General features: G+C 35.1%; 4 protein-coding genes across 15 annotated transcripts; 2 read left to right on the top strand and 2 right to left on the bottom strand.

The window, feature by feature from the left end:
* Window positions 1-279,688: 279,688 nt before the first annotated feature.
* LOC145693424 (uncharacterized) lies at window positions 279,689-815,180 on the top strand. Of its 5 annotated transcripts, XM_081769406.1 has the most exons (3): window positions 279,731-280,255; window positions 607,843-607,925; window positions 811,081-815,180. In XM_081769406.1, exon 3 carries the CDS (start codon window positions 811,331-811,333, stop codon window positions 813,077-813,079), a length of 1,749 nt encoding a protein of 582 aa, XP_081625532.1. In that variant the 5' UTR covers window positions 279,731-280,255; window positions 607,843-607,925; window positions 811,081-811,330; the 3' UTR covers window positions 813,080-815,180. The 5 variants fall into 5 exon arrangements, 3 of the variants coding, with proteins under 3 accessions (XP_081625532.1, XP_081625531.1, XP_081625533.1); XR_014132768.1 differs by lacking the exons at window positions 607,843-607,925; window positions 811,081-815,180 and adding an exon at window positions 434,833-434,950 and having other exon boundaries at window positions 279,689-280,255; XR_014132769.1 differs by lacking the exons at window positions 607,843-607,925; window positions 811,081-815,180 and adding an exon at window positions 365,537-365,683 and having other exon boundaries at window positions 279,689-280,255.
* A 38,208-nt stretch (window positions 815,181-853,388) lies between these two features.
* Window positions 853,389-903,357, bottom strand: IntS4 (integrator complex subunit 4). The gene is made up of 17 exons (XM_081769404.1): window positions 903,199-903,357; window positions 898,412-898,561; window positions 895,731-895,859; window positions 890,677-890,823; window positions 884,002-884,169; window positions 879,946-880,085; window positions 876,777-876,969; window positions 873,755-873,929; window positions 872,854-873,059; window positions 871,049-871,171; window positions 870,350-870,485; window positions 867,470-867,603; window positions 864,532-864,762; window positions 863,865-863,965; window positions 860,594-860,758; window positions 856,342-856,498; window positions 853,389-853,902 (listed from the first exon to the last, which is right to left on the bottom strand). The coding sequence occupies exons 1-17, from the start codon at window positions 903,250-903,252 to the stop codon at window positions 853,465-853,467; spliced, it is 2,847 nt and encodes a 948-aa protein (XP_081625530.1). The 5' UTR covers window positions 903,253-903,357; the 3' UTR covers window positions 853,389-853,464.
* A 72,426-nt stretch (window positions 903,358-975,783) lies between these two features.
* LOC145692435 (zinc finger MYM-type protein 1-like) lies at window positions 975,784-976,650 on the bottom strand. The gene has a single exon (XM_081767744.1). It carries the CDS (start codon window positions 976,648-976,650, stop codon window positions 975,784-975,786), a length of 867 nt encoding a protein of 288 aa, XP_081623870.1.
* A 39,882-nt stretch (window positions 976,651-1,016,532) lies between these two features.
* LOC145693422 (uncharacterized) lies at window positions 1,016,533-1,146,308 on the top strand. 8 transcript variants are annotated; one of them, XM_081769398.1, is made up of 17 exons: window positions 1,016,533-1,016,889; window positions 1,025,615-1,025,893; window positions 1,047,215-1,047,536; window positions 1,048,658-1,048,795; window positions 1,050,132-1,050,244; window positions 1,057,824-1,057,915; window positions 1,063,002-1,064,169; window positions 1,083,986-1,084,077; window positions 1,088,323-1,089,040; window positions 1,090,426-1,090,620; window positions 1,105,478-1,105,534; window positions 1,117,074-1,117,219; window positions 1,120,401-1,120,567; window positions 1,122,846-1,122,983; window positions 1,132,350-1,133,305; window positions 1,140,731-1,140,865; window positions 1,143,844-1,146,308. In XM_081769398.1, exons 2-17 carry the CDS (start codon window positions 1,025,695-1,025,697, stop codon window positions 1,143,969-1,143,971), a joined length of 4,764 nt encoding a protein of 1,587 aa, XP_081625524.1. In that variant the 5' UTR covers window positions 1,016,533-1,016,889; window positions 1,025,615-1,025,694; the 3' UTR covers window positions 1,143,972-1,146,308. The 8 variants fall into 8 exon arrangements, with proteins under 8 accessions (XP_081625524.1, XP_081625526.1, XP_081625521.1 ...); XM_081769395.1 differs by having other exon boundaries at window positions 1,016,534-1,016,889; window positions 1,117,071-1,117,219; XM_081769397.1 differs by lacking the exon at window positions 1,016,533-1,016,889 and adding an exon at window positions 1,016,965-1,017,301 and having other exon boundaries at window positions 1,117,071-1,117,219.
* The last annotated feature ends 7,125 nt before the right edge of the window (window positions 1,146,309-1,153,433 follow it).

Genomic DNA, 1,153,433 nt, shown 5'->3' with positions numbered 1-1,153,433 from the left:
TGTATGGCTAAATGTCTCTCAAAATAGGCTAGACTTAGCCAAAAAAAATGCTAAATTGCCATCACTGGACAGAAGAGACATTTTATGAATATACCTAGGTAACTAATGTGTTTCAACCATGGTTTAGAAAGTCAAATATCAAAATTCCTGTGTTGGTTTTCCTTTATGGTCATGCATCGCATCTCACTGAGCTTCTAAGCACTTTTTGTAATAACAATGGCATTGTGCTTGTAGCTTTGTATCCGAATTCCACTCATGTTCTTCAACCGATGGATGTTTCAGTTTTCCATTCACTCAAGAGCGCTTGGAAATGCGGTGTGCATCAGTGGAGCATCGAACATGACGGTAGAAATCTAAGAAATGAAGACTTTGCTCCTCTTTTAGAAAAAAAAAAAACAATGAAAATGTTAATAACTTCAATTACAATGCAAAGTAGATTCAGAGTATGTGGTCTCTACCCATTCAACGTTGATAATGTAGACTATCAAAAGTTCATGAAAGGAGCAACTTAAGAAATATTTTCCGGAAATCTCTCCAAGAAAACTCATCATGGCCAAATAAATGAATTCTTGTGTTTCCCAGAAGAAAAAAATGATACTGAGATTTAAAAAAAAAAAATCCGATTGTGATAGCGCGTGGTTAGGCAACATACAAGATAAAAATCTTCTCCTTCTCTGGAAATCTATAAAACTGGATGCAGAGAAGTGTAACAGATGTGATCCTCCACCCAGAATAGACAACGAACAAGTCACGGGAGAAATATATACTCATCAAAATACAGATGAAACTACTAATATATCAATTCCAAGCACTTCGGAAACTACAGGAACTGGTGTTTCTACGCAAGGAAAAGTTACAGAAATAACTAAAATTTCTACTCATCAAAAATCGTTTCTATGTTTTCGATTCCAAGGACTTCGAAAACTACACAAATTGACGTTCCTACGTAAGAACAGGAAGCAAAGGAAAATACTGATACTCTAATTCCCGCATCATTTAAAAGAGCTTTATTTTGGTCGCATCATACAAGCACGCCTACCTTAAAGAGGAGGAGAGAGAAAATACCTTCAGTCGCAACATCGGCAGAGTGGAAGAAATATGATGAAAATGAGCGAAAGGAAAAGGAACGCATGCAGAGAGAATGGGAAAAAAGGAGAAAGCAAAGAAAATTAGCTAAGAAGGTAAAAGGAGAGAAGAAACTAAAGTTCTACGAAGGAGAAAATGTGACATTTCCTTCGAAGAATCAATCGACTTTTCCATTGAGCTTCAACTTGAATCTGGCGAAGATAGCAGCGATTGGTAACAAGGAAAGCTGTCAAATAGTGGAAGTTAGTCCGAGGGTAATTTTCACGTCAATGATTATGTAATTGTTTGATATGAAAGTGAATATTTTCCAAGTAAGTTTTGAAAACCACGAAGCTTTCGTCAATGTTATACTAAAAGACTAGATATGGCTGGTATTGGCCGAAAGTTGAGACATTTTGGAAAAAAATCCAAACACCTAAATATGATTCCGATGTGGGTATATATCTGATAGAAGAAATCGAGAAATATCGCGTTAACTAACGGTAAGAAATGGTTTGAAATTTTAAATGGATATATTCAATAAGTACCCAAACAAAGAGCAGATTGCACCTATTACAAGTACTGTTACTTCTGGTTAACCTATATGTTAAAAGAATGCTTGATGTTATTCTTACTAACAAATTATTTCATTGTACATTTTTAAAGTAAAACTGTCAACTTGCAGCACATTACTCTGTCAGGTATTGAATCATTGGTACCTAGGTATTTTCTGTGTGTCAGCAACTGCGACAAGTGAGATATGTTCCACATAAATTTCAGTAACTCATGTATGTTTACCTGAAGGTCTCATATCAATTGAAAACCTTTCCTTAAACCTTTCAATATTAAAACCATAATCCTTCTATATTGTTTTATTTAAAAATCTAAGCATTAGATTTAGAAATGACCGTAAAATGTCAGCAATTGGTGCACTTACCATATATATATATATAGGTAGATAGATAGAGAGAGAGAGAGAGAGGGAGAGAGAGAGAGAAATGAAAGTGAATATGTTTGTGACTTAATAACTCTTCAACCACCCGACGGATTTCGATCAAATTTTCAACATAGATGAGGTTCGGACCTGGGGTGGTTTTTATTAATTCAATTCGATAGTGGGTCATTCCATGTCAAATCACCTAATTTTAAAACATGACCGTGCTTCAATGTCTCAGATTCTCTTCAAATTTTTTTTCATACATTAAAACCAATGAAATTATTCTAAATTATTTTTTTAATTCTAAATTTAAAATATAGGAGACAAGGAAAAAAAAAAGAATTGATGCGACTATGCAATGAAATATATGAAACAGGAGAATGGCCAAAAGACTTTCTGAAAACGATCATGATACCGATGACTAAGAAATCGAACCCAAAGAGATGTGAGGATTATAGAACTATTAGTCTCATATCTCATGCAGCTAAAATTATGCTCCGAATACTGAACAGAAGGTTATATGAAAGAACAAATAAAGATGTTAAGGAGGAGCAGTTCGGGTTCAGAAGAGGCAAGGGCACAAGAGATGCTATTGGACTATTAAGGGCGATCGGTGAAAGATTTATAAAAAAACGGAAAGAAGTGTATGTTGTATTTATTGATCTAGAAAAGGCTTTTGACCGCGTGAATTGGGAATTGTTGTTGGGAATTCTAACAAAGATAGGGTTGGAATGGAAAGATAGAAGACTCATAAGAAACTTATACATGAACCAACAAGTAAGTGTTAGGATAGGGGAAGAACTGACGGAAGAGAGTGCAATTGGAAGGGGAGTTCGACAAGGATGCTGCCTCTCGCCAACACTATTTAATGTCTATCTAGAAGAGATAGTGAAAAAGAGTCTACATGATGATGATGGCATTTCGGTAGGAGGTAGAATGATTAGATGCATAAGATTTGCAGACGATATGGCGCTTCTTGCAGAATCTGAAAAGAAAATCAATAAAATGTTAGAAAAAATTAGAAAGGGCTTTGAAGAATATGGGATGAAAATAAATGTTAGAAAGACAAAAGCCATGGTGATTGGAACGAAGGGTGTCAAATATAAAAGTAGGAGGGGAGAAAATAGAACAAGTGAATAGTTTTCGATACCTGGGTAGTATTCTTAGTAATGACATGAAATGCGAACGTGAAATAAAAGCAAGGATAGGAATGGCGAAAGAAGCCTTTAGGAGGAAGAAAAGTCTGTTTTGTGGGACCTTGAATAAAGAGTTGAGAAAAAGACTCATAAAATGCTTCGTGTGGAGTGTTGTACTGTATGGAGCGGAAACGTGGACACTACGTAAAGGTGACGAAAATCGACTGGAAGCCTTCGAAATGTGGGTGTGGAGAAGAATGGAAAGAATTAGTTGGGTCGAGCGGAAAACGAATGAGAGAGTATTAGAAATGGTGGGTGAGAAAAGAACACTTTTAGACATTATTAGGAAGCGGAAGAGAAATTGGTTGGGACATTGCCTAAGAAGAGATTGTATCATGAGGGACGTCCTAGAGGGTATGGTGGCGGGAAAGAGAGGGAGGGGGCGAAGGAGACTACAATTAATGGATGATATTAAAACAGAAAGATCGTACGCGAAGACGAAAAGGTTAGCGGAGGGCCGTGGAGCATGGAAGCTTCTCAGCTGCGGCAAGTGACCTGCCAATAAAGGCAGAATACCTATGATGATGATGATGATTTTTTTTTCGATTTTTGGATGAGAAATGGGTCGGGAAGAAATTTTTCAAAAATGTGAATTTTGCTTCAATTTCACTTTCCGGCACTCAGCATCATTGAACTAAAATTACCATAAGTTCCTCATTTTTGAAGTTATTGGGCTCATCCAGGTATCAAATGAAAGCTCAATTTCTGCTCTTTCAGAAAACCCTAAGCAACATTGTAAAAAGTTACACTGTCAAATATTAATGGGCAAAAAAAACTAATTTTAGTTTTTCTTTTTAGAAATTGTGCCATTGCTCAGAAGTTACAACTATGAAACTTTTGAAACTATTTTTGTACATTCATCTTAACACGTACATGGCATGGTTAAAAAATAAAGAGGGTGTTTTGTATTTTTGTAATTATTATTTTTTATGTACGGATACACACAGTTTTAAGTTCTGTTAGAAATTGTGTCATTGCTCGTAAGTTACAACTATGAAACTTTTGAAACTTTTTAAATAGAATCATCTTAGTACATACATGATATGGTTGAAAAATAAAAAATGTACTTTTGGTATTTTTGTAATTATTATTATTATTATTATTATTATTATTATTATTATTATTATTATTATTATTATTATTATTATTATTATTTTGATATTTTACATGTATGGAAATATACAGTTTTAAGTTTTGTTACAAATTGTGTCATTGCTCGTAAGTTAAAAGTATGAAACTTTTTAAACTTTTTAAATAGAATTATCTTAGCACATACATGGTTAAAAAATAAAAGTGGTGCTTATTGTTCTATAAACGATGTTATGTGCAGGTAGTGTCTATTTGGGACATTTTTTGATGTAGACGTAAGGATCAATCTATGCCAACTGATCGAGAGAAAAGAAAAATTGCCGCTCGACCTTTTCAAAAAAATCTATTTTTTTTTCATGAATGCTTATACTATATCAGGGTACTTCAAAACCACAATTAATTATTTTTTAAAACATCTCGTAGCGACGCAGCTTGTGCCGCCATTTTGCGTTTTCTCGATTTCAGGCGTTTACTTTGTTTTGAATATCTCAACATGTATTTGTCCTAGCTAATTGAAACTTGCTGGGCGTGTCCAACTTGTGAAGAGCTAAAACTTTGTTCTCTTAACATTTTTGCTTAAGACCAGTTGAAAAGGGTGAAATCAGAGCCTACAGTAGCAACATTTTTTGACATTGAAGACATCTTTGGGAATAAGAAGAAACTGATGTAGAGGTCTGAATTTTTGTGTGCATATAGCTCAGGGTAATAAGTTTATACTCAAAAATTTGCAGACCTGTAGCTGCTCCCAAAGGCCTGAAAAGATATCGTAAAGTTGGGGAGTTGTGCAAATTGGACATATTTCACTGTCCAATATCTCCAATGGGCCTGGATAAAAAAAAAAATCTGAAATTTTGGGAATAGTTACTCCTTTAGCATGACATAACATACAACAAAGTGCTTTTTGTGTTTTTTTAGCAGAAGGGGATCAAAGTATTAAGGAATGGCGTTATACTCTAGGAGTGTTTTGTTCACAAATTCAACTGGAAATTCGTTGTTGTGAAGTAAAATAAAGTAGGATGAATGGCTATTCCAGTTAAGGCTCTCAACTTCGTTTCTTTCTTCTAGTTGTAACTTACTGTCTTATCACCGACAGCAGCACTGGTGAAGAATGCCGCTATCAGCAGAAGGCGAGAAAAGTCAAAATGCATGCTTGGCAAAAAAAAAAAAAAAAGTATGTAAGTATTCATTTCTCTTGCTGCTTACTATTTCAATGATATTCAATTCTGTTTCTTGTTGGTTTAACTGTCAACTCATGCAATAGACTGTTGTCTTTTCGTTTGATCTACATTTCCCAGTCAGTGAACACTTACTCATTGTAAACACTGACTGGGTAATGTAGATCAAACTACCCCGTGTGTGTTTTAAAGTAATACGAGAATTACCTGGTTCACCCCAAGTTAGTCGAATTAAATGGACCCAAGAGGGGAAGTGGGTATACTATAATAACATTAAAATTACAAATTCTATTACTGCTACATGTGTATCTACTGTATCCTAGGTGAACTGAGAACTCTGGAAACACTTTTTCAGGCTCCAAGTATAGAGTCCATTTTGTAGAACTTGCAATTTGTAAGAGAAAGTGATATTTGTGCATGAAAATGTAAAGAAAAGAAAAACCCCAGAAATGATCCATTTTTAAAATACATGATTTCATAAATGATACGGTATATGCATTATGATAGATTGAAGAGTAATAAACACTCTTTTGTCTGGAAAGTAGATAAATTGAACTTTTTTTTAGGAAGTTTTTATTTATAGTAGGCACTTCTTGTAATGACAACTATAAGATAAAAATTGACTACATAGGTAAGCCCACTCGCAACACTTTCTACAAAAAAATCATCATCACTTTCTACATATATTCATGATACCGAGGTTCTATTTTATTCTTTGTGTGTTCTTAGTATGTTGGTTCATGTTCATCAGGTATGAAAGACTTTAGAAGATTTTATCGGGGACAAGACTCAATACACGGGAGGAATGGATGAAAAAGGTGTTGTTAAAATACTGGTAAGTCGCATGAGCATGATTGGAGATATGTCCGGAAGAATTTCTCCCTCCCCCGCGGCCACCGTCTTACATCATCATAGACCATAACAAATTCGCCCTGCCCCGGGTTACCCGCTTTGCACCACATTTCAAATTTTTCCTCTTGGAATTGTTTCTAAGACACAAACTATCAGCGACAGTCGCTATAGCACATACAGTATATGTAGTGTCTTGTAATATTTGACTCCCCTCCTTCCAACAAAAATTTCTGGTGCACACGTGTTTTCAGCTATGGATTTTAGATTTTCAATTCGTATAATGTTGCTTTCTAAATCATCTGGAAAGGAAAGAAGTTTTCAAAGTGTTATTCAAAGAATTCTTCAGTCTTCGGATTAAAATAAAAACACAGGTTAAAGAAAAGATTGGCTTCCTACAGGGTGTAAACACATAAATATCTGATTGATAGACTATTTACCCAAACCGCTCGACCATTTCCTATGTAATCACAGATCTTCACTTGTGTATAAAGAGTTTTGTTCGATACTCACTTTTGTTTAGTTCGGTACGACCACGAGTTTGGGGTGAGTATTTGGATGTTACAGCTTTTGCAATGTATAAAGGTATTTTTTTTTAATAAATCACATTCGATTTTAAATCCTAATAACTTATATAAAACAGGTTGAATCCGTTGATTGAGGTTTGAATGATCGTAAACGTTTTCATAGTTAGGAGTTTTAATATACAAACCCGCTTAACGTGGAGATTAACTTTATTGAATTGTGGTGCATACATCGTGTTGCTGGTCACATTGCTACCCCCCTAGCTTTGTTCTCAGGTTTCCTCACATTTTGAAGGCTTTGTACAATAATGTGGAAACTAAATTCCTTTAATAATAATAATAATAATAATAATAATAATAATAATAATAATAATAATAATAATAATAATAATAATAATAATAATAATAATAATAATAATAATAATAATAATAACCAACTTCATCAATAAACATGATAATCGAAACATTTTAACGACCCGACCGTGCCACGTCGGGACGCGAGACATTTTCTCCCAAATTGGAACGTCCTCAACAACATCTGATCGGGTGGTAACCCTATTATACACACGAAACCCCCAAAAGATTAGATATAGAAATAAGGTTCAAACGTCTTAATGCATATTTATAAATAATAACCCCAATAAAAAATGGCATTGAGGAGAAAAGTAATGGAAACAAATACTACCATAAGAAAAAAAAAAGTGACTTTGATCTTCTTGCTCCATCGTGACTCATGCAGCAACAATCGTGCATTGTTGTGGAATTAGATATTGATCGAACAGTGTGGCCAAAGTCACGCTTGTCAAGTAAATCATGCTCTCACAAAAAGTTTTTTAAAAACCACTCTGAACTTGCTTACGTAATATGCATTCAAAGCCATTACCAAAACCTTATGACCAATATAAAAGGAAACAAGGTATTGAGTGGGCGTATTGTGTGCGAATTGTAGGCCAACACGATTTGAATGTTACAAAATGGATTTTAGCGGAAAAACAAGAAAATTCCATTGAGAAAGCATACTATGGGTATAATGTGCTTTTCTGAGATTAAGAAAAAGTCTTGGAGGAAATTATAGTCGATTACGATAGGTAGTAATCGCTTCCGTAGACTGTATATTTACCCCCAAAATAATTGCTTCATTACCAAAGTATATGTATTGTATGTAAGACGACATTGTGAAGTTTCGTGCTGTGTTGCTTTTCGATACAGTCATTGTTTCATTGTTCCATTACAAAACCTAGTTATTTTAGTTATCAACGTTTTAACTGCATGAATGTAATTCTTAAAAATGATGCTTATATGCAAAGTACAAGTAAAGAACAAAAAACATTACTTACCAAAATATGAAATAAACTCTTTTTCTCTGAAAAGCAATTTCGTCACTTATTTTTGGAAAGGTTATCAGTATGTTGAGTTATGAATAGAGTTGCATTATAAAAATTTAGTTCCAGTTTTGTAAATAATAATAATAATAATAATAATAATAATAATAATAATAATAATAATAATAATAATAAATAAAAATAGAATATTCATAAACGCAGCGTACATGTAAAACCATTTCTTTTGAGAAAGGCATCAGTCTATTTTACAAGAAGTTTCTTCCTGGATTTTCGAACACTAGCTTTCATAAACTAATGTGTTTGCAAAGTTATTAATTCAATTCTTATTCAGATTCTTCACTCCTCACCTCACCACTCCTCACTATCTTTTAGAAGTGATTTCAGCAATATGTATGGCCTACGGTTGCCACCTGTCCAGTTTCGTCGGGACAATCCCGATTTCGAAGAAAATGCCCTTCCTTTCCGAATGTCCTGGTCCTGTTCTTCCTTCAGAATGTCCCGAATATTGTATTTACTGATGAAGCTGATAACTGCTGCTGCTGCTACTACTACTATTACTACTGCTATTATGATTATTATTATTATTATTATTATTATTATTATTATTATTATTATTATTATTATTATTATTATTGGAATTTAGTTTTAACATTATTATACAGAGCCTTCAATACAAGAGGAAACCTAAATAGCGGAGGGCAGGAAGCAACGTGCCTGGTAACAGAAAGCCTAAACTAACTTGAAGATGGACTTCTCAAAGCAGCAAGTAGTAACAAGATTACTGTATACATTTAAATGTGAGTAGGAGCAGCAGAAACAGTAGACTTTGGCAGAAGTGTAGGAACTGTGGACAGTTGCAGACTTGATGGCAGTGGCGGATCCAGGATATTATAAGGGAGAGGCTAAACCATAGTTTGCCGCTTTATCCAGTGTAAATCAGGATTGAAGCCCATTTTATCCAGTGTATACCTGAGCTTCAAGGGGGGGCTATAGCCCCTATAGCCCCCCTTGGATCCGCCCCTGCTTGATGGGATTCAGGGCAATGTTTTGCCCCCTGAGTTTCTATCGAAACATTCTCCTCCTTCAAGATCATTGAGATTAATTTAAGCCTAATCGTGTCTGGAATTATGTAGTATTTATGTAGTAATACTTGAAGAAATATAACTTATATATACATATTTGGCACCAGCGACCGTTTTATAAATTTAACCTTTTATGTACACAGTGCGTCAATTTGAAATAGTGACTGATTTTTTTTGTCAACATGTGGTGCAGCTGTACAAATGAGATGTAGTGTAAGTAAAATAGAAATGTTTCGTGAGTAACTGGTACCAAGTGCATTGATCTTGACTGATAGTTACGTGCGTACGTAGGGTGAATGTAGACAGGTGTTGCTAAGCTGCGTCGTGAGTTTAACATGGAACAAAGAACGAATATCAAATCTTCTACTCGCCTGGCTAAGACTGCTACAGAACCTTATCAAATGTTGCAACAAGTATATGGAGCCACTTACTTATCTTGTGGGCATGTTTTTGCAATTCTACGGCTAATCAGAGAGGGAAGGGTGTCAATTGAAGACGACGAACTGCCGAATGCAGCAACGACAGTGAGAACACAGGAATTGGTGGAGAAAGTGAGGACACTGATCACGAAGACCAAAATACAACTCTGCGAATCAGGGGCGTCATTTAGGGGGGCAGGAGGGAGCAATTGCTCCCCTCCCCCAGAGATTGAGGAATACATATACTTCAATCGATTGTCTACTAATATTCTAATACAAAACGTTAAAGTCTTATGTCGGTGGTGCTCTTAATTCCTCAAGCGAACTCTGAAATGACAGGCCTCTGCGAATCATTGCTGAGGAGTTTCTCGTGAATAGAAAAACTGTGAGGCAAACAATAACCCACGATATGAACGAGAAAAAGGCCTGTACCCGCTTCGTACCTCATTTCTTAAGAGTGCAGAGATGAAATCTTCTAACACTCCACAAACGAAAAAATTGCGCCACCAAAAATACAAAATCAAGCTATTGCTCATTGTTTTTTATGATAATAAAGGCATTGCGCATAAAGAATTTATCTCTACAGGACGGATAGTTAATGCTTTATTTTATCTTGAGGTATTGAAACGGCAAATTATCACAGTGTCAGGCTTTAGTATCGGGGTGATGTTCAGTGCTATCTGCTCCATACAAATGCATCAAGCACAATACAGATATTGTGCAAGACTTTCTGTCCCAAAAGTGGATCTGTGTGTTGCCCCGCTCTCCCTATTCATCAGATCTGGCCCCATGCAATGATTCCCTATTTCGTAAACTAAAGCTGCATTCAAAGATTCGTAATTTGAGGACGTTACTATCGTCAAGAGGGCTACGACAAGGGTTGTCAACAGCATTTCACAAAAGACCTTCCAGCAACCCTATATAGGAAGGCGTATAAGTCTAGTGTTTCCTAATGTGTGGTCCGGACCCCTGGAGTCTGCAGGACGTTTTATTCTTATTATGTTGCTCATACCTGGGTTATTTATAGTGTGCATTCTAGGTTTCAACCAATACCGAAAGAAGAAAGAAGAAATAACACAATTATCAACCTAGGCTGAAAGATGCACAACTCATCACATTAGGTGAATGTTAAATTCATAATATTTGGCCTAACTGGTGTAATACACTGTGTAGTATTATTTTAATATCTCCATTTACAGCAGTATTACGTTGTCATGGCACATTTACTGTTGATATTGTAATATATTATTTCAATTTTATGACATTAAAATATATATTTCTTAATAATTTTTGACTTCCTTGACGACCACGGAGAATTAACAATCTCTACAAGGAGACCGCAACATCAGAACGGTTGGGAAACGCTGGTCTAAACTCTACCAAGCCTTTAATAATCATTGCCAAACAGACTTTACTTGTCGAAACCATCAACAAGAGCATCGATACTCAATTGGTCTTAGCCTACCTAAGACTGTCACAATGTTCAGCCATTTAGTAAAGTGTGTAGGCCTTTTAAAAAAGATTGGGAAACACTAACGTCTAGCCTCCGTACTATTTCCCCTTTGTTGTGATATTTTTCATGGACAGTTCAACAAAGCCCTCATAAATTTGAAAAACAAGAAAAACAGGACCTTAATATGAACTTCGCTTGTTTGTATATACTCATGTTTTGTTTATGCGTAAGGTAAGGTTTCTCAACCATTCTTACTTATGTTACCAAATATGATTTGTTTTAAATCCCGCGAAGGATGTCTCATTTTTTTGCTTGAAATACACCCATGCACATGAATATGGAACTTTGGCTCTTTAGAAATCTCGTAACGTTGAAAAGTGGTTTGATAGTACTAAATAAAATTCATAGATTCATACATAATAAGTATCCACCGGACAAAGCGGCCAGAAATTCTGGAAGTTCTTTCATATATTTTAAATAAATAAATTTTTCTGCACTCGAATCAGTATTGAATTAATGTGATATACACAGTTCGAATTCAAGTGAGAATTGTCTCAGAGACCGAAGGCTTAGTGACGAAAAACGGGACTAAGAAATAAGAAAAATGCTCTAATAAAGAAAATCGAAGTAAACAAAAATGAGAAAAAATAATGAGAAAATGTCCCACTTACAAGAAACAACAATTATATATTTATTTATTTCATATTTATTTATTGAACAAGTTCCCAGATACAGCATAATTGTGTCATTTTACACAGGGAAATGTTAACAAGCAGGAAAAAAAAGAAAAGGATAAAAACAATAAAAATAAATAACAAAAACAGTAACATCAATAATATCAGCAGAGTGCACAAGCAGGGACGTCATTTAGGGGGGCAGGATGGGGCAATTGCCCGCCCCCCAAGACTTTGAGGAATACATATACTTTAATCCATTGTCTACTAATATACTAGTACAAAACGTGGAAGTCTTATATCGGTGGTGCTCTTGTCCCCCTCAAGCGAAGTCTGAAATGACGCCCCTGTGCAGAAGTAATATTATTTGGCCAGCATGCGTTTTATTGCTCTTTCAAACATCGGGTAGCTAAAAAAAAATGTTACGTAAGTTATAAAAGAACTGGACTAAACTTCAATTAGAAGCCGAGGAAGGGCACAAGAATATCTATTTTTGGGCATTATATTCCTTCAAAGAACCACTTGTTCTCTAATGTACTCATTATTTTCCTTACGGTCTGTAGGAAAACCCCTATTGCGTACATCCTTTACACTGAAAACATGTGATTAATGTGACTTCTCATTCCTCTCAACATGACGCTTAGCCACATGTGACCAATTTTCCACGAGAGGATCTTACTTACTCCAACACCTACTGTTTGACTGATTACGGCTTAAGCAAAATAATGACATAATCAAAGCTTAATAGTCTTGAATACTAATAGTGTTTAATGATAGTACACATAATTAGAGAAATTCAGATACATCTGACAGTTAAAATTTTAAACAGAAACTAAATACAACTTTCTTACAAGGCTGTCTATAATCTTTATTATAAATTAACTAGAAATGTTACAGTTTATGTGTTTTTTTAATATTCAGGTAGTTAATTAGTATTCAATATTCAGGTAGAAAATTTCAATATTTAGGTAGTTAATTAGTATTTATTTTAGTTAATATATTTTAAAGGAAATATAAAGATTTGTTAACAATGTATTACGTCTGTTAAGAATTTAACATTGTCACAACAATGGACAAAAGTTCATAATTTCTGGTTAATTTCAAATAAAAAATTTCTTCCATTTTAGAAGAAGGGAAGGAACTTAAAATGCTAACTGCATTACCTCGCTGAATTGCTAGACTAATGCGTTGAAATAAAAATTGTACACTTCTTGGATCTCCTGTCTTGAGATTTAATTTCAATCCGATTTCCTTTAGCAATTCCCTAGCTTCCTGGCTGAAATCTCCCATGGTTTCCGTAGCAAAGGCAATAAACATATGGTCTTTTAATTTGGAATATTTCGTGTGTTTCCGCTTACAGGCAGTCTCAGCAGCATTTTCGGCCTCTTTACATGATGAAGCTAAATGGAAAGGTGCAAATGTATCTACACAGGTGACGTCCCATACCAGTCGTTGCCCCATTTTCCAAGGGATTAATGTCACTCCATCTGGTCGTTTCCCATCATCTCTGGACATTCCAGATGGTTCTAAAATATTTGGGACATCAATGCTGGCAAGAGCTCGTCTTATTATATTATTCAGCTCTCCATGACGATAAATTCGACCTCCACTCCTAGAACAGCTTAGTGCATGTAAGCCTTTTTCATCAACCTGTTCTTGACATGTACATTTGAAACTATGACAGATATTTAAGTCGAGACGTAGAGCGAAACAAATTTGAAACGTGTTGTTGTCTAAGATAGTTCCAATATTTCTTGACGGCGTAGCCTGTAGCCATGCACCAGATTCTTTCCTTTGTAAGATTTTAAAACGGGCAATATCAGATGCATTTTCAGGAACCAATTCTTTATCAATTATTGTTGTTAATATAATTTTATCCCAATTCTGTTGTAAATCCAATACAGCGGGAGTCTCATTATTGTAGATACCATTCCATATCTCCAATCCCTCCGCCAGGTGATGAATTTCCACTTTGTCAACTGGAATGCACAATATGTTGGAGACAAGTGGCTTCACTCGAAAACATGAGGACTGGAAAGCTGGAAGGCTTAGATCTGAGACTTTTCTTACACTTAAACCTCCTAAGCGAATTGATAAGCTTGCTTGAGTCCATTGATTTTAGTTTAGTGCATGTAAGCCTTTTTCATCAACCTGTTCTTGACATGTATATTTGAAACTGTGACAGATATTTAAGCCCAGACGATATACAATGGACATATACATTGAATTTAAATGAAAAGTGATTCCTGATTGGTAGAGATAACAAATGATGTAATGTTATTTATGATTTCAGTTGGAGTAGTAGTCTGAAGAAGGAAGTGATATACTTCCAAAACTGTAACATTTCTAGTTAATTTATAATGAAGATTATAGACAGCCTTGTAAGAAAGTTGTATTTAGTTTGTGTTTAAGATGGACACAAGGCCTTTTTATCATAACTAAAATTTTTATGAAACATTCGGTTTGTGAATTATCAATGTTATTTTCCTAATTCATTGATTTTTAATATTATTTTTTTTCCCTGTGTATCCTTCTCTTTTTTCTAAATATTTGTTAATAACACAATACCAATTAATAAAGAGGCCAGCTGGTTCAGTGTTAAAATAATCACCACTTATGCGAGGATCTCTGGTTCGACCTAAGGGAAGTAAGTTTGTAGTGGATAACACCATACGTTTTCTCGAATTTCGTCTCTTTACTCCGTATTCCCATTCCACCATTCTTTCGTAACAATTCACTTTCATCAATTATGTCTCTTTGAAGCCTACAGGAGATAACCTTGGGAAGTAAAGCTAAAATAATATAAATTCAAAGTATACTACCTAGAAAGTATAAAATACTATTAGGTAAACTAATATTTATTTCACGATCCTTCATAATGTATGCAAATTTCAATCATACAGTCTACATAAATTATGAAGCCATAAACTGTGTACACTGAGAAAAAAATGTATGTGACGTACCTAAAATCGTATGTTACACTTGTAAATCCTGTAATTTTTAGACTTAACATACAGCAAAAGTATAACTGAAAACGCATGTTTTATAATACTTTCTGTGTAAGTGTTAAATCTGTACGTACTTTCCGTATGAAACAATATAGGCGATCAGGATCTTACATACAAATAGACGTAAATAACATATAGCTGACGAAGGTAACATACATATATGTATGTAATATAAGGAAGATAGTTAGATAACATTCTGCAACGGCATGATGTAACATCTAAGGGCAGTGCCTATGTAGCATACGGATTCGTACAATATACTGCTGTCCGGAGAATGGATTTTTCACAGTGTATGTACTCAGATATTTAGGCTGTGAGGAAAACACTTGGAACTCTTTTTTATTGCTATGCTTTAACCCTGAGCTTTTCCCACAAAACAAACTTTATCTCTAGCTCTTCCGCAGTCAGTGAATCTATAGAATCTCAGATTTGTCAATGACCAGATCTTTTGTTATCCTCTTCGTCCATTTTGTCTTCTCCATCTTTCTTCAACACCACATAGTGGCGGATCTAGCCTGGGGCCGAGGGGCCTAGGCCCCCCAGTTTTTCAGGGAAAAAAATAATTGAAGCCATTACTTATATATTCTAGAAAGTTTATAGTAAACTTATGATATAGTATCATAGTCTGGGGCCGGCTTCAAGCCTACTAGTTAATAGTGATTTTTTTTTTTTTTTTTTGTTGAATCCCTCCTTGGCTAGGGCAATTCTTGAGCGTCTCTCATCAAAATACTTCCTCCAAGTTCTCTTTGATCTATTCTGACCAATAAGGGCACGTTCCCACCTGATATTTAGGGATGCGCACGAGACAAGATTTGTGGCTGTCTCAACTCGAAAATGTGCCGTAAAAGTAATGTCTGGACTAGAAAAATGTATATTTCTCTATTGGAAGAGCCGTGTCTCGACTCGAATTTTGTCAGGAAAATCCTGTCTCGACTCATCTCGTGCGCAACCCTACTCTCATGACTTTCAATTATTCGTTATTGATTTCCATTCCATATTGTTTCCCAGTGTCAACTATTTTGTCTATTACAACCTGTATTTAACTTCTACCTAAAGACATGAAGATTTCCCGTCAATAATCAATTTACCAAATTAACTTGATAATCATGATTTAAAAAATCTAGGCTTCTTCTTTTTTCCTCTTTTAAGGCATGTGCACGGAAATCTAACCATTTCCGCCCTCAACATCCTCCTCCCCTTCAACTATTGTTCATATCCCCATCTATCCGGTGGCTTACGTATTCTTTCTGATCTTCTCATGTATTCTGTACTACTAGCCTCTGTTTGCTGTGGTATACAGCTCCTTGTTTCACTTTCACCATTGGTCCCATTCAAATAACTGTTTTCCAACCGACGGTCTGCTCCTAACTTCCCAGTAACTTTATACTCTGGACTTTTTAACTTCATCTCACTCTTATTCTCTGAGACTGTTTCCTTATTCTCCACACTGTCATTTAAATAACTAATTCTAACTAATTCTATGACACGGATGGTACCTTTCACTAGCACTTCTAAAATGTTATTACCCAAGTGCCGTACAAAACGTCCTTTAATAAATTTAGGCACGTCTCCTCTATAATTCTTTACCCATACAGACATGTCCTCCTTCCAATTTAGCTCCACTCGTCTCGAACCAATCTTTGTTTCAGCCTGACTATTGAATACTTCCGGAGTAACATTATACCATGAGCGTGGTTTAAAAGAGAACACCAAGGAAGCTGGTGAAGCATTGATAATTTTCAACGGTGTGTGTAAAAGAGCATAATTAATCTCCTTTAACCATCTAACTACGCATTGAACACTAATATGATACCCATTCTGAACATATATTTTCTTTATTAACTTTTTAAAAGTTTGCACCGCTCTCTCAGCGCTATCATTACTCTCTGGAGAATATGGTGGTGTAGATACTAATCTTATACCTCTCTTCCTGCAATACTCTTGAAACCCATAACTTCTAAAAGGCGGTTCATTGTCAGTAACTATCGTTCCAGGAAATCCTACTAATTCAAATAACTCTTCTAAACAATTTAATGTTGTATAAGTGTTCGTAGAATCTACCTTCCAAACTTTGACCCAGTGTGAGGAGGTATCCACCATTATTAGAAAAAGGAACCCAAACAACTGACAATGATCTATATGTATTCTACTAAAAGGTTTTTCCGCATTTGGTCAAGAACAATAATTATTTCTAGGTGAACTATTAGCCATAGCTGCACAAATTTCACAACTTTTAACATAATTGTGCAATTCATTGTTCATATCAGGCCACCATACTTCATCATTCACCAGTTTCACTGTGGCATACTCTCCCAGATGATCTCTATGTAATCTTTCCTTATAGAGTGCTCTCAACTTTCGAGGAATCACTATTTTTCTCTTCCAAAATAAACAGTTTCCATGTTATTCCAATTGAAATCTTCTGTACATCTCCTGATATTCCTTATAATCAAAACAAGGTGGCAATCTCTTGGGCCATCCCTGTAACATCCACACTTTAATCTTCAGTATCATATGATCTTTTTGAGACTTTTCTTCTATCTCTGTTTTATCTAAAATTGTAGATGAAATTTCACTGATGTAATCCGGAGCTATTCGATCTTCCTCTGTAGGAACATCCAAGGGAAATCTTGACAAAAAAAAAAAAAAAAAAATCAGCCACCTTGACTGACTTACTATACACAATATCGTAATCGTAATTAGCTAATAGTAAGAACCATCTTTGCATTCTTGAAGAAGCTCCATCAGGCGGGGCTTTCAATCCGAAAATCCACTTCACTGGTTGAGAGTCCGCGATAATCTTGAAGATTCTACCAAACAAAAACTTATGGAATTTACGCACTGCAAATACCACTGCTAACGCCTCTCTTTCGAACTGCGAATATTTTTTCTCTGCTTCCGATAGAGTTGCTAAGGCACAAGCTACTGTTTTAAACTGACCGTCTACTTCATTGTACAGCACTGCTCCTACTCCATCTGGGAAGGCATCTGTCATCAATACCACTTTTGCCGTTTCGTCAAAAGGATGTAAAATTCTGGCCTTTTGCAGCATGTGTTTTGCTAAAAGAAACTCTGTCTTCTGCTTGCTAGTCCATTCCCAGTTAACACCTTTTTTTAATAACTTGTATAATTCCGGAATACATGATGGTAATGAAGGTAGGTGTCGATGATAGAAGTTTAGCATACCTAGGAAGGAATGTAACTGAGTTATATTTTTAGGAGATGGCGTATCCAGTATAGGTTGTAACTTGTCTTTTGCAGGCAGAATACCTTTCTGAGAAATATCTTATCCTAAATATGTTATGGAATCAACGAAGAAAATACTTTTCTCTTTGTTTACCTGTATGTTGTAATTCCTGAATTTATTTAAGACCTGTACTGTTCTTTGATAACATTGTTCTACTGTAACTCCCCAGATAAGTACATCATCAAGATAACAAGCTACTCCATCCATACCTTGTATGACATTATCCATAAACTTTTGGAAAATTTGTGCTGAACAATTCAACCCAAAAGGTAGCCTATGTTGCAAGTATAAACCCCATGGTGTGTTAATTACCAAATATTTCTGTGAATCTTCCTGTACTTCCAGTTGTAAGTAAGCTTGCTTCAGATCTAACAATACAAAGCACTTTGCATATGACGTTATTGAGCAAGTCTTGTATTTTAGGAGGAGGATAACTAACCTTTTCTGTCACTAAATTTAGTGTACGTTTAAAATCTAAACATAACCTTACAGCTCCATTTTTTTTTTTTTTTTTTTTTTTTTTTTTAACGATTACCATTGGAGTAGCCCAATCAGCTTGTGAAATCTTCTTTAAAACTCCAGCATTACATAAATTGTCTAATTCCTTTTTAACTTGTTCCTGCAGTGAATACGGTATGTCATACGCTTTCCTAAATATAGGCGTGACACCTTGTCGCAACGGAATAGACACTTTAAAATCTTTAATTGGGACATTAATAGAACCATTAAAAACTTCACCGAACTGTTGCATAATCTGATTCTGTAAAACATTTACCGACTGACTATCAGCAACTTCCATCTGTTGCAATTCTTCAGTACTATATAACATTAATGCCAACTGATTTCTCCACTGTGCAACCAAAGCATCCAACCAACTTCTCCCTAAAATAGGATGGAACTCTTCTTGCTTAACGACTATTAAGGATAAGCTTTCATTGTGTTCTAGATGATGTGCCTTGACAGTACATCTACCTAATGTGTTAATAGGAGAGCCATCAGCATTATTAAGTCGTCCTTGAAACGGCTCTATCAGTACTCCTTTTAGTAACGGTGAAGTATTCCCAACAGCTGAAACGGCTGCCCCTGTATCCAGCAGAAATTTTATCATGTGATCGTTGCATTTTAAATTAACATATAATGGTTCTTTGAGCATTGTCATTATTAGTACTTAGGCCTATATAAAAAAAAATACTGCACGTAGTTTTGAAATACCGACTGCGCCATTTGTTATTCTTTCACCTTATATTACTCTGTCTTAATTATTAAAATAATTAAACCGTTTCCACTATTACAACCTGTATTTAACTTCTACCTAAAGACATGAAGATTTCCCATCAATAATCAATTTACCAAATTAACTTGATAATCACGATAAAAAATCTAGGCTTCTTCTTTTTTCCTCTTGTAAGGCATGTGCACGGAAATCTAACCATTTCCGCCCTCAACAATCATCTGCATAAATGACCTTGTTAATGATCTTCCCTCCAATATTGAAATCTCCAATTCCCATTAATGCTTCCATCATTAAATTTATTCATTAGTGAATTCCTAAGCTTCTTTCATTAGCGAAAATACAGTGAGTATATAAAACCAATGTATTGTGTTTACTTAGAACCCCGGCTTATAATGGTATTTATTAGCATTATTTTGATTTGAAGTTACGTGAGTTTTGTGTGATTTTGTATAAATATGGAAGAGAAATGAACGATAAATACCAGAATGTTTAAAGAACAATGGGGATATCCATATTTCATAATTGTGTCAAGTAATAAGAAAAAGGCAATGTGTCTAATATGCAATGAAACAACATTAGTACTCAAAGAATTCAGGATAAAACGTTACTATGAGACTCAATATTCTCAGAATTAGCCCCTACTTCAAATTTACAGGGAGCCTATAATTAGAAAAATATGAATCTTTCAAAACTAGGTTGAAGTATCAGCAATTGTTGTTTTAAGAAGAATACTGAACAAGAAGTAGCAACTCGTGCTAGATTCTGCGTGGCTCATGCAATAGCGAAGCATGGGGACCCATTTACTGACGGCCAATTAATCAGGAATTGCATGATTGAAACAGCACATGAAATATGTTCAGAAAAAGACTAATTTATTTGAAAATATCAGTTTTCAGCAAATATTGTTTCTCGAAGAGTAGATGATATTACAGAAAATATATATATTAACTCAATTGGCTGACAAAAATGCACTCTTAGAGTGGTTCTCTTCGGACCTGGATGCGTCAACAGGTGTTTCAGATACTACTCAGGTTATTTTTTTATGCGAAGGATAGATAGAAAATTATGATGTGTATGAAGAGCTTCTTGACATTCATAGCATTCACGGTACGACCACTGGAGAAGATATTTTAAAGGAATTGAAAATGCTATTCAGGAAAGATCAGTCTTCACTGGAAAAATTAAAATGTATATCAGTACTGATAGTGAGAAAAACAAGTGGGGAAAAAAATGAAAAGGTGTCGTTGCTTTCGTATCAAAGGCCGTAGAAAATTACCCTTAATCGTACATTGTCATTCATCAACAGTATTTCTATGGAAAATGTTTGGATATGTCAGAAGTTTTAAAGCAAGTCATGCCAATCACCATCAATTCTGCGAGTTTATTAGGGGGATTGAAGAAAATGTCTTGCCATTTTATATGCTGTGTATTTTATATGCCTTAGGTGCAGAAAAGTTCTAACGCGATTTTTTGAGCTCTGAACAATTGTCTCAATTTTCTTGAATGAAAAGAATTTTCGTCTGGATGATTTATACAGAAATAAGTAATTATGAGAGTTAACATTTCATACAGATTTTACTAAACAAATGAATGACCTTAATTTCAAATTACAAGGAGGAAACCAGCTTCTGCCTGATTCATACACATTCACATTAACTCTTAACTGGTATGGAATGGGTCAGATTGCTGTAGGACATAGTTCTTGGTCATCTAAAAATATTTTGTGTAATAATACTTTTTCATGTTTAGTAGATAATGAATAATGAGAAAATGTACTGTAGGTTTCATTTGTTACTCAGGGATTATAGAAAATTAATAAAAATGTTTTTTTTTTTTACCCATACCACACCAGTTACGTGACACAAAATCACCATACAAAGTTAAGGGTTAAATCATTTCGACAAAAATTTGTTTTGTTTCAATCCAAACTCAAAACAAAATATTTTAAGCATTTTAATACATGCCAAACATTCAGTCAGCAAACTGAGAGTTAATTTTCCGATAGAGTTTGCAACTGAAGTTTTGGGTGATTTAAAAATAATTTTGAGTCTTCTTTTACTGATGTTAGGGCAATTGTAAACGACTTCAAGATTTTTCCAAATTCCTTTGACGCCGACGTAGAAGCTCTTGCCCCAGAACTCCAAATGGAAATGATTGATCTGCAGTGATAGTCAAGAAAGATATTTAAATTCATCATTGCTGGAATTCCATAATAAAAGTTTTCCACTTGCACAGTTCGATTAGTTGCATAAACTTGCTCCTTGCGGTTATTTCCACTTTCGGAACTACTGTGTGAAAAGACAAATGCCAATGTATCTAATTCGATGTGTATTATTGTGGCTCTTGTCCTTTAGACTTTGTGCTAGATCAGAAGAAATATTTCGAATTTTGCTTATATTTATTCCCGTTGGCAGAAATTATTAGTGAATCATTCTGTCATTATATTCTATTTTTAGTATTGTTTTATTATTACGTGTGGATATTCAGATGAGATTTGATGGCTGGAAATTACACTTTATACATGACATTTCTTAAAATATCACGTGCAAGGACCTAATTGGGTAACGAAAAGATGACATTCCTGCATGGACTTGAAGAACTTGGCTGTTAGGCACAGTACTTAAGATTCAGACTTACTAGTATACACGTATTCCTTTTCCCCTCTCTCTTCCCCCTTTCTCTCGTCTTTTTTCTGATACTGGTCAAATATCTAATAAATATACGTATATAATTAGTTGCTCAGAGGAGCTTGTTATCCAGTTACGGGAACTAATATTACTGCTAGGTATAATCTTTATGGTAATATTACTAAGTCCGCTTTTGCCTACTAGTAAGCTATAGGAAATTTTAAATACATTGTGTAGATGTGGTCATTGCCTTCCGAAAGATATGTAAATCTATACAGCACTGAAGGATTACACAAATCTAATTTAATTTACGAACGGAAAGTAACAGACGTGTTTAAATGATAAAAAAAAAAAAAAAAAAAAAAAAGTAGCAGAATGAACAAACAAAATTGCATTATATACATTTGCAGTGGCGGATCCAGGATATGATCAAGGGAGGGGCTAAACCATATTTTGCCGCTTTATCCAGTGTAAAACAGGATTGAAGTCCATTTTATCCAGTGTATACCTCAGGTACAAGGGGAGGCTATAGCTCCTATAGCACACCCCTTGGATCCGCCCTTGTACATTTGAAAGGTACACTCCTAAGCTACTTTTGAAAAAAAATGCCATGCAAATTAAGGCACTTATCATACTGTGGCCCAAGTTTTTGAATACCGTCGCGGTAGAAATCTGCCACCTGGCTTACACCGGCATACAGTTCGGTGTCAGTATCAAAGCGTTGTGTATCGAGCCATGTCTTCATCGCAGGGAAGAGGTGGTAGTCGCTCAGCACCAAATCCGGGCTATATGGTGGGTGATCGAATACTTCCCATCCAAAGCTATTCAAGAGCTCTCGCGTACGCTTGGCCGTGTGGGGACATGCGTTGTCTTGAAGAAACAACACCTTCACGCTATGTTTTCCCCGACGTACACTTTACACAGTTGGCGATGAATTTCAATTGGCTTGTGTTTATTTGCCAACAAAAACCTAATCACAGAACGAACCTTACGAGATTTTCTATTGCAGAACACGTTGTAAAACGTCACAGAAAGCACAATAAGAGCGTCACAGTCACCACAATTTGATGTGTACTGACAAGGAAGGGTCACGAACTTGCTCCGCTGAGATCCGAACGAGACAATTGTGTTTGCATTTGATGTGTTATAACAAGACGAATACCAAAGTTATGCGTGCCACTGCTTAAATCATGTAATTGCGAGGACTTGTTGTAATTATATCTACTAAAAGTTATTCCTCCAATGCTATTAAAGAGTAGGAAAACAACAATTTGTTTAAATATCGTCCAGAAATACACCATTTTCAGCAGGGTTGCGAATTTTATCAATGTTTATCATATCTCCGAAACGGTTTAAGATATCGAAGGGTTGTAAACGGCAAAATGATTTGTTTGCCAATTGCAAACCAAACAAGTAATTAGATATAATACTTACCTAAGCACGTTCTCGAAATAAAACTTTTAAAAAAATTCAAATTTTCATGCCCTTGTAACTTCGTTGCTATACATTCAAAACAAGTTATACCACGACCATATTATCCAACGCTAAGGTACTTCCGATATTCATTGTCTCGTCCATCTCCGTTGTGTTGTATGTGTGATAGAGGCTTCCAAATTTTGGATGTTTGTGGTACTATAACATCCTTAAATTGCAACACTGAATAATAACTGTGGTATTTTAAGTTTTCGCTTAACCTGTTGATTTGAAATATGTAATAATCTGACGAATGCCATTTGAAAAATATAAATTTATACTGGGATGGCAACACTGTTCACTGGGTGGTGCTGTTTAATACGTAAAACGATGTCCCCCTCCTTATAGTTGCTTCATGCAAAGTTTCGCTTTTCTCCCTATTTTGGTTTCTCCGTTATTACGGATGTTCCAGATAAATTGTCCAACCTGTATATGTTCTGTTCCTAATGCATGTTCGTCACGGTTCTGTTAATGTCATTTACGTGAATATAACGAATATGCGATGAACACACAACTCTGACTGCCTATGCTAAACAAAAGTTGAATATCTTCGGATACTTCTTTAATTTTGTCATGCGTAGTTTTGTTTATGCTTAACCCTTTCACTACCATTTTTTTTTCGGAGTGAGAAACATTAATATATGATTACTTTAAGTTGTTTTCAAACGTGTATATATATAACATTTTTCGCCGTTTCGTTTTTCGAAGTGGGAAGGGTGGGACATATGTATCCCACTGATCTTTTTACTTTGGACCTATATGTCCCAGTTGGTAGTGAAATGAATGATCATTTTGTATTTTCAATTATGATACGTATATTGTCAGAAAAACAATTGGTCGTATTTATGACTACAAATATTTTACATTTCGGCAGCCTTTTCCAAATGGCAGTACATGCAACCACTGCTTTATCGCTAACACGTTGTTCTTCTCTTCCATCTGGTCCATTATCACCACATTCATTTCCACTACTATTTGATAATGTTAATAAGAATTCTGTAAACCATTAGCAGACTTCCCTTTACCAGTGGAATATCGATTCATAGCAATAACATGCGGTAAATTACCATGGGTTCTCTGAGAATGTATCGTGGGACACATATGTCCCATTGTTAGTGAAATACATCAGTGAGGTTGGGTAGTCTATTGTAACGTATTCGTGATGGTTACATGAGTATGCCATTTGTTGATTTGATAGCAATATTTCAAGAAATAGCATATTTATATACAAACTCATTTTTCACACTGGCAGCCATATTACAGATAATACTCTTTGATATTTGTAGATATCTACACTGAGAAAAAAAGGACTAGGATTTCATTGTGGATACATCGTATTTACGCGGGTGCACTCCTTAAGTAATGTAATTTCATGTATAAAAGTACAGCAGGTGGGAACACCATGCCAAGTCTGGAGTTCGGTGTCGAACTAGACTCGCTGTGATTGGATAATTTTATTCACATGATTGATTTCGCGTTAAAAACTATTACTCTCGTAAGGTAGGGAGTCACAGATTTAGAAGGAACCAAGAGGGGACAGTCGTAGGAAGGTGGTAACAACATTATATACGTAAGTTAGCACCGTCGGAATGGGTATGGCGTTAATTCTAGATTTGACATGGTGGTCCCACAATACAAAATTTTCGCTGGACAGTGGTGTAGATCGTACTACTACTGATGAAACAGCATTACTTAATGTGGTGACGCGCGTAACCTGGTAAAAACAGCATTTACATGCCGACTGGTTTATGCATTTTTCTCAGTGTACTATTGACCATAAACGTAAATACCATATTTCGCTTCTCCAACACCAGCGGTTTGAGCTGGGCATGGGTTCGATACATAGTGCGGCATTTTGAATTGAAGATGTAGCGTTTTTGAACATTTCGTATCTTTTCGTCACCTACTAATCAACATTCATGCCAAATTTGATTGTTTTAGCTTCAGCAGTTTGGTATGCCTATCCTTTCGAGATAGGTTTTAAGCGGCCACCTTGGATTCAAGATGGCCATAGATTTTCAATTAAACTTTTGTTTAGATTTTGACTCGCCGCCATTTTGCACAAGGTTGTCGTAGAGAGTCGAGACTTGCTCCATTTTCTTTCATTTTATAACGGCTTTCAAACAATGTGCTACTTTACCCCCCTTGCCATTTGAAGCTTTTGAGTTGGAACCCGTCTGGAATCCTGCGGGGGACCCTGGGGCAAAGTTTTTTTTTTATCCCATAAAGTGTGTCCTTGAAAATGATGAGATACATGTTCGCCGAACTTTTGATTTATTCAACCGTTGTCGAAAAAATAACCCGGTTCAAACTATTCAGCCAGCTTTGTAGCTTCTACATTAAAAAATATGTTGTAATTCACGATATCCTACTCGGTGACACGTATAGCTTTGGGATTCGTCTAGTTTTAACATATCAAATGGAAACACAATTGTATCGTTCAGATCTCAGCGGAGCTACTTCGTGACCCTCCCTTGTGAGTTTTGCGGTATCTCCAATTCTAGCAGTCAACTAACGCTTCTCATTCTGTAATACAAATATCTAGGCTAACTCATCATTCTTGGAAAGAAGCTTTCTACCTATTACAGTTTTTTATTCTACTCTCAAAAGTATTAGTGTCGTATATAAATCTAGTAAAAATGCAATTCCAGTTCCCTTTGATTTTTTTTTAGCATCAGCATAGAGTTGTTACCGTATTTAAGATTAAAATTAGAATTTAGATTTCTGGGATTTCGGCATCTATGGTATTTAGCACTTCCCGTATGAGGGATGACGTCCCTTGACAAGCACAATCCGGGGAAAGAGAAGGAAGAAATGATTGGGGAAGGAGGAAGCTCCCTAAGATCCATCCCGGCATTTGCCTGGTGACAATGAGGAAAACCTCACTCAGGATGGCTGGCATAAAAAAGTTTCTACACTTTTTCGATCGAGTGTCCCCACCAGGAATCTGTTATCGTATTCCTGTTTAATAAATCATTAATGCTTTTGGATAGAATACGCATATGCAATGATTTAAATTATACATTTTAGTAATGAACAGTATACAATGTGTAAGAAAAATAACTTTGATTAGAAAATAAAATGAATGATTGTGGAAGAAAAAATAAGGACATTTTCACTTCCTGACTTCAGTTGGAAAAAAGTAGGAACTAGGACCGAAAAGAAAGAAGTATGCCGGCTTAATCAAGACGTCTTGTAGCCTTATGTATAAACATAATAATTAAACTCTACATGAGTTATATATATATATATATATATATATATATATATATATATATATATATATATATATATATATAAAGGTGTTTACAGAAACGAAGTTCTCTTGAGAAAAATGGTAATTCCAAACAAAATAATTTTACTCTCACAATAAGTTATTTTAGACAGAATTTAACAAAATTTGAAGAAAATAGATTAGAATAAAGTTGGAAATAACTGACATGATTTTGTTCTTGAAAATTATGGAAAATGGCTTTTCCTTATAAACTTAGATGATTTGGGGTGTGTATCAGAGATTTAATGGAGAGCTAATTTCTCGTTATTAAATTTTATTAAGTAACATTCATACAATGAAACCTATCTATGTTGGCCATCATCCGTTCCATTGAAAAGTGGCGAACTTAGACAGGTGACCAACTTAAAGAAAATAAGTGTGATTGATGTATTTTTAGAATAGAATTTCTAGTATTACTTGATTGTAAAATTTAAATAACCAATGGCATGACAGCTACTTTTAAATAATGTATATAATCATAACAATATACAGTACTAAAAATATTACTACTGTGTTTTTAATATATGTACATACCCTTCTCTTCATGGAAACTAGTCTAGTACACTGAATTATTCGGATTGAAAACGCATTAGCCTTGAGAATTTCCGGAATTCCTAAAGCTCCTCACTGATGAAAGGAGCCGATAGAGCTAGTTTTTTTTCTTTGGAATCGTGGGAATCGTAGGAACAAATTGTGGGAATCCATGGTTTTTTGTTTCCAGTCACAAATACAGAACATCTGCCTCTCATATGGGAACACGAAAGAGTTAAGAAAAATAACAAAACGGTATTTTGCGTGGCCAAGATACGCAGGTAAATTTATCATTATCATCATAGGATAAACATTTCTCCAATGCGCCTAACTTCCAAGATAGACAGGTGGCCAACTTAAAGAATAAGTAACGAATGTCTTATGGGAAAATGCAGGTTCAAGACGAATCAGGCCAAGATGAGCAGGTGGCCAAGTTGGCAGGTCTTATTGTACATAAATTTCTCAAATTTGTAAACATGTTGGAACAACTAAGAATTCTTGATCAACAATCCTAATAATCTTGATGTAATGAAAACAATGTTAACTCGGTATCGGCACTGTGAATGGTTTTAACTAATGATCTCTCTCTCTCTCTCTCTCTCTCTCTATATATATATATATATATATATATATATATATATATATATATGTGTGTGTGTGTGTGTGTGTGTGTGTGTGTGTGTGTGTGTGTCTGTGTCTGTGTGTGTGTGTAATGTATGGATTTTTGACTTCCCATTTCGTTCTATGTAGGATGTAGGCCAAAAGCAATTGAATGTATACCAAATGTTAGAAGTTAATTTGAGTTGCGACGTTAGTTTGAGCAAATAGATTAAATGTTGAAAGTAGAATAACGTCGGATGTTTCATATTTGGACTGTGTGTTGATTAGTTTATGCAGTTAATTAGTTTATTCTTTATTGATCAGAAAAAAATTATAAAGTCATTGTACGTAATGAGAAGGTCCGTCCTAATAGAATTATAAAACTCTGCGCAAACTGGGTCTCCTACGACTAAATTTTACACTTAGATGTTAAAGAAGTAATTCTACTCGTAGGGCCCCCGAGCAAGTAACCATCGTACCCATGTGTTAAGACGCTCCTAGGACTAGGAATCCATTTGAGAATTATCGGTTATAAGATTGTGATACTGTCAGTTGAGCTCATTTCTGTATAAATGAGGGGGGGTGCATTCAAGTATGTGTGTTTGTCAGATATCTAAACAAACTTAACCCGATCTTGGGAAGCCATGCCGAGTGGTACCCCAGGATAGGCGCCCATGGGTAGCAGTGTTTCCATAAGTTTTGAAAGTCAATAAAGATTGAACATAAGTCAAGTCTATATAAACCTATGCTACTACAATATAAAGATACATTAGAATCCTTATACAAAATAAAATCTAAAACTAAAACCAACTTGTGATTAAAAATCTATCCGAACAGTTTCTACAAAACTCAAAAACAAAGCAACATCCCCGAAGAGGTTAGTAGTAGCGTGAACACCCACTCATTGAATGGCTGAGCCATGAAGCAGATAAAATTTACAGAAATTGCTGTTGAGAAACACAAATTAACATTTTAACGCATGGAACACTAACACTTAGTACTGAGATTAATGATCACGGGTGCAAATAAATAATGTAAGCATGACACAATGCATTCTGCAATATAGATGTACATTGCGTACATGTGGGAAAAATTACTAGTTAGTCTATGTTAAGTTCTGATTTATATTCGCGTAATTTCAACACTACCTGGTTTTAAAGGATATCATGTTTCACGGATTCTCATTTGTCAACGTATTTTCCAGAATACATAATGTAATCTTGTTTTGAAGCTTTTTTTAAAACATCAGATACATTACTAAAACCACACATTTCAGTAAAACAAACTCTCTGAAACCGCATAATAAACCTCTATATCAAACTCTCTCTCTCTCTGTGTGTGTATGTATGTGTGTGTGTGTGTGTCTGAAGTAACTTTGCATGAAACTACATACATTCTATTAGGAGATTGGATCCAGACTCTTCCCGAAACTTCCTAACTCAACTTAAGTTTGTACACTTTGTCAATAAAATTATACTTGTTTAACATTGCAATCGTTCATGTAGCATGAAAATTTGATCTTACGCTTCATCTGTACTCTCTTTCTCTTATAAAAAATAATCTAATTCTATAATTTTTTTTCTGAAAATGTAGGTGAAAGTATTTTACAATTACTTCGTCTTGTTGGGTGCACAGCAATACCCGTTCAATACTACATAAACGTAGTAGCTTGTAGTACTAGAACCCTCCTAAAGCTTAAACCATTCCCAACAAAACATTCTGGGTGTGCGCCTGCATTCTACAATTTTATTAGCCTTTAACGGGATAAACTTGTGTAAACATGAGATACATAAGTAACAATCGAGAGATCTCATTGAAACAAATAAAATATGGGTCAGTGTAAATCCTCATCCGTAGTTTTCGAGAAAATCGAAGAAAAAAAAAACTATAATTTTTGTAAATCTGAAAATTGATACTGCACGATAACCACGCCATCTATTAAGATGAAACTCATATTGAAGTATATCATCATTAACCTTTTCTTATGAGACAAGGAAAGCGACTGAATACTATCTGGCTAATGACGTATTTTTTTTTCTGTAGCACAAAATTATGATTAAATATTAAACTTTAGTTTATATATATATATATATATATATATATATATATATATATATATATATATATATAATATTATATTGTACGAGGAGCAGTCAAAACGTTCCCGAAATTCTTTTCTAGTTCTTTATGACCACAATATAAGTACACATTCTCTTAATCGTTTTCAACGTTGGCACCTTCGGAACACCACACACACTTGTTCCACCACTCATGCGATTGGTGGAGACACCGACGAAAGTCCTCTTGTGGTATCTTACGAAGTTCAGGCGTCGCGTTGGCGAAACGGAAAAGGCTCATTTTTAGCTTTGAGGTGAGCCAAACAATCCCATGATGCTAAACTGCTTTTAAGTCTATTAAAGTCTCTGAAACAGATTTTACCCCATTTTCACATGAACTTGATGTTTTGCATTGCTCAATCTGTGAAATTCCACCAACTGATCACCACACACACTCCTTCGTTCAGCTACATTATTCGTACACTGCATGTTGTACCATGTTAGTACTTGTCAAATTCATAATTAGACAACCTAATTACTGTATTGTACAAGATTCATTGTGATTGCATCGCAACGTTCCGGGAACTCTGTCACTGAAAGAAATAAGACAAACTAATTTTTAAGACATTAAGAAGTATGTCGTTAGTTTCCCAATCTACTACAGTTGGTTATTTTTATTCTTCTGGAATAGATTACGTATTTTTGTTCTTGTTTCATTTCTTATGATTAAACAAAAATTCCTTAGAAAAAAATAATCAATTTAACTCACTTTTATACTACAAGGGCTGTCCAGAAAATCCCAGACGTTTTGGTCTATCATGGCAGTGGGTGGTGCTAGATTTACCATCTTGGTGTCAGAACGTTATCACACTCACAAGGGAGGGTCAATCAGTGGCTCCGCTGAGATCAGAACGAGACAACTGTATTTGCATTTGATATGTTATAACTACGCGAATCCCAAAGTTATATGTGCCACCGGGCGGAATGTCGTGAGTTACAACATATTTTGTAATGTAAAAGCTACAAAGCTGGCAAAATGGTTTGAACCGAGTCACTTGTTCGGAAACGGTTGGGTGTGTGGAAAACTCGGCCAACACGTATCCCATCATTTTCAAGGATAAACTTTCTCGGGTAAAAAAGTTTGCCCCAGTGTACCCCGCAGAGTCCCAGATGGGGTCCAAGTCAAAATTTTCAAATGACAAGGGGGTTTAAGTAGCACATCGTTTGAAACCTGTTGTAAAATGAAAGAAAATGCTGCAAATCTCGACTCTCAACAACACCCCTGTGCAAAATGGCGACGGGTCAAAATGTAAACAAAAACTTAATTGAGAAGTCCATGGTCACCCCTATAAACCGGAAACAGTGAGACGAATTTGAAAATAGGAAAGGAAGTGTGGCATTATTTTGAAAGTAAAACAATTTAAGTTAAATCGTCTTGTCCCAGGGAACAAACAGTGACCCAGGTGGGGTCCAACTAAAAAGTTTCAAATGGCAAGAGGAGTTAAGTAACTCATCGTTTGAAAGCTCTTGTTAAATGAAAGTAGATGAAGCATGTTTCGACTTCCTACGACAACCCTGTCCAAAATTGCGGCGGGTCAAAATGTAAACAAAAGCTTAATTCAAAATCTATGGCTACTTTGAATCCAAGATGGCCGCTTAAAACCTATGTCATTCATAACAGTACAAATCTAAATCTCTATTTTTTCTCTATAATGTACTTAGAAACAATAAAAAGACTAAAGAACAATTTAATTTCGATTCATTTTAACTATTATTTCATTCGGTAACAACACATATATGTTTTGTTCTTAATGCACGTTCGTCACGGTTCTTTCGGCATTATTTACTTGGATATAACGAATATGCGATGAACACACAACTCTGAGACTTCCTACTCATACTGCTAAACAAAAGTTGAATACCTTCGGGATTTTTCTAATTTGTCATACGTAATTCATGCATAAAGGACTTGCTGCACCAGTAAGGTTGGAGGCTCTAATGTAATGTATTCGTGATGGTTACATTTGTATGATATTCGTTGGTTTGATCGCAATATTTCAAGCAATACCAAATATACAAAAAAAAAAAAAAAAAATCCATTTGCAAGATTGACGAGTAGTACCAAACCACGTGTAAGTCATTTCAGTACATCGAGCTGCGTCAAACTTTGTTGGTTTGGTCACAGTATTCCAAGAAAATATATTTATATACAAACACATTTTTCACGCTGGAAGCCATATTGGATTACAGATTATACTCTTTGATATTTGTGGATATCTACTATTAATCATAAACGTAAATACTACATTTCGCTTCTCAAACACCAGTGTTTTGAGGTGGGCAGGCGTTCGATACATAGTGCGGCATTTTGAACTCAAAATGTCGCGTTTTTGAACGTTTCGCATATTTTTGTCACCTACTAATCAACATTACCATATTTGGTTTTCTTAGCTTCAGCAGTTTGGTATGCTACCCTTTCGATATAGGTTTTGAGCGGCCAGCTTAGATATAAGGTGGCCATTGATTTTCAATTAAATTTTGTTTACATTTTGACCCGCCGCGATTTTGGACAGGGTGGTCATAGAGAGTCGAGACGTGCTCCATCTTCTTTCATATAACAAGGTCTTTCAAACGATGTGCTACTCAACCCCTCTTGCCATTTGAATCATTTTAGTTGGACCCAACCTGGGACACTGTTTGCACCCTGGGACAAGACGTTTTAACTTAAATCGTTGTACTTTCAAAATAATGCCACACTTCCTTTCCTGTTTTCACATTTGTCTCGCCATTTCCGATTTATAGGGGTGGCCATGGACTTTTCAATTTTAAGTTTTTGTTTACATTTTGACCCGTCGCCATTTTGCACAGGGGTGTTGTAGAGAGTCGAGACTTGCAGCATTTTCTTTCATTTTACAACAGGTTTCAAACGATGTACCACTTAACCCCCTTGTCATTTGAAAATTTTGAGTTGGACCCCGTCTTTGATCCTGCGGGGGACACTGGGGCAAACTTTTTACTCCAAAAAGTTTATCCTTGATAATGATGGGATAGGTGTTGGCCGAGTTTTCCACTTACCCAACCGTTTCCGAACAAATGACTCGGTTCAAACTATTCTGCCAGGTAATTTTTTGTAGTTTTTACATTACAAAATATGTTGTAACTCACGATATTCCGCCCGGTGGCACATATAACTTTGGGATTCATCTAGTTATAACATTTCAAATGTAAACACAATTGTCTCGTTCTGATCTCAGTGGAGTCACTGCGTGACCTTTCCTTGTCAGTGTCATGGCATCGTAGCAACCATCACAAATTCTAGCAGTCTGAAAATGTATTCCCTCTTGTACAGTGCTTAAAGTTACTTCAGAAAATAATTGGAACGCTTATCTTACTAGTTCCTCTGAAAGTAATCAATGATGGGAGTCAATAAAGAGTGGAAGTTACAGAAATATTCAAATATTTTTGGGAGACAAATGTTGCATAGGAACTCAGTTCCGACAGAATACTGGTGTGAGAGAATGAACTTCAAAGCTTTGCTCTTGTAGTCCTAGTTTCACGCCAAGCTAAACTGCCAGTAATGGACATGTGTTCCTAAGTTCTTATGAATCAGTCAGATAGTTTCAGAAAAATGTCCCGATTTCATGATCTGAAATTTCGTAGCCTTATCCTTGTTCCATACTTCAGACAAGATTCTCTCAGTCTCCACTATCTTGTCTTAAAGGTACATACAAAAGACTCTTCCTTTTGGGTTTAGATACATTTTTGCACGTCTCTCAAGAGGAAAAAACTTTCTCAGGGAAAAAGATGTCTAAGTTTGAAACACCGCTTCCTATGCATTCACATGTAGTAATTTCTTACCCCACTTGTTCACGCTTAACTACACGTTTGGTCAAACGTATTATCGGGCTAATGGAATTTACACTTTGTTGGGTGATATTGTACACCAAGTTGGGTTAAAAGTATTAACCGATTATGCGATTTTACACAATTGGGTCGTTGGGTTGGACCCCTACATTTAATTACACGTTGAGTTGAATTTATTTCAGCCCAATTTAACTAAACGCTTTGACCCTATTTGGGTCGGAGCAGTTTTAGCACCTGGTTGGATTAAAATATGCACCAACAGGGTCAATTTCAACCCAATCATTTTTCTCAGTGTAGGTCCAGGACTCATATTGCCTCCATGTTGAAAAGAAACGCTAAATTCTAGGGCAATCAACAAATTAAACTTAGATTTAGGAAATGTGAAATTCAAATCTCTGATTTAAAAACTATAAATTTCGAATGAAGAAATAAAACTGGAATAAGAAAGTTTATATTTTGAATGGAGAAATGGGAAATTCGGAATATGAGCTTGAGACATTGAGCAAATAAGTATAAATTTGAACATATCCTTCAAATCTTAGTTTTTATAATCATTCTTTACCAGCTTGCTAAGCCATTTGACCTTACCCCCCCTACTCTCAAATCAAAAAGATTCCAGTATTGATGTAGAAGACATGTCATTGTTTACAAGAAAGACGTTAGTTATTATTCATTCAAGCCAGCAATATATAAGTAATAATTATTTGTAAATCCTGCTTCCGTGATAAATTACGTACAACCAACTAAAGAAAAAAGAAATAAGTAAGTACGCTCTTCTTTCTTTCGGTATGTCTTGCGATTTATATACGTTGTCAAACAAATCTATTAAAAGCAGAATCCAATTTTCCTAATATATACTAAATTGTAAACCAACTTAATATATATATATATATATATACAAACGCTCGAATCATATGATTATACTACCCCCTTCTTCGTCGAATTTTCAAAACATTCTTCTTTAGTGGTACCTTACGTCGCAAATTCTATGCGCTAACAAAATTTTGAATTTCTAAGTTAAGCAGTTTGGCCTGGACGTTAGTCAGTCAGTCAGTCAGGACTTCTTTTATATAGAGATATATATTTATGTTCCAAGTTTCAGTGATATTCAAATCGTTATGTAACAATTAAAACCTGGAATTCTAGCTAAAGACAAGAGACATTACATCTTAAATCTCTTAAGTCTTAACGATTTATCGAAATTTCTTGGAAAGAAACGAGAGGAATGATAGTATATAAAGAGAGTAATATTATCTTTGAGAAAATAACAGGCTTTTAACACAATCACTGTACAAGATACGGGAACATACATTCTATTTAATTCACTGGGAAGGTCAGCTTATGTGAATTATATATATATCCGAGTAAATGTCCGCTAAGGAAGTGGTTATTAGCTAGTGTGTGTCCAGCCCATAAAGTATGTCGCGAAATTTTAGAATGTATATAGTACGAAACATTAATAATTAGTTAAAATCAATTTTGAGACAGACTGTACCAGTTAAAGACTCCACCGACACCAACAATGCTTAATACTATATAGTGACTATTTTATAGAAACTTACAGGCTTACACTATTAAATTTATTATTAATTAGAAATCAAAGAATTGCGTTACAATATGGCGAACATTCAGTGAAATGTGTCGTCAATAAAAAAAATGCCATCCACTGCCCTAAGTATCTTTAGGTCATTTGATGTAATCGCACAAAAGTAAAACATATCAATCGTCCCATTTTCAGTGGACTATCGATAACTCATTTCAAACTGGATCAGCTGAGAGTCAGTTCGTCTTAAGAGGGTCAAAAATTGAATATATTTTGGAAAAGGATAGTAAAGTCTAGGAGGGTACACACCATCAAAAGTGAATGTAGGAAACTTTGTGTACTCCGTCAAAACTCGATCACTTGAATATCAGTTTAAACAAAGTTGGACAAAAAGTAAAAATTTTGGAATAAAAGATTCATTTGGAGTTTGGGATACTCACCCCTACTGTAAATGTAAAGAATTTTGAGTACTACTCAATAATGAAAGTTTTATCCCGACACTCCTAATGGTTTGGGAGTTACAATAACAAAAAATATTAAATTATTCCCCCTATAGTGAGGCAAAAGTTTTTAAAAAAAAACACGTCCCTGTACGTTTTAATGGGCTATCAAAACTAAATTACCAAAACCTGATGGTCGGCCTCCAAAATGAAATCTAATGTCTATTGACATGAATTTGTACAGTACATATAATAGAATATGGATATTATTACTGAAACGTATTCATATTTACTGTAACATAGATGTACTATACGCTCAACCATACGATTAAATAGAAGATCTGTGCTCCAAGGCTCAATGACATACAAATCACGCTGTCAAAGAAGTGCACCTGAAGTTCTAGCTAAAGGCAAGACATTACATTTGTTCATTGAGCTTGTAGCACGTTTGATTCCAGGATTATCGTAGCATGTTACTACGTAAAGATATTATAACTCATGTCCTTGCATTAATAACCAATAAAACAGACAATTACCAGATCCTGTTTTCTGTTTTGACCATGGTTATATATTTTCAAGAACTTACATCTCCTTCAAGAGAATACAGCAGCCTAGATTAACAAATCCCTAAGGGGTCACACCTGGCTATTTCTCTATATAATACTCGCTGCTGGTACGAACTTTAAAAAAATTAAGAGCACATCTCTAAATAAACATGTTTGATTACTTGTTCGTTGTTCATTTACTGCAATTACCGATGTTCGTGATCATAGAGTTAATGATGGAATTAGATTTTTCCTTTCTTTTTAACTTTGATATTAACACCGAATGGACAAGCAATAAGCCTCTATAAAGATTCTCTGATGAAGAAGTAGGCCCTACATGTTGGATTAATCGCCCTATCGTCTACAGCAATCAGTTGTATTACAGCTACTGTTATTGCTTCCTGAGATTGCAAAGACGGCAATCAGACTATTGAATCAGAACAGGCTAGCATTATCCTAGAATTTGTATTTTAAACACATATTGCCATAGCATAACAAACAGTGTGAGTCTTGTCAAAAAAAAAAAAAAAAAAAAAAAAAAGTTTAAACTTAAAATAATTATTTCAACGTTGTGGAAATCAATAATGATATTTTTAAAGCGCATTTTATTATCATTGTTTTCGTATTCACCCTCAAATTATCGAATAAATTGGTGTCATGTAACATCTCTTATCTTTTTAAGTACTAGAAAATCAGTGACATTATTTACAGTCATTAGATAAAATATATTTTCCTTTAAACAAAAAGAAAAATGGTAAAAGGGAGAAAATATTCAATCCTTTCTCAAAAATTGTTTCAAAACCCTTTATTTTTTATGTTTATTTTTTAATACTAAAGCAAAGAACGCGAACACTTTACATGTTTACTTCTTTGATGTAAATCACAGAAAAGTGAAGGTGACTATTTACAGTACAATTGAAAATACACTTCGATAAAGTGAATATTTTTCTGTCTGCTCAATTTATCCGGATGATCAGAATGGGGACAAAGAAATAACCATACGTTGTTAGAGTTGCATAGTTAGAACGTCTTAGACTCGAAATAATATTCGCAATACCTGCGCATCCTAAGAACTCGAACAACCAATGAGAATCAATTCGTAGACTGGGCTAAAGTTACGCAAATTCAAGTACGCAAAGGATGTCGCAAGAGATATGTATATAAAACATCGCATAACCTAAACAGATACTCACATTTATCACTGTCTCACCCACGCATTGTTAAAGAGGATATCTTACCACCAGGAGCTTTTACTTCAAAACCGAAACTGCCTACAAGAAGGTACCAAGACTTGATGTAATTATGTCAACGATCCTAAATATCGTATCCTAAATAATTAAAGAGGGTTTTATTTCAGATTACCTCACTAATTGCACAACTATTTTGTGCTTTCTTCACTGTTGATAGCTATTTACTGTTAGACGTTATAGTAGCATTTAGTTGCTTACATTTTATTCCTTAAGTGCGTTAGTCTTGAAATTTAATTGCGGGGTGCGTCTATTGTGTGAATTTCAAATGGTTGTTTCATTGTTTCTGGAATGCGCCTTTTTAGTTTTTAATACATTCTTAATACACTAATCATTCTTTCTTCAAAGAATGATTAGTGTATTAAGAACTAAAAAGGGAACAATCTACTGTATTGACCTAATATTTAACTCTGTGTATCAATAGTCAATAAATAAGTCGAACGTTGTAGCATTCCAGTGTACAGTTCGCAATTTGGAGATTAAGGAATAATGAAAGGTATAATGGCGAATTAAGTCAAACAAACCTAAAAACTAATTTTCTGCTTTAACAAATTGACAAGTAGATTTAATAATCCCCTTTAGTTTATCAAAATTGTTTCTACGTTGTCCTTTTTCATGTGAACTACTTTATGGACTGTTATATCAAAATACAGTTTGACTCGAATATTTTTTCCAATGATTCACAACTACGCAAAATTTCCTAGTTCCATCTTCATTTTTCTCAAAATGAAGATTTCGCACATTCGCTGGTTCGTGATGCTTGTGGATAGAGATATTCACCAGCTCGTGAAAACATCGACGATATATTGGAAGAGCTCTGTCTCGTGTTATATGTTGCCACGAAAATTCTGTGTCGTTTCGTTTCGTGGACAACTCTATATAGTCCGATGAAGTACAGAGCTACCATAAATCTTGATTCGTTTTCATAAGGCTATATTTTCAAAAGTACTACGTGTGCAAATATAAAAGATATATATATATATATAAACGCAAACTCGCCAAATTTGTATTGTGTATTCCAGATGGCACCAGGTGGCAGCAAGTACTGTCCAAAACGGAGGTAAACCAAGAAAAGACTTTGTGTGTTAGAGTATACGAGAACCGTTTGAATGCTCTGAGAAAACTACGTCTGGCTGCTGATTCCAAAGATTTTGTCTTCCAACTAGACGGGTCACCTCATCGGAAGTTCGTAAATATCTGAACGATGAACTTCCGCACCGCTGGCTTGGTGGTTTTGATGATGTTGATGACTTAGTTTTATTCTCTTGGCCCCCAGATCATCTGATTGAACGCTCCGTGACTTCTTCCTTTGGGAGTACATTATGAATCTTGTTTACGTATCCCTACAGCCACAATCAGTAAAGCCAGGGCAGTCGCGTGGGTTGGGCGACCGGGGCGATTGCCCTCGGGACGACAAATCAATAAAATTGAAGGAATTCAGTTTATGTTAATAAATGATTTTTAAAAAAAAATCATGTTAATTTAGATATTTTAATAATGATCATGCCACGGCTAAGTAAAATTTATTTATTTATTTATTTATTTATTTCATAATTACAACACAACAGGCTTAATGCCCAGTTATAGTGTCATGTACATAATTATCTAACATACCTATTATGTATACATTATTATATATACACAAACTAGCAGCGTTCACCCCGCTTCGCTGCGGTCACCCCGGAACGCAATAAACTTTGTTACTTAGATAATTTTTACTTTTTCGCTTTCAAGTGATATGATAAAAACCATAGAAGATTGCATTAAATGTTAACATTATATCGCCTGTCATTTATGTTAACCCGCCCCGCTTCGCTGCGGTCACCCCGGAAGTTTTCGCTTTCAAGTGATATGATAAAAACCATAGTAGATTGCAGTAAATGTTAACATTATATCGCCTGTCATTTATGTTAACCCGCCGAGTGACACGGTCATGCGGGTTGCATATAAATACGTTTATTTTTACCTATGATGAACTAATAACAAAGGATTTGTACGTTATGGACACTTGAATGGTCAATTATCTCAAGACACTGGTAATTAAAAATTAAAGTGATATGATAAAAACCATCTAGGGTCCAAATCCTAATAACCCCCCAAAAATAAAAGAAATTGGTTCAGCCGTATTAGCGTGATGAGGGAACAAAGGATTTTGTACGTTCTCTTTTATATATAAGATATACGTCTATTAATTATGCAGAAGCTATTGCCTGACAATTGTTTTGAACTTGTTTTCAAATATACTAAATACATCTACTACATCAAATCGAATCATTTCGTTATATGAAGCACACATTCTCCACAGAGGAGACTTATGAAATATGTTAGTTCTTGCTTTTCTACAATAGAATATCCCAGTGTTTGCTGTTGTAGCCCTACTTATTGGGACACATAATAATACTTTTGAAACTAATTTTGGACTAACATTCAGGACTAATTTATTATGATCAGACCATATTTGAACTCTTTGTAGATCCTATTGAAGTTTCATGCAGTCGTCAGTTGAACTTACTTTGGAGTATAATTTGAGATTTCTGCAAAATGAAAAACTCGAGAAGTTTTGACGTACAGAGAAATATCATTAATAACAAGAAGAAACAACAGAGGACCTAAATTAGATCCTTGAGGGACTCCTGATAGAGTATTGAACTCGAAAATTACTGGCAAGGGCGCCGATCCTGGTGGAACCGAGGACCCCTTCCCCCAAAGCTCATGTAGGCCCCGCATTTTATTTATGAATATACAATATTTGGCGTAATTTGAATTCAATTTGTCTTAAAATCCTCATATATGCCTTCTGCATCTGAATGCACCCCCCCCCCATTTACAGAGAAATCGGCGCCCTTGATTACTAGTAGAGATGCAAAAAAGCCGGCTTTTTTGAATCGATGGTTTCTTTCACATAAAAAGCCAGCTTTTTTTGGGGAAAAAACGAGAATTTTGGAAATTTTGGCTTTTTTCATTTTCATGATTTTTCTATTTAAGTAGCTTTCTTATAGTATATTCTATAGTTAGATAAGAATTCCATGACCTAAATGCCATATTTCGCTCTAAAATTCAGCATCAAGATGGATGGAGCACATGTTTTACCAATTAAAGCTAACATGAAGAATGTAGTATTTGAGGGATATTTTAGAGGTTATTTAACTTTATTTTAACTTTGAGTTATCGACATTTTTTTCTTCTCTAGATCATTTTAGTTTGTCATCCGTGTTTCATTTCTAAGAGCTTAGTACTCTAGTTTCTAGCGCAAAAGTTAAACTTCCGTCAAAGCGTACGTTTTTCAATATATCCATCAAACCGTACTTCCTCATTTCTGTTATACTGTAGCTGTGCAACGATTTAGCAATAGTTTTCCGGATACAACCTTAAATATTAATTTTACAAATAATCAGTAGCGGATTTAGAAAAGTACTTTCGGAGGGGTTTCTCTGATTGTTTCGTTTTCTAAAATGTCCTAATTTTATTTGGGAGGAGCTTGAAGTTTATGAGTACAGGCATAGCTAATATTTCGTTTCGTTTATATATTCAGCGATAATCTTCCGGATACAGCCTTGAAGATCGTTTTATATTGAGAATCAGTGGCTGATTTAGAAAAGTGTTTTGGGAGGGGTTTTCCTTACTAATGTTTAATTTTTCTAATCATTCGTAATTTTTTTATTTGACGGGAGCTTAAAGTTTATGAGTAAAGTCATAACTAATAGATATTTCCTTTGTTTTAGACATTCCGTAATTTTGGGGAACAGGTTTCAGTCCGAAAGACCGCCCCCCTAACCTTCGCAAAACCCTCACTGCTGATAATTAGTAAGAATAACGATTTAAAAGCAATAAGAAAGGAAGTCGGCTAACTCACAGTACACGCACTATTTTTTACTTCACAGATGTAATGAAGAAAAGCTTTGTCAGAATGGTCGAATGCTGAGTTGAATCCCGGACTTCCCGATAGAAGCGCAAAAGTTCCACTCAGTCATGTTTGTTGTGCAGTTGTATTTATCTTAAATATATTCCGTAGCCTTTTTTTTTTTTTTTTTTTTTTGGAGGTGGTGGTGGGGTGGGGAGAGTTCCGTAATGATATGAAGGGTGTGAGCCAAGAACATGGTAACTAACAAATTTTCAATTATGAGTTATGCAGCACCAGATAGACAGCAACGCATACCGCTTCGTTTAATCCTTCATGTATAGTCTTATATGAAAAATCAGCTTTCCGACTTTCAAAATGGATTTGCAGCAGAAAATCTCTAATTTCTTAAAATAGTAAAATTTTGCGTTACCACGTTCTTGCCTCACACCCTTCATATATTGAATCCCTCTTGTTAAAAATTCAGAAAACTTGAGGACTGAATAAACCGTGACGGTGGTTATATAAAACTGTAGAAAAATGAAAATGAAACGAAATCTTTGAGTTTTATGTCCCACGATTATGCCGGTTATGCTAAAGGAGACGGTGATGATGAGTAATGAATGAAATGGTGGAATGAAAAAAGTGGGAGAAAACGGGAGAACCCCGAACAAACCCACGCACACGGCATTTGTCCACCCCAGAGGTGAATGCTCTACCACTGAGCCACCGCGGGAACTCTCTACCACTGTAGAATTTCAAGAATATACAAAACCAAAAGTTCTGGATGTGCTGCCTTTAAGTGTATCATATAAATCTATGTATTTTTCTTATGTTTTATTTTAATTGTATTTTGTTCCAAAAAGAGGATGTGGAATATTTTGAAGTAAAAATACTACATAGAATTTTGCTAGTTATTTGTGTATATTTTTAAAGAAGTATTTACTTTTAGGGTTGGCTGGTTTACACCAGCTTTTTTTTAAATAAACAACTGGTTTAAACCAAAAAAAAAAATAATAATAATAATAATAAAAAGAACGAAAAAAGCGAATCGTGTGAACTTCATGGTGACGTTTCCACACATCAAACCATCTGCATTAGTTTTATTTCCTTTTCACCTTTTAATCAAGGTGTCCCATGTTCAATTCTCGGTCGAACTACAACCCTTCTTTCATGCGTAAACAAAGTAGCGGTTCGGATGTAACTTTAAGCGAAAGTCTCCTTGATAACCTCGGTATTTCGTAAGGATGTTAAGCCTGAACATACGAAACGAAACCAAATTGTTTATTTCTGCATGCCTGAATCCCTGTTGTTTTATAAAGAAGCCAAAGCTGCTTAAATATATTGATAGAAATTGGCAAAATTTATCGATTGCCTACGTAGCTTCCAACATTAACTTGGATTGGACTTTCAATTACATGTACGAACTAAATTTGTAATTTAATACCTCAGTTTTAGCGTACTGATTATGATATGTTGACCTTTAAATTTTACATGCAAAGCAATGACAGGTTATTTCCGTTACTGTTTTACATTTAGAGTAATGATGGGATTTTCCCGATGGCTAGGGCGGGAGTTTCCCAATTTAAGAAATTTACTGACCGGACTTCTTTAAGACTATGTGGCCTCTTCCAGCATAACCCCGTTGTTGCATAATAATAACAAGGCGAAACAAACTTATTTCTGTCAATATGTAATATAAATACATAAAGCAAAATATCTAAACCCAAAAAACCTGGTTTAAACCAAAAAAGCCTAGTTTAAACTCCCCCCAGAAAGCGGGGTTTTGGCATTTTCAAAAACAACCATGGTTCTTGCCAATCCTGCTTACTTTTGTATCTAGGAGGTTAAAAAAAATCTTATTATATACATTGGTTAATCCTTTGGAATTCATAATGTGAATATGTTGAGAAGTAAAACTGTTTTGAATATCTTTTCGAAATTCATGGTTTATTTTCGAGGTTTTATATTATTATCGGCATCAACCACTAATTAAATAGCTTTTTGTGTTATAGAGAAGCGAAACAAAATCTGGTTTATCAATTTAGACCAGAATTTTGAAAAAAGCCCAAAATTTCCCAAGCAAAGAAGCGAAGCAGAAAAAACCGAGTTTTTTTTCGAGCCTTTGCATCTCTAATTACTAGTAATGTAAAACATCGTCTAGGCCTAGGATTATTCAACTGACTCTCTCCAGCCTTCTGTAAGAAGAGTTTTTTAATCTTGGAATGTAATATTTGTATCGTTGTTTGTATATTCTATGCTATTACTATGTTGATGTATATCAAGTTCTAAATAAACAAGAATAGCACTCGATTTCAATAATTCAAAAGCAGTTTTATTAACTTTTATGTTTTAACTACAAAAGCCATTCATTTTTAAAAATTGACATAGTACCAACTTATTTTGTCTTACATTATGATCTTACATTCCATATTTAAATCTAGGAGTACAGAATACTCTCTGGTTGTTTCTCATAATACACTTAGGGGCGCCTGGTAATTCTCGCCCCGGACGCTTACAACCCACGCGACGGCCCTAAGTAAAGCTCAGGGAGCGTATCGATGCTGCAGTGCAGACCATTGACAGGATGACGCTACAAAATGTGTGAAACGAGGTCTTCTATCAGTACTAGATCTAGCAATTTTGGACCTTCCGCAAGAAAATTTGAAAGGATCCCCTCTATATTTAATACTTTTTTTTAATAGTACATTTTAATGAAATATTCCTAGTGTTCTATTTGCTATGGGATAGAGATTCAAATACTTACGTTTTAGAAGAAATCCTTCCTCCTCGACTTCATCTCCGCAAATTTCCGTATAAGATTTCTCTTTTCAACGGTCGAAGCCCTTTCATGGCTGACTGCAAACATTCCGAAGTCCCTGATTCTCTCCTGTGTCACTGAACACCTTAAATAGCTATTGATCTTCTTTAAGACTTGAGAATGACCTTTCAGCGGAAGCCACAGTCATGGGTAAAGTGAGGAATACAGCAAGAATAGTCAAAACTTCAGGATAACTTGGAGCAATAGTATTAAACTGGACGTATACCGCCAATTTAAGAACAGTGTAATCTTTGAAATATGTTTTTTTAAGTATAGTGCGAAGGGCAGTTAATTCCAATGGAAGCGATATGCCATTGTCTTGCTGGTACTTCTTTTGCAGTTTTCCAGCCTTAACTATAATTTCTTCGTCTGAAAGGTTCACAAGTACTTTCCGGAATATGATTGAAAATTCATCAAGAATTGTCTGTAACGATGCAAAACGGTTCTCTATTTCATTGTGCGCTATATCTAGAAGTCTATTGTAAACATTAACCCTGAAGCAAGCCTCTATGTCCGAAAAAGCGTCATCGAAGTGTTTTTACACTTTGGGTTGCCTCTTTTCTATGAACACAGGGTTTACTTTCCACTTCGAAGCAACAGCTGTGGCCTCTTGTTTTATTTTATGGAATTTGTCTCTCATTTTCCTAAATTCTTCTCGGCTCTCTTCAAGAGTGCGTAAAGCTTTCTCAAGGTCAATTTGTTTAGTTTGGGAATATCATTCTTTTTCAAGTGTTTTAAAAAATTATTATTAACAGGCAAGGTACAGGGAGACCTCTAAAGTCCTTGAGCCCTTAGGTTCCGGTCCCCCCGCACCACGGTGTCTTGCGATTTATAGATCCGGTACTGTCTACTATCGTCTGGACATCTGTCGTGTGACAAAAGGGGCACATTTATAGTAGACCTGTATACCTATAGATATGAGATTTTTACAGCTAATAGATTTTCAGAATATAGTACGGTAGCAATGGATTATTATTAATGTTGGTACTAATGTTAGGAAAGTTTAAGGCTCGGTTCAGACGTGCAGAAAAATCTGCTGCGGGCCCGCAGCAGACTCGTGCGGGCGTCTCAGCCCAATCACTTCACATAGACATAGAAAACAGCTCATTTTATTTTCAGCTGCAGTTAAATGAAGATAGAAATTGAAAGAAGAAAACGTGCTGTTTTTGTACACTTAGCCAGGAAAATCCTATGGAAGAAACAGAGACGATACTGGGTTCATCCGTACGTAAGCTCACGACTGCTTAAAGGTGAATTTTCTTCCATGTTTATTGACTTGAGCAATGACGAAGAAAAGTTCTTTAATTATTTTCGCATGAGCATCACTTCATTTCATGAACTCTTATCGAAAATAAGTGATAAAATTAAAGCAGAAGATACTTTCATGAGACTAGTGATACCACCAATTGAAATGTTGGCTGTTACATTAATGAGTTGATTTTGAGTTTAACGTTCCGTTCAGCAGCGAGGCTATATGAGACGTGGTCCTACTGATTAACGTGGAATCCGAACCATATGAGGTCTCAACGGGAATTGAACCCGCGCCTCCCACGCCAAAGGCGTGTACGCTAACCGCTTAGCCACGGAAGAGCTCTGGCTGTTACATTAAGGTAAGTTAATTATGTTAACTAATTATCATTTGTAAGAGCACAGAAAGTTAAACATTCGGAGATCTATTCATAGACATTTTCAAATGTAATTAGCGGCCACTGGCATAGTTTAACAATTGCGTGACTAATTTCGATTTTTTGACATAGTTGGTGGCTTTAAATTTAAAATTAGACATTTATTTGAGACTTCCCGAATATCCCGCTCAAGAGGGGGCGTTTCAATAATAGTAAAATTTCCCTTTATTTATTTACAAATTACCGAATGTGAGGATTCGCTTCAGTTAGAGATGTAAAATTCGCCATGTAAACTCATAATAAAAATAATAGAGCACAGGTTTCAGCGTCTTTGAAAATTTTCTCTTGAAGGGAAGATGGGGGATTTCTATAGTAGTGGGGTCCGGTGGCTCAGTGTCCACCTCTGGTTCGATCCCAGCTTGCGTCAAGTGGGCTTTGTGGTGCGAGAAGCACCGTGTGCGAGAGTTTTCTCGGGGTTCTCCCGTTTCCTTCCACTTTATTCATTGCACCATTTCATTCATTTGTCATCATCATTTCCTTTAGCCTACCCGGTATAACCGTGCGACGTAAAACTCAAGGATTTCATTTCATTCCTATAGTAGTGACATTTCCCGTTATATATTGAGAAAGCGTTCAATATGAGAACTCGCTTAGATTGGAGATGTGAAATTCTTAATGTAAACTCTTAAATAAAAATAATGGATTTAGTGTTTCCGAATAATCCATTTCTAAGGTGAGAAAAAGAAAACATTTTTATAATTGTGACATTTAACGATAGAAGGTTTTGAGGAAATCCCCAATACGTGTAGCACACCACAAGGAGGCAATGCAGCAAACGGAAGCAGAAACAGATGGGCTGATTATTTTGTAAGCGACATAGGTAGAGTTCTATGGCAAGGTAACTTTGTTTAAGTTGTTCTTTATGTAAGAAAACATTCAGTTGTTATCTCCAGAATAGCAACGACGTGCAAAATATTATGAATTGTACGAGAAACACAAATATTTCTGTTACATATCGAGCATGCTTTTTATTTTTTAACCACATGAGTGCCCTGATGTTCAACAATTTTCGTGTTAACTCTATTTAAAAAAAAAAAAAAGTACATTAACAAATAAAGACAACAATTGTCAGCCGAAAAACAATGTTTTTTTCTTTCTTTTCTGTTCTGCTATTATGTTGATGGTTGTTTTGGACTTCAGCGTCCTTTTTGAGCACAGAGGCTATATAATACGTGACCTTGACCTAAAGTATAATGCAACGTACGTTATAAACAGTCGGTTCATTCCGGAGTGAGTGACAAGAAATATTATCAAAGAAACTGTATTAACAATAAAGGCTTGTTCTCCAAGCGTATTTGTTTATTGTTATCACAAAAAAGTATTCATAGCCTCGCTGCTGGAAAGGAACGCTCGACGAAAATCAAGTGGAAATACTACATGAATATTAGATTTTTACATTGAAAAGTAATAATAATACATACCAATGCTGTTTTTTTCTTCTTCTGTTTTTACATTAAATTTTTTCACATAAGGTTTCACACACCTTATTCCATGCATCTCGTTTTTTCTTTATTTCTATCTCTATACATTTCGCACTTTAAATTCCATATCACCTGATATTTTTGTATTTCGTTAATGAATAGTTCTTCATGCAGTTCTTCGTTTTCCATTTCTGCGGGCGCGGGAAAGTCTGCACGTGTGGCTTGCCTCATTGCCAGCAATGGTTTTCCGACCCGCAACATCTGTGCGGACTCGCTGCGAGCCAGCAGTCCCCGCAACTCAATTTTCGCCCGCTGCGGGCCCGCAGCAGAGTCGTGCGGGAAAGTCTGCACGTGTGGCATGAATGATAAGAACCAATGTATTTCCGGCTCGCGCGGGTCCGCAACAGAGTTCTCTGTTGCGGGCCCGCAACAGACTTTTCTGCACTTCTGAACCGAGACTAATACGTTTCGAATCTAATTTCTTTACGTAGACTCTGCTTTCCACTAAAAAAGGGCATCTATTGGAAGTCTGACATAGACGTACTAGACGTTGCTTGGATGTCTGCGTTATTGTATTTGATGAAAATGGATTAAATTTCCTAGTTTTACGTCCATTCTAAATCTCAAACATCCATGGACATGAAATGGGTGCCCAGTAGATGTGTGCTGCTGTGTGGAGGCAAGAAAAGAATGTGTCACTTTCAACCTTAAGTGTGTTACTTTAATCATTTCTAGTTTATTCTTCTCCATTAAAAAAAAAATAAATAAATAAAAATAAAAGAAATGTAGACAAAACCCGCCCCTAAGATTACATCATACATTATTTACTACATGCGACAAAGTCAGAGCAGCCACGCCGACCCCACTACTAAAAGATAAATTATCAATTTGTGTGATACACAACAAAAAGAACCCGCCCAAAAATAAGTAGGATCACAGGAGAAGTCACTCAGTTTCCTTGGCCCACCACCAGCGCTGTTTTCTATACGTATAATTGAATTAAGTCTCAAGCCTCTCAGAAGGAAATAGGAAAGAAAAGGAAAATCAAATCAACTCCATTTTTCGTCGCCGATCTTATTGTTTTCGCTTTCTCCTTAATATATGCGCAATGAGACCATATATATAGTTCATAGATAATCGTTTGTTAAATGTTTTTCGTTCGTTTTTCTGCCGTAGCGCGACGTGACGGGTGTGATCACAGCGACGCCCTACTGTCGTGACGTGAACTAAAGAGGAATGTGCCACAATATTATTTTGTCGTGGATTTGTCTCCTACATCGAAGCGGAGTAGCACACCCTCCCAGTATTGGCAACACCTAGCGTTTCTTTCATTATTATATCTTTCCTTCGTCAAGTGTCTTCATGTTCACATCACGCACGTGTGTAAGGCTTTTTTTTTTTTCTTTTCTTTTCTTTTCTTTTTTTTTTTTTTTTTTGTAGTGAACTGGAACAGATTCGTCATAAACCTAGTTCCTCATTTTGTTTTCGGCACTAAACAACGCACCAGCCATAAAAAGAAAATTCATGTGTTAACTTCTGACAAAACAATTGACGCACGAATATATATCGTCTTTTATTTTATGACGAAACACCGTCAGAATTTAAATGTTTTCTTTTTTGACTGATAGCTGCCGATAGGAGCATTGTTTATACGTATAGGATGTGTGTTAGTAATCCTTTGGCAATATTGTATCTTGTGCTTGGAATCTTCAGACAGAAGGAAACATTTTAATAGACAATGATAACAATCGCCACATTCTTTCTTGTTTTGAGTCTACGCTTTGTAGCCTATAGAACGAAAAAAAAAAAAAGAAAAAGAAAAAAAGAAAAGAAAAGAAAAGAAAATGTAGATTAGTTACTATACGTACATTTCATGTTACAGTAGGGCCTTAATCAAGGACAGATCCAAGGAGGGGCTATCCCCCCCCCTTGGCGCTCAGGTATACACCGGATAAAATGGATTTCAATCCATTTTTACATTGGATAAAGCGGCAAACTATGGTTTAGCCCAGTGGCGTATTTAGGAGAGGGGGCTTCCGGGCTTAAGCCCCCAGAAATCTTACTATTATAAAATATATGAAATATCTTGCAGAATTTTCACATTTTCAGGCAAAGCCCCCCCCCAAAACAAAATCAATATACACCACTGGTTTAGCCTCTCCCTTGATCATATCCTGCATCCGCCATTGGTCTTAATTACCCGAGCTAATGTTGACCGCATCTAACTCGAATAAGCAAAAACTCGGTTATAATTTAAAGGACCATAGCTCCAATACTATGAGACCTCCGGTAGTCGGATCAAGCCTTCGCATAAGAACTAATATATCCCCTATCAGGCACGTAGCCAAGGGGGAAGGTCCGGACCCCCCTTTGAAACCAGAAATGAAAAATTAAGCAAGGATGAAACAAAATGAAAAGAGAAAAAGAAGAATCAGAGTTAAAAGTTAAAAATAAAAAGCTACAGCAAGCTTTTCGTTACTCTTTCTTATAAGGAGATTTTTATTACTTGCAATACATGGTGGTGAATGAAGGGGATATCCTGGAAAAGTCAGGGAATTTGAAATTTCTAGAAAACTTACGGAATTCTCAGAATTTCTGCTACAAGTCAGGGAATTTTCAAGCTTTCGAAAGCATAGTGCTGTGTGTCACAGCGTGAACATTTTTTAATCATAATTTTTCGTAATGCTTTTCTGCAGTATCAAACATGTTATTTCAGAAACAGTTTTCTACTGCTCCTTTAACCTGTCATTTGGAACAGACAGTAGTTGATGGAATAATGAAAACCAAAAAGTTATGTGGAAAGAAAGTTCTGTTTGTTATTAAAATAATTACTAACATATCCTCATTTTATTGCCCCAACAAACCAATATAAGTTGCCAGTAAAGCAGTTTGGATTGATCGAGCTCCTGGGCCTTCAGTATTTCACGTCATATCCCTTCCCCCAGCATTACGAAACCCTGGCTAAACGAACCAACATATTTTCCAATAAAATAGTTAAGAATGATCGAACCTCTGGTATGGTGACCATAGTATTTCATGTCACGGACATCCCCCTTTACGAAATCCTGGCTACATGCCTGCCGTCCGTGTCTCAGAATCCTAAGGTACTTCCGCAATAATTTTTATTAAGGTATTTGGTGAGTACTTCAAATTATATGCCAGTAGCCAAACTACCCTCTATAGGGGAGCCAGCAAGAAATTTCTGACTGCTCGTAGCGGCGTTACTACTAGTCACATGTCAGGGCTATTTTCGGTGCATCTCTAATGGCAATTTAATTAATGATGTAAGACAGAGTACCCGTGGTTGGTAACACTAGCACCAAAGTAGGGGCTGCATTTCCACTTCGCATGCGGTAAGAACCTTCACAGACTATCTCTTGTTAGCCCTGGTATAGTACGTCCCTCATGATACAGTTTCTTCTTATCAATGTCCCAACCACTTTCCCTTCCTCTTCTCAATAACATCGAAAGTTGCTTCTTCTTCCCCACCAATTCTACTACCCTCTTATTCGTTTTCCGTATGATACAGTTTCTTCTTAGTGAATGTCCAACCACTTTCCTTCCTTTTTTCAATAATATCTAAATTGTTTTTTTTTTCTTCCCCACCAATTCTATCACCCTCTTATTCGTTTTCCGTATGATACAGTTTCTTTTTAGTGAATGTCCAACCACTTTCCCTTCCTCTTTTCAATAATATCGAAAATTGTTATTTCTTCCCCACCAATTCTACCGCCTTCTTATTTGTTTTCCGTATGATACAGTTTCTTTTTAGTGAATGTCCAACCACTTTCCCTTCCTCTTTTCAATGAATATAATATCTAAAATTGTTTTTAGGTCCTCAGCATTTCTACCACCCTCTTATTTGTTTCCCGCTTAACCAAGCTAATCCTCTCCATTTTTTCTCCACACCCACATTTTAAAAGCTTCCAGTCCTTTCTCATCACTTTTGCGTAGTGTTCATTTTTCTGCCCCGTACAATATAATATTCCACACAAAGAATTTTATGAGCCTCTTCTCAATTCTTTATTCAAGGATCAATAAAAAGACTTCTTGTCCCTAAAGACTACTTTCGTCATTCCTATCCTCGCTTTTATTTCAAGTTAGCATTTCATATCACAACTACTTATATTACCAAGGTATCGGAAATCAGTCACTAGTCAGACCAATAAATACAACATACCCATCTTTCGTTTTTTAAATTAACTTTTCACCATGGGCACCCGAAGAAAATTTTCTAGGGGGGCATCTCTCTGGTTGCTATATTGCGTTTCGTATTTTTTTATTTGTATTAAGAAAATCTTATTAGAAAGAAATTTAATACATCTTCGTGAGCTAGGAGGGCCTGAGACCCCCTCTGCCCCTATTAGAACGTCCATGCCTTTCACTGATTAACCTTAATAATCCAATCGCATCTCTTGTGTCTTTACATCTTTTGAACACCCAACTGTTCCTCCTCAACTGTATAGTTTGTTCCTCTATACAACCTTCCGTTCAGTATTCGCAGAAAAATTCAATACTCCTCACATCAATCTGGGTTCGATTTCTTGACATCGGTATTATGATCGTCTTCAACAAATCATTGATCCCTCTCCTATTCCATATATTATCCATCTTGGTTGTTGCCTTCCATTTCTAATTTTGAATACAGATTTTTCACACTCATCCCACAGAACCTTTATCATTCTCGTGTATTTCATTTTCTACATCACATCTAGATCACATGGTCTATCCCTACCCTCATGTAAGTCCTCAACATATTTTTTCCATCTTCCTAAAACTTCACTTCTCTCGCTGACAACCTTTCCATTCTTGTTTTCTACTACCATGGTAATACCTCCTTCTTTCCTCCGCAGTTCCATAGATTTCACCTCCTTGTATATACATTTCCTCATATTTCCCAACTCTTTGTAATTCTTCTATGTTCTCCTATTTTCTTTTGTTGAACACTTCCCTTGCTCTTTTGTTTTTTTCGTAACTCGTTTAACTTCCTGTATATCTTTCTGTCCTTTTCTGTATCAACCTGTTTCTATGGCTTTTCCCCCTCATTTTCTTAAACATCTGTTGTGTAACCAATGGTTTCTTAGCCTTTTTTGTGCTCACGGTAACCTACTACTTCTCTTCAACCTGTTGTATGCAAGTTAAATATTAAGCATTAATAAATAATCTCACCACTTTAACACAGAATTAAACTGATTTCAAGACTCAGCTCTTTTCATATAAAGTAAACATTTTATAATTTAATACAAAGGTAATTAATTATATTTATTGTTAAATGAACAGACATGGAAGACTTTTCGAGAAAATTCGACTCTGATAAACTTTATTGGTCATCTCATTACTTTGTTCTTTTATTTTTCAAAATTAAGATAAACAAAATTCTGTTTAAACTAAAGTACATTCTACAATGCTCTTCCATCTTTCTGGTAGACTTTCAAGGCCCCTCTTCGAAAATTAACTTGTTCGTGATGGAAAATACTCCTTTAGTACTGTTCTGTCCTCGTCCATAGTATTTATATTTTGTCTGCTTGACCGAATGAATTTGGAGATCGTGGGATAAATTATGCCCGGGTGGAGCAATGTCCGCTATCTCTGCAATGTCGTTCCCACTGAGTATGGGCGAGCTCTTTACTGAAAGAGCACCGCTCGTCTTGAAACCAAAGAATGACCATTTTTCTTCTAGCACTGACTTAAGCTGCCAGTAGCTTTCCTTTCATATCGTTTGGTTTTATTAAAGTTCAAAGTAAACCTTTCATATTCCACGTAATAGACAACAACACTGAAGACCTTCTTTAGCGTGGGATCCTTTACTCACTGTTTTCCGTAGAGAACCCATTTTTCATCACCACCCATATTTGGCCAATAAAGCTTTATTCCTGAAACGTGACAGCATATACGCAGTCTCAGAACATGATTAGACCCGAAAAGTTCTTGAAGAACCCATCGACCTAATTTGTTGACTTTCCCGATAGCATTCAGGAGTCAATGAATGATTGAACGACCAAATCCAAGCTTCTTGTTTATTTCATCAATAGTTACAATGGAATGTTGTTCCACCAGAGTTTTCAGGACCTACATGTGGAGCTCTACAGATCTTTCAGGGTGAGGCAGATTTTGTCTGCACCTAAAAGTATAAAACCTCAGTTGAGTTATCTATATTTCTAATCTAATATTGTTCTTTAGTAGGCTTACATTTTCCTCTTGCAAGAACATATTTTTATTTTGTGTGTCCATTAAAGTCACTACTTGATCTTCCAAGCCTTCTCTCCAAATTATCCTGGACCTGTATAAGAAATATACAATTAATAAATTGTTGTTTTCTTTATGCTGTATTACTCTTTAAGAACTCTGGAATTAGTTCAACAATTTTAGTCAATAAATATACTATGATGTTACATTTAATGATCTTTAAAATACAAAACCACAATATTATCATGAAAAGTTTAAAGGTGTGGTCAATTTGACTGACAAATCAGGTTTATTTATCACACTTATTAACATCAGAGTGTGTTTTAACGTGACAATTTTTAATCCTCTGTTTTCGTTTATAGTTAGCAAATTTACCCTGAAAGCATGCCAGAAGGAAAGTGGGGAAATTATAATTATCCTTTTTTTCTTTCTTCCTTCATGTGCCTTAATTGGTTGTTTTCCTTTTTGCACGACAGATGGCGGGGTATGTGGCGTGAATGATGGATGAATTAATGTCAGTCATGGGCTGTTGCAATGTATATCACGTTCTCAACATTAATATCTGCCAACAAACATGGAGAAAACAATAATCAGCAACATTATTTCGCACACTCACATGTATTATGACAGGAAACAAATTGAAATTCTGCGTGATCTGGTGTTTGGAACCAAAAACAGATAAGAAACAACGCTTCTCGCCTATCTTGTAAACGCAAAGGGAGGCGTATTATTATTTCTTTTTTATTTTTGTCTTGCTCAAATACAAAAGCATTTTCTTTTATAATAATTGTTTCACTACAAGTTACAATATATCGGGTTCAAAGACCATGAGTGTGAAAGCAATAATAATGCTATCAGTTAACATAATTGTCTTCCCTTTAGTTGGTTACGCTTTCGATCTCCGGCCTTGGTGTAACTTGAACTACAAGTCCTTGTTACGGGAGGTATATGCCTTTATACCAATCTAATATGTTTATAGCTTCACTTGTACTCTCCTTTAAAAAAATTAAATTTAAAAAATTACAAATCATATACTAATCTAGGTCCGTTATTGTTCCTTTTATTCATTAACGATCTCCCTGATCATATATTATTAAGTAACAAATTGCTTTCTGCTGATGACCTCAAAATATACGGTAGGATAAAGACCATCCATGACTGTCTCAATTTACAACGTGAAATGGAAAATATTGCTAATTGGTGTTCTCTTAACAAATTTAATGTAAACACAAACAAATGTAACATTTTATCGTTTACCAGAAACAAAAGTCAAATAGAGTTTGATTACTCAACGAATCAGATCTTACTAAATAGATTAAATTCAGTCAAAGATCTTGGAGTTATATTTGATACGAAACTGACATTTAATAACCATATAGAAAACATAGTTAATGAATCTCTCAAGATGTTAGGGTTTATAATTAGAACTGAAAAGGAATTTAACAATAGTACCACACTAACAAAAATGTATTATGCCTATGTTCGATCAAAACTGGAATATGCTGCTGTGATCTCGAACCCATCACAACAGCAATACAGACATCAGCTGGAGAAAGTCCAATCTAAATTTATCAAATACTTGACGTACAAGACAACTGGAATCTATCCATATTATGAAAATTATCTAACATTAATAGACAACTTCTGTATCCCTACACTTGAACAAAGGCGAAATGTGACAGACAGTGGCGTATTTAGGGGGGGCTTCCGGGCTTAAGCCCTCCCCGAAATCTTACTTACTATAGTAAAATATATGAAATATCTTGCAGAATTTTCACATTTTCAGGCAAAGCCCCCCCGAAACAAAATCGTAAATACGCCACTGGTGACAGATATGATTTTTCTCCATAAAATAGTACAAAACGAATTTAATTGTACTGATCTCATATCAACATTAAATTTTCATGTCCCGACACTTAAAACTCGTGCTAATAACTCTGGTCTGTTTTATTGCAAAAAAGCAAGAACCAACATATTATTGAAATCACCAATTTGGAGAGTGTGTTCTACTTATAACAAAATATGTATCAAACACAAAGAAATTGACATCTGCAATATGAACTCTATGTTTAAGAAAACTATTGTAAATGTATTATGTAATACACCAACACTATAATTGGGCTTATGCCTGTTGTGTTAATGGCAAATAAATAAATAAACATATACCGTCGTAAAATTACCGCTGTTCTTCAATTGAGGCATGCTCACCTCTGGCACGATAGGTCTCTGATTCGATTCCAGTCTATTCGAGTTTATGGTAGGTATTATCATGGATATTCTCGAGGTCATCCGTTTTCTTCCAAATTCTCATTCCTGGTAATTCTTTCATAGTCGTTTGCCTTCGTTAATAACCCATACCATTTAGCTTAAAGAGCACATCAGCTGTCAGACGTTAAAATTTAATTGTCTTCTTATAAAAATGTCTTATATCTGTTCAACCAAAGTGTAGATGCTTGATAGCTTTAATACGGGTAAATGAGCTACTACTCAGCCATTTTAAGAGTAAATGTTATTCCTAAAACTGTTACGTATACAACTTGTAATTAATTATATTGTATGTATTTAAAAAGAATAAAGATTTAGAGCATATACATGTAACATTTTTATCTACGAGATTGAATTATTAACTCAATCGTGAAGGATTTTTAGTGATTAAATGTAAAAATTGAGCTGTATCCTCCCTGTATCCTCCCTTTGTTCTTCATATTGTATTCTGCCTGCACATTAAACAACAATGTTTACACATTGATGCATTAAATTCTATAACATTATATACTCAATCTTTGATAAATGTGTTCCATCAAAAAGATATTCTCGTAACTATCCCATATGGTTCACTAGAAATATAATTAAACTTGTGAAAAGTAAGAAATACCACCATAAAAAATTGAAACGTGGAGGAGTTTTTTCAGAATATCATCACGAAAAATTTTGTAGTATTAGAGCTTGCCTTAATAGAGAAATCAACGAAGCTTATAAAAACTATGTACACGACTGTGAACAAAATATACTAGAAAATCCAAAAGCTTTCTGGTCGTATGTAAAAAACAAAACTAGAAAATCAGATCATAATACTCTTCGGTTTGAAAACAATATTTTAAAAGATAACTTAGAAATTGCAAATGCTTTTAAACAGCACTTTCAAAAACTCGTCAGCAACTCATCACCTACTTACGACATACAAAACACTTCAAATCGTGAAACTTCTGAAATAATTGACAACCTAAATTTTCACCCCATACATCTGACCTAAGTAGAAAATGCAATTAAAAATCTCAAGCCTAGAAGCTCCCCTGGCCCGGACGATGTACCTCCATATGTAATAAAAGGATGCGCTGAAATTTTAAAATATCCACTGCTAACCATATTTAATAAATCGCTATCGTCATCCCTGTTCCCATCTAAGTGGAAAATTTCGAATATTTTACCAATACCAAAAAGCAACTGCGACAACCATGACGTTCAAAATTATCGGCCCATTGCCTTAATATCTGCCCCAGCTAAGATATTTGAATCTATCATTTATCAAAGAATTTTTAATCATATTCGACCATTAATATCCTCATATCAGCATGGTTTTCTGCCGAAGAGATCTACAACAACTAATCTCGCTGAATTCATACACTTCATTGCGGGGCAAATTGACAATAGAAATCAAGTTGATGCAATATATACGGATTTCAGTAAAGCTTTTGATACACTGGATCATGATATATTATTGAACAAGATTATTTCATTCAACTTCACTCTTGAAGCGAGACAATTCCTAATGTCATACCTCTTTCATCGCAGACAACATATAATTTATAAAAATATAACAACTTCAAGTTTCATTGTAACGTCAGGGGTCCCTCAGGGCTCAAACCTTGGTCCATTATTATTCTTAATCTTTATAAATGATCTCCCAAATGTGCGACCAAATTGTACTAAATTATTATTTGCTGATGATGTAAAACTATCAAAGAATTTCCCAGCCCTCCGATGCTCTCGCACTACAAGAAGATCTAAGCGCACTACACACTTGGTGTATATCGAACAAACTTAATCTTAACATTAAAAAATGTAACGTTATTACATTCACTAAGAAAACTAATAATCTCAAATTTAATTACAGTATAAACAACACTCCTGTACAAAGAGTGGACACTGTAACTGATTTAGGGGTCACTATTAGCTCCAACTTTTCCTTCAACAAGCATATCAATCGCATTGTTAGTGAAGCCTACAGAAACCTCGGCTTCGTAATCAGACTTGGCTTTGACTTTTCAAATACTAATGTTCTTAAAACCCTGTTCAATAGTTACGTTAGATCCAAACTTGAGTACTCTTCAATCATATGGCATCCCAACAGTCAGAAAAACAAAACACGTCTTGAAGCGATTCAATCTCGTTTTGTGAGGTACTTAACTTATAAAGAAACCGGACTATATCCTAAATTCGAAAAATATACCGACCTCCTTCGTAAGCACAATATACCCTATCTCATCTCTCGAAGACAGACGTACCGCCCAACTTTTGATTTTCTTAATGAAATTATTGCAAAATAATATAGACTCTGAGTATTTACTATCCCAGTTAGAATTACATGTTCCATGTAAACGCACGCGTCCTAGAAATATTACTTTTCATTTACCTACTGCTAGAACAAATACGCTATACATGTCACCTATTAGGAGAATGTGTTATATTTTTAACTCCTATGCTGAAAATAACCCTGAACTTGATATATTTACCATAAATGACCGTTCTCTAAGAACTATTGTGCAATCCTATTGAAGATTCATTAATTAAAATGGCCATATCTATAAATGTGTATTTGTAATTATGTATGTGAATTCATGCATGCTGTAACTATATACAAACTGACTAGGTCACTATCATTAGGTATATACCTGTTGTGATCTATATGTAACCATAAATAAATAAAGAAAGAAAGAAAGCAATTTATTAAAGTTAAAAGCAAGTTAACCAGACGTCATCTTTACCCCAATAAGTCCCATTTTTCCTGCCGTAAAAGTAGGCCGGGTGGGTTTTTAAGGAAATGGAGAGATGTTCTCTTTTTACTCAGGAACATAGTGACTAGTTCAACTTCATGATTTGTAATATATTTACAAATATAACAAAAATATACTTTATTATTATTATTATTATTATTATTATTATTGTTATTAACATATAAAATGTTTGAATGATAGGTGAAATTTTGCCGGATTAGTGTCTCCAACTCAGACCACAGATGTTCAATTGAGTTCAGGTCTGGGGATTGGGCAGATCAAGGTCGGATCTCGTCCCGTTGTTGCACAAACCAAGCCGAAATAGCTCTAGCTGTGTGAATAGGCGGTAATATCATGCTGAATTATGAGTCATTGCCCAGAGACAACATTTGGACCATACGATGCAAAAGATCCTCTAAAATAGTTACAAAATCACGGGCAGTGACGCGACCGGTAAGCGTCAGCACAGAACTAACAGAAAACCGGTAAATTGAGGCACACATCATCACAGAGTAGCCGCCATGTTTCATATTTACGCGGACACAGTGTGGATTATACGTTTCTTTGACGTCTGAGACACACACAAACACGGCTAGTGAGTGAAATGAGGTAAACGATGATTCATACGACTATATTACACGTTTTCAGTCATCAGAGGTCCATGTTGCACGTTCATGGCATCATCATCATCATGCCAAAGCATGATGGTCCCTTATCTGCAGTTCGTTCGTGTAACGCGACCTCATATTTCCATGTCATGTAACTCGCGATAGAATGTCATTATCGACAAGCTGCATTAGCTGGTAGTTGAGTTCCTCGATTCCTTGTAATGAAATCACATGACGGATCTGAGTGACAATCTGCTTTAATACTCGGCTGGATCGCACTTAGGGTTTTCATTCGATCACTGTTCCTCTTCGCCGATGTGGTTCCGCCGTGGTTGTTGTGGGCCGAATTCTTGACACCTTGACACTGTTCCTTACCCAACAACATTTGCCAATTTCTTCAAATTCACACTACACAATCGAGCGCCAATATTTTGTTTCTTCGGAAATCAGAGATATCGCCTATTTTACATTGCCACACTCTGTTCAGTTCACTGTACACTTCTGTTCTGTACACCGCTGCTCCTCAAGTAATACAGGATTTGCTCTAACGCACCACCACCAACAAACTGGGCGCTGCGGTCGCCGCCAGACTGTTGATAATCCAGACATCTGATGTGTTTCTAACCCAGGAAGCACATTCCTTATCGTTCTTCTCAAAACTTGCAGATCGCAAAACAAAAAATTCCAGAAAGAACTCTATTATTACCCCTATGACTATTATCGCAAACTAAAATGCAAATTGTGTGTTGCCTTGAGCTACGAAATGAGGCCATTGGAGTTTTCCAATAAATTACTAAATATCTGGAAACCAATGGATTAAATAAACAAAGGTGGCGCAGGTGTTGAACACCACTTAAAATTTGTTGAGTAAAATAAATCTTTATACGTAAAATCTAAATGTGTCTTTTTTAAAAGCCTATGATGGTAACGCTAACTAAAGTAATATTTCTACTCGTAAGATATATTTAATTTTCTATGGTGTGAAGTGTATATTTTAGTTCTGTATCTCAGAGATTTAAAGTCTGTTATATTTGGTACGTTAAAAATACATGGGTATCAAGTGCAATTACCGAAGCTGTGAGAGAAAAAAATGTTATGTTTGAACGGTAAGCACTGGCGGATCCACGAGGATGGTGGTAGGACCAATTGCCCTGCGCCAAAGGCTACCTTTTTATGGGTCTATCGTGTATATAAAATATTGATATAATTTATTCAAATTTGATTAAATATAAACTAATTATTTGTTGAGCAAAACTATATATTTTCGTTAAAATTCAACACGTGTTACAGTTTCGCCAACTAACTCTTTGGCTTCATCAGACACTATGTGATACCGTATAACTGAACAATCGTATATACATACAACAGTTATCCTGTATCACTTAGTGTCTTATGGAGCCAAAGAGTTAGTTGGCGAAACTGTAACACGTATTGAATTTTAATGAAAATATATAGTTTTGCTCAGCAAATAATTAGTTGATATTTAATTATAACAAAGCAAAGCTTCTGCTTATGGAAAATATCAAATTTGATGTAAATCTCCGTATTTCAAGCCTACATTAATCGTCTAAGAGGTGATCTGCCCTCTCCAAACGAATCTTCTGGATCTGCTAGTGGTGGTACCTCTAAATACATGGAAAAGTTAAAACTGTTTTTTTACATTGTAAGGGTTAATTACGAGTAAAAAGCTTCAGATAGAGATGTTAAAGATTAAATATGTCCCAAATGACCAAAAAGTGAGATTGGTTCCCTTGTGCACTGAACGAACAATTCATAAAACTTTACAAAAAAAAAAAAAAAAAAAAACACGAATTTTTCCATAAGATTAGCATGGCTATAAAAGCATGCGACATTTTATCACTCGTTGTCTACATAGTTATGATGTTGAGGTGCGTTTTTATTATTATTATTATTATTATTATTATTATTATTATTATTATTATTATTATTATTATTATTATTATTATTATTATTATTATTATTATTATTGTTGTTTAAACCATGCACTTTACACTCATACACGTTAGGTCTTATTTTCGAAAATTGATTGAGCGCCATATACAACGGTATGTTGTATTCTTTATCGTATATTTGTATTCTCTTCGAGCAATAGTTGGTTTATAAATAGGTACAAGCCAGTTTATTTTTATAGAGGAAGAAAAGCAAGAAAATAATATAAGATTAATATATATATATATTTAATATAAATAATGGAATGTCGATACGTAACTAAGAACGACGAACAGAAGGTTGTCATAGAAACAAACAAACAACATATAATGTTATGTAATGTCATAGTCTCGCTGTTATGTTGTATGTGAGTTAATGTTTTACGAAGTCTCAAAAAGATAATAAAAGATTTAATTAGGTAATTTAGAATCGGTCATTTTTTTACTATTATTTACGAACCACTGTGTTGTTATAACGTCACTCAAGATGGCGATCTTGTACAATAACAATAAGAAATGATATAAAAAGCAATGAGTTGATCAGTATGGGACTGTATACCTACTTTTCGGCCACTCTGTATTTTAACTTCAAATATGAATCCTCCAAGCAAACAATTTTGAACTTGGTGGAGAAGTGAAATATGGAAGTGATAATTCAAATATCTAGGAAGCGTAGGCGTGGCTTCCTAGCATAATCATTTCACTCGTCGTCTAATTCAGCATAAGGGAGGGAGGTATCCTGTGGCTATCAAGGTCACTTAACATTAAACTCATGATTTTTATTTGTGGGGTTTTCTCAGGGAGAAAATAGGTCCAGCAACTATGTATCTCAAAACTGAAGACAATCATTTATTCTAGTTAAGTACTTTTATTTACAATATCTACTGTTTGTTTACAGAGTTTATTAAGTGTATTATCTTCTTCACAATTATAATATTTACTGTAAAGGTAACCAAGAATGTTCTGTCGCTTTTTCACACGCCACCTTCGAACATCGATATGTCATCTAAGACGTATCTGAAAGATCAAAAATAGTCCCCATCAGCATCCACGACCTTCTGCCAACGTACTGGAAGGACATGGATTACATCACGGCAGAACTTGGTGGGCCGTGAAGCGAAGAAGGTATCAAGTGCATTTTGCACCTCTACTAGGGATTTCAACTGGCGTCCTCTAAGGTGATTGTCCAAGGAACGGAACAGGTGATAATCGGACGGTAGAATGTCCGGGGAGTATAGAGGACGCCAGTGTACTGTTTCCCATCCAAAGCGTAGAATGGTGTCCCGGGTCATCCTAGCCATGTGGGGCTTAACGTTGTCCTTGTAACAGGAGGACCCCTTTGTAATTCAGAAGTGCTGGCTCCAGAGTTCTGAGTTTTTCCTGAACACGGCTCAACTGCTGACAGTACACAATTGCATTGATGCTCTGTGCAGCTGGTAGCAGTTCCCGATGCACGATGCTGCGAGCAGTCCACCAAACCTTCTGGGTTAATTGGGAAAGCCTTCTTCTGGTGCAGTACGGGTTTCGGCTATTTTGGAACCGGTTCATGGGATACTAACCAATGATAACACACCGTGGAGCTACGTACAGAACGCACTTCTCTTCAAATGTCAACAACCTGTCCACAAATGGCTCCTTCCTCAGACGAGACAATAAAAAACACAGGTGTCTGCTCGCGTTGCCTTCTGGTTAGGAGTCAAATCATGTGGGACCCACCAATCCAATTTTGAGCTCCTCCGTGGCTAAGCGGTTAGCGTACGCGCCTTTGGCGTGGGAGGCCCGGGTTCGATTCCCGGCCGGAGCTCATGTGGTTCGGATTCCACGTTAGTCAGTAGGTCCACGTCTCAAATAGCCTCGCTGCTGAACGGGACGTAAAACTCAAAATCAATCAATCAATCAATCAATCAATCCAATTTGTAGTGCTTCCCAAGTTGATGGAGGTGCTGCCGAATTGTTTCTCCACTCACACTGAATTGTAGTCCTGTTTCTTATATGTATGGCCATTATTCGCCTCAATTGCTGCCTGAAGATCTTCATTTTGTACGTGTGTTGGTCTTCCGGCACATGGTGTGTCTTCGAGTGTTTCGTCACTTACAACGGTATGTTGTATTCTTTATCGTATACTTGTATTCTCTTCGAGCAATAGTTGGTTTATAAATAGGTAGAAGCCAGTTTATTTTTAAAGATGAAGAAAAAGAAGAAAATAATATAAGATTAATATATATTTTTAATATAAATAATGGAATGTTGATACGTAACTAAGAACGACGAACAGAAGGTTGTCATAGAAACAAACAAACAAGATATAATGTTATGTAATGTCATAGTCTCGCTGTTATGTTGTATGTGAGTTAATGTTTTACGAAGCTTCAAAAGATAATAAAAGATTTAATAAGGTAATTTAGAATCGCTCAATTTTTACTATTATTTAGGAACCATTGTGTTGTTATATATTAAATGCTGCCGAAACCCGGGAAACTGTGATTTAGATTAGAAGAATAGTAAATCTTTATCAACATTGACCGAGACGTAAATTTCACTTTGCTTCGTAGTGGAACGAAAATATATAGGAGCGTAAAAATGACTGTCCCGAGAAATGACTCTATTGTGAATATAGATAGGGAAGATGAAACGAATACTTCTGTGAGTGTGATTAATAGAAGGCCACAAGAAACAACTCAAACGAACGTTACCTTGGAAGTAATCCTTCAACGATTGGACCAAATGCAAGAACAAAACAATCACATGAACCAACGATTGGAACAAATGCAACAACGAGGTGATGAACAAAATAATCACATGAACCAACGATTGGACCAGATACAACAACGAGATGATGAACGGTGGGAACGAATGCAACAACAAAACAATCACCTGAACCAACGATTGGACCAGATGCAACAGCGAATTGAGGAACGGTAGGAACAAATACAAATACAAAATAAAGACGATTTTAAGCAATTATCTGAACAAATTGAACGTAAACTAGAATCTATGAATCAACAATTTAGTGCGAAAATGGAGTTGAATGAAAGGAAGGTAGAACAATTATCACGTAAGTTACGGTAGTGCAAAACTCAGTAGAAGTTATGGAAACAGTCGTTAACGAGCATTCTATTCAAATCAGAGAGCTACAGGAGGAAGTTAATACATTGAAGGAAAAATGCATCCCAACTCTCATGGAACATAATATTCAATCCAGCAAAGGTAGTACTTCTTCTAATGGAGAACAGTTACCATTCACGGTAAGGACGGCAGAGGAAAATACCAACTTGTCAGGATATAGTGAAGCCAGCTCTGACGGTGAAGAAAATATGGTCCGTACTTCACGACATCAAAAGGTGATACGTATGGAATGTCAAAATCGGAAAGCTACGAGTAAAGGTAAGCCTTTGCGGGTAAGTGAGATTCGTTCTCTTACAAAATTTAGTGGAATGTCCGAAGATATTTCTGCGAGTGTATTTTTTGGAAAAAAAAATTGAGGATGGGTGTGCTTTGATGGCACGAATTACAATAGCTTCAGAAATAAAAATAGAAATACTATGGTTAGAGATAGTATGGTTTTTCAGAATCGCTGTGTAGATAACAGGAATTATAGTAGTAGAAATCACAACATGATAACATCACATGGCAGACATGAATGTATACAAGATTGCACTACGCTAACTCAATCCTGCGTTAGATTGCTAACTCAATCCTATGGTAATATAACGTAACCTAATGTTGTGGCGTCCGAAAGAATATTCAACTTATTTTGCTTTAAATATCGTTATGATTTTGTTATTCATACCTTATTTGAATTCTATAAAGTTAATGTAAATGATATATAACAGATGGCATTCAGTTTCCAAAGGGGGAAACTAAGAGTTATGGAGATATATAACGCATAATGTTATATTTTAATTCATGTTAATGTATGTTTTGATGTTATGTCTTGTTTTCGATATTATCAGTGTTTCGTCTTCGTTCTGAATTTGTTTTGTATATTTATGCTATGATTATTCCTTGCTGTTTAAAATAATGAAATGCAACAATAAAATAATCACTTATTGTAATTTAAAAGAACAAATAGGTTAATATAATGTTTTAAGTATCAAACCAAAATATAACTGGAATAATTTATAAATAATATATTTGTCACCTTTTTTTTTTGTGATTTTGCTCGAACAACTTTGAATTGTCAATTAAGATCTTTATGGCTTAAAAATGGACCTAAAATGATTTACAAACTGGACTTCTGACGTGCCCTATCGACGATATAAAATGTAAGAATATAATTATTTATGAAATTGATATAAATACAATATTAATATTGATATAAAATAAATATAATGAATAATAATTATGATACAAAATATAATTTGTATATATACAACGGTCGTCTAAAATGTGTAAAAGTTAACTGTCCAGCCAGCGTTCTTTTTCTTTTATTAGTTTACCAATTAAAAGAAAAAAGAACTCTGGACCATTAACTTAACTTTATTAGTTTACACATTTTAGACGACCCTTGTATATATACAAATTATATTTTGTATCATAATTTGTTATATACACCAACAACTGGCCCACACCAACAATTGACCTTCACCTTATCTCCATTCGCATTCAATTCACGGTGTGAGGGCCACTTGTGGTACTAGAACTGTTTCAGCACGCATCACAAAAATGTCCAAGTCAAGGGTCACGTTAGGGTGGTGTAAGCTATGAGTTAGTAGTATGCTGAGCATACTGAAGAAAGCTCAGTTTCCTCGGTACATTCCAAGGTTGGTGCAACAGTTCAGTGACGATGCAGAATTCAATTTTGAGAATTGATTTAGGAAATTGTAACGCGTGAACCGAGATTTATGGCTAGCATTATTTGGTCAGGTGAAGCACAATTCAAACTTAATGAAATTAACATTAGGCGTGATTGTATGTACTGTGCTGAAAATAATCTCCACATTATTGCTGAAAAGCTTGTTACTTTGCCTGGTGTAAATATGTAGTGTGATTTGTCTGCTATGGGAATCATTTAGCCTTTCCGTTTTAATGGTGCTGTACCTAGAGAAAAATGCCTAACAATGCTTGCTGATGCCATTTTCATTTCCATTCGTGCAATGTACGATATGACAAGTTTTATTACCAACAAAGTTGTGACCCACCACATTTTCATAGTGATATGGGAGCATACCTAGTTAAAAATTTACCAAGCCAGTGTGGGTAGAATGCGGGAATTAATTGAGTTTCCTGCACGCTTTCCAGGCCTTATGCTCGAGTTTCCAGCGCGCTTGATTTTTTATGGTGTAATAAAAGATGAGGTACCGTCCTAAACTATGTAAACTGGATACCCTTTGGGATGAAATTTAAATGGTAGGCGCAGAAATTCCATTGGACACTTTGGTGAGAAGTATAAAAGCAATCGTGAATCGTACTCAGAAATGTATTCATGCCGAAAGTCACAAGTTGAAGAATTTAGTTTATCCACCATTTAGAACATTCAGTTTGGCCAGAATGTTGACTTATTTTATTAGATTGGACTGTAGCCTTTCTTATCCCAGAAATTTAGCTTTATAGGTAGGAAAATAGATTTTCTATGACAGTTCAAAGTGTGAATATATTATTTGGACCCACTCGGTTTATAATATGATATTTGTGAACAAATTTGTTACATATATTTTACTAAAAATGGGTCCAAAATATAGCCTTATATGAAGAAACAGAGTAGAGACAGCCAAATACAATAATCCTATTAAACAATTTAGGATTTTAAAAAGCTTTAATAATTTGTTATCAGGTATAAACTCTGCTTAAGATGGCCACTTGAAACGTATATTTATGGATGAATGGACTTGCATTTACTTGTGATAAGAATTAAAATATCTAAATATTTTCACAGTTTTTACTCAAGCTGTTACTCTTACCTGTTTTGAGGGTTGCATCGTTAAGGAAAGCGTACTCTTATGAATGAGTGAGATGTAGATAACAGCCGTTAATGTCACCGTTACCCGTGAAGATATTAATGGATTAAATTAACGACCTCGGACAAAATAATCTTGCTCTAGCTATCTATTGCAGAAAACAGAAATCAAATATCCACTAACGCGGCAACGGCCATAGTATTACAATCTTACAGGACCCACTACCGTGATCCTAATAGGATAGTTATAATTGCTGACTTTTTCCTATTCTTGAATTTATTCATTCTAATGGTGTTTAAATTAGTTCATCGTAACAGAGGTTATTAACTTTTCTTGAATAATAATAATAATAATAATAATAATAATAATAATAATAATAATAATAATAATAATAATAATAATTATTATTATTATTATTATTATTATTATTATTATTATTATTATTATTATTATTATTATTATTATTATTATTATTATTATTAAATATTCTGCCTTTCGGTAGGTATTGGGACCAGTTGCGGAGTACACGTTATTTTCACACAGTACTATTCTATTTATTATTGTATTATAGGCATATTATTTTGGTCTCCTCCGGAGGGCACTCTCAGAGGGATCTCCTCCGGGGGGCACTCGGAGAGGGCACTGCCCTCCAAAAACATGTCTGGAAGAAACACTGCCTGGGACTAAAAAGTTTTTTTCTTTTTCTTAATTTTCAGTTTGGATCTGGAAATGTTTCTTCCATTAGTCTCGATTTCCAGCTTCCTCTTCTAACTCCCAATATATTCTTCTATTTTCCAAATCATTGATCACTTGTGCTCTTCTTCCTTATCCTCGTTTTCCTCCCATCTTTCCTTCGATGGCGGTATGAAAATGACAGTTTCTTTCCAAGATGTGTACAATGCAATTGGCTTTTTTACGAAGGATGGTGGCTAGAAGCATCGTCTTCTGTCCTATTTGTTTTAAAACAGTTACTTCATTTGTTACTCTTCCTATCCATTTTATCTTCACCTTCCTCCAACACCACACTTCGAAGCTCTCTAAATATTTCTTCTCTAACTTTAGTATTGTCCAAGTCTCTGAATCATACAGTCCAATACTCCATATGTAGGACTTGACTAATTTCTTCCTCAGTCCGCTATTAATACTGCTAGTTAAAAGTGGTCTTTTCTTGTTGAATGCTTCTTTGGCTATGGCGATTCTCGACCTGATCTCTTTGGTGCAGTACGCGTCTTTCGTCAAAATACTTCCCAGATATTTGAAATGATCAACCACTTCAAGTTCTCTTTGTTCTCCTCTGACCCGTAAGGGCGCATTTCCACAGGATATTCTCATGACTTTCGATTTTGCAATCTTGATTTCCATTCCGTATAGTTTCCCAGTCAACTCTTTTGTCAATCATCTTCGGTTCTAGCTATAATAACCGTATCATCTGCATACCTGATCTTTTAATGATCTGCCCTCCAATCTTGAAATCGCCAATTCCCATTAATGCTGCCTTCATTAAATATTAAACTTGCCAGTGTGGGAAATAAGGCTAATGGTTCTGTGATCGCTGCACTTCTTTGCTTAATTTTTCTTGAGTAATGTAATCATTGCAACATAAAGAAAATCCTTTGGCCATTCTCCACTCAGGTAGATCTTGGGGTTAATAAGTAAAGTCAGTACATTAATTACAATGTCTCCTCATCCCTTAAGCAAATCTGCTGGTATGAGTAGTCTCCAGTGACCTTCCTACTTCACATGTCCTTGATGGCTTGTACTACTTCACTTTTCAATATACTGGGTCCTTTTTCATCATCTGCCTCTTTCTCTGTTTCGATCGCAATATCTTTGGGGCGGTTCTTCTAGTCATATATATCTTTTATGTATTCATTCTAAACTCTAAGAATTCTTTGATAGTCAGTGACTACATGACCTTTGGTTCCAAACGTGCGTATACACTCGTTAGCTTTCCCTCCTAATGCTTGTGCCTTCTGATACATCGTATCTGCCGCGCCGTTGAAGTTCCATTATTTCGTCATATATCTGTTCCATGTACTTTTCTTTGCCTATGTTCGTCTCTTCTCTCAATTCATTATTCAGCCTTCTGTACTCTTTGATGTCCGTGTTTGTCGCCCTTCTGCGTTCCTCCATCTTCTTAAGCATCGCTTCAGTTATCCACGGTTTTCTTGGTGCTCTTTCCATCTTGCCAATGTTATTGTGGAGTGTATCAAGTAGAATCTATTTAACTTTTTCCCGAATTATTTTCTACATTGTCTGCCATATCGCCAATTACACATAATTTTTCTTCAATCTCTTCTTTCACATCACTGTCCATACTTCTTGGTCTCTCTAAGTTCCATTTTTGATTTCTTCTCCCATTTTTCTTGATTGTCTTTAACAAGGTTTGTACTTCCGCCACGAGAAGGTTGTGATCCGAGTCGACATTCGCTTGCGGTAGTGTCTTCGCGTCAGATACACTATTCCTGAAACGTTGCTTCACAAGAATGTAATCGATTTGATAGCGTTTTTTATCTCCTGGACTTTTATCTCCTGCAGCGTACCACTTTGGTTATATTTCTTGATACTTCCTTCTTCATTGCTATAGTGACACCATTTTCAGCCTTAACGCTACCCGAATAGAATATTGTCTAATTTCCCGATACCATCTCACTTTACTTAAGCCCGCTATGTTCACTTTACATTTGTTCGTTTTCACTTTTAAATTTTCAAGTTTACTTACACGTCGTGAAGTCCATACTTTCTAGGACGTTTCAAATATAAATGTAGTAAAGTCAAGATTAAGATTTCTTGTAATAATTTATATATATTTCCATATAGGTGAATGTTACCTTTGAAGTGCGTGTTGTAGGTTCGATTTTCATAAAGTAATCAAACAAATAATTGAATTAGGAGATAGTAGATTCAAGTCTAAATTTAATTTACTTTAGAAACTGATTCACAACCCACTACAATCTCACTAAACGTATGCCATTTGTCTTTTAATTAGTTATATGTCAAAAAATAATTTGCAAGATAATTGTGACATAATATTCGAATCTTGTTATTAGGAATTTCTCATTAGTTACAGAACTATGTCTTCTTGCTCTTATCACTATGCCGTGGAGCAAGTTTTCAATACGACATATCTGTTTAAAGTCGAACCTGTTTAATTTTTCATTCTTCACCAGACTACAAATACGGAATTGGTGGTTTTCACTCTTATTCGGAGGAAGGGGAAAAATAAAAGAAGATCCATGAAAACAGGAAGAGGTGAGGAGAAAAAACGTCTACTTCAGTTCACTCATTTGTTGATGTCTCACAAACAAGTTTCTCCCAGACTGGCTTTCAGACAAAAATAAATGAACATAATCTCCTTAACAGAAGATTAATAGCTTAGAGAGACACTTCCTTTAAACTTCATTACTGATACTGAATACTGTACAGGGTGGTCCAAATGTGTGGAAACCCAAATAAAAGGCAGGATTTAAAAATAATTGCAAAAGTAACACTGTAGATTATAGTAGAGGTGGGGGAAAACTTTTAGGATATATGATATTGGTAGCCATATTGGTAGCCTCTATCTTGAAATCCGTCATTTTGAATTCACTTATTTTCTTAAATAGAAACCGTGAGTTGTGATGTCTTGTTCCCATCTGAAATTTTCTCATAAATTTAATACTGTGTTTGTTTTTGCTTCATCACTTGCCATAACGAAGTTATGATGTTTTCTGTTTCCTTAGTATCGTTTCAGGTGACTAAGATAGCATGGCTGTGATGCAGGTAGAGCGCATTGAGATCTTTTTGATGTCAAGGGAGCGAAGAATAAGGATGGTTGCTGATGATTTTAACAACCGTCACCCATATAGAGCACTCATTAGCAATACAAGAGTAAGCAAGTTGATAAAGAAATTCATTGTAACAGGGGCCGTGGACAAGAGACGAAAATCAGGCAGGTCAGGTCATGCACGGCGACTGACGAAAGAACGTCAACTCCAGTGTAGCCATTTAGCAAGAGTCCAAAGGGAAACACTCGTCGTTTGTCGCAGGAAAGTAGTGTTAGTCGCACATCCATCATGTGTGTTTTGTCTCTGCATAAGGGGCATCCCTACAAACTTCAAGTGTATCAGCAGCTCTTAGAGGATGACCCCGACCGACATTTGAAATTCGTGGAATGGGCAACACAGCAAATACAGTGAAATCCCCGTTTCGCCTACAACGTCTTATTTACATATGAGGTCAACTTTTACGTTTCCGGTGAGGTGCTCAAACAGAATGTTCGCTACTTGTCGGATACCATTCCCCAAATTTGTGAAGTATCTGCTGGCATTTCTGGAAAAGTTATAGTGTTGTGTGGTGTGTGGGGAACCCGTGTTGTGGTGCTCCTTTATATATCAATAGTACCTTAACAGCAATTAAATATCATCGAATATTGTAAGAATATACCTTGCCATCTCTCTTATCTAAAGATGGGATACTCCTTGTTTTCTACCAACACGATGGTGCTCTCTGTAGTATGGAAATTGTGTTCGTGAATACTTGGATGTGCAGTTTCCCAACCCGTGTATCAGTAGACGTGGTGCTCTGAAGTGGTCACCACGTTTCACTAACCTCATCCCTAGTTTTTACCTTTGAGAACATCTTAAGTCCATTGTGCATTCATTGAAAATTCGGGATATTGACCTCCTAAAAGAACACGTAACAAACGCTTGTGCAAGCATACCTGAAAGCACTTTGAGCAAAGTTTTGAATGAATTGAATAAAGAATGACTCTGACAATTCAATAGGATACACAACACATTGAACATATCCTTCAATTGTGAGAAATGTGTGATATGTGACTTGACGTTCTGCAAACCGATAAAGGGTCACAACCAACTGCGCCGACTTTCCAAACTTTATCTGGGTTCGTATGTCAGGACGTCAGGATGTCAGGACGTGGATGCTCAATGTCAGGACCAGGGAAGTTTCATTATTTGATTGAATTATTTTTAGGTAAAATCTTTTATGAACACTGTCATGAAGGCTGTGCTGTCATAAAGTAAAATATGCTGGTACTATAAGGATAAGTTGGGGCTGCCTTAGCTCAGTCTGGAACACGGCTGACTTAAACTCAAGAGAAACGGGTTGAAACCCGGTTTCAAACGAAAAATCTTGTGGGTACACCCACGTAGTCGGCGCGCATGGTCACAACTTTATTATGGTATTTGATAAACCGAAAACAAACACAACACTGAATTTCTGAGAAAATTCAGATGAGAATAAGGTACCATAAAGTTTCCATTTAAGAAAATAGAAGCAAATTCAAAATGGCGGATATCAATATGGCGGCAATAAATATCACACACCCTAATAGTTTTGCAATTCTTCTAAAATCCTGCCTTTTATTTTTGGGTTTCCATACTTTTGGACTACTCTATTATTATTTAGTGTTACCATACGTCAGCTTTAGTGTGCGGACATTAAAGAATTTTGCAAGTCAAAATTTCTTTCCGCATACAGTTTCCTAACATTTACTCACATTAATTGAAAAGGTTCAATTTTTGGTATTCCACCCGTATTTTATTATTTTTATTTCTACTTATGTTTCAAGCGTACTGACTGCGTTCATCATCACAGTTCAACTAATTTGAGAAATATTGTGCAATTCTTATGTTATTCTTACATTTGTATTGTAACAATATTTGATTGTTTCATTTTGAAATATAAAAATATAAATTAAATAATTCTCATATATATATATATATGTCTTTTTTAAGCACTGACATTAATAAACAGATTATCAGCAACATATTTTAAAAACATTAAATTTATGTTCTTAGAGAAGTAACATTTCATCAAGTTCCTTTTCAGGTTATAAGTGACAAGGGCCGATGACACGTTGCCACGCTGGGTGGAGATAGCTATTAGCTTTATTAGGAAAGATGTAGAACAGACTTCGCCGGTAACGCAAGAAATGCGTCTTTCTATCTCTCTAATCAAATGAAGGCTTAGTGATCCCCAAGTGCTACCAGTCTCGATAGCAATTAGAGTGAAAAAAATCTTCATGAAGGTTGTATTTTCTTTGTTTACCGACCTCTATGCAATTACACTGGTCGGCAAAATGAAACTTCTTTTCGTTCCCAGGAACGAAAATAGGTGATTCCTAAAGGTTTCGAGCTCCTGAGTTCGAATCCGTAACCCGTTTTTCTCCAGGACGTACCAGTGTTCAGGGAGGAGGGGGGTGTTTCAATATCCGCCTAAAGATGCTATTCTCCACCCCTAATAATTTGCACGTTATAATTTAAATATCAATATAAATTATGCAGATAAAATTGCATAAAAAGTTAAACACTTACGTGTCACTTGTTTTCCTACTCCTCTTGTAATTACTACAGGGTGTCTCGCGTGTCACATTCCAACAGAAGTCTGCCAACATATTCACACTACATTTACCACTGTAGCGCCTCTCCATTGTAGTTATTTGCTGGTGAAACCTTTCTCTGTGTTCGTCAGAGACCTCCCCCAAGCTGAACATTTCAGGGAAGAAGTCCAAGTGGCAATGCAGGAAGTGTACCTTTAGGGACATATTACATCCTATGTTACGAAATGAAGTAATTAACCTGCCCACAATGTCTTTGTAATCAGGTGACTTATGATTCCCTAGAAAGTTACTGCACACTTCTCGAAAGGTCTCCCAAGCCTCACTTTCCATTTCATTAAGCTTAGAAGAAATTGTAGTATTCTTAAAAACGTCTCTGATTTGAGGTCCCATAAAAGCACCTTCTTTCACGTTGGCCTCGCTGAGTCTTCGGAATAGTTTTCTGAGATGATTAAATGCTTCACCATCCCGGTTCAGGGCCTTCACGAAGACCTTCATGAGCCCTAATTTGATATGAAGGGGTGGTAAGAATATTTCTCCGGATCCACAAGACGTTCATTAGCCACGTTCATCTTCCCTGGGACCAGTTGCTTCCTTGGCGGCCATTTTGTGATGGTGTACTGACCTTTGGCTTGACTATCCCAATGACACAAGAATCAGCAGTGCTTTGTGTAACCTCCTTGTAAACCGGTGAGGATGAGGAGTTAAGGTACAGACCACTAGAACTGTTCGTACTTTATTTTCTGCAATAGGTTTCGCATGTTCTCGTATGTTTTTTTCATATGTACAGCATGAGCAATAGGGATGGCTGGCTTTTCATTGCCATTGTGTAGTAACACTGCCTTGAGACTTATCGTAGAGGAATCTACGAATAGCCTCCAATCTTCAGTGTGGTAGTTCAACTTCAGTTGTCCCATAAGCGATGGAATGTTATTGCAATACACCAAACCACCATCCTTTGTAAAATTAGAAACTAGGCTCACCTCTCTTTTCCTATACATCGATATATTCACATCTTGGTTTAGTAGATTCCATTGTTGAAGTCGTGATGCAAGCAACAGGGCCTTAGACTTAGGAAGGTTTAAGTCTCTGATCAGATCATTCAGCTCTTCCTGACTTACCACATGTGGTTCATTAGTGTCAGGCACTGGAGCGTAATTGGGATCTGACTGTGTACTCGAAGATTGTGCAACATCCTCACAAGCAGCAGGTTCTTCATCGGATGAAACACTGCACAGGGTGTATGAGTCTGGTGGTACGGGTACAGGCAGTCAAACATCATGTTTCACAGATCTCCTCGCGGAATCCAAGTTAGGATACTGTATTTTATGTTTCATGTTTTTTGAGAAACCTTTTATATTAGTCAGGCAGAAGTAACAGTCTGAAACATGATCACGGGGCTCGCGCCAAACCATAGGTACGGCGAACGGCATCGATTTATGTGTGCCTTTCAACCATCCTGGGAGAATTTTCACGCCGACCAGTGTTACCAACAGTTCCAGCGTTTGTTACAAACAGGAGGCTTGAATGAGCGTATGTGCACGTAGTCTCATGCATGGTATCTAATCGGTTGCTTGATTCTATTTCTTATTATTGAACGAGTTAAATTAATGTAATTTTTTATCTGCTGCTAAACTAATCTATAACATTTAAATAAATAAATAAAAGAAGGTAAATAAACTACTTATCCTATGCTTTCAGCATATCAGCCAGGTAAGGAGAATAGTTCATATCTGAATCAGGGATAAAAGTGAAGGGGAACGCGAGTGACTGCCCTTCACCCACTTTGAGGAAATATCTGTGGTGTCCCCCCACTTTCTAAAAAAAATACAATGAGCAAAGATAAGAGGTATTTAGAAAGCATCCTAGTTGACTGTATAGCTATTTACTGTTAACGCCACATCATTCAGATAAAAAGTAGTATATAACGCTTTGAGTTCGAAACGAGCCGTGTAGGCGATAAGGAGTCTATCAACCAGTCAGGCTCGTGTATGACTCCTCAATGGGAAGCCCAGATATGCACCCAAAAATTGGTGTTAGGGAATCCGGGCTCGGCAGAAGCCCATTGACACCTCGTCATTACCATAAATATCTACAACACCATTCATTCAATCGACGCCCCTGCTAAATATTTGATCAGCATAATTCAGTAAAAGTCATAGCCACAAAAATCAAACGCTACAACGCTTTACGCTGCTAAATCTTCACTCACATCTAAAGGTTCCATTTTCATCTTCATCATCCATAATAAACATCACTTCAAAATATTAACCACTTCAACTATAACTGCATTTAAATCTTCATCTTATAAATAGCGTTTTAAATCTTCAAAATCTTCCTTTCTATATTAATACAAACAATTTTATTAATTTATATACTAATATATTAACACAACATAATATATAGCTCACCATTTTAATTTCACTTAAACATTCAATTTTACATAAATATTTTCATTTATATTTACTTTTCATTATTTCACTTATATATACAGGGGTTGACAAAAAAATCTAAAAACACTTCATACAGGACACGTAAGTTTGGCCCTCCACTGTACAACACGTGTTGCGGTTGCCGATCGTTTTTTTTTTTTCAATGTGTCATGTAGATAAGAATGGGAAGAAAATACGTATATTATTGACGGAAAATTCGCTAATACTGTAAGAGAAGAAATACACTTCCGAGACTTTAGATTCTAGTGTCAGATATTACATGAAGTAAAAACGTAATGCACCTTCCTGTAAAATCTAAATATCATGTATTAGGGGCACAATGCCTCAGTGGTAGAATCCTCACCTCTGGGGAGAGGGTTCGAGACCAGGTCATGTGAATTTATGGTAGATAACATCATGTCCGTGGGTTTTCTCGAATTTCTCCTATTTGGTTGATTGAATTGATTGATGGAACTACATAAAACAGACAATCACTACATCAAGGCGAAGATGTTAGTTGAGATTATACTTGAGTGCTTCTCAATTGAGCATGTGACCTGCCAATGATGGTAGAACATTTACTATGATCATGTCCCTTTCTGAAGTTATACAGATTATTCCAAAGTATATTGTCGAACAGCTCCGCTTGCATTTGATAAAATACATGTGTAACCTGAACGAAAATCAGATCTCCTTTGACAATTGGTTTTCCCAATAAGTAATCATTTACAAGTTTCTTTACCTAAATACACCGTCCGACAATTGAATAATGAGACTGATTTTATTGTGACGAAACACTGAGTGCAATCTGTAAGCCATATGTGCGTTCAAACGAGTAGTCCCCCCTCTACAATCTGGCAACACCGTACCATGACAGGAAACATGACTCCATTACCAGCAGTCACTGAGAGGCCCTCATCACGCTAGCAGCATGCAGCAGAGAGCGAATATGAAATTCTGTGATAAACTGGGTAAAAGTGCCAGAGAGACTATTGATTTAATGCAGAGAGTGTATGGGGATGTGGGGATACGGAGTCAAAAGTGAAGACAGTTCTCCTGTATTTCTATGACAGTAAGGGTATCATTCATCATGAATTTGTACCAGAAGATTACACAGTGAATGCCCAGGTTTATTTAAGTGTTTCGGAGTGTTTTATGAAGAGAATTCGTCGTGTTCAGCCTGAATATTCAGCCTCAGATAGCTGGGTTCTTATCCATGAAAATCCACCCGCTTACTGGGCAGTACTTGTTCAGGAATATTTTGGCCAAGAAGCAAGTGTGTGTGCTACAACACCCTCTTATTCTCCAGATATGTCCCAGTGCCCTGTTCCCTAAATTGAAGTTCCCATTAAAAGGACAACTTTTTGACAACGTTGAAGACATCCAAGCAGCTGTGACAACAGCGTTACGGAGCATACTACAAAATGAGCCGCAGAGATCGTAATACTTCTTGCATAATCGTGCCACTCGCTGTATTAATGCAGGAGGAATGTACTATGAATATTACACATGTATTGTTACATTATCTTTGTTTACTTGGTCAAAATAAAATCAGTCTCATTACTTAATTGTCGGATGGTGTATTTTTTAAAAAGTCGCTTATAAGGAAAGAAATGTTTAGTAGAAACGAAATGTTTATTCCTGCAAAATCTGAATATTATATGAGAGGAGGCGCGGTGGGTCAGGGTAGATCTCTCACTTCTAAGGACTCGATCCCAGGTATATGGGTTTGTGGTGGACTACATCGTGTCCATAATCTTCCCGAAGTATTCTGCTTTCATCCCAAATTTTTATTCTACCAATTATTTCATAGTCATTCAATATCTAATCATCCACCTTCTTTAGCCTACACGAAATATCAACAGTTGATAAAACTAGAAATACCGTTTCATCTTTTACTATCAGTGACTGATTGGTTTCTTCTCAATTACTGTAGTATTCAATATTAGGAAGAATCCAATGTTATTTCTATTGCTATTCTGTAAATCAGCGTTTCCCAACCTTTTTCAACTTGCAGCACACTACAGGTGTAATTTGAATTCTCGCGGCACACCAGTATTATATATAAAGCTCGATCACTGTTTTTCCCCCGTGGTAAATCATTATGCTTATTTTTCAATTTAATTTTAAAATAGAAAAAAATGCAATGAAATATAGGACTCAGGTTTTTAAAAATCCACTTTCTGTTTCGAAAACTGTATCTAATCTTTCACCAAATAACGAACAAATAAGCAAATATCCTGTACCTTTAAAACACAAATGTAGGTAATTTGTCTGCATGTTTGCTTTGTTGAATTTACTGAATGATATGTTAAAATTTCAAGTTACGAAATAGCCTCCAATAATAAAGAAGCAATAATGGTCATGACAATGCTAAATACGTTTTTCAACATTAAAAATGTACAGAAAAGTGACACAGTATGAAACTTAAAATTGAAGATTTATAGTAGAGGTTCATAGTAATGTGAAATACAAATATACATTTTCCCCTATGTCTTGCAACTTGGTTCCTATAGAATTAATAATTTGTTTCCATTTCCTCGCGGCACACCAGCGGCCCGTTCGCGGCACACCGGTTGGGAAACGCTGCTGTAAATGTTAGCTTGGCACAACCCTGCCCTGCAGCCTTTTCATAAACATTGAATTTAATTTTAACATGTTAAGTTGCAATATAATATATGTGTGGTGCATTTCCCAACGTTTTTCACTCAGCACAATATTTTAATGCAATAAAACAAATATATCATTAAGTTGTTTGTTGATAATAAAAACTTGTTTCTATTCTGCAGAACTTTGCTGCGGCTGTAAATGGTAAAGTGTTAATAACAAGGATATGGTGATTTTGTAAAATAATTACATGTTTTTACTTCCTGAAATAGGAAGGAATGGTTTCTTTTATTGTCTTTTACACTCTCTATTTAACCTTATTTATTTGACATCGCTTTGCATGCAGTCTAAGGTCATTGCAGCACAGAGAAAAGTGAATGGTTTAGACCATGATAGGTCAAAGAGCGAGGGAATACAAACAATATAACCTCCTCACGGTCGACCGCCTTGACATTTGCTTAAGTCAATACCTAACATTAAAGATTATGTATTGTTATTGCTATTAATATAATTTCAATTTCTTGTTCTCTTCTGTCTCAAAGGTATATTTTCTCACAAAACTCCACTAGATAATAATCCTACTATAAAAATGCATGTGCTTAAGAACAGATTAACGACAAATCGAATCGTCTTAAAACAATTTATTTATTTGTTTATTTATTTACCTGTCATCTATAATAAAAATAAAGTTAATTTACAATATTCATTACAATATATTAGGTTGAAATGAATACCACTGCATAATGCAAAAAAGACAAATAATAATAATTCAAAATAAAAAACATAGTAAGGAAATATGGAAAATGAAAAAACAAGAATAGTAAAATAACAACGTAACAATATATATGCATACGAGGGAGAATCAGAAACTAAGGCTACAGGGCCGATATTTCTGGAATTCCGTTTATTATAGGGGAATGAGGAGTGTGCTGTAATTGTAATATATGGAGTTGGCAACTATGCAGTGTTCCAGCCACCTACGATGCTAGTAAACACAAATGGCGACTCATTTGGAAAACTGGTCTCGCGAAGAAGTCCGTTCAGTTATTCGATTTATGTGGGCGAAACAGGTAACCGCGAAGCAATCAGGAGGAAACAGCCAGACTTCTCATCGATGGAGCCGATCTTCCTTCATGACAACGCGTGCCAGCATACAGTCCAGAAGACCACCATGCTGTTGAAGCAGTTTCGCTGGAACATCATCGACTATTCTGCCTACAACCCGGACCTCGCTCGAAGCGACTTTCACCAGTTCCTGCACTTGAAGGAGCACCTAAGAGACCATCGCTTTGCTTCAAACGAGGAGGTAAAATACTTCATGTCAATGTAGCTGAACACGCAAGGATAGGATTTTTACCAGGAGGGAATCTTGAAACTCATGCCACGATACGGCAAGTGCTGAGTAGAAAAATAAACTAATGTATGTACTATCTCTTGGCTGTATTGGTTGTATGAAATAATATCTACATATTCCACTACTTTTTGATCATCCTTGTAGTTGAAACATATATCAGTAGATAAGGAAACAAAATACAAAATGTGTAAAGTACGTTTTCGTGTTCATTAATTGCCTTTAAGTAAAATTTTTATTTGAATTATACATAACGCACTACATAACATTGAGAAATCAATATTATATTATGTCTATTTAAAGTGTTGTATTGTCTTAGGATGAGTTTTGATGTAATTTCGCATTTTGTATTTTACAACTGAATGTTTGAGTAATTCGTAAATTATATTTATTATTATTGAAGTACTACAATTGTAAAAGTTGTTCATTGTCAAATATACCAATTACTAATTTATATAGAAACATACCGTCTGCAATTGCCTTTTTATATTTAAAGTATTACATTTAAATTCTTGTATTAGTCTTATAGCAGAATATTTTTCTCCAATGAGCAGAGGGTAAAAGTGAGGGGGAGCGCGGGGAGACGCCGTACTCCCTCCTCCAAAAAATATGTACGGCGTCCCACAGTTCCTAAAAAAAAAATACAATGGGCAAAGATAGGCAGGGGGACGGCCTGGCGTCAAGCCGCTATCTACCGTCCCCCTGTCTATAAGTACATTTATATTTCTTGTATTTAGAGATAAAGTAGAAAAGTATTGAGAGAGAAAGAGAGAGTATTAGAGAATTGAGAGAGAGTATTTTGTTTCTCTCAATTTTCTAAGTGTATCATTCATATAAAAAGATTCCACACTACCAAAAGATACTCAAGCTCACTTCTAATAAAAATATTGAATAAACTAAGCTATTTACAAGTTCTTTAGAACTCTGCAAGAAAAACCAAGAGTCTTATATGCTTCATTAACATATTTTTAAATATTTAGTTGATAAGTAATTTTCTGTCTAATATTGTACCTAGGTCTTTTATACTAGTTGTTCTCTTAATTAACCTCTTATTCATTTTATGTTAAAAGTTAAGAGAACTATATTGCCTAAAAGGTGTAATTGCAAAAACATTTGCTTACAATAAAGATAAGTTCGTTGCATAAAATTATTCATAACATTTTTCTAAATCGTTCTGTAGCTCGAAACAATGTAGAGCAGTGTTATTCAACCTCTTTCTCTTGCGTACCCCTAGACACCGTTCTTTATCCAATTGTGTATCCATGAAGCTGTTTGAAAGAAATTGAATCGAAATGAACTTATTAAACTTAATATACATGTTCTGTTGATTAAAAAGGAGGAGAAATAGAGACATAACAAAATGACAATCAGTGTACCAATCGAAAAACTCTTTACAGGGAGATAAAGTGCATCCGAAAAAAAATAACATGGAAAATTTGAAAACATATGGAAGACATTCAGTTTTATTAAGGGGGATTTTCCCCTCATCCTCCCTGATAATTCGCAATTCTGAGAACAATGTTAACAATTCAAAAAACTAAAGGTAACTTTAGAACTAACCTAAGATGACAGCTTTTATTCGGGACGCCAACTTCTCGATTCTTGGTCGAATCTTCGAGCGTGCGAGAATCAGAGCTGATTCTGGATTCAAGGAATTTCTGTGCTTCACTTTTTATTGATGTTATTGCAGAGAAATTAATCTCCAACTATAATTCAATAAATATTTTAAATATGCTTATTTTAAGATTATGTACCCCAGAAACATCTCCGCGTACCCCCAGGGTTGAATAGCACTGATCTGGAGAATAAATTATTTTCTTTCATAGTTTAACATCATCAGGAAATAAAAGACACTTTGAACATTTGTTAACACATGGAAAATTATTTATGAATAACATAAAAAGAGGTCCCAAATTTGAAATCTGTGGTATGCCAGATCTCACTTCAAAAGTGAATGCCTTTTAAAGTGAATATTATATCTCTGTATGTCACAAACTGTTTACGACCATTAAGGTAAGCAGATATTAGCCTTGGTAAGCCATAGGATAAGCGAATATTTTAGAACTTTTGAAGTAAAAGTTCATGCTCTGTTTTATCAAAACCTTTGAAAAATCATATAAATATCATCTACAGAATGACGGTCATTCAAAGAATCATATAGATATTGATAAAAGTGGCTTAACTTCTAGCCGTACTCCTGTTACGGCAAACTCCATGCTGATAAATAGAAATAAATATTCGCTTGTATATAATCTGTTCAAATATTTTTAAGTGTAGATATAACAGATATCGGTTGATAGTTTTAACTTCACTGGAATTTCTAGATTTGAATATTTGTCTAAGTTTACTGATGTTCCAAATGTCTGTATACATTTGAGTTTTTAATATAAGATTATGTATGTAACAGATCCATACAAAGTAATTTTACACATCCTTTAAATACGTACGTTGGAATATCATCACAAACCGTAGATTTATTCGATTTTGTTATTGATTCCTCATACTCATTTTCAGTCACTATGCTAGTGATCCCTGATACGTCTGTTCAGACTTTTCATAACAAAATGGATGTGAGGGATATACATTTTTTTTTTTAAATATTGTGCAAAAATATCAGCAATTTCTTTATTTAATTATAAGCTTTTCCCTTCATATATCATTTGATTTACGTTTGTATTGTTTATTTTCTTGCTATTAATAAGCTCCAGAAAAGGTATGGGTTTCACTATATTCTCTTCTACTTTACGTATAAACGATTTGTATAACTGATTAATTATTCTTTTCAATTTCAATTTCAACAAACTTAATATAATTATAATGTGAAATGTTCCTTCTTTATCTGTAAAAATGTTTCGCCCTTAAGAGGCATATTATTTCTGGAGCAAACCAATATAGCTATAACTTGTTGTTTTCCTTTAGGGGACATTTTTATCAATAGCCATATTAAATAAAGCGGACAAATAACTTTGGACATCATTCGAACTTTGATGAATATGTATTAATTCCCAATGTGCATTCTGTATGTCCTGATGATAGAAATCAGCTTACATTAATTGTAAACAGTAGTAGGCCTACTATTAAACTTAACACTTGCTATATTCACACCAATAAGAGACTCGAACAATGATGAAGGATAATGTATATTTTTTGTAACTTACGAATAGTCACTTTGATACATATTAAAGTATTGCAAATGGGTCAATCCTTCTGAACTGGTCCAAAGATCGTGAAAATGGTTGCTCAGCCATCTCCGAAAATTATAAAAATTTGAGTGTAACGAATGAGAAGGTCAATAACATCATTCACGTTGTCGTACGTACAAGTGTTCCTCTGAATGTTGGAAATCTTTGTTGTCGGTGGAGTGCCAATTTTTGCATATGCAAGCGTTTACGAAAACAACAGTTGCTCAGGACGTCCGAATCAGACGAACACACACACACACACAAATCCGAATGTTTACAGGAGAGACTAAGATACACGGAGGATATAAACTTTTGCTTCTAAATAAATATGCAGGGTTGCAAACCAATTCATGAAATCACCAGAAAAGTACAGAAAATTACACTTTTGAAGGGGATGTATTTTGGAATGGCATAAAGTGGAGGATTCATAAGTTTTGTGCTGAATACTATTGCATGTAAAGAGTCTGCAGAAATATCCACAGCTATGATACAACTTACACCGGGGATTTATGGGGGTCCGAAAGTTGAAGTTTGTGATTTTGATGCCACTTTTTGGGCGTAATATCTCGGGAAGCCAAGGTGCTAAATATTGCTGCTTAGGCCACAAAGTAATTCTGTATGTGAATAAGCTATTGCAAAAAATGGCTGATATTACATGGAGAAAAAAGTGAGAGCATGGTAAAAACGCGAAGAAAGCACGTGCGTGACGATGGTCGTAGACCGGAGAAATTTTAATATTTGGATATGCTCAATTTCAAAAAGTACGCATGGTGCAGTAATTAGGCTCGCTTTTGTTTGTGTTCAGTTGGGCAAACGATTGCGAGTGGAGTTTGTTCCATCTTTCTAGCTCCATGATCATTGCCACGTTTATATAGTAAGGGGTTTAGCTCCCCCTTGCACCCACGACACTCATCGTTGAACTGGACCGCGGTATTAAGGCACTTATCAGCCTGTATCAGCAAAGTGTCATTGAAATTCAATCACAGTTACTGAAGCTAATGTGTTCACAAGGTTACGTTACATCTATCTATCCTATATATATATATATATATATATATATATATATATATATATATATATATATATATATATATATATATATATATATCCTAGAAAACAGAAACTTTATTTCTCTTCAGACTGACAGTCTCCATAAACAATACAATATTTTTTGTATATAATATCAAGCTTCCCCAAATTGATTTACTTGATATCAGGCATCCCAGTCAAAAAGCCGAAATTGATTTACATTTATAATTAATTTCCACAGTATTATTGAGAGATAAACTTCTTCAAAGAATAAGTTTAGTCAGGCAGTCGAATGCAGTGAATATTTCACTGAAGATCCTAAGGGGATTTCTTCTCCCCAGAGCATCAAACTTGTCCTCCGTCTCCATCCAGAGTCCCTATCTCCCTCTGTAGTCAATGTGGAATACCGTACCAGCATATTCAGAGTATTATTTTTAATATTTCTTCAATAGTAAATTCATTCTCCTTTCCCGTTGGAAATCTGAAATCATCACTGGTTCAATATTAATCCAGGTATAGCTGTGAAGAGTTTTCTTGAGTTAAATCCCGGACGCCAAAAAAGCTGCAATCTCTGTGAAAAATAAAAATCTATATATTTGAAAGTCCATTTGACAACATAAATTTTGATGTGGCGTGATATTAGTTCCGTCCAGCAAACTAATTACAAAATAAGTCCATCTCGTCATATTGTGATGCAACAGTAAGTTACAAATGCAATAGAAAAGAGTATATTTCACATCTGGACCTTGCCTTGTCAGATTCCTCTGCTAGTAAATATAAATCACAGTCTTGTTGGTCCTTGAACTGGGATGCAGAATATATTTACAGTTAATTGCTTGAGGTAAGGTATAATTAAATAAATAAATAAATAAAATCCAGTTAAGATATTTTATATAGGGACACGTTTAATATGTAATCGTAAACTATAAATATGATGTTAACTTGTTTTCAGATTTTGGATCAGATTGTCGATTGTATTATTTTTTATTCATTTTTGTATTCCTGTATTTATGTATTCATTTTTTAATATTTATTTATTGAATGCTTCTGAAGTGAATGGTTAGTTCTGAATTACAGCATAAGCGCCTTTTGAATGGCAGACCCGGGATCGATTCTCGGCTGCAGCTTATGTGGTTCGGATCCCACGTTAAGCTGTAGGTCCACGTCTCATACTTCCTCGCTGCTGAAAGAAGCGCTAAACCCAAATTTTTAAAATGTTCTGAAATAGGTGTGAAAAAAATAAGACGTGTTACAGTTACCGACAGAAGTAATATACTTTAAAAATATACTAAATTATTAAGCTAATTACTTTTATTGCAAACGTACAAAGGATATTAAAAATTCACTATCAAACAATAGACTCATTATCAGCTTACAAGGAATACTTATCAACTATAAAACGGTTTGAAAACTGAGAAAATGGATTCAATAGATATCCTGATTGTAATGCTTCTTGAAAACATTCGAAACAATTTCAAACCGTTATGTCTATTTTTGTGTTAGTAGTTGGTTATGGTCAAAGTGATTTAATTGAAAATATCAAATGAAGAGAGCATCCATACTCGTGTTTCTACGAACTGTGCGTAATATGTACTGTTCAACGTATTATACAAATTTGTGCGCATATCAAGGTAGAGGAAAAGGTGGTATTATGAACCCTTCATGTATTATGAGGTCTGGAATACCACCTAACATATAAGCCCAAGTCCTCTTCCTTCTTTCCCTTTCCACGAATAGCGTGATCGCCGCAGGAGTCATCAATCATACGTGACGGCCTAACATGTTTTTTCAATATCAATTGTAGCTTTTCAATGCCCATTATATTGTTTTAACTTCAACCGTAGTACGTAACATTAATCGTAGCCAGTGGTGTATTTAAGGGAGGGGCTTGCAGGATTAAGCCACCCCGAAATCTTACTTACTATAGTAAAGTAAATGAAATATCTTGCAGAATTTTCACAGGCAAAGTCCACCCTCCCCCCCGAAAGTTAGCAAAGCCCCCCAAAACAAAATCGTAAATACGCCACAGACCGTAGCTAATATCAATCGCATAGTTAATATCATCGATCATAGTTATTTTAATATGTATAGAGGGTGCCTCATGTAGCATGGGAGAGATGGCAGACATATCCTGTATTGGACCTCGAATTACTACATTGTTTAATTGTGCTCTCCTCTTCACTAGTATTTCCCACGAGACAACAAATAGGCAAAGGTTTTATAGACTCGTACCGTAAATTTTGTAGACGTCATGGTTCTAAAAAATATTTTCTCGTCTCATGTCGAACTTTTTCCTTGTCTCGTTTTGTAAATTTATACTCAAAATTTATGCCTTGATTTTTTTCTTAATTTCACCTAGAAGTTACCAGAATCCTTAACGTCACGAGGGGTCCACGAAAGGTGTGATATTACATTTAACTGTTTTTATTTTTGGAATACATTATGTAATGACTTCTGTAACTTTAAACGTTGACAAATCATCATTGTGTTCACTGAGAAAAATCAGTTATCCGGACATCGGTATATTGAACAAATATACGGAATCCTTATGTTTACTACGGAGATCAGTACGGAGTATATGTTAGACATATGCTACATACTTTTCCCGCGTAGATGTTACATAATGCCGTTGCATTATGTATGACATGTAACAGTGTTCCGTATTTACATACATATATGTATGTTACATACGTCAGCTATATGTTACATACGTCCATCTGTATGTGAGATCCTAACCGCGTATATACAGTTCTTTAGTTCGTACGGAAAGTACGTTTATTCGGAAAGTACTATAAAATATAGTTTTTCAGTTATAAGTTTGCTGTACGTTAATTCCAAAACCCACAGGGCTTACACATGTAACTTATAGTACGTAAAAACGTAGGTTACATGTGTAAATCCTGTGGGTTTTGAAATTAATGTACCTATCATACGTTTTTTTTGGGGGGGTCAATGTTCGTACAATTATTTTATCAATTTATAGTTTTTGTACTATGAATCATGTAACACTAAAAGTGTGTTTGATATCTAAGATTTAAGAGTCTGTATCACTGCGAAATTAAAATACCGCTAATTTTACAGTAATTATGTAATATCTTCAAATAGATAAAAGATAATCGAAAAGTGGAACAAGACCTCCCTAGACGATGTTATTTTGCATGAGGTACCGTTATCACGAGTCACCTAGTAGCTTTTCGCTTGCTGTTATTTAGAAACGCGAAAATAAATGCCGATTTTCTAAATGTCTGGAAATCGAAAGCAGATAAATGAGTCGTGATAACGGTATTTCACGCAAAATAATACTGTCTAGGGAGGTCTTGTTCCACTTTTCGATTATCTTTTATCTATTTGAAGATATTACATAATTACTGTAAAATTAGCGGTATTTTAATTTCGCAGTGATGAGGCCTCTTAAGTGAACTAGTGTTGCCCACGAGAGACGAAATTTCTCGTCTTATCTAGAATTAAAAAAGACCTCTTGTCTCTTGGACAATACTACTCCTCACCGTCAACAATATGAATTTGTCATAACTTTGGGGAGTGACTGGAGTGAAAATTTGTAGATTTAATTTTTTAAAAAAACGATCAAACCACGCATCTACTGACGTTGAGAACCATTCTGTTGCAGACATAAGCTGTAATGGATTCATGAACTTATTTAAGACGAAAAAAGAAAAAACGTTATTAGTGTTGTTGTTCTTGGTTCTATAGATGGGGAAACAAATTAAACAATGTAATTTTAAAGAGAAAACACACTGCTGAAAACCAATTAATAAAGTTAGACGTGTGGAAAGAGACTTAATAAATGAGTCCATTCATTAACAGGAATTTGCGACATCTCACCAATGGGAACGCAATGGCTGCCTGTGGCCTATTGACGAATAAGGTGAGAGAAGAAAGCGGAGAAAAGGCGTGTCGCTAATGACGTGGATTTTCCAGTCGTTCGGTGAGAAAGTCTGCAATAACGAGTGGTGATTTGTTAGCGTCAGTGGTGTGGAATATTTGCAAAGCTTCGTTGCGTTCGTTTACATCGACAGCAAAATAATAATGGAAGCGAGTGTGTGTGATAGAGAAGACGGTGGGAGCCAGACATGTTGAAAAGTATCTTCGCTACATACGTAAATGGATTAATAGTTATACGAGAGAAAATATTTTCCTTTGCTGCAGTGTTTATAGGCAAATGAATTGCCCTGTTTTCGATAATATTTCTTCCACAATTAAAATGTCTGAGAAAGGTTTTACTTTGCAGGATGACAGTGATGTTCCAATAACTGTCATGTCTCATGCGTTCAAATATTTTATATCGTTTCAAACTAGAAGGTGTAGTACTTTAATACAAGCAGATGCATTATTTTATATGAATAACTTCATAAACATTACTCGTTAAGTAGCGAAGATAGAAATTCTTGTGTTCCCTCCCACAACTTCAGTTTTTCACTCATCAGTAATTCGAGTATTGTTCACAGGTTTCTCTGAATTCAGCTGCCTCAGGTTCTGAGAACACTTAGTAGTGTGGGAACGATGTATCTATAACTTCAACAACGCTATTATGTTTCAGTTCTTATTCCTTATTGAAATTAAATACAGCAGATGTTACTGAATTACTTAATTTCAGTGTCCATACTTCGTTGCCTAACATGCAGTACCACGACAGCGACACAAACATAGTAATGCACAATACTGCGATGATAGTCTATTAGAACACTGACGGTATATGTTAGTTTGTTATTATAGGACGTTGGTGTAATGTTCTGCCGTTCTTATTGGCCGCCACTGTTTTTGTATCCTATTTCTCGTTGTTGTTTTGACGTGTAACCACTTAACTTTTCGAATTTAGGTGGTTAGTATGTATTGTAGAATGTACTCATCTTTCACATTGGTGACTTAATATACTCATTCAAGTATGTAAAAACTAGCCTTCGGCTAGCTGGGACTTACCCACCAAACTCTCTCATTTGATCGGGCTATGGCCTTGCATTTGTCATATCCCTAACATGTCCCTAATCCTAAGAGATTTCGAGATATGGCACTGTTATTTTAATAATTACAACCTCACCCTTTTTATTCCCGCCTTTTTCTTTCCTTCTAAGAGAAACAGCAAAAAGATATGAAATGTGTCTTTAATTATCTTAAATTAAAAGCCTAAATAACCAATTTTCATGCATCTAACCTTAAGGAGTTTTGAGTTGTTCATTTTATTTTAAAAACTGCAGCTTCCACCGTTTCTTCTTCCCGCATTTTTTTTTTTTTTTCCTTTTGTAAGAGAAATATCAAAACATGTTGAAAAAAGTCTTTAATTATTTCAAATGAGAAAAGTCTAAATACCAAAACGCATGTCTCCAAGCTTAAAGGATTTCGAGATATGGTCATCCCGTTGTAACAATTGAAACACCAAGTTTTATTATTTTTCGTCCTCCCTTTTTTACTTCCTTTCTATGAAAAATATCGAAAAAACGATGAAACACTGTCTAATTATTTTAACCCTTTGGGAACGCAAAGAAATCGACTTCCTAAAAGTCACTCAAGCTTATGATTAGGTATTGATTTATTTGAGGATTCACTTAACAAATTAACCTCCTGAGACCCGAGCATCTATTTGTCAAGAACTTTTGATAAAATTATGTATATTGGGTAACAATAAACCCAATAGTACATATTTGGAAACCATTTGTCATACTGCTTTCCTGTTGATCGGTAATGGAACGTATTTTATGCAGTACTTTGGGTCTCAAATAGCTATGTATTGCATACAATACACAAGGAAAATTGTATATTTCCCTTCGTAATATAAGCATAAAATATGTAAATCATTAAACTTGAAATTTACTGCACTATGTTTTATTTTCTGAGAAATTATTCAATCAATATACCTGAATCAGATGTGTTCATAACCCCAATTGTCTTCTTCCCGCCTTCAGCAGACAATAGAGCCACCTATAGGTAAAAACAAAAACCAGCCGCCTTTTGTGCAGTAATTACGACATTTCCCAAACACAATAACTGAAATTCGGGCATGTTCTTAAATATTCGTAGCCATGATGGGCGTTCGAAAAATGTATTGTATTCAATACGCAGGGTCTCAGGAGGTAAAACAAGTGAGACTTATACACCACACCTGTCCTCTCTGTCCAGTGTTGCATTTATATACCATATCTGTCATCAACGGGACTATCAGCTTTGTGTTTATATGCCATGCTCGTCTTTAAAGGGTTAAATTTAAAGTTTATATATTATATTTCATATCTCTAGCTTTCACAGATTAGGAGATACTAATAGTTTATTACAGTAACTGCCACTCGAAATATCCTCTTCATGTTGAACTTTAGAAAATACTTCCTTAGCGTTACCTTATCGCACAAATCCTATACTTTTAATGTATCTAACATATCTCTAATGTTAAGGGATTTCAAGATACAGCCATCTTATAACAATTGCAACCCTTTTCTTTTTTTCTTCTCGTCTTTTTTCTTTCCCTTGTAATGAAATCGTCAAAAAATGTGAAATACATCTTTAACTAACATGTTTCTACTTTTAAGGGTTTCGAGATATGGCCATGTTATTTTAACAATTACAATTCCCATCTTTTCTCTTCCCGCCTTTTTCTTCCCTTCTAAGGGAAACGTAAAAAAAAAATGCTGAAATTATCTTTACTTATTTTCTATTAAAAACGTAAACACCAATTTTGATGCATCTAACCTTGAGAGATTTCGAGATATGGGCATCTTATTTTAACAATTAAACCCACACTGTTTTTTTCTTCCTCTTTTTTGTTCCATTGAAGGAACATTATAAAAAAAACTGAGAAACATCTTTAATTATTTTTAAATGAAAAGTTTAAATACCAACTTTCATCTCTCTAACCTTAACGAATTTCGAGATAGAGTCATCTTATTTTAACACTTGTACCCCCATTCTTTTTTTTCCTACCCACCTTTTTTCTTTTCTCTTAGGGGAAATATCAAAAAACGCTGAAACATGTTCTTAATTATTTTAAATGAAAAATCTAAATATCAAATTTCAAGTCTCTAATCAATAGGGATGCGCACGAGACAAGATTTCTGGCTGTCTCGTCTTGCAAATGTGCTGTAAAAGCGATGTCTCGACTCGAAAAATGTATATTTCTCTATTGGAAGAGCTGTGTCTAGACTCGAATTTTGTCAGAAAAATTCTGTCTCGACTCGTCTCGTGCGCATCCCTACTAATCAAGAGGTTTCCAAATATAGACATCTTATTATATAACTGTAATTCCCACTCCTTTTGTTTCCCATCTCTTTTTCTTCCCTTCTAGGTCAAATATTAAAAAAAAAAAAAAAAAAAACGCCGAGTCTTGCTTCATTAGTTTAAATGAGAAGTCCATATATCAAATTTCATGTCTCAATCATTCAGAGATTCCGAGACATGAACACTGTAAGATAATAACTGCCAGTCCTCTTTGTTCCTTTACTCCGGTGAATTTTCCGAAATCTCTTACATCATAAATTCTATGCTCAGTCCAAATTTCAAATTTCTAACATAAAGTCTGGCCTGCACTTTGATCAATCAGAGGACTTATTTTATATAGAAAGATTAATTGTTAAATCACTTTTCATAGGAATATCAGTTCATCCTATTAACTGGTTACGTTTTCAGTTCTAAAGGAAATTGTATGTTTGTGTATGAAACATTGTAGGAAGACCGTAAACGGATAAGAAAAAGAGAAGTAAAGTGCTATTGCATTGATATTACTTTATTTTTTCTCAACAATTTGTTTGTAACATAAGCTATAGGCTATATTAGTTTTTAAAAGTTCATACGAGGGTCATCAAGAAAATAAAGACCGTTCAACTAAAAAGAATGAAATAATAAACAATATTTACTGGAAAAAATATCCTGTTACATACCTGAAGCTTCCCTCACTTCTCTGCTTACAAGTTTCAGAATTCCCATGTTATATACTCTCCTGTGGTCAGTTTATTACGCCAGGTGGTCAATGCATTAAAAAACAAAAAAAAAAAAACCGCTCGCGCATTCCCACGACCCTATAGTCCGGACGTTGCTAATAGCGACTTCCACCTTTTTCCTAAACTGAAAGAGTTTCTGGGCGGTAAACATTTTAGAAAGATCTTGCATCGTTTGGCCTAATCCTCGTTTCGCCTAACCAATTATCTGACACTTTTATGACACATAAAAGATAAGCTTTATGTGCGCCATTTTAGGCGAAATAAGGATACTCGTTTGGCCTAATCCTCGTTTTGCCTAAAATGGCGGACTATAAAAAAATCGTGGAGATAAAACTGGAGGGAACTTTTTCGAAAAAAAAAAAAAATATTCCCTACTATGTGAAGAACTGAGAAATACAGATGCAAAACCAGTTAAATCCCTCTTCCATATTCAGTTTCGTAAACTGTTAAATCCCAAACCTGCAAATAACCTAATGAGAAAAGTAGAATCAAACCCGGTTAATTCCATATTTCAAACAATTTGAGGTTTCGTACTGTATAGGATTAATTTAGTAATTTGAATATTTACTGCAACTCTTCGTAAATCATTCGAAATTTTATTTGGCAGAATTTGAAGTGTGCGCTTTCATTTTTTTATTTTTTTATTTTTGGACTGAAAATTAAAAAAAAAAGAAATGAAATCTTTAGTTTTACGTCCCACAGCTATGCCGGTTAGGCTAAAGAAGACGGTGATGATGAGAAATGAGTGAAATGGTGGAATGAATAAAGTGGAAGGAAACGGGAGAACCCCTAGAAAACCCACGAGCACGGTGTTTGTCCACCACAAAGTCCACATGGCGCGAGCTGGGATCGAACCAGGGACTCCAAGCACCGGAGGTGAACGCTCTACTAGTGAGCCACCGCGCACCCTGGACTGAAAATGGAGACACTATACGTCTTAACCTAACTGTTCGTGAAACTTACTAGACAAATGCACGCAAAATCGAAAGAAAACGATACGGTACTCTAAGCAGCGATTATCATAATTTTGTTATCAGACAACACCAAAATTGTCTAGAAAACGTACAAGATACATGAAAAACTGGAAACGAAATGTAGCCAAAAAGACAAGGTGAGTGGACTATCTATGGTTAAAAGTCGTTTGTTTAGTATTTCAGGGTAATTCTTTACTTTGAACAGAACATTGTTGGATTAGGTTCTTCTCTAAACGGTCTCTTCAGCTTCAGCAGAACCTCTTTCTTAAAAACGTCTATTGTCAATTATCATTCAAAATTATAACATGCTTCTGGTACAACATCTTAAAAAATTTTGCCACTTATTTACCATTTCTGATTCTCTTTCTGCCACTGTTTTGCTCAAACTCAACATTTGCACATTTTGTTTTGCTATATTTCAAATTCATATATTGGGATAATTGGCAAATTAATATTCACCCTATGTTAGTCCATAAAAGTTACAAACTCTTCCAAAATATAGTCATTCAGTTTAGAAATGTATACGGATAGGTATAATTAACTCCGTTTGTAGTTAAGAAGGGTTTGACGATTGAAAGCAGTTCGAAGCTCACGTTTTACAAACAGGTTTTTGAGGAATAGAAAACCGAGGAAATGGTGATGCGCCAGAGGACGACGACGATATGGATTTCCATTTAGTAGATGATGATGGAGAGGAGGTAACATAATTCAATTTTTTGCACATTTGGATCCATTGTTTTCAATTTAGAACAAATTTAATGTAGCATTTATGTATCCATATTCATTTGTGCCAATCTTGTGCAATGTATAGTTGATAATACATTCCCCCCTCCAGTATTTTAGTAGGCATAATACTGATTTTTGACCCTGACTCCCTTCCTTTTTGATAGGTTTTGTATCTTGAGCCTCAACAAAAATGGCCGCTCGTCCAGATGCAAAAGCTGTTATTTCCATTTACATACGAAAAATCTGTTAAATCCAAACTATTTTCTTCAATAACGCAATTCACAGACTAGTGTGATTATACAGCTTTCGACAGACCAACACTCACATTATTCTTAATTTTTTAATGTTCTCTAGTTTCTAATGTTATTTTACAATTATGACGTGTTTAAACAGTTTTTCTCGATTTGTCACAAATTTTAAAATGTTAATTTAGCGGGTTTTGCTATTCACTTACTCATATATATTCGTATATATCCATGGTCCTAGTAAATACATAAAGGAGTTTTGGTAGTCCTAACTCCTCGAAAATAGTTAATATAATATTAATCTATATATTTTGCATTTCTTAATTCTTTATATACTAGGGAATTTTCTCTTATATAATTTCCCTCTAGTTGAATTTCCACGATTTTTTCTTATTGTCCGCCATTTTAGGCGTAACGAGGATTAGGCCAAATGAGGATCCTTTTTCGCCTAAATTTGGGGGACACAAATCTTATCATTTATCTATCATAAAAGTGTCAGATAATTGGTTAGGCGAAACGAGGATTAGGCCAAACGTGGCGACACGTTTTAGAAATGCAGAAGAGTTGGAAAATCCAGAATATTTTGTCGTAGCTTCAGATATATATATGTAGCTTGTTTTATTCAATAAATATTGTATGTGATATAATAAATATTGTGTTTTTCATTTTGTATAACTAAACGGTGTTTATTTTTTGAATAACCCTGGTACTTTCCGAGAAAGAAAGAAATAATAAATTTTTAAAAAATTCTCAATGTTATTAGCGTTTAACGGGGGAAAATGGTCCAAAATCGGTCGATAGATGTCGCTGAGCTTACCAAAAGCTATTCTACATAAGTAAGTGTAAATCCCCATGAATTGTTTTCGACAAAATCGAGATAAACGATTCTGATTTTGTAAACCTGAAAATTGATGCAGTAGAATAATTACACCGCCCATTATGATGAAACTGATAAAGAAGTATAGATAGCCTCATTGACATTTCCATTTTGGAATATGCAAGACGCCAGTATACCGTATACTTAATAATATAGAAGGTGTCCGAAAAATAATGTACTTTTTTTTAGAAAAAACATTCTCTTGCTGCTTAATGTGATATTAGAATCCTTTATATACTAAAAACAAGGTAATATCAAAGTTTGTTTACCTAGATTACAAAGACTTTATATAAGCGCCCTTCGTAACACGGCAGACATCTTGTGAATAGTCCATTTCCTCCCATACTCGAAACAACATGTCTCTTCTAACGGCAACAAAAGCTTCTATGATCCACCCTCACAGCTCAGTTACATCTCGAGGCAATGGTGAGACAAAAACGCAGTCTTTGACAAAGTCCCATAAAAAAGGTTGTATGGTGGGTCATGTCTGGAGATCTCAGGGACCATCTCAACAACGTTTCATCATCAGGACCAGTGTGACCTATCCAACACTGTGGGAGATGTTCATTCAGATACCTTCTTCCATCACTATGGAAGTGGGTGGAACTCCATTCTGTTGGAAAATGAAATCTTGGGAGTCCCCATCAAAGTATGGTATCAACCATATCTGGAGCATGTCACGATACGGGTGTGCCATTACAGTTTTTTCTGTAAAGAAAAATGGTCCATAAAGCTTCGTTCTGCACATGAAAGCAAAGAAGTTAACTTTGACGAACTCTATTCACTGTCTCCTCTGAATGTGAAGGATGGTGATGATGTTGCCTTAGCATAAGCAACCTGTCTTCATGAGTAGTGTATGTCAACCTGTAATGGAGTTCTTGTCAAATGGATCGACCCCAAACTGTAGCCGGAAGTTGCGTTGAACTGTGATAACGGACGTTATTTCACATCATAAAATTCCTGCTGTTGTTGTGTGGGCGCCATCTTGAATAAAATATAATCTTTGGAACGGAGGGCATTTCAACCAAAACTTGGAGTATCTGTTAGCAATTCTTGTGACTGACACCTCTCTCCACTCACTGGGCACCTAGAAAAAATAAAGCAAAAGAAAAGAATTAACCTTTTTCAGACACCCGGTATAATCTAAATTTATCGTTAACTATTAAACTTTAATTTTTGTTTAATTATAATATTGCCCAAAAATAGGGACGTATATGAATCTATAGATCAAATCAAATCACTGGCGGATTCACGGGCAGTGTGATGCAGACAACTAGTCTCCCAGCTAAAGGGTACTCTTTTATTGGTCTATATAGAAAATATTGTATTACTTTATTCTGATTTATTGTAAAACTAGTTACCTCATTCCTATATCAATGTCCGGAAGGCAATCCAACTGAAGCTAAACAAAATAAGAAGCTTTGAGGATAAATTTCATGCATAGTTTTGTAGAAAATCGAGAAAATCATTTTTTTTTTAGGGGGGGGGGTAGAGGTATGTTATTCAATACCAATAATAATATCTGAAAGATTTTATTAAGCTGAAAGAGAATGTATCTCTCAGTTGTACTCATATCAACTGTATATGTAAGAACAATACATTGCCATGAGCACTGATCACCTCTTATACATATGATTACTGTATAACTAAGAGCATTTTCTATCTATTGTAATTGTACTGACCAGTCGTTCTTTCAGAAAAAATGTTCCAGGGAGGCACATGTTATATTCCGAGGGGCATTGCTGGTACTATTTTATGTATTGTTATATTATAGACGTATTATTTTGGTCTCGTCCGGGGGGGCACTCTCAGAGATCCGGGGGGAAGTGCCCCCCAAAAAACACGTCTGGAAGAAACACTGGTACTGACACACATATTCCTAACAGTGAATTATACAGGGTGCTCAAGAAGTCCCCAGCGGTTTCTTGGAAGGAGCACTTGAATTCAAATGAAGTGTTTATAATGTCAAAGAAGACACTGTAAGTCAACGAAATTACAACAGTTCTACGTGACCACCCTCCATATCCAAGCAGAAGCTGCCATCTCTCCGCGCTACACCTGAACACACGCTGCAACTTTGCTGGGATAATTGTATGTACCGATGCCGAAATGCGACTTCTTTGTATAGGGTCACAAGAAACAGGAGTACAAGATGAAGGTAAGGGATTTAGGGCACTTGTGTGAACGCATTTCGGCACTGGTGCGTGCAATTACCCCGGCAATGTTGCAGCTTATGTTCAGGTATACCGTGGAGAGATGGCTTGGATATGGAGGGTGGTCATATCAAGCTGGTGTGATTTCGTTGACTTACGGTGTTTTTTTTTTTTTTTTTTTTTTACCTCGATATATATGGTTAGGGAATTCTTGGGCACCCTGTATAGTCCTAACAGTGATGCATGTAGTATTTCTAGTGTTTGCTCAGATATAACACTGTTCAGAATGTAATAAAATATCTGTATTACGAAATCCTAAATGTTACAATAGTGATAACTTTTGATGATGCAAAGCAAATGAGTGAAAAATATAGGGGAAAAAAGTAGTTTTCAAATTAGGTTATTGATATTGGAAAGGGCAATGGAAAGAGGTGAACAGGATACTGAGATCTGAAGATACAATAACTTAAAATAAGGCAATGATGCATCTACTTCTCCCTCCAACAAACACTCACACAAATGTGACTATCTGACAACAGTAATAAATCAATAAGCTTATGACTAAATTAACTACATATTGACTGACACACCCATTCCTAACTATTCCGAATGTCTTTGAGTATAGGAGTGAAAAGATTTTACATTATAGCCTGTAGACCCCTATGTGCAATGCAAAATTTTTGCAAATCTTGACTTAACTTTGTATACGTAATTAATAATATGTCATCCAACGACCTTACAGGCGACGACGAACTGAAAGGTTTGAGGATATGATGGCAAGTGGCAACTATAGAATAGTTACTCAATAGTTACAATGGCTCAATAGAATAGTTACAATGGCAGACAATGACAACAACGGAAAAGAATCTTTGTGTATATTGTGGCAGCTGTGAGTTTAAAATTAGAAGAAGCAAAAGTGGATACTTTATATTTTTCGTTTTGAAACACATGAAAAGACAGAAAAAAATCGAATTAACATATACTCAACATGGTTTGGAGAAATAAGCATCCCAGGAAAGTATGCTTCAGTTGCTATTCTTTGTGAGAGATCAAAATTTGATTCAGGAAAAATTCCCTTCATCAACCCCACGCACCCCGCTCCAGTAATTCACATCTTCGAAAAACATTTTAAACAAGACACTATTATCGACGGAGTCAAAACCTTTATTTCGCGAGTCGTTTCTTTGCATATATGACAATAAGTATAAATCTCAAATTTACTCAAAGATTATAACTTGTTCGCACTGACAGTCTGATATAGAAGCCAAGGAGTTCATATCAACATTTACCTTCCTTCTACACACTGTTGTTTCAGGTAAAGAGCAGATCATGTTTAAGTTTTAAGAGCAAGACAATACATTCGAAAGTTGAAGTGTTTGAACTAATAATGCAACCAGCAATGCAAACTTCGTTGCAAGTTTCGTACATCTACGATAATTAATGGACTTGCTGCCCACATCACTCTCATGTTTAGCGATGTAGTTTCGATGACTGTATTTATATAATACCATGTTTCATGTTGTGTGAGACTATTTCCAATTTACAAAATTATCGTTCAAAATTGAACTAGTGTGTGTGTGTATAATTTACATGTGTTTAAATGGTCCATAAATTTGAGATTTATAAATATTGTAGGTATATATATATATATATATATACACAAAAATTTGGTTAACGTTATGGATCCACCATTGTAACGTCTTTCCTTGTTTAAATATTATCCTAATTCTCTTGTAAGAAAATAAAATAAAATACCGCTATTGAATGTGTACAAATTCAATTTATAGGATATCCACTTTATTAAATCTACACATCTTTCAGGTCGATAGAAATATCGACATCATCAGCTGTGACGTACCAAACGTCAGCACGGCTGTTTTTTGTACTCCTGTCCTCGATCCTGGGACTTGCTCGTCAGATATTCGCTGAGCAACAGCTATCAGACTGATCTCAGCCAAGGGTAGCTTGTTGCGACACGTTTAGACTGGGGCATTTCCTCACCTAGACCACTATCCGAATGGTTGGTATTCAACCTAGAACCTGATACCAATATTCGTTGTATCATCTTTGTGTTTTCACTAGCACTCGCTATGTCTTCCACAGGACGAACCTCTGCTGATGCAGACACTTCTGTTGTATCCACTAAGGTGGATAAAAGAAAAGAACGTCGTTCTAAACCAAGTCCTGAACGTTCACGATCGCCTCACTCTAAAGAGGACCCCCAATCTCATTCACCACGAGCTAAACGACATCACACACTCAGTGAATCATCATCATCAACCACTTCTGGTCACTTCAACATGGATACAGACTTCCCATCATTACCTACTCCGCAAAATCGACCTCCAGTCACAAATCTACAGGCTCCAGCAACTACTTCATTCTTACTCACAAATTACGACCCGAAATATCAAGATCTTAAGCAGCTCTACCTTCGTCTTACCAAGTACGTTCCTCGCTCACAGATCACCCAAATCGTCTCGACCCGTCAGCGTATCATCATTAAGTCTCCTGATTCCAATCTGGCTTCTTCACTTCTTAACACCCACTCATATGAGGTCTTTGGCAGAAACGCAAATCTTTCTAAGCTGGCTCCCTCTCGCACCAAACAACCACCACCACCTCGACGTTCACCAGCACTCTCTGTCGTTATTAGAGGAGTTCCTCCTGACTACACAGATGACGAGATTACAGAGGAACTCAAACTCGACGGGCACTCTATTCTTAAATGCATCCGCATCAAAAACGCTTCTGGTAACACCTACATGGTCCGTGTGCTTACTAACTCCTCAACAACTATCGACAATCTTCTCTCGCACGGAGCCTATATTTATCGCAAAAGACACAGGGTTGAACCATCTAAATCTCCGGCACCACTCCCTGTCAGATGCGAAACCTGTCAAACGTACAACTCGCACCATACTTCTCAATGCCCGAACACACCTAAGTGCGGTTTCTGCTCCGGACCTCATAATACCAAAACCTGCACGAATCTTCAGCAACCTCCGCTCTGTAGTACCTGTGGTTCTCATGAACATCCCACATACAGCTACAAATGCAAAGCCAGACCCACAGCCGAACCTTTCAAGCCAGAACTCGTTGTCCCTCTGCGTCCTCACGGGACTCAAGATACTACTGTTTCTCCGCCATCATCTGTATACCAACCGATCACTATTAATCAATTCCTGTCTTTCATTACTGTTACTCTTCAGAATATCCACCCTTTCCTTCGACATCACATCTTACACCAGGTTCAACAAACAGCTAAAGCCATCCTTAACGTCGACTTCCAAGCAACCTATTCTGGCCCAACTGTATATTTTCACTCTGATGTGCTCCAGACAGCAGTGTAACCATTTTAGGTATCCCCACCAGAAACTCAAATTTTTCATTGTCTTCATCATGGAATTGAATTTTCTATTTTTGAATATTCGTTCCTTGTGCCAACACCAACCTCTCTTTGAACAACTGCTCAGAGAAGAACATGTTAGTACGTTTCTCCTCAACGAAACTTATCTGACTCCACGTCTCCATCCCCGCATCTCTGGCTATCAGATAGTTCGCCATGATAATGCACTCCCGGCACGCCGTGCAAATGGTGGGGTTGCCATTGGCTTTCCTCCCAGCATTCCTTTCCGACAACATATTTCTGCTGTTCCCAATCTCCCTGAGCATCTCATTCTCACTCTCTATTTCAGACATATATCTGTCACTCGCTACTCTCTATGTTCGCCCTGGCCATCCCATTCCGCACGACTTTTTTCACTTCATCTCTGCAAACTTCCGCTCTTTCATTATTATGGCCGATATCAACTTTCATAGCCGCTCAGCCCAACAACAGCAGGATTTTCGAACTTATATTACCACTCATACTACTGGGTTTATTCATACTCTCCCGAAACCAACTCGCCCTGTCAGTAATACCACACCTGACGTGGTGATCACATCATCCAATCTCTCTCACCGTTGCACGATTTCGGTCTTAGATCCGCTTGGAAGCGATCATCTTCCCATTAAACTGTCGCTGCTCCTGCAACGATCTCCTGTAAATTATCAATCTCTTCCCGCTCGCACCTCCCCTCGTTTCGACAAGGCCGATTGGGCTAGTTACCGCTCCCACATTGATACGGCTCTTGAACCTGTTCCGCCCCCAACAACCAAAACCGAACTTTATACAACTCTTGACACTGTCACCGACACCATTCATCTTGCATCTACGAAATACATACCTCAGTCTACCATTCATCCACACAAACCGCCCTTGCCACCTCAATACCTTCCTTTAATCAGGCGTTCTAGACAACTCTATCGTGATTTCACCCGTACCGGCAATCCTGAATCCCTTAGGCTCCATCGTCAATACCAACGTACTGTCCATAATTACCTAGTAGCTTACAAACGCCGAAATTGGATCAAAACTTGCAATTCTCTCTCTGATAACTCCCACCCCACCAAATTCTGGAAGCGTTTCCATCAACACACGTACTACCTATCCACTTCTAGATGATGCACTACCTCTTCCCGACGATACTGCTAAAGCCAACGCGTTTGCCACCTACCTTCAGGATATATTCACTCCTTCTGCACCAGATCCAGTCTTTCGCCGACATCCCACTGACACTTTAGATCTTTCGTCACCCGACCTTCAACCTCACCCCGATCATCCATTACCTCTCTACAATCCACTTACAGCTCCTATCACTGTTTCTGATATACAGCATACCATCTCCCGAAAGAAGAACACTGCTCCTGGCATAGACAAAATCACCTACCGCCACATCAAGGAAGGTCCCTATGTCTTGCTTTACCTTCTCTCTACCATTTTTACTTTCATTCTTCGCACTGGCTTCTATCCTCTACCCTGGAAAACTTCTACTACCTTAATGTTTCTCAAACCTGGCAAACCCCCACAATCTGTCTCTTCATACCGCCCTATCCAACTCACCCTTGTGTTTAGCAAGATTCTCGAACGTATCCTCGTCACTCGCCTTCACACCCATCTTTCAGCATATAATTTACTCCCTCTCCATCAAGCAGGTTTTCGTCCTTCCTTTAGCATCTCCGATCAATTCCTCCGCCTCACTACTTTTATCACTAATCAGTTTAACACATCCAAACCTTCCTGCCTCATCTTATTTGACCTCGAGAAAGCTTTTGATAAAGTCTGGCATCTTGGCCTCCTCTATAAACTTTTCTCCTTTCACCTGCCCTACTGTTATACTCGCCTCATCTATCAATTTCTCTCTTGCAGACTTAGCTATATATCAATTAATAATCACCTTTCCTATCCTATCTTCCTTCATTCCGGAGTCCCCCAAGGATCAGCCCTATCCCCTCTGCTCTATCTTTTATATGTCGCAGACTTTCCCACACTTCCCCCGAACGTTACCCTCTTTCAATATGCCGACGACACTGCCTTTTTAGCCACAGGAAATACGATGCAACGCATTAATTCTTCTCTACAACCTGCCATAGATTCCTTTCTTTCTTGGTGTTACAAGTGGCGTCTTACCATCAATGCCGCTAAAACGCAAGCAATTATCTTCTTACCACCTGGAAAGTGCTCCCGTGTTCATCGCAATCCTACCAATCTCCATCTCCGTATATCCCATACTCCTGTCACCATCAGCAAAACAGTCACTTATTTAGGCATTACTTTCGACCAACATCTTAAATGGACTCCATACCTCAAGTACATCTGTACCAAGGCTTACTCACGCCTTAACCTTCTTCGCCGCCTTACAGGCACTACTTGGGGTCTTTCTGCTGTCACACTTCTTAATACATACAAATCCTTCCTCCGACCAGTCCTTACATACGGCTTTACAGCTTGGATCGATGCTCCGTCTTCTTTCTATAAACGCCTCCAAATTCTAGAACGCCACGCACTCCGACTTGCCTTTCGTATCCGTCTTCCCAGCCCTACTCGAGATCTGTATGACCGTACTCCATTTCCACATATTCTCTACCACCTTGAAACACTCCGCCTACGCTATATTTCTCAACGCTTCCAGAACCACCACCCCTTACTTTTTGACACCATGCACGCCGACGCCACTTTCCCAAAACGAGAACTCCTTCGCCATACACCGTTGCCTCTGCTTTTCTCACTGTATCGTTATTCACTGCCACCTGACAGCATTGATCTTCCTCTCGTTGCCGATTTCATCACTCATCTCGATTCACCTTACATTTTCCCATCTACTGCACAGTAGTCCTACTGTCTCAACAGGCCTCCCACTGTCTTCATCACGATCCAGAGTAGCCCTGGATCAGAAGATAATCAGCATTTGTCGAACTAACCAAATACCTTGTGTTGTGACGTCTTCTGCACTTCATCCTCATCTCATCATCACCTAATAGTATGATCATGGTTAAAGGCCATGATGTCCGCCAGCTCCAACAAACAGTCAATATCAGAGCTGAAAATTGATGCTTCCCCCCTAATGTTATTATGATTTTGAAATAAAATAAAGATTTAATAAATAAATTAAACCTCACTTAACCCATCTATCTTTCTCCTCGCCCGAGATTTCCTTAATTCCTCATCCCCTAATAAAGGGTATGACCCTTTGGGCGGGGCTAGTCGTGCGCGAGTAGCAAAAAAAAAAAAAATTAAATCTAGAACATTGGTGTGTAAAACTGATTTTTTAATTTTAATTTTATTTTTCGAAACTTTTGAAAAGTTACATTTTTTGCTAGATTCGAGGATACACAGCAAAATATCACGGAAAGAAAAAAAAACAAAGAAAACTAAAGATATTGTGCTCCAACTTATTTGTCTACAAAAAAAAGGGGGGGGGGCGTTAACTACACATTCATTTAAAATCTTATAATTATGAAGCCAAGAAGAAGAAAAACACTTAATATTGGCACTATCTAAAAATTTCTACTGTGTACAAGCATGTTTGAAAAACGTTGAACTAAAATACCTTATACAGGTAAGTAGCCTCTGTTAAATGTAAGTCTTACAATGACACATTCATGAAGATTTTATAGTGTTTTCTTAACTTTTAAAATGATAGCTCCCATATCAACAAAAGAATACCAGAAAGGTTAATAATAAAATATGATGCGGATTGCTGGGGAAAGATTGTACACTGAGGAAAAAATATATGTGACGTACGTAAAGTCGTATGCTGCATTTGTAAATCCTGTAGTTTTTGGACTTAGCATGCAGCAAACGTATAACTGAAAACGTACGTTTTATAATACTTTCTGTTTAAATGTTCCATCTATACATACTTTCCTTATGAAACAGTATAGGTTGTCAGGATCTCATATACAAATGGACGTATATAACATATAGCTGACCAGTAATATAAGGAAGACTGTTAGATATCAAACATCCTGTAACGGCATGATGTAACATCTAAGGGTAGTGCCTATGTAGCATATGAATAACGTATGCTTCGTACTGATTTCTGTAGTAAGCAAGAGAATTCCGTATATTTTTACAATATACCGTTGTCCGGAGAACGGATTTTTCTCAGTGCACGGTAGCTTGGTAGTACAGCGCTAAGCTTTAGTGAGAAGGTCCTCTGATTCGATCCTCTGTAGCGCGAGTTTGTGGCAAACAACATCGTAATCGTGTTTTTCAGTGTTCTCCCGTTTTCTCCCACATGTTCGTTCCACAAATTTTTTCATAATCATTTATTTTGGGTAATCATCAGTCTCTTTTAGTTTAAATGTTATAATTGAGGGATGTATGACTATAAATTTCATTTAACGGTTATTGTTCTCCGAGTAGCGACATATCGTAGTAGTAAACTTACCCTATTTTATCTTACGTTCTTTTATCTAATTTGGGTGTTTAATAATGTAATTTCCTTCCATCTGTTTTTGAAGTTGAAAAAGTTGCCAACGTACTCACCATTTTGTTCGGAAACGGTATGCAACACAGATTAAACAGCAGTACCACCCATTGTCTTGCGTTGGAACACCTTTGCATGTTCCACGCGACTTGCCTCATAAGATAGAACTAATGTATGTCACTTGTGGAGTCGACCGTGAAAAATTTTACACGTGATAAAACTACCTGTCACTTCCAAAAATGTATTCATTCATCTGTTCAGTTGCTTCCATTGTTCCCCTTCTTCACAATCCAATCTTATGATCTTATTCTTACGTTGTTGTATACTGTGGTCAGACTGTGCATATTGCATTATGTTCTGTTGTATGTCCTATTATGCTGCAGCGTTTTCCCTTTCCTTTTTTTTTTTCTATTTTGTAAGCTGACACACGGATATATATGAATTGAATATTGTGCATATATCGTTTTGTTTTGTTAAATGTAAATAGCATTTCTTTGTACTGTAATGCAGATAAATAATAACAGAGAAGCAGAAGATGACACGGGCATTCTTGATGATTTCAACAGATAATTTAATTGAAGAGCCATCACGATTCTTTCCTAGAGAATTTAAGAACATAAGTTCCAACTTCAAGAATAGATTATTATTTCGTACCAAGTGAAAGAGTGCAAAATACAATGATTCAACAAAACAAAAAGGTCCATATAAGATATTGTTGAATTAAAATTCTACATCCTTGTCTAGAAGAAAACTTGTTTGACTCTGCATAGGCTAATTGGAGCGTTCAGTGCACAAGGGAATCAAAGTCCACTTTTGGTTATCTTGGATATATTTCAATTTTTTAAAGACTTCTATCTATAGCGTCTTTCAGACCTTAAAAGGTTCATGTCTAATTTAACTTCTATATTGTAAAAAAAAGTATTAGCTTTACCGGTACCTTTCTGTTCGGCGTAATGACCCTCTAGTACCTAGTACCTTGTAACACAATTTTTATCTAATCTTATCTTTAGGAAAAACAGGAATTTCTGTTCTGCCTAATTCTCGCAAAAGGGATATTTAAATTTGAGGGAAATTTATTAGTACCCATTTTCCCTTAATTTTCAAATACCATTCCAGGAATCCTTTAAATTAAATTCTCTGAAATGGGAATATTTATATCTATATCTATCTATCTATCTATCTATCTATCTATCTATCTATCTATCTATATATATATATATATATATATATATATATATATATATATATATATATATATATACACTAATTCATTACGAAGAAACAAGTCATACTTTCATACTCAAAAAATTTACTTCCTGTAAGCTCTATCTTTAGCATAAACCTCCCGTGGAATATTACCCTCAAAACTGTTCATTGTAACATAAGTTTTGCAGTAACACAATCCTAATGAGACGTACACTCTGGCGCAGTACCTACAGTGTGCTATGAGTATATAATCTAAAATCTAAGACTTTGATTTATTTCAAATGCTACTATATAATTTTATACCAACCTATATTCGGTAAGATTTTTTCTCATGGCTTATTTCTCTCATTTTATCCATTTTATGGCCATTAGATAGAAAACTGTAGCATAATAAAGCTTTTTCTTATATATGGCTGTACCAACAAGAAGGTAAATTCTACTTGAAACTAAAACTACTTTATTTGTGGAAAGACATTTAAAAAGTAATGTTTAATCATATTTATAAAACAGTTCCGATTAAATAATATAGTATAAACAAATATAGTATAAATAGTTCAATTTACGTAGCTTTTGGCAGGTAGTAAACGACATAAAAATGGCAAACTGAAAAAGTAAACTGATTATCAAAATAGACATTGAACATAAATTTCAAATACTGAAATCGACTCTGAAGAAATTATGTCATCCAACACGCAGTCATGTCAATCATACTCAATAATTTGGTGTGGGATACGGCTGTTTCGGAGTAGGACTCTTCGCTATAAGGACGTTTAGGTGTGAGGCTGATTTGGTGTAAAGTTTCCGATCTTTACATCGAAACGTCCAGTCTTTCTAACAAAAGTTTTTTAATAGGAAGAAATAAACATAATGCACGCTCTTCATTAGGAAGAAATAAATTCATGAAAAAAATAAAATATTTAAAATAAAAATTAAATGTTGCCATAAAATTTTACTACTCTGCGTGAAATAATTCTGTTTTTTATTCATTTTACAATATGAATAAGATGCACATGGTTAATACTTTCTTAATGTTGATACCAGTAAAAGCTGGAAATTTTACTAGAAAGTTAATACAAGTATCCTTATGTATAACATATATTAGTGGAAGTGTCAAATCAGAAGCCAGAAGGAAGACTTTGTTGACGTTTAGGAGGGAGGACGATGAAATCCAAGATACGTGCATCGCGAATTCGAGTCGAATGTAGATGCTTCGCGCCTCTCATAATGGAAGTTGTCAAATACTCTTTTAAGAGATGAATCTCTACGGTACGTGCGATTCAAATGGAACGAATTATTGGCGGACATGAAGTCAGAACAAACAAAAAAAGAGAGAAAAGAAAGAAAGAAAGAAACAGAAAAAAGAAAAGAAAAAGAAAATATACGCCGGCGTTACAGAGGCTGAGCGACATTTGTACAAATGTAAAATTAATAATATAATTATTTTGTTAATGGGAGTAGCATACAATTTTAAATTCTAAATTTGGTGATTCTGAGGAAACTGATGTTGCTCAAATTTTCTTGAACAGAATTCCTATGAGGCAGGCACATACACAGGAATTTATTTTGGAAGGGCACAAATTCAATATGAGCTCAAATTATTTTAAAAATTTTTTGAATCGACCCTAAAATTAGCCTAAATTTACACAAAAGTTAGGTTTTCTGGGGACACTCTTAAGACTCTCCTCCTGTGATTCAGTTTGTAAGTGGATTTCTCAGGAACGTTGTGCAATAAGACTTATTTGTTGACACTGAATACTTTGAAAAAAAATTGAGTATTATTGTTCATATTTTTATTGTTATTCCGTTGTAAGTTAAATATATTATCATGAACACATTTCATTCTATCACGAACGCACCCCAATATTATTCTGTAATTGCCTCAGTAATAATTTAACCAGTTTACGCTATGGACGGTAACTACCATAAGGCACTTCGAATGTAAAATCACTCAATTCAAAGCCCTATGTGCACAAATGCTTCCTTTCTGAGTTATAGGCTGCCAAAAACGTGAAAAAATTAACTTTTTAGGTCTATAGCTCCAAAACTATGGGAGCTACAGTAGTCGGGTCAAGACTTCACTTAGGAACTAATATGTGCGCTATCCAAATATCCAAGTTTTAGAATTCTGTAGTACTTCAGCAACATTTTTATAGAGGTAGTTGGTGAGTGCCTCAGATTATATGCTGGTAGCTAAACTCCCTCTATAAAAATTGTTGCGGAAGTACCTTAAGGTTCTGAAACATGGATATTTGGATAGGTCACATACTTGTTTCTAAGTGAAATCTTTATCCGACTACGGTAGGTCCCATAGTTCTGAAGCTATGGATCTTTCAAGTTCATTTTTTCATGTTTTCTGCAACCTATAACTTCGGAAGGAAGCATTTGTGCACCAAGGTTGGTCTATACTTTTTGTCTTATCTTGGTGTCAGAAATCACCTCCTAAACGTTGTCGGTGTTGTTTTGAAACACCCTCTATAATATGCAACCTAAACTGTTTTATTGTCATATTGTTCCAATTTATATATTTATGTTACCATTATTCTTAATATTTCAACTTCTGTACGAGGAAATGTTGACCGAATTACTTTAATATCAAAAGTTACTTTTTTTAAATAAAAATTTTCCTATAATTACTTTTAAGTGTTTTCTATGTTATGACAGAGAATTGCTTCACGTTTTTTCAAGAGCAGTTGTATGTCTTTAACTATCGTACTGTTCAGTTAGTTGCACGTTCGCAACCAGAAGGATAAGATCTCCTGGATGAAGTTGTAGACGGTCAACACACACACACACACACACACACACACACACACAAACACACACACACACACATATATATATATATAGTGTGGATATACTCGTAGTAAAATAATGGTGATCTATGATTGCTAATTTAAATTGATAGAAGTTGAAATGATATAGGAAAATCAAGAAGTCCTGACAGAAACTGCAATTCACGGGAAAATGCTTAATATTAAATTTCTCTTAAATCTAAATATTCCTTTTTACGAAGATGAGACGTAAAGGGAATTAGGCAGAGCAGGAATTCCTGTTCTGCCTAAAGATAGGATTGGATAAAAATGTGTTACAAAGTGCTGGACGGTCATTACGCAGAACAGGAAGATACCAGCTTTACAATGTACTTAAGCGTACGATAAAAGCCTTATCTGTCTTTTACTGACCACTTTGATAATTGAACTGTATTCCCTTCTGCACTGAACGACCCAATTCTCAGCACGGTTAGGATTTGGTGATCGTAAAAATAATGTTGAAAAATTCGTTGGCTCAAGATATTTTTTTAAAGAGTGACTTGGCTAACTAACAATTTGCCAACGTTTATTCAATAATTTTGATCCCATACTCCCAGCTGTAGTTTCCCAAATAATAAAATACGTTGTTGCAACGTAGGTGCAAGGTTATGAAAACGGAGTTAAATGCGCGAAATGTTTGTTGCATACTGTACATTTAGAAAACGAATTGATTTGTTCATGCTCGACAAAGCTGATAATTACATTGTAAGGTCAACATTGGCAGTTGGGTAACCTATTTTTTCCCAGCATTGGCCCTATTTTCTGTGCTACTTGAGTACGAAGTATAACGAGGTATGCACTGTAAGCATGAATTAGTTGAAGTTTGGATTATAAACCAAAAAGATAGGGTTGACCGTCATGTGCCGTGATTTTAGAGGTGGGCCGTCGGTCAATCCTTCCCCGAATATGCAAATTTTACCTTCAGCGCCATATATTCATTCATGTTCAATGTAAATTAGCAGTATTTTCTCCATAGTATTCTACAATCTCCTAGTATTGAGAGTTTCTCGAATCAGCATTATTCATGTGGGAGTTCTCAAATTATTGATACAGAAACTGTAACCGGAAAGTTTACTAAGTCAATTCGGAACACATTTTGAATTTGTCACAGAACGTTAATCTCTGTCACCACTCTCCCAGACATTTCATCCACGAAACCAGTATTCTTCAATTTATCCGTGATTGCTAGAGTATACAGCTTTACCTGTTCGTTTTTTCTCCCATGTTTCTCATATAACTTGAATAGCCTCAACAGAAGATAGCTCATAATAATCTCCCTCTCTGGTAGTTCTATGCTTGACGTAGAAGTCTTTGGTATGGCTGACCTGGATTCGATTTCCGGTAGATGTTTATGTGGTTCGGATCTCATTTTTAAAGCTGTAAGCTCACGTGTCATATGGCCTATATATTGACATGATATTAAAGTTAAAACCAAGGAAAAATATAATTTCAGGTCATGACGAAATAAGCGGCCAAAAATAATTATAAAAACATTTGAAGCTTTAAAAAAAGAAATGAAGAATATTTCTGTTGAGGCATATATTCCATGTTTAAGTACTTCTGAAGTGTACCCACCAATTTTATTGATAGCATATATGCAATTCTTACCCAACCCATGTACATAGTTTCTTAAACATTTTTAGAGTTAGTTTACCAACCAAAACTCATACGAGGGATGATCAACAAACCTAATAATACAGGGTACTCAATACTTTTTTTTTTGTTCAACCACTTGTCAAATAAGTGATCAGTCATGTTCTGATTTTTAGAGCGAGGAAAAGATGAAAGTCACTGGGGACTAAGTGAGGACTATAGGGGGCGCTCTAGTTATTCCCAACGTAAATGTTGGTTACCCATAGGAGATTTTTATTGTGCTGAATGTTGTCTCGCATTATAATTCTGAAGAATCACACCACAGAGGAGGAGAACAGAATGTTTTTGTCTGATGACATCCTGCAACTTCAGAAATGTAATGCTATACACCTTCCAGGATTCATGGTTTCTGTCTTCAAATAATCGATTAGTAGCACATTTGATACGTTCCAGAATATAGTGCATAAATGTTTCCTGTACGAAGCAACCACTTTGAACTTCTTCTGTGAAGAAGATGCATGCTTCCAATCCACGGATGTCTGCTTCTTTGATGAGGTGAACAGATGCAATATTGTTTCATCACTAGTCATTACCCGGTGAAGAAAATCGTTCCCCTCTGCTACGTAATGCTACAGAATATTCAGCGACGTCGTCATTTTGGTTGTCTTATGGTTCTCGGGTAGTGCCCTTTCACTCACTTTGCGCACACTTTCCAATATTTAAGGACATTAACAACAATGTTCTACACAAGACAATATGGTAGTCACAGCTCAGTTGATATTGGGTGTAAGCTTCTTCTGTCGACACAAACTCGCTCATCCGCACGAGCGCAATCCACGTCAATAATTGAAATGCTGAGCCTACCAGTGTCTAGAGTTGTAATTAAGACTAGTCCACTCTTTTTTCAAGGCACGACATAACTTAGTTACACATTTGCTTGAAATTGAAACCTTCATATACACTTCCACAATCTACCTACTGCATGAATGTTAGAAGGTGTAGTGTTTTTGGCCTACAGAAATCATATCACTGACCACACTTCTACTCTTGCCCAATTTTCCACTCGAGTCACTGTTTTAAATATCCGCTTCTTGAACATACATGGTCAGCATCCGAAATCCTCAAACCTGCAAGAAGTCAAACATGTTATTAATTTACAAATAAATTTTCGTTGTTACAGTGATTAACACAAACATTATATACTTTGAAACTTTTTCTGATTATCTCTGGTATTTACCTTGTCTGCTAGTGTGTCCGTCTGTCCAAAGGATAAAAAATTTCAAGAACTACTTGATGGATTACCTTAAATTTTTAACAGGGTTTACAGGGTCAGAAGTTAGGCACAGATTTCGTTGATGGAGGTAATACATCCACTGGATCCCAAGATATGAAAATGGAAACTCGGTTTCCAATGTGTTGTATACCCAAATATATTTTTCGTAGTATACAACTCAATTGTACCGTACATACACACAAGAACCCCCGCAGGATTTTTTCCAATGGAAACAAAACACCGACATACAAGAAAAGAGCGAATAGCCTATACACACCTTGATGCACATAATACATCATAGAAAATAATTGAATCGGTGAATGTGAAAAGGAGAACATTCCACAATACTTTACTTCTGGAAATTAAAAAAAAAATAAAATAAAATAACCAATTTCCGAAAATAACCGTTGCTGATTCAAAAATATTTGTATGGGACATTTGTAGCGTATGTTAGGACCTTTCATTTTGTAAATATCACAAATATAATGAAATTAAATATTTTAGTTACACAAAAATTTCTATCTTAGAATGATCTCATTTAATTTTTGCAATACTTTCCTTTTCCACTTACTAATTCAATTACTATTGACGTACATCGGATAACTTGATTAATTACAGTAAATATATTAAATACCGGAGTAGGTGAGTAAGCAATCTAATATATTTTATCATGTAATAAGAGAACTCCTTTTAAGAAAGGAGGGCGCAGTTGCCATCACTTGCAGCCACTCCAGGCGCTCATGTACGTCAGGTTAGTTGCATACTATTCAAATCAAACTCCTTCGCAAACAATTGTGGCATTGCTACTTGTTAATTTTAATCTTTAATAAGTTTTCTCACTTTTCTTTTTCTTTTTCTCGTTTTTTGTAAAATTCGTTTTTTGTACTCCCGTACTGGTTTACTTGATTGATGGATTACTTGAAATTTTTCCATGGGCATCTCTCTATATTAGTATTCATCATTCTTTATGTTTATTTCTGTTTACATCTTCCTATCAAAGTTAATGCATAAAGAAAATCCCGGGAACCATCCAAAAATTACAAAAGACAAGATATATCTTGATATTGGGCGTCAAAGTCAGTAAATAGAAAATATATATATGAATGAAATAAGTGCATGAATAATTATCTTATTGATTCTACTTTGTCTAAGGGCCAATCTTCAACGTTCACTTTTTGAATTCTATCGTAAGTATTGTTGTATCGTAAGTATCGTAAGTATCGAAATAAATTAATTATAGGAAGAACTTAGAGAAGTGCCCTCAGTTTGAAACTAGGTGTGCCTTAACATGCAGTTGAATACTTTTCTTAGTGTATTAGAAGAAAATGCTGATTAAACTACCGGCAAGAAACAGTATGTTGAGAAATGTGATGAAGACATGCTAGAAGAATAACAAGGAAGGGGAAGGGGAAGAAGAAAAATACTGTAATTAATGAATATTATTGAAGCAGATAACTTCTGTTAAAGGTTAAGAATTTATCAGAAATCCTCAAAGTAGTTTTCGTTTTCAATTTATGGCACTTGGTCGGGGAGTGATACCAGAATGTTTATCGTGATGGCTAAGATTATAATACAAATTGATCGTGGATTGATTTAAGTTTAACGTGCCTTTTCAGCACCAAGACTATATCAGACTGGACCTATTCCTTCAGGCTGAATCTGAATCCTACTTTTTTAAATCTGTAGCAAGCAGTCTCATAGGTATCTAAATGAAACCACACTCTCAGAAAGCATTAGACCCTAAACGAGAAAATGATAATACAACATAAAACCCGTATTACACTGAGAAAAATCGGTTCTCCGGACAGCGGTATATGGTACAATTATACGGAATCCTCTTGGTCACTACAGAAATTAGTACAGAGCATTCGTTATCCGTATGCTACATAGGCACTGCCCTTAGATGTTATATCATGCCGTTGCAAGATCTGTGATATCTAACAGTCTTTCTTCTATTACATACATATATGTATGTTACCTTCGTCAGCTATATGTTATATACGTCCATTTGTGTGTGAGATCCTGACCGCCTATATTGTTTCATCCGGAATGTACGTACAGGTGGAACACTTCTACAGAAAGTATTATGAAACATGCGTTTTCTGTTATACGTTTGCTGTTACGTTAAGTCCAAAAACTACAAGAATTACGCACGTAACCTACCTTTTTCAGTACGCCACACACATTTTTTTCTCAGTGTAATTAAAACAATTTGTCAGATGTTAATTTGAATGAGCTACTTCTTAGTTTTTACTATTATCTAAGATCTTATCCACCTTACGTGTTCCTTCTAGATTTTAAAATTTGAAAGTCGCAGCACTAAGACCTAGTCGACTATATCACTGAGTTTGTTGTATGTAGAAATTGTTTTAATTATTAAATAGTTACATTAATTACAGTATATATTGTAACTAAGATGGCACGGCTATTGCCGAGTTTCTTGTTGTAAGTTCATACTTTTAAAGTATACAATTGTTTTACATAAATATTGATACTGACCCAAGATATGTTCACTACATGTTCTAAGTAAACATAAAAATCATAACTAAACACAAATTGTTGAGCATATGAATTGTTTCAAAGTATATACATTGTAATAAACGTGAATTTAAAACTCTTAACACTTAACCAGACGACACCTTGAGAGAAACTTCACCACGTGTGTTTTTCTTATTCATTAGTTACATCACAAGCTGAATCATAATGGCATGGGGTCTCTGGTTCGATTTCCTGCCAAGTAAGTTTGCGATAGACAACGTCGTGTCCGTGGATTCTCTCGGAGTAGTACCGTTTCCTCCCACATTCTCATTCTACCAATGATTACATCATCATTCACTTGCCTTAATCATCCGCCTCCCCTTAACCTATAAGGCATAATCGTGGGATCTTAAACAAAAAGATTTCATTTCACTTCTTTCTGAATCATAATAGCACGAATATTAATCAAAATTGCTGGTGTTAAAGTCCAAATTGGATCAAATTAAAATATACTAAAGTAGTCGTTATTCTAGGTGATGGATATGTTCCATTTGATCTACATATTATGAGCATTCCTTAAGATAACAGATTGCACATAACGAAAAATGTATCAAAGAGTAAAAATGTATTAAAGGTGAGCTCAAAACTCTTGTACTTATCCGGTCGTTACTTTCTCTTAGATTTGTACTCATTCGGGTGCTTAAATATATAAATTAGCAAGGGGTAATCGCAGTAGGGGACTAGAGGACAATCGTCCCTACTGAATTTTTATTTCGGAATGCATATCAAAACATATTAAATTTGCTTATTTTCTCACTACAGTGTTTAATACTATATATTTATTGTAGTCAATTCAATGTAGTTATGCAATATCTATCAACAATAGTTTTACATGAAGTATTGTGTCCATCGAAGTGTGTATATTGGCGACTTCGCTCATGTATTGGTCCTACCCAACTCTCACCTTACAAAAAATCCTGAGGGGTTCCTGTATATATGAATAAGTATTTTGTTTTCTTCTTTTGTACAAGTGCAAAATATAAAAGCATTTTTTTTTTTTTGCCAAATGAGATAACGTTATCGTTGTAACAACCCTCACATTGGTCATCATGTAAAATTGGCTTTCTTAAAAAAAAAATAAAAAAAAAAAAAAAAAGGATGGCTCACTTTTTCATGTTTCACTAAATATGAAATCGTTAATCATTAGTTTCCTTATGTCTTGTAAGTAATGGACTGTTCTTTTTTATTTTATTTATTTAAAAAAAATAAGTATGTCATACTTTTAAAAATTCTGCAATATATCATTCAATGTTACTATTAATTACAGTGAAACCTGTGTTCAGCGGAATCGAGCGGGACTCACCAAAATTTCCGTTAAAGCCAGGTTTCCGCTTAATAGAGGTAGACCTTTCCTTTTAAAAAATACATGCTTACAGGGGACAAAGCATGCAAAATATATTGCAGTACGTACCGTGTTCAATTACAGTACTTCTTTGTTCTACGAGATAATACACAGAAGAAATAAAATAAAATTAATACAAAATATGATATGCACACGTTTTCTTTATTTTTCCCCAGTAGTCAAGCAGGGTTTTCTGTATATATTACTGCTTGGCTGCTGGACTTTCCGCACATCCTTTAACCTGAGAAACTATACTAAGTAAATGAAAATCATTTTTTCGTAAGGCAAATTGTTGCAGTTCCTTTAAACTTCTGACGTTCGGAGAGCATCTTGATACGTCTTTATTCTACACTGTTCTTCGAACTGTATTCCACCAACTCGTCTTCCCCTTTCCGACTTTCCGTATGATTCTTGATTAAGTTGCGGAGATTAAGGACAGATTGTGCAGGGGTGAATATGAATAGTGGTTGGGGAAGCTCAACACTGTCCGGAAAGACTTAAGAGAACGAACACTTTATTGCAGACAGTGTAATGTATATGTTTACAATCTCTCAGAATGTCTAAACATTTTCTGAACGCTGTAGTTCTGAACTCAGAATTTTCCGTTAAAGGTTTATTTTGCTTTCCGTTGTCCGCATAACACAGTTTCCGCTTAATGAAGGGACTTTTACATGTTTTGTAAGCCAAAATTCAAGAGACCGTGAAATATTTCCGTTTAAGACAGTTTTCCGTTTAATAAAGGGTCCGTTAAAGACAGGTTTCACTGTATAAGATTATGGTTGTTGATCTCATGGTATTACTTATAATTGTTATCTGTGTTTAGCTTTTTATTTTACTTATTTTTTTTTACAATCTGTACATCAGAAGGAAGCACCGATGCTTCTTCTTATGTCTCTATGGCTACAGAGATAAATCAGTTAGTAATGGTAGTTTAGAAAAACTCTGACTCTCTTTGAAAACTCAATTTTTTTTGTTATGTTTAGTCTCATGGGAGGTAAAGTTGTACAATAGATGTACTAGTAGGAAAGGTTTTGTGAAGAAGCTGTTAGGAAAAACCGTAACCACCTGTTCCCATGACTAAAACGTGTTGATGGGTGCTAAGAGACCGACACCCACAAGTACAAAAGACCGAGAAATTGCGTCTTTTTCATGGTTACCGTTTGTTTCGACTCGTCGGCTTTCAGGGTCACCAGTCAGCTACTGCCTACAATGATTAATGTTAACTATACTACGTGCGAAACGAAGTAAGTTGTGCATCTTACTGCAGATGCTGATTTTTCGTATGTATATGTATATGCAATAGGAGTGGAGAATTTGATGAGGTTGATTTAAGCTTCACACACCCTCCTAGTTATTTGTGTGAATTTCGGGTTGAAATTGAGGCGTTACAAATGTTTTAAAGCTTGTATTGAATCAAAATTAAATCAATTGTTTTCCTCCAACATGTAGGTTTTTTTTTTTTGACTGATTAGGTAGTAACCAAGACGTTACTATCATGTTTCTTTTCGTAATATCAACATAATCTATATGTACCACTTGCACGTAACAGCATTCAAAATTATTTTGCTTATTCCATATCTACATGCACGAAGAAAAACCAATATTATCTTACAAACACCATAACTGAACAGCTGAATAATTCTGTTCTACAACCTTCCTTACGAGGGATAATTTCAATGGTGGCAATGGTTATTAAGATTCGCCGATTCATGGTAATTTAATGTCACTGGGTCTTTGTGCGCCAAGAAATTAGTTAATATTACAATGTTATTTTCGAATTTGTGAGTGTTGAAAGTGGGTATTTACATTTTAATTTGTCCACCCTTCTTGGCCAAATGGCTAACGCACATGGTTTTTGTGGACGTAGCCAAGGATTCAACTCATACCTGGGCGCGTTTGTCTCACGCAAAAATCAGTTATAATTCAGAACCTACTCTAAGCAGTAGTTCTCATTTCATATAGACTCAGTTCTGGAAGAGATATTAAACACCAATCAATATAGTTTTAATATAGTTTTTTTTTTTACTCTAATTATCTGGCCCACTACCTTATTTTGTTTTCATTATAACGATTACCATCTGGTATATGCATGTAAACAAATACAAATTGACTGCCTCTTTCTTGCCAAATGATAAAAGCGCGTGCTTACTGTGGTTGTGATCATGGATTCGATCTCCAGAAGGAGAAAGGGCAAGTCCCAGATTAAAACTGGAGTATTGGTTCGAATCACACTTTATATAGTATATATTCCGCCTTATACAGCCTCGACGCTCAAAATAGGTGTTAACACTTCAGCAAATAAATCAATTATCAATAATTTATCTCCGCCTCCTTCACACCCTCAACAACTTCTAGATTTTAAAAATAACTAGCTTTATGGTCTTTGATAACATAAGGTTGAACACTGCGTTCACAAAAGCTCCTTATCGACTTCTGTCCTTAGCTAACTGGAATCAACTTCTATTTTGTATCTACGAAATCCATCTGAATATTGTCCTCCAACCTCGGTCTAGACCTTCCTAATGGCCGTTTCCGGATTGGATTTCCAGTTAAAACCTTGAAAGCGTTCCTACTTTCTTCTGTTCTGGTTACATGACATGCTCATCTGAGCCTCCTAAAATTGATGACCCTAACAATGTTTGGTAAATTATGCAGTTCCTCGTTATGAAGTTCACTCCATTCCCCATTCCCGTTCCTCTTGGGTCCGAATTTTCGCCTCAGGATTTTATTCTCAAATACCTCCAGTCAGAGTTCTTTCATCAGAGTAAGCAATTAGTCTTCACAACCATGCTGCACAACAGACATGATTATCGTTTTATATATCTTGAGCTTCAAATTCGTCGACAGAATTTGTGAAGACAAAAAATTTTAAACTCAATAATAATACAAATTTCCTGTTTTCAGTCGATATTTAATTTTTTCGTAAATATGATTTTCGTCTCTTAATATTGGTCCTAGATATTTGAAAGTATCCACTTTCTTGAAAGCATTATTTGATATTTTGAGGTATCCATAATTTGCAGTACTACGATCCCGGTGAATATCAATATATTCAGGTTTCTCTGCATTTGCTTCTAAATCCATGTCCCTGCAAGCGTTAACTAAGACCTCTGCATTCATTTCTATTGTTGTCCTATCATCCTTTATTACATTTACATCATCAGTATACGTCATAACCTGGTGAATGCTATTCAGTTCCAGGACAAAGTTGAACAGTAATGGCGACAACAGATCTCCTTGTTTCAGGCAATTCACGACGTTAAAGCTCGTGAACAAGAGCTTTCCTACTCGGACTTTACTTTGGGATTCATTTAAAAACATCTTAATTAATCTAACTAGCTTTTTCGATATTCCAAATTCTGTAAAAATGTTGTACTATGTTTCCCTTCTAACCGAGTAGGAGGCCTTCCTAAAATCAATAAATAAATGATGTACCGGGGTATTATATTTTCATTCCTTTTCGAGTATTTTTGAATGGTAAATATATGGTCGATAGTTGATCAACTTCGCCTAAATCTGCACTGATAATCTACAATAATTTCACTTGTGCATGGGATCAATCTTGCTAATAGAACGTTTGTGAGATGTTAACAGAAGAGAAATGCCTCGATAACTATTACGATCAGACTTGTCGCCTTTCTTGTGAATTGGAACAATGATAGATTCTTTTCACTCTTGTGGCAATTCCTCCTTGTTCCAGATAAGGAGAGTCAGCGTATCTTGTTCCACAATTTTGCCCCTCCAGCTAAAATTAACTTAGCCGGAATTGCATATGTCCCAGTAGATTTATGTTTCTTTAATTTCTTTGTAGCAATTTCTACTTCTGTTCGGTTAGACTTTCGTTCTGCTGTGTGTACTTCATTTTCTCCACGAACATTAGTTTTTGGCTGCGTGTTAAGTAAATAACCAAAAAATCTTTCCATCTATTCAAAATGCTATCCGTATCAGTGAGAATTGTTCCGTCGGCTTTCTTTAATATATAAGCGTGAGGTTAATAGCGTTTCTTAAATTCATTGATGTCATTATACATATCCCGAATGCTTTTGTTTTTAGTATTATCTTCAAGTTCATTAATTTTAGCTTTCAAAAATAGCATTATTTTGCTCTAAAAGTTTTGGAAGTTTCTCGTCTGATGTCAGCAAAATGTTGTGTAGTTATTTCGTTCGGACTTTGTAGCCACTGCAATTTTTCCTGTCTTCTCTTCTCTGCTAGTTTAGTGCATATCTGTTCGAACCATAGTTTGGTCAAACCTATGTGTTTCCACATGCCGAAATTTTTATTTTGCTGAAATTTTGGTGCTGTCCCTAATTTCAATCCAAGTATCCTCAATACTAGTGCACTCCGAACCTTCTAAAACCGAGAATGTATTTTGCACTTCAATCCAGTATTTCCCTCTTGCCTGTCTCTCCTCTAATTTCTTTGAACTGAACATCCGTTTTCAGATGTTGAATAGTTCCTTTATTCAACGATTACATTTCTGTTATTTTCGCTACTATTAGGTAGGGATCAGTGTCAAAGTCAGCTTCTCTGAACGACCGAACATCAATTATGCTAGAGTGTCTTTTTCTATCTATTAAAACATGATCAATTTGATTATGTGTATTTCCATCCGATGAAATCCAAGTATATTTATGAACGTTGCGATGTGGGAACCTTGTACTCTTCACTATAAGGTGTTGCAAAGTTCACGAGTCTAACGCCGTTGTCGTTATTTTCCTTATGCAGACTTTCATTCCCTATAATCGGTTTGAAAATGTACTCTCGTCCTACCTTCGCATTGAAATCCCCTAACAGAATTTTCATATGGTATCGCGGGAGTTGTCCAAATATTAGTTCTACTTCTTAGTAAAAACTGTCTTTTGTATTGTCGTCCTTATCTTCTGTTGGGGCATGTATATTTAGAACAATAATATCACACCACCAACCCTTAAGAGTAATAAAAGAAAGTCTGACATTCACAAATTTAACCCGTTTAATTGCTTATATTATTCGTTTGTGAACGGAAAACCCTGTTCTTAGTTAGTGATTTATTTCCATCCCCGTTAAAGAACATAACATTTTCGGACTTCTTCACTGTTCCCTTTCTTTCCCATCTAACTTTCTGACCTCCTACTAGGTTTATCTTATATTTCTTTAACTCACTAGTTATAGATTTTAACGCCCCTACTCTATAGACTTATTATATACCGTGTTCCAAATCTCATATCCATTTTACTTTGCTGAGGTCGTGGCAAGTTATATCAATCCTGGTCCGAGGCGTCTATGAATGTTTCTGAACAAAACACCCTCAACTAGACACCAGGATCATCATTCCCTGCAGAGTATTGTAATATAATCTAGACGTGACTTGCGAATTTTGCACCCTGTAACTACGGTTCATGCCTGTTTCGCGAACCCTTGTTTCACCTCGACTCCCGGTGGGAATTTATATAATTATCTTTGTCTCATCTTTAAACGCAGGCAAAACTGAAAATCCTGTTTGGTCTATTTCTGATTTGGATAGTATCCTGGGACTTCTTGTAATATATATTTTTGCCAACTTCTATCTCTCAATTTCCAAGTGAAAAGAAAACGATAGCACAAACTAAAGCAGCAGAATTTTAGGTGAGTCAACAGTACAAATGCCAATAGAACATACAAACCAAAAGGAAGGTCCACTTCCCCTAAAAAAAAAACTATCATCTACCAACTGTAATTATGTCACCGTCTAATATAAAATACATATGATTGTAAAATATTTAACACATTGATTACATTTGTATATTAATCATCACATTTACATGTTCATGTTCACATTGTTGAATCTTCCAAATACAGCAGTAGTTTATAGCGTCTGTATCTGTACTACTTCAAGTCTATATGATGGGTCTCTAACCTGAATTTCACTGTTTTGGTACGTTCATCGAATCACCTATTTCAATTTTCTTCCTTTAGACTTTTGATCAACTTCCAGCATCAACATTGCCCTTTCGCTTCTACTTTGATTTTGCGTAAGTACAGAAGACTCAGACTATACAGCCTACGTACTATTTATTGTCGTACCCCAAAGGGGAAAAAAAAGAAAGAAAGAAAGAAAGAAAGAAAATCCTCCGTAATAAAGCAAGGAATACATTTTTAAACGATCTTATGTTATAACCCTTCATCGAAACAACTCTGAGCTCCATTGTTGCCCTCCCCACTGGTCTTGTATCTAGCACGTCCGCCTTTGGTGTACAGGGTCCCGGGTTCGATTCCTGGTGGGACAGCCTTTGGAATCTTAACTGTCGTGGATATGTATGTGTTCGTGCCCCTGTCGAATTTAGTAAAGGTTGAAGGAGCCTTGTATACGAGAAAACTCGGTTGCTCAGGAAACTGATGTATAATCAGTTAATCTTTTTAGAAAAGATCGTGGCTGAGCGGTTAGCGTACGCACCTTTGACGTGGGAGACCCGGGTTTGATTCCCGGCGGGAGCTCATGTGGTTCGGCTTCAACGTTAATCTGTAGGTCAACGTCTCATACAGCCTCACTACTGAACCGGACATTAAACTCAAAATCAAATTAAATTAAATTAAATTTTATGAGTTTTACGTCCCACGATTATGCCCGTTAGGCTAAAGGAGACGGTGATGATGAGTAATGAATGAAATGGTGGAATGAAGAAAGTGGGAGGAAACGGGAGAACCCCCAGAAAACCCACGCGCACGGTGTTTGTCCACCACAAAGTGTACTTGGCGGGGGCTGGGATCGAACCCAGGACCCCAAGCACCAGAGGTGAACGCTCTACCACTGAGCCACCGCGGCCCCAAACTCAAAATCAACTCGACTCATAAAGACTGCTTAGGAAAAAGAAATCGCCTATCAACGACTTTTTCACAAACTAAAAAATGCAAGTTTTGACTTTTTTAGTTCTACCTTTTCACATTTATGTAATTATTTATTAACTGTATAACAAGTTTAAATCATTTACTTAAGAATTGGACCTAGATTTTATGATAATGTTTTTGTTTATTATAAAATTGTATGCACGTATAGTGTACATTATTTTATGTTTTCTGCAATTAGGTTAGAAATCATAATTTTTTCTCGAAATGTGTACAATGCTTTTATTCTGTGATATATATTTTTTTTAAAAACGTACAGTAGCACATAACAAATATTTATAAAGTACTAGCCTGTACTAAAAGGTCAGAAAATATGAATAACAGCGGGTTTTGTCATAAAAGGTGTGTTTTCAATTATGTGGATGGGGCAAGAAGTTAGTAATCGTAAAACTCCAGCTTAAATGCAAAGAAAATTAAATGTATACAGGTTCGTCGGGATCGTACTACTACAAATTATGGATGTGTCAAAATATCAAATATTTTCGACCTTTAGATATCTAGAATCAATGTTAACAAACTAAAACCGTATCTACGAAGAAATTTAATGTCGACTAAAAGCAGGGAATTCGTGTTATTTTTTTAGTTCTAAATCTTTCGTCATCGCCAATTCTGCCGACGAATTTGAAGCTTAAAATATGTGAAACGATAATCATGCCTGATGTGCGGTATGGTTATGAAACATGGTCGCTTAGCCTGAGGGAAGAACGCAGACTGAAAATATTTTAGAATAAAATCCAAAGACGAATATTCGGACCCAAGAGGAATGGGAATGTTGAATGGCGGAAACTTCACAACGACGAACTGCATAATTTATACCGTTTACCAAACATTGTTAGGGTCATCAAGTCCAGGGGACTCAGATGGACAGGTTATATAGCCAGAATAGAAGAAGGTAGGAAAGCTTTCAAGATTTTGAGTTGAAAAACGACCATTAGGAAGACCTGGTCGCAAGTGGGATGACAATATTAAGATGGATCTCCCAGAAATAAAAATATAAAGTAAAAACTGTTTTCAAGTTGCTAAGGACATAAGCCAATGAAAAGCTTTTGTGAACGCGTCATTGAACCTCCGGATTACATAGGCCTATAGAGTTAATTAGTAAAATTCCAGTATCTCCAGCTTTTTGTTATACGACTCACCCTTCCACCACATTACATCAGGTAGTCGGGAGCCTATTGTAGCTGCGAAACAGAAAACATTATATTCTTTGCTAAGTTTTCGACTGAACTTCGAATCATATTCTTTTATAATATTATTGTTTCTATCTCCAGTTGTAACATCATGATTGCATAGGACGCTGGAAATTCAAGCGGAAACAATATGTGAAACAATGTAGGGGGCCATGGTGGTTCAGTTGTAAAGCGCTTACTTTTGGTGTGTGGAGTCCTTGGTTCGATTCCTGGGCAAGTGAGTTTATGGTGGAAAAAATCATGTCCGTGGGTTTTCTCGGAGTACTCCTGTTTCCTCCCACATGCTCATTCCACCAATTCTTCCATAATCACTCTCTTGCCTTAAACATCCGTTCAGCTTAGCCAGAAGCACATAATCGTGGGATACTAAATTGAAAGATTTCCTTTGGTATATACTGCAATATTTTTCTCAAGTATAACTCATGCCTCTATAAAAAAAAAAAAAAAAAAAAGTTTACTGACTGTTAAAATAGAAGTAACTGAATAAGAACATACAATATTAATATTAAATACTATAACCGAAACCAATCATAATAGTTTTTCAATTTCTTTGCGGGTAATTCTGCAATAGTTGTCTGGCCTGTAGTCCTGTGGATACTGATTTCTGATCAAAATTTGCTTGTTAAGTGCTGGATCAGTGGAAAGGATCAATGGAAAATTTATTTTAAAATTGTAGAAAGTATTTTCTGGCTAGTACGTATGAGCTGAGAATAATTCGTGTCCGTTACGAATACGTTACTTAAGCGTTGGAAATATAAAAGGACTGCCCGTGCCCATATCTGAGAATGTGCGTAGAAAGGAGGATTCTCACTTATAATAAAACATCTGTTTTTATCGGAAAAAATGATACGTATTATAGACTTGTTTGGTATTAAGAGTACGTTAAGGAAGGTTTCACTGTATATCACTACTACCAAACGACGTGATATAAGCCATTTCTTTCTCATAAAGAAAGAAAGTGTGGATTATTGATGTAAGTTTCCTTCTGATGAAATTTTGCTATAATATGCAGTATATAACAAGTTTGTTCGTAGTTTATCAATAGATATTTCAGGTTGAGAATAATTCATGATACAGGTTAATGCGGCGTCTTGAACCTTCAGTTATTATGGCTTTTACTGAATATTGGTTTTACGAGACTGTACAAGAAGCCACGTCTCGAAAACAAAACGAGACGAGACGGACTTAAGTTTTGCTCTTCACTGAAACTTAAGTGAGATGATACAGCCTTAAGTCTTAAGTCTATCCTAATCTAGCATTGTTTCTGTAAAACGAACCTTCGTGTTATTTAAACCATAAAGATATATCTTCAAGTTAATAGATCACATAATTTTAATGGACCATAAAGTTATTAATATATGACCTCTTTGCAGAGCATCTGGAATCAATGTTTCACGTAAAACACTTCGGAAACACTTAATCATTGAATCAAATGAAGCGTTGATTTTACTGCATAAAGTGGTATAGACTAACAAGTAAAAAAAAAAAAAAAAAAAAAAGAACCAAAGAGCACTTTTTTTTTTTATACATACACTGGAGTCTCGTTAATTCGAACTTGGATAATTCGAAATATTGGATAATTCGAACAGAAGTCCATTCCCCTTGAAAACTGTATTGAAAACAATAGTAAAAAATCGTGGATAAATCGAACTTTTGAACCTATGTTTTGGATAATTCGAAGTAAATACAGTTGAAAATTTTTAATGTTGGACAGATGTAAACAGAGAAATACAGTTTTAACATGTTTTCAGTTATCCAGATGCAACCATAGGGAAGAGTAATACAAAAGATAAATAGAAAATCTATGTAATGATAAAGATGAAGGTGGGTTGGGGAAGAAGTAAAGATAGAGAACGTGTGCCAATCTCATCTTGTTTCAGAATTGGTTGAAAATTTAAGATGAATTATTGATAAAGTCAACCAAATGTTATTAATATCGTATTCCACGCATTACATGAAATTCAAGATTTATTGGCCGTACAAAAACAATCAAATTTAAGCAAATGAGGTTTACGACTTCTTAAAAGTGGGATCAGAATATTCAAATTGTTACTGGTATTTAATTGTTTGGGCTATTCAATGTATGTTGTAGTGTTGTACGTAAATATATTTTCCATTGTACACGTAGTTTGAATTATGTGGAGTCAATATTGTTTCTTAGTTTGCTGTATTCGATCACGCAAATAATAAGCTGCTTTAAAGATAAAGTCTACGCCATATGAATGTTTTATATGCACAGTACTTTGGTTTGTTTGTTGTTATATATGTGAAAATGAATGTTGTTGGATAATTCGAATTTTGGATAATTCGAAGTTTTTTCGTGTCCCCTTGGACTTCGAATTAAAAAGATTCCACTGTATTTCCAATTATCAATGATAGTTTTTAAGGAATCATATATCTTATGAAGCGTTCGCAATAATAACAAATTTGCATAAACTTACGTACCACTGAAGTAAAAAAAAAAAAAAAAAAATGTGCCACTGCCTGAAAAATTATAAGAAAAACGTATCTGCAAAAAAGAAGAAAAAACTTGAAAGTTATTTTTTAATCTATCTAAAATTGGCATTCCTTGTTAAAATATTAACATTAAGAAAGAAATAACAGAAATCACACTAACCAATTCATCAAAACTTCTATTCATAAACTTTTTTTCTTTCTGATATTCAAGTATCCAAATATGTTTGAATACTCTACATACTTCTGAGCAGACAAAGTGAAAAACAAACACTTAAAACGTTATGTTTGAAGAATAGAATGTTACGTACTTTGATTTTTATTTTTTTTTTCTCCCTAAATTCCTTAAGATGAATTAATGGCCTGTTAATGCTTTTCTTTTAACAACTGTAAGAAATCAGTTTTCTGGGGCAAGAGCAAAAATATTCAAGCTCGTTTTTGCATCAATCAACGTCTTTTGTTTTTATACTATTATCTTTTTGTTATTACTTTTTGTATGGCCAATGGTTTGACGACAAATAGTAGAGTATCCTGATGAGATTGTCCATCGATCTGCAACATTTCATTCTTCGCTTCAATGAATTTTACGTTTAAAAACTCATTAGTTGCGTCTCCAATTTCATTAGTGCTAGTACTCTTGTTTAAAAATATTATTAAGAGGGATTTTGTAGAAATGTTGTGAACGGAAAGTCTCCAGAGATGAACTAATTCCATCCACTTCCCAAAGTAATGTTCTTGAAATGAAATATAAATGAAAATCGAATTTTAAATATTGTTTGTCTTTATAGTTATTTGTAATGTTGCTTAGTAATTCTTCACAAAAGTCAAAAGATTACATGATTTTTTTCCCTTTATACGTTTAACGTTCCATGATAGTGCTCTGAGGCTAAGGAAGGCGGTAGTGATGATGATATGAAAGAAATGGAGGAATAAAGCAAGTGAGAAGAGATGTGAGAACTCCGAGAAAACCCCTACATAGGTGTTTTTCCACCATAAAGCCTACTTGGCGCAACCTGGGATCGAACCAAGCACTCCTCACGCCAGAGGTGAATATTCCACAACTAAGCTACAAGGATCCCGATGAATTATGAGGATATACCTTTACAGAGGGTAATAGGGATACGCAAGAAACCACTCAAGGAATTATTTTCAGCCCTTTTCATACCTTGTGTCTACTGTTCGGCACATGGTATTCATAGTGTTCCTCCCAAGATGAAACAGAATCTTAGTGACGAGATAAGAAACAAGATAGAGTTCTTTCAATAGAAACAGCTACAGTTTTCGAGATGACTTCACTTTCACAACACGTTTTCGAGACAAGACAGTGTCAACTCTTTTTCGTCCGCAGCTGTAGGTATACATTATGCTTGAGGTCTACGGGAGTACAAGATGTTGCATCCATACATCTACAACATCGCCATCTGTGTCTGCAAATAGAGAAATAACTGATTTGTTATATAACAATTACCATTTCAAAAATAGCTTCTATAATATATGTATGTGAATAGATAATTCGTAGTTTTAAGTCTTTGTATGTTAGCAGTCAACTATAAGTTAATATTTAATGTAGTTCATTCCAGTTGTAATTACGCTAACTAAAATCCAATAAAATCCATGCAGACAGTAATTACTAAGTTAACGAAAAGTACATACTCACTTAAGGTACATTCAAATATAGATTTCTGACAAGACAATCGTCAATTTTATAATAGTGTATTCGTCAGATAATTTCAGACAGCATCGCCCCTTTTTATATATATACATATTGAACTACTTCAAATCATCTCCCTGATTTCGTTTCTATCTTGTGCTAAAAGTATAAAACTTAGAATGTTGAAATATACAGCATGAAAAGAAAAGCACACAAAGTTTCGTTTCAGTTATTGTGAGAGGCCTTAGTATACTAGTTCGACTCCTAAGCGCAAGTAAGTGTTGAGCGACAGTAAACTGCCAGAAACTCATGAGCGAAGCCCCAGCAAATCGACTGCAAACGCAGGCAGAGAACTTGGTATACCACAGCGGACAGTGGGAAAGTTCTGGAGAAATCACTCTCACCTGCTAATTTTGATGATGTGAAGAATCAGATCAGAAAGGCTGTAGGTAGGTTTGACCAGATATGTTGTTATGTGTGTGGAAGGTCTTGAATGAAACTACTGTGTGGGCGTGTACCTTGTGACTAAAGGAGAGCATATAGAGCACTTGTAACATGTATAGCTAAAATTTGGTGAGTTTTTCTTTTCATGAAATATGTTTCAATATTATACAACTTACACCTTCAACACAACTTGCTAACAAAATCAGGGTGATAGTCCTGTATATTTATTGCGTAATATACAAGGTAGAGCATCTTTGCTCATAGCTCAAAGCTAAATACAGGGTGGCCCAAAAATAGGTATACAGACCTGCATCTATCAAGTATGGCATTTTAATTTATTAAGATAATGAATTTATTTGCTTTGGCTTGTTCCGAGCTTAAGGCTAAACACACTAATACAAGAAATCAATAAATAGAAATGCTTTACTAAATAACCTTTTCAAGAGCATCTGCAATTTTATCTACCATCTGCAAAGAAACAAAAAAGTATCTGCGAAAAATATATCCATAAAAGGACATCCGCAACCGCGTACCCTCCCCCCTACACTAATAGTCCAATTCTCGGCATATCAGAATCACAGGATCAAGGGTGTGACTTGCGGCGATGAGAGTTTGAGATGCGATTAGGATGCTATGTGAACTTATTCTTCTCATTACCTCAGAAGGAAATATCACAATTTGTAAGGCTGGTAATTTTGTTACAAAGCGTATAAATCTGGTCATGTGTAAGGCTACCAGACGTTCCGCTTTAGCTGAGGCAGTCCTGGTTTTACAACATCTGTTTCCCCGAAAATTGTTTAAAACTCCAAATGTCCCGCTTTTTCTCCGAAACATAAGATAAGTTTAATATCATTCGTGCGATGCTTAAATATGTTGCTTTTATTAGTCACTTTTGGTGAGTGTTAAACTGTTAGTTAAATAATTATGATATTTCAGCTAAAGACAATTGTACAACTATGACTAAACTATAAATTTTCATAGGCGATCCCAGTAATTTAGTCTGAAAATCCGGTGTTTTATTCGTGTCAAGACAAACTCCACAAATTCTTCCATTATCATTCACTTTCTTTAAACATCGTCTCCCTTAGCCTAAAGGGTATAATCGAGGGACGTAAAACTGAAAGATGTTGTTTCTTTTTCATTTCATTTATAAGTCATCAATCCCGAGCTCATTCAACCCCTCTTTGGAGGATTTTTATTTTTTCGTAGAAGACAGATATAGTACTAGATTTTTAATATTTCGAAACACATTAAGGAGTCGCTCAAAGAAGTTTAACGTGGATCATTATTCAACTTGTCAATTGAGTATAAGTTTGAAGGAGGATGAGACCCTAAGTTGTTCTAGAAATTTTAAAAAAGGAGTTAATAAATGTAACTGTTATTATTATTATTATTATTATCAATTTTAACTTTTGTTTTTAAAATTCTCCTGATAGTTGAAGGACATAGGCATTAACATCATAATGCCTTACACAATTTTCAAATTTGCTTTCCATGTATGGATGTGTTTCTCGAAAAGTATACCACAGTGTAGTTCACTGGTGATCCACAGTGTAGTTCCTGGTGGGCAATACGGAACATTATAATTTCCCAGCCACATCCAGAAAATGAATAAAATATATGCACTAGTAATTTAATTTTGTTTTGCTTGAAATAGTGTTTGAATGAGTACTATGTTAGAAATGATTTTTTGGGAGTAAATACTTTATTTGAAACAGAAAATAAAATAATAATAATTTACAGAATTTGATTAATTTACGTTTGTCAAACAATTTCTGATAAATTATTATTGAAAAATGAAATGAAATCTTTAAGATTTACGTCCCACAGTCATGCCGGTGAGGCTAAAGGAGACGGTGATGATGAGAGATGAGTGAAATGAAGAAAGTGGGAGAAAACGGGAGAACCCCGAGAAAACCCACGAGCACGGTGTTTGTCCACCACAAAATCCACACGGCGCGAGCTGGGACCAAACCAGGGACCCCAAACACCGGAGGTGAACGCTCTACCACTGAGCCACCGCGCCTCCTAAATTATTATTGAATCTACATACAAACTCTACTCGTAGGACATGCTACCTATTGAAAAACAACGTGACCACTGCGACCCATCACCCACCGTGACCCATTCAGAACCACTGACCCACGACCCACTGTGCTCAGTGCATTGTAGACAGCGGTGAACACTGGTGAATTTGTCTATTTTACTTTCAAGGTCTCCAGTTTTCTTTTTTCATTTGTTGCTATTTACTTACCTGAGATGAGTATATCAAAGTAAAAAAATAACTTTAGACACTTTCGGATATTGATATTTGTAATTGTAATAATAGCAATGGCATCTACTACTTGGCTTTCGAGACACAGCCTGTGAGGTTTTAGAGCAGCTAATTATTGGAAAAATATATATGTTTTAATCGCCTGTAATATAGGAGTTATTGTATAAAAGTAAAACGTTGAATGTAACTATGTAAGCGTGATCATCACAGCCAAATGCAAAGTCAAATGAAATGACTTTTGGCATATAGTTAGGCTCCAATTGCAACTGGTATTCATTATGATACATCCTTTACCATCACATCCTTTTCATTATGATACATGTCTTAAGGGAAGAGTGTAAATCTTGCAAAAAATTGAGTATCTCACGAGCCGTTTAACTTATGGAGCTCAAATTCAGATTATTAGCTATATTAGAATAAAGAAAACGTCTCCTAGTATTTTTTAAAAATTTTCTATTATAAGGGGGCACTTTCTATACAAGGGAAATTGTTAGTGGATTGATTTGAAAAAAAAAATATTGAAAACGATCGATATTAGTTGAGAAACAAATTGAAGAACAATTATTGAGACACCGAAACTACAATGCTTCGCATTCTATATCCACTGCTTTCTATTATACTAATTGCTGAAGCTTGTGTCTATTATATGGAGCGTTCAGAACACAAGGCCATAAAGTTGTGAGAAAAATAGACATAAAATTTGTAATGTACGTTTAATTTCATGGAATTTTCAAGTTTGTACGATGTGCTTAATTATATGGAAAATTTTACACCTTTTTCTCCTTTACGTTGGTCTACTTTACTTTGATTTCAAGAGTGTTAACTCTCATCTTATTTACCACTGAAAACTATCTGTAATTCAACAAGGAAATAATTACATATGATAATAAAATTGAAATTCATCGTAATTTGGCCCATGATAAATACTTTACTATTTTATATCGTAAAGGTCAGATCCACCGGTATTCCAACAGAGCTGTACTTGAGCGATTAACCGTAGAAATTCAAACTCCTATTACTGATAATGTAACAGCCTTGTTTTATTACAAGTGTAATTATAATTCAGTCAGTGAACAGGAGGGCGTGAATCGTGTGTTAGAGTTGGTGACCATCGGTTTTGGTGGGTCGGCGTGGGTCACAGTGATCAGAGTGGTTCCTGAGGCTTTGTGAGTCCGAGTGAGTAACGTGGTCAGTTGATCGTGGGCCACAATGGGTAGTGGATCAGTGGGATATGGGTAGAGTTTTCATTGACCCGCTCCATCTCTTCCTACAACTATAACTTTCGATCTTGAGAATACAATTCTTCAACAAACACAAAGCTACAACTGTGACTTTGACCTTGAGAATCGACTTCTTCAACAAATAGAGAGCTGCAATCAGAACATTTGACCTTGAGAATCCAATTCTTCAACAAATTTAAAGCTACAACCCTCATGTTTGACCTTGAGAATTCAATTCTTCAACAAATGCAAAGCTGCAACCATAACTTTTCACCTTGAGAATCCAATTCTTTAACAAATGCAAAGCTACAAGCGTAACTTTTAACCTTCAGAATCCAATTCTTCAACAAATTCAAAGCTAGAACAGTAACATTGACCTTGAGAATCCAATTCTTCAACAAATGCAAACGTACAACCGTCACGTTTGACCTTGAGAATCCAATTCTTTAACAAATGGAAAGCCACAACCCTCACGTTTGACCTTGAGAATACAATTCTTCAACAAATTCAATGCTACAACTGTAACTTTTGACCTTGAAAATCCAACTCTTCAACGAATGCAAAGCTGCAATCATAACTTTGACCTTGAGAATCCGATTCTTCAGCGAATGCAAAGCTTTAACATTAAGTCTCACCTTGAGAATACAATTTTTCAACAAATGCAAAGGTACAATAGTAACGTTTAACCTTGAGAATCCAAGTCTTCAACAAATGCAAACCTACAACAGTCAAGTTTGACCTTGAGAATCCAATTCTTCAACGAATGCAAAGCTACAACCGACACGTTTCACCTTGACAATCTAATTCTTCAAGAAATGCAAAGCTACAAGATTAACATTTGACCTTGAGAATCAAATTCTTCAACAAATTCAAAGCTACAACCAAGGATCTTATAAAGTATAGGATCTGCCCTTACAACAAAATCTTGAAGCTATACGTCACAGTTTCGCCACCCCTACTCTGCCCACTCTGCCCAATAGGATCGCAATGTTTTGAGCCAACAATCATGACGGAAACGAAAGTAGCCAATCAGACTAAGCAAGAAACGAGAGTAGCCAATCAGATTTCGCGATGCTTGGTTGTTTTTTGGCTTCGTTGATTTAATAGGATGAAGATACATATGGGCAGATCCTCTATTTTATAACATCCTTGGCTACAACCGTAACTTTGACCTTGAGAATCTAATTCTTCAACGGATGCAAAGCTACATGGATCTTGATACACACTAGTAAAAAATTTGCTTTTACCTTAATTAATAGCTACATACTCACTCCTTAGTACTTTTAAATAATGACCTTTGTGTCTGAAAAATGCATCAGGACTACTGAGGGCGGTATCAGAAATGTAGTAGATCAGTGGGCCGAGAGTTATGAGTGGACCAGGGATCGTGGGTTAACAGGACGTAACCCACTACTTCCCATCAACCCACCCTGCTCAGTGCATAGTAGACAGCATCTTCTGAACACTGGTGAATTTCTCTACGTTTTTCAGTTTTCTTCCTTTTTCATTTAGCACACCTGGTAGGAAAGTGTTGCAACTCAAAAAATGGCAATTTTGAATTATCATTGCTCAAAAAAGAATAGAAAAAGGGAAGCGAGCTCTACCTGGTGGTACACAGTTAAAAATCCTTTCTTAAATCTGAGAAACCGTTTCTTATCTGTATACCGAGGATATCTTTTCTTAGAAACAAGAGTTTGAAACTCTTGTTAATGAGAAATGAAGACAAGTAGATGAGGTTGTATACGGCGAAAAGAGAAAATATACTGTTCCTTTCCTTATGAATACGAATTGACAAATCTCATGTCTAAGAAAATACTGTCTCGGTGCACAGAAAAGAAACGGTTTCTCAAGTTTAAGAAATCGTTTTTGACAGTGTATTTTCACGTAAACGTAACTAAACAACCTACCAACCACCCTGACAAAATCTGATCTACCATGACCCATTCCAACCCACTACATACCATGAAGTACTCTGACCCATCACCCACTATGATCCACTATAACCCACTGTGATCCACTCCTACCTCCCAAAGCCATCGTCATCAACTCTGACCCATGAATCACGCCCTCCTCTCCACTGACTAAAGGGTGTTACACTTGTAATGATAAAAGGCTGTGAAATCGGAGTTTGAATTTGTACTGTCAATCGATCAAACACCACTCTGTTACAACACCGGAAGATCTGACCTTTACGCTATAAAATACTAAAGTGTTTGTCATGCGCCAAATTACGATGAATTTTAATTTTATTTTCATGTATAATTATTTCCTTGTTGAATTACAGATACTTTTCATTGGAAAATAGGATGAAATTTCCTAGGATAGGATTGGAAAATAGGATAGGATTGGAAGTCTCAAATCAAGGTAGAGTAGATTAATGAAAAGGGAAAAAGTATAACGTTTTCTATATAATTAAGCATACCGTACAAACTTAAAATTTCCTGAAATTATGCTGACTGTAAATTTTATGGTCATTTTCCCCATAACTTTATAGCTTAATTGCCTTGTGCTCTGAACGCTCCATATAATAAACACAAGCATAAGCAATTATTATAATAGAAAGTAATGTATTTAAAATGCCAAGGACTGTAGCTTTTGTTTCTCAATTAATAATTGTTTCTCGGTTTGTTTCTCAATTAATAATTGCTTCTCAACTAATATCCATCGTTTTTATTTTATTTATTTTTTAACAAATCAACTCACTACCAATTTCTTTTATGTAGAAAGTGTTCCCCCATAAAAGAAAATTTATAAAAACGCTAGGACACGTTCTGTTTATTTTTAATAAAGAGTTAATTTACTGAATTTCAACTCCGTAAGTTAAACGGCAGTTGAGGTACTCAATTTTTCGGATAGTAGTGGTGTATTATAATGAAAATGATAACACACTAGTTGGGAATAATCACGATGGGTCGTGGGTCGAGTTTTCATTGACCTACGCTATCTCTGACCGAGGCAACCTGAGTAAGTAAAGGCTGACTGAGCATGTTTCCGATTATATCATCTCCATTATGTGCCGAAAGTATGAAAATGTGTGAGGAGTGGATTCCGTATGAACCTCCACCCCACCCCCGCTTTATTTTTTTACGAGTCAATTGAAAATAGTCAACCAAGGAAAAGCTTGTACACTGGTAGAGCTTCCAGACAACTTTTCACGATAAAATGGAATGGTTGTAATAGGTGTTCCGTCTCGTGGAACATTTCTTCCTGGGAAGGAGAATACAAACTCCAGAAATGACATCTATGGGTATAAATTATACGCATTGTTTGGTCGCTTTAGAATTTAATGTTTTTCAGCTCCAAGGCTATACGAGACAAGGTAGAAGCCGGACCATCGTAAAGCATTGAACTTCTCAAGGCTTTCCTACCGGGAATCGAACACAGAACTTCGTGTATCAAAAGCACGTATACTAGCTACTGAACCAGAGGAAAGGGCTGAATAATAATAATAATAATAATAATAATAATAATAATAATAATAATAATAATAATAATAATAATAATAATAATAATAATAGGAATAGTAGTACTAATAATAGTAGGAGGAGTAGTCAAAACTATGCAATTTTCTTGTATACCTTACAAAGGTTTAGCAATATAGTGTGCCTGCTACATAATATTAGGATTTATCGTATATCCTTTCATCCATAAGGAAAATACAAGAAATTATGTATATATTTAATAATTAAAAAAGTTAAAGTATATCCCAATCCTTTAAAAGGTTCGTTTCCATTATTACATTTTGCAGGAAAATGTGATTTATTTAATTTTATTTTCCTCTTACAAGTTTTATATAATACATTTTTAGCCAAAAGAGAGTTTAAAAAGTAACTCCATTAAGTAAATATAATTGTAAACTTAACATTATAAAGTAAAATTATCATTAAACATGTTTTTCCGTACGTTGTGCAGACACGCCTTGTGATTTAGCAGGTTTCTCGTTCGATAGTCAGCAATTCCTTGGTACTTGATGGAACTATCTTACACTTGTTTCATTTCATCATTCGAGGCACCCGTGAAACAATGAATAACAGCTCAAACAGACGAAACTGCTCCAACTCTAAAATTATCTATGATTTCTCTATGAGGAACAAACATCGAAATTATGCAAAATCGATGGAAAAAGACAGTAGGCTTTCGAAATGTGGGCGTGGAGAAGAGAAAAAATCAACTGGGTAAAATGGAAAACCAATGAAGAAGTATTTAGGGGAGAAAATTACAATTTTAAATGTAACTGAAAAGACGAGAAAAAGCTTAAAAACTAATTGGGATATAGGTAGAGAAAGAGGTGATCATACCAATAATAACAGAATACTTGAGATGACGATGTTATTTTAATGAGAGCACTTTGAAAATCCCCAAAAAATAAGGACAATATACCTAGGTGAAAATGTACGTAAACACACGAAGTAGAAATTCATACCCCCCCCCCCCAAAAAAAAAATGCCATAACCGCCTCGGAAAACGAAGGAGGAAAGTGGTTCAAGAAAGATCTTATTTCATCATCTACAGCAGTTAGGGAGCCAGAATTCTACTTGGCGTTATAATTCTTAGTAACATTTTACATTCTTAGTAACAGTTTGCGATCTCACACATGACTGTCCACTTGAACATTATATCTTCAGACTTATACCCCATACAACCTTCAGAGTCCTACTTATCCATCAATCGTACACTGAATAAATACAGCATTTTGATCTCTACACTGATTCACAAATAGTATTGGATTGTCACAACAGAAAGTAACTTGGTGTCCCTTGGTCCCAGTAGCGTACGCAGACTTTCATCAAGGAGAGAGATTTAAGGTCCTAAATTCATATTATATCAGGGATTTGTGAACATTTCTTAACATAGTAAAGTTCATTTTTGCATAATATCTTGCTCAAGAATGGCTAAAACCCGAAAATTCCCCTTTATTAACGTCACTGCTTGGTCCTATAAAGCTATGACCAGAAATTCCATTTTTCTCATCCTCATAATTCAACCGTTCACTAAATAAGAAGATTAAATATTAACAAATACTATGGAAAAAATCGTAATGCAAATATTAAAAAGAAAAAAGTATACTGCTATTTACATTTAATTATACGTATCTACATTGCACATACCAGTTTGATCGATAGCATAAACTGACTCTTATACATCCGTTACCGGTATTAACTGTTGTACAGCTCTCTTGTGTCTTATGTAATTTTCTCAAGTTTTCTGAATTCCATTCCTTTATATGCTATTCGGCTCTTCAAATGTTTTGTGCTAGTTCATATTCTATCAAGAGGAGCCAACAAAAATACAAAAAATTAACCAAAATACAGGAAAATATTTTAAAAATTCACTATCAAGTAGTGAGCATAACTATCTGCGGAAAATTTAAATAAAATAGTTAACCCTTCACGCAGATTGGGTTAACTGACCATATAATGATCTATTAAATTTCCTAATGTCTATATAGTATATCTCTGGCTATGAAGAAAACTTAATCTTCAAACATAAGTTTCTTTAGTGAGAAGGAAAGTCTCTAATTTCAAAAGATCTACGGAAGAAAGATTTCCAACTCGTTACCCACACTATCAAGACAATTTCACAAATATTGACAAGCATTTTGAAGTCGATACATAAAGATAGTAACATTTTTTTTAGAACATGCAAGTACTATTCAAAGCATTTATATCTAAACCAAATTCTCGATCAACTACATTTATCAATGGTATCTGTTTGAGGAAAATTCACACACAAAGGCAGTGCGAAGTCTCCTTCACTACTGCCGTTTGAGGTTTCTAACGATTTCCCTCTGTGCATAGATACCAGAGATGATGTGTCCTACACGTAGGCCTACATGGATAGTATCTCCAAGTGGAGCAAAACCTTATGAACAACGAACATAGATCTGAAGAAAAAAAAACATGCAATGCATAAAAAGTAGAACGCAACTCAAGCAAATTATGTCAAATAGTTGATCTACTATTTGTAACGTTGGAAGTATATCATACATGAAGAAGATAGTGATGACTCAAAATGTATTTGCGACATAAATTACCATTCGTTTGTTGGAGTTTAGCATCCTTTTTTAGCACCGAGGCTAAATGAGACTAGAACCTACAGTTTAACGTGGAATCCAACCCACCATAATGCTTTGAAATTTCAAGGTTCTCCCATCGGGAATCGATCGCAGGACCTCTGCATCAAATTCTCGAGTGTTTGTAACTATAGTGCTGCCAAAATACCTTGAACCGTGGTAAAAATGCGAACTAAAGCTCACACCCTCGACACATCCATTCGTTGAGCTAATAAAGGTTCAGCTGTTGCTAAGCGAGATAGCCTTATCGCATGGGAATGGAATTCCTTCAGCCGATAGTAACACTTGGAACGGAAGATTAGGTATCAAGTCAATGTGGTATATCTATAGAATAGCGGGGAGAATAAATTGCCTGGTATTCAATGAAGCATTGTAGAGGAAATGAATAAATTTAAATTCTTAGACATAGTTGCAAGATAACAAAAAAGATTAACAAAGAAAAAATCCATAATTCAAAATCTGTGCTGTACTCCTTCCAGAACGGTTTGTCATGAATACTTAAAAATGTAGGGTGACCAGATTCTGACAACCAAAAAGTGGGATACAAGTATAATAGTATAAGTTAATCTGCTGTGTCGGCAATACGCATATCCTTATTCCATTTAACGTTAACCTAATCATTTATTTCACTATATATATATACTAGCTGAAATACCCATTCTTCGCACGGGGGCTGTATTTATAAAAGTCAACGCCTGTAAGAGTGTCACCATTCATCTCAGCGACCGCGAAAACTATGGATTTGAAACTTATATCTACCACTTAGGATTATTTTTATATGTCTTAATACTCGGACTTTTACATATCCCGGTAAACGCGCCACCTGAGACCCGCTGGTTCGAATTTTGAAAAGAACGATTCGTCTTGGTCTGGGCCTGGACCAAGGTACCCGTGACCAAGATTTGGTAACTTTCGGTCCATTCATCTGCTCCCTAGGCCGGTCTCGGTAAACACCCTCCTGAGATCCCGTGTTTCATTTCGTGAATAACGAATATAAGATTGATAAGACAATTTAAAACAGTATGATGGAGTAACATAAAAGAGTCAGTTTAATAATAATAATAAAGAAAAATTAAGTATGATGAAGAATAAAATTTTAATGAAATATTAAAATGCAGTTCGTTTTAATGGTTTATTATCCATCATTTTGGAAACTTTCTCCAAAAATGTTAAAAAATTATTTTCACTAATGTGTGACATCTGTTTACCAACTAAATGTCAATACAATGATTGGTGACATATTTTTCGTTTGAATTTATAGCGTGCAGTAGCTTTTTTTGTTTTTGTTGTTGTTTTGCAAAATCATGTCATGAAATGCACTACAAGTGCACTTATTGTTACATTTGATTATTATTATTAGGTATTTAAGAATCTCAGTTTTGAACTGAGATTTATCGATTGTTCACAGATTATTCATTGTAGAAAATACTCTCTCGGCCGGAGCATTTGTGGCAGGGAGGCACATACTGAACTCCATAATTTCACATACTTGGGAATATGGAATGAAATTTTCTTCAAAAGCTTGATTCACTCCATCCTAAATATACCCTCATTTGAGCAGTATTCCATTCTTTAATTTCTTCAGAAGTAGCGTACTACGTTACGTTTGTAATCTCGTCATCTAAGCAGGAATTGTTTGTTTCTTCTCCGGCAGTTTAATAATGTACTTCAAGCTGGACATTATCTAATTCAATTACTGAGTTAAGTTTTATCCAATTCAAAATGTTAATATGTGCGAAAGGTGTGAACCACTGCTCAATACAATCAATACAAATTTGAATAAAATGAACACACACATTTCTTAAAATTCAGTACACATACTACTCTATTTTCTAAGAAGTCTTTTACACAGAGTAAAAATCCGCTCTCCGGACAGCAGTATATTATACAAGTATACGGTATCCTCTTGGTTACTATAGAAATCAGTACGGAGCATACGTTATCCGTATGCTACATAGGCACTGCCCTTAGATGTTATTATCATGCAGTTGCAGGATGCACATCTAACAGTTTTCCGTATATCACATGCATATACAGGGTATGATTGAAAAGTACCGGAACTTTTCCCGCCGCGCGGCTCCTTGGCGTTCGAAAAATGTGAGGGCTGAGGGGAAATGTGCGTGGGACCTTCCTCTTTCAAGCGGAACTTGGCCCAGTGCGCTGCAAGCAGCGGTTGAGAAAGCATCGCTGTCCGCGCGAACGTCGTTTTGGTCGTCGGTCACGTTTTTTGAGCGCCGAAAATGGAGTCAAAGATTGACCAACGCTACGCCATCAAGTTCACCGAGGGGTCGTACTCGTAGCACCATGTTTCACCACCACTGATCACACTGTCTAATAACTCTTCGTCGGCTTCCACACAATCCAACACTTCACGACTCATTTTCACTCGCAGTTCTTTTTGCTCCTCGGTCAACACCTTGGGGACCAGTTTGGCGCACACCTTCCCCATGTTCAATTCTTCAGTCACAATTTTTTGCACGGTCCAGGTTCAGGAATTCTCAAACTCGGTCGACGTTTTCATCGGTTTTCGACGTCGACGGTCTCCCAGAGCGTGGTTCGTCATCGGCGTCCTCCCGGCCTTCCCTGAAGGCCTTGTGCCACTCAAAGATTCGAGTACGGGACATCACATCTTCCCCAAAGGCTTCCTTGAGCAGGTCCTGGGTCTTCCTTGAACGTCTTTTTTAGTTTGACACAAAACTTGATGGCGTAGCGTTGGTCAATCTTTGACTCCATTTTCGGCGCTCAAAAAACGTGACCGACGACCAAAACGACGTTCGCGCGGACAGCGATGCTTTCTCAACCGCTGCTCGCAGCGCACTGGGCCAAGTTCCGCTTGAAAGAGGAAGGTCCCGCACACATTTTCCCCCACCCCTCACATTTTTCGAACGCCAGGGAGCCGCGCGGCGGGAAAAGTTCCGGTACTTTTTAATCACGCCCTTTACTTATGTCACCTTCGTCAGCTATGTGTCATATACGTCCATTTGTATGTGAGATCCTGACCGCCTACATTGCTTCATACGGAAAGTACTTATAGATGGAACACTTATACAGAAAGTATTATAAAACATGCGTTTTCAGTTATACGTCTGCTGTATGTTAAGTCCAAAATCTACAGGAATTACGCATGTAACCTATCTTTTCAAGTACGCAATCTACATTCTTTTATCAATGTATTTTTGACTGAACTACAAGAAGGAGAAAAGCACAGTTATATATGTCAATCAATTTTGCTTTGAGTTCACCGACCAATGCAGAACCTTCAACCATCGAAACATACTGACCAAGAACAAAATCACTTAAAACTGATGTCAGGCTGTCGATAAAATAGAGCCATATTTCAGACAAAGAACCATTGAAATGAATGGTTGTGGGACACTTATCCTGTGATAGAAAATACGATTTTCTGAACCACACTATCTATCCAAACAAGTAAACAGTCTAGAGTAGTTTGTATACAATTATTCACCACATGTGCAGCACAAATAAACCCACAATTAGTTTGTTTAATGAATTTTGTGGAATACTCTAAACATTCTTCTTACCTTTCCTTGTTGCACCTTGAAAGTTGCAGTTGGTATTATCAGCAACCCTACAACTTTTCTATCAATTTGTACTTCTGTAATGACTGAAGAATTATGTGAACACAATGTCAGATGTTTCGCCACACTAATCTTGAAAATTGAGAAATTTAACTTCCACTCCACTTGTAATTAAAAAAAAAAGCGAACCAACAATAAAGACACACACACACACACACACACACACACATATATATATATATATATATATATATATATATATATATATATATATATATATATATATATATATATATATATATATATGCAGGGTGTTAATGAACTATACCGACAAACTTTAAGAGGTGATTCCTCACATCAAAATAAGAAAAAAAGTTCAAAGGGACCTATGACGAAAAGTGCATAGTTACAGAGCTAGGGCTGTCCAAAATCGCGAAAAAGCCCAATTTCAACAGCCCCTATTTCGAATTCGAGAGACTGTAGATAGTGGTCCTTATCGGCGTAAAGGAAGCCAGGCATACACAACCCAAAAGTGTATATTTCATCAAGTGTCAATAGGTGTAAAGTGTATTCCCTACAGGGTGTAATTTTCACATATGTTTTCAATAGAGTTTTCAGATATACCCTGATTTCAAGAAGGATCCAAAGTAGGCAGGAGGTAAACCTTGACAACAATGGACATCCAATGCTTCGGAGGGAAGGTGTAAGTGTTAGAAACCGGCAGCTCCATGTTTCTTTGTGTTCGCAATAACGTGTGATGATATGTATTTCGTCACGGTATATTTCACGTTTTCTTCACTTATAAGAAAGAAAACATCGCACCGTGCATTTTTCCGAGTACGAGAAACCATCTTGCTGACGATGCATAACACTTCTGATATCGCGCCAAAGGATTTCGTGTTCACTGCTATCAAGGCTTATCGGTTGCCTACTCTGGACCAATCATAAAGTCAGAGCATATCTCAAAATTTAGTTGATGATATGTCTGGGAATTTCACCCTGCAGGGAATAATCCGTACAAACATTAAACATTAATGAAATATGCATTTTTGGATTGTGTATGCGTGACTTCCTTTATACTGATAAGGACCACTATCCACAGTCTCTCGAATTCGAAATAGAGCTTCTTGAAATTTGGCTTTTTCGCGATTTTGGACAGCCCTAGCTCTGAAACTATACACTTTTCGCCATAGGTCCATATATCTTAATAGCGGTGTCTGTGAACAAAAAACTTCAGATCCAAATTGAAAGTGACTAAGTTTGCAACTTGTGCAGACCTAACACCTGGAATAACTTCAAAATCCTGGGGTGGTTAAGGCTACATCACCTCTAGGTATCCCCAAGAGTTGAGGCTGTCTCGTTTCGAAAAGACGTAAAAGTAGTGTCTCATCTCGGAAAGTGTATTGGCTTCTTTTGGAAGAGCTTTGTCTTTTATCGTATCTCGTCTCTAAACTTCTACCTCGTCTCATTTTGTGGTCAACCTAGAAAGCATAGTATTATTCCCACTTAGTCCTTGAACATCGAATGGCCTGTGACGAATGGGGAGGAGGAAGATTTCATTTGTTACATGTAAATTTCATTCGCCATAAATTGCAATCAATGTTCAGTTATTGCTTTACTGCTTCATTAAGTCCATTCTTATGCACTTCACAACTAGTTCGTCCCTTGAAACCTGTTATCTCAGTGTCTCAATTATTGTAAATATATGTTTAATTATATTTGTTGTTATAGCTAGTAATTGCTAAGTATAAAGAAAATGCTTTCAAAGTTAACATCCAATGAATTATTCATTGCGAAGTTTTGGCATTGTATATTAAGCCTCGTAGAACATTACTGTCTTGTAGAAAGTCTATTGTCTTTTTTATTATATATAGTTCTAACGATTTGTAGGGTCTTCTTGCTAGTGGCTAAACTAGTTCCCTCACACATTTTTCGCTACTGTAGGAAGTGAGATGAGACAAGGTGACCCAAAGTTGATCTTAAACTTTTATTTTCCATTGTCGTTTGAATCAGAAACGAATTACAAATAACAGAAATCTTCTGTAAATTTTCTCGTGACTGAAATATTGTAAACTTATGGATATTTTTGATTTGATTTGATTTTGGGTTTAACGTCCCGTTCAGCAGCGAGGCTATATGAGACGTGGACCTACTGATTAACGTGGAATCCGAACCACATGAGCTCCCGCCGGGAATCGAACCCGGGTCTCCCACGCCAAAGGCGCGTACGCTAACCGCTTAGCCACGAGGGTGCTCAACTTAGGGATCAATATACATAGAACGAAAGAAGTTATTGCGAACTAGTATGAGATGATAATGTTGTAATTTCTCCTCAAGCGGTATATTTTCCCTGACTTTGGAAAGTGTTTTTGACATATCATATATATATGGGGTTATACACTTCTACTCTCTGTATTTTTTTAAAAAGGACAGAGATTTCACTGAGAAATAGGTTTTCCTTTGTTTCATTCGTGAACGTTTCCTTCCCTGAGTGTACTTTTTTTTTTTTAGTTACCTTCGCATTTCACAGATTAGTTTGGACCTTTCTTGCGCAACATGAAATCTTTTGGCAATTTTTGGAGTAATTTCAGGAAGTTGTGAAACTTTTTCCACCGTATCGGAGAGGAGATGTAATCAAATGTCTAAGGAGATGTTCTTTGAATTTTGTTATAATTATAAAATGTATGAATGTAAAATATAATATAGTGTCCAGAAAAATAGTACTTGTACGTAACTAACTAACCGTGTTAGAAAAGTGAATAAATTCTAGGAATGCATAATTAAACCGTATATGGTAATGGTTATCACTAGGACAACCATATAGGATAAAAAGCAGTAAAAGCATAATGGAATTTTTCACCTACGGTTGGTACCATATCTGTAATTTTGACTACTTTAAATATCCAAATTTGCTAATCTTACAAGCATAATAAAGCATAATTTACAGAAATAAAGCATAAAGCATAATGCTTAGTTCTTTTTTATTCCAGAACCCTGTGTATGTGTACAATAAAGAAAAATATGCTGATATACTGTATTTTGTGCCGAAGAAAAAAAATATCAACAAAGGCTGTTATCGATGCTGCAAAGGGTGGAAATCAACTGCCAATTACCTTTACACGTAACAATTGAAATCCTCCTTTCTCAATACCTTCCACTCAAAAGGAATTTTCCCCATTCACTTTGTGTTAAAAGGCAGGTAAGATTGATTGTGCTTATTCCAAGATGCCAAAATCAAAAGTATATGCAATCTCAGAGAGTAAGAGAATTCCCAACTTACTATTTCAAAGCAGAAGGCGGTAATCTATTTTGTACTCTTTTGTACTAAATTCATTAAATATGAGTGGGGCCGCGGTGGCTCAATGGAGAGAGTTCACTTCTGGTGCATGGGGTCCCTGGGTCGATCCCAGCTCTCGTCAAGTGAACCTTGTGGTCCACAAATACCGTGTGCGTGGGTTTCCTCGGAGTTCTCCCGTTTCTTTCCACTTTCTTTATTCCATCATTTCATTTATTTCTCATTATCACCGTCTCCTTTAGCCTACCCGACATAATCGTGGGATGTAAAACTCAAAGATTCCATTTCATTTCTCATTAAATATGAGAAGTCTACTGTGCAACTAAATGTTTGTTCTTCGAATCAACGCTTAAGGAAACTGTACAAAATTAGGTAGTGTGTGGTATTGTAATTTTTAGAGGGAAAATTAATGGTTTCAAGTACTTTTTTAATGCTTGTGTAATAAAAACGAATAAAATAAAATAAATATGTAATACAAATGGATAAAAATTAAGTACTGTGTAATTTAAGGAACAGCATATTAAGACATAATTTAGGAAAAGGCATAATAAAGCATAATGTAAGGAAAAATAAAGCATAATCTTCAGCTGTATAAAACATAAAGTTGGTTGCCCTAGTTATCACATAGACCATCCTTTTTTCTTAAGTACCAATGTGTCTCATTGATGGTTTACTGATGTGGATGATTACTGTCACTTTTCTTCTTTTGTTCAACTTTAAATGATGTTCTAGAATCTAATGTATAGCTACGAATTGTCAATTTATTCAAATTGCTATTTTTTATTTCTATATTACCGTATGAAAGAGTAAACGTGATTCACATATCAACTGTGTACTACAGCTAAAAAATTAAATTTGAAAACTTTTTTGTTTGAAAGCAAATTACAACAAAGTTTTTCTTTTTTAAAAAAATACCAATTCTAAGGGGCAAAAGGGAGCTCAATTATATTTGACAAAAATAAAGTTTTAGGAACCCAAAGTTTCATAAAGGAAGTTTGTTGTAGATATAAACTTTTCGTTAAAAATAAACCACGTATTACAACGTTTTTGAAAATTTCGAATAATATTAAAATTTATGTCTTTGTTCGAGAAGAGTTTCATGTGACAATTCGCTTAAGTTAGTGGTTTGAAATTCGATATATAAATTCTTAATTAAAAATAATGGAATTCGTGTTTCAGTTTTTTCGAAAATTTGTCTTCTAAAGTAGGAAAAGGAATAAATTCTTTAATATTCTAATGTATATACATTGTGGGTATGAATCGGTATAGTCTGCCTCTCATCAGGTCCTGAAACTAATGAGAGTTCTTTTCTTCTTCGGTGTATAAACTGTCAAACCGAATAATTGTTTCGACGTTATCTAAAATTACACTCTTGTAAAGGGAAGGGGATCCATTTATATTGAAATGTTTTGTAGGTAGAGACAAAACGTCTTGTGGTTCAGATGGCATACCACCTTATATACTAAAAGGTTGTATGGACATTCTTAAATATCCCATACATATTATAGCGAATATCTCAGTAAAGACAAGAATTTTTCCAGAAAAGTGGAAAGAAACCATAATCTGTCCGATACCGAAGGCCAACGGAACTAGAGATATAGATAAATTTAGACCCATATCAGTATTGTCACCATTTTCAAAGGTATTTGAACAGATTATTTATCAACGTGTTCTAAATCATGTGAAACCCGTGCTATCGACCTATCAACACGGCTTTGTACGAGATAAATCAACATCCACGAACCTGACCATCATTACTAACTACATCTCAACGGAGATAGATAAAGGTAATCAGGTGGATGTAATCTATACTGACTTTTCTAAAGCCTTCGACCTAGTGGATCATGACATTTTACTAGCCAAACTAAACTCTTTCCACTTTTCTCAAGAGTACAAACAGTTAATATCTTCCTACTTAAGTAACCGTAGGCAATCAGTTGTTTATAAAGGGTGCATCTCTGAAAAGTTCAATGCTTTGTCAGTTCCCCAGAGCTCAAATCTCGGACCGCTTTTGTTTCTCTTAGCAATGAATGATTTGCCGACTAGAATTAAACATGCTAACTGTCTTTTATTTGCAGACGACCTCAAAATATATATTAAGGTAGATTCAATTGATGATTGCGAGAAAGTACAACAAGACTTAACTAACATTATGGAATGGTGTAATAAAAATAAATTTAAAATGAATGTAAATAAATGTAACTTCCTACGTTTTACACGTAAAAATAGTTATGTAGACTATACGTATTCGATTGATGGGACAAAAGTAAGCTCTCCCAAATATATCAAAGATCTTGAAATTTTCTTTGATCAAAATTTAACGTTTAAGCATCATATGGAAACAGTAACGAGCGAGGCTTATAGAAACCTTGGTTTTATCATGAGGCTAGGTAAAGAGTTTCGTAATGATTTAACTTTAATGAAATTGTACTTCACTTACGTTCGGTCAAAGTTAGAATATGCTACTGTTGTGTGGACACCAAATATGCAAAAATACTGTGATATGATTGAGGGAATACAGAAAAAATTCCTAAGACTTCTAACGTACAGGAAAACTGGGCTTTACCCGAAATATGAATCTTACAGAGAGTTACTGGAAAATTATCAACTACCCACTTTATACGAAAAAAGAAAATATAATGATCTAATATTTTTATATAAATTAATACGTGATAAGATTGACTCTATTGAGCTGCGTCCGTTGCTTTGTTTTCAAGTCCCATCAACCAGAACGAGGATAGGAAAAACATTACGTTTTATCAAAGAAAGGCAAGAACAAATATCCTTTGGAAATCTCCTATATGGAGGATAAGCACTTTCCACAATGAGGTCGAAAAAGACTTCAATATTGATATATTTAGCATGTCGGAAAGTGTGTACAAAAGAACAATTAAACAGGCATGTTTTGAAAACGGCATATAAGGAGCTCATATGCTAAAGACAATATGAATGTGTTTTTTTTTAATCGTCTATTTTGTAATGTGTATTTCTTTTAATTATTTGTATATCTCATTGTTTTGTATTAATATGTATTTCGTTGTCAAAGACAACACAATAATTGGGCCTAGAGCCTGTTGTGTTGTGCTTGAACTAAAATAAAATAAAAAATAAATAACGGTCCGGGTGTCTTTTCCTCTTCACCAATTTTATTACAAAATTTTAAATAGAAAATGTTTTGAATTACAAAGATTACTCTACTAATGTCTTCCTTCTAAGTGACCTGGATGAAGGAGAAGGGTGTTTTGTAAGGTGCCCTTTCACTCAAGGCAGTCTCCAAAGCACCTGCAGGGTTTCGGTGAATCTTGCAGGTAAACACCCTTAGCCCAAAGCAGCTTTGCGAGGTTTGGTTGTGATAAGGATCCCTTAGTCCAAAGCGACCTCGGGTTAAGGCAAAGGTGTACCCCTAGTCCAAAGTGACCTCGGAGCAAGTGTTGGTTATGTGATCAGCGGTCAGACTGATGACTGGTACCTCCGTGATCCCTCTTTTATGTGTCCTCTTTAGGTGGCTCGTCTTTCGGTTTCCTTCGTGTGGTCCGTCTCCTTTCGATTTTCTTCGTGTCTTCCTCTTTAGTGTATCGTCTGCTTATTTGCAAATATTAGCACGTGTCGCCTGTGAGCATGTGTTTGTGTTATTATGTAGGAATCCTTACAATATAGTCCCATTCTTTATTTGGGAAATATCCAATATAAGGATTTGTTCATGCTGGAGGATTATGAATTTGATATATAAACTTTTCATTAAAAATGAGCGAACACATGTTGCAGCGTTTTCGATAATACCGCTTAAAAAAAGAGGGGAAATGGAATGGCATTTCTATAATAGTTCAATGTACGGTTTTATATTTATTAACCTGTATTTTCTCTGTGCGAGGAATGGGCACATCTACTAGTTTTACTTAAACAATTCTAATTGATTTTCATTGCCTGCATTACCAAGAAAACATGACATTCCAATATGTTATAGTTATTTCCAAAAATAGTTATTTCTTGTGTGAAGAAAATTTTATGTAATGTGAAGTGTAGGACTACATGAATAATACAAAACAATCTGAAATGCTCGTTATTTGCACAGGACGAATAGCTCTAGGATGCCTTAGGATGCCATTTCAATGAGAGTGTAATCTAATCTAATCTAATATAAATAAAATAAAGAGTTTGTTTGTGTGTTTGTCTGTCTGTCTGTGTGCGGCCTGAAGACCAGACGAGTGGACCGAGAGTTACCAAATTTTGGTCAGGGGTACCTTGTTCAAAGCCCCAGATCAAGACAAACCGTTGTTTTCAAAATTTCGAACCAGGAGGGTCTCAGGGGGGCGTTTACCGGGACCGGCCTGGAGTCTGGGATGGCAGTTACCAAATTTTGATCACGAGTACCTTGGTCCAGGCCCCAGGCCAAGACGAAGCGTTTTTTCAAAATTCGAACCAGGGGAGTCTCAGGGGGCGTTTACCGGGACATGTAAAAGTAGTAGAAAATGACCGATATTAGTGTCGAATTCATAGTTTTTGCGGTCACTGAAATCAATGGTGAAACTCTGATCGCATTAATTCCCAAATTCACCCTATTCGGGCCGGGGACAACCGGTAAGGACGGACACCGAGACATGTAAAATTAATCTAAAATGACTGATATTAATGTCAAATCCATAGTTTTCGCGGTTGCTGAGATAAATGGTGACAATTCCATTAGCGATGATTTGCAAATTCAGCTACAATTGTATGCGGGCCTGGAGTGAGCGGGGGGGGGATACTGAGACATTTTGGATTTTGTGAAAGTAATCCAAAATGACCGATATTAGTGTGAAATCCACAGTTTTCGCCGTCACCGAGATCAATAGTGACACTTTTATTAGCAATGACATGCAAATTCAGCTGCAATTGTATGCGGGCCGGAAGTTAGTGGGGGGGGGATACCGAGACATGTAAAAGTAATCCAAAATGACCGATATTAGTGTCAAATCGATAGTTTTCGCGGTCGCTGAGACCAATGGTGACACTTTCATTAGTGATGATTTGCAAATTCAGCTACCATTGCATGCGGGCCGGAAGTCAGCGGTGGGATACCGAGCAGTGGCGAAGGGTGATAACAGGCCCTGAGGCCCGGCCTACCCATTTACTTTCAGAAATTATAATTTATAATTAATTTATTTTCCTTGCACAGAATGCATGATATTTTCTAAGTTGAAAAAAATGTTCGATAAAGAAATCGTGGTTGGCACCACTGCTGGGAGGCTCACCGAGCAGTGTCTCAGGCGGCAGTAGAACTATTGTCAAGCTACTCAGAAAATCCCGCGAGAGAATCTGCGAAAGAGATCGGCCTCAACACTTACCGACTTTCGTTTCTACCTACTAGTTCGAGTTCCTCTCGAGACCTTCGATTTCGATTCGATATATCAAACAAATAAAGAGCAAGATAATGTGGGCTCCATTCCGTTCTAACTTTGTTTAATTTTGCCGACTCTAACGCAACGCAAAAACTGGAACAAGCAATTCTAAAGGCGCTACGCGTATTATCGCAAACTAATGTCCCTTTATTCCGTTCCGTTGGCACAAATCTGTACGAAATCAGACTCGTTGAGTTCATTAGAAAGAGTATGTGTTTTTGAGATATTGTGAGTGATATTTTTTTCTTACATTTGCAAAAGTGAATGAGAGAAAATGTCAGTAAGTGGAGAATATGAATATACGTAATATAATTCCTATTAAAGAATTTTCTATGTCAGTGATCTTTAGAAACTTAGTGGTCTGTCTGAAACTTTTGAAACTTGAAGTGGTCTTATGTGTTATTAAGGAACGAAAGACCAACGCCTGTGTTGAAAATAGAACAGAGGGCAAGATAATTCTTCATTGATTGGTACCAAAAAAAAATGTAGTTGTTGAAATAAAGAGCAGCGTATAAAAATATTTAAGTATGATTCTGTTTTTAAAGGGGAATTAAGTGACACACAAAATATCTTGATAGAATGTCTGTCTTGTGTTTTGAACAATATAATTAAAGACAAAATTTTACAAGCAGAGTTTGTTTCAGTACATGTAGACTAACCAACATAATGTTTCTTGTGAAGCGCAGATAACATGATAGTCCATCTTCCCTACCCGATCACGCCAATTAAAACAATTAAATTGCATTATGGCGAATTAAGAACATCTATGAGTCACATATACGTAAATTTCATAATGAAAATTGAGATCCGGGTCGAATAAGTGCTGTCAATGGACAACGATTGCATTAAATGTATGTGAATTTGTCTTCTTGTATTTCTATAGTAAAATATTTGTCTAATCTGTTTCATTATTATTATTATTAGTAGTAGTAGTAGTAGGAGGAGGAGGAGGAGGAGGAGGAGAACATTGAGCCTACCCTCTTGAAACTATCACCCTTCGCCACTGATAGCGAGACATGTAAAAGTAATCCAAAATGATCAATATTAGTGACAGATCCGTAGTCTTCGCGGTCGCCGAAATGAATGGTAATACTTCCACAGGCGTTGACTTCCAAATACTGCCCCCATGCGGAGAATGGGTATATTCAGCTAGTTATATAATAAATACCCATAAAATTTTTGGCATAAATTTTGAATTCCTCTACCCCCTTAATTAATATGACGTGATAAATAACCTTAACCTGAAACTAAATAGTAATTACGTGTAAAAAAATGGGTTCGTCCATTTGCGAGTTTTCAGTTTGGAACTCAAGTGTCTATAACATTAAATAATACAATCTACAAGTATCAGATATCTAAAAAAAATCGATGGAGATAGCTTTAGTAAATCAAATCTCAGGGTATGAGTCGTAGCGGTTCAGGCCTAGCTCCATTTCAGAGCTGGGAGTTGAAGCTAGTAGGTATGTAAAACGTATTGGAATTCTTACAATTAGACGTACGGTATTGCACCGTGAAGATTGTGAATATTCCGAAAATTACAGTATACAATTTCATTCTAGTAAAAATGCAATTGCTGCTCAGATCCGGGAACAAGTTTGTGCTGGTTATGAAAAAGATCATTATGAAAAAGTAACAACTAAACAATGGTTTAGTTTCTCTTGTTTTGGAAATTTCTATGTCTAAAATGTTCGTCGAAGTGGGAGGCCAATCACCGATAGAGTTCATGACATTCTAGGTAAAGTCGACCAATACTGGCGTGTAGGCTGTCATGATATAGCGAATGACCTAAATATCCATCACCAAGCAGTGCTAAGCCATTTGGAGAAAACTATAAAAGAAGCTAGACGCTTGGGTACCACAATATCAAATTCAAAAACATTTACTACATCGAATTTCTATAATCACAAATCTCTAGTAATAAGCTAGAGCCATTTCTCGAGCGTTTGTTCACGAGTGATCAGAAGTGGAAAACTGACGACAACAATGTACGAAAGATATTGTGGTCGAAGGAAGGATAAGCCATAAGCCCACAGTGACGCCCAAAAAGGTTATGCTGTGCGTTTGATTGGATTGGAAGGTAAATCGAACATCACGAGCTGCTGATGCCGAACAGAACGATAGACTCGGACCTATACTGCGGACAAATACCACTTGTATACTTAGCAATTCAGAAGGAACGAACGGAACTGGTCAGCAGAAAGCATATCGTATAGTCTAGTCTAACATCGTAATACTACATACATCTTTACTTACCTGCCAGAAGTTAAGAGAACTTATTGGCTGGAAAGTTTCAATTGATCCATCGATTACCCCTGACCTGGCAGGGTCAGACTATAATTTGTTTAAGTTTTTTACAGAATTCTTTGAATGGTGTTAAGTTACTTTCAAACGAAGCAAGTAAACACAACGTGTAACCTTTATTACTAGAAAAAACGTAGGTTCTATAGCGACGGAATTATGGTATTGCAGAAACAGGAGCAGGTCGTCGAATAAAATGGTACATGTACCCTTTAAAACGCTAGCTTTAAATGATAATAAATGTCTTTTCAATTTTGATCTCAAAATGCTCAATACTTCTAGACAACTGATATTACCAAATAATAACTTATTTGTACCCGATATTTTTATTTTTCTATTACGCGCTTTACCATATTAGTTACTATATTAAGTTGATAGATAGATGAATAAATTGGTATTAATGTTTCTTTTCAGCATTATTTTTATATGAGAGTTGATTTCAAGGTGCAATACGAAACAGTGCTAGAGTTTTAATTCGAGATAAGCACATTTCCTGCCTGGAAATCGGTATTATACACAATAATTATAATAAAAACAACGTAAACATTCCTTCATTCATTTTTACAAAAGTTATGATTTTATAATTTCAAAATGTATGACAAGAAATAATTGAACCACTCTATTTGTTAAGAAAACATTGCGAAATGATTTTATGATACGATTCAAATGATAATAGTTGGTTAATTACAGTTCACCTTTAGTTCAGCAGCGAGCCTATTCAACACGCAAGCACACAACTCAGCGTGAGATCTGAACCACATGAACTTGCACCGATAATTAAACCCTGGTCCCTCTCACTCGAGAAAATAATAACACAGGTAGAATAGTGAAGATACTTAATATCGTATTTTCAGCTAAGACATTTTGCTTTTAAAATCCGTATAATATTTTCCCAACCGAATTTAAATGGAAGACAATTATTATTCAAAGATATGTTCTCAGTTTCCGTGTTAGGTCAGGAGCACACGAAGTAACTTGATCTAATTCAGGATTTGAACACATGAATACAGTGGCGGGTAATGTTAGTGTTGTAGCGTTGCACAACGACCAAAGTATTTCAAGAAAAAAAATATAATTAGCAGTAGTAGTAAGGAACAGGAAAATATCACTTTCTAATACTCCCATATACTCCATCATACTTTAAATAACATATTTTTTACTTCTATAACTGTAAAATTCATTAATCCGTTTTAAAAAGCGAAAAACAAGCCGTCACAGAGTCTCTAATATATATTACGTTGCAGCGAGCATACAACGACCAGCGCGGCAATTGGAGCGAATGTTAAGTCTCCTTTGCCCTATCTCACAAGTTAAAGGCTCTGTTCGTTGCAGTGCTTCTGCAACACGGCACGGTTTCAGTGAACGAGAAGGTTTTTCGCGCTAAATAAGATTTCTGAACTTTATTTCACTACGAATTAACAAGTAGAATTTATTTTTATGCATTCATATTTTTAAATTATGGGAATATAATGAAGCAAACCAAGGTAATGACAATTAAGAAAAGTTACTGCAGAATTACAAAATAAGAAAGAAAATATGTAATAGAGCCAAGGGCGTCATTTAGGGGGGGCAGGGAGGGGCAATTGCCTCCCTGAGTTTGAGATTTCCATACATTTTATCAATAAAATAGTAGTAAATCAATGAAATACGCGAAATGTTACTTATACCAAGCAAAATCCGAAATGACACTCCTGAATAGAGCAGAAAACAAATGAAAGTAAACACGCATTTACAAGCTAATTCTTAGGTTATATAGATAATGAAGGCTTTTTGTACAGTAATTTGTGAACCAAATATTAATATGTTAATATATAGAAGCCCCTCTCTGGGTAGTATATAATATTTGTTTTATAAAACCAATGCATTTTATACTCTTGATAACTTTCCACATAAAACTGTATGATGGGAAATGCCACATTGAATTTGGGACTAGTTAGCAATGTTCAGGGGCGCAGCCACGAGGGCGATCTACTGGGTCCGGACCTCCCCAAAATTTCGAAACTCTACTAACATATGTAGACTTTCTTAACGAACTATATTTGTTTAACAGAGAAATGATTAATGTAGGGAAAATATTTTATCGTGTACACTTTCTTTTCTTATAAAAATAATCGTTCTATCTAGTGATGTGCAAATGCAAGACCAAGACTAAGACCCGGGTGGTCTTGGTCTTGCACACCCATTCTTGGTCTTGGTCTTGCTTGCAAGAGTCTTGCTAGTCTTGCTTTTAAGAAATCTTATGATTTTCATAGGTAAATTTTACTCTGGATATCAGAGATAATAAATTCTACAATGCGCCAATAGTAACGTAAATACAGTGTATGTTTCTGAAGATAGTGTACAACATAGGCGATGCTTTCTTTTTTAATGGTTACCTCCGCTCACTACTTATAAGATAAATCACAAGATTTCATAATCTTTTTATATTTTTTTAACAGATACAATACTCCACTGGTTCCCAAACTGGGGACCCTACCCCTGAAACGCATGAAAGAAAATCAAATCGGTACAGATTACTGAAATACTATGAATTGCAAACTACATTTTACACTCTAAAGGCGTCAGATTTTTTTCAAACTGGATTAGCTAATCTTTGTATTGAACAAAACTTCCAATCAAATATAAGGATTTTGTTTTAGTGATTCCAAATTTGTACTCTATGGGGCAGAAACATGAATATTATGCAAAAGCGATGAAAAAATTGGAGGTTTTCGAAACGTGGGCATGGAGAAAAAAGGAGAGAATTAGCTGGGTTGAACAGAAAAGGAAGAGAAGGTGTTAGAAATAGTAGCAATAGGGTAGAATAAAATAATTTTGGATGTATTAAGATATGTATTGGGACATTGGCTGAGGAGGAACTGTACTATGAGGGACGTGCTAGAGGGTATAGTGGAAGGGAAGAGAGGGAGAGGCGAAAGGCGAAAGTTGGAGAAAGGTATAAAAACAGAAAATTGCTACTTCAAGACGAAGAGATTAGCTGAGGCCCACCGTACTTCGAAACTTCTCAGTTGCAGCAAGTGACCTTCCAATAATGACAGAATAGCTATGATGATGATGGTGATATGTTTAGCAATATCGGCCGAAAAGGAGAGAAAAAATAAAAATAATATTGATTATAATCAAACCAGATTTAAAGAAATCTGCAATATTTTGAGCTTGTAGATGCTTTAATGGAAATAGTACCTGCGCTTTGTTCTTATGCACTGATGAAATTTTTTTTTTCAGTCCTGAAGTGTTACTGTTTTTCATTTTTATTGTCACTTTATTCTTAGATTTTTTTCATAGTTTGCATAACCATTGGGATGTTCCCCACTTCCCGCCACAACCTCAAAGTACGCATGAAATTTAGCTTTTGGGCTCGCCACTTGCTTTTTTTATCTTCCAAATTTCTTCTTGCTGGACGTTTGTAGCGTTTTGTCAGCAGATTGAGGCAAATCAACTGAAGGGTAAAAGACAAATCTATCTTTTGCAACATTTATCCCAGCACGAGACTACGAACTTTATCAGCTCGAAGGCTAAAGGTTTAAGTTTACTCCAGATAACACACACCTGTAGAATAGTGTGTGATTTCACGATAAGTAATCCTCATTCTTTAAAATCGCAGGAATACATCTTCATCCAGCACCAATGGCTCATTTCTCTGTATGCAACAAGCTTTGATTAGAATGGCACCTGTGTGGCTTGAGAACGAGGAATAACTACAGAAAACGCGAACCGATTCGGAAAACGACATACTGTAGTTATATGCTACAGGGGCAGATCGACTCACAACACCGATTGCATAAACTACTGGGAACACATTCACTCCAGTGGTATTTTTACTGAAGGCAAGAAATTCAAGTGAAAGAAGCAATGATTTTTCTCATTTTTACATTCTATAAAACAGATTCAAGTAGTACCAGTAATTGTGCAAAACTCTTGCGCAAGAGTCTTGGTCTTGGTCTTGGTCTTTGTCTTGTACCCCTTGGTCTTGGTCTTGGTCTTGGTCTTGCATCAGGATTCCTAGTCTTGGTCTTGGTCTTGCATGCAAGATTCTTGCAAAAACTCAAGACCAAGACTCTTGCGCTCATCAATAGTTCTATAATTTTTTCTAAAAATATAGGTGACAGTAATTAATTACTTATTGTCTTTTCGGGTGTAGAATAAGATCCCATCAAATACTTTGTACTCCTACCTGTAAACATAACTGGGTGTAGAACTAGCAATGCTGTTTGTTTTGACGTTCTTTGACTTTTGGCTTCTGTTACATGCTGATCCTACATCTGGCGGGCTTCAAAGTTCTACGTATCATTAATAAGTATTGTTTTCTCACGTGTGGAATTACATTGTGTTCATAGTGCATTACTTAAAACCAAGACAGATGATTTGGAATGTAATTTTTCTTTTACGCATACGTGTGGGTTGGTGACGCACGCGTATGACATTCGCGATTCATATAGCTCTTTTGTACCAGCTGTTTTTTTCTGAATCAGTTTTGGTTTTTCGTTATTACATTTACCAGTTTTGGTTTTTAGTTATTACATTTACTTGAGTTGTGTGTGTTCTAATTCTGTAACCAACAAATTCTGAATGAATTTTATACCATGACTTCTCTATATAACTTGCACCCCCCCCACACACACACACACATACATACATACATACATACGTACATTCATACATACACACGCGCTCGCGCGCACAAACAAACAATTTGCCCAACTCTCCACTGACGAAAAACTTGCAATTAAGGCTTAGACAAAACGAGCAAAGCGCAATTCAGAAGAGTGATCGAAAAAAATCCTGTTTAAATTCACAGGGCATCTTATGCCAGCAATGTTGTTTGCCTTAAATATATTTCCACAATTTGTTTTAAATTTTCCTAGATAAACTGTGAATAAAGTATATTCATTTTACATTTTGTTATAACACTAATCTCTGCCACGAACTGTCTTTGGGTTTGCTAGAATGAATTATTCGCAATAATCTAGAAAAAATATTTAGTGTATCTACAAAGCTTCTGAAATTAATATGAACTTTATCGATGACATCAGCAAAAGTAGGAAGGCGTTTTTCTATATCGAAACGAATTGACACTTTCAAGAAATTGAATATTCCAAGAGAGGTTATCATCATTGGTTATACTTTCCATGGAAAAAAACTGATAATGAGAACACCAGAATTCAACCACCATGTATTAGACAAATTTATTTCAATCAAAGAGAGGGGAATGGACTTACTAATTAAATAAAGTGACTAAACGGATAAAATGTTCTCCATAATTCTTTATTTTCTTAAAACAGAATTTTATTTAATTTCACATGTAACATAGCATTTGCATCTAAAGTTATGCTGATTAGTCAATGAGTCCAGTTCATATGTTCTGATCATTAATACTGCAACACCCGAAACCACAATTCACCGACTGCCACTGTATGAATACATTATTAGCAAACTACTCACTGAAACTTGTTGATTATTTTGTATGATACTCAATTTAGTTTTGTGTAAAGTAGTTTTCTGTTTCACACTAGGGTTTGTTTACAGTCAGATAGAACTGAGTTTGTTAATAACTAGAAGTTACTTCTCTTGTAATATATAAACGTATTTTTCGAATAAGTCACATTTTCCTTTACTAAGAATAACTTAGGTAAAGTAGGTTGAATCCGTGAAAGGATCGAGGTTAAAATAATCGTTAATAATAATAATAATGCAATAATACTGTAGAATAATAATGTAGCAATAATACTGTAGAATTCCATGACAATAACCTAGACAAAATTTGATGAACAAAAATTAAATAACTCAGCTAATGATCGTATCTTCATGAGGTCTTATTGGCCCGTCGAGACACAAATGAATGGATTTTAATTAGCTAACAGTTTTTGTGAAAATTCAAGAAAGTGCAGTGGCGTATTTAGGGGGTAGCTTCCAGGCTTACCCCCCCCCCCCCGAAATCTTATTTAGTATAGTAAAGTACGTTAAATATCTTGCAGAATTTTTACATTTCCAGGCAAAGCCCCCCCTAAAGTTAGCAAAGCCCCTCCCGAAACAAAATCGTAAATACGCCACTGGATAAGTGGTTATCATATTGGATTTCCAATCAAAGACCCAGGTGTGTATCCCAGCAGGTTTGAATATTTTTCCTTGCTTCAATTTCAATTGCAATCCATACGCACTATGATAAGTAAAATTTCCTCCTATTGAGAGGGAAAGAGATGTTGCAAGGACAAGGATGACAGGAATTCGAGTAGGAACAGAAGCAGATAGTGAAGAAAGTCACATTAATAATAAAAAACAATAATCTATCATTTCCTTTCGAAAGGATTTCATTTCCTTTCGTGTACAAGTATAATGTAAAACGTTTCTTTCGTGATACAGGGGAACGAAATGTTTCAAACCGAGGTGAAAAAATAAACACTGGCTTACATTGACTTGTATATGTAGAAATAATCTTACAATAAAACAATGAACATTTGTACGTAGAATTATGTTTTTCTCTCCTAATTACTTAGAAACGATTTTCCTTTTTCCTAAACGTACACTAACATTCTATTAAGAAATAGATTTTTGAGTGCAAATAATATTTCTCCCAAGAGTCGAGTATTAGACAACTTTGTCTAACTTTCATTGTAAAGAACAAGGCACGTCTTAAACTTCAAGAAGTTTGCGCCAGACAGTATGTAACTGACTATACGTACAAAGAAAGTGTACAGAAGAACGAAACTGAAAGGTGCCAGATTTTATAGAAGAACATCATTCCAGAGGCTACGTCAAATTTATCATGGCATTAATTATCAATAATTTTATCATTACTAAAATAAAAATTATAAAAGATAAACATAAGGAAAAAGTAAATTCTTCTTAAAATGTCGCACGTCGTACACTGTCGAAGTCGGCACAACAGGATAGGGTGCACTCTGAGACGTAATTAACAACAAACTTCAGTAACGAACAAAGCACGAGTGTGTATCAGCACACCATTCATCATGCACTGTTAAATATGTGTAGGGATGCGCACGAGACAAGATTTGTGGCTGTCTCGACTCGAAAATGTGCCGTAAAAGTGATGTCTCGACTCGAAAACTGTATATTTCTCTATTGGAAGAGCCGTGTCTCGACTCGAATTTTGTCAGAAAAATCCTGTCTCGATTCGTCTCGTGCGCATTCCAAAATATGTGATATCATTACGCTGAGTTTACATGTGGGATTTGAGTTTTAGCAGTCTTCTATATTAAATTTATCTAACTCAGTGTCAGCTTTGAAACTATGAAAAACCTTATTCTGGAAACTATTGACACCTGGTATCAAATTCAATGAAGCAGTTAAGTTGTATGTGGGTATAAAGGAATTTAGAAATTTACATCCACACTGTAATTACAGAAAAGTGTGAAAAAACGTTATCATCCCTTTAGCTACGATCGAAGTCGGGAGAAAACCTACTGTTCAACTGTACGCATTGGCGACTTAGTTATTCAATATATTTATAAGAAGTTAGCTCAGTTTTTTTAAGCACTGGAGGAAAATTATTTTTACCATAATTTATATGGTAACACTTTTTTTATTGCTATTAAATAGGTGAAGAATCGCTAGCAGCCATTCATAATGCGAACCTTTAGTTATTTTCTGCTTTGTTTGACAAGCAGATGCTCGCATGGACGTCACGTAAATATGTTATAATATGCAAGTTTTTGTGCATTTTGTTTAAAGACAAGCGCATTTGGCCCTTTGTTTAATAAAAGAAGTTTGCAGTAAATGACCATAAAAATGTAAATTATTCTAACCATATTTTTTTAGAATACAACTTTTTCTTCGTCTATTTTCTTAGCGAATTTTCGTTCAGGTGATTAATATTCAATACTTCATGCTAAGTTTTATGCAGATTGCAAAGTGAATACAAAAGTTATGTTCACAAATTAAGAAAAAAGTTCAATTCTTAAGAATAAATTAATTTCTCGATAGTTTTATTTTAATGTATGTTCCCCGTGAGCAACATAAAGTCATGTTTATTCTCTCTTCTTTTCTCTACTATGCCAACAACGACACAATTTAATGACATCAAGAGACGATTCTACAGGACATGCCAACATTTTTTGTGTATTTTTGAAGACAAATAATAAAATAAGATTTTTGCTCTGCAAAATGAAATGATAATTTTTTTTTTTTTATTGCTTGTGACAAAAATATTTATTCGTCCACAAAAGTGTCGTATTCTGCATATCCATATGAGACACTTCTACATCCAAGTCTCATATACACTGACAAAAAAATCGTACGTGGCGTACGTAAAAACGTAGGTTACATGTGTAAATCTTGTAGTTTTTGGACTTAAGTACAGCAAACATATAGCTGAAAAAGTATATTTTATACGTACTTTCCGTATAAATGTTCCAAATAAGCGTACTTTCCGTACGAACGAAAGAACTGTATATAGGCCGGTCAGGATCTCACATACCGTATATAAGATGGACATATATAACATATAGCAGACGTGTACGTATGTAATATCCGGAAGGCTGTTAAATGTCAGACATCCTGCAACGGCATGATGTAGCATCTAAGAGCAGTACATAAACGTATGCTCGGTACTGATTTGCGTAGTAAACATAAGGATTCCAGATATTTGTACAATATACCGCTATCCGGATAACGGATTTTTCTCAGTGTAGATACACATTTTAAAGTCACATAGAAAATTCTCTAACTTTCTCTCTCCGTTCGTAACCCTTCCTCTTCTACTGAATCTTCCGATCCTATTACAGCCCTGCCAAGAAATAATAAGTTGCCTTCTAAAGAACTCCGAAACCTTGTGGAAATGAAGTCCCTTTGAAAAAGATGACAGACTACTATCTTATTTCTTATTGCTCGATTTAGAAGAAGCACTTGATTATCTACAAAATTCTTTTCTTGCAATTCCCAGTGATTTATGTACATTTGCTCATTACCACTTTCTCCAGAATTGACTAACTAAACATTCTTGATATTTCAATTCCAAAGAATAGGTGTACCCTAAGGTTGATCATTATTTTCATTTTCATGTATGTTGTATGTAAGTAACGTTCCAATGATGATAGCAGGCATCTACACATACACCTGTCTTGGAGGCAAAATGGTGTGGTGAGGAACGACTATATTGTAAAGTTGCTCTTTCATGACGATCTGTACAACACACACTTACTTCACCGGATTTGAGTCCGGTCGCTTCGGAGCAGGTCCTGCGTTGTATAAGAACATAAAACATAAAACTGAAAAGTCAACTCTATGTTTACCTTTAGGAGTGGGGGCATGGTAATTCAATTGAAGAGCATTCAGCTCTGGTGTGAGGGGACCTTGGTCCAATCCAGTCAAATGAGTGAATTTGTCCTGGACAACATCGTGTCCACTGCTTTTCTCGAGAGACTTACGTTTCCTTCCAAATTCTCATTCTACTAATTCCTTCATATTCATTCACTTCTATTAACCATCTGTCTTCTTTAGTCTAAAGAGCATAATTATCAAACGGTAATCTGGAGGTTTCGTTTCACCTTTGCGGATAATGATCTTTGATACATCAATACAAGTCTACAGCGTGCAATAGATTTATTAGGCCCTATATGTTTGATGAAGACGATCTATCCTTAAACTCAATAGTCCTTAAACACAAATACAAGCACCCATAAAGACAAGAAGCCGTAAGCGACTTAATTCATCAATATTCAATGTGAAGATCTACTTCATGCAAAACTAATGTAAAATATTTAGGTGCTATTTTCTATTTGAAACTAATTGGAATCCCCCACATTCTCAATATTAAAGAAAATTAACTATGAGACTCAATATTTTGACAAGATTGATTATAAACCAATACAGTCATACGATCAAGGGCTCCAAAGCGCTAGAACTACTGAGTGTCATTATAATTCTTTGCAAATCTCATGTAGCGGCCACTCCGATCATCACATCTTTTATCTTTATCATCTCAAACTCTGAATTCTTCAATTTATTCACCATTTAAATAACGCACAATATCCGTCAGTTAACAGTAATAATAATACGAATATAAAAATTATAAGAAAATAAAAACAAGGAAAAATAAACTCTGATAAAAATGTCGCAAGTCGTAGACTGTCAAGGTGTATACAACAGGATAGGGCGCACTCTATGCCGCAATTAATAACAAATTCCAATAGCGAACAAATCACAAGTATCTCTGAGCACACAGTTCATCATCGCACGTTGTTAAATATGTGCAGCTGCAGCCGACATCTTACATGTTTAGGAATGTTAACTGGATAGCATCATCGATAACGACTGGAACGAGCACGTGTCCATCGTCGTTGAACCGCAGAACAATGACAGAACGTTACTTCGTACAGTAAATCACGATACTCCCTTTATACATCGATGGATCGGTCAAAATCCCTTGTCTTCCATGGGGAAAGTTGCTCGAAATGTGCACAGTAGGACGATGACAGGACGTAAATGGCTATTTTATGATTTACGGAGGAAAATTTCATTCATGGGTCCGATAGCGCGTGTGGAGGATACCGTGACTGAGGATAGCTATCGGTAGGTCGTTACTAACGACCTATTAATGTAGGCCATATTTCCAGCTGGGAATGGCATCTTACAGAGGACTACGCTTCCTTTCTTTCTGATTCGAGGACCGCAGTAGTAAATTTCAATGACTGCAATTATCACTAGACTCAGATGATCTTAACCCAATTGAACACCGTTGGAATGTCATTGAACGTCAAATCCGAACTCATCGTGGAACTTACTGAAATCAAGTGACTTGTGGTGCACCATACTTCAAGCTACCAACCATGGTGTTATTGTTTCTATACAAAACCGTTTTTCTGCCAACGGTGGACATATCAGACATTAGGTAAGGATCATAATGTTCTGGCTGGTCAGTTTATGTGTGTAAGGAGTGTGTGTCACTATGTATTTGATACATATACAGTACTAAACAAACAAAACTTCTTTCAGGAAAATAAAACTTTAAATTATTATTTGCAACGAACGGCATTTTTTAATACTACGGAAGTTTTAATACTCATTAAGATCTGCCGATTGGTATATGCCTCATTCTTGCATCTAATGTTCGTTATACAATAATAATATGATAGAATTACTTGTGCTTGTGTATTGGTTAAACTGCAGAATTCTTACAGTTGCTTCGCCAAAGGAAAGTAGTGACTCTCTAATGGTAGAGATTGGCAAATTTTAAATAAAAAAATGTTAATAATAATAATAATAATAATAATAATAATAATAATAATTGTTATTACATCATATAAAAAGTGTGGACAATTCAATTACCTTTAAGAAAATAATAATAAAAGAAAGAAACTTAAATTTAGGGTGTTGAATGTCGCTGATACGCAAAACAACAAAGTTAGTTAGTTAGTTAGTTAGCTAGTATGTTTGTTTGTTTATTTATTTAGCTTGCTTCTTTATTGGTTTCTTAGTTACTTGTTTGTTTGTTAAAAATAGAATAGTTTATTTCTTTTTTGTTAGTTACTTCGTTTGTTTGTTAGGCAGTTAGGTAGTCTGTGAATTAGTCCCTTTGTTTGTTAGTTTTTTTTTTATTATTATTTGTTGAGGTTTAGCGTCCCTTTTAAGCAACGAGACTATATGAGATGCTGAGGTAGAGTTTAAAGTGGAATCCGAACCACCAATATGCATTCAGAAGGTGCACGTGCTAACCATTAGACCAGTAGGAGAGTAATAAAATTAATGCTACATTCAAAATGTAAATTACATTGGAATAATAATAATATAATAATATTCTACGATGATTTGTTGAAGACAGATAATCGTTTAATTTAGAAACATAGTTAAGATCAAGAAAAAAACATATGAAATCTAGCAGGCGGATTTCCAATTTTTAAAATTTCCAGTAGACTTTTGACACTTTGAACCTATGGCAACATTAATAATATTTAATTCTACAAATGAGTATAAATGACAATGACAGAAATTATTAGAAAGCATAAAAACTAATTCTATCAATAGCTTATTAAATGAGTGAGAAAACTTACATAATGTTCGTGGTATATAAAATAATTACTTTATATTTGCTATATTACTTCGTAAGGTTAGATTCTAATACCCAGCATAGTAATGATAACTTTTTGTGTCTTTAACGTTTGTAATTTAAATAATTTTGATTAATTACCCACTGTTATATCCTGTAATCAAAGGGAGACTTACGATTATTAAAAGTGTAGGCTATGATTATGAAAGAATTACTGGGGTAGGAATGACGAATGAAGCCTTTAGAAGAAGAAAATACTATTTCGTGGGACCTTGAATACAGAGTTGAGAAAAAGACTTATGAAATGTTTCGTGTGGAATATTGTGTTGTATGGGTTGGAAACTGCTGTATGGACACTACGTTAAAATGATGAAAAACGACTGGATGCTTTCGAAATGCGGGTGTGGAGAAGAACTGAAAGAATTGATAGGTCGAGCGGAAAACGAATGACAGGGTGTTAGAAATGGTAAGGAATAAAGAACAATTTTAGATTTTAGAAGAGGAAGAGGAATTGGTTGGAACATTGGGTAAGAAGGAACTATATCACGAGGGACGTGCTAGAGGGTATGGTGGACAGAAAGAGAGGGAAAGGGCAAAGTAGACTACAATTAATGGACGATATCAAAACAGAGAAATCATACGTGAAGACGAAAAGGTTAGCGGAAGACCGTGGAGCATGAAGCTTCTCAATTGGAGCAAGTGACCTGCCAATGTTGGCAGAATACCTTTGATGATGAGTGTTATAAGCATGTGAGAGAAAAGGGACAACCCACAAACAAGAAGTTGTCCACCACAAATTCACACAGCAAAAATGCTACGGGAAAATTGCTATAGGGAAAATTACGTGGAAAAGATAGTTTTGTTTTGGAAAGGAAAGAACGTGACCAGTGACGCTTCGTTCAGGAACACTACCGGATTTTGATGAAGACGGTTTAAAAGCATTAATTCACGTTAACCAATCTAAGTGTCCAATATGACGAACTGTGAGTTCTCAAACATTGTGGAACATTTTTATTATGTGAACAATGTTAAAAAGTTGTCTGTATGCATATGGTACACTTTAAATGATAACAATAGAAATAAGCGAATAGCAATTTCAAGTTTTATGCTTGCACGTCATCAGTTAGTTTATTAACCCTTCTAAAATCAGGGTGATTTTAAAAATGAAATTTTAGACTTTCACTCTGATTCTAATTATCAAAGATTTATATATGCACACTAAAGGGTCACGATCAATAAATGCAAGAAAAATTTGGGGAAATCTCCCAAAATTTTTATTCAAAAACCTCTTTTTTTTTTTTTTTTTTTTTTTTTAGCTATTGCACCTTATCGGGGCCATGAGGCCAATTATCTGCACAAAGGTATTAGAAAAATACATATCTTAGGATATATATCTGCCGAATTTTATTTAAAATGTTTTATAGATTTGAAGTAATAAAATAGATTCAATCAATACCCGCCACTTTTAAAAATGAAATAGAAAACTTAAGAAACTTTTACCCTAGTTGACTTAACTTCATAGTTTGTACATCTTCGACTCCAAAGTGATGGAGGTGTTCGAATGACAACACGTATGTGTCACGATTGATAAATTCTGGAAGATGTTTCGACATTTTCCTGATTTTTTTTTAATGTGGGCTCCCATATTCGAGCTTCAGGGTGTGCTATCTGCACAAAACGTGTCCTGAAAAATTCAGAAAGTTCCGAACGATATATATTTGCCAAGTTCTGTTAACGTACGATTAGTAGGTTTGAAGATATAGAAAGTTCACAAACCAAACCAAAATGTTAGTTTAAAAAAAATCCTTTTGAAGAGGAGATAAGAAAGAGGTACTATAGAGGAAAGCAGAGCCTGAAAAATGGTATAGTACCAGCCTGGAACAGTACCAGTTTTCCCCTATGTGAGCAATGGAAACCCATTTTGTACATGGGGCAATACTTTTCCCTCCCTTATTTTTCAAGATATAACATTGAAACTTCGTAGTTATATGTTATATCTTCTATAAACTAGAAGATATAACATATAACTAAAGTTATTACACATAGTATGTAGTATGTTTGAGATTTTTTGAGGCTGTCTGGGTTGACACAGGGGCTGGCCAGTGTGAGGTGCAGGTAGCTATAGAGGTAATCTAAGCATACCAAAGAAAACACCACCACAATAAAGAAAAATAATATATGTTGACGTGGCTAGGGATATTCAAATTATAATGTAAATTACTAAAAATGCAAATTAAATGCCTTTGCATAAGTAAATCCCTGTTTGGAGCAATAATGGTGATCTCCGTTTGAAGCCGCCACTGCCACAATTAATTGTCGGTAGAGCATAAAACAAAATAAACAAAGCTAAAATCTCAGGGTATTTTTGACAACAGTTATGGTCTGGCAGCTACTTGTAAAGAGTTTAAGAATGCAATAAGGTTAAAAAAAATATAAATTTCAAACAAACAGGTAGCAGCCTGTTACCCACTCTTTACACTCATAACTGTGTCTTTATGTTCTCTGGGCGTACTTCTTCCTGGGCCCCATTCAGGAAGGTGGTCAGATGTACTAGGTAAGGAGAAATGTTTCCTTGGCTCTCACTCCTGAAACAAAAACATAGGGATTAGCATTCGGGTACTCACCAACAGGAAAACAGACACCCTCGCTATACTTTTGGAAGATGGAGATTTATTCCTTCTCATGAAAACCATATAGGATGGAAGGCAACACACAACACTTTCATATTTACAATGCACTTTATACGAAATTTCTTATTATGGTGCACCACTCTCACTACTTGGAATTTACACACCTCTTTCACATCACAAAGATTTAGCATATGAAAAGGTATAGACACTAGAGGTCTGCCTGACCTCTCAAAAGGATCTGCTAAACAGATACACTAACAAAATTTCACTCCTCATGACTATAAGTTCAGAGTCTCTGACAGTTCTTTCAGAGAGGAGGATTAAAAAAGAAAATATATACAAAATTTATATGTAAAAATTCATAATTATATCTATATGATGCCGTGTCCTGGTGACTCGAATTCCCTAATGTCCACTTACTAGTAGTCTATACTAAAGTAGGGGCTGACACAATGTCCATGATGGAATCACTCCAAAAAAAGTAGTTTCCCACATTACCATTCCACTGTTAGCGAATTGTTCTTGAACAGCAGACCAACTGGATGGTCAACTATGGTGTTTTTACTGACCTCAGGAATGTCAGTGTTAGTAGCAATACTAAAATGTCTTGCTAGTATCCTTGTTTTAAAAAGTTCAAAGATGGCACTGCCGTATGGCTTGACAGACCTAGTAATCTCAGATAGAGATTGGGGACAACGATATTCTATTCCATAACAGGAATAACGATTAATGCCACTGCATTATTGATAAAGTTTGTCCGCAGAATAGCTACTGCTTGGAACTGCTAACTAGGTCATAGCCAACTAGCCATGGTTCAGAAAAAAGCTTGTCGAAGATTGATTTATCAAAAACGAGCATGACGTGATTAACACGCTTCTGGAAATTCACTGTTCTGCAGCACTGATTATATTCACTATAAAATTAATAGATATAAGCACTGTCCACAATCGTTGCTCGATACATGTCAGTACATGTATATAATACACAGAACTCCATGGGAAGCGCCCTTCACACTGTTCTGGGTGGATACTTCTCTATACTCGAGAAGTTTGAAAACTTAACACACGGTAGTTCGAAGTAAACTCTTCAGCGTCTAAGAAACAACTAACCTCAACCAAGACCATGAACAGGTTATTAAACTGCACCATTTCCTGGAAACCAGTCGACTCGCTCTTCTCAGAATTCCAGGACAAAAGGTTTGATGCATCCGGCAAATACTGTGGGTGGTCTTGTCATCCAGCCACACCGAAAAACCAACTTGTGCCTGCAAACCAAGCATTACACCTCTTGGTAGGTGCTGCCATCACTATTGAGAGCGACCGATTCAAAAGCTTCTGCCAAAACAGAAGTCCATCACAATAACACTATAACATTTTCTATTTTCACTGAACTAAACACTTTGAATGATAGATACACATGATTAAATATACATAAATAAAGTAAATTATATACAGAATGCAATGGTAATAATATACACAGCTGTCATCTCTCTGAGTATTTGTAGGAAGTCTCTTTTCCTTTGGCTTCCCTCAAAACTGTCTGCTACCAACCCCAGTAGCCATTTTTCCAAGAGAGAGAGAGAGAAACATTTTAGGTTATTATTAATTTTGAAAATATACAAGATCTAAATGTCTTGAACGATGGGAAACACGTTGACAAATATAGTCATGAATTTTAAACGGTCTTTCCAAGAACTAGTGAGCGTAATACGTTAATATTAATATTTTACACATAGAATAAGTCAAAATAAAATACATGTTTTCAAAAGTGCAGTGCATCACGGGAGAAATACTTAGATCCGCTCGCTGACGGGTAACGAACTTGGGGTGAAGCGAAGCCAAGAGCTTGAGACGTGCGAGATTCTTTTAAAAGGTGTGAAATCAGCACCTTTAGAAATTCACAATCTATCATGTTGACGCTAAATTTTTTACGACTTTTGAAACAAAGCCTGGAGAGCGTCTGTAAGCAATGTATCCACCTCATCATTGCTATACAAGAGGAAGTTACCAGTATACTTCCTATACTCAATGAGTCATCCTTCCTTGGTCATTCAGGGATTTCTTCACTTGTTAGTTGTCATAGACCTCACATGCAGTTTCAGTGCAGACTAATGTCTCCAGAAAAAAAATCTCTGTCCCAGTATCTCTGTAGCCCCAAAGTTCAAACTTCTATACATGAATCAAATGCATATGACATGATTTCTCCTTTAATTAATCATATGTAGAATAGTATGTTGACTATATAAATCCAATAGTGTATGTAATATATACAAAATAAAGTCCCATTTATGAGATGCACGCAAACAATAAATGATTCATAGCCTATAAAGGAATAAGATACATACATGAAATACAATATACATCAAAATTGTATTAATAATCTCGTATTACGCTCGGTGTTTACCCAATAATATTCATAACAATAAGATAATCGTTAACAGGAACGCTAATTAATAAGCAATAAAATTTATCACAAATTACAATATATTTAAATATTGATATGCAAATGTGCACTCATCTGCATTTTAACATGCAGATGAAGGAGAAGGCACTCGACCGTCTACACCAGAGGGACCCAAAATCGAGGTAAAATGGATTTTTTGACAAAAAATTCCTTTTTTTGCGAATTTTCTTTACTATGGTACATGCTAGAGATATGCGAGTGGTTATGTTTGAAAGACTGGTTCATGCCAAAGAAAACGAGGTACGTATCATGTGAAGATAAAAATGGGGAAAAGGGATTTTTCTTTAAAAATCCCCTTTTTTACATTCTGGACAAGATTTTCCCGCTTCTAGTACACGATAGGGAAATTTGAGTGGTACATTTCAAAAGCCTGTCTCATAACTAAACCAATGAGGTACAAACCATGATTCTAGGGTAAATAGTAATGTGTCAGGGATTTTTTGATAAAACTTCTCAAATATACCCTTTTTTAAACCCATCGTCTATGTTTGTGACGTCACAGCCCCTAGACAGAGCACGTGAGGCTGCAAAATGCTCATAAAATATGTTCTATGATCCTTCCATATTTGAATGAATGCAAAAAACCTGGTATAAAAAGCTTTACTAGAGACTTATAAAGCAAATTCCGAAGGTCGACGCCATGGCACAGGTGTTGTGCCATCATAATTTAAAAGGGTTAATTCCTTTCGGATGCACACATTTTGTCCTTTGTAAAATATGCATAAAATATAAAATTATCTTTAACTAAAAGATTGGTATCTCAACGAGAAGTAAACACTAAACTACTAAAGTCCATCCTTCATTACTATTATTTATATACTTTTTAAAAATTATGATCCAGAATTTTTTGGAATCTTTTTCTGGAAATCCAAATATTCCTTAATTTTAGAATCCAGATTTTTCTAAATCTGTAATTTTCCGACCTTACTTTCCAAAATCCGTTTTTAAAATCCGAATTTTCCATTCCTAATTATATGTGGAGTGTTGTATTGTATGAATGTGAGGTATGGATTGAGGAGAAGAAAAGAAACGGAAGATGAAATACTTTGGAATGTAGTGCAAAAGAGGAATGCTGGAAACTAAAAGGGTGGATATAATATTAACTGAAAAGTGATGTAAATGGTAGTAGGTAAAAGGAGCATACTCAAGAGAATTTTGAAAAAAAGGGATTGATTGATTTCCAATTTACATGTTACGTATAAATCATTGAGTCATCATACTATTAGCAATTTAGGAAATAGCAGAAGAAAAATACCCAGAGGAAAACCACGAATGAATTACACAGAACAAATAATACAAGATGTGGGGAAGAAAAACTACATGGAAATGAAGTGTCTGGCTCAGGATACGGAAGAAGAAAAAAGGTGAGTCAAACTAAACCAGAGATATTGCTGACCTAAGAAGATAAAAGCTCTATTTTACAAGTATGAAAGTATGTTGCAAATGTGTTCAAATATATTTAAAAAAGAATTTTGAAAAATGTTAAAATATCTTGAACAACTTTGTATTTTGAAAATATAATTTTTTAAAAATATAGTCTAAAAGAATAATGTACAGTAGAGCGTCGATTATCCGAAGTAATTGGGGGACATGGGTGTTCGGAAAGCTGGTTTGTTCGGATAATCGAACTGTACATGTTTATTTGCCATGCGCGGAACGGCACGCCTCAACTCTAAGCTGGCGCAGCTGTTGCTGTGAACAGCTTTGATACTGCCGCTACTTCTACAGCCAGTGCCAAACCGACAGAAGTGTGCTGATTGTTGAAACACACCGACTGGCGGCTTGGCCGGTCAGCAGCGCCTTATGAAGGCCCCATTAGAAGCAATGTTCCGCCAGCGGTGGCTCAGTGCGGCGACTACTGTGGGAAACTTGGTTTGGGAGTGAGGGGGATGATGGACGGTAGGGTGGGAGAGTAACAGGTGCGAGCGAGTACACAGTTCGGTTAAGCGGTCGTTCGGTTGACCGACGTTCGGATAATCAACGCTCTACTGTATTTCAATTCTCATTTATGCTTTATGAACAACTTAAATATCATTAAATAAGCATAATGTTCAGCAGGCAATTGTCCATCTGAACCTGAAAAATACATATTTTTGAATCAGTACTAATGTTGTAATAAAAGAAATCAACTTATGTGTCAGTGGAAGGTGATCAGGAGGGGAATCAAATGGTAGGATAATAAATTAAAATGACTCTTTGATCTTTACTTTAGATACTGACAGAAGAGATCATTTATCTCTTGAACAAAAATATGGTATATTTTTCACTACCTACTCAGAAGTTTAATATTATCATCATTATTTAATCAACGCGAATGATTACTGTTCATCATCGTAGGATAAAACCGATTTTACGAACACTTATTTATAGAAATCTTAGGACTTGCAACTCTTGAGATATTACCTTTCTAACAACTAAAGGAAATGGAGTCTAGTCTTAAAAATTTAGGTCTAAACCTCACTGTCAGACAGTGAGTTCTTGTGAGTTAAACATACATGTAGAAATGCATTATTGCTTTTTGAAATGTTATTGCAGTCTGAAATATTAAAATTAAGGAGACGTTGCCATCTATTTTATAATTGATAGTACAATTTTATCACACAAATTTATTTTTCTTCAATATGTATACTTAAATATATAATACCGAAATTCATAATTCTCTTCGTAATTTCAGAAATCAACAGCGACAGAAAAAAAAATTGCAAAGAAAAATATTTTCGTTCAGTGTCGACGCTAGATGGCATTGTCCGCTATCCTATCTCCCCGCCGACTATCCCAGACATGATGTAGATCCTACCCAGACATATAAGCAGATCAAGTAATATAAAAATGTTATTTTCAGTGCACAAAGAATAACTGAACTCACAAAAAGTTCTCAGCTCCTCCCCCCTCAAGAAATTATTAAACCTGGCGTCGTCATTTTTCTAGTTGTGGTCATTATAAATGTAGTCTTATTTTCAACAAACGTAAGGAGAAAAAGTACGGTGATCGAAGAACAATCAAATTCGAGATTTCATCAGATTTACACGTTTTAAGGAAAATAGATACTAAAAAATTGAGTAGACATCTGTCTGTCTATTCGTCCGTTCATTCTCATGCACACTTGCCTAGAGACCACACCGTTCACTGTTGCCACACTTGGTACAATTGTACCAAATTCAGCCCTTTTTGTCATTCATCGGCCCGTTGGTACCACGCTGGCATTTTCAGCCCCTTTTGAGAAAAATTTGGTACAATTCTACCCAATTCAGCACTATTTAACAAATACTTGTCACATTTTCAAAAATGTCAGTAAGACTTTTCCTACATCTCACGTTACTCATACTGTGTGATGTCATGAGGAGTGAATTCGGAGATGATTGATTTGTTTCTCGTTATATATATATTTTTTTTCATGTATGGCCATAATACCGTATTGTTTTATGGCCACTTTCAAATAGAGACACGTTTGGTTTCCTTGCAATACATACCGAAGATGATAACTGTTTTCTCTTTCAATTTGCAGCCTCTGTTATACTTCCTACGTGTGGGAAAAGTTTCATCTACTTTCACGGTTGTTTGGGATCCTCCCAGCGCCGTAGCAATAAGGTAGGCAGGGTAGGCATTGCCTACGGGCGCAGGACGTTTTGGTATATTAGGGGGAGCCCCAGGTTTTTAATAAAAATGAAACAAATTATATAAATGGAGCTCCAAGTTTTCGTGGTCTTCATTTTCAAACATGGCAAGAATAAAAATTCCTTCCCCCCTCTCTCACAGTTTATTACATTTGCGTATCAAATTATTGGCATTACTGTAAACTCGTCGAGGTTACAGCACTGTATGATTAAGAAATTAATCCTCCTGGTAATTAATTATTACCGTATTAATACGATACCAGTCCTATATTAATGTACTGGGCTTACTAGCTATAAATAAAATTCCCCTGCGCAACAGACTTTCAACAATAACGACAAATTCTCCAAGTACCAAAGGTTGGGCAAATCGGGCAACTGCCCAGGACGCTAACGTCAGGGGCGCCCAAACGAGCACCCCAAAATTAATTTTTCTAACATATCTTCTAACATCACTGTAATAAAATGTAAAACATAGGCTAGGACTAGGTGGAGGGAGGTCAAAGTCTCATTGACAGGATGAAAATTTTGCCTTCGTCCGCTCCTGATGTTGACTGAGATGACGTAGTGTTAAATGGATGAGGACGATACTGACCTATTTAGGCTCTAATCTCAACATTACTGGAGAGTAATAATTAGCTGATCTTCTTAAATACCGATTGCAACATTACTTACAGTATTTTTGTAGACGTGATATTTTTTTTCAGTTAGCGAATTTTTAGCCCTGTTTTAGCGGAAAGAAAAATCTTATGTTGGCAACACTGCCCAAAGCTAGTCAAATGTGGGATGTGACGCATACGCGTAAGTTACAGATGATCATACATTGGTCTATTAAATGGGTGAGGGGGCGCCACTAGATATTTTGCTTAGGGGCGCCAAAGGCCATTGTTAAGCCACTGGGTCCTCCTATTTGGATGTTCTTAAAAAATAATATTTAAAAAGAGCACTTTCTTGATTTGGACTCTTGGAAGAGGAGGGGGAGTGTTCTAGAACTTTACCTCTTTTAGTTTCGCGCTATAGAGCCAGGTATTACACTCGTATAAAATAATGAATTCAGCCCTTTTTATTTCAATTTGGTACTATTTTTCAGCCCACTCCAGAGCGAGTATTGTGGCAACATTGACACCGTTCAATGTATCTTAATCAAATTTTTAGACTTAAGGTTTTTATGTGATTCTCCAAGAGGTTCGAATTTTCTTCCTATACTGAAAAAAAAAAAATTGTAGGCAGACGTATAACTGAAAACGCATGTTTTATAATACTTTCTGTATAAGTGTTCCATCTATACATACTTTCCGTATGGAACAATGTAGGCGGTCAGGATCTCACATAGAAAGGGACGTATATAACATATAGCTGACGAAGATAACATAAGTATATGTATGTGATATACAGAAAACTGTTAGATGTCAGACATGCTGCAACGGCATGATGTAACATCTAAAGGCAGTATCTATGTAGTATACGGATAACGTATGCTCGGTACTGATTACTATAGTAAGGCAAGAGGATACCGTATATTTGTACAATATACCGCTGTCCAGAGAACGGATTTTTCTCTGTGTACATCTGAAAATAAAGGTAGTTTACTTAGGGTAAAAAATACACACACACACACTCAAAAATAGCCCTGACGACTGTTTATTTTTCATAAATCAATTGCTCAAAAACAACGCCCTGTGGTATAAGTAATTTTTTTTGGGAAAATTCGAGAAGTACTTTATTCTTGGAATTGAGTTTTTCTTTGTAGGATTTTCTTCAAAGCAACTCGGGCGATTTTTTCATATTTCATGAATAAGTACAGCATTTCAGTAACAACCTGACGATGTGGAATATCTCATTTGACTTGAAAAAACTACGAGGAATAATTTATTCTTCGTGGTGAGTATCTTTCAGACGATTTTTTCAGAAACGAGTCTGGAAGTGTTGTCCATATAATATTTCATTAATAAATAAATATTTCATTAATAACTCTATAATATTGTGCAAATTTGTCCTTAGGAAAAGAAATAACAAGGGGTAATTTACTCATGGGGATGTTTCTTCCCAAGAAACGACTGAGGCGATTTTACTCATATTTCATCATTATTACTAATAATATGTTGCACTTCCATGAGAATATCCACAACGAGTAGTTTACTCTTGATGTTATTTATTTATTTATTTATTGTTATTGTTTTGTAAAATACAACTCATGCGAAATTTTTATTCTGTTAAATATTTCATTAATAAGGTTAGCATACGACATAAGTAATTTCTTACGGAAAAATCTATAAGGTATAGTTTACATTTGGGGATTTTCTTTGGGTAAACTTTTGCGAAAAAGCCTTATAATTCTGCGCGTGTTTAACAAGAAAGTGTTTCATTAAAAACTGCAGCACAGGAGATTTAATATAAGGAATTGGATCGAGAAAGTTTAGTGATCTGGGCCGTACTTTTTACATTTATTTTATTTCGTTTTATTATTCTTTTTTTAATTTCCTCACTAGAGGATAAAAATATATAAAAAAAAAAAAACTCAACAAGACCAGAAAACAGTTTTTGCTTTGAAATTTGTTACCACTTAATACATTATAACTGCTTAACATAAATTTTGAATCGAGTATCAAACAGACCCATCAATAGACAAAATAATACATGAAAACTTTTAAGAAGCTAGCTGTTTATATGCTGCAAAATGCAGAGCCCTATTATATCCTTTCTATTGGTGTAGAAAGAAGAATTCATGTCTATAAATTATTGGAACACATTACGTATAATCTTCTTTATGTATTGCTAAAAAAAAAAAAAGAAAAAAGTGTGTACAGTATTCAATGTTGGATGATTTTAAAAAAGACAAGAAGTAGATAATTGGCTTGAACCAGAAGCGCCATTTCAGATTTTCCTAGAAGGGGCAAAATTATGCACTCATATAAGAATTTCACGCATTTTATTAGTATATTGTTATACAATTGATTAAAATTTGTGTATTTCCCGAACTCATGGGGCAATTGGTCCTCATGCCTCTTCAAATGACGCCCCTGCATTGAACTCTTAAATTTCAAGACATCATCCTTTGGATGTCACTGCTCTATAATAATCGCGAGGAATCGTGGAGCTTGACGTAGATTTACCAACTTCACCACCCAATAGAACGCGGGGATGGGACCTGATCATCAATCCCCATCCATGAAATTTTGCCATTGTCGTCTTTCGCACTATACAGAGAACATCTCCTGAGGGTGCAGTGTTGTCGGATTGCCGCTAAGTTTCGTTTTGTTGCTGTCTTTGTTTTATATTTTGCTACAACAATTGTTACTGTTTAATTTGAATAATTGTCATTGTTAGTGTTATAGTTCTTTAAGTGCTGTTTTTTTTTCTGTCTCTCATTTCCCATTTGTTCTAAGTTTGGCAACGTTGTTAGTGTGCATCTGCTGTTCCACTTTTTCTCAGATGTGTTTTCGAAGGCAAAATCAAATAGAATCGTCCCGAATTCTTCCGATGCATCACACATGAGGAAGAGTAGTTCTATCATTCGAATAGAGCAAAGGCTTCACGAGTCTTCGCGGTCATTATAGTGTACTCACATTCGACTACTTTAATCAAGAGTTACTGATGTTCCCCCTGAGCCTTCAGCCTGCTGTATACTATAGGTTAATTTAGTGCCTAATTAAAAGGCCTCATTGGTTATATTTAATAAGTTTATTACTTTTGATTTTGCCCATGAATCACCACAGGTTCCACACCATATTTTTATGGGAATTATACAAGGACTTCGTTATACATAACATTGTGTTAATTTAAATCATTGAGTAGCAAAGCAATAGCACAGGCAGTGAAATGTTATTAGCTTGAATGTTAAGGAATTAGGAAGACACACAGACTGACAGACGGACCTTTTCCGTTTATTATTAGGATTTTTAAAAAGAAAAATCAGAATGTTGTTCTTCGGACCTTGAGAAGTTAAGTTGAAACTCATTTGATATTTTTACGGTTGTTACTATACAAAATAATAATAATAATAATAATAATAATAATAATAATAATAATAATAATAATAATAAACACTGTTAAAGACAGTAAAGAGGATCACGCGAGCTTTACATCTATAAGTGAAGTAGAGCTACTCGGGCTAAGAGCTTAGCATACGTGCCTTTGGCGTGGGAGACCCGGGTTCGACTCCCGGCGGGGGTTCGGATCCTACATAAGCTGTAGGTTCACGTCTCGTATAGCTTTGCTGCTGAAAAGAACACTAAACTCGAAATCGAATCGAGTGAATGAAATATGTAGCTTGGTAATTGAAACAGTCAGTATTCCATTCCTCTTAGTAAAATCTTTCAAGAACAGAGACTGAGATGTCTTGGTCATATGGAACGAAGAAAAGGCAACTATGTTGAAAAGAGAATTGAAAAGCTGAAACTACCAGGAAGAAGGGAGGGGGAAGACCCAAGATGATATAGAAGAACAAAAATACAAAATGATTTGACAGAGAGAGAATGAAGAATAGCAAGAAAACCTCCCCTCAAAAAAAGAAGCAGATGTTTACTAAAATCTTCACTAAAAGGCAATTTTCTTACGTAAAACATCTCGTAATTGCAACATTACCATCACGAATATATAAGACCACCCCAGGTTAGAAAGCTTTACTTTTATAAAAGGTTGTCAAACGCTCGGCAATCATCTAGCGCGAAAAGAAAAATGTCAAAATTGTAAATATTATGCAATAGTTGTTGCCCCCACCCCACTCAATCAATTTGTCAAGAATCATAGGCAGTGTTTCTTCCATATATGTTTTTAGGGGTGCACTGCCCCCCCTCCCGAAGCTCTGAGAGTGCCCCCCTGAGGAGACCAAAATAATACGTCTATAAATAGAATAGTACCAGCAGTGCCCCCCGGAATACGAAGTGCCTCCCCGGAACATAGTTTCTGAAAGGAACACTGATCACAGGTGTGACTGAGCTAGGTCGTCCAGCGTCAGAATGATTTTCCTCTCGTGAAATAAGTATCGTACATATTACATGGGTATATTTGTCCTGCCACTATCTTGACTCTACGTAAACTCAAGGCAATAACAGGTAATACGAATTGAGTGTTGCAGTATATATTGCTAACAATGTCTGAACATTGTATAAAAATTATACAAAGTGGATATTATAAAATATAACAACCTAATTATGCAAACGAAGCGTGCACTGGTCCAACATTATCGTCATAAAACTAGCAATTCAATGCGGCAGTACAAGGATGGAAGAGTCTTAAGATGGATCACTAGGTGTTCTCGGTGCTATGCTAAAAGCTCCTTGAATAGTGCTTTGTTGCCAGATAGTGTCCAGTGTTTACTGATGCCCACTGACGCAAATCCCGGGGGGGATGAGATTGACATGTCCCCTCCAATCCTGAAACTGGGGGACTGTCCCTTCAATAATGTGTTTTGAAATGTGTTTTTGGGGGAGAATGTGGTGATTTGTGTCCGATTACCACAAAGGAAAATGAGATGAAAGTGAGTTAGTGTCCCCCTCCCCTAACAAACCTCAAATCTGCCCGCTTCCCAATGTTGAAGACAACTCTGCTTTCTTGGACTTCCACAGTATTGTTTTTCAACTTTATAAATATTTTGAACATGGGTATAAAAAAAATATGGAAACAGTCTTTCCCGTTCCTCCCAATGTTGAAGACAGATTTGCGAAGCTGCTGATGCCAGATAATAAAAGAGGTAATCAGAGCGTCATTTCAGATTTTGCTTGGGGGGGGGGGCAAGTGCCATGGAATTATACTTGGATACTTAATGTAGAAATTAGTTTTCGACCCTTACCGCAATTCACAGCTAAGTTCAGCTTCTTGAACTGCAACGCTAGAATCCAGAAATATTGTTATTGTGTCTACCACAGTAAACGTACAGATTTGGCAACAACGCATTATGGCGTTCTGCGCAAATTTCTTCTCAAATTCTATTTCCTTAAATGTAAATTAATATTTTAAAACATGTGAACCATATCACGAAAAACGATCAAACAATATATCTATTTCGTGATAAGATTGTTACTTTAAAATACTTTACGCACACAAATAAACATTTCATAAAGCACTTCTAGTAAGATCTAACAGCAAGTGCCATCTTGTGTGCTCATTGTAAAACGAATCAAATATTTTCTTTTATTTGTTACGTTTTACGATATTGTACAGTAGTAAGGGAATGAGCTAAAATACGTATTGACTTCCGGGTGGCGATCCACCTTAATAAAATTAATAACTGAACTATGAGGAAAATATTCAATGCCCCAATCAAGAAGGCAATCTTTCGATAAACGTCCCTGTCAAGGAATATAATGAAGTGTCCCAATTGCAGGCACGTACTCGTCGATCAATCATCAAATTCACATTTGGTCTCACTTGGTACCCAGCTAATCAGTACATGCAATCAATCGTTACTCTTCATTAAGTAATTATTATTTCTGAATTATTAACAGTTCATTATTTGTGGAGAGATCAACAACAGATGAGGACTGTGTCAACTTACAAATTCAGTATCGTATCTTGTCAAAGTCAAACTAGCACAACAAAGTTATTCTAACATCGGAGTCTGATGGTAAGAATCCGAGTTAGGCAGAGTTCCGATGCCAACCTCAATTTCCGATCAGCTTCCAAATAAAATTTTAATTGACGCGTTTGTGAACAGTTAAGATTTACCAATTTTAAAGTTGAGGACAATATTTTTTTTTTAGAGAAATCATAATTCGGTTCAACTATGCATATTGGAAGTCGGAAATATCAGCAAAAAGCTAAGTTACCCGAATGAGTGTTAGGAGTGAGCTGAGTTGCAGTAATGATGAAACTTAGTTCAAGTAGTCCGAATTCGTATACTCCTGTGTACAGAAAATCCCATAATTAATATACATGTAACGTAACACCTTTAATATTGTACATTCCTGGTTGAGAAAAGGACATCTACGTTCAACCGTGCTGTATGATGCCATACTTTCGTATTAGAATATCATAACAATCAAAATTGCACTGTATAAGAAGTTATCGTACGTTAGAATGTTAAAGCAGCGAAACGATTGTTAATTAACCATTAACTATGTCTAGTTGATTCGTTGGTTGTATCGAAGCTTAGCGTCTCTTTCAGGATCGAAGCTATAAGACGTGAAGCTACAGCTTAATTTGAAATTCTAACCATACAATCTCAAGCCAAGAATCGAACCGGGTATTCCGTGCTAAAGACGCCTACACTTATCATATAGGTACGAGGGAACTCATTACCATGTCTAGTGTTACCACCAGGAGCGTCATTTCAGATTTTGCTTGGGGGGGGGGCAAGACCCCTTGATATAAGTAAAATTTTGCGTTTTTCACTGATTTACTATTATTCTATTGATAAAATCTATATTCATCTAAAACTCAGGAGGGGCAAATGCCCCTCCCTGCCCCCCTAAATGACGCCCCTGGTTACCACCGATCGATTCTCACCACAAGCAACTTTTTATGCAGTGGTCTCTTCCTCTACTGCTTTAAATCCAATGTTATTAGTGCTTTGCAAGTAGTCTTACCAACGCTTTACAACAAGTGTTGCCAGCGTTTTTTGTGTGATCTCCATCTAAAAATAATCTTTCGGGTTAATTTTTCCTCATATGTGGGGTGTAATATCCTCTAATATTAATATACAACAACATGTGCTTCAGCGCAAGCGCCACCAAGCGGCCGACGGATACCGTCTCCGATAAAATACGAGGACACGAGGAAATACGAGAAAGACACGAAAAGTCACGAAATGGACCCCCTAAAACCCCTCCACAGACTGCGCCTCCAAAACTGGCTATAAAAGAAAGGGCAAAAGGCAAAAATCATCAGTCTCCAGCTTATTGTTCCTACTTTTCCGTCCAAGCTGCTCTGGGAGGGTGAGACTCCCTAACCTTAGTAATTTCCGCGCTGCACTGCGCAGGAGATTCCTAACCAACAAATTAAAGTGCGTTGCAAAATGATACGACCACTACATGAAGGTATGAAAAGTGTATGCCAAATGAGGGAAGGGAACTAAATTTGATAGTTGGTGTAACATTGACAATAAATCACAGGAAATCAAGTAAGTAGTATGGCACAGTGTGCAGAAATACAAGAAAAAATGTTCATACAGAGAAATGCACTGTTGTAAAATGATACGACCACTGCACTTAATACCCTATGTATAAATCATTGTTCATTGCTAGTTGAAACACGCAGTCAAATATGGTATTTACTAGGTTCTGTAACGTGGAAACGTCAAGTGCAACCCGTACAACAAGAATAGCATCTTTCAGACTCGATACTATTATATTGTCAATCTCCAGCATACACTTGCGGACACAACAGCCTCAAACATTTTCCATTGTATTCAGATCCGGGGAGATTGCAGGCCAATCCATTACGTGCACGTTTTTGTAGTAAAACCATTCTTTTGTGGAATTCGATAGATTTATAGGGGCATTACCTTGTTGAAAGACCCACAAAGGTCCACCAATTACAGTAGCAAAGGGAAGCAGATTACTTTCTAACACAGTTTGATAATCAGTAGCCTTCACACGTCAAGAAAGGAAAGCCCAAGATTGGTTTTACCATAAGCACCAAACCCACCCCAGACCATTATGGATTTGCCGCCTTGCTTCCGTTTGGAAAATATCTTTTCTTCTTTCCTCAAATCACGCCAATAATACGCCCACCCGTATGGTTCCTCTAAATTAAATTTCTTGTCATCATTGAAGATTACCAGGATCTCCCTCGTGGCTAAGCGGTTAGCGTACGCGCCTTTGGTGTGGGAGACCCGGGTTCGATTCCCGGCGGGAGCTCATGTGGTTCGGATTCCACGTTAATCAGTAGGTCCACGTCTCATATAGCCTCGCTGCTGAAAGGGACGCTAAACTAAAATCAACTCAACCTAACTGAAGATTACCAGCTTCCATTCTTCTTTATAGTGCACATGCTCTTTCGCCCATCGTAGCCTCCTGCGCTTATGATCGGCAGTGAATCGAGGTTGAAGTTTCTTTTTCTTGTATTGCAAGACATTGCACTGCTGCACCGCGCGGCACAATATTGATTTGTTGACGTTTATTTTAGGATCACCAGACAGGTTGCCTAGACTTGTATTGCCACCACTAAGCTTATGCAGCACATTTCTTACTTGTCTCAGTGTTATTCCCCGTGGTCTTCCGGCCGACTTCTTTACACCATACTTTACTCCGAGTTTCGAATAGTTATTCACCACACATCCGATGCGCCCAATTTTCCTACCTATAGTCCTGGAAGACATTCCTGCAGCTTTGTAAGCCATAATTTGGCCCTTTTCATACTTAGAGAGAGCGCTCCTTCGACTCATTTTCCTAATCCTCCGTCATACACTATGAGATCGTTCTAATCACGATATTATGTGTTCTTCAATCACTTGAAACCTAGTTTCCTGCTTGGAAACGCTTCGAGCGCCAAGAACCTTCACCGAACTACAGTAACGTACTCTATCATATAGTCGTCGTATCATTTTGCAACAGCTGATATCCACCTTTTGGTTTGTTTTTTTCCTGGCTGCTCCTTATCAGAACAAATACCTGACTACTCCATGTCTACTAACAGCTATTACTCTACGTTCTGTTGCGTTGTCATTTTCTCTTGGGTCTTGAGTTATATCGAATAACTCTGGTGGTCGTACCATTTTGCAACGCACCTTACAAGACCACTGCGCTGCTCTGGGCAAGAGATATAACTTATAGAAAAAATATTATTTAAAAAACATTACAGAAGTACTTATTTGTTACTCAGTGTGAATAAACTTGTATAGAAACTTTTATAATAAAAAGGTGACCAAAAAAACCGTGTACCGCTTCTATACTATACATTACAATATATGGAGAATGTCTACAAATATTCAGCCGTTTGTTCTATTTTCACACTTCTCTTTATTTGGGACTTGACAAATTGCGGCATTACTTTCCCAGATTGTTAGCGTCCATGTGTTGAATAAAGTGGACCCGATTTTCAGTTTCTGTTCTAAGTATATAAAATATATCTCTTATTAAACTCCACGTCCTTGTCAGCAGAGTCTGAGCGCTGAAAAAGGAAAATCTGTATAATAAATAGATAGAAATAATATCTTGGAATACATTAGTGCTTATTCAATTGAAAAAATGATAGAAATGAGTAAGACAATATCCTAGGCCTTTATTAAAAGTACATCCGAAATATTTAGATGAAGGAAAATTCGTTGCATTATTTAAAATAAATCTCTGAATTTTGAGTTCAATAGATGCGAAGATAATTTTTGCTTGTTTGTTTTAAATTTAACATCCCTTTCAGTACTAAGGTTATATGAGACATGGGTATACAACTTAAATATCTTCACTTCACTTCCCTCAGTTTCCTAAACTTTAATGAATAGCTTAAAGACAACTTTTCTATTGCAGATAGAACTTTAAAGATAGTGATAACTTTTTCTATACATTTTATTATAAGCCACGTGCATATGCATGAGGAGCATTCCAAACCACAGACAATGCTGTGTGAAGGAGAGATGGTGAGTGGCCAAGGTCAACTGGAGCAGAGGACGAGAGTTACATGTGAAATATGCAAGAAGGAATTTACGTCAAACAGCAGGTACAATCAAAATATGTCTAAAAAGGACTATAAGTTGCTCTATTTCATGCTTCATTGCATGGGGTGGTCTATTTACCTGACGGCCATTGCATTGTATTATGCTGACACCCGCACATTCACAGCACTGTTTGTGGTGGTACCAAAACCATCAGGACTGGACCGAGGAGTGACATTCTGTTCTCTGATATGACTAGGTTCAGTCTAAGTAGTGATTCTGGCTGTATACTCGTATAGTGAGAGGTGTGCACACACTATCAACCTAGAAGCAGTGTCGAACATGGCCATTTTTAGTGATCCAGTGTCCTTGTGTGCAGACGCGCAATGTTTCATGGGTATACCGATCTGTTCATTTTTGAACGTAGTACACTTACAGGTCAATGCTACATTCCTTCTTTATGTGTGTCTTTTTAGAAGTAGAGTTATCTTCAGCTCCTTCTTTATAGATAATAATGCGCGAGCGCATCGAAAAGGGCAGGTGGCAAAGCTCTTGGACCGAGAAGATATTCTGTGAATTGACTGGCCTGCATGATCCCCCAATTCGAATCATATTGAGTACGTGTGGGATGCTATGGGGACACGTCTTCTAGGACGTCCAGATGCACTAAGGAGCATCCAGCAATGGTCATCAGTGTCAATGAAATAATGGATCTCCGTACTACAACAACTCATTACCAACTTTGTGAACAGCATTGGAGCTCTTTCTAGCTCCATGCTTGCTGTATGTGGTAATTACACAGTCTTTAATAAGGACCACTCCACTTCTGTAATGTCAGAGGATATGATGAGTTCGGTGTAAGTTTTTGCCTCTGCATAAAATTGCATTTTTGTTCGTCTTATCATATGTTTCTTTCTGTTGTTTCCTGTATCATACTGTAGCACTACTATTTATGTATGGTTCAAGTTTCACCAATCTGTGCTCTTGAGAATGACACAACATCCGAAACATAAGTTTTGCATACAAGTGTATGTTTCTTTTTTAAGTTATGTTTAATATGTTCAATGGACAAAAAAACTGCAACTGCAATGCAAATAATAAGGTGAATTTTTTTTACACCAGTTAAAACTTAGATAATTACATTTGAGGTTGAAATACCAGCATAGGCCTATTCGTGTTTTTGTGTTTCCTAGAGAGATGCACACACACACACACACACATGTATATATATATATATATATATATATATATATATATATATATATATATATTTGATATAAGTTGACGAACATTCTAGTAGGTTGGTCATATGAGTGTATGCAATAGGAAAGATATAATAAACTTTTTTTTAAGAAAAAGAAAAACTAAAGATTTGTTAATTATACTTGTATGTTTCATTTCATTTTCTTTCTTTTGTAAATACGTAATGAGACCACTGCGTTATACGTAATAACAAATATGACACTAACACGTGTCTGAGAACTGCAAACACTAATAATTATAAATATTACGTGCTTAGTGTTGGCAGTGAATGTGTGTCTGTGTGTGTGTTTATAACTCCCTGTAGCCAACAAATAAAAACTTTCACCTTCCTGAACTGAAAGAAGACACATGAAACAAGAAGGTACGTTAACAAATGTGAGCCCAAAAGGCTAGTTTATCGTATATACGTGACAACTTTCGTACCTTCCAGTAGCTCCCATCCCATATACCTAGGTATAGGAGTGTTAAGAAACATTATTCTACAATGGATCAACTAACGCAACGACAACACAAAATCACTGGTTCACTTAAACCGTTCAACACGACTTGTAACAAGGCATAAAGATCATTAATATCCATTCTTACATCTCCTAACAGTGACGTATAGGTGACAATACAAAAACGGTAATAAGCAATAATTGCCATGAAAGACGCAACGCTGATGCTCTCACATGCAATTTATTGTGTGTTGTGTCGTCTTTTGGCTTCGTGTCACCATTCCGTGTAAATTTGTTATTTATATTTATCCATTGCCAGAATACACTATATAAGAACATACATATGGTGAGTTTTCTAACTTGAGACTACAAAATATCTGGAAAAATAAGCATCAGACGAAAAAAAATGTTCTAAATAAAAACTTATTAGTAGGAGAAGGAAATTCACCTGATAAAATTACCTCATTTGCCCCCTCTGGGTGGGGTAGAGGCAATTTTGAAAACTTAAATGGGGACCCTATTATTTTCTTTATTAAGGGAAAATATACCGTAGGTAAATTTTATTCGAAACATTTTTTCGATTCTTCATTGACGGCGCTGTAATCACTGTAAACTAATTTCACTAAGATATTTTCTATTGGGAGCCACCACGTCCTATTCCAGAATAAATCTCCGATAAACAATACCGATCTTTTCTTTTAAATATGGTCTCGACTTGTAATGGGTGTCGTGGAAGATTGTTCTACTTTCGGTGTGAATTCAAATAATTCAAATATAACAGTGAATTAGGTGGAAGGTATGGTGGTAATTGCAGTTGGCTTGCCAAGCATTTTATCGACTGTATTGCTCCGTAGTCATGAAACTAGGCAAAAACTAATTCAATAATAAACCAGTTGAGAATGCTCCAAGAGCATTGCCAAAACAAACTTAAAAACAAGAATTTTAGAATGGTCCAAAAATTGCATCAAAAGATTGCGATCTTGGGCAATAATTAGTTTTTGGATCAGGGGCCACAAAAGTTTGGAATGGCTCCTAAATCGGGTTTTCGTATATTTTTACTGAATAAGCATATTATATTGAGTTAAGTGATAGTTTGGGTTTGGCTACACTATATGAAGTTCTCAAAATATGGGGCGTACAAGAAAATATTTGAGTGAATGAAATATATTGAATTTTTTGAATCAGGGGCCATAAAATTTTTGAACGGTTCCTAAATCGAGTTTTCGTATTTTTTACGGAATAAACACATCTTACTGAGGAATTTGTTAGTTTTGATTTGGCTACACTATATGTAGTTCTCGAGATATAAGGCCTACAAGAAAATTTTTGCCTGAAATATATTGGATATTTTCATCCAAAAAGAATGGAGAGATGGAGCGGGAAGGATAACAGTGATTGTTCCTACATGTAAATCACCTTCTTCTTCTGTTTCTCGCAAAAATTCGCAAAATATCATCTGTCTATGACTTACGGCTCCCGAGATATGGCTCCCTAAATCTCCCGAAATTGGAAATTTTTTGGCCAATATCTGGGGAATGGTAGCCAGCTGGCCAGTAGTAAGTTGGCCACCGGTTACTATTGGTCCTTCCCCCCACCCACCCAGAAGAAGAAACTTTCTTATTTTATATAAATATAACCCATCCCAGAGTTTGGAGCTCGTAAAAGTAGCTCTAAGTAGCAGTTTTACAACCTACCATCCCCCGGGAAGTCCGTCCTGGATCCGCCCGTGGCTTTAGATCATTAAACGAATATTTCACCTCCATCAGCTCTGACCGCCTCCCCCTTGGAGTCTATCCCCCCTCTCCAGGACTCCGTCCTGTATCTGTCCCTGCATCCAGGACAGTTTTTTCAGTGGTTAGTGGTATCAGGTAAATAACAGCGGTACTTTCCATATATATAGTTTCTAGATGCTAATTTCTTGGCCCCCTTTCTGACAAATTTCAGTTTACGTGCTAAGCTTTCATAATGAAATAATGATTTCTGCGGCATCTGAAACTTTGAAAATAAAGAAATTAGCTTGCGTGAATGCTTAAAACCTCTTTATATATAATTATTCTTATCATTACTATGTATGTATAGGTATAAAAATGTGGGGAACTTACAGTTGTCTCATCCCCTAAAATAAGTACCATAATAATTGTTTATTTAAATTTATTTTCATTTTTTGAACACGCGATAGATTATAATGAGATCAACATAATTTCCTTTTAGGAACTATTCGTCTCAGAGGTGGACAATCTACAGTTTTCAGAATACCTGTAAAGTACACAAAATGCATTATTCAGATTTATAGAACATAACGGTCTAGAACATAGAAACCACTAAGGAGCAGTATATTAAGAGTTTACGATATGTTATTTTTAGAAGAGAAACATGGCAAAGAGATGACATCATAGCGTTATCATTTCATATTTCTCAAATAAAAATACTATGTCTGAAACTCATACCACTACGGTCGGATTTCCAATTTCTGCGTCTATAGGTCCTATTAAAATATTGCGCCCCTTCTTTCGAAATTCAGTAAACCATTATATATTATATTCCTATTATATATTCTATTTAAGAATATTGTGGAAAACGAATCATGTTGAATATACAATATTAATTTGTGATTCACATTTCTGTCGAGTAGTATTTGTAAATTCACATGATAAGCGAAATTGTGATTCGGAGTAACAAGTAGGACTTATTTGCAGATTTGCAGATTTATATAGTATATTCAGTGCAGCTCGTAGCTTTATAATAAACTTATGTTTAATAGCAAAGAGCAGCTAAATATATCAGGCGTTGCTAAGTTTAGGTTGAGATTACAGTTTTCGATCTTTAAACAATACAGTTGTCACCCCCTTAAATTTACCGTTCTAAGTTCTGGTACATAAGGTTCAGGTATGAATCCATTTTTGAATTTTATTCAGTATCTTAGTACTTCATGTACACTAAACTGCTATATTTTTCAAATCCCATCTTTCATTTCATTACGTCAATTTTAGGGATTATGTGCCAAAATCAACATTTCGACATAAACACAAAAGAACTATTTAACTTGTAGTATGGACTTTTCTTTGCTAATATTTTTATTTGGAGATCTACAGCAGGTATTTTTACAACTATTTATCTCTTGATCAAGAGTATTTATGTGCATATACAATTATGGTAAAAGTTGAAAGTTTTGCACATAACCTCTTTTAACCAAGACTGGAAATTAATAGGTCTATGTCTTTTCTTCTGCTATGACTTGCTTCATACAATATATTTTTTACATATGACTATATATTTTTTATTGACACATCTGGAACTCTTGATATTAGTGTAAGTACAATATCTTGCTTCGGGACGGGAAGGTGGGCCGTGGCCCCTTACTTACAATAACTATGAGAATTGTTCAACGACCAATGGTATTCGAACAGTATTGTAGGGGGCCAACAGTGCTCTCGGTGGAACTTGGCCACAACAAACTTACCTCTAGTTGTTGATAACATAAATAATATTAAGTTATATAGAACACCTCCTAAAATACATCATTAAAAAATCACCAAGATTTTTTTTTGAATCCCCTGTTTATTTTCGCATGAAACAAACTAGTGCTGTGAAAAAAAAAAACATATATTTGAGACGCCTGTTCATAAGATGACGTCAAGATATAATAAGATGTCACCCTATACGTATTTTTTATATCTGGCTTAAAAGGAAAGAAAAAAGGTGAGGATCGCAATTACAATAAGATGTTCATATTTTAGGATCCCCGAAGATTAGAGGCATGAAACTTGATATTTGAACTGAAATTCGGTACTCTATAGGTTCATGGGATGTGAGTCCGTAGGCCGATCGAATGCAGGTTTTGGGCGAAGTCCCCTGGTAATTGAAATGTTTAGTGTATCTTGGCATTCAGGACGGTTAGAGAAATGAAAGTTAGTATTTGAACTGAAATTCGGTGTGCTTGTAGGTTTATGAGGTGCAAGGCAGTAGGCTGAACAAATGCAAGAGTCTAAGGGCGAAGCACCCAGCTAATCAAAGGATCACGTAGTGGTACTTATAAGATTATAATGTTAGTACGTCCGTCACTCCGTACGATAACTTTTGAACGGATGTGAATTTTTAATTTGACTTTTGCTATAGATAGATAGAGTGATTATCTCAAGGGAGTTCGTTGATGGAGGTGATTCGCCCACCGGAAGTAGTAGAAATGAGATATTTCCGGTTTCCACATTTGTTACTGTAGAGGAAAAACGGTAATAGCGATAAACCGTTTTCAAAAATTGATTAAACGTTTCAAGGACAACTTTAATCTTCATCCTTAACACTCTACTATAACCGGAAGTAGAAATTACTCACTTCCGGTTATAATGTTGATCACTATAAATTAAAAATGGTAATAGATAGCGAGAAGCGATTTTCTTTAATCAATTAAGTGTCTCAAGAATATATTCCATCTCGATACTAATCTTTCTACTCAAACCGGAATTGAAAGAAAGCATACTGCAACTTCCATATTCCATATTAAATAATAAAATATTACATAACCGTCTTTGCGGTCTTTGAGTTTATTATAATAATACATTCATATCTGGGGATCCCGAAAGTTAGAAACATGAAACTTGATGTTTTAACTGAAATTCGGTATGCTTGCAGTTGTATGAGATGTTAGGGCGAAGGCCAAGAAAACACGGTGGTTTTTGGGCGAACCCCAGATAACCGAAGGCTAGTTATTAAATACATATTTTATCATATTTTGATTATACATACAGTAGTAGAAGTTTCACGGGAAGATAAGGTGTAATACCGGTAAATATAAAACCACAAATTTAAATTGTCACACTCGGCACTTTATGTATTAAATAAAAGGAAATTTTAATATAATATATATGACCTTCTTTAATCTCCTGAAACACGTGTTCCCTTATTTTTAAGTAAGAATCTATGTACCGAATTCCACACCTCTAACTTAAGCGAATCTTCACATTCGACACTTTCTGAAGAAATGAAAAGAAGTTTAAATATTATGGAAATGTCTCCGTTAGAAGCGGCATTTTCGAAAGCGCTAAAATATGTATTCCCTTATTTTAAAGAAGAGTTTATATGCTGAGTTTCATATCTCTAATTTCATGAATGTGTGAGATACTCAATTCTTTAAATAAAACTTTAAAAGCCTCTTTATTCCCCTTGGAATACATACTCCTTTCTTACCTCTTGCCTCCGTGATAAAAGCAATAGGCCGTAGGCCGGGAACACACAAACAAGGGCCTATTTGCGATCATGACATAAATAACAAACCTTGAGTTAGCAAAATATGATGCGATGATACTCCATTGTGTCAAACAGTTTTTGGCAATAGTGATTTTTTTTTCAAAACCACATCCTCCACTCCCGAAACAAATATTGCATTATCACTCGGTACAAGATTAGTTAATTTATTTCGCGCTGGAGAAGAAAACAGAATTTGGAGATAGGTCAACATACTACCGGTACGTGTCATGTTTTTATACTTTCATACTGTCAACATATACTTAAAAAAAAAAGTAAACTGCTGTTCTCTGTTAACATAAGGTAAACATTTTCAAAGTAAACAGCAAGGATAATTGTGCATAAATGAAATTCAAGAGTCTTATTTTAAATTGTCTAAAACTGGTATACAAACAAACTTAAATCTTCCCCTTGACGAAAGTTACACATTTAGCGGCAGTTATACCGTGGTGGTAGCCGATGATGCTCTTTTTCTTTTTTATAGGTGCGAACTAAAAATGAGTAAATGTCAATTAAAGAAGATCGTGGATATAAAATTTACTATATAATAATATTACGTATATGTTATACTTCTTGCTATTTACCTTTTCATACAAAAGCAACTTCCCATATTTTTCAAAAATCAAAATGTGGCAATTAATCGTGTTATAATAAACGTTTATTATATTTCTTGATATTTGCCTCTCTATGTAACAGAAACAATCTCTTTTATAATTTGTAAAACAAATCCAAACATAACAACCCAGCATCGAATATTGTGTGCTCGCGATACCATAAGCACTTTCTTTCATTTCTTTGTGCACAAGTGGAGTACACCCAAGGAATATTCTGTCCAAATTTCACGTTTATTTTTACCTAAAGAAGTATGATATAGGCGATGATGATCGAATCACTTCCACTCTTTTATATAATAGTATTATATAGATTATGGTATTAGTGTTGCCCAACATAATGTCGAGGGACAATTTTCGAGATGACACCGAATTCTTCCAATAAACACGGTTTTAAAGACAACGCTTTCACGCCTGCTTTTCAAGACGAAACAGCCTTGAATCTCGTCTCTTGGCTAACACTATTCTTAATCTTTGTTATACCTTAAGCATAAAACATGTTGTTTCCAACAATGGAAAATTTAATACAATTTCCTACAATACAGCTCATTTGAATTATACTATATATATAACCCAAGAAATTAATGATTTATTGAAGAATTCGCACATACGGTGTAAAAGGACACTTTGTTTTAAATACAATATCGTCTTTAATTAATTATTCTCTTATTGTTAAGTCAAGTGTGGTGAATTTCTGGAACATCTTTAGTGTGGCTGGTCTCAGAGACCGTTTTTTTCTTTTGTTCTCCTATGAATTCTTTCTCCTTATTAAAGCTAAAAATGGTTGCATTATATTACCATCACCTTTATCCCTATACAACTATAATCATTTTAATTATTGCCCTAAAAATACTAAGTAGTTCAACTCCGCCACACGTTCCGAAAAAAAGTAAACAACAAATGAACACCACCCGGAACCTGAAACCGTGCCTCACTAACGAAGCAATGAAAGAAATCTAGTTTGTACTTTGAATTGCTCAGATACAGTATTTTGCCTTCGTAATATGGAAAATATGATGCTAAGAATGTGATAACTGCTAGGATTGAGACCTAAATTGCAAGCCCATGCACATATATCAGGAATATTGAGATCTTCTTTGACATAAATGATTCATGAAAAACATTCAATCTTATTACTAAAACATCATAGTAAAATTTTATCTAACTTGTGGCAACACTGCGTTTGTTTTATCATATATGAAAATCTTACCCCCCATTTTGACTATTAGTCAAGATTTCCGTGCCTGTCATGGATTTTCAGTTCATGATCAATAGCAAGATAAGGTACTTGAGCAAATGTCCAAGATTTTAATGGTTGGGCAAAACAACTTGAGCATCTGACCCAATCCCCTTCTTGTTATTAAAGATATTCCTCTGTGTATTAAAACTTTTCAAGTTCTTCATTTTTCCGACAATCTCAAATTATACTCCAAAGTAAATACAATTGATGACTGCGTGAAACTTCAACAGGATCTACAGAGAGTTCAAATATGACATGATACATTGAGAAAATTTGTTCCGTATTGTACAAATATACGGAATCCTCTTGCTTACTACAGAAATCAGTACGGATCATACGTTATCCGTATGCAACATAGGCACTACCCTTAGATGTTACATCATGTCGTTGCAGGATGTCTGATATCTAACAGTCTTCCTTATATTACATACATACATGTATGTTACTTTCGTCAGCTATATGTTATATACGTCCAATTGTATGTGAGATCCTGATCGCCTATATTGTTTCATACGGAAAGTAGGGACAGATGGAAAAATTGTAGAGAAAATATTATAAAACACGCGTTTTCAGTTACACGCGACGAAAAACTACAGGATTTAGACATGTAACATACGATTTTAAGTATGCCACATATAATTTTTATTCCAGCGTAAGAATAAATTAGTCCTGAATATATCCTAATGTAAATCTGTATCTTTCATGAGGAAAATAAGTCCAATTAACTTTACCTATACAATAAATGGCACTTCCTTGTCTACCCCAAATACTATCAAAGATCTATTAGTTATATTTGATAACAAATTAATCTTTGTTCAACACGTTGACGCAATAACGAGTAGTGCATATAGAAACCTAGGTTTAATTTATAGGATAGGGTAGGATTTCTACAAAGAATCAACATTTATAAAGTTATATTCTTCGCATATGAGATCAAAATTAGAATACTGTTGTACTGTTTGGATACCAAAGGTCACTTAATACTCTTATGCAAAGAAAATAAACAGTTAAAATTTTTGAAAATTCTTGAATACAAGGAAACCACCTTCTACCCAATGTATGAAGACTTAGTATCGAATTTTAGTTTTCAAACATTAGAAAAAAGGAGATGGATATTTGATCTGTTGTCCTGACTTAAATTATTAATCGGTAAAATTGACTGTCCAGAATTAGTTTCAGAAGTATTATTACGTGTCCCAACAGATAAAACTAAAGCACCAAACATTGGGACATTCTTTTGTAGAAAAGCAAGAACTAACATATTAAATAAGTCTCCCTGTGGAGAGTGTGTTTCATACAACGAAATGATTAGATTTCATGTAGTAGATGTATTTAGTATGTTCGAAAACAAATTCCAAACAAGTTCCAAATAACTTCTGCATAATTAAACGACGCATATTTGTGTATGTATAATAATGTATGTATAACAGTGTATGTTAGATAATTATGTTCACGACACTATAACTGGGCATTAAGCCTGTTATGTTGTCCTTATGAAATAAATAAGCTGTATTTAGCCGTGGCCTGATTATTATTAAAATATCTGAATTAACATTATTTTTTTTAAATTCATTTACCAACATAATCTGAATTCCTTGAATTTGTTAATTTGTCGTCCCGGCACCCCAACGGGTCGCGACGCCCGGGGCAATCGCCCCGGTCACCCTGCCCACGCGACAGCCCTGATAACATGTAATCAAAGGGCAAGCAAGTTTGGAGAAGAGTTTTCATACATCTGCTGCTGTAGAATGATTTACTTCAAATCAAAAATATACAAGCTAATAAATAAACTTGAGTTGGCTAACAAATAAACATTGTACACCTTGTCTCAAAAAGGTTGAGCGCATTCTTTATTGCTGTTTCGAGGCAAAAATTTTCTAAGTCCAACTTCGGGTATCTTCGGGAAAAAGTAAACCAGGTTCGAACCTCGAAGCCAACCTTTGCAATCGGGAAAAATCTTGCAGATGTGTTTTTCTTCTTTTAAATATAAGAAGACTTGTTACCAATTATATATAAAAAAGGAACATTGATTGAAATACTTAATGATACAATATTTCGAAACTTTGTATTAATGTCAGCTCATGCTTGTTTGTCATTTTGCTCTCCATACTTAATGGAATATTTAGATACGTAAACGAATCTTTCCATATGTAAAAGAATGGTGAAAGTTAAGACATAGAACATTATTCTCTCCTGAGTACTAAAATAAAAGTCAAAGTAGAACAAAAACAGCGTTTGCAGTGGATATGAATGTAATTATTATCTTAAATACAGCTATATATCGCTAGAAGTATTCTCCGAAGAGCGCTTGTGTTAGCTCACTGGTACGCCGTTGGATTTCAAATCTTAAGGTTGAGGGTTCGATCCCCATCTAAGTCAACGTTTTTTTAATGAAATTCTATTTTCCGCAATGCATGAAAAACTACGGTATATAAAATAATTACATTAAAATACGTCAGTTGTATATATATAACATATAATCATTGCAGAACATAGTGATTATTATGTTTAAAATATAACAGGTGTTCACAGTACGTTGGTATTCTATGATATATGTGAATGTTAAATACAAATTAAGAAAATAATATCATCGCAATGAATAAATTATGTAGTGTATTTATTTGCAGCTATTTGTCATCGGAAGTTACTTCTGAATTTTCTCATTACAGCAAGTGATTTACGCTTTCTGAAAGGTAAAGGGACTATTCGGGTATAAACAGAAATTATTATACAAACTCCAATATTCGTTACAGACACAAAACTCCCGATCCCCAAAAGCATGTAAACAGGAAATTTACGAACACGAAGTCATGTCTAAGAGACTTATTTATACTCCAGAAAGAAGGCAGAATAGGATTTCTTTCCAAAGGATTTCAGTTCAATAATCTGCAAGCCTTTTGTATATGGATGTGGTCTCTTTCTCTCCGCCTCTTATATATATATATATATATATATATATATATATATATATATATATATATATATATATATATATATTGTATGTTCCATCATGTAAACAAACTTCCTACATATAGTGCTTATGGTCTAAAAAGTACTCTCGGGGTAAGCTATTGGGAGTTGGAGGAGGATATATATATAAAGTAAAAGCGATTGATATTAGTGTCGAATCCATAGTTCTTCTTGTTCCAGGTATTAATAATTACAACTCCGAAAGCGTTAAACTCCAAATTTAACTCATCGTAAAGCTCCTTTGTGGTTAAGCGTATAGCGTACACGCTTTCGGCGTGGGAGACCCAGATTCGGGCCCCAGCGAGAGCTCATGTAGTTCGGATTCTACGTTAATTAGTAGGTCTACGTCTCATATAGCCTCACTGCTGACGGGACGTTAAACTCAAATTCAATTCAATCGATTCAAAACTCATTATTATGGCGGGCGATAAAGGATGAAAAATAAAATGTGTCAAGTGACTGAGATTAGTGTCAAATCCATAGTTTGAGTTCGTGACACTATTACAAACACAATGTCATTTAATGCCACGTTTTGTATGAGCGACTATGCCACCTGGATTTTGAATTTACAGGAGCAACATTGAAAGCATTGCTCACACAGATCTAAATGTTTTGATGTATGTATACGTGTATATTGCAGCGAAACTCCGGAATGTCTGGAGCAACTTTTACCTAACATGGGAGACATATTACTTTCAATCTAAGAAAAAAAATATTGTGGAATTCAGATACCTCAAGGGATGGAAGTTGGGAGGAGTGACATGTAAAAATAGTGTAAAATGACTGGTTGTAGAGTGTTATCCATTGTTTTCTGGGTCGTTGAGATGAGTAGTGAGGCACTCAATGGCGTTATATCCAAATTCATCCCCGTCTTCACAGGATGAGTGGCTCGGAGATATGATTAATAAAATGTAAAAACTTACTTAAATATTTGTCGAAGTAATAGTTTTCTGGGATCGCGAAAGCGTTTCTAATAACTTTCGAATGTAGTTTGTAACCACATCAAGATGGGCTCTTTAATCGTATCAATTTCTCACCTTAAGAAATTACCATCTCAATTAGTATATGTATCAAGCTAGCCTTTGCAATCAAGAAAAAATGTGTAGATGTATGTTTCGTCTTTTAAATGATATACTAAATGTAAAATCAGAGATTGAGTTGATCGGGTCAAATGGGTCAAGATTTGTGAGTGGGTCAGTGGATCGTAGGTCAACAAGGCGTGACCCACTGCGAAACACCATCACTGTGACTCACACTGACCCATTGACCCACCAACCCATTCTGCTCAGTGCCTTCTAGATAGCATTTTCTGAACACTGTCAAGTTTGTCTACGTTTTACTTTCAAGACCTCCATTTTTCTTCTTTACTTCATTTGGTTTCATTTCATGAAAAAAGAATTTCAGGCTCGTTTGGATTTTGATATTTCCAGTTGTAACAATGGCAATAGGACTTACTACTTGGCTTTTGAGATGCAGGCTATGAGATTTTAGAGGAGCTAACTACTGGAAAAAATTGGTTTATTACAAATATAACCTCTTAAGTCAGTAGAGAGGATGGCGTGGATAATGGATCAAATTTAATGACGATGTATTTTAGTGGGTCGGAGTAGGTCACAATGGTTCAGAATTGTTTATAGTTGGTGGTGGGTCAGAGTGGGTCACGTTGAGTCATTGTGGGTCACGATGTGTGGTGAAGCAGTATGTTGTGGATCCAGGTTTCATTGACCCACACTCTCTTTGGTCAACATTGCACTAAAAAGGAGAGTCTCCGAAGGTGCGCGTCGGCGATTTTCTCAAATTTTGCACATAGATAATACCCCACCAGAAAGCAATAAATCTCAAAACGGTTCACAGTACCATCTCACAGAATTCGAAATAGAGGGATTTGTTTGGTTGGCTAAATTAAGACCTCAATAATTTATCCTTCTACAAGCGAGATTTTCTTCATCGTTTCCGTGGCGAAGTCAGAAGAATATGCGGCAAGTAAACTTAAGGTTGAAGGTTCGCGCCCACCTTGGGATACTTGCTTTTCTTTTCCCTAGTGTTTTTTACACTCACCTGAATATAAACAAATCAAGCATATGGGCGATTTAACATATTTTTGGGGAGGAATTTTGTGGTTCGTTGGCGTTTCGTCTAGTCTCTGCCGCTGGTGGTATAATTTTCAAAACCGAAGTGGAGCCACCACGGATCGTACCTGTGGAATCACCAACTTTTGGCGAAAAGTCGCCAGTTGCGCATCGGTGGTCCACTGACGCTTACGGCATGGGGGCTTGTATCTGAAAACTAAGAGAATAAAGAAGCATGGTATCCATGAAGCCCGTTTACACTAATAAAAGTCTGAAACGATGAAACAGATCTCAACCCCGTGTCCAGGAAAAAGATTTGCCCCAAGGTTCACCGGAAGGTCTCAGGAGGGGTGCAACTAAAAATTTGAAAATGGCAAGGGGAATCAAGTAGTATGTCATTTAAAAGTATTACTAAAATTTATTAAAAAAATGGTAAGAGTCTCGAGTCTTTATGCTAACTTGTGCAAAATAGCGAGCGTTCAAGATGGTAATAAATCCTTCATTAAAAACTCCGTGACCACCTCTACAAATGTGAAACTGAAACTATCCAGAAGAGGTAAACACTTGTCTTACCATTGCAAAAGTATAATGCACCAAGGTAAAACAAGAAGCGACCCATTATGGGTTTATTACATCACTAATATTAAATTCTACGTTCCACGATTGTGTCTTTAAGCTAAAGGACAGGGTGATTGCTAATTATGAAATTAATGGTAGAATACAGAATGGACCCACCACCAACTATGAACCACTCTGAACCATTGTGACCAACTCCGACCCATCAACGTAATCAACTCTGACCCATGATCCACGTCCTTCTCTCCATTGACTAAAGAGGTTACACTTGAAAAAAACAAGACTGTGAAATTTTCACTTATCGGAGTTTGAATTCCTACCGTCAATCGCTCAAGCACCGCTCTGTTACAATACCGGTGGATCTGACCTTTACGATATACAATGGTAAAGTGTTTCTCATCTTCCAAATTAAGATGAATTTAAATTTATCATATATAATTATTTCTTTCTTGGCTTACATATACGTTTCAGTAGAAAACAGGATGAAATTTGAAAGTGTTAAATGCAGATAAAGTAGACCAACGTAAGAAAAAGAGAAAGAAAAACTAGTTTTCCATATAATTAAGCATGCCGTACTAATTTAAAATGCTCATGAAATTAAGCTTGGAATACAAATGTTATGTCCATTTTTCTCACAACTTTATGGTTTGATTGCCTTATGCTCTGAACGATTCATATATTAAACACCAGGTTCAGCAATTATTATAATAGAAAGCAGTGGGTATAAAATGCAAATGACTGTACTTTTCATTCCTCAATGGGTTCTCAACTAATATCAATCGTTTTCGATAATTTTTACAAATCAACCCACTACCAATTTCCAATATATAGACCCCCCCCCCCGCTCATAAAACACATTTTTAAAAATGCCCGGACACATTCTGTTTATTTTTAATAAAGAGTTGTAGAATATACTGAATTTCAGCTCTCTAAGTTGAACTGCTTGTAAGATACTCAGTTTCTCGCAAAAATTCGGACACCTACTCCCCACTAAGGATATGTGTTATAATGAAAGTAATACGCGTATGATAACTTTCCAGTTGGGATTGGGGCCTGATTATATACCCAATGTCATTTCATTTGACTTTGCAATTTGACCGTGATAATCACACAGACATAGTTACATTCAGTTTTTTATACTAGGTATAATAATTCATATATTACAGGTGATTCAAATTTTTTTTACAGCAGTTAGCCCCTCTAAATGCTCATAAGCTGTATCTCAAAATTGAACTCCTATTGCTATTGCCACTCTTACAATTGCAAATATCAAAATCCAAAAAATGCCTGAACTTTTTTTCATGAGAAACAAATGAAAAAATAAGAAAAATGGAGATCTTGAAAGTAAAACGTAGACAAGCTCACAAGTGTTCAGAAGATGCTGTCTACAATGCACTGAACAGAATGGGACGGTGGGTGGTTGGGGGTCGTTTCGTCCAAAGATATTTCGTCCTAAGAATTTTCGTCCAGAGACATTTAGTCCAAACACATTTGGTCCAGGGACATTTGGTCCAAAGGGCAATTTGTCTAAAGAACATTTTGTCCACAAGACAACTGGTTCAAAGGACACTTCGTCCAAAAGACAATTGGTCCAAAGGACATTTCGTCCAAAACACAATTGGTCCAAAGGGCATTTCGTTCAAAACACAATTGGTCCAAAAGATATTTGGTCCAAAGGACATTTCGTCCAAAAGACAATTGGTCCAAGGGACATTTCGTCCAGGGATGTTTAGTTCAAAGCACATTTCGTCCAAAGAACATTTGTCCGGTAACGCTTGAGGGTCAAGGGTTTGCTTCTATTAGAAGAGTAAAAGTGATGCATATAACATTACGACTCACAAGTAATACCTCCCAAGTGTAACACTCCAATTTTGAAAAAAATAGGCAGATAGATACTACACATAAAATAAACGAATACGTGTTTTTTCTGCGGAAAAGTAATTTTAGGGAGGGGCAAAAGCCCCTACTCAAAATTTTGAAAGTTGACGCCCGAAAGGCAAGAAGAAGTGGACCGAAGGGAACGAAATTGTGCACAGATATTGCAGACTTAAAATGAGGGAATACGTGTTTCGTATTTTCCTGGAAAAAATGGTTACGTGGGGCACAGACCCCCCCCCCAAATCTTTGATCACGAAATATCAAAAGTACTTATAACAGTATGTCAGATGTGTGTAAAGAACATGAAGAATTGCAACGAAACTTTGAGTAGGGATAATACGCAAAAAATAAATAAATACGTTTTTTATTTTCTGCGGAAGAACGGTTTTAGGGGCAAAAACCCCCATCCAAAAGTTTGAAACTTGAGGCCCGAAAGGTCACAAGAAATGAACCAAAGTGAATGAAATTGTGCAGAGATATTGTAGACATAAAATGAGGGAATACTGGTTTCGTATTTTCCTGAAAAAAAAAAGAAAAAGGTTTGGGTGGGACACAGACCACTACAAAACTTTGATCGTGAAATATCAAAAGTGCTAATAAAAGTATGTCAGAAGTGCTTAAAGGACATGAAGAATTGGAACGACACATTGTGTAGGAACAATACGCAAAAAATAAACGAATGCGAGTTTATTTTCTGAAGAAAAACGGTTTTAAGGGACAAAATCCCCCACCCAAAATTTTAAAATTTGAGGCCTAAAAGGCAAGAAGAAGTGTACAGAATTGAATGAAACTGTGCACAGATATTGTAGACGTAAATTAAGGTAATTGGGTTTCGTATTTTCCTGAAAAAAAAAAAAAAAAGCGGTTGCGTATATCACGGACCTTTTAAACTGTTGATTACGAAATGCCAAAAGTGCAAATAATTATACGTCAGAGGTTCTTAAAGAGTATGGAGAATTGCAACGAAACCTCGTATAGGGACAATTCGCAAAACAATAAACGAAACGTGTTTTAATTTGTGCGGAAAAACAGTGTTGGGGCCTAAGCCTCCTCCGAAAAAAAGTAAATACAGTGGAGTCTCGTTAATTCGAACTTGGATAATTCGAAATATTGGATAATTCGAACAGAAGTCCATTCCCCTTGAAAACTGTATTGAAAACAATAGTAAAAAATCGTGGATAAATCGAACTTATGAACCCATGTTTTGGATAATTCGAAGTAAATACAGTTGAAATTTTTTAATGTTGGACAGATGTAAACAGAGAAATACAGTTTTAACGTGTTTTCAGTTATCCAGATGCAGCCATAGGGAAGAGTAATACAAAAGATAAATAGAAAATCTATGTAATGATAAAGATGAAGATGAGTTGGGGAAGAAGTAAAGATAGAGAACGTGTGCCAGTCTCATCATGTTTCAGAATTGGTTGAAAATTTAAGATGAATTATTGATAAAGTCAACCAAATGTTATTAATATCGTATTCCACGCAATACATGAAATTCAAGATTTGTTGACCGTACAAAAACAATCAAATTTAAGCAAATGAGGTTTACGACTTCTTAAAACAGGAGAACAGAATATTTAAATTGTTACTGGCGTTTAATTGTTTGGGCTATTTAATGTATGTTGTAGTGTACGTAAATACATTTTCCATTGTACACGTAGTTTGAATTATGTGGAGTCAATGTCGTTTGTTAGTTTGCGGTATTCGATCACGCAAATAATAAGCTGCTTTAAAGGTAAAGTCTATACCATATGAATATGTTTCTGATGCACAGTACTTTGGTTTGTTTGTTGTTATATATGTGAAAATGAATGTTGTTGGATAATTCGAAGTTTGGATAATTCGAAGTTTTTTCGTGTCCCCTTGGACTTCGAATTAAAAAGACTCCACTGTATTACCGTAATAGCGCAGGAAGTAGTGGACCAAAGCAAATGAAATTGTAGGTAGACATTTTAGAGACCCTATGTAAAATAAGGTCTTTCGTGTTTCTGAAGTGTCCCTATCCGTTTTGCTTCAAATTTGACACATCAACAGCAAACAGGAAATTAATGGACATGTGTTTTTGTTTATGCGGAAAATCATTGTAAGGGTTAAAGGTGCCTCCTGAAATGCTATAAAATACACTATACTGTTTGTGCTTGTTGTTGATCTGCCAAATTTGAAGAAATCAGATGGAGACACTTGTGAAACACGAAAGGCCTTATTTTATGTATCCAATATCTATCTTCATTCGCTTCGGTCCACACCTTCCGCCACTCAACGCCTCGGTCCGCTCAACAGTTTTTTTTTTCTTTTCAGGAAAATACAATATCTGTGCACAATTTCATTCACTTCGGTCCACTTCTTGGCTTTCGGGCGTCAACTTTCAAAAGTTTGGGTGGGAGTTTTTGCATCCTATAACCCTTTTTTCGCAGAAAATAAAAAACCCGTTTCAATTATTTTTTGCGTATTGTCCATACACAAAGTTTCGTTGCAATTCTTCATGTAAATTTAGGCACTTCTGATATACTATTACTAGCACTTTTGATATTTCATGAGCAAAGGTTTGGAGGGGTCCGCGCCCCACCCAACCATTCTTTCTAGAAAAACACGAAACCCGTATTCTCTCATTTTTCGTCTACAATATTTGTGCATGATTTCATTCATTTCGGTCCACTTCTTCTTGCCTTTCGGGTGACAACTTTCTAAATTTTGGGTGGGGGCTTTTGCCTCCTAAAACCGTTTTTTCCGCAGAAAATAAAAAACACGTATTTATTTATTTTATGTGTAGTATCTGCCTGTCAAATTGTTGTCAAAATTGGAGTGTTACACTTGGGAAGTGTTACTTGTGTAGCTTCTTATTTCTAAAGGAAATTTTGAAATAGAGATTTATTCCGCAATTTTCTTTTCGATAAAACAAATATATGCTGAGATATTCAGAAAAAACGTAAACGCCTGAAAACTAAATGGTCACCTTTCTTTGCTTTCATTAATAATTTTACAAAAATACAGTTTTAGCTTCGCAGAAATACAGTTGTAGCGTCGTTGGTTAAGGAATTCACCTCCCAAAATGATAAACAACCCTTTGAAGAGCATACTCCCTCTTCATTTGCGGACAACATTGCCTCCGCATGGTCTTGTATTTGGTTTGAGACTTTGCAATGGATATCTTAAATGTACTGTGCTGTACCGAGAAAATTAATATGAAAGCAAAACTATATACTATATTTGCACAAGGAGTAACACTGAAATAAAAATACAAGACAAGTTACCAATTCTGGTTTGTCATACAACTCACTAATTATGTAGAAACGTCTGCCGAAGTTACACACTATCAATAGTCTACGAATAGAAACCAGACTTGTAGTTAACCTGAAAAGATACGTATATTCTACACGAAATGTTCCAACTTTCATCTTATATTTGTCAATCACTTTTCACAATGTTGCAGCCAAGAATGTGACTGTTTAAGAGTATTATCTTTGGACACTAAGAATATATTTTACACATGTGTATTTTTCTATTCTCATTATTTCTTCAAAGATACTTGACACATAATTTTTCACTTTTCTAACACAAGGGTTTGAATACCTAATATTTAACTTACTCAAATTTAAGCTCCATTAATTTTAGTTACCGGTACTTATTTTAGAACTATTTCATTCACAACATGAAAATTTTAGATGTCATGTTAGCAGTTATTACAGCAACATACTTCACACTGCAACCTTTCCCTCACTCCTGTTGTTCGGCCATCTTGTTTTCAGGCGTTTACGTTTTTCTGAATATCTCAGCATTATTTGTTCTATCGAAATGAAAATTGCTGAATAAATCTCTATTTCAAATTTCCTTTAGAAATAAGAAGCTACTGAGTCATAATGTTATATGAATCACTTTTACTCTTCTAATAGAAACAGACACTTGACTCCCAAGTGTTACCGGACCAAATGTTCTTTGGACGAAATGTGCTTTGAACTAAACATCCCTGGACGAAATGTCCTTTGGACCAATTGTCTTTTGGACGAAATGTCATTTGGACCAATTGTATTTTGGACGAAATGTCCTTTGAACCAATTCTCCTTTGGACGAAATGTCCTTTGGACCAATTGTCTTTTGGACGAAATGTCATTTGGACTAATTGTCCTTTGGACCAAATGTCTTTGGATTAAATGTCTCTGGACGAAATGTTCTTTGGACGAAATATCTTTGGACTAAAAGGGTGGCCACCCGGTGGGCCAGTGTGAGTCACGGTGAGTGGTGTTTCGCAGTAGGTCACGTCCTTTTGACGCACGATCCACTGACCCACTCGCAAATCTTGACCTATTTCACCCACTTACCAACCGACCCACTTACCCACTCCATCTTTTATTTTAACATGTCTTGTTTCATTTAAAAGACGAAACATACATCCACATAATTTTTTCATCGATTGCGAAGGTTGGCTTAATATCATAGTTGTAATGGTAATTTCTTCTTAAGGTGAGAAATTGATATTATTAAAAAGCCCATCTTGAAGTGGGTACAAATTACCTTCCAAAGTTATTAGAAACGCTTTTTCACCCCGAAAACTATGAACTCGACAAATATTTAAGTAATTTTTGAGATTTTATTTTTAGCTCTCCCAGGCCATCATCCTGTGAAGATGGGGATGAATTTGGATGTAACCTCCATTGGGTTCATCACTATCCATCTCAACGACCGAGAAAATTATGGATAAAACACTAAGATCAGTCGTTTTACATTATTTTTACATGTCACACCTCCCAACATCCGTAACTTCATACTACTACAATATTTTCTTCTTAGATTGAAAGTAATATGTCCCCCAAGTTTGGTAAAGGTTGTCCCAGACATTCCAGAAATACGCTGGAATATTCATTTATACAGGAACATTAAAATACATAGAGCTTTGCGAGCAATGCCTTCGATGCTGCCGTTGTAAATTCAAAATCAGGCTGACATGTTCGTTCAGAAGTGTTGCTATTTATCTCGGTGATAACGAAACGATGAACTCTACACTAATATCGGTCGTTTTGAATCATTGCATATGTTACTCCCTTCGACTCTCCTTATTAGATGTGCTGGGGGATCTTACTCCTACTGGAAGTTGAACTTAAACTTAAAGGTCATCAGAACTGCTCCCAATGAACATGGGGACCACGAAAGATATGGGTTGTATACTAACATTGGTCATTTTCAATTATTTCTACATGTCACAAATTTCACACACTCCTTCATTGTGTTAATGAGGGCTTAACTTACATGGCATCGGAAGTACCACTCTTTATCTAAGAGACCTCCAAAATTATAGATTCGACACTAATGTAGGTCTTTTTTTATAATTTTGATGTCAGCCCCTTTCATTCCTCCTAGGACAGCAAACGGATACTGCCACCGCTAGGACTAAATTTGGTCTTAAATGGCATTAAAATTTCTACCAATTAATTTAGCGAACAGTGCTGCATTTAGAAGATCGGCGTCCCTACGCACTTTTGCTCTCGGCGCCCCCAATAACTACATATTTCTCCGCCCCTTGATCCCTAACTTACAAATAAAACTTAATTCGAATATGCTTAATTAGTGAATTTATTGCAGTTAAATACCACTCACTAGATACTACAGCTACAACTACGTAACAAAAAATAAATGGGAAACATGTTCTGAATTATTTTCAGATTTCTTATGCTATCATTAAATATATTAGAATAGTAAAAGAGGATTGCTCATGAAATAGTATATTTGCTCTCGATTTTTTTTTTTTTTTGACTTTTTCATACGAAGAAAATAAAAATTTTAAACTTTGCGCTCTTCAAATATGTTGCCCTCTAGGCACGGGCCTAGTTGGACTAATGGGAAATGCGGCACTGAAAACTTACGCTTCGGCTCTAATATCGGTTGATTTCGATATATATATATATATATATATATATATATTTGTCGCTGCGCAACCACCCTGGGTGCTAATGGGAGCTTAATTGGACTTGAATTGAAAGTAGAACTGTTTACCTAAGCGACCACGAAACTATGGATTCGATACTAATATCGATCCTTTTCTAGCATTTTTGATATGTATCCCGACAGTACTCTTTTCCAGATTGTATGAAATATGGTTAAACTTGCTTTAGACATATCAGAATTATGTCGAAACACAAACATACATCCACTTTCATATATATAAATACAGAGTGAGCGAGCGAGAAAGTGAGAGAGAGCGACCAAAGGCATCACCACTTCCACATTGCAAAAGCATATATCAGGTATTGAATTGAAAATCTATGTAAAGACCTTCTGCTGTGGCATGCTTCATAAGGACAATTCCAGTCTGCTCACGTGACCTTTAGGGTTCATGAATTTCTTGCGAGCGTTCCGACTTTGGATTCTCTGTTTATACCCTCTTTTAATGCCTCGGATATTTTTTCAAGAATATCAATGACATGCTGTAATACGAATGTTGAGAAGTAACCTCTATATGACAAATAGCTGCAAATAAATACACTACATAATTTATTTATTATTTTCTTAATTTGAATTTAACATTCACATATATCATAGAATACCAACGTACTGTGAACACCTGTTATATTTTGAACATAATAATCACTATGTTCTGCAATGATTATATGTTATATATATACAACTGACGTATTTTAATGTAATTATTTTATATACCGTAGTTTTTCATGCATTGCGGAAAATAGAATTTCATTAAAAAAACGTTGACTTAGATGGGGATCGAACCCTCAACCTTAAGATTTGAAATCCAACGGCGTACCAGTGAGCTAACACAAGCGCTCTTCGGAGAATACTTCTAGCGATATATAGCTGTATTTAAGATAATAATTACATTCATATCCACTGCAAACGCTGTTTTTGTTCTACTTTGACTTTTATTTTAGTACTCAGGAGAGAATAATGTTCTATGTCTTAACTTTCACCATTCTTTTACATATGGAAAGATTCGTTTACGTATCTAAATATTCCATTAAGTATGGAGAGCAAAATGACAAACAAGCATGAGCTGACATTAATACAAAGTTTCGAAATATTGTATCATTAAGTATTTCAATCAATGTTCCTTTTTTATATATAATTGGTAACAAGTCTTCTTATATTTAAAAGAAGAAAAACACATCTGCAAGATTTTTCCCGATTGCAAAGGTTGGCTTCGAGGTTCGAACCTGGTTTACTTTTTCCCGAAGATACCCGAAGTTGGACTTAGAAAATTTTTGCCTCGAAACAGCAATAAAGAATGCGCTCAACCTTTTTGAGACAAGGTGTACCTCAGAAAGGATATGTACTATGTTCTACCTGCATTTCATGCTCTCTCAGGAGCAGATTACACCAATAAGTTTGACACAAAAAAGCTGCTATTATCTGCAACCCAGTCAAGTTTTTGGAAGGTTTTGGTACATCACCATATATAGGTTGGACACTATCATGAAATTACCTGAAGAATATCTTGTGCAGTTACTGTGTAAAGGAACATCTTGTAAGATATTAGACGAATTTAGACTCTGGAAATGCATTCATGGTAAAAATGTTTGTGTTGAAGACGCCTCCGACAAGTACCTGTGTTAAGGAACATGTTCTTCGAGCTTTCTTTCATTTATATTTGCAAATTCACTGTGCAGAGGAAGGACATGAAAACCTTGAGCCGAAAAAATATAGTTTTGAAGTTATTGATGTGTTCTTATGCCATCCAAATACATGGTTCCATTTCCAAATGACTTTGCTGGTGGATGTGCATATTTAAAGTGCGCCAAGTCTGGGTATTTGTGTTTGAAATCTGAAATTTCTTGTATGTACTGCGAATGTGGAAGTGTAGAGAAAAAAAGAAAAACGACTGCAGAACTTCCTATGATGAGTGAACAATAGAAATTTATCGATTAAAAAAATATGATTGCTAAAAAAACTACTGTAATTATGTCTACTTATATCTAATTGGCAAGTAACACTTTGACATGTAAGTTATGGCAGGGAGCAAATTATATTCTTATGCTATGTTTATTGAATTTATCGACATGGAAAATATACTCTTTGGACATCAATATTGTTACTATAGTCTACTCATTCTCGAGACCCAAGGTGTGTCATCCTGCATGCCACTTTCAAAATGGTGGGGTCATTTTCAATTCTAATGTACCTTCAAAATTATATGACTAGAATACACAGAATTCTGGTAGATTTACTTCATTTTTAAGACTCTAGGACGTTCCATTTGGATACTTTTAGCCATATCAGGGTTATCAGGAAGCCATTTTAAATGAAGTCATTCCTGAAAAAGTGCTGTGGGTGAGGAGTGTCCACCCAAGAGTATCCTTTTTATGCACCCAATTAACCAATTCAACAATAATTTCCTCCATGCAATAGCTTGCATACAGAACTATGACTAGCTTCAGGACTAATAAAAATTGTAAGAAGTAATACTATTTGTTTTTGATGATACACCCTTGTAACTTCCTATTATGAGAGTTCTTCTTCTATTCTAAGGTTAACAAGGAAGAACTCACAGACAACTTCACCTACAACTGGATTCTAACTTTAAGTTCTAATCCTCTTTCAAACAAAACAAACGCACAAATCTAAATATATAGTGTACTGGACTCAGTTGCCAATTAGGCTAAAAAGTACCCTTCATCTAATTTTCTTAATGAGGAATAAATCAACTTTTCTTGACTCGACTTAACTTTAGTAGTACAGTCGCAATTTGAACTTACCAGGGGGCGTAACGTTAAGGCCTGCAAGGTTTCCAATGAAGATAGACCTGTCGTGGCTTGAGGGCCTGCAGACTCTTCCCTTTTATGAATAATAATGACCAGATTGTGTATTACTGCAATCTTGAAGAATAGTCCTATGTGTTCATTATGGGCAGAACAGAAAAATTACCAAATTATCAATGAATGTTTGCATTTTAATTTTGTGCTGAGCTTAGAACAGTTGTTGAGAATTCTCCCGCCTGAAAAGCCGCTCAATATCGCCGATAGTGTATCGGTTTTCTTGCAAGCATGCCACTTTCTTGCTCAAGGTGTTGCTATTTATACCATCTGAAAAGAGGAAATTTGAACATGGCAAAAGCAAGAATGAAAAACGCAATTATGAATGTGATCAACATGCACAAAACTATTAGTGAATTTTCTAGTGTTATCGCGTGTCCAATTTAGTGGTAGGGTATTGTGGATGGTACCATTTTGTTCCTTATAAGGTAGGGAATGAGAAAAGTGATGGTGGACATGTCAGACCCGCGACTGGGATGGGGGAGGGGGTGAGGAAATATGATGAGTCATCGCTCACTTAACCCCTTATAACTTCGCTCCTAATCATTCGATTTTAATTTTCTTTTTTAAAAAAAGGAAGGTCTAAGTACGTTCTACACATTATGTTATTAGCACCTTTTACGTAAATGTAGCCGTTTTGGTTAATTTTTTTAAAAAAGGATTTTTCCTAAGAAACATATTTCATTTGACAAAATTTGCATTTTTGTATTATTTATTTATGCCAAATAGTTAAAAAGGAAAAAATTATAAAAGAAGCATGAAGTTTTTTTTTTATTTTCAAAATCGTTGTTACATAAAACATAAGGAAAAGAACAGTATACAAAATCTAATATTTCACTCAAGAGAAGCGATTAATATATTTTTAATTATCATTACCCCTATTCCTATAATTTATTATATTGTGTGATCCATATTAATTCTGTAGATGCTCATAAGTATTTTAGAAATATGTTTTAATTAATATGGAATACGCACTCCAGGCATGTGTTTTCTTATTATATTCACTTACTAAAAAGTAAAGAACACTCTTCTTCTGATGTCAATCCACACATTAGTCATCGGGTGACTTCAAGAAACCGAAGTTGTCCTTCGTACTTCAATCTTCATAACATTAATTCTTCTTAATATTTTAATATACACTACACTACACAATGACACCACATTCAGAACTCACTAAGAAAAAACAAGAAATAGTTAAAAGAGGGACCATGGATATACACACTTCCTGATTTTCGTTGCTTCACGTCACAGGGATTTTACGCTGTTCAACCGATCAGCAGCAGGTCGAAAGACGGACGGACTGGTTCACGAAAGAATAGTATAAGAAGTCACATAACAAAGGTTTTCCCTTAATCGAGTTATGACAGTGCTTAGTTCCTTCTTACTTCACGAGAGTTAATTATCAATCGCATTATCCTACTAACAGATTCCATAACTACATAGTACACTTCGAGGTACCCATCTCATAACCATGATTCAAGTTCATCGCCGAGAGAAGCTCTTTAGGTCCACAAGGAATACCACACATTATTGGCTCGTATTGCCCTTTCCTATTAACAGTCCAACTCCAGTCAGTCACTGTAAGTAGTTCAGGACAGTTCAATTCTCATCATGACCACCAGACAAGTGCCAGTGGAATTGTCACTTACTTGTTGGACATTAAATGTAAATTTAGCCTTTCTAGTAATTGGTCGTTTGCCATCCATTATATTATATTATATTTCATGGATTCCCTCAAATATAGGTCTTATTAAATTTTATTCTGTCCACTCGGTGTAGTTCACTTGTAATACTTGTATATATTTAATCGATAAATATATATCGCAACGATTCTTAACCTATGGTTCGAAACCCACTGGTACGTAATGAATACACCTATGGGCCGCGAAATTCTTGTATGATATTGAATTGATTCAAGTATTTTAGCAATTTTTAAGGGTGTAAAGAAAAGGTATTCAGAAATTAGGATAAAACACCAAATAGCTCATTTTATTCTTCACTATATGATTGAGTAAAACAAGATTATGTTCTTGGATTTAAGTGAAAATGAAGTTTGACACGTTTTCAGAAGTAAAATTTAAGTGGATCATCATTGAGGGCATTTACGAAGAAAACTATATCCATGTCTCATAATTATTCCCTCCGTATAAAAACGTTTGTTTTGTATCTAAAATCGCATAAGAATTTTTGTTATTCTTCTTCTAGGTTCCGTGATGTTCGATTGGGTCCCAACGTATGTGCCAATCCTGAGAGTTGAGTGGGCCGCCCTCTCCGAAGTTTGTTTGGACCTCCAAGAATCTAGATATAATTGTTTCGATCTTTGTTTAAATATATGAAAGTTGAACACTCATACCTGTCCCTCCTCCCCTTAGTTATACAGAAATAGGTTGATTGAAAAAGGTTGAGAAATCCTCTTTAATTGGGTTGTAGTAAATTAATATACGATTTTGAACCGTAAGTCTAAGTTGCCATAAGTTGCTTAAAACTTAACATACTTAAATCTATCTACTATAGAGTTCCAACAATGTAAAAACTTCCTGTTCTGGGTTAACAAAATCTTCCAAGGCAACATGGCCATGTCTTGGTTATCGAAGACATGTGTCCACAAGAACACCTCTAGACTATGGAAAAGATCGAAGCTAATGGGCGAGGTCTGACGAGTGATGGATAGGTCAGTATTTCGTTTCGCAATGCATGTGACATTTACAGTGCTGTTTATTCATATGATTGGCATGTAACTTGATTAAACCTTTGAAGACCAATGCTTAACATAGATATTGTAGTTCTTACTTGTTAGTACATTTAGCCAACTTCCTGAATCATTGAATTCGCCTAGATTGAGTCGCGACACCTCACAATCACTCTTCTTCCAGTATAACGTCGGTGTTGGAAACGTTTTAAGAGTGGAAACGCAATCCAACAACTGGTAGAATATGTAGATTGCTAAATAAGAATAAGTTTTCTTGTATATGTAAGTGTGCGTGAAGTAAATCGCTTTTATATCGTATAATTTTCAAAACGATGATTTCTTTTGTGGTCATTCAATTTACCCATCTCTTCACCTTTTACAATTTCTCTAAGTGTCGAATGATGAACGCTGAGTATCTCTGTAATCTTTCATGTCATTTTCAACGAATCTGCTTCGGTTTGTAGTCGCGAACAGCAGAACGAAGCTTGTGACCTTTCTTATCTTCCTAACATGAGGTTCCTACTAAAGAATATTCCGAACGATGTTGCATTATATATTCACTCACACTGTCTTAACGTACCCTGCACATTCATTTATGTTTGAGTTTGAAAAAGTTTTTGCTATTAAATTTACCTCACAGCTAAAAATAGAGAAGGTACAGAGATGCAGTATGTCCTATAATGTAAGACAACATCCAGAACATAAGTTTTCAAAGATGATCAGGAGGTAAACAGACAACATATTTTATAAGGCCGCACTTATGTGCCAAGTGAAAGCCCCAGAATCTCTGTTTTATATTTGTGCAACCAAACCAGTAGGACCCTCCAATGTCCTATTACTTATGCAGTCCATCAGAAAATTATACCCTTGAAAGCCTAAGTGAAAATGGTCACTTTATTATGCGCTACGCGAGTCATGCTGGATTTAGTCATGAGGCGCCAATGTCTTTACTCTATATTAATATGAAAAATATTCATAATTTATTTGCTGTTTCCGTCAGATAAATAACTTACCAATGATAGACAGTACTTTAACTTGCATTTTTGTCTGCTGCAATATGCAGTAACTACACAGCAAAAAATGAGGTGTTGAAATAACACAAAATGACTACCACTTTAGCTTGTTACTTGTGTGTTAATTCAGCATCAATACATCGCTTTCCGAGCATATCAAAAATAACTAGTTACTACCTGAGAGAATTTGCATTGGTATTTATCGTTTAATATGAGCAAAGCTTTGCAAAATATGCCAAGTAACGAATAATGTTCTATGTTTTCTGTAATCGGTCACAATAATATTGTTGTAAACCTGTGAAACGTGTGACAACAGTTACATAGGCAACAGTTCTGCCATCTTATGTTCACATATGCTAAGGCACAAGAATAACAAATAAAGAAAACAGATGGAAGCACAGCTATCTATGTAACTGTTGTCAGATGATTCACAGGTTTACAACAATATTATTGTGACTGATAACAGAAAACAGAACATTATTCGTTACTTGGCATAAGTTCCAAAGATATTTTGCAAAGCTTTGCTCATATTAAACGATAAATAGCAATGCAAATTCTCTCAGGTAGTAACTAGTTATTTCTGATATGCTCGGAAGGCGATGTCTTGGTGCTGAATTAACACACAAGTAACACGCTAAAGAAGTGGTAGTCATTTTGTGTTGTTTCAACACATCATTTTTTTACAGTGTAATAAGGCTAACTCATTTAATTCCTGTAAGTTTTTATTTCAATTTTAAGGGCCCACATTTATTTTTGCAGACGGTCTCGTATTGTTGTTGTTACGCTACTAGTACTTACAGTGTACTTCATAAAAGATTAATTTCACCAAGATTTTTATAATTTATTTCGTGCAAAACTAAGTACAAAACACAATACATGAAGAAAAAAATGTTACATTTTACGACTGTTTTCTAGGGTAAGTATCATAGTTATCAGACATAAGTATAAAGACTAATAATAATTATATATTTAAAGAAAAAATTAAACTTGTTATTTTGTTTCCTATTGTTTTCCAAAGGTGGAAGGGTTATTGTATTGATACAAGCATTGTTACCTTGAACAAGTTATGCTTTCGTGATTAACGGAATGAAGATAGAGTGTACATTGTAAAACTGTAGAGTATGACGACATAGATATAATACTGTGAAATGTTTACAAATTGAGACAATTGTGAAGAAATTTTCTGCAATGTAGTAGTTTTTTCTATTACTCAGAAGGTTGGGGGAAAAAATGTTTAAATTATACAATGTGCAGTTATAGACAAACACTTCACGATTTTTTTTACAAGTTTTATTGTTGTTATTTTTTTTCCTCATGTAGATACCATAGAAGATTGACAAATTCAGGTTGATCACCAGAAAAGGAGAGAAAAGAATTAAAAAAAAACAAAACACTGTAGCAGCGCAATGGTCAACGTGACAGAATTAGTGCATAAGAAAATGAAGTAAGGACGGAAAGAATAAAACAAAAGAGACAGAAAAAATAGAATTGTGGCCTGATTTTTAAAAGCTGAAGTCCTTCAAGCCAAAAAAAAAAAGAACGAAAATGCTTTAAAAGAAAGAAAGAGGGAAAAAAGCAGTCATGTTTTGGTTTTCGTGTACTGAGTACGATGGTACAAAATATGTCGTAACTACTCCACTTGTCAGGCATGGCCATATTTAAGAAAAATGTTTGTATTCTGTAACAACAATAACAAAAAACTATAATTATAAATTATATTCTTGACTTTATATATATTGTTTGAGATAATATTTCTCGTATTTTTTACTCCATTTATAAAGTAATGCTCTTGTGTGGAACGTTTGTTTTAACCCATTGAAGGAAGTAAGAGACGTTAACTCAGATGTGAGAATTATTAATATTTGTTTTAATATTTTCCACTTTCAACCTGGTTCTATCTCACAGGGCGTCAAAACATATCCCGTTCTTGAATTACCAAACAAAGAAGTTCAGTAATTGCATGTATCTCCTTTTATTTTTTTCTCAACTGAAATATGAACAATAAAAGCCCTATTAAGGATGTTTTCCTTCCATTATGTTAAACATTTAATATTAGTTAATATTGAGTTTAATTTTAATCTATAAATGTACTAAAAATAACATGTGTGTCTGTCATCAGATTTTCCATACAAAGGAGTCACATATTGTTATCAAATTTTGTACTGAAATAGATCTAAACCAAATCTAAACCTGTACGAAGGTTTTTTTCGATTTTCTATTCGAAGAGCAAGCGATCAAAATTTAGGCAGAAACTAAACGATGAAACAATGGCGTATTTAGGGGGCTTTCGGGTTGAAGTTCCCCGGAAATTTTATTTACTAGTAATTTAGAAATTTTATTAAAGTAAATGAAATATCTTGCAGAATTTTCGCATTTTCAGGACTAAAGTTAGCAAAGCCCCCCGGAAACAAAATCGTTAATTCACCACTGCGGTGAAACGTTAGTCCCTGTGATATAGGCAACCAAACAATTTTCTACGTTGTTCAGGTTACATGCATTTCAGGCGTTTTGATTTTTCCCATTAACCTTATTCTTTCTGTACTATGATCGGACATGTCAGCTGGCCCGAAAATCCATAGAAGCAATACCGAAGGCATTGCTCGTCGTTTTATATTTCACGCATTTCTTTACTTGCAAAGACTTCTTTTTGTGCGAAGATTCCTCACTTTTGCTAGTAAGTAAATATTTTAACTTTGTTTATGTAGAGTCGTGGTAGTGAAGTTTGTTGGTTGTCTTGTTTCTGCGTCTAGTTAATCTACTAGTTAAGAGTACGTTTTTAAATAAACAAATAATAAATCGGTTTTAGCAATATAAAAATTACCAGCGACTATTAGCAACAAATGGCATACTTCTGAACGCAATTTTTTTAAAAAAGGTCCTTTTTCTTCGATTAAAATGTTCATAGATGCCGAAAGTTCAAAAATATAATTCTTAATTCCGTTCCGAGACATGACTTTCACAACACCTTTTCGAGATTAAACAGCCTCAATTCTTGTATCGTAGACAACACTTTAGATGTGCCCCCGTTCGGGCAAGACCATGAAGGCTCGTAGGGTTTATGGTGAAAACGGTCCAGATTACTTAAACTTCAATGTCAAGAGCACTACGGAGATGTCGGCCGTCTTAATTCCAGCTTATACCCCAGATATCTATATTACGGCTGGCTGAGCCCTTGCACTTGGTGAAGGTAGTTCGAGAAATAAATTGCACTACACTGAGAATCGATCTCGAGCCGTCCAGCTGCTAGGCAGACTCCATATGGACTATGCCAAAAAGGCTCTATAGTTTCGGGAGATCAGATACACACCCAGAAATTTTTGTTGAGGGTGCAAAAAGAAAAGAAAAGAAAGAAAGAAAAAAGAAAAAATGATAAAACGACTTCTTTTCAGAAGAAAATGTACAGATTAAGTGTAAAATCAATTTTCATGCTATATCAGTCATTTTCCTCTTAAGCAAGTATAGTTAACCCTCTTAAACAAGTAGGCCTATATTGAGAAAGTGTACAAATGTAGGCTATGTTGAGTTACGAAGTTTTGGGAGGATTCGGACCAGGTGGACTAAGTGGGTACCCACTTGCAGGAGATAAACTGTATTCTTGCGTATTGTTAAACCGAAACTTAAAAAAAAAAAATATCGTCAAAATTAAGGGTGGTTTATACATGAAAATTTTAATAAATACGTAAAAATACGTAATTCCTGCAACACTATAGCACTTACTTGGTACATGCGTGTTTGAAGCGTAATTCATTATTGCTTTCGATTAAACATCCCTACCAGCAAGGGCACCGATTCGGGGGGGAGAGGCAAAGCTTATGTGGGCCCCTATGCATTTTTATGAATATGTATTTTTTTTTTTTTGTTATATGTATTGTGTATATTTTTTTATGAATGCCCCCCCCCCCCTGCCAGGTTCCAGAGAAATCGGCGCCGTTGCCTACCAGCCTGCTAGTTAATTACGTAGAACTAGATGATACACGATTGTTGGCCCTTTTAAGAAGAAGTTGTTCGTGCTAAATAAGATTCTGCGCAAGAATAAAGGTAGTAAACTTTTTCAGCTATTTTTACGCAGCTACAACTCAAATAGAAATGTCACAGTGAATTGGTGCAGTTTGTTACAGTGTTCATAACGTGAAAATTAAAGTTTAAATTTTCTTAATGCCTCAACAATGGAAGTTCTCCTGCTGCCGTCTGCCCGTCAACAACAATCCGCGCATTTCTCCTTGCCCATCACTCCCCACCTAAAAGACTATGATATACTTGGGATCAGTGATGTAATACTAGAATTTTTGGTAGGTATACGCTCAATCGTTTTCAAAAGTATAGCATATGCGGAAGACTATTTGGCGTATACACACCACAATATACACACATTCTTTCGTAAATTTAAGGTTAGTATACGCTGGACTACAAAACTTTTAGGTGGGTATACGCCGTATACTCCCGTTTACGCCCAATTACATCCCTGCTTGGGATGAGACTGGAGGCGGCAGCACAAATTTAAATTGCACATCTCCTCCTATCTCCTTTCAACAATGCATTTCCACTCATCCTTCATTCCTCAGTCAAAACATTAACGTTGCCATGGCGACTGTTTATTTTCTTTATATTTAGGACTTACTAATGGTATTTTCTCAACTAATGTTTACTGAAGAACACAATCTAGTGCCAAGTACAGATTCAGCATGTGGAAAATTGATGAACAAATTCTTGACTATGTAACTGTAGCTGTCCATGGTGTCAAATAGAACTTTGAAATAGATTTCAGTAAATCTAAGAGGACATAGATAATGATAACTATCTCGCTTAACATATTTTTATCCAAAATTTGGCTAATGGAGAAAAATGAACGAGATATTGGGTGGTTTACTCAGAGTCCATGGTCTGTGTTTTCTGCATTCCATGTTTGCTATTTGGTGACCTAAAAACGGAAATATCTTTTACTTTTATGTTTAACGATTAGGAAAATGTCTTAAGAAGCATGTAGCAACATGAAAATTCACCTCAACACAAAATAAGTCACTTAAACTGAACCTTAAACTGAGATCAAATTGAACCTTAAACTGAATTCAAAATCATGGGTAGAGCAGTTAGAGAAGAATGCAACTATTGAAAGAAGGGTTTTTGCAACAGTCAAGATTTTAGTATTGAGATAACTAAGTTTCTGAGGGACAGATAAACACATAGGAAATCCTAACAATGGTAATTTTCTAGATTCTCTTGAGTATTTTTCTGAATTAAACCCGACTATAGAACAATACTTGAAGACAAGTAGTGAAGACAAGACGTGGGTACTGGGAAAACCCATATCTTTCTAAAACTAAGTATATACGAGGAACCAATTACTTTAATTAGTGACCATGTTTAGACCAGCTTACAATTGTAATATGTTGCGTGAATAATACGAAATTCAAATTGAATGTTATATTGTGAGACGTCAATCAGGAAATGTCGTAAATGCAATTTTGAATAACAGCATAGATATTTCCAATTCTAAACACTTCTGGAACATACTCGGGAATTCCGGCAATGATGAAATAACTTTGTCATCATGCTGACTACATTCCATGCGTTGTACATTCTCTTTTCTAGTGGGTTCATGCTGTGCCGTAGTGATCTTTACTTTTGCGTATTTATTGGTATTATAGAGTAAAATGAACGCAAAAAGGATTTAAAATTAGAAACAGCGCTGTTTCCTTTTTTTTTTTTTTTTTTTTTTTGGTAACCTATTCACCTTCCTTTTTCCTCCTGTATTCCACTACAGTATATTTTTGGGATATAGAGTTTGGTGTTTTCTTAATTTAAGTGATCTGGTATTATGGTTAGAGTCTTTTGTCAATATGGCATGTGATAGCTACACTCGAATTTGATTGGTTGTTTATCCTTCTGATGAAGGAGCCTTGAAAATAAGTGATTGAGCCCATCACTTGTTCTCTTCGCGAGGTATGTGTCATACCATATTTAATATTGTGTGTAGTATATTTTATTTGTGAATTTAAAATCATATTCTGGGTTTTCCGTGAGTATATAAAAATATGTAGATAGAAAATTGTTAAATATTCTAATTGAACCATCAGTTCAAATATTGTTATTGAATTCCGGTGATATAAATAATTATATTTCAATATGGTTCGCGATGAATATGACTTGTTGTAAGGCAGGAGCCATCTTTGAATTTCACTTCATACAACATGTGCCTGATGAATTTTCCAGTAATTTTAAATAACTTATGGTTTTTGCATGAATCGAATTTATTTAAATTTACTAGTGGTTGAAAATATTTTTCAAATCGAACAAAACTTTTTTGAGTTTCAAAATTCGTTGTTCTTTCAACATTACATATTTTTTGTTTTTATTAAAAATAAAATTTATTAATGTTATCTGAATTCTTTTTGTGTTGTTTATCAAGTAGTTATGTATTACCAGAATGTTTGTGGTCTCAGAGGTTCAAAAAGTCAAGAGTTCTTTACAAGTATTGTATCGAATACATACGATATAGTAGTCATTAGTGAAAGTTCCCTAACTGCTTGTTACTCAGACTCTGAAATATTTGATGTTCGATATTGTGCTTTCCGTCAGGACAGAAAGTTTGAGCTGGTTAACAAGAGTAAAGGGGGTGGGGTAATAATAGCTATTCTTAAAAAATATAATGTGTACTATGTAAGTTCCTGCGATACAAATCTAGAGTGTGTTCTTGTTAAATTAGTATTACATTCTTTAGATATATTTGTCTGTGCCATTTATATTCCACCGAATTCAAATTTAAAAATCTACGAAGAGTTTTATCAATTTATCGAGAGTAACTGTCCACCAGGAAGCACAATTCTCTGCATCGGAGATTTTAATATTGCAGAAATTACAAATTCTTGTTTTGATCTTATGTCCTCAACAACCAAGTGTAAAGATGTGTATAACTTTATGTCCTTATACAATTTATCATCATTCAACGACATACAAAACACAAATGGCCGCACATTAGACCTAGTACTTTCTAATATCAAAGATGTAGTTGTTTCTAAAGAGCATCCACTTGTTCGAGAGGATAGACATCACCCAGCAATCCTAGTGTCTTTAACGCTTAATCATGTTACTAAATTAAAGCAAGTTCCTAAAGTAACTGGTTTCAACTTTAAAAGGTCTGATTTCACAAAATTATATATAGAACTGTCAAACTTATCTTGGGATTGCCTTTCTCAAAATGATGATGTTAATTGTACTGTTTCAAAATTCTACGAAATGATTTATAACGTATTCAGCCGATGCGTCCCTGCTAAAAAGCACGTCAATGCCAGTTATCCGTGCTGGTTTACCTATGATATAATCAAAAAAATCAAACGGAAATCTTACCATCGTAAAAAGTGGAAAGAGGGGCTAAATAATATTGCATACCATCGTGAACAGTTCCTGGAACTACGAAAAGAAATTAAATCAGAAATTTCGAGAGCGTACAAGGCATTTATTTCACAACAATTTTGAAAATTTCCCTCGCAGTAATAACACAGTTTTATTGTCCACTGAATGTAACTGTAGATTTTTACCCATTTTTTCTACAATTCTTTTAAATTTTTACATGCAATTAAGTATTAAAGAGGTTGTTTTAAAGAAAAAAATTAATTTTTATTATTTCATTATAAGGAAAAGACCCAAGGCAGTTTTGGTATTTTATTAAAAGTAAAACCAAGCATCTTTCGTCAGATTCTCTAACGTATAATGGTAACGAGTTAAAACATAACAAAGAAATTTCTCAGGCATTCGCGCATTATTTTCAGTCGGTATATAGTAGTGTACCCGCTAAATACGACACAGATTATCTAATAACAAATAATTCGGAATGTGGTATATTACACACCTTTCATATAAAGGAAATAGAATTAGAAGAAATTGAGCAGGCTATTAAAGCGCTGAAACCCAAAACATCTTGTAGTATAGATGGCATTCCACCGTATGTGGTGAAGGGCTGTTTAGATATATTCAAGCATCCACTCCACATTATCTTTAATATGTCCATTAAAACCAATATATTTTCGAATAAATGGAAAGAAGGTCTCATTTGCCCTATTCCTAAATCTGGAAACAGGAATGAGATAGAGAACTTCAGACCCGTAGCCATCCTATCTCTCTTTGCAAAAGTTCTTGAAACCATATTATACAACAAAATTTTAAACCATATAAAGCCTGTCATATCTGAACATCAACACGGATTTTTAAGGAATAAATCCACAACAACCAATCTAGCAATAATAACAGATTACATAGCAAGAGAGTTAGACAAAGGCAGTCAAGTAGACGTCATTTATACGGATTTCAGTAAGGCTTTCGACAGAGTTGACCATGACGTGCTACTACAGAAATTGATATCTTTCAATTTTTCTAAACGAGCAATAGAGTACTTCGCTTCCTACTTGTGCAATCGAGAGCAAGCTGTCTCTTACAAGGGATATAATACCACGAAATTTACCACATTATCAGGTGTTCCTCAAGGATCCCATTTAGGTCCGCTATTATTTCTTCTTGTAATTAATGATATTTAAACCTATGTTAAAAACTCTCACTTTCTGTTGTTTGCCGATGATCTCAAATTATATTCTAAAATAAGCACAATAGATGACTGCACACAACTCGAGCAGGATTTACAGGGTGTTGGGCAATGGTGTGCCAAAAACAAACTTTCATTGAATATCTCTAAATGCAAGTCTTTATCGTTCTCAAGGAAAGAAAATCCCATCAATCATCTGTATATAATTAATGGCATATCTCTGTGTAAACCAAATTCAGTTAAAGATTTCGGAGTAATTTTTGATTCAAAATTGACTTTCTCTCATCACATTGATGCAATCCCTAACGCTGCATTCAGAAACCTCGGTTTTATCTATAGAATGGGTAAAGAGTTTAGAAACGAGTCAACATTCATTAAACTTTATAATTTGTACGTAAGGTCCCGATTAGAATATGCGTGCGTTATTTGGACACCGAATGTAAATAAATACTTACAAGCGATAGAAAACATACAATTTAAATTTCTAAAAATGCTTACGTACAAGAAAACGGCTTTCTATTCCAAACAGATTCCCTACGTGGACTTAGTAAGGAGTTTGAATTTCCTAACGTTAACGAATCGACGAAAGATGTTTGATTTACTATTTTATATAAAGTATTAAATAATAAAATTGACTGTCCAGAGCTACTCACGAAAATATATCTGAGCGTTCCAACAGGCAGAACGAGACCAGGGAATACTGGTATATTTTTCTGTGAAAGGGCACGAACAAATATTCTCAGTAAATCTCCGCTGTGGAGAATGTGTGACTCCTACAATGAATTAAGTCATAAAACTGATGTATTAGATATATTCAGTATGTCAGAATATGTATTTAGAAACAAGATTATTACCGAGTACCTGACACTCGAAGTGCATTGATTAATTGTACGGGTAAAAGTATATATGTATATGTATGTATTATACGACACTATAATTATGCATTAAGCCTGTTGTGTTGTTTTCTAAATAAATAAATAAATAAATGTTCCTGCAACCTTTGAAGACGTATTATTATTTGTTGAACTTTAGCATACCATTCTTTTTCAGTAGCCTACATTTTTACGTGCGTTAAGCGGCGTTGTCAACCACATACCTGGCCCGGGAAACTCTTCTCGGAGGGGCTACTTGTTTGAGTAGAGGGAAGGGAACGTAAAACTTTCCTGATTTTCAAAGATTTAGTTTTTCTGGGAAGGGACGGTAATGGCAACATTACCCACCTTGGCTGTTACAATGCGTTGCTGAAAGTTCCACAACTCTATAACTTTTTCATCGCTTCTACGCACCGGTGAAAAATTCTTAGTTAAAACTTCAAATCGAACATCTAGAATCTGAGCACAATACGATGGTCTATCCGTCATGACATGTGTCATACTATGCAAGATTATCAGCCAGGAGTTATTCAATCTTTAGAATTAATTTCAAACGACGAAATACAATTTGGCCAAACACGAGGCGAAGTAGCATCATTAATGAAGAATCTCAGTCTTTTGGAAACAGCACTTATTTAATTTCTTTGGGGAACTATCCAAAAAAGATGTCAAGCGGCGAATACTATACTTCAGACTGTAAATATTGCTGTAGGACCAAGTGTGTGACTTACAAAGTTCGTTGCTAGACTTCTTAATGCTTTCGAGAGAAAATTTCTTTCGGTTTGAAGAATTGGCCAAATATACGTCTGGACAACAGACTTATGTATTCGGTGAAATGAGAAGAGAAAAATATCCACAATTGTCTGGTGATAGCATCACCCAAAGGCCACCAGAACTGTTGACTGAATCAAAAAGTTTCAGAATTAACACATTTAATGTAGTTCTGACTGTGTGTTTTTCTCAAACAATGTAGCGCTCGCTAGAAGAAACATCATGATAAAGGCTTCTTATAATGTCTGATTACTTCAGACGTAACTTCAGTTTCAGCAGCTGCAGAGAAGCAAATATCATTGTAGAAAGATTATCTTAACTTCATCTTACATGATGAATGTTTTCATCTGAAATTTCAACTGCAACTTCTAACGACGGACACTAGTACGAAAAACACCTCTATACACAGTCATTTTAACGAAAATGTATAGAATTTGTTCTGATCATTAAATCCATTGTCCAAAATAACTCTCCTCAAAGCAACAGGTGAATTGTCATAATACCGCTGCACCAGTCAGTAATATTCGCGTGGGAAGTGAAGTTTCTGTTACTTTGACAAATTTTATAACAGCCAATTTTCAGAATATTGGAAGAGAAAATGCCTTCAATCAAACCTGATCCATGGATAATTATGTTTGAAAAAGCAAATGGAGACACCGTTCTGAAATCAATGTGACTCTTTTGATTAATAATAAATCTGCATTTTTATTTTTGTTTTGAATTCAACAATCCTACCTGATTTTAAAATATGTGAAGATTCCTTCATCTTACGTTTTCCCCATAAATTTTACGTTTTTCTAACACCTTTTATGTTACAAGTTTTCATTTTCCCCTGAAAATGATTTCTTCCTTTTATAACATGTGAAAGAAATTACAGTCCTGGATACTTTTTAAAATGTTCTTGTAAGATAATACGAAAAAAGAAAATAATTAGAGGAAATGATTTCTTCACATACTGTTAACAACGCAAGCCAGTGATGTACTTTAGTATTTATAGAAAAAAAAATAATACAAGCTGCGTTTTTATCTCTTGTCGAACCTGAGCGTCAATCATATGTTTAAGTAGTTTGGTTTTAGCCTTTGACTGTTAACATTGTCTCAATCATTTCCCACTTTCGATCGATCGTGATATTCTGACGTCAGAAAGAGAAGCTACTGTGGACTCATAAAAGCACTGTCAGGAACAGAAGCTACTGCGAACTAATAAAAGTAGAACTCCAAATGATTGTGTATATTGGTATATTCTGCAAGGATTTTTTGAACGTATACAAAAGGATGTGGGACTGTTAAGAGGTGAAAAATCTTCATTAAAATACAATTCAGAAGCGACAAAGATTTGCATAACATGATTGGTTGGATTTGAGCTTAGAATCCCTGTAAGCACCAAGGCTACGTGAGACGAGAACCTACAGCTTAACGTGGGATCCAATGCTCATGAGCTCCCACCGGCAATTGTAATAAACTTTTTATGTTGCAATTATTTTTAATAAAACGGCCCCGGTTTCCAATTAAAATTATTCCACGTTACATTACTATGTGAAACCATAAATGTGTTTGTTTGGCCACTCGTAGTGTAGTTGCTAACGCTATTGCCGTTTATATGCACCGTCCCTGGTTCGATTCCCGATGAGGCCAGTCAGTTGGAAAGATGTAAAAATCTTTTTCAGGCTAGTCATCGTAAGTGAGATTTTCTTCATTCACACCAGGCAAATGCCAGGATGATACTTAACATAATTGTGGCCCCATTCATGCTTTCCCCATTCATTTCTTTCTGCCCATTGCCTGGATAGTGTGAGCTCCGTGGATGTCATCCCTCTTATGTGATGGGCCAACATGGCCATATATGTCAAAAGCACAGACCTTTAACTCCTAATCCTAATAAATATGTTTGTTAAGTGTAAATCCTAAATATTACACAGTTCTCTTTCTTTTCCCCCTAAAATCTATAAAATCTTCCTTTCTAAACTCTGAAAAATCTGTCAGTTCTGTCGTAAGTGTATATCGTGTCATACCTGTGTTACAAATAGTAGAGAATGTACACTCATGTCCAAAATTATTATCGCATGTTGTTCTAGGAATATAATTTGATAACGAATTCGCCAGGTATTTCTTATAATGTTAGTATGTGCATAATCGGCAAAGACATGTATGTGAAAAATTTCATGTCAAAAGAGCAGTAAACAATAAAATGAAAATAAAATTTTCTTGTCCATTTAGCAACATTTTGTTTTACTCATTCTAATTTTCGTATTTATAATTCTTTTCCTATGAAATTTATCACAAATATACATTTCCCGATTATACACATAGTATCAGTATTAAAAGTACCCTGCAAAATCATTATTTAATTATATTCTTAGAAGACAGTTATAGATTTGCGACAATTTTGGACATGAGTGTACCTAGATATTTACAAGGAAAACAAACTAAGAAACATAACTATAGTATTGCCTTAAAGCCTTCATATTGAAGACAACGACCCTTTTATTTAAACGTTATTTCAAGGAAAACTAATAAGGTGTAACTGTACAGGCACGATACTTTTTTTCCTTCTTCGAACTCTTAGGTATTATTGTATTACAAAATATAGAAAACGATGTGCATTGTTTAATTAACATATTTTCTATTCTAGGCTTAACATCAAATTCTTAAATGCTACAGCTACTATTAAAGTTTCTAACTCTAAGGTGGGTGATACATTGGCTTATGTTTGCTTTATTCCTGGCTTTCTAGACAAGCAGTTCCAACATGCTAGTTGAAATGGCTTTCCATTGCTCACAACACTGCATGTGGCCTCATCGGAGATCGAATTCATGCACCAAAGGGACGTGTGTGCTCATTCTGTTGTACGAGAACACTGATATATTGAATTTATATTATTTTTAAATACGAGTTTCTGAGTCGTCCAATCACAAAACCGGCTAATTGAAGAAAAGATCAAAACATTGCTTTTCATGAACGAAAATGTTTGTCAGAATAGTCAGTTCTACAATGTGCAAAAGTTTAAGGCGTAAAAGAGACTTCTCTACACCCTTAAAGAGAACAAAATATTCGTGCAAGTTCAAGTGAAGTAAATCTACAACACGAAGCTATCAGACACTTGTATAGGTATCATGGCTAAAATAAGGCCTAATATCCAAAACTGTGAGTCGTGTATTCATAATACGTAATAAGTACTTGAAAGCGATTTGTGTGTCTCATGGAAATCAACCTACGTATTTTTAATATTTACGTCATTGATTCATATAAGCAAAATATGTAGCTATATACATTTGTTCCGCATATGTGACTTACTTTAATAAATAGTCTCTAAAGTAGTACGATAATAAATTTAATTTACTCTAATATATCTAATTTGCCTCACACAGTGGGTAAGAGTGAGAGGGAACGGGGGTAAATGCAGTTTCCCCACTTCCAAAACTATTTATGTCGTTCCTCCACTTCCTAAAAAATTACAATAGGCAGAGATAAGCAAGGTAAAAGGCGTGACATCATGCATCCCTACCTTTTTAGATACTCTTTTACCCCTGAGTCATCACAGGTGTGTTTTAATACTCCTCTATGCAGGATCCTAATAGCTTTTACACTTAAAATATTATCTTAAAATATCACTATAGTAACAATTGAAAAACATCATTCTTCTCTGCAAATTATATCCAATAATGGTTTCAGAAAAAAAATTATTCGACCTTGCTAGCAAAGGGGGTAAGCTTGCTGCACTCCGAAGCTAGGGGTCCTTCATTCGAATGTTAGTTAGGCATGTACATTTTTGGGGAGCCCTATTAGCCTCATGCATAACAGGTGGGCTTAAAACAATTTCAAAAAAAGAAATCATAGTTGACAAAATTTGGTGACATTCGAAAACTTTTGAATACTTGACGAATGAAGTTTCGTAATGGTTCGACAATAACCCAAAACGTCAGTAATATTAAAAGTTTGGATAATGCACGAAATCTCGATAAGACCCAAAATTTCGAGAATAATAGAAATTTTAATATTTGAAGCTTCTAATTTATCCGAAATTTCTGTAATAATCAAATTTTCAAAATTACCTGATATTTTTATAACACTAGAACTTTAAAATACCCGAAACTTCGATAATACTCGAACTTTCGATAATACCCGAAACTTTCCATAATACCCGAAACTTCGATAATACTTGAACTTTCGATAATACTCAAAACTTTGATAATTTCAAACACTCTAACAGCTTCGAATAACCGTTGATAACTCAATAAATTTTCACTCCCGAAATTCGATATAGGTCCTCAGCCTTATCGAACACCCCTAAGTTGATAAGATTATTGTAGTTGTTGTAGACCGCTCAGCACATGCTCCATATTCTGCTACCAGTGATCAGGCGATGTCACGGGAATTGGTCATCCCGTGGTCAAACAGTGAGGAAAGTTCTTAAAACAATTTTACACGTATCCTTATAGGATTCACACAGTACAACAACTAAAACCACAAAATCCGAAGCAATGCCTTCAGTGTGCTCTTCGGTTTTTGGCACGGAGGCAGGTGGATGACATTTTGCCGTGGTGTATCTTGTGGACTGATGAGGTGCATTTGACGCTAGAATTGGCAGTGAACACGCAAAACTTTTGGGTATGGGGCTCGGATAATCCGCAGATTGTGACGGAACATCCATTACAATCTGTGCACGTGACTGTGTGGTGTGGATTCACAGGAGGTGTCTCAGTGGTAGAGCGTTCACCTCTGGTGTATGGGGTTCCGGGTTCAAACCCTGATCCCGCCAAGTGAACTTTGGGGTGAACAAACACCATGTGCGTGGATTTCCTAGAGGTTCTCGCGTTTCCTCCCACCTTCTTCATTTCATCATTTCATTCATTTCTCATCATCACCGTCTCCTTTGGTCTAGCCGGCATATCGTGTGACGTAAAACTCAAAAATTTAATTTCATTTCATTTTTAAAGTCCACTATGTTCCTCTTCCTTGTGACTGTATTTCGTTCTTTGTAATAAATTATGCCACACTTTATTATCGTTCAGAACAGACATTTTCATTTAATAAGATTTTATTTTTAATTTAACTTCACACGATTTTGCATCAAAACCAAGGGAGACAATAGCTTTTTTTTTTCTCTTGTAGATGTAGTTGTATGAGAGCTGTACACAAAACAAGTCTAAGTATAAAGGTAACCAAGAAAGTTATATCACTTTTTCGTGGAGGCCTGTGTTCCATTGGCCCTCACACTGTGAGTAGAATGCGAATGGAGATGAGGCGAAGGTCAGTTGTTGACGTTGGTATATTCAACATACTACCTGGTTGTGGCAGTTCAGTTACACCGTGAACTTGCGTAAGGACTGAGTGAACATGGAACCTCCGCAGAGCGTCATAACGGCGTGTATGCTGTATGAGCTGAAACTGGAGCCAAACGCCGCTGCAGCGGGGTAGAATATATGACAGGTCTTTAGTGAGGGTGTCGTGACTACGCGGACAGTGCAGCGCTGGTTTAACAAGTTTAAGGACGATGAGGAAACACTCGAAGACATACAACGTGCGCCGGAATAACAACACGTGTACAAAATGAAGATCTTCAGTCAATAATTGAGGCGAACATGTGAGGAACTGGGACTAAAATTCAGTGTGAGTGGAGAAACTATTCGGTAGCATCTCCGTCAACTTCAGAAGCACTACAAGTTGAGTCGATGGCTCCCATATGATTTGACTCCGGGCCAGAAGGTAATGCAAGCAGATACCTGCGTTTCTTTGCTATCTCGTCTGAGGAAGGAGCCATTTCTGGACAGAGTGTTGACATGTGACGAGAAATGGATCCTTTAGGAAGCTCCACGGTGCCGTCATCATTGGTTAGCATTTCATGAACCGGTTCCAAACAACCGAAACTAGCACTGCACCACAAGAAGGTCCTCCTGTGTATTTGGTGGACTGCTCGCGACATCGTGTGTCGGAAACTGCTGTCAGGTGTTCAGAGCATCAATGCAACTGTGTACTGTCAGCAGTTGAGCCATGTTCAAGAAAATCTCAAACTCTGGAGCCAGTACTTCTGAATCGCAGAGGGGTCCTTTGTTACAGAACATTGCTAAGCCCCACGTGATTAGGATGACCTGGAACACCATTCTACGCCTTGGATGGGAAACATTATTGCATCCGCCATACTTCCTGGACATTGCACCGTCCGATTATCACCTGTTTCATTCCTTGGACCTTAGAGGACTCTAGTTGAAATCCCTAGTAAAGGTGCAAAATGCACTTGATACCTTCTTCGCTTCACGACCCACCAAGTTCTACTGCGATGGAATCCATGACCTTCGAGAACGTTGGCAGAAGGTTGTCGATGCTGGTGGGGAACTATTTTTGATCTTGTTATGTTTTAGGTGACATATCGATGTTCGAAGATTGTGGGTGAAAAAACGACAGAACTTTCTTGGTTATCTTTATAACTATGTCAGATACTCTAACTAGTACTACCATTTTAACGATTTCTCCAAAATACGATGGATTTGAAGTATTATCAGACATGAGTCAAGATTAAATACAAAGCAGTGTGTTGAATTAACCCTTTTTCACTGACAATTTAGTCGTAGAAGAACACGGGAGAATTTTATTTTGCCGTTTACCACACAATTCATCTTTGCAGAGTAAGCCAATCGGTCACGCTTTGTGTGGGAGACCCGGGTTCGATTCCTGGCGGGAGCTAATGTGGTTCCAAGTTAATCAGTAGGACCCTCTCATATAGCCTTGCTGCTGAAAGGGACGTTAAATTGAGAATCAACTCATGAACTCTTCCTTGTTTCTCATTAGTTTTTTCAATTTCATTTTCACTTGCTTGCTCCAAGAGAGTAGATAAACTCAACGAGAACGTCTGTTGGTCCCTCATAGCATTATGATTAGCATACGAGACTTTGGTACGGGAGACTTGGGTTCGATTCCCGGTGAGAGCTCATGTGTTTAGCATTCCGCGTAAACCTGCAAGTCCACGTTTCCTATATAGGTGCTGAAAGAAATGCTGAACTCCAGACAAATTAAACAAAGAGAACGTCCCAACGTCAGTCAGAATTCGCAGGTTTTGGCAACCGGTATGTATTCTTCTGTTTTTTAAAAATATATGTATGCTCTGCGCCATTCCGTTTATTACAATTGCCTTTATTCAATTCCATTTGCTACATTTTATCTATGATGTAATTGAGGAGTTGCCATTGGTGTAAAACTTCACTGAAATGATATGTATTCTCCGTAGCTATGTTACATGGTATTTTCTGCATTTTTTTAACTCGCATTTTGATGAAAAGATTACAATGAATTTAAAATAAGGCACCTCTTAAATATACCTAAATATTATTTTTCATATTGACCCCTCAAACTTGAATTTAAATCCATACTTTCTTACCACACTGGTGAGGAACCTGGTTCGATCCCAGCTTCAGTTAAATGAGCTTTGTGATGGACGTACACTGCGTCTCGAGGTTCCTCTGTTTCCTCTTTCTTTCGTCATTTTACAAGAGTCATCCATCTCATGATCACCTTAGCCTCGGTGCACTATCGAGGGACGTTAAACTATTAAAGTATTCGTTTTAAATGTATATTTTTGTTTATTTTCTAATTTTATGCCTAGTACAGAATATTCTAAATCATTGTTGCTAAAATTATTGTTTCTATTCTTGTGGTTAGTGTTGTTGTTCCTAAGAAAAGGAAAATTCAGTGGTGCGACTTACGTATTATCAAAAACACTTTTCCTTACGTAGACGATATTATCGATACCATCAGTTGCGATAGAAGGTGCACCGAATACCAAATAGGGACAGTAATGGTAATGCTGTATGGAGCTTCAAATTCGATGAGGTAGTAATCACAAAATATTTCATATTCACTCTGCGAGCGTATCCCGTATTCTGGATTTCTCCACAAGAAATGTCTGGATACTTCTGTATGTTAGTATTCGATCTGACTTAAGATCTTTTGTTGAAATACATAGACTGGATGCCAGTGACGCTTTGCATTCCAATGAATCTTCGAGCTCGTTAATTACAGATGAAGCAGGTGACGATGTTGAAGAAATTGATGAATTATCTTCGAACAACACTTTCCTATACTTTCTGCACACTTCTAACTCACTTACCACATTTGCCTCAGATGGTAGCAGAACTGAAACAACTGAAGGTAGCTTTCTAGATGATGTTCCAGAATCAGAACAGAATAATTTTCGATACAGATTCAGATACGTCAAAAAATAAGAAGTCATGGTGGAGCTATATGCTGCTTCTGCTGCTTCAATGGCTGTTTCTAATCAAGGATTATTGTGCTTTTATGTATTTGGGGCCTCTATTTCATCTACAGAGGTCAATTAACAGAGAAGACTTCAGCAACTGACATCTCTAGCTGACACACTAAACTTGAAGCCTCACGAATCGAAAATACCTATATATGCCACCAGTGGAGGATCCAGGATATGATCAAGGGAGAGGCTAAACCATAGTTTGTCGCTTTATCCAGTGTAAAACAGGATTGAAGTCCATTTTATCCAGTGTATACCTGAGGGTCAAGGGGGGCTATAGCCCCTATAGCCCCCCTTGGATCCGCCCTTGTATGCCACTATATACTCATTTACTAAACAAAAAAGGAAGAAAATTTTCATTGTAGATGCAGTGCCTTGGCTCATATTACTGAAGATAATGTTTGGATGGAAAAATAACGAATCTAATTTTACACAATTCGAACTGCATTAAACACTACGAAATAGTTATCGAGTGACCCCGCGTAGCGTAGTCGGTGCGAGCGGTACTCGGGCGATAAGTGTAAAACGCTTTTTCAGGCCAACCACCCTGAATGAGGTTTTCCTCATTCACACCAGGCAAATGCCGGAGTGGTACCCAACATTAGTCCCAGGCCACTTCCTTCCTTCCTCTATCCTTTCTTCCTTCCCTTTCCCCGGATAGTGTGCTCGCAGAGGAACGTCATCCCTCAAACGTGACGGGCTAAATGGCTCAAGAAACAATATAATTAAGATAGACAAGTTGTCAACTATGAAGACAGATCATCGGCTTTCTTCAATGAAATTTTAAATATTCCTCGATTAACACTTGTTTTTTTTTTTTGTTTTGTTTTTTTTTTTTTTTTTAAAAAAAAGGTTTCGTTATGAATTAGAGTTACCACATGTGGAACTGCATCTTATTCCTTCATATTGTACTAATGTCCTAATATATTGTAAAGAAGCGAAGTATTATTGCTTCAATTGTTTGTATTTGAAATGTTACTTGTGTGTAACGTATGTTTGAAATGTAATTGTAAACAAATTGTTGAAAAATCATTGTAAACATATGTGACAATTCATTCGCAATGAGGAAAGGGACTTTAGTTGTGAAAAAAAAAAAAAACAGTTGCTTTAGGTCGTTGATTGACGATAAGATCACTGTGGAGAAACCAATGGAATTAAAGGTTGCTGATGCACGGAATGAAGGTTTTCAATTTATAATATACATCTAATCTTTAACTAGGCATGTTTGAATTTTATTGGAAAGAAAAAGAGAAAGATATTTTCTAACGATAGTCTTCGAAAAATTTGTGACTTCTCGCTTTCGAATGAAATCAATAATAAATAACTATCCGTTGTTCAACCTGAGTTATTATTTAAATTATTATTTTGAAACCATGAAGATTAAATGTATATATCTCAAAGTATATAACAGCAGCTTTCAACCTCGGGTACGTGGAACCCTTGGTATATGCTCCGAACCGTTAGGTTTACGTAGGAAATAATTAGTAACGAGAGAAAAAAATGACTTAATGTATGCTTACAATGTAAACAATGTACACATATCAAAAAGCCTTAACAAAAGATACAGAAGATAGGGATTAGAACAAAGGTGTAAAACACTAAGTACAAAAGTGCTTACTCAAGTAACTAATTTGTATTCGAAGTCTGCAAAATTGAATAGAGGAACACACAGTAATTAATTTCGTAAGTGAATGAATAATTAGAAAAGGTTGGTTGTAACAATTTCAGCACTGAGGCTATATGAGACGTGAATCTACAGCTTAATGTGGATTCCAAATACCATGAATTCTCACCGACGATCGAACCCCTATCTATCTCTATCCATCTATCCGTCTGCTAATAGTATAACCACGAGGGAGCTCTATAATTAGAAAACAAACTGAGATGACTTATTAAAATTTCTGAAGAGATTTTTGCCTAGTTAAGCCATCCACATATCACAGAAATCTCGAGCATATCCTGGTATAACATATTTGACTTTAGCGTCCTGTTCAACAGCCCGGCTCTATGAGACGTGGACTTATAGCTTAACGTGGAATTCGAATTATAAAAGCTCCCGCCGGAAATCAAACCCTGGGATCTTGGAATGTGCATGGAACGTCCCATTTTTGCCAGTAAATGTCACATTTTCCCAACTGATTTTATGATGTAGGATGTAGATTCATGGGCTTTCGGCATCTATGGCCATGTTAGCCCGTCACGTATGAGGTATGACGTCCCTCGGCGAGCACACTATCTGGGGAAAGGGAAGGAAAGAAGCGGCCTGGGACCTATAAATTAGGTACCACCCCCGCATTTGCCGGTGTGAATGAGAAAAATAGGAAAACCTCATTCAGGATGGCTGGTCTGAAAAAGCTTTTTACACTTTTTCTACCGAGTGCTCTCAATTTTACCCACCGGATATATCGGAGTTGTCCTGTAAGGGACTTGAAGCAAAACTACTCAAATCGTAGTTTTGAGTTTTTCTTAATACCATGACATAATATAGAAATGCAATATTATGCTAAAGAAATTTGCATTTTAGTATATCTTACATGTATACTTTGGTACCTCTTTCATTTTTAAAACAAAAGTTATTGTCGAGTCTCAAAGACAATATAAAAATTCCTATTTGTGAACTATGAAATCGATTTTTCTACTAGTATAACCCGTGTCACCCGAATTGGCATGTGGCATGCATCAACCAATAAACTCGCAGTGTGCTGTTACTGAAACTTCAGCGAAGAATTTAATCATTCATAATTGTCCACAAATACGAACAAAATAAATAATGAATGATTAGATTCCTCGCCGAAGGTTTTGTAATAGCACACTACGAGTTTATTGGCTGATGCCACACGCCAATTCGGGTGACGCGGACTATAATGTGATTGAGGTAATTCCTTAAATTCTTTTCTTTATTTCTTTTATCGCTGACGATTTGTAAGACCTGTCTGTTATTGGTTTGAATTCAGCTCAATGCGTAGAAGTTACATGGCTTTCTGACGCACGACCTGGCGCAACCTCAGGTTGTGTATCAGGAGAAGAATTAGATATGAAGTTAGCTGCGAATACATCGAATAATTAGACGCGAACACACGACAAGTGGTGGTTCACTAGCGTGGGGATTTGGTGTGAAGCTAAAAACTTATTCTGAAAAAAAAAATGAAAGTTCACAGAACCTTTGGACCTGAGGCCTCATTCTTCCATAATGGTTTGAATGATCGGTACACGTGAAATCTGCGTTTTAGTTTGCGATAGTCGGCATAGCAGTTATAATTATTTGAAGCGCTAATCGCGTTGCGTTGCGTTGCGAATTTTGAGAAGACATTTACGAATTAGGTTCCATAATTTATAACATGACACGACCTCAGCAAAGTAAAATGGTTATAATATAAGAAATCTTCACAGAACAGGCAAATCTGTAACGAGTGAGCTAGAGAAATATAGGATGCACACTCAGTCCAAAACTATTGTCGCATGTCTATAAATATGTTGTTGTAGGAATATAACTTGATAACGAACTCGCCTGGTATTTCTTATAATGTTAGTATTGTATAATCGGAAAAGACATGTATGTGGTAAATTTCATGTCAAAAGAGCAGTAAATAAGAACATTAAAACAAAAATAAAACTTTCTTGTCCATTTACCAACATTTTGTTTTACTCATTCTAATATTCATAATTATATTTATAATTCCTTTCCTATGAAATTTACCACAAATATAGATTTCTTAATTATACACATAGTATCAGTATTAGAAGTACCCTGCAAAATCATTATCAAATTATATTCTTACAAGAAGACAGTTATAGACATCCAGAATTTAGATGTGAAAGAAGAGAATCGTATCAGATCCGTATTTTCCGTGTTTGTTATGAAAAGGAAATAAAAATCACCAGCTAGAAATAGACTTTATCGTTCACAAACGAATAGATCAGCAATTAAAAAGATTGAACTTGTTAATGATTGGATTTCTTTTATTACTGTTGAAAAGTTTACATTACAATATTATTGTTGTAAATGTATATACAATATGGAAAATTCACGTAATAAGTATTTGAATAACAGATAAAATTTATTTTTTAAAAAGTATATTGAATAAAGGATAAAACTGATTTAAATAGAAACATATTGTGAAAAGCATCTTGATATTAACTATTAGAACAAAATTAATAAATAATATGTCACAACATTATATTATTTTAGCTCTTTCTATTTCACTAGATTTCAACTAGATAATATTTTAAAATAACTAGATTTCCCACTAGCAAACAAATAATTAATTTGCCAACTAGACAACCTTAGAAAAAGATTAAATTTGGTTTGGAAAAGGACTAAAGACAACGCTGCCTATGACCTGAAGCAAGTGCCCGAGTCTATTGCTCTTGACTATTGCTACCGGCGCCACTAGGCCAGCGTGGAAGGTAGAAATAATAATAATAATGAGATACAGAACGCTTAATTTTCAGTGGATTATCGAATACGAAACTCAAAACCTAGACTCTTCAAATTGAAGTGGCATGTATTGCATACAGAAATGTGATTATCTTTTCAAGAACTATAATGTCAGTAAGTTGAACGCACGGTTAAGAAAGTTGCTAGAACTTGCTCCCGCTACAAGATTAGAAATACATAGTAAGAAAGAAATAAAATAAGAAATTATATTCAGGGCAAAAACGTCAATAAGTTAACGTGTAGCATAGAGACAAAGACTTTAATATGAATTTACAGTCCTAACATAAAATTCAATCTCTGCTTTAATTCCTCTTTTGAAACTGCTAGTTGTAGAAATCTGTCACTTCAAGTTTTAATATTGGATTTTCATAGAGCAAAAACTGTAATAAATAGTGATAAATTATATTACAGTTTTATTATAATATATATTACAGTTTCAATCTTTGGAATTTAAATCCTACAACATTCAAAAATGTCATACGTGCCTTCTCGTGGTTTATCTATGAATTCCTAAACTCAGCGTATTTTCTCATGACGAACTCGCTCCTTTTGATTTCTGCTGGTCTTTGAGCCTCAGTAAAATTTCCTTTTACATTCGATGTCATTTTCATGACAGGCCCCACTGACTGACATAGATACTAATATAACCTTACATTATTTAACAAAGTATAGAAGCAAGTTAATGGCATAAGGCAAGTTAATGGCAAGTGATGTATTAATATAGGCTTACATCACTTAACAAAATATAGACCCAACTTCCTGACACAAGTACTAATAAAGCCATGCATCTTTGGCAAAGTATAGATCCTGTTGACTAGCATAAATTACATTACATTACATTACTTACAAAAATATAGGTGAAGCTGACTTCTAAAAATACTAATGTAGGCTTTGCGTCACTTAACAAGGTATAGGCCTACGTACACACAAAAATTATGTACTACATTAACTTACTTCCAATTTGAGCTTTTCTTTCCTTGGTGAAAGAAACGATACTTAATACCTCCTATTAATACACAAGGTACACCTTTTTCTGTTTTCGTCAATATAAACTCCATCCTTAAAGTTTCACTAATGATTCTCCCGTTTATTGCTTCTTGTTTATATTACCCTCACTAAAATATTTATCTAGGTACAGTATATTAATAGCGGTGTCTATGAACAAAAAACTTCACATCTAAATTGAAAGTGACTATGTTTGTGACTCTTAATCTCTTGAATCACCCGACCGATCTCGATCAAATTTTTGACGTAGATGCAGTTCTGGCCTGGGAGTGTTTTTAGTTTATTCACTTAGACGGTAGAACTTAGGAGAGGGGGAATAGGGGAATTATAAATAAAATAAATAAAACTTATGAACTCTTGAACCAAGCGACCAATCTCGACCTAATTTTCAACGTAGATGAAGTTCGAACCTGGGAAGTTTTTTTATTATTATTATTATTTCATTTGATGGTAGAAGTTAAGGGAGGGGAGGGGAGGAGGATAAATATATGAAAATGAACAAAACTTAATAACTCTTGAACCACCTGAACGATCTCGATCAAACTTTCAACATAGATAAGGTTCGGACCTGGGATGTTTTCATCATTTTACTTTGACGGCACAATGTAGGGGAGGTGAAGGGGGATATACAGTATATGTAAAAAAAAAATTAAAATAAAAGTGAATGTCTTTGTAACTTCATCACGCTTAAACCACCGAACCGATCTTAGTCAAATTATCAACATAGATGAAGTTCGGACCTGGGGTGGTCTTTATCACATCCCTTTGATGGTAGAACTTAAGGTAGAAGGAGGGGAGGACGAGATATATAAAAATAAATAAAACTTAATAACTCTTAAACCACCTGACTGATCTCGATCAAATTTTCAACATACATGACGTTCGATCCTGGAAAGTTTTTTTTTTTTTTTTTTAATATGTTCACTTTGACGTTAGAACCTAGGGGAGGTGAAATCTTTTAAGTTTTACGTCCCACGGTTATGCCGGTTAGGCTAAAGGAGACGGTGATGATGAGAGAGATGAGTGAAATGGTGGAATGAAGAAAGTGGGAGGAAACGGGAGAACCCCGAGAAAACCCACGAGCACGGTGTTTGTCCACCACAAATTTCACTTAACATAGGGGAGGGGTGAGAAAGGTGAGATTAATAAAAATTCAATCATTCTGACAACAATAGTGTCCTGCGGTTGTGCAGGACGTGTGGGTTTGCTAGTTTGCTATTAATTCCTTATCTTTAGTTGGTCGAGCGCCTATTTACGATATTTAAAGGGAACTTCTAGAAATATTTATATTTTTGTTTATGTTATATAAGTTTGTTTTCCTTACAGTTTCCCAATAACTATTTGTTTCCAATAACAATTTCCTTACAATTTTAATCTTATATACAATCTTGCAGTTAGACATGATATAGAAAATTATTGACTGGGTCATGTTCCCTCGTCTCCCTCTCTAACGACGCCCGTGCACACATACAGGGTCCACATGAAACCCAGGGGAGGACCAAGGCAAAATTTTCATCTAGGAAAAGTTACTTTTTGGCGCCCCCCCTAGTTTTAGCCTATATTTTACATTTTATTACACTGATTTAATATTTTAAATCCATTTTTCAAGAAAAAAATAATACTCAAATATATATATGATATAGATATAATCAGTACTTAAAAATATACATATGGTATCAATTACATTGTAATTACATTGTGTTTATTATTATTATTATTATTATTATTATTATTATTATTATTATTATTATTATTATTATTATTATTATTATTATTATTGTTATTGTTATTTATGTACCGATATGTATAAACAAAAACAATATCGAATAGCATTTATTGAATACTACTAATGATGGCATAATTACATATTGTAAATTGTTTTGTTATATCAATAACATCAGAAGTCATTCTACCATATATGCTACTATGTAACAATCTATTCTAATGACGTGAAATACCAATAAATACATTTCACATATGTTGAACGTGTTTTACGCACAGCAATATAAATAATAGGATTGGCCGATTTTTTTTTTTTTAATTTCGATTGGCCGGGTTGCGGAAAAGTTGCCTCGTGTTAGTGGTAGTCAACACACAATTTGGATTTTTTGATCAACCTCTTCCTTTGCCTCAGGGGACTTGAATAATTTTGTAGCTGCGGCTATGCAACCCGCACGACACTACGAAGAAAATTGTGGCGCAGAGCTATAACCTTTGGATCTTTTTTCTACAATGAAGCATTCTGAGGCTGAATATAAAACGCAAGATGAAAATGAGATGCGATATTGTTCCTATGTGGTTAAAAATTATAATCAAGTAGACGAAAAATTGTATTTTTACGTTTCAATTTATGTTCTTCATATATAGCTTGAAAAATGTTTTCAACTTACATTGCAGATTATTTCACGTATATCATGAACAATTTCTCTTAGACCTGTTTATATTATAAAGAAAATTTTAAACAAGTAATCTGATATCAAGTAATTTTAAAATCGGCTGTGCTATAATAGAAAATATATTACCTACAACGTTGTACACGACTATAATAATAATAATACGTAAAGCACTGTTTTATAATAAGTCGGAAACATTGTAATTTTATACACAGTCCAGCAGCCTGTGTGTTTCTGCGCTGGCCTGACTTGACAATATGTTAAGATTTGAGTAATGATCAGCAATACCTTTTGGACATTTGTCGAGCCGTTTCCGAAGGTTTGTGTCCGCCAGACCTTCTGAAGGAAAAGCCTGAACAAATTGCCATGTTCCGATGGTTTATGACAGGTTCTTGCATTCTCCGATTATATATTTGCACCGAAGATCAGGAAGAAGCATTTCGTTGGCTTGCACAGTATATCAGCAAAGTATTTATACAAGTTTGGTTTCAAATAAAGCGAAATTCTTCTCTCTCCACCAACGGGACCCGACACTTGTGGCTACTCGCTCGATCTGCATCATTTCTTCCAGAGGAATTAAGAAGAATCCTGTATACTGTGATTAACTGCAGCGTTTACTTTCCCCATCAGGAAAACTCGTTGTTGGCAATGATCACAACCAGAACATGCAAGCTTTAGGATGGAGAATTTTTTAAAAAGTATCGACGAAGATAGAGATCAAGTTTTTCGTGAATTTGTTCCGAAAGTAAACATAGACGCAAGTAAATATAATGAGATGGTCGATTGTTTCTCAACGTAAATCACCAAGCCACCATTAACAAGAGAATTTTCTTCGAGCCAGATAGAAGAAAATAGTAGAATGGTGTCTACAGCTTCTGAGGAAATTAGATGTTTTCCGTGCCATACGCAAGCGATGGAGAGGATGATAAAACTTGTTACAAAAGCGTCAGCATTAGAGTGTGGAGCGGATCGAAGAGAAGGCTTTCGTATGGCAATATTATAGTCTCGAAGAAAAAATGCATAAATTGAACTCCAAGCAGGACTATCAAGTGTAAATGAGCCAAAAACGGAAGCAAGTGTGTGGGCGGGTAGAACTCCATTTGCAGTCACCTCCTTGTGGTGGGTTCTGGAGAGTTTCGGAATGTATGTGCATAGAAAAGCTAAGAGATACAATGGAAGGTTTATCAACAATTTTTCATGACCCATATTCATAATGTGTTTTGAAAACATCAATACAATTTCTTCGTCTAATTGATTATAATTTTTAATTACATAGGGACAATATTGTATCTCACTTTTATCTTTCGTTTTATATTCAGCCTCAGAATGCTTCATTGTGAAAAAGAACCAAAGGTTATAGCTGTGTACCACAATTTTCTTCGTAGTGTCGTGCGGGTTGCATAGCTGCAGCTATAAAATATTCAAGTCCCACGAGGCAAAGGAAGGGTATGACCCAAAAAATCCAAATTTTCTGTGGAGACAACTACTAACACGAGGCAACTTTTCCGCAACCCGGCCAATCGAAAATTAAAACACAAATAGCTGTGCAGCACAATTTTCTTCGTAGTGTTGTGCGTGTTGCATAGTCGCGGCTATAAAAATATTCAAGTCCCATGAGGCAAAGGAAGGGGTTGACCAAAAAATCCAAATTTTGTGTGTTGACTTCCATTAACACGATGCAACTTTTCCGCAACCCCGCCAATCGAAATTCCAAAAAAAGTTTTTATTTGGCCCACCCTAAACAACCCTTTTTATGTAGGTTCTAGTAGTTGAAGTCCAAAGCATTCATAAAACGTTATCTCATGAATTTGTACAAAACCTGAACCCTCTTACAAGACTAAAGCTTAATAACAGGTTTTATGAAGTAATAGAAATCCTCTAACTTTCGTAAGTTTGATAAGCCAATATCAAACCATATCAAAGTCAATTTAGGGAACTTTATGAGAAAGCGTCCATATCGTTTTCTTCCATAAAAACAGTACCTTAACTTATAGAATAATTTATAGAAATCGTTTTTCTCTAATTTTGCGATCTTTAGCCTTAGGTTAATTAATAGCATAATAAAACAAGAAAAAATAAAAAATAAATTCCACTATTACTGAAAATTAGCAACAAATTAAGCAATTTTAAATATATTTGTTTTTAGCAATTAACAACAATTACAATATAATCTTCCGAGCTTTCTTGCCTCCAAAATCTCTGACAATGAAATCTATGTCAATGTTTTGAAGAATGGCGAACTCAATCAATATCATGGTGCCGCAGTGGCTCAGTGGTAGAACGTTCAACTCTGGTGCATATGGTCAGTGGCTCATCGCAGCTCGCGCCAAGTGAACTTTGTGGTGGACTCTCACTTCCTCCCGTTTCCTCCCACTTCCTTCTTCCCACCATTTCATTCATTTCTTATCATCACCGTCTCCTCTAGCCTAGCCGGCATAACCGTGGGACATAAAACTCAAAGATTTCATTTCATTTTCAATCGACATCATGGCGAGTCCCACGAGGCGCTCCTGGTACGTGGTAGATCTGAAATAATTTTTAATATTAATTTTGAGAAGCTCCTTTTGTCTGAAGCTACGCTGACGGAAAGAGGGAGGGAAATTCTGAGTGCAATTGATACATTAGGTAAATTTTCAGTCAGCAGGTTACTTGTCAAGTATTTTAATACTTCAAGGTTTTTTTTTTTTTTTTTTTTTTTAGCATTTTCATCTGGTAGTAGGGGGGAGACACTCAATAATTCACTGCTGAAGTTAGAAACCCTTAATATTACAATGATCTTCATCTATTAAAGCCACCTGAAGGTAAGCACATTTCTTCATCAGGAAATCCTTGTTTTCATTTTTGATCTTGTATAAAAACTCAAATGGGTCATGATTATGATTTAGTTGAGAAGACCGTTCTTCTAGTGAGCTTATGGCCTGATCCAAAACATGAAAATAAAAGCTACTTTTGAAAGAAATTTTGGGATCTGTCTGGTCACTGTGAGTCCTCAATGAGGAAGAGATCCACCCATTCAAATTGTGTACAGAGCAATATTTATCAGAGGAAGACTTTTCTCGCCGGCAGACCTTTTGCCAATGATTTCTGCAGCAACTTTTCAATTTTGATTCTGTGGACCGCGGAGGCAATATTTGCAACGGTTGACATGTTCAACAGACACAACGGGTGTGGTTCAAAATCCGCGTGCTGCTGTTTTGCAACACCATCAGCACACGTTTACATTAAATGTGTGGTGATATAGTGCAGGACCATCTGATTTGTCCTAATTTGTTGCCTACTCTTCTTTGTGATGGCAAATGCCTTATGTCTCTACTAGAGGTCTTTCCGAAACTTCTACTGAATGTGCTATTACAAATTCGGCAGCGAATGTGAATGTGACGTGTACCTTTGTGAGCCTCCTTTCTCCGAACTTCTGTAATATTCTCATCTTTGCCATTATTCGTTTCGAAGATTGATTTCCTCACGTTTTTCGAGATATTTACTTCCTTCACACGGCTTTTCTCAACTTTTAAAACTATGCTATGTAGGGGTATAGGTGTCGGAAGTCTTGTAGAACGCTTTGTGTGTTCATCGGTATGCCGACAGATATCAGAACAAAACCGGTAACAAAAGATGTCGAAAAGCGGTTTTCTGAATGTATCATCTGAATGTAACATACCATGACTATTTGCAACACTCTACCAGAAGTGGTTGAAATTTACTATCACTTATGGTTTCAATACTGATTTCCACATAGCAAAAACAATAAGAGATATCGAAATGCAGTTTATTATAATCTATTCAGCGTTCTAAGAAAAGGTTCCATCTCTTCCGTTAACCCTCTATTTAAACCGAGAATGGTTCAAATTAACCATTTCCGCTTTCAATGTTTATTGCCATAGAACGAAAATGGTAGTAAATAACGACAAGAAATTTTTTTGAAAACGATTCAGTGTCTCAAACTTACATACCATCAGTATCCACAGCACTTTACCAAAACTGTAAGTGATTAAAATTTACTATTACTTCTGGCTTCAACACTGATTTTTACAGAGTAAAAACGATAGGAGATGACAAGGTGTAGTGTTTTGCAATCGATTCAGCGTCCCAACAATAGGTTCCAATTCCAACATCAACCTTCTATTCAAACCCAAAAGTGATTCAAATTAACTACTTCCGGTTTCAACATTTATCGTCATAGAACAAGAATGTTTATAGATAGTGCTAAGCGCTTTTCTTCGCAACGGATTTAGTTTCAAATATAGTACTACTTTCGGTATCAAAACTAATTTCCGTAGAGCAAAAATGGTACAAGATATCAAGGTGCGACTTCTTGCAAAACGATTGAGTTTGCCAAGAATATGTTCCATCTCCCCGTTAACCTTAAATTCAAACCGGAACTAGTTCAAATTAATTATTTACTGTTTCAACATTTGTTGCCATAGAACAAAAATTGTAACAGATAACGACAAGCGGTTTTCGTCATATATATTATTGAGTTATTTGCAATATCTGAAGATGATCATTTATGCTTTGAAGAAAGCTTCAAATTAAGATCTTAAAGGTGAAATATCTTCAAAATGACCAAAAATGGACTTGTCTTCCGTGTACACTGGATGCACCATATATGCATCGCTGACTATGAGTTATTCGAAAAGATCTCTAAACTCTGAGGTAGCTCGTCACTCTTACAGAAACTCGCCTGAGATATATAGAGGTGTGGTCTCAAAATCTTTGAGTAACAGACTGTGAATAGCCTTAAAATAAGGTGATATTAATCTCAATTTTGGTGAAGCAAGTGACTGGATATGATCCAATGGAGTTCTTTCGTTTCTGTGATGAATAAACCTTAAGTCAAACACTCAGTTACCTGTGTTTGAATTGTAATTTAAATTCTACTAAAATGAATCAATAAGTCTTACAGTCTTCTCTTCAAGTGTGTAAGTATGGTCCATGTAATAAGTTTAAGGTGAGAGTGTACCTAGCAATGACCTTTTCCTGAGTATGTTAAGTAATATGTATTCAATTAAAATACAAGCTCATTTAGCAATTAATTTGTTTCCGCACTCGTTTGAGAATTCCCAGAACTAATGTAACCGTGAGGTTACTACAGTGTTATAAAAGACAACGAAACATTATGTATGATGAATATTAGGAGTTAATTTATTAACCCATTTATTAACATATACATAGCATTAGTCCAGAGATAACTGATCATATTCGTAGTGTTATATTTCTGTTTTATTTGGAAGAATTCTGCGAAGATATTGTCAAAGCATCCATTGACTTCAATGATAACAACAGATATTGTTACATATTTCTATGTACACTCGCGTCGGCGTTAACCTTCTAAAATTGATTACGAATTAATTCTTTCTCATTTCGTCGTTTTCCTTTTAACGATTTCTTTTCTTTCTTATTTGAGAAATGAGGCTTATTCCTGAATTTGATAACTGTGGATCTAGGTACTTTGTTTTCCTTTTCAGAAATTGGTATTATTTTCTCCAAAAGTCGTGGTAATATATCAGTAGTTCGTGTTTTTGAAACAAGCTAAGCACGGAACTAGAAAAAGAAAAAAAACTTCATTCCTTCATTCACAACACAATGAACTCTTAATAGACAAGTATGCACAAATGAATGCATAACTAGATAAGATTTTACTAGGTAAATGTAAAGTAGGAGAACGAAATTGAGACCTGTAAAATACCAAGGATGTACGCGCCAATATATTCTTTCTTACTTTTTATGTCAGCTCAGTTTATGACTCTTCCTCTACAGAGTGTTTCTAAAAGTCGTAGGAGGTAAACAAGAAACAAATTTCCGGTAATTATTTCCTCGGAATTGACTAATTTCAAAGTTACAAGCTGCTGAAAGCATGGGAAAATGAATTTGAAGGTGAACATTTCAAAAACTATTAGCCATTGAGCTGAGACGGCATGCTATCATCTTAGACTTGTAATTTGCTCTATCCAAAAATGCATGAATCGAAATCTCTTAGTGGTGGTGTAATGGACTTTTCGACAGGAAGAGTGGGTTGCCCGGATATTCCGTAAAGAAAGATGGGTCCAGTTCATGAAATGTAGAACGATATCCTAGTATGTAATAAAAATTTCCTGACAGAACAACGATATCTTGAGCAGAATCAAGATGGCGAAGAATTTTATGTGTTAAGCTTGGTTGCGTAACTACAAGAGGGAATGTATGTAGTATATAATACATACTCTGGAGACGTTGTATCGGTTGCAGAGAAGCATTTGTCTTTATCAGTTACCGTTTTTATTCTATGGCGATAAATGTTAAAACCGAAAGTGGTCAATTTCAACCACTTCCGGTTTGAATAGAGAGTTAATTGAGGACATGGAACCTATTCTTGGGAACCTGGATCAATTGTAAATTTCGATATTTCTTACCTTTTTGCTCTACGGAAATCAACATTGAAACCTAAAGTAGAAGTAAATTGCAACCATTTCCGGCATCAGTAGTATGTTGCGAGTAGTGATGATGTGTTCCTTTCAGACTGTGAATTGACTGCAGAAAACCACTTGTAGCTATCTCTTACCAAGCTTTTTTCTAAGACAATAAACTTTGAAAATGAAAATGATTAATTTGAACCACTTTCGGTGTAAATAGAGGATTAATGAGGAAGACAGAACATATTGTTGAGAAGCTGAATCGAATGCAAGAAACTGCATCTCAATATCTGTTACCTTTCTCCTCTACGTAAACCAGTATTGAAACCGGAAATAGTATTAAATTTCAACTACATCAGCATTTGGTAAAGTTTTCGGATTGTGAGAGTATCCTGAATTTTCTTGAGACCTTGAATCGATTACATAAAAAGCGTTTGTCGCTTGTATTATAATTTTTGTTCTATAATGATAAACGTTGAGACCAGAAAGGATTAATTTAAACCACTTATGGTTTCAATAGAGGGTTGACGGAGGAGACGGATCCTATTCTTGGGCCGTTGAATCGATTGCAAAAACGCACCTTTCGATATCTCATACTGTTTTTGTTCTATTGAAATAACTATTGAAACCGGATGTAGTAATACATTTCAACCAGTTCCGGCATCGATAGAGTGTTGTGAGTTGTGTGGGACGTTCCTTTGAAATACAGAATTCGTATGCAGGAAACGGCTTATCGCTAACTGTTACAATTTTTGTTCTATGATAAATTTTCAAAACCCAAAATTATTCATTTAAACCACTTCCGATTTGAATAGAAATTTAACGGAGGACATCGAACCTACTATTCTTAGAGGGCTGAATCGATTGCAAAAAAAAAAAAAGAAAAGAAAAAAAAAGAAAAAGAAAAGAAAAGAAAAAAGAAAAGAGAAGAAAAAGTCGATATATCTTAGTTTTTGCTCTAGGAAATCATTATTGAAACTGGAAGTAGTAGTAAATTTCAACCTATTGTGGTATCGGTAGAGTGTTGCGAGTTATGATGGTATGTTCTCTTGAGACAATGAATCGATCACAGAAAACGACCTGTCGCTATATATTACCGTTTTTGTTCCATGGTGATAAAATATAGAAACAAGAAGTGATTTATTTGATTCATTAACCATTTTTGGTTTGCATATAATGTTAACAGAGGACATAGAACCTTTTCCTGGGAAGCTGAATAGATTGCAAAAAATTGCATCTCGCTATTTTTCACGGCTTTTGCTCTATAGAAATTAGTATTAAAACCGGACGTAGTAGTAAATTCCATCCACTTTTGGTATCGGTTGACTATGTCAATACAATGGAATAAAATTTGATTGCTATTAAATTATTGGAACATTTACAATTTTTTTTTTTTAAATAACCCTTTTCAGTTTAAATTGCAGACATTAGAATATAAAGATGTCAAAAGCTCCAAAAGAGTCCAGTCAAACAAATTTCCCGACTTTTGAAATCATTCTTCATTTGTATAATACATAAAGTAGCTGCTCCCTTTGCTCTATTTCTTTTCATTCAGGTTTTTCTGCGACAATACATAAATTTGATTTTGGGCGCACATTCCAAGCTTTTTATAGTAAGATGAATAAAAATATCCAATTAAATGTAGTAATAAATTTACTTGGTCATAAATTTATCTTTAAAAAGTGATCTACGAAATTTCTCAATACTGATTTTTCCTGAAATCGATTTTTTTTTTTAATTCTAAGACCATCACATTGGATACAACATTTTATGTTTCCAAAAAGTAATATGAAATTTGACCTCGGAATTCCCTCATACCCATCCACCATTTTGTTTTGGTTTAGTTATGAGCAGAAAATAATACGAAATTCGACATCAGAAATTTTGAAAGAAACATTTCCAGTGAGGTTTAGGAAGCTTAAATTACTTTTTCGAATTTTGACCGCGTTTCCGGGAATTGGTCTCTGACGGTAACTCTTTGTACTGAATGGTTCCATGAATGTCCAGGAAACGATCTACTTTTAACTTCTACCTTAACTTAATTCTTACTTGTTACAGTTGCATCTAAATGTTCAAACATGTCTACTTTCTCTACTTCACTACCACTAATTAAAAATCATCAGTCATCTTCACTAATATGGTTATTATTTGATATGGAGTTGTTTTTTCTACGTTTGCTTCCAGCTGATTTATTTATATACTGCTAAGATGATGTTGATATTTTCTTATACTGTTCTTACATCATCTGTTAATTCTATGTTGCCCAAATACAGTAAACGAACAACTGGTTAAAATCTTTCAAGGTTAGATTTTAAACAATTGCTAGTGTATACAATGACAATGAGGACTTAGTTGGAAATGATGTAAGATCAGTGCAATAAAATACAAATATTTTCTTAACAGTAAATAAAACAAATCGACTTGGAAGCATAGTGGAAAAGACGTATACGTTTTTCTTATTATACTCGGATCTTATCTTTTCTTAATTTTCCTGATCGCGTAATAATGGTACAAAGCATTTTCCTACTTCAGGCAGTTATGAATTCCAAGAGGGTCTACAAACTTGCCACTGGCTTCACTAAGATAGGATTTCTCTAATCTCACCATCTGCTTGGGAATTCCGAATTTAACCAAGATGGTTATAAAAACTTCTCCAACGTGACGTTCTTTTGTGTCTGTACATAAATGGTCAATAGTATTCCCAAATTATTTTTTCTAATATTGATTTTTTTCTGATCCGATGTTAATCTATTGTACCTCAAGTCACCTGGAGGATCTCCAACTACTTCATCAAAGGATTAAATTAACCATGCTACAAGAAATTTGTTAAGATCTTGTAGTAGGTTGCTAATAATGAAGTTCCACGGCAACTACTGCAATCCATTTTGATTCCCTTTAAATATTTGTATTACAATGTACTCTTTCATTTTTTTCTTTTGCTTGACACATTACGCAGATTAGTTTGTGTGCTTGTTTCATTAGCTGGACTCCTTCCGCTTTGAGTACTTCAGCTGAAATAAAATCGACTCTTGAGGATTTGTCATACTTTAATATTTTAATGACCGGCTCTAAAAGAGATTGAAATAAGAATTGAATCTTTCATGGCGGCGAATATTATAGAGATGTTCTCGGGATATCAGCCAGGTGAAGTCCGACGATAGAGCCAACGTTTCAAGAACTAACATTGTTCTAGTCTTCAGGGCAATTATACTGAGACCAGTTCGTGTGTACTATATATAGGAGAGGTAAAGGGGGGCTTAAGAATCTGTGTCTCTGATTGGATGGTCTGTAGCTTGACCCTGATTGGTCGTATTCATATATGCTTTCTTTATGACTGGTGTCCATGTCTGGCTGAGTTGAAATCCTGTATCGCTGTTGATATTGTTGGGTTCTTGTAGTATGGCAAGAGATTCTATAATTATCCTGTCCCAGTCGTTTGAGCTCTTTGAAATAATTTTAATATCTGAAAATAAAATTCTATATCTCCTTCCGTTATACTGTATTCTGCCAGGGCTGATTTCTCCGGATAAAACAGCTTGATGTTTCTCTCATGCTTCTTGCATCGATGTTCTATTGTTCGTCCTGTTTGTCCTATGTAAGTTTTCCCGCATTCGCAGGGAATGCAGTATATTCCTGGTGTTTTAAGACCCAAATCGTCTTTAACTGGACGGAGAATGTTTCTGATATTTGATGGCGGACTGTGCGTGGTTTTGATGTGTCTCTTCATGATTCTTGCAATTTTTCCAGCTAGTTTCCCAACGTAGGGCAAGACTGAGATGTTGACTGGATCTTCAGATACTGGAAAAGGTCCCTTTTAGGACCAATCGAATGTCATCTTCCTTGTATCCATTCTGCAGTAAGATCTTGAGATGTGTAAGTTCACTGGAGAAGCTTTCTTGGTCTGAGATGGCTTTTGCTCTAAGTGCAAGCGTCCTGATGACTATTGTGCTGTGATTTATGTTGAAAGCTGTTTCCATTAAGATAAAGTTCAGTGTCAGTAGGTTTTCTGTAAACACTCTGGCCCAGATTTCCCTCAGGCTTGCGACCAATGAGGATGTCTAGAAATGGTATACAACCTTCTGCTTTTTTTTCAATGGTAAACTTGATGTTACTGTGTTGATTGTTGAGAAATTCAAGGAACGATTGCAGTACATTTCTTCCATGAGGTCAGATGACAAAAGTATCATCAACTTATCAACATGATGGCTTTAATGGTGCTGATTGTAGTACTTTCTGGCCGAAGCTTTCCATGAAAAAGTTTGCGACTGCTTGTCAGTTCTTGAAACGTCGGCTCTATCTTCGGACTGCACCTGACTGATATCCCGAGAACATCTTTATACTAAAAGAGATTATTCCTTAACAGAAGGTTCAAAAGTGTCAATTTCAGTATCTTTTTCCTCACTACTCCTTACATATTAAGAATTTCATCAAAATATATTCTCCATCTGTCTAGAACGTTTTCACATCATCCATCATTACAGTATTTCAGTCTGAATAAACTTCGTTTATATAACTCTCTTTTATTATTGATTTTATTATGTTCCTCTATTTCTGCAAACTCGCTTCTATTGTCCCTTTACGTCTTTATACTTATTATTAAACTTTGGTTTCTTTTCCTTCCTCTTATTGCAGTTTTTTCCAACTTGAATATGTACACTCATGTCCAAAATGATTGTTGCATATCTATAACTGTTTTCTTGTAAGAATATAATTTGCAGGGTACTTTTAACTGATACTATGTGTATTATCGGGAAATGTATATTTGTAGTAAATTTCATAGGAAAAGAATTATAAATACGTAAATTAGAATGAGTAAAACAAAATGTTGCTAAATGGACAAGAAAGTTTGATTTTCGTTTTATTGTTCTTATTTACTGCTCTTTTGACATGAAGTTTGACACGTACATGTCTTTGCCCATTATACACATAATAACATTATAAGAAATACCGGGCGAATTCGTTATCAAATTATATTTCTGCAACTACATATTTATAGAGATGCGATAATAATTTTGGACATGAGTGTACCTAAGGTAGAAGTAGGAGCGCGCTTTTACAATCAGAGAAAAGCAGAGAGAAACGCATTAGGAAAGGAGGGGAAGGATTGTTGGATTTAAGCTAATCTAACTTTTTAGCGGGAGGGTATATAAGATGTAAACCTACAGATTAACATGGGATCTGAACCACATGAGCCCTAACACAGAATCGAACCTGCTCTCCCACATCAACAATAACACAGAATATCAGTAACAACAACGATAAGGAAACTAATAATGACATTGGTTAAACATTCAATTTTGTTACAAGTGTTGAGAACATTTCAAATCATGTTGTGCTATTTTAGAAGACAATAGTTTCAAGTTCTCTGCTGTGTTATAAAGAGCAAAGAAAGAAAGGAAAACCTAATTTTACCGGTGAAAAACTGTTATTAAATGTATATTCATATTTCCGAAATTAGGCAGTAAAGGAGGGTATTCAAAACGTTTCAGAAGCAATTCAAAAGATCTCTAAAGCAACATTAGTTGCAACAACCACTAAAATAATAGAAAATTGAGAGAAATACTATCGTATCAAACAAAAAGAAAGATTTCTGTTCCATGCAAGAATAGGCCTAGGGCTCCATTCCACATAGGTCTTCGCACACTTTGGGGATTGCAATGCAATGAAATAAATACAATAAGCAAATATAAGTTATATACGGATTCAGTGATTTATTTGTGGATTTTGTAGAAGGGGGGGAATATTTATGCAAGATCGTGGCCGTATAACATAACAACTTTAAAGTGGGGTTGGGACAACGTTATTTTTAAACCTACCTACTTTGAAATTATCTGGTTTAATAGGAGACCCCCAAGTTCATCATTTTTATTAAAAAAAAAACAATTTTATGATAAATACGGATAGGTGCATTAGATAAGATTTGGTTAGGTAGATTATATTGCATGCGTTGGTTACCTTACTACTTTTTGCCCTACTGCTGAGGACAAGTGTACAGCATCCAGTAAAAGCCCTATAGTTGCATTGCAATCTGCACACCTTGTCATAACAAGTGTCACACTCCTACATAAAACGGTTTTGCTATGACAAGTAATTCTTTAGTCTGTTCTAATTTGGTCCTTAAAGACCAAATTCCCCGCCCGAACAATAAATACAACAAAAGGTAAGAGTTTATTTTGGGCAGAACAGTGATAGATGCATATATACTTGAGCCTAATTTTATTAAATAGAAGGGGAAAGACGCTATTCCTCATTATCATAAATAACTTTTAGTACCATTTTGCTCCCTGTACTTAATAAAATTAGATTCAGGGGTGTGTGCACCTATCAATGTTCTGCTAACGTAAACTTTTGGCCAACAAAACATACTGGCTTTAAAATGAATCCAGAATTAAACAAACATAAGGTTAAGCTGAAGCATAATTTACAGCATATTATCTAACACTGTGTTTAGAAATTAACAACACTTTCACACCGTACCTCACTTTAGCAATACGTAGAATAGTGTAGCAATACGAGGTTGCTTTAAATCGGATACCGTTTTTTTTTTTTTTTTTCAGTTAGTTTGTTGGTAGTAGCATGATGTCATGATGTCCATTTTTTATCCAGCTGATGCCATACTTTTCTGCATTGAACGAAATAATATCTGGTCCATTAACGTTTATGAAAATAATAAATTCTAGGGTTTTTACAGATAAGTGGTTTCTAGTATCAGTATGTTGGAAGTTTAAGCTGGAAAAAGCAACTCTCACACTCTGCAGAAGAAACTGGAATAACATTGATTTCTATGTTAAGAATTCGTAGATTTTGGCCAATATTAGGTTTCATCTTATGCTCTCGAAATTCCTGCAGAATTTTGGTTGAATCATCAGAGGAAAATTTTAACTCTTTTATTTTTTTAATTTTATTTTTGAAATTTGTGTTACTTCTTTGTTGCCGTTTAACTTTCTTGCAGACAATTCTTCTCGCCAATTGGATTGTAGCAAAACCTCGGCCCCACTGAACGTTTCGAGCGTTCGCGACCCTTGCAATCTTATTTTCTGGTACTTCTCAAGAGAATTGTCTCAGGGTTTTGCCAGTGAGACTCCACAAAACCGACCAGTTTCTTCAAACTGACGTAATTGTTCCATGGACATGCCCATTTTTCTTTCAACGCTTCCAGAACATTTACAGTTTTTCAATTTTGCTTATTACCTGTACAAGGGATTCAGACCTTTCTTGTAGAAACAGGCTAAGGATATGTAGAGGTTCCAGCGCATCTCGGATCGTGGACATTTCAAAAACAAAGTTCCACTTAGTGAGTTTTACTTACAGATCTGAAAATATTGCACACTGCTGAAAGCTTCTCTGCAAATTTGTAGAAGCTTCTCGAAAGTGTTCCACTAGCGCAGGGTAGGACTTCCGCAATGCTTCTACTGAGCAATATGAAGAGCCTGACCACCGTACATCAAAAACTTTAGTAATATTATAGAAGCGAATACTTAGTTCTCGTGATATTAATTTGATTTATCTCCTGTTTTCGAGGACATTGAGTAAACAGCGTGCAATCGCTCTACAAGGCTTTGAAAATGAACCATATCTGAAATTGTATTTACAACGTTGTGAACAGCCAGTTCCAGCTTATGACTCATGCAGTGAAACACAGTAAATTGGTCTCTAATTCTCGCTGGAGTAAACAAACAGCAGCATTTATTTCGCCTTGCATGTTGTTTGCGCCATTAATACAAACTGCTATAAATCTTCCCCGTAATGTCATTTTGAAAAGATTCATACTTTCACATATTTTAACTATGGAATCACAAACCTCTCTGCCTATTGTTACCTATAGCTCAAATAAACCTAAAAAATATTGCTACACACCTGATTAACTACAGTACGGATATACAGAATGAAAACAGATTTATGAGCCACAGTGGAGCATTCGTCCATCATTAGCGTGAAGGGTTCATCGGAATTCGCAAGATACTGGATCATTTTTCGTTCATTTCTGTAGCTACAAAGTCAATAATATTTGAACACGAAAGATTAGAGTAGAAGACTTGTTCGAGGTTCATTCCATTTATTTCTTACAATTTAATAAGATGAACGGTAAACGACAGATGATTTTGCGCAATAACGTGTACCGGAATTACTTGCCTTTTAATCGTCAGGAGCTTTTCCTTTATTAAAATATAGTCTAATATCCATTTCCTTATGTTCTTTTTAAGGTGCTTGTCAACGAAGAAAATACCAATTCACAATTGCAGTGACTGCTCACTAATAACTGAAAATGTTCTATTATTATTATTATTATTATTATTATTATTATTATTATTATTATTATTATTATTATTATTATTATTACTGTGCTACTCAGAAGAAGTACGATAATCAGTGATATCAGTTGCAAGATTTTTCTTCGGGAAACAACTCTATAAACAAGACCAGCATAGCTCGCGACAATAAACATACTTAAAAAGTAGAGAATTATTACTAAAATATGGAGCTGAATTATTGTACTTTAAAACAGATTGTATAGCCTAAGAAAGGTAGAAAATATCTTCTCAGGCTGGAAAGATAGAATTAAACCTAGAGACAAGGAAACCAAAACTTAGAAGGGGGAAATTCCCAGGCTTCCCTGGCTACAAATAAATCCCTGTGCGGATTATCGCAAATTATAACGTAAATTTTGCGTTGTTTTGACTGAAACCGCTAAGGAATGAGGGTCATAGCGACAATAAGAAGACAAGACTGGAGAAATATGGCACATTCACATAAGCAGCAGGAAAATGAAGTAAATAAGTATCTTTCTTTGCGGAAAATTAACCGTATTGTAGCAGAGGACGATGATCTGCCTACTGTATCACTGTCGATGTTGCATCGCCTTCTACTAGACATGAGATTCAGATGTATATCTTGTAAGCAAAAGTTTTTTTTTTTTTTTTTTTTTTTTTTTTTTTAACATCCGACGCTTATACTCTTTAGATTAAAGAAGGCTGATGATTAATTGAAATGAATGATTGTGAAATTAAAATTTTGAGCTCCCCCACCTGAAATCGAATCCGGGATCACGTACGCCAAAGGAACACCAGCCACTAGACTAGCAGGGAGAGCATGTCTCGTAAACGCTAATTGCTATTAATTGATCGAGAGAAAGAACATCGTAGCATGGAGGCGTAAGTATTTGAACAATATTAAGCAACTCTGGGAAGCAGTTGAGTGTACTGTTTACGCAGACGAACTCACATCTGTCACACACAAAATCAAAGACATGGCATGATACTAACATGAAAAACAACTGACCAAGCTTGAAAAGACACTTTTTGTCTTCAGACATCAAGGTTTCTTCTGGAAAAGGGGAGGGGGCAGACACTTATTTGTCTTAAGTAAATTACATTTGCGATATAATAATAATAATAATAATAATAATAATAATAATAATAATAATAATAATAATAATAATAATAATAATAATAATAATAATAACGTCTTTTTTATTTCGTTTATGGCCAGTGGTGGATCCAGGCGGGCCGAGCCTAGTCCTCTTTCAGTTTTTTGAGTAACAAAGATAATTGAAGCTGTTATTTATAGTATATTTTTGAAAGTTCATACGAGGCGTTACCTTTTATTCTTTATTGGAAATTTTTGAAACATTATATACAGTTTCAGTTGCATTTTTTTTTTCTGCTATGCAATGTGTAAAACAATACTTGAGGTCCACAATGTCAAGATCCAACCTAGTCGTAATATAGAGTTAAGTTGGAAACTTTTGCAGGACCCATGAACAATTGTAAACTCCTGACATACCTATCATAATCTGATATCTAGCTGCACCGCCTCAGGTTTTACCTTCTAGATCCGCCACTGACTATGGCTGATTTTTATCCTATTGAGAATCTACATTCCATACAGCAAATTGAAAAAACATGTGATATTACAGAGAAAAAACAATTCTTACAATAAACTGACATAATGTTGAAAATAAATTAGCGCATTGGCATACACTATTATCATTATCTTCAGTTACTTACCCTTGTTTGATTTTTATGTTTTCCCGTTTTTAATTTCTAAAGTCATGCGTTTATTTCTATGAGTAACGATTATTAGTGCTAACGTTGCGCTGCACAGCGTCATATTGAACATTGTTTCCGTTTTCCTATTTCCCAGTGTAGTATTCCTGTAAAACAATCGATTATACTATTAATGTTCATCTTTCAACGTCGCCACTCAACATCAGGCGATCTTCCCTCAGTCCGGGTGGTTTACTGAGCAGGCGATAGAGGCCTGCACGGGCTCGGGCAGAACCCGCGAGCCAGACTCGGGCCTACAAACCATATATCACTTCGGGCCCGGGTCGGGCTCGAGCAGTAAATTTTTAAATATACAACCATATTTCTCGGGCCTAACTTTGTAAATAACGATATTTATTAGACCGTTCTTTCTGGAGAACTTTTAATGCAAAACTCCAAAATTAAATCTCTATTTGAGGTAAATAAAAATACAATTTTGCGTTAATTATTAAGTTTCTGGAATTCGGGCTTATTTCGGGCTCATTTGATTATCACACGAGCTCAGGCCTAAATGCTAAAACATATTTCGGGTTCGGAACAGGTCTCACGACCTGTTCACGGGCCGGGCTGGACCTGAGCTAAAAATTGCTGGCCGTGCAGACCTCTAGCAGGCGACCAGCAAATATTAATGTCACACAGAAGTGAGTTGTTTAAAGTATCTCATACCTTCTTCTTCTGCTTTGACCATGGTGTCGCAGATTTTTTTCCAACAGTATGATTACTTCGATTCTGGCCCCGCCTTTATCCCATACCTCAAAAATTTGGAGGACTTCGCACCTGTTACGGATCCTAACCTGGAATTCATACTTAATGTTTTGGTCCTTAAGCCTTTTAACATCAAATCTTTCTCCATTCACAACTTCAGCACTTCTCTTCAGAGGTACCCACACGATAGTACCACGACGCATAGAGCGTCATGAGCAATTTTGAGGGAGACAAATATATTTCAACTAATTTGATTTTCCGTTTAAAATTATTTTACAATTTCATCTAAAACTAAGAATAATGTAATGGAACTACCTCGTAAATTCTCTAACCGGTGTGATTATAACTATTCATGGCAGATAGTGTTTGATTTGGAAGGGGACTGTAAATTTATCACTTCGAACGCTTTCTCTAATTTTGGGTTCTAAACCACTGTCAAGTTCTTTTAAATTTTATTAAAAATAATAAACAATTTACTGTGAAACTTCCGTAAATCAGATGGGGAACTATCTGCATGGGGGGAGAGAAATATTCACTGAAAGTTTAATAAAAATAATATGATCATTCGAGGAGGGAATCTCATGGAGTATTTCATATCCCCTCTGTGAATGGTAGAAACTATCCACAGATATATGTGTATTTTACTGAAGGGTACGGGAAACCTCTATGGTACGGATATCCCCATAAGTTTTTCATTTTTCATACTCAGCGTTATGCGCAATTCGGCGGGGGACAAAAATATTTCATCTTAGTTTTTCATCTAAAACTGATTTATATTTTTAGCTAAGAATAAGAATTATTCACAGAAAATAATTCACGCTCTTTCCTCCTGGAAATGATTAAAGTATTCCGAGGGGAGTAGTGATTAATTTGCAGGGGTCAAGCAAGAATGTTATAAGATAGAGGATCTGCCTATACGTATCTTCATCCTATTAAATTAATGAAGCCAAAAAACAACCAAGCCTCGGCAAGTCTGATTGGCTACTCTCGTTTTCGCCATCGTCTGATTGACTACTTTCGTCTCCGCCATAATTGTTGGCTCAAAACATTGCGATCTTATTGGGCGGAGTGGGCAGAGTAGGGGTGGTGGAACTGTGACGTATGGCTTCAAGATTTTGCTGTAAACGCAGATACTTTATTTTATAAGATCCTAGGGGTCATGGTTGGCAATTTTAGTCCCTCAAAATCTTTTCTAATTTTTCTTTCCGAAGCGCCACAAAGGTTTGGTGAATTCTGCTAAACCATCCAAAAAGATTTACATAGTCTTAAACGCCATAAACAATAGAAGTAGACTACAACAAATGACAAAAGTTGCTGCCTCTTATAATTCTATGGTTCTACGTGACAATAACAATATTAAATATAACGGAAGAGTTGATAAACTAAAAAGGTTACCAGAACTTTTGCTTTTAAAAACGGGACCCATATGAATCGGCGACCGCGGGGAAGAGTGACTTCCACATTCCATTTTGGGACTCAGCAGTGTTTTCAACTTACAAAATACACAAGTAAGAATGATAAGACAGCGTTTCTAACTTATGTACTTCCCAACAATACTTTTAACTGCTTCAACACTCAGAATTCCCACTCAATTCCCACTTGAACCACAGAACACTCAATTCTCATTTGAATATTCAGAAGTTCTAGGCACGGCTGAACCTTTCCAATGAGTGTTGGTACGGAAAAGTGTAGAATTAGCATTGACCATTTATATTTTGAATAATAATTACGGGACACCTGGGTCATGTTTGCTTAAAAACAGGACATTTAGGTGTCCCGTTTGAGAGTCAGAAACAGCGGTTGAAAATAAGGGAGTGTTCCGGCTAAAACGGGACGTCTGGTCACCTTGAATTCATTTTTATGAGAAAAAATCAAACACTAGGATTCTCTGTCACACATCAAACGTATTACTATAAAAAGTTTCAAATCGTAACTTACACATAGAAAGTATTTCTAAACAGCACCGACAACATTTAGGACAACATTTCTGACGTCAAGGTAAGACAAAACGTATAGACCAGAGTTTCTCAAAGTGTGTTCCGCGGAACCCAGGAGTTATGCAAAGAGTTTCTAGGGGTTCGATATAAACTGACCTCAAGGAAGCGAATAAAAAATTCGCAAGTCTCTATCTCATCTAAAAGTTCGTTTGAATGTTTTTGGTCCTTCGGAATTTGTTTTAAGTTTGAACGGAATGCAATTAAAAATATATGATTTTTTTAAAAAAAATCGAAAATGACAAAAGCTTCTTTATTTAGCCATAGGTTTCATTGATACCCAAGTGGCCCTGAATGTGTAATATGTGTTAGAGTTTTACCTAACAGTTCCATGGTTCCTGCAAAATTACGGAGTCATTTCGAAACTAAACGTCCTGAGTTTCAAAACAAAAATATTGATTTATTTGAGACAAAACGTCGAGGGTTACTAAATTCACAGAACAGCTTAGCTCAGACGTCATTTTTTATGAATGAAAATGCATCAGAAGTATCTTTTATTGTAAGTTAGATTAGCACCGACAGGCGAGGCCGACACTATACACACACCACACACGTCCACACTATACAATATGTTTAATATTTGCTATTTTAAATAATAATTTTGTTCGATAATATCATAATGTAAAATGCAAACTTTTTGACATTACAAAGTCCAGTAAATTAGCGATATCAATATTACTCTAAAACACTAAAAATATTTCGTATGTATGTATTTGGTAGTTTCATAGTAATCTGATTTGAAACAAATAAAATGAAATGGAGTAAATTAATTCTTAGGATAATTCCCGGCATATTTAAAAATGGCGGTAACACATAAAAACGATATTACCTAAAATCATTTGAATCATGCACCTTTAACTTGACATCAGAACGACATTCTTATCTCAGTTCTGTGATGATATATTGTCGTATAAGCATAAATTAAATGTATTCGCATGGCCACCATATTAATGACGTCATTTCAGGTGGTTGCCCATGTGCTATTTTTGACGATTTTCTCAGGAGTCTCAGTTAGAAGTTTGTTTTTCGAACGTTTTTCTGCATTTAATTGTAAAAATATTCTCACATGTCTAGCGTAATCTGCTGAAAATTCAGCACCTAGAGCTACATAAAGTGAAAGATACAGAAATAATATTGGTATCTTTAGAAAGGCGTGACTCTACTCTATAAAGTTTACTTCAAGGTGTTTTTCCGTATATCTGATAGTTTCATAGTAATCTACTATAAAACAAATAAAATGAAACGGAGAAAATTAATTTTTAAGATAATAACCACCATATTTAAAAATGACGACAACACAAGAACGATATTAGCTGAAATCACTTAAACAATGCTTTATCTTTAATTTGGCACCAAAACGAAGTTCGTATCTCAGTTCTGTGATGAGATATTAGCACATAAGAATAAGTAGTCGTAGTTGTGTGGCCACCATATTGATGACGTCATTTCAGGTGGTTGCCTACGCAGGATTTTTGAGTATTTTTCTGTGAAGTATCAGGGCAGTCCATAGAACGTGCTAAATGAAAATTTGCTTTCTAATATTTTTCCCCGTTTCGAGCCATTTTTGGCTTAATTTTCCTATGCTAATGGATAAATGCATAATAAATAAAAATTCGGGTAAACAAATCTCTATACTACCACTTCTAAATGACACAGTCTCGTCGTATTGAAGATATGGCAGGCTACATAAAGGAAGACTTGGACCGTTGGCACAAGTCATCCCCCTTTGCACTACAAATAGATGAGTCAACTGATCTAGCAGATCTGACTGTTCTGCTTGTGCTTGTACGTTACCATTACGAAGAAACTGTGAAATAAGATATGCTATTATGTAAACATCTCCTATTTAACCCTTTCACTACCATTTTTTTTCAGAGTGAGGAACACTAATATATGGTTACTTTAAGTTGTTTTCAAACATACATATATATAACATTTTTCTCCGTTTCGTTTTCCGGGACGTTGGAAAGGTGGGACATATGTATCCCACTGACATTTTTACTTGGGACCTATATGTCCCAGTGGTAGTGAAATGAATGATCATCTTGTATTTTCAATTATGATACGTATATTGTCAGGAAAACAGTTGAACGTATTTATGATTACAAATATTTTACATTTCGGCAGCCTTTTCCAAATGACAGTACATGCAACCACTGCTTTATCACTAACATCTTGTTCTTCATTTTCATCTGGTCCATTACCGCCACGTTCACTTCCACTACTATTTGATAATGTTCATAAGAATTCTGTAAACCATTAGCAGGCTTCTCTTTACCAGTGGAATATCGATTCATAGCAATAACATACGGTAAATTACCGCGGGTTCTCTGAGAATGTATCGTGGGACACATGTGTCATGTCGACTGTGCGGCTAGGATGAGAAATGTATGTTTTTTTCCATACTATCTTCGGCTTTTCTGTTGTATGTATTGGTGTATTAAAATATTTTGCAACTGTATATTACTGGTAACCTGAATGCAGTGTATTTTATCTTCATCATTGTCTCACATGCTAACTAGACGTTTCCTATACTTTCGATTGACACCTAATACAGCTCATTACTCTTTTCGAATCAATTCTGTAGTACTTTCTTCTCACAGATTTGTTACCTTTCGTGTCACAGCTTTTCTGTACTCTTTTCAGGCGCTACGGGTTTCTTTCTGTGGTTTGGAAGGCATGCAGGATTTTATACAGTGTTGCAACCCCAAGGTTCGTCTATAGCTCTCGGGAACGGTTCGAGATATCGACTCGCACAAACGCTATTGGAGTTGCTGCGCTACAGGAAGACTTGTTGTTCACATTTAAGCATAATGTCTCATGGAACTTCTTCTTTATAAGGCAACTCTACCATGTGCCCTTTTCGAGTGAAGCCCGTTAGTCACTGGATGCTGTGCATGCTGTAGTTTATACTCTACTGCACATTTGGTACTTCTGCAGTCTTCTTCTTGTTGTACATTGTTCATTTCTCTGTACGGACCCCATAATTTCTCAACTTTAGAGCCTTATATGTCCTTTATTTGGCAACAACGATAACCCACGTTTTGCTTATTTTCTTTCACGTTTTATGCCAATTGTTGTAATGCCATAAAATAATATACTTTCTATCTGAAAAACTATAAATTTGTATTGGGATGGCAACATTGTTTGTGTGACACTACTGCTGTTCTTGATCACGCGTCCCGCTCCCGTAGGTATCAGTTTACCTGTATACATTTTTCATTTTCTGCCTTTTTCTGGCGTTTTTGGGGTATAGCTTGGCACAGTCTTACTGGGTCACTGCTTGGTATATGTACTAGATATTGCCTATTTTCCTCATTCAACTTTTCACGAAATGACGCAGGAAGTTTCCAATTCCTTTGGAAGTCACTCTTGTGCCGCCCTAGCACCACCTCCAGTTGTGCATTAATAGAACATACAATTAAAAATAAGAGCCATATCCCTTTACTCAACTTTAATCCGATATGTTGTTGTCATGTTTTACTCCTTTCGTATTTTTCCGACGAATTCACGGCTAGTATAGCGCCAAAAGGAAACATTTATCTTGATATTTACACACAAACATTGTGCATAAGAATTTTACAAATGATTGTGATATAGGAGGAAAATAGAAATGAAATGTTATTTCAATTTTGACCAAAGATGAAGATGACGCACCACGGTTTCCAGCACCTTCACAAAAACAGGACGCTGATTTTGGTTGCGATGTCACGCAACAAAGAATTAAGGTGTGAGGTATATGACACAAGGGATACGAAAGAAGAAGAAGAAGAAGAAAGAAGGGAAACAAGATTACTGTTGACAGATGATATTAAACTGTACAATTCCCTTTGTAAACACAAAGAGAATAATGAGTAATTACAATGTACGAAAACTACTATGTTATAAATATTTTACCATGATGACAGCATACATCGACATGCTACGATATTGAAGAAATATTTACTTCTATCTCCAATCAACAGTTAGTGAATAATATATTAATTATGTAGTAGTTATTTTAATTAAGACTTGATGATGTTTTACTAGTAGTATATCCGTCACTGTTAGCAGTATGTGTTTCACTCAGAGCAGGATTAAAGGGGGGCTTAGGGGGCTAATGCCCCTGGCCTCCATGTGGACAGGGGCCTCTACTCTGATCAAAATCTCAACTGGCTATCTAAAAAGAATCATAAAGACACAATCATGATCATAAAATAAAATATGACCAAAAATATTAAACATATACTCTTAACTTTCCTACTGTACTTTCACAGAAAAGTATTAGGCGAAGTCAGTAAGGGCCACATATTTTTTTCTAGCCCCGGGTCTCCAGATGGGTTAATCCGGCCTTGGTGTCACTATTAGAAGTATTCCATGATTGTTAGGTCTGTATGTGTCACTGTTAAGAGAAATCAAAGAGTAATACATACAATCTGCTATTCATGTGCGTATATTTTTCATATTTGCTGAATAAATAAACAATCTATTGCACTAGAATAATAAATAATAGTGTCACATGTACACCACACGATGGAGTTTGGCTATAATCTAAAAATAACTGAACGATATGAAACCAACCTAACATTTAAATAAAGTTAGGTTGCATAATACGAAGGCGCAATTCATCTGTAATTGCCCCTGTAAAAATGCATGGATGGACAATATATTTGGATCAAATAGATGGATCACTTTTATAAACGAAATCGATTCATAACTTTTGATCCTCTACAACCTGTATGAAATCAATGGTGACCCATCATGTAGCTCTTGAGATTTTTTGTCTCTCGGATGGGTGGACACACAGACAGATAGAGGTAAATATATAAAGGAATTTTGTTTGGTAACCAAATTCATTTTAAAAAATATCAACGAGATCATTTTAAAGCAATGAAAGTTAATTCTTTTATCCATTTTCTCAGAAACTACGCACGAGAATTCAGCTTCAACCACGTCATGTTGTTCAGCTCGATATCAGATATTGAGACTTGTGTCTTATGTTGGGAAAATGTTATTGTTGAAACTAATTAAGTTTAACAGTTAATTATAATTTTGGGCTGTATATGTTTAAGTACAGTGTATATTGTCGTTTTGCTAGTATCATAAGGGAAAGCTTGGTAGGTATATCTGTATACTTCAATATCAGTTTCAATTTAATAGGCATCGCGGTTAACGTACAACTTAAATTTGATTTCTTTCTTTTTTTTTTATCGTTTTTCTGAATTTTCTGCAAAACTGCGAATGAACATTTACATTCACCTATATCATTTTGTTCAGGTGAATTAGATATATCAATTGATGCACATCTCGTCTTCGGACTTTTTTCTTTCGTTAAACGATAATAATATTTTAGGATTTCTTTTTTTATACTCCAAACACTTAGTTCTTGCTCTTCGATGTTCGTTTCTCCTTTTAAAAGCTCCTTGCAAAAGTATTTACGTACTTTAGGGTAAATTAAGACATAAGGAAACTAATTTCGTTGCACTTTGTGATGGTGATGTCAACCGACTCGGCTCGATTGGAAGAGCCACGGGCTCGATTCGGCTCGGCTCAGATGAGCCATAGGCTCGAGCTGGCTCGATTGGGGTGAGTCATCGGCTCAGCTCGGTTGGGTGAGCTGTTGGCTCGGCTCATTTCTCAGTGCGGCTCGGTGGTGACTGAGTCGTGAGACGAGCCGTTTCTTATCTGTATTTATATAGACCTATATCTAAAATATATGTATGTGTGTGTGTTTCAGCATGAGTTTGGAACACTTGGAGCAATTTTAAGCAAATCTCCTACACATATTACTTACAATCTGGAAAAGAGCACTGTTGGGAAAGTCTCTAGCTAGTGATGTCAACCGGCTCGGCTCGGCTCGATTGGAATGAGCCACTGGCTCGGTTCTGCTCGGCTCAAGCCGGCTCGGTTGCGATGAGCCACCGACTCAGTTTTGCTCGGTGGTGACTGAGCCGTGAGCCGAACCGCTCGAGTCGTTGATAACACTACTTTGTCCACTAGGGTAGAGTTCCAAACTTAAGGAGTCCATTCTAACTAAAAGTGATAGAGGTATCAGTTCGTAGACGTGAATCGTTAATACTGAAATCGAAGATGCTAGTAGAGTTCTACCATTTCTTGATTTAATACAAAGATTAGATTGAATATGGAATATATTCTTAGGACGCTTAACTGATTGGAGAAAACTGCTTTTCACTATCATTGTTTTTACTCTATTGCGATCACCGTTAAAATCGGAAGTAGTTAATTTCTGCCACTTCCGGTTTGAATAGAGGTTAAGAATGAATATGATACTTATTTTCTGAACGCTAGATCCATTCCCCCTCCCTAAAGAAAAGCTTGTCGCTATCTTTTATCGCTTTTGCTCCATATCCTGGCCAAAATTGATGGCAATACATCAAGTTCTTCTTTAGATTTTGAGTGCCAGACGAACACATGGACATACAGAATTAAAAGACATTTTATAAACCAAATCTTGTTATCTCTTACCATTTTTGTACTATGACAATAAAATATTAAAAGTTGAAGTGACAGGTTTCTACAACTTACAGTTGCAATGGAAGCATTGCACATGTTGCCGAGATTTAACCTATAATTTTGGACCAGTAAATTCATTTCAAAACACCGTCCCACGCTATCACCGTTGAAATCAATATTCTCAACCCTATATCGTGTTGTGCCTAATTGGGATGTAGAGCTTATGACACGAATAAAGTTGCTTTTGTTTATTGTTTGAAATAGACAGGAATAACAGAATTTGACATGTTTTTGCGGGAGGTTTGTTATTAAATTAGAAATCCATTGTTCTATAATCACTCACTTGCCTTAGTCATTCATTTCCCTTAGCCTAACTGACATAAACGTAGAATGTTAAACTCAAAGGGCCTTATGCAGAGTCGTTCTGACGCTTGATTAGTACCATACTAAAGAGTCCGACTAACATATGTTTCCTGCAGTAGTCAGCCTTTAGTATGATGCTAATCATACTTCAAAACGACTGTGCATAAGGCGGAAAGATTTTACTTCATTTCATTTTTTTAGTAGTGTTATGGACGCAGGTGGAATTTGTTCTTGACATACCGAAACTTTTTTTTTTATTATTTGCAGTTGCAATAGAGGCAATAGAGCATAGATAAAGAAGCCTATTTTTGGGATACTAAATTCTTATCAAGGTTAAGGATTTATATTATCCCTTTTGTTCTGTGAGCATAAATATTGAAATCCAAAGTTTCACTTCTGATTTTATTTTTTAAACTTAAGCATTCTTTTCAGCGCCGAGGCTATATGAGACCTGGAACTACAATATAAACTGGAACCAGAACCATTGTAAGGCTTTCAATATGCTCTCCCACTCGGAAATAAACCCGGGACCCCGTACATTAAAGGTGCGCGCTCTAGCTACTAGACCAGAGGGAAGGATAACTTGCAATTTTACTATATTGATACGGGTAAAGAAGGAAAAAAATGAAATGAAATCTTTCAGTTTTACGTCACGCCAGCTAGGCTAAAGGAGACGGTGATGATGGGAAATGAATGCAATGGTGGAATGAATAAAGTGGTAGGATACGAGAGAACCCCGAGAAAGCCCATGAACATGGTGTTTGTCCATCACAAAGCCCACCTGCCGCGAGCTGGGATCGAACCAGTGACCCCACGCACCAGAGGTGAACATTTGACCACTGAGCCACCGTGACGGGCAAAGAAGGAGTATATTCTTTTGAAATGATTTTAGTTTTTTTCTTTCGTTTCTGCGTTTTTGCTCTATTGCAGTTAACATTCAGACCAGAAATGGTACTATTACTACTAATTGGAATGGAGAGATATAAGGAGAGAGAGAAATTGTTAAGGTTAATTCACACAATGTGCTGTCCCCATACTATTCCGTGGTCCATGAAGTTTCTTTTCAGACTTTGACATTGAAATTTCATTGGATTGTCTTTTTTTGATTCACACATGGCGTGTCTGCCTGTGCCATTTCCATGCCGTGCCCCGACAGCCCGCTTTGAAGTGAAACCACCCCGGTCGCGACTAGACGGCCGCGATGCTTCGTCTTTCTTTGGAATACTCGGAGAGGCACGAAGTTGATCCTCCTTGCAATTCATCTTGAGAAATGGTGTAGAAGGCAGTAGCGGGACGGGACGGTCGTATGTATGAATGGTCACGGCCGTAGCACGGATGGAGCATGGCAGGGGAACGGCGTGAGCACGGCACCCTGTGTGTGAATCATGTTGAAACCATGTAAGAAGACCGTTTCGTGTTATCTCTTATCGTTTTTGATTTAATACCTGTCGACATACACGAAGACCGACATAGCCGATCTATAAGACTTCCCATACTTTTGCATAAGCATACTTCGGAGGTCCATAAAATGGGACCCTCACGATAAACTAGCGACATCAATATGGCATTATTGATGTCAATGAATCTGAAATTGGAAGTACCGAATCTTTTGCGTAACCTTTGCTTGTCATTCCAAGTAACATTATCGAATGTCAAAAGATGGATTTTACTATAGTGCCATCTGTTCGAAAAATAAGAGTTGAAACTATTTCTCAATATTTTGAAATCTTTCCAAACGGATATTTAAGTCGTGGTCCACGATCACGTGTAAAAATTACACCATGAAGAAGAAAACAGGATTTGAAAAGGAAAGGAGGATAAATTTTAAGTACCGTTTTTATTTACCCCCGAACATCGGACTACTGTCCAAATAAAGGGGCAATCCTGTTATATATATATACATATATACATATACACACACACACACACATATATATATATATATATATATATATATATATATATATATATATATATATATATATATATATATATATATAAGAATGACTACTCACCAATGGTTGAATTGGGCCACTGTAAGTCAGTGAGACATACTGGTAGTAAATTAAGATGCTGAAAATCATGCCAGCTTAAAAATATACGAAAAGCTCTACTATATTGGAGTAATGCACATTCATTCAATTGTCAATTCTCTCTCTCTTTCATTCTTCCTCCTTGTTTTTTTAAAATTGCAATTGTGAATTCAACTTAAACTAAACATTTTAACCCTTTGCACTTCATTTTTATGTCACATAAAGAGTTTCAACTAATTTCTTTCTTTTGACTATAAAATGCTCCAAGTACTAATAAGTACAGACCCAGTAGTATTGGCTGCACTTTGCCTAACTTTTTGGCCCCTGGGTCCCTGCCTCAGGACCCATGGTCCCTGGCCGGGGTCAATGACCTAGGGGTACCTAGGACCACCCCCTCTAAAATTTGGCAGGGGTACCATGGCCCATCTCCTAAATTTTGGCAGGGGTACATAGGACCACCCCCCTTAAATTTTGGAAATTGCCAAATCTAAAAATTTGGTATGGTAGCCTAGGACCATAGTATGTACCTCTATCAGTATTGGGTGTCTATGTCGTTCCCTTTCATGGGTAAAAAATTGCCAAAAATTCAAATTTTGGAGGTTTTTGACCTAATTTATCCCCTTGGATGAGGTGTTACTACCCTATGTAGTTATATGGGCGTATACAGGGGTCCATTACCTTTCATAAGACATGGGTATATTAATGCACCCCTTGAAAAATTTGGGAGGGGTACCTTGGCCCACCCCTTAAATTTTGGAAATTGCCCAATTTCAACATTGGGTATTATAGTATAGGACCCTAATATGTACTATGATAAATTTGGATGGTCCACCTCATTCCCTTTTAGGGGTACATAGGACCACCCCCCTTAAATTTTGGAAATTGCCAAATCTAAAAATTTGGTGTGGTAGCCTAGGACCATAGTATGTACCTCTATCAGTATTGGGTGTCTATGTCGTTCCCTTTCTTGGGTAAAAAATTGCCAAAAATTTAAATTTCGGGGTTTTTTGATCTAATTTATCCCCTTGGATGAGGTATTATTACCCTAAATAGTTATATGGGCGTATACAGGGGTCCATTACCTTTCATAACATATGGGTATATTAATGCACCCCTTGAAAAATTTGGGAGGGGTACCTTGGCCCACCCCTTAAGTTTTGGAAATTGACCAATTTAAACATTGGGTATTATAGTACAAAACCCTAATATGTATCATGATAAATTTGGGCGGTCCACCTCGTTTCCTTCCAGGGGTACAAAATTGCCAAAATATAAACGTAAGCAATACGTTATACCACGTGTTTGGTTTTTGGTCGATTTTATCCCCTTTGATGAGGTGTTATTACCTTATATGGTTATATGGTCATGTATAGGGGTCCATTACCTTTCATAAGATATCGGTATATTTGTACACTCCTTTAAAAATTTGGGAGGGGTACTTTGGCCCACCCCTTAAATTTTGGAAATTGCCCAATTTAAACATTTGGTATTATAGTACCGGACCCTAACATGTATTATGATAAATTTGGGTGGTCCACCTCGTTCCCTTTTAGGGGTACAAAATTGTCAAAATATAAACGTAAGCAATACGTTGTACCACGTGTTTGGTCTTTTGGCCCAATTTATCCTCTTCGATGAGGTTCTATTACCTTATATGGTTATATGGTTATGTATAGGGGTCTATTCCCTATCATAAGACATAGGTACATTTGTGCACCCCGGGAGGGGTACTTTGGCCCACCCCTTAAATTTTAGAAATTGCTCATTTTATATATTTGGTATTATAGTACTGGACCCTAACATGTATTATTATGATAAATTTGAGTGGTTCACCTCGTTCCCTTTTAGGGGTACGAAATTGCCAAATTTAATACAACCACGTGTTTGGTTTTGACCTAAGTTATCCCCTTGGATGAGGTCCTATTACCTTATATGGTTATATGGTTATGTATAGGGGTCCATTACCTTTCATAAGACATAGGTACATTTGTGCACTCCTTTAAAAATTTGTGAGGGGTACCTTGGCCCACCTCTTTATTTTGGAAATTGCCCAATTTAAACATTTGGTATAATAGTATAAGACCCTAATATATATTACTATAAATTTGGGTGGTCCATCTTGTTCCCTTTCATGGGTACGAAATTGCCAAATTTTAGTACAACCACATGTTTCGTTTTTGACCTAAGTTATCCCCTTGGTTGAGGTCCTATTACCTTATATGGTTATATGGTTATGTATAGGGGTCCATTACCTTTCATAAGACATAGGTACATTTGTGCACTCCTTTAAAAATTTGTGAGGGGTACCTTGGCCCACCCCTTAAATTTTAGAAATTGCTCATTTTATATATTTGGTATTATAGTACTGGACCCTAACATGTATTATGATAAATTTGGGTAGTTCACCTTGTTCCCTTTCATGAGTAAAAAGAATTGCCAAATTTTACTACAACCACGTGTTTGGTATTTTGGTTCACCCCTTGGATGAGGTCCTATTACCTTATATGATTATATGGTTATGTATATTGGTTCAATCCCCAATAATAAGACATGGGTATATTGATGCACCCTTTAAAAATTTGGGAGGGGTATCTTGACTCATCCACTCAGTTTTAGAAATTGTTTAATATAAGCATTTGGTATCTTCGTACAGGTCTTCAATATGTACCACTATAAATTTGGATGGTCCACATCGTTCTCTTTCATGGGTAAAGAACTACCAAAAATCAAATTCCGGAGGTTATTGACTCCTATGTAATACGTTATATGGTTTATTATCTCTATATGTTTATGTTCTCTTTTAAATTTGGAAATTATCAAATAACAAAATTCGGTAAACGTTTTCTAGGACCCATTGGTGTTCCTCTTATGGCCAAATATTCAAAATTTAAAGGTTATTAACCGGCTTTATTATTGAATAAGTACAGGATTTATTACTTTTTCATAAGACACAGGTGTATTTGTGTACCAATTTTAAATTTTGGGAGGGGTACATTTCTTATTGTCATATCAATAATTGGTAATTGTTCTTTGGGTAAATCATTGTGAAATATTAGTATGATCACGTGATCAGTTATTGACCTATGATGGGATTAGGAGTCCAGGATATTGGTACATTTAAACTGTGTAGGATAATTTGAGAATGCGTCATTGGTATTGATTATTACAGCCAAATATAAACGTAAGCAATACGAATAATTGGTAATTGTTCTTTGGGTAAATCATTGTGAAATATGAGTATGATCACGTGATCAGTTATTGACCTATGATGGGATTAGGAGTCCAGGACATTGGTACATTTAAACTTTGTAGGATAATTTGAGAATGCGTCATTGGTATTGATTATTACAGCCAAATATAAACGTAAGCAATACGATGTACCACGTGATTGACCTTGATGAGGTAATGTACAGGGATACATAGCTAACCTTATTGAATCTTATGACTCATAGTCTTAAGGGAATATATGCTACAACACTGGCAAAGTTATTGTTGATGCAATTTGATTGGTTGATCACTATCTTTCGTGCAATCTGATTGGCTGATCACTATCTTTCGTGCAATCTGATTGGTTGCTGATTTTCAAATCTTTGCTGCATTCAGTTTTAAGTTTTGTTTAACATTTAAAAATCTTGGTTTCGTTCAACATTTTGCACTCACTGATAAATATGATCAAAACCGTTTTATTTGTTAATCGAATAATTAAAAACCGGATAAAGTTTGGCGGTTAACCGTGAAACGTAAAATTTTTTAGTTTGAAAATTTTTTGTTTGAAAGTTTTTGTTTGAAAACTCTTGTTTCAAATTTGTGTTTGAATTTTTTGTTTCAGAATTTTGTTTGAAATTTGTTTCAAAATTTTTTGAAAATATTTTTGTTTGAAATTTTTTTGTTGCAAAATTTTGTTTGAAAAATTTTTTGTTCGAAATTTTTGTTTTGAAATTTTTCGTTTCCAATTTTTTTTTGTTTAAATTTTTTTTCAACATTTTGTTTGAAATTTTTTTTCGTTTCAAAATTTCGTTTCCAAATTTTTTAAGTTTGTGCACTCATTAGTAAAGAACCGGAACTGTTTAGAACAAAAACCTCTGGCAACATTGTGGTGCAATAGTACACGTCAGAACATAGGGTTGTACTTGAAATGAAAAAACACAATTCATTGAAATGGATCATTTTATTACACTCCACATACATCCATACCAGATAGTGGTTCTGGATATTGTCGATACAATGTATTTTGAACTTCTTGCACTAGTTTGTCTTTAGCATATAATTTTAATTCCAATTGAAGTCTTTTAAGGTCTATTGCGATATCAATTGGTGGAAACTCAATGTCCATTTGATCACAAATAAACTGTTTATCAATACAGGTATGCACCCACGAACGATGTTGACAACCATCACAATATCTAGATACATGTTGTACAATATGCATAACACATTTTTCAAAATAGTACTTTTTCAGGAATATACTTGTTTTGTTGCACACTTCCACTGCATGTTTAACACACTGAAATACGCTGATGAATTTGTTCCATTCCGTTTGTGTTAGATACACCATATTGCGAGGGACATGGAATGTACTCTTTTTACGTAACAGCACCATCTTCTCTTCGAGGACTGTACGCATCACCACTTCATGATTTGAGCCTAATGATTTGACTATGGTCACATTTAGCTCATCATGAAAATAATCGTTCATTTGGTTGATTCGTGCCATTCTTCACAGGTCAGTTGTACACCAAATTGTTCTGCTTTGCCCAATCGAATCACAGGTTCAAATGTTCTAGCACTGATACCAATCATCACATGTTTTGTTTGAAATATATTTATTGGATAATAGCTTGCGAAGATGAACTCTTTATCGTTAGAAGTACACATCTTTCCTCCTGAAAAGCACTTGCTCAAATGATTTCACGGTATTGGTTGATTTATAGAGCTACGGCTGACGTCATTGGTAAGGAATGTGCTGACGATTGAATTCATGGTTTCATCACAGTTGCTGACGTCATGCTGACCAACCAAATTCATACAACTATGTCTGATGTGCTGACGTTTGAATTCATGATTTGCTGACGAATCCGGCTGTGTACTAAATTCAAATTGATGACTTCGACCCAAGAATCCTTTGTAACATAAAGATACAGATCCAGTATTTAAGAAACGCAGCAGTTCTTCTTGTTTTGATGCTTCCATGGGTAAATATCTTGCTGGTAAAATTATATTCTTATCATTTTCAAGCTTCACTACGATTCTTAATCCAAACTTTGTAGGGATCATTTGGCTAGCTAAGATTCTATAAGGTACATTCTGTTGTAAATCAGTAATCTTGGTAAATGATTTCATCACATCACGTGTGTTTAGAAACTGCAGACAAGTAGCCATGATGAAGTTATCATGAATACTAACTCGAACGATACTTATATATGATGCAAAACTGATGAAGTTGCATTATCATGTTCTGACGTGTACTATTGCACCACAATGTTGCCAGAGGTTTTTGTTCTAAACAGTTCCGGTTCTTTACTAATAAGTGCACAAACTTTTAAAAATGTCAAACCAAACTTTGAAACAAAATTTCAAACAAAACTTTCGAAACAAAAATTTTCAAACAAAAAAATTTCAAACCAAATTTTGAAAAAACAAAATTCGAAACAAAAGAATTTTAAACAAAAAAAATTGGAAACGAAATTTTCAAACGAAAAATTTTAAACAAAAAATTTTCAAACAAAATTTTGCAACAAAAAATTAAAAATTTTCAAACAAAAAAATTTCAAACAAAAAATTTTGAAACAAATTTCAAACAAAATTCTGAAACAAAAAAATTCAAACACAAATTTGAAACAAGAGTTTTCAAACAAAAACTTTCAAACAAAAAAAATTTTCAAACTAAAAAAATTTCACGTTTCACGGTTAACCGTCAAACTTTATCCGGTTTTTAACTATTCGATTAACAAATAAACGGTTTTGATCATATTTATCAGTGAGTGCAAAATGTTGAACGAAACCAAGATTTTTAAATGTTAAACAAAACTTAAAACTGAATGCAGCAAAGATTTGAAAATCAGCAACCAATCAGATTGCACGAAAGATAATGATCAGCCAATCAGATTGCACGAAAGATAGTGATCAACCAATCAAATTGCCAGTGTTGTAGCATGTATTCCCTTAAGACTATGAGTCATAAGATTCAATAAGGTTAGCTATGTATCCCTGTACACTACCTCATCAAGGTCAATCACGTGGTACATCGTATTGCTTACGTTTATATTTGGCTGTAATAATCAATACCAATGACGTAATTCTCAAATTATCCTACAAAGTTTCAATGTACCAATGTCCTGGACTCCTAATCTCATCATAGGTCAATAACTGATCACGTGATCATAATGATTTACCCAATGAATGAGATACTATCCAATTACCAATTATTGATATGACAATAAGAAATGTACCCCTTCCAAAATTTAAGATTGGTACACAAATACACCTATGTCTTATGAAAAAGTAATAAATCCTGTACGCATTTAATAATAAAGCCGGTCAATAACCTTTAAATTTTGAATATTTGGCCATAAGAGGAACACCAATGGGTCCTAGAAAACGTTTACCGAATGTTGTTATTTGATAATTCCCAAATTTAAAAGAGAACATAAACATATAAAGGTAATAAACCATATAACGTGCTAAATAGGGGTCAATAACCTCCGAAATTTGATTTTTGGTAGTTCTTTACCCATGAAAGGGAACGATGTGGACCATCCAAATTTATAGTGGTACATATTGAAGACCTGTACGAAGATACCAAATGCTTATACTAAACATTTTCTAAAACTGGGTGGATGAGTCAAGATACCCCTCCCAAATTTTTAAAGGGTGCATCAATGTACTCATGTCTTATGATAGGAAATGAACCTATATACATGACCATATGACCATATACGGTATAAGACCGCATCAAATGGGATAAATTGGACCAAAAACCAAACACGTGATGCAACATATTGCTTATGTTTATATTTTGGCATTTTTTTTTACTCATGAAAGGGAACAAGGTGGACCACCCAAATTTATCATGATACATATTGAGGTCATGTACTACAATAGCGTATGCTTAAATTGAAAAATTTCCAAAATTTAAGGGATTGGCTATGGTACCCCTCCCGGGGTGCATCAATGTACCTATGTCTTATGATAGAAAATGGACCCCTATACATGACCATATAATCATATTAGGTAATAGGACCTCATCCAAGTGAATAAATTAGGTCAAAAATGAAACACGTGGTTGTACTAAAACTTGGCAATTTCGTACCCATGAAAGGGAACGAGATGGACCACCCAAATTTATAGTAATCTCTATTAGGGTCTTATACTATTATACCAAATGATTAAATTGGGCAATTTCCAAAATAAAGAGGTGGGCCAAGGTACCCCTCCCGGGGTGCATCAATATACCCATGTCTTATAATAGGGAATGGACCAATATACATAACCATATAATCATATAAGGTAATAGGACCTCATCCAAGGGGATAAATTGAGCCAAAACAAACACGTGGTTGTACTAAAATTTGGCAATTTTGTACCCCTAAAAGGGAACGAGGTGGACCACCCAAATATATCATAATACATGTTAGGGTCTAGTACTATAATACCAAATATATAAAATGAGCAATTTCTAAAATTTAAGGGGTGGGCCAAGGTACCCCTCACAAATTTTTAAAGGAGTGCACAAATGTACCTATGTCTTATGATAGGGAATGGACCCCTATACATAACCATATAACCATATAAGGTAATAGGACCTCATCCAAGGGGATAACTTAGGTCAAAACCAAACACGTGGTACAACGTATTGCTTACGTTTATATTTTGGCAATTTTGTACCCCTAAAAGGGAACGAGGTGGACCACCCAAATTTATCATAATACGTGTTAGGGTCCAGTACTATAATACCAAATATATAAAATGAGCAATTTCTAAAATTTAAGGGGTGGGCCAAAGTACCCCTCCCAAATTTTTAAAGGAGTGTACAAATATACCCATATCTTATGAAAGGTAATGGACCCCTATACATGACCATATAACTATATAGGATAATAACACCTCATCAAAGGGAATAAAATCGACCAAAAACCAAACACTTGGTACTACGTATTGCTTACGTTTATATTTTGGCAATTTTGTACCCCTAGAAGGGAACAAGGTGGACCACCCAAATTTATCATGATACATATTAGGGTCCTGTACTATAATACCCAATGTTTAAATTGGGCAATTTCCAAAATTTAAGGGGTGGGCCAAGGTACCCCTCCCAAATTTTTCAAGGGGTTCATTAATATACCCATATGTTATGAAAGCTAATGGACCACTGTATACGCCCATATAACCATATAGGGTAATAACACCTCATCAAAGGGGATAAATTAGGTCAAAAACCTCCGAAATTTGAATTTTTGGCAATTTTTTTACCCATGAAACGGAACGACATAGACCCCCAATACTGATAGAGGTACATACTATGGTCCTAGGCTACCACACCCAATTTTTAGATTTGGCAATTTCCAAAATTTGAGGGTGATGGTCCTACGTACCCCTCCCAAATTTTTCAAGGGGTGCATTAATATACCTATGTCTTATGAAAGGGAATGGACCCCTGTATACGCCCATATAACTATATAAGGTAATAGGACCTCATCCAAGGAGATAAATTAGGCCGAAAACCAAACACGTGGTATAACGTATTGCTTACGTTTATATTTTTGGCAATTTTGTACCCCTAAAAGGGGACGAGGTGGACCACCCAAATTTATCATGATACATATTAGGGTCCTGTACTATAATACCCAATGTTTAAATTGGGCAATTTTTAAAATTTAAGGGGTGGGCCAAGGTACCCCTCCCAAATTTTTCAAGGGGTGCATTAATATACCCATATGTTATGAAAGCTAATGGACCACTGTATACGCCCATATAACCATATAGGGTAAAAACACCTCATCAAAGGGGATAAATTAGGTCAAAAACCTCCGAAAATTCAATTTTTGGCAATTTTTTACCCATGAAAGGGAACAACATAGACCCCCAATACGGATAGAGGTACATACTATGGTCCTAGGCTACCATACCAAATTTTTAGATTTGGCAATTTCCAAAATTTAAGGGGGGTGGTCCTATGTACCGCTGCCAAAATTTAGGGGGTGGGCCAAGGTACCCCTGCCAAAATTTAGAGGGGGTGGTCCTATGTACCCCTAGGTCATTGACCCCGGGCTAAGGTCATTGACCTTTGACCTATGACGTCACAAAGGTCGGGGTCAAAGTCCAAATTTTCCTATAGTAACGCAATTACTACTGACCCTCTGTGTATCTGGTCTGGAAACAAGAACTCCGAGGATAAATAAGACAAATCAGTTTACACAAGACACCATAGTGCAAACGATGGCTAATTGCAGCGTTGGCAGACAGCCTGAAAAGGATTAAAATACTTTAATTTCTCGTTTTTCTGTTCATGAAAACAGTTTTCACATGGTTATATGGATAGTATAAGTGCCTTTGATGCGGAAGATCCGGCTTCGATTCCCGGAAAGAGCTTAGGTGTTTCGGATCCCATGTTAAGCTGTAGATCCAGTCTGATATAGCCTCGCTGCTGAAAGGGACATTAAACTCAAATCAACAACTCTGTTTATGGAAACGTAATACTCGACACGACAGTAAATCCTTCACATTTGTTTTATACCCTTCTGCAGTAACGCGGGATGATACATATGTTACAGTTTGCAAGTAGGAAAAATATATTTAAAAACAGTTTAACTTTGATTTTTAAAAATGGACAATAAAAACGATAATTATTTCATATCTCAAAAAGTAGACCCAAGGCAGGTCTGTGCATGCATCAAGTATACTGGTCGTATTTTATTTGTAATTCGGTTCCTACTGGGCACCTTATGTTAGACTATTCTGAAGATAAACCAAATACATTCATCATTGTGTGTGTGTGTGTGTGTGTGTATGTGTTTATGTCCCAAACAGTGATGATTTTAAGAAGTTGCCTGTTGGGAATTCCCTTTCCCGGAACCACGAATTTCCTCCGGGATATACCCAAGGGCGCCGATTTCTCTGTAAATTTGGGGAAGCCCAATCAGATGCAGAAGGTATATATATGAGGATTTTAAGACAAATTGTATTCAAATTATGCCAAATATTGTATATTCATAAATACAATAGGGGGCCCACATCAGCTTTGGGGGGCGTCCCCCCAGGATCGGTGCCCTTGGATATTCCTTCGATTGGGAAGTCACCGGTATTTTCTTAGTACTACTTTGAATCCTATGTATTGAAAGAACCCGGGGAGGAATGTTCTCAAACTAGCATGGTATTAAGTTCATCACCTCTTTGGATTCTAATCTATTTCTCTTTCTTTTTCATAGGGCTCCTCCGTGGCTAAACGGTTAGCGTACGCGCCTTTGTAGTGGGAGATTCGGGTTCGGTTCCTGACGGGAGCTCATGTGATTCGGACTCCACGTTAATCAGTAGGTCCTGAACGGGGCGTTAAACTCAAACTCAACTCTTTCTTTTCATACATTTCAGTCTCGAACTTCCCACGAAGTATCCATATTTTCGATCAGTACAGAGATGTACTGCAAACCAAACTTCTAATAAGTCTTTCGTTTGCTTTTATCATTAGTAATTATTTATTTCCCTTTCATTAGAACCTTATTTCACTTACGCTGTTCTAGTTCACACATCTTTTTTCCTTCTGCCAAAGAAAATGAAAATAAATTTCTAGCTTAACATTCTACGCAGGAGCTCACCCACAGGGATTCCACTGGGTCCGGATCCCCCCAAAAAACTTCTTAACCAGGGTGCGAAATCATTTGAAAATGGTGGGGGGAAGAAGTTCAGCGGTCCACACTAATGCTTCGTGGAGCCTCCAAAAAATTGAAATATTAATGGATTAATAATAATAATAATAATAATAATAATAATAATAATAAATGTTCAAACTAGTCGTAATTGTTATTTAAAAATACTTTAATGTTATTTATTCATTTAACCAAAATTCGTAACTTATCTACTGCATTTAATATACACTTCGGTGCGTATCGTCCAGGGTTAGACTCTAGTGGGAGCACAGTACCCTTGTGTTAACCATTATATTGAAGATTACATTCGCGAAAATAGTAGTAGAGATATACTGTATAAGTCAGAAATAATAGTCCCTGAGAACCGATGTCCTAACCAAGCATTAGAACTACTAACTTGAAGCGCTCCACCTGGCAAGCCATAGATCCTCATGAGCTGTAGAGTCAGAGTATAGTTTTTATTATTATTTATGAAATTCTCGTTTCTTCTCTACGTACGTAGTGTTTCAGTTTGTTCGTTCAGATATACGGTCACCTTTGTAAGTTTAAATAATACTATGTATCTATATTGTATTATTAGCAAGAATATATTATTATAAATAATGATTTCAATACAAATACTTGATAGACAACAAAAAGCCGTGTTGCCTCAGTGGTAGAGCGCTCTCCTCAGGTGCGTGGAATCATCGGCTGGATCCTAGCTCGCGCCAAATTCTGCTTGCGGTATACAAACAATTGTGTGGGGGTTTTCTCGGGGTCCTCTCGCTTCCTTCCATTATCCTAATCAACCATTATAATTCATCTCATCATGACCGTCTTCCTTAGCCGTGGTGAATATTCATAGGACGTTAAACTTGAGAAAATAAAAGCACAATACGATTGATTTGCTGATTTAAGTTTAATGACCCTTTTCAGCAGCGAGGCTATGAAATGTGGACTTACAGTTTAAGGTGAAATCCGAACCACTGTAATCGTTCAAATTTTTGTCCTGCAGCATCTGTGACTGTCGCGATACTTTTAAATGTTGCAGCTGTAGATGACTTACTGAACACCTGGTAAAGTTCGCCTAACAAACATGCAAAGTTGTGAACAGTATTCACAACACCAAAAACTCTTTCAGAAACAAGATCAATTCGATGTGCCAAGCAGTGTACGCTAATTAGGCACGGGTTGACATTTCTTCTAATTTGAGCAGCAACACCTTCATTTCTCCCAGTAAACACTGCATCCCCGTCCGAAATAAATCCAACCAGTTTTTCTTTAAGATTAAAAATATCTATGCCATCTTCGGAAAATGCTTGAATAATTTTCTCTTTAAGGGATTTTTCATCGGCATTTTCTACAGGCACTAATTAATAAAAACGACAACAAGGTTTATTTTCTTCGTCCACATATGTTCATATAACAGCAAGTGCTTATCCGCAAACCTGTTTGTAGGTTCGTCCACTGAAATTGAAGAACAATCTGTTTGTTTGAGAAATGTTACCAATTTTGCATGCAACTGGTACGCTAGAGAATAAAGGTCTTCATCTCGTCAACAACCGAAAAAGTTAAACACCTGATCCTTTTACAAATAAACTACGTTTTTTAAAACAGCATGCATTTAAAATTATTGTTTGTCTGAAAATTTTCTTTATACACCTACTTATATTTTCCTATTAAGGTGTCCCCCCTTACAGATTTTGGTGAGGGGGGAAAAGCAAGTGTAAAATTTTTGGTGGAGGGGAAATCCCTCCCGTCCCCCCCGGGATTTCGCACCCTGTGTCAACCTACATGTGTGTACTTTCTCAATAAAACCATACTTGTTTAACAGGAAAATGATTGATGAGCATGAATATTTGATCTTACACTTCATCTTACTCTTTTTGTTAAAAAAAAAAAAAAAAAAATCTAGTTCTGTCATTGTCTTCCGAAAATATAGGTGAAAGTATTTTACAATTACTTATCGTCTTTTCGGGTGCAGAATAATACCCGTTTAATACTACATAATTATACGTAGCGGCTTGCAGTATTTGTCCCCTCTCCAACACAACATTCTGGGTGCACGCCTGGTCCTACGATTAAGCTCCAAGATTGTGATGATAATAAATTAAAAGGTGGATGAAGAAAGTGGAAAGAAAGGGGAGAACCCCAAGAAAATCCACGCACACAGTGTTTTTTTTTTTTTTAATTTTATTTTCTTCAACGAAGAATATTGAGTTACCCAAACTAGCAGAAATAATCCATCCGGTGTATCCAGATGTCCTAGAAAATATTATGCAACTACCACGAAGGTACATTCGCTATATAAATTTATTTGACATCATAAAATAATTGAAGACATGAAGAAAATTATTAAAACAATTTTGCACAGATTGTTTATTGCATGCAACAAAAATATCCAGTGCGGTAATTATATCGTGTTCTACATGCATAAATAAAATACTTTTTTTTTTTTTTTTTCAATTCCACGTGGAAAATAAAAACAAGCATCCTCCGCGACAACCTTGCAAGGTATGATACGTTTACAGTTCCGTGATTCCCAAGTTACCTTGCACAGCTGTTTTTCCTCTCGGAACCTTTTTTTCTATACATAAAGTTTGGATGTTGTTATTTTTCCTTCTTCACGAAGCGCAAGAGAACATAAACAGCAGAGCCCTCTAGTAGCCATTGCGCGAAGTGGCATTTCCCCTACATTTTTCAGCTCCAAATGTAGGTCTTCGGCATGATTGGGCGTGGGGAACCGGCAGGCTGTACTGTTAATGTTATTCTCGGCAGTAGTGCAGTAGTGTCAGTGGTGTTAGGCTACGATTTCTGTGAGATCTTTCCTTGTACAAAGCACGTGGTGTCCGATTTCAAAAGAAGGATTATTTTCAATAATAAAATAATAAGGAAGAAGACGAGAAGAAAACAAATGTGACGGTTTCAATAGTGATTGACAAAAATTATGTTATTGTTATTGGAAGAAACCTGGTGACACAGTGTTAATGTAGTGGGATGTTTTGGTGTGAGTGCAAAATAACAAAAAAGTAAAAGCTTGTTTATTGGTTTTACAAATTGTGTAGTTTGAAAAATTGATCAATTGGAAAACAAAGTCTTATGAGGATTAAAACATTTATAAATGCTTTATTTTTTTAAAAAAACAAAGGACAGCAACATAATAAATAGGATGTACTCTTAACAGGTACGTAATTTTAATTTGTTTGTTGTGTATGTGGTACAAAACAAGTGATGGCGGGATAAAGGAAAATGCGCTTGCAACCAGCTCGACATCATCAGCTGATCTAACGGGACTCGGGAAGGCGCAGTGTGCTCAATCAATAAGTAGTTCAACGTCCTGTACTAATTTCAGCCGGGCGACAAGGTTTCACCGTTAACCGTTTCTCGTATTGTTTTCGTTTGTCTAAGGATTTGAGCGACAGAATATGTGTCAGATGTGCGTGTGTTTATCATATCTACGATCCCACGTCTGCTAGAACTCCGTAATATACGATTTCTATATCTGTCCTAGTGACAACCTTTATCGTCAGATCAGTGTTTATCTGCAATAAGCAGGTGATCGTCATATTAATTGATTTGTGCATTCTTGGGATTTAATCCGCTGTGAGTCCAATCTCAACAGAATTATTGAACCAAAGACGTGGTTTTGTCTCCGTTTCATATCTTACTGTTTACACCCTATGGATTAGTAGGGGCCCACTTCCTACCGAGAGTGGTGGAAAAACACCGTGTGCGTGGGGTTTCCTCGAAGTTCTCCCGTTTCCTCCCACTTTCTTCATTCCACTATTTCATTCATTACTCATCATCATCGTCTCTTTTAGCCTAACCGGCATAACCGTGAGACGTAAAACCCAAAGATTTCATTTCATTTTTCCCTTACTGAGAGTGAAGCCGGAATAGATACATGAAAATACCATGTTAACCAGTGGCGTATCCAAGGGAGATTTCCGGGTCCCCCCCCCCCCCGCTAAGCAAGATATGCAAAAATACACATCATTATACAAATACATAGTACCATACAAATACCTGAAATGATAGGAACTTGAGTGCCTTAATCTCCCACCTCCGGCTTTGATAAAATTCTGTGTATACTCCTGGTATTACATTTCTTCTATTTATACTTCTGCGTAAAAGACATACAACTGGAGTTAAAAGTTATATTTTTACGCATCCAGATCTCACATCCCAAGTGAAAAGTAAGGGGTGGAATGTCACGTGTATTATCTCAGTAATATCATTAACATTTTTGTGGGCTTTCTTTACCTTTTGTAGTTAGAAGTCGGCAAGGTTGGCACATTAATTAGTTTGCCATATAGAATACCTCGAAATTAAAATTAATAAGTAGGCCGTTGGTTGGTTTGTAACTAAACCATTCAAAGTTCACTTTCAAGTAAAGACTGAGTTGAAATTTTTCGACCTTACTCAATGTTTCATTTAGCCAAAAGGAGAGGTGTTGTTTCCCCGGTCCTGGTTTATTTTAGTTCATTATTGTGATTTATTTACTTCGCTGGACATTAGAAAGTTAAAATTTCATCGCGATCTTAATATTATTTATTGACAGCAATTACTTGCAAATATCAAGAACATTTCAGTGTCAGAAACAGTTCCCTTTTTAAGAATAAAAAGATATCCTGTTCTAATTTTCTCGCATTCTTGTAGAACTTCTTCCTGGAATTTTGATGGCAAGTCTAGAGTTTGTCTAATATTTTGGTTAGAGCCATTCAGTAGCGGCTCTTGAGGGAAGGCACTATTGGTGGAAATTAAAATTATACACTGCAAGCTAAGATAAGAAAATATAGCGAATGTATTAATTATTCTGTACGAGAATTAGTACGTGATAAGTTTCTCTTTGACTTATAGGAATATTTTTTTTTTTTTTTTTTTTAATCTTTATCCATTGTGAAACCCTTTAAAAGTCACTACTGAACCCACTGTAGTTTCATTTATTTTGCTAGTTCTACACCATCTTCACACGTATACAAGCCTTTGAATCTAACTCTGTGCAAACTTTGAGGATCTATATCCTTCTACAAAGAAGCAAAGACTTCATTCAAAATGTCTTGCTGTCAAATGAAAGCTAGATTTGGACGCATGACTGCAGTAATGAAACTCTAAATATCGCGCTTTGATTTCCTATTTCCCTACATTCGGTGTTCAGTAAGGTGCTCTATACCGTAATACTTAAAGTTAGTAAAGCAATTAATCGGTCTTTGAAACTGTGTAGTCTAATATGATAAAGTTCTCATCAGAAAATATATTCGAGAAAAGACGGATTTATTGTAATATTAGTTTTATTCAACCACCTTCGCTGGGATCAGTTTAAGGGGGGGGGGAATGTACTTGAATAAATTTCTCACGTCAAGTTCCTTACTTTCCGTGTTCTTCTTGACATCTTTACTAATGTATTCAAGAATCGGGAAAATGAAAATAAAATCAAAAGAGATCTACAATGAAAATTAATGTGAAAAAGTTTCAAAATGCAGGAGAGGAAGGAAAAATAGGAAAAAGGCTAAACGAAAAGAATTGTAATTAATAGAACAATAGTGCAACAATGAAAAAAATTGAAGAGTTGATTACTAAGAATTGAACAGTCTTTTACATTGTTAATACAAGTTCTATAGAAATTAAAATCAATGCACATGTGCAGTGACCAGCAGCAATAATGAGACATCCTCTCCATTGTAATGCAATGGGCATCTAATGATCAATTATCTCAACTTATGGATAAATGATAATTAAGTAAAGTGATAGAACTCAATTGCTTGTTCAAAATTCCTTTGCAGATGGTTCAGTTCTTTTGTTGTGAAAAGGCAAATGCAAAGTCGGATTTCATTTTCGTATAAAAAAGATTGAGACTGTGTAAGTGCAAATTGGAAGACACAAAAGCACCACTGTGAACACCTGATCGTACAGTATATACATATTCACTTGAAAAAAATAAGCAAGTGTAAGTTATCTACTGGAAACCGGATGTCCGCTGTAGGTGAATCTTTTTTAACAGCTATCCCAGCCAGCGAGACAGCTAGCTGCTTGTGAGGTTGCCTTTCCATCCACCTGTTACGGTCTTTCCCAACTAACGGTACATGATGCGACTTTTTTTTTAAAAAAAAAAAAAAGAAAGAAAGAAAATAAGAAGAGGGGTGAATAAAAAGCATCGCTGGAGTAATTTGCATCGATCTTTCATCTAATAAAAAAGACAACTTTTTTGAAATGTCTTAATCCGTTCGATATAAATAATTATTATGTATTACTATGATCTTGAATAGAACGTAACGGTTCCATACAGAGAGGAAATATTTATGTACCATTAACAAAGAAATCCGGTTTAAGGCAATAAATTCCTAGTTTTTTGTAATAATATTTCAGAGGTAAAATTCAGGCACTAAATCAAATATTCGTATCGCTTTCTAGTGAGTTTACATGCTATTGTGCAATCATTCGTTGTACTGACGTTGCTACAATTTTAAAAAATCGCTTTATAATCCGTGCCTTAAGTAACAGGATCTTATGGTATGTTGAGCTATTTTAATGTTAGAACATTTCTCTAATAGATAGTAGAAGGTAGCAAACGATAGACCACTCAAGGTATAATAAGGAAATTACTATTCTAGTGACCTACTTTAGTATTAACTGTATTCTGAGCGCTTAGCAACAGCAGTGTGGTGAGCATTTCGGAATCAAACTTACGTTACTAACATTTTAAGGGAAAATTTTTCAATAACCTTTGAATGGATTGACTTTAGTAGGAAAAAACAGTGGTTGGGGTATAGTATTGCCAGATCTCCCAACTTTTTGCATAAGTTTGACCTTGGAAAGCTTTTTCTATTTATTATCTCCCTATCCACAAACTACGAACCGAAACTTTTCCGTAATCTCAGACACTACTACTACAGCAAATATATTGTTAAATGTGCAACCAGTACCAAGTTGATAGCACTCTTGCCTTTGGTGTGTACATTTCCATTGTGCAACGTATATTGTTTAGTTGTTGCTAGAGGTCTAAGGTCCTTTCTCAGCACCAATGCTATTAGGAGACCTACTATGTAAAGGTTACTGACCTACTAGGGTTATATCGGAAGTCAATAATATCTCCATCATCAATCGAACCTGAAGCCACTCTCACAAAATGTACGTGCGTTAACCACTTGGCTAATTTCTATGCACTTGTGCAATATAGAAATTATCTGAATTAATAAATACAATAGGAAAGCATTATATTTTATTTATTTTTTGTACGTCACAGTAAATTTAAAAAGCACTTATTCTTTAAGTTCCATTTTCTTATACAAGTATTTTCTATTCGTATTTCGGATTTACATGTATTTTCTATTCGTATAGGAACACATTCTAAATAATTCTGCGTATTTCGATATCCAGTCCCACTTGCAGTACAGTACAATTTGCGATACTGGGTACTCCTATGTCTGTTTCCGAAACCCAAGTGATTTACATTAGTAGGATGTTAATCATAATTTATTTTTGATTCATTTGTAGGTTGAATAGCGTTCAAGAGAGCTAGAAGATAAAAAGATAAAGTTTTATTATGCCCCTAATGCGAGCTATTGGAATTCAGAATATTTATATCTTAAAGTTAGGTAGAGCAATCTGTCTTCCATCAAAAGTAAGACTTAATATTTGCTCTCTGTTAAGATACGGAAATAAGTTACTTTAAATGAGTATGCGATTTTACTTAGTTCCCTTAAAGAAACATAGAAGGTGGTACATGGTGTGTTTGGTTTCATATTTTATTGATAGAGATTCTTAAGTATCAAGGAAGACTTCGCTATAATTTTACTGTGATGCTTCTTGCTTTAAGATGTCCTTTCTATTCTCCGATATTTGAAAACTTGCATCGTGCGTGGTACAGGAGCTTCCAAAACTTCAATAAGTTACTAGGCATATGTTTAATAAAGCTATAAACAGAAACTTGCACGTACGCAACGCCACTCGGACGATGCTATCTCTGTTACAAGCATATTGGGGCATGCATCTATACATACTCAACTTCATCACAATTACCAACTCCGCGTAAAAAGTTAGCGGCTCCTTTTTTTCTGACTTGTACCTAGTATTTCATACAGTGTTTCTTGCAAGTATACTTTTGAGAGACAAAGCCCCTCCGGAGTGACCAATTGCCTCCTCCCAAAGCTAAAATAAATTGCGATTACATGTTACTTCTGTGCAGAGCACTTCGTTCGGTATATAATATCAAAAGAGCAGCCTCTCAGATTATGATTTGGCCGCCCTTAGGACAATTTTTTTTTTTTTTTTTTTTTGGGTTGAAGGAGAGCCTAATTTCACACAGCGTTAGTGCTGGAAAGGACATTATGTCTAAGCCTGTAAAAAAGAAATTGGAAGTGGGTACCTGAAATTTTTGACCGGTATGACGTTCTTTAGAAAGAGATTGAACTAAATATTATGATACAAATATAATGTCAATGAGATAAAATGTATCTGAAATTGTTAAGCTTTTTCCGTACTAACTACACCATTTTTGTTGATAAAAAAAAAAACAACTAAATTATTTAACTCGAAACATTTATTTTTAGAATGCCATCACCATCTTCTTAATAAACGTTTCAAAATTAGTGTGTGAATTAGTCTTACGAGACAAATCTAGCTAACTGCTACATATTTCAAATTTTAGTTTATATGTTTTTCATGTCTATTATTTGTTTTGTTTGAAATGGAATTTCTGTTAGTGACGGCAAAGTGATAAATCTTTCTTTACTTAATACAAATACATGCTTCGTTAGAGATTGATAATAAGTTTGACGTTCGTTATATGACGCATATAACTTTCCATCAACACTTCTGTCATAAATATACCATGACTAATCTGTTAGCTGTTAAATCAGCTACGAAACCGAAAGTTTCCATTCCTAGAAAACATTGTAAATAGAAATTAGTAGTTTTACGTTAACGTAGGCGGGTATAAAATCGATTTTTCCTTTATAATTTGTGAGAGAAGAAGATGATTGTTGTGATTCTATATCGAATATATTTAAGGATGTATGGGTAACATGAAAAATCTATGTATGCACGATGTTATAAAACGACCTTGTTTGCTCACAAAGTGTATTCTGCCTTCAGTGGTAGATTACTTGCTGTAAAGTGAGAAACATTATCGTTCCGAGCTTAGGAGAGTAGGAATAGGTACAGCTAGCAGTGGCGTACGCAAATGGGAAGTTTTGGGTTTTAACCCTCGCACCTTCAAATATTATGGGCAAATAAACATTTAACGTATTAAGATAGTACGCAAGAATAGAACCTGCGCTGTTTAGGAGCTTGAATGCGTTAAATTCTGCGTGCGCCACTGACAGCTACTATGGATTAAGAGGTTTCTTTTAACATGGCCTGTAAACTCTTCGTTATGTATGCCAGTTCTATGAAGAGTTTTGAAAATACAGACACTATTTCAGAGTAATGGCAGGTACGTTAATGCAACTGTATGCCCATCTGGAAGAGACAAAATCTCCGGAACTACAAGATGAATCACCATCAGTTATGAACAAGGTTTCGAAGGTTAAAAATTAGGAATCGAGTTCATTGCTCGACGTGTTCCATCCAGTTGATCTCCAGATGCGGACAATCGAAATCGGTTCCCCACACATTCCCATAAGAATATTTGAGTATCATCCTTGCTGGATAGACTATCCGCAGTGTTGTTGCAATGAGCGGGTTTGTATAGTGCACAGGATGCAAAATACTAATTCGTCCGTGGAATAAAACACTAATGTGAAAGCTAAGTCAATCTCTAGTCAACAAATTTGAACATTTAAATATTTTCCGTTTTCAAATATTCCTTCATCTTATTCAAGTTTATGAATGAATAGTGTATAATGAAAAGTTTTTATACTCACCCTGTTCCCTTTTAACTATTTGTTTTAAATTAGGAGTTTACCTAATTAATATCGTCAATAGTGATATTCTTCCCCTCCCTAGTTTTCCTTCCGCCATAGATATATTTCACACGTGTTGATGTGGTTTGGATCCCATGTTAAGTTGTATATTCTAGCTCACATACCCTCCCTGCTGGAAAGGAACGTCGAACACTTAAAACTTCAACAATCCCTGTACCATACCGTCAATCGTCTTTCTAACAAACAATTTTATTCTCTGACGATATCTTTAAATAGTTTCTTTTCATTCTCTTCCACATTTCAATTTCCTCTCTCTATCACTTTCTTATTAGTTTTCTTTTCTATCAGCTAATTTTCTCTTTTTTTTCTCCACGCCCAAATTTGTAGGTTTTTTAGTTGTTTACCATCACTTTTTTTTACCTAGTATTCATGTTTCTATTCTACGTCAAGCATATGATAAAATTTGTTCCTAACATTCTGTTCAGCAAATCCAATATTACATTCTTCTTAAGGTACTTTCGTCATATTTATTCTTGAGAATGCCAGAAATAGTACGCTAATATAGGCTGGGATGTCCACAGGTGAGCTTTAGGGCTCAGGTTTTTATCGTTACCTTTTTCTCTTGGATAAGAAGTAATTTTTCATTGAAAATACCACAATTGAACTTCAACTATACCATAAGGATACTTGTAAGAACGCAAGAAATTCCGAAAATAAATAAAATTTAGACTACAAAGCAAGTTATCTTGGTTTCGTCACAAGCAACTCAGCTCTTTTCTAATACTTCTTTTTTGGAGGGGAGATTGCGTCCTAGCACTTAGATGGGGATGGGCATCTCTGCGTATAGATGGAGGGTGAGGTAAATTTGACCCCGTTTTGTGAGATGGTTCAAAAAGAGTGATGTCCGATTTATTTACACGATTGGCCAAATGGAGTTGCAATGTACGTATTGTCATTTCTTTTCCTCTGTAGTTCTATTTTTAAAGCATCTGTATCTGCAGGAATTTCCATGCTGTAAGTAATCATTATATAGATCATTTACGGTGAGAGTATCGAATATCTAAAGTATTGTTAGGTTTTTCTATTATTTATAACATGTTTCCCATATACTATTGTCTTTCGTGACAGACTCGTTACTAAAATTTACACATTGACGGATGCAGAAGGACCTTTGCAGTATCACACACACAATCTCAATTTCTTACATTATTTGTTATACGATAGAATGTTTTAGATGGCTTTTTACTTCCATTATTCGAGCTAATTAATAGTGTTTGATGATTTGCAATTGCCTTGGAAATTCTTTCAGAGTATAATCTCTTGATAAGTGGATAAAGTCCCAATAACGAAATATTTCTGGTAAATTTCGACTATATAAACCCTACTGTTTGTTTGAGCGTTATAGAACTCTTCCAGTGATAAGAACACACTTTTCCAGGATTATTTTGAAAAAGGTTTCCAGTAATAGAATGGAAACACGTACACGACAGACAAACAAGACAATTTGGACTGGGAAATATATAGTTCAAATATCTTATAGAATTTACCAACAACAGGTATTAGTGTTGAATTTACCAACAGCCCCTTCACTTGCCCCTCATCCCTAGTCATTATTTTTTGGGGGGGAGGTTTCACCTTCTTCATTCTACCATTTCGTTCGTTATCATTATCTGTTAGCCTGGGAGCATAATCGTAGGATGTAAAAAAAAAAAGAAAAAAAGTAGGCAGAACTTTTTGACTGAAAACCATTAGTGTGTTTCCAATAAATTTTTCGAACACGTACATTAGATTGTGTTTAACAAGTTTACATTACATGAACGTCCATCATTCATAGGTGTTCTTCTATTACTGGCGACCTTCCACAGCTAGTGCATGCACGCTTTTGGTGCATAAGGTCCAGGGTTCGATCCTGGTGGGAGCATTGAATGCACTATAGTGGTTCAACTTCAATCTTAAACTACCTAGGTATAGGTCCACGTCTCATACAGTTTCAGTGCTGGAAAGTGAAGTTAAATTTTAACAAACACATTTTTCTTTACTTAATAAATACTTAATAAATATTCTATTTACTTAATATTCTATTTACTCCCTACAAACTGAGACTCTTTCATGCACTCATGTTCCTAAGCGAACCTGATCTTGAAGTAACAATTTGCTGTTTTAGTGCCGTGTGCCATCGATTATAGCGCTTCTGTTCCCACGCTCTTTTTCCTTCCACTATACTTTCTGTAATGTCGTTCGTGATGCAGATCCTTCCCAATCATTTTTTCTTCTTATTACTTCTAAAAGTATTTGTTTACTATTCTTAGCATTTCCTAAGTCGTTCTCCTCTCGACCAGGTAATTTTCTTCTTTCTTCTCCATACCTATTTTAGCATTAAAAATTCAAACAAACTAAAGCAAAATGTTAGCATATGGCAGGAACATACGCAGCAGGTCCGAACTCACCAAAATTTCACTTTTCTGTAAATTTATTGCAATTTTAGATGTAATTTTATAAATGATGAAATCTGTCATACTAAATTTAGACTCTTCGAAAAGCTTTCGGCTCCTCCCGACATAAATTCTTGCGTACGTACCTAGCATATTGGTTATTTTACAAAATCCGTAAACCAAACGCAGCGTGAGAGAAAATGTATTAATTCACATGGCTGGTAATGTGATAAGCTTTGCAGTTATAAATTCCACTTAGAAACCATATATGGATCTGTATCAACAACATTAGCAAGCACATATTTAGAATTTGTTTCAAATTTTGATTTGTTAACAATTTCGTCCTAGTTCTTGAAAGAAAGTGTATTTTATATACTTACTAGTTCATACATAACCTGGAGATGTTTATGGCATCCTCTTGTTTTGTTACTATGTACTATGTGTGTTCTGTTTCTCTTGTTTTAAAATTACTACAACTGAGTTGTGCTGTTTAATTCGTTCAGCGAAGCCCATAAACGTGAACAATAGCTTTCTATACATAAATTGCCTTATTTATGTAAATTTTCTTTGCATGCCACAGCTTCAAGAATGAAAAAAAATATTACGTGTGAGTTTGCTTTTTATTTGTGACACACCTAACTTATGGAGGTTTATTGTTTTCTTCTTCTTTTAAAGTTATGCTATATATTATTCTAAATTATGACTTGGACCTTTTTTGTGATACAGATAAAATATACTGTAGAGTACGAGCATTATTGAGCGTTGCAAAAACGCATTGGTAAGGGACAGGATGTCCATATTAAATATTGAAATGTTTACTTGAAACATTCCGCGGTTGTTTCGTGCAGGCTAGGACACGGTGCCTCAATGATAGGAAGTTTATCTATGGGGAGAGGGATCCCCGCTTTCAAACTCGGCCACCAAGTTTGTGGTGGACAACGGGTTTACTCGGAGGTTTTTCTGTTTCCTTGTACATTATCATTCCGCCATTTTTGTTCATAATCACTCGCTGTTATTAGTTATCCGTCTCCTTTAGCCTAAACCAGCCATGTGCAACAGCCGGCCCGCTGGTCAGTTATTGAAAACAATAATTATTATTTTTTTTTCTTTTTCACAGAACCTGTTAAGAATGAACTGGAAATTTTCCATCGATCACACAGTGCGAAACGTAGTAACGCCCTAAAGACAAGCACTTGGCAAGCGCAGGTACTGGGGGGGAAATTTCCCTCGGAATAAGAATTGCTAGATATACCGACAAAGTTTTAAATACATTATTCTGCTCCTCTTTAGTGAGTAAATATTTTGGTTACTTTGTGTTATTGCACTGTAAATTACGATGAGCATGTTCCATCATTTAATACTATACTATTCAATTGTTATATAAAAAAATATACCTGCAGTGAGGCCCACGACGCCATTTAGTGCTCTGTGATTGGCCCGCCCAGTGTTTCAAGTTGCACACCCCTGGCCTAAACTAAAGGGCCTAAAGGGAAACTAGAAATTTCATTTAATTTTTCATATAGTTTAATGGAATGGATAACTACAAATGGGTCATGATAATGATGATAGAATTGACAAAATGAACAGAGATAAGGGGAAAAGAGAAAGCCCCGAAACAAACAAAAATACTGTTCGCCTCCATCTCTCATAATATGGGATTGATTTAGAAATCTTGACCTAAGTTTGTATATTTACCTTTAAGTTCTGTTAAAACTAAGTATAGAATTTTTTGACTGTTAATATGAAATAAATAGAATATTATCTGGAGTAGAAAAGCAATTATTAATTGTCAGTTTTAATAAATTTGAAATAATATTCTAAACATGAAATTCAAAGATATGGTAGTAAGGCTACAAATATTCTAGTCTTCTTCACGCACTGGAATTGAAGTCAGTGCCATGCTCCGAGCACTTTACACCCTCCCGAGGTTCCTCGGGCCATTTTGCAGAGCCACTTTCTAACGAAGGGAAAACTAGAAAGAAAGCCCAATCCCACCGGGGATTGAAGCCGGATCGTCTGGTTGAAAATCTGGCCGAATGCACCAGTATATATTCTACTTAATAAATGTATCTATAATTCAAATTTCTAACCAAAAGTGTAATAGGACGAGATGAAATGGTATTTTTCAGTTTTACGTTCCACGATTATATCCTGTAGGTTAAGGGATGATTAATGGGAGTAAATGATTATGAAATAGTGAAATCAGAATGTGGGACAAATGGAAAAACGCACGAACATGCCACAACAATTTTACGTGGTCTGGAATCGAACTAAAGGACCCTCACATCAGAAGTGTATGCTTTAAAAATTGAATAAGAAGTGCTTAAATTTTAATTTTCAAGAATTATTCTCGTAAGAAAATAGTATTATTACAATTTAGCTGTGTGCACTTAAAGAATACTTTATTTTCGGAGGGTCCTTAAGTTTTTGTTAATCAATATAACAACGAGACAAGTAATTCATTCAATTGGCATGAGATGATATCACAAAAAATATATTTGCAAATATTTTTCCGTTAGTATGATTTTTTTTATGATTTCTTATCAATATTGGATTCTTATTTTTGTAAGTTTGTAAGTACTGGCCAGAACTGTTGTTCTTTCAGGTACGATTATTGAACTCCAATTCAATGCATTTATTATTGGGGGGAAAAGTTTGCTAACCTCTAATTATTTCATTAAGATAAATAATTAGTTTTTTTATTATACATATAGTGGTGGCGAAGAGCAAATAAACAATCCATAAAAACATGAAGTTCTATTAGTGAAAGTTGGTAGTACAAGTTTCTGCTCGCAAATACAGCTTCAGGCTGTGGAATAGATTACGGACCTACCTCAATTCACTGAATGCACTACTTCAACAGACGTTAATAGAATAAATGGATTTCTTGTTGACTACTTTAAAGAAAAGACAAAAGGACTTGAACTTTAAGTTAAATGAATTACGTATGTTAGTATCCAGGAAGTAAATTTGCGAAACAATACAATAAATGTATTTGGTAATTTAAATAATTTTGTGATAAAGCTTTTTCTTCCGGAAGAGGTGAATCATAATGTGAGAGAGACTATTTGCTGGAACATTTGCCTTGTACAAGAGTGATATGTGATCGTAGTTTAATCTCTTAGCTCCGGGAACGGAGGAGGAGGGCGGCACGTTAACTCTAAGAACAACACTTAAAGCTTTAAAACAGCGTGATTTGAATTTCGGTTGCTATAAATGTTTTGCGGCAACCACAGCCGTAGTGAATATATTTAGTTCTATCATAATATAAAAATTAGACGTTTCCACACTTTGCCCATCATAAGGGGGGGGGGGCAAAGTGGTTCAGTGATAGAGCACTTACCTCTGTTGCATGGGTTCTCTGCTTCGATCCCGGGCCAAGTAAGTTCGTGGTGGAAATCGTGTTTATGGGTTTTCTCGGGGTAATCTCGTTTCCTCCCACATTCTTATTCCATCATTAGCTTATCTTTATCATCGTCTCTCTTAGCCAAAGGGACATAATCGTGCGATGTTAAACTGGAAGATTTCATTTCGTTCTATTTCAACAAAACTATACGTGTTTAACAGTGAAATTATTGATGGCATAAAAATTTGATCTTATATTTTATCTGTAGTTCTTTCTCTTTTGAAAATAATTTTGTTCTATCATTTTTCCCCGAAAATATAGTTGGAAGTATTTTACAATTACTTATATTTTCGGGTGAAGAATAATACCTGTTCAATACTACATAGTTGAGTTGAGTTGATTTTGAGTTTAACATCCCTTTCAGCGGCGAGGCTATATGAGAGGGGACATACTGATTAACGTGGAATCCGGACCGCATGAGTTCTCTCCGGGAATAGAACCCGGTCTCCCACGCCAAAAGCGCGTACGCTAACAGCTTAGCCACTAAGGAGCTCTCAATACTACATAGTGTAGCACTGGACCACTCTCAATAAAAATTTCTAGGTGCACGTCAGGTTAGCTCGATAGCTCGATTGGCCTTTGTGTTAATGACACTAGAATTTTGAACCAATTTATTCTATGGTTTATGGCAAACAAACATTATCCTTATCCTTACTAGAGTTCCACACTTACACTAGAGTTCCCTTTAACCTAATTTTATGCTACCGATTATATTTCAGTTGACAAACTGTCAAATCGGAATAAAGGTTTTATACATATATCTATATAAATATTACTATATATTTATATATTTTCTGCATGGAAAGGGTTTATGGGCAATAATGTGATCTTTTAAACTGAACATTAGTACAGAACATTGCTAACTTAAGTCATACGACTAAAATAATCAAGAATAATTCAGTTTGTTAGAGAAAATTGATTTTTTTTTAAGTACAAAGCACGAGTAAAAACAAGAATAAAAGCTTTCATTTTAGCGATTCGGTTAATCAGAATCCGGTTAAACGAGACTGTAGTGTGCATAAAATTGTGTATGTGTCGGATTTTCACATATAAAGGAGTCACTTAGAGCTACCAAAATTTTGTACATAGATTTTCGACAAATCTAATCGTATGAAGTAGTTTTTTTTTTTTTTTTTTTTCGATTGGGGAATTGAAGGGTCACTTCTTGATGTTCAAAAATACCAGAAGCGCCTCGAGTTAGACAACCCTAAATTTTCTAATGTATTACAGGTTGCATATTGTTTAGTTTATCCTTAAAATGGACACTTTTCCTATAAGGAATCACAATTTAACTAGAGTTGTAGGTTAAGTAATGATTTCTAGTAATAAACGCTTGTATATGAGGATACGTATGTGATAACTATTATCAGCATCCTTTGTTGCCAAGTGGGTAATGCGTATGGTCCTGCAAATTGATTTCAGGTGCGTAGACAAAACTCAAATAGCAGTTCAGATCTTACTTTAAACAGTAAGTTCTATACCATAAAGTTTTGCTGCTGATGAAAAAGTATCCTTAAACTCCAAGCACTCATACTATATTATTATGTGTGTTGCCCGTTTTCAAAACGTCTCTGGCCCATTTTACACACCTTTCGGGAAATCTTGTTTTCCTTTGCCGTAATCTTAATTAGTAGGGAGAACCAGTAAAATAAGTTTTGTAAACTTAAAATAAATACCTGAACCATTAAATGGGATAAATAAGCTGAAATTAGGTGTTAGCAAAGCAAAAATCACGAAGAAAATAAATTTCAGAAAAGTGGACAAGAGACGTTATAGAATTGGACAACTTATGTATCCTTTTATGAGGAAGAAATGCAGCGGAGAAGTCATGACCGAATGTTTTCAAAATATTAAATAGACGCTAAGATGCAAAAGTTCATATCAGACCTGTCATTTTGCCTTGCAAACACTAAAGTTAAAACGATTATGGCATAACTCGTCTAAAGTATATATGTTGAGGTTACCCAAAAACTGTCACTCACGTACAAATACTTAAGGTAAATGGAGTATATGGCTAGATAATCTCGACTCAGTGAAGGTTATAGTTGGATAAAATAAACTCTGCGAAAGACAATAAATAGGATTACGCGAAACTTACTTATTGGTTGAGATATTCCCGTTACTCGTTAATATGTAAATGGAATAACTCCATTAATGAACTCGGCTGAGATTATTGCTCTGGCTATCCATTACAAAAAAAAAATTAAAAATTCGCTTACACATATGAGCTATATAGAGCCACCGTTATCCGTCACGATGTTAACAGAATGACTGCATTAACGAAATCAGCTGAAATAATCGCTCTACCTATTCATTGCAAACACAATACAAAAATTCGCTTTCGTACAAGAGTTACGGATTTTTGGTAACGTACGTACTTACCAACATTATAATCTTATAAAGCCCACTAACAGATTTCTAATAAAGATAGAACTTAGGCGAAGGGAGATATACTAATAAATTTAACTGAGTTAACGCTAAGACAGGATCTAATTATAGCATTTTGTCTTAGCACCAATTAAATTCTAGCACTAATCGTATTAAGAGGCTTATTGTTAGACTCTTAATATTTCCATTGTTAATCTTATAATGTAAAATATATCTATGCCAACACAACTCAAAAATTCATAAAAACTGTGAGTTTATTTTAGCTATCAACTATTCTAACAAGAAAACTCGGAAACCTGTAATAAAGCATTCGAGTGAGGGCCTGGTTGTTTTCTGAACTTTATGCAACTCTAAACTTTATGTAACTTTGTTAAGTTTTGTTGATCTACTACATTAATAAAGGAGCCACGGTGGAGCATTCACCTCAGGTGCACGGGGTCGTTGGTTCGATCCCAGCTGGCTCCAAGTGAGCTTTGTGGTTTACTAATACCGCGTCCGAGGATTTTCTCAACCGTTTCCTCCCACTTTCTTCATTTATTTCTCATTATTTCATTTATTTTTCATCATCACAGTCTCCTTTAGTCTAGCCGGCATAACCGTGGAACGTAAAACTTAAAGATTTCATTTCATTTAATACATTAATAAATTAAGAATCTGCTCTTGGACAGTGCCTAAGAAAACATAATTAGAAATCGTAGTTCACATGTTCCTGATATTGGGTTGAATTTCTAGTGGAGCACACAGTTGTAACTCCGAGTATCACAAAGCAATTGAGGAGTTGCTAAATCAGGAGGAAATGAACTCTGCACTAGAAAGCTAGAAACAACCGTGATTGGATCCAATGTATTGACCACATATTACCTAACTCAAACCTGTCCGGATGTTCATAGCCGTGTCAAGAGATATTATTACAATCTTGGAAATTATTACTATCTATAAAGTAACGTTAAGCAAGGTTATGTTAATCTTATAAATATTACTTACTTAGGATTACGAAGTTGGTCTGGATGTTATAGTTTTCTACAGCTTCATAATTACATACTGTACACCCATTTAAACCGCATTTCCTGATTACGTCATTAGTTAAGACTTCACAAGGTCCTAGGCTCAAGTCCCAACTCCTAAATTAATGTTGTTACGTAACAAATAGTCAAACAAAGGTTGAATATTAAAATAGCCTGAGGTCAAAATTACCTACAAATGTCCTTAAAATTATATTTTTACTTAGATATATTTTCTTAATACTTGATACATAGTTTTTCTTCTTAATTTTTAAAAAGACATTGCATTATGCCACCGGCCTTGGGAAACGTTCCGATTGACTGGACTTCCTCTGAATCTGGTTCACCTGTTGCTGAGTGATTCACGTGAAACTAAATAGCATGATACGAAAGGGGGAAGAATGAAAAAAGAAAACAACGTGAAACACAATATTTGCAATTTGCAAAAAAGAAGAAAAGGATTGACAGAAAGTTAAAGCTTTCTACTTGAGTTGTGACAGTTCTTTTACACTAGAATACAGTACTGATTGCTCTTAGCTTTGCCTTAGTTGCAAAATGCATGCAATACATGAAAATTTAATCCTAAGTCAATATATGGATTAAAAACTTTCATGTGATAACCTGCATATTCAATGGTAAGTGCCTTTTGCACTTTTTAAAATAGATTATTCTGACCTAACTCCGATCTGAATTGAGTAGGAAAAATTTTCTCTCTACATTCGAATTTTTAAAAAATAATGGAAGAGATCTCTAGAGGGCATGAGCTCTCTAGTTGCTCTAGAGGGCATGAGCTCAGTGGTAGAGCGCTTATCTGTAGCGCGTGAGGTTCCTGGTTCGATACCTGGCCAAATAATCTTATGGTGGACAACATCGTCTCCATGGGTTTTCTCCTGGTACTTCCGTTTCTTCCTACATTCGCACCAATCCTTTTATCATTCACTTGCCTTAATCATCCTCTCCCTTAGCCTTTAAAGGGTATAATCGTGCGGCGTTAAACTGAAAGATATTTTTCTCCGCTGGTCTACTGGCAGCTGCGCACCCATTTAATGTGTAGTTCCGGTTTTGATTCCCGAGAGGAGGACATCGAGCGCATTATGGTGGTTCGGATTCTACGTCAACGTCTCAAATAGCCTTGGCGCTGAATTTCAAACAAATAAGAAACAAAAAAATAAATAAAAATAATATAACATAATCGTTTAACATGATACATCTTTGTGAGGTTTTTAGATTTTTTTTTTTTTTTTTTTAGAAAGGGAAAATTTCTCTAATTTCTTTCCCCATTAAATTATTCCATTTGTTTATGGACAAAATCTCTGTCAACGGAATATTTTGTCTTTCTTATTGGAGAACGAAAGGAAGCTAACGTTGTGATCTACAAACGAAACTGGAATGAATTACTTTTAACACAGTTTAGTTTGTAATTGGATAGAGCTCCGATCTGATGTTGTTTGCAATTTGTACCACTATACTACTGCAGGTAGGAGTTCAGAATGCGTATTCAATATTACTCCATATCTGGCTGTAATTAACATTAAAATCCATCTGCTCAAAGTAAAGTCTCCCCCTCCTCCTAGACAGCACTTTTTTTTATTTGCCACTATCAGGATGCCGTGGAATACCAATTTTACAATGTTTGGTTATCCCAGCAAAATGTTACCTGAATTCAATCCACCCTACACTCAGTCGAAAAAGTTTAAAAAGCTTTTTCAGGCCAGCCACCCTGAATGAGGTTTTCCTTCATTCACACCAGGCAAATGCCAGGGTGGTACCTAACTTATAGGTCCCAGGCCGCTTCCTTCCTTCCCTTTCCCCGGATATGTGCTCGCCGAGGGGCGCATCCCTTACACGTGAAGGGCTAAATGGAATTAGGTGCCGAAAGCCCAGAAATCTAAGCCCTCAACCCACCCTAATATATATATAATATGTGATCGTAATTCTCACCATTTATAGATCTAATAATTAATTGCTCAGTATGTTAACAGCTGGGAGGAACGGAAGAATTCTAATTAGGAATCCAATTGAAATTAAAACCCTTGGATATATCAATAAGAGAGTTTGAAAATATATGATATATCAGGTGTAACAGGATCTAAGAGAGATAGCTATCAGCCATCTGGGAGCACAGTGACTAAGTGGTAGAGCCCTCAACTCTGCTGCGAAGGAACCCTAGTTCGAGCACGGGTCATATCCATTTGTGGAAGATAAAAAATAGTGTCTAAGTTTTCTAAGTATTCTTCCACTTCCTTTTACATTCTCATTCCACCATTCGATCATTCACTTTCATTAATCATCTCTCATTTAACCATAGGACATAGCCCTGAGACGTAAAACTTCATTCCATTATCAACAATTCTGTCTAGATTGGCCTGGTACAGGATATCATCCAATGGGGAAAAATTGTGTTTCTGCAGTGATGAACTTCCGGATGTCACATAATATGTTATTAGATATAAAATTGTTCTATATATAATGTATTTATTAGTAGCCTCCTATCAGAGAGCACTTCCATGAGTAGATTAACGAGCAAATATTGATTAATCAACACAAGTACAATTAACAATGTAATTTATTATACGTGTTTTGATAATGGAAACTTTCTTTTGGCAAAGTTCTTTCCTAGAGAAATGTCACGCTTCGAAGGAAATATGGTACTACTTTTTTTTTTTTTTTTTTTTTTTTTTTTTTTTTTTTAATATTTACCTTCTAAAGTAGTGAGCAAATATTATTTCAATATATGTAACTTTAAGAACTCTAAAAAAATCTTTTTTTAAAAAAAATCCAACACTGTTAGGTGGAAAGCAAGAAAGAAATAATTGTCTTTACGCCAAAGGTGCTTGGAATTCATTCTTCTGTGTATATTTAATTGTCCTTGTTTCATTTGGAAAATAATGTTTTATTGTGTGGATATGGACGTATGTTAAAATTACGTTTGTTTTTCCCACTTTGCGATTTTTTTTTTTTTTGATCATTAGTTTGCATAATTAATGGTAGGCTTTTCTTCTGTTTCTTTTCGCAAGAAGTTGCAAAAAGAAACAAAACAAAAATGTGAAAATGCTTGTATTGGCACATTTTATGAACTGGTAAACAAAAGAATGTTATTATTATGAATAGAAACAAGGTTTAATATTTTCGCTACCAGTGCAGAAATTTTCATGGATCGATTACTCAATTAAAGACAAGAAATGATATTGCAAATTATAAGAAGAAAAAAAAACAGGTTTTTACACTCCTTTTATTGCAATGATGAAATCACACTTAAATTAAGTCAGTATCGTACTGTTTTATATGTATATATACATATCCAATTAATATCAATATTAGGAAAGTGAGGTTGGAAAGTCAACATCCGAGAAATAATCGAACGAAATCATTATCGATGATGAGAATGCTAGTAGTACGAATAGAATTGATCGAAAAATTACAGTAATTTACAGAAATTACAATAATATGTGCTATGAAATCCGTACTTGTAATAACATAGTACTCTGTTAGATGTACATTTATACGCAAACATAGTTCGAGTATGTTGCAATATTTTAAATATAAAACAATAAACAGATTGTAATTCTTGTTATCTTATTAAAATACACTATTTTATAATCGCACAAAGACATATGTAAAGCTGAAAGTAAGATTTAGTCAAATGTTTAAAATTGATATTATAGGTTACTTGTAGCACCAAACTACAGTGCGTTGAATTTAGTTAAAAGCAACACTGTATTTTTTTTTTTTTCGGGGGGATAAGGGGAAATTGAGCCCTGCATTTAAGGTAGATATATATATTAATAGTATAGTAATACACTAATGAAAAACGTGATTCATGTCTTTGAGAATCCCCCCCCCCCATTAAAACTTGAAATTACGCTGCTCGTTAAAAGAATTGGTCATTCGATTTTATTATTATTATTTTGTTCATTGGAAATGAAATATTTCAGTTTAATATTACACGATTATGATTGTTAGACTAAGAGAGATAAATGATTAAGGCAAGTGAATGGTGATGGAAAAGCTGGTGGAATGAAAATGTGGCAGGAAACAGGAATACTCCGAAAAGGCCCACAGATACGATGTTGCCCACCAGAAACTCACTTGGCAGGAGGCATCGAACCAGGAACCCACGCACCAGTTGTAAGCACTCTACAAGTGAGCCACCGTGCCTCTCATTTTTGTTCATTGGAACAGCTATTGATTGATTTCTACTATTTGCTCGCATAATTGTATCTTCATTATACGGGCAGCATTCACTACATCTATTGTCGAGTGATTTTTGAAAAAAAAAAATCTTTTTTTATTCGTTTTCTTGCTTGAAACTTGTAGACCTTAATGTTTTAATAATAATAACAAAACGATGGCTTATATCTGCCTCAAATAGTGCTTCGATCACAGCTGATATAATTTGAAGCATACAAATATTGCGTCTGCCCCACAACCTAAACTCCACTATTTCTTTCGTAAGCATCGTTGAATTTAAATAAAGTGTTTAATTTATGTCGTATGTACTATGTCCTTTACGTTAAAGGAGACGAACGGTTAATCAAAGTGAATGACTGAAGGAATTAGTGGAATGAGGAAGTGAGAGGAAATGCGAGAATCCCAACGAAATCCACGGACACGATGTTGTCTCTCCAAACACAAATCGCTTGGAATCGTACCAGAGACCCATTGTACTATAGCACGGCCAACAAGAGATGGTCTCTGACGTTTCTTACCACATGCGGTGGGACATTGCAGCCTCTACTTTGATACCAGTATTACTAACCACGATCACTTTTGTCTTATACCATTAATTAAATTGCCACTACAGTTGCACCGAAAAAAACCTTGACACGCAAATAGTGGCGTGTCGCCACGTTTGGCCTAACTCTCGTTTCGCCTAACCAATTATCTGACACTTTTATGACAGATAAATGATAAGATTTGTGTCCGCCATTTTAGGCGAAATAAGGATCCTCGTTTGGCCTAATCCTCGTTACGCCTAAAATGGCGGACAATAAGAAAAAACCGTGCAAATTCAACACAGGGAAATTATATAAGAGAAAATTCCCTAGTATATAAAGAATTAAGAAATGCAAAATATATAGATTAATATTATATTAACTATTTTCAAGAAGTTAGGATTACCAAAACTTGTTTATGTATTTACTAGGACCATGGATATATACGAATATATATAAGTAAGCGAATAGCAAAACCCGTTAAATTCACATTTTAAAATTTGTGACAAATCGAGAAAAACTGTTTAAACACGTCAGAATTGTAAAATAACATTAGAAACTAGAGAACATTAAACAATTAAGAATAATGAGAGTGTTGGTCTGTGGAAAGCTGTATAATCACATTAGTCTGTGAATTGCGTTATTGAAGAAAAAGTTTGGATTTAACAGGTTTTGCGTATGTAAATGGAAATAACAGCTTTTGCATCTGGACTAGCGGCCATTTTTGTTGAGGCTCAAGATACAAAACCTATCACAAAGAAAGGGAGCCAGAGTCAGAAATCAGTATTATGCCTACTAAAATATTGGGGAAGGGGGGGATGTATTATCAACTATACATTGCACAAGATTGGCACAAATGAATATGGATACATAAATGCTACATTAATTTTGTTCTAAATTGAAAACAATGGACCCAAATGTGCAAAAAATTGAGTTATGTAACCTCCTCTCCATCATCATCTACTAAATGGAAATCCATATCGTCGTCCTCTGGTGCATCACCATTTTCTCGGTTTTCTATTCCTCAAAAATCTCTTTGTAAAACGTGAGCTTTGAGCTGCTTTCAATCGTCAAACCCTTCGTAACTGCAAGCGGAGTTAATTATACCTATCCGTATACATTTCTAAACTGAATGACTATATTTTGGAAGAGTTTGTAACTTTTTATGGACTAACATAGGGTGAATATTAATTTGCCAATTATCCCAATATATGAATTTGAAATATAGCAAAACAAAATGTGCAAATGTTGAGTTTGAGCAAAACAGCGGCAGAAAGAGAATCAGAAATGGTAAATAAGTGGCAATTTTTAAAAAACATGTTGTACCAGAAGCATGTTAAAATTTTGAATGATAATTGACACGAGACATTTTAAGAAAGAGGTTCTGCTGAAGCTGAAGAGACTGTTTAGAGAATAACCTAATCCAGCAATGTTCTGTTCAAAGTAAAGAGTTACCCTGAAATACAAAACAAACGACTTTTAAGCATAGGATAGTCCATTCACCTTGTCTTTTAGACTACATTTCGTTTCCAGTTTTTCATGTGTCTTGTACGTTTTCTAGACAATTTTGGTGTTGTCTGATAACAAAATTATGATCATCGCTGCCTAGAGTATCGTTTTCTTTCGATTTTGCGTGCATTTGTCTAGTAATTATTAGAGAAAAGAATATAAGCACAGAAAAGTTTCACGAACAGTTAGGTTAAGACATATAGTGTCTTCATTTTCAGTCCAGGGTGCGCGGTGATTCAGTAGTAGAGCGTTCACCTCCAGTGCTTGGGGTTCCTGGTTCGATCCCAGTTCGCGCCGTGTGGACTTTGTGGTGGACAAACACCGTGCTCGTGGGTTTTCTCGGGGTTCTTCCGTTTCCTCCCACTTTCTTCATTCCACCAGTTCATTCATTTCTCATCATCACCGTCTCCTTTAGCCTAACCGGCATAACCGTGAGACTTAAAACTAAATATTTTATTTTCATTTTTTTTTCAATTTTCAGTCCAAAAATAAAAAAAATAAAAGCACACACTTCAAATCCTGTCAAATAAAATTTCGAATGATTTACGAAGAGTTGCAATAAATATTCAGATTACTAAACTCATATAGTTTAATCTGAACTCATAAACTCATATACTAAACTAAATTCAGATAATCCTATACAGTACGAAACCTCAAATTGTTTGAAATATGGAATTAACCGGGTTTGATTCTGCTTTTCTCATGAGGTTATTTGCAGATTTGGTATTTAACAGTTTATGAAACTGAATATGGAAGAGGAATTTAACTGGTTTTGCATCTGTTGTCATGATGGATTTAACAAATTTTGGTAATTGGCACATATTTCAATCTCAATTTTCAACTAGTTAAAATGGCTTTTTCTACTGAATACTGTTTGGAAATAATAGCTTTCCAAGTAAGGTTTCCAGAGCAACCACTATCTCTTTTTTTTTTTTTTTTTTTTTTTTTTTTTAAGTGAATTTAACGGGTTTTGCCATTGGCCTACTCATATATCGCATATATATCGACACGTTCTCTAACGATCCCATCGATTTATGGTATGGATTCCAAATCTTAAGAATATATTTCATTTCAGCTTGAGTCTTCTATTAAAGTAAGAACTAGTACAACTTTCGGTTTCAATATTGATTCCTAAATATTTAAAATCGTAAGAGATAATGAGAAATCGTTTTTGATGAGAATTCAGCTTCCGATAAACAGGTTGCATGTCTCACACTATCACTCTATTCCTGCCGTAAGTTATAGATATATTTCCGGTTTCAATATTGAATCTGCATAATTTGGAAATCTACAGTAATTTAACAATGTAAAAGAAACTCACATGTAAGAGAACAAGGTATAAATGTTTTCATAACTTTGCTCACTGCACCGAACACCAGTAAACCTTAGCCAAGACGGATACCCAACTGAATAAGGGGTTCAGCCAGATAGTTAGTAGACAACGTTCGCTTCATCGTATGGACTTCAGAAGCCGATAACCCACGAGGTTACTACTTGTCATTATATGTCACTACCGTTAATGTTTTACACTGGCAACAGAATGCTGTGACTGGACCATAGAAACGAGTAACATGGTTAAACAGGGTTGGCAAAAACCATGTTTAAAAAAAAAAAAAAACAATAAACCTGTTTTTTTGTTTAAACCCGGTATTTTTTGGGTTTGAACCAGGTTTTTTGTTTAAATAATTTGCTGTATGTACTTATATCACATATATAGAGAAATAAGTTTGTTTCATCTTGGGTTATTGTGCAACAACCGGGTTATGCTGGAAGAGGTCACATAAGCTTAAAGCGGAATCAAACCGCTTCTCGGCTTACATCCGAAAGAAATTGTCCTCCATTTGAACTCGAAACCGGGACTAATTGACCACAAATGCGATATATCTGCCGACTCACTCATGAAGGACTCCTGGTAAAAATACGTTGTGCTGATCTTTAGGTACTTGTAGAAGTAACTGTCAAGAGTCATTTCAGAAGGACAAAAAGATAACCAGTTGCACAAGTGAAACCATTATACAGAATTACATATGGACAATTTCAAAATGCTGCAGAGTACAGAAGAACTGATTTAGTCCAAGTTAGTTCATTACGACTCTTATTAGTCCAAGTTAAAGAAATACAACGAGAAGAAGAAGAAATAGACTTAATTTGCATATCAGTAAGAAAAGTGAATAAAGATACGAATTATTTGAGTCCACTTTGGCTCTGACCTATTTATACATAAATAAATACCAAAGATACTTCTGATTTCAATAAATGACTCTCGTGGGATTTGTATGAACCCTCCTCCCCCCAAAACTACAGCATTTCGATGTATTTTATCAATAGTAAACATTATTAGAACGAAACAATATTTAGAATTTTTCTTTGATTGAAATTGCATAACAATAATAACAAACTATTAAAAAAATCACAAAAGAAGCATTCATAAACTTATAAAAAAATACAAAAGTTGCTTTTGTAGTATAATCTTTTTGAGTAATGAATGGCACTTTTTAGGTCTGAATATAATACGAATAATATACGGGAGTGAAACGTAATAACCCATAAGTGTGTGTTCATCAAGATTTTACGAACACTTACACTTTTACGAACATTTTTTGTGTTTTGCTTTAAACCAGTTTTATTTATTTATTTATTTATTTACAGTAAAACCTGCCTTCAACGGACCCTTTATTAAACGGAAAACTGTCTTAAAGGGAAATATTTCATGGTCCCATGGATTTTGGAGTAAAATACATGTAAAAGTCCCTTCATTAAGCGGAAACTGTGTTATGCGGACAACGGAAAGCAAAATAAACCTTTAACGGAAAATTCTCAGTTTCAGACTACATCATTTAGAAAATTTTTAAACATCCTGTGAGAGGGTAAACATATACTGTCTGCGATAAATACTTCGTTCTTTTGTTAAATCTTCATGGGCAGTGTTGACCTTCGTCAATCACTACTCATATTCAGCTCCCACAATTTTTCGCTAGTCCTATGTAGCATGTCAACTGTCAGTCTTCTTTGTAGGCGTACTTCTGTTCCGCTTGTGTAGCAACTAGCGACAGCCAACAAAAATGAGAAGAAAACTGACAAAACAAAGTTCTGGAAAAAAGGAATTGAGGTAAAGCAGAAGTTATATATCTCCATCACGTGTCGTGAAAACAAGGAGGAAAGAGTTCAGAGGACTTTCAAAATTCCAGAGAAAGCTTTTTTGTGTCCTGAAGTATACCGCAGCCAAGTAGTAGCGATGTATGCAAAAAATCCTGCTTGACTATTGGGAAAAATAAAGGAAAGTGTGCACAGCATATTTTGTGTTTAAGTTTTTTGGGGTATTAATCCGTAGAAGGAAAAAGTACTGTAATTGAACAAGTTGCGTACATCAATACATTTTCTCATTATGTCCGTTATAAGCATATATATATATATATATATATATATATATATATATATATATATATATATATATATATATATATATATATATATATATATTTTAACGGAAAGGTCTATCTCCATTAAGCGGAAACCTGTCTTTAACGGAAATTTTTGCGAGTCCCGCTCGATTCCGCTGAAGACAGGTTTCACTGTATTTATTTTTAACAGCTGATTTAAACCAGCAAATCCTGGTGCGATGAGTCTCGTTTTCAATCACGCCGATAGTGATCAATAATTTGGTGCCAGCCCAACGAAATCATGTCAGGTTGGAATTGTACAAAATAACGGAGACCATGTTGATTTATAGTGTTTTTCTGTCAGTAATGTTTTGGACCTTTGGTACCTACTATTCACCCGTATTGTATCGAAGTACGAAGATCACCAGAGTCAACTATATTCCTATCTTTATTTCTGTCATACGAGTGGAAATGGAATGTACCAGCAGGACAACCACCCTCGTAACAGATCCCGGTTGGCCACCATCTGTTTGGAGGAGCATTCAACTTCTTCCTGCTGAAACAACCACTGAGAAGCCCGGATTTCAGTCTCATTGTACATCTCAGAGACTTATGCTATGGACATTCCCGGTAGTGTGTGAAACGAGTGGAAATTCAACTCAAAAGTTGTAATTTCAAAAGTAATAATAAGAAATGAAATATATTTTTCTTCTTTCTTTGTCAGTAACACATTGAGATGTTTGAATTGTGGAATTAACCAAAGAGCAATTTGTCAGCAGAGCGATTTGTCACAAATCACTCATTTCGATCACAGTTGTCCATTGTTAAGTTATGAGCAAATTTACGGATCTTTTGTCAGATGTAGCTCGAAATAGCTACAAATTTCATACGAATTGTAATTACAATAGAATCACAATAGGATCCCTTGTAATGCATCAACAGTTACAAAAATGCGTTGAAACTGGAATGAAATCTGGTACAATTGTCGAAACACTTTTCCGAAAGCAAATAGTCCTATTACAAATTAGTTATGGGAAAACTAATTTGTATTTCTCAGTTCTTCACATAGTAGGGATTTTTTTCCCGAAAAATTTCCCTCCAGTTTTATCTCCGCGATTTTTTCTATAGTCCACCATTTTAGGCAAAACGAGGATTAGGCCAAACGAGTATCCTTATTTCGCCTAAAATGGCGGGAATAAAGCTTATCTTTTATCTGTCATAAAAGTGTCAGATAATTGGTTAGGCAAAACGAGGATTAGGCCAAACGATGCAAGATCAATAGTGGCAATGTCGCTGCGAGCTGTCAGATACGTTCTCTTACTGGACGCACTATAAGGGTGAACATTCTACCGCTCAGATAATTCCGTCGATGCATTTGTAAACTGATTTGTTTCGTCGACAAGGATTTTAAGAAATGTAGTGCCGCCGATCAGTGCCGACCAATGATTTGTGTTTGTCTTCGTTATTATTTAGTATCTAGAAAGTATTGTTTAGTAAAAATAGTATGTAGTCTAGAAAGCATATCCCATATTGATAAAAGATATGTCTTCAAATAAATTTATGTCAGACTTAGATAATAACCAAGCAAGAAGGAATATAATCTCAAAAAAACATTTATTAATTGGTTGTTTAATGTTGTATAAAGCTATATGAGACATGCTTGTGTCTTAGCTTATAAATGTAATCCAGGAGCACTGTGGCTCAGTGGTAGAGCGCTTTCCTTTGGTGCGTGAAGTCTCTGGTTCGATCTCCGGCCAATTAGATTTGTGGTGGACAAACATCGTGTCCGTGAGTTTTCTCGGGATACTCCAGTTCCCTTCCACTTTCTCATTCCACCAATTCTTCCATCGTCATTCACTTGATGTAATCACCGTCTCCCTTCACCTAAAAGACATAATTGTGGGATGTTAAACTGGAAGATTTAACTTCATTTTGAAATGTGACCCTTGTGAGCTCCTACCGGAAATTAAACCTTTAATTCGCGCGCCATGTAGTATTTTCTACTTAGTGGATAGTAGGGGACCAGTCCCCCAAACTTCATAACTCGAAATACATGTGTACATTTTTCTAATAATGTTATACTTGTTTAGCAGATAAATTATTGATGTACCATAAAGATTTGATCTTAAACTTAACTTGTACTTTTTCTGTTATGTAATTGTATCACTTTTTTGAGAGTGTAGGTGACAGTACTTGACAATTACGCATCGTCACAAACTTTGGAACCGTCCCAACAAAAGTGTATGAGTGCCAGGCTGACAAATATCGAGTGTAGGCTTTTGGCGTGGGAGACCTGGGTTCGATACCCGGCGAGGGCTCATGTGGTTCGGATTCTACATTAATCAGTAGGTCCAGGTTTCATATAGCCTCGCTGCTGAACGGGACGTTAAACTCAAAATGAACTCAAGTTATCGTAGAAAAACTATAGTGTGTTAGTTGATTTCTGCACTACGTTGAAAAAAGTGAATAATTGTGATGAAGTAGATGCACACTTCTTAACTAAAAGTTTCATTTCGCTTACCTTTGTCGGAACTTGATTTTTTTTTTCTTTCATGTTGGCACCTAAGATTGCAGCATGACTTGTGAACATATTTTGCGTATTCGAGAAGCGGACCAACACGGACATAGCGGCATGACGAAAATTTAAACCATCTAATTACTCGTAACTTGATTCTGTAACTTCGGTGATACTTTGATTTTCTTAGTCGGAATGTTAAGACATAAGTCACCACATATTTGCTTCAATTTACTCTCCAAGTTCTCCAGTGACTTTTTTTTCTAACCAGAAGAGTTGACACCTGTGTGTAACACCGGTTCCTGCTTTAATGCCATTGGCCATTGCCACCTGTGTCTAGTGTCATTTTTAGTGCCACACTGGCAAATACCAAAGCATGTTGTAAATTTCTTCAGCGGAATGATATCTTCTCTGAAGAATTTATTATCTCTACTCTGTAATTCTTGCCACAAAATGTCCCGTTTGGAACATTCTACAGTATATTGTGGTTCAGTATAATTAACCGCCTTGGTTTAGATTTCTGCTTATAAAATTTATACAGAACTCTGACTGTAACAAAAACTACTTTCACAAATTCAAAATTTTACGATTACGGTGTGAATTAACAGGAAATATATCTAGGTAAATTCAGCAATAGTCTTCTGCTTCCAAACTATTTAATGCGTAAGTATGGGCAGTTTTTTTTTTTTAGAACCAATCTGTCTGTCTATCCGTCCACCTGTCTTGTATCCGACAGGTATCGAAGAAGGAGACTGAAGTAATAAATATTACAATTCAATATTGCTTTCTCGTGGTTTGGCAGAACATCATACTTTCACAACGTAAATGGAAATCATCTAGACTTCCAAACTATGTTTATACATAATCTTTCGAAATAAGGTGCTATAGAAGAATGTTGAAAATTAAATGGGTTGGATATATTATCACATAAAGGAATGCTGTAAATGGTTAGAGGAAGAAGAGGAATATCATCATAGGTATTCTGCCATTATTGGCAGGTTGCTTGCTGGAGAGAAGTTTTCATGCATCATGGTTATCAGCTAACTTCATCTACTTGATATAGAAATTCTCTCTTTTAACACTAAATCAACTGCAGTCTCTGTTACTTCTTTTTCTTTTATTTCCTTTCCTGCCACTGTCTTCTATCAAGTTCCTCGTGATACAGTTCCTCTCAGTCAATGTTCCAGCCAGTTTATCTTCTTTTTTAAAATAATATCTAAAGTTGTTCTTTTTTCCCTGCTATTTTTAACACATTCTCATTCGCTTCCCGTTTGATCTCGCTAATTTTCTCTATTCCTCTCCATAATCACATTTAGAAATCCTCCATTTTTTTTATCGCTTTTGTATAGTGTACATGTTTCAGTTCATAAAGTACAGTATCGCACACAAAATATTTTTTTTAGTTTCTTTAACTCTTTATTCAAGGACACATAAAATAGACTTTTCATCTTCACAAATTCTTCTTATGCTTCCCCTATCTTTGCTTTTAGATCTACTTCACTTTGCACTTCATGTCATTACTAATAATTTACCGAGGTATTTAGAATTACTTACCTGTTGTACTTTATTCTCTTCTAATTCTATATTTGACCATTAGAAGAATGTTGGGGACAATTTCGGAAAAAGAGAGATGATAATTGGACACATTGAGACATTGAGAAACCATAATATTGGCTACGAAAAGAATAGCAGAAGGAAGAATACTTAAAGGACTTCCAAGATTGTAATGTACGGGGCAAATAATACAAGATGTAAGGAAAAGAAACTGTAAGGAAACGAAACACTGGGGGATAGGGAAGAATAGAAAGCTCTGTGATATCAGTCGAGAGATTGTGGGCTCAAAACGACACTTTCTTAAAGTTAATGAAGGTTTCGGAACATCATAGTATTTGAACTCGCATCAACTAATTTCTTAAGTTACAACTAGAGCTGTGCGATATTTCGATATCTGTATAAGTCTATAGATATGTACAAGTATCGATATCAAAATATTACTGATCGATATTACTATATTCAATATTTTGATAATTTTTCGATATTATGATTTCGATATTTTAGATTTTAGATGTTTTTAATTTCTTAATATTTCAATATTTGATACCTATTTCGCTATATCAATCTAATTTCGATATTTTATTGATACTGATTTTCAATATCCGTATCCGGATATCGTACAGCCCCAGGCAGAAACCGCAGGTTTGCTTACTGGAATGTTTGATATTTTCCATTAGTTCTATTACTTTAGCTAGTCAATATAATTTGCCTATGAGATAATACAATGCAGTAGTTTCTTTCTTCTTTCTTCAATTTCTGGCAGTTTATTTATTACGTGAAACGCATAAGATATTATGTTTATTTCCTTCTTCTGATGAAACAGGTAACGTTACTCATTTAATGTTTGCCTGTCAAGGTCGAATCAGACTTGTTATGAAGGACATGTGCACTCAGCAAGTGAAACATTAAATTAAAAACATTGTTGTTTTCAGAGAGAAGGAGGAACAGGATTCGTGTGAATTGCGGGTTTCCATTAACTCATAGTGTCAGCGCACTTTATATAAATATTATAGTTCAGATTTTAACATCCTTTTATCATGATTTTAGTCAGAACTTTAAAATGTTTGTAAGGAAGTGAACAATGTAAAATTTTTGTGGTTTTGATGCCTGCCATGAAGCAAATTTACTTGTTTTAACTGTAATGCTAATAGTTTGTCTGCCATGTTTTTGGTTCCTGTTTGCTCTGTTTATAATACCAGTATTGACTAATCCAGGAATTAGAACTTCGATTTCTCTCACGAAGCAAAATGATTAGAGCGCTTTGGTGTACTTTGGGGGACGTGTTGATTCATTGGGGTAGCGTTTCTCAAACTTTTTTTTTTTCAAGTGGGGACCGGTTTTATTAGTGTTCTATGGAGTACTCTATTCTTATCCTCTTTGGAAGCAAAGTTATTCATTTAAGAATGTATCAGTTTATCTTAGTTTCATTTTAGTTTTAATACAAGAAAATGCATATAAATTTCTTATAATTGAAAGCAATTAAGAATATTTTATAATTATAATAGATATACATAATCTATTAGAATTCGTAATATTTAACTTATTAAAATTGTATGATCTCTTATTTGTATGTTCTATACCAATTTGACATTCTCAGCTATACATAGTGTGTGATAAGAAATTAACTTACATTTATATATATATATATATATATATATATATATATATATATATATATATATATATATATATATATATATATATATATATATATATATATATTGACTAATGTTCAATCTGAGAGGACTTCAAGGACAGATCTCGAGAATCACAGTTTGAAGAATGTTGCGCTGATAGATCACATTTCTTTGGTACGAGAGATCCCTGAGTTTGTTATTAGTGCGTTTTCTTTTATTATTGCCAATTTTCCCTTGGATCTGTCTTCTTTACCCTGCAGGGCACGACTGTGGAATGTTAGAAAAATCTTATTTCTTCAATCTTTCTGGTCTAGGTTCAATTCCCAGTGGTACTCAAGATTTAGATATTTATCGTCCGAGCACGGTAATTGGACAACACACTTAAATTAAAATATAATGGGGGTGCCAGCAGCAAAGTCCCCAACCCACTTACAATTAACAGCTAGCGACTTTGTTGTAAAAGACTAGAAATAATGGATTTGGAAAGCAAGATGAAGAATATGCATCACTCAGTTAAACACGTACTGCCTGGTTGGCCAGAAATCACCCAGAGAGTTATAACGCCAGAGAGTTTAATTTTTAAGATAATAAGGATATTTTCATTTTTTGGAATTTCTTAAATATTACCTGAATAGAAATATTCAATTTTCTCCAGAACAATCCAAGTTTTTAACTGTCTCCTTTAAACAATATAATTTTGGCCTTATTGTAAGCAGTAAGCGGCTCTCGAGGGAAATCACTTCGGTAAAAATTTTATTTTGTTTGCTATAAGTTAAAGCATGCAGTTTCAGAAAGCGGTTTACAAGAACTACTACATTAAATAAGTTTTCTTTTCTTAGCTTATAGCAATACAATTTAAATATTTAATGATGACTTCTCTCAAGAGCCGCCGCTAAGTCTGAGAACATCTTTCTAACAGATTTGAATTTTGTATAACCATGTAATAATGGAAATCCTCAATGGACGGTCCGAGACAGTAGATAAACTATGTTATGATTCAGGACAGGTATCGGAATAACTTGAAGAACGGGAAGACTATTTCCAGGACCGACATTGCCTCTTATCTAGAGATGCAAAAAAGCTGGCTTTTTTGAATCGATGGTTTTTTTCACATAAAAAGCCGGCTTTTTTGGAAAAAAATTGAGAATTTTGGAAATTTTGGCTTTTTTCAACTTCATGATTTTTCTATCTAAATAGCTTTCTTATAGTATATTCTATAGTTAGATAAGAATTCCATGACCTGAATGTGATATTTCGCTCTGAAATTCACCATCAAGATGGATGGAGCACATGTTTTACGAATTAAAGCTAACATGAAGAATGTAGTATTTGAGGGTAATTTTAGAGGCTATTTAACTTTATTTTAACTTTTGAGTTATCGACATCTTTTTTCTTCTCTAGTTTGTCATCCGTGTTTCATTTCTAAGAGCTTTTAGTACTCTAGCTTCTAGCGCAAAAGTTAAACTTGCCCGTTTTTCAATATATCCGTCAAACCGTACTTCCACATTTATGTTATACTGTAGCTGTGAAGTGATTTAGCAATAATTTTCCGGACACAACCTTGAATACCACTTTATACAAATAATCAGTAGCGGATTTCGAAAAGTACTTTAGGAGGGGTTTTTCTGATTGTTTCGTTTCCTAAAAAGTCCTAATTTTATTTGGGAGGTGCTTGAAGTTTATGAGTACAGGCATAACTAATATTTCGTTTCGTTTATATGTTTAGCAATAATCTTCCGGATACAACTTTAAAAATCATTTTATACTGAGAATCAGTGGCGGATTTAGAAAAGTATTTTGGGAAGGGTTTTTCTTACTAATGTTTAGTTTTTTTAAACATTCGTAATTTTTATTTGACGGGAGCTTAAAGTTTATGAGTAAAGGCATAAATAATAGATATTTCGTTTGTTGCAGACATTCCGTAACTTTGGGGAACGGGCTTCAGTCCGAAAGACCGCCCCCCTAACCTTCGCAAAACCGTCACGGCTGGTAATTAGTAATACCGGTAATCAGTGGCGGCGATTGGACGTTAAAAGTGGGGGGGCAAGACATGATCTGAATATTTGTATATCAATGTTAATATACAAATTTCAATGGTTGAGACTATATACATTAATAGGCCATTTCAGAAAAGTGGGGGGGCAACTGCCCCCCTTTGCCCCCCGTAATCGCCGCCCATGCCGGTAATAACGATTTAAAAACAATAAGAAAGGAAGTCGCCCAACTCACAGTATACGCACTATTTCTACATTCACAGACGGAATGAAGAAAAGCTTTGTCAGAATGGTCGAATGCTGGTTGAATCCCGGACTTCCCGATAGAAGCGCAAAAGCTAATCACTCAGTCATGTTCGTTGTGCAGTTGTATTTAGCTTAACTTAAATATATTCCGTAGTCCTTTTTTTTGGGGGGGGGGGGAGTTCCGTAATGATATGTTGAATCCCTCTTGTTAAAAATTCAGAAAACTTGAGGATTGAGTAAACTGTGATGGTGGTTCTATAAAACTTAACTGTAGAATTTCAAGAATATACAGAACCAAAAGCTCTAGATGTGCAGCCTTTAAGTGTATCATATAAATCTAAGTATTTCTCTTATGTTTTATTTTAATTTTATTTTGTTTCAAAAAGAGGGTATGGAATATTTTGAAGTAAAAATACTACATACTATTTTGCTAGTTATTTGTGTATTCTTTTAAAAGAAGTGTTTACTTTTAGGGTTGGCTGGTTTACACCAACTTTTTTTTAATAACTGGTTTAAACCACAAAAATAAAAAGAATGAAAAATGCGAATCGTGTGAACTTCATGGTGACGTTTCCAAATATCAAACCACCTGCAATAGTTTTATTTCCCTTTTACCTTTTAATCAAGGTGTCCCATGTTCAATTCTCGGTCGAACCACAAACCTTCTTTCATGCGTAACCCAAGTAGCGGTTCGGATGTCAGTTTAAGCGAAAGTATTATCCTTGATAACCTCGTATTTCGTAAGGATGTTAAGCCTAAATATGCGAAACAAACCAAATTGTATATTTCTGCATGCCTAAATGCGTGTTGTTTTATAAAGAAGACAAGATTGCTTAAATATATTGATAGAAATTGGCAAAATTTATCGATTGCCTATGTAGCTTCCAACATTAGCTTGGATTGGACTTTCAATGATATCTACGTACTAAATTTGTAATTTAATACCTTAGTTTTAGCGTACTGATTATGGTACGTTGACCTTTAAATTTTACATGCAAAGCAATAACAGGATTTTCCCGTTATTGTCTTACATTTCAAGTAATGACGGGATTTTCCCAATGGCTAGGGCGGGAGATTCTCAATTTAAGAAATTTACTGACCGGACTTCTTTAAGCTTATGGGAGTTCTTCCGGCATAACCCCGCTCTTGCATAATAACACCAAGGCGAAACAAACTTATTTCTGTGAATATGTAATATAAATACATAAAGCAAAAAATCTAAATCAAAAAAGCCTGGTTTAAACCAAAAAAGCCTGGTTTAAACATCCCCCAAAAAACGGGTTTTTGGCATTTTCAAAAACAACCACGGTTCTTGCCAACTCTGCTTACTTTTGTATATAGGAGGTTAAAAAATTCTTATTATATACATTGGTTAATCCTGTGGAATTTATAATGTAAATATGTTGAAGAAAAATTGTTTGAAATATCTTTTCGAAATTCATAGTTTATTTTCGATGTTTTATATTATTATCAGCATCAACCACTAATTAAATGATTTTTTGTGTTATAGAGAAGCGATACAAAGTCTGTTTTATCAATTTAAAGCAGTATTTTGAAAAAAGCCCAAAATTTCCCAAGCAAAAAAGCGAAGCAGAAAAAACCGAGTTTTTTTTTTCAAAAAAGCCGGTTTTTTTCCGAGCCCTTGCATCTCTACTCTTATCATAACATGACCTTGTGGTGACCGAAGTGGATATTCCACTGAAAATGTAGTCAGAAGAAAGGTAGGTAACAAGATGTTGAATACTGAAAAGTTGGAAAACGAGGGAGTAAGAAATCTTATCGTTGAAAACTTAGATGAAAAAATACTCAAACGATAGATGCAGGTAGTAACAAACGGTAGCAACATATTAAACTTTGCATACAGCAGGTTGGAAATGAAGTAGTAGGTTGCCACTAACACAAAGCAGCTAAAAAAAAACATGGGTTACAGAGGTTGTTGCAGAAAATGAGGGAAATCACGGCGTGGAAACAGCTTGATAGGGAAGAGGGTAGAAAGATGCACATAATGTTTAAATAACGAGTATCGAAGGTAAATAGACAGAGCAAGAGAGGAAGAGGTTTACGAAAGGAAATGGGAGGACAGAAGAATTAGAAAGATTTGGGAAATATGAGAAAATATACAAGAAGGTGACATCTATGGAACTTCAAAGGAAACAAGGAGTATTACGATGGCGGTAGAAAATAAGAATGGGAAGGTAGTCAGCGAGAGAAGGGAAGTCCTAGGAAGATGAAAAGAATATGTTGAGGACTTATGTGAGAGTTGAGATTGATCGTGTGCTCTAGATGTTGAAGTAGAAAATGAAGTACGTTAGGGTGATAAGGAATGAGTTTGAAAAACCTATATCCGAGATTAGGAATGGAAAGATAATATACCAATCGAATTCATTAAGAATATGGGAGACAATAATAAGAAAGAATTGCTCTGATTCTGCAATGAAATATATGAAACACATGAATGACCAAAAGATTATGTGAAGAGTATCAAGATACCGATGGCTAAGAAATCGAACTCAGAGAGATTCGATTAGGATTATACAACTGTTAGCCTCATATTGCATGCAACAAAATTTGCTTCTAATACTGAACAGAAGTTTGTATGGATGCACAAATAAAGAAGTTGAGGAGCAAAGTCCGGGTTAAGGAGAGGTAAGGACGCAAGATAAGCAATTGGATTATTAAGAATAGTCAGTGGTGAGTTTATAGAAAAAGAGAAAGACTTATGTTGTATTTATTCATCTAGAAAAGGCTTTTGGCCGTCTGAACTGGGAATTGTTGGGAGTTCTAATATAAGGTTGGGTTGGAATGGAAATATCGAAAACTCATAAGAAACTTATAAAAGAACCAACAAGTAAGTTTTATAATAGGGAAGAAAATGACAGAGAAGAGCGCAATTGGAAGGGGAGTTCGACAGGGATGCTGTATCTCGCCTACATTATTTAATATCTATCTAGAAGAGATAGTGACAACGAGCCTGCATAATGAAGACGGTATTTCGGTAGGAAGTAGAATGATTGTGTATACGGTTTGCGGATGACGTGGCACTTGTTGTAAAATCTGAAAGGAAAATCAATAAGATGTAAGAAAGCTTGAAGAAGGACTGTCCAGAATATGGTTGAGAATAAAGGTTAGAAAGACGAAGCCCATGGTGATTGGAACAAAGCGGTTGGTGTCAACTATAAAGGTAGGAGGGGAGAAAATAGAACAAGTGAATAGTTTTCGATACCTGGATAGTATAATTAGTAGTGATATGAAGTCCGAACGAGAAATAAGCAAAGATAGGAATAGCAAAGACGCCTTCAGGAGGAAGAAATGTTTGTTTTATAGGGCCTTGAACAAAGAGTTGAAAAAATACTCATAAAATGCTTCGTGTGGAGTATTGTACTGTATCGGGCAAAAATTGGATATTACGCAGGTGTTAAAAAAGGAAACAACCAGAAGCTTTCAAAATATGTGTGGAGTAGGATAGAGAAAATTAGCTGAGTTGAATGGAAAACGAATGAGAGGATATTAGAAATAGTGAAGGAGAAAAGAACAATTGTAGATATTGTTGAAAAAAGAAAGTGAGACTAGTTAGGACATTGACTAAGAACGAACGTTATCATGAGGGACGTGCTAGAGGGTATGGTAACAGGAAAGAGAGGAAGGGACGAAGGAGGCCACAATTGATAAATGGTATGAAAGTAGAAAAATCGTACTGGAAGACCAAAAAGTTAGCTGAAGACCGTGGAGCATGGAAGCTTCTCAGTTACGGCAACTAACCTGCCAATAATACCAGAATATTATGCTGATGATAATGATGATGATGAAATCATACAACTGGTGAGTAATGTGCGTAATTTCGTTTTGTTCAGAACAAGTTTTATCAGCCAACAAATATTTATTGTACAACAGCTTACTATATTAGTGTTGTGTGGTTAGTACATTGTCTCCCTTTACAGTTGTTTCTAGTTCAGACCGGAGCTAATTATCTCTCAATTCGAGTAGATCAGATGCTGGGTCATTACCAAAAGAGCGTATCTTTGAACTAGGAATCGAATCCAGGACTCAATTCATCAGATATACACATACGCTAGTAATGCAATTATACGGAAGCGTTTATTTTATATGCTTATTCTATAACATGTGGCATACAATGTGCACGTCTTTAATAGAAGTTATTTATTAAAGAACTTCTAAGAAAGTTGCATTTCTTTCTTCTACCTTACCTCAGGTATTTTATTACCTGAGAAAAAAAGAAATAAAGCTACAATGAGGGACAACCTTTTTCACATATAAGAAAAAGAAATCCAGCGTTAATTCAAAGCAATCGGAGTCTCAAGATAACCGAAATGATTGTGTTGAATTAACTGTGCAGTGGTGCATTGTTTACGGTATAACCATTAGCACAGTGACCAGTTCTCACCAGAGAAAGCGAACTGCGACCCCTTTACAGACACGTGCTAGTTGGAAGACCATTGCAAATAAAGAGAAGATGTGATCCCTGGAGGCACCCAACGCTTTGTAGCGGTGATATACTCTTCTCTTTGAAGCAAGGACATATAGTTAGATATTGGCTAAGGAGGCCAATAGCGTGCAATTTTCTTTTGGGCCCAGTTTAGATCTAGGCTTCATCTCTCTTGGTCATGATGGTGCAGGCTTGCTATGACAGATTCCAATAACAGGGATTGAGTTCTATTTAGGTCAATTATAAATGAAGTTCTAGTTATGTCTGGACTACGAAGCTTGTTCCCTAGCTTTTAAATCACTGTTTCTCAAACTATGATCCTCGAAGTGTATCCGTGTAGTCCTTTTAGATTGATCATTAGTTTTAGAAAAACTAAAGAAACAAAATTCAAGTGAAATGAATATTATACACTTTTTCTCTTACTGTCTTTTCCCGCTTACGCAGGGTCGAATATCTTGACTCGCTTTTAATTTGCCCGGGCCCATTTCTAAGTCGGTAGTCACACAATCTATCCATCTTCTGTTTGGTCTTCGTTTTTCTTATTTGCCTTCTACTTCCATCTTCCTCACTCTCTTGCCAACATAATCATAATTTCTTCTTACAATATGACCATACCACTACAATCTTCTCTCTCGTACTTTCTTTAATATCTCAATAACTTTAGCATTGTCTCTTATTCTTTCGTTTCTGATCTTATCCAATCTGATAATACTACACATCGATATGAGTATTTTCATTTCAGTGATACCTAGTGTCTTCTCTTACGCCTTCTTGATTCTCTAAGTTTCTTCTCCACACAATATTCGATTTTGTAGTTTTTATCTTTGTTATGTATCCTTTTATCACAAAGAGTACTTGAGTTGAAATTTCAAACAGGTCTCTACATTCTATTATCCAAATAATAGATTATAAGAATTAAGTAAGGTACGATTTTACAAATTCTAATAGCGTACTTGTAATGTAGATGTATTATTATAAAATATTCTTCTTATCTTTTACTTATTTTGAAGTGTATTTTTTTGTATTGATACCAATATAAAATCAAGAGAATTTTTATTACTACTATTTGTAAAATATAACGAAACTGGTGTACTGGTGTATGCTCGAAACGCTTTAAAAAGATTATAAACTTGCTTTCGTAGAATGTGCTGCCTAATAAAAGTGCTTCCCATTTGAAAAAAAAAAATGTTTGAAAGACGCTGCTCTAAATCTTAAACTAAGGACTGCAAGTCTTGACCCTTTCGGCCCTGGTGGTAACATATGTGTACACTATATTTCAAATTTACCATAATTACTCTTGAGGATTCAAAATGGCTGATTTTTATGTCTTTGCATTCCTTAAAATTATTTAAATCATTTTCCACTATTTTTCTAGTGCTTTCATCTATTGTTAGGTGCTACTACGATGGACGAAGTTCAGTCATGTAGGCTGTTCTATTTTTAGCGAAGAAATAATTTGCAGTAAGTAATTTTTCTGCTGTTAGTGATGCATTTCAAGTCTCTAAACTACGTAGAATACAATGATATTTTCGATTAACGCAATTTCGCATTTTCATATATGTTTTAACCCTAGTGCACACAAGTGCGTACGTCTCTTAATTATGAGAAATATTACAACCGCAATCAAAATGGCGATTGTATTTCATTTGTTAAGTTAAAAAGCATAATAATGCAAAATAAAAATAAAAATCGATGAGTAAACAGAAAATCAAGGCTGAAAAGGTTAAACAAAGAAGTTTTAAGTATATTAGTAATTTCTTAAATTTTAAACACTAAGCAAAATTGTCTATGTAAATTGTTAAAGAATATGGTATGATGCAGTATTACGGAGTCTTTGTAAGTGCTACCAGCTAGTTAAAGGGCTGACGTTCGATCCTGTACTTGATTCCCGTTGATAGGTCATTGAACACAAAGACGTGACAATTGAAGATCTTTAATTCAGTAAAGTAATAAATTAAACGTTCTCACCACTCAAATAGTTCCTACAAAATGATTAAATAAACCAGTAATTGTTTTGAGCTCTCTTCAAAGCCAGAAATCTGGGAGCACGGTTATAAAGTCATAAACATCGAACATTCAAATTTCTGCGTGATAGGAAACGTCGTGATAAGAAGTTTTGAATACCTGCTTTGTTTGATGGTGTTTTTTTTTAAATATTAAATTACGTACTTTCCAAAAATAACATATCATTTATTATTACTGAATTACTAACAGTTGGTGGGAAACGTAAAGAATCATCTTAATGATATGTGGTTTTTATAGCTAGAAAAGGAAAACTGAAATAATAGTCAATATAGAAAATACTCTCTTAGGTTGGAAGCAAGAGTGGCTAAATTTGTAGTGATTTTTTTCTTCAGAAAATTAGAAATATATTGCTGATGGAACATTATACCAGATGTTTGAGATAAAATGATAAAACCAATAAAACCAGCGGCGTCATTTGGGGAGAGCAGTGGATATTTGCCCCCACCTCCACCCCAAGTTTGAGAAACACATGCTTTTCAATAACTATGAAATTACCCTAATGGATAAACCAATGACATAAAAATGTCAGAAGGTCCATGGAATAGAACATTCTTTTTGCATCACAGAGCCCTTCCTCATGGGGCTCTGAGGATACTTCGAAAATATTAAAGGAAAAATATGCTTTATTTCACTATCTTATTTCATAATCAAAATTATTTTCACCAAAATTTCCTAGAGATATATATATTCTAAAAATAAATGGAAAATTTTATGTACAGTTCTCAACTAGTGTTGTCTATGAGACGAAGCGAGAAATAAAATTGTCTCGTATCTTTATTTTTTTGTAAAAGTGTGGTCTTGTCTTAGTTGTCGAAGAATTATTTCTCGTATCGTTTCATAAATTTTAGTGTTATTTTGTTAAAACATTACAATCAACTTTAAAAATATTAACTTTTCCACAATCAGTAGGACATGCAGTTCATAAACCCAAATTATCTCGTTTACTGCAGTTGCTATTACACCAATGCCGCCTTGTATCAATCCTATAAAATACAATAAACTTACACATCACGGTCCAAATAGTTGTAGTGTATTTGATAATTTGTGGTATCACTATCATGCAATCTCAACGCCACGTTCTCAGCAGTGTTTTCGAAAATGAGAAGTATGGGAAAGTTTGAAAGTTGACATATGTGCTACTAAAATCCTTTGTATGAATTAAAAGAAGAAATACTGAATTTTTGAGGGACTGCATTGAGAAGTGGGGCAGACATGTGGTGTACATTTTGCATTAATATAACTAGTCGTTCCCGCCAAGCTTTTGGGTCGCTGTATGCTATAGGCAGTGATGTAGCTAAAAAAAAAAAAAATATATATATATATATATATATATATATATATATTTACCGGAACGGCTATAATGCAGAGAGCTCATGAGACAATGTGTTATTGAACTATAGAATATCTCAGATATTTTTTGAAATGACGTTCCGATCCATTCCGATCCAACTAACCACCTGGCTATAGGTTAAAATAGTGATTAATTTCAAGTTCGAATTATTTAAATTTCTTTGTAGTTTGCCGAACTAACCTGCGGTTACACAAATATTAATGCTGAATTCTAAATATGACTACCGCCTGTTAATGGTAGTATACGTCACGTGGATTGGCAGTAAAGCTTGTTAAATACTGCACTGTCCTCAAAGTAGACGGTAACTGTTTTATGTATGTTTCTTAGTTAATAAATTGTGTTGTTCCTCACACGGAGTAAATAATTGTATATTGTATATAACATTATCTACACCTAATAGACCTTTGTCTTAATATTAAACACGTTCATGTTCAGCGTAAGCTCTATCCATTTTAAAACAAAAGCAAGCAGATAGGCAAGTAGCAAACATAGCGGAGCAGTAATTGTTAACTATTAGGAAGTAACGTTACTCACAGACTGAGATTATTTTGCATTACAAATAGATGAGTATTTTCCCAGATTTCCAACAGATCTAGATTCTATAGTCATACTGGTTCATGGTATGTACAAAATAAATATGTTCATATTCCAATACATTAACATGCTCACAAAATTGGATTTGATTTTTTTTAAATCTTGTTATAATTGTGATTGTTATTTCTTAAGTACTGTAAACGCTTGTCGATATTACATATTTTCTTCCGTCTCTGTTACATTGTTGACCATGTGTGGAACAAGAAAGAATGTGTATTCCAAAGAGATAAGAATTTCCGTTTATAACAACACATGAAACACGACAGTTAGCGTGCTGCATATGGTGTGTTACTGATTCACACGTAAATAACAGTCCCAACTACCCATTATAATGTCTGCGGTATCTTTTATCATTCGTACAAATCCCTCGTTTGCATATGGCATTGACTTCTTCCGGTACTTCCTGGGGATTTAATGAATTTCCATTTCTCTTTGATTTTTCTTTTTAAAAGATTCTTTGGTAGATTTCGAATGATCGAACATTGTAATAAAGAGGCTGGTTGGAGAATGTTGCTTACGTGATTCTGTGCAGACAAGCAAGAGTGGTTTCTGTACATGGTGTAATCCTTCAACTTGTCCTGGTTCTACTCATACATTAGATACGCCCTTATTCGGAACCTTCTTTGACAATCAGCAATATCCAAGGTTGTGGTGAGTTGACCATGCAAAGAAACAGCTAATCGATTCTTCACTCTTCCTTCCCTAAAATAACATCATCAAATATAAGAACTGTTACGAAGGAAACTGAAGTTTGGGAATAAATTGGAATAATGGTTGGAGATATAATGCTATGGAAAACCCTAAACTATCTCGATAGTTCATCGCTGTTTCTGAGATACGTTTAAAATTTATATTTATTTCATTTTTCATTGATATTTCAATATTATTTGCTTTTGAAATTGCCAAGTTTTTTCGCTTTCTTTCTAGTTCTGACGCAAAGTGAACCACAGAATATTTATGATTTTTATTAATGAAGAATCTTAGCAAGAAACTAATGTAGATTATGCAATATTATTCAGATGCAATATTTTAGTGTTGTCTTATGGAAAATAATACTTGTAATATTTTAATGGTCTTCCTAAGAAATCAGGCGTACTACTACCGGTACCAATAATAAAAATGAATGGAAATGATAGTTGTGAGAGAGGGTAATTACAAGTGCACATGTGTTCATTTTTTTTCCCAAAATGCTAATCACTTTTCAAAATGCCAGATCGTATAAAATTCCATTGCACTAATTCCCAGTTGGCCGCCAATTGAGGAGATATATGCTCAGCACGTCGGTTCCATTGTCGTTACTTTTTAGAGCGTGTTCCTTGATTCGTTTCTTCTTTAAGTAGTTCTCCAAACTGTTCCCAACTGGAATCGTAACGGGAACCTCAGACACAAAAGGCATGAGCTCAGGAAAACTGATCGTGTTCCATAGGTCGCATCTTTAAAATGAACGAAAACCCTTCCCATGAAACTGTTCTTAATACTGCAAGATATTGAGTGTCCGTATAGATAAGGTTTGTCACCAGTATGCAAAGATACTTCTTTTCAAAATCTACTTGGAGAATCTCAGTTTCCACGCTAAGTAGTTTTGTTTGAGTCTTGAGTACGCGTTCAAGCTGTAAGTAAAATATAAGTTACAAGTTGGTACATAGGCTGGCACATAGAGTTAGGGCGCCTTCTCCTTAAGGTTTTCGTAATTCTCTAACATTTCGATGTATGATCCGAAAAATTTTCTGCAAGGCTAACAAAATATGCAGAACTGAGAATCGATATCAACCCCCTTCTAAATTTATCTTGGCTTCCCTAAAGTTTTTGGTTACGAGCCGGGTCACAAGACCAGATTTTAATCTACATAAATGTCATTCTTGTAAGGCCCAGTGTACAATTGCACAGTAATGATAGAAAGCGAAACAAATTTATTTGAGCAGAAAACGAAGACAATAATAATATAATAAAAGGAATTGTTTTTTGCAACTCAATGTCAAAATCACGTTGTTGAGAAACTCGCTTCCCTCAGTGGGTTGCAATATTACTAGCTACCCAGCTGTATACAGAAATGTCATTATCGTACATTTTGTTGAGGAGATGCGGTTGCACCTACGACGAAGAAGTGTGTCAGTTCGATGCCTCTGAGCGCAAAAGTAGGTGAATATGCTCATCTATCATTCAACAGAAGACACTCTTGGGTCGTCGACTTTTCTACCAACAAGGCGTTCTGCATTGGCTGCCGAGAGGAATTCTTTTATTTTCCTTCTTCTCTTCCACTCTTTGGCGCGATGGGTGGAAAATCCCAGCATTCATCTGACTTCTATAATGGCAGAACGAGAGAATCTTCAAACTGGTGTTTTGCGAGAGGTGCTTTTATGCGAATCCGAGTCAGATTTCTCCTCAGAACTAACTACAGTGTAACTAAGTTAATAGGCACACGATGCACTTAATGCACTCATAACACCTGGTTTCTTTTTTTCTCTCTTTTTTTTCTGTTTGCATGGGTACTTCAGTTTGTGAGTTCGAGTATAATTTCCATAGTGAAATCTTCACAAGTGTGAATTAAGAGTTCGTATCTTTAAGGGTTAACACCATAATGTTATGATGAGCATTTTCCATTTTATTGCATTTTAAATAATCTTAACTGTAATCAATACTTTCTTTCTTTTTACAATCTAAAAGTATTTTTGAAACTAATAATCAGAAGTATCAAAAATATTATAACTGCTAGCACATATCCCCGGGTATTACAGATACAGTGTTTTGAGTCTTCTTCTAACAACTATTTTATATTGAATTCTTAATGTAAATGACATATTCTTGAAAAAAAAATAAACACCGTGTCTTCGTGTCTATATGTGCAGAGATAGATGAAACAAGAATCACTATGGCCGGCCAAACTACTTTGACTTAATTTTATATTCTTTTTATTTGGTTTTGTAGTTTGAAAAGAAAAATTCAAGAATCAACTCCCAAATCCGGTAGGATAGGTCAAAATCTCGCACCCAAAACATCGCCACTCAAAATTTCATGGGCCAAAATTTCCTTTCCCAAAACATCGTGTGACCCAAACCTCGTCGTCCAAAACTCCGCGTGAACAAAACCTCGCCCCCGAAAACCTAGCGGGACAGAATCTCGCCTGGTGAAAATCTTGCCGTCCAAAGCCTCGTGTGAGCCAAAATCTTGCGTGACTAAAAGCTCGCAGACCAAAGTCTACGCCACTAATGGTATTGTTAAAAGTATCGTTGGCAGTACAGTTCTACTACTATTAATTTATGGGCATGAATCTCCTTTCCCTACTTGTATATGTCCGTTTATAGGCACAAATGAAGAACTCACAAAGACACTGAATTGCTATAAACAAACATATAAACGTAGCATTTTAATGTATAGATTTTGGAGTGAGTTTGCCACAATAGGTAACGTCAAAGCGATATATATATATATATATATATATATATATATATATATATATATATATATATATATATATATATATATATATATATATATATATATATATATATATTCGAGTATTCCTCATTGCGGCTCCACCTATGACGTTAATAATGAGCAATAGGTTTTGCTATTTAGATTAAAGCAAAGCGCCTACAATTTCCTTTAACCTGCTATATGTGGCTCTTCTACTGGTTACCTAACACATGGATATCAACCTTAGCAACACCGTAACAACTATGTTAATCTTATGAGCTCAAAACGACCCATAAAATGTTAAATATAAAAATGACATGCCTTTCTGAAAATTTGAATGAAAACTGGCAAACCTACGCACAATTTTGAATATACTAGTGGAAATGAGACGTTTCTTGGGCGTGTGGTTTTCGATATGTCATTGTCGAAAAGATTTAGCCACAAATGTCTGAATATAACAATTTAATATATAGATACATGTGTTTTGTATTTATAAATAGCGATTTAACCATGGCTGAGCAGCAATTGAACTTGTATCTATACACCAATAATTCGTTATAGTTTGAAAATTGAAATGAATCAATGCACAAACTTTCCTCCATTTAGTCAGCGGAATAAAAAACTTGCTTTCCCTTGGTGAGATATATTTTCTCTGATCTTCCTTTGTAGTATTGCCATGTACAATATGTAAATTTCGCGACCTGTTGTATTTGTAGGTTAATGGTTGCTGAAGTTACATGAATGTGTTTGTTGGTGTAAAATTGCTCGGGAAATTGTCTTTTTTTATATTTTAGATTACCTTTTTTCTCGCACTTCATATAACAAGCTTGTTGTGCGAACTTGCTTTAGGGGAAGGAAAACATGTTTATTACACACCTATTCTACATCTTTATTTCCATTCTTGTGTGAAGAAATGGCAATAGTAAAATATAAAAGAACTTGCAATGAAGCATGCGTAGCGTTTGGCTGTCGTTCAGACAATTCCAATGGGAAACGTTTCTCGAAGGTATACGTAGTATGCATGCAAATCTAGACTACAAAGATCGTATGAGTTACCATGTATACTTCTGGATCAACATTAATATTTCTGTATTAGTGTAGATCAGTCCAGGTTCCAAAGAAAACAGTGAAAATGTTAGAATTGGCAATATCGTTTTTGTTCTGCATAGGTTTGTTCCTCAGCTATCAATACAGATAGGGTGTCAAGAATATTAACGCCACATTCAAACATAACTTTCGATTTTCAATATATTCCCTGCCAAAATACTCTTGATAATTAAATATGTATAATATCAGGGAAAATTTTATTTAGTTAATCCGATACTCAAAGATCAGTGCTTAAACTGTAGGATAGTATGAACTAGATAATATACAGTTGAGAAACTAGTCGGTACATCATCGGTCAAAATCAATATTTCTCAAACCAAATAAAAGACATCATTTGCCTTTATTCATGCATAAAACGGATCAAAAACTTACAATGAATCATCAAAAATTATCAAAGTTGAAGTACCATCTGAAATGAATTAAAAATTGCCTTACAGACAATCTTTAATTGTTAGAATATGTCTGCCATCTTTATTTTTTATCCCTTTCATTTTTAATCCATCTTTTTATGGGGAATTATTTTCTGTTTTCTTTGAAATGAGCCAGGATTTTAATATTTTGATTGTACTGATTTATTTTTCAAATTTATTTAAGTTCCCGTTATTTCGTGAAAATCAACATTTTACTACAGAAAATAAATTAGTGTTTGAACATGATTATGACATCTTTTAGATACTACTTTGTCATTGTTTGTGTTCAAAACTGTCCTAAAGTGTTCTATTAGTGAGAAAAAAGTCTAGAATGTATTCTAACAGTGGTTAATAAGAACTACCGTAAGAGTGTTCAAAACGTTCCTAAACTTCTGGTTTATCCAAAGACTATATAGGACTCAGAAACAACTTTAAAACTGCGTTAAGACCCTACACATTTAAAACTTGTTTCTACCCGCATGCTCATGTGGCACATAAGTTCAGGTACATGTGCCAAACACTGTTAGGGTAGTTGCTATTAACCCTGTTAGGATGCATTCGAGACATTTTTCAGTTCGCTAATAGAACTCTTCAGGATATATTTAGACATGATAAACAATGTTCAAGTCTTTTCTAACAAAATATCCAAACATTGATTTATTTTTGCAGTGTATATAATGTTACTACATAATCATCAAAATTAAATAAAGTTATATCATGTTTGTATATAATGCAAACTCATTTTCAATAGAAATAAGGAGAGGGCATTTAACTACACTTGAAAAAGAAATAAGTAAAGTCAAATTATTATAATTTCAATAATTTCAGTTCATTTCAAAGAAACAGAAAAACAAATTGCTGAAAAGCAAAGATGGTATATGCTCAATATCACTGACCTCTAATTCAACCTGTGAAAATACGACTACATAAAAAAAACCGCCACAGATAATGCATGTACGATGTAGGATACATAGGCGTGTACAGCCCGTTGGCCAAAGCCTGAATCCGAACCTTTATCCATACATCCCAATGCATAGTGTTTTCTTCTGCACATGAAGTTACTGATTGTATTAAAATGTTCTTATAATTTTCATCTTTATACACATTACACTGAATTTGAAATAAATGCCTTCTTCTCTGTAATGTTTATCCTGTATTGTACAGTCGTATTTGATTCATACTTGCTGCTCTTTATTCTTCACCTAACCTATAATAATATTAAGATAAATAAATACCAACAGAAATTCCATCTTCTGATAGCAGATTGCACGTTCCTTCCCTACTGGTGAATCGAAAGAGAAACTTTCGATACCTGGATGACTAATAAAAAATATATTTAGGCAGTTAAATCATTAAGACGATGCATCAGTATTTTACAATGCAATTATTATAGTAAATCATTGTTAGTAACAAGAACACAGTAGAATTTTTCTCATCCTTTTCTTCCCACTGCACTGGATTCTTGAAGCATTTCTTGGAAGTTTGGAATCGTGAGATTCTTGCACGTAGCAGCAGACTGCAGTTCTGTGATTAGATCTAAGCTCGTGTGAATTGAATGGCTCACAATCCTGGATTCACATACTCTCTGCTTATATTTCGCATTTGTTAAATGTGTGCTGAATATCACGTAGAGTAGAGAAAACAGATCGTTTTTTTCTTTTATTATTGGAAATATGATTTGGTAACCTGGCCCGGTTTATTCGACTAATCTTTGTGGACGAGAATTTTGCAAATATTAAGAAATATTCTTTCTTTTAAAAAAGCTTTAAAAGAAAGTTGTGAACGCAACAGTGAAATGACCGATCGATGAAAATTACAAGAACGAATCACACCCATACCTGTAGAAGACGTATTCTGAATTGCGAATTTTAAAACTTAAGATTAAAAAGATATTTTATTTCTTTGGTGAAGTTTTGCTGGAATCTTAATGAATAATTTCCAACTGGGAATAGTCAATGTCTACTTTTAATTCTGAAGTACTCCCGACATATTAGAATATTTATCTCGAAAATTCAAATGTGAAGCAGGAAACTTTTTAATAAAGCTCCTATTGAACTACCATAGAAAATTGATCCGACACGACAATGTCACATTTTATTGAAAATATTTAAGAGTATGAAGGAAATATGTAGGTACTACATTCTCTGTTACTAAACAGTAGTTTTGAAAATAAAGAACATCAGATTTATACTTCAAGAATTGAGATTTTTGCAGTTTTCTAACATCCAAACTTTATTTTTAGTCATTCGTTAAATATTGTGTGAATTGTTTGTGTCCAATTAATCATAAACCAATAAAAATAATTTTTAATCTTAAGTTTTGTATTCGAAAATTCAATTTTTCGTTATATATGCGTATAGTTAAATAGCTTATGTATGTTTCTGTGGTACGCATTATCCGGATTTTAGTTCTTTATAGGAGCATATAATCAATGTTGATCCAACAACGTTGTAAAAGTTAATTAAATTTTAAGAGGCAGTAAGCTAGAGTTCAGAACAGAAATATACTGATCACACAGGTTGCTTATATGATGACCACACATCATTCGACCACAAAAAAGTTTACTTTTAGTTAGACCTCAGCGTATTTTACTTTTTAATTGGCTGTTCTAAATTAATAGTGAAAATTTATTTTTGACCATAATTTTTGTATACTTGTATGGCAGTTAAAAATGATGAAATTTGATGCAATAATTGTATTGTCAGAAAATTCGGTAAGACAAGTGCGTTGTACTGGTTTCATACCAGAATGTTCTGATAGTGAGGTAGCAAATTCATTATGATATTTGGTGTATACTCCAATTTTTTAATGGCAACTGTAGTGTTCACAGGGCTTAAAGCGTTTGTACATGATTTGAGAAACATTTAAGCATCCTTGTCGAAACCATCCTGGTCTACATAGTTTCCAGACTTAAATCAAATTAACAAGCTGTTGGATTATTATTTGGAGCAGAATTTGAAACCTAGAAATACGTATCTCCGTACTTCACTAGGGGATTACATGTTTGCTACACCTCGTTGAGTCATTTTCAACGCGGACTACAGAAACAGAATACAGATTAGGCTCAGTCTGTACGCGGCATCAAGTATGTATTCGGCAGTCTACGAGGACAGTTCTTTTGTCCGATGTTTTATTATATGTATATAATAAAAATAATTACGTATTTCTTTCGTTTTCACAATGCCTAAATTGTTAGATAAATGAAATATGCATTTCAAATTTCTTGCTCCGCATGTAAATGAAACCTATACATGTATGATAGGTTTTCATATTTTCCCTTGAAGTTCTCGTCGTGAAACCATGCCTTGTGATCAGTAAATGGTTGACATTCCAACCCACTCCTTACCTTACAAGAAGGTTGAGTACAAGACTTCAAATGTGCACATCACTTCACTATTGTTTTTGCTTTTCTTCTTTCCAAAAGAAAGAAAAACTCTTTGTGAGGTCTCTATGAGATGATTTTTGTTTGGTGATCTTCCATTGTGTTTTCTTCTTTATCTTTTACTTCTTATCCTTGGGTTGGTTGATCTTACCGCACCTGATCCAGTTTTCAGCTGTAGGCTTGCCACGTGGTATCCCAGACTATTAAAAAGAAATTGAGGGGGTTGGGAAATAGTCCCTATGACGTCATCAATGACGTCATGAAACCGTTAACCGGTTCTTTTTATTTCTTGGAATACGAAGGTGCTAAGATTATCCAGGCAACACTATGGTACGAAAATTTGTTTCTCTTGATACAAAAAGTAGGGGTTTAATCTTCATCCGTTTCGCTTCTGTGTAACGGAGTAAATAAAACTAGAACTAAAATAATTATGAAAATATCGAAAGGAAAATTTGCTTTTCTTTAGGTACTTTTTAAAAATACCACTGGTAGTCTCAAACGTTTTGTTCTGTACTGCATCAACATAAGAAAAATTTTCTTCCGTTGTATTAGACAAATTAAATTTCTTTTGTTGTATTAGCAGTTACTGTTTTATTTACTTCTAATCACGTGGTCCTAGATTCAGCCTCATATGGAACCCGTTTATTCTGCGCCTTTATCGCGTTCGGACGTATGCCATAAAAACGACCGGCGAGAAACACAAACCAACTGTGCTAAGTGGTCACAATGGAGGATAAGTGCATAAATGAAAATAGTGTAAACAGAAAGAAGAAAAACTTCATATCATGTAAAATCACATAGGTTGGAGCACTCGTAATGGTTTCAGACTTTGTAACTCTATACTTATAAAATATAGTTTATCTACATCGTTCAGAAATATTTCCCCGGTGAAAATTAATGTATTATACAGTCGTCTTTGATATTCACCCTCGTATGTTAACCCTAGTATAGTCTTTTAATAGGTTCACACTTGTAAATTACACTTGTAAGCATGAAATACAAGTTTCCTATTTTCTGAAAAAATCCTCCAACAATAGAATTTAACACCCTATACAATCCTCTTTCATATGTACTCACTCATTTTAACCATAAAGTAATAATTTGTATGATGGGTTATTCTTAGTACAACATAATCTATCCTACTAACATACCCTAACGTACACTACTAATCCTATTTAACCTACTCTATCCTACTAAAGTAACCTACCTTACATCATAACCAAACCTATTCTATTAACCTATGCTATCCTATACTAGGGCCTGCTTTTCTAATCTAACCTAACATACTCTACTACCAACCTAATCTACCCTATCTTCTTTATCTAACCTAATCTACTCTATTAATCGAACCTACTAATATAACCTAATACTCTGCTAATCCAACCTAAAGCCGTAAGATTATTATTATTATTATTATTATTATTATTTTGACGACCTCTCAGTCTGCACACAAATATATTACAGAAGAATAGAAACACAGGGAGTCTGAAACCCTTAATACGCAAAAATAGTGCTGTATTTAAGAATTTTTCTGGGGTGCCTGCTAAGGATTCAGTTTTGAAATCAGTTTGTATCTCAAATTTTTGTTATATCTAAATGTTAAGTACTTCATTTTTGTTGCGAACCCTGATTTGTCTCTGAGTGAGAAAACTTGATCGACGAATTAGGTATAAACATGGTGTTCTATGAACGATGATTCAAAATAGAAAAATTGAACAAGAAAAATGAAAAAAAGAAAAAATTCGCTATAACCATGCCCTAATATATATTCTAAAATATTATTGAGTACCACTATTATATCTTAATTATTCGTAATACTAATTAAACACACTCAGTTATTTTGTGTAATGAACTCTATTATCAGTAATTTCTAAGTCTGAATCATTCAAATATTTATTAAGAGATTCACAATTTTCTCAATTAATATAATCACAAACCGGTCGGTGCATTCGTACACCATAACTATTCGTCTCCGAAAGTTTGTTACAAAATATTGAAGCCGCTTTCTACACTGTGTAAAGTTCCCAAAAAGGGGATATTACGTATTTTCTTAAAAAATTCTGTTGAACTTTCTAGAAACGAAAAGGAAGACATGTCCAGGTAAAAATGAATTATGTTAGCCCTAAATAATGATTCGATCAAGTATTCCACAGAAAAACAGCAATTATTTTTGATCAATTATAGTAGTAGTAAACGATTGTTTGAAAATTCTTTAATAGAACATAATTACTCGAGTAACTATTAGAACAAATAAATGTTTGAGCAGTTGTTGAAATATAAGTATATCAAAAGTAACAACATTATTTCACACACACACACATTTATTTTTGATATCTGTAACATGTTTACTTTTCGTAAAAGAAACAACTTGCAAGAAACTTTTTTCATAATACATTGAAGTCGAAATATACTAACTACTGCATTTTCTTAATCCATATTAGAGCTGTGTGAATTCTGAATTAAGTATCGAAAATCGATATCGATAAAATATCGAAACTTAGTCGATACATCAAAATATAGAAAAATATTGAAATATCAAATTTTGGAAGTTTCAAAACACGGTATATCAAAATATAAACATATCGATTAGTGTATTTTGATACCAATTTATATATTTGAAAATAGTGTTGCACAGTTCTAGTCCATATCACATTATGCAGTAGAAAACTTCCATTGCAGTGATTATTGCTTCTACGTAATTCACATGGACGCACTTACGAGTATTATTACTTAATATTATCCATAATAAACACGTCATTGCAGTCAAGACTGAATCAAATTTACATATGAAACAAAAAAATTGACTCATACAAGTGCGTTAAATCTCCACTTGACATTTTTTTTCTATCTGGGCCGCCCACGGAAATCAAACCCGGAACTAGGTATTTACGCCCAAAATAATCTTTAAGAGTTTCCCCTCGCAGTCTAAACTCTAAGGATAATGGATTTGAATCCAGCTGCCAGCCATCCTCTAAAATTTTTAAAGGATATTTTGACAGTACTTGCATGCGAATGCTGATATAGTACCTTTAAATATAAAACCCTCAAAGATTTTCTTTTAAAATTTGTTTCCATTCTTTTTTGGTAATTGTACCCGCTATGTTCCAGCTGGATCTGGAACTGGATAAATTAATAAATAAACGTGGAATGGCATATTTTACCATGATATGTAACAATCTCTCTCTCTCTCTCTTTCTCTCTCTCTCTTCTCTCTCTCTCTTATATAAATTGAAATTATTTTAATTTGACGAGGAAGAGAATAAAAAAAATCATGTAACATGTTAAACATGACTTTGGGTGGCGACGAAGTTCGAAATAAAATACATTAATGCGTTGGATCTATAGAGATCGCATGCCTCCATTGCAATGTACTGTTTTAGTGGCGGCAGTGAACAATTAAAAGAGAGGATTGAAGTAGTAGTTTTAATTCAGAGATAATTATACATTATTATTATTATTATTATTATTATTATTATTATTATTATTATTATTATTATTATTATTATTGTTAACCCTTAAGAGGCCTCATTACAGCGAAATTAAAATACTGCTAATTTTACAGTAATTATGTGATATCTTCAAATAGATAAAAGATAATCGAAATGTGGAACAAGAGCGCCCTAGACAATATTATTTAACATGAGATACCGTTATCGTGACTCACTTATCTGCTTTCGATTTCCAGCCAGTTTGATATCGGCATTTACTTTCGCGTTTCTAAATGGCTGCAAACGGAAAGCTACTAGATCACTCATGATAACGGTATCTCATGCAAAATAATATTGTCTAGGGCGCTCTTGTTCCACTTTTCGATTGTCTTTTATCTATTTGAAAATATCACATAATTACTGTAAAATTAGCGATATTTTAATTTCGCTGTGATTAGGCCTCTCAATTACTACTCTTTGCATAATTACACTATTACTAACCTCAGGTGTATTGTCACCCTATGTTCAATGCAGTAGTCAAACTCCAGATGTCTGTACACTTCCACTGCCACTAGCACACTGAGTGATAAGAAAGCAATAAAATACACCGAAAGACAGTTTTGTAGGTAGTTACCTCTTTTGACGGTAAACGAAAATAATTTTCTTAGGTGTTTTTTTTTTTCACCCTGGGTTAGTAATTAAGGATTAAAATCAACCAAAACTTCGAAGGTTGAGATAGGAAATTATTTTAAACAGCGACAAACCTTCCCATTCCTTTTTGCAGTGGTTCCACTCTTCTCGTTAAGAGTTCTGTTTAGGTGTTAAATAAATACCGTATTGTTTGCTTAAGTTCTAAGATGCGGAAGAGCTATACTATTCCTATAACAAAGGAGAATATTAATAATTTGGTTCAAGATGGATGTCCAAAATCTATTTAACTCACTGCAATGGAAGAAAGTGTTTAAACTTTTTTTCCTTTTTGTCATGTTCTTGTAATGGTATCCAGGTTACGAGTACAATTGTAACACATACACACACACGGAGAGAGAGAGAGAGAGAGATGCAAAAAATCTTCCTTGTTTGCCTTTATTTTTAGGAGTCATTAGAACATTTTTGCTAATACAGTTAGGTTAGTTTTCTGAGAAATGAATTAATCGTGAGAAACGCCAACAAAACGAACAATTACATTATATAGAATGTTGCTATTTAGCAAATATTTCTGAGTTCGTTTAAAGTTTCACTTTTTTAAAGTTGAGTAAGTATGTAAATGACGATGATGAACATCAAAAATTTTAAAAAGTGAGTCAGATATGTGCAAAGTACTATTGAAAAAAGTAACAATTGTTTGCAGACATTTTTTTATATGGAAGGAATCCAGTGCGCAGTTTATAACTTTATGATTACGGGACACTCAAATTTCGGTATTATAAAAAAAAGATCTTGAAACAAACTATTAGAACATTCAGTAGTATTGTGTAGATACTATATGACTCGTTTCCTATTTTTTATGTTCATCGTTGTCTATATTGACGATAGTCATTATAATTTTAAAGAAAAATAGGGTGGGTTTAGCGAAGAGTCTGAACTGGAATTTTGTCCAAGTATACTTTGATGTGCGAAATTGGCATCACGAAAAAATTTTCGAAAAACAACGAAAAATACAAGGATATTCCTTAATTAACAAAAAATTTCATTGAAACTTGAAGCAGCCCCACCAGCAGCATCACTTCAAGTTTTACTTGAAAAAGGGTATATATATATAATCATGCAGGTTTACTTTTGAAAATTTACAATTATTTTACAATTTGCATATAAATACGGCTTCCGAATGTATGGCATAGAAACTACAGTTCAAAAACACAAACCAACCTGTGCCAGTTGGCCACTAAAAACATGATTGCTATCTAACCGAGCCAGGCCAGGGCGAAACTGGTGGGCGATAGCACGGGGGTATCCGAAGGGTGCAGGCGCGACAGCGATGGTGGGTATACTTATGAGCGAGGGTAGTGAAAAATGGGTTTTGGCAATGATACGAGTTTCAATAATAGTTGTCATAGTTTCACATTAGTAACACTTCACTTGTAAACATAAAATACAGCTTCCGTAAACTGTGCAGAAATATACTGCCGGACAGTGGGGCTAAACCAGGCAAAAATTCAGAAAATGAAGTAAAAGATTAACTCAATATAATTTGTTATAATGAAACCTTAATAGTGTACACGTAAGATAGTGTGCAGGCAATGAAGTGATAGCAGTTTACAATGAGCTCATAGGACGTGTAAACTTGGTTATCCGTCTGATCCCAGCTCGCACCGTGTGGAATTTGTGGTGGACAAACACCATGCTCGTGGGTTTTCTCGGAGTTCTCCCGTCTCCTCCCACTTTCTTCATTCCACCATTTCACTCATTTCTCATTATCACCGTCTCCTTTAGCCTAACCGGCATACACGTGGGACGTAAAACTTAAAGATTTCATTTCTTTTTTTTTTCGAACCAGGAACTCCTTGTACCAGAAATGAGCGATCAACTATTGAGTTATTGTGTCTCTATGAAGTATTATAATACAGAACATTATAATAATAATAATAATAAAACTTACTTGTAAATGTTAGTGCTACTTCTAAATTTACACACTTTTATGGTGTATAAAATTGTTAAACCTTTGGTTTCTAGTATTGCAAGACTCGTTACTTTAATGAAACAAGTCCCATAACTTTCTTTATTTTTATATATATTTTGACGGAGGAAAAAGTAATTTCACCTGCAAAGGAAACTACGAGCTCATATCTAATATTATTCGTTGAATAAAATAATCTTACTTGGTCGCATTTGATACTATAATAGAAAAAAAAACGACCGACATTGAGAAACCACTAGACTATAAGCAATACAACTATAGCCTGATGGACGTAGCCTGAGGCAATGTATACGGAATTTAGGTCGCATCATTCGTTACGCCACACAGCGGGGGATGGTTGTTTCGCTTGCTTTTGCCAACTTTCTTCCCTCCCTTGGCTTTTGTCTCCCCTCTCCCCAATTTGACTGTTTCCTCTCCTACACGCTTTTGGTTAACCTCGTACAGAATCTCTTCCTCGAATTAATAATATGTTGTTAGTTGCTCCTTCGCAGCTTACAACTGTAATAAATTAGCCTATGTTTGAAACTTCAAGAAAAAGAACAGGTGTTTGCGAACAAGCATGGTGATTGTAGATAACATCAACGACAGCGGAAGGAAAAAAATGTACTGTCCTGCAATGCTTAATTATACTCTGTTAGAAGTGTAGTAGCCGCAGTTGTAATGGAGAGAGTGGAAATTTTTATAGGAAGTTAAATAAAAGAACGAAAAAAAAAAAAAAACTGAGAAAGTTCACTTTGATTCGTTACTATTTGGAGCCCCTAAAGTGTAATTGTTCCGTGCACAAAACAGAAGAAATCAAGTTTATCTTTTTTAAAGTTCTTTTTTTCACTTCTTCTAATGAGCAAAATATTGCAAAACAGAAACAGCAAAGAAAAACGATCTTTGGGGTCCTTCATTAAGTGCTTACATTAATAATGTAGTGTTAGTAAGTCGTGCAGCTCAGGGAGGCCACTGTCGATTGAATTAAGGAGATATTTCGTACTCAGTTCTGACTATAGAAAGTGCAATTAGATTTGAGTTGAATATGTTGGTACGTAACAGCATCATTTGGTTAATTTTACTTTCCGTGGTATCGATTCAGTATTAAAAGACGATAACCTAAATTCTTCTTTCATAAATAAAAAGAGAAATCAACTTTTTTTTTTTTTTTTAACACACAGGAGCTACTATTGTGTTTAATATGTATATACGTACTTAATAGAAACTTCAGGCGAGAAATGTGCTATGACCTTGAAAAGGTACCTCTCATTTAGCCATCTGTCTAGTGTAAGAGTATTTACATATAGTGATGAGTTTAATTTGCAGGTGAACATCATTTACGACTATACTTGTGTATACTCGTTAATAACACACTTGATGAATGGCGAACAAAAACACATTTTTCATCATTAGGCCTACTTTGATTGATTAACCAGGTGTTGAAGTATTTTCTAATCAATGTTTTTATTGAACGTGTTTTGAATTTTGACAGTTCTAAACTGGACCAGAGTATCCATATGTATTGAACTGTTTCATTTAATGCCATTAGAAACACTTATGACGTGACTTTTCATCTCGCAAGACTTCATCTTCCTTAATATAAAGGGCATAATCGCGGGACATAGGAAAATAAGTAGGTTTTGTGTTCTGTTTGTATGTACGCTAACATGTCTCGGTGGTTATTTTAGTAACTATTGCATTGTACTAATGTTGCCGAAAACTTTCCAACAATTTTTCAAAACAGATTTAGGATAATCTAGATGAGACTGCTTCTCAAATGAGAAGTTAAATTTTTTTATCTCTTCTAGAGATTAAGATAATCGTGAAAAGTATGCTTATAATATTACTTGTTTACTTTGTCTTATGTGATCTGAGTACAATATATGGCACCACAAAACCGGTCTGGCGCTAAAAATAAATAAATAAAGAATGGATTGGTGGTTGATGATAATTTGTGTTCCTAAATGATACAATATTATCATTACCAAAGTGCTTCCAGGACAATACTGAAAAATGTATTAGCACGCTGACCAATTGATTTTAATTGAATTTTATTAAAGCGGGCGAGATTCAACCAAAGCTGTGACTCGAAAATAGAAGTGTTGGTGCATTCTAATGCAAGAAAGTCTTCTGGCGAGAAATCGAAATCGCTGTCTGTCTAAAGTGATCACAGAAGTTAAACGTATGTGGTCCAAGGTCCACAGCGTCTCAGCGGTCGAGCGCTCGCCTCTGGTCCGCGAGGTCACTGATCCAATCTTATCAACTGAGTTCTGTGATGGAGAAGCACTGTGTGCGTGAGTTTTTTCGCAGTTCTCCCGTTTCTTCATACTTTTTTCATTCAATTTCATTCGTTATCATAATCACAATATCCCTTAGCCTCGGTGTATAAATTTGGGACGTAATAGAAATTTTATTTCATAGATGGCCTACTTTGTTTTGAAAGCAATAGCCAATCAACATCCTTGGTCCATGAAGGAAATTTCAAAACCGTGAAAGGATCGACTTTCACAGACTATAGTGAAATAAATGTTTGGTTCTCTCTCTTATTGAAATACAAAAGATGATGAGTACAATTAAGTACGAAACAGTTTGCTATACCCAAATTCTCAATGAGTTGCGCAATCGTTGATCAAAGGTAGGATTTTGAAGAATCCTGCTATATCTTGTTAATGCCAACTTGGTTACTTGAAATTTGACTTCTAGGCTGAAACCAAACTGTCAATATTGTCATAGCTTATCTATTCGACAGATCATGCGAATACTTTCTGTTTCCAACATTTAAGGAAAGTCTCAGTTATGTAAAGTTTAATGGGAAGTGGAGGTACTATTTATAAATTTTCAGTTCAGAAATCGAGTGTGTCTCTAGGGGACTAAACAAGATTGCTTCAGAAGCATGTTTTCAAGGACATGTAAGTGTATCACTGGAGGTGTGGAGTTACTATAAAAACGCGTATAGTATCATGAGATTCGGGAAATTGTAAATATATCATTCTAAAATCTTTCCGTGTAACCCTTGTATTTGAGATAACATCATAGAACTACGTCATGTTGCAATGAAACATTATTTCCAGCTAATTTGTCACCTTTGTGATTACAGTATAATATAATATATCCTCACGTTTTATAAGTTCGTTCATTCCGTTGTCCTTATCTGTTGCATGGCAATGCACCAGTTCATTCAGCAACAGTAATTCGTCCGTTTTTGACCAAAATAGAGAAACCCAAGTTTAGAACATTTCTGCAGATTCACTGGATTTGTCTTCCATCAACAAGATTTGAAACCGATGAAAACCATAAAAGACTTTTGTTGGAAGAATATCAATATACTAGAAGACTTTTCTAGCAGCGCGCCATAAAGTTCCAGACAATTGTCAATCTGTTGTCTTAAAATTTATCTTATGTTGAGTACATTTCTGTGTTAAGACCTCAAACTTACAAGTTAGTCAAGATAGTGTATTTTTCATGAAGCTTACATATGAACCTATGTAGTTTAAAGTAAGCTTATATTGTTGAAGTGAGTGAGTGAGCATACATGGAAAGTTTTGAGAATCATTGCACTATAGATATGAAAGAACATTTTAATAGAGCTTTACTTCTTCCATATGAAGGTAAGAACATAAATTTAGGCGTATTTACGTTGTCCGTTGTGATTATTAGAACCATATTTTATGAGACAACATATAATACTGCTTCTTGTTTTCTTTCTAGATGGTTCTGAATAGCATAGGAGTTCTTAAACTATCAGATACAGGATTTTTCTTTGAAAGTGTGTAATATTTTTCTACTGTCTTACCATCTAGACTAGACCATTGTCTATCTCTGGTCTATACTACACATACTTCTGTAGTAATGAAAAATCGATGGATCTTTCAGTTCCTGAAATACGTATATAAGTGTTTCAAGACCGAATAAGAAGCAAGATTATATATAATCCTTCGTTACTCTGTGTGAGGTTGTGTAATGATTCAGAAAGTGATGAAGTCAAACTGTATGTGGTCGTAAGACTACCTGCTACATTAAGTGTTGGAATGTCAGTAATTTCTGCCTGCTAATACCTCACGTATACGGAACGTGATCAACAGAAAATAAGATTGGAGCAGGTGGTTTACGATTTAGAAGCAGACGATGAAGATTTTTTTTCTAGTAATTACGGGAATTCAGCTGTTATTTAGCGAGCAATCCACGGAGAGAACTCTGTCCTAGTTAGCCCTAGGTTCGGAATTAGAAACCACAGAATATCATGGGATCTCCACTTTAATTTGTGGCTTTCATTTCATTGCTACGAAGGAAGGGCAAGAGTTCGAACCTTCTTCTTTAGAAATCTAGTTTCACGCTACTGAATTTTTTACTCATGTTTCAAGGTTTCAGACGTGCAACGCACATGAATTATGCACGTTCGTGAACATCCAAATAAAATGTTTCTCGTTGCTTTTTGTTTCTATTTTCGCCAATTTCTACCTTGTTCTTAAAAAGGTAATGGTAGCTACAATTGGCGTGTTATAGGCACTAATAAGAGTTTGCATCATAATTCTTGTACCTGCGTACCGAGTTTCAACTGGACTTTTTGAGGATAAAATTTTAAGTTGAAGGATAATCTCAACCGACAAAATTAACTTAATTTTTTTCAAGAATTTACAATATTTTTTTCTGAAATTTTAAAATTATATTCAATTAAGAAAAGAGAAACTTCTTTCATACAAAAATTTAACTTTGTATTAATTGAGTGATTAATTTCATTTTAATGTCCCTTTTGACCAAGAACCAATGTTATGTGAGTCTGGTCTTGCTGTTTAAAGTGAACTTCGAACCGCTACTTGTGCTTGTGTAAGAAGCAAATATCTCCACTGGGGATAGAATCCGAGGATACACTTAAGTTTCACCCCAAAAGAATGAAGAACAGTAGGGATGCGCACGAGACGAGTCGAGACAGGATTTTCCTGACAAAATTCGAGTCGAGACACGGCTCTTCCAATAGAGAAATATACATTTTTCGAGTCGAGACATCACTTTTACAGCACATTTTCGAGACGAGACAGCCACAAATCTTGTCTCGTGCTCATCCCTAAAGAACAGTGCCATTTTATTATTACTTGATCCTAGGAATGAGCACGAGACAAGATTTGAGACTGTCTCGTCTCGAAAATGTACTGTAAAAGTGATGTCTCAACTCGAAAAATATATATTTCTCTATTTGAAGAGCTGTGTCTGAACTCGAATTTTGTCAGGAAAATTCTGTCTCACCCCGTCCCGTCTGTGTCGTCGTATCTCGTGCGCATCCTACTTGATCCTATTACTTTTGAATCATATTCAAAAAGGCAAAGCATTTTCTGTATGGAAGATTCTTACAAGAACTTATCATTTACTAGCAGGAATTCAATATGAAAAACGCAAGAGTAGCAGCTCAGAGCAAAGAAGTGGTGCAAAATATTTTTCACGGGTACACTGATAAGCAGTAGTTAATATAGGTACTCAGTGTTGTACGAAATCTTTCATTCTGTTGTGTAGTTTTCTTTCTTCATCAAACAGTAGAAAGATATAATTCAATGTTTTACACATTATTTCAATGCTTCATATTAAGGCTACTTTCCCGTTTGTTAGACTCAAGTCTTGCATCTTTAATTTTACGCATTCTTATGCTGGCAAGAGCTCTGTAATTTTGCACAGATATGTACACCCAATGATAATACCATATTTTTACATAATATTTGCTGTGGGTTATCGTTTTACTTTGAAGTCAATTGTTTTTAATATTGTTCTGCCAATTATATATCCTGCTTCGTTATGCAACCAAAACTATTTTGGAGTTAGTCTGCGCAGTATATCATCCAGGAGATCTTCATGAATTACTGTACGTTTTAGATTGTAAAACTACGACAGAATTGATGAAAGTAAAAAATAACAGTAACAATTAATTAATTGAAATAATGCTTTTGTAAAATACGCAAGAAAGAAGAAAATATTTTTGGTGGGGTAAAATTAATATATAAAACCAAAACAACAAATATATTGAGCGCTTATAATACATTATATTCTCAGTGCTTTCGTAGTCTGTTCTATTTCTTCATTTTTACGCAACCAAATGACTTACTGTATATTTCTCCTTTCTTGTACATTTTACAGAATCTTTTATTTATTTTTACGGATATTATTTACAAACGAATTGTATGATTAACGTAATTTTCGAAGCTTGCACTGCGCCGTTATTCATGAACAAATATTTTTCTGTGTGTAAATGCTTCTGGTATTAAGTATTTCTTTATCATTCACTGTTTATAGGAAAGATGCACGCCAAATATTTTTCATTACTAGTAAAATATCTAAGCTGCACGAGTTTTCTTTACTTTTGAACAGAAAAAAGAAAAAAATCTGTTACATTATTATTTATGAATATTTATGATATGTAGTAATGTTTCATTGTTAATACTGGCATTACGAGAAAATTACAGGATGTATTTAATTCAAAATGTATGCACGTGTGATATTATATTTTGATTGTTTTGCATTCCTTTCCGCATTCAAGGATTTAATATTTAATAAATTACGGTATTAAATAACCAAAGTATAGACTACAATAACACACATAAAAAAAAGTTATCACAATTATATGCGTAATGAATATGTTACATAAGATTATTGTCACTTTTTTATACCCGTATACACTTAACGTAATTATTAAATATTCATTGATTGGTGTTTGTGTTACACGGTAAAGAAATACCGGTAGATGCGTGATATATTATAATGCATTTATGTGTATTAATGTAATTTTAATAAAAGAATCACACGGATACAATTGCATGTTTTATTGAATTTCGAACCATGTTAATAAGGATGAGAAATCAAGTGGTAGTGCGGGAAAAGTGTTATAATTTTAGACTTCTGAACTATGGCAAATTTTAGGTAGAATGACTGTATTCGTTCCCGAGTTTATTTGTTCACAAGCATCAAGGCAAGAAAAGGGGATACTCCAAAACATTTTCTTGTATCATTTAGTGTCCCAAGAAGAGGTTCTATTGTATTTCCGTTCACGTCTTTCTATTCCAACCAGAAGCTGTAAAAATCACCCACATCCTGTTATAATGTTAATTACAATAGAGGAAAACGATAAGATATAAAAAGAAACTCTTTTTTTTTTTTTAATTTATTGCTCTCAAATATAGATTCAGTCTCGGCTTTAGTTATCTGTTGTTGTAGAAATGTGTTGCTACCGGTTTTAATGTTAGATTTTCATAGAACAAAAATGTTAATTGTTTTTAGGTATAAGTTTAGCATCCCAATAGGTGGGTTCTGTAGCGGGTGGAAAGTGTTTCCATATTCTGTTAGTAACCGATTTAACAAATAAGAAGAAAAATGTATTATTTAGTTTGACTGTGAGTCTAAGAATATTCGGGTGAATAAATAAATAAAAAATGTTTGCGTAAAATGTTTAGTTATTATTTTCTCAGTTCATTTCAATTTATCGTGCTAAAGGGTTATATCCAAGATATTTTCTGTATATTCCTGGCTCAGTGACTTTGCATAATTACAGGTTATTGTTATGCAAAACCATAGAATCAGAAATATACAGAAATAATCTGGGATATAACCCTTTAGCGTGGTAAATTGAAATTAACTGAGAAAATAATAATTAAACATACGCAAACATTCTTTTTATTTATTCACCCGAATATTTTTAGAATATATTTACTCACAGTCAAACTAAATAATACATTTTCTTATTTGTTAAATCGGTTACTAACAAAATATGCAAACACTTTCCATCCACTACAATTGGTTCTACCGTTCCTGTTGTCTGTCGATTGAAACCAGAACTGAAGAATGTGCGAGAATATTGTAGCTGTATAGTTCCATAATGTGAAAGGAAACACGTTTATTTTATCTCTAGCCCTACTGTGGTTTTCTTTTCGTGAAATTAACCACCAAATAGTCTCTTCTACAATAGATGCATTGTTGCAACCTATGGTAAGAAAATTTAAATCAGTGGATAAGTATTGTTTTGTGTTCTTAAATATATCAAAATTTTACAAGCCACAATCTTGAGTATTTTTTCTTTATGTACAGCAGAGACGTCATTTGAGCCTTCAGGGGCTTGTTTGTCCGTCTGATTTACGTATTTTAATAAATAATATAATTTACTAAGAACGTGAAAATTTACATATATTGGAGAGTCGTGCCCCTTTCCACCCCAAGGGAAACTTAAAATGATGCTCTTGTGTACGGAGTAAGATACGTATCATGTAAGAATGGGTTTAAAAATTAAAATATTGTTATTTATTACACGTCAAGACCCAACTTTATTAAATTGCTGTGAATCATGCGAACGTTGATTTTTTTTAACATAAAATTGTGGAAACCAGGGAAATTTAGGGGAGTCAGAACCCTTCCTGTTTGAAGTATCAAGTTTACTTCGCTAGAATTCATTTGTGGGTGAGTAGCGTTTCCATCTTCAAAGTCGGAAACTTGGATTCAAATTTAAATGGGAGTGAAACAATCACTAAGTTTACTCCAGACTAAATAATATTTGAAGTAGCTTAAATAGCAGTCTTTACATTAAGTTCTATTATTTGTTTATTTGTTTTATTTATTTATTTATTTATTTATTAGAGAAGACAAAGCACCTTCAACATTCTTTCTACTAAGTGTGATCTTGCCATTCCACGCACTAATATTGTGATTACATCAAGCATGGCCGGAAAGGTAGTACAAGAAAAGTAATATATTTGCAATTTTACAAGCTTTTATTCACCGGTTGGCATAGTCTACCGATATAAGGGAGGAGATTGACGATCGCAAGACCAGTCGCAAATTCGAATCCCACTTCTATTTTTGACGTTCTGTATTATACTTTCATTGTTTATTTCGTTCTCATCATTCATTTCTCATTGTTTCCTATTTCCTAAAGATCAGAATAATTGGACGTGAAATGCAATAAATTCTGCTACAGGGAGTAAAGGAAATAACGAGAAACTTACATTTATTAATGAACTATCTGTACTGGTAGTTGAAGCAGCCATTATTCCATATATGGGATATGGATACCCACCGTTAAAGTTATCGTTATCCATGAAGATGTTAACAGATTGACTTCATTAACGGAGACGGGCGAGCTAATCGCTGCATCTATCTGATGCAAAACACCAAGTCAGAAATACACTTTCTTCCAAGAGTTATCGTGTAGAGTGACAGACGGACGGACTAACAGTATAATTTTGTTCATAGTTTTATCTGTTAAGTCTTATTGCATGATCCTAATAAGGGCGATAATGGATTCTATTCTTAGAATGATGAATCTGTTAGAAAAAATAATTTCTCACTATATCTAACCGTGTTTGCGCTGATTGATACTTGTCGAATGGAATAAATGGAATATATGGAATATATATATATATATATATATATATATATATATATATATATATATATATATATATATATATATATACAATTAAGAGAAGAGTACATAATGTTGCAATACGTTTTACTATTGTATTTTAGAGTTCCTTCCGGGCTAAACAGTCAGCGTACGCGCCTTTGGCGTTGGAGCCCCGGATTCGATTCCCAGCGGGAGCTCATGTGGTTCGGATCCCACGTTATGCTGTAGGTCCATGTCTCATATAACCTCGTTTCGAAATGGACGCTAAAATCCATCGAACTATTGCTTTTAAAAAGTCTGTATTATGAAATAGCCACTGCTTTCAGTACGTTAAATCTTTACTACTGCTTTTAAAATTGTCTGTTAAAGGAAAAAGTAGCATTTTCTAAATTTCCTTTGTTCTGCTGCTGTTGCTAACATACAAGTCTCTGTTTGTTTTTCAATAGTTGACAGGGTGTACGTTTCCTTAAGAGAGTATACAATTACCCTAACGAAATAAAGACTGAACAAATTCTTTAAATGAACTAACTTACAGACTTATATACGTATGTATGTATAAAGGATGAAAAATCTACTTTTGTGTGTCCACTATTTGCATCTTTATAATGGATTTCTCATCCGTTGACACCGTTCAGTACAGGAAGCAATGTTATTATTGTGAATTAGTGACAAACAGTTTTAATCCTAATTTATTTTGAGTATCTCCTTACGAAAGACTGTACAAAATATAAAGCAGGAAAGTTATCATCATTAAAATAAATGAAAATAAAATAAAATCTGCATATAATGACCTTGAATCTTTGTATTATAATGCAGATGATATTTCCTTGTGTTGGCTGGAACTCTTAATAACTTGTCAATAAGCTGCGAAGATTCGGATCTCAAGGAAGTGTCTGTCGTTTCATGTTTTCTTTCCTATTTTGAGCACTGGTGTACTTGCATGGTGGGAAACAACCTTTGACGGCTGGAATACCTTAACATAAGCACGCTATTACGCAATTATACCCGCATGAAATTATACACAGTGTTGCCTACTCTCAATCGTTGCGAGTTAGTTCTTTGTGGCATGATTATTGTCTGCATAGGTTTTTGAGTACGCAATCAACAATTTAATAAGTATTTAAGTATCTTGGAAATGGCTATAGTATGATTTTATCTATTTAATTACAAAAGAATACTGAACAACATATTATGTACACAATATGTACAGTATACTTATTTTGTCATAACAAATAACATTAATTACAAGTGACATAATAAAAAATATTTAAGATTTTTATAAATAAATCTTTCTTTTTCTTACAATGGAGTTGTAAAACTTGCTCCTGGAGGAATCTATTTTTGCATACATTATCTCATTGAACTATTAAGAAAACGAATGATTGTCTTTACGTCAACACAAAATTTACTTTAATTTTTGTTTGTTTATGAAAGTTAAGCGTTCCCTTTCTGTACCGAGGCTATAGGAGACGTGGCTCTACAGTTGAAAATAGAATCTGAACCACTGTAATGCGTTCAATGCTCTCCCACCGGGAATCGAACCCGGGATTACATGCACCAAATTAATTGAAAGTTATACACTCATTCCCCAAACGAGAAATGAAATGAAATCTTTGTTTTACGTCCTACGTTTATGCTGGCTAGGCTAAAGGAGACGGTGATGGTTAGAAATGAGTGAAATGGTAGAATAAGGAAAGTGAACGGAAATGGGAGAACCCTGAAGAAACCTACGCATACGGTGTTTTTTCCACCACAAGGTTCACTTGGTGCGATCTGGGATCGAACCAGGAACCCCATGCACCACAGATGAACGCTCTACCACTGAGCCACCGTGCCCCTTCTCCAAACGAGAATGGTCAGTGCAAAACGCCGAAATAGTCATTAGCTAATCAATGTCTGAAACCATTTGCAGATACCCTTCAAGTGTCTGTTACGTCATAACTCATATAACTCCAATTTACTCTGACGTGCACCGACGGCACGCACTAGCTACTAATACCAGCGAGGAGAGCTGTAACGTGTTTTCATGTCTACTTTGTCTAACAAAGTTATGAAACTAATTTTGCTCATAAAAGTGTCATGAGTTCGTCAAAATACATTGTTATATAATGGACAATGTTTAAATAAAGGATATTGTAGTATTAATTATAACATCATGTACAGTACAATACAAACATAAGAAAATCTAAACCAAAAAAGATAATAAAAATTACGTTTGCTCCCATTTGGGACAAGTCATGAAGAGGGAAGGGCTGTGTATGAAGATAAAAGCTTCACAGTTTCTTGACTTCGGCAATCATGGAAGTGAGGTAGTCAGAACCATGCTCCAGCACCCAAATACGGATTTTAAAGAAACTAGTTGATCCTCAAAACTGTCGTATTGAGACAAGGATAGAATCGAAAAATCCTGCTCCACCAGGAATCGGAATATGTTCCGCCCAGTTCGAAAGCAAATGCCTTATCGACTACGATGCCGCAGCTTAATAAGAAAACATAGACAGTATAAAATTCAATTTTTGTATTGTTCCACTAATGAATCTGCCTTCAGGTGCGTGAAGAGGAAATTGTACATCAATATTTCAGTTGATTACCATACTTGCGAGCCAATCAGGGTTGTCTAGGAGATAACAGTTGATACTGTCTCGTTTCGAAAATTAGCTGCGATAGTGATGCCGCACATATATATATATAGGAAGAGATCTGTCTCGCCTCGTCACATGCGCAAAATCCCAGAAGAAACGAATGGCTATAGCAGCCAGAAGGCTTTCTTGATTGTTTTGTCTTGTGTCTTAATGACGCTACATAGGGCAATATGTATAGTTTAAAATTGAATTTGAAATATTGTAATGCATTAAATGCTCTCCCACCGGGAAGCGAACCTAGGAGCTCGTGCAGCAGATATGCGATCTAGTCACAAGAGAGGACAGAGAGCCTTAAGTTCAGTAATGTGCAGTCAACACGTCGGTTGTTTTTTCTGGATTTCTTTACCGGAATTTGTACTTCTTAAATCAAGTTGTTCTCAGTGTCCAACTATGTTCTATCTATATTAAAAGTTTTATTCTCCAATCGGGGATCGAATATGTGACTATGTATGCTAAACACTGAACCACTCACTGAAATTGGTAAAAAAAAAATAAAATAAAATAAAAACAAGTAAATCAAATTGAAGCCCTCCCTTAATGGTTTACACTATCTTATAATAAAACCCGAAGTACAAAGAAACAGCAGAAACAGTATTTTAAATTAGAGATAGTTTCGATGAAGAATAGTACTAAGCAGGGTTAAAAGTGGATCTGAAAATGTCGGGGGACAGTAGGTAGCGGCATGACGTCACACCGCTCCCCCTGCATATCCTTCCACATTGTATATTTTAGAAACTGGGACGTTTTACATATTTTTTCGAGGTAGGGACGGCGTCTCCCCGCGTTCCCCCCACATTTTTTCCCTGGTACTAAGACATTCATACACTTTCTTCATTCAAGTGTAGGAGTACACGACTTCATATACATAATAGTCATGAGTAGTGATATCAGAACGAATGCGAATTGAGTTCTGTAAAACTTTTAGGAAAGTTCATCGATAGTTTTCAAGTTACACATCAGTACATTATTCTGTTTAAAAATAACTTAATGTAGTTTTCTGTTGTAATTTTACCCCAACAGAGATGTATATAATCAGTACACGTTAGACAACAATTTCCAATTAAAAAAGGAAAATATGAACGAGAGATGAATATCATGGACAAAAGCAGAACAACAGAAGTCATATTTTGTAAGTTATGGACTTAGAAAATAAACAACCATTTTTCGGCACCAGAATCTAGCGATCAAAGCTTCATGCACACCTTTTCCCACTGTTGAGTTTACTTTGGTTAATGACTTTGGAATGAATTGGTCAATTTTCGACCATATCAAGAAAATTGTGTTCAGATTCATCCAGTGGCTCCATAGCTATTGGTGGAAAAGAAAAAGATAAAAAGAAAGGAATGCATTTTTGTTGCGACTACGCAAACGTCAATAAAAAAAAATATTGCTTTAATAACTTCAGAACAATTGGACCGATATGACTAAAATTCTCCTTCACATGAAGGAAAAGAATTCCTGGTATGTTAACGAAATCTGTATCAAAATTGATTCATACATTCAGAGGTAACTGAAAATGCATTCCAACGTGGTGATAATTGGATTTTCTAATAACAGTACTTTAGCAATATTGCTTTTTTCTATAACGTATATATAAACAGAAAAATAGTAGGTTATAGTTTGTTTTTTTTCTCTCTCTCTTGGCGGCACATAATTGAACGGAAACGAAATAGTTCGTCAAAAATTGAATGACACGCAATGTAATACTGGAATATGAATCCTCACGCATAAACACACTTCAAGCGTACGTCGGAACCACATCATGCAAGTGTTGCCAGTTGTATTAACACATTAACTGATAAAAATGAACAACAAACTGAATAATTTGTAAAATTCATTATGGCCATATTATATCAATATTTTGAATTTATCCTTGGAATGATCTTAGGCGGGAGGAGCATTGAGGATTAGTCTAAGTCCGTCTACTTACTGTCTGTGATTCAATTTCAAACTTGATCCAACCATTTTCTGCATTCTGATAAATATTTCTTTCAGTATCAATCACCCGCGCTTGTCTGTTTGTGTGTATTTTTATTGAAACACCCCTTTCTAGTACCGAGACTATATAAGACATGGACTTAAAAAGTTTAAGCTGAAATCCAAACCACCATAATATGTTTCAAATTTTTTAATCCTCTCCCACGGAAATGAAACCCCGGGATTACGTGCAACCATCATAGATGGATCATCCCTTGTAAACAGTTTTCAATGTTGCCAGTCTGGTTTTAAAGTTGAAAAAAATAATAATGTGATATTTTATGTTCCCTGTGGGGGACGCCGGGACCGACATGGTTAAGGCAAGTGAATGATAATGAAAGAAATGGTGGGATGAAACTGTGGGAGGAAACTGAAGTACCCCGAGAAAACCCATGGACACGATGTTGTCCACTACAAACTTATTTGAGCGGGGATCGAACCAGAACCTCCATGCACTAGATGTAAGAATTCTACCACTGAGTCATAGTGCCCCGCTAGCTCTGAGATAAATAATTAATGAGAGCGAACGGTTATGAAAGAAGTTTTACATAATGAGCGACAAGGTTACCGAGAGAAGGTTGTGCGGTAAACATCTTGCCATTGATCTCAGAGCGATTAAGCCTATCTCAATACACATTCATTACCAAAAGTTTGGCAACACTGTAACTCGTTTTTTTTTATTACATTCAAAACGACAAAAAAATACTGTGGTCATGAAGGAGAAAAAACATGTAAAAAAATTACTATCTCTGTAAACCGTACTATTTACCGATTATAGTGTTTATAGTATTGCGTGCATTTTTGAGGACATGACAAAAAAATGCCTTTAGTGTTATTTATGATGTAGCTGTGTTTTGTAATCCTTAAGATTTTTTTTCTGTCACGTGACCATCATCGCACAAAACGAACGCACAATACCTTGACGCGTACGCTGGAAAAACGAAACAAAACTATACCTTGGCGGTGGTACGAGTCACTCACACGCGTCACAAAGCACGTGCTCCTTCAGTTTAAAAATTGTTCACAAAACAAAATTATACCTTAAAGCATATATAGTGTGATCGCATTCGGTTAGATTTTATATAAATAGAAATAGCAATAAATATTTTTTGTTTCATTCGTGTCTAATGAAAATCAAGCATGGATATTCTCATTCATGATTTAAAATACATGACAGAAACGATTATATGCACAATTTAAAGACGCAATTTCCCACAAATGTTCCTTTTTTTATGTGCTATTTAACCTACATGCGGGTAAACAGTGCCACTGTTGTTAATTTGCCCTGATTTAGACACGTGCATATTAAATGTGATATATAATAGAAAATGTGGGATATGAGCATATATGTACAGGATGTTTTTGAGGTCAAGGTTCACGAGTTAGCACTAACGAAATCACTAATTAGAAATTAAATCTGTCGTAAAAAGGCAAAAGACCAATGGTGTAAACAAAGATAGTTTTAATTCTCCCTTTGCAAGAAGATATTTTGGGCAAATAGCAGTGCCCAAAATTAGCAGTAGTAATGAATTCCTACCATTTCCAACTTTAGTAGAGGGATTAATAATGAAAATTCCCCCCTCCCTCTATCCCTTTACTAAATATATTCTTGAGACGCTTAGTTGGTTGCAGAATACGGCTTTTCGCTGTCTATTACCGTTTTTACTTCATAGCGACGTTAAAACCAAAAGTGGTTGATTTTTTCAACTTTCGGTTTGAATAGAAGGTGACGATTGCACATATTCTTAGAACGCTAAATCGATTACTTGAAACTCGTAATCGAATGCAGAAAACTGTTTTTCTCTATATGCTACCCTTTTTGCTTTATAATGGTTAAGCTAAAACCGGAAATGGTTTATTTCTACACTTCCGGTTTCAATAACAACTCCATCTACAAATTCGATTTCTAACTACTGACCTTGACCATCCTGGTCAAAATTAATGGTGAGCCATCAAATGATTCTTGAGAATTTTTTCTCTGCACACAAACGTACACATAACTGCACACGGTAGGAGTTTTGATATACCAAACTCATTAGAAATAACGTTTGCCATATTAAGGTAAGTGGAGTTCCCTCTTGCCTAAGTTGTTAACGTACACTCCTTTGGCGTAGAAGACCCGTGTTTGATTTCCGGCAGGAGCTGTTGTGGTTCGGATGCCACGTTAAGCTATAGGTTCCACGTCTCATATAGCCTCGCTGCTAAAAGGGACGCTAAACTCAAAATCAAATCTAGTCTAATTGAGATAAGTATACATAAACCGCGTGTACCCTGAAATTATATGAACTTTGAAGATTGAACCCTCTGCTGATGAAATTATGTGTATGCTGCTTGCAAAGACCGCGGCAGACCAACTTTTCAGCTCTTTTGACAGCAGAAATTATTTTATCAATAGATTTCCTTGTTCGTCCTTTCAACGTGAATCATCACCTTTAATTACAGAAGAATTTGTTCTAGCCATAATTACACGGAGCAAGACTCCAGTAAGACAGGAATGAAGAAACTGAAAATATAATAGAATTCCTGTTCTCTCTGAAAGAGAAGCTAGCAGAAGCAGAAAGGAGCTATGTCACTTTTCCGTGCAGTTCCAGAGGCGTTGAAGATTTGTCTCGGTGATCCATGTTAATCAACCAATCAAACACATCATTCAACAACAGATAGTTTAAACTTTAAATAATTTCTTTTTTAATCTTAATACTAACTTTGTCCCTTTTGTAAACCCATCTTCAATATATATATATATATATATATATATATATATATATATATATATATATATATATATATATATATATATATATAATATTATTTACTTTGGTTTCAGGTATTGAGCATAGATCCCAGTATGCTTTGATTTTGTTTCCAGGAGGAAGTTGCCTTCCCACAGTTCATCGGGTCATTGTTTTCTCTTTATAACAGTTAAAAGTAGTCTAGTGTTATGTCTTGTTTATAGAAATCGTGAGTGTTGTTGACGCTTAAGATTATCATCATCATTTAACGTCACTTATGTTCTTTAGGCTAAAAAAAAGATTAATGATTAATGAAAGTTATATACAAAGTTGTTTGAATTAAAATGTGGCAGAAAATCAAAGAACACAATGTTGGCCTTCATAATCTCATATGTTGTGGGACCGAACCAGCAGCCTCTCGCACCGTGCCTTGCCTCTCTCACGAGCTGCTGAATATGAATCAGAATAGAATATTAGAGAGTATTATATAAGGATTGACCAAGCTAAAAGTAGATTTTGACAGACGGTGTTGCATCTCATCAAAGTGCGGAAAATATGTTTGTCAATAGATAGCGTGATGTGAAGTTTAAACTTGTAGCGAACATCACTGCCTGCTGTTTTCTCAGTCTGGGAAAGTTGTTTAGCGCGGTGATTCCTCCAGATCCCATGTGGCCAAAAATACTCTTAACCTGCTGAAAACATTTCGATGGGAACTCCTCAAATATCCTTTGTGCATTTATTTCCGATATTTCTCCGTGAGACTCCCATATCTGCACCCCCTTAGAAAAGAATCATCGAAAGGTCGGTGGTTTACCTATGACAAGGAAGTGCAGTACACCGTGGAACGATGTATCCATCAACAACTCGAAAGTTTCTAGAGTTCGTTTGTTTTATCTTGGCACGCTTCTCACCTAAAGGATGAATCTGTCTGCAACGCGTTCTTGCCACGCCACAGTTAAGTTACGAGTTACAATACACTAGGAAACACAGCAAAACGCCACACCACTCACAAGTCACTGTAACACACTTGTTCGCGTGTGGCAACTAAGCACTTCAAATACCCGCCAAATAGCAAAGACCTCATTTGATGGGCTGGCTGACAACTAACGTCACCTACACGACAAAGCCAATAAAACGGCTATTGGATTAAAACGTTCACATGAGTGCTAACAGAAAATACTTGAAAAACCAACCAAGTGCACTGGCGGAAAGCGTGCCAAGATAAAACAAACGTACTCTACATTGAAGCCATCCACCCTTATTCTATGCGTTGGGACCAGGGCATCAATATCAATAGCAATTACCTGTAGGTATCATATTACACATTAACCGTACTTATCATATTCTGTAAGCACCATTTTTTATGATAGCTATACTTTAGACATACCTGTAACCTCCTTTTCAGTTGGGCAAACCTTATTCTAATGAGTTATTTTCTACTTACCTATCTACGTTATAGGAGCCGATCGAAGGAGCTGAACACCTCTGTGATCTTCAGCACTCTGAAACTTTTAGTTGTTTTTGGTATGTATGTATATATGAATGAATGTAAGGTAAACTCAAGTCATCCTCCACCCAAAAAAATATTCTCGCCAGCCCCCTTCCTTAGTGTTCTGACTACGGGTCTGCACGGAGTGGTGAGAAACCATCCAATTTGTAATTTTGGGGTTCGTACGTTATCAATCATAATCAAGTAGCTAGCTTTGTGGGGCTGACTCGAATCCCGAACACATATATTAGTATATTAAGATAGAATCTGTTTTATAATTCGGAGAACACACTCATTTGACTTACAGACTGAGCTGGTTCATATACAGAAACATCTTAATGTCACACAGCTAAATTATCCTCCACCATCCACCGTAAAGTAAAATGGAGTTATGTAAGGTAAGAAAATGTGATAATATCACTTCAATATATCTTCGTTGAAATCGTATAAAGAAAATAGAAAAACTAAATAAAGTTATAAAATAAACACTGCATAGGCCAGCCATATTTTAAAGATTTCACTAGTTGTATACTGAGAATTTCCTGTTATGTAATTTTAAGTTCTGAAGTAGTAGTAAAAAAAAAATGTAATTATAAGTTGTAGCAGAAATAGCTTGTGGAATATATCTATTTATCTGACAACATCGGTTTAACATCAAAGCAGGAAAAACAAAAACGGATTAAAAATACAATATAAAAACAACTAACAGCATATACAGAATTCTTTTGAAATGTAGGTAAGTTTTTTTTTTTTTTTAATATATATAGTTTTTGTTGTTCGTTGTAATCTTCTAATTTTGCTTTCGGCTAAAATAAACAACAACAACAACAAAAATTTAATAATTAAAAGAAGATCCATGTTTCTGTTACGACTCCATTATTTAACACCTGATGCCACGAAACGCTTAAAAAAACGAAAGCTTTAGTATCCAAACCTTTCATTATGGTTAATAATTTTAGAGACACGATAGCTACTCCAATTATCTTTTCAACACTCATATTTCAAGGATTATGATCTTATTCTATTCTGTATCAAAGAAGAAATATAACGCATTTAATCAGTTAATATAACGGATTCTTCTTTATTCTATAAATGAAAATATAAGAGTACATTCCAACATTTTTTTAAAGTAAATACCTATTTGTTTGAATATATTATATGTATGTCCGCGAAGCTAAATCTCAATTTACTTGTGATGATCTCAATTTGATAAAACAACAAATAAATTTCGATTTAGATTATCTACTGCTATCGTAAAATATTAGATATTCATCCAAGATGCAATTAAGTGTATTGAAAAAGAGAAAATGAAATAAAAAATGTATAAATGGTCCACAGTTAATATGTAGCACATGTAACACATGCCGATGCTTACGTACCGGCAGTTTTGAAGTTTTATTAGAACCTGATTTTACGAATGCATTTTATTACGATTTTGATTTACAGCGCTGGCTACATCCCAATAATAATTCATTCTCGCTGGAACTCACTTGTCAGTAAGTCTATTGCTCGACTTCATTTTGTCCCCCTTTTTTTTTCTTTCTTCATCATGTTTTCTATTTGGTGCTGAGATTATTTTGTAGTAGTGTGTTTACTTCCAAATACCTCCCTGTGATTTTAGCGGACAAAACCCTAGTGTGTAGATAGGAGTTCGACCCAATTTCTCTAGCTACTTTAATAATAACGTCTTTACGAAACTAATATTTTAAAATTTAGAACAAGGAATACTAATTTATTTCACTTATTTAGATTTTGATACATTCCTTCACAATCAATTAGAACGCATAGAATAATAAAATTTGTCGTGAGTAGCGTATTTTTTCTAAAGGGCACTAAGTAGAAGGTGTTCTAATACTTTAACAATTAATCATTGTTAATTAATTACGATATCATTTAGGGTACATTAACGCAAATATTTGGATGGATTAAAGTCCTTTAGCACCGAAGCGATACGAGACGTGAACCTACAGCTAAACGTGAGACGTACCTCATGAGCTTTCACTCAGAATCGATCCCGGTTGTCCCACACAGAAGCGCGTATGCTAACCATATAAGCACGAAGAAGCTCTAACATAAGGATTTGATTTTCCATTTTATACACACAGACAAGAGAATGTGCTGACATACTTAATTCGTTCGCTTAACTGCAATTTGTGTCTTATTCAAATCGTCTTTAAAACTAAACCGAAAATCTATGATTTTCAATTAAATCTTGTCCCCACTCAAATGAACAATGATAATTATCTATTTATTTAGTTTATTTAAGGAAGTTCCAAATACAAAAGCCACGTTACTTTACATTGGAAATGTATTATGAGAAGTGGGAAGCAATATCGTCTACACTTTTGTTTTAAAGACACCATTTGGAACAAAGGAAACTCTCACAAAACTTCAATCTGATCTTTGACCAAAAATTCTAGCCCGGAATCTTCTGTTTGCGAAATAATGGCGCTAATCGTTTACTGAACTTACAGAAAAAAATAGTATTTGGACATTTTTAGAAGCAACATTGGGTCATTGTTTACCATGCCCGAAAATGCCTGAAGTGTTCTATCACTGAACAAAAAAGAAGTTTTGAATGTATCTTAACAGTGTTTAATATATAGGAATACAGCTTTAAAATAAAAATCCTAGATCTAGCAGAGTCTAAGTTATGCACCCTACATATCACAGATGTTGTGTTGGTTGCCTAACAATCTTATCAAGAACCTGGAAAGTGTATACCTTGATACGTTTTAAAATTACCTATACTTTAATCTTTCAAGCAAGAATAAAGCATCAGGAACCGAAAAAAGATACCAAAACAATTTTTGTTTTGGTATAAAATTTCGCTTAATCATCATCTTCGCTTGGGAAACACTTTATCCTGATTTTCAGATATTCTATTGTACCCTAAAATGAGTTCAGTTTACAAAATAAGTCATAAATGATTATGTTGTTAGATAAACACTGTAGTAAAACTTCATTAATCATAGAATTCCTTCTTTCTTTACTCTTAAACCATGTCAAAATGTTTCAAATAAGAAATTTGTGGATAGCGTTTTGAACTTTATCTTCAAATTTTAATGGTCAGAATAAATGTTATATATAATGAAGTTTTAGTTCATTCTTAAGTTTAACATTATAACTTTGTTAAACCAAATCTACTGCATCCCCATACAGTAACTGCTAACATTATTAAAAGTTTTACTAAAACATTTGTGTGTTTAAACATTACTCCAATAGTTCTGCAACTAGAAAGTTCACCGAACTACCCTTTCCATTTATTATTGAATGTTCGATTTTCTTTTATTCCTAAATATATTTTTATTTTTGTTTGTCTTCAGAATACAAGAATTAAATATTTTTCATGCTATAATCGAAAGAAGAAAGATGGGACACACTGTTATCCCTCCACTAAAAATGAAATATTTAGAAAAGATCAAAATTTTTCCAGGCCAAAAAGTCATGGAAAAGACTTCTTATTTTTTAAAACTTTTTTCAGCTTTATCTCCAGGAGCACTTAACAAATTTGACTCCAAGTGTCACGAATTAGAATAAATTTTACTGTTTTCGGGTGCAACAAGAGATTTAACTAACTAGGAAAGGTCGTGAGGTGTTACTCTGACTTCATATGATAGTATACTCAATCGACTCGTTTTTACATATGAAACAATTCCGGAAACGGATCGCAAGCGTGTTTGAAATACGAGCGTTAAAAGTTCAAAAATCGAGCAGATTTTGCAAAAAGTTTGATGTAACTATTTTTTAGATATACGCTTCATTTTTGGTATCGAAAACTTTCTTGGATGCCCAGCACAGTGGTGAGGTCAAAACGTACACATTTTACAAGATAAGAACACTTATTAGGGAGAAGGTGAAGCGTAAAAGCGTCTTACAACTTGCATGCCTTCTGTTTGGCACACCGGGTTGATAGTCTGATAAAATTTATTTGCCACCCCTATTCGATTGTATTGTCATTCAAATGTCACTTTCCAAATGTGGCTACCTTCAAATTGAGCAATGGCATTTGTCTCCGAAACGCTTGGCCGCTGAACTAACGTGAACGGGACTTCGAACTCAGTTGGCCTATGCTTATACGTTGTGGAAGACGGTGTTTCAATATCTCATTGCTAGCCTTTTTTTTTCTTTCTTTCTCTTTTTTTGAACAAATCAATGGATTTTAATGGCGATTGTCGGAAAATATGTCCGAACTTCAGGGAATATTTTACGGTACTCGGCGATAAATGTGGTCAAAAAACAAGCAATCGGCTAGCGACGATGTATGTAAACATCGGTTTTACGATACATCTATGTCTATGTTTTACATCTACGACCATGTCGAGACGTCACTTTCACAACACTTTTTCAAGATGATGAGAGCCTAAATTCTTATCTCGTATCCAATCCTAAATAAAATAGCCGTAGAAGAACATTTCTCTCAAATGAATATACACAAGTCCAGTCTTACATCTATCTTGGACTCTTTCATTAAATTATGATAAAATTGAACAGAAACCAGGATGTCTATAATTATTTCCTGCAGTTTAGAAAAGATTCAAATTTGAAAACAGTTGTTTTACCCTGATGAAAAATAACTGAAAATTATGTTTTGATCATTTACTTTTTTTCCTCTCCTTTGTTTGTCAACTATTTACGTAGTATTTGTGAGAAAATTATCTAAAACGAGACAAAGATTAAGTTTCTTCCTTGTATCTCGATACTTTGTTCAAGGTCTATGCTACGCTGTATTAGCAGTTATTATATGTACTTCAGTGTTGACAATTTCGACGATTATTTTATTATGTTGAGTCTTGTTCCTTATGAAGCATCCGTTAGATATGATTTTACATTGTGAGAGGCAATTAGCAAACTGGAATAACGTGAATGTTCATGTAAATGCAACTGGAGTTTATAAATATAAAATAAATTATATGTAGCACGCAATTTACTCATATATCAAGTGAGGTTAAAATATCGCCCATGGTTGCCAGCTCTAGAAAATGTTATTTAACAGAATAAGTTGGAAAAGGTAGTTACTCGTAATATCGGAAGAAGTTAGGAGCAAATATGTAAATGAAAGCTGATTAATTTTAATTAATTATCAAGTGCTGTTTTATTTTGATTATTGAGAGGCTTCAGTATATGTAACGCTGTTAGGACCTGTAAAGAATGGTGGTCCTGTAAAGAATGCATAAATATTTATAAATAATGGTGTTTGTATAATTATAAATAGCTGAAAATGCGTGGTTGTTGAGCAGAGATATGAGCAGAAATGACAAGAAGTAGTAAGAAATAGAGAAAAGAACGAAGTAAGAAAGAAATAAAAAGTTTATAAACTCTGCTAAAGACAATAAAGAGAATCACACGAAGTGCACATTTATGAATGAATGGTCTTGCGTTTATTATAAGGATTAACAATTCGTAAATATGTAATGTTTTGCCTTGATGTCTATGCAACCTGCGAATCTTAAATATTTTGAGGGTTGCATATTATTGTTACGCGAAAATGTTTTATGAATGAATGGAAAGTCACTATTGCCAGTGAAAATGTTAACAATTTGACTCCATTAACAAACTTGCCCTAGGTAATCGCTCCTGTTGTCTACTAAAAGAAAAACTAATTTAAAAATTTGCTGTTGTTCGAGTTGTCGTATGGAGTAACAGACAGACGAACGAATATACTAACATACCAATCTTATAAGGCCTACTAGTGTGATCCTAGTGATCATTGATTAGACCTAAATTATGCCAGGAAAGGTATATGTGAAATATCTAGTTGTGATTAAATGAGTTCAAGTTAAAATACAATTATTGGTGTTGAAAAATTCATTTCAACATGTCTTAATAGAAATTATATATACCTATCTAAAAATATATTATGTCTTATTCCTAATCGTTAGTCTCAATCTATCCCTTCTCACCAGATCCATCAATGCCAGTTTTCTGTATTTTTTCTAACCTTTCAAATTCTTTTCTGTTTATATCCACTCATCTAGCTGTTACGGAAAGTGTGCTAGAACATACTTTTAGATAGACTACGAAATGAAGACAAATCTTAGTGACTAAAAATAACACAATTTCATCTAATTGAAAGTAACATTTGATTAAATAAATTTTAACTTTTCTAAGTTTGCCATTCTAAAGTTCAAACTTCTTACTAAGTTAGTAGTAGCTAACTTATTAAATATGGTTATAAATCAGAGTTTGTCAAACATTTCCAAGTAAAAACCAGAATGTTTTACTGGTTGCCATCGTGCCTCTAAAGCAAAATTATCTTTCTCTAATGTTGTGACCATAAACCAGTATACTTATATTTTTTAAACAGGAGACCCTCTATTAATCAAAATTGTCTTAATTTTATATAATGTACTGTACTAATACAAGAAATTACATTATTAGTTTTGTTTTTAATAATTGAAGGCTATTAATAATACTTTATGATAATGCATCTATATAAGCTATTAGAATTTCTGTAATCTTTACCTTGTTAATCTGCATAATCTATAAGCTTACCTGTTTGAAAATTGTCGATAATAGTACATGATATGCAATCGACTTGAATTGTACATTTTCTGTCTGATTTTTGACTAATGTTCAATTTAAGATGATCACAAATACATACCTCGAGAACCACTTCTGTTGCACAGACCACAGTTTAGGAAACGCTGCTATATGTAAATGGTTCCTCAAAATATGCAGCCAAGTGCCAGTACAGTCACTGACTACACTAGAGAGATGCCCAATTTAACGTATTTTAATGCACAGTGGAACTTTTTCCGATTTCCTATCCTGTAGGTTTACAGAAAACTGAGCTAAGTACACACGAAGCAATAATAGCACACAGATATCTAGATGGTGAAACATGATAGTCAATACTTCAATTATCTTGGAAATGCTAAGTCACATGTAAATTCATTGGGTCTTAGGAAGACACTCACTCTTCTGTAGTGATTTACAATATTTACAGCGGTAACTTAAGAACATAACTTTGCATACATGCGATCCGATAACTTTGGATCGCATAGGCCAATTGGTACAGTTTTCATATTTTTCGTGAAATGTTAAGCTGAAAGATTTCATTTCATTTTTTCATTTCCTTGTTTTTTTTTTTTTTTTTAATAGAAGATTACGTAATCTCTGTATTTGGAGGAATTTTACTAAAATTTAGAATGAATTGCGGACAACTGTGTTTTCATTAAATCATTGTTAAATTATTTAGAACCTTCAAAAAGAATTTGGTTGATTTTGCGTCTCTTTTTAGCACAGAAACTGTATGAAAGATGGACCTACATTTTATGGTAGAATTTGAACTCCCGTAATGTGTTCAATGTTCTTTCACTCGGAATTGAACGTAAGTCCAGTGCACCAAAGATATGTACTCTAGTCGCTTGACCAGCGCGGAAAACTAAAATCAATGATAAAAAGGACATGGAGAAAGGTGTGGACTTCCTCTGACAAATGTTGTCTTGTTTTAAATGTATGGAAAACTACTTCTTGGAAAAAAATCCTACATTTCTATCCCTAAATTGAACTAAACTTAGCAAATAAGATGTACGTATGAGTATTCTTTGGTCAGTTGAAATCTATCTCAACCCAAAATATTAAAAATTCTATAAACGGTTGCAAGTACTTTCAAAGAGGTGTGGATGATCAGATACTTTTATACACATCTGTACATTGTTTAATGTATCAAGATGATGGTGATAATAAGGTGTATCTTAAGACTTCCTTTTGTTAAGATCATGAATGCATAGATATTAACACTTAGGATGTTGGATAAGTCTAGACATGTTTTCTAAAGGGAAAGGAGAAACTCTTACAAAATTACGGACATATTTACTATACGCATATACTGTAAAGCGCTTTAGGTGTTCGTGCAGTTCTTGAATGTTGAATGGAGCCACTCCTTATACTAGGTATAATCACGACCAAAAACAGTAACGTGGTTATTACTGAATGCTGGCGTGGGCCATTGACGGCATTTTTAATTTCTGTTTAAGTTTCCTAATTTAGTTTATTCTTTGACTTTTGTTTCCTGTTACAGTGATGTGTGTGCATGGTAAAAGTAAAATAGGTTATTGATTGAATTGAAGTAGAAGTAATTATAGTACCAAATATAGTTTTCCAAGTGTGTCAAGAAAGTGAAACGTAGTCTGGTGGTTGATATTTTCCTTATGAAACTCCTTCTTTTTAAATGGATACCTTTATCATTAATATAAAAATGAGCCTGGTCTTTTGTGGGATAGCATTACAAAATAACACTGAACCGTTTGAAATGAATTTAGGAATATAGTTATCAGCTAACTCTAGCTAGTCTTCCGTCACTTCACTTTGATTTAAATGCGTATTCTAAAAGGGCAGCGGAGAAGCCAAAATTCGTGAAATTTAGTATGTCAAGTGCCTGTCAATTTAGAAATATGAAACTCGGTATATACAAGTAGATATACGTGCCAGTGCTTTAGAAAATTCTCGTTATAAAGGAAGTATTTTATGTACTTTTTGCCGCATTGAAAACTATATTGTTTGTTGTTTTTGATTTTGATCACACTGGTAAAAGACTGATCAATTTGAAATGAATTCTTGAATACTTGTAGTTGTCGCCTACCTTGTAGTGACTTTTATCTTGTAGCTTTTATTAAAGGAAGTATTCTAAGGGGAATATAGAGTTTAAGATTTATAATTTTTTATCATATACACGTAGGTATCATCACAACTTCATTGAAATGCGTGCCTTAAGGGGGTGTGTTGAACGGGCATTTGAGTTAGTTATTAATAAAGCTAAAACTATCTAATAATGTAGACACCAGAGAGGTATGACAAACAATTGTGAAACGCCTTAAGTATCATATTGTGTGACCAGCACATCACTTCACATTCTCGTTATTATTATTACTTTTGTTTTTTGATGGGAGTACCCTGTTTCTCCTAATTCAACTAGCTACCCAGTTGCCTCGACATTAAAAATTGTGCCCTATCAGATATCTAACCTCAAAACACGCATACCAAACGCATATACGTTAACCCATGGAAAATATACTCCAAATGTTCTTCCATTTCTAAGTTCACCTATAATTTAGTAGATTAATGCATAATTAACAATGATATTTATAAGTGTGATTTGTTCGTAGCTTTTTCCATCATTTTTTAACATAGATACCAATATAGGCAAACAGAACAAGGATCCTGATATCGGTGTCCAGTCCATAATTTTCGAGATCACTGGGATGAATAGTGGCACTCCAGATACCGTTTAGGTACAAATTCATCCGCCATCGGTATTGAGGTGAGGGTGGAAAAGGGTGACATGTAAGACTAATTGAAAAACGACTGGTATTTAGTGTTCAATCCATTTTTTTAACCCTGAGTTAGATAATGATATCTGATGCTATTTAAGTCTAAATTCAGTCTCCATTCTCCATCAATGTGAAAGAGGAAGTTCATATAAAAATAATGGAAAATGACCGATATTAGTGTCCAATCCATAGTTTTTGCGTTCACTAAAATGAACGTGACTTTCCCGGTACCGTTTAAATCTAAATTCGTCCCTCATACTTATCCATGGAAGAAGGGATTCAATACTTTTCGTAAACCTATTATCCCCATGCGAAGAATAGGCATTACAGCTAGTATTAAAGTCCATTACTGGTATGGGCTACATCATTTAAGCTACATACCCTCTCACATAAACATAACATTTGCTTTAAGTCCCTGATACCGAATTTAATCCCTGCATATAACTTTATATGCATTAGTATGGATTAAAATCGTACGTAGGTAATTTATTTTTATTTCGAATATTCTATCAAATATCTCTTGAGCTACCTTCATCTGAATTTTGAAGAAGGTGTGCCTATGGTTGTCCTTAATTTGGCGAAGGAGATCCTGCAGACAGATATTGAAGGTCTTCTTCGCAAAAATAGATATTAAAATTTTGCTGTCTAGCGGGGAAAAGACAACCTATCTAAATTCTTTAAAAAAACATCGCTTTTGTAAGTTTCTATTAATAAAAAGGATATCTTTTTTAGCTTTTTAATATATCACAATTATGCACCGAGACTAAGGAAGATGGTGATGATAAAATGAATGATAATGATGAAATAAAAAAGAGGGAGAAAACGGGAGAACCCTGAGAAAACCTACGCACGTGGTGTCTGTCCACCAGATCGCCCATTTGGTATGGGTTGGCATCAAATCAGGAAACCCACGCGTCAGAGACTAGCGCTTTACCACAGCCACCGTAGTTCCAATAAAAATACATGTCGCAATATATGTCTCCTCATCGCTTCAAAACAGATTTCAATATGTAAACTTAGACCTATGGGAAACATTTTGTAATTTTACTCTAGTGGCATAATTATGTAGATAAATCATAAAAGGTAATAATTAAATGCCACAACTTCTTTAATTCGTATGGGAAATTGTGTACCAATGGAAATTTTAATATATGGTGACGCACGAATTTAACAACAATAAATGTTTCCCTTAATAGATAATAATCCTCCATTCTGCCACTTTGATTTTTTTTTTTTTTAATTCAGTCCAAATAATTGGGAAAGAGAATATTTAACGCTTATTATGTGTTTGTTCTGAATTGTTAGACATAAAATAACACGGAATATTGTATGTGAAGGCTTTATGCTACAGAGAACATGAATCTTGTTATTCACTTATGTGAATCTAAGTCAGAAAACGCAGAGGGATGGGGCGAAGGAAAAGTAGGGAATAAAAATAGCGTTCGCTGTGACACTCGAGAAAGTATGCTATTTTTCTTACTGCTTTTAGTGTTAGAACTTCATCAAGTACACGAAATAAAGTGTACGTAATGTTAACTTTAATACTATTTTTTCTGTTTTATTTGCAGGTAAGTCCTAAAGAAAATATAAGGAACACAGAATTCAGGGAAAGATTCTATTCAATGCGTTACCTTCACAAATCGTAAGTAAAAGTACTATATTTAATTCAGAAATTAAACTGGATACAACAAAATTGAATGGAATATGTAACTGAGAAAAAGAGGATGTGGGGGAGAACATTTAATAGCTCATTTTGGGCTATGGATCTTTAAAATACATTATGCATTTACTAATATTTGTATTCCCGCATGTCATAGATTGCTGCATTACTAGAAGTCTGAAAAAAAAAAACTGCTGACACTTTTCGAAAAGGGACATGATCTTTCAGCTGCACTGCTATGCAACCTTTTTATCTCTATTGTCGGAAGGATTACGTATAAGTTAAGGATATCGAAATCTTGTACACAGTTTCCTAATAGTAATATCTGTATTTCCCAAACTATATTGATATTGACTGACCAGAAGGTAAAAGTTCGACTGTCTGGTTCATGATCAGCCCAATGAATCTTAATTCCCATTATTTCTGATTTCATGGATTCATAGTAGTTGTACTTACGTCAAGTAGCTGTCAGTGATCTCAAGATGTTTGAATCTAGGTTAAGTTTAATATAAATGTAACTGAATGACGATAGAAAAATTAGTAGATGCGATTAGTGAGAATAGACTAAAGAGCACCAAGGAAACTCACGAACGCAGTTTTTCTTCCCATCAAATTACCTAGGTATAATGTGAGATCTAACCAGGAACGCTTCGAACCAATGATCTCTCTATCACTGAGCCACTGCCTCAATTCAATATTTTAGAGGCCAATTTCTATGCATTTCCCATTAATTTGTGAACCTACAAAGACATGCTCTTAATCTATGATATGAAATATTTTTAATTAAATGTCAACATTTTAAAGTGCATCATTATATGAAACCAACTTTCAGATTTGGGATCATTTTTGGTATGATGAAAGGCCATCATAATAAATTATATATTTTTATTATTACAATCCGAAAAACTGGTGGAAAGCCGAGAAAATATTCATTATAATCACATGTTTGTTTTGAAGTTTTGGACATAAGGGTATGGAACTTGATCTTGCTAAGTTATTTGCTTTAGAAAATATGAATCATTTGTTCACTTTCAGGAAAGCAATATCAAAGACGTAAGAGGAACAGGAAGTAAAATATTTCCCAAGGTAAAACATGGAACAGCAACTAGTAAAGGAGCTAAATTAAAATATCTTTACATTTGAATAAATTGAGCTCCTGCATATTGTTGATCCGAGTTTGATTCCGGATGACAGTCCTTGTGCTTAGGGTCACATGTTAAGCTGTACATCCGCCTCTCATGTAGCCTCAATGTTGAAAAGAGACCTCAAAATTCCAAATAACACAATTAAGCAATTAGTATGGTGGACGCACGAGTAGGGAGGAATGTTTCTATTCGTGTATCTACGTGTTTCTTTTCTATCGGTGAGGAAAGACAAAATGATATATGGCTGCTTTCTAACTTCAGAGAATATGAATAGGTGATAAAATCCCACGAAACAGATATGGAGAACTGGACAGAATGCTAAGTTTTACTCTTGATCATGTATTTTTTGACACATTCCTTCATATGCAAGCTTCAAATTTTGTATATGGGGTAGGTGAAACTTTTTTTTTTTTTTTTTTTTACTCATAACTGGAATATATCATTCATTTCCAGAAATTCTAGATATTAGAGAAATTCTTGAAAACGAAAATAGGAAATTTTACTGTTACATCTTCCTTATGAACCACACAACAGAAAAGCGTAAAATTTGAGCTTACGGGGTATTGCGTTTCAAAAGCTATGCTATTCACTTACTTAAGTTCAAGGGAGGAGAGGAATTAGGGAAAGCTGGTGTAAAATATAGTCTGTTGTGAGTTCAACAGAAATATATTACAAATTAAATTCCTTAAATAACGTATTTTGCTTTTTCACGTGTAAATTTTTGTCAGAAAATTTGTCTTTTCTGGCCAAGCTTGTGCGCAAGCGCAAGGAGGCTAGGGAACTGAATTCCTCTAAAATTGCCTTACTTCCCTAGATTTTTCGGAATTAGGAGGACGTCAATACACTAAAATATTGTAGCTTCCCTTAATTTCTCAAGAGGTTTTCCCTTTTTATTTTTAAGTTTGCTAAAAGCTTTTCCCTGTTAAAGGTATCTACGTTGATAAGGTTAATAACAGGAAAGTTAAGTTTCCCATGAGTTGCCTTCTTTACGTCTGGATCTCGCTTATATTCCTGTTACAATAATGAAGTCTTTTTTTTTTTTTTTTTGTTATAATGATCAGGTATACAACAATGAATCTTCTTTCGTTGTCTTTTCTTAATATTATTATTAGTATTATGGCTCATATACTTATGTGGTTATGCACAAATGTTAATGTAGGAAATTCTAAGAAATAAAACTAATAAAAAACAGTAGAATTCCCCCTCCTTCACTCTTTTCCCATACACACAGTCTGCTTTCTATATTTTCATTTTGTGGAATGCAATTTTATCACTCCGCTCACGTTTTATGCATGATGGAAAAGCGCAGTCTTGCACAAATTGTTGTGAGATGCATTTGTGCTCCCCCACGTGACCGTGACGCTGGCTGATTCGTCAGTCAGAACAAAGAAGAAGAAAAGACCCCCTTTTTTCTTAATTCTTGTGTTTTAAAGCTCTGTCTCCCCCCTCCTTCCTCAATGACCCCGTCAGACTCATCTTGCTTGACTTCAAAGTCACGGAATATTGGGCGTGCCTTAAACGTGAGTTGGAAATAGGTCATCTCTTTTGCTCAGTGGGGCTGCTCTAGTTCAGTTCAGTTAGATGCATCCGAAAGAGTCCATAAAACCTCTCGATCCTCCTACGGTCTCAAATTTTTCATCGCACGTGCATAAGGATTGCCAATAGCACTTTTGAGGACAACATAACAAAGCATAGTACTACGTTAAAACTCCATATTCCTTGCATTATTAGCTACAGAGTACTAACATACTCGCATTTGGTTCCTGGCCACAGCTTATGTGGGTCGGATTTCATGTTAAGCTGTGCGTCTGCGTCTCATATAGCCTCGGTGGTTAAAGGGACGATGGACTTCACCAACCAACAAACGAACGGAGGACTACGGCAAGCCAGCAGATTTTCTATGGGCTGATATGTAGTGACTAGAAGATCGGTTCCGATCGTTGTTATCTGTTACCTTCCTGACATTTTTAATTCCAGAAGCTTTCTGATTACCTCAGATGATTGATCAACATCGAAAGTTCCGAGAATCGAACCCGGAGCCAAGCGCGATAACCATTGGGCTACAAGGCAGACGACTAACAAACCATACATTGTTATATATATATATATATATATATATATATATATATATATATATATATATATATATGATAATTTGATAGCACCTAGTTCCTTGAAACCTTAGTATTTTCTTTTTTCTTTAAACAATTAACACAATTGCATCTTGTTTGTAATAACAACAATGGAAAACCTGAAAATTTTCGTATTTCATGACCTTTCTTACCAAGAGCGGATCCAGCACGGACTTCTGGGGGGGGGGGGTTGTAATATTGCTACTTAGAGCTACTTTTAAGAGCTCCAAACTCTGGGATGGGTTTTATTTATATATAAAATCAAAAAAGTTTCCTCTTCTGGGGGAAGGGGCGAATGCCACTGTTTCTTACATTTAATATACAAATAGTATGGTCGTAAAGAATATGTGTGTCACCACTATGAACAAGAAACAACAACGTGATGCTAAACAATGTATTTTGCTCATAAAGGACTAGATGAATACATAGCAATATATTCCAGCAAAATAAAACCTGTCAATTGTTATTGGGAATGAACGACTCGATTTTTAGTACCACAAAAGATTGTTTTTTGTTAATTTTCTCGAAAACTACATATATGAGAATTTATCCTCAAACATATTATCTAATTACCTATCTATCGACTAATATATGCCTATGTTTAGACAATATTTTAGTTGGACAGAAGTTGAAATTGATGGCGATTTTAGGCTACATCTTATTAATTATGCTATGTACTTTCATTTTACTGGCATCGTAATGAAAAGCAATCTCAATAAATAGCATGGTTCTCGTAGAACATTGATTTCTATTAATTTTCCTCCATTTTCTCGAAAAGTACCCATGTGGTTCTTAACCTTTTTTTACTGACGACACACTTTACTCAAGTACAGGACACCGCGACATACTTTTTTGATATTATTACTATTATTATTTATTATTATTATTATTATTGATAATAATATCTATTCTAATAGTGAAACCAATTAGTTTTTATAATGACTATATAGCACTGAGCATTATTGCTACTACTGGATGTGTTGACTTGTTCATTCTGTCTCGATTTTAACTGATTATTATTAAAATCTTCATAATTTTTAAATTCTAAAATTTCGCGACACACTTTAAGGAACTGCGTTACACACCAGTCGCGACACATCGGTTGAGAACCACTGCTGTAGGCATAATAACGAGTTCATTCGTGTCGAAGCAGTTAATGTACACACTTTTCACGTGGGACACCCGGGTTCGATTTCCTGCGAGAGCTCTTGTGGCTCGGATCCCACGTTAATCAGTAGGTCCACGTCGCATATAGCCTCGCTGATGAGAGGGACACTAAACTCAAAATCAAATCAATCTAGGCATAGAAGTTATCATTTACACATTCTGTGCTACTAGTATCCGCATGTGGAAGTTGTACATACACTATGGGACTCTCTTGATAGTTGAAGACTGTCTTTAAAATTCCAATCAAATATGACTTTTCTTTCTGTATAACGTTTCTTCTTTTAAAAATTAAAAAAAAAAATAAATCCAATAAAAGTGTGCCGAAATGATATTTCATTTGGCCAGTAACAGTTATTTATCAGTAACAGGATCTATACATCTGAGTAGTGTAAAGACATTGAGTTATTTTCAGTTCTTGAAAGATTTCAAGAAAATATACTCGGAAAAACTATAATCAAGACAAAATAGCATTGGAACTTATTTTTTTACAGCATTTCTCTGGAAGATACAGCTGTTTCATGAGATTGATTGTTCCACAAGCACTATTCAATATTATCGATTACACACACACACACACACACACACACACACACATATATATATATATATATATATATATATATATATATATATATATATATATATATATATATATATATATATATATATATATATATATATAATGATATATGATATGTGTCGCATGCGTTTATAACAATAACTTTAGCCTTGATCCAGTACACATGCTGACCCCAAAACATACACCCTTAAGAACATCAGTTTTATTACTATTATTCTGTTAGTTCAAAAACCTCAAATCACAAAACCTATTTCGTGATGTACGTTTGATTCTAAACCTTTTATTTTGTCCGGAGACCGACAAATACGCAGTAAATAAAACAAAAAAAAACATGTATATAGGCAAAGACAAGACAACAGAATTTTCTCAAAGACAGTATACATATGCAGAGAACTTGCGCGCTCTATCCTAAGTCTTTTGAGTTCAAAATAGCCCATTTGCAGTTATTAAACTACTCAACCAAATTAGTATATTTAAAAAGAAATGATTTTTTCGTCGTCGTGTTTTTCTTTCCTATTACTACACACAACAGGCCTTGAGGCAGGTAAAATAACAAAAAAAGCAAACAACATTTTCTGATTAATCACTGTATTTCCAAGCCTTAAACAATAACTTGGTTTGGTAACGAACAAATGCTAATTGTAGCTTTTGTTTGCTCTTTTTACGAGTTTCACAACAGCAATAAAACAAAGTTCTTCGCTTCAAATTTTGCCTCCTCTAATTTAATGGGTGTGTACGTTACAATAGCCTCCCGGAATTGTGGCTTTAATATCTGTTTATCCTTGTTTATAAGTATGGCCAATTTTGTTTCTCTTAAACAATTCAGTCATGACTTTTGGGAAATAATGAAAAACTACCAATTCTCAAGTCATTATGATTTGTGATACGTTCTGAGAAGCAAACAAGAGACAAACCAGCACAAGGGTTGAATTCCGTTATTTTTTTATTATTTTTTTTTTAATAGGAGGAATACATTTCAAATGTAAATTGATCCTGCACGCAGAAAAGCTGCTTTTCCATCAACTCAACTGACACAATTCTCATCAGGCGTGGCAGCTTGACTACCTGGCAGTGTCTTGTTATTTGGTTTCAACCTGATAGTTAAGAGCAAAGAATCCTGACTTGTCTCCAATAGGCGGAAGAGATCCTGATAGAAGCTTATATCTTATATACAGTAGTCCAGGTCTTCAAATTTCTTCAACGCCTTGGTGGCCCCTGCAGCTCCACACAATATTTTATCTCTATACAATGAAAGACAAATTAGCATTATGAAGCTCACTCGTGGGATGGTTAGCGTTACTGCGTTTAGAGATGATGATTTTTATCTATTTCTGATACGAATTCATGTTTAAAAAAATGAAAATGAAATATTTCATTCAACATCCCACGATTATGCCCTTTTAGGCTAAGGGAGACTATGATTAAGACAAGAGAATGATGATTGAAGAATTAGTGGAATGAAAAACTGGGAGGAAACGGGAGTATCCAGAGACAGCCCACGGACTCGATGTCCGCTAAAACTAACTTCGCCGGGGTTCGAACCAAGGACCCCACGCACCAGACGTAAGCGCTGCACCACTAAGCCACCGTACCGGTAAGAACCGCTGCACCGAGAAACAATTCTCACTGATAGAGATATTGAATTGCCAACAGTCCGGTATTTTACCAGACAGTTCGGTTTTTGACCTCCTCCGGTACGATCTCAAAACCGAACTTAAATGTCCGGTAATTTTTTTCCTTTTACTAGTTCTATTCTCTGTCCTATTCAGATTATTTTGGAGTAACGAAACGAATCGTTTGTCGGTGAACATGGTTAAATCAGAATTTACTTTGATATCGACCTGTTGTGCGCGGAATTTGCTAAAGAGTTGAAGGCACGAAAATTTACGAAACTTAACAAAACTGCTAAAGAACAACAAGAATACATTTTCAAGAGCGCAGGTAACACTGCTCATCAGCTACATGCTTATCAGAAATTATTACTCTTCCAATTAAATAATGCATCCAGATCCAGTAAAAGAATGTAGGCATCATGAGACATTACTAGCCCCAGCGAAATTGGTGAGACTTATTTTTCAAAAATAGTTTGTGCATGCCATAATTATATTGCCAATTATATTTGCTTTTCTGTTTTAAATGAGATGAATTATTGATAGTAGACTACAAAAATTACATGTACCGACTCAACCAAAACTAGAATAAGTAAGTTTAATGAATGCTTCAAAAGTAACTAAAGTTATTAAATTCGAATTCCGAATCGCTCAGTTTTATGTGAAGTAACCACTTTAAGGTTATCCACAGTTTTAATGAGCGATGACGTCACAATCTTAATAGTATACGTACTCCAGGAGGATGCCCGATATTTCCATTTTCAAAAGTTGGCAACTCTATACAGATAGCATTTTGAATAGATAGAAAGAAGAAACACAAATCTGAATGTGTGGACAAAATTCCGGCTGAGTTAATTTTAGCTGGAGAGGAAAAAAAATATGAAACAAGATATAGAAATTCATTATTTTTACCTGTAACAAGGAGAAATTGCCACAGGAGTGGAAAGAATAAGTCATTGTTCCAATTCACAAGAAAGGCGACAAAACTGATTGCAATAATTGAAGACCTCGGAATAAAATAATCGTGAAAAATGTGTGAAACCGCCTGTGTTGCTTGACGCCGGTGGATCTCTCATCCCTCGAAGAATTGCCGAGTTTGGTCAACAGACTACAGAGATATGGCCAATTCCTTACAGGTTTGTCAATAGTGTTCACTACGTACCCAAACATTCAAAGCCGTGTATCTCAAAATTATGTCAGTGTGGGATATCATTATTTTTCCCCGAGGTTTTCAATCATCAAATCATCGCTTTTCTACCAACACCTATACAATCCTCTCAAATAATCCATTAACAAGATTGACACCATATGCAAATAAAATTATTGGAGATTATCAGTGTTGGTTTAGGCGTAACTGATCAACTATCGACCAGATATTTACCATTCGGCAAATACTCGACAAGAAATTGTAATACAATACTCCGGTACATCAATTATTTATTGATTTTAAAATGACCGAGTCGGTTAGGAGGAAAACATTGTACAACATTCTCACAGAATTTGGGACACCAAAAATGCTAGTCAGACTTATTAAATCCCAAAGTAAGGTCCAAATAGGAAAATTCTTCACCACGAGTATTCACGTCCAGAATGCCCTGAAATAAAGAGATGCGTTTTCACCATCCTTATTCAGCTTTCTTTTGGAGTATTCTATAAGGAAAATCAAAGATAGCAACCAGGACCTAGAGCTGAATGGTATTTACCAGGTTATGGCGTATACTGATTGTACAAATCTAATAAATGATGATAGAAGAACCATAGAAAGAAATGCAGAAGTTTTATTAAACTCCTGCAGGTATATGGGCTTAGAAATAAATGCAGAAAAAATTTTATACATGGAAATTTGCCTGGATCTTAATACTGCAAATTATTAGAGACCACTATTAGGAAGACTAGGAGCAGATGGAAAGACAATATTAAGATGGATCTGGCAGAAATAGGAATACAAAGTGGAAACTGAATCTAGTTGGCTAAGTGCAGAAGTCAATGGGAAGTTTTTATGAACGCAACATTGAACCTCCGGGTTCCATACTGCATTGAGTTAGTAAGTTAGTTAGTTTAGACGACTACTCTCACACAAATTTGATTAAATTCAGCATCAGTTAAAATAAACTTACCCACTTACAAAAATTCTTGTGTCTGATAGTAATAGTATCCTGACAACATTACCATATGTGTAACGTCACTTGTAAACAATGAAATTACTTTACAATCTTGCCGTGTGCAAAAATACATCAGACGCATACTTCTTCATTAGACCATTTTATTTTTTAATTTCCAGTTTATTGTATCTAATAACAACTAACATTGGAAGCAACACTTTCAAATTAACATGTAGTTCAGACAGAACCCACAATAAATTTTATCATGGAACCTGAACAAGGAATGAACTCGGGACTCGGTACAGCTACTCGGAATTGACCACTCTGTTCATAATTTACTATTAAACATAACTTAAGACAGATTTGAAAAGGAACGGTTTCATTCTTTTAGGTAACATCTGAAATTATTTCAATGCTGGTGTCGAAAGGTATCTTACAAGGGAACATCTTATATTGATAGCATTGCCCAATCAAACAATACGCAATCGATAGAAAAATGAATAAAACTAAGAAATCGAAAGTTTTACGGGCCGACACCCAGAAACACAGGAAATCCAGATGAAAGAAGGATCTAGAATCATGTGAAAATAGCAATGCAAAATATACACTGACACAGAACTTCAAGATGAATAAAGTAATCAAAATAACATTTACACAACAGTATAGTAACCAAACATTATACCCACAGACATGCTCAAGAACATCATGTGGAATGCCGTGTTGCCAACTGAACACAAAATGAAGATTTGTTAAATGACCAACTGAACACAAATTATAACATCTAGAAAATCTGAGTAGAACCATACTTGTGAAGTGTTGATGTACAGTGTTGCCAACGTTTGAAGATAGATATATATAAATTCCTATATGAATTTTGCTGTGTGTTGCTTATATGCTGTGTTTTGGTACTATTCTGACATTTCCCTTTAACAAAAATACTTCGACACTGTATTTCGTCCGTTATTTTGTACTTCAGTGATTATATTCTTTTTTATGGTCTCATATTTTAGTTTCAGCTAGTTTGAATCATGTACTGTATGTACTGTTCTACATCCGAATTCATATAGGATTTTATATAGGCCTATCTTCAAACGTTGGCAACACTGCAATCACCACTTCACCAGGTATAGTTCTACTCATAAATAGATTTTCTAAATGTTATAATTTGTGTTCTTTGCCATTTAACAAAACTTCATTTTGTGCTCAGTTGGCAACACTGCATTACATATGATGTTCTTGAGCATATCTGTGGGTACAATGTTTGGTTACTATACTGTTGTGTAAATGTCATTTTGATTACTTTATTCATCTTGAAGTTCTTTCTGTGTCAGTGTATCTTTTGCATTGCTATTTTCACATGATTCTAGATCCTTCTTTCCCTCTGGATCTCCTGTGTTTCTGGGTGTTGGCCAGTAAAACTTTCAATTTCTCAGTTTTCTTCACTCTTCTATCGATTGCATATTGTTTGATTGGGCAATGCTACTATCAATATAAGATGTTCCCTTGTTAGTCGCATGATATTACAAGGAATTTAAAACAGGAACGCAACAAGATAGTTCAGTCAATTAAATTTTAATATTTTCTGACTATTATACAATTTGTTTGCTTTTTACTATTTTTAAATTTTAATTAAAATGTTTATACTTAATAGGATCACTTCTATCCTACACAAATATACTTTTCTCAAGTAACACTGTAGTATTTGAAGTTTATTAGAAGTTACTAAACTAAAATGTTCAATTAGTAAAGTTGCATCAAAGTGAAACAGAAGTGAACATAGAAAGACGGTTTTTCAAGTGGATGGTAGCTAACATATGCGATTTTTGTACACATTTTTCCAACTTCTATTCCGGTGACGTCATACATAATTTGGAAACTACACTTAATGGCTTAAGAGACCTCACGTAAAGACTATTTCTATCCAGACGTTAAACGTAAGTCATGCGTTAAGTAAAAAGGATGTATGCGAATTTGTAGATTGTGTTATGGGGTCTTAGATTGAACTTTTGATGTAATTGACTTCTTTCACTGAAAAAATTAAATGTTTTACATCCTGCAATTGTGTCGTATAGGATAAAACAGACGGGTGGTTAATAAGAATTAATCCCTATGACAAATTGGATAGATCCCGATATTGTTTTTTTTTTTTTAATTTAACGCCCTATCGACTGAATGAGACAGATGATTAATTAAAATGAATAATTATGAAAGAATTGGTAAAATGACGAGAGCTGAGATTGAAGAATCAAGAAAAATCTGTAGGCACGGTGTTGTCCATATCTAATTTACATGGCCTGTGATCGAACTAGGAACCTTCAACCTTCAAACCAGAGAATCGCACTCTGCCTCTGAGCTACCGTCTCACTTTCCCTTCTCTAGCTATTAATTATGGCTACATGTAAGTGGAAAACAAATACAGTTTTCTAATAGAAATACTTCTTTTGGCATTCAGTTACATTCTAATAAACAAATAATAAAATCAGATTGTTTTTGTGTGGTGAGTTCAGTTGTAAGTGCACTCTCTTATCCTTGGTTGATTTCAACTCCTAAGCAATAGGGGTTAAAATACACATAGCTTTACCTTCATAGAAAATACACATTATTAAGCATTGTAGGCATAGATAAAATTTTTACTAAAGTCAACGTTCTACAGATACAGAGGGAGAGAGAAAGGAGGAGAAAAGATAGAAAGAGAAGCACCACACTAAAATACAGCTACGTCCAATATGTCGAATAGTTGAACCTTAGACACTCTTCATTGGTCTAGTAGCCAGCGCATGCGCTTTTGGTGCATATGTTCCCAAGTTCGATTCCCAGTGGGAAAACATTAAACTTTGAATGCATTACGGCGGTTTGAATTTTACTTTAAATTTTAGGTCACAATCACATGTAGCTTCGTGGTAAAAAGAGCCACTAAACTTCAACAATAAACCACTAGAATATCACTGTGCTAGTCTTATTTTTTAATTATTATTTTATGTTTTGGAATTTAGGAAGAAAAACACTGAAATTTAGCTAGTAACCATTATACGTATGAACATATTTAATATAACTGATTCTGATTTTTTAGTTTTATTTTTTAATTAGAAACTAAAAATTAGAATAATTAACATCAGAAAATCATTTTGCACTTAATATCTGTAATTTACGGGTTGAAATGACCAACTTTCGTTTGATTCGCTATGGTAATAAGACAATAGTTAGTTTAAGCCGTATTACCTAATTACTATACAATTGATGGACATTAAGTACACAATGTTCTGTGTTAGCGTTACTTTGAATAGTTGTGTAGTGACATCATAAGTGTACACAACGAATCATTCACAGTACAACGAGTAATAAGGATGAAACCTACTTTTGCATTCAGGAAGTTTAGGACGACTAGCATGCAAGAGCTGCCTGTATTCCTCAATCAAAAATTCTGCACCTACCACTCTTGATACACCGTAATCGTTTTAGCTATGCGGGTGGTCTTGCAACATCATTGTACTAGAAACAAGATAGAAGAATTAAAAATAAAAATGTCATCTTTCATGGGGCAATGTAAATTTCGAAGAAAAGAAACACTCAGCAGACGAGCTGTCGAAAAGAACAATAGTTGTTAACGTCGTAATAGTTGGCATAGACAAGTCAAATGTTTCGATGGCCAAACGTCTTCATGCATGTGTAAGATGACAGAATGTTTTTGCTTGGATCCCTGCCCTGGTGCTTTAGTTTATGTAGTCAGAAGAACAACAAGATGGAGAAAGAAAGAAAGAAACACTTGAATCCAGCACCTGAAGTGATGGGTGTGACGTGGCGGTTTTTCTGCTTCTTTTGTGTGCGCTTGTAACTGACAGACTGCCGTGTACAGATAGATCCGTCCCTCAACTCCTACTACAGTACATGCATGTATGAGTATATACGTGCATGTTCACGTGTGTGTGTGTATGTTTTTTTACATGCTCTTCCTTCGTTTGTCGTTACTTTAACATGCAAGTCAGGAGAACAGTGCTTATAACCCTAGAAAGTAGGATTCTGGTTGCCTTGCAAAAGACGTACCAGCCAAAAAAAAAAAAAAAAAAAAGACAACCGTCCGTCCAATTCTGCAAAACACTTAACCTAAACAGAGGCACGCTAGATATTCAGGCTCTTCAAAACACCCAAGTCGTCGTCTCTCTCTTCACGGTTGATCAACAAACAATTGATATTGTTAGTGCATGAAAGCAGAAAAGGGACTTCTGTATTGTAACCAATATTTAGATATGGATGAATTTGATTGACGTCTTCAAGTGTTGGAACTGTCAAACATAACCTCCACTGTATCGGATGGGAAAAGAAAAATGAACGTATCTTTTACTCAGAATGTAGGACACGGCGTTTCATATTTGTTCAATAAATAATACTTAATAACAACATTGTAAAAGATGGTGCGGGGAAAATATTACCTACCGTTAATCAACATTGGCATCCTGAAGTTGGGTGTTTAGGATAATGTATATACATCTTCGACATATATGTATATAAACAATATATGTACTACATGTAAATCTGTATAGTGCATGAGTAGAAGGATAATATTTTTTTAAAAAATAATCCCCGTTTTTCGTCTTGATTGGCTGATTTATGGAACCAGAAAATCCAGTTTTAGCTCAACTGAGGAAAAGTAACTTAATAGTTAGTGTAGACTTCTATAACGTATCATTACGACGAATTTTCTTTCTTGCTTTCGACAGATTCCAAACCTCCTTTGACCTTTTCGTGTCAAGATGTTTGCTTATGATCTTCTCTTATTGTTCTGAATATAGTCTACACTATTATGACTTACAGGGATACTACTTTCCTTATACGAAGTTACTCCAGTGTTCTTATCACTATATTCTCTTTGTGTGGCATTCTTCTATGACCAGTGGGTTAGATAGTCAAATACAGGAACACGCATTATCTTTTAAATTTAAATCTGATTAAGCTAATGTCATGACATGAGCACGACGAAGAAAATTGCGTGTGAACTAACAAGGATTGTAAAGCAGCATTTTTTTTTTTTTAACTGTGAAACATGCAATTTCGAGGCCAGAGCATTGACATTTAATTCAGTTTTCCTCATGACATGTAAAATGATTCATCTTATGGAACGCAAAAATTCTCTGACTGCTTTAAACTCATTCCATTTTCTAATCACTACATATTGATCTTACTAGAACTTACAAAAAACGTTATGCACTAAGATTTTCTTATCTAGGATATAATATCAGTAACTTTTACTGCGTACTTGAACCAGTTCAAGAATGTAATTCGACATAATCTATTGTATAATGTCTCATTAAAGTTTAAACTTAGAAAAATTGTTCATTTTGAGCGTTTCTCGAAGGTGGAACTCACATTAGGAAATCCTTTTACTTTAGTGATAATTTTTAATATTCATTATTAAATGTCTCAGTATCGGTTCTTTGTTTCTTATTCGTAAACCAATTTCTTTTGCACTCTGCTTCATTTGAATTGTGTTATTGAATTTTAAAATGTTATTTATGGAGTAATCAGGACTATTCCTTTGAGTAATTTCTAACATTTCTAAGATATATTAAAACAGCTAGTTTAGTTATTATATCTTCAATTGAAACTCTTCATGAATTGTAAGAACATCGCTTTAATAACATTAATGAACGGGAACTATTACGAAAAAGTTCGTGTAAGAAGAGAGTGACAAGAAACTGTAGAACATCGAGAAAATCCACGGACATGATATTGTCCACGAACTAACGTCCTCGGGGATAGAACTAGGGACCGCTAACGCCAGTATTTCTAGCCTGATTTAACCAAGAGCATTCAATACATTTTTTTGTAGATCCCCTTCTCTGGAGCTTCGCACTTAGCATAATCTGATAATCCTTTATTTTCTAGCCCCACAAATGAATTTAGTAATTGCTCCCTCACCTTTGTTATTGTTACTTAGCAATAACAGTAAAACGTGCTGAATTGTCCACATGTCTTAGTTAATGTCTATATACAGGGTGTTTCAAAATAACACCGACAACCTTGAGGAGGTGGTTCCTGACACCAAGACAAGACAAAAAGTATTGACCAATCTGGGTACACAAATACTTCCTTTCGGAGTTATAGGCTGCCGAAAACATGAGAAAATGAACTTTAAAGATCCATAGCTCCAAAACTATGGGACCTGCCGTAGCCGGATCCAGACTTTAATAAGAAACTAATATGTGCCCTATAAAAATATCCAAGTTTCAGAATTCTAAGGTATTTCCGCAACAATTTTTATCGAGGTAGTTGTTGAGCGCTTCAAATTATATACCCGTAGTTAAACTTCCTCTATAAAAATTGTTGTGAGAGTACCTTATTATTCTGAAACATGTATTTTTGGATAGCGTACGTATTAGTTCCTAAGTGAAGTCTTGATCTGGTTACAGTAGGTCCCATTGTTTTGGAGCTATGGACCTTTTAAAGTTCATTTTTTCCTGTTTTCAGCAGGCTATAACTCCGAAAGGAAGCATTTGTACATCCAGATTGGTCTATGCTTTTTGTCTTACCTTGGTGTCAGGAATCATTTCCCAAACGTTGTCGGTGTTGTTTTGAAACTCCCTAGGTATAAATTTTTTATTTTAGAAGGAACCAAGCATGCCAACTAAGTAAATTAAATTAAATTAAATTAATTCATTTTCAAAGAAACCTTGTAGATTATAATATTTTGAAAGATATTTTCAAAATGTATAAAATATAGGTGCTAAGATTTTGCGTACTGCTTTTCTAACAAAGAATCTGCTACCCTGTATGCTATTTGGAAGTCAAGATTGCCCACGGGACAAGAAGAAAGAGAAACATGATTTTTGTGTTGAGATATAAGATGAGATAGAGCTCTTCGAATAGAAATAGATACAATTTCCGGTACAAGACGTCGCTTTCACGATACTTTTTCGAGACGAGACCGCCTCAACTATTCCCTTTATAGACAACTGTTATTGGTAACTTCAAACACGAAAAGAAGTTAATGGAAAAGGTTCTAGGGTTAATGGACAATGTCTATTTAAACTTGAGATAACTGCAAGACATAATGATAATTTCTTTAAGAAAGAATAAAACTGTCACCTTTCAAAAATAATAAGGGGAAGAAATCAATAGTTTTTAACAACTGGAGCATAAAATTAGACGGAAAGGAGAGCCATTAATTAAATAAGAGAAGAAGTTAAAAAGAGAGGAAAATAAAGGAAGTTTCTTGAGTCAGTTCTCTTGATGAGTGCCCAGCATGTGCATCTCTACTTCTGCATCCATCCGGACAACTTTATATATGTACTGCTTACATATATATATATATATATATATATATATATATATATATATATATATATATATATATGTATGTGTATAAAATATAACGCTCAAGGGAAGACAGAATTAGTAGAGCAGGGATAGAAATTCCTTTGTTCTTTTCTTCTTTCTGCTGGGAAGGGAAACAAAAAAAGATGATGCTTTTATTTATTTCCTTTTTTCTCTCTCTCCTGTCATGCATTACTCGCGGCCCCCATGCGGAAAGCAACATTAACATTATATATGTACCTTCGAGTACTTTGGGTGCAAACGCTTCACAGCTTAGGTATTCATTGATAGGTAGTAATGGTGAAAAATTGTTTGAAGTGAGTAATTTTTCAAATAATTTCCTCCTCATTATTCAAATTGTAGTTCCTATAAATATTAGAACACTTATTTGTTTATTGAATAAATTGCATGCGAAATAATTTTAATCGAATAAAGAATATTACAAAAAATATGTATAGTTTGAATATTAAAATGTTAGATTATTAGAATGTTATTACCATTCATTGATATTCTATTAGGTAATGAAACTTTCAAGAAAATTGGGACAACTTCTGTTTCAAGTTCTGCTTTTCAAACGTACTAAAATAAAGAACTTCCCAGACACATGTATATAATACAATATGCACTACACGAATCTGACCCTAAATTTACTTCCATTTCGCTCTAAATCCGTTTTTGAGAGTCAGTTCAATTTCGAAGCTTAGTTCTAGAGAAAACAAGTTCGTTTGAGATGGGCAAATCAATAAAGATGGTTTAGAAAAGAATGTTGAATTGAATATACCTTAAAAATAAGATAATCCATACAGTTTGTACTTCGAAAACATATTTCGGCAGTGATCTCTCAAGGATTGTAAAATACATACCTACAAATCAAATTTAGTCAAAATATTCAAAATACATCGTCATTCGCCTATTTAGTTAGAGATACGTATATAAATAAGTCAGAATTCGTATTCAAAGTTTTTTTTTTATTTACCTTTTGTGTACGAAAATCCTCAACTGGCTAGTTTGCATGTGGTTCGAAACCATTTTTTTTATTCATATTTGAGCAAATCAGGAACCCTAATGTAATTTATATAGCTACACCATAACAAATTTGAAAAAAGTATTGTAATCATAATTTATAATACTGTATATTATTTTAGTATTTAATCTCGACAAGCGTATAGTGTGTTTTGCTGTGGATAATGTAAATGTTCTAAGTGTTAAAACCGTAAGCATGTTTTGGGAATACATTTTTGGTCTTGCAGTGGGAAAATTATTTCTTTTAATATGATAAAGTAAATATATTACCAGTGTCTAATTACTGTTCGTAGGGGCGTTTAGAGCACAAGGGAATCAAGTCGTGAGAGAAATAGTTTGTACGAAATGCCTTATTAGATGGAAAAGTATATACTGTTTTATCTTATAAGAATTATTTACAATATCTGGACATGAATCTGTTAATCTCTGAAAGTAACTTCAAATAAAGTCCTTAAATATGAGCTATATACAAAATGACAAAAAGTGGACTTCATTTTTTTTGTTTATTGAACCCGCAGACTGTTTCTAGGTAATCCACATAATTGCACGTTAGCATAATTTAAAAATTTGAATATCTTCAAAATTGGGTCAGCAGTTGACATGGAGGTTACACACGGAGAGAGAACACGAACTCCGATATAATTTATTCTTATTATTTATTTTAATCAAAAGACCACATAATGGGTCCATGTATCAATTGAAGCATTTATCCTAAATTCCTTTTTACTTTTAGAAATTTTGCCGACATATCTTGTTACATTAGTCAAGAGAAGTTGATGTTGTGTAAGAAAATTTGAGTCATCTGGTTGTGAAGTAAGGTTCTTTATCAAAACAAATTGTTTAATGTCAACATTCTATCCAGGCATTCTTAAGGAACTAGGTTATTTCCTGGCTTAGTCGCTTGACATTCTCTTCTACTGCTATGACCACTGCATGGAAATAGCTGTTAATCGCCATTAGCAGACTTTCTTTGATGACTCCTTGTGGTTAAGGGGAAATCCTGAAAAACCTCAAGTAGTCTTGTTTGTGTGTACAGATAATATAACTACCGATTCATGTACTGTGCTTTACCAGAGAATATTTCTTGGAAATCTTTAAGTGTTGCCCCGCATGGTTCAACATCATAATCCATCATGTTTGTAGACTTCCAAATGTGTGGGAGAGAAAGAATTTTTGTTAAACAAAGTCGGGTTAAGTTCTATACTTATCTTGTAATCTGGATATCCCCATATCGAAGATCTTCATACTGATCAAACATTATTCCCATTTTAATTAAGTTGTTATATACTAATATATATATATATATATATATATATATATATATATATATATATATATATATATATATATATATATATATATATATATATATATATATATATAATGTGTGTGTGTGAACTATATTAATCTCCAGGTCACTTCATAGATAGATTTTTATTTCTTCTTGGCAAAATACATTCGGTTTTGGTAATTAAGTGAATTTAAGATATAGTCTCTAAACTTACTCAAAAGGAATTAATCGGCGATACACATATAAGTGCAAATTTGTTGTAGTTACATGTGGAGGAAGAGGAATGTAAAGATGAGCCAAAGATTAATATATTCGTTTAGAACTGTTAGCTCTTCTTCATAACATTTTGCCCCTTTTCATCCTAATATTCAGTTTACAAATTTATGTACCATTGTACGTACATGATAACTTTATACTGTTTTATTTTTTTTAAATAATGAGCTACAATTAAAAACGTACATATAATTTTTTATGAGGAAAAGTACTCTTTATTAATATATTTAGTATGGCACATTTTATTTTCCCTAAAAACCTGAAGTTGTGATGGTGTTTCATCAATAATCAGATGCATGAGATGTTTCCAGAAAAAAACTAACTTATCTCAGCGTTAGAGCTATGACACTTTAATTTATAATCATTAAAATATTTCTAATACATTAAAAAGCTTGTGTGTTTGAGCTTATTACATGGGAGACCAACAATTGGTAGTTCTCTGATTATTTTAATGCTTGTTCATTTCACTTTTTTAAAATATGAATTTCTTTATACACTTTCAAATTTGCGTGTGTTGTATACAATACTATTTTGTTCAATTTTTCGTTTACCGCTACACATTCGCTTCTTACCCAGTTGCAGGTTACGTACAGGTATGTATTGTATGCAATTATAACAATATGGTTTGAGTCAACCGAATATTTATCTTTGAGAGATTATTTAAGTTCCCCTTTAAAATACTCTACAGTCTTAAATAGCTTTACTCAGTCTGTTATGCAAATGCTTTCATCCCCCATCAAATCCCGTTAGAATCCAGCGTAGAAATTCCCATGGTCAAAAGTCAACAAAGCTTACACAGTCTATTATTCTTCAAACATGCTCATGGACACTAAATGCACATTGTACATTGTATAATGTTTCTAATATAGTAAAACATGTAAAGATCTTAAATAGCAATTGAGTATAACCTTCTAATACACAACAGATCTAGAGCTTTTTTTAAAAAAATTGTTTTGCGTCAATCCAATGCAAAAATGTGTGTTTTAGTTTGTGACAATCGACATAGAAATTTTAATTCCTTACTGAAGTTTTTGCGTCGTGTTGTGATCCGGAAATTTTTTCAAAAATCGATACAGAATAATATCTCTAATGCGCTTCCACAGAGTCGACTTGCGAAGTGGTATCTCAGAGGACCGTGAAGGCCATTCCATTTTCATTTTTATTGCCCTTCTAAGACCGTACTTTTGGGGAAACTTAGTGTTTAAGCTGAACTAGTATTTTTAAAGCAAAATGTAAAATTAAATAAGAATTAAAAACTTCTGATCTACTGGCTAGAGCGTGCAACTTTATTACACGTAGCCCCGGGTCCGGTTCCCGGTGAGAGAGTATTGAAAGCGTCACGGTGATTTGGATTCCGTCTTATACTGTAGGAAGTCGATCGATGCTGATGCTAAATTTCAACAAACAATTACCGTATTTCATTGAATTTTGTTACCAATGAAAATATGGAATTACCTTATTATTGAATCTGTATACATTTTATTTGCACAAATATGCTGAAGTAATGAATTAGATTTTAGCAAGTAGCTTTCTTAATAAAACAGGTAACGAACATAATTGAAGTTACTAAGCAAAATTATTACATTTCCAACAAATAAATCTGCGGTGGACAACATCATTTCCTTGGTGTACTCTCGTTTCCTTCCACATCTTCATTCCACTAATTCTTCCATCATCATTCACTTGCCTTAATCATAGTCTACTTCATCCTAAAGGGCATGATAGTGGGTCGTTAAACTGACAGTTTACATTACATTACATTTACAAACAGTGTTCCGATGTTCACAAAAGTAATAAAAATGTCAAAGGTGCACAACATTAGTGAAAGTTTCAAAGACAGAAGTCAATTCCTATATATAATGTATTATCAGTTTGTATCAATGCTAATAGTAATCACTTGTTAAGAGAAGTCTTGCAAGTTATAAGACTTAACTGTCCTTTGCGAAAGTAAATAAACAAGTTTTTAAAATAAATAAATTAACTATCAAAAGACATCAACTTATATTCCATCTCTATTAGTGCCGAGACTTAATTTTGAAAACTGATTATCTACATTTAGTTGAATATGGGTGATGTACAAGCAACTTTAGGGATCCTTCCCTTTAGCAGGAAGGATTTTTAACAGCACTAGTTTAATTTATGTAGGCATTGTTCCTGTATGTTGAAATGTAGATTAAGACTAAACTAAATATATTAGCCTATTGTAAATAAACATAAATCAACTTTCATCAGCTCAGCAATAATTCCAAACTATAATATTCAGTCAGTTGTTATTTAGTTGCAAATTTTGGTTACTTCTGCCAATTTCAACGTAATAATTTACTTCTACCTCAGTGATTATATACATACTTAAAGCAGATATTTTCACTTTCCCTCTTTTAAATGTTTGATTTCTGAAAGAAGTTATTCTTTATTATTATTATTATTATTATTATTATTATTATTATTATTATTATTATTATTATTCTATTGTTATATATTGTTCAAAAGTCATAATCAATATTGACTAATCTTCTGGGATATATTTCAGGATGCTACAGGTTGGTTAGAAAGTCTCGAACCAATGCAAGCGTCTCATAAGGTAGAAATTAAATTTCAGTGGTTAAACGATCTGCTTCCTAAATGTAGGTTGGAAGAAGAGAGTTGGCGTCACGTCAGAGACGCACCAATGGGAAACGGATATCCCAACAAGGGAACTCCATGTAATTCTTTTTAACTAATAGCTTCGTCTTTTTGTTTGAATAATATACTTCCGAATGGAACATATTTACCCCCAACAAAAAATTAAGTGGACACCTGCACCACAGTCACCTGATTTCAATTTCATGGACTTTGACCCAGTATTCACACAGTATCAATTAACAGAGTTCATTTTATCAATATTCTTATCAAGGAATGCAACAGTATATCAAGATATTACGTCAGAGTTGGTTAAATAGTTACATACTAGTTACATGTTGCAAGTATAGTGTAGAGTACAAATACTACAAACATCTCCAGCCTTATATACATTTTGCACCATCTATCCCCAATGACTACATTATACCTATTGTTTTATTCATTTCGCAGTGAAGATACCACCATTCTTCATTCACATATCGGTGACGATATCAAACTGTATCATTTGATTTACCTCGCGTCGGAGATGATGCACCTGTATTCTTTGATTCTCCCTCATCGGAGTTATCACAAGTATTCAATTTAAGCCACTCCACTACATACCTCACAATTGTACAATTTAGGGCACTTCCGCAAGAGATATGAAAGATTCACCTTCCATTAGATATGCTACAATTGTGTGTGTGTGTTCTTTTTTTTAATTGGAAACAATAAAACTGTATAAGTTGATTTATCTTCTATCGGTGACCTCGCGATACTAGTTTTTTTGTAATACCTTCTTTTGGATATATCACCAACGATTGACTATGAATATTTTGTGTTTGTAGATAGTGGTTAAACTCTATATGTTGATGCAAAACTTGACAGCATTTTATTGGTTTGTCCTTGAAATTAAAACTTTGTGTAAACTGTATAGTACACTAAAACCAGTTAATATTTTAGCTTTCAAATTTGACCGCCTATTCAATTTAGCCGTAGTTGATCAGTTGTGATCAATTGGTCATTTTCTGCGAAGCTAAGAGTGTCCAGCTTCTGCAGATTTCACTATACGTAAAATTAAATGAACATATCACATATTTCTCATTTGAGACTCGAGGATATTCTTCAGTGAAAACCTGAGCGGTGGTACATCAAGAATACTTGGAAGAAATTCGGCCAGGCTTTTGTATCGAGATTTCCAGAATTTGTTACAACTGAGGAAATGTGTTAGCATATCCAGCTCCTGGATTTAAACCAAGGAGCTCTTAATTTTGAGAAGAGAACATTAACCTCTTGTAAATGACACTTTCCATGACTTATTTTTCTTGATGCAAAAAATGCATGTTCTCATTGGCTTGTAGACAGTGTAATTACCGACAGCGGTAGTAGGTCTCACATGCTTAGCATTTCTTCTCGAGAAAGGTGTTGCTATTGTTTCTCTTTACTTAAAAAAAAAGTGAATAAATTTCATGAAGAGATCATTTAATGGAGAACCGTGGGATGGGCGTTCTGCACATAGCAAATGATTGGCTGAAATAACTCATATATATGTAGTGAATAGTTGTCTTGTCATTCACTTCTCTTTTCTTTAAGATAGAAGGTTATTATTGACAATGTCACACACAGCGAGTGTACGGGTTTTTCCAGGGCTTCCCACCCACAAAAGCCCTTATCTCCTTCGAAGCTTTCGCATAGTCAGCCATGTGCATCTGTCTACACCAACGCACCCAAAAGCTTCACACTCATTTATACACAATCATAAACATATATATTCATGCATTATGCATTAAGAATTATGTGGAACATATTTTGACTGAGCTTTCTGTCTTTGTGTGGGTAATCTTCACACTAGATTGAAACAGAGACCTCAATTGATATAAACGCTTCGAAGTTATGTGATTTCTAAAGAAAAAGAATACTGCATCTTAGTACAGTAGTAATGTTGAATCATCATCTTAGGATTCTGCCATTATTGCTGCAACTAACATGTGAGAAGCTTCCAAGTTCTACAGTTTTCCGCTAACTTCGTCGTGACAGAAACAAAATAGCCTCGATGCTGACGTTTCCATTAAAACTTAACAATCAATCAACCAATTAATTAACCTCTTCATCTTCACGTACAATTTTTCTGTTTTGATACCATCCATCAGTTGTAGCCTCCTTTGCTCTTCCTCCCCCTGCTACCATTACCCTCTAACACGTTCCTCATGATACCGTTCCTTCTTATCCATTGTCCCAAACAGTTTTTCTTCCTCTTCTCAATAATATCTAAAATGTTTTTTTATCCTCCATCATTCCTAACACCTTCTCGTTCGTTTTCCGCTCAACCCAACTAATTTTCTTAATTCTTCTCCACACCCACATTTCGAAACATTCGAGTCATTTTTCATTATTTTTGCGTAATGTCCATGTTTCTGTCCCATACAGCACAATACTCCACACGAAGCAAACTCTTGATTCGAAGAACCATAAAATATTTTTCTTCTTTCTAAAGGCTTCTTTAGTCATTCCTATCTTTGCTTTTAATTTACGTTCGCACTCCATATCTCCACTAATAATACTACCCAGTTATCGAAAACTAGTCACCGGTTCTGTTATCTCTCCTATTTCAATATTCAGCACCGACCGCTTCGTTCCAATCACCATGGATTTTGTCTTTCTGCAGTTTAATTGCTTAAAATTCGTTCTGTTACCCAACGAGTGTCAGGTGGTTGGCAAACGGCTGTAAAAAATCTGATTTTGGATAATGATATGAAGGATGTGAGCCAAGAACATGGTAACTAACAAATTTTCAATTGCTGAGTTATGCAGCACCAGATAGACAGCAACGCATACAGCTTCGTTTAATCCTTCATGTATATTCTTATGTGAAAAATCAGCTTTCCGACTTTCAAAATGGATTGTGCAACAGAAAATTTCTAATTTCTTAAAATAGTAAAATTGTGGGTTACCATGTTCTTACCTCACATCCTTCATATGTTGAATCCCTCTTGTTAAAAATACAGAAAACTTGAGGACTGAGTAAACCGTGATGGTGCTTATATAAAACTGTAGAATTTCAAGAATATACAAAACCAAAAGCTCTAGATGTGCAGGCTTTAAGTGTATCATATTAATCTAAGTATTTTTCTTATGTTTTATTTTAATTTTATTTTGTTCCAAAAAGAGGGTATGGAATATTTTGAAGTAAAAATACTACATAGAATTTTGCTACTTATTTGAGTATTTTTTTAAAGAAGTATTTACTTTTAGGGTTGGCTGGTTTACAAGAGCTGTTTTTTTTAAATAAACAACTGGTTTAACCCCCCCCCCAAAAAAAAATGAAAAGAACGAAAAGTGCGAATCGGGTGAACTTCATGGTGACGTTTCCACACATCAAACCATCTGTATTAATTTTATTTCCTTTTCATCTTTTAATCAAGGTGTCCCATGTTCAATTATCGGTCGAACCACAACCCTTCTTTCATGCGTAAACAAAGTAGCGGTTCGGATATAACTTTAAGCGAAAGTCTTCTCCTTGATAACCTCGGTATTACGTAAGGATGTTAAGCCTGAACATACGAAACGAAACTAAATTGTATATTTCTGCATGCCTGGATGACTTTTTTTTTAAGAAGCGAAGAATGCTTAAATATATTGATAGAAATTGGCAAAATTTATCGATTGCCTACGTAGCTTCCAACATTAGCTTGGATTGTACTTTCAATGATATGTACGTACTAAATTTGTAATTTAATACCTCAGTTTTAGCGTACTAATTATGATACATTGATCTGTAAATTTTACATGCAAAGCAATAACATGAGTTTTCCGTTATTGTTTTACATTTAGAGTAATGACGGGATTTTCCCGATGGGTAGGGTGGGAGTTTCTCAATTTAAGAAATTTACTGGCCGGACTTCTTTAAGCTTATGTGACCTCTTCCAGCATAATCCCGTTGTTCCATAATAACGCCAAGGCTAAACAAACTTATTTCTGTCAATATGTAATATAAACACACAAAGCAAAATATCTAAACCCAAAAAACCTGGTTTGAACCCAAAAAAAAGTTTAAACTCCCCCCCAAAAACGGGTTTTTGGCATTTTCAAAAACAATCATGGTTCTTGCCAACCCTGCTTACTTTTGTATGTAGGAGGTTAAAACAAATCTTATTATATACATTGGTTAATCCTTTGGAATTCATAATGTAAATATGTTGAGAAGTAAAACTGTTTGAAATATCTTTTCGAAATTCATGGTTTATTTTCAAGGTTTTATATTATTATCGGCATCAACCACTAATTAAATGACTTTTTGTGTTATACAGAAGCAAAACAAAATCTGGTTTATCAATTTAAAGCAGAATTTTCAAAAAAGCCCAAAATTTCTCAAGCAAATAAGCGAAGCAGAAAAAACCGAGTTTTTTCCAAAAAAGCCGTTTTTTTTCGAGCCCTTGCATCTCTAGATTTAAGCCACAACTGCATGGTATGATGTTGGTCTTGTTATTACTCAAAAGGGCGAAGTAGTGCCATTGATCATGTGGACTTTTTGCGTGACCAAGTGCATTCTGAGGTAAATATATTGTTCTCAGACATTATTCTTCCAGGATGTCAGTGTGCCAATATCATATCTTCTGGTCTACTCAATTTCACGACTTGAGCGCTATGAACATGTATGGTTAATTTTAAAGCAGCGAGTCCGGTGAAGATTTCCTTCTCTACCACTCCATACTCAACTGAGTATTACAGCTACGTGATGAACGATTCATTATTCCTCTGGAAACAATATAGGCGCTATATGACTCAATTTCTTGACTAACACGAGCTGTACTACAGACTGATGGTGGTCCACTACCGTAGTGATCAGGTTACTTGCATTTTGCTATGTCATGGAATACAGTTCATTTATAATCTTTGGGTCTAGGATGTGTAGTACCTTTTTTATCTACCATTCATTACTGATGTATCCAACAGGTATGAAATAAGAATGGCTTTTCTAAACCAACAAACTGCCCCGGTTTAGAATAGCAGAAATATACCAACCCCATGTATACGCAACCACCTTTTAACAGTGTATTCACTGACAAGAAATAACTGTTTGTTCCTCTATCATGGACGGACATTCTTCTATTTCAATTTCCACATTGTTACTCACAACAAAGCACTTCAAAATCCTCATTCGTACTTCAAAACATGGAAGTAATTTCTTATAAGCAAAACTTTGAAGCTTCCAGAACTTGTTCAAAATCGTGAACTTCTAAGTTAAACAACAAATTTGAAAAAATAAAATACAGTAGTAGCTTAGCTTACGAGATCAGATAATTCTATCTAGATCTCAGTAAGAAAACACGCTAAGGCCCTGATCTTGAACCTCCATTGTCATATATTAACAAAGTTGAAACATGATGTACGAAAACATGTATTGTCACCTAAATATTGGATTTGCCCAGTATGAAGTTTTAAAAAATAACAATTTACTTCCAACAGAGCTCTGAAAGATGTAACAATTTACTACATTCAGACAATACTCATGAATAATCAGAGAAATATTGGAGTACAAAGGGCATAATTGAAACCAAAGGGATTTTTCCACAGTAATTAAATGTAACCAGAAAAAGGAAGTGTAATCAAGAAGGTGGTCAATTTAAAATAAAGAATATTCCAACGTCTGACTGGAAGAAAGCGTGGGAATGTAATTTGAGGGAGTGGTCACTCAGCATATAAAGAAAGAAAATATGCAAATCTTACGGTACTGTTAATAATCGTATAAGAACTTCAAATGGAAACTTTTCATTATCTCACAAGGTAAAGAAGGAAATATTTTTGACGTTTGTTTTACTTAATTATATAATGTTTCCTCCTTTATATTTTTTGTAGTTTTTAATCCTTATAGTGTTAGTTTTTTGTATGTAGATAATTTGTTTAAAAACTCTTGTTTCTCAGCAAATGCTTAACGTATACTAGTTTCCATTTCGCTGTTCGTGTGTAAAAATTTATATTGTCAATTTATGCCAATAAGAATTTTTTGTTGTCGGTTTAGGAAACCACCGTAGATAATATCGGAATTAGTGTAACATGGATCCATCTTCTACAACAATAAGAAGTGTGCCTAGTTTCTAAAATATTTCTCTTAAGCTAGATACGTTGCCTTAGATTAGGTACTCCTCCACTTTTTATACAGCGTATTTCTACAGGAAGTGAACCCATGGTACACTTGGTCATCAACTTGATATTGATATAGTAGGTTTATCCATACAATACTAATACGGCTTATTGGTGATAATCTAAAACAATGTTCAACTGTAGTATAATGCTTTTATAGTGTAGAGCACCATATAATACCTTAGAACGGTAAGTTTTGTGTTTGTTATTTACGGTTGAAAAGTAATAATGTTTTAACTCTATAGTAACATAATGTAAGAAAATCTGCTTAATCCAACTTTATTTCAGTGTAAACATCACCTAAGAAAACTATTTAAAATTTATTGGTTAAAATCAGTCAGCCTTTAAAGCAACTCGCACACCATGAGAGGTGGGCGGCAACCAAATCCAGCCTTTTTGACTATGACATGTGCCATAGCGTTCGAAACTTGAGAATTATTTTAGCAACTTGCAAAATACGGGTAATTTCTTATTTAGGAGAAACTGATCCGGAAACTGTCAAGGAGAAAATGTATTTTGTGGAATGAATTTAAGTGTAAGCCTATGAATAGATTTGGTAGTCATTATAAATTTTTATTTCAATTCAGTTTAAAATGTGTACATTTTCATTTTCATAAATAAACAAATACACCAACATGTTTATTTATTTTAACAGAGCAGGAAATGTCCAAATCTACATACAGCAAGAATTTTAAACCAATGTAGTTTGTTCATCTGGATGCACCGTGTTTTTTTTAAGTTGCTTAGCTGGTTTAGTACTAATTCACTGAAATATAAAAAAAGGATCAAGTTCAGTTTAAGCAAAGTTTAGAGTTCATTTTAATGATTTAAATAAGTTATGTAAATTATTCTTGTTTCTCTCCGTCTTTTCCACTTACTATATGCTACGTTTCTGATGAATCTTCTCCATAAAATCTTGTATCGGAATTCTTCCCCTGTTAACCGTTGCTCCCTGAAATCATTTCTAACCATGTCCACCCATTTCCCTCTTGGTCTCCCTCTACCTCCCACTTTCATTGCCGTCACTTTTCTAACCCCATAGCCTTTTGACATAAGTGATATGAATAACCACCTAATAATTTATATGGTTGCAATAAACAGAAACCAATTGTAGTCGGCTATTTCCATGTTAATAAATGCGAATAATTCAACAGAGCTATGATTTACAATTACCGGTAGTAATATATTACTTGTGGGGAACACGGAAGCTCAGAGGTAGAGCACGTACCTCTGTAGATGGAGTCCTTGGTTCTATCTCCAGCCAAGTAAGTTTGTGATAGGTTTTCTCGGGTACTCCCGTTTCCTCCCACATTTTCATTCCACCAATTCTTCCACCATTCACTTCCGCCAATCATCCGCTTCTCTTACCGTAAAGGGCATATAAACGTGGGACATTGAACTAACATTTCATTCCACCATAGTACTTGTCGCTGGAAAAGAACTTATTATATATCCATATACTAACAATGCATTGTCATAGGCATTCTTTTTCTGTGTATGAATCAAATTCTTTTCTTTTTTTTTAAAAAAAAAAAAGTAGTCGTGTAGATCTGTTCTGCAATCACCATCAAATGGAAAATTAAAAATATGACATGGCTTAACAAATCCTAAAGTTCAAGTCTGCAAAAACAAAATCATATCCAGCTGCAAGTCGATACAGTTGTTGGTACATATTTTTCAAAGACCCTCGTTTATGTTATTCTTTCACATTCTTGAAGATCTGGCCAAAGGCTTTTCCCACAGAGGAGTCTTTTCTTTCCTTCTTCTTAACCATTAGTGGTTATAAGGGGTATGGCACAGCACTTAGTTCAGGTCCTCTACGTAAGTAAGTTCGTTAAAAATTAAAATATTGCATTAGATAAGTACAGATATATGTCTGAATCTGCCGGTCGAAAAGTAAAAATTAAAATATGTTAGTTGCTTATATTATGTGCTAATCGTAGCACTAAACAAAATTAAGTTAAACCACACATCATGAAGAAACTCTCAAAATAAAAAAAAGTATTCAAAATAAAAAGATTATTGTTTTTTTTTAAGTTAAAAGAACAGTGACTTCAAGAACTCTTGAATTAGATGGTTGCATTTTGGCCTTGTTATTCCAGAGGAATCTCTTTTCCAAACTCCCCGTCCATGTTTCCAAGAAATCGTCCATGTTAATTGTCTTGGTCTTAATTGTTAGCTTATAATACGAAAATCTGTATTTAGTGTTTTTTACTAAATGTGTCAATTTTATTTGTATGATTTGAATACACTGCTCAGTGAACATCCTAATAATTTTATGGAGAATGATAAACAGAAACACAGTTTGTGCTTTTCATGTCACACTGGAATTATAATCCAAAATATATTCGATAGAGGTCTGACTGTTTGAAGACATTTCCAAAAGTAAAATTGTGAAGAAAACTTTTTATTGGCTTTCCTTTCGGTGTGTAGTGACTTTGTGGTGGACAAACACCGTGTGCGTGGGTTTTCTCGGGGTCCTCCCGTTTCCTCCCACTTTCTTCATTCCACCATTTCATTCATTACTCATCATCACCGTCTCCTTTAGCCTAACCGGCATAACCGTGGGACGTAAAACTCAAAGATTTCATTTCATTTTCGGTGTGTAGTGAACTAACACGTTTATTTTCGGTTTCTTCCGAATAATCATAAAAGACAAATCAGTAAAGGGCACGAAAAAGTGCCTAAGACGCAAAACAAATTTAAAAAATGATATTCAGAAAAGAAGACTAGCCCTTTCTGCTAACCTAGTGACTCGCGCCTACGCCGTTTTTACTTGGTCCTAGGTTCACTTTTTTGCGGGAGAGAATTGAACGCATGCAATGGTTCGAAATTCACCTTAAACTGTAGATTCACGTCTTATATGGCCTCGATGCTGAAAAGAGAGACTAAACTCCAATAAATAAATAAATAAATAAATAAACAAATAAATGAGGAAAAATTAATGATTAAATATAAGGTGCAAGTTCAGTCCCTCAATGTTTCAGCCCCACTTTCGTTACATACACAAGGCTAATTCTTGATTTTAGTGTCTGTAGCCTTCTAAAATAATTAATTATTTGATAAAATCTTCCGTGGGAAGAAACTTTGCCCCATTTATTAAAGAACTTGAAACAAAACTGTGCGATTTCTTTTAGGACTCTTACTTGTAAATAAATCTCGTTGATGACTTCGTCACGGTTTCATCTGCTATGATGATAGATTGTTCATAATAATTGTATCACGAGTAGGATGATCTACATTATAAAACACTGCGTTTATTATAAGTTCGAAAGAATCATCAGCTCATTCTGGTATATAGGATATTACTTGATTGAAACGAAAACTGGATTTTATTTAAAAACTGATGTTCGGTACCTACCAAAAATGAAACAGTCATTAAAAAGAAGCACATTTATCGGCACACGTTGAAACCATTATATCTTCTTTTTTCTTATAAGACTAAACAGTATTTCTTCGTTAATTGAAGATTCAATATACGCAATTTATTGCTTTAGCCTTTTTTTTTCATTTTTTTTAAATAATGGTTCATGTTGACCTCAATAGCATATTACATTTATTTTTTTACCTTATAAATAAAAAGGAACTACATGCACACGTACGGTGTGTGTGTGTGTGTGTCTGTTATGATTGTATGTATGTGTGTATTTATGCAGAGAGACGATGGATAATATGTCAGCGCCTGATATAATGCATCTTGCATGAAACTCTGTAATCAGATGCATTTTAATATAGACCTCCGTTGTTGAGTAGACCCCAAAACTTACTATTACCGCCAACGCAGAGAAACGTGATATGGTATAATGGCAACCTATTTGGTCAGCTTTCGTAGCCGCACGGTAAAGTATAATTTTGAATTCAAGAGAGGCGGAGGGAGGAGTATTTCTTCTCTTTTGACTCCCATCATCATCATGTCACAAAATCCATCTTCCTCTTCTTTCGTATTCTACAGAACCGTTCATTATGAAAAACTGTTAATAATAATATAACGAATCAAAAACTATTCTTGTTACGGGATTTTTGTCCTATTGATCAAATGATAACCTACATATACAGCAGTTGCATAGAGAAATAAGTAAATGTAGATGTTACAGTATCCTTTTTCACAATCTGTGTTACTATATTATTTCTTTTTAGAGAACTTTCCACCTTTTTCACCTCAAAAATAAAAGGTCAGTTGTCTTTTGTTCCTGCTTATTCAGGAAGATTAAAAACTTGATCTTTATAGGGTCTTGTGTCAGTTTATTGTAAAGCATTTGTTATTCGTGTTTTAACTTTTTAATGTAGTGTAATTTATCCTTTTTCTTAAGAATAAAAATTTGTGTAGACTCCGTTACAATTTTCATTAAGAAGTTGCCAAGAATAAGAATCCTATCATTGACAGGTGTAATTAATTTTAAAATTATATATGCTGGCCGCAGCGAAAATTAAATTTCCTTTGGTGCTTATACATAAGCTACAACGTTTGTTCAAAATGGATGACGGAAACGTCTGTTTCTTTTAAGATGATTGATAGTGAAGTTATGATTTTTTAAAATTTGAATTTCCATAGTAATTTATCATGTTTTTGGAAAAGTTGTCCATTCAGATTCTAAAGTTTTATGAATAATATTTTCAAAAGCACATTTTCTTTAAAAAAACAAACAAAACATATCATAGTGAAAAGTAATTCTGTTTTCAGGAAAATTACTTAAAAGCGCTTTATCTATGACTACGAGCATGAGGAGCGTTCTAACATATGATTTATAAGTATATATAGTTATATACTTATAAAGTATAGTTTATATTTTATAGTTTATATAGTTTATATTATAGTTTAGTTACGTATATATAGTTTATATTTTATTTATATTTATACGTACGAGTATATACACTTTTCTACTTTTTAGCCATAACTAACTTTATTTTCTATCGTTCTTGGATGTTGTTTGTTTCTTTCTTGATGTGCTTGCCAAGACTTGGTATCTTTAGTACTATACTGTAGTCTATCTGAGGAAGAAATGTATAAATTACACAAAAATGAAGTTTTTTTCCCCTCTATGGAATAGAATGAAGAAATGAGACTGAAACTAAAAAAGCATGAGGTACTCTAAGTGGTACGCTTTGTGCCCAATGCTTTTATACTGTTGGACACATCTCTTTCTTTTAAACATAAAAGCATATCTTTCTTTCTTGTGCATTTTATAAAATCATTAATTTTGTTACTTTTTTACGCTTATTATTTTTTACTTTTTGTTATGTTTTCAGATTCAATCAGTTCTTACAAGCGAACTTTGTGTTGGACAAACACTGTGTGTGTGGTTTTCCTCGGGGATCTTCCGTTTCCTCCCACTTTCTTCATTCCACCATTTCATTCATTTCTCATCATCATCGTCTCCTTTAGTCTCGCCGGCATAACCGTGGGACGTACACTCAAAAAATGTCATTTCATTTTCAATCAGTTCTTAAATTTTATCGTACTTTCATAATATGAGACGTAATTTACGGAAGTTCCCTGGATTACATGCCACTTCAAAGGCATTTTCATCACATAGTATGAACGGAATAGGAGATATATATTAGTGGAGAACAACATGAACAACTTACTTAAGCAAATACTCGTGTGTGTATATATAATATTGCAATGTGCAATGAATTAGGATTACAAGATTTGAAAACATAGTTCAAACAAGGACATGGTTGAACAGGATACGATTGAACCATTGTAAGTTAAAGAAACTCATGTAATCGACGTTACAGCGAAACCTATGATAACGAAACCTATATTCAGCGGAGATGTCCTTAGAAAATAAGAATATTTCTTGTTATGCTGCATTTCAAGATATGGTTTTCAAGAAACTTTGTAGTTGCGAATGTTCATTTTAAGGCCACCATCTCGTTATTTCTATTAGCAGTGCCTCAATTAAAAATTTCATGTAGAATTAATGTTTTATTTGTCTTATCTCAAACATACTCGTTTACTATCACATTTACACTGAATGAAACTGGTGTAATTTTAAAAAAGTGTGAAAAGAACGATTTAGTGGTTCAGTATGTCATCCTACAAGTTAGTAAAAAAAAAATCCAAATAGTATAATTCCACCTTCACTGTTCCCAAAGACTTGTAATACAAAAACAAACGTAGTCCAGTACTATTGATGCATCACTGTAGCTGGAAATGTAGAACACCAATTCTTAATCTGTAGGTTCCGAGCTACTTCTGAGTTTTGAGAAAGTGTTTGGTGGAGTCATGAGTTCCTCACCATAGGGACGCGTGATATTTGACAACACTACAGCATTGCATATCTATCGTACTAAATTTCTAAATCTAATTAAACTTTTTTCCTATATCATTAAATTAGTAATACGGATGAGATATTAAGTTGATTGTGACATATTCCACTCTAATTTATGTCAAGAATGAACTACCTTTTTGTTAAAAACAATTAAAAATCCAGTACTGAAATACAAAAAATAAATTCTTATATGTACAGTTAATTAGTCACTATTTGGCCCAATATATATCAACTTAGGCCAAATCTTGTACTACATCGAAGTGTATGAAAGATTGTATTTTTGAATACTTGCAAAAATTTTGGATTAAAAAAAATAGAAGTCTCGGCTATTAATTTAGCTTCCCGGCCTCGTACATTTTAATATCTTTCAAAATAAGCCCGAAGCTAGAAAAGAGTGAGAATTGCTCTTGTGAACATTATTATTATGACAGAATAGACCAGTGGTTCTCAAGTAGTGTATTGTGGAGTTTCATAGATTGTGTCGCGAAATTTTAGAATCTAAAAATCATGAAGTTATTTTTATGATTAGTTATAGTAAATTTTGAGACAGGCTGTACCAGTCAACGCCTCCAGCGATGACAACAATGCTTAGTATTACACAAAGTCACTATTTTAAACAAATATATAATTTTACAGTATTATAATTTGTATTATTGTTGTTACTAAAAAATCAGTCAAGTCTGTTGGGATGCCATGCGCGCTCAGTCAAGTGTGTCGCCAACCAAAGAAGGTTTGGAATGGCTGGACTAGACTACCACCTCAATTCTCGAAAAGGATTTTTCTTTTACTCAGATGACATACTAAACCACTAAATCCTTCTTTTGACATTTTTTTAAAATCACACACCAGTTTCATCCAGTGTAAACGTGATAGTAAACAAGTATGTGTTGAAATAGGATTAGAAAAATTAAAACATTAATTCTATATGACATCTTTAATTGAGGCACCGTTAATAGAAATAACAAGATGGTGGCGTTAAAACCAAGATTCCCAACTGTAATTAAACTTTCTTGAAAATCATATCTTGAGACGGAAGATAACAAGGAATCTAATATTAAATGAAAATATCAAGAAATCAATTACTTACTAGTGTAATGAAAATTAAAATTAAACTTTACTTTTTAAAAAAGTACATAGTTTTTATTTCAGTAATTTGAATGCTATATATAAAAAGTAACTTAATAATTTTCATGATAGAATTGAATGGAATTATTATTATTATTATTATTATTATTATTATTATTATTATTATTATTATTATTATTAAATTTGAATACTACATAGCAAGAGTAACATAATAAAACTTCGATAAAAAGTTGTCTTTTAAATAGCATCATCAAAATTTTTAGGAGATTCCTTTTATTTAGTATTCAAGTTACTTGATGATGGTACTAAAAATAATGTTGTTATTGGTTCTGTTGAATAACATCATTAAAATAACTAAGTTACTCTTTCTCACCAGCGTTCAAGTCACTCAAAAGTTACAATTTTAGTCAAGTGAAATGGAAGTTTTATTTTTATTACATCAGCAACTCGAGTTTTATCAAGTTCTTTTTAGTGCAGGAGAGAAATTGATTCACGATTGACTCACGATTGAAATTGATTGACTCACGATTTGATTCCCGGTGTGAACTCAAGAGGTTTGTATTACGCATTAATATGTAAGTCGACGTCTTGTAAATTTATTGTAAAAACCAATAAATTTCTGTTTTTTCACCTGTTTACATGCTCTGTTGATATGATCTATTTGCTTCCCATGATTATGAATTCTAACTTCCCAAGAAGATAATACAAAATTTCTTAAAACAACAAAAATATAATGATATCAACATTAAGAAAAATTCACTACCAAAGAACCTAATGATCAGCAGAATATTGAAGCAAAAGGAGAAAAAGAATGCTCTCAACAAAGAATAATGCATAGTATTTTTAAAAACATGGACTAACTTCGGATTATGCTTCGTTTAATCTAGGCAGAAGTTTTCATATAGACTTATGTCTTTAATTTGTTTGAATTGAAAATTATGTTAAATGAAATCTTTTGCTTTACATCCCACAGTTATGTTATAAAGGCCAAACGAAGGATGGGTGGTTAATAAAAAGGTGTTAATTATGGAAATGCTAATGTGTGAAGAAACTTGAAAAGCTCAAGAAAATCCACCGATATTGTTGTCTACCATAAGCTCACATGGCGTGAGAACGAACTTGGGACTATCCGCATCAGAAATGAGCGTGGGCTATACTATTCAGACACTGTGCACCCGAATTTGACTGAAATATTGTTAATATTGTACTTATGTACAAAAAAGTTATCTAAATAAATTTGAAAAAACATTAACCAATTTCAACAAAAGCGCTAAAAAGTAGAAAATAATAAAAGCACTAAAAAGCACAAAAGTAATAATAATAAGCACTGGTAAGCTGAGAATTTTATTACCATTATCTATAAAAAAATATTAAGTATGTGCCAGCCAAACAAATTTTAAAAAAGTACCATTGAAACTGATTTTAAATTAGGCATTGATTTGTTATAAATTACTTTCTGCTTATATGTGCTGATTATTTTTCTGTGCTTTTTAGAGCTTTTATTATTTTCTACTTGTTAACGTTTTTGTTGAAGTCCGTTATAGTTGTTTTTCAAAGTTTTTGTTTTCTACTTTTCATTGTAAATTTCTTATAGTAGACTATTTTTCTTTTAAGTTTGTTTATTTAGTTTTTTTTTAGTTTTTTGTTACCCCCCAGCAGTTTAATTAGATACCTAACTAAAAGTAGAACACAAGTTTCCTATAAAATGGATCGACCTATGAAACTTGTGTGACCGTTTATATATATACAGTATATATATATATATATATATATATATATATATATATATATATATATATAATATACACGCGTTACGGAATTATACATGAAGATACACATGGTATTAACATTATCATTGGCTCGCTGAGGAGTTTCATTAGGTAACTCCAAAGACTTTCATTAGATCATAACAAAATTAATATGGACCCTGCAAGTAAGTATAGTCATTGAAACTAAATAAGAAAAATTAAAATCCGTGCCCCTATGTTGAAGTTATGCATGAATATGCACACAATGAAGTAAATTAATTAAGATATTAGCACTGTCAGCCGTTAAAGAATTTCATGATTTAGCTTCGTAGACTATCATTTGATCCTCATATAATATACATGGAACCACCGTAAAAGTATATTCTTTCAAAAAATAATATAATCGAAATCGGTGCACCTATGTCAAACTTGTGTGTGATCATACTAGCAATTATGGTATGAATATTGTCAGCACTGAGAAGTATATGGTTTAGCTCCGAAGTATATAATTATATCCTAATGAAATATACTTGGAACCACTACGAAAGTATATTCTTTCAAAATAATAATAATAATAATAATAATAATAATAATAATAATAATAATAATAATATAATAATAATCGGTGGAACTACGAGTATATTGAAATTATGGGTAGACATACACCGGTTAAAAATAGGTAAATTGTGTTATTGGCAATGGCGATTTTTACTCGCACCTTAAGAAAATTCAATGGACAATGACAAAACGAATGGACAATAGCTTACAAAGTTATAGTGTTCTTGAAGTTAGAAGTGACATTTAGGGAGAAAATGTGAATATTTAATAGATTAGCAATATAGAAACTGAATATACATGTAATACGACATATATTACATGTAAAAACTGAATATATATATTATAAACGGAACCATTTGAAGAAAATGTATTGCGTGTATTCCACAAAAGCACTTGGGTGTAGCTTGCATACTTTAGAAATGTTTGTGTACTTACATAAAATGAGTTTTTAGTGTTTCTTTATTGTTTCGAACCTTTGTATGATGTCATATACCAGATTTATAGCAGTAGTGTAGCGTGCAATAATAATAAAACGAAGTTTTTTCTACTTGCGAAAAAAATTGCAACTAGTTATTAAATAAACATAAACCAGTCCTGAAAGAAAAAACTACATAATGTTTTAGTTTATAATATTTTTTCTTTCTATGTCCGGCTATATTTTCTGTCTGTCTTCCCCCTTCCTTCATTATGAATTTCTGCGTTCTTCCTTGTTTCCAAAGCGGACCTTTTCTGTTGAATTTTCTTTTTAATGAAATATATAATTATTGCCTACAGCTAAGAAAACGGACCATTCTTTACAGTGGTCATAATTTCTTTTATTCCTATGGAGAAAGTTGTATATACCATGAGATGGAGATAAGAGTTCCAACATTTGAGTTTTGCAAAGGCAGAAGCTTTTACGTTACTTCTCGTGTGTAAATGTAAATATTACAGGTTCTTTACATTTCGTGTCTCTGTTGCTATCCATGTTTTGTAAAGCAATTGTTTGCTTAGCAATATGTTCTCTTCCTCCTCTTCCCTTGCTTGATGAGGCGTTAGTTGTCAAATGAACTGACAGAAAGATTACTTGGTTGACTAAAGTTTATCGTCCCTTTTCAGTCTTGAGGATATATGACACGTAGGCCTACAGTTTTAAGGTAAAATCTGAACCGTCGTGATCCGTTCAAATGCTCTTTAACCACGAATAGAAATTTCGAGACTCTGTACACCGAAGGCGCGAGCGCTAGTCACTAGACAAGCGAGGTTGGCAAGCTGATACAGTGTAAGAAAAAGTTGACATTGTAATATTACCATACAGAAATAGTTTCTTTTCTCATTTGAATCTATAAAATTAGACAAGGACAAATAAATCAATATTGGTCGAGAGGAGTGATTTAGAAAGAAGAAAGAAAGAAAAGAAGCTTAGTAAGCAAGAATTTAAAAAGTTTGCTCGTAGCGTGTAGAAACGGAACACTTATCTAATATCTGTGACAAGTGATAACTATTTCCTACAGGAGAAAATAAGATTTTTTAAATGCAACCCTTTAATCGAAGCTTTGAGAACTCTTTGATTCGTCTTGCATTTGACATGAGAGCTCCGGGGTCGATTCTTCAGTAGGAAGATCTCTGGTGTGACTCGGGTCCAATTGTAGGTTCGTCTCATCCCATAGCATCTGTGGTGAACTGTGTATCAAACTCTAATTCAACAAGCAACATTTGATTAAACTATTACTGTATTTGAAAGAGGGAAAACAAAGGGCACATGAAGTATGTTTTCTTTAGTCTAGACATATTAGTGATCAAAATATGGAAGGAACTTAAAAATTCTCCCTCTTCCTAGAGAAATTTCCATTTAGAAAAAAAGTGTACTAAATTGAAATCAAGAAAAAGAAAGCAAAATATCTTTCCCAAACTATTCACTAGAGATATTCACTATGAAGTATCTCCTGCCGGTCTATATAACTCCATAATATCCAATTATCATCTTCTTGAGTACTGTTGCAATTATTTTCCCAAGAATTGCATTGGGTAGACGCTCTTGAAATTGTATGTTTTACTCCAAAGTATGTACGATGCCAACCTTTTCCACGATGATTTCCAGTTTCATTACACTAGAATTTACACATGCATGGATGAATATTCTATAAGTATTAACTAGTATCTGATGAATAAAGGTGGTGAGACGAGACAGAATTTTCGTGAAAACTCTTCCAATAGAAACAGATACACTTTTCGAGACGAGACTTCACTTTCAAGGTGACTTTTCGAAACTAGATAGTCCCATTCCCAACTCGTCTCTCACAGACAATCTTATTTGTAAGTACACAGAACCATTCAAGAAGTTTAGATTACTTTCCAGGAAGTCACTAGAGTGAGGAAGGAAAATATCGTTGTGGTAAAGAAGCCCTCTTCTGGAACACTGTTTCTATATTTTCAAAAATTCCAAAATTTTCTCGAAAGCCCTTGGCTGAAACAAATCTTTGTTCAGAAATACATAAAAAGACTTCTTTCTTCAATATATTTGTTTTTTCATTGTTTTCCTTCGTATATTTTTGCTAAAAGAATGCACAGAAGTTTAAAATGCAAATATAACCTGTACATGCTTGAACATTTCAAAATATAGTATTCTAATAAATGTAAAAGAAACATGCCGTGAATCAGGATTTATATATTAAGAATATGATGATGTACGTAGTCCTTGTACCCGGAGGCCAGCATGGCGATTAAGATGAAAGCTGATGAGAGTAATAGGCGTACGGCATCAACCGGTTGAACCATATGGTTGACATTGATCGAATATTAGTACCTGTTAGACCACTTGTTGAAAAAGAACTTGTCTACGACTCAGCGACAACGAATGAATGCTGCTTTTGTACTTTCATCGTGGATAGCTTTTTAACGGCTACAACAACTAAATAATGTTGTGGCCTAAATACTATTGGGTGCTCACGGAGGTATGGAATCAAATTTCCTTGATATCAATGCTGCTTTCTAAAATTAAATTATTTAAGAAAGAGAATTAAAATTTGTAGTCAATATATTCGTGAGAAGAAAAGAGTACCTCGTAAAGTCTCATACTATTGTTAGTTTGTTTAACTAATGGATTCCCCTTTAGCGTTCCGTAGATTTAAATTTAAAAAATCATAAGAGCTCCCTCGTGACTAAGCGGTTAGCGTGCGCCTCTTTGGTGTGGGAGAGACGGGTTCGACTCCCGACGGGAGCTCTCGTGGTTCGGATTCCACGTTAAGCTGTAGGTTCACGTCTTATATAGCCTCGCTACTAAAAAGGACACTAAAATAAAAAAAACCGTAATCTAGGTCAACTTGGTAATAGAAATAGGGAACTTTTAGGGGAAAATGCCGACGCCCACGGAAATAGTCTGGTTAAGCTGCAGATCTAACCATGGCTTTGCTTTCCTTCCATCTTCTATGAGCATCCTACAAAGAAACGGTAAACGTGTAAGTATGTCCATCACGGTAAAATCTTAATAATAAACTGTCAGGCTTATAAATTACCTACCTGTGTTGTCGCTTGCGTCTCTGACGCAAATAAATGTAACTAATTGTGCTAACGGGTATTAAACTGTACAGGTAATTTTCCGATTTAACTAAAATTGGATAATTTTTGTGCTGTTGGAGTGGTTCTTGTTCAATGCAAAAGTCATGAGACTTCATTGACACAAACTTTATACCAAGCATGTAAAAAAGAAAATGAATTACATAATTGTGTATTATTTACATTACCTACGTAATGTATACAGGAAAAAGAATAACCAAATTAATTCCGGATTGAAAGATTAATGTTTCACTAAGAGAGTTGATCGCTTTGTCATTATGAAGTATCGCTTATCAGAATGGAATAATTTATTTCTTAAGAATCCTACCAAGTTTATAGAATTAATAACAATATCAGTAAGCACATTTTACCAACGTGTTGCTGAAATGGTCTTTCCATCTAGTTATAACTTCCATTAAAGCTTCATTTGGAATCGAACCTAATATCAAAAGCCTCTTCGTATCTGAAAGAAAATATGTGTTAGTTTAATTCTTTTCCCTGAATTATAGCAGATCTCTGGATTTCTAACCAAATATTTGTTTGAATGTTAAAGCCAACTGGGAGAAATGTTAACACACTAATCGTTGTGCTGAAGAGTTTTCATAATCTTCCGGTATGCACGAAAGAGAAGTTATTCCTCCTAGTACGAAAACTATCTGTAAGAGATGTGAGGCGATGCTAGAGAACACAGACCACACGGGGTAAAACTTTCTAAAGAAAAAAAGCCTTTATTAATATTGTTTTTTTATGGTTTTTATCTCAGCAGAATTTACTAACAAAAGTTTGTCTTGTAGAGTATTTTTGAAAAAAAAATAGGAAGAAGGAAACGTATAGTCATTTAACATGGTTTTCTGTTAGTTTAATTAAGAAAGTACCAAATATTTGAGACCAAGTTAATTGCAACCATTAGCAAACAATGACGGTGTGAAAGAAAGTAGAATGATGTCAACTAGGATTTAGATTTAAAACTATCATCCGAGCATTCATCTAGCAAAACTAAAGAAAACTCATGAAAACCTGTCACAATGGCCAGTTTCATGTTGAACCTGGGACCTCGTGATATCAAAACAAAACAACAACAACGTTACCCATTAGCCAACATCCACTCAGTAATATGTGGCTTGTGCATAGTCATCGTCATTGGTTGAAGAATGACGTTTCACTGTAACAGAACACCGATCAAAGCAAATATTTGCTGATAAGTAATAGCTTGTAAACGTTATTGCTGAATTACAAAATTAGTGATCTCGTATATCGAAATGGTTACCGTGCATCTTCCTGGGTTTAATTTCCTGTTAATTACAGAACTTTCCATGTTGATTCAGCGTCGCAAGTACACTGCAAAAAATAAACCCCTATTTGAACATCATTTGGAGATTTTTTTTAGATAAGACCTCTTAGCTTATTGTTTAACATATCGAAAAATGTCCTAAAGTTTCCTATCTGTGAGCAAAAATGTCTACAATGCATCCTAATAGTGCTAATAGTGAATAAATAGGAACTATCGTAAAAGTATTCAAAATGTACTTCAACTGCTGATGTATCTAATGAGCATATGGACATAGAAATGATTATCAAACAGTGATACGACGCTTTATACGTTATCATTTACACAATTACTCGTACTAGTCATTTCTCTGCCCGGATACTCACTAGACACATCAGAAGCTCAGGTACACTCATGTTCAAAATGATTGTCGCATATCTATAACTGTCTTCTTGTAAGAATATAATTTGATAATAATTTTGCAAAGTACTTTTAATACTGATACTATGTGTTTAATCGGGAAATGTATATTTGTAGTAAATTTCATAGGGAAAGAATTATAAATACGAAAATTAGCATGAGTAAAACAAAATGTTGCTAAATTGACAAGAAAGTTTTATTTTCGTCTAATTGTTCTTATTTATTGCTCTTTTGACATGAAATTTGCCACATACATGTCTTTGCCGATTATACACATACTAACATTATTTTTAAAAACACCGGGCGAATTCGTTATCAAATTATATTCCTACAACAACATATTTATAGACATGCGACTAATTTTGGACATGAGTGTACATTTTGAACACTCCTAGAGATATTCCTACACTGTTGGGATGCATTTTATACATCTATTGTTCACTAATAGAACACTTGAGGACATTTTTGGGTATGTTAAACAGTGATCAAATGTACCGGTAGTTTGGAAAAAGCGCCCGAACTGATTTATTTGTTGCAGTATACTTTCCAAGTCAGACATCACTTTCACGATATTTCCTCGAGATGAAACAGCTTCAACTCGTATATCATAGATAAACCTAATTGTGAGCAAAAATATTTCCCCAATCTGTGGCAATGTATGCTGATTATTATATTGAGAAAGGATTAGCCGATTTGAGAATTTATTGGTGTAGGTAAGAGAAATTTATAACTTCTTGAAGCTATACAAATATTTAAACATATCAGTTTGCTCATTCGGAAGTTTATGACGAAATCCTATGGAGATGTATTGAGTTTCGTTGACGACTATAAGTGGAGAGGTCCTTTCTGTGTGGGAAAAGGAGCAAACTAGTTACTTTACTGGATTATATCAATTCTAGTTGCCCTACTACCTAATGTCTACATAAAGTCCTCGCACGCGAAGTCTTATACTTATCTCAACAATATCCCAATGTACCATAGAAAGTTAATAAAAACTATATCATAGTCACAGACAAGGGTATAGATGAAAATATATTACAAATAGGAAGTACAAAACCACTCACCCAGATAAGTCGGAGATCGGAGAAACTGACTAAAAAACAGAAGTGGATAATTGGGAAGTATTTTAATGCTAATTCAGTACTGATAGACCATATACGACCTTGTATTTCAGTAGCCTGACTATTCAGCAAGCAAATTCCTTACTCACTAGATCAATTACGGAAGGACAGGTTTGAGGCTTTGGGGGGGAGGGGGGAGCGTTATTATTTTATACGTCACAACTCATATTAACTTCTCTTTGGAAATTTATTGTCTAAGTATGTTGATCTTGAAAATGAAATTAAATTAAATTTCTATTTTTATGTCTTCTAGGCTAAAGGAAAGTGAATGAATATATAACAGAATTGGTGGAATGGTTGTAGGGGTAAACGGGACAATCTCGAGAAAAACCTGTGGACACGATGTTGTTCACAATAAACTCTCTTGAACTGCGATCGAACAAGGAAACCTTTGCACTAGAAATGGTCACAACCAGTGAACCACCATACGCTCTTCATATACTTGAGTCTCCGACGCTGTTTTGTACTTGAGTTCTTATCCTAATAGCAGAAGAAAATCACTAAAATATTTTTGGCAAATTAACGTTGTTCAAATTTCTACGGAAAGTAAAATATATATAAAAAAAATAGTGTCCGGAGACCAGAATAACTCAATTGTAAGTATGAGCCGCCGTGGCTCAGTGGTAGAATATTCACCTCTGGTGTGTGGGGTCCCTGATTCGATCCCAGATCTCACCAAGTGAACTTTGTGGTGGACAAGCACCGTGTGCATGGGTTTTCTCGGGGTTTTCCCCTTTCCTCCCACTTTCTTCATTCCACCATTTCATTCATTTCTCATCATCACCGTCTCCTTTAGCCTAGCCGGCGTGAGCGTGGGACGTAAAACTCAAAGATTTCAATTGTAAATATGTTATTTTGATGTTTTTGAAGGATGTTTGGAAAGAATTGAATCAAGATTTATATAGTACTTATACTTCTTTATTGGTGCTAGACAAACACTAATATTAGTCATTCTTTGATCCTGTTTTTTCTTCAACATTCAAATAGAAATTTATTTCTTTTCCTCTCGTGAACGCTACCTTTACAAAAATAATAAACAGATTAGAAAAAAGAAAGAAAAGAAAAGAAGAGTACCACGTTTTCTGTACCGTCAACATAATTATCTAACTGCAATGTTATTGTACTCTTGAAACAGGTGCATTCTATTCTGACACGATAACACTGTTGATGTTAACCACTGTAGCATTTGTATTACTAACCATAATTTTATTTCACATTCTTTAATCCATTCTTCTAGTTTAAAATAAACTGAATTTGTTTTTATAGCTATGGTAGTTGGATTTTCCTCCTTGTTTTTTTTCTTTCTTAAAACAGAAAAAAATAGGTTTCTGGGTTCTTCTAAGAGTTAAATCGGGACAAGTTTTGAAAAGCTGTTCAGTTCTTGCTATAACTTGCCTTTGAAAAGTAACAAGGCGACATAACGAGTTGTTTGGTAGAAAGAAAAATTCTAAAAGTCGTAACAAAAGAAGTTTGTCCGAGCGTTTTTTTAATCTAAAGAAATATTTATGCTTGATCCTTTTTTTATGTTATCTTTTCTTTCGTTGGACTAAGCAGCACCTATTGAGTCTTCAATGAAAGCGTTCTTCCGCTAAATTAAGAAAAAAAAAAAAAAAGACTCATTCACTTCCTGGAGTTTCTTGATCATTCAGATACAAAAGACAACTTTTGTCACTGGACCTGAAGAAAAGAAATATAAGAACTTTTAATTTAATTTAGCAGATAGTCATTTCCGGTTTGGTCTATACACGTGTTCACTAACCTACTAGTTATATATATTAGGTAATGGTAATGCTAGACGAAAGGAGAATTGCTGTTCTGTCTAAATATATTTCGCCTACTTATTTTCATCTATCTTAAAATTAATGATTTAAAAATACAATTAGTATAAATCAAACTAGGCTTAAGAACGGAAATGTCTTCTAATCAGAGAAAGTATTAGCAACAAGAATTTTGATAATGATAAAAAAAATGGATCAAAAGATTGCGATTTTGGCGAAGAATTTTAGAAAAGATCAAAAAATGTATCTAAAGTTTGAGATCTTGGCCAATAATTAGTTTTAGCGTCAATGACCACAAAATTTTTGAACCCCCCACTTTTTTTTTTTTTTAACGGAATAAGCACATTATACTGTGTTAAGTTATAGTTTTGGTTTGGCTACACTACATGTAATTCTCCAGATATAAAGCGTACAAGAAAATTTTTGATTGGATCTTTTCATGCATTTTTGGATGAGGGTCCACAAAATTTTTGAACGGCCCCTAAATCGAGTTTTCTTATTTTGTTTACGGAATAAGCACATCATACGGAGTTAAGTGATAGTTTGGATTTGGCTGCACTGTATGTAGTTCTCCAGATATAACATCTACAAGAATTTTTTTTGTCTGGAATATATTGGATCTTTTGATCCAAAAAGACCAAGGACTTCTTAGACACTTAGGTAACTATAGTCGAGTTTCGGATGAAGTAACTAAAATTCTAAAAGTACTGGCATGAGAATGATGTACTTTGTCAACATACAATCTTCACTTTTCTACTGCTTTCTACAAGCATGTTACGAGGCTTTCTACAAGTGATTTTTTTTTTTTGTTTGTTTGTTTATGAAAGTATTAAAATTTTAATGAAAACTTAAAATCTCTGTCTCTCTCTCTCTTTACTGAATTTCTTAACTCTTCCTGGGGAAAGGATTTTAAAAGTAAAAAATCTTGTACGGATATGTAATAAATAGAATTCGTTGCACAAATGATTCGTTGAAGGAAAACGTTCACACCAAATGTAATGCATAAATAAGTAAATAAAAAGTATAGTACACCATAAAATGCTCCATTAAGTAAATCCAAAAAGAGAGCTCATAAGCTCCACTTCTGCTCTACAGAGAAAACCAACAGAAGATAACAAGATAGTCTGTCTTTATCTTATGGCCTCAGTAGTGAAAACAACTGTTTAGAGGAGTGGAATTTATTTCGTAAAGTTGTTATTTCTTCATAAAATGGTTAACAATTTTGACACAGATAGATCATGTTTTATGAGCCATTTTGTTTCGAATAACTTTGTGTGTGGGTAACCAAAAAAATGTTCCTTTGCAAGTTTTATGTTATGCTTCTTGAAAACTAGACGACGTTGATATTTATTATACTTTTCAATACAAGTTGTCTTTTTTAATTATTTTTTCTTTCTCTAACAATATTATTGAGGGGACAAATTAAAGTATGAGTCATAATGTCAAGGAGGTGGTCCCACATAGCGTAGTCGTTAACGCTCTCGTCTTTGGTGCGAGCGGTCCCGCGTTCGATTTCTGGTGAGGATACTCGGCCGAAAAAGTGTAAAGCTTTTTCAGGCCAGCCATCCAGAGCGAAGTTTCCCTCATTCACACCAGGCAAATGTCTGGATAATACCTAACACAGGTTCCAGGCCTCTTCCTTTCCGAATCCTTTCTTGTTTCCCCTTCCTCGGATAGTGAGATCGCCGAGAGATCTTATCTTTCGTACGTGACGGGCTAACATGGCCATGGATATCGAAAGCCCCGAAATCTAATTCCTAAGTCCCATAATGTCAACAAAACTTAATATTGTAGCCTGCAATTTATTGGTTTATAACTTCTTTTTTAAGTGTTAAAGGTACTTTGCATGATCTATATCTACTAGAAGTAAGAACGGATCTAAAAGATTCGTTTAGACAGGGCGGATCGCTGACTTGAAATAAGGAGATTTAAATGGAATTTGAATAAAGTAGTGCAATCATTTTTATATATAGGCCTATAGAATGGTAACCTTTGAGGGGGGCGGTGGCATCCAGCTCCCTCCTCAAGGAGCCGCCAATAATCAGAAAAATGTATGCAAGATACCTTTTTATAACTGTATAATTTGAAGACAGTTGTGTTCTTGATGCATCTTTTTAGAACTTCACCTAGGCGCTACCTATAATGCAATCTAAACTGTTCAAGCTAATTACGCATTCGCAATAACGGGATTCATCTCTAATATATTATGTATCCGTATTTCTAATAAATGGGACGTTAAATTAGCTATTATATATATGGTTTAAAGTCCCAGTAATGGCTTTCCACCTACATAAATTCTGTTAGTAACTTCAGAACTCCTCTTCCAGGAGATATTTCTGTAATTTAAAAAGGACATTGTCGTCCCTGGATGTGAGAGACGATTTCAATACATTTCTAATTGCACTTTTTATACTAATTTAAGAACGAATCTAAAGAATATATGGAATCTATGTTTAAACTTATTCGTCTACGACGTCACGAGAAAACTGACCTCAAAGTTGGGGTATTTGAAGTACTTCTTATGCCCATAGTGAATGTGTCGACAGTTCGGTGTAAAAAGCGCAATTAGAGAAGAGGTGGGTGCAGACCAGCCATTTGCAGACCATGATAGTCAAAAAGTAAAAGTGTACATAAAAGCCAGCGTATTGCACGAATATGAAGTTCAAGCGTTACATCTGTGTAAGATGCATACGAAACATATTGTAGCAAGTCACAAAGAACAAAGAAAACAAAGTATAGTTGTTGATATTCGGCCAGTTTAGACGTTTTTCTCGAACTTGCAACAACAATTTCAGTATGAAGCGCTCCATGAACCATAATACTTTCAGTTTGCCTGAAGACTAAAGTTAATAAGTTTACCAACAATCATTTGTGTAGTATGGTTCATGAACCGTCTCATACTAAAGTTATTATTGCATGTTCAAAAAATCGTCTAAACTGGCAGAATATCAACAACCATGCTTTGTTTCCGGAATTCTTTGCGACTTTGTATAATAGTTTCCATATGTATCTTAAAGAGATGTAACGTTTAATACCTTAACTTCTAATTCACACAATATACTGACTTTTATGAATACTTTTTTTTATGACTATCATAGGCGAAAAAGGCCAATCTTCAACTTTCCTTACCCAAGTGTGGTTATTTTCACTAGTAGTATGCTCGGATGTTCTTTGCAGTAAACCACACTCAATTCGCTTAACACACACTCAGAGGTATATGAGGATAAAAATAATTGAGAAATATACTCAATTCTAGTAGCAACTCTACGCGATATTGTCAGGTAAATAGTTAATGTTTTCAAAGATCTGTTTATTGTAGAATGAACAACCATCAAATTGTATGGATGATAGTGGACTAAATAGAAACCCTGGCACCGAATATATCCGAGAGAGAATGAACCGTAGCAACCATACTATAAAATAAATAGTTGTGACCAATTCTTATTTCGTTTACTTGTTTATCTTCAGCTGTTGTAAACGTTTCGCTGTTTCAACTGATTGTTAATGCTACGATTGCGAACGAATATCAACTAAAGTACCCTTAAGCCAAAATATTAACTTCTCACTAGAGATGAGATCTTAAAGAATATGTATACGTTAAACTTTTCATTCGTATTCAACTACGTTCTTTTTATTCCTTAAGATCTTAACTTCACTTATCAGCATCCTCTAATATATATTCTTGAGTTCGACATTATTACCTTGATCATAACTTAACCAAAGCTCAGTCGGCATATGTATTACACTGCTTAAACTGTAAACTCTCAGAGCAACTATCTAATTACAACACTAATTAGCATTGATTATTTTTTTCTTCTACTGTTCGTAGTGCCTTTCTAATCATATATTTTTTCACACTGAAAGATATGTATAATAATTGCAACGAATGATTGTTAAACTGTCTCCAATCCCGTCGTTATCACATTGTCATAGTGAGTAGTATTTTCCATATGAACATAAGCAATGATTGATAGTTATTTTAATTTCAACAGCATTCCTCGTGTGAGATGTAATATACCAAGATTGTAATTGGAATATGCTTTCAAGTGATTTGTTCAGATTTTATGTACTACTAGAAGTGATAGTTCTTTGCAAGGATTGATCAATCAGTATGCAACCTGCAACACATTAGAGTAGTTTGAGTTGCCTAACTTGAAGTGCTTCTCAAATACTCTATACTTTTTGAAACTTCAGAATGTGACTTGTTATCACCTCAATTTCCCTTCGAGTTAAAAATCGAAAAAGCTGCTCCATACACGATTAGATCAGCTACAAAATATATATCTGTGCTCAAAATTTGGTGGTTCTGGGGACTTCTTTCTATGTTAAAATTTGATGGCATACATACACATGTTCTTTTATATATTCAAAAGGAATTATGTTATAAATACGAGGTGCTATAAAAATCTGAACGCCCAAACCAATAGTAATATGAATTCTCATCGCTAATTGCCTCTGTTGTGTATTTCAACTGACAATCTGCAAAGTGGAATTGCGGCGAGTACACACGGTTTTGAGGTTTTGCTGGTTTTGTTGTACACTGTATCGTGTTGTTTGCTAATTTCGAATTTATGTTTAATGCTATAGAAAATTGCAGCTGAAATCCACTGCGTGTTAAAAGAGGCTTTTGGTGAGCAAGCTTTAAACTAAGCAAGAACAACTGAGTATTTTAGAAGTTGCCAAAGTCTGTGAAAAATTACAGACATTGCAGTCGACCGTCATCATGCATAATTCCGGAAAGGATTGCGGAATTGCGTCAAATGATTCTTGAGCACAAAAGGCTAACAATGCTAAATATATTTGGAACTGTCAAACGGGATGTGTCAACGTAGTCTAGAGGATAAACAGAACATGAGATGAATTGCAGTGAAGTTTGTTCCTAGTCTTTTGAACAACTATCATCGAGATCATCAGGTTGAGGTTGTCAGAAACCAACATTACTTCGATGTCCCACCTCCCAACTTGCATGACATAATATCGGTTCATCGCGTTATCGTTATCTTCTCTAAGATGAAACAATAGTTGGAAGGGTGGCGTTTTGACTCCATTGAAACGATCCAAGCGGACTTGCAATAGTTCTTATACACGCTGTAGCCAGCGGGTACAGCAGTGTTTCTAATAATTTGGAAAATCGCTGGAATCGTTGCGTGCAAGATCAAGGAGACTACCTTAAACATGACGATGAAAATTAAGATTTAAAGTAAGTTTTCTTATTTAAGAGGAAATTGTTGAAAATTTTGGATAGCCCCTCGTAGCAGAAAATTACACAAATAACTCATTAAATTAGTCTATGATTCCTAAGTATGTTTTGGTGAACTTGAAAAGTGGATAAAAGACTCTTTATGTGTGAGATAACTAAGTTTTCAAGTTTCAACATTTATAAAGAAATCATTGACTTTTATAAAATAGTATTTAACACACAGTCATGAATACAGTGTAAACAGTCCATAAAAGGGAGTGAAAACTAAATAACAACCCCTCTTTGTTATGACAATGAGAACTCAAAGAAGCATCTTACAAATTTTATTAGCACCAAATTCTTTAAGCTGTTGGAACGTTCTGCGTTAATGGATATCTTGTGTTCCTTTCGACGATTAAACCAGATAAAACTGATGTATCCTGCTACCGTTCCGTGACCATGTGTAGTATTCTTTCTTCTTTTTTTAATCACGAAGAGACCTCAAACATCTTTGGCCTTGCCAGACAGATCCTGATTAACAATGAGCGTCTTAAAAAGATTCCTTGCTTGTTAAACACTTCTGTTGATGGGAATCCTGTTATCTAACCATAGTAATGCATTAACATAAACAGTAGAATGGATATTGGCCCAGTTTTATGCAGCTGTACCGCCTCTCCACGTGTTATTGATCATATCAAAGATTCTCTAGCTTTCTTTTTTCGTTCGATCTGGAACAAAAATCTCTTCGCTCAACGAAATTTACAATGCCTACAGTTCTACTGCTTTTTTTTTTTTTTTTTTTTTTACGGAGTTAATTATATTGATCTACAAAATTGTAATAAATTATAGAAATGTTTTATTTTTTTCCCAGAAAGTATTTTGATAAACCGAATATAACATTTATGATTTTATTGAAATAATATGTCTACACTTTTGAAATATTGTTTTTCTTTTTTTTTCTTGAATATTTTTAATATATAGGCTATGTGGCTTCGTACTCCAGCTTTGTTTTGTACCAATAAGAGTGGAAAATTTGTGTTTGCTTGTGGCAGACGCTTTCCTTCTATGTTCTAGATGAATAATAAGAAAAGACTCAGACATTGGATACAAAGTAATCCTCCTCCTTCCTCCCTCTCCAGTCCAATGTAATCAACATGAATTTAGGGAAATTCTTTGTTTTTATTCGTTATATAGCAGTGCAATTCCCATACTAACATGTTACTTAAAAAGTTGTCGTACAACTTTGCATACGCATTGTGTAATGTTAGCTTTTACAACAAAAGAGTGTTCTTTATACGCAATTTTTATCTGAAAATACCCAACAAACTTTGTGTGTGTCGCGTTCACTGTAAATTAGTAGATATGAACATATTTACTTCTCAATTATAATGCATTTCATGGTTTAAAATATCTTGCAGTCAGTAATATTTTCAGTGGTCATTTCTAACCCCTTCACCCTTGGTCCACAATGAAATGTGTTTACGCTTGGTTCTCTCAGGGTTAAGCTTTTGATTTGTGGGCAATGTGATAGTTCCAAATTCTTTCCCTCATTTGAAATAGGAGTTTCATTCTAAAATATTGCCTTCGCTTTAGTATTTTATTTATGCACTTTAAGTGATGTTTTCCATGTTGCAACCCATTATTTCCTCTTCAAGCAGAGTAATTAATCCATTCCGAATGTCATATTAGACGGACAATCAGCATCACATTTGCTCTTTTCGTTATGATTGTAACAATAGAATTAATTTATTTCTTAATTTTATTACACCTCTTTTCTACATCCAGAATACAGACAGTATTTTGTCCCAACAGCAGATCTCGAAAGCTTCCGGGGTTCTATGTCAATTTTCCATAGTGTCCAGGTCTCTAATCAGCATAGCGCAGCAAACTGAGATCATAATGAAGCGTTCTTTTACTTCCTTTGAGAAATATTTTTGGAAGTTGATAGCCCGGGAACCGGTCAAAACCCCCACAGCCAAAACCCCCACACTCAAGAAATGTCAAAACGCCCACACAAACGGTCATAACCCCCACACAAATGGACAAATCTCCCAAACACACGAACGGTCAAAACCCCCACAGCCAAAAGCCCCACACTCAAGAAATGTCAAAACGCCCACACGATCGGTCATAACCCCCACACAAATGGACAAATCTCCCAAATACACGAACGGTCATAACCCTCACAGCCAAAACCCCCACACTGGTAGTCGGTCATAACCTCCAACGGTCATAACTCCCACACAAATGGACAAAACAGCCACACATAGCAACGGTCACAATCCCCACATAAATGGACAAAACACCCACACAAATGGACAAAACTCCCACATGCAGAAATAATCACAATTGCCACACAAATTGACAAAACTCCCATACTCATGTATTGCCCTTGTACTTTTTAATAACATCTTTTATTCCACTTAAACTGATGTTGCAACTATTCTTCTTGGGCGTCATAAAGAGCCGCAACAAAGACGTGAAATGACGATCATTTCAGAGTGTGGGAGATTTGTCCGATTTTGTGGGAGTTTTGTCCATTTATGTGGGGATTATGACCGTTGCTATGTGTGGCTGTTTTGTCCATTTGTGTGGGGGTTTTGACCGATTGTGTGGGCGTTTTGACATTTCTTGAGTGTGGGGGTTTTGGCTGTGGGGGTTTTGACCGTTCGTGCGTTTGGGAGATTTGTCCATTTGTGTGGGGGTTATGACCGATCGTGTGGGCGTTTTGACATTTCTTGAGTGTGGGGGTTTTGGCTGTGGGGGTTTTGACCGTTCGTGCGTTTGGGAGATTTGTCCATTTGTGTGGGGGTTATGACCGTTTGTGTGGGTGTTTTGACATTTCTTGAGTGTGGGGGTTTTGACCTAGACCCGATAGCCCTTTCTTCCTGTAAAAGTTTTTCTTTGCTTGAAATGATCCTTGGTTGGTTGATTTGGAGTTTGTCTCGCACAGCATCAAGTCACATGAGACGTGAATCTACAGCTTAACGTGAGATCCGAACTACGTAAGTTGAAATCATCTTGTTGTCACATCCCATTTACTTGTTTTATCTTATGTTATCACATTTCTAAATACAAAAAGAGAGCTCTAACTTCTTGTACGAGAGGTCTCTGGTTCGATTCAAGGACATGCGAATTGGTAGACGTCACATCGTGTCTGTGTGGTTCCTCGGCGTTCTCCTGTTTCCTTCCACATTTTCACTCTATCAATTATTTCATAGATCTTCTTCGTGCTAGTCTAGTGGATAGATCGCTCGCCTTTGGTGCAGTGTGTCCCGGGTTCAATTGACAGTGGGAAAGCCTTGAAGTTTGAAACTGTTATGGTGGTTCAGATTTCATCTTAAACTGTAGGTCAACATCTCTCATAGGCTCGGCACTGAAAAGGAACGCTTAACTCAAAGAAACAAACTTATTTTCATTGATTATCTGTAGTCTAAAGAGCATAACTTTAAATAAACTATTTCATATCATTTTAACTATGAGAAAATTTTCATATATTTTTTCTTTTAAGTGTATATTAGATTTGTCTTGTTTTTCCTGTGTACATTTACTTTTAATGACACTTTAAATTAAATCTCCCATAGTTCATTTAATTGTGCAACTGCTGAATCCCTTCTTTATCTTCTTCTACCAGCGCTATGTCATCAGCGAACTACTGTGTAGAACAACTCACTTCTATGCCTTCCTCATTAGTTCATTCATTGTTTCTTCTGTGGGAGCTTTTTCGTGGCTAAACGTTAGCGTACGCTCCTTCGGCGTGGGAAACCCGTGTTTAATTCCTGGCGGGAGCTCGTGTGATTCGGATTCCGCGTTAAGTGTAGGTCCATGTCTCACATAGCCTCGCTGCTGAAAGGGACGCTAAACTCAGTCAAATCAATTAAAAGTCTCTTCTGTGTAAATGTCTAATAGAAAGGATTATTGTATTCAATCCTGCCTTACATGTGATACTACTGTTACCAGCTTACCTGTTTCCGAAAAGACGCTAATTCATACAGACTTCTGAAATTACTCTCATATCATTAAGCCTTACAACAAGTTGTGTACGCCTTCCAAACATATCACCGTTACCATTTAGGATAACCGTTACCCAATAATTATTCATTTATATTTTTAGCAAGTAAATTCAGTTGCACTCTAAACAACGTCTTTCTTGCTATTGTACATTTTTGACCTAGTTATTGTTCATTTCTACCACCTACATGTTTTCTTTTTTCATCTATATTAGTAATAGTATTAAAATTTCGGCTAGCAATAAAAATAATAATGATTAATCATTATTCATATTTTTCACGTATGAATATTCTTAGATAATATCCAAAATAATCGTCACTTCAGCATTCCAAAATTTTCACTATTATCCTAAGCTTATTACTTTTGATAGCACTTTTAATTCATGTAGGTAACTCTTCAACACCTGTCTTTTGTAAATGCAACAATAACACATATACACATAAGTAGAAACGTGTGTGTCTGCCGTAGAAACCAGATGAGTTGACTTGAATTGTGTATAATTCTCAAGCGTGCTGCAACATTAAGCGGTCTTTAATGGCTCTTAAGTTTTATAGCTTGCAGCAATACATGGGAGATAATATCTTAAACGTAAGGCCCATAATTATATATTTTACATCCAGCTTTTTAACCCTCATGAACCTTAAAAAGCAAAAGTCACTACATATTAAACACTGTACCTCTTTTTCTTCATTGCTTTTTGTAAACTCTCTCTCTCTCTCTCTCTCTCTCTCTCTCTCTCTCTCTCTGCATATTTATTTATTTTACCTAGTCCCGTGATGACTGAAATTTTAAATAGCAAATGCACGTTGCATTTGGTATTAGTCTTTTTTCTAATTGCGTGAAATAAAAGAAAGCTAAAATTAAGAAAAAAATATTAACTCTCTTTTAACGGGATATGTGTTAATGATATGCCTGCTGCAGTCAGGATCACTTTCTTTTTTGCACATATTCCCAGAATTGCCAGAAGGGAACAAAACCTGTCCCTCATATTCAAATCACTATCCAAGACAGTGGTGAAAAAAAGGGACACAAATTAAAGATCCTTTGTAGATATTTAATTTTACTTTTTCTCTTCGTATTACGACTGGAGTGATATTTGTATTACTGTTGTCAGAATGGTTAAATTATATTTGTTGTACGATATTGTACTTCGAGGTGTGCTACTGGCAACGCTGCAGATTGGTAATTATTGAGTTAAATGAGGTAACTCGGAATGCAGTTGTACTGCATTTTAGGCTACACAGTTAAGATGTTGTTGTCGATGTGTCATTATGGAAGAGTTAGCTAGACAGATCTACTTACCGAGATTCTCGAGATGTGTTACTAGATGGTAAGACGTAAATCTAACTAGTACAAAGTATAGAAATAAAAGTTTTGATACAAATCTAAGTAAAATTTTGATCAGCTAAATAAAATAGTTCTAATAACGAATAAATTTGGATCTCCAAGGACCCCTTTTCCATTCCGTAAACGTTCCTGCTGTCGTGATTCCTACTGCTCTTCAGTTTCCACCTCTCGAGTCGTTGCTATCTTCACCCTGTTCTTCTCAAGTCGAGACCTTGCTTTTTCGTTGTCAACATCCCTTTAGTTATTCCTTATAGCAGTTTTCCTGGCCTTCAACATAAATTTGATCTTCTTTTTGTTGGCAACCTCTAATATGTGCAAAAATAAAAATAAAATTGCATAAAACCTAACATAAAAATTAGTGAGACAGCTTTAAAATTATAAGAAAACAAAAAATAATAAATAAAACGAAATAAAAAGAATTGCGTAAATACGAGGGTCATTGCATAAGTAATGCATACTATGCGGACTGGATAGTGAAATAGAAATAAACATTTCGTCGTTGAAGTTGACGTCTTGAAGCAGCAGGAGGTATGCTTGTTGCGCTTTCTAGTGAACAAAGTGTAAGTGTGAGAAGTGTTAGAAATGGCGGTAGGTGTCTCGGATAACGTGTCTATTGAAGATCAGAGGTCATACATAAAGACTGAAACTTCACGTGGCAACAACTACACAGAAATTCACAGTGCCTTACGTGAAGTTTGTGGTGAGACAACAGTGGATCATAGTAAGTTTCTCGTTGGGTTACTCGTTTCCGTAGTGATCATGTGAACATAAAGGATGATGCAAAACCAGAAGGGTTGATATTAATCGATGAAAGAAGTGTGCAACATGTGACAGATGCACTTGAATAATCTCGCCATGTGACACGTGAGGAGCTTTCTGACATGCAGAGATTCCATCTGCGTCAATATCCCGAATTGTGACGAGTCATTTACAGAAGAGAAAAAATTTTCTGCCCGATGGTCTCCCACTTCTTGACTGCTGAACAGAATCTGCTTACAAAGCTTCGCAAATACGGTTGGGAAATGTTACCTCATACAGTACTCCCTGCCGTTCGTACTACAACCTGTTCCCAATGTTGAAACACAGTATGCGTGGACTCGGTTTCCATATCTGGAAGACCTTTCTGCAGCTGTTACCCAAACCATTCGACAGCTTTACAAAGATTACATCCTTGGTGGAATACAGAAGCTACTAGGACGTCGAATTAGTGTGTATTATTTATGAAATGATCCTTGTAATAGAGGAATAGCGCAACAGTGAAAAATATGAACAGTGTCTGTGGCCTAAGGCTGTATCTTACAACATTCCTGAAAATTCTATGATAATTACAATCATTGCACATGCGCCGTGACCCGCCGCTACGAGAGAAATGGGCTCTATTGTAATTTAATGGATACTTCAGGCACGCACGCAGGAATTTATTTTGGAGGGTTCCAAGTTCAATATGAAGATTAGTATATTGAAATTTGAAATTTGTAAATTCAGCCCTAAAATTAGACTAAATTTACAGAAAATTCGGGATTTTGGTTGGGATCACCTTCTGCGTACGTCTCTCGGATGCTTTATTATCAATTATATCAACTTGTAAGCAGTTGATTTAAAAGTGAAATGATAAAATATCATCTCGAGCCAATGATAAGTTTAAAATTTCGTTTCAAATGGTTCAGTCGTGTATTGTCATGCAAATTTGAATATACATCATTGATTTCATTTTTATGCAGATAAATATAATTGCATCGATTTACAAGCTGTTTATAAGGAATTGATTTACCAAAACAGAGTGACTGGAAATTCGACTTATTCATTGAATAGGGTTATTCTACAACTAATTTGAAACGAATTTGCCTCCATAACCCGGAGTTTGCAAGTCAGTACAGTGATTTCGGCGTAATTTCCAAATATATGTTTTTTTCTTTCTTTCTTTTTTTTTAATTTGCCGACTTTACTCAGAAACTGCATTGTGAAAACATTACTCTATTTTGGACTCTAAATTGACATTTTTTAATAGCCGGTGATTGAAGTACTACTGTAAACAAAAAACATGCCCCAAATTACCATAAAGTCGAACATGAATGAATCATAAATCGCAAATCATGGTAAAAAATCCTCTATATCAAAGCAAATAACTCAGAGAAAAATTAGGACGATTGGCGTATAAATTGCCAAAATGACTACCTCCATTCATAAGCTTACCACAAAGGTACAAATGATGCGAACTTTCGAAAGAGAAGAAAACATAGCGCACTATAGCACTAATTTGTAATTTGATACGAAAGTTAATTTGAGTGTGAGAAAGTTGTCAGTGTACAGAAATAAATACAAAAAATGCACAGTAATCAAGTTTAATGAAACAAATCCGAAACATACACTTACAAATCTTGTTCGAATTGCCTCCCTTGGTTGTGTATTCAAATTCAAGTATTCAAGAACCCAGCAACGACGTACTTCAATCACTGTTAATCGCGTTGAAAACCTATATACTGGGTGGCTGCAAAGATCCTCTCTCTCATCTTTTCTAAGGATGCTATAGATCTGGGTACACCAGATCTTTCATGTGACTCCAAATGTAGAAGTCACATGGCTTAAAATCTGAGTTCCATGTCCGACATGGTATTGGGCCAGCTCTTCCGATCCAACGACTGTCGCACGCTTGGATAAAAGTGGCCTGGACAACCATCATACTGATAAACCAGATCTCTTCTTGTAGCTATGGGCACATCCTTCAGCTCCATGGCCATTTCCTATCTTAATTGAAGTACGTCGTAGGCTGCGTGCTTGAATATTCAAACCAGGGAAGAGTTCGATCAACACTTGTAATTTAAGTTTTTCCGATTTGTTTAATTAAACTTGATTACTTTGCATTTTTAAATGTATTTCTCTATACTAAAATCTTCCTCCCCCTTAAGTTAATTTACGAACCAAATTACAAGTCAGTGCTACAGCGCGTTTTTTTTTTCGAACTTCGAAAGTGGTATGGGAAGCTTATAAACTAGGGTTGTCATTTTACAAATTTGTACCCCAATTGTAATTTATTTTCCAGTTATTCGCTTTGACATAAAGGACTTTTTTTCCAAAAAATACCACAATTTCTAATTTATGACTCATTCATGTCTGACTTACGGTAATTTTGGACATGTTCTATTTACTTCATTCGTCAGCTATTAGAAAACTCAATTTAGCGAGCAGAGTGGAGTAATTTTTCTTTCACATTTTTACAGTTTTTGGTTGTAAACTGACAAATTTCAAAACAATCACAAACTTATAAGTTTGACTGAAATCACTGATTTACAACTTTCGGTTAATGGGGGCAAATTTGTTTCAAATAAGTTGTACAGTAACTCTATTCAAGGTAAAAGTAGAATTTCTAGTCACCCTGTATATTTATCTTGTCTGATGTGTGTTCGTCCGTCTGAGAGAGAAAAAAAAGTCTCAAGAAGTACTTCATGTATCACCAATTTTGTATAGTACGAAAGGGTTAAAAGTAAGAAGTCGAGTTCGTTGATTGAGGTGATCCATCAACATTATGGTAGAAATCAACAATTTCCAATTTTAACATTGATCACTATAGAGCAAAAACTCTTTATACGTATTAACACTGTCTGTTCGTGTGTTTGTTTGGGAGACACAAAATCTCAAGAAGTACTTCATGTATCACCAATTTTGTATAGTACGAAAGGGTTAAAAGTAAGAAGTCGAGTTCGTTGATTGAGGTGATCCATCAACATTATGGTAGAAATCAACAATTTCCAATTTTAACATTGATCACTATAGAGCAAAAACTCTTTATACGTATTAACACTGTCTGTTCGTGTGTCTGTTTGGGAGACACAAAATCTCAAGAAGTACTTCATGTATCACCAATTTTGTATAGTACGAAAGGGTTAAAAGTAAGGAGTTGAGTTCGTTGATTGAGGTGATCCATCAACAAAGTGGTAGAAATCAATAATTTCCAATTTTAACATTGATTACTATAGAGCAAAAACTCTTTATACGTATTAACACTGTCTGTTCGTGTGTCTGTTTGGGAGACACAAAATCTCAAGAAGTACTTCATGTATCACCAATTTTGGATAGTACGAAAGGGTTAAAAGTAAGGAGTCGAGTTCGTTGATTGAGGTGATCCATCAACAAAGTGGTAGAAATCAATAATTTCCAATTTTAACATTGATCACTATAGAGCAAAAACTCTTTATACGTATTAACACTGTCTGTTCGTGTGTCTGTTTGGGAGACACAAAATCTCAAGAAGTACTTCATGTATCACCAATTTTGTATAGTACGAAAGGGTTAAAAGTAAGGAGTGGAGTTCGTTGATTGAGGTGATCCATCAACATTATAGTAGAAATCAACAATTTCCAATTTTAACATTGATCACTATAGAGCAAAAACTCTTTATACGTATTAACACTGTCTGTTCGTGTGTCTGTTCAGGAGACACACAATCTCAAGAAGTACTTCATGTATCACCAATTTTGGATAGTACGAAAGGGTTAAAAGTAAGGAGTGGAGTTCGTTGATTGAGGTGATCCATCAACAAAGTGGTAGAAATCAACAATTTCCAATTTTAACATTGATCACTATAGAGCAAAAACTCTTTATACGTATTAACACTGTCTGTTCGTGTGTTTGTTTGGGAGACACAAAATCTCAAGAAGTACTTCATGTATCACCAATTTTGTATAGTACGAAAGGGTTAAAAGTAAGAAGTCGAGTTCGTTGATTGAGGTGATCCATCAACATTATGGTAGAAATCAACAATTTCCAATTTTAACATTGATCACTATAGAGCAAAAACTCTTTATACGTATTAACACTGTCTGTTCGTGTGTCTGTTTGGGAGACACAAAATCTCAAGAAGTACTTCATGTATCACCAATTTTGTATAGTACGAAAGGGTTAAAAGTAAGGAGTGGAGTTCGTTGATTGAGGTGATCCATCAACAAAGTGGTAGAAATCAACAATTTCCAATTTTAACATTGATCACTATAGAGCAAAAACTCTTTATACGTATTAACACTGTCTGTTCGTGTGTCTGTTTGGGAGACACAAAATCTCAAGAAGTACTTCATGTATCACCAATTTTGGATAGTACGAAAGGGTTAAAAGTAAGGAGTCGAGTTCGTTGATTGAGGTGATCCATCAACAAAGTGGTAGAAATCAATAATTTCCAATTTTAACATTGATCACTATAGAGCAAAAACTCTTTATACGTATTAACACTGTCTGTTCGTGTGTCTGTTTGGGAGACACAAAATCTCAAGAAGTACTTCATGTATCACCAATTTTGTATAGTACGAAAGGGTTAAAAGTAAGGAGTCGAGTGCGTTGATTGAGGTGATCCATCAACAAAGTGGTAGAAATCAATACTTTCCAATTTTAACATTGATCACTATAGAGCTTAAACGGTAATACATTATGAGAAGCCGGTTTTCTTCGATCGATTAAGCGTCACAAGAATGTTTCATCTGCATCCTTAACTCTTTACTAAAAGTAGAAGTAATAGAAAGCCATTACAACTTCCGAGACATCCAACTTACCAAACAATCCACTACAGAAATGATCTACATGGAGCATACACAGCAGAAATCAACCACTTCAGGTTATAAAGTTGATCATTATTGAATAAAAACAGTAATAGATAACCATAAGCTGTTTTCTTTTTCTTTTCTTTTCTTTCTTTTCTTTTTTCTTTTTTTTTTGTAATCAATTAAGAATCTTCATCCCGGTGAAATTAAAATACCGCTAATTTTACAGTAATTATGTGATATCTTCAAATAGATAAAAGATGATTGAAATATGGAACAAGAGCGCCATATTATTTTGCGTGAGGTACCGTTATTACAAGTCACCTAGTGGCTTTCAGTTTTCAGCTGTTTAAAAACGCGAAAATAAATGCCGGTTTTCAAAATGACTCGAAATCGAAAGCAGATAAGTGAGTCGTGATAACGGTATCTCATGTAAAATAATATTTGTCTAGGGCGCTCTTGTTCCACATTTCGATTATCTTTTATCTATTTGAAGATATCACATAATTACTGTAAAATTAGTGGTATTTTAATTTCGCCGGGATGAAGACTCTTAAGCGCTCCAAGAATATAATCCCTCCTCCATTCTAATCTCTCTACTAAAACAGGAAATGGTAAAAATCTACTACCACTTTCGGTTTAAATATTAATTGAGAGGACATCACACCATAAATACCAAACTCCTTCACGTTGTGTATACGTCATACTGTTACTTGTTTCTTGCTTCCAAGAAAGTCTGCAAACTACAAAAGACTTCAAGACAAATAATTCTTCAGAAAAGGACAAACAGTAAGTGGAATTCTATACTGAATTCCTGGAAAATGTCCTAATGTGGGAAAGAGGGATGTGCCAGAAAGGGAGGATTTAACGAGGACATGTCTCTGCAGTAGGCGTGGATATGTTGTGAGGCGAGTAGCATGCAGTCTTATTCGATGCCCGGCAGCTACATGTGTTTGCAGTCTACACGGAAGAAACGGAAGGACAGTGTAGTTGCGAAACATGTCATTCTTTTTCGCAAGGGAACAGCAAACATATTATTCTTAACTTGCAAATCAGGTTGACTTTTAGTAATGATACCTTTTGTACATGCACTGCAGCATGCACAGACACACGAAGTTACGTAATAACAGTAAACTGTGAGACTAAATGTGCTTTCTGCAAAGCAGCTACTGTGTATACCCAAAAAGTTCCGAAGTCGAGTTGTATGAACAGAAAGAATCTTTACATGATTCTCTGACACATTGTCTGATTATTATGTTTCTGCAGACTATTGATATTTGTACACACTAAACTTATCCACAAGATCCTGAGGCGAATATTTGGACCTAGTGTTGTAAAATTTCCGGAAATTTTGAACCTGCTGGTAAAAAACAATTTTTTTTTCGAAAAAAATGGTAAAAGAACAAAAATCTTTGTATTAGATTAGTTTTACTTTAATTGAACTTTTTTTCTTTTGCGAACGTGTGAAAAATGTAAATTGAGAAATTTCAATACTGTGAATATTTAAAGTAGAAACATTTGAATATAAAACAGTTGTAATTATTCTTGGAAATTAATAGTCTGCACTCATCTCCTTTATGTGCCTTTTAGTGGTTTACTCCTAGCTGTGCATTAATTACATAACTTTTACAATTGCATACACGTCTACCATCATGAAGTGTTTCTGTTGCAACAAATAGGGCTCTTGAACGAAACTGAGTACTTAATGTGCTCTTTGATCTGGTGAAATTTTGGTAATTTTAACGAAATTATTTCTTAAAAGAAAGAGCAGTAGAAAAATTTCAGTAATACTCATACACTATGACATATAATTACTATTATTTAATATTCAGACTTTAATATAAACTTTATGTACAAATTTTTTAGGTAGGCAAATACTTGTCTTTTAATGCGACAAATTATCTAATATATATATATATATATATATATATATATATATATATATATATATATATATATATATAATACAAATGATCGAAAATGACCGATATTAGTGTCGAAGCCATAACTTTTGGGGTTGCTGTGATGAATAGTAACACTTCCGATGCCGTTTAAATAAAAATTCAGGCCCGCAACTTGAGTAGGAAGAGACATATAAAAATGACTGAAAATGGCCGATATTAGTATCGAATCCATAGTTTTCGGGGTGTCTGAGAGAAACAGTGACACTTTCGATGTCGTTTAAATACAAATTCATCCCGCATTAGAACTCGTAAATTAGAAGGGTGACATGTAAAAGTAATTGAAAATGACTGAAACTTGTGTCGAATTCATAGTTTTTGGGGTTCCTAAGTTCATTGGTGACAGTTTTGTTGCCCCTTATACCAAAAAATGAAACTTATTCTCCCCATGCAAAGAACGGGTATTCTGCTAGTCTTTAATAATAACGAACAGAAGTTTCACATGTTAAATTCTGCAATATTTTTCGCTGCTCAAATTTACGCACTTGTAAATTGTGTGTGTGTATATGTAAATAAGATCACCTCTCTTTTTGAGTTGTTCGAAAAATATACAAATAATAAAGAGGGATTTTTATCAGAAATCAGAAAACTAAAAACTAAAATTAAAAGCTATTGCTTTAAGTACTTTTCCTGCTAGCAAAATACGTTGTGTATATGCTGCAGACACGTCACAGCAAATAAGATTAGCATCAGACGAAAAAAATAGTTTTTAAATTATATTTTCAGGGTTTTGCCAATACTTCCGAACAAAAGATTTTTTCTAATGGGTTCAAAATTTCCGGAAATTTTGCACAGCATAAGGAAGATACGTCTCTCTATAAAATATATATTTGATTTTGACATATTGGTATTAACTAAAATTATACTGCCCCTATTATTTTAACACTTCAATGCCATAAAACGGTAACTTTATAAGATTACTTAAGATAATTTAAATGCGTCTATATTAATTAATTTAAGTAGGATTATGTTTCAGTATATTTTGTAGCCATAACTCCATTCTATCATAGTGTTAACTTAAAAGGAGTGGTGCACATATATCTGTTGTCACAAAATTTTCTATTCTAATGCAAGAAACACACCTACTCAATGATCTTAACTTAAACTAGTAAATATAAAATAGTTTTCATTTTAAAAGCATAATTTAGTAAAATATTCGAAAATTTCAATTTTTCCCAATTTCTCCGTTTGTTTCCAAGCTCGGGGAAAAAGGTAAAAAACTGTTGTTTTTTACCCAAGATTTCCGGTTTTTTTCAGACCTTTACAACACTATTTGGACCCAAGAGGAACGGGAAGGGGAATGACGGAAATGCCACAATCTGGAACTACATAATTTATACGGTTTACCCAACATTCTTAGGGTCGTCAAGTCTAGGAGGCTTAGGTGGGCAGGTCATGTAGCTAGGATGGAAGAAAGTAGAAACGCTTCCAGTCTTGAATCGGAAAATGACCATTAGGAAGACCTAGGCGTAAATAGGGGGAAAATATTAAGATGGATCTAACAAAAATGGGAATACAAAGTAGAAACTGGATCCAGTTAACTAAGGATAGAAGTCAGTGGAGAGCTTTTGTGAACGAGGCATTGAACTTCTGGTTTCTATAAACCATAGAGTTAGTTAAAATTATCCAGTAATAGTACCATCTTGTTATATTAGAACAATGCGTACCATGAACAGTGAAATAGTATAATCATAGTGATTTATTATTTAATTTGTTGAAGCTTAGGTTCTTTTTAAACACCAAAGCTACATGAAACGTGGACCTCTAACTACTCACTGTAAACTTAGTTGTTTATTGAGCTCAGTGTACCCGAGCCAAGCAGCAGTACAAGCAGGAAACTGAACAATGGAACGAAGTCTTATGCTGCACATTCAACAGAGAGCGTGCGTAGCGTAAAGCATGTTAGACAAAGGTCTGTCCCATGTGATCACGATACAGTTTTCTGTGGCTCCGTTCGAGTTAACGACAAAGTTAATGCATTCAATGCTCTCCCACTGGGAACCCAGCCAGAACTTTGTAAAGTTGATTTCTTCAATTGAAGTTCAGTTCCTATATAAACAGTACCACCTTCTATGTGTGGTGGATCATGCCATAAATAAGTCTTCGGCCGAGAGATCTTGCAAAAAAAAATCCCCGATAACTAAATGGCCAACCAGAACCCTCATTTCAAACTACTGACAGTCGCTTGTCAGCTTCACGTGTAATCTTAGTTGACACAGTTCCAAATTCCGTCCTTTAAAAGTTAGTGCTCGATTTCCTTTCCCAACACCAGCATCCTTGTTCTTACATTGCCTGACATCTGTTTTATATTAGCCATAGAATTTGGACACAGAGAGTGTTAAGACGTTGCAAGCCCTAAAATGTGATCAAAAAAAAAAAAGGAAGGAGGGATGAAGGGATGTTGTTGTAAAAACCAGTATGAGAATTTGGAAGAAATTTACCGAACTGCGCTTCTGTTGAGTGAACGCACTATACTATAAATGTGCGCACTCCAGCTAATAGACTAGAGAGGAGAGCAACTTATTATTTAGTAGTAATAGTATAGTAGTAGATGTATTGAAGATAATGAAGAGAAGATGTTCCTATCAAATTGGCACCCGGACATATCCCACACTCGGTAGAAGACTGTTACAAGTCAAAATTACACGTTTGTTGGAACATGACTTTTAAAGTTTGTTATTCTATCAAACTTAATCCCTGGAATACTGGTATTTCGACCATCTAGGAAGACTAGTATTTCGACCATCTAGGAATACTGGTATTTCTACCATTTTTGTTTAGTTACGTTTATGCAAAAATACCACCAGGTAGAGCTCGTTTCTCTCTCTATTCTCTTTTGAGCAATGATAACATTTCCATTTTTTGAATTGTAACACTCTTCCACCGGGTGTGTGATACGTTAGATCTTGTATTCGAAGCATTGTACTATCAGAATGATTTGATCCTACAATCATGTTCACTGAATGCAAGTATTCTATACTATATATATATATATATATATATATATATATATATATATATATATATATATATATATATATATATAACAGAAAATCACTTTCAAACATACAGTCTCGATCCACGTTATATAGCAGGTACATGCCACTGCTTTGAGAATGCGATTGCTCTGAGAATTCATTACTTGGAAATATCGTACACCAAAACTATCACCGGAGCCGAACCTAAGAGTGGGAGGTGGGTCTTTACTTTCCGTACTTCTTAAGTTCGAAGATATGTAAGTTCGAAGTGACATATTGAAACAAAAAAAATCCCTGTACCAAAATAACTAGTATTATTATCTGGTAAAACATACTAAGGTTCGATTTGTGGTCGCAGGACCTCACATTAAACTACAAACGTCATATATTCTTAGTTCCAAGAGTCGGATTAGAAGTAATTACTACCTGTATGTTAAAACTGTTTAAAAGAAATGGAAACACGAGAAAAATTGAATTAGATATTCGCATAACATTAAAATATACTTTATTCAGTTCATTTAGTACAGTCAGTGGCGTATTTACGATTTTGTTTCGGGAGGGGCTTTGCTAACTTTCGGGGGGGGCTTTGCCTGGAAATGTGAAAATTCTGCAAGATATTTCATTTACTTTAGTATACTAAGTAAGATTTCGGGGGGGGGGGGCTTAAGCCCGGAAGCCACCCCCCTAAATACGCCACTGAGTACAGTATTCAACTATGAACGAGTGTATCTTTGGGAATTATTTCAATATAGTAGACCTTATTTCAAGTTTTACAGCTAGTATGATTGTTGGTATCTTAGTTTACTACTGGCACGCTATACTGACTCATACTGGGCCAATTCGAGCACTAGTATACTTGGTGGTTGGTGTTTAAATGTACGTTAAACTCTCTAACAAGTAAGTAAAAAAATCCATCGTAAGAATTTATTTGACTACACGGAGAACCCTATATAAGTCTACCCTTGATTCCTCAGAAAACGGTCTAGCGTTAAAGGGCCAACTTACGGGTTAAAAAAAAATTAGATGTTGTACATATTATTTTTGGTTGAAATAGATGTGTGTTCAAGTTATAATCGTGGCCAATTTAACACTGAATTTTTTGTACAGAACCCATTGTCCCCTTCGTATGGAAAATCCATTATGTTTGCATTAGGTGGAGGGGTCTATTTGAAAAGAACATACGCGAAATTAGTCTATATATTTGTTTTAAAGCATTCATCTATCTAAACATCTTTTAAGCGCATGGATTTCCTTATCATATTTAAATTGTGTTTTAAACTTATTATTGCAGCTTTTATACTGTATATTCTTTATAATTTTTCTGTTTGCCGGAAGTGTAGCTAAATCTCGCGTGACCGAAGGAAGAAAAAGGCACGCACACATACAACGCATAATTTAACGGCCAGAGAACATAAATTTTTAAATAATTTCCTCTAGCGTGTAATTAACTGTGTGCCTGTTTAAATACGTAGGCCTATTTATATATACATATATATAAGTATTATTCGTTAGTGTTAAGAAATGTAAAACGCATGGATGCTTGATATTTGATTCTCTGGTACTTATGCGAAGACACGTAATACATGACGTACACATGCGTACTCTGATTTACCCACACAACTATACTGACGTACGTACTCCTTTCTTTCTTTCTTCTTCTAACAAGTAGTTTTGTAGAAGAACAATTAAGCTTAACATATGTGGAACTTACGCTGTGCGTGATTAAAATTTTAAAAAAGAGTTGTATTTCTTGTATACGGAAAGTAGAAACCTGCTCTCTCTCCTTTTATTAAAGAAGAAAAGAAAAAAATATTGAATGCTCCACCTTAAATTAGTCAAACCCTTCCCATGATTTTTTTTTTAAATATCGCCCCCTTTCATAAGTACTACAGGTGCTCTACTTTTCTTGACTTTGGATACACACATGAGCCAACACCCATCATGTAATGGCAATTAGGTCGTGGTTTTGCCCCCCGGTTGAGGGCGCAATACACAATTTTATCTTCAAGTCTCCTTCTAGTTTTTTTTTTTTTTTATATATACATTTTATTCATTTGCTTTCAATTACGACTTCTAGAAAAAACAACCCCATTGCGTGAGGTTGAAATCACTTAGGGACAACTATCCTTTTTTCTGGATAAGTGGTTATGGTGTGTAGTTCGGGTCTGGTTCCCGGTGAGGGTGCACTGTCGGATGAAAATCTGAAAAATTATTCTGGTTCCACTTTACGCAGTAGAAAAAACACGGTGACTCAGGGGTAGAGAGCTTAGCTCTAGTGCGTTGGGTCACTGGTTCGATCCTAGGCCAAGTAAGTTTGTAGTGTACATCATGTCCGTGGGTTTTCTCGGGGTACTCCCATTTCCTCCCACATCCTCATTCCACCAATTCTTCCATCATCATTCACTTGCCTCAATCATCTTCTCCCTTAGTCTAAAGGTCATAAATGTGGACTGTTAAATTGAAAATTTTCGTTTCATTTTAAGCAGTAGGAACGTTTTATATTACCTCGGTGCGGGGAAAGACGTAGAACTGGAATCAATCCAATATCTATGCCCAGTGAGTGAAACCACTCCTTTGTCTTTTTAAAAGAACTTTTACAAGTATTTTGATTTAAAAAAAAATACCAGATATTCGTGAAACAAGATGTGTTTTGTTCAAAGTCTCTTAATGGGATCAATTGCATGAAATTGAGTCGGTCAAGAATAAGGGACGAATTTCCTTCCACTTTAAGAAAATAGTTCACGGTAACTTTCATAAAAACAGAATTTAATGAACAAAATATGCTCCTTTAAGACTTGCCTAAAAATTACCTCTGTTGCTTGAAACTGAAACCGAATTTCAAACTTGAGGTTTTGGATGATGGAATGCATTTACTCAACTTAAGAAAAAGTACTTGTTTCGTATCTACTGTGCTTGAAAATGCTAGCTTAGAACGTCACATTACCATTTAACAAGTCTGAGCCTATGCGATAATTATAAAATAAGCTTACATAAAGATGACATATAGGTTGACATATTTACTATTTTCGTTTTCTTTCTTTTTTAGGTAAGAAGTAGTTACTCAACCACTTTCCATTCATTAATCATTTTTATGGAGCCGACTGATGAACAAAATTTATTTGGGCAGATTTTATTACCTAATGTAAGTGTTACACCTTTTTTCTTTTCCTGTTTTGTGACAAATCTGTGAAGTCTATTTTCTTTAAATGTTGATATTACTATAGATGTGATACTTTTCACAACTTTATATTTACAGAATACAGGTATATCATGTAACTGTCAGTGACAAGGGTAACAGTATTATTAATATTTATGTATAACTTTATTGTTGTTGTAATGTTTATATTTCATAAATTACGACTTGTAAAACGAATATTTGTAATCTTGTAAATATTTTGTGTCTGTTTCAGCATTGACTGATATTTTGACGTTATTATACTTTGTAGGTTATTTTGATTCTTTCCTATTTTATATTACAATAATAATGGACATCAAATGGACATCAATATTTTGCAAGTATTATTGTGAACACTACCGTTACAATATTAGTTTTGTTTTATTAAGGTAATTATTCTGTGTAAGTTATGTAAGATTAAAAATTGAAACTTTTTTTGTGACTTGGTTTGTTCCTTTAGATTTCTTACAGTACTATTGGCTGTTAATTAATGAGCGTTTCTTCTTTTTGTTTACTTTATTTATACTTTTTTTGTTTTTTTTCCTTTTCGTCTTTTTTAAAATTTTTTATCCGCTTTTATATTTTGTTTAGTATTCTGTTTCTAATCCACATAATTTTATATTTCTTTTTTATATTTTTAAACTGGCTTTTTCTCTATCCATTAGTTGTTTCTTTTGTCCTTGATTTCTATCTTAATTTTATTACAGCTGTTTCTTTGACACTCGCCTTTATAGACTAATTTCTACGTTCTTTTAAGTTTTAAAAATATTTATTTTTAAAGGACTTAAATAAAAATAAAAGAAGCCTCCTTCAAGAAAAACTACTTTCTTTATACATAGGATTTAATAGAACTTAATTTAAATATTTAATCTATATTATTATATAAAAGAATAAAGTAACTCGCTTATTAACGCGAAAGCCAAACTATTATAGTTTGAACCCTGAAATTTGTACATAATATTATCTTTATCATGGAAACAAGGGATAAGAAAGGATTTTTTTTAAATACATAGACTAAAACAGAGTTTACTTTGTGAAGAAAAAGATACCTCATGGATTCTTGAAGATATATATATATATATATATACGAGGGGGAGTCAAATGAAAACCATAAAAGTAGAAATAAAAATCCGCATATGGCGCCAGTGAGCTGTAAGTTGGCAGCAGCCGACAGATGCACAAACAACGGCGCAACAACAGTTCCAAAATGGCAGCCCCACTAGCCACATGCACCAGCGAGGAGCAGCGTTCTGTGATTCGGCTTTTTCGAAGTGAAGGTGTGAAACCGATTGACATTTTAGGCGAATGAAGGTTCAGTATGGAGATGCGTGTTTGTCACAGCCACAAATCTATGAATGGTGCCGGAAATTTGCAAATGGTGTTACGTCTGTGGCTTCGACGGCTGCAATGGTCTCTGGAGTCACTACGCGCCGAGCCTGGCCGGGGCGTGGAGCATCGGCCACAGACTTGTGGCTGTGACAAACACGCATCTCCATACTGAACCTTCATTCGCCTAAAAATGTCAATCGGTTTCACACCTTCACTTCGCAAAAACCGAATCACAGAACGCTGCTCCTCGCTGGTGCATGTGGCTAGTGGGGCTGCCATTTTGGAACTGTTGTTGCGCCGGTGTTTGTGCATCTGCCGGCTGCTGCCACCTAGGAGACATCCGGCATACTATCGTAAACAGGCATGCCAACTTACAGCTCACTGGCGCCATATGCGGATTTTTATTTCTACTTTTATGGTTTTCATTTGACTCCCCCTCGTATATATTTCAGATGTATGCTTATATATTTTTAAATATATCCAATTTTAGTTTTTAACTTCAATATATTTACATTTCTATGCAACAGAATGGCTTTTTTGCATGGAAGAATGGAAGAATGTCTAGTTTATGGAGGATCAATAATGTTAGCAACCGAGCAGCAGTGCAAAGAAGCTTACAATTACCAAAATGTTAAGAGAAATCTGATGACATTGTAATATCATGTACACATCAATTTAGAAACAGTAGACGCGAAGAATGCTCAGTGAATGTTTAACACTAGTTGATGAAGTTGAACACGAGCTCCAGTCAGTTTCTGGTATATTTGGACGCTCTGTGGAAAATAAATTGACGGATGTTATTGCCAAAAGTTCCGACTACAAAACAATTGAGGGCATGAGAAAATACCTTCAAAAGTTAAATTTCCACTTGCCAGAACATGTAGGTACTGGCCTCTCTATAAATATTGTCCAGTAACATCTATTGATTTAACAGGTTATTTTCTGGCTACAAATGTCACAAACTGACCCCCCCCCCCAAAAAAAAGAAGCATCATGTGATATACACTAAGGCTAATGATGAAAAGAAGTAAATTGTTAAAAACGAAAATTTTGTACACGTTTTCACGTATATAAAAAAGTGAGGCTTGTATGACTTCGTGTAAACTAAATACGCTGTAAAATACAATGTGAAGAAAAACTACCTAGGTAGAGATCGTGTTCTCATATGACTATTTCGTTTAACTTATTTTAGTCACATAATTTGTGTATGATTTATAAAGTTAGGAGTATATAAACTGTAACTGTCAAAAATAAATTCTGGAAAGAAGTGCCTGAAAGGTAAAGTACACTTTTGATGTTATATTTCACCTACAAAACTTTGTCACAACTTTGCTGCATACTCTCTTCTGTTGCATTGTTAGTGCATATTAAATGCATATTTTAGCACATTTAACAGCATAGTTGAATGCATATTTCAAGAATTTTAAGTGCATAAAAATCCGATGTCTAGTAATAATAATGTAAACCTTGAAGTCGAAGAAACAGAACAACGCTCTGTAATATTTGTTAGAGAAAATTCGATATGTCTTGACAGGATAGAATTCATTTATGGATTTTAATTTCTTCGGGTTTCTCGAACCATAGAGTTAGTTAGATAAATATTGTATAGAATGTGTTAGCTACGCTATTAGGTTAAATAGAATAAAAAGACTTCAAAAATATTTCAATGCAACTTAAATAACTTTTCCCAACCTATCCTACTTTAATCTCATAAAATATGATGTAAACGAAAATTATTCAATTAAATTATTTCCTGCTTGCTGGTAATATGTAGCGAGAAACACACTATATGAGAATATCATATAGGAAAAAGAAGGATATGCGAAAGAACTGTACGCTGCTTATATGTAGCAGTGCGTGCTAGATTTGCATCAGATATTAAATACGAGAAGCCAGAGACATCACTAGATCAGATGAATGGGTAACGTACCGTTACAAAACTAGGGTTTTTCCGCAGTAATTATTCTGTGTCAGTTATGGGAAATTAAAATTAGTTTATGGATACATTAATATTTTTTTAAGGTGTATATACCTAGCATAAATATTTTTTCTGAATTCATAAACTTACTGTCTTTTGTATTTTTGCTTAGCTTTTTTTTAATGTTCTACGCTATATTAATATTTTTTCTTCTTTTCATTTCAGATTTATTCTTACATTTTGTTTAGTATTATATTTGTTGTAGATTCTTCTGTACTTTCTTTAATATTATTTAACTTAAATTTTCCTTTTTGTTTGTTGGTTTCTTTTATTTGTTTCTTTCTTTTGATTATTTATTTTTCATTCTTTTCTCATCAGCCTAAGCTTTGTTTTAATCTTCGATCTCTTATTTTGGGCTTCATTTACATTTGATTTCTTGCCTGCTCGTTTCTTTGTGTAAAAAATGGTTTCTATACCGGTACTTTATTACTCATAACAAAGTTTCTTTTGAGCACGTTTATTATAGAGCACTTGTCAGATTTTTTTTATATATATCTTGCCGCAGAAGCATTATTGGCCACTGGATTCTATCACCAAACCAACTCAGCTAGTACGAACGATATCCGGCATCTTGAGCAAATAACTCGTTTAAAACTCAGTTATGATTTTATATATATATATATATATATATATATATATATATATATATATATATATATATATATAACTTTCTCTGTCCTTTCGGTTCCAAAATCTTCCATTTTGTTTTCGTATATCCTTAACTTGGGTTCATTTCGTCCTGTTAATGATCAACTTTTGCAGATCATTATATAACAATTATTATAATATACAGTTTATTTTTTTACTCGTAACCAAATCCTATAATCTGGAATATCCTCAGTTTTTTAGTACTTACCAAATCTTATACTCACAAATATCCTTTGGTACTTATAAAATCCCATAATCTCAAAGAGCCTTAATTTTTAGAACACACTTCTGTAATCTGAAAACCCTTATTTATTTTTTTTTAGAGTCTTCCTCTTCATTCGTTTAGTCGTTTCTTTCGTTAGTCCTTTTAGTACTCTTACTCAATCCTATAATGTGAAATGGCCCTATTTTAGATGAAGTTATTATTATTAGCTCCCGGCGTAAGCATCGGGAACTTAAAATTTCACTCCAGATGTGTATGTCAATATGGTACTTTATTTCTATTGGCGGTATCTGAACAAAATTTGGTGGACAAGTAGCTAGTTATGCAAGAAATTAAGATCACTGTGTTTGGTGCCTGAGTTCGGCCAAGGATACGCTCGGATCGGCAAGAGATTCTGTTTCCACAGCTTTGAACGCCTTGTTCGGTTTACCGACAGTTTTACCTTGTTGAATACAAAGATCACCCTCCCACATCCTACAATCCTGAGAATCGATCTGAGAAAGTCCCAATAGTCGTTCTGTTGCCTGTCAAGTTTTCCGGAGGGAAGAGAGAAGCAAGCTTTGTTGCACCTTTGTCAAGATTCAGAGATACCCTAGGGTTGTTTTCGTTATCAGCAAGAGTAGCGTAAGCCATGAACCCAGACTCTGTATAATATAGGTGGTTTATAGGTTTAATTGGTAACAAATTGAAAAATTTGAACCTCACCTGCTCTCTGTAGGCTCAATAAGTTGACAGGAAACTTCCTAAAAACATTGTATATTTTAGATTATATATGGTTTCTTTAAAACACCTGAAACTTACCTTATAAAATTGTTAGTATATTTTGTTGCATTTTTTGAATAAATGTGAGAGAGAAGTAATTTGCAATATTTTGAATGAGTATGAAAATTTAACCAAGAGCTTTTTTCAGTTAGTTATTTTCTTCAACTGAAAAACGATGACGAAAGGAAAGAAGTTTTCTTTCAAAATCTAAGAGTATACAGAGTTATATATAGAGTACTATACTATACAGAGTTTCTACAGAGTCTTAGTTGCGTAAAAGTAACAGAGAATTAGGGGGGGAAAGTTAATCTCTGTGATACAAGATAGTTATAAAGGATATCCAAGAGTTAGCACCTTGGACTATGCTATTTGCGGATGACATGTGCTGGTGAGTGAGATCAAGGCAGCTCTGCAAGAGAAATTAGATGCTTGGAAAGGAGCATTGGAGAGCAAAGGGCTTAGAATTAACAGAACTAAGACAGAATATTTACATTGTCCTTTCAGGAAAAATGTAATAAGGAATACAGGCATACAACTTAACGAAAAAGAGGTGGTAAGGACAAAGAGATTGGGACCAATTCTACAGGAAAATGCAGGAACAGAAGATCTGAACAGCAGAATTAGCAGCAGTTGGACGAAATGGGGAGAAGCGGCAGGAGTGTTTTGTGACTATAGAGTAAAAATATGTCTTAAAGGAGAAGTTTACAAAACAGTAGTGAGACCTGCCTTACTGTACGGAGCGGAATGTTGGACGACGAAGAAGACAGAGGAACAGAAGTTGCATGTTGCAGAGATGAAGAAGCTGCTTTGGATGTGTGGAGTGACGCGGAAGGAAAAAATTAAGAATGAAGTGTTCGGAGAACAGTAAAGAGGAGACCAGTAGTAGCAGAAAGTAAACTGAGATGGTTTGGGCATGTAACAAAAAGACCTTTGGAATACGTAGCTCACCGAGTAGATGCTATAAAAGTGAGTGGGAAATTAGCCCGAGGCCGGCCAAGGAAGAAGTGGGAAGAGTGTATTAAGAATGATATGGTGCAGTGTGGTGTTACAGCGGATATGGCACAAGATAGAAACAGATGGAGGGCAACGATCCGAAAAGTCGACCCCAGCTAACTGCATTGGGAAAAAAAGTTTAGAAGAAGAAGAATATCATAAATACATATTATTCGGGATTTATATGAAACTACATTAAATGCATAAATAACTGTATTGTCAAGAAAACAGAGGTCTGCTTTGCTGCACAAACTAAAATACTAATTAAATACTAGAAAATAAACAACGGCCTGGCCTTAGAATGTAAGGTAGAAGGCTAATAAAAGAAGAAAAGTGTTCGAAGAAAGCCCAGAAAAGTTCATATCAATCAACTATTAATATGAAGGTGGGAAATTGCAACATGATAGAACAAGCAGAGGCAAGAAAGGACAAAGAAAGAAATGTTTGTTCCAATATTCAATAATACTTAACAGAAATTCATAGTTATTCATGTTTCATGTTTGTTTAATCGTTTATTATTATTATTATTATTATTATTATTATTATTATTATTATTATTATTATTATTATCCCTGGAGTTGAGCTTTCTTTTCACAACACTATGCTCTGACATTAGAGGCAAGAGTTGAGGTTATTTTGGAACATGTATTTTATTGGAAGAGCTCTGTCTCGTCTCGTCTCGCCTCGCCTTGTCCCGTATCATAGATAATCCTATCTGGAATATACAAAGATAACTCAGAAACTTTACTACCAAGTCAGAACCCATTGTGTATGGTTCTTGGATATCAGGGAACAGGGGCTTGGGATCAAACTTCGTATAATTCACTTCAGAAAGATCAATACCACAACCATCATACATAACATGTTTAAAAGAAAGGGAGGAGACTCCATAGAATTCAATCAACTATAGTTTCATATCACTTACAACTATAGTCCTGAAGAAAGTCATCAAACTCAAGACAAACAAATAAATAATGTAAATATTTTCCAAGTACAAAATTGCTATAGCTGGACCTCGATAACTCGAATTCCCTGATAACTCGATTTTTTTCACATTGTCTTGAACTCTTCATAAGAATCAATATTAAAATAGCCTCTTTAAGTTGAACGTTTAAAACTTACAACCTTGATAAGTCGAATTTTAAGGGTTTCATAATCAAATATAAAAGTCTCGGTAACTCGAACAAATCAAAGTTTAACTATATAACTCGAATTTCTCTTGATTTGACCTCGATGATTCGAAGTTATAACTCTATGCTTTTACGTAATTGCCTTTGTTGCTAGTTCTCTCTCTAGTTACTCATGTCTAGACATGAAAACCCCGTTCCCAAATAATATATTTACAGTATTTTATTTTAGTAGCCACCTTATTTAATTTAAGAAACTTTTACAAATGCGAGATTTAGAGATTATATAGTCATTTTAATTAGGAACGCGGAATCTCGGTACCTAGAATTTTTGTCGCGGCTACCTTGATAACTCGAACCTTGATTACTCAAAAAACTCAATAACTCGAAATTTTGTCTATTCCCTTCACCTTTCAGTTATCGATGTCCTACTGTGAGATATTTCCCAAACAGAAAATTGCCGTTACATTTTAAGATACATCAGAATGTTGCGATGCAAAGCCTTATATAATGTTTGCTGTCTGTCTGATTACTGTGTCGGGAAGCTCCAAATATCACACTGGAAATTGACAAAGTGTTCCTGATGAAATTATCATTTTCAAACGATCTTAAGCACTGTAGAGAAAGTTCTATATTTTATGTTCATGTTTATTTCATGGTAAAACGGAAAAATAACAAACACAGAAGTGGAAAGCGGTTCAACAATTCCTTCACTTTTATCGTCATTATTATTCAATTCAGAAATAATGCAAATCAAGTTGTCACAAACATTTCCTTTACACTTAACCACACAATGAAAGGACCACTAATAAATAACTGTTTTTCACGCACAACGTTTTCTGATGCATTTTGTGACATGACAAAGAATTGCACGGAATGCATCTCACACGCAAAAGGATCACGAGCAGTGTAATGTATATATCATACGATATATCTAACAGATTTCAATCACAATGTCAGAAAATTGCAAGGAAAATATTTGAGAACATATCTGTAAAACAAATCATAAATCTACAGTGGAGGGATATTTCGGTAGTATTAGGGATAATTGTGACTTCATTAGTCACTTGCACATATCAAGTAACATTTCTTCGATATAAAAATACTCTGACTTGTTATGGTATCAAGAAGTGAGATTTTTGACAGACGAAGGAAAATAATGGAATATTGGAGAAATAAAGGAACTGTATTGAAATACTCAAGTGTATACTGCTAAATTTGGCAGCATATTATCCGCTTATATACGTACTTTTATTAATAATTTAGAAATGAATAAACCATTTTCAACACTTTTTGTGTATGTTTACTGAACATCTCTGAATGTTATCTAATATACTGGTTGAAATACCAGTAAAGCCATGTGCGTTTGTGATGGGCAACATTGTATGGTGAGTTCTCTCGAGATTCTCCCGTTCCCTCCACATTCTACTTTCACCAACATATTAATTATTCACGTTCATCATCCATCTTCTTCAGCCTACAGACCATAATCGTGGAGTGTGAAATTAAAAATTTAGTTTCACACTGATATTCATTCTTAATCATTCGAAAAAAATAACATTTTTCTTTGTTGTTATTAATGCAACAACAACATTTTTTTCTTGTTAATAGATCTTAAATTATATTCATATGTATATGTTGCAGTATAGCCTGGCTGCTTGTTGGAAACAGGAAACATCTCCTTCCAGTAATGTGGTTATAGAAGACATGACCTAGTAGTATTGTTGTAACCTAACGATATATTCTTTGTTCATGAAACATTCTAAAAATTTGTACAAATAATTTATTTATTTAAGTAAATACAAGGTGTAATCAAAGAATATGGTGAATAATTTTATTACAAAGAAAGTAATAAACTTACAAGGAATTTGATGTAATCTCCTTCAAAGTAGTATCCTTGGCTAGCAACGTTGAATCCATGACTGGAAGCATTTCTGGAAGACTTCTTTTGGAAGAGTGTTCATCTGCTCTGTCGGGGCCTTCTCAATGTCAGGAATGGTATCAAAACATTTTCCGTTAAGCATGGTTTTAAATTTTGAGAAGAGACAGAAGTCGTGTCATGTTTTATATGGAGAGTACGGTGGATGTAGACAGACAGACAAATATTTTTTCGGACAAAAACTCCTGTTCGTCAGTCAAAAGTTGGGGAAGGAATTTCAAATCGGTGGTTAAAATGCTCTCTACGAATCCGTACGAGATGTTCTTTGAAAAGCCCTCGAATAGTTATTCGTCTGTTTGAACGAATAATTTTTGCCACGTTTTGCAAGTTTTCTTCTGTTTTTGAGGTTAATGAACGTCCCGAACGTTCCTCGTCTTCTACCGACCCACTTCCTCTTTTAGCTCGCTCATACCACTTTTAAACAGTTCTCAGAGTTAAAGCATTATTGCCATATACCAATTTCAATACTTCATGAGTTTCATTGGCATTCTTTCGCAACTTGAAACAACTTAATGTTCACGCGTTGTTGATGGGCGACAGACATTGTAAACATATCCTCACTCTAGCGGCTCTGGACTTTGACTAACATATCAGAACGTGTTCCAACTTAAAGCTGCCACTCTCAACGGTTCAGGCTATCGATAAATTACATTAAATTTTTGTAGCATCGGCAGTTGTTGTTAAAAAAACTATTCATTCACCGTATTTTTAAATCACGCCTTGTATATAATTATTCCTTATTTTAATATTTGTTTACCAAAATTATTCATTATACTTATAGAATTTTTTTTTTTAATTTTTGAATAGTAATTATACGATGGTACTTTGGTTGGATTGGAGTATTGTGTCCTTTCAGCACTGATGTTGTATGAGATATGATATACAGTAATGGAATATAAAGTGGAATCCGAACCATCATAATGCGTTCAAGTTTTCCAAGTCTCTCCCACGGGAAATCGAACCCGAGATTGTAATTATTAGAGTATATTGAAATAACTGACTAATTGATCAATAATTATTTTGACAACGTTAAAAACTAACATATTAACGTGGTATCTGAATTATATAACCTAAAAGATAGTAGAAGTAAGCTCTTCAACACCAAAGGTGAGAATACTGGAATCGAAACTGGAACTCTTTTATCAAAGATAGAATGCTAACCATTTGTCCAAGACAAAATTTTATTGAATATTCTGTTTTTTGTGTACTATTTCTCATAACCTGCATACGACGTCTCTTGATAACGTTGATGCGGAAACACGTGGGGGAACTCTTCACGCATATGTTAGTTAGATTTCATGTCAGAGCCCGAAAAAATAAATAATTAATGCAGAGGAAGTCTCCTTAACCAAGCATTACGGACGCATTTAGTAATAATGTTATAATCACGAGTAAATATACATTTTTCTTTGTTTTTCATAAATATACGAATACATTTAACGTCGGCACGAATATGATATAATGCTTACACATGCAGTAATACTCCATATAAAAAAATATACTGGCGCACGTCCTCAATTACTTCAACTTTTGCAAAAGAAAAAAATTGCCTTTTGTGTAAAAATAATCTACTGGTTATAATAACATTGCATATGATTTCAAAAATAGATAATTGGACCTCACGCAAATTGTGTATTTTTTTCATTTTTTTTATTTTGTTCCCTTGCAACTTATAATAATTTTTCCCTAAGTGCTTTTGTTGCTATGTGCAAGACGGAATATTTTTTCCCCCACAGCTTTTGTTATGATTGCATTTGCGTGCATAAATTGGATCAGAGTAGAGCTATGACAAGGAATTGCATGTTGGAATTTGGGTCATTATTTTCCAGAACAATTTGCCTCAGGTGCTCCCTCTTTGTAACAACAAAAGATATACTCAAAGAAAAAACACATATTAAATAGAAAAAATAATAAATGTTGTATTTAGAAGTACAAAATTATTATTATGCAAGATATACGCAAAAAATACCATAGAATATATACAGCTCTCTCTTTGTTAACCTGCTTAAAATTAAAATAATTATTTTTTTTATCACTGTTGACTAAATCATTTTGCAAATAATTTTTGCTGCTGCTGAAAACTTTTCTTTCTTTTACTTTTTTTATTTTATGTAAGACAAATAGAAAGAGATGGTAATTTAAGAAAAATATAAAGCAATGGATATTAGAACTTGAAATCCGATTTCCGGTAACCACTACATCCATAGTTTAACAGCGAGTTTAAAACAATCAAGAAGTCATTGCTGAGATTGGTATGTACCCAAAATTTGTTCCCGTCATCCATGTTGCTACCTTTGAAATTAATTAGTTGGAAGTGGACTGTTTCCCAGTCGTTCATCCCCTGCATTTTGATACGCTACTTGAAACGTGTGTGTCTTAGGAAACTGAAATCTCATTAAAACGTTCTGTTAGTGAATTGATAACTCGTCTGTCAAGTGTATTTCTGTTGACCTGTGACATTCCTACAAGCATCCAATTGCTCGCGTGGAAATACAGGTTCAGTTGCTTTTCAATGAAACATACAGCAGCGCACAATGAATTCTCTCCCATCCTTGTTATCGGTTCATTAGGTACTCAATACGTTCTGTGCTCGAAGTGGGCATTTTCTTTTAATTATTTTTTTCCTTCAACCTTAATCCCACATTTAATATTGCATGTCAACCTCATTACAGAAAAAAAAGTACGAGTTCTGTTTTTTTATTTTTTCAACCGCCCTTAAACCGCCAGGGGAGAAGCATGTGAGATGGCAAAACACAAATTAGTAAATCTGTTGATTGGAAATCTCACTCACCCTTACCAGAAGATATAATAAGCTCTAGTGTTCAATCACTGTAGAGTTGTAGAGCCCATTTGTGGCTAAGCTGTTAGCGTACGCACCTTTGGCGTGAGAGACCGGGTTCGATTCCCGGCGGGCGCTCCTATGGTTCGGATTCCACGTTAATCAGTAGATCCCGTCTCATATAGCTTCGCTACTGAAAGGGATTAAACTCAAAATCAACTCAAGTTAACTGTAGAGTAGTGAGCCGGAAATCGTATCGGGAGCAATCGAGACGCCCACCGAGGGTTCTAAATTTAAGAGTGGGTCTACATGATGTAATTCGATTCCTTTAGGCAGAAGGGTATAATACTGCCGCCATTCATTATCGAATGATTAAGGGTTATGACAGGAACTTTGTAAGTGGTTGTTGTGTGCACAAATACTACAGAGTTAAAGATTTCCTGGAACGTATGAACTTTACGATGTGAGGGTAAACTTGAAAATTTAAAAGTGGAATTAGATAAATGTAAAGTAGAGATAATGGACTTGAGTGAAGTGAGATAGTCAGGAAAAGGTGAGATAGTACCGGAAAATTACACTATATTCTATTCGGGTGACATTAAGGCCGAGAATGCTGTTACGATGGTAATCAAGGACGAAGTAGCAAGGTAGAACCAAATAGAAGTAGCGGAGCAACTATACTACCATACCATACTATGGCAATTTCTAAATTTAAGTGTGGGTCTATGCATCCCCCTCCAGGAAGGGTGTTAATGTACTCCTGCCCTGAACTACTACACTCAATCATATAACCATATAAGGTAATAAGACCTCATCAAAGAGAATAAAATAGGTCAAAACCTCCGAAATTTACATTTTTGTTAATTTTATACCCATAAAAGGGAATGAGATGGACCCCTAAATTTCTAGAGGTCCTATACACTCTTTCTGAGGTTAGTCAGAGTATCCATTGCCTTGGAAGATTGTTCTATTCACTCATGGGTGATCCTTTGCAACCCTGAACCATGACCCTAGGTTAAGGATCCAGAGGCACAAAAGTTTCCTCAAATGACCCAAATATTACTCCATGAACTCTAAACCAAGGTCGCTTCGAAACCTCAAGTTCACATATTGATATTTTAACGCATACATAGAATCATACAATGGATTTTGTCCATAATCAATAAAGATATGAGCGACTTGGTTTTAAGAAGCTATATAACAGTAACATATAGTACATTTCTGTGGGTTTTCTGGAGGTTCTCTCATTGTCTCCTCCACTCTCATTTCCCTAATATTTTCGTATTCATTTATTTTCATTGATTGTACGCCTCTTTTAGCCTAAAGGGCATAAACGTGGAATGCAAAACTAGAAATTTCGGTATATATTGAAGTTTTCATAGTTCTAACGAGGAACCACGTATTTAATTATCAAGTGATTATATATGGCTGGGCTATATGCTTGCTCAGCTGTCTTTAGAACTCATGTAACAAAAATTAACATCAGCGTTGTATATACTGTATATATGATATAAAGAGAGCTGAGAAGCATTAGAACCCAATCAGAATGGAATATGATCATTAATTGGGAGTGTGACCACAAGGCAGATCTGGCCTTGGGAGTAAGGTTAGAAATTAACCATGAAGGACATGTATAGTAGTAGAATCACATCTCTAAGAGGATTTTCCCCAGATCAGAAAGGGTTCTTGGTGGTGGACTGTGCTTTGAACTTCTGTGTCAAAGAGCTTCCCAAACATGCTCGGTAAGACTGAGATCCTTTAACCATGCAGTCCACTCAATCAGATGTAGCGTAAGGCTAACTGGAACCCGGGGCAAGTGGAATTCATCGATCAGCTTACAGAAACAATTTGAGCGCACATTAATACTATTTGCCAAAATTCTTGTTTTCCATTACTATCTATTACCGCATGAACGTTAGTCAGACTTTACCAGACATTTATTTTTATGTATATATATTTTTTTTACTTTCGTGTTTTAGTTGTTTTCTATTTTATAAATATGTTTTGTACTAAGATCTTACACCTGTTTGATCTGTAGAAACTACTGTTCAGTATACAGATTATACTTCCAACTACTGTACTACTATCCTACTACTCTCTTTTTGCGTTAACACTTAGAAATAAACTTTTCGTGCTTCGGTAACTACAAAAGTTTTAATTATGTCCTCAAAATCCAAAGTCTATTCTGTTTCATACTCGATGGAAAGAACAGCTAGATATACAAATTTTTCTGGCTCATAGTGGAACAGAAATACGATTTTTATCAGTTTCACTTTATTAAAGGACCGTTCATATAATGCAATATATATAGACAGTGTAATCAAAATCTGAAGTGCATTTGCTGAGCCCTCTCGAACTTCAAGCCCCATGAAAGATATGTGTATTTGGATGTCTCGTGGGGAAAAGTCCAACTGTTCTTTAACTTTGTGTACACTTTAGTGAACAAATGATGTCGTTAGAATCTTGGTATGATTCCACTCTGTCGAAATCATTGGGATTCAATAATGCTAAATCAGAACAAGGTGCTTTTAGGCTTTCTTCATTTTAACCTTACTGCTGTTGGACGAAGTCGACAGCGGAATAGAGGAATCCAAATCTATCATTAAGCTTTGCATTTGGGAAAAACGGTCATACATTTGTTGTCAAATTTCATTTCCAACTTCATTAATAGTTTTCATCATTTCGGCTTGTGCAGAGGTTTATCATTTGCTTGTTCTCCAGGCATCTTCGGGTATGAAGTGTTTCTGTCGAGGTGTCACGCAGTTCTTCCAGTGCATCTGTAGTGTAATCCAGTTGACTAGAAATTACTTTGTCAGCCATTATTTTAGAACTCCACCGAGTGTCACTTTCGTGTTCCTGATTACTCTTGATGCACTATTGAAAAACATTCGACCGATGATTAGATCTAGAGAAGAACACGAATGAAAATTCCATTGTTCCAAAGATAGTGTTTACTAGAATGTTAACATGCGCAATGTGTACAACAACAAAATCTAAGGAACGATTGTTCCAGGGAACAAGTATGGCAAGAGAATTTGCATTCCGTATCAAAGTTTGAACTCCGGAACACTGCTTGGCCATTTTAGCTTGATTATCATATGTTTGTCCTCTGAAATCGTGAATCTAAAGTCCATCACGCTAAAATTTGTTCAATACTTCAGCAGTAATGCACTTAGCAGTCTTCCCTTCAACAGCAATGAAATCAGTAAAGGTTTTCCGAGTTAGAACTGAGTTCATAGTTAACGATATATGAGGGTAAACAGGTATTGAATCAAATATGATGCTACAGTATATCATGCTTTTCTCTACTACAAGTATGTGCTGGCAAACAAACTTTTTCTCCAAGATAGTTAGTCAGTTCAGTTGAATCTCATGAAAAAAAGAAAACAGCATGAAAAGAGAAAAATAAAACTTTAAGAACAAATATCAAATTAAACAATAAATATTATGTTTTAAGGGCGCTGTAACATTTGTCAATTAAATATCTCTATATGCTGTATATATATATATATATATATAATATTGTAATTTTTTGTGTAGGTAGAGTCAATAATGGACCAGGAATCTAACCCTTCTCAGATTTATTTATAAAAGTACAAAATGGTCTTTGTGTTTTACAAAGTCAATATGTCAAAATCTCCCTTATGACCAAGAGTGAAGGAAGTAACGTTTCATACGGGAACTCCTTCACTCATGGCAGCCACCGGGGTGTCTTGTAGTGACTTCAGGTTACAGTCCTATTAAACCTCCTTGGCTCATGGCAGCCTCGTGAGGTATGGTTTGTATTGAGAAATACCCTTCGCTTCAGAGCAGCCTTCAGCGAGGATATGTAGAGCCCCTTAGTCCAGTGTGACTCCAAGGCTGTTTTGGGTAGGTGATCAGTGGTCAAGTAATGCCTCCTTCCTCTGTGGTTCCTCTTTCATAGGCCCTGTTCAGGTGGCTCGTCCTCTTTCGGTCCCCATTGTGTTGATCTGCGTGTCTTCCTGTTCAGTGTATCGTCTGCTTATTCATAAACGTTAACACGTGTCGTCCATAAAACTGTGCTCATGTTGTGAGTGGGGATTCTTACAATTTAGTACAACAGAGTAGCACAGGAGAGACTGTATTCAAGGCTCAATCAGCAAATTAGTAAATGGATGCATGAAGCTGGAAATGGGAGAGAAAATCGGGATTTTTCGGTGCCACCACAGATGGCTCGCTATGCAAAACGGACACCTTCCCGCTCTCTCTCACCGTATTCTATGTATGAGTATAGTTACTGAGGTAATGAACAGTCTTTCTTTCAGCAGGTACACTCATGTCCAAAATTATGACTATAAATATGTTGTTGTAGGAATATAATTTGAAAATGAATTCGACCGGTATTTCTTATAATGCTAGTATGTGTATAATCGGCAAAGACATATATGTGGCAAATTTCATGTCAAAAGAGCAGTAAATAAGAAAAATAAAACGAAAATAAAACTTTCTTGTCCGTTCAGTAACATTTTGTTTTACTCATTCTAATTTTCGTATTTATAATTCTTTTCCTATGAAATTTACCACAAATATACATTTCCCGATTATAACATTAAAAGTATTAAAAGTACTTTGCAAAATCATTTTCAAATTATATTCTTACAAGAAGACAGTTATAAATATGCGACAATCGTTTTGGACATGAGTGTACAAGCAAACACACATGTATAAGTCCTGAGACAAGCATAATTATTCTATATTATCTTCGTTGATTAACGAACGATTTGCGGTAGCTATCGGTGGAGTCTGGGCTAGGGAAGCCACTCTCACCTCGTTTACGCCACCACTGCACTAAATCATAGGTAATATCTTCTGTTTCCAGAAGTGCAGATACAATATGTGCGCGATGTTAGGATGCTGTATCATCTATAACCAAGAACTCTGGATTGGATTCTCTATAGAAATTATAAACATGTACGTAGAATGTCATCACGACAGTCTGTATTGTCAAAAATATTCTGTTCGACAACGGTACTCTGTTTTCGCTTCTATCACGACACCATCTCACCATAATGGAACCATTGTCATGGAATCCCTGAATAATGAAGGTTGGCCGATATCGTATTCCTAGCAAAAAATAAGTTCCACTCTGCCCTAACTTTTCGTTCAATTCCAATTGATTAAATTCAAATCAAGTGATAAACGGAACTTACCCAAATGATATTGAGAGTTAAGAACTAAAAGGAAAATTCTGGACTTCGCTGTAAATAAATAATGACGTACTACGTGATAATTCACGACTATTGATTATAATTTAATTTTTTAGAATGTTAGAACCGTTTGCAGAAAATGGCAATGATATTAATACATTTCATCAATTCAGTGGTAATATATGAGTCAAGCTTCTGCTCACATATTACATGCAGACAGACAGATCAACTACCAAAAATAGTTTTCAAGTGGTAAGGAGCAAGTTATTAATCATTTTTTCATTATTACAAAAGTTTCCTCTCCTGCAATGACTGCAAAGTTAAAAAAAAAAAAAAAAAAAATTCGAGCATTGATGGAAGGTGAACGAACCCCAAACGATCGTATACAAATTAGAATATCCGATTATACTACATTTTCTTGAATACAAACCAAAACAGAAGTGATACGTGTTATAAAACTATTTTTAAAAAACTGACCAAGGCATTAAGTAGGCTCGCTTACCATATCGACTACCTCCCCACCTCAGTCATGAAATTTCCATTGTAATTAGGCATGACTTAGAGTGTTAAAGTATTAGGATGGCGGATTATTATTATTATTATTCTAAGAAATGGTTTTACAAATGAATTTTTTAGCTTCATGCATTGGCTGTAATAAATGGACGATGAAAACAGGTGAAAGAGTCGAGAGTAAACGGAGAACTCGGACAAAGCCCATCTCCACTCTAAGCTAACGCTGCATAGGAAGCGAAACAGACCCTTCACACTCGAATTGAGCACCTTTTTACAGATTCCCCGTCCTCATGACAAAGAATATTATGTTCTCCTGTCTATGTGTATATACTGTAAAATTTGAAATTGTCTCCACTCTAAGGCAGATTTTAGCACATTAAATTAATGTAAGCATACTGGTTTACTATGCAGTAGAGATGAAGTAGTGTGTCCAGATGCTTTCCTTGTATTTGCATGGACTGCCAATTATAAGACTACAACTACTACAAATAGTAATATTCTTTTATTTCATACTACCAGAACTGCCAGTCCTTCGCACCGCCTGAATAAATGCAACTAGCAATACAGTATAGTAGTGTAAGCTTCACACTTGAGGCGTTTCTGAGATACTGTATACTGTTTGAGACTTCAGAACATGTACCCCCCCCCCTATCCATCACCCATTGAGTCGAAAATCGAAATTGAGAAACAGCGATACAATAAGACCTGGGAGAGATGTATGTGCAAAAAATTTGTGGTTTCCCTCTATATGAAAATCCGATGACAGACACATACACTACGTTATTTTATACATTTGTAAGAATTCGTTTTTAACTATGGAAACAGCTTACCTAAGTAGTCACTAGTATAACTTCAGATTTTTTTCCAATATTCTTTTCGGACCGCGGTGACTTAGTGGTGCATGGGGCCCTTGGTTCGATCCCAACTTGCACCAAGTGAGCTTTGTGGTGGACAAACACCATGTTTGTGTATTTTCTCGGGATTTTTCAGTTCTCCCTCACTTTCTTCATTTCAGCATTTCATTCGTTTCTCATCACCATTTCCTTTAGCCTAACCGGCATAACCGTGGATGTAAAACTTAAAAGAATATTAGAAAAATGAAATTAAATGTTTATGTTAGTGTGCACTAGAACACTGTATCTAATCTACAGGACCGTGTTTAGGATTTTACACCTCTGATTCTCTAGAAAATTTTGCGCCCTTTTCTACTCCTTTTTGTTTGTTCATATTCAATATAACTTAACCCTAAACAATACAGCCTCGTACGCTTATATTAAAGCATCAAGAATGGTGCGGGGAGTACAGAGTCCCATACATGGATTTCGCTTGCAGTTGATAAGCAATAGATCCAACTCCTTGTAGTGCCGCTAGTGTCGTAACGACAAAACGGTCGTTGTGTGGTACCAACATTGTTTTCAGTACAAATGTTCCTTGAATTTCTCTCTCTCTCTCTCTCTCTCTCTCTCTCTCTCTCTCTCTCTCTCTCTCTCTCTCTCTCTCTCTTTCTCTCCTGAACAGCCTCTTTTTCTTCGTCCATACGTCAATCTCCATTTTTAATATACCCCCTTGGAAGTTTTCTGCCCTGGGCCCTATGGTTTCTCCGTAAATATAGTCCTGCTAATCTGCATAACAGCATGGATGTTTAGTTAACTTATAATTTTTCCACTTCGATTACTAATGAATACATCAAATAGAATGTGTTCTCAAAATCAGATTTCAACATCATCGGCAATTGATACCTCACTTGATTTGTTGGACCGCAATCAAGTTTGATATGAAGAACATGGTTGATATTAAAAGAAGCAATGATTGTTATTTTAATAATTTTAATATGAACGGCTTACGAAGGATTGTCATTTTACAGAAGTGTTACGGCAGTGTATTTACCAGTGATTCCCAGTTATAATTTTACTAAAACTTAACTTGAATACAATGTGTGTGTTTCTGTTTGTATGTCTGTGAGATGCTCTAATTACATTAGTTTCTTTAGGTCACTAGGATAAAAGAGGTACTTTGGTGAAAGGTGCAAGTTCGAACCTCGTTTTTACAAAGGGTATTTCACTCTTCACAAAAGAGAGAGAAAGAGAAGATACCGCAATGCAAAGTTCAAAATTAGCTTTCGTCCACGTCCGTTGTTGCATCCTGGATGGACTTTCACTGCAACCAGCAGGCGCATTTTTTTTTCGTTCTTTTTCATTGTGGTGACCCTATCAACCACTTGAAAACTTGAATAGCTGGTAGTATCTGATAGCATCACTAATATAACCAAGAAAAAAATAATTAATAAATAAGAGAAATTAGTGTCATTATTAATGAATAGGATAAAAATAAGGAGAAAAATGTTACTTTGCCACTTTTTATGTCGTAAACTTGTACAAATATATACTCTTGTGGAACTCTTGAACCTCTTAATTATTTCATTTTTGGTTTTTAAAAAAGTATGAACTAATCGAAGTCTCATAACCTACCCACGGATTTGATATATGTGAACACATGTTTTGAGCAGTTTAGTTTCAGAAGTTGTCCATGGATGCAACTTTTTGTAGTAAATACGGAAGAGTTGTCCTGAGAAGGGAAAACAACCTACATAGGAGTGTTTAAATTGTTTTATACTAATCTGTACAACAGACACTGAAAATTTCAACCTACATCTTGTTTTAGAAGCAGTGACAAATAAACAAGGAGCAGTGGCGCATACAAAATTTCATTGAGGGAGGGGTTGAAGCACCCAGATTCATGTGCATTATTATCCATAGGCTGTTATTTGCATTACCTTACATAATATGTATATGTAAATGCACATCATACAAGTCGCAATTATCTGTAAAGATAGTGCTTCCGATTTGATGTGAGTTTATGATGTATAAGATTGTTTTTAGTATTTTCTCTGGATCCACTTATTTTATTGGAATAAATGATACATAATAAGACTACCAAGAAACGTTCTAAAGCACGGAATACAGTAGATGGCGTGTGGCCAATGAAACCAAAGCTGTAACATAAAATTACCGTATAGTAAAGGAATTGGTTAACCAGATGCGAGCGAATGATAAATCACTTCTTTCGTGCATAAACTGACTTGAAAATGTACAAAGACATAGCAACACCGCAGCTCTCTCACTAACAGGGAAAACGTCATAAACGTCATAAACGTTATCCCTTAGCATAGTTCAACTATAATAATAAAGCCTATGTCACGTACTTTAGAATACATATTCATCATCTTATTTTATTCAGATGACAGAAGTTCATTTAAACAAAATCTCTAAAAGTAATAAAATATCATAATTTTAAAATTTTTACTGAAGACAAATATTTTCGAAGTTTAATTTGTTATATTACGTATGATGATGTCTCAATTTAAACTAGAACAATGAAAACAAAGGGATGATGATGCCTGTTCCTCGCATACCAACATACAAAATTAGTTCACAAGTTGATCTGCATTGCTAATATCATTATATGCAAATAACAGTATTGCAAATCTTGTAGCTATAAATTAGTTGATAAAGCAGGCAGTGAAGCCTTCGTAGCACTTAAAGATTTCCATGCGTATCGCAGATAACCATCTTCTTCTTTTTATGTTGTTATTACTATTATTAAGATCACAGTTTTCTTGTACAAACTCACTGTATTTCTTATAATCATGTTGCTTTTTCTTGTTGCGTGTCACTATTCATTATAAGTTTCTTTGCTGCAGACAATGTTCAACCAATTTCTTTTATTAACGATTTTATTATATACATATATGTAACCGCACCAAGCGAAAAATTGTACGTTTGAGCACGGTTCTGCTACAATGAAAACGCAGTTCTGTATCAGTTAATTGGTTAATTCTCTCTTATTTATTTTTTCTATCTCTTTCTTTTGATTCTTGTTCTTGTTGTAATCAGGTTGTATTGTTTTCTTAGAACTCAAGCAAGAAAAGAAACTTAACAATGAATGTTTATATGTACTGTATTTAATGTTACTAGAACAAAACATTGTACCATACATGTTGATGCAAATGTAATTAATAATTAAATCCAGAACTTTGTCTCATTTTTCAAAGAATGGACAAAACAAGCCACAACAGCAGATTGAAGCACTTTTCAGTAAAATTAGAGTGAGTTATTGTGAGATGTGTTGTCATTACATCATTATTAAAGGCTACTTTAATATCAACGGTAAAATGTAATTTCTAGTTTTACATATCACTCCTATGCCATGTAGGGTAAAAGGTACGGATAATTAATAAATGTAAATGATTATGAAAGAATAGGGGGAATGAGAATGTAGGATAAAACGGTGGAACCCAGAGAAATCTCACGAACACGGTGTTGTCCACCACAAACTCATATGACCTGGAACAGAACCATGGATCCTTCGCTCAAGAGGTAAGCTTTACCACTCAGCTCTGTGCCCATAATATTAACCGTATTTCTCGTGTTACCTCAAGATTGTAACAACATAAGTGAGTTTCATTTAAGTTGTGAAACTACGTTTGATTTTTAACCCGTGGGAATTTAATAATGATCCGTCGCTTATAGTTTCAATACAGATATATGAACAGAGAGGGAACCTATCTTTTAGACGTAGAAACACTACTACTCACCAGTACTATTACTAATGATAATAACAATAATCCTTCCTTCTCACCTCAACCATAGGTTGGTGGGCAATATGGAAATTTTAAAACTTTTCTCTCCTTTTGGAGAGCTGTTTTATACTTTGATAAGGTCTCTTCTTCGTAACTGCATCTAGATATTCTTTCGTTGGTCTTCCTCTTCCTGGTTTTCTTTCTGCCTGGTGATCCGATCGGAATGCCGAATAAGATGGTCAAGCATGCTGTTTCTTGTTTCCTATTATCTTCATGATCTGTCGTCAATCATTAGCTTCCTTTAGTATATCTTCATTCTTTTTCCTTTCAGTCCATAATATACACAGCATTCTGTGCCAACACCACATTTCAAATTCTTCCAGCTTGGATATTTCAGCTTTTCTCAATGTCCACGTATATGGTCCTTAAAGCACATACCAGAGTCTTAATAAATAGTTTTCGAAAGTCGAACGACACATTTCTTGATGTTAGCAGTCCTCTTATTGTATTCAATGCTTGTGCAGTCTGCGCTAAACTTAATAATAATAATAATAATAATAATAATAATAATAATAATAATATAAGTGAACGGAGAACAGCTGATAGCAGAAAGACAGCAGTTTCTTCAATTTAATGATATTATCGTAACATTATAGCGTAGAAAAGTCAAATAATAATCAGCTTTAAAATGGACGAGTGAAAAGGTCTGAGTAGACCTGTCGCTATAAGTCGCAGACAATAGATTTTATTGCCCTCTTAATTGCTTTATTACCTAACGACTTTCGATGTCAATATGGCCGTGTCGGCCTTGAGAGGCCGGCCCCGGGCTTGGGGGAGGTTTCTGGGGGAAGTGGTTTTATTAGTTGTGCAATAGAGGTTGTTTGGAAAAGTGGAATGACCTTCTTTCTTGTTGAAACACGCTCATATACGATTCTTGAATCGAAATTATAATCAAATTAGAATTAAAACTACGATTTAGATAATTAGAGCAATGGTATACGGCTTTGAATGCAATCTCTAGTTTCAAACATGAAACAACACGATTTTTGATTGGGGATACGGCTTTGAAAGGTGTTCCTAGCTTTAAACATGATTTAATAAGTTTCTTGAATCGAAATTATAATCAAATTAGAATTAAAACTACGATTTAGATAATTAGAGCAATGGTATACGGCTTTGAATGCAATCCAACACGATATTTGATTGAGGATACGGCTTTGAACGCTGTTCCTAGCTTTAAACATGAACCTATACGTTTTTGAATCGAAATTATAATTAAATTAGAATTAAAACTATGATTTAGATAATTAGAACTTCAGTATATGGCTTAAAACGCGGTCCCTAGCTCCCATAAGCTTTTTCCCATTAATTTAATTATGATCTGACTTGTAAAGCTCGTAACTAATTGAACACTCTTATTTGAACTAGAAAATTATGAATAATGAATATGATTACACCCTTTAAGCTCCAATGTTTAGCAATGATTTTTAATGGTGTTTTGTTTTACGGAGTAAAGTATTAAGATAGGAAAAAGGAAGGAAAGGAAGAAATATTTATTTATTTTCATTTATTTTTTGTTGCGAACTGCACTTCTTTCGTTTAGCTTGCGTGGTTCTTAAATGACAAACTTAACTTTGCCATTTTTCAGCGGTACAGAGCTGAAGATACGCAAGGTCCTGTGTTCTTTCCAACAGCCATTGCAATACTGAGCGTTGGTAGAAGAATGAAGTTCAGTTTCTCACACCCTATGCAAACAACCTTGCGATATGATTGGCCAGGAAAAACCAGTTTGCTCCACCTTTAATGTTTAACCATGGGAGATAGATACCTGCCAATCACTCCCTCTAGTTTGAGTGAACGGGAGAACCAACCCTTCCCCCGCCTCTCTTTGGCCGCATCTTGTGTGAACAGGATTCTACCCTCTCCTCACCCCGCAACAAGTGACATACATTTCTTGTCCCCACCCTTCACCGCCTCTCTTTGGCCGCATCCTGTGTGAACATGCTTATACCCTCTCTCCCCCTAACCGCGACAACTGACACATTTTTCCTCACAAAGGATGTTTTCTTCAAACCACTTGTGGTGGATGGTTCTGGAAACAACAACCTTTCCCCCGCCCACTACCCTGTTCGGACAAATAAACAAGGTGTTGCCATGCTGTCCTTGGACTTCAATGCCAATAACCTGATGAATAAATGGTTGTCCTTCATTTTGAGTTTGCAAAACAACACACACACACAAAAGAACCTGTAGAATGGTTTCTGTGTATTGCCACATACAATAATTATGCTGTTCTTTTCGGCAAAATACAAGTTATTGAAACAGATGTTGAAAATGATAGCTATATAGTTTACTGAATAAAGCCGGAATTTTAAAATTTAGGAACATTGTCGCCTGAACCCAGCTAACGAATTTTATTGCTTGGTAAACAACTATTTGCTGTGAAAAAATACGACAATTTGGCGTCTTTGAGGTACGAATTCAGACATGCTGGCGATGTTTTTCAAACTTTAGGCATTGTGTGAAAATTCCCTGGTATTACCTCTATAGAAAAGAAATGTTTGCTTCGATTCGGCAAGAGACCGACAAAGGAAATACCCCAATTCTTTTCTGCTTCTTTGCAGGGTGAGGCAATTCTGTATTACAAGGCAAATTCATTTACTTTATTTTTTCTCCCCCTATTCCTTTCCCCTTATGTTAATGAATAAATAAAAAAATATATTATATAAATGGAGTACACATTCCTGTATTGACAATTTTGCTCGCGAAGGCTTCTGCATTGCTTCTTTAAAGTGTTTTTCTGGATTTTTCTGTGTTTGTTCAAAGAAGAAGATATCATATTCAAGTAAGTTTTATATCATTATAATTGATTAGATATATTTGCATAAGTATCGAATGGTGGGACTACCCTAGAAAATTAACACATATTGTTTTTCTTATGAAAATAATTAACACAGTGTAGAAACGAACTAAGAGTTTGCCAATATGTTTTAACTTGTGGGGAGCATATCGAGTCAAAACCGGGGGAACCATACATGGGGGCATAGTGCCCCCAAACAGGGAGAACCTCCCATGACTTATATTACCTTCCGTGTTTGCCAAAACCGGGGGAAGCATACATGGGGGAATAGTGCCCCAAACAGGGGAACCTCCCATGACATATTGCCTTCCGTATTTGCCAAACACGGGGATCCATACATGCGGGGGCATAACGCCCAACACCGGAAAAGCTAGCTTCCTGAACGGTCACCACGAAGGAACGAAATATTTGTTTTTTTGTTTTTTTTTTAAATTGTTTGAATACTATGTTTGAGTTTTGATTCCGTTTCGGTTGGGTTTTTTGGACAAGTTGACCACAGGAAAGAGTCAAGAATGGAACTAGCATTATTATATTATAGTTAAGAATATGTGGGGACACGAAAAATATCTTGGCAGTGTTAATCTTTTTAGAGAAAAATGCGTGGTGACATCCCTTAAGAATCGCCAATGACGGACGGACTTATAGTTTACTACAGAATTTTTTGACGTTTTTAGAAATGCGTGGTGACATCCCTTAAGAATTGCCAATGAGATACTTTATAGTTTTAGAAATGCGTGGTGACGTCCCTTAAGAGCCGTCAATGAGATACTTTACATAATAGTTGGTATTTTAGAAATGCGTGGTGGCAACCCTTAAGACCCGTCAATGAGATACTTTATAGTTTTTAGAAATGCGTAGCGACGTCCCTTAAGAACCGTCAATGAGATACTTTATAGTTTAATACATAATAGTTAGTATTTTAGAAATGTTTGGTAATGTGCCTTAAGACCCGCCACTGACGGACTTTACGGCAAAAATCAAGTGTGCAATTTCTTTGAATCTTTATAACTGAAATTGTGATTAAACAGAATTGCGTACTGTCCAATATTTTTGATGGTAGATTTTATATAAATACATTGTGTCTGAATGATTTGTCATGAATCTGTATTCATATTGGGAAGTCTTTTCGGAAAATAAGCAATTTACACATAAAGAACACTTTTAGAACAGATACATATTCAATATTTACTACAGATAATGTTCAAAATATATTGTTTAGTGTAAAATAATTAAGTTCAAGAGAAAAGATAGACATTTGTTTGCTTGTATCCCTAATATTTAGAAAATCAGTCAGTATTAAGTGCACAGATGTATTCACAAAGTGTTCAGAAGTGAACAAAAAGTGTTCAGAACCGCGAAAAAAGTGTTTTCATACTGAAAAATGTACTTATATAAAAAGTTCTTAGTTGTAGTGGATGCAGTTTTCCAAGATACATGCGAATATTGCAATTTTACGTAAATGTGTAGACTTTTCTTTCCCACAGTTAGACTCGAAAGAAAAGAACTACGTTCATTGATTCATTTTGGATCATAGCAGCGGACTTCTCCCTTTGAATTCGTGTTAGAATAGCTTGGCTATCACGAAACGTAGTGAATACTCAAATGTTTCTCTTTTCCAAGACATGACAAATGAAAGAATGTAATTAAGTGAGAGAAATTTAAGCTAGATGTTCTTTATTTCTGAATAAGTGTTGGGAATATGAACTTGCGTATTTTAAACATGTGTTGCAGTATTCAGAATCTTAATCATATGGTAGTCACATGGTTTTTGTACATACTAACTCTATATTAAGCAAGGTAATGAGTGAGAAAAATAAATATTGGCTTTGTAAAATGAAATGAAATACGAAATATCTTGTTAGGGATGCAGAAAGAGAATCCAATGCAGTGTGAATGCGCTCTGTTGCGTGGTGAAGAGGGGTCACTATGCCCGGATTGAATTCCCCCTCATAACTTTTCAATTACTGAATGCACTCTTTTGCGTTGGGGAATAGGGGTCACTATGCCCGAACTGAATTCCCCTCATAACTTTTAATTACTGAATGCGGTCTTTTGCGTAGAGAAGAGGGGCTATACCCGTCTTTAAGAGTAATGCCTCTTATTACTGAACGTTACTTGTTTTATATATGGATTTCGCAGTGAGGCACTAGGATTTTTGGCACTAGGATTTTATTGTAAACGTAATGCAGTAATACTAGTAGAGGGGTCCCTCACTGAAAGACTGGGGTTCATATCCCAGAAATGATGTGGTACCGAACCACTTAAGTAAATATTTGCTCTGTCACTGAAAGACTTAGGTTTATATTCCTTATTTAACCCAATAGTTTTACTTATACGCGTTTGATTTTCAATACTTTTATAGAATATTAAGACCAACAGAATATACAAGCATGTGCTATGGTTTATTACACAATGAAAACATATATACTATACTCACCTCAGAAATATACGGAACTTTGTCACACACGCGTCAGCACTGCTGGACTTTCAACGCACAACTAATCTTTAATTATGACTTTTGCCGCTAGATGTCACTAGTAGTAGTGGTTGTGCAATACATAATAGGACATGATATAACATGCATTTGGCGTGTGGGGGTATCATTTCCTTTCACGGCAGCGTACGTGTAAGATCAAGGACAAGCTTTAGCGCATCTTAATTAATTAACTATATAGTTTTAATACTATTAAATAAAGTATAAAGAAATTGATTCAAGCCTATTATATTCCAGACATTGAAGCTTTGCCGAACCTTGAGTGGTGGTAGCAGCACAAATAGAACACCCAGACATTCTTGTTTAGCCTTACAGCGACACAGAGTCGACATTTTTTCTTCTTTTTCTGGTGTTGTGAACGAACAACTGAGGCTTGAAAGGTGTGTATTTCTTCACTTATTGTGATTTTTTTTTAAAAAAAAGAAAGAAATTATACATATTTGAGCTGTATTTAACCAATATTAATGAACAGAGAGAGACTTATTGTGTCTGGATATTTTAAAAGAATAGATTACTGATTTTTTTTCATAAATTAAACAAATTGTTTTCTATTTACATATCATTATTTGACTATAGATTGAAAATAAGTGAATGCTTTTTTATGTACATATCATTAAAATATAACTATAGGTTGAAAGTAATTGAATGTGCTCTCTCTCTCTTTTATATTCAAGTGATATATTAAATTCAACTTGATAACTCAAAATAGTTTTTCTTTGTCTTATTTCTTTCAGATGGATTTCTTCTGCCCATCCGAAGAACTGAATATGGTTGATGAAATTTATCTCCAGGAATTGGTGCGCGGTTTCAACGACTACCCGAGGGTCTTCAGTACCTGGAAAGCCATCATGGAATTGAACAGGCTGGGATATCGGGGGTCGGGGAGATGCGACGCACTCCTACGCGCCCTTCGTGCCTTCGAAGGTAATGATACATTACTTCTCCAGCACTGCATAAGCAGTGCTGATATATTAGATTTATTTTTGTATGGATTTTTCCGTACATGTGATACTTACGAATCGGCACAGTCAAAACTCTTTTATTTATTATCATGTGGGGAAGGTCAGGTGGATAGGATAAAAGATACAGAGTTATCGGACTTTTTTGATTTTGGCACGCGGTTTGTTTCGGAACCGTGCTTAATCCCATCCGCAAATAATGCCATAGTCATGCCCCCTCAAGAAAATCATAACTTGAGTCCTAATAATTTATATCAATTAACAAATGAAGATTTAGCTTTCTTGGATGAAGTAAATGGGATTGGCACTCAAAATTCCGATGAAATACCAGCTGAAGAAATGAGGAGTTTGGTTCAAAACGAGGACAATGCTGTGGTTATACCCACGCAACAAGTCCAGGGAGAAAATCCTGTATACAATCCACCTGAATACTGTGTACAGGATAATCATGACTATGGGGACCAAATGATTTTTACTCCTCACCCTAACCCGTCATATGCCAATGTTCCACCAATGGTTGGTCATGGCAACATAAACAACAACAATAGTACAACTGGTACTACTAGTAGTCCTAATAGTGGTAGTACAGGTGGTAGTGGTAGTGAAAATAATAATGGCGGGGATAATCAAAGAAATAGTAATTTCGAAGTTGTAAGAGAAAGCAGACAAAGGTTTCGTAAGTTCCATCTTACGGGACATGAAATTGCTGTCAGACCTGTGGGTGATGAAAGGAACATTAATAACCCAGAGGCTTATATCGAAAGTTTAATTAATTTTGCGTTGGAACATGTGATCTCCAATGCACGCCCCTCGGACTACATTGGCTTATACATAGAGAGTAGTAATAGTACCAACAAACCAGTGTACGTTCCGTTTAGAAGAAAGGGCAATTTCTCTGCTAGGACAGTCCTCACTTCAATCGAACGTGTATTAAATTCGAATGAAGTGTTCCTTTTGGGGCAAGAACTATTGTTTCGATTCAATATCGCTGAGAGTATGCACGGCCAGGGAAGAAATACTACATCGAGCGCCGTTGACAAATATGCAAAATACCAAGATTACTTAGAAAAACGATTAATTCGTATTGAAAATAGAAATATGTACTGTCTCCCTATGGCCATTGTATGGGGCCAAGTAAAGCTCCACGGTACAAAACATGATTTGTATAATTTAAAAAGAGAAAACTCCGATACATGGCTTCTTAAAGCAGAAGTTCTCTGCGAGATGGCAGGTGTTAACGTTGAAAGTAAACAAGGTTGTGACTTTTCCGATCTGGACCTCTTTCAAACATATTTGAAAGGGGAATATCAAATCGTAGTTTATGAGGAGCATGAAAAGAATAACCGGGAATATATAGTACGTTACCCGGGAGAACCGGCAGAAAATAAGATTTTTATCCTTTATCGAAGAGGTAACACTATTGGTCATTTCGAACCTATTCGTAACATTAGAACTTTCCTCAAGGCACGGAAGTATTGTTATTATTGTTTGGAAGCTTATGATGAAAGGTCACGTGCACACAAGTGTAAAACTCGTTGTACTTACTGCGAACATACTCACGAACGGGACTATACTTCAAACAGAATTAAATGCAATGCATGCAATAGAGAGTTTGCTGAAGGTGAATGCTTTAATAATCATCTGACATGTAATAAATCGGCTAGATCTGTATGTGATAATGTAAAGCTCTGCATCAATTGCGGCGTCATCTTTGATAAGAGAGGTCGAAAATCTGATCACATGTGTGGTGAACATTTTTGTTCAACGTGCCGCGCATATGTTGATACAAACCATACATGTTTTGTTCAGAGACAGCGACCTGTTCATACGAAAAGGTTTATGTACATCACCTATGATGTAGAGACGATGTTGAAGGCACCGAATGATCGCGGTGAAAGGGAACACGAAGTTGTACTGGTGTGCTGTCGTCATGTTTGTCATGCCTGTATAAGAAAAGGTATCGATGAGCCTTGTAAAACATGCGGTGACAATGTTGGAAATCGTTCGTTTTCTTTTAAGACAATGACGGCTTTTATTAACCATGTGTTAGTGGAGCGTCCTGTCTTTCAGAAAATCGTGGCAATCGCCCATAATGGTAGTCGCTACGATGGTCTCTTCTGTCTTAGAACTCTAATAGAAGACCAGCATATTGTACCTAGTGTCCTTATTCAGGGTCAAAAGATTTTTAATATCAGCATAGGTAATCGTATCTTTTTCCGCGACTCTTTCCTTTATATTGGCGTCAAATTATCCAAATTACCAAAAACGTTAGGCCTTAGTCAAAATTTAAAGAAGGGAGATTTCCCATATTTATTCAATACTGAAGAAAATCAAAATTATGTTGGTCCCTACCCTCCGATTGAGTACTATGACCCTGAAGGGCGAAGCACAGAAGAAAGAAAACAACTGGAAGCCTGGCACCAAGAACGTGCGGAAAGTGGCGAGGAGTTTAACCTGCAGAGGGATATGCTGGCTTATTGTGAGAATGATGTTAGAATTCTAACAGAAGCGGTCATTAAGTTTAGCGCTATCATCGAAGAGAAAACGGAGGGTTTGCAATGTTTCATAACATCATCTACCATTGCAAGTCTTGCGATGCGGACATATCGTACCTTGCACTTACCGGAGAATACTATTCCTATCATTCCCGCGTTGGGATTTCATCATAAGACCAAGTATAGTACAAAAGCTATGCAATGGCTTATGTATATGGAAGACCAATTAGGGATAGAAATCCAGCATGCTAGGAGAGGTGGGGAAAAGTATATTGGTAGGTACAAGGTCGATGGATGGCACGAAGGACTCAACGCTGCCTTCGACTTTTACGGGTGTTATTTCCATGCCTGCCGCCTTTGCTTCCCCTTTAACCGTGACGCGGTTTTGCACGATGCCCAGGACTCGTACAATACGATGGAGAAACGATATGAGCAAACCATGCGCCGCCGTAGGTACCTGAAAAGTATAGGTGTAAACCTATACGAAATATGGGAATGTTCTTGGGACAATAAGGTAAAGATGGATAAGGAAGTGCAAAAGTTTGTTCAAGAACGTTGTACTAATCTACCTGATTTTCTTATTCCTAAGAACTGTTACAACGGGGGTCGCACGGAGGTCTTTCGTTCCTACGTCAATTGTGCGAGTGATGAGCGAATTTCCTACGCCGATGTAACATCGTTATACCCGTGGGTGATGGCACGTAAACCTATGCCGGTTAAATCACCTAAGATTCACACGGGACCGGACTTTCCAGATGTGGAAAGTATTCACGGTGTAGTCAAATGCACAATCGTCCCTCCAAAGGACCTCTACTTTCCGATCTTACCATACGTTGCGGGAGGTCGATTACTTTTCGGCCTTTGCCGCACATGCATGGAAGAAGAAAACACTAACGAATGTACCCATAGCGACGCTGAGTGTGCTCTCACAGGAACATTTTGTACACCAGAGTTACACCTTGCTCTTAAAAAAGGTTACAAAATAATCGATATACATGAGATATGGGAATTTGAACTTTTAGATCCAGAAGAGGGGAATTCAGGAGGGCTGTTCGGGACCTACGTGAATTCCTTCCTTCAGATGAAGCAGGAAGCCTCTGGTTTTCCTGCTTACTGTACCACTGAAGAAGACAAACAAAAATATATCGATGAATATTATGCCCATGAAGGCATACGATTAAATTATGACAATATTAGGATGAACCCGGGATTGAGGCAGTGTGCGAAACTATACCTCAATTCATTGTATGGTAAGTGGGGGCAACGCACAGACATGTCGCAGAGTATAATCGTTAGTGATGAGGTTACCTTTCTTAGGTATTTAACTACAGCAAGGTATGAAATTCAAAGTGTGGTGCCAATTGATGATGACCATCTCATTCTCACGTACAGAGACATTGAAAATGAAAACGTTCCGTTGGAGTTTTCCAATGTGATACTAGCCGCATTTATTACTTCGTGGGCTAGACTTAGACTTTACGAACTACTGACGACTGTAGGACCTGACAGAGTAATTTACTGTGACACTGACAGTATCATGTACTTACAGAAAAAAGATGAGGAACCCTTGTTACCGCTCGGAAACTATTTGGGTGATCTGACGAATGAAATTCCTGAAGGTTGGGAGTTTACAACCTTTATTGGTCTTGGCTGTAAAAATTATGCAATGCGGCTAACAAACGCCCAAGGGGATGTTCGGCATATATACAAAATTAGGGGGATAACACTAAATGATAGGACCTCTCAGAAAATTAACTTTGAGAGTTTCTATAAATTAGTGTCTGGACAATTCGAGTCCACAGTAATAGAAAACCCAAATAGCATCGTTCGTAGACCGGGGTTCCGTATCTTTAGCTGTAGAGAGACAAAGACACACCGTGAGGTCAACAAAAAACGAAAACGGATTGACGAACCTGACATAAACGACGATGAACCAATACGAAAACATGCAAGTGTACCTTACGGTTATAGGCCCACGAATGAGTGAATGTGACTTGTATGAATGTCTCTTTCGTGTAATGAAACCCCGAACCATCATCAAATGTAAAAATATTTATTTTTTAATTCTTAATTTATTCCTAATTTATTTAATTTATTCCTAATTTATTTAATTTATTCCTAATTTATTTAATTTATTCTTAATTTATTTTATTCTTTTTATATTTTCGTTTGCTGTGCAAACAATGTATAAACTAGTCACTCCAGCTTTAATCTTATATCCCAGTGAGTTTTTATCCATTTCATTACTATGTATACTCCGAACAATCAACGATTGTGAAAATATTAAAATTCAATGTATGAGTGTGAGTGTGTATATAAAGCAGAGTCTCTATTGTATGCATTCATTTGATTACAAGATGTTAAAGTTTCAACATCCCTCTACTATTTTAATCGCTGGTCCTTCAAGGGCTGGTAAAACTTGTTTTGTAAATCGTTTACTTAATGAACATGATCAAATGTTTAGTATAAAGTTTAATGATATTGTTTGGTGTTATGGTGCAGTAATACCAAAATTAGATGCAAATGCAAAAATACGTTTTGTAGAGGGAATACCTGACATGAATAATTTTGAAATCAAAGAAAATTCATTATTAATACTTGATGATTTAATGTCAGAAACTAATGGTGATGTTGCTAATTTATTTACAAAGTATGCACATCACAAAAAGTTAACTGTAATATTTATTATTCAAAATTTATTTCCAAAAGGAAAACATGCACGTGATATTAGTTTAAATGCACATTATATTATAGTATTTAAAAATCCACGTGATAAATTACAAATACAATATCTAGCAAGGCAAATTATGCCTCGGTATAGTAAAGAAGTCGTGAGTGTGTTCGAAGAAGTAACACGAGAGCCTCACACTTATTTATTATTTGACTTGACACAAAAAACAAACGATGCATTGCGAATACGTACAAATATTTTTCCGAATGAAATCATGTATGTGTACGCTAACGTAAAAGACATGCATACAGAAATTTTTGTTTAGTCTGCATCAAGATGTTGAAGGTGAAACAACACTACAGCACGCTCCGTGCTCTGTGCAAATGCAAGAATACCAAACGAAAACAAATTTTACAAAATGCTTCAGGGGATTTAATAAGAACAATATCTCAAGTAGCTAAGAACACAATAAAAGGAAACATCCCTTTAAATTCTCGTCAGAAGCAACGTTAACGTAGACATAAAAAGATCTTACGTGCTCTATCTCAGCAACGTACTGCATTGAATAAAAAGAAAAAGTTGTTACTACAGAAAGGTGGTGCTCTTTTACCGTTAATCTTGGGACCACTTCTTGCAGCAGTGGGAAGCAGTATTTTTAGTCGTTAAATATGTCAGAATTACGTAAAATGATTTTAGTTCCTGAAAATGCTGTACATGAAATTCAATCGAATCTTAAATCCATAGATTCACATCAGTCACGTTTAGATGAAGAAATGAATAACATCTTAAAACGTCGTGATCTTAGTGTACAACAAAAGTGGAAATTATATCAACAAGCTTTGCATCGTTATTTACAGTATACATCTTCTTCACATAAACCTATTACTTTACCTATCATTCAAGAAGAAGAAAAATCATCATCATCATCAACTTCCAAACAAGATAGCAATACTTCTATTTTACCATTTGTATCAGACATTTTACAATCAGTACCGAAAACACTTCGTAGGAAAACAGATCTATTATTAAAACAGTTGACAAGTTGTAATAAAATTCAGTGGGATAAGTCTGGTACAGTACGTATTCATGAAAAAACAATACCAGGTTCAAATATTATAGATTTAGTAAATGATGTTGTTCGTACAAGAAAATATTCAAGAAATCCTATAGGTATTCATGAATTTAAAAATTTATTAGAAGATCTTAATGTTCCTAAAGAATTTATTGGTACACCTATTAGCACGCCAGCATCAAAAGTGAAAAGAAGTAGTAGTAGTAGTAGTAGTAGTAGACGACAACGTATTCGTAAAGTAAGAAAATCTCCTAGTCCTGCAGTAGTAGCTAATTTATTTAAACATTGGAAAGAATATAGTATGTAAAATGACAAAATTATCAAAAATATATTATGATTATTCAAATCCTGATTCTTTATCAAGTATACAAACATTACAACGCAAAACAAAGTTATCTAAAAAGAAAATTAAAAAATGGTTAGCTTCTCAAGATGCTTATACATTACATGCACCAGCTCGTAAAGTTTTTGAACGTAAAAAGTATTATGTTAGTGCACCAAATGAAACATTACAAATGGATTTAGCAGATATGCAAAATATTGCAAAGTATAATAATAATTATAAATATATATTATGTTGTATTGACATTTTTTCACGTTATGCATATTGTGTTCCGTTAAAAACAAAGAAAGGTCCTGAAATGGTAAAAGCAATAACAAAAATTTTTAAAAATTTCAAGTTACCTGTGTTTAACGTACAAACAGATTTAGGTGGTGAATTTTATAATCGACATGTAAAACAATTGTTTAAAGAATATGAAATTAATCATTATAGTGTTCATTCCGAAATTAAGTGCGCGTTAGCAGAACGCTTTATACGTACATTAAAAGAAAGATTGTATCGTTATTTTACTGCAAAGAATACTTATCGTTATATTAATATATTAGATCAAATTGTAAAAAATTATAATCATTCATACCATTCAAGTATTAAAATGGCACCTGCACAAGTAAATGATTCCAATGTGAATCAAGTGTGGGAAACATTATACGGAAATAAAAAGAATAAGAAAAATATAACTTGTAAATTTAGTTCGGGTGATTATGTTCGTGTTAGTAAGTATAAACATAAATTAGAAAAAGGATATTTACCTAAATGGTCACAAGAAATATTTATTGTTGACAAATGTATAAAGTCAGATCCTGTCACTTACAAATTAAAAGATTGGAACGGTGAAGAAATTAAAGGAATATTTTATGCAGAAGAATTACAAAAAGTAATTATAAATTCAAAGAAAACATATCTTATTGAAAAAGTATTGAAACGTAAAAATGGGTGGATGTATGTAAAATGGTTAGGATATCCATCAAGTATGAATTCGTGGATTAGATCAGATTCTATTCAGTCTGCAAAATGAATTCGAACTTTACACACGACTTTTACGTTACTCTTCCTTCAAATGCAAGTAGCAATTTTTTGATAATAATACAACATCATCATTTCGAGTTAAATTGGCACAACCTATTGATTTACGTGATGGAGAATGGGGTGTTGCATTAACACAAATTAATATTCCGTGGAGTTTTTACAATGTTGGTGAAAATGAAGAAATTATAATTACTAGTGTTATCGATGGTCGAGTTGAACGCCATCATGTTCCAATTACACCTGGATATTATTCATCAATTGAATCTATTCTACAATTAATTCCTGAAAATGCTCGTATGTTACACTATTTAAAAAATAAAAATCAAATTGTTATTAAACATTCTTTGAAATTAGAAGATCAATGTATGATTGGTGTTACACCAGGATTACAACACATTTTTGGATTTATTAATGAAAATACGTATGATGTTAAAAAAGTTATATACACAAAAGTTAGAAATGTTGATTTAATATTAGCACGTGGAAAATTTCCATGTGATTTAGATTATAATATTCCCAATACAATTAATGTTTGCATTGATATTGTAAAACAACAACAACAAAATATAGGACCATTAGTTTGAAAACTTAGTGTATATAATGTACAACACGGTCATGTAAAATCTTTTGTGTTTCACTCACCACATTATGTTAAAGTTGAAAAGAAATATTTTGATACGATAGAAGTAAACTTAAAAGATGAACACGGGATAAAATTACCATTTCGTTTTGGAACTTCAAACCTAACACTTCACTTTAAACGAAAATGATTTCTGAAAGTATTGATGATAGTTTTTACATTACACTAGTTTCAAATGCTAGTGCAGATGTATATCCTACAAATAGTCCAACACATTTTATTAATCAATTAAAAAATAATATTCGTTTATCAGAATCCGATTGGTATGTAGGATTAAGTGAAGTACATATTCCATTAACATGTTATAATGTTACTGAAGGTGAAAATGTTATATGGTACAAATTTAAAAATGCAGAACCTATGAAAAGTAAAATTCTTGTTGGATATTATCCATCCATTCATCATTTACTAGAGGAATTAAACGCAATATCAAGTTTTATAAAATTTAGTTTTTCAAATGTTGTGCATGTTGAATGTGATGAACGTGTAGAATCAGTTACATTGTCGCCTACATTAGCTTTACAATTAGGTTTTTCTTAAAAATCAGATCTTGTTAAAGAATCTCATGGATTCAAACAACCATATGTAGATATCGGATATCCACATCAAATTTTTATATATACAGATATTATACAATATCAATTTTTAGGTGATACAAAAGCACCATTAGTACGTATAGCAACAATCTCTGATATTAAATACGGAAAAGTTCAAACAATTACCTTTGAAGATATTAATTATATGCCACTTGCAAAATTTTGTTTTAACACAATTGAAATACTATTAAAAGATCATGCAGGGCGAAATTTGCCATTTCGTTCTGGGACACTGACCGTAACACTACATTTTAAACGCTCTCCTGCATCTGCTAAATAATAATTATAGGAAAAAGATGAGAGCGAGACGTGTTACTTATCACCGTGGACGTGGAATACCATATTTTTCAGGACCTATATATCAAAGGGGACATGGTATAGGTAGTTTCTTTAAAGGATTATTTCGTTTTGCTTTACCATTTCTTAAACAAGGTGCAAAAACTGTAGGACGTCAGGCGTTACAAACCGGTATGCAAGTTGCGGGTGATGTATTAGAAAATCGACCATTTAAAGAATCTGTTCGTGCGCGTGTAAAAGAAGCTGGTAATAGTTTAAAGACAAAAGCAATTAATAAAGTTGGGCAGTTGCTAACTGGTAACGGCAAGAGACGGTCACGCAAGAGGAAAGCTCCTGCAATTGTAAAGTTTGGACCACCAACAAAACGTAAACATATACACGACATCTTTTCATAATGGCACTCCTAAATTCAAGTAGTTTTGAATGTTGTACCAATGAATTTGATTTCTATACCAATGACACAAACAGCTATTGAAGCAACTACAAATGCTGAATATCGTCCTATTTCCACATTAACCTCAGAAGGACCTATTGAATTTGTTATTCCAGGAGAAACAGGGGAATTTATTCATCCTGCATATCTATATCTTTATGTACGTTGTAAAATTACTAAAGCTGATGGTACAACTTTAGCTAATGATGATACTGTTGCACCAGTAAATAATTTCTTACATTCTTTATTTAGTCAAATTGATATTTCGTTAAATGATAAATTAATTAGTTCTTCATCAGGATCTTATCCTTATCGTGCATACATTGAAACATTATTAAATTATTCTTATGATGCTTCTCAAACACATTTAGCATGTGGATTGTGGCATAAAGATACTGCAAAAAATTTTAATAAATTAGATAATACAAATGCTGGTTTTCAAAAACGTGCTAATAAGGTGAAAAATAGTAAATCTTTTGAAATGTATGGACGTCTTCATACTGATATTGTAAGTTTAGATCGTATGCTTCCTAACAAAGTAAGTTTACGTGTAAAACTACATCGTAGTAAAGATAATTTTTGCTTAATGTCTCCTGAAAATACAAGTTATAAAGTTGCACTTGAGGAAGTTATTCTTCATGTACGACGTATTGATGTAGCTGCAGATTTAGCTATGCAATTAAATACACGAATGGGTTCGGAAACGGCCAAGTTACCTCTGACGAGAGTGGAGACAAGATCTTATACTATACCTGCACAAGTAAAGTCTTACAACATTGATAATCTTTTCCTGGGTAATGTTCCTAAAGGCCTGGTTATTGGTTTCATCTCCAACACAGCCTTCAATGGGAAATCACATCTTAATCCCTTTGAATTTCGAAACTTTAACGTTAACAAACTGCAATTACAAGTCGGGTCAAAATCATTTCCTCCCAACCCCCTCACTCCTGATTTTAATAACAATTTATACCTTCTAAGTTACTATACTTTGATTTCAGGTACTGGTATATATTATCAAAATTATTCACATACTGTTACTCTTGATGAGTATCCAAACGGATATGCTCTGTATGCTTTTATTCTATCTCCAACAGGAACTTTAGACGATAACACGTGGGATGTGGTACGCGATTCCCCTGTAAATTTAAAAGTATCATTTTCAGAAACTTTAACTGAACCTGTTACATGCATTGTGTACGCACAATTCGATTCTTTAGCACAAGTAGACAAAGATAGAAATATTTATACTGATAACACCTTCTAATTTATTCAGTTGAGTACGATGAGGGTTGTTGTACACTTCTCGGCGTATCATGATAACGAAGATGACTTTATTGTAAAAGAATTAGCCATTGTAAATCCTGACGTTCCCTTTTTCCAAAATTGGATTTTTAAACCACCATTTCCTTTAAATAAGTTAGCTGAGCCGATCGTAAGTACAAACAAATATCTAGGTGAGAATGTGTATGGCATTACCTGGCACGAAGGCGATGTAGAATATTCCCATCTTAAGGAAATACTTCAATCATATTGTTCAAATACTACAACAATATACACCTACGGAATAAATAGAAAGTGTTTTCTTCAAGAAATTCTTCAAAGAGAAGTTACAAATTTAGAAGAAATAAACTGTCCAAAGTATACTGCATTAAGTTTTCACGTTCATCGGTGTGCACATAATAAGCATCGTTTCGGACAATATAGGTGCAGTGTTCATGAAGCATTACTGTATAGTGAATATGTAAAAGTGTATGACTATGTCTTACATGTGAATAACAGTGATAGTTACATACCTACTACAATTAAAAATAATAATCTTCATCATGTATAGTGACGAATTGTTAAAAGTGTTACTAAGTGATAAAGTGACTGGTGCAAGTGTTACTGGAATTTACCCTATTGACAGACTTCCTGTAACGGTAGAACCTCCTGCTGCACTTGTGATTAATCTTGATACATCTGATTCTGCTGGTTCCCACTGGGTCGCAGTGTACATCAATAAGAAAAAACATGGGTACTACTTGGACAGTCTTGCTATGGACATTCCCAAAGAAATAAAAAACTTTTTGTCGAAAAATACTAAAATGTACTTTACGAATAATCATCAATATCAACATGATAATTCTGTGTTGTGCGGGTATTTTGTGTTGTTCCTTTTGTATCATATTATCCGCACTCAATCATTTCAAAAGTGTTTAAAAATGTTTAACAAGAAAAATTTGAAAAAGAATGATATCGTTTATAAACATGTGAACAAATTTTTTAAAAAAAGAAAACAGAAATAATTTTTTTTTATTTTTTTATTTTTTCTTATTATATGTTTACAATTTTTTTTATTTTTTTATCATATATACAATTTTTTTTCTTAAATTTTCAATAAATTTTTTTTAAAACTTACATCCCTACATTTTATTTACAATTCCTAAGAAAAACATTACAATATTGATAATGCATTAGTTAATGCTGTTGATCTTTCATATTTCCACCAATAATTCAACTGATGTGCATTACGATATGCACATCCTGATTTCTTTACAATATTTGTATGAAAATTACAATAATCATTAAATGTGTTTCCACATAATTCACTTAATGGTGGACAATGTTTTGTTTCTAAATCAATGACATTATCTAATGCAAATATTCTTTTAATCCAAAGAGATTTCTCTAAACCTTTACAATAAAAGGATGAATTCTTTGAACATAATTGATATACAAGGTTTCGTATGCATGATACAGTATATCCAGTTTTGCTATTCCATTTCAAACCGTGTAAATTTAAAGTTAACCAATCAATTTGTTTTTGACATCCTAATGATAATAAATTATAATCTATTGGTGATTTTACCAAGCAATGGAAATTTACTGTATCATCGCATGCAGTTAAACAAAACTCACGAATGATAAATTCATTATCAGACATTTTAAAACCTTGAATATCGATAATATATTGATTTACACATGGTGAAATTTCATTTGTGTGATAAATGAAAAACGGAATAATCTGTCCAACAAATTCTGTATTTTTTAAAAGATCACAAATTTTACGCATAAACCATATAAATGAGATTTCACTATGTTCTTGTTCAAAAACTTCAAAAAGTTCACTAAGAGTTTTATCAAGAGATAAGTACTTCGTTGCAAATGTTCCAGTATTATGAAGATGAGTACAATCATGAGGAAGATTTAACTTGCATTCCATGCATTCAATTGGATTGGTGTTACGTAAGTATACTTTTATAGTTTTTAATACACAGTTCACATTAATGTTTTCATCACTGCATAACACACATGAAACACTAACTCTATTCGAATACATTTTCTCAATCTGAAATATTCGCCTTCCGTTTGTCTTTTCTTATGAAAATGTCCAGTAATTCCGGAAGATAGTCTGTATCACTTAATAATTCCACATACGTTTCATAGAATTTTTCTCTTGTTAATATTCCAATAATATGGGTGTTTGCATACAAGTAAAACACATCTTCTTCAACACTAGGACTTGCAATAATACTCCATGCACGGGTTTCCAATGACTCTGGGTGTACATTCATACAATCATGCGCAAAATCATGAGGGGCTCCTTCTCTACATCCATCGCAAATTAATGTATCGTTGAAATCCCATTTTTCAATAGCCTTCTTTATACATTCACGGTCCACCTTTTGACTATTACAACAACAATCTAAACCCCAAAATCGTGATGTTCTTGATAATACTGCTGGTGATGACGGTGGTGTTGGTGAAACTGTTGTTAGCACTGGTGATTCTATATCATCAAAATCATATTCTTCATCTGACGATGATTCGTATATTTCTGTTTCAGCATCGGATATTGCTTCAGTGTTAACCTCGTAGTGTTCTTCTTTCTCAAAGAGATGCATGGTGTCTCTATATATATTTTCCGCTATGACTCGTATTTAAAGTATTTTCATAGCCACAAGGTAATCACGTGTTCATCATTCGACGCGTAAAACTTCTTTTCTATTACCAATTAGCATAGGAGCATGATTCAACATGTTTACCTACCACAACCTCAATCTTCTTTGTATTCTTCGCCGACAATGTCTTGTGTTCACCTACCCTGGCGCCAAACTTGTTTTTATTACTCTGTCGGCACTCTGTGATGTGTACTAAACGTGTCGTCGGTTTCCTTTGTATTTGTCTTCATGTTTTAACACGCACCTGTTACCCAGCAACGCCATCTTCCCCCCACTGTTGCACAACAAGTTTCCAAAAAGCGCGCGAAAAGTTCAGTTCATGTCTTAAGTTCAGCAGCGAAAGACGTACGAGAACTACGCTCTGTATATGTACCAGCATTGCTTATCGTACCGCAGTATACATATTCTATACACGAAATTTCTAGTATGCTCACACAGTGTTCGAGAAATAAAGATACGATCCGTCAAATTAAAAAGTCCCGCATGAATAAAGTTTATTCCCTCCAATTTATTAGGAAAATACAAATAAGAAAGAGCTTCTAATGAAGCGAAAGAACAAAGAATTAATATGATCACAATCAAATTTAACAACGAGTATGCTTTAGCATACGATTCATCAAAATACAAGTTGCTATGCAAATGGTCAAATTAATTAATATAATCACAATCAAATTTAACAACGTGTATGCTTTAGCATACGATTTGGGAAAAATAATAAGGAGCTTGCTTAGCAAGCAATCCGTAAAATAAGATGTTCCGATTAATTTATTAAGAGAATTAATTAATATAATCACAATCAGAGATTGTTCTATGGAGTATGCTTTAGCATACGATTTGGGAAAAACATAATATAATCACAATCAAATTTAACAATGAGTTTGCACAGCAAACGATCCAATAAATAAGCAGAGTATGCTTTAGCATACGATCTAATAAATAAGGAGTTTGCTCAGCAAGCGAACCAATACAATTGTTCCGACTAATTTATTAAGAAATACAAATAAAAGAATAAAAAAATAATTAATTTGATCATAGCATAGCTGTTAGAAACAACCCTATCAAAATCACATGATACATGTCCTTCAACCTCTCTTCTAGAAACTTCTCCATCCCTCCTAACACTCAACCTTTTCCAGGAACCCGTCTAACCACTTAACAAACAGGGTAATAAAACCACTTCCCCCAGAAACCTCCCCCAAGCCCGGGGCCGGCCTCTCCAAGGCCGACACGGCCATATTGACATCGAAAGTCGTTAGGTAATAAAGCAATTAAAAGGGCAATAAAATCTATTGTCTGCGACTTATAGCGACAGGTCTACTGGTCTGATAATATAATCTGCGTTAGTTTCTAAAACACTGAGAAGTCAAAAAATTAAAAATAAATGAACTACTATTTTGCATTATAAATTTTAAGATAAAACCTCGTTCTAAGATTTACAATTCTTGTAGTTTATTAAAACCCGAGATATTATTTTTTTTCTCTTATTGGGTTCAGATAAAGTTTTAGCCCTTGTACCATATATTGGAAATATTTAATCCACTTTTTAAAAAATATATTCTGTATTGCAGCGGTTGTCAAATATCTTTCCTTAAATGTAGTAAAACAGTTTTTCCTGTCCGCTAGCAGTTCTAATTTAAAATATATACTCCAATATTGTGAATAATAATATTATTATTATTATAGAGTTCTAATTTAAAGTATTGTAATAAAACATTTTGAACCCTTTCAATTCTGTTCAGAAGTATCTGTGTTTGAGTGTTCGAAATAATCGATGAAATGAGATTAAATCTATAAGTATTACGTCCCACGGTTATACCGGCTAGGCTAAAGGAGAGAGTGATGATGAGAAATGAATAAAATGATGAAATGAAGAAAGTGGGAGGAAATGGGAGAACCCAGAGAAAACCCACACACATGGTGTTTGCTCATCACAAAGTTCACTTAGCGCGAGCTGGGATTGAATCAGGGACTCCATGCACCAAAGGAGAACGCTCTACCACTGAGCCACAGCAGTCCCCAAAATAACCGATGCATATTCTAATTCTTCATCTTTCTAGCAGTTTATATGATAGAATGTGTGTCTGATTGACAAAAGGGAAACCATTGATTAGATAGGTACCCGTATTTTCTTTGCTTCATTTCACATGTACTCTACGTGTTCATTAAAGTGACGTAAGGACCTATCAAATATTACACTTAAATCTTTTATTGTATCAACTTTTTTTCTCAATATATTACCTTGTATCGATGGACATACTATTAGAATGTGTTACTGTAGGTCTTACACTTAACATCAAAATAATTGATATTCATACCATTATATTTACACCACAGTAACATAATACTGTCCTCAACATTATTAATTCCAAAAAGCTTAATGTCATCAGTATGAAGTTAAACTTTGGGATGTGTTGAAACTCTTGGCAAACCATTAATAAAAATTTTAAAAATGTAATGATCCTAATGGAGAACCTTGAGGAACTCCGGTTCTGTTCGTGGATGATTCTGAAAAAAATATTTCTAATATTAATTTGGTATTTTCTTTCAACCAAATAACCTTCAAAAAAAGTTCAGTACAAGCTAGATACACCTATGTTGATAGTTTCTTTAAGAATGATCTATTATCTTCTGAATCAAAAGCTTTACTCACGTCAATGCATATAACACCTGCGATCTATGTTTCAGATGGACATATTGCAGATCTTAATGACACATTGCATATTTTTTTTTTTATAAAATTGAAACTATTCCTTTTAAGCATGTATAATAAAAATACTGTCAGATCCTCAAGATGTTAATGGCCGAAATTACTTCAATAACATAATTTTTATGTATTCCTGGAACCTTTATGCTGTTCCATCATTTTCTATTTGTGATATCGACTTGTATAAAGGAATTATTGTTACTGGGTTGAAAACCTAACCATTCATACCCATTTCGACCCAACTTTACTTGACAGATTATCCAGGAATCCTTTGCGAACGCATTGCATGGTTTTTAAAAATGCATGTTTAAATAGAGCAGTTGTAACTTCGAAAATGGTTTTTAAGCCCCGCTCTCTACGTTGCATAGTTTTTGAAATATATGCCTTTCAAGTTAATATCCCACGCCTTCTGCAGCCTATATCTCTAAAACAATGCATTGTAAGACACATGTTCACCGAGATTTTTCGGCCATTTTCATGAGAGAAGCCACCTTCCACAGTTTGGCGGTTGAATTTTTTGACCCCAACAAACATGTATCACCCACACCCACACACACATATATATGTATGTGTATGTATATATATATATATATATATATATATATATATATATATATATAGATAGATAGATAGATAGATAGATAGATAGATAGATAGATAGATAGATAGATATAGATACATACATACATACATACATACATACAGGATGTTAATGAACTATACCGACAAACTGTAAGAGGTGATTCCTCACATCAAAATAAGTCAAAAAATTCCTATGGACCTGTGGGGGGAAAAGTGCATAGTTTCAGAGCTAGGGCTGTTCAAAATCGCGAGAAAGCCAAATTTCAAGAGACCCTATTTCGAATTCGAGAAATCATGCAGTGGTGGTTCTTGTCAGCGTAAAGGAAGTCACTCATACACAATCTAAAAATGCATATTTTATTAATGTTCAATGGGTATGCAGAGTATTTCCTTCAGGGTGAAATTCCCAGACATGTCATCAACCAAATTTTGAGATATGCTCTGGCTTTATGATTGATCCAAAGTAGGCAAACGATAAGCCTTGAAAACAGTGAACACTGAATTCTTTGGCGCGATGTTGGAAGTGTTAAGGATAGTCAACAGCACGCTCTCTTGTACTCGGGAAAGAGCATGCTGCGATGTTTTCTTTCACGCTAATAAGTGAAGAAAAGGTGAAATATACCGTGACGAAATACATCGCATCACATGTTATTCCGAACACACACACAAAAAGGAGCTGCTTATTACTAACACTTTCGACTTCCCTCCGAAGCACTGGATGTTGATTGTTGTCAAGGCTTACCCCTGCCTACTTTGGACCCTCCTTGAAATCAGGGTATATCTGAAAACAGTATTGAGAGCATATTTGAGAATTATATCCTGTACAGAATACTCTGCATACGCATTGAAAATTGATGTCATATGCATTTTTGGGTTGTGTATGTGTGGCTTCCTTTACGTTGACAAGGGCCACCATCCACAGTTTCTGGAATTGGAAATAGGGTTTAAATTAGGTTTTTTGCGATTTTGGACAGCCCTAGCTCTGAAACTATGCACTTTTCCCAATAGGTCCATATGAACTTTTTCTCCTATTTTGATGTAAGGAATCACCTCTTACAGTTTGTCGGTATAGTTCATTAACACCCTATATATATATATATATATATATATATATATATATATATATACAAGGTCTGTATGATAAGTAATGAGACTCGCCGCGCCGCGGCGCGCGTGTCGCTGGAGCGGGTTTGTCGGTGATGGAGGATGTAGGGGGGGGTCCGAGCAAAGCAACGCACCGCGCGTCAGTTGGCTCCGAGCCTTAGTGGAGCGCGGACAAGCCTTGGACAAAGCCCTTGTGAACATTCTTGTCACGGCGGAAAATCAACAAACATGGAGGGTTCCATCGAACAGCGTTATGCGATCAAATTTTGCGTTCGCCTGGGGAAAACGGCTACTCAGACGCTTTCTCTCATCACGGAGGCCTACAAAGAGGAAGCCCTATCCAAAGCCCAGGTGTTTCGTTGGCACAGTGCGTTCCGGAACGGCCGGGAAAGCGTTGAGGATCTGGAGAGGGCTGGACGCCCGACAACAGTGACTACGGACGAAACTGTGGCAAAAGTGAGGGATCTCCTGAACTCAGACCGTCGATTATCGTTGAGATTGATTGCTGATGAACTCGATATGAACCACACAACAGTGCACAAGATTGTGACGGAACAATTGGGAATGAGAAAAATCTGTGCGAAACTGGTGCCGCGAGTGTTGACTGACGAACAAAAGCAACGACGTGTTGATTGTTGTCAGGAACTGTTGAACCTCATGAACAGTGACCCTAACTTTGAAGATGACGTCATAACAGGTGACGAGTCGTGGGTGTTCCAGTACGACCCTGAAACGAAACGTCAAAGCGCGGAGTGGCACACTCCTGCGTCCCCGCGCCCCAAGAAGGCCAGAATGTCGAAGTCAAAGGTGAAAACAATGTTGATTGTTTTTTTTTTTTTGACAATGTGGGGGTGGTCCACAAGGAGTTTGTACCCCAAGGACAAGCCGTCAACGCCGCCTTCTACAAACAAGTCCTTGAGAGACTGCACAGGAGCGTCAAGCGGAAAAGACCGGCGATCGCTAGCCGGTGGAAGTTGCATCACGACAATGCCCCTGCCCACACCGCCTTCTTAGTGACCTCCTTTTTGACCCGGATTGGGGTGGAAGTCCTTCCACAACCACCCTACAGCCCAGATGTGAGCCCGGCCGACTTCTTCCTCTTCCCGAAGCTGAAGCCACGCTTGAAAGGAACCCGTTTTGCAGACGTCACAGCCATCCAAGCAGCCGTGACCACATTTCTAAAGGACATGCCGGCTGCTGACTTCCAGGGGGCGTTTGCAGCGTGGAAACATCGATTGCAGAAGTGCATCGACGCAAGAGGAGAGTACTTCGAAAGCTTTTAAGTCCCTGTACAGATCAGATCAATAAAACAATGTTTCCAGACCTGGTCTCATTACTTATCATACAAACCCTGTATATATATATATATATATATATATAATATTCAATTGAGAATCTTGAGAATGAACAGTATCTAATTCTTCAGAAAAGTTCATCAATTTCTTTATTTTTCCGAAATTATTTTGAATGCTCGAACGTAGCCAAAAGTAGTTTAGAAAAAATGTTTAAGTCAAAAAACTTTCACTTTAAACGTCTTTTAGAATATCAATACATGTTAACCCGTATTTGACAATTCTCGTCCACAAAACATTGATTTAGCTCAGAAAGTTTTCAAGTTTAGAAAACAAGTACCAGTAATTTGCCTTCCATGTGGAGATATAACTATACAATATCGAGGACCACTATATATTATACTACAGAGAAGCCGTCTTCGTGAAACTGATGTATTATTATTTTTTGCCTCTAGCAATCAGCTACTTCCTGTGCTCTGAATATTACGTGAGTTCTTGCACAATGTTCCCAAAGACTACTGAAATGCCTATTGCTTCTCTAATGCGCTATCCTTGTGACAGCTTTTCTCGTAATACATTACGTTTGATGATGTAAATTATGGCAAATTTTTTGCCTTATTAAAACCATGAAATTATATTATCTTTCTCTTTGCAATGGAAGAGTAATACGTATTCCAAGTGTCTTTTTGCTGGTAAGAGTCTATGATCATTGTCCACATGATTAGTGACCTAGTTATGTTTCTTTTATACATATACAAAAGTACTTTTAAGTAACATCTTTAGTGATTAACTTTCTTCAATAACAAAAAAGAAATATCGAGGTATAGTGACATTAAAAGTTAATATTTTTATTTAATATAATAAGAAAAAAAATGAACAGTTGCGCGAGAAAATATATGAAATATCAAGTTCTGAAAAGTTTTTTTCTTTATTAATTTAAATTTTTAGCAAATCTGTTGCTCATGTAGTCTTTTGTTCAGCATGTGCACCTTAACCAGCATCGTGAGGAAATCAATAGGTATTGAACTCTGATTTATATGTCAGAAATAATGGCATTGGAAAACTTATGTGCTGATTACGCAAGTGATAATGGAAGTTCTTACAAGAGTTGTTACTATTAACAAAATTGATAGGAGTAAATGGGTTCTACTGGGTTTCGATTCCCGATTTCCCCGAAGAAAAAAAAGATTTCGGGTGTAAACTCAAAGTAACTTTTAATTAGTGATATCCACGAAACGAGAAATTTGAATACTGTCGAAACCCAAAAGTCAAGTCTTGCATCGGAAAGAAGATGAGAGTCCAAACGAGAACTAAATTTTTTAACATAGAGATGAGAAATTTCACAGGTTGTGTGGGCAACACTACTGCACCCAAGTCTTGGATCTCAAACACTGTTTTAGTGTACATGATTCACAATATAACACTTATATATTGATAAAGGGATTGTACGAACAGAATGAAGAGCATTTATCAATGTTTACGATACGCAAATCATTACACAATATACTCCAATAACAAATATGGTTTGAATGTTGTAATACCGTACCCTTCATTGACTTCTCGTGACGCGGAAGGACTCTGCTAATTTTTAGATTAAAATAAGCAAAAATTCAGGGCATAAATTTTGTAAACAAAGCTTTGGAAGACGAGACTTCTAAAAAATTTATGACACGAAACGAGCTCGTAGGAACGCTATTTCTGACATAAACTGTTTCGAATCCGGAATCAAAACCAAGATTTTCTTATAATTAGTTCATTCTCGGAACTGATATTGTTTTTCTGAGAAAATTGGTTCTACTTCCGGAAGAAAAGATACACCATTCAGTTGTTCAACATCGTTTGCAATTTGAAACTATCTTGAACTAACGAACGACGCTTGCAACCGAGAATGATGAAACCATTTGAAAACATAATTCAATGTGACTTTGGTTCTCGGTTCTCGTGAATATCATCAACATGTCAAAATGTATTTCGGTTGTCTTCCCCAAGTACAACGAACTAAAATAGTTAATTAGGTTCAGTTATCATTAACAGCCCTGGTTTTAACGGAACGATAAAGTTAGAGGAAATGTAGGGGGGAAATTATGAAAACCCATGTTGTCTATCACAAAATTACGCTGCCAGGGTTGGAAACAGAAATTCCTCGCACAGAGATGAACACTTTACTATCACGCTATCATGTCCCTGAGTCATGGGTTGTGATAGTATGGAAATAACCTCCTAATTAAAGTTGATGTTTCAGAGTATACGAATTGTGAGTACAGAATTATTAAATAGCTAAACCGAACCTAGCCCAATTTATTGTATTTTTAACAAACATTCAAAAATACACAAGTATCAAAATCAGAAATTAGAATTTCGAATGCTTTCCAGAACTAATAAAACATCGGTACAATATATATTATATCTAAATATTTCATATAAGCTAAACTTTATTTTTTTTAAAAAAAAAAATGCTTTCCATATTAATACTGCGTTTCGGGGACACAACTTCTTCGTGACATTTATCCATTTTTACTAAAAACCAAAACGATATTTAAATATGCTGTGCTAATGACAATAAAGAGGATCTTGTGAAACATAGGTATGTCAGTGGGTGGGCTTGGGTTTATAATAAGGCTTAAGAATATTAATTTTCTCCTAAATGTTTATGTAATTTGAAACTCATAAATGTTTTGAGGTTTGCATATAAGCGTTACGCGAAACTTACATTCATGACTGAGTGGGATAAGGACCATCATCATCATCATCATCATAGGTATTCTGCCATTATTGACACCTCACTTGCCGCAACTGAGAAGCTTCCATGCTCCACGGTCTTCCGCTAACCTCTTCATCTTCACGTACGATTTTTTCTGTTTTGGTATTGTCCATTAATTATAATATCCTTCGCCCCCTCCCTCTCTTTGCTGCCATCATCCCTTCTGGCACTTTCCTCAAGATACAGTTCCTTCTTATCCAATGTCAAAACCAGTACCTCTTCTCTTCTTAATAATATCTAAAATTGTTCTTTTCTCTTCGCCATTTCTAAGACCCTCTCATTCGTTTTCTGTTCAACCCAACAAATTCTCTCCATTTTTCTCCACACCTACATTTCGAAAGTTTTCCATCGGTTTACATCTTTTTTGCGTAATGTCCATGTTTCTGACCCGTACAGTACAATACTCTACACAAAGCATTTTATTGACCTTTTTCTCAACTCTTTACTCAAGATCCTACAAATAGTATTTTTTCCCCTTCTAATAGCCACCGTGTAAGTCATTGTTAGGCGTGAAGACGTTAATGGATTGACTCCATTAACGTTCTCGGTCCGGATAATTGTTGTACTATTGATTACATGAAACAGAATTCAAAAATTCGCTTTTATTCAAGAGTTACCGTGCGGAGTAACGTGTTATCGTTACTATCTTATAAGACCCACTCGAGTGATCCTAATTAAATAAGCTATTAGATTATCATAAATCTTCGTTTATTTGTTTATTTATTTATTTGAAATCACATTTAAAAACATGCATAAGGGTACCCATGAGATGGAATGATCTAAAGCTCTTGCAATAAAAAACTAATGCACTTTCCGAGACGAGACGCCACTTTCATGACATCTTTTCGAGACGAGACAGCATGATACTTTAGTCTCTCAGGTAACACTAAACAAGAAGCATATTAATATATCTGTTTATTGTATTATCATGTGATGAACCACTACGAAACAACAACATTGATAAGTAATGCCTTTGGAACATATTATTTACCAGTTATTACTTGTCCCTGGAAAATTCATATATAATGTCAAAGGTCAATTGGATTTTTTTTTTAATTTGGCAAAGAAATTGATACCTCAAAAGTACCATGTAACAGTGCATTATCTTTTCCGTTTTCGAGCGACAGTACGACTGAAGAAACTATTATGGCCATAAACACAAATCAGATTCAAGATTTTAATGCATTTATACGTACATTTCATACACACACACACACACACACATACACATACACACACACACACACACACACACACACACAAACTGTTTCCACGACGGTCCATATACACGTAAAGGCCAAGATGTTACACCCTTGAACGCACGAAGAACAAATTTTAAAAATAAAATACGTATCGGATTTAATGTAGGAGAGTGGGTTCATAGTTTGCACACTGTAAAATAGTTTGTTGAAGGACTTAAAGCGAAAATTGGATTTTCTCGAATTATTTTCATATTTCATAAATAAATATTTTTAAAAATCCCACAATATATGACATTATTGGTTTCTCTGGGAAAAATCCAGAAAAGGTAGTTTACGAAGTGGCAAGTTCAGGGGCGTACCCACGGCAGTAATCCACTGGGTCTGGAACCCACCCAGAACCTCGTAACTCAACATGCATTTGTACACTTTCTCAATAAACCTATACTTTTTTAATAGGGGAGTGATTGATCTTACACTTTATCTGTACTCTTACTCTTATAAAAACAATCTAGTTCTATCATTTATTTTCTTAAAGTGTAGGTAGAAGTATTTTACAATTACTTGTCATCTTTTCGGGTGCAGAATAATAGCCGTTCAGTACTACATAGACGAACCCCCAACCAACATTTCTGTGTACGGGCCTGGGTTAGTTCCTCTCGGACAATTACTTCGGGAATAGTTTAACATTTCATAAATAAATTAAATAAATAATGAATTTATAGCTTCTAAATAATATTTTGTGATTTTTCTTCATAAATCATAATTGAATATTTCGTTACCAACCTAGAGAATGTCACGACTGAACATATTCAATTATAAATGATAGTATGAGAGTTAACACAGCTAGTATTTTTTTAATTATTAATGTTTTTAAAAACTTTGTTTTGAAACCGAGTGTGAATTTTTTTAGGCTTTTTCCAAAAACTTTCGCCCGGGCGGAAGAACAAAATCAAAATGTAAATAAACAGCTGCACTGGGATAATATTTACTAAAGGACATGCCTTCCACAAGAGTGGCATGAAATCTCAATGTGATTTATTTTAGCTCTCCAGTAGTGGGGGGGGGGGTCCTTACCCGCGGAAATATACCTGAAAGAAACGCTGAATAGGCGACAAATAAAAGTGAATTATGATGAAAGAATTAGTGAAATACAAAAGTAGTGAGAGAAAAATTGGAAAATTCCTGAGAAAATCACGAACACTTTGTCGTCTACCACAATCTTCAGTAATGTGAAATCGAGCCTATTATACTTATCATCAGTGATGACGATCTAAAGTTTCTCCTCCCACATATCTTTGTTGGAATAACTAATAGGCGTATCTCAAAAATCGCGATTTTGTGCTAACACCAGTACCTTTATATGATTTTACGAGATCTATCGATCACTATAAGATTCATAGGTGACAGAAATTTTATTCCTGAGATAATAAGTTGATGAGGAGGCGGAGTAATTGATAGATCTGGTAAAATCGTATAAACAACCGGTGTTAACACAAAACCGCAATTTTTTTTAGATACCCCTGTCGATTAATCCAACAATATGATCCTAGATTCTAACAGCGATTGGTAGATCTCGTAAAAGCATATAAAGTACTGGTGTAAACACAGAATCGCAATTTTTTAGATACTCCTATCCGTTAATCCAACAATGACATTCTCTAGATTCTAACCGCGATTGGGAGATCTCGTAAAATCATATAAAGTTTACCGGTGTTAACTAAAAATCGCAATTTTTGAGATACGCCTGTTGGTTATTCCAGTGACGATAGACCAACGTACTCCTAATTACAACAGAGGTTAAAAGTAAAGTCCAAAGTTCTCTCTCTAATATAAGAAAATTGCATGTGGTACTTGCTTTCAATAGTGAAAAACTTACTTGATGAATAACTTTATACTAAATTGTTTTTCAATGAACTAGTTATCACAGAAATGTATGCATTATTACTATAATTATGGAGTTTATTAGCTGCCATAAATTTGTCCATAAAGTAAGTAAATAAATAAACCTAGTAAGTTTGTAGATACAGATTGTCTTCGAAAACGAAAACAAAGTTTTAATCACTTCTTGATAGGTTAAGATAACCTTTTGCTCATTAACGAAGCTGCTAAGTTAATGGAACCTTATAACAACTCTGTTTAGCTGTTATTGCATACCTGTAGGGATATATCTTTTATTGCTTGTTTAGTCCTGTGTGTAATACAATTGTAGGAACCAGTTTATTTGCAACAGAAAACAAAACTGAAAAAAGAAACAATTCGTGTGCATGTGTATGCTTACCACACACACACACACACACACACACATATATATATATATATATATATATATATATATTCACTCACTAACTCTATGTATGTATGTTTAATATGAATCTGTACGTACGATTTGCGTTTAAGGAGAGATTCCTGTTTTATTAGTAATCAAAAAACAGGTTCACTTTCTCCGCACACTGTTATAGCCAACACTTGTACGTACATATATACATACACCTCAGGATACAACACACACATCACGCACGCACACATATAGAGAATTTTCTGCAACAGGAGAATTCTAAAAGAACATAACGAAAAAAAAAAAACTTCTTGGTTGAAGACTTGTTAAACAACTCATATGTAAAGTAGGCAAGGTACATGGACGACACCCTCAATGTTGCACTCATAGCAGGAGTATCATTGGCTATTCTATTAACACACCTAGATATAGTAAAAACGAACGGTTTCGTATACAGAAATATCTCTCTCGTCCATTTTCATTACTGGTTTTTGTGTATATATCCTGATTGACCAGTTTTAGCGTTAAAATGAATATATGTATACTGGATAAAAGATTCACATGCAAAAATTTTGTGTAGCACGCTACCACCGCATTAGCATCTCTGCTTATTACATTAGTATTTTTAACTACAACATTAGTTGCTTGTGGCTTATTTCGATGATAATATACATTTAATATATGAAGGAGGACTTAAGATAAAAAACACGCAGGATGTCTTTATGTGAAATTGCATGTAACATATTTCAGTTTTCTATTTTAATTCTGAGACTAATCAAACTTCTGCAAGGGTTTCCCAAAATCCTTTCAGAGCTCCTTCGTGGCTAAGCGGTTAGCGTACGCGCCTTTGGAGTGAGAGACCTGGATTCCATTCCCGGCGAGAGTTTATGTGGTTCGAATTCTAGGTTAATTAGTAACTCCACATCTCATATAGCCTCACTGCTAAACGGGATTAAACTGAAAATCAACTCAACCCTAAAATTCTTTCAATAACAGGCTGAAGCACTCACAGACGTACAAAATCTCCAAACTGAATACGTAAAACGCTATTGATTTGTGCGCAGGTCTTCTTTATCTTATAGACTAAATCCATGATTGCATCGTTCTTCTGTTATTTCCGCATAGGAAGTAAAATCTTAAGTTGATGTTGTTATATTTATATAATGGAGTCCAATGTGGTTTCTCATACATCAGAAAAAATATACTTGACTATATCCCGACTTATTCTTGAGACACATCCAAACTTTGTCTGTAAAAGGATCTTATTGTAAAATTAAATCGAGCAACGACGATGGATAAGTTGAATATGGAACTTTTTGTGCGTCAAATTGTCGGGCGGTATTCAGAGAGAATTCGTTAATCATGCGTTAGTTACTCTATTAGTTAGTGTCGTATTAGTTCTATACTAAGAAGAATGTACTTTTTGGTATTCAGATCTGCATGCAGTTCAGCTAACACGTTGATTTGGGTATGATTAACTGAAACAACCCCAATGTATCAGGTGAGGAAAATAAATGTGGCAACTACGGAAATATATATAATATTATTACGAAATCGGGCTGTAATTAACTTAATTTCTGAGGAATGTATTTATGGCATAAATAAGTAGAAACCAATTAGCCTAGTAGTAGCAACAATAAAAGGATTATGTTGTAATTATAAGGGAAGATAATTTATCGATCAGTTGTAGGAGTCCCTCAGAAAACTGAAAATTTTCTACTCATCTCTCACAGTTCACTTTCAGAAACAGTTCTGCTGTTATAGAGAACTCGGCTAAATAGCTACTTCATAGTTAATTCAACCGATAAGATGAAAGGAAAGAAAGGCAGGTTATTAATTACCTTTGTTTTCTCATAATGTAAGTTTTTGTGGCTAAACCAGAATACCGTCTGCTCTAAATTAATTAGTTACATGTGAGTCACTTAGTCAACTATTATGTGCTAATCAAAGATTCTTAATACACTTCTGATAACCATGTGTTAGTCAAACTCTTAGTATCGCCCTAACCATACTTCAAAACCACTCTGCATAAGACCCATTATATTTAACTGTTAAAATTACTCTAATTCTTTATACGAGTAATTATTCCATATTCTTACAATGTCGACCAATTGTTTGATATTTAAATGTTAATTATTCGTTAGTAACCTAGTAATTCTTCCAATAATTATACCTTATTTAAGTAGTTATTCTATCATTTTAGAATGCTTTTCAATAGGTCACCATCCTATTTGATTTTATATTAAACTAGAATCAATTACCCGTTTCTCTGGCTTAAAATAATAATAATAAAAAATAGTAATATGTTCCGTTAGTCCGTCACTTTTTACTATTACTGAAGCGCTCTTTGATATCGGCATCTTATATGATCCATTTTCAATCATTTTTATATATCTGCCCCTCTCCCAAGTTGCGGGGCTAAATTTGGATTGAAACACCATCGGAAGTGTCACTGTTCGTCTCAGCGACTCCGAAAACTATAAATTCGACAGTAATATCAGTCTTTTTCATTTTTTTTAAAAAAATACACCCTCTTCCCCTCTCCTAAATTGCACTGTCAAAGTGATATGATAAAACCCATTCCAGATATCCGAACCTCATCTATGTTGAAAATTGGATCGAGATCGGTTGGGTGGTTCACGAGATTAAGAGTCACAAACATAGTGACTTTCAATTTTATAATAGATTCAAAACTTGCAGCTTTAATTCCACGCACCTCTCTTCTAACTAGAGCTAATTTTTGCAGTACATAAACTCTATGACAATATAATGCTTTCAACTAATTTTCACTGTAGCTTACCGTAAAGTTAAGTTAGTTATTGCTCTCTATCAACTGGGTATATTCTGTCCCTTTTTATATTTCCAAAAATACTCTGAAGTTAGCATGTACAGTGTAGCATCCAGGCGATCTCTGTAAATAATTTTTGTCTCACATTGTGCAGCTACTATAATTTCAAGAACTGATTCAATGTGTAAACATCTTTTAGCAAACAGTAAGAAAATATAAGCATAAAAAATTTAAATGGCTTTTTATAAAATACACAAAAAAGAAGCAAAAATTTAATGAAGTAAAATGAAAAGATGGGAACGAGATTATAGAAGCAATGGGCCTTTTAAGTAGATTAATATAATTCGTTATTTCAATCTTTTGCCTTTTTTTTTCATTTACCTACAAAACAATATTTCTCTTTTGTACATTTTATTTTAAAAAAGTGTTTTTATTTTTTAATAGAAAGCTTGTTCTGATTTTTTTTTTTTTTAAGTTTCTTCATTATAACGGGAAAATCTCAATTGACATAAAATACATTAATGAACACAGGAAAGAAGACATTTAATGATTCAGATGCATGTAGAGAGTATACCATTAACAATGATATAAGATATGTTACATTACTTCTTGAAAATATACTTCGGAAAAATATGCCCCATCTCGGCATACACATTACGATACGAGTATGTTTTGGAAATTCGCTGGAATGCTCAGTTTATTACGTCTTGAGGAACCCCAGTGAGTCCTTCTTCAACCGTCAGTTTCAGTAAAACGAAACTTGCAGTACGTGTAGTACTCTTTGCTTACTAGATGTCCTCATAGTTTTCCTACAAAGAGAAATCTCACACACTAAATTCTGGGGATCCCGGAGGCCATAGAATGTCACTGTTCTTATCAAATGCTTTCACAGCAAACACACGTTCCACACAACTTCAATTTTCACTATTACTAAATGGCAGAGTCTTCTCAATGTTGTCTTATCAGTTCCAAACAAATACCGATCATACAGTGTTGCTAATTCTAGATTAAAAATTTCCATTCCTGCGCCACCCTGTATACAATAAAATATTCCTGCCTTTTCGTGTCAAGTTGTTAACGTATGTACTTTCTATGTGCATGGTTCCAAGTTTTATCTTCGGTGTGATGCTCGTCTCAAATACAAATTCGAGTAGGTCCAACTTTAAATAAGTTTTTCTCATGGCATCGATCATGAAGATGGACGTTAAACTCCAATCAGGTAAATATTTTTTTTTCGATATTGCGTCCTTTTAGTTCAACAGTCCACGATTATGCACAGAGGCTAAGAAAGGCGGCGATAATAAGATGGAAGATAATGGTAGAATGAATGGCGAAAGTGAGGGAAAACGGGAGAGTCCCGAGAAGTACTATGCAGAGGGTGTTCACCAGAAAACCCACCTGGTTGGAGTTGGGATCGAACCAGGGACCCCACACGCCAGAGATGTTTTTTTCGATATTCGAAAAGTTGTTCAAAATACTCGTTTAGTTCAAATATTCAAGATTTAAGTAACGAATATTTGAATATAGGACTGTAATTAGAATAGTAGGCTACTCGTTTGAAGGAAACATGGGAAAATTAAAATTGGTTAATGTAAAAAAAAAATAATAAAAAATAAGAGAAGTCGGGCAATCAATATCGTTTGATTAAACCTCTCTCTCTAATAAAATATTTGACTTGAGTGAGTTGAGTTCTTATGCAACAGCGAGGTTCTGAAGGGTAGGGTCTACTATCAACATATGCCCCAAACCACGTACGGAGCTTGAATTCAGTATAGTTGGCAAGTTCACATACCATTATGTAAGGGTTAGTAAGTCATTTCCCACCACAGTATCTCGCCTGCAAGAGAGCTAGATTATGAACCGTGCCACCTATAGAAAAAGAGGGGGGAGAAACAATATCAATATCGAAATAAGAATAAAGCTATTACACCGCTACTGTAATGAGTTTCTGAAATTTAAAACTGTATTCGTTAATTGGTATTTATATATAATTGGTATATAATTGGTATTTTTTATTAAAAATAGTTGTTATTCACGTAAATGCACATCTACAAAAAAAACCTCTTGCATCAGAGTAATATTTTTTATTAATTAATGTACGTCTATAAGTAATTAAAACTGACTTGACCTGAAGACCCATTTCAGGAGGATAGTGTATACTGAGAATATAGAAATTATGAAGTTTTAGATTATTATACTTGAACAAACAAACGTGCAGTCCACCTGGGGAAAAAATATTGTCCGGAGGCAATGCTCTATACAGCAACTGAAGATAAAAAAGAAATCCATTTCGGTGTTTCACCTTCTGCTTGCGTCGAACTTTAATTACGCAACTTCATTATATAGACCACATTTATTATTGTGTTACGTGTGTTTTTACGTAATGTTTCCTTTTAGAGAGAGAGAGAAGAAAAAAAAGCAGCGTGTGATTAGAACATGGTCTGGACTGTAGTCTGCACAGGATAGTGAAGAACTGACTGGATAATAAATAGTGCTGGAAATGTCTCCAGTAAGAAAGAAATGCTGGATTATTTATTTATTTATTTATTTCCTGCAGACTAAATAATAGCTGTCAGAAAGCAAAAAAGTAGCTCCATATCTTTCGACATTTAGCGATTCACTTTATTTACGAGTATATCATTCAAGATTTCCATGAAGTTTTCGTGCCTGCAAAGTAACCACTGACGTAAGCTGGTAGTTCTGATCAAACTGAATACTCATTGACAAATAAAAAGTAAAGAATGATATAGACTTCCACTTTCTTGTACTATGTGAATAACTATTAATGTTCTACACTGTAGGCTATTACAATGGAATTTTAACATCTTCGAAGTTAATTTTGGTCACCAACTCATCAGTATGTGATGCCAATATAACCTATCGGCCGCGGAGCAACAGTTCTCAGTGTCTTCTCGTTCTATTCTCTACTTTGATTGGAATAGATTTGAGATTACCGTTCCGTTTAGCAGCGAGACTAAGTGAAACGTGAACCCACAGTTTAACGTGAGATCCGAACCCAATCTGTCGGGAATCGAACCCAGGTCTCCCACGCGAAAGACGAATACAATTAGTATCTACAAGCCACGAGAAAGCTTACTCAATTTTCTACTTATAGTCAATATCGAAAGAGTGTCTGATTGAATGCTTGACAGTTCTTATCTGCGGTAATTGTACAGTCAACTTTTTTTTTTTTTAAGTTGTTCACCATTAATTCTCTATATACAAAGGGCAAACTACACTTCATTCTCTTATCATATTTATCAACAGACAAGTTTCTGCAGCAGCGGTGCATATTTCATCAAGCGCTTGTGCACAATCTCCCCCAAATTTACCAGTCTCAAAGAATAGTAAAGAATACTGGAATTGGTTGTGACAAAACCAAGATAACTTGCTTTGTACACCATATTGTATTTAATTTAGCGTTCTTAAAAGCATCATTATGGCATAATTAAAGTTCGATTGTGCCATTTTCAATTGAAAATGATCTCCCCTACTCCCAGAATCTCATGGACATAATCTTCGGCCTAAAACCTGACTGTGCTTGAGTTACACAGCTAAAACACGCAGGTGGCCAAGCGATAGATATGATCAATGCAATAAACTTTGCCCTACTCAATTCCAGTCATCTTCCAGCTCGGAGCTCCAGTTCCTATGTCTCTCCCTTTTTCCCCTTTCGGTCGTGTTTTCAGAGATCATTTTGTTAAGATACTATGTATAATAAACAATGACGTGGTTGTTCGATTTATGAGGATGAATGGCCAGTTGTCTAGTTCCTCATTTCCGGAAAGGACTCAAATTTATGATTCAGATAAATATGTAATTTTGAGTTGATTTTAAGTTTAATGTCTCTTTCAGCAGCGAGACTATACGAGACGGGATCTACGGATTAACGCGGAATCCGAACCACATGAGTTCCCGCCGGGAATTGAACCCGGGTCTCCCACGCCAAAGGCGCGTACGCTAACCACTTAGCCATGAGGGAGCTCAAATATGTAATTTTAGTTCACATTAAGTTGATTCTTAGATCAATTCATTAGGCCTATATCTAGGGTTGTCTAAGAAACGTGAAATAGTGTCTCGTTCGGAAAGTGTCTTTGTTTCATCTCGTCACGTGGGTAGCCCTATCTATATCTTCTGCATGCAAAAAACTGAGCGAGAGGGTTTACACTAAACTTTCAGCATTCTTTTCTTGATTCACAATCTGAAGATCAGGTTTTGAATCTGCAGCTGGCTATCATGATGAGTTTTTCCACAGTATTATGAGGCGAACGCTGGGGTAGTATCTCTAAATATACTTATTTCCAATTTTTCTCCTGAGCTCCTCCGTGGCTAAAGTAAAATCAACTCAACCAATTTTTTCTTCTTTTTTTTCTTTTTGACTGATTGGATTTTAAATTGACTTTTCAGCACCATGTATGAGATAGGACCCAAAGCTACTTAGTAGGATTGCGTTCACTTCTAGTTCGTGGGATCCTTGATTCAATCCGAGCCCGAGCCAAGTGGGCTTTTGTGGTGGACAAACGCCGTAAGCATGGGTTTTCTCGGGATTCTCCCGTCTCCTCCTCCTATTTTCATTCCACCATTATCATCCATCTTACAATCTCAGTCCCCCTTAGCCTTAATATATAATCATAGAAAGTTAAACAAGAAAAATTGAATCACCATTATTCAGAATTTTATCCGAAACTTTGTGACCTCATCAAGGAACAAACTCAGGACAACAAAAGGCAATGTTTATTTATATTAAATCATTTTGATACATACTTCAAAAGTAAATTATTTGAAATAGTAAAATAGTGTTAGAGAAATTTAACTTGTAAAGCTATCCATTCTAGATTTGGATCTGCCTGTAATTGTAAATAAGTAACCAAGTCAGACGACAGCACTAACTAACCTATAAGCAATAACTGTATTATAGTTTTGTCAATTTAGCATTGACTCCATCAAATGCATTATCATTTAGATAATAAGTCTGACGAAGGCAATAATAAATTATCGAAACTGTGAAACAAGTTATTGCGAGTTTTAAAGGATAGTTAGTGCTCTGCCCAATTTTATTTTTTTTTTTCCAGCAATTTAACACGCTAGTATCAATTAATTAAAATGTATTTTTAAGCAAGTGGTAGCTAAGTTGCTTATAATTTTCTCTTTTATAGGTAAGGTGGGGATTACTTCACTGTTTGCCTGTTTTGTCTCATCATCTTAAAATGACGTAAGTACTCTTAGCAAGTAACTTTTCTAACACCACAACTGTATAAACACGTACTAAAAGAGTAGTCCACTACAATTTTAATTATTCTTTCAATCCATTACATAATTATGAAGCTAGTCAGTAAGTCGCTATATGGCGAGAATTGTTTTTAGTACGTACAGTCATTGAAATAGTCGTCAAGGGCATCTGCAGAGACGTTAATTTGACACCCTTCAAAAAGTACATTATAGTTTTCTGAAGTTTTATTTTATGGGTCAGCAAGGACAGTGTTCAACGAATTCAAGTAGAAAGAAGCTATGACAGGCAATTTGTGGCAGTATGTGGAGAGTCATATATGGTTATGTAAAACCATGTTCGATGGAAGATTCCATAAATGCTAACACTTCAGAGGAGAAAGGAAACGCTGACCAAAAGAAGTTGTAATGGCAATGACCAATTTTGTTCAAATAGAGGGTACATCCAGAAGAACATATGAATTACGTTTTCGCAAGAAAGTGAGACAATTGAACTCAATAAATTCACCCTGTTGCTCATCGAGCACGAGAACCTTCATATGGAGAAGTTTTCAAACAAATTGGTTTTAAAACTCCTGTAACTTCATCCATCTTGATTCTGGAATTATTACTTAAATAATTAATAATATTCTGAACAGAGTATGTACTTCTTTATTAAAATTAAAATAACTCGCAACAGTTCTAGAAAGAAAAATATTAATTATTTAAAAAATAATAACTTCTTGTCTGTAACACCAAAACAGAAGATTGCAAATCTTCAACCATTCCCTTGTAATTATCAGTTTTCGGGGCCTTAAGTAAATACTTTCACAAATATCATTTCGCAAACTTTGAAGAACTGAAAGATGCCCAGGTGTAGGTGTATCGTACTTCGAGAAAGCTGTTCCAAACAATGTACCCAATTCCACATAAGCACAGTAACATGTAAATCTAAATGAGCCCTTTTATTGAAAGGAAAATTTCAATCCTGGTTGTTGGATTGTTTTGATGTCTGGTGATTTCGACCGTATCCTCAAAAGTGGTCGCCTTAAGGTTTGATTAAAATATAAGATGCTAAAAATCTTACTAACATAAATAAAAATTTTGAGAATTTCGGTGTTGCCACTTTTTAAATTCTGAACACGTGTAAAAAAAAAAAAAAAAAAGCAATACTTGTAACATTTTAGTATGTTTTCTGAGTCCTGAGGCGCATATTTAGACCAAAGAGGGATGGGAATGGCTTTATAACGAGGAATTGTATAATTTATGCAATTTACTTAACATCAGGATCATAAGTCCAGGAGGCTCAGAAGGATAGATCATGTAGCCATAATGGAAGAAAGTAGAAGTGCTTTCAAAGTTTTTACTGGAAATAGAAACTGAAAAGAAACCAGTAGGAAGATTTTGGGTGCAGATGAGAGGTCAATAAATGGATTTTGCAAAAGTAGGAATATGAAGTAGAAACTGGATCCAGTTGGCTAAGAAATTAAATCATTGGAAAGATTTTGGGAATGCGGTATTGAACCTTCAGGTTCCATTAGCCATAGAGTGAGTGAGTTTCTCTGAATAAATTTCTGTTGTGTTTGCATAGTGTATTTTCTTCCTTATTGCTGTGCGACAGAGTTCATGTGTTTGTAATAAACATTTAGCACATGCCAAATAATTAACACTAAAATGAGGATTTTTATGTGTTCTGCGTGGGAGTGTGTTTTGGGGGTACATTTAAAGTAGTGTGTATTAACATTTTTCTTCCTATTGGGAAGTTGTAAATAAAATAAGCAAATAAATAAGTATATAATACCCCCTCTAAAATTGAATCTTCGTAGCTTCTGTCACGATTACCAGAAGTTATGTGAGAACCTTTGTTGTTGATTTCGTGTGCTATTAGTATTAGTGGCGCTTGGAACAAGAATTATATATGTACACAAAAAAAGACGGCTTTATACGTACTAAGATATATAACCATTGCAGGAAACAGACCAGAAAATCGGAAGGATCTAGGTTAAGTGAATAATCGCACACAACTGACAACACGGGAATTACTTGCATGGAAGCCGAGAATTCCTCTCGCACCTTCCCCATTCATCGTCCCCAAACCAAATTCCATTATGTACATATAATATTGTTTCTTATTATGCATTTTCATATTCTCTTCTATGTAATATATATACGCATAAGAAAAAAAGCACGTGGCGAGAAATTTCTCATATCAGCGTCGCATGAAGAAGAGAAAAGAGCTGTGAGAACGAGTGCAAAAAAGTTGCAAACAATTTGTTTAAACGTGAGAATTCTCCAACCATCATTAACATGTTCAAATGAATTGTATGTTATGTCCTTTGTCTCGTAGAGTATCTTAACGTGTTATCTCAGTCATTACGAGGAATAAATATTTAATATCATTACCTGGAGTTTAGATGGAGATATACCAGCAGTAGGCCACGTGACATATAACCTAAAGAACGATATTATTTTAATGAATAGCTTTTTTTCTTGTTAATTCTCTGAAAATTTGTACAACAGAAAATTCCTGGTTTATTTGCTTCTATACATCTTTTAGGTATAACAACAAGGGGGCCAGTGGCGTACACAAGGGAGGGGTTTCCGAATTTAACAATCGTTCCTCTAGAAGGTATTATGGAAAGCTTAAAATTTATCATTGAGCGACAGTGGATATAGTTATAGAGGAGCCAGTAAGAGGTCTCTGACAGTTTTTTTTTTCACGTTAAGTTTTTTTTTCGGTGCATCTATAATGTCAGCTTTCTTGTATATATATAAAACAGAGTGATCGTGGCTAATAACACTAGCACCAAAGTATGGGCTGCATTTTCTCTCCGCACGTAGAAAGAAACTTCAAGGACTATCTCCTGTTAGCTCCTCTATAGAAGCGATTATGAGTTTCAATTTAAAACAGGCCATAAGCGCATTTCATTGTATATCTCGAGTAGCTCTTCCCGGTAGTCTAGTGGCCTTTTGGCCTTTTGGTGCACGTAGTTTCGGGTTCGATTTCCGGTGGGAGAGCACAAAAAAATCAATTTCACAAGCATTCACTTTCAATAATCATCCACCTTCTTTATACTAAAGCGTATAATCGTGGGACGTTAAACTAAAAACATCATTTCATTTCAATCTCAGGCCTGTGATTTTCTTTTATGACACAATAGTTTAATCGTGATACGTTACTTTTGCATTACTGATAGAAGCTTCATGGGCATACTAAAACTATTATAATTCATTATATTAATAATCCATTTTCTTATGAAGTTTTCGATTATTAATTTACGATAAGATTATCTGATACATCTATCATTTAGAGAATATTCCTTAAAATGCTCTGAAGTTAATTTTAGACTTGAGATATCTCTGTCCAAAATGTAGGTGCTGTAAATCGTATCCAAAATATGATTCCCTCGTATTGTTAATGTATACTATTATAGAAAGCAGTAAATGTGATTTACTCATAAAGTCCCAGATCATATTACTATAGGTAGAAATGTGAAATTTGGACAGAATGCTTCCTTTGTCATAAAAGCAAAGGATAAGAATAGTTTGAATTACTTATCCTAAGAAAGGTAAAGAAGATTTTAAATTTTTTGCCAATCATAAATAATCCTACGAATCCCTGAAATTAGAGATAAATTTCGGCACATAAACTCCCCATTGAAAATAAACACACATGTGTTTCAAAAGTTTTCAAAAATTCCGTTCCTAAAGGTAGAAATATTCAAATTTCCATTTCTTTATCCAGAAAGTGTTCAAGATGAGGATTTGTCTAAGTTGGAGCTCTGAAATTCGAAATACGTGCATATAAACTGTTCATTTGAAATAAAATGTTTCAACGCTTTCGAAAATTTCGCTCCTAAAAGGAAAAAGGACAACAATTTCTCCAATATTCAAATTTTCGGTTTTATGTTCATTAACCTCATTCCTCCTGTGCAGACACTTCTGCTAGTATAATAAATAAATAAATAAATAAATAACCATTATTAAAAATAGTTCTTAATACATCTGTCTTCATGATCGAATCATTTAGAATTTATTTCCCATACTTATGTACCTTTTTATCCAATTGAGATTCAAACCTGAAGATGCACTCATAAAAGGCATAGCTACCTGTACTTCATGGGGGCCTTTACATGATAGAAATTTGATTATAGGTTCATTTGGTATGAGAGTCTGTATACCACCTGATAATGCAATAGCCTCCAGTCTCTCCGTCAAAAGACTGGCAGAACCTGTCTGTCGTGAAATTTTCTTCTTTTCATTTCAACTGGACTTCGCACACATACACACACACACATACACACACACACACACAAAAAAATAGTTGCATATGAGGGAGACAGTAGTTGCATGTAACGTGTTGAACATGCAGGACAACATTTTTTTTTTTCTTAATGTTTGAACTCTACAAGATTTCGCGGTTTATACGACTAGAAAGTAGTTTCGCAACATGCCGCTCCAGAGACGAAAAAGATTCGCAATAACCAGTTGCAGAAAGCGTGATGGGGAGGTGACAGCACTGAAAAAAAAAAAAGAATGCGTGCCTCAGCAATGCATGTGTATATTTATTTATACACATGAAGGATGAAATTGGTGGAGGTCAGTGATCTTCTCACAACTGAAATTACTTTATATGGCACATCAGCTCTCAACAGTAGAAGGGGAAAAAACTAATATGAGAATATAGAAGAATACTACATAAAGATCATTTATCATCTCGAAAACATGATATTTGTATTTAACATTAAATGTAAAATTTTAATTGGAAACCTTTTGAAAAGACAATTAGGTAGACCAGAAAGAAGATGGCAAGATAGTAAAAGGGTAAGTTATCTCACATCTCAACACTCTACACCCTGGTAACACATTTTCTCACTGTGATACCAGGTGACCGATGCCTCTGTTGAAAAATTAGTTTGATTCTGTGAGTCGAGCCAATACTGCACTTATATGCACTTCTTATCCAGCTGAATCCCATTCAAACATTTATTCAACTCCTTAAGCACATGCAAATTGCAGGAGATAGATCAGGACGACATACGAGGAGCGTCATTTCAGATTTCGCTTGGAAGTGGGGGAGGGGGGCATGACACCTTGATATAAGCAGAATTTCGTATTTTTTTACTAATTTACTACTATTTTGTTGATAAAGTCTATATAAATCTCAAACTCAGAGGGGGGCAATTGCCCCTCCCTGCTCTCCCTAAATGACGCCCCTGCTACAGATTGCATAAGAAATGATCTCGCAATGGCAGTGCAGTGCAGAGCGGAGCGTTATCGTAGAGGAAGATAACGCACTTCTTTACAATACCACACCTATTTGTGGGTAAATCCTGTCTCAACTATGTGTTTCACTCTAGGTAAGTTTGTCTACAAGACAGAATTTTAAGGCCGTCTCGTGTCAAAATGATGTCGTAAAAGTGATGTTTCGTCTCGTGAGCACTCGTGATGACACTCGTGGGCAACCCTAACTCTGTTTTCTGCATCGAAGAAAGTAAAATAACCATAACCTTGGCCGTTGCTTTATGGATGTGAAAATTCATCACTAGATTATCGTGACGAACAGAAATAGGATTGGCTAATATAGGTGTAAAAGCACTAGCTGAAATGCCCGTTCTTCGCACGGACAAAACAGGTTATGAAAAATATTTGAACCGTTTTCACCCCACTTTGGAAATATATTTCAAGAAAATTATAATGATAAACACCCTTAAAATACTCTGTTTTCCTATATTCCCTTATGATTCGCCCTTTTATCAAAGTTACATGATTTTAAAAAACGGCTTCAGGTAGGTACTATGATAGTTCCAAAATTTATTTCAAACGTTTCAGTCATTCTCTTGTGATGCTATCACAAACAACAGGTAGTCAATATGACGAAAGTAATTACATTAATAGCCCTCTCTCTTGAAGACACCAGAATACCTGTCTGTTTATTATTCTGTTTGACTTTGTTTGTTTCGGATTAAATACTATCAGGAGTGTCATCGATCAACTTAGTCACCCTGAAAACTATAGATTCGACAATAATCTTGGCCATTTTGAACATTTTATTTCTTACTTCTCACACCCATGTCGATGGGGCTGAACTTGAGCTTGAATGGCCTATCTCAGCAATTCCGGAAACTATGGATTGGACACTAATGTCGATCGTTTTAAATTATTTTTACATGTTATCTCACTTCCATCCGTACTGGTGTTAGGGGTAACTTAGCCCCATAGTATTATATATATATATATATATAAATATGTATTCTAAATTACATCTGTACCAAGTTTAGTTGAAATTACTCCAGGCGTTCCAGAGTTATACTGAAACATTCGTACATGGATACGTATATATAGATCGCGGAAATAATTAATGAAAAAATAGAGTAGGAAATAAGAGAACAGAGAAATAGTTGTGCAACGCGAAACTTTACAATTTCTGTACGTTCCGAACACACTCAAATAGTAAAGTCAAGGTATCTAAGATGAGCTACTAACGTTGCGCATGATGACTGCAGGGGTAAAAGTGAGGGGGACGCTGGGGAATGTCGTCAGCCCATTTCCAGAAAATATTTGTGGCGTCCCCTCACTTTCGAAAAAAATTACAATGGGCGTGACATCATGCGTCCCCCTACCTTTTCAGATCCACTTTTACCCCTGGCATGATGTATTGATTTCTTTAGATTTACGTTCTTAAGTGAAATCTGAGCAACTGTAGTGGTTTCAATGATATCCTACCGGTAATCAAAGCTTACTTCGTGAGTCAGAAAAGTACAGGTAAGCTGTTAAAATATCGATGAGGGCTTGCGCGGCGTGTAGAGTTCTGAGTCGAAGTCAATGAAAATATACATCGGAACTCTCTGGGACAAGACAAAGGGACTTACGAATAAAGTAGAGCAAGATTAATTTACTCCAATTTTGGACAGTTTACTCCTTTTGGTATGAATAAAAAGAGGAGAAAGACGAGAAAGCTTTTCGAGAGGTCACTCAGTGTTTGAGCAAGGAGTCAGCATTATTGAGACGCTTATCTCAAAATTTTGGTATTAGCTATAACTTGGAGTTTACAACTTTCTTCACATTATTATTATTTACTACAATTTACTACAAAAAAAGTAAACTTTTAACCGTTCTGAGCACCAATTTTGAAAAATTTATTATATTTTCTAGTAAGTATTTAAAATTTTAAAACATCAGACAACAATCAAAGGTAAAAGTGAGGGGGAACACGGGAGGACGTCATCTCCCTACTTCCATAAAAATATCTGACGTCTTCCCACTTCCTAAAAAAATACAACGGGCAAAGAAGACAAGGGGGACGGCCTGACGTTATGCGTCCTTCTACCTTTTCAGATCCCTGACTACAATCATTTAGTAAACTAGTTGAGCACCCTTTAAAAATCGTTCATAAGATAAATTTTCTAGCAAACTTTTAAAATTTTCGGTAAGACACACACGTAATAAACGTTGAAATGTTTTAAGAGCTAATCTACAAACTTGATTAAATTAAATGTTTAAGCATTCACTACAAGTAAATGCTTCACGAAACGATTGCTGACATAAAAGTAACGTTGAAATATTTTTTAAGAAAGCTTCTAGCTAATTACCAACATCTCCTAAACTGGTTAGTAAAACTTTTCGCAAAGAGATTTGTTTTAAGAACATTTAAATATTTAATAGGGGGTCGCGGTGGCTCAGTGGTAGAGCGTTCACCTCTGCCGCATGGGGTCCCGGGTTCAAACCCTGCTCCCGCCAAGTGAACTTTGTGGTGGACAAACACAGTGTGCGTGGGTTTCCTCGGGGTTCTCCCGTTTCCTCCCACTTTCTTCATTCCACCATTTCGTTCATTTCTCATAATCACCGTCTCCTTTTGCTTGGGGTCCCGGGTTCGATCCCAGCCCTCGCCAAGTGAATTTTGTGGTGGACAAACACCGTGCTCGTGGGTTTTCTCGGGGTTCTCCCGTTTCCTCCCACTTTCTTCATTCCACCATTTCACTCATCTCTCATAATCACCGTCTCCTTTAGCCTAACCGGCATAACCGTGGGACGTAAAACTTAAAGATTTCATTTTTTTTCACCGTCTCCTTTAGCCTAACCGGCATAATCGTGAAACGTAAAACTCAAAAAAATATATTTAATAGAAAGCACTAATAATGATAATCCTGATTGCTGAATTCGTACAGGATGAAATGACGAGTTTGCCTATCTTTTGTTAAAAGCTTTTGGATTTGCTAAAACAAAGGTTATTATTATTCCTAAGTAATTCAGTACTTCAAGTTTCTGAATTTTAGACCTATCGCTTAATATTTTTGGGCATCCTCTTTGCTGAAACAATTTTTGCTTCCCAGCAATATGTTACATATTTTTTTTTAAAAAAAAAAATGTGTATATTCTGCAAATTTCTTAGTATTACAGAAGTTCAGGAAAAAAGTGAAGGAAACTGCATAGCAACTTTTCTGAATGTTTCACCGCATCGACATAAAATGTGTAAAATTTTGATCGTCATGGTTGCTAATGAAACAAGTGTGGAAGCTTTTTTCTCTCTTTTGTCACAGTCTAAATTAGAGATTTTCATGGTGCATCTCTTTTCAAGTAAAACTACCAGTAATAACTGTTCCTGTTAGAAGTAAACTCCAAATCCAAGTTAGCTGCATTCACGAATATTCAGAGCTGCAGTGTCATAGTAGTGAATTTCTCTAACTTAATTATATTTTTCTTAAGATGCCCTGAATAAATGAAAGAAAGTATAGATTTTTCAGGAAATTACTATTTGAAATGCTTTTTAAATAATTATGGGTTCTGCATACCTCTTTATTCCATTGTAAAGTAATGCCATAAACTTAGAGAAGACACAACTCTACATTACAGGAAAGTCACGTTAGCCAAGTGGAACTTTCTATTTACTTGCTTCAATATTCCTTCTTCCAACACTAAAGTTATGAGACATGAAACTACCGTTTCATGTAGGATCCGAACCTTATGAACTAACTTTGGAGACTGAACAACATGAGTTTACTGCAATAAAGGAACGGTTCAGTGGTAGAAGGCTCGATTTTGGTACGAAGGGTCCTTGAGTTCAGTCCTGGATAAAATGAGTTTCTGATTTTGCCAATTTGTGTCCAAGTTTCTCCGTTCACTAATCCTTTCTGTTCGTCATTTGAATTTTTAAAAATGAATCACAAAAGAACTTCTATCGTATGAGTTCAATCGAATTTCTCCGATCGTGATCAAAGGTGACATGGTGGTCAAGGCCGTAGCTTGTGGGGGCATGGGGCAACTGCCCCTCAGGGAAGCTCCCTGCCGTTCGAGAGGGGCCCATTTTAAGGCAAAATTTTCTTACTCCACATACGATACAAACATGAAATTATAAATGAAGTATCAAACAGGTTCACTATTTTACATAAACAAAACAGCACATAAAAGATAAAAAATGAGTCGTATGCCCATTTCAGTAAAAAAAAAAATGTCAAATATTAGGGACCCCAGAAATAATATTTATTCGGATGACTGAGATTTGTCAATATTGTACCCTTAATTAGTCATGTATGAAACGGGACCAGGAGCGTAAGTAGCGGCTCCGCAGACCTTGCTGTGCGGGAGGACCAATAGGCTCCGGGAGCCCATAAAGAGTAAGAAAGATGAAAAGAGGGGCACAAGAATTATTTTTAAAAAATCTAAGTTAGTTACGGCGCTGATGGTGGTGCACCTTGACTGCTTACAAGCTTGCGGAATAGTATGGTGTGTAGGCCTTGGGTTCCCAAGGTATAAGCCGTCAAAATTGGGGTTTGGGGTTATGGAATTAGAAGAAAATCTTTAATTAGCATAAGAAAAAATACATGTAACAAACTTTCTAAACGTTAACGGTAGGCTTTAACAAAGTTACTGATGAGAGATCGGTTAGCTATGTTGTACACATTATGCACTTATATATATTGGCTTTTTAAAAAATTTGTGAGAAATTATTTTTTTTTTTTCTGTGATACAAAAATTTATTAGTATTTTTATACATTCGCATTTCTCATCGTCTCTAGTAGCCTATACAGGACATTGTACACTATACGTATATTGACTAACGTGTTTTTCTTTAATCCCTCTAGCGGGGTTTCTCAAACTTGGTATAAGAAACCTTAGGCGGCACGAAAAGAATACATAGGGTCGCGAAGGGAGGTGGAAAAGGTAATGTACGTGTAATTTGGATCTAGTAGCGGAAAAAAATGTCTTGCTGTGTTATTGATAAGTCAACAATGGAGAAATGATTTTGTCGACAATTTGAAAGATATTAGTTCCGTTTGGGGTCCTTTGTTGTGTGTAAAGTTTTCACAGACATACATACAACCTAATCAAAAAGCATATTACAAACCGGAAATTTCTTGTGAGGGTCTATGAAAAGATGAGGTAAAAGCGAAGTCCTGATATCAAATAGGTTAAGAAAGCCTTATTTAGTGCAATGTTACCATCTTACGACGATTCGGCTGTTCTAGCGATTTTACGCTTTAATGTAATCCTAAGCCCTGTCAGTCGCGGGTTCGAATCCCATTCAACGCATGAGTGTTACGTATTTTCCTTTCGCCACACATTTCATTATCAATAGCCATCTCTCTGTCGTTTTTAGCCTAAACGGTACAATCGTGAAACATTAAACTTAAAAAAAAAAAAAAAAAAAAACGCCCGTCTCGCTGGAATACCTGCCTTTGCTGTACCAAGTCCCGGGTTCGATTAACGGTGAGAGAATTTGAACATACTACAGTGCTTCAGAACCCACTTTACCCTTTTCAGTCTCTATGTCCATTCTAATGTGTATATCGTTTTAATTCTTTTTCTTATAACGCAACGCGTTAATTGAAGACATTTCTTAGCGTAGAGGGATACCATGATGTACTATTAATAGAATAATTTACCATCTGATGATTTCATTTTTCACTCTTTTAAATACAGAAGTATCTGTCTTTAGCGATTAAAATAAAATCAGGTTTGGGAGGATTAAACTATAGACCTCGTTCTGGCTTCGCTGCTGATGAAGGACGAAAATGAATCAATTCTATTTGTCCGCTCCTGGGGAGGTGTTAATAGTCACGACTAGTGAGAGATTATATTACAAATGGGGATGGCCAGATAATTTCGGATCCAGGTTACCCGGTTCTGGATCCGGTGAGGATCGGGTACCCGCATTCAGAACCGACAATTGAATACTCCTTTCCAGATCTCGGAATCAGGTACCCGGTTCCAGATCCGAGAATCGAGTATCCGGTTCCAGGACCGAAAATCGGGTACGCGAAATCATTATTTTTCAGAACCCGGGTATTTCAGGAACCAGTTTTGACCATTCTCAGTTACAAGGGCTAGAAAAGATTTGAAATAATTATTCAATGCATTCCCATCTGGAATCGAACCCAGCATTATATACCTCAAAGACACGTTATGGTATTAGGCCAAGAAAGAGGACATCAAGATGTTATGATGTACAAAGAGAGTGCCAGGTAAAGGAGATTAGATATTTATTCATTAGTGCGAAAAGTTTCGTTAATCACTAAATGCATTCACAGCTTGGTTTGCAAGTGTTTTTCTGGAAATCGTCTTTTCCTCACCTTTTCCCGTTCCACAAACATCATCGTTCTTCACTTTCATATATTCTTTCTTCAGCCTGGGGCCGCGGTGGCTCAGTGGTAGAGCGTTCACCTCTGGTGCTTGGGGTCCCGGGTTCGATCCCAGCCCCCGCCAAGTGAACTTTGTGGTGGACAAACACCGTGTGCGTGGGTTTTCTCGGGGTTCTCCCGTTTCCTCCCACTTTCTTCATTCCACCATTTCATTCATTTCTCACATTCACCGTCTCCTTTAGCCTAACCGGCATAACCGTGGAACGTAAAACTCGAAGATTTCATTTCATTTTTTCTTTCTTCAGCTTTGGTATAGAACAGGATATAAACCATCACAGAACATTTATAATTTCAGACGTCATATTTTGAATATTCTCTGTTCTCCAAATACATGATAATAATGCTGATAATATTTGATATGCTTTTATAAAGACCGAGGGTGGAATTAATTTCTTCATATGTAATTACTCAGTGCTTATATTCAGGCAGCAAAACATATTAATTAATTAATACTAATACATATTTGTATTATTGTTACTTGATTTTCCAAACCACTGACGATGCGAGCATTATTTTTTTCGGGGGTGCCAATTGGAGGGTCAGAAAATTTGAGGGCAGCTATTTTTTGTATACCGAAAAGGATAGTTTTATATTACTTGACTTAAATTAAAATACATCATGTCTGGCAAGAGCAGAGTTACCTACGGGAGGTGTCCACCCTCATACTTCCTGTGACGTAGTCACTGTTCCAAACACAAATCTCATGAATCACGAATGAAAGTTTTTACCATTTACATAGTTCTTGCTACTACGATACTGCCAATACTATTAAGCATTGTTGTATTTGTTAACTTAAGAACTGAAGTTCTCGAATTCGTATCGTGGTCATATTATATGGGCTTTGTAGTGAACCTTGTGCATAATTTTCTTGGGTTTTCCAGTTTCCTCCTACTCCTTTACATTACATCATTTGTATTTATCGTCCACATTTGTAGCGTATAAGGTATAATTACAGGTCTTTTAATTTTAAAATTTTTAAAATGTAGTCAATTGGAAAGTTGCAGTCGGAATATTTAAGACACTTCAAATGTTTATGTAAAAGAAAAATAGTACGAAATGAATGTTGAGGCCCAAGACTAAGATTCATTTGTACTTTAAAAAAAAAAAAAAAAATCAAAGAAAAAATTGCAAATGAGTGAGAACACGGCAGGCAGGGAGTGAAGAGGGGGAAATTGACGAATCCGGATTTATGGAGGTCGAATCCGCATTTAGATCCACAAGCCGTAACGCCTGACACCTTTACATGCGAGGAAATTTTTATTTACTTGCCAGTCAGTGGGAGAGCCACCAAAGCAACCAAGTAAGGTAGGCACAGAAAAAAAGCAGAAAAAAATAAGAAAAAAAAATAAGAAAAAAAAAGAAGTTAGTTGATGCTAATTTGCGTGTGCTTAAATATATGTAGGTAGTTAGAGTAGAGAATTAAAAAAAAAAAAAATAGCGTCAGGCAGTGACTCTCATCGTCACATAACTGCCAAAGAGCCACATTGAACAAGTTGTAACACTAACTTGGCTTCCATTATAAGCGTATGTGCTAGGAATTTATGTAAAAGAAGTGTCTTTGGTGAGTTTCTTTTCAAGATGGAGAGAAAAAGAGGGAGAGAGAGAGAGAGAGAGAGAGAGAGAGAGAGAAAGAAAGAAAATTTACGTTAAGCATTTTAAAAAAGAACTCTAACATGTAACATTTTCAATATAAACAAGAACTTTATAGCCAATAGTAGTTCCATATTGTTTATATATCTATATAGGCCTAATATATATATATATATATATATATAATATTATTCGTAATTGGATGGTGGTTGTATGGTTAGTGATTTACCTTTGTTGCAAGAGGATTGGATTCCATTCCTGGCCGAAGTGTATGTGATTCGAATTGTACCTTAATTTTATAAATGCACATCTTTATATAGTAGGAAAGGAACGTTAAATTTCTAAGCTAACAAAATAACTCTTTTGTGCAAAAGTAAGTTGAGTTCTCTAATATCCACTTTCTATTTTTATGATCTCTCGTTCGTTTTCCGGAAAAAAATATATTTAGTTCATATTTTACGTACACGAAATCTACACGACCAGTGTTATAATATGTAAGTACACCAAGTAACATGGAACCATATAACTTTGTGTAAATTAGAATAACTCGAGAAATCATACCAAATTTTACTTTTAACTACTTGTACGTAGTCTATGATGACAGATGATTGTGTGACACTTGAAAACACTTCATAGCCTAAATCTGTATATTTATTCTTCATTGTGTATGTAAGAAGAATGATAGCTTGCTGTTTCGAAGAGTTTTCTTTGCAGTCAGAAGCTATTTGAGTTCGGAGTAGACATCATCGATCAGCTACATGGGTTTTCTTAGTTCTCTTGTTTCTTACAGTCTCTTTATTCTATTAATTTATTCAAGTTTATAATAATAATTATGTAATTATTTTAACATTTAACAGGACTTCTCGTGTTATCATCCTCCGCTGTAATTTTGCAACGATTGAATGCCAGCACTGGTGACAGTGATGTGTTATAATTCTGTTGAAAATTTCTAATGTGTATATTTCCATCACCACCACATACTTCCGTACATAACTACGTACTTTCATATGTTTATAGATCAAAGCGAGTTTACATCGTATTCTTCATTATTTAAATTGTCCCGAGGATTTTAGGGCTATCATCACTATTCATTATTTCGTTTTGCAGATAGCCAATTCTTTAATTGTTAGTAGCTTTTTACATCCAACGCCCTACGTGCTCTTCTTTACCATTAACCTGAAATCATCAAAGCCACCAAATCTGCAACGGATTATTATTTGGACTGTTTTGGAAAATCAGATGGCGTTGGAAAGGTGGTGTTTCACGTAGTTGTGACGACAATTTAAAAATACGGTTTCGGTTTTCTTCAAAACCGGTTCGGTTTTCACCGAAATCAGTTATCGGTTTTATCCAAAAACCGGTTCGGATTTTACCTGATCCGGTTTTCTTCAAAACCGGTTCCGGTTTTTTCCAAAATTTGGATGCAATAAGAAACGGACTCTGTTTTAAGAAATAATATCAAGTGAGTTTCTTTTCACAGTGTGAAACTACGGTTGATATCGAAATTATACGACTTCAATACTCACACTTAAGGTAGTAGATCTATAACTCCTGGTTGCAATAGAGTAATAGGATCGAAGATAGAACACGTTCTTCGGACGCTGAATCCATATCAAAAAGTTACTCATTACTGATTTCTCGTTACTCATTTTTTGTTCTATGTCGATAAGGGTTGAAATAAAAATCTTCAATTTGAACCACTTCCAGTTTCAATAGAGGGTTAAGGAAGGAGATAAACCCTGTTCTTGGGACGCCGAATTGATTAAAAAAAAGAAAAGAATAGAAAAAAGAAAGCTTCTCTATATCTGAGTTTTTGCTCTGTGGAAATCAATATTGAAATCAGAAGTACTAATACATTCAACCACTTTCGCTTTTGATAGGGTATTGCGGGTTATAATGATATATTCTCTTGAGACTCTGAGTCGATTGCAGAAACCAGTTTGTCTCTGTCTATTACCATTTATGTCCTGGCGATAAATGTTGAAACCAGAAATGGCAAATTCAAACCCCTTCCGATTCTGGTAGAGTGTTGTGGATAGCCATGGTATGTTGTCTTCAGACAAGTAATCATTTGCAAGAAATCGCTTCTCGCTATCTGTTATCGTTTTCGTTCTATGGTAATAAACGTTGAAACCGAAAATGGCTAATTTGAACACTTTCGTTTTGAATATGGAACCTAGTCAAAGAACGCTTGATCGATTAAAAAAAAAAAAGCTTCTCGATATCTCTTACCTAGTGGTGGGCACAAAAGCCGGTTTTTCGATTTTCGTTTTTTATAAAAATCGAAACCGGTTTTTGAAATTTAAAAATACGGTTTCGGTTTTCTTCAAAACCGGTTCGGTTTTCACCGAAATCAGTTATCGGTTTTATCCAAAAACCGGTTCGGATTTTACCTGATCCGGTTTTCTTCAAAACCGGTTCCGGTTTTTTCCAAAATTTGATCTATTTCTGACCAGAATAGTGTTTCGTTGTTCTCCGGAAACCGATTCCGTTTCCACAGAAATAGTTTTATGTGTTTACCAAAAGTTTTCACCGAAACCAGTTTCGGTGAAAACAGAACCGGTATTGAAGGAAAGCGAAGCCGGTTTCGGTGAAAATCCGAACCAGTTTTTGGAGGAAACCGGAATGTCGGTTTTTATAAAAATCGGTTTTGCCCATCCCTACTCTTACCTTCTTTGTTTTGATACCTGTCCGCAAATTGACGGACAGATGACCTTTCTATATGACTGTTCTATAGGTTCTTATGCAGTACATAGTTTGGAAGTATAATAATAATAATAATAATAATAATAATAATAATAATAATAATAATGGGACTCGTTATGTACTGACCATTGACCATGAATCATCCTTCAACTTTTTCCGACTGGTCGAGACGCAAGACCATAGGACTTTGTATCCAAGATTATTATTATTATTATTATTTAAACATTTAATGATGGATTTTAAAATTTATATAACCCACCAAAAAGGTATAAGCATCTTGTACTGGTAGGAGACATTCGGAAAAATCTTTAAGAAATTTAGAACTTCATCATTCTACACGTGTATGTACGATTTACGTATTTTTAATGATAATTAATTTTTCTGGATAAACACAGTAGGAAATTTGTTAATGACTAAATACCAATCATCCAGTTCCTACTCTGGCGAAGTGGCTAATCAGCATGGTCCCAGGTTTGATTCCCTGGTATTTGGCTCGGTTTGTCTCATATGATCTTGACGCTGAAAGAGATGTTAACCTTGAATCAAACTAAACCAAGTCATTTCTTTTTACCAGTGCCGTAATAATATAACTATCCCCCCATTTAAGATTCCCGCCATTCAATGGAGTCCTACTTCAAGATAAACTTCCTTACTCCATTGATACGATACGATCATGAATGTGTAGCGTAGGCGTCTTTGGCGCGGGAGACCTGGGTTCGATTATCGGTGGACGTTCATGTGATTCGAATCTGATCTTAAGCTGTAATCCCATGTCTCATTTACCCTTAGTGCTGAACTCCAATACAACCAACCAAACAAAGACATTGAATGAATAAATGAAGCATGAAATAGACTCACATAATAAAAAACCACACTCTCTCTTAAATGGAACGAAAATGTGATCTAGGTACATTTCAGTAAAATGTCTACTGTTTGCTCCCCCAGGCCAGGAATAGTATGCATTTCTTAAGCTTTTAAGTTATGTCAAATATAATTCCTTCAATTTACGTAGTGACCCATTGAATAGCCCACTGTGCCATTTCCAAATAAATAAATAAATAAAATAAATGAAAGTGCTGCTGCTGCTCTATCATCTGAACGAAATATATTTTCCCAAGATGGAGCATAATTACAATCTTAGACCTACTTCAGTAAAACCCAACTAAGACCTCCAAAAGCACAGTGGAACCTCGATAACTCAAAGCTGAAAGGAATACATACAAAATCGAGTTACCAAGTGTTTTGAGTAATCAAGGTGGCCACAAAAAAATTCGAGATACCGAGGTTCTGCGTTCCTCATGAACTACATAACCATTATAAATCGAAATTTTATTCATTCAATCGCCCCCTCCAGAAGGGGAAACATTCTTATTTTATATATATAAATATAAACTTATCCCAGAGGTTTGAGCTCTTAAAAGTAGCTCTAAGTAGCATTATTACTACCAACCGCCTCCCCCCCCCCCTAGAAGTCCGTCCTGGATCCGCCTCTGTGACAATTGCGTAAATGTATAGAGCTATAGTCTCGAGTTATCGAGATCACATTAAGAGATATTCGACTTCTAGAGGTAAACTTCGACTTGTAGAGATTCGCCAAAATGAAAAGTTCGAGGTTTTTAAATATGATTATGAAACCCTTGAAATTCGATTTACCGAGGTTGTAAGTTTTGAACATTCGACTTACAGATGCTATTTTAATATTAAGTCTTATGGAGAGCTCAAGACAATGTGAAAAAAAATCGAGTTATCAAGGAATTCGAGTTATTGGTGTCCAACTATATTTAAAAATATTTATTAAGATTTCAAATTCTAAGGAGACCAAATTTAATATTTTTTCTATAGGGGCCCAACTTCATACTTTTCTAGCGAGACTCACCTTTTCCCGAAGGAAACGCGAAATTTCTTTCTTCCTCTAATTTTTATAATACCCTATGTCGGCAGTAATTGTCAGCCTTCATTCAGAATTGTTATACTACAATAATCCTGACATCTATATATATAAAAGAGAACGTACAAAATCCTTTGTCCGCTCATCACGCTAATACGGCTGAACCAATTTCTTTCATTTTTGGGGGGTTATTAGGATTTGGACCCTAGATGGTTTTTATCATATCACTTTAATTTTCAATTACCAGTGTCTTGAGATAATTGACCATTCAGGTGTCCACAAATCCTTTGTTATTAGTTCATCATAGGTAAAAATAAACGTATTTATATGCAACCCGCATGACCGTGTCACTCGGCGGGTTAACATAAATGACAGGCGATATACAGCGGAAAATAGCTTGAATCTTCTGTTTAAAATTTTTTAATTGATTTGCTTATTTTTACAGACACTTTTACAATATGCCAGCACCGGGATGACCGCAGCGAAGCGGGGCGGGTTAACATAAATGACAGGCGATATAATGTTAAGATTTACTGCAATCTTCTATGGTTTTTATCATATCACTTGAAAGCGAAAAAGTAAAAATTATCTAAGTAACAAAGTTTATTGCGTTCCGGGGTGACCGCAGCGAAGCGGGGTGAACGCTGCTAGTAATTCCTATAATTCAAAATACAATTAACAATTTAATTTACTCAAAAAAATAAATAAATGGAGCGAAATATAGCACATGTCAATTTTGAAGGTCACTTAACGTTTAAATTAGTGTTGGGCTGTTAATTTATCATATCACAATTACTACTACTCATTTGTTCTCAGACTAAACTTTTTTTTTAAATCTTATCATTATTTTAAGGTAGGAAAATCGCATTAGACGCTACTAAATAAGAAACGAGAAGGTTAAATGTCTAAGCCACCTGCAGATATTCATTGCCCTAGCAAAATCCTCAGGAATTCTTCCTCAATATCTTGTGTAATTTTTCTTGCTTACAAGGACGAAATTTTCTTTTAAAAATAAAATATAGTTTGTTCATGATGGCATGAACAAAAGTTGTTAGCATTAACCATTGTCACAATACTTTAGTCCTTACACAAGGCTATCACTTAGTTTGGTATTAGTGTAGAGCGGATTCACCTCCTACAACAACATTAAAAAAATATTGGTGTATCACATGTATCAATGTATAAACTTCCTTAATGAGTATGCAGAAATATGTAGGGTCAGTAAGGGTAATTATGAGACGGATTTCACAACTTTTCCACGTTACTCAGCTTACATTAGTTTTGACAGCAATTAACCTAGGCAGCATTTATGGTGCCAATAGAGTAACGATTTGCTGGCAAGCAATTTCCTGTCATCTCATAAGTTGATGAGTATATGTCAAATTTGTGTTGTCTTGTAATTTACCTCCAAAAGGGTAATTATAAGACACTGGGTAGGTAATTATGAGCCACCTGTTGTCCCCAGCTTACTGGATGTGATATTGAAGTATGAAGGAGTCCAACTGTTAGACAAGAGGTATTCGTTAGTTTGTGTTTATTACATAAAGATATACAAATATTTGGCTGAGTTACAAGAAAATAACTAAGAAAGAAAGTGGAAATAGCTACTGATGTTATTCTAACAGTTTTGTGAGTTGACTGTAATAGACTTATAGACCAATAGCTTATATTATAGTTTCAGGTTACAAAATAGGCTTATGAAACAAATGTTTAGACCAAGTTTTAGTCTGTTCACTAAAAACAACTTAGGCTGATTCTATTTTCTTATGTTTTAGTATATTGATATACAGCCTAGGCTATTTTTTAAAAAATAATGTAGGTCCACAATTTTGAAAGTTACAAAGAAACAAGATTATAGGACTTGCTAAACTACAGAATACTACTTTTTTGAAACTTCACATATTAGGATACAGAGACAGATTGCAGTTATTTCTCAAATACATTAATCTAGCATGCATCTCATAATTACCCTGCAAATAATCAAAATAAGATACAACATCAAAAAAAAAAAAATGTAACTCTGAAACGAAAGAACAAGAGACAAATTCAACTTAACGTATAACTGCTGACCTACCAGGCTTCCACCAACACCCATTGATTTTACAACAGTAATATTACTGCACGAGTAAATATAAAAGTTAATGATAGGATTTCAAATTTCAAAACTTTTTTTTTATTGAGTTTGTTAAAGCAATTGGTACACCTAAACTTTTGTAAACTGAAACTTAAAAATATAAACAAAACATTGTCAAGGATGTTACTAAATGCCTGTACTCTTAATTTGCATTTACCTACAGTGGATGAAGATCAGTGAGGAGTGTCTCATAGTTACCCTCCATAGGCAGTGTCTCATAATTACCCTCACCGACCCTATACCTTTTGTTCATTTTCAAAACAATTAACTAATATATATATATTTTCTAATTTAACTTAGCTAACAAATAGTATATTTTCTCCTTATTAATCTAACATACGTAACTTGTCATTTCTCTCTATCTGTCTATATATATTTTAATCCTAGCTTCTGTTATTCTCTGCGAATCAGAGACCAACATTGAAAAGAGACTTCTCTATTATGCTCTGTAGGATAAAGGAGACTGATGATTAAAGAAGTGGAAGATTATGAAAGAACTGGAGAACTAACAATGTGGGAGAAAAAGAACACCGTGAAAACACATGGACAAAGTGTTGTCAACCACAAGCTCACATGGCTTTGGAACGAACCAGGGACCGTTTGTATCAGAGATATGAGCTCTGCTACTGACCCAAGTTCTCCCGGAATTATCATTTTATCGTGAACAGTAGTATGAATTCTCAGATATTATTTTAATTTTTTATTGATTTCGATAATAATTATAATAATATGGGCATTAATTATACATATATGTAAAAACTGAAAAAGGTGACAATTAATTAACGTAGAACCACTTCTAGTCATACCATCTTGAGAACAGTTTAACTTCTAGCGACGTCAATTGCCCAGGATCCTGAAATAAATAAATCTCCCCTCCCTTCTCTCCACTTGCATTTTATAATCTGCCCTCACACTTTTAGACAGAATGGTGCCATTAAAACAAGAAGTACAACTCAATATCCCAGGAAAAACCTCCAGGAAGTCCCTAAAAAGATAAATTAGGCAACAGACCACCTACAAATCCTTTACACTTTCTCTTTTTCAAACTAAATGGATACAAAGAAAGGAACAAAGACTTTTTTTATTATTTTTTTAATTCTACTCGCCTCTACCAAATTAGGCTAACTGATATTTTTTTCTTTTATTCGTTCTCACACTAGTTTTGTGCAGGCATCAACTAGCAGTAATAAAAAGAACTGGTTTTCTGGTGGATATATACTCTGCCAAATGAGAATCTCAATCTTAATTTTACAGCACTGTATATATCTCTCTGTTCATACACTGTTCTTTTTCGCTCTTCCCCTCTTTTACTGCACATGTATACTACTCATAATCAGCAGCTTTATGCTGTTTGCGGCTCTCTTCAAACACCCTCTGGGAGGTTTAATCGTCAAATAGTTTATAACTTGTTTTTAACGATCCATGAAAACTACTGGCAAGTCAGCTTCAATTAACAGAATATGTAAATCTTTTCCCCTTTCCGTCTTATTTATTTTAAAAAGAAACATTTAACTTGTTTATTTTGGTCAGGATATACGGCATTCTTACCGAAATATGTATTAGCAGTTCATGTATGGCAAATTTAAGGAAATGTTAAAAAGTTTGCATACTTCCGAAATCTGAGAACTTCATAGCAACTCTGATCACAGATGCCTATATAGAGCAGAAATGGCGTAGGTCAATGAAAACTTGACCCATGACTTACTGACCAACTACCCACCGTAGCCCACCACCCACTGGACCTACGACCTATCATGACCCACTCTGACCCAATTTGATCCACCATCCACCAAAACCCATCGTCATCAACTCGGAACCATGATTCAGTGCACATGGAATTGATTGACTGAGGTTACAAAGAAAAGAATTTAATTTTTATATAGGCCTGTAAACCATATGTACAGCCTTATGTCTATTTTAGGATATATGTTATTTAAAATAAAAGTTCTATTTCCATTTATTTAGGCTGGGATTTTCTGGTTCTTAGTTTATGAAAATAAGGCCGTTCTCTTGGTGATTCCGTGCCCCATCCCGCTTCACTGCAAGAATGGCTACCATCCTTATGAGCAATTTGTCAAACACTAGATTTTCTTACTTAAAAAAAGAATCAAATACTGCAATATGTGGTATGACAAAATACAGTCGTGCCTAGTTTTGCATCATTTTGTAATTAAAATTGCCGACAGCAGCTTTGCGAAAGAAATAGCACAAATAACGAGAGACTTATTACTACACTGGCAATACAGCCAATGTCAAAGGACTTCGGATTTGGTTGTAGCAACATGTTCTCTTCTCTCCTAAAACGTTGGCATACAACAATAGGGTATATTGCAGTATCAACAACGATATTTTCACAACAAAAAATAAATCAGTGTCTGAACTGGATCCTTAAAAAAGAAAAAAAACTTTTGATAGTTGTTTATCTAGTGCATAAATGTCCTGCAGTGTTCTAGAACTGAACAAAGGAGTCTAGAATGCATCCCAAGAGTAGTTAATAAGAACAGTTCTAGAAGTCTTCAAAAATGTACCTGAATTTATGATGTTTTCAATTAGTATACCAGCAAAAACGACCCGTAAAAGTGTAAAGTGTCCTAATATTGCTTAAATGTAGTTTCTTTGCCCGTATACTTATTGGACACATCCCAATTTCAAGTACATTTTGATTGAACCTTCTTAGAGCAATTCATATTATCCACTGTTACGATGCGTTCTAGACATTGTTTGTTCAGTGAAGAACACTTCTTGACAGTTTTTGATAAGTTAAATAACGACCAGAAATCTTTTCTTAAAAAATGTCCAAATCAGGTTCAAACGTTAATTTACTTTTTGCAGTGTTGTTCTTATTTGAGCTAATTTAATATTGAAAGGAAAACTAATTGGTAGTAGTCAAACATAGGTCCACCTCTTACAATAATACTGTTTCAAGTGGGTTCCTTCTCTTACAATATTATTTTATATATGAGTAGCTATACAGGAACTGAGGAGGTTATAGAATATAATTTTGTTTCTTACAAATAACGTGATAAGTTTTTGTAAAATAACAACCATTTTTTAGAGACTTACGAAGAACTGAATGGTCCCTAATATATGTATAATAAACTGCAGTTCTATAAATTCTCGGAAGCAAGTATTAAAAACGTGAAGACTGGGTTTGGAAATAATAGGGAGATAAGAAATAGTTTTTCCTTCCTTCCTTTCTTTTTTCTTTTTTCTTTTTTCTTTTTCTTTTTTTCTTTTTTTTAAGTATTAATACCCACTGTTTGTGAATATTTCAACACAACAACACGTCTGTGAACATTGGAACATTCAAAATAAGTTTGAGTGTAATAAGGTTTACCACAGAACACTTTATAAAATCTACACATCCCATTGAACACACTTTACTTATATTTTACTTCGTATACCTTCAATTATCACAAAAGATGAATTTCCTTTTGTTATTAGGTGATTGAGAGTATTATGGTATGGTGTCTTTTTTCGCATTAAAGTTGAAGTTCTATACAACATAAAGAGAAGGGATGCAAAATGAAGTGGTTCATAGACTGTTTCCATAACCATATTTTATATAATATATAATATTCTATGTATAATTCGTAAGGAAAGTTTCGACAAAAAACGGGAATCGACTCGGTGGCGGTTTCAGAGCGGAAGTGCGATTGTACGGCTATATCTCCTGTTCTTTTACAAATATCGGGCGACATGAAGACAGAAGGTAGCAAATCTTAATATACTGAATGCATCCGTTGCGGCAAACTTGTTCTAGTTCTTGTGTAAATTTGTTGTATAGCAACTTCCTCTTTGGAGAGTTGAAAGAGGAAAAAATAGGTTACTCACTTTAAAAAAAAATATTTACGTTTACATTTGCTTTAATTCTGCAGCAAATTGTGCATTAATTATATAATATTTTTAAAAGGTATTGTAATATATTAAAAACTGTGTGAAACTGTGTAAACTACTTTCATTCCGTATAAATATAGGGGGCGCTGTTTTGCTTATAGTACCTCCTTTTACGTATCCAGAAACCGCCAGTGGTTCGACAAAAAATTGAACATTTAATATAAAGTACGTTTATTAAGATGAAATAATTTAGACGTATCTGACACCTCCAGGATAGAATTTATGTCAATTCACAGCTCTAACGTAAGAGGAAATCTTCATGTAATGATGATATATCTTCATAGGCAACCATAGAAATGCAACACAAGACAGATTAGATGTTCTGTTATTCCAAGACTCCTCATTTGCACTTACTTTCTCTCTCTCATATATATATATATATATATATATATATATATATATATATATATATATATGGGGTACAGTGGTGCCCACCCCCTCATGTCCATGACTCACCCCCCCCCTCAATTGTCTATCTGTAGGTGTTCTTCCATGAAAAAAAAAACTTTTCGATTAATTTTTACACCCCCTCAAACATATTAATATAGATTTTAATCCCCCCCAAGTATTTCAATGACGCAGTTTGCGTCATAGCCCCCCCCCTTGTGGGCACCCCTGATCGGGTAGTCTAAAAGTGGCGCCTACGGACCACAGGGCATTATTCTACAGGCCAAAATAAAGCGAAAATGTTCTATGGTGTTATGCTCTCCGGGGCCTCCTTCAGCCGCTACAAGGAATCAAAATTTCACAATGTGGCAACGTCGCAGATTAACTTGGAACCATTAGCATTACTCTTCAAGTACATCATGTAGTTAAATCGATTGCTACATGAATAATTGTTGTTATTGTGCTGCCAAAATGGGAACTAACGCTCACACCCTCACACACCCACGCGTTGAGCCAATAAGGGTTCAGCTGTTGTTAAGCGAGAGAAAGCGAGTGGAATTCCTTAAGCTGATAGCAGCGCTTGCAACGGAAGACTAGGGATCAAGTCAATGTAGCATATCTATAGTATTTATCTATATCAACTTTAGCTGCCATCTGCAAAGAATTGATGTGACTATTTCATAGATTGGTAGATCTGCTCTACAGTTCTTTATTTGCGACGTTACCACCTAGTGTTCAGCTCCTAATTAAGCTGGCAAGATAATTTTGGTATGAATGTCTTCCTGAAGGATGAAGCTTTCCACTGATATGCATTTTCATGGGTGAACACAGAGCCAAGGGCAACTTATCCAATGCATCCGAAATGTGAGTTTCCAGGAAGTATTGATAGATGTTTCCTGTCAGACTCTGCGGGAGTATGTGTGGACCTAGTGAAGTGTCACCAACCTCAATTGCTTCATCCTTCAGGAAGACCTTTATACCAAAATTATATTTCTAGCTTAATTAGAAGCTGAGCTATTAAGGTTTAAATTGAGTTAGATTGAGAGGCATCCAGAATGTGACTATTTAACACCGTTAGGCGGCTTAATGCCCGTAACTCTGTAACGATGCTTTTCCCGACATATGGTCATATAAACTTTTCTTACTTATCTACTCGTAAGGAATCCACCTCTAAAATTTTGCCATACCTTTTTGTTACACCTTGTATTATCGATAGCTATTAGAATTCCAATATTGCACAGCTATGTGTTCTACATTTCTGTTAAAAATAGTTCCTTTCAGAGCTTCGAAGGGTTGGAGACACGTTTTCTCAGAAATGTTTGTGCTACTTATAAAGTTGTGATTTTTTAAAAATTAATTTCTTAAGGTACGTTTATGTCTTTTGACTTCTTAAGGAAAAATATAAAATTTTATTGTCTCTGTTTTCCTCAACCACAATACAGTTTTGCTTGTGGCATTGTCTTTTCCATTTCATTCAAATCAACTATGGTAGGAAATGAAGGAAGAAAGTGAAGCTAGTGACGTTAGAAACGCTATCAGTATATGACCCATTATTTTCTCTCTTACTATTTATAATATACCCTTATATGTATATATAATAAACGCTTACGATTTGTTCTGCCCTTGCATTTGTCCAAATACTCTTAGGGAAACGATTCTGTTTTTTAGAATATACTTCTCGAAGAATACCAACCTTTCTAGTAGCTTGTGGATCAACAGGTATCAAGAATAAAGTCTGACAGGTATAGAGACTTTAGAGCGACAGTACAGTCGTAGACTACTAAAAAGCTTACTTCTTCGTAAATGTCGGTTCTTTGATCTTTATATACGAGACAGACTGGTTTTATCTTATCTATTGATCTCTTAGAACTTTTTCTAAATACTTTCTGCTTTGCCGCATATCAAATTTCATGTAAGAGTAAGAAATTAATAACAACCTGGCGGCAAAGCTTCAGAACTAATTTTTCTTTCTTTTTAAGGTCTTCGGTAAAAATATGACTTCTGTCGTCGGTTGAGATCTGTAGAGGCAGGAAGTGAAGGGATAAATAATATTAGTCGTTGTACGTATAATTGTAGTTTTGACGTGAAAACTAAATTATTTTAAATCTTAGTGTGAAACACTCGTTTCCCTATCCATGACTATACCAAGATAGTTTCGATCGTATGTTAACGCAATTATTTTTTATTCCTACTCATTTCGAAATCTCTGACTAAATAATAAATGAAGGTTTATACACTTAACAAATTTTATAGATTCATTGACACGCAGCATCTTGTCATCTGCCATTATGTTAAAAAAAATACACTTTATCAGGAAACATAGTTTTCTCTAATACCTTCTATATTATACTTTGAATAATACGATATTTTGCGACAGAGGATTCGTTTTCTTCCCTTCCACAATAGATTCAAATTACTGTGCTTAAGTTGGTAATTTTATTCCGAACATACTAGCCAAAGAACATAAGAGATCCGGAGGAACAGGTAAAAAAGAAAGGCATATTTGACTATCTGTAGTAAGAAAAAATTAAATTCTTTCTCACTCCCGACTTTCGCATTTTGCAATCGAATCTCACTCATTAATCTCAATGAGGTCCGCCCTCGCTCAAGCTCAAGCTCGAGCTCAATATCCTTAATAAGACTCGCGCTCATTAATCTCATTGGGACTTTCACTCACTCGGACTCTGGCTCGCTATCCACTTGTAGACCTCGTGTTCATCTGTTGACACGCCGGAAGTGCAAGTTTGGACACATCTGCTCGACACTATTGTTAGCTGGAATAGTCAAGCATTCTTAAGACATTAGACTGCAGATCGCAAGATCTATTTATTGTGGTTCCGATTCTCGCTCAGGTAATAAGTGATATGTGTTGTCCTTTCACCGTGCATCTCCTATTCTTATTCATTTCTAATATTGTCCTAAAAGCCACAATCGTTTCACTTCGAACTTAATAATAATAACAATTAATAATCCAAATTACTGTACAGTAGGTCGCCAATGTAGAATAACACCTACATTGCAAAAAATAAGGACCCCGGTGGCTCAGCAGTAGAGCATTCACCTCTGGTGCACGGAGTCCCAGGTTCGATTCCAGTTCACACCAAGTGGACTTTGTGGTGGACAAACACCGTGCGTGTGGGTTTTCTTGGGGTTCTCTCGTTTTCTTCCACTTATTCATTCCACCATTTCATTCATTTTTCATCACCGTCTCCTTTAGCCTCACTGGCATAACCATGGGACGTAAAACTTAAAGGTTTCATTTTTACCAAAAAAAGATAAATAAATAAATAAATAATCAGTTTGAACATTTTTAAATATTGTTTAACATGAACAAAAATATCACGAAGTGTTCTATCAGTATACAGAAATGGCTAGAATACTTCCTTACAGCAGTTAATAGGAACTGGCCTAAAAGTATTCAAAATGTTCCTAAACTTCAGATGTGTCCAATGAGTATACGGGCAGAATCGACTTATAAGCGTATAAATCCTCACGTGTAAAGCGTCCTAACACTGTTTAAAAGTCACTGTACTCATATGCTCATTGAATACATCAAAAGTTCAGGTACATTTTGAACACTCTTAAGGTAGTTCCTATAGTCAAAGCAGAACGGTCTTCAGATTTTTGCGATGACTTACGAAAAATCCAAAAATTTTCTTCAGATATTTTAGTAATGGCGTAATAAAATTATAACAAATTTCCATCTGCATAAAAGCAAAAAAAAAAAAAAAAAAAAAAAATTTTTTTTTTTTTTTTTTTTTTGTAGGCTTCTTATTTATGGATAAATATAAAGGAGATTATAGGACTGCGTAACACCTGAACCATTCAAGAAATCCTCACATATTTCGCGCCTCTAAAGTTTATCGGTATATTATCATGGTTATCAAACGTTGAATTGTTCTAAATCGTGTTTTATTTACGGAGAAGAAAATCTTTCCTGAACCGTATTAGAGTAGACGATCTTTCTGAGACAGTAATTTTCGTCTAGAGGTTAGCCAATCTTTCTGCAGTCCGCATTTTTTCTCTACGACATTGTCGCATCGCTGCATGTTCTTGTGTTTTGAGGGTTTCTAATAACCACTGTTAGGAGGCATTTTGGACACGTTAAACAATGACCAAGAAGAGTATTTCTAGAAATATCTAAATTATACTCAACCACTGATTTATTTTTTGCAGTGTAGATGCAGAAGAAGGGATCAATCTCCTTGATCCGCTAATGATCTTTATATATAATATTCTTCCATTGGTTACTTGCTAAAGAGTAGTTGATTTTATTCACTCAACCGTAGTTTTTTGTAAATACCTCGGAAGATCGACCAATCCTAATTCTACTTTCTTTGGTGATTAGAGAACCCTTCTTTGCACAGTACTGAAAACTATTCCAACTAGCCAATCCCTGCAGAGGCTATTCACAAAATATATACGCTATATACATAGTACCTACATTTTTGCTGACGACTGTACAATGATTTTTGTAGACACTGTTCAGCAGTTTGAAAGGCAAAAAGTAGTAATTGAAACGGATCTTATTACTTCGGGATTACCACTTCATACATATATAGTCGTAACTTCTTAGAATGCCACGCCTTTTTTGCAGCTTCAACCCGGATGCGATGGCTGAGGGATGATATGCGATTATGTGGCAACATAGCGCGCACTGTATGTTTTGTTCCGGGACGTCAACAGACACGTATTTGAATTTTATATGCGAAGTGAACAGAATCCAAGACTCTCCGTTATATGCTTGATGAAAGGCTCCCGAGGCCTTGGAAGACCTTGAAGAGAGACCCAACGGCCGACCACCTGTATGCACGTCTCTTGCGATGACGTCGGCTTGGTTAATATCAAGAGTCAGCTCAAGGAATCAAAGCATAGTGATGGTGACCGCATACAGATCCGGACGTTAAGGCGTTGGCGTATTTGCTAAAGTGATTCAATTCTGTACTATCTTGATTTGTCATACTAAATCTTGAATGATACCTGAAATCCTTCACAGGTAGCGTTTCCGTCTTTCGTGTAGGAGACCCGGGTTTCGGTCCTCGGTGTAAGTTTACTTGGATCGGGGTCCGATGTTTAGTTTTCAACCCATACCACCATATTCTTCATGTTAAAAATAAATGTTAGAAAAATTAAAAACACGATACCGAATGGTATAAACAGGAATGTATCAAGTTCGTACTACCGATGATACATAAGTCGTATGACATTCACAGATGAATTTCGCTGCATTAAATATATAACTTGAAGACTCTTAACCACTTCGATTATACAGTAAAGCAATTAATTTATTCTCCAAAGTCGAGGAGAGCATGTTCTCCAAAATTTAATGTAATAAGACTCAAATTTTATTTCAAGTGTATTTTAAGAATATATATATATATATATATATATATATATATATATATATATATATATATATATATATATATATATATATATACGAGACTCACATATATATATTCAGTGGTAGAGCGTTCACCTCTTGTGCTTGGGGTCCCGGGTTCGATCCCAGCCCCCGCCAAGTGAACTTTGTGGTGGACAAACACCGTGTGCGTGGGTTTTCTCGGGGTTCTCCCGTTTCCTCCCACTTTCTTCATTCCACCATTTCATTCATTACTCATCATCACCGTCTCCTTTAGCCTAACCGGCATAACCGTGGGACGTAAAACTCAAATATTTCATTTTTTTTCACACACATATATATATATATATATATATATATATATATATATATATATATATATACGAGACTCACATATATATAATATGACGAACTCCCGCGTAGTTATATGGATAGCATACTCGTCTTCAATGCAGTAGACATTGTTTCATTTTCGGTGGGAATTGATATTCGGATTCCTCTTTAAGCTATAGGTCCACGTATCATATAGCCTCACGGTGCTAAAAGGGGCATTCTGCTACAAATCAACAAACCAATCATTGTGAATAATTTGGCTTCTTCTTATTATAGAAAGTCAAAATATATTTACAGTGGAAGAACATTAATTGTAGTGTGTAACTAAATAGCTATGGAATAAAGCCTTAGTTTTTATATACATGGTATTTCAACCTGTCCTTCCATTTCAGTCCTTTCCAGCCGTTTTGAATCATAGGACTAAGAAGCTGGCCACTCTACCCATACATACCCTACTGCCTTATTGTACCTATTACAATTGGAGGGAGAGAACTACCTTCAGGCAGAACAATCTAATAACACAATGGGTGGGTCAAGTATGATATACTTCCTTCCGCCAGTACGTCCAGCATTGTTTGTTCCGGAGAGTCAAAGAAGTGTTCTGCATATGAAACTATTGTTGCCCATGAGATGAGAAGTGTCTTTTAGACTTTCAAACTATGCTATGCACAAGTGTCAGAACTCTTATTGAACGGCTATATAAGTTCATCCGTCAATCCGTGTATCGACATGTATCAGAAAAAAACAGTAAGAGGTATCGAGAAACAGTTTCCTTCCAATCGATTTACCCTCCCAAGAATAGGTTCCATCTCCACAAATTCTCTATTCACATTGAAAAAGGTTCAAATTAGCCATTTCTAGTTTCAACATTTATCGTTATAGAACAAAAACAGATTGCGGAAGCATGACTATCTTGAAGTCTCTACCAAAACCGGAAGTGGTTCAAATTTACTATTACTACCAGTTTTAATCCTGATTTCTCTATAGGCCTATATGAAAAAAGTAAGAAATAATGAGATGCATTTTTTTCCTTATCGTGTTACCTTTCTAAGGATAGATTCCATCTTCTCCGTTAATCCTCTATCCAAACCAGAAATGATTCAAATTAACCACTTCCGGTTTAAACGTTTTTCGCCATAGAACAGAAACGGTAATAGCGACAAATTGTTTTCTGCAGCCAATACAGCGTCTCAAGAGTATATAATCACAACCCCACAACAAACTATCGAAACCGGAAGTGGTTGAATTTACTAGTACTTCCTTTTTCAATTGCTGATTTTCATAAAGAAAAAACTGTAAGAGATATCAAGAAGTCTGTCTTTTGCAATCGATTTAGCATACCAAGAATATATCATCCCTTACCCATTTATTCAAGCTGAAAGTGGCTCAAATTAACGACTTTTAGTTTCAACCCTTATCGTTATAGAACAAACAGTAAGCGGTAGCAAGTAATGCCTTCTTCGTATGGATTCAGCATCCGAGGAACAGGTTCTGTCTTTGATCTTATCACTCTACTGCAACCAATAGTATAAATAGAGGCATTATTTCAAGTTTGAGCATTGAAGTCGCATAGTTTAGAAGTCTACTGTAGTTTTACACTGTGAAACGAAACTAGCTTGTTTAAATGCGGGACGAGTTTCGTGAGTAACATTAGTTCATCCAAGTCTTTGTTCTAGTGTTACATAATTCATAGTATAAAAGTTATAAATTGATAAAGTGATCGTACTAACACAATGAAGAGCATCTGTCAATGTTTAAAGATACACAAGTCATTACATAATATACTTCAATAATAACTATTGTTTAAATTTTGTTATACCACACCCTTCGTCGATATCTCGAGACGCGGAAGAATTCTGATAACTTCTAGAAGAATTAAAAAAAAAAAAACTCAGGATGTACGTTTACAAAAAGAGATGTTAAAAATTTTGAAACGAGGCGGGGAAAACTTTTGGAAAATCAAAATGAGAAAGCCTTATTTCTCGATCTCGTGGTCTCATTTCCGAGCGATTCGCATCGTGGTCAAACACTACACGGAACTATTCGTATTCACATTAAAAAGAAGAAAACAATTCGTAATTCTTGTTTAAATTTACGAAAGAAGAAGCAGTAAATTCCGCACTCAAAACTCAGTCAAGATCATGGCTTCAATTTTCTGATAAAGACTGTGGGCCTTATGCAGAGTCCTTCTGACGCGTGGTTAGTGTCATACTAAAGAGTTCGACTAACATGTTTCCTACAGTATTCAGACCTTTGGTATGTACTTATGTCAAAATGATTACGTCAAAAGGTGGTGTATGTTTCTAGTGGACTACCTACCACGAAACTTTACTGTTACCGGTTATGCTAACCTATTGGACAAGATGCTCGAGGCAATTAAGATAAAACGCCACAGAAAATTGTCCAAACGACTTCTCATTGTACACCACAATTACCCAGCTCACATGTTCCACATTGTGGCTGCTAAATTGAACCTTTGGATTCCACTTGGTCCGCCATCTCCCCTATTCATCTGACTTAGTTCCCTCTGATTATTATTTGTTCCCGAACTTGAAGAAACATATGGGGACGGTGGCTCAGTGGTAAAGCGCTTCCCTCTGGCACATAGGGCCCCTAGTTCGTTCTCCGACCAAGTAAATTTGTGGTAGGCAACATTGTGTCCGTGGGTTTTCTGGGGTACTCCCGTTTCCTCCCACTTTCTCTTTCTACCACTTCTTTCATAATCGTTTACTTCCTTTAATCATTGTCTCTCTTAGCCTAAAGGGCCTAATCGTAGGACGTTAAACTGAAATCTTTCTTGAAGAAACATTTAGAAAAAATCTGGTTTCAGTTCCAACCAAAGGAATTTTATTTGTAAGGGATTAGAAAAACTGCAACATCGCTGTACAAAATAAATGTCAGTGGGGAGAGCGAGATGTATTGAATTACTATGTAATTTCATCCCTCTAACTCTCCTCGTTTTGGACAAAACCAGGAACTTTTCAGCACTTCCACATATGTAGTATGTGTTATTTGAGACAAGTGTACGCCACCTTCTGTCGTGGAAACTCCAATTGAAAAAGAAAAAGCTAAACCATCAATAATCATAGATTAGTGCATAGTGAAACTAACGTTTCTGGCGCTACATGCTACAAAGAGTTTTAACCAACCCAGATGACGTATGTTCTATTACAAGATGTGTGTTCAGTATATCAGCAACCTTAATGTGGGAGATTTTTATTTATTTATTTATTTTTGTAGTGACACTTCTGGTCCAGATGAAATGTATGAACCTCATATAGTAGTCATTTTTCAAGTATGTGCTCTTTGACGTCACAGTTTACGGTTCTTATTCTCAGTTAACCTCAGGAACAAATAGTGACTAAACAAGGGCCTGCTGCATTGATAAACAAAAATGTCCTTGGCTAAGACAATGATTTTGCAGATACGCTACTCGCAGATCTATGAGTAGTTTGGCACTACCATCATTTCTCTGATGTCATTTTTCAACCTTATTCTCTTCTCTCCTTTGCTGTAATTGTTTCTCTCATTCCCTGCTCCGAGCATAAAAGAATATACCGACGCCATACAAAAGTAACTTCCAATAGCATGTTCTGTGTGACGTCATAATTGCTGATCTTCTCAGGAAGTAGAGGGGAAGGAGGTGACCGATAACTTGTCGTTGATAATAGACAGTGGTGACAGACCAATAACAACATCAGTAGCGTAGTCGATGGTTTTGCACGATTCCACGTACACTGCCAACGCTTGCTTATTCCATTTTCCTACTTTATTCCCTTTCATCCTTTGGTAACTGTGTTTTTAATGCATTTGTTAGATTGTAAATGCGCCCACACATCTACTAACTGAAAAAAATGTAATATAAGGATTTACATGACTGTCACACTTCAATGAGTTTAAAATGGTTGTCAAATAATGAAAAAATTGTCATACATCAATCAGTTGGAAACTGTTAACATATAGTGATGGAAACGATTATCATATGTTAATCAATTGGAAATGATTGGTCATATAATGATGAAAATGATGGTTACCAGTTAGAAATGATTGTCATATAGTGATAAAAATTGTCATACATCAATCAGCTGGAAATGATTGTCATAAATAATTATGAAAATGGTTATATATTAACAAGTTAGAAATTATTGTAATAAAGTGATGGAAATTACTGCCACACATCAATCAGTTGGAAATGATTATTATATAGTTACGAAACGGAGTCACACTTTAGTTGAAAAACAAAAAATGCTCACACTAACGACACTGGAATTTTATATAATTCCGCTTTGCCACAAGAAAATTGACCTATAACTATCAAACACATTTCTCTCGCAGCATACCTTTCTACTGCGACGTAAAGTGCTTTACTTCGTGGTTTAAGCTGACTGCCAACTGCCTTACGATGCAGAGACATCAGAAGTTCTGCCAAAAATGGAACCCGGAACTTCTCGCCCAGACCAATTAATAACATGAGACCACAATCTGGCGTTATTAACACACATACATGAAACAGAAACTCGCAATATAATGGCTTTATTTGCAATACTACCTAAAGATAAAGATTTAAAGCTTTAAGATAGTATTATTAATGTTCTTATTCTAGCATGATGGTACCTTAGTTTCCCAAAGCAAGACAGTGCATTGAGAAGAAGCACTATACACACAATATGAAACGAATCTTCTTTTTATTTTTTACGAATGTCGAATATCTCAAGCGAAACATAATACTGCAATAAAATATTTCATGATGTAACTGCACAATTAAATGTGAATAAAATTTAACACAAATTACTCTTTATTAAGAACATTTGTTTCACTTCACGCATTCAAATAAAGATGTTACTCTGTAGCACGTGCATTTATTATTTTATTTATTTTTTTCCCTTTTCCTTTAGAGACAGGAATTTCCAACAAAGGATACAAACTTACTTAAATCGAGAAAGTTGGATTCCGTTGTGGTTTCGACTTGAATCCTACAATCGTGCTGATGCTAGCCAAATTCTTAAGAAAGGAAAAAAAAAAGGAAATGAAGGGGAACTGCAAGAAACATTAAACTACAGCGATTGTTTTCTGAAAGCAAAAGAGGAAACAGTTTAAAAATATTTCTCAAGTAAATAAATAACGTTTTTGATATTGCATCCTTGCTTTATTTTATTCGAATTAACATTTCAAAGGCAATTGACTGTTTTTATTATCACAGTTGCACTAATTTAGAGAATTGTTGTGTAATCATTTTTGCTTTAATTTTATTTTTCAGTATGTAACAATGAAATGTTCTTACAACTTCCAATTTAATTCGAATTTCTAATATTAATCGTTTATCATATTTAAGCTATATACATAAAAATGAAAGTGACTATGTTTGTGATTTAATAATCTTGAACCACCCCAACCGATCTCGATCAAATTTTCAACCTAGATGAGGTTCGAGCCTGGGATGTTTTTTATCATTTCACTTTGACGGTGCAACTTAGAGGGGGAGATATATTTAAAAAAAGAAAGATCGAAAATGACCGATATTAGTGTGGATTCCATAGTTTTCGGGGTCGCTGAGATGGATAGTGACACTTCCGATTCCATTTAAATTCAAATTCAGCCCACAATTTGGGGATGGGAGGGGGGAATATACATATATAAAATTGATCGAAAATAACCGATATCAGAAAGAGCTTGAGTAATAGTAACAAGTTACTATCTAACGGAACATGTTACTATTTTTTTTTATTTTAAAGCTGCGAAGCAGGTAATTGACGCTAGCCAAATTTATAATAATGAAATGGTTAATGTTCTAAATTTGAATTAAACTGAAAGTTGTAACAAAATATAAATATTACATATTGAAAAACAAAATTATAACAATGTAATAAAAATGTTTTACAATAACTCTCGAACTTAATACAGTAAATGTTAATGGCGGTCAGATTCCTTTTGAAACATCAGTTCGAATAAAATAAGACATCAATGGAATATTAAAAAAAATTATAATATAATAATCTCCGTGAGAATTACAAGGAAATCCATTTCTTATTTATACATTTAACGAAGTTTGAAATACATATTAAGAGTTATTTTACATTCAAACTATTAACAATAAAATACAGAAATTAATTTTAGAAAGTTAACCCAGTTATGTATCTTGTGTCATTTTCAGTATTCACTTAATAAAACCGAAGAAAATTCTCGAAACTCTCGTACAAAATTGTCTCCCGTGGAATTCGAAATCGACACCTCCATCTTAGTAACAAAGAATGATAATTGCTCACCTATACTCAACACCGTCATTACCTATTCCAATATATCTCAAGTTTGAATTATCGCCTCAGAATATTTTCAAATACTTTGTCTGCGTTATTCCCTCAAAGTAAGAGACCATGTTTTTCAAATCATATAGCATAACAAGCAAAATTACATTTTTATATATTTTAAGCTTGAATTTCTTAGACTGAATTTGCGAAGACGAAAGAATTTGGACTCGAATAACAGGTATTCCTTGCTTTCAGTTGACTTTCAATATCTTCGTGGATATGGTTTTGGTATCTTGAGTCCTGCATTGATTGCTGTAAAATATTAAATTTGATTTCTGATTATTCTGTGTTCGAATAGAGGACACACACAAAGATTTAAAGAATTGCTTGAAAATGTGGAGGAGGACCGAAAATAGTTTGTTTTTACTTGATCTTGTTTGGTTATTATGTCGAGCATTTGGTGGCTGTAAGCGGTTGCTGTTGAAAACAAAAGATTCGAAGTAATGTAAATCTATGTGTATAAGTACCGTAGCATTTCTTAAAAGTTTCAGGTTTAAAGAACAGGTTTCTTGTAAGGCATTAAGTAATTTCATCGTTTCAAATCATAAATGAACTTAATGCGAGTATTTTGTGTGTATATATACACTGTTGATATCCTAGTTTTTTCTAAGCATTATTTACAATCACATCACAATACTCTTCTGTATATGACAAAATATTGTAGATTATTACAAGTAGTAAATTCGCTGAGCTAGAAACAAATTCCCTTGCAAAACTTTCCGAAAACCAAGCTCTTTTCTTACCATTTTAATTTCTACACCAGAAAATAAGCAAAATAAGTTTTGTAAAATGTAAAATTAATACCTAAACAAATTAAATAGGATAAATTAGCCGAAATTACAGGTATTAACAAATCATAAACAATGAAAACACACTTAAAGAAGTGGATTAGAGACGTTTTGGAATTGGGTGATTCACTCTTCCATACGGCATTAACAGCATGCCCTATCAATTCTAAAAAATTATTTCTACACCGTGTATGTCCAACCTTTCCATTCATAAAAAGAAATAAATTTATTATTACACCAAGTTTACCGTTCTAAAACAATTGATTTTCTTACCACGCTAAGCTCTTTTCTTTGATTTGCTACCCACCATGCCTTCCATTCTACTAATTTATTTTTACCATACGAAGCTTGATTTAGCACTATACCAAGTTTTCTGTTCTAAAAAGGTCAATTTATTATCACACTAGCTTTTCCGTCCTAAAGTTTCCTTAATGCCACACCAAGAATTTTGTTCTAATATCTTTCTTCTTTAAATCACAGCAAGCTTTCTATTCTGAAAATGTATTTATTTCCACATCAAGTTTCTGATAGTTGTAGAATAGGATGCGGTATCGATTCCCTGTTTGTGCTTCTTCAATCTTCAATTCCAAATTTCTGAAGTGTTGGAATGAAGATACTTCGCTCTGAGCAAAGAAAATAATCTCAGAAAAGAGTTGCTATTGTTCCCTCCGATGGAAACTTTCTACCGATATCTATTTCTCTGGAAATGGGGCGACAACTGTTGTTAGCGAATGAGGAGGAACAAGATTTTTCATCATAACAGGCACTTTCTTCTGTACAGGATGGCCAGAAAGTCCCTTTACACGTGCACTTATTTCAAGTCTATTTTCATGTGGAGCTGTATTGTGCTTCTTTTCATTCCAAGTCCTATAGAACCTTCCTGGTCGACTTACAGGGTGAACGCATCACTCACAGGGTGTAAAATGATTTTATGGCCATCCTGTACAATATACATTTATATACCCTCTCAGTGATGATATAATTGCTTAGTCCTAGCGCAGGAGCACACACAGGTACTGGATCCAGACCTCATTCCAATCTTGCAGAACAATGCTTATATCTGCGGAATTTTTGAATGATATAATCATTCAAAATAATGTTAGATGTAGACCAAACATTTAAATTTATAACTTCGTCTTTACACTTCAAATGTATTTTTTTTCCTTCATAACAACAAATTTACTTTAATCTTTTCCATCTTCAGAGATGATACCGGTACTTACAAATCATTGATCCATGAAGCTGTTGGCAGGTATTTTTTGCTTCAGTTAAAAACTTGTGTCGTTCAGACAGGGATTATTTTGAGTTTGATTTCTTGAGTACTCAATTAGTTTGATTTTTCAGAATGTAAATAAATATTCTCTAAAAGATTACGGCTTGACTTTTACCGTTTAGAAACTAACAAACTAAATGGAAAGATCTTGTTATTTGGAAACTGATGTATCATTTAACTTTTTTTCTTAATCTAATTTTATTCTTTTTTTAAAAAAAAATATCTAACTTGTTCATTATTTTCAGAACAACAACTTGTGATAGATTAAGTATGTATGTACAATATTACTGATTAAAACAATATACAATGTATTATATGAACAATGTTCTCTCTTGTACCACGTAAATTCTATGAACCAAAGCTTACAGATTATTTTAACGTTTCGATTCCGTAACAGCGCATTTCCCCAGTGCGAGCAAGAGAACAAACTATGGAAGCTGATATTGCAAGTTACTACAAAAATTGCATTGTTTTATTGTATTTATAAGTCTTGACTCTGAAAAGCTTATACAGAAAAAAAGTACGAAAAGTAAAAAATAGAAAATCTTTATTTGAAATTGATCCTTTTCTTTGTTGAAGACTGACCTTTAATTGGTATAAATAATATTTATTACGTTTTATTATGCTCAATAAATTAAATTATAACTCTGATTGTGCATAACTTCGGAACCAGAAGTTTGCATATTATAATATTTCACACACTTGTATAGCAGGTAAAGTTCTACCACTGTGCGAAGTTTGATCCAGATCGGATGCGTTTAGTGTCAGCTGTTTGGTTTGTTTCGGAAAACATTCCTTTAGATTTGGCCATCCGTAAGTCACTGAAACCTACACACCGTAATGTTTGACGCTCATATAGCAGGTCAAAATCTAAATCATGCCAAAGTTGATTCTGATCGAGTGAGTTCGATTGAACTAACAAAATAAGGATGAAAAAATTTCTAGATTTCGGAAAAATCCGGAATTCGGAAAATTCCGGATTTTTTCGAAATCTTTTTTAATTTCGGATTTTTTCCCGAACTCAAGAATTTTTCCGAAATCGGAAATTTTGTGAAATCCGTTTCTTTCCGAATTTCGGAATTTTTTCGATTTTACTTTCCGAATTCTGGAAAGCAAAAATTCCGAATTGGCCATCCCTATCGGGTGCTTTAATAAATGGCGCCCACGGACGACAGAGTGCTATTTTTCAGATCAAAGCAAAAATGTTATATAATGGTATATCCTCCGGGGCCTCCTTCAGCCGCTATGGGGAATCAAAATTTCAGTATGTGGCAGCATTGCAGATTAACTTGGAGATTACCGTTGTTCTAAATCCATCAAACAGTAACATCGGTTGTTACACTAATAAGTAATGCTAGAGTCAATGTCTATCAACTTTAACTTCCATCTGGAAAGAATCGATGTAACAATTTGATGAAATGGTATCTGCGACGTTGCCACATAGCACAATTCGCGTCTCTAGACTAGGACCCGAAAGGTATACAATTAGATATATTTTTCCCCTTTTTTTGACTTGTAGAACAGTACTCTGTAGTCCGCGGGTGCCATTTTCAGAACCCCTATATATATATATATATATATATATATATATATATATATATGCGCGGATCGAAAGGAGGGCTATAGCTCCCTGTTGAGTTGCTAAAATGGGCTTTAATCCTGCATTAAAAAAAAAAATCGGACGAGCTGTTTGGGCTGTGCACTCTTTATGCGCCCAATGTTGAATGCAAATTTTCCATTTACCTGGACGCACAACTTAAGTGAATGAAGCTACTGTCTTTTACACTAACATGTTGATGGTGAGCCCCCATTTCAAACAGTAACTTCATTCACTTATGTTGTGGGTCCAGGTAAATGGCAACGTTGCATTTTAATTAACATCAGGCGCATAAAGAGTGTACAACTAGGGTTGCCAACTTTGGAAAATAAAAAACCGGCACCCCCTCAAAATTTCCTATGATATATGTAGGTCTAAGTGTGAAGTATCTCTGTTTGTACTATCGTGAACAAAAGTCCATTAACATCTGTATTCTGCATATCCTTAATACATAAGCATTCACTAATAAGCTTAATAAACACATTGTGTTATAAATGAGGAACTGAAATCGGTATTGATCATTTTATTGTATTTACCAGTAACTGCCACTTCTTTAAAATTATTGAAACAAGATGAACAAAACTATATTAATCTTTACGTGACAATTTTGGATTTGGAAAACGAAATTTATTCTTTAAACTGCAGGAAGAAGTCCTTTTCCACTCTCAATAACTGTATAAAATTCCTTACAAGTAAATTTCAAAATTTCACTGATACAGTCCCTGTCAACTCTTTAAAATTATCTAAACAGGTGAACAAAATATATTAATCGTTGATAGATGATGAAAAGTGACAGTTTTGGATTTATAGTATGAAAGGTACTTTTTAAATCTATACTTCGAACTAGATACAAATTTTTAAAAAGTCGGTCATAAAGGACCTGGTAAGAAGTTTGTACCAGTCACCGGCTTTAATCAAAATAACAGCAATATTTCCTGCCAGGCCGATGGAAAACCGGCCAGTTGGCAACCCTATTTACAACCCAAATGGCCCGTCCGATTTAAAAAAAAAAAATCCTTCATATTAGATTGAAAACACCATATTTGTAGATGATTTCTTCTCTTACATTTTGTTGAAACTCTAATAAGAAGGAGGGCACGGTGGCTCAGTGGTAGAGCGTTTACCTCCGGTGCTTGGGATCCCTGGTTCGATCCCAGCTCGCGCCATGTGGACTTTGTGGTGGACAAACGCCGTGCTCATGGGTTTTCTCGGGGCTCTCCCGTTTCCTCTGTTTCTTCATTCCGCCATTTCATTCATTTCTCATCTTCACCGTCTCCTTTAGCCTAACCGGCATAACCGTGGGACGTATAAGTTAAATATTTCATTTCATTTTTTCTGATAATAACAAGAGTTACCCTATGTCAGTGGACTTTTGAAACACCCTATCATGGGCGGAGTTATGGGGGGCATTGACCCCAACTTTTTGACAAAAATTAAAAATGCCACCTATAAGATGGCCACCTACCAAGACTTCCGAGACCAAACAAAAGGTCTGCCTCCCACTGCCCTCCCCCCAACAGACAACTCCTAGCTCCGCCTATGCACCCTATATATATATAATGTCCTTTTCTTGATCAGATATAGGACGGATATGAATTAGTAACACATTATAGTATTAGAGTATTAGAACGAAATACGTATTCAACTTTGAGTCACTATCAATAAAATTTATTCCGTTGTAGCCTAAGAAATTGTTCAAAACTTGATTAGAATAATTGACCTCAGCCAAACTCAAATACGTTAGATTAGACAGCCCTGCAAGATTTCATTTCCTTCGTAATAAAGCAAAGGATAGTATAATCTGTTTGTAGGTTTTTAACACAATTAACAATAAATTCTGTATCTTGTTAACACAGTTGGTATCGTGAGTAAATGATAAATCCAGTTGAAGACATGTGTGTATATGATATTATTATGAATAGTATTCTCACATTCATTCATTATTTTACTGTTCTGTTGGTTGTCCCTCAGCTTTATTATTGTGAATATCCAAACCACGTGCGTGAGAGAGTTTCTCTACCGCAACTGGGTTTTTCCAGATTCATCACCGTGACAACACGTGTACTGGATACTGTATTTTGACTTATTCTTTACTACATTCAGCTAAAGCCAGACAGTTACAGAACCGACTGGAACGGAACGGATCAACACTAAAGAACAGTTCTTTATGTTCCAGCGATGTTGAAGGGGGAACTTTTCTCTCCGTGTGTATAGAGAACAGTTTCCAGTTAACAGGAACTAAAAAAATCAAGTTTCCCTTTTTCATTATTTAGTTGCAACATCATTTCTAGAGGCATTTGTAAGTAAGTTAACAAGGTAAAAGGGAAAAAAAGAAAGATACTTAAAAAAAAAAAGCTCTGGAAATAGGAATAGGTCAGTTTCAAATTACGGATTGCTCTTTTCGCCAAGAAGTTTTCTTCTGGAAACAATTGCACATGTGTTTCATCAAGAGAGAGAGAGAAAAAGGCAATAGTTGTAGTTGAGCCACGCTAAGCAAATAGCAGTATAAAAAAAGGATTGCAAGGTACGTATATGTTTGGCTTCGAATTTATGATTCAGTATAAGCAAGAATGCGAAGTTTCATAAAATTGCTCTGTCTGTTTATCTATTGGCAGTCAGCAGATATCAGAGCAAAATGGTAGAAAATCGCAAAAAACGACCGGATTAATCGTCTCAAGAACATACTCCATGTTTGCCGGAAATTAGAACCGGAAATTAGTAAATTTAACTACTTCCGTTCCTAGTATTGATACATATAGAGCAAAGACGGTAAGAGGTATCGAGATTTTTAAAAATAAATCCACGTTCCGACAATAGGACTTATGTCATTATCCTTCTATTAAAACCGGAAGTGAGATCTTTTACTTCCGGTTTCAATATTAAATTCCCGTTTCCGAAGTTTATCATAGTTTCATACTGTGAAACAAAACTCACTCGTAATATTGTAAATTTCGTAGTTAAATTTACTTCCTCTAGTTCAAGTTGACGTAACTGCTCTCCATCTCATAACAGATAAAATTAATGTAAAATGCGTGCTAAATACATACAACTCTGGTGTCTAACTTTCAAAAACTCATTGATGCGAGTATAACTTCACTCCAGTCTAGTTCTCTTCTTCTGAAGGTCGATTCTATTTATTTATTTATTTATTTATTTATTTATTTTTTCGAAAAAGAACATTGGTTAGGTCATTTTCTCCCACTCAGAAATAGTCGACTCATTTCTTGTATAACAATTGTTACATAAAATTTTAATTCTTCCATACCTTCACCTCCTAAAATGAATTTATTTTTCTTACATTCGGCTCTAAATGTCTTTCCCCAAAATAAAGACCTACTCAACTTAATCACATTCTCATATCTAAAAACAAGAGATTTGCCCCATTTCATGGAAAGATCTAGCAAACAAAAGAATTTAAAGAAACAGTTATTATTCAAATAATAATATAATAATTCGTACACGTCGATTTTCTTTTACGCACTTCACTCCCCGTTATATCTAATGTTAGCGACTGTAATGAAGTGTACGCATAATGATAAGTAGCCTACAATAATTCCAAGATCCTACTAAACGGTCGTTCTTTCAGAAAAAAAAAATGTTCCGGGGGGGGGGCACTATCCTGGGGGCAATGATGGTACTATTCTGTTTATTATAATATTATAGACGTATTATTTTGGTCTCCTCCGGGGGGCACTCTCAGGACTCGGGGGGCAGTGCCCCCCTGAAAACATGTCTGGAAGAAACACTGCTACTAAAGAATTTAACAAAAGCTTAACCAAAGTCGCTTTTCTTTAAATGAATACATGAATAAATGTGCTAAGGTGTATATATTTTTTGATCAAAGTGAAGAAATCAGATAGGATAAACTGTAGTTTACGTGCATAAGTCTTGCATTATCCAAAAATTTTGGATAAAGCTCGAGGGTTGTTTAGGTTTGAACGAATTGTCTTCCTCCCCCAATACCCAACACCCCCTGAATAGATTTAATATTTTATTAACTTCCTTTCAATTTCCATGAAAGAATTTATTCGAAGAGAGAATAATTGCTCAAACAGTTCGAATATTCAAGTAGCTGTAATGGTACTGGTCTCTACTGCCCAAAACCCAACGTATGTCCAATGTAGGAACGTAGATAATAAAAAAATGGGGAAGGAGTTATTATCTAAAACAAACAAGAACTACTTTAGAGGGAATCACAAATAATTATTCTACAAATTCCATTTTACCCAGTTTAAATTTGAAAGTTTCTCTAGGGTCTTATGACTCCTAAAAACCCTTTCCGTGAGTACAACCTTAGCCTGTGAATGTATATTCTTTTGATGCTCATATCTTGTATACAATATATGTAATGAATGTCTATAAGAAATGTCAATATAGATATCATTACTTCATAATCACCATTGGATATTTGTTGATATTTGTACGAACACTGTGTTGTGCGAAGCATTCTACCACTGAGCCACCATGCCCCGTTTTGTATACTCAACACAAGTCTGCTTGACTATTACTATTACGGTTTGACTATTATTATTTTCAAAGTGTTGTTTGTTGTTGAACATCGGGCCCGCGGTGGCTCAGTGGTAGAGCGTTCATCTCTGGTGCATGGGGTCCCGAGTTCAAACTCTGCTCCCACCAAGTGAACTTTGTGGTGGACAAACACCGTGTACGTGGGTTTCCTCGGAGTTCTCCCGTTTCCTCCCACTTTCTTCATTGCACAATTTCATTCATTCCTCATCATAACCGTCTCCTTTAGCCTAGCCGGCATAATTTTTGAGTGGGACGTAAAACTCAAATGTTTCATTTCATTTCATTTGTTCAAAACTTTCTTTCTTTAAAAAAAGATCATGGCTTTACATCCTGAGAAGGACTATAGCAGTCGAAACAACTTTCAGTTGTTTAATGTATGATTAGCATATTGATGCCAATTCTTGCTATGTTTGACTTTTCTATTTGTTACCTATTGTTGCTTAATAGCTCTCGAATTTCCTCATGTTGTGGAATCAATTCTGGAAACACCAGTATCCGGACTATGGCTAACTGGGAATCGAACCAGGAGCCATTAGTAGCGTTTATTAAGTTTCACTGGTAACACTAATTATTTTTTATGTAGAATTTTGAAATACTTGTTAAATTACTCAGAGAAAATCGTGAGTATTCTTTAATTTTTTTTTAGATATTTTCAAAAAGGCATGAAAGAGTGAGTGAAAAAAAGCGACTAAGGTGTGTTTTGTATGAACGATTTTTTTTTTTTTTTTTTTTTTTTTTTTTTTTTTTTTTTTTTTTTTTACGTTAGCTGCCTTCTTTCCTTACTTAAAATATTGAACTACCACTACTGTATATTAACATTTTTACATTTGTTTTTTACTTTAACATTCCGGCTCTCGGAACGGTGACACATTCCTTAATAAGAACGATTCACCAAAATCACTTGCAAAATTTTTTTATGGAATAGCAAGCAGCCAGGAAGGACGTAAGGAAAGCGGAAAAAAGTGGGAAGAAGCTACCAGCAAAGCAATGTCTAAGTAGTCTGTGGTAATCTGACAGTAAGTGCCGAGGCTTGTTAATTGCCTTTATGGTTACCAGTCACGTGAGAAAGTTCACGTGTTCTACAATTTAATGTCACGTCTTTTACAGTTGATGGGAAAAGGGCTTTTTTTTCCTTAACCGTCTCATCTGATATCAATTACTAATGTCTGCTTTCTGATGAATGCCCAAGTTTCAATGCACTTTCTTTCTAGGAATTACAAGCAGGATTCCACTAGTCTTCTTTTTCTTTTGTTAAGTTCTTTAAAAAAAAAGGTGCTAAATAAATGAAGGATAAAGCAATTCATACAAATTGTCTGTTATTATAAGATTAATTTTACAAGATAAATTAATTAAGAATTTTTTTTTAAAAAAGTTAAAGATGATTGTTTAATTATATAACATAGGGTGGTGCAAAAGTTGTTACTTCCCACTTCGAATTATTGTCAGTGTCCTTACTCAACATACACGTTATCGAAATAATGAAACCTGTAGTTTGCTACACACAAAAGTGTGTGAAGTGGTAATACTGAGATTGTCTGTGTAGCACCTTGCCATTATTAGTGGGAGTTAAGAGATCATTTTTTAGTACATCAGGGGTAGAACGAAAGCTTGTTCTGAAGCAGGTGGAGAATGATGCATAGTTGGAGACCTCTCTGAGTTTTTAAAGAAGCCAAATGGTGAGTGCGCTGTTATTAGTGCAAGTGATCCTAAAGTGGCCAGTGTGTTTGGCGTGAACAGTGTCCAAGTAGGTGGTCCCACTAACGCTCTTGTCTTCGGTGCGAGAGGTACCAAGTTCGATTCCCGATGTGGACACTTGGTCGAAAAAGTGTGAAAGCTTTTACAGGCCAGCCATCCTGGGTGAGGTTTTCCTGGATTTTCCTTATTCACACCAGGCAAATGCCGGGATGGTACCTAACATAATGATCCTAGGCCGTTTCCTTCCTTCCATTTCCTGGTATAGTGTGATCGCCGAGGGACGTCATTCCTCATACGTGATAGGCTAGATGGCCATAAATGACCTTAGATGCCAAAAGCCCAGAAATCTAAGTCCAAGTAGATGGTAGATCTCATGGCAAAACAATATCGGGAAAGAGTAATACTGAATGGAAGAGAAGTCTCAGTAATAGGGATCGACGAGTACTGACAACAACTTCTACCATCAAGGATCATCAAGCGCATGCTACAACAGTTACTACGAAATTCAGTTAGCACCTGAACAGCCTATTTCGATGATAATAGTTCAGCACGAGTTAGCCTACATAACCTGAACAATGCAGCCGGGTTGCAATTTTCAGCCCACTGATCACCACCGAGAACACTTTAACGCTAAAAAAAAAAAAAAAAAAAAATGCTGCAAACATACCAAGTGGACTACCAACTGTGACAATCCCAAATTTAAGTTTTGAAAAGGGAGAGACAAGCGGAGGGGTGGAGACTTTTTTTTTAGAGGACAGCTATTTTTTATTGTATGCCGAAAACAATAGTTTTATATTACTTGACCTACAGTACAACATGTCTGGGTGCAGTCGGGTCAAGGTGCGTCTGTCCCCTTTCCCCCTCTAGCGCTGTTACTGACTACAGGTATCTATGATTGGAAAGGCAACCGATGAATTATCTCTCACATTATTCTAAATTTGGACGGTGAATTTGTATAGTGAATGTGCAATGAAGATTATTCTCCGAATTGTTTCCTTTCTACCATGAAACAGCAGCTAGTCTGCGATGCTGTGGATCGCAATATCCTGGTATTCCGTGGGCCCTGTGATTATCCTCCTCATAGCAGGTAAAAGTGGATCTGAAAAGGTAGCGGGACGCATGACGTCACGCCGTCTCCCGTGCCTATCTTTGCCTATTGTATTTTTTTAGGAAGTGGGGGACGCCATAGATATTTTTTTTTTAGAAGTAACGGCTTCCCCTCACTTTTACTCCTGTCTCATAGGATTTATTGCTGTCAATGATTACGTGGATATTTTAGGTGATCACGTACATCCTATGATCACAATCTTGTTTCTTGCTATGCCAATTTTCCAAGATGGCAATGACCCAATTCACAGGATTGAAACGTGGTTTCATTAACATTTGAATGAACTACACTTCTCGTAGCCAATCAAATCCCCAGACCTCAACATTATTGAACACGTGTGATCAGTCCTAAAGTCAGAATCCACAGAAGATCTGTTTTTCCATCGTTGCTGACGTCGTGAGTGCTGTACTGCATGAGCAATAGTTCCTCGTCACTCTGGAAAGCATGAATGGCTGAAATGCGTTCATTCTACGACGAATTAAAGATTTTATGCAGGATAATGGTGGTCCCACGCCATATTTATCATACAAGTTACACTTTGTCCGGGCATTGCTACGCATACATATACATGCTTTCTCTAATATGGCCATGCATTACTTCGGCGTTTTTAGTTTTCCGCCGCTGCTGCTGACACGGTTTGTTATTTTTTCTTTTCGTTTAAGGAAAGGAAACTTCCCTGTGATCTGGCGTTGTGGTACTTTATGTAATCTAGCATTACATGGTCTGATATCAAGCTTGCTTTTTCACCATAATTTTGATTTATTTATCACTAGAAATCCATTAAAAGTTCATACAATATTGATTTCGTATCCATGAATATTTAGAACTAACATAGCAACTGATCAACTATTTAGTAGATAAACATGACGTAAAGACCCACTTATACTATTCCTTAGTCTGAGTGTAAGCATTTTTCTGTCTGTACATATGCGGCATAATCGTCTAAAATTCCCGTAAACCTAAGGAGGTATCAGAAAATCGAAGTTAAATCAATGAAAATTAAAATATTAAAAATATTTCAGGAACAAGTATTTTTTAATTGTTATTAATCCGATTTGTGTATAATTTATTAGTAAAGAACATCCGATTATGGCACTAGTAAAGCGTGTCCGCACATGGATAAATTTTTAATTGTGGTTTTTATATTAATTTTTAGGACGTTGAATCAGATGAAACTATCTTAAAACTTATTCGTTCATGTTGTCACGAGAAAAATTACTTCAGAGTTGGAGTCATTGAAGTACCCCGTATGTCAATAGTAAAAATGCCTATGAGTTCCCTCGTGGCCGAGCGGTTAGCGTACGGGTCCTTGGCGTGGGAGACCTGGGTTCGATTCCCGGCGGGAGCTCATGTGGTTCGAATTCCACATTAATCAGTAGGTCCAAGTCTCGTATAAATTCACTGTTGCAAGAGACAAACTCAAAATCAGAATCAAATAAAAAAGAAGTGTCTACGTTTCAATTCTAATTATATTTTTTGGAACTATTAAATATATCTGTTCATGTTGTCACAAGTCAAAAGCGGTACTTCAAAGACTCCAACTTTGAGGTCATTTTTCTCATGATGCCATTTATGGATAAGTTTTAAAAAGTTTCATTGAATTCAGAATCCCCAAATTAGTATAAAAAGTGCAATTTAAAATGTTTCCAAACATGGTACTTTTAGTATAGACATAAGCAGTACTTCAAAGACTCTAACTTTGAAGTAATTTTTCTAGTGACCAGGACATATGAGGGCATAATTACGTCAAGTTGTTCGAGAGAAGCGCTCTAAACGTCTACTCATCTTTCATGTACTCATTTTTCATGGCAAACCGACAGTCGATACGACAGCCTGCATGCAGAATCTTCTCGCGCGATCGGTATGGGAAGTACTAGAGCATCCACCATATTCGACACAACTTATCATGTTGCAATTTCGATCTCATACCAAAACTAAATGAACCAATGCGTGAAACACACTTTTGGACACGTTAATCCATTGCCACAGCAATGAGCCATGAAATCAGACGATTCTCTCATAGTGAGCCACGGGTATTTTGCGCCTTCCACATCATTGGTAATGTGTGGTTGATTCTTTGTAAGACTACTTTGAAGATGCCACTAGTATGTGTTTCTGGTCTTTGGGCATAATTGTAATCGTACTTATAATGGTTTGTAATATTGTAATTAAAGGCAAAAGCATGTATGAAATGAACAATTCTTGTTCTTAGTTTTTTCTCGTGTTATATCCTGATGGGGATATCCCTTTTATGTAAGGTTTGCATATCCTAACCTTCCATTTGCATATTTCAGAATTTCCCGATTCGTTTCCATTTTCGTAAAAAAAAAAAAAAAAAAAAAAAAAAAAAACTGACTTTCGTATGTTGGCTTTGAACTAAAGGGTATTTTCTTCAGAAAGAACTGGAATGCAATATTTTTAAGGCAGATAGGCAGTTTATCAGTTTTCCCACGCCTCTGGGTGTACTCGCAGGGAGAAAGGTACAGTGCTCAGACTTTTAAATAATACTAAAGGCATGTTGAACCAATAGACCGTTAAGCCTAGAAATGCATTTTAACAATTTCAAAAAACAGCATGTATGGCTGGGCTAAATCAACATTGACTTATTTCTAAATATATTGATATCTCCATACCTTATTCTGTTATTACTTTCCAACGAATTCAGGTCAGTATAACACCACGTTGAGCGTGCCTTAAAGTGTTTCTGTATCGTGATATATTCTCTTTAAATATTGTCGTCTCACTTTTATTAATAGTCAGCGTGTTTTTGGATTGTTTATAATTGTTTATCTTTTCTTGCTTAAATGGTTTTTCAATTGTCCTGCAATGCTCCGTTACAGATGAAGATGTATTAAAAGCTCTTTACGAAATTATACCATTGACAATCATTTCTTTATGAATGGTTGATCTTATCCATGAAAATAATTTTCAGTTCTGTGGTAGCTATAGGATATTTGAAGGAGACGGCACAAGTTCAGAAATGGATTTCTAACATATAGATAATTCGAATTCTTTAAATAAATTATGTAAATACGGATCCAGAAATGCTTACTTTCTCAGAGAATTTCGTAGTCCTCTTAAGAAAATTAGATTTGCCAAATTCAATAAAATTATTATTATTAGTGGTAGTAGCAGTAATTCCGGAGGTTCTGGTCATAAGTTCAAATGGGCAAAGCTCAGAAACTGTCAGTTTCTCTTTTACTCCCTGTCAAAATGTCTGACTTGTGCGATTTTGAATACAACTACATGTTGACAGTCATTTTTTTTTAAAAAAAGTAAGTTTAGTCCTACTTGTAATTTCTGATCAGATTCTCTCACATAATAATTCTTGATCTAAATCAATTTTTCATTACAGTATTTCAACAGATTCTAGCATAATAACAGCAACAAAAAAAATCTGAGTTTTTGGCCAGTAGCGTCTTAAATACTACAAACATTAATTTTAGTGAATGTGGCCATTCCCATTTTCCATAAAATATTTTGGGTATTCTTTGTTAAACAACTTACTAACAGTTGTTTTTAATTTTTTTTAAAAGTAGCTAACATACCTTTAACAGAATTTTGAAATTTCTTAATCGCCATATCGAAATTAGATATACTTAAATTTAAAAATTTGTAGTTCAAATATTTGGAACATGTGTCATGTATGTTACTTTTATTCCATGCAAGAAAAAAAATGAAATCTAACAAAGTTTTTTCCCTAAATATTCACTTTTGGCAGTATTATCTGTGTGACTACTTAGATTCATAGCTAAAACATATTTTTTCAAAAGTCGTAAATACACAGCAGGATAAAAAAAAAATATACGATCATGCCATTAGTAAAAAGTGCCAATTCTTAGATAAATTTCTAATTGCACTTTTTGTACGAACTTGAGAAACCTGAATCTAGTGGACTCAAAGGCCCTAGTCTTGTTACATTACTGTGGCGACATGATCCTGCCATTTAGGAGATCTTTTGGGAGATGCCAGTGGTGTATGTTTCTAGGCTTTACGCACCACTGTAATTGTACTTATAATGCTTTGTAATGTAATTGAAGGTAAAATAATACGTATGAAACGAACAATTCGTTGTATTCAATTTTTTTCGTGCTATTTCCTGATGGCGATATCTATGTTCATTAAACTCCTTATATATAACATTTACACTAATCTTTCACTTACATATTTCAGAATTTTATGCTTCGTTCCCATTTTCATTTTAAAAAATATAGTTGCCATGACTTTTGAGATGATAATCGCACTTTTAATTAAAAACTTAGTTATTAGATGTTTAAATTAACTTCCTCCTCTGTTATTGTACGTATGTTTTGTTTTATGTGTACCAAATGGTAAGCGTTCTAACTTTCGAACTGTCAGACCGGCTTCAAATCCCGCTGAGAACTCCTTAAACCCGGATACTATATTAAACTGTAGGTTAGCATTTTAAAATATTTTTCTCAGGTTTTGACACACCTGCTGTAATTTAAAATCCTACTGTACACCTATAAACATTTAACGTATTTAAATAGCTAATGCCAAATTAGTTGGTATTTTTGATCATTAAGAAATCTTTAAATGTACAAACGAAATGCAATTAAGTAGCATAGAATCATTATGTGTGAAGTAATCAGTAATTTCCTAAAAATTGTACGTGAAGTAATCAGTAATTTCCTTAAGTACTACTAAAAATTGTTAATTTATCATTATTTTTTTTTAAAAAAAAAGAATAAACCAATGTGGAGCGAGAAATCCAGTTAAAATTCTACCTGGAATTTACAAGAAATTTTAACTTGGGAACCATTAAAGCCAGACATACAAATAAAATATATATTTTTTTTGTAGAGATTATTATTTTTTTTCATTACAACCTTGTTATGTGAGAAGTGAACCTAGAACAGCCATTTTCAAACGATGTGTTGTGACGGAAACACTGATGTCAAAAAAATAATAATAATTAATAATAATAATAATAATAATAATAATAATATTGAAACTAACAAATGATGTAGATCCCTCTTACGGAATAATTTTTCATTTGTTATTTCAGAAAATGATTTTCATTACGAAATAATAATAATTATCATTATTTTTAGAAAATGAAAAGCAATTTTTCCGTAATGGGGATGCGCATATTCATTAGATTCAATATCCTAATTTTCTTTCGATATATTAATAGTTTCGTCGTGGCGCACCGTTTGATAATGGCTGCTCTAGTTCCACATTTCATATAACCTTGATGCTGAAATAAAAAGGACATTAATCACCACCAATAAGACAAGCAAAATTAATTTGATTTGATTTACATGCCAAAGGTTAATAGTCCCGAAGTTAAAATTTCTTGTGGATTCCAAGTAGAATTTTTACTGGATTTTATTCGATATGCTGACTTTCTTTTTTTAATTAATGCTAAACGATCAATTTTTGGTAGTATTTGCTGCAAAGTATGTCTAGCAACATACTCATATGGGTTTTACAAAACAATGTCTTGCTGTATAGATGATAATATATTCTAGTTCAATCCACCCTTTAAATATTCTCATAATCTTAATTTTTCCTAAGGGGAGCAGGATGGTTCAAAAGTAGAGAGCTCATTTCTAAAGGAAAGGATCACTGATCGATCTCAAATGTGAAAACTTACGGTGAATAACATTATGTGAGCGGGTTTTCTCAGGCATTTTTCGTTTTATCCTACTATATTCTTTACAGAAATTTTATTATCATCCTCGTTTGTGTTTCATCCGTTTGCTTTAGCCTAATGACGTAACCATCTAACAATAAACTAAAGATTTCTGTGTAACTCTCCATTCGTAATTTGCCATCAAAATTTGTCTAAGATGTCCGTGAACTCGAAAAACCCATTATCTTCACAATAATGCAACCTATCTCTAACAACGCTGTTCAGCGAGTTTTTCTTTCTCTCTCTCTTTTTGCATGTCATTATAGCATTTTTCGTCTATTTTTTTATAGTACTAAGTAGATACTCGGACGCATCAATCACTGCAATAAAGAAAATGTTTGAACATTACGTAGCAACTATATGGATAATTGAACTTGTTTTTTTGAAACACAAATAATGTCCGAATAACAACGTGGTAAGTCTCGAAGCGATATGGTCATCTATAAGGTCATCGGTCCTTCCGAACGAGTAGGTAGCTCTGCCCTGGAGAGCAAATAGACCCTTTGATTACAGTACTTATTTTGTTGTGAACTGTTTTTGGGTTGGTTTTGCCTCGAATCTTGATGATACGTTTGTTGAAGGTCGCTGCTGTTTGATGAACTTCACACAAGGGACGACAACAAAATGGGTTTGACTTTGCTTCCGTGTTTGGTAATTGAAGTGACCCTGAATACTAACACGGAGTTGCATATAACAATGTTGCAACTCCAGCTCTTAAACATTTTAATTGAAATTATGCAAATAATAGTACTCCTACTTTGTTTACATTAAAGTTTGTATGGAAGGTCAGTACACAAAATATTTTTAATGATTATTATATAATTACGTTCAGCAAATTCTCCACCAAAGTCGAATTATCTTGCAAAATAATTTTAACTTCCTTTTGATATACATAATGCTGCATTGATATGTTTAAAAGTTTGTAGTTATTTTAACCTTGAATACACTCCAAAGAGCGTGTATATTTTAGACCTCCCCTATGCATATATTTGTTCCTGACTGTCCGTGAATCTGACGATAAATGTCAAAGCAAAATCTTCGAAAACAGTGTGAATTATGTTTCTACAGGATTACGCTTTTAAGAATCCACCTTCGAACTTCATTCCATTCCAATTTTATCAGGTCAAGAATCGAATTGCTAATATAGATTCAATAGTGTTTTTTTTTTTTTGTTTTTTTTAATGGACTGTTCGTTCCAAGAATGAATTTTCTTTATACCCTATCTCTGTTGAAACCGGAAGTTGTAAATTTATTTCCGGTCTCGATATTGGACACTGATAGTTTGTAGTTCACCGTGGTTTCACAGTATGAAACGAAACTCATTTCGTGTTTTCTTACATGTAAATGCTTTGATTATCACTATCTCTCTAAAAGTAGAATGGAGTTAGACAAATGTGATGGCTAACTAATCTACATAGGTATTTACACTTGAAGCAAATCACTCGATAATACCATGAACTGGAGAAGGATCTCTATCTGGACAAGTTGTCTAAAATGGCATAAATTTGCAAAAGTAATTCTAAATGTTTGATAGATGTAGTACAGTACGTTTTATTAAGGATGAGAGGAGAAAACGTATACGTCAAAAAGTGAACAAAGAACGAGAGAAAATTTGAAGTAGTGTACACTCTTTTACAGTAATTGTTTTCATGTATAACATTTAATATTTAAAAAAAAAAAAATGTTTGAAAGGCATCCTACTTACAAGGTTCGGCTTTAACCATTCAAAGATAAGACTGTTTGATCCAATATTCAAAGAAAACAGTAAAGGAACGAATAAGAATCGTAATATACTAACTGGTGTATTATGTTGAAAAGGGGAAAAGATGCCTATCTTATGTTAAAGTAAGATGCTTTCGAGAGAATAATATGTACACGACGTTTTAGCACTATAACAAAGTTTATGTAAAAAATGCATTGCTTACTCTTTTACAGCTTCTGTGTTACCAACAAAGAATCTAACACTGAGTTTGTGTTTTTCGGGAATCTTCTCCATTACTTGTTACTATCATTATCTTTAGAAATAGTAAAAATAATGAGTATGTCTGTGAGTCTATCAGCAGCTTCTCGCATAGGAAATAATGTCCTAGAGCCACCAAAGATACACACGGTGATCTAGTGATATCTTCATCAGATCTAATCTTCTACGAAGCCCTTTCTCGAATTTCGACACAGAGAGGGATTTTGGGGATCATAATGTATGAATAAAGTTTTAATAATTACACAGGACGCCGGATATTAGTGTCAAATTCATAATTTTCGAGATTGCTGAGATGAATAGTAACACCTTCCGATGCCATTCAAATACAATTTTATCCCTCATCGTCACAGAGGTTGGGTAGGAAAAACAACATGTCCAAAATGACCGTTATTAGTGTCGAACCCGTAGTTTTCGGGATTGCTACGCTGATTTGTAACATACCGGATGACAGTTGAACCCAAGTTTAGGCAAGAGGGGACATGACAACCGGTCCAGGAGAGGTAACACTGAAGTCATTGCTCTTTGGTATTTATTTATTACAGTCCTATTGAAAAATTAAAATAGAAAGGACAATACATTTCAAAGATAATCCATCTCGTCCACACTAATAGTTCTATTAACTATCGAATAATTAATTGGATCTTCTCCAAATTTAAGGATTGACATAGTTTCTATTTTCCCAAGTATTACTTTTATCTTTATAACATTTATTTCAATTTATTTCCATTTCATGTGCCTCATCAGTTTTTTCTCAAGTTGTTAAATATGTTCTTTTCGAATTTAGATTTTCCTATCATCAATTACCAAGTAAATACACATCTGCCCTTCCATCCTTTACCGGAACGCCATCTTCCTTGGGTAGAATATTCTGAGTTACATGTTACTTGTAATATCAATTAGGACCTCCCAATTACCTCAGCTGATTGTGGTTGAAATCAGTCGGAGACATTGAGGAGCGAACTAGTCTTCTTTTCAAAAAACAGAAAGAAAGAAAGAAAAGAAAAGAGAAAGAAAGAAAGAAAAGATGAAAAAGAAAAAAGGAAAGAAAAGAAAAATACGGGTGATTTCCCAAAAATTGTCAATTTTTATGACAAATGGCGTGTACTGTCTTTGAAGTTTCCCCAATAGGTCTTATGACTTGCGATTAATAACAGTATCGGGAAGTTGTTGTGAAAGATTGTTGAAAATGTATGTATGTGAGGTAAGTTTTTTTCAGTATTTGATTTTAAAACAACTGAGTATACTTGAATAAAAACGGAAAACTCATGTCGGCGATTAGAACATCGCTCTTGAACTGTTAGTGACATGCTTACATTCTTGTATTTATGGTTTATATCTGAAGCTCTATTTAGCTATACACACTGTTTTGTGTTTAATAAAGAATGTTTCAGCTTTAAACGTGCAGTTATTTCAACCTATTTCCATACGTATTGGTATTGTGTAAAATTTATATAAGTCCTTGATTTACTGTTATAAATGGAAAAATGTTACATGAACTTAAGTTTAAAATTGCGAGTAAAAGAAGTCTGTCACTTTTCGACGTTAATCTCTCAAAGTAATATTTTTCAAAGATTTAATATTCCAATAAAAGTTAAAAAATAAAGTTGGACAATATTATTATATTTATGGTTAGGGAACAGTGCTCGGTCCCAGGATTTACGTAAACTCAATTATATTATTTAAAGGAAAAACAATCAAGGTGTCTCAAAAGTCCTCTGACATGGGGTAACTTTCTTATTATCAGAGTTACAACAAAATGTAAGAGGGGAAACCGTCTCGGACGAACCGTTTGGGCTGTACACTCTTTATGCGGCCAATGTTAAATTAAAATGCAACGTTACCATTTACCTGGACCCACAACATAAGTGAATGAAGTTACTGTTTAACACGAGGGTTCGCCATCGACACGTTAGCGTAAAAGAGAGTAACTTCATTCACTTAGGTTTATCCAGGTAAATGGCAACATTGCATTTAACATTGGGCGCATAAAGAGTGTACAACCCAACTCGTATCAAGTAGTCAGATCCTTTTCTCAAATATACACTAATGTGTATGGTCTGTTGCAAGGATTTTTTTCTTTCTTATTTTATTTTAGTCCTTCGCTCCTGAGATACTCTATCGGTATGTTCTCGGTTTTATCCGACTCGCCTTTCAGCAATTCTAACAAATACCACGATATAAATGTATGAGCATGCGTAGGTAAATTTTTAACGAAATTAAATTTGGTTTTAAGACTTTTGTAATTCGAAAACACTGAGGAGGACAATAACTTGAAAAATTTAAATATTCATTAACAAATTTAGAAGTTGTATTTGAAATAAGTCCTTTTCATAGTTAGTTGGTAATTTTGAAGTGTAACTTTAAAGCTATCGACGATGTGAATCTACAGCTTAACGTGAAATTCGATCCACCTGAATACAACCAGGAGTGGAACCCGGGTATTCAGTACCTAAGACAGAAACATTAAACGTTTAACTACGATATTACACTTTTTTGTTAACTATATTTTAATAACGTATACAATTCTCTTTACCATTTTTTTTCTGGAAGAAAGTTCAAATTACAGTAGCTTTGTAGTAATAAACAAATTGTGGATCTGGATGAGATTTCCTTATGTTTGATACCAGATCTATCAGGGGATTGTGACTTCAACCCTATCTTCGTCCAAATGGAAGGAAAGAAGATCCCACCTTCTGCGATTTTATTAGACTAATGTTTTCACAACTGTGGGTAAAAAGAGTCTGGTAAAACTTCTGCTAGAATTTTGTCTGGCCCTGATGTTCAGAAGAGTATTTTATGAACACATTTCGGAAATTCAAGAACACTTATAATCGAGAGAAATTTTACTCAAAACTACAATGTAGTTCAGTTTTAATGACCGATTAACACAATACTAACTTGTTTGAGAATGGCTTTTCCTTCAAGTTTTGATAGACAACACAGTGTTAACTGGGGTTTAGAAATTGTATCTCCAAGAAATTGTATCTGTAGACAGAATAACACAGTGCGATCTATAGATTATACATTGCATCTCCTTCAAGTTTTTATAGGGAGATTAACACAATTTGAACTGTAGTTCGGGAATCACATTTCCTTCCAAGTTTAATAGACTGTCAATAAAAAATTGTGAATTGATGTTTAGGGGTAAACCTTTCAAGTTGTAGGAACATATTAATAGTGCGGATTATTGTTTGAAAATAATTTTTCTTTTGGATTGTGTTTATTGTACAAATCATTTAATTATTTTTTCATGTGCCGAATAGATTTCGTTGGCCTATGTACACAAATGAAATAAGAAAACTAAAAACTAAACACGTGTAAGTACCGGTGTGAAATTATTTGCTTGCGAAGACTAGTAACTTAAGTACTGTACTGAAAAGTGGAAAGTGTCGGTTTAATATTATACCGTGTAAGTTTGTTTATATATATATATATATATATATAAATGTGTGCGTGTCATAAATTTCCAACGCTGTTGTAACGTAAAATCGTGCCAAACTCGTACATCATATCCATGCAATACCAAAATGGAAAATATGTTCTCCCTTTGGTTGCTGATTTGGGTCGCTTCAGGAAGAGCAAGCTTTTTAGAAAAAAAAAACTGAAAAAAAGAACAACACCTTCCGAAAAAAACTAGTTGTGAAAGATTTTAGCTAGCTGTATACAGTAGCAAAGGAACATCGTGAGTTGTCCTGTCCATCAGCAGTCAAAAAGATGTTACTTCCAGTTAACGAAAAAAATGAAAAAGAAAACAGTAAAGAAAAATAAAGAAAAAGAAGCTACCAAACTAAACACTGTACACAAGTTTCTACTTCTTTCTTTCTTTTTTATGTTCGTTTATCTGCGTTTTGAATGGTGAAAGTGTAGTACTGTACAGGGAAAAGAAGTAATGAAAATATTTTGTATCAAAATAAAAAATAAAAAAAAATCATTGTACGAAATGTGTCTTGCGTGTAGAAGTTGTTTTTTTGTGTATTGAAAGACCGTTCATGAGTGATAGTAAACGAAAACACAAATGTTTATGTTAACCTACAAAAACACTATGTGTTAAACTTATTTTTTAAGCCTCAACGAAGGCACGTTTTATTTATATCGGTTAAATTTCACGAAAGTTACTATGGATCAAACACACACATACTAATACACGTTGAATCAAATGATATAAGCTCACTTATGCTCGTTTCAATTATCAGTTTTAATTTTGTTAAAAATAATAACTACATGTCTGAGATGTAGGTTCCTGGTACATGTAGGGCAATAGATAAACTCCATTTTTGAGTTCATAACTTCATATTTGATGTGAATAAATTAGCCAGAGATATTGGTTCGTATATTTAATGTAAAAAATGAACCAATTTGTAGCAAAAAAAAAATCGACTTACTTGTAATAAACACATTATAAAAGTAATAATTTTTGTATACGAACCTGCTCGAATTGCAGAAATTGCAAAGAAAATAATGAATCTATTCGACCAGTTCTATTAATAAAATAATTTATTATTCACGTTATTTAAGACCATTGGGGCCAATTGTGGTGAACTGTGCTTATTAGTTGGAACACATTTGTATATGAAATTACAGTAAATTTCCATTCTGGGTAACAAGAAGGAACTTGTTTCAAAATGCACACGTTTCGTCTTCAGCATATGTAAGTATGCATCTACACTTCTTGTTATGCAGCGCCCTTTCCAAAGCTTGTTTTGTATTCGGTATGTACCAAAACCATGTACTATAATATAATCTGCGTTGTACTGCTTAACGATGAAAGGTCACGTTTTTTCTTTTGTCTTTTTTTTTTAAGACTGATATGACAGCAATATATTACTCTAACACAAGCATAATCATGTTAAAGTTTTATGAACATTAATCCAGAAGACTCGTAGTATTAAACAAATTATTGTAATGAAAATTTTCTTACAAACTACTTACATGTTTTTCTTTATTGCAGGTAACTAATCGTTACTCAACAGTGATGCAGCTTAAAAGACAACATTTAAAATTGTGTTAATAAGATACAAATGAAAAGAAAGAACAATAAATTAGATAACCAATCTTTCTAATGTGTAATTGATACAGTTATCAATAGAAGAATATGCTCACCTCGTATATATGTTCATTTGACAATAAATTTAGCATAGTAGAAACTATAATTCCGAATATGCTGCTAAAAAGTTTACTTAAATATCTAGGTAGAATTTACTCTAAGGTTATTGACAACATAATATGAGACATGCTGTCCTTGATGATATATAATCCACAGGTAAAAATTATCTATTTTGTCCAAAAATATTTTACGAAATTTTTTGAGCCTTTAATAGTCTCCCATTTTCTGTAACATTGCATTACCTAAAAATATTAATCTATAATATTGCAAATAAATACTGTCCCATATAACTTCACCAGTTTGAATTAATTGAGAAAAGCAGTCTGAAAAACAAACTTTTACATATACGAACTAAACCTTTAAACCTAACCTTTCAAGAACTATTCAAATCGAAATTTAAATTTGATGGAAACTATTTAGCTTACAACAAACTTGCTGCAAGTGAATTAACTGTACTACTAGGCAAGACTTGAGGGAAAGTTCCCTGAGCTCAATCTAAGCAAGTGGCAAGCTAAGATACGGGAGCGACAAGTCAGTTACGCGAAAAATACATTATCTTGTTCAGGGACAAATATTTTTATACATTTACTTTATTAGTTTTTCTTTATCTCTGCTACTAATACATGTTTATTCAATTACCTACTTCAAAGGCAAGGGTATTATTTTTACATCATTAACTTATGTCTGCTATGAACACTAGTCTGTTTCATTGTTTACAAATACTAGCAAACCCGCACGTCCTGTGCAAGCGCAGGACACTATTGTTGTCTGAATGATTGAATATGATACAAAATTAAAAATATGTATAGCTAGCAAAGTAGTTTTAATAACACGTTAATAATATCTTTAATTAGTAATTTCTCGATAATTACTGGAATTTAAGACGTCCTCGAATCTAAGACGCACCCCGATTTCGCTGGGTTAAATTAAAAAAAAAACAACATAATAATATGCTTCGTTTTTACTAATATTAAACCGCTCTTTGATATTGGTCATTTTCGATGATTTTTATATATCCTTCTCCCCTCTCCAAATCGGTAGCCAGCCCAAAAATGTAGGGTAGGGCCCGGTAGAAGTTAGGGGGGGCCCGACCCAATCATATTATAGTTATCACCCTATTATAGTTCATTTGCAAGCCTACCATAAAAAAATTTAGGGGGGTCAGCTAAACTTTAGGGATCCGGGCCCCCTAGAACCCCCTGAATACGGGCCTGCCCCTCCCCACGTTGCGGGGCACGGCATGATAAAAATTATCCCAGGTCCGAATGTCATGTATGTTGAAAATTTGATCGAGATCGGTTAGGTGGTTCAAGAGTTAAATTCTATTTATTTGTATATATTCATCTCCCCTCCCCCTCCCCTAGGTTCTTCCGTCAAAGTAAAAATATTTTTTAAACAAACTTTTCAGCTTGAACGTCATCTATGTTGAAAACTTGATCAAGATCGGTCAGGTGGTTCAAGAGTATTAAGTTTTATTCATTTTCATATATTTACCCTCCTCCCTTCCCCTCAGTTCTACCATCAAAATGAAATAATAAAAAACTTCCCAGGTTCGAACTTCATCTATGTTGAAAATTTGATTGAGATCGATTGGGTGGTTCAATAGTTATTAACACACGAACACGATCACTTTTATTTTTATATTTATTGATTTTTGTATATCTCCCCCTCCTCCCTATCCCCTACGTTATTCCGTCAAAGTGAAATGGTAAAATTCATCCCATGGCACGAACGTCATCTATGTTGAAACTTCGATCGAGATTGGTCGTTTGGTTCAAGGGTTATTAAGTTTTATTTATTTACTTTTTTTTTATAATTCCTCTCCTTCCCCTCCCCTAAGTTCTATCGTCGAATTGAATAGCTAAAAACCTCCCATGCCAGAACTGCATCTACGTCAAAATATTTGATCGAGATTGGTCGGGTGGTTCAAGAGATTGAGTCACAAACATAGTCACTTTCAATTTGGATCTGAAGTTTTTTGTTCACAGACACCGCTATTAATATATAGATTCAGAGACAACTGTTTCTATCATCATATTTTGCCTTCAGTATTCTCTGTAATTTCAATTGATTATAATATAACATCTTTAATCCTAGCACTAGAAATTTTCAATATTTTGTAATGTGTCCATCATACTTTTTTTTTTTTTTTTTTTTTGCTTTAGCCTTCATTTTCGCTAATCTGTTTAAGAATTAATTTAATAGCGAAAATAAAATTCACCAACATTGTGCTAAAAGGAACAACATGTAATGACATTCCTACACGTACTCGACACATAGAGGGAGAAGGATATCTTAAAAAGAAAGTTAAAAAAAGTTTCTTTCTTTATATAGCAAATGGAAAAAAAAGTTGACGTCGTAAAATTTGTATGAAGTAAGTAGTTGAAAGACGTGTTTCGCACATTCATAATTTTATTTTAAGACAATTACATGTCAGAACTACTACAAATAAAGAATTTCAAAGTAGTAATGGTTGACGTAAATTTCTTCATTGCTACAAACGTAATGTGGTTCGTCAAATTAACATCATGTGTATTAAGCGAGTTAACTACTATTATTATTTATAACATTATTATAAATAATAGTAATAGTAATAATAATTGCATACCTACAGCTAACGTAGAGTCTTGATATGTATAGTTACGGAAAGATACAAACTTCTTGCAAATTGAATAACAATGTGATTAATACTTTGTGCCAACGCTCTAGCCGCATTGGAACACCGCGCTTTTCGTGATATCAGCGAACTCAGGTAATACAGAGTTTGGTTAGAGGAAATATGGGTGGCCATTCTTACTCACCAGATATTGGCATTGTGGTGTCCACCCAGCATCGAGAGAACAGTTGGAAAATTACTTGAAAGAAAGAAGTTGCGAGCTCTGATCTAGAAAGCCAGCATTACTAGCGAGGGGAGCGGATGTGATCACATATCACCCCAAAAACATGAGTTCCACAAGCCGGTTGGTGATAGACTCTGACTCTCTAAGGCAGCGTTTCCCGACCTTTTTCAACTTGCGGCACACTACGGGTGTAACTTAAATTCTCGCGGCACACTCATAAATATTGTTATTTGTAAATATAAAATACCGTGGTATTTTTTTTTTTTTAAGTGGTTACTGATCTCATAGAGAAGATACCTCGATCACTGGTTTTCCCCGTGGTAAATCATTGTTATTTTTCGTTCTAATTTTAAAATGGAAAACAATTGAAATGATATATTGCACTCAGGTTTTTAAAAATACGCTTTCTTTTTCGAAAACTGTATCCAACCTTTCACTAAGAAGGAAGATCACTAAATAACGAACAAAGAAACAAATTTCTTGTACTTTTAAAACAAATGTAGGTAATTTGTATGCATGTTTGGCATGTTTAGTATGTCGAAAGGATTAAATGATATTTTAAAATTTCAAGTTACGAAATATCTGCAACAATAAAGAAGCAATAATGAATAATACGTTCTTATATATAAATATTCCATTTCCAAACAATGCTGTAAATTTGGTTCGCTTTCCTTTCCTTTTCTTTAAAGGTTTACAGCAGCATGTTCTCTCAAAAATCAAATATAAGAAGTAGTTTATCACCATATGAGACAAACAATTTGATATCTACCTACTAGGAATGATGTTCTGACAGAAGGCAAGGACAGAACTTAAGTTTCACATACGAGATTATGGGAAAATTCTGTACTGAGAATAATGATGTCGATATTAGTATTGATTGTGAATCAATAGAAAATACTTATAGTAATTTTCATAGCAACCGTTTTTTATTGTTTTGCTGTTCTACAATTTAATGACGATTTCATGAAAGAAAAATTACTGTGATTTGCTGCAATTTGACCGAATAAGTGTTACAAGTTGATGCCGTATTTCGTAAACTAAAGGATAAATCCTAATCGCTTTTCCAATATTATACATACAGCATTGCATTACATTGTAATATTATATTACAGACCTAGATTTTGATATTTAGCACTGCCATTGCTTGAATTTTATAATACAAAGATGAGTAGCAGATTATTTTCATTCCAATAATAAGAATATTGGTAAACAAATGTTCTCTAGATTCACTTGCTTCGTCAAATTCTCTCCCTTTTAACGTCTTTACTTTCATGTTGGTCACTCCATTAATTAACATAAACAATAATAAACAATGTAAGTAAATATTTTCTAAGGCTCTTTACAATGTAAACTTAGGTGTAGGCCTAAAGCTTCAATTGTGTACTCTCACTCTTGATAGAGGAAAGAAATGTTGAATCATTTGGTGTCGACAAACAACGCAGGATAAACATTGTTCCGTGACTGCGCAAATGATAATGACAAGAATTCATTATGCTCTCTTTTTCTCTCTCTCGAACAGTTGAAAGATTCTCGTATATTTATTGAAGTCTAGACAAACTGTTTTACACGGCCTATATAGTTTTATACAGGCCTACCCATATCACGAAGTGACAGCCGTAGTGGTGTAGCGTATAAGACGCTTACCCAACAACCAGAGACCTGGGCTCAACCCTCGGTGGGAGTGAGATTTATTTCTCCTTTCACCTTCCTTCCAATGTGGCTTACAAGAGACGTATGCGAACCGTGACAGCTAGATATTTATGAAAATTGGTACCCTGTCTAATTGTGGATCGCTAATCATCGTGGTGATAGTCACTTGGTGCAGGAATGCCTAGTTTACCCGTTACCTAGCAGTGACTGAGTGAGGCTGTGACGAGTTATGCCCGAAAACCGCCGAAAAAAATGCAGAAAATGAAAAATGTAGGCAACTTGATACCTACGGGAGGGGGATATGTAACCAAGAACACGGTAGTAGTGTCACATAAGCAGTTTTGCTATCCCAACAACACTTGTAGTTTTTCAAATAGAACGTATACCATTTTATGGCATTAAAACAATTGGCATAAAACGTGAAAGAAAATAAGCAAGAGCTGGGTTATCAGTGTTGCCAAATAAAGGAGATATGAGGCTCTAAATTTGAGAAATTATGGAGTCCGTACAGAGAAACGAATAAATGCACAACAACAACAAGGCTGTAGAAGGAACAAATGTAGGAAGTAAACGACAGCATCCAGTGACCAACGGGCTTGATACAAGATTCACCCAAAAGAGGCCACATGTTGGAGTAGGCATAGGAAAAAGGAGAAATCCCATAATGCGAAAATGTGAACAGCAAATCTTCCTGTAGCGCAGCAATTCCAATGGCGTTTGTGTGGAATCAATATCTCGAACCGTTCCCAACGAACTGTCTTGAGGTTGCAACACTGTATAAAATCCTGTATGCCTTCTAAACCACAGAAACGACGTCGCAGCTCCTGAAAAGATTACAGAAAAGTTGTGACACGAAAGGTAACAAATTTGTGACAAGAAAGTACGTCAGAATCGATTCACAAAGATTAATGACTTGTGATAAGTGTCATTCGAGAGTACATTAAATGTTAGCGTGTGAGACAACGATGAAGACAAAACACACTGCATTCAGGTTACCATTAATATACAGGCGCAAAATATTTTAACATAATTCACCAGTACATACAGCAGAAAAACCATAGATAGTATGGCAAAATACGTACATTTCTCGCCTTAGCCGCACGCTCGATATGACGTTTCAAGCCCGTTAGTCACTGGACACTGTGCATGCTGTAGTTTACTCCCTACTGAACATTTGCCCCTTCTGTAGTCTTGTTGTTGTTGTTGTTGTTGTACATTTATCGTTTCATTTTACGGACGTAATTTCTCAAATTTAGAGCCTCGTATCTTCCTTATTTGGCAAACTGATAACCAGCCTTTTGTTTATTTTCTTGTTCGTTTTATCCCAATTGTTTTAATGTCATAAAATGGTATACGTTCAATTTGAAAAACTAAGTTTTGTTGGGATGGCAAACCTACTTATGCGACACTACTACTGTGATCACATGTCCCCCTCCCGTAGGTTTCAGGTTACATGCATACATTTTTCATTTTCTGTCTTTTTCTCGGCGGGTTTGGGGTACAACTCGTCATAGCCTCACTCAGTCACTGGTTGGTGTATGTATTATACGTAGCGGATAAATAGTTCATTTCCGCACCGAGTGACTATCACTATGATGATTAGCGATCCACAATCAGACAGGGTACCAATTTTCATAAATATCTAGCTGTAACGGTTTGCATATGTCCCTTGTTAGTGCTTCACTTAGCCTCCGAAAAAAAAAAAAAAAAAAAACTACTATGAGAAACCCTAAAGTTAAAGACGGCTGAATCATGGTGTTAACTACATCCCTCCGGAGTGCCGAAATCAACAAATCATTAAGTACTATTTCCACATTGCCCATGAGTCTTACTATCATGTCCTAAATAAAGGGAATAGCTTTATACTGAGATCCTAAGTGTTGAGAGAGAGAAGGTGGTTGAATTGAAATTAGAGAATAATGCGGTGTTCAAAAGAGATAGGCTATTTAGTTAGTCATTTGCTGTTCATCTGTTATTATTTTAATCACAGGAAATAGTAGTTATTGTAATTAGATCAGATAGTTCAGGTAATCTTTACGTTTAAAAGTTATATACAAATTTTTATAGAATAAAGGGTGGATTATTCAAAACTCACATATTTTACTACATGTTACCGGTACTCTAATCAAAGTTTTATTACAACAGGAACCATAAATGTACTACATATCCTACAAAAAATATTTTTTTTAATACGTACAAAATTGAAGCAATGAGTAGTTCTTTAGAGAAAAAATCTCGTGATGCTAGACTTTCATAATCATTTCGTCTTCATTTGCGTTGTATAAGCGATGTTAGCCCAGCTATTACTAAATCGTCACATTTTATAAAAGCTAATATTCTGTTTACCAGCAGAAATCACTTGGTGATTTAAGAAATGTGATTGTTGAGTTATGAGGAATGTTGAGATATGGGGGGAGTCTTATTAGCGGTATTCTGCAGCACCCCGTGAAGCAGCAAATTTTCAACCGGTGTGCCGCGGCACACTGACGTGACGCAAAACGCTTCTTGATATGATAGGATATAAGCAAAAATTCTGACCTTCAATACATCTGTTTGACAAGCGAGAAATTAAAATTCGAGTCGCTGCCAGTTTAGCGATCAGATTTTTTCTGTATTTCAAATACGTTGTGATAATTTTGAAATTTAGTATTGAGGTTTTAGGTGCGTCACAGTAAACAAAAATATCAGACTACAAAACTACCAGAGTAGTTGAAACCAAACTGAAAACTAATTTCAAATAACCAAAGTTTGTATATTATTAATATTTCTGTTAAAATTCGAATATTCATTATTCAAATAATAAATTCTCCGATTATTCATTAGTCTAATAGTTGTTTGATTAATTATTCGGGTAATAAATAATTATTCGAATAATTCATAGAGTATTGAAAACGAATATTCGTGTATTAGAATATTCGAATATCAGAAGAATTGATCGAATAATTATTTGTTATTTGAACAATTATTCTTTATTCGAAAAATTATTCGTTATTCGAACAATTATTTGAATAATCATCCAAATAATTATTTGATTAAGCACTCTTACTCAATGAATATTCGAGCAATTTAACAGCAGTAATTATTAACTTGTTTATTCATGGCATAATTTGTAACGTACTAAAGCTACACCTAATACAACGCACCATGTAAGTTAATCATAATTATGTTGAAATAAATCTTCAGTATGCTTTTATCTTCTTTCCATAAGTAATTTTTGAACTTACCCATCTGTTGCTTCCTCAAACGACAGGAATGTTTGGCATGTGCAAGATGATCATCATAGATTTTCTGCCATTATTGGCAGGTCACTTGCTGCAATAAGAAACTTCCATGCCTCACGGTGTTCCGCTAACCTTTTCGTCTTTACGTATGATTTTTCTGTTGATATTATCCATTAATTGTAGTTTTCTTCGCCCACTCTCTCTTTCCTTCCACTTATCCTCTAGCATGTCCCTCATAGTCACTGTCCCAACCAGTTTCTCTTCCCCTTCTTAATAATATCTAAAATTGTTCTTTTCTCCCACACTATTTCAAAGACTCTCTCATTAGTTTTCCGGTTGACCCAGCTAATTCTCTCCATTCTTCTCCACACCCACATTTCGAAAAATTCCAGTCGTTTTTCATAATTTTTGCGTAGTATCCATGTTTCTGCCCCATAAAATATAATACTCCACACGAATCATTTTATGAGTCTTTCTCAACTCTTTATTCAAGGCCGCACAAAATAGTATTTTCTTCCTACTAAAGGCTTCTTTCGCCATTCTTATTCTTGCTTTTATTACACGTTCACATTTCATATTATCACTAATAATACTACCCAGGTATCGAAAACTAAGTTCTATTTTTCTCCCCTCCTACTTCTATATTTGAAACCAACCGCTTTGTTCCAATCACTATGGCTTTTGTCTTTCTAACATCTTATTAATTTTTTTCTTCAGATGTATAAGTTAGTATTCTTAAAATTCGAATAACGGATTTTTCAAATATTCGTTATTTGAAAATTTGAATAATAATTAGAATAATTGCTTGAATTAGAATAATTATTCGAATATGGAAAATGAATATTCGTATAATCGAATAACAATATAAAATTATTCAAATAACGAATTTTCGAATAATTTTAATATCACTAATACGAATAAGAAATAAAGTGTACTATAAATATGTCGTTCATTAAAATACACTATTATTTGTTTACACTACAAAAACGCCGTATTATAAATTTAAATTTACAAAATAACCATCGCTTTTCATTATATGAAGAACTGATTGTTGAGATGAGCACATCGAACGGGTGATGTATAGTGGGTCTAATGCCCTTATTCCTCGATTCACAGATCTCCACTTCTTACTTGCCTCATATTGGTGGGTCATTACCGGGGGTAAAAATGGATCTGAAATGGTAGGAGGACGCATGACGTCATGCCGTCGACGGAAATAGGAAATCGAACTCGAATTGCATGCGGAGGACGCGGTGGCTCAGTGGTAGAGCGTTCACTACCGGTGCTTGGAGTCCCTGGTTCGATCCCAACTCGCGCCGTGTGGACTTTGTGGTGGACAAATACCGTGCTCGTGGGTTTTCTCGGGGCTCTCCCGTTTCCTTCCACTTTCTTCATTCCACATTTCATTCATTTCTTCTAATCACCGTCTCCTTTAGCCTAACCGGCATAACCGTGGGACGTAAACCTGAAAGATTTCATTTCATTGCATTTTCGAATTGCATGCGCACCGAAGCAAATCACATTTATAGAGCAATAATTAATACAAAAAATTAAATGTTACCGAATTTATTTACTTACAGTCTTCTAGATATAGTAGGAAGGTCCAAATGAAAAGCATCTCGGTATTTACATTGTGAAGTTGACAAAAAATGTGGGATTACAAGCTGAGAGTTCTGAAACTGAGATCTGTCTGTTATTAGGATTTCACAATCAAACCGTTCATCTAAAAGTGATACTGATGAACTCTACGACATTATTTCCCAAACCTCTCAGATTTGGCACTTGATTTCTTCTCTTCATATCTAAAGATCATCGGCAAAGTTTGTCATACCGAGGTATACAAACTGACGATTACTCAGTGCTCTCAGGGCTCAAACCTTTGTCCACTTTTATTTTTTAATTTTAATTTATGATATTTCTAATTGATTGCAAAATTCATTCAGCCTTCTACTATATGCAGATGACCTAAAATTCTAAAGATGGATTAGTAACGACAACGACTCGGTATCTTTACAAAACTATATAAATACGGCTTCCAAATGGTGTCAACTCAATGATCTGAACCTCAACGCAAATAAATGTTTTATATACATTGGCAAGTCAATATTAAAAAGAATCGAATAGTTGGAGGACCTCTGGGTCACTTTTGACACCAAACTAATATTTTCCCACCACGTTAAAATAAATGGGAGCGAAGTTTATAAAAACATGAGGTATACAATAAGAATTCGAAGGGATTTCAAGAAATAAGACACATTAAAATGATATATAATGCAATTGAAACTTGAGTGCCGAAATCTGGAACCCTGCAAGCAAAAAATATAGTGGCAAAATAGAAATGATACAACTAAAATTCTCAAGGTACATAGTTTTGAAGGAAACAGGCATATATCCTAAATTCGAAACATAAATCTTTAATAAACAACTGAACATAGTATCCATTGACAGTAGAAGAAAAGTTCGGTTACTCTGCCTTCAGTACAAAGTTATAAACAACAAAACCCAAGTGTCCCAAGTACTTCTGAAATTCCCAATGTCAGAAGACGTACAAAAGCTCCCTTATTTCACAGCAGAATATTGAAAACCAACATGAAAAACTCAACTATTTGAAGCTATGTGTGACCTCTACAACAAACTTTGTATGGTTGATCCAAGTATTGTAATTATTCAGAATGACCTTCACTAAATTTAAAAAAAAAAAAAAAAAAACAGTAAATTCTTTGTGACAGAATCGATTATTAACCAGTCATTAAAATTATCACTTGTGTGTTTACCCTACTGCTACATATTTATCTGTTGTTATGAATACAGTAAATAAGTATCTTTACCTGTAGTATTACCTATAAATAAATAAATAAAAGATTTTAATTTGTCTATAGAAAGATAGGGTTTTGTAACAAAGATGTCAGAATTCTTCTGGCACATTATAATCTCTAAAGGACATGTTAATCCATAGAACATCCATCATCTAATGTATATCCTTATAAATATATATATTTTTTTTTACCACATGCTTCTTTTCTTAACGTTGCTTGCATCAGGATTGAGAAATTATATATATTAAAGAAGACGAAGAAACCCTATCAAAAGTGGAAATCTCGAAGCCCAAAGTCTTCCATGGAGGAAGGCGTTGTTAGTCGTCATGGTTGAAGCGCTTAAGAGAAGATCTGGGCCATGTCTCGTTTTTTAACACCCACGCAGTAATTAAAACATACATATTTCTTTTATTTTGTGCTGTGAATATTCTCGTTACGTGCACCTCATTTACCTTCCACAAGAAACTATTTAGCTACTTTCTGTTGCATACAAATGTCTGTAATAAATATGTGTGCAGTCAACATATTACACGTAAAATGCATTATTTTCTTCCTTCTTTTTCCTCCTCTTACCCCACTCCTTAATATAATTCGTGGAATCTCTACAGAGCGTTATGTAGAATATACGTTTCCAAATTAGTATTACGATTTCTTTTAATTACATATTCTTGCAAATGCAACAACTTAATGACCATGGTCTTGCATCGAGCGGTTTAGTATTCGATTCCCAGTGATCTTTTACTCTGGCTTAATTGTTCATCAGTTCTATGTAGAAACTTGGTGGAAGAGGGGATGATACATTCATAAATATGCATTTTTTCCAAAGGAGAGAAGAGGTAATGAAAGTTACGGTGAGAGTTAGTTGGTTAAATTATAAGATAAACTCATTTACCGTTGTACCTTGAGTTACTTAGGACGCATATCTGGCCGTAGGTCAGGAGCGCACAAACAAAAAGCTGTGCGCTCTCATGGTACAGAAAATATACTACCAGTAACAAAATTAATTGTTGTGACGACACATTGTATCAAACAGTTTTGAAGAGTAATGAATTGATTTATTTATATATTTATTTATTTCAGAAGCATCTCCTAAAACAAAATATTGCCTTAATCCATATACACGTTCTCTCGTTATAAATTACAAGTCTAATAAGTAACCCACCTCGGAGATGAAAACTCATTTTGTGTAAGAGAAGAAAACATTGAAACCAAAACCAATGAATCCGCGAAGGGTGTTCCGTGCATTGTGCTCACTCAGCAGAAATTGTCCATTTATACTGGAAGAAATAACATAACTTGGAAATAAGTTAACATACAATTTATGTCTTTGCTTCCGTACTATTGGAGGATACTTTTTCTTCAAAATAACCTTTTTGGTTTATTAATACTCATGGTACTAGTTTTCATATTAAATACCAGGGATAATACCCCCCGTACTTGGAAAATACCCCCCCTTCCCCAAAAAAATCATTTGGCGTAACGCCCATTTGAGAGCCTAAGCCTGCTCCAGTGGCGTTGAGTTGAGTTGATTTGGAGTTTAACGTCCCTTTCAGCAGCGAGGCTATATGAGACGTGGACCTACTGATTAACGTGGAGTCCGAACCACATGAGCTCCCGCCCGGAATCGAACCCGGGTCTCCCACATAAAAGGTGCATACGCTAACCGCTTACTGTTAGCCAAGGAGGAGCTCCCTGCTCCAGTGACATCTACTAGCTATCGGTTGAACTACTTGCACCCTAGCGGCGAGTACGCGCTCAGAGCGCTGCGATACCCTATCCCTACACTGAAAAAATCGTTGTGTTATTTCAACGACATGCCTATGTGTTAACACGATTGTATTAAAATATAACACAAACAGGTTGTTAGAACAACTCACTCTCCATTTTGAGTTGTGTGTCAAATGCCGATAGTTGAAATGACACAGAGCCTGTGTCAGTGGCGGATCCAAGGGGGGGGCTATAGGGGCTATAGCCCCCCCCCCCATTGACGCTCAGGTATACACTGGATAAAATGGGCTTCAATCCTGCTTTGCACTGGATAAAACGGCAAAATATGGTTTAGCCCCTCCCTTGATCATATCCTGGATCCGCCCCTGGCCTGTGTGTTAACACAAGTGCAGAATCTTCGGTGTTGTTTTATGCATGATTGCCAAATGTGTTGGACATCTAATTATAAAGACTTATGGACTGAAGCTACAGACAAACACAGTAGAAAGAAATACTTAAACAAATCCAGGTATTCGCAAAATTTTAGCGTGCAAAGCGCGCGATGTGTTTTCAATTGTTTTACATAATGTTTCTGAAGAAATATGTCAACAGCGAGAAACAGCACCGTATTACTCTGTCACTTGTACACTGCCCTAGAGCTCACTAGTCAACAGCGGGGACTCTATTTCAAAAATGGGGCGGGAAACAAGTAGAAACATGATTGAGAGGCAAACATATTATAAGGATATAGGTAAGAGTTTCTATCATTCTTGAACAAGATATTGGTGAAGGTAGAGTTTCGCACCATTAAAAAATAATTCGCAATAAATGTTGGGGAGGACGACAAAAAAGTTTATGAAGGTTTTCTAAATGAAGTGTTCTGTAGTTTACTATTCTTACTTTAAAATTAGAATCTTCACTAATCATAAGCATGCACACCAAACACAGAAAAATGATTCCATCAACACCGCACACGGAGTTATTTCAACACCGAAATAGGTGTCATAGTAACAGAAGTGGAGTCGAACTACGGTGTTAATCTGGTAATCCGACCTTGAATTTTAACACAGGGAGTATTGAATTAACACCAAAACGGTGTTACTTACCTTTGACCTTGAATTGTGACACAGATTGTGTGTTGAAATAATACGAAAATGATGATGAAATAGCACAGGGACTGTGTTATATTGATACTTGACATGATGTAATATTAACACATTGTGTTAATTTCTTCGTGTTGGTGCAACACTGCCACAAGTAACACTCAACACTTTTCCCCACACTACCGATCCTGACATGGTGTCGAATCAACACCGAAAATACTAACACAGATCCGAATTTAACACCGCTCAACACCGGTTGTGTTAAAAATGTAACACAGTCCCTGTATTAATCGGCAACACCGCGGAGTCTGTGTTGAATTAACACCGTATAGTGATAGTCACGCTGGAACCACTGCCCTATGTTAAATTTGAGTTGAATTAACACAACCATTTTTTACTGTGTAACAGGCGCATCAGGAGTTTCCTAGACCTAGTGACCGTCACGCCTTGTTTTCATGTAACTTCCCAGTTTGCCTCACGACGCTGGGTGGACGCCGAAAATTGGGGAGCACTGAACGAGTATCGAACAGAGGACCACGCAGACATGAACCCAATGCTCTAACTACTAGACTACGGTGTTCCCCACTTAGAAAATACCACTTAATAGAATAATTTGGTGTTGCTGATATGTTTCACCACCTTAGAAGTCTTCAATTCAATTATGATTTCATGGTCTCAGGTGACGAACTAAGCAAGAACGAAAATCATCTCAAAAACTTTGGTTAATTTACAAAGGGGAACCGGTCAAAACCCCCACAGCCAAAACCCCAACATTCAAGAAATGTCAAAACGCCCACACGATCGGTCATAACCCCCACACAAATGGACAAATCTCCCAAACACACGAACGGTCATAACCCCCACATCCAAAACGCCCACACTGGTAGACGGTCATAACCTCCAACGGTCATAACTCCCACACCAATGGACAAAACAGCCACACATAGCAACGGTCACAATCCCCACATAAATGGACAAAACCCCCACACAAATGGACAAAACTCCCACATGCAGAAATAGTCACAACTGCCACACAAATTGACAAAAACCCCATACTCATGTATTGCCCTTGTACTTTTTAATAACATTTTTTATTCCAATTCTTCTTGGGCGTCATAAAGAGCCGCCACAAAGACGTGAAATGACGATCATTTCAGAGTGTGGGGGATTTGTCCGATTTTGTGGGAGTTTTGTCCATTTATGTGGGGATTATGACCGTTGCTATGTGTGGCTGTTTTGTCCATTTGTGTGGGGGTTATGACCGATTGTGTGGGCGTTTTGACATTTCTTGAGTGTGGGGGTTTTGGCTGTGGGGGTTTTGACCGTTCGTGCGTTTGGGAGATTTGTCCATTTGTGTGGATGACCGTTTGTGTGGGTGTTTTGACATTTCTTGAGTGTGGGGGTTTTGGCTGTGGGGGTTTTGACCTAGACCCTTACAAAGTACTATATAGTATTTTGTGATCTCTCGAAAATTCCGAGTACATAAAGAAATTATTGTTTCATTTCTAAACTATTTTTAAAATGTGTGTGGACCTGATAAGCACATAAGGCTTGAATACGAAAGTCGTAAGTTGCTACAAAGACACTAATGACAGATTGTTATATACAAATAAGTCCGATGCGACTACGCTTATTATGCATAGGTCCCACCAGCTTTTGCAATGCCGCACACAATTAATGCATTTGGTGTATTGGCACATACTACATACTAAACATCGATACAGATCTTACTTGTGGTCATATGATATGACCCGGGTTCTTTTCCCAATGTTAACTCATAAAGCTCGGATTCCATTTCCCGTAGATTCGCACCCCGCATAAGTGCTGAGAAAGACCAACTAAACCAAACCAATAAGCTAATCGCTCCCGTAAATGAAATTTCGATCTTAAATATTATGCTGTGTACCAGTGGTATACACGAAATTTCATTTCAGAGTATGGTTAAACTCCCAAGATCATATCAATAATATTTTAATAATAATAATAATAATAATAATAATAATAATAATAATAATAATAATAATAATAATAATAATAATAATATAATAATAATAATAATAATATAATAATAATAATAATAATAATAACACTAAAATATATATTATAATGCATATATCATACATAACGTATCTGCACGTCACTTTTTACACGTCATGATAAAATAATGTGTATGTGTCTGTTATCAGCTTTTCTCATAAAAAGGACCCGCCTAGAACTACTAAATTTGGTACACCAATAGATCTTTGCCATATCTAATCGTGTGTGAAGCAGTTTTTCGATTTTCAGCTCGGGAGGTTGTTCGGAAGGTCAAATCTTATCCACGTTTCTTCTTCTGGTCACTTCTAAGAACGCCTTTTCTGTATGCAACTCACATTATCTCTTTGTTACGGGCTTACATAACATCAGAGGGTAAATACCCGCAGTCGTGGTTGTGGAAACATTTTTCTTCTTATCTTTTTATCCAGGTTCTAAATTAAGGTCCGGAAACAACATATGCTTACAGCTAGTAATTAATAAAACTTTATTTAGAAAAGTTAATTGCTAAGTTTAAGGATTTCCTAACATTTAAAGTAATGGTATTGGTTCGAAGCAGTGGCGTACGCAAGGGGTTTCGATATTTAAACCGTCCCTTGAGCAAGATATGTAAAAATTAGCATTTGCTTATGTAAATATGTATATAAATACCTGAAAATATATGAGCTTGGAGGTTGCACCCTCCTTGACGAACTTCTACGTACACCACTGGTTCGAAAACATATGCTCATTCTGAGTGAATACTTCTTTTGAAATAATTTTGAAATTTACACCGTTGTTTCGAGACATTCGAGACGAGACGAGGAAACATTATCTCCGAAGAAGGAATTCATCCAGAGGCACATGGAGGTCTTCAATTCATTGAATAAAATTATTCATTGTTTTCTACGATCCTTTAAAGTTATTGGATATTGATTCAGCACTAACAACTAAATTACATTAGCTGTGTTATAAACATGCGTTACAGTCCTTGGTATTTGCTATTTACGCAACAAACATAATCTCTATATTTGTCAAAAATCAAAATGTGGCAACCCAGTATCGGATGTTGTGCGCTTCTGGTACATTTTATATACTATAGCGCACACTTTCACTTCCTTGTAGGGAGGACAACATTTAAATGGATCACGCAAAAATAGGAATACGAAGTAAAAGTTGGATCCAGTTGGCTAAGGACAGAAATCAATGGAGAGTTTTCGAGAACGAAGGATGGAATTTCCGGGTTCCATAGGCCATAGAATTAGTTAGTTAGTTAATAAATTGGAATAATGTAGCTTAATTTTAGGAATAACCTAGTGTACAAAAACGAGTTCTTAGGATCGGAGTAAAAGCTATTTGAAACTACAACTACGCTCAACTCCCGAACTCCACAGATCACAAGTGCCTCTTCTTGGGCGAGTTGTTAAAGCACATTCTTTCAATATTCATTATTCGGTTTCGAATATTCATTATTCGGTTTCGAATATTCATTATTCGGAAATGGTCTTCGACTATTCGAATTACAGCAGAAAAATAATTTTCAAATATTGAAAAGGAATGTTCGGATATTCGAATATTGTGAACGCATATTCGAATATATTGTGAATAATAGCAGAAAAAATATTCGTTATCTGAATGATTGTTCAAACAATTGTTTGAATAATGAATATTGTTCGAATATTTGAATAATGAATATTCAAAGAATCCATTATTCGAACATTCGAATAATAAATTATTCCAGTTTTAACAGCGGTAGTAGGTATATACCTACAATAGCTCAGTGTTGCATAAGAACACTGCTCAAACTTGCTTTAAAAAAATGAATATAAGATTAAAAGTGTGTTCATAGCAGGAAAATATACTAACTATTCTATCAATCCTCTGCGAATAGCAGATGAATTGAGCCCACATGACCAGTGTTTCTTCCAGACATGTTTTGGGTACTGCCACCCCAGAAACTCTGAGAGTGCCACCCCGGAGGAGACCAAAATAACACCTCTATAATTTAATAATAAATACTAGCAGTAGGAAATGTGCTTCTCCGAATACAAAGTGTGTCCCCTCCCGGAACATTTTTTTCTGAAAGAAACATTGCACGTTACTACAATATTGCAAGAGGGAATTAAGTTCTAAACAAATAAGCGAATCAGCTAGATACTGACCAGATTAGTTATAGTAGTGAAATTGCATCTTTACTCGAGGTTGCTCTTTACTTAACTCTATACAGTTGCGTCTATATTCCTTAGACCAAAGTTTCTCAACCTGGGGATCGCGAGAAGATTTCATGGAGTCGCGAAGATAAGCAGAAGAGAGAAATGTAATTAGAATCTAATACTATAATTTTTAAAAAATATTATTTTGAATCTTATTCTGATATACATATTTTTACTTTTATACATACTCCTAAGAACAACAAAAATAAGTCTATTAAACATTTTCAACAGATGCAGAGTTGTTTAAAAATCAATTTAAATGAGAGGTACAATATGAAACTAATGAGAACTGCATATTGAAATACCAGAGAAATACAAATGCAACAAAATCTGGATATTAAAATACAATTAAAATTGAAAGCTAATGAGATACTTGGGCTTGATGTGATTTCACTAGTGCGACAATGTGCTATTCAGTCTTTCCTGATGTACACTCATGTCCAAAATTATTGTCGCATGTCTATAAATATGTTGTTGTAGGAATATAATTTGATAACGAATTCGCCCGGTATTTCTTATAATGTTAGTATGTGTATAATCGACAAATGCATGTGTGGCAAATTTCATGTCATAAGAGCAGTAAATAAGAACAATAAAACGAAAATAAAACTTTCTTGTTCATTTAGCAACATTTTGTTTGACTTATTCTAATTTTCGTATTTATAATTCTTTTCCGATGAAATTTACCACAAATATACATTTCCCGATTATACACATAGTTTCAGTATTAAAAGTACTCTGCAAAATCCTTATCAAATTATATTCTTACAAGAAGACAGTTATAGATATGCGACAATCATTTTGGACATGAGTGTACATTATCAAGTCATTTTCAACTAATAAGCGATTTCTTGTCTTTGTTTTAATGTTTACCATGTAAGAAAAACCACTCCGGCCAATGGTATTCATTTTGAAACAATATGACGGATCGGATTCGATCTTTGTAATATGAATGAACTGACCAAATTTGGTTTTAATCCATTCGGTTTTAGGAAGGTTACTGTATCCACTATATACAAAAAAATTGATTCTACTATTATAGAAATAGATGGATATCGTGAGATCTATGCAGTAAGGTGGATCACTAGGTGTTCTAGGTGCTATGCTAAACGCTGCTTGAATAGTGTGGCGTTGCCAGATAGTGTCGAGTGTTTGCTTATACCAGATAATAAAGGAAGTAATCATGGAATTCTGCTTGAATACTTATTGGAGAAATTAGTTTTCGACCATACCACAATTCACAGCTAAGTTCCGTTTCTCAAACTGTAACGCTAGAATCCATAAATTAAACGTATAAGTTTGGCAACAACGCATTATGGCGTTCTGAGCAAGTTTCTCCTCAAAATTTATTTTCTTAAATGTAAATTAATATTTAAATAAAATGTGAAACACGAAAAACGGTCAAACAATATATCTATTTTGTATTAGGATCGTTACTTTAAAGTACTTTACACATTCAAATAAACTTTTCATAAAATTAAGCACTTTCAGTAACATCTAACAGCAAGTGCCATCTTGTATGCTCATTGTAAAACGAATCAAATGTTTTCTTTTATTTGTTACCTTTTTCGATATCAGAAGACACAACCAAATGGGGTCAGTGTCTTGTGTTGTAGCTGAAACATAACTTTATCTTATAGCACAATATTTATAATTTGTAACGTTTCATTGCGCAGTAGTTAATAGAATGCGCTAAAATATGTACTGACTTCCGGGTGGTGATCCACCTTAAAAATCCCACACAAACTTGCTACTAACCAGAAATTATAAGGGTGTCGCTGGCAAGAGGGTGTGATAAAGATGGCAGTCATGATAGTAATTAGGTTGAGAACCACTGCCTTAGACTATTACATATTATAATCCTCATATAAATATACCCATACTCATGGGACTAGTATGTACTCTCTCTCTCACCGCAACATTCATATTTCCGAGACTACTACCAGAGAGAATTGCTACTATATAATTATTATTTAGTCTTACATATATTGCGTAACCTCTTGTTCTACACACTATATTTACAAATACTATTTCATGGCATTACGCCAAGTTAGAAAGAAAACAGCATTACAATTTACCAACAAAATAACTTGTAAAATAATTTGTACTTCACATTGCTGTTAATTTCTTCTTAAGACCGCAACATTATTTTGCACAATATTGGCTTTCTATTGTAGATTGGTGTGCAGCATTTCTTAATTCAAAAAGCTTTCCAGTTGTCTCACAATGTTGGCATAGTGCCTAAAATTTTTAACCTATTGGGTATTGAACCCGGTATCCTGCACAGCCAAAGGCATTTCTGTTATCTATTTGACAACACAAGAGAGATAAAAGAATTATTATTATTATTTTAATTATTATTACTATTATTATTATTATTGGTATAATAGTAATTGTAATGGTAGAAATAATAATAGTTACTAATGTTAGAGGATATTAACAGTACTTGATGATCGGTTATACGTGAAGATCAGAGGTGGAATGAGAAACTAAGAACCAGGCTTGGTCGGTCGCTACGTGAGGGCAGTAAGTAGGAATCGAACTGTGTCACTGAGCGCACGTCTTCTAGGGAATCTCGAACCGGATCTTATCATCCACGACAAGGAAAGAGCATTTAGAATGAAAAATACCAGTCCACTTAACCTTAACACAGGTGACTGATTCAAGACCTCGTTCTTTGAGTTTCAATTGGTGGAGTTGAGATTATATAGCAGTGGCTGGTTGGCTTGGGAGAGATGGTGACCAAACCAAACCAAACCAAGCAGCCAGACTTCTTGTTCAGCAGAGCATTGCATTTCTATTACTGTTGCAATTTTCCTTTGGCTTTGCGGGGGCACTGCACCCTCTCTGACCACCATTACTCTTCTCCCTCCTTGTCCTTCCGCGTCCCGCAAGTCCCCAAGACCTGACAATGGAAAGTCAACTCAATAATTCTTCTCATTTAACTAGCTTTCTACATTTTGAAGTATTCCTAACTACAGTCCATGCTGCAGATGTCCTCCATACCCTGTTTCATTTTTTTATAATGTAGCATTTGGAATCTTCTCTCCAATGAAGTCCTTTTTTTTTCCCTCCTGCTTTTCATTACAGTAAATGAGATGGACAGATCGTGAGTTGCATTAATGGAATCTTTTTTAAAAAATTAAGTGGATTGGTCAGCTGCTATTCCTTCCATCTGACCACGATACTTTTGGGCGGAGTAAAGATATATCAAGCCTATATACAATTCTTTCCAGCTGTGCAGATGGCTAAGTTTCGAAGATAAACTTGTGTCATTTTGGATATATTACAATTTGATGTAATAGGGTCTATATAATCAATGAATCAGTATTCAATACTTGTATAATTGATATTAGTAGTATAAACGTAACGTAATGTTGATGTAGGCAAGATTATATTCACTTCAATTCTTCAGTTTGTAGTTTGGCTTGCAACCGTTCTCTACTTCCCGATCTTTGTCTTTTATCAACTTTGTGCAGATTTAAAATATGTTGTCTTATTTATTAATCTCTACATATAGAAAAGAAATCCTGACTCAGTGATCAACTCCTAGGCCAAACAGCTTAAGCTAGAAACTTAGAGTTTGGACAGTACATGGGATTTCTGATGAAGACACTACTAAGGAAGGATTTTTTTTTTTAATTTGGCTTGAAAGGGGAGAGGGAAAATGAAGGTTGCAATTATTATATGATGTGCATATCTCTGAATTCCTTAAGGTTAAAGACATGAAATTTTGTATTAAGATCTTTCATTAAAAGTTATTAAACACGTGCTTCAGCGTTGTTATATGTTTGACTTGTAAAAAAAAAAAAAAAAAAAAAAAAAAAAAAAATGCTGATGGTTTACTAAAGCACCCATATGAGACCTTCGAATTTTGTGCGAGACTTCGAGTTGAGAGGAAACTGATATGAAAGGTACTCTGCAAAAAATAAATCATTGTTTGGACTTTTTTTTATAAGGAAACTACTTTTAGTCAGTTTTTAACACGTCCAGAGATGTCCTATTAGTAAATAGAGGATATCTAAAACGGCTCCTAACATGAAAAATGTTTGGAATGTCGACGTGCATTAAATTCGTAAGTTTTGTAAATGGTAATATGTAAAGTATCTTAACAACGTTTAAGAGGCGTTTCTGTGATTGATTTTCATTGCACGCATTAGAAGATACATTTTGAACACTCTTAGGGCAATTCCTATTAACCACTGTTAAACAGTATTCTAGACATTTTTTTTATTGAATAATACATTATGTCAGGACATGATTTGAACAAGTTAAACAATGATCAAACGTCATTTCTCAAAAAAACGTGTCCAAATCGCATGAAAACAATTATTTATTTTCTGCAGCTTGCTGGAGGAAGAACGCAAACTACTGACCACAGTAGCAGATGGAGACATTTGCTAGTTTATTATTTTAAAAATATATTATTTCTTTTGAATGACAAGCTTTCCCAAACAATTGATTCACACTGCAAAAAATACAGAAACTACTTTTACACACAGTAGGACACTTTACGTATTTTCGACACTCTTTGAACATATCCAGATTACACATATTGACCCTTTTTAGATCATGTAGTGTCCAAATATGTCTCAAATGTATGTACAAAGTGTGAAAATGTATGTCATCAATTGTTTTCGAATTGTTTGCGAGCTAACTAGATAATTTTCGTAGAATGAACGCTTTTGGTCACGCAAAGCACACTTTATAAACATACACTTGATATATTTCCTTCTCAACATCTGCACTAAAAATGTTTAAATTGTGTTTTAATATTCATTTATCAGACGAAAACTACATGAAACGTACACTATAAAGAAATACATCAATTCAATATTTGGACATTAAATAAAAACTAGTTTTGTTTTATCAGTGAAAACAGTGTTTAATATGTCCAGAAATGTCCTGAAATTGTCTTGTCAGTGAACGAAGAATGTTCAGAATGTCGGCGTGCAGAAACTCGTGTGTCTGTAAATGATAATATGTAAAGTGTCTTAACAAGTCCGTGTGTAATATTCCTTGGACGAATCAGAAGTTAAGAATATTTTGAACACTGTTAGAATGCGTTCTAGACATTTTTGTTGCGCATAATATTGCCCACAGTAGCACGTTGGGACATTTGCTAGTTTGTTCTTTTTAAATAATATTTCTTTTGAACATAAAGTTTTCCCATACATTTGATTTAGGTACAACGTGTTCAAGTATTTAGAAACAATACCATTAATTCGTTCTTTAAGTTTAACCTATATTTTCCCATATTTCATGATACCTTGCTCAAATGTAACGGTAACAGTAAGACAGACTATTAACCAAAATGGCGGAGATACCAATCATCGTTGACATGTGCCATTTATTCTGCGTAGATAATGATGCATTTAATGCTGTCTTCATGCAGAAATGCAACGAACACTTGTCATGCAAACATTATTAATACTTGCATCGTTTGATTTTTTTTTCGTTCTTTATATTTGCCTCTGCATCGATTCTTCAGTTTTTTGCAAGTCCGTCTTATATCTTTTTTTTTCTTCAAAGAAAAAAGTCAATAAATTTTACTTAGAGCTGAAAACTAAGCATGTAATTTAAGCTGTTAGTGAGGTCTCTTATTTTAGTTGCGCTGTAGCCCGCATTGTAAAGGCGGTGCTTTTTACTAATACGTCAAAAAAAAAAAAAAAAAAAGACAAACTAGTTCACTGCACATACAACCTAAGTAACAAATTGATGTTCCTCTTCATTAGGAAGCCATGTAATTTTTTCAATACTAATTTGAATTTCAAAATAACCTCTTTTTTTTTCTTTAGCAATTTTAACTGCCTCTACCAGCGTGCTTGCATTTTTTTTTAAGAGCCTTACTTTTACAAGTGAAACAACAGCAGATACTGCATGTGTTTGTGTTTAGACTGTGAATTGCTACTTCGAAGAATTGAGAAAAAAAAAAAAAAAACGAAAGAAAAAACTTTTCGGAATAAAACATGAGGAAGAAATCGGCCAGCTATCTTCTTTTGTTTTCTCTGCTTGTTCTTTGTTTTTTTGACAGTCTTTTGTTTTTTGATACTCAAGGAGTGGAAAAAAATATTCACTGCCTGAAAACTCTATTGTTATTTCTTCTTAAATTTTAAACACTTGACTAAATTAGTTGAAAGATTTTGTTGTTGTTCTGAAGAAGGCGTCCTGTCTTTATGTATCTGTAGTACAGTTGTACATGTGGATATGTCACTATTGTTCAGCACTTATCGTCAATATCTGGAAAAAGTGTAATTGAAAGAATTAACAGTGAAACACTTTCTGAACAATTCCACACGTTTCTGTGCTGGTAATAACCGAACGAGAATTGTTTTTTCTCAAGCGTCAATAACAGTCGTAAACTAACTTGCATCGTTTGTCTATCAATTAATATTCAAGCTTTGGTGAAGTTGATTGACCTACTAAAGAGTTTCCATCATACTCTGACCAAATGGTTAAATGTTTACTGTAGTTCAAATATATTGTAAAATGGTTATGTTGGATTGGCCGTTACGATGCTTGTGATACAATACATATACAGTATAGTGATAGACTAACATCATTGTGTAAAAAATAAATAAATAAATAAATAAATAAAAATAAAAAATAAACTTCAAAGTTTCATTGCCGCAGAAACAAACACTGTCAGGTGTCTCATTTACAAAAAAACTCAATCTAATTAGGATTATATTAGCACTAATAATGTTGCGGCCCCTTGACATACCGGTTTGCGTTAACCCAGCGCAAACTTTTGGACTCTTAGTTTAAAGTTATTGATGTCACAACTTATGATTTTGTGAATTTGCGATGTGATCTCCAGTGGCAGATTTAGGCAGTTTGTGGTCCTAAGCAATTTATAGTCGGTGGCCTCTTACCCTTGATAAGCTGTTCAATAATAAAATTGTCCCAGCATCTCTTTGACAGTTTTGCTGGAGCCATCAGATATGTTACAGTATATTTAACTTCCAGTATAGCATTTGGGAATGACAAGAGAAGCAATTGCCTTCCCTAAGTTCACAAAACACATTATTTTCAATAAACTGTATAATTACTAATGTATTAATAGAAACGTGAAAACTTTATGTCGATAGACAATCTCGTCTCCCGCTGGGAAAATCTGAAATATTACTGATATGTACTTATCTAGGTATTTTTGTGGGATTAAGTTCGTTATTTAAGAGTAATAATGAAACGTGTCAAACAAAACAAAACGTAAAATGTTACAATAAAAATTTAGAAAAAACAATTATTCCAAGAGTTGAACTTTTTGCGGCCTTGTTTGCCTAGTCTGAAATCAGATGCTGGTGACATCAGTAACATAAATAGTTGTCATCACGGTAATATCATCAACAAGTATAACTCAATCAACCTGTGCATTACATATTGATACGACAACCGTAATTTGCAACCGGTAGAACAACATTTTATTTTTACAGACTTACCATCTAAAATAATAATAATAATAATAATAATAATAATAATAACGAAAATTTCGCCTTCCGTTGCGTTATGATCGCAAATTTGGGAAAGATTGAAGCATATTGACGCCCTAGATTATATTTTCGCAACACTGTTTTAATATGAAACGTTTGCTTAAAAATCAAAAATCAATGAAACTAAGCACTTATCCGCATTATAGTTGCTCTGATACTAGTCGATAGACAGACTGACGGATTTAACTGGTCTTAAAATGCATTCCATACTTACGCATTGCGTAAGTTAGATGTATAAACAAAAAGAAAGAAAGAAAGGGAGTAGAAGAAAGAAAGAAAAAGAAAAAATGGCTCTGGAATTGTTTTATAATATTCTAAAAAAAACTGTACAAACACAAACACACATGCACAAAATGGGCGCATGCAGTGGGCGATAAGAGGAGGCATACATACATGTCAAAATATATTAGATTTACTTATGTACTAATTCACTATATTATTTGGTATATTTAGTGAAGTTAATAAAGTTATGGAACTTGCGTCAATAATTGTTTTACATGAAGTAGGCTATTATGCGCATCAAAGTATGCATATTGCAAATTTCACTAGTATCTGTCTTTTGTCCCCCCCCCCTTCCTGGAAAGAAGTTCTGCAGGCATTCCTGTAGCACAAAAATAATAAATTCGGTAAGAACGTACTGGTCACCCTGTTAAAGCAAAAACTATATATACACCGTGGTGTCAAATACGTTGCTTTAAGGTGTTAATACAACAGTACTAGCTGTCATAATAATTTTCCTATGAAAGTTTTGCCAAAATACCATTTTATTATATAGTAATTGATGTTTTGATCTTTTCCGTGCATTGCTTACGATAGTTGTTAAGTAGTCCGTGCAACAGGAGCCCCTTTCAGAAGTTATGAGTCGAAAAGCGGACGCAATTAAAATTCCATTATATCATTATAAGCCAGCTAAAGCGCAGCTATATACACCTACGTGAGCAATTAACATTTCATACACCTGAGAGGTGGGTAGGTAAGTACTTAGCACAACGGATGCCATTACAAGGAAATTAATAATAAATAAACAAAAAAGTAAAGTCATACCAACACACAATGATTTTGTGTTGAACAATAGATTTTTTTTTATTTTCTCTTGGACAAAAGCTAAAAAACAAGATACGTGTAAAGAATCAGTTTTGTGCACGTGTAGGTTTGAATTTTAATATTTTTTCCGTTAGATTAGCTTCTTAAGGATCAAAACCAGCTTTATCCGTCTTTGTAACATTTATTAATTGAGAGCCTTGTAGTAATTACGAATTAGTCTTACTGTCCATCAATTTAAAAAGATAATTTCCTTTACTTTTCCTGTAGAGCTCTAAACAGAAATCTTTACAGAACTATACTATCGAGCTCTTGAGTTTTAGTGTGTGTGTGTGTGTGTGTGTGTGTATGTGTAGGAACGTACATGATCCGGATTACAATTTAATTTTGAGCTCCCTCATGAAATGAAACCTTATTTAACGTTGCACGTGATGGTCAAATGTCAATTAGAGAATTAAGAATATGTAAGGAAACAGGAGAACCCAGGGAAAAACTTATGAGCACGATGTTGTTTCACCACAAAGTCATATGATCTAGGACAGGAGTTCTCAACCTTTTACACTGACATACCACCAAAGCATATTAATTATTATTACCGCCATAAGTCGTACATACCACCAATAGCGGCTCGCGTACTACCAGCAGCGGTACGCGTAACATAGGTTGAGAAACCTTGATCTAGGATATATATATATATATATATATATATATATATATATATATATATATATATATAATATAATATAATATAATATGGTGAACGAACACTGTGTGCTTGCATTTTCTCGGAATTCTCCCACTTCCGCTCATCTTCTTGATTTCACAATTTCGTTCATTATCATTATCGTCTACCTCAGAGTTCTTCTCGGGATATCAGTGAGGTGAAGTTATTGAAGTCTGTCGTTTCGAATGCAGACGCGCACGTTTCGAATGACACACAATCCCTGAAGATGAATGCAATGTCTGCATTCGAAACGTCGGACGTCAAATTACTTCACCTGGCTGATAGCCCGAGAAGACTTACTAAAATCACGTCGCCAGGAAAAATCTAATTCCTTATACATATATAAAATATGTCAGTCATGCATCCACTGATTTCTGAATATCCAGTATCTAGTATAACCATATCAGGGAAATGTATTGTTTTTATATTTTAAACGAAAACTTAGGCCTAATGTTAAAATAGTTGGTAAATTATATTTGATCAGATAATTTTTAAATGGTCCCTACATCATATTCCTATACTGTATCATACACTTATTTTACTGATAAATCAACAATATGAACATTTTATTAATATTATATATAATAATAAAAACGTACTTTCATAGAAAGAAGAAAAAAAGACTCCGTTATAACAACACGTGCAGCCGGTAACTTTCTAAGAAGGTTTCACACGAGAACTAATAGTAATAATATCAATAAAAACAACAGAAGTGAAAGAAATCATATTTCATCTTGCAAAATCGTACGTATTTCATTTTCTTCAGTGTGTCATAAACATACATACACAGATACACAAATGAAGAGATATTATTGTGTACAAGAACGAAAAATTATGCCAGCATCCAATTTAAGTTGCACGGATTTTGTTTAATAGAAAACAACCTTGTAGCAGCGTGATTTGAATGACCCAGCTTCTTATAGGCTAAAGTATGGTTTGTAATTGTCCACCCTGACGGCATTGAAGGGAGCAAAACTGCTCTGTCATTTCTCTTAGTTTATCTTCCTCAATAGAACTTTTTTTTTGACTCTCCCTCTTCTGGTTGTTGTATCCAAGAGGCGACGGAAGAACAAAATACATAAACATTTGAATTCTCTCACATAAATACCGTAGAATAGCAAGACTTTTCCTTACAACTTTCCAAATGTACATATTTTTATAAGAATAGTTTTCTTTGTAGCAAAAAATAAATTTATTTATTTTGGTTTTCTCCATATATAATATAGAATAATACGGATATGTATTATTTTCTTAATATTTTGAAAACCAAAATAAATTGTTTTTCGTACACTGTCATTGTTGCTGCACAATAAAATAAGTGTAACTCTCCCAACTTAGGGGAAAAAAAGGTCACTCTTCATTGATCTTTTAAAAGCTAATCTTCATTAAAATTGTTTTGCAAAAAATTCATTAAGCCTACAACACATACATCTGATGACCCATAACTCAGGAACCAAACGCTTGCACTCCATAATATTTCAGACGTTTGTATATCAGTTAGATCTACAACGTGCCAAGCTTGGTCTAAATCGAATGAATTTGCTTGATTTTACTGATTTTTTTCTTTTAGTTTAGAAACCGAACACTTTCTATCAATTAGTTTTTTTTTAATTTTATTTTCTCTAGATGTTCTGGTTTCTGTCACTTAGTTGTAAAATTGATGGGCAAGTAAACAAAATAATTTGACTCATCAGTGAAGTACTTTTTAAAGCATTAACTAGAAAAATCAGAACGACCACAGGAAAAAGAAATTACTTTAAAATATACTGTATACACGATATATATTTGTGTCTCCATTCTTTTGTCATCCAGCAATTTTTTTAATGCATTGGGTACATAATTTTTTGTAATCATCCATTATAAAGTATAAACCAGGTAGTACTGTAGGTGCCTCAACGTGAATAACAATGACACAGCTGTCCCTTTTTTCCCTTGTTTTTGTTTTCTTTTATCTTCGAGGTTTTTGCTTTGAATCTAGAGCAAATCGAAAAGTCAATTAGATTGCTGAAGAGAGAAGACCCTCTTCTGAAAAAGTCTTCATTGAAGGACGAAGGGATAGAAAGCATCCAATGATTGACGTTAAGAATCTTTTCACCTCCTCTCTTATTCCACTTAACAGTCCCGCAATCACCATTGTCAACCCAAAGATTGAAAAATAACAGTTCCTAAATAAGAACAAGGAAAGAAAAGAAAAAGAAAGCATACACTATATAAAGAAAGAAAGAAAGAAAAAACTGGAATTTTGGCATAATATTGGTGTCATCCCTAATGACCTGTCATTATTATTCATTTCCTCCTTTTCCCCTTCTCTATCTCTCAGTCAGCAGACATTTTATTTCATGATAAATGCTCTCTCTCGAACAATTCTCGTTGCATAAAATAATTTTCTTTCTCGTGAATGGCTTTATATTAGTATTAGGTCTGTGTTTCAAGTTTCAGTTGTACCTCCTGGAAAAAAAATTCTTATCCAAATTAACTTTTCTTGTATTTGTTGGAGAAAATGCGTATGGCACAATTTCATTTTCTTGTTTAATTAAGTAGGTAGGAAAAGACTAAGACACTTTATCTTCAGCAAATATATATATAAAACTCTAAAGATTTCTTTGAGGATGATATTACAGTAATACCCAATGCATTCCAGTTCAAGAAAATCTTTACAAGAATTTTAAAGTTTATGAATTAATTATGATACACTGTATTCCTTTGTCTAATGTCAAAAGCTTGATGATGGTTTAGTTAAGTATCAATTTCATCTTATTAAGTCACGTGTTTATTGTACAACATCAGTTTTCAGATTTACAAAAAGAAAATAGTTTTTTTTTTGGGGGGGGGGGAGAAACTTCAAATGAACATTTTTATTGACACACATCTTATTGTTCAGATCAATTATATCTATTCATTGACATCTGCCTCAACTAAGTACATTTTTCCATTAAACCGTGCTAATATTGTATGTAAGTTTTTGTCTCTTAGAAAACCCTAACAATCATATTGGACTTGGAGAAACCGAGTAAATCTTTCTATTTATGAAATTATTTATGAATTATTAGCAAAAATTACATTAGAACTACAGTAGGCATATCATGTTAGTAGGTATATTGCGATAATAATAATTCTACTGTCGAAATCTGCAAGACTACTTTCCTCTACTAATATATTTATTTTCAGGTGTTTAACATCGCTTATAAATTTTAATATTCTCCTTAAATTTCCCTACTTTTCTCCTTTCCTAACTTCTATTAAATCGATCAAAGATCTTTTCCTTTTTTAATAATTATTTGCCCCACTTTTCACAAAATACCTTCAGTTTTGTTCACGATACTAAGATGTAAATGTTATAGAAGAGTATGTTATACTCGTTGTGCGCATGAGAGACATGCTTAAATGAATAAAACTATTTGAATATTTTTTTCTGTTTATATTCGAATACCCACATATTCATTTTCAATGTTCGAATAATAATTCTAATAATTTTTAATTACTTGAACTAGAGTTCGAATGTTTTTTAATTACTCAAACTAGAGTTCGAATGTTTTTTAATTACTCAAACAAGAGTTCGAATGTTTTTTAATTACTCAAACAAGAGTTCGAATAATTTTTAATTACTCGAACGATTATTAGAGTGGCATATTATATTCAAATTACGAATTTTCGAATCGAATATTCGAGTAATGAATTGTTCGAATTTTAACATCACTAGTATAAAATTCTAGTTGTGAACCTTGCTGGGAAGAGAGAGTTGAGTAAACTAAAAAAAAAAAAAAAAGTTGAAATGTGAAGTTCATCCTAAGATCCATAGTCGATGATTAACACTCCTGACTGAATTGAATAGGCATAAATGATCCAGTTACATTCTTTTCTTTCAGCAGCGTTAAAATTAACATTCTAAAGCCATTTAGTTAGTGGTTATTCCTCTTTGACTTTTCGCTAGAACTTCATTGCTTTTTCTAACCATCTAATTACTTTATACATTCTTCTCTATATTCATATTTTGAAAAAAATTTCGTTGCTCATTCGTGCTCACGCTTCTATTCAGTCATAGACTAAACTCTCTGATGTTACAACTCAGAAAGACTATGATCGGACGCACTAATTTCCGTGTCTAGGTATGTGTTGGAAGATTAAGCATAATGAAAATCATCTACAACATACAATCATCTCAATTCTTAGAAATTTATTTGCTGGGAATTAAAGTATACTGTAACAATATCTTAACTACGAATTAACTCGTTAATAATTTCCATAAGTAGAAGCTTTGCTTTGTTATAATTAAATATAAACTAATTATTTGCTGAGCAAAACTATATATTTTCATTAAAATTCAACACGTATCACATAGTGTCTGATGAAGCCAAAGAGTTAGTTAGCGAAACTGTAACACGTGTTGAAGTTTAATGAAAATATGTAGTTTTGTTCAGCAAATAATTAGTTTATCGTTAATAATGCAACTGTATCTATTGACAGTTTACGTAGCGAACTTAAGGCTCTGCAAATTCTACGCACATTTCACCACGCACATATATGAGCTATTGTTTTTTTAATGCTTGAAATAGACAACGAATATGAACAATTATAAAAAGAAAATTGTTTATTCTTCGTATGAAACATATGATGTTAAATAAGAAAAGAGTAGGTAAATATTATGGAATACAACTGCTAGAAATTTTCACGGAGAGAAAACACAAACTAAAATAAAAAGAAATAGTAATGTCACGTGTACACCACGTGAAGGAAGTTGGTTTGCATGGTGTGATATTTTCTCAATATTGAAACCGGAAGTGGTAGTAGTTTTACACCACTTCTTGTTTTAGTAGAAAGGTGGAAAGGTGGACGCTTAATTGATTGCAGAAAACTATTTCTCGCTTTTTATTACCGTTTTTACTCTATAACGGTCAACATTAAACCGGAAGGGTTGATTTCTACCAGTTCCGGTTAGAATACAGAGTTAAGAGAGAAGATAATACTTGTTCTTAGAACGCTAAATCAATTCCAAGGAATTCACTTCTCGCTATCTCTTTCTATTTTTGAAATTGGAAGTTGCAGTGGGTTTCTCAATAGATACTACGTGAACATTTTTAGCAGTTGCCTTCCATAATAGTTACCTACTTTTTTTCTTGTAACTAATTTTCTTTTGTAGTTGCTCGTTTTCTTTGCATATTTCATAGTGTAGTGGATTTAGTAGAGAGTTAAGAAAGAAGAGACAAAATGTATTCTTAGGGCTTTTAATCGATTATAGAAAACAGCTTCTCGCTATCTATTTCCGTTTTTATTCTAGTTGACCAATGCTGAAACAGGAAATGGTTGATTTATACTACTTCCGATGGATGGATCACTTCCATCGACGATCTTGATTCCTAGCTTTTAACTCTGCTACATATTGACCAAAACTGATGGGATCTATCAAGCAGTTCTTGATTTTTATCTCTCGAACGGACGGAAGGCAGGGTAAATATATAAAGGAGTTCTGATCAGTTAACCTCCATAATAACACGAAGGAGAAAACCTAGAATTAAGTATAATATGTATTAATACCACTTGTGCAAAATAAAAGTCAAATTCTAACCAAAGCATATATTGTTTAATAAATAATATCGTTATCGTTTCGACAAAGTATTTTTCCCTTCATCAGACATATAAAATACAATCTCTAAGACTGACGTTTATATATCTCAGAAGATGAGAGCAGAATCATTCTTAACAATTTTTTAATTAATTAAATATTTGCAACTTTTAATGATACAACTTTCACTTGAAAACTTAACCTTTTAATTTCTTTAGCTTTTTGGTTATGAAAACTGTATCTACTGCAATACCATTGCATTCACCTAATGTTGTTAGTGCAAAAACAAATTTTGTTTCCATTGTTTTTTGAGGCAGTAGAACACAGTTTTCATGCAAAAATTATGTTGCGTAAGATAATTTGAAGATCTGGTAATGAACCAACAGTTTGTTTTCAAATCTCGTTTGCATACATTTTAAATCGATTTATTATATTAACCGTCACATAGATAGTAACGAAATTCGTTGTTAATAGCAGCAACTAAAAGTGCTTCATTTATGCAATGTTTGAAATGTCTACAACATCTAGTTTTCGATATTTGCGGTTTTGGGTTTTGCCCTTGCGCTAAGAAGATTTGCATGAATACAATGTTATTACAGTTAATACAGTTTTAATGGTCAAACGTTGAAATTAACGGATGATTCAAAAGGAATATAGCTATATGTCCTATCGCGGAACATGTTTAAGAGCGGATTTCTTAAAAATCCAATAGAAATAAGTTTTTCTTCTACAATATCTTATACAGCTTTATACAGCTTTATCAGCTTTATCAGATTCACCTTTGTAGCGCACTCCTTTATTATACTGTAAGATTTACCGTGGCTATATGGTTACTGTACATAGCAAAAAATGAGGTGTTGAAACAACAGAAAATGACTACCACTTTAGCATGATACTTGTGTATTAATTCAATATCAAGTACATCGCATTCCGAGCATACCAGAAATAACTAGTTACTGGCTGTGAGAATTTGCATTGGTTTTTATTGTTTGATATAAGCAAAGCTTTACGCAGTACATTTGGCATTTATACCAAGTAACAAATAACGTTCTTTGTTTTCTGTAATCGGCACAATAATAGTTTTGTAAACTTGTGAATTGTCTGATAACAGTTACAGTTATTTATGCCATGTTCTCTTCTTACGTGCTAATATGTAAGAATAACAGATAAGGAAAACAGATGGCAGCACTGCTATTCATGAATTGTTGTTAGACAATTCACAGAACTATTATTGTGGCCGATTACAGAAACATAGAACGTTATTCGTTACTTGGTATAAATACCAAATATACTGCGTAAAGCTGGGCTCATATCAAACAATAAAAACCAATGCAAATAGTCACAGACAGTAACGAGGTATTTCTGACATACTCGAAAGGCGATATCCTTGGTGTTGAGTGATCTTTGATGCTAAATCATCCTGGAAACCTCAACTACTTTCTATCAAAGTGAAGGCCCACAACCGCTTAAATTTATTGAAGCGTCTTGTCGGTGCCACCTGGGGCTTTCACGCTGACACACTGTTAAATACGTATAAAGCATTTTTCCGTTTTTGTCTCACACATGGCTACACTGCGTGGGTTAGCACTGGGGATGAGTTTTATAAGCGGGTTCTTATAATAGAACATCATGTATTACGTCTTGCCTACCACACCTTGCCTAACCCTACTCGTCTTTTGTACGATCAGCTTACCTTTCCGCATATCACTCGACATCTTGAAGAGCTTCGCTCTAGGTACATAGTCAAAAAGTGGACAACTCAGCATCACACTCTCTTGGAAACCATACACATTGATGCCAGTCTTTCCACTCCTCTTAAGTATGCTCAATCACCTTTACAGCATCTACTTACAATCTATAGTCAGAAACATCCAAAACATCCGGATCAACAATTCTTTCAAACATATCATCCACCAGAATTAAATCATCACGTTTATCCATCGCTTGCACAGTGACTCTCATTCTAACAAGAGCTTCCCCATGTCGATCATCAGTGTTGAGTAGCACCAACACAGAAGATAATCTCATTTGTGACTACTAACGCTGCCCTGTGAACTGTGGCTCCATGTATGTCATCTCATCATCATAAACTAACGACTACTCCGATCTTGTTTATTTGTTTTCATTACTTATGTAAAACTTATGATTATTGCAGTCTCATCTTGATGTTACTCAGTCTCTGTGTATTTATCCTTATGTCTCCTGCTATGGTTACAACAACAATAATAATTCACCTATATGTATGAATAAAGTGAGCTTCTTTATTATTGTTGTTGGAAAACCTCATAGCCCATACATGTGTTTCACTTATCACTCAAATACAACTTAAGTCCCTCCCGATGAGACGTTATCGTCTGCAGAAAAAAAGAACACATAAGTAACACGCTAAAGTGGTAGCCATTTTGTGTTGCTTTAACACCTCATTTTTTGCTGTGTACACGTTTTTGACTCAGGGAATCCGTGTTCAATTTCCGGTGAGAAATAATGTACTGATCCCAAGTTTCATATGAAAAGGACACTAAACTCCGATTGAAACAACCATTAAAAAAAAAAAAAAAAAAAAAAAAACTATTCCAGTATTATTCGTCTCAGTCTAAATTTCACTCAACCTTCCTTACTGGTCTTGAGAAAACTAAGAATGAATATTCTAGTCATTGTTATTAGTTTTTATTCAGTTGGTTGGAAAGTAAAAGTACACTTCCGTCCATTTTCTTTCAAATATTTCATTACTCCACGAAGACATTTCATTTCTTAGGTGATGGCATCCTTACGGATACGGACTCACATCCAAATCTAATTGGGCAACCTCTTCAATGTCCAAACACCTGTGCGATCGCAGTGACTTGGAGGCTAGAAGAAAGATAAAAATATATCATTATACGAAGAAAAATAAAATACAACGAAAAGTGGTTACTTGACCCTTGATGACCCCTTACCTATGAACATTGTAGAATGTAAGGTTGTAGATCCGCTGGTGTTGTTTCGTGATTCAGTGTGTTAATGGCAAGTAGTATCTTGAGGCGGGATTTCTTGTCATCAGTTGTTGTAATATAATTTTAATTTTCGTTTATGTATTTTTTCTTTACCTGACCTCTCCCCCACCGCACCATCTGTTGAGAGGGCGTGGTACTCACTACCACAACAGAAAAAGGCATAAAAAACTTTTTAAGGAGTCCCAAGGACACTGCCACTACTACTACTATGTAACGGGGAAATGCGAGGGTCAGTCTTAAATGACGTGACTCAAGATCTGCATACAGAGGTCAAATGTGAATCACGAATGGTTTCGTCATTAGTTTTGTACTATCATATCTTATGTGCTGAGGAGTTTTTTGTATCAGAACGACGTAGTAAAAGAAAGTAAGCAAGAAAATGTAACACTTCTTTGAAAGTAATGTTCGGTCTTTTAACACTTCTTTAGTGGATTATTATGATGTGGAAAACCAGAGTTGGCTAGTTTAAATCATTTATTATTATTATTATTATTATAATTATAATTATTATTATTATTATTATTATTATTATTATTATTATTATTATTATTATTTTAAACTATTGGTTTAAACAGCAACAAAAACATTTAAAAGCAAAAATGTTAGAAATTGTGTACATCATTGTGACATTTCCTCATACCTCAAACCATCTAAGCCGCTAACGCTCTCGCCTTTGGTGCAAGCAGTTTCGGGTTCGATTCCTAGCGGGTGCATTCGGTCTAAAAGATAGTTTTTCAGGCCAGCCATCCTGAGTAAGGATTTTCCTAGGTTTTCCTCATTCACACCAGGCAAATGCTGTGATGATATCTAATATAATATCCCAGGCTGCTTCTTCTTTCCCCATTCCTTTCTTCCTATCCAATTCCCCAAGCAGTGTCATCGCTGAGGGACGTCATCCTATATATGTGTGATGGGTTAACATTCCGAAAGCCCAGAAATCTAATTCCTAATCCTCAAACCACCTAGAATATATTTTGTCATAAATTACAAACCCAGGAAACATGAAAGTATGGGATTTATTGACATCAAAAGTATTTCCTACATATGTATATGTAGGAATTGTTCAAATATTTCGTAACTTTATCCACTTCTTTTATTGATATGTAAATTGAATTAAGTCACTACAGTTCTGATTCAGTGAACTAATTTGGACTAAATTAGTTCCTCTCTACTCTATAATCTTTTGGAATTATCCATTAATTTTAATTCTGTGTATTACTCGCAGCAGTGATTTCACTAGTGCCTTTTTTGTATCTTTATATCCTTCTAATCCGAACTGACTCTTAAAATGTCGTAAATATGCAAGATAAGTGCAACTGTGTTTTTCAATTGTCCTCAGTGGAGAAATCGCTACACTCGTCGTCTTTGTCATCAAAGGGTCCCACGTTCAAGTCCAGATGGAGGATAATTTCTTTCCGGTGCAAACCTAGTAGTAGTTTGGATCCCACTGTAAGCGTGAAGTTCATTCTCAAATTTTTCAGAGAAAAAAAAGATAATCTTACGATTTTTATGAGGAAAAAGAGGTGGGTGTGTGAAGTTAAGAATGTCCATATAAGAAAATGTATGATTTCACACACTAACAATTTTTATTAGAAACAAGTTCAATTTCATTTAAAAGCATTGCAACACATAAAACAAAAAGAGCGTATTTCAATTTTCGGTGAGAGATCATGTGGCTCGGATTGCACGTAAAGCCGTAGGTCCTCGACTAGTATATCCTTGCTCTGGAAAGAGACGCTACACTCAAATCCAACCAAGTACAGTATATTACAGAAAACTTCTTTGCCTTTTCACTGTATTTTAATGAAGACTCTATCTCTCATCCTTTTTATACGTTCAAAAAATCTTGCAGAACGCACAGAAATTCACACACCTTCGGAGTTTTCCTTTTATTAGTTCACAGTAACTTCTGTCCTTGACATCAATATATCACGATTGATCGATCGAAATTGTGATGTGATCGAGACAATTGACAGACGAGAGCTAAAAATCCTAAAACCGAATCATTTTCAATCATAAAGTTGGGGTGCTGACTAGATAGGATATAAAAACGAACTTGTATTTTCCCTCTGAATATTGGGTTATGTTATTTAAAATGTGTGTGAAATCAGTTCTTCTAATTTAAAAATAAAATCGCACCAACAAAATCGCATAAAGACATTTTAAAAGTGGCTAGGACTGATTTCTTTTATTATTAAAAGACGGAAGAATTTGTTTTACGGGAAAATCAAAATGTATAACGTAATATGTGTGAGAAAAACAAAACTTACGAGAACAATGTTAGATATTGTCAAACCCTATTTAAGCTGTAGGTCTCGTTTTTCATAACCTTATTGCATAAAGATGTTAGGACAAACGAAGTTATTTCTACTCATATGCTATCTAAATAAACAAAGGAAATTATTTAAACTAAAAAAACCTGTTTTAAATCAAAAACTGGTCTTTTGTTTCTTTTGTCTTTCCTTTATAAAAAAAAGCATGGTTCTTACCCAACCCAGTTGAAAACACATACGTAACCAATCTTAATTTAGGGACTTGCTCAAATTAATAATTAGCGATCTGGTATTTGACTCCTCACGGTGGAACAGTGGTTTTGATGTTGAACTAGCGAAATTGAGATGAAACTTGAAGTAAAAACTAGCAAACTCTAGCTTAATTCAATAACAAAACTAGACTGTTCAATATAAGTACATCAAAAATACTGCAAAATACTTTTCCATAATCGTAACAGAATCCTAAACAAAAACCTTGTTAAATACTTGCTGATACCACTTCATCTTGTCTCTTGATGTTAAGCAGTGTATTGTGACGTTTTGAAAATTGTTGCTGGATTAGTGGCGTGTAAAATACTAGACATTGCATTGGATCCTCGCCACAGGATTAGAATTTCCAATAGCTGTTGTGAAACAAGTAGTCTTAATTTGTATGCCGATGTGCTTGAGATACCCAATCTCGTCCTTTCCTGAACTTCCAAACATGTCCAGAATTGGTACTAGAACAACCAATTTGTTTCTTGATATGCAATTGAACATGCGTGTAATGTACTCAAGTGTTCCAATCGTGTATACATATCTCGTGTGTGTCTGTGTGTTTCTTTCTCTCCATCAACTTTAATTAACAATGATTGTAAGAGTTTGTAAGATTTAATGCATCATAAACTAAAACTAAGACAATATAAGTCAATATATAATTTCATGAACGGCTCTCTGTTAAAAGAACAGAAATTTTGAATTTATTCCAGTTTAAAAGGTTTCCCTTTAGTTCGTTTCTACTGAGTTTGAAGGCTTTGTTCATTTATGAGAGATAAACGGTTTTATCTTTGGAGTTTTTCTTCGTCGAGAATTTTTTATCTTGTTCTCAGAAGAAGCAATTCGCTCTAGGTTGTTGTTTTACTGTAAATTTAATGAAAGTAATTAATACATGCATAAAAGAACATGTGTGCAGCCGTTAGAAAACCACAACAATAGATGCAGTCCGATAGAGTAGTGGTTCTCAACCGATGTGTCGCGACACACTACTGTCTCGTGCAATCCCATAAAGTGTGTCGCGAAATTCTAAAACTTAAAAAAATCATGAAGTATTTAATACTTAGTTTTAAAAAATCAATGTTAAACCAAGGCCATAGTATTCAACGCTTGCAGCGGCAGCAACACTGCTCAGTACTCATTGCTTTTTATAGGCTTACACTATAATAATTTACATTATTAATGATAAAAGAATATCGAACAACTGTGTCGCGATCTTGTAAGCGTTCAATAAAGTGTATCGTCCGTCCAAAAAGGTTGAGAACCACTGTGCTAGATAACTCTGTTTTGCTGCATACACAATATATAAATAAATTTCTTCCAGCAAAATAAACATTGTCAAGTTTTATTGGAGATGAACGACACATTCTTTAGCGTTATAAATATCAGTTTTTTTTTTCAATTTTCTCGGAAACTACACATAAAAATTTACAATATCCAATTAACTGAAATCTTACTGATAATTTTTCTCAACAGTTCACAGTTCAAAGATGAATATTTATTTGGAGAGACAAGCATGAATGTTCAACATATTTGCATGACAACATACAGCAAATACCTGTGAAGAAAGTAACGTTTATGAGACCCATCTGTTTTAACTCCGTGCTTATATTGACACCAATAACCCATTGGGTATTGAAAAAAAGAACTTAGGTGATTACCTTCACGATTTCACTCATGCTGCGGACTAAGCATGATGTGATACTAATACATCTCTTGTCTGCTGGCTATCTGGCCTTCCTTCTCCCAACAGGGAATAAGTATAGAAGTTTTCTCTGTTACAACCAAGCGTAAACGTAAATAACGGAGATGATGTTATTGGTTGTTCTTGAAGCGGCTCTACGTACATCTAGAAGATGTTGTGCGTTGATTTTTGGTCGTTCTGGGACAGGAGAAATCAGGGACGTGATGGTCACACAAGGCTGAATCAGTATTGATTCGTGACTGAACACTCAAAAGATAACAGCGACGCATGCTGACTTGCAAGACGAGTTCGCCTCGCTCCTCATGAAGATAATAACAAAAAACATAAAGCAAAAAAGTTTCGCTATACGCCGTGGGGCTCATACAATATTGCCAACTATAACCAATTATATTATTTTGTTAATTTGCTTTGTTTTCATCATTAAAATTAACCAATTTTATTTTGTTCGTATGATTTGTGTTTAACATTCTAGATTCACACTAGGGACATTGCAGAATCAAATCTCGCGATTGGCTATTCTGACCGAGTTTTCCTTTATTCTTTTGTTCACTTTCACTTAGCGAATGCCGGTATAGTACTATGAAGTACAGCCTTGGCTGACTTCCACGCATGTTCTTGGGTGTTGCTGCTGGTATTGTTCTATATATTTTTAATAATTTCAGTATATTATAACTTGGCTTCGCATGCTGTATTTGAATGTTGTTAAGGAGGTACACTAAAAAATTGAAGTATTGAAACAACACAAAATGATTACCACTTTAGCGTGTTACTTGTGTGTTAATTCAGCACCAAGCACATCGCCTTCTAAGCATATCAGAAATAACTCGTTACTACCTGAGAGAATTTGCATTGGTATTTATCTTTTAATATGAGCAAAGCTTTGCGAAATATATTTAGCACTTATGCCAAGTTACGAATAATGTTCTATGTTTCCTGTTATCGATCACAATAATATTGTTGCAAACCTGTGAATCGTCTGACAATAGTTACATAAGCAACAGTTCTGCCATCTTTTGTTCATACGTGCTAAGACACAAGAATAACAAATAAAGAAAATAGATGGAAGCACTGCTATTTGTCTAATTGTTGTTAGATGGTTCATAGGTTTACAACATTATTATTGTGACCGATTACAGAAAACATAGAATGTTATTAGTCACTTACCATAAATGCGAAATGAATTTCGCAAAGCTTTACTCATACCAAACAGTAAAAAACGATGCAAATACTCACAGCCAGTAACAAGGTATTTTTGATATGCTCTGAAGGCGGTGTCTTGGTGTCGAATTGACACACAAGTAACACGCTAAAGTGGTAGTCATTTTGTGATGTTTCAATACCTCATTTTTTGCTATGTAAATTAAAAAAAAATCTTTTGCGTTGGAGGTGACATCGTTAGAATAACCAGAATTTTTATTTGGGGATCATTACGGATTTCTTCTTAGTTTGTAGCCGAAAGGTTAATGTATGTGACTTCCATGAGCGTAGTTCTGCTTTGGTTCCCAGGGAGGGTATAATTCTTTTTAGTTTTGACCCGGAATGGTGAATCAGTTTGACAACATTTGAATTGAAAGCTACACTGCAAGAAATATAGAAACTACTTTTAGACACTGTACACATTACCGATGCTCTTTGAACACCTCCTGATGAGACATATTCACCCCTTGTAGATACTGTGTTGTCCAAGTATATTCCAGATGTCTGTACAAAATGTGCAAAATGTATTTCTTAACTTTGTTTTCGAACTGTTTGCCGAAATGAAGTGTTTTAAATGCCATACTAGATAGTGTTTTCAGAGAAGGAACGCGTTTGAACACTCATGGCACACTTGATATATTTCCCTCTCAACATCTGTACTAAAAGTATTTAAATGGTGTTTTATTTTTCACAGTGTGGTGAACTTTGGGCTAAAGAGCAGATATACACTGCGAAATATATCAGTGCTTGAACATGATTCGGACATATTTTAGAAACTACTTTTGGTCATCGTTTTTCATGTCCAAAATGTCCTGGAGTGTTCAATCAGTGAACAAAAGAAACTTGTCTAAAATAGTCCTCCATCCTAACAGTAGTGAATAGGAACTGTCCTAAGTGTGTTCAAAATGTACTTGAAATTTTGATATGTTACCCTTCTTAGAGCAGGTCCTATTAGCCATTGTTACGATACATTGTAGATTTTTTGTTCACTAATAGAACATTAGAACATTCCTGAACATGTTAAACAATGACGAAAAGTCGTTTTTAAAAGTGTTCAAACACTGATTTAATTTTTGCAGTGTAGTGGTGATAGGAACTGATGCGCTGACCACATATCACTTAATTCAAAGCCTTTTGCCGGCTAGGCGTATGTAGCCACGGAATTTTAAGGTTACTTAATGAACTATTATTCATCAATACTATGGTAAACTCTTGTCTGGTCTCGAGGAGACCTCTTCAGTCACAGGTAATGGAGAGTCACAGAACCTTAATACTTCAAGTGCTTGAATTTTCTGCTTGCCCGCTTGGTTCATGACTGTGAGTGCTGGAAGCGCAATATGATTACGTGCGTTCTTAAAACTTTCGAAAATTTAGTTTCAAGACTGTTAAAACTCCCGAAAAATTAAATAGTTTTGGTGGAAAAATTTCTACAACTTTCCTTAGCATAATCGAAAACTTGAGATGCAACATTTATTTAATTATGTGTGAAATCTAACAGTTGATTGTTTTGATCTTCAAACCACTTAAGTTTCGTATTAATTAACTCATTCAAAAATTATACTGGATTGTAAATCAGAAAATATACTTTGATAGAATGTTAATATACCATGTGTTAATGATAGCATAAGTGACATACTAAGTCTTACTCAACCTAGTGTTCACCCAATATAGTGACTCTTTTATGCGGGAAGACCCGCGCTCAATGCTCGGTGATAATATATGTGGTATGGATTCCACGCTAAAATATAAGTCCATGTCTAAAATATCTCGATGCCGAAAAAGACGTAAATTCTAAACAAAGGGGTCACGTAGTTAGTAGAGCATTAATCCACCTTTGGTATTTACTTAAGTAATTTAATGCATATCACTTAATGTAATTTACTTCTCCAAGGTCAAATTTATTATAGGTAGTTTAAACGTCATATTAAACAATTGAGAATGATAAAATGAGTATTAATAAAAACAATCTTGATAGAAGAATGCAAGTTGTAGGAAATGTCTTATTTAATTCTTCTTATGAAGTGTGGAGATCTGTTTAAGTTATGCAACGAAAGGATGTTAAAACTGACATCACTGCCATGCAAGTGGTTCTCAGCTAACTTTTTAGTCCTGACGTAGCAGTCATCAACTTTTAATAGTCCATCAATAATACTAGCTTTCTCTCTTCCTATTTCTCCTACCATATCCTCTATCATCTTGGGAGACCCGGTTTCGATTCCCGGCGGGAGCTCATGCGGTTCGGATTCCATGTTAATCAGTAGGTCCACGTCTCATATAGTCTCGCTGCTGAACGGGACGATAAACTCAAAATGATCTCAACTCATATCTTCTATCATATCTCTCAAGATAGTCTTTCTTAAACAATGTTCCAATCAGTTTATTTCATATGGTGTACTCTAGCTTAGTGGTATAAATCTCACCTCTGGTGCATGGCGTTCCCAGTTCGGTTTCGGGTAGTGTTGCCCCACGAAACAAGAAATTTCTCGTCTTGTGTTGAAAACGAAACGAAAGTCTAAACGAGAAGTTTTTTTTTTTTTAATTCGAGACGAGACTAAAAACACGTCAATTATTGTCTCGTTTTCAGATCGAGAAATTCCAGGATTTGTGGGCAACACTAGTTCACCCAAGTCTTACATCGCAAAATGTTTTAGCGTTACATGATTTATAGTATAACATTATAAAGTGATTGTACATAACGAAGAGAATTTATCAACGTTCAAAGATAGCGGAAGCCATTGCATAATATTCTGTAGTAAAAAAAATGTGATTTTTAAATGTTGTTATATCGCACCCCTTCGTGGACCTCTCGTAACGCAGAAGGATTCTGGTAACTTCTAAATTAAATTAAGAAAGAATCTGGCGCATAAGTTTCGAACATACATTTACAATACGAGACGAAACTAGAGAAGCTTTTTCCAGATTCAAGAGGAGACAAGAAAGGATTCTTGAAGAATCAAGGTGAGACTTCTACAAAATTTACGAGGCAAGGCAAGAAAACCTTGTTTCTCGTCCCATCTCGTCTCGCCCCATATTATTACGATTCTAGGTTATGAGAGTTTGTGATGTGAAACATCGTGTCTGCGGGTATTCTGAAATTTTCCTATTTGTCTCACATACTTATTCCTTCAATTTTTCCATATCGTCCACGTCATTCGTCACCATTCAGCATTCCTTTTTCCTCTTTTCCTAGTTGTACATGTATTCTTGTTTTTTTCTCAACTATTATTCCTAATGTTCCCTTACTGGTTTTCATTCCGACTTAGATAGTGTTGTGTAAGTTACTTGTAGAAATGAAACGCTTTACAAGTTACTTTACTTTCCCTTAAAATGTAACGCAAGTAACGCATTATTTTTAGGTCCGAAACTTTGAATATGTAATATATATATATATATTACTTCAATTTTTTTACTATTACTACTACTTCTACCACCAACATTATTATTATTATTATTATTATTATTATTATTATTATTATTATTATTATTATTATTATTATTATTATTATTATTATTATTATTATTATTATTTCACATACTGATTTTCCCCAATCATCGTAAATGGTAGTACTGTAAGTTGATAATAGTAGCACTGCTACATCCTTTCATGCGGACAGTTACTTTATTGGAAATTTGATGTGCTTCGCTAACTTTATAAACCCAATATTGCACTTTCTGAATCACTTTGTCAAAATCTTCCAAGTGCTTGCAATCAGTACACGTGATTTCCCTTAGGCTGTACTCATCTTCCAAAAACAGCAGTAACGCTAAGATTTTATTTATGTATTGGTGACTGACTGTCTATCGCTGACATAGTTCATGCTCCTTTGCTCCATTCTGAGAAATTTATTTACAGGAAAGAAACATTTTTGTCCGAAAAAATATACATATAAATTTACTATAGTTTACTCATCCGAAATGTAACGCAAAATAGGTACGTTACTTAAAAATTTGTAACGCGTTACCGCCACAGTTACTTTGGAAAAAATAGCACGTTACTGGGAAACGTTACTTAAGAAGTAGTGTGTTACAAGTAATGCGTGCTTGCTCCCGTTACGTTACTTCCCGAGACTGGGCTCAGATAGTTTCCTCAGAGATCATAAATACGTTAATATATATATATATATTAGATTACGGAAAGAAAAACTGAAATATTTTTGTCAAAACAAGGTACATAACAATAATGAGTTTGCAATACTGGAACCTGTAGCAAAAGTTTACCAACGTACAAAAATGACATGAAGAGAAGAGAAGAGCGGGAGGAGAAGTATTATTGGTAATTATACAATGCCGCGTCTCACTGCTTAGTTCTTTTTTTTTTTTTCTCTGGCTTTCAATCTTCAGTGCAATAACCAACAGGTGTTGGAGAAAAGATGTCTTACCTACTTTTGCCTTTGCTTGGATGTGCGCTAGTTAAGAAAGGGACATTACACATGTAATGGACTCTTGATAAATATAGTTTGTGAATTTGTCAGGTAGTCTCAGAAAATATAGAAAAAAAAAGTGCAATCAAAGAGAAAGTTTTCTCTTAAGTAAATATGCGTTAACATATTAGTTTTCCCGTATTTTCAGTCTTTTCTAAATTACTCAAAAACACAAGAAAATTAAAAGTGAAAACTTCTGTTTTCGTGTTCACTCCAATGATTTCTTAGTTTATGCTTATTCAGTTTCCTGTCGTTTATAAAATGATTTAGCCCTATATTGCACTTAGGGTTATATCTGTATATGAATCGAAATAAAACTGTATAAATACTTACAATAATGTAAATTTTAAACATTTTTTAAAAAAATTTCTGTAATATTTTTTAAAAGATAAGTAGCTAAAAAAAGGAAAGAAGATAACAAGGAAGTTTCGCTACACAGTGTGAAACTTACCTATGGCATTTCAAAGGACGGAGATTGATCCTATTCTAGGAACAGTGAAACATACATACATACATACACATTATATATATATATATATATATATATATATATATATATATATATATATATATATATATATATATATATATATATATATATATATATATAATAGTATAAACTAGCTGTCTCTTACGGCTTTTACTTTGTAGGGACCTAACACTGACAGCGGAAGTATGACAGATACTGTGTACGTCTACCACTTTCGGTTTCAATACAGAAAGAAAGACTAATATGAAACCTATTCTTTGAATGGAGAATCCATATTTAAAGAAAAAGAAAGAAAAGTCTATTGCTGTCATAGTTTTCCGTTTGATTCCATACCTATGGACTAACAAGTCGGCACACACGAAGAGACACGAACAGACGGACTCAATGTGTAATACTTCCCAGAAGACTTATGCATAGCACAGTTTGGAAGTTTAAGTAACGTTATAGCCAACTAAGGGCAATAGACTGGAAGGAAATTTACATTCTTAGTGTGTGCTAATTTTATCTCGATTCGAATGCTGTAGTTTGAAAAGAGGTCCAAATAATTTAGTTTGTGAGAAGATGTGACACAACCCCCAGCCTTTGGGGTTAATGAATGTAAAGTAAATCTGGAGAAAATATTTTTTTAAATAGCATGAATTATTGTGAAATCGACAGAAAGACGTAAAATTTTGAGAGTAAGAAACTAAAGAACCACCCCTATTGGGGCGAAAGAAGTTGATCAAAGGAAAAAGAACAAATTTACGCCCATCTTTAAGAAGAGAATGTTTAACGACATCATGCATTAAAATTTTTGTTAGTGAAAACAGTAAACGGACAAAATCTCGCGGTCGAAACCTCGCTGCCCAAAAGCTTGCGGGACCCGAATCTCGCTGGCCAAAAATCTCACGAGACCAAAACGTTGTGAATCAAAATCTCGTGTAGGTGGAATCTTGCGTAGCCAAAATCTCGCTATCCAAAGCATCGCCGCTCAAAATTTCGCTTGACCAAAAGGTCGTGGGACGAAATCACACCTGGCCAAAATTTCACGGGACAAAATCTTGATATAACAATTTACTCAATGAGTTTCTAGAGCAATAATAATAATGATAATAATAATAATAATAATAATAGGAAGGAAAATAAGGAAGACTTTATTAACATGGAGTCCAGAAATGCTTACTTTAGACACTAGAAGTGTAAATAATTGTCGAGTTCAAAATAAATTGACATATAATTCTACAATAAACCCAAATGCAGAGAAATCTTATCCGTTGAATTTAGGTTTGACCTTCATTTGTTTTTTCCTGAAAAATTAAGACCATGCATTGTACAATCCGCGGCAAAAAACCTGCAACATGAGGATGTAAGTTTATTGTGAAACTGCGCCTAACAGCACACGGAATGAACATAACGTCTAAGTGGGACGAATCACGCCAGGATAAACCTTGCTTGGCCTCCTCCCGTGCACACTTATTTTGGAGCAAAAGACTTCGTCATTTCACAATAAACTTATATGTTCATGTTGCAGGTTTTTTTGCCGCGGATTGTACAAGTTCAACTAAACTTATCCGATCAGGATCGAAGTTAATATGGTGGTAGATCTTTACCTGCTATATATTACGTTGTGCAGGCTTCGGTTTCCGAGTCGTGTGCGGTCAAATTTTGCGTCATGTATTCCAATACAAAAATTCATACACCGAACTCATCCGATCGGGATCAAACTTGGCGTGGTGGTAGACGTTGATCTTTTTGTTATCGTGTGAAATATTAAGGTTCAGGCTTTGAGTTCCTGAGTTATACACAAGCGAATTTCTAAATCACAGAACAGAAAAGAGATACTAAATGTTGTTAAAATAATAAGGGTCAGTCTTGAGCAGGAAAAACAAAAATCTTGCGTATTTCGCTTATAATATAATTACCTATGTGTGTTACCTTTAAAATTTATAGATATTGCGTTATATAAAACACTGTGACGAAGTTTGTCAAGGTTTTGTACTGACGAGACACCCTATCTCCTAGATGAGATTACGTTCCGTTATGTTCTGATCAAGCGAAATTATGTCCTGCAAGATTTTGGACGGATAGGTTTTGATCTGCGAACTTTTGGCCCGGCGAGATTTTGGACCACGTTTTGATCGCGAGATTTTGAATCCAAACCGGTGAAAATCGTTTAAGACGTTTTGGTCAAACTTAAGAAGTTTTATTTCGATTTTACATTGCGCGGAATAACTAGAAATTAATATACAATTTGATATTTTATTATTTTAATTAAAACAAGAAAAGCTCTCGATGTTTATAAAACTCAGAAATATATTTTTGTATTTTACAATTTTCTTCATCAATATATTTCTTTCTCACTAGTTTTATTAGAAATTCAAGGTCCACGAGAAACTGGAATATAAACCAATTTGTGTTAATAAATTATGCGAGTTTTTTTCGCTAATGAAAAAATGTAACTTAGTCTGCATATAGATACTAGATTGATCTCCTCAAAGAGAGTGCGTTTCATTAGCGCTCTCTTTTATGTTCGAGTGTATCTTGGAAATTGGCCAGTATATTATGTGAGAATATTCATTTAGGATATACGTTGTAGTTCCGAATCAAAGACAAAGAGTTAAATGTTAACATAGGCAATCTACTACTATATACAATGTATATAGTATATATAATTGAATACCTTCGAAAAAAATACAAAAAAGAGAAATAAACGAAGATTCTTCTACCTTGTCTTTGCCTGTTGTGTCTTTGTTCGTAGATGCTCAACCTACAAACGAAAAGTAAATCCAACCGTAATTGAAGCAACCAGATTCTACAAGATATATAATTGCCAATTGTAAACTTTTTTCTTATTTGTAGATGCATAAATTCACTCTGTGCGTAGTGGTAGGGCTAACAACCAAGCAAGAGAGCGATTAGAAATATTTGAGTGAATGAGATGATCATATGTTGAGGTGAGATCATCTAAAGACTTCAATAATGGACCTACATATACAGTACAGGTGGAAAAAAATTAAAAGTACTACCATGTATGCATATGTATGTGTGAGCTAATAACACATGTTGAATCAGAATTCAATTCAGTGTACTAATAGCTTTGCAAATTGGTTTCGAAGTGCTAGGCCTCCATTTTTTACCATCTTGTTCTACGTGTAGGTATTGCTGTTTAACACTCAGCGTACAAATTATCCCATTTTGGATGTAACACAAATTGTACATATCAGTTAAAATCAGTGGCAGTAAGAGGAAGGGGGAGACAAGAACGGCGGAACTGGTTTACATTGAAAGCCTTGATCGCCGTCACGGCATTCTTTCATTAGCAGCCACATTGTTACTTTTACTAACTTTTTTTAAGTAAAGAATATTCCTCTTTTGGTTTCATCTAGCATATAATATTAACATTCTTTCAGATTTCATGCAAGTTAGTATGTTCCTTTCTAACTATTAGTGCGCTATGCCCGCACTTTTTCTTTTAATAATAGACTAAGAAGAAGACGAAATAGTCCTACATTTTGTAACGGTCTACTTATGTTTCATCTTGTAGCACCATTTTCCATCTCAAATTCCAAAATTTCTCTTTTCGCGAACAGGAGATCGCTTTGAGTTGTTGCGAGCTGATTGAAATAATAGGGGTCACAGAATGGTATTTCACTAACTAAATTTTGCTTAAGTATTGTACTTCCTTCATTCTGTCTATTATAATAATTTATTTTATGGACTGATCTCAACATCATATCAATTACAAAGAACAGCTAGAATTTAGATTAGTAGAATAAGTATTGCTGATTGACACTCAGCGTACAAATTATTTCATTTTGGATATCCCGTTGGTAACAAACTCTAACTTCTAAAAGTTTCTATTTCACTTCTACAATGCGCGGAGCGGAAACACTAGATATTATAGAATAGTTTCACTTAGAATAGTTTCAAGATTGATATAATTTATTTACCTTAAGTTCTTCATTTATCAAAGTTTGACCTTTCTATTATTTCACTAAGCAATCAAATGTTGCAGTAATTGCTTTATGTAAAATATTTGAAACATACTATTATCAAAAACATACCCAATCTTATTCATAGTCTCTATGAGGAACAACTAAAGAAGGAGATTATTATAAATGACTAGAGATAAAGTATTTTTAGAAAAATATAATTTTAGTCATTGTATTCAAGTATTTGTGTTTGAGTATATGTTTCTTCAATACAATTCATAACTCAACTCTCAATTCGTAACTCGACATACAATGGATGTTATGTCCATTTCACCGTTGGTGAATATTCATTTCTTTTTCTGTTGTAACTTCTTAAAATTGTCTTTGCCCTCCCCTTTCCCTCCCACACAAACGGAATTGAAACTGTTTTCTTGAATAATAATGTAGATGAGTTCCACAAATTGATTCTCCGGTTTGTTAATATCGTATATAAAGTAACTGTGTTTCTTTTTAGAAAAACTGCCTTTATTTTTTTTCTATTACGGCTGAATTAACTTGAATGTGAAATGTGAAAACTAAGTTGGCTTTTGGTGCTAAAATAAGTAAAATCAACCTTAGTGACCAAAACATAATTGCTAACTCCATATACCAAATTATGAAAGATATGGAAAAAAAAGAAATGGGTAACATTTAATTTTGGATTTTACTGTAATTTACGATATATTTCAATGATTTCCAAACTTACAGAGTGTCAATTAGAATATAACTGTTTCGCCATATGCTTCATTATATAATATATGTTAATAGCTTAGGAACTATAATCATAACTTTCGTAAAAATCTATGTTTACTTATTCAGAAAACGTTCTACTGTACTTTTTGGGGGTGAGTTTTCTTAGACCGAAGTTTTCCGAAAACGCTTTATAATTTTGTTCTTATTTCAGAAATAAATATTTCATTAACAACTGCAGCACAACATGATTTAGTTTAAGAAATTGGAGCGAGAAATTTAGTGCTAGGCCATATTCTTTTTATTTTCTTAATAAGATTGTACAATTTGATAAATTAGAATGGAATACAGGTAGGACTGCTTCGAGACAATATATGAGACTATCTAGTCTTGAAAAGATGTTGGGAAGAGATGTCTCACCTCGGAAAGTATATTTTTTTTTATTAAAAGACATTTGTCTTGTCTCTTGAACCTAACATACAGGCTTAAAATTCATGTTTAAATTGTACGTATTCATGTAAGACTTTGATTGATCGAAGCAATGAACATGATTTAAGCAAATCTAATTACATAGATGTTCGTACTGCAATTTTTTTAAAAAAATGATAAAAAGTGTTGGTATTATGTTTCAAAAAACTGTGAACGGAAAGCTAAAATATTTACACTTAATTTATTTCTTTGGAAACTATAATTATGTATTTCATATTATGTAATGCACTAATATAGTGTATTTAGAAGAAACGTATTAATTTGTGTATTCTCCCCTTTTTATTTACAGGTAAACATCCGAACTTCTGACGCTAACAAGCCACATTAATTCCAAGAAATGTTGGAAGAGCACTTTAGCCTGCTATTCGAAAGGTAGAATTTTGACGTCAACTAAGTTTTTAAACATCTCAAATGTTCTAAATATTAATTTATTCATGTCAATTATCTTATGATTTTAATAGTCTACTTCTAGCTCTTTCGTAGAATAACTTATTTTTGAGGGGTTAAATATGTCAATTTTTTACTTACACTTTTTTATGTTAACAAGTACTTGTCAAGTTTTTGAAGTCAAGCTTAACAACATTGAATATTCAGTTACCTTAGATACTTTGTCAAAAAGGTGTAGGTTAAATGATAAAAAAAGTTCATAATATATAAAAATAATTTTCGCTATAATATAAAAGTAAGTTGGCGAGTACTCGCACATGAACAACGCTGGAGGAGGAATTCAAGTCAAAAGGATATTAGCTTTAGTGGCTTTCATCCAATGTCCAGCAAAATTATTACATGGTAACACCGTCTTGGGACACATACAAATTCACTTTATTGTATTTCTCATAGAGAAATATATTATTAAATAGGAAATATGCGAATTACAGAATTGAAACTGACCAACAAGCTACACTATATATTTTATATTTCAACTATACTTCAGAAATAGACCCCGTCCCATGCTGATCTAATGGCTACCGCTTGCATGCGGTGCTAGGTTCTATTCCTAGTAGGGCTGCCTTGCAAGTTGATCGCATTACGATGGTTATAGTCTCTGTGCTGGATGTCAATACAAATCTTCTGATTTTCTTACATGAATAGGGCTCCCAGGAGAGTCCTTGATTTACATTATCTGTCTCCCCCTCAAAAATGTAAATGTCCCGGATTTCTGTAAAACATAATATATTTCATATTTAAAAAGTACTGCTCCTACTAGTCATTTTTGGTCAAAGTTGATGTACTATTTAATTAATTCTTATATTCGAAGAAAACAAGAGCATAACTATGACCATTACATAAGTTTCCATAAAGTTTCCCGGTTTTTATAGTAAATTTCCACGAGGTGACCCCTCTTTTAGTGTGAAAATCTGAGCCCTAGACATGAACGTGATACTATATTGAAATTTTAGATTCACACATCTTGGCCATGCCGGATCATCATCATAATAATAATAATAATAATAATAATAATAATAATAATAATAATAATAATAATAATAATAATAATAATAATAATAATAATAATGTGATTAGTTAAGATTGGTGAAAAATAAAAGAAAGAAAAGTTGAGGGAAAAGGCTGAGACGTACCAGTTACGAGAAGTCTGACAGAATCAATTTCCTGCATCATACCCTGAAAGCGAACATGGAGCCTTCACATCAGAGATGAGCATTTTACCACTGAGCCACCAGCCTTTTTCCATAATCAAAATGACCTAAAATTAAGAGGTAACGTTCTTAATTATGATTATCATCTCTCACTATAAAATTGCTTTCCCAGAGGATATTGGAAGTTTGATACTTATTTATAAAGCAGACAGAGATCTAACCTTGACCAATTGGCCTTTTAGAATGAGAAGTTTATTTCTTCAATATCTACTGGATAACGAGTTTGTTTCGACTTTTTTCGTATTCTTATTTTTGCGGCCTTAACTGAACCATACATGTACGTATGAAATTAACACACAAATCAGATACATTGAATATCACGACGCATATTAAGTTATGCAACATTTATTGAAAAAAAGAAAAAAAATAGGTGAAGGAAGAAATTGTAAAATGTTTTATGCGAATTTAGGAAATGATACAACCAATGTTCTTTGAGCTCGAAATTCGGAGTTAAAATTTGTTGCTCACGTACCAATTTCCTAGTGTTGTGTTATTAAACCATTATCTTCAGTGTTTTAAAAGGCGTGGATACAAGCCTTGGTAACTTTATTATTATTATACCATTAAATTTTGTGTTAAATGTATTCGTGACATTATTCTTGAAGGTAAAGGTGTTTGCTAAAAGAAGAAATCAAGGAAAGAGCGTATAGAACAATTTTAACGTACACTTTACAATATATGAAAACAAGAAGTTCAGAAAAGAAAATGTAGTTACTTGTTTTCTTTCAAGAGCTTTATATTTTTATTTACATATAGAAAGGGTATTAAATACACATTTGTTCGTATGAAAATAAAATTACGTTCTGTGCTGCAAAAAATAAAATGTTTTTTTCTTATATCAATATACTTACACTACTGAAGTAGAGAGTGAAGAAGCAACAGTTAGAAAGAGTCAGGTATGATGGTCATTGTCACCCATTTTGTTTAATATCTACATTAAGAAAGCAATGAAAAGCCAAGGACTCCCACGGTCTGAGAACAATTGTTCGTGGTCAGATAATGTTTCCACTCTGTACGTACACTTGCGGACAAAAGTCTTCGAAATGTAGTACTTAAGAATAATACTGAAAATGAGATGAATAAATAAGGTACCGAATGAAAGTGTGCTGGAAATTTTATGTGAAAAAGGAGTAGGCTATACTGAAAGCTATTTTGAAAACAAGAGCTAGGATGATAGGACATATTACGTAGGACACATGGAGGAATCACGCTACTCGCTTTGAAGGGAATATTATTCAGAGGAAAAATAACACAAGAAAAATACCCAAAGGAAGACTGAGATTGAAGTATATGGCCCAAATAATGGGAAAAGCAGGGAAGAAAAACTGAAAGGAAATGAAAATCTGACTTACGAGAAGTAATAATGGAAAGTTGTCGAATGAATCGAGAGAATGTGAATCAAAGGATTGAAGCTAGAAAATACATACAATTTCTAAATATATGACGCTAATCTCCAAGAAGTGGCAAATGATAATGAAAGAAAATTGATTAAATGCAGTACATAGCCTGCTTTTCTACTTAGAAGAAGCTGCAAACTTTCGATTATCAATACTTTTATGATTCCATAAGAATAAGATAAGAATCGTTTTTACAAGAAAATTTGTAAACATGCACGTATTTAAATAGAATATTTGTTTTATTTGTTTTTGTATATGGATGTCTTTCAATTTTCCTAGTGATAGAGTCCGGAAGTTACTGATACGGTATCGTAATATTGTCTTTTACAAATCGCGAAAGCTGTATTACACTTTAACAAAATAACTAAATTTACCTGATTTTGAGTAAGAAATTGCCCACAAAATTTCAAAGAAAGCGGAGCTCCCACAGTTTCCAACGAATCTACAAAATTGGTGAAACTGGTAGAAATGGAAAGCTGTAGACCTGTGTGAAAATCTGTGATCATGGTGTACACCAGAAGCTCACATAATATATCGAACCAGGGACACCTCTGAATAATATTATCACTAAGCTCTTCCTATATTCTTTTGTTGATGGCTGTATATGCGGTACAGCAGCGTCATTTGAAATTTTACTTGGGAAGACAAAGTTCTCCACAGACATAAGAGTTTCACGGTTTTTATTATATATTAGTATAAAATTAATTAGAATATATGTATTATTCAAACCCAGGAGCAATTGCCCCCTACTCTTTCCAAATGACGTCCTTGATACGGAAGTGTTCTTACATTTCTTTCAGTACTTGTCATTTTACTTAGGTCTACGATTATCCAAATACTTCCCATGTAAATATTTCTATTTTTCTGTTACTTTTGTTCAGCCTAGTTGTATTGAACAAATATACGTAAGTTGAATAAAACTGAATTGTACATGTATTAAGAGGTAGAAAAAGTTTTTCTGAAAATAAGAAACTAACTGTATCTTTTCATTCGTAACAATTTGAATTTAGTGATGAAAATATTAGCGTGAAGTACTTACTTTCGGTAACTCTAGAATAAATTTTATTTACATTGCGAAGAAAGAAGTGACAAAAGAACTTGACTTCTTGCCAAGTTACAAGTGCTGCTGCTTTACGACTGAGTGAATTAAAAGCACTCACACACATAATTCACATTTCAACAACAAACATAAATTCATCATCAGTGACGTAAGAATCTTGATCTCTTTCAAGCAAGAACTTGTTCGAAAATGTAATTCTAACGCTGCTAGCACGAAAACGCTATCACCTATCAAGTAATGAATTAATGGCCAAGTCAGGTTTAATTTAATTTTTGAACTGCATGTCGTGTCATTTGCACGTATTGCAGTGCAAGTTCCCGATGACGTATTAGGATTAGTGAGACAAGAATTGCATACGAAATTTTGTTTATTATTATTTTTATTGTTGTTATTATTATTATTATTAAAAGTAATCAAAGTTTAAAAAAAGAGAAATCACCTTAATTTCAAGGTGAATAGTCTTTATAAGCAATGGAGCAATATTACTAACACAATAACAGGGTGTTATTAGAACTTGTTCGTTAATAGTTTCATTAGTTTCTTCTTTGCTTAATGAAAATAATAGGAAATAGTGATAAATTATTTTTAGAGAGATGTATAAAGAAATCTCAAGGCTAATAAAGTTAGACGAGACCGAATACAATTAAACCAGCTTCGAAGTGCGCTGCGCTCTGGTATTTCTTCGAGGCTTACTGTCGTGGGAAGGCTTTCTCATCCCGGAGCTAAAATAAATTAGTTTGTACTATGCTATCATCATCATTTAGCTCGTAGCATAAAAAAAGACCATCTATATCAGTTACTTTTAACTGAGTGGTCTGTGACGTCCAGATTTTCGACTCGTATTATCAGGAAACCACACAGAAAGAACAAGGATAAAACTGGTAATAGCCAAACTAGATGTAGCCGATGGATTTACAGATACATTACTCATGGATTTATGACTAACCATATACTGTCCTCACTTTTCATTCCACCTACCTCGTTCCTTCCTCCTCTTTGCTGAATCTGTTCTGTCTTGGCTTCGATCGTGAAAGAATGCCTCTACGTCATGCATCGGACAGTTGGAAATGGCTGTGCTTCCTTCCGCCAAACTTGTTAAAGTGTACATTTGCGAATTTTTATTATGTACCGGTATACCAAAATAATGTTCCAATAGACTTCTCTCACATCATGCTAGATAGTAATAATAATTAGAACCAAAACAGTTGTTGAGATGCAATTATAGGTTAAATAAACTCTGGTAGAGACAGTAAAGAGGATTTAAGTGAAACTAAAGACTAGTTAACTTTTAGCAGTAAGAAAAGCTGCATACCCCTTTGTGAAAGGCAACCAACAATACTTTACTTCAGTACAGGTTGCATAGAAGTTAAGGAATATCATGGGTTTAAACAATATGCTAGAATAACCGTTATTCGTAAAGATGTTAATGGATCGGATGCACTAACGACCTTGGCCGAGATTATCGTTGTAACGATCTCTTGCAAAAACTGAATTTAAAAGTTCGCTTTCAGTCAGAAATTATCGTCTGGCATAACAGACAAAAAAAAATGTACTAACAGTATGATCTTAGGTCCCATTTCGTGCTCTTAATAATAATTACCACTAGAACGTTTCTCCATATTTTCTAACCCCCTTGAAATTCATACTCTAGTTGGTTTCCAACACCGAGATCACATGAAACTGGACCTGCTACTATTTAAAATGGGATCCGAACTATTATCCTTGAGCCCTCTTGTGGCTACATGGTTAGCACAGTAGTTTTGATTTCTGGTTGAAGCTTGTGTGTTTTGGATCTCACTTTATCTATAGATTCGTCTATACACTGGATGCTGAAAATCAACTGAATTACTACTCGAACTTGTATCAAAGCCAGGTATCCCCCACCGAGAATCGGACCGGGACCACGCCCACACATAAAGCACGCGTGTTAGCGACGAGTAGCACACATATTTAATTCTAATGTTCGGATATACACTGTGCATACATAAGAGTGAAATTTTATGCTAGTAAGAATTACTATTCAAGTTCCTCAGTTAGAAATCAACCTACACTTTTTTTTTTTTTTTTTTTAACAAGCATTAGAAATCACCAAGCATACGCGGATGATACCTTTCGAGAGAATCCAAGATAGTATGTACCATATACGAGCGAAAGCATTTCATAACCTTAGCAATCTGTTTACTATTTCTCATGACGTTTCATGTTAAAGAAATATTTAAACGTGACTTTCAGTTGGCGTTTATGTTTGCCATTAAGTCTTCTCTCCTTGTACAGCCGCAGCCACAAACCGTCCACCGGCTTCCGTGAGAACACTAATGACCTCTGTTAATTATCGCCGACATGAAGGCGGGTGAGCACTCATTTAGTCTCTGTCAAAAACATTATGCCAATCCACCTTCGCACTCTGTACTCACATAACTCTTGCCTTACATTAATACTACCTGCCCATGCTTGATAGTGATCGTGATAAGGTAAGCAATCATATGTTGTTAGAGGTTACCTTTCTTTTCTCACCTCCTCTTCTTGCCTTTTTTATTTATTGGGGCATTATGACAGACTGCATAATCAGTTCTTGCGGCAAGAGAGTAGTTTTCCCAGTTCATTCAAAAGAATTTCTGAGAGTTCCAGGATCCAAAAACAGAACTCAAAAATTCGCTTTCGCGAATACTAATAACATTAACATTACTACATTAACATTATCATTTGAAAAGAACCAGGCGTCATTTAGGGAGAGTAGTGGGGCCAATTGTCCTCCTGAGTTTGAGAAAAACATGCTTTTTTAATAAATTTTATACTAATATGCTAATAAAAACGTGAAGCTCGTGTCGATGGGTCATCTTCCCCTTCCTGACAAATATGAAACTACGCTAGGTACTGGAATCAAATAAGGAAAGCCGAATACTGACCCTAACCTAAATTAAACAGACATAAAAAAGATGCAGGTGAATCTGGTTATTATAGGGAAAGATACAAATCATAAGTATTGTATCGAAATAATTTTAATTTTTCAAGGAATATTTGAACGAAATATAACCTTTTAGTAAGCGGATAACCTTTCTGATCTTTAACCAAGACTCAGCTAAACGATAACTAGTTCCCGATCACGTTAAACGTGATTAATTATGTAGTAAAATAACATAAGATTAAGTTAGTTTCACCTATGCTGTAGATAATGTTCTGGTTTATAAATTCACTCATGTTCTAATACTAAATATTATTACCCCCATATACAGTAAAACTTTCTTTTCAGTGTGGTATATAATGATATACCTACGGGAAGAGTATTTTTCCGATAACTAGAATAAAAATTCATTTCATTCTCATTTTTAGGCAATTATTTAGATGGTATACATGTAAAAAGAAAAATTTCAGTTTCAAATACTCTTAGGTGTGTGTCACTATTGTTATATCGAGCTTTAGAATGTCAGCAACCTGATTTACCTTATCCTACTATGCCATACTGAACTGAGTTCTAGAGCGTGACAGTCCTCGAAGGCTACGCCGATCAGATGATTTTTGATTAATTGATGTATGGTCAGCACATTGGCTGCTCCCAGTGCAATTATTCTTTCTTTCTACTATAGCCTAGAGTTCCTATACCTCTTATTTCAAGTAGTTTCACTAAAAAATCTGATACCAGTCTGTGCTTCGAGACCAAGATAGAGGGTGATTATTATGATGAAGAATTAAATAGTGGAATTTAGAAAGTGGACGGAAACGAGAGAACTCCGGAAAAATCTACTCACACACAAAGAGAGTTTGTCTACTAAAAACTCATTTGGTGAGAGCTGAGATCTAATCAGAAAACTTACTCATCAAAGATGAGAGCTGTACCACTGAGTTACCGCAGCCCCCATTAAAAATAATTATTTCTATTTCATGTATCAATTTAATTTTGTCACGAATCCGAGGATTGTTCAAAATTAAAAATCTAGTACTTTGATTAACTTGTATTCGTATATTATACATGAAAAAATATTTAAAAAAAAAATATAACCTGGTAATATATGAAATATTTTGATATTGTTTTTCAACTGCTGATACCACTATCAGCATTCATTGATTTAACTTCCCTTTTCAGCACTGACTCTATATTAGACTTGGGTGTACAATCTACGTTAAATTTGAACCACATATAGGCATATTTGTTATACGAATCGAATGAGGATGCCTAAATTCGATTTCCGATTGGAATATGTTCGGTTTGGATCACCGATCGAACGAGAAGTCCAGCCTGCGTCTCATATGTTTTCAGAGCTAAAACCAGAAGTTCAATTCAAAAGTCATCCAATTTCTCGAATCTGATTTAGTCTTCAGCTAAATAAATTAGATGTTTATGAATGTAAATATATATATATAAAGACTAAGTACACAGAAAAAATCTTTTCCAAAAAGAGAAAACTATGTCTATTTTCTGCTTACCAAGATAAAGAAAGGATACTGCAAATGGAGCCTAAGACATAACGGAATCCTTTCAGATCAAAATTTACGAATTTTCTTTTCTTTTTTTTTAATTGGTACGCATCCTCTTCCAAATAACTCTTATTTCTCTATGTGCGCCACAACACAGTGCAAATCCAAATTTGAAAATAAAGTTCATTTATAACTAGGAATGCAATGGATGTACCCGATTGCAATGAAATGAGCTGAGCGAGCTTAAACTACGTAATCATTCCTGGCCATTATGCAATACTAAATGCCATTTTTAATTGCTGACAAAAAAATCGCGTGAAAACTTTTTCCCCATGTTAAGTCTATGCAAGCGTTTTTCGGTGATTATTCCTCGATGGTACATCGCATTTTTTATTTCGACCTATGTTGTCACTCAGCACGACATACTCTATCAGCGTGCTAAGTTTTCTTGAGATCGGCCAAACGGTCTAGGAGGAAGCGTTTTTCGGTCATTATTCCTCGATGGTACATCGGATTTTTGATTTCGACCTATGTTGTCACTCAGCACGACATACTCTATCAGCGTGCTAAGTTTGGTTGAGATCGGCCAAACGGTCTAGGAGAAAGCGTTTTTCGGTCATTATTCCTCGATGGTACATCGGACTTTTGATTTCGACCTATGTTGTCACTCAGCACGACATACTCTATCAGCGTGCTAAGTTTGGTTGAGATCGGCCAAACGGTCTAGGAGGAGTTCGCGGACAACCAAACGGCTAACCCGAGTATAAGAGCTTCGCTTCGCTCAGCTCAATTATATGGAAGAAGGATATACGTTTATACGTTTCTGGCACTTGAGAATGCTTAATATTTTAGTATTCTAAAGAGTCAGAATTTCTCGATTACCGTTAGTTGCCAATTTGTATTGTATTGTCACAAATCTTTTTACATTGTATTTTAAATATCTTTATTGCGATATCCTTCAATAAAGTATCGCAAGATTCGGCCTAAATCTGAACTCTGGGTAATTTTTGTTTTGTATCCTACTTTTTTTTCCCTGTAGCAATATACAGGATGTCTCTAAAATTCTTCATCCGATTTCAATGCTGCAGCTTGAAAATGTTTAATCGTATTTGAAGGAAACGCCTACAGTTCGAAAAGAGTATGTGAAAGTTTCATTCGTTTGACAGATATCTCTAATGTGCAGGAGTAATTCATAGTAGTGATGTCTCGCACCAACCATCAGTCAGGTTTAGCATTACCCCCGAGATAAGAAGCGCACTTTCAAATTCGAGACGAGGCGATAAACATGACAATTCTTGTCTCGTTTTCGAAATTAAATGAGAAATTTCTCGAATTTCATGCCATCACTAACTCCTCCAAGTCTTACCGGTTAGATCTGCAACACGGTGCTCCATGATTCACAGTAAAAAGACAAAAGACTATAAATTGATGAAATGACTGATTTGATATATATATATATATATATATATATATATATATATATATATATATATATATATATATATATATATATATATATATATATATATATAGTCAGCGACAAAAGTTCTTTCCGTTTGGTAAAATTTATTTTGAGAATAACAGTGGTATAGCTGGAACGTACAGAAAATTACATTATTTTTTTAATTTACTGAAAACTGTACTCAAATTGGTCTTCCATTCTGAAGCTATTTATGAAACTAATTTCATGAGGGAAAGAACTTTTGTCGCTGACTATACTAACACAATGAAGAGCATTTATCAACGTTTAAAGATACATAAGTCATTGCATAATGTAGCTTACTCCAATAATAAATATGGTTCAAATGTTATTATATCACACTATTCGTGAACTTGTAACACGAAATGATTCTCATGATAACCTCTATATAAAATTAATCAAAAAATCAGGGCATAAATTTGCAAAACGAAACGAGAAAACTTTGAGTCGAGACAACTTTTTCGGGAACCCCAGACGAGCAAGAATTCTATGATATCGAGACGAAACATGAATTCGACGAAAATTTACGAGACAAGATAATGGGCAACATTAGTCAACTTGCAACTCTCGTCAGTAATTTTCGATTTGGGAAGAATTCGTCTATCGATTTGTGTGTAACGAGCGCAACACTGAACATCTGTAAATATTTTATTAAAAAATTATGTAACTACAATTACTCTGCATCTTGTAACAAATTTGTGTAGCTTGCACTTTGAAATCGGATGTGTGAACTTGAACAGTTCTTCTTTCGAACTGAATGCGTTTTATTCAAATACTAACAATCGTTTTCACTTTAGAGACTCTTATAATATTTCTTATAATGGCAACTATTTCCAAAAATTCAAGGTAGTATCTGGCATTTCCAAGGGTACAAACTTTGAACTTCTCCCTTTTTTTCTCTCGTCACAATCGATTACCTTTCATCTAAAGAGACTAACTCACTTCTACATTCTTGTGGTTCAAATATCTACATATATTTATAAACTGTTATGAAGACATTGTATATACAGTATAGAAATACATAAATGAATTGTTCCTGAAAAAAATCTAATAATTATTATAAAGTACTTCGACTAAAGTTATTAGTAGAAAAACGTAGCGCAATCAGTTTCTCACTCCTAAAATTCACTTTCGAAATCAAACAAACGAATGGAAATTTCTATAACGTAGGCGTTAGATAACTTAGGCTTAGCATTTGCACTCTGGACCGCATAGCAAAACAATCATATAAAATATAGAGTTTATATTGATCATCAGTAATGAATTTAGTAATATGAAACTTGTGAAGATACATTAATATTATGTGCAAGCATTGAATATGATATAGTAATATTTAATCAGTTAGATAACATTCGCACATCAAAATTAGAGAAAATTCAGGTAATATTTTTTACGAGTTGAATACAAGGAAACGGGTATATTATAATCAATACGCTTAAATAGTGAACGATGGTTGAGTTTAGTTGTTCTCAAATGTTCCTCGGTCCAAATCCGTAACAAAGTTTCCATGTATGACCCCGTGTATATAGAGATTTTTTTCCAAACAATGCGATAAAAATAAGAGCGCAGCTACGGCGTTAAGCAAGCAGGTAGGCTATTACCTTGACTGTGTATCATTAGCAATTAGCGTTACTCATATTGATATGTTTTGTATTATAAATAGGATTGTAACAATATAAGCATTTATTATGATCAATCCCGTTGTACTCATAAATAAGTAAATATTAGCATAACCTATTGAAGTGTTTTTCATGCAGAACTCCCATGAAAGTTATTTGAAAATAAAATTGCAAAAGTATAGGAACAATATACTAGATAGTAGTCTAATAGCTAGGAAGCTACATCGATAAGCTTGTCCCTCCCCCCCCCCGTTGTGTTCCAATTTAAGCCTTCCTAAACCTTTATATATATAAACAATATATATATATATATATACAGGGTGGTTCAGTAATGTTGGACAGCCCTGAATAAATCGGAAACCAGAAGAGATATTAGCAAGAATTTGGTGGATCCAGATACTTGTGGAAGGGGGACGTCCTTTGAGGTACCACACAATGTTACCAGGTCAACAGTGTTGCCAGCTCAGTACAAAGTTGTATTTTTTTAAATGGAACATATAGAAGTTTATGCCATCAAAAGAATTAGTACAGAATGTGAATACCAACAAGCGAAACCACACCTGTCAGTGTTGCCAAATAAGGAAGTTATAAAGCTTCAAAGATTAAGAAATTAAAGTGTCCGTAGAGCAAAACTAGCAAAAAGGCAAGAAAAATAATACTACGGAATGAAAAGAAGTAACCGAAAGAGTAAACCAAAGAACGCACAGCATCCAGTGAGTAACAGGGTTGCCACAGCAAAGGGGGAAAAAAATGAAAATTTTGCAGTTGCTATAGGAGGAAAAGTGCCCATATGACATAATGCTGGAAACACCATAGAAAGTCTATGTAAGATTCAGGAATCCTAATAGCGTTTGTTCGAAAGCGATATCTCTAACCGTTTTCGAGATACACCAAAGGTGTGCGGGGTTTGCAACACTGCATAATAATTCCCTCGCCCTCCAAACTACAGGAACGAGTAATGAAAATGATACGCCCAACAAAATGTAAGAACTACACGGGTCTAATCGTCAAATCAATTATGCAGTGTTGCAAACCCCGCACACCTTTGGTGTATCTCGAAAACGGTTAGAGATATCGCTTTCGAACAAACGCGATTAGGATTCCTGACTCTTACATAGACTTTCTATGGTGTTTCCAGCATTATGTCATATGGGCACTTTTCCTCCTATAGCAACTGCAAAATTTTCAATTTTTCCCCCTTTGCTTTGGCAACCCTGTTACTCACTGGATGCTGTGCGTTCTTCGGTTTACTCTTTCTGTTACTCCTTTTCATTCCGTAGTATTATTTTTCTTGCCTTTTTGCTAGTTTTGCCCTACGGACACTTTAATTTCTTGTTCTTTGAAGCTTTATAACTTCCTTATTTGGCAACACTGACAGATGCGGTTTCGCTTGTTGGTATTCACATTCTGTACTAATTCTTTTGATGGCATAAACTTCTATATGTTTCATTTAAAAAAATACAACTTTGTACTGAGCTGGCAACACTGTTGACCTGGTAACATTGTGTGGTACCTCAAAGGACGTCCCCCTTCCACAAGTATCTGGATCCACCAAATTCTTGCTAATATCTTTTCTGGTTTCCGATTTATTCAGGGCTGTCCAACATTACTGAACCACCCTGTATATATATATATATATATATATATATATATATATATATATATATATATATTATAATGTTTAGATAAATGTATGTTCAAAAACTGAGCAGTTAAGATAGTCTTATACCTCACTTCGTTGCAAGCAAAAATAAATAAAATTAAACCCGGATATAACTATGGTGCGGAATCGAGAACCTATTTTAATATTGACCCATTGTTTCCCTGAGAGGAGACAGTTTATAACAATATGACCACACTTTTATCCTGGGGGTTTAGTGCCAGATTTACTTATAAGCTAAACAAGCTATAACTTAAGGACCCCCTCTCTTGAAGAGGGGGCAAAATTTAATTTAAAAAATTGATGTAAATTTCCAAATATAAGATAAAGACGAATTAAAACAAAATATACACACAGCAACAGTGTTTTGTGTTGTGTATGTTACTATGATGTCAGTAATGGGGCCCCTTCTGCTAGCCTTCTCTCTAACATGTCATTAGTTTACTCATTTTCGTATATAGGGTGACTACGTTCTGCATGATAACATACAGCTTCAATAGCTTAGGGCCTCGGCAAACTTAAATCCAACTCGGTGGGGGTTTCTGTTTTTATTGACTTGACGATTCACCGATGAAGAAAGTTCAAGTGTTGTCGGAACTTAAAAGAAATTTTCAGAAGTGCTAAAATCACATTAAATTGTGCGAATTCTTAAATTAGGGTGGCTCTTGAAATTGAAAGTAGTTAGATCGATAAAAACTTAAATTTTCTTTCCTAGAAGCTAATAGAAGAAAACTTACGTTACTAATTCTTGTATATGGTTTTGTGAAGCTGTATGAAAACTATTTTTTTTTTAATTTTACGTTGTAGCAAAAACACTTAAGGCTTATGTTGATGCGGCTTCTCTCAAGAGTCGCCACTGTCCTCAATTTGTTTCAAATGTTCTGTTCCTACATCATTCGTTGAGGAAAATCGCATTTTATAATAATAGGAGTTACGTACTTAGAACCTTATCTTTAAAAACAATTACCCTTCCTCCCTTTGTATTACTTTTCTGGCTACAGACCTGTAAATAATAATTAGCAGATGACAATAATACATTTAGTAGAGGTAATTATTCATTTTGGTAAATCAATACTTGGCATTTGGAAACAAGAAACTGCTTACAAAAGTAAATGTGTTCTCAATAATAAGGAAATTCGCCTTTAAAGAAAAAAATCATAGTTGGGAAGAATTTAGCGAATTGTCTGATCAATCAACGGAAGTCGTCTAGACACATTTCTTTTCGATGACGAATTTTATTTATTATTATTATTATTATTATTATTATTATTATTATTATTATTATTATTATTATTATTATTATTATTAACTCTGTTCGATGTTTATTTAAAAATATATGTCTCTTGCGGAATATCTTTTCAGCTAACTCAATGCATTTCAAGGCCAAACTGCTTTTCCTATTGCAGTTTTGCACAATTTACATAAAATTCTAATTAAAAAACCTTGATCATTAAAGAGAGAAGAGAGACAAGCTTAAGCTACACATTCCTAATAATTAGATCACTCACGATTAGTTAATTAAAACTCATCGATTGTTTAAATTAGTAAAATATTGGTAAATTCTCCTGTTATCTACGGCATTGTTTAAGTGGTTATATGAAGTTCTCTATATATTGGTGAATCACCAAGGAATTCTATCAGTACTTGCTTTAATCTAAATAAAAATGTTATTTAAAAATAGTTTAATATAAACAAAAAAACTTTTTCTGCAAAATGTATAGCAATTTTATAACGAAAGGTCTAGTACTTATTACACTTTCTGTATTGCAGAAAGCAAGCAAGAACGTATATTTAGAAATAAAAAAAGAACTTGATGAAAGCATAGTTATGGCAGATATTAAAACAGAAGTCACGCTCCACTTCTTACATAAACAATAGGAAATTCCTTCTACCAATTAACCACCTACAGGATGTCTGAAATTCACCCATTGGACGAGTGTCTCAGGAGAAACATTGTTTTTGGCATTATCGGTGCAGGATGTCCCACCCATTAGTTTCCGGTCTATTAAAGGAAAAAATGAATTTTTAAAAAAACTTAATCCAGTTTCTACCTTTCTTTTTCTCTCTTCCTTTATGAATTTGATTAGTTGGATAATATATTCTATTTCCTTCCCTCTTTCTATTTTATTCTCTAGGTACGAAATAAAGAAGTCATTGATAATGGAATTTTATTAATGAGTTTCAAAGTGCCAATAACATCTTAAAAGTATCAATGGAGATTTGGTAATAGTTTCGTATGCATGTTAAAAAGGCGAAAGGAGGAGTAGTTTTACAAACTATATAGATCTGATATCCTTTTAAACATAGTATCTTTGTTCTTTATTGACACATTAATTGGAATATACTTTTAAAAAATGCACACAACAATGCACTAAAATTAGCTCTTCGTGTGGTTAAGGAACATCAAGGTTCATTGTCACAGACACACAAGTACGGCAATGGATTATATGTTGTGCTATTCTAATCTATAGGATTCTCCTTTATTTTATTTATTTTTTATGGTTTTCTAACTATAATTATTTACTCAAATTTATTTATTTATTAAATTTCAACAAGGAATACGTTTCCAAATTATAAGTTCTTACACGTTTAATTCATGTTAAATACAAACTAACTATGAAAACAAGTCAAAATAAATTTTCAAAAAGAAAGCATTATGTGCGTCTGTATGTGTTAAAGCTCAAACTCTCAATACATATGAAGTTCTACTAACAATTCAAACTAACAAGGGAAGTTCGGGAGAAAGCCCTCGCCTGCAAAGAAGCTAAGCATGCTATTTGAAGGACCAATTGATGCTGATTACAACAAGCCAATAAAATTCCTGTACGGTTGAGAACAGTTTGAGAGATTCGACGTGGAATGAGTATATGCGCATGTAAACGCGCTAAGTACATCATTATTAGCAACGAATATTGACATACGAATTGAAATCTTTCGAAGGTAACAGAAAAAAAACTGTTTTGCAATAACTAACAGGTTTGTTAAAATTAGTCATTATACTGTTCACAATAATGATGAGTTAGAGATGAAAATTGATCACTGTTGGTCTTCTGTTCTATGAAGAAAGACGCAGGCAAAATACTTCCTTGCGCCATGAACATTTTATAGGTATGTGCAATTGTGTTGCATCCATCAAGGGAACAGTTCGAATAACCAAAGCAAGTTCGACGTGTGATTCAAAAGGTATATAATTTGTTCGATAACCTGCCTTGTGGAACGCAAACTGATTGATTGTGAAACAATCCAATATGTAGCGGTGATCGGAACTGATTCATTAGCATGGACACGAACTTTATTTGATTGTTTCGGTGATACATCATAACGTCCGGATGAAAAAGTTTCATATTATGTACAAATCTCCTGCCAGAATCTTTGATTGGTCAAAATCCAAACACATCAAATGGTTGTACAAATCGTGGTCGTCGTAGTTCTTTGGTATATTCTCAACCATTACGTCTTTGCCATCCGTCATCCAACATGCAATGCACAATTTGTCTGTGAATGAACACCAGTGATCAAGCAGGAGCAAGTTGAAACCATCAGGCTTTGCCATGGGAGAGAATACTTCTGTTATATGCTTCTGGCTCAATCGTGCATTTAACGTTGGATCTCTCGAAATGTTCTCGACCGTACAGGAATTTTATTACCTTGTAATCACCATGAATTGGTCTTTCAAATAACATGCTTAGTTTCTCTGTAGGCGAGTGCTTTCTCCCGAACTCCCCTTGTAAGTGCAATCTAATATTTTGTGTAAAAGTCATACTTAATACATGTTTTTGTTAATTGCAGTTTAAGTGAAAAATTGAATTCATATTATATCTGTATACTGCACTATTTAAGTAATACAAAGATGAACTTTTTTCATTATTGTAAAAAAAAAAAAAAAAAAAAGTTCTTGATATATTATCAAACTAGTTTCCTTTAAATACTTATCGTACTTTAAACAAGTGGTTTCCAGACTTCTGTTCGCGTGGTTCCGGATCGGATTCCCGATGGGGGTACAGTTGAACGACCAAAATGATTCGGATTTCACTATATTCAGTAGGTCCACATCTCCTTTTGTCTAGCAGGCATAATCGTGGGACGTTAAAGTAAATCAAACCAAACCAAAGCAAACAAGTTATTTCCTACCGGCGTATCGCGAAATTTTAGAATTTAAAAATCACAAAAATCTTAAATAATTAGTCAAAATCAATTTTGTGACACTCTACCAGTTAACGACTCCAGCGACACTAACAGTGCTCAATACTACATAGTCATTATTTTATAGAAACTTACAGTCTCACACTATTTATATTAATGAAAAAATCAAACGTGTGTTGTGATGTCATGGGCGTGTAATAAAGTGTTTCGTCACTCAAAAAAGAAGTTGGAAAATATTGCCTTAAAATGTAATTTTATAAGAATGCATATCTATTGCCATATTTTATATTACCCTACCACCTTCTTGGTGCACCCAAACGTGTCTTTCTAGAGTTCAATTCAAAAAGTTTTTGAATAGTTATTATTCGAGTAACGTGATATGTCTGTCTTAAATATCTTGTTCATGTTATCCGTACAGCTGTCTCCGTTTCTCTGCTTGTGCGTCTATTTGATATATATATATATATATATATATATATAGCATCTGTTCTCTTTGAGTTAAAGAACCAATTTTCATATCCACATAGTAGAATGGACGGAATTATATTTAATTAATTAAATAAGTATAATTAAAAAACTTTTAATTTTCTAATTTCTTGACATTCTTACCATCATAGCGCTCTAAATACTTAGTGCTGTCAGATTTCTCCTTTAGAAAATCCTGTCACAAAGACAGAATTATGTGGAATCACCTAACAACTACTTCATTATTTCAATTAAAAGCATTGTAAAAGTGCAATATGCCTATATAAACTACAGATTCAAAAGTTGTAGAGGGATAAAGGCGGGGATTTATTTTTAAGGCGTTTGGTTTAACAAAATCTCCTTTATATATTTACTATGTCCGTCCGGAGGACATAAATTCTCAAGAAATACTTGATGGATTGCCTTCAATAATTTATTTGTTTTAAGACCATTGCGTTGATATGATGTACCCAAGAGAAGAGCTCTTTCAAAAAAGAGAGAGGAAAAAGAAAATACAAAGGAAAAAAAATAGAAAAGGAGCCTTCCGTACTAGCCTATACAGAAATTGCGACGCGTAACATAAACGAAACGAGCAAAACCAAATATAGGTGCTATGTCTATTATTGCAACCTAAAACGAGGATTTTGCGTCGCGATGCGTTGATATAAACCGTTATGAAATGCGGTTTTGGAGAAGCAAAGTGTTTTGCAAATTAGACTCACTGCTTACAATCCATGTTTGAAAAGCGGGGAAATCTGTAACTAAGTAATTCATCTTTAACTTGAATACAACCTCAGATATTCAGCTACCTACGCTTATTTGGACAGCGCAAAACCAAATATAGCAATGCCATCACTAGATCACTAATGACACAATAGGCTATATTAATCGATATAGCCTATTTACTGTATTTATTATTGTTTGCTTTATTTCTTATTTCTGAACTGCCTTAAAATTTCTGTACATCGTTAACATAGTATGGATTTCGATTATTTCCGCAGGCAATTGTGCAATGTCTTGGGCAGTGAAATTTTACATTAAGGGAAACACTGTTTCTTGTTTGTATTTATTTATTTATTTATTTATTTTTAACAATTTAGGCCATCATTTCCTACCTACATTTCCAATCATTCCATCGATCAACAATGCAGCACTTACCCGAAGAGAGAACAAAACCCTTTAAATAGAACAACGAGCAAAAATAAAACTGTATTTTCTTTTCATAATTGTGTTTCAGCTGATCTATGGGATTTTCATAATATACCGTATATTCAAACCTAAATTAAATAAGTAAGAAAGAAAAAAATTGCGAAGCAACAGGAAAAAGCAATTACCCTACAGGTTGTGTGTCTGTACTAACAATTTATGTGTGCAATATACTACTGCCTAAAGACTACGGTGATTAATTAGTTAGACTGTGATGTTTCTTGAAACGTTCTCTTGTAGTGGGTGGTGCCGGTAATATTTATATAGTTTATGGAAAACACAAATTATACTAGGTTGATGCAAATAAAATATTCGCCGCAGATGTGCCATTCCCAAAGGACCAAGAAATGAAAACTACGATACCTAACTAATCAAAATAGTCCACACACTTTTGCCGTTACGCAGCCAACGATTGAATTCCATAGCGAAAGAAATTTGAAATCTGCGATACTAACAAGTCCTCAACCGCACGTAGCGCGCTCAATTTTCTGAGAAGTTGTCTTCCCCAAGAAGTATAAATGATACAGGCGCTCTTAGTACGCAGTTTTGTATAGGCAATTTGGCTTGCAATACGTGCTTTTATTTCTCGAAATACCGAAATAAATAGTAAGCAGTGGAAGAGATCGGAGGAATTCTGTATGTGAGGAAGGGTTTTATAGTCAAATTTGTGGAAAGTCTACACTGTTTTTTGTGTGACATGGGAGAGTAAAAAATAAGGACACTATGATTGTTGGCCATTGCTGGATGCTTACGGGCAAGTTTGCGGTGCGCTTTACGAAGTTCAATACTTTAAAGATATGCATTGATGGTTACCTATCTTGAAAAGACCTGATTAATCACATCCACCGTACAACTATACCAGAAATACACATTTTGTTGGTGAATAGCTGGTTTAGAAAACCGTCCTAATCGTTGACTATGATCCAACCACTATCCTGACCTTTTACAATTAGCATAGCAGATCAATTTTTCATCTGAACTGACAAGCCAATGCAGGGCACTTTTCGGTTGTTTCTTACACTCAGTGAACTGCAAATTTCCAGAGGCAATTCTTGTTGGCCGGTGCTAACTCATGCAATACCCATGAGTCCAACTTTTGCACCTTACCAATTACATGGAGCCGTCGAGCGATAGTCGTATGCTGTGTGCCTAACTCATTTGCAATGATATTGACACTTTTCCGAGGGTCTGCTTCCATGGTGTTCTTGAGGAGCTCATCTAAACACTACATTACTCGGTATACGACCGTCCAGCGATGTATTGATGTGTCTAATAAAGCTTGAGGCAAGCTCTTACATTGGAATCCGGCCCAAAGACGTGCGTACCATCAGCCGTGTTCAAAAGACGCCGTAGAACCGTCACGTCGGTACAGACAAGACCATACACGTTATTGTGCTTCAGTATCTAGTTACCCTGACTTGGCTGTACGCTCGTCATTGTGATTCAGACACTGTCTTGTTACGGCATGGTGTGATCACATTGTGCGACCATATGCTCATTCTTCATGGTGTACAATTCTCTTGGACCAGTAGATCTGGGAGGGTACGTACGTGTGAACTTGTCATTGCCTCACCGAGGTAGATAGAACACTTTCGTGAATTGCCGCCCTTACCGGCGGAAGGTGAAGCCACTTGTAAATGCACAACTAAGTCGTGCCCTTGGGTCCGGTTTAAAAGATTACATGGTGCCCAAACAGGTATAAAAGAGGGATACCCAGTGTGGTCTAGGGAGCGGATCGGATGCTTTACTGGGAGAGGCGTTCAACCTTCAAAGAGCGTTTAGTGCATCGTGTTGGGTTCGGGATGGGAATAATATCCTAACACACTCTCGCACTTCAAGAGAGATAATGAGAGTATTCATTCGTCCCAGGGTTGTCTGAATACCACCCACGATCCTCCCGAGGGAGTCGCCGCTCCGAAATTGCCATTGTCTTTAATGGTAGATAGCCTAATGCATGATACATCTATCCTGTAAACAGACAATTACCCAAACTGCGTGAATAACTCTAACGAGAGAGGAGTGGGCCTCTAAATGGTAACCTAATGTATCGTTGGGTTCTGGAGGTAGCATGGCTATAATGCGTACGTGGTACTACAATATGTACAAGAGAGATGGTCCTGTATTACGTGGATGGGATGGAACTTTGGTAGACTCCCAAATGACTATGTCTGGGTATGGTGTACATCAGTCATTGACTCTGGTAATGTACGGTGTACCTCTACCATAATTAGAGCTAGTGCCATATTACTTGGACGACCTTACCAGGGGAGAAGAATGTCAGTTTACTGCATGGAGAGTGACTGAACGGCGACTGGGAAAAGGTGCCGATCCCAGATACCTAGGTAAAGGTTTCCGATCCCAGTGGAAGGAAAGGCTCTCCGGGATAAAGGCTGACATCAAACCCAATTGGCTATTTGAATCCGGCATGATATATGGTAGTATCTCGTCGTGTTTGCTGTACCTCTACGCGGAAGACGGTAGTCATTGAACGATAGAGATACGCAGGACTGGAAATGCTCCCTCGCATTCGCCTGGGGCTCCTGGATAGGATTAGACTCTGCCGAGATGTGATCAAACAGTGATACGACTCGCGCTTGCGAGAGGTGAGCTTGTCTTAACGCTCCTGCGCCATGTCTGCAAAGCACTGAAGGACCTAACAGGGCTGGGCTGACTCGACTAGTAGATTAAACTGGTAAGCACTGACGACTTTGGTCTGGCCACACATGGGGCATATACCACTCCCTGAGTGAGAGACTGGGGTTACTCGCTTATGAGAAATTCAGGTCGAGAGACAATCCTGAAAGTACACTAACGTAGTCAAATGACAGAAGAACTATGAGTCAAGTAGTAGGTGGTACCGGCGACGCACGACACACATGTAGACGGGAAATAATTTACACGTATTCTCTTCTTAGTTTGTAATAATTCTACATAAAAAAAGTTTGTCTAATGGGGGTGCCAAGGCACCCATGGACCCACGTTGCGCACGCCTATGATCACACCATTCGTGACATGTGAAATATTAGGTAATAGACCGCTTCATCTGTAATGCCTATTGCTTCTACACACTCAAAACTATCGTGATGGCAAGCCTTGTACGCGCACTAATTTAATGGGACGAAAAGATGCAGTGTAGTAGGCCAGCCCCATTCAAACACAGTCTATGTTTATATTGCACTCTATGTTTATGTTTATGTTGACAATCATAGTGACGCTTGTCCACACGCTTCATTAGCTTGCCTACGCTCCACTACCTGAATTCTACGTGAACTGTTCACTGGTGGTACTACTCCAAGCGTTGTTCCTATGCCCGTGCATGCGCCATCCATGGGATTGTAGTTGTTTGTACGTAAGTCACAACGTTATGTACAAATCTAGTAAGTTTACGTGCATTCTCGTCATTTCTCTTGGTGTTGCAATTTTCATTAATAGGAGTATAATTATAAGGAAGAATACGAACTTTTTGGGAGTTCCATTTCCAGACAAATTTATTATTGTTACACGTTCCTTGTGAATATTTCGACTTAGAGGTATATGAGTATTTTTGCTTAACATAATATTATGTGTCATTCATTTGCATGAATTTAATATTGAGGCCATGAGGCACAAACTATGGTCCAAGGCTATTTGGTAGTTTCTTTAAGAATTCACCAAGAAATTAACTTAACCACAAACCATTGGCAATTTAAAGGAAGAAGCTGTGGCGGAAAGGAAGAGTGCAGAAATTTTAATAATACGCAAAAGTAATGTAACTTTAAAAAAAAAATGAACACGTGTGCAAAAAGAAAGAAAAATAATTCTTCAGTACAGGAAAATCAGTCGTGCAAGACCTCGGGTTCATGAAACTCAAGAAAATTAGCAACATGATATTTAGAAGAGAAAGAAAAAATCCAGGGAGAGTGCATGTGTATACATATACACTATTTTTATTTATTCAAATGGTGAAAGAAAATTTTTTCGATCGTGATTTGAGTTTTCTTTCACGGTAAAAATAATGTTTAGCCCCTCCTTACGCCTCCAGCTGCAAAAAACTGCATTTATTCCCTAAGAAAGATCACACAACTTTTGCCTCTTTGCACCAAAATGAAGGATTTTTTTTTTCGTCAAGCTTGGAAATGGCAAAGGGAGATACTGCATCAAATGAAGGACTTCACAGTCAAGATAAACCGCCTAAGAGGAGTTGCACATTTATTTTTTTTTTATTCATCTTTTCTTTCTGCTTCGCAACTGTAATAACATCCTCGATAATGACAGAGTACCTGGTTTAAGCTTATAAGTACCCGCCCAAACACACGGAGTTTTTTTTTCTTTTAATCTCTCCTGCAACGCACAAAAACTTTTCCTACGTTTTGATGCAGACGACTTTAGGTCGCTGCCCTACATTTGGAGTCTTCTTGCACCCACGCGATCCTCTTCGGAGTGGGTCACCAAGATTGTGTATGCAACACGAGGAAGTTTGCTTTTCCCCCTGCTTATGTTTCCCCCCTTCTCAAGAGAATCTCCTCTGTATGCACGGCTCTCCCTGTACTTGGTACAAGAACTGCCCTTTCTGAAAGCTCACAGACCTGGTCTGTTTACATACTGCAAAAAATTTATTTACTTTCCATCTATTTATTTATTTCTATAGTCATCCTCATATCTTAAACACGTTTCCTTATAGTACTCCTATCTTTTTTTTTCCTTTTCATTCCCTGCAGCCGACAAAAGATTGTTCAAACAATATACAGACTGATTCCTCACTTTTTGTTTCGTACGCAATTTGATTTATTAATAGAGAAGAAATTATCCCGCTTCTTACTTTTCCTAATATTACTTGGAATTCCTTTGTGCCTCAGAAATTAATCTTTTCTTTGAATCTTAATGTGGTAGAGACTAGCTAGCTTACACCTGATGTATTAACTCAATGGCCTCGCGGTGGGCCCATGTAGCGTAGTCGCTAACGCTCTCGTCTTCTGTTGTGCGAGAGGTCCCGGGTTCGATTCCCGGTGGGGGCACTTGGTCGAAAAAGTGTAGAAAACTTTTCCAGGTCAGCCATCCTGAATGAAGTTTTCCTGAATTCTTGTCGTTCACACCAGGCAAACACCGGGGTGGTACCTAACATATAGATCCCAGGTACCTTCTTTCCTTCTCTGTTCTTTTCTTTCTTTCACCCTGCTCCAGATAGTGTGCTCACCGACAGACGTTATCCCTTTTACGTGATGGGCTTAAGGCCATAGATGCCAGAAATATGTATAAATAAACAAAATTATGGCGCCCAGAAAATTATAGTCTGAAAAAAATTGTCATCGGTAAACAATATTATCATTGGTTTAGTCACTAACAAAAGTAGTTACAGAAGTATTCAGCTTACATGTTCTCTTCACCAATAATTATTCTCTTCCTGAATCCGTTTGTATCGATGTAGACAATCTATACGCTATTAAAAATTGTATTCCATTAGTCGATGGGAAGTTAGTGGTGATAGAACACGTAAGGCGTTTATTCTCATTTTAACTGGTGACAATACTAATACAAAGCCCATATTTAATTTGGGACAGACGCAAGGGCTGGATGGAAGTACATTTCCGTTGTTATTGCTCTCTGTTCTCTCTTACCTCTAAAGGACAATAAACAAAACTGCTTGTATTCTTTCTGTTTAAAAATCTAATTGGCTGGTAATTCTTCTCTCCCACACTTACGGAAGGAGGGAAAAGTTATACATGTGCTCCTCCATAAGTTTAGGTTGTGAAGCTAATACTTCTATTATTTCAATTCTGTACTATATCACAGTAATGTTACACAATGTTTATATTGTATTACCTCTTATAGTGTCTTCGTTTTATGTGGTTATTGTATAGTAGTCAAAAACTTGGGTAATATAACACGCATTAGCAACTTTGCAGCCAATCAGCGTGCTTTAGTTGCATGTGGTTTTGTTCGTGGTAGCTTAGAAGAGGGAACTAACTCACTCACTCATTCATTCTATGGCCTATGGAACCTGGAGGTTCAATCCCGCGTTCACAAAAGCTCTCCGTTGACTTCTGTACTTAGCTAACTGGGTTCAGTTTCTACTTTGTATTCCTAATTCTTCGGGATCCATCTTTATATTATCCTCCCATCCGCGCCTAGGTCTTCCTAATGATCTTTTTCAATTGGACTTCCAGTTAAAATTTTGAAAGCGTTCTTAGTTTCTTCCATTCTGGCTACATGACCTCTCCATCTGAGCCTCCTAGACTTGATGACTCTAACAATGTTCGGTAAAAACTTGATCCGGTATAAATAATGCAGTTCCTCGTTATGAAGTTTTTTCTATTTTCCATTCCCGTTCCTCTTGAGTCCGAATATTCATCTCAAGATATTTTTCTCAAATACTTTCAGTCTACGTTCTTCCCTCAGAATAAGCGACCATGTTTCACAACCATACAGCATAACGACATGATTATCGTTTTATATATTTTAAGCTACAAATTCCTCGACAGAATTCGCGACGATAAATGATTTTGAACTGAATAATAACACGAACTCTGCGTTTAATCGACATTTAATTTCTTCGTGAATATGGTTTTGGTGTGTTAATATTGATCCTAGATATTAGAAGAGGGAACAGATTACAAAATTCATCATATACAGGAGATGGAAGGTCGTAGCGCCATGTTCCACCCGCCATAACGCCTCAGGTTTCTCCAAGTATCCATTTTACAGTCTGTTTGAACTTTTGAGCTGAACGAGGAAGAATAAGAAAATAATCCCCTCGCCCACCGGATATCGAACCCTGGTTGACTAGTTACTAAGTAGATATCTTATCAACTATACTTCGCCATTCTTAATGACTATATTACCCTGCTAAGTAAACCTTTATAGTTCTAAGCCGAAGGAAAAGCCTACTTTTGTGCTTCAAATAATCAGACTCTATTTCCCTTTTAACATAACCTGATGTAGTTTTCTCCCCATCTACCTCTTCCTCTAGAATAACAAGGTAGAATGGTAATTGAAGTAAATTCCAGGAATTCCTCCTTTTTCTTCCTCTTTTACCAGAGTGACAAAACTGCCAGACAAGCCATAAAAGCAATGTCATGGTCTTGTAAACTCTTGAGCAGTGGAAAATGGAATCGCGGAACTGTAACGAGATAGCATGTCATCGCCATTCTGTCATGCAAAGTGAACTACAACTGCTTGGCAATGTCATTCAGTGCACATACAGACTTCACTGTGGTTTCACTTGGCTACTTTGCATACCGTGGTTGCAGCTGCAAAGGGTTGAGGGAGGTTAAAGGAGACGGATAATGAAATTTAGAAAATAAAAGTTCGCAGAATTTTTCAAAACTAGTCAGGAGAAAAATTCGTTCACTTTCACGGAATTGTGCGAATGAAATCACTATTGAGGAATGATTAATGAAGTATAGCTATCCACTGCTGTCAGAAATCTATTGATACACACTATTTCCCGAAGATTATCTGCCAATCTTCTTGACATTGTCAAAGGTATCTTACACAATGGGTTTTTACATAGAATTCTTTACACCCCTTTCGCATTTTCCGTACGAGAGACGCGCCCCGCTATGCATTTTGATCTAACAATTCGCGTAATAGCTGATTATGTGTGTACGTTGTACAGTATATTGTGAAGTTCCACAGGAAATCATTTTTCTCTATTCACCATTTGTTTGTTTCTTTTGGCTACAAAAGTTTTTCTTCAAGACTTATTTTGTCAATCGCAAATACTCTTAGCTTGTGATAAAAATGTGAAAAAAAAATTAAAAGATAAATGGAATTTGTCTCAATCAGTAGCGTAGGGGAGAGGACTGGGCAAGAGATGTAAATAGTTACCAATTCTTGAAAATACTTAATCTTAAGTAAATGAATAAACTGAAAGAAAATAAGCTCTCATTTTTTTTTCTAAAGGAAAGCATAACATGTGGTATGAATAAATGTCAATGTTTACTCTTAAAAGAAAATTATCACCACTATCACTGGTGTTTTCCCATTAGACCTATTGCTGTTTTATCTACTGACCTAACTACTAATTAGATTATCTCATCTTAGACATAGTTGCGGCGGATATTCTTGTTTTGCCTATTCCCGTTACGCCTAAGCTCACTTGACTAGGGATGTTTAGTATCTAAAAGAAGTTTCAGCTTATGTTTAGCAGAAGGGGTCCAGTTCTTTTCTCTAAAAAATGTTACAATTTTGGTAATTTCTGTTCACATTCGGTTAGTTTGGGGTAGGTTAGGTTAGTTTGGGTTAGTTTCGTTTATGTTATATTAGTGTAGGGGTCCCGCATAAATTTCCAAAAAATTATAGAATTTCGCTTATTTCTACTAATATTAGGTTAGTTCAGGTTAGTTTATGTTAGGTTATGTTAGATTTGGTTACATTATGTTACGTCTAAGTGCTTGCATTACTCATTTATCCTGTAAATTTTGTGTTTTTTTACGTGCTTCTGGACCCTTTGTACTAAACATACTCTGAAGTTTGGGGGGCGCGGTGGCTCAGTGGTAGAGCGTTCACCTCTGGTGCTTGGGGTCCCGGGTTCGATTCCAGCCCCTGCCAAGTGAACTTTGTGGTGGACAAACACCGTGCTCGTGGGATTTCTCGGGGTTCTCCCGTTTCCTCCCACTTTCTTCATTCCACCATTTCACTCATCTCTCATCATCACCGTCTCCTTTAGCCTAACCGGCATAACCGTGGGACATAAAACTTAAAGATTTCATTTCAATCCGTGTCCGAATCGTCTCCCTAAACTTGGAAAATGTACACGAATTTGCGGGATTTTTTAATAACATAGTTATGGAGATGAATAATTAGCCTGAAGGTTTCATGTTTTACTTTACAGTGAAATGTGCTCACTTTCTTAAATAAAAATAATTTACGTATTTCATTATTTTTCTAATATTTTAATCAGTACTTTTTTTCTATTCCCATAACTGGGGAAACAAGTGTGTTACAACAGAAAGTTCAAGTAAAGGCTGTTTTCGATAAATTACAGAAATTAATTTTCAATTCGTTATATATAGAATATATATCACTTACTGCCTGTACTGCCTGACTACGACGCCTATGTGTTAACACGATTGTGTTAAAATATAACACAAACACGTGGTTAGAACCACTCACTGTCCATTTGGAGTTGTGTGTCAAATGCCAGTAGTTGAAATGACACACAACCTGTGTGTTAAATTAACATTGTTTTCTGCGTGATTGCCAAATATGTTGGGCATCTAATTATAAAGGCTTATCAATTGAATCTATAGACAAACACAGTAGAAAGAAATACTTAAACAAATCCAGGTATACGCAACATTTCATCTACCACATTTGATGCATTTATTGCTTCTTTTTCTAAGCGAATGTTTACTATAAGCAACAAACGCATCAACTTTATTAGATGGCAACTGTCGTCGATCATTTGAAAGTGAATATGGAAGAACTATAAAATAAAGTAAATAGACAGTCATCATTTTGTTATAAAATTACATGGCGAGCAGATTTTATCTTATCCCGAACGGTTATCGTCGAATATACTCGGCTTAAAGGAACACTCTGATTAGCCAAATTCAAAAGACTTCAACAATTTTTCCCACTACAAGCGTCGTTTTCTTCATCGCCTCCGTGGCCAAGTCGGAAGAGCACGCGGGTAGTAATCGAAAAGTTGGTGGTTCGTGCCTTCCCCCGCCACGGAGTATTTTTTTATTTTACTTGTTTAAAGTTTTTTTTTTTTTTAGACTCAGCGTAATGTAAACACGTTACGCATATAGGCAATTTAACATATTTTGAGGAAGTAATTTTGTGGTTCATTAACGCTTACGGCACGGCTCAACACCGGTTGTGTGTTAAAGACGTAACACACCCCCTGTGTTAATCGCCAACACCGCGGGATATGTGTTGAACTAACACTGCATAGTGGTAGTCACGCTGGAACCACTGCCTTGTGTTAAAATGAGTTTAATTAACAAACCATTTTTTACTGTGTATATTCGTATTGAAGTTACCCCGAAAATTGTGTTCTATTGTGACCTGGACCTGAACCTGGAATCGGACCTGGTACTGACTATATGCACTGAAGGAATGCGCGCTAATCTTTCGACTACCCGACTGTCCCATTCCCCCTCCCTCAATATTACTTATATATACATCTCTCTCTTTAGATCATACAAATGTATTGAACAATCATGAGTGAGCCTCTACCACTGAATTGAACATGCACTTATGTAGTAGTCGGTTAGCTTATTGTACAATAATTGATGGAGTACAATTTACGATTTTAAAGAAACTTCACCGAAAACGGGGTACCATGAAGCTGAGCGTCATGAGTAATTGAGAGGGGGGGGGGACAGAAATTTTTCAATTGATTTGATTTTCAGCCTAAAATAAGTTTACAGTTCCATCTGAAACTAAGAATAATGCATTAAAACTACCTCCTATATTCTCGAACGGCAGAGGTAAAAATGAGGGGGAACGCGCGAGGACGCCGTCTCTTCACTTCCAAAAAATATCTCTCTCCCTACTTTATAAAAAATTACAATGGGCAAAGATAGGGCCTAGGCACGGGGGTTGGCGTGACGTCATCCGTCCCCCTACCTTTTCGGATCCACTTTTATTCCTGTCTAACGGCCGTGATTGTAACTATTCGCAGAAGATATTGTTTGATTGGGGAGGTTGTAAATTCACCACCTCGTATATTTTCTCTAATTCTGGGTTCTAAAGCACTCAGTCCTCGTAAACTTTATTTAAAAATAATAAACCATTACTGTGAAACTTCTGCTAATCAAGAGCGGGGGAACAAGCTGCATGGTGGAATGAAAATATTCATTGAATATTAAATAAAAAAAATATGATTATCTGAGGAGGAAATTTAATGGACTACTTGATATCGCCGCCTATGAATGGGATAGTATGCGAATAATTGAGGGATCACAGTTTTTTAGTTTTATATTCTATAGTATTACTGTGCTGGTAAAGAGATGTTGATGACGAAAATGAATGAAATTGTGATACAAAGAAAGTGAGGAGACGGGAGAACCCCGAAAAAACCCACGGATAGGATTTTTGTCCACCATAAAGTTCACTTGGCGCGAGCTGGAATAGAACTAGGGACCGCACACTCCAGAGGAGAACTCTCTGTCACTCACGAATAACTCCATGAATTGCATTGACTTCTATTTCATCTTCGACCAGTGCATGATAAGAATATACAGGATTTCTGTTTCTGTCTGCTGCAGTAATTGCCTTCTTTCATAATCTCTGTGATTTGTTGCACCATCTTGTTGAAAGAATATGTCCCCAAACATTGGGATTCCGACGCTGTAACTCAGGAATTAAAAAAAGTCTCTAAGCACATGTCTGTAACAATTGCCATTAACAGTTACAGTAACATCATTCTCTCTCACCCTATTCATAGTTTTTTCATCGCGTACAGATCTATGCCTAACCGTATGTTTAGCATCTGTTTCTGCACTGCCTCTGTTTCTATGAGATTCAACATATCGTAGAATTGATTTACAACGAGAAGTTGTACGCATACCAAATCTAGCGTAAAACCTTCCTTGAGCACTGATAACTGAGTAATTGCTGATGAAATAAAATTCTACTGTTGCTGCTCGCTCTTCTGTATTCCACCTTTCCATGTTACACCACTAAATTTTGAAAATGGTCTTCATCTTAACCTAAAAAGAAACATAAAAGAATATTACCGCAAAACTTGCAATGTAAATGTGGTCATTAATTAATTGTCACCCTGTGTCCATTGTTGTTCGATTTTTCCTAGCAATGAGACACATACTACTTGTAACTTCAAAATCTTCTTTCAATTAGATCTACTTAGTTTTCTTGTGTTTCATTTTTAGTTTCCCAAAATACATATGCATATTTCCATATGCAATCCAAATGGGAGCTCTATAACCCAGTTGAAGTCCAAATTAACAGGTAGTATTTATGGGTTTTGACTATTTCAGAATGGTAAAATGACAACTGGACGTATTTACCCCTCTGAGACAAAATCCTGAACCTGCACGTGCATAGATCCACTCTGGTAGCAAAACATATATTGATTGTTCTTGTGACATTAATATTGTAAACAAATTGTTATTACTCCACTTAATATATCTATAAACCATTCAGCATGGGAATTCCATTTCTGTGTTATTAGGTAAATGTGGGTGGAGATATGTTTTCTTTTTTATCTTCGAATGCATGCTCCTAATTACCTCTTGCTGACCTTGAATGCCACTGCTACATCAGTAAGTGAACCTTGTCTAAGAGGTAACAATAAGTAATTGGGTGTCTCCCGTAACTTTGTTCAAGCACTCTTAAGATAAAGGATATCCTGACGTTGATTCAGATCTTCGTCATACGGTGACTGATAGAGTAATTTCTCTTTCTCATAGCATCTAGTTGATCTGCAAAACACGTGTGCTCATCGAGCAAAAGATTATCTATCACTAGTCCAAAACAAGTTTCAATTTTAAAATTAACCTACGCAGAAAGCAGGAAAAAACATATTAAAAGAAGGCAAATTATGGCTGAATTTCCATTAACCCGTTTAGCTAGACTACTATAATTCAGCATAGAGTTTAGACAAGAGAACTGCATCGAATAATTATGGTAAATCGATTGTAATGAGCTGAAATGAAGGTTTTCTTGGAGCATGATTGTGCATGTTAAGTTAAAGGACACTGTAATAGACATGAGGATATATTGAGATTAATAAGTCAGCTGATTCTATTATCTTATCCTGATTGCTATGCAAAAGTTATGTAGTGCATAGCGCATAATACTAGGCGAGTGTGGAATAGTGATTACTGATCTTACCTCGTAATCGAAAGGTTACGGGTTCGAATATTGGATCTATTATCTTGATTCAAGTTCATTTAAGTGTTTCTTCTGAGTTCCACTAGATTCTAGCCGAATGGGCAAAAATTGTCTACCCGTCCTTCTCATGGGAAGAATGAGTAAATGGAAAATATTTTAATCACTTTCCCCCTTATAATATGCACGGGGGATTAATTTATACTTAAAATGGCATACGGAGTGTCACTATTCATCTCAACCACCCCGAGAACTATGAATTAGATTCTAATACTGGTTATAGTCATTATTTTTATATGCCGACCCCTTTCCAGCTCAAGCCCTCATTCCCACGCCCATGGGAGGGTGAACTTGGGCTAAACAGCATCAGGAGTGTCACTATTCATCTCAGTGACAACGAAAACTATGAATTGGGCACTAATAGCTGTCGCTCTCGATTATGTTTACATGTCATCACCCCTTCATCATTTCTCCCCTCTGGACGAAAATGTGCGAGAAACCTAAATTAGGCCAGGATTCACTCATGTACCAAAAACTATCAAAATCAGCGCAGCGACCTAGGCTGAGTTAAATGTCAAACATAGTTACATTTCATTTTTATTTACACATAATCACATTCATGTATATTTTATGTCAATAATAGTGACATGTTCTTATGACAAATGGTTGTTGATCCCAGTGTGAATTAGCAACGGAAGCTGCCCTCTCTGCTGGTTTTGCGGCTAGTGCGCACGGCTTTGATATATGCTGTCCCTGGTTCTATTTCCTTGAAATGTGAATGTATTTCAGTGGTTCGGATTCCACCTGAAACTGCAGGAGCACGTGTCATATAGTTTCGATGCTGAAAAGTGACGCTAAACTTCAGGAAACAACGACTTCAAAAGCTCTACCTGGAAGTTTATTAAATAAATAATATTGTAATTTTAATGCGATATAATATATAGAGGGTTGATTAATTCGTGTGTCAATTTCATTTGTTCACTGTGCAAAAGTGGTATGAGGTAAAGCCGTGCAATTTGGTGTAACTTTAGACGAAGGACATAAGTTTTGTTTCGCCATAGGAGCATGCCACTTGTACTAAAGATTGAAGAGATATAGGGTCAAAGGTCAAATTTCGATTTTTTCCTTATGGGATTGCAATGGTAAATTCTGAAAGTGCACGGCTTTTCCTCATACCACTTTTGTATAGTGAACAAATGAAATTGACACACGAATTAATCAACCCTCTGTGTATACATATATATAATATTCGATTATACACACTAGTTGTTGTTCATTATAAGCCCTCGGTTCACTGTACGCTATAGACTATCATAATCGCGATTAATTAAAAGTTCTAATTATTTTTCAGTTATATTTTCCCGTTTGTCCAACTAACTTGCTATCACATAAATGTTAATGGTTATATCTAAATATGGTTATAACCTTTTACGTGGATTGGCCTTAATGTTTGTTAAATATTTTATTAAATAGTTCGATAAAGGCTAAAAATATAAAATGAAATTTTCTCAAAACCAGCCCAAACAATTTTATTTATATTTTATAAATCCATTTTCCCAAAACAACCCTATTATATGGTATGTCATTTCTCTTAGAAACTCGAGAAGGGATAGTTTATTCTTGGGGGGAATTTTCTTTTGGACGATTTTCATATCGCAGTTGCAACAACTTTGCTTCGAATACTGAATATAAGGTTGTTTTGGAAAAATAAATGAAAAAGTTGAGGAGAAATATTTTGGGTTTAGGAGAGATTCACAAGGGCACAAGAGATGCAATTGCATTATTAAGAGTAGTCAGTGAAAGACATAGAAAAAGGGAAACTTGTGTATGTTGTATTTGTTGACCTAGAAAAGGCTTTTGACCGCGTGAATTGGGAATTGTTCCTGAGAGTTCTAAAGAAAGTTCGGTTGGAATGGAAAGATCAAAGGCTTATTAGAGATCTATATATAAACCAACAAGTGTTAGAATAAGGGAGGAAATGACACAGGAGAGTTCAGTAGGAAGGGAAGTTCGACAGGGATGCTGCCTCTCGCTTACATTACTTAATATCTATGTAGAAGAGATAGTGACAACGAGCCTGCAAAATGAAGACTTCATTTCGGTAGGCGCTTGTTGCGTAATCTGAAAAGAAAATGAATAAGATGTTAGACAAGGAAGAGCTGTAAAGAACATAAGATGAAAATAAATGTTAGAAAGACAAAAGCCACTGTGATTGGAACTAAGCTGTCTGTGTCAAGTATAGAAGTAGGGGTTAGCAAATAGAACAGGTGCTTAGTTTTCGATACCTGGATAATATTATTAGTGATGATATGAAGGAAGTGTGAACGTGAAATAAAAGCAAGGATAGGAATGGCGAAAGAAGATTTTAGGAGAATGAAAAGTCTATTTTTGAGGGAACTTGAATAAACAGTTGAGTAAAAGTCTCATAAATTGCTCCGTGTGGAGTATTTTACTGTATGGTGTAGAAACATAGACGTTACCCAAAAGTGATTAGAAACGACTGGAAGCTTTTGAACTGTATCATGAGGAATGTGCTAGAAAGTATGGTGGCAGGAAAGAGAAAGAGAAAGGGGCGAAGAAAGTTGCAATTCATGAATGGTATCAAAACAGAAAATCGTACATGAAGATGAAGAGGTTAGCTGAAGAGTCTGGAGCATGGAAGCTTCTCAGTTGCGGCAAGTGACCTGCCAATAATGACAGAATATTATTATTATTATATAATACATATAACGATAATATAACATGCACTTATTATTATATGAAAAATATGAAATTGTAATTGATTGCAGTAGGAATAAAATGGATAGTTATCTTCCGGATGTTGAAGCCAATGATTGCGAAACTTGAATAATATCCAATTTCACTCGGAAGAAACGAGCTCTGGATAATTTACATACATAACACATAAAAAATAATGGAATTTTCTCAAAAGAGGAAAAAGAGAGGAAAGAAAAAACAGAAAAGGAAGTTGTCAGTCAAATCTACGTTCATAACACGGTCTTCATTACCTTTAAAATATCACGAAGACCTACATATGTGTTTTTTAAGCATCTAACCTGATAATGTTACTACCCATGGTTGTTAATGTTTCACCCAAGATCTCGACAATAAATAAAAAGATAATTGGATAGAATGTGAGAAGAAGAAAAAAGGAATAAACTTGAATTTAGAAGAAGAAAAGAAACAACGATGTCTCAATGAAACTTGTTAGGTTGCTAGCAGATGGGGACAACAAGAAAAGAAAAAAAGAGAACGAGAGTGTTCGGAATATTAAAAAGATTAAATGACGTGCGACATACATTTCTAACAATCGAGTCAGCTGAGAAATTGAAACAAAAAAGTTTTCATGCAACTCAGGACTTCAAGTTTGAATTATTTCAAGAAAAAGCCACAAGCACGATGCATATATTATGATGAGAAAGATTCCGGATTCGATTTCAAGTGCTGACAATTTCGAGTTCTATGTTTTCCTTTTTATTATTCGTAGAATTTAGTAGGTAAAGGAATATTCCAGTTTTAGTTTTCGGGTTGTTCATTTTTTAATGAACTTTCCTTTTCGAGATGAATGTTTTAACTTCAACTATATGCTTATTTCCAATTTATTATGAATTTTGAGAACTAAATTTGTAGCTACGTATTCTCCGTGATTGTTCTAAATTCTACACCGCCTTGTATGTTTTTCTTCCTCTACTATTCCCATTCTTTTCGAGGGCACGGTGGTTCAGTAATAGAATGAAATTACTAATTTTACATCCCATAATTGTGCTTTTTAGGGTAAAGAAAACGAATGGTTAATGATAGGAAATGATTATAAAATAATTGGTGGAGGAATTGAAAGAACTCCAAAAAACCCACGGATGCGATGTTGTTCACCACAAATTCACCTGAGATTCAACATGAGATCCTCGTACACCAAAGATGAGCTCTCTTCTACTCAGCTACAGTGTCTCCGGTTCAGTAGCAGAGTGGCCACTTTTGGTGCTAGGGAGTCTGGCTTGATGAGTTTATGATAGACCACATTGTGTTTGTGGATTCTTTGTCCTACCACGTCATGATTCTACCAATTCTTCCATAATAATTCTTCATTTTCCTTTACTATCCATCCGTTTCCTGAAGCTTAAAGAGTAGAACTGTGTTACCGGCATTCGCTTCTTTACTTACGTTGTATTAAGTACAACGTGGTATTTTATAGTATGATATTTCAAGTTTTAAAATAATACTACAAACTGCAAAAATATTGTATGAGACCTATACAATTTTGAAGTTAGTTTACCTTACTCTTTCCTATTACTGAAATGTGATTAGTGGAATCGCAGTTTATCATTGTCATTTGATTTTTTAGTTATACGTGTATGCACCTAAATATTGTTTAGCTAATAAAAAACACACTAAAAAGAAATCATTATTTTAATTAATTTGCGGAAGTAATTTTCTTATTTTTAAAAGAAATACGATTATACTTAATGACCTTACTGAATTAATTGGAGAGTTAATGCACTGAAGAGGAACCATTGTTTTAAAGTTCTATTGCATTTTGCGCTAGAACATTGGGTTTTCAGGGAGCCAGGGCTATTGTCTGGCTTCAATATTTCGTGTGTTATAAAATAACACATAATTGTCGTTGGTAGTTGTAAAACGGTATTCGGTTCCAGCAACCAGAAGAAAATCAACTACTTGAAAAAGAACATATCGTAGTATTTGATTTACGTATCATATTTACGAATTTTCGCATAGGGAAGTAACTACTTGTATAACAGATTTGGCACAAAATGATCAGAAAGGAAAACTCCTGTTTTCTTCCTACTCTGGTACTACTACTGGTTGTACGATGTAGTATATATAATCTGAAGTTGTCTATAAACCATTAATGAAAAGTAAATAATGTCTTTTAATTTGTCTTATAGTTGTACACGTAATATTTCAAAAATAATAAACTGTCCTGAAAAATCGTCCCCCGTGCAATAGAAAAAGATGAAGATGCTTTGAATTTCTTGATTTATTACAGGAAATAAATAACTTTATGTAGTTATTAGTTACGTTGACGCTATAATGTATTCCTGTTTTTCATTGTCTTGTAAATTAAACACGAAGAGCTCAAATAATTGAAAATAGAACACTCATCATTGATATAGAGTTTCACGCAGTAATATAAATACTGGTCTTACAAAATGTCATACTTGCTAAACATTTATTTGCTATTACGAAACTTAATCATTCGGTACTGGTAGTAGAATAGTAGGATAAAAAATGTAAAGATGTTGACGAAAATGTACCTATAGAAGCTGTGCTCTTGACTTATTCAGAGTTCACACTACTAGTGATTTCAACTGGCAATCAAAACAGTATCACATGGAACGTCAAAATATTATACAGATTCTAATTTGAAACTTTTGTTTTCGGATCATATTTGATCACCTTTATTTCCCTTAATTGTGTTTCTTTCTTCACATATATGACACATTTGGATCTATAGCGGATAACTTAAAAGTTTCAAACTAGAAATGAAATGAAATCCTTAAATTTTACGTTCCATGTTTATGCCGGCTAGGCTAAAGGAGACAGTGATATGAAAAATGAATGAAATGGTGGAATGAAAAGTGGGAGGAAACGGGAGAACTCAGAGAAGACCCACGCACACGGTGTTTGTCCATCACAAAGTTCATGTGGCGCTAGCTCGGATCGAATCCACGATCTCGTGCACCAGAAGTGAACGCTCGACCATTGAGCCACCGCCGCCCAGTTTCAAATTAGAATATGTATAATATTTTGAGGTTTCATGTGATACTGTTTTATTTGCCAGTTGAAATCACTAGTAGTGTGAACTCTGAACAAGTAAGAGCACAGCTTCTATGGGTACATCTTCGTTAAATCTTTATTTTTTATCATATTACTCTACTACCAGTACCGAATGCTAATAGCAAATAAATGTTTCAATAAGTATGACATTTTGTAAGACCAGTATTTCATGGCACCATTGCTTCGGTAAGTGGAAGTTGCGTTATATGTTCCATATTCTTCTTCTCTTTACTGAGAATGTTAGTAGCAGAGCGTAAAATTAGAAGATGAGTTGAGGCGCTTGAAAGTCAAAAAGTTTTTCAACTCAGTTTTTCAGCTGTGTTTTGAGCTTCAACTAAACATAAATAAAATTGGTTATATTGGAAACGTTGGGAGGTAAAATGAGCAATTAAAAATATTCGAGAGAGTATTGAAAGATGAAACCAAGTGTCTTAATTTATTATTTCGGCTAGTTGATAAATACATGGCTTTACTCAATTATCGTGAACTTTTTAAATATCCACTAAGTGTAGAATCATTATTACTTGTAAAAATACTCCTAAATATAATCAGCACTGATCTAGTCCTTCATTCACGAGCCAAACGTCATATACAAATTAATCATGAATCAAGTAATAAAATGTATTATTCTCATCCACTGAAAAAGCTCCTAAACCTTATACTTAAGGGCTTATTATTTGTTGAATAAACCACCATAATATTAAGTTGATAAAATCTGACCATCAATCAAATATATAGATTATTTCCAATGCAGAATTCAGTCGCTAAAACTCAACACTCGTCACCAATACATAAATTGTTATACACCTAAACTTTCAAGCTCCCAATACCTCTTACTGTGTAAAATGTAGTATAGTGTTGTATGTTACGGTAGTATCGTTTACTGTCACATTAATTTTCACCTACACTAAATATGATCCGAGAATTCGTGTGCGAATGAATCAGATCGCATATTGGTCTCAAAACTGGGCATGAATGGAGTTGTTTCTTGTCACCTGGACTCTTCATTTGTATAATTAATTTGTATGATAGGGAGTCAGACATATTGTAATTCCACGCAACATTCTATGTAAAGAAACATAGTGATAAAAGCCAAATATATATAGAATATACGTAGAATGCAGTGTCATACAAAGAATTCTGTAGTTTTAAGTTTCACAATTATGCACTGAAGGTTAAATGAGATTGATTATTCTGAAAGTGAATGATTATGAATGGATTGGTGTTGGTCAAATGATAATGTAGGAGGAAAATGGAGAACCCCGAAGAAAGACATGAACACGATGTCGTTCATTACGAACTCATACGTTCTAGAATCGAATCTAACCCTAACGAAATAAAGCAGTAACGCCAACCAGAAAGAAAGCTTTCCAGTAGATCGTAGTTCAAAATTCCCCTAAACTTCATTAGAGTTCTCCAAATGTTAAAATATAATATTTCCACTCTAAGTTCTGTTCTAAAATTGAGGTTTGTGTTAGATCTGTAAGTCAAAGTTTAGAAACATTAAAGAAGAGACAATGGATGGGTTGCGTATAGCGAATCCATAATCGCAAAGGCCTGTGGGATTTAAATGAGTTTGATATGAGAAAATAAGAAAGTCCTCACCTCATGAAATTTGATCCCTCGAGAAATCACTCTGAGGCATAATTCTGTCTCTAAATTTATTAGAGAAATCAGTTACTTAGCAAGACCGAATAAACTTACAATGCTTGACTGTCTTACGACAATTTTCTTTCATGCCGTCGAAAATAAAGTGACTTTTGAATTGTTCTAATAAATTGTTCCAGAAACCAAAGTAATTCTTCGAGAAGATCCTAATTTGGTGTGCTCTGACCTTAGTCATTCCGTGTCGACTTTTCTTAGAGAAAGATCAATTACATTATTTCTCTCGAGGTACTCAATTTCATTCTTTATAATTCAATCGAACACAATTTAATTGTCAGTGTCTCAGGTTCGGATTATAAAGAAGATACTACATTAGTCATTTCCCAAACGGATACTTTATGACGTCACAGTTTTCTGTTCCACTTCTGTAATGGTCCCTTCTTTTCCTCTTCATATCAAAACCTGAGACTTAATCTCGAGAGATGCTTACATAATATAAATAAAATATGTTTGTTAATTGTCTAGGGTAATTAGCTAAACAAAATTAACTTAATCATAGTACCCAAGGTTCAGGGAATTTTATATAAATTAGGCTTTTCCAATTAGACCAAATTTTATTCAGGAAACCAAGAAAAAATAGAAATTTCTCTAGTTGATTTAAGGTTCCTTAATTAATAAGATTGAGCTCTTTAATTGTTCAGTTCCCTGAAAAAAAAAATAGGTTCTCCTCTTAGAAGTAGAGGTCACCGCCTACTTAATGCCTTAAATTCTGCTTGCTTCAGTCCAGAAGCGTTCCATCCAAGAATAACTAAGATTTTCTCTAAAAGAGGTTCTGAATATGCGTTCTCGTACAAGCCATCATAAACCTCGAAATCTCTAAAGACAGCCCCAACATTCTGAGCACTGTCTCACCTAAAATCCCTAATTCAGGTATTGCCCTTTATCGGACAAACCTTCAGGAAAATAAACTAGCTATTAATCATTAATCAAGGAAAAAGGGAAAATAGGGAAATTTCCTTCACCTAGGAATATAGCACCTTCATTCAAGGCTCGGTAATAGAAAACAATCTCAAACTCCATAGCTTGTCATCCCCTTACGTGAGGAATCGGCTGTGTATTTTTTTTTTTTAAATCCAGCTAGTCAAACACAACTAACTGTTAAAAAAAACTTATTCGGCTCCAGTTGCCATAGCAACGGCCTTCCCTAAAATTCAATCTAAACTCATGTAACAGCCAGCGCCCAAAACGGACGTTGTCTCCAAAAGATCTAATAATCCCTACTAAATTTCATGTCCGACAAATTTCCTAGCCAGGGATCGAACACCTATCCTTAATCTAAACCCCAAGGACATACAACCAGAATTTAAATATTCCGCTTCGTATTCCTCTAATACAATTATAAAATTGTGGTCCTACGCCACAGCCATCTTCTGGGCTGCACCCTCGCTACTGACTAAAAAAAAAAGTCACGAAGAAAAAACGAGACCTCAGGAGCACGAAAGCTCCTCCTGAAAGAAAATTCCGTCTCAACTGCTTGAAAAGAATGGAAGAATCTGCTATCCCTCTGCTATTTCCCTTCTCTCTTATATATGATTTTTTCAACCCACTCCACTCCGCAACAACGGGAGAGCTGTCGTTCTGCTCAGCAGTGTTTCAAACTAAACTAGCGATCTACCATATATAAAACTTTAGCCTAATTGGAATTAATTTTCTCTATAGCTGTAAAAGATAATTTTCAGATTAACATATATATTCAAAAATATACAAAATGATCAAACAGGAAATATATATGTATATTTATATCAATGATTAATAAGTATTTACCATATGCTACCATGTTTTTCCAGCGCTGGTACTAACTACTAATTATATATGTATTAATAAAACGAAAGAAAATGAACATTAAAATACTTTATAATATATGTAGATATATACAAAAACTAGCAATGAGCCTGAAAGTGCTCGTTGCACTTCTTAGTAAACTCCGCAGAGAGAAAAAGGAGCAGATAGAAACCCTGATCTTGAGAAACTTTAATGGTGATAGGTAAACAAGAAGATCGATAACATAGTTGATGATTTTGCATGCGTACTATTCGTGGATCCATAAGTACGCTTTCACTGGCAACACTTTCTTTTTCTATTTTCCTCTCCTCTATTGCCCAATCTGTTTCTCTCAGCTATTTCTTTGATTGAAAAGGCTTGCTACTACGTCACACATTGACCAGTTAGAATTGACTGTACTACATTGACATTTATTAAGCGCGTCTTACAAAAACTAACATACCAGTCAGTAAACTGTTGATCTACTAGAATATTACAACGCACGACTATTTTAACATGTAAACTAATGATAAAAATTAGTATAACATCTTCAAATACAGAGATTTTTTCGGTAATTCTGATTCTTTCGGAAATTATATTTTGTTTTCCAATAATATGCACTCCTTGAATACCACTGCTGCAATACCCTTCCTCTCTCTCCCTTCCAAGCTCCTTCGCTGTACTGGATAAATGTACAAAGAGTTAGATATATTTATTTTAGTAAACTTCCGAATTCACTTTAATTTTTTAAATAAAAGGTTTAAATATATACTTATGTTAATGCTGCAATGTCTTTTATGCGTCAAGTTTCTTCAGAGAAAATATCAATCTCTATTCCTTACGCAAAACTTTCTCGTTTCCATTAAAACGGTGAACATTTCGTACCTCAAACGGAACCGTTCCGTGTTGTCCAGAGCTTACTACACATCAAAACAATTTGATTTATTAACTTTTCCAAATAAAAGATGGTTATCTTTCATTAAGTAAGGAATAAACAAAAAAAAATGTTATAAGCTTTTAGTTAGAGAACTGAGTCGCTATGCCAGCAATATCTGATACTTTTATGAAGTTATTCCTAAGCTATGAAAACTTTGTTGTTCTCATCGATAAATTTCAGTGATACTAATTTTATAGTAAACCACATTACTTTGTGACTGTAGAACCTACTGTGTATCATCCCGTTAACTAGCAAGCACAAAGGAAATAACACCGTCAGGTAGAGCTATGCGATATCTGGATTTGGATATCAAAAATCGGCATCTATTAAAATATCAATATATTAAAAAAATCGTCAAATCGTAAATCAAAATATCGAAATTACGTATGCCAAATATCCAAATATCATATTTGAAAATATCTAAATATCGAATATCAAAATATCGAAAACTTTTGTATAAGGAAATATCAAATATATCAAAGATCAAAATATCGAGTATCAAAATATTGAAATATGGGAAATATTGAAAAATCGAAAAATTGTTATATCGATCTGTAATAATTTTGATATTTCGATATTTGAATATATTAATTGATACATCGAAATATTGAATACCACTTCCATGAAGTGGTATATGAGACTTCCATTGGTCACTCTGTTACTTCTTTCTTTACACTCATTTTTATACATCTTCCAAAATATTGCGTAAATGAATAAAATATTACTAAAATTTCTGTGCGTAATTATTTAGAATTTGAAAAATAGTATTTACTAATGCTGTCGAATTTTTGTGACATTTGCAGTTTTCGGTTTTTGAGAAAACCGGCTTTTTGAAAACCAAAAACCGCAAATGCGGTTTTCAAAACCGAAACTGCAAATGCGGTTTTCAAAACCGAAACTGCAAATGCGGTTTTCGAAACCGAAACCGCAAATGCGGTTTTCAGTTTTCAAAACCGACATTTCGGTTTTATGAAATTTCACTTTTTTCAAAAACCGGTTTTCGTTTTTTTTCAAAAACCGATTTCGACAGCACTAGTATTTACTGAAATAAATTCTGTTGTATATATTGTTCCTATCTTGAGGAATACGCCTTCAAATCAATTATAAAGTCGTAGGTTTAGGCGATGGACTGAGCAGGATTGACGAGTACCTCGGAAATATTGATTAATTTATTGAATCCATTAAATTAAATTCATCAAGTGAATCCATTTGCTTTATCCACATAGAGATATTTCTGAAAGCAGGAAACACTTTTAAAAAAGTGTATGACACGTGCGTTTCTGTTTTTCTCGAAAAACCTGATAATGGAATTATATAATTAAGAGCCTTTATCAACTGCGATATTTCAGAAGACAGAGAACTAAAAGACCTATTGACTTCCATGGATATCTTACACTTTCGATTTCGGATTTTGAGAGTTTTGCATTTGATGGACCAAAGTTGTGTGTATTTTCTGGAAAAAAAAATGAGCAGATGAATTACAATACCGATTGATTTCTGCAACAGATTGAAACAAAGTGAAAAGCTGAGCATGAGACTAATGAGCATTTTTTAATAAAATTTCTCCCTTTTCTACAAAGAATATTCCTTTCCTTAAGAAAAAATCGTTGCACAAATCATTATCATCATAGATATTCTGCCATTATTGGGAGGTCCCTTGCCGCAAACTGAAGACTTTGCGTACACGACGGTCCCTTTCGTCTTGACGTAACAAGTTTTTTGTTGTATACGCCGAACTATAGCCTCATTCGACTCTCTCTTTTCCATACCGCCATACCTTCTATCAATTTCTCCATGATACAGTTTCTTCTCGACTAATAACAGATCCATTTTTTCCCTCTTTTTAAATTCCATTTAACAATGTTCCTTTCTCTTTCATTCCTAACCATTCTTCATTCGTTTTCCGGTCCACCCAGTTACTTTTTATCATTCTTCTCCATATGCGAACTTCAAAAACATTTAGTCTTCTTTGGTTGCTGTTGTAGAATATTCCTGTTTCGGTCCCATAGGGATACCATAGTCCTCACGAAACATGGAAAATGGAAACATGGAATCTTCCTCCGAAACTCTTACCACATCAAGAATCATGGCATTATTTCTGCTCTATCAACTATCTGCACAGCGTTTAAAACTTTCCGAAACGGAAAATTCCGCGGTTGTCCGTTTGTAATACAATCCTTTGACATCGTTTGTTTGATTTCCTAGAACCACGATAAATCATCCAATGGCATGTAGATGGTGTACAATGCAGTAGATGTAAGTTGAAGTTCTGTATAAACCATAAATGAACATAAAAGTAATTACTAAGTAGTGTATTTTACTTTGTTTTATAGCTGTACACGTAACATTCCAAAAGTAATAAATTGTCCTGAAAAATAATCCCTCGTGCAATAGAAAAAGATGAAGATGAGTTGAATTTCTTGATTTATTATAGGAAACAAATAACTTTATATAACTTAGTTGTGTTGACGGTATAACGTGTTCCTGTTTTTCATTGTCTTGTAAATTATACATGAAAAACGCTAATAATTAAAAAAAAAAAACGACACTCATCAATGATATACAGTTTTACGCAGTAATCTAAATACTGGTCTCACAAAATGTCATATTGTTGGAAACACTTATTTGCTATTAACAAACTTAATTAGTCGATACTGGTAGTAGAATAGCAGGATAAAAAATAAAGATGTATCTATAGAAGCTTACTCTTGATTTGTTCGGAGTTTATACTACTAGTGATTTGAACTAGTAGATGAAACAGTATCGCATGAAACAGTATCACATGAAAGGTCAAAATATTATACAGATTCTAGTTGGAAACTTAATCAAAAATATTCAGTCTTCTTCGATTGCTTTCCCGGAGTGTTCCTGATTCTGCCCTGTAGAATACCATAATCTGCACGAAACAAGGAAAAATCTTCCTTCGAATCTCTTACCCGATCAAGAATTATGTCATGATTTTTGCTCTAGCTACCAACTATCCGGACAGCGTTTAAAACTTTCCGAAACGGAAAATCCCGCGGTTGTCCGTTCATAACACAACCATTTGACACTATTTCCTAGAACTACGATAAATCATCTAATGGCAGGTAAATGAATATGGCCTAACTCGGAAATGTAATATTTTAATAATATATCTTGATTCAGGTTCTTTCTGGTTACTTTTCCCGTTGTCGTTTATAAGCCTTTCTTACATATAGAATATGCTTTGATATTAGCGGCCCAGTTTCCTGTTGCGGGCGGACTAGTGCAGGAACCAGATGAAGTAGTTGAAGGAGTGTTCCGAAGCACGTGACTTGGGCTCCGGATCAGTAGGGCGTGACATGTGTTTGAAATGTTGTTTCTCTTTATGTGTTTTGTACGTGTCCCTCCCTCGATCCTCGCACCTAATGCCCCCACATCTATTATATAAATAATAAGAAAAAAAAAACAAGTTATGATAAGAGAAGCATAAAACCTGCTGAAATGGACGATTAGGGTGCAAACAGACTAGCTACCGGATACAAGTTTGTCCACATACCTTTCATTATGATATGATTACAAAAAGGCAAAACGAATCGAAAATTTTAAAAAAAGAAATTAAAGTAAAAAGGAAAGGAACTCGCAAATTATAGTAGAAGCCAATCTACACTGATTTAAGAGCCATTCGGAAATTCAAATTGCTATTATCGCTCTTAAATCACATTGATTTTGAAGTGGTGTGTTATAAGAGAGAAAGAGAAAAGAAAAAAGCCAAAATCATTCGAGAGTTTTTAGTCTTTATTTGACTTCCCACGTTACACAACATTAATTTGGATCATTTTCTTGCAATGACGTACATACATATACAAATTTGAGACAGTGTTCTTTCTTCTGCACGGTACGTGCGTGCTTGTATGCACGGTGACGCCCATGATGTTGCTTAAATCGAATTAACAATCATGAATATTTGTATAATAAAATGTAGAAAATGCTTGCATCAAAGACAACGAAGTATATAAAAGTTATGTACATACAAATTAAATGTCTTTCCTCCTTTCACGTTTAAATTCTTAAGAGGTAAAATAAATAGTCTATAAAAGAAAGTTCTCTAAGTGTATATAGTATTAAGTGCAACGTTTATCCGATGTCTTCTACTTCATGACAAATGGTATTTATATACTTTAAACCATTTATACACATGACGAGGACTATTCCTGTCATGATCATCTACGAAACTGAAAGCTTTTTAATATATCATCCCTACTACGTTAGATTACATTGCAAATCTGTTGGACAAAAAGGACATATGAGCAAATTACAGGACGTGATGTTTTATATTAAAGATATAGATAAATGAAAGTGACTATGATTTAATAACTTCAACCATTGACCGATCTCGATGAAAGTTTCAAGATAGAAGTGTAACTTAGAAAAGGGGAAAAGGGATATATATAAATATGATCGAAAATGACCGATATTAATGACCGAATCCATAGTTTTCGAGGCCGCTGAGATGAATATTGATACTTCCGATGCCGTTTAAATCCAAATTCATCCCCACAACTTTGGAGAGGAGGGGGAGAGTATATAAAAATGATCAAAAATGACCAATATTAGTTTCGAATCCATAGTTTGCGGAGTCACTGATACGAATAGTGGTACTTCTGCTGCCATTCAAATCCAAATTCAGCCCCTATTAGTACTCCTAAGAGAGGATGTTGACATATAAAAATAATTGAAATAACCGATATTAGTGTCGAATTCGTAGTTTTGGGATTCCCTAAGTTGATTGGTGACAGTTTTGGTGCTCTTCATGTCTAAAATGAAACCTATTCTCACCGTACGAAGAACGGGCATTCTGATGGTAATTTCTAAGAGCATGGGTTCGTCCTATGTTTACCTATTTTAATACAGACTTTCATCTCTGATTACAGATAATGTTGCACTTAAGACGAGAAATTTGTCCTCTCATCTTGAAAACAAAACGAGTGAGACGAGAGGCAAATTTTCAAATTCTAAACGAGACGAGGAATTGAAATGTTACAATTCTTGGCTCGTTTTCGAGACAAGGAATTTCCAGAGACTCATTGGCAACATTAGTTTACCCAAATCTTACAACTCAATCCTTTTTTAATGTTAAATAATTCATAGTATAAATACTATAAATTGATAAAGCGATTGTACAAACACAATGAAAAACATTTTTCACTATTTAAAAGTATGCAATTCATGACACAGTATATTTCAATAAATAAATAAATAAATAAATATGGCATAAATGTTATGTTATACTTTTTGTAGATCTCTTGTGACGCGGAAAGGCTTTGATAACTTCTATATTAAATAGGGCATACATTTTGTAACAAAAGGGCACAAAAATTTATGAAACGAATTATTTTAAGACGAGATTAAAAATCTTTCCGAGAATCGAGACGGGATTAGAATTATTCGAGAGACAAAACGCGAGTGATACAAAAATTTACGAGACGGGAAAACATTATTTCTCGTCTCGGCTCGTTTCGTAGGTAACATTAATTACCCAAAACACCGTGTGGTTTAGGCACTTGATTTTTGCTGGACGCACAGAATTCTTAGATTGACGTTGTCATGATGTTAATGAGAAGCTACTTTGAAATGAATGAACTAACGAAGATGCCAAAGCGAGAGGTGTTGTTTCTATCTCCCCGACACTTTTTTCAAAGGTTTTACTATACTCATATTGAGGCACACATTTTAATATACACATATTTAGGCAAGAAAAACTTAAATATTAATTGAAATTGATTTGCGATTTAGACAGGCCCGTATCCACGGGGGTTCTAGGAAGGCCGTCCCCCTAAATTTTTGCTGCCTCCCTAAAATTTTCACGGTAGGCTTGCAAATGAAATATAATATGGTGATGAACTATCATATGGTTGGATCGGGCCCTCCGTAACTTCAGCCGCCCCCCCCCCTACATTTTTGGGCTGGATACGTGCCTGGATTTAGAGTAACTACTGTTATTATAAGATTGAAAAATATAACGATTTTCCAATGTAAGAGCTATGTCTCGCGTAGTCACAAGAGCAGAAGGACGGGTAGGTTGTATCAGTTGTTCAGTTGACATGTTCAGTTTACGATTGAGAAAACACTCGTCACCTTGTGATTTGCTCAAAGCATCATCCTTAAAGACTTGTCGAAGCATAACGATGGTCTTAGCTGCAGTTTTCGCAATAAACAAGCAAATAAATAAATAATTATAAATAAGTAATAGAATTTCAGTTGCAATTTTCGTTCCTTCTCACATATGACAATAATCGTTGGACATTACGAGTACGAACACTCACACAACAGCACCAAGGATGAACAACTCCGTATAGACGGATGTCATTCGGCAGACTGGCATGGAAAACTCGCTCTAATAACGCGCTCTTTAAGTGCAAAATGTGCGAGTACTGTGTTGTACTTTCGGTTGTTTTGAGTATGTCCTCGTATATTTAGACAAGAAAAACTAACTAATAGAAATGTATTTGCCACTCTTAGAAACATTTTTGAGTAATCTCTGTGTTATTTTATGTTTACTAATGATATTCTTTCTTGTTTATTGTAGGTACGTATTCTGTCGTTATGAAGCACAAAAAGAGGATTTGGACGGTGAGCAAAGTTTTATATTATTTTATGGCATGTATATTTATAAAAATTGTACATACGAGGTACATGCCAAGAGTATGTGCTGTTTTCTTAAAGCTCCGGTCATGTTCAATATTTCGATGAGACCTTTTCTTCACTTTTCAACACGAATCTTGTCCACATTTACACATCATTGCATCTTTATATCTTACTATCAAAGTAGTCTTTGAAGTCCTTTATGGAGGGTATATGGGAAAATAACACTCCAGAGGGCAGTTCAGGATTCAAATCTCTGTTTCGGAATAAGTCCTTTAGTTCCCAGAACACACAGATCATTGAGAGTGCTGAGGCCGTGGGAGGAGAATAAATGAGAGACCACTTAATTGTTATCTTTTATTCTGTAAAAAGACTTCTTCATATGCAGGGGTATGTTTTAGACACTGGCTCCAGCTGTATAGGGACCTAACGTTGGACAATCTCAAGAGGTCCGTCAAAAATCTTTCCACGATGCGTTGAGAGAATACTGTAAGTGTGCAATTACCATCAACAGTTAGCTTTCTATTCTCAATGACAGGGGCAGAATACGAGAAATGTTTTTGATGGTGATGACCCAAACTGAGCTTTCTGTTCTTGGCAGATCTTTAGTTGAACCTTCCTTCCATAAATTCATGCACGCACTTCCTCACAATACAGTCAACAAGGACAGCATCCTTTAACTCGCGTTGAAATCGAAACTTTTTCCACAAGATGCAGACAAAAACATTATTATGCAACTAACTCTACGATGAAATCCGTTATTTCAGGTCAGTATCAAAAAAGCCTTTCGTCCACAACTTATTATAACCAAGTATAGTTACAAGCTTGTATTTTTGAACAACTGAGCTCTAAAGTTTAAAGTTTATTCATGTGAGACTATATTAATCTATCCTGATTAATTTTGGAACTCTGTCAAAACAGCACGTACTTTTGGAATGCACCCTGTACTTTTGATATTGTTTGTGTACCAAATGAGTTTGAGTACCAAATGAGTTTGTGTACAGAATGCCATTTTACACTGGAACAATGAAAGATGGGGAAGAATTTTGGAAGGGTGTCGACCGGGGCTTACATATTTATTTAAAAAAAAAAATACCATCTAATATTCACCTGTTATGATTGACGGAAAACTCTGAAATAATACCCAATCAGCATAAGTAATCTCGTAGTTCAAGCTTAGGATCTTAACGTTAAGAATACTATCAGTTCACTTCAATCGCTCGGTAATAGCTAACTTCATTCCTATCAAGTCCGATCATACGAAGCCCAATATCCATTTAAGTAATGTGATCTCCTATTGTACATATGTTTCAGGAAAGTTAGAAGTATGAGTCGTAGTGCCATGATTGGTTAATATTCTAATACACATATGTCATCATCATCCTAATCATGAGTGTCCTATCACCACTAACAGGTCATTTGCTGCATATTGGGAGTTTCCATACATTAAGACTTGGACTATATTCTGTAAGGATATACAAGAGTGATTAAGAAAGTAATGCCTCCAATATATCTCCATTTGTGTTTGACACACAGCACCGATACAGGTATCAGTGGAAAGCTTGCAATGTCAGCTACAAATGGTGGCATCATTTTTCAACATAGTTCCTATTACGGGCAACACACTTGTGACAACGCGAAACAAGGTTTTTCATGTCGTTGGCGAAGAATTGTGGTGGCTGCTAGCGACACCATAGCCGAACTGCTGCTTCCACCTCCGCGTCACAATTGTAGCGTTGGCTATTAAGGTGGTCCTTAAATTTGGGAAAGAGCCAAAAGTTGCAGGGCGCAAGATCCGGACTATAGGCAGGATGAGGTAGAATGTCAACACTTTGCCAGCAAATGGGACAACTTTGAATTTTTTGACGGAGGAGAGGGCGTGTGGCGGTATTCCATCGACTGACGCTTCGTTTTCATGTCGTAATGGCGTATCCATGGCTCATCGCCGACGATAAATTTGTATGGGCGCAAATCTTCCGCGGTCAGAAATTCAATGTCAGCCCGCTGTTTGAACCGGACGTCACCACTGCATGCCATGGATTGTTCCGTTACTCTGGAACGAGAAGAGATAGGAAAGTGAAATAAGTGACATTCTATAACTTAAACATCAGTGCATTAATGATAAACAGTATAGAATGTTGTAGTACTATTGGCCAAGTAGTGGGTTTAGAGGCATTACTTTGTAAATCACACTCGTACTTTGTGAATCACACTATTTGGTGAAATATGAGTCTATTCCTTGTTAGTAAGGAGTTCAGTTTACCAAAATTCTTTTATATATTTACCCTATCTGTCCGTCCAGAAGACTTAAAAATTAAAATGAAAAAACTACTTGATGGTTGACCATCAATTTTGGGGATGATGTAGAGGGCCAAAAATTAACAATCGTGTTCATTGATGGAAATGATATTCAATTCGCAAGCGGCAAAGATAAATGTTTCCTGGTTTTAACATTGATCGCTATAGATTAAAACCGACAATTGATGGACTGTATAACACAAACGCTGGTTCGCTCTATACTAGTTAGGTTTGATAATACTATGAATATTTGTTACAGTTCCACAGTTAAAATAAAATGCACATGGATAACACTACGGTCTTGTAGCTATTGGCTGCGCACACACTCATAGACAACTATTCTACACAGTTTGAATACCTACTCGTGCTTCTTTTACAATTGACAAGCTACATTCGACTGCCATCTTAAAAAAAAAAAAAAAAAAAAAAAAAAAAAAAAAACTAAACGACTTAAATAAGTTAGGATTAAACAGGAATATAAGGCGAGAAGAGGTTTGGTGTAATCAATTAAGCGTCCCAAAAATATATTCCACTGTAATCTTTGTATTAAAATCGGAAATTGTAGAATTTCGTAGGACTTCCAGTTTCAATATTAATTCGGAAAATGTCACAACATACGGATCAAACTCCGTTAGATATGACACTGCTACGTGTTTTCGTCTAATAAGTTACTATTGAAAGATTGTGACGTCATACTGTATTGGTACTTAAATTTGTCCGAAAGGCTACACTTCACTAATCTTTTAGATTTGATGTAAGAATTATCCTTTTTAATACAGTTCATCAATTGTTTTGTCCTCTCCTTCCTTCTCTTCCTTACCTTTCACCACATTCCTAATAAAACAGTTCCTTCCTAAATAATGCCCTAATCATCTTCTTCTTTTGTTTTTGATAACTTGCTGTCTCTTTGGTTTCTATCATTTTCGGTTTGAATAAAGGGTTAAAAGAGAAGATGGTTTTTATGTTTAGAATGCTAAATCGGTCCTTAAGAAAAAACAAACGCTTCTCGCTATCTCTTATTGTTTTTGCTTTATTTAGATTAGGGTTTCTCAACCTGGGGTCGCGAGAGGGTTTCATGGGGTTCGTGAAGATAAGTGCAAAATGAATGAACTGACCAATTTTTTTAATACATTCTTTTTTAAGGAAGCTACTGTATCCACTATTTAGAAGAAATGGCTTCTACTATTATAGAAATAGGTGGATATTGTGAGATCTCCGCAATAGGTATATTAAAAATCCACACAAGCTTATTACAAACCAGAAATTATAAGGGGGTCATTGGCAAGAGGGTGTGATAAAATGGGGGTCGTGAAGGATATTGAGAACCACTGATTTAGATCAATATTGAAACCGGAAGTTGTAGTGGATTTCCATCACTTTTTGGTTTTAGAAGAGAGTCAAAGATGGAAATGAATTGTATTCTTGGGATATTTAATCAATTGAAAAGACTGCTTCTCGCTATCTATTACCGTTTTTGCTCTATAGTGATCGTTTAAACCGGAAATGGTTTATCTTTGCGACTTCCAGTATGAGAAGCCCTTCATCAATGAACTCTACCGGTATTCCTAATTTTTTACCCTAATAAAATTTAATGTCTCAATTATACACTGCTCCACAAAACTTAAGCAACTCGAGAGAACGCGGTATCAATCCGAGAGAACGTGGTATAAGTGACGTGTGGGGCCCATTCAACACTGGTTAGTAGCATGCACATACACAGAAACACGCAGGCAAGGCGAGCACCCACTCTATCGCATAAGCAGCATCGTTGTAAGCGCGGTGAACAATTTATGCCATGAGGCGTAGACTACAGCCCAGTAGTGTCAGAAGCTCTAAGCATTGAGTTAGTGGTTCTTGTGTGGGGTACACAGCTTGCAATGGCTGGTAGAAAACATTTGAGTGACTTTGGCCGTGGGCGAATAATTGGGCGGTTGGAATTGGGCCGATCACAAGTGGAAGTGGCGCAGGAATTCAACGTGAACAAAAGTGTTGTGTCGGGCCTGTGGAGTCGATTCCAAAATGGAGGTGAAGTCAGTAGACGTCATGGAGGAGGCCATCCGAAAAAGACGTCGGACGTTCATGACCGATTTCACACAATTTCTGCCAAACGTAACCGTCAAGCTTCATGCTCTCAACTGGCCAATGAGTTGTTTCAGGCTACAGGACAACGCGTGAGTCGTGAAACTGTTCGTCGGCGGCTCAATAGAACAGGACTGTATGCAAAAAGGCCTGTGCTGTGTGTGCCATTGAAATTGGAACACAAACGTGCGCGTTACACATGGTGTCAGGAACATGTTGCATGGGGGGAACACCAGTGGGCGCGTGTCATGTTCTCCGATGAGTCAAGATTCAGCCTGTCGTCTGATTCTGGTCGGACTTTAGTGTGGAAAAAGCCAGGAACACGCTATCATCCAAACTTCATTGCTGAACGGCTGTCCTATGGCGGTGGTTCCATTATGGTGTGGAGTGGAATTATGCTGGGTGGGAAAACGGACCTCCATATTGTGCAACATGTCACTTTGACAGCACAACGGTACCGGGATGAAATTATCAATACATATGTGCGCAATTTCCCCGGAGCATTTGGCCCAGACTTCCTGTTCATGGATGACAATGCCCGCCCACACCGTGCACATCTTGTGTCCGAGTATCTGGGGAGCGAAGACATTACGCGTATTACATGGCCTGCATATTCGCCGGACTTGAATCCCATCGAGCATGTGTGGGATGCTCTTGGGCGGTGAATAGCGCAGCGCAGTCCACCAGCACGCACTCTCCCTGACCTGCAAACAGCTCTCCTCGAGAAGTGGCGCCATCTGTCGCAAGACTTGATCAACACTCTGATTTGCAGCATGGAGGCCAGATGTCGTGCCTGTATAGCTGTTCGTGGTGGTCACATGCCATATTGACTGCCTATGCCCTCGCACAATCCAGCTTCACCTGTTGAGGTATCGTTGTGCTGAACTTTTTGGTCACTCTGTATATCCTAACTATATTGTTCGTCTTCACTTGTGTTGCATTGTGCATCTGGACCGTCTGTGTATTCATTATGCTTGGTGAAGAGATCGTGTCGTTTTATTTTCTGCCACTTTCTTCGAATTGCTTAAGTTTTGTGGAGCAGTGTACATGCGAGAATAGGATAAAACATCAGCTAGTTGGAAGTGACTGGTTATTTCTTAATTCAGTCTTCATTCAGATTCATAATACGTGTTTCCAGGAGGGGGGGGCACTTACACGGAGGATTCAACGGATCCGGACCCCTACCCTCCAAATTTCGTAACTCGACATATCTTTGAACACTTTCTTAATAAAACTATACTTGTTTTTCAGAAAATGATCGATATAACATAAAAATTTGATATTGCGCTTCATTCTGTCAAAAATTCACAATTTGAGATTGAAAACCATCTTTTTTTTCAACTACTTTCCTCTCTCTCTCTCTCTCTCTCTCTCTCTCTCTCTCTCTCTCTCTTCATCGTTTCGTGTCTTTACTCCGGCGGGAGCTCATGTAGTTCGGATTCAGCAGGTACCGCCTCATATAGCTTTGTTGCTGAAAGGGACGTTAAACTCCAAATCAACTCGTATCTTTACTCATAAGAGTTGCCCTATGACCCCGGACTTCTGATACACTAGATGCAAGTACCCCAATGTATACAGGGTGTTACAAAAATGTTTCATAATATTTTGGGAACAGACTCTTCACATCAAAATAAGAAAAGTTCATATGGATCTGTGCTCAACAGTGAATAGTTTCGGAGTTATATGGTGCCGAAAACGTGAAACAAGTGAAGTTTGAAAACTTATAGCTCCACTACTGTGGGATCAATTGTAGTTGGGTCGAGATATCACTGAGGAACTGGTATGTGAACTATCCAAATATTCATATTTAAGAATGTTCCAGTACTTCCATACCAATTTTTGAGAGAGGTAGGTGGAGAGTGATCAAATACTCCCAAACAACCTTTCTAAAAATGATTGCGCAAGTACTGGAGGTCTTGAAATATGGATATTTGTTTGGATAGTTCATATACTAGTTCCTCAGTGATGTCTTGACCCGACTACAATCGGTCCTATAGTAGTGGAACTATGGACCTTTTAAAATTCATTTTTTTTTTTTCACGTTTTTGGCACCCTCTAACTACGTAAAGATGCACTTCCGACCACAGGTCCATTGAACTTTTTTCTTATTTTGATGTCAGGAATCTATTTCTAAAATATTGTGACACCCTGTAATTATGGCTTGTGACAATTTGTCAGTTGTACACTTCAATTAATGTTCCTCCAATATAAAGAACTCTGACTTCCTACAATGTCTGTGAGTCTAAATATTCAGAAAGGATCTAATCCCAGCGGATGATTGTAAAAATAAATCCGTTTAAATCAATAACTAAAGTATTTGACACACGTGGAAATTCCTTTTTCTTTCTTTCTTTTCATTGTAAGAGAAAAATGCACTCAATACTGTGCGAATGAATCATTATCTTTTTTTTTAAAGCCACGTTACATAATCGTACATACCGGTATATGTATTTCTTCTTCCTCTTTTTTTTTCTTCTTACCTTTTCAGTTTTGCTTGTTTTTCGTGTTGTGTTACCAACCAAAATGACACACCCACTCGGCAACAGCTGTTCTAACGTAAGCAATATAATAAAGAAAAAAAAAAAAGAATTCATGTCATTTTGCCGTTCCTCCCAGCGCTGGAGGCTTTTAAAAATCTCTTTTTCTTACGTTGCCCACCCTACATGTACACGCTCCGTTTTTCTGTCGTTCTCTAGCAACGATGTTCGTTTTGCGTTAGTCCAGTTGCCTCAAGACTACACTCCCATACAAAGTAACACGAATATAATTTTTCCTTGATTGTTTACGCGTTACGCCCTTATCTTGTTCAAAGTCCATCTCACACGTTGTTCGCGGGCCATTCGTGTTTCCTCTCTTCCCTTACCAACGGCTTTTTATTTATTTGTTTCTTTATTTTTAAGTACTAAGTTGTAACTCAAACATAGAATATAAAGATTTTAAGTTGCACTATTTTTTTTCACAAATTGGGAGAAAACTATATTATTTGGTATAATTATAAACATTAACACACTCTTTATGTCTTCTGTTTTTGAGTAAAATATAAAAAACTAAAGTGCCTAATACATAAAGTACAGGTATATACTATTATTATATAATGGTAATTATATAATATTATTAGGATCACGCAAGTGGGATTATAATATTAGTTCTTGTCCGTTACTCCACATGAGAACTCTTGAACGAAAGCAAATTTTTACATTCTGTTTTTTGCAATAGATAGATAGTGTGATTATCTTAGCCGATTTCGTTAATGGAGTTATTAAGACTTTAATAATTCCATTAAGACTTTCACGGGTAACGGTGGCTATCCGTATTTCATTTTCTATTGTTGAAATAAAAGTAATAGAAGTTACATATTAAGGCGTTAGATGGCAGCAAACATCCTCCAGCGGCTGACATCTACCGAACAAAATTGAAACTTCTAGTGCGTGATCTTTTCGTACTGTCTAGCAGAGTTTATCATTTATATTATATAGAAAATTTTAAATATGGTTAATAAATGCTGAATTCTAGACGGTCATTGGAGGAGGGCAGGAAACAGTAGTCCCCCATGTTTTTTTAAAAAAAATACATATTCTTTAGCCAATTATATACTAATATACTTTTAAAAAACTCTTATGTAAGTGAAGAATCTTACTTCCGCCCTCAAGCTGAACCTGAAATGACGCCACTGACAAAGCTTGTAAAATTCTAGAAGATGTCAATGTGTGTTGGCTGACTCTTGCTTATTATAAATTCAGTCATTACTCTTGACTTGTTTCGCGCATGAATATTTTTAAATAATATGTACGGTCTGAGTTCAAACAGTAAGAACATTTGTACCATGCCCACCTACGTACTCCCAAAGCCATTTTTTTAAAATTATGGTCCAAGATGTGTTTAGAAAAGTGTGAGTTTTAGTCGGTATAAAATGGAGAAAAATTTACACGTTTGTGGCAGCGTTAAATAAAATCAATGTTTTTTCTGTGATTTTTAACTGTTGTGTGTGTTCGAAGCTATATGACTCTTTCCAGCACCAAGGTTATATAAGATATGGGTGGGATATGGGATAGCTTAACGTGGAATCCGAATTATGTGAGATCCGACTGAGAACTGAATGGGAGTCTCTCATGCCAAAAGCAGAATAATTTAGTCACGAAAGAGATATAGCTTTTAATTTGATGTTTTTTTTTTTTTTTTAAATAATGTATCCACAATCTATGAAATTTGCTTAGTACAAGCTACATTCAATCACTGTAGAATATAAATCTGGTTACTATAACGTCTGTATTGGCTACATACTAGCCGCACTGAAATACTGCTTGCCATGAGATCAGCGAAGTCAAACTGGATTGGATCTGGTGAATGGAAAGATGCAAGACCATTTGCTCTCGCCAGATAGTGTTGGCATTGCGGTCGTGAGGATAATTGCAGATCTACTTTAAGCAAAGAAGTATCGAACTCGAATCTAGAAAACCAGCATTAGCAGCAAGAGAAGCTGATATTCTGGTCACATATCACTTGAAAGGCATGAGTCCCACAAGTTGGCTAGTAGAGCCAAGCTAAGAGATGTTGCACCGGGAGTTTGATCCCTGTCTGTCTGGGAGACAAAAAATCTCAACAATTACTCTAGTTCATGGATTACCATTAATTTTGGCCACGTTGTGGTCTGTTAAAAGTTAGGAATCAAGTCGTTAATGGAGATGATATTCAAACCGGAAATGGTAGAAACCAATCATTTCCAGATCTAACGTTGAACACTATAGAGAAAAACCTTAATAGATACCGAAAAGCGGTTTTTTGCAGTTGATTAAGTGTCAAAACAATACATTTCATCATTATTCTTAACTCGCTAGTAAAACCAGAAGTAATAGAAATCCTCTAACTTCCTGTTTCAATATTGATCTATATAGAGCGAGAGGTAGTTTTTCGGAATCAATTTAATATTCTATAAATGTAACCAAGAAAGTTCTGTCGCTTTTTGTGGAGGTCTGTGTTCAGTTTGCCCTCACACCGTAAGTTGAATGCTAATGGAGATAAGGCGAAGGTCGGTTATTGGTTGGACATATCCAACATACTACCTGGTTGTGGCAGTTCAATTACACCGCGAACTTGCGTAAGGACAGAGTGAACATGGGACCTCCACAGAGCGTCATAACGACGTGTATGCTGTAAGAGTTCAAACTGCGGTCAAACGCTTCTGCAGCGGGGCGGAAGATATGCCAGGCCTTTGGTGAGGGCGTCGTGACTACGCGGACAGTGCAGCGATGGCTTAACAAGTTTAAGGACGGTGACGAAACACTTGAAGACGCACCATGTGCCGGAAGACCAACACATGTACAAAATGATCTTCAGACAGCAATTGAGGCGAACAGTGGTCATACATGTAAGGAACTCGGACTACAATTCAGTGTAAGTGGAGAAACCATTCGGTAGCACCTACATTAACTTGTGAAGCACTACAAGTTGGGTGGATCGGTCCCACATCATTTAAGTCCGGCCAGAAGGCAACGCGAGCAGATACCTATTTTTTTGCTGTCTCATCTGAGGAAGGAGCCATTTTTGGACAGGATGTTGACATGTGATGAGAAGTTAGTTCTGTACGAAGCTCCACGGTGCCGTCATTACTGGTTAGTATCCCTGAACCGGTTCCGAAACAGCCGAAACCAGCACTGTACCAGAAGAAGGTCCTCCTGTGTGTTTGGTGGACTGCTCGTGGCATCGTGCATCGGAAACTGCTACCAGCTGGTCAGAGCATCAATGCGACTGTGTACTGTCATCAATTGAGCCGTGTTCAAGAAACACTCAAAACTTCTGAGCCAGCACTTGTGAATCGGAAAGAGGTTCTCGTGTTACGGGACAAGCTCCACGTGGCTAGGATGAGCTGGATCACCGTTCTACGCCTTGGATGGGAAACACTATTGCATCCGCTATACTCCTCGGACATTGCACCGCCCAATTATCACCTGTTCCATTCCTTGACAATCACCTTATAGAATGCCAGTTCAAATCCCTAGTAAAGGTGCAAAATGTAATTGATACCTTCTTCGCTTCACGGTCCACCAAGTTGTACCGCGATGGAATCCATGGCCTTCCAGACCGCTGGCAGAAGATCGTCGATGATGTTGGGGCCAATATTTGATCTTCCAGGTACGCCTTAGGTGACATCGATGTTCGAAGATGGTAGGTGAAAAAGTGACAGAACTTTCTTGGTTATCTTTATTAAAAAAATAGGTACCATCTTCTCTCTTAGCCCTCTATTCAAAACAAAAATGTCAGAAATCAACTGCTTCCAATTTTAACGCTGATCACTATAGAATAGAAACGGTAATACATAGCAAAAAGCGGTTTTCTGTTATTAACTAATAGTCCCAAGAATTTATTCCACCTCCATTCTAATCTCTGCTATAACCGAACAGGTTTTAATATTAATTGAGAAAATGTCACGCTCTATAAACCAAACCCTTTCACGTAATGTACACGTTACGTGACATTATTATTATTATTATTATTATTATTATTATTATTATTATTATTATTATTATTATTATTATTATTATTATTATTATTATTATTATTACTTTTGAACTATTCTGGAGCAAAATTTTAAAAAAAATATGATCATATATTTCAAAAAGTTATTTATCTTGCAGTTACAATGTAAAGATTGTTAAAAAATATAGTCATAAATTTTAGAAAGGATAGCACATTCCATGTTTCTGAGGAATCACTGTATTTCAGTGAATACAAGATTTAAATTTAACATTAGCCATACCTTCATTTGTAACAGTGGCATGCAGTAAATTAGAGTTTATTTTATTTATGGGTCATTGAATTCATCAAATGCATCACTTTAGCTAAATTTTTCACACATATGATACGAAACGTGCCATCAATTTAAATTTTATATCTTAAAAAAGAAACCTATTGTGGCCTATAAAAAGCATAAAGAAGCAATTGTTGTAGCAGTTGTGTTTATCAACTTAAATTGTACGTTAAAATGACATACCAAAATCTTTGAATTTTCATCGCTTGCTTGAGATGATTTTTTTACGTACTTTCAAGTAGTTGTATTCTATTTGTAATGTTTATGGTAACAAAAAGAAAATATTCGGTCCTTTTGTTGAAGGCTTTTAACGAAATTTGTTCAGGTTAAATGAAGACATTATTGCTACACTATCAATGCTACTGTACACACAAAAAAAGAGCTTGGAATGTTTCTATGGCCTCGAAAGTAAGAATATTACATTCTTACTACAGAATGTAAATGAGTGTATGATAACCCGTTTATTCTTTAACTTGCTAAATGTTCTTCTGTCCTCTTTTTCTGTGCAATATTTGTGTTCTAACTTTTTGATTCGGCAAACTTCACGATATCGTCAATATAAACTGAAAATGGGCCAATGTCGCAGAATGTTTTACTTTCAATCTTCCGTATGTTGGGTTTTAAATTTTTGTTTTTAGCAATTCATTCCTAAATCATTATAGGTCTAGAAAGCTGCTGGCATAAATTAAGGATGCCTCATGATATATCTCTTTGAGACAAGGTGACGCAGTGCGCTTACCACCTAGTCACTAGGTGGGCGTAGTTCACCCGGTCGCTAATAGATTACGTTGGGCAGCTCAGGGCTGTTACGCCAAAGTGGTTTGGTTTTTGTTCCTAAATCATTATACCATAAATGTGTATATAGAAGTAACCAACTTCTCTTGTAATGAAGAAAGAAATTTAAATTTCATGTGGGTTGGTTAGATTGAAATTTAGTGTTCCTATAATACTGAGGCTACATGAGACGTGAATCTACAGCATAACGTAGGATTCGAACCAATATAAACTTCCATTGGGAATCTAAAACGAGTCTTCCGCGCTAGAATTGTGTATGGTAACTAAATAGGTAGGAAGGAACTGAAAATTTACGGTAATTTAGATTTTTCTTTTTCTTCCCTTTTTTCTGCTAGATAATTGAAATATGGGCCTACAATTTAACATTTGTTCCTAAATACATACAAAGTCCGATCCAGCCTGCGTCTCTTTCACACAAGACAAGAACGCTTTTAATGACGAAAATTACCATTACCACTATATACTGAACAAATAAATTTTTAAATTCTTTCTGCATATTTATCCGTATATATTGGGTGGATCATGGCTGAATGCTATTGTATATCTTCGTGTACTGACTTGGGTCGTAAGCAAATTTTAAAATTAACTATTTTCTTTTTCGTTTCTTATTCTCTCTGAAAAAAAGAAGTGTAGTGATGAATGAATGTTGAGGGATCGATCTTTTCGTTATTAAATGAGTGAAATTTTCATCTTGTATTAAAGATCCTGGTTTGAATACCGCTGAAAGATCATTAAACTGTAATTTCTAGTTAATCTGTAAATTCATGTCTCACGTATAGGCACAGTGGTAAAAAAAAATTAAATGTTCGAACTCCAACCTGCTATAGTAAAACAACAAAAATCGAGAATCAGGACCTTTTCCTAATTAGTTTTGTGGATTTTATTCATGCTTCGTTAGTTTATACCGTATTCTGGCTGTTTAACCAACACTTTTTTTTTAAAGATCATCAATAAAGAATACTGGGGCTTATACACGCAAATGTTTATGGTAGTTCAGGGCTAGAGAGCTCATTTCTGGTGTGAGGATTGATTCCCTGGTTCTATCCCTGGATACGTGATTTTGTAAGAGACAACATCGTGTCCGTGTATTTTGTCAGGGTTCTTTAATTTCCTTCCACATTCTCATATCACCAATTTATTTATAACGATTCACTTTCATTAATCATCTGTCTTCTTTAGCTTAAAGGGTAAAAAACGAGGGACATAAAACTAGAAATTTGATTTCTTTTCAAGACTATTTCATGCATAAAGTTTTCATTCGAAATTTATGTTTTAGCACCACATGTTAGATTAGGCCTTTGAGTGTTAAAATCCTTTGCTTTCTTTAATAGGTGTAATCGTTAATTTAAGTAGTCTATCAGTAAATGTTTCTCTCTATTTTTTTTACTTATCAACCATTTTTTCAAACATTTTTTTAAAGTTTGGTTTTGTATACAAATCCATAAGTTTTAATGTGCATAAGTTAATACTAGTATATCGTAGATGTAATCTTGTATGTTCAGCAAATGTCAACTTGTTTACATAGCTAAATACATACATGTGTGAAATTGAACATCTATACGGAATTTTTAACAACTTTTTAAAGCGCATCAGCTTATGTTTACAAACAAGAATAGTAAATAAAGAAAACAAGATTCTTGGTATGATTTAAGGGACCTGTTTTACATAATTTATCTCTAAACCGGAATCTTCAGTTATTATAGTTGCTGTTAGCTATGGCATATATATATTTGAACAATCTAGCCTCTCAATAAACCTATAATTAATTTTATTTTTTTTCTTTCTCATCCTTCTGATAGATTTAGCAAATGAAGTTACATTGATACCATTTAAAAATTAAAGTTAAAAAAAATCAGGAAGTTAAAAACAACAGTCAACATATAATTTATCATCTCAAGTTTTTTGTGGCATTTTTTGTTGTATGCAGTATCTGTGTACATATGAACAAAAAAAAAAAAAAGGAATTGACTGAAGTAGGTTGCAACACGTTAAAAAAAAAAGTTTACACACCTCTGTGGAAAGTTAATTAGCAAAGACATGTAATTGGACCGTGGATTTTTCGCCCCAACCCACACTCCCACACCAGGCTGGAAATTTTATTCGCTTTCTCCTTTTAAAAAAATAGTTAATACGTATTGCTTGCTGGTTGCTGGTTGGTTGGATTTTTTTAAAAAATAAGATTTCCTGCATACATTCATTAATTAGATGAAAAAGAAGAAAAATGCGCTAAAATTCCCAAAACGCCTCTTTCCCTTCCCCTACTCCTTTCATGTAGTCTTGCTCACTCAGTTTATATTGTTGTTTTGTGCTCGCATTTATAGTTTATCACTCTTAACAGTGAGTGACATATCCTGATACGAAGTGATTGATGAGAGATCTTTAGATATGTGGATGAAAAAAGAAAATTCATATAGAAAATAGTTATTATTTACTTTTTTTATTTAAAAAGGTATAAAATTGTACAATATTGTGTGTGTGTAAATAATGCAAATATTTGACCTAAGATGAGATACATATCAGTCGACAGATTTCATAGAGTTGAACAAATAATATGCATGAGTAGTTTCCGAGAAAACACACAAAAAACTGATTTCTGTTGACAGAAATTGATGTTATGCTAAAACCATACCATCTAAAATTGGTCCATATCCAAAACATGAATCCTATTCAGAAATAAAGCAAAACTTAAAATGAAATGAAATATTCAAGTTTTACGTCCTACGATTATGCTGGCCAGGCTAAAGAAGACGGTGATGAGAAATGAAGGAAATGGTAGAATAAAGAAAGTGGGAGGAAACGGGAGAACCCTGAGAAAACCCATGCAGAACGGTATTTGTCCACAACAAAGCTCACTTGGTTCGAGGTGGGATCGAACCACGGACCCCACACACCAGAGGGGAACGCTCTACCACGGAGCCACCGTTGTCCCATGTAAAACTTGAATATACACATTTTGAATAACAGACGGTTCCTTTATTTTTACTAAAACTATTACATACTCAAATTGACTGTCCTGATCTCACTTCGAAGGTTCAATTGCATATCCCGCCAGACAAAACCCAGTTGGAAATAACAATATTGACTTCAAAAAGACAAGAACAAATAAGCTCTCCAAGTCTCCTATATGGAGGATGAGTACTTCCCACTATGTAATTGAAAGGATGTCTAATATAGATGGTTTCTGGAATGTCTGAGAGAGCACATAGGAGTAGAACTAAAAATATATTTTCTAACGGAAGAGGTGTAAATGTATAATTTTGTTAAAAAGATAAATACATTTACTCAGTTATATATAGGGTTAACACTGTAACTGGACATAGAGCCAGTTGGGTTGAATATATAAATAAATAAATAAATAAATAAATTTATAGTAAAATATTCCCCATAAAACTTCTCATTATGACACTAGCAAGACGCCAGTACGTAGTATTAATAATGAGATATCTTGTAACGTACTATTAACTCTTAAAGTTTATTTTTTGTTGTAAACATTATTTTTACGACATACTGTACAAACATAAAATAAAGAGGAAAATATGTCAATAGATTACGTCTATGTACTGATTTATAGGGAAAGTAGAAGTTAAAACGAATGACTATTAATCATCCAGTGAGCCTAATGGAACATATTAGACTGCAGACATCCAATTCATGTATATAAATCGCATTGAAATGAATTTTTCGACGTATTAACGAGACTCTATGGATTTTAAAAATCAAGTAACAGATAAATGGAGAATATCAAAATTTGGGCTTAAGTAACTTACGTTAAGAACAATTATTAAACATGTGCCCTGGTATCACATCCCATACGTATAGTCTTATTTCGGAAAAGAAAATATAGTTATATACTTCATATAGTCTAACAGTTTAAAACTTTTATTTTAAATTATTTATTTTTGAAGCTAAGGCCTTTTACTATTTAATATATTCTGAAATTATAATGAGTCATTAAGGAGCACGCTGCCACCATGTCATTATTAAATAACGATCAATTAATATACAAAATGTACGACTGATATTAAAATAATATTGCTTGATATATAAATCTCGTTCAATATTAATGTAAATTAATGTTTTTCTTTTGTTATTATTTTGATACAAATTATATTATGTTTATACTTAATTTTAAGTTAATAATGATATTACAAGATCTTATTTTTGAGTTTAATGTAATTCTACTCAAAGCATATGTATGGCATTAAGATTCATAGTTTAATCCGGAAGCCTCAGTTATGTACAGTATATTTCTAAAAAGGCTTATTAAAAACACAAAAACGTTCTATTTTAACATTTCTTTAAGCCAATTTTACTAACGGACATTTTACGAAGAGGGTTGAAAATCAAAGTGTGTCACATTTCCTGTCATACTGGGAAAATTTGCTTAATAAGTCTTTACTTTTTGTAAAAAAAAAATCGCCATATTAGTGTTAGGTAAGTGCATTTAACAATGTTGTTCAAACCAGTGGTCAGTCTCTTTTTTTTTTTTAACTCACTGAGAAAATATATTGACAATTGCATATGATGTACTAAGTAATAAAAGGTAAGACAATAAGCTGGACGGTTATATAAAAGCATATTACACAAGGTAATCAAGTGCAAATGGAAATAAGTCTCTCTGTTTCTCTCTCTCTCTCTTTGTGCGTCTTGCTGTGTATACATATATACTGTATGTGTATGTACTTGTTTGCTTCTTTTCTTGTGTAACTGCTTTTATATATAGGCCTATCAGGAGCCTGTCATCATGTTTTCTTTTTTTTCTAATTCTGTATACTGTACATAATGTAGTCCCATTATAATTATAATGTAGCGCCGTTCATAAATTATATTTCAATGATCAAATAGAAAGAATGGTACCAGTTTAGTTGTTTCATAAATCACATCAAATTATGTTTTGATTTCTCAGTTATTATTTTTTTAAAAAAAGGAAAGCATGGTTAATTGTAGCAGTGCAGCTCTATACTTTTGTTCTGACGTGAGAGTGGAGGAGGGACGACTAAGCCTCTTACTTTATGATCATGGAATTTAATTGATAAAAATAAATACAAATAAAAGCATTTACTTGGAACGTCAAGAAACAATTTTTCATTATAGAAGTGAAATTAAATAATTTAATTGCTGTAATAGTAAGTGTAATAAATTGCAACTACACAATGATTATAAAATTTGCCAAATAAAGCAGCAGTTTTCATTTCCCAATGTTCTTGGCTGTACTTTTATCCTTAAATACGAACTTGCATCACCTAATTCTGTGCGATGCAGTTGATAGCCTCCTAGCTACATGCAGTTCTACCCATTTTTCTCGCCTGTATCCATGAATTTTTTAAAATAATAATTTATTTTGATTTTTTTTTCAAAAGTCTTAAAAATAGTATTATTTATTCCAATGAAGACTAAACAGATGATTTAGTATTTCCAAATTGGTTACAATATGCTTTCGTTGGAGAGAGAAGTTTGCATACTAGGGGAAGATGGGGTAATAAGAGATACTCGAGATAATAAGAAGAGACAAAAGTAATTTAAAATTTTAATAGTTTTCAAGTCACATTTCTGATTCTTTGTGTATATATACGTTGTTACTGAGCAACACAATAGAAAATTATTTTATTTCTTCCCAATGTACAGGAAGAATGCGAAAAATATATATATATTTTTTTTAATTTCAGTTGTCTCTTATTACCCCGTGTGGATATAGGAGACACTGCCCAGATTTCTTTCATGCTGTGCCTCGATATTAAACTGGGTATATTACAAGGAATATCCCTAAGATATATTCTATTGCCCTACCTTTTTATATGTTTTTATTCTGCTACTTTTCTGTCAATTACCATGTGAAAATTATGGTTAGTGAAAGTTGTACTTGAAAGTTGAATGCCTTTAATTACAAACTATACAAATTACAGTTTTTCATAATTTTTGAAGCTTTTCACTCATTTTGAATGTTTTGGAATGACAAAACTACTCATTGTAGTCATATAAATCTTGCCCACATCGTAAAACAACTCTTTATGCTACAGTGACTTCTTACACAGTAGGCTATACAAAATTAAATAGGCTATACCAAAATGAAAAATAGCCTGCCTGAATACTTTTAACAGTAATGGAATGGAACTTTAAGCCCCAAAATAAAAAATAGGCATAGACCAAAACTGTTTAAACCAAACATTCTCTTTTTAATAGAATAAAGCCTCTTAATATTCACAAGTTCTGCTCTTCTAACAAATAACACATCATTTCCTAATAATAAAATTACAGGACCATAAAAGATAAACGCTTCTTGAATATCACCATGAGGAGGCGAGTGGAATTTTAATTTTCAGTTAATGAACCTGAAAAGACCTAATGACTGTCTCTTGTTACCCCGACAAAAAAAGGGGGTAATAAGAGACACGCATTTTCAGGTAAGCTCATATATCAAACCCGAATCAAAACTGGAACAATTCCACTTTGAAGTATCACTAATGCTGTACAAATTTATGCAAGCAACTTTTAGAAACATTTGTGTGATAGTTTGTACTACATACGGCGTATTTAGCAATAATGTTAAGTAACCCAGCGATCAAGTCATTGTTGTCAGGCTGTAGCAGTAGTAATACTAATAAAAGGAATAATGTAAGTTGTAAAATGGAATGTTAGCTCTTGAGAAACTTCGAAAGAAATTCCTGATCTGTGACGTAAATGGGATTCGACCAAACAGATCTAATTCTTAGAATCCTGTAATCTGCTGAAAATGTCATAGACCGCAAATAGAGCTTTTTTTTTCTTTTTCTAATAGATATTCGATTAACATATCATACACAGAATGCTGTAATGTCGGAAGTGCGTAAGTCCAATTTTGGGGAAAATGAGTTAAAACCAGTTTTGTATATCTTTCGGTGGTCTGCAACGAATTGTTAGTTGTATTTTGTTCTATACAGATTGATGATGTTAGTGGTTAAGTAAGTATTTTTGCTACTTTCTGGAAAAACAATTGTATACTGCATCATTTAAAATCCGTGACATTCCCTGCCTTCTATGCAACCTGTGCATAAATAAAGTAATGTTGGTTGCCTATGATGAATGAATATATAACTTTTTCCTACTGCAAAAAGTTCATTATCTTTCGCATTATTCTTTACTGTCTTTACCAAAATTTATTACTTCAAATCACACTCATGTCAAGCTTTGGCCCATATGTTCATACGTTATGAACTTGAGATCATATTCGCTTAAATAAAAATTCGGTATTTTTTCGGGCAGTGTTTTCGAGAATTATTAGTCAGTGAGCATTTACGACATACTAATATGAAAAATAAGCGTTAAAATTGTGAAAATAGTGGCGATTGGGATTAAAGAAATTGAACCTACCAAAGAAACTGAGGGGAAAAATGTAAAACAAAGTAACTAGATCTCGTTATTTACGTAATTTATCATTTGACAAACATAAAATGTAAAGGATCAATAAAAGCAATAATATGAATTAAATAATAATAATAATAATAATATAATAATAATAATAATAATAATAATAATAATAATTAGACCGAAGAAAAGCCTAGAAAAGACTTCTTAGATTTATGGAAATATAGTTAGAAACAATTTATTAAATGTTTAATCAGAGTACTATTCCGTAGAAGAATTACATTACGTGAATAATGATTAAAAAAAAAAAGATGTTAAACTTACAATAGTAAAACCTCGGAATGTTGTAAGACACATTCCTAATTAAATTAACTTAGTGGAACAGAAAAATAGTGAAATATTGAGTAATATTGGGAGGTAATAGAATATATGATAGACTTTTTTTTTTAGAAAGTAAAGATTAGTGTTTGAAACTAAGCTTTATTCTGAGAAACATCCAGAATAGGCGAACCAGGAGGGAAAAGAGGGAAATCAAAGAGAGCTCTTAATAGAAAACTGTGATTAAGTGGAAGAAGTTATAACGCATTCTACGAAACCTTCTGTTCGTGGCCAAAATGATTTGTCAGTGTCAATAGAATACTTGTAATTATGGGTTTTGTTACTTTTATTCAATAAATTTATTTCTAAATATAGGACTTCTAAGGCATTTTCATGAAGTGAAAAAATAAGATGAGAGCAAACGATAATAAATCATCACCGTATTAAAATGCACTGTTTATTTCTGACATACACACACACACACACACATGTATATGTATATATATATATATATATATATATATATATATATATATATAAAGGGACGAATGGAATATTATAAGCTTTTATCCTTTTTTTTCAGACGCCTAATAGGATGTAGTGTATCTATATTTAGCTACGTGACTTAACAGCTACCACTGCAACAAATGCAGCCCGACTGGTTTTCTATAGCAAGATATCTAACTCTAAATAACAAGCACTGAAAATCAATATGCAGCACTGTAATGTACAGTGCTCTTTCCAAAGTTTTTAAAAATGCTTTCTCTTTCTATTACCGTTGGTCTGTCTATCTATTGACAGGTATGGAAGGCAAAACAGTAAATGAATGCGATTTTTTAATAAAAAAAAAACTCATTCAATGCCCCAAGAATAGTCTATTTCCGCCCTTATCAGTCCAATAAAACCTGAAGTGATATTAAGCAAGTGATACGAAGACCAATTTACGGTCACTTACGGTTTCAATTTTGATTCTTAATTACTAAAAACTACAAGCGGTAACGAAAAACCATTTTTCATATGAATTCAACTTTCCCTCTAAAAAAATGATAAATCTATTCTTTTCGGTTTCAACATTGAATCTGTGTAGTTCATGAGTGTACCCTAGCTACACAATGTGAAGAGAAACCTAGTTTTGTTTTTCTCAATTAATTTACAACTCAAAGACTAATACCTATATTAACATTTGTATGCATAGGGAAAAAGTACCAGACTACTCTCAAAACTAGAGCTAATGTACTATTTTGAGTTAAACATTATTCTCATTGAAATCTTAAATGCCTATATGTTTATTGAAATAAATTTTCTTTGTCTGTGGATAAAGTATCCATAACACAGACTATTTCACTAAATATTTTCGTTCTTGATTTGATTTTTCAAATACTACTATTACTACTAGTAGTAGTAAATAATAATAATAATAATAGCTGTGGTGAATACAGTAAAGAGGAATTCAGAAAACTCACATTTATGAGCTAATCAATGCTTGTTATTGAAGCGATCAATATTATATTCTCAAATATAGGAAGTTTTTATCTCACCTATATTTTTTAAGGTTTAAAAAGTTACATTTTAGATTAAACTGATGCCAAACAATAGCAATACTCTAGTTTTTGTATATCCTCTCATACGCAAAATATGTGACGTATATACACTCGCAACTCCAAATATGTGAGGTTTTAACCTGATGAATATTTTTTTAAGCTTAACCAAAAAAAAGTTGTTAGCCACAAAAATAACTTTTAACTTCAAAAAGCATTTTAATCATTAAAAATTCTAAACCCAGCACATAGACCCTACTTTCATCTTTAAAGACCGTTACCCATATACGAGGGTAAGTCAACTGAAAACCATAAAAGTAGAAATAAAAATCCGCATATGGCGCCAGTGAGCTGTAAGTTGGCATGCCTATTTACGATAGTATGTCGGATGTCTCCTAGGTGGCAGCAGCCGGCAGATGCACAAACACCGGCGCAACAACAGCTCCAAAATGGCAGCCCCACTAGCCACATGCACCAGCGAGGATTCGGTTTTTGCGAAGTGAAGGTGTGAAACCGATTGACATTTTTAGGCGAATGATGGTTCAGTATGGAGATGCGTGTTTGTCACAGCCACAAATCTATGAATGGTGCCGGAAATTTGCAAATGGTGTTACGTCTGTGGCCGATGCTCCACGCCCCAGCCAGACTCGGCGCGTAGTGACTCCAGAGACCATTGCAGCCGTTGAAGCCATCGTTTTAGAAAACCGCCGTGTGACAATAGACGAAATTGCAGCATGTGTACACATGAGTCATGGATCGGCACATCATATTGTGAATGATGATCTCCAGTTTCATAAGGTGTCTGCAAGATGGGTGCCCCGACAACTGACGCCTGAACTGAAACAGCGACGTGTTGATGCGTGCGAAGACCTTTTGTGGCGTGCTGAACGTGACGGTAATGCCTTCCTGTCACGAATCGTCATTGGTGACGAAACATGGGTGCATTACCATCAGCCTGAAACAAAGCGAGCGAGCAAGGAGTGGCGCCACTCCTCATCACCGAAACCCAAAAAGTTTCGGACACAGCCGTCTGCAGGGAAGGTTATGCTGACCCTCTTTTGGGACGAAAAGGGCATAATCTTGGAACACTACACGCCACGAGGAACCTCTGTGACGAGTGCTACGTACTCGGAACTCCTAAAAAATCATCTCCGGCCTGCCATCAAAACGAAACGACGTGGATTGCTGTCAGCCGGTACCCAGAAGCAATGGGCGGCAGGAAGTTCCACTCCGATGAAGAGGTACGCAACGCGGTGCACGAGTGGTTGCGCCGTCGCCCAAAAGACTTTTTCTGCAGGTATTCAGGCTCTTCCGAAGCGCTGGCGGACTTGCATTGAACGAGGAGGGGACTATGTTGAAAAGTGACTTACTTCTGTACCCTGTGTGACCAATAAATAATATTTAAAAAAATAATTATGGTTTTCATTTGACTCCCCCTCGTAGATATTAACGTATTGACTCAGTTAACTCAGGCAAGATAATCGCTCCAGCTAAGTGTTGAAAATAAAACTGAACTCAAAAGTAGCAGCTTTGCGTTGAAGAGTTATCGTCTAGAGTAACGGACGGATGGATAACCATTACAATATCCACAAGACCCACTAGCGTTATTCTAATATATATAACTCATCTGATCAAAACTTGGCATATAGATCTTGACTTTATTAGTGTGCAGGTGAAATATATTCCTGACTTATAGGTTATAAAACTGGGGTTTGAATTTATCCAAATTTAATTTTCTTTAAAAATTCTACTTGTTGCTATTTAGAACAAAACTTAGGAGCAAATTTATGGAACAACCTTTTAAACCTTAAATATATCGAGTGTGTACTTCCAATAAAGATTTACTAAAATCAATCAAGGAACTCATACGGGAAATCCACTCCCCTGAACCTATAATAATTATGATTATAATAATATGTATTTGTCTCTCTCGCTGTGTGTATGTGTATGTGTGTCTGTCAACAGATTTTCGCATAGAATGAAGTCAACTAGTGCCATCAAATTTTGTATTCAGATAGACCTTCACCAGTTCTAAGCGCGTACGAAGTCGTTATATATCGAAGTCGCCTCGCATCCCACATTAGACATTTATATGTGGAGTTACATAACAGCAGAGCGTAAATACCTCCCTCGGCAATGGACCTCCTGTCTTTTTAATCCAAGCTCTGGAGTAAGACCTGGGAACGACGGCTGCTCACAGCTAGTAATATATAAAAGTAGACAAATTTTAGTATTTATTTTATTCGATTTCTGCAATAAACTTGAACAATTTTAGGAAAAAAAACGCGCATAGAACATACGAGTATTCAATTACATGGTCTACTATTAGCTAGATATTCACACGAAGGTTATGAAGCTGCTTTGTTACTATGACTATATCATTCGTCACAGTGTTTGAGGAAACAAATTGAGCTATGATTTGCCTTGAACTTCAATTTAACTAATATGGATCAAGAAGAAATCTGGTGATCGTTGTCAGTCGCTTGGCTTCAGTAAACTGAATAATATGAAGTGTATCAAATTGGCTCAAAATTACAAATGTACTAAAGCTCTGGAAGATTATAAGCGAATTTAAACCAAATAATAATTCTTGTACTGTAGACCTACTGATTAGAACCATATACGTTACGGAAAAACAGGCCTTTTAAAACTATGGTTGAATGGAAATTCAATGAACAAGTATTAGGAATAGTAGGAGGAAAAATAGTACTAAAGATAATCAAAAAATGAAGCATTAATAGTAATAGCGGAAAACAATATAAATTAAAAGAGAAAAAGAAATCAGGACTTGTTTGGGAGCAGGTTCTATTCTGATCGAAGAAGTGGAAAGTATAGAGGAAGAACAGAAGAAAGAAGATGATGATGTAACGTAGGAGTTCAGCTGAGGCCCATGACGAATGGAAACTTCAGATTCAAGCAAAAGGATTGTTAGTGATTATGCTTACGGTGGTTATCAAAAAAGATACTGATTCATAAAGTTGATGTTTACATCTGGCTTACGTAGGTTCGATGCTAATCCGAGTGAACTGACAGTAGATAGCGTTGGTGTATTCTTGGAATTCTCCTATTGAATCTCATTTTCTTAATCCACCCATCTTTCAGTTGTATTTCAACTTTAATTAATCATTTTTTCGCGTTTAGCCTATAGGGCATGACCATGGACAAAATTTTATTTCATTTCTGTAAGAATACATGTTGTAAAGTTTTTAAGTCAAATTATAACAAATCGTTGTCAAATAGGTTGTCAGTTCCTATTAAACTACAATGACGCTTAATAGAAGAAATAGAGTTGATATCAAAATAATAATGATTACTAATATTTGATGTATTTTTAGTATCATCCAGGTTCTGATTTAACAACGATAAAATTGACAGCAATTTGTTGTAATTTTACTCAGAAATCTTACAGTATATAGTGAACCAAATGTGATTCACCTTCACAGAATAGTTTACAGTAAGTTTTACAAGGTTTAAGGTGTACTGTTTTCTATAAACCTCTTGCGTTGGGATTTATATTAACTCTTATTTTCTTCAGTGTTTCCCTAAGACATATACAACCCATTCTACAGAAAACTTCGTTGGGTTGCATATGTTTCAGGATGTGACGCCAACCTTTTTTCATTTGTATTAATTTTAAACATGTTTTCTTCAATTTCTAATATATTGAGAAGCAAATCGTCTGAGTGTATTTGCTCTTAATAAGTGTTCATTTACCAGCAAAAATTGGTATATAGATATTTGTGTTCTCTTGTCAAAAGCTACGGGACGAGTGGGCCAATTCTAATTGAGTATTTTTCAATGTAATTCTCTATGTATGCTATTTTCCAATTGGCTACTTCATTCAAAAGTGATTGATAGAAGTATATGTAAGGCGTGTGTACCTAGGAATACCCATATCTGAAGTGACAATGAAATTAAACATTCACTTTAATATTCTATACGCCCTTTAGACTCCATGACATGGATAAACTCTGGTAAAGATAGTAGGGAGGATACGCGAAATTTTTCCATGTATAGGACATGGATAGCTAACGTTAAATTAACCGTTATCCGGTAAAATGTTAACGTATTAATTCCATTCGGCCGAGATAATCGCTCTAGTTATATATTACAAGAAACAAGAACTAAAAATAATGTTTACATGGATGGAATATGGGTATAGATAGCCACTGGTTAAAGTTCCCCTTATCCGTTAATATGATTTTCGTACAGCATTTTTTTTTAAGTTTACAAATTATTTTGATTTTCTCCGTTTCCTCGAAAACCACGCATGAGTTTTTACACTTTTTCACGTAATTCTGTTTAGCTCAATAAGCTCTATCGATTGGTATTCATCTTTGGACTTTTTTTTTTCGTTAGACATTAATAATACTGTAGAACTTTTAGTATTTCATGGATTATTAGTTGCTTTAAATATGTTATTCTTTCCTAAATTTAGATAACAATTCCTATTTTATGTTTATTCAAAATGTTAGTGTCTCTTTGAATGAATAGTTGGTACTATTGCATTGTAATATAAGGGGGAGAACACCGATGAATAACTAACTCAGTAACCTAGTGTGGAGCCTACTTCACCTGCCCACAACGAACAGGTTTTCCTGACGTCAGTTCCGGCCGAGGAATTAATACCAAAAGCCTTTTATCATAAGAACCACAGCACCTCCGCCTACGTGATTCCCGAGGCCAAGCAGCCGAAAGGCGATGGATCATTAGAGGCAAGCCGTAATCTCCCGTAACCAGTCTTTGGTGCAATGTATTATATGGCTTGCACTCGCTTCCAGCCCAACTGCTTAACAACGAACGAGATCCCTTCAGGTATTTCCTTCTGTTGCAACATAGCTGACCACGTGTATCGCTTCGAGAAACTAGCCTCAAGGCTATATTACTTGTCATTGCCGACTTCAGTAGTGTGAGGTGTTTGCCCTATATATCTAAGACGATAATAATAAGAATTTGGATTAGAAATCTGAGAAAGAAAAAAGAGAAATGTCACACATTATAATGTTGTGTATATTATGTGTCTGGAATAAATCGTGTTCACTGATAATAATTTTTCCTCGTTCAATTTGTTGGTTGAAACGGGAACATAAAAAAAATGTATTCTTCCAATAGATAAAGAGCCCGAAATGAAACGAGACATATTTTGTGTGATGAGATAGAGATCTTCTAATAGAAAGAGACTTTCCTAGACAACACTTTTACAACATTTTTCCGAGAGGATACAGCTTCAACTCTTGGCTCACACACAGCCCTATCCAAGAAATCAAGTACTAATCACTCGATATTTGAGACCTCACTTGTTCAGTTTATTCTTAATCAGTGTGGGTAACGACTCTTTTTTTTTTTTAACCCTGTACCCTTCAATTTTTTACAAGATAAAAGAATATCTTATGTACATGTCTGTACAGGGGTGACAAAATATGATATGTCACTTTTTTTTGGCAAGTTCTGATTTTTTGGTCTGGTAGTTAGTCACACTGAAATCTATATGCTTCGAAACGTTGATAATAGCTCAATTTAAAATTTTCTCCCTAGCAATACATTATATATTTCATTTCTACCAGTGAACTGAAATTATTTTAAATTTAAATTCAAAAGTTGTAATTTGCTCACCTGTAAAAATGTCGGTATCATTTTTGCCATCCACGTATAGATATATAATGTTGATAGTCAAATTCATTACAAAAGCAGTTCATGAACATGGTGTTCCCTCAAAACTGTAGGCGCGATAGTTCCTGGCTCTTTTTGTTCCTGTTGTCAACCCAACAACAGTGTTGTCAACCCAACATGAAGTTATATTTTTTTTTCAAATAGCACTATACGGCAGGTTAATACATATTTCAAATTTATATGTAAAATTCAAACCTACAATAATCACACTAGTTATGCAGTGTTACGAACTAAGGGCGCTACATTATCACAAATTTCTAAATTTTGATGGCCTCTACAGCAGAAATAACGCAAATGAGACAGACGGGACGATGCACATCCAAAATATTTCAGTGTCTAATACTATAATCATAATATAAAGGATTTCGAATGAATACAAACAAAGTTACAAGGGATTGAAAATTTGACTTTTTCTAAAGGTTGTATTGCTACTAAAATGGAATATGCACTTCACCCAATTGTATAGATAGATTTCAACAGCTCTGAATATCACAATTACATTTACAGCATTTTGATATCTCAAACTGTTCTGAAGGTATGAAAAAAAAAACTCTTTGCAACATTGCTTAAAATTATGTAATTCCGAGAATTTATTGTAACTACACTTACCAAAAAGTATTGTTGTATTGTCGTATAAGCAAAGTAAATCAAAAATTGTTTTAAAAAGTTCCCAGTAATACGCAATTTTAAGCAATATTCAAACTTTACAATCTTTCTCTATATCTCCCGAACAGTTCGAGATATCAAATATCTGTAAACGGTATTACGATCTTTCTGTCTATTGGGAACCATGTACATAATTCGATGTGATACATTTCTAAACATTTTCTCGAAATAAAGTCCTTTGAACATAGTAAAATTTTCAATTCCTGGCAACTTTGTTTCCACTTGTTCAAAAAACGTTATGATGACCGTAGTATTCGACATTATAATATTTTAGATGTGAATTACCCCGTCCGTCTCACTTGGGTTATACTATTGTAGAGTTCTCCCTAATTTGGTTGTTTTTCGATGTTTGTGATATTGTAGGGTTCTTAGTTTGCAACACTGCATAACAAGTGTGATATCATATATTTTCCTTTTATATGTAGATTTGAAACAGGTAATAGCATGACGACGTAGTGCTATTTGAAAGAAACACAAATGTATGTTGGATTGGCAACACTAAGTATACCAAACAATGTCCTCCTGTTGATATTTACATGGCATCGAATTTAAGGGCTTTTCGTCTATTAGTTTAAAAGTTATAAGGTCGTATCAAGATAAATGGTCCACTCTATTTATATGTAATATGTATAGCCTTATCATAATTTCTCTCGTTTTTCAATAACTCAACAATACATGCGTTCCCAACATTCGTATTGTTTTAACCATTGAACTTCTTTCTTTTAGCTAACGATGGCGTTACTGCCTTTCCATTCTCAAGGAATCTATTATTCGAATAATTCAAGGAATCCATTATTCGAATTATTCTAGAAATCCATTATTCGAGTAATCCATTTTTCGAATTATTCTAGGAATCCATAATGTGAATTACTCGATAACTTCGGGGCCGCGGTGGCTCAGTGGTAGAGCGTTCACCTCTGTGCTTGGGGTCCCGGGTTCGATCCCAGCTCCCGTCAAGTGAACTTTGTGTGGACAAATACCGTGTGCGTGGGTTTTCTCGGGGTTCTCCCGTTTCCTCCCACTTTATTCATTCCACCATTTCATTCATCACTCATCATCACCGTCTCCTTTAGCCTAACCGGCATAGCCGTGGGACGTAAAACTCAACGATTTCATTTCATTTTTACTCGATAACTTCATTATTCAAATTATTCGATAAATCCAATATTCGAATTTTTCGAAGAATCCATTATTTGAATTATCCGAGGAACCCATTATTCGAATAATGAATTGTTCGAATTTTAACAGCACTAGAGAATCTGACATCAAACTATAAATTCATCTCTCTTATAGACCTCGGGACGCGGTGGCTCAGTAGTAGAGCCTTCACCCCTGGTGCACCGGCTCCTTGGTTCGATCCCAGCTCGCGCCAAATGAACTTTCTGGTGAACAAACACCGTGTACATAAGTTTTCTCGGGGATCTCCGGTTTCCTCCCACTTTCCTCATTCCACCATTTCATTCATTTCTCATCATCACCTTCTCCTTTAACCTAGCCAGCATAATCGTGTGACGTAAAACAAATATTTCATTTTATCTTTTTTTCTCATATAAACCTCAATGCTATCAAGAAAGCATTGTACCGAAAAGGTTATAGGGTTTAGCCTTAACGCAGCTAAACAATAAGAAAATTAATAATCAAGTTGTTCCAAACAGTAAATTACTTTGTCAAAAAATGACATTAAATTACTCTACTGGTATTATACGATTTAGAACTATACATCTGGCAACACTAAATTACACCTTTGTATCAATGCAAAACAGTTGCCAAATTTCTTTCATTTGTACTACGGTCACGATTTTATGTATATTTTAATTCTTTTGGCATGACGCACTCGCTACACATGTTAAAAACCCACCGCAAAAAAATATACATTTCTCATCCCATTTCGCTTACTTTAGTAAGATATTACTTTGTGTGTATATATATGTATTATTAAACCATATTGCACAGAATAAGAAAAGAGAAATATATATTCAAAGTAGACCTACATTTTCTCTTCTTTCTTACAGCAACAATAGTAATACCAAACGCACTTTTTATATTACTATTTGTTCGTCCATTAAATCATGGTAGTACACGAAAACAGTCTTTTAGAGTTATTTAATGTCACGTGTTGTAAAGAAATAAATCTTTTTTCCTCTCGACTGATCTTTGGTTTACATCGGATTTTATACTAGAACCTGTTTTCTGCTCTACGGACCGCGCACCACTTTACTACATGGAAGAAATAATGATAATAAGAAAAGAAACGTTAAAGAAGAAACAAAATAATATGGGGAAAAAAGACATCAAATGGATTTTGGAGGGAAAGTTCTTCTGGTTGTGAAATAAGTATACCAAAGTGACCTCTGACACTTGAAAATTATCGAGCTTGAGTGATAATGTCAGGCACATTTTCGCAGGATTGCCAGTACTGTTTTTTTTAATTTATTTTTTTTATTTGATCATTTACTTGTAATATGTATGTATGAGTGTTACGAAAAGACCTATGTCTGTCACCTTTGGTGGGGGAGGAAATAAAACAAAAGACAAAATACATTATTTAACAGTGTATTTTTTTAAAAAAATCCATAAATACACAATATATTCTAGCACAGTGGTTCTCAAAATAATTCCTATCACGACCTCCATTTTATAACGTCCTCTTGCCAGCGATCCCCTTATAATTTCTAATTTGTAATAAACTTGTGTGGTATTTTTAATATACCTATTGCAGAGATTTCACGATATCCATCTATTTCTTTAATAGTAGAATCCATTTCTTGTATATAGTGGATACAGTAACTTCCCGAATAGATTAAAACTAAATTTGGTTAGTTCATTCATCTACCGCCTATCTTCGCGACCCCTATGAAACTCTCTCGCGACCCCCAGGTTGAGAAACCCTGTTCTAGCAGAATGATGACAACGCGCGACACAATTTTTAGTGCGGGGCCGCGGTGGCTCAGTGGTAGAGCGTTCACCTCTGGTGCTCGGATCCCGGGTTCGATCCCAGCCCCCGCTAAGTGAACTTTGTGGTGGACAACACCGTGTGCGTGTGTTTCCTCGGGGTTCTTCCGTTTCCTCCCACTTTCTTCATTCCACCATTTCATTCATTACTCATCATCGTCTCCTTTAGCCTAACCGGCATAACCGTGGGACATAAAACTCAAAGATTTCTTTTCATTTCATTTTTACAATTTTTAGTGCCATAAAATTCCTTTTTATTATTATTTTCTTGAGCTACATATGAGAATATACTCCAAAGTACGTCAAACATAAGCGGATCCAAAAGGGGCGAAGAATCGTTCGCTCCCCTTCCCCCAGCGGCAAAAGGACCAAAGCCCATTGAAAGAGAAAATTGAGAATCTTTCACTGCTCTTCCTCCCCCCTCCAGGAATCCGTCCTGGATCCACCTCTGGTGTCAAAAACTTACTTTCAGCTCGATACCATTTATTGATTCATACATGCTTGGTATTTGAACAATATTATACGAGGCAATATCAAAAAGTTTCGAGACTAACTCCATGTTTACACACTATCACCTTCATAATAGTAACCTTTCACATCAATACAGCACTCACAGCTTTTTTGCCACTGCTGGAATGTATTCTGGAAGTCCTTTTTCTTTATTATGTCCAAGCAGACCCGTTGCCAGACCAAAAATGTAGGGGGAGCCCGACTGAAGTTAGGGGGGCCCGATCCAACCATATTATAGTTCATCACCATATTGTAGTTCATATGCAAGCATACAGTAAAAATTTTAGGGGGGAAGTAAAAATTTAGGGGGCTCCCCTAGACCCCCTCCCCTGGATACGGGTCTGTGTCCAAGTACTTTCTGCGATTCGCGTTGGATCTTTGCAATGCCCAAAGGGCAACCTCTGAGCTAGATCTTCAGCTTCGGGAAGATAGTGAAGTCTGCAGGAGCCAAATCTGGCGAGTATGGTAGGATGGTAGGTGCAGAAGTGTGATCATCTTGTTTCTGGTGAGAAACTCACGTGTAAGGGGAGCACGGGGGTAGGGTGCATTGTCGTTGTGAAGCAGCCAATTGTTAGCGCAACACAATCCGATCAATTTCGCTGAATGTCCTCTCTGACGCCTTAACCTGGCAGTAGAACTCGCTTTTGACAGTCTGATCGCTGGAGACGAATTCATGATGCACAATGTCGGGAATGTCGAAAAAGACGATGACCATACACTTGGTCGAGCTGCGGACCTGCCTTGTTATTTTCAGTCGTGAAGATGATGGGCTTTTTTCCACTTTGTCATAGGCTCGTATCCATACAAGCAAGTTTCGTCGCCGGTAATGATCCTCGACATAAAAGGAGGATCCATGACACACTGACGGAATTCTTGCCACATTTCGACGCGATATTCCTTCTGCTTCTGATCAGCAACTTGGGGACGAACTTGGCAGCAACATGGCACATGTTCAAATCACACGTGACGATTGCCTACACTGTTCTGTATGATGTGCCGACAATGGCAGCAGTGTTGTGGATTGTTCTCCGACGATCCTCATGTGCAAGTTACCGAATGTTTTCAACATTTTCATGTGTTGTGCTAACTGAAGGTCGTCCTGAGCTCCCGTCGTCTTCCAGTGATATTTCTTCCTCTCTTGAAACGCGTGTGCCACTCAAAACACCTCGAACAATTCATTGCAGCATTGCTGTACACTTGCCGAATCATGTCAAGCGTCTCTGGCGGATTTGCCAGTTTCACACACAATTTCACGTTTGCTCGTTTTTCTAATTTGCTGTCCATGATGAAGCAGCAGACATGGCAATGCATGAGGTCAGAATAGTACCAGGTCCACAGCTCCCGATGCACATAGGACAAAGTCTCTTGGTACAGCAACTTATGAAGGTGTGTGCTCTCTATATCTATACGTGGAACCTTGAGCTGCCTTATCTTTCAGAAGAAAATTTCCCCCGTAATTTTATGCAAATAACTTACTGATGCTAGAAGTAATTTTTACTTGTTGTAACATGCTTCGTTTCTTTTTTTGGACTTAAATGTTTCTTTACAACGCTGAGGTTACATGACATTTGGATGAAAAAAATGAAATGAAATCTTTTGAGTTTTACGTCCCACGGTTATGCCGGTTAGGCTAAAGGAGACGGTGATTATGAGAAATGAATGAAATGGTGGAATGAAGAAAGTGGGAGGAAACGGGAGAACCCCGAGAAAACCCACGCACATGGTGTTTGTCCACCACAAAGTTCACTTGGCGTGGGCTGGGATCGAACCCGGGACCCCGAGCACCAGAGGTGAACGCTCTACCACTGACGACATTTGGATGTGTGTCTGTAATTTAACGTGGTATCCAAACTGAATAATTTGCTGTTTTGAAATCGAACCCAGATCTCCGCACGAAAAACAAAAGCAGTAATAATTCAAAGAAAAGAGTAGCGAATGGTCATAGAAGTATTTTGGTTTCCTTATGGAAAATGTTTCACCTCTTATTCCACCAGTAATTTAAACACGAGTACAGTATCTTGATAGTAGTCTACAACTAATGCATTTACTGTGTACTCCATACAAATACCACATAACATGTGAGTAATCTAAATCTCTGTAACCACTTTGTTACGGACGCTTCTCGTTTACGGACAAATAATCATGTCCCATCGGTGTCTGTTATTCAGAAATTTTACTGTATAACGTAAAATTATTATTATTAACTCTTCGTTGTTTTGTAAGTAATATAATATATATACGTAATATCAATCGCAAGGTATGTCTTAGATCTAAACAAAATTAAAGTTCACCTCATCATATTTACTTACCTCCTATAATCAACAGAATACAAGTCGACAACATTTTTATAATTCATATTATCGAATTATCTATGTACATGTATTAATCCGTTCCGATTGTAAACATATTGGCTAATTAAACTATGTATCTTATTCAAAATAATTTCTTTCTAAAAGTAAACAAAAAAATAACTTTAGCTTATTATTATTTTATTGATTCTTCTAACGCCAATCAAAGATAAATAGTAATGAATCTGTAAAAAAAAATGCATAAAAGAATTATGGCAACACTGTTTTATGGAACCAATAAGCGTTCTCCTCCCTTATTAAACCGCAATGTTGAAGACGAAGGGTTGGAATGGGACGCTATGTAAGATAAAAATTAGTTGCCTACGGAAGGCGTGATCGGGCAGCCTTTTCCCATATCCATAACTCAGCAGTCAACTTCTTAACTAAAAGGTCAGAGATCATCAACTACTCACGTCACAAAATTCTTGTTAAGAACACTCGATAACACGAAAAACAACTTCGTCACTTCCAAAGTATATGGTTTCCCATTTCTGTTTAGACAGAAATCCATAAAAATACAAAACCATCAGAAATTACGATTGTCCTAATTTATGAAACCTTGAGGATAATAATTAGGACCTGTTTTTAAATAGAAGATTTCACCACTTCTAGAGAAAATTGTTAAGAATCTTACTCAGCTGGTTTAGACATTAGTACATAGTAGCATTCTTATCTCTTAATCAAGAAGGACCGACTTCGATTCTTTGATAGAACAATTCGGCAGGCCTTTTTTTGGATGCCAACACCATACTTTTATGGTAGCACACTACTATTCTTCATAATTTATTAGTTTTGTATTACGAATGCAATATTTCAAAGATAAATTTTAAAGTTTCAGTAGCATTTAAAGGTTGAAGTTTCTATGTAATAGAAACATTACAAAATTTTTGAAAGTTTCAAGAAATCAAAACGTTTCCTAAACAAATTTTACAATATTACGACGCTTTATAAATGTATTAGAAACATTACAATGTTGCATAAGTATTACATTGTTTTAGAAACACTAAAATCATTCCATTATCTTTATCATGCAAAATTTAAATTATGTTAGCTTTCTTAGGGGAAAAAAATTGTAATTTTCTTGGAAAGAATTTTTTTAAAAAAATATATCTTCATTTAAAAAATATATAAAGTATGAATTTTATAATATTAATTATAAATTCTGTACCACTGGAACCCACCAAAACCTAGAGCTGACCAAGTGAAGTATGTTCAACTTGTCTCAGAGTCATTATTTTTATCTTTCTAGACTAAGTTCGTTACCACTTAAAATAATGATTTAATAGCCTTATGATGCTAAACCAACACCTAAAAATCAGTAGCCCATCAGAGATCAAACCTTGGTTCATGTAACCGAAGAAATCTGTGTTAATCACTTGACTAAATGCGAACATATCATTATTATTGTAACATATTGGTAAACAATCGAAAATGCTCATTTTTTCGATTTTCCAAAAAAAGAAAAGAAAAGAAAAGAAAAAGAAAAAGAAACTAAAGATCTCTAAATTTCAGCTTAATTTATGCAATATCTCAGACAGGTTGCAAGCTTCGTAAGCGTGATTGGAATTATTGTTGTGTCACACATCAGAAATAGGCAGTATGATTTTATATTCTACTGGAAGTTGAAGGATGTGTAGTTAAGAACAGACATTTTTTGGGTCCTTCCTGTCTATATTAAACCATGAAAGACCTATTTCCGGCTTGATAGATTAGTTTCTTCTAAATTCAAGTAGCTCTTCAATTGGCTTACGATATCAAAGAATCTGTATTCTTATAAATCGAACCCGAAGGCCATTCAGCTTCCCTTGACACAATTTATCTAATAATTATACATTTGTTAATGTTCTAAAGCTAGAATTCTATATAGGCGCCAAACGTTAATGCCGCAAGTGTAGGACAATAAAACAAGAACATGATAAAAAATTATAAAAAGACACCCGCGTTAAGAGATAAGTTTCAAACTATTTCTCTCATTTCTTCAGGTAGATTATCCATAATACATACATTATTGTAACCGCAGAAACCAATACTCTTTATTTATTACTTTAAAATATTCATTTATGGATACGAACTCTTGTTTTCTTCTTCTTCTTTATAACACAAACTGATAAAAAATGCACCGGGAGAACATATAATATGTTACCTTCAAGTATTTTGTTGCGGATATCACGAATCGTAATATGAAGGAAACATGCAATCTCTCCAGGGCAAAAGAAGTGTAATAGAATGGTTTATGAACTTTGAACTCCTCCCCTTTTGTTCGAAAACAAAAGCAGCAAGAAGGTTGAGAAACGCCCTGCCCTGCCAAATACTTTGCAATTTTGTCGATTGCGAAACACTTCTGAATTCATAATTAAGCTTCCAGTAAAACCTCCCTCTACATACAGTTGATTGGAACACGAGATATACGACCTTCAAAAGGATCCTTATGATTGTATATGGTAAGCATTTTATGGCTATGGATTTTGTGTGTTGCACTGATGTTGCGGAAATGCAAGTACAAATGTTGAATAGTCAATCCAGAGACCTATTTTGTACGCATGTTATGAGATATGCATCAAATTATGGACTCGACAAAAGATTTTGACTTGAAACGACTCCGTAGGCCTACTATGGAATTTTGTCGTGTACTTAAACTGTAGTAAATAAGTTTTTTTTAAGCATAATCACTAGTTTTTGCGCCCAAGCCTTTAGGCTGCTGTACACATTAAGCTAAAATCGCTCTTAATTACAAGTTCCTTTTACATTTTAACATTTAGAAAAAAAAAAAAAAACTTTGATTTTGCCTATCTGCCACCCCAAACGCAATGCCGTATTTTATATGTAATTATTGAAGAACTTCGCTATACACAACAATCCCGCAAATCTATTAGCATCAAACAGCAAGTGATAGCGCACATAGCGACATCTGTTAGTGTCAGTCAACGCATGTAGCAACGTCTATTAGTATCAGTCAGACAAGTGATAGCGCATGTAGCAACGCTATTAGTGTCAAGTAGATGAGTAATAGTGCACGTAGCATGACTGTTTACTATTAGGAATTCGCGTGACGCACTAAGTTGTTTGCCGTTTATTAAAAGGAACTCTCATTGTGCCCCTGTCATTCTACAACCAATTTTACACGTTTCTTAAGTATGGTAGTATAACATTCCAGGATATTAGCATTAGTCACAAACTGGCATCTTTTTTTGGTACACAGGATACACTTATTTATTACAATCGCAGAAACAAAACAATCGAATTTTAAAGTATCTAATTTTAAAATATCCACAAAATGATAGATTTCGTCTACAAAATCTTAACAAGGGTTGCATGTTGTTGGAAGTCGAGATGCAATAACAAACACAGCAACCTTACAGTGTTGCTAGTAGTTAACTCAAAGGCGATTCCAGGATCTTGGAACAGGATTTACTTACAATCTAAGAATCATGATTCCATCGTGGCCAGTTTCTACGGGAATTTTCAGATACTTGTATACATTCATTCTTCGAATTGCCGATTGAAAAGAAAAATTTTTCCAGAAAGTCAAATTTTAATACTCATTAGTTAATTAGTTAGATACTAATATACGGCGCTACATACGCATAAAATCATAACTCCATGCTTTGGATTGTTACGTTTTAACACAAAATCATATTCAGATTCATTTTTTAACTGTAATAAAGCTATTGCCTTGTTCTAATATAGATGGAATCAAATAATAAAAATATAATCTGTGCCCTTATATATGGCGCGTTCAGAGCAAGGGAATGAAGTCCACTGAATGGTAATATTGCACATATTTCATCTTTAACAGCTCTATCTGAAGCTCCTTTCATAGCATAAAAGATTCATGTTTATATTATAAACAATTCTTATAATGTATACTGTATATGTAAAAAGTGTTAACTTTTTACTTTTAACTTTTCAGTTAATACTTTTTAATGCACTTAAGCGTACCGTACAAAGTTTCTCTTTTTGTCACAAGTTTACTGACTAAACTTGAATCCCTTGTACTCTGAACGCTTCATGTATTGGGATTCCAAGAGACTCCGATATTGTTGATAAACCTGCTGTGAAACAAAGTGACATACTACACGTGGAACTAAGAAACCACAGAACCAGAACGTATGAAAATTCGTTTCCAAAGTATTTGAGCTATGTGATTCCCGATTCCCACATCTAACATGTTTGCTGTACTGAATCCAGTCCCAGGAAATAGCTTGCCTAAATGATGAGATTTAGTGTTATTATAGTATGTACTTATTATTTGTACTAATTAAGTTTGTCACTATTAATTTTTAATTTAAAAGAGAGTATTACGTAGTCATGTTAGCATTCATTGAATAGTTTCAGGACTGTTTATCTAACAGTTTTAATTCTTTTTAAATATTTCCAAAACTAGAATAATCCCATTACTAGAACTATTAATAGACATTGGCAAAAAAAGTCAATTCTGTTAATAAAATATTAACTGATGTTTAGCAGTGTTGATTTTAATGGCTGTCAATGAAGCTTGTAATGAGTTTGTGTAGTGTGTGTATGCATGTTCGATTAAACACACATTAAATTGCTAAATAGCCTTAGTAAAGAAAAATGCTGTACAGGCTCATATTCGCAGTTAACAAGATGACATCCAGTTAGATGATCAGATAGCTTAGTATACTAACTATACGGTTTGAGACCTCACTACAGAAACGAATGAACGTCGTTAGATCCCAACCAATTAAATTGAGGCTGTTGCAATTTGCCCCTGTTTGCCTCCTCGTTTTCTACAATTAGAAGTCTCTTAAGAGACCCTTCCTATCAAGGACAAAGATAAGAAATAGGCTATACCTAGTAATAAACTCTGATATAAACTTTAAAACTATGGAGCGGGATTAGTGGGAGGTTCTTGATGCAAAGGAATGAAAATGTGCAGTGTTAGCAGTCCTACTAAAATCCTCAAATGTAAAAAAAGAAAGAAAAAAATCAGTGTCGCGTATGAAAGTCAAAACGAATTGAAAGTGTTCTAATACTCTTTTGAATTAGATTGGAAAAATGAATTACACATTTTCAATCACCTTCTTTTAGTTTCTCCTTTACAATTATTTTTCTCCCCTAAAGCTGATAAACAGCCAACTAACTTCTTCGTTCATTTCTTACCGTCAAGAGAAACAGCAACAATAGCACTACACATTCTCCACACTTCCTGAATATAATTGGCTATTTCTTATGGGTTATCCTATAGAACTTAAATTTCGACAAAGAATGTACCAAGAATAAATGTATATGTACATTTCTCGTCGATGAACTAGAGATCAATACACCCCATGACATCGATGTGTAGGCCTACTATCTGCCGAAATGAATTGCTTCTGGCCGTTGGCGTCGGAAACTCTCATCTAACACATACTTATTAATCATGTGCTATCAAACGTACGTACTGTAACGAATGTCTTGTCCTTTTGAGTATTCGGCACATTCTGAATACCCAGGGAATGTATTGGACTACCTACTACTCTTCGCCGAGCATTTGAGGATAAGTTGCTCATGTTCTTTATTTCGTTCGTTCTGCTGACTTGAGTAACGTTCTATGAGCGCTTTTATCTTTTAGTCTTGGTTACTTCTTGTTCTATTTTTCCTATTTGGTTTTATTGTTTTTCAATATATCGCTATTGTTATCTATTTTAACACTTCTATTTATTCTTTTACCTATTCTATTTTTATTCTATTTTTCTTTGTTTATCGTTTATTCTTTCGTCGCAGCGTTTTTTTTTTTTTTTTTTTTTTTTTTTTTTTTTTTTTTTTTTTTTTTTTTTTTTTTAAGGAACAATATTTGGTAGTCCGAAATCGTCTCTTCCGTGTAAGGACAAATAGTCATGCTGCCAACGACTCTCTTCTTCCTATTAATCAATCAATCAAGTGATTGATACACCTAATGCGAAATTTCATTTCGAGAGAGTGTTCCACGCATCTCAAGGAATGTTGAACTAACCATTTGTATACTGTATTTAGTGACGTCTCATTCACCTCTTCGTTTGACTCTATAATTAACATAACTTGTTGATGTTTCTAAATAACTGCAACTGGAATTCTTTATGGTAGAGTTGGTGAAGTCTATTTCAGGAAAGAGGAATAAGGATGAGAATATCAAAATGCCATCTCTAGTCCTAATATAAAGTTTAAAATTAAATGAAGTTGAAATTTATCTGAACTGGAAATTTCTAATTACGAATTCAACATTTGTCTAAATCACTCACCCTCATAAGTTGGTTATTAACTTAAGAGAAAAAGAGACTTGACACACTTCTTAGTTTGCTTTCAGATATTTCCTGTCTTCACAAATTGTATCAGTAATTTTCGTTTTACTTAACCAGAATGTAAAATTAACATTTGATGGTTTTAATGATAGTGAAAGACCGAGTACCAACAAAATCATTGTAATGTTCTTCGAATTGACTGCAAGAAAGCTCAATGGTTGAAATTATAATAAATTCTTAGAACCATGGTGTAGTATTATCTTGTCATGGTGTTGTGGTTTTTAATAATAATAATAATAATAATAATAATACAATAAAAAAAGGAAAGAAAATCGCATGGCTACATTGATAATTTCCGTGGCATTAAAGGAGAAAAGTACGATAAAAGCGTGACTGGTATCACTGGTAGGTTGTCTAGTGAAATTCCGAGACAGGAAGTGTCAGACTTAATTACTTACGCTTTGTTGTTGATAAATATTATTTGCACGATGCATGGAGATATATATGTGTGTGTATTCGCATTCTTGATTATACATTAATTTCGCATAGCAATTTTAAGAATTACAGTCAAGCACAAGATCAAGACGACAGATAGTGCACGTTTCACTTTAGCAGAACTAAAAATTTTGATAAAATTTTTAGGTGAAATTCATTACTTAGCAATTAGTGTATGTGGAAAGCAATTTAAGTTACCGACAGGGCCGGATTTCCTAATAGGCCCGGTAGGCCCGGACCTATGGGCGTAAGCTCCCAGGGGGCGCACGGCCGAGAGAAAAAAAATTAAAAATAAATAGCCATAACTTAACATCTTTTTTGAATTGATTTAAAAAATCAGGCTAATAAAGCATTCTGATTTTGAAGTTTTTGTGTCACGTTATGAAAATACTTCATGTAAGCTGTGTTTCTGAGATTAAAACTAATTTATAATGTATTACAGAGTTTTTTTTTTTTTATTATTTGCCCAAATGGCTAAATTGAACAAAACCAAAGTTATTCACCAATCTTTTGTTAATACATTAACGGTATTTTGTTGAGGCCAGAACCAAGTAAATTCCTCAAAAAACTTGCAATGACAAAATTGCATCGTGGAGTGGTGTTTAAGCAATTAACATATAGGCCTGATATAATTTTTTTAATAAAGGTTTTTAGTAAAGTAACTTTAACCAGACTAGGGAGCGGAAAAAAATATTGGGCCTAGGGGCACCAAAATGCTAAATCCGGCCCTGGTTACCGACAAAGCTATTGAGAACTTTTTCTGAACGAATTTAAAAGTAAATCTTACCCAGAAGTCTCCTCAAACGGTGTCATGATGTAAATTACGTACTTGAAATTTTATGGAAGTACGAGAAAAATTACTCCAAGCTATTCAATTAATTAACAGTTAAAAATCATACAAAAATTGAGTAAACTTGGACCGGTGGCATGCTCATGTAACAATCAAAAATCAGAACGTGGTCCCTAGAAGCTTTTTACATTTTGTCTTAGCGCTAGCGATAAACAAACAATAGGGTTGTCCGTCGGCGTTGTGTGAAATCAGCGTTTTTACAAAAGCTCATTCATATGTAATTGTTTGCCATACATATTTTTATTTTCTTTTAGGCCTATACAAGTTGTTTTAAATATGTGTTACGAGAACAGTGTAATTTAGTGTACGAGAAGGCTCTTCAGAAACATTAAATGTAATTAGCCTTACATACGGTATTGTAATTACTGTATGTACTGTATAACCACTGTATCGATAAAAGAGCATACCGTACAGTATATTTAAGCCTAAATACCATTTTCTTGCTTATTTTCGAAAATCCGAACTACCTGTAGTCCAAATTAGTCGGATTTTCGACTTCCTACTGTAATACGAAAAAAGACTTCCATTGAACAAAGAAGGTGGAAATATTCTTTGCAAGAAAATCTGTTGTCTGGTGAAATCTGTTTCCGCTACTAAATGCAGCATTTCCTTTCCATCATGTGTGTCTTTTTCAGCATATTAACAACGAGACCATTTAAAATTGACATGTGACATGTAACCGTAGAAAGAATTGCATCAATATCATAGGTCACATCTTAATTTCCGTGTTTTAAAAATCCAGGTAGATAACTCTAACATAGTTGATTACAAATTAGCTGCCTTATTTATGAAAGTCTCTTCTGCGCCATGTGGATTATGGTGGGCTAATCCAATCTTGTTTTAAAAGGGTGCCTTATGGTTATGCGTAATTCTGTATTTTCTGTAAGTCCATTATAAGCAGGATACCTACAATACCTGTATTGATTCTTGATAATTTAAGAGTTGTTCAGGGGTACAATTAAATTAATTTTCGACTCCGCAGGAATCAGTCGGTGCACTTTTCTGGAGAGTCTTTATCCTGTTCGGTTGGTCTACTGACTGAGAACCATTTCAACAACAATGAAATAGTTGGTTAGCATGTAAATGACAGCGACACGCTCTTCATATTGTAATTCATTCAAAGACTTTCCTTCCGCCAGCTAGTCCATGCTCCAAAATGACAGTTCTAGTTGGTAGGTGGTAACTTATTCCCGTTCATAGAAACTCGAGTCCTTCCCTTCACAGCGTCCAGAAACAAAGTTCTGTTCTTAAGTGGCACATTATGTTTTGTTCACTGGATGTAGGCTCTGCAGTTTTCTTCGGTTTAAGGTATGAATTATCCGTCGCCCCCGCGGCTCCTGTTGTTCCTTTTTTTCTAAAGCTTGATTTATTATCACCTTTTCTAGCGTCTACTTTCCTTCTGTTGTTCTTGCAGATCGGTTGCAGATACTTCTTTTTCTACCAGGATCTCGATCATTGTCGCCATTAATCTTCAACTAAGATAAACAGCAGGAGATGTGAGATCTCCCGTCGTGTGTTAACAAGTTTAGGGTGGTGACTATAGCACCGAATAAACTTAATTTTCTTTTTTTTATCTTTGATTAAAAAAAAAATATAATGGACAAAAAATGTAGAAGAAATATTGTCTCCCTTTAGCATTGTGTACAACAATAAGACTATTTATAACATTGATTACTGTTTAAGACTAAAGATAATTCATTGTCCTATTACAACAATTGTATTTATAATTTATTCAAGTCGGGTTTGTGTCTTGTGTATGTTACTGTCAAGTAACCGGTATCTGCCCAAACGTCTATTTGTATTGTGCGCGGAAGCATATGATGTGGTTCCTTAAAATAAATAAATAAATAAATGAAGATTTACATTGAGTAAATTTATTGTTACGTCAGTTGCGTGAGTATAATACTTCAATATAATGATACAGGCAAATTATATTTTTAACAATTTAAAATAGATGATCAAACTAATAATTTTTGAAGCATTACTTCAAAGCAACAAAAAGAGTATAATAACAGTGCCGGATTTATGTATAAGTTAAACAATCTATAGCTTAGGGTTCCACTCTCTTGGGGGCCCAAAAGGTTTTGAGAAAAAAATGGATGTTAATTCTGAAAAATAACATAAAAATAAATAAAATGAAATCTACAAACAGCAACAGTGTGCTTCTATAACGTAAATAATGGAGACCCTTTCTGCTAGCCTGCTCCCTAAAATGTTAGTTGACAGAGGGCAGCTGCACATACAAAAATGCCTGATTAACCTTCAACAGCTTAGGGCCTTATCAAATCGAAATCCAGCTCTTGAGTGTAAAGATTTCAGACCCAGCTTCTTTTAAACAAGTTAAATACTTAACACAAGATCAAGCAACCCACGAGGAGCCCTTATTTTCAAGTAAATTCTTACCGAACTTACTGTTTAAAGTTTAATTTTGAAATTTTAGAGGATCAAAGTGAGTTAAAGTATGGAGTTTGATTTATCAAAACTTCTTGCCGTATCCGTCCGTTCGTCTGGGAGACAAAAAAAACTCTCAAGAACTACTTGATCAATCAGCAAATTTGTTCAAAATGTTGAGGGTCAAAAGTGAAGAATCGAGTTCGTTTTAGAATCTAATATTTGGTGCCGGAAGTGCTAGATATTAACCATTTTCGGTTTTAACGTTGTTCCCTGTAGAGCAACAACGGTACTAAAGACAAGTGGCTTTCTGCAATCGATTAAGCGTCACAAGAATACATTACGTCCTCATCTTTGATATGCACTACAACTTCTGGTTTCAATATTTATTTACGTGAGCAAAAACTATAACAGATACTTAGGAGCAGTTTGTAGAGATCGCTTTAAGATTCTAAGAATCTTCTCTCTTAACCCTTTATCGAAACCGGAAGTGGCACAAATTAACCACTTCCAGTTTTAAATTTCATAGCCATAGATTAAAAATTAAAAAAGTGTAATATATAGCGAGAAGCTGTTTTCTGTAACGTCCCAAAAAGTATTCCATCTTCACTCTAATCCTTCTACTAAAGCCTGGAGTGGCAAAAATCAATCACTTTCGGTTTTAACGTTGATTTGTTATATAGTGAAAATGGTAACAGATAACGATAAGTGGTATTGTGCAATCAATCAAGCGTTTCAAGAATATACTCCATTTCCACTCTAATCTTTACTAAAACCTGATGTGATAGAAATTTACTAGAACTTCCGGTTTTGATATTAATTGAGAAAATATCACTTTATAGAAACCAAACTTCTACAGGTGGTGTAGACTTGATGCTGCTGTTCTTTCTTATTGTAGATAAAATAACTTGCTTATTTGTTAAATAAAATACGTAGCTATGTTACTTTTATTAGAGATAGTAAGAAAAATTTATCATGCGCGTTGATCCCTCTTTTTATATAAAAATTAATTTTAAAATAGAAGTTTGTAGCGGGTCGGTGGTACAAAAAAGTTTAACGTCCCTTTTCAGCAACGAGGGTATATCTGACTGGATCGAATTTACTGTTCACAGTAGGATTCGAACTAGTGTTCGAAGCAAGTACCCTAACTGGGCATGTTCCACGCTCACAGAAAACACTTGCGTTAACTGCTAGGTCAGGAAGGGCATTAGAAGTTCCTCATATTTTTTTTTTAAGAGGAAACAATGTGAATAATGATGTCATCACGCGACATGTTGAAAATTACTTTGATATTTTCCTGAAAATATCTTTTGTTTCTTCATCATGTCATCATATGCCATACAATGTCTTCAAAAGTAGGACTACATCATTACTTGCAAGTCACTTGTGGTGTAATAAAAATGATAACTATAATCAACATTGTTGCAACACATTTTCATTCTCCCCCCCCCCCCCGATAAATTTTCTTTATTCTTCCTATTTCGAACCCATCTAATTGTTTAGCATTTCACGTGCAATAATGCTACTGACCGACACGCTATAATACAGAACAAAATATTTGAGGAGCCCTTCCTTAAATTTTTTGATTCGAGTTTAACACAATCTTTTTCTTCCTAAATGGATATTTTGAGATTTTCCTGTTCACACTTCACTAGTACTGCTAACCTAGGTACGGTGCACAGGTAATGTTTTCTGCCCTCTCTCTCAAATGTATATACTTAACACTGTCGTTTGTTTCAACCAGTGTTGCTTTTATCTTCTTTTAAGATTTATTTTCAGTCCGTATTCTTAACAAGTTTTAACTCACGTTGTCATAGTCTCATGAAGAGCCATATTCTCTCCAAAAGAAATGTCCTTTTATCTCGTAGGAAAAAATATATGTTTTTAACTAGATTATTACTTGTTCTAGGTGTTAAATGAAAATAAATGAGATGCAGCACTACAAAATAAAAAAAGCGTAATAAAAGTTCAATATTTGTAATAGTACGGTATTTCAGGTAGTAATACATAGGAATTAAAGGTATGTATTCAATCAAAAATAGATACTAAGTTAAAACTTGCCGCGACACTAGTGAAATTTTTAATTAGTAGGGATGCATTCGAGTCGAGTCGAGACAGAATTTTCCTGACAAAATTCGAGTCGAGACACAGCTCTTCCAATAGAAAAACATATATTTTTCGAGTCGAGACATCACTTTTACAGCACATTTTCGAGTCGAGACAGTCTCAAATCTTGTCTCGTGCGCATCCCTATTAATTAGCGGCGTAAATATTTTGAAAACAGAACAACAGGTCTCAATGTTAAATTTTCTCTAATGCTAAAACACATTCAATATTGTAGAATAAGGACTAATTGAATTTGACTTCGAATAGACACAATACAAACTGTAGCATCCCTATTCAGCATCATGCTTATATATTACGAGACTTACTGGCCAAAGTAAGATTTGAAATACTTGTACTACTTCGGATTACCCCAGCAGGGATCGAATCCGAAACCACGCGCTCAGAATAACTCACGTAAGTCACCCAACCACGAGAGCACTAAACTATTCTTTTATTGAAGAACAAAGTAGATTATCAACTCCTGTTTTGGTTTCCAATTTCCGTTAGCCTGAAGTAAAACAACGATTTTTTTTTTGTATATAATTACTTTAATAAAACGTTTATTTTGAGGTGAGCCACAAGGGATGGATCTTTGATGTATATCTACTTGTTGTTTATTATTCTTTGACAAAGCTTGGTAGCTGAGTTCTGACATGAAAGATGGAGGTGATATTACACAAAATGATCCAGCGGCGAGTGCCCACTGAAGGTGAAAATTGTATGGGGGACGTCGCTAGTCAGTCTCATCCGGGTGATTTTGATGGATGGCAGATACGATGTGTATGTACGCATCCTGTAATTACTAGTTACGAAAGTACTTCAGGATATAACTACGAGTGGTGTTAGAAGATGAAGCATGTTGTGGTATTGTCGTGAAAAATGTTTCTGAATTCGTCATAAGGTCATCTTTAAAATCTATGTTCTCTTTCGAACCACAATTTTCTCTATGAATACGTTTAAGTTCAATAACCTTAACCCAGTTAAGTTCTTCTGAACAGTTCATAAATCGGTGGTATACATGTTCTCTAGGAAATCATTCCATCTTTAAAATGAAACTACATAAATAATTTTAAAAAGAAAGAAAAAAAAAGAATATTAAACAGTAAATCATTCCATCGTTATAAATAAATTATTATTTTATTGATACATTTACATGTTCTTATGTTATTAAAATTACAGCTGTTGGTAGCGAAACTCTGTATTAGCTTCATCAGGATGAGACTTTAAATAAATAAATAAAAAACTGAAACACGAAAAGAGTATATCGATACTTTTACATACAAATGACAATAAACAAACTTATAATCAAACAGAAAATTGCGCTGTATCATCTGTTACGATTAGTTATAGTCATGCCATGTGATTACAAAATATTTTGCTGAGTTATATGCAAACCGAACTTTATAAGAGAAATACACTTTATAATTGTTGACGGTATATGAAAAATGAAATGTTTAATTTAACGTTCCACAAGACTTGTAGCTAAGAGGTCATCATGGGGCTCAGCTCTGCTTGGGACCACTTCCAAGGTTCTGAAATTTTTAGTTGTTTGTTTAGATAAATAGATGTTCAAAAATTAACATGTCAAAAATGCAAGGTGCATTCAAAGTTAGCCGTCCCCCACCCCGCAAAAGTTATCTTGTTTTTTCTATCTTGGGGTTCTGGCTATGGGCCTGCGTCCTCCGATTATGCTTGTTAGGCTCAGAAAGATGAATGATTAATGAAAGTGAATGACTTGTTAAAATGAGAATGTAAGATGAAACGGGACAGCCCCCTCCCTCCAAAAAACAAACGCAGAACATTATGTTGTCCATCACAAATGCACACCAACCTGTTTCGAATCAGGAATTTCTTACACTAGGGATGAGCCCTACATTATTGTTTACTTGATACGACATTCTGTTGTATTGAAAATTCGTAAATAATTTGAATAGAATGCTTAGCAGAGTTATCTTAATATATACCATACAATGGGGATTTCTCAGAGAAAGATAGATGTTGGAAGAAATAAATATATGGTAACTTGGGTGTATCTCTGCTTCTGAATTAAGAATTGAAATAATTTCCCCGTTATATTGCTCAGGACCTTAACCCAGAGCCTCAGTATTGTCAGTTAATTACTGTTTTAAATATTACCCAAGAAATAGTTGGTTTCGCAAGTTAGATCCTCAGTCTCACAATTTTGAGTGCGAGGTCTATTGAGGTTCAAGAGTGACATTCAGAAAAGAAAAAGTGCGTACAATATTTTCTATCTCACTCTATCTTGGAGAACTTTATATTGACTTTAATCGACTTTGTACATAAATCTGCAATATGAATTTCATTTTTCCATAGCTCTTTTCGTTCTAGGGATAGCAGTTGAATCACCCACGCACCTCCCAGATAGATCACTGGGTACGCCACCGTTAGTCAAATCGCGATATTGAGAATGGACATGTAGATTGACAACAGTTTCTTTCGATTCTGCTCTGAAAACCACTCTATAATAGTTGATAGTACTCTCAAGACACATGGTGTTGTAGATATCATGGAAAACAGATAAAATGAATGACGTGAAAGTAACTTTTTTCCCCCTTATGAAGCAGCTAACAATCGATAAACAAACTTGAAAATGTAGGCAATTAAAGTAAATGAAATATCGTATTATATTACGAACTCTTTTCGTTTTCTATTCAAAATGCTATATTTATTTGTTAATTGAAGTTTAGCTCCTCTTTATATATATATATATATATATATATATATATATATATATATATATATAACGTTAGGTTATATGAAACGTTAACATACCGTTTAAAGTCGAATCTGAACCACTGTAATGTGGGAAGGGGAGCACGTGATACAGATTCCGTGGTAAAGAATAAATCCAAGTTATCATATAGTCTCCGTATTAAAATAGGACGTTAACCTTGTAATTTTACAATATAATAAGAGTTTTAGGGGAGGAATCAGACGTATACGGATAGTTAGATCTCTCTAACTAGAACAAAACGATATGCGTTAACGTAAAAGCTTATATGTTATTTTAGACAATACTCTTTAAAAAAAATAGAGATTTAAAACACGGTACATCATTTTTTACAATTAGGTTTTAATTTCTCTTACTTTTGAAATATAATGTTGTACGTTATTTAAGAAAATATTATCTATGGTAAAGATCTAAATTTAAAAAAATAGAAAGTTTTTTTTCTGTTTAATGTCCAAATGTCAACTCCTTTTTTTCGCTTTCATGAATACAACTTAATTATCAGCCCAGCTGACACGCTAGTTGTCTGTTTTCTAATCTTATATGGTTTCGTCGAAATGATCAATTTTTCCAACTTTTATCTTGGTCTCTCTCTCTCTTTCTCGTATACAGTGACCTGTTTTCTTTTGTCCTTAAACTTGCTGTAAAAGAGCAGCAACAAACAACATTGCAGACAATGGAAAAAGCGTGACAAACCACAAGACATGAAGACCAACAATAATGGTTCAATGCAGGACAATGTTTGGTCTAGTCTGGTCTGGTCCAGTGGTTCCGCTTCGAAAGGAAAACGCATTGATAATTGTCCAAAACGAAAAAAAAAGCAAGAATAAACGAAATAAAATGTTACTTTTTATATACATATATAAAAAGACGAAAACTACTAAAGAACAGAAATGACATTGTGCAAAATTTGTGTAGACCTAGTTTTATTTTATTTTATTTATTTTTTTTTTATCTTTTCCCCTCACTCTTCGTCAATAGATTAAAGGGAGAAAGTTGCAAGAAATGTGTTACAAACACTTGGTTTAAGTGTTATTTAAGGTGATGCAGTGTTTAATTCTTAGAAAAAAGGGGAAAAGTACCCAACAGGAGTAAATAAAAAAAGGGAAAACTTCATCATTGGCTGTGGTTGTGTAAAATATGGAGACCATGACAGTTCTTTGTCCTCTGTGTGTAATACTGTTAAATGAACATTCATAAATACAAATGTCTAAGCAACTGTGTATTCTTTCTAAAATATGGCAAACTTTTTATATTAGTGTTTCCCAACCGGTGTGCCGCGGCACACTGGTGTGCCGTAAATGGGTCACTGGTGTGCCGCGAGGAATTCGAAACAAAATTATTAATTCTATAGCAATCAAATTGCAAGACATAGGGAAAAATGTATATTTGTATTTCACAATACTATGAACCTCTACTATCAATCTACAATTTTAACTTGCTTACTGTGTTACCTTTCTGTTCATTTTTAATGTTGAAAAAAGTATTTGTTATCATTGTTATGACCATTATTGCTTCTTTACTGTTGCAAACTATTTCGTAACTTGAAATTTTAAAATATCATTCAATCCTTTCGACAAAGCAAACATGCATACAAATTACCTACATTTGTGTTTTAAAAGTAAAAGAGATTTGTTTGTTCGTTATTTAGTGATCTCCCTGCTTAGTGAAAGGTTGGATACAGTTTTCGAAAAAGAAAGCGTATTATTAAAAACCTGAGTCCAATATTTCATTGATATTTTTTTCTATTTTTATTTTTATTTTTATTTATTTATTTATTTATTTATTTATTTATTTATTTATTTATTTTAAAGAAAGGAATATTGATTTACCACGGGGAGAAACCAATGATCGCGCTTTCTTCTCTGTGAGAACAGAAATCAGTAATCACAGAAAAAAGTACCACGATATTTTGTATTTACAAATAATAATATCTATGAGTGTGCCGCGAGAATTCAAGTTACACCCGTAGTGTGCCGCAAGTCGATAAAAGATTCTGAAACGCTGTTTTATGTATTCACGCTTTGTATATATTTAGAATTATACAGTTACATTTTCTCAGTTGTCACTGTATATGGAACGGAAGCACGCTATTAGCATATAGTGAAATCTGCTAATGTCTTTTTGCATTAGTTTCATTGACGTCATATTAAACTATCCGGAGATAAAATGGCTCGACTTACCGACATCTAATTTGAAATCTTGCGCTAGATGAGTGCTCTTATGTGACAACATTAGGCCTCGTTGTGCATAGCAAATTTTGTGAATTTCCAATCTCACCAGAGATATAAGAAAAATATTGTTTTGTAATTTTTACATTATACTATATTAATGTGTGAATGTATGCTGAAGAAAGACAGAAATGGCTAGTTACGTAGTAAGCTATTCTTCAATACTATTGGCTTTTAACAAAGAAAAAAAAATATCCAAAGATAAGAAAGATTAATTGATAAATCTCGTTGAGCTGAAGAAAATTATATGAATGTATGTAAAATCTTTTACGTAGTTTTTGAGAAAATCTAGAAAAAAAATGTAATCCTAACGAGCGGAATGTTCCACTATCAAAGGGCCAAATCAGCGTTGCCAGATCTAGCATAATGATGCTAGATCTAGCATAATTTGCATGTCTTTAGCACCTAGCATCTTGCTTTTAGCATCCTGTCCAAATCTAGCATAATTTCAGCAAGTTTATCAAAAAGCCGCAAAACCTGGACATGAGAAAGAAGTTGGTCGTGGGAAGAAAAAGAATAGCAGAAATGTATTCTCTTCCATTGATTCATATTGTTGGTAAACCATACAGGCAGTCTCATTTTCCGAAGTGTTAGAAACGGTTTTGGGCTTTTTTTTTTTTTTTTTTTTGTGGCTCCACCCAGGGTTTTCCCTTTAACTGCGAGGCATGGGCGGAGCTATGGGGGCCATTCTCCCCCAAACTTTTTGACAACTTCACCATCTTTATTTCTGACTTCATGACCATCTTTATTACTGAAATGAAAGGTCCGAGACCGAACAAAAATCTTCCCCCCAGCAAACAATTCCCAACTCCGCTTATGCTGCGAGGTAATTTTCTTTCAAAATATGTAAACAAACACTTTGCATTCATTTATACGATATACAGGGTGCGGCACGTAAAACCGGCCCGTAAAGTGAACACATAAAATGAAATGTAATGTATTAAATATGATTAACTACAACACATAAATGAAATGTAATGTATTGAATATGACTACTCACCTTCACAGCAGGTGCTGAAAGTGTTCTCCGCTCACTTCAACACACATGTGAGCACGATTGAGGAGATTATATATACCCTTGTCAGTTCTTGTGTTGTAATGCTATTGGTGACATCCTGGATCCTGGTCTTGAGTTCAATTGTGTGTGGATTTGTTTCGTATACTCTTCCCTTTAACAGTCCCCATAAGTAAAAGTCACACGTGGAAAGTCTGGTGACCGAGGAGGCCACAAGCCTTTGCTGATTGTCCTCTCTGGTGTAAACATCTCATGCACAAGGGACAATGATGCAGCTTATGCGTGGCATGTTGCACCGTCCTGCTGAAAGTAACATAACTGACGCTCCTCTTCGGTCAAGTGTGTATAAAACTCCTCCAGGATTCCCATATACACGTCACTGTTGTCTCAAAGAATATGGGCCCAATAACGCGTGTGGCGGAAATGGCACACCAAACACCAATCTTCTCATCATGCAAGGGTACCTGGTGGATTGCGTGTGGATTTTCTGTCGACCAATACCGGTTGTTTTGGGAATTTACGTACCCAGACAGGTGGAACCACGCCTCGTCACTCATGATAAGCATTAGTGGATCCAAGAAACCACTGGCAACATTGCTCATTCTCAAAGATCCAGTGAGAATGAACCCTTCAACAATGGCAACACGCTCGGGTATCGAATACGGCATTACCACACACTGACACCCACCCGGCTTAACACAACGAGGCCTTTTTCTCAACTGGTTTCGACAAGTTTCACTGGTTGCGGCTGCACGTGACAGCTGCAGGTCACGTAAGTCGACCCGACCTCGACACGCCATCTCTTGGTAGGAAGGTAGATTATTTAAGTGTTGCCAAAAACACAATATACCAGAATATTACGACGGGCCGGTTTTACGTGCCGCACCCTGTATAAGCCATTGAGTCTGTCAACAACTGCACTAGTTTAGTTGAGTTAAAGCTTTGGTGCGTTAAGCAGTGGTGCCCACCCCCCCTTATGTCCATGACGCACCCCCCCAATTGTCTACCCATAGGTGTTCTTCCATGAAAAAAATCTTTTCGATTATTTTTTACACTCCCTCAAACATATTTATACAGATTTTTACCCCCCCCCCAAATATTTCAATGACGCACTTTGCGTCATGCCCCCCCCCCTTGTGGGCACCCCTGCGTTAAGTATTGAGTTCTATCCACGCATTCTTGCGCTCTGCGTATTTTAAGTTACGTTAACGTATCTCAACTTTTTTTTTCTTTTAAAACTCCTAAATTAGTAATTATGAGGATCTAGCATAATTTGACCGAATCTAGTATAATTTCGATAAGGTTTTGGAATAATTCCGAGCTGTGAGTCTGGCAACGCTGGGCCAAATTGTATATTTGCATTATATATCATTCACAGAGTCGTTGATAATTAGACAACTCTCATTGTTATAGTAACGGTAGAAACCATATATTTAAAGGCAGCAAACGTGGTCAAAGTTAGTAACAATGGAAAGAGACAGAAATTCCTATGTAAGCCATTGAGTCTGTCAACAACTGCACTAGTTTAGTTGAGTTAAAGCTTTGGTGCGTTAAGTATTGAGTTCTATCCACGCATTCTTGCGCTCTGCGTATTTTAAGTTACGTTAACGTATCTCAACTTTTTTTTTCTTTTAAAACTCCTAAATTAGTAATTATGAGGATCTAGCATAATTTGACCGAATCTAGTATAATTTCGATAAGGTTTTGGAATAATTCCGAGCTGTGAGTCTGGCAACGCTGGGCCAAATTGTATATTTGCATTATATATCATTCACAGAGTCGTTGATAATTAGACAACTCTCATTGTTATAGTAACGGTAGAAACCATATATTTAAAGGCAGCAAACGTGGTCAAAGTTAGTAACAATGGAAAGAGACAGAAATTCCTATGTATGATATAATAATAATAATAATAATAATAATAATAAGAAGAAGAAGAAGAAGAATAGGATAATTTGCGTTATCAACAACTAATCAGCAGTGAGCCTACAGTACACCACAGCATCGTTGATAATTAACTGTCATTCCCATGATAATGGTAGAAACAATACATTTAAAGGTCGCAAGAAAGTTACCAATACTGGAAAGTGCCAGAAATTCCTCTGTATACACATAATAATGGGGATAATTTGCATTCTTAACAGCTAATCAGCGGTAAGCCTACAACATATCACAGAATTGTTGATAATTGACCAAATCTTGTTGCTATATTAACGATACCAACAATACATTTAAAGACCGCAACACAGTCAAAGTTAGCAACAATGGGAAGTGCCTGAAATTCGTATGTATAATAATGCACATAATAATAAGATATTCAGCGGTGAGTCTATAACATTCCGCCACTCCGAATTTCGTACCAGATAGACAGACATGAATGCCAAACACTAGAGGAAGTTCAATCTTTAATTCACACCTTAAAAATTGATGTTGTGCGACAACTACGCCATCTATTAGATGAAGCTGAGACTGAAGTATAGTAACATCAAGCTTTTCGATATGACATTAGCAGCAAGACGGTACATAACATGGTTAATGAGGTATTAGCCAAAAATTACAATTAACTCTAAAAATTAAATTTTTGTTTAACAATAAAATTGTCCAAAGGTATCACATATCCCACATAGCACACTACGTCCCTGGGATGTCCCATTTTGATCCCAATCATCCCATTCGGTTCCCGGGATTATCGGGACAATGAGAAGACATCCCATGGACGTCCTGCATGGGACGTCCTGAAGGATTCCCATGTAAGATGTCCACGGGACGTCCCAGATGGGACAGGAGGTCCGAGGGAAAACAAATAGACATCCCTTCGTGGTCCCGTTGAATATCCTGTATCCCGGGATATTAGCGGACATCTGGATTTCCCGTGGATATCCTGTGGATGTCCCGGGAGCACATTCGGATATCCCGGGATGTCCCGTCGTCCGTTGCGGGCTCAGTCTCGGACATCCCGTGGACGTACTTGTGCTATGTGGGATGTCAATCGGTAGATTATATTGAACTGAAAAAAAATATATGCTGGAGGGTAAATTTGCATGCGTAAGTTTTCGAGAAAATCGAGAAAGACTAACTTTTATAGCGCTAACAGCATGTTATGTCATTCTTAGCCAATAATTAATAGTTTTTATTCTGCTATCCCTCTTCTTTTAACGGTGATATACACACTCCTAATACTTACACAGATATTCTTAACATTTATGAACATACCACTTCTATAGTAAAACACCAAATACCATATGACTTTGACCCTTTTATTAATTACTTCTCTAGACCTGAGACGGCCATGTTGTTATTGTCACGCGAGAGCTCCTTCTTGGCTAAGCGGTTAGCGTACGCGCTTTCGACGTGGAAGATCAGGGTTCGATTCTCAGCAGGAGCTCATTTGGTTCGGATTCCATTCTAATCAGTATATCCACGTCTCGTATAGCCTCACTGCTCAAAAGGGACGCTAAACTCAAAATCAACGCCACTGTAACACAAGCATGGTCTCACCACCCTCAAATGATACTTGAACTCATCTCATTGACGCTCTCACTTGCTCGAAGTCGGGCTCGTTATCTCCAATTAGGCTCGTGCTCATTTGTTGACCCCGAGGCCGATTCATCCCGAAAGCCAGACTTGCAAGTTTGAACATTTTTGAACAAGCCCGTAATTAGATATTTTACTCTCCTGATCTCAACAAAATTTTTCACCCTGAGATCAATAAAATTTTTCGTAGACGCAATTGTTCACTGTGATACGTGGTGTCATGAAGAATGTTTATCATGTTTGTTAATACTTGTGATCTGAATTGGGTTAAACGCTAGTCCAGTGAAAATAGATATCCCATATGAATCGTTGATGTAATAGAAACTGCACTGAGAAAAATTCATTGTCCGGACAGCGGTGTATTGTACAAATATACGGAATCTTCTTGCTTACTACAGAAATCAGTACGGAGCATACGTTATCCGTATGCTACATAGGCACTACTCTTAGACATTACATCATGCCGTTGCAGGATGTCTGATATCTAACACTCTTCCTTATATTACATACATATATGTATGTTACCTTTGTCAGCTATATGTTATATACGTCCATTTGTATGTGAGATCTTGACCGCCTATATTGTTTCATACGGAAAGTACGTATAGATGGAAACTTATACAGAAAGTATTATAAAACATGCGTTTTCAGTTATACATTTGCTGTACGTTAAGTCCAAAAACTGCATGATTTACAAATGTAACATGCGATTTTACGTACGCCACATATTTTTTTCTCAGTCTGCTGTTCCATATTCTTAGTTTCTTCTTATTTTATTAATACTTTCTGAACATATCTAAAACATGTTTGTTAGAATCACATTAAATAAGCCTTCCAAAATTATGATACTGCGTCCGTCCGTTACTCCACATGACAACTATATTGTCTGCACCGAGTTCGTTAATAGCTTCAATCCATTAACACCTTCGGGGACGCGGTGGCTCAGTGGTAGAAAGTTTACCTCCGGTGTTTGGGGTCCCTGGTTCGATCCCAGCTCGCGCCGTGTGGACTTTGTGGTGGACAAACACCGTGCTCGTGGGTTTTCTCGGGGTTCTTCCGTTTCCTCCCATTTTCTTCATTCCACCATTTCAATCATATCTCATTATCACCGTCTCCTTTAGCCTAACCGGCATAACCGTGGGACGTTAAACTTAAAGATTTCATTTTCCATTAACACCTTCATGGGTAACAGTGACTTTAATGTAGTGTATCGTTCAAAATTCATGTTCAATACCTTCTATGCAACCTATACAGCAGCAAGGTGTTGCTTGAATGCCTGTGACAAAAGAATATGTCAATTTTCTTACTGCAAAAGTTCATTGGTCTTCAGTTTCGTGTGCTCCTCTTCACTGTCTTGAGCAGAGTTTATTACGTATTAGAGTCTTCTTGTAAACCTACGCAAGAATTAATTACTTAACACGAATACTTAAGTTGTTTGTGCAAAATAAAGTGGTATTCCATTACTTCTCCTTTACTGTGCATAGTACAGAAGAAAAACTTTTGCTCAGAATTTAGCATTTTAATGGAAATACCAAAATAATAAACTATAAATAGAAGGATTAATTTTAAGGAATTATAAAACTTACTTCTGACTTTGGTTCTCATCTTTGTTGATAGAAATCCAGGTTTAGTTTCTAGTGAGTACGCTTACAGCTCGCTGGAAAAAAAATCCACCATTTAAACTCCTATATGCATATATTGGACTAGAGTTCCCTCGTTATTTAAAAAAAAAAAAAAAAAAAAAAAAAAATTGGGCTTTCAGGGTGGAAGGCCTTTATTCGATTTCAGACTGGAGTATAATTTAACCAGTTTTTGCATTCACCTCTAACATACCAGGCAAGCAATAACAGTGCCGTCTGGGGCCAAGGATTGTAAAGAGAATAAATATTATTAATCAGATTAATAATATTATTAAATATTATTAAATATATAATATTATTAAATATTATTAATTGTATGTACATGCTGTGCTGATGTAATTTTAGCTCTGAGAGAGTTGTTTAAGGTTCAATACTTTGTGAAGCAGGTGCGATGTCCGTTCATGTGGCGGGGCAAGGCGATAAAATTATCTTCGGTTCCAACTCAATCAAGGGGGCAATTCCGTACCAGTATTCGCAAAATTCTGCGTACAACAATACTTTCGCAATTAAAATATATATAACCGCTACGTCGGTTACTGCAAAGTAAATTACAAATTTTGTATGACTTTGATTCAAATCGTTACGGAATGCGCCCAAAGTCGTTTAATTATTCCTAAAACAGATCGATTTAATACATAGTTCTATTCCACGTTAGTCTATAGGAGCACCTCTCATACAGTCGATTTTAGAAAGGCGTATTCAACTCTAAGCATACAAACTCAAAAAGTACATCTTTAAAATTTCTCACGCTTCAAGTTACAGAGATTTTTTTTTTTTTTTTTTTGTTCAAATCTTCCTTTTCTTCTGAAATGTGATCTACCTAATCAGTGATAGGTTACATTTTGAAAGTTGGTTTTCTTATAAAAGAAGTGTAGACGTGATAGTGAAGATTGAAAGTCAATTCCTTTATTTAATTGATTGTCAATAGTTCAACTACTATAAACTCTCTCTCCCTCCCCCCATAGCTAGTAATAATAACATAAAATTGTCGACATTGGAGGAGCAAGGCCACTAAATTCTCATCATTGTCGAAATCATGTGTCTTTACGAAGTCAATTACGTTCTACAAAAAGCCTTTTTCTTCTGTAATTAAACTTTGAAATAGCGTATTGCTACGGTCCATTTTGCACTTTAAATATCAATAATAAGCCTAAGCATATAGCATATATGTCTGTGTACACACATATATATACACACTACAGACCTACTGTATAAAGTAAGAAAAAATCTCCCAGACATTTGTTCGGAGAAAGTGACTAATCACCGCACCTGACCGGTAATAAGTGCGCCCCTGGTTACAATTATGAAAAAACAAAAGAGGAAAAGAACTTCCTGCAGACAATATATAAAAGAGAAAACCCATTCCTTGAGGCGAAAAATCATGCAACTAATCGGGATATGCATTAAAAAAAGTAGTGGTTCCACTGGGAAAAAATTTTTAAAAAATAATACTAATAGCCAAAAGCAATACTGTGCCGCATACTACACTTGTTTCTCACACATACAAATACTGCAAAGCATATATACATACATATACCTAACGTACATACATACATACATATAGAGAATTTGACCTTCATGTGTTTAAGGTCGGAGAGAATACAAAAAGATTGATTTCATTAAACGGTTCAGGGTGTTGATTAGCTGACCTACAAAAATCTATTGGGGCTAATTACTGTTGTTAGACGTGGAATCGAACCAGCGATTCATCCTTCTTTTGTGAACTGTTCTTGATAACAATAAATTCGTTTTTCGTGACTAACTTTCACTCAAGGCGTGGAAGATTCAAGCAAACACTTTGAAGAATGAAAAACAGAAAATTGATTGGCTCATTATTAATTGTTATTATTCTTTAAGAACCTATTTATGTTTTAGTATATTCTTATACGTGGCGAACAGTATTAAAAGTTTTTATCTGTGTACTCAAGGACAAGTGTGATACAGTAATATAGTCTTCTCCACCCATATTCAGAATGTGAATAATTATTCCTAATTAACTTTGTAGTACTTGCAATTGGTTCATAATCTTGTTGTTTTTAGAATTGACCATGGCATGTTTCCAATACCTCAGTGAGAGTTAACAGTACACTCACACATCAGTTTTATTGATCTCAATTTAATGGATTTCAGAAGCAGTGGACAAGATCTAGTGGGTTACGTGCAGTTTACTACCCTACAACTTGATTTTGGTGTTTGTCACGGTATTGTTATTCTTGATTTATCTTATTTCGTAATCGTGAAGATTGATACAAATCGACTCATAAACTAAGAATTTCTAGATAACTATATCATAACAATTAAATCTGTTATATTTGTAAACGGAGTACATAGATAGCACTAAACACGTTATCGGATTACTGCGCTATTATATCAGCTGTTAACGCCAGTTATTTTTGTTCAATTGAGTTCAAGCACCTGAGGTAATCAGTTTTGTGCTTAGGCCGGTAGCCAGCCCAAAAATATAGTGGGGGTCCGGCTGAAGTTTAGGGGGGGGCGATCTAACCATATTATAGTTTATCACCATATTATAGTTCATTTGCAAGCCTACCGTGAAAATTTTAGGGGGCCCGGCCCCCTCTAGACCTCCCTGGATACGGACCTGAAGCCCGCCAAATGCATTTCCAAATTAATATGACATACAGTTTGTATGTGTAAATGTGTAACTATCAATGAATCTAAGCATATAATCAGAATCACCTGTGTCTAAGCGGTCATCGTACGCGCCTTTGCGTGGGAGACCGGGTTCGATTCCCGGCGGTGCTCATGTGGTTCGGACCTCACGTTAAGCTGTAGGTCCATGTCTGATATAGCGTAGCTGCTGAAAGGGACGTTAAACTCCAAATCAAATCAGAACCATCCATATGGGAGGTAGGGCAATCCCAATAAATATCGGAAGTCCATACCTTTAGGAAAGGCGTGAAAAAAAGAACTTTTTAAATTTTCATAACTTTTCTAGGAATTAAGTTCAACAAATTTAAATATATGGATTTAACGATCTTTTAAACACTCTTTGGTAACGAGAATAAAGTTTAGTCCATTGATACAAGAAACTAGTAACTTTTGTATTGTTAATTGGCTATTTTTAAACCCATAAAGATTATTAAAATGATTTTCGACCTCTTCATAGATTTCTGAAACAAGATGGAGAATGCACGAATTCAAGCAGTGAAGCCTACAGCGGAAAAATTTCCAGAAGTAATGAAACCTTTACAAAATACACAAAGCCAATGCAGTATGTCTTGTAATGGAATAGCAGGAGTAAACGGCCTGATTGATTATTTTTCCAAGTTTGAGCCATTGATTTTCTTGGACGTTTGAAGCGAAATTTTAGACTATATAAACGTAAGGAGTTGTATCCTGCAGTCAAAAGATAACTCCTTTGATACTGAAATGAACAACGTTAAAGTTGTAACGGTTACTATAGATAAGAATGTAAGAATTATACGTATGGACTAAATACTTAACAAGAGCTAAAATAAATAAATAAATAAATAAATAAAAGAAAAACGTAACATTGTGATTGAGACAGTTAAAAAAATGGGAAGGAATAGGCAAGTTTTCTTTGGTGAATCTGTGGTAGCTGCTGAGCATCTGATGCACTTCCACAAAAAACTGAAAAAGAACAATATAAAATATTGTTTTTTGATGTAATCGTACACAAGATTATATCTCAAATGGATTTTCAGTGTGGAGAAATGAGAAATATTTGTGCTACTTTTGAATCCATTCTCAGAACAAACACTTTGGATGGCAGTGATGCCATCAAGAAATTAATTGACCTGAGTAACAATCTTGTCAAAGAAAAACAAAGGTATAAGTCAATGTGTGGAACTATTTTTTCGTATCTGACCAAGTCAGCAGGAAATAAAGAGTCTTCATTTCTTCTTCTCAATGAAATTTATAAATTGAATCTGCATTTGCTGAAATTGTGTTGCGTTACACGCAGGATTTTCATTACCCTGCTAGTGAATGTTTCAGGTGAGGAAAGGTTTAGCAAATTATCGTTAAGCAGAAACTATTTTTGATCAAAGAGCTCAAAATTGAGGTTACTTTTCTCGTGATGCCATGAACAAATATGTTTAAAAATGGTACAAAAGGCTCAGTGAGAAATGTAACCAAGTATAGGTATTTGACTATTGTCATAAGCTGCAGTTCAAAGAGACATTTTCCTCATAACCCCATACGTTGATATGTTTTAAAAGTTCTACTTGATTCAGCGCCATCAAAATAGTAGTAAAAGCGAAATTAGAAATGTATCCAAATGTTAGAAACGCTTTAAAATATATTAGAACGAGTTAAAATAAGCAAAAGAGCTGCAACAGAGCAATTTTGTGTGTTACACTTGACATTTTGTAACTTTTCTACTTTTGCGATAGCTTGAATTATATATCCATATATTTCTTAAGTATATTAATTCTGGTTCTTCAGTCGCATAACGTAGTCAAGAAATAGCACATTATATGAGGGGTAATATTAAAAATTGCATTAAAGGAGAAAATGCAATTATGTCAATTTAAGAAGGTATCGTAAATTAGGGATGTTTTGTGTTAATTTTTTTCTTTCAGAAGTGAAGCCATATGAGAAACCTCTTTCACCCCAAAGGCGAGAAAATTTACCACTTATTCACAGGGAATTAGAAGTGCCTGGCAACCCTTAGCTTTTACACTAGCTTTTACGTGAGATATGTATTAATCTTCACGATAATGAAATAAATCCATAACGGAAATGCCAAGAAAAAAATCGCGTTGTGGTAAACAACACAAATAAAACTACATGCCACGACCTATGATAGAGCAGATCGATTCAATTTTGAAAATCCTCATTTTAAACTGAAAATATTGAATTTCCTGTCGTATGGGATCTAGTGAATATTTATAACGTATTGCGTATTTTACACTGTTCGATTAGATAGTGTGCTTGATTAAACGTACAGCACTGTATTTTCCTCTTTTTTTCGTAATGTAATTGTGAATATTAGCCCTACAAACTTACGGATGTTATGGACAATCGGCAACACCAGGCCTCAATCGCTCCATTTTAATAAAACGTTAATGCGTTCCCAGATAAATGCAAAGAAAATTTTAGTTTGTCTATTACCAAAGTCTGGAAACAAGAGAGGAATACAAAACTTCAGGCTAATAGCTATTTTATCACTCTTGATTCATTTGGCGCCAAAACACTTGAGAGTATAAGAGAATTTTAAATCATGTAAAGCGTATTTTGTCGACTTATCAGTACGGTTCTTACAGAATAGGTCTACTTCGACAAATTTAACAAATGTAACAAATTTTATAGCAACGCAGATGAATGTGGTCAAGTTGATGTCATTTATACAGATGTTAGCAAGATTTTTGACGTCGCTGACTATGCCACTTAAACTAGTGTTCATGCACTTCTCAAATCAAGTGCTAATTGGTTCATATTTGCATTATCAAAAACAACCTAGTTCATACAAAGGATTTAATAATGAACAGTTCAATATTCTGTCGGGAGTTCTACAAGGATCTCATCTAGGTCCTCTGTTGTTTCTTATTGTTGTTAATGATATTCCTCTCTATATTAAAACTTTCCAATTTCTTCTTTTTGCCGACGATCTCAAATTATATTCTAAAATAAGTTACATTGAAGACTATGTGGAACTTCAACAGGATCTAGAGAGAGTTCAAATCTGGTGCGATAAGAACAAATTAGTGCTACATGTATCCAAATGTAAATCCGTATCTTTACGCGGCAAGTAAATCCTATTAACTTTGTCCACACAATAAAAAAAAATGAAAATTTGTGTAAATCAAATACTATTAAAGACTTAGAAGTTATTTTTGACAGCAGACTCACCTTCATTCAACGCATCGACACAGTAACAAGTAATTCATATAGAAACCTAGGATTTACTTATAGAATAGGACAAGATTTCTACGAAGAAGTAACGTTCATTCAACTTATTTCTCGTATACGGGGTCAAAACTAGAATACTGTTATACTGTTTAGACACCATATCTCAGTAAGTGCTCTGAAGCAATAGAAAAGTTCCAGTTTAAATTTTTAAAAGTGCTTGCGTATAAGAAAACTGGTTTCTACCCAAAGTATATCTCTTAGGAAGATTTAACAACCAACCTTAATTTTCAAGCATTAGAAAAAAATAGGCATTTGGTCTCTTGTTCGTACATAAATTATTAAATAGTAAAACTGACTATAATTACTTTCAGAATTGTTAACAGCTAAACTCAGACAGGTATTCTCAAAAGGTAAACTTAGAACAGGAAACACTGAAACATTTCACTGTAAGAAAGCAAAAACTAAAATATTACCAAGTCTCCTTTGTGGATATTCATATAATGAAATTATTAAATTTCATGTAATAGATATATTCAGTATGTCTGGAAACAGGTTCAAATCGATTGTTAAACAAGAACTTGTGCATGCTTAAATTATATGTTTGTACACGACACTATAACTGGGCATTAAGTCTGTTGTGTTATTCTTATGAAATAAATAAATATTATTTTAAAGGCTGAGAAATGCTAGGGCAAGCAAGAAGTAGATCATTGTAGCAAATATTTTTGTATATATCTGGCATTTTTGTTGTGACAAAGTAGTACAGATGTCGCAACTGCAGCTTTTTTTCGTTACTTACAGAAGAACACTAAAAAAAGATCATATTATTTAATCAACACCATTAATCTGTTAGAAAACTGTAAAGTAAAGAAAAAATTAAGCGTTACAATGTTATCACATGTACATACATAAAAAATTAATTACAATTCTATGTTTGTAGTAAATAATGACCATTGTTCATACTGTGCGCCATTATTTATTATGTCAGGAGCAAGAGTCCTTGTAATTAATAATTCTTTTCAATGCTGAACTTTCCCGTTTCACATGCCTTAAGAAGATTGCTTTGTGTGATAGTTACGGATTTGCAAAAATAACATAGGTTGTATCTTTATATGACACCCAACATTAGCCGCTATGTTTTGTGCGCCATTAGATCCTACGAGGTACAACCGCTGGCAAAATACTATTTGTTTTTTCTGCTAGCTGAAGATAAATCTTTGCCAAAACCAGTTTTAATTTTATTAGTCTTTCATTCGTATATTGCGTTATATTTTCTTTAAAAAGAGGTTTAAAAGCGAAAAATTTATAATGTAGGATATTGTGAATTTAATTATTGTGAAGTCTTGCAATAATGATAAAACAATTATTTATGTCAGAGGTGAATACCGGCATAGTGAGGTTAAGATTCGAATATAAGACTTTAAACAAAATTTCTTCCAAAGTACATGGGAGGGAGAGTATAAAGACATATTTATTTATCAACAACACAACAGGTATACGCCCGATTAATAGTGTTGGTATATTACAGAATAAATTTACAATATTTTCTTAAACATCATATAGTTGTCAATTTCTTTGTGTTCGATACATATTTTGTTATAAGGAGACCATATTGTCCAGAATGGTGACTTCAATAATATGTTGGTCCTTGCTTTATTGCAATAGAACAGGCCAGAGTTGTCAACACAAGTTTTAAGTGTCGGGACATGGAAATTTAGTATCGATATCACATCCATACAGTACAATTTGTTTTGTATTATTTTATGGAGAAAGATCAGATCTAACATATTTTGACTTTGTTCAACTGTAGGGATACAGAAATTGTCTATCAATGAAAGTTTTCTAAGGATGGATAGATTCAAGTTCTCTTGTCAGCCAAGTATTTGATAAATTTAGACGGGACTTCTTCCAGTCGATGTCGGTATTGTAGCGATGGGTTCCAGATCACAGAAGCGTATTCCAATTTTGACCGGACATAGGAGTAATACATTATTGTTAGTGTGGTTATATTGTTAAACTCTTTGACTATTAACTTTACTATTAATATAGAGCCTTTGCTTCATATACATAATCGTTTCTTCAGGACTACAATATTCCTGTAGTCACTACATCTATACAAGTATAAATTTTATTTAAATGAAATGTCGTCGCTTGTGTAATAATAAAATATCCTTTGTGTTTATGCTGACTTATTGAAATGTTTATTGTGCCTGAAGATAATTATAAACGTAAGTTCAATTAAACAGATAAAATTATATATATATATATATATATATATATATATATATATATATATAATATGGGAGTCTAAAGGAAAATCATGTTCATGATAGCTTGATATTTCAATTTCATACTGTAAAAGTTTCAAAGGGATTGCACCAAAGAGAGGAATACTATAGTAATTTTTGGCGGAAATTATTTTATCCGTTGGCACATACCGAGTTTGTACCAAGAGACAGTAATTATTCTACTTAGGTGCAATATTAAATCTCATGATAATGTTAAAATGTTACAGTTTTGCTTTCCTTCACGACCTGTATCTACATCTAAATAACTTCCTTTATTTCCCCCCTTTTTCCGTCTCTTTGATTTTGTTTTCCTCTGTCTCCTTCTAATTTTAAAGAATATTTCAAGTGTCAGCGAAGAATCTTATTTTAGACTTCGTTATAAGTAAACCACGTTTGAAGACTGAATATTTTACTCTTTTGTCATTTCCTCAGTCTGTCAAGTCAAATAACACAGAAAGATGAACTATTGTAATTTGTTGCAGTCAACACACACACACACAAACACACACAAAAGAAAAAACTAGTGAATTAAGGTTCTTATAAGCTTATAGTAAGATGAGAAAACAAAAGAACTTGTCAGAAATCCAATTTTTAGCCACCTTTGTATTGGTTATTTTTTCCCTTTATTACTTTTATAATTTAAATATTTTCGTTCTATTGTTGCCTTTTTATTTTTCGCTAAATACAAATGGGAGACATCGTAATTACGTAAAAATGTGATTTCCATTTTCATGGAGAAGGAGGAAAACACGAAAACAAAAGATGGAAACCAATCATATTTAGTATTTGCTCATCCCATCTTTTTCTCTACGCTTCTCTTCTTGAAGAGCTTAATAATCCTTCTTTCGTGGTGTGAAGTTGTGTCTCTATTAAAGACCTTTGCGTGCCATCTGCCGGTAAATCACAGTCGTGACAGCACATTTTGAGCCTCCAGATGGCTTAATAGGATTTCCAAAGACCTTTTTTCTTTCTTTTTATCTATCGGCCCCCGATCTCTACCTTTTCCTTCTTCACATTCACATATGAAATGTGTGCTACGGTGTACATTCACGTGTTGCGGTCAGAGGGTTCTGTTTTGCCCGTATTGTAGAATTATTTACTCTTTTGTAATGAAAATACAATAGATGTATCTATTCAAAGAGAACATGATAGGTATAGCTAAACGTGCTGCTATGAATGTGTAACGATTCAAATTGGTAATTTTGTAATTTGAATAGTTCCATATTCTATATTAGAGTATTTTTTAATAACGTGTGTTCGGATAACAATGAGTTGAAATGAAATATTTAGTTTTACGTCGTACACTTATGCCTTGTAGGCTAAGATAGGCGGATGACAAGTGGAAAGTGAATAACAGAGCTTGGGCAATGAGAATGTTGGAGGGGATTAGAGAACCCAGTTGAAACAAGGAACAGCACAAACTCTCATGGGCTCGGATCGAACCAGGGACCCCCTACATCACAGTTAAACACCCTACAACAGGTTGCTATGTCCCCAGGTCTGACAGCGAAGAGATGTTCGAGTAATTGTTTCAATAATGAAAAGTTTTGAATTAAAAAAGTAAGAATTAATTGTAGAAATAAATATAAGAATAACATATTGTTTAAATAACATATAATTGTTTGAATAATAAATACCTTATATATTTTTTTTAAATTTAACTTCCCACGGTTATGCACCAAGGCTGAGAGAGATGGTGGTGTGATAATCAATAGAGTGAAGAAAGTGCGAGGAAATGGGAAAATCCCGAAAAAACACGCATATGGTGTTTGTCCACCACAATTCTACTTGGAACGAGCTAAGATCTAACCTGGGAGTTCACGCACCACAGATGATAATTTGATTAAAGAACAGTTGTTTGAATAATGAACAGGTATTTAAACAATTATTCGTATTGTCACGAATGATTACGGTGACGTATAAAATTTAAGCCAGGGGGACGAACCTTTCTTAAACAAGACAAGTTTCTTGGGAACTTAATCACAAATAACTAATCATCTTCAAAAGTACTATCCAGCTAAAAAATGGTAGGTCACTTGACGCAAACTTAAACGCTTCTACCATTATATTCTTCCCCATATAGTTTTCGTTCTGGTGCTATAATTGATTTCTTGAATATAAAATCCTCCATCAATCCAAGTATGCTTTCGTCCCTCTTTTTACTTTGGACCAACGTTTGGTAATAGGGACCTACAGAGCATCCTAATACAAGGTAGGGTGACGAAATTAGGTAGCACTGCTAATATATTGGAACCAAATTATGCAAGATAGATGGTTGTCAAAAAGTATTGGAAAGCCCTTAATCCAGCAATGGACTGACAATTGTTAATGGTCGCGTATGCGTTTCAAATATAAATCACTCTCACCATTACACTCATGTGAACCCGGTTCTCATTCTTAACGTCTCAGCACTCGAGATAAAGAAGTGAATGCTCATACCTTGTTCTAAGAAATCATATGTTTATCCCTGTAGCTGTAAGAATTTCTAAAAACGAAGATAGTTAAACTAAAATTTACTGTTCCTGGGTATAACTGGGTAAAATTTACTGTTATGTCTGGGTATTACAAACGGTTCTGCGAATTCAAAATATTTTAACAACCGGTTTTATCGAACCGGCTGAATAGCATCACTGACTGTATACAAGGTTTCTTGTATAAGTACCGTAATCTCCTATTTTCTCGGGAAGAGGTAGGTAGCTTCAGCTAAAAGTCTTCGCCCTGAGATATGATTGATTTCAATTGTCTGCAATATTGAAATTAATCCTGTAAAAATATTTCAATAATTCAACTGTTTCTTACACGAGTAATTGTTCGAGTAATTACCATCCATTACCACAATAATTACTCAATAATTTATTCGATTGCTTCGTTCAAATGTTGGAATAAGGAATATTTGAAAAATATACCATTATTGTATGAATATTTTAAGAATGTCATGTTTGAATATTCGAATTCAAAACAGAGGATATTGTTTGAATATTTGAGGAATGTAATGTTTGAAATAAATATTTGAACAATATATGATATTATCGAATAATGAATATTTGAAAAAAATAGTATATTTGGATGGAATATTTGAAGAATATCATATTATAATGTTTTAATAACTAATATTAGAAAAATATATTTCAGTAGTAAATATTTGGAGAATATATTATTTGAGTAATGAATATTTTAAATGTTGTTTGAATTATCATGTTCGAGTATTTAAATAATGAACATTTGAAGAATATATTATTCAAATATTGAATATTTGAAAAAAATACAGTATATTGTTTGAATATTTAAAGAATGTCATGTTCGAATATTTCAGTAGTAAATATTTGGAGAATATATTATTTGAATAACGAATATTTTGAGAATGTCATGTTCGAATGTTTGAATTACAGATATTTGAAAAAATATTGTATGCTGTTTGAATATTTGAATAATAAATATTTTAAGAATAGCACGTTCGAATATTTTAAAAACTGATATTTGGAGAGTATGTGGTTAAACTACATTGAATATAGTGTGATTAGTGATTCGAATTTTTAAAACAGTAGTGGTTGTAAATGAACAGTGCATTGTAAATGAAATGAAATTGATTTTTTTAGTTTAACATCTCATGATTATACCTTTTAGGCTAAGGGGGACGGATGATTAAGGCAAGTGAATTTTGGTAGAATGAACATGTAGAAGGAAACGGGAGTATCACAAGAAAAGCAACACACATGATGTTATCCACCTGGGCCGGGAATCGAATCAGGAACTGCAAGCACTATAGGCAAACGCTCAACCACTGAGCCACCGTACCCCCCCCCCAAAAAAAAACTGCGTTGTAATGGAGGTTATAAATACTAATCGATTCTCATTTCTAACTAGCGAACAAACTATGCACGAAGAGGGGGTCAAAGTTAAAACTACACGCATAAGCACAATAGATAGAACTTAATATAAAAGTCAATAAAGCAAATATGATTGATAAATGATTGCCTTGTAACGCATGCAACATATGTTCTGATAGCTTTGAAGAATGGCTCCCTGCTGCTATCATAACAAAACAACACATCCTATTATTATATGTATTTTTTTCCTCCTGGAGAGGATCAAGGCCTCTCTCTGTGCCACATGCTCTTAGACCCCGCAAAAGTATCAGAAACCAATCGACCACACCTTCTGTTTGACAACGCCCTGGTTGTCTGTTTCTCAATACAACCACGTCCGTGATTTTATTTCTAAACACATACATATAAGACTCCTATTATGTCCCTATATAATGTAGCAAGACCATAATAAGCTTAAACAGAAGTATTATTGAGTACAATCAAAATAAACTGCCAGTGACATTTTGTTGTAATCGGAGCAATTGTCCTCGACCGAGTTCGTGAATCATATACTCTTGTAAATACTATTCTTTTCCTTTTAAGAGCTTTTATTTTCATGAATATAATCTGATTTTGTTAACCCAACAATTGTGTCCTTGTGTGGAAATAATTAGCAATTAGTAAGTAGTCCAGACAGTAAATTTGTTCACGATTTCAATTCTGATTTTTCAGTGCATGTATTGTATAACTTTATTACATTTATGCGGTCTGAAGTTGTTGTTTCTTTGGAGCTTAATGATGTTTTACAGCACCTGGGCTATATGGGACATGGACCTACAATGTATTGTTGCATTCGAAGCCCTCTCTACTGGTCTAGAAGTTCGGACGTGTGCCTTTGCTCCACCCCCAAAGACAAATGGAAAAATGACAATTATTTAAGTTTACACGGCTTTGCTTTATGATTGCAAAGTGATGTTCCGTTTAGTATTAGTCAAGTGTGTAGCGTAGAGACGAACTTCTGCCTAGTCAAACTAAGTAGCGCCCTGGTCCCCACCCTCGAAGGGGGGCCCGACTAGGAGAGGAGATGGTCGTTTACAGGGTTAAAAAGAGTAAAGAATTATTCAAGATCCTTCATACAACAGAACCAAACTTAATTCACTCTATGCTGTACACAGTCAAAAATAATGCAGACTGTGGACTATTATGAGTTGATTCATTCCTATGATGGTGACAATGTTACTTAGTAATTATAAAGGTAAAAATTAAAGTATGAAAAAATTAGTAGATTAATTTCTAATTCTGCTTGACTATTACCTAAAATTAAAATGCGTTAAATCAGTGTAAAGTAAAAGTAAATTTTATTTCTTGCTAAATTAGGAAAAACGGGAATCCGACTCTGTTAACTGTCTAGGGGTCGTGGGTATTTAAATCTGGGCCTGCAAGCGCGTACATTTCATGGAAAAGGAATTCTTATCCTCTGAATAGAAGGTTTTATATCGAAATTAACTTTGGAAGTCTGTATTTGTTTGCTTGTCCGCAGTTTAAAGTGCCTTTTTTTCTGGTGTTTTCATTTTTTTTTAATCCTCGAAGATAAACGGAATGTGTATTTTCAGAGGAAGGGGACTGATTCGAGTAGTTTTATTGTAACTTGAAGAAATATCATTAATATATTTTAGTTATAATATTGTAAGTTACGCAAATTGATTTCAAATAATTTCCTTCAATTTGAACTTACTGCAAAAATAAATATTAAAAATGTGTACCCATTTTTGCTTGCAAACTACGTCTAGCGACTTCCCCACATCAGTGTTGGCGTATGTGACCTGTTATAATTCTTCAGTATAGATAGAATAGTTCCGGAAACTAATCTACGTGGTAAGCCATTTTGACTTTTCTTTTTCTTTTTTAATTTCAGCTCCAACAGATGAATGCTGAAATATTACTTTTGATACCAAGCCCTGAAAGACTTGCTTTCAAAACCTAATTTCTTTCCTTGTAATAATGGTTTTACATCTTTAGCATGCTATAAATAAATAAAACTATTTATGTAACTGAAAACAATCGATATGGTAGTATTTTCGCCTCTGGTACATAGGGTCCCTCATTTAATCCCATCTCGTGCCAAATGGTTGACCAACATGTATGCGTGGATTTGCTCGGTATTCCAATTTTCTCCCACTTTCTTCAGTCCAACATTTCATTCATCATTGTCATTACCGTCTCCCTTAACTACGGACTATAATCATGGGATGTTAAACTAACTAACTAATATATATATATATATATATATATATATATATATATATATATATATATATATATATATATATACAAAAGAAAAATAGTAATAGTACGTGTATCGTGTATTTCTTTCGGTTTTGGTTTTGTACATATAAGCGCGGATCTTCTAATCACAATGTGTTTTTTCTTTAAAAATAATATTATAAATGTTTGTTATATCCTTAATCAAAATTGTAATCTTTTTTCGATAAAAATAGGACAATTTTTAGGGTTTCCAACCTTATCAACATTATAAACAATGCTAATCATGTAGCTATAACAAACAGCATTATTTAAAAAGAAAAGAAAAGTAATTAAGCAGTGAGTAACCAAGAGAGCGTAACTAACCCCCATCATGTGTGCCTGAACCAATTAAGAATGGATGACTTGACCAAATTGCTCGAGTAACGTCTTAGGACAATAATTAGAATAATTAATATCTAGTGACTGTGCATCAAAACAACTCATTTAATAAATTCTTAAATTTACCTTGCTGGTAGTTAATGATTAATGATATTTCCCCTTTAAGGCTGCTCTTAAAATATACTGAAAAGAAAAAAAACTATAAACATGAATAACTTGGCTTGGTTTCGTTTGGTTTCAGTTTCGGTTGGTTGGTGTTGTTGGTTTGGTTTGGTTTCGGTTGGTCATTTTGGTTTGTTGGTTAGGTTGGTTGATTTGGTTTCGGTTGGTTGGTTTGGTGTGGTTGGTTTGGTTTGGGTTGGGTTGGTTGATTGTCTTGCTTGGTTTCGGTTGATTGGTTTATTTTCGGTTGTTTTTTTCGTTTGGTTTTGATTGGTTGGTTTGGTTTTGTATGATTTCGGTTGGTTGGTTCGGTTTAGTTTGGTTTCGTTGGTTTGGTTTGTTTCGGTTGGTAGGTTTTGTTTCGATTGGTTAGTTTGGTTTGATTTGGATTCAATTAATTGGTTTGGTTTTGTATCAGTTGGTTGGTTTGGTTTCGGTTGATTGGTTTGTTTTGTTTGGTTTTAGTTGGTTGATTACAGTATGGTTTGGTTTTGTTTTGGTTGATTGTTTGGTTGGTTGGTTTGGTTTGGTTTCGGTTGATTGGTGTGGTTGGTTTGGTTTTGTTTTGGTTGGTTGTTTTGGTTTGGTTTTGTGTGATTTCAGTTGGTTGGTTTTTTTTCGATTGGTTCGTTTGGTTTTGTTTCAGTTCAGTTGGTTGATTTGGTTTCGGTTGATTAGTTTGTTTTTTTGTTTCAGTTGGTTGATTATGGTTTGGTTTCAGTTGGTTGATTACGGTTTGGTTTCGGTTAATTGGTTTGGTTTGATTTTGATTGGTTGGTTGGTGTGTGTGATTGATTTGGTTTGGTTTCATTTGATTGGTGTGGTTGGTTTGGTTTTGTTTCGGTTGGTTGATGTGGTTGGTTTCGGTTGATTGGTGTGGTTGGTTTGGTTTGATTTCGGTTGGTTGATGTGGTTGCTTGGTATGGTTAGGTTGGTTGATGTGGTTTGGTTTGGTTTCGGATGGTTGATTGTTTTGTTTGGTTTCGGTTGATTGGTTGTTTTGGTTTGGCGTGGTTTCGGTTGGTTAGTTTGGTTTAGTTTGTTTCGGTTAGTTGGTTTTGTTTCGATTAGTTGGTTCGTTTTGATTTGAATTCAGTTTGTTGGTTTGCTTTTGTTTCAGTTGGTTGGTTTGGTTTTGTTTCAGTTCGTTGGATGGTTTGGTTTCAGTCGGTTGGTATGGTTTGGTTTTGGTTGGTTGGTTTGGTGTCGGTTGATTGGTTTGGTTTGGTTTTGGTTGGTGTGTGTGATTGATTTGGTATGGTTTGGTTTAGTTGGTTGGTGTTGGTTGGCAAGGGCGCCGATTTCTCTGTAAATTGGGGAGGGGGCATTCAGATGCAGACGGCATATATATGATGATTTTAAAACAAATTGCATTCAAATTATGCCAAATATTGTATATTCACAAATACAATGAGGGGGCCCACATCAGTTTTTGGGACCCTGGCCCCCCAGGATCGGCGCCCTTGTTGGTTGATTGGTTGCTTGGTTATTTGGTTGTATGTATGCATATGTCGCAGCACTCCCAATGAATAACAAAGTAATCCATCCGTGTTTAATATGGAACAAGAGCAAACTAGGAACACAGTGTTTAAAGCAGTTATTATCGAATTTATTAATTGTTGCATAAACACCATTTAATATCATGTATAAAGTCACTTTAGTCAGTTTTGGTATCGCCATCAGCAATAGAAGACATATCTCTGTAGTTGATATATACTTAGTAGAATATAATCTTTGTTTTATACACTGATATAATTCAATGGTTTCCCAGAATTCCATTGCTTTATTAATTTATGGTGTAACTTTACAGCCTTAGAATTCCAGCTCGATTGCCACTTTTTCTATGTAATTTCACTGTATATTTCCAAGTATAAGAAAAGTGGATTAATGTATGGGAGCCTACCCTGGCTACATTCTTTTATTTGCAACATTAATTCGTTAGTTACAAGTATGGTATTTTTGGGAAGAGGCTAATCAAAATTTGCGGTACTTAAAGAAACATAATAATTTCAATTGTAGTTATTTTTTGTTTCTAATTACTTTGGTCGATCGCGATAAACCCCAAACAATCGAGTATAGTAGAAGGAAAAGGAAGAACTTTGTAACAAAGGATACAGAGACGATGCCCGACACTTAACATACGCAATTTCTTTTTCCGTGATTTAGAAAAAGTGTAAACAGAAAATGTGAAAATGGTAGTAAGTTATTTCTCTCTTTTTACCGAAAATTTCAACGAATCTGAGACTTGGTTTGATTAGTTAGTTTTATATATTTACGTCCTTGGTCAGCAGCGAGGTTATATAAGACCAAATTTGCAATTTACAGAGGTTGAATTACTGTACTGCCTTAGATATGCTTCACTTGAAATTGAGCACGAGACCTCATATATTAAAGGCGCGCGCGCTAGCCATTAGACTAGTAATGAGAGCCATGACTTTCGAAATAGTATGTTTGGGTTTTCTTAGGGTATTCCCATTTCTTCCTACATTCTCATTCCGCCAGTTCTACATCGTCACTCATTTGCCTTAATTATCGTCTCCCTTACAGCCGAAAGGGCATAATTGTAGGATGTTAAACTGGAACATTTCATTTCATTTTTAGAATAGAACAGAAATGTGGGTAAGGGTGATATCACGCCATTATCTTGTTTTCTCAGAGTCTCATTTAGAAATAAAAAAAAATGAAATGAAATCTTTAAGTTTTACGTCCCACGATTATGCCGGCTAGGCTAAAGGAGATGATGATGAATGAAATGGTGGAATGAAGAAAATGGGAGAAAACGGGAGAATACCGAGAAAATCCACGCACACAGTGCCCACCACAAAGTTCACTTAGCGCGGACTGGGATCGAACCAAGGACCTCATGCACCAGAGGTGAACACTCTACCACTGAGCTACTGCGGCTCCAAGAGTCACTTAGAGTATGGTCACTTGATAACTGGATGTAATGCACAACCTATTATTATTATTATTATTATTAACTATATAATAAGTTTTAGTACTGTTATAAGCATGCATATTCAAAAAAAAAAACTATATTTGAGAAGTTACTTATCTACATAAGGGAAAAGAAACGTACATAGTTTTAAATATCATTGATACAATACGTCCACTACTACCCAGCTCATAAGTACTGTATAATGTCCAAATTCCGGAAGCAAGAAGATAAATGTTTTGTTAAGGAAAAGAAACTAGAACCAGCAGATGACCACCTAACCACTTCCTTGTATTCAAATGAGGCTTTTGACCTTCTAGTTTACCTAATTTTTCCAATACTTGAAGTTGGGCAAAGAAAAAGAACAAGAGACACCCAGAGCTATCTCTCTACCCACAGTTTTCCCAAAACTCTCATCGCGTGACGAAGGGGAAAAAAAATCTCTGGAGTCCCTTCGGAAGAACACGTGTGAACACCTCAACTTTTTTTTATATGTACGTATATAGAACAGTTGGTGTTTAATATGCTTAGCCTTGTCAAGATCTCTCTTTTTTATTTATTTATTTATTTATTTATTATTTCATTTTGTTTTTTGACAGCTACAACCATGATGCATAAACGCGTGTGTCACTCATGTATGTCCTCAAGTGGCTGCTGTACTAAGCTGTATAAACTCCACCCGGTTATTCCGTTATATATAGAAAACCAACACGGATGTAACTTTCTAAGAACTTTTTTTTTTATTTTTTTAACAAATAAATACTCCTTAACCATGAATACTATCATCCAAGATTATTAAGGTTAACAATATTCCTTTTTTTTTAAGTTCTTGTCATAAAGGTAATCAGATTATGTCAGATAATATTTTCCCCTTACATGATGACCTGACAAAAATAGTTTTGTGTTTTTATCCCGTGGGCTCTACCATTAATACTGCACCTATAATTACAAAATAATGGTTCCAATAGTCTTGAAAGCTAAGTCAGTTGAATCCATGAGCGTTAACTACCTCTTGCCTAGCTCAAAAAGGGCACGAAAGAATTTTGTACTTCAGGTTCCAGGGCTTTCCTTGAGCTATATCTAACATCAAGAAGCAGAGCGTTCCTCTCATTTCATAACTCAGGTAATAGCCAAGGCAAGTGTTTTAATAAATTTAAAGATATTTCATGCTCACGTGCAGACGAATATTTTTCTTCCTGAGTTGCAGGAAAAGTCAGGAACATTGGAGACGAGAGTTGATGTTTTAACTACAGATCACTCAAATAAGTATTGTGGCTGGCCTCAGACCTTCAGGGTTATAGCACCAGTGTATTTAATTTGTAATCGAAAACAATAGTAGACAATCAAAGACAGTTTTGTTCTGATCGTACATATTTAGGAATAATGAAAACATTTTAAAATTCTTGCTGACACTAATAGAGATTACCCCATTTTTCCGAGTTAATTAGCGCGTCGAAAATAATTTGAGTTACCAGGGAAGCAAGAAAGTTCGTGCGCTTTTATACTATGGAAGAAAACTGTCAATTACAGGGTTTTAACGGTTTGCTTATTCGGCAAAATAGCCTCCATTTGCTTCTACAGCCTTCTCCCAGCGCTCAACAAGCTTGTAAATGCCAGTTTTGTAGAATATTTGTTCCCGAGACTCGGAAAACTCAGCAACTGCATTTTTGACGTCTTGTTCAGTCTTGAACTGCCTGCCACGCATAAAGTTGTCTATGGCCAAGAATAAATGGCAATCCGAAGGGGCGACATCTGGGGAGTAGGGAGGATGAGATACAAGCTCCCAAAAAAGTTCTGAGATTACTTCCAGCGCCTGTTTTGCGGTGTGAGGGCGCGCTTTGTCCTGGTTATAGAGCACACCTCTTTTGTTCACTAGTGCTGGCTGTTTCTGGGTCAGTTTGGTGGCTACCGTTCTCAGTTGTGATGAGTACACATCTTTGGTAATTGTCTTACCACGTTCCAAGAATTTGTAGTGCACGATACCGTTTGTAGTCCACCAAACACAGAGCAAAACCTTGTGTTGATGGATATTCGGTTTTGCAGTCAAAGGCTTCGGATCATTCGGTGATAGGCAATGGTATGACCGTTTTTTATTGTCATACATGACCACAAGTTATTATACGGTCCAAAATTGGACAGATTTTGTGTCTCGTCAACAAAAATGAACAGATATTCAGTCTTAGAACTTGGCTCATAGCGGTCAGCTCGTGAGAGACCCACTGACCCAGTTTTCAGGTCTTCCCCAACTGATGCAGACTTACCCGAATAATTTTCCTGCTTACCTCGAATCGGTGAGCAAGTTCCTCACATGTTTGACTGGAATAATCTTCAATAGAGGCCTTCACGTGGTCCATATCCACTGATTTAGGCCTCCCAGAGCGAGGCTTATCTTGAAAGGTCTCGTCACCAGTTGAAAAGGTCTGGAAACATTTTTGTGCTGTACATTTACTTATTACACCCTCTCCGAGCGCAACACATATTTTTCTAGCTGCTTCTGCACCATTTGTCCCCAATTTAAACTCGTAAAGCAAACAAGCTCTAAAAACTTCATTTGACACTGACATGATCACGAGCGATTTTTACACACTACACTGACAAATGGGTTGTTATATTCACCGTGGCTGATGCGTCAATGAATAAGCTTTCCCAAACAGTCAAAACTTTCATGCTACGGGGACAGATGTCGCCGCAGCAGCCAAATGGAAGCGGGAGTGGTTCAAAAGCGCACGAACTTTCTTGCTTCCCTGGTACAAATATGGTTACACTTTCCATCACACAGATACTGATGCCATTTAATTTAACAAGAATTTGAAAATAAATGTTTAACGTAAATTCCAATTTTACATGTATCATTGTTTTCCAATAGCTCTAAATTCGTAATCTAATATTCAATTTAAGTGGCATCAGCTAGGAAAATCGACCATATGGGACTCAAACACAGGAATGGTCTTCCTGAAGTTCTTGTCTTAAGGTTTCAATTTATTTTAATTGTCGTGTATAATTCATGTCCATTTAAATACGTATTACCAGTACAATAGTCTCCAATCAATCATAGTCTTTTAGTTCACATAATTTTTTTCAAGCCATTCAACAAAATCCCTACTTTTTATTCATCTGGTTGACAATCTATGATTCAGGATTTATCTTCCTTGTAGCAAAGCAGGGAAAATATTGCTGAATATGTCTCAATATTCCACTTCAACACTGTTCATCCACAACTATCAAACGTTGAACTATAGTTCTGACTCGCCCTGTAAATAATTTCAAAATTTCTGTTTTCCATACTCCAATATTGATTTTCTGTCTTCTGTTATTTTGAAAATTGTCACTTATGACACCCTCAAATTACCTTAGCTACGAATATGAAATCCTACAGTTTATACTCCATTTTTGATCGTATTGAAAGGATTAACCTTGTTAGCAAATACCAACAAAGGAATTTAATCACTTAACTTTGTTACTCAATACCTTCGTAATCCTTCTTGGTTCTACCACAAGCCTCTGTGGGTGGAGTCTCACTTAGATCACGAACAATGACGTAACAATTGAGGAATGGCTATACCAACGTTACATATTGAAATTCCGTAACCAATCCATACTTCAGCACCTTTTCATCATCACCTCCCATCATGATCTTCAAACTAAGAAGCCCAGTCATTATCTCTCTGAATTTTGCAACTGGTTGTTCTCAAAGATGCTATGGTATTTTCGGATACACGAAATGTTTGATGTTTTACATATAACCAAAGAGAAAGTGGCCACTATTGTAGATTACACGTACGTGATTGCCCTTGCAAATAGAAATATGATTTCTTTTCATGCTGTTTTTCTTACTTCAAAAGTAATCCAAACTTTGATAACAAAAGTGGTAACGTTCGTAAGATTCATAATATATCTGTTGTACGTACATGATATATAATCATCTTGGTATTCCGTCCATTCCCTGGAATGTAGTAAAGAAAATTTAGTTCAGGTTTTGCTGTTTTGCCGATATTTAAAAAAATACCGTTCTGTAAGATTATAAAATCTGCCAATAGTCTCGTTTATTGCTACGATAAGAAGTCAAACTACATTTACAGAAAAGTAATATTGACTTAAGCAAAGTATTATTTCTGTAGTGAAACCGTAATTCTCTCTCTCTCTCTCCCTTATATATATATATATATATATATATATATATATATATATATATATATATATATATATATATATATATATATATATATATACGAGGGCTATCCAGAAAGTAGATTACGTTTTGGAATAAAAAATCAACAAAGTATAGGAAACAAATTTTATTATATACAGATGAAAGCCACACACAAATACTACTTTTCGACATAGTCACCATTCAAATTAAGGCATTTATCGTAGCGATGTACGAGCTTGGAAATTCCTTCGTCGAAAAATTCGGCCGCCTGCGACTTCAACCACTTCGTTACCTCTTCTTGCAGCTGTTCGTCGTCATCAAAACGCTACATAGCCAGCCACTTCTTCATTGCTGGGAATAGGTCTGCCGTGTCGTGACAAAACGCTGTAACTTTGGCGAAGAAGTTTTGCGAAAATGAGCCGTAAAGTTTTCATCCGAAAATGTGATCTGTATCGTGTAGAACCAGTGTAACTAGGTAATAATGGTCAACCAATCAATTTTCACCAAATTTAATCACACAACATGCATTTACGTAACATTTCATGTAACCACGTGTTTCCAAAGTCAAGATACACTATTTCTACACGATACAGATCACATTTTCGGATGAAAACTTTAAGGCTCATTTTCGCAAAACTTCTTCGCCAAAGTTACAGCGTTTTGTCACGACACGGCAGAGGTGGAAGTCGCTCGGTGCCAGGTCGGGACTGTACGGCGGATGAGGAAACAACTCCCACTGAAAAGATTCAAGAACTTCACGCGTGACATTTGCCGTGTGGGGCCGGGCGTTGTCGTGAATCAACAAGATCTTAGAGCTCAACATTCCTCTGCGCTTGTTTTGAATTGCTCTTCTGAGGTTTTGCAGAGTTTGGCAATACCTTTGAGCGTTTATTGTAGTGCCTCTTTCCAGGAAGTCCACCAAAATCACACCTTTTCTGTCCCAAAAAACAGTCGCCATCATCTTCCTTGCCGACATTGTTTGCATGCATTTCTTGGGTTTTTGGGGAGAACCTGTGTGCCCCCACTGCATTGATTGCAATTTCGTTTCACAGTTCACGTGTTTCACCCATGTTTCGTCACCAGTAACGATGCGATCGAGTAAAGAGTCACCATCCTTATTGTAGGCGTCCAAAAAGTGCAACGCTGCAGCCATTCGCTGATTTTTGTGGTCCTCTGTCAAGATTTTTGGAATCCATCTTGCACAAAACTTGTGGTAACCAAGCTTTTCGCTGTTGATTTCGTGCAACAAACTTCGCGAAATTTGTGGAAAACTCAAAGAAAGTTCCGTTATTGTGAACTTTCGATTTTCACGGACTTTAACATCGACTTTTTCGACAAGTTCGGCAGTCACTTTGCTGGATCTCCCACTTCGATCTTCGTCGTGAACATTGGTTCGGCCATTTTTAAATCTTATGACCCACTGTCGCACTCCACCTTCAGTGATAATGTTGTCCCCATACACTTCACACAGCTGCCGATAGATTTCTATCGGTTTACAGTTTTTTGTTGTCAGAAACCTTATTACTGCACGCTCCTCGCAGCTCGCGGGATTTTCAATTAACGCAGACATTTCAAACCGTCACAGTATCTTAACGGAGCACAGCACGAACCTCTCACTAGCACGGCTAGATGCCGACTGAGCTGCGCAACGCTCTGACCCCAAGATGGCCGCGCTAGCCCCGCCCCTAGCGGACACAGACGAAAACGTAATCTACTTTCTGGATAGCCCTCGTATATATATATATATATAATATAAAATTTTATTTCCAGAACAGAACACTCTCGTGGTACATTTTCGAGTAGAAACAAGCTCAGTGCTTATATCATGTGAATCTTTATCCGCACTTGTTACGTTAGGTAAGCGGGCTAGAACCTGCCTTTGGAAAAACACAACCATGACTCAGTAATACTGTTAGTTTGCTAAGGATTGCGGATAAGGCATTATATTTCTGGGCGTTAAGGGCATCTATTGGCTATCTAAGCCCCTCACGTAGCCTATAAGGATTGACGTCCCTCATGCTACCCGAGGAATTAGGGAAGAAAGGAAGCGTCCTTGGGCCATCGTTAATTACCACACTTGTCTAGTGTTTGAGAGAAACCCAAAAAGAATCTCACTCAGAATAGCAAGCCTGAAAAAGATTTTACATCTTTTCGGCTGAGTGTCTATTAAGTTGCCTACTGAAAGGAAGACTAGATACAGCGTCGGATTTCCGACTACACATAGAAGGCAAACTGCCTAGTTCTGCAAAACTTGGAGGGAACGTAATAGAAAAATATCAACGTTTGGATTTTTCTTTCTAAAGTATTATTGTAAGGTTTTACGTTTTGTTTCGTTTAGTACATTTCATTATTACTCTAAAAGTAAATGTTTTCAAAACTACTTCATAGTTCACATTCATCGCTGGTCAGAAAGCGTGGCGAGACGTCATGTACTAAACTGCTGATTAAACGTTTATTACAGCTGACAGGAACTATTAGAAAAAAGTGAAAACGTCAACATTTAGCCTCACGGTTAGGAATGAGTGTTAGCATTGTTAAATGTATATCACAATGATGAGTAGGAACTTATTATAGTGTATCGTTTCTAAGATACCTTTAGAAATTACTTTTAACATCATTTGTCACACCTTCTATTATTATATGTGCAATTTGGGTGCTGAATAACTGGGCCAGACTACTAAATATTTTTCAAGAGCTAACAATTTAATCTTTTGCCAATTTTCCGTAAGTGGAACGAGATAATGAAATGTAACTTACCTCAGTAACAGATAATGTTATTCTACATCCGAAAATACGAATCGGAAGAATTTTCAGTGTTGCCATCCATAGAAATTAAAGTGCGACCAGAATTTGGATTACCCAAAAATCTAGGTTATGACAGCGACTAGAAAAATGAACTTAACGGCAATTGATGACTTGTCATACTGTCTGTGTTCCTTGTTAACTGCTTTTTAAATAATATTTGTATTTATTTTGTAATAAAGAGTACAAAATAAATAATTTTTAATTATCAGTAGAATTAAAATACAAATATTGTTTAAAAAGTCTGTTTTACGTCCCGCAATTGTTCTTTAAAGGAGACTGATAATTGAAGTGAATTATTATGGAATAATTTGTGGATTGAGAGCGGGGAAGGAAACGGGACAACCCAAAGAAAACTCATGGACACCACATTATCCACCATAAACTCACATGCTTGGGATCAAACCAAAGGCCCTTTCATCACAGGGAGTCGCTCTACCACTGAGCTATCTTGCCTCCAATCACTATGTTGGAAGAACTAGACGGATTAAATAATCATTTTGGACCTTTTTCCCATATAGATATTGTCCTAGATAAAGGAGAACTAATGTTTGTTTAAATACGTAATTTATTTCAACTTCTCAATTTAAGATGCAGTAAGGATTACAAGTACGACATTTATTGTTTCTCACAACAATAATAATAAAAGTAGGAAGACTATTGCCCAAGTAAACCTACGGGAACATTCATATGGAATATACATACATACATTCACACAGTGCACACACACACACACATTATATATATATATATATATATATATATATATATATATATATATATATATATATATATATATATATATATATATATACACTAACTTAGAAATACCTTCAATTGTTCAAGTTCCCGCAGCTAATTCTATCCTTTTGTGATGATTTAAGATACTTATCTTGAATTTTCAATAATTCACTAGGAAACAACGACATACAGTATTATATATTGAGGAAACTCGTGTCTGGCAACATTGGGTACATCATATCCATGATGCAGCTGAAGTCGTGACTTGTTTCTTCTGTCCCCCTGGCGGAGGAGTGTTGAGTTAAAACGTCGTCGTGACGCATTTCATTGTTACTTCGTTGTTGTTGGCTTCTTTTTTATATATATAAAAAAATAATCATGTGACTGAGGACAAGTGAGTCACGTAAAGTCCTCCAAAATAACGCTCTAAGCTACAGAATCAGTAGAAAAATGATCACACCTGATCGTATTTAAGTGGTTGAAATGTATTTGCATTGTTTTTTTCTCTTATGTACTTCATTTTCTCTTTATGTGCTCATAAAGTGGCAAAGTGTACTCTTTCTTACTCTTGTTTCGCTCTTGCGAATTGTTGTAGGGTGGAGCAACCTATGTTTTATTTATAGAATGTGTCCATAGTTTTCTTCTTGCAAAAAAGAAAAAGAACGAACAGATGTACACTAAAATCCCGATCTTAGCTCTGATAGTTTGTCTAATGATGCAGCCAGAATATGCAAACGACTTGGTTCGTAGTCCGGAAATATTTTCAGCATTTTTTTTTTTTTTTTTTTTTAATATTTGTACAAAGCTGCAAAATCAGCAATTTGAACTAAATTTCTCTCTGTAATGATTAATATTTCAATCAAAATAGAAACCCGATCCAGATGGCAACTATGTTCAAACATTTCAAAACGTTCAGCATATATATATATATATATATATATATATATATATATATATATATATATATATGGTCGACGGATCTAGGCTATGATCAAGGGAGGGGCTAAACCATACTTTGCCTCTTTATCCAGCGTAAAGCAGGATTGAAGCCCATTTTATCCAGTGTATACCTGAGCGTCAGGGGGGCTATAGCCCCAGTAGCTCCCTTTGGATCCGCGCCTCTTGTGTATATATATATATAATATTATTATAATGTTATAATGTGGTGGATGTGTTGGAAAACTGACAGGTTCCAATTAGTAGTTCCCTTTTTTTAAAAAAAAAAATCAGCTATATATCTATAGCCTACAGGTTCGGAGCCAGAACAGTAAGACAGTGGGACCAAGATAATATTTTAGCAAGCTAATGAGTTTCACTTTACACTCATACGTAGCAACAAATAACCGAAAAATTCATGGGGCTGAAGGTGGTCGCAAGAGAGGCTCAGCTCATCCTGGCCACCACCTAATATGGGCCTGTATCTATACTAGATATGGATACATAAAACATACTTCATAAAACTTCATAACAGAGTATATTAGCTTAATTTGATTGCCTGGTTGTTTCTCTGATGTCATCTACAGAACAGCAAACAGAAGTCTGCATGCATATATGATTGGCATTTGTGAAGTCAGGATTAATATGAACAAAGTAAGGATTAACATACATATATTGTGGTATACACTACATACGAGTATTTCTCTGTTTAAAACTCACTTTTATTTCGTCGAGTTCATTATAAATTACTCATCGTAGCCTAAGTGAAGGAAAATTGTCCTATTGTAAAATAAACTATGTTAAGACATAATTATTACATTTTCTTCGAATTGATTGTTATCAATGGAAGTTGTATAAAGGAAAATAATTATTTATTACCAACTCGTATGTTACGTAATACTACGAATAGGATAATGCCCCTTGTAATATGTCTCCAAAGGCTTATTTGCCTTTCATATATACACCTTCTGAATTTAATCTTTAACAATGAATTTCGTTTTGGAGGAACCATAACTTACGTTATTTAGGGCTAATTCTGTATTAGCTATGTTTAAACTGTGTTTTCAAAAACAAAAATAAAGGAAAGATCAAAACTATGTTGGCTCCAGGGGCGTCATTTAGGGAGGGCAGGGAGGGGCATTTGCTCCACCCCCCTGAGTTTCAGATGTATATAGATTTTAACAATAGAATAGTAGTAAATCAGTGAAAAACGCGAAATTTTACGTATATCAAGGGGTCTTGCCCCCCCAAGCAAAATCTGAAATGACGCTCCTGGTTGGCTCCCTTCAGAGATCGGTCAACAACTCAATGTGCCTCGATTGGAAGCAAACAAAACATTAATATCACTTTGAATACAAACTGAGTTTATACTGTAGTGAAATCTCAACTGGAGATGCCAATTTTCACCGTTAATATACAAGGTATTAAAAGTAAAAAGAGCTTACTTCATTCTTAAATATCATCTGATGCACACTTCAGATCACGCACGCATCCAGAATATTTTGTTGGGAGAGGTCCAAGCCTTAGGAATGGAGTCCAATACTATAAGCCAGCACGTCTATTAGTATTGAACGGGTATTATTCTGTACCCGAAAAGACTATAAGTAATTCCAAAATACTTCCACCTATATTTTCAGAAAAAATGATAGAACTAGGGTATTTTTATGAGAAAAAAAGTACAGATGAAGTGTAAGATCAAATTTCCTTCTATATCAATCGTTTCACTGTTAAATATTATTTTATTGAGAAAGTATACAAATGTGAGTTTCAAAATGTGGGGAAATGTCCGAACGGGTGGACCTCATCGTGGGTGCAATCCTGCTGAAGACTCATTTGTCAGACTACACCTTACTTGCAGTTACAAATTATTGATGGTTAGAAAATCGTTGATTTTCTTGTATGTCCTATAAAGAACTAATTTACCAACTAACTATAGCGTTTATAATTTTTGTCTTGAGTGTTACAGATCTGTTCTGATGAATTTCGACTATATGCGTACATTTATAGTATACGCTTAGACACAAAGGGTGGCCACACCATTTGGTTTCTGCATAGTGGAGAATTCTGGGACAACATTGAAAGAATTCTGCTAGTAAATCGTAAAATGCACGTTTGTTTCTTTTTCTAGGAGCTCTGAAAATGCAAACGCGACGCAATCTAGGATAGTGGTTTGTAATCTCAGGGTATGTTAGGGAGGAGAATAGAATTTACAATGGGAGAACCATACACAATACTTGAAACTTACTCATGGGGAGAAACTACTTTAAGGCTTGCGGCCCAAGAAGGAAAATCTTTAAGCTTGAACATCTTATCGTGTTCTTAGTATTATCTTTGATTTAAAAAATAAAAAATTCAAGCGTTGACATTTTGTTGGACTATAATATAAAGGAAAAAACTAAGACTTTTTTCTTCTATTCCAGTCATGTTTCTACTTCCTTTGTCCTTCGAGCACAATGCTACATTGAGACTAAGCCGTGAGCAGACTGAACAAATTCCAGTTGTTACATGGATGACTGATTTTAGGGACAAATGCAGCCTCCGGCCATAAACTGTATCTCTCGGGAGATCGTTTGTTTCTGTCTTTACGTGTTCTCGAGCAAGCTTTCTTGCATCATGGAGAACCCCTGTGCACATCTGCAACCCTCACAGCAGGATATGTAAGGCTTCACGTGGAGCTTGCCTTCCATTTCTCACGAATCATTTCTTCTTTTTTAGTTTCTCTAACTTTTGTTAAAAAATTCGCTTTTTGATGCTGAAATGTCGGAGAGCCTTGTATCTAAGGAATCAGTCAGTTCTTGTGTGTGTCGTATCCCTAGTACTGATTCTTAATATGTTTAATTACTTCAAGTGGGTTGTTGAATTGGAGTTTACAACTCTTTTAGCAGTGGGACTGAATAAGACGTGGATCTACAACTTAGAATCCGAACCACAAGATCTCCCACCGGGAATCGAAACTGGGTCTCTTGCACCAAAGGCGTGTACGCTAACAATATAGCTACGAGGGAGCTCTTTCACTTTTACTTCCTGTTTCTATAGCTTATCGTCAAACGCGTTCCTTGAAATTCATTCACTTAACGGGAACATAATCATGGAATATTTTCCTGTGGTGTAACAAAATAAAAACTAATTCACTTATTACAAGGAACGTGAACGAAAACAACTTTTTTTTTTTTTTTTTTTTTTTACAATTCCTCAATGAGTAAATATGATTTCATATTTAAAAGTTCGTTGAGTTGGAAATTGTTAAAATTATGTATAGATTTTGAAATTTCTATTAAATCTTTATTACTTCGTGGCTAAGCGGTTAGCGTGCGCGCCTTTAGAGTGGGAGACCCGGGTTCGATTCCCGATGGGAACTCATGTGGTTCGGATTATACGTTAATCAGTAGGTCCTGTCTCACATAGCCTCGCTGCTGAAAGGGATGTTACATTCAAAATCAATTCAACTCTACTCAACTCAATTAAATCTTTATTACTACATAAGCCTATGTGTTAGTCGTACTCGTTGCTGTGAGTACAAAGTTTCTAAAAGAATGGTCAGTTACCTTAATAGAAATCATCTTTTATCTTTTATTTGTGCATAATATTTGTAATTTTACATATGATTATTTGAGATACATGTTTCAATAGCTCTTAATTATGATGAAAAAAACAACATCGTAATGTTGATCGTTCTATTATTATTGGTGCTAAGAGAAAGAAAATAAGATAATGAAATATTTGAGTTTTATGTCCCATACTTATGCTGACAAGGCTAAAGGAGATGGCGATGATAAGAAATAAATGAAAATGGAGGAATGAATAAAGTGGGAAGAAACGGAAGAACGCCGAGGAAACACACGAACGCGCTGTTTATCCATCACATAGCTCAATTGGCGCGAGCTGGGATGGAGCCAAGGACCCCACGCACCAGATATAAACGCTCTACCACTAATCTACTGTGCCCAGTTAAGAGGGAGAAAGTTTTAGGATTGAAATTACGATAAAAGAATGAATTTGTTCCTCTTGACGGAATTTGTTTTGGAAGGTGGAATCAGCATTGAACATGTTCCTTTAGGGAAAAGGATTTTACTGGGAAAAAGTTCCTTGTTAAAAATAACTTGTCCTAATAAATATGCATTTTATTATACTCAAAATACTAGAAAATTCCCTTTTCTATTAAACTCCTCTAGTGTTAGGCAATTGTTCAAGAACTCCACATACACATACATATGTTACACCTGTGAAATATTTTTCGTCTTTTCGTCTCGTATTTTCAAAACCCTGTTGATAATAGAGACAAACTTTTCTTATGATGAGTAGAAACTAAGACTTTGTAATAAAGATACAAACAGAAACTAACTTTTTCGACTGATATTACGAGTAGAAAGTAACGCTTTTCTATTTATAAGTACTAACTAAGTTTTTTTTGTTTGTTTGTTTGTTAATACAAGTAATGGGGAACATGGTGGCTCGGTGGTTGAGTGCTTACCTCTGATGCATGGAGTTCCTGGTTTATCCCCAGCCAAATAAGATTATGGTGAACAACATCGTGTCCTTGGTTTTTTCGAGGTACTCCCGTTTCCTTCCACTTTCTCATTCCACCAATTCCTGTATCATCATTCACTTGCTTTAATCATCGTCTCCCTTAGCATAAAAGTACATAATCATTTCATTTCATTTTCAATGCAAGTAATAACTAAGATTTTGTTTCACTTTTGTCTCATTCCTGGATGCTATACGATAAATGTGATGAGAAATGAATTATGAAGATAGTGAAAAATTTGAGTACGTACGAACTACCGGAAAGATCGGCATTTGCCTAGGAGAGTTGACCAGAGATAAGACACACAGTGTCCTCTTTCTTTTTGTCCACTTTCTTTCCCTATGATTTATGATCGTATGAAAAATAAATGAGTTTCGTATCACAGTTGTGAAACTACTGTAGATGTCCAAAACTATGCGAATTTAATGTTAAATCAAATCTATAACTTTCTACTCCAATAGAGGGATCGTGTGAGATGGAACCTGTTGACGTTGAATCCATATCAAAAACAGTTTCTTGTTATCTCTTTCAATTATTACCACATTTGAATCAATATTGAAACCGGTTCTTCCTATTTCTGGTTTCAGTAGAGTAAAACTGTGATTAAATCAGATACTAAATCCATACAAAACATCGTTTGTTGCCTCCAATTGCCGTTTTCGCTCTATCGGAATCAATATTAAAGTGGGAGTAATAATAGCTTTCTACCATTTCTGATAGCATTAGAGGAGTAATGTTGGAGACTGAAACTATTCTTGTGACACTGAATCCATATGAGGAAAATGCTTCTGAATTTGTTACCATTTTTCATTATGGTGATCAGTGTTAAACCAAAAATTACAGGTTTTTCACCACTTCCGGTATTGAACTTATTTTTGAGGTATTAAATACACATTAAAAGAGCTCACTTGTGACTATATGGTTATCGTACGCGCCTTTGGCACGGGAGATCCTGGTTAGATTCCCGGTGGAAGCTCATATAGTTCAGATCCCACTTCAAGTTGGGTAGGTCCATGCCTCATATAACCTCACTGCTGAAAGGAGAAATCAATCTATTCGCCTATCCATATGTAAAAAAAAAAAACGCTTCTTCCTATCTATTACCTTTTCGCACTATTGTGATCAATGTTGAAACCGAAACTGGTAGATTTCCAGCACTTAAGGTTGACATAACGGGCTAAAGGACGAAATGAAAGTTTTTCTTGGAACACTCAGTTGGTTCCTAAAGACCGCTTCTAGATACCTCTCACCGTTTTTGCTTTTTGGAGATCAATCACAAGTAGTAAACTTCTACCAGTTTCCTTGTTAGTAGACAGATACGGAAGAAGATGGATCTTCTTAAGACGCTGAATCGATTCCAGAAACGCATTTTCTATTGACTTATACCTACTACCGGTTTTATTCTATGACAATGTTGAAACCGGAAACTTCTGGTTTATACCACTTTCGGTTTGGATAGAGGCTTAATGGAGATGGAACCTATTGTTGGGAAACTAAATCAATTCCAAAAAAGGAAATCTTCTCGATATTTCTTAATGTTTTTGCTTTGCTACAATATCTATAAGTTCATTGGTATTTGATAACTAATATGAGAGGCACGGTGGCTCAGTGGTAGAGCGCTTACCTCTCGTGCGTGGGGTCTCCGGTTCGACCCCAGCCAAGTAAGTTTGTTTTGGACAACATAGTGTCCGTGAGTTTTCTAGGGGTACTCCCGTTTCCTAGCACATTCTCATTCCGTCAATTATTCCACCATCATTAACTTGCCTTGATCATCCGTAAAGAGCATAATCGTAGGGCGTTAAACTGAAAGACTTCATTTTCATTTTTCGATAACTGATATGTTTTCGATAATATGTTCTTTAACATCGTATAGCCAAGAAGCCAGATCTTTATCAAAGATATTGAAATAATCGATATTTTAAAATGCTATGTTTGTGTTTGTGATCAATTCCTTTCGACAATGAGATTTCGGAAACCACACGTTTCAGGAACGTGCAGTTTCCGCTGGTCAATTTCAAATTATGTATATTTGCCAGTTACTATTAAAACTTAAAAAATAAAGTGCCGTTATTTTTCTATTCAATGTTTTAGAAATTATTTCGAGTCAATAAGATTAACATTGTCGCTAGGGCGTTGCTAAGGTTGATATTTTCTATCGGAAAATTGTACGTGGAAATATTAGATTTCACTTTAATGTCTAGTGTTAAGATAGTTTATTAGATTTCATAGTTGTTTACGCCAGTAATTATTCTGAAACAAGTAAAATGTAAAGACAAGCTTGAGAATACGTATTCTAAAACATTTCAAGGATTACCTGAGTTTTATTTATGTCTATACATTTTTATAACTATACTTAGTTTTAATAAAGTTATGTACTTAGTTTCTTCCCCTGCCGGTCTGAGTTGTATTTAAAAACATATATAGATTCGGGATTTGAACGTACTCTCTACTTAGATAATGAGAATTACCCACCCAAAATAAATTTTGCGAATGTCATTATAAAAATACTTAAATGCTCAAGCAAATCTTGTTTACGAGTTCCTGTGAGATCCTAAAGTCAAACAGTACTGGCTCTGGTCAATATTTGAATAAGTTAACGTTGGTGATAAACCAAATGGTGTTGGAAATGCGATATTCGAAAGGATAATTAGAGAACTTACTTGACATAGAATGGATATAAAATGGCGGACACCGGTCCAGAAAGCCAGCAACAACAGCAATGGGTAGGTGACGTGCGCGGATAAAAATACTGGATCCGCAGTATCTGTCCGAATCCGCAGTTATTTACAGCTTATTTGTTCCATAACTATTACGATTTCAAACTAGTTTCTGATATAATAATTGTAAATATCTCGTTGGTTGTTTAGTAAATCCTATAAATATAATAAGATTAAAGTCCTCATAATACGTATTGTCTTATTGGCAGGTCACTTGCCGCAACTGAGAAGCTTCCCATGCTCCACGGTCTTCCGCTAACGTCTCCGTCTTGACGTACGATTTCTCTGTTTTGATACCGTCCAGTAACTGTAGTCTCCTTCGCCCCCTCCCTCTCTTTCCTGCCACCATACTTCCTAAAGCGTCCCTCATGGTATAGTTCCTTCTCGTCCAATGTCCCAGCCAGTTACTCTTCCTCTTCTTAATACCTAAAATTGTTCTTTTCTCTTCAACCATTTCTAACACCGTCTCATTCGATTTCCGTTCAATTCAAATAAACATTAAATATAATTCTTTCCAATCGTAACTTAACTACACTAAGTAAAATACCACAAGATCTATTAAGGCTTCAATTACGACACAAAATCTCAGGAATTAGCTGATTTATCACCAATTTTAAATAGAATGTACAGGGTTCAAAGTTAAGAATTCAGTTCATGGATAGAAGTGATTCATCAATGGATACCAATACATGTACCACCCAATATCGGCTTAAACAAATCCCACTGATTCTAACAAAGCTATTTTGTTGCAAATAGCCAGGGATATCCTAATCCCTGTACACCTCTACGAACCCATGATTAGCTACCTAGACATTTACCAACCCAAAGTTGCCGGTTATTTGTCTTAAGCCCCTCGTGTCTTCGTGTCAAGGACTTCAGTTTAAGTTATCTTAATTTTCAGCGTATCAAGATGAGACGTGGTAAAAATACGTGTTTTAAAAAATAAATCGTTGATAAATGTCTTCAGCTTGCGAACGTTGTGTATGACATTTGGAACATTGTTCCGCTCGTGCATTACAAAACTGCTTTTGTTTGACCTCTCGCGTAGATAAGGTCACAGACGTGACACGCCGATAGCCACGTGATTCCCAAGTGACCTACTTAAAGAGGCGCGCACCGCACATTGGGTATTCGACCTCGCCAGTGGGCAAACTGCCCTCGGCCGGAACAATGTTGCAGTGAAGTTCGGCTTTGAGGCGAGAGAAGAAAAAATCTGCAAAAGAACGCATTTCCCCCCCTTCCCTCAAGACTTCGTGAAATTGCAAGAGAGATGCATGGAGAAATTGTTTCCCATGATACGCCACATCACGTCTTTTGGTTTTCTGTATGCCAGCATCTAATCATAATGGTAGACAGCTTTATATTCCATCTTGATATTCTGAGAAAGATGTTAAGGATAGAGTGCACAGTGTTGGTGCATCTGCTAATAATGGAAGAGACTTCTGGTTTTGATAAAACTTTCAAAAATTATCGGCATCTTTATTCCATTGGAAACTCTTTAATGCTTCATAATAAGTACCGGTATAGCATTTAACAATAGCTGCCGTTCTCGTTTCGTAGTCCCGATTCACATTTTGCAGTGGGCTATTTCGATGTAGTTTCTCCCAGAGTTTTTCTTCAATTCATCCAGGTAATTTCTAGAATGGTGTCTCTAAATTTACTTCCTATCAATTATCTTCCATCTTTTTTTTATTATTGTAATACATATTTCCAGTGTAAAGTGGTTTTAACCAACAACTGTAAACATAATTATTTATGAAATACACGCCACAATCATGGTCAAGGCAAAAATTTTGCATCCAATTACAGCATTTGAGGTATAATATACGTAGGTAAAATATGATGTCCCTATATTGAATATCCCTATATTCACGAGCAAAATGTGAAAGATGATTGCTCTCATCAGGACAGAAACACTACTAATTTACTTTCGAAATCACCTCAACCTGTCTTCCTGTGAGATAGAGTGTCATTTTCCAAGCATATCAGTAGCAGAATAACATTTTGTTCCCTTTCTGACATCTATTGAGCATTTTTTCATTAGTCTTTTTGTAGCAGTCTAGCGATGTACTGATAACATCTGAATGTGTGTTCATATAACGTTGTTCCTTATGACTTGAATGCACTAAAATAGGCCTATTTAACGCAAATGATAGCTTTATATTTATATTATTAATAATAATAATAGTTTCGAAGAAAATTAAACTATGTAAATATACGACTAATCACCTCATTGGAAAACAGTATATTTTAAATGTTTACGTACATTAAATTCCATAATAAGTATAATTTTATTATTAAATCTTATGAATGGTATATCTAATTTTTTATGTCTTTTTAAATCGTATTATGAGTTCAGATTATCTGAATTTATGTGTATCCCCAATATAGTTAATTTAATTTTTTTTAAAATACAATACTAATTAAATATTTTCTCTTTTCAGGTAATAAATGCGGTCCTCAATTGACGTCCATGTATTTGGATTAAACATTGTAAGGTATATTAAATACTGTTAAACTTCGTAGATACTATAAATTGATACTATCTACTAAGTTAAATACTATTCTATATTTGAATCTTGAAAAATAGCAAGTATTTCCAAATGAAAATTCAACATTTTAATCTGAACTATTATAAAAATTCTTTATCCACAATCATTGTAAGTACTCTGTAGTGTTAAAAACAAATATTCAGGAACTGACAAAAGACTTCTCACTCCGGCTCCGAGCCGAAATGAATTTGGCTCAAGACGTACTAGCAGGTATAGATTCTCAAAAATGAACTTTTTTTGACTTTCGTATTTTTGAAGGGAATTTCTCATTTTTGAGCACTTATATCTACTACTTGGTTAGTTTATGCGTCTTTGACGCGGGAGACCCGGGTTCGATTCCCGGTAGGAGCTTGTGGTTCGGGTCTCACGTTAAGCTATAGATCCACGTCTAATATAGTTTCGCTGCTGTAAAGTAACTAATCAATCACTCAACCAACTATATCTGCTAGTGTTTAATCCAAACAGTGGCTGTATTTATTTTTTTGCTCAGTTTAAAATAGGTTTTCATGCTCTATAGTCTTCTGCTATATCCTACCTTATATTACGACTCTTTGATGGCATAGTTTCTAGTACAAAAAATTCAATTACTTTCTATCCTCCTTATAATCTCCAATTTAAGGACTTTCCTTCGGCTTTCTTTACCAACTATTTCTTTGTTTCCCAGTCCCACTAAGTTTCTCTTCTCCAATCTTCGTTACACAAGTTTCGTAGCGTATAGTCATTTATTTAATGTTAAAAAATATCAGATCTGGTTTATTCAAGATTATTACTTGTACCTGACTTCTAACCCATATGTTATGATTTCAAAAGGCTAATTACTTAATTTTGACTATTGAATATTTAATATGTTCTCAACTATTGTGCTTCCAGGTGCTACAATGGGGCACAGTGACTGGACAGTAATACCCTACTTATCTAATTATATATATATATATATATATATATATATATATATATATATATATATATATATATATATATATATAATATATATAGTAAGGGTTTCTGGTTCAATCTGAACATCGCATCTGAATTGGAATTGGGTTTTCACCGCATTTTAAATTCCTTCTCTAGAAAATACTCTGCCATTGTATTGTTAAGCTGAACCATGTGTATTAGGAACCTCTTTTGTTGATACTAATATAAGAATCGTTTGTTTCAATATCACTTATATTCTTTGCATTCCACTTGACATTAATTTAAGAGCAATGTTTTGGTAGTGTTTCCCAGAGGTTCACTGTAGTATGCTAAAATTCTTACAACATATTGGGTTGTAGCAAAATTAATGCATGATTTTGGGTACTTTCATTTCGTACTTCATTATACATTGTAACCATAAAACATTTTCGTCGTTTGTATTGTTACATATTATTTCAATTCTTATGTTCTGTTCCATGTGGCTTTATGTACCACAAGAAATATCTGTGGTTTCGTCTATTTCCAAGCCACAAAAGATAGAATGTTTTAACAAAGTTAAATCCTTCAACGAATTTGAACCCGAGCACAGACGTTCAGAAACAGTTCTAAACATGCATGTAGATTGAGGTAAATTTATTATGAACGAAACTACAGTGTAACGTTGGTTATGAACTTTCCATCGTAGAGAGAGAAGCGTGGACAATAAGGAAGATTACAGATACTTTCTGCTATGAATCGAAGGCAGTCACTGAAATATTTCTAATTCCGTGGAAAATAACACAAAATGTTGTGAAAGAACTCAACGTTCATCCTTCGACAATCGACCCAGATCTGGATTGCTCTATCATTCCTCCAACCTCTCCGAAACGAACCTTGTACTTAAATAAATTCATACTGAGATGGTAAGTAGGCGCAGCGATCTACTGCAACTTCCTTGATTAGCTTGAATTCATCACGGCGAATGTCAGTAAATTCACAAGATGCTCCAAAAAGTTCAACGTCTGTCGAGCATTGGCCAATAGAAAAGATTGTCATGTTACACAATAATGATGTGCAAAATAACGCTGCAGAAATTATACTCGTGCCACTCCGCCTTATACACTGTGTTTGCTAGTACTACCGACAAGTGACTTCCACCTTTCCTGCACCTGAACAGTTCCTCGCAGGGTCATCGTTCAGAGCAATGCTCATAATGCCTTCGAATACCTTATCCGGTACAGAACAGCAGACTTTTATACCACTGACATAAATACTCTTGTTCATAGTTGAAAAAAATATGTTAACGCTGGTGTAATTTTTCTTCGAGTAATTCTTTCAGCTATAAACTGATGATAACAGTTTAAATTTGCTATTCAAAATCCTACATCAATTTTGCAACAACCTAATAATTTCGAAATTAAATAAATCCTTAACGCTGGAACAACACTGAAAAAAAAAAATCTGCATTGACCTTAATTGGTCTGTATTAAGTACCAAGACAAAATTTCATTGCTGTCTTATTGTTCTCTCAAGTGTTGACGTACAAACAGGTGATTGTATTCTTTGCCTCACACTACACGCTCAGGTAGTACATTAACCAAACAAAAAAGATTTGTCTTTTCCCTTCTCTTTTAAATTTCAAATTAGCTATCAGCTTGTTGTTTATATACAATACAGAGCGTTTTATGTGTGTATATATATACATACATGCGTATATAAAGTGTGTAATCCATGCAACACTTGAACGGTACACAATACACACTTCTCAATGAAACCAGAAGGGAAGTTTTTCCTTTCTTTTTTTTCTCATCTGCCGATCGGCGGAACCACATAACACAAAGACCGGATAAAAGAAAAGACGGCATTAAATTAGCCGGCAGAATTCACAGACGCTGTCATGATAAATAGCTTAAGTTTCTTAAACAAAAAAAACTAAACTGAAAATAAAACAATAGAACAGACTTACGCACGTGTTTGAGGTGTGTGTGTTTTGTGTATATGTATAATACGTAGATCATGTAAGCTAGTATTTCAAGTTTTCTCTTTTTGAATAGCTTGTTTGCCAATTTGTTCTGTCATTCTGTCTGAATCTTAATTCCAGTAGCAGCTTCTCTTCTTCTTCATTGCTGCGTATATCACAAGAGTTCACTGGAATCTTGAGTTCTCCAACGGAATTTACAATTCAAGATTTCACAGTGAATCATTGATAGTGCTGTCATCCCATCGGTGTTAAATTTACACTAATTTAAATCGCAATAATATTGTTGATAATAATTTGTCAATATTGAACGATTGATTAATTATTGCTTATTTCAATAAACAGACTGTTTCTCTTGTAACTCAGTTACTACTCATTAGTAACGTATCATGTATTATGACCATAGTATTCGGCTATGAAGTACTTGGAATGTGAATTGTCCCGGCCGTTTCAGTTGCGTTGTTGCTGTTGTAGACAATGATTATTTTAGGAGGTGGTCCAGGAGATAGGGGCGCACCGAGGGAAGTTTACCGGGTCTAGATCCCCAAGCTTCCTAATGCAACATACATTTGTATCCTTTTTCAATATAGCTAAACTTGTTTAAATGTTGATGTAGCATGAAAATTGGATCTTACACTTCATCTGTTCTCTTTCTCTTATAAAAACAATCTAGTTCTATCATTTTTTTCTGAAGATATAGATGGAAGTAGTTTACAATTACTTATCGTTTTTTCGAGTGCAGAATAATACCCGTTCACTATTACATAGACCATTGGTTGTAGTATTGGATTTTCCAAAGCTTGGATCGTCTCCGGGGGAATATCCCTATAGGAGCGTTTCTCCAATAGTCCTCAACCTAGATTACTAATATTCTCGTAGTACCGCTTTCATTCTCCGTTTATTCAATTTTTTCGGGAAAATGCTTCTGAAAACATCATTGGCTCTAGAAGTCTCCAAAATTTAAATGTTTGAAATACTGTAATGTCCTTAGTGATAACATTGAATAATAACTGTGGTGCTCTAGGTGTTCGTTTAGCATGTAGATCTGAAATATTCTGACGTAGTGCTATTTGCAGACATATTTAGATTGGCAACATTATTGATCGTATGGTATTGCAGAATAATGGCACGCGCGCGTGTGTGTGGGTGTATTTATGTATGTATGTATGTATGTATGTATGTATGTGTGTGTGTGTGTGTGTGTGTGTGTGTGTGAACTTAAAATTTAATGAAATTAAAATAATCTACATACTAAACTAACTTTTTCAGTTTTCACATCTAAATGAATAAAACTATGAGATGGTCTTACGGGTGAATTAACATTGTAATTCTTCTGACCCGTAGAAAAACCAGCCAGGAGGCTAAAAACTGCTCTATATTTTTTCCTACTTATGCATATTGTGCCGAATAAAGATAAACAGTGGCGATATGGTTCCCAAAATTTTGTATTGCCTTACTGCTCAAGTTTACTTTTGGCTAAGCCTATACTTTTTTCCCTTTGGACCGAAATGTGTTTATAATTCATGACTTTTTTTAAATAAGTGTATATATTTAACTTAAACGTTATTTTAATTTAAAATTAGAGCCAAAATTGCAATTAAAACAAAAGCAGGTTCTCCAATTTGGTTCTTTCAAATAAATAGTATAAATGTGTACCTACTTTGACCGCAAAAACGTTTTGAGAAAATTATAACACACATGATTTTTTTTTTCATTGTAGCTATTTCAATACAAAGCTTCAGTAATTTTTTTATTGGTGAGAACTAAGGACGTTTTCTATAAAGTTTTATTGGAATAGAGTTGATGTTTAATATGCCTAAAAACAATAACATAATTAATGGATTTCAAATTTTGAATTTTTTAGTATTTTTTTATAGAATGAGTTTTTTTTACGAAATTTTAACAAGGAATATCCGATCATGCCACTAGTAAAATACATTTCTAATTGCAATTTTTATACTAATTTGAGGACTGAATAAAAAAAAAAAACTATTTTAAAACTTTTCCGTCCATGGCATCACGAGAAACATGTCCAAAGATGAAGCACCTCAAGTATTGTACCGCTTATGTCAATAGTAAAACGCGACATAAGGGTACTTCAAAAAAGAGTAACATTGAAGTAATTTTTTTTCTCGTGATGCCATGGACGGAAAAGTTTTACAATAGTTTACTATTATTATTATTATTTAGCGTCCTCAAATAAGTTAGAAAGTGGAATTAGAAACTTACTTATGTATGGGCACTTTTTACTAGTGGCATGGTCGGATATTCTTTCTTCAAAATAAAAATTAAAAACAATCTTAAAAGGGAGTTGAGGACATACGTTGTTCTTATTTTTTTTTTTATTCCATATGGAGAATTATTCTTCTGTTTTATTTGAAATTTGCAGAAATGCTCTTCTGCTGGAATATTCAGAAATTGACTGGAGAGTATGCAACCTGCAGCACAATGGAGTATTTTGGGTTGACTTGTTTTAAGGGCTTCTGAGATTCGTACTATCTGTATCTCCAGAATGCGAAATCCTGTAAAATCCCATCGAATTGAAAATCAAAAATAATAATAATAATAATAATAATAATAATAATAATAATAATAATAATAATAATAATAATAATAATAATAATAAAATGTTTCGTCCGTAATTAGATCTCGTAAAGATCCGTGCACAAAATTTGACGGCTCTATGCGACTTCTTTCTATGCAAATATTGGATGACACACACACACACACACACATACATACACGTTCTTTTATATATTAGGAAAGATTAGTTCAAATTTTTAATGCTTTAATTTCCTTGTTTCTGCTTCAAATCTATTTCAACGTCCCTCACTTCGTGAGAATTAAAATTGTAATGTGTAATATTTATTAATGAAACTTTATTTAAATAATACAGTGGAACATCGATAACTCGAAGCTGAAGGGAATATATAAAAATTCCAGCTATTGTTTTTTAAGTAATCAAGGTTCGAGTTATCAAAGTAACCACAACAAAAATTCGAGATACGAGATTCCTCATGAAAAGTGACCATATAACCTCTATAACCCGAAGTTGTGAAAGTTCCTTAAATAAGGTGCCTAGTAAAAATAAAATACAGTGGAATCGCTTTAATTCGAAGTCCAAGGGAACAAGAACAAAATTCGAATTATCCGAAATTCAAATTAACCAAAAACTTTCATTTTAAAGTAAAATCAAAGGAACCAAATAACTGTACTGTATATGAAAAACTAATTAACATGCAATGCACCTTACCTATAAAGCATTACATTTTCGTAAGGAATTAGAATAGGCGCCGCAATTTGACATTGTGCATAATGCACGCCAACAGATCACAAACGAATCTGCTTACCCTTTTGTCACTGTTTCAGTTCAGTTAAAAAGAATTGCACAAATATCTCGTTCTTGCAAGTCATTTGCTAGTGAAGGACAGGGTTCAAGGTCATTGACATTTCTACAGAAGGGATGGACACTTCCAGGTTATTAACGAGGTGAAGAGATGCGTACTAACCATCTTCTGCCGGATTCTCTATAACGGGAGGGAGTCCAGCTGAGGTGGTGTCAACAAATTTTCTCTTTCCCATGTTCGCTTCTGGATAAGATAACACATAAATAAAAACCACACTGCAAATTTTTCCACTATAAATACTTCGAATTATCCAAACAGGAGGTTCAAATGTTCGATTTACCCACGATTTTTTACCATTGTTTTTAATATAGTTTTCAAGGGGAATAAGCTTTTGTTCGAATTATCCAATAATTCGAATTATCCAAGTTCGAATTAAAAGGAGTCGCTGTAATAGGTATGAGTAAAACACAATTACAGTACACATTAGCAACAATGACAATATTACGTAAAAGCGTAGAGCTATAGCTTCGAATTATCACATCAAGATAAATTCGACTTATAGAGGTAAACTTCGACTTATAGAAGTTCACAGATACGAAAGTTCGAATTACCGAAGTTTCTAAATCTGATTATGAAACCCTTAAAATTTGACTTATCGAGGTTGTAATTTTTAAACATTTGACTTAAAGGTTATGTTAAGTGTTATGGAGTGTGAAAAAATTTGATTTATCAGAGGATTCGAGATATCGAGGTTCGAGTTATCCGAGTCCAACTATATTTAATTTTTATATGTCTACTGCAAATTTATTTTGAAAAAGCAACGGACATTTAATTAGACTAGAAGAAGAAATCATTCAACTCAAACCATTAAAATGTCATCTCTCATTTCAAAGAAACGAAAAAAATAATTCATCACTCAAACCAACGAGATAATAATAATAATAATAATAATAATAATAATAATAATAATAATAATAATAATAATAATAAAGATGTTGCAGGACTGCGCTTTGTTAAGTAATTACTTAATCACATGATGTAACATATTGGATTTAAAACTCTAAATTTAATATTTACTACAAAATATGTATTGTTTTAGTGTTGTTATTATTCAAAATGTTAATTCCATGCTAAAAGCTATAGTTCTTTGCACGTATTGCTGGGTTAAGCCAAAAACATTACTTAAACTTCTGTTTTTAAAACAATTTGAAAATAATAAACCAACTAGTGTTGCGCGCGAGACGAAAAGTACATTTTCGAGACGGCGACGAGAAATTTATTGAGTCTCGTGGACAACACTAGCATACTCAAGTATCAGATCTTAAACATTGCTTTAGTATTAAATGGTTCATATACCAAAATTATAAACCAGCAAAGTGATTGTGCGAACAAAATAAAGAGCATTTATCAACGTTTAAAGATACATAAGTCATTACACAATATACATCAATTATAAATATGGTTTAAATATCGTACCACACCCTTTGTAGATCTTTCATGACGCAGTACAATCCTGATAACTTTTAAATGAAGTTAAGAAATTAATCTATAAATTTTGCATATATATTTACAAAACGAGACGTAAGGAGACAAGCTCTCCGATAATCAAGACGAGAATAGCTTTCCAAGAATTGAGACGAGGCCCGAGTTCTACAAAAATTTACAAGAGACGCGGAAACCTTATTTCTTGTATTGTCGGCAACACTAAAACCAACGCCATTCTCTTAAAAATAAGCTACAGTAACTTAAGTATATTGTAGAACACCGAATTTACACTGAAGAGGAATCTACTTCATAAACAATTAGCAAGCTATTTACTATAACTTGTTAATTTTATATTTAAAACTTATTGTGACACGTTCTAACCTCAAATTAATTCACTGTGCGATTCGTTGTGGTCTACTATCCTCAATAAGCATGTCAGAACTAACCATTCTTTAATAACCTCAGCAAACAACCAAAGTCATTTATCTATATCAAGTTGCAAATTGCTAGTCACAAATGAGGCACACTCTGTATCTCAATCGCATACTAATAAGCAATCGGCTGTTTTTTATTATTAAGATAAAATAATATGCATTTAATTACAAATCTTGTCAGGATTGTATCCAGGAAGTTAGTGTGCTATAGAAGAAATTCAATACTGAACTAGAATTTGCGGTTTCAATTCTTGATTAATTATATTTAAGGCCCGGATTTTTATGTTTTTACATATTTTTTCCTTTGTATGTACGCTGGTGAAAATATGAAATGTTCGCAAATTACGAAGTAAAGAGCCATATAAACCAAAATCACGTTACATATTTTTACATATTTTGAAGTCTGTTACATATTTTCCGTCTACTGTACATATTTTTACATAAATTCAGTTTCCTTGCTCCTTTTCGCTAATTTTTTTTTAATACGCAAATAAAAATAAAGTACTTTAACTCAAAAAGTACTTTATTTAATTATCTGTATTTTTTCTCTCACTTTGTTCAACCGATTTGCATTGCGGAAAAGCTGGGTTAAAACAAATCGTACACTCTACAATATGCAAAGAAACGTCGTCAGTTATCGCTTCCAATCCTGAAAAAAAAATGTTTTTTATATATAAAGAAAGAAAACCCAAAACAATATAAGGATTTTTGTGCTTATCGCCTTTGCAAGCAGACGCCACTCGGATGTGTGCCGACAAAACAAACTAAAACGCACACAGTTGGCTGGCTTTCTCAATTTTTTTTTTTTTTTGTATGTGCAACCTCTACGGGTGGGGGTGGGGTTGGCGGTGAGAGGGAGGTGATTGGAGCGGCTAGGCTTTATCACTTGTTTCTTAAATCGATTAAAAAATCGCTTTTGTATGACTCGATGGCTACTCCGCCACTTCTTCCTTCAAACAAAGGGAAAAAGGATTCAGTTTCGCGACCGGTTTGGTAGTGTGCAGCGAGTCAATTTGTTTCTTGTTTTCAATGATGGCTTCCTCTTTAGCGTCAAAATTGAAATCGTGGATAGCTATGGATGACGCTTTTACCACAGATGGTAAAATTGTATTTTGTCAAGTATTCGATAAGAAAGTGGGCTGTTCAATGAAGTCGCAATTGGATCAGAACATGAAAACAGCTATTCACATGAAAAAGGTGTTACAGCGTGCCACAAAGCAAAAACTTTTAACCCAAACAAAGCCAGCATCTGAAAACAGTAGTGAATTTTACAAAGACCTTGCCAATGCGTTCATAGCAGCAGACATACCGTGGTACAAATTGCAAGTCCCACAGTTCGCGTCCTTTTTGGAAAAATATTGGAAGGGACACATTCCTGACGAATCTACTATCCGCAAGAATTATTTGGATGTGTGCTATGAAGACACTATCAAACACATTCGAGCTTAAATTGGTGATTCGCATATATGATTTACGGTGGATGAAACTACAGACGTATTAGGATGTTTAGTTGCCAATCTGGTGGTAGGAAAGCTTGACCCTGGTTCTCCATCACGACCATTTCTGATCTGTTCAAAAGTTTTGGACAAAACAAACCATTCCACAGTTGCACGTTTCGTAAATTATGGACTGAGAGTGTTGTGGCCAGAAAGTGTTCCTGCAGAAAAAGAGCTTCTGATGTGTTCTGATGCTGCGGCGTACATGTTAAGAGCTGCCGATGCGCTTAAAGTGTTCTACCCAAACCTCATTCATATGTGCAGTTTGGTCCATGGATTACATGGTGTAGCAGAGGAAGTGCGGATCAACTTCCCTGAAGTCAATGAGCTTGTGTCTTCTACTAAGAAAGTTTTTGTGAAAGCCCCTGGTCGTGTGCAGTGCTATAACAATATGCTACCAAATATGTCGCTACCACCGCAGCCTGTACTGACACGGTGGGGCACCTGGATACAGGCTGTTAACTTCTACAATGAAAATTTTGATGCTGTAGTCAGTTGTCACCACATTTCCTGCAGAATCCAGTGCAGTAGTGCGTGGTTCTCAAAGTACGTTCAAAAATCCTGTTGTTCAATGTTCACTAGCGTACATTGCAAGTAATTTCGGGTGAATTGCAAACGTTAGCGAGAAGCTAGAAAAAATTCAATATTTTTTTATGTTCAATAATGTGATTTTTTACTTTATTGATAATATTTTCATTTGTTTCTCTTGAAAATTTGTACGTATCTGTAGGAAGTTATTTACACCTGCTAAGCTTTTTTTACATAAATATGTTACAGTATATTTATTAGCTAAGAAAATAGCACAGACACAAAATAAACACGAAAAAATATTTTTACATATTTTCATATTTTTAACATATTTCTTACATATTTCATTGATTTTTGTTACATATTTATGTACATATTTCGGTACTTTGTACTACATACAAATCCGGGCCTTAATTATATTAAACATATTGAGAAATGTCAGTCATCTATGCCAATCTTCTAAAGTGTACCAAGCGTTGACAGAAACAAATTGATTTGAACCAACAATCAACACACATACACACATACATACATAATCTGTGATATGCATTCAGTGCTTTTCAAGTGTTTATATACTGCAAACACAAAATGCATCCAATGCAGATTTGAAGCAGGTACACTGAGAAAAATGATCGGGTTGAAACGTGGCCACATGGTGTGGTTAAAAAATTTGAAACCAAACTTGATTGTTTGGGAACGATGGGTGGTCACTTGCAACCCAACTGCATTAACCGTTGGGTCAACAAAATGAATATATGTCACTGTAGAATTTTTAAATCAACATTTCGGTCATACCTGGTTAACGGAAAGTGTCATGATGTGTAAATCATATTGTGCAGTCCGAAATAAAATGCTTCATTGTGTGTCCAAATACACATATCTTCACAATATAGTCTAAAGGAAGCTGATTTACGTGGACAATTTAGTACTACAAAAATTACAACACACATCTATTTAGTCAAAATTTATCACATTTGTATTTATTTTGTAATAGCTTACGTAAATTATTACAAAATAAATACACATATTATTTAAAATGTAGTTAACAAGGAACCAAGACAACATAATAAGTCATCAATTACCGTTGAGTTCATTTTTCTAGCCACTGCCTTAACCTAGATTTTTGGGTAATTCGAATTCTGGTTACACTGTGATTTCTATGGATGGCAACACTGAAAATTCTTTCGATTCGTATTTTCGGGTGTAGAATAACATTATCTATTATTGTGGTAAGTTACATTTCATTCTCTCTTTTCACTTACGAAAACGGGCAAAAGAAAAATTGTTAGCTTTTGAAAAATATTTAGTAGTCTGCCCCCTTAATATTGCATAAGTCTATTTGCAGTTTTACACAGTCTTCAAGTGAATTAATTTTGGAGAATATTTTAAGGTCGTCAGCGAATAGAAGTGTGTTAGAATACTGAATGTAAGACGGTAGGTCATTTATCACTATTAGAAATAAGAGTGGACCAAGATTTGAACCTCGAGGAACTCCAGATAAGGCTATACATTTTTTAGATATAGAGGGGCATATTCTTTGTACATGACGGCTTGTTGACAATTTCGCAAATATGATGCGAAAAAACTTTTTGCTTGCATAGAGAAATTAAAAGTCGTTAGTTTTTGTAACAATACGTCATGGTCTACCAAATCAAAGGCTTTTGAAAAGTCAGTATAGATCACATCCACTTGACCACCTCTATCCAATTCATTTGCAATAAAACCTGTAATAATGGCTAAATTAGTGGATGGTGATCTATTCTTTAAGAAGTCATGCTGGTATACTGCTATGACGGGTTTTCATGACTCATTATCCTCTTGAATATTACTTGCTCAATCACCTTGGCAAATGCTGATAAATTAGAAATAGGCCTAAAATTCCGTATATTCTTCTCGTCACTAGACTTAGCGATAGGACAAAGTATGGCTTCTTTCCACACTTGTTATTAATGACATATTTATAATTGTATGCAGCGGATGCTTAAGAATGTCTATACAACCCTTAAGAATGTACGGTGGTATACCATCCGATCCGCAAGATCTTTTGGGTTTCAATATTCTTATTGCTTCCTCAACTTCCTCCACAGCTATTACATTTAAAAGAAACATATCTAAAGTTGCATAATCTGTCCCATCAGGCATGAATCTATTTGCGTCATGCGCTCTGCCATTACTATAAACCGAATTAAAATAGCAAGCAAATTCCTTTGCAATATCATTATTGTTTCTCAGTTCCTTATCATTACAGGTAAGGAAGCCTGTAGAAAGATGCCTATTTTTACTTTTTATAAAATGCCAAAATTGACTAGGATCCTTCTCTACCACGTGTTCCGATTCAAAAACGAAAGATTTATGCGCTAACGCTATTTCTGTTTTCAATTCTTTCCGGAGTTTACAAAATTCTCATTTGTGAAACGAAACATCGCCCATACCTTTTCTCCATTTTTTATGATGATAGGACTTACATTTAATTTTTTTTTAAAAAATAATATTGGACGTAAACTAACAGGGGATAAATTTTTGTTTAAGAATTTCTTAGAGGGAACACTTACACGTATCGCATTATAAATAATTTCATAAAACTTAACTGACGGTTTAACATTAGTCGCATGTTGCGTTAATAACCTAACCTTGACTTTTCTAACCCATTATTTTGTCATGTTCTAACTCCGCCGTGGTCAATTTTACCTCATTGTTTTGTTATTTGCACTCCCTCCCTTCTCCAAGCGACCCCATAATGTGGTCATTTCTTACCTCACGCTTGTTCACTTTTAGGTACACGTTTGGTCAAACGTATAACCGGGTTAAAGGAATTTACACCTTGTTGGGTCATATTATACACGAAGTTCGGTTAAACGTATTAACCGGTTATGCGATTTCATACCAATTCGGTCATTGAGTTGGACTCCTATATGTAACTACACGTTAGGTTGAACTCATTTCAACCCAATTTAACTAAACACTTTGACCCTATTTGGGTTGGAGCAGTTTTAGCCATCTAGTTGGGTTAAAATATACACCAATAGGATCAATTTCAACCCAATCATTTTTCTCAGTATAATAATATGATAATTACTCATCTCTGAAGAATGTTAGAAAAAGTTTGAAGTGTAATTAATTGCATACAACAATGCACAATGTGCATTGTCTCACATCCTGAATTGCGCTGTAACCCCCTAATATGATATGTCTGCGTTTGTTGCTAATTATCTCCAGCAATCCTATGGCACTACATCTCGCTATAAACAACGATATCTGAAATGAAGAAGGTGCAAATTATAGACATCTTTTTCAACATCATTTCTCTCTTAACTATTTCTCTCCTTCGCAATTCCATTTCAAGTTGATTGTTGCACATGAAACATGCAACACAAGAAGATTATATCGGATTGACACCATATTTGTAGAATGTGCAAAGAATGAATGGACAGAACCGCAATAAACAACAACTGTGCTGGTAATGACCACTGGAAACAGCAACTGAAGGCAGGATTCAGAGTCACTGTGTGATCAAGTTTTGGTATGATGTAACTGTATCTGGATGTCACACAATGCCTCGTTATCGAATTCTTCACCAATTCCAGCAGGTTTCAGTCTTTGATCGCGGAAGAATTCGCATATTCAACTGCAGGTTGTATTTCTGCGACATTGGTACCCGTGTTAGGCTGAAAATAGTCATTGATGCGAGTACGAAATCGATGGTTTCAGAAAAACAATACACAGCGACGTGCATGATCCCATCTTTATTGCAGAAGTCACTTTCTAACATCACAATGCGCAATTGTATGTGGCATGCCATATCCTTTCACTTCTTGGATGGACATTACCATGTACGAGGTGTGTGTTTATAAAGTAAGTACCGTTTTTAAATAATACTGAAAAACAAGTATACTTTTCATAACAATTTTATTGTTACATGAAAGCCTGTACCTTAGTCTACTTTTCGACATAGCTTTCACCAGTATTAAGACGCTTATTGTATCGCATAATTCATTCTCATAGAAATCTGCCGCTTGATTTAACAATCACTACTGCACTACCGTTTTGACCTCATCATTGTTGTTGTGGCGCTGACCACCCAGATGTTTCTTCAAAGGCAGGAACATGTGTTAGTTGCTGGGAACTGGATCAGGGGTTGATCAAGTTGTGTCCAACCAAATAATATGATGAGATTTTGAGTTTGAGTTGCCGCGTGTGGACGGACATTGTCATGAAACAAAATGATCCCCTTATTTAGCACGTCATGCCATTTGTTTGCAATTGCACGGCGCAGTTTTTGTAACGTCTCACAATACGTCGCAGAACTTATTGTCACCACGAGGCAGAAAATCCAGAAGCAACACACATTTCCTGTCCCAAAACACAGTACACATGATTTTCCAGGCTAAAGTTGTTTGCTTGAACTTCACTTTTTGGGTGATGAATTCCGCCATTCCATGGATTGTTGCTTAGATTCCGGTGTGACGTAAGCCACCCATGTTTCGTCACGTGTGACAATCTTGATTTAAGAATCACCTTCTTTACTGTACCACTCAAGGAAAATCAATGAATGCACTGGCTAAACATTTGGTTTTGTGCACCTAATGTCAACATTTTCAGTACCCAGCGTGTGCACAACTTTCGATAATTTAAGCATTGAGTCACAATTTCATAGAGAATGCTCCTTGAAACTTGAAGAAACTTATATAACAACGAAATCGTAAAGCGTTTGTTTTCTTTCACGTATTCGTCAACTTTCTGTACCAAGTCTTCAGTGATGACAAAACACCCACTTCGTTCCTCATCATGAACATTCGTGCGACCATCTTTAAAAGCTCTAACCCATTTCCGTAGTATTTCATCACTCATAATGTTATCTCCATACACTTCATTAATTTGGCGATAAATTTCAGCCGCTTTCACGCCTTTAGCACTAAGAAAACGAATCAGATCGCGTATTTCACAATCTGCAGGGTTCTCAGTCGGCAGAGGCATTTTAACTACTTACAAACAAACGTAAACACGGTCGAATATTTCTATAATGGGTCCGTGGCTTGCCAACAGAATTGTAGGTACATAGCGTATATGCGCGGGATGCCAACCGCAGCACTGTAGCAGCCGAATTTCCAAACGGTACTTACTTAAAAAAATTCCTGGTTGCCATTCATCTAATCTCCTGTCAATTAAACACGTCTGGTCCATGATTGCACAACGTATTGTATACCAAAGATATCTCTCAGCAATAAACTTTGGTGATGAGTCACAGACGTATATCTTGCCATATCCCAAGAAGACATTCAGGACTCATTCTCTTTATGCCTTGTTGTGTCACAGCTATTCTAAACGCCCATGGAGGGCGAATTTAAAATCACGAACAAAATACTTTTAAATAGTAAAGAAATTTCTAGTTTTTCGTTCCATGAATATGTCCGTCGAGGCTCGATGCATAGAGGCGAACATTATGTCATTGAACCACCCTGACCCATTAAAACGAAATGAAGAAAACAGACCTAGAATCCGACGAACACACTTTTCTTTAAATCCTGGTAGTTCCTTCCGAACGTATAGTGTATATATTTACTTATTGTTATCATATAGTTCCCACACATGTTAATATATGTTTCATAAACATTAATATTTTTACGGCTTGAGTTACTACAATTAAGCAATACAAAAGTCCAGTTAACTTGATTAACTTACAATTAACAAGTTCGCCAATACTCGTCTGTAAGAAACGGTAAACACCCGTTATGATTCACCGCCGATTTGCTAATTATTTTTGTTTGTAATTAGAAGGTAAATGACGACATCATCACATAATAACCTTCAGAATATTTTTCAATGACCAATCTTAGGTCTATGAACGTGTCTAATGTTTAAAATAAAAAAAAGAGAAGTGTTTATATTTCATTGATGGTTGATTGGTTCTGGGACTAAGGTTTCATTTAGGTCAGTGTGTTTGTAGGAAATACTATATATATACTCTTGCAGATGAAGAGCTTCAGTGAGGTTTAGCTTCCCATGGTAACATTCGATTCCTCCCTAATTTAATTAGCGGGACTTAAAAACATATACCCTTGAAACAATGAAGATCCTATATGGGAAAATGTACTCACATATACATATGCATGGCCGTTCACATCATTGCAATGGAAGACTTTTCAGAATCCTCTCTTCTTCATTGTCGTTACGGCAGATTCATTCATGTATACTGCAGAGACGGCTCGTGAGGGAAGTAACGTCGGTAAAAATTTGTTATATCGCTTCAATCTAAAAGAAGAAAATTTATGTAGCGTACGATTAGTATCTCAGGCAACTTTTCTTTCCTTATTTTAATATTTACAGATGTGCCTTGTTCCCTCATGAACTGCTTCTGGTAGATTGTAAAATCACAACAGGTCACTGGCAAATGACTCCATGCATTTTATCAAATGGCAAATTCACGAGGAGGGTGGAGGGAGTGACTGTCCCTTTCTTTCACTTGTAGCATTAATCATTAGGAACATTCTATTTTTAAAAAATCGTTTCAGTCTGTGTAAAACAAGTCTACAAAATCTAACCGTCAAGTTTGACACCTGATGCAGGACATAGAACGTGAATTATGAATATTTTGTTCCTGAATCCTTGTGTCCATCGCGGTAAGACCGCGATTACGAGTGAGTGTAGGGTACATCTTTTACTTTGTAGAAACAGTTTGTAGGAAACACGGAAATGAAATGAAAATTTATATTTTAATTCTTGTCACATAACAGAAAAAAAAAGTATAGATAAAAAAGTAAGATAGGATGCAGGGTCCGAAACATACGTTTGCCATTTCCCCCAGGGGACTCCTCTGGAACCGCTAGTGATCCTCTCGTAGTTAAATCAGTGACACATTACACGTGAGATAATATTATTTTTATCGATTGTTATTTTGGCATAAATCATTACTTATTTGAGCATCAACTTTATTGTTCAATGTACACATCCTTGCTATTTAACAACGATGGAATAATAGCCGGTTTTCAGTCTCTCGTTGTAAGTTTTAAGTCAAACATATTAGGGAAACATTTTAAGTGATAGGCAATATAGTAGCCTATTTTTCTTTTTTAAAACTACTGCAATTAATAAGATATTAACACTTCACAAATGTTAAACCAAGGATAATTATAATGTAAGACTTTTCAGTAAAATTACGGGAAGATATTGACAATTAAGGTTTCATTTTGTAATTGCTAAATTACAATGGTTGATGTTTGGTATTAGTTGTTGTCAAACAAGCTTCAAAAACATTTTGTCCAGGGAAAAGCAAAATCAAAATGTGGAGGGGTTAGACTGGACATTATTTGCTAAAGGATGTGCACTCCACAAGTGTACAATGTATTGTAATCAGAAGTTAAGTTATTCCAGGAAGAATACCTGAAAAAAAAAATAATCAAACTCTTACCATTCTTAATTTTTAATATTTACTTCATACTCTTCTTTGTCATTTGACAAATGGTATTTACGAGGGATTTCATTTGTAATTATCCTTTAAGATACATTTTTAAAATACATTTAAAAATATTTTCACGTTGGCTCAGAGATAAAGCATTCATATCTGGTCCCTGGGGTCAATGATTCGATCGCAACTAGCGCATAGTGGAATTTATGGTTGTGCAAAAACTATATGCATGGGTTTTCTCGGGGTTCTCCTTTCTTTTTTGATTCCACCATTTCCTTTAGTATAACTATACTTTCCCTTATAATCAAATCATAAGCGTGTGACGTAAAACTTAAAAACTAAAGTAGTCAAAAAGATATTTATTATTGATCAGTTCTTCAATAAAGCATTAGACGTCTTGCTTAATGTTTAAATATCCTATTTAACATTTTTGTATAACAATTTTTTTTAAAAAAAGCAATCTGGCAATCTAGCGTTGTCTGTGATCTAGAATGTTAAGTTTTTAACATTTGTATTTTAACTTCTTTTTACAGTTATTTTGACGGAAAGATAACGCGAGCTTTTAGTGAATCTTAGTGTACACATATGCGCCTCTGGAAAACCACTACTCTGAAGAAGGGAGCATAGGGGCTCTTCTTTAGTAAAGTATTATTTCAAACCCTAAATTGTACATATAATACGGATATAGGACTATCCAGTTGAGACCCCTGTTTAAAAAGTCTATTTTTCACCTTTGAACAAAATATCCCGGTATATAGTAAATAACTAACGGAATAAAACTAAAACTTTCCTTAAATGGTAATATTTTGTTTGTTTTTCAATAATAGGTAGTATCACTGAAGTGAAGGATAGAGTGGAATAGCTTCCCTTCCTCAATGAAGGGCAATAATCCTCAATTTTTTTAACTACTTAACAAAATAAAATACAATAGAATTTCATTAAACCAGTAGATATCAGACAAGTTTGTAATGGATTGCAGTAAGATTGTCTCAAGAACAAATCCATTTAAATAACACAAACTACGGGCATACTGAACAGAGACTGGTTTCGGAGACCTGCAGTGATATGTTCTTACCTCCATACTCGCAAAGAAACATAAAAAAAATCACTAGAAAATGCCGGATTGGTGTGCAGCCGGTTTATAAGAATCCCATTAATAGAATTTTATTTCGACATTATATTTTAAGTCGTATGTATACTTAATTTAGATTGTGCGCAAATATGTGCAATTTAAAACAAAATTTAAGCGATGTACTATTCAAGACTGTTTACATTAGTTGAAAGAATAAAGTGTTTCTGTACCTTCTAAAAAGAATGCAGGGTCACTGTGGGTTAGTAGTAGAGTGCTCACTCTCACTCGCGTGGGGCCCCTGGTTTAATCCCAGCTCACGACAAGTGGGCTTTGTGCTGGACAAACACCATGTACGTGAGTTTCCTCGGGTTTCTCCCGTTTCCTTTCAGTTTCGTCATTTCACCATTATTATCCATCTTATCAACTTCCTTAGCCTCGGTGCATAGCATGAGACTTTAATAATAATAATAATAATAATAATAATAATAATAATAATAATAATAATAATTGAAATAAATAAAGAAAGAAATTAAACAAGTAATGGGTTGAAAGCCATAAGGATATGTAACGTGAGTTTGGAGACGCAGTGGCTCAGTGGTAGAACGCCCACCTTTGGTACATGGGGTCCTTGATTTGATCCCAGCTGGTTTCAAGTGAGCTTTGTGGTGGACACACACAGTGTTTATGGGTTTTCTCGGGATTCTCTCGTTTCCTCCCACTTTTTCATTTAACTATTTCATTCATTACTCATCATCACAGTCTCCTTTAGCCTAGCCTGCATAACCGTGGAACGTATTCATTTCATTTATATGTAACGTGAATTTTTAAAATAATTCAGTGAAAACAACCACAAATTCTTTGAAATCGTTTTCTTTGTGTTAATATCTTGATTTTAATATAAAGTGTTCGTAAGTAATCGAATGGAAAGATCAGTGGCTTGCAGTTAGGAGAATAAAAGTAGGGAACAACACGACAAAATAAATCAAAGAAAAAATGACTTAGAAACGAAATTAGTTTCATGATAAACTACCGCACCTCATTACAATAATACAACACTTCTCTTTTAAAAGAAAAAAAAAATACTTGTGAATAGAAGTTGAATATGCTTCCTGCAAGGCATCCAGCTGTATGTTTTTTTAAGACTCTAGCTATGAATTTGTATATAACGCAACTTGCAGCACAAGACATCATCAGCACCTACAAGCGTCAAAAGCACATTTACGTTTATTAGCTGCTGAAGCAAACCTAGTAATCAAGTGTCATAAAGCTAACATATGTCATCATTAGGGCTGATTGAAAATATACATAAACGATCTCGTTCTTGCGATCGGCCCTTCTCAAAAGGAACGAGTTTCTTCTGGCCGCTGTCTCATACCGTAGACTGTACGTATGCCATGTTACTTTTGCCACTGTTTTTATTATGGCCGTTTCAATTACTGTCGTTTCTTCCAGCATTAATTTCTTGTCATTTTCAGCAGAGAGAAAGAGAGAGAGAGACAGATCCGTCTGTAAAATGTCTTCTAGCACGAGTATAATGACCAACAGGATGTGACGTCAGAAGTATGAATTTTAATGTGAGTCTAATTTGACAAGTATTCAAGTAAAATGAATGAATCCACTTATAATGAGATGTCAACATCAAAGTTCATTGGTCCATTTACAATAGTATATTTTAAGTGTATGCGCTATACTTTGTTAAGTACATTTTAATATTTAAAAAAAACGCCGCAAAACTTAAATTGATGCATGTACGATAACCTTACAACGTAACATTTTATATGTGAATTTTAAAATAGCAAGTGATAAAACTTCTTAAGCAGTTCGCCGCCAGCATATGACATTATGACTGATTTATTTATTTATTTAACAATCACCAGATATAGCTCAGAGGCCATTTTATACTGGATATCTAACATCAGTAACAATGGAAAGAATTTGGGATATTGGACAGGGTCTGTTTAGTAAGCACCATTTCCGGCATTTGCCTGGTAGAACTGAGGAAAAGCCTGGAAAACCCCAGTCAGGATGGTCGGCAGCGGGAATCGAACCCACGACCTCCCGAGTGCGAAGTCAACGCTCTACCACTTGAGTTACTTGACTCGATTGCAAACATACATACATATTACTTGACACGTTTGCAAACATATATTACTCGACGTTTCGATTAAAATTCGAATAACTCCATTTAGAGAAATATTCGAATGCCGCAAGCAAATAATGAATAAAAATTTGAATAAGTTCTCGAAAAAAGTATTCGAATTATCCAGTAGTTACTCAAATAACGAAAAGTTATTCTTTATAACTGTTCAATTAATGAAGAATTGCTGTTCGAATAATCATTTAATTAAGAGAGAATCCTTTTAATTACGAACAATTATTCGAATAATAATTTGAAAAACAGACAATTTGTTAATACACAATTATTTGAATTTTTCGATTAATGAACAATTATTTGATTATTGGTTGTGGTTTAATGAGGACATCAGCAATAACACTATTTGTCCCCGTTACGATAAGAAAGATGGTCGATACATACTGTGCATTAAATATTTAGAATATAATTTTCTAAAAAGTGTAGTCCATATAAGTTATATGTTTTAAGAGATTAAATTAAAAAAAAAAAACGAAATATTAAGTGATAGCGAAAAGGTTCAAAGATTGAAAAACCGAATATAAAATAATTATATTACAGAAAAATAGCTCCAAAATAGCAATGATAATAATGATGAAAATACATAGCGGGAATGTTTTAAAAAGGCATTAACTGTTTCAATCTCACGAATAAAAAGTAAGGTCACTAAAGACCGCATCCTTCAAAACCTGCTTTAAGATTTGTATTCATTTTTTCTTTGACTAATAAACAATTATTTCAATAATTATTGGATCAGTGAACAATTATTTGAGTGATTATTAGATTAATGAACAATTGTTTGAATAATTTTTCAAATAACCGATGATTTATTAGAATAATTTTTGAAATAAAGAACCATTGTTCTAAAATGAGAACGAACACTGGAACAATTATGGAACGTGAACATTCAGAAATGATTCAAAAACTTTTCTACCATGTAAACATCCGAATAAATAAGTGGTGGCTTATGAGTAAAGACACTCTGCTAAGAAGAAATTCCCTTCAAACTGAAGAACTTACTAGTGCACTAATTTTGTATACAATTGTATACAAATAATAAAAATTATTACCTTAGGTCAGTTTTCTTCCCTTAGTTTTAAGCGGTAGGAGTTCAGTTTTTTACCGATGCGACCTCTCTCAAGAGCCACTACAGGAAGTAAGAAAACCCACCTTTGTTTTCCTCTAGTGGATTCTACAATTTAAAAAAGTACTTTTAAAACATTTACTACTTGTGAGTTCTATGTACTCACTTGTGAGAATCAGCCCTGGGTTGGTTTTCAGTCTAAGATATGCAACCCAATATATCGCATGCACCGTTTTGGTTGCCTACCACTTTACCGAGATCCTAAAAGATATAGGCTCTACATATTGTGTTTTCGGGTTGCCTAAATTCAAACCAGCAGGCAAGAGAAAATTTCTTAAACCAAAAACAGGTATAAAACACTTTTTTTTTTTATTAATATAGACCTAACATTTCGCTTCCATCTCGTTCTAAGTTCAAGAAGAATTTCACTGAGAATTTCAGTTATTCTATTAGAACCTAATGTGAGTTCAATTTACAAAACTTACGGCCATTTTAGGCGTGCTGTTAGTGTAACACCGCAGTAGAAATCAATTATTCACAGAATTACAGCTTTGTTTGTTATATCGTGTGAATAGGTATTAAATACAATAGTTGCAATGATTTAAAATAAGAATTTTAAAAGTAGTTGTTTCCATGGCCTCAGTATATGCGCGCTTCCACTTGTTTAGGAAAATCAGCGAACCACGACGGCGCTACCTGCTCTCCCTCCAATCTGTTCATGACATGGCAACATAATATTTCAGTTACCAAATAAATCAGTGTATCGTTCAACCATACAATTGCCATCACTTCTGCACAGCAGCACTATGAATACCCGCTATTCTTTCTCGAAGACCCTGTTTCAGACCCGTAACCAGGGAGACACTATAGTAGGGCAATACCTGCCCTAAATAATTGTTTGGCTCCTCTAAATCAGAAATTTTTAGCGAATTTTTAAATTAACTCAAAACTAGATATGAAACGAACTTACTTTCAACCTACTTACCAAATTAAATTCAACTTAGCGCATTTTACTCATTTCTACGTAAAATGGTATGCTTCTTCTTCGATGGATCAAATACATCAAGTAACGTAAAAATATGTAATGGAATTGAAGTAATATTTTCTTTTTCTAATATGTATTTTTATGTTAATGATGGAACTTAGTAGTCTTGGATTGTATACTATACTATTCATCAGTGTAGTACGTTTGTATATATTTCGTGAAAGAAACTTCAGCTCTGTTACAGATCGCATAAATTATAAATAAATAGAAAATGTCCTGTTCCTTTATGTATTTGAAATTGCCCCCTAAGTATCCATTTCTCTCTTTCTAAGTCATCTAGTTTTCTACAAGGCTCCCTATATGGTATAAAGTTTTGAAAATTTCTGAACATAAAGAACTCAGTACAAGAATTCCTGAAACAGTAGCGTAGTCACGAACGCTCACCCAGAAGTCTTCTTCCTCCTAATAGTGTACGGTCCCTACTTATTATACTAAATTCTAGTAAATGTAAAGGAAGTCTTTTTACCACCTCCGTTCAGAAATGTAAGTTCTAGCTATATAGTATTGTTTTGAGATGAAGCGATTTCAAGAACCACTGTATATGTAAAGTAACCAACAGGAGATTCACGTGTACGCTCTTTGCATACACTTTTCCTTTCGCACATAACATAAATGTAAAGTTGTTTCTAATCTCGTGTACAGAAGTGTGTTGTTAAAAGATTTGTTATATTCCATTGCCATTTGACCTCGATTTTATGCTTGACCTTTAGGTAGAAACTGTTTTAGCGGTCAAACTCTTATTTTTCTTTTTAAAACATTGTTTTATTTGCATTGTAAAATTATGTAAAATGTGTCTATATATGCAATATATTAACAGTGAGAAAAAATCTGCAATATCCGTTTCTAGTGTATCTACTAAAGGGATTATGAATTTAAAAATAGGATCTCAAAATTAAATTAATTCTGGGCCTTTACATTACATTCGTTGATATCGAATTGAATACTGGTAGACTCCTGACGAAAACCAAATAAAGTCTGCGAACTTGAAAGACAGACAGCGATGTAGTAAAGCTTGTGAATATATAATTACTAGCTGAAATACCCGCCTTGTACGGGATGAACGAATTAGTCCCAGAAGAGACAGTCCTATTAGTGACAGGAACTGTTACCTGTCTTATGAGCGACCGGTTCATTTACATTGAGATGATGGGAGATGATATGATTTCCTCTCATAAAATATGTTTGTCTCGAGCGTTATTAGCGCCCGAACAACCTTGCTACGAAAAATGTACGTGCCAGTAATACAGTTCATCAAATATATTTTCCCCTCTACAGTGAGCGCAAATAAAACTTATTTTGAGTTAGATTTGACATAAAACATATCAAATAACTTAGCGAGACAACAGGAATATTTCCATGAAAAGTATATTCCTACGTAATTATTGAAAATCCAGTTGTAATATCCCCTTTCTTCAAAAGCTCTGTTTTCTCTACTTCATTTGATGTAAATCTAATTACTCACTAAGCACAGTAATATATTTTATTTTGAAAATCTTAAACGTGTAACAGTTTTGCCAACTATCTACTTTTTAGACTTCCTAAGACACTGAATAAAATGAAAGAAAAAGTCAATGATAAAAGAGCTTTTGAGATGCCTTACATCTGATTGGCTATTCTCAACCAATCCCACCAATTACAATGCAGTTCACTCTAAACAATCTAAAAGGTAAACAAACTCTTTAAACTACCTTCCTCCCTATTGTAAGCTACTAAAACGTAAACTAAATGCTTAATTTGCCTTCCTCCCTTGTTTTGACTTACACATAAAAGCTTGTCGTATAGCAATCTGAAATAATCCCTTATAACTAGATGTACTGTTAAGTCCTGCGAGAGATTTGTAACTTGGGTAATAATTTCTTCGAATACACCGTGTTTTCAGATTGCTTTGATATCCTCAAGTGGTGAATACCCTCTTTCCATGGGCGCCCAATGGGAAGGCAGGAATCGCCACTCTGGCTCACGAAAATGTATATGTAATATAACAAAGCACGTATATATACCAGACGTGATACAGCAACCATGAAGATGCCCCTCCCTAGAAAATTTTCTTCGGGCGCCCCTTCTACTTTCTAATTTCTTTCTTATACCATAAACATATTCAAAATAAACTTATGCTCCGCATCAATTTAACATGAAATTTTTAATTGTATTAGAATCATATACAAAGGCGGAGCTACTCTAAATATTTAATTAGTTTTCCCCTTGATATAGTCAGTGTATTCATAGAAACTAATTCAAAAATATAATATTAGGAAAAACGTATAAAAATTGTTACTGTAATGAGAGCAGTCTCACGTATTAAATTGAGGTAGAGCGAAATTTTTCATAGTACATTTTGTTAGGTTCTAAATTACATTAGCATGAAACAAGTTACAGAAGAGAGAACCTTATCTTCTTCTATTATCTTAGTATGAACGAATCGGTGACTCATAGAGCAATTAACAAATCGAATAGGTCGCTCATAGGACAGTTAACAGTTCCTGTCGCTAATAGGACTGTCGCAAGTGGGACGATACCGGGATGAACAATGCTTAGGTACAATATTTGAAAAGAAAGAACAACGCCCTCGGCGTTGTCCCTGTCAATTTCAGTCCAACTGACATACGCAACGTCTTACGGCACTGTCGCAATTAAAATAAGAAATTGAGTAGAAGAAATAATGACAAGCAATGCCTTTGGCGGTTACCCTGTCAAAAAATAAGGAACCAATAGAATAAATAACAAGGAACCGACAATATTTTATTAAAAAGTAAAGAATTGAGTAAAGTAAGTAACCAAGAGGAACGGTATTACTCCTATTAATTCCCGGACCACCTGACATGCAATTTCTTGATTAAATTTGGGTTAAAATGTCATTGAGAAGGTCACAAATCAGCTTAGCGACACGGAAAACTATGGATTCGACATTAATACAGATCATTTTGGACATTTTTGTTTTTCACTCTTTCTCACTCCATCCCATGCCGATGAGAACTGAACTTGGATTGTATGGAAAGTGTCAGTATTCATCTCAGCGACCCTGAAAACTATGGATTCGACCTTAATATCGGTCATTTTCGATTGTTTTTAAATGTCACTAGCTTCGCAACCCTAGAATTTTTATCACAAAGTATTTGTGGAATACTTTGTGATATCTTGCCTAAATTCCTAAATCCAAACATTTCATTCAATTTCCTTTTTTGCTCTAAAATAATCTTTAAAACGGAAATGATTAATTTGTGCAACTTTTGCTTTGAATATCACCTTTATTACCAAACTCTGTTCCTAACTTTCGACCCTTTACATTCTGGCCAAAATCTGATGATGATCCATCAAATACTTCTTAAGATTTGTTGTCTCTGAACGGACGGGCATACGCACGGACAGAAAGGTTAAATAAATAAACCATACTCCCTTTATATATACACAGAATATATATATATATATATATATATATATATATATATATATATATATATATATATATATATATATATATATATATGGAGTGAACGGTAACTACGTGACAAACTTGGACGGGTGATAGTAGGGTCTACATCTAAAAAGACGCAAAAATGTCCTGCTGAACATGGGGGGAAACTCCGTCCCGTTTAGGAGTGACAGAGTGTCGAAAGCTTGGGAACATGAACTTCAGAGGCCAACAGCTTACAAACAATACATCTTAGAGAGTGCTGTTAAAAACGTCACTTAGAAAGTCGTGCCTACTCTATTGAAAAATGCATGTTTGAAAACGCAGCTACGTGTGCGCACGGGATTAACAACGTGACACTTTTTTCCTTTACAGCAAGTCCGGGAATCCTTCCGTTCCTTTGGGAGGGATATATATACACTCAGGAATGAAAATTCATATACGTCTGTCTGATACGTCTGTACCAGACCAACGATAGGCTAATGTGTCATAGAGTTTGTACGATTTCCAAAAAGAAGCTCCAGGTAAAAATAATTGAAAATCTAAGATGCAGTTGAATTCTAATTTTAAGGTAGCTTTCACTTTGTGTAGACTCTTTTTCAGGATAATATTCACAGTATTTTAAAAGCATATCCTAAGAGTAAAAGGAAATACTTAACCGCATTTGCTGAATGGTCTTCAATTAGCTAGATCTCTCCATGGTGTTTGATAAATAAGGGAAATTACAAATTATGGGTGTCGTCTTGTAAATCAAAGTTAAAACAAAAGGATATGATACTTCTTCTCGCGCACCAATTCCTAGTATCATGGACATCAACTTTTTTTTTTTTTTTTTTTTTTTTAAGTATTCGTTCATCCGCTGCTGCTAGAAAAAGCTTAATAAAAAAAAATCAACGTATAATTCTCACGCATGTGTTTCGGTGCTAAATCACCTGGATTCGCATCCTTTGCTTCAAACAACGAGAACAAGATTATAATGTGGAAAACTTGTATTGTTTCCTGCGGAGAGAAACTGACTGAACCTAGAGGAATCTACGAAGGAAACGCTAAAAGAAATGCCCAAACGATTTCGCTCCCCATTCTTTTTTTCTTTTCGGTCTTCTCTCTTTGTTGTATGTATATCTTTACAAATCTTGATAGAATGAAACCATTGTCTGCATTTTTTTTTTTTTAACGAACGATTTCACCGTAAACTCTTCGACTTTTCTTTACATAAATTCTGTGTCCAGTGAGAAGTAAACGTTCAGCATTCTTAGGTAACAATTGATATATGGCAATATTATTTCTCAAAAAGTGCTTCTCCATTTTTATATTGGTATATCTCCATGAGCAACATTTCTAATGAGTCTGCCTTTGGCCTGTTATATTGTCTTATGATCTGATTTTAAGGCAAAATAGTGTAATGGGGAAGGGTCTGTTCAGTGTGAATCGCCAATCTTGAAATGATTCGGAGTTTCACTTGCAGATATATATATATATTAACTTAGTGGAAACACTTGAATTTGAAACACATCAGATATCTGAATTAACAATAGTCTGGCGGGGACAGCAGCGCCGGGCTGATGATGATGGTGTGTTAGAGCAAACTCCGTACTACGTGAGGAGCAGTAGAACCACAGTATGCAGTGAATTGAACAGACGTTTATAGTGTAAAATGGGCGACCTTCCTGAATCCCAAGAAGGGCAAATTAGTGGCTCTCAGTTATGTGATGTGAGCGTAACGAAAGTGGCAAATTTGCTGGGTGCTCGTGGAGATCAGTGTTCAATGTGATGACGGTCTACCAAGCTCACAGTAAAGCCATAATGGCGAAAACGAACAGTGGTCGGAAGAAAATTATCAGAGGCAGATTGTTACTCAAACTGTCGTACGACTGTGGTGCAAGTGACAGATGAACTTAAGCAGCATCTCCCATAGTCATTATTCACCTTATTTTAAAATACGGGTTATGTGTGTGTATATGGTAAACACCCTATGAAGCGCATGAACCTCAGTGTTTTTGCTCAACCGTAAAACATAACGGCGACTCTGTGATTATGTGGGCTGAATTATTCTGGTTTTTATTGGATCGTGTGTTGACTTTTACCGGGCGCCTCATTGCCCTTTATTATGTTACCATTTTACCGGGCTATATGTATTCTATGATCAGATGTTGTTTCCGGCAAGTCACCATACTCCAGCATGATAATGCGCACATTCATGCAGCTAGAGCTACTGAGGTGTGGTTTGAGAAACATCAGGATCCTCCCCTGGTCCTCCCAAATCTCCGGATCTAAACATAACTGAACATACGTAGCCTGTTTTATGAACACGAATTCAACACAGATGTCCATCTTCACGTTCTCTAACGGAAGTAAGTGATGCACTGCACATTATGTTATAATATTCCACTTAATACCATTCATTACCTCTATGACTTAATTTCACGTCACATTAGAGTTGTTATGAGGAAGAAGATGCCGTATTAATCTGATAAGATTCACTTTTTCACATGTTACATAACCTTGGTATTGAACAGGGGTGTAAAACAAAATTGATCGACCAATCAATCAATTCTAAAATCTTGTTAAGGAAAGTTACTGTGGATTTCCTGCTTTGAGTACTGCGTTGCTAATTTTATTTGTTACTTAATGATGCATGTAGTGTTCCTTCGTAGTCGCGTGCCTAACGCTTTCTGTGCTTGTGATCTCAAATTTGATTCTCAGTGGAATTGCCTTCCTTGCATGTAAATCCGAATACCCTATCATTTTGAATAGTTCAATAGGGGGTGACGTGTAAAAATAATCGAAAAGGACCGATAATAATGTCCAATCCATTTTTTTCTGGGGGGGGGGGCGTTGAAATAAATAGTGATAGTCACAATAATGTCGTTTAAGCCCAAATTCATCCCCCATGCGTATCTTAAGGGAAGAAGAAGTTTAAATACTTTCCGTAAAACTATTTTCTATATGCGAAGAAAGGGCATTTCAGTCAGTATAAAGGAAATAACTAGTTCTCTCAGGGATCTTAATTTTAGAAATGGATACTTAAAGAAATCAAGAATAATTACAGTTTTAAAATATCCAGATTTAGCTACGGAAATACTATTTCTCTAGTCTTGAACAAGTAGGCTAGTGCGAGGGAATTTAAATATGTTGCCCTCAGTCTAATTCTATAACTGACTGTTCAGTTTAGTTTAATGAAGTCCATAAAAGAACGCAATCAATGAAATTAAATATTTGAAAAGGGAAGAAGCAGAAATCAAGGAGATTACGGTACTCTCAATAATGCCAGTTCAATATTATCTCAGTGACCCACGTTTGAAGAGGAACTCAATGACGACATACCAAATTGAAACATTAAGATCAGTCTAGGGCCATGTCATAGGAGGGTCTTTAATAATTTATCTGTTTATCAAAGCTATTAAAGCTTTATGTTAAGAAATACTGTAATACTCTTAGTGCCAAACAAACGAAGATGTACTGTACAGAACCCACAAAGACCGCCTACCTCCTACAATCACACAACAAGCAAACTGGTTATTTTATCCTTTGGTAGACCACCCGCTGCAGACTTTCAAAGACAAGAACATTTACTGTAGCGTCTTCAAGAATGTTGTTCTCAATTAGAAGTAATTAGGGTTTAAAAACATGAAAGCATTTTACTTCAAGAGTAATGGATTGCCGCTGTGGAAGTATCTGTAAACTTAATTAAGAGCCGGAGGAGCAATTTCAGTGCTGGAATAGGTCAGAGGGCCCACTAATATACGTTGTACACTTCAGCGTCGAAACAAATATGTTCTCTTCATCTAATAACCCTAGGTTGGTGTTTTTTCTTGTAGTATTGCTTAAGAGCACTTTGTCACTACACATACACTTTCAGATAAATAAATGTTTTTTGTTTATGCACTAAGAATTCTGGGTCAGATTTAGAATTACAAAAGATTTACTTTAAAATATCGTTTAACATTGGATTGGTCAGAGAAATTATTTGACTTAGCCAAAACTAACACTTCAAAAGAGATCTTAGCCAAAACACATTCTACCGCCATTTCAATCTAAAACAAAAATTAAGAGTACAAGAGAAAATTCAAAAGATGGAAATGGACTTCTGTTTATTGAAGTTGAGCGTCTCTTTCCAGCACCGAAGCTAGATCTATATGAAACGTGGACCTTCAATTTAAGATGCAATCCAAACCAAGGTAAAGAGTTCAATCCTTTCCAAACAGGAATTGAACTCTAGACCACGTGCACTAAAGGCATGCGTGCAGCCAGCAGACCAGTGGGGAGGGCACCTCACTTTTCAAGTGTGATGTGAAAACAAATGGTGATGTATCAGGTAAAAGATGGCCATATCACAAGCAAGCGTACAGCCATCCTATTGTCGTGAGTGTGTTCTGCTCTAAAATAGCTTCTACTCCATTTATCCTAACGTAGTTAGATGGCGCCATTAAGTTAAACAAACAAGAGACCATATGGTGGCCAATTATTTTCCCTTGTTTCAAAGGCTATATTGGCAAATTGAAAATTAAGAACATGGTATAGAGTGACAATACTATGATATTTACTGGTCAGGGGCGCATCTACGGGGGTCACTAGATCCGGACACCCCCTCCTCCCAAGAGTTAGTAACTCGACTAACATTTGTACACTTTCTTAACATAACTTTACTTGTTTATCAGAGAAGTGACTGAAGTAGCCTAAAGATTTAATTTTACATCTTGTTTGTACTCTTTCTTATAAAAATAATCCAGTTCTATCATTTTTTCTGAGAATATAGGTGGTATGGTGGTTCAGTGGCAGAGTGTTTACCTCTGGTGCGTGGGGTCCCTGGTTCGATCCCCGGCCAAGCAACTTTGTGATGGACAACGTTGTGTCCGTGGGTTTTCTCGAGGTACTTCAGTTTCCTCCCACTTCATCATTCCGCCAATTGTTCCATCATCATTCACTTGCCTTAATCAGCATTTTCTTTAACCTAAAGGACATAAACGTGAAACGTTAAACTGAAAGAAAGGACCCAAAATGTGGACTAAAAAATCTTCTAGTAATTATAGAGAACGAGTAACTTTATGAAGCCTGCCTATTAAAAAAAGAAAAGAAAATAAATCCCTTACACTTGTATTATAAAGCGAAAACACATCAGTCTTTGAGTAATGTTAGTATACCAACTTAAAACATTTAAGAATTACAGGTTGCATAAACATCTAGGTGAAAATATTTCAATATCCTTAATTTTTATTATAAACGCAAGACTCGTCAGTCTCTTAGTAATACTAATACCAAATAGTTTACAGTTAGGCAAGTAGTTGTCATTAGTTGCGTGCCTACTATTTGACGTCAAGAGATGTTGCTAGTGTGCAGACATTTTGGAAATGAACCGAAGGCTTAGTGGGAACTAGTTTCGTTTATTGTCATTAAAAAGTATCTGACCTTAGGCACTAGCTACTAATCCAAATGGGACACAAGCCAACGATCCAATATATATATATATATATATATATATATATATATATATATATATATATATATATATATATATATATATATATATTTTAAGAAATTTCTGTTGAAGTAATTCTTTCCGTGAAACGTAAAAAGAAAATGGACAGATAAACATTCACAAAATATTTCAGTAAAATCAAACACCTAATGTAACTAACAACTAATTTCTTATCGTTCAAATCATTTTGAAACACATTATAAAAATAAATTGTCCCACACTTCCCCAGAATCTTATAAGTAGTTCATCTATCTCTCTCAATATCTAGATATGTCATACATATGTAAAATTATCCTGAAGAAAATACTTTGTCGGAGTTTTTGTTAGTCACTCTCCTTATGGCAAAAACCAGTTTCTATATAATAATAATAATAATAATAATAATAATAATAATAATAATAATAATAATAATAATAATAATAATAATAATAATAATTTATTATTATTATTATTATTATTATTATGTGTCAAATATACAGTGTTCAAGAGATTACGCGACCTTATGGGGAATCTCCTGAACTGTTTTGTTTCGTTATAGCTGCTGAATAACTGAGCAGCCAAGCTCTGTACGTTGCAACAGTGTATATTCATTGTAACAGAGTACATATACATCACCAGTTATACTTTGACCCAGAGGACCTACACAGAGAAGTAGGGAACAGATGTTTCAAAAGAATCCCCCATCAAGCGACTGTACAAGTTCTAGAAGCGGCCGATCAAGTTTGTTAGAATAATAGTTTATGGATGTGCAAACTGTATGTAGTGTGTTTTTTTAAAAGAAAAATCAGTGCAACGACTTTCGAGCCATTCGAATTCTCTAAAGCAATATACACACGACCTTACTTAAGTGTTTGTTCCCGTATAAGGTAAAAGCGCTCCAGCAACTGCTGTCTGAAGGCATACATGCTCGAAAATACTATGGTTGCTGGTTCTTAAAATCTTTAATGCCAGAAGGGAAGGAACCCGATGATTGGTACTGAATTCACTAGGCAAGTGGTCACATTACGCAACGGTTTGCGTCAACGCAACGCAAATTTGCAATAATCGTCCTTGCAGTAACAACTTGTTTTGCGTTGCGTTGCATTGCTGTACCCTTAATTTTGCGCTATTGCATACCATGTGTAAAGTCCTTTTTGAAGCATCATTACGAACAAAGCTGCTTTTATCAAACGTAACACATAAAATAGTGAAACCTGTCCTTCACCGAATCCCATGAAACCATAATTTCTAGTGTGGACAAGTTTTCACTCACAATATGACTGAATCTATGAAGATGCTCGCTCATTCATACTGTAAGAATTCAAGAGTGCTTTATATCGAAGGAATGTTAATTGGTTCTGTACAAGCGACTAAATTCATGATGTTACAGTTCTTGCAAACGTGGTATCCCTAATCCTAACGCTCAACCAGTTTCACTACTCCACTTCGTATTACAGTTCACCATATCCCTATTTGAACCACAGGAAAAAACTATCCCTTCCTGACTGGCTTAGTGGACCCATAAAGATTAGCGCAATCTGCCATCTAACAGAAAATTCAGAGAAACAGATATAAACATGGTTAAATTGGACCTAAGCAATGTAACGATTGCATTAACTAATAATAGTACAGTAAATAACCCTAATAGTGATGTAATAAATATACAGTAATTTAAAATGTATATCGCTTGAACTTTTTTTTTAAGTATTTGTTATATTTTCTCATTTAGTAGTTTTTTCTTAGTATTCACTAATACACTAAATGGAATTTTAGAAACTAATAATTGAATACTAGACAGTAGCACAGTGTGCTACAAACAGACGAGCTGACGGAACTCTAAGAGTGCTCCCCGGAGGAGACCAAAATAATACGTCTATAATATAATAATAAACACAATAAACCGTGTTAAAATAATATGTACTCCTTTGAATACTAGAGGACTGCTGTGGCTCAGTGGTAGAGCGTTCCCCTCTGGTGCATGGGGTTCCTGGTTCGATCTCAGCTCGCTCCAAGTGAACTTTGTGGTAAACAAACACCGTGTGCGTGGGTTTTCTCGATTTACTCCCGTTTCCTCTCACTTTCTTCATTCCACCATTTCATTCATTTCTCATCATCACTGTCTCCTTTGGCCTACCGGCATTTCATTTTTTCCCTCTGAATACTAAGAGTGCCCCCAGGACATTTTTTTCTGAAAGAAATACTAGTTACAAAAGAACCAGAAGAAGAATTATATTGGTCTTTACAATATTCTAGATATTTTTTTCTTTACAACTGAACGACCCTCTTGGAGAAATATATCGTGTTTAATTTATAATTACTTCATACTTTCCTAGTTACTTTGCTAGTTTAAAAAGAATCACCAAATTGTTCAAATTGAGTCGCATGTCTGCTCCTAAAAGACTGTGAAATAAATATAGGAAAAACACACCTAACTTCATGTCTTTAGATTTACTTCTATGAACTCGAAAACAAGATAAGAGTTGCAAATAAACTTACGGACAGGGCCAGATTTCCCAATAGGCTCGGTAGGCCCGGGCCTATGGGCGCAAGCTCACAGGGGGCGCACGGCCGAGAGAAAAAATAAAAAAATATCTAGAAATATAAATAAATAGCCATAACTTAACATTTTTTGAATTGATTTTAAAATATCAGGCTAATAAAGCATTCTGATTTTGAAGTTCATTGGAACAAATAATTGTTGGTAAAGTTAAACTATTTCCATCGTGGAGTGGTGTTTAAGCAATTAACATATAGGCCAAATATAATTTTTTAATAAAGGTTTTTAGGAAAGTAACTTTAACCAGACTAGGGGGCGGAAAAAATTATTGGGCCTAGGGGCACCAAAATGCTAAATCCGGCCCTGCTTACGGAGATTCAAATGATCAATCAAGCTATGTTCCGTATGTCTTTAGCACTAACCTTGCATATTTTCTATGGTCAGTTCGAAAGAATGGTAAAAAGAACGTACATATTACTGTATTATGAACATGCAAACATTTTCCTTATGCACTCAATGGGTTTTGACTGCCGCATAATACAAGTTGAATTATGAACATTTACATCACATTAATGGTAGTCCCCTCCGCCCTTCTAGAAGATAAGTTTCGTTACGTACAAGTTTTATCTATGCCTTCAGAACAAAAGCAAGCAAACAAAAAAGAATAAATTTTAGGTTACTTTTTAAGTTGTTTCCTGTTCGGCTACACATGTTATATGTAATGAGACCCTTAGCATCTATATTAAAAAAAAAAAAAAAAAGTCTTCTTAAAGTTTCCGTAAGAAGAAATGCGGTAGGAGGTTTCGAGTGTCTATCCAAGTCCACTTAAAATCTTCAATTTAAACCTACTCAAGCAACGTGGGATGAGCCAAAGACGAATGGAACATTGTACACAAAAAAGAAATCGTACTCTCTGAGCATTTGACACCATTTTGATAGCAATTATATAGGGTAGAAATGGAAACTTCAATGATGCTTGGGTTTCATTATAACATCTTTCACAAGATCAATGTTGAAATCGATAAAGAAGTTAGACTAATCGCTGGTGCGCTATTGTGATGCTTCCATATCAACTTCAATGCATGTGGTCCCTGGTTTGATTCTAGATGGAAGTATATAATTTTTGAGTGTTGGTTTACCATCATGAGGGAATCGGTGAGCTGTTTCGTTTAAGATGTACAGTGCGTTCAAAAAGTCATCCCACAGTGGATGTGGTACTTGTTGTTGTGAGAAAAGGATTGAAACATTTATTTTTTCTTCTTGTGTATGCGTATACTATGTTATGTAGATGTCCAAAACAGGCAGGAACAGACTAGACTTGAACTTTCAACTTTGTAGAGATGTATACTGCACAATAAAGACGTTTCATGTTACATTGTAACCAGTTGTGCTCAAGGTTCCGTCAGATGTGTTGAGTATCGAATAATACAGGTGTGTGTTACAGTGTATTATGAAGTAACAAGTGTGTCTGTTGTTGAATGTGTTTCATGCGGGTGACAAGTATAAGAGAACATGTGAAATGCTATTCATTGAAAAGAGGTTCGACAGTATTTGTTGAACAGTAATCCGGATTGACCTAAAACTATTGAAGTACTGAGAGATGTTATCCCAAATAAGATGCATACAATTTATTGATCACTAATCTTTTACTTAAATGTGTAGGAGAATTGACCTGTACCTTCAAGTTAAGATAAACCATTTTCAACATTTCGTGTAGTGCGGTGTTTCTATGTATCTGTTTGGCATTATCCACTGCAGACTGACGTTTTGAAGGCACTGTACCAAACACCGGTCTGGAAAGCCAGAAATGTCAATAATGAGAGAGAGGATATGGACAAACACTGTGTGCGTGGGTTTTCTCGAGGTTCTCCCGTCTCCTTCCACTTTATTCATTCCAACATTCCATTCATTTCTCATCATCACCGCTCCTTTAACCTAGCCGACATAATCGTGGGACGTAAAACTGAAAGATTTCATTCCATTTAACTTCAAGATTACATGGCTAAAGTCGAATTAGAGAGCTTTCATAATCCACCCCTAAGCCAAGATGTCCTGTTTAAAATTAATTAAAATTAGTTTTACAATTCAAATTGTACAAGTCAATTTGTGATGCAACCAGTGTAAGCCAGGGCCTACCAGCAGCCTTATGGCACCCATGCCTTTGAGGTTATGTGTGGTTAATATGTCAGGTCCGCTTGCTAGACTGGAATTAGTTCTTGCAAATAACTCCCAAATTGTCCTCATGACGCTGGGTGGACGTCGCAATACCAAGACCATTTGGCGAGTACGATTAGTCACCTATCTTTTCTCTGACAAGATTTGGCACTGCTCGACTTGCCTGATCTCACAAGAGGTGGCATTGCAGTACGGCTGGGTAGTTGCCTTTAAATTAGTACAATTAATGAGGCTTAATCATCAGTGATTAATCCAATTAGTCTAAAGATATAATGATTACGAATTTAACTGTATTCCAATGGTAAAAGAAAAAAGTTTTATATCTTGTTATAGTACATGTTATTCTTTATCTAGTGAGATTTTAATGGGTTTTGAATCCTGATATTGAAAAAGTTTCCTGATCAGCTTGTAAGCAAAGACCCGCGGTGGCTGAATGGTACAGCTTTCACCTCTGGTGCGTGCAGTGCTTGACTGGACCCCAGAAGCGCCAAGTGAACTTTGTGTCGGACAAACGCCATGTGTGTGGGTTCTCCCGTTTTATCCCGCCTTCTTTATTCCATTATTTATTTCATTAATAATCACCAACTCCCTTAGTCTCTGTGCATATTTGTGGAACGTTAAACTTGAAATTTCATTCCACTTCATTCAATTGGAAACACTGCTGTGTCCTTCGTAGGATGTAACCCCCAGGAAGTTTCTATGTTCGAACTAAGATTAAGTCACTATGTGTGCCTTTGTAATAAAGGAAATTTTTTGAAATTCAAAAATGCATTCATGTGATATAATTCTCCCGCCAGGGAATCTTTTATTTCCACATCATCATCAAGAATATTTTCAGATGACTCCACTTCAAAATAATGAAATTGCGAATTGTGTCAGAGCAGTATTTGCTTTTCACTCTTCAATCTACGAGGGGAATTCCATTTTTCTTCTTTCAGGGTCCACCATTGAGCTCGTCATTACAGTTGGAAGGAAGTAGTACTTAGGCCTGCCTTCAGGTGGAAGAACAATACAGAGGAGCGTAATCCCTGGAAACTACAGCACATTTTATCAACAGCTGTAAGTACGTGAGCGGACAACATGGAAGGTGATCAGGAAGGACAGCGCTGGATAACGTGGTTTCTGTGGAAGGAGTGTGTACCGAGTGCGGAAATTCACAAGCGATTGATAGCAGTGTGTGGAAAGTGCGCACCGTCACGTAAAACCGTATGTAACTAGGTGGACTGCTGGAAAAGTGGCCGCACATCAATGAAGAAGGGAACCAGTTCTGGAAGGAAAGTAGCTGTGATAACACCAGTGAATATTTCAAGAGTGGAGTAGCTTATTCAGGACACGGAACTGGAGGTGGCCACAGGACCTGTCAGAAACACTCTGCACTGTATAGTGCACGAACACCTTAAGATAGTTAAGGTGTCTGCCAGGTGGGTTCCCAAATTCCTGAATGCAACACAAGGACAATAGTGCAAGGACGTGAGTAGTGATCTACTGCAACGCTACAGCCAGGATCCAGAAGTCTTCATGTCCAAATTCGTTACTGGAGACGAGACTTGGCTGCACTACCATGAGCCAGAGACCAAAGCCCAACAAATGCAGTAGAAGCATAAAGACAGCCCCACGCCAAAGAAGTTCCGTACATAGCAAAAGCATAGCTACAGTCTTCTGGGATAAGGATGGAATCATCCTCATTGACTGGTAGGAACCTAAGACCACCATTAACAGCGAGTCATACGTGACAACGCTTCGGATTTTGTGTCGTGCAATTCAGAGGAAACGACTAGGAAAATGGGTGAAAGGTATGATCCTGCAACATGACAACGCTCGTCTCCGCACGAGTCGGACAATCACGACTGCCATTAGTGAGCTGGGGATCCAGGTGCTGCCACACACACCTAATTCTCCTGACTTAACCCCTTCTGATTACCACCTATTCGCGGCATTGAAGAAACCGCTGCGTGAACACCATTTCACCGACTTCTAGGAACTGCAAGATACTGTCCGGACGTGGGTGCCGCAGACTCCGAAAAAGTGTTTCGCAGAGGGTATAGAAATGTGTAGTTCCTATGTTGAGAAAGTGGATGTATCTGCCAAGGCATAAAGGTACTTACAAGTGTAAATAAATAAATAAATAAAGCTAAACCAATATGGAACGCCCCTCGTATGTTTAGGGCTCTGATTTTCAGACTATAAAACTGGGATACCCTATGATAATTTAAATATGGGCTTAGTTATACACTTGCTTTTTTTTTGGAAATATAATTAATTAAATAATGGGTCAACATTCGTGGCTAAGCGGTTAGCGTACGCGCCTTTGACGTGGGAGATCCGGGTTCGATTTCCTGTGGGAGCTCATAAGATTTGAATTCCACGTTAACCAGTAGGCCCACGTCTAATATAGCCTCGCTGCTGAACGAGACGTTAAACCAAAATTCAACTCTTCATCCAAAAATGAGTGTGTGATATATATATATATATATATATATATATATATATATATATATATATATATATATATATATATATATATATAATATGAGATTATTTCTATTGGTTCGGTATCGATGATTTGACTATTGATTCAGTAGGGTGGTCTACTACTAAAAATGATATATTTTAAATGTTGTACGAATGATATTAACTTATCTTTTGGAGAAAAATTGGGACACTTTGAAGTTTTGTACAATTCTTGGACATATTATGTAAATCCGGGACTGTCCCAGCTAAATAAAGAGATCTCGGAGTCCTATTTATAATATGCACCTATATTATTCGGTTACATTGATTCGGTTACACTGCTGACATAAGAACATTCTTAAAATATACACCAGCATTACACAAGGCATACGACTAATATTAAAATAATAAATATTGCTAATAAAACGATCAATCATTCGTATTCCGTTTTTAATTTTAACAAAGATGTCACTGTAATTTATTTTCTGTAATTTGTTGTGTAAACTGGTGTAAACATATCCGATTTTAATGAAATTTTAATGTGTGCTTTCTTTGAGATTTAGAAACAAAAGTCTATTGCTCGAGGCCGTCAAGAACAAGAGAATAAAGTTGGACGTTTGCTAAAATACGAAATGTAATAGAACAATTTTCGTAGAAAACTTTATTTTTTTCTAAAGTTCGAATTTGAGCAGCATGGTGAATATTGACTTTAAGCTTTCACAATCACCCACACTGCTTGAGGTTCAAATCGATCAAGAATAGGATTGCGTATAAGACGAAACGAGAACTTTCTTGACAAGACGGAGCTATTCCAGTAGACACAGATAAATTTTTTAGACGGGACCACATTCGCGACACATTTTCAAGATGGGACACTCTCAACCCTTTTCTCATGAGCATCCCTAATCAAAGATAAGAGGTTAAAAGAGTAAATTTAGCTCCAACGTTAAAGTTTATTTACACAATATATCAGTTTTTAAAATTTTTCTATAATTTTCGTAAAAATAAAAAGCGCCGTTTTAAAGCAACATAGCGTACATTTTCTTCAAAACTTCTCATAGTTTTATTGATTGAGGCTGAAATCAATCAAGAATAAGGGCCTACTGTACTCCATCAGTGAAAAATGTTCTACTATAAATTTTGTATTTTTTAAAAAAAGTATAGTGTTTCCTTTGAAATTTAAGAATATCCCTATTTACTGGGCCTCAAATTAAAAATATAAGGGTTGAACTTACCCCATCTTTTAAAAAGAATTAGCAGATTTTAATCAAATATAACGTGCGTTTCCTTGGGTGGTTTCCAGTGGTTAGTCTTGGTTGATTTGAGAGCTTAACGTTCCCTTTTAGCACCGAGACTGTACGAGACTCGTGGATCTAAACTTATGTGGGATCCGAACCACATGGATCACCATCCGGAATTAAACCTAGGATGCTTGGTGTTGAAATTAGTTAGACCCGAACAGATAAAGTACCACCAGAAGGGTTGTCTACAAGACATAACTTAAGGCTAACTCGTCTCGAAAATTTGTGATGTCTCGTCTGTTATAGTGTGTTTTTCAGTTGGAAGAACTCTCTCGTCTCGTATTCCATAACGAAAATTCTGTCTCGTGTCGTGTATAACACTTCCCAACAGTAATACCGTCGTGGGAGTGCACAAAATTCGGGAGAGAAAAACGAGGAAAAATTACTTGGAATATTGGTATGGGGACGCCGTCGTTCCACCCTCGCTCCGGGCGCTGATTTTTCGACGGCACGGCACTGCCCAACAGTCATTAAAAATTTACACATTCTTCTACTATGCATGGCACCACTAGAATGAAATTTTGAGGAACATTTATTCATTAGGCAGTATTTTAAAAAGTCGTGATACAATAGGTTAACCCCTTAATTTTACAATTCATCATCACATGAAATATGAAAAGAAAATTCTTTCATTAGTTGTTGGAGTATTTATATATATATATATATATATATATATATATATATATATATATATATATATATATATATATATATATACACTATTTTTAAATATACACATGGACATGATATTTTCTAGCATAGATTCACATGACCTGAAATCGAACAAGGAACTCTTCGCGACAGAAGTAAGCACTGCATTAGTGAGTCACCAAGCTTTCTTTTTATACTACTAATAAGAATTGCTTCTTTGTTTATTCTTGAACATGAAAAAGGCAGAAATAGTAACCTGACATAATTTCTGATCATTTAGCACATATATGAAAATTATTACATTGTTTGTACTTGTGAATTTAACCTGTCATTTGTTTGTTAAAAATTCCATGGGAATACGAGTAAAACTCCATTCTGTCTGGAAACCTTTTGTTCGAGTAAAATAATTTAAAAAAAAATTACATAAGTTTTGAATTATTGTTTAACATACTAACAATGTAAGAGCGGTTGAACCTGTATTTACTTTACTGAACACAGATTGCTTTCTACTGTATGCTACTAATTAAGACGAACAAAGAAACAATTAGTTAATCAGCATTTGTATTTGTATACATGTTTTAATAAGCTTAGTCTTTCTTTAACTGATTTAGTACAACCAGTGTTATCTGCTGGAAAATTAAAGAACCAACAACTGTGTTCTCAAACGTCTGGCGCCAGCATTTAATTCACGCCTCTTTTCTTGTGGACGATTTTTTTTTCTTAATTCAAAACAATTCTGCAGATAGGAAGTGGGGATGTTTTTAAATGACAATGAAATTGCCTTGTTCTTTGAAGAAAACAAACTGCAATACATGGAGATGCACTGTTGCTAATATCATGAATCAAATTTCTTTTATGCCGACTGGCTACGTATATAGTATCAGTAAGATAGAAATACTTTAGTATTCATGCTTATTGATTTAGTATAGCTGGCAGAAAACGAACAAGTACGGAAAATTCTTGTCTATTTACTTACCAGCAGCTTGTCTCCTACAACCAGGGTCGTGGCAGGGCAGTATAACAAATCCTTTCAATTAAACAGTTTCTCTAATCTTCAGTATCTTACTTTCATCGTTTTCAAAACTTTTGTTCACGATTCCCTCTTGCCATTTTCCCTTACAACAGTACATATACAGTATAGTGGCACAATGAAACATGATTGATCACAGTGATGCCAACATGCAGAAAAAGTCCCATTTTGTGGGACTATTAAATTGATTTCTCGAACAGGGATAAAGAGAGTGTTCGTGGCAATTGGCAATAAATATGAGACTTTTCATCGGCAGCAACAACATTCTTTGTTGGCAGAAAGTAGACCAACGAGTCTTCAATAATGTTGAAATCAGAATCAATTGTCAAGTTTTGTTACCGAAAATTGTTTGCTAGTGTAGAAATACCTTTTGATTCTTTAAATAAAAAAAAGTTCCAACAAATGTAAATTTGTGCTTTGGTGCTTTTTAAATAAAAAGAATATAATTAACCAAAAAAAAAAAAAAAAATCAAATGAAAAATGAGAAATAACCAACTTCGAAAATATTCTACAAAAAACGACTGGAAAATAAAGTTTTAGTGTCCTTAAGTTAATAACAATATGATAAGACAAACGAATTATGTAAATACTTAATCCTGACGACAAAATGTATTGGTTTTCGTCATTTTCAACTCTCTCTTTCAGTTAAGAAAAACAGTTATTCCGCAACTATTTTATAAACGTGGAAGATCGAAATTTATGAGTAGTTTACTCATATATTGCAGAAAATGTGCGACAACAATTTCATTTTTCATATGTTTTTCTTTTTTTAATTTTAATTTTGTAATTAGGATAACGTGGGAAATTAAAGAGCAAAATGGGAATTTCTGCCTCTCGAAATGGGATTTCATAATGTTTCAGATTGCCATCACTCATTGATCCCTGATTTTATTTGTTATTAGCTATAAAATTAATTGCTAGACGATGATGTAATGCTAGAATGGTTTTTAGGTATACATTCGACTGTTTTCAAAAATACAGTGCAAATATACCTCCTGACCTGTATATGCTTATTCTTTCGTGAATTTAAGATGAGTATACGCTGGACTATAAAATATTAGCTGGGTATACGCCATACACTTCGTATATGCCCCATTACATACGGCATTACCTAGACGTACTCCTCCTTAGTAGTATTTTTTTCTTCTTAATGTCCCTTTCAAGTAAAATTATTAAAGTTATGTACAGTATATGATACGTGGTTCTACAGCTTAAAATAGGATCCGAATCCCATCAGATCTAAAGGAGAATCAAACGTGATACTAATTATGAATGCATTCCTTCACTCTCTTCCATTTTACATATACCAAAGGACAACGCAATTGACAACCCTTTCTTCGCTTTTTTTCAGTGGATTATAGTTGGCCCGCCTATCTATCTTGGGTAAATTGACTAGAATTTACTTTCAGGTAGGACATTCAAGAAACGACACAACTATGCAGCTTCAGATAATTCCCTATATTATTATTTTTAACCTTTCAGTTTCTAGCAAATTTCTACCTCTCCTTCCTTAAAACTTGTTTCGGTAACACTGCGGTTAACCTATTTGAATTGCATATACAATACTTGTACATATCTAGAGAGTGTAATGCATTTAAGGCTATGACATGGCTCCATAGATCTTCCAAATTGCATTTGAGTGCATACAAGCCTCTACAATACCTCTCCAAAGTAGTGCGACCAGTGTGTAGTTGCGGTAACATACTGGCCTCGCACCCAAATGACCTGGATCTTTTTTTCTTTATTTTTTCCCCCTTGTTTCTCTTGTTTTGATTAGAGAAAGGTTGAAAGATAACACGTGTATATAAAAGTTCAAAAGCTAATTCATTGCTGTCCCTGTTGGGAAGTGAAGTTCCTGGATTTTTTATTTGTCCTTTACAATAAGACATCATCAGTTAACTGACCAAAAGGAAGTTCTGTTGTTCTGTCATTCCAGGTGCGCTATTGTGAAAAACACACAAATTGAAGATTGTTATAGAACTGGTATCAAACCAAATGTTTTGTGTATTGAGTTACTTTTGTAGCTCATGAACTAATAAAGCATATATTTAATATACGGTGGGAGAGTATTATAAACATTGTATAGGATGATTCGAAAGTTAACTGGCTCTGATTTTAACTATTAATTTTAATTATTTTCATATAGTAAATACATATCTTAGGAAACTGGCACGTATTCCTTGACCTGTTTTATAAAATAGGATGTATACAAATACTCTGATATTGATATAGAATCTTAAAAATCTTTTGTTTACAATTCTGTATAACATTTATCATAACATATTGATAATATGTGGCTAGTAGCTAGTAAAAGGGCTTGTCTAAGCAGGAGATTTTGTATTTTGCAATTTTATGCAGCACCGAGGTTATGAAGAACAGAGCTTACTATTAAAATGTGTTCTAAATCACACCGGGGCTTCAGTCAGGTGCAGTGAACGAGTGTACAGTCCATCATGCAAGATCAATCCTCACAGTATAGGCCGCTTCCCATCACATTATCTCGCCTCTAAGAGAACTGGATTACTGACCCTAACAAAAGTGCTTGTAGTAACAGGCAATTTCTTACCCGTGGTACTAGTATTACTATTTCATTTAACGATTTGTAAATTAGATACTGAAAGATCTCCTGCCAGTAATGTAATTATGGATTTTACCTGAAAACAGTGCATTGTATTATTGGAAATTTATTTCCTGAGAAGATACACTCAGCATGTTTTCAAGCTAGCCGAGTACACACTATGTACTTTTTTTTTTTTTTTTTTTTTGTATAACGTGAGAAATATCAACGATTGATCTAAAGCGAATGTTCACCTGATTGTTTAGTTCGCCTTACGGTGCTAACTCCAGGTGACACTGGCAGTTATCATTAGGAATACACACTTTTCGTTTATACAGTCAAACAAATGTCCATTTGAGTGTCAAGTTGTTTTGATGATACAGGTCTAATAGTTGGGGGAAAGATATCCCATCAGTTTCACACAAAAGCATGTTTGATTTATTGCTAGTAGTTCCGGGTGCCTGAAGTTTCATATGAATAATCAGCTTTATTTCTTATTAACATAAAAATATATATACGACCAGTAGGGTATAGAATACTCTCGATACTTAACGGCAACAAATGAGACAGATTGAGTTGATTGTTATATTTTAAATAATTCAACGGAAATTTTAAGTATAGTGCTGAAGTAGCGAAGCTTCGTGATATACTGTGTAAGTTGCACTTCTCCAAAAGTATTTTTAATATGGAACTTTGTGTGCATAAAAAAAAAAAAAAACAAAAAAAAACCGTAGATTTTGTACACCAGTGACTGATTTGTAAGACTTCATAACTTGCAATCTAGCAGATGATTTTCTCAACTCCTGGTGGGATAAGTTGAATTTGCTTTGCCTATCGAAGTTTGCGGGATCGGCCAGACAATGCATACGCATCTTCTCTTTGTCAATCACAGCAGGCTAAAGCCATCTACGCTTGTCGCTTAAGAATGATAAATTGTAGGATTATTATCATATTGATTTGATCGTGTCGTTGCTAGTTTGTATTAGAAGTAGTTGCTTTACCATACAGAACATTATAGTAGTCTTGATTTTGTAAATATCATATTCAGATCTTTCATATTTTAAATTTCCAAATTAATAAATCACGCCTTTAATAAAATCATTATTGAATAACGAGCTGCGAACATCATATTGAATGGACAGCGAAGTTACCACAAATGATTTCTCATCATTGCAATAAGTCGACTATTATAAAATATTCGGTGAGTTCTTTGTAAAGGAATCACCATTTGTCTTCGTAGTAGTATAGCCAATTATGAACTACCTAACCTAAATTCACTTTAAAAATTTACTGCATTTAACATTGATTCTATATGTGATGTATACCTATGAGTATAGAATATGAATCACATAGGGTATGCTCCCACCACAGGATGTACAGACGAGAGAAATAATGCGAAAGGTGAAAAACTAACTTCCTTGAATTCTGAAGATACCACTTTCAATGATAAAATGGTAGGTCCCTTTGTAGTAAAATAAATAAAAAGTATGGTCGTTCTCACTTTTTAATTGAATCATATTATGCCATACTTATTACGAAAACGAAACCTCGTGACTGGACAATATTTCTATTAAAGCCTGGAAAAGTTTAAGTAAAAAATGGTAGAGGGGTAGAGAGAGAGAGAGAGATAATAGTTTGAAATCTCGAAATTGGCATTATTCTTACAGGAAGCTGAAAATAGGTAAAATTTACATTTTTTTTTTTTTGGACATAAATATCTAGCTTTAATTTTAAAAAATCCTTGGATGTTATGCAACCAACATTACGGCAATTTCAGCCAAATAGTTCTTTTTAATTTGTTGTTGCCAAACCTGGTTACTTACACTAAAATACTAGATTGAGTATAACTTGTTGAACCAGCTTTGATAAGTCTAATGTATTCTAATTATAAGTTATTTTTGAAATTTATTATTTGGAAGCTTTCACAAGTATTTTTCTTCGTAGAGAATGCTTTTCGACTCATAAGTTAGTTAGTAGAACTTATTCAAAGTGTTAATGATTCTGGAAGTTTGTTGTAGTTCATATTAGAGATAATCAAAATATTGGATAATAAGTTATCTTGTATGGTTCTAGAAAGAACCAGTAACCCGAATAATAAGTGTAGTACAGTATAACGGATAATATGCGACATCTAATTAATTTCTCTCCGGATTTAGCTATTGTACTTAGTTTATAACCATTCATATATAATTCGTTTTGTAGTTATTTCGAAAACTTTCTTTTCTCCACAGACCAATGAAGATGTATATGACAAAATGGAAGCTTTGCCCTACTAGTTATGTAAACTCTGTTCTACCAACTGAATTGAATAAATAATGAGAGGGAAATAAAATATAATATTCGGTCAGTTTAAAACTGTTTTACTTCAGGGTCGTCATTTATGGGGAGGGTCAAGCAAGGCAATTATCTCCCTTGAGTTTATATATATATATATATATATATATATATATATATATATATATATATATATATATATATATATATATATATATATATATATATATATATATAATAAATGGATAGAATAGTACAGGTGCACACCCAGAAATTTTTGTTGGTGGGGGGTCCAATACCACTAAGTCTATGTAGGATTGAATGGGTATTATTCTGCATCCGAAAAGCATGTAAGTAATTACATATACTTCTACCTATATTTTCAGAAAACAATGATAGAACTAAATTTTTATAAGAGAAAGTATACAAATGAACTGTAAGATCCAGTTTTCATGCTACATGAATCACTTCCCTGTTAAATAAATATAATTTTATTGAGAAAGTATACAAATGTATGTTAGAAATTTTTTGTAAGATTCTGATCCAGTGGACCCCTCTTCGTAGGTGCGCCCCTGGAACACAATAATATACTTATGATAAACGTGAAAATCTGCTTATATTGTTGGATAGTGTCATCTCTCTCCATGTAATACCTGAAATGACTTTGTAACACACATTACTACAACTATTGTTATTGTAACTAAGGGTAACAGAAGGAATATAAATATTCAAAACAATTGAGGAACTATAAAAAGTAAATAAGCAAAAGAACTATTTTTTTTCTGAGATTAACGTCTCACGTTACACACCGAAAGTAAGAGAGACTTTGATTGTTGAAAATGAGATAATTGATAATGATGGAATAAAGAGGGAAGTAAACGGGAGAACCACGAAAGAAAAACTTACACGGACTATTTGTCCACCACAAAACCCACTTGGCAAAAGCTGGGATCGAACCAAGATTCCACACACCAAGTGACCTCTCTAAAACTGACCCACCACATCCTTTAAAATCTGTAATTATGTGTAATATTATTTCATCACAACACATAAACAAAATTGAAATGTAATAAGTTTAGCTAATATCAAGATAGACATACATAAATATTTTTAAAATGTAAAAATAGCATAACAACATTTTGTACTGTGCAGTCAAGTCGAGGGGGAGAGTTTCTTAAGGTACCGATATATATATAATATATTGATCTTCCATATATAAACTCCAAAACCTTTTGGCCGTCATTGTACATGCGATTTAGGTATATCAGTTTTCATATATAAGGTATACCTACCCTCCTCTCTTTAAAACGAACATCCTTCGCCATGCTCTTTCCCCTCCCACCAGTTTAATTAATTAAAACTGATGTCATCACCCAAAATAGCTAGAAATTTATTTTTAGAAAATCGTATCTTGCTTCATTCAGAGGATTTTAAAATTAATTATATATGTATATTACAATAAAAATATTGACTACAAATGTCCCAAACTGAAAATTCAGAAAATCCCTTTCCTCGAGTGGCGAAACCTTTTAATAAAAGTGAAAACCAAACCGCGTATGGTTTTAGTATGTGAACTGTAGCATTTCAGATACGCTAGTATGATTATTATTTATTTGTTTAACAAAGTGGCCATTACTCTGCATTGTGAAACACAAAATGAACATCACGAACTGCCAACATACATGTTAGAAAATAAAAAGCGAAGGGATCTGCTTGAGTATCGGTTGGAATAAGTAGAAAAACCGCGAGTCATCATCTTAAATTAGATCAGAGCTACCGCTAAATGTGAGAAATTAACTTTGCACTGTGAAGGCGGATAAAACACTATTTAAAATACAACAAAAATTAGCTTTGTTTTTTTTCTTTTTCTTTTTTAAATTTAACATGTCACCTTGACTCACTTCAAAACACAATACGTGGACATGGTTCGTTTAGCTGAGTAGACACATAATGTGTAGAGATCCTATATCACACTTTAGGGCCAGCCGGAAATTTGTTACGAAGGACTTTCCAAGATAAGATAGAAATCTAATAACTGTGAGCGAGACAAAAGACGAAAAATAAGGTGCTCAAAGGAATGTTCTCACTAACAAATTAGAATTTATCATGCTATATGCGAAAAATGGAAAGACCTCGAAGGTAAAATTTTAAAAAATGGCCCACCCAGTTTTGTTTTAGTACACGAGTAGTTGCACACCACCCGTTCCCCTTTTAACGTATTATTTTGTTTAACATGTTATTCTGTTCCTCCCCTCTATCAATAAAAAGAAGTAGCATTTACAGTATTTGTTTTCTTCAGAAGACAAGGTAATTAAGCATGTAATTTATTTGGTAATGGCAGTGGCGTATTTACGATTTTGTTTCGGGGAGGGGCTTTGCTAACTTTCGGGGGGGGGGGGGGCTTTGCCTGAAAATCTGAAAATTCTGCAAGATATTTCATATACTTTACTATATAGTAAGTAAGATTTCGGGGGGCTTAAGCCCGGAAGCCCCCCCTTCCCTAAATATGGCACTGGTAATGGCAGTAGCATATTTTCTATCTACTCCTCTACTATAGTTTCATCAAAGGAGTTGCAGTTTCCAAGTTTGTCATTTGAGAGTTTTTTTGTATCATCTTAATATGGTAGGGGGGAAATTTAATACCCGGAACTTTCATTTGCGGTTGCGTATACCCTTGGGTAATAGCATGTGCTTTTCAAGTTCTATAGTTTAGTTTGGCCACGTTCTTACGATATGCCTATTACAAGCAATGGTACCATTGGAAGCTTTTTAGTAAAAGTACAAAAAATAAAAATGAAATCTTTCAGTTTAACATTCCACATGATTATCCTCTTTAGGTTAAGGGAGACGATGATTAAGGCAAGTGAATGATGATTGATTAATTGGTGGAATGGGAATGTAGAAGTAACCCGAGAAAACCCACAGACGCGCTGTTGTCTACCACAAACTTGCGTGGCCGGGGATCAAACTAGCGATCCCACGCACCAGAGGTAAGCGCTCTACCACTAAGCCAGCGTGCCATCTTATTAGTAAAATTGCAGATTCATTGACAAAAATGCCGTCATTCCGTTGATTGGTTTCTTAATTTACAGCTTAACGCCTATTTTTAGCATTATATTATACACGGATATTCGAAACTACATGAGCTCCCACCAGGGAATCAAACCCCGGGTCTCCCGCGCCAAAAGCATCTATGCTAACTTTATAACCACTGAGGAGCTCTCCGCTATTCCATTCTTGTGAAATTATAGAGAAATTACGGATCATGTATCAAAATAGGCAACTTTCTTTTATAACTATTAGTCCATCTCTTGAATATTTCTCAATTGATCTTGTTGAATAAACTAAAACCTTTCCAATGGGATGTCTGAGAGATATGAATTCCATAAATATGTGTGATTTGGCTGGTTGATAGACTTGAAGCTTTATGCCCCCTTTTCAGCACCAAGACGTGGACCTAGTGCTTAACGTGGGAGTTGAATCATATGAACTCCTACCGGCAGATGACACTACACTAGCCATATAGCTTCGAAGTAGCTTCAAAATCTGTATTGAGTTCCAAACGTTTAGAAAGGTCCAAATTGAGTTTCCATGACTGCTGCCTGACTTAATCTTACTCTGCATGACATGACGATTAGCTCAAATCAAGAAATTCTTACTTTTAGGCTAGTACAAACAATAATTTCAAAAAAGAATAATGAAAAATGACAACAAGTAGATACGACTCCATGAAATGGCAGTTAATAAATATAGCACTAAATTCGATTTAAATGGTTTATATTCCACTTTTATACCTAGCAACTTGCGACTGAATCAAGATTATCTTTGAACAGTTCGAAGCAGCGATAATAAGCTATTTCTGTGTAATATTTAAGGCAAACAGTGCAGTTATAACAAAAAGAAAATACCGTAAACTCAAATCTTTAGGCTAATTTAACATTAATCTATACATCTGCAAGTATGTGTTACCCTCTGTTTTCGAGATATCAATTTTCATATCATTCTATTATATATATGACCAGTTGGTCGAAGAGCTATACAAGAATATTTACCAGTAAAATTAGAAGTTGCTCAGTACAAAAACAGAAAAAGAAATAATTAAAGCAAGGAATCTATGTGTTGTCACTAAATTTTAGCGCACAAAGCACCCGAACAAGTTAGTAGATCGCGCAAAATAATATACCTGTGCATAGGTTACGTTCCCCTTTCATACTGTATATTTCCAATATAATTTTATATTGTAGAAAATATAATTTTATTGTTCTGAATATAGTACGAAAGTGTTTGTATAAACTGTTTACAATTGAACGTTTTCAATTCTCTTCAATCAACTACTTCTAGGTCGTATGGATAGTATTACGAATATTTCTTTGCCAAATCAAGAATCATCGAGTTTATTGTCTTAGAAATTACTAATATACATTTCCCCAAATTCATCTTTATACGTAATATGTTAAGTTTGTTTTCCATTTAGCCTTTTCTGACTTTTCAGAAACTATAATTCTTTACTAAAAATGTACAATTAGCTAATTTCATGCGACTAACGCTTTGTTTTGTGTTCCAAGAACAAAAATGATTTGTACTTTGGAAAAATTATGACACTTGTGGTGTAAAAGTTAGCGTTGCATGCTGTCCTAAATCTTTTTTGCACTGTTAAAGTTTCATGCACGATGAAACACAGGGTCTAAGCTTGTTTCGTTTATCTCTAAACGTAGATGGTGATTCAAAATTATTTCTTTGATGTTAATAACCATGTAGTAAACTTCTTTTTTCTTTTCTTTTCTCTTACAGTGTAATCTCAGGATTGTTGTCGAAGCCATTCAGAAACTAAACTTTAAAAAAGAAAAGAAAGAACAGAAAAAAGAAAGAAAAAAATCACGCAAATTGAAATGCAGTAACAGCACCTATTGTCTCCGGAATCTGAAGGCCCCAGAACTCCAATAATTTGAAATTCGAGCAAATTTTGCCTAGGAATCTGAACATTCAGCACGTTGCTCATGTTTTAGCGTACGTTTCTTCAGTTATGGAACGTGACTTGCTTTCCGAACAGTAATCTGTATTTTATTATTATATTATTTTCTTATTATTGCGAGCGGAAAATCGAAAACTTTCTGTGCCTACTGATTTATCGCAAGATTACAAACCATAAACGAAAAACAAGATACACACACTATTCCACACGTCTTTGTCTATTTTCCCACATAATCACCACATCTGTTGAGGCACTCATCCTACACTACCGCAAGTTTCTCGATGCCCGCTGCGTAAAAGGGGGTAGTTGATTTACGAAACCAACGACGAACAACGTTCTACGTTTCGGTGTCGTTCAGTACCTCTGACCTGGCAAAAACTTCTTCAATAGGCCAAAAAGATAGTAATCATGGGCAAGGTATGGATTGTAAGGACGATGTTCCATAATCTCCCCCTCAGCGATGCCAACGAAGTCGTCCGATCACTTATTGCCCTGGACATCTTCTCGTCCAGTTTCAAACTTTTGACCACCATTGCATGCTTTGCATTGCTAAACACTTGCCCAATACACTGGCTTCATTTCCCTATGAATATATGTGGCTGTGTCCCTTGCAGCATGGAAAACAAATAACACTCCGTTCTGAGCACGTTAGCTATCTTCGGCTGTGATAACAGCACCATGCAGTGGAAGAAATTCGAAAGTTACAGAGTCGTTCCAAGAAAAGCTTTCTGCTTCGCTCTATATCTCGAAGTTTGTATTAAAATGTATTATAGTATACGCCAGAAAAAAAAAAGTGCAAAGACTTTTTGATTTTCCCTTAAGATCCAGTGCATTTCTGTTAAAATCATTTTTGAAAATTCGAGTTCGTAGTACACAGGAACGAATATAATATTACCAGCATAGTAGGAAAATGAACGCGTTGAATGCAGTGGTTAAGACAAAATGGTTCATTACCATAATAAATGTTCTGCCTCACTGTCGGGCCACTTACCACAAATTTATAAGCTGTCGTGTACTTAGTCCCAAGTTAACTTCCTTGTCTTAACGTATGAATTGTAGTTGTGGTCTTAAGTGTAGTTGTCTTCTCGCTCTTCCTGGTTTTCCTTCCACCATAGCTTCTAGTGGTCCCTGTAATTTTCCCTCAGTGTTCCATCGAGTTTATTTTTGATTAGTTTTAAATGTTATTCAAACCTCTCCAATCCATCCATCCAACTTTTCTCGCAAAGTATTAATAATACATGTATTTCTGACTTAGATTACGTCCCACCCGATTAAATTTTTCATCCTTCTCCATACCCAAATTTAAGATAGTTTCAGTAGACTTCGCTCTGTGCAACATTATATTCCACACTATATGTTTGAAACATTTTCATAATCCTTTATTTAGTGCCCCACAAAATACGCCCGTTTATCTTCTTTCACTGTTCTTATCCTGGTTTTTATTCCCTGTTCATAATTCAGACCTTCACTATTGTTCAATTTTGTTATAGAGTATTTTATTTTCTACGCTTTGGTGTTGTCCCACGATAAATAGACAAAACTTTGCTTGCTAAATGAAATGTAGATAGGTTGTGACACTTGGCAGAATTGCTATTGAAGAAAGAACGAAATTCTATGTTGCAAAATCCTTCTGGCTTTTTTTTTTTTCGTAGAAATTATCATGATTTACTTAATTATATCTCAAATTAGAAATGCGCGCATCCAGTCAGGGGGAGGGGAGGAGCTTTCCTTAGCTTGTTACTTATCACTGCACTTTAAGTACCGTATTTCAAGGAGAAAAGTGCTGTTTGCTCTATAAGTGAATGTTGCTCACTGTATTTATTGTGCTTCATTTTGAACTTCCGACACAGATAACATACAACAAAAGGCAAAATTTTCGTGATTATGCACTTCGTGTTTTCCTTTCCTTCCTAATATGCTACGGTAAGAATAGCTAACTTTCATCTTATTATCAATCTGCACTCTTAAATTATCTATGAAACCAGTTCTGAAATTATAGAACAGCCTGAGTCACATTGACAAACAACCCAAAAGTTAACAAGACTTTTCAATTACACATGCAGGATCTTGATATGTTGGTTATTACTTAAATTGCATTGTGCCGCAGTTGTTCGTTCGGAACTTTCATCTTACCTATAGAAATTTACTTGCTTGTGGTGTATAGAATACTAAATGTACTTCAAGTCGGTCAATGATAATGCAGAAAAGGCTCCAGAAGATGCAAATAATATTTTTACCTTACGTCAATCGTTCTATATGTACGAAAATAACATTTGTCAAGTTTATATCCTTAAAAGGAAAATAGGTTAGGAAAATTATAGGAAAGCTGCTGCTATAGTTCCTGTTTCCTTGAGGGAGCATCATCATGATAGTTACAATGTTCGCCTTACGGAGCAAATTCAAATAAATAGGAAAACACATATCACAGCATTTTAAGAAGTGCGAGAGTGTTTCTCCTCAATTTTGCGAAATTCAGATACGCTTACTCATGCTGCTTATACGAAATGTTACTTCGTAAATCTATCTTCTTTACGTGATACATTTCTATAAAATGACTATACTATGCGAGTACTATATTTATTCATGCATACAGAATTCATTCTTATTCTATGTACTATGATTTATTAAAGCCAATCGATTGTTATTACTGTTTCATCCAACACATTAATACATACATAGATATTTGATTCCAGCGGCCAGATTTACTGGGTATACCAGGAACTCATCAGTCTTGTGAAATTCCTCGAAAATTGTATGCTTGCAACATAGGAATAAGAAATATCCTAAACCAAACTCAGGAATAAAATTTGATTTCACTTACTGGTGCATAAGTAAATTCTTAAACTGGGAACAAGACCAAAACAAATGCAATTTCTGGGAGGAGGTAGCGGTGGCTACGTAGTAAAGCTCTCAGGCTGTGGTGCGTGGAGTCCTAGCTCTCACCAAATGATTTTTGTGGTGGAAATAAAGGTCTCATCTGTATTAGTTATGTTATTTACAGCTGTAGCGGCTTCCAAAATTTGAACGTTTGTGATACTGTAGTGTCCTTAGTTTGTAACACGGAATAATGAATGTGTATTGTAACGTTTTGTTTAACACTTAGATTTGAAATATATAATAATTTGACGTAATCTCATTCTTTTTTAAAAAAAATGTTCAGTTGACAACACTGATAATCTAGTGGTATTGTAGAGTATGCCAAACAAAGCTCCTCTGTTGACACTTGAATCAAAAAAAATTCATCGTTTTTATCTACTAGCTTGAAAGTTACAAGGGCGATTCAAGATACATGATCGATCCTGTATATAAAATATATGTGCGTTACTTAAGTAGTAAAGAAAGAAATAAAAAAGGAAAACAAGAAAATATGAAATATATTGACTGAAAAACTGGAGACGGTAGATGTGAATTAGATTATTTGACTTGAAAATGTGTTGAAGAGATTGCTTTCGCCTTACATGTAGCGGAATGTCCGGTGGTTTCCTTGCATAAAACTCACTATATTGACTTGCAATACATCCTTATATATGTGCACACAGTCTCACTATGGAACATCTTATATTGATAGTAACATTGCAAAATCAAACAATGTGCTATCGATATAGGAGTGAAGGAAAGTGAGAAATCCACGGGTCTACACCCAGAAACACAGGATATACAGAGGAAAGAAGGATCTAGAATCGTGTGAAGATAGCAATGCAAAAGACGCACTGACATAGAAGGAACTTCAAAACGATTAAAGTAATCTAAATGACATTTACACAACAGTATAGTAAGCAAATATTGTACCCACAGACATGCTCAATAATATCATATGTAATGCAGTATTCCCAACTAAGCACAAAATGAAGTTTAGTTAAGTAGCACAGAACACAAATTATAACACGTAGAAAATCTAATTAGGAGTAGAACCATACCTGTAAAGTCTTGATGTACAATGTTGCCAGCGTTTGAGGATAGGTCTATGTGAATTCCTATATAGATCTTGGATGTAGAAGAGTACGGTACATACAGTACACGATTCGAACTAGTTAAAACCAAAATATGAGACCGCAAACAAGAATATAATCACTGAAGTAGGAGAATAAGGCACGAAGCACAGTGTCGAAACAGTTTTTTCCCCAAGTAGAAAATCAGAACAGTATCAAACACAACACACAAAACTGAAATGATGCATGCGCTTGGATTGACAATTGATTAGCAGGCTCACTTTTTGATGCACGTAACATTGTATCACTGTATGTACTCCTCTAGATCTAAGTTTCATATAGAATAGGAACTCATTTAGGCCTATCTTCAAACGTTGGCAACACTGAACATCACGACTTCACAGGTATGGTTCTACTCCTAATTAGATTTTCTACATGTTAGAATTTGTGTTCTGTGCTATTTAACTAAACTTCATTTTGTGCTCAGTTGGGAGCACTGCATTACATATGATGTTATTGAGGATGTCTGTGGGTGCAATGTTTGCTTACTATACTGTTTTGTAAAATGTCATTTTGATTACTTTAATCATTTTGAAGTTCTTTCTGTCTGTAAGTGTGTCTTTTGTATTGCTATGTTCACATGATTCTAGATCTTTATTTCCTCTGTATCTCCTGTATTTCTGGGTGTCGGCCGGTGAAACTTTGGATTTCTTACTTTTCTCTACTTCTCTATCGATTGCACATGGTTTGATTGGGCAACGCTACTACCAATATAAGATGTTCCCATGTCAGTATTGTAATAAAATCGAAAAACTAGAACAACTGTAGCTTCTGAGATTGAACTACATAACTCTGCCCCTATAACAGTTCAAAAATGATATTCTAATTTTCTTTTAAATGCCAGTTTTTGATTTGAATTTCATCTATTCTAGTATTATCCGTACAATGTTATGTTCGGAGAGAGAGAGAAAGGGGGAGGAGGAGGAAGGGGGTGAATAAGAAAAAAAAAGCTAATAGCTTGCATAATTGCGATATTGTGGTACAACACATTTCCTTAATGGAAATGAAAATGGATTTTGACCAATGAGGCATGGCGAGAAAACGAGCCACAAACGTTATTTTGTGTTCATGGTTGACTAAGACTAAAAAGCTTAGGCAGACTGATGTCTGTGAGTGTTTGTGCCACTTTCACCGAGAAATTAATAAGCAAAAATGTAACAAGGTTACACAAAAATAAAGAAAAAGGTTTTTTTTCTATTCTTGCAAACAAAAAAATGGCTAGGTTGTGAATTTTCAACCTCAATCCCTCACATTTGTATGCAAGTTTCCGGATCTCAACAGAAATTACTTATTCAAAGAGCAGAGCTCTTAAATGCCATTATACTTTTAAAATTATCCTCAGAAAGTGCGAGACTTGACGTTTTTAATTGCCCAATTACTATAGTTAATTAACTAGTTAATTAATAAGGATATATTATTAATAAATAGTGTAGATTCTCTCGAGATTTTCTCAGGATCTACGCTGAAGTGTTAACAAACTCAAAGAATTACGTATCATTTATATATACATGGTATCTCAAAACAACACCGACAACTTTTGGGAGATGATTCCTGACACCAAGATCTTAAAAACGGTGCCTCATATCAAAAATTGTTTCCTACAAAAATTGTTCAGTTTTCCAAGCTCTTTCGAACGAGGTATCATTCGACCTATGTTCCCATTTTAAAATTTCACGTACACCCCCTCAACCCAAAATGGGGGCTTAAGCAAACTCGTGTTTGACCAATTTTTTTAGGTCCCTCTGTATTGTACATTGACTCTTAACATTTTTCTTATTTGATGTATAGTTCGCGAGATATTGGCTTGTAACCCTTATTAAAGATCAAACGTAACATAAAAATCATATGGATACAATCATGTTGGCGCCTTTGGTGCAGGACAGCCGAGTTCGATAGCCAATCAGGCGTATGGGTTGAATTTCAGCAACTATATTAAACTAAAATACTAAAAAAAATCGAATAAGCTGTAAAACGCAATGAACAATTTGTTGTGAGAGCTCACCTCTTGACAAATTACCATTTCATCTTTAAGTTAACTTGTTGTTGCTTGAATCGTTCATGTCTGGTGGTTTCTTCGTGGCAGAACTAACTGAAAAATTGATCTTGAAATTGTAATATCCTGTAATTTGCAAAGCAATTAGAAGAAATTAACCAGGATGCAACTAAGCGGAAAAAACTTTTTTTTTTTCAAAAGAAATCGTAATTCTTTATACCTACGATGACACGATTCTCTTCCGTTTCTCTGATGTGATCGTGAACAATTACATTGTAGCCCAGAGATTGAAAGATCTGAAACAGAACTTCACTTTATCAGATGAAGAAACTCACTGGGCATTAGTTGTAGTACTCTGCGGATTAGCTTCAGATAATATCACAACATATATTACGACGTACACATACATAGAAACTTCTACGTAATTGGAACACTAAATGCCTTAAGGATACAAACACGAACAGTAACTAAAGTTTGAGCAAGTTAAACCTAATAAAAAGAATACCTAGGTAATAAAAAAAAAGTTAATAAAATCCAAGTATTCAAAAGTGTTTGAAGAAATGAAGAAATCTTTGTCAGAACATTGAGAAGAACGTAATGTAATAAGACTGATTTTCTTTTTTCGAGCTCACAATAGAACATTACAGTGAGAGCTTTATCGAGCTCAATGATTGTTCGTTTACCTTGAAGGGTTTTTTAAGCTTGAAAGAACTGTTGAATGTTTGAGTAGGTCTCTTGAGTTGTTTTTCTTCATAAATTCCAAAATATACTAAAAGAAATATGATTAACTGGGTTGCATATCTCCAGAACCATGTGAATTGGTGGTGCTATTGGCAACCTGATAAATTGAAAGACATTTTGTATGGAATCAAGAGTGCCAAACAACTATCCTGAAAGAGCAACTCGAGTGCAGTGTTAAGATTTTACTCTAATTTCCTCATTAATACCATATTTATACTTATTGAGATGTAAGTGTAAAATAATAATAATTTTAAATTATTATAATCATCATTTTACATAATGTCATTGAGCAGGTTTAGAAAAATCATTGTCGCTGGTAACATAGTAGTAGAGCAATCACAGTCGAACGATAGGCCTTATCTAAATTCGTTGTCAGTTCTATGATAATTTTTCTTCCTCTTTTTTACATGTTTATCTTTTACAATATTACTTAAATTACGCACATGACAAAAACAAAGAACTACCGAACTCTTTAATACTAGATACTGTAGTAACTAGCATTCCCCAAACTGTAAGAATTTGATAAATATTAAAAGCCAAAAATGTGTGGTTCAATAAATCTTGAAAAGAATAAATAGATGTTCATTGAAAATGATGTTGCAGAAACTAAAAATGAAATGAAATCTTTCAGTTTAACGTCCAACTATTTTGCCCTTGAGGCTAAGGGAGACGGGTGATCAAGGCAAGTGAATGATGATGGAAGAGTTAGTGGAATGAAATGTGGGAGAAAACAGGAGTAGCCCGAGAAAACCTATGGACACGATGTTGGCCGGGGGTCGAGCCAGGAACCCCACGCATTAGAGGTAAGCGCTCTACCACTGAGCCACCGTGATCCCCTTCTTCGTTTCCAATAAGTAACAGAAATGAAATGGCTCATATTTAAAACAAGCCACCGTGATCCCCTTCTTCGTTTCTAATCAGTAACAGAAACGAAATGGCTCATATTTAAAACAAACCACCGTGATCCCCTTCTTCGTTTCCAATCAGTAACAGAAACGAAATGGCTCATATTTAAAACAAGCCATATATGACTAATCAATACCTTTAAAACATTTCCTAGTATTCATAAAATGTGTTATGCAGATACCGCAGCATTCTACAACTATAGACGCCGACTACGTGGGTGCTCCGGGGCTCCGGCGCCCACAAGATTTTTGGTTTGGACCTGGGTTTAAATCCGTTTCTCTTGCGTTTAAGTCAGCCGTGTTACCGACTGAGCTAAGACAGCCCATCCTTATAGTACCGGTATATTTTACTTTAGCACAGCACAGCCCCTTATGACAGTGTTCATAAAAGATTTTAACTAAAAATTAATCAAATATCGAAACTTCCCTGAAAACATATATGCTAACACATCACACCATTGATATGCACCCACATAAATTTTGGAAAGTCGGCGCCGTTGTCTGCAACATAGATATTTATATGAAGACATAAGCAGCTACAAAGTAACTTCTTCACTAATTGTGATAAATTGTCATATATATATATATATATATATATATATATATATATATATATATATATATATATATATATATATATATATATATATATATATATATATATATATATATATATATACAGGGTGTTAATGAACTATGCCGACAAACTGTAAGAGGTGATTCCTCACATCAAAATACGAAAAAAGTTAATAAACCTATGGCGTAAATTGCATAGTTTCAGAGCTAGGGCTTTTCAAAAAAAAAAAAAATCAACAGGTCCTATTTCGAATTCCAGAAACTGTAGGTGGTGGTCCTTATAAGCGTAAAGGAAGCCACGCATACACAATCCAAAAGAGCATATTTCGTCAATTTTCAATAGGTATACAGGGCATTCCCTACAGAATTTAATTCTCACATATGCTGTCAATAGAGTTTTCAGATATACCCTGATTTCAAGGAGGGTCCAAAGTAGGCAGGAGGTCAGCTTTCACAAACAATGGACATCCAATGCTTCGGAGGGAAGTCGAAAGTGTTAAGAACCGAAAGCTTCATTTTGTGTGTGTGTGTTCGGAATAACGTGTGATGCGATGTATTTCGTCACGGTATTTTTCACATTTTCTTCACTTATAAACGTGAAAGGAAACATTGCAGCATGCATTCTACCGTGTACGAGAGACTGTGCTGCTGACGACCCTTAACACTTCTGACATCGCCCCAAAGGATTCCATGTTCACTGCTATCAAGGCTTTATCGTTTGCCTACTATAGATCAATCATAAAGTCAGAGCATATCTCAAAATTCGGTTGATTGCATGTCTGGGAATTTAACCCTGTATGGAATACTCTGTACACCAATTGAAAATTAATGAAATATGTATTTTTGGATTGTGTATGCTTAACTTCTTTCACGCTGGTAAGGACCACCATCCACAGTTTCTCGAATTCGAAATAGGGCCTCTTGAAATTTCACTTTTTTTGCGATTTTGGACAGCCCTAGCTCTGAAACTATGCATTTTCCCCACAGGTACATATGAACTTTTTATGTTATTTTGATGTAAGAAATCACCTCTTACAGTTTGTCGGTATAGTTCATTAACACCATATATATATATATATATATACATAACATTATTTGAAGTTTTGCAGTAGCTTACAACTTTGGAATGACGCGGAATTTCCACCTTATTTATTTTTAGTTACTTCCGACTACTCTGACGTTCTTCCGAGGTCCCCTACAGGACACTATCTTCGATTGCGTTTGTTCCATATTTCTTACGAATACACAGTTTTAAAAAGCCCATGTGTACATATTGGGTCACACTTACATATTCCACTTCTTCAAGGTCATGCATATTATCTTGAGATATAGTTTCCATTTTGAGTACGTTCTTTTGAGGCAGATCTGGTTCCTGGCAAAAGCGATACTGACATAGGAAATTACACAGATGGCATCACGGTTACCTAAATTAGCTGGTACGAACTAGAGTGTTCTCCTTAGGCGTGTTATAGTCCACTAGAAAGAGTTATCCAAAACAGACCTGCCATGCCTTGGTAAAAATTAAGTCTCACGCATCATAGATACAACTACGTGCTATTATTTATCGCCTAAATTTGAATATTTTCTATGAAGATAGTAGCTAACTTTAAGTTTACTTTAACAGATTTTGTCCGAATTAAATTAAAGTAGAAGTCAATCGAATAACTTACTAGCTAGCAAACATTTTCTTTCCTGTTGAAATGCAAAATATACATGTAGGGACACATTCCTTTTCCTTTTATTATTAGATTACTGACTTACTGCACGTCTTTTAGATATTCAATATTTCTACGTATTCTATTTCTAAATACTGAATTCAATTCCATTTTTTAAAAAAATCCTAAAGAATTCATTTTGATATTATAACTGTCAGATATTTATTCATAAGTGTTTACATATCTCTGTATAAATGGTAACAATCCCATCTATGAATATGACTTCAAATCCTATGAAATGTATAGTTTGCTTAGATCACATGCATAATGTCTTTCCATTGGTTACTTAAATTTTCTATTATTGCCTGTTTACTGACAACTATTACCCAAGTTTCATTCTTCATTTTCAGTTTCAGTTATGTGAAGTAAAAGTATACTTTTTCTTTGTCTTATACTTTTTCCAATTGTTTTACAAGAAGATTTTGTATTAAGGGCATTTTTTTAAGGAAGTTCGGCTGTCATTGAAAATATATTTCGTAATACGAGAATGAACTTACTTAAATTGCACAAAAACAGTTGTATGCAGTGTATGATATAATTTGATTGCTTCCGATAACTTTGAACTTGAAATATTAATAATGCATATAGTACTTGTGCCTGTTTCTCTCATACTTAAAGCGTTTTCTTTCTTTGTCTCTTTCCAGATGCAGTGATGGGAGAGCTTTCCAGGCCACCTCAAACTGCTTTACCATTTCTGCACCAAAGCAAACAACATGAGGTTCATCATATTACTATACATTGGAATGTGTCGTCTGTAGCAGCGTAATTACAGCAGCAATACTTCAGAAATAGGACAAAGATAACAGAGAAAGGTTATACAAGCTGGTGTGCGGCGAATCCACAATTCCAATCTTGTGCCTGAATCCTTGCCACACTGTCAGATCGTTGGTGATAATGGATCTGGCGGAGGCTCTTCGAGGAGAGGATATATCTAAGACTGATTTCTTTGACTTTGTGACATGTCCGGACTTTCCAGAAGAAAACCATCGGAGGATAAAATCCCCTAGTTTTCCCGTCAATGGGTCATTAGACCCTTTGGAACTAAAAGAAGCCAATAATAACCATTTAACTTCTGAAGCTCTCAATTTCGATTTTTGGAATTCTTCAGGGAGTGAGTCAATGAAATTAGAAACTGCCATATTTGATGATCTCAAATTTTGGGGACAAACTGTGGTAACTGAGGATTCATCGTCTGCTAAAGTTAATACTGATGGTGCTATTTATACTCTAACTGTTCTAAATGGTGATCAAGTGTGGTTCAAGGGTGATGAACCAGGAACTATAACCACAACAACTAGTGTCGAACCCACATTGTTGCAAAACTCTCATCATCAGCAAACGCAACAACGATCGTCACAACCACCCCCTGCCCCCTCACAGCAAAACGTAGATCTCGATTCCTTCCTGAGTTTTGTGAACGGGCAAGATCACAATGGTTACCATCCTTCTCATCACCCTACCCATAACACACCAACACCACCAAATAATTCCCTTCAAGATTCGCCTCTTACTGGAGATGCTGCAGGTACACCAACAACACCTAAGCAAGAACCATCATTTCCTCCGTATGAAGAACCTGCTGGCACTTCGGTTGCTACTACAACCACTACTACTTACTCTGAAGATGTCAAAGTGGAACCTGCATCCATGTCACAGGACGCAAGCTGTAACACGTCCGAAAGCACTTCAATGGCAGAAGCGGTACCTGTCCTACTCATCAAAAATCAATCTGGTGACGCACCTCCAAATATAATCATTCCCGAACCACTAGAGGAATATAACTGGAAACTTGCAAACCCAGATTCACTTCTTCGGAGTGCTCTTCAAGGCAAAACGTCTTTTCTCACACGTTACAACGGAAGCCAGAAAAAGGAGCTGCAAAATTCTACCGTTAACAACCACTCAGAATTAAAACGAGCCCTATCCACGCCCCCTGGCTGCAACCAACCCCATACACCAACAGAGGCTTCATCTCCGTCAACTCTTTTTAATGGCGGCGAAGATAGTAGTAAGAGTTCCCTTGGTTTAGATCCAGTTGAAAGCATGTTTAGTAACGATCATCAGCATAACCATTCTCATCATCATCATCATCATCCTCAAGCAACGTTAAGGCTTTTGTCTGAATCGGAGGCATCATCAGCGCATTGTGTGGACGAAATTCTTTTGTCGCAGTTGGAAACTTATCCAGAGGATTTCGAGCAACTAAAGAAAATTGAAAATGAGGTAGCTGAATCTGTCAGGAACTACTGTAGCACCGGGACCACTACTACAACTACTTTGATATACAAACCACCGCTGCAATGTGAAACCCTCAACAACGCTGTTCTACATCCTTCACCGCAGCAACAGAATCAGATTTCTGTTTTAAAAAGCAATAAGAAATATACCAAACGACAAAACAAGCCACCACAGATGAGTAATGGAATTCGTAAAGAGCGTTCCCTCCATTACTGTACCATCTGTAGTAAAGGTTTTAAGGACAAATACTCTGTGAATGTTCATATTCGAACGCACACAGGTGAAAAGCCTTTCGCGTGTAATCTGTGCGGGAAGAGCTTCCGTCAAAAAGCACATCTCGCCAAACATTACCAAACACACGCACAGAAAGCGGCCGGCAATGTCCAAAAATCATCTAAGAGGTAGTGAGAGTCCAGGGAGCATCACACGATGACGCAACAAAACATATCAAAGTATTAATGACGGTGGTTATTATTTACCTTTAAAAAGGATAGAGAAAAGTGGTGCAGATAGATTACTGGTTCTCATCCTCGGAGTCTTCTGTGAGATGTCTTCCTAATTTTTATTATTATTATTTTTCTTTGTTGGTGATGCGTGTCCTTCTATATACATATATATATTGTTGTTGTTCATTTATTTAAAAGTAATAATAATAATTTGTGCGTTTTCTTGCTGATTGACCGAAAACAACAGAGACTTCAACCATACCAGTAGTTTAAATCAGTAAGAAAACACATCATGTTACCTATAATACGAACAAATAAGTGTTAGATCACATCCACTGTACTGAAATCAACAAATATACTTACGAACTTTAGGGGGACTTAGTTCATGGAAAGAGCACTAATAACAGTAGAGTACATACATATATACATATATATATATTATTAAATGAGATTGTCGAATTTAATAGAACGTTCAAGGATTTGTTCCTATGTTTGTTTTTACGAAAAATAATATATGCTGTGATGATTTTGTGAAATCTTTTCATACTGTTCGTGTATGTATTACAAGTAAGAATTATGTATAATTTTTAAAAATGAACAAAGATCTTGCCGATCCTATTTTACATGTGCTTCCACAAATAATTTTTTACGGATTTATTGTTGTGTATATAAGACTTTATATGTGAAATATTTTTAAAGAGAGAGAGAAATAATATATTATTTTTGAAACCTGTTAAGTGTTCTTAAAGATTTTTTTTTTAAATAAAGCTTTCCAAATGTATTTTTATAGATGCCTGACATATCGGTAATGTGTGCCAAGGGATGTGGTGTAGATATATGTAAAGTAATGTGATATAATTATATAATATACATTTATATGCAAGTAGAATCATTAAAAAGTTGAAGGGGTTGCTTATTAAGCACAAATGTAATTTTCTGTAAGAAAAAGAAATTTAAATAAAAACACAACATAATTATAATTGGTAACTAGTTCTGTTTTAAATAAATGAATCAAGTACACATAAAACTTTAATAAATTTAGCAAAAAGTACATTAAGAAATGATTCACTGCTATATTTATAGTATCTAAACTGTAAATGTTATATCATACAGAATGTTATCATTAATATTGTTCTAAACTATGAATCTGAAAGAAAAGTATACGAACTCAATTATAATTTTATATGTTAATAAAATATAGAGAACTATAAACTGTGTTTACTATTCTTGGTCACTCCGTTAATAATCGAATAATATCAAAGATATCAAATATCAAATCAATGTTGTATTTTTATTGTTCAAGTGTAAGGTCTGTCTCAATCTACCGCATCGATAACATACGGAGATATCTGCACGTCGGGTCAGTGTAAAGAAGCAATAATTAGCCTAGGTACATAGTCAAGGCTAACGATATATTTTCCCAGCTTTGTATCATTATTGGATACTCTGATAATTCAATGTAACAACCTATAGTGTACAAGAAAAAATTATGTACTTCACAATTATGTTAAGGAATACTGTATTCTTAAAACTTTGCATATTTTATTTATTACTTATTTATGTATGTCGTGTAACATCTATAATCATGTTAGAGTATCAACTGCTTTAATAGTATTATTATAATAAAATATTCAATTAGGATCGTCCAGATTATGAGTAACTTGATACAACAATCTTATTCTTTCAAATCAATACACCTTTCCTCTATCTTCACAAGCTGCTTATAAACGTAAGTTGTTTGATTTCTCCATTTTAAATTACCACCTCATATTAAAGATGGACGTGATAACAGTGCATACAATATTTATTGAAACTATACTTACCCAAAATCACCCAAATTATAGTTTCGGGAAAAACTGTCATCATCACAGATTCTTTATCGTTGCTTGCAGAAGAAAGTTCTGTTTGATTACTTTCTTCTGTATATCAAAACTCATGTGGTCTTGCAACAAAATTTCCCTCGCACCATAATTAATACTGAATATGTATCGTATTAATTCAAGTAGCAATTTCAAGAACATACAATATTTGGAAGCCTAGTTGAATATACATCCAAATAGTTAGTTAACTGAGGATTTCCTTCTTCTAATATATTCATTATCGGAAATATTCAATCTCAACTGGCAGCAATTTGCTATAAAACAAGAAGCCTTAATCAGCACGGTCCTAAGATGCTCTGTTCATCGGCTTTATGCAATGTGTTAATCATAGTCTTTTTCCCCTCTCCCTCATTCCCTATCACCTAAAAATACAATTTTTTCTTATACACAATTTTTTCTTTCTAAAGTTTTTTTTTATCTCTAATATTTGGTAACTCTAATTATATAATCTTTATATATTATTCTCAACACTATATAATTAGTTCTTCGCTCCACCAACCTAATCTTTTTTTCATTCTATATATTCACATTTTGAATGCCTCTAGTTTTATTGCTTCTTCCTCTTCAAGATTCTTTTCATAATATCCATGTTTCTGCTCCGCAAAGTAAAACATTAATGTTAGATAGTAACATCTAAGAAATTGTACTTGGGCTAGAAACAATGCAATGTTTGATGGTGTAAAAATTATAGATTGATCAGTGGTTGAGGAGAGCTTAGATACAAACTACATCAAGGAGCATTAAATAGAAAAGTTACATGCTTAAAATCTATATTCAGTATACTCAATTAAAAACCACAATCTGACTTCTGTTGGCATTAAATCATCATCTGTTGTTTAAAACGAAGACTATCACTCCTCCATAGATGTTAATAATATTTACCGAACTCTTTGGCTACAGACTTATAAAATTATTTCGTTAACTAGAATTTATTATAACATTCTCTAAGTTAAATTTGTCCCAACCCGAGTAACAGCTGCACATCGAATTATTAGTTGGCCCACCTCTAATGTGTGTATCCCTTTATAAAGCACTTAGAAAAATACAATCACCTTGAACCTCTGCAATTAAATACATAATATTCGATTAGTCTCTTCCGTATCCTCTTATCCAACGAGAAAGTAAAAGCTCTTAAAGATCTTTCGCCTTTCCTATCTTCACTTTTATTTCCCATTCAGATTCCAGATTTTCATTAATAATACTACTCTACCTAGATATCACAAACTAGTCACCAGTTTTGCTTTCTTCTTTTCAATTTCTGTATTTATCACAGTTTCTCCATTAATCACAGTTTCCTCCTCTTTCCCATTATATTCTTACATTTAATTGGTATATTACCTACTCCAGCTGATCAATTGGTATCCTTTTACTCTTCATATTTTTAAGAACTTTTCCGGACTTATCCCTCAATATAGCAAATTACTTGTGTTTGTCATCTTTGCTTACTTAGTTTGTTATCTTTCATTTCCTCTATGCCATTACATTTACGATTACATTGTACTTCACCAGCATGTCCGTTAAAATACCTTCACACATGTATAAACATAGTAACTTCTTCGAGTGTAGTTGAAGATTCTAAATCTTCATTTGTATTTTCGAATGAAAATGACTAGAGAATAGAAACAATTTTGAGTTAGTGTGTTTAGCACTTAGTTCTATAATAGTCAAAAATGGCATAAAACTACATAATATCAACGCTGTATCATACGATATATACTGCAGAATTTTAAATCAAATTCGTCTTGAAGCAGTGCCAATAAAGGACTTAAAAGATTACAGTCATACAGTGCCTTTCAAAAAATATGTACCATCTAGGAGAGATTTGTTTTGTACCAAAAGCTTTATAGAATTGCAATACCATATAGCTTTCTAAGCAATCCCTTTTCTAAAAAAAAATCACACCTTAGATTTATTTAGTGTGGGGTATTTGGTTGATACTTTCACACTAATCATAAATAATTTCTATTACAAAATAAAAGGCTGTCATTAAAGAAAAAGATAATGTTATATATATTTTGCAAAGCCAAATCGTGTAAAGATACTCCGTTACATTTGTGCAATTTTGACCAGTTGTATTCATTAGATATATATAAATTGTAATGGACAGAGATAATTTATATTTTTCTGAAATGTTTGTAGTATATGTACATCCACAATTGTTATATTTTGTTGACTGGAACCAGAGTATATGTTACAAGTATTGTTCATTTTTTTATTACCAAACTAAAGATAATTAGGTGTTTACCAAGAGATATTTATCAAACGGTGACTGAAAGTACTCTATATGTTACCATTTTCTATTACATAAGTGATCTACATGTGTCTGGTGTTCATGTTAAGAACTCAAAAACTGGATAGTAAAACCATATATCGTACACATTTTTCGACCCTACTTTCAATTGTCATTTTTTCCTGAAAAAAAATAAATAAAAAAAGATGCCATTTCAAGTTTATAAATAAAAAAATGGTCATATCTGTAGAAAAATGTCATTTATTAAAAAGTTTTTAAAATTTATAAACAAAGTTGTTCTGTTTATTTCCTGTAAATGTATTTACTAGCGATTTAAGATTATTCCACTCGTATACTTTCTTAATATTACGCTTATTTAAGTACGTTATTCCTACCATGTTTTGTTTGGGTTATCTACTAACCTAAATTTATGTTTTTGTTCTTTTCTAATATACGTTTTCATATTATGGGCACCTTGGTTGCTCTTTCACTTGTACTGTAAGCCCTATACACAGTGTGAGCCGTAAGTCTATTGACAAAAATACATTTGAATTAATTATTTATCAAGTACTAAATTATGAAATTATTACATGTATCATGTATTATATGTATCATACCATGCTGGGGTTTGTTCTTGAAATAACATATTCACTGGATGCTTTCCGATTTAATTTGGTCGGAGATTGCACAAAACATTGCGCTACGGTCATAAGAGTATATTCTGTAGTCACATATTTAGTTCTACCTAGTCTCGGAAGATCCACTACAAACACAGTGTGTTCATACCTTTATTCAAGTTATGGATTACTTGTTAAGATGGAAATACAGTATTCGGCGATCGTTGTACAAATAACTCCATCACAACTTGGTAATTGTGGTTATGCAATCACCAGTTTTTGAAGTGCATTTCATCCTTTGATAATTTTCTATTCACTAAACTTCCCTAATTACAAATGGAACAAGGTTTAAATCCTTTATTAATCACTTCTTACAACGTATTATTCACGAACAAAGCATCAACGTATTTACGTCAATCAGTTAGCTACTGCCACTCCAGCCAGTTGAGAACTGAATAACTACTATTGTGAAGCGACGTATGACCAACGCTGTATATCATTAGGATACGTTTCTATAAATGCGATTGATTCAAAAATCTCATTAATACCACTCCCTCATTTATAATAATTACAAAATTTAACCTTCCTCACATAAATACGGACGAAATACCATGATAAAAAAAAAAAAAAAAAATGCGTTTCATGTATAGTCACAAGGAAAAGTAGGTATACAAACCCTATTTTTCAATAACTTTTGAACGAGGCTCAGGTGGCAGGTCATGTAGCCAGGATGGAAGAAAGTAGGAACGCTTTCAAAATCTTAACTGGAAGACCAACCGGAAAACGACCATTAGGAAAACCTAGGCGCAGATGGGAGGATAATATTAAGACAGATTTCGCAAAAATAGGAATACAAAGTAAAAACTGGATCAAGTTAGATAAGGATAGAAGTGAGTGGAGAGCTTTTGTGAATGCGGCATTGAACCTCCGGGTTCCATAGGCCATAGAATGAGTTAGTTAGGTTTTCAACGAAATAACCAAACCATGACAGCTTTCACTATTGCACAGAGAATTAACTTTTCTCTACATCAAAGAATATTGATAAATATTACTCGAGCATCCAGAGGGTAGAGAAAAAATAAAAAGAGCATGTAGAGTGTCTGTATTCAATTTTGCTGATGACTATCCTTCTCGAGCGTAGCCCCGAAATGTGTAAGTTTAAATTACCAAGGCAGATGGAAATGAAACATTGGTTTGTCCTGTCTGTACGTATGAGAAATGAAAGATGATCTAAACATGTCTGAAATGGCCTCCTTTGGCACTAAAATACGATTGTATGAAGCGTCCATATTTCAGAAGAGAGCAACTAGACTCGAGGAGACTCCCCAGATCTCTCACAGTATGTTCTCTCGTTGATCATTTAGCCAAGTGCTTCGTTCCACGTACATATGCATTTTCAGATAATCCGCATGTCTCGATTTTCAGTGTTTCGCTTTTTCTCACCTCACTTCAGATGTCAAAACAGCTTGAATCTTATTTATCGTTCATGAACAGTAATATCTGGTTGGGAAGGTAGAAACGAAGACATACATCGTAATCAATTTTACTAGCACAAAAGGACAGCATTATTAAGTTACTACAAACATTATATTCAACATTGAGTTTGCAGACCATGAAATATGGACTTACAATTAACTGAGGAATCTGAACGATATATTCTCCGCTCGGGACTAGTTAAAGAAAAAATTCTTGTGCTAGTTACTCGGATATTGAGAAGGCAAAATTGCCAGTACAAAGATGTCAACTTTTCAGAGCAAACTATGCCTATTCTACAGAGTAGTAGAAAGCAAAATTCTATGAATTATTATTATTATTATTTAAAAAAAACTTAAGTAATTGATTGACTACAATGAAACGACTGTTGATTAAGATCTCAGAGGTACAATTTTTATGCAACGTATTAAAATTCCTTACAGGCAGTAACGTTGCCTATGGTTTCTTCCTGCAAATCTTTCCAAGAAATCGCTACTGACTTAGACAGGAAGTTCGATTATATAGGACACTTCTAAAAGTGGCTTACAAAGTTTGGGAGATTAATCTATTCATAGAAAAAAGATTAAAAAAAAAAAAAAAAAAATCAAATAAACATTTCCTCGGGATTGCTTAGTTTCATAGTTACAGGTTGCCTAAAACGTTGGAAAATGAACTTTTGGAGGTAAATATCTCCAAAATTATTAGCCATTGATCTGAGACAGGATTTTACATAGTCTTCGTCTTACAATTTGCTCTATCCAGAAATGCGTGATTCATAATCTTTTAGTGGCGGTGCAAGGGATTCTCCCACAGGAAGTAAGACATTCCCAGATATTTTGTTAGGAAAAGTGATCCGATACACACACACACACACACACACACCAAAAAAAAAAAAACTTCACTATAAGCACTTTCGTCAAATTCTTCATCAGATTATAAATGGAAGCATAGAAAAAGAATAATTATGGAACAGAGAAAACGCTGCGAAACGCTCATGTGGCGCCATATTGCAGTACAGGGTACTGTTACTAGGCTGCTAGAGAAAAGTAAAACTAATGGAATAGGTACGCCAGTAAAAGTGCACGATGGCGAAGGTATAATAAATCAAGAAATAATAGGAGCTACCGTACTAACTTTTCTCGCTCCAGACAGACGAGCGGACAGAATCCAAAAATATTTGTTTTTTCGGCATGTAGAAGCCATTAAACGTATAAATCTGTTGAAATCTCGAACTCGAATTTTTTTCACGATCATCATAATTTCTTCTTCCTTATTGTCGCTCGAAAGTTTAAAAAAATATATAAAATAAAATAAATTATACGGAAATAGGATTGAAAAATAAAAATTAAAGAAGAAATAATAATTAAAAGAATGTATAAATGAAAAGTATGGAATATACGAAATAAAAAAAATAGAGAAGATAAGACGAAAAGAATGAGAAAGAAATAATTGTGAACAAGAATTCCTTATTTTCTTTAGTATAAAATTTTCTCATTTATTATTTCTTTGCTTTCCTGCACTTACACTAACCTATTTGTCCATACATTTTATCTTAATTGGCTTAACTCCATCTGCTTGCAGTGTGGTAACACGATCATATGAGTCTTTAATTCAACATGGCACCCACCAAGACACCTCACAGATTATTCATTTCTTCAATTATTATTTCCTTTTCCGGTTCAGTACTTTTGCTATCACAAACTCCTGGGCAGATGTAACCCAATTTACACGTAACATTTCAACCAGCAGACGACAGTTGGCAAGCCTTTACAGCATTGAAACAGGCTTTTGCTATTGATTTGATGCATGAAGAAATTTCTCCATTTTGAGATTAATCTATATTGTTTGGAGCATGTTGTCCATTGAGTGCCATAAATCAATCACATTATAATTAGTTGTATATTTCACTACATTCTATACGTGAGAAAAAAGAACAAAACACTGATCATCCCAGTGGCGGCTCGTGACTATATGAAGTGGTAGTCCCAAACTTGTGCAAGCTAAAAGAGCATATCCGTAAAAAGAAAAGTGACCTGCAGAGGCACAAATAATTCATTTTATGATTATTTTATTATACAATAATTAGTGATAGATAGGTAGATATAAAGTGTTAATGAATTTTACCGACGAACTGTACGAGATAATTCCTCAAATGAAAATAAAAGAAAAAAATCAGACAGTATTGTATTGAAAAGTACATTCCTTCAGGATTAGGGCTGCCTAAAATCGTAGAAAGCTACATTGCAACAAGTGTTAATTCGAATTCGATAAACAGAAGTGGCGGTCCATAGCAGCGTCAAGAATCACACATAGGTTATTCAAAAATGTCTAATTCAGCAATGTGCAATGGATGCTCAAAGGACTCCCTAGGGGGCATAATTCCCCAACTTGCTCCTAACAGAATTCTTAGATATGCTTTGCCTTCAAACTGGATTCAAAAGTTAAGTCCTGAGAATAGTAAATATCGAATGCCTCGGTGGAATATCAGAAATTTTAGGGACCATTAGCACGACGGTCCCTCGTTTCGGAATAACGCGTGCTGCGATGTTTTGTCTTATGCTGATTCGTTAAAAAAAAGTAAAATATACCGTGACAAAATATACTGTTCAAGTGTTCTTTTCTTTTATATATATATAAAAAAATCCCAAATATGCACTAAGTCAATGACACCAGAGTTTGTCCAGCTTGCGTCACCTTCGAAGAAAGCACACTGTAAACAGAATAAAGCGTTTTTTATATCACATCACAAATCCAACTATTTTTCAAATACGTGTTCTTGTTAAATTGACGCAATCTTTCTTTATAACAGGTCATCTGCTTCATACACAATTTTACATCAGGCATTAGCCTCCCTAAATTTTTGAGAGTTAGCTTGTTGTCATATGATAGCGATGAAAACGTAGATCTTAATAATGTTTCTTTCTTTTTTAAAAAAAGAAATATAAAAAAGAAAGCAGAGAACAGCACTATAATGAGAGGTTCACCAAAACTTCCCAAAAATACCTAATTTTCATGTTACTCTATGCAATCCATGGTTTCTCTGAATCAGATCCAAATGAAAAAAAAAATAACTAATATTTAGTTGGACAGTAGCTAGCTAGGAAATATTAGAATGGAAAGAAGTGAACCAGGAGTCACATGATGCAATTCCAGGCGATTTCAAATCCGAAAGAAATCTTCCGTCTGGAGCGTGCCTCGATAATGGCCAAAAAAAGCTAGTTATTCCTCCGTCTTCCTTGCTGATTCCCGAGTAACACGCATGCGCAGAAAGCAGTTTTCAGACCATCGGGAAAGCCCAGAGAAATCTTGCACTCGAGTGGTTCTGAGGGCATTCAATCAGCGCACGAATCAAACCAGCTTCACGTAAGCAATGCTGACGCTGCAATTAAAGTATCATGTGTTAAATTGAGTACTTGGTTCCGTAGTAGGCCAAATAACATAATTTTTTGCATTATTTGTGGTAGTGCAATGGTATATTGGCTCTCCACACCAGCGGCCGCCGCTGGATCATCCATGAGTTAGAAAATGGTTCGAATTAACTGAAAATATCGAATCTGGAACGGTTAAAGGAAATAAGTTTGAACATCTTTATCTCCATTCATGGGCCTATTCCAATTTGCTATTATTCGAACATCTTTCTCCTTCTGCAAAGCACATCATCTTGCATATCATATAGAGTATGGATTAAAATTGAAAATGAAACACACTAAACATTTCGGATTTACGAGGGTTCGATCTCGGGGCGCCTTCGTAGAAAACCAATGCGGTAACAACTTGGCTACGCCGACCACTTACTTGGTGTTGCACAAAGACTGTTAGCTTGTTGAAAATCTTTCATTTAAGACTAAGTTCTTTATGAAGGGGCAATCATTTTTTGAATTACTCATCATTACTTCTTCAGCTCAGGAAAAGGTCAAATAGACCTTTCTCAATGAGAAAAATGTCTCGAAACGTTCCTCAAGTTGAAGCTGAGGTTTAAATCTTGGTTCCGCAATCTAGAGAGAAGAAAAGATGATAGGCGTTATTTTGTAATTACACATATTTAAATTGTATCAAGATGTCCAGGAACATTAGTTAGATCTCGAGATATTTTAGAGTAAAATATGCTTAGCAAATGTATTCTATCTGTTACACGGAGGATTTGTAACATATTGGTATTATAGGAAACTACCAAGTGGCAAACCCGGGTTCGAGTTTCGTCGTGTCAATTATTTCTCTTCATCAAATTTTATTGTTTAGGTACTTGTTATTGTAATTCTATTATTGCTTTATTATCATTATAATTATTAACGATCATTCCAATCCCCCTCCCTCATCAGTCCACAGATTCTGTTTTTACATAGTTATTGTGAAAGTTACGTTTATACGCTACAAGAGCTGTAACTCCCGTAAACTCAATCGTGTCTGGTTGACAAACCCTAGTGTGAAGCAAGAGAGTAGGAAGTGTGGTTATCGTTGAAAAAAAAATCAAATTCGAGATTTCAACGAGTTTACGTTTCATGGCCCCTATATATCGAAAAATTGATTTTGCATATCCGTTTGTCCATCCCAATCTTACCTGTATACTCGACTAGAGATCATATTGTACAACGAATCCACGCCAACCCTCTAGGAGCATTTCTCGAACAGTTCACTTTATTAATTTTCATCCCACTTTCTCTTCATGCCTGATTCTTTTATGATTTCAAATAATGTGTAACTGTTAAGATTAGTGTGTACCATTGTTAGGATTAAAAGAATAAACAACAATAGGTAAAATCTTCTAGTTAACAGCATATACAGGGGCGGATCCAGGATATGATCAAGGGAGGGGCTAAACCATATTTTGCAGTTTTATCCAGTGTAAAGCAGGATTGAAGCCCATTTTATCCAGTGTATACCTGAGCGTCAAGGGGGGAGGCTATAGCCCCTATAGCCCCCCTGGATCCGCCACTATATATATAATATGGTCTATACAGTACACACATGAACAATTCAGTCCAGCAGAAAGCTAGCATTTATTAATGGTAACGAACGGTATACTCTTTAGCACAAAAAAAAGTTTTAAACGATTTTCTCGAAAACTATGCACTGGAATTACTTTCATATGTTATTTTGTTCAGGACGATGTCGTCTATTGTTTGATATAATTTTCGTCTTTGCACACATTCGGAAAACACTTGTGGTTAGGGTAGATTCCATCGGACCAATGGGAAAAGAACCTCTTTCCTTTGAAGAAATCGGAAAGGATTTTCTGTAAGTTCATATCAGTAATTCCCTGTAAAAGAGGCATACTGGTCTTCCGGTGTGGTCACATATCTTTCAGATGTGCTTTTTATTTCATCAGAAACTCCACAGATAATGTTAATCTGAGACTTGGCAGACCACAGGTAGACAAACACTTAATACTTTTGTGAAAAACAATACATCAAAATACAAAGCAAATTGTGAGATTAGCAAGAAAGCAGACGCTGGAGAGCTTACGTATGATGCACAACGAAGAGTTTTAAAAAACAAGCAGTGGATGAATTTAATAAACGTTATAAAACATTTATTAATGCCTTAATTTTAGTTTTTAACCTCAAGTAAATCGTGAATTCCTCGACTTTCTGCCCAAGATTTTTTTATGGAGGAGGCTGGGACGTAAATCGAGGATGGACTGCCGCTTCAACAACGTGATTTTATTAAAGTAGCATAATCTTAAGTGTATTACTTGTCATTTCCACGAACAGTAGGTTTATTTTCTTTCTTTCTTTCTTTTTTTTTTAAAAAAAAGATAATACGTGGTTTTCATCTTGAAAGAAGACGCAATAGCGTAGCCTCCCAACTTAGAGGCCCAGCTTCGATCCCAGGTGTGAGCTGAAAGTTCTTGTTCTTATATTTTTGTTCCATTGGGTATTTGATATTCAGACACCCTCTTTAAAATGAAAACCTTCGAAAATCAAGGGAAGCAAAATGCGGAATAAATGGAGGAAAAAGGGATTCGCTACATAAATTGCAAAGTCTAAAAGGCGTTTCAAACTGGCCGAGATATGACTATTATAACCAGGATGGAGCAAATTGGTCGTGCAAAAAAAGGGAAAAAGGAGATAGTGTGACGGAATAAAACTTGTGTTGTTACGGTATCGTTACTCATAAAGACTAGAGCAGTAAATGCAAAAAGCTACGGCAACAATTTGTATACCAATAACCACGGTCTTCCACCAACTCTAGGTTTGCTCTTTGGTGTGTGGTTTACAGTAAATACAACGAGTAAACCGTGAATTTTAGAGTATCCAGTTGATAATGACTGGATGTAGAGGGTATATAAATTCATATCCTCATTCCTTGTCCTCCATCGTTTCGTTGTTTTCTCAAAGGAAAAAAAATATATTCTATACGGAATAAATGGATTGAGCTTTTCAACTTCCCACAATTGAAGTTAAGAAATGAAGTAAAAATAAGTTGAATTTTTATGCGACTTCAAGAAAAATAAATAAAAGTTATAGACCAGCACATTAAACTCTCTCGCGCCTATTCCTTACACTAAATTCATGTTATACTGCAGTTGTTAACGAAACATTTTCTTGTGAAATAAGAAACTAAATAATAGAACATTTTCGAGTAACTTCGTGCGAAAAAGTTCACCCTCAAAATTAAACTACCCCTTTTGGATTTTTCTTAAGAGATTACTTATGCCATTTGTTATGGTTATTAAAGAATTGATTGTTATCGAAAATAAAGAAAACCAAGCTGTCATATTTGAGAAAACTGTCAGGAAAAAAAAAAATCCCGAATAGTAAACTACCCATTGTGGACATTTTCGTAGGAAGTAATTTATTTATCATTATAAAGTTATTATTAAAATATTTATTTATGAAATATGAACACAATCGGCTGTGTTGTTCTTGAGGAAATCGTCCGAAAAACACTCACCACGAATAAAATATTCCTCGTAAACTGTTTTCTAGGACGAATGAGTTAGACTGTTAATCAAATATTTATTTATAAAATGAGAACAAATTACTTGCCATTTTTGAGGAAATATTCTGAGCAAAAGTACTACCCCTCGTGAGGTGAGGTGATTTTAGTTTAGCGTCCCGTTCAGCAGCGAGGCTATGTGAGACGTGGACCTACTGATTAACGTGGAATCGGAACCACATGAGCTCCCCCCGGGAATTGAACCCGGGTCTCCCACGCCAAAGGCGCGTACGCTAACTGCTTAGCCACGAGGGAGCTCTACTACCCCTCGTAAATTTGTTCAGAGCAAATAAGTTATACATTATCAGATTATTAATTAAATATATATTTATGAAAAATAAACAAAATTATTTGTCAGGTTTGAGAAAATAGTCCGAAAAGTAGTCACCGCCGTAAATAAACTACCGTAGATCCCCCCCCCAAAATATACAAGGGTCGTTCGAGGTTGACCGGGACTTTTATTTCTTCAGAGGAAACAGATAGCACAAGAAGCACCAAACTGTGTCAGCTTTTCAAAGTATTCTCCGTGCGCGTCGAGGCACCGTTGCCATCGTTGTGGCAGCTCCTTGATTCCTTTGGTATAGAAAGAACTTGGTTGTTGTCGTAGCCACTTGAGGACATCGTTCCGCAGTGTTTCATCTGTCGTGAATTTCTTCCCTCCCAGATGGTCTTTAAGGGGTGAATTGTGCAATCATGTATCATCACACGTGATGATGGATTACAACAATTCATCACCTTCGGTTCGAAACCGATTCAGAAGCTGTTCACAGATCGTCATGCGTGTCCACTTCTGATCAAATGTCAGCTGGCGGGGAACCCACCTTGTACAGATCTTGCGGAAGAGTAAGTGGTCGTGAATGATTATCTCAACACTCCCGACACTAATATTATCCTCGGCAGCAATATCCCGCACTGTTACTCCCGGTTCTCAAGAATCATTTGCTCAACCCGTGCGATATTCACTGGTGTGACTGCAGTCGGGCTAATGTGTTCATGCGCTTCATTTGCCATCAGCTCCTGTTCTTCGCGAAACTGTTCACACCATTCGTACACTTTGTCCGTGACATCGTTTGTTCACCATACTGTACTTGCAATCTTCTGAAAATCTTAGCTGGTTTAACTTTCTCCTTCACAAGAAATTTGATTACACACCACTGCTGCACAGCCACATACACACTGCTTGCCACCATGTTCGCTGCAACTGCTGCGCATGCGCCAAATACGTTATGCCGGGCGCTGGTTACTCGAGAAGGAATACATTACGTCACCCACAAGTTTCATCATGATCCGGCTATTTATCGATTATTTAAGTACGAAAATCTCGGTCAACCTTGAACGACTCTTGTACCACAACATGGAGTTATTAATGCTATATTGGTATATGGTACAATAAAGAAAATAGAGCTGTTTTCAACAAAATCACATTTTTTATTTTTACCCTTCATCAAACTTCTCATATTTTCTAGCTAGAAAGAAAATTTTAGAAACTCTCCTAGAGAACCTTAAGATTAAAATTTGTTGCGCATTTGCTGAACGACATGATTTCTAGGCGAGTGAACACGTTAGATTGTGACGGACGAATGGATATTCAAAATAACTTTTTCGGTATATAAAGGCCATGAAACACGTAAACCCGTTGCTATCTTGTATTTAATTTTCCCTCTCTCCTGTTTCACACTCGTAAGTTTTATTAATCAGACACGGCTAAGTTTGTTGCGAATAATTGGGAGTTATAGCTCTTGAAACGTATTTCACACAAGTCGTATTTTATGTGACAATAACTTATTTAAAAGCAGAATCCATGAGGTGATGGGACGTTGGAATGGTCGTTAAACATAATAATAATAATAATAATAATAATAATAATAATAATAATAATAATAATAAAGCAATAATAGAACTACAACAATTTCGTAAATAATATTTGGTGAACAGAACTAATTGACACGATGAGACTCGAACCTGGATCTGCCACTTGGTAGTTTTGTATAATACCATTACTTACAAATCCTTCGTGTAAAGGTGAAAAATTAAAGTACTAAGATGGAATAAATCTGCTAAGCATATTTTGCTTTAAAATATCTCGAAATCTAACTTATATTCCAGAACATCTTGATACAATTTATAAAGATAAACAAGAAAGAACTGTCGCTTTTTGTGGAGGTCTGTATTCCATTGGCCCCTGGTGTGAGTTGAATGCGAATGGAGATAAGGCGAAGGTCACTTGTTGGTGTGGGTATATCCAACATACTATCTGGTTGTGGCACTTCAATTACACCGTGAACTTGCGTAAGGACAGAGTGAACATGGCACCTCCACAGACCGTCATAAGGGCGTGTATGCTGTATGAGTTCAAACTGAGGTCAAACGCTGCTGCAGCGGAAAGGGAGATATGCCAGGCTTCTAGTGAGGGTGTCGTGACTAAGCAGCCAGTACAGCGGTGATTTAACAAGTTTAAGAACGGGGACTTAACACTCGAAGACGCACCACGTGTCGGAAGACCAACACATGTACAAAATGAAGATCTGAAGTCAGCAATTGAAGCGAACAGTGGCCAGATATGTGAGAAACTGGGACTACAATTCAGGGTGGTGGAAAAACCGTTCGGCAGCACCTCCATCAACTTGGGAAACACTACAAGTTGGGTCGATGGGTCCCACATGATTTGACTCCAGGCCAGAAGTCAACGCGAGCAGACACCTATGTTTATTTGCTGTCTCGTCTGAAGAAGAAGCCATTTCTGAACAGGGTGTTGACATATGATGAGAAGTTTGTCCTGTACGAAGCTCCACGGCGCCATCATCATTGGTTAGTATCCCATGAACCGGTTCCAAAACAGCCGAAACCAGCACTGCACCAGCAGGTCCTCCTATGTGTTTGGTGGACTGCTCGCGGCATCGTGCATCGAGAACTGCTACCAGCTGGTCAGAGCATCAATGCAACTGTGTACTGCCAGCAGCTTAGCCATGTTCAAGAAAAACTCAAAACTCTAGGGCCAGTACTTCTAAATCGTAATTGTTCCTCCTGTTACAGGACAACGCTAAGTAATAGGCAGGATGAACAGGGACATCATTCCAGTTCTTGGATGGGAAACACTATTGCACCCACCATACTGCCCGGACATTGCATCGTTCGCTTATCACCTGTTCCATTCTTTAGACAATCACTTTTTAGAGGACGCCAGTTAAAATCCCTAGTAGAGGTGCAAAATGCACTTGATACCTTCTTCGCTTCACTGCCCACCAAGTTCTACCGCGATGGAATTCATGGCCTTCCAGAACATTGGCAAAAGGTCGTCGATGCTCATGGGGACTATTTTTGATCTTCTAGGTACGTCTTAGGTGACATATTGATGTTCAAAGGTGGTGTGGGAAAAAGCGACAGAACTTTCTTGGTTACCTTTATAAATGATTACAAAATAATGTCTACCATTGTTTCTTCTTAGGTTGCGGCACTAACATTAATATCTCAGCCACAACTTGAGGAACATTTTGATACATTTTTTTTTTTCATTGAGAAAAGTCTATTTGACCTGTTCCTGAGGTGAAGAAGCTAATGATGATTAACTCAACTAATGATCGTCTCTTCATACAGGCCTTAGTATTTGGAATAATCCTGTATGAGAGGTTTTCAACTAGCTAATAGTTTTGTACAAATCAAGTAAATGGTTGGCGTAGGCAAGTGGTTACCACATCGGTTTTCTACCAAGGCAGTCCTGGTTCAAATCCCCGGAGTTCGAAATTTTTAACGTGCTTCACTTTCGATTTCAATCCATACTCTGTATGATATGCAAGATTTTCTTCTCTGGAGAAGAAAAGAGTTGTTCGAATGACGGCGAATTGCAGTAGGTTCATGGATAGAGAGAGATACTCAAACTTATTTCCTTCAATCGTGCCAGATTCGATATTTTCAGTTAATTCCAACCATTTTCTAACTCATGGATGATCAGTGTTTTGCTCTTTTTCCTCACATACAAAATGTAACTTAATAATACAGTATGCACACAATAAATTATAATGTGATTGGTATATGACACTCATTAGACAACATGCTCCAAATAATATAGATTAATCTCAAAATTAAGAACTTCTTTCGTGCATCAAATCCATAACAAATCCTGTTTCAGTGCTCTAATGGCTTACCAACTGTTGTCTGATAGCAATGTTAGTTGTAAATTGGGTTGCATATCCAGAAATTTGTGACATCATCAAAAGTATTGGATCCGATCTAATGGAGTTATAGTAGTCAGGGAGTATTTTTATTGCTGACTGTACAAAATTTAAACGTATTTTTTTATCTATTGGTTTAAAAGTTAGAAGGGCGTATCAAGATAAATGGTCCACTCTATACAGAGGGTGGACAAAACTATAAAAATTCCACATGAAATGCATGGTTGGTTTCACATTTTCACATACTAGACCCCCTATAGCGGAGTTTCTTGGTGGCATTGAAGTTTTTGCCCAATTCAAACTTCCGAACACTAGCTTTTTTCTACAGGCAAATTTCATTTGTAATCGAGACAGCGTTCTGTGCAATTAGCACTGAATCATGTCAGGACTAACTGAACGTGGGCAAATTGTCGGTACCGGCATGGTGGGTTCCTCCGTAACCAAGACAAAGGAAGTGTTTGGTATATCGCAACCAAGATTACGATCGCATACAGTAGGACGCGAAAAACTTTTAAAGAGTTGATTCATTTATATTGAACCGAAGTCAATATGCAACTGTACCGCGCATGCGCAATCCATTGTCTTGACATTGCCATGAGGCAAGAAACAATGTTTCGTTAGTTATGCAGTAGAATAGTGTGATGGAGGGTGGTCTGATGCCACTGAAACTGAACAGATTCTGGGAAGTGTTCATTGTTGCCCTTTCAGACGCTAAGTTCACGGCATCGCGCATTGTAAAAATGTGTCAAGTACGTAATTTTCGTGGACGGCATGGGCGGAGTTAGGAATTGTCTGCTGGGGGGCAGACCTTTTGTCTACTGCGGAGCACGGTAAATACAAATGAGAATTGAAGGATCTTATAAGTGACATTTTTATTTTTTGTCCAAAAGTATGTTGGCAACGCCCCCCTATGCCCCCTATAACTCCGCCCATGGTGGACGGTCGTGCCATTGTGAATCGTATTATACTGAAATATGCGGCATAGAGTCCTAGGCCCACCACACCAACGCGAGCAGCTAGAACAGTTTCCCAAAATGGTTCATGATTGTAGCCAGTTTTTCGTACAGAGGTTGGAGGAACTGTTTCTGAAAGGTGGAGCAAAACGTTAAAATCAATGTTGTGTACTACCAGGCTCATGTTCTGACTGAAATATATCATCATGAAATCCCAACATTATACGGACAAAACGTGAACCAGGTTGAACTGCACCAAGACAAAGTATCAGCTACACGGCAAAAACATTGCTAGAATTCTATCGCCGTATGAAAGAGGAAACTGGAATTTCGGCAATTCCCTTCTCTGACATCTCTGTGAAGAGTCCAGATGCCAGTCCAATGGACTATTATGCTTTCGGACTTCTTAAGCGGCGCCTGTCCCATCGTCGAATCTGCACTGTCACCGGCGTGTGGAAAGCCTATAAAGAGAAGTGGGATGCAGTACCCTACTCATTATCCAGCTGCCAGGCAATGATGAGTAGAGATGGCCTGCAGATCGAATACAACCGCAACCTCTGTATATCCTTGGAACAAAATCGAGTATGAAATGTATGTTAAGTGTGAACAATGAATAGGATTCTGACGAAACCTAACAAGGGTACACTTGCAAAAGTGACTGTTAAAGTGAATACCATATCCTATCATCACAAATACAGTACAAAAGGAATTTCATAAGTAGGGAATTTGTGGACAAAATATAATCCCAAACCATTTATCAGTGATCGAAATGTCACTAAGAAAAGATAGTCGTGCCACAGTCATAAAATGTGGATTATGAAGAAGACGGTTATTTGATCGAGCAAATCGAAGTTGTCAAAATTCACACTGCTTTCGACTTCCAGACGAATTTGTGTGTAGAAACGACCTCATGTATAAAATCCGAATTGTTTACTGTCAAGAATGAAACATGGTGCGGACTCGGTTGAGTTTGGGCAGACATATCGTGGTATTCCGTAGGACCAATAATTTCCTTACAAGGTCACCTCGCAGCCAACGACTATCTGATCATTTTGAAAGACCAGATCCACGACCCGCTCGGGAGAGTAATGCTCCCAGAAGTACGTCTTTTTCTCGCGCTACTCTAGCCAACTGTTTTACGCGCTATCCTAGCCAGTTGTTTTAAGTTGGTCACAAAATTTATATCATGGAGTACAAGGGGAACAAAACGAGCCCTGCGGGGCTTCTAACCCGTTCCTACTACTACTACTACTTATCTGCACAAAAATAAGTAAATCACTTTTTTGCTATACAGTATAAAACAAGTACACATTCAATGTAAATAAATCTGAGCTTTTAAATTCAAAAAAGAAAATCTATTTCGTTAAATTCTCCACAGAGTGAAAAAAAATCTACTTGTATTGACAGCATGATATGTATTATTAACATACGATCTATTATCAAATTTTCTCAATTGTTTTATTGTTGAAAATATAGTGTAATAAATCACTTTTTTGAGTATTATTTTCATATTATTTTAATTTAAAAAGTGTTATAAAAATGTAAAAAACCTCCTCGGGCCGGGTTTGAACTCACGCCAAAAGAGATTTTTGTTATTAGCATATAGCGCTAGCCCAGTCAGCCACGAAGGCCGACAACAGTCGTTTGATTTCTGCTATTTGAATGCAACGTGGCAAGAAATGGATAACGCCAACCAATCAGAACTGTGTTTTTCGTTCCTACTTCCGGGAGCATTACTCTCCTGAGCTAGTCCTCCAGATCCATCTAATAGAGCAAACTTTGTTTCCCAATGCTGATACCGTTTATCAAGACGAGAAAATACTGTGTTCACACAGCTCAAGTTACATCGTCGAAGGCTGCTATTCTGATTAAGATGAAGGCTCACACCAAACAGTGGAACAATCTCAATATTATTGAGCCCTTGTGGCCCGTGTTAGAGATAATGTGCGAGTACGCTGTCTAAGTCCATTGTCATTAACGGAACTTCCTAATGGCACAAGATTCTCTTGAAAACCATAAATAACAAACAGTATGTATCAATTCCGAGCAGATTGCAAGCTATTCCGCAAGGTAAAGGCTGCCCTACGCTATACTGCTCAAGGTAACGTGTTTTTGTAGGGTGTTTCCGTATTTTTGTCCATCCCCTATATATAATATATATATATTGGATAAATGGTTCAAATTTTACAAATCAGTTAACCTGAAGATTAATGAGCTATTTGACGAAGAAACAGAGATTCCACACGTGTCGACTGGCACTATTATTATTATTCCTGTCGTTCCGATACTAAAATAACCTCCATCTTTTGCAACTTTGAAGAACAGTAGTATCTGCTTGGAAGAAAAGAAACTCAGTTTTGCATCATGGACAATTCTAGACCTCTCTCGTGGCGCCATCCAGAATCAATTTCGGAACTTATGCTAGTCACTTGGCTATTTAAAAGAACAAACTGCCAATATATGTGTAAAAAAAAAAAATCATTGAAGGCTAGAACAATTCGACCATAGATAACCCAGATAGGACTGCCATTCGTCCCGGAAAATCCGGGACCGTCACGGAATCAAGACCTGCGTCCTGGCGTCCCGAAAATATTTCTCGGGATTCTTAAATGTCCCGGATTTCAGCGAAGAAGAAAGAAAGGGAATATTATAGTTTACTTTTTTTCACAGAATTAGGTATATAATTATTCTCTTCAACTTCTGAGTATGACAATGCAAAAGTTGAAAAGGAAACTTGAATATATAGAACATGGATTTAATTAAGTTCATGATTAACTAGTTTGACATTGAACGAAGAATTCGTTTCATTGGACCAAAGCTTTTAGTGCTCAATCTTATTGTTATTTTTAATACTCTGTTCCAATCAGCATCTTGCTTCTGAAATATTTTAATCAATAATCCCTGACCGATAGTTTTGGTGATTTCCCGCTGACCATTCAAGAAGAAAAATATATTGTTTTAATTAATAAAACTGAACAGACAACAATGGGAAATATGATTATACCTGGAATGAGCTAAAACAGATTCTGAAAGCCACAAAATATAACAGATCCAGAGAAATTTAAAAAAATGCTTACCGGGGGAAGGGAGTGAATCATCTGCTTACGTTTGCTTAGGGAGGAGAAAGTCTACTAATTTGACTAAAAATGTAATTGCGTAATACTTAAACAACTCTATCTAATAGAAGAAAGTCAATTAGTAACACTTCCTTCCATTTTAAACATTTCAAAGATTCTCGTAATTTAGTAACGTCCCGGATTTCCCAGATGAACGCCGGTTGTATAGAGAATGGTGTCAGAGTTGAAATAACCTATGAATGCGTTAGTGTAAAGCAAAAGCAATACCGACTGCTAATTAGGGTTATAAATAGAAAGTATTATTTATCTTCACAACTTCGTGACTTCAACATTTTTTACACCATTCAAGTTTATAACAGTTTATCAAATTACATATTATTTCGAGTAGTTAATTTCACTTAGTACCACATATGTGACAATTCTATGGAACTTGAAAAGTGTGCATCACTGTACAAATTGGCTGTTGTGCATAACTGTACAAATTAGCTGTTGTGCATCTGAGTTGTATGAAGTGCTTTGGTCCTAAAATTATCACAGATTATAACTACACTGTTTTGTTTACATCTATGATTACATAAAAGGTATATATGACAATAGAAAGGCACTATATATATATATATATATATATATATATATATATATATATATATATATATATATATATATATATATATATATATATATATATATATATATATATATATGAACAATTTGAAACGCATGTACGCAATTACCAAAAGAGTTCTTGCCGGTTTTGACGATCCATTAATCATCCCTCAGAGAAAGGAAACGAAATGATGCAAGTATATTCGATCATCAAGCGATCAAAAGTTAGTCTGATCATCGACCTTCAGCAATACAGGTACGTTGCGCACATGCAGCAGTCATAGCTTGTCCAGTGTCGAAGAGAAATGAAAGTATCGAAGCAGCTTGTTCGCGTGTATTTTTTGTATGACTTTAAAGTGGGCCTGTCAGCTGACGCATCGAGTTCTGCATATGCCACGATGCTGTGAACGAACGCACCGCCAGGCATTGGTTCCAGAAATTCCGTTCGAGATATTAACTTCGCAGTGGACGACCGCATGTGTTGGATGACGAGGTCTTGAAAGCGGCCATCAAGGAGGATAGTGGTCTAACATGTGATAGACTTCTAGAAAGATTCCATGTTTCCGCTGAAACAGCCAGACTGCACCTGAATGGGATAGGAAAGTTATACAAGTTAAGCAAGTAGGTACCCCACACACTGTCGGGAGCCAACAAGAACAACGTGTGATAGCCTGTTAGTCCTTGGTCACTCGGCACCTGAACACACCCATCTTTGATCGCTTATTCACTGGTGACGAAAACTGGGTCCTCTATGACACTTCCAAGTGTACCAGATATTGGTTGTAGCCACGTGACCATATTCCTCACACTTCAAGATCACCTTTGCATTCACAAAAGGTTATGCTCTCTGTATTGTGGAATTGTCGGTAACTGGTAAATTACGAGCTCCTTCCACCTGGTCAGACAATCACTGATTACCTCTACTCTCAGCAGTTGCAAAGGGTGCACTGCGGCAGAAAGGAACCGGCAATAGTGAATCCCAAGAGTGTGATGTTTCTGCACGACAATGCCAAGCAACATGTGGCAAAAAGGATCCGAAATATCTTTCTGCAACTTTGCTGGGAGACTGTCAAGGACCATATTCACTGGATCTTGCGCCAACGGATTAAAACCTGTTTCATTCCCTCGACAACCACCTCCGTGGGAGATTCTTCACAAGTGATGGAGACCTGGGTGTAACGCACTCATGGACTTCTTTGCATTCACGACCGAAGAGATTTATTACCAGGGTATTGTGCAGCTGCAGGAACTTTGACAAAAGGCGTTGGATGCTGACGGAGATTACTTCGAAACATAAAGATACATGCTGTCCATTGTATTGCTCTTTGTTCATCACTGCTCTAGAACGGCAAGAATCTTTTTGTTTACCTTATATTAATATTTCCACTTATTAAATTATAAAGGCTGCGATATAGTGTATGAACTTTTAATGATATTTTCTTGATGATGCTCCTTAGACAAACCATTCCATTAATAGCATAAATGGGTGTAGTATGGAGAAGGAACCAACCAACTACAAGTAAGAACAAATAAAATCGCACTCGATGTGCCAGATAAAATTAAGAAAATTATGCCAAAATTTAACTTCTTTATGAATCATTAAATCAGGAACGTTTTTCTATTAATCGGTTCTCAAAGTTACATATTGATGTTGAAGTGATATTTAAAATGTTCATACATTATTATTTAAAAAAAAAATCAAACAAGGTTTGGTTGTCTTCATCAAAGAACAAGGCTTTTAGCAATTGAAATATCACAGTCATTGACTTTCTCTACAGCACAAAAATGTGCTGTTTTATATCGATCCATCTCTCCATCCCAAAATTAACAAATTTGTGTTTTGGTTTCTTCCTATATAATTACACCCAAATAATAGTAGCTACTAAAAACAATGAGAGACTTCGACAAAATTGATGGGCCACAAACTTTGATAATAATCTTCTCCGGAAGCTTCTTACATTCGTTTGCACGATAGAGAGAGTAAAAAACCATCGAAAGTGAATCTTTTGATACATCCTCACCATTGTCAGTAGAGCAGTTTTTAATTACCTTAGATATCACTAATAATAACAAAAAATAAAAAAAAAATGTACAAAATAGTTAGAAGATCCACCACTTTAAACAACAAATTCTTCCTCTGGAGCTATTTGCATTTGTTTACTCGAAACTACTCCACACTTGTCACGTGAACATCCTTACTGGTAAAAGATTTTTTTTTAAAAAAAAAAAGTGAAATAAAATAATTTTAAAGATCGTATCATTTACTTCCAACACTACAGTCTTCTACTAGAGCTATTTACACTTGCTTACTTCAAAGCACATCTTTAGATGCTTCACAATAATTGTCACTTGAGCATTTTGCACAAACTTTCGATTTAGTGTCATTTGAGCTACTGTGATTTTGAAGCCATGTGTTCACCCATTTCTAAGCCATGAACTGATCAACTGGTGGTCCATTTGATTTGACAAACATTAGACTGGAGACTTTGGCATTTAGCAATGATGATCTCAAGCTAAATCCTTGGTCACACTCCGGTGTGGAAAATGACAATGTGGAAATTGTTTTAATCACTGGTAATATATTTGTTGGAATGTCTTCGGCTGTAAGGTTGTCAGACAAGTTCCTTAATCCTCGAATTGCGGAAAATTCATCTATGTTCTCAATTGATGTTTTCCATGATTCATGTTTCCCTTAATTACAGTATATTTGCAGGATTGAGCGTTGAAATGTTCCGCAATAATTGGTTATTTTCTTAGTCGTTGTCAGAACACAGTCTGGATCTCATTCTGTCTGCTACACTTTGAATGAATTGAAGATTTTTTGACAATATCTTGTGTTCCATAATTACATTTTGCATCATACCACCCTTTAGGGTACCTGTCCCAATAATTGACAGTATAAGAGCAGTATTTGACAAATTGCAAGTTGTTTTATCCTTCAAATGAATCTAACTTACTTAACTCTCGTATAGGTACGAAGGCATCCTTCCTTCATCCATGCACACCACCGGAAAATATATAGACCGATAATTATTATTTTTAAAAATATATATACGAAAAGTTGTTTATTGTACCAGTAATTGACACTGTGATTTGAGAGAATCACCAGTAATTGACACATCGTGACCCAGTAATTGACATCTCTTAATATCTTACTTCGAATGAACTACATAATTTTCTACCACCTTACCAAGCTGATTTATAACAGCTTTGAGATATTATTTTTGCATACAAGGATGTTAATACTAAAATAATACAAATATTCATAGCATAGTCTTGTTTCCAGTTAACATATGACAAGAAAATTAAGTACTAATAATTGTATAATTGAAAAGTGAAATATTTTCTAATACTATCAGTGAAATATTATCTTATTTGAAATATCCTCGGTCCTAATGTAACAGCATCGCATAACACAAGAATTAATGGTCTAATGATGCCGGAAAACCTTTGATAGTTTCATGTGTCGGTATGAGTTTTTGATCTTGCGCATAACAATATTATCCAATTAGGGAAAGCGATCCGTAAAATATGTATTTTATGTCCACCTTTATCAACATCAGTGACTTTTAGCCACACAAATTTGTCTTACGTGACCTCTCTAAGAAATTTGAGAAACCCTGTCTTTATCAATAGCAGTAATGCAACCGATATAAAACTATTCATCATAATAAACACGTTTTTTTTTCTTTCAATTTTACACGTTGATAGTTGATGTAATATGGTTGGAATATCACTGTCCATTCCCAGACTCTCTTGTGTGGTGACTCAGTGGTAGAGCATTCACGTCCGGTGCTTGTGGTCCCTGGTTCAATCCCAGCTCGCGCCGTGTGGACTTTGTGGTGGACAAACACCGTGCTCGTGGGTTTTCTTGGAGTTCTCCCGTTTCCTACCACTTGTTTCATTCCATCATTTCACTCATTTCTCATCATCACAGTCTCCTTTAGCCTAACCGGCATAACCGTGGGATGTAAAACTTAAAGATGTCATTTAAAGAAGAGTTAGTGTTTCCACCACCTGACGGAATCTGAAGGGACGAATTTGATGGCACGGACGGTATTTCTAACACTTGTGCTACTTCTGTTTTCTCGTTTTTCTCTGGGCTATCACCAATATCTAGGGAAAACTGTGCCCTCTCAATTGTAGGTGTGGCCAGTTTGCAGCTGCGTTGCATCATATGATCACTAGCTAAAGATTCACTCTGAGTTGAGATTAGACCTATTAGGTGTGATTTTACTTCGCTCCATAGACGTGATTTCACTTGTAAAGAAACAAAGCAGAATCTTTCCTTAGCTTCATCAGTGTAAAGCATTCACAGTGTCCATAAATATATGTTATTTCCTTCTTTAAACTAATCGGCTACTGTAGCTACTCCACCAGTTGCAACGTGCCAAGTCAGAGCACTGTAGATTAAGGGAAGACACTTGCTTAAAGTCATATTGAACGCTCAGAAAGTCAAAGAAAAATAAGGGAAAAGGCCTAGGTCCACTTAACTCCATACCAAGGGATTATTTACCACTTCAAGATTTTTTTTTAAAAAAAGCAAGGTCGGTTCTCTGTTAATCACAAAGGTGTCAACCCAGGACCTTTCGAATGATGACAAATTGTGTAAATTGTACAATTTTTCTGCAGTAGCCTAATAATTGACACCATTGGATGTAGTAATTGACACCCCCTGTCAACTACTGGGGTTTTGTAAGAAATAATGTTTTTAACTCTACCAGTAAACTTAACTTCACTGAAATACACGGTATACAAATTTCTATTGATATTCATTGAGCTTAGGCAAATCACCAGTAATTGACAGGGGTGTCAATTACTGGTGATTGCAGCTAACCTGTGACCAATAATTGACAACCCCCCCTCAAAACTTGGTTTAACTTTCAAGAAGCTAAAATTTTTGGTTTAGTCTGATCTATTAGTCCTTCAGTTACATCAAAAGATCTTTAACTCGTCAGTCCTTATTATGGTCTATTTGGTATGCGCCGGAAACAAAAGAAAAACTTCCCTTAAGCGTAACCGTTACGAGAAGGCTGAAAAAACAGTTGACTTCTCACTGTTCATCGTTGTTCTGCTTCCTTTGGACTACTACCACCTAGTGACAAATATTAACAGTACTGTAGGATTGACAACACCACAAAGGAATAACAGGTGGCAGCATTTGCTGGTATCTAGTCCAACAGTCTTGTTGCGGCGAAAAAAAGACGACAGTGTCAATTACTGGTACACTGTCAATTATTGGGACAGTTACCCTATAGTCCTCAAGGTCAACTGTATATGTTCATTTGGTTCATCTTTAATACTCTTGATTACCTTATTGGCTAGTTGTACTAAGTGATCATCTCTTTGCAGCGTTTCACAAACCACGAAATGTTGCTTTCACGTTTAGATTTATTCTGCTATCCTTCAATGAGTTAGTGAAATGAATTAGAGTCCATAGAACCTTTACGGTGCTCAGCATACTTAGATCGCATCCCAAGAACTCATCCTAGTTTCAGAAAATGCACATTAAGATTATGGCACACCTTCTTTCATTGCGAGACAATACTTAGAACATGGACTGTATAAATTAAACAATTTGTCCATAAAAGAATAATCAGTTTTCTGGACATTTTTGACAGCGTCACACATTGACAGTTCCATTCTATGGTTTAAACAGTTCTATGAAAATAGTCAAGGGTATTTCCGTTTCAGTGTTGTGACAAGTCCAGGACGGTTTTCCAGACATAACTACAACAGCACCATCAGTACCAATAGTAATCCAACTTTTACTTAGATCTCTTCATGAAAGCCATGCATTTTAGATAGTTCAACAGTACTCAGTACGTTCGATATCGTGGAAATCTAACTGGCTCAAATCAAAACCTACATAATTATGGACTTTACCTCCTCAAATCACTATTATACTACAAATACACTCTTATTTCCTAAGCTTGTCAGTTCGTCAATAGAAACACTAGATTTCGATTCTCTAGCGATCATTAACTGAATTATTTGGTTTCTCATTTCCGCAGCAGTATGAATGATATTTGTGGCAGTTTAGCGAAAATACAGAATGAAATCCACATTTATTCCGTTTACCTCCTGTAGCTTAATCCTTCTGATCTGAGAAAGGTTGATTTTTCAGTGGCAGGTAGTAAGCTACTCGAAATATTTTGGCGGTGGCATCTCAGCAGTCGAAGTACGTTTACAATGCCTTCTTAGATGCTCTTCGTCTGCGATTCTTGCTGTATTTTGTAAATAATTTTATGACTTCATTATTCCTTAGATCTCTTTATTTTATTTCAAAGGTTGAATAGCAGATATGCTCGATTATTACTAGACACCTTCTATCTTGGCGAACAGATGAACATGCACATCCAAGCTTACTATTTTCACCAACACTAAGCTAAACACACTTTCCTTTAAATTCAGTCCACAACTCTGACTAGCATTTTAGTTATTCCATTTCCCTCCCACTTTGTATGTACCCACATGCTCACAAAAAAAAAAAGCGTATATTGTAACTCACGATTTTTCGAACTTATTCCATTTTCCTTACGTTTATGGGTAAAATTCAGTTATTAATAAGTGAAGATAATATAAAGCAATCCATCTAAAGACATATTTCAAAAAATATAATAAAATAATAAAAATATGAGCAAAAAACAAAAATTATGCTCGGTTTTGTGTATACTGGCAATCGTGTTTTCGAGGGATTTTTGCAGTAGCAGAGCACGATTGCGAAGGGAAATTTATAATAGGCAGTGAAGGAGTTGGGGGAAGGAACTGGAAAGTGGAGTAAACTATTAAATTTATTGGTTTAAACCTAGCGTCTAGATGGTCTGCCAAATATAAATTAGCTTCTGTAACCAAGATGTCGTACGAAAATATAGTAACAAACAAGAAAACTCTTATGTTAAGGTGGAAAGTGATACGCACCATGGTTATGAGCATTATTTGTTAAGGAAAAGAGAGCGAGCAAACTGTGGTCTCCGTGATTAAGTGGGTAGAGTGGCGGACTAGTAGTCTTATACTATTTTGATACCAGATTGAATCCTATTCCATCTTTTTTTTTAACAAAACATTATAGGAAGCGTATAATTTATATGTTAATAAGAACCGAAACAATATAATAAGGAAATAACTTATTTTTAGTATCCTTTAATCGACGTATTTATTCAGGAGTAGAATACTATTGGTAACAGCGATTGTTTTGTTTATGCTTACTCCTCCCTTTCCCTCCCTTCTTGGACAGCAGACCAACTTCAACTCACTACTTTTGTCAACTCACTACATTGGGTTTGTATGAGCCAGGAACAGAAAAATGAACATACGAGATTTCAGTCTTTCCAGTTTTAGCACAAAACATGACGTTAAGCAATTGAAGTAGAGTAGCTTGTTGTCATGAGAAAAGAGAAAAGGAAGAAAGAAAGGAAAAAGCTGATGTCAAATTATCGTTCTTGTGTGTTGTGTGCTATTTTCCTTTTTTAGAGTATTGACTTTCTTTCTCTTTTTTTCATAGTTACGAGTGCAAGAAATGTAATAATAAGTCTTGTAAGGAATAAAGAATGCTTTCTTTGAACAAAACTAAATTATACAGATCTACAATGCAGAACACGAATGCTTCCAATAGATAGCATGAATATGAGCGATAATCATACCATTCTTCTACATTATACAGTAGGTAAAAAACTGATATTAAAATGATATAACAAACAGACATACGCTTTTTTTCTAGCATGACAACACATTAAACGTAACTCATTAAATTTTGGGGATTACAATTTATCACCTTACATGTCGGTGTAGGCTTATTCGTTTTTACATTCGAGCGACGAAAGAAATTGTGGTAATAGTGATAAAAATCGAATTCGAGATTTCAATGAATTCAAGTTTCACGCCCCCACATATCGAAAAAAAAATGATTTTTCGATGTCTGTCCATCTGTTCGTCTGTCGGTTCTTCACACTTTTACATGCACTCAAATAGAGGCCATACTGTTCAACGTATCTGGACCGAATTCTAGACATGAGGTGTTTATAACATTTTATCGTTTGGAATTCTATACAATCCGACACCTAAAAGAAAGGATAGTTTACTGAAGGATGAAAATTTAAAATAATTAAGTTTTCTCAAAAACAGCTCTAAAGATTTTATTTTTTACAAATATATATTTTATTAACAATCCTCCACTACTTTGTTGTATGAATCATTGCTCTGAAAAAAAACGTAAGGTGTAATTTACTGTATAGGATGCGTTTTTCCAAACAATTTTCTCAATCACTTTTCACATATAAATGTTTCATTAATAACCTAACACACAGCATAACTTGTTCTTCCCGATAACATCCAGGAGTAAATTTCTCAAGGGGTGAATTTCTTTTGACAATTTTTTCTGTAATAACTGAGACGAATTTGTTCTAATTTCGGTAATAAACATTTCTGTAGTAACCTTACAATATGGTGTAACTCGCTTGGCCCGAAAAAAAAATCCAAAAGAGGTAGTTTACTTTGACGGTGCAATTTTTCCCGACGATTTGCTTAAAAATGACTCGAGTTACTTGGTTCAGATTTCGTAAATAATTTACAATATGGCAAAAATCGTTTATCCTCAAAATTACAGATAGAGTAGTTTACCCGATGACTATTTTCCCTATGACCTTCGCAAAAACAACTTAGGAGACGTTTGTTCATATTTCATAAATAAATGTTACATGAATAACCTAACGATAAAGTATAGTTCCATCATCCTGAAAATCTAGAAGTGGTATATTACTTTTGGGACTAAGTTCTCACCCTGCGATTTTGTCGAGAACGACTCAGGCAATTTTGTTCGTATTTCATAAATGGCATAACCAGGGCCGTTTTTAACCTCGCCGGCACCCTAGGCACTTCAAATTGTTACGCTCACCCACTATTTCCAGAGAACACGTATTTTTCCTAATATTAGTACAATTAATAGTTTGTTTTCATCCCCGAGTTATCCTCGAACAACTGACCTTAAGTATCTTTATTTATTAAGTAACATACATCTCTATTTTCAATTAACAAAAGAAAAATTATACGTATCACATTTACATTAGCCGCCGAGATCTAGTTCCTTTGTAACCAGGTAGCTCAACCGGAACAGAAATAACGTTTTCTGCACCAGCGTATTTTAATTTTTTCTCTTTTTCGCCCTCCAACTTTTTGCGCCCTAGGCACGTGCCTAGCATACCTAAGCGGAAAAGCGGCCCTGAGCATAACCCGTTTGTCCTGAAAAGATCCTCAAGGGATAGTTTATTCTTGGGGACGACTTTTTGACGATTTTCTCAGAAATTACTCAGATGCTTTTGTTCATAGTTCACATACAATTATTTCCCTAATAATTCTAATATATGGCATTAAATATGACCAATGGGTACTTTACTTTTGGGTCTAAATTGCTTTGAACAAAGTTTTCCAAAACACATAATTTTAATCGCATTTTCCGAATAAATGTTTCAGTAATAGCTGCAGCCTAACACGAGTCAGTTTAAGTAATTCGAGCAGAAAATTTTGTGCCTTTCTTAAATATATTTTTAAATGTTACACCTAATCACAGTTTTCCTAACAAAATCGAAACTTCTTTTTAAATGCGCCTTGTTGTGGCGAAATGGTTTAAGTGCATTGGTTCTGGATTTGATTTTCGGTGAGAGCTAGTGTATTTTCATCCAGCGTTAAGATATAGGTGATACGTCGGTGCAAAGAAAAAATGTTTAAATAAGCCTAACCAAGCTAATCAATAATACAAAGAAATAATAAAAACAACTCCCAACAATTTGCTATAGCTCTCTTTTTTAATAACGGCAAACTGGTCCATTTCATCACTATAAATCACGTTTGGTACTAAGATGTCTGTATCTGTATATATCTTTCACACTTTATTGGAGACAAAATTGCTCTTTTCCCAAGAAAAGAGCATGAGAGAAGAAGCTATACAACAGTATAAACGGAAAACAACTGCTGTTACCAATAGCATTCTAATCCTGAATAAGTACGTCGATTAAAGGATACTATCAATCCTATTTCCTTATTATATTGTTTCGGTTCTTATTAATATGAAAATTATACACTTCCTATAATGTTTTGTATAAAAAAGATGGGATGGGGTGAGATGGGATTCGATCTGGTGTCAAAATAGCACAAGAACTACTAGTCCGCCACTCTACCCACCTAACCACGGAGACCAAAGTTTGCTCGCTCTCTTTTTCTTAACAAATAATGCTCATAACCATGGTGCGTATCACTTCCAACATTAAGAAGAGTTTTCTTGTTTGTTTCTATATTTTCGTACGACATCTTGGTTACAGAAGCTAATTTATATTTGGCAGACCATCTAGACGCTAGGTTTAAATCAATAAATTCAATAGTTTACTCCACTTTCCAGTTCCTTCCCCCAACTCCTTCACTGCCTATTATAAATTTCCCTTCGCAATCGTGCTCTGCTACTGCAAAAATCCCTCGAGAGCACTTATATTTTTTTAAAAAAATTTGTCTTTAGTTGGGATGCTTTCTATCATCTCCACTTACTAATAACTTTTTTGTTTGTTTGTTTGTTTGTTTGTTTGTTTTGAGCATAGGAGTACGTACACCCAACTTCTAAATTAACTAACTGTTCTTCTTGTGATGGTTTATTTTTCTTGCATTCATTATATTGATTCCGATTTTCTCTTGGACCTTAGACTAACTGTTTGCAATCAATGATTCATATTTTGTTAGTATTAATTGTTACTATTGTTGTTAATGTAAACAAATCACTGTTACTAGTCCACGGTCACAAGGAAATTACACTTCATACTTCAACTTCGCATAAACCACTCAAAGAATGTTCTTTCTGCCTGGCAGTCTTTTGCAGAATATATTTTCTTCTCTTCTGTTTATTAAACAGAAAAGCGAATTGTATTAAGCAAAAAGGCAAGAATTTTTTTTTGTTTCGTTCTCTCTGTGTCTAAAATACAACAGAATTTAATATCTTTTACAGTCATCTCCAATTGTTAAAGGGGCTCAGGGTGGGAGAGTGGTAAAGCGCTTACCTCTGGTGCGTAAAACCTCTGGTTCGATCCCTGGCCAAGTTTATAGTGGACAACATCGTGTTTTTCGGGATACTCCAGCTTCCTTCCACAACAATGTTATTCTACCAATTCATCCATCATCATTCACTTGCCTTAATCATCCCGTTTCCTTCAGCCTCAATGACAGGGACCTTAAGCTGAAAGATAAAATTTCATTTCAATTTCCAATTGTTACAGGAAGGAGAAACAACACCATTGGGTCGTTTACGCAACTACCATGCACTAACAATACACGTTACAAATTTTTATTCTTGTTTTACTTATTCAAGATGTCGAATCTCACTGCATTTTATCAAAGACTACAAACTGATGGTTCATTTAGTTTTATTGTAAGGAAATAAAAACAATTTTCGTAGTAAGGGCTATAGTGGAAATATGTATTGATAGTTAAACAAAGTTGTATTGATATTCACTGACCAAAACAACACGAACTTGGCTAGTGACAGAGCTGACGTAACCTTTTCATTTTTCTGTTTCTTCCTTAATCTCTCATCTCTTTTGTGAGTGCAGAGTAGTCAAAAAATGATCGATACACCTGATAGTCATGACTAGTGGCATCATTTGGGAATGGGAGGGGCAATTTTCCTGTGAGTTTGATAAACACACACTTTTTAATAAGTTGCGTATTAATACACAAATGAAAAACGTGAAACTCTTAAGTCGGTGGATAACCTTGTTTCCCCTCAGCAAAATCTGAAATTACGCTAATGGTCATGATCCGATTAAAGAAAGTATTATAAGCCTTGAAGCAAAAGGTATGCTCTAATGGTTGAGATTACGCAGAGGGTATACGGCGTACAATCCTGGTTGTATATGATACTACTATTATTGTTGACTAGCTGAAATACCCGTTTGTAGCACGGAAAGAAAAGGTTTGTGAAAAGTATGTGAACCATCAGGATACGCATTTCAATGAAAATATGATAGAAAGCTGTAAGATATTCAATTTTTGGCATAAATTTTGAACTTCCTACTCCTCTTATAATAATAATAATAATAATAATAATAATAATAATAATAATAATAATAATAATAATAATAATAATAATAATAATAAAGAACTCTGCCTGTTGGCAGGTCCTGGGACCAATGAAGTTTTCTTAGGCTCGGGCCTGGAAATGTTTATTCCACGTTTTTCGTTCTTCAGCTTTCTCTTTTAACTCCCAATATTTTCTTTTATTTTTTGGAATCATCCATCACTTGTGTTCTTTGTACTCCTCGCTTTCCTTCCATCTTTCCCTCTATGGCGGTATGAAGACAATTTCTTCGCAAGCTGTGTGTAATTACATTGGCCTTCCTACCAACGATGGTGTAACTCGTCCTCTTCTTTTCTACCCCTTTTAAAATATCTTTCTTTATTACTTTCTCCACTTTTTATCTTCTCCACCTTCCTGTAACACCACATTTCGAAGCCCTCTAAATATAACTTCCACAATGTCTAAGTCTTCGAACTATACAGTCCAGTACTCCATATTTAGCACCTGACCAGTTTCGTCCTTAGTCCAATACTAAGTCTGGAAATTACGAGTGATCTTTTCTTGTTGAATGTCTCTTTGGCTATCGCAATTCTTAACCTGATCTCTTTGGTGGAATAAACGTCTCGCGTCAAAATACTTTCCAGATATTTGAAATGATCTACCTCTTCAAGTTTTCTTTGTTCTACTCTGACCCGTAAGTGCGTGTTTCCACGGAATATTCTCATGACTCGATATTTCGACGATGATTTCCATTCCATAATCTTCCCCAGTGTTATCTATTTTGTCCATCATCTCCTGTAATTCTTCGGTTCTAGCCATAATAACCGTGTCATCTGCATACTTGACCTTGTTAATGATCTGCCCTCCAATTTTGCCTCCCATTACTGCTTCCTTCATTAAGCTTTCACTGTAAATGTTGAATAACTGAGGCAACACACTACATCCTTCTTTGACTCCTCTTCCAGTCTCCACACTATCGGTTTCTCCTTCATTCAAGCGCTACTTCACTCGTCATCCTATGTACAGGTTGTGAATGAGTTGCCAATCCCTCCAGTTGACCCCGATTTCTTTAGTTTTCGGAAATTTGATCCAATTAACACATCCAAAAGCTTTTTGCTAATCAATGAAGCACAAACACAATTATTCCTTCACGTCAAGAACTCGTTCTGATATAGTTCTCAAACACCCAATAGCATCTCTGGTGCCTTTTCATTTCCGGAATCCAAATTGTTCTTCCTCCAGTAATTTTCCCGTATGGGAAATAAGGCTAATGGTTCCCTGCTCACTGGATTTCTTTGCCTGCTTTTTCTTAAATAATGCAACCATTCTACCATAAGAAAATCCTTTGGCCATTCGTGAAGTCCACTTTCATTGCATTGTCTCCTAATCCCGTGAGCCAATTCGCTGGTAAGTCGTCGTGTCCAGTGGCCTTCTTTCTTTGCATGTCTTTGATGACTTGTACTTCTTCACTTTTCAATATCCTGGGTCCTTTTTCTTCATCATCCACCACTTCCCCTGCTTCGATCTCAATATCTTTTGGGCAGTTCTTATGAAACATGAATCCTTTATGTATCCCTCCCAGGTTCTAAGGATTGTTTGGTCAGTGACTATATGACCTTGTTGATCGTCGGTTCCAAAATTGCGTATACTTTTGTTAGCTTTCCTTTCTAAGTCTTGTGCTTTTTGATACATAAGATTACATATGTCGCGGCGCTGAAGTTCGATTATTTCTTCACATATCTGTTCCATGTATTTCTCTTTGGCTTTGTCAGTCTCTGTTCATTTTTCAGCCTTTTTGATTTCTCGGTGCAGTTGTTGTGCAGTGTGTCTAGTAGAATTTATTTTTTCTCCAGCTATTTTCTACACTGCCTGTTATATCGCGCATTGGGCAGAATTCTTCAATTTCTTCGTTCACATCACGGTCCATATTTCTTAATTGCTTTAAGTTCCATTTTCGATTTCTCCTCCCATTTTTAACTTTAACCAGGTTTGCACTTCCGCCAGTAAGCCATTGGAGATCGTGGTCCGTACCAATGTCTGCTCCTGGCAGCGTCTTCGTGTCTCGTACATTATTCCTGAAACGTTGCTTTACAAGAATGCAATCGATTTGGTAGCGTTTCTTATCTCCTAGACTTTCCCACGTATACAACTTGTTTTTTCTTCTCTTAAACCACGTATTCGTCACCACCATATCATGTTGACTACAGATGTCCATAAACATCTGGTCCCGTAGCATGTTATTCGCAACTCTTTCTGCCACTATGCTGTTGAAGCCTCCCATTACTATGGAGTTGAAGTTACCTCTTTCCTCGTGATACAGTATGTCACTAATTTCGTTATACGTTACTTCTACTTTATTGCCGCCACAGTTAGTTGCTGGAATATACAGTTATATCAATATCCACTGGTTTTGCACTTAGTTTTACAAACATTAAGAGATCACGGCAGCATTCCATTTTGATTACGCTTTTCGCTACTTCGTTCTTCATTGCTATTACACCATTCGCTACCTGCATAGAATACTATGTAATTTCCCGATACTATTTCACCTTTTTCTGACGATCGGACTTCACTCAAATCCACTATGTTCGCTTTACATCTATTCATTTCCACTTTTAAATTTTCAAGTTTACCCACACTTTGTAAAGTTCGTATGTTTCAGATTCCTATGCTGCTTCTTAGGATGCGCCCTTTAATCAAAGCGACATGATAAAATCTCAGCTTGAGGTTGGTACTAACTACGATGTTCCAAAATTCGTTTCAAACGGATCAGCCGTCTTCCCGTGATCCGATCACCCACAACAGGCAACGTCGATTTCAATGTGGCGAAAACAATTATAGGAGCTTCCTCCCTTAAAACAGGAATTTTGGAAACGCTGTATCACGTTCTGTTTATTTTTAATGAGGAGTTTGTATACCGAGCTTACTGGCCCTAGCTTGAGGAACTCGAGATATATTAAATTTTTCGCATAAATATTGATCTTATAGCACCCCCCCTCCCTTAGAATACGCCCTTAAATCAAAGTGAAATGATAAAAACCTAGCTGGATGTGGGTACTACCTATGTTCTAAAATTCATTACAGCTGTTCAGCTGTTTTGGCATGATGCGATCACAAACAACATACAACCTCGCTTTCAACGTGGCAAATATAAATTTACATATACAAGCAGATATACTGTATATTCGAGGGGAACCCAAAAGAAAAATTGCTTTTGTTCTAAAAAATAATTTATATATATATATATATATATATATATTTTAAATACAAAATTCTTTGTTTCCTTCGAAGTACTCTCCATAGATGCGATGCACTTCTCCAGTCCTCTTTCCCACTGACGCACTCTGGAACTCTTCAACTTCGATATCGTCCAGTGCTCTGAAAGCTCTTTTTACAGCCTGCATATCATTAAAACGCTTACCTTTTATTTTATTTTTTTCATTCTACGGAACAGAAAAAAATCGGAAGGGGCTAGATCTGGCAAATACGGAGGCAAGAAACGTTAGCCCACCCCTGACAGGCCAAACAGCGTGAGCAGGCGAGGAACGAACTGTAGCAACACGTCTCATTTGCAAATCCTCAGTCAAAATCCACTAGCACGACCTCCAATTTTCTCCTGTCTGTTTTGAAATTCGTCTATGTGAAACGAAGATCTTCGTTGATTTTTTTTTTTTTTTTTTTTTGAATGTTTTCGTCGTTTCGAGATGATGAAGGAGCCCAAAACAAGCACAATCTTTAACCCTCATCTCACCCCGTTTAAGGCGCCCAAAGAACTCGAAAACTTGTGTATGGCTCATAGCATTCTTGCTGAAAGCCTGTTGCCTATGTTTCACGCAGGAAGCAAAATTTCAAATACATTCTTTGTTCCTATTAATCTGCCATAACAATTTTGCAGGCAGCACATGAAAACAGTTGAGAAAAACAACACTACGATCAAATGTTAACCTCCTACGCAGATGCCGCTTGGGTAATTGATTTGGGAAGATCTCTACTAAATCCACCTAGCGGAAGAACTCTCTACTACACCTACGATCGGCCGTGCGCTTTCAATCCGGTTTATTTTGGGTCCTCCCTCGTATATAATAAGTTTACCATGCCCTCTTAAAATGAGAACCTTCAAAAACGCTAGGACACATTTCCGTTTATTTTTAACGACCGTGAGATACTCAATTTTTCGCACAAATTATGACTTTCCCGTTCACCCTAAGGATATGCACTTTAATCAAAGTAACATGATAAAAATCCAGTTAAAGAAAGTTGATAATTATATCTAAAAATTAATTTCTGTTCAGTCGTTACATACAAAATCAGTTCGATTACATACAGAATCAGTTTCATTTCTATATATTAGATTATGCAATATTACCCATTGCTTTCCTCGTTTTTTAATATCGGAATCTTGAGGGTGAATAATAAATATTACAGTTAATTGTATAGTAAGACTATTCATGACTTTGAATTAATTGTTTTAACAAAAGAGACACTGACCAAAGCTTAAAACTTTACTTTATTTTAAATTATAATTTGTAACTGTTTCGGATATCTAGCATATCCTTCTTCAGACGCGATCGAAATTAATGAGAATACAGACATATATATAAATGTTGTTATAACAGAGTTTAAATTCTTTAACCGTCATATATACAGATGGTGATCAGAAAAATGGAAACACCTGTAGTTGGCAACACGTCAGATGTATAGGTTGGCAGTGGTGTCGTGGCGCCCGCAGCGCCGGACCGCTGGTGGTGGTGTGTTAGGTCTGTCTCCATACTACGTCAGGCGCAGTGGAACAGCAGTGTCCAGTGGCTGCAGCAGACGGAGATAGTGTAAAATGGGAGACCTCTCAGATTTTCAAAGAGGGCAAATTGTTGGTGCGCGGTTATGTGGAGTGAGTGTGATGGCAGTGGCTACTGTCTTAGGTGTGTCGCGTGGGACAGTGTCGAAGGTGATGACGGCCTACATAACACACGGGAAAACCACATCGGGGAAGCGGAACAGTGGGCGGAAGAAAATCATGAGTGACAGGTCACGCCGGGTATTAAAGCGCATTGTCACGCAGAACCGTCGTGCCACTGCGGAACAAGTGACGGAGGAACTCAATTAGCACCTCCCCCACCCTGTTTCGACAATCACAGTCCGCCGCGAATTACATGACATGAACTTACGGGGTCGTGTTGCACGGGCCAAACCGCTCATCAGGACCATAACGCTTTCACACGCCGCAAATGGTGCCGCGACCATGCAACTTGGACCGTTGAGGACTGGAAACGTTTAATATGGTCGGATGAGTCATCCTTCACCCTATTCCCAACCACGGGCCGTGTTTATGTGTGGAGAACGCCCAAAGAAGCTTATGATCTGCAGTGTCGCCGCCCAACTGTGAAACATGGCGGCGGCTCGGTGATGCTGTGGGCCGCCATATCATCGTTTTCATTGGGTCCTGTGGTCACACTTAGCGGACGAATCACTGTCAACGATTATGTCGCAATTTTAGGAGACCACTTGCATCCTATGGTCCGGATGTTGTTCCCGGACAATGACGCCATCTTCCAGGATGATAATGCACCCATTCACACAGCTGGCGTTGTTGTAGCATGGTTTGAGGAACATCGGGATGAAGTTCAACACCTCCCCTGGCCCGCCCAATCCCCAGATATCAACATAATTGAATATCTGTGGTCCGTCTTGGAAACACGACTCCGGCGACGATTTCCACCTCCATCCTCTCTCACAGAACTGGCCGATGCCCTGCACGAGGAATGGTGTAAAATTCCACTTGCTACCATTCACGACCTCTATGCCTCCATCCCACGTCGCATCAAGGCTGTTCTGAAGGCGAAAGGTGGCCCGACACCAAATTAATCTGGTAAGTTGCAATTTCGTTCAGGTGTTTCCATTTTTCTGATCACCATCTGTATATTCATTGTTATAAAAAATTTTTAAATTCTTTTAACAGTCATATATAGAGTCATTGTTGTACTTTTTTATTTTTATTTATTTATTTATTTATTTATTTATTTTTCTTATTTACCGAGGCCTTCAGCCCATCCTATAAGTCTTCGTGTACACTTTCCAAATTATAATTTAAAATAAAGTAAAATTTTAAGCTTTGGTCAGTGTCTCTTTTGTTAAAACAATTAATTGTATACTGAAGATTTCTTTATTCTTCAGAATCTTATGTTGTTTTCAAGTTCGACAATGTTTTATCATTCGTATCTCTTTACATAAAACTGTTGTTTGCTGAACTAAAACTGTATTTATACACACTCTCATAGATTTATTAAAATATTTATTTTCACAAAGTACTAGTATATACAAAATTTTGTGAGTAATACTTTGGTGTTTAAATTAAATACCTCTTTTGATTGGTTTCGGCGAAACATACACTTTAACAGGCTTACACAGTTCGATTACACATAAATCCTCAGCCTTAAAACCGCTAGCTTTCTTTGTCAGTCCCACACCACTTTCAGTATCTGTAAAATCTAGCACAAGACTAACTTCTACATGACACGCTTCCGTCCATACCTGGTGAGACATTAACACCGTAGTCAATAAACGATAATCAGCCCCTGATTCACCCACTGGTCTTAGATCCTGGCGCTTGGGAATCACGAGCTGTGATTGCTGATCGGGATATTTTACCTTAATTCTCAAGGTATTGGCGTCTTGAAGATGAAACAATTCTGCATCAAAAGGAACTCCCATCACCAGTCCTGCAGTAAATTTTAAAGCGCAGTCTAAATCTCCTGTGGGTTCACTAATTACGGCAGTCGACATTTTAACCTACAAAAGATAGATATATTAATCCAATGCATACTTTTATTTGTAATGTATTCCTCCTGCAGACAATAATATAAAATTTCCAGTATTTCATCCTACCACGCCGCAAGCGGATATGTAAAAATTGTGGACAAACTCACAACAATATAGACTAACGTGTAATCGAGCCCCTACTTGTTAAGTGCATGCTCTACAGGGTGTCCGAGAAATCCCTGTACCTCTGGGTTTGAGTATCACAGGGAGCAATGTTAGTGTAATGTTGGTTCATTTATTTAGTGCATAATACAGTTGAGTATTTACATCTACGAACTATGTTTCCAGTGGATCTGTATGTGCTCTACCGTGATGTACATACGCATGTGTGCGTCTTCATGTCCTTTACACATACCGCGGAACACCTCAGAAGTTACTGTTCAAAAGGCTTCCTGCACACTTCTAATTTTTGATCTGCCCTATACCGACACTGAGAAACATGTGACATGATTTATTTCTCACGCTGAGTTGTCTGGAATTGTCAAGTATGGTCTTCGTGGGGGTCATTTCAATGGAGATGGAGATATTGGAGACCACGCTCAATCCAGAAGCCTGGAAATCGTTCACTCAGGAAATTACGCACATGAAGAACAAAATGGACTGGAGCCCCTTCCTACTGAATCCACGCACGATCCGATTCCTTTCTAGCAGGGATACCAGACAATGCTCTCTGTAACCAATAAGTGATATTGCCATGTTCTATGCGACACTCAAACCTATGAGTGTACGCACTTCTCGGAAACCTTGTACTTGAACTAACAGGACTACTTCCACGTGCACATTAGTGTTTACTACATTTTAAAGTAAAGTAAAGTAAAGTAAAGTAAAGTAAAGTAAAAAAAAAATAAAAATAAAAATTAAAAAAATTAAAAAAAAAAGCTTACTCAAAATATGCCCAGAATATTAGTGGGAGCTCTCTGAGCACGCAACATAGACAGAAAACTGATTATATTGCTGCTGGTGACTCACAATCAGTGGTTTCCACCAGTACAGTAATCAATTTCCCTGTTTTATGAACAAAATATACGGGTTCTCAATTCAACTTCACCAGAGTATCAGGTCCGATTACAGAAGAGGACTTACAAACAGAACACCACTTACAACTTTAAAATAATGATAGAAAGTTAATAAACAAGATGGTAAACTTAAAACCACATGTCTAGTTAAAAATATGTATAATATATGTGTAGTCAGATAACAATACATTGAATAATACATGAAAGCAAAGCAAAAACTGAGGGCTTTATATTAGTAATTATAAAGATATTTATTATAAAGGGTGTATCAAAAGTATGGGGCCACAGTTCATTTCAGTTATTAATAAAGATACGAAAAAAAAAAAGTGCGGAATCGTTGGGAGTACATGGTTTTCAGTGTGAAATGATGGAATTTTTCCATCGTACCAGCCGTTTAGGCTCCACACTGATAAGGCACCTTATGTTAAATGAAAAAACAGCGTTTCCAGTTCAGCAGGTTGTTCCTACTGAACGTAAGATAACGCAAAAACGAAAGGGGAAAGTGCATATTATTGTGTGACGGAACCTAGTAACACCACTAATCCTTTTCCCTATAATGCTGTATTGTTGGTAAGGTGAGAGCAGAACAGGCCTGCTGAAATGGCAATCCTGCTTTTTCTTTAACATAAAGCGCCTTACTAGTGTGGAGCCCAAACGGTTGGTGCGATTGGGAGAATTCCATTTTAGATTGAAAACCACCTATTTCAAAAACTTTCCTCTCTGTCCATTCTATGTATCTTGACTCATAACGGAGCTGGCCTATGGTCCCGGACATTTCATGTGCCCCATATATGCTCTTAATATTTCGTGACAAATCGAAGATCTGATTTACAAGTTCCGAAAATGTCGTTCGTTCGTTCATTGAAAAAAACAATTTCTCGAAAACGACTTTAACTTATTTGAACCAAAATTGATGTCCTGTATAGGAAGAGCTTTACACATACTGATTAACCTATCAAAATCAGAGGTGTAGTACAGTTCTGCAATGGTAGTCATTTCTGTACAGTAATGTAATGAATTTGTGGTACAAATTTTCTATCATGCTATAGGTCTTCCATGTTGCAGCAATTTTCGCAAACAGTAGTGTATATTCTTACATCTATCATTTGCTACAATGTTTATGCATTATCAAATATCTAGTCTGAAACACATTTGAGGGAAGTGGGGTATCAAATTTTTCTCTGTAGTTGCACTCAATCAAGGTACTGCTATCAAAATAAACTGATGGAATCAGAAGGAAATGGGACAATTCCCCGTAAAAAAAATTGCGAACATTATGCCGCCCACAGCATATTCACATGGTCTGGGATCGAACTATTCACTATCTACCTCGTCAATAATTAGCCAATAATTTGCGAAGAACAAATACAATTAAAGTTGTTTCAGGACTTACAGAATTCTTCGGTCTTGGCGGAGGAGCTGGCGGAGCTTGCAAAAGTGGGAACAAGCATCTGGCTACAGGTCCAGGTTTCGTTTCATCCAGCTGATTCATTTCTTTCAACACAGACGCTGTAAATGGTTCTGGTTGCATTCCTCGAACTGACAGATACCTATGAGAGAGAGAGAAAAAAAAACATTCAACCTCTTAACCTAAACACAAAATCTATTGCACATGTGCATACAAATTCTGTTACATGCATCTATATATCCAGGCAGTGAAAAAAGTACCAATTTCGGGAGAAGACTCTTCATACTTACTGAAAGAAAAAGCTCTAGTGATACACATGTAAGTTATAAACATATACGAGTCCTTCTTACGAGCTGTAACTACCGAAAGTTCGAAAATTACCGTATTTGCGCGAATATAGGCCCGCACTTTTTTTCTCGAATTTTGGCTTGAAAAATGATGGTGCGGCCTATAATCGGCCGCAAATACGGTAATTTTCGAAAGCTAAAAATCATGGTGCGGCCTATAAAAGTACCGAGATTTTTTTCCTCAGAACATGAATCGTCAATTTCAAAATGACACGTACACGTATCTTGTGGGTTGAAATTAATACCATTACAAGTTACTGCAGTTACGTTTGTAAATCATCAAAACCTTAAGAAGAAAATAGCAGAAAAACATACCTTGTTCCAGCTTAGCACCTTCATTTGCTACCGATAACACCTTACATTGGCACAAAAAGCACTTGTACACTTAATAGTTTTACTAACAGGAATGTGTATCTTTGTTATACAGTATATACAATATATACGAAATATTTATATAAGATTACAGTTGCTGTTCTTGAAAAAAAGAAAAGCAACTTTGTTTCGCAAAACTGTGTCAGCTTGTTTGTACGCACCCAATTCACGCACATTAACTTCCCACCATTTCAGCATCACCAGCGTCTGATTCTTAACCCTCGCTAGACGATCCAGAATGCTGCTCAGTCACTATTACAAAGAAGGTCATCTTCATGACTCACTTAGTCATGCGACAGTTAAAGAAAGAAAGGGAGAGAGATAGAGTACTGTCTAATTGAATTTTCTCGTAAATTTAGTATCGCGTAAATTCTCGTAAATTTTAAATTTATTCTATAATCTCATGCCAAAAGTTCAGCTATAATCGCACGCAGCTTATATTCGCGCAAGTACGGTAATTATGGAATCGAACTAGTTTGAACAACTAGCGGACCTAGTTCACGAGGTTCGATAATCTATAGATAAATAAATACAAATTCTATCTAAATATTCATACTTTCCTACAGTTCGCGACCTCCACAACGAATTTTCAAAGACAATACTGAGTTTTAGAACGATTTCCAGCTGTCACTCAACACACTCTTTTATACTCTGTTCTGTAGGACGATTCAGAATATTTAAATAACAGAGTTAGAAACCACCTCCCGAAGATTGCTGATGGTATTTTTCCTCACGTACAAAGATCATTTGCACAGAATGTCTCTGATCAACTGAACAAATCGCTAGATGGAATATCACATACATCTCACTAAAGTGTGCACTGTGTTTTCTTTTTACCTTTATCATTTGCTAATGTGACCACATGTGCCTATGTCAATGCTGGTGCTTCTTCCTCTTTCTCCTCCTCATTATTATTATTATTATTATTATTATTATTATTATTATTATTATTATTATTATTATTATTATTATTATTATTATTGCTCGGATTTCTATGATGTAAAAATTTTGAAAATATGCACGCATTTATACCCTAAAATTTACTATAGCATGATCTTATACATAATCTAAAAGCAGTGGCATCTTTAGGACTGTAGGTGTGGGAGCAGATGGCCTCACTGAGTGTTATGTTTTGCTCGAAAAATACCCGTACGTTCAGAGTAATGAAAAAAAAATGAATCTTATCATAAGTACTAGTGATAATTTCAGGAGGTGGCCTGGGGAAAAGTTCTCCTAGAGTGATATCTTTCATCGTACTCAATGTGGAATACCAGTACTTTCAGAGTGCTACTTTCATCTCCCGTGTGTCTCACCGGATGTGGATTTCTCTGAGGATTTTCCACCAATATACAACAAAGAAGTTGATTTGCAGGTATCTTTGCAGGGAAGGAGAGAAAGAGAAATAGGGAAAGATAAAAGCTGAAGTAGCAAGTGGCTTTTAAATTTACTGATGTTAGGCCAGATCAACCATTTTGATCCCCTCCCATTGATTCCTTCAAATCCTGTTATACAAGGCCAAATATTTCTAAGAATAAAAGAAGTCTCAAAATAACCACGTTGCTAATACCAGCAAATATATTTCTGAACAATAAGTGAAATTATCCTTAACTATGACCAAAAATACCCTTCCATATCAGTTCGGGCCTAAATATGGCCTACAGCTAAAATATGACTAAAATATACATTTACATAACCAATAAAATACGTATAGAAATCCGAGTCTTAATTCCTATACTAGTATTTCTACTATCCTGTCAGATCATTTGCGCAAATCAAGAAGCTCCTATGCATAAGTCTTCCGTTTATCTATTTGTTTTAACGAAAAGAATTGTCTTCTATTAATACTCAAAACAAAGGAATCAGACCAAGATAATAGTGCATGGCAGCTTGTCAAATAGAGCATGACTTCTCAGTGATGAAAAGATGTTTGTGATTACTTTAGTTTACAATGTACTACTTATTTATTTTATCCTTCTGCCATACTTTTCACCACATTCCACAGAATCAATTTCTCCTTAACTACATAACCAGTTTCTTTTATGCTTTTTAATTTCTGTACTATTATTTTTTGTCTGCTAAGCTAACATTTCCCATTCTTTTTTATATTTACATTTTGATTTTTTTTTTTTTTAATACTGCTCTCTGTCTCCAAATTTCAGCTCATACAAGTACACTACTTCATACCAAATATTTCATGGGTCTTTTTCTTAACGCTTTCCTAAAAGGTCCGTGAACTATGCTTTTGCTTTTCCCCAAGGCCTCTTTTGCCCTTCTACTCTTATTTCAGACTCAATATTTCTTTCAATTAATTATGAGTAGCACAGATGTACTAAATGGAAAATATCAAAATACTGTTCATACATGCCTTGCTAATTTATTAATGGAAGAACTGCAATATTGTTCAGTGCACCCATAACTAAATGTCGAAGGCGATGACGACAATCAAACAGAGCAATTTAACAGGTACAGAGGTAGAAAGTGAATATAAAAATAACAAGACTCCCAACATTAAAACAGAATTTTGAAATAAGCATAAAACTACTGCACCAAATTTACCAGTTTAACTCAATATCCACTACAACAGTCAGTCGCGAGCTATATAAAATATATATTCAAAAGAGGGATGAAAAAGTTTTATGCTGTTCATAGAGTAATAGATACCAGCGGTATAACACGTTGAGGATGGATAAAGATCACAAAAGGACGAGTGATGACTAAAAAAGAGTGATCTTCCTTTACTGTTCCGCTATTTAGTAATATGTATGGAAAATGTCCAGAAAACCTTATTATCTGCACAGAAAGTTTAATCTCGAAAACAGCATCAAAACTGTCTTACTATTGGTGAAAATATCTGGTACTCTGCTAGCCTTACCACTAGAATATCATGAGCAACGCATATTCTATAACCATACTGTTCCGAATAGAGTAACGTGTTAATGAATTCCAATGGTTACAAAGATTGTTTGATGCTAATGTCACTGCGTCATTGTGGAAGCAGACTGGAGATATTACATAGCAGAATGGAAATTTTACTCTCTCTTTATTCCTCTAGGATAGCAATTTTCAACTGGTATGAGATAATTAATATTATGGCTAGATTGCTTATCTTAATATTATAATCAAACTCGGCTCCTTCTCCAACTCATATTCTACATCACATTGTCCATCATCATGCTACTCTAACTACCCTATTTTCCACTCTCCCAGCAATCGTCGTCTTAATAGAGCTATACACTCAGTTTCTTATTAAATGATGCAAAGAATAGTAGATACACAGACTTTTACTAACTACTTACTGTTAATAACTACTAGATGTACTATTTTCTAATTACTATCTAATAACGTATATACATCTTACAAAGCTACTACCACTTTGAGAATCGATTATCAGAACTTTTGTTTACTCAACAAGAGTATGATAGTGATATTAGCCAATTTAATAATACTCAATTCTTACATTAACGCTGTTACGTAAGTTAAGTGACAATCAATCCTTTAAAATATGTAACTATGCTTACTTTTGAACCTCTTCTACTTGTTCCAGGAAATGCCCACAGAGGGCTAAGGCAGATGCATTACTTCCTCGCACAATGTACACCAATTGCAGTGCTAAGGCTTTCAGTTTCAGTTGCTTCACAGCTGCAATCTCCTCCTCTTTTTGTCCAATAAACAAATACTGTAACCTACGAATATATACATAAAAAATTGTCAAAATATATAATTGCAGCCAACAGCGACAAGCTATATTGTTTATCAGTCTGTAAAAAAAATGTCAAATATGTTCCAATTTATAGATAAAAAAATATTCCATTTAAATTGTAATTTATATGAATGCAGTGTAATTATGTCATTTCGGTTAAAAAAAAAATATCCAATATATAAAAAAGCTATATTATAAAAAAGTTATTATATTTAACTACCAAAAAGGGAAAAACTGAACAAGTAAGACTTAATGACGTAAATACATCCTCCTCTGGATCTCTGAAGAAAATACATACTATGTTAGAAAGCAATTAAACCATTTTTTTCTGCATATCTAAAGCAAACATGTTCATATACACACTGAACATGAACTGACATCGGAAAACTCGTCCAAAAATATGAATAAAAGGCGGCTGAGCACTACTCATGATCTACAGGATAGCCCTAGGTATCAGGGCTACTTAAAACTCAAGTATCTTCTATTCAAAACCATACCCAGCATCTTTTACATACTCTTATGTATTTGATTAATTAATATCTTCCCTTAATTCTTAAATATTAAAACAGTGTCCGGCACCACGGTCAGTATTTGTGAGTACTCAACTCGCAAAACCGGTAGAATTGCTTTTACATGATAGCAAAAAAATCCATCTCAGTACAATCCATTTCTAACAGTCATCAATGAAATCAAAATAATCGCTTCTCGTCACTGAAACATCATTACAACTTTGCACTGTTCATAGCACCAATATCGTGCTCCCTGTTGGTCTAGTGGTTAGCGCGCGCGATGTATGGGGTTCCGAGACCGATTCGTTCGATTGAAATTCGAACGCATTATAGTGATTCGGATTCCACCCTAAACTGTAGGTCTACGTCTCATATTGCCTCGGTGCTGAAAAGGAATGCTAAACTCCAACCAACCACCAATGTCCATCTCCTCTTCTTTTCAAAAGTACAAATTCTTTTTCTGCTTTCAGTTGAATCAATAATCTTTAATAATGAATGTAAAGAAATATCAGCTTTTTCCGAATGAATAAGGAAGCAAGAATTTCTACATTCATTATAAATAATATGCGCTTTTGCACTGAGACTACTCCTTCGATCTTTAGTTATTTATTCTCTCCTGTAACCCTATTTCTCTTGAATCCTTGATCCACAACTCCTTTAGCCTCTCTCACTCCCTTGTAATACGATGAGAATTTATCTTGGGAGCATAACTGAGACTTTTATTTGATAGCACCAAAAATGGCTTCACTACGAGAAAGCACAACTTCGTTCTTTTGACAGCTAGAATTATCAACCTTCTCTTCTAAAGATCTCCCTCTGTGACTCGTTGCCTCTCTTTAAACCAGTCGATACTAGGTGCATAATACAATTCATGTTTAAATGTAATGAACGTTCGTGTCTGCCCTCAAATGGCCTAACATCAAGACTATCAAAGAAGAAATCGTAGTTACATTAACTCCATAGAAAACATTAGATTGACCAAATATTAACACATAATAAATACGAGTATAAGCGACACCGAACTGGATATTGCCCTAAGGAATGACTCTGACAATCAAACTTATATGTGTACGATGGTGACACCTGCAACACTGCGTAAAAGATGAATTACAGGTGTTGCATTCTTCGGTTAGGGAAAATTAAGTTGAAGAGTTTTAACACTTTGTAACTAATGTATGGTATCCCTTGACACTAACACATCGAACATTTATAAATGGATTTTGCTCAATAACTGTTGCTTCATCTTGCTGTGAAATTCGTCTGTATTATATTCTCACTGTAAGGCTGCGTCATATTTGTTTGGCCGAGAACTAATCAGGATCTATAAAACAGATCTAAGTGCTAGGCTTCTTTTAAAACTCAAGCATCCTCCTGTTTAACATTTTTTGTTTACTTAAATTATTCAACATACCATAATGTAGTATTCCACATTTATTACATACTAGTTTATATTTGATTATTCAAGATCTCACTTTAATAAAACTTACAATATTCGCCATCCATGGCCATTAGTTTTAAGGACTTGACTCACTGATACAAAAACTGCTTCTTACATTGCAAAAGCGAATTAACAACGAGTATCACAGTATAAGCCATTTCTAACAAACCATCAAACAAATTACCATTAATCGCTTCAGAACACCTCATCCAAATAGCAAGTTTTGAAAAAAAAATATTAAATAAAAAATTAAATTGTAAAAAATAAAACAGAATTGGGAACCTTCCTACAATCATTTGCTGACTAGAGGTATTATTTGGAATCCGATACTAGATACAAATTCCTTCTACGTTACTCTCAAAATAATCCATCCCTCTTTGTGTGTCAATCCAGTTGTTTTTCCTTGATCTTTTTCATATGTATAACATGAACATGATCTCAGGATAGAATTGGAAATTACAATTCTCGGATGGATTAATACAGAAATACAAATGAACAAAACCCAAACACACCGAACTAAAAATGACAGCAACTAAGTCATTACTCAACTGAAAGATATAAAGAGGGAATATAAGAATACTTCAAGAAATGCTTAAAAACAGAAACGAGCCATAGAATAATAGAAACAGAACTGGAAAAGATAGAAAGAGATAAATTCCCGGACCAAATGCAGAAGTTATAAGAACGGAAAGTTTGAAAGCGTAACTCCCACTCTAATTCACATGGTTAACATTACTTCTGTTATTTTTTAACAGCGCACATGAATAAAATAGCCGAGGATTTTCATCCAATTCTTCTAAGTAAGGTACAATGGTATACTATGAATGGATGCTTCTTATTTTTTCCAATAAAATATTATTTTGTATCTACAAATATACGTACAGAACGGAATAATGAAAACAGTATTAAGACTGATGTTACATTCATACAATTCAGCGGTCAGGTCCGGTTCAGTTATTCAAATATACTTCCTCAAGGGAAATAAACTGACTAAACCACGTACATGTTACCTAAGCCTCAATATCATCTACTATATTGTCATCCAGTCTTCCTTTTACAGAATTTGTTTGTTAAGGAATACTAAGCTATGCGAATGTAACAGTAGTCATAAGATACATATTATATTAGAAAAATAAACTTACTTCAAGCACTGTTGTAGCAACTGAGTTATTGAGGATTTTATGATGTTTCCTTGCTGAGTTGCCAGCGCAGATGGATTGGTCCAAATTTTATTTGATAGAATCTGTAAAAATAATTTATAGTTGTAATAAATTCACATACTAAACACATACGTAGACTAAAATTTCATTCACGCTCAATTATCACAAGAAGTAAATTTAATGCAATGCTAAACAGTTTTTCTAGCTTCCCGTACGAAATACTGTAAGAGTATACTAACGTTTGAAAAGTAAAATTAACCAAAGCTTTCTGAAAAGATGAAAAATTAAAAATAAATTAAGAAAGTTGACATTGAGCTGGACTATTGAACAGTAAGTATTACAAGTTGTTTCTTCACCATAAATCGAATGTCTGCTAAATTCTATATTTGTGAAGGAAAGAACTATTCTTGACTGTTGACTGTGTGTTCGGATAACACACTAATTTACATTTCATAATACGAAGATGACTTGGGCTTGGATGGAGACAATATATTCGTGTCATTTTTTTTATTTTATTTTATTTTTTTTTTTTTTTTAATCTCCAACATGGATCCTCAAAATAATGAAATAAGTTCCAGCAGTTTTCATAAATTCTAAATATTTCTATGTTCAAAGAGTGGATCTCATTTATGACTATTAAAATACTTACCTTTGTCAAAAGCAACTGACTGCCAATAAAGAGGGACGTAAATTGAGCGGCTCCGGAAATAGCAGAATCAATAGATGCTAATCTGCAAAGATCACGTTGTGCAGCTTCTAATAATTCATTCCTTACACGGGGATTGTCAGCACTTTCAATTCGACTCAACATTGCTTCCAAGAATTTTGCTGTGTTCGTTTCAACCGACACTGTATTTACAGTATGCTTTCCACCGACCAGCTGAAAGGAACAATTTTTAATATAAAATACTATTATTCCCTATAATCCTTATATTACTATTGGTTTTACTAATTACAAATCGTCCGAACATTATGTACTACCAAGAAAAGGAATAGGTTGATTTCATTTCTAGAATATTTTGAAAGAGCAATGCCTTATTACCTTACCTACTTATAACGAAATTCGAGTTCATTTGTGGTTAAATAGTTGGGTTTCGATCTTCAACGAGGAAATCCAGCTGGATTCCCAGCAGGTTTTGAGATTTTGTGTTTTGCTCCCTTCTGCAACACTAACGTTCACTACGACCTGGGCTTGAATCCTGTACAATGGGCGGATACACAGACCATCATGCAAGATCAATTCTCACCCTCCGAAAGAACTAGATTACTGGACCACACCAACGTTCCCGCTGATTCTCAGTAGGAGTACATGTTGTTGGGATCTTACCTGATACTATAGGTCCATGCTTCATACAGTCTTGAGTTGAAAATAGATGTAAAAAAGCAAACAAATTTACACTACAACCAATACCTACTTTTCCCGATTCAGTGGACCATGAATGCCTTGAAACAAATGTCAAAACTGATGGTCACAATGATAAATGTAGTAAAATGTTTTTCACATCCATCTTTATTTAACTGTAATAAAAAATACGGTGTATTGAAAATATTGGTATAAAAACACCCAACTACAATTAACAAATGCTTATTGAATGAAATAATCGAGCAAAGTGATCTCATTAAGTCACAGAGCTGATATAAATAATAATAATAATAATAATAATAATAATAATAATAATAATAATAATAATAATAATAATAATAATAATAATAATAATAATAATAAAGTAATATCAGACGTACAGCTAAATACAACAGGAGCGGTTTTTGAAATAATGTCATTACCTTAAATATTACAGTATAATACAGTTTCTGTTTTATGTTTAAGAAAAATGTCCCAGGTATCTTCTTTACTACTTAAATCAATACGCTTTCGTTTTGTATCTAAATCTGGTACTAACCAAAAGGCATCACTTTATGGGTCTTTTCTTCCAAAATAGGTACTTGCCTTGCTAGAAAAACCTAAACTGCCAATCCCACAGCAGCATCGGTATTATCTCACGGACATATCGATACATACAAACCCTGTCTGAAAAATATCTGACCATGGTCCCGGAAAACCTCTACACTCACCTGACGTTTTCTTCGTCCTTATTCCCTTCACCTAGTTACCTCCTGCTTTCACGCACCGAGTTTGGTAGCCTTTCTACTAATGGAAACAGGCCTGGAACTTCTCATCGGGAAGTGTTACAAAAGCACCCGTCGCGTTACACTAGATCTCCTCCCGCGTGGGAAAGTGAGTTTCTTTCTGGTACTTTTTGATTTTTCGGAAGAGGCAAAAGTCTCACGAGGCTATACGCGAGAAAGGAGCTTGAGAAAACATAGAAATCTTGTGCTGTGGTAAAAAGGACAACCACATGAGCGGCAGGAATGGAACCATTATTCTACTGCAGTCTTCGGGGTTTAGAAGTCCACAGATCTGGTCATTTCGGACAAAAAGCGCCACGTAGACGACGAGAAATATCTGGAGAGAAGTCCTATGTATCTGTACGTTCTTCCTGTGCGCACTCATGTTCCATATTGCCTCGACAATCGAAGAACACAATCGACATTGGTTTGGACTTTGCCACGCGCTTGGTGATCTTGAGTTTTCGAAATCTTTGTCGGGCCTTGGCGAGGTCGGATGTATCCACAGAGCTGATTGTGACTTTGTTCTCGCGTCCTATCCGTACATCTATGTCTTTACCATTTTAGCCGTGCCGAGAAGAAAGAAAAGAACCCAGTATAACCACTCCTTTACAACAGAAGATGCAAATGAAAGTAACGCTATCTGCAGACTAAAGACATTATGGACCCCTCTCTTCCATGATGCAAAATTTGGCCAACCTACGAAATTTAATTTTCCGAAAAGCAAAGGTCGGATACTTTTTCAACAGGTCTCGTGTGTTTAAGAATCAAATGGAAATTTTAGTGTAACGTCTAACATTTTATATTTTATAAGTTAAAGAAGACAGATGATTAATGCAAGTAAAGGATGATGGGATAATTAATGGAACGGAAAGGTGATAGAAAATGAGAGCACCCCGAGAAAACTAAAAACCCACATGACCTAGAATCCGACTATGGGTCCTTTGCACACAAAGTGATAGCTTTACCACTGAGCTGACGTGCTTCCATATGAATAAAATGAGATTGTTCATTTAAGTCCCACAGAGTATATTCTTTTGGATAAAAGATACGACAATACAAATGCACGCAGATGAAGCGAAATGATTACGTGGGAGAAATGGAAGTACACGAGAAAATACATGCACATGATATTTGCTAATTACAAAGCCGACATACTGCAACAAAAGTTTTCACCGCACTCACAGGTGAATGAGCAATCTACCACTAACCTTTTGTTGTCTTTACACGCAGTCAATTGATATATGTGAATTACTCGAGTTTTCTTTACTAATCATGTTCATACAACGTAAAAGAAAAAAAAAAAAAAAGAAAAAGAAACTTCAACAAAATTTCAGATTACCATTTGCAATTTCATTTGACTGAGTAACGCCACCATACGTCTTGACTATACTTCACTTAACATTTATCTTTCTGTAGTAGAGAGAGAAAAACCTCAGAATATGAAAACAACTACTTACATTCAAAGCAGGTACAAGATTTGGCATAGTATCCCTCAAATAACCATAATGTTTTTGCGTATGTTCTTCAAACAGCTGTAGCATTGTTGGACATCCCTTGGCAGCATTAAACACCAAAATCAAGATACAAATATCTGTATGGATATTAAGGATATAAATCACTTCATTTCATGATGATTAGGTAAATAGTAAACCTTGTAAACTTAAAAAATCAATTAATGATCTATTTGATACAATAAACAATCAAGTTTATAAGTGCATTAACACCTCATAATCTTTTCTTTTGTCTGTAAGTTTGAAATGGATTGATTTGCTTTGAGAATGGATTTAGGCTATAGCAAAAAATTATTCAGTACATGATCATCTGCAAAAGGAAACAAAGCACCAACGAAAAAAAAAAAAAATACATCAGTGCAGTTTACAAAGAGAATGGGAGGAGGGGGTGTAACATACAAAAGACTATGGTTCTATGATTTAGATATCGTACTCAAAAAGATCTAACACACTTAAATTTTGATGTATGTAAATTCAATCAATAGTATACTTCAACTGCATTTTGTTAAACTAATGAAATACGGCAATTAGCCCCCCAAATTTTTCCTGATCTGGAGTTTTAACAAATTAGAGCGTAAACAATTTGGAATATAATAATTATACCTCAAGCTCTAAAAGTTCTGCAAGCACTTTAAATGCTTAGAACACCTTTTTCTTGTTCACAAACAAGCATTACCCAATAGTTGTCATAGGTGTAAGAACTCTGAAGTGAAAATTTCCAAAGAAATACTAGTCAACGGTGACTGGATTAATCTTATCTAAAGTTTATCTTTTACTTATTACTATATATTTGAACAACCTGTTCAATTCAGTCTGTTTTCATCACGAATATTTTCTCCCCTCGTTAAACTAATGTACGTACTAACAGCTTTCCACACAAGAATATTTTCATGTCTCTTATCCTTAGTAACCCATCACGTCGTACATCTATGAACTTTCTGTCCATAAATTTTCGTTTTTCAGCAATGGCTTGATCATTTAGGTCCAAACTGGCACAGGGCAGTGACAGTTACTTACTTGGCTAGTGTGTTAAATTTGGTTGAGTTCGCAAACGAAATCGTTTAACTTTGGCCATTTATCCTGAAACTTTTGACACGAATAACTTCACGATTTGAATCAAAAGTGGCCTAGCAAATTAGTTAAGGCAAATCAAGATGGGACGTTAAATCTGACTGCAGGAATTAATATGAAATTTCATTTCTCACAAATGTTTTGCAAAATTTGAAGATAGTTAATGAGCTGCATAAATGGCCTGCCAAATATAGTTCAAATCAGTTAAGGGTAAAGGATAAATCAGCCAAGACAAAATTTAGGTTGAATTATTTGAATGTGTGTCAAAGATAACATTTGGTAATGAACAAGATCACAAACGGCCGTGAACTTCTACTTCTCAGGAAAGATTTAACCGCCAAACTGGATGATGGTCATAGATGGCGTTCTTAGGCAACCTATCAAATTTTGACAAGGACAAAAGTTGAAACTGGCTTGAAGCTTAATCGCTGAAGTCAAGAACTGTACAACAGGAGATAGCAAGACTATTCATGGCTTTGGATTAATTGTTTTAACAAAAGAGACACTGACCAAAGCTTAAAACTTTACTTTATTTTAAATTATAATTTGTAACTGTTTCGGATATCTAGCATATCCTTCTTCAGACACGATCGAAATTAATGAAAATACAGACATATATATATGTCTGTATTTTCATTAATTTCGATCGTGTCTGAAGAAGGATATGCTAGATATCCGAAACAGTTACAAATTATAATTTAAAATAAAGTAAAGTTTTAAGCTTTGGTCAGTATCAAATGACCACGACCAGAAGAAATTAAAAACAGAAACATAATATGCGTTACCCCAATTAAAGTAAATAAACTCATACTCTTCTTACCCTTTATTATTATTATTATTATTATTATTATTATTATTATTATTATTATTATTATTATTATTATTATTATTATTATTATTAACACCATCATTATCACCATCATGTCGAAATTACATGCACAGATTTCACAGGATAAATATAGGTCATTAGTATTAATGATAATGATAGTGCTGCTAAGATAAATATCTGTTGAGATATTTTGTTCAGTGAAACTCAAAAAGTCAAATTATTCTGATAAAATTTATTTTACTGATAATTTCTGAACGAATTGAACACTCAGAACAAGCAGAACTCTTAGCTGCAAATTAGGCTACACTATCATTGTGCCGCAGAAAACTACAAATCATCATCCCAACCATTCAGAAGTTACTGGATAAAGAAAAATTTACATACAAAATCGATTTTCTAACAACTTTTATTATCAGAATTAAAACTTAGTTTAGAGATAATGTGAATTTAAACAACAATCGATCATTTAAAACTGAAATACGTATATAAATACGATATGTACAACATATAATGACGACATGCAGTAAAACTCTTCAGTCTGCGACAAGTGATTGCAGACCCCAGTTATAATGCACTGATTATTCTCAGACTTTAGAGAGAGATTAGACGGATAAAACGCATGAAATACATTTTAAAATGCTAAGTTCTTACTAGGTATGTTCTTAAGTGGCAAAAATTGTATATTGAAATCTTGCGAATTTCATCGTCTGGGCTACTAAGGACAAGAGACATGAAGATATTCTTTACGTTCTTGGATAAGGACTTGACAGACGATAGAGCCCGTACGATTTTGAAATGTAGGCAGTGAAGAAACGTAATATTTGCCACACAGAGTAAAAGTTTAACTTCGACATATTTCTGTCTAATATCTAGGGACAATGTATGGACGACTGAACAAATATACAGAAGTTTGGCCAGAAGGATACATGCAGGATCTTCTACATCTGGCTCAGGTGTGTCAAAAAACGGATGTATTGATAACAACTCTGGAACAAGAGGCAACGTCAACTCCGGGTGATATTCACCAATTTTCTGTAAACACTGATACGTGGATCGACGATCCTGTAATGATACAAATATTAACACACAATGTAATAGAGTACTTTTTTTTTTTCTCAATGATTTATTATTCATATCGCTCTAAAATCAATCATACATTTCCGAGAATTTCTCAAGTTCTATGTGATGTGTAGGAAATAAAATCACCTGTCCCACATAGCAAAATTTAAAGAATTTAAAACAAAAAATAAATAAATAAAAAACAAATAAAAATTGTAAAATACAATAAATAACATATTTAATAAAAAACTCTTATGATCATTCACTAAATTAATTTAATTTAGTGATAGAGAACTCGACGCAGTATTTTTTGTAAAATGTGTTTATGTAATTTATAAAAAGAAACGATGCTGGTTTGTCCTTGTAACTGCATTGTCTATCTACTGTCTCTAATTCCAGTTTCCAGCTCTTAGGAGTCCTCTAGCTAAGATAACACATCTCGATAAGAACCCAAACTGGACAAACGAAGAGAGGAACAAATGACCCGGGCATCTGTTAATTTAATGTCGATGTAGTCACGAACTTACATTCTATTGACATGAAAAAAAAGAAAAAAAAACCCTTACCTGAGGATATCTTTTTAAATTGTCTAATAGGCTTTCGACACACATTTGCAGGCAACCTTTCGTAGACAGCCTACACGACGCAAGCATTTTATGAAGTCCTTCACGTACATCTATAGAATAATCCTAAAATAAAAAGTGAACTACATTAATATTTACCAGTGCCACTACATAAAAGTATTAGCTCACATAAATCATCATTAGCTCAATATCATGAGACATAAAAGATGCTCATTAGTTTAGGCTGACACATCCTCTCTATGGGTTTCTTGGAATTCCCCAATTTTCATTTGACCAGTTCTTTCATCACTCATTAGTAGATGGTTGGTTGATTTGTAGTTTAGCGTTCCGTTTAGCACCAAGACTATATATGACGTGGACCTACAGCTTAACGTGGGATCCGAAACACATAAGCTCCCACAGGGAATCGGACCCGGGTCTCTCATGCCGAAAGTGTGTAGCCTAATCATATGGCAAGAGGAAGTTCGTTATTTTCCTTTGACTTAAACAATTATAGCATGACGTTATATTAAATTTTCCATTTTTATTTTCAAACAACAAATATAAGAGTTTTCAAGAATAAAAGAGGATTTTATCACTGAAATGGAGTAAATAGACTTCTGTAATCAAATTATGGCTCCTACTAGAAACAATTAAGACTTTGATTGCCTAATAGTTTTTATTCGACCGAATATACGTAAGAAGTGAAAGGTCAAAATTGCTATTGTAAGTGTTTTCCGCTTGATTGTAAAATAAGCAGAAAACATTAGTTAAGCTCACGATTTACTTCAGATGGACTACCTTCCTCTGTCTCCATTTAAGAAAGTTCGATCATGATATAATATGGATCTGAAATACTACACCTCTTACCCAGAAGGAATTAGTAGTGTTTGAACTGGAATTTCATCGATTACTTTTTTTAAATTAACCTAGTATTTTAAGAGCTTTCGTCTTTCTCTGTAAACATCAAAAATGAATAAATAATACACTTGAAACAACCGGACACAGAAAAATATTATAATATAATAGAAAATTTGGTAAAGGGAAAGTATTTATTTGGTAAGTATACTTGTGATAATTTGTAAATACTTATAAGTTTGAAAATAAAGCGTGATCATTCACTAGTGCTGTAGGTCAATCACATAACGTCTTAGCCAATGAGGAAGCTTAAAACACATTTATATTCTTTCCGTACAAGACGTTCTTTCATCTAGGAAACAAGTCTCAATGCATCACACTTTATCGAGTCGAACAACTACGCAGCCTTCTTGTAATTACCGAAGCTAGTAAAACCTTTGTTAATTAGGTAGGAAAATAATCAGGTTATCGTTACAGGAAGAGAGAATTCGACGAGCAACATGTGTAAAAATTAGAGTAGCTAGAACTGTAATAACATCGAAGTCTCCAAAAACGAAATTAGTAGTGAGTACAATCTTTCTGTTTGGCTAGTACTGATGCAGTTTGTCCGACTCATAACGTCTGTTTACTTTTCTACATCAGACTAACACCTGTACTATTTGATCATGTACTATACAAAACACAACGAGACCTCAGTACGAGTTTGGAACGTAGCTAACTCGGATATTTGCTTTTCTCAATTGGTATTCAGTACATTTTAACTATACAATTACATCTAACAAAATTAAATAACGAACATGGCCTACATTACGATCCACATTATGAGCGATTTAACATCAAATTTCTGATATACGAAAGGTCGCATTGGAATATGTATAACAAAATAAAACATTTAAAACCATAAAGTAAAAGTTTTAAGTTTTATTAAATATAATATTCAATCTCCTTACCTCTAAAGCACCAAGGATAATTTCTAACTGATCCTCCCTGAGGACGATATGTTGACTAATTTTGGTTAAACTATCGATAGCTTTTAATCGTACATCTTCAATTTCATCGTTGAACATATCAACTAGAAAGTCCAACGATAATGTTGCAAATTGAGGGTTATTAAGTGCCAACGAACACAAGGAATCAACAGCAGCACTGCGCACCTCTGGAAACAAAATATTATTGTACGTGTTAGCAACATACTTAATCGAAACAAATGGAAAAACTAGAACTGGAAAATGAACAAACAGAAAATCTTACACCTTGTTCTAATAGAAATTAAATATGGCTTAACGAACAGTTTATAAAAGACACGCCAAATCCTAAACTCGCTACTTTTTGTTTTGCTTGTATGTACAGAATTTATCATCCCTTTTCAGCAATGAATCTATAACAGATGTGGTTATACAATTTAACTGAAAGCCGAACACATAACTTCCACTGAGAATCAAACCTGGGTATTCCGGCTAACCAACTTGCCATGAACGGCCCCTAAATTCTTTGTTTACATACGAAATTCTAAAACTGCTTCATACGATTTAGCAATAGAGTTGAGTTGATTTTGAATTTAACGTCCTGTTCAGCAGCGAGGCTATATGAGACGTGGACCTACTGATTAACGTGGAATCCGAACCTCATGAGCTCCCGCCGGGAATCGAACCCGGGTCTCCCACGCCAAAGGCGCGTACGCTAACCGCTTAGCCACGAAGGAGCTCGATTTAGCAATAGAAAATTTGAAATTGTTATTACTTCAAAAGTACAACACTTATTAACATTCTCCTTTCAAAAGTTCCTAACAACAATAAGAAAATAAACGGCATGGTTTAAACTTGATATTTCTCATTATATGTGCTTACTTACCTAGATATTCGTCTTCTAAACCATGAACAAATGCGCCACATGCACCAGTGCTCATTAAACTAATAGAATCAGCATCCACCTTTTCCCGTGGAGCGTCATCTGCCCACTTCTTTCCACTAGCCCACTCACCAGATGTCACTGATTCCCACTGACGTTCGTGTGCTGTTCTTTTTCTCTATAAATAAAACAAAAGACTATTTACATTTACCGCAATTTCCGACAAAACCTTAACACCAACGTGAGGTTAAGCATATTTTAGAATGTTTAACATTCCTTTCCATTAATTCATCTATACAAAACGTGGACCTACATTTTATATAAGTTTCTAATCACATTTACTCCCACTAGAGATGGAACCGAACCTCCTACACAAATAACAAGAAACCTAACCACGGAGGAACTATTTTTAATTTTAATATTGAAACCGATCGAAGTTCTTTTAAGCTTTGTATTCTTACTCAGAGACAGGATATTCTATAACATGAAAGAGATATCATAAAAAGGAATTTTAAAAAAAGTTCTACAAGTAAGTTACTTCAGTACTTTTTATTTATAATCAAAAACGGTAGAGTTTCGTTGTAATGTGGCTATTCTAAAACTGGGAGGAAGAGATCGGTTACGTCTCTTCAAAGCTAATTGAAACGGAGGGAACTCATTTAATAATATCATATTTAATCCCGATTAAATATTATAAATGATCTAACTATGAAGCTATATTAATATTTCAATTTTTAAATATTTTCCAAATGTGAAGCCAAAGATTCCATTTTTCACGCCTGGACTCAACTAGTTTTACATAAGTAGCGTCTGTTTTATCCACCGTTCATCGGAAATCAAGACTATTTTTCACACATAATCATTCATAATAATTAATAAAAATGTATTTAAATGAGTCCCAAAGTAAAGTCCAAGTAGAGAAATACTTGTCCATGAGCTTTCACGTTGAAATGGTAAGAAACAAGGGAATACGTTGCCGTAATTATTATTCAATTTTGTTTTGAAATATGTTACAAAGAAAACTACAAACACTAACCAGGGCTTAGAGCTGAATGGCACTTACTAGGTTATGGGCTATGTTGATGATATCAACCTGATAGAAGATGATATTAGAATAAAAGAAACGCAGAGGTTTAATTATTAAACTCTGCCAGACATTGGTTTAGAAGTCAATGCAGAGAAAACTAAATATTGGAAATTCGCCGTAAATGTAATACTACAAGTCATGGATACGTTAAAATATCCAATAATATTTTCGACAAAGTAGTCACTTTCAAATATCCAGAATCAACATTAAAGACCAAACCATGTCTACGAAGAGATTAAACGTAGATTGAAAGTAGGGAATTAGTGTTACAATACAGCCCTAACTCTTTTGTCTTTGGGAATTCTACAGAAGAATCTGAAGTTTACAATATATATTAACATTACATTAACTATACCTGTTGTCCTGTATGTTTGCGAAATATAATCTCTTACTTTGAGGGAAGAAAGTAGACTGAAAGTATTTGAAAATAAAATTCTGAGGCGAATACTTGGATCCACAAGGGACGGGAATGAGGGAAATTTCATACGGAACAACTGCGTAACCTATATCATTTACCTAACAATTGTTAAGGTCTAATGTCCAGGAGGTTCAGGTAGGCAAGTCATGTAGCCAGAATGGAAGAAAGTAGGAACGATATCAAAATTTTAACTGAAAATCCTATCGGAAAAAAACTATTAGGAAGACCTAGGTAAAGATGGAAGGACAGCGTTAAGACAGATTTCATGGAAACAGGAATACAAAATAGAAACTGGATTACGTTAGCCAGGGGCGAATCGGGGGGGGGGGGATCGTCCCCCCCTCAGAAGAGGAAACTTTCTTATTTTTTATATATAAATAAAACCCATCCCAAAGTTTGGAGCCCTTAAAAGTAACAGTATTACAACCCCCCCCTCCCCCCCACAGAAGTCGGTCCTGGATCCGCCCCTGACGTTAGCTAAGGACAGAAGTCAATGCAGAGCTATTGTAAATACGGCATTGAACCTTTGGGTTCCAAAAGTCACAAAATTAGTCATTCGTAACTGCAAATTTCATTTTATGACAGCACACTTGCAGTTCTTCCCCTTGTCACAATTATCTGGATGGTCTTCGTAACTCATGATTTCAAGTGTTCTCTCACGCAGGAGTTGGCGAAAGGATAAATGCTTGTTTGGTAAGCTATTTGCAGAATTATGATAGATGAGAACATTATGCTAATTAAAATTTGGAAAATCTTAATCATCGAGACTATCATAAAGGATTTCGAGTGTAAACTGCAAAAGAACTTAGAATTTTGAAATAACCCTGACTTGATCCAATCCACGCGAACTATTGGCAATTTGCACACAGGCCAAAGTTAAAACTTTTACATATATTTTATGTATGAAATTTGAATATTTAAATATTACAAAAATTTCGGATTGATAAGTAGTTATACTACATCAGACTATTTAGAATATATTACTTTGTTGCATTTAAAATGTGGTCTTGGCGCAGAATGATGTGCATATCATGGACCGAAAGGAAAAGGAATAAAGACGTACTAAAGGAAGCTAATGAAAGACGACAGATTATGAAGATAATAGGAAAAAGAAGAAATAGTATGTTTGGCCATTTTATTCGGCATTCTGATTGGATCACCGTATTAATAGAGGGAAAAGCAGAAGGAAAACCAGTAAGAGGAAGACCAAGGATAGAATATCTAGATGCAGTTACGAAGAAGATACCTTATCAAAGTATAAAACAGCTCTTCCAAGGGAGTGAAAAATTTTAAAATTTCCATGCTGCCCACCAACCTATGGTTGAAGTGAGAAAGACGACGACTACTTTGTGTGCATGTTTGAATTTCTGAATTTTTCTCCATTACAGCTAGACAGATGCGAACCTAAAGTTTAAAGTGGGACATGAATCTCATGTACCTCCACCACAGACTGAATCCAAGTTTTTAACATGAATAGTTACACACATGATTTTTGATAAAGGCATAAACTTTTTACTCACCCTCATATTTGACATGAGCTTTTTATCCAACGTTTGTTGCAAAAATTTTGGGCTGACTTGAGTCATTGATCCTAAAAGCTGAGCTGCTTGTGTGCGCACATGCATTGACAGATCGTTAATTGTATTGCACACTTTGCCAAATGCATCGTCCACCAATCTCACTTCCTCATCGCTATCTGGCAACACAATAATGCTGTGAACACATGAAAAGAACGAAAACTGTATATGTAACTAAAATATGTGATGCTAATACATAATCAATCAAAAGTATTTGAACACTAAAGAATTTCTCTCGTACTCACTCTTCCAGTATTAGTGTTCGTAAACTACACTTTCCTTAAAATTTATTCATCCATGGAACACTTCTTTGGGAACGAAAAATGTTGTGTTCCTTTTGCAGCTACTTAAAATATATAGCATTATATGCCAGACTATTTTTCTAAGATTGCTATACCGTTTCATCAAATAAAGAGAGGAAGAAGTAGAGAAAAGAGAAAAAATAAAGAAAGAAAAAAAAGGCTGAGAAAAGTTCAGGTGGGCGCCATGTTGGGATCTTAGCCATGTTCCAATATTATTAGAAATACCTACTATCATTTCCTTTTTATTTTTTCCTTTCACAGAATAATGTTATTTTTAGACGAATGCTAAATTTCAACCTTATCTAAACATTTAAAGAAATCTTCATGTAGTAATATTATTACTAAAATTTCGTACGAAACCTATACCTATTTAGAGCTATTATGGAATCATGGTTATGCGAGAATGAAAAATCTCAGTTAAACCATAATTACGCATTACTGCACAAGAAAAGGAAGCAAGTTGTAAATATACCAATGACACGAAGGCGGTTAAAATCGCTCATTGATAACCGTGGTCATTATCTCAGTTTCACTTAGGACTAATTTGCCCTGTACTATGTTCAATATTAAAACCTGGAACAAGCTCAAATTAGTTCATTATTTTCCTTGATTAGTTCGTTATTAATTACTTGACAACTTAGATATGAGCTTTCCTTATCTTAATCCTTCTTAAATTTTCTTCTTGTGTTGTTTGAACTATCGTTGAAACGCTTCGATGGAAGCCATTTTGTCCCGTGAAGAAAAAGAAAGAAATATCGGGGGTAAGGTCGAGGTCGTAACCGGGATAACTGAACAGTTCCCATCGAAATCTTTGATTTCTCTCAACAGTACGAGTAGCTGTGTGTGAGGGCGTTGTCATGGATCAGAAGAATTCCAGAACGTAACATTCCTCTCTGCCGATTTTGAATGGTTCCACAAGAATCACATCCTTTTGGTTCCAAAACACAGTTTCCATGATTTTGTAAACTGATCGTATTCGTTTGAATTTCTTCGAAAACCAGAATGCCGCCATTCCACTGACTGCTGCTTCGACTTTCAATGGGGCACAATATTCATACTCTTGTCACTATATGAGGGTAGAGGTCATCCCTAGCGGGCCAAAAAATCGTGAGCACTTGGTCAGCATTTTTGGCACCTACCTTACACAGTTTGTGACAACCCTGCTTTCCAGTCACAATTCGATGGATTGTTTTTGCAGGCACGAGTCAAAATCTTTGGCAAGTTCAGTTACTACGAACTGGAGATTGGATCGCACTTTCTCGTTAACGCGTTCCACTAGATCGTCTGACTGAACGCTACGCTTATCATCATGAACATTTGAACATCCTTCCCGAAACTCTCTGCACCATTGTCTAACCTTCCTTTCATTCATTACTGTCGATCCGTAAATGGCACACAATTCTCAATGGATGTCAGCTGTATTCTGTACTTTGGCGTTTAGAAATCATATGGCATTTCACATTTAACGGGATTTTGTTACTCACTCGTACATGCATTTCACCCTACTGCTACTCATTCGTATGCAATTCCGCTCTGACGATTCTAACTCTGTAGGAAGCACAGAACGCTACGGCATGCTCCCGCGCTCAACTTCATCTGTGTTAGCAACCCCGGGTAAAAAGATATATATATATATATATATATATATTTACATGAATCTCGTAGTACACTGTATATGATAATATACACTAGGCAGACTTGTGAATCGGCAACAGTGATATCAATGGAGGATTTTTGAAGAATGGCAATAGATTTTCAAGTTCACATATTTATTATTTTACCCATCAAATCAGTTTTAAAATTCTACAGATTTGGGATAAAACCAAGGAATCTTGCAGCCCTTCTGTTTACCTTTTAAATTCTGCATATTTAAGGTAAAACTGCGGCTAAGAACATTAAGGTATGTGAACTACAAAAGTCGTCGATTTTTATTTTTTATTTTTATTTATTTATTTATTATTATTATTATTATTATTATTATTATTATTATTATTATTATTATTATTATTATTATTATTATTATTATTATTATTTTAAGAAACAATCAGCCCCGACGAAGAGCTCAAGACCATTAGAGGTTGAAATATTGGAGGATATAGAATAAATAAAACTAGTATATATATGCATGCTCACGTTTCAGTACAACCTTCATTTTCAGAGTTCAGCTAATATAAAATATTGTTGGACAACTCTTATGTCATTATAACTTCAAATTTAAATACGATTGTCCTATTTCTTTTATTGTAAGTATTTCCTGGTTTACATAAGAAAGTTACAGCTAATTAAATGATGTTGATTAATTGACAATTCCTTATCAAACTCAATCTAAAACATGTTCCTTAACCCTAAAATTCATTTACGAAAATAGCCGTACAAACTGAGCTCCGAGAAAAGAAAAGAAAAAGTTTCCAATTATGCTGAATGTTTCAATGCTTAATTATATATTAAGATATCATAATTTACTTTATTATGCAAGAATACTCAGGTTTCAATGCGTAACGTACTTGGATGTGTTGGTTACCTACCCAAGACACACAAAAGTAACCAATCTAACACATCGATTTCTAAATTTTTAAGTGTTGCCAATCTCGTTCAAGTTCACAATTCAAAATTGTATTAAGTTAATGTCAGATATACAACAGAGATGCATCTCAATATGAAAATATTTGGACAAGAATGAGAATTTACTTTTAACAATGTATGTATAACTTTTAAGGTAAAACTGTATAACCTGTTGTTTAGAAAATAATAATTTAACGAAAGAAAATACAGAGAAAAAAAATAGCTAACGAATTCTTTGGTGTACTTACTTTTCAGGGTAAGTTTGGCTGAGAACCCATACAAGTTTAAGGGCCACTTGCCGAACAATCTCGTAATCATCTTGCAGAGCTTCACATACTGTTGTATAGAGAGACTCTTCTAATTTCATGCCTCGCTCGTGAAGGGTCAGCTAAAACAAAATGGAAGTGTATAATTAGAAATTTACAATTCACAAAATATCAGCCTCTCTGTTACCACTTATTTCCTTAATTCTACCTTACTCTCCCTAGTTGATGAAGCATTTAGTAAATTCGCTTATAGTGTAGGTTTCATGATGTTTAATAGTGTTTTCACTATTTTCTAGTATGGTAATTAGAAATGCGAAATTGCAATTAGAAATGCCAAAAGAAAGGGAAAAAAATGTTTCGAAAAAAGATGTTATTTAAAACCGACAACCCTCCAAATACGAAATGAGATACATTTTATTTATTAATACACAATAACACACTGAGCAAAGCTATGTGAAAATATGTTAAAAAAAAAAAAAAAAAAAAAAAAATCACGTAACAGTTTCAACACAATCTCTGTGTCTTCATCAAACTTCCACTCTTTCTTCCAATATTTTCCTCTCCTCTTCCAATATTTCCATCAGAGAAGGAGTGGAAGTCTGATGAAGACACAGTTATTGTGTTGAAACTGTTACGTGACAGTGTTTTTTTTACATATCACATAGCCTTGTTCAGTGTGTTATTGTATATTAGTACAAAATGGAAACAAGGCCTAATAGAATAGTTATTTTATTTATATACAAAAACCACACTAACTTCACTTTACGTTTATTTAGGTTTCCGTTTCCGTGCTGGGGTATCATTATAAGGAAAGAAAACAACAGGTGCTGTAAAAATATATATAAAAAACAATTAGCAATGTTGAGTACGGAATGGCTTCAAATCGTGTATGAGTATTCGTCTCTCAACATTATTGCCCTTTTTATTGACTCCTAATCAGTCACGATCATTTCTTCGTTCCGTTAGAACTCCTGCCTTTACATTGCACACTCATGTTCAAGAAACATTAGCCATGTAGCTTTCTTCAAACAGCTTTATACTCTCATTTGCAACGAAATTAAACCAAACGAATGCCTTAGCTTCTTTAGCTATTTCAAGTTAAACCATTACAATACTTCTGTACAGCAGCAGTAAGTAGCCATAAAAGAGGAGCGACCTTTTTCTTATGACTGTACGTGTTTTTAATGTCACAACTATTAAAACAGATAAACTCAAACAAGAAATCTTTTTTTAGAAACGTAACACCCTTACTAATTTTTGATTTGGAAAACAGAATTTTACTATTTTCAATGTGTTAGTAAGAGTACACATTGTTCAAACTAAATCTATAACACTATCCTTCTTTTCTTAAAAAAATAAACAATGTATTAGAGATCTTTATAATCAAAATTTTATTATCACGAGACTCACATCTTCGTGAGTTAAATCGATTTAAGTCGTGCTGTAGAGAGTTACGTAATTTTTATTATAATTTGATTTTTTATCATAGTATAGGTGCTAACTTGAGGTTCTTATTCACTAACATCACATGTACATTAAAAGAACAAATTTGAAACGTACCAAGAAAGAAAGAAGTTCTTTTAGGTTAGAAAGGAAAAGGCAATACTGAACAACAATGTAATTTGTTTTCTTCACACTGGCAATTTAATCGTTCTACGTGTTTTTATCTTTGTCCCACGCATATTGTTACTTGAAATATACATCATCTTAAAGAGAAACTTGCCTTAAAAAATGATTCAATTATTACTTTGAAACTTCAATATTTCGGCTATAGTTGCCAGCCATAGTCACGAAAAGGTTCAAGATCGGATACATAGGTTGAAAGATGAACTGAAAAGGATATTCTGTGCAGAAATTTTACAAAATATGTGCTGCAGGAAATACAGAAGTCGTTATAATAGACGACGATTGAATTATCTATGCTTCCAATTATCACTTTTCTACACGTATTGTAATTATATACCAATGTAAGTTATACATATTTAAATTTTCTTGGTTTGGATTTATTTTCTTTTTCATCGAAATAGATTCCAATATGATAATTATCTTTCAGTGATGTGTGTAAAATCTTGACATGCAATTATTATGGTTCTCTCTTCTTAAATGTTTGGAGAGACCGACCAGGCTTGTTTTCATCCGTTGTTTTTGTTATTTTTCTTAAGAATGTATGTGTCATTTATTCCGGTTAAATACGAGGGACGTTCCGAAAGTAACTTTCGTAATTTGTTTTGAACAAGAAGATGGTACACGAGATGAAAGAAACAATCGCCATAAGAAACCACACCAGTTGCTAGTTCAACGATGGAAGAAGAGTCAGCGGAAATGAAATGACGCATGCGCAGAGCGCAGAAGAAAAGAGTAGCAGCAGACCGGCGTGTCTGAAGTTTTCGAGTACAAATCACGATGGCAGAGAAACGTGTGCTTACAATGGAAGTACGTGCTGCTATCTTGTATGAATGGGTACGTGGGTCTAGTGTGTCCGTCATCATGAACGCCTACAGACCGTGTATGGTGAAGAGATCATGTCTCGTCAAATGGTTGATCGCTGATGTTTCACGTTCAGTGAAGGAAAGCAGAATGTGGAAGATGAAAGTTGAAGTAGGCGTTCCTCGACATCCACGAATGAAGACAACATTGCTTGAGTATAGAACATGGTGTTAGCGGACAGGCGCATAACAGTGTCAGACGTTGCGTCCACACTGTGTATTGGTCGTGCTTAGGCCCATCACATGCTCGATGATGTGCTGGGTTACCGAAAAGATGTCTGCAAGATGGGTGCCGAGAAAGCTGACCCCGAATGACAAGAGTGCAAGAATGGGAATCAGCCTCGATCACTTGAGAAATGAGTTCCTGTTCAGAATCATCGCAGGCGCACCACTTTACTCCAGAAACCAAGGCCACCTCAATGACGCGGAAGGATCCCAGTTCACCAGTACGGAATTAAAATAATCAAAGTGTCCCCTTCCGCAGGAAAGGTTTTGGGACGTGAAAGGTGTTATTCTACTTGAAGGGATCATCAGTACGGCACGCTACTGCGACATCCTCACCAAACTCATGTCCGCCGTTCGACGAGAGAGACCAGAGCTCTTAAGTAAACGTGTTGTGTCCTTGAACGACAACCCAAAACCATATACAGCGAGGCTTACACAAGATCAGATTCGTCGATTCGGATGGGAAAGATTGGATCATCTACCTACAGCCCCGATCTTGCCCCACATAGGACTTTCAGCTGTTTCCTGCTTTGAAAGCCGCACTTTCGGAACGTAATTTCCAAAACTATGCTGCGATGGAGCAAGCTGTGCGACAATTCCTTGCACCGCTGGGCACCGAGTTTTACCAGAGTGGTTTATTCAAACTAATTGCACGCTACGACGAATGTCTCAATGTCGGTGGCGACTATGTCGAAAAATAGCACAAGCTGTATAGTTCAAGAGGTGCATTTGTGTTTGGCAATAAAGTTTCCATGTGAAAAAAAAATGACGAAACTTATATGTAAAATAATGTTTTTTGAGAAGATAAAATTGTTAGAACTAATTTCATAAATCAACAACTAAAGCATAACAATTTGTATTCAAATTATTTGTCATCAATCATTGTTGTCAATTATATAATTGGTAACGATGTCTCACATAACCATAGCACTATTACAAATTCAACATTATTTTCGCATTTCATTTACACAGTATATTTCCTCAAAGCTTCCCTATACACCACCTCGCTGTTAGTAGATTTAAAGCACCATCTTAATCTTTAGCATGATACCAAAAAAAGTAGCAAAATGTATCGTAATTACATTACCACCAACATGTATAACGTTACGTAACTGTGTACAGAACGCCCGAGATCAAAGTACAAAATATCTATTTCACATACGCAAAACGGAACACTACCAAGTTACCAGAGAAAACTATTGTTCAGTCACTGAACACAAGAGAAGAATACTGAACCAGTGCAAAGTTTAGCTATCTGGAACGAAACAGATTGACTGTGCTACAGATGCTTCCAGTTCGTTTAATTAAATACATACTATCAACTAACCATTGTATTAAAGGCTGCACTTCGTACACGAGGCTCTTGGTTATGGGTGTACTCTCCAATGAGTTGCACTATTCCTTGCACATCACTTGCCTGGCCTTCAACTTGTAACAACTGTCCTATCAGTTCCAAGCATTTACATTTCACTGCGTGACTAGTATCGCCTAAGTTCTAGCAAGAAAATAATAAATTTGTTTTATTTATATAAACTCATTTCACATATAATAAAATTAATGGATAATCTAAGTATTTTATAAAACTACTCTACAGGGAATAAGATTTAAGCGTTTAATATTAAAGAAAAATATCTGAAAACAAACTGCTTAAAATAATTAAGAACTAATTACTCCATGAATACTTGTCTCAAGATTTTACATGTGATGCAAACAACTGAATGAACTTGGCATTTGCACTTTTATCTTTCGTTGTTATCTGTATGTGAGTACATACAATGTTTCAGTTGAAAATCGTCAGCCTTCATTACGGAAAAGATATATATCAGATGTACTCAAATGGCTCTAGCCCTTCTTACAAGGGAGTGAGTGGTTAGATCAAGCCATATGGGCTTCAAAAGGACATCATCACATTCTTATTCCACTTGCTCTATTGTCATTAACTTTCATGACTTATCTACTTTCTTTAGCGTACAGGACACGATCGTTGGAAGGTAAATTCGAGATTTCACTTCAATACGTATCATTTACATGTTTATTACGTACATTGTATTTTAGGTTATCTCAGTTTTTACTTTTTCTATTTTAGCTACTACTAAAATTTGTTAAATTTATTTTTTGTGGTAACGTATTAGAAAAAAAAAAAGATTCTTCTCAGAATACAGCTAATACAGGAGAGTCTAAGCAATTTTTGCTCTTAACTGAACCAAAGGGGACCCATGAGACACCATATACATTGGTCCTTTTGACATAAATTCTTTGGTTTTTAATCAAAATAAATGAATAAGAAGATTAGGCTTCCACTTGCAAAGAAACTGAACTTCCGCTACAGTGTTCCATTTTTTGTTAGTAAATAAATTACAGGAACGTAAAAATCGATCATGAGTTTTTGCACATGTGATTTATACAGAAGTTCCTTACAATACTGGAATGAAACTTACATTAAAATCAAACACCTAATTTCCTTGAAACTTCTGGATGTTACATCAAAGGTTACTGAAGAAGAAAAAAATTTACAGTTCTTAATTTTATTTAGATTTTCTAAATAATGTTTTAATATTTATTTGTATGTATGTCAATATTGTAAAACTCTGTCCCATATAGGTTGTAGGTAGAGCGTTAATAAAAAGAGTGTCCGGAATCGATTCCCACTACCGGCTTTTATTATAAAATTCACTAAAAACAGTATTAAAAAAAAAAAAAAAACCTACAAAGGTAATTTCTCTATGTTTGTAAATTTAGATATAGGTAGTCTTTGATCGAGAGGTCGCAGACAGGATCTCTACAAAGCCCCGTAGCGGGTTACGCAGAATGGCGATAGGGTTCCCCAATGCTCCGTGGCAAGCAGTGAGGAGGTTAGGTGGTCACAGAGCCCCGAAGCAGGCTAAGCCAGGAGAAAGGAAAAGCCAAAGCAGACTAGAGGCTCTAAGCAGACTAGAGGCTTGAGATTAGGTTACTCCTAATGTTCCGAAGCAAACAGTAGGAGGGACTCCAGTGAACTGGAACAGATCCGCTGTCGGCTGCCGAATTTATAGATCCCCAAACGGCGGTGGTGCTGCTGCTCCGAAGTCGTCGTCTGCTTCGTGGGAGGAGCCAGAAGTCCGTCGTCTGCAGGTTGTTAGTGGATCCACGTGGTGTGTAGTATCCTCTCGTAAAACCATGTGGTGGTGTTTATCCATAAGCGTAAAAAATTGTTTGTACACAATACCACGTGGGACATTACAATATAATCTATAATTTTTATTATGAGTAGCTAAATCCTAATTAGTGACGAAATCATTTCAATAATAGAACCAATAAAAATTTAATTTATTTGCTTCACAAACTCTCATAGAATTTCTTTAGCATGGCACTTTGATTTTTAAATATAAACAACTTTCCAAGGAGATGTAACTGTAAATATTGAAAATTATAGTTTCGTTTCGGTCTCTCTCTCGAGGGTTTTTCTTCTTTGGCGTAGAACTTTTATCTAGATCTTCAATATCCTTTAACTGAAGCTTTAGTTGATCATGTTTAAAGGTTTCTTCTTGATTTTTAGGGATCTAAGAGAATTTTAGGTTATTATTTTTATCTACTATTGAAGCTATATACGTTGATTAACTCTTGCGTTGCGAAAATCGACTTTAGTCCACGTCTATTTTCGTTTATACTTCGCTGCGACAGTCACTCATTGTATACGGAACATGTGGTAGTGATAATGCGTTGCTTTCTGCACACGAAAGAAAGAAAGCAAACATTTTACTGTCCAGACTGTCCTGAGAAACCAGCTCTGTGTATTTCACCATGTTTCAGGGAATATCACACTACGAAATATTACAGAAAGCACTGTGAATGTCACTGATTGTAATGTAATGTGGCACACGTATACTTGTTGCCTGAGATACGATATAGCTATGTATAGATTTTATATATTTCAAATATAACGTTTTACCACTAATGTCACACAATATTGTATAATTTTCACTTTGTCAATATGTATTATATATAATTTATTAGAAAATACAATGAATTTGCCATGTTCAGCTGTTTATACAATTTATGTATTTCTAATAGATATTTTGGTGTTTTTACACCATATTTCAAGGAAATATGAAAATTTCCCCTTTTGGCTGCTTAATTGCACTTTTCCCAGGAACCACTCGAAAATTTAATTCCGCAGCGAAAGGTTAATATGATCAAATAAGCTTTTTTTTTTTTTTTTTTTTTTAAAAATCCAACTTCTAATGATACTAAATTTGTCGTCAATAACGAATATGTGACGAATTTTGAAAAAAATTAAATGAAATCTTTGAGTTATGCCGGTTAGGCTAAAGGAGACGGTGATGATGAGAGATGAATGAAATGGTGGAATGAAGAAAGTGGGAGGAAACGGGAAAACTCCCAGAAAACCCACGCATACGGTGTTTGTCCACCACAAAGTTCACTTGGCGGGAGCAGGGTTTGAACCCGGGACCCCAAGCACCAGAGGTGAACGCTCTACCACTGAGCCACCGCGGCCAATAAATTATATATGTGTATTGTGTTATATTCGATATCATTACTGACGAACGATATTTAATTAGTAAATCTAGTTCTATGGGTCATATTAATCAAAATAGTACTATGTACTCTATCGAACTTTTGCTCCTGTAATCCAAATTAAATGAAGATGAATTTATCGGTACCAAGATCTTATCGTAACCTAACCTACCTGGTCTATAACAATTTATTGTGACACTGCTTCTGTGCTATTGATTGGAATTATATTACCTGTATGATGTAAATAAAATTACGAAGAATAAATATAACAAACCACTCTGACCAGAAATGAATATTTGTACTGGTCCAAAAGAAATGATATTATGAAGTCCAATACACTATCGACAACCAATAACACAAATGAAACTACTCCCACAAAAATCTAAAAATTGGACTCGTGTTCCATTTTATACAAAAAGAGCAAGGAAATTAAAACTTGTCTTCTATAGGAAAAATATTAAAACAGTGTTAAGCTCTGTAAAAAAAATGCAGAGAAAGTATTATCTGATTACAAAGAGTAATACTACATTTCCCTTTCATCAGGTGAATTCGAATATGGTGAGACAGATCCATATGACAAAACGCAACACCAAAACCAGAATCAATGAAGAGATTACGGATGAAAAAGCATGAGAGGATAACAAATCACTACTTTGAACAAGTCAGGATTCCACGTCCTTCAAGAAATAAGATGAAGTTATCAATAAATTTTCCCTACAATATAATAAATCGAAGATTGAACTTTACCAAAACATTTAGACACGATATGTTGGCCACGTTGGATAATAAAATTTACATAATAAAAATACGAGTTAGGAACATTGCATATCTATCCGCCAACTTTATAAAACTGTGTTCATCTGTACTACAGCAGTACAACGCAGATTTCAAATCTTCATTGCCACTTCTCTCGAAAATAACCTCAAAGCTCTGATTTTTAGACGAAATTATATTTTACTTACATACAGAGAACAAAGCAATCTAAGACTTCTTTACTGTTGTTTTGCATTCCCATATGTACAACGAAAACATGATTAATTATATATCGTTCAGTAAACTTTATTAGTTGAATATGTATTGTTCTTGAATAACTTACTTTTCTCCTATTTTACCGATGGCGACTGTTCTAACTTGAAAACTAAATGTTCTATTTGGCGCCTCCTTAGTGAATGTGTTTTATCAGTAACTTTTTAGTATGATTTACATGCAGAGCAATTATTTAATCCAATTTACTTCTCCCAGCAGAAAAAAACACGTACTGTACATGCGCATGTACAACATGCGCCTGGAAAACCCTTGAAATTGGAACACTGTTTTATGCCTGATCATGTGCTCATGTTTTTTAAAAACATTGCGTGTTCAGTCCCTGGAAACGGAAAAACACAGGTAAACAAGGTAGAAGTGAACACCTGGTTTGTACCTGGAAAACACATGTTTTGTACCTATAACCGAACGCAATATCTGTGGACTGCATGTTTTGCAAACTGATCTTAACGTGTTTTCTCTTCAACAGCAGCTGATCATCCGCTGAACATTGCATGTAAAAGGAAGACGACCAGTGCTATTCTAGTATTGTTCGAGAGTACTGAACACACATTATATGTTAAAAAAAAAAAAAAAAAAAAAAAAAAAAAAAAAAAAAAAAAAAAAAAAAAAAAAAACACATTATATGTAATGTGCAGAAAATTTTCGTTCAACATTTAAAATACCGGCTGGTCTGGAATGCAAATGTACATGTTTACAATATCGGTGGAGTACAGTGTATGTGTTGGTACCGTTACATACGCAGACACGTTTTCACTAAATACCACGTACTACACATGAACTTACATTCGCTGATCTGCACATGTCTGCAGCCCGCAACATTTTCTTCTGAGCATTGCATGCACATGCGCGTCGCACAGGTACTGATCAGTCAATGTACAGTGCACACATGTGATTTCATGTCAGGACAAGAATTATTACATTCAAAAACAGGCGTTATTTCCCGGATAAGTGCCTGTTTCTGTTCCAAACCATTTACTTTACACGTAACACCTGTAGCACATGAGCAAAACATGCGAAAACAGGCACTGTACATTGCCTGTTTTCTCAAAAGTTTTCATGAGGGCTGTGAAAACGGTTGATTTCGTTTTTCTTTTATGACTGGTTTGAAAGATGTTTCCCTAGGAAAAAGAGTATAACTAAAGATTTTACACGCTTATGGAAATTATCGTTAACAGGAGGATACGGCAGACTTCACCTGAAAAATTCTATTCCCACCACGGCTACCATAAGACAATTAGTTCGAAATTGACAACAACAAGTATTGTGAAGAATGCTAAGTATTAACGGAAGATCTGTCGTATCGATAAACAGTGTAATAAATAGACAACAGTAATATAAACTCCACACGCATCATCCAAAAGAATACGCTGGTCTTATGGAATTAGCATGTGAAGTCGAGCTGAATTTGTTAATACGGTACTGCACACACAACAGCTATTTATTCTGTGTTGCTGGGTGACCAACTTCAAATCACTTAAGAGAAAGAAAGAAGTCATTTTCTTACAAATGAATCGAGACTTTGTAATCACTCTGTACATATTTTGAAAAGCAAACATACTGTACTAGAGCTATACATGTCCGATGTACGTTTCACACTCAAGATGGCGCCTTTGTGCAAGAGTGAAAAGTTCTGAGTGGTCAGAATACTCGTCTTTAATGAATATGTTTCAAAGTATGAACATAGCACATTCTCACTTAGGATACATGGTGTAGCTAGTGGACGTAAACCTAAAATTTATTTTAAAAAATACTATGCGTCATTTGAGAAATAGGAGACAAAACACGTTGCATTTTTCAGACACACCATATACCACACAGAATAAAAACCAATCGTTACTACTATCCTATGAATAAATATAGAAGATAACTCCATACTACTAATGTACCTATGATACGTAATCATTCTACAAAATTAACAACACCATGAACCATTTTAAAATCATATTAAATGATAATTTTAGTTTATCATCCTATGTATGTAACACATCTAAGAGTTGAAAAAGTTAACTTTCAGGTATGGAGGCGTTTTAACCAGTGCATTTATTATCCTACCTCCATTAGAAAATGTTCCTGTCAAAATTTTCACTTCTGCTTTTGAATTACGCTCAACGCTAACGGGCTTAAAGAAGAAGAAGAAAAAGAAATACATACACGCCTTAAAATAGTTTTTCATCAGAATAAGAGTCTCAAAATAGAATAACTGAAGCGTTATTCGAAGGCGTATTTCAAAACAGAATTACGAAACTATGACAGATCGCATGTAAATCAGCAGAGGCCGTAAGTTCGAATTAAAAGTTAAATCGTTAGAAATTTTTGGTGTATGTCTCTTTCCCACTGAGTCCCTTAAGTTATTAGCATACACAGTGTTGAACAGATTATTATTTTAAACTGCATTATCATATAATCTCCAATTTCTTATGTCCTCATATATTCTTCTTACCTTCTTCGCAACACTGATCAATTTGTGATGAATGGGTGCATTATCGCCCATCAACTTCCCTAATGTTAATAATGCTGTTATTCCTTGAGCTAATACTTTATGTGATTCTTCTTTCTTCAGCACTAGAACTATTTCATCAATAATATTCTGTAATGGAAGACAATATATCAATAATGCAGAGAATATACAAATAGAGAAACTACACACAAAGAGGAAAGAATAACACTTTCAGTAATTAGGTATAAACTCTATACTCCTAGGAGCTGCTACCAGACATTATGACAAGAATATTGTCCATATGAAGATTAGCATTTGCATTACATTATCAGGATAGTGCGATCAAGAAAGATCGTACAGAGATAATAAACTGTTTTCTCCTGCGCTAACTTTTAGTTTTAAAAGTTTTAAATTACAAGAGCAGAGTTCAATTTTGTTTTCTATATTTGTTTGTTTATTAAGTTTAGCATCCCTTTTAAGCACTGATGCTATATGAGACGTGGATCTACAGTCTAGCGTCCAATCTGAACCACCATAATGCATTTCAGTTTTAATGCTCTTGCACCAGGAATCGAACGCAGGACAGCCACTAGACCAACGGGAGGAGGGAGGGCAATTTGTTTTCTAATTAGTTGACTATACATATATATATATATATATATATATATGTGTGTGTGTGTGTGTGTGTGTGTGTATGTGTGTGGTGTTCTAAAAATGGCGCCCACGGACAACAGAGCGCTATTATTCAGGTCAAAATAAAGCGAAAATGCTATATAATGATATACCCTCTAGGGCCTCCTTCAGCCGCTATGAGGAATCAAAATTTCACTATGTGGCAACATCGTAGATTAAGTTGGAACCATTAGCTTTGCTCTAGAAATCCATCAAGCGGTTACACCGATTGTTACGCTAATACGTGGTACTAGCGTCAATGTCTATCAACTTTAACTGCCATCTGGAATGAATTGATGTAACTATTTTATGGATTGGTAGATCTTCTCTAAGGTTCTTCATCTACGACGTTGCCATACAGTGAAATTCGTGTCTCCAGTCGAGGACTCGATAGGTATGCAATTATATATATTTTGACTTACTGCGAGGTGGAAGGACCTGGGACACCCCCACTTCACTCAGTTCCTAGAAAACAACATGGAAAGAGAAATAAGAGAATGTAATATTAGGGAATACGACACTACTGTTTCACAGTGGATCGTCCCCGGCAGTGGAGGGAAACACAGCAGGGCCTCCTCGGTCGTCATCAAACGAAACCCCTGCAGGATAGGAACCTGGAATGTGCGATCGCTGTTACAGTGTGGAAAACTGGAAAACCTGAAGAAAGAAATGGAACGCATGAAGATAGATATCTTGAGAATCAGCAAAGTTAGATGACCTGATGGAGGAGACATGTGGAGCAAGGACTTCAGAATGATTTACTCAGGAGCTGTAAACGGTACAGCAGGAGTCGGTTTTGTCTTGAATAAGAAGATAGGACAGAAAGTTATGGGCAGTTGGAAATATAATGAAAGGATAATAATGTTGAAGATAGCACCCGAACCGAGAAATATGACGAAAATCCAAGTATATATGTCTACATCAAGCTACACAGATGAGAAAGTAGAAGGAATCTATGAGCAAATAGAAGTATAAAAGTTGAAAACCAGGACAATTTAATCATCGTGGGTGACTGGAACGCAGTAGTCGGCGAAGGCAAAGAAGAGAATGTAACTGGGAATTTCAGCCTAGGAGAAAGGAATGCGAGAGGCACACGATTAATTGAGTTCTGAAAAAGCCATAATCTGACTGTAACGAACAACCACTAAGAAGAAGATACACATGGACAAGACCAGTAGACAAAGAAATATATCAAATATACTATATATTGGTCCGACAAGCATATAGAAATCAAGTGAAGAACAGTAAGAGTTGCACAGGAGCAGACGTTGACTGAAACCATAATTTAGTTTTGATGAAGAGCGAACTCCGACTAAAGAGGAAACGAGTGGTATCACCAAACAAAAGAAGGAACACAATCAAGCTAAGAAGAGATGAAAACATGAAAAGGGAATTTGCAAATGCGACAGAAAAGAGACGTCTACGGTAGCTTTAGCAGGGGATGACATCGACTCGAAATGGGAAGCCATGAAAGTAGGGATTACAAAAGCTGCCGACGAGCACATAGGAAGAGAAACGAGAACCCAATATAAACCCTGGATAACAGCAGAAATATTGGAAATGATGGAGCAAAGAAGACAGTTCAAAATAACAAACAAAGAAGAGGAATACAGAAGGTGCAGAAATCACATCAACAGAGAAGCAAAGAAGGCCAGAGAAAACTGGATAAATAATTTATGCAAAGAAATTGAGGAAAATATAGTCAAAGGCAATACAGAAATGGCATATAAAAAGGTTAGAAAACAGTTCGGTGAGAAAAAGAAACGCACAGACATTATCATAGACAAGGACGGAACAACGCTAATAGAAGAGGAGCAGATAACAAGACGATGGAAGGAATACATTGAAGAACTCTATGAATGAAGAAGAGATAGAGAAGATGGAAGGAATACATTGAAGAACTCTATGAACGAAGAAGAGATAGAGAAGGAAAAAGACGTCGATGAAAATGAATTAGGACCATCAATTTTACAGTGCGAATTTGACAATGCTTTGGAGAAAATGCAACATGGTAAAGGCCCAGGAATAGATCAAATACCAATGGAAATGATTAAGAATCTCGGAACAGCAACAAAGAAGAAATTATTTAATCTTATTAATGAAATGTACATCTCGGGAAAAATACCACGAGACTTCGAGAAAAGCATATTGGTACCTATCCCGAAGAGAAAATGTGCACGGAAATCAGAAGAACAGAGAACGTTAAGTTTGCTTTCCCGTGCATCAAAAATACTGTGCAAAATTATCACACAATGAATAGAGGGGAAGATCGAAGAACGGTTATCAGAGGACCAGTTTGGATTCAGGAGGAAAAAAGGAACAAGGGAAGCAATACTGAGTCTACGATCGATCATGGAACAGCACATCAGAATGAACAAACCAATTGTGATAGCATTTGTAGATATAGAGAAAGCTTTGACAACGTAGATTGGAATATCATGTTCAGAGCGTTGAAGAATCTGAAAGTAGATAAGTAAATTACAGAGACAGAAGAATAATATACCAACTTTATAGGAACCAGACAGCTGTTACAGGAAGAGATCAGAAGGAAGCAAAAGTAAGTAAAGGAGTGAGGCAAGGATGTGGACTTTCATCTCTCCTGTTCAACGTCTATATAGAGGAGGCTATGAAAGAATTCTTGGATAAAAACGAGAAAGGCGTAAAAGTAAATGGTCACGTTTTCAGCTCAATAAGGTTTGCGGATGACATAGCATTGATAGCGGAGATGAGGACATGCAGGAAGCACTTTCAAATTTGAACTACCAACTGGAAAAAACATGCAAAATGAAGATAAATAAGAAGAAAACGAAAGTGATAAAGTGCACAAGAGCAGGACAGGAAGAGGCAAACGTATGGCTAGATGGAGAGAAAATCGATGACGTTAAGATCTTCCCCTATTTCGGAAGTCTAATATCCTCGGGCGGAAGAAATGAAAAAGACACAAGTTCCAGAATAGAACAGACTAAACAAGCATTCAATACGAAAAGAGGACTACTAACATCATGATATGTGTTACTAGACGTTCGTAAATGATTTATTAAGGCACTGGTATGGAGCGTGGCGCTGTACGGATCAGAGACGTGGACATTGAGAAAAGCTGAAATATCCAAGCTAGAAGCATTTGAAATGTGGTGGTGGCGCAGAATGCTGCGCATATTATGGACCGAAAGGAAAAAGAATGAAGACATACTAAAGGAAGCTAATGAAAGACGACAGATCATAAAGATAATAGGAAAAAGAAAAAAACAGTATGCTTGGCCATCTTATTCGGCACTCCGATTGGATCACTGTGCTGATAGAAGGAAAGACAGAAGTAAAACCAGGAAGAGGAAGACAAAGGATAGAATATCTAGATGCAGTTACGAAGAAGAGGCCTTATCGAAGTATAAAACAGCTCTCCCAAGCAAGAGAAAAGTTTTAATATTTCCATGTTGTTCACTAACCTATGGTTGAGGTGAACAAGAAGTCCATAAGTGTCATTTTTAGAATACCCGATACATATATATATACATACATACACACACACACACACACACACATATATATATATATATATATATATATATATATATATCAGATCAAAGTTAGAAACGAATTGACAGTTCAGAATCACGTGGAAATTTGTGTTGAGAAGCTAAGCTATGTCACTGGTTAATTAAGGTTATCAAGAGAGGTACTAAGGTCGAGGTACTTCTATACTTTAAAAATCAGAAATATAGCTTTTTTTTAAAAATAATAATACGCATTTAACTTGAAATTTCGTAACAAATATATATTAAAAGATTCAGGAAAATCTATATTAATCGATAAATTACTTCGAAATCTATATTCCTTTTAGTTTCTAAGTAGATGTATATAAATTAAAATATTGTTGTTCCAAGTAAAACGAATACAGTGAGTGCTGGTAATCAGAATATCAATTTCTCTCTCTCCTCCGAAAAGAAAAACTGCTCTAAGAAACTTAAAAAGAACTATTTTATCTTTCAACCGTGATGGCAAACAAAGATGGTGCAGGTATTTAACACCGTTAATAGTGTATTTATTACATACCCATTAAAATATTTTAATTCCTAACTTAACTTATCCTTAAGTAACATCTTATATAGAACTAAATACAATAACTACATTCAGTTTAGAGAAGAGACCGACAGAAGTAAAATTTCTATCCTGATACACACTGCTTAACTAATACCAAAGTTTTTTGGGCGTTGCTTTAAAAAAAATTAAAAATTGAAGATGGATATACTAAGAAATCACCAGCGTCATTTGAATCTTCCCAACAACACTATGTGTCCTAGACTTTAGAATAGTGAAAGTCCTTAGTTGCGTTTACGTATCACCAACAGTTGTAACGTTATACAACACAATATGAAGATGCAACTTACTTGAACATCTGTACCCGATTGACTTCCAATGTCTGCAAAAATGGAAAGAATTTTTGCTCTCACAGCAGCTTCTCGTTCCTGTTGGAAATGCTCCGACAGTTTCTTAACGATTTCCGTTGCATCTTCGTCCTATTATACGAAAAAATCAGAAAGAAAATTGACGTATTAATTTTATTAATGAAATATCCCTGAACGTATTCGGATTATGAGTACTACAAGACTTGTTAAAATGAATCAAAACGATAGGTTTTACACTTAACTTACGTAATACAGTGTTATTTTGATTTTCTATAACACACAAGTTTTAGTACCAATTTTATATCACTGAAAAGGAAATTAAATTATTTCAGTTTTACGTGTAGGCTAAAGGAGACGGCGATGATGAGAATTCCATGAAATGGTGGAATGAAAAAAGGAGGAAACGGGAGGACCCGACAAAACCCACTGATTGTATAGAATACAACAGTGCAAAACGACTGTGTGCGTCACACATGAAGACGGGCAAAAGCCTTCATTTACTTACTAAAATTACTTTTATGTTTACTTGTGTTTACATTCCCAGAAAGAAAGAAAGAAAAAAAAAAGTAGATGTTCAGTGCATGGAGTAATCAGTAGTGCGTCATAATCCTGAAAAGAACATAAACTGTGTTACCATCATCGACTGTCTTCACCACGGCCAAAGCTAATAGGGGACTTGCTAATATTACTTTCAGATGATATGGTAGCATCTTTACAATGTTGTACATATCTAGGAAAAATTCATTTGCATAAAGTGTACATTCATATTTCAAGAACTTATTCACCACCATTGCAGTAACAAGACTTTCATCTGTGTAAATCAATCTTTCTTGGAAGCTGCAGAGGAATCTTGGTAACATTATACGCTGTATGCCACCCCAAGAAGCAGTTTTGTGTGTGTGTGTTAGTGAAGGTTAATGTGGAGATTAGACAATAGAACGGAATTTGGCTGAACAAGGATCACCTACTCAGTAATTATAATTTTCTCAATAACGGAAATTTCAGTTGAAGGCCTGAGGACACTTCAAGAATGAAGACGTCATGTCAACGTCATTTTAAAGTGTGCATATGCAATTTATTTATTTATTTCTGTATGTGTTCGTGAGTAATACAAATATCAGAGTCCATATAAACAAGTGATGTGTATGGCGCATTTAGTCATGTGTGTTCACTTGAAAAAATATATATGATTGTAACTCCAGGAAAAGTAGATTAAGTTCATATTTTTTTTTAATTCTTTCAAAAAGCTGTTTGGTAAGTACAGTATATCAATATATATACTAGATTTCTGTATGTCTCTCTCTCTATCAGGATGAGCAGTGTGATTTTCTTCCGGGAATCAAAGTAATTACCAACATAACAACTGTTTGATGGTAGAACATTTCTAAATATGGAGATGGTGGGCAGTATTAGGCCATAAACTGATATATTTAGGAGTCCCTAATGGAGCATGTGGCGATAAAGAAAGATCTTACGAAAAAGAGAGTCAGCATATGCAAAGGACTATCTTAGTTATTTAAAGCTTCTATTAGCATTTAACAGTTATTAACTTAACATAAAATTTGTACAAATAAATTTTTAATTAACTTTCTGGATATTTAAACATATTCCTCTAAATCAAAAATTAAGAATTCCCTAAGCGTATCTTACTCCCACTTCTCACAAATATTGTGGCATTGTCATGGGTAGAGCAAGTGTGCGCTACACAGCAGTCTATTCTCTAAACACCCACATTTTTTTCACTCTTGATGTCGGTGCTTCGTTTTGTTTCGAACAATGTCTTTTCTAAATATGAGTACAAAGCTTTTATAAGCAAGCTCACTGACCATTACTTTTAAAGTAAGACAGTACATCCACAGACAAAAAAGCATTTTCCTTTCAATGAAATTATTTTCTTCTGTAATTTTGAACCGAAAATCTGAGTCAAAGACTAGTGACAACTGGAATCCATTTCTGTTTATACGTATGCAATGTTCATATATACGTAGACAACTTTATTCCCAGATAGACACTATAGCTAATGCAGATACTGTTCGATTATTTTCCTGATTCAAAGCATACTGGCTGCATCGAAAACATTTGCCACTCTTCAGTTTGAGATTTCCAGAAGTTACCAAATATCAGTGAATCTCTATGTACGTTCTACTGCACTTCAAACAGTTATTTTATATATATATATATAAACTTTAAACAAATTTTGAATATGGTTGTAAGTGGTGTCCATTCTCTAGAATGTTGCGCATACTCTCGTATATGGAAATAAAAAAGAAAATTGTAAATACTTTCTTCTTAATACGTTTCTTAGTATTTTCACATAATACATTATTGTTACAGAACAGTAACATGTAAAGAGACAAAATATATGTAAGGGATATATTTATGTTTATCTCGAGAAGTACTTTTCTGTCCAAATGTATTCAAGAAAAACATACATCAAATGGAACATTAAGACTTGTATGATGTGTTCATGATGATTCATAAACAGGAAGGGAATGAAAATCTATAAAAAATTACGGTACCTTATGTTACTTTTTTTTAATTTCTATAATATTTTCAGTGTCTTTTCCAGATTCTATTAGTTGCTATGCACAAGGTCAAACAGAGTAAAAATCACGACACAGTAGTAAAATTAAATAATAAAATAATATAACAACAACACAAACCTGGAACTGAAGTGACTCTGAAATCCGTATTAAAACATGAAGAGCCTCGTTGCTATCCTTACATTTCTCTAAAAGACCAATATATGCTGCTGCTGAACTTCCACTCCATGGCTTCTTTACAATTCTAAGCTTTTTCGGTTTTGGTAGCTCCTGTAAAAAGGAAAACTTACTATACTGATCAAGCAAATAAACAGAAAGGAACACAAAATATAAATACGCAATTCTCGCATCAATTGCGCTGCTTCTTAGTGCAAAAAATCATACTACTGATTGCTGTAAATGGAAATAAGGCAGTAAGAATGATTGATGGATATAGAACATTATTACCAGTTGTAAATGATAGATAACATTGTAATCCTCTGAGTTATAAATGGAAATATGATAGAAGAATTATTGATTGAGAGACTTATCAATGCTTCAACATCACAAAATTTTTTATTTGCACCATAAATTTTTTATGAAATTTCGTAAAGTTTATTTTGGGGGACGAGAAAGTGACTTTTAACTAGGTTTCGACCTCGGAAAACTCATGTACTAGCGTCTGTAGAAAAAGAAGAAAATATTTTTTCGCTGCCTAAATACTAGATTAGAAACGGACCAAAATGATTTTATGAAGGATTTAACGATCATGCAACTAGTAAAAATTCTCAACGTTTACACAAATTTCTAATTATGCTTTCTATAGTAATCTGGGAATGCTGAATTCAATGAAACTGTTTTTAAACATACTCATCCATGGAGTCACAGGAATAAGATCTCGAAGTATGGACCTTAGAAATACCGCATATGTCAATGGTAAAAGTGCTTACGCTTGTATATATTTTTAATTGTACTTTTTATACAAATTTGAGGATGTTGAATCTAACGGAACTATTTTTAAACATATGCGTCCATACGGTTCCTAGAAAAGTGATGTCATCTGTGAAATATAAATAAATATACCCCAACTTTGGAGGAAATCTCAATAGGAAAACAGTAACTTTTCTTGGAACTGAATAAATTTGTCGTTTCCAACCCTGACTATTTTCATCTTTAAGCAAACATATTCATGGGTGTTTTGTTCAAACTCGATGATTGGGCTAAAGATTTTCATATAGTAGGATTTGTATTTGGCTGCTAGAAGATGGATTTGCTCTTTCTTAACTTTGAGAGAATTGATTAGAACTTAAGAAAAACAATTTAGTCACTATGAACGTACAAATGCGACATTTGCTATCTATAGACTTTCTGTTTGACAAAATATGAGTCGATTCACTTACACGAATGTAATAATTACCTGTGATAACAGAAAGTGCAGAATTCCAGTAAATCTCCAAATGTAACTCTTGAACCTGCAGAATGTAAGGCATGAGACTTGGTATTGTATATCTTGGCTTTTTGATTCAGAATACGATTTCTTCACTTACAGGACCGCCTTTGATATGAATGACACAGGAAACAACTGAAAATACCGACGCAAATCCGAATGACTCAAACTCATCATCATAAGGATTTTTTTTTTTTTTTTTTTTTGTAGCAAGCATTCCACTGATATATTTATTGAAAACTGATATATTTATTAGGAATATTGGAAACAAGATTTAATACGAGGGCTACCAGTAAAGTTTTTGCGAACTACTACGACTAATAATAGCGTTAATCTTCCGTTGGTTCAAAATTAGGAAAAGGAGACCATTTTATATTTAAATTATACCGTACTTGATTGTTTTTCAAATCTTATTTTTTTATTTTTTAATGCAGTTTGAAGAAGTGGTATCGTGTGAGAAATACAAATTTCTCATGAACATTTCTGGGCAATAATTTTTTTTTTTAAATATTTAATCGTCGGAACCGGTACGTATCATTGGCTACTTTAGTTTCAGCCATGATTGTTGGCTCGAAACATTGCGATTTTAGTGGCGCGGAGCGGGCAGAGTAGGCGTGGTGAAACTGTATGAGCAGATCCTCAATTTTATAACATCCTTGACACCATCGGTAGAAATTAAGGTGCAGATTTACTGTACGGATTCACCAATTTGTAGAATTTACAGAAGAAATTTGGGGTTAACTACTGTATTGCCGGACCAATTTTAGGAAATTTACCAGGTCAACTGGAGAATTTATTTAAGTTTATGAGGAAAAGTGAGTGAAAGTCAGGTAAGGGGAATAGTAAAAGTTCAGAAAGTGGTTGTGTTGTTTTTGATGTTGTAGTGGCACTGTATATGGCGGCGGATGAACTATTTCGCGGAGAGGTACACTTGTTTTACTATACAGATCCATAAATTGTAAAATGTACAGAAAAATTTGGGCAAGTCTTTAATTTGCCCATTTCATGTTGAGAACAGAACCCAACCAACCCCTGCGAGACTTCTAACCCATTCCTCCTTCTCCTACTACTACTACCCCTATTCCTACTTATACTATGGATCTGTATAGTAAAACTGCACACCTAAAAACATAATCTAACATAACTTAATGTAATCCAACCAAATATAACCGAATACAGTATATTTTGGTGCATTTTTTTCGATTTTCAAATTGGTCCGGCGATACAGCAGTAACGCCAAAATTTGTAATAATATTTTCATAGACTAGTATGTAAATAATCTAAATATGTTGTGTTCTTACCTGTGAAATTCGTATCTACTTAAACATACATTAATGAAAGTCAAACCTGTTGTGCGTGGATTCGCTTATAAGGTAGCTAGGAACCACAGTACACGAAGTCAATTAGGCTATCTGAACTAAATAACTCTTGACGCGCAACTAGAAGTGTCCGAGAATTAAAGGATCCACATAATTTTGAAATTTACGCCAGTAACGTGTTATGTTACTTTGGAACACAAACATGGAAACAATGAAAACATCGGGATATAACCTGTAACGTGTTTAGTAACGCTCAATACCTTAGTTCAACATGTAAGGCAGGGTTGGCAAAAAACATGGTTTTTATTGAAAAAGCAAAAAGCGTTTTTTTTTTTTTTTTGTTTTTTGTTTAAACCCGGTTTTTTGGGTTTAAATAATTTACTCTATGTATTTATATTAGATATGGACAGAAATTAGTTTGTTTCGCCGTGGTGTTATTATGCAACAACAAGGTTATACTGGAAGGGGTCACATAAGCTTAAAGCGGAATACAAACCACTTCTCGGCTTCATTCAAGAAAAATTGTCCGTCGACACGAAACCGGGACTAATTGGTCACAAATGCGATTGCGACTCACTCACGAAGGACTCCTGATAAAAATACATTGTACTGATCTTTACATAGGCCTAGTTGTTACATAGGCAAGTGATATTTCAAAAGGACAAAAAGATAAACAGTTACACAAGTAAAAATATTATACAATTATATATAAATCGGGAAACTCTCGTCTTAGCCATTGGGAAAATCCTGATATTACTTTAAGTGTTAAAATTTTAAGGTCAACGTATCATAATCACTATGCTAAAACTGAGGTATTAAATTACAAATTTGGTATGTAGATATCATTCAATAAAATTAAGTCAAATCCAAGCTGCTGATGGAAGCTGCGTAGGCAGTTGATAAATTTTGCCAATTTCTATCAATATATTTAAGCAACCTTGGCTTCTTTATAAAACAACAGGCATTCAGGCAAGTAGAAATATATAATTTGGTTTCGTTTCGTATGCTTAGGCTTAACATCCTTATGAAATACCACGGTTATTACGGAGAAGACTTTCCTTTAAAGGGACACCTCGAATCGCTAATTGGTTTCCACTTGAAATATGGGTTGTGGTTCGACCGAGAATTGAACACGGGACCCCTTGCTTAAAAGGTGAAAAGTACATAAACGTAATGCAGATGGTTTCATATGTGGAGACTCACCATGAAGTTCACACGATTTAAAGCATTTTTCACGCTTTTTTTGTTTGGTTTAAACCAGTTGGTTTCTTTTGGCAAGGTTCTAGATTACTGGTCCCCCTTCCCATTGAGCAGTAATAAAGACAGAAAACAACGTGCCCTGCGGGGTTCTAACCCGCCTTCACTCGCTAACGCTCGCTCGGCAATACCGTGTAAATTAAATGCATAAACTTCTTTACAGAAAGAAACCAAACCGGCTACTAACCTACATGGGGGATCAGTAATCTAGAACACTCCCGTTTTTTTTTTTTTTTTTTTGAGAAAAAAAATCCAGCTGGTTTAAACCAGCCAACCCTGATGTAAGGTAATTAATTTTATGCCATACACAGAATTGCGATCCTCGTTTATGTCTCTACCCCCTTCACTGACGCGCCTGCACCTTCCAGACGCACCTCCCCTACTGCACTCCTGCACTGACTCGGTTAGATAGTATTCATGCTTTTAAAGTGGCTCTATATATCGATGCGCACTTGGAGCGTGTACTACAAAGTTTATCCCAGTTCTGGATAAACTCAAAAAATTTTGGGTCCATGTTCCGTTAAGGGGGTCGAAAACTAACCTAACCTAACTTAATTGGCCTTCCAACTCCAAAAATATACATAAACCTCTCCTCTCCGTAGTTTTCATCATTTTCAAAAATTTAGGTTACTACTTACCAAATCGTACCTAAAACTATCAAAACCTGTTTAGTCTCTTATGGTTTAAGCAACAAAAAAGATGCTATTTTCCTGGAAAAGCCAGTGATCAGGCAGAATGAGTTGCATTTAGCCTAAATTGAAATGGTGTCCGCTACTATACCAATCATAGGAGAAATAAATGACGGAATTGAGTAACCTGAAACATTGAAATTCAATTTCATTTCTGTAGAAATCATTATTCACATTTGTCAAAAGATAATTTCTTATATTATAGTAACTGTTTACCTGAATTACATGACTATACTCAGCAAGAGCTCGTTTCTTCAGTAAAGCTGCCATTTATTTTGAAAATTAGAATCGCTTTAAAACATAAATACAAATTTCATTTTGGTTTCGGTATTTGCATCTTCTTTGTTTTATCCTCTTTCCCAATGTTGACAGGCAATGTTGCCACCGTCCTATCTCTGGAGTGGGCTTGGCAGGATGGCGCTGCTGTTGTGTTTACATCAGTTTCTTGGCAAGCGCGTGGGACAGGGGAGCGGAGTGTTTCACTTTGCAGTGTATCCAACGGTTTTTTAAAGTTGCAGTTTAGATGTTATGCATAGTCTAATCTTTTTACGCTTAATAAAAAACGCCGTAACTTATGTATGCATTGTAGTGAACCATTCCTGAAGTAATGCAGATGTATTGTGAATAGTGGTTTATGAATGGAAATTACCAATTTCAGAACAACATAGCACAGTTGACAATTCAGTGAGCTTCTACCGTGTATTAAGCAGATTGTATAAAAATAGATTATGTTTTATTCGATTTCATTATAAAACAGTAGCAGTAAAACGCAGGAATGAAATGTCAGTGACTAAAAGATTAATTTTGGGCTGATAGCTTAGAGTTTTGCGCAATATCTTGTAACTGTAGGTTTAAATCAAATTAAGGTTAAGGCTCATGATGCTGCTGTTTAAGTGTATGTTTATCGATTGACAAATAAATTATTTTTTCGAGTTTTAGCCAGGGAGGAATCTCGAAACGTTTCCTCTCGAAAACTGTGAAAGTCCTTTCCGCTGATCTATTGGCCAGCGCATGTGCTTTTATTGTATGTGGTTCTGGATTTGATTCCCATTGAGAGAACAAATTTAATTTTACAATCTTTCACTTTCATTAATCATCTGTCTCCTCTAGCATAAACAACATAATCGTGGGGCGTTAAAATAAAGAAATTTCATTTTTTTGTTCGAGAAATGAAATTGGAAAAAGGAGGTGAAGAAATTTTTCCTTCATTTTTTAAAGATTTATGGGATTGGATAGCTTGCTTTATGGATTGATTTGTACAATTTGGTTCAGTGCACCCTTCTTTTACGATCATTATAGAAATGCAGCCCTTTGGTAGAGTTCGAATAAAAGTATTGATAAAACATCAGCGTATGGGTAGTGTAAGAGTAAGTATCATTGCTTCAGCACACAATAAATTTTATTTATGAGGAAAGAAATTACCTCTGGACTAACTGAATTTCTCTCAGGTTTTTGCTATCAGGTCACAAAGAATTAAATCTACTAACTGTTTTCACACACAATATAATTTTGAAACTTGGGAGCCTAGTGTTATATTTGTGTCTGTAGTATATAATAATGCTGATACGTTATTCTGTTGAACATCTTAAAGGTATTTGTCGATTGACTTCAGAGGACTGAGTTTAGCCCGTAAACACAAGTTGCCTATAGTTCAAATATATCAGATGTACGGTCTTGTTTAATAAAACCTGCTCCTCCCTGTCCTCTATCTGAAAAGTCCTATATTGTTATTCACATATGAAATTCAAAGGCAAAGTCAATCGTCTTTATTCAGTTGTATTTTTATTTCAAGTATAAGTATTAAAATGCGCTACGCATGGTTGCAAGAGGTTGGGTGGCTTTAAAAAAAAAAAAAATACTGAAGTGACATATTTAACATTGGCACTCATCTTCTTTATAAATTGATGTAAGAAACGGCCTATTGATTTCCAGCCAATTACTTCATCACCGGTATCTTTGAGCAATGAGATAACAATGGAAGACAAACTTCGTTCTTTTCAAACTTGATACTTTGAAAAACTTATGAAAGTGGTTTTGTTATTCAAATACATATTCGCTCTAATAAATTTCAGAAGTAACATTAATCTTAGAATAACGTAATGGCTGTAAGAGTTACCCTGAAAATGTATTTTGTATGTTTTCTTTTTTTACGTAATTCAGAGATTTTGTCTGAATTTTACTAGAGTTATAAGGAACCTTCAATTGTCAGGCACCCCATTTTAATCGCTTCCCCTCCGCCGTCAATGCAACACTTCTAACCGTCTCCCCAGGGGTCCTGGCAGTGGTGCCCACCCCCCCTTATGTCCATGACGCACCCCCCCCCCCAATTGTCTATCCGTAGGTGTTCTTCCATGAAAAAATCTTCTTTTCGATTAATTTTACCCCCCCCCCATCAAACATATTTATATAGATTTTTAACCCCCCCCAAATATTTCAATGACGCAGTTTGCGTCATAGCCCCCCCTTGTGGGCACCCCTGGGTCCTGGGTCCACTCCTGATTGAGATGGTACATAAAAATAACTTTGTCTAATCTCTGTCATTATTTAGCATGGTTTAGTAATTTTAAAAAAAAAGATATTTCTGCCACATTTTGAATACTTTCAAATAAAGTTTTCAAAATGTGGCAGAAATATAGTTCTTTTTTTTTAAAAAAAAAAAAAATACTAAACCATGCTAAATAATGACAGTGATTAGACAAAATTATCTTTATGTACCATCTCAATCAAGGGGTGGACCCAGGACCCCTGGGGAAACGGTTAGAGTGTGGCGGTGAAAGATTATCAGTTCTCTCTCTCTCACCAAACTTTCAAAGTACATCCGAATATGATGTCAATACAAAAGAATTTTCTTACTCAAGACCCCGATCGCTCCGCCCCTGACTTGAGCATATGCGTGAAGTGGTTTATTACGAACAAGACAGAAAGAACTGTGATAGATTGATTACAAGTAGTCCGGTTAGAAACACTGCTGCTTGCATTTTAGTTCCAAAACCGGCCGCCCGCACTCGTTCGCTGGTTGTGTTATACCACATTCAAACAAAAAGGGCTGAATTCATTATTTTACACCAGCGTAATACATGGCTCTATAACAGGAAACTAAAAGAGGTGAAGTTCTAGAACACTCCCACTCCTCTTTCCAAGAGTGCAAAGCAAGAAAGTACTCTTTTCAAAGATTACTTTTTAAATACATCCAAATAGGAGTAACCCGAACAACCGTGGAAGTAGATGATACTTTTATCGAACATAGGAAATTTAACAGGACGCAAATTAAAAGGGAAAACAGCTATCATTTTCACTATGTATTGTAAGAAAATCAAACGCGCCTTTATTTCAAAGTGACCAATAAACCAAAAAAGTACGAGGGTGGCACAATTATTATTGTCCCTGACCTATAAGAAGTATTAATTTTTTTTAAAAGTCTCCTTTCATAGTAATACACTTCTTCCACCTATGCTGTAAAGCCACTATGCCAGCTTCAAAGAAAGTCTGGCAGAGCCGTGAGCCATTCATCCACAGCTTCAATAACAGCTGCATTTGAGTGAAACTTATTCCCCCAGAGGTGCTCCTTCAACTTTTGGAACAAATGAAAGTCAGTAGGGGCGAGGTCGAGTGAGTAGAGAGGATGTTCCAACCCAGCAGTATGGATTGCGGCACCAGCAAGATGGCTTTAGTGGGCCGGGGCATTGTCTTGGTGGAACAGACTGTTCGCTGCTATATCCCGCACCGTTTTTCCTTGATTGTTTCGCGTAACTTAGGGATTAGGGCTGCATAATAGGCCCCGTGATAGTGTGTACAACCTCCAGGTAGTCAATAAGGAGCACACCCTTCGCATCCCAAAATATTGTGGCCATAACCTTGTGTGCTTATGCTTGCACCTTGAACTTGCGTGGGAGAGGCGAACTGCTGTGCTGCCACTCCATGCTCTGTCATTTGGACTCGGGATCATTGTGGTGGAGCCACGTCTCATCTTCTGTCATAAATTTATCACAGAACTGTTTCAGGTCTGCCCCCATAACCTCCAAACCAGCCCTTGAACATCGAACTCTGTCTTTCTGATTTTCACGAGATAACATTTTGTGTACCCATCGCGCTGACACCTTTCTGAATCCCTAGTGTTCATGCACAATGGTTCCATTGAGCCTACAAAGATGTGCATGATGTCTGCTAACGGTTGCACCGTGATTCGTCTGTCTGCTATAATCGTATGCACAGCATCAATGTTTTCTGGGGTGCATGCTGTTGTTGGAGGACCAGCACCAGGAGCCTGTTGACAGCTTTCCCTGCCACAATAGAAGTCGCGGCACCAGTTCTTTACCACTGGTACGAAGGAGACTAATCACCCAACACACTAATCATGTCCTCATGAATCTCCTTTGGGCTTAATCCCTTTTTTTGGAGGTACTTGATGGCAGCTCGTTGTTCGGTTTTCTCAATTTTTCAAGCTAGGTTTCACCCCTCACACGTAAAATGACAAAAAAGAATATTAATATAGCAGCTATGGTTCTGAAATTTAGCATATAGGCATCTAAGATATTAGGATACTAGATCCCTCATCAGCATTCCAGCTCAAGTATTTTAAATATGCCGGGGACAATAATTATTGAACCTTCCTCGTATTATGGCCATATACACTGAGAAAAATCTATTCTCCGGAACGTTATATTGTACAAATATACGAAATCCTCTTGCTAACTACAGAAATCAGTATGGAGCATGTGAGGGTAAAATATTGATAGTTTGTTTCAAGATGGCGGCACTGGTAGGTAAGAGTTTTGAGGCTCCCCGTGTAGAGAATAAAATTAAGTGTGATATTTGTGACAAAACCGAAACAAATAGTGCTCAAGAGGTATGTAAACCACGGGAATTCATTAGAAACAAAAATACAATAATCACAAGAGCAACTTCAAGAAAAATGCTAAATTCCAGTTCAACAGTGACAAATGACAATCAATGTGTATTGGAAAGTGTTGAATGCAAATGTAACACTCCTGAAATACTAAGTGTATTATATGAAGAACTATGTGCTTTAAAGTGTGATGTGGAATCTCTGAAAGCTGAGAACACGAAGTTAAAAAAAAAAAATAAACTTAATGAAGTAAGTAGCTATACAAATTGACTCTGTAGTACAGGATACTGCTGGACACGATAAGACACAGGTACGGAATAACAAAAGGGGAGCAGAAAACATGGTATTTGAAAAAGGTAATACGCTGAATGAAGGAGATCTATCTACAACGTTATATTTTGTACCAGTAAACAATAAGTTTGATGTTCTATACTGTGAAGTAGTAGAAAATTCAAGTACAAGGAAGAACTGTGCCCTTGCAGACTCTAGAAAAACAACGGTCAATGTGCAAGGGAAATTTTCAAAAGCATCATCGTTTGCATATTGAAGAAAAGTGAAAAGAAATAAAATAACATGCCCAAGAAGTGAAACAGAACTCCGAGGTAAAAAAAAAAAAAGTAGCTCCGAGTAAATTGCAATTAAGTAACAAACGACGCGTTTTGATTCTTGGAGATAGTCATACTAGCTAACCTACTACAAGAAAAACTACAGTCAAGTTATGATGTGAGCTGCATTACGAAGCCTGGGGCCGGAACCAGCGAAGTGTTGAAAGATTGTGTATTGCTTTCCAAAAACATGACCATGAAAGATACATTAATTGTGATTGCGGGAGGAAATGATGTGGCAAGGAATGAGGGTCAGGGGGCAGTGCGAAACTTGTACGAGGTGCTGTGTACGTTAACAAAGACTAATGTGTTTGTAGTGGGAATTCCATACAGACATGATCTGGCAGAGAGATCATATGTAAATATACTACTGAATTGTACCATTCGTAAAATAGCAAAGGTATGTAAGTTTTTCCCAAATGTAAAGTACGTTGATTTGCAGTTGCTAGATAGGTCACATTTCACAATACCTGGGCTACATTTAAACAGCAATAGGAAGCACCTTATGTGTAATAAATTTGTTCAGCTCATAATCTCACAGTCTACTACCTCAGATGATGCAATACCTCTAGCTCATGCTAATTTTTTAAGATCAAAAGAGTTTAATGATGCAGACTTAACCAAAAATGTGCAATTGGTTATAGCACTACAGGACAATGTGAAACAAAGCCACGCTATTGATTTTTAAGTGGGGTACTTAAATGTTCAAGGGATCAATAATAAACATGTAGTTTTAAATGACTTTGGGAATGGGAATAATTTAGATGTCTTAGGTTTAAGTGAACATTGGTGCAAAGAAGATGAAATTGTGTTTAATAAATTAGATGACTATGTACTTGTTAATAGTTTCTGTAGGAATCACTGTGCTCACGGTGGGGTAGCTATTTTTGTAAGAGACAAGATCCCACTTAAATGTAAGAAATTAGACCTTGACTTTCTATGTACTGAAATCGATTTCGAAGCTACAGGTATCGTTATTAACTGTCTTAAGTTGGTTTTCGTATCACTATACAGGTCCCCAAACGGTAATTCAATAGTCTTTCTAGATAGGCTCGAGGAACTGCTAAACTTGTTGAATAGGCCTAGTTTTAGAAATTTTAAGATAGTCATAGGTGGTGATCTAAACTCTGATTTTGACGTAACAACAACAAAGAACAGTGTAGATGAATTAAAAAATTTGTTAAGGCAATTTAATTATAGTATTACAAATATGAAGCCAACAAGAGGTCTAGCTTGTCTTGATAACATATTTATAAATTTCAATTTATGTCAAACTCATTGTGATGTATCAATATTTCCTTTTTCTGATCATGATTGTGTATGGATAAAATTGGATAACGCACTATTAAGTGAGGAGGTTGATATCTTGTCCACAAAATGTAAAATAGTTGTCTCTAGGCCAATCACTGAGGGTAAAATATCTGAGTTTAAGAGTTCACTCTGCAACATGAATTGGTTTCAATTCCTGTAGAATTACAATGACTCTAATGCACTCTTTGAACGCTTCTTGAATTTGTTTCTCTATAACTTTGACATATTCATCCCACAAAGAATTTGTAAAGTTAATCGGAGCCTACTTAAGAAGCCACATAAAGAAAATAAATCCACGTGGTATATCCCTCAACTTTACTCAATAAAGTGTGAGGTGATGTTACATTTGAACAAATATAAGAGAGAGAAAAATGATGTAACTAGGTCAGTCTATCGGAAAGCTAGGAATACATATAAGCAAGCTGTTAATGAAGCGAGAAAGCAGTATACTTCGGCAAAAATCGAATCGTCTCTCAATAAGTGTAAACAAGCTTGGAATGTAATTAATTCTATAGTTAAGAGTAATCGGAACTGTATTTACCCCAATCCAGAAGATTTTAGTAATTATTACGTGAACTCTGTAGATGAAGTACACAATAATATTGACAAACCTGATGTAACAGCAGTCAATCTAATGGAACAATCAGTAAATCCTATACACGATAGTTTTGTATTCAGAAATATATCTCCCCAAGTAGTTCTCAACATTGTAAATAACTTTAAGTGTTCAAACAGTGTTGATGTTTATGTATTATCGAGTAATCTAATTAAAAAAGTTATTGATTGTATTGTTCTGCCGCTTACCCATTGCATTAACCAATGTCTAACATAGGGAATCTTCCCCGAAGTTTTAAAATTATCACGAGTTTTGCCTCTATATAAAAAGGGACCCGAGAATTGTCCATCTAGTTATCGACCAATTTCTCTGGTACCAGTCTTCTCAAAAATTCTTGAAACTGTGATACATATGCAGTTATGTGATTATCTTGATAAGTATAACGTAATTAGTGATTCACAGTTTGGTTTTGTAAAGGGTAGATCTACTGTCGGTGTGATTGATTCGTCGTTGGTAAAGAAGGTTATTAGATGCTTTGAAAACAAGGATTTTGTTCAGGCAACATTTTGAGATTTAAGCAAAGCCTTTGATTGTGTTGAACACACAATTCTCCTTAAAAAATTAGAGTACTACGGTATCAAGGGTTTAAGTCTTAGATTATTCAAGTCTTACTTAGAAAACCGTAAACAAATTGTTTTTTGTAAATAGCAATAAATCTGGTATTGCATCAGTTAAATGCGGAGTACCCCAAGGTTCAGTACTTGGGCCACCTCTATTTTTACTAATGATAAATGATCTACCTTACTTTTTATCTGCTAACTCTATACTATATGCTGACGATACGACATTCCTAAATACTAGTCCTGATCTTAGGCCGTGTCCAAAAGTGCATAGTGCACACTTCGAGGATGCGCACTCGAAGTCTAGAAATGGAGTGCACACTAAATAGTGTACACTTCGTCAAATTAGCTTTTGATCTACACTTGTTTACAGCGCTTCATCGTGGTGGAATATGGAACATTAATAAAAGAAAGGAGAATTTCGAGTACTAGATTAATATTTAACATTAAAAAAGATTAACATTTTTTTTAGGTGATTGACTTTTCAGTTATATTAAAGATAGATATATCGTACAGATTGACAATATGGAGTAACCATAACATGACTTAAGAGTTTCTTTCATGTATGCCAAGAGCTTCAACTTCGCCGTATCTGCAAATATTTGTCAGCCTAAAAACCACTAAACTATTGGCGATGTTCTATTTTATTAGGCATGCTTGGCGAGGGAGTATTTATTAATACCCTAGAACAAAAGTAGCACTGTGGTTAGGGAGCTGATGACATTGTTGCGAAGTAGCTTAGGAATTTTATTGCAGGTGAAAGTAGGCAATTTGCAAGAGCGTTAGGACACCGAAAATACCGAGGGGAGCGCTATTTACAATAAAGTGGCTCAAAACTACTTTGGGAGAGAGTTCATATTGAGTATAATTTTTTTATGTACGGTAAACACACAACAATGACACTATAATTGTCGTCGTTCTACTGTATTGCTTCAGTTACAGGCATACTGATTAGACTATTTCTACCATATTGTACTAATGTTGAAGTTCCTTATATGTCACTCTTTCTTTGTGAGTCTATAGATTTTACCCGTAAATCTTCAAAATAGTGTCTCCATATTATTAATCTACACCAAAAGTTAACACTTACAAGAATGACAAGGAAAGAAGTGGTGGAGTTGAACAACATGAGGACCAAAATTTACAGGAAAAAGCTATTATGTCACTATGAAATACCAATTTATAAGGATCACGTGTACTCAAGGTGGATAACCCTAATTAAAGTAATATGTTTAAAAAATATATAAGATTACTATCTTATAAGCCCGCTTAAATTGAGTTCTGTATAATGGGATTATATGAATTAAAAGGAAGGCAAGTTTTTACTTTGGCCATTTCATCCAGTGAATCGTTCAATGAACCGATTCGTAACCAAGACTGAAAAGAACTGGCCCTGCGAGCCTCACTTGCTTACGCTCGCTCGGCAATAATATGCGAATTAAATATTAAACTTTGCATTATATATACAGGGTGGGCCATTTTAATTAATCCACGGAAATATCTGAAAAATGATAAAACATAGAAGAAATGTTTCAAGTACACGTTATATATTGCTAAGGGGGAAAACCATTTCCGCCAAAAGTACTCCTCCCCAACCCCCGGAAATGGGGGTAACGGGGGGTAACTTTGAAATGTCAAATGGGAACATGGGTTGAGTAATACCTCGTTCGAAAGGTCTTGGAAAACTAAGTAACGCTGTACCAAAATTTGTTTCATATGGAGCACCAGTTTCAAAATGGCCGCCATGATATGGTTTGGAAACTTCAGTACCCGTAGTATGAAAACCATGGAAGGTAAATGAATGGAACAAAATTGAAATACGTAAATATCATAGGGCATATCGAGTGTTGTGATCCCAGTGGCCTCCATGAAGGGGTCTTGTGGGCTAACTTCAAAATTTCAATGTCCGACCCTACAACGGTTCGGGCGTACGCTTGACCTACCCGATGCTGTTTGGAAGGCAGACTTCATTGATAGAGAATTGGTACACTGAGTTGATGCGGATGGCTACATTTACATATTTTGATTAACTATTAGCACTCATGTCATATTGTGAGTTTCAGGGATGAAACGGTGCGTACGTATATCCCCGAAATGCTTTCCGAATAACCAGCACGCATTGCATAAAAGTTTCTGTCGCGACGGCGATTATCAAATTCACACGTTTGTAAGTTCCAGCAACTGCATTATTCGACAACTTCTTTCGTATAACGTTCCTTCTGTTTTCGCAACAAATCATACTCAGCCATACAGATATACGTTACCATTCAAATAAAATTTCACCTTTTGTAGTCACTACAGCGTCATTCTTACAAACAAGTGTTTCAACCACGCCATACCTATTTGTAGCGTAGCCTTAATTTGCGAATTAAAGTAGAGTTCTCATTTGAACTTCCACAGATACTTTCCACCCCACTCACATACAGAGCGCAGGGAGAGATTATTTTGCAGGACGTGGATTTCTCTCTATACATTATGGCAATTTTACTCTAACAGTTTTATCTCTGTTGTATCATTCGCGAGCCATGAAATGCCGTCCGTGGTTTTCCTATTTAATTTTCGTTATTTTCATTTATCTAATCGTATTCATAGTAGTAGGGGTCCCCGTATATTGAGCCGAGTCAGCAAAAATTTTAGTGACGTCATAGGTCAAAGGTCAATGACCTTGGCCCGGAGTCAATGACCTAGGGGTACCTAGGACCACCCCTTCTAAATTTTGGCAGGGGTACCTTGGCCCACCCCCTAAATTTTGGCAGGGGTACATAGGACCACCCCCCTTAAATTTTGGAAATTGCCAAATCTAAAAATTTGGTGTGGTAGCCTAGGACCATAGTATGTACCTCTATCAGTATTGGGGGTCTATGTCGTTCCCTTTTATGGGTAAAAAATTGCCAAAAATTGAATTTTCGGAGGTTTTTGACCTAATTTATCCCCTTGGATGAGGTATTATTATCCTATATAGTTATATGGGCGTATACAGGGGTCCATTCCCTTTCATAAGACATGGGTATATTAATGCACCCCTTGAAAAATTTGGGAGGGGTACCTTGGCCCACCCCTTAAATTTTGGAAATTGCCCAATTTAAACATTGGGTATTTTAGTACTGGACCCTAATATGTATCATGATAAATTTGGGTGGTCCACCTCATTCCCTTCTAGGGGTACAAAATTGCCAAAATATAAACGTAAGCAATACGTTGTACCACGTGTTTGGTCTTTTGGCCCAATTTATCCTCTTGGATGAGGTTCTATTACCTTATATGGTTATATGGTTATGTATAGGGGTCTATTCCCTATCATAAGACATAGGTACATTTGTGCACTCCTTTAAAAATTTGGGAGGGGTACTTTGGCCCACCCCTTTAATTTTGGAAATTGCCAAATCTAAAAATTTGGTATGGTAGCCTAGGACCATAGTATGTACCTCTATCAGTATTGGGTGTCTATGTCGTTCCCTTTCATGGATAAAAAATCGCCAAAAATTCAAATTTCGGGGTTTTTTGACCTAATTTATCCCCTTGGATGAGGTGTTATTACCTTATATAGTTATATGGGCGTATACAGGGGTCCATTACCTTTCATAAGATATGGGTACATTTGTACACTCCTTTAAAAATTTGGGAGGGGTACTTTGGCCCACCCCTTTAATTTTGGAAATTGCCAAATCTAAAAATTTGGTATGGTAGCCTAGGACCATAGTATGTACCTCTATCAGTATTGGGTGACTATGTCGTTCCCTTTCATGGATAAAAAATCGCCAAAAATTCAAATTTCGGGGTTTTTTGACCTAATTTATCCCCTTGGATGAGGTGTTATTACCTTATATAGTTATATGGGCGTATACAGGGGTCCATTACCTTTCATAAGATATGGGTATATTTGTGCACTCCTTTAAAAATTTGGGAGGGGTACTTTGGCCCACCCCTTAAATTTTGGAAATTGCCCAATTTAAACATTTGGTATTATAGTACCGGATCCTAACATGTATTATGATAAATTTGGATGGTCCACCTCGTTTCCTTCTAGGGGTACAAAATTGTCAAAATATAAACGTAAGCAATACGTTGTACCACGTGTTTGGTCTTTTGGCCCAATTTATCCTCTTGGATGAGGTTCTATTACCTTATATGGTTATATGGTTATGTATAGGGGTCTATTCCCTATCATAAGACATAGGTACATTTGTGCACTCCTTTAAAAATTTGGGAGGGGTACTTTGGCCCACCCCTTAAATTTTAGAAATTGCTCATTTTATATATTTGGTATTATAGTACTGGACCCTAACATGTATTATGATAAATTTGGGTGGTCCACCTCGTTCCCTTTTAGGGGTACAAAATTGCCAAAATATAAACGTAAGCAATACGTTGTACCACGTGTTTGGTCTTTTGGCCCAATTTATCCTCTTGGATGAGGTTCTATTACCTTATATGGTTATATGGTTATGTATAGGGGTCTATTCCCTATCATAAGACATAGGTACATTTGTGCACTCCTTTAAAAATTTGAGAGGGGTACTTTGGCCCACCCCTTTAATTTTGGAAATTGCCCCTTTTACATGTTTGGTATTATAGTATAGAACCCTAATATATATATTACTATAAATTTGGGTGGTTCACCACGTTTCCTTTGATGGGTACGAAATTGCCAAATTTTAGTACAACCACGTGTTTGGTTTTGGCTCAATTTATCCCCTTGGATGAGGTCCTATTACCTTATATGGTTATATGATCATGTATAGGGGTCCATTCCATATCCCCTTAAATTTTGGAAATTTTCCAATTTAAGCATTCGGTATCATAGTACATGACCTCAACATGTATCATGATAAATTTGGGTGGTCCATCTTGTTCCCTTTCATGGGTAAAAATTACTAAAATATAAACATAAGCAATATGTTGTACCATGCGTTTGGTTTTTGGCCCAATTTCTTCCCTTTGATGGGGTTCTATTACCTTATATGGTTATATGGTCATGTATATGGGTTCATTTCCTATCATAAGACATGGGTACATTGACGCACCCCTTGAAAAATTTGGGAGGGGTATCTTGGCTCATCCACTCGGTTTTAGAAATTGTTTTAATATAAGCATTTGGTATCATAGTACAGGACTTCAATATGTACCACTATAAATTTGGATGGTCCACATCGTTCCCTTTCATGGGTAAAGAACTACCAAAAATCGAATTTCGGAGGTTATTGACACCTATTTAGCACGTTATATGGTTTATTACCTTTATATGTTTATGTTCCCTTTTAAATTTCGGAATTATCAAATAACAAAATTCGGTAAACGTTTTCTAGGACCCGTTGGTATTCCTCTTATGGCCAAATATTCAAAATTTAAATGTTATTGACCGGCTTTATTATTGAATAAGTACAGGATTTATTACTTTTTTCATAAGACACAGGTGTATTTGTGTACCAATCTTAAATTTTGGGAGGGGGTACATTTCTTATTGTCATATCAATAATTGGTAATTGTTCTTTGGGTAAATCATTGTGATCACGTGATCAGTTATTGACCTATGATGGGATTAGGAGTCCAGGACATTGGTACATTGAAACTTTGTAGGATAATTTGAGAATGCGTCATTGGTATTGATTATTACAGCCAAATATAAACGTAAGCAAGACGTTGTACCACGTGATTGACCTTGATGAGGTAGTGTACAGGGATACATAGCTAACCTTATTGAAACTTATGACTCATAGTCTTAAGGGAATACATGCTACAACACTGGCAAAGTTATTGTTGATGCAATTTGATTGGTTGATCACTATCTTTCCTGCAATCTGATTGGCTGATCACTATCTTTCGTGCAATCTGATTGGTTGATGAGTTTCAAATCTTTGCTGAATTCAGTTTTGTTTTAACATTTAAAAAGTTTTTGAATTTTTTGTTTGAAACTTTGGTTTGACATTTTTTCGTGTGATATTTTTAGTTTAAAAATTTTTGTTTCGAAAGTTTTGTTTGAAAATTTTGTTTCAAAATTTTGTTTGAAACTTTTCGTTTGAAATTTTTGTTTGAAAAAATTTTTGTTTGAAATTTTTGTTTCAAAATTTTGTTTGAATTTTTTTTTGTAAATTTTTTGTTTGAATTTTTTGTTTCAGAATTTTGTTTGAAATTTTTTTTGACAACTTTTGTTTCAAAATTCTTTGTTTAAAATTTTTTTGTTTGAAATTTTTTTCGTTTCAAAATTTTGTTTAAAATTTTTGTTTGAAATTTTTCGTTTCCAAATTTTTTTTGTTTAAATTTTTTTAAGTTTGTGCACTCATTAGTGAAGAACCGAAACTGCTTAAAAGAAAATTTGGTTTGAAATTTTTTCGTTTAAAAAATTTTGTTTCAAAATTTTGGTTTGACATTTTTAAAAGTTTGTGCGCTTATTAGTAAAGAACTGGAACTGTTTAGAACAAAAACCTTTGTCAATATTTGTTTTCATGATGCAATAGTACACGTCAGAACATGTGGTTTGTTCTTGAAATGAAAAAACACAATTCATTGAAATGGATCATTTTATTACACTCCACATACATCCATACCAGATAGTGGTTCTGGATATTGTCGATACAATGTATTTTGAACTTCTTGCACTAGTTTGTCTTTAGCGTATAATTTTAATTCCAATTGAAGTCTTTTAAGGTCTAATGCAATATCAATTGGTGGAAACTCAATGTCCATTTGATCACAAATAAACTGTTTATCAATACAGGTATGCACCCACGAACGATGTTGACAACCATCACAATATCTAGATACATGTTGTACAATATGCATAACACATTTTTGAAGGAATATACTTGTTTTGTTGCACACTTCCACTGCATGTTTCACACACTGAAATATGCTGATAAATTTGTTCCATTCTGTTTCCGTTAGATACACCATATTGCGAGGGACATGAAATGTACTCTTTTTACGTAACAGCATCATCTTCTCTTCGAGGACTGTACGCATCACCACTTCATGATTTGAGCCTAATGATTTGACTATGGTCACATTTAGCTCATAATGAAAATAATCGTTCATTTGGTCGATTCGTGAACATAATATTTGCCATTCTTCACAGGTCAGTTGTACACCAAATTGTTCTGCTTTGCCCAATCGAATCACTGGTTCAAATGTTCTAGCACTGATACCAATCATCACATGTTTTGTTTGAAATATATTTATTGGATAATAGCTTGCGAAGATGAACTCTTTATCGTTAGAAGTACACATCTTTCCTCCTGAAAAGCACTTGCTCAAATGATTTCGTGGGATGACACTGTATTGGTTGATTTATAGAACTACGGCTGACGTCATTGGAAAGGAATGTGCTGACGTTTGAATTCATGATTTCATCACAGTTCCTGACGTCATGCCGACCAACCACATTCATACAACTATGTCTGACGTGCTAATTCATGATTTCATCACAATTACTGACGAATCCGGCTGTGTACTAAATTCAAACTGATGACTTCGACCCAAGAGTCTTTTATAGCATAAAGATACAGATCCAGTATTTAAGAAACGCAGCAGTTCTTCTTGTTTTGATGCCTCCATGGGTAAATATCTTGCTGGTAAAATTATATTCTTATCATTTTCAAGCTTCACTACGATTCTTAATCCAAACTCTGTAGGGATCATTTGGCTAGCTAAGATTCTATAAGGTACATTCTGTTGTAAATCAGTAATCTTGGTAAATGATTTCATCACATCACGTGTGTTTAGAAACTGCAGACAAGTAGCCATGATGACGTTATCATGAATACTAACGCGAACGATGATGCAAAACTGATGACGTTGCGTTATCATGTTCTGACGTGTACTATTGCACCACAATGTTGCCAGAGGTTTTTGTTCTAAACAGTTCCGGTTCTTTACTAATGAGTGCACAAACTTTTAAAAATGTCAAAACCAAACTTTGAAACAAAAAATTTCAAACAAAAATCTTTGAAACAAAATTTTGAAACGAAAAAACATTCAAACAAAAAATTTCAAACGAAAGAAATTCAAACAAAATTTTGAAACAAAAAAATTTCAAACAAAATTTTGAAACAAAAAATTTCAAACAAAAAATTTGGAAACGAAAAATTTCAAACAAAAATTTTAAACAAAATTTTGAAACGAAAAAAATTTCAAACAAAAAAATTTTAAACAAAAAATTTTGAAACAAAAGTTGTCAAAAAAATTTCAAACAAAATTCTGAAACAAAAAATTCAAACAAAAAATTTGAAAGCAAGAATTTTCAAAAAATGTTTCAAGCAAAAAAAATTTCAAACTAAAAAATTTTTACGTTTCACGGTTAACCGTCAAACTTTATCCGGTTTTTAACTATTCGATTAACAAATAAACGGTTTTGATCATATTTATCATTGAGTGTAAAATGTTGAACGAAAACAAGATTTTTCAATGTAAAACAAAACTTAAAAACTGAATACAGTAAAGATTTAAAACTCATCAACCAATCAGATTGCACGAAAGATAGTGATCAGCCAATCAGATTGCAGGAAAGATAGTGATCAGCCAATCAAATTGCATCAACAATAACTTTGCCAGTGTTGTAGCATGTATTCCCTTAAGACTATGAGTCATAAGTTTCAATAAGGTTAGCTATGTATCCCTGTACACTACCTCATCAAGGTCAATCACGTGGTACAACGTCTTGCTTACGTTTATATTTGGCTGTAATAATCAATACCAATGACGCATTCTCAAATTATCCTACAAAGTTTCAATGTACCAATGTCCTGGACTCCTAATCCCATCATAGGTCAATAACTGATCACGTGATCACAATGATTTACCCAAAGAACAATTACCAATTATTGATATGACAATAAGAAATGTACCCCCTCCCAAAATTTAAGATTGGTACACAAATACACCTGTGTCTTATGAAAAAAGTAATAAATCCTGTACTTATTCAATAATAAAGCCGGTCAATAACATTTAAATTTTGAATATTTGGCCATAAGAGGAATACCAACGGGTCCTAGAAAACGTTTACCGAATTTTGTTATTTGATAATTCCGAAATTTAAAAGGGAACATAAACATATAAAGGTAATAAACCATATAACGTGCTAAATAGGTGTCAATAACCTCCGAAATTCGATTTTTGGTAGTTCTTTACCCATGAAAGGGAACGATGTGGACCATCCAAATTTATAGTGGTACATATTGAAGTCCTGTACTATGATACCAAATGCTTATATTAAAACAATTTCTAAAACCGAGTGGATGAGCCAAGATACCCCTCCCAAATTTTTCAAGGGGTGCGTCAATGTACCCATGTCTTATGATAGGAAATGAACCCATATACATGACCATATAACCATATAAGGTAATAGAACCCCATCAAAGGGAAGAAATTGGGCCAAAAACCAAACGCATGGTACAACATATTGCTTATGTTTATATTTTAGTAATTTTTACCCATGAAAGGGAACAAGATGGACCACCCAAATTTATCATGATACATGTTGAGGTCATGTACTATGATACCGAATGCTTAAATTGGAAAATTTCCAAAATTTAAGGGGATATGGAATGGACCCCTATACATGATCATATAACCATATAAGGTAATAGGACCTCATCCAAGGGGATAAATTGAGCCAAAACCAAACACGTGGTTGTACTAAAATTTGGCAATTTCGTACCCATCAAAGGAAACGTGGTGAACCACCCAAATTTATAGTAATATATATATTAGGGTTCTATACTATAATACCAAACATGTAAAAGGGGCAATTTCCAAAATTAAAGGGGTGGGCCAAAGTACCCCTCCCAAATTTTTAAAGGAGTGCACAAATGTACCTATGTCTTATGATAGGGAATAGACCCCTATACATAACCATATAACCATATAAGGTAATAGAACCTCATCCAAGAGGATAAATTGGGCCAAAAGACCAAACACGTGGTACAACGTATTGCTTACGTTTATATTTTGGCAATTTTGTACCCCTAAAAGGGAACGAGGTGGACCACCCAAATTTATCATAATACATGTTAGGGTCCAGTACTATAATACCAAATATATAAAATGAGCAATTTCTAAAATTTAAGGGGTGGGCCAAAGTACCCCTCCCAAATTTTTAAAGGAGTGCACAAATGTACCTATGTCTTATGATAGGGAATAGACCCCTATACATAACCATATAACCATATAAGGTAATAGAACCTCATCCAAGAGGATAAATTGGGCCAAAAGACCAAACACGTGGTACAACGTATTGCTTACGTTTATATTTTGACAATTTTGTACCCCTAGAAGGAAACGAGGTGGACCATCCAAATTTATCATAATACATGTTAGGATCCGGTACTATAATACCAAATGTTTAAATTGGGCAATTTCCAAAATTTAAGGGGTGGGCCAAAGTACCCCTCCCAAATTTTTAAAGGAGTGCACAAATATACCCATATCTTATGAAAGGTAATGGACCCCTGTATACGCCCATATAACTATATAAGGTAATAACACCTCATCCAAGGGGATAAATTAGGTCAAAAAACCCCGAAATTTGAATTTTTGGCGATTTTTTATCCATGAAAGGGAACGACATAGACACCCAATACTGATAGAGGTACATACTATGGTCCTAGGCTACCATACCAAATTTTTAGATTTGGCAATTTCCAAAATTAAAGGGGTGGGCCAAAGTACCCCTCCCAAATTTTTAAAGGAGTGTACAAATGTACCCATATCTTATGAAAGGTAATGGACCCCTGTATACGCCCATATAACTATATAAGGTAATAACACCTCATCCAAGGGGATAAATTAGGTCAAAAAACCCCGAAATTTGAATTTTTGGCGATTTTTTATCCATGAAAGGGAACGACATAGACACCCAATACTGATAGAGGTACATACTATGGTCCTAGGCTACCATACCAAATTTTTAGATTTGGCAATTTCCAAAATTAAAGGGGTGGGCCAAAGTACCCCTCCCAAATTTTTAAAGGAGTGCACAAATGTACCTATGTCTTATGATAGGGAATAGACCCCTATACATAACCATATAACCATATAAGGTAATAGAACCTCATCCAAGAGGATAAATTGGGCCAAAAGACCAAACACGTGGTACAACGTATTGCTTACGTTTATATTTTGGCAATTTTGTACCCCTAGAAGGGAATGAGGTGGACCACCCAAATTTATCATGATACATATTAGGTTCCAGTACTAAAATACCCAATGTTTAAATTGGGCAATTTCCAAAATTTAAGGGGTGGGCCAAGGTACCCCTCCCAAATTTTTCAAGGGGTGCATTAATATACCCATGTCTTATGAGAGGGAATGGACCCCTGTATACGCCCATATAACTATATAGGATAATAATACCTCATCCAAGGGGATAAATTAGGTCAAAAACCTCCGAAAATTCAATTTTTGGCAATTTTTTACCCATAAAAGGGAACGACATAGACCCCCAATACTGATAGAGGTACATACTATGGTCCTAGGCTACCACACCAAATTTTTAGATTTGGCAATTTCCAAAATTTAAGGGGGGTGGTCCTATGTACCCCTGCCAAAATTTAGGGGGTGGGCCAAGGTACCCCTGCCAAAATTTAGAGGGGGTGGTCCTAGGTACCCCTAGGTCATTGACCCCGGGCCAAGGTCATTGACCTTTGACCTATGACGTCACTAAAATTTTTGCTGACTCGGCTCAATATACGGGGACCCCTACTACTTTCATACTATGGGCACTAGGCGTTTTCTTAGACACAGGCACCATGTCTTGGCGATCATTTTGAAAACGGTGTCTCATGTCGAAAATATTCTTACAGAAGCTGTTTAATATTAATTTGTCTATCTAACGTGATGTTACTCGCTTCAAGTTGCTATTTGAAATTTTCAAGTTGGCCCGGATACCCTTCAGTTGGCCCTTGGAGTCACTCCGACAACACCTCTCGATGTGCCGTATGTCAGTTACTTACTCCAGTTTTTCTTCTGTTGATTTATCTCCAATCGCTTTCATTCTACGGGTACTAAACCTTTTCTCTGACACGGATACTATGTTTCGACGGACTTTTGAGAACAGTGTCATTTCACCTCAATCGTTTTCTCCTGCAAGATGTTTGATTTTGAAACATTTATCGAACAAGGTACCACTCGACTCATGTTACTATTTGAAAGTTTGAAGTTAGCCCACAAGACCCCTTCAGGGAGGCCACTAGGATCACAGGGATCACAACGATATGATCACAGGGATCGATATGCCCTATGATATTTACGTATTTCAATTTTGTTCCATTCATTTACCTTCCATGGTTTTCATACTACGGGTACTGAAGTTTCCGAACCATATTATGGCGGCCATTTTGAAACTGGTGCTCCATATGTAAAATCTTTTCGTACAGCGATACTTAGTTTTCCAAGACCTTTCGAACGAGATATTACTCGACCCATGTTCCCATTTGATATTTCAAAGTTACCCCCATTTACGGGGGGCGGGGAAGGGTACTTTTGGCGGAATTAGTTTTCCCCCTTAACAATATATAACGTGTACTTCAAACATGTCTTCTTTGTTTTATCATTTTTAAGATATTTCCGTGGATTGATTAAAATGGCCCACCCTGTATATATATATATATATATGAAGGGTAAGGGGAAAAAACAAGGAATGTCCATGCACGTGCTTTTTCAGATGCTTTGTCCTATCTGTTGGTGACTCTTGGTACTATTTGACTGTATATGCCATGCATACGTAGATGTAAAAATGTCCATGTAAAAAGGGGCAAAAGATGTAACTAATCGTATTCTTCTTACGAGGTTTTCAATATTAAATCGCAGTTTTCTCGAAAATGCAGTTTTGTGACATTCCTTCTTTTTTCCCCTTACCCTTCATATGAGCTAACAGGCAAGTTCTCCAAACCGGAACCGAAAGTTCAAATCGCTGAATCGAAGAATAAAAAAAATAAATAAATAAATAAAATGAAATGGCCAAAGTAAAGACTTACCAAGAGGAATTTGTGAAATCTTTGATAAATATGGAGAAATAAATTTTTGATCTGTATTTCACTTTTGGGCAGCTGTCAAAAATGCAAAATGTATCGTAATTGTTATATTACAGTCTCTCAAGTGCAAGGAAATATGGTAGCTTTGAAAGGAATTTGTTTAAAATCAAAACTAGAAAATTAGGCCTATCTACCCCAAGAATTAACATTTGCAGCTGCAGCTGTAGCTGTAGGTGTAGAGAAATGGATAATCTAGGTATTCATTATTCTATGATAGAGCTAAACATTTTAATTCATACGCCATGAAAATTTGCCATTTACGTGCAAATACCTACATTCCCGATAGTGTAATTATTTCAATTAAGCTACATAAACCATGTAATATTTAAACACAAATGTCTTTATAGCATTATTAAAGACACTATTTGGTTGCTTTCCCTATACAATTTTAAATTCCATTGCATACTCAAATCACTAATTTGTATATTTATCAAGTAAACTGTTCTTAGATCAGCCCACAAATATATTCACCTCAACAAAAATATTAAAAATATGTGTTTTATAATTTTAATAAGTCACTTTGACATTATTGTTGTTCCTACTACGAAGAACTCCCATATTAAGTACGCAAGTGTGCTAACGTAGTATACATCCTCGCACACTATGTACTATGCACTCGCAGACTTGTGAACTTGAACCTTTTGACGCACACTAGGTGACGTCAGTTCTGGAAATAAGCGTACTTCGAATGCACACTTGTATCTTTTGGACACGGCCTAAGTAGACTTAATTCTATAACTGAAAATACATGGGATCAGGTTATGATTTGGTTTAAGGCTAATGGTTTTTTCCTTAACGAGAATAAAACTCAACATATGACTTTTAGTCTAAAAGAAGTTCTTGCTGAGAATAAGTCAACGAGTGAAGTTCCTAGGTATATATATATTGACTACAAGTTATCGTGGGAATAGCATATTAATTATATTTCTGGAAGACTCTCAAGAGTAATATATCTGCTAAAAAAATTAAAAAATCATGTTCCTGATAACTATGTCAGACCGGCTTACTTTGCTTTTTTTTAGAGTATAATTTTGTATGATATATTATTTTGGGATAACAATTATCATGTAAATATCATTCTTTTAATACAGAAAAAGGCCATCAGAATTATTTCAAACGTAGACAAATTAGCTCATTGCAGACCTTTGTTTATCAATCTTAAAATTATGACAATAATCAATCTATACATTAACACAGTAATCCTCTATATAAAAAGTAATCACAAAAATTTACAACTCAGGTAAGACATCCACTCGTATAATACTAGAAGCAGTAAATTCATAAATGTCCCATATCAACGACTGTCCAAATCATTAAATAGTTATGAGACACTTGGAATAAAACTGTATAACAAGTTGCCTGCATCATTAAAAAATGAACATATAGATAGATTTAAAAGTAAGTTATACAATTGGTTAGTTGCAACGCCCTTTTATTCTTTACAGGAGTATTTTAATTGTTCAATAGAAGTGTAACGTATTTTGTAATCTCGTGTTGAGCTTATATTTAAAATGTATATTGTTATTGTAATTTATTTTGTAATGTCATTTCATCATTAATTTAGTTACAGATCATTATTTATTTATACTTACGTATCAATATTGTATCACATTATGACGTTGTCTATTGCTATGTATAGCTTAATGACAATAACATTCTTTATTATTATTATTATTATTATTATTATTATTATTATTATTATTATTATTATTATTATTATTATTATTATTATTATTATTACGCACTGTCCTTAGTTGTTACATCATGCCGTGGCAGGATGCCTGACATGTAATAATTTTCCGTATATCACATGTATATACTTATGTTACATTCTTCAACTATATGTTATATACGTCCACTTGTATGTGAGATCCTGACCACCTATATTGTTTCATATGGAAAGTACATATAGATGGAACACTTATTCGGAAAGTATTATAAAACATACGTTTTCAGTTACACGTCTGCTGTACATTAAGTCCAAAAACTACGGGAATTACGCGCGTAATCTAGCTTTTTTTTAAAGTACGCTACCTACATTTTTTCTCGGTGTATGAAAAAAAATATAAAACTAGAAATCAATCAATCATCGAGTTTGTGTGTAAATAGTACGTTATAATAAAATATTAAAATATAAATTATTGCTCCTTATTCTGCTCATTTCATGACCGAAGGATAATAATAGAATGTAAGAAGAATATAAAGTAAGTAAACTGACATCTGTAAAAAAAATGTAAAACCGGTCCAGGTACGACGGAAGTAGTAGTCCCCCCCGTATATCTAGTCGAGTCAGCAAAAATTTTTGTGACGTCATAGGTCAAAGGTCAATGACCTTGGCCCGGGGTCAATGACCTAGGGGTACCTAGGACCACCCCCTCTAAATTTTGGCAGGGGTACCTTGGCCCACCCCATAAATTTTGGCAGGGGTACATAGGACCACCCCCCTTAAATTTTGGAAATTGCCAAATCTAAAAATTTGGTATGGTAGCCTAGGACCATACTATGTACCTCTATTAGTATTGGGTGTCTATGTCGTTCCCTTTCATGGGTAAAAAATTGCCAAAAATTCAAATTTCGGGGGTTTTTGACCTAATTTATCCTCTTGGATGAGGTGTTATTACCCTATATGGTTATATGGGTGTATACAGGGGTCCATTCCCTTTCATAAGACATGGGTATATTAATGTACTCCTTGAAAAATTTGGGAGGGGTACCTTGGCCCACCCCTTAAATTTTGGAAATTGTCCAATTGAAACATTTGGTATTATAGTATAGGACCCTAATATGTATTATGATAAATTTGGATGGTCCACCTCGTTCCCTTTTAGGGGTACCAAATTGCCAAAATATAAACGTAAGCAATACGTAGTACCACGTGTTTGGTTTTGACCTAATTTATCCCCTTTGATGAGGTGTTATTATCCTATATAGTTATATGGTCATGTATAGGGGTCCATTACCTATCATAAGACATGGGTATATTAATGCACCCCTTGAAAAATTTGGGAGGGGTACCTTGGCCCACCCCTTCAATTTTGGAAATTGCCAAATCTAAAAATTTGGTGTGGTAGCCTAGGACCATAGTATGTACCTCTATCAGTATTGGGTGTCTATGTCGTTCCCTTTCATGGGTAAAAAATTGCCAAAAATTTAAATTTCGGGGTTTTTTGACCTAATTTATCCCTTTGATGAGGTATTATTACCCTATATAGTTATATGGACGTATACAGGGGTCCATTACTTTTCATAACATATGGGTATATTAATGCACCCCTTGAAAAATTTGGGAGGGGTACCTTGGCCCACCCCTTAAATTTTGGAAATTGACCAATTTAAACATTGGGTATTATAGTACAGGACCCTAATATGTATCATGATAAATTTGGGCGGTCCACCTCGTTTCCTTCCAGGGGCACAAAATTGCCAAAATATAAACGTAAGCAATACGTTATACCACGTGTTTGGTCTTTTGGCCCAATTTATCCTCTTGGATGAGGTTCTATTACCTTATATGGTTATATGGTTATGTATAGGGGTCCATTACCTATCATAAGACATAGGTACATTTGTGCACTCCTTTAAAAATTTGGGAGGGGTACTTTGGCCCACCCCTTAAATTTTGGAAATTGCTCATTTTATATATTTGGTATTATAGTACTGGACCCTAACATGTATTCTGATAAATTTGGGTAGTTCACCTTGTTCCCTTTTAGTACAGGACCTCATTATGTATCATGATAAATTTGGATGGTCCATCTCGTTCCCTTTCATGGGTACGAAATTGCCAAATTTAGGTACAACCACGTGTTTGTTTTTTGATTTAATTTATTCCCTTGGATGAGGTCCTATTACCTTATATGGTTATATGGCCATGTATAGGGGTCCATTTCCTATCATAAGACATAGGTACATTTTTGCACGCCTTTAAATTTTTGGGAGAGGTACCTTCGCCCACCCCTTTAATTTTGGAAATTGTTCAATTTAAACACTTGGTATTACAGTATAGGACCCTAATATGGATCACTATAAATTTGGGTGGTCCACATCGTTCCCTTTTTATGGGTACAAAATTGCCAAATTTTAGTACAACCACGTGTTTGGTCTTTTGGCCCAATGTATCCTCTTGGATGATGTCCTATTACCTTATATGGTTATATTGTAATGTATAGGTGTTCATTTCCTATCATAAGACATAGGTACATTGGTGCATCCCTTTCAATTTTAGGAGAGGTACGTACCTTGGCCCGCCCCTTAAATTTTGGAATTTTTTTGATTTAAGCATTCGGTATTATAGTACAGGACCTTAATATGTATCATGATAAATTTGGATGGTCCACATCGTCCACTTTCATGGGTACGAAATTGCCAAAATATAAACGTAAGCAATACGTTGTACCACGTGTTTGACATTTTGACCCAATTTATCTCTTGGATGAGGTCCTATTACCTTAATGTTTATATGGTTATGTATAGGGGTCTATTCCCTATCATAAGGCATAGGTACATTTGTGCACCCCTTTAAAATTTGTTAGGGGTACCTTGGCCCATCCCTTAAATTTTAGAAATTGCTCATTTTTATATATATTTGGTATTATAGTACTGGACCCTAACATGTATTATGATAAATTTGGGTGGTTTACCTCGTTTCTCTTTCATGGGTACATGTTATATGGGTATGTACAGAGGTTTATTACCTTTATATGTTTATGTTCCCTTTTAAATTTGGGGACTTATCAAATAACAAAATTCGGTAAACCTTTTTCTAGGACCCAATGTATCCTCTTGGATGAGGTCCTATTACCTTATATGGTTATATTGTAATGTATAGGTAGATGTTGGTGTTCCTCTTATGGCCAAATATTCAAAATTTAAAGGTTATTGACCGGCTTTATTATTGAATAAGTACAGGATTTATTACTTTTTCATAACACACAGGTGTATTTGTGTACCAATCTTAAATTTTGGGAGGGGTACATTTCTTATTGTCATATCAATAATTGGTAATGGTTCTTAAAATTGGATAGTATCTCATTCATTGGGTAAATCATTGTGATCACGTGATCAGGACATTGGAACATTGAAACTTTGTAGGATAATTTGAGAATTGCGTCATTGGTTTTGATTATTCCCGCCAAATATAAACGTAAGCAAGACGTTGTACCACGTGATTGTCCTTGATGAGGTAGTGTACAGGGATTCATTTCCTTTGTTGTGGTACTTCTTAAGTTTGAGTACACACACACTTCTAGAAAACAGTTGGTTCTACTCAGGTAAACAATTGACGGACATTATTGACATTATTGAACATATAATGATATGATTAACTCTAAGACTTAGGTATATCAAGAGAAGTATTCTTTAAATTTGGGAATGGTGATAAACAGAATTTTAACATAAGGTGCGAAATTTGAAACAATACATTGAACTTTAGTCACAGCTCATAGTCTAAGATCTTTGGTGGTGATTGATTTGAAATCTGATAGCTAACCTTATTGAATTTTATGACTCATAGACGAAAGGCAATACATGCTACAACACTGGCAAAGTTATTATTAATGCAATTTGATTGGTTGATCACTATCTGTCGTGCAATCTGATTGGCTGATCACTATCTTTCGTGCAATCTGATTGGTTGATGATTTTCAAATCTTTGCTGTATTCAGTTTTAAGTTTTGTTTAACATTTAAAAATCTTGGTTTCGTTCAACATTTTGCACTCACTGATAAATATGATCAAAACCGTTTATTTGTTAATCGAATAGTTAAAAACCGGATAAAGTTTGACGGTTAACCGTGAAACGTAAAATTTTTTTGCTTGAAATTTTTTGTTTGAAAATTTTTTCGTTTCAAAATTTTGTTTGATTTTTTCGTTTGAAATTTTTGTTTGAAATTTTTTTCGTTTGAAAATTTTTGTTCGAAAATTTTGTTTAAAATTTTTTGTTTAAAATTTTTCGTTTCCAAATTTTTTGTTTGAAATTTTTTGTTTCAAAATTTTGTTTGAAATTTTTTTCGTTTCAAAATTTTGTTTGAAAATTTTTGTTCTCGAAATTTTTGTTTTCAAAGTTTGAGTTGACATTTTTAAAAGTTTGTGCACTTATTAGTAAAGAACCGGAACTGTTTAGAGCAAAAACCTTTGACAACATTGTGGTGCAATAGTACACGTCAGAACCTGGGTTTGTACTTGAAATGAAAAAACACAATTCATTGAAATGGATCATTTTATTACACTCCACATACATCCATACCAGATAGTGGTTCTGGATATTGTCGATACAATGTATTTTGAACTTCTTGCACTAGTTTGTCTTTAGCATATAATTTTAATTCCAGTTGAAGTCTTTTAAGGTCTAGTGCAATATCAATTGGTGGAAACTCAATGTCCATTTGATCACAAATAAACTGTTTATCAATACAGGTATGCACCCACGAACGATGTTGACAACCATCACAATATCTAGATACATGTTGTACAATATGCATAACACATTTTTCAAAATAGTACTTTTTCAGGAATATACTAGTTTTGTTACACACTTCCACTGCATGTTTCACACACTGAAATACGCTGATGAATTTGTTCCATTCCGTTTGTGTTAGATACACCATGTTGCGAGGGACATGAAATGTACTCTTTTTACGTAACAGCACCATCTTCTCTTCGAGGACTGTACGCAGCACCACTTCATGATTTGAGCCTAATGATTTGACTATGGTCACATTTAGCTCATCATGAAAATAATCGTTCATTTGGTCGATTCGTGAACATAATATTTGCCATTCTTCACAGGTCAGTTGTACAGCAAATTGTTCTGCTTTGCCCAATCGAATCACTGGTTCAAATGTTCTAGCACTGATACCAATCATCACATGTTTTGTTTGAAATATATTTATTGGATAATAGCTTGCGAAGATGAACTCTTTATCGTTAGAAGTACACATCTTTCCTCCTGAAAAGCACTTGCTCAAATGATTTCGTGGGATGACACTGTATTGGTTGATTTATAGTTATTGCTGACGTCATTGGTAAGGAATGCGCTGATTCATGATTTCATCACAGTTGCTGACGTCATGCCGACCAACCAAATTCATACAACTACAGCTGACGTCATTGGAAAGAAATGTGCTGATTCATGATTTTGCTGACGAATCTGGCTGTGTACTAAATTCAAGTTGATGACTTCGACCCAAGAATCCTTTGTAACATAAAGATACAGATCCAGTATTTAAGAAACGCAGCAGTTCTTCTTGTTTTGATGCCTCCATGGGTAAATATCTTGCTGGTAAAATTATATTCTTATCATTTTCAAGCTTCACTACGATTCTTAATCCAAACTTTGTAGGGATCATTTGGCTAGCTAAGATTCTATAAGGTACATTCTGTTGTAAATCAGTAATCTTGGTAAATGATTCATCACATCACGTGTGTTTAGAAACTGCAGACAAGTAGCCATGATGACGTTATCATGAATACTAACTCGAACGATACTTATATATGATGCAAAACTGATGACGTTGCATGATCATGTTCTGACGTGCACCACAACGTTGCCAGATGCTTTTGTTCTAAACAGTTCCGGCTAGTGCATACCTGTATTGATAAACAGTTTATTTGTGATCAAATGGACATTGAGTTTCCACCAATTGATATTGCACTAGACCTTAAAAGACTTCAACTGGAATTAAAATTATATGCTAAAGACAAACTAGTGCAAGAAGTTCAAAATACATTGTATCGACAATATCCAGAACCACTATCTGGTATGGATGTATGTGGAGTGTAATAAAATGATCCATTTCAATGAATTGTGTTTTTTCATTTCAAGTACAAACCCAGGTTCTGACGTGTACTATTGCACCACAATGTTGTCAAGGTTTTTGTTCTAAACAGTTCCGGTTCTTTACTAATAAGTGCACAAACTTTTAAAAATGTCAACTCAAACTTTGAAAACAAAAATTTCGAGAACAAAAATTTTCAAACAAAATTTTGAAACGAAAAAATTTCAAACAAAATTTTGAAACAAAAAATTTCAAACAAAAAATTTGGAAACGAAAAATTTTAAACAAAAAATTTTAAACAAAATTTTCGAACAAAAATTTTCAAACGAAAAAAATTTCAAACAAAAATTTCAAACGAAAAAATCTCAAACAAAATTTTGAAACGAAAAAATTTTCAAACAAAAAATTTCAAGCAAAAAAATTTTACGTTTCACGGTTAACCGTCAAACTTTATCCGGTTTTTAACTATTCGATTAACAAATAAACGGTTTTGATCATATTTATCAGTGAGTGCAAAATGTTGAACGAAACCAAGATTTTTAAATGTTAAACAAAACTTAAAACTGAATACAGCAAAGATTTGAAAATCATCAACCAATCAGATTGCACGAAAGATAGTGATCAGCCAATCAGATTGCACGACAGATAGTGATCAACCAATCAAATTGCATTAATAATAACTTTGCCAGTGTTGTAGCATGTATTGCCTTTCGTCTATGAGTCATAAAAATCAATAAGGTTAGCTATCAGATTTCAAATCAATCACCACCAAAGATCTTAGACTATGAGCTGTGACTAAAGTTCAATGTATTGTTTCAAATTTCGCACCTTATGTTAAAATTCTGTTTATCACCATTCCCAAATTTAAAGAATACTTCTCTTGATATACCTAAGTCTTAGAGTTAATCATATCATTATATGTTCAATAATGTCAATAATGTCCGTCAATTGTTTACCTGAGTAGAACCAACTGTTTTCTAGAAGTGTGTGTGTACTCAAACTTAAGAAGTACCACAACAAAGGAAATGAATCCCTGTACACTACCTCATCAAGGACAATCACGTGGTACAACGTCTTGCTTACGTTTATATTTGGCGGGAATAATCAAAACCAATGACGCAATTCTCAAATTATCCTACAAAGTTTCAATGTTCCAATGTCCTGATCACGTGATCACAATGATTTACCCAATGAATGAGATACTATCCAATTTTAAGAACCATTACCAATTATTGATATGACAATAAGAAATGTACCCCTCCCAAAATTTAAGATTGGTACACAAATACACCTGTGTGTTATGAAAAAGTAATAAATCCTGTACTTATTCAATAATAAAGCCGGTCAATAACCTTTAAATTTTGAATATTTGGCCATAAGAGGAACACCAACATCTACCTATACATTACAATATAACCATATAAGGTAATAGGACCTCATCCAAGAGGATACATTGGGTCCTAGAAAAAGGTTTACCGAATTTTGTTATTTGATAAGTCCCCAAATTTAAAAGGGAACATAAACATATAAAGGTAATAAACCTCTGTACATACCCATATAACATGTACCCATGAAAGAGAAACGAGGTAAACCACCCAAATTTATCATAATACATGTTAGGGTCCAGTACTATAATACCAAATATATATAAAAATGAGCAATTTCTAAAATTTAAGGGATGGGCCAAGGTACCCCTAACAAATTTTAAAGGGGTGCACAAATGTACCTATGTCTTATGATAGGGAATAGACCCCTATACATAACCATATAAACATTAAGGTAATAGGACCTCATCCAAGAGATAAATTGGGTCAAAATGTCAAACACGTGGTACAACGTATTGCTTACGTTTATATTTTGGCAATTTCGTACCCATGAAAGTGGACGATGTGGACCATCCAAATTTATCATGATACATATTAAGGTCCTGTACTATAATACCGAATGCTTAAATCAAAAAAATTCCAAAATTTAAGGGGCGGGCCAAGGTACGTACCTCTCCTAAAATTGAAAGGGATGCACCAATGTACCTATGTCTTATGATAGGAAATGAACACCTATACATTACAATATAACCATATAAGGTAATAGGACATCATCCAAGAGGATACATTGGGCCAAAAGACCAAACACGTGGTTGTACTAAAATTTGGCAATTTTGTACCCATAAAAAGGGAACGATGTGGACCACCCAAATTTATAGTGATCCATATTAGGGTCCTATACTGTAATACCAAGTGTTTAAATTGAACAATTTCCAAAATTAAAGGGGTGGGCGAAGGTACCTCTCCCAAAAATTTAAAGGCGTGCAAAAATGTACCTATGTCTTATGATAGGAAATGGACCCCTATACATGGCCATATAACCATATAAGGTAATAGGACCTCATCCAAGGGAATAAATTAAATCAAAAAACAAACACGTGGTTGTACCTAAATTTGGCAATTTCGTACCCATGAAAGGGAACGAGATGGACCATCCAAATTTATCATGATACATAATGAGGTCCTGTACTAAAAGGGAACAAGGTGAACTACCCAAATTTATCATAATACATGTTAGGGTCCAGTACTATAATACCAAATATATAAAATGAGCAATTTCCAAAATTTAAGGGGTGGGCCAAAGTACCCCTCCCAAATTTTTAAAGGAGTGCACAAATGTACCTATGTCTTATGATAGGTAATGGACCCCTATACATAACCATATAACCATATAAGGTAATAGAACCTCATCCAAGAGGATAAATTGGGCCAAAAGACCAAACACGTGGTATAACGTATTGCTTACGTTTATATTTTGGCAATTTTGTGCCCCTGGAAGGAAACGAGGTGGACCGCCCAAATTTATCATGATACATATTAGGGTCCTGTACTATAATACCCAATGTTTAAATTGGTCAATTTCCAAAATTTAAGGGGTGGGCCAAGGTACCCCTCCCAAATTTTTCAAGGGGTGCATTAATATACCCATATGTTATGAAAAGTAATGGACCCCTGTATACGTCCATATAACTATATAGGGTAATAATACCTCATCAAAGGGATAAATTAGGTCAAAAAACCCCGAAATTTAAATTTTTGGCAATTTTTTACCCATGAAAGGGAACGACATAGACACCCAATACTGATAGAGGTACATACTATGGTCCTAGGCTACCACACCAAATTTTTAGATTTGGCAATTTCCAAAATTGAAGGGGTGGGCCAAGGTACCCCTCCCAAATTTTTCAAGGGGTGCATTAATATACCCATGTCTTATGATAGGTAATGGACCCCTATACATGACCATATAACTATATAGGATAATAACACCTCATCAAAGGGGATAAATTAGGTCAAAACCAAACACGTGGTACTACGTATTGCTTACGTTTATATTTTGGCAATTTGGTACCCCTAAAAGGGAACGAGGTGGACCATCCAAATTTATCATAATACATATTAGGGTCCTATACTATAATACCAAATGTTTCAATTGGACAATTTCCAAAATTTAAGGGGTGGGCCAAGGTACCCCTCCCAAATTTTTCAAGGAGTACATTAATATACCCATGTCTTATGAAAGGGAATGGACCCCTGTATACACCCATATAACCATATAGGGTAATAACACCTCATCCAAGAGGATAAATTAGGTCAAAAACCCCCGAAATTTGAATTTTTGGCAATTTTTTACCCATGAAAGGGAACGACATAGACACCCAATACTAATAGAGGTACATACTATGGTCCTAGGCTACCATACCAAATTTTTAGATTTGGCAATTTCCAAAATTTAAGGGGGGTGGTCCTATGTACTCCTGCCAAAATTTATGGGGTGGGCCAAGGTACCCCTGCCAAAATTTAGAGGGGGTGGTCCTAGGTACCCCTAGGTCATTGACCCCGGGCCAAGGTCATTGACCTTTGACCTATGACGTCACAAAAATTTTTGCTGACTCGACTAGATATACGGGGGGGGACTACTACTACGGATGGGAATTCCAAGCTGGTTACCTACCGTCACTAACGGGTGTTCACGGTCCGTCGTGCAGCTTCCTAGAACCTTCCCTGAAAGAGATCAAAAGAAAGAGATGTAGAGACTGTCTTACTGACACTTTTGAAAATGAGACAAATATTTGTTAAATGGTGCTGAATTGGGTAGAATAGTACCAACTTTTTCACAAAAGGGGCTGAAAATGCCAGCGTGGTACCAACGGGCAGATGAATGACAAAAAGGGCTGAATTTGGTACAATTGTACCAAGTGTGGCAACAGTGGTACCGTTTGAACGGCTGTTCTATTCTGAAGAGAATGAGGTACAAAACATGACCCTAGGATAAATAGGGATATCCCAGGTATTTTTTACCTAAGATCAGGGTCTTTTGCGGTAATCTGGGGCAATGTCGGGATCATTTGTATATATTTTTTCGTCCTTACTATTAAAGATAGAAGCTTGAAATTCTTTACACACAGTAATTTCCTTAGTATTTTTCAGTTGATTTTCAGATCTTTGCGTTGACACAGGGGTTCAACATTAAACAAAAATTCAGAGAAAAATCTCGATTTCTCTCAAAATTTCCCGCATCAGGGACATGATAGGGAAATTTGAATAGTACTGTTTGAAAGGCTACATTATTGTAAAAATAAAAGTGGTATGAACCATGATCCTACGATATATAGGGATGATCCTGTAGCCACTTACTGAAAGTCTGTAATTAACATAAAGGAAGGCAAATACCTAAAAGGGTGTAACGATACATTTCGTCGAGAATTTTTTCATAATCGAAGAATGGATTCGTTCAAAGGAAAAGAAGGAAAAATATAAAGAGAAGAAAAGAATGAAAGAATGAAAATTGACTTAAAAATCGTATGCTATTGACAACTGGAGAAAGAGAGAAAAATAGCGAGTTGCGGGAGTAGGGGGCGTGACCTATCTCTCGGTGTGGGTTACGAGACAGCGTAACACCTGGTTACGTTGACTAGTTCTTTATCCGGAGTGTGGCGGCTAGGATCTCTTTCGTTGCTTCGCTGCGTAGACGTGTAGAAACTGTTGTTTCATGTTTAAATTGACAGCATGGGGCAATTTGAAGTTTCGTGCCAGTGTGATTTTTTTTTGCCAATCATAGATAGCGATTGGTGTGATTGCAAGTATATTATCACTATAAATAAGCAGGGAGTGAATCGAAAAGAAATAAACAAAAAAGAATAGTGGAATCTCTAATATTGAGAAAAGAGCCGGACCGGGGCACAGTGGGACAGAACCGAGCGTACCGTTTTGGGAATGTTTTGGGAATGTTCGATATTGAATATTTTGGTAATGCACATATCTCACTGAATGTCAAATACGTATTATAGAGAATGTAAAATAGATTATTGCACACTTTTTGCTAACCAAACTGGACTTGCAAGTTGACGCTTAAAATAATGTCGATTATGTAGAACAGAATTCCACCAGTTTACATGGCTATATTTTCATTATGTCAATGCAAATCGGTAAGTGTGATATATGGTTAGAATGGTTATTAAGTACTTGATGTAAAAAGTATTTAAGTGGACAATTATGTAAAAACTGGAGAGGTACACAATTATGTTGTATAGTATCCAATATCCTATCCATATTAGAAACTTTAAATAGACTTTTGACAGTTAGCGATGTCTGCCTATGTCATAATGTTGATAGCATCACATAAAGCAGCTCACATAAAAGTCATGGCAACCAAATTTTTTTGCCCGAATCTGCCCCCCTTAAAATGAGACCGAAAATGCCTGATGGGGGAAAAATGAAAAATTTATCAAAATTTATTTTAAGATTTGATTTATGAGATTTTTGGAAAATACATGATTTTTGACATTTTATTGTTAAATAATATTGTCTATTAGTAACGAAACTAAAGTTTAGGTAACGTGGAAATACTGGTTAATGTATTACTTTCATTTCTTACAGGCTTCACCATCCTCGATAAAATCAATATTTGCGAAGTATCTAAACAACAAAATGAGTGAATTTGTTTTGCCTCGACGGGTATTATGCGCATTTTTTATTGACCATGGGACAAAATCAGAAGATATTCAAAAATACTTAGAAGATCATCACCAATTGACGTCTGCAAAAAGTGAATTAGTTGTGAAACATATTCAAAAATCACTTATATCAGCTTTTAACGATCGCTGGACCAAATCGAACCGAACCAAAGAACGTTTCTTTAATAAAAATTCAAAGTGGTTGGACGGTGAATTTAAGGTACAATTCGAGGAAGTACCAATGGATATCACACCTACTACATCTAGAGAACGTGGACGACCACCAAAGTGTTATGAAGATCTATCAGAGAAATCTAAAAAAGGAAGAATATGCAGTTAATACAAGAATATGGACTCGAGTATGTACATAACGCATACATTCAAGGATTGCGGTCTGAAGGAGAATTCGACGAAGCTTCTGTTGTTGCAATGATGCGGAATTGTGATAGAAATAAAAAAAAAAAAAGATCATAAAGGAAAAATTGTTGCATGAAACTCACAATGCAACATATTTGACGGCGGATGAAGCTTTAAGTCTTTTTGCTGATTTAGATCTTTCAAAATCACAATACGGATTACTTCGAGCAAGTCTGATTAGCAAAAACCTCGATATACTGCCATCATATAATATATTGACAAACGCAAAAAAAAAAAAAAAAAAAAAATGTGTTATCCTCCATCCTCTAGCATTGAAATAACCGATACAGGCGCTACAAGATTTGCTGGATCACACGAGTGCCCGTATCTTAAACATTGAAAATGTTTACAACCCAACAAGAAGAAATCTTAAATTGTTTACCAAATGGGGATGTGATGGTTCATCGGGACAAAGCGAATATAAACAAGTTTTAACAGATGAAAGCGACTTAGTCTCAGATGCAAACTTATTTGTAGCGTCTTTGGTACCAATAAAGCTGACTGATACTGAAACAAACGAGGTTCTTTGGCAAAATCCGGCTTGCTCTTCTATTCGATATTGCCGACCAATTCTGATTGTATTTGTAAAAGAAACGCCAGAGAAAACCCGTTCGGTGGTTGGTGATATTCGTGGTCAAATTAATAATTTGGAAACGTCTAAGATACACAAGGAGGACCAGGTAATTGAAATAAGTCACGAGCTGTTCTTAACTATGGTGGATGGCAAAGTTACACAAGTTCTAACTGACACAAGTTCTGGAGCTGTGTGTACGGTGTGTAGGGCTAAACCAAGCGAGATGAATAATTTGGAGAAGATTGAATCAAAGCCAGATCATATGAATGCTTACGAGTACGGTTTGTCTACGTTGCATGCGTGGATTAGGTGCATGGAGTTAATTTTACATATTTCATATAATCTTTCGTTTCAAAAATGGGCTGCGAGAACTCCGGAAGATAAAACAAGTAAAGCAGAGAAGAAGAAACTTGTACAAAGCCTCTTTCGAAGCCGAATGGGCTTGCACGTTGATAAACCACGGCAAGGAGGTGGAAACAGCAATGACGGCAATACATCTCGACGTTTTTTTGAGAACTACTATTGTTCTTCAGAAATTACAGGAGTTGATGCGGATCTTATTAAAATGTTTTATGTTATTCTTCAGACTTTGGCATCCGGTATTGCTGTGAATCCAGAAAAATTTGGTGAATATACTCGCGCTACTGCACAATTGTACGTAACGAAATATATGTGGTATAACATGCCTTCTTCAGTACATAAGATCTTAATACATGGGGAAAGTATAATTAGACATTTTGCTGTTCTGTCTATTGGTATTCTATCTGAGGATGCCCAAGAATCGCGTAATAAAGATTACAAAAATATCATATTATATCACGCTAGAAAGTGCACTAGGTCCGCAACGAATGAAGACGTATTTCATGGTCTTCTATTTACATCAGATACATACATATCCAGTCTCAGAAAACCATCAGTCACTGTTTCCAAGGAACTGTTAGATGAAGCCAAGAACCTCTTAGATATTTAAATTGAAGTATGTACATACATTTATTTTTGTCTCTTTTATGTCGTGGATTAATAGATGTTTGTTATTTATTATAGGTTATTGTCATATGTTATATTAACAACAATACGAAATAATAGTGTCATATCATAAAACTATATAATTCTCATTCAATACATTAAGTAAACTATGTTCTTGTACGCAAAAAATGTCATTTTTATTTTTGTATTATTTCTTTTATATATTATAAATAACACAGTAACAACGAATGAACCATTATTTGATTACAAAATACGAAATAATAGTGTAATATCATAAAACTGTATACTTATCATTCAATACATTAAGTAAACTATGTTCTTGTACGAAAAAGTGTCATTTTTATTTTTGTATTATTTTTTATATATTATACATAACAAAGCAACAACGAATAAACCATTATTTGATTACAAAATACGAAATAATAGTGTAATACTCGTATCATAAAACTGTTTACTTATCATTCAATACATTAAGTAAACTATGTTCTTGTACGAAAAAGTATCATTTTTATTTTTGTATTATTTTTTTATATATTATAACTAACAAAGCAACAACGAATAAGCCATTACTTGCTAGTATATACATTAGAGATACTACATAGCAAATTGCAGCTATTTACTTCAATCAACAACAACGTTACAGATTTTTGAGACGGTACGCACGGTTTTGTCCCATTGTGCGGGGGTCCGACTGGTGGTCCAAGTGGATAGTGATTTTGAATAGATTGTCAAGCTATCTGTGAATATATAATTAAAGCCTTGCCTTTAGTAATTGTAGTGATATCAGCTTTAAATTTAAAGTGTGATTTACTTGCGAGATGTTTCAAAGTAGAAATTTTACGGTGGACAAGTCGGAGTTTAGTGAAAGGTTTCATTGCTGAACATTTTCTCTTTCTTGCCAGGTAGTAGTGGGATTTGTCCGTTTATAGACTTCCAAATTGTATATTGTTCTTCTTTTGAAATTACTTATTTAACCGGATTTTTGAAGAAAACCTCGACTGGCTCTAAACCGATAAATTGTCCTAATGCTAAATTTAAGAAGTTCAGAATAAGAAAGATATATGGTTCTATTAGATCTAAAGAATCAACGTAAAATAAGCAATCTACAACGAGGTGAGTGTCTATTTTTATTATTAGTTGGTAAAGTAGTCGTGTCACGTCCTTTTGTGTAGTTGTTTTATTGCCCGGTTGTGTTTCGAAATCCATTTCCATTCAGGAAGAGAAAACGGTTTGTCCTTTTGGTTCTTTTGATGTATTTTCTTTCCCTCCTAGATTTTGTGGCGATTATTTAAATAGGGGATTGAAGAATATAATCGAAGACATATTTAATACAATGATCCAGTATTTCGATATAAATATTTTTTCTCTTACAGCTTGAGGTTAATTTTGTATTTTGATATTTTGCGTTTAGTCAAATATTTCGTTGAATTTAATACGATTATTTTTCGCTCCAGTTCCAGTTGTCAAATGATTGGTTATATAATAGTCAGATGGTTTTGATAGAAATTGAACAGCAACATTTTTAAGTAAATTAATAGAAATTATTAGAGGACTGTATTGTATTGTTTGAAGTTAAATTATTAACTGATAATTTGTCGAAATTATCAGTATATTGGATTTTCATGAAGCTGAAAAATATTTCATATAGAGGAATTTTTGGAATTTTAAATTAACGTCAGAAAATTTGAGATTATTATACAAAGTAAATTTCGATACTTTTTTGTAATTCTTCGGATTTTGATTAAAGCTTAAATACTTGAGTTTGATTCGTGCTTTTAAAAGTTCAGAAGAGAATTAATATTCAGATATTATTGTGTTATGAACGATTTGATCTGAGAATTTGCGGAATATAAATTGGAGTTGACGTATTATTATCTAATTATTTCAAACTTTTGAATTCTTGAATCAAAAAGATTTTAACGCGTTCTAGATTTTATTGATTTTTATTTCAATTTTATATATATGCGTTATTCAAACGTTTTAGCGTCTACACACTACCGTATTATTGTTTGAATAAAATTGTTAACTAAAGATGGAAAAATTTGTGTTTGATTTGTTTGTATAGTTTACCTATATGAAGAAATATTGTATCATTTGGTTGACATCCTACGTAGTTGCTTCGTTAATGAGAACCTCGCCAGCAAGTTCAATCTGCCGGGTTTTGTCTAACAATCAAAATTGATAGTTTTGAAATTATATTTTTTGTTTACATTTAAAAAAAGCTCTTGATTTGGATTCGCAGTGATGAAGCTAGGAGAACATTAACGTTACAAAGGTTAAAGCAGAAAATTACATACCGTTTCTATGTATGTAATAGTCGTGTTACAAACAACTTTAAAATATTGAGGCAACAAATCTTCAATCAGAAAGTTGATTTACTGTTGAACAAGAGTCGTTTTATCAAAACTCAAGATAAAATCTAATTTTCTGTAAATATATGACATAATGTGTTCTTCACATTTTTGTTCACGTGTGCGTATTTTTTTTAGTTATTTATAATGAAGACTATTTCAATATACTTATATACGAGTACGTCACAAAAGGATGTGATGGAATACTGGTGACATTGCATGAACTTGTTATGATATATACTATTGCATCATAATAAAGCATTTCTTGTGCACAGTATTGCCAGATCCTTTCGTTCTATACCGTTCCGATTCTTTTTGAGACAATTCTTTTCTAATGAGTGCAAGAATTTACAAACTAAAGATTTTCAAAAAGAAATTTTCGAACTAAAAATTTTCAAACAAAATTTTTTCAAGAAAAATTTTCAAACAAAAAGTTTCAAACAAAATTTCAAACTAAAATTTTCAAATCAAATTTTGAAAACTGAATTTTTTAAGCCAATCCAAAAATTTGAAAAAATCATAGCAAAATTTTCAAATGAAAATTTTCAAATTAAAATTTCTCAATAGTAAATGAAAACGTATTAAACACAATTTTTGAAACATTTTTAAGCAAAGATTTGAAAGGGATCAACCAATCAAAACTTTTCATTGATTACTCAATAAGATTGCAGCAAGAATAACCTCACGTTTCACGATTAACCGTCAAACGTGATCCAATTTTTATCTATTCGATTAACAAATAAACGGTTTTCAATTCTTTGATCACATTATCAGTAAGTGCAAAAAAGTTAAAAAATAATGTTCAAACTAAAAATTCTAAAACCAAAATTTTCAAACTAAAAGCTGCAAATCTAAATTTTAAGACAAAACACTTTAAACCAGATTTTCAAACTATAAATACAAACCTAAATTTACAGGCAAAAAATTTAAAACAAATTTTAAAATTAAAAGTTTAAAATAAAACTTTCGAACTAAAACTTCTCAAACCAAGATTTTTCAAGTTACAGTTTTTCAAAATAAAATGTTTAAAAATTAAACTGTGCTTGAAAAGTGTGAAGCAAAAGTTTCAAACAATATACGAAGTTGGGATTTGAAAGTGATCAGTCCATCAGATTATATTAAGAATAATGGCTAAACTCTGAGTTGTGACTAATGTTCAAAGTGTCCTTGCATATCAATCGATTTATCAGGTATGTGTTAGTTTTTCACAACAACAATCTTAACCTATGAATCATAACTAGAAATTTAAGACCCAAAGTGTGATATTGTTATTGTATATCAATAGGTTACGTATCAGGTTTGAAGTCCAAAATTTAAAACTCGTGGTAAAATACCAACCAACCAGATTTCAGTAAAGATAAGTTTTCATCAATGACTTTAGACTATGAGTTGTTACTAAAGTTAATATGAAATTGGTATTTTATCCATCGTTGCGTATCAGGTTCCAAGTTCTAAGCGTTTTTACACCAATAACATTAGACTATGAGTTGTCACTAAATTTGATGGTATATTAGGTAAACTTCCTATAATTTGAATTTTGGCAAGAGAGAACACAAGTTAGATCATCCAATTTTTACTAGAGTCCTAGTTTTGAAAATTCCCAAATTCAAGATGCATCTTATGCACACGTCCCACATTTTAAGAATGTAGTACGTCCTATAGAGAAAGAATGAACACATGTTTTAAGCCACATAATCATATAATGTGTTAAAAGCTCACGAAAACCCACTACACCCATAAAGGAATAAGTGGGACCACATAAATATAAAATGAGTCATAGAAAACCTTTACAAAATTTTGTTTCGACAATTCTTAAGTTTAAGGGGTGGTCCTAAGTGCACCTACCAAAAATTATAAAAGGACATCAACGTACCCATGTCATGGATTCCTATACCCATACCTATAACCATATAACATAATAATGACTTATCAAAGAGGATAAAAATCGCGAAATTCTACATTTAAACAAATGAAAGAAACGATATGAACCACCCAAGTGTATAGTAGGTCCTAGATAACATTTACCAATTATTGTATTTCTTTTGATAATTTCCAAATTTAAGAAGTAATTCTAGATATTCCACCAAAATTTTCAAATGCGCGTTATGTATCAATATCTTATAAAATGAAACGGATACCTATACCCACCCATATAACCATATAACGATATAAATCCTAATCAAGGGGAAGTCAAAAACCTCCAAAATTAAATTTTTTGGCAAATAAATACCCATAAAGGAAAACAAGTTGTACCACCCAAATTTAGAGGATGGTCCTAGGTTCCTCTCCCAGAAATTTTATGAGTGTTACATTAATGTATACACGACTCCAAAAGTGCATTACCACCTGCAATTCTTCTCCTGCAATAACAGGCAACCCAAAAAAGCAGAATCGTTGTGTTGGTTGAGAATTAGAGAGGCGTTGGACGAAACCTCAATTTCGTTACAAATATATCAGTGTGGAAAACTGCATATAAGAGAATACAATAAATACTTAAGAATGACTCTTTTATTATTGCGAGGGAAATGGATGAAATAAATGCTACAGAATGATGTTACTTAAGCAGTACAAACAAGATGAATATTAAGGAATAAGTTTCTTAACATAAGAAATGAGATATAAGAGGAAATAAGTGACTTCCCTTTTTCAAAAAAATAATTTGTCAAAAAGGAAAAAATGGCTAATGTAAAGGTTTAATATAAAAGCTTCACAGCACAACAAACATCCACAAGAAAAGAGAGACACACAGACTAAGGGACACCATTGGCGTAGGAGATTTGTGGGCCTCCCATTCAAGATAAAGAGATGGCCCCTAGTAGTAAACTCAACTGTTAATAGCAATAATAATAATAATAATAATAATAATAATAATAATAATAATAATAATAATAATAATAATAATTATTATTATTATTATTATTATTATTATTATTATTATTATTATTATTATTATTGAAAATCGTTTCCTTTCCAAATCTCTGACTGTCTATGAGCATGTCTGCATATAGGGATCATGTTTGCAGTTTTTGTCAATGAGCGGTCTCAAGTGCTAAATGGGATGGAAATCTCGGAGAGAGAGGAACAAAGAAACTTTCTTATGATAAATTCTAAGTCAAAGTTCCAAGCACTTGCTTTTGGCAGGTCTTTTCTATTTTCTATTCGGGAACAGAAAAGTTTTAGCGCCAAAGAAATTACCATATATAAGAATGAAAATTTGCAGTGACAGTTTTGGTGCTCTTTATGTCCAAAATGAAACGTATTCTTCCCGTAGGAATAACGAGTATTCGGCTAGTCTTTAATTATAACGAACGGAAGTTTCACATGTTAGATTCTTTAATATATTTCTCGCTGCTCAAATTTACTCACTTGTGCGGTGTATGTGTAAATAAGATTATCTCTCAGTCTGAGTTGTTCAAAAAATATACAAATAATAATGAGAGATTTTCACCAGAAATCAGAAAACTAAGAAATAAGATTAAAACCTGTTGTTTTAAGTATTTTTCCTGCTGGCAAAATACATTGTATATATTCTGCAGACACGATACACCAAATAAAATTAGTATCAGGCGAAGAAGTAGTTTTTAAATTATATTTTCCGGTTTTTTCCAATATGTCCGAACAAATGATATTTCTAATGGGTTCAAAATTTCCGGAAATTTTACACAGCGCAGCACAAAATACGTATCTCCTTAAAATATATATTTCATTTCAACATACTGGTATTAACTAAAATGATTCTGACTTCATTATTTTAACACTTCCCTGCGTAAAGGGGGAATTTCTAAAGATTACTTAATATAATTTAAATGCGTCTGTATTAATGAACCTAACTAGAATTATATTTTAGTATATTTTGTATTCATAACTCCATTCTATCACGATTCTAGCTTTAAAGGAGTGTTGCATATATGTTTGTTACCACTATTTTTTCCTATTCTAATACAAGAAACATATCTACTGAATGATCTTAACTGTAAACTAGTAAATATAAAGTAGTTTTGATTTTAAAAGCGTAATGTAATAAAATATTCGAAAATTTCAAATTTCCCCAAATTTCCCGTTTTTTTTCTTGCTCGGGAAAAACGGTAAAATACTGGTTTCTTACCCAAAATTTTCGGTTCTTTCCAGGCCTTCACAACACAAGTCAAGCCAAAAGTTTTTTCACAAAGTGATCGTGAAGAATCGAAGAATGACTTCTCATACTAAACGAGAAATTCGTAAGAACGTGGAAGCAAACACCTGTATCACGATAGAGACGATTTAGAAATATTGGTTATGAAAGGGCAAATAATAACTATGAGGGCTACTAGGACAATTCGAAACACTTAATTGGTCTGTAGTATTCACTTTTCATGTTATTGTTCTTCGAAAGAAACACTATATCTTTTGTTAACATGTTTCGGGTAGAGTAACCGGTGGTGTATTGGTACCGTCCTAGACTTCCAAACGGAAAATCTCGATTGGAATCCCTAGCAGTTAGTATTTTTTCCATAAAACGTTCTCTACCAACGTTGGTTGGAGAAGTTACAAGTCATCTCTGGCGAGAATCCGAATAAATAGTGTGTGCGGTCTTCCTCATACAGAGTAATGATAAGTAGTTTTTATATTTATATTCGTCTCTCTCTCTCTCTCTCTCTACCCATCTTTCTTGACGTTTCCTTATCATGTCTTGCATCTTTCTCTTCTCCCCTCTCTCTCTTTCTCTCTCTCTCTCACACACACACATACAAACACACAATTTATATAAAGAAAATAAATAAAGTCTCTTTCTTTCCTCTGGGTTACCGAGTCTCAACCGAATCACCGTGTCACTACGATGACCCGTTTCAGCTCTAGTGTGTTAATTCTATCATTGCTAATTATAACGTAATATCAGCAATAGGCGAAATCAGGAGTGGCTCAGTGGTTAAGCGTTTACCTCTGGTGTTTGGGGTTCCGGGTTCGAGCCCAGCCCCCGCCAAGTGAACTTTGTGGTGGACAAACACCGTGTGCGTGGGTTTTCTCGGGGTTCTCCCGTTTCCTCCCACTTTCTTCATTCCACCATTTCTCTCATCTCTCATCATCACCGTCTCCTATAGCCTAACCGGCATAAACGTGGGGCGTAAAACTCAAAGATTTCATTTCATTTCATTTCACATTCCACACTAATATCACAGGAATTTCATCTTCCGGTTTGTTTAGTTGTGAAAAATTACAGATTATATTGCTTACTATATATAGTATGTGTACTATCGTTGATTTCTGATGGCAATCAGAAACAGGTAAAAGATAAATTACAGTAATAGCATAGCGAATAGAAGAAAAAGTGTGATCACTCCTTGTAGTTCAGTGGGCCGTCGTTAAGATGGCACTAGCGACGCTGTGGTCTCAATGTAGCTGTCGAACCCATATGTACCGTGTTATGCAAAAGTGAACTAAGCGAAAAACTTTGAAAATCCACGTAAATGCGACGATTGGTTCCTGATACACATTAGAACGTTTCGCACAATCGAAAAGAGAGGAAAACCAACACCTTTCCATAAAAAACAACATAATTTCACTTTTGATTACGGCTACATTAATGTTGGACATCAACTTTTATACGTAATTTTCTTAAAAGTATGAAAGTGGCGCTTAGTTCGTTTTCGCAGGACACGGTACGTATGTAGTAGAAGGAAATAACTTCTTTTTTAATCTACTCATCAAGTAACAGAAAGCTTCAATAATCTACTTGCATATTACATATAATTTTATATTAACAAGGTACTATGTGGAATGATCAGTGGTGTATTTAAGGGGGGTTCCGGGCTCAAGCACCCCTAAAATTTTAATTGCTATATTAAAGTAAATGATATATCTTGCAGAATTTTCACATTTCCAATAATAAAGTTAGCAAAGTCCCCCGAAACAAAATCGTAAATACGCCACTGGGAATGACAATTATAAAGACAAACAAACCTAAATCTAATAACTAATAACGATAATAAAAGTCACTTACCACAATTAGTTACCAGCCACCTTAGGAAGTTTTCGATTAGACTTCACAAAGCTTCGATTTTTTAGTTCTTTCCGAATTTCTTTTGTGCGAAAGAAGACTCTACACTTCATATAATGGAACAATAATTTAGACAATATGTCCACACTGTGGTCAAGACAACATCCCAATCCTGTAGTATTTTCTACAAATATATTGTCTATGTTATCAAGACACTCGTAAAAATGTCACCCCAAAGAGCATCGGCAACACGCAACTTCTGAATTTTACTTTCTAATTGTAGGAAAATACGATAGATACTTTCTGAGGGATAAGTTAAAACTGGGTTGTTGTAAGATCCGCTGTCTTTTATTCTAGTAAAAGATGAATCAAGTTTTGTTGCTGGAGTTTTACTGCGGAGGGATCTGTTGCAAAGTACGCACGAGATGAATTTTGAAGAGTGTTTAATAATATAGCCAACTAAGTGATAGACCAAGCACGACTTAACAGCACCGTTTTCTTCACCTTCTATTACTCCACTGTCCCAGTCAAGGAACTGTGTGGCGTGTTGTCCGAAAACAATTTTTTTCTTTAATGGAAGCTTCAACTGCAGATTTAGTAGATTTGTTTATTTGTTCTATTTCATTGGCTAAAAAACGCATTTGATTGACGAAAGACGTAAGAGGGGCTTCACATTTGACTCACAATTTCCTTTTGATGTTAATGCTTGCTTAGTAGGAACATATATACACTGCAGCACGTGTAATTGCAGAAAATCTATTGTGGATGAATGGTCATCGCAGCTTTTGATCTCAATATTCCAAAATGACGCTCTAATGGATCTTGATTGAGCTTTCCGGTTAAAACTTACTTATACCCTCTACTACATAGCCACTCAGACATTTCTAAAATGCTCTGTACTGTTAATCGCAAAGATTCAATCGTTCTTTCAGAGGCAAAAGTGTTCACGGTGGAATTAAGGACAGATAGAAAGTTTTTTTTTTTTTTTTTTTTTTTAGCGTGGAATGCATATTTGAATTTTCGTATAAAGCTTTCGAAGGAATACGAGAATTAAGAGCATCTGCAAGGTCATTTAAATCTCTTGTGAACATTTCGGTATTTTCAGAATCTTCGAAGCCTTGCGATCCAAGTTCGCGAAGAAACTTTAAACTGTCAGCAACGCTGTTGCTAAAAAGTTGAAATGCGAGCTTTGTATTCATTCTTTCAAATGGTTTATGGTCTATGTGAGCAGAGGTAAGTTTTGGAGAAGTCCTGCAGATTCATCAGATGCTTCTATTGCATAAAGGAGTCTGTAGTGCGAAAAATTGATGAGAGTGTCTTTATAACAAATTTGAACTTTATCATGAAAATAATTCCTTATATATTTCAATATATGTACAGCATCTGAAATTGCCCACAATTTTCTTTTATTATCAGCGGAGTTTAAAATATGACACTGTGTTTTTCCTTTCTTCCCACTGATTCCTAATGATTTCCATGCTTTTTTATTTGACTCACTCCCATCAGAAGTGAAACCTATTACTGTGACACCAGATTATTCCAACTGCAATATTACTTGAATTAAAATTTTTGCCAGAATATCCCCAAGTGTCGCATTTTTGCTAGCATATACAGCAACTGGTTGAATCCAGTCGCGCATAAGTGGGACAAACATAAATACCAAAGCGTGATTTGCAAGCATTTTCTTTTGAAAATCTGGGGTGTTATCCTCCAAATCAACGAAACCGTCAACTTTAAGAGAGCACGAGTTGAACTGAATTTCTTCTCTCAGCTTCACTTCATCAAATATTAACACTCCTAGCCGTTTATTTTCGTCGCTTTCATCTTCCAAATATCCTGTTATTTCTCTAAGAGCATGTGGGTTAATTCCATATGTGCATTTAAGTCCTTTGCAAAGCTTTCTTAAATGACTCGACGATGGAAGTGGAAGTAATTCGTGTTTTAAACAATGTTTGTACCCTTTTGGAGATTTGATTTTTAATAGCAAACTTTCCAGTATGAATTCATTGCTATAACTCATCTTTCTGGAACTTTTAACCTGACTTTTTTTTAACATTGCATCTATTATTAACTTTTGCTTTTTGCTTAAATATTTTTCATCTGTTCCTTTAGCTTTGACTTTGCTAAGACCCTTCTGTAAAGAATTAATCCTTGCCCTAGCGGAGGATAAATTACGCTTTGCTGTAGCTAATTTTCGGTTTAGATTTTTAATTTCTTTTTTGAGAGACACAATTGTCTCACGAGCATCTGAAGCGTTAAAGTTTTCACCAGAGGAAACAGGTGAATTTTGAGGGAATCTAGAACTTATCAAAGAACCTACTAGGTCTAATTCCCTTACTTTGGTCTTCTTTACTACGTTTTCTAGTTGCCTTTCCATAGGGGGCTTCCGACATTTGATAGGGGTGGTTAAATATTTGGGAAGATTGGGAAATATATGTGGGACCGCGCCAGGTATTAATTTCTACTTTTCCCTCGGGAGTTCAACTTTTTCTCCTTTTATTACGAAAGAATCTGCTTTAATTATAAGTTCTCCCGCGAAATGTAAGTCACAGATCCTACTGTTACTGGTTAGTTTCCTGTCTTTCCGTGGGATTGCACTGACCCACTTATCAAATAATGCCTCGTCCCTGGGAGGTGTAAAGAAGTGTTTAGGTTCGCTATCGCCACGATAACCTGACTGACAACCAGGAACAAAACACGTAGGCATATTTTACAGATTATACGATCAATACTAAAAAAAGGAAAGAAAAAAGCACCAAACATTGAAGACCAATAAAAAGCACTTGAACACACACGTTCACTAGACACACATTCACTAGAAACAAATAGCACTGGAAATAAAAAAATGCTACTTCTCAAACTTTCACAACGCTAGGTCTTATTCCCTTAGACACTTGTTACGATTTGAAGCCACCCCGATCGCAGCGCCATTATTGCGAAGGTCCACCGCTTCTAATGGTTAAAAGGCAGAGAAAGCGCACTTTTTCTTCTATTCGCTATGGTAATAGTTTTCCATTAAGTGTGAAGTATAACTACTTTTATTTCAACAAACTTTTTTGGCTTAAAATGTTTGTTCGGGTTCACCCTCTTCCCCCTGAAACTTAGGTAGGGAAATGGAAGAACACATTCAGATTTTGATTGTTGATTTAAGTATATTCCATATTCTAAATTTTCTATATCGATCTCTGGAGGGGGAGCGAGGTATAGGGGGATCCTATGACTTGCGATAGATGAAGTAATAAAACTTAATTTTTACAAGAATGACTTCTAATGAAAATTTCTTTATTACCACAAATTCGAATGTAAATAAATCCAGTAGGCGCCAAAACTTTTCTGTTTTTTAAAAAAGGAACAAGTAAGCACCTGTCAAAAGTAAGTGCTTCGAACTTTGACCTAGAATTTGTTTTTTTATTCCTCTTTCTCGGAGATTTCCATCCCTTTTGGCCATTGAGACCGCTCATTGAAAAAAGTGCATTCATGACCGCTATATGCAGACATTTTCTTAGGCAAAGTAAGAGATTTTGAACAAGAAACGAGTTAACAAAAATTTAATAATAATAATAGTAATAATAATAATAATAATAATAATAATAATTATTATTATTATTACTATAACAATTGAGTTTACAACTAGGGGCCCATGTCTTTATCTTGAATGGGAGGCCCGCAAGTCTGCTACGCCAATGGTGTCCCTTAGTCTGTGTTTGCCTCTCCATTTCTAGTGGATGTTTGTTTTTGTGCTGTTAGGCTTTTAACTTGTATTAAAACTTTACATTATGTAACTTTTTCTTTTTTACGAGTCTTTTTGAAAAAGGAAAGAAACTGATGTCCTCTGATATGTATTTCATACCATTCATCTTGTTTGAACTGCTTAAGTAAGATCATTTTGTAACTTTTTATGTCATCCATTTCCCTCACAATAATAAAACCATCATTCTTAACAATTTATTTTATTCTCTTATTTACAGTTTGCCACACTGATATATTTGTAACAAAATTGAGGTTTTGTCCAATGCCTTTCTAATTCTCAACCAACCCAACGATTCTACTTTTTGGGTTGCCTACTATTGCAGGAAAAGAATTGCAGGTGGTAATGCACTTTTGGAGTCGTCCATACATAGCGCAGAAGGCACTGAAGAATAATTCCCTCAACGATCTTGTCAATATGTGACATCAGACTAACGGCTCTGTAGCTCCCGGGCTCCGTCCGGATCGGGCTTTATTTCAATCGTAATTTAAGTAGCCGGTTTGTAGAATTGCATTGATGATTCGACAGAGTAACCTTCAGTGGTGTATAGGGATGCGCACGAGACGAGTCGAGACAGAGTTTTCCTGACAAAATTCGAGTCGAGACACGGCTCTTCCAATGGATAAATATACATTTTTCGAGTCGAGACATCACTTTTACAGTACATTTTCAAGACGAGACAGCCACAAATCTTGTCTCGTGCGCATCCCTAGTGGTGTATGTTCAGTGCCAGAGGGGAAGCTCCATACGGGCTTGATGCGCTGTGGGAGTGGAATCTCTTGATGAGCTATCGAATCTCACGAAGAGTTGATAATGCCTCAGACGGAAAATTTATTATTGTTTATATGTCTCGTCGACTCTGCTTCACGTTTTCTTGGGTGCCGTGTGGTACTGGATGTTATCCTCCTGGAACGTCTTTTCAAGATGGATAGCAAACAAATTTCCTACGTAGGGTTGCTAAAATATTACCTTTTATGTAAACTGAGTGGTCAAGATTTTTTGAATAAGACTGTACATGTGAAATGATTAAATAAGTACATTTTTAATAGCTAACAAAGACGGTACAATCCACAATACAGAAGTATAGCGTCGAAAGCAGATTCTTCTCAAATTGGGTATTTGCATTTCAATGGAAAAAAAATAACATTTACCATGCATAGACCATTTCTTCATAGCTTCGAGTTTCTCGAAGTGCATTCACACTTAACCTAATGTTATTCGGCATCCATGCTTCCCAATTAATTTTGAACAATATCGGCACTAATCGGTGTAATAGTAGGAGTAATGACAACGCAGAAGAGGGCCAAAGGAGCGAGTGCCACCCTGGTGGCCACCCCAACTGTCAACAGACATATAATATAGATAAAGTAATATATAAAACTATCCTTTTCGATATACGGAAAAATAGCTCTAGCACCAAAATGCACTTTGCAGCTCAGTCTGCTGCCCAAAAAGAATTAAAGCTGGCGTCTCACTGGAGTACAGCTATCGTAAATCGATTCAAAATCTACAAAAAAGAAAAAAAAAACATTAATTTTACACAATATCTCAGACTTTCTCAGACATGTTACCAGAATTGTGCTATTTATCATGTAAGTAGATAATTGTATCATAGTGTTATTGGAATTTTTAATTATTTATAATGAAATTCGTAATGGATGATTGGAAACGTTTTGCATCGTTGCTATCCCTAGTTTGATAGATTAATTGCAATTCAACACACCTTGTTAATTGCAATTCAACGTACCTTGACTGAGCGAAGCTATTTAAGACGAGAACTGGTGATTAAATTTGAATCTCAATTAATATACGGATTTATGTTCGTTAGAAACATTCCTTCCGTGAATCGATTCCAGGATCACGTACACAGAAAACTAGCTCGCTGCGAGTTTGTAGCCAAAAAACATTGAATTCCTCATGTGAGTTGATTTGATTCGGGTCTTAAGTTAACCTGTGGGTATGTAGACATAATGTGAGCTATGCGTTGATAAAGGAGGTTAAAATACGTATTAAATATAGAAAAGTTCAATTTAGTTCCGAAAAAATAGTCATTTGATAAAAGTATAATTTCTTGACCATATTAAAACACATGAATAAGAATCAATGTGGCTACCCGTCCCCCATAATTAGACATGTTAAACCACAGAACTTCATTGACTTCTTAACAATATTTTAATAAATAGACATTTCTAATTTTATGATGCTAATTTGTGTGTTCAACATGTCTGATTATGTATTACCTACTCGATGGTAGGGGTTTCACGCTTGCCAAAGGCGCTCTTTGTTGCGGGCTTTTGGAAAACGATGATACAGGTGCCCACTTAAGTTTCTTTTTTTTAAAAAGTAAACGTACAAGAGGAAATAGAACATTTACATGTCAAACTTGTAAGCATAAGAAATTAAGTTGTCACAGGAGGTGCTGGTAATGTCCTCCCGGAGCATTCAGACACAAGTAAAAACGACGTTAAACATTTCTGAAACTGACTGCCAATACCCTTGATGTCGCCTGCAGGATCTCGCGTTGCCGTAGCCCCATTTTGTTGATCACCCAATATGAATTCCTGATTATCCAGCAACTTCACAAACTCCGAAAAACGTGAACACAATCTTTTAAATATTTAAAAAGAGCAAATTATTATTATCTTGGTTCCTGTAAATGGGACACCCGTTACTTTCTGAAAGAATATCACTACTTGAACATGTACGAGTGAATGTGTACCTATTAGTAGTACAGTATTACAGAAGTTATAATAAGCATACAAAATAGAGTTGGATATATTATAGTTATAAGTTGAGGCATATATTTTTTAGCAAAACGTTTTTCAATTTCAGTTTCTTAAAGGATATTATTATTAACTAGTACAAAAGTATCCAATCTTTTGCTACCGAATTACAATAAAACTTTCTGCTATTTGTAGATGTCTAGATGTTTATGTTCAAAGACGCTTTAACATTTCCATGCTACGTTTTATCCCATTAGAGAAAGTTATGCTTTGGCCCACCCGTCGTTGGATGGTTTTTTTTTTTAACCCGTAACAACACACGCCCGTCTCCGAGACTGCTCAAGGTACCACTTACTAGCTTTTTTTTCTCTTTTCTCCTGTTGTAAACTTAGATGGCGCTACCACCTAATCGTTCCTTGTGCTGCTGCCGTTGCAACCTCACTGTAGTGTGTTTGTAGCTCTTACAGTGGTCATATGATTAACAGTGCAGTGGTCGCGCTTTTCAGATTACGTGTTTGGTCGCGCGGATCACTATTGTAACCCACAGCTTAATTTACTTTTCACACAGTTAGAGTACTGTTATCGTATGATGGGTGCAGAGTATAGAGCAAAGTATAACGCACATTTTATTAATATTTTTTATTATTTAAAGAAAAACACATTTATTTATAAGACGTTTTGCAATTTTAACAACATATATAACAAACTTATAACAAAACTTATTCATTTTATTGTCAATGAGGCAAGCAAACGCCCCAATAGTTGTAGGAGCATTTTTAGCAGCACCATGAGGGCCAGGTGTCTGAAAAGGAGGTATTAAATTGATATATGGAGCTCTAGAAGTACATGGCAATTGAGGATTCAAATACCAGTGGGTTAGCTCTCTTTTCTTAACTTTGTCCCTACCTATGTAAAACTCACGTAAATGAAGACTAGGTAGTCGAGGTTCTCCTGTAAGTCTTGCTTCTACTGGAATATCTTCCTCTGCTACTTTTGCAGGTATGGGGGTACTGCTGCAGCCTCTGATTCTTCGTTTTGTTGATCTCCATTACTGCCGAATTTATAAGAAACTTCAGTATCAATCAAGAGGTCTTCTTCTACTTCGTCTAGATCAGGCCTGTCCATGAATTGGCTCCCGGAGCCAAAGCGTGAGCGAGCACGAGCGAAGATAAGAACAGGTGAGCACAGGTACTGCTAGCTTCGCTTCTTTAGTACGTTTTTTGGTCGAGGAAGACGCATGATAGAGGTTACAGTTAGCGTTGAAGTAACTAACAAATGAACAAGAAAGAAAGAAAGAAAGAAACTAATATTAAACATGTCATCTTACAGACGTAAAAACGACTGCAAAAATCGGAAACGAATTGTTTCAGACCTTTTTAGCTTGCTTACACAATTCGTGACGTTGTATTACATTAGCACTCGGTCTGTAACTTGTCACTCGCTTCACGTTTGCTAAGTTGTAAACGCCTTTCGTTGCTAGATTGATAGGAGAACGACGGGAGGTTGAAAATAATAATAATAATAATAATAATAATAATAATAATAATAATAATAATAATAATAATAATAATAATAATAATAATAATAATAATAATAATAATAATAACAATGCGTATTATTATTATTATTATTATTATTATTATTATTATTATTATTATTATTATTATTATTATTATTATTCGGACCAAAGAGGGATGAAAATGGGGATTGGAGGAAATTCATAACTAGGAATTGCATAGTTTATACCGCTCACCTAACATTATTAGGGTTATTAAGTGTAGAAGGCTCAGGTGGGCAGGCCATGTAGCCAGAATGGAAGAAATTAGAAACGCTTTCATAATTTTAACTGAAAACCCAATTGGAAGAAGACCACTAGGAAGACCTAGGCGTAGATGGGAAGACAATATTAAGATGGATCTTGCAGAAATAAGACTACAGAGTAGAAACTGGATCCAGTTGGCTAAGGACAGAAGTTAGTGGAAATATTTTGTAAACGCGGCATTGAACCTTCGGGTTCCATAGGCCATAGAGTTAGTTGGTTATTATTATCTAAAAGAAATGTTCAAATGTTGTTAAGAGACAATTACACAGAAGAACTGAGTTCCGACCAAACACTAATTTGCCGGAAGGAAATTCCAGTGCAGTCCAGCCTACTTTAAGCGTTATCCGTGCAACCCACGTTTCATGTTCAAGACATTGGGAATAATTGTTCGTATCATTTAGTTGGAACGTTTCCTTCCGAATTTACGCTATTACAGTAGACCTACGCTGTTACAGTAGGCCTACGCTATTACAGTAGGCCTACAACATTGTGACTTTCAAAATCACTCAGTAACTATCGAAGAAAGACAAGCGTGTAGCTTCAGTCGTTGAAATGATTTAACATTCTTTTTCACTTTTAACAAGCCACCGGCAAGCAACCAGCCAGGGACAATACATTTTTCCTTATTAAAAAGACACTCCTTGTTAAAAAAAATTAATTGCAGTCACTAACGGTCACTCTTAAAAATGGAAAATCTCTTTGGCTCTCTTAATATTTTCTTTGATTCTTTGCGATCAAAGTAACTTTAAAAGTGGAGTAAGAAATACTATTCTTCCTATTGATAGTGTAATAGTGGCTTCTAATCTCCACAACCAACCCCTTGCTAAGCCTATTCGTACACACATACATGCATAAGCTAATTTTCTGGAGATAATACTTAGATAATTACAAACAAGTGCTACAGTTTTTTTTTCGTATCAACAGATTTTCTCTTTCCCTAAAAAGCGAAACAACATAATATAACAAACCCACACTCGGATATAACAAACCCACATCCTTCTTTAACAAAAGGAAAGAAAAAAGAAGAAAAGGAACGTGCATAGTTTATCATTTGATTGCTGTTACAAGTTTGCATTGTCTATAGTTAACGGTTACCACATTGTAAAAAAACACTTTACACTAAATGGCAATCAGTTTTTTTTGGTAAGCTAGTGATTACCGCCAAGGTTGACAACACTTCCGCTCCTCTAAGGACGAAACCCGAAGATCCACGAAGCACGAACAATGGTATTTGCCGTAGAATGCTCGTGAGCGTTCACGAGGAGAGTTTCCACTATCTGCTCGCCGTGGGCAGGGCTGGTCTAGATCTTCTATACCAACAATGCTGCCACAGTCACTCTCTGTTTCATTTAACCACTTGCGTATCTGTTTACGGTCTCGTTCCGACATTTTAAACACTAAATATAAGCACCGTGTAGAAAACAGACCCAGTTATATCAAAAACCAAAATAGGCCAAGTTTAAAAAATCTAGTCCGTGTTTGGTCGCGTGGATCACAATAGTGATTCAAGTACAAAATCGACCACCCGGTAAACGCACTTTTGCCAAAAGGAAAGCTGTGACATCACTGGTCTGTTCCGCATGATGTGGTGGGAAGGTAGATGGCTGCCTAAGGTCAAGCGTTCTACCAACTCCTAGCAGCAACAAAAGATATACCCCTGGATTACAATAGTGATCCGCACGACCACTGCAGTGTTAACTGTTCATTGTGGCTTGCTGCCTGAGAGGTGTTTTAACGTAACGGATGTTGTCCCTGGTCCTTCGGTTGCTGTCAGCTTAAACGATCCATCTTTTCGGAATGTTGTTACCCAGTGGTTGGAGGAAGAAGAAGGAAGTGATGAAGATTTGACAATTTATGAAAACTTTGCTATAGAATCGGACCATGATGAAAATACCATGATCGGGCCATGAATTCTGTTAATATTTGCCGCCATTGTACAAAGTAAAAAAGTAAAAACAAGTAAAACAGCTTGGTGTTTTTGTTTTAAGAACATTAATTAATGTTGATGAAAATGGAAATGGAAAAGATATTGGTCTTTGGTATAGTTTGTGCAACCCTAGATTAGAATAGCAGGTAGTTATAGGCGTTGTGTAGAGTTTTGTTGCTGACGTTGTTAATATCCTTCATGTATATGATAGTATACAGTGGTGTACACAGAGGTTTCCGGATTTAACCCATTCCTCAACAAGATATTACCAAAAGTATTCATTGAATAATAAGATAAACGTTTATACGCACATTCTATATATACGTATGAACTTAGGAGCTTAAACGTCTTAATGAAATTCTGTGTAGCCCTACTCCACTGATATAATCCTAAGACAAATATTGTAAATTTTTTAAGTACATACAGAAACCTAACATTGCCCGTCCCGATGATATTGGTGTTAACACCACACGTTCCGAAAAGGTTTGGCTTTGTCCAATTAGCGCTCCATCTATGGAGGCGACACTAAATTAATTTCTTTTGTTTTATACTTGTATATGATCTTTGTATCTCAAATGGAAATATATTCCTGATGAGGCTTTGAAAAGTTACTAGCCTTAAAAGATAACTCTTATCGGGAAATTTTAGTACCACCGCACAAAAAAATTCTACTGTACATTCTTCTGGATCATGAGCTACTATTATGTAAGGTTTCTGCTACATTCCCGAGAACTAACTATTTGGGGATAATGGCTTAAGAGACCTATAATTGTAAAACCTTGTAACCATCTCCTTCCTCTGGGACTCCGGCTGCTTGAATCTAAAATCATAATTTGTGTATAATAATTTTGGGATTATCATGTTGCAGGTGAATAGACATGCTGACAGGACGCATATGGTAAAGTAGCATCATTCCTAGACACACTATTCATCACTAAAACTGCAAAATAACAACAACAAATATAGTAGACAGTTCTCGGTCATGGTATGACCCAGAACGATGGTCAGCTTTGCTTTCCTGAACCTATCGATATGATGCTCTATATTCTCATCTTTAGGGTTGCATTATCCTCAACATGGATACCAATATCGCGGAAAATTAATAATCAGACAATTCTTTGCTAACCAACGTGGAAATATGCTAGAATTGCTGCTGAATTTGACGATAAAACCTTGTTGGATTGTCCAGACCCAATCATGTCACACGTGACTCTATGGCAACCTACAATTGTTGTTTCGTAAGGCATGGGTGCTTCACGTGATGCGCCGTGGAGCAGCACTCCCAAGCATTTTATTAACCTTCACTGTTGCCACACTTGGTACAATTGTACCAAATTCAGCCCTTTTTGTCATTCATCGGCCCGTTGGTACCACGCTGGCATTTTCAGCCCCTTTTGTGAAAAAAATGGTACAATTCTACCCAATTCAGCATTATTTAACAAATATAAATACACATTTTCAAAAGTGTCAGTAAGACTTTTCCTACATTTCACGTTATTCATACTGTGTGTTGGACTCTTTAAAAAAAATGATGTTGAACATTTATTCTGTGACGTTGCATCGCATAACGACATGAACTTTGTGTGCGAATTTGTAATTCAAACTATACCGCGAAACAAGTGATGCTAGATGGGCGCATCCTGATAATTTATATTTTAAGATTTTATTATAACGTACTGTTTACACACGAACTCGGATATGATTGATTTGTTCCTCGTTTTATGTATTTTTTTCATATATAGCCATAATACCGTTTAGGTTTATTGGTCATCTTAATAGAGGCGCGTTTGCGTTTGGTTTCCTTGCAATACATACCGAAAATGATAAATGTTTTCCCTTTTAATTTGCGGCCTCTGTTATACTTCCTACGTATGAGAAAAGCATCATATACTTCCATGGATGTTCGGGATCCTCCTATTTGGATGTTTTTATTAAAGTAATTTTTAAAAAGAACACTTTCTTTATTTAGACTCATGGAAGAGGGGAAGAGTGTTAGAATTTTACTCTTTTAGAGCCATGTATTACAAGTGGTATAAAGAAATTAATTCAGCCCTTTTTGTTTCAATTTGGTACTATTTTTCAGCCCACTCCAGGACTAGGACTGTGGCAACACTGTTAACCTTCCATCCTCTGCACGTTCGTTCCACTGGGGAGTGAGTCCGTGCTTTGTTTTGAAGTTTGCAGTTTTAATGCCCAGTATTGTACGAGTACTATGTAAAGAACTATCTTTGAATTAAAGTTCAGTTGCACTTACTAGATGTCAACTAAAGTATTTCAGACACATTCAAAATAATAATTTTTATTTAACTTTGCTCTCAAATTAAAGTAGTTTGATGTAATTATACTTTCTAGCTCATTGGTTTAAATTAAAGCTATAAAAATGTAAATAATATATCACAGAATTCATATATTGATATATAAAACACTTGTATTGATTTATTGAGTCTTAATATATTACGTGAGAAATTTTTACGTCAATGAATTTATTGCCTTAGTCACTCGTCTATTTTATGTGTTCATTTCTTTCTGAAAGGCAGTCAGGGTGATTTATGCCCTGCCTGTAGAATTGTATATAAAACTTTTTTTACGCTGACTACATATGGATATGGTTACATTACAAATATTTGTTTATTTTATAGTTGATAGGTCAAGATCACCCCCGACATATTTCCACTCTGCTATTCAGCCTTCTGCCATCCTCTTATCAGACGTTCTTTTGAAACACTGAAATTAAGACAGTGTATTGACACGATTATTTGCAGTCAAACAAGAAAGGGATTTTATGGAGGGAAATGGTACGTGGTGGAGACGAATTCCTGACAATAGAGTTCCAATTTTAAACAAACAGGTCATCGTTTCAAGAATCATGGTCATAAAAGAGTAATATGTAGGCCTATATATTTGTTTTCAATTGGTTGTCTTCTCTCGGTAGTTAATCTGCCACAATCATGTGTTGCATTTAAAGCCAATTGGTGTCCCGCATTTAAAAAGAGAGGGAAACATGAATGTTGAACTCAATAAGCTTTAATTAAATACAAAACTAATTATTTCCTGAGCAAAACTATATATTTTCGTTAAAACTCAGCACGTGTTACAGTTTCGCCAACTAAATCTTTGGCTTCACCAGACACTATGTGATACAGGATAACTGTACAATCATATATACATACAACAGCTAAGATATCTTTCTTCTGATTGGCTACTGGCAGCAGCAAATCCCTTTCAATAATACTTATTTGAAAATGTCTATATAGATGCAGTAGTACTGGGGACACTGCGTAACTTTGGACTTTGACCCCGACCTTTGTGACGTCATAGGTCAAAGGTCAATGACCTTGGCCCGGGGTCAATGACCTAGGAGTACCTAGGACCACCCCCTCTAAATTTTGGCAGGGGTACAATGGCCCACCCCCTAAATTTTGGCAGGGGTACATAGGACCACCCCCTTAAATTTTGGAAATTGCCAAATCTAAAACCTTGGTATGGTAGCCTAGGACCACAGTATGTACCTCTATCAGTATTGGGTGTCTATGTCGTTTCCTTTTATGGGTAAAAAATTGCCAAAAATTCAAATTTCGGAGGGTTTTGACCTAATTTATCCCCTTTGATGAGGTGTTATTACCTTATATAGTTATATGGGCGTATACAGGGGTTCATTTCCTTTTATAAGACATGGGTATATTAATGCACCCCTTGAAAAATTTGGGAGGGGTACCTTGGCCCACCCCTTAAATTTTGGAAATTGACCAATTTAAACATTGGGGATTGTAGTACAGGACCCTAATATGTATTATGATAAATTTGGGTGGTCCACCTCATTCCCTTTTAGGGGTACAAAATTGCCAAAAATATAAACGTAAGCAATACGTTGTACCACGTGTTTGGTTTTCGACCTAATTTATCTGCTTGGATGAGGTCCTATTACCTTATATAGTTATATGGTCATGTATAGGGGTCCATTACCTATAAGACATAGGTACATTTGTGCACCCCTTTAAATTTTTGGGAGGGTACCTTGGCCCACTCCTTTAATTTTGGAAATTGCCCGATTTAAACATTTGGTATTATAGTATAGGACCCTAATATAGATCACTATAAATTTGGATGGTTCACCTCGTTCCCTTTTAGGGGTACAAAATTGCCCGATTTAGTACAACTACGTGTTTGGTTTTTGGCCCATTTTATCCCCCTTTGATGAGGTTCTATTACCTTATATGGTTATATGGTCATGTATAGGTATCCATTTCCTTTCGTAAGACATGGGTATATTGATGCACCCATTAATATTTTTGGGAAGGGCACCTTGGCCCACCCCTTAAATTGTAGAAACTGCCAAATTTAAACATTTGGTATCATAGTATTGGACCCTAATATATATCACTATAAATTTGGGTGGACCATCTCGTTCCCTTTTAGGGGTACAAAAAATTGCCAAAATATAAACGTAAGCAATACGTTGTACCACGTGTTTGGTTTTTTTGGTCCATTTTATCCCCTTTGATGAGATCCTATTACCTTATATGATTACAGGGGTCTATTTCCTATCATAAGACATGGGTATATTGTTGCACCCTTCTTAAAATTTGGCAAGGGGTACACCCCCTCAATTTTAGGAAATTGTCCAATTTAAGCATAGGACAGGACCTCATTATGTTTCGGTGGTCCTATTGCCAAATTTTTTAGTACAACCACGTGTTCGGTTATTGACTCAATTTATCCAGTTTGATAAGGTTATAAGGTATGGACGGTATCCCCTTTCAATTTGGTAGGACCTTTCGGGTGTAGTACGGTCACGTGATCGATGATTTGGTTTTGATGCGCGACGAGGTCTCTGGTCAATGTTCTCTAGGAATTAGGTGGGAACTTTGAAAGGAAATATTCATGGCATTTAACTTTTTCAACTTTCATACTAAAAAAATCAAACCAAAGTTTTCAAAACAAAAATTGAAACGAAAACTTTTAAACGAAAATCTTGAAACTAAAAAATTTTCAAAACAAAAATTTGAAACAAAAAATTTGAAAAAATTTTCAAACAAAAAATTTCAAACTAAAAATTTTCAAACAAAAATTTTGAAACGAAAAAAAATTTCAAACTAAAGAATTTTCAAAAAAAAGTTTGAAGCAATATTTTTGAAACAAAAAAAATTTCAAACTAAAAATTTTAAACCAAAATTTTGAAACAAAAAATTTTCAAACAAAATTTTTGAAACAAAAATTTCAAAACAAATTTCAAACGAAAAATTTTCAATTAGAATCTAAATCAAACAGTGATCAGCTTTCACGGTTAACCGTTAAACTTTATCAGGGTTTTAACTATTCGATTAACAAATAAACGGTTTCAACTATTCGATAAACAGATGAACGGTTTTCTTTCGTTTTTCGCCAACATTTACAAGTGAGTGCAAGAATTTACAAACCAGAACAAAAAATTTTGTACTCGCTTTAAATACGGATCATTTTTGAAACAAGGTGTTAGTGTTCATCATGGATACACAGTGGAAACATCCGTTTACCTGTATTCTCACAGGACCTAGTGGGTGTGGAAAAACGTATTTTGTGAAGCGATTACTGTCACATCTCCCAACCATGATCAATGCGAAATTTCGTAAGATATACTGGTATTTTGCAGAATGGCAAGACGTGTATACAACAATGCCGGTTCGAGTAGAATTTCACGAAGGACTTTCACGAATGAAAGATTTTCAGCCTCAAGATGGACCACATAACATAATCTATAAGGCATACAGGGTTTTTAAACCTAACAGAAAGCAATAATCTATAAGGAATCCAGGGGTTTTTCTTAAACTTCTCAGAAAGCAAATCTATAAAACATCCGTGCTTTTCTTAAACCTATCAGAAAGTAAATCGGTAAGGCATTCAGGTTTCTTTTTTAAAACTATCAAAAAGTCAATCTATAAGGCACCCAAGGGTTTTTCTTAAACCTATCAGAAAGTAAATCTATAAGGCATCCAGGGCTTTTCTTAAATCTATCAGAAAGCAAATCTATAAAGCATGCAGGGTTTTTCTTAAATCTATCAGAAAGCAAATCTATAAGGCATCCAGGGCTTTTCCTTAAATCAATCAGAAAGTAAATCTATAAAGAATCCATGTTTTTTCTTAAATCTATCAGAAAGCAAATCTATAAGGCATCCAGGGCATTTCTTAAATCTATCAGAAAGCAAATCTATAAGGCATCCAGTGTTTTTTCTTAAATCAATCAGAAAGTAAATCTATAAAGAATCCAGGGTTTATTCTTAAATTTGTCAGAAAGTAAATCTATAAGCCATGGATGTTTTTTCTTCTTAAATCTATCAGAAAGTAAATCTATAAGGCTTTCAGTGCTTTTCTTAAACCTATCAGAAAGGAAATCTATAAGCATTCAGGAGTTTTTCTTAACCTAACAGAAAGTAATAATCTGTAAGGAATTCAGATGTTTTTCATAAACCTAATTTATAAGGCAACCAGGGTTTTTTCTTAAACCTAACTATAAGGCATCCAGGGTTTTAAAACTTAACAGTAAGTAATAACCTACAAGGAATCCAGGAGTTTTTCTTAAACCTAACCGCATAAAGGATTCAGGGGATTTACTTAGATCTATCATAAAATAAATCTATAAGGCATTTAGTATTTTTTGTTAAAGCTATTAGAAAGCAAATCTATAAAACATCCAGGAGTTTCTCTTAAACCTAACAGAAAATAATAGTCTATAAGGAATTCAGGGTTTTTTCATAAACCTAATCTATGAGGCATCCAGGTTTTTTTTATTTAAACCTAATATATAAGGCATCCAGGTTTATTAAACGTAACAGAAAGTAATAATCTATAATGAATCCAGGGATTTTCTTAAACCTAATCTATAATTATTAGAATTTTTAGGATTTTTTGTTAAACCTAATGTATAAGGCATCCAGAACTTTTTCTTAAATTCTTTCATAAAGAAACTATAATGCATCCAGTTTTTTAATTAAATCTATCAGAAAGTAAATCTGTACGGCATTTCGGTTTTTTTCTTAAATCTATCAGAAAGTAAATCTGTACGGCATTTCGTGTTTTTTCTTAAATCTATCAGAAAGTAAATCTATAAGGCATCCAGGTTTTTTCTTAAATCTATCATAATGTAAATCTATAAAGAATCCAGGGTTTATTCTTAAATTTGTCAGAAAGTAAAACTATAAGCCATGGATGTTTTTTCTTCTTAAATCTATCAGAAAGTAAATCTATAAAAAAGGCTTTCAGTGCTTTTCTTAAACCTATCAGAAAGGAAATCTATAAGCATTCAGGAGTTTTTCTTAACCTAACAGAAAGTAATAATCTGTAAGGAATTCAGATGTTTTTCATAAACCTAATTTATAAGGCAACAAGGGTTTTTTCTTAAACCTAACTATAAGGCATCCAGGGTTTTAAAACTTAACAGTAAGTAATAACCTACAAGGAATCCAGGAGTTTTTTTTAAACCTAACCGCATAAAGGATTCAGGGGATTTACTTAGATCTATCATAAAATAAATCTATAAGGCATTTAGTATTTTTTGTTAAAGCTATTAGAAAGCAAATCTATAAAACATCCAGGAGTTTCTCTTAAACCTAACAGAAAATAATAGTCTATAAGGAATTCAGGGTTTTTTCATAAACCTAATCTATGAGGCATCCAGGTTTTTTTTTATTTAAACCTAATATATAAGGCATCCAGGTTTATTAAACGTAACAGAAAGTAATAATCTATAATGAATCCAGGGATTTTCTTAAACCTAATCTATAATTATTAGAATTTTTAGGATTTTTTGTTAAACCTAATGTATAAGGCATCCAGAACTTTTTCTTAAATTCTTTCATAAAGAAACTATAAATGCATCCAGCTTTTTATTAAATCTATCAGAAAGTAAATCTGTACGGCATTTCGGTTTTTTTCTTAAATCTATCAGAAAGTAAATCTGTACGGCATTTCGTGTTTTTTCTTAAATCTATCAGAAAGTAAATCTATAAGGCATCCAGGTTTTTTCTTAAATCTATCATAAAGTAAATCTATAAGCCATCCAAGAGTTTCTCTTAAACCGAACAGAAAGTAATAATCTATATGGAATCCTCGGGTTTTTCTTATAACTAATCTATAACGCATCCTGGGGTTTTTCTTAAACCTAATCTAGAAGGCATCAAGAGGTTGTACTTAAGCCTATAAGAAAGATAATCTATAATGCATCCATTGTTTTGTCTTAAATGTATCAGAAAGTAAATTTGTAAGTCATCTCGGGTTTTTTCTTAAATATATCACGAAGTAAATCTATAGGGCATCCAGGGCTTTTCTTAAATTTTTCAGAAAGTATATCAATAAGGCATTCAGGGTTTTTCTTAAATCTATCGGAAACTAAATTTATAATATATCCAGAGTTTTTCTTAAATCTATCGGAAAGTAAATGTATTAGGCATCCTGGGTTGGTTCTTTAAATCTATCAGATAGTAAATCTATAAGGTATCAAGGCGTTTTTCTTAAATCTATAAGGCATCCAGGGTTTTCCCTAATCTTATCGGATAGTAAATGTTTAAGGCATTAATTTTTTATTAAATCTATCAGAAAGTAAATCTATAAGACATTTAGTTTTTTTTCTTATACCTATCAGAAAGTAAATCTATAAGCCATCCAGGGGTATTTCTTAAACCTAACAGAAAGTAATAATCTATAAGGAATGGAGTTTTTTTTTTCATAAACCTAATCTATAAGGCATCTAGGGGTTTTTCTTAAACCTAATCTGTAAGGCATTTAGGGATTTTTAAACCTAACAAAGCAATAATCTATATGGAATCCTCGGGTTTTTCTTATAACTAATCTATAACAAATCCTGGAGATTTTCTTAAATCTATAAGAAAGTAAATCTCTAAGGCACCAAGTGGTTTTTCTTAAACCTCTCAGAAAGTAAATTTAAAAGGCATCCAGGGCATTTCTTAAATCTATCAGACAGTAAATCTATAAGGAATCCAGGTTTTTCTTAAATCTATCAGAAAGTAAATCTGTAAGGCACTAAGGGTCTATTGTCAAATTTGTCAGAAAATAAATCTATAAGACATCCATGTTTTACTTAAATCTATCAAAATGTAAATCTACAAACCATCCAGCCGTTTTTCTTAGCCTAACAGAAAGTAATAATCTATAAAGAATCCAGGTTTTTATAATAAACTTAATCTATAAGAAATCCAGGGGTTTTTCTTAAACCTAATCTATAAGGCATTCAGGGGTTTTTCTTAACCCTAATCTAGAAGGCATCAAGAGGTTTTTCTTAAACCGATAAGAAAGAAAATCTATAATACATACAGTGTTTCTCTTAAATGTATCAGAAAGTAAGTCTTTAAGCCATCCAGGGGAATTTCTTAAACCTAACAAAGTAATAATCTATAAGGAATGGAGGGTTTTTCATAAACCTAATCTAAGGCATCTAGGTTTTTTTCTTAAACCTAATCTATAAGGCATTCAGGGTTTTTTCTTAAATCTATGAGAAAGTAAATCTCTAAGGCACCCAGGGACTTTTCTTAAACCTCTCAGAATGTAAATTTAAAAGGCATCCAGGGCATTTCTTAAATCTATCAAACAGCAAATCTATAATTAATCCAGTTTTTTTCTTAAACCTATCAGAGAGTAAATCTATAAGGCACCCAGGATCTATTGTTGAATTTGTCAGAAAATAAATCTATAAGACACCCATGTTTTTTCTTAAATCTATCAGAAAATAAATCTACAAGCCATCCAGCGGTTTTTCTTAACCTAACAGAAAGTAATAATCTATAAAGAATTCAGGGTTTTTTCATAAACTTAATCTATAAGGAATCCAGGGTTTTTCTTAAACCTAATCTATAAGGCATTCAGGGTTATCCTTAAACTTATCGGAACGTAAATCTATAATGCATTCATTTTTATTAAATCTATCAGAAAGTAAATCTTTAAGGCATTCAGTGTTTTTTCTTAAACCTATCAGAAAGTAATAATCTATAAGGAATGGAGGGTTTTTTCATAAACCTAATAAATAAGGCATCTATGTGTTTTTCTTAAACCTAATCTATAAGGCATTCAGGGATTTTTTAAACCTAACATAAAGTAATAATCTATATGGAATCCTAGGGTTTTCCTTAAACCCAATTTATAAGGCATCCAGGGGTTTTTCTTGAAGAAAATCTATAAGGCGTCCGGGATTTTTTCTTAAACGTATCACAAAACAAATCTATAAGGCATCCAGTGTTTTTCTTAAATCTATCAGAAAATATGTTTGTAAGGCATCCAAGGTTTTTCCTTAAATCTCTCTGAAAGTAAATCTATAAGGCATCCAGTTTTTTTTAAATCTATCAAAAACTCAATCTATAACGCATTCAGGATTTTTTCTGAAATCCATCGGAATGTAAATTTATGAGGCATCCAGAGTTTTTTCTTAAATCTATCAGAAGATATATCTGTAAGGAATCCAGAGTTTTTTCTTTAAATCTATCAGAAAGTAAATCTGTAAGGCATCCAGGGTTTTTCTTAAATATATAAGGCATCCAGAGTTTTTCCTTAAACCTATCGGAAAATAAATCTATAATGCATCCAGGATTTTTCCTAAACCTATCAGAAAGTAAATCTATAAAGCATCCAGGGTCTTTTTTTTAAGCCTGTCAGAAAGTATATCTATAAGGCATCCAGGTTTTTTTTCTTAAACCTATCAGAAATCAAATCTATATGTCATCCAGGGTTTTTCTTAAAACTGTCGGAAATAAATCTATGAGGCATCCGAGATTTTTTAAAAACCTATCAGAAAATAAATCTACGAGGAGCTCATGGTGTATGTTAAAATTAAATTTCCTCTCATGTAGCCATTAAGGACTTTAGCCAACCAATTGCTAATTTGAATGTGTGGATTCGTCACTGGCAATGCCATCTAAGTTTTTACCAACAGTCTCCTATCCAAGTAGTAGTCAAAACCATAATATTTGGATTTGACGTCTCACTGCATTCTCTTACACGGTGGCCGGAGCGGTGATAATAGTACACATTAAACCTAACTAAAAACACACATGTAATAGTAATATAGTTAAGTGAGATAATAGTAATATAGTTAAGTGAGACTGCTCTTCGTGGTCAAAGTTTAACAGTTGATTCTATGGAAAAAGAATTGTGGATATGTTTTGCTCAACTTTCAACTATATTACTATCTTACATTACATAGTAATAAACATTTGATAGTGTAAATTACTAGCAAAATATTTACATACAAGTAGGTATTTAACCATCTTATTTTTAAAATCAAACCTTTGGATAATTAATCGTTTCTATCATGTGTAAAACTTGACGCTAAATGCCCATAAATTTGTTTTAAGTTCATAATTTAAATATATTCAATTCCTTTTCTATCTTTTAATACTTTTCATTACCCTCTTCATTATCTTAATACTTTTCATGTTTGTTCTATAATCCCTATAATGTTTTAATCCATTTTTTAAAAAATAATATCATGAAATTAGTTACTGAATTCTGAAAGCTCGATCAGATATAAAATTTTCTTCATTTGTTAGATCGAAATAGACATAAATAAGAACAAACACATTTAAATGCGTTAGTTACAGGTATACTGTAATCTTATTTTACTATTTTTAAATGATGCAGAGTGTGTTCATCTGGTACTGCAGAACTCGTGGCTCATGAATACAATGCATCATCGAGCAGCCACTGGTAATCACATTTTTGTCTTAAATCGTCTACACATTGTGCATATGTGGGGTCAATCTGATGGCTCTTTCTTGAGGATTCATTGTTAATGTCCGGGTGTGTGTTTTGTGAGGTAGTTAGTGGACAGTTACTAGAAAAAGCCATAAAATGATTCATGTGGAGACAGGAAATAAACGTGTTGTACTGTACAGGAAAAACATATATTAAATGTTAAGAAAGAGATATTAAAAACAACCGGTGTTCAATGAAATGTGGATCGGAGAAGAACGAGAAAATATACCCAGATTTAGTGAAAAACGGAAATATTAACGTGAGTTGGATAGGGAAAAATAACACTGGAAGTAGCTGAAAGGAGGAAATAAACTATTGGAGTTGTTTGAATAAAATGGTTGTATTGTTAGAGCTTTGTGATTATGTATGATAAGTGTTCCCATATTTTTAGACTAAACATTTGAGACGCCTCGTGAAAACGTACAGTGTATTCCTAGATTTTTGGTTTTGCTGAAATTAACTAAACACAATCATGCTTGGAATTTATGAATCATATGTAAAAACTGTTTCTGATGCTACATTTCCTCTTGAATTCAAACACATAATTTATTTTTCCCCTAGCGCATTCAGGTTTTTCTACAATTTGAAAAGAAAAACATGTTCACTGATTAATTTTAAAAAAATAATGTTCAGTGCATACGAAACATACATTTGGCAACCGCACAAAATGTGGCATCGCCGAGACATCAGGTGAAAACAATGTAGCAGACAGTTATTAGCCAACTGTGGAAGTGTTGTCTGTTCTGCTGCGGTTTCAGTTTTTACTTTCAGTTGTTTGAAAAGAACACGTTGTTATCATGCCGAATCGAGGTTGCGTAAATCACCCAAATTCATTTTGTTGTTTTTGTGGCAGGTTTGTTCTTGAAAAACAGCGACAGAAGAGAAGTAAGCTCGTGAAGAGTAGCATACCAGACGTGCTTGGGTATGGATATCGGTGACCAAGACAAGAGACTCGAGCCTGACATTGTGTGTCCGTCTTGTGTTGCACGACTGTGGATGCAAGATGTGAAGAACACTATGCCGTTCGCCACCTATGGCTTGGAGACATCAGAGGGGCCAAGCACGGACTGTTACTTTTGTCTTGCGAAAGTTAAAGAACACAGCACAAAAACTAAAAAGAATATATTGTATCTCAATCTTCTGTCAGCAATTAGACCTGTTCCACATTACGAATATTTACCCATCCCCGTTCCACCTGATAAATGTGACAGTAGCTTCGATATGGAATATAAAGGTCAAACTTCATCCGGTATGTATGTACAGGTAGGAGCCACTGAAAACAGTCATCAGTTTACACGAAGTGAACTCAACAACCTCGTCAGGAACCTTAATTTAACGAAAGTAAAGGTACAATTTCTTGCTTCTACTCTGAAGATAAAGAACTTACTCGTGCCGGGAACAAATTTTGCATGATACAGGATCTCTTGCCCTTCTTTCAGAGTCAGACTCTATGATGTACGTTCAAACGTAAACGGTTTAATGTATCACCTTGAAATAGGATGCAACGCTGCTGATTCGAGATTGTTTATAGATTTCAATAAAATAAGTCTAAAGGGAGTCCTTCAAAAGTGAAACACATTTCTATCTATCCCCGTGACACATTCGGTAGTAATAAAAGAAAACTATAAGATTATTCAGTGTGTGTTGGAGAATGTGACGTACACAAATTGCTTTTACTGTATGTGGTGATTTCAAGGTTATTGGTTGAGCTACAGACTGCGATGGGTGAAGTTGAACTGCTTGTCTGGTGAAGTTTTAAAAAATATAGTCAATAACTTCTTGGGTAATAACAAGGCTAAAAACTGCGAAGAGTTGGTCAGTGAAATGTTACTACACTTCCGACCATTAGGATGTAACATTAGTGTGAAGCTCACTTTCTGCATAGTCACTTGAGTTACTTCCCAAGTAACTTGGGACAGTTCAGTGAGGAACTTGGGGAGATATTCCACCAAACAATTAATACGGAGAAAAGATACCAGGGGTGGTGGAATATTAATATGTTTGTTGATTTTTGTTGATTTCTGAAAACAGAAGGAAGTTTTGCATTCTTTTGTTTCTGAACTAGATTCATTTATTGATTTGTGTTTCGTGTGTATGTTTGAGTAGCCATTGTTATTGCTTCTATAGGGTTACAAACCACGGAACTACTTTAATTTATGCATTTAACCTACATGTATATTTCCTGCTATAGTAATTGTAGATAATCTAAGAAAAATACGAAATGTGTGTACACTATTAGTAACGACTTGTCCAAAATCATTAACACCTTTGCTCCAAGTATCACTTTTATTCTATACCTTTTGTAGGTATACACGTTTTATATGAGCTATCCGAAGTAATCTTTACTGGATAAACAATCACACTAGCTGTAATTACTATATATTAAGACTCTTCAACCATACATATCTTAATTGCATCAATATAATCTAGATTCTCTTTCAATCTGAATAATTCACATACATTTCCTTAACCACCACTACCTAACAGTATGTGTACATTTTTACGCACTTTCTGCCCAAACTACATCCCAACAGTAATCGCATAGTGTTTTAACATATTTGGTATAGTATGTATAAGTATTACTACTGCTACTATAAATTTAATTTAATCTTATTAATGAAATGTACAACTCGGGAAAATACAAAGAGATTTCGAGAAAAGCATATTGGTACCTATCCCGAAGAGAAAAGGCGCACGGAAATGCAAAGAACACACAACGTTAAGTTTACTTTCCCATGCATAAAAAATACTGTGCAAAATTGTTGCACAACGAATAGAAGGGAAAATCGAAGAAAGGTTATCGGAGCACCAGTTTGGATTCAGGAGAAAAAGGGGAACAAGGGAAACAATACTGAGTCTACGGTTGATCATGGAACAGCACATAAGAATAAACAAACCAATTGTGATAGCATTTGTAGATATAGAAAGAGCTTTTGGCAATGTAGATTGGAATATCATGTTCAGAGCGTTGAAGAATCTGAAAGTGGATTATAGAGATAGAAGAATAATTATAATATACCAACTTTATAAGAAGCAGATAGCTGTCATACGAAGACATCAGAAGGAAGCAAGAATAAGTCAAGGAGACAGGCAAGAATGTGGACTTTCACCTCTCGTGTTCAACGACTATATAGAAGAGGCTATGAAAGAATTCTTTGATAAAAACGGGAAAAGCGTAAAAATAAATGGTCAGGTTTTTAGTACAATAAAGTTTGTTGATGACATAGCATTGATAGAAGAGAACGAAAAGGACTTGCAGAAAGCATTTTCAAACTTGAACGGCCAACTGGAAAAAGGATGCAAAATGAAGATAAATAAGAAGAAAACGAAAGTGATAAAGTGCACAAGAGCGGAACATGAAGAGGCAAACGTATGACTACATAGAGAGAAAGTCGAAGACGTTAAGACGTTCCCTTATTTAGGACGTCTAATATCCTCGGACGGAAGAAGTGAAAAAGACGTAAGTTCCAGAATAGTGCAGGCTAAACAAGCATTCAGTAGGAAAAAAGAACTACTAACATCAAGAAATGTGTCGTTGGACGTTTGTAAACGATTTATTAAGACACTGGTATGAAGCGTGGCGCTTTACGGATCAGAGACGTGGACATTGAGAAGAGCGGAAATATCCAAACTGGAAGCATTTGAATTCTGGTGTTGGTGCAGAATGCTGCGCATATCATGGACCGAAACGAAAAGGAAAGAAGACGTACTAAAGGAAGCTAATGAAGGACGACAGATCATGAAGATAATAGGAAAAAAGAAACAACATGCTTGGCCACCTTATTCGGCACTTCGATTGGATCACCATGCTGATACAGCTAAAGGCAGAAGGAAAACCAGAAAGAGGAAGACCAAGGATAGAATATCTTGATGCAGTTACGAAGAAGAGGCCTTAACAAGGTATAAAACAGCTCTCCCAAGCGAGAGAAAAATTTTAAAATTTCCATGTTGCCCACCAACCTATGGTTTTTGTTAACAAGGAGACTATAAATACTACAAACAACACCAATGGCGATTAAAGCCCCCATTGCAAAAATATGTTTAGACAGAAAAAGTAATTATATTTTGAAAATCAAGGCAAATTTCTGATTTCAAATCACCTTGAATATTAATGTCGAGTTTCAAATTTATATATATATATATATATATATATATATATATATATATATATATATATATATATATATATATATATATATATATAATACACAAATTTCGTTATTGTATACGAGCCTCTAGGCATTTTAGTATGAAAACCAGTAGCGTAGCGTAAGTTTTCAAAGTGGGTAGACATCTCAATATTTTTTCAACACTCTAGATAGACGCAGATACTAGCATTCCTATCAGTAGCTGATAAGTTATAAATGTACACCAGAAAAATATCAATTGTTAAAAATAACCTATGCTATTATTATTATTATTTGCATTTGTACGACATATACAAAAATCAATTATTAGGTGCTCAGTGTAAAGAAACATATTCTTACTTAGTACATAATATTATATATATATATATATCGTGCAACATACCTTGGTAATTCCTACATTTTCTTGTATGACAGTTCGCTGCGACGATCCTTCTTCTCAGCGAACACATCAATAACTTTTTGTTTGAAACAGGGATCACTTGCAGCATCTTTAAGCAAAGATTTTTCAATGGCCATCAAACTCAAAGCTGAAAGTCTCTCATTAGACATAGAATTCCTTAAAAATGTTTTTACGCGTTTAAGAGCACTCATGCTTCTTTCGCTTGACGCCGTTGTAGCAGCAATACTTAAAGTCAAATGTAACAACTTCGTCAATTGCACATAAATGCTTTGTAGCTCATTCTCGTGAAGATACTTTAATAACGCGTGTGGTGACAGGTACTTTTCAGAGTCACTGTAAAGAATAGCAAGTTCGTTTCTCAGTTGTTGTTCGTCGAAGAATGGATATGTCTTCATTAACTGTTGCAGTTTGTTAAGAGGAAAGTTAACTTTATATTCGAGAAACTTTTTCTCGTTTAACAATTCTACGAAAGTAATTTCCTCAAAATCTTTAAATCTTTCATTCATTTGAGTTGTAAATGAGTCTAAAATTTCAAATGTCAGCCGGCGCAAGTTTCTCAAGTGCGTTTCCTCGTACTTTATTTTACTATTTAGCTGACGAGCTTCCTCACAACAGGCTATAATACTTTCCTCGCATCTCATTTCCATAAACTGCTTCAATACAAAACGAACCTCATTGATGCATAATGTAATATCGGAACAACTTTTTAATTGTAGAATTCTAAATAGATTATCGGTGAACGCAAACAATTTACTGAACAAGCAAAGCAGAAACATAAACGTTGGATTTTTTTAATTTTCTTGCTAAACTACGAGCATATTCAACGGATGATGGGTCCCACTCATCATCTTCAATAACATGGGTTACCGCTCTTTCCAACTCTTTAAAACGAGCTTTAATTGTTAACGCTCCTCTAGAATGGTAATTCCATCTGGTGTCACTGTGATGAGGGAGTTTGAAACCTTGTTCACGCAAAAGTTCGCTTCGTTTAGAAGACTTACTAAAAATGTATGAAATGTGCTTATGTCACATATGAAGAACTTTACTTCTTTTATATGCTTAGATGCATACAATAAAACAAGATTCATTTGGTGTGCATAACAATGAATGAAAAGTGCGTATGGATAAAATTGCTTCACAAGTGCTTGTACGCTAGTATGGCAACCTTTCATTACAGACGCCCCATCATATGTCTGACATATAAGTTTATTTCCTATGTCCCAATCCTTCAGAACATGCAAAATAATGTCAGACCCTGTTAACATGCAAAACCCACCGCTGTTTTGTCTTTAAAAACATTAAAAAAAAAGATAAATATTTCTTCCACTCTGTCTTTTATTACATATCGGAATATAATGCTCAATTGAGCTCTGCAGGAAACATCAGTAGTGTCATCAGCTTGAATGGAAACAAAATAGGTCTGATCTATTTCTTTCTTTATAGTTTGTAACAATATATGGTTTATGGATTGAATCAAATCATTTTGTATGTCTGGTGATGTTCCTTTGAAAGCAGAGTTAGACTGAAAATGCATTCTAAGCTCCTGCTCTTCTTGAGCCAGTAAGTCTAAGAGCTCTAGATAGTTACCTTTATTTGCAGATAACTCATCTTCGCGATGGCCACGAAACGCTAATTCTTGTCTTCCTAAGTAACAAATTGCATCAATAATTCGACCTAAAACTCTTCTGTTCGTTGATACTTTTTCATTATATTGTAAGGTAGCCAGACGCGAAGATTCTGACAGAGCATGTTCTATTCGATTTCGTCCCAGCATATGAAAGCACTCCGTATTTTTTAAGTGTTTTTGAGAGGATTGGTGCTTAGTTGCTTTCCTTTCAAAATTCTTCACGGTTTCAATACCACTTTCATTCCACTCAGAATCTCCCCCAAAGAGAATACACACAAAACAATAAAGCTTATTTCTTTTAGTACTACCTGTCAACCACGTGTATTTTGTATACCAAGATGACTGAAATTTCCTCACTACCTTGCCATCTTTTTGAACTAAAAGTAAATTTGGAGTTGGTCTTTGTTTTTTCACTTCACACTTATCTTCATATGAAAATTTTGAAAAGCCATTTATTAGCAGATGATCCACTAAATCTATATTAGTTTGTTCACACATGATTCAAAGTACACACGGAAACGTTTATACATACACACGAAACCTACACACACAAACACAACGTAAATTAAACTTATAATCGCAAACAACGAAAACGAAAACAACCACCTACAAAATCTTCCGCACAAATGAAGAGGGACCAATGTTTCTTACTCCAGTATTGTGATTAGACAGAAGTCGGACCTCGCTTATGCTAGGTTTCACCCCAATTATGGTAGGATTTCAAGGATTATTCTGGTGCTAAATTATATAAGATTTTTTATTTTTTTAGATTTCTTAATAATGTACATTTGAATAAGGAAAAAAATATTTAGAAGAAAAATCAACATATTTTTGTTATATTTGGTATTATTGCTCAAAATTGGTATCACTGTCTGAGCCATTCGAGCAAGTGTCTCTTTCAGAGCTTTTTTAAAGGGGCGTGAAGCTTCCCACAGGAAGACGCGCGTCGCTTTTTAGAGGGTGCTGCTGTGACTTCTTTCACTTGCTGTGAGACATGTTTCAAGCAGATTCTGTTAGTTACTGAAATGCAACTTTTCCTTCGCCATTAAAAAAAAAAGTTGTTACCTACTAATTTAATACGATATTACTGCTATTATTTAAATATTAAAACTTCCAATTTTTTAAATGTAAATCAATAAAAAAATATTATTCATATTTGACTTCTAAGAGCAAAATATGTTAAATGTATATTAATATTTTGAAAGGGTAGACACTGTCTCATTGTCTCATAGCACGCTACGCTCCTGATGAAAACGAGGAAGGGAGTGAGGAAGAATTTAATTTATAATGGCCAAAAGCAAAATGAACATTTTGTTTTTTTACATCAAAGCGAGAATATCAGCGACGGGGTAATATATGGAAGCTGTTAAATTGCATCAAGTGACATCTGGCATAAGTTGTTAAATGGTCATGATAAAAAAAACTGCCTGATATTTTGTGTGCATTGTAAAGTGACGATATTTGCAAACATGTTCAATACTACTATTACTACTACTACTACTACTACTACTACTACTACTAATAATAATAATAATAATAATAATAATAATAATAATAATAATAATAATAATAATAATAATAATAATAATATGATGATGATGATGAAGAAGAAGATGAATAGTTAACATAGATATTAATCTCAGATAACTTGGGAAGACAGCAGTAAGTACGCCAGAAATTTTTACTTAGGGGGGTGTTCAAAATAAAAGGAGGGGTGTGCTCTCAGAATAGTGATATAATTTTTAAACAAACTCAAACAAGAAAACAGTATGTTTTGTTACGCAACTATTGCAATACTATTATTACTACTACTACTACTACTACTACTACTACTACTACTACTACTACTACTACTACTACTAATAATAATAATAATAATAATAATAATAATAATAATAATAATAATAATAATAATAATAATATCAACTCTTTGCAGTGGTAGGTTCAATAAAGTAAGTTCACACTTTTGAGCATTTATTATTATTATTAAACTAAGTAATACAGTGAAACCTCTCAAAACGGACATCGGTGGAACCGATTATTTGTCCGTAAATGAGAGGTGTCCCTAAAAGGAAGGGTTCTCTCTCATAACACCACATCACACATATTTATGGCATGGAAAAATAAGAAAGTTTGTTCTCTTACGAAGATGTCCACTATTGAGAGATGCCCGTTAAGAGAGGTTTCACTGTATTAGGAATTAACCTCCACAATTTTACCTAGTAATTACATGTGAATTGATTACATACGAATTATTGTAGTCTAATTATTTCGCAAAATTCTGCTATTATTTCAATTTATTCACCCCAGCAAGTTTTAGTGGGTGATTTTTTTTTCAAAATATTAATTGGGAAAAAATTCCCTCGTCCCACGCTGAAATCCTATTCGTTTAGTAATTAATACTGTACATAGTTCCAATTTCATTTCATTTAATATTCTAACCATGTTGTCAGTTTCGTATTTACGATTTTGTTTCGGGGGGCTTTGCTAACTTTCGGGGGGGGTTGTCTGAAAATGTGAAAATTGTGCAAGATATTTCATACACTTTGCTATAGTAAGTAAGATTTCGGGGGAGGCTTAAGCCCGGAAGCCCCCCCCCCTAAATACGCTACTGCCTGTTTTTAACGTTAATTGTTGTAATATTATTTGATCTCTTAATCTCCATTTCTGCCCCCTCCTGGCTACGTTATTGGCTCTGAATATCTTTCATAAGAAAATTATTCGTTGATTTAGTTTTTTTTTTATTCAGGAATCCAATTTCCCAATTTACAAATATGTTGTATCTTTCTGTTTTGTCTTATTTAATACACCCTAATTTTAATAATCCCAGGGCTCATAGTGGTCTGATCTCTTGTAAATAGTGGAAAAGTGATCAAAAAGGCCAAAAGCACAGGTAAAAGTGACCAAAATCTCATCATGCCCCTTTTTCCCTTTGTCAATTTCTCCATCACCTCTCTCTTTGTTTGTTCTTTTGTTTCTTCTTTACTTCTTTTTGAGCCTTCTCTTTTCTTAGGTTTTCAAAGTATGCTTTGTAGTTACGGTAAGCAGACTTAGCAGATGTAAACAGCTTCTGAGTAAGTGGAACCAGTTTTGGCTTATTTCCGAATTTCTTCATCCCAGACATTATATTTAACTTCGCATTAAGAGTACTCAAAAACGTGAAATATTCAAATTCATCACCTACTCTTAAGAAGAACATACAAGAAGCATAACACAAGACGAACATGATGAACCACACAAACACACTCACACAACATTGAACGGAGCGTTAACTATTACGAGAGAAAACTAGAGATGCGCACGAGTCGAGTCGAGACAGAATTTTCCTGAGAAAATTCAAGTCGAGACACAGCTCTTCCAATAAAAAATATACGTTTTTCGAGTCGAGACATCACTTTTACAGCACATTTTCGAGACGAGACAGCCTTAAATCTTGTCTCGTGCGCATCCCTAGAGAAAACTAAAAGATTATCATGATAGAAGAAAGAATAGACACAGAAGAGTTCTCAACCCCACCTTGAGAGCTTAAGCATCCACCAACCGTCCACTGTGCTTTAGACAGAATAAAAGCAGAAATGAGAATAAAGCTGACTGTTTCACATGTAGCAGCAAGTACTAAAGCTTTCAGAAGAGTAATGAGTAACGAATTTCTGCCTTTTCCATTTGTTTTTATATTTTTCTTAGAAAACTGACAATGCAAAACATAAATCACACGAAAAAGTCACTTTACCTCTCAAAAAAGTAACTTTTAGTGACAAATTTGAAAAAAAAAAGTAACTTTTAGTGACCAACTTGAAAATAAAAAGTAAATTTTAGTTTAAAAAAAAAGTGACTCGCTATGAGCTCGGTTCCGCTCAATGAATTTACGTGAATAAAAATATACTTTACAAAAATTAAGCTAGCGCCAAATGCGTTCCTGCATAACACTAGACTCGATCTAAAAAATATATAATTCGTACTTCGATCGATCTCTTCATTTCTAAAAATGTCTTGAATACACCCTTGTAACGTCCGTCCGTTGATACACCACTTGCAGAGCAGGCTCGAAACCAGCCACAGAGCTTTGGGGTCCATGAATATGTTAGGAGGGGTCAAGTCATTAAAAATTCTCTTATAAATATCTAAATTGTGCATTTTGTATTGAGCTCTGGACTGGACATGATAAATTTAGGTAGGGCTACGCCCTCCTTAGCCCCCTTCTGGTTGCGAGCCTGTTCCAGAGTAGTACTTACCGACTGAATCTGGTGTAGGCTTATTACTATATTGTCACATTTTTCCTTATTGAGGAGGAGGTAGGTGAATGACGGCTCAAGACGTTGCCAATTTCAGTAATCTGCATCTGTCCATCAATTTTTTTTCTCCGAAACGACCGCGGAGCCCAGGAGGGTAGGTATCAGTGGTCTGTTTTGTCAATTGTTTCTATCGAGACACCGCCCGATACAATGAGGTCATGTGGTTCTCGAAGCCGTACAGGAGAACGAGGTCGCTTCGTATTTTGAAGTGAAATAAATAAATAAGAATATTGCCTTCTTTCCTAAACGCTAACCTTTTTTAACTCTATGTAATAAATAACCTATATGCTACTGATTGATACAATTGGATTTGGGAGAGTATTCCTTTTCCATTCAGGGGTGTGTGTAAAGAAGTTTGGAGGGGTGTTAGAGGGGTGTTGGGGAGTGTAGATTACTCCCTGGAAGACAGTCATCTAGATGGTTTTTTTTTTTTGTTACCATACTAAGAGTTCAGAAATTATACTATTATCTTTATTATAATGTTATCTGAAATGCCCGTTCTTCGCAGGGGAAGAATACGTTTACGGGAAAAATCTTGAAAGGTACTTTGCAATCCTCCCCCTTGCGATATGTATTTCAATCAAAGTGAGAGAAAGAAAGAAACTAAAATAATAACTGCATGCATCATTGGGAAAAAATTAAACTCAATTTCTAAGGTATTTTTTTAAATCAAGTGAGTTGATAAAAAATCCTAGGTGTAACAACGTGCTAATGATGTGCTCAAGATTCCATAGTAAGCATTTCAACGTTTTCCTCACTTTGGACATTTTCTGGATAAAAAAAGTAAGAAATTAAAATATTTTAGAAATTGCTTCTTAACTCCCTTTACAAGCTGAATTCTTGAAATTCTGAAGCACATTTTCACTTATTTTTAATAACGAGTTTATATACCGAAAATAGGCTCGTAACATAATATTTTTTTCTTGTACACTTTTAACTTGACTCCTTATTTAGGATACGCTTTTTGATGAAAGTAACATGATAAAAATCCGTTTTGATCCAAATGCTAACTATGCGCCGAAATTCATTTCAAGTAACTCAACAGTTTTCCTGTTACACGAAAAAAAAGAGACGTTACTAGTAAACAAGAAAAAGTTAGACAGTAACCAAGTTAGTTTTTCAATATAGGGACAAGAAAGTTGTGTGTCCCAGCAACTATGCGAAAAAGGTTAACGAGACAAGGTGATCGCAACCTTGTGTTACAGGTTAGTATTGCTAGATTACAGTATCTACTCACAGGGGTGCGCTAACCGATCACGTAGTTACCACTACCAATCATAGCCTGTAAGCGGTAACCCAGTTAGTATGTTAGAACAACCGACTGCTAGATTAACGGAACAGTGTGCATCAACTTTGTAACCGTGTATTTTGATTAATATAACATATTTGTAATTAGTTAAAATAATTCGTATTATTATTTCAACCACTTCTCTTATGATGTGATAACGTCAAAAAATGAAATATTAAAATATGTAACAAGTACCTAAGTTTATTGTTCAGTTGTACTTATTTGATGCCCTTGTAAGCCACCCATATCAGAAGTATGTAACAACTAACAGTAAGAATTTGTTTGAGTGTTACTCTTTCCCATAAGCAAAGCTGTGAAAGGTTTTGGTATTTCCACCGTAAAGCAACGTACAACGTATTATGTTCCCTGTCAACATCACGAAATTATTGTTATGAGTGTATGAATTATTTGAAGGCAGTTGCACGGTTCCTACCATCTAGTGTGGTTATTTGTACTAGAAAGATGTTCTCAAAATTATTTTCGTTTAAATGTAAGAAAGAGAAAAAACCTCCGTAAATAAACTTTCTTTCACATTTCTCTATTAATTCATGTAGAATACATATTTTAATAACTGTTTTCCTATTCCTTCAGATGTATTCACAATTGTTAAAACTTTTCGTTCTTAAAATTGCAAATGGCGACGTTACTGTTTGTGCTACTAGTAATATAGTGTTACCAGCAAACAAGTTCTGGAGGGTTAAATTTACGTTGTGTGAAAATCGGTTGATAACTACAAAGTGTTGTAAATTAAATTAATCTTTTTGAATTGGTTACCTTCTTCTAACCTACTTTATAGGTTAATAACTACCAAACACTGGGTTGTTTCTACGCATTTTTCAGTAACCTTTTTCGATTGATTACCGGTGACCTTGTAAAATGAACCTTTTTGTCTCAAAAGGGTTGTTGCAAATTATTAACTGGTTCTAGCAGCCAAATTGTCCATTAACCTCCACTAGGTTACCGCTTATTTTTCTCAGTGTATGATTAGATAGCCAACGTCGAAAATATTCGAGAAAATGGCACCTTCTTCCCTTATATATACTGGTGTACATAACTTAAAAACAAAACTAAGGGACTGTAACCTACACGGAAAGCAGTACAAGTCCATGACTTTACAGAATTATCATCACAGACAGCGATGCATGCTCTGCAACATATTCCCATTCTGTTTGTAATGAGTTATTGTGGTATAAAATTCCATTGCTCCATCAGCGCTTTTGACAACTACTGAATGGTCTTTGGTGCATTTAGACGTTCTAAAAGACATCTCATAGGATCCCAAAGCCCAAACGATCTCGATTGGACTCAAGTCGACGGAACAGGCAGGCCATTCCTTTGGCCGAATATCCAAGAGCTTCACTTGGCTTTTTTCGATGTGGTCATGCATTATAATTCATAAAAAAGTAGTTGAAACGGGTTGCAATCTGAGAAGACGCACGTTGAGAAGGAGAACAATATTACAATAACGTTGACCGGTAAGTGTACCGTGATCATTAATTTGGAGGTCGGTATGCTCATGTAACATTATGCCTCCCCATACAAGAACATCAGACATCAAATTGAACATGTTCAACAACCTTCCTATGTTTGTTGCTTGTTCCCATCTCTCGTTAATGAATTACGTCCAGAACCACTCAATACTCAGACTAAATCTGCTCTCAGCAGAGAAGATAAGGCGACCCCACTCTTCTACAGTCCAGTTTTCATGTTCCTAGCGCCATCACAAATGATGCCACCTATGTGTGAGTGTCACTGGAATACAAAGTAATGGTCGTTGAGGAAGTTACCATCTCTGTAAAATCGATGTGTAACGGTAAAGTGTGGGTTCCAGTCCTTTTGGATGTGCTTCAAATTGCGCCCAATGTTTGACGTCAGTCCTTTCTTGTCTGTTTCACGGTGTAGCAGTTGTTTCTTCTGTAGTTTACCGAGATCGACTACACCTAAGCTTTGCACAACATTACCTGTGGTTTGGAATGCTTCTCATGCACGTGAAGCAGTGCTGTGGACAATACCCAACTCCTAGGCCACCTTGTCACACTTCGTCTTTATTTCAGTTTCCCGGTATTCTTCTCGTGTTAAGCCACCGAAATATTGTCTCTGGGTCATGTTGTTGTGAGTAACACTACAACAATGCATTTTTAGAGACACAAATTGTCTCGACCTTTTCATTCATGTGCTTCGTATTGAGGCGAAAGAACTTTCGGCGCTACTCTCACGCTGCTATGCAACGTTTTGCTTCATGTGCAAATGTGAGAAACATCTGACAAAATGCTATGCAGAATATCAGTGTTTGTAGTTTAAGGGAAATTTCTCTAATGTAGAGGAACTTCATAGGTAAATTTAGCAAAAAGGAAAAAAGGATTTTTTAAAATCCAGGGAAATTCTCGCACTGACTGATTGACCAATATAAATGCTTAAGTATTTAATTGTTTTTCAGAAATAATCCAATACAATAGCTAGGGTTGGCTGGTTTAAACCAAGGTGGTTTAAAGCATGGTTTAAACCTTGGTTTAAACCAGCTGTTTTTTAAAAAATAACCAGCTGGTTTAAACCAAAAAACGAAAAATGTCCGTAACGGTGTAAGTGTTCGTAAAATCATGATGAACACAAATTTGTGGGTTATCATGTGTCACTCCCGCATATTATTTATATTGTATTCAGACCTAAATTGCCTATTCATTACTCAAAGAGATTATTCTACATAGGCAACTTTTTTTTAAGTTTATGAATGTTTCTTTCGTGATTTTTTAATAGTTTTTTATTATTGTTATGCAATTGCAATCAAAGAAAAATTCTAAATATTGTTTCGTTTTCATAATGTTTACTATTGATAAAATACATCGAAATACCGCACTTTTTGGGGGGTCATACAAAAACCACGAGAGGCATTTACTGAAATCAGAAGTATCTTTGGTATCTATTAATGTATAAATGGCTCAGAGCCAAAGTGGACTCAAATAATTCTTATCTTTATTCACTTTTCTTACTGACATGCAAATTAGGTCGTTGTATTTCTTTAACTTTGACTAATAAAAGTCGTAGTGAATCAACTTGAACTTAATTAGTTCTGTACTCTGCAGTATTTTGAAATTGTTCATATATAATTCTGTATAATGGTTTCACTTGTGCAACTGTTTATCCTTTTGTGCAATGACTCTTGATAATTAGACAATTATATTAAAAATATGTAAACACCAGTACAACGTGTCAGGCGTCCTTCGTGAGTGAGTCGGAAGACGTATCGCATTTGTGGCCAATTGGTCCCGGTTTCGAGTTCAAATGGAGAACAATTTGTTTCGGATGTAAGTCGAGAAACGGTTTGGGCTCCGCTTTAAGCTTATGTGACCCCTTCCAGCACAACCCGGTCGCTGCGTAATAACACCAAGGTGAAACAAACCTATTTCTGTCTATATGTGATATAAATACATAGAGCAAATTATTTAAACAAAAAAAACCTGGTTTAAATAAAACAAACAGGTTTAAAAAACGGGTTTTTTGTTTTTTCAATAAAAACCATGGTTTTTGCAAACCCTGACAATAGTGATAGTTTGTGCGTATGTGTATCTGTTCAAAGTACATAATTTGCACCCATTGCTGATTGGATGTACGTATTTGTGGGGACATTTTTGTAGAAAAAGTGAAAGATAAAATAAAATATAGAACCAAAAAGCAAATAAAAAAAAACAAATGTGCTTGATACTTCTTTTAATATAACTTCTGTCGAAGAAATTAGACACTCAACAAACCAGGGAAAATATGATATGAAAAGGGAAAATTTTAAGTAACTAGAGGGAAATTTTTTGACGGAAACCTACGAATATTGGCTATCAGTCTTTTATTAATTTCCATCTTCTAAGCAATACACAATGTTACTTCAATTATCTTGTTAAGTTTTGCATATCATTGTGCATATATGAGGTGCTCCTTAGATGAACTGCTCGTAATACACTGCATTTTTATCCTAAAATCTTTACTTTCATATTAGAACATATATTTTAATAAGTGACATGATGTAAACCCCCGTTCTAGAATAATGCTAATTGTATTCAATAATGAAATAAATTTTTCATCTCAAGCTTAAGCAAATCCTTACTTTGACATTTTCTAATCTAATAATAGATGATTTTTCAATATCATTGAAAAATTGACCCCTTTTCCCCACAAGAATCAAAATTTTCGAAAACTCTAATAGTACGTACGTAATTGTATATTACAGTACTGATCGCTTTACATATCTAATTATAAGTAGAGAATCAGCAACTATAATTTTATCAAATTGTTAAATTGTTAACAAACACGAACCACAAATAAATGCTCTATAAACAAAACTTATGCCAGTAAAATACCTCATTAAATTATCACGAGTAGCAGGAATTTGTATAAAAAGAGAAGAGATGCACTAGTGAATGCGTTAAATCTGCGATATTTATTCACATTTATAATTGCTAAGGAAACAACTATTATTTTAAATTTCAAACAATACACTTTAAAAATATACTTGTATTTTGCTAGTATTGTTTTAACTGACAATCTGTACATTGTATACACGACTCCAAAAGTGCATTACCACATGCAATTCTCAATTTCCTGTAATAGTAGGCAACTGAAAAAAACAAAGTCGTTGGGGTGTTTGAGAATTGGAAAGGCGTTGGACCAAGCCTCAATCTTGTTACAAATATATCAGTGTGGCAAACTGCAAATAAGAGAATAAAATAAGTTGTTAAGAATGACGATTTTATTATTGTGAGGCCAATGGATGACATAAGTTATAAAATGATCTTACTTAAGGAGTTCAAAGAAGATGAACGGTAAGAAACAGATATCAGAGGAAAGCATTTCTCTCCTTTTTTTTAAAAAAAAAGAATCTCGTAAAAAAGAAAAAAGGTACATAATGTAAAGGTTTAATATAAAAGTCTAACAGCACAAAAACAAACATCCACACGGAACGAAAAAAGAGACAAACACAGAATAAGGGACATCAGTGGCATACCAGACTTGCGGCCCTCCCATGCAAGATAAAGAGACGGGACCATAGCTATAAACCCAATTGTTACAATAATAATAATAATAATAATAATAATAATAATAATAATAATAATAATAATAATAATAATAATAATAATAATAGTTATCATTATTATGTCTTTACCATTAGAAAGACATAATTCACCGGTGCCTACTACTGAAGTTGAAATTTAAACGATGCAGACTACAAATACCAGATGTGACGTCAACATAGACACCCATTTTAGTAAACAACATCCTTGACCAATACCAACCATCAGTGAACTGGTATATATTTATTAACTACAGTGATGACACTTCTGTCCACTCTGAGGGAAATGATAGTGACTGGTTTGATTCTGCTTGGATGGGACGGAAACATAGTGTTATTCCCATTACATATACATGTATCACAAATTTACACCTAGTGATTTTATAGTGTATTATAGTGTTTATAGTGTTTACAGTGTCTTTTACAGTCTTTCCAAGTGTATCAGTGTTGTAGTGCAAATAACTTCCATTCATGACGAATGTGTCTTTCCAAAAACAATCTTGCAGATCTTTTTCAGTGTGGGGGTGTAAGGTTCCCCATATCACAACAAAAACACATGTATAACAACACGTGTTTACAAAAGCAGACGATACAATAATAAAGAAAACACAAAGGGAACGGATAAGAGACGGACCACACGAAAGGGTCCGAAGAACGACGAGCCATCCGAAGAGGACAAATAAAAGAGGGCCTACAGAAGGGCCAGGCATCAGTCTGACCACTGCTCGAATAACCATTACCTGCTCCGAGGTCGCACAGAACTTGGGGTACAGTTTTCCTAATCCCTAGGTCACACTGGACTAGGAATCCTAACTACAGAAAAAACCTCGCGAGGCTGTTGTGAGCTGAGGTGTTACCCACGAATCTCACCTATAATCTTGCAAGTGTTCTGGATGCTGTCATGAGCAGAAGGAGCACCCTGCAAAACACCAATCACCTTCATCTGGTCAATTAGGAGAAAAAAACACCATTAAATACTCTTTGTAAATCAAAGACATAGTACTTGGGAAATTTATAATAAAAGTGGTGAAGGGGAAAAGACACGCCCGGACCGTTATTTGTCTTTACCTATAAAATAATTTCGATATACAGTAATAACCGCCTGCACATGAATGGTGATGGTTCGTGTTGATTCCTTTGCGATTCTACGCGACGAATGGAAGGAGTGCAGACCAAAATGAAGCCCTCACTGTTGCGCGGTGGTAACTTCAACATCCCGAATCTAGATATTTGTTTCGAACCGACGAACCCTGCCATCAGTGGCACACTAGAGGCAATCCTTCGGGCGCGTCTCTATATCAACGATCGGCATTTACCGGCAAGTGGGCCACTAGGTGTTGGCGACGGTATGGGGGTAATTAAACAGATCTTTCAGAATTTGCCCATATTTAAAGTTTGTTAGCGTACATAACATACACTCTAAGCAGTAGTGCCCACCCCCCTTATGTTCATGACGCATCCCCCAACTGTCTGATTAACCCCCCTCCCAGTCTGACCGTATAATTATGACAATTCAAATTTAAATGTTATGTATAGCCAAACACTTTCTCTTGCCAAATCGTCTGATCTACTATCCATAGTTTTAAGTTCAAATACAAAATTCTTCCTGCGAACCACAAACAGTTCTCAGCAAGCAAAGTCCAAAGAACACTGGCTACAATTCAGACTCAACTACAGTATGCCAAAAGTTAAATAGAAATCCTGAAACAGTTTCAAGATAGCGGCCCAGGATAACAAATATCTTATCTGAAGCTACTGATACGTGGAAGTTGTCGTCACTATAAAACATTTAAAATGCTGTTGCATAAAAAAGCTACTATAACCGACTAATTCAAATATCAATCTGGTCTGATGCAACGAATTTTAACGCATATAAAATATAAATCAAAACAACGCTTTAATCAAAGAGGATTCATGACTCAGGTTAAACATGGACAAGAGTAATGACTGGTCAAGGATCTGCTATGTAAATACCACTTTCCATATTCCAAACTCTAGACAAAACACACGTGAACTTCAAGCTAAAGTTGGATGATTAGTTACTTAATTAACAGGGCTTTCGACTTTGAAATTAAACTATCAGCTAATTAAAAAAAAAAACGTAAATATCCCCTAATGTAATAAAGCTCAGAAAAAGTGCAGATTGAAGTGGCGTAGACAAGATGATTTTCAGGCAACTAATGCAACCGAAAACCTTAAAACCGTTTCAACCATTAACCAAAATGGTCAGTATCGTGGTATAAAGGACAGAAAAAAAATATGCATTGTGTTATCCGTAGGTGTCCTTCCATGAAAATAAAATATTCTTTTCGATAATTTTTTACAGCCTCCCTTCAAACATATTTACATACACTTTTACCCCCAAATATTTCAATGACGCAGTTTGCGTCATAGACCCCTTTGTGGGCACCCCTGCTGTAAGAAATTTACAATGTCATTGTTTGCAATTTTGTTCATGTAACAGACAAATTATAGAGAATGGGGCCTACAATTCAAATGTAACCCACGTCCCCATGTGTGTTTGACATGAAGTCTAATTCTGAGTGAGGAATAAAAAGAATAAAGAGGACTGTGTTGTTTCGTGCAAGTAATAGTAACGAAAAGTATTATTATTATTATTATTATTATTATTATTATTATTATTATTATTATTATTATTATTATTATTATTATTATTATTATTATTATTATTTATCAATGTGATTTCAACAAAATTAACAGAAGAATTACTCACAAAATTCAAAGAAGCTATGCACAATGCGTTCTTAAAAGCATCCCATACCAGGTTTCAAAATAACGATCTTTAAATTTAGAATCCCATACATTCTGAGTGCACCGCATAATATCATACTGAGATTGCTATAAATTGTTGCTTTGTATTACTTACTTCAAAGTCCGGAATAGATCTAGACCTTGAAGATGAAGAAAGAACAGAAACGACAAAACATTATAACATTACCTAAATTATAAAATATTGTATTGAATAATAACAGTAAAGCAAAATAATGTCCACATTTCTTATGTTTATCATTGATTTGAGAAAGAACTAAGGAGAAAAGTGATAGAGTGCTAAACTAAAACGGAGGTTTAGTTTTTCGTAATGTCTGCTTTTACATGACTGTAGAGTTTTGTTCAAGAATGTTACTTTCAAGCTATTCCAATGGTTCTTCCTAGAAATAGGTAAGTAGAATATTCTTCTGTCTAGTAAATCTTAACAAAGATACCATGGAGTTGGGGAAAGGCGCTGAACATCAAATCAAGGTGTTTTCAGTTCTAATCTACTCTATAGCTGAGATTTTTTTTAAATAAAAATACGCATGGTTTCTTCTATATAGTGATTGAAACCTCTACATTCAAATCAAGTAGCCCTGAAAAGGGCTGTTTTGATTCTCCGAATAATACGATGTCCTTTGGCATTAATAACCGCCCGGGTCCTTTTCGGCATCCCTTCAATGAGAGTCCGAAGGTAACGCTCCCTCTCAGAAACTTCGTCCCAGGAATCAAACTTAAATTCCACAGTTCTGTTTTCATGGTGGGTGACGGATTAGGCCAGTGTTCCTTCATAATTCTTTTAACTTCCGCCCTCACGTTCTCGATCGGGTTCATGTCAGCACCATGCAGGGGCCAACCCAGAACATCCAGATCACCCTTTTGCGCCAGCCAATTCTTAACTACCCGAAACATATGGACGGGTGAATGGCAGCATGATATTCCGAAGAATGTGCACATATTGTTCACCTGTTAGACGTCCCTCTATCTGATGGAGTACTCCTAACCTCTTTGACATCAAGAAACCCCAGGATGACACCGAAACACACCTGCAGTGCTCTCTGTGGTAGACATATCGTTGGTTATGCCTGGTTCTTTTGGTCGACACAACACGACTGATCGTGAACTTTCAGGGACAAGCACGCATTCATTTGTTAAAATTACATCCTTTCAATTCCGATGCCTGTTCGTCTCTGCAAATTCAAGATGCAGTTGAGTATGATCCTGTCAGAGGACTTTCTTCCTTGTAGCACAACAAGCATGAAGACCCGCTGTCCTAAGCCGCCTTCTAGCAGTAGATCGTGAAGCAGGGGAATTCGCTACCTGTCTCAGTAGCCGGGAGGTTGTGTGTGGTCTCTGCTGTGCAACAGCATTGAGCCGATTGCTCTTGTGTTGTTACACGTTTTCTCCCACTACCTGGACGTCTAGCAGATTCTCCAGTTTTCCGATATCGCTTTACCCATCGTTGAGCAGTCTTTATGGGAACTCCAACATTGGTCGCTGCTTGTGCGACCTTGAAGCCGACATTTACGATTCTCATCCATTCTCTACAACCAAGGACGGTGGAACCGCCCGGGCTTCCCGGGCTATAGTTCGATCAATGTTTACGGAACTATTAATTTAAAAAATCACGACGTACTAAAAGTGATAATAGAGATTACTTGATCTCTATTATAACCACTCTCAGTTTCTCCGTGGAATCAATTATTGACAACGATGTAATAATAAAAATAACGTTCTACATCCAAAGACTGTGTGCTGCTTTTGTTTTTCATCCATCATCCTTACCTTCCAATAGTTGTTTCTTCCTTCTCCAGCTTTCAACTACCACTCAACCACTGTAGAGATAACATTCTGTCAAATAAACTAGAGTATAATAACAGCAGCGTTGACAGAATTGTTTCGTTTTCGCTTTGTCCCTTCTCTGCACCTCACCCAACTCTGTTGAACTCAGTGTCCATCGAGTGAGTGATAGGCTATAGAACAGATACATAAATGAACAAGAAAAAGAAACTTGATTTTTCGGCACCCTAGAATCAAGTATAATGGAACAGAGCTCTTGCTTGCTCCACAAGCTTCTGCTCTTCTCTTCTGCACTTTGTTTAAATTGATTAGAGAACCTCCTGCTTTGAAAAATGGAGAACACTAAAAATTATAGATCCCTTTTGTTGGTGAAATACCTTCTTATTATTTCTAACGTCACTCATGGTGCATATCCCACGAACGAACGAGTACGAGAGAAAGAGAATGAACCAAGTCAATAAGAAGTACGTAAGACTATTCATGACTTTGGATTAATTGTTTTAACAAAAGAGACACTGACCAAAGCTTAAAATTTTACTTTATTTTAAATTATAATTTGTAACTGTTTCGGATATGCTAGATATCCGAAACAGTTACAAATTATAATTTAAAATAAAGTAAAATTTTAAGCTTTGGTCAGTGTCTCTTTTGTTAAAAGAAGTACGTGTGTAATAGTATATAATTTTACATTTTCCTTGTCAGAACCTGAACCTTCTTTCAAACAATTACAGAAAAGTATTATCAGTGCTGAAGTTGAAGTGATGAATAGACGAGCAGAAGCAACGAAGCATTTCTTTCAGTCGAAACATAACGACTTCGTTGAAGTTTGAGATAAAGTTTTGGAGGACACAGAAAATTTGAGTCCTACATTGCGGCAGAGAAGAATCCCTAAAAAAGTTTTATACGGCAAAATAGACACTGATCATGTTCAGCATCGAAAGATCATAACCGTGAAAATACTTTGAAGCGTACGAATTGGTTTTAAACACTATGATCAGAAAATTTGAGGACTATATTTTCTCTGTGCTGTAGAATATTTAACAGTTGCTGATTAGTAATACTAATGGAAAATCTGTTCACGTATCCCCTGTTTTAATCTAAATGTATTCAAAAGACATACATTTTGATATCTTAAAAGCACAATTAAAGATGCTTTCCTCGCTTCACCGAAGCAAAAATGATTCTTTAGGCGTTCGTCATTGAAGGTGTTCAAGATCTGATTGCCTTACTGAAATCTGAACCAAAAGAGAAATCTCATTCTTTGCTTTCGGAAGTTGATAAACTAACAATGCTTTATCTTACTCTTCCTATGACATCAGTGACACCGGAAATATTATTTTTGGCTCTATGAAGGCTCTCTCTTATCTTCAGAGTACCATGACCCAACATAGATTAACTATATGATGATTCTTCATTCCCACAAAAATCTTATAGAAGAAGTTATGAAATAACCCAGTACTATTGCTAGGAGGTCATATTAGTAAAGAAGAAAGCGAATTATGGGAATTTCAGTGCACACAACTAAGTACGACGACTGTTGAATGAATATTTTTCATCTTGAATATATTGTGATAATGGTCTACCTTATTTGATAATCTCACTTAAGATTCTTTTTCGTGTAACTCACTACAGTAAGTTAAATTTCACACAATGTGTATTGAAGAAGGGGACGGATTGCAACGTACGATGGACTTTGCTTTCTACGCGATTAACAAAACCCTTTTTGTAAAATTCAGCCCTGGCAAGAATTTCCATCTTCCGCCGGCATTGTCTACAACAACGTTGTTTGATTAACCTATGTTATAACCAAACCATTGGAAAGAAACTGTGTGATTGACTGATAGATACACAATATAATTGACAAAACGAAAGTCATCATTTTAGTACTGAGGCTCCCTCAGGCAAAAAGTCAAGCTGCCCGCAAGCGTGGTTTATACTTGTTTCTGTGTCTTATAACATTTTGTTTAGAAAAACAGATACAAAGTCAGTTGCTTAGTTCTGTGTAAAATGACTGATAAGGCGTTTTTGTCTTTCATACAAATCATTGCCGAATTGTTGTATGAAGCCTCTTTAATATAAAAACAATACACTCAGATCAGGCCCGTATCCAGGGGGTCTAGGGGGCGGGCCCCCCTAAATTTTTGTTGTCCCCCTAACATTTCACGGTAGGCATACAAATGAAATATAATGTGGTGATGAACTATAATATTGTTGGATCGGGCCCCCTAACTTCAGCCGGGCCCCCTAAATCTTTGGACTTTCTACCGGCCTGACTCAGATTCAGGGAAGCTCGCAGGAATTGTAATAGAAGGTTGAAAAGATATCTTTATCAATTAGATCTTTATTATTATTATTATTATTATTATTATTATTATTATTATTATTATTATTATTATTACATAATATTTTCTGTTAGTGTTCACTGAAATTAATACTCAGCAGGAGGATTCATACCCGAGTTAGTAGAACAGCTTCTGTTTGTTTGTAAAAATCGTAGTTTGGCATTTATTAAAAGCAATATGGCTGAGTCTAGAGGTAGAAAAGAGGGGACCTTGAAAGTTACTATTGCCACGTATAAAAATGAAAAGTGTGTTCAACACTGACTACGTATATATTAAGGAAATTTTAAATAAAAAATGAAATGTTTACACCTTTTCAAAAGTAAAATTAATTTAATTACTCAAAAAATGCATTCATTGAAAAACTCAGGGGTAGCAAGTGTACCTTCTTAAATCCGCTTGAGAGCGTTCGAGTCCAAATTCAAGTAAAGCTAGTGGTAGAGCGTTCACCTCTGGTGCTAGGGGTCTCGGGTTCAAACCCTGCTCCCGCCAAGTGAACTTTGTGGTGGACAAACACCGTGTGCGTGGGTTTTCTCGGGGTTCTCCCGTTTCCTCCCACTTTCTTCATTCCACCATTTCATTCATTACTCATCATCACCGTCTCCTTTAGCCTAACCGGCATAACCGTGGGACGTAAAACTCAAAAATTTCATTTCATTTCAAGTAAAGCTAAGGCGTGGAATACCTAGGTTTGATCTCGGTTGGAATTTATGTTGTTCGGATTCCACGTTAAGCAGAACATCTCATATTGCCTCGCTGAAAGGGACGTTAAACTCTAAATCAACTCAAGTAAAGTTAAAACAATGAGATAGTTTTCAACTGTTTTGGTGTATGCAATTCTACGTTAAATGGAACTACATATTTGATAATGGAAGCATCGTCAGAAATACAGTATTCAATAAAGCAAACTTTTCAGGCAGGGTTTGTACCAAGATACATACACGTATTGAAAGTAGTTGAAAAGATGCGTAATGCAGAAATGTTATTTTATCGCGTGTTAACTTGGAGGATTTTATAAGCGCAAGTTTTGACCAGACATATTAGCATCCTTGATCATCATAATATTGAAACCCAGCCGCAAATCCAGAATATGATTAACGGAGGGGCTAAACTATAGTTTGCCACTTTATCCAGTGTAAAGAAAGTAGGATTGAAACCCATTTTATATAGTGTATACCTGAGCGTCAAGGGGGGCTAAAGCCCCTATAGCCCTTCCCTTAAATCCGCGCTTGTTAAAACCATTTCATATTTCATAACATTCACAGACGGTATGATTAGGCACTGAATCTATTGAAAACTTACTACATAATATTTATCAAGTGTCTGCACATTACCTATTAAAGCTCATAGTATAGGCTATTATAATATAAATTGTCACCCATGTAGTGTGTGCTAATGTAATTCATGATAAAAAAAATATTTTGTTTTAAAAAAATGAAACGATTAAGATGCACTCGAATTGCCGAGTAGAAGACATGCAATTTATTAAATCGCCTCGCAACCCACCTGGTCACGCAGGTTATACTCTTAACCTTTTTTTTTCATGCTATCTAAAGTATAGGCTAATCTTAAATTCGCATTGCCGATTCGGGTTTTCTAACAAGAATTATTATGTTGGAACTCAATTTGGACGTAACATCCTGACTTAATTAGCATTTAAGGACTTTGTCGTGTGCATTAAAATAATAACTGAAATATTGTGAAATCTCAGTTTCAAATTTCATGTCTGCCTTCATTCCAAATACCTGTGCTATCATTTCTTCATGTTGGCAGGAGCCGAAAGTTGCAATTGATCTCAATTTTTCGCTTCGCTTATTTTTCGCTTGTATCATCTTTAATTCGCACTATTTGTTCACAAAATTTTAAAGAAATATTAGTTACTAAGTTCTTTCTCTCATGAATACTTAAAAAAGTACACAACAAAAACAAAAACAAAGTTATTGCGGAAAAATGTAAGTTACAGTATACGCTTCATTTATTTTGGACACAGTTGTATATACGAATTAAATTTCAGAAGCAACTCCATGTCGTAAGCGTCAGGGAACCACCGATGGGAAACTAGCGACATCTCGCCAAATATTGGCGACACCGCAGCCTCGATCCGCGTTGCCCGCACTTCTGTTTTGTAAATTATAAAACGAGTGGCCCACTAGCGGCAGAGGCGCGGCAAAACACCAATCAACCAAAAACCTATTCCCCCAAAACATGTTAAATTGGCTATATGCATGATTTGTCTATTTTAAAAAAACAAGGAAAGAAGTATTATCTCCTTTCCCCTTTACCTGTATTCTCAATTGCCTGTTTTCGAAATAAGGCATAATTACAGACGAACATCTACTGGCAATATTTAAAAAAATATTAAATTACTAGCATCAATTACCCACTTCGTTGGGTTAAATTAAGAAAAAAAGTAATATGTTTCGTTAGTCAGTCGCCTTTTACTATTACTAAAGCGCCTTTTGATATCGGTCATTCTCGATGATTTTTTATAGATATCCTCCTCCTCTCTCTATGTTGTAGAACACGGCATCGGAAGTGTCACTGTGCATCTCAGCGACCCCGAAAACTATGATTCGATGATTCGATAATATATATATATATATATATATATATATATATATATATATATATATATATATATATATATATATATATATATATATATATATATATATATATATATATATATATCCCTTTCCCCGAATTGCGGGACTGAATTTGGATTTAAACGGCCACTGTGTCAGTGTTCATCTCAGCGACTCCGAAAACTATGGATTCGACATTAATATCAGTCTTTTTCGATCATTTTTGAATGTCTCTCACCTACCCCACTTTTAACTTACGTCAAAGTGATATGACAAAATCCATCTCAGCTTTAAACTTCATCAAGATAGTAAGTTTGATCGACATGGTTGGGTGGTTCAAGAGTTATCAAGTTTCATTTATTTTTATATATCTTCCCCTTCTATCCTTCTCCACTAAATTCTGCAATCAAAGTGAAATAATGAAAACTTCTCAGGCCTGAACCTCATCTATGTTAAAAATTTGACCGAGATCCATTGTTTGGTTCAAGAGTTATTAAGTTTTATTTATTTTCAACTCCTTCCTTCCCCTCCCCTAAGTTCTATCGTCAAAGTGAAAATATATATTAAAAAAAACACTTCTTACTCCCTAATTTCATCGTATGTTGAAAATTTGATCGAGATCGGTCGGGTGGTTCAAGAGTTATTAGGTTTTATTTATTTTTATAGATATCTCTCCTCCCCTCCTCGACACCTAATTTCTACCGTCAAAGTGATATGATTGAAACCACCCCAGGTCCGAACCTCATCCATGTTAAAAATTTGGTTAGTTCAGTAAGTTGGTCTAAGCGTGATGAAGTCACAAAAACAGTCATTTTTAATTTTTTTTTACATATATCTCCCTCCTCCCCCTCCCCTACGTTGCACCGTAAAAGAGAAATGTCGAAAACCGGTCCGAACTCTATCTCTGTTGAGAGTTTGTCTGAGATTGGTCGGGTGGTTCTAGAGTTGTTAAGTTTTATTCATTTTCATTTATTTCCCTTTCTCCCCTCCCCCAGCCCTAAGATCTACTGTCAAAGTGATATGATAAAAACAACCCCAGGTTTGAACCTCATCTATGATGCAAATTTGATTGAGATTGATCAAGTGGTTCAAGAGTTATTTACTCAGGAAGATAGCCACTATTATTTTTTGTATATTGATTTTAGTATATCTCCCCCTCCTCCCCCTTTCCTAGGTTGCTCCGTCAAAGTGAAATGATAAAAAAAAAACATCCTAGGCAGAAACTTCATCTATGTTGAAAATTTGATCGAGATCGGTCGTTCAAGAGTTCAAGAGTTATTAAGATTTCTTTATTTTTATAATTTCCCTTCCTCCCCTCCCGTAAGTTCTACCGTCAAACTGAATAGCTAAAAACACTCCCAAACTAGAACCGCATCTACGTCAAAAATTTGATCGAGGTCGGGCGGGGGATTCAAGACATTAAGAGTCACAAAAATAGTCACTTTCAATTTTATAATATAGATAATATATTAAAAAAATAGAAATAGAGTATAAATCATTCGAATCCTCGACCTTCTTACTCGTAAACAGAAACACTACATACTATGCTACGAAGTCAACACGAAATACGAACCACAACGAATTTATAGTGTGTATGTGTGGATATAATAAGGTCTGCGATTGAAAAGAACATAACAATTACTCGTTTCTTCCAGCTCGACGGCATTGCGCATACCTATTACTATCTACAATATTTCTCGGCATTTGTTAATCTACATCAGTGAAGAGAATTGTTAGTATTACGAAAAGGTACTATAAACATTATCGAATGGATTGAGTAAGACTCGAACTGCCAACAGTACGAAGTGAACACTCAGAAAGTAAGAAGTGACTTCCTTACCAATAAACTAAGAAGAACACGACTATTAGAGACTGATTTTGAAGATGTTGTTGCGTAGAAAACGCATGCTTAATGCCTGTCTATGCACAGCAAGCAAGAAGAGATTTAACATCAGGAAAGTTCTATATATATCGTCAACACAAACACACCAGACCAATGTGTTTAAAAAATGAGAAAGTGTATTGTGTTTTATAGTATTGCTATTCTCGTAAGCTCGTTTCGGATCGAGCCATCAACAGTTGCTGCCTGCCTCTCTGTTGCAATGAAATCTTTGAGGATGAGAAATGAATGAAATGATGGAATGAAGAAAGTGGGAATAAGTGGGAGAACCCCGAGAAAACCCACGCACAAGGTGTTTGTCCAACACAAAGTTCACTTGGTGCATGCTGGAATCGAAACAGGGGCCCCATGCACCAGAGGTTAACGCTCTACCACTGAATAACCATGGCCCCTACCTCTTTATTTTGTGTGTCACACGCTGCCCCTACCTATATACAAAACATACATAACCTACAGATATCTAACCTGTTATACTTGTCTGCACGAACAATTAAGCTTGCCACAATTGCATATTGCAAACTCAAAACATCTGAGTTCACCTCTGGTGCTAGGGGTCCCGGGTTCGATCCTAGCCCCCGCCAAGTGAACTTTGTGGTGGACAAACACCGTGTGCGTGGGTTTTCTCGGGGTTCTCCCGTTTCCTCCCACTTTCTTCATTCCACCATTTCATTCATTAATCATCATCACCGTCTCCTTTAGCCTAACCGGCATAACCGTGGGACGTAAAGCTCAAAGATTTCATTTCATTTCAATTTCAAAACATCTGAAAGCACTAACAATGAGCACGAGCCGAGTTAGAGGTAATTTACCCGATTCGAGTTGGGAGCCAATTCATTGTTTTTGAGGTAAAGTTTGGAGTCGAATCGAGTTTGATCTTTAGCTCGTCCGTGAGTTTATTTTCACTGGTTTTGAAATCATTATTATTTGGAAAACAAAAGCTATGAGAAACGTAAGCAGTAATGTGGAACAGTTTCAATGTTGTTCACGAGAGGGGACAATTCTGGCATCTCATCTTATTTCGATAACGAGAGGGGAATAATTTTTTACACGTCGAATCTTGTCTTGTGCGCATGAATATCAGTATTTGCTTACTATCAAGGCAGCCCAAGTCCAACCAGGAGCGAAAAGGTTTGAACGTGTTTGGTCGGTGCACGATACTTTTTAAACATTTTTATGGCACAAGCGGAAATGATGCTTCTTCGGAACTCAAACCGGAAACCTCGAGAATGACATCTTTGCCTCCAAGACTTTTCGATCACCGAGGTCAGCATTCAACAAGTAAACAAATACTGTACTTTTTGGTATTCGCTGAAAAAACAGCCCATCATTCATTTTTAAACCTGGTGTTATAATAGAAAAGAAGAAAGATAGGAGGATATATGAGAGAGACAGTAACAGAGATAAAAAAGTTGATAGACAGTAAAAATATTTTCTAATTTCTTCTTCTTCTTCTTTATTATTATTATTATTATTATTATTATTATTATTATTATTATTATTATTATTATTAGTAGTAGTAGTAGTAGTAGTAGTAGTAGTAGTAGTAGTAGTAGTAGTAGTAGTAGTAGTAGTAGTAGTAGTAGTAGTAATATTGGTATGATTGCAGTGCAGTGGACATTAAAGTCCCGCATGATCCCTCGCATCCTTGTGCCTCACATCCTCATGTCTTCTTTAGACAATACTTAAAACTACACTCAGTTTGTGGTAAAAGTACTGATAGAAATATGGATAATAAATAATGATTATTTTGTAGAACATTCCATTTTAATATCACAAGAATTTCACCTTCCGGTTTGCTTGGTTGTGGAAAATGACAGAAACAGAAGTCAAGGGTAAATTACAGTAATAGTTTTCTATTAAAGGGAAAGTATAACTACCTTTATTTTAACAATACTTTTGGGCTTAAAATTTCTATTAGGGCTCACACCCTTCCCCCTCAACCTTGGATACAGAAATGGAGAACATATTTAGAATCTGATTGTTGATTCCAGTATATTTCAAGCATCAGTTCTCGGACCTGGTCCTATGTGATATGTCTGTATCGATATTGACATATATCAACATTCGATATCGCAAATATATGAACATGGATCGATATTTGGGGGGGGGGGGGCGTGGTATAGGGTCCATTAAGACTTGGGATAGATGGAGAAATAAAACTTAATTTTTACAATAATGTCTTATAATTTCTTTATTACTACAAATTGGAATCTAAATAAATCCACTTGCAAATTTGCAATATTGTATAGTGCAATTTTTTATCGGCCAGAACTTTACTAGTCCCGAAAAGAAATAAACAAAAAACCACCTGCCAAACGCAAGTGCTTCGAACTTTGACCTAGAATTTATCATAAGAAAGTTTTTTTTCCTTTTCTCTCTCTCGGAGATTTCCATCCCTTTTGGCATTTGGGACCGATCATTGACAAAAACTATATGCAGACATGCTTTTAGGCTGAATCAGAGATTTTGAAAAGGAAATGAGTTTTTACTACTACTACTACTACTACTACTACTACTACTACTACTATTACTACTACTACTACTACTACTACTAATAATAATAATAATAATAATAATAATAATAATAATAATAATAATAATAATAATAATAATTATTATTATTATTATTATTATTATTATTATTATTATTATTATTGTAACAATTGGGTTAATAGCTAAGGTCCCGTCTCTTTATCTAGCATGGGAGGGCCAGAAGTCTGCTATGCTACTGGTATCTCTTATTCTGTTTGTCTCTTTTTCCGTTTCGTGTGGATGTTTGTGTTTGTGCTGTTAGACTTTTATATTAAACTTTTACGTTATGTAACTTTTCTTTTTTAAGAGATTCTTTTTTTCTTTTTTGAAGAAGGAGAAAAATGCTTTCCTCTGATATCTGTTTCTTACCATTCATCTTCTTTGAACTCTTTAATTAAGATCATTTTATAACTTATGTCATCCATTGTCCTCACAGTGATAAAATCGTCATTCTTAACAATTCATTTTATTCTCATATTTGCAGTTTGCCACACTGATATATTTGTAACAAAGTTGAGATTTGTTCCAACGCCTTTCTAATTCTTAACCAGCCCAACGACTTTGTTTTTTGGTTGTCTACTATTGGAGAAGAGGAAGAATTGTAGGTGGTAATACACTTTTGGAGTCGTCCATATCATGTTTCATAAAAGGGAATAAAACTTTTACTCACCCAATATAATCATATAATGAAATAAAACTTTCTTATAGGGAATATATGAGGTCCAAAACCTTCCTTATTTATATTTTTGACAAATTCATCTCATGGAAGAGAACGAGGTGGACCACCCAAACTAGCAGTATTATACATTAGGTTCCTAGGAAACGTTTACCAATTATTGTTTTTGACGATTCCCAAATTTAAGATGGGCTAAATGTATCCCTTGCTAAATTTAGGTGAAAGGCATTAATGTACACATGTCTTATGCAAGAGAATGGACTCTTGGAGTAACCTAACCCCAGGCCTCTAGTCTGCTACGGAACTACGCCTATCCTATCTTCACCCCTTAGCCTGCTACGGGGCTCTGTTGGCCACTTAACCCGCCTCTGCTTGCTACGGAGCATTGGTTCCACTCCTCTTAGCCTGCTACGGGGCTCTGTTGGAGATCCTGTGTGCGACATTACGGTCAAAGACCACCTATAACTAACCTTGATTCTAGAGAGATTAATTTGTACAGTATTTTGTGAAAATACTTTATAGTGGAAGTTTTATGATAAAACTGGTAGTGGGAGTCAATTCTGGACGCTCTTTTTATTAAATGCTCTACCCAAAAATCCTATATGAGACAAAGTTTTACACTATACTTACACATTCAACCATATAACGTAATAAAGCTTCATCAAAAAGAAAAATGGGTTAATAACCGATCACGTTGCGAGAACATGACCATACTAATATTTGCCAATCATTTATCCATAGAAGTGGATAATTATTATCACCGATATTTACATGAGTTTTACAGAACATTTAGCAAATTTTGATTTAACAATACCAAATTTAAGGGGTAAAGCAATGTACCCTTCCGAAAATTAAAAGGGGAACACCAATGTACCGATGCCTTATGAAAGAAAATTGATTCCTATACACACTCTCATATAATCATGTAATCTAAGAAAAATCATCAAAGGAGATAAATGAGGTCAATACTTCGTGGCAAACACGTGACCATACTAATATTTGACAATTTTATACCCATGAAAGAAAACGAGATGGACTACCCAATCTGACAGTGGTACATACTCAGAACCTACAGAACATTTACCAGTTATTGTTTTTTGATAATTCAAAAACTGAAAGGATGGACCAATGTACCTCTCCCAAATTTTACGAGTAGCACCAAGGGACCCATATACAATAAAAGGTAGTAGACTTCATATTCGCTCATATAATCATATATGAAATAAAGCCCGATCAAAGAGGATAAAATAGGCACAAAAAAAAACCTGTGATATTTTAATTTTTTGGCAATTTTATACACATGTAAAGGAATGATATGAATCATCCAAATTTATAATGGTACATATTAGGGGCCTAGAGAGCACTAACCAGATAGACCACGCAAACTTACAGAGATACGTACCCTGGTCCTAGTTTTTTTTTTAATTTCGCAATTTCCAATATTTAAAGGGGTTATCTTACGCACATCTTCCAAAATTTAAGGGTGGGTCAAGGTACCTCTATAGGGATGCATTCGAGTCGAGTCGAGTCGAGATTTAAGCCTGTCTCGACTCGTCTCGAGAAAATGTTGTCTCGACTCGTGTCTCGACTCGAAAATATGTTTCTGTCTCGACTCGTGTCTCGACTCGACAGTCTCTGTCTCGACTCGTGTCTCGACTCGACAGTCTCTGTCTCGACTCGACTCGAATTCGAGTCGAGACAAAATGTACGAGTTAAAATATACGCACACATCAGCCAGACCATCATGACTACCTACCTAATTGTCAGTATGTCGACTTTTGGCATGGATAAAAACGGCGACACGTCTTGGCATACACGCAATGATCCTTGGTAGGTCGCTGGAGAGAGCTGGCACCACATGTGCTCACTCAGGTCACCTAATTCCCGTAAATTCCGGGAAGGGGGGCGATGTGTTCTGACGTCACCTTCAATCACATCCCACAAGGTATATCACTCAAATGTCCGGCTACAATTTCAATGAAACTTTTTTTGCTGATAGAAGGCATGTATGCATCATTACTTGTGATGACAAATTTTTGCCATGGTGCATGTTTTCTATTTTTTTTTAATAACTTTTAAGAGTTGTGATGTGGTTATTAGAGATTACTACAGAAGTCCCTTACTACCCTTTGTAAACGGAGCGTTAATGAAGAAAAGTGAAGAAAAACCATGTGGATACATATAAGTCCTGGGGGGAAGTCGTATTGTAGATATGACCTTGATGGTAGCCATCTTGAAATCCGCCATTTTGAATTAAGGTCAAGTTTTCAAAATGGGAATAGGGTAATATGTTACATAATTTCGGGCTAGAATTTAATTAGAAAAATAATGGTGAGGTTAGTTTTAAGATACACCCATTTGGGGGAAAGTTACAGGCATATTAATTGTTTTTACTTACTGTGTGCGTAAGTCCCTTCTTACTTTTGTCTCAAGATCTGTAAATCGATCGCAACGGCAGAGCCGTTGATAGCCGTTGTTTACCTAAGGTCGTTACACAGCAGGGGTTTCATTCAGTCAGAGGGAAAAGAAAAAATAATTTAAGGTTTCTACATTTGTTTTGAACTGCAATATACCGTACTTCTTCCTTTTCTCCATAAAAACAGAAATTCTCTTTTAGTGATACTTTACACAAGATCATAGTAGTAATCGCGTCACTTTAGGACACTCTTTGGCCCCTGGGTCCCTGCCTCAGGACCCATGGTCCCTGGCTGGGGTCAATGACCTAGGGGTACATAGGACCACCCCCTCTAAATTTTGGCAGGGGTACCATGGCCCACCCCCTAAATTTTGGCAGGGGTACATAGGACCACCCCCCTTAAATTTTGGAAATTGCCAAATCTAAAAATTTGGTATGGTAGCCTAGGACCATAGTATGTACCTCTATCAGTATTGGGTGTCTATGTCGTTCCCTTTCATGGGTAAAAAATTGCCAAAAAGTCAAATTTCGGGGGTTTTTGACCTAATTTATCCCCTTTGATGCGGTGTTATTACCCTATATGGTTATATGGGTGTATACAGGGGTCCATTCCCTTTCATAAGACATGGGTATATTAATGCACCCCTTGAAAAATTTGGGAGGGGTACCTTGGCCCACCCCTTAAATTTTGGAAATTGGCCAATTTCAACATTGGGTATTATAGTACAGGACCCTAATATGTATTATGATAAATTTGGGTGGTCCACCTTGTTCCCTTCTAGGGGTACAAAATTGCCAAAATATAAACGTAAGCAATACGTAGTACCACGTGTTTGGTTTTTGGTCGATTTTATCCCCTTTGATGAGGTGTTATTATCCTATATAGTTATATGGTCATGTATAGGTGTCCATTACCTTTCATAAGATATGGGTATATTTGTGCACTCCTTTAAAAATTTGGGAGGGGTACTTTGGCCCACCCCTTAAATTTTGGAAATTGCTCATTTTATATATTTGGTATTATAGTATTGGACCCTAACATGTATTATAATAAATTTGGGTGGTCCACATCGTTCCCTTCTAGGGCTACAAAATTGCCAAAATATAAACGTAAGCAATACGTTGTACCACGTGTTTGTTCTTTTGGCCCAATTTATCCTCTTGGATGAGGTGTTATTACCTTATATGGTTATGTATAGGGGTCTATTCCCTATCATAAGACATAGGTACATTTGTGCACCCCCGGGAGGGGTACCTTGGCCCACCCCTTAAATTTTGGAAATTGCTCATTTTATATATGTGGTATTATAGTACTGGACCCTAACATCTATTATGATAAATTTGGGTGGTCCACCTCGTTCCCTTTTAGGGGTACAAAATTGTCAAAATATAAACGTAAGCAATACGTTGTACCACGTGTTTGTTTTGGCTCAATTTATCCCCTTGGATGAGGTCCTATTACCTTATATGATTATATGGTTATGTATATTGGTCCATTCCCTATTATAAGACATGGGTATATTGATGCACCCTTTAAAAATTTGGGAGAGGTACCTTGGCCCACCTCTTTATTTTGGAAATTGCCCAATTTAAACATTTGGTATAATAGTATAAGACCCTAATATATATATATATATATATATATATATATATATATATATATATATATATATATATATATATATATATATATATATATTACTATAAATTTGGGTGGTCCATCTCGTTCCCTTTCATGGGTACGAAATTGCCAAATTTTAGTACAAACACGTGTTTCGTTTTTCACCTAATTTATTCACTTGGATGAGGTCCTATTACCTAATATGATTATATGGTCATGTATAGGGGTCCATTTTCTATCATAAGACATAGGTACATTGATGCACCCCGGGAGGGGTACCATAGCCAATCCCTTAAATTTTGGAATTTTTTTCAATTTAAGCATTCGCTATCATAGTACAATACCTCAATATGTATCATGATAAATTTGGGTGGTCCACCTTGTTCCCTTTCATGAGTAAAAAAAATGCCAAATTTTAGTACAACCACGTGTTTGGTTTTTGGCCCAATTTATCCCGTTTGATGCGGTCTTATACCGTATATGATCATATGGTCATGTATATAGGTTCATTTCCTATCATAAGACATGAGTACATTGATGCACCCTTTAAAAATTTGGGAGGGGTATTTTGACTCATCCACTCAGTTTTAGAAATTGTTTAATATAAGCATTTGGTATCTTCGTACAGATCTTCAATATGTACCACTATAAATTTGGATGGTCCACATCGTTCCCTTTCATGGGTAAAGAACTACCAAAAATCAAATTTCGGCGGTTATTGACCCCTATTTAGCACGTTATATGGTTTATTACCTTTATATGTTTATGTTCCCTTTTAAATTTGGGAATTATAAAATAGCATAATTTGGTAAACGTTTTCTAGGACCCATTGTAGATGTTGGTGTTCCTCTTATGGCCAAATATTCAAAATTTAAAGGTTATTGACCGGCTTTATTATTGAATAACTACAGGTTTTATTACTGTTTCATAAGACACACGTGTATTTGTGTACCAATCTTAAATTTTGGGAGGGGTACATTTCATATTGTCATTTCAATAATTGGTAATTGTTCTTAGAATTGGATAGTATCTCATTCATTGGGTAAATCATTATGATCACGTGATCAGTTATTGACCTATGATGGGATTAGGAGTCCAGGACATTGGTACATTGAAACTTTGTAGGATAATTTGAGAATGCGTCATTGGTATTGATTATTACAGCCAAATATAAACGTAAGCAATACGATGTACCACGTGATTGACCTTGATGAGGTAGTGTACAGGGATACATAGCTAACCTTATTGAATCTTATGACTCATAATCTTAAGGGAATACATGCTACAACACTGGCAAAGTTATTGTTGATGTAATTTGATTGGTTGATCACTATCTTTCGTGCAATCTGATTGGCTGATCACTATCTTTCGTGCAATCTGATTGGTTGATGATTTTCAAATCTTTGCTGCATTCAGTTTTAAGTTTTGTTTAACATTTAAAAAGTTTGAAACTTTGGTTTGACATTTTTTCGTTTGATATTTTTAGTTTAAAAATGTTTGTTTCAGAATTTTGTTTGAAATTTATGTTTTCAAAATTTTTTGTTTGAAAATTTTTTGTTTGAAAATTTTTTGTTTAAAATTTTTTCGTTTGAATTTTTTTTGTTTCGAATTTTGTCTTTTCAAAATTTTGTTTGAAAATTTTTTTCGTTTTAAAATTTTGTTTGAATTTTTCGTTTCCAAATTTTTTCGTTTCAAAAATTTTGTTTCAAAGTTTGGTTTGACATTTTTAAAAGTTTGTGCAGTCATTAGTAAAGAACCGGAACTGTTTAGAACTAAAACCTCTGGCAACATTGTGGTGCAATAGTACACATCAGAATATGGGGTTGTACTTGAAATGAAAAAACACAATTCATTGAAATGGATCATTTTATTACACTCCACATACATCCATACCAGATAGTGGTTCTGGATATTGTCGATACAATGTATTTTGAACTTCTTGCACTAGTTTGTCTTTAGCGTATAATTTTAATTCCAATTGAAGTCTTTTAAGGTCTATTGCAATATCAATTGGTGGAAACTCAATGTCCATTTGATCACAAATAAACTGTTTATCAATACAGGTATGCACCCACGAACGATGTTGACAACCATCACAATATCTAGATACATGTTGTACAATATGCATAACACATTTTTCAAAATAGTACTTTTTCAGGAATATACTTGTTTTGTTGCACACTTCCACTGCATGTTTAACACACTGAAATACGCTGATGAATTTGTTCCATTCCGTTTGTGTTAGATACACCATGTTGCGAGGGACATGGAATGTACTCTTTTTACGTAACAGCACCATCTTCTCTTCGAGGACTGTACGCAGCACCACTTCATGATTTGAGCCTAATGATTTGACTATGGTCACATTTAGCTCATCATGAAAATAATCGTTCATTTAGTCGATTCGTGAACATAATATTTGCCATTTTTCACAGGTCAGTTGTACACCAAATTGTTCTGCTTTGCCCAATCGAATTACTGGTTCAAATGTTCTAGCACTGATACCAATCATCACATGTTTTGTTTGAAATATATTTATTGGATAATAGCTTGCGAAGATGAACTCTTTATCGTTAGAAGTACACATCTTTCCACCTGAAAAGCACTTGCTCAAATGATTTCGTGGGATGACAGTGTATTGGTTGATTTATAGAACTACGGCTGACGTCATTGGAAAGGAATGTGCTGACGTTTGAATTTATAGTTTCATCACAGTTGCTGACGTCATGCTAACCAACCAAATTCATACAACTATGTCTGACGTGCTGACGTTTGAATTCATGATTTCATCACAATTGCTGACGAATCTGGCTATGTACTAAATTCAAATTGACTTCGACCCAAGAATCCTTTGTAACATAAAGATACAGATCCAGTATTTAAGAAACGCAGCAGTTCTTCTTGTTTTGATGCTTCCATGGGTAAATATCTTGCTGGTAAAATTATATTCTTATCATTTTCAAGCTTCACTACGATTCTTAATCCAAACTTTGTAGGGATCGTTTGGCTAGCTAAGATTCTATAAGGTACATTCTGTTGTAAATCAGTAATCTTGGTAAATGATTTCATCACATCACGTGTGTTTAGAAACTGCAGACAAGTAGCCATGATGATGTTATCATGAATACTAACTCGAACGATACTTATATATGATGCAAAACTGATGACGTTGCATCATGTTCTGACGTGTACTATTGCACCACAATGTTGCCAGAGGTTTTAGTTCTAAACAGTTCCGTTTCTTTACTAATGAGTGCACAAACTTTTAAAAATGTCAAACAAAAATTTTTAAACAAAAAATTTTCAAACAAAAATTTTCAAACAAAAAAATTTGAAACAAAATTTTGCAACAAAAAATTAAAAATTTTCAAACGAAAAAATTTTCAAACAAAAAAATTGAAACAAAAATTTACAAACAAAAAATTTTCAAACAAAATTTTGAAACAAAGATTTCAAAAAAATTTTTCAAGCAAAAATTTCAAACGAAAAGTTTCAAACAAAATTTTGAAACAAAGTTTTCAAACAAAAATTTCAAAACAAAATTTTTAAACTAAAAATATCAAACGAAAAAATGTCAAACCAAAGCTGCAAACAAAAAAATTCAAAAACTTTTCAAATGTTAAAACAAAACTGAATGCAGCAAAGATTTGAAACTCATCAACCAATCAGATTGCACGAAAGATAGTGATCAGCCAATCAGATTGCACGAAAGATAGTGATCAACCAATCAAATTACATCAACAATAACTTTGCCAGTGTTGTAGCATGTATTCCCTTTAGACTATGAGTCATAAGATTCAATAAGGTTAGCTATGTATCCCTGTACACTACCTCATCAAGGTCAATCACGTGGTACATCGTATTGCTTACGTTTATATTTGGCTGTAATAATCAATACCAATGACGCATTCTCAAATTATCCTACAAAGTTTCAATGTACCAATGTCCTGGACTCCTAATCCCATCATAGGTCAATAACTGATCACGTGATCATAATGATTTACCCAATGAATGAGATACTATCCAATTCTAAGAACAATTACCAATTATTGAAATGACAATATGAAATGTACCCCTCCCAAAATTTAAGATTGGTACACAAATACACGTGTGTCTTATGAAACAGTAATAAATCCTGTAGTTATTCAATAATAAAGCCGGTCAATAACCTTTAAATTTTGAATATTTGGCCATAAGAGGAACACCAACATCTACAATGGGTCCTAGAAAACGTTTACCAAATTATGCTATTTTATAATTCCCAAATTTAAAAGGGAACATAAACATATAAAGGTAATAAACCATATAACGTGCTAAATAGGGGTCAATAACCGCCGAAATTTGATTTTTGGTAGTTCTTTACCCATGAAAGGGAACGATGTGGACCATCCAAATTTATAGTGCTACATATTGAAGACCTGTACGAAGATACCAAATGCTTATATTAAACAATTTCTAAAACTGAGTGGATGAGTCAAGATACCCCTCCCAAATTTTTAAAGGGTGCATCAATGTACTCATGTCTTATGATAGGGAATGAACCTATATACATGACCATATGACCATATACGGTAATAAGATCGCATCAAACGGGATAAATTGGGCCAAAAACCAAACACGTGATACAACATATTGCTTATGTTTATATTTTGGCATTTTTTTTACTCATGAAAAGGAACAAGGTGGACCACCCAAATTTATCATGATACATATTGAGGTCATGTACTATGATAGCGAATGCTTAAATTGAAAAATTTCCAAAATTTAAGGGATTGGCTATGGTACCCCTCCCGGGGTGCATCAATGTACCTATGTCTTATGATAGAAAATGGACCCCTATACATGACCATATAATCATATTAGGTAATAGGACCTCATCCAAGTGAATAAATTAGGTGAAAAACGAAACACGTGGTTGTACTAAAATTTGGCAATTTCGTACCCATGAAAGGGAACGAGATGGACCACCCAAATTTATAGTAATATATATATATATATATATATATATATATATATATATATATATATATATATATATTAGGGTCTTATACTATTATACCAAATGTTTAAACCTCAACCAATAACACCTCATCCAAGAGGATAAATTGGGCCAAAAGAACAAACACGTGGTACAACGTATTGGTTACGTTTATATTTTGGCAATTTTGTAGCCCTAGAAGGGAACGATGTGGACCACCCAAATTTATTATAATACATGTTAGGGTCCAATACTATAATACCAAATATATAAAATGAGCAATTTCCAAAATTTAAGGGGTGGGCCAAAGTACCCCTCCCAAATTTTTAAAGGAGTGCACAAATATACCCATATCTTATGAAAGGTAATGGACACCTATACATGACCATATAACTATATAGGATAATAACACCTCATCAAAGGGGATAAAATCGACCAAAAACCAAACACGTGGTACTACGTATTGCTTACGTTTATATTTTGGCAATTTTGTACCCCTAGAAGGGAACAAGGTGGACCACCCAAATTTATCATAATACATATTAGGGTCCTGTACTATAATACCCAATGTTGAAATTGGCCAATTTCCAAAATTTAAGGGGTGGGCCAAGGTACCCCTCCCAAATTTTTCAAGGGGTGCATTAATATACCCATGTCTTATGAAAGGGAATGGACCCCTGTATACACCCATATAACCATATAGGGTAATAACACCGCATCAAAGGGGATAAATTAGGTCAAAACCCCCGAAATTTGACTTTTTGGTAATTTTTTACCCATGAAAGGGAACGACATAGACACCCAATACTGATAGAGGTACATACTATGGTCCTAGGCTACCATACCAAATTTTTAGATTTGGCAATTTCCAAAATTTAAGGGGGGTGGTCCTATGTACCCCTGCCAAAATTTAGGGGGTGGGCCATGGTACCCCTGCCAAAATTTAGAGGGGGTGGTCCTATGTACTCCTAGGTCATTGACCCCGGCCATGGACCATGGGTCTTGAGGCAGGGACCCAGGGGCCAAAGAGTGTCCTAAAGTGACGCGATTACTACTATGATCTTGTGTAAAGTATCACTAAAAGAGAATTTCTGTTTTTATGGAGAAAAGGAAGAAGTACGGTATATTGCAGTTCAAAACAAATGTAGAAACCTTAAATTATTTTTTCTTTTCCCTCTGACTGAATGAAACCCCTGCTGTGTAACGACCTTAGGTAAACAACGGCTATCTTTGGTCCGCTACCTCCTTTTGTTAGCCGACATGAGATGGGTTACTTTTTTTTTCTGGAAGAAAGTGAAGAAATAATTACATTTACGTTTTGTCAGGCACACAGGCGCAGTCTGTACATGTTTCCTAACGAATTTTAGCAACATAACATAAATGAAACATATGTACCAGAAAATAGAGGCAGTACAAACGGAAATTTTCATCTGTGACACATTTGATGAGAAATATAGTTAGATGTCAAGTGCAAGCACTCTAAACATGTCCTATCCTGTAATTCTATTCGTATGTTTCTGTAGGTGAGACTGAGAAATCAAGAAACAATAATAACTGGTTTTCTTCCAGGGGAAAAATCTAAATGTGAAGGGGTGTTACACTGGGACTTTAATTGCGTCCTTTGTACAAGATTAACAAGTAATAGCAATTTTTTAATTTATCTTAGTTCTTGGGGAGAGGAAGATGGAAGCGAACCCTCGTAAGTACCTCTGCAAGGAAACATGAATACTATCCGCCACTGTTTGTTACATTACACAAAATAGTTTTATATATATATATATTGAGTTTTTGTCAGGGTTTTCATTCTGCAGGAGAGGGGGGGATAGTAATACCTGACGAACATTTTCTATTCTGAGTGTTGCAATGATAGCATTTCCTCCATTATAACTTGGCCAAGCTAGTTGCATTATATGTAAGGATTAAGTTAGCCTAAAAAGCTTAAATTTCTATTGCTGTTTTACTCTGTACCCATGTTTCTCATTTTCGGTCTACGGGACTCTGTGTCCGGAAACTTTCAATGGCTTCCAAGTCGGAAAATAAGTGTATCAAAGGCATATATATTATATCTATGGTTATATGAGGCATGGATCTACAGTTTAAAGTGGGATACAGGTAACAACTTCATGAGCTTTACCGTAAATCGAACCAGAGTCTGCCGCGATCAAGGCGTATGTGTTAACCATACAGCCACGAGGAAATTCACATAAGCACACACACATATATATTGTTGAGTTGATTTTGACTTTACCGTCTCTTTCAGCAGCGAGGATATATGAAATGTAGACCTACTGATTAACGTGGAATTCGAACTACATGAGCTCGCGCCGGGAATTGATCCCGAGTCTTCCACGGCAAAGACGCGTACACTAGCCGCGGAGTTCACACACACACACACACACACAGAATCAGAGTCCTCACACACCAAGGGTGAGAGCTGTGCCACTGAGTCACAGCGGCCACGGGGCTAGGTGGAGTCCACTTTACTTTCATAGTTTCTTAGTACATAAATGTTACGATTATGAAATAGATTTTCCTTAATGAGCTGCATAAAAACAAAAGCTTTCGAAATGCATTAAACAATTAGCTCGATTTGAGTGTGAACTTAAAGATATATCAGAGTGTAAATACGGATACGCACCAAAGCTCGAAAACTTAATACACTATTTCCTCTATATAGTCAGCATGTATCAAGCAATCGTTCAGCTTTCATTTGAGAGGATGGAAATCGAAGGCCCCTGAATAACTATGTTACTAATGTGCGGAATGTATTTATCTTACAGTGAACTGCTTTGATGCCAAGTGGCCTAACTCCAAAATTGAAATTTTCCAAGAGTGAAAGTTGAAGTTCAATATCTCATAAACAATCCATATTTCTTTTATGTTGGGAACCAAAACCATAACTACTGTATGTAGTTCATTGTTTTATAACTTAGTGTTTACAAAAATCCTTTTAAAAAATACCTATTCATAGAAGTGAATGGTACTTATCTGTACTAATTCTTGGCATCCAAGCAGTCCATTTATTGTAATACTAGCTTAATATACCCATTCTTCGCATGGGGGCTGTATTTGGAAGTCAACACCTGTGGAAGTATCACCATTCATTTCAGTGACCGCGAAAACTATGGATTTGATACTAGTATCAATCAATATGGGCTATTTATACATGTCTCGGTATTCCTCACCCGCTGACACCCGGCCCGCATACAGTAGTAGCTGAATTTGCAAGTCATCGCTGATGGAAGTGTCACCATTGATCTCAGCGACCGTGAAACTATGTATTTGACACTAATGTCGATCAATTTGGATTACTTTTACTACATGTCTCGCTAAACGCCCCCCTGAGACCCCCTGGTTCCAATTTTGACTAAAACGCTTCCCCTTAGACTGGGACCTGGACCAAGGTATCCGTGACCAAAATTTGGTAACTCTCGGTCAACTTGTCAGGTCCCCAGGTCGGTCCCAGTAAACGTCCCCCCTGAGACCCCCCTGGTTCGAAATTAAAAAAAAAACGCTTCGTCTTGATCTGGTGCCTGGACTAAGGTACCCGTGACCAAATTTTGGAAACTCGGTCCACTCGTCTGGTCCCCAGGTCGCACACAGACAGACAGACAAACACACAAACAAACTCTTTATTTATATTAGATAAGATATACCGGTACTATGTAAAATAGTCTCGTATCATAATATGTGATGTACAACAAATGTTACATTATATATTATCCGTAGCTCGTGATATACTGCAACATATTAAAGCCTCAGAATAGTTGGGCAAGCGAATAATCCAGAAGTTACGTAACCCTATTGCGTTCATGGTAACGAAAACACAATAATTATAACTATGCTAAATTACTATAGACTACCAACTGCTCATTCAGAGAATTTATGAAGTTCACTTTATCGCAATAGCTTTATACAAACTAGATTTAGACTACGGATAATAGTTTTATACAAACTAGATAATCAATTATTATTATTATTATCATTATATTTGCAGTACAACCAAATACAACGACATTAACTATTAATTCTAATTAACTGAATTGAGCTGAAAATTAAATCTTGATCTTTAAAGATTAACTATTAATTTTATGCGTTCTGTACCTTTCGGAAGGAATAAAAGCTGGAATTGGTTTCAAGGCTGTTTCTGAGTGAATACTTTCTTCAAAATAATATTAAAAATTATAGAGAGATTTTCGAGACATTCGAGTCGAGTCGAGACTTTTAAGAGCCGTCTCGACTCGACTCGTGTCTCGACTCGTCTCGAATTTTACAAAGTGTGTCTCGACTCGAATCTCGACTCGAATTCGAGTAGAGTCGAGTCGAGATTCGAGACATGTCTCGACTCGAGCGCATCCCTATACCTCTACCATAATTTAGAGAGGGTGGTCCTATGCATCCCTGGCCATAACCCCTGCTCAGACGCAAAAGTGCGAAGGGTGACACCCTCACTACTATAATATTTTTGTACATGGTAATGGGGCTGAATTTGTGTATGAGGGTTACAAATGCTTAGTTCTATTTTACGTGTTCGTTCTCTTCTGCGATATTATTTGATTTGAGCTTAGCATCCCTTTCAGCAGCGAGAATATATGAAACGTGGATCTACAACTCAAAACATGGGATCCGAAATTCGAACTCTGTCTCCTGTTCCAAAAGCGCGTACGCTACCCATATACTGTAGTCACGAGGTAGTTGGAACTTCTGAGAGAGTTGGAACTTATTTCAATATTGGCTTTGATGACTCAAGTTATTAAAAAAAGAAAAAAAAACTGCGGTAGCATAAAAATCCAGAAGTTCCTTTAATGCGATATTAGAGTTAAGTGTTTGTAAAAAAAAAAAAAAAAAAAAAAAAAGACATTGTACAACTCGATGGGTACTTTTGACTATTATATGGGTAAAGCACAATGAATAAGTTGCGAAAATTAGACATTGTTTTCTCAAATAATGAACTGTGTCTAATTTTGTGAAACTCTTAAGCTAGCACTCGGGAGCCCCAGTGAAACGCAGTTCTTTTCGAATCCTACAGATTTAATTTCGAACTAGGTTCGGGAAGACCATAGGCTCTTGAATTTAGAGGATCAATTATGGAGTGTACAATGGTGTTATTAAGGAGAAAATAAGATGCTGTTTATTTTGCAATAATAGCGAACAAATCCACAGACATTACTTCTATTTTCCAGATGATGATAGTATTTCGATATGTATTAGAGTGTAATAGGTCAGTCAAAAAAGTTTAGACTTTTAGAAGTTCAAATGGTCAGGATGAGGGGTATATTAGGAAAAATGGCTGGATTTAAATTAACGAGAGTACACCCGCCCTGCTTGATCACGAACCGCTACTGTTACACGAGCAAAATCTCTCCAAAACAAACACTCACTCCAATAGCTTGCATTATTATAGGCAATATTATGTTCTAGTTTTTAATACACAAACAGGCCTTTAATTTATCATCACAATCAAAGTACTTTCTGTTTCAGTACAATTTTTCTTAGCTATTTTTTGACCCGACCACTGCATTCGTCGACGTTTTTGCTATTGCGTCTCTTCGTTTACATTAATATAATTGCGAGCTTGAATCCTATAGTTGGGTGTTACCTATGATTTTCAATTAATATTCATGTAGTTCCTTTTGTACACTTGAATATCAAGAAGGACACAACATATCTTCCGTCGAGAAATTCCTTACTATCACCAACATTCACGTAGATAAGATTTTATTTGATCTACTTGAAAAAAAAAAAATGGAAAATGGAAGTCTTCGAACAGTTTTTAGTTTTAAAATGTTTGGTGATATGTTGTAAATAATACGAAAAGGTCGTGTCACTTGCCTGGTTTTCATCAACGCAACGCAAAATGTGGGTTTTGATTTGCGATAAACTTTGAAGCACGTTCAAGTGCTTGTTTCAACTTTTGCGTTCTGTTGTGGTCTGAAAAATTTTGTGAAGATTGGTATGGAATAGTCCTACGATCAATCTAGATTTGAATGAAAAGTTTGACATCATTTTTGATAGAAAAGATAAGACCACCCTGTATGTAATCATCCGAAGAGCACTTAGGAAGTTTGTTGTAGCTCGCCTTTTCTTTATTATAAATTTCTTTTTCTTCTATTTCTGTCCCTTTTTAAAAAAGTAATTCTAGGGCAATGATCCTTGTTGAGTCGTAGAAAATCGAAAGCAGTATGTTTGGAATTGCAATGGAAATTAAGATTTTGGAATAAAAAATACCTTAATATTAGAATATTCATGACAAAATCGTTTATTTTATTATTATTACAACGTAAAAAACTTGAAATTTCAAGAACATTCGAAAGCACTAGAGTTGTACTCAATGGTATGCTATGCTAGCAACCCTGTTTAACACGTTGGAAGAAAATGGCGTCGCTTCGGAAGCTTTATTAGGCGTTCGATATAATAAAAATATTTTTTATGGTTTTGGAATCTTCTCTATAAATAGCGACAAGTAAAGGATATTAATAAAGGTAGATATTCATAATTTTATTCTCCACTAAACGTAACGAATATGTTCAAAGTACTTCTCTTATTGTACTTCCATGTCCTAATAAGCATAGAATTTCCTTGTTTAGTGTGCGTTACAGTGCTCGTAATCGTTGTTTCAATATAAAGTGTGGCGTGTTTGTATAATAATAATCCGAATGTAGCTTTGAGCTGTTATAAGTGCATTGTAAGATTGATATATACGTTCTTCCGGTCTGCATTTTCCCAAGTGCAGGGTACATAGTTTAAAAGACGTCAAAAGCAATTTATTTCGTTTTGGTTCAGCTTTGTGAATGAGTTCTTTTTAATTCTTTTTGTATATATGTGTGTGCTTCAGTTTCTGTGTAATGTGAGAGCGCAAATGAAATGTACAAATGTACAAAAGTGACTATGCAGGTGTGTGTATTGTGGGCTATATCAGGTACTATGGATGTGGCATACATGCCTCAGTTTCAATTACAACTGATCTTGATTTGAATTGTAAGGTAAACAAATGACAATAGTTCGAAGAACGTAACTCCTAAGGGGTTCCAATTATTAGGTTTACTCGAGCAGACGGTTCTACCAAATAGAAAATTTATAGGTAAAATATGATCTGAAACATTTTTCGTGAAGAAATGAGAGTAAATATAAGTAATCACGGTCAGTGCACAACATATTGAAATGAATTCTGAGTGTTAGTGAAAGTGTTGTATGTGTAAGTGTGCTTTTCCACTATCCGTTTACGCCTATACCCCCGTCGCTGACGCACTTTCTCCCTACGGACACACCTCCTGCTGCGCTCCTGCCTTGATTCGGTTAGATAATCGTGCTTTTTAGTAGCCACCTAGCACAGATTGTTTCGTGTGGTATTACTCGAGTAGACGGTTCTACCAAATTTTGACACATTTCTTACATTTGCAGGTCAGATTAGAGCTTAAATGCCATTTTTTATTACAGGGTTGGCTAGTGTAAACCTTGGTTTAAGCCAGTTTTTTTTTTTCTTTCTTCAAACTACTGGTGGTAATAGTTAAGAATAGCTACTTCTCATCTCCCATGCACGAGGATACATCTTACTGTTGCACTACCTAAACACCCTAAGTACAAGGGCAAGAACTCAGTCTATTACCTACTTTTTAACATCCTAGATAGTCAATGAATAATTCCTGAAAGTATGGCGTTTCTCGTCCTTCCCTAAATGGGAAGTACGGCTCCTTAACTATAACCCTACTGGTTTAAACCAAAACAAAGAAAAAATAGGAAAATGCTTTAAATCGCGTGAACTTCATGGTGACGTTTCTACATATCAAACTGTCTGCATTAGGTTTAACTCGTTTTCATCTTTTAATCAAGGCGTTCCTTGTTCAATTCTCGGTCGAACCACACCCTTTCTTTCAAGTGTAAACCAAGTAGCGGTTCGGATGTCACTTTAAGCGAAAGTCTTAATTACCTCAGTAATTCATAAGAGTGTTTATTCTAAACAAACGAAATAAAATCAGCTTGTTATTTCTGCTTGCCTGAATGGCTGTTGTTTTATAAAGAAGCCAAGGTTGCTTAAATATATCGATGGAAATTGGCAAAATTTATCGACTGCCTACGTAGCTTCGAACACTAACTTGGATTGGACTTTGAGTTTTAGTTTTATTGAATGGTATGTGCATACTAAATTTGTAATTTAAGCCCTCATTTTTAATGTACTGAGTATGATACGTTGACTTTACAATTTTACATATCAAGCAATAACTGGATTTTCCCAATGGCTAAAACGGGAGTTTCCCGATTTATGTATAATGGTTTCACTTGTGCAATTGTTTATCTTTTTGCCCTTGTGAAGTGACTGTTGACGATTATATTACAAGTGTGTAAAGATCAGTACAACGTATTTTTGTCAGGAGTGCTTCGTGAGTTGGTAGACTCATCTTATTTGTGGCCAATTAGTTCCGATGTCGAGAACAATTTCTCTCGGGAGGAGAAGCGGTTTGGAAAAAATGAAATGAAATCTTGGAGTTTTACGTTCCACTATTATACCGGTTAGGCTAAAGGAGACAGTGATGATGAGTAATGAATGAAATGGTGGAATGAACTAAGTGGGAGGAAACGGGAGAATCCCGAGAAAACCCACGCACACGGTTTTTGTCCACCACAAAGTTGACTTGGCAGGGGCTGGGATCGAACCCGGGACCCCAAGCACCAGAGGTGAACGCTCTACCACAGCCACCGCGGCCTCAAGAAGCGGTTTGGATTCCGCTTTAAGCTTATATGATTCCTTCCAGCATAACCCTGTTGTTGCATAATAACATCAAGACGAAACAAACTTATTTCTGTCCATATGTAATATAAATACATAGAGCAAATTATTTAAACCAAAAATCATTTTTTTAACACTACCGCCACTATATATTTTGACCTTTCTCATCTGTACGCCACGGGCAACAATCCGTCACTAATACTTTGTTTTCGCCTATGTTTTAACCCCATAAATGTATAATTTTCTTTGTGTATGGTTTTACATACACGCGGCGCGGATATTAAATTTTGACTTCTAAGCAGGGTGGAAAAAAAAATCATAATTTAAAAAAAGAATAATTTTTGTTGATTTTTTGTATTTAAATCGATTTATTTTTTTTAATTTAAATCAAATCTTTCTTCTCGCGTAATACATGTCACGAATTGAAGATAAAACGTTAGGAATTAATATTAAATGTTAATTATGCCATTTAAGTAAAGGTATTGGGCTTGAATTTTGAATTGATTGCCAGTCGTTAACTTATTTCAATCCCAAATAGAGATGCAAGGCTTCGATAAAAAAAGTTTTTTTTTTTTGGGGGGGGGGATTCGGTTTTTTCTGCTTCGCTTTTTTGCTTGGGAAATTTTGGGCTTTTTTCCAAATTCTGTTTGACATTGATAAAGCAGGTTTTGTTTCGCTTCTCTACAATACAAAAACCCATTTAAATAGTACTGGATGCAGATAATAATACAAAACCTCGAAAATAAACATGAATTTCGAAAACATATTTCAAACAATTTTAATTCTTAACACATTTTTATTATGAATCCCAAAAAAATTAATCCATGTATATAATAAGTTGCAGTTAAGTTTTAACTTTCATATGCGTTATAAGCAATATTTTTTATTGTGAATTAAAAATAGAAAAACAAGGAAAAACTGTTGCATGACATACAGAATTTATTCTACTATGTGTACGAGTTCAAACAAATAACACATCGGGAAGATAATAATATATTTACTGAACAAACGCACGAAACAAATTTAAGTTTCGACGCCGTAACATTCTCAAAAATAACATGTTCTTCTCTTTGTTCATTACTTACATCAAGTGGCTCAAGTGTTACAACGTTGGCTTCGCATTCCGGAGGTCATGGGTTCGATTCCCGCTGCAAACTATCCTGACTGGGGTTTTCCAGTGTTTCCCTCAGTCCTACCAGGCAAATGCCGGGATAGTACTTACTAAAACAGTTCCTGGCCGATACCTCCCCAAATCTTTTCCATGTTGTTGGATATTCAGTATAAAATAGCCTCTGAGCTGCATCTGGTGAATGTTAAATAAATTAATAAATATCATTTTCTCGTCAATCTGTTATAGCCTATAAGTTTATTATGTCTGACTTCCGAGACTTTCATAAACATTCGCACTAGAGTAATAATGAAAAATAATCATTGTTTTATTACAATTCAACGTATTACTTTAAAAGACTGACAAAATGCAATCTTTGTGTGGGACGCTCAAAAATCACCTAATTTGTTAATACACCTCTTGCTTCTTCCTTTGCTACCCCTGCAGAAACTTCTTTGAAATCGAACAAATATGTTGAAAATGTATTGTCTATTCATTTATTACATACGTAATAATCTGTTACCACCCATCAGGAGCTTCGGACCTGCAGAATCGGGTAAAATCCCAAATTCTGTAATGCACTGACTGTTCCTTGAGCTTGTTTAAAGTCAGGAAAGTACTGAATTTTCTGTTCATGGATCATATGCATAATCCTGTTCATCTGAGCGTTTGGTTTTCAAGGTTCTGGACTATAGAACCACCATAACGGTTTACCCAGTCCTGAATTTTTTAACAAGAATTCAACATGTCATTACGGAACTTTCCCTTAAACAAAAAACTACGAAATACATTTAAGTCAAGCACAACAAACATGAGTGAGTGGTTAGCTTTACATTTAAGTCAAGCACAACAAACATGAGTGAGTGGTTAGCTTTTCCGCTTCTATTGGGAAATCCGGAATTCAGTCCCGCATTCGACCATTCCGACAAAAGTTCTTAATTCCTTCTATGAATGTAGAGATAGTGTGTGTACTGTGATTAATGGCTGATTTCATTTCTTATGTTTTAAATTGTTGCTATTACTAATTATCAGCAATGACTTATTTTCGAAAGGGGTTAGGGTGGGGGTGTCTTTCGGACTGAAGCTTGTTCTCCGAAATTACGGAATTTCTAAAACAAACGAAATTTTAGTTATGTCTTTACCAGGGTTGGCTGGTTTAAACCAGCTGGTTTTTTCAAAAAAAAAAAAAAAAAAAAAAAAAACAACTGGTTTAAACCAAAAAACAAAAAATGTTCGTAAAAGTGTAAGTGTTTGTAAAATCTTGATGAACACACATTTTGGTTATCACGTTTCACTCCCGTATATTATTCGTATTATATTCAGACCTAAATTCCCCATTCATTACTCAAGAAAATATATATATATATATATATATATATATACTACAAAAGCAACTTTTTTTTTACAAGTTTATAAATGTTTATTTTGTGATTTTTTGTAGTTATTATTGTTATGTAATTGCAATCGAAGAAAAATTGTAAATATTGTTTCGTTTCAATGTTTACTATTGATAACATACCGTACTTTGTGTGTGTGTGGGGGGGGGGGGTCATACAGACCCCACAAGAGGCATTTAGTGAAATAAGTATCTTTGGTATCTATCCATGTATAAATGAGTTTGAGCCAAAGTGGACTCAAATGATTCGTATCTTTATTCACTTTTCTTATTGATATGCAGATTAAGTCGGTGTATTTCTTTAATTTGGCCCAATAAAAGTCGCTGTTAACTAACTTGAACTAAATTAGTTTTTCTGTACTCCGTAGTACTTTGAAATTGTTCATATGTAATTCTATGTAATGGTTTCACTTGTGCAACTGTTTATCTTTTTGTCCTTCTGAAATGACTCTTGACAATTATATTAAGAAGCATGTAAAGATCAGTACAACGTATTTTTTTATCAGGATTCCTTCGTGAGTCGGCAGACGTATCGCATTTGTGGCCAATTAGTCCTGGTTCTGAGTTCAAATGGAGGACAATTTCTCTCGGATGTAACTCGAGAAGCGGTTTTTATTCCGCTTTAAGCTTATGTGACCCCTTCCAGCATAACCCGGTTGTTGCATAATAACATCAAGGCGAAACAAACTTATTTCTGTCCATATATGATATGAATATATAGAGCAAATCATTTAAACCATAAAAACCTGGTTTAAACCAAAAAAACCGGTTTTTCTGTTGTTTTTTTTTTTTTTAATGAAAACTATGGTGTGTTGGGAAACAAATTTAAAAAAAAAATGGATAAGATAATCTGTGGTTAAATGAATTTTAAGAAGATGAACTATTAAAATGTTTTGTTCAAATAACTTGGCCTAAGGGACAAGATAAACAAAAGAACAAGGCCTCTTAATTGTGAAAACTATGATAAAGTGGGGGATATAAGGAGAATCCAGGCTGGCTAAAGGGACGGAAGCAGCCAAAGACGAAGTAAAAGTTATTCATCCATGTGGGTGAGAGGATTCCACCTAACATTCATGTAAGACCTTTTCTCTCTTTGTAAAATCTTAGTTAGAAAAAAATCTGAGCCAAGTAAGGTCTCTCGTGTATAATATTTTGTGTTTACAAAATTTTCTTTATTTCAATGTAATTTTATTGTGTTTTTGCATTTTCATATACTCTCTCTCAGTGTTAATAAAGTTTGCTTACTCAAGTATTCCTCCCGGTTCTTTTACTAATTTTGTGAGTGAAACAATAAGACTTAGGCCTACATATGATTAGTGTAGTTAAGTGAACAAACATGGTGCTGAATTGTTCAAATGTTAAAGTTCACTTTTCGTAGTTTCGGTAATATTATATTTCAACGATAAAAGGTCCAAAAACTGGATGAATAGAGTAAGGAACGAAAATTACACAACACAAGGTACATAAAATATATTCTATTTTGTAAAGGGGGGGGGGGAGCTGTGTTCTAGAACTTTCCCTGATGGCAGTAAATGCACGTCGAACAGCGTCCTTAAGTTTGTCAACTGTCTCGTAACGTATGACAACAACTTTTTGTTTAGTGAACCCTCATGATGCATTGTCGCAAGAATACAAACCAGGACTTCGGGGTGGCTACTCCAAAACTGCAAGCAAATGGACAGAACCACGTGCAATCCATATATCAGGAAATTCCTCATTGAAATTTTCTCTAACGGCAATAGCATAATTGGCTGGTGCATCATTCTGCTGGTACAATACACGCCCAGAGCAGTCCCTGATGTTCGAGGTATGGAATAAACCAATCACGTAACATGTTGGGATACACAACGTGATTCACAGTACCGTCAAAGAAATAGGGACCTGCCAGTAGGTTGCAAACATTGCAGCCCACAACGTGACATATGGTAGGTTTTTTTTTTTTCATAAAAATGTGGGTTTTCTGTACTGCAGTAATTAACGTTTTGTTGGCCGTGGCGCACAGATGAGAAAGGTCAATATATATATATATATATATATATATATATATATATATATATATATATATATATATATAAAATAATAAATAAATAAAAAAATAAACTTTTTTGATTTAAATAATTTGCTCTATGTTTTTATATTACATATGGACAGAAATAAGTTCGTTTCGCCTTGATGTTATTATGCAACAACGGGATTATGCTGGAAGGAATCATATAAGCATAAAGCGGAATCCAAACCGCTTCTTGAGGCCGCGGTTGCTCAGTGGTAGAGCGATCACCTCTGATGCTGGGGGTCCCGGGTTCGATAACAGCCCCCGCCAAGTCAACTTTGTGGTGGACAAACACCGTGTGCGTGGGTTTTCTCGGGTTCTCCCGTTTCCTCCCACTCTTCATTCCACCATTTCATTCATCTCTTATCCTGATAAGACGTCCATCGGCCATCACACTATCCACTGAAAGGGAAGAAAGGAATCAGCCTGGACCTATTGTATATGTTAGGTACCATCCCGGCATTTGCCTGATGTGAATGAGGAAAGCCCAGGAAAACCTCATTCAGGATGGCTAGCCTGGAAAAGCTGTTACACTTTTTCGACCGAGTGCCTCCACCGGGAATCGAATCCGGCACCGGTTGCACCGAAGGCAAGAGCGTGGGGTGGATTCAGCGTTCCACGAATAATCTATCTTGATATTTTCCGTCTATGCAAACCGTAGGTGGTAAAAGTCTACGATTTCCAGTTTCAACATTGATCTCGATAGTGAAAACCTATAATAGATTGGGAGAAGCAGTGTTTTTTCTCTCTTTTTTTAATGAATTCAGTACTTAAGTACAGATTCTATTTCTGACTTTATTCCTGTATTGAAACTAAAAAGTAGTAGAATGAATAATTACTTCCGGTTCTAATATTGGTTCCCATAGAGCGAAACTAGTAAGAGGATGCCACAAACGGTTGTCGGATTGGATTTCGAATCCAAAGAATAGAATTCATCTCAGTTTTATTCTGTTTCTGAAGCCAGAATTAGTAAGAATTAGTACAACTTCCAGTTTTAATGTTGATTCCTACATAGTAATAATTGTAATTGTAAGAGATAGCGAGAAACTGTTTCTGATGCGGATTCAGTGTCCAATGAATAGGTTTCATCTCCCAGATTATCCCTCTGTTACAGGCAGAAGTTATAAATTTACTAATTCCTGGTTCAGTATTGAACTCGCATAGTTTTACAGTATATCGTAGTTTCACCAGTGTATCGTAGTTTCACATTGTTTTGCAGTGTATAGTAGTTTCACAATATGGAAAGAAACACACTTGTTTTAAAATAAAAATAATATTATTTTTTCCAAAATGCGTAAAACAAAATATTTGGATTTAAAATAAAAAAATAAGAACTGTTCAATCGTGTATTTGAGAGAATTCGATACCAAACTTTATCTGAAATTGCTTGTGCGTTATAGAACTTGTGTAACTCTTTAAATTAATAATTTCCGGAAGATTTTTTTTTTCCACCTTCAAGTAACATAGATGACAAGTAACATTACGTGCTTTAATATAGGCGCCTTGCATTTGTTGTTATATGAAATTGTAATACTGATGTGTGACAACTGCTAGTTAAACTCTAATAAAAAGTACTCCGCGGTAAACAGTTTAATCTTGCTGTAGCTTGAAGTGCATATTAAGAAGTCAAGTTAAATCATTTTACGCATAATTTAGTTTCTTCAGCATTTGATTAGTCGCTTCATTGTGGTTGAACTGGAGACAGCTTGATTCCTAAGTTACAGAAGGATGTTTTTTTAAATGGTAAGATAATTCAAGTCCTAGCTATATTAATCTTGAGTTTACCACGTAAGTAAGAGACATGCTGGCAGGTATGAATAAGGAAAATGAATCTTCTCAGTTACAACTGGAAAGTGACTATATTGTACTGATGTATTTGTTCATTACTTATCATCATAAAGTAACGTATGTTCTATTGCGTTTTCCAGAGAACTGGTGGAAGTTAGTTGTAGCTTTGAGCGGGGAAATATCACCGAGTAATAGGACTTCAGTGTGAATTGTTTTGGAAATGGTAAAAGAAGTGCCTCAACCTAAAACGAGACAAGACAGAGCAAATAGAGCCAAAGTAGACTCCAAAGAACCGCAAAACGTAAGGCATAACCGATTGGCGAAGACAATAAAGCATTCGAACCAAAACTCCTGGGGACACAGAGAGTTGAGGTCCTCTGGCTTAAAAGATGAATTTATTTTCCAGCAGCTTCCTTCAGGTGAGTAGTTTGAACTCACCATTTGCTTATACTGTACTTACATTTCGTTATATATGGGATTGCTAAATATCTATTAGTAAAAGTGTCAGTATGCGTATTTATATTCTGTTACGGTATTAGTGCAACTAATCAAAAAAGATATCATAAAATATTAAGAATTAAAACCATTATCAGTCAGGCAATCACTTGTTAGTGGTTCTGAGAAAAATTATGCTGTGAGCATAAAATCAAGATAGATGATTCATATCTTCCATAAACTATATATTCAGTTTCTCTGTTAAACATTAATTCATCCAGGTATATACCTCATTTACTCTAATCCTGCTAGTACAAATACACTTGGTTAGAAACAAAGTTTCTCTCCTAAAACTGTTCTGATCCATATCTACTATAACAAACACTGCACGAAACAATAACAGTAGAAACAACGGATTAACTAAAGTGCATCAATGTTTGAAGTTCGACAGAAGAATATGAAACGGCCGTTTCCTTTAAATGTTACTACTTTTAACACAGTCACACATTCATTCTTTTTCAGGTTAAGGAATTAAAAAGATAAAAATATTCTGTTTATATACAATATCATAGATAGGATTTCTTTTGGGGGGGGGGGGGGGGGAAGCAGTGGGGAGCCCACTAAAATTTTGAAAAGGCCTTCGTGTTTAACGCGCTTAGTGAAAAAATTGTTAACAGCTTGATAAGATTACATACACATACACACTATAATATTAGGTTTTCCGTAGATTTGCAGGTAAAGTAACGGAGTTCCTTTATATGTAGTAAATCCGAAACACTCGTTGCCATTACTTCATTTAAGCAAACTGAACATACTTTTCAGCTGAAAATAAAAACTATATAATTTAAATAAAAGAAGCACTTTTTTTTTTCGTTCAGCATCCCACGATTATGCTCCGAGTCTAAGGGAGACAGAGATGATGATGACAACGAGCGAAACGGCGAAATGAAAAAAGGGGAGGAAACAGGAGAACGCCGAGAAAACTCACGTATTCACCCGCCACAAAGCTACGCAATGTAGTTTTATAACAAACATTATTCTCCAGACTCATTTTATATATATATATATATATATATATATATATAAAACTTTTAAGTGCTCACCTCGAAGGTTGGTGGTACTTCAGGGATAGTTGCAAGTGCATTAAAATATAGTTTTGAATGTTCGATAACATAAAGTGATTATGAACCCCCAGCACCATGGTTTTCAGTATTTAGTTTGTAGCAACATGGCCACTACTAAGCAAGGGAAATACTGGAAGGTGCAAGTTTTTCAATAAGGGTCTGGACCCCTATAGCTGTACCACTTCTTATATAGTTTAAATCATGAATTCATCCATTCTATTTATATATATATATATATATATTTCATCGTTTTTTAGTTGAAGACAACTGCGTTGCGGAATTTAAATTCAAAAGTGTTGAATATCCTGTCCTCATCTTGTGTAAGTTAATTTTGTTCTCATTGTCTATCTTTTGGCTGGTCTATGTCTAAAAATAGGTAGCGATAGCATTTACTAATCGCAGTTAATAGATGCGAACAGTCGGTGGAGCCCCAACTTGGTGATTCAAAATTTTGTGGTAACCACCAAACTGAAAATTAGAAAACCACAAGTTCCCAGCTCTAATTTGAACTATATATATATATATATATATATATATATATATATATATATATATATATATATATATATATATATATATATATATAGTAAAATTAAAATTATAAAACAATAAAAAATAAAATGTATGTCTATTATTATTTTGAATGAATTACACTTACAGCTGGTTTTTTTTTTTTTTTTTTTTTTTTTTTTTTTTTTTTTTTTTTTTTTTAATACTGAAACGAAAGTAGCCGTTCTTTATTAGTTTATGGCCACTGAACACGAAAATCACACTTAAAAATTCTTTCCTCGCTCAGGTTTCTGAGTAAATTAACGTTTTACCTTCTGCATATACACTATGATAATTAAACGACAGCTACAAGTTTCCAAATATTGAAAGATTACGGAAACAAAATTGTCCCTCCCTTATAGATTTTTGGACGCCGAACACGAATATCACAATATCAGAGTGCTCCTGGCACAGATTTTGTAGTAATTGCACCTTCGACATTTTGCATATAACATACAGAAGGAGAATTGTAGGGGTAAATATACCTGTTTTAGACACGCTGTCTCTGCCTTCATAGTTCCTAGCTCCTTCATGGCTAAGTGGTTAGCGTACTCGCCTTTGGCGTGAGAAACCCAGGTTCGATTCCCGGCGGGAGCTGATGTGGTTCGGATTTCACGTTAATCAGTAGGTCCACGTCTTATATAACCTCGCTATTGAAAGGGACGTTAAACTCAAAATCAGCTCAACCCAATCTTTGCCTTTCTCTTGTGAGGAATGTCTGGAGCATCTCTCGGAATCATCCAGCAGAAATCCGCTAACATGGAAATGAACCACTTCCCTGTGTACTGTTGTTCCATGGCAGAAATATTCTGGCGGAATCACTCTCCTTGTTCGTCACTGAAGGATCCACAAGTCACTGGAAAGATATCCAGGTGAGAATGGAGGAGGTACATTTTGAGTGACATGTTGCGGCCAAGTTTCTCGTAGGCACATAGCAGTTCTTGTATTAACTGTTTGTAATTTTCAGCACTATGGTTGCCCAAGAATTTTGTACACACATTGCAGAAACAATGTCAAGCATGTAGCTCATCAAGACTGAGAAAGAAATGTAAAACGACATTAATGTCCTCACTCACTCACTGTTAGTACAACAGTAACAACTCTGCAAAGTACTGTCTGCAGCACTGCCACGAATACGATTCGAGACGTTAAATGGAAACGCCTGAGAGAATTGCCTAACGTGGTTCATGACACTGTTTTACCTGTTTTTGATAACGTACAATGTTGCCAAGTCCAGTAGGCAGCAAACACTTGTCAGGAACGAAATTTGTATCGTAACAGGATCATTTCAAATCACGCACTTACAATGGCCCATAGTGTTCTATGCAGAATGTAAAACTTTAATTTACTCTGAAACCTGAGCCAGGAGATAATTTTAAAGTGATTTTCGTTCCAATAAAGAGCGGCTATTTTCGTTTCAGTGAAAACAAAATGTGAAAAATCGTTGAACAGTGTTATAAAAAGAAGCGATTGATAACCTTATTTATATACAGAATATTATTATTTCTGAACGAAATTAATTTTATCTTCTTGCTTTCGAGTTTATACCCTCGTTGTTTTCGAATTACGTTATTTCTTCCTATAGTCAGACGGTTTGACTTTCAGGTTTAGGCCTAGTTAGACTAATAGCTACGATCAGTGTTCCTTTTGAAATAAAATCCCAGATTGACGAATTTCATTATTTATTTTTATGATCTCTTTTATTTTTGCTGTAATTTGGTTTTATTTCTTTTGGTTCGGTGCGAATTCGGAGCTTTCTGTATTGTAATCTGTCATTTCTTTGTCTTATTTATTCCCATCTATAGATTGTTGGCTAAAATAACACGTTGTTGAATGATGCAGTACGCAGCATTGTATTTTCAGTGTTGAATGATTGTTATTCTGTCAGTCGATAAACTATTTAGTTTTCCAATGCGAACTTTTATTTACCTGAGATTAAACAATGTATTTGTTCAAGTTTATTGTGGAATGTTGTTTAGACCGCCTTTCTGTTCTTAGTGTGCCAGGTTACAAAAAGGGTTACAGAACGACTTTGTAATTAGTGTACGATTTCATCTCTTTACCGTTATGTGGACACAGCCACAAAATGTTGCAATCAAAATAGCATGAGAAGACAGAAAATTTCATTGTTAAGAAATATCAATGGTATTATCCAAGTGTAAGAAAAGCGTGGAAAAGAGAGCATAGAATCAATCTGCTTAGGATTTCGTAATTTAATGTAAATACAGCAGACTAAAATTCATATTGTGTAAAATAGGTAAAATTTCGATTTTCTTTTTTCTTTTTTTAAGTAACGTTCTTTATTATAAATGCGTTTTATATTATCACTTGCCATCCTTTCATAATTTTATCAACATTACTAGTGAACATCATTTTTAGTAGCAGTTAATGTAAAGTGTCTTAATATTGTATTTCATTATCCGATAGTAGTATTCCTTCATCATCCAAGCGAATTGTCTGTTTTCAATGTGTTTGTACAGTAGTATTGTTGTATTCTTCGAATATTGAGGTGAGGTAGGGCCCTTCTTGACATGGAGTTTGTTGATGTCAGAATTTGTATCAATTTTATATTGTCTTCTTAGCAGTTCAGTTTCTCTATCGGTGCAATTCTTTGTTTTATTTGGTTTGTTCGTGGCTTGGAATTTAATGTCCCCTCACCACCGAGTCAATATGAAACGTGGACCTAACGACTAATATGAGATTCTACCGGTAATCAAATACGATTTTCCTACGTCAAAGTTGCGTATACTAACGACATAACCATGAGGCAGTACTGTTTTACTTGGCTCTTGTTAATAGAAAATAGATAAAATCTAGGACCCACCTCCATTGTAATACCACTAGGGAGAAAGGGCGGCGGTTCGTTTATTTAGCTTTCTGAGCCTAAACAGCCATGCAACAAATATTAATGAAAGGAAAAAACAACCGATTTAAGCTTATTTTTACACACCAAATCCTTTGTAGATGCGAATTCCATAACATACAAAGAGTGGAAAAAAATTAACTGGACCAGGACTCGAACTTTGGACCTCCAGCATAATGTGCCGATGCGTTAATCACTACGTCACCCAGTCCGGTTCCAAGAATAGCCAACTCACTCTTGTTAGTCCGTGCTCTGCACTCAGACCACATGGCTTGTACCACAGCGTATCTGCTGTTCTTGGACAATCCAATGTGTATATATATTGAGAATAAGTTTAAATCGATTCTTTCCTTCCTTCAATAATATATGAAATCACAACCGTCAAAAGGGGTTCTCAATTTATATAAAACAGCTATTATTATTACCGATGTAGTGCGTCAATGATTATTATTTCGGAAACTCTTCTTAAACTATTTTATGACCGACCTTTGTGGGTTTATCGTAAATAAAACTATATTATCTCTCTCTCTCTTGTTTCACTTGCTCCAAACTTTGGTTTCATGGCTTCCAGCGCCCACAAAAGGTTGTCATAAACCATACAAGCAATCGTCGTCTCCACCGACCGCTGGAATGATATCGGGGGAGAGAAGAGTGCTTGCCGTAAAGATAGATGAACAAAACAAATTAAAGTAAATAACCTATAAACTGTCACAACGCCTTCTAAAGCTACATGCAATCACGGCTAAGAATTAAACATGAGATTAAAATTATGAGTACTATGTATTGTAATCAAACAAACAACATACAATAAGTAAACTACAAGCAAATTATATATTTAACAACCTGAGCGCTCAAAATGATTACTCTGAATTTAACTTTTATTTTCTTAAGATCATTTACTTTGATCAGGTGGCTTTTCAATTTGTAAGAATGATTCTTTCTCAATTCTACTTACAGTTTGCGTTGGCGGCATGGAATGAGAGTATTGAGAGTAGTGAATAATTTATATAACACTCGCGTTTCACTATGCACTGCACAAGGAGGGTGGGGATTAAGTCAGCCGCGGTTTCCTCTTCTGCGCTGTCCTCTCCACAGAAATCTGGTTCTCAAGTCCAATCCAATAGTTCATATATCACACGAAAGAAAGCATCCAACAATCATGCTGCTCACAATAGGATCATCTTTTGGAGGTTCTCCTGCCAAAATTCATTGACTGCATTGAAGAACGTTTAAAACTAACTTGTTAGCCCTTTATCTTTTCGGCTATAACTCATAAAATCACAAAATGAATTTAAATTCAAGGCTCGTTCTATAATCACACAACAACAACACTTGGTTCCTTTCGCTTCAACTTTTTAGGAACAACAACGGGCACAAAGCTCTGGAAACTTAAAGTCAGGTCGACGGGCTGGGTGCGAGCCCGTGTAAAAGCCTACTCTACGTGCAAGACGCACGACAGGTGCGAAGGCACCCCTTCCTATCCCAGTCTCTTCAATAGACTGACTTGCTTTTTTCGTCAATCGCTTGTGTTGCTTCTCCGAAGGGAAAATCCCGGTTTTAACTTGAAACGCAACCAACTGATGCAATGGCTAAATTTAGCGATGAGACTTCTTGCTGGAATGTTCTGTGGAGCGATTCTTCTTTCTTTTTAACCATAAAAGGACTGCTGGACGATTTGATCGAAGTTGGTTGCTCACACACACATTCAAACATATATGTATATGCTTGAGAAGAGAGAGAGTTCTTGTAAAATTTCCATACGAGGTCTGTTTATTAATTTTGAAATTTACACTGACTGTCTTTCTTCTTTTAATTAATACGATTAATGAGCGCCAAAAAATCCGTAACAACCTATGGCGCCCACAGGGCTCCGAGCAAATTGATACAATTTGCGATGAGAATCCTGGCCGTCGAAGGGTTAATGGCTCATGTTGAAATGTCACTGGAAAAATCGCTGTATTGTGGAACACCCTGTATATAAATCTAATGTCACTGGGGACTCACTGTGAAAATTCGGTATATTGGGATTATACTGTATATAACGGATCATACTTCACTTGGTAACTATGAGGTTGTTCACCCTGTATGACGATAAGCCATCTTTATTAAAGCCACCTTTAAGTTCAAATTAAGCCACTTTTATGCCACCATTAATAAATTGTTCATTATTATTTCATTTATTTATATTTTCAGTTTATAGTTCCTTTTATTTATTTATCTATTTATTTTCCAAATATTGGTTTCTCACCATAATTAAATATATCTTAATTCACTTTAATATACCATTCAATTATTTCTCATTGTTTTTCACTAAACACCTAATATATTCAAATATATTAAGCCAAATAGATATACAAATAAACATTAATACAGAAAATACTTAACTACTAAACAACAGTAAAATGTGTATACCGATTTCGGAAGTGTAGCCTAACAACGTAACGAACGGTAATATCGAAATTCCTAATATGTAGTTTGTGTAGTGTAATGTGTGTATATATGCACCTTTTACAGCAGACTTAATTAATACTTAAATTTTCTTATTCATAGTTTTTATAACATTCAATTATCAAACATAAAAATCTAACATAACATCAAAATGATTATATCAACTAATATATTCATAAACGCAAAATATTATTAATCCAAAAGAGTTTTCAAAACAAAAATTTGTAAAATAAGTATACCATAATTCACATACTAATTATTCAAAATACTGTATTTCAACTTATTAAACATCGAAATACCCAAAGAATTTAAAGTCAAATATACTATTAAGTTTTAATAATCATATTGCTCAAACAACAAACAAAAGATTTATTGATTTGTTTCAAATAAATTTAGAATCACATGTCAACTCACTTTTTTTTTTTTTTTTTTTTTTTATTATTATTATTATCAGCATTGCTCACAGCCAACGTAAACTTTTATTTTACTAATTTATTTATTGCAATAAGTATGCGGGCATCAACACTAGAACCTGTATAACATTGGCGAACATACGACCTTTGGCTGATATAATCATTTCCTAATCTCATTTTCAACAAGGATCTTATTGGCAAAGGCATAATACAACTCCATTTTGCGGGCATTAAACGCAAACACATACCGCATAATAAGAGGGATTTACAATCCACCTCTAAACACATTAAACACTTGGAAAAGACATTCCCTACTCGTCTAGGAACAAGCTAGGTATTCGGGAGATAACAAGGAGTATCTACCTCCAAACGTGAACCGCCCTCTAATGGCCTTTGGTTTCACGATAAAGTACACGTATGCCGTAACAATAAATTCAAATAAGAATGCCGCTCTATATAGCCTTTGGCATCTTAAATATAGCCCTAATTCATTTATAATGCTCAATTGCCAATCGGTTGAACTCAAACGTATACAGCTCAAAATACTTTGCACACAATCTTTTTGTTCGCTCGATGACCATCATCAATATCAACGTGCCAAATAGATTTAAATCTGATTGCCTCAACATACTATAAGCAATAGAATCTATGAATTACTATTAAATTGTACAATGAACCAATTTCTTTCCATTATTTATTTATTTACTTAAATTTTTTAACTCTCGAAATTCTCAAATTCAATCTAAATTTTCGTTATAGTTGCGTGAGTTTATTGACAAGTGCTGATTCAAAACGATATTCTCTCCTTTTAAACTTTCGAACACAAAAATAATCGGATAAACAACAAAATACTTCGTTAATCTCAATCGTTCTATTCAAATGAACCATGTAGCGAAAGTTCCAACTACTACTTTTCTCATATTGAAATGAATGAAACTCTAATAAAGTGAATTAAATAAAATTTTTTCACCTGTATGGGTTATTTAAAACAAACGAAACATAATTAGGTATTCTCTCTTTTGTGTGAGTCGTTGAGCAATAGATAAACTTGTGAAAATTATGAAAGCAGACTTTTTTTTTTTTTTTTAAATATGTTTTCCACATTAAAACTACTTCATTTTTAAATGTCTGTTTTCCATAATAATGATTGGAATATACGAACGTAATATATATATATATATAAGTGATACAATATGTGAATGAAATTCAAATTCTGATTACAGTTTCTCACTAAATATGCAAAATCTATTCATAAACTAATAAAGTTCAAAACTAAACAAAATTCACCTATATACTAACATTTTTACGGATTATATCATAATATGTAAAATAATTAAAATATCAATCTATATATTTGCATTACATAACCTAACTAGTAAACTTTAAAACATTTTAATATATACATAAGTTAAACGGCAGTTAGGCCTTTCGAAGCGCCCTCCTGCGTGCCATTGATTGACAAAGCAGGTCGTAAGTCATGAATTAAACAAAAATATAGGTTAATGAGTTGATCCCGAAGATCAATGAGCGCTGACTTACTATTTTCTTACATAACTGGAGTGTGCGGGGTCGTTGAGCTCCCCGACGATTTGGATAAATCGCTCCTGCACAAAATCCTTTGTCCCTCCCAGCTAGATGCTTTATGCATCGTAGCTATGTCATAACCGGGTAAAATTTTCCAACCCCAATTGGACTGTCAGTATCTAGACCTAAAGAAGGTGTTTCAAGAAAATAAATATATGAAAAGGACAATAAGAATACCCTGGGGGGGGGGGGGGGAATTCGATACTACAGCCCTGTATCTTAGTACCATTAATCACTCATTAATTATTAATTATTTTCGGCTCGCTCATACCTACAAAATTAGTAGGTTTACAATTGCATCCACTAAAAGAGCGCCAGCCGATACGAAGGTGTGCGGCCTATCTGGCAAAAATGCACTTATCAACATCAGTAATATCGTCATATCCGGTATTAAGTCACAATCGGGAATAAATCAATACATTTAGCCATATCGGGTGGTGACCATATCGCTTACAATCAGAATGTCGTATTCGTTATTCAATTAATTTTACTTTAATAACTATTATTCACGTTCCCTCAATTTCTAAAATACACTCATTTCAAAATTTAAAACAATATTTATCAAATTTTATCCAAAATCAAACCAATAAAATTAATGAATTCAAGATCGACGATAAATTTAATTATCAAATTTCCATAATGTTTATAATTTGCTCATTAAACCTTAATACAGTTTAGTACCTGCTATTACATAATAAAGTCGATGTATTCTCATAACACAAATTTAATTCTGAAAAACATTGCTTGAAATCCCAATTTAATATCTTAAGTTTATTTATTTATTTATTTTTAACATGGCTGTAACAACTGATTAACAACAATTTTGTGATAGACGTTTAATGGCAACTAACTGGGTTATGGGCACTTGCAAAACTGAGCTAGAATAATTCATATTGCGGTTGTCTTTAAAAATACAATTTACACAACATAAGAGGGATAACTTCACCTCAAAGCATGGGCGTTTCTAGAAATATTTCCTACACATCCCCAACATCGGACGTAAAAGAGATATACATATCAACCTTATGGACCATTGTCATTTAATAACATAAACACACAAAAATATAGGCTTCTTGCCTCCTCCAGCATCCTTGGCTGGGAACTTAACAGCAACGAGGGAAAAATCAACCTCGAAAAACACAGATGCGGCCTTTAATTGCCCTTGGCATCGTGCACACTTCGCAATATATATGTGGTCCTCGGTATAAACGTCTGCGTCTCTATAGGCCTTATACGAAATTATCGCCCTCTATGCGAATATTATCGCTAGTATCCTGAAACGCAACATCGGTGTCGCTCTTCAAAATAGCCTTTGACACCGGCATTAACCCGCAACATGGAAGCTACTTATTAGCCTAATCCATTTTTGCCCAATTATAGTTCTTAAATTACCATTGGCCTTTGCCTTGCATATCTCAGTTACTCACTGCCACTATACGCCTCTCTCTCTCTTTTTTTTTTTTTCAAAAGCATTTCCAACTGAACAAAACTGATTTCGAAAACATTTCACTAAACTGAAACAAGTTTCTGATTCAAACTTAAACAAATAACGAGAATACTTCAACATTAAATTCTTTATGATGCAAAATATTATTCACTTTTAATAAAATATTTTACTTTAAATGTACCAAATATATTATAGGTAATGCTACCTAAACAAAACAAACACTTTATACGTCGATACCAAATTGTGTCGATGATCATTGGTAGTACAATTTTCAAAAAATGTTATTATAAATACACGTAACATTTTCTGAAAAGTGTGCTACAGGAAAAAAGAAGAGAAAAGTTATTTACCAAAATCCCAAATAAACGCAATTTATGATCTCTTTTTCGTCAATTAAAATGAATATCTAATAAAACGTGAAATTTTAAGCGTCAAATTAAATATCTTGTTCTTAAATAAATAGATTTAAAATGTCACAAGCCGAAATGGAATTTAGAAGTGTGTGTGTCTAAAGGCCAAATTCACACACTAGCTGAGGCCCAACCGGACGCTACTCCGATTTCGTCACTTTAATTTTGAAAGAGGATAGTAGTGACGCCTCTAAGGGTTGAATCATATTTTTCAACCTTTTGCCTCTTCTTAACTTGTAAAACAGTTTTTGTAATTAAATTCAATTAAGTTTCAAATTTCATTAATGTCGTAACAAATACCCACTGACTTTACATAACGAACATTATATGTGAATGGATTCATAAACAGATTTCTTAAATTCAACATTATTTTCAATTACTTTCAAAAGCATACTAAGTATTATTTAATTTTCGCTGTTTCGACGCCTAACCAGTCTTATATTACAAAACTCATTATGCTTTTGCACATGCTTAATGACAAAGTCAGATGAAAAGATTCATTAACTGAAGGAACACTTTTTTTTTTAATCCAAAGTTCATAATTAATTGTGATATTCATCAGTGTTTCTCTAATTGAATTTTCAAATATCTCTAATTGCCTAACATTTCTCTAAATGCTTAATGGTATGGGGACAGCTAAATATTTGTATAAACATACAAGGTAAATGAAATAAAAACTCGAAGAAAATGGAATGGTAAAATTTTATTAATGACGTTTGGTTCCCAAGACTGGAAGCACCTGAAAAGAAATAAGACATACAAAACATAGACATCCTAACAAAATTCGATACAGAAGTTCCATATCTGAAACGGGATAATCAAAGTTTCCAAAAGTGGAGGGGTATTATTAAAATTTTCCAAGTCCGAAATCGCGATCTAAATTAATTACCTATTTAAAAATTTCCAATACTGTCCTTCCTCTGCTTTTCACATTCATCCCTCATCTCCAAAAACTGTAAAGAAACAATAAAACATGATATTTAAATGAACGTACCTGATTGTAAATGGATACTGGTGGTTCCTCTGGATGGGCGCGTCGGTGACGGTATGCACACACTTGAGGCTGAAAAGCAAATTCCTAACTTTCGAGATTCGAGGGGAATAATTAAAGTAAAAGAGTAATAGTCTTTATTTTCATTCTCTATAAAAGCTTAAAAGTTTTATTCGGTGTTTAATTTTTCGTCTCTTCCGGGATTCAGTCCAAATTCGGGCAAAGTTCGCGCTTTGGTTACGCTACAACTTTCATTTTCCACCGATGCCGATTGCATTTGTACGCCTTTAATTTCATACGCTTACGAGTACTTTTCCAGTTAGTTTTTCTGATTCGCGGGGCTTTTCTCCTTTCTACAACATATTTACTGAATTTCCACGCGATGATACATCTTCGTTTACGGCGCTTAGATTTGCGATGCGTCACGGTGTTTTGCACAAATTGCTCTTCGCGCTTACGTTTCTTAAAATTTCTCTGAGTCGATGCTTTCAAACTTTGCACGTTTGGTTCGAAATAAGGTCGCCTACATTTTAATTTTGATTTATGTCTGGTTTGTCTGCAATTACATTTGATTTGTTTCGGATTACGCCTATTAGTGCGTTTTTCATTTATTCTGAACTCACCGTCTAGCATATGTTTGACATTTGTTTGCTTACTCTGGGCGTACATTCTAAGATTAGGTTGACGAATATTATTGTCACCAAGAGCGATCAGCTGTTTCGCTTTCCGGCTACTTGCACGATCGAGTTTTTCCTTTTTACACGTTCGCGGTGACGGGACGCTAATTCTAAAATTTGCATACGCGAAAGAATCAAATTTATTACGCTCATGACCCACTTGTCTATCGCTACTTTTACGTCTATGAACCTTGATCTTGCTAGCTATGCGTCGTGACATCTTTCTGTTTCGAACTAGTATGCTAGGGAAAATCGGTTGACCATTTCGAACTACCTTATCTTTCCTTTGTGCCTTATTCTTACATCTTAAGTTCTTCGCTAGTGTATGCTTACTTTTCGGCCTACATTGTTGTCTGGTTACGGGTAATGGTTTTGACCAATTAATCACACAACAGCCATTGACTATGTAAAACACAATTCTCTTTGCGGGCTTACATCTCAAACTCTTAACTTGAAGTCGTTGACCTATACTACTATGTTCAGAGTCGATACGGACAGAGTCGAATCGCAATATAAAGACGTAACTCATACTAAACGACATGTACGGTACTACAGACGAATATGTAGTTGTGAAATCGCGCAAAACAATTTGCTCGCGATACAAATATAACAGCATTAAATTCTTAATCTCGCACAGAAATAATAACTCAACTCTCATGCCTTCCCTGGCTTCTCCGAGAGGAGGGGTACGCGCTACCACAGCGCTACCATTCATTTCATACAATTCATCGGCATCCCTCGCCGGCACTGCAACTACATTTAAAACCTGTCTGTCTACGGATACTCGCATCAAGCCATGTTTAATTACTGCCTCTGTATTGCCTATTTCTTTTCTCTGAACGCTACCATCCTCTTGTTTTACTCTACATGTATTTATCATCGACTTTCCTTCAAGCATTTTACACGACACATCGAGTTCTTGTTCGAACTTACAAAACAATTTATCCGCCATTGAGCAAAGTTGTTTACCAAAATTATAGTCAATAGTCTCACTAACGTTGTTTTTCCTGACCACTATTTCCGGTGAAAAACAAATATCTTCAAATACAACATGATTATCAAGTAACTCAAAATTTTCCTCCGTAACCTGCGCTTGTACGTACTCAAGGGTTTTTTCGATTTCTAATGGGCCTTGCACTTCGTATGCTACACTTGGAACTACGCTAACACTAGCCTGATGTACTATTAAAGGTGGTAATTCGCAACTAACACATTCAGAACGGATGTTATTGACACAAATCTCCATTTCATAGCTAATCAAAGGTGTCGCTATTTCAAACGGTTCCTGATTGATGTCAACTATGTTTACTTCTTGAAAGTCTACTTTAGTTTCACTTACACTAGACTGATGTAAAACTAATGGTGGTAATTCGATAACTACAGGTGTAGAAATCTGACATTGTTCTATACATTCATTTTCTACAAAGGTGACTTTAGCTTGTAACTGCTCTACATAATTTTCCAGTAGACTATTTTTACTTTCTAAACATTCAAATTCAATTGGCCTAATTTCACAACTATTTGACTGCATGACACTCAACGGTGGTAATTGAATTTCAACAGAAGGCAAAATTTTGTGTGTTTCCTGACATAAATTGTCTGCTGTAACTAAGCGTGCATACTGCGGTTCAACTTTCGACGATGATTTTATTTCCACGCATTTTTCAAAATCTACATATTCAAAATCATGAAACGCGTGTTTATTCCAGGTTTTCAATTTACTTAAAGCTAGGTAACGAGTAGGTGATGCTGACCTGCACAACAGCTGCTTGCCTGAATCTACTTCGGATGTATCAGCTGGTTTCTTATTCTTAGCTTTGTGTTTCCTACGCTTACCGGGTTCACTTTCGAGTTCTCTTACAATTTGTTCATGCAAGTATTCATCATAGCTCGAGTCTCCTATTTTCTGATACTGTTCTAAAATAAATTGCAATTCTTGCATCGTACGTCTACCTATGACTATAATTCGTCGTCTGTCATCTGTGCGCACTTCTGCCGTAACGTCAAATGTAAATGGCTTCCTTTGTACGGTGAAAGTAACTTCTTTCGGAATATTCAAATTTTTATTTCTGTCTGGTGAACCAAAACATTCGAATTGATTAACTCTACGCCAAGTAATATAATTAGTTTCTTCATTCTTATCTAAATATATATCGAAAAAATTTCCGTCTATAGTTACGTTAATGGACCTCATGATTTTTTTTTTTTAAGCTGAAATCTAAAATGCTCTAAGTTCACTGAGAGTTTCCTGATATTTCTCAAATGCTTATTAATTTATTTTAACATATTTTAACACACATTTATATAATTATTTTCTTACAACATTCTTAACATTTAACACATATATGAATAACCAAGGTGCAAACAAAATATTAAGTCAGTGTTGTTGTGTGTGTTTGGCTATGATCAGCTGATTGGTGTTTGTTCGTCTGCTACTTGTAACTACGTAACTCAAATTCTCACTGCTGTCGAATTTTAAAAAATGAACACTAATATATTTAAATACAATTCTATCCGAAGATTAAGCTAGGTCCTGTTTACGGTTTCGCCATTTATGGATATGACCGACCTTTGTGGGTTTATCGTAAATAAAACTATATTATCTCTCTCTCTCTTGTTTCACTTGCTCCAAACTTTGGTTTCATGGCTTCCAGCGCCCACAAAAGGTTGTCATAAACCATACAAGCAATCGTCGTCTCCACCGACCGCTGGAATGATATCGGGGGAGAGAAGAGTGCTTGCCGTAAAGATAGATGAACAAAACAAATTAAAGTAAATAACCTATAAACTGTCACAACGCCTTCTAAAGCTACATGCAATCACGGCTAAGAATTAAACATGAGATTAAAATTATGAGTACTATGTATTGTAATCAAACAAACAACATACAATAAGTAAACTACAAGCAAATTATATATTTAACAACCTGAGCGCTCAAAATGATTACTCTGAATTTAACTTTTATTTTCTTAAGATCATTTACTTTGATCAGGTGGCTTTTCAATTTGTAAGAATGATTCTTTCTCAATTCTACTTACAGTTTGCGTTGGCGGCATGGAATGAGAGTATTGAGAGTAGTGAATAATTTATATAACACTCGCGTTTCACTATGCACTGCACAAGGAGGGTGGGGATTAAGTCAGCCGCGGTTTCCTCTTCTGCGCTGTCCTCTCCACAGAAATCTGGTTCTCAAGTCCAATCCAATAGTTCATATATCACACGAAAGAAAGCATCCAACAATCATGCTGCTCACAATAGGATCATCTTTTGGAGGTTCTCCTGCCAAAATTCATTGACTGCATTGAAGAACGTTTAAAACTAACTTGTTAGCCCTTTATCTTTTCGGCTATAACTCATAAAATCACAAAATGAATTTAAATTCAAGGCTCGTTCTATAATCACACAACAACAACACTTGGTTCCTTTCGCTTCAACTTTTTAGGAACAACAACGGGCACAAAGCTCTGGAAACTTAAAGTCAGGTCGACGGGCTGGGTGCGAGCCCGTGTAAAAGCCTACTCTACGTGCAAGACGCACGACAGGTGCGAAGGCACCCCTTCCTATCCCAGTCTCTTCAATAGACTGACTTGCTTTTTTCGTCAATCGCTTGTGTTGCTTCTCCGAAGGGAAAATCCCGGTTTTAACTTGAAACGCAACCAACTGATGCAATGGCTAAATTTAGCGATGAGACTTCTTGCTGGAATGTTCTGTGGAGCGATTCTTCTTTCTTTTTAACCATAAAAGGACTGCTGGACGATTTGATCGAAGTTGGTTGCTCACACACACATTCAAACATATATGTATATGCTTGAGAAGAGAGAGAGTTCTTGTAAAATTTCCATACGAGGTCTGTTTATTAATTTTGAAATTTACACTGACTGTCTTTCTTCTTTTAATTAATACGATTAATGAGCGCCAAAAAATCCGTAACAATTTCTTAATTAACTTTTCTTTATTCGTTTTACCGAGCATGAGAAGAAAGAAAGAAAGAAAAATGCATTAACAAGCAGTTCAAGAAGAAATCTGAAATTTCTCTTATTTGTTGCGAGGCATTAGGAAAATAAACATATATGGCATTGACATATCCTTTGCAGTCTCAGTAATAGTAGACCAGAAGAAAGGAACGTGTGAAAGCTCATAATAGTAAATTATGTGTTAGAAATAATGTATTGACATTCTGAAAATGTGTGTAATGAACTAATTGATGTGTGCACATTTTTTTTTTCCCTCTGTAGGGAATTATTTTCACCATTTAAGTTTTCCCGCCTCATTGAGTTCTTTTAGCATGCATATTCTTGTTTCCTCTTCTCACTTTACCTTCCATATCATGTATATTTTGTTTCCACTTTTTACTTCCCTTCCATATCCTTACTGGTAACAGTGATGTCAGTTATATATATTTAATTGAATTGATAACAGAAATAGGAATACCAATAATGACTACAGTGCCGATTTGAAAAATTTTGGAAAAGAAACCTTTACTGATAAATTTTAATAATCTTCTAAGCTTCGTTCTGCTTTCCGTTTTCCTCTTGACACAGCTGTCTGAAATCAATCCTTCAATTTTCTTTTTCTGTGTTTACTTTCAATCAAACTGAATTTTACATATCAGACTATATTTATAATGCATTCGAGAAAGTTAACTTTCATCTTCACATTTCCGGCGATTTTATGAAAGTGAAATAATATAAGAATTTAACTTACAAGTAATACACTAACTTGGACTATTGAGTAAATATTAAGATGGAAGAATTGTTAGTGATGATCGAGAATATCCGATCGTTAGTAAAGGAATCACTTAGAATTTGTAATAGATAATATCCAGTTAAACTGAAATTAGTGCTTAGCACTAGCAAATGTTCCTAAGAAATTTGTATGAAATTTTGTTTCTTTTCGTACTGTATGCTTTCCGATCTTAAAATGTGAAGACTAGTTGATGGTAGTTTATTTTTAAATATAATTTTGATCATAGTTTTCAGAAAGAAAATGCTATAGTTAGAATGAATTTCTTTTCAGCAGATCGTGATTTGTAACTTAAATGAAAATAAGCAGTGTCCGTCTCAGTACTTTACCAAGGTAATATTTTCCTTTTTTGTTCTTCGTTTTCTATCATATTTCTGTAGTATCTTGCTGTTGGTACAATCAATATATATATGATAAATAACGGTAACAGACGATAAAAACAATTCTTATGATATCATTTTCAAAAATAAATTGGTGATGTGATTCGCCATTTTTCGTTCTATACAATAGTTAATACAAAAATATTATTCACGTTACATTTAATTTTATCTGTTACGTTAATGAAAAAGTAAGCCTCTTTTTTAAGAACCTGTCCTGTTGTGTTACCTGTCCATTTAATGTCAATAGAATTTTTTCCTTGCGTGTATGTAAGCTCCTCCTGAAACGTACAATTTATTAGACACATTTATTTCCGTATCATTACTCTATTCCCCCTGTAACACTTTTATCATCTTAAAAGTTATTTCTAAGTTGAATATTCTTTATTTTTTGTACAATGCCTGTTGTAGTTGCATTGTTAAGTTTATTTTCAATATAGTTACTATCTAGTGTTGCTGTCTTTTTACCTTTTATAGAAAGTAGCATAGATTGGTTCATAATCTTGCATGAATTTTATAACTGTATTTATTATCAGTAGTAGTATTTTATTTCATTTTTTTTTTTAATGTATTATATTAGGTGATGGTAATCTACTCATTGTGGCTTATGTGTCCTACATGTGTTTCTTTTACTTTATTTTGCAAACAATTTACAGTGCTGTAAATTAGTTTCCCCCTTTCCAGTCGTTGATTAGGTCGAATTGTTTTGAACCGGAGACTAAGAGGAATGGCCCAAGTATATTTCATTCCTATCGAAAGTTTTCAAAGTCGACAGTGAGAAGCAAACATTTTGAAAGATGTGTTTCCTGGGTGTTCGGTACCTTTTCAAATGTATTCCCATAAAGTTAAGAATACCTTATTTTTCTATGTATTATTTCCGACGGATTGTAATAATGCAAACATTAAGTATGATTACGATATTAGAGTATATCAATGTTGCAATTTAATCCCCAACCTAGAGATAAATTATCCAGTATGATGATTGATCTTTGAACGTGTAAGCTTTTCATTAACATCGAAAACGTTGCGGTAATACTTCGTGTCAATGCGTGTCAGATTTGACTGGGACGATTTCAGTCACAGTTATTTGACGGAATAAAGAGTCGAAAGTGGTTTTATTACAAGAAACTTTTAGGTATGTATGTAAGTGAAGATTTGAATGTCATATGTATCCGGAAATAAACCTATAATCTATGTATGTAACTAGTAAGCCTCTAAATTTCTCGTCTATAATACAGATTTCAAACACTTAGTTTATTTTGTATGAATAAATAGCTTACTTCTGAGTGTTAGATAGTTTCTTGTCTATGATGCTATATATAGCACAAAGAACTGTGCAGGTTCATGTGAAATTGTGACGATTCCTTTTGCTGAAACAATTTTAACCGTCAAAAGCTAAGTTCCTATTTCAATTCCTTTAATGTATTTTCCGTCATAACTTTTTTATTTAGATACATTCGTGTAACGAATTCAGGTCATTTAGATTTATTGTATATTTATTAAAAGGTTGTTACGTGATATTTAAAAAGTAGACACAAGAGTGAAGAAGCTAAATGTAAGTACTTAGCTTTTGAGATTCAACGGCCCATCATCTAAGTGTAGAAGCTACTGAAGGAAAAAAAAGAAAATAGTAGAGACAAGAAAATCTTGTTGTGTTCAAAATGTCATTAGGTTAACAGAGAAGAGAAAAAAATAGTAGAGTGGAGGGAGGACGGTCTGCAGAAAATGAGAAAGTGTAGAGAAACTTGTAGGAATGCAAGTTGTAATGCGAGTTAGTGGAGGCAGCGACATACTGTAAAAAACATGTGTAGATATTAACACAGAAAATGAAGAAAGTTGGGAAGAAAAGAAAATATAATAGTGTTTGTCTTCATTATGCTTATCATTCTTACTACTTTTATCATAGGTATTTGAGTTTGTCTGCTGGAAAATGCAAGACAATGGATTTTTTTTTTTTTTTCTGTTGGTGGTTAATTTCCCACGATTATGCTCCGAAGCTAAGGAAGACCGTGATAATGAGAATGAACGAAACGATGGAATGAAGAAAGTGGGCGGAAATAGGAGAACTCCGAGAAAAAACACACGGCGTTTGTCAGCAGAAAAATTAGATTCATTTTTGGAAGTAGGCCTAGATGTAAAAGATATAGACTGGAGGAGTCACAACTGTCTGGCAGAATGAATATTTTTGTGGCTTCTAGGGTGTTCAGAGATCGAATTAGAGTTCAAAATAGGACATAATGCATCACGGCATTTGGCATTAATCCGAAACAAGAACTAGATGTTTCAGTAATTCAGTTTTCGTAAGTAGAACATGTAAGTTGGCTGTCTACGGTACACAGTTTGGGACACGTATTCCTCTCAGATTGTCTTCTTGGCAATGAGGTAAGTATAGAAAGAGCAAAATTCATTACTTATGAGTTCAAAGAAGATAATGTGGAATTGTATTGTGTATCTCCGTCTCCTACCTATGTAATTGTTTGTAGATAAGGCAGGGAGATATTCATGGCTGAAGAGTGCTACTAATGTAGGACCTTGGGCTTTTTGATTGAAAGTATTACTTGGAGTTAGTGGGCGTGACTATACATAGGTTTGGGGCATCCGTGTTCGATTCTGTCGTTCGGTTTTGAGGAGACAATGGTAAAGGAGGAAAGTAGAAAAGGACCAGTGAATTTCAGAAGAATAATTTAGAAATTATATGGTTATTCCAGCATGTCCCATGGCAGTGCCCTTGATTTTGGAAGAGTGTTTCTTTTCAAAAGTAATTGGTTTCTTTACCTTACTCTTTCCATTAGTGAACCACGCAGTTATTTTTAGAAGATTATATATAAGATATTTCTTCGAAGGTAGACACACATTTTCATTTTATGTATATTAGCACAAGTAGTAGCCACTGGATCAATTGTATTGATATCCACAATACAGCGCTTGAGTACCTATATGTCATCTAACTTCCAGTATGTTTGCAATATCCAAAATTCCAAATTACGGTTGGGGAGCTTCCACAGTTATCAAATACAAAAATTGAAAAATATTAGGAACACGGTATCGTAAGAACGTTGTATTAAAATATCTCGCCGTGTTTCTTTGCCGATATAAATGTGCGCTGTGTGATGAAAGTGAGAGAGATACGATTCACACACACATAAAAGGCGAATCCTTTGCCCATATATTCAATCCTTTTGAATTTTCTGGATTACCTTCTCGTCTTTGATAATGCTGGGCGCTTCCTGTCGAAAATTAGAGAATAATGTCGTGCCAAACAACCTACTGGAAGATTAGAAAGTAAATCAAAAATAGTATACTGCGATGGTAGATCTATATTTTTTCTTCTTCTTTTGAATACGATGGTAATGTTTTCTTCTTCTTTCCTCTGTAAGCTGCTATAGTGTTTTTGTTTAACAGTAGGCATTACGCTTTCGTGTAAAATTAACTTCCTTGTCTCCTTATGTGATTTATATGACTTAAGACATTTAGCAAAGTCTCAACTTCATGTATTTATTTTATTTTATTTACTCTTGAATTACGGCCTTTTTGGTAATGGGTGCAACAAATAGAAGTATTTGTAGTGTGTTGCATTCATCTTTTTCATTTTAAGTTTCTGATGTTTTTAGTGTTTTATATTTAAATTATGATTTATCTGCGAATTACTGTGTAATTTTCATACTCTATTTTCTAACAGGATCTGCAAATCAGAGTGGTGCCAGAAAGGTTACCAGACGTAACAATCCTTCTGTAAGTGAAACAGATTCACAACGGAAGGAAGATACCGCTAAAGAGTCCACACCATCAAATATCAAGACTAGAAGCCTTAGTTCTCATCCATCTGAGAAAAGCAACATGTGTGATTCACCAAGCAAATCCGATTCCGATCAAGGAAGTATGTCTTCTACTTCCTCGGGTAATTTTGTTGGAAATGAGTCGCCTCCTAAAAAATACTACCGCTCTGGCTTCAGTTTTGCACCAGGAGCTAGACTTGAAGCAAGAGATTTCACTGAGAAATGGTAAGTTTTTGCATTAGTTTCATGCAAAAAGAAAGAAAAATGTTTTTAGTTCTCTGTGCGTATTAAACGAATTTGAATTTACATAATAAGTTTTGTGTAGCATTTTCGGCAGCGAACGTTATTATTATTATTATTATTATTATTATTATTATTATTATTATTATTATTATTATTATTATTATTATTATTATTATTATTATTATTTTAATGGGCATAGAGTAATAAAATTAGTTGTTTTCCCGACCTAGCAGACTTCTTTCTGTTTCCCAAAGTTACAAAGTGAAGTTTGACTCCATTTCTGATATTTAGCATGCTGTTACAAGTGAACTGAATAGGATCACATAAAATCTTTCACTGAGGAATTATTGTAGAATTGTTAGTGTGGATGAGACTTTATAGAACTCCAAAGACGTTGTTGCCCAATGTCACTGTTCAGTGGCCAACTCCTGTCATCATTCAATTTAAGATGTATTCCTCCAAAGCTTCTACATTTATAAAAAATCTTCATCCTCATAAAGTATTGCATGTTGATGTAGGAACCTACATCTGTCAATTGTAGGGATTTAATTTCTCGTAGAAATTTTTGACTTATGACGTCATCACCTCCTATGTCTGGACGCAGAACGGTCTAAAACCATACGTAATGTCTTCTACAAGGCCTCTGGACCTAAAAAAAAAAAAAAAAAAAAAAAAAAAAGGACGAAAAAGCTCAAATAGAAGAGAAATAGCGCAATGTACCATGAAAAACGCGTATGGTACAAATTGTACCATAGGATCCCCAAAGGGTTAACACAAGTAAATGATGAAAGAAATCTGGAACGAAATAATGTGAAGAAACGGAAAAGTGCAAAAAACGATTTCCATACAAATTCGTATGTCCCGGGACTAAATTAGAAGTGTTCCGCACCAGAAAAAAGCTTTCTACCACAAAGGCAGCGTGCTTCTTTCATGAAAAATTATCATAATTAATTACAAAATTTCACACTTGTGAGGTGAACCCAGAATTTGCTTATGCAATGATAACAATAAAACTTAAATGATAACGTGTGTTTTGACTACAAAATGAAAACCTTCACCTTCATTATTTTGTTTGTTAATATGTATTATTTTGCTTTCCTAAGGTATTCAGCGAAGGTAGTGGAGGTTGACTGGGATGAACAAGAAATTTTGATTCATTTTGAGAAGTGGTCATCTCGATACGATGAGTGGATATCAATGGATAGTCCTCGCCTTCGACCTCCGACTCTGGTGCCTGTCAAGTAAGTATTTTATTTCTGGTAATCATATACAAAGAATAGTTATTGTAGCGTTCGAAATTATAGTTGCAGTTAATCATTTCAGTCAGGTGCGCTGTTACGAAAAATGCACATGTTACGTAAAATGTTCACTTCGACTCTAATCCTAATGATCACGCGCAACAAATGTGAAGTAATATATATTGAAAGGAATCATGTAAGTGCTTTGGCATTAAAAATCGATTTCTCATTATATGTACAGTCTAAAGTAAAAGTTTTTAACCGCTAACTTTTCTTCTTTTAACTAGTAGCTATAGAAGTATAGTAGTTATAGAAGATTAGTAAAATGTGTAAAAGTCTAATGGATCATACAAGTAAAAAAGGAAATTAAACACTCAAACTTATCAAAATTTAGCTCTTCAGTGAAGGATATAACATTTTGATCTTGCTTCGCACTCAATGAGCCTAATCTGCAGTAACATTTCTGCAGACCTTCATTTATTCTTGCCCTCCAAACTAAACCTCCATAAAACATTATTGAATTGTAATTAAGAGCGTCCACAGAGTATCTTGCGAAACTCGGACTTGTTGTCCTCTTACACTTCATCACGCAAATCAAATGTATATTAAATATAAATCATTTCCTAAGCATATGCACACTTGCTAATCGATTTCCATCCACGTATTCTTGCAGTAAGTCATTTAATCTTTTCAGCGCTAATGATAACTTCAGGGTAAAATGACTAATTTTGATCAAGTTTTCTGGATGTAGAAACGACGTAATTTGTGCGTTACCGAAAACTACTCAATTCCTACTTTACGAAGTAATGGTAATATGTAACGGCTAGGAGGCAAACTGTAAATACTTCATTGTAAGTGGTAACTGTCTTTTGCACAGTTGAACTATGAAAATTTTTTCGAATACATGTATTTTCCAATTCAAATGAATATACTATTTGTACATTAATGTTCTTCTAATGCCCGTTATTTTCCTGCTGTGGATAGTTATATTCTCATGCACTCTGTGGGAAAATTGGAGACTTTTCTTTGAACGTTACGTAGCCTAGTAAGAGGAGGAAAGAGAGAAAAGGATATCATTACTCGTCGAAGTCGATTGTAACTTCCAGTATTCACCGCCACGTTAAATTAAACTTCAGTGAAGTATTGACTGAAGATAACGAGCAATTCAATATCATAGCGAGCTATCTTTTTACTTTTTAAAAATAACATGAATGAAAAAAAAGTTTCCTCCCAAAGATCCACTAGCAGATAACTGAAATATTTTTCTATAAGCAATAAATAAGTCAGTTACGAATTGTGAGTGATTATTACGTGATGCACATATTTCCTTGTATTGTAGACCTGAAGTTCCAGTGCCTCCAATGAAAGTCTTCAAAGTAAATGATCATGTGATGGCAACATGGAGTGATAGTCGCAAATATCCCGCGAAAGTTGTAGCAGTTTTACCAGATGGTAAGTTTCAAACTTCAAGGGACAGTGTAACTAACTTATTAGTAGATTAGCATATTCCTTTTTGTTGGCTGTTTAGTTAGTCATTCAAAAAATATTTGTAATTTTAATGTATTAGACATTTTTCTTTCTTTCTTTTTTAAAGAGAATATTTGTGAAATAATATCGCAAGATCAGTGTGCTAACACTGCTTTTTTTTTTTTTTTTTTTTTTTTTTTTTTTTGTGTGTGTGTGTGTGTGTGTGTAGCTGTAAAGTCACCCAAGAAACATCCTTCTGGTTGTCACATAAAAGAAAAAACCTTTCAGCGAGAAAATTATTTTACATTTTATTAAGGTAATAAATGAGGGGAGTACCGAAGAAAGAAATTAAAAGATACTTCTCTGGACAAAGTGATTCCGTCAGATCGTGTTCAACGTAATACAGTAATAGCTTTTTTTAATGTAACTAGCCGTACTCTTTAATAAAAGTAGTTTTATCGCGGATGTAGTTAATTGATACATTTGTTACTCCATATTTTTCGATTGGAATAGACTCATGTTTAGCGCCCCTTTCAGCAGTGAGGCTGGATGAAATGAAATGAAATCTTAAGCTTTACGTCCCACAGTTATGAGGGCTAGGCTAAAGTAGACGGTGATTATGAGAAATGAATGAAATGGTGGAATGAAGAAAGTGGGAGGAAACGGGAGAACTCCGAGAAAACCTACGCACACTGTGTTTTTCCACCACAAAGTTCACTTGGCGGGAACGGATCAAACCCGGAACCCCACACACCAGGGGTGAACGCTCTACCATTGAGCCACCGCGGCCCCGCGAGGCTATATGAGACATGGCCCTAGAACTTAATGTGGGATCCGAACCACATGAGCTCTCGCCGGGAATCGAACCCGCTCTCCCACGCCGATGACGCGTACGCAAACCATATAGCCACGAGGGAGCTCTTCTATATTTTCCAAGTGCAATGATGATTTAGCAGGTCAAAGTTTGTCAGGATAACTTTTGTTTAAGGACTTAAATCAAACTTACGCTTTCATTTGATATGTTTATGAGGTTTCAAAATTATTTGTGGAACTTATATTCTCTCTCGAACGCAACAGTGTATTGCAGTTTTCGTATCTATTATTTTTCCATTTACAAAATTTTATGGGCTCATATGAGCATCTTAGGGAAGCACCCATGGACAACGGTCATGGTGGTAGCTACAAGGCCTGGGGCTTCCCAAAGTTTCCTTGGGTAACCTACGATCTGAATATATTTACTTGATTATAGCTTGGTTATCTGACGGAACACACCCAAAAGTTGAGCTCCCTCGTGGCTAAGCGGTTAGCGTACGCGCCTTTGGCGTGGGAGACCCTGATTTAATTCCCGGCGGGAGCTCATGTGGTTCGGATTCCACGTTAATCAGTAGATCCACGTCTCATATAGCCTCGCTGCTGAACGGGACGCTAAACTAAAAATCACCTCACCTCACACCCAAAAGTTACACATAAAGCGGCGCCACTAGGAGTATCCTGATTTCTTTTTCTTACATTCTAGGTTAGAGATCAGTCTGAACATCAAATTTCACTTTTCTAATCTTAATGGATTCCGAAATATGGACATCTTATTATAGTAATTGAAATCCCAACCCATTTTGTTTCCTTCTAGGTGCAGTACCTTAAAACGTTAAAACACTTGTCTTATTATATTAAATGAGAAGACTAAATACCAAATTTTATGTATCTAACTTTGAGATTCCGAGTTATCATTCTTATTATTATAATAGTAATTCCATCCTTTTTTTTTTTTTTTCTTTCTTTCTTCTTTCCACCCTCCTTTCTTCTTTGCTAGACCAGATATGAATAATAGTGAAATACATGTTTCATTATTTTAAATGAAGTCAAAACACCGAATTTCTTGTCTCTGACCTTAAGAGATTCTCAGATATGGTCATCTTATTATAATAATTGTAATTCCTACCCCGATTTTCCGTCTCACTCCTTTTTCTTCCCTACTGGGTTTTACATATATTGGGTGTTCTAAAAATAGCACCCACGGACAATAGAGCGCTAGTCTTCAGGTCAAAATAAAACGAAAATGCTATATATGATGGTATACCCTTCAGCTGTTACAGGAAATCAAAAGTTTCACTATGTGAAAACGTCACATATTAACACAGAACCATTACTATTACGAATCCAACAAGCACTTATATCGATTGTTACGCTAATAAGCGGTGCTAGTATCAACGTCTATCGACTTGATGTCTATTTGGAAAGAATCGATGTAACTAATTGATGGATTGGTATGTCTTCTCTGTGGTTCTTTATCTGCGACGTTACAACGTAGTGCAATTAGCGTCTCTAGACGAGGGCTCGAAAGGTACACAATTATATAGCGGTATATATATACCTAGTTATCTCATAAATACTGTCACAAGTGTGAATGTGAATAACACCGAGAGTATTAACACCACGGCAATTTATTTTGGTCATGTTTTACATTGATATGTTGTACACCTGACGCACCAATCATTTTTCGAAATGTCCCCCTTGGCCTTGATGCAGGTACGAAGTCTGTCCGCCACTGGTCAATGGCATTACGTACCACGTCCATGGGAACATCGTTCACTGCTTGGGTCAAGGATTGTTTCAGATTGTCGACAGATGGATGCCTGAAGGACTGCCCAAAGGTTGTAGTCCAATGGGTTAAGGTCCGGGCTGCTAGAAGGCCAATCAGCGGTAGAAATGAAGTCGGGACGTTCCGTGCCATTCACTCCTGGGTTGTTTTCGGTTTGTGGCCTGGAGCGGAATCCTGCTGGAAGGTCTACCTTTCTGCAGGGAACATGGTAGCAGACAGTGGTTTCACTACACCTTGGCAGCTCACTCCCCACCAAATCATCATTGAGGCAGGATGATGTGCCCTCTGAACCCTTGGAGCTGTCTCAACAGCTGCAGTAGATGACGTGGCATTTGGGCGTTGTAGGCCTGCTCAATTGTGAATACCTTTTCGTCAGTGAACATAATCTTTCTGTGCAGATTGTTGGCGTAACACCGCAAGTCTCTGATTTAAGAACTCTCTGCGACATTAATGTTTGTGTCAGAAAGTGACCAGTCCGCCTTATATACGCCCGTAGATGTAGGTCATTCCTGAGCACACGAGACATGGAATTTCTGCTGATGTTCATCTCAGCAGCCACCACATTTTGTGTTCGAACAGGATTTCTTTAAATTCTTGCTGCGACTGCTTTGTGGACCTGCGGGGTTCATACCGTTCGTGGTCTGCCACTCCTTGCGCGGTCAGCTGCCGTTCCAGTCTTGGTGTATCGCTGTATGATGCGATACACGAATCTCTTGCTGATTTGTAGGGTTTTCAGGAGGTTGAAAATCTCACCTGTTGTCTTCCCGACCTTGTGTAGTGCAATTACTGCTACATGATTTTCGTAATCGTCCCACTCCATCAGAACTCAGCATAATATCAACGTATGTCATGAACAGTCAAACACACACTACACGCATCTTCCGCTTTATACACAGATGGCAGCACTGTGCAACTCCGGATGCCTACAAACTTTGTGACAGTATTTATGCTATAACTAGGTATATATATATACCGCTATATAATTGTGTGAATATATATTGCTTTATTTGGCTTGCACAATAGTGTTTTGTAGTTCGTGGGCACCATGTTTAGAATACCCGATATATATATATATATATATATATATATATATATATATATATATATAAACTGAAACTCGGGTCTAATTATTTAGAAGTCCATATGTCAAATATTATGTTTCTAGTCTTCAAAGATCCCAAAATATGAACATCTTAATATAATAATTGCCATATTTTCCTACCTTCCGCATCGAATTCCCAAAAATCTTTCCGTAGGGGTGCATTAAGTCAAATCCTATGCATTACCCAAGTTCCAGTTTCTAGCTTAATCAGTTTGGCCTGGGTGTTGATCGGTTAGTAAGTTTGTCACTCACTCACTCAGGTTTATATATATATATATATATATATATATATATAGAGAGAGAGAGAGAGAGACAGACAGACAGAGAGAGATTATGTTATTGATTGTAAAAATTAACTAATAATTTTAACTACGTAATTATTTATTCCACAAAGAATAAGTTAAGTAACATGATAAAATTAAAAACACTGGTTTACCTCCTACAATTCACTCTTGAACTCAAAATTTTGATGCTCTTCTGGGGTCATGTTCACATATATGAAATGATGTATGACAAACTACATGATTAATACAGCGAAATGAACAAAAACATCGTATTTTAAAAAAATGTGGAGCTTAATATGAATAATATCAGAGAAGTAAAATTACAGATGTGTAGTTAGTGCTTAAGTGGGTATTAACTGTAGCATCACACCTATAAAACATGTTTACTAAAACAGTATGTTAAACTTAATCTACTAACAGTTAAACATCTAAAGATTAAAAATTGAAAAAAAAAAAATGTATCAGATAAAAGTAAACGGGTTTTCATTACGATAGATTACCACAGACAAAAGCTGTCAAAACTGCAGAGTGATTATTAGGAGGTCGTTAAGAGGAATCAAACACTGAAACTGATTCGAAATATGCAAAAAGACAGTAGATGGATGGTTCTTCTGTTATTTGATATATATACACTGGTGTGCAAAACTTAAGGACGAAAGAGATAAAGCAATATAAGATAGTGCGTAGTCGGTGGAAATGAATGAAAACTCAGCAGCATGTTGACAAATGTCTCCTACTCATACATACATACGAATCAAGACTAACATGGCGTGACGTCACCGTGACCGTAGCGCTGAATGAATCTGCTTCCCCAACATGAAGCAGTTAAATGAAAGGGATAGACAGTGTATGTCAGTCAGAGAGCTATTACCGTGCACTGTGGTGGTGCTACAACGTGACCCAGTGATAACATTTATATGACTTCACACGGGGAAGAACCATCAGAAAACTGGAAGAAGTATGGCGAGTTTGGTCTAGAAGTTTGCAAAGTGAAGGTGTTTTATACAAGCAAAATAACATTGAATTGAAAGTCTTTGAGTACTTTTACATTTATTATTAACATTAAAGTCCCAAGTAAGACATTGATTTTGTCACTTATTGTTTCAGTTGATTCAATTCTTATCTGAACGGTGTATTCCGGACAGAAACAAGATAAAGATGTAACTACAATTGGTATCGTCTCATACTCACGTTCCCATGACTGAGGAGATTTGAATTTCTACAAACCACATCAGCAATAGTATCCATCCACGACATTTTAAAAAATAACTCTTTTTATCATTTTCCTTATTAATCAAGTTTTTATTTATTTATTTATTTATTTTTTAACGTAACATATGTGACTTGAACAAGATCCCAGAAGGTAATCAAAAATTATTCAAGTGCATTGTAGAAAACATGGACGGTAAGTGCTTTAATTGTTAAGTCAGATGCTGAACTTCCAATAAACTACATGCTATTTAATACAAAACCCTAATTGTGATCAAAACTACGTGTTATTTGATACAAAGCCCTAACATTTTGATCCAAGAGTTGTACTGCCACAGTTTTCTTATTGGCGATAATTTCTGAAACTGTGCAGTCTTCTTTCTTCAGAGCATCTAGAGAAAGAGATTTGTGTACTTGTACATCTTCTATGAAAACATCACGAGTTCATTTGTAATTGTATAATAAACATAGTAAAAGTGGAAAGTCACTATTGTTTTATAAGGGATTATATAATTTTAACCGCCGTTATAAATTGGATACATCTCGCAAAGATTATCTGCATTTCAGAAGTATCTTTATATGCATTGTCCTTTGTATTGATAATGCTTAGAAGTTAAAAACACTTCCAATGAATTGATAGTATTTTTTTAAAAATAAATTCTCGTAATCTTACGAAACTGCTATTAATTAGTATACGAGCGGATTTCTGTAATGCATACGAGGTGTGATCGGAAAGTTTTAAAACTGGGCTTGTAATTTAAAAATGGCAGTACTTACAGGCTATTGTAATGGAACTCCTCCAATTCCAACGGTGTTTCCACTTCTGGAAGCATTCCTGAAAATTATTTTCCGTGATAGTGTGAAACACTCTCTCCGTATTTGCTTGAATGTCCTCAATTGAGTCAAATCTCTTCCCTTTCAATAACAATTTTAATTTAGGAAAGAGGTAGAAGTCGGCCGGGGCCAAGTCTGGGGAATGCGGGGGTTGCGGAAACACAGGAATGTTGAATTTGGCCAAAAATTCCTGGATCGAGAACGAATAATGCGCTGGTGCATTGTCGTGGTGAATCCAATTCTTTTCTTTCCAGAGGGCAGGCCCTTTCTGCCGCACATTTTCGCGCAGACGCTGAAGGACACTTTTATTGTATTCTTGGTTGACTGTCTGCCCCCTAGGGGCAAATTCATGATGCACGATACACTTAGAATCGAAAACAACCACCAACATTGTCTACACATTCGACCGACTTTGTCGTGCTTTCTTTGGTCTTCGTGAATCTGGGCTCTTCCAGTGAGAAGAGTAGGCCTTTGTTTCTGGGTCATACCCATAAACCCAGGATTCATAATCTGTTATTATCCTATTCAAGAGATCTGAGTCCATTTTGGCTCGATTAAATAGTTCTTGGGATACTTCAAATCTGTGTTGTTTCTGCTCGTGTGACAGCACTTTTGGAACAAATTTCGCGGACACTCGACGCATGTTCAAATCATCAGTTAAAATTGACTGAACCGGATAGAAACTTAAATTCAGGTCTTCAGCCATCTCCCTAATTGTAAGTCTACGGTTCAAGCGCACTAAATCGCCAACTTTCGCAATGTTTTCGTTAGTTTTTGATGTTGAAGGCCAGCCAGATCGGGGTCATCCTCTACTGATTCGCGGCCATCTTTGAATCTTTGAAATCGGATAAACACGTTTGACCGGTTCAGACATTTGTCTCCAAAAGCTGTTTTTAAGAGTTCTTAAGTCTCCGAAGCAGATTTCCCAGTTTTAAAACAAAATTTCACACAAACGCGTTGTTCCAATTTTTCATCCATTTTGCGCACTTAAAAATCCGCCAAGACATACACACACGCCCGCACTCAACTGGTTGTTATGCCGTACTGAATAAAGATATCTCGGTGCATGTTTCAACATGTCTCAGGGACAGACCAAGCCACCGCTTCCATGCTAACGGACGGTTATATCTACTCCTGAGCAGTGTTGCCAACTGTCTTAAAACTTTCCAGTCACACCATATGAAGGAACTTAGAAATGCAACCTTTGTGGGCAAGATGAAATTAATATATAATTATCATTAATATGATTTGGTTACGTATAAAGTAATGGTTAGTTTTCAACTCTCACATTTTTCGTAGTATTACAGATGTATTCATGATTTCAGATGGATTGATACATTTGAAACGTAGAAGTACGACTAGTTGCAAGAACCTTTTCCTTTAACTACCCTCAATAAAGAAGACTGCACAGCTTCTGAAATTATCGGCAATAAACGAACTACTACAATTCTTGAATCAAAGAAAGGAAAGGGTTTTAAGCTATCAAGCTATGTTTCCTGCTATCCATATCTAACGTTAATTATTTATTTATTACAGATCGGTACGAAGTGTTATTCTTCGATGGCTTTAAGAAAACCATTCATGCTCTGAAAATGAGTAAAGTAAAAGACGGCACTCCACTCCCTCAGGTAAGAATAAATTTGATGTGTTCCACTACAGCAGCGAACTGCTACGTTTTTAATTAAAGATACGAAAGCACGTAAATTCAAAGTGGAAAAGGGCTTTGGAAACGGTTAATTGCATTAACTAGAAAACTTAATTAAAATGCTCAAACTTCCACTAAAAGTGCCATTTGCTTTTAAATATATTTTGTAAGTATAAGTAAATAACTTTAGTTAGTATCAGCTTTTTTCTATTACAAAGAGAAATATTAAGACAAATCCAACACGGAGAAAGGTTCTAGTTTTCGTGGGAGACCTGGGTTCGATCCTCGGAGGGAGCTCATGTGGTTCGGATTCCACATTAATCAGTAAGTCCACTTCTCATATAACTTCGCTGCTGAAAGGGACGCTAAACTTAATAAAAAAAAAGTTTCTAGTTTTCAAATTAGTGCATACTTATACTCAGTAGAAGTAATTCGTTATCAACATCCTATAAAATCCTCTCAAACATTCGAATAGCAAGATTGACCCCATACGCAAATAAATTATTGGAGATTATCAGTGCGAATAGACGAAATCGATCAACTATTGACCAAATATTTTCCATTCGACAAATATTCGAAAAAAAGTGGTAATACAATACTTCGGTACATCAACTACTTATTGATTTTAGAAAGGCTTACGATTCGGGTAGGGGGGGGGCGGTGGCTCAGTGGTAGAGCGTTCACATCTGGTGCTGGGGGTCCCGGGTTCGATACCAGCCTCCGCCAAGTGAACTTTGTGGTGGACAAACACCGTGTGCGTGGGTTTCCTCGGGGTTCTCCCGTTTCCTCCCACTTTCTTCATTCCACCATTTCATTCATTACTCATCACCGTCTCCTTTAGCCTAACCGGCATAACCGTGGGACGTAAAACTCAAAGATTTCATTTCACGATTCGGTTAGGAGAGAAACATTGTACAACATTCTTACAGAATTTGGAATACCGGAAGAGCTAATCAGATTCTCAAAGTAAAGTCCGGGTAGGGAAATTTTTGTCCACAAGCTTTCACGTCGAGAATGCCTGAAACAAGGAGGTGCGATGTCGCCATTATTATTCCACTTTGTCCTGGAATACGCTATAGGGGAAATCAAAGATAGCAACCAGGGCCTAGAGTTCAACGGTATTCACCAGGTTATGACGTATGCTGATGATGTAAATTTAATAGGGGATAATAACAAAGGGGAGGACAATAAAAAGAAATGCAGAAGTCTTATTAAACACTTGCAGGGACATGGATTTAGGAAATAAATGCAGAGAAAACTAAATACATGGAAGTTCATCGGATTGTAATATGGCAAATTATGGATGCGTTAAAATATCAAATAACACTGTTGATAAAGTGGATACTTCTAAATATCTAGGATCAATATTAACAGACGAAAACCATATTCACGAAGAAATTAAATGTCGACTAAAAACTAAAAATTCGTGTTATTATTCAGTTCAAAATCTCTTGTCGTCGCGAATTATGTCTAAGAACTTAAAGCTTAAAATATATAAAACGATAACCATGGCTGTTGTTTTATATGGTTGCGAAACATGGTCGCTTACTCTGAGGGAAGAACGTAGACTGAAAGTATTTGATAACAAGATCCTGAGACGAATATTCGGACCCAAGAGGAACGGGAATGGGGAATGGCGGAAACTTCATAACGAGGAACTACAATTTATACGGTTTACCGAACATAGTTGGGTCATCAGGTCTAGGAGGCTCAGGTGGGCAGTTCATGTTGCCAGGATGGAAGAAAGTAGGAACGCTTTCGAAGTCTTAACTGGAAGACCAATCGGAAAACGACATTAGGAAGACCTAGGCGCAGATGGGAGGACAATATTAAGATGGATCTCTCAAAAATAGGAATACAAAGTAGAAACGATCCAGTTGGCGAAGGATAGAAGTCAGTGGAAAGCTTTTGTGAACGCTGCATTAAACCTACGGGTTCCATAGGCCATAGAGTGAGTGAGTGAGTTAGTTTAGTTAGAAGTAATTCGTTATAGGTGCTCGCGCTCCTAATTACTCAATTTTCTGTATTTTGATAGGGCATATTATTGAAACAGTGAGTTCGCATTGAATATTCGTTTAAAAGTAAGAAAACCCTAAAGCAAAAAATTAAAGGTTTTTAGTAATAGCGTGAAGTCAAGTCGCTGCAGACATTTTCTCTGGTGCTACGCAATCAGTCGAAGTTATGTATAAAGCACCAGATATTTACTATTACGCCACAATCTCTGCATGGAGCAACCAACAGTCTTACGCGTACCAGCATTTCTAATAATGCAATATCTTCTTTGTTGGAGCATCATACCATATGGAAGTCTTATTTGTCTTACCTCCACTTCTCCCAAACTGATCATGATCATTACAGCATTGTGTCTTTTCAATAGTGAAGTGTGAGAAAACGCATATTAAGGGCATAATAATTGTTTTCATATCGCTATCAGTGCATATATCGCATGTAAAATATGAAGTTATTTGTAAGTTTATATGTTTATTTCTTTTTGTAGAAACTATCCAATACATACACCATATTCAGCTAGTATTTCTATTTTCCTTGCTGTAGATATTGTCATTCAACACTTCATCGCGTACGTGCACGTATAAGAGCTATTCTGTGGAGAGAAGTTGAGTTTAATTCTTTCGACTGTTCGATTTTGTGTACATAATTCTATTGCATGTACATAATTCTATTCTATTTCTGAACCATTCAGGGTTTATATTAGCGAAAAAAAAAAAAAAAAAAGATTTTTAACACATCGACTTCTCTATAGGTGCGAATTCAATGATACACAGTGAAAAAGTGCATGACTGGGCCGAGACTTGAACCCGGGATCTTCGGTATACAATGCCGATGCGTTAATCACTACTGTACACAGTTCGCTCCCAGAACAGTTGTGGCTGGACGCTCTGTCTTAATGAATGAAGATCTTTGATACTTCAGCACCATGCAAAGAAGGAATATTCTGCCGGTACTCTGATATAATGGCTCCAGAACGTGCTGGTGATGTTATGCTGCGTTAATTTTCATGTTATGCGCAGCTTGATGCAGTGTAAGTTTCCTTTGTGGCAACATTCGACAACCACCATGAATCCCCGGAGAAAATTTTCGCGGCACGTGTGAATCTAATATGCCCGTTCTTTGGCATACTTTGAATGATTGTACTTGACTCGAACCCAAATGGAAATTCACAAATAGATCTAGGCCTCATCCAAGGTTTTACATATTTCCAATTGTCACATGCTAAATACCATTCATAAAGCAATCTGCAGTGTACTTTACGTTCATGGATGTGTTTGGCTGTGAATATTTGAACACTTGGCTTAAACTTCACATTAAGCCTAAAATCGTTGGCGATTGTCCTTCAAATTGTTTTCGATTTCTCCACTGTCCTAGTAATGACTCTTTCCTAGAATGGCGGATTCTGCGGCAATTTTCAAACCACATTTATTGTCCGTTTGGTACGGGTTGTTTTCTTGCCGCTGTGTGTACACCTACCTCCTCTAAGAGTGCATGCTAGTTGCGTTTGATTACATTGGCAATCCCCTTTTTGAAACTAGTGAAATCCGTTGCCAAACACTGTTTCGCAATTTCACTGTAGCTGTATCCTATGTCAGAAAGTGCCGAGACATATCCTCTTCCAAAATGAGGTGATTTTAAAAGGCATTTTACGCTCGGCGTACTTCACTGTCTGCTAGCATTTTCTCCACACACCTGCCTTTCTGAGTGCTCTGCTTTGCTTTCTCACTGTGCGATTACAGCACCCGTAGCGGATGATCCATTTCCTTTCCATGAACGTGGACCTACCTCTACATTTGCTTTTATATTATTAATTGTTCTAGTTTAATATGGGAACAGTATGTTACTTACGTTTTGTTGCCGTGTTTACTTGGTCTTGTTTTTCCAGGAACATGTAAATGTTTTTGTGGCTAATTACATGCCAAGAAAAAAAAGTTCTGGAAAACTGAGAAAAGGCAAGGAATTTTTTCCTGTAAATTTTGTTGCCACTCTGTTTTTGTATATCTACTAGCTTGAAGTGGCAGCTGCCATATGACGTTAGGTCTTACCCGCTGCGACTCATCCTGAGATTTGGGATACTAACGTTATCTCATGCACAAAAGGCTCTATACTTTATAGACTACCTGATAATTGTAATAATAAGTAAATTAAATTTGATTTAGAAATATTAAAATTATATATCACAGCAATTAATTTTTACGAAGTAAGAGACATTTGAATAAATTTGAAGAAGAAATCTTTAAATTATTAGTATTCCAAGAATAGTTCCCTATATAAACCAAAGCAATAAAAAAATGGCGCAGGTATTCAACGCTCTTACGTAATGTAAAAAGGTTGTATTTCAAATTACGTCAATCACACTTATTGTGTTAAATAGGCCAGGTTTTTGTGGAACTAGTAGTGGTCAACGTAGACTGGTTTTACTATTGCGTCTTCATTCACAATACTTTCTAAGACTATTTAGAGAGTATCATTCAATGATACGTTTTGTTAATCCTCACCTTGGACGTGTCAGTGATCAGCTTGTCGCTTTCTTCAGTACAGTTGCTTTAAGAAATGTTACCGAGTCCCATACCTGCAGCAACAAAAAAAAAAAAAAAAAAAAAAAAAAAAAAAAAAAAAAAAAAAAAAGTAGGATAATTGCATCATTAAATCCTCAGTGTATTCTTTTAAAAGTAAAAAATAGTGTGTAAGAAGATGGTTTTGAATATAATGTATTTGATATTGCAATTTTGAATGTAATATATTCGATAGTGTAGGAATGTGGGTCTCTGGGTCTTCAAGCAACTTAAAATTCCTTAAAGAATTCATGCTGAAAGAAGCGGTAAGCTATTCGGTTAAGTGTCTATAGTGAAGTTTAACAAAACAGTGATGACGTGAGTACAGACATTATTAATGTTTGGACAGGAGTTTGAATGAGGATTTTTCTGCTTAAATGACTTCACAGTTTCTTTGTGGAAGAAACAAAATTGTCACTCGAAAGATATTTATAAGAGAATACATGAAATATTTATATTTTAAGCCAATTGTGTATATATATAATATTCCCTTGTTTCTTACAGATCCAAATGGTACCAACAAGGAAGCTGCCCGCGAAGCCTCTCTTTACGGATCCCCTAATCGAAGATGTAGAAAAGAGTAAAGAAGAAAGAAGACAGCGGAAGAGAAAACTGGACTTTTCTAAACTTTTTCATCCGAAAAGAAGTCGAGCAGAGAAGGAGAGGAAGTTGTCAGCGTCTCCGTCTCATAAAGTTGAGTCAGATAGCATTAAAGTGGACGATGGAGCAACCAGTAGCGAAAGTGTACAGAATAATGGATTTAGTGAAGTTACAGAGAAAAGTAGCGAAGACACAGTGAAAAGTGAAGCAGGTGTCAGTGCTAGTAGTAATAGTCAGTCTAATAAAGCGAAGTTAGAGAATAGTCAGAAACGACTGTCAGGTCCGAGTAGTAAACTGTCTGAGGCGCTTCCAGAACTGACTGTGCCCGAAAGGGAAGATGAAAAAGTGTTGAAAACGGAGGTTAGTAAAAAATCCAGAAGTTCAATCGGGAACAGGATGGGTAGGAATTTGAAATCGAAACACGAAGAAGTGGAGAAATTAGCAGAAGATTCTCCAAGTTCAGTGGTGCAGGCGTCAGTAGTGAGTCAATCGAAAGAAAGTGACCTCAGTACAATTGAGTTGAGTGATGCATCTTCGAGTGTTGAGGAACCTCCAAAATCTGTTTCTAGTCCGAATATAACCAGTGAACAAATTGCAAAGAAATCCCCAAGAATGAGTCTGCGGCAGAGGAGAGAATCAAAGAAATCGCTTGATGATTTTATATTAGACGGTGATATAGGTGGAAATCGTAGGGGTAGAAAAGTTAGTGGTGATAGTCAAATTTCTCAACACAGAAGAGACTCAAAAAGTAGTGATAATGCCACAGATAAAAGTAGTTCTGTTACACAGAAACGAGACTCCAAGAGTGCTGAAACTGTGTCAGAAAAAGAAAGTGATAAAGTATTTAACGATAAAGATGTAAATAAGCATGTAGATAGTAGTCAAAGTGTAGAAAGTGTTGGAAGACAGCGAAAAGACTCGAAGCAAAGTGAATCAGAAAATGTAGTGGAAGACGTGGCTGATAATGTATCACTGAAAACAAAGAAGCAAGTTGTAGCGAGAGATGAAAGGACAGCTTCCATTGAAGATGGTGACAAGGATCAAAAGAGAAAGGATGTGCCTGCTGTAAAAGGTATTGTTCGCTATTTCTTGCTCTCAGATATGCGGATTGCGTCAGTACCAATTTCAGTTCTCATACTTTATTTTAGGGAATTTATTTGTAGTAGAACATGTGGATTGCATGTAGATAACATACACGTAAAGTGAGACAGTTACTTAGAATCAGAAGTTCGTTTTACAAACAACATACCAATTTAACACTCAGTCTTAACGATACGACACTCGAGTTCCAGTGTGAGCTGCGGTGGGTCAGTGGTAGAGCGTTCACTTCTGGTGAATGGGATCCTTGGTTCGATCCCAGCTCGCGCCAAGTGAATTTTTGGTGGACAAACATCGTGTGTGTAGGTTTACTCGGAGTTCTTCCGTTTCTTCCCACTTTCTTCATTCCACCATTTCATTCACTTCTCATCATCACCGTCTCCTTTAGCGTAGCCGGCATAACCGTAGGACGTAAAACTTAAAGATTTCATTTTCGAGTTCCAGTGTGAAAGAATTATTTCTCATCTGAACTTTCTCAATTTGTTCGATAGTATATGTGAGCATTGGTGTGTTTCCTGTAAAACAGACTCATAATGCTAGATGATTTCACTCATTCATTACGTGTTCTACTAGAAATATATTCTCTAAATAAAGAACTCATATAGGTATATACTGAATGCAGAACTGATTGAACATATGCTTGCTTTTATTTTTTTTAACGATACAAAGTGTTAAAAAATTAATTTCATCTTTCAGTGTGGATCTTTTGTATGGAAGTTACTGAAGAAGGTTAATATACTCAAAAATTAATGGGTATATGAGTGTACTACGAGATAGACATAAGAGAAAATCTGTATTTCCAGCATCGATTTTGGAGGGTTCGCAGTTGATTTTTTCTTGAATTTTCTTCGTTGTTTTATATATATATATATAAAGTTTTAAAATCATTATGCATGATTTTAAGTAGTCACTGGGAATTTATGATCTAGAAATTAGTCAGGTAGGCAGTCAGTCTTGAAATTTCGCATACGTACTTCAAATTATGAAGGATGTTGCAGTAAAACCTGCTAAATTGGTCTCTTGTCAAGCTTTCAATTATTTTTATAGGACTTGTATTTTTTCTTAAAATATTTCATTGGTTATTACGCTGTAAGGTGACCACCCATCTTGGAACTTGACTGCATTTAAGCAACATTATTCCTATTCTGTTTATATTAAATTTACGTTGAACACCTAACTGAACATTTTAACGTAATTGGACAGTATACGTGATCATCTTTGTTTGTTAGGAATCCTTTCAGAACATCGTTACTGTTCTTGTTATGTTTCAGAAACTCGTTTAACTCAAGGGAAACGGGGAAAAGACGTGACTAGATTGCATGAGGCAGGTGGTACTGTTTATTACATCTTCTTTATTATTTACGAGTGAGTGAACAGACCAGTGTCATAAGGCATCTCCGTTGATATTCAACAAAATATTTTGTTGTCCAGTCCAGACGAATTTATTGAACTCCGGATGCCATATGTTTTTGTCACGTACTCAAGTTGTTTTTCCTTCTGAAAACTTGCAACAAAGTTTATAACAAATATCGACAGATTCATGTTGTAAAGTATAAAAGAAAAAGAAAAAATAACAGGATAATTTCTTGTTTTAATAAAACAAAACACTAAATGTATATTAATAATACTTGTATAATAGTTTCGGCAATGGAACATCATCTTCGTCATAACATCGCCGTCAGTGAAGAAGATCATATTACATTACATCTATTACAAAGTATTATTAATATATATTTGATGCTTCAGTCAATTTTGTTTTAGTATACTGTGAATATTTCCAAAGCTATAATAACCAAGATACAGCTTGTTTCATCCCACTGCTTGCTGATAAAAACACACAGCAGGGTGAATGTGGCTGTTTGTAAGTCCACAACTATGTGCTTTTGGTGTTCGCAATATAGAAAAGTGAGACAATATTGCTGTTTCGAATATTTTCTTGAACTGAGAATCTAAGCTGCGTCTGTCGTCGTAGGCGGAGCAGTTAACAAAGTAAAGAATATACCGTGGCATTTTTGTGTATAATTAGCATGTTGAAAGTGCTAGTAAGATAAATATTACATGTAATGTTTCATATATATATATATATATATATATATATTGTGTAAATTATTTTTGTTGTATATTATTTTCAAAATACAAATTAATATACAGATAATAATTACTGTTATAATTTATAAAATATTTTGCTTCAAAATACACATATTTTTCTGTAAGCCACTTTTTAATAGAAGTAGTGGTTGCAAACGTAGATGGACTTGACTGTACATTATGCAGAAATGGTTGGACATTATTGACGTAAAACAGCTACAAGCTTTCTTGATAATGTCCTTAAATTTCCCGGGTACGGTGAATATACGAAGCTTCTCCATTTACTATCAACTCTGTCAGTAAAGTTGTTCGATGGTAAGTTGCTGAACTTCTCAGTAGATACAATCAAGACTCAGAAGAGGCTGTTCTATCTGCGAGCCTTGACTTCACGTGTACAGTTTCCTGGATATATATGAGTGTTGTTATCAACCTAGAAAGATAATTTAGTGTTCCCATAGAAATGTCACATCGTGTAAAGCAGTGTTCCATAAACCTTAAAAGGCTCATGCTGCCATGGTTCACAAGTGGGAGTAAAAAAGAGTTTCAAAATTTATACGGTACACCGAGGACTGGTTATTACCACCTCACTGAAATCATGGGATCTGAAAAATGTAAAGAGCGGTTTATCTTTTCATAACACCTTCCGTCAATGACTTAATTTCTGTACCTTTTACGTTATCCTGGATACAGGACTCCGCTCTTTATGATTAGAGATTTGTGGATGGCTACTTAGACGTAGTACACGAATGCATTATCTCTAAAAACAATTTGCACTAGGAGCGTAATTTGGAATTGCTTTAATAAGGATGCGTAAGCCGGGCCTTGTTTTTCCACAGCTTCCTTTTTAGCATTTCTCTCCTCAAAGAAGGTAGTTGCATAGTATTCTGTAGTCCAAAAGGGTATTGACAAGTACCTCACTAATAGTATAAACGAAATCAAGTCGTCGTCTATTCGGATCGGAACAATAGTGGTTTTTTTCATATACTGTAATCAGTGATTCTTAAAAAATTCTGTAGCATTACATGTTGGTTATATTAGAAGGAAGCATTTATTATTATTTAATTTGCCCCTTTTATTGTGTTAAACTTTTGAAGTAAGGTTTTTGTCCCAGATAAAAGAAATGCATTGTGGAATGTATTCATGTATTTATTTAATTTTCACTAAGGAGAAAATTTATTACAGAAACAATTATACTAGCGAGAATCGATCGAATTGAGTGTCTCCAGTATAATATATTAACAATGCTCTCATTCTCTCCGATCAATAACGCTCTCAGTCCGTTAATCAAACCTTATTAATGTGAGAGACCTTATGCTTTCTCTTGTTCTTAATATAATTACTATAGTCTTTTTTCTTTTTGTCAAGGGTTCTTACGAAGAGGCCGTGACAGGTGCAGATAATATACAGATAATTGTAGAAAAGTCATTAGATCCTAGACAGGCCTTTATATATTAAATTGTAAGATATCCTTGAAGGAGAAGTCAATGTTAAGTTAGTTGTATATGATTTATTTGATGAGTAAGTTGAGTAAAGGTGCAATACAATACAAAATAATGATAAATTCTGAAAGATAATGATATAAAAACTTTTACTACTGACCGAAGAAAGGTTGTCCGGTTATTTCGAAGATGATAAATTTTCGGCAAGTGCAGGTTGAAACTCTCGGTCTTAGATATAGAAAGTGAAAGTCCCTAATAGTTAGCGCGTGTGCTTTTGGTGCACTGGAACCCCAGTTCTATTCCTGGTGAGAGAGGTGTAAATTTGAGCACATTATAGTGGTTCGAAGTTCATGTTAAAATATAAGTCCATGTGTTCATCTATTCTCAATGCGGAATAAGAACATAAACTGCAACCAACTATCTTTACCACTGTGAACTTGATTGAGCTCGTATGGAGCGAGGAGTTCCGAAGAGAAATGATGTATTCAAACTATTGCCTAGAGGCATTACTAACGAGATCATTGACTACGTAACAGAAAAACTGGGAATCTGGTGTTTAACATGTTGAAAAAACTTTGAGAATGATTTCATGAAAGGAATAGGACAGGACCAAGTTTTTTGTTTTATTACAATAATAAAGAATATTACTGTGCATACCTTATTTTGTGTTATTTATCTTTGACAGTAATTTTGGTTGATTAGTCTTCAATCTACGACTGGTCAGCTTTCGAATTTAGACTGAACAAAAGCTTGTCAAATCTCGTATATCTTCTGTTTCTTCAGCAATAAAGTATGCCCGAAAGTGTCTGATTTTTTTTGTGTACCTCAAGGAAACTTAAATCACTTACAAAGACAGATGTTTTGAGCGAAGTGTATGTCACACACAATAAACATCATTAACACGCAGTCGCCACTATCTTACGTAACGCTACAATGGAATGTTGCCAACACGATTTGGTGTGAATTTTCTCTACTTATTGCTACTACTAAAATGTATTTCAGTGGAAAATTCGGTGCCAATTATACATACGGAAATTTATCAATGTTTTAAAATTAAATTCCTTGTTATAAAATCTCACTATTTATCTAAAGTGCCTTGATATAAAGTTTATTTTGGATCTTTCGCTCTGATGAAATCATATTCGTGTTAAAAATCGTTCCACCGTGATTGATGCCTTCTGGAAGATCTTAATGCTTTTAAGTATTTGCCTAAAGTTAATTAAATGTCTGAATAATTCCGACACAGGTGGATTCTTATCTTTGACGTCCTTGATGTTCTGTGTAATCCTAGTAAATATTTTTCTGTCATTCTAATATATGTTTCATCACAATCACGTATGAGAATATGTACAGAATTTTACATTTTTTTTTTTTTTTTTCAATGCATCGTTTACAGCTCTACCCGTGTTGGATTTTATTCTTTCCTGTTCTTTTTGTCCTTGGAGAAACAGTTGAGTAATAATCAAAAATATTAGGACTTAAGTACAAATATATGAAGTAGCAAACATGTCTGTTTATTAAATATGTACATAGAACTTCCTCTACTTGTGTGTCACTTTTTAAACAGCTTGAAATAAATTCCATAGTATTGAAGCTAGCATGCTTCTGAAATTGGTATTTTACTTTTTCGGTAGCTTATATCTAAGTATATGATTTTCGACCCATATTCGTTAGTGTTCCGTCCTTGCTTTCGGTACTTACTGAAATACCCTTTCTTCGCACTGGGAGAATACGTTTATGGAAGATGCCCCTTCCTCCGTCAGGATGCGTATTTCAATAAAAGTGTATTATAAAAGCCGATAAAATATTCTTCATTTTTGGCATAAATTTTAATTTCCCTACCCCACTTACGATATTTCCTTTAATCAAAGTGACAAAATAAATCGAATAGGTATCAGTCTGTTTCAAAATTCATTTCAAACGGATCAGTCGTTTTACTGTGACGCGGTCAGGAGATAATGTTGCTTTCAATGTGGCGAAAACAATTATAGGAATGCCCCTTTCCCCTCCATTAAAACGAACATTAAAAAAAAAAAAAAAAAAAAAAACCTGACACATGTTTCCGCTTATTTTAAATGAAGAATTGATATACGAGTTTCAACGTCCTAATCAAGTGACATGATGGATACCTAACTCGAGGTAGGTGAAAACTATATGCCAAATTAATTTCGAACGGTTCAGCTGTTTTCCCGTGATTTGATCCCACATAAGATCACTTTTTATTTTTGTATACTAGATAAGGAATCACTTCCCAAAATTTGGTTTCTTATTTTTGTACGTATATAACGAGGCGCATGAAAAAAAAAAAAAAAATAGAAATTAAAATGAAATGAAATCTTTAGTTTTACGTTCCACGGTTACGCCGGTTAGGCTAAAGAAGACGGTGATTATGAGAAATGAATGAAATGGTGGAATGAAGAAAGTGGGAGGAAACGGGAGAACCCACGAGCACGGTGTTGGTCCACCACAAGGTCCACATGGCGCGAGCTGGGATCGAACCAGGGACTCCAAACACGAGAGGTGAACGCTCTACCACTGAGCCATCGCATCCCCAAAAATAGAAATAACAAAATAAAAAAAACAGTGGGTTGGCAACACTGATGAAGGTGAACATGCTCTAGTATTCTGTGCTTGCAACAGAATCGTCCGAGTGGAGTTGCGTACGTGCGAATAACAGTTAGGTTAAAATAGCTGCCCTAGTACAAAATATCGACAGATGTGAAGTGAGATTTGTCATACGATTTCTGAACGCCAAAGAACAGAATGCAGCTGATATCCATCGGGAATTGTTTGAAATTCACAGCCGACAGTAGTGAGTGAAGGGAAGTGCGTTCAAATGTTCATGACGATGAGCGTAGCGTAGGCCTAGTGTTCAAATGGACGATATGGTGGAACGCGTTAACGTTAACGTGCGATCCAATCACCGGTTCACAATAAGTGAATTTTCCAAAAGTTTCCAGTAAGGTTCGCGAAAACTTCATCAAATTGTGACTGATAACCTGGGTTATCATAAACTGTGTGCAAAGTTGGTAACAAAAATGCTGACAGATGCTCACAGAGAGCAAAGAATGACAGCTGCAGGTATTTTTATAGCTCTCTGGGGAGAGGACGGGGGTGACCTATTTTCTCATACAGTGACGGGGGATGAAGCGTGGATATCGTACGCCATTGGAAAGTGGAAGCAGCAGTCAGTGCAATGACGAAACTTTGGTTATTCTAACTGGAAGAAATTCAAACGAACACCATTAGTTCACAAAACTATGACAACCGTGTTTTGAAACCAAAAAGATGCGATTCTTTATATAATTCACACTGTAAATAATATAACTAATCACTGTAAAAGTTATTTGTGAAACCGTAATTCTAAGGTAACTACATGAAAGTTTCTGTTCCATAGCTTTAAAACATTATGTAAGAATGTAATCCATGTATATTACTTATTTTTAACAGTGTGTTATCTAAAAGATTGAACACATGATTTGTAAAATCAGCGTAAAATTCTTGTTCAGGTCGATCGATGAAATCGAATAATTGTGTATTTCATATTGTTTGTCCTCAAAGTACAGTAGTGTCTCGAAAACTCGGTCTAATGTGGACCAAAGAGTGACCGAGTTTGTGAAAATGCCGGGTTATCGGGAATGGGGTTAAAAAAAGAATGTGTTTTTTCTCAGAAAATACAGTACTGTACTTGTATGCATTGGTTGCTTGAGAATACAACAGAGAATAAACTGTCCAATTACCCTTAAACAAAGGAAAAATATGTACTTTATGAAAGCATGGAGCCTTTACTATACTTGATAACGAAAATTAATGAATATACACTGTACTGTAATTTACCTGACAGATCTCAGTAAAATAATCCAGCAATGATCTTGAACGGGTCTGCGTGGAGTGTTTACACCCTACCAAAGTGTGGCCGAGTTATCCGGACTGCCCCATTATCGAGTGCCGAATTTTAGAGAGACTACTGTATTTTAAAAGTAACTTAATTTCAAAGAAAAAAACAATTTTTTGTAGTAAGGCAGATTCAGGTTTCTGTTTGACTTGTATAGTATATAATACGTGGATATACAGAAGGAAATATTAGTTCAAGCATGAAACGTACGATGAAGTGTTATTTTCAGTAGTAACGAAGTAATGTTAGAGATGAAATTATACTAAAGGAGGAAAACTCACGAACCTACTATAAAATCAATTTTATTAAAGGAAAAGGGAGCCGGAACAGGTTTGTGATTAAGGTGATTGTTTATGAAAAACGATAAATCTTTTACACTGCACTGGTATATCAGCTGATTAATACGAGTTATCTTCAAAATCTAACGGACACACTACACGCTTTTTTAGTGTGGGGCCTTAAAGTTTGAGATAAAGTAATTTTGAGTAGAATATGAGATAAAAACTTTTAGTCACTTTGCTTGTACGGTAGAACTTCATAATGAATCTGCCATTGAAGACGGTGTACAAAATTCTCACAGGCTAAGGGGATTCTTTTTGTTTGTTTCAGTAAAGAAACCCAGATTGCCTAGGCAATATTATTCTGAACATTTTAAAAGTGGAGCAAAGGCACGCTTGAAAAGAAGCTTAGCCATGGGGAATGCTGTAGAGGCCGTAGTAAAAGGAACAATGTCATTGAGAGAAGCTGCAGTCACTTTTAAGGTCTCAAAATCTGCCGTACAACGGAAAGTGACGAAATACAAATCTGTATCTACAGAAAATAAGAATTCGTTTAATTTTGAACAACAATTTGGATTTAAGTGTGTGTTCAGTGCTGCTGAAGAATCAGTGTTAGCAATGTATTTAATTGATGCTGCAAAAACGGGATATGGACTAACAATGCGGAAGGCGAGGCAGTTTGCCTATGATTACGCTAAAGCCAATGGGAAATTATGCCCAGACTCATGGGTGAAGCACAAATGTGCCGGTGAAGAGTGGATGGTTGGATTTCGTAGTCGGAATCCGCAAGTGCTATTTCATAGACGACAAAAAAATTGAAGTTAATATAAAATGTTCCACGTTCAACTTTCGTAAAGTGCCATTGTCTTGTAATAAATATAAGAATATTTCTAGACCGGATTTAACTATGATAAATTCCTAGAATAGAATTTACAGAAATCTGTAACTCGTGGTTGGAGTTGAGTAAAAGCAATTGATGAGCGTGGCATTTAATTTTTTTTTTTTTTCTTTTAGTGATGAGGAATAACGAAATTATTAAGATTTTCTTTGCCTTCTGCATCTACTCTACAGTGCCCTCATGTAACCAAACAGCACAAACTTTGGTGTGTAGAATTTTCAGTGTTTACACACCATCACGAGGTATTTAGAGTTACTTATGGATTTAAGAGGTATAAACTGTTAGAAATGGTGGCACAGTGGTAAAGCGCTCATTTCTGGTGCTAAGGGACCTTCCTAGATCGATCTTAATCCAAGTGAGTTTGCAGTGGAGAGCAACGTGTTCGTGAGTTTTTTCCGAGTTCTGGTTCATCCTACATTCTCATTCCATGTATTATTCTATTATTTCATTATTCTTCACCTTCATTCATCATCCAGCTCATTTAGCTTCACAATCATAACTGTGAAACATAAAATTAAAAATTTCATTTCATTTCAAAATATCAGAAATAACTGTTATATAGGAGTCGATGTGCTTAGTGCACATAATCAAACTACATAGCCATCTGTTCAGCCATTAATCACCTTCAACAGCAAACGCTATTTGTTCCCTAAATCTATTCTCTAGCTTTAAAAAAGCATAAAACTACTTAAAGAGAATACAAATTTTTATAGCTATGTTTAATACAGATTGTAATATTCGAATAAACTAGAACGTAAGAATATAGAGGGAAATGGGAAGGATAATAATGTTTAAATACTAGTAAATCGTCAATATTTTCTGTAATTTTCACAAATCTTGGTTTTGTATCTATAGTAACTGGCAAAGGAAGTTGGTCTTAAGATTGTGCTGTTGATGGTTATTTAAGTACAATAATGGTGTTTTAGGGATCTTCATTGTAATATACATTTTATTGTAAAATAACCTTTTTACAGTTAATAATACATGATGTCCAGCATCAGCACTACCAATAAAAAAAAAAAAAAAAAAAAAAAAAAAAAAGAAAAGAAAAGAAAAAGAAATCGACTTTAGTTTTTAGGTTATCAACCTATAAGTCTTATGCCGTATAAACATTATGCAACTGACGTAAGAGATCGCCGAAATAAAATGTTCAGTGATTGTAGAATTGGACTGGCGTACCCATACCATGACTTTCAAGACCGCCTGGTCTGTCTCCATTCTTTTCTTTCTTTTCTTTGGGGATACACAAACGACAATGTTTACAGAACTCCAGTACTGAATTTCATTGATTTGCGTCTGAAGATTGTTGGTGCTTATGAAACTATCACACCGTAGATGCTTGAAAACAGCGTGAGATACGAATTTCGTTTGGACCTTTGTAGAGCAACGCGTGGTTACATGTAAAGATTTACTGATCAACATAAAACTTGTTGATTATATATATATATTAAGCATTGAAATATTGAAATACACTTACTACTTGCTGAGTTATAAGAGTTTATTTGTAATATTGGTGCTGGATATCTTGTAATTACGAAGAAAGAATTTTGAACTGATACAGGCATGAAATTTTTCAGAATTATGTGAGCATTATGTCATTTTAGTTTTTTGTAGTTAAAGTTAAATAACAAGTTTTGAGGTAACATAACTTCATTGTCAAGATAGTAAAGAGATTTTATCAGTAAAGTAAATAGAGATAGGAGATTAAACCCGGGGCTACGAGGGAAAAAAAAAAAACATTAGACACTTGGTCATGAATACTAATGTCAATAAATGTAGGAACCGTAAAGCTCAATGGATTTATTATATTACAATGTTTCTAATACTCTGATTCCCGGTGGGACACTCGGTCGAAAAAGTGTATAAACGCTTTTTCAAGCCATCCGCCCTGAATGAGGTTTTCCTGGATTTTCCTCATTCATACCAGGCAAATGCCGGGATGGTATCCTAACTTATAGGTCCCAGGATGCTTCCTTCCTTCCCTTTCCCCGGATAGTGTGTTCGCCGAGGGACGTCATCCCTCAAACGTGACAGGCTAAATGGCCATAAGATGCCGAGAGCCCAAAAATCTAAATCCTAATCTAATACTCTGATTTAAATTATTATGGTTTTATGTTTAAGAAAATGTATGAAAATATATTGTAGCTTCAAAATTTATTATTGGATAATCTGTTATCTGTTTTGGTCGTTTATTTCTTGAAATAATTCACTCTGTAATATTATTTTAATATAGGACGAATTTATTACTGAGATATTTTCATTTGTTTGAAGGTTGTGGACAAGATTTTGTTACAAAAATTAGTTTCTTCGTAATACTCTAAATTTTATGATTATCATTTAAGTTTCAGAGTACCTTAAATATAGGCCACATAATAGTTAAAACATCGTAGTGTCTAAACTTCATTCTTCTCGTAATTCGTTGCATCGATGTCGTATGGAGGCTGTATTGGTAGCGTATGCATCTTCAGCGAGGAGACGTGGGTTCGATTTTTGTCGGGAGCTTATTCAGTTCGGATTCCAAGTTAACCTGTAGGTCCGTGACCCTTATATCTCCGCTGCTTGAAGGGACACGAAACTCTTAATTCATCCATCGAATGAAACGTAACGAAATTGAGAATTACTTTAGAAAAATATATATTCTGTTAATCATCAGTGGCTGTTAGATCTAACCGTTGTTGGGTTCCATCAACAGTATTCTTTAAGAATTTGTTCATTTAGAGAAAAGAAAGTCTCAGAAGCCATCTTCGTTTGATAAATATTGGTCGACTTACGTTTATGTAAAGACATGTTAGCATCTTGTCCTTTGAAGCATGTGTATACCTCTTAACATGTCCATTATAACCTGTGGTCTTGCTCTCAAATCTGTAATTAGGATTTCAAGAAATAATAATAATAACCTTAATCTTAATCTTGAAAAGAAAACAAAATGTAGCAGATATTTGTTAGTGATTGTGTTTATTTGATTTCCACGTCCGAAGTGTAACTAACCAGAACCAGAACCAGTATCAGCTAATACTCAGTGCTGTCACGTATTTTATAATTTTTTTTTTTTTTTTTTTTTATTGTTATATCTACTTTAGTTGTTGAATAAATAATTCTATTCTGAGCTGAAATTTTATGTTATGAATTGATTTTGATTTTTCTTTCTTTTCAAACATAGATTCAAATGTATAAGGGAATCAACGAATTTAAGAAAGGCTATCAACCTCGTGCTTACATATTAAAGAAATCTGACGGTACAGTTCTCACCGACAGGATAGCATCTAAAATAGATGGAAAGATTTATTTGACGATTTGCTTAACACGCAACCAAAAACTAGTGCGTGTAGAAAAGGAGATACACACCGCAGAACCGTATATTCCAGAACCCAACCGAATAGAAGTAGAAACCACTATAAAGAAATTAAAGAAACACAAATCTCCGGGTGTAGATGAAATTCTGGCTGAGTTAATTTTAGTTGGAAGCGAAAAATTGTGGAACAAGATACACAAACTCATTCTCCTTATCTGGAATAAGGAAGAATTGCCATAAGGGTGGAAAGAATCAATCATTGTTCCAATTCACAAGAAAGGCGACAAAACTGACTGTAATAATTATCGAGGCATTTCTCTTTTTTCAACATCCTATAAAATCCTTTCAAATATTCTATTAGCAAGATTGACCCCATACGCAAATGAAATTATTGGAGATTATTAGTGCGGATTTGGACGAAATCGATCAACTATCGACCAAATTTTTACCATTCGCCAAATACTCGAAAAAAAGTGGAAATACAATACCCCGGTACATCAACTATTTATTGATTTTAGAAAGGCGTACGACTCGGTTAGGAGAGAAACATTATACAACGTTCTTACAGAACTTGGAATACCGAGAAAGCTAATTGGATTAATTAAGATATGTTTAAATGAATTCCAAAGTAAAGTCCGGGTAGGAAAATTCTTGTACACAAGCTTTCACGTCGAAAATGGTCTGAAACAAGGAGATGCGTTGTCGCCAATATTATTTAACTTCGTTCTGGAATACTCTATAAGGAAAATCAAAGATAGCAACCAGGGCCTAGAGTTCAACGGTATTCACCAGGTAATGGCATATGCTGATGATGTAAATTTAATAGGGGATGATAGGAGAACAATAAAAAGAAATGCAGAGATCTTATTAAACGCTTGCAGGGACATGAGTTTAGAAGTAAGTGCAGAGAAAACTAAATACATGGAAGTGCGTCGGGACCGGAATACAGCAAATTATGGATGCGTTAAAATATTAAATAATACTTTTGATAAAGTGGATAGTTTGAAATATCTAGGATCAATACTAACAGAGGAAAATCATATTCACGGAGAAATTAAATGTCGACTAAAAGCAGGGAATTCGTGTTACTATTCGGTTCAAAATCTCTTGTTGTCGCGAATTCTGTCGAGGAATTTGAAGCTTAAAATATACAAAACGATAATCATGCCTGTTTTTCTGTATGGCTGCGAAACCTAGTCACTTACTCTGAGGGAAGAACATAGACTGAAAGTATTTGAGAACAAGATCCTGAGACGAATATTCGGACCCAAGAGGAACGGGAATGGGGAATGGCGGAAACTTTATAACGAGGAACTACACAAATTATATGGTTTACCCAACATTGTTAGGGTCGTCAAGTCTAGGAGGCTTAGGTGGGCGGGTCATGTAGCTAGAATGGAAGAAAGTAGAAACGCTTTCAAAGTCTTGACTGGAAGACCAATCGGAAAACGACCATTAGGAAGACCTAGGCGCAGATGAGAGGACAATATTAAGATGGATCTCACAGAGATTGGAATACAAAGTAGAAACTGGATGCAGTTAGCTAAGAATAGAAGTCAGTGGAGAGCTTTTGTGAACGCGGCATTGAACCTCCGGGTTCCATAGGCTATAGAGTTAGTTAATATATGTCAAATAGTTTCCTATTCAGTATTAGGTATTTTCCGTTAATCTTGAGAGAGACTACATATATTCACCTAACATTTTTCTTTAGTTCCAAATTGCTTATTAGAAAACAGATAGAAATAGTATAGCATTGACACAGTGAGGCGACTGCGAAAGTACCTACAGTTTACCTACGTGTCCGTGTTAGAGTTTTTCCTGATTTCTGGTAAAGAATTTGTTTTATTATATTCGCTTCTGTACCCCTGTCTTCCTATTATTTCCTTGAGTTCTACTTTTATTTATTAGGTATAAAGTGTTGTCAGTTATAGTTATCTTAATTTTTTATTTTCTTATTTTGCCGTAATATTAAACTGAGCTAGCGATGTATGACAACTAAAGTGCAAGATCATACTGTGATTCTCGAAAATATTACGAAGCTTATCTGCCTCTGTAAATATCGTAAGAGTTGAGAAACATTGTACTGACAGGTCAAGGTTATATGTAGGTCAAAACATATGCTGAAAAAGAAAAAAAAAACTTTTATGTTAATAAATAAAAAAAAATACATTAATAAATTCAGTTCGGAGAAATTTGGACAAAATGTGGTACCCTTTATTAGAGTATAAAGCAAATAAGGACATCGGAAAAAAAAGTCGCACCCTGTAAAATAGCATTGGTCCTCTTCGATAGCGTTCCTGTGGTAGCACGTGACTAAATGACCCAACATTAATAACGTATGCTCATTCCAATTAACTGCAGTGGGTATGCCAATTGGTAACAACTCGTCAAAATGGACCGAAGCAAAGATGTGACCGAATGGTAAAAAGAAGGACCGTTGTGCTTAGATGTGCCTATGAGCGCTCAGTAAATGAAATTGCACGATTTTTGGTGTATCAGAGCAGACTGTCGAATTCTCGATAAGGAATGGGCTAGTGCTCAGGCAGGGTTCCCACCTATTAGGAGACCCTAGAAAAGTCAGAGAATTCAGCTTACTCGTAAAAGCCCTGGAAAAGTCAGGGAATTTTAAGTGCTGATTTTTATCATCAAAATCCATTTCCCTTTTTGCCTATTTGGTGTGCAATATTTTATAAAATAAAATAGTTTGTTTTGCAAACTACCTACACACACCAGTTATATATATATGTACGTACATGCGTAGCATATGAGGAACTCCCTGGTCAGGAAAAATATTGTTGTATTTTTACATTATATTTAGAGCTGGAAATTTGTAAATCGTGACCTAAAAAGCCTGGAAAAGTCAGGGAATATGTACTCGCGAAGTTAAGTGGGGACCCTGTCATGTAAACCCAAAAAAGACGTAGGAACTGGTGTCACAAAATGATCATAACCCAGAGGGACCGCCAACGAGTTTCACGACTGCTCAAGCAAAATCGTTGTCAACCTCACAGGATTCCGAAGGGAATACCGTGCAATGGAATTAGAAGTTAAGTACTACGAACGAGAAGACTTCTCTGTGCATGTCTTTATTTGGCTGAAGTCTGAACGTGTAGTCCGACGAATCACCATTTTGGGATGGCTACCTCAGATGGGCGCATGGAAATTAGGCATAATATATACAGATGGTGATCAGAAGAATGGAAACACCTGAACGAAATTGCAACTTACCAGATTAATATGGTGTCGGGCCACCCTTCGCCTTCAGAACAGCCTTGATGCGACGTGGGATGGAGGCATAGAGGTCGTGAGTGGTAGCAAGTGAAATTTTACACCATTCCTCGTGCAGGGCATCGGCCAGTTCTGTGAGAGAGGATGGAGGTGGAAATCGTCGCCCTGGGGATTGGGCGGGCCAGGGGAGGTGTTGAACTTCATCCCGATGTTCCTCAAACCACGCTGCAACAACGCCAGCTGTGTGAATGGGTGCATTATCATCCTGGAAGATGGCGTCATTGTTCGGGAACAACATCCGGATCATAGGATGCAAGTGGTCTCCTAAAATTGCGACATAATCGTTGGCAGTGATTCGTCCGCTAAGTGTGACCACAGGACCCAATGAAAACCATGATATGGCAGCCCACAGCATCACCGAGCCGCCGCCATGTTTCACAGTTGGGCGGAGACACTGGAGATCATAAGCTTCTTTGGGCGTTCTCCACAAATAAACACGGCCCGTGGTTGGGAATAGGGTGAATAATGACTCATCCGAATATATCACACGTTTCCAGTCCTCAACGGCCCAAGTTGCATGGTCGCGACACCATTTGCGGCGTGCGAAAGCGTTATGGTCCCTGATGAGCGGTTTGGCCCGTGCAACACGACCCCGTAAGTTCATGTCATGTAATTCGCGGCGGACTGTGATTGTCGAAACAGGGTGGGGGAGGTGCTGATTGAGTTCCTCCGTCACTTGCTCCGCAGTGGCACGACGGTTCTGCGTGACAATGGGCTTTAATACCCGGCGTGACCTGTCACTCATGATTTTCTTCCGCCCACTGTTCCGCTTCCCCGATGTGGTTTTCCCGTGTGTTGTGTAGGCCGTCATCATCTTCGACACTGTCCCACGCGACACACCTAACACAGTAGCCACTGCCGTCACACTCACTCCACATAACCGCGCACCAACAATTTGCCCTCTTTGAAAATCTGACAGGTCTCCCATCTTACACTACCTCCGTCTGCTGCAGCCACTGGACACTGCTGTTTTACTGCGCCTGACGTAGTATGGAGACCGACCTAACACACCACCACCAGCGGTCCGGCGCTGCTGGTTCCACGACACCACTGCCAATTCATACATCTGACGTGTTGCCGACTACAGATGTTTCCCTTTTTCTGATCACCATCTGTATGTACCTGAACTCAGTTTGGCGTGCTGATTACGTTTTGCACGTGACATGCTGTTCACACGCATGCATACTTTCCTTATCACTGGAAAAGTTACTAAATTTTACTGTATGGTAGGGTAGGATAGGTTAGGTTAAATCAGGTTATTAGAGTAAGTTAGTTCAGGTTAGAACAAAGTAGTATTGGTTAGATTAGCAGGTTAAGTTAATTTAGGTTCATGAAGTAGGATAGGTTAGGTTAGATTAATTATCCGAGCGTAAGGTATAATGCTTCGTGTTTTTTTTTTTTTTTTTTTTTTCGAGCTCAATATCCGCCATACTGAATTCAAAATAATAGACTTGCCTGCACACTCCCGGTTTTGTTCGTATTCCAATGATGCCAGGCGAATGCATCGAAATTCCAACGAAGCATTTCATCTGTACTGTGTGATTCAGGCTGCAAGAAGTTATGTGATGGTGATTAGGATTTTTTTTAAAAAAAATACTATGAACTATTATTCCCACTCCTACAGATGATGTAAACAAGAACTAGTATGTTCATTTGAATATCGTCCAAGACCAATGTCGTCATTAGCATTTTCATGGTAAATATGCCTTGGGCGCCTCCATTTTACAAGACGATAGCTGCCATATTCATATGGCTCAAAGTGTTTGTACATGGCATGATGAATATACAAGTAACCTGTCGCACCTGATCTGGTCTTCAAAGTCTCCGAATTTAAATCCAATTGAAAATTTTTATGACTGTTTGGATCATCGGGTAAAAGACAGAAATGTACATTCCCGGACATTGCTGGAACTACAGGATCTACTGATGAGCGAGTGAATACACATCGATGTGACATACCAGTAATATGTTTTGGAGTCGCTTCCAAACAGAAGCCAAGCGTTATTCAGGCCAAAGACGATTATACCCTCTATTAGATAAGTTTTACAGGGATGACACAATATTTTGCTCAGTGTGTTTGAGTAATAAGATAAATAATTCAGAAAATTATAGATAATAGCACTGAGTACATAATATATCGGCTATTTGTAACCTGTTCATTTCAAATTTGCACCATACACCGTCAAAAATGATTATATTCTTGTGCTCGTGCTCTTTTTATTTTGATGTTCTATTGTTTACTACAAATCTTTGGTCAAGAGTACAGGCTATAGTCTAAATATTAGCAGTTGAAAATGCTTATGTCGTTAGTGATTTTTAAAATAGTCCTTACATTTTATATAACCAAGGCTTGAAGTAAGTGAAGATATACCATCTCATACTCCTATATACAGAAAAGATTTGTGGTTGTCTGAAAAGAAAGAAGATATTAAGTACTTTAGTATACAATAATTCTTGTCAAATGAGATCCAGTTTAGTTCAAAAATATGATTTTAAGTGTATCGTTATTTTTTCTTGTAGTAAAATACGAGGATGATTAATGTGTTGTGTTTTCATTCTTTCAAATTCAGTAGTAAACAATTACATATACTTTCGAATAATTTTTATTTTTGGTTCAAATATGTTTTAGTATGTTTCTTTTGCTGTATCATTTTCTTATACAAAATACCTCAAATATACTCTTAGACTGAAAATAATCTCCAGATCATTTTATTTTCTTTCAGATATATATATACATACATATATATATATATATATATATATATATATATATATATATAGAGAGAGAGAGAGAGAGAGAGAGAGAGAGATGTTTGTGTTTTTATGTATGAATGAGAGAGTGAGTGTTAAAAATGTATAAAAATTGATTGAGTTAGCGAAAATTAGCCTGTTTAACACAGCTCAAGTACGCAAATTCTGTTTATAACTGTTTTTATGTATATTTCGTGAGACTAACTTCTAAGAAGGTAGATCAGAATACATAGGGTAACTCAAAAGTATTTAAAAACAGTGAAATGGACAAAAGACATAATTGATAACTAACTCTGTACAATTACGTATAAGTTTCTTAGAACATGGGAATATATCTATAGATTTGCAAGTCAAAGTCCTTCACTGAGATACGAGAACTCAGTGAGTGTGTCAGGATTAATTAATGGCGTACAGCAGATTTTGAGAATAGCCGTGAACGAAAGTTTTTAACTGAAGAAGTCAGAAATTTCTTAAACCGGCGAATGTGTAATGTAGGGTAAAATACTAAATATAGGAACGTACGAAAGACATTTCTGCAACAATAGTGCATTAATTACTATGTCATTTGATGAGATAACATTGGTAATATAGTTATTAAAATAAAAATATGCATACAAATTATACGGCTCTAAAATTTGAAATTTGATAATATTGATAATTATTTATATAATTATCGCTTCCTTCCGACATCAGGTTATTTTTCGGAAGGATGCAAAACAATATATTCTTCTTGTTCACTCTGAAATATTAATATCTTATTTGACGTCTAATATATAATTAAAAGAAACCGGTGACTCCATAATTACAGTATGTACAGAATCAGACTGAATTTCAGTTAGTATTACACTCATGAAGTCGGCAAAATTGAGCTAACCAAGTTTGTTCAAGCCATTGACACGAAAATAAATCTTAAATCAGTTAGTTAAAACGTAAAATTTTCTTTGTATTTAGCTAGTGTGTTGTAAGAGGTTCAGATTAATTAACATTGCGCTGTAGAAAAACTATGCTATGATTTGTTGGCTACCGTGGGTATTTGTATACATTATTTTACATCAAAATGTCTGTTTAACGCAAAATTCACTCTGAATTGAAATTATATATAAACTGAATTTCGATTTTTGTTTGATGAATGTGATTTTTACCTGTAGAGCTTTTATATGTTATTTTCGAGTCTGCACTAAGTTCATACTGATAAAAATTAAATCACCAGTTTATCCGCCTTTCATCACTTATTCCTGTCACTAGTTATTCTCCTACCTCTTAGCTGAATGGCAAGGTTCTTGCTTTTGGAACGTGAGACGAGTTAATTTCTGGTAACAGCATTCGTGTTAAATTTTAAGTCTATGTCTCATATAGCTTTGGTGCTAGAATGGAAGGTTAAAAATAATAATAAAAGTGTAAGTAAAACAGTTACATTAGTTAAAGCATTACCCTTAAAAATAAAGTAAGTAAACAATCTTCTTTAGTCTTCACTTATATGACGGCTGCATCCAGGTGTTTGTTGGTACACTTTGTTATATTTACTTACGGCTGCATCCAGGTGTTTATTGATACACGTTGTTTTATTTACTTCCATTTTTAAGTAAATGATTGATGTTCTTTACCCAGTTTTATCTTTAAAAAGTTTCTTGTTACTTTGATTTTTCCTAATATGCTATTTACGAACAATACAGTTACATATCTGTGAGATACATTATTTTAGTTACGAGATGATCGATTTATACAAAATAATAGTTTAAAGAAAATAAAAGTAACGTAATATATCATCTGACTTTAACAAAGGATAAAAAATGCAGCGTTTTATAACAGCGTTTTATAATTTTTTTTTTTTTTTTTTTTTTTTTTTTTAATTTTCTTTCAGGTTTACCGTTACTTAACCCGTTGGATCCCAATAATTTAACTTGTCCGAAAGAGGGCTGTGGGAAAAGTTTCCGAAGAGAGAATTTGTTGCAGGTAATGCCTATTTAAGTTTTATTGAAATGCATTATTTGAACTAAATTTCATACTCGATCTAGAGAATAGAGTTCTTTTCTTCCTAGAGTGTTTTAAAATTGTTGTACTGGGATGACATGAAATAGTATTTTGCATGATGTTTTGTACTAACAGTCTTATTCACGCCCCTTCCAAAGGTTTTTTTTTTTTTTCTTATAGGGGTAGAAGAACTAAGGTTACTTGTGAATAGTTATCTTTGATGTACTTCAGTTCTTTTAATTGTATATACAGAGTGTAACTTAATGTAACAAACGTCGGGAGGTGATTCTTGACCCCGAGAGAGAGACAAACGTACGTTCGTTGGGCACATCATAGATGTTCAAAGAGTCTGCCATGGATAGTAATGCATGCATTACAACACCGAATCATGGATTGGCTAACCCACTCGAAGATGTCTGGGTCATGGTGAACAGTTGCACAGGTATTATGGATATGCTGTTTCAAGTTGTTGATATCATTGACAGGAGTACCATACACCACACTTTTAATGTGTCCCCACAGATATAAGCCCAGTGAATTTAGGTTCGGAAACCGGGCAGGTCAGTGCACTGGACTGCTACGCCTGATCCAACGTCTTGTTTAACCACTGGCGGGCGTTCAAACTGAAGTGCGCAGGAGCTCGATCATGCATGTACCAGATATTGCAGCGAATCGCTAGGGAAACATTTTCCAGTAAATTAGGGAGTGTATCCTGCAGGAATGTCAAATACTGTGCTCCATTCAGTCTTCCGGGTGGCATTTATGGGCCGATCAGTTGGTGATGGAGTATACTACAGATAAATTGAGTCCAAATTGGTGTTGTAATGAGTGACAACCGTACCGTAGGGATGTGCATCTGCCCATAGTGCATGTAGACGGTACCATCCCTTCCAAACGTGCCCACGTCACTGAATAGTACTGATGCCCGAAACAGCATAGTAGTAGTGGTCTGTTGAAGAACCACTGGCAGAAGGCTTCACATGGTTAAAAATTCGCTTCTATCAGTCCTTGTACTCTTTGCAGATGGTATGGGTACAAGGCATTTTCATGTAACTCACGCCCCACGTTCATATGACTAACATGGTGTTTCACGGCTAAGATTCCTCGTACTTGTATCTGGCTCATTGTCCACAGCTTCTAACATACGTTCGTCTGTAACAGGTGCTCGTACACGACGGGATCGACCAGCATCTACTAGGGCAGGTAGTACTGTCCCTCCTTCACACGCTTCAATAAATCACTGCGAACATCCTGTATGATAGTTGGCGTCTGTTAAGAAAATGCATCTAATAGAATCGCGCTATTTCATTCTCATTGCCATCTGCACGACCGTACACTGTCCTTGTCCTTTTCAACACTCGCAGCACAATGACCGCACTCTCTCTGTGTGTGTGGACCGAGCAACTACATATTCAACACTAGCGCCACCTTGAGACTTTCTAGATCACCATCTCTAATCTTATTGGTTTTCGATATCTACCGCTTCGAATTTACTGATCCCACGCTTTCAGCCTTCGTTAACTGACAATATGCTATACATTCATAGGACTTTTTTTTTTTTTTTTTTTTTGCGTATCTCGGTGTGAGGAATCACCTCCCGACGTTTGTTACATTAATTAAGATACACCCTGTATATATATATGTAATGTTGAGAATATATATGTCTTCCTATATCAATTTCTGTTTTAAGCAGTGGAAACGACACGCAGTGATCCATTTATGACTGTATTCAAAAGTGAATGGAATGGAAGTTAAAAAATGTTCGTCTGTACTATCTTTCTCCTTTGTAGCAACAACCTTGTCATAATGAGGTGGAGAAATACTTAACAACGGAAGGATTCAAGCTTTTCAGGATGTATAATATTCTAACACATGTTCTTAGTTGAACTGATGTGATTAATAACATGCGCACATTTCTACTTTGCTGGCAGTGTGTTCTCTGAAACTTCAGCAAGCGTTATTACAAGCTTCTTAGACTTCTAGGATTGGAAGCAGCAAAGATGATGGTACCCTTACAAGTATTAATAATTTGTAGAACTCTTGCTGGCATGTAGACTTCAGAAATTCTTGTGTAACTTACCTGTATTCACAGCATAACTTGCTGATGCTTCACGGTCAATTTTAATTTCATAACCACTAGCAGTACGATTAGCAGTTGCAGATGGATTTACAGACTTTGTAATCAGGAGACGTGTAGCTTAGTGATAGAGCGCTCGTCTGTGTTGGAAGGGGCCCCTGGTTCGATCCCAGACCTATGAGTGTGATATACAACATAAAGTCCGTAGGTTTTCTCGGGTTCTCAATTTCCTTTCACATTCTCATTTCACGAGTTCTTTCACTACATTCACATTCATTAATCATCCGTCTTCTTTAGTCTACAAGATAGAACCATGGGACGTAAAACAGAAAAATTTTGTTTTGTTTAAATACTCTTTTTTTTTTTCCATACTGTATAATCAATTTTGCATTTATTTAAGTGAAGCCGATAACGATATATGTATAGAATGGGTGCAAAAATTAATAACTTTAATACCAAATGATCGATTTTAATGGAGCATGTTTTACATTGCACAATAGAGTGATATCACTTTATTACATCTTCCACAGCAAGAGAACGTTTACCGTAACACATGTTGTGTCTTTTTTTTGGGGGAGGGGGAAGCTTCCTCTTGGTTAAGAGATTAGCGTACGCACCTTTGATGTGGGAGATCCGATTTCGATTCCCGGCAGGAGCTCATGTGGTTCGGATCCCAGGTTAAGCTGTAGGTCCACGTCTCATATAGACCCGCTGCTGAAAGGATGCAGAAATTCAAATCAGATCAGATTTTTGAGACACGGTAGAGGATTGGATTTGCAACGTACAGCGAGTAAAACCGACATCCAAAACATTACCATATCACCATTTTATCTTCTCGTCAGTGCTTCTACGTCTCTTCAGAAGAGTTCTTTTCAACATTTGATCCCCTGTCATTTCGAACACAGGTAACATAGTGATCCGGTTTAGTTGTAAGTTGGTTCGTTTTAGAAGACTTCCTCAGCGAGGTATTACGCGATCCCTGTTAACATTTGGAATTTTTGAACTGTCCTCTGTGTGCTCAACGTGAATTCGTGGAGAGATGGCTTTGGTTTTGCTCGAAATGTTCTTCGTCGAATCCTATTTAGAACGTGTTACATAGTTTCCAGACAGTTTCAGTCGTTGAGGAGTTACAGGAGTGGCAACGCCCATTGTGCACCCTGACTTTGATCTGCCATTATCCCACCAAGCGACTCAAAAATTGTACCACGTTATTTTTTTCCGCAACCCCTTTCAAATGATATATTCCTCGATGCCCGATGTATTTAAAGCAGGGATGCAAATAACCACTTGCCCGGGGCGAGTGGTTCATCGGTGCAGGCGAGTCACTATTATTTATTTCAAACTGTATAGACTGGGATGTGGGCTAGTAGCTTTTTTCTTGGGCGAGTAACATTTTGTTGCTTATTTGCATCCCTGATTTAAAGTATTTGAATTACCCTCTGCGTTCTCTTTTGGCGACATCACTGGTGGAACCATTTAGCTCTTTAAATAATGGAATATGTATGGCTTTGAAATCCACGGAGAAGTGTAGCCAGCTAGACTACGTTTTGGGTAGTGGATGTGTGGTTAACACCTCTCAACTCAGATAATTCCAATATTGAGTTAACACTAAAAGTTCTGTGTCCTAACGAAAGTTAAGTCTGAAGCCACACGCACCAAAAGCATACCAGCTATTCGGGTACACTGTTTTTTTAATGTTGTTTCTGGAAAAGCTGATATGACAAGTTTACTTCCAATGAACTAATAGGATAGCCTCAACATAGTAAGTTATAATCATGATACACAGGTATAACATTCAGTAATGAAGAAACTTTTGAATACTAAAATGGGAAAGTTGTTGTAATAAATCTAGAAATGGTTACACATTCTATAGTTGTCACTTATGAATGGTAATATGAATAACTATGCAAAATGTTAGTTTATAAAGATTCCCTTGGAATATCTGTTAGTTCTAAATATAATATAAACATTGTCACATCCTTTTATCACTGTGTCAGATGGACAATAAATAAATTGATTTGTTGGACGAAATGTTATTAAAAGAGTCAACGTTATTTTATAATTATTAAGTACATAATATAGTATGTAATGTTAATTACAAATATTATGATGGGACTGTGATAGTTTTACATTTTTCTTTCTTTCTTCAGATGCACATAAAACACTATCACCCGGAGTATAACAAATTCGTAGGATCGGCACCAAATGTAGCCGATTTAGCTTACGCTCGTACGATAGGAGAATCCTTGGAGGATATTCTCCCTAAACCAAAAACATCTTTCTTGGAAAGAATCAACAGATTTGAAGCAAAGAAAGCTGCAGCAGCTAAAACTCATCAAAGCCCAGAAAGAAAGAAACAGTCATTGCCGGTAGCCAAAGTGAAGGAAGAAGTTACTGAGTATGATGGCAAAGAAGAAACCCCGCATGAATTATCCTCCTCACATTCATCAGATGAAAAACATACGTTGAAACATTCAGTAATTGAACAAATAAAAATGGAAGACAAACCGGAGAGAAAAATAGATTGTGTTCCAGTAAAAGAGGAAAAAACAATAAAAACTCTTCTTCCTGTGAGGCCAGCAACTCACGATGCAGATAATACGAAGTTGCCTGATAGGAGACTAGAACCTTCTATTTTATCCAGGCTGAAAGATTACCCTAGTAAGTTGGGTAAAAATTTTTCAAAGTTCCCAACCGAGGAAGGAGAGGAATATATCGAAGTCATTGACATCCAGAAAAAAGAAGTAGTACATAGAGAGAAGCATAGGAAGGAAATTCGCCCCAGAGATCTAGAAGATATTAAATCTCGAAGGAAACGATTGTCGTTTGATTATCCTATTGGACCAGTAGCGAAGAAGCGAAAGTTTGGTAAGTTGTTATTTTTCGTAATGAAAGCTATTACATTTTCCTATAATATAAGATGACTTGGCAAAATTTCGTAAAAACAAGTAAGTGAAGTAACCAATGCAAAATAAATTAAAGAAACATTGCTGTTAACTAGGTAATATTTTTGTTATTTATTTAAGGAGACTTCGATATGATTTTCATTATGTCAAAGCATTTTTTTTTTTTTTTTTTTTTCAATTTTACCATCAAAATTTTGATTAATTGTGCAGTACGTCTTTGCAACAGCTGTCGGAAGAGTGTTGTGATTCTTTCCTCAAATTGCTTTAGTATAGTAACCTTTTTGCGGAACAATAATTTCTCTTACTTTAAATTCTTATTGATTTCTGAAAAGTACTTATACTTCCAAGAATTAGGCTCTTTTCACTTTGATCTTGCTCACGGAGGATAGAGATAGGAGTAAAAATAAAAACATCAAAGAATTATAAAGAAATGGACTTGCCGGGGTAGAGCAGTGCAAATACACCATGCCACACTGCCGTTTGACGTGTAACCAGAAGCAATTGGCAAGGTGTATTTGCACCTGCCTACCTCGACGAGTTCACTCTTATATTTCCTCGGTGTTCGTTTCCTATTTTTATCCTCTGTAAACAAGGCTTCAAGAAGGAGAACCGAAATCTTTGAAAGTGGAAGGAATTATGAGGAATCAGAACATAAACTAAGTAAAATGTTCATTAAAATTCCTGAGCGTGTCAACATATTTTTGAGAAACACCTTAGCCTTTTGCAGGAGGTGGTTACATTGATTTAAAATTTGGACACTAGGACCATGCATATCTCATTCCAAACCATTGTGCGGGATGAAATAAGTTTCGCAATAGGTCCCTTATTTACTGTTGTATTTTAACGTTTGTTTGTTTGTTTGCTTGTTATAAGATTCCGTTAGTTTCAGTATACTATAGTACAGTATCCATATGCTGTTGTAAATGAACAGGACGCTTCAAGCTTTCGGGTTTTCCGAAACTTAAATAAATTATTCCGTGAGATATCGGAATGCCATGTCTTTTTAAGTTGGAATATCTTACAATTTTTTAATAATGAAGTTGTGTATGGTAAGTAATGCGTTAAGTGAATATTTGTGAGCACAAAACAATTAAAGCGCACTACGAAGCAAGTAAATAAATAAATTAAACAAAGTAAAAGTAAAAATAGTAAATCTATTTGCACTGAAACTTGCCATTTTTTTTTTTTTTTTCATAACACCGAAAGAATGACATTGTGGTTATTTCTTCTCTTCCTTTTTTTATACTTTGATTACGAAATGACATTCTCAAAAGCTAGATAGTGTGCATTTAGGGTGAGAGTGGTTACAAACTTATTCTACTGAAAATAATCTTTAATATTCTGTAGGTAAATTTGATATAGTCCAACCTGATGTAGAGAAGATGGAAGCAGATGAAAATACTCCATTAGGTTTGGTAAAACAACAAGATACTCCTAAACCCCTGTCTGTTACGAAGGGAAATAAGCGTCGACATTCTCCACTAGATGTTAAGGGACCAATTATACAATTGGAAAAATTACCAGTTACGAAAGATGCCAATGGTAAGTAAATTAAGTTCGATCGTATTTTGCTGTTTAAGTGGTTGGAGAGAAATGTGAAATTCTTTACGAAGCTACAAGAATGTACTTGTGTATTTTTATAATCAATAAGATGAATGTTTTGCGAGGTTTCAAATCCGATGATAGTGTGTAATGGTTAAGTGCCATTAGTTGATCTTTCTTTGACTGATCTCTCTGGCTAAGGTTTTCCATACACAATTCACTCGGGAAAATATGTAGATGGGTTGCTTTGTCAGAATCTCTAATGATTCCTTCTGCATCTTTCCTCTAGAATGTGATTTTCAAGAGGCGTTATTTTCCAAAATTATGACTATGAGTTAGTATGATGGCGTTAACGCAATTTTAATTTCTTGTATGTATTGTGAGTGTCTCAAGATTCACTGCTAGATCTTGCTCCACATAATATGCGCCCTATTCAGTAAGTTTTTGACTTTAGTTTTCGACAAATTTCATCGAGGGGAAGCGTAAACGACCGTTACGCGCATTCATGACTTTTCCTCTGCCTGCAGGTAGTATCAGAACTGAAGTCAGCAGTAAGTGACTTTAGTCTGCAAATCGCTAGTCAAAAAATGTTTATTTGCCACGAATGGCCGAACAACTTAGTAGTGGTCATTAGTAGCCGCATCATGTACCCTTCAATTCTTTGCGTTTGTTTAAGATTTTCTTGACCAAACAACATTCAACTGAAATGAAATATAATGTTTCAGTTTAACGTCCCACGATTATGTTATTTTGGCTGAGGGAGAAGGGTGATTAAGGCAAGTGAATGATATGGGAGAATCGGTACAATGAGAGTGTGGGACAAAATTAGAGTACCTCAAGAAAGCCCATGGACATGATGTTGTCCACCGCAGACTGACTTGACCAGGGATCGAACCAAGGACCCCATGCACCGGAGGTAAGCGCTGTATAAAATATACAGAAAATATATATATTACATTCCTTCAGATTGTCTTATTACCGTTCGAAGAACTGTGATAAATCAAATTTTAAATTAATTGAACGCCACCGAAGTGCTGTGTATAAAACGTGAATAACCATCATCATTAGAATTTATCTTAAGCCATTCAGATGAAGGGCGTTCAAGATTTTCGCCAGAAATATTGATGATAATTTTAAGAGTAAAATTATTTATCACTGCTGAGCACATAAGGTTAGTATCGTATTAAATGTATACTGTGTTCTATACGTTAAATTAGTTGTTAATATCACGGTTGTTACAGTCTTCTTTAAAGTACAATTAATCAGGGTATTTTTTAAAATGTAGTGTTTGCAATTAGCATAGAATCATAAGACTTAACAATAACTTGCTTTATTTTGAGCTGCCTTTCTATTTATTAGATCTTTTAAAAAAGTTTTCTACAATGTATAAAATATGAAATAAATTCCCAATCGAGATTCCCTCTACTACCTCCTCATTCCATTTAAAACAATGAAGTTACACTTTACATTCCTCAGAGAAAGGACACATTACGATTTACCCTTTAGAGACCTACCACATTACTTTAGTTTGTTTGGCTTTCAAACTATGCTATGCATAAGCAGGGGAAGTCTTATCTGTCTGTCTCTCTGTTGATAGGATTCAGTGTCCCAAGAGTATATTTCATCTTCTCTCTAGAAATAAACCACTTCAGTTTCAACGCTGGTCATCGTAAAACGAAAACAGTAATAGCGAGAAGCAGGTTTTTGAAATGGATGTCATCGTTCCAGGAATAGGCATCACTTCCACCTTTGTCCCCAACTAAAATCGGAAGTGGTAGAAATTACAACCAGAGTAAAAAATGGTAAGAGATGGCGAGGAATAGATTTTTGGTATAGATTCAGCATTCCAAGAATAGTTTCTTTTATCTCTACGCCCATCCTGCGATTCAAACTGGAAGGGGGGGGGGGTGGCTCAGTGATAGAGTGCTTACCTCTAGTGCGTAGGGTCGCTGGTTCGATCACCGGATAAGTGAGTTTGTGGTGGACAACATCGTGTTCGTGGCTTTTCTCGGGGTACTTCCGTTTCCTCCCACTTTTCATTCCACTAGTTCTTCCATCATCATTCACTTGCTTTAACCCTCGTACTACTTGTATTTTTTGTAACGCGGATTACCAAGGGAGTTCATTTTGTACCCACCTGTTAAGATTCAATATATCTCGCAAAAGAAACAAATTAGAAACTCTCTCAAAAATCTATAGAGACTAAAATAAGCAGTACACAGGATAAGACTAACAGCTATTTATTATGTTCCATCTAAGAGAGACACTTCTAAATATCAGTCACATCTCCTACCAACGAAGGGGCGGGGGGGGGGGGGTACTTTGTGCTCACCAACTTAAAGTGGCAAATTTTATGAGACACAGTAATATTCAATTTAAAGTACTGTAAGGTATACACTTTAGCTAAACATGGAGCGCAATAACATATTTTCTTACAATTTTAGAGAAACGATAGAAGAATTACAAAATAAATATACTGAGGGGGCACAAAGTACACCCTTCCCCCCGTTGGTAGTCCGAGGGTTAATCATTGTCTCCCTTAGCTGAAATGACATAATCGTGAGACGTTGTTAAACTGAAATAATTCATTTACTGGAAGTGGTAGAAATTGTGATTTCCGGTTTCAGTATTGATCAGCATAAAGAAAAACAGTAGTAGATAGCGAGAAGCTTTTTTTTTTTTTTTTTTTTTGAGTGTAGTAAGAATAGGTTCTATCTCCCTTATCGTGGTAGAAAAACCGGAAGTTGTAGAATTCAGCTACAACTATCAGTTTCAGTTCTGGTTGGTCCCCTTTAAGCAAAAACACCAGAAGTGATAAATATGACCTCCGATTTCATTATTGAATCCCTATAGTTTGAATTCTAGTATAGTTTCACAATGTGAAACGGATCACTTCTTTTTGTTTTTCCTTGTCATTCAGAAAACATTTAGAAGTTACTAGATTTAACAGTGACCTTCAGGAGTGTCGGTATATATTGAAAGGTTAATTTAAATATAATTTAGTAAAAAATGCATTTGAATAATAAACTTCAAAGTGAGCTACTTTTATCATTTTTAAGGAGGTTGGCTTATAAAAACTTCTGTATATTTGGTGTACCAAAATCCGGGGCCATAGGCCAACTCTGTTAATAGTAAAGATACAACAAAATGGAAAGAAAAGTTGTTGGAAATGGGTGATTTTCAATCTAAGTTGATGGAATTGTTCCAATCGCGTTAAGCTGTTTGAGCGTCACACTGGTAAGTCATACTCTGATAAGTGAAAAAGCAACATTTCCAGTTTATCAGGCTATTTGAACGGAACGTGAAATAACGCATAAATGACACGCAGACTTGTAGTTTGTTGTGTGAGGGAACCTAGAATACCTCAAATCCGTTTCCCAACAGTACTGTATTGTTGGTATAATGACGGCCCAAGGGAACAATGTACTGAAGGGCAACGTTGCTTTCTCATTTAAGATAGGTCGATTTACCATTGTGGAGCTTAAACAGCTGGTGAAAAAAAAAAAAAATCGCCATTTTAGATTGAAAACTACATTTTTCTAACATCTTTAATCTCTTCCTATTTTTTCGCATCTGTATTCATAACGGAGTGTGCCTATGGCCCCGGATTTTGATATACCCGGTATGTATATCCTGTCTGTTTGTCCGGGAGATATTTTGGGGACCAATAAGTATGAATGAAATCATGGCCAGAGGAAGTTTTACACTACATAATCAATAAGGTCAATTTTGTACGATGTACAGACGAGCATTTTCTTTAGATCCCTCTCAGCTCATAGCGTCTAGTTGCCGTGGTGTACTGAATGAACCTGGGGTTGGCTGGCATGAGAGCCGACCTCTGTTAGGCTGGAAGAACAGTGATTTTGTTTTGAAGGCAAGGGACGTAAGGTACCTTTGAATTTCCATCAGGAATGGAGATAAATGTTATTTATGAAAGCTGTATAAGACATGCCAGTTGGTTCAAAGTTTTTGCAAGAAATCGTTCTTATTCATGTACTCCTTTGTTGCCAAATGGCTAGAGTGCATGCTTTAGTGCATTTGCGCGTGTTTAATTCTGGAGGCAAATATAATTTTCAATGTTGACTAGCATCTTAAATCATTTTGGAAGCTGTTTAAAGTTTAGAGGAAATAAACTTCAGTCTAGAAACCCAGCAATATCTTAATTGATGCCAGCATGAAATACTAAAAGAAATATCTAACTTTTCAATGCAAGGAATAATGATGTTGTGAGTTTATGCACTATCCAGTTGAATGTGTACCGGTTAGTACCTGTTAAGTTCTTGTATGGGTTGTAGCACCAGGATATTTAAATTTTGTTTATTTTAGTTCCTTTTCACGGTTTACATAAACGATTGTCTTAGAATACGATATAAAGAAAACGTAACATTCGTTGAACACCTGGTGTATACGTAATGTATGGCAGAACTAGTATCTATTCATATTACAGTGTAAAGGAAATCGTAATTCAGTCAGTGGGTAGTTGTTTTCAGATTTTAGTGTAATTTTAGATGCATTGTTTGTAGTTTTATGAACGTAAGTATTTAATCCCATTTGGCTTATAAAAATGTGTAGAAAGTTTTCTTTAAAAGGAAAGTTGGTCGAAGTCCAACTACAAATATGTTCGGTTATGCACGTGTTTCCTGCTTGTCTGACTGTGAATTATACTGTAGATAGAGTTATGAAGTAAAGGACAGAGAGAGAGAGAGAGAAAGGGAAAAAGTTGATGTTTAAAGTCGACTAAGATTGTTTTACCTTAAATTCTCCTGAATGATTTTTTTTTTTTTTTGTTTTGTTTTGTTTTGTTTGTTTGTTTAATCCTTCATTGTGTAAATTACTAGGTTGTGGGTTGTTCATTGTCTTCTTTCTACTTTACGTTTATACGCAGATTTGAAGTACATTAGTAACCCTGTATTAGTAACATATGTTTCTATTATGTGCGTCTAAAACACAGGAACAAACAAAATAACTTCACAGAAATTACAAACTATTTATATTTGGAACGAGAAAAGTATTTGTTAGTAGCAATTACTAAATATCCGGAGAGTACTTCAGTTCGACGCTAATGATAATTTTACAAAGTTAAGCTAAGTTTTATAATCGACTTATCCTGTAGTACTATTTCTTATATCAGCAACTTCGAATTAGTACTTTCCTGGTGCGAAAGAAGTTTCGTGTAGAGTGCGAAGAGAGCATGGTTTTTGTTCAGAAAGAAAATGTTCATATTACTTAATTCAATCAGGATTAAGTAAATTGAATTTAGACATGAAGTGGCAGTATGATTGTTTCCGTTAAGAAGTCACTTTAGTTGTTTCCCTTGCTATTGTCTTTGTATATATTGTCTGATTTTTTCTTTTCCTAAATAGAGTTTAACCTGACAAATTTTAATGTGGCTTAAAAAAAAGGGTTGATCTGCTTTTTTCTGTGCTATTAACATAATCATCCAGTATACTGCTATCACTGGAAGGTCACTTGCAGAGCAAGAAATTTTCCATAGGCTACGGTTCCCTGATGATCTCTCTAACATGGAAATTATCCACTTTTAATACATGCCTCAGCTGCAATGTTTTCTTTTGCCCCGTTTTCCTCCTTCCGCGTCCCGAATGAAAAACACTAAAATCATGTCCAATTAGTTCGTTTTCGTACTTTTAATATCTCGGAATATTGTTTACTTTCCTATACGTGTTCGAATTATTTCATTTCCATTCTAGCCAGATCATTTCCATTGTTCTTTCTCTTATTTTGTTAGGAACGTTTATAATCACTTTTCCGTAGCTGGTTTTATTGTAGTGTTTAAGATTTTGCTTCAGACAGGATAACTAACCTTCTTTATTTTTATTTTATTTTTTTATTTTTTTAAGTAAAACTCTTGTTCAGGAATCCGTAAAATACGCTTCTTTCAAAAGGTATTGGCCCTTTCGTATCGCTACTCTTAACTAGTGTTCTGCATTAATTCTATTACCTAAGTATTCGAAACATGTTAATTTAATGTACAGTATTTTTCACCCTTCATTTTGTATAAGTGTCATGCTATGTCCCAGTCACCATTGGTTTTTATCGTGTTTTCCTGTCATATTCTTTGCAGTTACATTAAAAAAAAAAAAAAAAAAATTCACTTCTCGTTGCAAATCAAAAACATTTCATGCATCCTTCTCTGAAAAGGTCTTCCTTTTTGTGAGCAATTCTTAACTATTTCTTTTAAATTGACATTGGGTAACTGAATTACAGCTTCCTCTGTGTTAAACTTTTTTACTGTAATTATTAAAAGTAATTTCCACTAAATTATTTCATTTATCAGCAGAGCAATAGATATATTCAAATTCACTAGCTTCCATATATTTCAACCCTGTTACCTCCTTCAAATACCTTTATTCATTAAAACTCATAATACACTTTAATCATAATGTCGTAATCTTCCAATACACTAAATACCATCAACTTCTACTACGTATTTACACGCAACTCACTTGACATTATCCTTAATCCATGTCCTATATTCCAATCTCAAATTGTATATCGCAATTTCAATAAACAACAACAATCTACCTAGCAATACACTTCTTTTTCTTTTTAGCAAGTATATCACAAACCTAAAACATTTCTCGCCCCAACTAATATTCTTAAACCTAATACTCTAGCATGTCTTCTTCTGTTCTTAACTCCTCGTTTATTCGTGTTTGAATTTGTTGCTTCTTCTCAATATTTCCTTTCTATAGAAGCATCGCTGTAATGCTAGCCATCATCGTTATGTATTCTTGAATCATTATCGTCTATCAAAATCTTAAGCTATTTACCATGTAGAAGAAAGCAAAACATTTACTGATGAAAGCGTTAATGTGTTGGCATCCAGTTGACTTAAGCAAACGAGATATCGACGTCGAAATCTGTGTGCTTTATAGTGACATAGGTTACAACGTATTCAACACTGATTACATTATACTATCTTTCATCAGAAATTATGCTAATCATGCGTGAGCAATTATCGGTTCATTAACACGGGATACTGATTCCCTGTAAACCAATAAGAATTTACGCTTTCCAAGCCGTGAAGTCAGAACCCCTTTGTTCCCTTTTAAGGAAGTTGCAAAAGGAAATATGCTATGGAAAAGGGTAAGAGAAAAATAGTGAATTTTTGTATATATTGTTGATCAGATTTATGTACATCTATTTTATATTTATTGTAGTCTGCTACCGTGAATGATTTCTCTTTCTGATGCCTTCCTTTAGAAGATCCGACAAGAATCATATAATCGTTGTGAGCTGTGCTCAAAAGATGAACAATTCTCGCATCTTTCCATTTCACTGCTAGCAAATGATTTCTTATTTTCGAAATTGGTTCTCCCATTTTCAACTTTGCTTGAAATGCCTCTTCAGGCATCTCTTAGTACGTGGCATAACAGTCTCAACAGTTTTCATTTGACAAGACTATAAATGGTCAAAAACTAAAGGACTCGGAAACCTGCGTCCATCGCTACCGTGTGCTACTTTCCTTTTACATGACGACATCAACAATACTCTGCACTATGTTGTATTCACTGTCGTTAGAATTGGATCTTGTATTCACTTTCAAATTCGTTACGAACCCACATTTCGATTCGTATAACTCTCTAATATTTTTATTCCATATTTGTGCGGTTTATTCATCATGTATACTCGAAAAATACTCTTCCTCAAAAAGGTCAAATAGCCTTATCGATTGTAAGAAATTCATCTGGCATGTATAATTCCCGAAATAAATTTATTATTAAAGTAAGAAAGAGTCTGAGAGGGTCATATCCTAGATTGCTCTTTAATACTTGCAGTTCATTATCATTCAGTTCCATCATTGTTAGAAGTACTTCGAATCATTCACAAGAAATACCTACAACTCGTATAAAATTAGTTTGTAGAATTGGATGTGTATTCCAGTAATCACGAATATCAATGTATTATTATTGCGAAGAAGAATTAGAATTCATTGTCCGAAAACTGTTTCCACTTAACTGAAAACTGATTATATGTTGACAGCCCCTTCTTGCTCCCTTTTTCGTATTTGTTGTTCGGTGTATTTATTAGTCTCAGCCACTATATTTTTTATGCACTCATCAGTCATGCAGCAGTGGAAGAACTAAATAGGTGTACTATTTTCCGAAAGATCATATTTTTTGCTGATATCGAGAGAACCACGGAAATCAGGTTTTTGAGATATGTGAATACAAGTTCGTCACCCACTTTGAAAATCATTACTTTCAATTCTTCGTGTCTTTCTCAATGCTCCAGCTCCCACCTAAGTCTTCTTCACTTTCAGAAACTTCCGAAATTTTCTCTTCTGAATTTGCCACATAAAAATCGGAATCACTATCGTTCTCAATCTCCAAGATTTTCTGCATGGAAAGAATGGCGCGGCTAGGAGGTTTTATGCCACTTGTGCTAAGAATATCCATGTAACAAAAGTGGAGCTGTCTGGGTTAGATTTCCGGTGGGGACATTCGGTCGAAAAAGTGTTAAAGCTTTTTTAGGCCAGCCATCTGAATGGGGTTTTCCTGTTGTTTTCATCTCCATGAGGCAAATGCCAGGATGATACCTAACATAATGATCCCAGGTCCCTTCCTTACTCCTGAATTCCCCGGGTAGTGTGATTGCCGAGGGACGTCATCCCTCACACATGACCGGCTAGCATGGCCATAGATACCGGCAGCCCAAAACTAATTCCAAACCTAAAAACAAAACAAAAATACGAAAAGTATAAGCGATATCACGATTAAGAAACATCTTCATTTAATCAACAGGAAAGACTGAGACACAGGTGATAAGTTTTCTTTTCAAGCTCTTTCCTATGGATGTAGACAAGACAGTGCATTGTTCTTATCTCTAATAACCATGTAAGGATTTGATGTCTAGATCATAATTCAAAATTAAATGTCATCAAAGGATTAAAAACCATTAAGCTGTTTTTGTTTACATTTCTATAGCGTCAAAATCACCTACCACCAGGTGCTAAAGTTTCGTGTATACATATGCATACAGAAGGCTGTTTCAGCCTTATGGTAGTGAAGTACAGACCCGTGCCCTAGGGCGTAAAACCCCGTTTCCACCAGCGATCATGTTCGATGTGAGAGCCCCGTTAGTGAACGAGTGCACGACATCGTAGTTTCCACTAAAGGAGACATCTATTGAGCACTGCCTGATCCAATTTCGCCCACTCCTCCTTGCACACTTTCCAAAGGCCATCAAGTGTGGTCGGACGACGCTTATTGATGTTCCGTTTGAGGAGGCCGAAAGCACAGAAGTCCATAGGGGATGCATCTGGTGACTTGACGGGATGTCTCGAAATGGAATAGCCTTTACACCTGTCTCCTGTTCTATACGTGTCATGTAGGCCACCGTTCGTTTGGTAGTATGGCTGCTGGCCTTGTCCTGGTGGATGAACACACTGTCAGTGTCATTGCCATACAAAGCCGGGGCATGTTGGCGATAGATAAGTTCCAGTACATGCTCGATATAATACGCACATAATACGATATAATTGACATTTGATGACACCCGGTGTATCGGAAGCTTTCTTTTTGCACAGAAACCTGTCAGTACCATAAATCCCTTTGGAAAACTCTCCTTGCAGGAGCGAAACCACTTTGCATGATAGGTTCCGTCACTGCGGCGGTAGTAAATTGCACGCATCTGCTGGGATCCTGTCAAATAGACCCATGCTTCATCTAAGGTGATCACATAACGCCATTTGTCACCTGCCAGGTAACCTTCATACAGCCTTTTGCATGCCACCCGCCGTTCTGCGATGTGCGTTGGCTTCAGAACATGGACCCGCCGCTTGTGTGCACTTCTGAGTCCCAAATTGTCGCGTATGATTCGGTGTGTAGTTGCAGTTGACCGTACAACACGCCTCGCTATGTCACGTTGGGTGGGTGGATTCTCCTGGGTCACAAACCGGCGGACCTTGGCAATGACGTCTTGACTGTGTTGTGGAGCCGGTTGCTTCTTTTGCTCCTTTTGACGACGCATGGCAATGGTTTGTTCTGGGTGTGCATTGCGATGAATGGCTGCATTAATTCCCTTATCAGATACTGTGAAACCTTTCTTCTTGCTCTGTGTTCTTATTCGGCTATAGCTGTAGCCTATATCAGAAAGTGCTACGATGTAGTACTCCCAACAAGGGTCGATTTTCGGTGGCATTCTGCTCACACACATCTCTCCTCTGCTCGGCTTGTACACAAGTGTCTAGCTACTCCGTACTGTGTGCGTCACGTTGCTGATGCGAAACTAGCGCCTCTGGTGGCGACTGCAAATTGCTACCATAAGGATGAAACGGCCTTCTATACAAACGTGGGTAAGATATATAACTACGAACGTTCGTGTATGCATATGGACAAACAAAGGCAAATTAATTAATTAGCTGTTACCATTGTTGAACAGTATCCCATGATTTTAATCTTATAACGACTTCAAAAACATTACAGTTACTAGTCGGCAGTGAATATTATTTGAAGCTATAACTACAGTAAAATTTGTCCTTAGCGGAATCGAACGGGAATCGCAAACATTTTCGTTAAAGATGGGTCTTTGCTTAACAAAGGTACAAAATAACAGTGCATGTATATAATGAACACACTGTAATAAAATAAGATGCTGTATGCATCTTAGCTAATTTACAGTATGTATTTCTAATACGAATTAATATACACAAATCTTTCAATGAACAGAAAAAATACTGTACATACGTTAACTTAATTTTTTCAATAGTCAAGGAGGTTTTTCTCTTTACGTTACTGCTTGACTGCTAGACATTCCACAAACACTTCAGCCTGAGAAATCACAGTAACCATATTAGTGTGGGTTCGTTGAAGGTTGATTCTGTTAACTATTTTGTTTGGTGTGATTGAAGATAGCAGATGTCGAAGAGAAACTAAACTGTGTCTGGTACATCACAGTTTCGATTTCTTTGAGCATTTTCATACAATTGGTAGTGCAGGTGAGTGGGAAAATATATCTAATCGCATTCGCCATAAGGATCCGTACTTTTTTTTTTTTTTTTTATAGGGGAGGGGACGGAAATACACTACACATCGCAGTCGCCTCTCGTCTTCATTCATAGGAGTATGACTAGTGGATGATATCGTACTTTATAACTTATCTGGACACTGTTGGATCCCCGATCTACCAGCATGATACCGCACGTCTCCATACCGCCAGGCAACCCTATGTGCTCTACTCAGTATTTCTCTTCTAACCCTGCCTGCTAGATCTCTGGACCTAAACCTTATGGAGCACTATGGGACGGCACCTGCCCGCCCGCCGAGCTCCAGCAATAATTATTTTCCAGCTACGCCAAGATATACAGAGTGGTCCAAAAGTGTGAAAACACCGTAATAAGTGGTAAACACTGCAAAATATAAACAAAATAACAATGTAAGTGGGGAATAGAGATGGGAGAAATGCAAGAACGTATTACAGTGACGTCCGCCTTCAAGAAATTAATGCAGTTGTCCTAAATAGAAACCATAGTATATAATACGTCATTTTAACAAATTTTCTTAGAAATTAAATGGCACTTTTTTTCTAGCACTAACCATTATGAAGTTATGACTGTTTCTTCATTGTGTTCCCAACAACAGATCTTAGTCATACGGCAAGGACCACTCACTGTTAAGGGATATTCAATGTGTTCCCATTTCTGGTCGATTGTCAGAGTTCCTAGTCACGCAAAACCTCCGCGAAGTGTCAGCTGTAATGTTTGAACATGCGTCTACATTTCATTCCTTGAGATGCAGAACATCCCTAATTTTCACCACATATACAACAGACTTCACATGGCCCGATAGGTAGTAGTCCAGTGGGGTCAGGTCACGGGAACGAGGGGGCCATCCAGAGACCTCGCCGACCAATTCACACATTAGTAAACTGCTGATCCAGTTACTTATTTACGTAATACCTTGGTGGGGCGAGGCGCTTTCCTGCTGGAAAATTCAGGGACTAACCCATTCTCCGACACCAGTGGTGCCAAAATATCATCATCTAACATTCGCCGATAACACATTGCCATTGGGGTCCCGTCGATGAAAAGTGGACCCACAACGCGAATCCCCCACACGCTACACCATACAATCTCCTTGCCCGGAACACCTGCGGATGCGTCAAACCAATGCGTATTACTATCCAACCAATACTGCATGTTGTATTGTTTAACCTCGCTCGACACATAAAAGTTTGCCTTATCAGTAAACAATACGTCAGAGGCGAATGTGGAGTTTTGTCATAGCTGCTCTGTAGCCCATTGAGAAATCCCAGACGACGATCTGGATCATCTTCTGGAAGGTGTTGTTGAAGTTACAACTTAGAAGGGTGACATAATGAGTGACAATAAACATGATTGAAGTGAGACTAACACCACTTTCAAGGGCTGTACTGCACGTGCTTCTAGTTGGAATTTTACTGAATGTTGCCAGTACCCACAATTGTTGCCTCATCTGTCGCCGTACGTGGCTACAAGTCTTACATCGAGCTGACACAGACCTGGTTTCGTTTAATTTCTTTAGTACTCTGAACACAGTACCGTTGCTGATGGGTGTTCTTTCCGCATGACGATGTGCTTCATTCTCCAGAGATCATTACGATTTCAGTGCATTCTGCATGCGCAGGGTGTCAATCGGTCACAAAAGTCACGAAAAAGTCACGAAATCAGAAAACGCTCATGAAAGTCAAGAAAATTTCACGAAATTTACCTTTTGGGTCACGATTTTTTTTAACTACAAATGTAAGTACAGATTGAAAAATTTTGTTCTGTAAAACGTCAAAATTCACCACCAAAACTGTCTGGTCAGGTTTAGACGCTACCAAATCGCAAGCAAAGTACGTTTCTATCGCATGGATGGAAATTCGGCCTAATTCGCACCTAAATTCGCTCTTGAAAATGTTAGGAAATTTTATGATTTGGTAGAGAAAAGGTCACGAAATTTCATTTTGGAATTTTAGTAAACATCGTGATGCGTCAAGGCCATTGTCTGCGAGTAAGTCACCTGCAGCGATACAAAAAAACCGTCATAACTTTGTAATGGTTACCGCTAGAGCAAAAATAACAGTGCCATTCAGTTCTACGAAAATTTGTTATTAAAAATGACACGTTACATGACATGGTTTCCGTTTAAGACAATTGCGTAAAATTCAAATTGATGGACGTCATTGTGATGAGTCCTCAAACATCCCCCGCCGCATTCTTAATCTCCATCTACGCACATTGTTATTGTGGTTATATTTTGCAGCGTTTACCACTTGTTAGGGCATTTCCATATTTTTGGGCACCCTGTACATCGAGCGTGATATACTATACCCAGACAAACAGCACCTGCACGACCGATAACCGGCCCGAACAGCTAATGTGGCCGGTGGGTGTGGTTTATAGTTCAGTACTTAATACATATATATTTTTTAACACCCAGTGTAGGCTAATCACTACCACACACCATCAACTTCTTGTGCCCAACTTCTTTGCACTGGATCGCGGTAGCAAAGTGGTAGAATGCTTACCTCTAACGTGCGGGGTCCCTGGTTGATCCCAGCTCCAACCATGTGAGCTTCATGGTGGATGAATACGATGTGCGTGGGTTTTCTCAGGGTTCTACCGTTCCCTTCCACCTTATTATCATCCATGTTATCATCATCATCATCATCTTAGCCTCGGTGCATCATCCTGGGACGTTTTAAAAAAAAGCCAGATCAGTGTGTCTTATTAAGTGTCCCTAAGTGCGTAACCATCTAGTAAGTAAAATACCGTATAATTTACGTGTAAAATTCGTAGCTATGTTCATGTGCTAGTAGAAAGCATAATTTAAAAAAAAAATCGTAGTTCTAATTTTATTGGTTTCAGTGTACATATAGGACGCCGAATTCGAAAATTAGAAACAAATAGGTAAAGCTTCATGAAAATGGTATTATTTTACATGTACGTATGTCATCAGTAACATTACCCAAATAGTATGAAATACAATGTTAGGCATATGTCTACCGTACACTTCACAAAGTTATTGATAGCCTTCACGCAGATGTTTGTCCCTATCCCTATGCCTAAAATCAGTCGTGTGATTTCCACTTTCAATTCCAAAAAAAGAGCATACATTTCTGTGTATTTGTTGACTATTTGGGTGATTCACAGAAGAAAAAGGTCACAGGGTGTAAGATCACATGATCTTGCTAGCCCTCTGTGGTTATCGTATAGAAAGATCACTCGTTGTAGGCTCTCATTAATTGCGATAAACTGGTCCATGGCAAAACCAAAACAAACTAGTCAAAACAATTGAAACTACATTAGTCGGAGTAACAGCAGGTAACAATGGTAAGAGAGTTATTTTGGAAGATCTGCAATTGATAATTAAACAGTTTTACGGACGGACGTTATTCTGCTAAAATAAATTTTCGTTTACTTAAGATAGAATTTGTCATCATTATCGTTATTTAAGACATTCATTATCTAAAGGATGTAACATACAAATAAAAGTTCGACTGTAATAACATTCTACGCGCAGCTTGCATAGACACTACGAGTGAGTGTTTAATATTCGTAAACGACAAATGCAAGCAATCTTCAAAAACAATCAATTAATGTGAACATATATTAATACTTCCTTTTTGTATCCTGTTTTATTAGCTCCACACTTGTTACAGTTTTTTTTTCATATTTTGTGGTATTTTCCGTTTAAACATTATTTCCTAGTTTCATGCATGCATGCTCGTAGTGGATAAGCACAACAAAGTAAGCTTTTATTTTGTTTATTAAGATTTCTTTTGCATGCTTCAAAGGAAATTTGATATACAACAGCATGTCGGTATATATATTTAGCTTGGCTATTGTTTTATTTTTTTCCTAACCTTTTAGGTTGTGTGGTTCTCACTAAGTCTGTCAAGGAACTTCTTGCCAAAGCTCAGAAAACAGGTATAATAGTAATAGAGTAGTTAATTTTATTCTTTTTATTTTATTTTATTATTATTTTATTTTTAATTAATTTATTTAGCTTTGAAACAATGATCAGTTTTAATACTGGTTCGTCGTTTAATCTTGCTCAAACACATTGCACTTCTATGTCTATTTATGTTCAGTGTAGATAAGACTGTGATAAAAGATTGTACAATTTTCTATGTGATGTGTATTTGATGTAATTTAATATGAATATAGTATATACGTCGTACTTAATACTATAATAGCTTAAATATTAAGTAATTAACCGTTAAGTCATATTCTAATGTAATATGTCAATGAAGTATAGCAGTTGTGATGTTACATTTTTGTTTATTTATTTCATATAAAATGACGAGAAGGCGATAGTTAGATGTACATCGGGGCTCTGTAGGATGAGTTTGACAGTGTTGTATGCAAATAGCAACCGACAGTTAAAAAGTTTCACTGTACTTGGATAATTGTATGCAATAAGTAAACTTTATTTTTTGTTTTTATCGTAGAATAAGACAACGTAATTGGTTGATTTTATGACTTTTGCAATAAAATGTAAATTATTTGCCTCATTTGTAGTAAAGAACTCAATTCATATTACAATACTATAGCTTCTGTCTTCACACATTTTAAAATTAAAAACAAAAAAAAGTAGTTATATTTTGATACGATCGATGTAGTACCGATTACAAGTATACTTAATATTTATTTGTACCATGAATAATATACAGGGTCGCTATAAAATCTAGAACTATTGAGAGAACGGATGAACAGTACATTATTTTTCGTTGTTTGCCCGAGCCCACAACCCACTGCGTAATCTATGAGCGATACATCAAAATAGGTGCAGAACTAACCCTAGCTACAGATGATCTGATTTCGATATGAACATTGGTTAAGAAACCTGGGCGATATGTATCTTTAATTAATGCTAATTATTTAACACCTATCCCTATAAAGCATTTAAATTTCTTACGTAAAAATTTACCAAGATTACTTTTAAAAATCAAGAATATAAAATTACTGAACAAGATGAAAAAAGGCGAGGTGAAAAATAATTTTTTGAGAATCGAGACGAGACTTCTTCAAACTTAACAAGACGTCTCTTCTCGTGGGCAACACTAGTCAAGATCGAGTTAAATCGTTTTCCCGCGGCCTAGTCGGGATAATATACAATAAATCTAAACAACATTTCTTTAATATCGCCTATTTATTGGCTTTAATGATAACCATAAACCCAGCCCAAGTCACTAACCCTAGGATATGTTTTCATGTAAGACATTTGCAAGCAACTGAATTATATTGATTTCAATACAATAGTAAAATATTTACATACAAGCCATCATTGACAGCTTTATCAACCGAGTGCTAATCAAATTGCAATTTTCTGATATTTTGCACTAATGTTTATTTGTAATTACCTGAGACTTTTTCTTCAATAAAACTAAAATTGTAGGTATAATATTATAGAAAATCACCCTATTTCCCCTTCTCAGCAACGGAATTTTAAAAATAAAATAACTTAAAGGATTCGTGAGATACTCTATTCTTAGCAAAAGCTATTTTAACCTTCTTTTACTTCCCTGTAAGACATACTTCTAAACAATCTATTCTTAGTCCTTGATTTTGTGACAAGGGAACATTCCGTACAAATTCGTGTTTCTGTCTATAATAATTTGACTTACGAGGAAGGTTCATAAACCGTGAGAGTTGAATTTTGATGAAAATTTGTGACAAGATTCAGTTCGAGTTGCTAAGTAACGTAGTAATAGTCACTCGATGCGCAAACGCTTCGTTGAGCTGCTACACCGACGCCATCTTGAAATCCTGTAGGCAATGTTTAAGAATACCCTTTTAGCACAAAAATGAAAAAGCTTTTAATATATCTGACTTCAGTATTGTAAACCAAGGCAGATCATCTATATGTGAGAGTACTTCCAGTGCATGACCGCCATCTTGAAAGGCGCCATATTGAATCGCCGTCAAATGTGATAAATGGCAAGGGGGTCATGTGGGGTATCAAATAGCACTGGAATTTACTCCTGAATTCATTTCCGTAACCAAAGTTTAGATATCTGTTTTCACTTCAGAGTTAAGAGCTCTCTTACCCACAGGAACATATAAAAACTGTGCGAGTTAAACTTGTGTCATGAAACACGGTCATGCGAGTACTTGCATGATTTTAACTAATGCAGTAGTTAATGCAGTACAATAGCAACTATACCAATCAGATCTCGAGACTAGTAAGAGAAATCGTTAATTAAATTGAAATTTCTGTAGTGAAAAATGGAATATCAGCATGCTACAAGTTATACCTATTTCAAAGTGCGATGGAATAGACTGTTGGTCGATGAAACACATGCCTAATAGTACTGACAAGCAGAGAATACCAAAGGGATTGTTCGGATATATATTAGAAAAATTATATAAACTGGTACATATTAGTTGAACGACCAAAATGGTTCGGATTCCACTATAATCAGTAGGTCCACGTCTCCTTTAGCGTAGCAGGCGTGTGGGGCGTTGAATTGTATCAAACCAAAAATGTCTTTTAGGCAATTTTACGTGGTCCATTATAGTGTGTTAAGTTTTATTCTCCAATCTAGAAACCTTACGCAAAGACCATCATTGTTGCAGAATATTGCGTTCCTTTCCAATACTCATATTTGACGACCTATAATTTACCGTGCATATTACGAAGTTAAAATACTTTAATGTATTTATTGACAGTTTCTCTAAATACAATCGATTTATTGCTGCCACATTGAACAATGAAGGAGATTTAAATTATCAGTTCACAGCCAATTCTTAGAAGATACACCTGGAAACTTAGAATTCACTTTTCTTGTGTCTGTTCTGCTATTAGTGATAAGAGAATGCATGCACAACTGCTAAGAATATGTGGCAGTAAAGATTATTACAAGATTCAATTCCAAGTTGAAATCCATGAAACAAGCCTCTTTCTTCCTTTTCCCTTCAATATAAAATAATTAAATATCTGCATCTTTCCACCTTTAGCGATAAAACACTTGCTTATAATAAGGGCAAGACTAGTTTTCATATCAAAACTGTGATAAATAACTGATTGTAGCAGGTGTTCACTTGTTCGGTGTACAAGTTATATGGCAGAATTTTCATAAAGAAAATGCATTCTGTTGTGTATCATCAATTTTGTGCGCCAGTCCTAAAGGGCATGCTTGCATATGCATGGCAGAAATGTGAGTACGTAACAGGAGCAATAGTTGGTTCATTTACAAATGTTCTGAAGACTAGTAGAAAATAGTGTCTGTGGTCATGTAGATTGTGACGAAAGTGCATTTGTTAAGTGTTTGCACTACTCCATGATACTGTGTGCTAATCATTACGTTTTGGATCTCCATCATCACAATTGAAGAGCAAAAGGTTAGTAGGTTAATATTTGCTTATGTGCAATAGTTTATATTATTTTTCTAATATTTTTTTCTATTAATTTTTTAATAACTTCAAGACAGATTCTTTAAAACCATATGTGCCGTTCCACCTAACTTATATTACAGCATTTAAATGCTACGCAACACAGGCTCATATATATAGCGATTTTGAAATAGGTATAATTTGTTACAGTGCTGCTATTCCATTTTTCACTACAGGCATTTCAATTTAATTAACGATATTTCTTACTAGTCTCAAGATCTGATTGGTATAGTGGCTATTGTAGATCAAATAACTACTATTGCATTAGTTAAAATCATGCAAGTGTTTGCACGACCGCATTTCATATCACAAATTTTACTTGCTCAGTTTTTGTATGTTCCTGTGAGCAAGAGAGCTCTTAAATCTGAAGTGAAAACAGATATCTAAACTTTGGTTACGGAAATGAATTCAGGAGTAAATTCCAGTGCTATTGATACCCCACATGACCCCCTTGCCATTTATCATATTTGACGACGATTCAATATGGCGCCTTTCAAAATGGCGGTCATGCACTGGAAATACTCTCACATATAGGTCATCTGCCTTGGTTTACAATACTGAAGTCAGATATATCAAAAGCTTTTTTTATTTTTGTGCTAAAAGGGTATTCTTGGACATTGCGTACGGGATTTCAAGATGGCGTCGGTGTAGCAGCTCAACGAAGCATTTGCGCATCGAGTGACTATTACTACGTTACTTAGCAACTCGAACTGAATCTTGTCACAAATTTTCATCAAAATTCAACTCTCATGGTTTATGGACCTTCATCGTTAGTTATTGATGAGTAAGTCATTTTAATCTTTTTTATATAATAGTGTATATGTCTTTATATATATATATATGATTCGTGTGGAGTTTTGATGTTTTCGCCCGATTTGAATTATGTTGTAGGCAATGGATCATTTAACTTTTATCTTAGATCATTTTTTATTACACAATTCACACGTCAACACGTTTCTACTACGGTTTTCTCTATGGCTTTCTCTAGAAGATAAGAACATATGGTGTCCAGACGTTTTCAAGAAAAATATGTGACAACCTTGTCCCCCAGCACGTGCGGCAAAGACTTTTGCGGTTTGCGGAACGGGCTCTTTCTTACGAAGAGTATAAGTAAGGGACGTTTATCGATGGTCGCGACTTTAAAGCTGTATATTTGTATTTAACATTGTTGTATATTTAAGTTGGTAGGAAGGATGAGAAAGTTCCCAACTCTTTGAGCTGTTAGTTCGTGTCTGGTATGTTGGAAGAAGATAAAATGCTTATTCCTCAACATTCATTTGTAAAGCACTTGCTTCAGAAAAAGAACCTTTCCGTACTGAATTTCAAACTGACGGTCCTGTCAGTGCATTTCTTTACAATATTTTATCGGACGTGATAAAAAATGTGGTACAGAAGTTTGTAAAACCAGAAACTTCTAGTTCTTTTGAGTTCATGTTCACGAATTGATGTGGTGTAAAAAATGTCCATGGCTTTTGCATCACTTGCTGTCTGTAAGAAATGTCATCCAATAACAGATTTGGATATCTTGAAATTTAGCCGAAGTTGCAGAAAATGTCCACAGAGAATTGTTCTTAAACTTTTGGAGAAGTCATCTTCAAATTATAAATTGACTAGAGCTCTTTCATGTTTGGATCGTAATGTTAGTGCAGAATCTGATATTGGAGTATATCGCATGAAGTCTCTTTTAGCTGAACTAGTTGAAAGTAATGGCAGTAGGGCAGATAGAGTTACGAAACAGTTATAAAGAGTCTATTTCGAATCCAAATTATAGAACAACTATGAGGCAGTACTCTAGAACTGGCCAGTGTTTGGTTGACTTTCGACGTAAAAAAATTGGAATTCTCAGAGTGAAACGATTTAAGAGATGTTAAAAAAAAGTCTTGACTTTAATGAAAATTCAAATCTAGAAAGAGGATATTCAGTCCATGCGCAATGCGTAGCAGATTATTTAAAAGAACAAGCTTTAAGACTTAAAGGGAAAACGAAGGATCTAGTGGTGATACAGACATATGCACCGACGACTTCGCGTGCAACTGAAGAAGTAGAGGAAAATTATGAGAAAATAGAAGAAATTATAGATAGGGAGAAGAAGGGTGTATGCATAATTCTAATGGGAGATTTCAATGCAGTTGTGGGAGAAAAACAGGAAGGTAGTATCGTAGGCAAATATGGTTTAGGCAAAAGAAACGAAAGGGAAGAGGGACTGGTGAATTTTTGTAGACAGACTTCACTAGTAATTGGGAACACTTGGTTCAATCTGCACAAGAGAAGAAGATATACATGGAAATCACCAATAGACGGCGGAAGATGTCAGATAGACTATGTTATGATTCAGGACAGGTATCGGAATAGCTTAAACAACGCGAAGACCCTTCCCGGGGCTGATATTTTCTCTGATCATAATCTTGTGCTGGCCGAAATAGATATTCAGCTGAAAAACGTAGGCAGAAGCAAAGTAGGTAACAAAGGGTTGAATACTGAAAAGTTGAAAAACGAGGAAATAAGAAATCTTTTCGTTGAAAAATTCGAAGAAAAATATTCAAACGAGGAAAGGATAGGCGCAGGTAGTAACGCACGGTGGGAACAAATTAAACGTTGCTTACAGCAGGCTGCAGAAGAAGCAGTAGGTTACCGTGAACACAAAACTGCTAAGAAACCGTGGGTTACAGAGCAGAAGTTGCAGAAAATGAGGGAGAGGAAGATGTGGAAACAGGTTGATACAGAAGAGGGCAGAAAGATGTACAGAAAGTTAAATAATGAATTACGAAGAGAAACAGACAGAGCGAGGGAAGAGTTTTACAGAAGAAAATGCGAGGACATAGAAGAATTAGAAAGAGTTGGGAAATATGAGGAAATGTACAAGGAGGTGAAATCTATGGAATTTCGGAGGAAACAAGGGGGTATTATGATGGCTGTAGAAAATAAGAATGGGAAGGTAGTCAGCGAGAGAAATGAGGTCATAGGAAGGTGCAAAGAATACGTTGAAGACTTATATGAGAGTAGGGATAGACCGTGTAGCCTAAATGTTGAAGTAGAAAATGAAGTAGTCGAGGATGATAAAGAATTTAGTATTCTTCGGGGTGAGTTTGAAAAAGCTATATCCGAGATTAGGAATGGAAAGGCAACAGGAATAGATAACATACCAATCGAATTCATTAGACAAGGGAAAGAAAGAATTGTTGCGACTATGCAATGAAATATATGAAACAGGAGAATGGCCAAAAGACTTTCTGAAAACGATCATGATACCGATGGCTAAGAAATTGAACCCAAGGAGATGTGAGGATTATAGATATAGTAGTCTCATATCTCATGCAGCTAAAATTCTGCTCCGAATACTGAACAGAAGGTTATATGAAAGAACATATAAAGATGTTGAGGAGGAGCAGTTCGGGTTCAGAAGAGGCAAGGGCACAAGGGATGCAATTGGATTATTAAGGGCGATCGGTGAAAGGTTTATAGAAAAAGGGAAAGAGGTGTATGTTGTATTTATTGATCTAGAAAAGGCTTTTGACCACGTGAATTGGGAATTGTTGGGAGTTATAACGAAGATAGGGTTGGAATGGAAAGATAGAAGACTCATAAGAAACTTATACATGAACCAACAAGTAAGTGTTAGGATAGAGGAAGAACTGACGGAAGAGAGTGCAATTGACAAGGATGGGGAGTTCGACAAGGATGCTGCCCCTCGCCAACACTATTTAATGTCTATCTAGAAGAGAGAGTGAAAAAAAGACTACATGATGATTATGGCATTTCAGTAGGAGGTAGAATGATTAGATGCATAAGATTTGCAGACGATATGGCGTTTCTTGCAGAATCTGAAAAGAAAATCAATAAAATGTTAGAAAAAATGAGAAAGGGCTTTGAAGAATATGGGATGAAAGTAAATGTTAGAAAGGCAAAAGCCATGGTGATTGGAACGAAGGGATCTGTGTCAAATATAAAAGTAGGAGGGGAGAAAATAGAACAAGTGAATAGTTTTCGATATCTGGGCAGTATTCTTAGTAATAACATGAAGTGCGAACGTGAAATAAAGGCAAGGATAGGAATGGAGAAAGAAGCCTTTAGCAGGAAGAAAAGTCTATTTTGTGGGACATTGAATAAAGTTGAGAAAAAGACTCATAGAAAAAGATGCTTCGTGTGGAGTGTTGTATTGTATGGGGCGGAAACGTGGACATTACGTAAAGGTGACGAAAATCGACTGGAAGGCTTCGAAATGTGGGTGTGGAGAAGAATGGAAAGAATTAGTTGGGTCGAGCGGAAAACGAATGAGAGTGTTAGAAATGATGGGTGAGAAAAGAACACTTTTAGATATTATTAGGAAGAGGAAGAGAAACTGGTTGGGACATTGCCTAAGAAGAGATTGTATCATGAGGGACGTCGTAGAGAGGAGGGTGGCGGGAAAGAGAGGGAGGGGGCGAAGGAGACTACAATTAATGGATGATATTAAAACAGAAAGATCATACGCGAAGACGAAGAGGTTAGCGAAGGACCGTGGAGCATGGAAGCTTCTCAGCTGCGGCAAGTGACCTGCCAATAAAGGCAGAATACTTATGAATGAATGAAGCTTTGATAGCACACAAACTTGTGTACGTACAATAGCTTCTTCTGATCACTTTGAGAGACTATCCATAAGGAAATCCATGATCCATTATGCACGAAATTTACGTACTCGTTTTGCAGAAGCAACACATTAACGACGAGGGAAAGAGGAGGAACTAACTAACTCTATGGCCCACGGAACCTGAAGGTTCAATGCCGCGTTCACAAAAGCTCTCCACTGACTTCTATCCTTAGCCAGCTGGATCCAGTTTTTACTTGGTATTCCTATTTCTGCGAAATCCATCTTAATATTGTCCTCCTATCTGCGTGTAGGTCTTCTTAACGGTCGTTTTCCGATTGGTCTTCCATTTAAGACTTTGAAAGCGTTCCTACTTTTTTTCACCCTGGTTACGTGACCTGCCCACCTGAGTCTCCTAGATTTGATGATCCTAACAATGTTCGGTAAACCGTATAAATTATGTAGTTCTTCGTCGTTATAAAGTTTCCATCATTCCCCATTCTCGTTCCGAGATGAAGAGGAAGAGAGAGAGAGAGAGAGAGTAAAAGAAGTTGAAGACAGGAAAATAAACGAACTTGGAGCTGAGAAGAATAAATAATGGAAAATGTGAGCAATATTAATTAGGAAATAAAGCGTTTGGAAAAGTGTAATGAATTACATAATACTATTGATTTTTTCAAAACGTATGTCGTTAATATAGAACAGCCAGTTTTATATACATACATCCACCCTTTTTCGGTGAATGTCTCGCTGTGCCTTGTTCCTTGCGCATGTGACTACAGGGTTTGTCCCAAAAGCCCCCGGAATGAGTTTTTTTTTTTTTTTAATCATATATTCAATATGAGTTTACAATCTTTTCAGAACTTTTCAAAGTATTTTTCTCTCCCTGCTTCGATGCACCGTTGCCAACGCTTTACCTAATCATTGAAGGCATCCTGGAAGTCGCCAACAGGAATCTCCTTCAGTGAGGTCGTCACGGATGCTTTTACAGCCTCCAGCTGCTTTTACTGTCTTCTGGCACTTCTTCATCTCACTCGTCAGGATTTTTGACACCATTTTCGCGCAGACTTTCCTCATTTGAAGATCCTCCGTTAAAATGCGATGAATGATTTTGGGTATTCTACACTGCTCTGCAATCATCCGAACATTTAATCGTCGGTAACTGTCCAAAACTTGACGCATTTTTTGTATCGAGTCGTCCGTTCGTGATGTCGAGGGGCACCCCGAGCGGTCGTCGTCGTTGGCGGTCTCCCAACCCTCCCGAAACAGCTTGTGCCACACGAAAGTTTGGCTTTTAGTCACCGCCTCGTCATCATAGGTTTTCCAAAGCATTTCGACCGTCTCCGCCCCGTTTTTTTACCCAGTTCCACTCAAAATTTGATTGCACAACTCTGCTCCAAAAACTGGACCATTTTTTGCTCTACGAGGGTGCAGTAGATACCTCTGCGCGGAGCGTGACCCTGCCTCAACAACTGCCACTCCGTCAGCCAGCGTTGCCAACTACAAAACATCATTTCTTGAACTTTAGGGACAAATCCTGTAATATTACAGATTGAAGTTTGAAGGAAGATGTTCAATTAATTGCTTTGTGCTGGAATTTCTGTCAGGAAAGTGTTCTGTAATTTCATAATAAAATACATTGTATTTGTTTTTATATTATTCATTGTTCTAGTTGATTAGGGGAGAAATATATTATTTATCATCGTTGTCATGTTTTCTTGGTCTTTCTCCATGAAGATGGGAGAGTCTTTGTGGCTTATTACGTATCAGGGAAAATTAAAAAAAAAAGAATGTAAAACCGGGAAAGGTCAGGGAATTATTTCCCGTACTTTTTGTCGTCACTCTGTTCAGCCGTGTTCGCATCAAACGTCACCTCCTTTGGTTAATGATTTTTTAATCAATCTCGTTTTGCTTTGTTTTTACTAGGGATGGGCAAAACCGGTTTTTATAAAACCGGAAACCGGTTTCTAGAAATCCGAAAACCCGACATTTCGGTTTCTTCCAAACCCGGTTTCGGTTTTCTCAAAACAGGTTTGGTTTTTCACGGTTTTCTCCAAAACCGGTTCGGTTTTTTCACTAAAACTGGTTTCGATGAAAACTTCTGGAAAACAAAACTATTTTTGTGGAACGGAATCGGTTTCCGGAGAACAACCAAATGCTATTCTGGTTAGAAATACAACCAATTTTGAAAAAAAACCGGAATCGGTTTTGAAAAAAACTGAAACCGGATCCAGCGAGAAACCAAACTGGTTTTGGAGAAAACCGATAACCGGTTTCGGTGAAAACCGATAACCGGTTTCGGTGAAAACCGAAGCGTTTTTTTTTTAATTTTTAAAAACCGGTTTTTATGCCCACCACTAGTTTCTACTACCTTTGCCAACCCTGGAAGTTGTTCTTTCTTCAAAAAGTGAGTAAGGAATGTAACAACGTTGCATACTGTGCTGAGTCATCAAAGGTTGTCATCAATTCAGAGTGAATCATAAATAATTGTTTTAGTTTATGTATTCTTTTTTTTCTCTTTCTATCCCCATTCCTTTGAACATGACGTCAGGGAGATCAAGATTTGCTAGCGTTGATTAATTCATATGTTCGTTCTCTGCTCAAAGTATTGAGCTACTTGAAATCTGAAAGTTTCCCAGATTTTCTTTCCTGGCGGTCGATCTGGGATTATTATTTTCTTTCTTTTTCTTTTCTTTTTTTTTTTCTTTCTTCGGAGGTCGAAAGAAGTGTAATGCAAGTTATATCCATCCACTTAGAAGTAAAGTGTGCACATTAATGAATTAAATTTAAGTAAGTGTAATTATTTATAGAAATCTATCATATGTTATGTTGCAGTGGTTTGGTGAAGTTCATATTCTGGTAATTCAGAAATGAAGCAAACGATGAACAGACACTCGCGAAAGCTTTCTATTACGAAATAAGAAAGAAAGAAAAGAAAAAAACACGGAATCAATAAAAGAAATCCCACTAAGAAGGCTGTATTTTTTCTTCAGTTTGACTTTGTTAAAAAAAAAAAATCCATCAACATTTGCACCAGACACCGTAATGGGTTAAAAATTTTGTTTGACATTAGTAAAGATTCAAAGTAAATTCATGTTAAGTTCAGAACTTCCATTTGGAGAAGTTACATACGCATATAGAAATTCGAAAAGAAAGTATGTTACAATAAGATGTTAACATTTCTCATAGGCATGTATTTACCATAGATCTATTTAAGTATAAAGAAATTGACTTTGAAGTTGTGAAAAAGATACAGCTTCATAGCACTTGTTTGCCGAATATAAATTTCAAGGAATTTTACTCGTTTTACGTATTCGCCGAGTAAGTTTTCTCGTACCACAACGTAAGAACTATTAAGTTTTGTTCTCGAGTAAATTTTAAGCGTAGTAATGACGAATTTATGAGGTCATAAATCAACCTGTTAAGTCTTTCTTAATTTTAACATAATTTAAATAGGAAATCATTGCTAAAATCTTTTTATAAATTTTGCTCATTGTATTTTAGTAGTAAGCGAAGGGCCTCCACCAGCACCTGTAAGAGAAAAGAGAACACCCATAAGTCGTGAGGAACGAAGAAAGAAATTAGAACGTAAGCGACAGGAAATCATAAATTGCACGTGTGGTTCAAACGAGGAAGACGGACTCATGATACAGGTATGTTAGAATTCAAAATTTACAACAAAATTTTTTGTGTTCGATTTTCTGCGACTTCAAGAATACTGGACGGACCGAGGAATTAGTTTTACTTGACGTTCAGCGCGACTTGGTCTCACTTCCGGGATATTTAATGATTTTGCAAAGTGAACAACAGGATAGTAGAAGTAATCAGGTTGTTGTCTCAGAATATTAGAGAGCAATAATATAATTGAAGCTAATATGTAAAAACTCAAAACTATTCTAGATAGAATTTGAGGGGAGGAGAAATAGAAGAAAAAAAAGATCCGTTAATTGAAGCAATGTTATTTCCCATGTAGTGTTTATATTATATAAGAAAATCGGAATTTCGGAAAGAATATAAAAAAAAAAAAAAAAAAAAAATTGTCGCTGGACTGGTGTGACTGAAATATCTAGTATCCGCTTAGCAAAAATTTTGTATCATTGAGACCAGCGATACAATTAGCATCATGTTTTTCTTGCTTATTCGTCAAGCGGTGTGTAGCCTTAAATTTAAATCTCAAATTTACTTTAGAAAAGTTTCGTAGGGTGTGAAAATTTTCACTGCTGTTCCAAAATTAAAAATTAATCGCCATAAACAGTTGTTTATACTTACATGCGTTGGTGTGACTGTGCATCGTTGTATATTATGTGAAAAGTCAATCTTAACGTTTTTTTAAAAATATAATCTATAATTTGATAAACATACCATGTATTTTGCTACAAAAAGAAGCTGATAATCTCATCATGAACTGATACTATATGAAATGTTTAATTACTTCTTCTTTGTAGTTTACTTATGTTGCTTATTTTCATATTGTATTAAATGAATATAGTACGAAGTTGTAACAAAGGAATGCCCAAGGGAACATAGAAAATTAATAAGTGAAAACATATCACGTAGTACTCATTAAGATTACTCAACTAGGACTTACGAGTGTGTAATGTTAGTACGTTCAGCCGTTATTGACACTCTTAACACAATACTCTTCAGTGAAAGTTATTTAATTATTTATTTTTGCAGTCAGTGACTAAAGCGATTATCTCGACTGAGTTCGTTAATGGAGTCAGTTTGTTAACATCTTAGCGGCTAATGGTGACTTTCGTCCGTCCAGTACATGATAACGTGTGAACGAAAGCTAATTTTTGAATTCTGTTTTTGCAATAGATAGCTAGAATGATTATCTCATCCCAGTTCGTTAATGGATTTAATCTGCTGATATATTTATGGGTAACGGTGACTTTAATTGTATCCATCCACATCCTATTTTCTATTATTATAAGAAAAATAGAAGATACACATCGCGCCGTTAGATATTAGCAGACACCCTCCAGCGGTTTACATTTACTGGACGAAATTGAAACTTCTGGCGCGTGATCCTTTTTACTGTCTATCCGAGTTCAGTTTTGCTAAACCTTCATGAGATTGGAAGAGGAAGAAGTAGGATAAAAAGAAAAGAAGTACTAAACAATTAAATATAAAATAACACTGAAATTTCCATATGGGCGCCATATTTGAGTACCATCACGTAATGCACTCACCATCTCACCAGAAACCGAATTGACTCCCCCCACTCCAATATTGCTTAGAGATCACTGTCATCCTCCTCAACCACCTTGTCTTATTTACAAGAACTGGCCTGTTGGAATACCTCACACCTGCTGCTGGGGCTGTGGCAGTTTCCACTTGAAGTCCCAAATGACGCGCTTGGTATAGTTTACAATCGTCATATTTCATTATACCGTATTCTATGCGAGTATAAATTAAGTGAAATTCAAAGAGGGGGAAAAAATGCGCTGACGGGTGATCAACTATCCAAAGAGTAAAATATCTGGTTGATGAGGTAAGGTGAAATTAGTAACGTAGTGGTTAACTCACTGACACAGTAGATCAGGTAACCTGATTTCATCTCCCGGTTGTAATTTTTTGATCTAGAAACTCCATTAAATTTATATAGTAAAATACAGCGGTTTTTTTTTTTTTTTTTCCTTTATCGTATAGAGGTAAAATTTAAGACTTCAATTTATGTCATTTAAGCATGCGATAAATGTAATGTACACACATTTGCAGGATTATATATGTGACGAGTGTTCAGACAATGTATGTGATATACAAATGAATAAATAATTGAAACCTATAGTTTGTAACATGTTAGATGTGTGAAGTTCTTAGTGAGTCGTTAGTGATCGTAGTGATGAAAAGGGAGAGGGAGAAATAAAACTGAGGCATGTGTTGAAGCAGCCAGAGGGAACTGATACAAAATGGGAAAGATTGAGTTTCAAAGAAGTCAGATTGTGGTGCGCGGTAAGTTGGCGCAAGTGTATTAGGTACGTCGTGAGCAACAGTGTCTAAAGTGATGGTGCTCTACAGAACTAATGGCGAAACAGCATCTGCGAAGAAATGACAGGTATCGACAATCATTGAAGAAGATTGCCACTAAATGTAGCAAAAGTGACTTTAGAACTCAATCAGTAATAAGTAACTGGTAGCCTATTGTGACAATCATATTCCGATGCGAGTTGGATAAGTTGAATATCCGCTATCGGGTTTCGATTTTCGAACAACTGATCTAATCAACACCAACCTTTTAATGCTACGAAAATGGTGCCGAGAGCTTGCAAAGTAGACCACTGGTCGAAAATATGTAAAATGGTCAAATATGTCCTCTTTCATTTCATTTCCAACAACAACCTTGTTTATGTGTGTGTTTTTGTGATCATACAAAGAAGCGTGTGCTCCAGACTGTCTCCCTACCGTGAAACATGGCATTGGCTCTGTGATGTTATGGGCTGCAATTTCTTGGTATTAGGGGATTGATTATGCTCACAGTACAGATTATTGGCAGCAATTGGCCACATGGTCTATTTCCAGATGTTGTTTATGGAGAATGATACTTGTTTTCCAAGATGACGATGTGCAGTTCACACTGCTGGAGCTATTACATGGTTTCATGAATGGGTATAGACTATAGCACATCCTCTGGCCAGTTCAAGCTGCACACCTCTATATTATTGAACAGCTGTAGTCAAATAGTGCCATTACTTTAATAACCATTTGTATATAAAAGTGTCCGTAAGCAATACGTGTCTAATGTAATTCCGCAGTTCTTATACACTTATTGCATAGTATTAAATTGGGATATCCATACTGTTTTCTAATACTGAAACTTCTCATTAACAGTGTGACTTATGCTTATGTTGGCAACATGGAGCCTGTAATAAGATTGAAAGAGAAATTGACGTCCCGGAAAAGTACGTTTGTCAAATTTGTCTTAATCCTGCAAGAGAGCGAAAATCGAAGAAGTATACTCACAATCAGGACTGGTTGAAAGAAGGCAAACTTCCAAAGTAAGTCATTTTTTTTCCTCTCTCAATGTCTGATATTTAATTATGTTTGTTTGTGTTTGTAAAATTCCTATAGTATACATATGTTTCCTACTGCGTGGTGTATAGTATTTGTTTTTATTCTTATCAGTTTTCCCGTACTTTCTAACATTAGTGCGTATACATGTGTAGTATCTTAGTTGCACTCACATGCTATTTGCGTTGATATTTCGATCTAGCGGGGCATAAATGGAAAAATATTGTTTCCTTACTTCGATTGTTCTTGCAGAAAATTTCAATGTTATCGTAGGAATCTGGTGAATTAGTTTTTCTTGGCCAGAAGTAAATGAATTGAATTAACAGAAAGTTCTGTGGGCATATAAAAATCACGTACATCATAAGATAATGATATACTGAAAATCGTCGCTGCGCCTTGAAGAACCGCTATGCGTCAAAACCACAACTTTTCAGAAGCAGCAAAAAAAAAAAAAAAAAAAAAAAAAAAAAAAAAATCCGAACTCTGAAAATTTTGCCAAATACAGGGAAACACTTGAAAAATGTAATAAAATTGGTTCTGGGTGTATTATGCACTGGACATTCTTGTAGCTTGCTTCGACAATATTATATTATTATTTTTGTGTTTACGTAGCACCTTTTGCGCCTTCATAAGCAAATAGAGGATTTGTATACACTAATCAGCGCGTACGTGATGAGAACCAGAAGCCTTTAATTTTAGTCTATAATTTTTCATTGTTGTGGCGAAACAACTGAATATTAACTTATGACTTTACAAGGGACGCTGCCTGACAGCTTTCTGGTTTGTTTGCACGACATAACTCATTTTCGACAAACATGTCACTTAGCGGTTCTTCGAGACGCAGCGACGAAATGCTAACGCTTGCTCAGGACTTGCCTCTCAAACATTCTTTTTTTCTCTTCTCCGTTGAAAAACCATTCAACGTGTGAGGGGTAAGTGTCTGCTTAATGGCTTCAGCATGTTTTTGTTGAAAACTACCATGTAAATGTGGCTACCGCTAATATAACAGTTTTAATCGTTCCTTTTGGCCAAGTGGCTAACACACTTACTTTTTGGAATGTGGTCTCGAGTTCGATTCCCTGCGGGGATACTTGTCTCATATATACAGACGTGCCCAGTGGTTCAGGTCATAATTGAAACAGTAGGTTCCGTGTTATATACCATCGGTACTTACAAGCGACGTTAAACTCAAATAAAATAAATAAATAAATACATTTTTATTGTAACGGAGAATACAGATGGGATTTTCCGCGTCTCCATCCCACGCTAGGGAGCCGCGGTGGCTCAGTGGTAGAGCGTTCACCTATGGTGCATTGGGTCCTTGGTTGGATCCCAGCTCGCGCCAAGGGAACTTTGTGGTGCACAAACACCGTATGCGTGGGTTTTCTCGGGGTTCTCCCGTTTCCTCCCACTTTCTTCATTCTACCATTTCATTCATTTCCCATCATCATCGTCTACTTTAGCCTAGTCGGTTTAACCGTGGGACGTAAAAGTTAAAGGTTTCATTTCATTTTCATCTCACGCCAGAAATGGCCATTTTGGAGTCATTGCTCACTCGGGTCTCGCTATCCTCAAAGGGGCTCGCGCGCACTAATCTCAGTGAGGCTTCAACTTTCTCAGACTTGTACTCACTCGACCTTGGGCTTGCTATCCTCGGTAAGACTCGCACTACGTAGATCTTTTGCACATTTACCTCATTCGGTTCGCGCTCGCTAAGTGCTGGGATCACTATCTACACAGGGACTTGCACATACTCGGTCGTGCTGTCGCTCACTTAACTTCATTGGGTGTCGCGCTCGTTCGGACTCTAGCTCCGGCTTGCTGTCTGCTTATAGTGATTGTGCCTACACGTGCTTGCGTTCTGCTATTGAGCCGCAAACCTCGGGTTCGTAAATTGGATATCTTTGAAACCTTCCGGTTAAGATAATGAGGCATTGCGTTGTACACTCTCAATAATGATTGGAATCTTGCCTTGGATCAAATAGAGATTGGCTTTCTGCTTTTGTTAATTTCTGAAAGTATATATTAGTAAAGAGAATGTTAATGTATTACTTTATTACTTCTTATTTAGAGTATTTCTGTTTTTTGTTAACTCGACCGTGGCGGGAAATGAATAGAAACAAGTACACTCCTGTTACTGTACCTTCTTCTAGTATCATTGTCTATGTGTTATCGATTGTATTAAATGCATAGTGAATTTGTAAACATTTGTCAGTATTTATATATGATTTGTGTAGAAATATTCTAAAATATTGTATATTTCAGCTTATCTTTCATCACAAGTGACGCCAATAAGAGAAAGTCCAGAGAAGCCATTCTGAAAAGGTCTCATGACCTGACAGGGAATCTGGTAGAGTTGCAACGAGTAATTCACAGTCTGAGAGTGAAAGTTAACATAGCAGAGTATGTATACATTTCTTTTCCTAATATGTGATATTAACAGATATATGAGAGTCTATATAAATTACATGGAGATGATATACACGAAATAATAATTTGGAATTTTCTTTTCACTCTTATCGTTGAAACAAAATACCGTATTTATTCTTCTGAGTATGTTTTTTGAACTGAACACGGTATATATATATATATATATATATATATATATATATATATATATATATATATATATATATAGATAGATAGATAGATAGATAGATAGATAGATAGATAGATAGATAGATAGATATAGATAGATAGATAGATAGATAGATAGATAGATAGATAATAGTAATATAAGCTAAGGAGTATAAATGTTTATAAGAACTATATTTCTGTAGTTGTGACGTCATGTATGCTTTAAGCCGCGTGACAGATATAGGTCACTGTGACTTGTAGTTGCTCTGTAACAGGGAAAATTTTACGTATGTTAAAAAAAAAAATGTCATCTTTCACTAACAAGTGAGAAGAGGGTTTATTTTTATTATTTATTTATTTATTTTATTTTATTTTTTTGAGTGGAAAATGCACAGTCAGTACATTTAGTTTGTTGAAAATAATGATTCATCTACAAAACCTAATGGGAAGAAAGTAAGCTGTGATGTAATTCTTTCAGTGATTGAAAATAGCAGCATTTCTGATACGAGTGATTTGTGCGATGAAGAGGGCTATGAGCTACAAGAATTTGAACCAGTTGCAAATAAGTCCTGGTTATTTCAATGCTCAAACAAGACGGATTCTACAGCTGGAACTGTTAGACTTTAATAGATTCATCAAGCCATCTTTGAATCAGATAGTAATATGAAGCAGCGCAAATCTTGCGGCTTTACTTACAACTGCCATCTGAAAGTTGCAAATAAATATGGAATGGTTCTTACTAAATGGTTTGATAATTCCTGTGTTGTATTAGGTTCAATTTTTGTTGGAATTGGAAACCAAAATAAATGTAGAAGATGAGAGAAGACGATAAGAAGGCCCGCGGTGGCTCAGTAGTAGAGGGGTCCCTGGTTCGATCTCAGCTCGTGCCAAGTAAACTTTGTGTTGGACAAATACCGTGTGCGTGGATTTCCTCGGGGTTCTCCCGTTTCCTCCCACTTTCTTCATTCCACCATTTCATTCATTTCTCTTCATCACCGTCTTTTAGCCTAGCCGGCATAAACGTGGGACGTAAAACTCAAAGATTTCATTTCATTTCAAGACGATTAGTAGGTGTACTGAAATAAATATACCATAAACAATCAATCGGTAGAACTCAAGCATGATAGAAGTAGACAAATTCAGTTCCTTACTTGCCTTATATTGATTTTTTACTCGCGCAAAGAAACTCTTGGTTTCGATACAGAAGAGAAGGAAGAGCATGATGTATTCCTGAGAAGTAAATCATGGACATATCCACTTCTGGCAGTATGTTAAGGAAATCTCCATACTCTTTGATAAACAAAATGGCAAGAAATGAGGGAGACAATCACATGTAGAAGAAAAGAATAATAAATCATTAGAGATCAGCTATTATTCGTTCAGTAGAAGATATTGGCTTTGATGGGACGAACGGGTTTTGATGGGATAAACGATCTTGTCTCACTGCATGGAAAAAAAAAATAAAAATAAATGTAATGTGACATTGTGCATAGCAAACAATTAAAACTGCTTTAGTTCATTTCACACAAAGTCATGGAAAAAAGACGATATTGTTATTGTAAATAAATATATTTCGAAGTGACGACAATACGTATTATAGAGTATAATAGTATCTAATTTTATTTCGTGTGAATCTGTCATGGGTTTCGATAGTTACGATGTCTTTTATCTGGAACTGTTGAAATTTGTGGGTCAGTCAGGGTGGTGATTGTCACAATATCTTGTACGGTTCAAATTTCGTTTCCTGCAGTATCAAATTCAAACTTTCCATGTTATCTATATTTCAACTTGCTAAAATAATTGGCTGTTGAGCGTATGAAACACATTATAATAATAATTAAAACTAACCTGAATATATATATATATATATATATATAGCTTATATTTCAAGTACCTTCCGCGGGTATTGTTCGTCGAAGCGTAAGCTTTAAATTTCTTTTTCACATATCATTTTTAACAACAGTGGTGTGTATTTGTATAAACTTTTTCTCAACATAGTGTAATCTTTTTAGTGGTGTACTAACACCTTAATCAAACGTGATTCTATATTTTTTGGAATTTAGTCTTGTATCTTCTATGTTGCATATGTCTTCCAATATGATATAAGTTTGAACTCCTCAATGTATAACGTTGCCAAATTAAATAACGTTGCCAATTAAGTTAAGAATTCAGTCCTTCATCTGTTTTTGTATGGTCTATAATATGTATAATAAAGTATTTAGTAGAGATGCAAGGGCTCGAAAAAAAACGGCTTTTTTGAAAAAAAAACGGTTTTTTCTGCTTCGCTTTTTTGCTTGGGAAATTTTGGGCTTTTTTTGAAAATTGTGCTTTAAATTGATAAACCAGATTTTGTTTCGCTTCTCTATAACACAAAAAGTCATTTAATTAGTGGTTGATGCCGATAATAATATAAAACCTCGAAAATAAATCATGAATTTCGAAAAGATATTTCAGTTTTACTTCTTAACATATTTACATTATGAATTCCAAAGGATTAACCAATGTATATAATAAGATTTTTTTAACCTCCTACATACAAAAGTAAGCAGGGTTGGCAAGAACCATGGTTGTTATTGAAAATGCCAAAAACCCGTTTTTTTTGGGGGGGGGGGAGTTTAAACTAGGTTTTTTTTTTTTTTTTTTTTTTTTTTTTTTGTTTAAACCAGGTTTTTTGGTTTAGATATTTTGCTTTATGTATTTATATTACATTGATATGTATTTATCTGTATTTATATTACATTATGTATTTATATTTATTGATAGAAATAAGTTTGTTTCGCCTTGGTGTTATTATGCAACAACGGGGTTATGCCGGAAGAGGTCACATAAGCTTAAAGAAGTCCGGTCAGTAAATTTCTTAAAGTGAGAAACTCCCGCCCTAGCCATCCGGAAAATCCCGTCATTACTCTAAATGTAAAACAACAACGGAAAAATCCTGTTATTGCTTTGCATGTAAAATTTAAAGGTCAACGTATCATAATCAGTACGCTAAAACTGAGGTATTAAATTACAAATTTAGTACGTACATATCATTGAAAGTACAATCCAAGCTAATGTTGGAAGCTACGTAGGCAATCGATAAATTTTGCCAATTTATATCAATGTATTTAAGCAACCTTGACTTCTTTATAAAACAACAGGCATTCAGGCATGCGGCAATATACAATTTAGTTTAGTTTCATATGTTCAGGCTTAACATCCTTACGTAATGCCGAGGTTATCAAGGAGAAGACTTTCGCTTAAAGTTACATCCGAACCGCTACTTTGTTTACGCATGAAAGAAGGGTTGTGGTTCGACCGAGAATTGAACATGGGACACCTTGATTAAAAGGTGAAAAGGAAATAAAACTAATGCAGATGGTTGATGTGTGGAAACGTCATCACGAAGTTCACACGATTCGCATTTTCGTTCTTTTTATTATTTTTTTGGTTTAAACCAGTTGTTTATTTTAAAAAAAGAAAAAAAACTGCTGGTGTAAACCAGCCAACCCTAAAAGTAAATACTTATTTTAAAAAAATACTCAAATAAGTAGCAAAATTCTATTAGTATTTTTACTTCTAAATATTCTTTTTGGAACAAAATAAAATTAAAATAAAACATAAGAAAAATACTTAGATTTATATGATACACTTTAAAGGTTGCACATCTAGAGCTTTCGGTTTTGTATATTCTTGAAATTCTACAGTTTTATATAAGCACCATCACGGTTTACTCAGTCCTCAAGTTTTCTGTATTTTTAACAAGAGGGATTCAACACATTAAGGGTGTGAGGTAAGAACATGGTAACCCACAATTTTACTATTTTAAGAAATTAGAAATTTCCTGCTGCACAATCCATTTTGAAAGTCGGAAAGCTGGTTTTTCATATAAGACTATACATGAAGGATTAAACGAAGCGGTATGCGTTGCTGTCTATCTGGTGCTGCATAACTCAGCAATTGAAAATTCGTTAGTTACCATGTTCTTGGCTCACACCCTTCATATCATTATGGAACTCTCCCCACCCCACCACCAGAAAAAAAAAAAAAAAGACTCTGGAATATATTTAAGATAAATACAACTGCACAACAAACATGACTGAGTAGAGCTTTTGCGCTTCTATCGGGAAGTCCTGGATTCAACTCAGTATTCGACCATTCTGACTAAACTTTTCTTCATTCCATCTATGAAGTAGAAATAGTGTGTGTACTGTGAGTTGGCTGAGTTCATTTCTTATTGTTTTTAAATAGTTATTATCACTAATTACCAGCAGTGACGGTTTTGCGAAGGTTAGGGGGTCGGTCTTTTAGAATGAAGCCTGTTCCCCAAAATTACGGAATGTCTAAAACAAACGAAATATCTATTAGTTATGCCTTTACTCATGAACTTTAAGCTCCCGTCAAATAAAAATTACGAATGTTTAGAAAAACTAAACATTAGTAAGAAAAAAAAAACTCTCAAAATACTTTTCTAAATCCGCCACTGATTCTCAGTAGAAAATGATCTTCAAGGTTGTATCCGGAAGATTATCTCTAAATATATAAACGAAACTAAATACAGTATTAGTTATGCCTGTACTCATAAACTTCAAGCTCCTCCCAAATAAAATTAGGACATTTTAGAAAACGAAACAATCAGAGAAACCCGCCCTAAAGTACGTTTCTAAATCCGCTACTGATTATTTGTATAAATTAGTATTCAAGGTTGTATCCGGAAAATTATTGCTAAATCGTTGCACAGCTACAACATAAAAGAAATGTGGAAGTACGTTTATACGGATATATTGAAAGACGTTCGCTTTGACGGATATATAGAAAAACGTTAAGTTTAACTTTTGTGCTAGAAGCTAGAGTACTACGCTCTTAGAAATGAAACACAGATGACAAACGGAAATGATCCCGAGAAGAAAAAATTGTCGATAACTCAAAAGTTAAAATAAAGTTATATAGCCTCTAAAATTGCCCTCAAATACTACATTCTTCATGTTAGCTTTAATTCGTAAAACATGTGCTCCATCCATCTTGATGATGAATTTTAGAGCGAAATATGGCATTTAGGTCATGGAATTCTTATCTAACTATAGAATATACTATAAGAAAGCTATTTAGATAGAAAAATCATGAAAATGAGAAAATCCAAAATTTCCAAAATTCTCGTTTTTTTTTTCCAAAAAAGCCGGCTTTTTATGTGAAAAAAAACCATCGACTCAAAAAAGCCGGCTTTTTTGCATCTCTAGTATTTAGTCTGAAATTTTGTTTTATTAATATGGTTGGTAATGATCGTATTCCAGTTGTTCTCAAGATTTTCTTTTTCAGTGTTCAAAAGCTGGTCTTTGTCGTATTATAATAAGCTTCAAATACGTTCCTTTCAATATTAGTAGTGGCCGAATGTACTGCTTTATTCTCTCAGGACTCTCTAATATGTTCCTTTAATTTAGTGTCAGAGTTTCTTTTGGTGATTCCAGTATAGGAAGCGTCACAAGAGCAAAACATCTGATGTATGCCACTTATTCACGAAATAATTTTTCCAGTGGCTTAAGTTCTTTCCATGTTTCTAGGGAGCTTAAAACTTACTTTAAGGTTATGTCTTTTAGCTGTTTTCTTTAATTTGTACGATATACTTCGATACAATTGGAATGAGACCCATGGGAGGTGGGGTAGGGGTGTCTTGTTTTTCAGATTCATTTTCCTCGTCTTGAACATGTAGGGTGCCATTTGTTTCCATTATAACGGGATTGTGTAACCGTTAATACGTCCAGGGTTTGATGTTCTGTTCAGTTGTTCATCCAAACCTTCCTGAAGCGTTAAAAGTCTGAAAGCTCTAATAGAGATGCTAATCCATATATTGGGCTTGGTTTGCTAAGAGCGTTCTAACTTCTCTTTGCGAATATATTACTTGCTAAAGGTTTCCCATATACTTTAGATTCAAATTCATTGAATTTCGTGTAAAATGTAACGTATATACTGTATATATAGTTATTTCTTTCCTTCATGTTCGTCAATTTTATCCTTGTATCAATACTCTATAATTTTCGTAGAAGATAATTCAACTGTTCCTAATTTTTATACACCATAAGTGTGTCATCTGCGAAACGAAAATATCTTATGTATTTTAATTTAGGGTTATCTAAAATGGTAGTTTCAAAATTGTTTAACTCTATATTGACCAGTACTGACGATAAGGGACTTCCCATGACAAGGCCATCCTTTTGCCAAAACTTCCTCAAGTAATATATTCCTACAGAGAACTTCAGGGAACTCTTGGCAGACAAAGGGAACTCGTGGATTAACATGTTTATTAACACTTTCAGATTGGTAACACTTCAGGAAGATTTGGATGAACAACTGAATAAAACATTAAAGCGTAGGGTATTATAACGGTTACAGTTCGGTTATAATGGAAACAATGAAACATACAGCCCAATAAATTTTCAAGATTGTAGGAAAATGGGACTGATAAAATTCGTTCAAGACCTCCCCAATCATACATCACATTTCAGTTGTATCGAAGTACGAATTAAGAAAATAGCTAAAAAGATATATCCTTAAAGTTGGTTTTAAGCTCCCTAGAAACGTGGAAAGAACTTTAACCACTATAAAAATTCGTGGATAAAAACAGCTTAAGTGGCATATATCAGGTTTTTTGCTCTTGTAATACTTCCTATACTGGAATGACCAAAAGAAACATTGGCACTAGATTAAAGGAATACATTAGAGAGTACCACGAGAATAAAGAAGCAGTCTGAGTATTGTCAGAGCATCTCCAAACTACAAAACATCAATTTAAATGGTAGAAAAGTGTTACATCGGGCCACTGTTAATATTAAAAGGAACGTATGTGAATCTTATTATATTAGGCCAAAAAGATCCACTTTTTAACACCTAAGAAGGAAACCTTGTGAACGACTGAAATAAGATCATTACAAACTACTTTAATAAAAACAAAATTTAAGACTGTAAATACTTCATTATACATGGACCATACAAAAAGAAAAGTTTTAAATTAAGTCGGCAACATTGTACATTCAGGAGTTTAAATTTACATCGTGTTGTAAGACATACGCAACATAGAAGGTACAGGACTAGATTCAAAAAAATATAGAATTAGATTTGATTTAGATATTGGTACACCACTAACAAAGTTATATTATGTTGAGAAAAAATATATTTAAAAACAAACCATTGTTGTTACAAAAAGCTATATGAAGAAGAAAGTTTTAAAGCTTAAGTTCCGACGAAGAGTACTGGCTGGAAGTGCTTGAAAAATAGGCGCAAAAAACATTATTCAGGTTAGTTTTAATTACTGCTAAAATAAGTTAGAAATACTGTTATATAATTTTTGTGACTAAAATTTTAAAAAATCATGACAAAGGTTTAACAGTTTCTTTCATCACTATATGCTTATTAGCAGACTCACAATATAACAAGGAAGTTTCGTTTTGCAATGTGAAACTACAGTAGATACGGGAATTCAATACTTAAACTTCAAGTAGTACATCTGTAACTACTGGTTGCAATAGATTAAGAAAATCAAAGATAGAATCTGTTCCTCGGATCTATGGTGATAAAGGTTGAAACCGAACCTTATTTTGAACCGATTCCGGATTAAATAGATGGTTCAAGGAGGAGATAGAACCTGCTCTTGGGAAGCTGAATCGATTAAAAACTCATCTCTGTATCTCTTAACGCTTTGCTCCACGAAAATCAGTATTGAAACCAGGAATAATAGTATATTTCAACCACTTTCGGTTTTTGCAGAGTATTGTGGATTATGATAGTATGTATTCTTGAAACCCTGAATCGACTGCAGAAAACCGCTTGTCGCTATATATTACTATTTATTTAGCAATAATTGTTGAAACTGGAAATGGTTAATTTTAATCACTTACGGATTCAACAGAGAGTTAAGGGAAGAGGTAGATTATATCTTCGGAACCTAAATTGATTGCAAAAAACTGCATCTCAATATCTTCTACCGTTTTTGCTCTACAGAAATCAGTATTGAAACCGGAAGCAATAGTATTTCAAAAATCGTCCGGTTTAGTAGTGTGTTGCGGATTGTGTTGGTATATTTTCTCGACACTATGAATCGATTGCAGAAAACCGTTTGTCACTATATATTACAACTTTTGTCGTGTGGTGGTAAAGGTTGAATCCGGAAATCGTTAATTTGAACCACTTCCAGATTAAATAGATTGAACTTGATTGAGATTGAAGCCTATCCTTGAGAAGCTGAATCAATTGCAGGAAAACACATCTCAATATCTCTTACTGTTTTTGCTCTATGAAAATCAGTATTGAAACCGGAGTTAGTAGTAAATGTTAACCACTTCCGGTTTTGGTAGTGTTGCGGGTTGTGACGGTATACTCTTTTGAGACACTGAATTGATTGCAAAAGATCGCTTACCGCTATCTATTACCATTTTGTTCTATTGAGATAAATATTGAAACAGGAAATAACGGATTTGAACCACTTCTGGTTTGAATAGGGTGTTAATAAAGATTAAACTTATTCTTGAAACGATAAATCGATTGCAGAAAACCGCATCTCGATATCTGTTCCATTTTCGTTCTATGGCAATAGACGTTAAAACTGGAAATGACTAATTAGAACCACTTTAGATTTGAATGAAAAGTTACGGAGGAGATTCTTGGAGCCTATGTTGGGACGCTGAATCGATTGTAAAAAAGCCATATCTCGATATTTCTTAACCGTTTTTGTTCCGATACCTGTCAGCAGACGGACAAAGCCTTTCTGTAAGACTTCCAATATTTATGCATAGCATAGATTGGAAGTTAATCAAAAGTACGGTTCTTACATAATAATCAATATTTAGCATTTTACGTATGTAATAAGCCCATACAAGTTAGTTCGCAAAGAACTCGTCAGGTTATTATTATCAATAATGTATACTTTTTCTACATCATGAAACAATGTACTAATAGTAGACTAAGAGATTTATAATTATGTGTGATATATGCAAATGTTTCTTGTAAGATATATAATCAAAGTTGATTGAACCATGGCGTTCTTCGAACTACATATGTTATGGAAGCTATTCTTACGGAAATGTAAGGTACTTAGCTGGAAAAATATTAATGATAAGAAATTATATTGGTAATCTAAAAATTAATTTATGATACACTAGCGAGTAATTTTCTAAACTCTAAAAATAGTATGGATTGGTTTTTACATTATTCCATTTATTTCAGGAATAAAGATCATCCAAAATTATATCTTTGGGCGAAAAACTGGGAATCAACACCCCTGAATATGAGCTCTTCGCAGTTACAAGCAAATTTGATGAATGAAAGTGTGAAGTCAGAATCTGTAGATCCAAATATCGTAAAATTGGAGTCTGTGCCAAGCGTAGTTCCCTCGACTGAAGGTACAAAATGTGAGCATGATCAAGCAAATACAAGTGCTAACTTTTCTCAGCCATCAGCGGATTTGGCAAGTGATCTTGCAAACGTATGCAGTAATACCGCTGCAAGTAACTGGTTGGACTCTAAAGTCAGCGACATTGATAATTTCAATTCGCAGATTACACAGCCTCCAGGAATAGTAGAAAACTCTGTTAAAAGTTCGTGCGAAGAACGTTCGTGTACAACTGAAAATTCGATAATTCAGTCAAATCAGCTATCAGACACAGACAAAAAGGTTGAGTCAGCAACTGAAGGTAAAGAAGAACAAGCGAAGGGATCTGGTGTTAATCTAGAAGAAAAAGAAGATAATCATACGTGTGTTAGTGAATCTGAAAAGCAGGATGTTAAAGACAGTACAAAATTTGATTCTGTAGTGAAAGAAGGGTCATCAGTAACGAATGATAGTACGTGCACTACTACGGAAAACGCAGCGAAAAAGCAATCAACGGAATTACCTTCTGAAAATATAAAGACCGAAAATGAAATAAAACAAGAAACAAATGAAAGTGAAGCAAAAGAAGTGCCGTTATTAGGAAGTCAGGATCAATCATTACAATCTTGTTCTAAGAGCATGCCGAAAGAAGAGTTGAAGGCTGAATTACCAATTAAAATTGATAAGCCAGAGGAAGCGAAACCTGGGTCGGCAGATATTAATTTGGACACTACTGGACTAGAGCTCCCGTTTAGTCAGTCAGATTTGGAGCAGTTAGCAAGGACAATGGATGAAAAGTTAATGAGTTCAGGTAAGATGTTTCGTAATTTAATCCTTTTATCTAGTTTTATATCTGAAGTATTTATTTCTCAATTTGCTCGAGCAAAAGAGCGAGAATGTCGAGTTCCAGGCAGGTATTACTTTTTATTTACTGCGTCGACTTCGTGTTTTGTTCATACTTATAATTTCAGCAAATGATAAAAACTAAATTTTTCATTGGGATAATGGTTAGCGATGATAAGGCTTACGAAGAATATTATACTTGAGGATCAGTGTCGTAAAATCTTATTTATTTACCATTGACATCTGCATTTATTACTTACTAGCAGACACGCAATACTTGGGTAGGTTGTAAAAGTATCTTTAGGGACGACTTGGGAAGAAGAGATACCGAATGCTCCCTGTCATCGAAAGAAGCTTCCTTTTTAGAAATATTTCTTAAGGAAAGAAAGTACTTATCTTTGGGATAAGACATTTCGGGTCTACAGTGTATGTGGAAGGGGGAGTAATATAAGCCCCTTGAACTGATCCAAATCTTCCTTCATTTCCTGTACATAATTTACCATTATTAAATTACTTGGTCAAATTTTCCAGTAATCCGGCTTAGTTTTGTATAGAGGCTGTTCTGCATGTATTTGACCAAATTGTACTTACCAAAGAGTTACGAAAGTCTGTTGCGCCAGTGCTCAGTTTGTGTCCCCTGGTTCCGAACCATGGTCCGGTAACGTAGCTTCTATTACAGAAGGCTCCTACGAGGAGGATCTTGTCCCATTCCTCTTCCACAGCTTTCCAGAGCCCATTTACAGTTGCTACAATCCTCTTATCCAAAGCCCTTTTAAGCAGTCCAGATCCTCAAAATTCCATTGAACTTGAACCTCCTAGGCATCTTGTGAGGTTGCGTTAGTAACATTAGCTAGAAACCACTGTGATTCCTTTCGAGAAAATCTCTTGCATACCTGGACTCACTTTGTGAAACTCTTCACGCCTTTGTCTTCGTACGTAATTTCTCTTGGTGTGCCACAATCGAGAAGGTACATACAGGCATCATTCAATAGAGCGACATACCACCAATCTTTGGCTTGCCAGATTCCGCACATATAACTTCTGAAAGTTACACTTGCGTTCCCGTCGATGAGCATCAGTAAGATGAGGACCGCTAACCTTCAACAACTTTTCAGAATTTAATCGTTGGTGCAAAGTACCCAAAGACTCATTTAGACGATTCGCCATATGTCTTTGGATCGATTGCATTGCATTCTGCGAAAGTTTCACCTGCATGTTTGTGGTAGCTTCTGTGCTCAACCATATTCACTGCCTCTGTGGTGGAGAACCGAGCGTAGGGGCCATAAATTCTTGCTGATCACGTTTTTGATTAATGTCAAGCTAACGTTACAGCCCCTGCTATTATGCGTCGTAAAGGACTAAACGTAACTTTCCGAAAAGTTTTTTTTTTTTTTTTTTTTTTTTTTTAAATAACGAGAAAAACGTCACTGCTCACCTACTATACTGACAGACGCATGTGACCAAGATCAATGAGTCGCTTTTGGTCAAACTACATGGAACAACTTTCTATATCTCAAATGCCATTACGTAAATTTAAATGTTTTAATGACTCAAAATGAACTGTTGTGGTGATTATGCAGTTAGGTTCAAAAGTGAATTTCTTCTGAAAAAGAGTGAAGAATCGATAGCTTTCAAAGTAGTATAACTTAAAGATGTGTGAAAATGAATAACGTATTCAAAAGAAAAAAGAATCTTATTTAAGCTTTAATGAATGATAATCTTCGTTTGCGTTATATTACAAAGGATAAAATAAGCAGTAAGTAAAGTGAATCAGGTTCCCATTTATACTATATGCATGATGTCTTCATTTTTTGTGTGCTGCATTGTGAAACATCTTTATTTTTAAAATTAATCTTACTCTTCATACGAAAACATTTTAATTCGTTGACATGAACCCTGTTTTTATCATTACCGGTGTCAATATTAGTGCAGGTTTCGTATATATACGGTTTTCTGTTAGAAAAGATTTCTTTAAAGTCTGGTGGCCGTGTTTGTTGTCTCAGAACCGCCAAGTATGTCAGGAACTGGAGGATGCTTGCGTTTGGCTTGCTTTTATTTATTTTTTCAATTGTAGTTTGAACCTGTTATAACCATTTCTGTAGTGTCTTTGTCTTACTACAGAATTTTAGTTTAGAAACTTTGTCGTTTTGAATACCATTTTTTAATTTTCCGCTTTTAGTCTTGTTTCTTATGGAAGCTTTTTCTTTCTTCTTAAGGGCTTTCGAAGGAAATTTGTTTATGTGTTGCCTTTAGTTTTGTTTAAGGATGGGAAGGAGTAATGAATATATGGGATGCCAGTTATCTCTTTTCAGTGTACCTGAGTTCAAAAAGATTTTCCGATAAGTGTATAAGTCAATAAACTAGATGGAATAGTTTTCCTTTGAAAAACAAAATACCAGATTTTCTTTTCGTTGATTACAGCATGTTCATCCACAGAAAGATGGACAAATAGATTTCTGTTCCGGGAATTGAATTGTGTTCATCCTAGTATTAGAATCATAAAAGAAGAAAAGTAGCAAACAATAGTTTTACCTTTCTGTTGTACATATTTATCGGAAAAGTTATGAATTTCAAACCTAATGTACATAAAAGAGACTGTTGTACACTGTATATTCATTCTTCCTCAGAAGAGTCAAACAAACAGAAAGTCAATACATGAAAAATTTTCTTAGAAAACCTTAAAATATAACTGCCCAAATGCAAGAAATTTATTGTTTATTTAGAATTGATATTTTAACTTAAAAAATAACACTTCACAAAGATAGATGCAACAAATTCAAATTATGTTAGCCGGTCGTGTGTTCCGATACGTTACCACATTGCCATATGTCTAACTTTTCCTAAGTGTAACGTTTTATTTAGTTTGTAAGTTTCACTGCGTCACTCATTATTCGGTTTAGGCACTCTACTTCATCCTCTTCTTACTAGTACGTTACATTACTTGTTTCATTTTCGTTCTCTGTTTAATAATTTGTTTTAAACGTTTTCATTTGCTTTGTTTTCAGCGATTTAGTTAATGAACACAAAGTGATCATTGCAGAAATGAAGAAGAAAATTTTATTTTATAAATTTAAATTTTCGATTGTCAGATGTTGAATGGAAATTTTAATGCCAATTGAAAAGTCAATTTTTATTCATGACGTCTTAAAACATTAAATATATGCAGAGAGGACTTTTGTGAATCTCAAAGCGAAGGAAAACAAATTAATTATTCACAAAAATTTCACTGAAGCTAACTTAGAACCTGGTAGTTTTAAAATAGCAAAATAAGTATGAAAAAAAAAGGTAAAACTGATTTTAGTAAATTTCAACTAGCCATTTTGAAGGTTGGCATAATAAGATAACGATGGGAAGATATGTTGTTCCCATAACACAATGCCACTACAAACAAATGTCTTGACCATCTAAATTCTTAGTAAAATGATTTTACATTTTCGTAATTTTATGTCTTTTCTGAATACTGCAGGTAGTGTATGTTTAATCGAGAAGGTAGCACAGTGTTACGTGATTGATAACTGGTTTAGTAATAAATGAGTATTAACATATTTACTCTACTGTCCATTTTTCATGTGGATAGCTCGATGAACATCACAATTGCATATTATTATGCATACGTTCAATTTACCGTGGTTGATATTCCTTCTCCTCTATATCAAAATTGAATCTTCAATACGATATTAATATTACTAAAATTATATTCGGTTGCAATTGCAACTAGTAATTTTGGAGATAACGGTATAATTATAATTGGTATTTAAGTGCCTGCGCGTCGCAGTATTCGTCTAATAGATCGTTGTGAAGGCAATTACGATGCTATTTGTAAAATATTTGGAATGTCCTGAATGGAGTGAAATCATGTTGGGAATCTATAAATAAAAGGAAAATACACTACTTAAAATGAATCAATATGCAGATGCGAAATACGTATTCTTGCTATACTCAGTACTGTTTTATCAGAGTTATCAAGCACGTCTAATCTGTTAGCTAATCTCTACTGAAAACTGTCTATTAAGGAAGTACGCACCTGTCTGGAATACCTTAACATACTTACCTGAATTGATGAATCGGAATCGCTGTACATCGTCCTGCTTCTTCTTTTATCTACCTGAAAAAAAAAAAGGACAATATGTGATTAATTACTTTAAATTGTATTTCAGAAATGATCAAATATACGAATCTAATTTTATTTCTGGTTGATGTTACATAAGGGTCTAACCGGAGTACATTTTAAATTATATGTAGAAATAATACTTATTTTAAACGTGTAACCCAATTCTGCATTCGAGGATTGTCATTCTAAACTCTGAACAGTACACATGGGAATAACTTCTTCTTATGTTCTTTACGAAAGAGTCGACATCAAAACAAGGTATGATTATCATCGTTTTTCGCGGACGTTATCGCGAATGTCGGTACTGGACCTTTCTTTGGTTCAGTTTATGATACGCTGCCTCATGTGCCGGTGACGGGAACTGACATCATAACTGTCACGAAGTGATATGTTGAAATACTATATTGTATGTCCGAAGATTGTCTGTATGAAAATGTGTGATGCACAAGATGATGTCAGACGCTCATGGGAGCATGTGAAGGGTATTCTAAAAGTATCGAATCCTTTAACCAAAATTACTGTAACAAGACTGGTCGAGAGAGGTTGAGAGACCTATTTACAACTGCGTCATCCTATTATCCGGTTTATACACTCTACTTCATCTGCATTTTAGTCGCATCAAGTCGCGACTTGATGTCGTGTGTGGTTTGATAAACTATTCTTGTTTCTCTAGAATTCCGTAGCTTACAGCTACCTCGACCACTTTTGGATGATAGTGTTAAGATCAGTTGTTTCCCCACTGATTCACAGTGACGCCAAATAGTAGTCTGTTTCTTTGCCCCTGATCAAGATGCGCCCCAAAATTTCAGAAAATTGTTTGCCTTCTTAGTTTTTGGACCAATTGCATGACAAGTCAATCTGTGGAATATCTAAAGATTTTCACCTTAATGATTGGCGGATATCCTCTCGCTCTTGTCGCGATGAAGTGCTTCTGGCGTGTCTGCGTATCGCACACCCTCATCTGACGCGTAGTCATTTGCTGCGTGGATTACGCCATCCGTATTTTGAAGAGTGTATTGTCCCACTAAGTATTCGGCACATTCTTGTCGAAGGCCTTAATACTTAGACCACAGCGAGCGCCACGGACTGCCACTTGCTCGTACCTTGGGGAATTATATAGATACTGTTGAGCGGGTCCTCTCGTTTATTCACGCCTATCAGATTACTCACGCTCTCTGAGCTTTTTTAGTCTTCCGGTTTCTGATATTTTAGCTACTTTTTACTGTTTTTATATTATTTCTTGTTATTGTTCTCTTTTATTTTTGTTATTACTTATTGTTATTTCTTTACTCCTGGTTGTTGTATTTTTACCTTTTATTGCTTTATAGTTACTATTTATTGTTACAGTTTTATATTTAAACCTCTTTTCTATTTATTCTTTATCTCGTGAGTTTTATTTTGCAGTAGTTTTTCGTTTTATTTCATCTGTTTATTTTTAACTTCTGTTTCCGGCAGTCTGTGATTGAGCAGTGCTGTTCATCGTGACAGGGGCAAATAGCCACGCTGCTGACGTCTCTATTCAATCCCAATCATTCACTCATTCATTCGAAAGATTTTCAAGACTTGGGCCGAAATTCTCGAACTTCAAAATTTTGACTTGTTGAAAGGATTTGTCCATTGGTGTCTTTGACTAGCAGATCTTTTAACTTGTGTGCTCTTTGTATACTACCGATAAGGAAGGGTGACACGATCTTTGGATCTTTGTACCGTTACAGCTGCTCAAAATAAGTCTGGGCCGCGATGGCTTAGTGGTAGAGCGTTAACCTCTGGTACATAGGGTTCTTGGTTCGATCCCAGATCGCGCCAAGCGAGCTTTGTGATGTACAAACACCGTGTGCGTGGTTTTCTCGGGGTTCTCCAGTTTCCTCCCACTTTCTTCATTCCACCATTTCATTCATTTCTCATCGTCACCTTCTCCTTTACCCTAACCGGCATAAGCGTGGGGGGTAAAACATAAGATTTCATTTCATTTTTTCAAAATAAGTCTAATTGTTTTCGGTCTTTACCTATTCACAAAAACAGATAAATGCGATATCTTCTAAACCATAGATTTCACTACATCTATGTCACTAAAGCGTCTTTATTTCTGATCCGTCTATCCAGGGCATTTACCTTCTTGAAAGTAAATCAGATTATTCTTAAACAGAGAATACGAACTAATAGTAGCGTGTGCATCAAATAAAACTCTTCTAAAAATGTCTTTTCATATAGCTTTATTCCATAACTGAGTCTATCATAATAAAAATGATTTTTCTATTCTATTTCAAACATTGTCTTTTAACTTCTAACATGGGCTTTTAACTCAATATTTTTCTTCTTGAGTTCCCTCCCTGTTGACATAGTTAATGTACTCATCTTCGACGCGAGAGACCCGGGCTCAATTCCCGGCGGGAGTCATGTGATTCAGATCGTACGTTAAGCTGTAGACCCACGTCTTATATAGCCTCAATACTGAAAGGGATGCGAAACTCAAATCCATCTTGTTTTTCTTCGTAAAAATATTCTTCTCCAGATTGTGTACCAGAACAGTCTACGGTTATTACATGAGCGTACTTCTTGAATTACAGAAGTGCAGTCCAAAAAGAGCCCTGTCCAGCCAAACTTTTTGTTGGTAATATGTGGTTAGCAGTTGAAGACCTCGGTGCAAGAAGGTATAGTTTCAATTTTACATTTGGCTCAGAATTGAAACGAAACATTGTCAAATATAAATTTTTGGTACACTAGCCTCCAAACATTTTGTAAAGAAAGGCGCTATTGTAGGGGTAAAATTCTCTTCCTTTGCAAAAAATTTGAAAACTAAAGTACAATAAATTGATTTGTAGTAATGTTTTGTTTCAATCCTGAACCAAATGTAAAATTGAAATTGTCCCGTTCTTGCACCGAGGTCTTCAATTGTTTCTGGCTTGTTAGACTGAAATCTTTGTTAGTTAAAGAAGCTCTTCAGTTGCGTCACGATGCCGATTCTGCACCGAAGAGTGTGTCTTTGTTGAAAATTGAGCCGGAACTACGTGGATACATTCTGGTGTACTGAAGATTCTACTATACGGCAGTCTAATTTCAAATGGGATACTACAGTTATGAGTGTCGCGTGTGAATTCATAATACTATTTTATACATTCTGGACTGTAATTCTAAGGTTATCGTGATAACTCATCTCTTAAATTTCGTTTCTGATAGCAAACATGATACCATCATTTAGATTTTTTTTTTCTTTCGTGTGGTAGTTACATTTTCTGTGTTTGTATGTAAGGCATAAAACTGATATACTCTCAATTCTTATAGCTGAGCCACCTCGTGCTCCTCAACCTGAAGCTCCAATTGATCCTGTAGAATGTCGTCTGGCGCTGCTTGATCACATCGAGCATGTTCAACAGCAAGTGGAATCACGGTTAACTTGCATTGAAGCACAGATAGCTGGTAAGTAAACAAATTTCTCTTTGATAATTAACTTAACTATGGAATCCACAGGTTCAACACACACAAACGAAGTTAATGCAGTGATATAGTCTCCAGCGTCATAAATAGAACATTTAATAAGTTTTGGAAAATGTGCAGTTGCACAGTTACGTTACAGAAATGAACACCTATATTATTCTGTTCAAAAATTCTACTCGCAACCGTAGATAGAGTGTATTGGAATATAGGTTTATAAAAAAAGTGTTTTAAAGGAACAATGTTCGTACTTTTTTTTTTAAAATCTTATCTTAGCATAAGTGCAGCCTTTTTCATTGCTATCACCAATCATTTATTTTTCACGAATCTTCATGAATTAATTTGATATTGAGTCATTTCAGATAAATCAAATTTTTCTATAAATCTATAAATCTTGAACTTTATAATAGTGCCGGCTAGCTTGTTCTGAAGTGGCGAGATTCAGTTTCTCTAAGGAATTCTTACAGGCTTATTGATTTATTTCAGCGTGTTATTTGTGTTATTACCACATGACCAAGCGAATTTGTATGGAACTGAACAAGCAAAGATTTTATTTTGGCCTGAACTGCTGCGAGTTGGAATGTACATGAAGTGTATCATGATTGATGGTGCTTGATTTAATGAAGTTTTCATGTGTTAATTCGCGTTTCCTTAAAAAAGGAAGAGATTTACTTTTGTCCTGACCACCAGATTTATGTTTATATTTTTTATTTTATTATTATTATTATTATTATTATTATTATTATTATTATGTGGAGTAAATTAAGAATATTTCTTCACGCGATCATAATGACTTCTTAAAAATGTCGATCATTACCTGATCCTTGTAATTCTGTGATAATGGAAGTATGCTTAATTAACTTCAGTTGTTGACACAATAATTTTGTTTTGGCTGAGGAGATGCAGTCCCTTGGCTTTCTTATATTCCTACGTAACTTGTTCGAACACAGAATATTACTTTGGTTGCTTTTCTGAAACACGTGATATAAAACTTCTGCTTTTTTTTTTTTTTTTTTTTAATTTAATCTAAGGACAGTGGAATTTGTTAAAAAGAAAAAAATAGTGCAGAATCTATCCCATTGCCCTAATTAATGTTCATATTTTTCCCAAATACAAAACACCAAAACACTTTATGGTAAGGAAACAACACAAATTATTTTATACAACGGAATAGATTGTATGAGTCTTGTCATGAGTATACTGTACGATGTTCAATCTATATGGTTACCAGGGTTGTTGGAATTTTCCCCATACTTTTTTGTTTGTTTGTTTGTTTTGTAAAACCCACATTAAAAAAAAACAAAAAAAAAAAAAAAACAGTAAAACCGTCTCCATAAATATATTTCAAAACTTGAATTTAAATGATATCCTTAATACGATCATAATTACTTCCTTCATTCGTGTTTCTCGGTACATGCTTAATTTCAGAATTGGCTTTAAATATGCATTTATAAAAAGGAAACGTCCAAAACAGAATATCTTTGAAAAAGTATATTTGGGAATCATTTATAACGAATGTACTTCGCGCTCGATCGAATTCGCTTTAACGATATTCAACTGTAATGGCACAGCATTTGTACTGAAAGGGTTAATAAAGCCGCGTTCTTTCATCTGTCTCCTGACTTGAGATACTATCCCAATATTTCCATGGCATATTTTAAGAGGCAATGGCTGGAATCCTGAATGTAATAGGGAATTTTATTCGTATTCTATATTATACAGAATTACCCATCTCTTTGTTACTGTACAAAATTGTGTATTTCCTCCTTTTTAGAAATCGAAATATCAGCAAGTGTCAAGTGCGAAGTATGTCCCACGAAATTTAAACGGGACTTTACGGATTCCCATTGTGCGACATGGGAATTCCATGGTTTCATTCCAAATGTGTACTACAGAATATGAATGCTTAAGTGGTATTTTAAGTAGAAGTAAGTAGCTTTCATCAGTAGAAGTAAGAAAGGTAGGTATCTCTCATCAAACTAAACAAAAGAAGTCATTGTACATAATGGTCAAATGTAGATTCCTTTAAGAGCTAGAAGCTTGCTAGAATTGAAAAAAATAACTTTGGAGCTGGCTGAATATCTCCAAAACTACTAGTCGCGAAGCCAAGACGGGAAGTTTCATCTTAAGACTTGTTATCTGCTCTATCCAAAAATGTACATTTAAAGAAATTTAGTAGGTGGCGCAAAGGATTTCCACAAAAGGCGTAAGAAAGGAATCGTTGGAATTTCCGTAAACCAAAGTCGAGTAAAAATGAACATGCATGGATCAGTTAGCTACCAAGGAACAATACACTTAGAGCAATGTGCTGTTTCAAACATTTTAAAGATTAGAGAGAATTATGTAAAATTTCAAGCATAATACGAGTTAGGAAAATTGAAGTTAATTGCTACGAGCTATTAAAGAACATCCTTCAGTCAAATGATAGCAACTGTTAAAAAAATTTTAATGATTCACATATTTTACTCCAAGACTGTTTCAGTAATAAATCGTGGAGTATTTCATCAGTCACATTACATAAATAATTTGTCCTATTCAATGTACAAATATTCAGTGCAGTTTCGAACGTAGAAGTGAAAAAAAAAAAAAAAAAAAAAACATGGTCAGTTATTTTCAGGAGGCTTCGGAATATTACATCATGTTCAATCCATCTTAGCTCTAGGGCTACTAGTTTTATATACTCGGTTCCAGTTTTTTTTTTTTTTTTTTTTTTTTTTTTTTTTTTTTTTAATTAAAAAAAAAAGTCTTTGAAAGCTTTTAGTTCTTAAGGAAAGCAACATTAGATCTAATTCATTAATACGTTTTTTTCTTTCTTTTAATGAGAACTATCACCCCTTCAGCTTGTCATGGTCACGGAAATACGTGTATATGAAAATAATGTGTTTTCAATAAATACAGGCTTTCATTGCATCTTGACATACATTTTTTTCTGTGGTATTTCTATATCTTTTTGTTTATTTCAGCTCTTGAATCTGAGGACCCTGATATAGGAAGAGATGAAGGACCTGATTTTTACCCTCAAACTAAAGAAACTGTTCAGATGTTACTGCGCGATTTGTTAATTTTGCGTAGAATATCTATGTTTAAATAGATTAACCATTTGTTTGTTAGTGTATACCGTTGTATATAGAAATATTTAATTATTGTATATAATAATTATATAAATATTTGCCGTTTATTTTGAAAAATGCAAAGAAAAGAAGCTTAAGTAAGTGTACAAATTACAAAAACATTGTATATACATAACAAGTGATGGATCTCATGAGATATTTATTTGTATCGTCTATAGAGTAAACTTATTGTAAAATAATGAAAATAATGTGATGACACTGGGAAGAAAATGTGTCATTCCAGTGATTGTTTAAAGTTATACAATAAAGATTCGGTTTAAAACTGAAGGTTTATTAGGAAACTAGTACATATTTCTGTGCTATGGGTGGAAATATAATTAGAATAAATACAGGGTGGGGCAGAAGTATTCAGATGGTTTTGAATTCAAAGAAAGAGATCTCTACATAGATAACGTGCTAATTTATGTGTTACCTTGTAAACTGCTTCGAGCTTTTAGTAGCCATGGGCATTTGTTGGCTATGCTTCGTACGTTAGCGGAGCGAGAATGACTTTTGCTGTTACAACGCAGTAAGAGTTGATACATTACTTCTCCATGAGAGGGAATGAAAATGTTTCAACATATAATATAAATATTAAAAGGGTGGAAGTTCAAGTGTAAATTATACCTCACTCTTAGTTTTGACATGGAACACTTTGAACTGTGAAGTGTTGCTTCAGTCACACTGGCCATTTTGAGGATTGCACAATTTCTGAGCGCCCTGGCGATTTTTGTGAGTGGTTGATACTATTCTGAAATTCTTCATCCAATCAGAAAGTTTTATTGTATTGGAACTACCCCATTTCTCTCGGTGTTGAAATGGTGCCTGAACTCAGGTAATGTCGTAATGATAGCCATTGGTATTTGTTTATTACGTTAAACAAAAAAAAACAAACAAACAAAAAAAAAAAAACGCATGGTGCCCACTCGACCAACATCTCATGGCTCAGCTGAAGGCAGTGAACTTATTTAAAAAATAGAAACAACATATAAATCAGTACGCTATCCATCGGGAAATGTCTTTGACTTGAATTGAAAACCATCTAAATATTTTTGCCGTGCTTTTTTCTTTTTTTGTAAGAACTGTTTTTTTTAAAAAAAACAGTTGGTAATGAGTATTAGAACTGTTCTTTATTATATTGCCTATATTTTGCATTTATTCGTTGATGCAGTAAGTCATTGTCGTTAATTAAAAATTAACGAATAATTGAAACAGACATGTAATGTGGAACACCATGACATCAGTTTTTTTGATTTGATAGATCAGTTCTAAATAACAGATTAGTGTAATGTTATATTTTTCGACATTTGTAATTTCGCAACAAGTTGCATACAAATAAAAGTTTCTTTTTTAATAAAATAAAGGTTATTAATTTTTGTTTAGAAAAAAACTGTATACAAATATGAATTATACTTAAATAATTATCCAAGTCATGATACAGTTCATTCGTCTTTTTTCCTTTCTGTATATTTATGTAGCTGAAAATTGGATGTAAAGTAATAATAATAATAATAATAATAATAATAATAATAATAATAATAATAATAATAATAATAATAATATGGAGGTTTCTGTAATGTTCTGTTCGGTTCATGTATTTCATATATAATATCATACATTCAGTTGAATTGTTTACTAAAGACTAGATTACAGTTTACATTTTTAGACCGTGCTCGTTTTTAGAAATAACATAGTAAATCAATCCGATGTAGATTTGTTTTCACTGACAGTACTATAAATATCTAAACAGTCTGTTACAGCCTTTGTTTTAAAACTAGGTTTCAATCATATTGATGTGTTCTGATTTTATCGTCTTGATAAGAGTAAACTTTCCGATAAATTTTGATCTTCATATTTCCCGCAGAAAGCTGGAAAAATATATCAGTGCATTCTGTCTCTTATGAAAAACAATAAATAAATAAAATAAAATAAAAATGCGTAATATTTAGCATGGACACTTTTCTAGTTGCCTGATTCGTTGTGAAGCACAGTATTGTACTACAGATATGTAAATATGTTTAGAATAATGGATGATCATAAAATTTTGAGGCTGAAATTAAATAGTAGAAATACATACAAAGTGCACAAAGTCAGTAATTGAATCAGGACTGGAAAAGAACATTCCACAATACCTTATTTTTGGAAAAAGAAAAACAAAGCCGCATACCAGATTGTTGCTTATACAAAAATATTTGTATTGAACTTTTGTAGTGTATGTTAAGGACTTTCTGTTTCCCAAAAATACCAAAATCGGGGATATTTAATTATGCAGAAATTAGGTGTTTCAATTATTTTCCTTTCATTTTTTAGAATATTCTCCTTTTCCCACACATGATTCAATTGTAAGTTTAAAAAAAAAATACTCGATATGGAAGAAAACTGCGAATCTACGTGTCAAATTTTAATTGAAATTTATAGCAAATATAGAGTTAAGAGATTCACGTGTGAACCTTTGATATATGAGTAACTTTCTGTACAATTTTTAGATATGCACAATGCTGAAGTTCAGTGAAATGAATTGTTCACTCATTAGGAAAAAGTGCATAACTAATTCACATCAATCGTTCTGCCAGTTAAGTTCAGAAAATTTAACCTTAGGTTTTCATTAATCTATAGAAAATTAAATTCTTTTTCTACGTCTAAGAAAGCTAAATCGATCATTTCATTCCGTTTACTGGCAAGAGTATATGTATGGAAACAATACATATGTTAATACACTAAAATCTAGCGACATCTTTAATTGTGTTGAACGTGAGTTGCGCACATAGAACAAAAGGAATAGGTCAATTTCCAATTTTCAACAGTTCTGATGAAATCATCATTGTTTTGTGTGATCAGTTGTGGTTATCAAATATGTTTGCTTTAGATGTATGTACCCTGCTGTACATTTATTGTTTCTCTAAAAATGAGCACTTCTCGATTTATGTTCATTGGAAATTGTTAGATGAAATTCCGTGAAACTGTTGTGTGAATGTATAATATGTACGTATGTATAAACATTGCGCTTATTATAGATTCTTATTTAATATAAGTTAGCTATAATATTTAGCATGGGCAATTTGAGGTTTTATTTTATTGAAGGGAATGGTAATAAAGTATATAAAGATTGTGTAATCACAGTAAAAAATAATGCATTACTTACTCTTCTTATGGAGTCTGTTCGCACATCGGATTGCAAAATATGATTTGAAAACGTGTGTGTGAGAGAGATGTAAAAAAATAGTTAAGAAACTTGTTCATTTCACAATTCTATATAAATAAATTAATCTTTAAATGAAGTTTTGAAGTTATTCAAACGTGACTTCAGAAAATATAGGTAATATTAAAAAATGAGTTATGTAATAAATGAGTTTAAATTCCGTTAAAAAGGAATCCATGTGCTATATAAGATAAAGTCATATCTATCTCAGTACAAGCACGTCACGGTGGCATCGCTATACACTAGTAGATAGACTTAATTCTTCTGCTGACTCACAAGGTCCAGCTTGAATGAAGTGCATAACCTACTCACATGAAATAGAAACAAACAAACAAACGAAAAAAAGAAAGAAAGGAAAAAAACTTTAAAATTAAATACTTATAACATGATGTATATTTTTGTAGTTATTGCGAAGACCACAGGTGTAAAAATTTCTCAATTGAATGACCTCTTTATTCTTGCCCTGAATTATATGTATTGTAACAGAAGTTTTATCCTCTAGTTGAAACTTCAAATCTCAAATCGTGATGACGTCACTGTACAAGAACTGTGCATATTGTTTGACCATGTGAAGTCTTGTTTAAATAATGCTGCCTCCCGCCCTTCCCTTTTAAAGAGTAATATACTTTTATTCACAAGCGGAATTTAAATTAAATTAAATAAACTCAGGAAAAGGATCACGCAAAACTTACATTATTCATGTATGGGGGGTATGAGATATAGATTGTCACGATTAAAGTCAGTGTTAGCCGTGGAGATGTAAACGGATTGACTCTATTAACGAACTCGACCGAGGTAATCGCTATAACTATGTATTGCGGAAAAACAATTTTAAAAATTTTGCTTTTGTTCAAAAGTTATCATGTGGAGTAACAACGGACAGACATACAGTATAATCTTGTAAGTTTCTGTGAGATCCCAATAAATGTGAATCTGCATTATTTCAGTTCTAAACTCTAAAATGCCCTCTGTATGGATGTGAGAATACGACCCTTTTTGGTAGATGGTGGGTGTCTTAATTTAACAAGATTACATCTGCTAGTGATGCAGTATTTTAATTTTCAGCATCATAGGACATTTTTTTTTTCTCTTTACAGTTTATATTTGAAGGGTAAGGGGAAAAAACAAGGAATGTCCATGCATGTGTTTTACCGGGTGTTTTGTCCTATCTGTTGGTGACTCTTGGTACTATTTGATTGTATAAGCCATGCACGCGTAGATGTAGAAATATCCATGTAAAAAGGGACGAAAGATTTAATAACCCTATTCTTTGTACGTGATTTCCAATATTAAAATGCCGTTTTCTCAAAAATGTAATTTTGTGACATTCCTTCTTTTTTCCCCTTACCTTTCATTTTTATTTGAAACTATAAAAATGTGCGTATGATAATTGGAGCAAAAAAAAGCTTTTTTTTTTTTTTTTTTTTAATCATACATATTCCAGAATATATTTTTTGCCATTTGTATCACCATTTGTTCATAGCTAGTTATTTCCTACACTTATTTAATTTCGTATCCGAAACGAGTATTTTTATTGTTTGGTAGATCAACCACTCTTTTTCTTAAGATTAAACCTGTATTTTTAAAAATTCAAATTTACATCCAATAGTTCTGCAGTATTATTTCACCTGTTGAAAGGAACATTTAAATAACGAAATTCTGTAAGAAATCATGAAGTGTTATTTTGCTAGTCATAGCAAGAGATAGCCATGTTTCTTAAAATAATATGTGTATATTCTTTTAAAACCTTATATTTTCAGAATTTTTGCTATGGTGCTATTTAAAAATATGTATATTATATAAAATTCTGTAAGTCAATTTTGTACACAAAAAAGCAGCTGATTTATATCTGTAAACAAATAAAAAAAAATAACAAATAAATTCTTCGTAAAACGAAATATAAATTTTTATTGTGTATTTTTGCATGAGACTTACATCAGGTGGTCTAGAAAGTATTGACCCTTTTCCGCAAATCTCAGGATATATATGAGTCGCAGCCAGTCAGATTTAATGATTTGACAGCTGATAATGGAAGCTAGGAGATATGCAGTAAGTGCTGGAATTCTTGTAGTCAGACGTGAAATATTGCGCTTTGAAGGTAAGGTTATTTTCCACGTAACTTCGCTACATTTTACAAGCTTATTTCGATAAAAGCGCAAATGCTGTGCAGGGTCGTGAGGAAATTTGTGCTGTTTATGGGCAAGATATGCTATCAAAAGCAACACCCAAAAATGGTTAAGTCGCTTTTGTTCTGAAAATCTCGATGTCCAAGATGTTCATAACAATGGGTGAACAATCACAGAGAAAAGTGGATAAAGTCAAGAAAGATCGGCATTTAAGAATCATGGCATTGCCAATGATCTAAACACCCGTCGCCAAAAGTGTTAAACCATTTGGAGAATGTTGATCACAAAAAGAAGCTTGACTTCGGGTGGATTTGACTCAAAAACATTTACTCGATCGAATGTCCATCTGCGAATCTATCGAAATGTAACAAACTTAGCTATTTCTTCAGCATTTGATCACTAGTAATTAAAAGTGAAAACTAGGACAGCACTGTGCTGATAAGATTGTAATCAAAGTGAGGAGAAACTCCGATTGGGTGCAAAGCGTTCATTGGTACCCAGGAAGATTACGCTGTTTATTTAGTGGAATCGGAAGAGTATCGTGCATCACAAGCTGCTGCCACCGGGCAGAACGATAGACTCGGACCTATATTGTCGACAGTTAGTGTCAGTGCACCTAACAATTCGAAAGAAACGCCCGGAACTGATCAGCAGAAAGGGTGTCATGTAACACGACAACGCCAAACCGCATACGCCGTAACGAACCGTCAATAATTGAGAAAATTCGGCTGGGAGATTTTAATGCATCCACTGTTTAACCGGAACGTAGCACCATCAGACTATCTTTTGTTTTCGTGTGAAAACCATGTGCACTTTTTTTATAGCAGAAGCCACGAAAGTTCTTTAGCGACGTAATTATGGTGTTTCCGGGAAAATGATAAGTCATCGAACAAAATGACACAATAGACTGAAATAATGTGACGTCACATCCTCTTCGTTGCCATGGTGATCGCCATTTTATTTTCTAAACAACAAGTAGCGTGAATACCTAAAATACCTAAAGGCAGAGCAAAAGTAGTGATGAAATATTTCGGAATTGCAAACATTAGAGTAAATGAAATATTTTTGTTACTTTTTAAAAATTTTCTAATCAATGAAACTAAAAAACAGATATAGAAAAAGAAAAAGAGAAAACAAATGTACTCATCTTGTTCATAATCAGATATTACCCTTAAATAATTCTGGAAAATTTTTGATTCATTAATATAAGTATCATAATATTGCATACGTGAACATGATTAATGCTGTTGAGAATATATGCTGAACCAGTCATAATCGGATGTTTTGTTATAGCACTTTTTTTTAAAAAAAAAAAAAAAAAAAGTTAGTAGGGAATATAAGAAAAGATCTGACCCGTATTCACTGATGGTCCAGATTGAAAATGTTCAAAGGCTTGGTTCTTTCCCCTTCCTTTTGTAATATTGTAGATATTAATATTGTACACTTCCATTGTCAAGAGTGGGCATGAGAAAAGTAAATGTTCCAATAGAATTAACATTGTTCTAAAAATACTTTTTCTTTCTTTTTTTTTAATCATATATTTTTAAAGTTTTCCTTGTGCTGACAGTTTGTCAATCTGCACATTAGGGAGTTTATATTGTGTATAATTGCTTCTTAAGGTGGATTACGTGATAATGACGTTTACATTAATTATTTCATTTCTACCTTATCACTTAGAGATGTGTCACTTTTAGAAATAAGTTACTTAAATATTAGTCTTTCTTTATGAATTTTCTTGATTTTATTCTTAGTTTCTAATGTATTTCCATATTCTAAATCTGTATCCTTTCTCACCAACTTTATTAGTCGTTAAAACATTTTATAATTGTAAATAAATTTACAGCCATTGTCCTTGTTTGTACTAGTCTTTAAAATACACCATTCGCTTCACGCATTTGTATAGAAAAAAACATCACGATCACCACGGTAACGGAAAGGAAATGACGACATCACTATTTCAGCCTATGGTTTCATAGTGTTATTCTCCAATGACAATAAATGCATCCTGAATATTGACCTTTAAGGCTGTACTAATATATCTTTAGACAACCTGATAGATTAAAATAATCGTGTGAAAAGTGTGTAAACACAGAGATTTCGATCCCTTAACTGATAAATGGAACATCGCCGCTCAACTAAATTATGTACGACCTCATAAAGCGACCTCTATTTTGCTAGTCGTAGCAAGAAAGAGCCATATTTGTGGAAAAATATGTGAATAAGATATGAAGTTCCGTTCATATGCTAGTGTTGTTCATATCGATGCCGAAGCGAAAGGAGCGAAACTCAATTTTTTTTCAAACTTACGTAAATTGGTTACGCGCTTATTAAGACTGAAAAATATTCATAGGCAGACAGTGACCACTGATGGGAAGAATGTAGGGTGGTCAGAGTCGATATCGAATGCATCAGCAAGGTATATTGAAAAGCCACTTCCTCCAAAGAGTTCAACGGAATTGGAAATGCCAAATCATTGATAACAATGGAATATAATTTTTTCGAAGCATGGAAAATTGGGGGAACTGTGCCCAGATTTTTAGTTGGGAGTGACCAAATCAAAGAGCCTCAACTGTGAAGCGATGGCATCTGAAAACGTTTAAAATGGCTACACTATTTCATATTGATAACTAATAGAAGTTAACATTTTCTCATCTCCATTTGGTATAATTTCTCCAATACAATATTTCGAATCAATGAGCAAATCTTTTCTCATTAGTGTTCACCAAGTGAGCTGATATGAGTAAATGTTGCCTCGTTCTAACTTTCGTTTTTAGAATCCTAGAAATTGTGTATAGGGGTCAATATATATATATATATAACATTTCAATAGTGGTTCTGTGCAGAATTTTAAAGTATGAATTGAAGTATGGCTTCATTCTATAACATCATTTGTCTCAAAATCTCAGCTCATAACCTTTTATAGCCACTGACTTTCGAGTAATAAAAGATTTTCAAGTGGTATTGAAAATTGAGAATACGTAGCACAACTGCAGCAGCAACGTGAACTTGCAACAAAATCTGTAGATAATCGCACGTGGAAGTTAGAAATTATGATACCGTACGTGATGTATACAGGAAAAGATTCGGGAGACATCACACAGCAAAAAGTCATGGTTCCAATGATACAGTGTTGGAACAGGTTATCCACTTCTATACCGATGGATATTGATTGAAAAATTGAAAAGTACTAAAAAGATATTTAAGACGATTTGTTTGTTTCGAAAAATAGTTAAGGAAACACATGTTCATTCGAGAAGTATTTTAAAATGAATTTGGCGGCATATACAGGTATCTCTTTATGTTTAATAATCACTATAACTCAAGTGAAATAAGCTGATTTACAGACGTGTTCAAATTATTAGACTCACGCTCGAAAAATGCAAAGTTGATGTTGCAGTCTCAATTTCTTAGTTCTAGAACATGTAATTTAATTGTTAAACCACCAATACGAGGGTTACTACGAAAGTTTTGAGATATGAAATAACTTACATATTTAAAATCAATTTAACACATTTTCTCAAAGTATTCACCATTACACTGTATACACTTTTGCATCCTCGAAAACCACTTTTGGAAGCAGTCTTGCCAGTCTTTTTCTTCAAGTGTTGAAAGTTCATTCGTAAGCCACTACAGCTTTTTCAGGGCTGCAAAATCTCTTCCCACGCATGCGATCTTTGATCCTGGGGAACAGAAAAAAAATCACACGGTGCCAGGTCAGGGCTATACGGCGGATGAGTCAAGTTTGACCTCCGTAGATTCTAAAAGCTGAATTGTGATGTTGTGTGCGGACGCGTTGTCATGATGAAGCAGGATCCCACGCAATCCAGTTCTTGGACGCCGTTCCCGAAGCTTCTGGAACACTTTTGTTAGACAAACAGTGGTGTACCACTGAGCAGCAACAGTCCTTTGTTCTTCAAGTGGAACAGTTGCAACATGGCCAGATTTGGAGAAGAAAGTTACGACCATCTTCTTCCCCACACTTCGCGGTCGCTATGTAGACCATTTTATGTAGCGAGAGTGTTGTCTGTTATAAAACTGAGCTCCGCTATGTAAGGCAACATGCCTTTTCTTTAAATAATGTAAAACTTTAATTTTATAAAGAGAAGTATCCAAATTGT

Source organism: Thermobia domestica, chromosome 8, assembly GCF_964235325.1.
Source record: "Thermobia domestica chromosome 8, izTheDome1.hap1.1, whole genome shotgun sequence".
Lineage (NCBI taxonomy): Eukaryota > Metazoa > Arthropoda > Insecta > Zygentoma > Lepismatidae > Thermobia > Thermobia domestica.
This window is presented reverse-complemented; position numbering and strand designations above follow the sequence as displayed.

Excerpts from the sequence above, each read along its gene's own strand:
- LOC145692435 (XM_081767744.1), bottom strand. The coding sequence starts at position 976,650 with ATGTGTGAACAAACTAATATAGATTTAGTGGATCATCTGCTAATAAAT.
- IntS4 (XM_081769404.1), bottom strand. The coding sequence starts at position 903,252 with ATGGCAGCTTTACTGAAGAAACGAGCTCTTGCTGAGTATAGTCATGTA. Across the intron at positions 876,970-879,945 it reads AGCCAAACTTACCCTGAAAA|CATTATTGTGTTGCCAGATA; the intron begins GTAAGTACACCA and ends ATGTGTTCACAG. Across the intron at positions 870,486-871,048 it reads ATTTAAAAAGATATCCTCAG|GATCGTCGATCCACGTATCA; the intron begins GTAAGGGTTTTT and ends GTATCATTACAG.
- LOC145693422 (XM_081769395.1), top strand. The coding sequence starts at position 1,025,695 with ATGGTAAAAGAAGTGCCTCAACCTAAAACGAGACAAGACAGAGCAAAT. Across the intron at positions 1,048,796-1,050,131 it reads CCGACTCTGGTGCCTGTCAA|ACCTGAAGTTCCAGTGCCTC; the intron begins GTAAGTATTTTA and ends CTTGTATTGTAG. Across the intron at positions 1,105,535-1,117,070 it reads TGCCAAAGCTCAGAAAACAG|TAGTAAGCGAAGGGCCTCCA; the intron begins GTATAATAGTAA and ends ATTGTATTTTAG.
- LOC145693424 (XM_081769405.1), top strand. The coding sequence starts at position 811,331 with ATGGATCTGGCGGAGGCTCTTCGAGGAGAGGATATATCTAAGACTGAT.